This window comes from Aptenodytes patagonicus, chromosome Z (assembly GCF_965638725.1).
Source record: "Aptenodytes patagonicus chromosome Z, bAptPat1.pri.cur, whole genome shotgun sequence".
NCBI lineage: Eukaryota > Metazoa > Chordata > Aves > Sphenisciformes > Spheniscidae > Aptenodytes > Aptenodytes patagonicus.
In genome coordinates, this window is record NC_134982.1 from 56,545,231 (window position 1) to 57,697,678 (window position 1,152,448).

The 1,152,448-nt window shown below is 43.4% G+C and overlaps 18 protein-coding genes across 50 annotated transcripts; 10 read left to right on the forward strand and 8 right to left on the reverse strand.

The window, feature by feature from the left end:
* Nucleotides 1-50,410: 50,410 nt before the first annotated feature.
* Nucleotides 50,411-572,793, forward strand: NRG1 (neuregulin 1). 14 transcript variants are annotated; one of them, XM_076361763.1, is made up of 14 exons: nucleotides 50,411-50,433; nucleotides 256,167-256,241; nucleotides 418,317-418,494; nucleotides 424,834-424,958; nucleotides 433,010-433,057; nucleotides 435,972-436,022; nucleotides 538,431-538,560; nucleotides 545,371-545,429; nucleotides 551,848-551,871; nucleotides 556,465-556,567; nucleotides 559,984-560,110; nucleotides 561,799-561,929; nucleotides 562,444-562,647; nucleotides 567,292-572,793. In XM_076361763.1, exons 1-14 carry the CDS (start codon nucleotides 50,427-50,429, stop codon nucleotides 567,941-567,943), a joined length of 1,914 nt encoding a protein of 637 aa, XP_076217878.1. In that variant the 5' UTR covers nucleotides 50,411-50,426; the 3' UTR covers nucleotides 567,944-572,793. The 14 variants fall into 14 exon arrangements, with proteins under 14 accessions (XP_076217878.1, XP_076217879.1, XP_076217880.1 ...); XM_076361764.1 differs by lacking the exon at nucleotides 551,848-551,871; XM_076361765.1 differs by lacking the exon at nucleotides 435,972-436,022.
* On the forward strand, nucleotides 464,936-465,281 carry LOC143172379 (uncharacterized). The gene has a single exon (XM_076361773.1). It carries the CDS (start codon nucleotides 465,003-465,005, stop codon nucleotides 465,162-465,164), a length of 162 nt encoding a protein of 53 aa, XP_076217888.1. The 5' UTR covers nucleotides 464,936-465,002; the 3' UTR covers nucleotides 465,165-465,281.
* Nucleotides 572,794-657,033: 84,240 nt separating the features above from the next.
* POFUT3 (protein O-fucosyltransferase 3) lies at nucleotides 657,034-668,979 on the reverse strand. 2 transcript variants are annotated; one of them, XM_076362861.1, is made up of 5 exons: nucleotides 668,819-668,979; nucleotides 666,570-666,773; nucleotides 664,031-664,316; nucleotides 659,027-659,862; nucleotides 657,034-657,280 (listed from the first exon to the last, which is right to left on the reverse strand). In XM_076362861.1, the coding sequence occupies exons 2-5, from the start codon at nucleotides 666,648-666,650 to the stop codon at nucleotides 657,056-657,058; spliced, it is 1,428 nt and encodes a 475-aa protein (XP_076218976.1). In that variant the 5' UTR covers nucleotides 666,651-666,773; nucleotides 668,819-668,979; the 3' UTR covers nucleotides 657,034-657,055. The 2 variants fall into 2 exon arrangements, with proteins under 2 accessions (XP_076218976.1, XP_076218977.1); XM_076362862.1 differs by having other exon boundaries at nucleotides 666,570-666,776.
* Nucleotides 668,980-673,205: 4,226 nt separating this feature from the next.
* Nucleotides 673,206-683,594, forward strand: FNTA (farnesyltransferase, CAAX box, subunit alpha). The gene is made up of 9 exons (XM_076362036.1): nucleotides 673,206-673,345; nucleotides 674,169-674,254; nucleotides 674,858-674,972; nucleotides 675,822-675,926; nucleotides 676,679-676,805; nucleotides 677,251-677,399; nucleotides 679,325-679,387; nucleotides 679,891-680,062; nucleotides 682,003-683,594. Exons 1-9 carry the CDS (start codon nucleotides 673,221-673,223, stop codon nucleotides 682,129-682,131), a joined length of 1,071 nt encoding a protein of 356 aa, XP_076218151.1. The 5' UTR covers nucleotides 673,206-673,220; the 3' UTR covers nucleotides 682,132-683,594.
* Nucleotides 683,595-695,729: 12,135 nt separating this feature from the next.
* LOC143172486 (E3 ubiquitin-protein ligase KCMF1) lies at nucleotides 695,730-750,902 on the forward strand. 2 transcript variants are annotated; one of them, XM_076362012.1, is made up of 8 exons: nucleotides 696,069-696,113; nucleotides 704,690-704,791; nucleotides 722,126-722,293; nucleotides 734,361-734,500; nucleotides 741,765-741,866; nucleotides 744,952-745,126; nucleotides 748,250-748,532; nucleotides 750,269-750,902. In XM_076362012.1, the coding sequence occupies exons 3-8, from the start codon at nucleotides 722,263-722,265 to the stop codon at nucleotides 750,528-750,530; spliced, it is 993 nt and encodes a 330-aa protein (XP_076218127.1). In that variant the 5' UTR covers nucleotides 696,069-696,113; nucleotides 704,690-704,791; nucleotides 722,126-722,262; the 3' UTR covers nucleotides 750,531-750,902. The 2 variants fall into 2 exon arrangements, with proteins under 2 accessions (XP_076218128.1, XP_076218127.1); XM_076362013.1 differs by lacking the exon at nucleotides 704,690-704,791 and having other exon boundaries at nucleotides 695,730-696,113.
* A 5,314-nt stretch (nucleotides 750,903-756,216) lies between these two features.
* LOC143172501 (protein Hook homolog 3) lies at nucleotides 756,217-850,542 on the reverse strand. 2 transcript variants are annotated; one of them, XM_076362040.1, is made up of 23 exons: nucleotides 850,419-850,542; nucleotides 834,801-834,886; nucleotides 827,223-827,295; nucleotides 817,169-817,219; nucleotides 813,922-814,054; nucleotides 811,677-811,744; nucleotides 803,393-803,455; nucleotides 801,857-801,940; nucleotides 800,438-800,601; nucleotides 798,131-798,271; nucleotides 796,409-796,610; nucleotides 793,055-793,165; nucleotides 790,016-790,103; nucleotides 789,354-789,423; nucleotides 784,405-784,545; nucleotides 782,048-782,135; nucleotides 776,427-776,461; nucleotides 775,526-775,608; nucleotides 773,378-773,478; nucleotides 770,524-770,628; nucleotides 770,334-770,405; nucleotides 768,711-768,847; nucleotides 756,217-759,124 (listed from the first exon to the last, which is right to left on the reverse strand). In XM_076362040.1, exons 1-23 carry the CDS (start codon nucleotides 850,473-850,475, stop codon nucleotides 759,109-759,111), a joined length of 2,169 nt encoding a protein of 722 aa, XP_076218155.1. In that variant the 5' UTR covers nucleotides 850,476-850,542; the 3' UTR covers nucleotides 756,217-759,108. The 2 variants fall into 2 exon arrangements, with proteins under 2 accessions (XP_076218155.1, XP_076218156.1); XM_076362041.1 differs by lacking the exon at nucleotides 756,217-759,124 and having other exon boundaries at nucleotides 767,772-768,847.
* A 113-nt stretch (nucleotides 850,543-850,655) lies between these two features.
* RNF170 (ring finger protein 170) lies at nucleotides 850,656-875,067 on the forward strand. Of its 6 annotated transcripts, none has more exons than XM_076362006.1 (8): nucleotides 850,656-850,713; nucleotides 852,881-852,938; nucleotides 859,930-860,073; nucleotides 864,851-864,926; nucleotides 866,335-866,443; nucleotides 867,503-867,576; nucleotides 869,546-869,650; nucleotides 871,409-875,067. In XM_076362006.1, exons 3-8 carry the CDS (start codon nucleotides 859,937-859,939, stop codon nucleotides 871,676-871,678), a joined length of 771 nt encoding a protein of 256 aa, XP_076218121.1. In that variant the 5' UTR covers nucleotides 850,656-850,713; nucleotides 852,881-852,938; nucleotides 859,930-859,936; the 3' UTR covers nucleotides 871,679-875,067. The 6 variants fall into 6 exon arrangements, with proteins under 6 accessions (XP_076218121.1, XP_076218124.1, XP_076218126.1 ...); XM_076362008.1 differs by lacking the exon at nucleotides 850,656-850,713 and adding an exon at nucleotides 851,187-851,288; XM_076362009.1 differs by lacking the exon at nucleotides 852,881-852,938 and having other exon boundaries at nucleotides 850,671-850,713.
* Nucleotides 875,068-902,407: 27,340 nt separating this feature from the next.
* Nucleotides 902,408-903,721, reverse strand: LOC143172396 (transcription factor Jun-like). The gene has a single exon (XM_076361817.1). The coding sequence runs from the start codon at nucleotides 903,701-903,703 to the stop codon at nucleotides 902,408-902,410; it is 1,296 nt and encodes a 431-aa protein (XP_076217932.1). The 5' UTR covers nucleotides 903,704-903,721.
* Nucleotides 903,722-906,986: 3,265 nt separating this feature from the next.
* Nucleotides 906,987-913,366, forward strand: THAP1 (THAP domain containing 1). The gene is made up of 3 exons (XM_076362502.1): nucleotides 906,987-907,095; nucleotides 907,616-907,811; nucleotides 911,275-913,366. The coding sequence occupies exons 1-3, from the start codon at nucleotides 907,025-907,027 to the stop codon at nucleotides 911,740-911,742; spliced, it is 735 nt and encodes a 244-aa protein (XP_076218617.1). The 5' UTR covers nucleotides 906,987-907,024; the 3' UTR covers nucleotides 911,743-913,366.
* A 16,049-nt stretch (nucleotides 913,367-929,415) lies between these two features.
* On the forward strand, nucleotides 929,416-941,926 carry CHRNB3 (cholinergic receptor nicotinic beta 3 subunit). The gene is made up of 6 exons (XM_076361900.1): nucleotides 929,416-929,458; nucleotides 933,116-933,267; nucleotides 934,320-934,364; nucleotides 939,222-939,331; nucleotides 939,557-940,439; nucleotides 941,792-941,926. The coding sequence occupies exons 1-6, from the start codon at nucleotides 929,416-929,418 to the stop codon at nucleotides 941,924-941,926; spliced, it is 1,368 nt and encodes a 455-aa protein (XP_076218015.1).
* A 4,720-nt stretch (nucleotides 941,927-946,646) lies between these two features.
* CHRNA6 (cholinergic receptor nicotinic alpha 6 subunit) lies at nucleotides 946,647-988,539 on the reverse strand. Of its 3 annotated transcripts, none has more exons than XM_076362770.1 (6): nucleotides 988,470-988,539; nucleotides 954,888-955,027; nucleotides 952,987-953,031; nucleotides 951,768-951,877; nucleotides 950,662-951,649; nucleotides 946,647-947,798 (listed from the first exon to the last, which is right to left on the reverse strand). In XM_076362770.1, the coding sequence occupies exons 3-6, from the start codon at nucleotides 953,011-953,013 to the stop codon at nucleotides 947,676-947,678; spliced, it is 1,248 nt and encodes a 415-aa protein (XP_076218885.1). In that variant the 5' UTR covers nucleotides 953,014-953,031; nucleotides 954,888-955,027; nucleotides 988,470-988,539; the 3' UTR covers nucleotides 946,647-947,675. The 3 variants fall into 3 exon arrangements, with proteins under 3 accessions (XP_076218885.1, XP_076218887.1, XP_076218884.1); XM_076362772.1 differs by lacking the exon at nucleotides 988,470-988,539 and adding an exon at nucleotides 957,943-957,983; XM_076362769.1 differs by lacking the exon at nucleotides 988,470-988,539 and adding an exon at nucleotides 957,428-957,526.
* Nucleotides 988,540-988,669: 130 nt separating this feature from the next.
* Nucleotides 988,670-1,040,119, forward strand: IDUA (alpha-L-iduronidase). 4 transcript variants are annotated; one of them, XM_076362744.1, is made up of 14 exons: nucleotides 988,670-988,791; nucleotides 992,034-992,174; nucleotides 1,021,851-1,021,933; nucleotides 1,022,551-1,022,658; nucleotides 1,023,313-1,023,408; nucleotides 1,023,967-1,024,169; nucleotides 1,024,597-1,024,776; nucleotides 1,026,388-1,026,604; nucleotides 1,027,198-1,027,413; nucleotides 1,028,034-1,028,155; nucleotides 1,029,477-1,029,602; nucleotides 1,030,224-1,030,300; nucleotides 1,031,093-1,031,193; nucleotides 1,033,326-1,037,152. In XM_076362744.1, the coding sequence occupies exons 1-14, from the start codon at nucleotides 988,670-988,672 to the stop codon at nucleotides 1,033,424-1,033,426; spliced, it is 1,893 nt and encodes a 630-aa protein (XP_076218859.1). In that variant the 3' UTR covers nucleotides 1,033,427-1,037,152. The 4 variants fall into 4 exon arrangements, with proteins under 4 accessions (XP_076218859.1, XP_076218862.1, XP_076218860.1 ...); XM_076362747.1 differs by having other exon boundaries at nucleotides 988,678-988,791; nucleotides 992,052-992,174; XM_076362745.1 differs by lacking the exon at nucleotides 988,670-988,791 and adding an exon at nucleotides 1,037,739-1,040,119 and having other exon boundaries at nucleotides 992,040-992,174; nucleotides 1,033,326-1,033,404.
* Nucleotides 995,364-1,033,371, reverse strand: SLC26A1 (solute carrier family 26 member 1). Of its 5 annotated transcripts, XM_076362743.1 has the most exons (5): nucleotides 1,033,312-1,033,371; nucleotides 1,032,873-1,032,973; nucleotides 1,011,922-1,012,004; nucleotides 1,001,662-1,002,312; nucleotides 995,364-1,000,313 (listed from the first exon to the last, which is right to left on the reverse strand). In XM_076362743.1, the coding sequence occupies exons 1-5, from the start codon at nucleotides 1,033,317-1,033,319 to the stop codon at nucleotides 998,793-998,795; spliced, it is 2,364 nt and encodes a 787-aa protein (XP_076218858.1). In that variant the 5' UTR covers nucleotides 1,033,320-1,033,371; the 3' UTR covers nucleotides 995,364-998,792. The 5 variants fall into 5 exon arrangements, with proteins under 5 accessions (XP_076218858.1, XP_076218854.1, XP_076218853.1 ...); XM_076362739.1 differs by lacking the exons at nucleotides 1,011,922-1,012,004; nucleotides 1,032,873-1,032,973; nucleotides 1,033,312-1,033,371 and adding exons at nucleotides 1,002,732-1,002,815; nucleotides 1,009,257-1,010,287; XM_076362738.1 differs by lacking the exons at nucleotides 1,011,922-1,012,004; nucleotides 1,032,873-1,032,973; nucleotides 1,033,312-1,033,371 and adding exons at nucleotides 1,006,624-1,006,713; nucleotides 1,009,257-1,010,287.
* A 1,226-nt stretch (nucleotides 1,040,120-1,041,345) lies between the features above and the next one.
* LOC143172890 (purpurin) lies at nucleotides 1,041,346-1,047,462 on the reverse strand. 2 transcript variants are annotated; one of them, XM_076362748.1, is made up of 5 exons: nucleotides 1,047,396-1,047,462; nucleotides 1,045,964-1,046,081; nucleotides 1,044,345-1,044,481; nucleotides 1,042,657-1,042,769; nucleotides 1,041,346-1,041,572 (listed from the first exon to the last, which is right to left on the reverse strand). In XM_076362748.1, exons 2-5 carry the CDS (start codon nucleotides 1,046,078-1,046,080, stop codon nucleotides 1,041,346-1,041,348), a joined length of 594 nt encoding a protein of 197 aa, XP_076218863.1. In that variant the 5' UTR covers nucleotide 1,046,081; nucleotides 1,047,396-1,047,462. The 2 variants fall into 2 exon arrangements, with proteins under 2 accessions (XP_076218863.1, XP_076218864.1); XM_076362749.1 differs by lacking the exon at nucleotides 1,047,396-1,047,462 and having other exon boundaries at nucleotides 1,045,964-1,046,211.
* Nucleotides 1,047,463-1,063,682: 16,220 nt separating this feature from the next.
* On the forward strand, nucleotides 1,063,683-1,085,848 carry PDE6B (phosphodiesterase 6B). Its single transcript, XM_076362037.1, has 22 exons — nucleotides 1,063,683-1,064,105; nucleotides 1,066,445-1,066,597; nucleotides 1,066,935-1,067,024; nucleotides 1,069,518-1,069,658; nucleotides 1,070,737-1,070,811; nucleotides 1,070,902-1,070,966; nucleotides 1,072,026-1,072,092; nucleotides 1,072,235-1,072,282; nucleotides 1,072,464-1,072,613; nucleotides 1,073,623-1,073,766; nucleotides 1,074,350-1,074,415; nucleotides 1,075,041-1,075,187; nucleotides 1,076,750-1,076,857; nucleotides 1,077,848-1,077,957; nucleotides 1,078,978-1,079,065; nucleotides 1,079,637-1,079,737; nucleotides 1,081,102-1,081,209; nucleotides 1,081,967-1,082,030; nucleotides 1,082,763-1,082,837; nucleotides 1,083,773-1,083,856; nucleotides 1,084,102-1,084,258; nucleotides 1,085,407-1,085,848. The coding sequence occupies exons 1-22, from the start codon at nucleotides 1,063,695-1,063,697 to the stop codon at nucleotides 1,085,463-1,085,465; spliced, it is 2,511 nt and encodes an 836-aa protein (XP_076218152.1). The 5' UTR covers nucleotides 1,063,683-1,063,694; the 3' UTR covers nucleotides 1,085,466-1,085,848.
* Nucleotides 1,085,849-1,094,214: 8,366 nt separating this feature from the next.
* Nucleotides 1,094,215-1,096,706, reverse strand: ATP5ME (ATP synthase membrane subunit e). Its single transcript, XM_076362503.1, has 4 exons — nucleotides 1,096,599-1,096,706; nucleotides 1,096,341-1,096,395; nucleotides 1,095,925-1,096,023; nucleotides 1,094,215-1,094,354 (listed from the first exon to the last, which is right to left on the reverse strand). The coding sequence occupies exons 1-4, from the start codon at nucleotides 1,096,632-1,096,634 to the stop codon at nucleotides 1,094,329-1,094,331; spliced, it is 216 nt and encodes a 71-aa protein (XP_076218618.1). The 5' UTR covers nucleotides 1,096,635-1,096,706; the 3' UTR covers nucleotides 1,094,215-1,094,328.
* A 5,886-nt stretch (nucleotides 1,096,707-1,102,592) lies between these two features.
* TMEM175 (transmembrane protein 175) lies at nucleotides 1,102,593-1,115,526 on the reverse strand. 2 transcript variants are annotated; one of them, XM_076362283.1, is made up of 9 exons: nucleotides 1,115,488-1,115,526; nucleotides 1,114,239-1,114,336; nucleotides 1,112,176-1,112,227; nucleotides 1,110,871-1,110,906; nucleotides 1,109,603-1,109,686; nucleotides 1,108,775-1,108,939; nucleotides 1,107,361-1,107,439; nucleotides 1,105,457-1,105,598; nucleotides 1,102,593-1,104,898 (listed from the first exon to the last, which is right to left on the reverse strand). In XM_076362283.1, exons 2-9 carry the CDS (start codon nucleotides 1,114,280-1,114,282, stop codon nucleotides 1,104,235-1,104,237), a joined length of 1,266 nt encoding a protein of 421 aa, XP_076218398.1. In that variant the 5' UTR covers nucleotides 1,114,283-1,114,336; nucleotides 1,115,488-1,115,526; the 3' UTR covers nucleotides 1,102,593-1,104,234. The 2 variants fall into 2 exon arrangements, with proteins under 2 accessions (XP_076218398.1, XP_076218397.1); XM_076362282.1 differs by lacking the exon at nucleotides 1,115,488-1,115,526 and having other exon boundaries at nucleotides 1,109,660-1,109,686; nucleotides 1,114,239-1,114,334.
* Nucleotides 1,115,527-1,125,114: 9,588 nt separating this feature from the next.
* Nucleotides 1,125,115-1,148,675, forward strand: LOC143172633 (S-adenosylmethionine synthase-like). The gene is given in 10 exon segments (XM_076362276.1): nucleotides 1,125,115-1,125,187; nucleotides 1,133,020-1,133,097; nucleotides 1,136,879-1,137,001; nucleotides 1,137,868-1,137,980; nucleotides 1,138,657-1,138,800; nucleotides 1,140,061-1,140,279; nucleotides 1,141,699-1,141,720; nucleotides 1,141,723-1,141,871; nucleotides 1,145,112-1,145,245; nucleotides 1,148,573-1,148,675. Coding segments are annotated over 10 exon segments (1,158 nt in total).
* The last annotated feature ends 3,773 nt before the right edge of the window (nucleotides 1,148,676-1,152,448 follow it).

Below are 1,152,448 nucleotides of genomic sequence, written 5' to 3' on the forward strand. Positions count from 1 at the left end.
CCGAGGCCTTGGCCGTGTCTTCCCAGGGCCCCGTCAGATCGCTCTGGCCGTGGCAGACATCTCCAGGCACATATGGCAAGAGGGTTCATTCCGTGACACCTCATGCCTCCCTTGGAGGCTGCGGGACAAAGTGCCTCAGGCTCTCCCCACTCTCCAGCACTGCTGGCCAGCCCTCTGGGCTCCCCTGCTTCCTCCCACGGGGAGGACTTGGCTCACTCTTGGGGATTTTCTCCTACTTGTAGAGCCATCAAACCGATGCCTCCAGCCCCAAGCTCTGGGTGTCCATTTGCTGAAGGTGGTTGCACCCCTCACCCTCTGTGGCGACACCACAGGAGGGGGTCACAAAAACCCTCCAGACGGGTTTTTGTGTTCACTTCCTGATGCCCCTTGGGCCAGGGAGGCCCAGCCTCCCCCGGTCGGAGTCTGCAGGGCGATGGGGGGACACAGCGCCAAGCAGCCCCAGCGCCTCTGCCTGCCCTGAGCCGTCAGAGCAGGCTTTGGGAAGGAGGTGCAGCCTTTTCCCTGTCAAACCTCAGCTTGGTCTGGGGGCTCATGGGCGCAAATAGGATCAGTAAAATCTGCGGTAGAGAGCTCTTGATACGCAACCCTGCGTGGACCTCTGCATCACTTCTGCATCACAGCTGCATCGCCTGGCAGTGATTATCACGAAGTATGAGGACTCCAAGACTTTGACTCCAAGAGTTGAAAGAACTTGCACTTGCCAGACCTTATCGTAGAGAAATCCCTCTCTGTTTCAGGCACCGTAACACCGAAAGCTCACAGCGCTGTCCCTTTCCCCTGGCCCTCAACATGATTGTGGAAACCTTGTCACCTCCTGCAGAGTCCTAAGCTACCTTTGTGTCACTGTTCCGGTGGAGGTAGCACAGGAATGAAAAAAGCACGGCGGGTTGAATTGGCTGGGGAAATAACCCGTCGTACTCTCATCTTCCCTCCAGTGCCTCAGAGCCTGATGCTGCACCAAGATGGCCTCTCTTTGACAGAGCTCGGGAAGGGAGAAAAGCGAGAGCAGAACTGGCTGTCTCTCTATTTGTGATCTCGAGAGAGACAGGCGAGGCGAAAAGTGTAGTCAAGACCCTAAAGCTTAGGAAAGCAAACTTTCAGTTGTTCAAGGAACTGGTGGATGGGATCCCTTGGGAAACTGCCCTCTGGGGTAAAGGAGCAGAAGAGAGCTGGCAGCTATCTAAAGCTATTTTGTCTTGGAGCACAACAGCTCTCGATTCCCATGTGCAAGAAATCGGGCAAGGAAGGCAGGAGACCAGCATGGCTGAGTAAGGACCTCCTGGTCAAACTGAACCCCAGGAGGGACATGCGCAGGCAGTGGAAGCAGGGGCCCGCATCCTGGGAAGAATACAGGGACGCTGCCTGGGAGTGTAGGGGTGGGATCAGGAAAGCCAGGGCACAGCTGGAGCTGAATGTGGTAAGGGATGTGAAGAATAATAAAGAGGGCTTCTCCAGGTACGTTAGTCAGAAAAGAAATTGTACTCCCCCGATAACCGTGACGGGGGATCTGGTGCCAACTGGCATGGAGAAGGCTGAGGTACCCAAGAACATTTCTGCCTCGGTTTTCAATGGTAATCTCTCCTCCCACATCTCTTGAGTCCCTGAATCTCAAGGCAGGGGCTGGGGGAATGAAGTCCCGCCCATCGTAGGAGAAGATCAGGTCTGAGACCATCTGAGGAACCTGAACATACACAAGTCCATGGGACCTGACGAGATACATCCCAGGGTCCTGACGGAACTAACAGATGTAGTCGCGAAGCCGCTCTCCGTCATATTTGAAAAGTGGTGGCAGTCAGGCAAAGTCCCCGGTGACGGGAAAAAGGGAAACATCATGCCCATTTTTTAAAAAGGATGAAAAGGAGGACTCCGGGAGCTACCGACCAGTCAGCCTCACCTCCGTGCCTGGTAAGATCATGGAGCAGATCCTCCTGGAAGACATGTTGAAACGCACGGAAGACAGGGAGGTGATTAGAGACAGCCAATGTGGCTTCAGCAAGGGCAGGTCGTGCCTGACTACTGTGGTGGCCTTCTATGCTGGAGTGACTGCGTTGGTGGCTAAGAGAAGAGCACCTGATGGCATCTATCTTGACTTCTGTGAGGCCTTTGATAGGGTCCCCCACAACGTCCTTGTCGCTAAATTGGAGAGCTATGGGTTTGATGGGTGGACTGTGAGAAGGATAAGGAACTGGCTGGCTGGCCACATCCAGAGAGCTGCAGTCAACAGCTGAATGTCCAAATAGAGATCAGTAACAAATGGTGTCCCTCAGGGGGACAGTCTGTACTGGGACTGGTACTGTTCAGTGTCTTAATTGAGGACCTTGACAGTGGGACGGAGGGCACCCTCAGCAAGTTTGCAGATGACGCCAAGCTGAGTGGTGCAGCTGATACGCTTGAGGCAAGGGATGCCATCCAGAGGGACCTTGACAGGTTTGAGAAGTGGGCCAAAGTGAACCTCATGAAGTTCAACAAGGCCACGTGCAAGGTTCTGCACCTGAGTGGGGGCAATCCCCAATATCAATACAGACTGGGGGTCTGTATTTAAACTGAGAGGGGGTAGATTTAGGTTTGCTGTAAGGAAGAAATTCTTTACTATGAGGGTGGTGAGACGCTGAAACAGGTTGCCCGGAGAAGTTGTGGACGCCCCATCCCTGGAAGCGTTCAAGGTCAGGTTGGACGGGGCTTTGAGCAACCTGATCTAGTGAAAGAGGTCCCTGCCCATGGTGGGGGGGGGTGTGTGTGTGGGGGGGTGGGGTGGTGGTGGTGTTGGACTAGATCATCCTTAAAGGTCCCTTCCAACCCAAACCCATTCTATGGTTCTGTGGTTCTATGATGTTCTGTGGTTCTATGAATGCCGTACCAGAGTCCGCCCCAGGCTCTTGGCGTGATCTTGGACGGAAGAGCAGAGAAGGGAAGGGATTTTGCCGGCAGCAGTGTCTTCCTGACAGCCAAGCGCTGGGGTCCTGGGGCAGATCTTCCCATGGTGATGGGTCTCATCAAACACTTCACAACTGGAATATGGCTGACAGGAATGACTTTTGGCAGACTCTGTAGAAGTCACTGCCAGACCTTGCAGGCCAGACTGCAAGTGGGCTGAGCCTTGCAGGTAAAGGAGAAAGCACAGCTGACCTAAAGATTTTGTGGGCCTTAACACTAAGCTAAGGTACTGCAGGAGGAGAACACACTTAAGAGGTACTTGGTATTGAAGATCCCTCGGGGTAGTGCCAGAGTGAAACAGGATTTGGCATGAATGAAAGTTTGGCTTGCTGTGCTGTCAGGTATGAAGAAAATAGACCGCTAGGAAGAAAACGGGCCACTGAGGATGGCTTTACAGAGTAGGACAGCTGCCATCCTACAGCTGGGTAAGGTGGGGTGAAATCTAACGGGACGCTCTTGAAGCTCACTTTTTGTTTTAGCGTTTTCTTTTGCTAGGTGTTACCAATTTTTCCCTTCTTCCAGTAAGAAAGCAAGCTGATAGAAATACTGCATATGAGCTTTTACTGTATAGATCTGTATGAAATGAACTTTAAACAGCTGGTTCCTGGAGCACTACTCGACACTCATAGGACTAGTGCTGTTTGCTGTGTACTCCTTGGGCCACCTTCTGTGTTGATGGGCACAGCTAACTGAGAGAAGCTTTGTAATGGGACTTGAGTTTTAGCTGGCATTGATAAAAAAGCCCCACAACCACAGAACCTTTGGGAGGACGGAGGCTTGAAACGGGTATGAAGGCACTCTGAACCACAGAGTGACGCCAAACTCAAGTGTCGGCCGTGGCTTTACGTGGCCTTCATCTGTGTGTGCGAAAGATTTGCTCCAGGTGCTGGAGGCAAGAGGCAGCAGATGCACGTGGGATCCCCTTAAACAGTCTGTGCCCTTCTGCATCTCCTACGCCCTTTTAGCTAAGGCACAGGTCCCTTAGCCTCGACTATGACCATTTCCAGGACGGTCTCTTCTGGTCTTGGATACTTGCCACTACAGCACTGTCCCGAGGACTAGGCTCTAGACTCCTTGAACACTGAAGTCAGGGCCCTGAGTCCACCAGCAGCCTCTAATTGCCATGCTTCGCCTACAGCCGCCGCCTTCTGCAATCCTCCCATCTTTTACAGGGAAGTTGGCTACCTCCTGCTGGTCACTGTCAGCGTGAGCTGGCAGGGAGCAACTGGGAAAAATCAGTTATTCCTGAACTTGCTGCCCCCTGTCTTGCGTAAACGAACCTGCCTGTCATGCGCCTAGGACAGGGGCATTTGTTGAAAGACCTCTGAAGGCAGACTAGGCAATCGATCTGTTTGGAGCAAGAAGAAAAGCCGGAGGTTTCAAGGAAAGCCGAAGCCTTGTTGTGGTAAGTAGGAAGCAACAGGTTTAAACTGCAGTGAAGAAGAGCCGTGCTGCACTGGGGAAAACCTGGGCAGGCTGGTGGGGTACTGTTTACAGCAGCAGCCTGTAAACTAGTTTTCATGCCTTGGGAAGAGCAGATCCTGCCCAGCTTTGGGGCAAATTGGTAAGCACTGGGAAGGGACAGATGACGTCTCCATGCTGCCCTCTAGGCAGCAGCCCTCTACGCACAGCAGCTGGGACGCCGGAACAGAAAGGAGGCACTGCAAGTTTGCAGTAAAAGGGCCTGGAGCGTGTGTCGGCAGTGCAATGCTGCTGTACTCGGGTGAGGGGTATGACCTGGTCACTGTGCACTGTCACCTTGCACAGGCAGAGATGGGACTGTGCAGCAAAGACACGCAGGGCTCCTGAGGCATGCAGCACGCTGGAGAATGTGCAAAAATGTCACAGGACTTAAGTAGCGCGAGCGCTACTCAAATTTAATCTCAGTCCTGAAGAAAAAAGACGATGACGAGAAAAGGGCAAGAACTGAATGCATGTTAGCAAATCATACCAAGGTGCCAGGGAGATCCTAATGCGAGCAAGTAGAAACCACCACCGTTAACATCCCACCCTTTAATGTTGTTAGTAAAGCCGCGGACTTTTTTCTGCAGTCTTCAATCCTTTCTTTCCTTGAACTGTCTAAGAATTAGACCTAGACTACTCCTGAGAGCCTACCGGTCTCCTTGCTGGCTGTGAACTGGACAGCTTTTCCACTGCCCGGTCAGAACAAGCCCCCCAGCCTGTCCTTTAGGGCTGCAGGCACTGGTTTTCAAAACCAAAGACAAGAATAAACTGTGGATTTCTTCCCAGGAAAGCCCACCCACACGCTTGGAAGGACTCGGCGGAGATGAGAAGACCGAGCGGCCTGATGGCATTGCAATTTCTATGGGTTGACGTGCATTAGGAAACCCTTGCTCTGTCCCTGACCCACAACGCTCGCTCTCTGTGCGCTGCAAAGGGCATCCACGCCGGGCCTCCACACAGACCTCCCTGAAGCACCTGTAACACCCCCAGATCACACCGGGGTAGGGTTTTTCCAAAGAACAACGGCTCCGCTTAAACCACAGCACCCCTGAGGAAATGGCTGGTGCAAGGCATTGCCACCTTTCGCCAGGGGAACCGAAGCAGAGAGGCTTGCGCCTCTGCTCCTCCGTGGACCTGAGCCTCGTCCGGTCTCCTGGCCCCGTTCCTCCGCCCCGCGGTGTAACAGGACCCACAGTGGGTGCACCCCGTCCCTCGAGTCCCAGAGCCCAGGAACGTGGCGCTGCCGTTGCTGGTACCAGACCGCAGGCTCTGCGCCGAGTTTGCAAGGCTTCTGGGCGGAGGAGGTAGTAGGGCCCAGCGGACACGTGAGGAAGCGGTGGGCGAAGCACCAGGAGAAGGGGGAGAAAACAGCACGGGTGGGGACAGCAGCGCCACCACAGTCTATCTAAATACCGAGACTTTTTCTGCCGTTTTCCTGCCTTTCTTTTCTTTTACTTCTCAATAATTAGATTTAGGGGGCCGGGATCTCTTGGGGACCAGCCTGAGCCCCAGCTGCCGGCCCGGAGGTGGTTTGACTGGCCCCTGAGGCAGCCTCCCAGTGTCACCGATGGCGGGGTGGCTTCTTGGGGGGCTGGGAGGGGTCCTCAGGGCTGCCGGCCCTCCTCTTCGGGCCTCGCCGGGGCCCGCCAGGGGAGCGTTCGCTGCCCTGGCTGGGAGTGGAGGGCCCGGGCACAGCCTCCTCTGGGTCCTCCTGCGGCTCTTCTTGCTCCCCGTGGGTGGGAACGGGGGCAGAGCGGGGGCTGCCGGGACCCCCACGGAGGGCTGGGCTGGGGGCAGGAGACCCCCCTCGGGAGGCAGCGGGGCCGGGGGCAGCTGCGGGGCTGCCCTCCCGCTCCTCGGCACCACGGGCGTCCCCCAGGCCCATCCGACGTCGGGCCTCCCCGCTGCACCGGCGCACGATGGTGTCCATCAGCTGGTGGACAAAGATCCTCGTGTGCCTGCCCAGGGCCTCCCGCAGCAGCTGGAACAGGGTTTCCTCGTCCAGGCCAAAGAGGTGCAGGCTGGATAGGACGAGCCTCTGCGCTGCTGCTGCTGCTTCCTGGGCACCCTCGAAGATCAGCCACAGCTCCTGTTGCAGCCAGGGCAGCAGGGGCCGGAGCAGAGCTGGGTCCTCTCGGAAGAGGAACGCCCAGACGTGGGGATGGAGGCTGCCGACAGGAGCCCTGGGCACCAGCCCCGCAGCTGATGGCTGGGACGCTGCAGGGTGATGCAGACTGTGGGCGGCTGGACGGCCAGGAGCTCCTCGTGTCAGGTGGACGACGACTGATGGTGCTGCAGGTGGTGGGATGACATGCTCCTGAAAGTCGTCGTCCGCCCTCACCGAGTGCAAGATGGAGGTCACCCTCCTCTTGCAGAGGGGGCACTCGGGCTTGCTCTCAGCCCACCGCAGGATGCATGCGTAGCAGAATTGGTGGAGGCATGGCAGTACGTAGCTGGCCTCCTCCCAGCTGTCCAGGCAGATGGGACAGCGGTCCTCCAGCTCCGTGGCCATGCTCTCCACGTGCTGCGGTGGGCTGGGGGGAGCTGGCGATGTCGAGACGCTCCCTCTCACTGGCGCTGCAGCAGCGGGTGTCGCGCTAGAAAGGGAAGAGGCGCCACGGTCATCGGCTGGTCCAGGGAGGGGTGGAAGAAACGCCCAGGTCCCTCAAGAAGGAAACCCTCCCAGCTCCCCACCCCAGGGTGAGGTTTCCCCGCACAGCTCACCTCTGCTGCTGCGAGCGCGCCTCCTGGGTGTCCCGGCTGCCTGAACCTGGCAGGGCCGGGGAAAATCCCCCAGTGGCTCTGGGGTCGGGCACCGAGAGTTGCAGCGAACAACTCCCCGAGCACGACACCAGCACCAACAACGGCCTTGCACGACACACCAAACCTCGCAAACTCGCTCAGCTGGAGTGCGGGCACGACCCGGCTGCGTGAGACTCGGCGCATGAATATAGGCAGCGAGGGACACGTGGTCACAATCCATTGCTCGGGGATGTCACAGTCCATCGCTTGGAGATGTCGCACCCCATCGCTCGGTGACATCCGCACCCATCACTCGGTGACATCACTGTCCATCGCTCGGGGATGTCACAGTCCATCGCTTGGAGATGTCGCACCCCATCGCTCGGTGACATCCGCACCCATCGCTCGGTGACATCACCGTCCATCGCTCGGGGATATCACAGTCCATCGCTTGGAGATGTCGCACCCCATCGCTCGGTGACATCCGCACCCATCGCTCGGTGACGTCACCGTCCATCGCTCGGGGATGTCACAGTCCATCGCTTGGAGATGTTGCAGCCCGTTCCTCGGTCACATCCGCACCCACCGCTTGGTGACATCACCGTCCATCGCTTGGGTAGGTCACAGCGGGCCGTCCCTGCCCGCGGCGCTCGTACACATCTCCGGCGTTACCGCAATGCCGTTGCCCACTCCAATCCGCCACCTCTTGTCTTGTGCATCGGTGTTTCATGCCAGTCACCGAGGCCTTGGCCGTGTCTTCCCAGGGCCCCGTCAGATCGCTCTGGCCGTGGCAGACATCTCCAGGCACATATGGCAAGAGGGTTCATTCCGTGACACCTCATGCCTCCCTTGGAGGCTGCGGGACAAAGTGCCTCAGGCTCTCCCCGCTCTCCAGCACTGCTGGCCAGCCCTCTGGGCTCCCCTGCTTCCTCCCACGGGGAGGACTTGGCTCACTCTTGGGGATTTTCTCCTACTTGTAGAGCCATCAAACCGATGCCTCCAGCCCCAAGCTCTGGGTGTCCATTTGCTGAAGGTGGTTGCACCCCTCACCCTCCGTGGCGACACCACAGGAGGGGGTCACAAAAACCCTCCAGACGGGTTTTTGTGTTCACTTCCTGATGCCCCTTGGGCCAGGGAGGCCCAGCCTCCCCCGGTCGGAGTCTGCAGGGCGATGGGGGGACACAGCGCCAAGCAGCCCCAGCGCCTCTGCCTGCCGTGAGCCGTCAGAGCAGGCTTTGGGAAGGAGGTGCAGCCTTTTCCCTGTCAAACCTCAGCTTGGTCTGGGGGCTCATGGGCGCAAATAGGATCAGTAAAATCTGCGGTAGAGAGCTCTTGATACGCAACCCTGCGTGGACCTCTGCATCACTTCTGCATCACAGCTGCATCGCCTGGCAGTGATTATCACGAAGTATGAGGACTCCAAGACTTTGACTCCAAGAGTTGAAAGAACTTGCACTTGCCAGACCTTATCGTAGAGAAATCCCTCTCTGTTTCAGGCACCGTAACACCGAAAGCTCACAGCGCTGTCCCTTTCCCCTGGCCCTCAACATGATTGTGGAAACCTTGTCACCTCCTGCAGAGTCCTAAGCTACCTTTGTGTCACTGTTCCGGTGGAGGTAGCACAGGAATGAAAAAAGCACGGCGGGTTGAATTGGCTGGGGAAATAACCCGTTGTACTCTCATCTTCCCTCCAGTGCCTCAGAGCCTGATGCTGCACCAAGATGGCCTCTCTTTGACAGAGCTCGGGAAGGGAGAAAAGCGAGAGCAGAACTGGCTGTCTCTCTATTTGTGATCTCGAGAGAGACAGGCGAGGCGAAAAGTGTAGTCAAGACCCTAAAGCTTAGGAAAGCAAACTTTCAGTTGTTCAAGGAACTGGTGGATGGGATCCCTTGGGAAACTGCCCTCTGGGGTAAAGGAGCAGAAGAGAGCTGGCAGCTATCTAAAGCTATTTTGTCTTGGAGCACAACAGCTCTCGATTCCCATGTGCAAGAAATCGGGCAAGGAAGGCAGGAGACCAGCATGGCTGAGTAAGGACCTCCTGGTCAAACTGAACCCCAGGAGGGACATGCGCAGGCAGTGGAAGCAGGGGCCCGCATCCTGGGAAGAATACAGGGACGCTGCCTGGGAGTGTAGGGGTGGGATCAGGAAAGCCAGGGCACAGCTGGAGCTGAATGTGGTAAGGGATGTGAAGAATAATAAAGAGGGCTTCTCCAGGTACGTTAGTCAGAAAAGAAATTGTACTCCCCCGATAACCGTGACGGGGGATCTGGTGCCAACTGGCATGGAGAAGGCTGAGGTACCCAAGAACATTTCTGCCTCGGTTTTCAATGGTAATCTCTCCTCCCACATCTCTTGAGTCCCTGAATCTCAAGGCAGGGGCTGGGGGAATGAAGTCCCGCCCATCGTAGGAGAAGATCAGGTCTGAGACCATCTGAGGAACCTGAACATACACAAGTCCATGGGACCTGACGAGATACATCCCAGGGTCCTGACGGAACTAACAGATGTAGTCGCAAAGCCGCTCTCCGTCATATTTGAAAAGTGGTGGCAGTCAGGCAAAGTCCCCGGGGACGGGAAAAAGGGAAACATCATGCCCATTTTTTTAAAAAGGATGAAAAGGAGGACTCCGGGAGCTACCGACCAGTCAGCCTCACCTCCGTGCCTGGTAAGATCGTGGAGCAGATCCTCCTGGAAGACATGTTGAAACGCACGGAAGACAGGGAGGTGATTAGAGACAGCCAATGTGGCTTCAGCAAGGGCAGGTCGTGCCTGACTACTGTGGTGGCCTTCTATGCTGGAGTGACTGCGTTGGTGGCTAAGAGAAGAGCACCTGATGGCATCTATCTTGACTTCTGTGAGGCCTTTGATAGGGTCCCCCACAACGTCCTTGTCGCTAAATTGGAGAGCTATGGGTTTGATGGGTGGACTGTGAGAAGGATAAGGAACTGGCTGGCTGGCCACATCCAGAGAGCTGCAGTCAACAGCTGAATGTCCAAATAGAGATCAGTAACAAATGGTGTCCCTCAGGGGGACAGTCTGTACTGGGACTGGTACTGTTCAGTGTCTTAATTGAGGACCTTGACAGTGGGACGGAGGGCACCCTCAGCAAGTTTGCAGATGACGCCAAGCTGAGTGGTGCAGCTGATACGCTTGAGGCAAGGGATGCCATCCAGAGGGACCTTGACAGGTTTGAGAAGTGGGCCAAAGTGAACCTCATGAAGTTCAACAAGGCCACGTGCAAGGTTCTGCACCTGAGTGGGGGCAATCCCCAATATCAATACAGACTGGGGGTCTGTATTTAAACTGAGAGGGGGTAGATTTAGGTTTGCTGTAAGGAAGAAATTCTTTACTATGAGGGTGGTGAGACGCTGAAACAGGTTGCCCGGAGAAGTTGTGGACGCCCCATCCCTGGAAGCGTTCAAGGTCAGGTTGGACGGGGCTTTGAGCAACCTGATCTAGTGAAAGAGGTCCCTGCCCATGGTGGGGGGGGGTGTGTGTGTGGGGGGGTGGGGTGGTGGTGGTGTTGGACTAGATCATCCTTAAAGGTCCCTTCCAACCCAAACCCATTCTATGGTTCTGTGGTTCTATGATGTTCTGTGGTTCTATGAATGCCGTACCAGAGTCCGCCCCAGGCTCTTGGCGTGATCTTGGACGGAAGAGCAGAGAAGGGAAGGGATTTTGCCGGCAGCAGTGTCTTCCTGACAGCCAAGCGCTGGGGTCCTGGGGCAGATCTTCCCATGGTGATGGGTCTCATCAAACACTTCACAACTGGAATATGGCTGACAGGAATGACTTTTGGCAGACTCTGTAGAAGTCACTGCCAGACCTTGCAGGCCAGACTGCAAGTGGGCTGAGCCTTGCAGGTAAAGGAGAAAGCACAGCTGACCTAAAGATTTTGTGGGCCTTAACACTAAGCTAAGGTACTGCAGGAGGAGAACACACTTAAGAGGTACTTGGTATTGAAGATCCCTCGGGGTAGTGCCAGAGTGAAACAGGATTTGGCATGAATGAAAGTTTGGCTTGCTGTGCTGTCAGGTATGAAGAAAATAGACCGCTAGGAAGAAAACGGGCCACTGAGGATGGCTTTACAGAGTAGGACAGCTGCCATCCTACAGCTGGGTAAGGTGGGGTGAAATCTAACGGGACGCTCTTGAAGCTCACTTTTTGTTTTAGCGTTTTCTTTTGCTAGGTGTTACCAATTTTTCCCTTCTTCCAGTAAGAAAGCAAGCTGATAGAAATACTGCATATGAGCTTTTACTGTATAGATCTGTATGAAATGAACTTTAAACAGCTGGTTCCTGGAGCACTACTCGACACTCATAGGACTAGTGCTGTTTGCTGTGTACTCCTTGGGCCACCTTCTGTGTTGATGGGCACAGCTAACTGAGAGAAGCTTTGTAATGGGACTTGAGTTTTAGCTGGCATTGATAAAAAAGCCCCACAACCACAGAACCTTTGGGAGGACGGAGGCTTGAAACGGGTATGAAGGCACTCTGAACCACAGAGTGACGCCAAACTCAAGTGTCGGCCGTGGCTTTACGTGGCCTTCATCTGTGTGTGCGAAAGATTTGCTCCAGGTGCTGGAGGCAAGAGGCAGCAGATGCACGTGGGATCCCCTTAAACAGTCTGTGCCCTTCTGCATCTCCTACGCCCTTTTAGCTAAGGCACAGGTCCCTTAGCCTCGACTATGACCATTTCCAGGACGGTCTCTTCTGGTCTTGGATACTTGCCACTACAGCACTGTCCCGAGGACTAGGCTCTAGACTCCTTGAACACTGAAGTCAGGGCCCTGAGTCCACCAGCAGCCTCTAATTGCCATGCTTCGCCTACAGCCGCCGCCTTCTGCAATCCTCCCATCTTTTACAGGGAAGTTGGCTACCTCCTGCTGGTCACTGTCAGCGTGAGCTGGCAGGGAGCAACTGGGAAAAATCAGTTATTCCTGAACTTGCTGCCCCCTGTCTTGCGTAAACGAACCTGCCTGTCATGCGCCTAGGACAGGGGCATTTGTTGAAAGACCTCTGAAGGCAGACTAGGCAATCGATCTGTTTGGAGCAAGAAGAAAAGCCGGAGGTTTCAAGGAAAGCCGAAGCCTTGTTGTGGTAAGTAGGAAGCAACAGGTTTAAACTGCAGTGAAGAAGAGCCGTGCTGCACTGGGGAAAACCTGGGCAGGCTGGTGGGGTACTGTTTACAGCAGCAGCCTGTAAACTAGTTTTCATGCCTTGGGAAGAGCAGATCCTGCCCAGCTTTGGGGCAAATTGGTAAGCACTGGGAAGGGACAGATGACGTCTCCATGCTGCCCTCTAGGCAGCAGCCCTCTACGCACAGCAGCTGGGACGCCGGAACAGAAAGGAGGCACTGCAAGTTTGCAGTAAAAGGGCCTGGAGCGTGTGTCGGCAGTGCAATGCTGCTGTACTCGGGTGAGGGGTATGACCTGGTCACTGTGCACTGTCACCTTGCACAGGCAGAGATGGGACTGTGCAGCAAAGACACGCAGGGCTCCTGAGGCATGCAGCACGCTGGAGAATGTGCAAAAATGTCACAGGACTTAAGTAGCGCGAGCGCTACTCAAATTTAATCTCAGTCCTGAAGAAAAAAGACGATGACGAGAAAAGGGCAAGAACTGAATGCATGTTAGCAAATCATACCAAGGTGCCAGGGAGATCCTAATGCGAGCAAGTAGAAACCACCACCGTTAACATCCCACCCTTTAATGTTGTTAGTAAAGCCGCGGACTTTTTTCTGCAGTCTTCAATCCTTTCTTTCCTTGAACTGTCTAAGAATTAGACCTAGACTACTCCTGAGAGCCTACCGGTCTCCTTGCTGGCTGTGAACTGGACAGCTTTTCCACTGCCCGGTCAGAACAAGCCCCCCAGCCTGTCCTTTAGGGCTGCAGGCACTGGTTTTCAAAACCAAAGACAAGAATAAACTGTGGATTTCTTCCCAGGAAAGCCCACCCACACGCTTGGAAGGACTCGGCGGAGATGAGAAGACCGAGCGGCCTGATGGCATTGCAATTTCTATGGGTTGACGTGCATTAGGAAACCCTTGCTCTGTCCCTGACCCACAACGCTCGCTCTCTGTGCGCTGCAAAGGGCATCCACGCCGGGCCTCCACACAGACCTCCCTGAAGCACCTGTAACACCCCCAGATCACACCGGGGTAGGGTTTTTCCAAAGAACAACGGCTCCGCTTAAACCAGAGCACCCCTGAGGAAATGGCTGGTGCAAGGCATTGCCACCTTTCGCCAGGGGAACCGAAGCAGAGAGGCTTGCGCCTCTGCTCCTCCGTGGACCTGAGCCTCGTCCGGTCTCCTGGCCCCGTTCCTCCGCCCCGCGGTGTAACAGGACCCACAGCGGGTGCACCCCGTCCCTCGAGTCCCAGAGCCCAGGAACGTGGCGCTGCCGTTGCTGGTACCAGACCGCAGGCTCTGCGCCGAGTTTGCAAGGCTTCTGGACGGAGGAGGTAGTAGGGCCCAGCGGACACGTGAGGAAGCGGTGGGCGAAGCACCAGGAGAAGGGGGAGAAAACAGCACGGGTGGGGACAGCAGCGCCACCACAGTCTATCTAAATACCGAGACTTTTTCTGCCGTTTTCCTGCCTTTCTTTTCTTTTACTTCTCAATAATTAGATTTAGGGGGCCGGGATCTCTTGGGGACCAGCCTGAGCCCCAGCTGCCGGCCCGGAGGTGGTTTGACTGGCCCCTGAGGCAGCCTCCCAGTGTCACCGATGGCGGGGTGGCTTCTTGGGGGGCTGGGAGGGGTCCTCAGGGCTGCCGGCCCTCCTCTTCGGGCCTCGCCGGGGCCCTCCAGGGGAGCGTTCGCTGCCCTGGCTGGGAGTGGAGGGCCCGGGCACAGCCTCCTCTGGGTCCTCCTGCGGCTCTTCTTGCTCCCCGTGGGTGGGAACGGGGGCAGAGCGGGGGCTGCCGGGACCCCCACGGAGGGCTGGGCTGGGGGCAGGAGACCCCCCTCGGGAGGCAGCGGGGCCGGGGGCAGCTGCGGGGCTGCCCTCCCGCTCCTCGGCACCACGGGCGTCCCCCAGGCCCATCCGACGTCGGGCCTCCCCGCTGCACCGGCGCACGATGGTGTCCATCAGCTGGTGGACAAAGATCCTCGTGTGCCTGCCCAGGGCCTCCCGCAGCAGCTGGAACAGGGTTTCCTCGTCCAGGCCAAAGAGGTGCAGGCTGGATAGGACGAGCCTCTGCGCTGCTGCTGCTGCTTCCTGGGCACCCTCGAAGATCAGCCACAGCTCCTGTTGCAGCCAGGGCAGCAGGGGCCGGAGCAGAGCTGGGTCCTCTCGGAAGAGGAACGCCCAGACGTGGGGATGGAGGCTGCCGACAGGAGCCCTGGGCACCAGCCCCGCAGCTGATGGCTGGGACGCTGCAGGGTGATGCAGACTGTGGGCGGCTGGACGGCCAGGAGCTCCTCGTGTCAGGTGGACGACGACTGATGGTGCTGCAGGTGGTGGGATGACATGCTCCTGAAAGTCGTCGTCCGCCCTCACCGAGTGCAAGATGGAGGTCACCCTCCTCTTGCAGAGGGGGCACTCGGGCTTGCTCTCAGCCCACCGCAGGATGCATGCGTAGCAGAATTGGTGGAGGCATGGCAGTACGTAGCTGGCCTCCTCCCAGCTGTCCAGGCAGATGGGACAGCGGTCCTCCAGCTCCGTGGCCATGCTCTCCACGTGCTGCGGTGGGCTGGGGGGAGCTGGCGATGTCGAGACGCTCCCTCTCACTGGCGCTGCAGCAGCGGGTGTCGCGCTAGAAAGGGAAGAGGCGCCACGGTCATCGGCTGGTCCAGGGAGGGGTGGAAGAAACGCCCAGGTCCCTCAAGAAGGAAACCCTCCCAGCTCCCCACCCCAGGGTGAGGTTTCCCCGCACAGCTCACCTCTGCTGCTGCGAGCGCGCCTCCTGGGTGTCCCGGCTGCCTGAACCTGGCAGGGCCGGGGAAAATCCCCCAGTGGCTCTGGGGTCGGGCACCGAGAGTTGCAGCGAACAACTCCCCGAGCACGACACCAGCACCAACAACGGCCTTGCACGACACACCAAACCTCGCAAACTCGCTCAGCTGGAGTGCGGGCACGACCCGGCTGCGTGAGACTCGGCGCATGAATATAGGCAGCGAGGGACACGTGGTCACAATCCATTGCTCGGGGATGTCACAGTCCATCGCTTGGAGATGTCGCACCCCATCGCTCGGTGACATCCGCACCCATCGCTCGGTGACATCACTGTCCATCGCTCGGGGATGTCACAGTCCATCGCTTGGAGATGTCGCACCCCATCGCTCGGTGACATCCGCACCCATCGCTCGGTGACATCACTGTCCATCGCTCGGGGATGTCACAGTCCATCGCTTGGAGATGTCGCACCCCATCGCTCGGTGACATCCGCACCCATCGCTCGGTGACGTCACCGTCCATCGCTCGGGGATGTCACAGTCCATCGCTTGGAGATGTTGCAGCCCGTTCCTCGGTCACATCCGCACCCACCGCTTGGTGACATCACCGTCCATCGCTCGGGGATGTCACAGTCCATCGCTTGGAGATGTTGCAGCCCGTTCCTCGGTCACATCCGCACCCACCGCTTGGTGACATCACCGTCCATCGCTTGGGTAGGTCACAGCGGGCCGTCCCTGCCCGCGGCGCTCGTACACATCTCCGGCGTTACCGCAATGCCGTTGCCCACTCCAATCCGCCACCTCTTGTCTTGTGCATCGGTGTTTCATGCCAGTCACCGAGGCCTTGGCCGTGTCTTCCCAGGGCCCCGTCAGATCGCTCTGGCCGTGGCAGACATCTCCAGGCACATATGGCAAGAGGGTTCATTCCGTGACACCTCATGCCTCCCTTGGAGGCTGCGGGACAAAGTGCCTCAGGCTCTCCCCGCTCTCCAGCACTGCTGGCCAGCCCTCTGGGCTCCCCTGCTTCCTCCCACGGGGAGGACTTGGCTCACTCTTGGGGATTTTCTCCTACTTGTAGAGCCATCAAACCGATGCCTCCAGCCCCAAGCTCTGGGTGTCCATTTGCTGAAGGTGGTTGCACCCCTCACCCTCCGTGGCGACACCACAGGAGGGGGTCACAAAAACCCTCCAGACGGGTTTTTGTGTTCACTTCCTGATGCCCCTTGGGCCAGGGAGGCCCAGCCTCCCCCGGTCGGAGTCTGCAGGGCGATGGGGGGACACAGCGCCAAGCAGCCCCAGCGCCTCTGCCTGCCGTGAGCCGTCAGAGCAGGCTTTGGGAAGGAGGTGCAGCCTTTTCCCTGTCAAACCTCAGCTTGGTCTGGGGGCTCATGGGCGCAAATAGGATCAGTAAAATCTGCGGTAGAGAGCTCTTGATACGCAACCCTGCGTGGACCTCTGCATCACTTCTGCATCACAGCTGCATCGCCTGGCAGTGATTATCACGAAGTATGAGGACTCCAAGACTTTGACTCCAAGAGTTGAAAGAACTTGCACTTGCCAGACCTTATCGTAGAGAAATCCCTCTCTGTTTCAGGCACCGTAACACCGAAAGCTCACAGCGCTGTCCCTTTCCCCTGGCCCTCAACATGATTGTGGAAACCTTGTCACCTCCTGCAGAGTCCTAAGCTACCTTTGTGTCACTGTTCCGGTGGAGGTAGCACAGGAATGAAAAAAGCACGGCGGGTTGAATTGGCTGGGGAAATAACCCGTCGTACTCTCATCTTCCCTCCAGTGCCTCAGAGCCTGATGCTGCACCAAGATGGCCTCTCTTTGACAGAGCTCGGGAAGGGAGAAAAGCGAGAGCAGAACTGGCTGTCTCTCTATTTGTGATCTCGAGAGAGACAGGCGAGGCGAAAAGTGTAGTCAAGACCCTAAAGCTTAGGAAAGCAAACTTTCAGTTGTTCAAGGAACTGGTGGATGGGATCCCTTGGGAAACTGCCCTCTGGGGTAAAGGAGCAGAAGAGAGCTGGCAGCTATCTAAAGCTATTTTGTCTTGGAGCACAACAGCTCTCGATTCCCATGTGCAAGAAATCGGGCAAGGAAGGCAGGAGACCAGCATGGCTGAGTAAGGACCTCCTGGTCAAACTGAACCCCAGGAGGGACATGCGCAGGCAGTGGAAGCAGGGGCCCGCATCCTGGGAAGAATACAGGGACGCTGCCTGGGAGTGTAGGGGTGGGATCAGGAAAGCCAGGGCACAGCTGGAGCTGAATGTGGTAAGGGATGTGAAGAATAATAAAGAGGGCTTCTCCAGGTACGTTAGTCAGAAAAGAAATTGTACTCCCCCGATAACCGTGACGGGGGATCTGGTGCCAACTGGCATGGAGAAGGCTGAGGTACCCAAGAACATTTCTGCCTCGGTTTTCAATGGTAATCTCTCCTCCCACATCTCTTGAGTCCCTGAATCTCAAGGCAGGGGCTGGGGGAATGAAGTCCTGCCCATCGTAGGAGAAGATCAGGTCTGAGACCATCTGAGGAACCTGAACATACACAAGTCCATGGGACCTGACGAGATACATCCCAGGGTCCTGACGGAACTAACAGATGTAGTCGCAAAGCCGCTCTCCGTCATATTTGAAAAGTGGTGGCAGTCAGGCAAAGTCCCCGGGGACGGGAAAAAGGGAAACATCATGCCCATTTTTTTAAAAAGGATGAAAAGGAGGACTCCGGGAGCTACCGACCAGTCAGCCTCACCTCCGTGCCTGGTAAGATCGTGGAGCAGATCCTCCTGGAAGACATGTTGAAACGCACGGAAGACAGGGAGGTGATTAGAGACAGCCAATGTGGCTTCAGCAAGGGCAGGTCGTGCCTGACTACTGTGGTGGCCTTCTATGCTGGAGTGACTGCGTTGGTGGCTAAGAGAAGAGCACCTGATGGCATCTATCTTGACTTCTGTGAGGCCTTTGATAGGGTCCCCCACAACGTCCTTGTCGCTAAATTGGAGAGCTATGGGTTTGATGGGTGGACTGTGAGAAGGATAAGGAACTGGCTGGCTGGCCACATCCAGAGAGCTGCAGTCAACAGCTGAATGTCCAAATAGAGATCAGTAACAAACGGTGTCCCTCAGGGGGACAGTCTGTACTGGGACTGGTACTGTTCAGTGTCTTAATTGAGGACCTTGACAGTGGGACGGAGGGCACCCTCAGCAAGTTTGCAGATGACGCCAAGCTGAGTGGTGCAGCTGATACGCTTGAGGCAAGGGATGCCATCCAGAGGGACCTTGACAGGTTTGAGAAGTGGGCCAAAGTGAACCTCATGAAGTTCAACAAGGCCACGTGCAAGGTTCTGCACCTGAGTGGGGGCAATCCCCAATATCAATACAGACTGGGGGTCTGTATTTAAACTGAGAGGGGGTAGATTTAGGTTTGCTGTAAGGAAGAAATTCTTTACTATGAGGGTGGTGAGACGCTGAAACAGGTTGCCCGGAGAAGTTGTGGACGCCCCATCCCTGGAAGCGTTCAAGGTCAGGTTGGACGGGGCTTTGAGCAACCTGATCTAGTGAAAGAGGTCCCTGCCCATGGCGGGGGGTGTGTGTGTGTGGGGGGGGGTGGGGTGGTGGTGGTGTTGGACTAGATCATCCTTAAAGGTCCCTTCCAACCCAAACCCATTCTATGGTTCTGTGGTTCTATGATGTTCTGTGGTTCTATGAATGCCGTACCAGAGTCCGCCCCAGGCTCTTGGCGTGATCTTGGACGGAAGAGCAGAGAAGGGAAGGGATTTTGCCGGCAGCAGTGTCTTCCTGACAGCCAAGCGCTGGGGTCCTGGGGCAGATCTTCCCATGGTGATGGGTCTCATCAAACACTTCACAACTGGAATATGGCTGACAGGAATGACTTTTGGCAGACTCTGTAGAAGTCACTGCCAGACCTTGCAGGCCAGACTGCAAGTGGGCTGAGCCTTGCAGGTAAAGGAGAAAGCACAGCTGACCTAAAGATTTTGTGGGCCTTAACACTAAGCTAAGGTACTGCAGGAGGAGAACACACTTAAGAGGTACTTGGTATTGAAGATCCCTCGGGGTAGTGCCAGAGTGAAACAGGATTTGGCATGAATGAAAGTTTGGCTTGCTGTGCTGTCAGGTATGAAGAAAATAGACCGCTAGGAAGAAAACGGGCCACTGAGGATGGCTTTACAGAGTAGGACAGCTGCCATCCTACAGCTGGGTAAGGTGGGGTGAAATCTAACGGGACGCTCTTGAAGCTCACTTTTTGTTTTAGCGTTTTCTTTTGCTAGGTGTTACCAATTTTTCCCTTCTTCCAGTAAGAAAGCAAGCTGATAGAAATACTGCATATGAGCTTTTACTGTATAGATCTGTATGAAATGAACTTTAAACAGCTGGTTCCTGGAGCACTACTCGACACTCATAGGACTAGTGCTGTTTGCTGTGTACTCCTTGGGCCACCTTCTGTGTTGATGGGCACAGCTAACTGAGAGAAGCTTTGTAATGGGACTTGAGTTTTAGCTGGCATTGATAAAAAAGCCCCACAACCACAGAACCTTTGGGAGGACGGAGGCTTGAAACGGGTATGAAGGCACTCTGAACCACAGAGTGACGCCAAACTCAAGTGTCGGCCGTGGCTTTACGTGGCCTTCATCTGTGTGTGCGAAAGATTTGCTCCAGGTGCTGGAGGCAAGAGGCAGCAGATGCACGTGGGATCCCCTTAAACAGTCTGTGCCCTTCTGCATCTCCTACGCCCTTTTAGCTAAGGCACAGGTCCCTTAGCCTCGACTATGACCATTTCCAGGACGGTCTCTTCTGGTCTTGGATACTTGCCACTACAGCACTGTCCCGAGGACTAGGCTCTAGACTCCTTGAACACTGAAGTCAGGGCCCTGAGTCCACCAGCAGCCTCTAATTGCCATGCTTCGCCTACAGCCGCCGCCTTCTGCAATCCTCCCATCTTTTACAGGGAAGTTGGCTACCTCCTGCTGGTCACTGTCAGCGTGAGCTGGCAGGGAGCAACTGGGAAAAATCAGTTATTCCTGAACTTGCTGCCCCCTGTCTTGCGTAAACGAACCTGCCTGTCATGCGCCTAGGACAGGGGCATTTGTTGAAAGACCTCTGAAGGCAGACTAGGCAATCGATCTGTTTGGAGCAAGAAGAAAAGCCGGAGGTTTCAAGGAAAGCCGAAGCCTTGTTGTGGTAAGTAGGAAGCAACAGGTTTAAACTGCAGTGAAGAAGAGCCGTGCTGCACTGGGGAAAACCTGGGCAGGCTGGTGGGGTACTGTTTACAGCAGCAGCCTGTAAACTAGTTTTCATGCCTTGGGAAGAGCAGATCCTGCCCAGCTTTGGGGCAAATTGGTAAGCACTGGGAAGGGACAGATGACGTCTCCATGCTGCCCTCTAGGCAGCAGCCCTCTACGCACAGCAGCTGGGACGCCGGAACAGAAAGGAGGCACTGCAAGTTTGCAGTAAAAGGGCCTGGAGCGTGTGTCGGCAGTGCAATGCTGCTGTACTCGGGTGAGGGGTATGACCTGGTCACTGTGCACTGTCACCTTGCACAGGCAGAGATGGGACTGTGCAGCAAAGACACGCAGGGCTCCTGAGGCATGCAGCACGCTGGAGAATGTGCAAAAATGTCACAGGACTTAAGTAGCGCGAGCGCTACTCAAATTTAATCTCAGTCCTGAAGAAAAAAGACGATGACGAGAAAAGGGCAAGAACTGAATGCATGTTAGCAAATCATACCAAGGTGCCAGGGAGATCCTAATGCGAGCAAGTAGAAACCACCACCGTTAACATCCCACCCTTTAATGTTGTTAGTAAAGCCGCGGACTTTTTTCTGCAGTCTTCAATCCTTTCTTTCCTTGAACTGTCTAAGAATTAGACCTAGACTACTCCTGAGAGCCTACCGGTCTCCTTGCTGGCTGTGAACTGGACAGCTTTTCCACTGCCCGGTCAGAACAAGCCCCCCAGCCTGTCCTTTAGGGCTGCAGGCACTGGTTTTCAAAACCAAAGACAAGAATAAACTGTGGATTTCTTCCCAGGAAAGCCCACCCACACGCTTGGAAGGACTCGGCGGAGATGAGAAGACCGAGCGGCCTGATGGCATTGCAATTTCTATGGGTTGACGTGCATTAGGAAACCCTTGCTCTGTCCCTGACCCACAACGCTCGCTCTCTGTGCGCTGCAAAGGGCATCCACGCCGGGCCTCCACACAGACCTCCCTGAAGCACCTGTAACACCCCCAGATCACACCGGGGTAGGGTTTTTCCAAAGAACAACGGCTCCGCTTAAACCACAGCACCCCTGAGGAAATGGCTGGTGCAAGGCATTGCCACCTTTCGCCAGGGGAACCGAAGCAGAGAGGCTTGCGCCTCTGCTCCTCCGTGGACCTGAGCCTCGTCCGGTCTCCTGGCCCCGTTCCTCCGCCCCGCGGTGTAACAGGACCCACAGCGGGTGCACCCCGTCCCTCGAGTCCCAGAGCCCAGGAACGTGGCGCTGCCGTTGCTGGTACCAGACCGCAGGCTCTGCGCCGAGTTTGCAAGGCTTCTGGGCGGAGGAGGTAGTAGGGCCCAGCGGACACGTGAGGAAGCGGTGGGCGAAGCACCAGGAGAAGGGGGAGAAAACAGCACGGGTGGGGACAGCAGCGCCACCACAGTCTATCTAAATACCGAGACTTTTTCTGCCGTTTTCCTGCCTTTCTTTTCTTTTACTTCTCAATAATTAGATTTAGGGGGCCGGGATCTCTTGGGGACCAGCCTGAGCCCCAGCTGCCGGCCCGGAGGTGGTTTGACTGGCCCCTGAGGCAGCCTCCCAGTGTCACCGATGGCGGGGTGGCTTCTTGGGGGGCTGGGAGGGGTCCTCAGGGCTGCCGGCCCTCCTCTTCGGGCCTCGCCGGGGCCCTCCAGGGGAGCGTTCGCTGCCCTGGCTGGGAGTGGAGGGCCCGGGCACAGCCTCCTCTGGGTCCTCCTGCGGCTCTTCTTGCTCCCCGTGGGTGGGAACGGGGGCAGAGCGGGGGCTGCCGGGACCCCCACGGAGGGCTGGGCTGGGGGCAGGAGACCCCCCTCGGGAGGCAGCGGGGCCGGGGGCAGCTGCGGGGCTGCCCTCCCGCTCCTCGGCACCACGGGCGTCCCCCAGGCCCATCCGACGTCGGGCCTCCCCGCTGCACCGGCGCACGATGGTGTCCATCAGCTGGTGGACAAAGATCCTCGTGTGCCTGCCCAGGGCCTCCCGCAGCAGCTGGAACAGGGTTTCCTCGTCCAGGCCAAAGAGGTGCAGGCTGGATAGGACGAGCCTCTGCGCTGCTGCTGCTGCTTCCTGGGCACCCTCGAAGATCAGCCACAGCTCCTGTTGCAGCCAGGGCAGCAGGGGCTGGAGCAGAGCTGGGTCCTCTCGGAAGAGGAACGCCCAGACGTGGGGATGGAGGCTGCCGACAGGAGCCCTGGGCACCAGCCCCGCAGCTGATGGCTGGGACGCTGCAGGGTGATGCAGACTGTGGGCGGCTGGACGGCCAGGAGCTCCTCGTGTCAGGTGGACGACGACTGATGGTGCTGCAGGTGGTGGGATGACATGCTCCTGAAAGTCGTCGTCCGCCCTCACCGAGTGCAAGATGGAGGTCACCCTCCTCTTGCAGAGGGGGCACTCGGGCTTGCTCTCAGCCCACCGCAGGATGCATGCGTAGCAGAATTGGTGGAGGCATGGCAGTACGTAGCTGGCCTCCTCCCAGCTGTCCAGGCAGATGGGACAGCGGTCCTCCAGCTCCGTGGCCATGCTCTCCACGTGCTGCGGTGGGCTGGGGGGAGCTGGCGATGTCGAGACGCTCCCTCTCACTGGCGCTGCAGCAGCGGGTGTCGCGCTAGAAAGGGAAGAGGCGCCACGGTCATCGGCTGGTCCAGGGAGGGGTGGAAGAAACGCCCAGGTCCCTCAAGAAGGAAACCCTCCCAGCTCCCCACCCCAGGGTGAGGTTTCCCCGCACAGCTCACCTCTGCTGCTGCGAGCGCGCCTCCTGGGTGTCCCGGCTGCCTGAACCTGGCAGGGCCGGGGAAAATCCCCCAGTGGCTCTGGGGTCGGGCACCGAGAGTTGCAGCGAACAACTCCCCGAGCACGACACCAGCACCAACAACGGCCTTGCACGACACACCAAACCTCGCAAACTCGCTCAGCTGGAGTGCGGGCACGACCCGGCTGCGTGAGACTCGGCGCATGAATATAGGCAGCGAGGGACACGTGGTCACAATCCATTGCTCGGGGATGTCACAGTCCATCGCTTGGAGATGTCGCACCCCATCGCTCGGTGACATCCGCACCCATCGCTCGGTGACATCACTGTCCATCGCTCGGGGATGTCACAGTCCATCGCTTGGAGATGTCGCACCCCATCGCTCGGTGACATCCGCACCCATCGCTCGGTGACGTCACCGTCCATTGCTCGGGGATGTCACAGTCCATCGCTTGGAGATGTTGCAGCCCGTTCCTCGGTCACATCCGCACCCACCGCTTGGTGACATCACCGTCCATCGCTTGGGTAGGTCACAGCGGGCCGTCCCTGCCCGCGGCGCTCGTACACATCTCCGGCGTTACCGCAATGCCGTTGCCCACTCCAATCCGCCACCTCTTGTCTTGTGCATCGGTGTTTCATGCCAGTCACCGAGGCCTTGGCCGTGTCTTCCCAGGGCCCCGTCAGATCGCTCTGGCCGTGGCAGACATCTCCAGGCACATATGGCAAGAGGGTTCATTCCGTGACACCTCATGCCTCCCTTGGAGGCTGCGGGACAAAGTGCCTCAGGCTCTCCCCGCTCTCCAGCACTGCTGGCCAGCCCTCTGGGCTCCCCTGCTTCCTCCCACGGGGAGGACTTGGCTCACTCTTGGGGATTTTCTCCTACTTGTAGAGCCATCAAACCGATGCCTCCAGCCCCAAGCTCTGGGTGTCCATTTGCTGAAGGTGGTTGCACCCCTCACCCTCCGTGGCGACACCACAGGAGGGGGTCACAAAAACCCTCCAGACGGGTTTTTGTGTTCACTTCCTGATGCCCCTTGGGCCAGGGAGGCCCAGCCTCCCCCGGTCGGAGTCTGCAGGGCGATGGGGGGACACAGCGCCAAGCAGCCCCAGCGCCTCTGCCTGCCGTGAGCCGTCAGAGCAGGCTTTGGGAAGGAGGTGCAGCCTTTTCCCTGTCAAACCTCAGCTAGTTCTGCGGGCTCAAGGGCAGGAACTGCTGGCAGTGCTATTTCGGGACAGGAACAATGTTGGCTTGATGCCCAGCTCCTCAGACCACAGGTGTGAGGTCCCCAGGCTGGTCAGCAGGGGACAGCTGTGCCAGTACCATCCCTCTGTCCACCCGCTGCTGCTGTGCCGCACAGCGGCTGCTGCCGTCCCTTATGGCTCCAAGGCCGTCTCACTGCCCGGGACCTTCAGTGGCACGCAGACATTTTGTGTCTCTCAATTCCCTGCTGAGTACAACTGGCCAGGACCCAACCTGGGCAGTGCCCCAAGAGGGACTCACCTGTGGCCCACCCCAGAGGGCATGACCTACCCTCCCCGAAGTACACCGTGTGCCAGCAGGACATCATGAAGAATGTGGCTGTGCCATCCCCCTGAACGTTGCTTTGATGCACTTTGGAAGAGCACTTGATCAAAGGCAGGGGCTTGGTGTCCCCACAGCCTGTGCCAGGTGCCACATGAGCCACGGGAGGCCATGGGCCTGCAACGATGGACAGCATCAGCAGGCCCTCGCCTCCCTTCTATTTTTAATGCTAGCCCTTCTTCCTGCTCTGCACTGGTCTGCCCAGAGCCAGTCTGTGATGGAGGTCTCTTCCTGGGATACTGGGGGAAAGCAGGCAGCCGCAGATGGCCTGGCTCCGTCGTGTCTGTTCTGTTTATAGCAGCAGCCTGTAAACTAATTTTCATGCCTTGCAAAGAGCAGATCCTGCCCTAGTTTGGGGGAATTGGTAAGCTAATGGTTTTTGAGACCAATGTAATGTTTAGAAGATGTCATCAGTATCTTTTACTGATTAGTCACTACACATGGGCTGGAAGAACATGAATGTCCTCCTGTTAAGTGTCTCCTGATCCAAGTTTATAGTAGCATGACAGGATTTCTGGCTCTAGATAACTGCAGTAGAAGTAGTAGCTCATCTCTGGTTATTCTTCCCCCACAGAATGCTTTTCTTTTGCACCTTTGTCCATTTGATCATGTCCAGATATAATCACTGCCTGTCACTGATCCTCTTATCATTGACATTATTGTGAAGAGTTGGACTGAATTTGCAGAACCATTTCTGCAAACCATGATTTTCAAAAGAGGTCTAGCTATATGGAGTACATACAAGAGCAAACACTAATAAAGTTCTTGAAATGAAAGGTATTTTCAAAGCCAAAGCCATGGTGTAAACCAGCTTAATCTTAGCCATTCACAGGACCACGTTCAGCTTCCTCCACTAAAAATATTTCTGATACTTCTTCCTTGTTAGATTAACTTCAAGTAATACTCATTGCTTCTCAAACTGTATTTGACCGCAAGTAGCTCTACATCCACAGCAGGGGGCACTTGAACAAAATTTTAAGCAGTTTGCTGCATCGCTCTATTTTCATACCTTATTTTGTGCACAGTGCTTCTGTGTGCTGGAGATGGGGAGGAGCTAAGACATGATGAAGGTGCGTGGAAACAGGCTCAGCAGCCTATCAATTAATGAAATAGTTTGCAGAGCTCTTCTAATGGGTGGATCTTGCACTGTTTCAGTTAAGCTTTGCTTCAAATCAACTAATGCAATGCACATGCATAAAGTAATCCATTAAAATAAATAAAACACTGAGTCATTTTGTTCCTTGGGCTGAAAATTTTGCTCTCTGCTTCAGAGGGCAATATGGCATTTTACAAGGAAGCCTTTGTTTCATGATTAGCCTTCACACTGACTTTCTGAAGAGTTGAACTGGACTAAAGTGCAAACTGCTAGCAGTTCAACAGCCTGAAAGGTCTCGAGTTCTTAGTCTAGTGCAGAGAAACTGTATCACAGTTTCACATCAGCGTTGTTTAAAAACAGATTTGTTTCCAATATCTGCCTGGAGTACAACAATGCTTCCTGAAGGAAGCAATAAGTGAGGGAAAACATACTGCCACATGCATTGCCAGTAGGCTGCACTTCAGCTATACTGATGTGTCAGACCTTCCTGAGGGTCCAGAGTTTAGCTGAGCATTAGAAAAGTGGATGTCTAGTCACGCTAGAGTATGTTTCTTGTTCTTTGCCCTTCTCTAGGGCCTCTCTGGTCTTTTATGACTGACCAAGGTATGACACCTTGGCAGAACTGACTTCTAGCACCTGTGGACTTGAAGATTTTCAAAGCTGAAGCTAGGAAAGAAGCTGGCACAACCTTAAATGCCAGCAGGACTGAGACTTACTTCAGTGGCAGGTTCTTGTATGCATTTCTCTTTAAAAGATTTATTACTCCTCCTTCCACCCTTGCTTTTGTTCAGTTTAAATCCTAAACTCTGGATATGGACTCTATGTGCTGCTCAGGGCTGGAGACAGCTTGCACAGGGCTCTGTCTTCACTGGAGCATCCAGGGACCTATTTACTTCCTCAGACGGATGCATGGAGACTGCAGTGAAGATGTCTCAGTGGAGATCCACTACTGCCACAGCATGAGTCCTGCTCATAGAGTGAAAGCTTCTCCTGAGCCAGGGCAGATTCCTCTAACCTGGGCAGGGGCAGGGAAGAGGTGACTGCTGATCTCAATAATCAGGTCGTAACACTGAGAAGAGGGAATAATTAGAGAGGAGGTCTGATTTAACTAACAAAACTTCTTGCTTTTCCCTTTCCTATTGGCAAGTGTTGGCAGATGTGACTCTTACTGTCTTCCAGGGGCCCTACAACAGTCAGAAACTGTAGCTTGAAAACAGCTCTTCTAACAAGAGTGCTTATGTATGGCAGGGACTCAGAACAGGAAAGAGAAGAGAGGAAGTGGTGAGGTCCATTATTAAATTTATCATATTAATCCTATTCCTGCTAGTGACATATGCATAATCAATTAAGTTAATTATTTTGCTGCTCCCAATGTTATGAACTCCATGTAGGGAAACAGACATGCAGCTGGATTGCTTGTTTGCTTTTTTTTTCCCCTTTAATCTTTTCTTAATGACAGCATGGGTTGCATTTCCAAACCCTCCCAGCACTGGCTTAACTGCGCTCTCTGACAGCTGCAATCAAATTCCTGTTTGTCTAACCGCTAACACTTCTACTAGTGAAATGCTGATTGACTTCAGTAGGAACAGAATTGAAGCAGGTCAGGCTCCCCTAAAAATACCACTCTAAGAGATTACTGTAGGAAAATACCATGACTCTTGGTCTGAAAGAGTGGAGACTTATTAGGGCCCATATCAACAGATGAGGAACCTGAGGCAGGAAAGGAGACACCTTTTTTGGTTATGTGGCAACTATGGGGGAGCAACCAGGCCCTAATTTTCCCAAGCCCAGGCGGGTTGGCTGAACCTAAGCCTCATTGTTTAAAGTTATGCCAAATGCCATTCTGTTGATGTCTTTGATTTCTCACAAGACATTTCATCCTGCTTCAAAGCCTGCGACTATTTAAGAACTATTCAAGGTAGCTACAAGAACACCATCCCACTTCATATCGCTGCTTCTCACAGAAGGCATCTGCAGAACTGTGGCTACTTGTTATTTCTGTGACAAAGCTAGGACCATTTTATTTGATTCTTTTTCTTTCTTGAGAGAGACAGCTGCTTGGCTCCACTGACAGCAATGCAATTTTAAATTCCTGAGACTCCAATTAAAAACTAGATCTGTTTCCAAAACACTATTAACGACACACCAGGGGATAAGGATTTGAATTTATTGTCATGAATATAAAGCTTGCCTCCTTACATGTGGCAGAACAGTGAGGAGACAGTGTGCCAGTGACAAGCCTTTCTGTCTAGCAGCGTAAAAAAGCGTCCCCCCAACAAAATGGAGACTGCAATTAGTTCTCTTCCCTTTGTGATACGTCTTGACGACAGGAGCTGGCACTGGTGAGACATGCATACCATTAGGAGTGGTGATCTAATAAAACAGCTGGCAAACTTTCTGTGCTGACTCTGCCTTGTGTCCAGCTCACTTGTTTTCTGTGAGACACTTAGGACTTGATGTTCCCAAGCATGTGGCATCTCTCTCCATATCAGAAAGCCAAATATGCAAAATTGCTTCTTGCTATTTTGTTTCAGTATTACCTGAGAAGTGGACCTGGTAGTACGTTTTGTCTTATGACTACTCACTACTGGGATCTGCCCAGAGAAGGAGATGATGCGGTGAGCTGTAGCAATTCGGGCATAGGCTCTGCCTCAGCTTTGCCTAAGCCTGCTCTGTCAAAGCCTTCAGCATTGGCTCAACTCCTTTTCTCTTGACGGTGATTACAGTGGCCTCCTGGTGAGTTCAGAACAATCAAGCTAAATCTTCAGTTGTCTGGCAGCATCCATCCTATCCCTCCCTTTTCTGAGTTGTGTGTGGGTAGACATGAAACCAGTCTTCACCAAGGGACTGGAAAACATCTGTCTCTATGGGTACCAGTGAAATGTCACTCTGTAACTGCAGCTGATGCACCACTAATTGCCAAAAGCAGTTCTGAGACTGCTATGTTCCAAAATGCAAAGAACAGAGGGGTTTCAACCCCAGCAACAAAACACTTCAGCAGCTTTCTCTATCCCCCCCTGCAATTTTATTGGATTCTTCCTTAAACCCAGAAGTGATCACAGAATCGTAGAATAGTTTTGGGTTGGAAGGGACCTCTAAAGTTCATCTAGTCCAACACCCCTGCCATGGGCAGGGACGTCTTCAACTAGATCAGGTTGCTCAGAGCCCTGTCCAACCTGACCTGGAATGTTTCCAAGGATGGGGCATCCACCACCTCTCTGGGCAACCTGTGCCAGTGTTTCACCACCCTCAGCGTAAAAAATTTCTTCCTTATATCTAGACTAAATCTACCCCTCTTTAGTTTAAAGCCATTCCCCCTTGTCCTGTCACAACAGGCCCTGCTAAAAAGCTTGCTGCCATCTTTTTATAAGCCCTCTTTAAGTACTGATAGGCTGCAATAAGGTCTCCCCAAAGCCTTCTCTTCTCTAGGCTGAACAACCCCAACTCTCTCAGCCTTTCTTCATAGGAGAGGTGTTCCATCCCCCTGGTCATTTTCGTGGCCCTCTTCTGGACCCGATCCAACAGGTCCGTGTCTTTCTTACGCTGAGGGCTCCAGAGCTGGATGCAGTACTCCAGGTGGGGTCTCACCAGAGCAGAGTAGAGGGGCAGGATCACCTCCCTCGACCTGCTGGCCACGCTTCTTTTGATGCAGCCCAGGATACAGTTGGCTTTCTGGGCTGCGAGCACACATTGCTGGCTCGTGTCCAGCTTTTCATCCACCAGTACCCCCAAGTCCCTCTCCACAGGGCTGCTCTCAATCCCTTCATCCCCCAGCCTGGATTGATACCGGGGGTTGCCCCGACCCAGGTGCAGGACCTTGCACTTGGCCTTGTTGAACCTCATGAGGTTCAGACGGGCCCACTTCTCGAGCTTGTCCAGGTCCCTCTGGATGGCATCCCGTCCCTCTGGCATGTCAACCGCACCATTCAGCCTGGTGTCGTCTGCAAACTTGCTGAGAGTGCCCTCGATCCCACTGTCTGTGTCATTGATGAAGACATTAAACAGTACCAGTCCCAATACAGACCCCTGCGGGACATCACTTGTCACCGATCTCCATCTGGACATTGAGCCATTGACCACTACCCTCTGGATGCGACCATCCAACCAATTCCTCTTCCACCAAACAGTCCACCCATCAAATCCATACCAGCTCCTTGTTCATCCATGCAGGCCTCCTGGCGTTTTTGCCTGACTTCCTCTTTGTTGGGATGCATCGCTCCTGAGCTTGGAGGAGGTGATCCTTGAATATTACCCAGCTTTCTTGGGCCCCTCTTCCCTCCAGGACTTTGTCCCATGGCACTCTACCAAGCAGATCCCTGAAGAGGCCAAAGTCTGCTCTCCTGAAGGCCAGGGTAGTGAGCTTGCTGTGTGCCCTCCTCAGTGCCCTAAGGATCTTGAACTCCACCATTTTGTGGTCACTGCGGCCCAGGCTGCCCTTGAGCTTCACATTCCTCACCAGCCCCTCCTTGTTGGTGAGAACAAGGTCCAGCATAGCACCTCTCCTCATTGGCTTCTCTACCATTTGGAAAAGGAAGTTACCATCGACGCATTCCAGGAACCTCCCGGATTGCTTATGCCCTGCCGTGTTGTCCCTCCAACAGATATCGGGGTGGTTGAAGTCCCCCATGAGGACCAGGGCTTGCGAGCATGAGGCTGCTCCTGTCTGTCTACAGAGGGCCTTATCCACTCGGTCTTCCTGGGCAGGTGGCCTGTAGCAGACCCCCATCATAATGTCACCTGTCCCTGCCTTCCCTTTAAGCCTGACGCATAAGCTCTCGGTCGGTTCCTCATCCATCCCCAGGCAGAGCTCCAGGCACTCCAGCTGGTCTTTGACATAGAGGGCGACACCCCCTCCTTGTTTCCCCTGCCTGTCCTTCCTAAAGAGCCTGTATCCCTCCATCCCAACACTCCAATCATAGGAGATGGCATTGAAAACACTAAGGAAGACCCTGGAGAGAAATGGGATGCCTTATAATGGATGGAGGAAAGCAGAATCCAGCACTTCTGTAATGAAAATTGAGCAGACTAATGTGAGGAGACTCTTAAAGTCTTAATTTTGCTCCTTACCACAGATTGTGTGTTGATTCCCCAGAAGAAAACAGCAATCAATACTTAATGGTGTAGAAAATCCTTCCCTTCCACTTCATTCCTCAAGAGCTGCAAGGCATTCAGACTCAGATCTCTCATTGCCCTTTTTCTGGGAGACAGCCCGCTGCAAGAATTAACAACGTTCAAAAAACAAGAGTGATTCTTTTTTTCCATTGCAACAATTGGAGCTGTTTGAAGAAAACAAAAAAGAAAATTTAAAAGGAAATTCAATACCCCTAGTGCTCCTACCACTTGGTTATAATGTCAAGGCCAGAAAAACTGTAACTCGGCTGCAAAAGGGAAATGATTTGTTCAAACTTCACTTTAAAGGAAAGGTTCTAAGTCATTGAAGCTTTATGTGTTGTTTGCTTGACAGCATTCGGGTACAAGCAAACTAAAAATAAAGAGAAATCTCCAGAGGAAAACTGGATCAAACAGACTTGGAAGAGAGATTTTGTCTCCTTTCAGGAGTATACTTGCACATTTTACTGCTGATTTCTTCCCATCTGAAGTGTTGGATCAGGAATGCTGATACCACCAGATACCCAGAGCAGCCTTTCTAGTTGCTGTATATAAAATGGCATGAAACCACAGGAAGCAGGGAACAGCTGCTGCAGTCACATGATGGACAGCTGCATTTTCAACTACTTTGGCATTTCAGACCAAAGAAGGTAGAGACAAATCTGTTATGGCACTCTCAGTGGCTCTAAATTTACACTGGTCATTGGGATATTTCAGATTGGGATGTTCATGAATACGTTCATCAGACCGCTACAGTCCTGCAGGCTCCCCAGGAAGTGCCAACCTGGCATCAGCGCACATGCACCTTGATTCCCACCACTCTCGAGTGATGCATTTTTAATGCTAAGATGTAAAACTACTGACTTAATCCACTAGGCCAGATAAGATCAGTCTTATCCATATCTGCTCTTTCAGGCAAGGATGGGTAGGGAAGGAGTACATTAGGGACTTCCTGAATGAGCTCCACCAGTTTCCCTTCATTTCCTTCAAGGAAGTAATTCACAAAAAATGTAGGGTCTAAAACGATAAATACAAGGATTTGCCTCATTATATATTACGTTGGAATTGGGGTGCTGGGGTTGCTTTTCATAAGTATCTAGAACACAAAATTTCCATGGCATAAGAAATCCCAATAGGTGGCAAGTTTAAAATGACTTCTTTTTAAACTTCTGAGCAGCAAGATCTTGTTGTAACTGCCAGCACTTAATGAAAAAGAATGCTTTTCTGTTTGGGGAAGGAAGGTAGGGAGAAGGGAGCAAAGATATTGTGGACAGCTGCCATACCTATTTCCATGTGCAAGAGACTGAGAAGAATTAGAGTAAAAATGGTTTTATTCCAAAGTTTCTGTACACCTCAAAAGTAAAATATTAATTCCTTCATTACTGAAAGCATTAACACCAATAGACAGGCCCGATACTGTCTATTTCCATGGAGACCACTGCAGTCTTTTAGAGCTCTGGTGGTGTGGGCAGAGGAATACGCTATTCAATTAACTAATAGTTGAAAAGATGGACATTAATCCTCCCTACATATTTTGGGAACTCATATAACCTTAAGGCAGTGCAGCTGCAACAACATTATAACAACTTCTGTCCTCCAGTAGCTACTTCCTTCTGGTGGAGTTGCTGGACATCAGTGGCACAAATGTCCACAAACTGGTATGTCAATATTTGTGTTAGCTTTCTGATGGTCTTTACCAGGGCCTTCACCTCTGCAATAAGGACTAGTTCATCTGACACTGCTGTGGAAGGGAACAACCTGACGCTGTCAACTCTGTGCAGGTTTGTTCCTCTAGTACCTGTGCCAGTCAAAGCAGAGGGCAGCGCTGTGCTCACCTCACACACAGTAAAGCAGAAAGCAGGCTGAGGCAAGCCATTTCCTGGTCTCCTTGTCTATTTCTAGGCTGTGAAATCACTATAACAAGCAAGAGGTGTGTGTAATGCCGCTGCACCCAGTTGCTCCTACTGATCACATGCTTACAAATGCTTGCTTTGAACCAGTAATGGAGCTACTCCTTACCTATTTTTCTCTCCCTCCTTCCTCCTGGTTTATATCCCGGAGCTTTAGTTCTGCCAGCTCTTAGCCTAACTTCCACCTGGAGCTCTTTCCTTAGGGCAATGCCTACAGAGCCAGATATGATCTTGTGTAGGGGATGAAGATCCTGAAGGACTGAGGACAACTTTAAGCCCTGGAAATGCTTGGTTGACAGGCCTGCCTTTCTTACCAGGAGAGTGAAAAGCTCTGCCTGGGAGCCAAGGGCAAGAAAGTTCAGGAGGATAAGCCCTCCCTGAAGGAAGTCAGCATTTTGCATGACTGAACCCTATAAATTTTCTTACTCTTGTAAGCCTCAGCATGAGCTGTGACCCAGTTTGCTTGGCAAGGACGAGTTTAGTCCATCAGTATCTGCCCTTCATTCCTGTGTAAAAGAATTGCATAAAAACCCATTGGTCCAAATTTGGAGTCTGAAAGAGCATATGGGGAGGAGACTGGTTACTGAGCTCTGGCATCTGATGTGAAGTTAGCTTTCAAATACTGAAAAATACTGTACTGAAGCACAGCTATGGAGTTTCTCACAGATGGATGCATAGCATAACTTTGATATGAGTGCACCAAAGACATATGGTCTGCTTGCATTTTCCTGGGCCGCTTTGTCTTGTGCTACTGTTCCCAGAATCTAAAAGCCTGACTGCTATTAACTCAGCTCCTTCATTGCTGAAGCTCCTGTAGATCTGTTGACAGTACCACTGCAGTATAAATATTTCATATATACTTCTACCACTAATACCTTGCATAATCAAAATATAGGCAGTTTTTGTACCTATCACAGTAGCACTGGGCAATTCTTAAGCCCAGGTCTGAGAAGAACATTTTAGAAGATGTTTCAAAAAGGCCTCTTGTGAACTGTATCTTAATTATAATCTCTAATCACAGTATTGCTTCATATAATTGGGAAATTCACACTGCCTTGAGTAAAATCAGTGTTAACAAAAGGAAACTATTGTGATTCTCAGATTCTTTCCTTTGTAATTCTATCATGTAGGCTTAGAGCTACCTACTTTTCCTGCTCTCTGAGCAGGAAACTCATTAACTCTGATTGGGAATAGTGTAAGAGAAAAGTAATGTCTTTCTTAGTTTTCAGTCCTTTCTCCAAAGTAGCTGCTAAAAGCCAGGAAGCCAGTAACTGAGATGTGGGTTTCAGAGACCAGTAGATGTCTTGGCTTAAAAGGTAATGAAAGCAGAAAAATTATTAGTGAGGTTAGTACAGTTCCCTGCATCTAACTACCAAATCCTTGTTCACATGCTGAAACTGGACCCACTGAACCATCAATGTCTAAACTAATCTAGCTGAATCAGAGCAAAACCCTTGTGTGGATGAACTCTCTACATCAGTATGTTACAAAGTTAAGCTAACTCAGGAAGTCTCTCAGACTGGTTGCTTTCTTCTTCTGGGAAGCACCTGTTGTAGTAATTTGGTGTGAGAAATGGACTTAAGTCATGCAGTTCGTATGCAGAACCGCACCACTCCACTCTGTCAAGTCTTGCCTCATGGTCAAGCTGGTGATGTACACTGTTTGAACAAAGATAGAAGCATAAGCAATAAAAGTGGCATTGCTTAAAGAAGCCAGCAGATCAAACTTTGATTCAATTTTGATGAACGGATGAGGGGAAAGCAGTATCTTCCTTACCTCCTGCTTTCCCTATGTCTGTGTCTGCTTGCCATGCAGTTGTAGGCAAGGCACTCCTCCATAACTCCATTGCTCCTCCACTACTGCTTATAGGCTCTTCTCCTTCTCCAGTGCTACCTGAGCCATGTAAATGTTCTCAAAAGCTGTTGGAGCTGCCCTCTTCCTCCTGCAGGATGAATGCAGCTGACTCTCTTGTTCAAGAATAGAAAGGTGGGTCACATGACACAGAGTAAGATTTCTCCTTTCCCAAAGCCCTCTACACTTATGTCCAGAAGACATGACTGGCATTTGCAGAGTGCCTGTGGTGAGGGAGGCTTCAGGGCTGGGACATGAACTGTCTCCATTTAAAAGTAGGATGGTTCCCTGTGATCCCCATCCCATCATGGGTGCGGATGTGCTGGCAAGAGGTAAGAGGTGGGTCCCTTCTGATGAGGGGGTTACCTAAAGCTTTTGACAGACTCTTTCAGACTAAGGCACCGGGAACACTATGGCTATTAATGATAAACGAAGGAGACAAACAGAGTCTTATTCCAGCAGTAATTTGAATATGGAAGCACTGAGTCATGTGTCTTAAAATTGCCAGTTCTCATCTGTTTTGCAGTAGTCACAGCAATGCTTGAACAGTGTTACAACCAGAGGTGTCAGCACTTTTGAGCATTGATTTCCTGCTGACATGCAGCCTTCTGTAATAGATGCATAATGTGCTCATTTAGTGACAAACATTTACATTAACCAGCGACATTAATTAGTGAAACAAAGCAGTTTGGAGCTGTATGCAGTTTATAGTCCTGACCAGATGATGTCTGCCTTTTATTATTCTGTGATTCACAAAGCATCCAGGAATATATTAAAAAGACACACCATGCTCTGCAAAAACGTCTCTCTGAAGCTATCAGGTAATCTGCTAGGTACCCACTGCTAGAAATAACAGTGTGTGTGTGAGTTGGGACAGCTTCTAAGTAAACAGAGGGAAGGTAAGTTTACACCAGTGGAATTTGTACTTAGCCTGAGCTGACTGTTTCCAATGAAACTCAACTGCCCACACCTCACTGGTTGACTGTCCAGGCTTACAATACTAACCATGTTCCTTTGACATGGCTTCTTAATCCGGATCTAACATGGTCCCTTTCAATCCTGTGTCAATAAAGGAAAGAGAAGCACATGAAATAGCAGTCTTCCTGGCTGCTCTGTCTCAGGAACTAATGAGACTCTGTAGACTCAGGGTAGATTGTTGGTCTAAAAGTTAATAAGAAATACAAATAACGAATGTCTTCCGTAGGCACTGGTAGAAAGTTAGGCTCTTACCTGGGAGGGAACTACAAAAAATAGCCACTCTCCACAGTGTGATGCTGCAAACTCTGGTGATGAGATGAGCCTGAATCTGACACAGCATCAATATTTGGGAAGCTTTTAAATCCCTAGATTGAGGAAGTTGAAATGAAAATTCAGTTTTCTTTATATGTTGGCACCTGCTTCTCTTGCTTTTGGTGTAACAAGAACTGTCCCAGAGACTGCACTTTGAGGGCAGCCTGATTGGTACTATTTTATATGCACAGCTTGTCTGGAAACCACTGTGTCAGTGCCTGAAGGACATACCAGGGCTTGACAGACATGTTTGGGGTGGAACTCCTGATTCCCTATGGAAGCTATTGTTTATTTCAGAACACCACTGTAACAACAGACCTAGTTCAATTCACTCAGCCAGTGCCTTAAAAATATTGGTGTCAGCTGCAGTTGTGATCCTTGATATCTTTGCTGAAGTAGAAGTAGAAGTGCTTTACTACATGGCTGATACCCATATGGAGGAGTCAGAGCATGACAGGCCCCCACATGAATGTTGATGCTCTTTAGGCAGAGGTAAAGGACAGTTTATACTGCCCGGCTTTTATAATTCCAGCAGTGATTTCATTCTTGAGGACACCTGCAAATGGTAGGAAGGTACCTGCAGAAGTCCCTTGGTTGTGGGAAAAATCAGGCCATAATGATGGAGTGTTTTGGAGATCCTATGAAATACACCTCACAGAACAGCACAGGTAGGAGATGTCACATGCCAAAAGAAAGAGCAAGAAGTTGCAAGGATTAGTGGGAAAATCTCAGGGAAAACCTTTGTGGGAAAATCCTGTGTGTCAGCCAAGTAATTTTGTCTTTGTTTAGGGCATTTTTGAACAATTGAGTTAAAAGATTAAACCAAAATTACTGCAGCTAATCAGTGTTAAGCAGAAAAAGATCTGTTATGAACTTACTAATAGCTTGCTAAAAGGCACATTCCTATGCTGACCAGGTATCAAGCCAAGTCTAAAACTGGATTAACCCTATTTCTCTGTAGTTCAAGGAACTGAGCAGTGGAAGCAGGGTGGTGGTGTTTAGCTGAATGGCTGGTACTGGAAAACTAAGACATGTTAATTGTCTGGAATATTTCACTTGAAAACATACACGGACGTATCTGCTATGAAGAAATAGGCTCAGTCCTATCTGAATATCAGGGCTGAGATTTGACCCATGCATCATCTGTTGACTCTGTGAATTCCTGTTTCTCAGCCAGTTCTACTCATATGCGTTTATGGCCAGTTTTCTCTGCCCTGCACCCAGTATAGGCACTATGTATGGATCTAGTCTTTGCTAGTCCTTGCACTTGCAAGGCAACCTGAAGAGCTGCAAGGCAGATCATGAGTAACTAGCTAAGGACAAGATATACAAAAGAACTCAAACAAAAGGATTTTTATTCCACTGGAAGACTTGCACAGCCACAAATTTGCTTTTTCTTGAGAAAAGCATGAGGATTAAAAAAGTTATTTTCTATGCCTGCATTATCACTACTTGCCAGCCACAGAGCAAAGTCTTCCTGTATCTCAGGCTTAGCCTTGAATGTGTGCACAACTGGCCTTACATTAAGCAGATGGATGGCAAGGTTGGAGTTTTCTCACACCCACAGTTCCTGAACAAGGACAAAGCCAAGTATGAGGGCTGTGCTCTCTGCACAGAGAACTGGAAAGCTGAGTTAAATTTCTGAACAGGATTTTGAGGACAGGTGTGCTTACACTTTGGTTTGAGACAATTACAGGCCGTGAGCCTCCCATCTCCTCTCTGGAGGCTTTGGGTTGCTAAACTTCCTGCTACAAACTCACAAATAGGAGCAAGGAGTAGGCTTGAAGGGAATTCAAGACTTTCTAGAGGCAGACTTGTGCAGTACTAGTTCACTAACAGGAACGGTGTTTCTGTCCACTCTGCAGGTGAAAAAGGACTTCCTGGCTCTCAAATGCAAACTAACAGCTCTGCCAGGAGGAGAGGACAAGAGGCCAGCAGCTTGGGGAGTCCTCTGTTTGCAGGTCTGTCAGGGCTGGGGGAAACCCAGTCTTGTTCAGTTTCCACTCCTCAGCTAGTGTCCTTCCCTTTAATTTCCTTGCCATATTCTTGCTTGAAAGCTGTGCTTGTGTCAGGGTTTAGGTGGCTGTCACTGCTTTGGTGTCTTGGTTATGGATCTGTGAGGACCAGTTTGTTTGCCAGAGCTACTTACAGACACCCTTACTCTTGCTCTTCCTCAAAAGCAGGCTGCTGCGGGAGCTGAAGGTCAGAGCACACCACCACACAGGTTACCACTTGGCATAATGATGCCCAAACAGTACTTTACTTGTTGGAGGGCCAAAGACTGCATGTCCAGGAAACAGATCCATCTCCGGACATTTCCCTGCCATGACAATGGCATGTTGACATGTTGATGTCCTGCTGTCTTCTGGGGCTCCACTTCCGCAGATGCATATTTGCTGTGTGCCAGATCAACCCAGTGTCGCTGTCTGGTTTGCAGTGTACAAAGCCTGGTTCCTAGCTAGTTAGCAGCTAACGATTCTCCCTGTTGCTCTACTACTGTTTCCTGCTCTGCCGCTTTTCTTCAGAGCTGTCCCTTTTCTGCCAAGCCAGATACATGCTCATTGGCTAAGTGGGAGCAAAGGAAAACAAGCTGTCACTCGCATTTTACTTGTCCCCACTACCCTGCCTCCTTCAGTGCCAGACAGGAGATGAATTGACTTTTAATCCCCCAAGGCTCGTTTACAATATCTTACAGCTTCTAATGGATTTTAACACCTCCAGGAAGGCAGCCTTTAGACCAAATGTCTGTACAATAAATAACTTCATTGTGTATTTAGTGGTGGGGATAGTGGAAGATGTCTGAACTAGAGACGAATGAAATGAGCTCTTTGAGGATTAGTTTGCATTTCTTGTTGCCAGGAGCATTACAAATGACACATCCCATGGATTTATTTGCCATATACCTGAGCAAAGTGTTAGAAGGCCAGAATTATGAACTACATGGAGTATGCACTAGCAACTTTTCACTCTGTTTGCCCTGAGGACACTTCTGGTTTGCTTAGGAGTACTTTTACTCCTGAGCACAAACTGACCAGCAGAGTCTGGGGAGAATGAGCCATTCTAGCTTTGGGAAGTAATTTGTTAGGAGTCGCAGTGACTGGAACGTTCAAAGACCACAAAAAGGGAATCCTTGCTGCCTGAGGAGTGAGTCCATCCTCTGTTCTAGCTCTTGGGCTCATAAAAATACTACCGGGCAATTTTTGTCTCTGAACTGGGTCTTGAGCATTCACAGTTTCTCAGGAACAGGCCACGTCAGTACTATAGTTGAAAAGAGGACTTTCTGATTTCAGATCCTGAGTAACACAACTAGGGGATTTGAAAGGAGGTCTTAGGAAAACGGAAAACTGCCTGAATCAGGCTGATCATTCTATTGCAAAAAGAGCTATTCAGCTGTTGTTAAAAACCTCCTGTAGGAAGGAATGCTTATAAGCTATCAGGTTCTCAGTTGGAAAGACTTTCTAAAAAGACAACAAAAGCAACTCTGCTGCTCCTGGCAGTGCATAAACACTGGGTTTCCTTGGCTGTTGACTTTACAAACCTGAAGCCAGGGTCTTTTGGCTACCATATTTATAAGCTGAATCCATACCTTTGATCTTGGTGAAACATAAAATTTCTGGACAAGCTCACCATTGTCCAAAAAATTTCCCACTGCTTGACTTGGGTTGAATGTGTTCCCTCCAATGGAGAAGAAAAAGCCAACATAGTCCTGCTAACAGCAGGAAACCCTTGGTATTAACCATCTAATGATGGTCAGGTCTTTGCCTCCTGTTTACCTGAGCAATTCTGTAGCCCTGATTACCATATTGAGAGGCTGAAAACTTCATTGCTGTGCTTGGGTTTGAACATGTAACTATCATTCAACAATTGGAAACTACATACAAATTTTGGAAATAAACTGATGGCATTAAATATCAAAGTATAAATATCTCAAGTTAATTATTTGGAGGGGCCAATTTGGTTCTGGTTCTGACTGTGAATATAACTTTTTTTACCATTAAAACAAGTAATCTCATCTAACTGAATCTTTATGCTGCTCTTACATCTTCAGTGTTCAAGAGGAGAAAAGTTTGGATGATGATAGACTAAGCAAAGTAATAACAGTTAGAACTGTCCTATGATAAGCATGTCACTGTTATTCAAACCAGATGACAAAACTGCTGTTGCAATGTTGTAGCAGCTGTTTTTTCTTGCACTGGAGGCTGCCTCATGGCCCCCATGTCATCAGACTTGAGCAGATTTTGCACCAGTTGGGACACAAGGCATTGTAGGGCAAAGGACGGGAAGAGCTGCAGGCAGCTTTTGCTCTGAAGCCTTTTCTCTCACACAGACTGGCGGTACCAACCTGAGCAATCAGGACTCAACCTCTCTTTGAAGATGCTACTGCTGTGGTCCAGCTCATCCCTTTATCATTGATTTTTATCTCTGGAGTTGTGGCAAGGACTCAGCCTACCAGCATATTCCTGAAAGAGCTGTTTTAAGGCAGGGCTGTCATCAAAAGCAATGACAGATTCTGTCTTGAGGGGACAGTACTGAACTACAGTCTCATAACTGGGAAAGCTGATAGCTTTCTATTGAGGGGAAAGAGGCACTGAGAGCACTCAGACTGGGAGCTTCTAAACTCCTTGTCCTCTAGCTTTTACTGCAGGGTATGGCTGTTAGTGCATGGAAATGACTGTACCTACTGTACAGTCTCTCTGCACTGTATCAGAATTCCTACATGTTTATGCATGAAACTGTGCAGACACAGTCAAGGGATGAGTCAGAGCTCCTATATGATCCATATTGGGAATCTAGCTAGAGTCTCTTGGAGCTGACAGCTACTCTGGTTCATATATTTGAAAATGTACCTCTGTTAAAATGGTACAAAATACAGTCACTGGGACATTTTTATCATGCTCTCAGGAAAATGACTGCATCAGTTGACTGAAGATGGTAGTATCAGACTTGACTTCTTCAGATGTACTAACAATTCCAGGACAGAGCAGCCCAGCAATGCTTCAGTCACATGGTTTCTCACTAGATGGAAGTAAAATCAATGGTTCTTTTAAATGAGATATTATACCATCTATGAAATGTTCATTACAGTTTCTGGTTGTGGGGAGGAGGTCACAGTTGAACTGATTCTTTTTCTGAACTATTGTTTAAACTTCCTTGAGGTTTAAGTGCTTGTTGGGTAAGAAGGAAAAAAAATGAAACCTGAGTGCATGGAGAAGCAGACAAGATAAGGATTTTTTTAAAAATTCCTTCTTTTTCCCTTAAATGATATCTCCTTAAAAGGGCATCAGTGACTAAAAGTTTTCTGGAGTTCTGCAGCAGAAAATCTATGATGTTATTGCCTGTACTAACTGAAGAGACATGCAGCTGAAAGAAGGTAATCGGGTTTTATATGCTGGAGAGCAGCACATAATTTTAACCAAATGTTTTAACCAAATGCTCAGAAGCATGAAGGTTTACTAGTGCCTTCCTGCGTGCATAGGCACTGCAGTGAGAGCCCTCCAGCCTACCTTGGTTCCAAGAGTAAGGACTTATTCCTACATATATTTGCTATCTTGATGCCAAAGGAAGCTCCACAGTAGAATATTCTTACCACACCGCGTACCTTAACTATTGCCATCTCAAATTTTAAGAGCTATGGATATCACCAGAGTTCTGCTTCCAAGACCTGGGATCTGCTATAAATTGATTTCAACTATGACAAGAGTAGCCAAAGACTGTTAGCCTGGAGTGACAATATGAATGTCTTTCTGACCATGTGCCCACTAACAGGACTTTCTAGTCTAACTGTCCTATCAAAATCTTGCACAAATGCCCAGGCCTTGGAAGAAACATTTCTCACCTCAAGAACCATTTAAGTTGACAGGACGAGTGAAGGGAAACAGACATGCAGGGAGAGGTGTGACTTGTCCAAAGCATCATAGCAAGCCAGCTGCAGATCTAGCAGTAAAACTTCGCTTCTTGACTTGCAGCCCATATATTATCTCTTGCACTCAGAAGAATGACCAAATTTTGCATTTTTGTGTGAACTAACTTGAGTTGAAAATGTACTTTTTATTGACAGGAGGCCACCTTAAGATATTCTTAGGTAGGAAATAAATGCCTTGATATTATTAATGAGCAAGATTATAAGGTCAATAGGTAATAACAATGGAAGACATTCAGGTACTGGGTAAATATGAAGTTACTTGTATCCAGTTGGTACTTCCAAAAATTCTCCTCTAAATGCTGCCTAGAGGCTGCTTTAAGGGGCAGAATGGCAGAAGTCAGGCTAAGTTAGCTTTTAAATTTTTTTTAATAGGTGGTCTTTGCATATCAGCTTTATGAAACCCAAAGTTTCCTGTTTTCCCTGAAACAGGCTGCTGGATGTACTGATACTCTCTTAGGGACTGTGGAGCAGCAACAATCAAAACAATCAATGGAAACCAAGAGTGCTCAGGGAATTAGGTTTTTAATTCAATGCTCTCAGTATGTTTTAGGTGCTTAACTCCAGTTTCCTAAAACTGAATTTGATAATGTGAAGCCTGCAACTAGTGATACTGTATATTTTGCCCTATAGCTTAGGTGAATGCTTACTCCTGGAGGCTGATTTATTGTGCATGGAGCTACACACCTGCTGTCATTATTAGCAAGTGATCCTTTGAGTATGGGTCCAGCTCAGGAATGGAAGATATTCTCAATACTTTCTTCTCTGAACCTTTCAAATTGCTCAGACTTTCAGATTATCAGTCTAATCATGACTCTTCATGTCCACCTGTCCCAGTTTTGCTAGGAAGCTGTGAATTATTGATGCAATAGGATTGTCTGCATTGGGAATAAAATATTTGAAGACAGGCAGATCTGAAATCTGAATGAAAAGGCATCTGGTTGCTTGGTGTGGGGGCTTATTCTCATGGCCCAAAGGCTAAGTGTAGGCAAGCAAAAGAACAGCTATTTAAGAGATGGAAATTACTCATGTTTCTGCTAAAATTGCTATGCAGAGTCCTCCTGGTTGCCATGGCTGAGGTTAAGTTAAAGTCTCCCTAGACACCCAGGTCTGTTGCAGCAGTGTAACAGCAGTGAACATGAGCCCTGTATGTGTGACCGCATGTATGTGTGTGTGCATGTGCGTTGTGTGCGTGTTCATCAAGAGGGGAAGGAGCCTTCCCTGGTGGAGCTGCATGCCTGCCTCCACATCAGGAAGCTGCCCCTCATAAAGTGCTGGCCAGGTGAGGAGCCTCTGACCATGCCATTATCACAAAATCAGAACCAGCCCTTCCCCTGAACCTCCGCGTCATTCAGCCCTGTGGCACAGCCCAGTCTCCAGGGGTACTCAGGGAGTGCTGCAACCTGGGAGGAGGCAGAACGGTCTGTCTCTCCTCCATCCAGCATCAGCTTTGCCATCCGAAGGGAAAGTGGCTTCTGGTTGCAGTCACGCCAAAGCTTAGGCAAGGACTTACAAGGCTTAACTCCAAGAAGCATTTCCTTTACTGTGGACTAGAATTGAATAACTCACCTCCGTGGTGGTCAAAGTGTTTCATGCTATTGAGCAAAGGTTCAGTTATGTGAATTTGAATAATTCCCTTGGAAAGCATAATTTCAAGTAAGTAGTGCCATCTTCAGTGGCTACAACAGGTGATATATTTGGGGAATGTCAGCTTGAACATTTGTTGTAGCAGCTGATACCCACTGCTATAGTAAAAACTATTTTGAAATTTCATTGAAAAATATGGGAATATTTCAGCACTATGACCACCTGTAAACTGGTAAAACAAAAGCATCTATACTTCTATTTAAAACCATGTCTCTGTAAGTATATGTGACAGCTTTGGGGTACTTGGTGCAGAGACCTATTGTGATAAAACTTTGATATATTGAATCACAGCAGAAATGAATTAATTAAATGAAGTAGATACCAAATGCATTATTGAAACATGACTGTCCCGATGAGTCTAAGGCTTCAGCTACCAAAAGGGACTTGCTGGAGTCTTGCTGGCAATGTAATGGCTGTTCTGTGTCTTTATCTGAGCTCTGTTTGCTTCTTACATTCAGTGTGTAAAATGCCTGTTGTTCATCTTAGTGTGGACAACTGGTATCCTAAGGCATCCTAAGGTATCCTTTTATAAGGAAAGCAGTTGTAATTAATTTCTCAAATTCAGCTAACCAAGACTACACTATGCAAGGTCTTTTTCTATCTCAGAGCTGACTTCTGAATAGTTGGTAGTACTTCAGTACTTAGTCTCCTATGGGTGCAGGAGAAGAAAGGCTGCCGGTATCACAGATGGTGAAATACACTGGTTCTTGTTGGAAAACCCGGGAAAAGAAGGGTTGTGTGCCCGTATGAGCAGAGTGCCCTGGCCTTTTCTGGAGAACTGCAGTATTGGCAGACCAGACATTACTATTCTTTTGGGGGTTGTTGCCTGTTCTGTGGGGCTTCAATGTCAGACTTACAGCAGGAATAATGTGACACAATGCAGTCACCAGGAGATAATACAGCTGAATATTTTACAGAACTATTTCTTCCTGAATGATCAGACACCTTGTTGGAATATATTTAGCTTGTTCAATGAAGAGTGAGGGGAATTTGCTTCTGAAAAGTGAGATGTGCCAAAGGAGACTTAACAGCAGTTAAGACATGACACAGGAAAGCAACTTACTCCCCCAAGCTGTTAATAGGAGCTGGGCATTACACTGATGTAGCTGTGGGTTTCTGGAAGAGCTGCATAGAGGGCAAAATTCTTTTTCCAGGAAGAGCTTCCCTCTCTTCCCAAGGATTTTGGAAAAGATGATGCAGTAGTAGTCCTTAAAAACAAGCAAAGCTGAGGGTCCCCTATTTTCTATGACACCTTTGTAGGCCCTTCAAAGAACCAAGGACGTATGTTGAAGAAACAGCCTCATTTATTAGGGCTCCAGCTGCGTGGGCACAGCTAGGACTAATGCAATGAATACAGTTGACTGCAGCGACATAGCCTGTATAGGGAGATACAGAACATTTCCTGTAACTCTACTCTTAGCATAACATACGTAAAGCTGCAAGAACTGACTGCTTGTGCAATTCCTAATGGATTTGGCTGTAACTTGATGGGTCCTATAAAGTGGTAGCTTTTCAAGAAAACCAGTTTTAGCAATGTGTTGCACTGAATTTCAGAGTGCATCCTTTTTGTGTTAGGAAAACAAATGACTCTGACCAGAGAATTTCTTCAGCGTAGTTCCTGATGTGTTTAAATTTAACCACTTCTGTGATGTGCTGACAATGGAGGATTTCTGCCTCACGAATCACTGGCAAAACAGCAGCAAGTCATGTGTTATACCACACAGCTAACATTAAACAAACACCACTTGTCTAAAATAATTAGGGCAATCCTATAGGAAAGCTGCAGGGCTGAGCAGGAGATATCCTGCAAGGGTGTAACACTGGTTTCCCAAAGGAGAGGCAATGTTTTTATTTTAATGAAAATATTTTGTGAGCTCTGTACTAAATTCAGTAGCTTCTGCTCTGTCCGACAAACAGAATAATGTACTAAAAGATAAATAAGGAAAATTATCACGTTGGCTGCTTACACTCTGGCATCTGACAGTTGCTAGTTGAATAATCCCTTAATTCTTCAGTGAAGACGATAGCACTCTCTTAAGTCCCCCATTGGACTGGAGGCATTAGCCCTTCTCCTCTTCATCCATAAGCAACCTTGCTAGGGCTCCTGGCACACAGAAAAGTTTTTGCATTATCTTGGTTTATGCATATGTATCAATGAGCCAGCCAAGTTCCACCTGGCTTCTTCTAGTCGGAGACCAAGGACAGGATTTGAGAGTGGCAGGGGTGCGCTGCTTGGTCCCCAGAACTCCTGGAAGTGCTGCTTCCTTCAATTTTTCACTTCTAGTTAAGGTTCAGTAATCTTGTTTTGCATGATATGACGCAAGTCCTGTGTGCATTTTACAGGGTTTACTAAGCTGATTCTTAGAGCACAGGTGCTGAATCCATTCTGAAGAAGGGGCTCTTCAGTTTGGGTCAAATCATTCAAGTATTCCCCAAAATCAGCAGTCACATCTGAGCCTAACTTTCAGATACATGAAGGCTGCTCAGCCCTCTTCACATCAGTTCAGTGGGTGTGTTTAGTATCATTTTGCGTGAACTAAAAATGAGGCCATCTATGATTTCGATATTCATTACTGCCCAAATAGGTTCAAGAGGTGAAGCAGAAGAAAGGTAAAATTATGGGATCAACTAATCTTGATGTTTCTTACTCTCCTCACTCAATGCATGCTATTCAGGTGACTCTAAGCATAGTCAGTCATTAAGTCAGGAAAGCTGCTTCTTCCAAGATTGATTGAGAATGGAAACATGTTCCCAGAAAAGCTCAGTTGCTACATGCAGTGAAGCAACACTTGAAGAACAAATTGGCCTGAAACTTCCTCGCCTAAAGGGCAATGCACTGCAGTAAATAACACACTGAGTAAGTAACTGGTTGGCTACTCTCTGCTTAGCTCTTCAGGTAAGTTGTGGCAGTTGCATTGAGACATTGAAATGGAAACGATTAAAGCTGTAGCTAGCTCAGGCCAGCCACAGCCTAGAGCTTCACAGAGAAAGGTGTCATTCTGTTTCACTACTTGCAGCACTGAGTAATTGTGTAGTGCAGAGCTTGGATTCCTTTCCATGAACAGATCAGGGGGGCTGTGCATGGTATCTGGCAAACTTAGCAGTCTTTTCCAAGTAAAAGCAGTACCTTAATCCATTAACTATGTTTCAACAGACAAAACAGAAGGCAAGATAAATGGATCAGGACAGACTCTTCAAAATGCCTTGGTGAGGCTGGTGAGCTACTGATGCTCTATTAATAGAGAAACCTGCTTGCCAAGAACATGGAGGAGAGCAAATGGTGCCAGTTCTGCATTTCAGCTCTGCAAAGTTAATGTCCAAATCCAGCAAGGTATCCTATAGCCTGTCAAGCTGTGTCTTCTGCCACCACTGGCTCATTTATCTAGCTCCCTTTGTCTGAAATCTTTGTAGTCTGCACCTGACTGTCCTATGATATATTAACTCTGCTTTCTATTTTACAAGAGGAGATGGAAGGTCAGGCTGACAGAACATGAGCTTTGGAAACAAAAGCAAAAAGAGTGCAGTGGCTTACCTGCAGCTTGTCATGGCCTGGTATTTTTCTGAGCAGGAAGGTACGGGACTGTCAGTAAAGCAGGACTATGGGCCTAGCTCTGTATTCATTTCACCCATATTAGCATCCACAAATCAAATTGTGGCAGCAGCTGGAATGGATTTTTTATATGTGAAGATAGATCTTTATGTTAACACCGATAATGGCTAATACAGCAGTTACTGCAAGTTGTACTCAGTCTATGGCAAATTTTCACAGGATGTGATTTGACATCAGAGTGATCCAGCATGGCTTAATTTTAAGCTGTATGCATTCACATATGCAAAGAAAATGCTGCTTAAGATAGGTCTCATATTTGACTTCAAGTATCACCTCATATAAAAAAGATAACTATCAGCTTCAGCCTGAGGCTGGACGGAAAGCTCCTTCACCTTTTGAGTGCTCAGTCTTTTGAGAGGTTTCCTTTACCAGCCAGCCCTCAGCTGACAGAAACCTATCCCAGTATACAAATTCCTTGTCTATGTCATCTTTATCATTATTTCTGTGCACCTCGGAGTTGTGAATACTTTTGAGTATTCACATATGAATGCTCATAATGATGAGTATTCAAATGAGAATTTGAACTGCTTATGATGAGGATCTGGGCCTTGCATCCTTCACTGCTGCAACATGTGGAGCTGCATCCCTAGAGACTGCCTTGGGACTGCTCCCTTAGTTACATGGGCAGGGTATGCTTTGCAAAACAGTAAGCATTGCAAAGTGTCCTTTTAACTCCTTGGTGCCAAGAAAGCATTTAATGTATATGGAAGCCTGTACTCAACACATCTTTCTACTTCAGCTTTTGTCTAGTAGGCTCATTAGGTATTAGGAAATTGTTTCTGTCAGAGGGCAAATCTCTCTTCTCGATCTCCATGTTTATACAGTGCCTTAGTTTCCTATCTCATTCCCCAAACCTCTCATTTGTCTGGTCATTTGACTTTAGCTGTATCTGCTGGAATGCAGATAAACATGAACTAGACTGAAGACAGGGAGCTCTGTGGATGGGCTAATGTGTCTGCACAGGGCTATGCCCTTGAGACAATGCAGGGTCAGCAGAGGCCCTGGGCTGAACCTGTGACATTTTCTGTCGCATTTACACACTAGCAAATTAGCCAGATCCTCCAGGAAGCCCATTTGAAGCTAAACTGTTTGCTAAAGCTTGTCTTTCACCTTATTTCCCACAGCTTCTGCTATTTATGAGGTAATAATTATTTGAAACATCAAGTCACTCCAGTTTCTGATTCTCTGGTCCTGCAAATGGAACAGACCTGTAACCTCCCCCAGTTCAAATGAATGCTGTCACTGTCAGCTCAACAGCCCTCACACTGCCAAAGCCCTTTGCTGCAGACCATCGGAAGAGCCACCATTGCACTCTACACAGCATCTCTGACTCCCGCACACTCACCTTCCTGCATGTGTGTGAGCAAGACTTGTGGTACAGCTACTCAGCATGCTAAGGGCTATTTTGGACTATCCCACAATACTCTGGAAGTGTCTGATAGAAGGAATAAAAACTGTGGCAGGCAATGGAGCAGGATTTGCTGGGTGAACCATTGTCATCTGAGTTACCAGGAGAGTCACACAAGGAGATGATAATTACTGTCTGAAGCTGGAAATGAAGCAGTGAGATTGACACTGTACAAAAAGCAAGGGTAGCTTTGCAATTTCAAGCTGCCTTTACTGCCACAACAGCTTCTTTCAAAATTTGGGAAGACAGGAGGGCCGCTGTCGAGCCTCATGTGGACCACTATCCAAAGAAAGATACACCTAGCCCTTTCTCTAGTGATCTCTCCAGAAAGACTGAGGGGCTTTTAAACTCAAAAGTGAAATTTTGCCTGAGTAAAAAGAAACCTAAAATATAAAATAGGAAGCTTGAAGCTACTGTGAGAGAGAAAACTGAAATAGACAGGCTGGGTACAGTTGTCCTGCACTGGGGCTGGCCAGGCAAAACTTTGCTTCCATTCATCTGTGCGTAGTGCTCTCACTGGCAGAAGTGTGTTGGTCACTAAAAACCTGTCACCTCTGAATCCTCATGGTTGCTTCCCAAAATTGCACAGCTCAAGTGAAGGCTCAGATTTTGTGGTGCTAAAATGACACCTACAGACACTCCTGGGTGCATGATTCACAAATGTAACAGAGCAAAATGTTTCAGGCAAGAGCATATCACAAGGGAGAAGAGTCCCAGAGACCAGAGCTTGATCACCACCTCTGAAACACCTACAGGGGAGCCAGGCCCATCAGTCATGTGCAAATGAAATGATTTAGAGCTATAAATGCAATGCTGTTTACCTAGAACACTGTCAGAGATTGCCCATCTATCCTAGTCAAGCTGAATTGCAACCTCCATCTGTTTTTCAGGGTCTATCACTTTCTGATTTTCTTCCTCTTCTCCACATCATTGTGGCACATTCCAGATCAAAGACACTTGGACAAGTGCTAGGGACTCTAGGTCTGACTCTAAACACAGCAGAGAAAAATGGACTGTAAAAGCCACTGTTCAAGGGCTCTGAGAAGGAGGTGTTGCGCAGCTCCAAAATCTGATGTTCCAGGCTATTTCTGGTGATGAGGCAATGCCAGCTGGCGTACGAGCTAGGTCATTTCACTCAGAGATGAGGAAAACTTAGCAAAACAATGATGACTGTGTGGGATGCTGCAAAGAAACAAAGAGGCAGCAAAATGCTGTGATAGAATAGAGACTTGCTCCACAGTTTTGTCTTCAAGAAGCCCCCACACAGTAAGTCCTGGCTCCAGAAATTAATCACAGAAAGTTCCTGAGGACAGCAGTGTGGAAGACCCCAATGGGCAAGCTGCAGTGAGGCAGAAAAGGGGCAAAATTTCAGGTGAGCTTAGGGAAGAGTTACCTGCACCCCACAACAAAGCTCAGCCCCGCTGTCCTCACACTCAGATCCCTTAAAGAAAGACTGTCTGCTAAAAATGTCCAATGTTGAGTGGGTCTAAAATACTCATCTCATCTGGTGAGCTCTGTGAGTTTTATGAGAAGAAAAAAGCTGTTAACAGATTTCAACTCTTTCTTCCATGGAGTCCTTTCAGTGGACCAGACTCATTTGCTGACATGATGAAGTTCAACTTCTGCTTGGAGTTCAAACTGTTCATTGCCTGGGGAAAAGTCTGGTTTGGGGTTCTGCACAGCCCCTACTTTCTGGGACAGAACTGAGCTGGCAGACAACAAAGCCTGTCTGTAATCCGGAAGACTGTAGCGACCTGCAGACTGAGTTGGACCCATTCTTTCCATAAATTATATTTCAGGGAGGGAATCATTCCTTTAATGCTGGAAGTATTGGATGACTGGAAGAATTCAGGAAGGCTGGACTGGAAACAACTTTTGATCTTCCAAACATTGTCTGAATTTTGATTCTCTGCATTGCATACCCTGCTGGAAATTAGTGGACCACCACTTATGTCAGGTGAGTGCTTGCTTGCATTAAAATGGTTAAAGGTCTGACTAAACATGCTTACAAATCAAATTAGCCTCTCTTAGCTTTTTGCCTCTTAACAGGGAAACTCAACACTTTAGGCACCACTTTCCAAGGAGCTGTCTGTTTCCAGTGTGAAAACAGAGCTACAGCTTTGGGATCAAACCCACTGAACCCATTAGTCATGTGTGAGAGCCATGTGCATTTGGTGCAACTAGGATTTTAAATTCCAAATCATCCAGAGCAATGCATCCTTGTACTCAAGACAGTGGCTTACATGCCACGGTGGCTGAGTTGTCTGTAATTAACCTGATAATTCTGGCTCCTGGGGCAAGCAGAGAATCTAATTACTTGTTGCAGGTATGTGGCCTCATCCAAATGTGATTAACTGGCTTTGCTAAGGCATCCACTAGGGAGCTAATTTAAACCAATGGTAATTAATAATATTATTTCACTGTGACAATATTAGTGATAATTCTAAGATGCAAAGAGGTAAAAGTGCTTTGGAATGACTAAGGTGTCTGCACAGCACCTCTTAAGGCAGTAACAAGCGGCTAGGAAAAATCTTGGAAGGTGGTTGTTTGCCAAGACTCACCTGATGAGTCACTCAGTGTGAGGTCTCTGCCATGTCGGAGAGCTCTGGTATGGCAGCATGGGTCACCTTCCTGCTGCTGTATCAGACAGGGCATCACAAATAGAAGCTTACAAGAACTTTATATAGGTGAAGGCACACTATAAATAGAGGAGTGCAACTGAGATATGCATGTGGGTAACATGAAGCAATGATCTACAAGGCAAGTGAATTTTCACAGCAGTCCAGGGCTTGAGTGAAACTTTTCAGGGCCAAACAAAGGGAAAACAGCAGCAGAACTTGTAGTTGTTGGCTGGCAATTTAATTTTGTAAGGACATCTAGTGAGGAAGCTTGTCATGGGATCAAATGAGGTCTCTCTACCATTTCCAAGTATTTGGGATTCTGCATAACAAAGTTGGAGCCTGGGATTTGGGACAGGGAGATTTTGGGTTGGACTGAACTCAGAAATCACACGGACTTTCTGCAGGGATCCTTGCAGCAGTAACAACCCCTGGTTAGGAAACACTGCCAGCTTTCCTATTGTGTAGGAACTGGTTTAGGGAAAATGGTCCTTTTCTCTCTGTTGCTGGAGTACAAAGCTGTGCTGCGGTACTCCAGTGAGCAGAACTGGAGTGCAGACTGAAAATACTGTATTAATTTACAGCAGGTCAGCAATGAGAGAAACTTATCTCCAGCACACTTAGCTAACACCACTGCTTTTTCCCCAATTTTGTCTGTTGTTGTCCCTGCACTGTTCATTAAGGACTATATTTTATCATGGCTTTTCACTGTACGCTCCCTGGTTTGATCAGAAAACTTCACTGTCCTTGGGGACCACTGTCCTAGTGGTCACCTGTAAAGACAAAGGAGAAAAGACCTTCCATCCCTCTAAACTGTCTGCTATAGTCATGGGCTTCTGCAAGGCTTGTGGCCACTCTAGAGCACAATGCTTCTGCAAGAAAGCACAAAATATATAGAAATCACAGAACAAGGACATGCTTTCTAAAAGACTCCCATTCTAACATGCCTCATAGGTAAAGGAACATGGAAGGGATATCTGGCTAAAACTGTCTGCCTTCTGGTAGGCCAGGCTTCCATGCCGGAAGGGAGCCTTCCATCGTAAAATAAACTGACCTGCAAGGGAAAACTTTGTTCTCAGCTCTGGCAAGTCACTTAGTAGATAAGGGGCATGGGAGAATACGGTAGCAGTCTCACAGTTGTGCATAAGAAAATGCTCCAGCTGGAAGTGAGCAGGATGGTGGCAATGTTCTTACTGAATGTTTCCTCACCCCAAGGCAGGAAGTGTTTTTATACCTGTCTCAAGCTGCTTTTTCATATCAACAGCAACTCATAGCCTTCCCTTCACCTCCCAGTTTGTAGCAAGAGGTATGAAAACTAGAGTTCATTCAGATCTACTGTGGACAGCGTTTGTTTTTGTTCCTTTTGCTGTTTTTACACTTTAAGAATAGCCAGGGGAAAGCGTTACCAAGCATCTCCTACATAGCCTGCTAGAGTTGCAGCCTTCTGGGGTGGACACCCTGTATAGACCTGCACGAATCATAGGACCTGCTACCTCTTCTTCAGCCAGCGTATTTTCTCCTTGGGGTTGTAGCTTCACAGGAAATTAGACCGTTGTAACACTTGATTTTCTTAGAAATAAAGAGACTGGAAGTAAGATAGTTGGAGAGAACCCTGTGCCTCTTTTCTGCAGGGGGACCATCAAACCTGGGAACATCTTGGCTTCCGTTCTGACTTCAGTGAGCCTCATCTGTTATTTTTTGAAGCAAACATCTGTGAGCATCAGTGATATGCTGTGGGGTAGGTGGAGGCATTGATTACTCCTCTGAAACACACAGTTTCAGGGCCAGAAGTTCTGAGTTTATTTCCATGTGCATGTGGTGCTCACCTCACCTTCCACCAACAAGCACAAACCGCATTACCTCAAACCCTATTTACAATTACATGAAGATGCTGGTAGATAATGGTTTTACTCTGGTTTTCTTCCCTCCAGAGAATTACTGTGCCCAGTTTCTCTGAACATTGCCTCACACACGTCTGTGGTACCTCTGTCACTGATTCTTGGCATGGCAAATAGGGTGCAGTGACCATTGGGCAGGTTTGTCCAGCCAGACAGCCAACCTCTATTTCTAGCCCAGGCCATATAATGCTTTCAAGGGCTGTTCATTCAATTGAGTCATTCAATATGGGGCAGAGTCAATAGGTGCCAAGCTTGGGGCAAAGCTGGAAAGCAGGAGTTAAGACCTGGCTTCCTGGGAGTAATCTTTTCCATGAACTGTTACTATACAGGAGTCCAGGGCATAGCAAGTCCAGATGACCAAGACTAGAGCACAGCCTCATGGCCATGCAAACTTCATAATGATAGCTTTATGTTGCTGAGCACTGCAAGAGCCATAAGACAAGGGGGAGTCATTCAAGGATAGGGGAATATGTCTGGATCCTGTAAAAATACAAATGTGGGATTTACTTGGGTTGAGCATTTGGGATGATCAACTAGTGCTGGCTGTAGAGACCCCACCACCTCTTCCAGAGCTCCTGTGCCCACACAGCTCTGTAGCTGGTCTGGTCATACAGCTGTCAGAAGAGCTCCTCTTCAAGCTAAACCTGCCTTGAACCATGTGGCTTGCAGTTATAATAATCTATTGTGCACAAGCAGAAATAAAATTGATGAAGCAGAACACCAACTAGCTGAACAAAAGTCACTCAGTAGAACATAATATCATGCCTGAGTCTTAATATCATGACCTTATTAAAAAGGCAAGGTGCATGAAATTAGCCTGATGTCTCAGCCTTACTTACCACTGCCTGATTATAGTGTCCTGGCCTTACCTACTTTTGCTCTGAAAACTTGGTATCAAGCTGTAAGGCTTAACAGCATCACAGCTTCACATACTACCAGGATGTGCTCAGGCAGGAGTCCTGCCCTGTCTTGAGGTCCAAAATGTATACTCTGCTTCTGTCACTCAGAGTATGCTCTGCTTCTCTCAATTTTACCTCATGCAGCTGAGATTACTAGGACTGGCTTTTTGCAGAATCCAGACAGGGGTACTGGAAGGAATCTCTGTAGGGAGGCAGAAAAAGCTTGTAGGTAATGCTGAGCTTTAAGTTCTCTGTTCAGTGCAGGAAGAGAATTGTTGTCAGAGATTATTCCCCTTCTTCAGATATTAATGCTTGGAGATCTACATTGCTATATACTTGCTTTGTGTTTATCTTCTGGCTGTTAAAATGCATCCATGTTTGCATTAATGATTGTGTTGTGAGTGTGAGAGAGAAATGGGAAGGACTAACTGGGCCACCTATCAACCGTTAGCTAGTCTAAGCCAAAATGCAAATCAGAAAAAATAATTACTGCAGACAAAATGGGAACATTCAGGCCTTGTTACAATACCATGGGGCCTTTTCTCACCCTTTCATATACAAAGCAAAGTCCTAGTGAAGTGTGTGTGTGTGCTTTTGGGGCGACTTTCTCTAGCAGCTCGAGGCTACAACCTTGTCTATTATTGTTCAGAAAAGTATTCAAAACAATGTGTCTGCTACTCTTGCACCTCATCTCTGTGCAATAATAGGGATTTTAGTTTTATAGTTCTGTGATTACTTCTATGAGACAAGGTCACTCTGGAATCTTCAGCAAAATAATGTGTAGAAATTTGTAACAGTGCACGGAGTTCCCTTCTGAGCTTCAGCCCCACTGTGCTAAGCCATTCTGGTGCCAAGAAGCCTAGACACAGTGAAGCTGTAATCTCAAGGTCCAGCTTCTGATGATGGCTGAGACAGAAACAAAATGTTGGGTCTCCAGCAAGCTGGCTTGTGCCCAGTCTTCCTCAGTTTTACAACCTCACACAGAAAAGTACTTAAGCTATACTGAGTAAAAAGACCACTCTGGTATAAGGTTGTGCATGGGTTCATCTTGGCCTCATACAGATGTCCAAGGAAAGAAAAAACCCAACCATTGGAATTCATGCTCTGTGAGTAAAAGCAAAGCAAACAAGGCTCAGGTCGTTGCAAGGTTATGATACAAGATAATTCTTTTTAGTAGTCCAGATGCATGTAAATGCTTTTGAGCAAAATAGTTGAGATTTTTCTCAGCAGCAGCTGAGACACAGGCAGGGTGCTTCTTGCTCGTACACTGAACTTTTCTTAGGTCATGTGTCAGTTTTGGTGAAAAGAGAAAGTAATTGAAACATAACTTAAAAATTCAGCTAAAAGGTCACAAAGAATTGCTCTATACCCAAGATATGTTACAATCCATTTTAGTTCTTGACAGCAAAACAACACATATATGTTAATGGTTGCCTACAAGTCACTCTGCCAAAGCTCCTCTCCTCTAAAATCTATCCTGCTTCCCCCGTGGTATTTCTTGTAGTTTATCTTCATGAGGTTGGGACTGATATGCTGCAGGGGAGCATCAGTCTTCACTGTTTCTGGTACCCTTTGTACACTCCACAGTCCTTCTCTGCTGGAAAGAGATTTCCTGTTGTGGGAGCTCATGGGGTCCGTGACCCACTCAGCCTCACCCTCCTTAGAGGCAAAGAGTTGGAAAATCTCCTGCCCCGCTGGAGCCACTGGAGTTACGCTGCTCATTTTCCAGACTTCTTTGAAATAAACATGAGAAACATGGCTGAAAAATCCCATACTCCAAGGAAAGTTCAGCATGAGCATGTGAAAAGTCCTGCCAGATCAAGAGGATCTTTATACATTCAAAAGTGCATGCAAAAATCCCAGTTCACATAATGTGATACTAACTGCTGAAGACCATGTCTTCTGGAATAAGATGAAGCAGGCAGTGCTAGTGTCAGCTTATACTTTGATCTGAGCCCTTCCCAGACCAGGTTTCTGTTATAAGATCAAAAGATTTCAGCAGTTCCAACCCAGCACAAAATATGCAACAGTAAAATACAAAGCATGATACTTTTTCTCCATGCTTACTCTACCACTATTAACAAACAGAAAAGAACAGCAAGAGTCTTAGTAATGTTCTAGAGGCCAAATTACTAGTTTGAATAGAAAGGTGATTAGGAGTGGTCAGCATGGGTTCACCAAGGGGAAGTCATGCTTGACCAACTTGATAACCTTCCACAATGAGATGACTGACTTGGTAGACAAGGGGAGAACAGTCACTATTTTCTACCTTGACTTCAGTAAAGTTTTTAACGCTGTCTCCTATAACGTTTTCATAGAGAAGCTGATGAGTTATAGGCTGGATGAGCAATCCTCCTCCAGTTTGAGGTGGGTTGAAAACTGGCTGAATGGCCAGGCCCAGAAGGTAGTGATTAGCGGCACAAAGTCTAGTTGGAGTCCAGTAACTAGTGGTGCACCCCAGGTGTCAACACTGGGCCCAATCCTGTCAATTTTCATACAATCTGGATGTTAGGGCAGAGTGTGCCCTCAGCAGGTTTGCTTATGATACAAAACTGGGAGGAGTGGCTGATACACCAGAGGGCTGTGCTGCCATCCAGAGGGTCCATGACAGGCTGGAGAAATGGCCTGACAGGAACTTCATGAAGTTCCAACAAGAGGAGGTACAAAGTCCTGCACCTGGGAAGGAACAATGCCATGCACCAGCACATGCTGGGGGCCACCCAGCTGGAAAGCAGCTGGACAGAAAAGGACCTTGGGGGTTCTGGTGGACACCAAGTTGTCCATGAGCTAGCAACATGCCCTTGCAGCAAAGAAGGGTAATGGAGAGGTTGTGGAGTGTCCTTCCTTGGAGATATTCAAAAGCCATCTGGACGTGGTCCTGGACCACCAGCTCTAGGTGGTCCTACCTGAGCAGGGGGATTGGACCAGATGACCTCCAGAGGTCCCTTTCAACCTCAACCATTCTGTGATTCTATGAATATAGTTATATTTTATGTTAGCATGTTAAAAAGCGTATGGGAACAGCTTATTACTGCTCTGATAGGCTTTTGGGTAATGTATCTTGCTTGCATTTTACTGACAGTTGGTGCAGAATCCTCTGAGTTAACTTACACTGTAAAGGATGTATTTTTGTTTTACAGCAAAATCTTTAGACAAAATGTAAAACTGGGACGTCTCCTATTAGCTATTGATTAGCAAACATACCACTGATAAAAGTCCTTCTTAATATCTACTATAGACATCTAAACATAATTCCCTTTATGCCTTGGTGAAATGGCAGTATGATGCCTTATTCTTGTTAATCTTCAGTTTCAGACAATTGAATGCATAGTGACTCAAGCCACATGTCCTCTTTGCTATTTTAAGTCCAAGAATAGGTGTATTCATGCAACAATGAAACAATGACTCATGCCTGAAGCAAGACATTTAGGGGTAATTCTCAAGTCCTCTTTTACCACTCAAGGAGAGGGTAGTGTGGAGGGACAGAATCACAATGCAAAGGAAAATTGGATCTTCATCAGCCAAAGCTGGGGGTGTAAAATGGAGTAATTTTTTTCAGCAGTTCATGTAATATGTGTATAAAAAGAACATTTGCACAAGTTTAAATAAGGTTCCAAGGGGACAGGACACACCCTTCCACCATGCCACTGGTAAGCCAAAGCCATGTTTTGGAGGACTGTTTGCAAACTGAGCCGCTGTGCACAAGACGTAAGGTGCCTGTGATTCTCACTCAGCCTCAACCCACAGTAATTAACCTGGAGCAACTTCAGAAGAGACCCCAAGCGGGCATCCTCTGTATTATGTAAACAACATGCACTTAGTGAAGGCTTGGCTCCAGGGAAATTCATTCAGAGCAGAGCAGCTTGGAGGAGAAGATATGAGTGTGCGGATCTGTAACAAGTGCAAAACATTTGCTTTCCGTCTGTATTCAGCAAGCAGCTGCAGTTTCCTTGTGGCACAAAAAATGCTCTATTTATACCCACCAACAATGCTAGCAAATTCCGGAGTTTGCTGGAGCATTCTAGCAATATGAAAACAAAGTTATTTTTTCAGTGGCAGAAGGAAGATGTGAAAATGGGAGCTTTCACTGACTCATCACAATCAGAGGGGTTATTACAAAACTAAATTGTTCTTCCAAACTACTATTTCTGCACAAACAACTCATTTGCAATCGTGAAGATGAGTGTCTTAGCAGAAATAGACCCTTCTATTATTAAAAAGTTGCCTTCTTCCTTTGCTGTAGATTTCATTTTAACAAAATGGATATGAATAAATTCTTCTACCTCTTCATCTCATTTTAAAAGAACTACTATTATATTAGCTTTTCCTTATATATGCTTTTCAAAGATAGCTTGTATTTTATAATAGTACCAAACAGCTGTAATCAAGGACCTGTTCTGCCGCTTTCACATCTTTTGTTTTTACATTCAGTGAAACTTCTCTGTTTGGGGTGGGTAACATTTTTAATCATTCCTCCTGTGATATCTTACATCAAATTTGTGTACTTTTAACACTTTCAGGGAATGGCAATTTCCTGCTATATAGATGCATACAGAGCAGATGCTGTGCATCGGGCCAGCAGTCAGGGTTTAGAGCTGCTCTCTGATCCCAGTGACCCCTATTCCCTGTTCATCTCTTTTTCTTAACTCTACCTTTCACCTGTGTAACCCAGTTTTGTCCTCCTTTGTGAACAGATGCAGCCCCTGATGTATGTCTTGCAATGTTTGGGAGGAATGACCACTTTGGCAATACTACTTCCTCGTGGGCAGGGGTGTCCATAAATTTTTTCCTTTTAGGAAAGTGTTCGAAGAACTGCATGCTTTCAGTGGTGGCTCTCTTGGCCCTGTGGGTACAGCCTGGGGCTGTGCTGCAGATCCCCCTCTCTGAGCTGCTATGGATTTCTTTGCTCCTAGAGGGAAACTCAGCTGTGCCCAGGGACGACAAGAGCCCCTACTGCAGACAGGCAGAGGGGCACTGCAGAAAGAGGCATAGTCTGAAGGTTAATTGCACTCATTGCCCATGGCCTTTTTTTGCCTTATGAGAGGTAACAAGCATTTTGAGAGCATGGTTATTGATGAAGTTACCAGGACATTTTGCATCTGTTTCTGCAATAAAGGAATCTTTCTGTTAGGAACATACAGAAATGAGGGGAATTCTTCAGGAGTAGCCTATGAACAAGACTTCAGTGAGTTTAAGTATATGGGAAGAGTCTGAGTTATTCCATTACTGAGCTAAGTAGGGACAAAAACATGGCACAAGGTGAAAAGACCCATTTTTAAGATTAGGTTTCATAAATCAAATCCTGGGTTTATTTGTAAACCGGCTTGAAGCTCATTTTCTAGCTAAAGCAATAGCAATATAATTTAGAGGAGAATATTTTCCCACCCCTGGCACATAGCGGTTCTTTTGCACTTCAAAGCAATGATTCAGACTTAGTTCAGCCTTAACTATTATGTCCTAACTAACTCTAACTTCTTCATGATGCAAACCATGTCTGAATACACCATATGCTTTGCCATGTTGAGGGCTGGCTGTTCATTCTCATGGCTTGATCTGTGTTCTCCTGACTAGTTTTATCTGTTACAGCACTTCCCCTTTCCATTCCATGCCTATGTATTTCCCTCCAAGATTTTCCATGGAAAGCCCTCACAAGCACTTTAAAATCCAGATAGATTATATCCATCCAGTCTACTTAACATGTTTCTATTATGTGTCACAAGTTTCCTACACGGAAATGGTGCTGGCTTTTGTTTCAGGCCGTTTTGCACTAAATCATATGATTTCATCCTGAGTGGTTGTGTAACACATGAGCTTCAACAACCTGAAGGCAGATAGTTCACCCTTTTTCTTTAGAAAGGAAAAAAAGTACAGTTTTCTGGGAGCATGGAAACATTTCCAGCAATGTTTTTTTGGTTGATATATTTAATAGATTTCATGCCTCTGGAAGTTTAGAGGAGCAGTACAAATTAAGAGCTCTTTTGAAATAATTTTGTTCTGAGATTGTCTTAAAAAAATAGAATGTTAAAAAATTAATATCGCTTTACAAATCTTCTTGAGTTCTGGTCCTGGCAGCTGCTGTGTTTAGACCTACAGATATGGGTGGAGAATCAAAGTTGAAAGAGAATTGTAAATTCTGGGTAGCTGACTAGCAAAGTTAAAATAGTTGATGCCTTTTGTGCAAAAGTATTACCTAGAAAACCTTACCCAGCCCTAGCTATTGGAGATGAGGATGTTATGGCTATGAAAACAGATATCTCTCTTGGAGTCTCTCTCACTTTTCTGAAAGATAAATATGTAGAGACAAACTATGGTACTCCTTGTCATTGGTCATCGTGTTGGCCAAATGTGTAAAAGAGTTCAAAAATGAATAGGCTGAATTAGTGGAGCTGTTAGACCTTCTGAGCAAAGAGGAATAGGTTTTAGGGTTAGGGTTAGTCTTAGCTCATAAACCACAGATAGCTGGAATTTGAGAGTGAATACTGAGGGGAATATCAGTCTATGGCAGTTTTTCTGGATGCTGGAAAGAAGTTACTAGATGGATCATTGTCTGACCAGTAAATCATGTGTTATGGTATTTGATACAACTGATAATGAATTATTTGCAGGGGACAAAGTGGGAAAGGAAAAATCTCCTTTACTGCTTTTAAATGCTTGAAGAATAGGTCCAAGCATACAAAAAATTCTTTTCAATGAACAATGCTTGTCATGTGCCACTGTGGTGTTTCCTACACGAAGTCCTTGCATTACTGAATTAAGTGTTCTGGTTTACATTTTATTTACAGGACACTGCATTACAAGCAAAGGCTTGCTGAGCATAGATAATGTTGGGACAAATCTTTTAATACTGCCAAGGGCAGGTTTCACAGTAAATGAGAGAAATCTAATGAAAAAAAAATTAAGATCCCAAACTTGGAAAGAAATCTTAGACTTAAAGATCCGCAGAAGCTTCCCTACTCAAATTTAGACTCTTTTTTTAAGTATCCTGAAGGTTAAAGTACACCAGGTTTTGAAGAGGAAACTCATAAATATTTTTTGTATTTTAGTCAGTTCTCTCAAGAATTATATTGCAAGCCACAAAATGTATCCCAATTTAGGTGATCTTCAATTACAAAATCAACTCTATGCTCTATGAGGAACTCCAATCTTGACAAAAATCAGATGTTCCCACTGATTAATATGTGACATTCAGTTGCCGGCTCATTGTTCACTTCAAATATTCCTAAAGAGGATCTGTCTGAACCGAGACTCTCTATACATGTGTGCATGCAAGGCAGGCTGTGTGGAAGACTGCTGCTTTGGGAGATGGACTGAAGAAATAAAGCTTTTGTCCCATAAGATATTGCTTCAAACTTGAGAACTTAATTGCACTGGAAAACTCATACTCATTTTCTGTTCAGCACCAGATGTCAGCAGAGCTTTAGGCAGCTGGCTCACAGTCAAGCTTTTTACGATATATATAGCACATCACATGCCACACCAAATGTACACTTGCATGAAAACCACTTGGTAAAGTACTAAGGGGTGAAGAATTGCTGTTCTCTGTCCATCCCCAGACGTCCTCCTGTGTCCCACGTCTAAGCAGCTCAGTGCTTTGTGGTGCATACTTCCATTCTCCTGCTCTGTTTCCACAGGGGACTGCTCAGGCATAACTGCTAATTGCTCCCTTCTGCTAGAGGGACTCTGATGCTGGCTAACTCTCAGGAGAGCCAATACCACCTCCCCCCACCTGTGGGTCTGGCAGGAGAAGAGAGGATTTCACAGGTTTTCTTTTTTCCCCTGTATGTTCTAATTCTCAAGATTTGTGAGAAAATGTTTCAACACTTCAGAGACTCAGCTCTACAATTTGTTTAAAAGCAAATAATGGAAGAAATTTTGAAGCCTTGGTCCCTAAGCATTCCCAGTTGCTGTGTTACTATCGGTGAAAACTACACCGAGTTTGCACTTTTTTCATGTCCAATAGAAACAATAGAATCACAGAATAGTTTGGGTTGGAAGGGTCCTTTAAAGGTCATCTAGTCCAACCCCCCTGCAATGAGCAGGGACATCTTCAACTAGATGTGAAACACAACCAGTGTTTCACCACCCTCATTGTAAAAAATTTCTTCCTTATATCTAGTCTAAATCTACCCTCTTTTAGTTTAAAACCATTACCCCTTGTCCTATCACTACAGGCCCTACTAAAAAGTCTGTCCCCATCTTTCTTATAAGCCCCCTTTAAGTATTGAAAGACCGCAGTAAGGTCTCCCCAGAGCCTTCTCTTCTCCAGACTGAGCAGCCCCAACTCTCTCAGCCTTTCTTCATAGGAGAGGTGTTCCATCCCCCTGATCATTTTTGTGGCCCTATGAGCTACCCATGAAGCTCCTCATTCTGAAAAGCTAGCTGTATTTCTGTTCATTATATCTAGTATATATATATTAAGGCTGAGTGCTAGGTCCTGCACTTGGGTCATAACAACCCCATGCAATGCTATAGACTTGGGGAAGAGTGGCTGGAAAGCTGCCTGTCGAAAAAGGACCTGGGGGTGTTGGTTGACAGCTGGCTGAATATGAGCCAGCAGTGTGCCCAGGTGGCCAAGAAGGCCAATGGCATCCTGGCCTGTATCAGAAATAGTGTGGCCAGCAGGAGTAGGGAAGTGATCGTCCCTTTGTACTCGACACTGGTGAGGCCGCACCTCAAATACTGTGTTCAGTTTTGGGCCCTTCACTACAAGAAGGACATTGAGGTGCTGGAGCGTGTTCAAAGAAGAGCAATGAAACTGGTCAAGGGTCTAGAGCACAAGTCTTATGAGGAGTGGCTGAGGGAACTGGGGTTCTTTAGCCTGGAGAACCTTATCGCTCTCTACAACTACTTGAAAGGAGTTTGTAGCGAGGTGGCTGTTGGTCTCTTTTCCCAAGTAGCAAGTGATAGGATGAGAGGAAACAGTCTCAAATTGCGCCAGGGGAGGTTTAGATGGTGGATGGGATGGGTACTGAAGTTTTAACAGTTAATATTGAGTTACTGGTTCTGGTTGTTGGTGGTGGGATGGCCAGAGATCGTGGTACAGAGTTGTAGTCCAATGGCTTTGTTGTGGGGAGAGGGAGAAGGAAACTAGGCAGAGAAATGATGTCCCTGCATAATCATTTCAGGCTTTGGGACATAAGCTTTTACAGTCACTAACTACAGCAGGGAAACTTCCTTTCTTTCTAATGGTAGTCTATACAAGTAATAACTTAGGGCTCTTTTGCACACCTTCTATCAACTGACCATGGCATTTTCTGACATCAGTGCAATTCAGAACATACCAAAATTATACGGACTTCCAATTCCTAAAGCTATTTAATGTAAGGGACTGAGGGCTTGGGAAGTCAGATCTGCAATGCTCTTTTTGTACTTTTTTAAAAGAAAGAAATTCATGTAAGCCAAAACTGGATCAATTCCATCTCATTCAGATAATGTTCTTCTTTCTCTCTCTCCCCCCAAAATTGGAAAAAATTTAACTCTTTCATCTCTCAGAAAATGATATTGTTTGTGACCAATGTTCTGCTATAATGTATGATCTGGCCATTTTCTCCATTAGTACTGTTAGCTACACTGATCATCCAGTATATGCACTCTAAAAAGGTTAATCAGCCCTTTTTCAAAGGGCTTGCCTGATATGAGCATCCCACCTAAATCTCACTAGAGATTTTAAGCTAGACTTAAAAAATCGGAGGGGACAAAGATCTTCCCCTGTTCAGACAAACAGTCTCGGCCCTGCCAGCCTCCTGAAAATCAAGCATTTGTGACCAAGTCTTGTTTGTCTGGCTCTTCTGTGGTTGTCCTAAAAGATGAATTACTGCCCTTTTTAGAAAGCAGCCAACTTGGTGTTTCTTGAAATGGACTCGAGAACCAACACTCTACTTTTGCATCCAAGTAGCTTCCCTGAAAACTAAAAGCCTCACACTAGTGCCTTTCAAGTCCAGGTCACAAATTTCATCACCGGAGAAGAACTAAGCCTGTTACACAGGGAAATGAATGTTTCATTCTTTGCATGTATTTCAACCAAGTGAAAGAAATGTCAATTTAAAAGCCATTATATGTCTAATACATAGGACGTGTACTTGGAAAACGAGAAAAATTCAAGTTTGAAGTAGTTATTTCAGTTTCTGGGGATGGAAGGAAACAGTCCTATGTTTTGTGGAGTGCTTTGTAAAAAATTAATTTTCAAACAATACCACTTTCAAAAGGGTCTCAAGGCCTGATTTGAAGAACAACATCTTGTGTGCTCTCTTTTGTCTGTTTGGACAACAAGAGCAGTGCCAGGAAATGCAATGTACATCATGACTCCTTTGCTTTCTTCAGCCATTCTCCTACTATACCTCTGTGAGTCCATGAGATTGGTGGTAGAGAGGAGAAATGTCACATAGCCTTCACCTTCCAGATATTCTTAAGCTGTCATGGACCATCTGTTGCTTGGGCAACTGGAGGGATAGCTCTTGTGGTTTCAACCTTACCCAGGACTAAGCAAAGTGTCCTAGTGGAAGGAAGCAAGAGCCCTTCTGCTTCCTTTAGGAGTTTCTCTTCCGTTTTGGGGAAGCCTAGATGAGCAGCTTAGTCAAGGGCTTGCTCTCATTTGCTACTGAATGTTTCCTCTTAGAATCACAGAATCATTTAGGTTGGAAAACAGCTTTAAGATCATCGAGTCCAACCGTAAACCTAACACTGCCAAGTCCACCACTAAGCCATGTCTTTAAGTGCCACATCTACACCCTTCTTCTTCTTGCTTTGCATGCACTGAGATCATGTTAGGTTCCTAAAGCTCTCCTGTGTTACTGCAATATTAAAGTGTCCCTTCTGCTGTGTTTGCAAGGCTTTTATGTGTCTCAGTGGTGGGGGTGTATACATTGCACCTCCTCTTGCTGTTGTGAAGTGCTGTGATGACAAGACGTTCCATCTGTATCTCCTAAAGAAAGGCTTTTGGCACAGCTCCCCAGCTAAAGTGTGGTGGGACACAAGCATTGGCTTGATAATGTCTTGCTTCTCTTCCCCTAGAGCAGCGTGTTTGCGTACTAGTTAGCAATAAGCAGTGTCTTGTAGAAATAGAACCAGTAACCCACCAGAGCCTACTTGTTTCCCAAATCACCAGCAAGTGGATGGACCTCTGGAGTGCTTGATGGAGGCACATGAAACTTTTCTGCAGTCAGACATCTCCCCCATAACTCATCACCTCAGGGACATGGATAGATTTGCAGAAACTGGTGGCACTCTTCACTTCCTGTGACGCACAGGGTCGGAGTAAGTACTCTCAGTCCTGGCTCTCACCTACACAGAAAGGCAATCACGTCAGTTCACTTCCACCAATAAATCTGCTGGCTGAACACCAATCTTTTGTGTCAGGTGAGAAAATCAAAGCAGCCAAAATGGGATGGGAGAAGGCAGTCGCAACGAATCTTGGTCAGAAAGAATGCTTTCAAAGCAATTGCTTTTCTGGTAAATTGTTTCTTGTTAGGGAAGTACTTTACTTGTTCATGGTATTAAAGGGCAAACCAAACCACTGCACAGGAGACAAGCTGAAGTATACTTGAACACAGCATGATGATATATGATTAATGTTAAGAGATTTTTATCTAAATGCTGCATTTCATTATGTGTAACTTTCTTGCTACTGTTTCCATGGGAAGAGATTTCCAGCTGAAGTAAATATAACTATTCTTAGTACCTTACCAGTTAGGTTTTCCAAATCAAGCAGGACATGACTTCTGCAGACTAATTCTGTGGCATCTGTAGTTACATTTATTTCTGAATGTCAACTTGGCTTAGTAAGGATGCTGTGAAAGCCTGAATTTCCCTCTAAAACCTCTGTACATCTCAGTGGAGTGCAGGAACTGAAGAAAGCAGGTGGGTTGTTCCACTGAGTGTGCTTGCTTTTTATCTTCAAAGCTGTCATGGCTGGATTTATTTGCCAAGGAGAAGTGGTTTTGAGCCTGGGTGACAGCTGCAGGCTGGTCCTGTTGAACAGCTACAATGTGTCTGCTATGATGACAAGTCTGTCAGCACTGGGGCAGCTTTTTGAAAGTTTCTTTGAAAGAAACAAGAAAATTCTAACCAGGAAGGGACCTCGTGGAAGACTGGTTACAACAGAGGGAGATGAAGCCTTTTATGACGTGACTGAAGATGAGTCCCATCAGCTGGAAGAGTAGGCATGGCTGTAACATATCCTTTCATGCAAGAAAAAATGAAAAATAGTCTGAATATAATGCAATTTCTCTCCAAGTGCCCACCTGGACAAACAAAAAGCCTGCTGAGATTCGCTGAATCAATACTTATCCTTGGCCTGCTTTTGTGGTGTAGTGGGTTGATCCCAGTGAGCAGCTAAGCTCCCTCCCAGTTGCTCACTCACTCCAACCTCCCAGTGGGATGGGGGAGAGGACTGGGAGGGAAAAAGTGGGGAAAAAAAAGTAATTATGGGTCAAGGTAAAGACAGTTTAATAAGTAAAGGAAAAAAAGGAAAAAAGCAAGTGATGCAAAGGGAATTTCTCACCACCTCCCACAAACAGACTGATGCCCAGCCCGTCTCTGAGTAAGGGCTACTTAGGACAAAACTCCCCTCTCCCAGTTTTATTGCTGAGCGTGACGTTATGTATTATGCAATATCTCTTTGGTCAATTCGGGTCAGCTGTCCCAGCTCTTCCCTCCCAACCTCTTGCCCATCCCTAGACTATTGCCTGGGGGAGGGCAGAGTGAGAAACAGAGAGGATGAGCAAACACTATCCAGCAATAGCTAAACATTGGTGGTTTTGTTATTAACTCTATTTTCATCACAAATCTAGAACACTACCACTTGGGCTGCTATGAAGAAAATGGAACTCCACCCCAGCTGGACCCAGTACATGAAGGAAGGAAACTACCCCCTGCTGCTAGTTCAGAGCATGCAGCATGGGTACCCTTAAGCTGACAGAGATCACTGGTCGGTGCACCATAGCTGAGGGGTAGATCTGCAGTGTGGTAGAGCTCTAAGTCCAGTGTGTGGTACAAACTGACCCATGTTCAGAAAAAAACACACTGGTTTGCAGGCGTGTTGCCAAGGAAGTTTTATAGCTTTGCACAGTTTTCCTTCTGCTACCTACTGTAAAACAACAGTTCTTTAAGAGTGTGAAAATACATGCTTCCCTACCTACTCATCTCACCTTTCTCTAAAAGTTGTCTCTTCTGCACACATCTTTCTCATTTGGAAAAAAAAAAAAGCAGCAGTATTCACCTGCTTATCCCATGTCCTGTCTGCCTCTTTTCTTGCTTCATCAGTAGCATGAGCTATCTCGTTGCAGGGGTGTCTGGCTTTGAACCCTCAGTTCAATGCTGTTCCCCACTGTCTGCCACTGAAATTCCTGTGACGACCATGGGAACACAGGGGAGGATACAAGGAAGGCAGTGCTCCACCTCAGTTCCAGGCTGGGCTGGGTTAGCCCACCCATCATGTCTCAAGGACCAAGGGAGAGTTCTATGTGCAGGGAGGTCCTCTGTGGCAGCTGCCCACTTTGTCCCTTCCAGGCTCAGCAAAGCAGTTTATGCATTTAACTCTGTACCTTTTTGACTTCAGTGGGACTGTGTTTGTCCTTAAGTACACCATCAGATATCATGCTGGACTGGGACCTGCGAGAGAAGCACAACATTTCAACTGATTTCCTATTCATGTGGACTTCTGTTTAAGCAGGCACTTAAGTTTTGCTAGGGCCTAGCCCTTTAGTTAGTTAATCTATTAAAAAAAAAAGTATGTAAATTTATGTATAATTTCATGATATAGTACAAACGCAGTCAAGTTTTGATCATGTGCCGCTTTTGCATACTGGTAGGCTGATCAGCCTACATTACTATTTTTTTGTCCTTAAACATGTATTCTTGTCCTGTTTGAGAAAGACACTTAGTCCTCTTACAGGATAAGAGGAACACATACAAATCAGAACCCTTTGTACTTTTTTATGGCTAAAAGTGCTTTTCAGATATTAAATAGCTGATTCGTGTAGCAGGCTGATAAAGAAGCTATGGTTCTCTTACTATTATTGTTGCACCCATCTTCCAACAGAGGACAAGCACAAGGATCGACAGCAGCACTTGGAAGTTCATACTTCTAGGTATGAACCTCAAAAAGAGGCCACTCAGTCTGGGAAAAAAAACATTGTGCTGTTTCCCTTAGGATTCTGCTTCTGTAAGTCGAGAAATGGAATTAGCTGAGACTAAATATTTTTTAGTTGATCCTCTAAGGAGGCAGAAAAACAGAATGACAGTCACATGCTCTGTGAAACAGGCAATTGATACAGAAACAGGACCTGACGTGCACGACAATCACAGATGACACAGATCTTTGACTAGTGTATAATACATTTTTTTCATGAATGTAATACAGTTTTCTCAAGAATCATATGAGATTCAGAGCTCTACATAGAACCATGTGAGTGCATGGCTCTAACTTAGTCCCACTGAAGTCCTTAGGGGCCTGATGCAAGTCTTTGCTGATGCATGCAAGAACCTTGCCCAGCTGTGAATTTGACTCCTGATGTATAAAGCAGTCTCAGCCCCATTATAAACCACTGTTGTTTCACATTCAAAGTATGTGCCTGATTCTCATTTACACAAGACTGTTTCTACCTCTTGCCTGCATCAAGGGATTTTAATGTAACTGAACATCAGTTATTATTTGTTTCTCAGGTACTTGCACTTTTATTTAAATTTAGACTCTTTATGCATGAAAAAAGAGAGTGATATTACAACAACATAAAGGCTAAGTGCATGAGTGCGTTTCTCTGCTTGAAGGCAGTCAGAGGGAAACACTTTGTAGTCAAACATGCATATTGGCAGGCAGTGAATCCAAATCCCGATGTATAGAAAGCCACATGGAGTTTAATTGCCGAGAAGGTTTCAGGGAAAAACCCCCAAACCACTAACAAGCTTTTAAAAATTATCTTGTATAAACTGGTCTCAACACAAGTAAATAGGACAGATTTTCTCCAAATGTAAACACTTAAGTACCATATTCAGGCAAAAAGATCCAGTTTTTTGTTCCTGTAACTGTTTTATAGCCAACATAGGAACAAGCATGACAGGTTGCCCTTTCCAGTTGCTCCCTCAGTTTCCTAATAACCCAGGTTAAGTGTATTTCTTTCCTCCTTTCTCTGTTGCCTAGTCACAGGAAATTTGTCTGTTGTTGCTGAAACTGGTAGAAAATGCCTCTTTTTTCTCGGAAGAGTCTTCTCCTTTCTGCCTCTCCTCTTGATGAAGCTGCTCAATGAGAAATCAAAGGAGTAAGCCTCGCAGCCTCCAAGGATTTGGGTTTTTTTTTAAGGAGTCATCCACCTTGTCCAAGTTCAATTCAGCACTAACAACATATAATATATGAGCAGTTCCTTGGTATGGGTTAAAGGTGTGAAACTGTTCTTTTCATCATCCCATAGTGAAATAAACAAGAGGATCAGCTCTAGCCGAAGTGAGTTGCATAGGGAGAAGAAAACATTTACCGTTGTCACAATTTGAGAAAGAGGGTCTTTTTGCAGTGTTCATTGTTTGGTGAGGTGCATGGGTTTCTGTGTCTAGCAAAATTAATGAGAAAAACAATTTTTTATTTCAATGCCATAACAATATATACTGCATTCTAAAGCCCACCTTTGGAAGATTGTGCTCTACCCCTGATATCACATTCAGACTCAGACTTGAAATGAACAGGAGTTTCCATGTTTGCCTGTTCCATATCAACCACTTTGCAAAGTGATGAGCAGATCCAAAGTGCTGTTAGACTTCAAAAACTGAACAGATACTTTGGAAACTGCATTTCTATGACACAATATTCTTACAGAGATATCAGTGTACAGGAAAGGTGGAGATAAGTTTAAATCCTCACCACTAAGCATTTGTTTTGCAGCAGCTATCAACACAGAGCGTATGTCTGTTTCTCTGTTGCAAAAATAAAAATGCTATCAGGTTGTTCCTGTCACTAGCATAAAATATTATACTTGAAAAGCACTTTTCTTTGCCTGCTATGGGAAAGGAAACACAATTAATATGCTAAGGAGAAATGGTTCTCGGAGTTGCATTTTCTTCTGTAATCTGTTAGACTAACAGCCCTTGCGTCTTGGACAAAGGAAATAAGGTGCCTTTGCCAAGGCAAGGAATAATCCTTGGGCTGAGGCTCCACGAATGGACAATTTTTGAGCCAGAGATGCCTGGGATTTTTGTCCCATGGATGGCTTCTAGAGGGGACAGGGAAATACACAGGGGTGAGAATGCTGCTTGCTCTGGAAGGGACCTCACCCGAGACATGCAGCTGCAAGCAGCCAAAACCCTCAAGTGCCAACACTTTCCAAGGCACCCGAGACAAAGGTACCATCGGGGTTGAACCCTTAGTGCCTGTGAATACACAAAGTGGGGCTGGCTGAACAGACAGGCTGGCTCTCGCAGCTGAGGCAGCAGTCGACTGATGGTTTGCTATCTAGCCACCAGAGGGAGATAGAAGGCCACATGGGTTTCAGCTGGGTCATCTCATCTCTTCTAATGTCACATTTGTAAACATCTACGCTGCCGTCATAAAGCTCATACTGAGTTAGACTAACTGTTGTGGCAAACAGCAGCATCATTCTGCCACCATCACATGCCACCAATGAACATTATCATTTTAACTTTGCCTCTGGCAAAGCTAATGCATGTAATCCCAGGAAAAAAAAAAAACTAAACCAAAATGCTTGTTGGTGTTTTCGGGACAGGTGTGTGCAGCCTGTTGAAGAAGTTTACAACTGCAGTTCTGTGCTGTGCACACATCACTTATTTTATACCTGTTACTGCTCTACTGTATTTCACAATGGGGTCCAAAGAAACAATAAGTTTCAGCAAATGTCTTTGTTACACAGTTCTTTTGGAAATAGTTCTAATGAAGCTCAGCCTCCTGGGTGTTTTTCTTAGAAGGTATTGCAGGAAATTCATGTTGTGAAAAAACTCCAGTGAACATTTCAAATCAATTCTCCACTCAAAATAATCCTTCAAAAGCAAGAATACAGACTACAACAAAAAAACACCTTGTGAGCTGCTGATAAGAAGATGATTCAGACAAACACTTGGTTAGATTTTTAGTCTGTAGGGATATTCTTCATCTTCTTACTCTTTGTCTCTGTCTCTTCCTTTTTTATGTCATTCCTAGTACCAAAGATGTAATGAAAAATGAAGAGGTCTAGTTACTCCTTGTAATAAGTAACTGGAGCTACTTGGAAAACTCAAGCTACAATCATGGGTAAAAATGTAGATTTCTGTTCTGGATCAGGATGAAAAAAAACAGCAAAATTGTGACAAATTGTATGGGTGTGTGTATAAATGTTGAACTACTTAGACAATTTTCATGGAAATAGGACATTTCAATAATCTGAAATGTAAGTCTTTTCAGGCTGGATCAGCAGGGAGCTGCACTCCTGAGGCCTTTCTCATGCTTGCCTCCCTTCTAATGCTGTCCAACTGGGGGACACCTCCCGTTAGAGGTGTGTTAGAGACAAAGAAAGAAGGAGGCACAAGGTCTTGGAAGGATGTAAGAGGTCTGGAGTTAGAAACTGTGAAGTGATTACCCGGTCAAACACCTTGTCAGATGGGATACCTTAGTATGGCTTAGGGGAAGCCATGAACAAGACACGCAGAGACACAAACATGACAGACAAATGTAACAGTGACAAACATGAGAAACAAACCTGGTCAATCACAGTAATTGATGGGCTATCAAGAAACTGCAGGCAAACTGGGGCTTTGCAACTGATAAGGATGCAAATCCGAGGGTGCAAGATGCTGGAGGGGTTGGTGGAACTGTGCCAGCTGCTGAGGGAATGTGCATTGGACAGGATTCAGGGAGGAAGAAGGGGTGGGAGAGCCGACAGAAAGGAGTGTAAAAGGAGCCGGTTGCATGTAAGCTGAGGCTGGTCAGTATGTTGGTCTGACACCTGATCACTGCAATCTGTCCTACCTTCTTATTAAATCCTTCCTTAACTAACTGCATAGTCTCACTCTCTATCTTGTGTGCATGGGTGCTGCAAGTACTAAGTGCCAGCTACTAGAGGGGGGACTGTCATGATGGATTTGGTGCCAGCAACTGGAGTCAGACCAGGGGTGTGGGTGCTCCAGGCCTGTGGTGTCAGCTATCAAATCAAGTGGGGTCTCAGTGCCAGCGACTGGGGCAGGGAGGGGTCTTGGCTACCAGCCACTGGGGTTGGAATGGTGTGTGTCCCAAAAACCATCAGACTGATATTGGATCAGGGTGGGGAAAGCTGGTATTTATTAGAAAGGAGGAATGGTCCTTGTTAGAAGAGGAGGTTCAAATATCTTGTCTTTTTTTTCCCAATGATGATGAAGACTTAGAGACAATGCTGAATTGCTCATAAGCACTGAGGAACAGGAAGACGGGAGAACAGAGTTATTTCATATAAAGAATGGTATCAGCCAGGTTATAATCGTTGTTCTTGTGCCAAGAACAACATGTATTTAGGCTGGAAGTTAGAAGAATCCCTTACTGGTAGAGAAATAAGATTGTGGGATAGCTTTCTAAAGGAAATATTTTGGCCAAAACCCCCAAAGCTTCTGTTAAAATGGAGCTCAGAATGATTATTAAAAAAGATTATCTTGACATGGTTGCCTGAGCTCACAAGGGACCACTCCTTACCACTTCCATGTTTCTACAGAACACTTGGTTCAGAATCTCCTATTAGAAAATGTGCTGAAAAATGAACAAAAGCAATTCATAGTCCCTCCATGCAAGGCTGGTCTTCAGCCTTCCCCCAAATATTCCTTGCTGTAGTGTGGCCATCTCTGCTACTGTCATTCTGCTGCAGGAGAAGAGTTCAAAAAGCAGAATTCATGTGCTTCTTGCTTCATCACTCTGTAGCACCAGGGCTTGGTGTGACATTGTGAGAATACTCATTTTTCTTTAGGGAAAACTGGATGCTTCTCCTTTTTTCACTTGGTCTTTTTTACACCCCCACACCCCCCCACACACACACACACCCCCGGAGTGCTTTTTCCTACATGCATAAACTACTATGTTTACTTTTGTGTTCTCACCTAAAACAATGAAAGCATGGCATATGTGTGCTGTAGAGGGACCCTGGGCACTTTCTCCTATAACCTAAAGAAGTCCCTACTTTTGTGCTGCTTTTAACCTTTGTTGTAATTGATAACTGATGTGGCTGCTTCACTATCATGAAAGCAGCTGAAAAAAAAACCCAGAGTTTTGTGCCAGAGATATTTCGGCTCCCAACACTACCTGCCATTAATCACACATTGTTGAAACTAGGCCTCAGCTTTTTTTTTATGTGTGAAGTATTCCTGCTCCTGAATGCCATCAAATTAAAACATCACAGAGAGCCAAATAAGCTGATGAACATGGCAGCAAGTACACAGTAGTTACCAAAAGAGGCAAATAACTCAGATCTTAGGGACTTAGGCTCTTTTCTAGGTCTGCTGATGGGGGGATGGAAAAGTTTCAGCCTGAAGGATGCTGAATGGGACAGTGGTTCAATTCTTCCAGCCACTGAGCATCTGTAAGAATCAGCGCATTTTCCCCTTACGCAGAAGCAGCCAGGCACAAGGGCTAGGCAGCTTCTCTGAGTCAGCGTGGTGAAAATTCCCACTGCTGCTGCTGTAGCCCATGCAGAGCTACCGCCACCAAATGCAGGTTCACAGGGAGAGACAGTCAGCACCTGCTCAACTTCTGCTCTTTCCGTGTTGCTCCTCTGTGTGTTGTCCATAGATCCTACAAAAAGGCAGAAGGAATGAAAATCCTGCAATCTGCCCATGTTAACACAGCTTGTTGAGGAGGACTGGGCACCCTTTGGTGATGGCAGGCATGAATTACAAAGAGCTACTCGTAAAACACAGACATTGCTCTCCGCAGCGGGCCTGATACTTAGAAACGGAAGTATGACAGTATTTTGATGCATGTATTTGTCTGGAGTTTGTCTGATCCATGTTGTCAGCACACACTTACATGAGTTACATGGAGCTTTGAAGTTTCAGACTTGTTCTGAGCGTATGAGCATAGATCTACTTAATGACGCAGAAGTTTTGACAACTGTTCATAAACCTCTTGAGATGCAAGAGGCTTTGTGAGGACCTGTTTCTTGTTATCTGCTCACCATTGCTAATCAAGCAAATGGCTTGCTGTGTTGTACCACTAGAGCCGACATAAAAGCTGTGGCTTCCTTGTCAACCAGAGAGTGAAAGGTACATGTACTGAAGCCTTGGAAGTTGTACTGAGCATTTGCTTTGATTTTGCCAGTTGCATGAAGCCATGTGGGGTTTCATAAAAGCCACAGGAATATCCACCTATATGATCCATACTTCTTATTACTACACAGATGTGCTGGGGGCATCGAATTCACTCTAAGTAGCTTTGTAATCATGCTACAAATGGAACCATTTTTTGTCATTCTTTCTGCATGCTTTTGTTAACTATGCCTGCAAGATCAAATGTAGGTTTGCTTTTTTTGCTCCAGACTAAAGCCCTGAGTCAGCAAGATGTCTAAGCACATGCTTAAGTCCAGGCTGTGGTGCTTTGTTGAATAGCTGTAGGTTTAAGCACATGTTTAACCATAAACATGTACTGAAATGCTTTCCTAAATTAAGACTTTTCCCCGGAATAGTAATTACTTAGATGGTGACTATAACACAAGCTTAGTGATGCTCTGGATTGAATTAGTGAACCCACACTGGCATTAAGGAGAAAAATTGTTTTTAATTTTATTTTTAAAATGCAGATACATGTGAAAGGGAAAAAAAAAATATATAGGAGCATTTTCTTATACAAAGGGGTCACTTCCTGCTAGGTTGTCCAATATTTTAAAGAATAAACACTACTTCTGTTATTAAAATGAGAGGGTGAGACATGTGAACCTCGAGCAGACTGGGTATTAAAATCAAGGAGTCAGATCACATAGCACGTGTGGATTTAGGTCATTGGCCTGTGATCAGTTAGCGTGGCCTGCTTGCTAGGGGAGAGAGTAGATGACACAAAGGGAAGTTTTAAAGACATCACTTTTCAGAAAGCCAAAAATTATCGGCAAGCTGTGCTGTCTAGAAATATCTGAGCTCCAATCACAGATTTCAGTGCAAATCAGACCTCTTTGTTAGGCACTGCTCAAATTAGGGATGCATTGAAGTAATCAGTATTCTCAGCAAAAAATGTTGAAAATTATTCTTTGTTTTTTCCCTTCTTATTCATTGCTAAGGGCTCATTCAGGAGCCTGATACTGAAGTGCATATACTGGGGAAGAGGCAGGAGGTTACTTCTTGTACTCTGAGTTCGGATACCCATATACCTGATTATAGCGTGCCACCGGTTGAAGCTGTCTACATGCACTGTAGATTTTAGATTTGCCTTGAGATACAGTAAAAACTGGCAAGTGGGTAGGGATATGGGAAAGATATGCACTGGATAAGTGGACTAGAAGATGTGTGGAAAATTGTCTGGAGCTTGGGGTTCAAAGTGTATTGAACAGCAGTGCAAAGTCTAGCTCGTGGCTGGTTACTAATGGTGTCCCTCAGAAATACTGATTCGGAGGCCAAGACTGTGTAATGTCTTTATTAATGACCTGGATGATGGGACAGAGTGTGTTCTCAGCAAGTTTGCAGATGATCCCAGACTGAGGGGAATGGCGCATATGCTGGAGAAGAGGGTTGCTCTTCAGAGGGACCTTGACAAGCCAGAGAAATGGGCTGATGGGAACCTCCTGGACTTCAGCATCATCAAATGCCAGGTTCAGTTTGGGGTCCCCAGGTCATCTTAAGACAGACACTGACCGCATGGAGCAAGTCCAGTGGAGGCCACTGAGATGCAGAGGGGGCTGGAGCATGGCACATGGCAGGAGAGGCAGCAAGAAGTGCTTTTGTTCAGCTTGGGAACAAGATGGTGAAAGGGAGCTCTTCTGGCCGCCATCAGCTCCTTCATGGCAGGGCACTGAGATAACAGAGGCAGACTCTTCTCAGAGGTGGATCAAAGGCAGAAGACACTCATTGCAATATAGGGCACTCACAGGAGGTTGGAAGATCCCTTTCTTCCCTGGGAGGGTGCTTAGTGCCAAGGCAGGGGGGCCCAGCGAGGCTGCAGGTTCTCCACTCTTGGCCATCTTCCCAACTTGACAGGACATGGCCCAGAAAAACCAGCTAAAGTGTCAGGTTGGCCCACCTGTGAGGTAGGAAGGAATTTATGAACCAGTAGTTGGAGGGGTTTCATTTAAAAGTGAGAAGTCTGGGTTCTTCAGCGAGCTCTTCCAATACTGAATCTTGCTGTTTGTGTTTTTATTGTTGTTTGCCTACTGTGTCCCCTTACACGAAAAGTTATCCAGGGACTGGAGTTCTTGCCCTGTGCGTGCTTCATGTAGAAGTAATTTGGATTATGAGACCCTTGCTCAAGTCTATGCCCCAGTCAAGCACAGCGCAGACTCGGCGGGGGTTTTCTCAGTGAGGAACTTGTTAGGAAGCATGTGAACTACCTCCGGTTATTGCAGACCACCCATGAGCAACACTATCCACTTTGATTTACGAAAGGAGCATGCGACGTGCGTGGCAGACAAACAGACGAGTGAAAACTCGGGGGAACGAAACAGAATCGCTGATGAAGGGACGAGATCCCTGTTTACCGCCTCGGTGGGCTGGCGGCCAGCGGGGCTGCTCCAGCCAGCCCGCAGAGAGCCCCAGCCGCCGGGGGGCCCCTCGCCGGGCTGCCCGGGCGGGCGGGCGGGCGCGGGGGGCGGTGCGGTGCGCAGGGGGCGGGCGGCGGGCGGGGCGGCGGGCAGCACCATGCGGCCGCGGCTCCCCGCCCTCCCGCTCCGGCTCTGCGCGGCGGCGGCGGCGGCTTCCGCGGGGCGGCCGGGGGGAGGCGAGCCGCCGCCGCTGCCCTCCGCATGGAGCCGCGGCCGCCCGGCGCCACCGCCGCCGCGCTGCGGGGGGCGTCCGCGGCGCCGGGGGCGGCGGGCGGCGGCGGCGGCGGCGGCGGCGGGGCGCCCTGCGGGGGATGTGGTGAGTGACGGCGGCGCCGCGGTGTGTGTGCGCGCGCATGCCTGTGCCTGCGTGTGCGCGCGTGTGTGGGTGCGCGCGCGCGTGTGTGGGTGCGCGCGTGTGTGGGTGCGTGCATGTGTGCGCGCCCCGGCGGGGCCGCCCGACGGCAGGCCGCCTCCCCCGCTCCCGGGGCGGCGGGTCCCGGCCCCGGGCGGCCCCGCCGGGCGCCCCGCGGAAGGCGCCGCCCGCCCGGTCTCCGCGGGCCGCTGTCCGCGGTGCTGAGCGCGGCGCCGGCGGCGGGCGCGGCTGCTCCGCGGCGGGTCTGACGGCACGCCGGGCGGCGCGGAGAGGCGCGCGGGGAAGGAGGGTTTTCCGCCCCGGCCCCTGCCTTGCAGCGTAGTACCGATGCTGTCTCGGCGGGAGCGGGATGGTCGCTGGGCTCGGGATGAAAATATCCGGCCGAGCCTTGCCTGGTCTGCCCGCAGGGTTTGTGATCCGGTCATGACAGAAAACGGCCGGCAGATCAGAGCATGAGTAATTGGCTAGAACATAGGGTGACACAAACACAGCTCGGGGTAGCCATCCAGAACTGGCTGGGGTTTTCACATTGCATTTCTAGGCAGCATCTGCTCAACATCTGCTTGCAGCAGGCAAGATAAAGTAGCTGTGTGGCACCCTGCAGTTTTGCAAATGAAAACATAGCCTCTGGTTTTGCTGTGCACTAGCTTAAATGAATTTGAGGTCAGCTGAAGCTTAGCTGCATTATTCTTACCTTTTCTTAGTCTCAAGTCATACTGTGAATAACGCTGGTTGTTGGGGAACAGTATGTCCTTACTCCTAGGACTAAATCCATTTCTTATAGCGGAAACTTCTCTGAATGTAAAAGAAGTAGTAACTATACACTTCTTTTCAAGCCTTTCCTTCTCGCAGCCAATGTTCAGCTTCTCTTTCCTACAGCAGCTAAACATGCTCCTCCTTCGTAATTCTGCAGCATTTCTTATAACAAATGTTCTTCATTTGCATAAATAATGAACTGCACTGTTGCATTTTTGGTATTGTGTTCATCTTTGAATCTTCAAAAAAAATCCTTTCTCTGGGCTCCTCTGTGTCTGTGTGTAGGTGTGAGGAAGCCATGCTTTTGCATTCGGTTATCCACAGGTCTTAGCTCCTAGGTATTCACTTGGACGTAGTAGGAACTGAACTCTGCAAGCATTTTGCTGTAAATGTATGTCACTTGGAAGAATGTTTTTTTTCTGAAGTTGAAAGGAATCTGCCTGTTTAAAAGGTAATCAGTACAGTTTACCAGAGGCATTACCAGACAAAGGCTGAGAGGTGTTAGACTGTGTGATCATGAGGTTATTCTATAATCAGACAGGTTGGCCATGGGCAAGGACGATTCCTCAGCTGCACAGAAGCTGGCAAAGTGTATTTCTAAAGGTGGGGGCTCTGTCTACAGAATGAAAGCTGGCACAGGCATTCAGGCCTGTCTAAATGGGACTCCGTGAAAATCTTGGGTTCGGGGATTCACAGCTAGTAAAATCTAGACTGCCTTCAATGCCTACCCAAACTCCTTTGTGGTTCAGTGGGATTTGTATTTCACTTGCTGGTGTGTCCCAGCTTGTAAGTCATGTCTCATGCTTGTTGACTTTGGCCTCTGCTTTTCTGATTAATAATACTAGACCAATTTATAAATTTGTTTCTGAGATGAGAATAGGTCATTTTGCTTGAGTTTATTTTGAAGAAAATTTTGCTCCTGTGCCTACTGCGGTATTGGTTGCTTCTCTTGAGACTGTGGGAGAGAAAAAAGAGCAATTCAATAAAGTCATGAGGTGCCTCACATTCGTAACTTTTCCTTCCCTGTTTTCCCTGCTCATGTAAGTGCTTCTGCTAACTTTACACAGACCTCACTGTGGACATAAATTTTCTCTATTGTTTTGAAGGCAGAGCTGTCATTCATGAAGGCTTAGGTCTGTAGGTGTTCTGCTGGCATGATTAATCATGCAAATAATCCTAGGGGCTTCCATGCTGGACTGCTCATGTGACTAATGATAAGAAATATACAACATCTATGTAGAAACCCATAGAAGCAGATCGATTGGGAGAGCAAGCCTCAGCAGAGATCATCTTTTGGCATTCAGCTGGCTTTCCTCACCTCTGTGTAGAAGACAAAGTGGGGCAGTCAACCTAAGGCTACTTGTTGCTCATGCCAGACCCCTGTGTCCTCCCATAAATTCTGCAGAGCTGTAACATGCTTTGCATGCTGCAGCTGCAGAAGGGCCAGGAGAGCACTGGCCCACAGCTGGCCGAGTGGGCTCTGATATAAGGAATAGCTGTATACTTGTTCAGTCATGCTTGCTGTGCAGCTCAGATATTCTTATTACAAGTATCTCGTCTCCTCTTGCAATGTTTTACTGTCTTCAAGCAGCAGTTATAAAAGGCAGAAGTTAAGTATCCAGTGTATTTGAATGGGCCAGCTTTGCAGTCATGGATGCTATTTTATAGATGGCTGTTTCCTTGCACAGTTGAAGATATGAACCAGTTGGCAAGCCAGGGTGTGTTTGTGTTGTGTGTGTTGACCACAGGCTGGCACTTTAACTGTTTTTTAATTTCTTGAGATTGCCACAAAGCAATATCATGAGACTAGTAACAGCTTAATTGTATTTATGTAGGCACAAATTTGTTTTGCAAGAATATGTTTGCACTAACAAAAATTTGTTTAAATATACTCACCAGGGTGCCTAAAATCCCTTTAATCTAATGAGAGACTAAATTTTATTTTTATATAATATGCATGTGAGATGCAGAACATGTGAAAAGTATTTTTCATGCCTATTCATCAAGTCAAACTGCCTGTAGATACTTAAGGGATTGCTCCTAAATGTAAGCAACTTAAAAATGCATTTGAAGACCCGAGTTAAAAATAGTTGACTTGCTGTTTGCCTGCACCAGGGAGTCTATTTTTGTCGTTATTCAGTAGCTTGCACACAGGCAATTCTAGGGGATGTTACAGGCCGCCTCTGTAGCAGTCCAGCCCCCGGATTTGTGTGCTAATTAATTTTGGTTTGATTAGCAGCCCTGTCGAAAGAGTCACGTTTCTCCCTAACATACAGATGTTTCTAATCAAGCAGATAGGGAAGGAATAAGGAAGTTTATTCTGAACTTTAAACACGTTGTCAGCTCACTCTTTGAATAGCGACATGATTTCACTGTCACTTTCACCACTGTGTCCCTTCAGGGGAAGGAGCAAACTTGAAACCTCCTTGACATACTTGACGCTCCTTCGTACTTATGGTTTGTAGCTTTTCCCAGCACTACTGAAAATAAACTCCATCAATAGTTAATTTTAAATGGTTTTATCTTTAAACATCAGTTTGAGGCTTGCTAAGATTGATTAATGTATCTCTTTAAAAGAAAAGATGTGCCACTATCTGGAAATATTACTTAGAGTTTGCTCTGCATCCTTTGTTGAATTGAAGCTGTATAGGCTGAATGCATTTCTCTTTCATTCTCATATATACATTTTAAAGCTGTATAAATCCTATGTTTAGAGCATGATATAGGCAGGAACAGATTTTATATATTTGTATGTGTTCAATATATATATTTATATGAAATCTGTCCATGTAAAGCAGGCATATGCAGTGTGGAGGCATGACTGATATCTTTTCAGAATGCTCTGTTATTTTTACATGTTTACAAGAGGGTTCTAGTTTTGTAATCTGAAAGCAATCCACGCCAGTTAGGAATCTCTGAAATTATTTCTTCGTGTTTCTTGAATAGTACTTCTTGTTGGGATAAGCGCACTGCTGAAAGTCTGGACATTGATCCTGATCAAGCATGCTGCGTGGGAGACCCTTTTGGGATTTTGTCTGTGTTGGTGCCTCAACAGCTGGTTGTGTTGTGCGGGATTTCTCTTTTTTCCTTTCACTTGCAGGGATTTAGCTGCCTGTCACTAGCTCCATCTACCAAGTCAGAGGATAGCATTCCTACCTGGCTTCTGCAGGCTGGATTGTGCAGCCTTCCTTGTCTGCCCGTCAGTCATTCTTTTTTAAGACAGAGAGAGACTCATCCTAACAGCCAAATTTTTGAGGTGCTAAAGGGCTCCTTCAAAGTGCAGTGCTCACCCTTCCTGCTTGCCTGGGGCCCAATCCTGTGCCCTTGAAGCAGATGGGAGTTCTGATACTGCCTCTGGTGCCTGTAGATTCTATGCTGTGACGGGGACTTTGCATCAACAGGAGGGTGCAACTTCCCCCCACCTCACACACCCCCTTTAATTTACTACTGTTTCAATTTACATGCTAGAAATAACAAGGTTGCATGACCTTCCCTCCTCCATGCACACACACACACACTTCTATATTCAGTGTTTTGACTGGGGATGACTCGCGTGAGGAAGATGGTACAGAACTTGCCTCTGTTTTTCTCATGTGCTGGTCTCACTGCCCAGGTGCTTCCATGTGTGTTGCCAGCAGCAGCAACAATTGCAAGTATGGATAGCTTTGTTCCAAAATAGTATTGGTGATTAATCACATCAGAATATCTGCTTTGCAAGATGTAATTTGTAATACATCTAAATATGAAATGGGATGATTTAAGTCTTTGCAGGGGAAAGAAAATCAAGAAACATGGATTAAATAATTATTTTCAGACAACCTGGAAACTCTTCCCTTCATTTATATATGTAGGCATGTGCGTATCTATAATTTGTGTAAGGGTTGCACTCTAGTGCTTATTAGTAATGTGTTTTGATTGCATTCTGGTAGCAGTTGTAGTTAGTTATTTGATTGTGAGCATTTCTTTTGTCCACAAATAGATATCTCTTCTATGATGGTGTAATGCTCTGGAACAGCATAGGTATATTGTTGCTCTCACGCCAAGATCATCTTTAGTAATGAGATGAGTATCTAAATAGAATGTATCACGGTCATTACCTTAATAAAATGTGAGTCATGCACACCAGCACTTTCATTCTTAAAATAGTTCAGTAAACTGGTATATCAGTTTATCGATGGATGGATCACACTGTGGAAGACAAATCTGTTGTATAGACGAATAGTCTCCAGCATCTTCCCTGAAGCTCTGTGCTTAATTTAGCACTTTAGGCATGACCTCACTAATGAACATTTTAAGCATGCTTGCACGATGTAAGTCTTCACTAAGTTTTAACTAAAACTATAAATGTTCAACTAGTGTAAAGTCTATTCTGACTTAACAAAGTTTTAGATTCAAAATGAGACTGTTAGCTAAATAAACCAGTTTGTTCTGGAGGGCAGACAGAAAACCTCCCTGCTTTTCAGCTAACTCTGCATATGATGGTCCTGTAGCTATTGAGAAAAGGTGGCAACTGATACCACAAATTGCTCCAAAACGAGCATCCAAGCTAAGGTCTCTGAGTAGCAATTTATGACTCAGAAAAACTTTCACGTGCTATCTTGAAAAATGTATGCGTGCTCTGGGGAAATAAAAGGGAAAGTTGAAACTGTACAAGCTGTCAGCCCCACATCATGCGTGTCAGTGCAGGACATCATCAGCAGGTGAGTCAGAAGGCATTTGGGAAGTATTGCATCTGTGGGATGCTATGGTATCTCCATGCTTCAAAGGGATTTTCTCACTTGCAGGGAAGAAGCAGCCACTTCAGGGATGCATAAGGAACATCTGAAAATGTCAAACTCTAACAAAGAGATGTCTGCTTTTCTGCATACACTAGGCCTCTCAGGCATTTAGCCAAGGTAAATTCCTGATGAAATAAAAGCCTGAAATCTTTAGTATAAATTAGTCCATGTATTTTCTATAACATTCTGAAAATACTTCCCTAATATTTTTAAATTAATAATTTTTAAACACAGAGGTTTAAAAAGGAACATTCAAAAAGCCCTAATCTTTACATAGTACTGCATCTTTTTTTTCATCATGCTATCAAGTCTTTTACGGCAACAGTCAGAATTCATTTATAACCCACCTGCTTTCTGACAAGAACAGTTGTCAGTTTTTTAGCAGTTATCTGTATGTACATGTTTGCACTTTCTTTGTTTGAAAGAGCATTTGGGAGCCGAACAGAGGGAGGGAATCTGATTCATAACAGGTGAATAGGAACTCAATTAGGTTTTGGTACAGCTGTCCAAAACATTCAGTCTTTCTTGTGAGGGCAGGCCACATACATGGTGACTGCATTCTTCTTTCTTCTCAGCTTTCATGTTTGCCAATTCACTGTACAAGGCTGAGGAAGAACAGTTAATTCTACTGTACTCCTCCTATATCGGAAGATGCATAACCACAGGAAACATACCAACCCCCGACAGCAAACACATTTTGATTCCTTCCATTGGTGAACATCATCTGCCATCAAACACATTTTCACAGAATCAGCTGGCAGTTAGAATTTTTCAGTATTGTTTTTTAAAAATAGCATTTATATTTATAGTGATTTTTTTCATGAATTATTTTGAAGTGCAGAGTTTTATGACCAGCTGCTCTCAAGCATTGGTGCTTAAGAATCCAATACTGCATATCGTGGGAACAATGATTGGTATAAAATAAACTTTGTCGTTCCTGCAGGGTATCTTACAGGCGCATGTTGCTTCCTTCATCCTAGAGGCAGGTGGCTTCTTCCACTTTGTGTATGAAAGTGAAGCATCTGCAGTATCTGCTGGCCCCTTTGGGCCTCTTTCTGCATTAGTGCCACCTTTTGCCAGTGTTTTTGAATTGGGGGAGAGCCAGTGTTTTTGAGTTGAGCGTAGAGGATTGTGCTGTTGAACATTGTTTCACGATGCGTTGTTTCACGATGTGCTGATGAGTTTTATTTCTGCTATTGGTGGGAGAATAATAACAGTATCACATTATTGCTAGTTTTCAACAAATGCTTTCCTGGAGATGGTGGAGATTAATGCTGCAGTGCTTGTTGTTTGATCTGCAGTGCTGAAATCAAAACCTTTGCCACAGCTGCTTCAGCCGGCAGCGAGGCAGGGCCCTTGGGGACCTTCGGCAGGACCCGGTCTCCGGGCATCACTGGCCGAGAGCAGAAGTTTATGAGCACTGGTCATTTGTTTATTTATGACAGCTGGTTGTTGCCAGTGGTCTCCTGCAGGTCACTCATGTTTAAACTTAATCAGAGAGAACTCCTGCCCTTTCTTTTGCTTCTTACCTAAGTGTTTTGCTGAGCCCTACATGTGGTTAGGGAGGTTTTAACTGATGTTTTCTGTTCTGTGTTGTGTCAGAAACCTAAAGCACCATGAGCAAGTTGATCCTAAACATTTTGGACAAAATTGGCTATCTGATATGTTTTTGGAAGTATCCAAAATTCTGATTTACATTAGAGTGTGTTTCTGTACTGCAAGTCAGTGGCAAAACTTGCATTGACTTTCACCGTCACAAGAACAGCCCCTGAAGCTATTGTTGTAGTCCAGCCTAAATTGCATTGGAAAGTGGTTTGGCACTTTGGGATATTTCAGTGAATATTCTGAAATAATATTTCTCCCCTGACATCTGGTAAATTGCATAGCTGAAAGTTTCGGTATGTGTGTGTACTCTAATAGGCAACACTTTTGCATTCACTTTTAAACCAGATTTTTTGGCCCTCTTCATACACATTTCAATATGCATCCTTCTAAAGAGCAGTAATGCTTTAATATGGTAATAAAGATAAAATGGAATGTTAATGAAATGCAAATTTTCTTTAGTAGAGATGTGATCCCTTCTTATTAACAGTAAGCTGAACATTACAGTGGAAATAAGTACATGGTGAAATTACTGTAGTTGATGATCAAACCTCTTGAGATTCTTTTTATTGTACAGTTTGAATTTAAAACAAAACAAAATGAAACACAATAAAGTTTATTTAGGGAGTATTTTCCAGATGGAGAGAAGATTTTTGACAAGGTTGAATTTGTAAACTCTCAAATGATTAATATTTTTTTCAAAAACCACAATTAGATAAGAAAAGTAATACCCTTCCAAGAGGTGACTGGATCTTTTGCTGAAGATTAAGGCAGTGGTACCAAGCTGGTAAATACATATTTCAAAAGATTCTGGGGGTGAATTTAGGCATAAATCTTAGCAAAAATATCAACATTTGAGAACAAAGATACATCCTAAACACACGACAAAGAAGAAAATAGTAGCTTTTCTAGGTATCTTTTCCAAACATTTTTGCTGGGAACTTCAAAACTGCTGAATGGGTATGGCTATCTGGACATTTGAATCTTTTTAGTTTGTCCACTTTCCTGTTAAGAAGTTGTAGGAGAAATAGGGTGAGTGATTCTTAGGTGTGTTTGAAAATCTGCCTGTTTTTTTGCTAAAGAAATGAAAAGCAGGAATGATCTGTAGGTCCACTGGCTGTGCACCGTAACATTATTAAGAGCATCTTGACTTTCAGGTAATTTATTGCTACAATGCATTGCATGATTCGCATAGGTTTCTGGTGAGTAGCTGGTACTGGACTTGTGACATGCTCTCTTCTCCAGCAAGATTTGCTGTGTCATGGGGGACCTTGTAGGAGACACAAACCACTTCCTCCCCACCCCTCAGTGATTGTGGGTATACCTTCATTAACACCAGAAACCACATAAAACCTAAGAGGGTATCTTAACACTTCTTTCTTCCTGATACATAGAAAAAGCATGCAGTGGCTTGATGGATGCTGTGCAGCTGAGTATCTCTATTCAGCCGGAGTGAGTTTTTGTCCAATTGTGGTAAATGAGGGTTTTGTCTCTGGCTTGGAGCCAGGTTTTCAATCCTTTAATTTACTTGGGATTTTCTTTTGGCAGGACGGGGTGTTCTGCTATGTCTGTGAAAATGTCTTACTTTATTGACAAGTTATGAAGGTCAAGAGAAACATTCAGTTAGGTTTGTGTTCAGAGACGTCTTCAGAAGATGAATAGCAAGGGAACCAAGGGGAATAGAAGTAGTCAATTTACAAATGCAAATTAAATTTAAACCTTCTTCAGATTTTTAACTGTAACTGGCCATGCTTTTCATTTTCAATTCTGACCTCTTTTCATGTATAATTCCTCTTCTAGGAGGCTAATTTTGTACTTCCTTCTGAAAATGTTGTCCGGACATGGAATGATGAATAATCTCTTTGCAGGTGCAGGCAGGATCGATACTTTTGCTCCTACTGGTGATTTGCAGTAGTGATTTTGAACACTAATTCTTCTGATTAGATCCACTGACTTTGAGATTTAAGTACGTATGGAAAGCTATATTCATGGTCTAATGCTGTCTTAACTGCACATGCTTTCCTGACTCTGGGTCCCAGGAGACCTCTCAGATAAAAAATCTGGTGTCATCTTTTAATCTCACTGTTACTGGGAGTTCAGAAGAAGTTTCTTCCATACCTCAGAGTTGCCATTGTTTCTTAAACTGACATTATAAGATAGTTACTTATAGGAGACAACTACAAAAGAAAAAAGATACTGATAAAAAAACAGTACTTTTTTTTAAACTTCCTCTGTTGTTCAGAGGCATTTGCTATTTCTGCATCTGCTCAAGAAGTTAAATATTTGCATTAACAATACAGATTAACTATTGACTGCTGTATTGTGGTATTGATTTCATAAATCCCTTTGAAATTAATCTATCTAACTTTTAGACATTATTCTGGACACTAAGAAGGCTCTCCTCACCATGCTCCAATGTGTGACCACCTTTTGTCTCTCTTAATTAAAGCTTTCCATCTTTACAGTTTCTCTCAACAAATTAATCTGCCATAGTGGTTTAATGGCAGATGAACTTTAAAATTATGATGTATCTCCACTACTTTTCACTTTTTTCTCAGCATGGCTCCAACAGAAAGGATCATGTTCCCATATTTAGAGGTGCATTTCTTTTCAGATTTTTTTAATGTTTTTTCAATGGCAAAACATTGAAGTTTTAAACAACGTTTTATTTCGAATATTTATTGCAAAGTTTATGGCATTTTATTTTTCTGAATGCCATATAATGTTTAGTAACCTGGCTAGCAGATAATTACAACAATCCATTCAGAGAACTATGCAGAAGATTGCACATAAAACGGTGTAGCTGCCCCGTGTTATTTAACACAGGCAAAACATAGGCAAACGGTACCAGTTTTATTAAATATGATGCATTTCCTGAAACACTGACATGCGGGTATAGAATTAGAAGAAACAGATTTAGAGCTTTTATTTATGCAGAAGAATAATATTGATTGATAACTAGGATAGGTACTATGTAGGTAGATGTTTGGGGAGCTTAGTTTCTCTTTATATGTAGGACAGTTTAGCTCAAGGTCAATATTGCAATTTTTTGTTTTCTTGTTTCTTTCAGGATGCAATTTTCAAATTTATTTTAGGTCCATTTTCCTGAAATGTATTCTAGTTTCCTTTCTTATATTTTGTGCCAGGCTGTTGTTCTCTTATGGATCTATAGTTTTGGTCTTTTTCTTAAGAAGAATAAAGTATCTTAGTTTGTTCTTTTTGCTTTGCGGATAGTGCCTGCTTTAGTGTAGTATATTGCATTTCCATCCTCAAGTGTAGGTCAGAAAGGCCTTTTGCTTTAGTCAACTGAAGCCTTTATTGTCCCTGAAAGAGGACAGGCTATGGTCTGTTCGTTTTCATCCTCCCCAACAAGGACTTCAGTTTTTTGAAGTTGTTTTGGTGATGGAGATGTGTGTGTTTACTTGTCATTGTCATTTCATTCACTGCTCACTCTAAGGTCATATTGGTGGGTGAATTTGGGGTGGGGAGCATTTACACAATGCTGTCATTGTTATCATGAAAATTGAATCATGGTCCTTTGCAATATGCCACCATTGGCTGTGTCAGCTTAAGTCACAGTTACACGTACAGGTACATTAGTCTGCTTACTTTTTAAAATCTTTTGCAGTTCAGTTTCAAGTTGAAAGAAAAATGGCCAAAGTGTATCCAGGCAATTTTCACACAGAGATTATACTGGAAATGTTAATGAGAATGTGGTTCGGTTTGAAGGCAAACAGTATTAGTTTTACTTTCCTACCCATGCAGTCTCTACTACCTACATGCTGTGAAACAGGTTTGAGATCAAAGTATTTTAGAAATCAACATTAAGTAGGATGCCAGGCTTTGTAGAGTCAGACAGTAGCTGTTTATTGGCTTGGTATTCTGAAATAGTCACCTGGAAGAAACCATAAAAACATTGCAGACTGTTAAGGACAGGAAGATTATTTGTACAGCATGGCCTTGATCTCTTGGTAAGTTGGATGCAACTAAACAATATGCATTTTTATACAGTCAGATTCAAGTCATTTGACTTCAAGTCATTGACTCATTCAAGCCCTTTTGAAACAAGGGCTATACCCTTTGGCAGGAGAGCAGGATTTGGAGTAGTCTGGAAACAGCATCTGTAGAAAAAAGTCACAGGTCGTGAGCACTGACAGAACACTAGAGCCTGCTCTGGTGCAGGAACTAAAAGGGCACCCTTTTGAAAATCTACTGGTATCTTGGGGTTCCTTATCTATAAACATCGTGGAGTTTCATCTTTCACACGTCTAGTTTTTGTGTGAACACTAGAAAATTAGGCAATAGGAGAGATTTCAGAGAAGAGCTACAAACCCAACTGAAGGGCTGGAAACAAATGTTGCAAGGGGTTCAGTCTACTACCTCTACAACAAGCTAAAGATGATATAATCACTTTCTATTAGAGGAAGGTATCACCTGAAGATTTAAAAAGCAAGACTTTTTACACTCTCTGATTCTCCCACAATTATTATACACCCTGAGATCTCTGGGACAAGGCCTAGAGGCTGTCTGTGCAGGTCTTCAGACTAGATGCTGTTCGCCACTGTAGGGAGAAAATTTGAGCAGCCAAAGCTCAATTAGAATTCAAGCTGGCCAGCACTGTGAAGGACAACAAAAAGGGCTTTTTTAAATATGTTAACAGCAAAAGGAGGATCAGAGATAACATTGGTCCATTGCTTGATGAGGTCAGTCACCTCACAAATAGGGATGTAGACAAAGCAGAGATGTTTAATGCCTTCTTTGCCTCTGTCTTCAACACCTAGGATGGGCCCTGGGACCTCTGGAGCCCTGTGTTGGAAGACCGTGACTGGGGGGATGATAAAGTCCCAGCCAACTCAACTTGTTTGAGACTTGCTGCTCCAGCTGGATGTGCGTAAATCTATGGGGCCCGATGGGATTCATCCCAGGGTACTGAAAGAGCTGGCTGATGTCATCACGGGACCTCTCTCCATTATTTTTCAACCATCTTGGGAGTCTGGAGAGGTCCCAGTCAACTGGAAGCTAGCAAAGGTTGTCCCAGTTTTCAAGAAGGGAAAGAAGGAAGACCCTGGTAATCACAGGCCTGTCAGTCTCACATCAGTGCTTGGTAAAATTATGGAGAAGGTTATTCTGGGAGTTACTGAAAAACACTTGAGAGACAATGCAGCCATTGGTCATAGCCAGCATGGGTTCATGAGGGGAAAGTCCTGCTTAACTAAGTTAATTTCCTTTTATGATAAAGTCACCCATCTAATTGACCAAGGGAAGCCAGTAGATGTGGGGTTTTGGGATTTTAGAAAAGCTTTTGATACTGTCCCTCACAGTATCCTTCTGGACAAAATGTCCAGCATACAGCTAGACAAGTCCATAATACTTTGGGTGAGCAATTGGCTGATGAGTCGGGCTTAAAGAGTTATAGTAAATAGGGTTACATCAGGCTGGCGGCCAGTCACTAGTGGGGTTCCCCAAGGGTCAATTTTAGGGCTAGTGCTCTTTCATGTTTTTATAAATGATCTGGTCACAGGAATCGAATGTACATTAAGGAATTTTGCCAATGATACTAAATTAGGAGAAGCTGTGGACTCCCTTGAGGGTAGAGTGGCCTTACAGGGAGATCTGGATAGACTAGAGAGCTGGGCAATCACCAACCATATGAAATTTAACAAGAGCAAGTGCTGGATTCTCCACCTGGGAGGGGGTAATCCTGGTTATACGTACAAATTGGGGGATGAGAGGCTGGAGAGCAGCCCTGCGGAAAGAGATCTGCGGGGTTGGGTTGATGGCAAGTTGAATATGAGTCAACAGTGTGCCCTGGCAGCCAAAAGGGCCAACCGTGTCCTGGGGGGTGCATCAAGCACAGCATAGCTAGCTGGCTGGGGGAGGAGATTGCCCCACTCTACACTGCACTGGTGCGTCCCCACCTTGAGTACTGTGTGCAGTTCTGCGTGCCTTAATATAAGGAAGACATCAAACTATTAGACTGTGTCCAGAGGATAGCGACCAAGATGGTGAAAGGTTTCAAGGGTAAGACTTATGAGGAGTGGCTGAGGTCACTTTGTTTGTTCAGCTTGGAGAAGAGAAGGCTGAGGGGTGGCCTCATCACAGTCTACAACTTGCTCAAGGCGGGCAGTGGAGGGGGAGGTGCTGATCTCTCTCTGGTGACCAGAACACAAGGAAATGGAATGAAGCTACATCAGGGGAAGTTCAGACTGGACATTAGGAAAAGGTTCTTCACTGAGAGGGTGGTCGGTCACTGGAACAGGCTCCCCAGGGAACTGGTCATGGCACCAAGCCTGCCGGAGTTCAACGAGCATCTGGAGGACGCTTTTAGTCAAATGGTTTAGTTTTAGGTAGTCCTGCGAGGAGCAGAGAGTTGGACTCAATGATCCTTATGGGTCCCTTCCAACTTGAGATATTCTATGATTCTGTGATTCATCCAGCTATGATCTCAAGAAAAGAGATAGGCAGACACTCTGAGGTGTTCAGAGCATTTGTTTGCCGAGATGTGACACCTGATTTTCTTTTAGCATTTCCAACTTGTCAAGTTGTGTATTTTTTGTTCACATCTCTTCCCATGACACTTGAGTGACATAAAGGCTCTCTATGAATGGCTCTTTATGAATGGCTCTACAGAGACCAGATTGTCATCTTCTTTTGCCTTGTCCACAGCTGAAAAGACTAGTGATATTTGTTTCCTGCCATTGTTCTGTTGTTGCTGTCATTCTTTTTTCATTCATTCTGAAATCCAATGAAATATGGAGGGCTTGGGGGGATGATGTTGGTGTGGATACCAGAGTATAAATAATCAAAGAGAAGTTGTTATTACGGTTTGAAGTTACAGCTTCTGCAAGGGCATTTCCCCAGGTGCAGGCTGGCCCTTAAAATTCATTTGGCCTTTTCTCCTGAACTTTCATGGTCTTTGGTGGTTTATGGACCCCTTGAAGTTGTGCCTGATCAAGGAGAATGGTACTTTGGCTTGAGTCATGTGGAGAGTCATAAGGAAAAACTTTAAAAGAGATTTTTTTTCAAAATGCGTAGCAGGAAACTCAAATTCTTAAACACCCTGGAGAACCTAAGCAAAGAAGTTATAATGAAAAATGCCCATCAAATACTTGAAACAGGATGTTAGTGTTCAAGACACAGGAGAACAGACATGAAGTGCCTGGGAAAATAGGAAAACCCACTGAGCAGTAGTGTGGCCCAGCTGTTAGAGCCAGCTAGCTGAGAACTCAACATACGCCATTGCACTTCTCTGCCCTGCAACTTCCCCCTGTTTTCCAGCACAGGTCAGTTAATACCATTTACAAGAGGGGAACTAACAGTATTGCTTTCATTTGTCTTTCTGAAGTGCTTGGCTATAGTGGTAAGGAACTTATACTGACATATTCTGGTGAGACTGCACCTCAAATACTGTGTTCAGTTTTGGGCCCCTCACTACAAGAAGGACATCGAGGTGCTGGAGCATGTCCAGAGAAGGGCAACAAAACTGGTGAAGGGTCTAGAGCACAAGTCTTATGAGGAGCAGCTGAGGGAACTGGGGTTCTTTAGCCTGGAGAAAAGGAGACTCAGGGGAGACCTTATTGCTCTCTACAACTACCTGAAAGGAGTTTGTAGCGAGGTGGCTGTTGGTCTCTTTTCCCAAGTAACAAGTGATAGGACGAGAGGAAACGGCCTCAAATTGTGCCAGGGGAGGTTTAGATTGGGTATTATGAAGAACTTCTTCACTGAAAGGGTTGTCAGGCACTGGAACAGGCTGCCCAGGGAAGTGGTTGAGTCACCATCCCTGGAGGTATTTACAAGCCTTGTAGACGTGGTGCTTAGGGACATGGTTTCGTGGTAGACTTGGCAGTGTTAGGTTTACAGTTGGACTCGATGATCTTAAAGGTCTTTTCCAACCTAAAAGATTCTATGACATAAATCTTTGTGGCAGAAAAAAACTTCTGAACTAGCCTCTGGCTGCACTACCTGTGAACTTACTCTCAGCTTCAAGGGTGACTTTTAGATTCACACTGGGCAAAACATCGTAGTGCTCTCAGGATAGCTAAAGTAGCGAGGAGGAACATACATCTGTAATTGTGAGCATCAGAGGGTCCAGGAATTAACATGTCCTTGTGGTACTGAAATGGCTTCTTGATCTGCAATCATGTTGGCTCATCATTCCCAGCATATCTTCCCTCACCTCCCCAGAGCAGCTGTCTTGCTTTGCTACACCTCAGCCAGCTGCTCTGTTTTTCTGTTGTGCTAGGGAGCACCTGGGGAATGGTATCGCTTGTGTTTGAGTAGAAGAAACTGAACTGCTAGTGCTGGCAGTTCTCTTTGCCGAGCGACTTGATTTTTTTAGTGAAGCTTGCTGGGGCATCCAAAGATGAGCACCTTAGGCAGTATCATATGGGCGCTAGCTCCATATGGCTGAGCCTTAGAGAAGGGGGTCTGATTACTTTTGGCAGGGGCTTATAAATCAAAATGGCTTGTGTTCCCACTGAAAATACAAGTGTGGGGGTCTGTGGTAAAAAGACAAAACAAGAAACACTACTGATTTTTAGATGAGCAAATCTGGTATGTTGGAATCCTACAGCTAAAGGAACAAAAGCTGTCCAGTGTCATTTTTTGGGGAAGAATTCTCATGCTTTAATTGTCTTGATGATTAGTCCTACTCAGGGGAATGAGTCAAAAGAATCCTACTGAGTGGAAAAATAATGAAGAAAACAGAAAAAGGAAAAAAGACTTCCTGCAAATCCATTTCCTTTGCATTGGTTTGTTAATGGTCAGCACCACTGACCATTAGCATCGATATAGAGAAGTCTTTTGAGTTTTTCTTCTCCTAACAGCATTACTTTTCCCCTGATAATTTTTCAGCTCTGTAAATCTGAATTCTTTAACATTGTCTGTCCAAGAAACGTGTTTTGTCATATAGGCCTTAACAGCACTGATAGCAAAAGGATGGTTTGTAAATAACAAAGAAGTGCTAGATCAGGCCTGCTTCAGCCCTGATGTATCTTTTCACCACCAGTATCTCTAACATAGATACACCCACACTGTCAGACACTCAGTTCCTTAGTTTTTAAACACCATCGGCATCTTCCATGGCAACTCAGTTCTTCTGCTGCAGATGCCTATGGATGACTAATGCATTTTTAGTTTCTGTAATTCCCCCACTGTAACTGTCTTAATATGGTGTTTTAATGTGACCTATTGTTCCCTCTTGTTCAAGTTTATTCATTTGCTCTATTTTGAAATTGGGTTACAATGCAGCAGAATATCATGAACAGCAATAGCTAAATCTTTTCCTCAGCAGTTGCTACATCCCTGCAAGCATTTTTCTTAACATTTTTGTTCGGTTTGGAGCCACTTCTATTCAGGTTATAATTCATAGCTTGGTGTTGAAGGTACAGCTCAGAAACACTCAGTTAATGAAAGACACACTTCTGGCAAGCAAATGTCCCTGTGTTTTCCAGAGAAGCCTTTGAAGGATACGATAAGTAGGAAGCAAATTTTTTTTTCAACTGGTCGCATGTTGTAAGACTGTCTTAAAAACGAGGAATGTCTACATATAGAAGACAAGTTATTACAGTTATAGTCAACAGCACTTCTGATAACATGATACTGTTGCTTTTTATAGGACCAAAGAAGATTTCTTGTGAACTCAGCAGTAATAACCTGCTCTTTCAGCACTGCTCTTAACAGCATACATCTTAATTGTAAAGCAAACTGTGAATAACAGTGATCTGCAGAGTGTGGAGCCGTTTTCTGTCACATCAGACTTTGATTACTGTAAAATACTTGACTAGCCTTTGCACAATCATGTTATATTGTTAAGATATTCCTCCCCCCTCCACAGGGGAGGAATTTCACAGACACCTATATGAATAACACTTCTTCTCTAGTCTTAAACTCTAACATGCTGGGACCGGGACACACACAATTTTTGCTAATCCTTGTAGAAAAGATGAATGCATAATGATGGTAATATTTTAAATCACTGCATCAACATCTGAGCACCTGCCCAAGCTCTGAGAGCGCATGAGAAGCAGGGAGGTACCAGGAGAGCCCAGCTTAGCTCTCTTTTCAGGAAAAGCTACATGAACAGACAGGGCTTTTGCCACCTTCCTTGCAGACACATTTCCTGCTGTCCCTGCCATCTGTGATGATGGCCAGTAAGCCCACCACAATGACACACCTTGTGTTGGGTTTCATGTTAAAGACACTACTTACAAGCTTCCTTGGGCAAATGCAGTTCTTGTATTTGACACGTCTCAAGCCCAGATGTTCAAAGATTTTGAGTTAGTTCTCAGGAATAAAAATTCAATTTTCTGACTCAGTATAAAAATATTTATTTGTAACTGTCTTCTACTTTTGAACTTCCCTACACTGTGTTTTCATAATTGCTTTAAAGACATTTTAATTAAAAGCAAAGCTGAGATTCTAATGTAATCCCATAAACACAAGACCTGATGCATTAAAGCAAACAGACTAAAATTTGTGGCACTCACAGTAAGGCAGAGAGGTGTCAAAACTGATTCCTTGTTTAAGAGACTCCAAAAAGACAAGCAGAAGGGAAAGGTGAGATTTCTGCTAAGATTAGGGCATTATTTCTGCTGAGAAAGACTGCTGTCTGTGTACAGTTAAAAGGAGTAAACACCTGCAAAACTCAACCCTATTTCACTCTAGATACTTGGCCCCTCACTTCAGGACTAAAGGATTTAAAGAAAATATTAGACGTGATGACTTAGGGTACTTTGGTAAGTTGGGTAAAGCTTTCCTCATGTAAACAATGCTGTGGAAGCAGAGGCTAGCCATGGAGTCTGTCCGTCCATCCATCCATCCATCCATCCATCCATCCATCCATCCATCCATCCCTCCCAAAGCAGTGAATTTCCATATGTTTGCTTCCAAGAGTCTGGTTTTAGCTTTTTGATATTTTATCTTTAAAGCAAAGGGAAAAATTGGGGTTTTTATTAAGCTGATCCAGCAACATGATGCCTCATCCCTCCTTATGGTCTGTGGTTATAAGAAATGCTTTATTAATTAGAATAATAATGACAATAATGACTACAGCAACAACAATGTTTACCTTTGAAGTTTTCTTCTTAATCCTTTTTATACTAATTGGATGATAACTTCAATCTGGCAGACTAGGATGTGAGAGTAATTTTTGAAAAGAGAAGACTGAATAGCATGCTTGAATTTAGAATTTTTTTTAACCTTACAATGTATATCATCATTACTATGTGTTTCTGGCACATCATCTGAAGTGTCTGTTGGAATGATTCCTGCTTTCTGCTTTAAAAAAAAACAACACAAAAACCATTATGTTTACTTGTCCTAAGATACTTCAAAGCTTTGCTCCAGTTGTTTCAAAACTACCACCAATGTCTTGCTCTGCTAGTTAAAATATTTGTTGTGTCAGAGCTTATCTTACAAGGCAGTGGGCTTTTCGCTGTGGTCCAACTAAACACTTAAATACCTGCTCCATGTTGGCAACTTGGATGCACAAATGTAAGCACACATTTAAACGCTCTGTTGGATCATAGCACAGTGCTCTACAGGGTCAGACTCTAATACACGAGTACGTTTTGCAGAGAGCATTAGCGTCACACAGAGGGTACATATGCACAGGCAGCTGTGTGAAGCTGTCAGCTTTGGCTTTGAAAAAATTGACATGTTTGCCTGCAATATCTGAACACCAGTTGTTTATTAGACAGCTATGATCACTGTTGAGCTGGAGGGGAAACAATGGCTCTGAAGTCGATGGCAAAACTTACTTAAGTCAGCAATTCACCCAAAGTGAATCACCCAGTCTGCTCAGGCTCTGCTTTATACCTTCTCACTACAAGCTCTGTCTTCACCAAGGAATTAGTAAGCAGCTTTTGCGGAATGACTTTGAAATTTCTCCTTGTGCAGCAAAAACTGTGGCTATTTTTTGAGCCAAATAAATAATACACAGGGAATAATTCATTAACTGAGTTCATCCTCTTATTTTCTTTTGTATATATTCCTCACACTTGCAGTAATGACTAGCTGTGAATTGAATGAAAGTGAGCCCCTCTGAGTTTTAGGTATCTTGTTCATTAGGTAACACTTTGACATTACAGCTGGAGATGTTTTGTGCAAGGCACTGCTTTCACTGCTTTGCCTTCACCTAGTTTCTACTCCTTCATGTAGTAGCCAATATTCTTCTTGATTAGACTGGTCCATAAGCACGGCTTCTGTCCCACGATGGCTACATGCATTAGCATTTCCAGCATGAAAATCTGGGTCAACTATGTCACACTTATATGGCAGTGAAGCCCTCACCTCCCAGCCCCTGATGAATACCAACTATTAAAGTCCTGCTGAAAATCACTTTCAATCAATCTGCAAAGTTAAATGTATCTATGTAAATTTATTTGAGCTGTGCTTCCATTTCCATGAAATATTCACAAGACTTTCAAATTCACTGTCTGTCAGTATTAGCAGCAATAAAACCAATCATTCCAGTATTCAGGGAAAGCGACCCCAAAAGGGGAACAAGCAGTTTTTGAAGTAACTCCCTTTCAGTTGGGTGAAAGGAATCAAAACAAAAAGGACTCTGTTTAATCTGGTCCCTCTCAGTCTGTGGGTCTGGCAGAGTCTTTCCTACAGGTGGTTTGAGAGCTTGTGACTGAACTAGAATACACCCCAGCTAAACTCACAGGTTCCTCACCTGCTAGGGCTGCTTTTTCTGCACCTCCTCTACTCTCAGCATATTTCTGCTACAGAATTCTTCAGCTGGCAAGAGAAATTAAACTGGCAATAAACAAAGAGCAGAGCTAATTGCTGCCTGCTGCTTCCAAAGTGCAAAGTGGAAGAGAAGTTAACATACAAGCAGCCCTGTGGTAGCAAAGACTGTCGTTTCTCTTGTTTGGTAGGAGCATAAAGGGGAAGGAGCCTTGCTTTATACCAAATAATCACAGGAGAGGTAGGTGACTGTTGACTTGAAATATATTTTCCCTCCCAGACCTCTTCAGATACTAATATGAATGCTACACATCTACCCACTGTTCCTGCTGTAAGGTCGAAGTTGGATCAATGGGTTTCCTGCAGTTGATGGAGCGTTGCTATCCAGTTGTTTTCCTGGAAGCACCAAAGGTCAGTCCTGACTGATTGCTATCCTGACCTGTTTGCCATCTTTAAACGTAGCCTGCTGCTTCTCAAGGCTCCAGATAACTGAGTGGAGATGATGCTGATGGACTGGACTTTGTATTGAGCAGGAAGGCTGCTGAAGTAAAGTCTCAAGCAAAGAAAACAAAGGCCATTGTTGCTATTTGGTGGCTTCTGCTGAAAAGAGCAGAGGAAAGGAGTGATGCACACAAAGAATATTTAAAATAAATGCCCAACTTGCCTTTGCAGCTTCAGCCAAGGAAGGAGGTGACTGAATGAAGAGCTCAGTGGGGATGCTCAGGAAGAGTTTGACTTTCCCTGTTGCACTGCTCATAAAGGGCAGTACCTCGAGTTATTATCAGGGATGCAAATCAAACTGTACCTGATACGACATCTAGACAGTGAAGTACAGGTGACTGTGCCGGAACAGGACTTTGGTCTGACTCTTTCTAGCTCAGTTTAGCTCTCATTCCCAGCAGTCCCCCTCTGTGCTTTGTGAGCTTTGAGGAAGAGGGGGAGATGAACAGGCTTATATCCACGGTCCTACCTGGACACAGGAAATTAGGATTGGTCCAATTGTCCCTCTGAAGACTGGGGAGGGATCGTCTACTTCTTCATGGTAGCTCCAACAACTAGCTCCAAAGACAGGGTTATATTTGGTCTGCTGTAGGGTGTGAAGCAGACAGACCCAGATACCTGAGAAGAGTTACTCTCTCTTGCTCTTGATTACACATAATGAACCTTCTCTAAGGAGTGGGTCTCCCCCTATGAGGTTGTGGGAAGCAGCTTTTTTTTTGTAAAAACCTTTGCTTACACCAGGGGCAAGTTCATTAGAAAAGGGAAAAAAGCAATGTGCCATGCCTTCCAATAAGATGAGCGGTAGGAAACTACCACATGTATAGGAAGCTCCTCCTGTTGCACAGCCTAGGCATTGCTGCTTTAGCGTTCACTGGCAAGAATACTGTTATTCCCTCCAGTCATCCCTTGCTTGTTTTTTTCTTGACAGCAGATGGGAAGCAGAACACAGAAGACACCCTGAAAAAGAGCAATTACATCCTTATCTTTGCTTAATCTTGATTTTTCTGCACCTTCTTTCTTAATTGTTGATTGGTTGTGCTGCATCAAGCAGATCCTTTAAAGAAATCTATTTATGGGGATGCTCTCTTTGTAGCTGGAAGTGGTTTACAATGGCAAATAAAAGGACTGTCTTCACTGAGATGTGCAGATGAACCCAAGGTCATGCTAGTCAGACAGAAGACGTTCTCCATTAGTAAGCCAGAGCACTGTGCTAGCGCAGCCAGATTCACAGAATGGTTGAGGTTGGAAGGGACCTCTGGAGGTCATCTGGTCCAACCCCTGCTCAAGCAAGACCACATAGAGCCTGTTGCCCAGGACAATGGCTTTTGAGTAACTCCAAGGATGGAGACTCCACAACCTCTCTGGGCAACTTGTACCAGTGCTCAGTCACCCTCACAGCAAAAATGCATTACCCAATGTTCAGGAGGAACCTCCTGTGTTTCAGTTTGTGTCCGAATTCCCAAATTAAGGCTTTGTTTCTTGGCCTTATCCTGCTGGCCACAACTTACCTATAATTAAGCGTAAGCACAAGTGTTTTAATGTACCTGTATGAGCAGAAAGAGTTGGTATCTTTTCTCTGTTTTGGTGAAAGAGAAGTTGAAAGAATTATCTGTCATGATAGAGGGAGGCAGGGGGAGGGGGGCCAGATAGGCTTGGTAGGGAAAGGGTTGCTTCTCTGTATGGTTCAGTCCATAACACCTCCAGGCTGACTGGGATTCATCATTCAGCTACACACCAGTGAGTGCTCCTGTTGGCATGGAACTCCCATCTTACAGAGGATTTTCTTCCTCACCTCCCAGGGGTGCATGTTTAGTTTGCATGCAATTTTGATATGCCACGTTTTTCTCCTGGTGGTCTCAAAATGGCATGAAGGATATGTGCCAGACTCTAGAAGGTGAGAGCAAAGGCTTTATAATTACACTATGTAAACCTCCTTCCTGACTTAAGCAAAATCTAGGGAAACTTTGCATGAGAGCAACACATACAATTTAGCTGCAGAAATGCCAGCCAGACTCCCTCTCAGCAGAACTGGTATTGCCTGATGCAGGACAATAGCAAAAAAGAAGTCCTCCAAAGGCAAATTTACAAAACCCTGAGGTACAACATCAACTTTGAACAAACAAAACCTGTGACAGTCTGCACTGTTTTCCAGGTTTCAGGGATATCATGTCAGGGGGGCATACAACAGCCAAGGGCATATGTATGCATCCTTCACAGACTGACATAGACCTGCTGATCATAGAGGTCACCAAAGGCAATTTCCTCATGATTTCTAATTGAAGGATACAGTCCCTGAATTAGTGGATAATGAGAATGAAATGACCCATTACTATGTGTCCGTTCTGTCTCTGCTTCCCACCTGGTCACCTTTTAGCACAAAAATGGTGGAATTTCTCATGCATGCCATGGCCAGATGTGCTTGAGCTGGATTGCCAGAGTATTTGAAACAGGACTAATTTTTCCACTAGCACGAAACTTAAGTTAATATCAGGTTTATATGAGGGCTCAAAACACCACTGAACTTGGACGTTTTGATTAAATATGGGCTGACTTTCATTTTTGTCAAATACTAATAGCAGAAGCACCAATTACTTTCTCAAAATAATGATCCCAGGTATATAATTTGCCTCTAGATTGTAAGCATTTTAGAAACTGGAGAGGCTCAGATACCCATTTTGGTTGAGGGCTAGCTCTGACTGCAGTAGTTCCCTTCAGAAGGCACCAGAAAGAAAATTAATATTGATAAACAGGTTTCCTAGAGGAAAGAGTAGTACAAGAGGATGTCACATTTTTTTCAGATCTGTCTGGAAAAACAGCATACCATATAACAGCATAACTTAATAACGTAAATTCTTCACTTTTTAATCAACCAGAGACTTCTTGTTTCATGGAAGAAAAACCAGATTACTTCCCTTTGCTGAAGAACATCTTCTTACGCATACAACATATTAGAATAAGTTCGATGTGCAGCTGGGCTGGCTTTTTGTTAGAGTGGACTGTATGCCAAGATACTTTTGACTGGATCATGGGAATGTAAAGATGCCTGCAAGAGCATGTTTTTGGTATTGCTACGAATACAAAAGCCTCTTCTTTTACCTGTGAGCCGGGATTCTGGGAAGGTGTGCCTTCTCTGTGTCAATAAAAACATCTGTTTTTCTTAATTCTTCTTCTACTGAAGAACATAGAGGAAATCAGGAGGGGAGTATGTTATAATGACAAAGTGGCCATGCAGGCTCCTCTTTTCAGTGTTGGCAGCAGCAGCAACTGTTACTGCCTTTCTAAAAGACAAGATTTGTTATAGCAACAGCCAATTACACCGAAAACCTGTTGTCCTAAATTGGTTTGCTAGCTAGGCAAAGGCAGAAATTGGTTAAAAGGAAAGGGAGTGAGAGGGATATGGCTCCTCATTTATTTATGCCACCTATTTTGTATAAAGACACAGATAATGAGGCATTTATGCCACTGGCAGCAAGTACACAGATGAGTGGGGCAGTTAGCACCCTGCAAGGACAAGCCCTGCTCCTATGCATCATACCTGGGCACCAACCAAAGCTCTCTAGGTATGAACTGCTTCCTCACAAATGGTGTGTTATTTCCCAGTCATACCATTTGGCAGCCTTGCTGGGATTTCTTCTCTGTACAATGAAGGCTAATAAGGGAAGAAGCAGCGCTGCCTCTCAGAGAGTAGTAGGAAATAAGTTTGTGTAGCCTCACAACTGTCCTCCCCATCACCTGTGGAGACAGTGATGCCCCTGACACTATCTTGCAGCTGTGTCTGACACACTGGCATTTCCTTGCTGAAATGTAAAGAAGGTGCTGTACTGTTGTGGAGAAGGCACTGATGTTGCAGTGATAACTGATGTTACCATCTTTTTCTGTGTAAGGGGGCTTGAACACACACTGAAGGAGAAAAATACTTCAGATGAATGTGGTAATGCAAGATCCTTTCTTGTGAGCTATGCCAGATAATAATAATTTTTCCATTTCCACACCTCCCAGTCATAACTCTGTGATGCTACTGCAAAATAAGAAATGGTCAGGATAGGTATAATTTTTTTTGAGTTCACTTCCTTCTGAACCTTCTAAAATTGAGCTATTTTCTGTAATCTCTTAGCATGATGGCCTCCTGAAACTCTGTTAGAAAAGAATGCGGGCTTTTTGTGCGTTTGTTTGTTTTAATAATGACAGTTCATTCGGATGCCTCAGTTACACATTATCTGTTACACGGTGATCAAGCAGTTCCTGGGCAAAATCTAGAAATTCAAATACAGGTGACACAGAACATCCCACTGATGGCACTATTTGTTCGCAGTTTTCATCCATGTTCACCGTACTGCCTTTGCATGTCCCAAACAAGATTTGAATTTCATTGGATTAGGTCTTTACAGGTAGACAGTATCTGCCAGTACACAGTCTGTGGTCTCAGTAATGAGGAAAAACTGATGGAAATGAGGGAAAACTAATTTAACTAGCTGTAGAGACAGGACTAGGAGCAGAAGATACTATCATGTCTTCTGAATTTTATGCGACATCCTTAATTGCTGGAGCACCCTAGTCCATGTGAACTGCTCGCATGGCTGCTTAAGGTGATGCATTCCATCTCCTGAAGAGCCTGATGGGTCTTGCTTCAAATGAAATGTTATTACTTTAAGGAAAAGAAAGTGGGTTGAGAGAGCAAAGCATAGCTTCTTTGGCTCCTTTCTTCATCTCAGAGTGGGTAAGCTGCATACAGTATTGGAGAGATATGGCAACACAACTTCTACCCAAGACAGTTTGGAATATGTCGCCAATAAAGTGCTTTTCTGGCTGTATACCTTTCTAAAGAGCTATATAATAATGATCATATCCTCCCATGTTTTGGAGCTTCCACCCGGGAGGTACATATTGCTTAATAGCTGAATTAATTTCTATTCTCACTTTTAACAGTATCAGTGCTTTGTTTTTTATACTTCTTCTGAAAAGCAGCATTCCAGCAAAACTTCTCAAAGAAGAAAGCACAAGGTATATGGTCTTTAAAATACTTATCTTTGAAAGCAACAGCTTATCATCATTTATTGGAACTTTCAAACCTTTCCACAAGGCGTATGCTTCTTGCCCTGACTGCTTTATTGATGCTGCTGTCACTCAGCATTTATAAGGAGACTAGTTTCTCAGCATTGCAGTACCTGCCTGAACTTTCTGAACCTGAGCCTGTTACACCATGGTTCTCTGTGCACTGCTGAATATGAATCACAGCCTTTCCAGAGCCTGTGAAATATTTGGGTATCTATTTAAGGATTCTCTAACCTGCAGTATTAAGGGAAAGCACTTTTATCGTAAGTAGAAGACGAAGACTGAAACCTAGTTTTTTCCTTACTGCTTTTCCATAGTGATATATAGGTGGAAAAGTCTTCTGGTTTCCTTTTGAAATTGTCTGAGGTTTTTGTTATCTGTCTTGAAATAAAGCCACTTCACTAGAACTGAGGGTTATTCATACATGTGAGGGGGCTGAATTAAAGCTAATAGGCACATTTTATTCTTGTGTTACTCTGCCTCTGAGTGCTTGATTTTGCAGGCTTAATGCTCTTTAAACGTAGGAGGTTGGTGGGTGAAACTTAGTGTGCATACGTGCATGTGCATGCAAAATGAGCACTCTATGGTTCTTAAATCAGTGTCCTGTTCCCCTGATCCAGAGGTGTTGTATGTAATTCAGATGACATTTTTCTTTGTCACCTATCAAAAAGTAATATTCCAATTCCAGCACTTCTTTTTCTATATTTGCATTGCTGAAACAGCAAAAGGAGGATGCTTGGGCCCAAAGCAGGCATTTTTAACAAGAAAATTTAGTTGATGCTATGTTGCAGTGTGGTACAGTGGCAAATCAAATGAAGCCTGCAGAAATAACCTATGCTTCGGGGAAAAAATGCTGACCTGAATCCTGCAGCTGGCTCTCCCAAACAAAAGTATAGTTGTTATAAGACCAAAATGAGAAAATAATTCCAGCACAGTGTTGAAAGTCCATGTGTGTGTCTCAGACTTGCTGGCAGTTGTGCACTTGGAGAAGAATCGAAGGAAGCAGTCTAGTGCTGAGGTCGCCAAAGCACTCCTCATGGGTTTTTGCTGGGTAACCTCACCAGTGACGGGGATGGCTTCTTGTTTTGGCAGCTCTGCCCAACTCTTATAACTGGCCTGCATACCACTAAGGTCATGACTTCCAGAGTTAGACAGCTTCTGTTTGAGGAAGAGTCTTGAGAAATCAAGATTAGTGATGTTTTTCTTATGAACTACAGCTTGGTTAGTGATAGCTAGCAAAAAAAGGCCAGTTGCCTCTCAAGCTGCAAAGCAGATAATGTATTCTGGAGATTATGGTATGTGTCACATTTAATGAGTTAGTGAAGGAAAGAGAGAGCCTCTGTACAAACTCTGCTGAGGACTCTTGCCATTTGTGACCATTATTAATCTGAAGGGATCTGAGAAAATCTGGGTAGCCTTAAAGGCATGGCAACAGCTTAGCTTAGAAAGTATAACACATGCCATGAATTGCCTCATTCCTTAAATATATTGATGAGGCTGGCCTTGAATAGCCTTCTGCAGAAAGGGGCATGGGAAGCTGGTTGAAGATACTTTCTCATTGTGCTGTTTGAAACTTCAAGGAAAACTCAATGCCTTGTAGTTTCAAGAGGGACATGAAAGAAAATGTTACTTAATCATATACGGAATACTGGTCCACCGTCTTCTGAAGTGCCATGCCATTTGATACTTGTCACAAAAATTAAGGTGATGCATAGAGTTATTTGCCCTGTAAGAGCAAAGATGATGAACAAGATAGCCCCTACAAGAGAAAGTGATTGGAAAAATGTACTTTTTAGAAAGTACAATTATTTAATTCTGATAATGAAGCAGTATCTGACTTTGGTCCTGTATTTATGCATTAGTATCAAAGTCACTTCAGTTGCCTCCCTGTAAAATAGGCCTAAGTGAGACCCTTCTGAGGCTACTGATATTTTAAAATAGGAAATTTATTATGAAAACTGGGCAAACCCTCTGTACCCAATATCATAATACAGAACAATGAGGAGGAGATAACATTAATGGCTATAAATGTAGATCAGATAAAAGAAAATACAGCTTCATGAAGCACATCATGAAAATGGGAAATTTATTGCTTGGTGATAATCAGGTCAAATACTGTCTCTGGAATAAAAAAATGACAGAAATGTTTTATGAGTACTAATATATTAATTGTGTGAGCTAAAACAAGGATAACAATCTCCTGCTTCATGCTGTGATGGCTAAAGGTAGAAGTGCACTTCTCATGCATGGTGCTAAAGAACAGACATCTGTGCTATGGGATTTGTCCTCTATTTACTGACCTTTGTCAGTGACATTTATAGACAAAAAAAGTTGGTTTTTTGCTGGCTAATTGTTCCATTTCTGTATTTTTAAGACGGTAGTTACAGCCCCTATAACTCTGTGTGACACGCTTGTCAAGAATGTGTTTCCGCAGGGCCCATACTGTAAGCAAGGAGTTGCCCTGTGCCACCTTCACTGTCCTAGACCTCTGGTGGGACTGCCCATGAGGAGAAGCGAATGGAGATGCTGGGACAGAATTTGTTTTGAGGAATAATTCTGGAAACTATTTTGACGACACTGCAAATGGCTAAACTTCTGTCCCACTCACCTGCTGAACTGTGGTCCTGATCCCTCTGAGTGAGCAGAAGGCTGGCTGCAAGTTGACTACTAGTGTCATGGCAATGTAGACTTCTTAGCACCCTCCCCTGATACAGCACCCCTGGTGCAGGCATCCTTCTCTTATACTAGAGCCAGTCGTGTTGACCACCACCCTTGTTCCCTCATCTGTAAATAACCCCAACAATCTAGCTCTTGCAGCATGGAGGTTAATCTTTTCCTTTTGCAAAGTTATGCTTATTTATGATCATAGAATCATAGAACGGTTTGGGTTGGAAGGGACCTCTAAAGGTCACCTAGTCCAACCCCCCTGCAATGAGCAGGGACATCTTCAACTAGACCACGTTGCTCAGAGCCCCGTCCAACCTGACCTGGAATGTTTCCAGGGATGGGGCATCCACCACCTCTCTGGGCAACCTGTGCCAGTGTTTCACCACCCTCAGCGTAAAAAATTTCTTCCTTATAGCTAGTCTAAATCTACCCCTCTTTTAGTTGAAAACCATTACCCCTTGTCCTATCACTACAGGCCCTACTAAAAAGTCTGTCCCCATCTTTCTTACAAGCCCCCTTTAAGTATTGAAAGGCCACAATAGGGTCTCCCCGAAGCCTTCTCTTCTCTAGGCTGAACAACCCCAACTCTCTCAGCCTGTCCTCATAGGAGAGGTATTCCATCCCCCTGACCATTTTCATGGCTCTCTTCTGGACCCGATCCAACAGGTCAATGTCTTTTCTGTACTGGGGACTCCAGAGCTGGACATAGTACTCCAGGTAGGGTCTCACCAAAGCAAAGGGGCAGAATCCCTTCCCTCGACCTGCTGGCCAAGCTTCTTTTGATGCAGCCCAGGATACAGTTGGCTTTCTGGGCTGCGAGGGCACATGTCCAGCTTTTCACCCACCGGTACCCCCAAGTCCCTCTCCACAGGGCTGCTCTCAATCCCTTCATCCCCCAGCCTGGATTGATACCGGGGGTTGCCCCGACTCATGTGCAGGACCCTGCACTTGGCCTTGTTGAACCTCATGAGGTTCACACGGGCCCACTTCTTGAGCTTGTCCAGGTCCCTCTGGATGGCATCCCATCCCTCTGGCATGTCAACCGCACCATTCAACTTGGTGTCGTCTGCAAACTTGCTGAGGGTGCACTCAATAATATCTATTTCTGTGGTGGCTGGCTGAGAAACACTAATTTTTGTGGCACCAGCTGTGGAAAGTGACTCTTTCATTTCCCTTTCTTCTTCCAGCTGTTCTTCACTCTAGAGTGAGGGTGCCCTTTACTGAGCGCTGTCCACAGGATGACAGAAATTTAAAGTGGGTGTGAGTAACACAGTGAGACTGGTTGGTAGAAACTAAACCGCTGTTGCATCCTGATTGCATACTGATCTCATCCCATGACAGAAGATTGCCTTATGGGTGCAAAAATAAAACCAGTTTTCAGTCGGACTGGCAGAACCAGAACAGCCCTCTCTGGACTGGTGTTTGAGCACGTTATGTGCATGCCACTTTCTAGGCAGCTTTGCTGCTATAGCTTTAAAGCAGAGCAATATTTTTTCCTGCCTGCAAGCACAATCTGGGTGATGCTAAGGCAAAGCACATTCTTCTCCATGCCCTTATTCAGGAAGGGATGCACAGATTCCAGCTGAAGGTCTGTTAAAACCAACACAGAGATCTTCAGGCTGATCTGATCCATGCATGCTGTCATCAGTAGACAAAAGCATAGAAAGGGATGCTGTGGCCTGCACGTCCTACGTTTGATCTTGACTCCCTGGCCTGAGCAATGGGATATTCATTTGCAGCATCATTAGCCACCTTCAGCACAGGCCTGAGTCCATCTTACGGATTGTTAGTGAAACATGTTGCTTGTTCCTGCACTTGGTCCCCAGACTGGATCCAACGGTTGGCATGCTGGTGCAAGGTTTTTCAGATGCAGGCAGAGGCATAATTAAGACTTGGTGTCAAAGCTAGCAATAAAATTAAATATTGTGAAGTCAACAAATGTGTATTTTAGTTCTGCCTTTAGGATAATGGTACCACCAAGCTGGCTAATCTGTCAGCCAGTCTTGTCAATGGCGGCTAAATTACTGAGCAAGGCTGGAAGACAGTTCTACAGTTTGGAAGTATGAAGTTAATGGCAAACTGAGATATGCTTTTGGTCTATATATAATCACAATATGCTTTGATACCCCCTGCTGAAATTAGCTTTTTAAAATTTAGATTAAAACTTTAAAGCAGATCTCATAAGGTTCTCTTTCATGTGCACATTTCTGATTATTTTGCTTACAGTTAATATTTAATACCAGAACTGGCAGTGAAGCTTGTTTCTTTCCTGGTTTTCCTAGCTGCATATTTCTGCATGATACATAGGCTTTCTAGATATGTATGAGGCTGTTAACAAAGAGTTGGTAGTACAGGAAAAATACAGGCCCTGAGAGGGATGCTTGAAAAAACCACTGAATGCTGAGGAGATCTTATTCTGAGGAGAGTAAGCCACTCAGTATTTGGCCTGCAGGTGCATCCCAGATGTGTGTCAACGCACACCAAAGGCATCCCTGTGCCAGGGAGAGGTTTCTTTTCATGGTTGTTGCATTGCACAAGAGCTGAAAGAAGCGGTGGGAGGTGATGTGGTAGAAGAAAGCAGAGCAAGAGCAGGAACAGGAATGAACATGTCGCCTCTGCCTGACTGCTGACAGGTGACTGGTTACTGTAGGTGTCACAGGGAGCTGAGTGGCAAGGAGAGGTATGAAGCTGTAAAAAATGGTGCCTTTGATTTTAGCATGATTTTCTCTCAAGCATGAGGAGCTGCGGGTGAGGTAGCACAAAGCTACAGATTCAGGAGGAGGGAAAAAAGGTTGGGCTGCTTGGCCAGGGGGAAGAGCAGAGGCTGAGGCTGTGCTTGGAAAACAGGGAGACCCTGCTGGAGCGTGTCTGAGCAGAGGAGAGACATAGAGGCATGAGTGCCTACGGTGAGCCAGGAGAACACACACAAAGGCTAGGTCAGTGAGGCAGGAGGATGAGCTGCAGGAAGGGTTTTAGGCTCAGAGAAAGAGTGAGACTGCAGGGGAATTGTGGCCAGAAGGAAAGAGGTGGCATTTCTTGCAAAGAGAGATTAAAATGCCAGGCATCTGGCAGTGAGGAAATAGAGAAGACCACCTGCTTTTCAAAATGTTTTGCAGGAAGAAAGGACCAGGTGTGGATGTGTGGTTCACCCTGTGATAATGAGCCTTTCTCTGGTCTTTGTGAAAACATTTTCCCCATGTTTTTACAGTGTTTACAAAATCACTGAATAATGATGTTTTAGATGTTCAGATACAGGAAGCTTTGAGCTTTGCCTATTCTCAAACTTCAAAACTACCTACAATCTTAAATTCATGACATATGCTAGGTGCACTTTCTGTAGCCTCCCAAATGTACTTAGCTTCAGTCCAGACTTTTGCCTATTTTTTGACTTTCAGAGCCATTTTTTGATTTTCAGATGAATGATGTGTCACAGTGAAATGTCTGTCTATCAGTTCTCCTCAATAAACTCATGACTGAAAACATTTAAAAATCTTCGACTTGAATGCTGTTAAGAAGACAGGTTATTGACATATTGGAATAATTTGCACTCCTTAGGCTAGTGGCATTGAGCTAGCAGGGAAGTCTGCATTTTGCAAATATCTCACACCCAGGAGAACCCAGACCTTGGTATATTAGTATAGAGGAGACTGTTTATGGCAGAGGTCTTCATTGCCAGAAAAATAAAGCTCTAAACCAGTTTCCTGAGTATGGTTTTACAGTACAACTCTGTGTCATGTCATATGGGTTGGGCAGGGCTGGTTAAAGTTGTGGCATATTAGAAATGTGGTACTCTCTACTCTCCAGAATTTCCTTTCTATTTTTCCCTTACAGTGGTTTTTTTAATATGATTTCAGTTTTTGTTTTCTGAAAATAAAAAAGGCATTAAAAACATACATATTTCAGCCTGTTGGGTTTTTGTTACTAGTTTGAATGTTCTCCTTTTAATTTTTTTCTATTCCTAGGAAAGAAGAGACTTACAGTGAAAATCCTCTGGTTTTGTTTTCCATCCATGTTTCCCATATCCTCCCCCACCTGCCCAGGACTAACCCTTCCAATGAAACTTTTCAGTCCACCCAAGATCTCAGTCATCAGCAAAAAAAAAAAAAAATTTGTAATGAATTACTATGTATAAGCAGGAACAAAGTATTTTAGGTCAGCCTCTCAGTACTGCAGTTCAGAAATTCAAACTAAAGTAAGCTTCCAATGAGAGCTACCCCAGTGATGCTACCTTATCTGTGCTCCCCCCAGACTTTGGGACTTCGTATGTTTCTGGCTCATATAAGGACAATAAGAACCACTTGTGTCAACCGCTACCAACCAGCCTGCTATCTAGGTGACAGCTGTCCTCAAGCATTTCGTGTATGTAGTCTTCTGCAACTATGAGTCATGTGAGATGGGAAGAAGCCCATGTTTTCCTCAAAGTGTTTTCAGTCCATGCTGCAGATTTGAGCTGTCCCATTGCTGTGCCATGGCTAGGACAACTGGGTCTTGGCACACAGAGAAAGGAAACAGTTTCAGACTTGCAGGATGTGTTCACTGCACCTGGTTTCAGCTGATGCTCTCCTCTAAGACAGTCAGGTTTCACAGTAGGTGTCTTTCTGCACAGTTCATCTGCCCTTGCTATTGCATTCCATGGGGAACAGCAGTTGATGGGATCATACTGCAGATTGTCTCCTTTCTTCTGCATGTCCTCCCAAGCAATAGTGGGCTTGAATTTGGGTCAGACAGTCACACATGAATCATCCAGAGTAGAACATAACATCTACTGCTCTTGAGGGTGGCACTGGTTCTGGCATGTTTCGTAGCTGGACCCTTTGTTCGATGCATAGTGAAGGACTGAAACTTGCAAGCTTTTATTGGGAGAGAGCACTGAACAGCTACTACTGAGCAACTACTGAGCTCTTCTGCCTGTCAGAAGAGCTTTTGTTGTAATACACTATTTGACAATTGCAACTCACCTAGCTCATTGCAAACTTATTTAAAAACAAGAAAACTGTGAGACCTCTCTGTCTGGTGTTGTGTAAATGTTAGTGACTGGAGGTTCTTTTCAAGTATTTGCTGTCATTAAAAAAGAAATTTTAAGACACATTTCCTTTCTCCAGCCCACAGCTGATTATGTGATCTTCTCTTCCACTTTCTTTTGCAACAGTTCCAAGCCTCATCTTTTTTCATAACATCACAAGCTCAAATATTTGTACACTGGTTTCATTAGGACTTCAGCATACCTACCTGCCTACTGAAATTGTGATTTTTGAGCATGCCTGCAACTGTAACAGAGTAGCTGATGTACTGGTAAAAGGAGTAAAAAAATGAAATGCTCTACCTAAAAACAAAAAAGCACAACCAGCCTTGTGGATAACTGTTAAACACGAAAATGAGAACATTTACATAATTAGTAACCTTTTGTTCAGTGGCCCCTTTCTGTCTCAAATATATATGTATATCAGTAAGTATAGAGTATCCAGGTGAGAAAGGTTTTTTTTTTCTATTTCTGGCTGCTGTTGTTTACAGATGGTGACCAAAAATGTGTGTCTGATCTTTCAGGAGCTCAAGTCTGTATCAAAACTACGGTACCCATCCCACTGGCTTCTGCTTATTGCATTTGCACATCTACATGCATTAAGTTAGCCAGAAGTAAGCAGGAACTTGGACAAACTGTACAGTCTGACCACTCAATGCTCAGTAACGGCTTGCACAGAAACGTAATAAGAAACGTAAAATGAAGACAGTGCTCTTCACCCTTCTCGTCTTGGTCTCTCACTCTCTTAAGCAACCTTGATACTTTAAGACCTTTCTTGAATTTAAGCATAAAAGTACCTTTGGTTTTTGTCCTCCTTTCACCTATTAAGTGAGCTTCACAGCTGTGGTTGGAAAACCTTTTCTAAATTCCAGCTTAAACATATTCAAAGCCTATCGGAACCACTTCTTCTTGTGCCAACACTCTCCTTTAGCCTAAATAATTCTGTTCTTTCCCTGATATTTAGCCCCAATCAATTTATAGACAGCAAACATATCTTCTCCAGCCTTTGCTTTGCTAAGCTAAACAACTCTCACCCTTCAGTCATCTCAGCTCAGGCAGGCTTCGCTGTATTCCTTCTCCATATATGTTTTCAGTTTCATTTCAGCCTGCCTTGAGATTATTGCCCAGAACTGAACACAAGAGTTTACCAGCATACTTGTGCAGTGCCATTTTCTTGCTGTTAATAATAGCATTTCAGTTGCTGCTGCTTTTCACAGAGGACAGGTAAGACATTTTTGTGTGTGGAGCATCATACATGGTTTAGTCCTTACAAAATCAGTCTTCTGCGTTAACAGGAGAGTGAGCTGCAAAAAGAAAAGCACTAACTGCTCCAAGCCCTCTTTTCCTGCTATGGGACATTTCTGCATCTGAACAAGGCCTCTAAGTGTTTCACTCAGTAATGTGCACTTGCATTCATTATGTGTGCTGCACATTCATGGGCACTCCAGACCATCTGTACTGTGCTGCTCACATACGAATTTTGTTAGCCCTCTCCTGGTTTGGGAGTCCAGGCACGGCCCTTCTCACCAGTTCTGGCTGTGGTGCACAGTCCTTTGAGCTGGAGAAAGGCTGGAGATGTGCTGCCTCTATGGAGTGTGTGTCTTCTACATGGCCCCTGGGCTCAGGGTCTTCCTGGGCACAGCCTTGCACTGGAACCTGCTGCCATGTTGTATGGTTCAGCCTGCTTGGACCATCTCTTGATGTGCTCCTTCTGGTGAGCTCTGCTGCAGAATGAGCTCTGGATAAGGATGGTGACTTGCACAGCAACTGCTCCTACCCTTTCTGTCCTTGACTGCTGCTCCTACGAGTGAGCACGTGTTTCCGGTCTTCCTTCCTTTGCCCTGCTGCATATGCACCTGCAGGTGCATGGCAGAGCACTCATTGCTTCTCTTTGCACATGACTTATAAGGTGACATTAAAGACATCTTAAAGGTCCTGAGATGTTTGGAGGCAATGTCAACCAATCAATCAGAGCATGTATCAGACATTTGCTTTCTGAAAAACAGATAGCTCTCTCTGAGCATCAATAGCAGGAATAGACAGAAGATAATAAGAGAAGGCTTCGGGGAGACCTTATTGTGGCCTTTCAATACTTAAAGGGGGCTTGTAAGAAAGATGGGGACAGACTTTTTAGTAGGGCCTGTAGCGATAGGACAAGGGGTAATGGTTTTCAACTAAAAGAGGGGTAGATTTAGACTAGCTATAAGGAAGAAATTTTTTACGCTGAGGGTGGTGAGACACTGGCACAGGTTGCCCAGAGAGGTGGTGGATGCCCCATCCCTGGAAACATTCCAGGTCAGGTTGGACGGGGCTCTGAGCAATGTGATCTAGTTGAAGATGTCCCTGCTTATTGCAGGAGGGTTGGACTAGGTGACCTTTAGAGGTCCCTTCCAACCCAAACTATTCTATGATTCTATGATTCTATGAATAGAGAGCATGTTTCCTTCACTTGAGTGCTAGTAGGCCTCTGTGTAGCTCTGGTGGAGTACTGAATATACTCTTTTGTAAAGGTGGAAGTGCTGTGTTACTTACAGATAATTCAGTACCTATTTCTAAATACTAAAGTAACATGTATTTATTAACTTCAATTTCATGTATAGCCACCTGTCACAAAGTCTTTAAAAGCTGTTTTTCACAATAAGATATTCCCCCTGCAATTTTTTCTGCTAATGTGTAACACTGAATTAGAACAAGTGATGGGTTTGCTACCTATGTGTAATTGGGCCTGTGGGTGTTCGGTGTACATATATGCAAGAGTAATTTGGTTAATGACTCATGCTTACTGCCCTCATCTTTGAAAATGCAGTAGTATTGCTGTTGCCCCGAGCAGATGGAGATCAGCTTGAATACATAGTGTTTCCGAAAATGATCCACCACCAGAGTAGCAGTAGTGAAAAGGGTTTTTACACGTATTTATGTCCCAAATCCCTGGGCTTTTATTTGCCACGTCTTACTGGCCGATGAGCTACTGCAACTGTTAAGCCTCTCTTCTCCCTCATAGATAGATAGAAAGAACAGACAGAGAGAAATTACATCCAGAAAAGTCCTAAAGTAGGTCCTATAAGCTAGAATTTTTTCAAGAGCTTGGATTCCTTTTTACCTGTAGGATGTTTTTAAGGTTCTTTTATTCCAAGCGAACGCTACTTTTTTTTTTTTACGGAAATTGAGACTATTTTTGTTACAGAAACATGCAGACTAGCCTCAAACATTTATACAGTTGTTCTTAGTTTATACATATTTAGGAGTTTTCTCCAGTAAAATACTGATCTTCGTATAACTTACTTTCTCCTTTGGTTAGAAGACGACAGTATACACTTGATAAATTTCATGTGAAAAATAAAATACAAGCTTCTTGTCTTCAGAAGAGAAATGTCCCAAAGTTACTTAACGTTCTTTCATGCATTTTGGTGAGAATGAAATAATATGTTTCAGATCATGGGAACAAGCAGAAAACGTGATGGCAGAGTAACAGCAGTGTTTGAGGTAAAGCTGTTTAGCACTTCATCTCAGGCTACAACATCCTTGTCTCATAAACAAAAAATACAAAGGAAGTAACTGCACAGAAGGAAAATAAAATATGCCCATGGAAAATTGAAATAAGCATTGTATCTTGGCAGGGTTTCTTTGTTTGTCTTTTATTGGTGGGTAATCTCTCAATTACTAGAACATACTTTCTCTCTCCAGCTGTGCCTAGCCTTGTTTTGGCTTGATTGTAATTAACATAGGGATTGAACAGTTCTCAGTTGAAGTGTAAGTACTTAGGTCACGTTCAGCCACTTTCTTCACTTAACCTCATGAGTGCATTATTAGGGCAGTAAAATTCCTTTGACTGTAAATGCAAGTTTTATCTGCATGCTTTCTCTCTAGATATAAAATTAATGTGGTATTGGTATATTTATCTCATTTGAAGCAGTATTTATAATGAATTGATCTTTCTTTGCATGTCAGTTTCTAATTGTTCTCTTGATTTCAGATACTGCTGTGTTGTTGGCATGTGAATTTAAAGTTAAGCACCATCTTCAGTTTCTTCACAAGGAACACTTTAGCAGAAGAGATGGTCAAGAGAGGAGTTGGGGAAAAGAGGAGAAAAGGGTGCTTGAGTATGCAGTGGTAAAATCAGTTTAGTGTGAAGAACTGGCGACTGTCGTATTCCACTAATAAAAGTTGCAGGCAGCATTTAGCTTCAGAGCTAAATTCCTGTAAAGTTAACACCTTGACATATTACACTCATGCATTAATTCAAGGTCAGATAGGCCGACCTGATGGCCAAATTAGGCCTGCTGATTTAATTTGTATGTCATTGCTACTGCAGACCAACAGGAGGCGATCAGCACCACTGCCTCTAGGCTTTCCTTGCTTGGAAACCCCCTGTGTGCATGGGATGTGGGTGTTGTCCCACACCATCAGTTCAGGGGGAGGTTTCTCGCTTGATTTCAAAGCAAGTTCAAACTCTACTTCAGGCTAATGACAACACTTTACAGGTCATTGCTTTTCCCGTGCCCTGTTTTCAGTCCCGGTCCATGGGCAACAGGTCTTGGCAATATGGTTAACATTTGTTATGAAGATGCTGCCTTAAAGCTTATTGCAATCTGGTGCAATTAAAGGGTTGGATCCTCCTGTCATTCAACTCAGTGGGAAGCGTGATATTTCCTCATTTCGTACTAAGCTTAGTCACTCCTCAGACAGACGGGGAGAGGGACATATGTTCAGCTCTGGGTACCTGAGATAGCAGCCAGGGCTCCTCAGAGTCAGGGGGACAGACAGGCTCAGCCTTTGATGCTCTGACCTGTCATCTGGATGAGCTGAGTGTCTGCAGCATATGCTTTGAGAGGGAGAGCAGGACGTAAGTCAGCCCTGAGTCCAGCCTGCTGTGGCCATTATTATATTCTTGCTTGGGCATGGAAATGAAGAGCCTAAAAGCTGTTGAGAGTTGCAACATTGGATTAGTTCCTCCAACTGCAACCATTAAGTTTTTACTTATTATCTGTCACTGCTTAGGAGCCCGGCCAAAAATAAGAGTGCCAGAGCACTAGGTTTTCTTTCTAAGCTACTATATCTTCTTTTGTACTCAGCCCAAAGGAAAGGCAGGTCGTGGAGAATTGTTTCAGGGTTAGGCCTTCCAGCATTTTCCTTTGTGTCTGCTAAGGGCTGCTGTAAATTGCACTGTGGGTCTTGCTTGGGAATACTCCTAAGGTGTGAAGTGTCTCCAGTGGGCTCTGTGCATGCCAGGCAGAGTACTGCTGCCTGAACTTCCCCACCCCTAGATGGGATCAAGCTCTGTGTAATGAGTGCCAGCCTTTGAATTGACCTCTTACTAAATGTCTTCTCCCAACAGCTGGAATAAAATGTAATAAGGGATACAGCAACTGTCGGGTGTTTAAGCCAAGTTTTAAAAGAAGTTTGCTTCAGTTTCAAAGGGTGGGTACACATACCATGCTTAACGCCCGTTATGTACAAATAATAACATGAAGCTGTGACTGAATGCAAAGGTGGAGCCCTCACAAGAGAAATGAACTGAAAACTCTTGAAGCCGTGTAGCTGGCAGGCACAGCTGTCTCCAAGGAGACAAAACGCAAAGCCTTGTTCAGAGACAATGACCAAGTGATTACAGAACATGTCCTTGGATGTGACTACCCTATGTGCATGCAAAACATTTATGGCTGCCACTGTATGCCTGAAGATTGAAACACATTTGAAAGTGTGCCGGTACTAAGGGTGTTATAAGGCTTTTAAGTTATTGCCATTTTATAGTATTGCCATTCAGAATGGAGGAACATAGTTTTGAGAATCTCACATCTGTCTTAAGAGATTTGATTGCCAGTTTCCTGTCCAGCCTCATAAAATTACTCTGCTCTAAATCCCACCAGAGATTTTTCAAAGAAAACTTATAAAACTGGTTGCTGTTAAGTCATAACTAAAAAAACAATTATCCTGAGTAAGTGCACTCCAACAGTATCCCGAAAAGTGCACCCCAATAGTTTCTATCACACTTTTTGTCTCTTCACATAAAAGCAGTGATTACTATAAGTAGCAAGTATTGTGTTTCACTGAGATCATGACATCAGCGTGAAGACAGCAGGAAAATGAGAGCAGAGGCCTTGTGTAGTACAAACCAGTATAGTTTTACAAAAGACGTAAGAATGGCTGTAGTTTGCCCAAACCAATGTCCGAGCAGGCCTGCTGGCCTGTTTAATAGTATCCAGCTGCAGATGCCCAGGAAAGACTATGAAAACAGGACAAACATGCAGTGTTCCTGCTTCTGCTACAGTTTCTACATTCAGTGATTTACACTGGCCAAACATGTGCCCCCCTTTTTATTTTTTTGCAATCAAAAAAGAAAACATGAATTCAGCAATAAGGATGTGAAAATTAAAACAAACAAAATAACCTTCCCAAAGTACCTTTTTCAGTTGCCTTGTAACAGGCAGAATTAATTTTTGTTAGTTGCTGCTACTATTTTTAAGACTTGCAGCTGCAGAATGCATTGTTTTCCATCAAAAGGATGGGAATACCTGTAGTCTTTATATAACTTTAATGCAGAAATAATGCTATACAGCTCTGATATATAGAAATATTTTATAATAACAATACTGCTGCTTAGAGAATGTGGCCTTTAACCAATTTGTTTAATATTTCTTCTGCCATCGTGGCACCTTAATAGCTTGCTGATAAAATAACACCGTTAGCACACTATGCTACAAGTCACCATTGCCAGAGGTCCCATGATGATGCAGCAAATTATGAAACTAAAAACCAAAGTAATGTTCTAACAGGTACTGTTTGGGTTTACATGCTGTCAGCTTGCATTGTTGATTGCAGTGGGGCTCTGGTTGCTTCTGTAGCTGGCTATTTTTCCTATTTTCACATTCACAAACTTATACTCTGACCTTTTTTCTGCTCCTGCCCAGTACAAGTGAACTGTGGGGTTAATGAGTTTGTGGTGACTGGGGATATGCACCAGATGGCATAGTCTGCGAAATGTTGCTTAATTTACACATGGAATTTCTATGAATTAAATGACCTTAAACGTCATCAGCTTTTTAGCTGTAAAATAAATCTGACTCCCTGGGTGTGGAGTTCCTGGGTGTTACCACATAGGTTAGTAAAGACATCTCACATGAGGTCTTTAAACAATCGTCAAATGGCTCCAAGTGCAGAAAAGTCACTCAGACTGTGCTGTTTGTACAATCTAAGAGTCTTAACCATTTACACATCTGTGGACCCAGTCCTGCCTATGGATGTGCTCAATTACTTTACATCCACTTTAATTTACACAACACATGACTGTCTGCCAGGTTTGTCATGAACTTCAGGTATTTATGAGGCTCAGATGTCCAATCTGTGTAAATTTTTAAATTTACCCTTCTTTCTTTTTTCCTCAAGCTTTTTAAGCCAGTGGAACTGTACTTTTGACTTTTTGAAATGCCTAATAAATGCATACGCTACAAGAAACATTAGGTTGTGATTAAATGCTGCAGATAGATAGATAGTATAACTTATCCAAAAATCATCAACTGGGAAAATGATGGTAATGTCCAGGATTTTAGTATGGCTAGTGAGCCTATTGGGAAACAGTTCAAAAGAGAAGAGGGGGAGGGAAAAAAGAGATTAGCTCAGTTTAGTTCTACCAGAGTCTCCCTTACACAAGCTGGAAATGATTGACAGCAGCTGTTCCAGCTTGTTCTCATGATCACACAGCCAGAAAGAAAAGCTCAGGCTGTGCTGCTTCCATCACACTATGTAGACTCTTGGGGCTTTTCAGAGGGTGACTGCAAAGGTGGACCTCGAGAAGCTTGGCAGAATCCACTCTGAGAAAATGATGGCTCCAGAATGGGCAAGCACATCTCTCTCATCTTGGTTCTGGTCCGTGACAAGTTTCAGGTGTTGCCAAGATCCATTTGATGCATGGCTCTTGCAGTGGATACGTGGGCAGCTGGGGACTGCTGGAGTTCTCCCAGGCACGTTTCTGAGCTTGGGGAGAGGGTGATTTGAAGCCAGAATATCTGAATCGGTGCTGGGCATTCATTGCTGCATGATGTGGCATATTATAAGCTCACCAGTGGCACTACACATATGCAAGCAGTAGTTTGATGTGTCATTAGATGTTTCTGGTGCAAAAAATATTTGCAATTAAGAGACCAGCTTTTCAGGTTCTTTTCCCCAGCAACTCTGTAAGGCCCTAGTTCAGCATTGTTTCAGAGCCTCAAGCTTTCCTTTACAACCACCAATTATGTTTGGTTGCTTAGGGAGTGAAGGAGGATTTAATCAGATCTATCTCCATTTTTCTTCATTATCAAAAGTACCTTTACAAACGATACGTGTTTAAAGTGCTAAAAGTGTTAAAGTGTCTTTTGGAGAAAAGGCTTACCTTTTCTAGTGAAAATGCTTCTGTTGCTGTGTGTAATACTAAGAAAGTCAACCTTTGTGCTGTTTAATTATGAAAAACACTGTTAAGATGCAAATATGCAGACTGTGGATCACATTACCACAGATTGTGGCTCATACCTGGGATTCCCAGCCACGGCAAGCCAGTTGTCTCAAAGCTAGCAGCTAAATAGGCAGACACCATGTCCTGCACTTCAGCCTGGTCTGCAGAAAATACGGAGCTGGTGCAGCTCTTGTGGTAGTGGCATCCAAACTCAAACAGAATTGGCCACTCCTGTGCACTGCTTGCAGACTGGATTGATCTGATTTTCACTGTCGAGAAGCGTCAGCTGAAAAATCTAGCCAGTGGATAAGATCTCTGCAACTTATAATCGCTTGTCTGCCTCAAATTCAGTGGGAAAAAAAAGACAGTAAATGTCCCCATGCCTTCTAAAGGAGTAGAAGTGTCTGAAAATTTCACTGAATCTCTAGCATGGTGGGACCAACCACCAGAGCTAGTGAGAAAGAGAGTTTGCTTGTGTTATCATTTGGAGATCTTGCAGCCTGGGGAGGGGGCCTGTGAATTGCATTCTGCAGTGTTAAAGGACGCATTTTTCTGCTGCTTAGGTATTAACGTGGCTGTATATGTGGAAAGATGCCTTCCAGCAGGAGAGATACGATACCATTTTAAGAGGTCTGATGTGAAAAGAGGAGGTTGGCTGGCTCAGGACCCCGGAGCAAGATGTCAATCTAATGTGTTTCGGTAATGTGAGTTCAGCGTAGGGAACATCAGAGAAGAACAGTGAATTTCTCCAGCTGTGAATCTACAGTCTTCTCCTTGCATGTGCCTCCCCTGGGCTTCACAAAGGCAGTGGTAAGGTGCAGAAGTGTGCCTGCTTGGTTAAAACTGTAGGCTAAGTGAAGTCTTCCTTCTTCAGCTTCAAGATGTTGCTTGTATTACAGTAGTATTAAAGTAATAAATTCATAGAAAGGGAAATTGGTTTTCCCCTACAGAGCTAAGGCTCTGACCTGGCCAGCAGACCAAACACAGAGAGAGGAGATGTGTGAGGACAGTGCCTTTTGTGCCAGGCCTCCCTGTTTTCCTACAGTTAGCACAAAGCCACCTGCCTCACCCTCCAAGGAACAGAACTTCAAATAGACTTACCTTTATTTATAAAGTACAAGCTTACCTGGAAAGACAGAACAATTCTCAATCAACATGCTGGATGGTTTGAGAAAGAATATTTACTTTGCATTTACTTAAAACACATACAAAGTACTTCTACATATGCTTATTTTATATGAGGATCTCTAGTATCTTGTCAGTTTTAATTTTTTTGCATGTTTATAAATTCCTGCTTGTTTTTGTGGGAGAGGAAGCCACTGGCCTTTTTTCCTTTTTTTCCTTTTATTTTTTCTTCTCCTTTTTTTCGTCTTCCATGGTTACACTCCTACTTGCCAACATTTATGTTATGACAGCAGCTACAGACTCAGTTGTGCTTTGGAGCCGTGCAGGGATCGTGCGAGATACAACGAACCCAGAGACATAGCAGGCAGCGCTTGTTGGGGGAGGACAAGGACGTGACGCAGGGGTATGGTGAATCACCAGGTGTCACACTGAGCCGCAGTGGCAAGAGGGAAAAGTTGTCACAGAGGTCCTCACGACCTGCTGGATGCCCTGCCCTGGTGACAGCCCTGCTTCAACCTGGCTTTCCTGCTTTTCCTGTAGTTGGAGGATAATGTTTCACAGCTTCGAAGGAGGATGTTGTTAGCCTGATGATGTGCACCAAATCCTGGTAGAGAACTTCCTGCCAATTTGTCTTTTGGTTCAGCAGAACAGCTTCAGTCCTACACCACCGTGCTTGGAATGTGTGTTGTGTTACAGACTCAAAAAGTGAGTAGGCTGATCCAGCCCATACTTCAACAGTCTCTCTATGAGGATCTTACGGGACACAGCGTCAAAGGCCTTACTGAAGTCCAGGTAGACAATATCCACTGCTCCCCTCATCTACCAAGCCAGTCACTTCATTGTAGAAAGTTACCAGGTTGGTTGAGCATAAGTTCTCCTTTGTGGCTCCATGCTGACTATTCCCAATCACCTTCTTGTCCTTCGTGTGCCTGGAAATGCTGCCCAGGATTAGCTGCAGGATTAACTGCTCCATCACATTCCCAGGGATTGAGGTGAGGCTGACTGGTCTGTAGTTCCCTGGGTCCTCCTTCTTGCTTGTTTTGAAGATAGGAGTGCCATTTGCCTTCCTCCAGTCCTCTGGCACTTCTTCCAGTTGCCATGGTGGATCAAAGATTACCAAGTGTGGCCTCACAATGACATCAAAGCAGCTCTTCCAGCACTTGTGGGCACATCCCATTGGGGCCCATGATCTTATGTATGTCCAGTTTGCTTAAGTATTCTCTAACCTGATCCTCTTCCACCAGAGATGAGTCTTCCTTGCTCCAGACTTTCTCCCTGGTCTCTGGGTCCTCAGTTCTGAAGGCCAGTCTTAGTAGTAAAGACACCTCATCAAATATTTATTTAATCATGCATTTGTAAGGGAGTTGCAGCTGAAATTACTTTTTGGAAGTGATACTTCAGTGTCACTTCAGTGTCCTGAAACGTTTTCTCCCTTGCTTTCCTCCAATACAATACCCAGCCTATATCCCTCTGCTCTGGTTGTGTAAGTGGAAGACTCAAACTGAAGTCGTGAGAGTAAGTAAGTGCAGATGCTTAAGCACTTAAACCTTAAATCACTCAAAAATCTCTGCTGAGGAGCATGTGTGCAAAGTTAGAAGAAAATCTGGGTCCCATGGGCTCAGCTGTGCCCTGTCAGACTTGTGCTTATAGGATCCCTTTTTTGTGCACATCGTTTCTTGTGAAGATGGCCAAATGCATCTGTCACAAGGATTTTCCCTGTCCTGAGTATTACATTGCCGGCTCCCTGTTTGTATCCCACCTCCCATGCTGAGTGGGGCAGTCCTGGCAAAGCATAATACAACCAGCCTTACATTCCCCAGGCATTATCCTCTGGGGAGGGGATGGTCCCTCCTCTCTTCACTCCCTGTGGCCAACGCTTTGGGGACGCCCCTGCCTGCTGCTGTCCTGGGTGGGTGTATAAGCAGGCAGGCCTGCTGCCCAACAGGGGCTTTCTGCGCTGATGCCAGCCCTCTGGGTACCGGGGTGTCCCTAGCAGTGGTGCACCCAGCTGCTGGTTCCCTTTTGCAGAAGGGTCTGCGTGTGAAGGCACTTGCGAAGGGAAGCCTTGTGCCACTTCCCCTTGAAACATGCCTTATCCTGTTGGGATATGGCTTGATCCTGTTGCTGTGTTTCAGCCACAGTGGCTGTGTGTTTCACAGCTGTATTTGTCTGAGCTGTAGTGACTATAATTCAGTGACTACTGCAGCTATTTAATCTGCTTAGGGAGTAGAGAAGTACAGTCAAGAGGTGAAGATATTTCTTTCCAGAAGATTTCTAAACGTGCTTTTTTATACCTTTCTATTCTTCCACCTTGTGAAGAAATGAGGAAGGAGAAGAGACTCTAGCTCAGGCTGTGATAAAGAGGTATTTGTTTCCTCACCCAACAACATTGATTAAGTGAGAGGCAGGAAAGCGTATTCATTTCCACACTGCTGTTCCAAATTGGTGCCACCTGCCAGAGGAATTGAACCTGATGGATTCCTTTAATGCCATGAGATGCCAGTGCTATACTGGCTCTGTAGCCTTTTCTGTTGGAACACCATCACCATGGTGAATGTTTTTCTTTCCAAAATTGTTTTTGCAGCAGTGAAAATAGGCAAAGATTCTCCTGTGTTGTGAGGCCAGAAAGGCTCAAGTAGAAATTGTCAGACTTAGTGTAATGAGCATGCAGTCACTTGGAGAAAAATGCCATAGGTATGTAGTGCAGGCTATAATGTGCTAAGTGCTGGACAGTGATGTCTTGGCCTTGACAGAGCACTGTGAGCACCTGCTTAACTTCAAACTGTGTGTGAAAATACTGCCAAGCAAAATAAAAGTTTGTTTTGACCTCTGTTAGATTTGCTTTTTAGTACACTTGCAGTAGGGAGGAATAGGAGCGGATCTTTCAAAACTCATTATACCTAAATCCTGAACATTGATACAAAAGATTTTTTTTTTTCTCTTGTTCCCCTGTCAGCAAGTAGTGGGCTTGGATGTCTGCATTGCTTTACTCTTGAGCTGATAAAGTCTAATTGCTATTTAGACTATGTTCTTCCCTAGAGAAGGATGTTTATGAAGACCTGTCTTTTTAAAGCACTGGCCTGACATAACTATGCAGCTGTGCTGACAATCCTCAGTAAAAATCATACTGATCATAGAGCTAGATGATCTTTTTCTTTTTTTTTTCCTGATTAGTGCCTTTATTAGAAAGTGATTTTTCACCTGGGACTGGAGAAATCAAATTAAAACACTTGCAAAGGTATGAGCCAAAACTTCCTTAGAAGGAAAAAATGAGCAGAGAAAATCTTTTCCTGAAAGCATGCAAATATTACACTTCTACTCTTTTCATAATAAAGCATAAACTTTTCAAAAAGGTTTTGCAGGTGACCTATGTTAAAACAAATAATAGATTAAATTAGGGTTAGGTATTCAGTAAATAATCCATTTTCAGCAAAATAACACTTCTCTTGCATTTTCTTGACCTATTTGTCTCCACTATGTAGAAAAGCTGAATAAAAACGAAATGCCCTATAGAAAAACACAAAGCATTGCAGAGGATGATCTGAAAACCGCCTTTCCTCTAAAACTCTACATTATAATGTTAAAAAAGCAAAGGAAGTATTGCAGTAAGCTATAGAACAAATACAGAGCTCATGGAGAGCTTTTAAAAAGCAGGAAGCTACTGGAGGTTAAGTTTCCATAAAACCGAGCTCCTAGTAAGACCTGTTCAGAAACTGACTGATAGAGGCGAGTGTCGTTGCTGGAAAATTGCTGCTTGTTGCTTCCCTTGGGATGTCTCCAGATCAGCGCACATTTCCTGAACATGCGAGGTCTGAGTCCTGCACCCAACCCCAGGAGTGCAGGGTCTCCATCTCCTGTACTGTTGTCTGACACATACTCAAAGGGATCCATGACAGTAACATAGCAGCACCTGGGACTTCAGGGCCTTCAGGGGCTAGGGTCTGGTTTCCCTCTTTTGCTGTCATTTTAGAAAATGTTCAAGCTGAAAAAGAAGCTCCTAAAGTCTTGGGGCTGTTTGAAAATACTAGTGCTGGTGTTCCTGGAGGAGTTTTTCCTCTTAACACTCCCAGATCACAAGGAATTTCCAAAACTTTGCTCTTGTTCAGACCAAAAGCAGAATCTGAGCTTCAAATTTCGTCTGAGCCAGGGATACCTGCTTGCAGACAAATCTGCTGTACCTTGGAAAGGAGAGTGAGATTATTTTCCCTGCAAACAGCTTTGCTTATTACTGTGTCCCAGAGCTATTTCTACCACTGCAAAATGGTCACACAAACACAATAACATTTCCCCTCGTTTTGAACCAAATTGAATTACCAAGAAAAGTTCAGAGCAAGGAGGAGTCTAACACTGTGTCTGTAAATCCAGGCTCCTTCTTTCACCTCCTCCATCCTACCTCCCTTTAGGCTGGAGTGCAATTGATCCAATACTTTATCATGGGTCTTAAGTCTAAGTGTATGGTTTTTTAAACCAAGAACAAGCTCCCATTTATCCTTGAGTGTACTTCTGTGGAGTTTTAGATAATCTGTCATCTTTTGGTCCGTGCTGCAATGCTGCTGCAGGGATCAAAGTTTCCATTCCACAGATGGAATAGTCTCCTCTGGCGTTTGCTAAACATTTGCTAAAATACTGCCCACATTTCTTCTACCACATACTATTTCTAGTATCATTGTTCTGGAATAACATCCCCTTACTTGAAGCCATTTTCTCACTAGGCAAAACAGAACAGACTGGTCTGAATGCCTACACTGGGTTTTCTCATGAATCATGGATGGCTCCAGATGCATTCTCTTTCTGCACGGGAAAGCTGTGCTTTGCAGGGAGCACACCACTCCACTCCACTCCAGTGCGTGCTGCAGTCACAAAGGGGGGATGAGTATGACTGGTGGCAGCAGGCAGCTCTTCTCTTCCTTGGGATTAAGCAATAGGTGTTTCACCCAAGGCTCAGTGTCTGTAGCTGATAACCTGCATTATCAGGAAGGATAACCACTGTGCAGAGAGATGAGGTAGGGATGACCTTCTATGTTTGCATTGGCACATTTCACCAAATCGATAAATTGCAGTCACGCAGCCTGGCTGTACAAGAGATGCCTGCAGCATTTTTGGTCTGGTTTTCATTCTTACACAGGAACTAGTGACCTCGCAGTCCTTGCATCTGTGGCACTCCCTAGGAGAGGGAGGATCTAATGCATGAAATATAGCTCTTTCACAGCAGTGGGTTATACATAGAGGAAATACTAGAATGCAATTGCCCACCAGCTGGAAAGCAGTAGAAATAGATTAGTTGCTGAGTGAGAACTGCAGACAGAAGTTTAGAGTGAGAATGAGCATGGCGACCAAAGGAATTGCACTCATCGGCTCTAAAGAGGACACTGCAGCCCTGTTAGCAAAAGCTGGAAGGAGGCCCGCAATAGAAAAAGGAGTGAAGATTAGGCTGATGATGAAAAGCTAATATACACACCTGCACATTGGTGAATGTGGATAGTAAAAAAACCCTGATTTTGTGCATAAGTGTGGTGTTGAACTGATTTGAATCCAGCCCTGCTATCTTTTCCCAATGTTGTCAAATTTCAAAACTTCAAACATGGATCAAATTGCCAAAACATCATGAAACCAGTTTTAAGCCACTGGGAGATTAAGGGGGGGGGGGGGAAGTTTAGAAATGCCAAGATTTTAATAGTCTTTCAAGGTCTGTAAGGTGTAGTCTAGTCGAGTTTTCCAACTACTTCATGATAACCATAAATACTAGAATTGTTTTATTTCCTTACTTTCACAAAACAGAGAATGAAAGGGACCCTGATTTGTAAAGACCTGTTCATACACGTTCAAAAAGAGTTAAAGGCTAAAGTAATGCTACTTGGAAAAATACACTTTTAAGGAGACAATTTGTGGGAAGAATGTGAACAATAAATTGAGGAAACAGCAAAAATTGATTTTTTTAATCTCTTCTAAACCCTTTAGAAAGTTGTTCAGATGAGTTATTGCTTAGCATGTCTTCTCTGGTTATGAAAATAATAAATTGTCAGAAATCTTTGACCACTGACCAAAATCAGCCTGACTCTTTGCTCAGATTTAGTCAACCTTCACCAGCCCTACCACACACTGGAACCACACCAAATTTATTTCTTGTGATCCCACCTTGCTGCAACTTTCCTACATAGTGTCATGAGCTTCATATGTTCTTTCACCTGTTTATTTGTCACTTGTATTGAATCATCCATCTTGCGTTATCAGAAGAAAAATTACTGAATGTTAAACAGTAATTTATTAAAAATAAAACCTTTGATTTAGCAATCAGTGTTCTGGATTGCTGAAATATCTTGGGTGCAAAAAAAGACAGAGATGTGCGTCAGACATCTTCATTGTCCTACAAAAGAAAAAACTCATTAATTGAAGGGAAACCAAACAAAAGCCCAAAGAATAAGTCTGAAAATGCCACTTTTCTCCTAACACACACTAAACAGAGCTTTTGAATGTTTGCAAATGGTTTAGGATCCTAAATTTCCCATTCAGAATGGGAAGCTGAGGTTAGGGACATGTTGATAGAGAGGTCAAATCATAATTTTTACTGTAGGTAACACATTTGGATGAGCAAACAGCATGTGGGAAAGCCTATCCTGACTCTACCATGAGTAAATCACTATCTGGTTATTAGCTGTTGCTTCTGTAAGTTCACATCTGTTATAAACTGGGGAAGCAGTGCTTGCCACAGGTGAAACCACCTATGTGTCCATCACATCCATCTCACTGAATTTAGCAAAACTGAAACCAGAGTTGCCCAGATGTGAAATAGGCCCAATGAGAGCTTATGTCCTTGTCATACTTCCTGAAAGCCTCACCACATAAAAGAAACAATGAAGGAAAGAAATAAACAGTGCATCTTTTCCAAGTATTATATTTGGTTGGGTTTGTTTTGTTTTATATTTTATTTTATTTTTCTACCTCCTATCAGAGATCTAATTCTAATGCAGATTATTGACAGTGACTGCATCGTGTAAAGAGCTTAAATAAATCTTCTTGTGTACTCACCCAGCCCCTGGCCGTTGTATTGATTTTAATATGTGCTAACCACCTAATTTTGTCCTACTTATTTTTCATAGCCACAAGGTCAGCCCTTGCTGTGGTGCTTCAGGGATTTCATCAGGATGCCCCAGCAATTTTGCTTCTTAGAGGCATGATATTATACCCACACAAGAGCTGTTACTTCACAAAGCCAAGCTGGACTAGCTCTCAAATGCAGTTTCAGTCACAGTCAAGCAGTACAATGTCCTGGTGCCACCTCCTGCTTTCCACCTGGCAGGCTTCACGTCAGGCTTTGCGGTTTACGGGTTTGCCATTTCACGTGGTCTGGTTGTTTGAACTCCACTTCTGAGTTTCTTGGGTTGAACTGAGTTTGGAAAAGGAGCTTTATAAATAATTGGAGCCTTTAGTCATCAAAATACATGGCTGGACAAGCATTTTGCAATACTTCTGAAGAGTCCATTGAGTTCACTGCTGTCCTGGTCAACCTGTGAGGCACAGATAGCCTATTGCGTGCTCCTCATCCAAGCCAATCTGAAACGGGAAAGCAGGACACACCTTTAAAAATGTAAGAGTTTTTTTGTAAAATAGTTTCCTTGGTAGAGGGAACACTTTTGTTAACCAGGATGTCTGATAAAGACCAACATCTTCCCAGGCAGAGAAGGGCAACCGGCAATCTGCACAGTCAGGGCACACTTGTGAGCTACTGGCCACACATGGAAACCTGTGGGCTCCTGTGGCTGTCCTGCCTGTACAAAACACAAATGTTTGTGGTTTTTCTCATAACGAATGTGTACAGTAATTACGACTGTATTGTCATTTTGGGGATGGGTAGCATTTTTAGGAGCTCCATGTAGATGTAAAAGCCCAAGTTATAATCTCAAAATGAGGTGGAAACTTCTGAGTCGCATTCTTCAGTAAAAGTGTTTTGCATCCATACAGTTGAATTAAGGTTCTCTTAAAATCCAGAAGGAATTTTTATCTGATTGTCAATCGATTGGAGCCCTAATTTTTGTCTTCCCAGGGAGGAAGAACCTTGAACTTCTTTCAGTACAGAGAAAAAACTAAACCACTGTAAAAGCCTTGGTGAGAAAAACAGTGAAAAAGACTTCTGGGTCACCTCAGGGGAGAATGCCATTTTATCAGATTTTGATCATTTCTTGCACAGAAGGGAAGATCACCTGACATCATGCTTTTGTAAAGGAAATTGCTCTGGAGTGTTTTGCAGCCATCAACACTGACAACAGCATCTCCTCAGAGAATGGGGTTTTACCAGCGGTGAGATGGTAAGAGAGCACAGCTGGCTTGCAATAAGGCATGTGTAGTGTGAGCTGTATGGCACTTGTACTGCCAGAGATGTAGCAGTGATTTTTTTAAAGTACATTCCTATTGTTTTCATCCAAGCACTTTGTTCCCTTTAACTTAATACGAGCAAATAAGCTTTGCATTTCTGTTGGCTAATTCATTCTTCCACTTGTTCTGTGAATGCCAATCACGCTTGCTGCCGGAAGTCCTACAGAAATAGGCTCTGGTCCTGCTGCTAATCATGTAGGACTCTGTATGGGCCCTGTTGCAGATTTGAGATCGTAGTCTAAGTAAGAAAACACCTAAGCCTGTGAGATAATGCATGAGGCACTGGCACACCCAGATGAACGCGTGCCAGAGTCTGCTAAGGAGAGGCAAAAGCATGTATTACTGGGCTTTCAGATTCTGATGCAACTGGATTCAGGCTCTCAGTAGTGGCAACAAAATGAAGGAAAAACAGTTGTGAAGGAAAAACAGTTGTGAAGTACCAGTCTTTGAATAATTCTGCTCTATCAGAGGTTTTCCAAACAGGAATCAGAATTGGAGAGATATACATATATACAACCTTGAAATAACTTACTTTATTTTTTTGATAGATATAGAACACTGGTGGGTTTGGGGGGGGGCCTTTTCCAGCAAAGAAGTCTCAAGATGGCCTGCCTGCAATACAATAAGTTTTCCTCTAGTATTTTCACTGTTCTGTGTCTATCAAGTTCGGTAAAAGCTGATGCGGCTGCCCAGTACTTAAGACTTGTTCATTTCTAAAACCTGGTGACTGCTTTACCCCTGCTTCTGTTCCCAGCACGGAGAGCTTGTGTATTGCACCGTGCATCCTTTCCACCCCCTCCCCTCCCGCAGGTGTGAAAGCAGAAATGCTTTCTCACTGTTGCTTGTTACAGAAGGAAGGCTGTTGGGAAAAGTCTTTTCAGTAACCTTTCAGGTACTTGACTGAAGGTTTTCCTCACATCAAATTCAGGAATAGCTGAAGTTCATGGTGACATGAGTGCAAACCAACTGCTGTGTAGTCAAGGAACATACGAGCAAACTTGTGCCCAAGTGAAATCCTATGCAGTGGTCACTCTGAGTGTCCAGATATGTTTTTTGGTTTTGCTAATTTTCTGTACATTTTGGTACAGGTCTCGGGTTCATTATGCCATGCGATGTGCAAGCTCGCACAGTTCAGGCTTCTTGAGGATATTTGAAGAGAAATTTCACTTCCACCTGCCCCTTGTAAGATCTGTTGATAAGCATGTTGCCACTTGAAATAGGAAAGACAAAAGTAAGAGTAAGGAGGTTGACACAGTTAAGAAGGACACTGGTTTGGTACTGCTCAGAGGTTAGAAATAACCTCCAGGTAAGCCCTGGAGCAAGCTGTTGGTGCAGAGCTGAATTAGCAGACAGAGGGCAAATGAGTTATTACTCCATAAATATTATTTTGAAGTGCTTGATAAGCTGCTTTTTTTATGTAATTCAACACTCATATGTAGTTTTGGAGAGAGGGTCTTCTTGAAACAATAATGGTCACTAACAAACATCCTGATTTTATGGCTGCATTTGGTTGATGGGGTTAAAAGGCTGATCTCTCTCCGAGCACCACTGCTGCTGCTGCACAACAACAGAAATGCTGAAGTGAATGTGAGTAAATGATTATGTACAAGAAACAATCTTTGTGTCTCACTACTTTATTCACTTTACACCGAGTAGCTGGGTTTCAAGCGTATTGTCTTTGATTATTTTGTGTCTGGCTAAGTTTAGCTGTATAGCCTTTCTTCTTTAAGGTTATTGAAAATCAAGTGCAAGTTCTTTTTTCTTCTATATTACATTTAAAAAAGAAAAAAAGGGAAAAAGAAAGAAAAGTAGGTTGTTCATTCAGGTCTTGAAGGTATGTCTCAGCACTTATTAGTCCAAAGTAACTAACTGATATGCTGGAACTGGTTCCACATTTTTTTATGAAGAAAATGTGATGATACAGAAAAGCTGCTGCCTCCCCCTTTAATCTCTTTCTCTGTAGGAGATTTGAGTATGAACTTGATTCCAAATTACTTAACAAATAAGATTGCTGTGTATTCATGATGTAGCCAAATCCCCAGAATCTTCCTGAAATAGACAACCCAGAGATTCATGCCTATTTTCCTTGTTTATTAAAGAATAAAAGAAGGATGATTGTCTTAAACTAGATGTTCCAATTTGCTGTGAATTACTAGGGAGGACTTAACGTTGCTGGAGTTTACAGGTCACATCTCAGTTGTCAAGATACACATGAGAAAAATGTTCTTTACAGAAATTGTCATATTACAAGATGTATGTAATAGAACCATCTCTTATTAGGTGATGTTTTCTGGATAATCCTATGCAGGGGGGGGCATGACTAAATGGTAAAGTCTGCTTTGGCTTTAAAACCCCACACATTTAATGTGTTGGTGACGATGCTTCTAACAGCCATCATTATAAACAGAGATTTTAGATGGTCAATTTTAGGAAAGACAAGCAAGTGCTGCCCAACACCTTTTACAGCATTTGCAGCTGCTTTTCATTTCCATTTGCCTTGTTGAAATCTGTTGCTGAAGGGTTTCATGTCAGTACTGCTATCCACTCTGGTGAAGACAAAACAGTGGATGGCAGTTCTTCGGGGTGTGTGAGGGCTGGACCCACCTGTTTGGCAGGCAGGCAGGCGGCAGGAGTGCTTCTTGACTGGTACCTGGGGGACCAGTGACCTTCATGTAGCTTGTATTTGATGTTAATTATATGACTAGGTAAATGGTTGTGGTTTACCTTAACAGTTGTCAGCTCATCCTAGCTATGGCTTTTGTATGTGAGAATACTTACCTTTGTGCTTACCTTTCCTGCCGTGATGCTGCAGAGTCCTGAAGCAGGACTCCCATAGTGCTAGGTGGCACACAAACACAGGGCAGGAGGGCTGTGTCTGCTTCTGAGCATACTCCTTTCTCATGCTGAGAATGCCTAGGAACACTATGGTGGTAAAAAAGCTGTAACTTCAGGGTACAGGCTAATACTTTCAAGCTCTTTTGATTTCTTCTTCCCCAAAGGAATAGAATCTATTACTGTCTGATTGAGGGACCCATAGCTTAATGTTCAGAAGGGAGCAAAAAGCAAAATCTGTATTAAAGTCCACATCCAGGAAAAATCATGTCTGACAAGGAGAGAAGAAAAACCACTCATTGCAAAATGCAATTCTTCAACTTAAACTTTTCAAGCAAATTGGCACTGTTGGGTCCTCAGCACAGTCCCCATTGCTCCAAGCCTTCTCATTTTTTAATTAGTTATGATGTCGCACTGAATCCTTAACTTCTTGCCAAGTGGTTGCTTCTCAGCAGACACAATTATCAACTTTACATTGATGAAAACCCATGCAGGAGTCAGACAAAGGAAAGGGAGGGTTGCAGTCAGAAGGAAGAGAGCGCCATGCATATGACTAAGAGGGGTGAAGTCACTGCGCCTCCCCTTCCCTGCAACTCCTGGCTGCCTCCTGCTCACAGCACCCAGTGCTGCTGGCCTTAGCTGTTCCAGCACTGCCTTTCCCCCTCATCAGGACCTCTAGACCTGACCTAGACAGAGGAACATGGCTTAGGTGTGGCTTATTCATTCAGGCTCCCGTTGCTGGTTGTCCTTCGGTAAGAAAGTCCTCAATGGTCCTTGCAACACCAGCTGACCTTTAGGCATCTCCTCCAAGGAAATCTTGATGGGTTTTAAGAATATCCTTGGAATTAAGTTGTGAATCACTTGGGTGAATAAGAACAAGCCACCGAAATGGTGCTGCTCAAGGCCTGGATACTCAGTGGCGACTATTTCCCTGAGTATTTTGTGAACATTTGGCCTGAATCCCCTTTGTGTGCTCCAGAATGCAACTCAGGTCAACAGGCAGGTGTCCTGAAAATAAAGGTCATGTTAGAAAGAGTGTGGTAAAGATGTGTAAACAGACAGAATCATGATAAATTTGAAGCTTTTAGTTTTATTTAACTGTTCTCCAGAAGCCCCATCCTATCCACTTCCTGCTCAGTGATTATACTGACCCATAACATAGCCTTTGCCTATACGCTTTACAAAGAAATATGAAATTTCTTTGTAAATAGAAATTTACAAACTTCTATTCATAAACAGAAGTTCATCAAATCAGTGGAATATCTTTCCTTTGGTAAAGAACAAACATAAACTAACACCCTACTCTGTTAAATATCCTACAGCCCTAAAACACTGTTCCTTGATCAAACTTATTTATTTATCAATGAAGTAAGCATTACAAAAACATTTTTTCTGTTGGTGCTGCTTTTATATAAAGCACAGTAATGAAAGAATTGGTCAGAATGAGAAATGATAATATTACCAGCTAATTAGAGTGTCAGACTTCCAGTGTGAATTTTTTTTTTGTTAGTCTGAATAATGCAAAATATCGTGAAGTGTTTAAGGAGACTAAAACAGATGAAATTTGTCATTCAGTCCTATTTAAAAAATAACTAGCATTTAAGACATGAAAGAAGACAAATTGGTGACGTAAAGGAATTTTAAACAAAATATTGCTTTAAGAGTTTTACTGGTTCATGTCTCCTTCTGGAAAATGTGTTATAGCTTCTTGTATGGAAATACTGTATAGTAGCTTTTACCTGTGAATGCAGAATAAAGAATCCGGGCCACCACAAAGGAAGGATGGTTTTGTGGTTATCACCCCTGGGACCCAAGAGTCTTTGGTCTGACCTACAAATCTGCTAAATGCTTCTTGTGTTGCTTTGGGCAAAGCACTCAAGCTCACATCTGTCAAGAACTTACGCATATACCTGATTATCATTTGTTAGCACATGAGTTATCCCATTAAATGCAATTTCTCTTTCTAGAAAATGTTCTTAGGGAACACTTGTGCAAATTTTGGCAAAAATATTTTTCACAATTTAGGGGTCAATTTGTCAAAAAAGGAGATTGTGAAAGCTATGTGTTCAGTTTTCCTATTAAAGAAAGTAAATTTTCTCTTTTTTTTCCCTAGGAAGGTCCAGTATTTTCATTGCCAAAATCTGTTAATATTTTTTGTGTTATTTGGTAGAAGTCAAGTATACATTTTTTTGTCCTTCCAACACAAATCTTGTATTTCTTTATGCAAACTGTCTTTTATGAAACTATCACTAAGTCAAGAAAGGCAGATTCTACCAAAATGCTTTTGTTAAAAGTCTTAGATGAAGATGTAATTTGAAAGAAGATAAAAATTAGGGACAAGGTCCTCTGAAATGCCTGAAATTCAAAGAATTTTTAAGATAATGTGAACCTCATGAGGTTCAACAAGGCCAAGTGCAGGGTCCTGCACCTGGGTTGGGGCAACCCCTGGTATCAATCCAGGCTGGGGGATGAAGGGATTGAGAGCAGCCCTGCCGAGAAGGACTTGGGGGTACTGGTGGGTGAAAAGCTGGACATGAGCCAGCAATGTGCGCTTGCAGCCCAGAAAGCCAACCGTATCCTGGGCTGCATCAGAAGAAGCATGGCCAGCAGGTCGAGGGAGGGGATTCTGCCCCTCTACTCTGCTCTGGTGAGACCCCACCTGGAGTACTGTGTCCAGCTCTGGGGCCCCCAGCACAAGAAAGACACGGACCTGTTGGAGCGGGTCCAGAAGAGAGCCATGAAAATGATCAGGGGGATGGAACACCTCTCCTATGAGGACAGGCTGAGAGAGTTGGGGTTGTTCAGCCTAGAGAAGAGAAGGCTTCGGGGAGACCTTATTGTGGCCTTTCAATACTTAAAGGGGGCTTATAAAGAAGATGGGGACAGACTTTTTAGTAGGGCCTGTAGTGATAGGACAAGGGGTAATGGTTTTCAACTAAAAGAGGGGTAGATTTAGACTAGCTATAAGGAAGAAATTTTTTACGCTGAGGGTGGTGAGACACTGGCACAGGTTGCCCAGAGAGGTGGTGGATGCCCCATCCCTGGAAACATTCCAGGTCAGGTTGGACGGGGCTCTGAGCAACGTGGTCTAGTTGAAGATGTCCCTGCTCATTGCAGGGGGGTTGGACTAGATGACCTTTAGAGGTCCCTTCCAACCCAAACCATTCTATGATTCTATGATAAAAGAGCCTGACAACAAGCACTGATGCAATCTACGCACAGAAGTAGCAGCTGCAAGAGAACCTGTTGGAAGTGGCTATCTCAGACAGTTCTCCATGGGGAAGTTCTCTGTTTGAGACATTTTTGAGCAGGACAGCAATGTTAGCTCTAAATTTATCTCCACTTTTAAACAGGTTTTAATTAATGTTGTGAGAAAAGAACAAACTAAAAATCTTTTTGAAAAATGAAATAGTAAAAAATAGTATTAGTTTTTTTAAACTCCATCTCAACTGTAAAATCTCTTAATGGTTTGCTGATTTCTTTTTTTTTCCTACCTGTTCTTCACATAGATATTGAACCTCTCTGCATGCCATCTTCCACTGCTGAAAGACTTTTTTTGCTTGTATATTTGATTTCATTCAACTTGTGGTTCTAAAAGCTCTCGATTATGTGGAGCACCTTTTTCGAAGTTCCCCACTTGCAGAAGACAAGTTTGTTTAACTCCCAGGTTGAATGATAAAGTGAAAATATTTTAAGAACTAGATGGCATGGTATATTAATTTGAAAGTCCTTTTTTGAGTGATGAGTGATTTCAGTGCCATTGCAACGAAGATCAAATAAGATCAGAATGGGTTAGATTATCTTGTGGTCAAAGGTTTTACAAATGAGTATCATTATTTTATAGACAGGACTGATTTTTAGGGGGAACGGCGCTGTTTCTCAAAATTATCATGACTGCATCATGAGAAAATAGCAGGGGAAAAAACCCAAATAGTCTTGTTCTGTAACTTGCTGCTACAAACTGTGCAGAAATCAACAGCTTTGATGTCCTTGGAGCTCAGCAAAGCATTTATTTCAAAGTTGGCACCTATAGTGTAGAATTGCATTTGGAGTTGTTCTGTCTCTCAAAATTCAGGTGAGATTCACACCACCAGAAAACTTGTAGAGTTTAAGCAACAAATAGATGTAGGTGGGACCCTTCTTAGTCTCCTCCCTCTAGGAATACGCTTTTCTTCCCACACTTTGGACACATGTGGACAATGATCCTACCCTTCCCATCTGGGTCTTCTCCCATCACTCCATCAGAGGAGAACATGTGCTAGGTACTATGTGTCTGAATTCTCCTCTGTGTCTAGATCTTTCTGAAGTTTTCTGTTTACACCATCTTGTGTCAGAAACAGGTGGGTTTGTGCCAATCACCAGATCAGCAAATACCAAAAAGAGCTCCCTGCTCCAGCAAGACACTGTTTAAGAAAACAACAGGAGGAAGAAAGGGAGTTTTAAAATCTGAAAAGGAAATTAAGCAAAACAGTTCCCAAAAACAGTCAGTTGAAACAAATGGAGACTGCACTCATAGAAGATAAATACACATATATAATGTGTATTTATGTATATAAATAAAACCACACTTTGATCTGAACTGAAATGCATCTTCTCATTTGACATTGTCCTCAGGGCAAAATATTGTTAATTCAGACATTTTGAAAGACTTGATTGTATTTCTTATGTAGCCTAATGCTGTCCCATGCTCTGAATACTCCTTGCTACCTTTCCTCTCTAGGGTTCCTGCTTGTATTATTGCCCTGTGCTTTGCCATCTGTTACAGACATATTTGGCAGTGTTAGTCTGGTTTTCCCCAGGTTATCTTAATGACAGCACTTCTAAAGCATGAAAAGCTGTAAAGCCAAGCTCCATCTACCACTGGATATCCATAAGGCATTGGGAAAGGAACTCTGTGAAACTGCTTGTGAATCTGCATGAAACAAAAACCCAGGCATATGTGTTTCTGTGCGTGCATGTAAGCAAACAAAGGGAAAGGGAGATGAAATTAAGAAGTCAATATTCAGGGTATAGTCTAATTTCGAGTGAGTTGTAGATTAAAGCCATTGTAGCAGTACTGTACAATATGGCTCATTCCCCCCTCTCTATCCCCAGGCACAAGGAAAGGTATTTCTTCAATTATAAAAGGGTGAGAAACAATGATGAGACGATAAATGGGGAAAGGCTCAAGTTTTCTGTTTGCAGTTTAAGCACATAAAACTGTAACCTTCGCATGCAGAAACAGTGGTGTGTTGATGCATCTCTAGCCAGCCAGTAATTGGTGGTTTGTAGACATAATCTGATCACAATAATTGTGGATATTTGGACTGTAAATACGCACCACAAGAAAAAGACATTAGGAAGCAATTAGAAAGGCTGTGCTAGTATATTAGCATCTGCTGTACTGCTAGACTGTAAAGCTCTTGAAAACAGTGAGGAGAGACAATAATTTATAACAGTAGGAAAGACAGGCTTGCATTCAGCCTCTGAGTCATCTCTTTGAAACCAGCTAAGAGGCATTGACTAGTAACCTTGAGGGAATAGCATTTATTTGTAATGGCCAATCTGAGAATGCATTTGAGCAACTGTGTTTCTGGTAATGTTTTGTTGCAGTTAATTTTCTAAATTTTGCCTGGATGGAGTTAGTTTAGAGACAGAGGGCTAAGAAGAGACTTATTACTTCCAAGTAAGTGTTACGTTTGACAGTCACTGTGCTGTGATACGTGGGAATTGGCTCAGAGTGTAGTTGGGCCTCCAGAGATTTCAGATCTTCTGTGACTACATAAAATATAAGAAATTATTAACGGGATTCAAGTGGGAACTTAACAACTTTTAACTAACGGGTTACCATTGGCAACATGTATAGTCTTTTGTCCATTGTGCCACCTCCAATGTTGAAAGAATAAGGCGTAGAGAAGAAACTCATGTTGTACATGAGACGAGGCAGAAAGGTCTGTTCCTCCTGGTCTTCTGAGGCAAGTGTGTGTGTGTAGACAATGGTGTGTCTCCTTGTCCCGAAGGCTAAGTGATGTCTAAGGGCATCAATAGACTGGGTGAGGAGAGGAACTGAGACTCCTTCCACTGTGAAGGCTGATAAATCCTGTGAGCAAGATTTTCCAACACTTCACAGGATAGGGCACCCTGGGCAAGGGGACGTGAGCAGACTTGTTCCCAGTGGGCAACCAGCTCCTTGGCTTGTGTTCCTTCCAGCAGCCTCTTCTTTGAGAGAGTAGCCAGGCATGCTCTTTTGCAGGCTGTGGGAACAGCAGACAAAGGTTTGTATGAGCATCTCATCCTTTAAGAGCCTAGGACAGTTTTGTGATCCCTCTAACACAGTTCTGGTTTCTCTTGGTGGCATCCAGATTGCTGCAATAATAGTGTGTTGTAGGATGCAGAGCTGATGGTAACTGGTGCTGACTCTCAAGTTATTTCTTCAGAACTGTTGCTGGCATCTTTCACTACCCTGTGGTTGAAGTGGGCAGGAACAGAACAAACTACCAGCTGCAAGGGAAAATAGCAAGAAATTACTCATCTCAATGAAGATGCTTTGCTTTAATTCAAAGGGGTGATGAAAGGTACTTTTTGGTAATTTGATTCAGTATACTTTGTTATCCTTTAGCATGCAATGGAGGAGTGTTTTCACTGTAGGGAAAGCAAGTGAGTCAAGAAGTTTGGGTGGGATCAAGTGTGCAATTGGCCATTTTTCCATCCTGGGCACATGTAACCATTAACAATCAATGCACATGTTTGTCACCACGGCTTATTTGAACTTTCATTTTTTTGAACCTGTGGCACATCCATCAAAAGGACTTTTGTGTTCTTGCTCACCAGAGTACTGAGTACTTGACATGCCCCTGTGACCACTGCCTCTTTGCCCTCAGTCAGGTGGGGACTAAAGAGCGAAGCTCATGTTTTCCACAGTGGCCGATCCTTGTTTAGTCTCTTTGGAAGTTAGAATTTCCCAAGTTTTGCAAAGAAAAATGTCTGAGTTCAGGCTTACTGAGAACACTGATACTTGTGTGCTCATGGAGAGAACAAGTTGATGTAAGAGCTCTTTAGAACAGTGTTATATGTTTTTTAAAGTGGTGGGATGTGCAGCATCACCTCTGGGTGATGCTGAGGAGTGAAGCAACGTTCAGAGGTTTTAGAAAGTCAATAAATGTTTTTGCCTTTGTGCAGACAAACTATTCTGCTTGTGCAGCTTGTTGCGTGCTGCTTTCAGTGAGGGTTAAGGAAGGGTGCCCAAAGCAGTTATCTTAGGTGCATGCAGAAAAAAAAAAAAAGAAAAAGAAAAAGGAAGACGGGAAAAGTTTCTTCAAAGGGTGATTGTCTATATTTAGTGACAGTGAGTCAAAAAGGAAGCCCCAGCCAAAACCACAGCTTTACTGAAGGAAGATGCTGGGAGAGAAATCTTAGCTTTTGGAGTCCTTGTTACTCCTTGTTACCATAACAGTGGTAACAGAGACAAAAAGTGAGAACAGAAATCGAGGCGTGGAGAGCCATTGTCTTATGCAAATACACAGGTGTATCTAGGAGTAAAATGCAGGTTTTTTGGTCCTCTCTGATGATGATTATGATCCAACAGTTGGTCAACACTGTCAGTCTATAACAGACTCATTTTCTGTTGGTGACATGGAGCAATTTCTGAACTGAGCTGAACAGCAACTGACAGGGGTTTTTATGTATTTTGTGACTCTATTTACATTCCCAATGTAACCACAGTGACAGGACTGACAATTCAGCCTTGACACTAGCATCGGGAAGATTACCACAGAATGACTGGGCCCATTTAAATAGACAGGAAGAAAAATGGCGGTGTAAAGGTTCCATTTCCTACCATCTGAATGATCCGGTCGGCTGCAACCCATCTGTTTTCCTGAACTGCCTGTGTTCCCAGAGACTGCCAGGTACTGGAATGAGAAAAAGGCTGTCTCCAGCGGGGAGAAGAGACTTGCAGCATAGAGAGAAGGAGTGTGCTGCTGGTTTAAACAAAAAAAAGTAAAAAAAAAAAAAGAAGAATGGGAAAAGAAAGAAAAGATACAGCTAGGCCTGTCTGTAACAGTGTGGAAGAAAACTCCATTGGGAGTGGAGTTTTTTTCATTTTCATTTTCAAAAAAATGAAAGTTCAAATAAGCCGTGGTGACAAACATGTGCATTGATTGTTAATGGTTACATGTGCCCAGGATGGAAAAATGGCCAATTGCACACTTGATCCCACCCAAACTTCTTGACTCACTGGGAGGCAGCTGAACATATCCTGAGGGATAGCAGAGAAGGTGTCAGAGATGCTGGTTTATTTAGACAGAACTGTCATTGCTGGTGTCTGTAGAAAGATCTGTGAGAGAATGCCAGAATCTAGCACTGAACAGCCAGAGAGCTCTGTAGCAGTAGATACTGCATTGGATAAAATGTATTTTTCCAGCGTAGAATGGAAGTAGCTTCTGAGTCCTCCCCAGCCCCTGTTTTTACCAATTCTGTGCATTTGAGCAGCTTGGGAACCAAAATAAATAAGTAGATGGGAGCATATAATTGGGAAGCACTGTGGTCACTGTGAGCTGGGGTGTCTGGGACTGCCGATAGCTGCAATGAGCCATAAATTATATAAGTCTGTATAATATAGGGACAAAGTTCTGCATGGTGAGCAACGTCCATTATGGGACCCTTCGTTTCCTCTGGAGTCTTTGGCTGTGGAGGTGGGAACAAATGCTGAGCAACAGCAAACCTCGTTTTAACTCATCTGGCACAAGCAGGCACTAGGTGTTGTCATGTTGCTCTTTAAGGATGAAGGGCAACGTGATGAAGATTTAGTTGACCTCCTGAATAACACAGGCTGGGTCATGTCGCCTGGGATTCCTGCAGTTTCTCAAATAGGGTGTAGTTAAACTGCAGCAGCTCTTTTGCAAAGACATCTGTTCCTCCTCCACATGTGAGTCTCAGAGAAATAGAGAACATGCTGCTTCCCCTGCTGTCCTTGTCCAGCAGTTAATTATTCTCCACTATTTGCTGTCTTCTGTGAGTCCTAGTTTGAACTAGACTAGTTTGAGCTCCCTGCCACTGGATCTCATTAGGCCCTTGACCTGATGAAAGTAGAAAAATCTTTTCTTGTAGCACAGAGCTTTTTCTTCACACAGGCTGGCACTTCTCAGCTTTCTCTTCAGGAAGCTGATAAATCAGCCTTCTTCCCTCTTAACAAGTATGTTGTCTGGCTGATGAGATGTTTATGTGGCTCTCCTCTGAGCCTTTTGCAGTATTTAACATGTTTTTTCTAGCTGCACAGGAGAGCAGGGGGCAGCGTCTCGTTTGTGTTTCCCTGACCTGGTACTCGAAGGCACTCTTGCTCTTTCCATGTCGGTCCCAGGCCAGTCCTCAGGCCTGTCAGGCAACATGCACGGTGCTGCCCTGTGCAGCTCTACCACCACAGAGTGACCACGGACAGACACAGACTACCAGGCAGGAAATCTTGCAGTCTCTGCACTCATACCAGCAGCTCATTCCCAGGTCATGTCTTTTGCCTGACCTCCCAGGAGGGTTAAATCCCCAGTCCTGCAAGGCTATGGAGCTGTCGGTAAGGCGGGGGAGAGGCCCCAAGAGCTGGGTGGCGTATTGTGAAAACACACCAACAAAAACTGCTTCGGCACTTCCACTGCGTTGACAGCTGGTGGGTGTTCGCTTGGTGTGACTGAATCATCACATATGGCACCAATCAACAGGCACAAAGCGATTTTAAGTCAGGCCATCCAGCAGTAACACATGGCTGTGCTATGAGGCAGAGGGGAACCTCTTCTCCATTACCTCCAAGGCTTCTTTGCGATGCAGTGGACACGCCACCGGCAGTCACCTGGTGAAAACCATTCAAGCCGCCTTGAGTGCTTGGTTGAACAAACCTGCTAGAAGCTTTAAAGTTTTAGGAAGCTGCCTGAATTGCTTGTCAGGTTTTTGAGCTCAGATGCCATAGGAGGTCTGACTACTGCCCGGAAAAGATTAAGGTCCTCAGTTGTTCAGTTCACCCTGGCTCATGGTACCTCCCAGGAGGTACCCAGGAGACTGTGTGGTGGTCTGGACCAAGCAGCAACAACTTTCACCAGCAATTATTAACAAACTGAATAAATTTGTAGTCTAACAGGAAAATAGAACAGAAGGATAAAAATTCTCTAACAAATACTAAATGGCTAACTGTCTTGAGTCACCGCATTTTTTTATTTTAACTAAAATTCTTGCATCATAATTGTAATACCTGAAATCAATAATAAGAAATTGGATTATAAAGGAACATTGCTATGATGTTAAAGACATTATTGGCATACTGAAATAATTTACAATCCAATAATCATACCTCTAACACTAGTTATTGCGAACTATAATTTGAGAAAGTTAAATTGTGAATCATAATTCAATACAGTGCTTGACGTTTATTCTATTATGCCTAAAGATAATAGGCATAACAATGTATTTGTGTACCTGTGGCAGAAAGCCTGCTTATATTGGGATATTTATTTTTGCTGTCTTTTATACAACAGTTGGAGGATAATTCTGCTCTTGCTTACCCTTGAACAAATAAGGGTAATTCCACCAAAGGTATGGGCTCATTTGCATTTTTGTGCCATAGATCATAATAGTGTCTATTGAACTTTTCTCTTCACATGGCTATCTTCTGCTCAGCCAGCTTTATATAAGTTAGGAAGAAGCTTTCACCTTAATCATAGATTAGTTTTGGCTGCATGCTGTGGAGCACTTGTGTAGAAAAGCTGCAGTTTGTTCAGCTCTTGGCATGATCTCACCCCTTTAAAATTAACACAGTTATCAAAATGACTGAATTTTAATCAATTGCATTTCTGCAGATTGCCTAATATTTTAAGCTGGCAGACACCTAGAAACTCAAAAATCACAGTCAATACTTTTTAATGCCTCAGATGTTGAAATAAGCTGGTGATCAGTGTGTGACTTTCAGAACAACATCTTTTCAAAGTTTACCATACTTTTGTTATGAACAGGATTGTTGTTTGCTCTCTTTCTTATCTAATTCCTCTTTTTGCATTTTTTTTGAAAGCTGAAGAACTGTGAGACTTTTCATAGCTAGCACCTTAGCTACCTTTATCTGATTAAACATTTTTCTATTTTTCATGTATCCCAGGGTCTCTCTGACATAAGTTTGTTGGGAAAGTGGAGGAAGACATAAGAGTTAATATATATTCTTTTTCTCTTGATAAATAAACCTCCCAGAAAAGAACACTGCCAGAAAACTGTGATTCTATTTTTGAATTTATCCTCTAAAGCATTGTATAATCCAATTGTTTTTCAACAGCAGTCATCAGAAATTCACTTTTGTAACAATAAAGAGGGAACATTTTTTATATGCAAAACAGCCTTCTGCATAGTGCTTCTACAATGAAATTGATACTGCACATGTACAGTGTTCTTATTTTTATGACTATTCAGATTAGATGAATAAAAGACGTCAGTTTTGTTTAATACAAATATTTGTTTGTGACTCCTGTGTAGAACATAGTCTCAGAATAGTGCTTTCTTGGGTTGGCTTTTACCTCTATTAAATGGTTTATAATTTTTTTTTTTCCTTCAGTTTCTCTTATTAAATAGGAAGTGTCAGAAAAATGTTTTGAGTTTTTCTCCCAGGGAAAGAAAATGCAATTGTCTTTACCCATTAAAATGTAAAAATAATTTCCACAGACGGAGGCAATGACCTTAAAAAGTGAGGTACCTCAATTTTTTAAGTAGCTTATTTAAAACAGCCTACTGGCAGATACGTTTTCTATCCATCTTCAAAAAAAAAAGATGTTTTTAGTGTTGTCTGGAGGTGCTTTCCATGAGCAGGGCTTTCAGACTTGGTGGGACCAGGGAACACCGCGAGTCTGGTTAGCTGTGTAACTGTTAATGTGCCCTTGAAACAGAGAGCAACATTCAAGCAGTGTGCTAGTCTGTTATTTTAGAAATGCTTATTCATCTTTACAAAAATCTTAATAGAGGTTAAAAGAAATGTTGGTGGGATGTTACGTTACTGGATCCATTAACAAGGAAGGGAATCCAGGTCCCTTCTGGTTGTCTAAGCTCCAGCTGACTGAAGGGTAATTACCTTTTAAGCCAGCAATGGTAAATGCCTTAGAGACTGCCTAGTGAAACAGCAGAATGTTTTTCAATGTCTGCTGATCCTTGCAGTCCCTCCAGCTGAGATAGGAGATAAACCTGATTTGCTTTACCAACACCTGAGTGCGTTACCTGGAGCCTGTAACCTAGGAGATTCCTGAATTCTTTGTGCTGGAAGGACAGTCCACCATCTGAAAAGTCCTTATCCTTACCCTTGATGCATACTGTTGTCCAGGACAGTTCCCTCCAGCATGTGCACAGGGAAGACTTGGAGCTATTATCCAAAAGCATTCAAAATCTTCACTAATACCTTGATCTGTGCAAAACCTGTCCTCACCAAAAAAAAACCCAAAACAATAAGCTAGTTGGCACCTGAGACAATTGACACTCCTTTATGTGTGTGTTTTTCTCACCACCTCAAGCTGTTTGTGTCCATTGAGTGTCCTCAGGCTTATGTTTAGACTGTAGCTTCCCAGGGGCATACACTGCCATTTTTGCTCCCTCTTCATTCCACAAATAAAGGCATTTTGATATGTTTTATTTTTAGGGCTTCGATAGGAACAGTTATATAGTGAATAATGCACGAGCTAATGAGGACCTCTGTTAATTTGACAAATTAATGGGCCATATTTTTATTAAAATGGTTGCATCCAAGCAATATCCTTCTGAGAACGGAAGCAAATGTTCGTATGGGCAAAGCATAAAGACAGAACATGGTGTAAACAAATGGCAGATACCGTACTCGTCTGCAGTGAAACTGCTGGCTCAGCCCAGTTCTAGTAGGAGCAAATATTGCCCAACTAGAGTATAACAGTGCATCTATACAAAATTTGCAAAGCAAAAGTCAGTCACTGGTAGGTTTGTGATATTGGAAGGGGCTAAAGGGTGAACCTCAAAGCAGAACCTGACAATGTATCTAACGAGACCAGAGCAAGTGAATGTATTTTTCATTCGTGCTTGGGTTGTGTTTCATTTAACTTCACAACTTGTCTGTAGAACCAACACTAGAAACACCTGATGTAAAATCCCATTTCACCCGTTAAACAAGAAAAAAGGTGAACTTGACTGGAGGGAGTAATAATCTACTGAGGGAATGTAGACACATACTGACAGCAAGGTTTTCATGAAAATGTTAAATGTATAGTCTCCACAGGCTGTGAGAGAATCCGTTCAGTCCAAGTATTGCCCCAAGAAATCAGTTTTTTGTGGAGTCAATCACAGGCTCCTGACACATGGCATTATGTAGAGAGTTTTGATAGGTAGAAGGGATTATGTTCAAACAGAAAATCTTATCCTTTGATAAACTGTGGCTGCATAGCTGATGTTGCTGTCAAGACTGACTTTAAAAGGCCTTGGTTGTCTACTGAGTTGCCTGTTAATAATTTGCAAATGTGCTCTTCATAGTTACGCTATGGGTGGGACAGAACAGACAAAAGAGGCTGAAGTTCAGGGAAATGCAGACAAACTCTTAACATGACGCCATGAAATCCAAGTGAGGTGTTGGCTAGCTGGCCAAGAAAAGGAAAAGTTCTTGAATTGTGCCTCAGCTTCTAGCAAGTTAGCTGATAGCTCTTACAAGGTCACAGTCTTTATCCATCAGAAGGCTTGAAACCTGAAATGCTTAGGGGCATCACAGTCCTTGAGAAACAGCAAACAGCAGGGGGGAACCAAAGGTAGTCAGGCCTGTAGGGACAGAGGTAGTTCTGAGTGGAAACCATATAACGTGTAGAAGAGAACCATCTGAAAACAGAACCTGTTCAATGATTTCCTTCTGGCCTCAGAGACTTACTTTCATCTCCTATTTAAAACTACGGAATAAATTCAAACTGTTTATTCATAAAACATGAGATATCAGACATTGGATGAGGACTGGTACACAGGACTTGGAGATAAAACAGGAGGAGCAGCTGCAGGGCAGGACACCAAGATTGCATCTGTTGGATATCCAGCAGTTTGTTCACATGGATGCTGGTCTCGCACTTACTGTGTTCCCCAGACATTGCTGAGAATGGCAGCCCCTGTCTTCATGCAGATGGGAATGATCTTGCAGGAGAACACTGCCATCAGACACAGAAAACTTTATAAAAAAGAAGATACAGTTTTTACAATGTGTTAAAAAAAGTGCTTACTGGAATAACTTGAAGGCCTGAGTTCAGAAATAGAGCTGAAGGTGCAAATTTAAGTCAGAAAGGATGTTTCTGCTGCAGGAAATGTCAAGGTGCTGGAAAACCTCACTGTGCTTGCACTAAACAGGCTGTACTCCCTCCTGCAAATGGCTGAGAAAGTGAACTGATCTTTTTCTACCCAGATTATCAGTTTTTCACAGTGTATCTTTTTAGGTCTGCAGCACAATATTGTCAGCAGAAGTTGACATCTTGTAGGCATTTGACATCAAGCTGTCTTTCACAGCAGTGTGATGTTGGACCTCTCTGTCATGTGGTAGGTCACCCTTACAAGTCGTGGACCTCATAGGGCCTACGTATGTGGCCCTCAGAACATTAATAACTTTTACTGGGATTTCTGGAGAATAGAAAGTGACTCACTTTCTGATCAATCCGTTGGTCAGATGCTTTAGAAAGCTGAGATGGCCCTGTTACCTGCACTTTTCTTTCCTGATAGTTCCAATGCCATCAGGATGGCTCCAATGCCAGGGTGTCTGGTCATGGTCTTGAATCCAGTCTGTTGTCATATTGGTAGAAGTACTGCTGTGTTACCTGCTGTGTTATATGACGTGATCTTTGCCTTGTTAGAGAGCTGATAACAATATGTACCTTTGTAGTAGATAGGATGCAATAAGAAGTTAAGCTGTATGTTTAACATCCATGCCGATAGACAGCCTGCATGAAGTGGATTATATTCACCTTTATTATTTATTTGTGCAGTCCAACTTCTTTGTTTTGTCTTTACTTCCAATGTATTTGCTATAATATGCAATAATACTATTTGTAAGCTATCAGACTGTGATTATGTAGCTTTAGTCTGTTCCTTCCAGACAGACCATCTGCATTTAGTTCTTTGTAGGCCAGATTAAAGTCACTGTGACTAGACAAGATATTTATTTACAAATGCTTACCTATATATACTGTTTCAGTTGTAGAAGGACAACCAAAATTTACTTGGTAAAGTGCATACAGGACCAGGTAAACTGATCATGTCTACTACCATTTTCACAGCTACACAGGCTCCAGGATGGATGGATGGATGGATCAGAAGAACAAGAGTGAGTGTACAAACAGGTTGTTTGCTTCCAGTGAGACCACTCTGTAAATACTACTGAGACAGCATTTGTAGAGATCTGTTCTGCTAAAGTTCGCTGACAAAAAGGGCTACAAAGGAGATATAGTTAGCTACAGATGACAGCAAGAGAAATTAAGAAGAAAATGCCATAAAAGAAGAAATTAGTAAAAAAATAGTAAGAAAACTCTTTTAAGCAGCCTACCATTCCTAGCGTGGCATCTGCATGCTATACAAGTGTAGCAAGTATAGTTGATTCCTCTTCCATTTCCTCCTTTTGTTAGTTCCCCTTCTGATCTGATAATCCTTCATGCATATTTAGGGATGTTCTGTGGGGACAATTTGCAAAGCTAAGAGGAGAATTACAGGCTTGCTTTTCATTTATTTTTGGGAAATTTGTTACAGGTCCTGAAAATCTCAGCCTGGTATGTAAGTATTGATTTCATTACAGTACTTAAAAATAGCCCTGCAGTTCTTTCACCAGTGGGTAAAATTATAAGGTGAATTTAGAATACATTCCTCCTCCCTGAGCACTTTCCAGTGATTTAATGGGAATAACTCAAATAGTACAAATAACACAACCCTGTCCAAATGCAAACACTTCTTCCTCTTCCTTGTTTGCTTAGCAATAATTGGTTAAAGGATACATTTTCATGGTTTCCACTCTTTGACAATGGAGTTGTTCCCCTTCCTGAACCCTTCTCAGATGATGTTTAAATTACCAAGAGGTTTTGAAGCTTAATGCAAAACTCTCTGTAACCTATCATGAACTTTGCTTTACTCCATGCTTGCAAAGATTTGTGCAATGCTTAACTTTGAAATCTTTGTAGAACAAGATGCTTGGCTTTGGAAACAAAGCTGTAACATATAGCCCAGTCGCCTTTTTTGTTGTTTGTCCCTTTTTTTTTTTAATTAGTAGAAAATTTCATAGCTTTGGCGGGTTGGAGGGGAGGGTTTCCTCAGAAGCCTGATATAGTCCATTTATTTATGAATTATACTTTTACATTTTATCAGAAGTTATGATCTCTCCAAGGTGTAAGCATCTGCTTTATATACTGGATTGACTCCTGGACCTCAGTGAAATGGGATGAGTGCCTAGTCTGTGTTTTTGTTTTTACATGTAACTGCTGTTTTAAGAGGAAGATTAGCTTCCAGCATACAACTGGGGCCACCAGTATAGGAGTAATTTTGCCTTTGTACTCTCACAACCCTGCCAAAACTGAATCAGTCTGTTCAATATTTAATAATTCAGGTGAGAAGCATATGGGAATTTATCTGTAATTAATGTTAAACAAGGTATTGTGACAACTCTGTATATCCAAAGAATAGTCAAGGGCTTATATTGCCTCAACATCTGCTACTGTTCAAAGTCTGTTCTTTGATGACAGCAGGCTGAACTGGCGCCTGAGAAAGTAACTGTACTTTATTTAGTTGCATTAGAGGGTTGAAATTATTGCTGCACATAGCTAAGGTCATGGCAGAACCAAGTAGCTGGGGGCACAAATCTTCCTTTCATGCTCTGCCGGCTTCAGTAATCCCTGGAGGCTGTGGACTCTGATTGTATTTCCAGATGGTCTGCTCTGGTGAAAACACTAACTGTGCTCTGCCCAGCAGCATCCGCTGTGTTGGCAGAGAACAAAGCTGTAGATCATGGCTGCTCTGGGATTACATGGCAGATGCCACCTGCTGCACAGCACAGGGCCCTGGTATTTTCTGCCTTCCTCAGGACTCCATGTAGCCTTGTGAGTTGAATGACAAGGGTCAAGATGTTGGAGGTGAGAACAAAGAGTACACGTTGCCCCACTTGGCTTTATGCGTTACTTGGGGTCCACAACATGGGGACAATTAAATATCAGTTCTGTGTCACTTACACTGAGGTTGACCCTGTGCCCGCCAGACCTCTTAATCGGCCAGCCTCCACCTAACCAAGGGCTAGACCCTTTGCTGAAGTGCCTACATCGGGAGTGCAGCTGCCCTAGGCTTACACCATGGATAAAGGAAAGAGAGACCTCTCCAGAGGATTCATCACCTCCTCTGAGGTCTGAATTGCCCTCTGGAAATGCTTTCAACTATATTTAGAAAACTTAGGACAGCTAGGCTCTTAAAATAAACTTTTTATCTAACAGTGTAAGAATAGGTAGGATAAAGCTAAGGTGGGTGTTTCTTTACCATATGGAATAAAAATCTCATGCATCTTGCACTGCACTTCATTTGTGCACGCTTCTCTTTCTCACACACCCCCAGTTCAGACACCACCAGAACTGGCAGATATAGATACTACTAGCTGTCCTCAGAAGGATGTTTACTTGTACAGGCCACTGCAGCAACAAAGTGCTGCTTTGCTTCCATCTCCCATCATGTCTGCCAGCTACTGGGCTCCATATTTTTTTTTTGAGATCTGTGTCTGCTTTCTTTGCTCAGTTGCACTAAGAAAATAAAAGCACATCATCCGTTTATTTGACATACCTTGCTGTAAGCTTTGATTAGCCTGTGGAAGAGTATGAATGGGTCTCCTACTATCTTACAGTACCTTGTGGACTGGCAGAGGGACTCAGGGTGGTCTGGTCTGTGGCTGACAAAAAACCCTATGGTGTCGCCATCCAAAAAGGGCACGGCTGGTCCATGGAAGGGTCTCATTTTCTTACTTGAACCAGCAGCTTATCTAGGATAAGCCAGCTCAATATCTCTGGGATAATGCATGGGGAAAACAATCCCCATACCACACTGTAGCTGAAGTCAGGTTGCAGGAGAGCAGACCAGATGCTCCTCATAAGGAAGGCACAAAAGTAATGAGGAATGCAAGAAGTATGAGGAATACACAAAACTATGTGGAATGAGGAAACCACAAAAGTAATTAATGCAGTTAGCAGAAGGGAAAGCGACATCTGTCCCTTTAGGGTAAATGTATTTCACGGAGCAACAGCTCTCTCTCTAGTCCGATCAAAACACTTCTGGAGGGGGAAAGTCGTGGGACTAATGGGAAAGGTAGTTCAATTGGGACCAACAGCAGTGTATTTCTTCAAAAGTAAGTATGCTTTGGGATATGGATGCTAGCCTCATGTAACTCACACCAGCCTTGGACTTCTTGCCTGGAGGACAAGTTGCCCCAGCCTATGCAGTGGGGGAAGAGGCCATGTATAGCTCCATTGCTGCAGGTTTCTTACTGCCATCGCCTGTCTGCCTTCTCGGGGTGGGGAGGAAGGAGCAGGTCGCAAGAGAAAGAATCCGTGTTCTAAAGCAATGGAAAGGTGACAGGAAAAATTATGGCAGTTGCCAGGAGCATGTTTAAAATATCTGATCAAAGGAAAAAAAAAATCAGTGAAACATTTAGTTCGCTTAGCCTGCATGATGCTAGGCAAACAGAGTAATTATTGCAAGTAGTAGAACATGTAATTGTACACATGCTGCTCCGTGGTTCACAGGATCACCAAAATGGTGGTAATGTTCATTAAAAGTATTTTAAAAAGGAGAATTGCTTGTAATATTTTCCCCTGGAATTAGATTTTATGAAATTATGTTTTGACATAGAAAATGGTTTCAATTTAAGTTTTCTGTTATAAACTTTAAACTAAAATTCTGCTTAACAAAATTATTTTGCATGTTCATGCTTCCAAATGATTGTTTTAAATTGATTTAATTTCCTTTTCTAAATCTGATTGCATTGTTTATTTCAAAGTTTGACTATATCTGCTTCTTTCTTTCCCCTTGTCTGTTCTTGCCATGGAATGCAAGAAGATGACTATTATAAGTTTTTCTTTTATTCATTTTTCCTTTTGACAGGATAACTCTGAAGATAAGCTGATTTTTAAAAAGTATTACTTAATACTCTGGGTTCTAGAGCAAAAAAATAAAAAAAAAAAAAGAAGAGATTGGAAGTAAAGATATTCAGTGTCTTGAAACTCCAGTACTGAATGTCAGTGTGAATTAGATTTTTTTCAAATTTTGGAAAACGAAAAACCCAACAACCTTCTGTTAAGCAGTTCCCATAGAAAAGACACTCTTTTTTCTGCCACCTGCAGCAGGACATCATCACCTTGTGCCAAGGTGGATTCAAGCAAAGGAATCCCTCCTACTTACCATCACAAAGTGTTGACAGTTGGAGCTGAATACTTCAGCTGGAGCTGGAGTATTATGGCTTTCTGCAACACCCTGTACTGTTCTTTGCCATGGAGCAAATAAAATCAGGAGAAACATGCGTATAAGCCTGCTTCGAAGGCTTCTTCCCTCTCCCATGTACACACACAGCCCACTTCAGAGCTGTTCTCAAAGGGAACTTAAGAGACAGCTTATAATGCTTCCCTCAGAATCAGGACAATGAATAAGGTGTTGTTCAGTTTACTTATATATACCTGTCTCCTTACTGTTCCATTTCAGACACATGCTTTGTGCTGCATCATCATTTCTTTTTTCAAGCACTCCCAAAAGACAGCTATTTTAAATGATTTATTAGAGCACAAGTACTTAAGCAAAAGAGTAAACCGTGAATTCATTCTACAATTAGTTGACAGTAGTTGGGCTGAACTGTCAATTAAACAAATTGCTTGAGTATGGTTCCAAATCTCTTAATTCTCCAGCAAATGAAGTCAAAAACACTCTGAAGGCCAGAGCTGGCCCACAAGGAGAGTTTAATATAGTGGAAAAAAATCACATTTAACGTTTTCTAAGGTAAAATCTTCACACAAGTTAGTAACTGGCTATTTTTCTATCGATTATATTCCCATTCTGCCTGTGCCTCAGCAGCTAGAACTACTCCTAGCATATCTTTGCATAGCATTAGGTTGACATTTTCCATTTCTACAGTACATTATTCACCACTGCATCTGAAAGCCTTTTGCAGGTGAGTCAGTTATGTGCTGGCAAGTGAACATCATATGAGCTCAGAGCAAGAACATCATGTAAGACAGCCAGTTTTATTTCTTGTAGTTGTCACTCATCTTACAGGAAAACCTTAAAGGTTCTCTTGAAACAACAGAAACAGATGTGGAGTTTTTCAGTTTCTCATTCCATTTTCTAAGATACCATCTCTCTCTCTCTTTCTTTCTAGTCCAAGGCTAGCTATGTGCCTGTCTCGTCCAGCAACACAACACAGGGTCATGTGTTGTGTTGCTGGCTAGATTTTTTCCTAAGTCAAAATGACCCGGAGGGAAAACAGAGAGTAAGAGGCCTGTATTATTTTAATATGTGACAAAGGCAGGCTTGTGGTTTTGGCAGATGCTTAAATGAAAATGAAAAGTCTAATTGCATGAATCTTTAATGTCATATGGTACACTTCGGCTTAAGGCCCGAGTCAGTGAAAAGACATGGAAATCCTTCTTCTAGTACTTCTGAATTCAGTTCAAGATACTGAGACTTTCAGGAGCATACCGGTGGCCTTTTTCTTTGCACCCTCCTCTTGCCCTCAGCAACCTTTACACTGGTGTTTTCCCTATTTCTCACCACTGAGCAACAACCTGGTGACCTGGATGCATCTGCGTGTTTGGGAGCTGGGAGGACTTTCTGGACTGGAGCAGTCATCTCCTCTTCCTCTCTGCTTTCCTTTCCATCCCTCCAGCTTCTTCTCCCCTTTCCCTTCATGCAGAAAACAAGACCATTTCCCTACTATGAGAGTGCCTGGCAATAATCTTCCTAACCCACTCCCTGTGGCAGCATGAGAATGTGTCTTTTCTGGTCCAGCCATTTTGAAAGCAGCTTCTTTTGCATGATTTCTTGTGAAATCGGCTGAAGGTTGGAGTTAAAAAAAAAAAAAAAAAGCCATTTCCAAAAGGTTCAGAGGCTTAGGCTTAAAGTTAAGCTCTTTAAAATGAGCAAAGTTTTTGGCAGAGAGGCAGGAGTCGCTTATTTTAGCTAATGGTCTTGCTATGCTTCCTGATACCAAAAGAAATGTATGAGTCTGAAGAGCTGCATATCAAGCAGCTAGGATCATCTCTGTAGTGGTCAGTGCCTGCAATACAGGCAGAACTTTCAGAACCATTGACTGACGACTTCTGAAAGTTTGTGGATGTACATGAAAAAGGGCAAATTTCTATCCTCTGTTCCCTACAGAGAAACTCCACCTCACCCTCCCCATCCTCAAGGATGGCAGCAAAGTCATGAAATGTCCTGCCAACAAGAGGTTTAAGTGTGGGGCTGAAACTGAGGTGCTGTTTCTCCGTTTGAGATAAGGTTTCTATTAGATCAGTGAACATCATTCACAGCATATGAATGTGTAATAGAAAGGAAGGGTTTGTGTTTGGAAAAAAAATTTGCTGCTTCCATAGGACTGCTGTACACCGTTGCGTAACCCATGTTTTCAGTTGTGGTGAGAAGTGTTCAGAACGGACCCAGTTGTTCTACACACTAGAGCTTTCAGTCAATGCTGTACATAGGGTAGTCACCTCTAAGCGGCAGCTACTCTGGCATATAAAAAAATCAGAAGTTAATCCCCAAAAATAAATGACCCAAACTATTAGTTGTACAACAAGATGCCATTTTTCTTTGCTTTATTTTTAGGGAGGGAAGAAATCTCAAGGGACAGGAGTTTCAAAGTACAGATTGAGGAGAAAAATCCTTGTCTAATACAGCTAATGAGTTTATAGTTTTTAGTGCCTGCATGAATATTCACACAAAAAGACAACCTTATTCTGAATCTTCTTATGAGATTGTGAGAAAAGAAGCTTCCAAGTTTGAAACTTAATTTCTCTTGAATCATTTAACATTTCAGTTATAGTTTTCTTAAAACATCATAGAATTTTGTTTTCTGTTTATGTCATAATAATAGTAGGCAAGGGACTGGCATGTGAAAAGGATGTTTTGAGGGAGTGAACTGGTTGTTCTGAGAACTGCAGGGACTCAAGGAGGACACAAGTCTCTGGAAACCAGGTGGAGATTTAAGTGCTTAGCTTTGTGGTTGCAGCATGAAACATTTGGGTCCTCAAAATGATGTCCTCTTTCAACTTCTTATTGGTTTGTTTGTAAAGTAAACATTATGGACTGAAAAAATAGGTGGAAAGGAACATGCAGTAAATAGATTACTGATTTGTGAAGAGATGTTTGAACACCCATTTTAAGGAATGAAAGCATGTATTACTGATCAGACTTTATTCCAAACAGCTGCACAGCATTTTTAATTGACACCTCGGGTAGGATTTTTAGAAGGACTCAACTGTGCTCCAGTTTGTTTCACTTTAAAAACCAGTAGAGATTTTACCATCTAACTTTAGCAGAAGGTCTTTTCAAACAGCCTCTTTTCTGTTGTTATGTTATTATGTTATCCCTAGATCAGCTAAATTTCTTGCCTCAGATGTTTGCGTTGAAAGCACAAACCATACCAGAGCATCCTAACTTCTGACTCTTTTTTAAAACCATTCAAGTTCCACTTACTTTGGCATTTGAAAGCTGAGACTGTCAAAATTGGCTGGGGTACTGCTGCCATTTTGACCCCACACTAGCTCATGGATCAAGATCTAGTAACAGGATTTGGAGATGATTCCTGCCTCAACAGAACCATCCCAAGACCCTAGCCTCCATCCCATCTTTCAAAACCTTCAAAAGCTAAGGTGACCAAGTATATCAGAACGGAATACTAAAGATACGCAAGCTACTTTGTATGTGCCTGCCAAAACTTCTGCTTTGGCAAATGCACAAAATCTTTAGAATCGGATCTTCAGAAACCACTGCTATTTCTTCTGAGTTTTTGATACCTTTGAATAGACTTTTCTTCTCTTTAACAAGAGTTAGGATCTATCTGAATATGTCGCTTTGCAAGTCCTAGGAGAGTAACTGGAAAATAATTCTATGCTGTCTAAATATGTTGAAGACTCCAGTGTATATTAAATAACTTTTTTTATTTTAAGGACGACTATTTTATATTGAGGGAATAGGGAAATCATAGGACTGGGACGGGAAGGAATAATAAATCAATTCAGTAACAAATCTCTGTTTTGACCTCTCTGAAAGATTGATTTAGCCCTAAGTTACATTCTGTTTTCTGCCTGTTTTCTATGTTGTTATGTAACTGTGCTCTTTTCTTCAGAAATTAATTTTCTGAATTTGGGGAGCATTGAGTTACTGCTTTCCACAGCAAGTTCAAGGTTATGCCAACTGTTTGTCTCCTTTAATGTGGCTCTGAATTATGCATTATTATTATTACTATGATTGCAAGAGGCCCTTTAAAAAAACACTATAGTATCAGATACTCCAAGTTAGTGTCATAATTAAGAAGAAATATGTTTGGTATTTTGACAATACATAAAAGCATACTCACCCACGTGACTGATTGTTAGCATCAAAATGAAAACACACCCTTTCTGTATGATTATCTTTAGCTCTTAACATGCGTTACTATAGAAATGATATCCACACTCATCTGTTCTTCTTAGGCAATTTCAAATCCCTTCAACTCATAGACTCATAAACTTCCAAGGGAGGTTAGCCTTCTTAATCTCTAAAGAATTGAAAATCCCAAGGCAGCTAGACTGTCTTTTACTTACTGCTGCAGTGACTGGGGTGCCTGACACTGACTTTTTGGTCAGTTTGCCTCTAAATTGTTTTGGGCAAACATAACAATATGTAATTTGATTAACATTATTAGATATTTCTTGAGTGTCTAGCAGTGGATTACTTCTTTTCCTTCTTGGAAAGATGGTAATAAACTACCTGGACACCACAGAATTTTGCACCTGTTTTCCAAACAAGTGTCAGCTCATACAGTCCCCTTAGGAACTGTGGATCAGCTCTCCCTGTAAAGAATAGTGCTATAGCTTACAACACAGTTCTCTCAGCTGTGTTGAGCTAAAAAATTTCTTCCAGTATACATTTCTCTTTGATAGTCATTTTAGGTTACCATAAGATCCAGTCAAAAATCGGGAGAGGGAGAATAACATCAAAAAGGAAAAAATATTTTGAATTTGTAGACTGCTGATTGCCTAGCATCTTCACATGAAACAGCACTGCAGTATTTGCTAACTCTTAAGAAATCCGCATTTAATTTCCAGGCATAAAAATCTCATTAAGCTCAAGTTATCATTGATAGTAGAGCTCAGTCATTTAAAGGTGGAAGGGAGTATTACGGGGACATTGTGACTGTCTTAGAAAAAATTCCTAAATCCGGGTGTTAATAAGTTAGACTGATAAAAAAAGCCAAAAAGAGGAAGGCATGTCAGAGACAGAGTACAAGCCCAGGCGACTCTCCGATTAGGCTTGCATTTAAAGCTACCCTGTGGAGTTTCTAATTGGTTGCCCTCTATTTGTAGTGACATGGTTTGGAGCCCAAACTCAATTATTTTATTTTCTCATTCTGTTACTTCATCATTTATTTTCTCCCCAGGATGATATGCCTCATATTCCTTAATGAAGTCAGCAGGAGCTTTGAGGGCAGATCTTCAGATGATGTAAATGTATCCCCATCATCCCATTACCCCTCATCAAAGAGCAGGCCCGCTCCTGACTGACCTCAGACTTTTTCCAGCCAGAGACTACTTGATGTGACCTGACTTGGTTTAATTTTAGTTGATGTGTTTTTCAAATAGGCTTTTAGTTGATGTGTTTTTCAAATAGGCAGTTACTCTTAACTTAACAGAGTGGTATCTAGAAGATAGCATCTGTGGTGGAGACCATGTTTGAGCCCAGAAGGACATTCGTACAGAATCAGATGAACGTTTTATGCTATTAGTTGCTAAAGAAGCTTGACATTTTTGATTTCTGACAAAAAAAGAAATGCACCAACTAATTTCCCACCAAAATGGCAAAAGCATTTCCATGGAAGTCATGATCTCCCTCAAGCATTTTTGAACTGCAAAGTAAGCATTTGGACATTGTTATTAATATAATCAACAAAATCACATTGCCTTCTAAAATTAGGTTCTTCCAAAGCATACCCCTTCCCCAGGGTAGGTCACTGCAGTCTTCAGTTTAGTGGTCCTTTTCTGTCCCAAGGCAGAATAGGTGAAATGAAAGGGTATGACTAATTAATGCAGTAACTTAAACACAGAGCAATAAATCAGACATGCCTTGACTCTCTACTTTCTATTTTTTCTTATGTTAGTTTGTCTGTTTTATCCTTTCAAGCCTACTAGCACTGCGTGTTTGAGGGTCAGGAGTGTTTCAGAGTAAGAGGGATACCCCATAGTATTTATTTGTCAGGTTCTTTTACTTTTTTAATGTAATTTCAGGATGGTGCTTGGTGTATGTCTCACCTGTCCACTCTGAAGACAGGTTCACCCCACATCCATTTTTGGAGGTCTCAAGCTCATGCCAAGAGGTGTAGGCTAAGCTCCAGAGTAGAGAAAGAGCTGAAGTGTTTTCTGGACCCTACCTTGAGACCTGCCTTTTTTATCTTTGGTTTTGTGCAGGCTGGATCTGGACAAAGCTCAACTGCTGCAACTTAGATCATCACCAGTTCTCTTGAGCTGGTCTTTTCCTGAATCACAGTACTCATGCTTTTGAGAGGGAATTACTCAGACTTTAGCTATAGGTTCACTCTTCCTTAAACCTTGAGAGGTTGTTTTTTTCTTTTTTTTCTTTTTTTTTTTTTTACCTGGTTATAAAAGAGTTGGGGTCATATTCTGAGAAAAAGTAAATATGTTTAAAAAAAGAAAAATAATTGTAGGGATGCAGTAGTGGGACAGGAAAACACATTCTCAGACGCTATTTGAAACTCCGCAAGAGGGAGAGAGCACTCAGGACTTGACAGGTGTCATGAGAAGAGTCAGTAATTTACATTGAAAGCTGAACCAAAAAGTGCATTGATTTTCAGTTCTCTGATATGTGACAGTCATGTTACAACCTTTCGCAAAGTCTAGCACCAGGAACATTTCATCACTAATTCTGCTGCACTTGGTCTATTGCACAGGTAGATCTCTTGAGCTCCTGTGCCCCAGGTTGAAATTACCATGGCTCAGCCTGGCAGGGGAGCTGAGGTTCCCAAGGCTGCCTGCTGGCTGAAGTTATTTCCAGAAGGTTTCTTCATCACAGTGAAGTCCTGAGGCCTTGAGCTGAAGGGCTTTGGGAGGTAGTAATTACACCTTAATTATATGTGAAGCCAGTGCAGAGCAGGGACAAGCTTCAGTGCTGTATTTTGGTATGCCAGCTGTATTAAAACCAGGACCTTTTCTTACTGAACCATCCAAATGAATGTTAGCAAGGTCAACTTTATACACCTGTATTCAATTATCCAAAGTTTTAAGATTAAAATTGCATATTGTAGACTGATGTGTTCTACGTTTAAGTCAGAAAGAAAGCTTGAGACTGCATTTACCCATATTTGACTTAAATCTTCTCTGGGCAGAAATGAAACTGAGGGTGTTCGGGTGCTGGCTGTTGAGAAATTGTTTTCTTAATGTTTCCTATCTGTGAAGCCAAATGATAAGTATGTTTGAAGCCTTACTGAAGAAGCAAAATACATTGAAATGCTTTTATTTAAAAATTTCATCAGGAACATGATGGATGAAAAATTATTTCCTGTCTGAGTCAAGGAACAAGAATGGCTACTTCTTTTCCTTTTTATCATCTGCACTTCTCTTTAACAAGTCCAGCTCCTGGAGTCCATTACTACATCTCCCTGCTTTTGTTTTCCTCTTTTTCAAAAAAGTTCTGTCCAGACATGTTGGGAGAAAAGCTTGACAATATGCATCTTAAGCTTAACAATATGCATCTTAAACTCTCTATGCTTAGGAAGGCAAAACAAATACATCCCACTATGTACTCCAGTGCCTTCAGATATTATTGTGATTGCTGTCCATGTGCAGACTGCCTTGACAACCCTGAGCCAGAGAAGTTGGAACTGTCCCTGTGTATGGCCAAGGAGAGGGAAGTCTGGCTGCAGCGTGCAATACAGAGGCACAGCATCTTCTCAGAACATGGGCAGGATTGAAAGACACAGAAAGGACACTTGTTATAGTTAAACAAATCTGCCCGAGTTATATTTAATTTAGTGAACTGATGGTGTGTTTTAAGCAAAGGACTTGATGTGAAACAGAATCTCCCTATGCTCTACTTCCGCAGGGATTTAAAAGGAGCCTGCTGCTGTTTTTCACCTTGAGTTTCCGTCTCCTTGTGTTGTATCTAACATTTTTCCTTGTTCATCTCTTTTCCATGCTCTTCTCTGCTTTCTCATATCCTCTCAGTGAGATGCTTGCTGTCAGTCATGTCTTCCCATGTGGATCCTGCTATGTAGATGTCTTCTTCTCAAGCTCTCTTTCTTATATATCACTTTTCAGGCCCTATCATGTGTCCGATTCCACCAAGGGCTTTAAAACAGGCTAGGATAAGAAGCAAAGTTTACTTGTTGGCAGCAGTGACACTTTATGAAGGACAACAAACTTCTCATTATTTATTAACTGATACTAACTCTTGGTAAACCTCCTGGGTTATCCTCCTTAATAAAAGAGGTAAAAAATTATTCTCACTGCTTAGTCTCGGGAAATAAAGTGTGATTCTGCAAGGCTGCTGTCTGCAGAAGCTCAGGATGTGGTCAGAACTGTGCTGACACCTTGCTCACACCTTGCCCTGTGCAAATTAAAATAGTGAAGTGCCTGCACGCGAGGCAGAGGGTGGCACAGGTGAACTAGGCAGATACGTTTACAAAGCAGTCCTTGCCCTCTTCTATGTTAGTCTTGCACAGTCTGTCCCAAAACTTTTCATATGGCCTCTCTTGTTACAATATTCCTCAAACATAGATGGGTGTGTGTGTGTGAAGCTGGACATTCCTGTTCATTTTCTGGATAAAAACAAAACAAACCAAACCAAAACAAAACAAAATAAAACAATACATATCAAAACCTTCCAATAGCAAGCCAGCTGTGGTATTGCCTATCACTGTGGGAACCTCACACGAATAGATACAAGGAGCCAGTTAAAAATTAATGCATTCAGCAGAACAAACAGTGAATGAAAAGATTTTTTTAAATTAATATAATCAGAATTAATTTTCACATTTAGAAAAAAAGGAAAATTTCAGCTTGAATAGCCTCAGAACCTGGTTTTGGAAAAAGTCTATGTAATTGGTTCTTACTTCTCATAGTAAAACCAATGTTCTGTAAGGGTTAATACTAGATTTTCTAGAATAATAATAATAATAATAATAATAATAATAATAATATCATCATCATTATCATCATCTTACAAACAGCTTAACAAAGCTTCTGTCCATCATCCTTGGGCTTCTGACATGATGGGTTTTTAGGGCAACTCCAGATAACTAGGACTAGCAGAAGTTGTGTGTAAAAATATTCTTTACTAATACAGAATGTCTTTGACCAGCATATCTAGATTTTTACTTTACAACTGGCAAGCCCTAGCCATAAGAAAATTTACACGATATGCTTTTATATCTGAAGAAGATTATTTCACTCAACTGCTGAGGGCAACAGGCAGGGAGGGGCCCTCAGATATACGCCCTCAGATACTGCGGGACAACCAGGGGATCAGGCCCAGCCAACACAGATTCATGAGAGGCAGGTCCTGCTTGACCAACCTGATCTCCTTCTATGACCAGGTGACCCGCCTAGTGGATGTGGTCTACCTGGACTTCAGTAAGGCCTTTGACACCGTCTCCCACAGCATTCTCCTAGAGCAGCTGGCGGCTCACGGCTTAGACAGGTGTACTCTGCGCTGGGTCAAAAACTGGCTGGACGGCCGGGCCCAGAGAGTTGTGGTGAATGGAGTTCAATCCAGTTGGTGGCCGGTCACGAGCGGTGTTCCCCAGGGCTCAGTTTTGGGGCCGGTCTTGTTCAATATCTTTATCAATGATCTGGATGAGGGGATCGAGTGCACCCTCAGTCAGTTTGCAGATGACAGCAAGTTGGGCGGGAGTGTTGATCTGCTCGAGGGTAGGAAGGCTCTGCAGAGGGACCTGGACAGGCTGGATCGATGGGCCGAGGCCAACTGTATGAGGTTCAACAAGGCCAAGTGCCGGGTCCTGCACTTCGGCCACAACAACCCCATGCAGCGCTACAGGCTTGGGGAAGAGTGGCTGGAAAGCTGCCTGTCGAAAAAGGACCTGGGGGTGTTGGTTGACAGCCGGCTGAACATGAGCCAGCAGTGTGCCCAGGTGGCCAAGAAGGCCAATGGCATCCTGGCCTGTATCAGAAATAGTGTGGCCAGCAGGAGTAGGGAAGTGATCGTGCCCCTGTACTCGGCACTGGTGAGGCCGCACCTCAAATACTGTGTTCAGTTTTGGGCCGCTCACTACAAGAAAGACATCGAGGTGCTGGAGCATGTCCAGAGGAGGGCAACGAAGCTGGTGAAGGGTCTGGAGAACAAGTCTTATGAGGAGTGGCTGAGGGAACTGGGGTTGTTTAGCCTGGAGAAGATGAGTCTCGGGGGAGACCTCATCGCTCTCTACAACTACCTGAAAGGAGGTTGTAGTGAGGTGGGTGTCGGTCTCTTCTCCCAAGTAACAAGCGATAGGACGAGAGGAAACGGCCTCAAGTTGCGCCAGGGGAGGTTTAGATTGGACATGAGGAAAAATGTCTTTACTGAAAGAGTGGTTAAACATTGGAACAGGCTGCCCAGGGAAGTGGTTGAGTCCCCATCCCTGGAAGTATTTAAAAGATGTGTAGATGAGGCGCTTAGTGACATGGTGTAGTGGGCATGGTGATGTTGGGTTGACGGTTGGACTCGATCATCTTAGAGGTCTTTTCTAACCTTAATGATTCTATGATTCTATATCCCGAGCTGTGGTTGCTGGGGAGGTTGAGGTATATGCTGCAAAAAGCACATGCCGATAAGGTCTCTCCAAGTAGCCTTTTACATTTGCCACCACTGGAGATAAAATACAGGACTACACAGTTGCTCTGATTCAGAATGCATTTTCTGTGTTACATATTTACTTTCTTAATATTGTAAGGACTAAATTTGCATGAGCACTTTGAGATCCTCAGATGAAATGCTTGTTATTCTCACTGCAACAGTCACCAGATGGTAGTGTTAAAGTCTTATTTGGTATGCAAAAGTTTCACAGTCTTTCCAAGAATATTATATTTTTTTTGTGTGTTGCAGGATTCTTTTTCTCTGTTTAGGTGTAAACCACAGAAAGTAGCAATAGAGTTTTTAAAATGGTGTGTTGTTGGTTAAGAAGCATTAGTAGCTGGTAGAGGTTCATTGCAGAGGTACTCACTCTCCTGTATGCACGCAGTGTTCCACAATTGGGATGTATACTACAGATAAATATATCTTGCCATAAAACATCCATTCTCCATATTTCTGACTTGCTATCCTGTACAGTAGGCAGAAGTACAAGACCTGCTAGTAGGGCAGCAATAGAAGGTCGGGGTTTTTTCCCCATGTGCTTTTTAGTCTGTGTTGTTTTCAGATTGTATTTTGTGATCTCGTGTTTGCAGCACCTGGGTTATTGGAAAAACTCCTTGCAGAACACCTACTGCAGTTGTGTTTCCCCTTCTGCAGTGTAAGCGTGTCTCTGGGGAAAGAGCATGACATCAATTTCAACTTGTTGGATTTCTGAAGTTAAAGTCTTTGCTCCTCCAGAAGAGAAGGGGTCAGCTCTCTGCCACTGCAGGCTCCTCAGTTATATGCTGGTATATACTGTTCTTCTCCTCCAGCCTGGATTCCAGTAAGTTCTTTATCATGTGTTTGGGTACTTCAGCCATACGCTTAAAACACAGGGATTTCCTTAGTGTGCATTACTTGGACTACAGGTCCTGAATAGTGCTATTTGGTATCTGCTCCTCTCTGATGGACAGAGGATGCTAGAGAAGAGAAGTAATTATGTAAGTCTGTTATGAAATGCTCTAATCAATGCAATCAATTTTTTCAAGTTCATTTTTTGTTAAAGTTTCTGTTCTGTACCAATTGTGACCCATTCATTGGTTGTGATGGGCTTTGAGAAAAACCATTAAACACTCATGAATTAGCGGCATTAGTGATTTTAAACATGTTAATGGACAACATACATCAAGGTGTTTCAGCTTGCAGTCACCTTTTTTCCTGACAACATGGCAGTGCTGGCTGTGGAGGAAAAGCATGGAGGTGCTTTGATCCAGGGAGGAGAACGTCATGGAGCCCTGTTGAATTGAAGGAGTTGCCATGGCAGTGCTGCAGTCCCAGCTGTCTAGCTAGATCTCTAAAGGCTGTTTGTCAGTCCTGCATGCTCTCAAGTTTTGGAAGCACACATGCTAGCCCTGGTTTCCCTAGCAAGGCTGTAAAGTGAAGGCGTCTTTCTAGGGATAGGTAGCAAGGCTGTAAAGCAAAGGGGTCTTTCTGGGGATAGCTGAGTTGTCATGAAGATGCGCTCTTTTTAGTTCTCAAGTCATTTATACTTATGCCAAAAGCTCAAGAAACCTTTGTGTACCATCAGTGAAAAGACATACTCTGGATAGGCTGCTGGGCTGTAGGGCTGCTGAGGTATTAAAAAAACAGATTTAGGCAGAGAGCATCTAGACCTTCAATCACTTTACATTTCAGACTTTCACACAAGAGCAGTGCACACAGGTCAACTATCAAGCCTCTTTGTTCCACTGAACACTTAGTTACTGTAAAGCTGTTTTCTTTCACATGTACACTGGATCTGTAACACAGCTGTAAAACAAATGTGTAAGCTGAAACACACAGAGGAGAGGGAAGAAGACAGAGAGAGGATGAACATATGAGGCAGCTTAAAGATCTCTGCTTTTTATATCTTGAAAATGATCATCAGTATTTTATGCACTGCATGGGGAGACATATTTTGCCAGGCTTATATATGTACTTTTACTGGAGTTACTTGGGATGTAAGCTGGCTGAATCTGATCTTGCATTGGAAAATAATTTTTGCCAGGAAACACAGTACAGTTAGCAGGCCCCCTATCCTTTTGCTTAACCATCCTGATGAGTGCTCAGGATTGCTAAGGATGGCTTAGTTTAGGAAGCATTCAAATTATTTTTTTTTTACAGTGAAAATGCAATTCTCTAGATAACTATCAAAATCTCTTTTATGTTCTTTTTAGAAAGAGGCCAGAAAAACAGCAAAAAGTATACACTACTGTAGTTCAGTCAGGATACACCTCTCTGCAGAGGCTTTGGAGTCAGGTGTTCACACTGATTTTGGGGGTGGGTTCCTTTGCATGATAATCATAGAGTCATTCCACAGCAGTTTTGAAGTCTATGCATGACTAGATTCTGGATTTGCTGTAAGGGTTTGCAAATAGGGGTGGAATAAGACAAGGTGACCTACCCTCTCCTGCTCTTTGTGAGCTGACTATTGCTGCCTTGGCACCAGGACCATTTTTTCAATGGAGCTATGAATGGCTGGTCTGTAAAGGATCAATAATCATCTCTTAAAATAAAGCACACCTGGTCTTCTATCTCTCCCCGCTCTCTGAGCTGGCCACAGTACCTTTTTCACACTCAGCCTGCCTGACGTCATCAATCCCAGCTCCCACATTTTTCCGCTATGATGATGTCCATGCAGATGTATTCCCAATAGTCCATAGCAGGAAAGCAGATGTTCTTGTCCATGTTACCTGGTGAGCTGTACACCTATATAAGGAAACTTTTTGCCATTTGAAACTTGCTGGCTTATAGGCAGCAAGTGTCCTTCTAGATTCCTCAAAATTAACATAAAATAATAGGACTTCATCTGGAATTTTTCCCCACCTTCGTATTTTGGGAGACTCTTTTTAAATCTCCACAGATTCAGTCACAATTCAAATTTAGAAAGTCACTGTGCTCTTTATTGCCCTCACAGGGAAGGGTTCTTTTGGATTTTAGTGTAAAACTCTAACAAATGATAGATTTAGGTGTTACCAACAGAATGCAAGCTAGTCATTCTTAACTTATAGTAATTCAATGAAAGTAGCTGACAGCATAAGAGGTCATGAAGATTTCAAAAAATATAGGAAGGAAAACTAAGAAACCTATTATCACTCCCCCATATCAAGGGGGAAAGCAGTTCACATTGGAGATAAAGTTAAAAAACCCACATTCATGGCTCTGCCAAATGACATGTACACACCACACTGAAAGGTGTGACTCAACTAGTTTATTTGCTGATGGTCTGGGGGACAGATCAGGGTAGGACTCAATGTGGATGGGGTTTTCCAGGTCCTGAGCAGGTTTTATAGGATGTACACAGTTTTCAGTGCTGGAGCTAGTTCAAATCTTGCTCAGGATCTGTGATAACATCTTCCTCTGAAGTAGACTTATTCTTACCCAGCCTAGAGCAAAAACTAACAAGAGCAGATGACTGGAGAGTGTAGAAGAACTAGTGCAGATCCTGTCCACAATTTCCTAGAAAGGAGTGTGGAGTCTGGAACAAGCTGCATTTATCAAAAACATTTACTGGTTTTGCAGAAAATCCATTGCACTTTAACTAGTAATGTGAATGTGATGCACTGTGGTTGTATAATAGTATGGTATAAAATTCTGGCACATGTGGTAAAATCTGCCTTGTGTCTTTATCTGACATAAGAGGGAGAGAGGAGGGAGGAGATCGAGATCTCATGGGAGAAATGTTGCTATGACAATTTACACCAGCTAAAAATATACTCATGAATGCTTAAAAGCCAAGCTTGTAAAAGCAATTTTCCCATTCCAGGATAAAACTGAACAGTTTATTGGAAGTTCAGAAATGGGTAATTCTGTTTGAGGTACTTTGGCCTTGGGTTATGTCTCTAACAGTCAAAGAATTTAGTCTCTGCAGTGAACAGCAGACAATTAAAAATTTAAGTTGTATAGAAAGTATATAGGTTTTATATAGGTTTCCTATGGTGAATTGCATGTTACTGCATTTGCAAGTTTTTTTGAGGGTGTGAAATGCTGTCTGTGTGCTGATCACTCCCAGAGAACAGCAATACAATGATGCTGCTCACAAAAGATGATCTTCCAGGGCTGTTGAAAGATGTGATGTGACTTTCTCAAATAGACAAGCAAAGTTATGGCCGTGCAAATCATTATGACATGTCCAAACAAGAAGTGTGCAGGAATAGTTTTCCAAATGTCTCTGAAAGTATTCTTACAGTACCATCATCTGCAGAGTGGGCTTGAGTTCTGCTTCTTAAATCATTTTTTCAGTTGAAACACAAATGAGGATGTGGCAGGTCACAAATACACCTCCTTCTTGTCACAATGTTTCTTGTACTTGGGTATCATATACTGATGGAGAAGGCAGCGTTGTTACTTTGCCCCTCTGATGCAGGTAAAACCAAGTATTTTGAAAGGCTAGGAGCGGTATTTACATGGCTCAAATTCTAGCTCAGACCCTGTGCCTTAGTGTTTGCTTGTGGCTGGACAGGTTTTCAGTCCTCAGATGAATCACCATTTGAAGGGATCTGCCCATCTCTGCTGAATGCCAGGAGCCAGCAGTACCACGCCAAGCAGTGCTCCTCTAATTTGGGATCCCTAACAGTGTTTACATTGTGACACCCTGTAATTCACTGCAGGCTCTAGCTTTCCAAAGCCTTGCTGAGAGCACATGAGATTTCCCACCACCTTTTCAAAACGCAGCTCAAATCCCAAAGGCTGCTTCATTCAGCAGTCAGATGTTTGACTTTTACTTCCTTTTCTTCTGTCTCTTTCAGATTAGGGTGCATAGAACTCAGTTTGTGGTAACCTGCTTTTACTTAGTGCATCCAGCCTTTCAAATTATTGTGTGGGTGTAAAAATTTGGCAGAAGCAAAATTCTTTTTCTTGAAATATTGGGTACTTATCAACAAACAATTTGAAAATAAGTTCACAGTCCTTGCACTTCTGTTTCGTTTAACGAAGCCAGAGAATGAAATCTGATTTTGTGTAATTTTTAGTGGTCGTCTTGATTTTATCTAAAAATCAGCAAATCACTCAGGAAAATGAAAGCCTCAGTGCTTTCCTTGCTTTCTTTTTTAAGAGGTATGTTATCAGTTCTATAAAAGTTGATAACTTACCTTCTTCATTTTCTTTCAGCTTGAGTTTTGCTATGCATTTATTACTGAGGGGAGTGCTATCCTTACTTGTGTTAAACCCCACCCTGGTACATTATTTTGTTCTTACACGTTGTTTCTCGTTATGTGTTGTAAGGTCTACAAGTACTTGTCATGGCTGGTTGTCCCATTGGGGACATTGGATATGCTCTGGTTATGCATATGTGTGTGCTTGCCACGAAGGTCAGGTATGGTTTTGCAGAGATAGCGTTGCAGTGCTGAGTCCCCAGGTCTTGTGTACTGTTGACTTAGCCTGAACTCTTCACACACCCTGCACGCTGCAAAGTCCCTGATGTGTTTTTACATAGCTCACAATCCTGTCCATAGATGCTTCCTTTACACTCACTCATGTGGCAGGGTTTATCATTCCCTAAGGATAAATTGCAAAAGGGTGCTTAGTCCTGTCTGTGTGTGGATCATCTAGCTGCCAAGCTGAAGGATGGGTGTTCTAGCACAGTTTAGGACATAGTCCTAACCCAGTAGTTTCTGCAAAGTAGGATCAAAGAAATACATATATTGTTTCAGGTCTGCAGAAAACCAAGGGAGACTGGAGGAAAGGAAAATGAAAGAAAATAATTCATAAGGCTAGACACTTATTAGAAATACACAACAAAGCAGTGGATAACTCTTCTAGAAGCCTGTCACCATGGCAAAATCAATGATCTTTACTCTCTGTTGGGGTGGCTGGATGAGGACATGTCAGTGTAGGCACAATGCAACCTTCTCTCATTGCAATCCATTTGATTTCCACCTCTGATCACTATCCTCTATGTCCACTACCACATTAAGAGGGTAGTAATATACTTTCAGTCTAAATGCCCATATACAGATCTTTGCGAGCAAGATGAAAAAGATTTAAAGAAATCCAACTGGAACTGGAATTTTCTTTCCCAACACGGAAAAGGCTCTCCCTTGCTGTTACAAAGGCAATCACATTTCTATTACAAGGAATATTTAAAATGTCCATGTGCTTATGATACAGCCTTTGATGTGGAAAACCAAAATGTCAAGGGATTTGAGTGTACATATTTTCGTCTGTGTTTTTTATGAGTATCGTGTATAGGTACAGCCAGCAAAGTTTGTAAAGAAATAAGGCCAAATCTTGGATTTATAAAATAGAGGAGGGAACACTGAGTTACTTATAGCACTTTGAGGCTGTCACATGCTAGTGCTTCAGAATTCTGTATTGAGGCGGTTTGTCACAAGTGTCCTTGAATACTTGAATTACAAAAGTTGTCTTTTATATTGGGAGTCCTAATAGTGGGAGTTGCATATCAGTCAGCCTGGAAAACAGGCTAAATATAAGCATACCTTTTGAATGCCTGAATTGGAGCTATTGTCTCAGGAAGCCAACTACTTGGTGTTGGCTGTTGTGTCTGGTGGTGGAAGCTATGCCTGGAGCTGCCAGTGCTAATGCAGAGTTCAAGAAAGGCCTTCACTACATAGTGTGCAGCAGTGTATTTGCAATTCCAGCCTGTCTGGATGCCTGGGATAAACCTGCAGGTAGGGGCAAAGTTGGAGTAAGTTTTGCTATATTCGCTTTTTAGGGCAAGCATAGAATTGCATCTCTCTATTCCAGGGAAAGGTAATGAAGCAAACAGCAAAATGAGAAACCTTGCAACAGCAGGACAAGAGTGTCAACAGTGGTTAGGGAGCGGAGGAGTGGGAAGAAGCAATAACCCTTTTGACTTACGCACACAAGAAATTAGCAGCCTGGGAACACCAACTGTTGCCTTCCTCGGAAAGAAAAAGGAGATATATTTTTGCATTGCCTTGAAGTATGCCAGGCAGAGCACCAAGGTCAGTGATGACTAACTTAATGATTAGGGCTGTGGAGGGGAGGGGAAGTCACAGATTCGTTCCCACCATGCCTGCAGACTTTGTAGCCAGGCAGTTCCTCTCTGCCCCAGTTTCTCTGGGAGAAACTCAAGTTTCTCCCTTGTCCTAAAGGGATGTTGTGAAGGCAGGACGTTGCAAAGAGAGGATGCAGGTCAGTTCCCTGATAAACGTATAGCCCCTAGCTCCCATTGCTGTGCTTAGGGGTTTATAACTGATGGTGTTAGGATGGATGGGTGTAATCCTCTCTGCTCAGGTCCTAGTACAGGACTGGGACCAGAAGGTGGCGTTTTACCTCTGTTTTTGAACACTGGGCTGGTTCTCTTGGAATTGGTCTTGCCTTGCTGAATTACTGGTAAAAAGGCAGATGTTTCTGAGTTAAAGAAGTGGACCTGCTTTTGCCACAGGGAGTTACAATGTTGTACCACATATGGGTTATGTTTTGCAGGACAGCATTAATCATATCATAGAATCATAGAATCATAGAATACCAGGTTGGAAGGGACCTCAAGGATCATCTGGTCCAACCTTTCTTGGCAAAAGCATGGTCTAGACAAGATGGCCCAGCACCCTGTCCAGCTGAATCTTAAAAGTGTCCAATGTTGGGGAATCCACCACTTCCCTGGGGAGATTATTCCAATGGCTGATTGTTCTCATTGTGAAAAATTTTCCTCTTGTGTCCAGTTGGAATCTTCCCAGGAGTAACTTGTACCCATTACCCCTCGTCTTTTCCATGTGACTCCTTGTAAAAAGGGAGTCTCCATCTTCTTTGTAGCCAACCTATAAGTACTGGAACATGGTGATAAGCTCTCCCCTAAGCCTTTGTTTCTCAAGGCTGAACAAACCCAGTTCTCTCAGCCTTTCCTCATTTGGCAGGCTTCCCAGCCCTTTGATCATCTTTGTGGCCCTTCTCTGGACCCTCTCCAGCCTGTCCACATCTTGTTTGGTCCCCATAGCGGGGACCAAAACCAAACACGATATTCCAGGTGTGGCCTGACAAGCGCTGAGTAGAGTGGGATAATGACTTCTTTATCCCTGTTGGTGATGCCCTTGTTGATGCAACCCAGCATCCTGTTGGCTTTCTTTGCTGCAGGAGCACACTGTTCACTCATACTGAGCTGCTTGTGCACCAGGACCCCCAGGTCCCTTTCCACAGAACTGCTCCCCAGCCGGGTAGATCCCAGCCTGTGTTGCACTCCTGGATTATGTTTTCCCAGGTGCAAAACCTTACATTTGTCTTTGTTGAACTTAAATACTGAGCTGTTTTCTGCTTCTCCACGTAGATGTCTAAATGGGCGCATCTCCATATTTTTTGTTCATTTTCTAGAGCTGCTATAATCTGCCACCTGGTGTAGATCATGAAAAATCAACTTTTAAGCATTTCCTGTTCAGAAAGTGGTGTTGATTTATAAAGTCAGAAAGCAAATTTTAGCTTCGTTACATATTTTAAAAGTAGGATCTATTGCCTTGGTTTGCTTCTGACACATGCTGAGAATCGCTTCAACTTTCTTATTATTTCAAATGTATACAGTCTTATTGCCAGTTTTCTTAGATAATGCCATAATGGTTCTCTGAAACTGAAAGAGCTTCAGTTTGATTAGATTTACATTTTTACATGTGTTTTTTATTTCTATGAAGGCTGCAAATTAAGAACTCTGGTGTTTCTTATAATTACCAGAATTTTTTTTCCGCCTTTTGAAACAGAGATTGTTGCAAACCCTGTGATGACCTCCATAGTAAAGCAGGTCAACTATCTCCACCACAATTACTTAATCCATGCAAATTGCCCCTATGGTGAAATAGATCTTTACTGTGCTTCATTGCCAGTCTCGCAATTGTTATAACTCTCCCACACTGCTACTGAAGACAGGAGAAGTGTCTGACATTAGGAACGAAGTAGTGTTAATTTATCATTAAGTACCACTGTAGTCCTTACTAGTACTCTCCTTGATAGTTATTAGTCCTTTCCTTGAGTAAATACCTGTGGAAGATGTATTTGTCTGTGAAGATCTGCCATTAGCTGACACGGCTTGCTGGCTAATATTGCAGGACAGCATGGGGGATGTCTCCAGTGTGGTCTTTGATGTGTGCTCAGCATCTCCTCTTATTCACCAGATCAGTGTGAACTCCATATCTAGCAAGGCTGATTACCTGGTCGTCATGGGGAAAATATTCAGAGCATTGACTGCTTTTTACCCTACCTTTGTTCCATGAAAGTGGGAAGTGGGAAATGTGCTAAGAAAAAAAACAAGTTGACACCAAGTTTATAAAATAAAACCAAGTAACAGAATTTTCTTGAAATTTTGACGTCTGCCAGCCTTGCATAAAACTGTCAGTTTCTTACAGAGTTTTCTCCAGTAATGATACTAGATGAATAGAATGAGAATAAATTGCAGAGCTCTAGGAATCCAACCAGAGTTTACTCAGCAATGAATTTTGATTGTTGCTTTAGTAATCGAGGTTTGACTGTCAAAAGCCCTTTCTCTCTTTTTTCAAAGCTTGTGAGTATTCAGCTGACTGAAGATAACTGAGGTTAGTCATGGAGCATTCTTATCTGAAAAGTTGTGCTCCAACACCTTGATGTGCTGAATGCCAATTAGCTCTGTTATCTGTGAGAATAAAATACCCGGAAAAATAATCTTTAAAAATTGATCAATTCTTTTACTGTTAAAAAGATTGGTGTGATGTAAAGCATCTGACTTGAGATATGTTCCATGTCAGCAGTAAGCTATTTGTTTCCATGTTACAATTGCTGGGGAGAATTAGCTCTCTTTGTCATGGATGAGGTCAGACCAACTGATTGTCAGTAGTCCAAGTATACATCAGACCAGCCTACTGATACCAATTCCAAATGGAAACACTGGTTTTACTGCTGGTAGAGACTTGTGGCTTTGCAAAGACCCATTTTTAGAAATAGACTTGATTGCCTCTCTTGATACTTAGCAACATCCATGTGTTTTATCATGATTGCTATGATAGCTTTCCAGCAATAGTAGTGCTGCCTCATATTTCTCTCACTATAAATGTTCCTTCCTTCCTTTGGGAAGGTGTATTTTATTTGGTACCTTCTTCTCCCCTGTTTCTGGTCCATCATTTAATACTTTACTGCTGAAAATGCTTTTAAAAAAATCAGTAGTTTAGCAGAAAGTTGGGAGAAAGAAAACATTAGAGAGCATGAATCCCTCTAAAGGAGAGGAAACTGGCAGATAGGTAGGTTTATGATCTGAAAAAAAGAGCCGTAGTGCCTCCTGGGGCATTTTGGAAAAGGCAACTGAATTCCTTTGGGTGTTATTGCAACCAAGTAACTCACTGCACTAGAAGAGGCCATGCAGATGCAAGACCTGCTGAGGACTTTCAAAAGTAACCACACCATTTGGGTACTCTGCTTGAGGTGTGTTGAAAGCACCTAAATGAAGGCAACCAGTGTTTCTGGTCACTCTTCAAAGCCTTATCTCACCAGTTTGTGGTTCTCACCGGGCTTCCCTGAACAACTCAGAGTTGTACCGATTTAAGTAACTTAAGGTTGTAGGGAAAAATTGATTCAGTAAAGCTTCAAGCCCAATTCTGAGCTTAACTGGGGAAGCTGGTCTCACACCTTGAGTCTTGCAATAGCCCCTGCAGGCTGTTTTGGATGGGTATCTCCTCAGATGTATGAATGCTCATCTCAGCTGATGATTTTATCTTCACATGGATACGGATGCCTGTCCTATGGATCAGTTGCAGATTTGGGTCCTGTGACTAGCTCGTATTAACTTTTAAAGGTTCCTGAAGATGCCAGGGGCCAGATACCTCCTCTTAGATTCTAACCATGGAGAAGTATGCAGAAAATTTGGGATTCAGGATGAGAGCTAGAAACATTGAATAGGGTGTTACTGAAGGATGCAATGCTGTGGGTAGTCTCCTGTTTGTAGGACATCTGCTTTTAACTGTCATTTGTTACATCAAATCAAAGCAGCCTCCACGTTGCCTTATATTCATATAAGCAGCCATGAGGCCTCTCACTTACAGCTCCCATAATGTATACCCTCCCTTCCTAAGCAGGTAGCATTTCACAAATCCTTTTATAGTGCTGCCAGCGCCTAAAGTGGAAAAACAGCCTGAGACAGACACAGCCATTCAGAAAACTGAATCAAGGCTAGGTCCTGTAGCTCACAAGGCTTGAGTGAATGCATCCCAGTACCTGCCAGTTAGGGTCCAGGAATTATTCACAATTTTTACTCTATCTTGTGTACAGTTTTAGAAATCAAGGGGGGGGTGTGGGGGTGTGTGTGTGTGTGTGCAGGCCAGGAACTTCACAATTTTTAAAAAGAAAAAAAATAGGAACCCCTTTTTACTAGATTTTAATATTTTGTCACTATCCAACTAGCTGCTACCATAACTTGAGGTCAAGTTTTCACATTTTTTGTCCAGAAAATAAGGAGGGATATAGGAAAATCTGTGAGCTTTTTTAGTAAGATGTTTTTCATTTTCTAGCTAGTGTGTAGACTTTTTAGCTCAGGTATAATTTCAAATGTGTATGACCTAATTTAATACTTGCATTCTCCCATGCCTGCTCTCCTCTCCCTGTTTTAGGTGTTCCTTCATAGGATCATTCTCTTATTTCAGAGAGAAGCGTTACTTCATGTACTCTGTATCTGTGACACCCATCCCAGGAGCATGCAAGCTGGACTTTTGTTTTATTAATTAACCTAGTATTAGTAAGATGCTTTGAAGATGTTAAGCACCCTCAAAGTGCTAATATAATTATCACCTTTTCTACCAAGTATGTTCCTAGGTGAAAATGTAATATGGGTATGACTAATCCAAGATGGTAACAGGCAGGAGTCTCATAACATGTTAATGGCTTGGAAATCACAAGTTACAAAAGCATCTTTAGTTTACAGTTTAAAACATAGCTTATAGAGCCAAGTGCACTGATAAAAATGCAAACCTGAAAGTATTCTGATGAAGTTACAGAAATTGTGTGTATGCATATGCATGTTTAAAGCATACTGCATAATACGGCAAAAAGGATTAAATGCTTTTTGGGTTGCATTACCATCTTTTTGCAATAAATTCTTTCTTATGGATTCCCTATACCTGAGAGCACTGCTTCCACCTCTCCCTCTTGCCTTCAGTCACTTTCTTCCCATGCGTTTTTGTCTGTGCAGTGCTCCATGACAAAATACTACTGAAAAGCTGGCCATATTTGTACTGCAAAGTTCTAGCCTCAGAACTTTACAGGCAGCCCTGGCAAGGGCCTGCAACAAGGTGAGAATTCCCAAACTTGACTGCTGACAGTGTGACTTTACTGACCAGGTCAATGTGGCTAGGCACATCTGGAAAGGTGCTGGACAGCTAGGATTTCAAATCGGTGCCTGGTGTCTTTGGATCTAAGGTAAGAACAGTTATGAATGTACAAATATATCTGGGTTTCTCTGAGAAGTCAATAAATAGAATTGTATTTTACCATGGGTTTGTTGGCCATGAGCCAAATCGAGGAAGCAGAGACAGCCGGTGAGGCATATATTCACACCCTCTTGCACTGACCTTGGAGTTTACCCCAACTGTGCATAATTTCTGCTTGATGCAGCAAACTGTTTTTCACACTATTATGGTATGTCACCCCTGAACTCAAATCCTACAAATAGTTAATTATATGAAAAAGCCTATTAACTTCAGGAAGAGGACTACTCATGCAGAGAAAGCTGTGCAGTGCTGGGCCAGGTGCTAATAAAGGAAAGCTGATCATGTTATTTCAAAGGGCCAAGACTATCTAAGGTCTCCATACAAGTTTAAATTAATTCTCCCAGGGAAGCGAACTAGGCGTTTCAATTTCTGTGTTAGTGATAAGTCTCCCACCTTTATTCTCCATCATTTAAATTCATTGGCTGCAACAGACTGGAATCTCTGCGGTTTTGCTTCTATGCGGAGTGGGATCTTATTTTCTCAGAGTGCAAGGATTCCTATTTTCATTGAAATCCTCTGTCATTTCCCTTTTTCCCTGGCATGCTTTTGCTTATTCACAAGGGTTGTACGTTTTAATGAACATTATTTTTTCTTCTGTCTCAGCCTGTCAGAAAAGTTTAGTAAACCTTGTGCCTTGTGACAAATGCATTTAGCAGGTGGATGCGGCGTATGTGCAGTGTGCTCTCTTTGGAGTTGCTGTCTCTGTAAATTACCCAGGTGCAGACCAAAAACATCTGGCATTCCCTTAAGGGGAAAGGTGAGCATAGATTGCTTAATGCTGGCCAACCCTATCAGGGCTCAACCTTTGGCCTCATCAGAAAAAGGAGTTAGGGAAGAACAGCATGAACATGTCTGCACCGTGTGTGCAGAAATATATGAACCAGTCTTACCTCAGGGCAAGGAGGCAACAGCCCCCTCACTCCCATTTGACACCTCCCCTGCCTGGATATACTACTGTCTTCCTTGTGGCATGGCATCATTCCAGGTTTGCATCCTGCTTGCATAGTAGGAGAGAACCATAGCGCGCTCACCAGGACCTTCTTTGCATCTAGGAAGTGCAAGGCCGTAATGCCAAGGGTAGGCTCTTGAGAACACGTGTCTGTGTGCCAGACACAACACAGCCATGGACTCATGCTCAAAATGTAACTTAGGACTTGAACTGCTCCCCTTTGGCAGTCATCTGGAATCACTATGGCTAAGTTCCTGGGAAAAGCACGGGCAGCACCGGAAAATACTGAAATCTTGAAAATAATTTTGGGGTGGGAATCTCCTTTGGAAACCAGGTCTTGTATATCAGAATTGACTCTCTCTTTCAGAAAATGCTACAGAATGTCTGCTGCCACTCCAAAGAGGGGCAGCTTTTGGGTCCAGCAAGTTTGTGGGAAGGCTGAAGGTTACATGTAAAAGTGCTCTGGAGAGTTTCAAAAAAGCTGCTTCCTGAAATTGGTCAGTTGAACAGAATAATAATTTGGCCTCTACTGAGTCTGCATACGCAAAGGACCTCCAAAATGAATAGTAGATCAGAGCAAGGACAAACACATTGGCTTCCTGGGAGGAGAGAAAGGAGGTCCCATTGCATGGTGATGTGCTATTTGATGACTCTCACAACACTGCCACAGCAGCTAGCCAGTGGAGGAAGGCACTATAAGCAGGGGAAGAGGCTCTGGTGGTAAGAAATTATAGGCCATGTGAAGTACATAAAAATGTACAAAATCCATTGCATTGAGATTTCCCCTGTAGTTGCTCTGCTGTGTAAAGCTAATTGCAAAGATCAATAGACAAAAAATCAGTTACTGTTAAGAGCACACAGATTTCTAAGCTACTGAGTTTCTTTAACATGTCTGGGCTTCCATAATGATTTACACGTGTAATAGATCTGAAGAATTTAATCCTCTGTGCTTCTTCCTAAGAAGTTATTGCATTTTTAAGTGAATAACCTTGCTCAGCCTTTGTCTTTGTTCCTTATAACGTTGTCTGATGGATGCTGGAAGCAGAAGAATTACAGTGCTCCCAGCTTACTGCTCTATTTTAAAGAGGGTGGCGTGGCCCAGTGGGCTGGAACACAAGAGATGGATTCTCCGCCAGGTAACCTTGAGTGGCTGGTTTCACACCTATGAGCTTCAGCTTGCTGTGTAGCTGAAAAAGGAAAGGGGAAGGGGAGCTGATGGCACCTCCTCTTTGCAACTGTTTGAGACACGAGCAAAAAGATCTGTGTAAGAAGCAAGAGTGACCTGCATCTACACCTCCTGAAGCAGTCTAGTTTTGGTACATGATTCAATTCTCCCATCTCACTGTCATTCTGTAACTAAAACCATATGTCTTTAATCTGAACACATTCATTCTGATCTGTCAGTTCAACCTGTTTTTCAAGGTTAATGGTTAAATGGCTAAAAATATAAATGAGGATATACACAGGGTTTGCTGGAACAACGGTGTAAAATTTTACTTCCTCTGTAATGCTACCTGTTCTTCATTTATCATAGTCTTAAAGCACAAGGGATTCCTCCTCCTGTGAATTACAGTTGTTACAGAAGAAAAACATTTTTCTGAACACTGTCAGTCCAACCTTTCGCAACAGCTCTTTGAAGACAGAAGCAGAAAGTCTGAATTGTATCTATCTATCTCAGTTGCATATGCAAAAGCCATGAAGAAATAGTCAGTGAAGCTATGAGTATTAGTAGTGAAAGTCCACTTCAGTATAAATGAAAAATGTTAAAAGAATCTATGCTTCAATATCTTTGGGAAGCTGAAAAGAACATGAAATCCATTTAGTATTTGTAGATGAACCACAAATATTTGTATGCTAGTGTAAGGCTGTTTTAGAGCCTTCAGAAAAAAATCAGGCTATGAGCTGCGTGTTGTGTTCTCTATTAAAGGAAAAACATTTAGCTGCTTCCAGAGCTGACATGAGTCATTGTTTGTTTTCTGTTAGAGCAACACCTAAGAGTCCTCAGCAGGGACTCTGAAAGTGAGTTAGTTCCCTTGTATTTCTGTCCAGTTGTCTGCATGCTGTCCAGATTTATAAGAGGCAGTATCTGTCTCAAAGTACTTGAAACCTTACTAGGCAAGACAACAAAGTTCTGGAAGTACAGACAAGGAGGGTGAAATGAGTAGCCAATACCACTTAACACCTAGGAGCAGATACTCTGAGTCCTAGAGAAATGTCCTACCTGTCAAAACACAGTCTGCCTTTTAAGACACAGAATCTGTTTGAATAGTTGAAGCTATTCAGAATAATAATGCAAAGGAATCAGAAAAGGGATAAAATGTTGTGCCTTAGGATAATTATGGTGTTAATGATACCTTAATGACCTGTTCAATTTTTAGACAGCATATTTTTTTTCAAAATTGTTAAATCTCATATTAAAGCCTAGAAGTACAATGTGATTCTTTAAGATACATGTAAAAATGAAATTATTTTCTCTGCCGAGTGGTTTTCCACCTGATATAACAGGGATGTTCTATTAATAATAATAATAAACAGAACCAATGGCATCAAATGCTCATCAGTTCTCCACATTTAGGGCATTGTAGTGTCTGTGTGTGTGTTCTTTCTCTCCTAAATGATGGCGCAATGTAGAAGAATAAGGCAGCATCCTTTAAAAGAGTGTTCATATTTTCTGATGCTGCAGTTTCAGAAGCCACCAGGAAACAGCCAGAGCAGCTGGATGCATGAATGTTGGATGGCTTGAAATAGTTGTGTACATGTTGTAAGGACAGCTCTGTTGCACCTGCCAGTGTCCATGGGATTTTTCAGTATTTTTGTTTCCCTACAGCACTGAAGGTGCTATGAGAAAGACCCTGAATCAAGGGTCGGCCATGAAGTATTTCTGCAATGGTTTTTTTGTAGAATATGGGGGCTGGGTGAAGCAAATTTGTGAACTATTATGAACTGGCACTTGGGCTGGCAGTTAGGAGATGCAGCTATCCTGGGCTCATCCTGTACTTTCCTAATGCATGGTTACATGTCCTCTCTTCCTCTCAGTGATGGATAATTACATGGAAATTATACAGACCTCTAAAATAAATCTCCCAAAACTATCTACTTGATTTCAAATATTTCAAGATTACTCAGGGCTTTAAGCAAGACTGAATAAATTTCCTGCATCGGTGGCTGGGAACTTTGGTCCAAATATAGAGCATCACATTAGTAATAAATATTGCTCAATTTGCATTACAGGTATCCATAATTCAGGTCATCATAAATACCATATTTACAAAGAAGGACATAATTTCATCTGGAGGTTTTGTTTACATCCCCTGCTTGTTTTTGGGGGGTCTCATAAATGAGGAACTGAGCAATGCTTTTCTTATGGTGGGATCAATTGCTAAGCTCCTCTCCCACATGAGTCTCTGATAATCTGGTTGGATTAATTCTGCATTCACTCATTTCACACAGCAAGGTCAGTTGTCTTTCCCACCACCAGGTGCCCAATGGATAGATATCTTCAAAATATGCTATCTTTCGCAATTCCTTCCCCTTTGCTTGTGTTTGAAGAGCCATTGGCAGGACGAGGGGAAAAAAGATCCATCCTGTTGGTGTTTATGGACTCTGGCCACATCAGCAAATAATTTGGCAAAGAAAGAGCAGTCCAGCAGATTGAAACATTTGGTGCTGCGATCATTACAACTACACTGTATGCCGTTCAGGTTTTATTTCAAGCTGGGTTTAGTCTAGCCCCCTGAATTAAGCATCTAGACTCTTGTGAATCAAAGCAGTCACAAGCAAAAGTCATTGGTGCAAACCCTTATGTCCCTGTTAAGGTATGGAGTGCATCTGCTATAAACCAGAGCAGAGATTTTGAAGAGTTTTCCTCCAAAAGGAATCCACTTCACATATCCCAAAACCACTCTGCATACTGAACCAATGCTCAGAAAGAGGGTATTTCTGTGGATTTCTCTTCATAACTGCACCGCTGTTTCAAACAAAAAATGTTAATATACCTGTAGCCTTACATGGGGATAGTCCAGGAAACATTACAGTTGTTTGCTGCAATAACACCATGGTCAATGCTGCAATGCATTGACACCAGTCCTACTAGTGACAATGGGCTATTCCTACCTGTAGGTACTGCACCTTACAGCAAGTGTTCACAAAATTGCCTTTTTAAATAGTAGCCCCCTACATTTCATGGAGGCTAGTATGATAGGAAAATGTATATATTCTTGCTGTTTGCAATGCTTTTTCCTACAAAGAACACTCTTCAGCTGGCTTTGGTCTTTCCGTCTTGCAGATTCGATCACAGAAAAGAAGTGCAGGTTTTGAAATCTGGTATATTTAATTAGTCATTGGTTCATTTTGCCATGCTGTGAGAAGTACATGCAGAATCATTAACAGCTGATCTCCTGAAGTGTTCTATACTGAAAGATGATTGGTGCGCATTCAACATTTTGAGTCTTGGCATAATAATGCAGTTACACAAATGGTGACGGAAAAGTTTCAAAAACAGCAATGATATAGAGCAAGTGTTCTGGTCCATAATTAGTCTGTCCTATCTAGTTTAGGTTTTTATATTTTTGGAAAGTACATTTTATTAATCTGATAAAAATAAACATTATGGTAAATATCGAATAGATTAATAACAGTAGCAGTAAAAAGAACAAAAAAAGCTTGCCGTAAGTTTGAATGTAATTCTGATAGCACAGCTTTTTCAGAAGCTCTCTGGTGCTGTCTGAAAGATAGATACAGTTTAAGTACTTAGGAGACGTACAGAATATTGAAGAAAAGCAGAACAGATACTGATCAGTGTCAACTGCAGAGCTTTGCAGATGAAAAGGCTGATCACACATCAGACCTGACCTGGCATCTGCATGAGAAGGAATGGGATAGCAAGCAGTGAAACATACTCATGAAGTGTTGTGGATGGCGCCGGAACTGCCAAACCTGTCCTGAATTGAAAAACTCTGCCTCAAAAACACCATCTGCTCTTACAAATCTGAATATTTTAGTGAACAGGGCTGCTAAAAAAACTGCAACAACATCCTTCAAATGCACGCATCATATATTCAGACTATGCTGTTATTGAATAATAAAGCTGTGATCAAAACAGAACAGGAGGCAGTGAAAATCGGCAATTACACCTAAAGGAACAAATGCTTGCACAGTGAGGGCAGCTGTCCTAGATCACCCCAGTGTTCGCGGGTGTTTGTGAACCCTACAAATAAAATTGTTTATATTTTTCCACTAACGCAGATTGAGAGAGTTTTTATGTGACACAAGTTTAGCAGAACATCATAGCGATGAATGCCTTGGACGTAAAATTAGATAAATTAAGATTTGCCTACTTTGTTCAGTATATGTATTCCTCTCCTGATACTCTAGACTATCTATTCCAGATCAGGAGTGTGGTCAGATGAAATGGGCCCGGTCCTGAGTGAGCCAGGTATCAGTTACACTGTCTGGAGTAAAGAGTGGAGCGTTAGAGAGTTAATCTTGGATAGGTATTCCTCTTTCAAGTCAAACCATTAAATAATCCAGACTGACCTCCTCTACGTAGACAGCGCTTCAGAAAGTGAGGCTGACATGTTGTATTCAGTAGGTCATATGATCCATCACTTTAGTTTCCAGCTGGGATTAGGTGAGAGGCTTTCCAGACTGCACATGCTAAATAATGGTTTGGCTTATGGTAAGAGTGCAAAAAAGCTATTTAGCACCAGCTATTTATGTAAACATTGCAAATACTCTATTTGCACTCCTCCAAAGTGGATTAAGTTGAACAGCTCAAAGGCATTTTTCTGTGAAATTAGATAACCCACACAAAGAGTTAGGGAAGAATAATGATGGCACATTAAATTCACACCTGAGCTTATTTGACAATAAATTCCCTGTGTTGACAAGTCCTGAGAGCACAGAGCTCATAGATGGATTGTACACATAAACTGTGGTGTGGTTGCAGCAGACAGGCAGCCAAACAGCCTTGAACGCTCAGCGGAAACACGAAGGGTTATGCTAGAGAGCAGCAGAGCTTTTGTTGGCTAATTAAACAATCATGCTGTTACAGAGCAAAACAAATGAAGGAAGGGAAATATAAGATGGGGGCAGTGTTAAAATAGCAATATCAGCTGGAAAGCTGTTGTACAGAACGTTGACTGACTTTGTGACAGGGATGTAAAGATCTGGACTCTGAGATTTAAAGTTATTAAGGCATCACTTCACAGATCCTTGCAGTGTCTAATCTGTTTACAAAAGTGACCCCTTAAGGTGCTCACATTTTTTAAAAGCAAATGGCCAGACTTTTGTGGTATGTTCCTTACCCATGCTATGGTGGCAAGGATCCTTTTCTCTCCCTGATACAGCTGTAGGCATAGTCATCAAGCTCAATGCGACTTGCCCTGCACATCCTGGAGGGTGGTGTTCTGGGTTGTGTATGCATGTGGAGGTGGTGGCCTTGGCATGCTGTGTGAGCTGCCTTGCAAAGCACTGCTGCAGGACAGGTCTCTGCAACATCTCTCTGACTCCTGGGCTTTTGCCATGTTCTGTCAGTAACACTTACATGGTGGTCTGTGAATTCAGGTTAATTGTTACGAACATCCTATGCTTGGATTTTTGGTACCTCTCTTTGCCTTTACTTGTGGTTTAAAGACATTTTAATCACTCAGTTGCAGGTTGCGTGTAAGCCTTATAAGCAATGATGCTTGTTATAAAGACAATCCCCAGTATGGCTCTGCTGTGGATGATTTCCAGTTGGAGATTTTGTTTCCTGGCAGTACCACAGTGCTTCAGGTACTTGTTGCATAGGCACAGATCTGTCATGGCCTCGAAGTCAAGCACCAGGCTGACTGAGAAGAGATGTGAAGAAGAACTGGGTGAACGCACTGTCCCTCACAACAGCTGGGAGGACAGAGCTCATACACCCAGAGATTTGTGGTAATCAGACACTTACCTGCATCTAAGGAACAAATGTTTCCTACTGTTGAAGAGGGGTAGATGGGCTATAAATTAATTTCTTTGTCAGTACTTTGTCATTGCTTATTACAACTGGGGCCAGAGGGCTCTGCTGAGTTCAGAAAGTAGCTCATGTTTAGATGGGCAAATGGGAGGTGGACTGAGGAAAGCGACCTCAGAAAAATATGCCCTCAAAGGAATGTTCTGCACCCAGGCAACATTACAGTACACAGGCACCCTTACTCAGGAGAGCAGCTGCTTTGCCCTCTCCATTTGCTCAGTTACTCCCCTGCAATCTTGGGCAGTGCTTCTTGAATACTTTATCACTCTTGATGGCCTTGTACTGTAAATGTTTTATGTGGAAAGGCACTGCTTTGCCACGGGAGCTGGGAGAACAGGGAGGTTCCTACCAGAGCTGTCACACTAAACAGTCCGGGAACAGAAACCCACAGGCTGGGCTGTGGAGCTGTTGCTGAAATCCTCTGAGTTGTTAAACCACAGTATGCCCTGCCTTAGCAGGGGGCGGGAAGTCCATGCACGTCATGCAGGCATCACACATGCATGAAGCACCTGGGCTGTGCTAGCACAGCGAGGTGTCTGCAAAGACTGTCCATACTCCTGAAGTTGCACTGACCACACAAGACACTGCACAAAACAAGCAACCCGGGCTCAACTCTTGCTCTAAGCAGAAAATGTTCCCCAAGACACCAACCTCCTCATCTTGCTGGAGTTTCTCAGATTTTCAGGTCTGCTCTTCTGTAATTTGTTTTCATTTTCTAATGAAATCTATGTGATGAAATGAGACGATGGTCCCATGTGGGACTTGAAAAGGCCAGCTCATGCTTACCATTAATTAGCTGGGTTTCAGTTCTTGATTTCAAACTATTACAATAATTAGGTTTGTATGAAGGCTTAATCACAGAAAGTAACCTTAATCTTACACTCAGCAATGTCAGTAAGAGTCCCACTAGGCAACACGTTTCTGGTTAGCTGCTTCCAAGCATTGCTTCTGGTGACCTGCTCATACCGTCTAACTGGTCTGCTGATTGCAACAAACAAATGAGGACTGCATGAGTCTGGTACATAGTCGGTGCCAGCTCAGGGAGATTTTTCTCATTACAGTACGTTAGAGAAACTTTCATTACAGTTCCCCATGGCCAGCTGTTGAAAAATGGTTTACTCTCCCTCGGCTGGAGTTGAAATTCAAGTCACATGCTCATGCCCTCGCTACAGAAATTTGAATATCTGAAGTCAACAGCGTGATTAAGAGTAGTGCTGGACCCTTGCCTAAATGAACATGGAAAGCCATGAAGATGACCCAAATCTGAGTAGGGTAAAAGGTGGCTAGACCTCACGCTGAGCAGTGACGATGTGTGTGCTGAGTCAGGAGTGCTGATGTGGGAACTTAACTAGCACTTAACACCTTTTCCTTCTCAAAGCCCTCCCTCACCCCATCCCTGCAGGTAAATCTATGCCTGGGAAGATCGCGTGTTTTAAAACACTCCAAGAGGCTTTTCCAGTTTTCCTGTTTTGCACCAGCTCAGAGAGTGTATGTGTAAAATGTAAACATGCTATACGGAACTGGACTGGTATAGTACATATTTAAAACATAACCTCTTTCCCCAAAGCAGCAAATTTTTTAATTGGCTTACCCCTGAATGAAGATGATTTTCCCTGGCTTGCCTGTTGCTCCTCTTGAGTTCCGCAATGGTTAACAGGACGGTGCCTTAGGAGATCAGCTCTCTTATCGCATGCCAGTTGCATTATCTTTTATATGTCTAATTGCTTTCCCATTTTTAAAAGTATTCCTAAATTCTTGGCTTAGATGTAATAAAAACATTACTTCACAAGTCAGGATGTTCTGAGGACATTATTCTACCACATAGACATGACTTCTTTTTTTAAAAAATCTTGACCAGAGTTTTCCTCCATTTTTCTTTCCCTTCCTTTAGGGTACAAGCCAAATCAGGCCTTACTAGGGAGAGAAACAAAACCATAGATGACTAGATTATAGAAAGATGCAGGAAAGGGGGTGGGAGTATCTTCCCTCCGAGTTCCTTGCCACTGAATGGCTGTCACTGCAACAGCTCACAGTGCAGTAATAAATAAGTGTAACAATCCAGAAAAAGAGAATCAGAGTATTAAAGCAGGAAAGGACCGGAATGAAATGTAAACTATGCTGAAATAAAGATAATGCAATTATATCAAACAAAGGGAAAACCTTGCCCTGAACATTACACTTGGGTCTGTTTGAAATGGAGAGAGTTTGGAAAGAGGCAACAAAAGTAATCAGAGCTGGGGAGATGTCTGTAAATAGAGGATGAATATACCCTGTTCTGAGTTAGGCAAGGGGTGGAGACAGTGGCAGGATAACCCTTGGTGAAGTAGGGTATTATAAGACATTTCAGGGTTTCTGCTCAATCTTGCTCACCTTGTGAGACCAGGAGGGGACACTGAGTGAAACTAAAAGGAAATCTTTTTTACACAGCAGATAATGAACTTTTGGCACTCATTGCCACAAGATGACATTGCTCTCACCCATGTAAAAGGAAGGTTGAAAGCTTTCCTGACTATGGAGGATCAAACCAGTGAAACAGGATTCTCTTAAATAGTCATTCAGTTTTAGGTGAACTGCACACCTTACGTCCAAAGACTGGATGGATTTAAAGTTGTATGTTATGATTAGTTCCTTACACTGGCAATGTTATACTGGTGGTGCAACACTTTCAATTTCATTGCCATATATGCTCCCTCTAAGAAGGTTCTACAGCTTTTTCTTTCTATACAAATTTATCTATGCCAATATAGGTAAAATCTTTGCTGAAAGAGCAGAAATGATTCAAACCCTACCAGAAACTAGCAGGATAACCCTACTTCCCCAACCATCAGAAGGACAGTAGTGCTGTTCGCATGTTATTTTGAAGCAAGTGCCGAGGGGAGATAAGGTGTGTACTATGTCACCATTAGTGTGGCTACAATGCTTGTTTTATTTAGGGGCTGCTGAAATTGTGTTGCATTACTTCAAAGTGGCCATCCATATGTTCTAATGCTGTACATTTGTAGAAACAGTGTGTTGTGTATAGATAAGGGCTTAAGCAGGTTTCAGAGTGCTATTATCTCAGTTTGCCAGCATCCGGATGGATCTTTCTTGATTTTCTGTCTCTTTGTATTTCTTATGGAGTTCTAAAATATTTATAACTATGCACACACACACACTCACACACACATATATATCTATACAACAAACACACACTCATACAGCAAAACCAAATTTACATAGGTGTGTGTGGAGGGGTCAGTGTTTGTGTGTTTAATAGTTTTTTCTTTGGGGTTAAAGAGAGAAATCTGTTTTCTGTTAAATTTTCCCTTGAGTTTCAGACAATCTCTTGTGATCATTCTTATAAACGGCCTTTATTTACACACAGACATATGGCTCTCCAGATCTCCTTCTCTGCCCCCATGATTTTCTCTGCTGTAAAGAAAAGACTGTTGAACACAATTCGTAGTGGAGTGGACCCAGAAGCACACAGCTCCAAGATAAGAACTCCTCCTGTTCAACATGCAGACGTGGAAACACACCTATGGTGACAGTATTGGACACTTTTACCTTCCCATGCTGGCCAGAACCATCTGCTACTGCTGGTGGAGTTAAGTCTAATCTGCAAAGCTATAAGCTGGCTTGTGTTGCACTGGGATGAATTAATGGTTAGAACTTCTTAGGGCATACCACAGGGTGGCTGTGATATGAGCCTCACCAACCTGAAGAAAGTTGTCTTCACTGTTACCACTACAAGCTGTCATGCAAACAACCAAGTTTAGAGGCAATAGTGTTCCCAGCAAGCTGTTTGCTCGGGTGAATACTGGAAAACCTGCTATTGCATCTTTCCTGCTAGTGCAGCTGTACCTCTTCCAGCTGCTGGGGAGTCTGGGTGTAAAAGAGCAGACCTTGCCCTACCTCCAGCACAAAGAAAAGGGAAACAAAGAGGTGGAAGTGGTCTCTGATAAGTGTTGTAAAGGGTCTTTGGCAGAGCTGGAAATAAAACACACATCTTCCTCATCCTTCATCTGCATTGAAGTAGTGCAGCACCCACAGGAGCACTGACCACAGCCTTTAGGTCATCCAGTCTTCAGTCCTAGGGAGGCTACATCACCTATTCAAAAACTACAGCCTATAAATATTTGGCAGAGTTGACTTGCAAGAGTCTCACAGCTTCCCACATATGGTCTGGGCCTAACTGTAAAAGATTCAGAAATGGGAAGGATACAACCTAGGAAATACACTGCTTGCCTGTGGAGGCAAGCAGTGCTAGTTTAACACAAAGTCTGAACTTGGACAGATAAAACTGTATCTGTTAGTTACAGATATAAGGCCCTAGAAACTTTCAGGTTAGCTTTTCTCTGTTACTGAAATGTAAAGATTTGGTCTTCCAAGACTCCCAATGCCTTTGCCAGGCAATAGATGTGTGTTGCAATCAAAAAGCCTGACACTTTCTTTCCCGGTGGATCCCAGGAAAAGAGGGGTTAGTAGTGAGATGGTCAAAATGCATGATGAATGCAGAGCTGCTCTCTGAGCGTGCAGGGAGGAGAGGGATTTTTTGACATTTCTTTGCACACATATTGGTGTGTGTAAATTCCATCCGATGGAATGATCTGAGTCCTTTCAAATGGCTTTGCTGATAGCATCCATCAGGGTAAGTTCAGAATCTGCCTTTAAAATTTCATTTGTGCAGCTGCTGAGCACTGAAGTCAATGGAAGTCCTTGCTGGTCTGAAATGGCACTACTCTGTGTTGAATAAGGGAAGTCAGTAAGCAGCCCTCAGACAGGAAACACAGCATTTCTCCAGAGCTGGCATGATCAGTTTGAAGGGCCCCACTGTGAACATTCTGCAGTCTCCTTCGTCAAAATATTTCTTTAGGATATTCCTCTTCTCTCCATTGTATAAGAAAGATCCTTTTTGTATTTATAGATGTGTTAAACCTTCTGCCTTCTGCCAAGCTATTCCCTTGAGGAATGACTTACAATGCCTTGCATTGTGTCCTGTCCTGTGACACGGTTTTCTTGCCAACCCATCCCTGCTGAATGAGGTACTGCCTTTGCTGACCAGCCCCTGCTTTCTCTACACGAGGAAGAAATGGATAAAAGCAGTATGTGTTCATAACGACAGCTTGCCACCCAGAAATCTGTGCAGATACTCTGTTTGGAAGGCGTCAGCCCTCAGTGGACTACATCTCTCCTACTCCGACTTGCAGCACCTGCCGCAGCTGCTTAGTGTCTTGGCAGGCAACACACATCACTGCCAAGTGTTGCATTTGCTGGGCAAAATCAGATGTCAGCAGCACTGACTGGACATCCTGAGTTATAAAGTGATGCAGACCTTGGTTTGATAAATGTCTTAAGGGTAATAGGCAGGGAGGATAACTGGAAACAACTTTCAAGCCCTGTGCGTGCAGGACCTGAGGTATCCTCGCTGGATGCTTTGACACTGTGTAATTGCAAGCAGTAGACATGAATACCCTGGGGGCTGGCCAAACCAGGTCAAATGCATTAAGCTGTGAGAATGTGTGAGGGGCAGGGCAAGTGCTTTTTTCCTCTCTAAAAGACACTGATGACTCTGGATACCCAAAACAGGCAAAAACATGTTTCCTAGTTCAGAGATTGTACTTCCTATCGGTTGTCCCAGGGCTGAACCGAGCTGAGCTCTCATGGTGTTAGAGCCACATGTTACTAGTTGGGAAAAGTGCAAACAGGATGTACCTGCTGATTGTTGGCTACAGCGTGTAGCTTGCCTGACCTTCTTGTGCTTATACATGATTGAATCTACTTGCAAAGGTCCAATCTGCCTTATTTGCTGAATAAATCCTGTTTCAAAGGAACATCTTGGAATAATGTTTTCTACAGAAATGGCACTGGCCTGAATCTATTCTCTAATGAAGCTGGTAGTGGGATCCGAGCTAGATTCATGCCTGATATTTCAGAAAAATTCATGCAGTGTGCACATCATGCACACAGGAATGCCAGATTAGTAAACTGATAATCAAATCCATGTTCCCCAGGTGGCTGGAAAGGCATATAAGTGAAACCTTTACATACATTGCTTAGCTTGCTTCTCTTCATCCCTGGAACAGCATTTTTCTGATCCTTCCCCCATTGTTCTGGCAGCATTGCTTTTACTTTATTCCTGGGAAGTCAGAGTGAAAATATCACCGTTTAGGTCTTTAATCCATGGAATAACAGGCCTGATTCAATGAAACGGTTCGCATTACTCTCTGTGGACTTTGAACCAAATCCTCACTTTCCCGGCATTGAGAGTAGGAGGTGAAAGACACCTTGACCTCAGTTGCTGATAGGTATTGTAACCATCTGGTCCCTGGAGCTGGATCTGCTGTCAGCCTGGGGCTCAGAGACCCGGGTGGACTGCAGAGATCTGGTGGCAGGGGAGCTGAGTAGGAAATACTGTGAGAAAGCTGTCTGCTGTGACTTCAACAGAGGTGAGGTCAGGCCTTCTTCACATTGAAACGTATGGAACGGGAGACGCTTTTTATACACAGTTTTCCAGTGGCCCTTAAATCTCCTGCTAAGAACCCTGCCTTTGCCAATCTTTAAGGATCATAAAGAGAGTTTATTATTATGCTTGTTTCTCCCAGAAGAAGCAGGGGAAACACTAAGGAGGGATTGTCCTGCTAGCTGACAGTTATTAATTTCTTATGAGTGTTTTGAAGTCCAGATCATGTGTTTATATTCTCAGGCTGTATTATTCTTCCCATGTTTTTTGAGGCTTCCATATCTTTTCTCAGAAGGGTTTCTTCTTAACCTAAGCCATTATCAGTCACAGAAATATTAGCATGACACAGCAGTTGTGTAGTTCATTGCACATCTAAGGCAGGCCCCAAAAAGTTTTGCCCATGGACCAGCAAAGCTGATTTTTTTTCTGAAGAAAAAGATAATGCAGCTACAAATGTTCTGTTTCTTTCCTGGGGGTGACTCATGTAGCAGCTTACATAGCTCATCCCAAGAGTGCTGTTCTCCCTATAACTTCAGTGAAAGAAATTAAAATGCATTATAGTAATAGCAGTATCTGATAAATCTGCTGCAGATAGGCAGAGCTGCAGGGTTTAGCAGAGCAAATAGTCTGGCTTCAAAGAGCTATTACTATGAAAATTGTAACTCTGGAAGGATAAATGCTATGCACAAAACCTGGGTGTAACAAAAAAGCCCCCCTCTCACACATGCTGTGCAACCCTTGGGAGAACAAGGATGTGGTTTGCTTTGTCTCTCAAGTGGCTCGAGTTGAAGCAGTATACTGGCCTCCCAGCTACTGCTCAGCAGCCCATTGCTGAGGGCGGGGGCAGACTATGCAGGCACCGTACAACCTATGTGCTCTGTTAGTACCTGCCAGTAGGAGCCATGTTAAAAAAAAAGGGGTTCAGAGCATAGGCGTTACTCTGCGCTGTTTTCTGGCACACTTAAGGTCAGGAGAGAAAGTCACACAGAAGCCCCCTTGCTGTTGCCCTTTCTTGCAGGTGTTGATGGGAGCGCAGATGTGTGGCTGGAAGGCAAAGCCCTGCACAACCAAGCTACAAAGCAACAACGGCAAAGCCACAGGCAACAACCAAGAGGTGTCTGTCAGATGGAAATATCAAGGTTTGGCTGGGGGCCTGGGGGCAGTTTTGAATCACTTTGGTCCTCCTTATGCTGTGATCAGAGAGCAGGCTAGCCGCTTTTTCCTCCCTCTGGGACCATCTATGAAATCAAGCCTCCCGCAGGAGGTGAAAATACTGCCAGCATTTCACAGCAATACTTCTGGCATGCGATAGATGATGGCTGAGTCCCATAGGTTTCCTAGGCACATCCTTCACAAGCAAGCTGTGGCATGGTGGGAGGTAGGGGATGCACAATGCTGGAGGCTGCCACATCCTGTTTGTGTCCTGTTTGGGAGAAATGTTGCCCACATTGCTAGGACAGATAGTCCAGTCTGCAGTACTGCCGGGAGGAGGCACTCAACAGCTCTTCTCATAAACTTGGACAGATGACAGATATTTTTCACCCACTAAGCCTGTGCGTGTAATCTGAACCAAAAATCTACTTGTACTTAGTGCCCTTTAAATAGAAAATATATCTAGCTCATTACAGTCGTTGTGGCTAATAATCACTGACAGATGTCTGAAAAAACCCAGGAAACAGCAACACAGCAGAGGAGTGGGTGGTGCATGTGCTGCCATTTGGTGATCAAGTTCTGTGTGTCACTTCAGTGGGGGAGACTGAGCCTATACTGTGACTATAAATTGCACACCTCTGCTTCTGTTTTGAAGTATCTCCATATGGGAGTGAAGAGATACTGAAAGCTACCCTAGATTCTCCAGTCTGTCGCTGGCGTTGCTCCCAGAATGCAGCATGCTGAAACTTTGAATTTACCATTACAGGGATGTTGGAGGAATTGCTTATCAAAGAAAAAAAGTTCTTTCTTTCCTAATAAAATAAAAAATACATGCAATGTTTCTTACAACTAGAACTGAGAATAATGAAGAGACAAAACTGAAATCACAGAAGATATTATTGACGTGTTGATTTGCATAGCCTTAGTCATCTGCCTTCAATTTTTTTACACTAAGCTTTGAAAGCCAAAGATATAATGGAAAATGTAGGAAATTGAAATGTTGAAATTAAAAAAATAAATTGGATTCAGCTGTGCAGGTAATCTCCCATGCTTTTTTCCTTTTTTTTTTTTCCTGTGTCTGTATATTCTAGCCATACTGAGATAAGCTAATTGGAAAAAGAGAGGACAGTGAGCTTGAAGATTCATGAAAAGCTGGTTTCAAAGTACCTCCCTTGATTATAAAATTTCCATTTCTTCAGTTGCTTGGTGACATAAATCATCCCATCATAGTTAGAGAAAAAAGCCATTCATGCAATTTCCTACATTTCAAATTGTATATTTGATTGCTATGTTTATAATCTGTGTAAGTAACCTAAACCACTGTTTAAAGAGGACAAGCAACATAATATAGAATAATTCACCATGTGCATCCAGATTGAAAATCAATGTGCACAATTTCAAAGCAATTAATGAACAAAGGTTCTTAACTTTAGCCAGCTTTACTGAACTCTGATTTCTTAAAACATTGGTTAGTCCCTCTCTGGTGGTAGGAGATAACTAGGAAAAGGCAGCTAAACTCAGAAGCATGAAAGGCTTTGGAAAATCACATTGGACGTTAGACCCAAGAAAAAAATCTAATTGGCTAGTCTGCATCCTAACAGATCAATTATCACCGGTGGTCTAGTAAGAATGCTGTCTGCTTGGCACTACAAATACTTTGAAGAACCAAGAGCACTGACAGGTGTGCGCACTGCGATCATGCACACTTTTTCTTATTTGCTGGAGGAATGGCTTTGAATAAATGGTAGTGAATCATACTGCCTGGTGATGCACGCAGCACATTTTAATTAGCTTTGTCACCTAACTCCCAGCCTTGTGGATGACTTGTACTTGCTGTGCAAGCTGGCGGAGAAACTATCACCTTTCCCGCAAATTAGTTTTGGCCAGCTTTGGTAGATGACTGTCAGTCCATAATGACAATATGTGTCTTGAAGGGCTTTGCATCAGTCTGCTGGACTACAGAAACAGCAGGAGTCCATTAACAAGGTAGCAAAGTGAAAAGTGTGTTTATTTTGATATATGATCTCTCAATATGTTTTTTTAAGCAGCTAGGGCAGAAAGATGATCAGGAATACTAGAAATACCAGTCCAGTGGCACACAGGTGAAGGCTCTCACTGAAAAGTTAAGCCAGGTTCAGTGTTGCTGTGTTTTCTAAGGCTTGTGAAGGTCCAACTCTGAGGACCTAAGTGAAATGTAAATGCTATTAAAAAAAAAAAAAAAGGTAGAAAAGGAAGTTTAGCCATCCTCCCCCTTTGTGTGCAGTTCCTTTCCTACTTGCATTGCCTGTAGGGGAACTAGGCCACCTAAACCTAACAATGACTTGTGCTTGTGCCACGTCAATTCCAACTGTTTGGTACTTGAGTGTGAAGCTGAACACCTGAACATGGTCTCCTTTTTTAATGTGCCTAAGTTGTTGTAAGGTTAATGGTTACCTGTGAGTTGTCAGAGGTTATCAGGGACTCTTAAGGCTGAATTCTGGCCTGTATAATGCACAAGGAAGAGATGATCCAGCCACAAAAGTTGTGGTGAGTAGCATGTGGCCTGTAGTTGTTAATGATTTTCGTTTCAGTAATTAGTTTGTCATTGAACACACCGTAATATTTCAAGGTGTCACAATTTTTGCAAGTTCTATGCCTTGTCCAACCCCTAGGGTTTCCTCCTATTATGCCAAATCCTGTATGTGTCTGTAGTGTCCTCCATGCCTTTGCTATCTGTGAGTCCCATACAGGAACAGAAATGGAAATGTCTGCAGAAAACGACAGTGATATCCATGTAGATTATGGCTTTTTTCCCTGTATAGTTGGGTCTGAAAAGTGTCCTGATGTGTCTGGACTAGTGATTTAAGGAGGAGTTGATTGACAACAGAATTTTTCTCTGTTAATTTGAGCTAAATCTCAACCTTTTGGTTTGTTTCACTACACCTGCAGCTGCAGGAATTATCACTGTTATGAAAGCTGGGTGTCAATATCCATCTCTGGTAGGGAGAGAAGATTTGCTTGTTGAATCGCTGGCAAGATTTAGTTTCTTCCACAAAAATTGGATCCCCATGTGTTAAAATCAATGCATTGATTGATTTCCCATTTCCCTCTCCTTGCCGTTTTCCTTCCACCTCAAAAGTTACAAGGTTGTGTAAAGGTTTGGGTTCTCTCTCTCCAGTAAATTGTTATTTAAACAACCTGGTTAAATCAGGAGAAAAACTGCAATCCTAATTCTCTGTCCAGACCACCCATTCAGACTAAAAAAAGTTTGCATGAAAAGTGATCAATACTTGATTTACTTAAGTAATTCGGGAGCTCTCCAGTGCAGAGGTCTGGGAGATGCCTGCCTTCTCTGTTGGTTTTACAGATTTCTGGAAAGGCGCCCATGTCTTCCATTCTTGTTTCTGACATAGAAAAAGGACGGGCAGATCTAACTGTACTAAAAATGAAAATACACTTAACTGAGAGGCACTGGCTGTATTCTGAGATGATAAAAATGGAGTCTATTTTATAAAAAGACATCTACAGAAAGTGGCTGCATGGCAATTTACAAAATCAGATCCACAGAGGTGTTGAGACACTGGACTCCTGTTTCATCTGCTGAGATATATACGCCATAAAAAGCTTGGGAACCTGGGCTAGGAGCAAGATGAGCTAGTGGAAATCAGTCCTGGCAAGTTCACCATTCCCAGACTGGGGTGGTTAAACACCACCTGAAGAACCAAAATGCTGTTGGGTTTGTTGTTGTGTGGTTTGTTGTTTTTTTTTTTTTTTTTCCCCAGTTCCAGACTTTGTATATGCCCTGGAGAAGTTGTGTGGGCTCTCTCTCAGATCCTCAGGGTTACTCCGGTTTTGAACTATCATTGATCACATCTCTAATCTGTATGTGAGAAGCAGCATTTAAATACCTTCAAGGATCTCAGCTTTTCTGTCCCAGAGAAATGTGAAAACAGAGGTAACAATTCTTCTGCTATCATAAACTGACGAGAGAGAAAATTATGAGGCACTCAGGTTCTGCAGTAATGGAGAACATATGACTGCCTGGAGATAACTAGAGGGGTGTTTATAGGAACCAGGACTCCCAAAATTTCCTGCTCAGCTAGATTACTCTTTATTGGCTTTGCTATACTTTCAGCTTTGCTATACTTTCAAGCACCTGCCCATGTGTTATCTTTTAAAAACACAAGCAAAAGTGTTTTACATGTACACAGGCAGTTCCCAACTATCTCTCTAGGGAGTAACCCCCATGTTTCTGTCCTCACTGTACTTGACTCCTTTTCCCCAGCACTGCCCTGCTCCTGTGTCTAATTGTGTGCAAGCTATTGGTGGGAAGGAAGGGTGTCAGCTGCTTTTGAGTAGTAATATATTAGGAGGTGTTCAGATTCTGCATATGAAAACACAGTGACCGCAGACAGTCTGTGTCCTGCATCTCTGCACATTTTCTGACTTTCTTTGTGTAACTCCAAAATGGTAGACTTGTGTTTGCATCATCTATATCTGATTAACCATACTGCAGTGGGAAGTGATTCTCAAACTTCTAGCATAACCTCCAAGCATGCTGTGATCCTAAATCCCCTCGTTCCCAAGGGATGTGGGACCAATTGGTAAATAATTTCAAAGTGTTACCTTGTTATTCTCTGTTGTCAGATCAAAACCACTGAAACTGGCAAACAGTTACAATGTTGCCCTTAATTTCTCTGCCTTTCAGAAGCCTCAGCTACTGGAAAAGATTAATGGCCTTGGTTTGCTCCACTGACCTAACTTAAGTTGCAGGCTTCTTGACTGTGAAGCGTGAAATATTATATGCATTTAGGGGATTCTGCATTTCTCTGTTTGTTCCCCCTGATTCAGGGATCATAGTTGTCAGCTGAATTCTGGCAGGTTTGTTGCTGTTTAGGCCTTTTTAAGAAATCCTTGCCAATTTGTTGCGGAGGAAAGCGAGACTGCACTTCACTCGTAAGAGAGAAGCAACAATACACTTTATTGATAGAAAACAGTGAGTGAGAGTTCAATCGTAAATGCAATAGTGATTTAACAAGATTCGATGGCAAGGTACATTTGATTATTTACTGCATAGAGGACAGGATCAGACAAAACTGTCAGGGAGACCCTCCCGTTGAGCCATGAGGTTCAGAAAGGACCCCCTTGCTTTCTAGATTCCTCCTCAGAGAGGAATCTACGTGCGGCTGGATCCAATCCTAGTCCCAGACTTGGTCAACGGTTTATGTCTAAAGGATTATATACACACAATTAATCCTTTATATCACTTTTAGCTAAGATTTCAAAGTTTAGCATGCTATTAGTCGCTTACCGAGGATCTGTGGCGGCAAGGAATCTCTCAGCCTCAAGGAGTAACCTTGAGAGGCATCCCTACTCCTTTGCCAAGGAGAATCTCCATCCTTTATTGTATGCGGGGGGGGGGAACATTGTCACGAGGATGAGGAAAAGGCTGAGGTACTTAATGCCTTCTTTGCCTCAGTCTTTAATAGTCAGACCAGTTATCCTCAGGGTATTCAGCCCCCTGAGCTGGAAGACAGGGACGGCGAGCAGGATAAACTCCCCATAATCCAAGAGGAAGCAGTCAATGACCTGCTATGCCACCTGGATGCTCACAAGTCTATGGGGCTGGATAGGATCCACCTGAGAGTGCTCAGGGAGCTGGTGGAGGAGCTCGCCAAGCTGCTCTCCATCAGTTATCAGCAGTCCTGGTTAATGGGGGAGGTCCTGGGTGACTGGAGGCTTGCCAATGTGACGCCCATCTACAAGAAGGGCCAGAAGGAGCATCTGGGGAACTACAGGCCTGTCAGCCTGACCTCGGTGCCAGGGAAGGTTATGGAGCGGTTCATCTTGAGGGCGCTCACAAGGCATGAGCGGGACAACCAGGGGATCAGGCCCAGCCAGCACGGATTCATGAGAGGCAGGTCCTGCTTGACCAACCTGATCTCCTTCTATGACCAGGTGACCCGCCTAGTGGATGAGGGAAAGGCTGTGGATGTGGTCTACCTGGACTTCAGTAAGGCCTTTGACACCGTCTCCCACAGCATTCTCCTAGAGAAGCTGGTGGCTCACGGCTTAGACAGGTGTACTCTGCGCTGGGTCAAAAACTGGCTGGACGGCCGGGCCCAGAGAGTTGTGGTGAATGGAGTTCAATCCAGTTGGCGGCCGGTCACGAGCGGTGTTCCCCAGGGCTCAGTTTTGGGGCCGTTCTTGTTCAATATCTTTATCAATGATCTGGATGAGGGGATCGAGTGCACCCTCAGTCAGTTTGCAGATGACAGCAAGTTGGGCGGGAGTGTTGATCTGCTCGAGGGTAGGAAGGCTCTGCAGAGGGACCTGGACTGGCTGGATCGATGGGCCGAGGCCAACTGTATGAGATTCAACAAGGCCAAGTGCCGGGTCCTGCACTTCGGCCACAACAACCCCATACAACGCTACAGGCTTGGGGAAGAGTGGCTGGAAAGCTGCCTGGCGGAAAAGGACCTGGGGGTGCTGGTTGACAGCCAGCTGAACATGAGCCGGCAGAGTGGCAAGGTGGCCAAGGTGGCCAATGGCATCCTGGCCTGTATCAGAAATAGTGTGGCCAGCAGGAGTAGGGAAGTGATCATGCCCCTGTACTCGGCACTGGTGAGGCCGCACCTCAAATACTGTGTTCAGTTTTGGGCCGCTCACTACAAGAAAGACATCGAGGTGCTGGAGCATGTCCAGAGGAGGGCAACGAGGCTGGTGAAGGGTCTGGAGAACAAGTCTTATGAGGAGTGGCTGAGGGAACTGGGGCTGTTTAGTCTGGAGAAGAGGAGTCTCGGGGGAGACGTTACCGCTCTCTACAACTACCTGAAAGGAGGTTGTAGTGAGGTGGGTGTCGGTCTCTTCTCCCAAGTAACTAGCGATAGGACAAGAGGAAATGGCCTCAAGTTGCGCCAGGGGAGGTTTAGATTGGACATGAGGAAAAATGTCTTTCCTGAAAGAGTGGTTAAACATTGGAACAGGCTGCCCAGGGAAGTGGTTGAGTCCCCATCCCTGGAAGTATTTAAAAGATGTGTAGATGAGGCGCTTAGTGACATGGTTTAGTGGGCATGGTGGTGTTGGGTTGATGGTTGGACTCGATAATCTTAGAGGTCTTTTCCAACCTTAATGATTCTATGATTCTACTCAAGGGGAGATCCCATTGTGCAGCCCGCTGCCATGCAGGAGAGCTCAAAGGGCTCTTGCGCTGTTCACTATTTATAGGGGTAAGATGGCTGACTCATAGTCATATTTGCATACCGATAGCTGTGGTTAGGTGGGCCTATTTCTCACAATAACCCTTGGTTATTGTGTTGTTATCTGGCTACCGAATCCGCTTTGAATGGACGCAGCTATCACTATCAGTATCCATTAAGGACCGCCCCTGGTAGTTATTGCTTGAGGAGGGTTACAGGAGATAAAGGTCAGGTTGGGCAGGGGAGCACACCAGGTTGGGTGGGGGAGCACACCATCACACAATTCGGCTGCACTAGCCATTAAAAACTGGCTAGTTGTCATAATGCAACATGGAGTTGAACAGTGAGTCTTGAACTCTTTTCACACTCTACCAGTGACGATCTGAGAAAGACGGAAAGCTGGCAGATTCTTTTCCTGGGTAAGCTTTAAACATTCACTATCAAAGAAGTAGTGAAAACTTTTTCTATTGGTGCATGTTTTCTAGATGACCTTTATAAGGCAAAGCTCTATGTGAATGGTGTCAATTGAAAGAGTGCGTCATGAGTACAGACATTGCTAATCAGATAATATGCAATACACTTGGATTTATTTCAAAAACTCAAAAATATTGTGGAACAAATGTTTGGTCAGGCTTTCAAAAAAGAAAGAAGCTGCATGTCAGGAAATCCTTCTTCCCTAAAGCCAGCTGCTTTGTGCATTAACTTATTTTACTTCATCCATTCTGCAGCAGCCCTTCTCATATGACTTCTCGTTGTGGTGCTAGTGGATGCTGCCAGGACAATGTGCCCCCATCCCTTTATCCAGCCCTGGGAGCTCCCTTTTCCACCTTCCCTGTAGAGCCCTTTGCTGCTGCTCTGTGCTCCAGAAGTACCACAACATGTGGAACTGCTGCTTCAGGATGTGCTGTGCCAAAGCCATTGGTCTGCAGACAGACATCTGCATCTAACCTAGCTGATGCACACTCCTTAGATGACCCAGAAAAGAAGCCCACAGTAGACTTGGAAAGGAGGAAAGTCACAGTATTCAATCCCAGAACTTGCAGACACTGAACTGGTTGGAGCTTTCTATGGTATCAACAGTTATGTGGAATTTTAATTTATCTTTTGACTTCAATCTCTTGCAGCATTTTCTCTGTCATAAGTTTCAAGTATGCATCTCACACCGTGTAATGGGATTCACATTTCTCCTCCTTTCTTTCCCAGTCTTAGGTTTCTGCAGTTTTATGTAGACTTGCAGCAGCTGCTGTCCCATACTTGGAAATAATTTCATAATTTATAGGTGCCAAATACTTACTGTTTGAGTCAGTGTATAACCCTTCTTTATTGGCAGTGGCAAGTGAGTGCACACAAGTTATCCTGTTAACCTCAATAAAGCATCACTTCAATGATACCAGTTTTAGCAGTGACAGATGGAAAAGTTGTATATTTTTGGCTTTAGAGAAAAGTGCCTCAAATTTTCGTCTTGTCTTTGTCTCTTTCTTGTTTCTGAGGGAGTTTTGGAAGGTAAAATAGGTTTAAAGCATATTTATTTGAAAGAACAGACACACAAGTGAATAGGGTCACTGTGTCATAGTCTGCTTCAGGAAGTCGTTGTGTCACTATGGTAGCGTTTCTTCCAATACCTAATGACCCCTTATAGGACCATTAAAAAATAGAACTTGTATTAAAAATAATCTTTTTATGCGGATTTTGGAGAAGTCTTTTAACTCAAAATCTTCCACTGACTTTTTTCATCCAAATGGAGCCTTTATTCAAGTTCACTTAAAGCAAAATATAACGTTCTCCCCTTACATTGTGCCCGTTCCCACTTCTTCTACTTGAAATTAACTCTCTTTCCTTACACAAAAACAATTTTCTGTCCCAAAAACATCAGCAGTACTGTAAAGCTGCTTGTTACATCGCCATCTAGTGATTTAATAACACTGCAAACCTTATCTGAAGAGAGTTTCTCCGATGGCCAATTATAAGTCACAGTATTGAAGACACTTACTTGCCAGTGCGGTTGCCAGTGCCAATATATGGAATCCATAATTGAACATGAGTGACTTCTTAGTATTTGAACAAGTAATCTTCTCTTTGCTGTCAGTGTATTTTTATATGAAGTGGATGCAAGTGGAGGGAGGATATATGCCAGAAAGCCTTGAATATACAGCTGAAAAAATTACTGATATATCCTTTTAAAGAAGTATTGATTTGGTGTACTGAATCATAGTAGCACTAACTGAAAATTGCCTGTGCATCAGCAAGTAAGAATTCTCTTCCATTCTGTTTGATTTTTAACACAGTCTGCATTACCTATTTTTGTACTCTGTATTCCTGTGTTGAGTGTTCATATTAAGCTACAGTTAAGAGGTTATGGGAAATGAATGCATGGTATGCTTTTAAAACATATTAGAATTGCCTGGCCAGTAGTAGGCTGCTTTTACATTTGCCAATTACAAGGTGAGAAGCTGTGAGATGACCATGTATGCATGGTCTTCACATTTGTAGAGGGAGGTGAAATATCATAGAGGACCAGGTGTTGCTTTTGATTTGGACATGTGGTAGCACAGGCAAATAGGGAGCTTTTCTTTACTGAATGCTTCAAAACAAGGCCAAGCAACAGATGTTAGGCAGGATCTGATTCTCTGATATTATTATTCACAGCTGTGCTGAATGGGCAAGGATGTAATTTCTAATCTAAGAGACCAACAGCCCTTTTACTTCTTGCAACAAGATCATTTCTCACTGTTCATATCTCTCAGTGTCCTGTATCTGTTCATGTGTTGTGAGAGCCATTTTCACTTGGAGTTGCCAGCAGTGATGGTTTCGTCAGCCTGTGGATAGCAGAGAGACTTTTGCTCGGGTAATGTCCCACAGTTCTGCAAACTTCATGTCTGAAAGAGATAAGCTGGATGTGCCAGCCTTACATTATTCCTCAAATATCTCCTTTGGAACGGTAGATTAATGGTCAGATACCAATCTGTGTAAAGTATCAGTGATTGAAATAATCTTCCTCATGAGTGTTAAACCAGTGTGCGCCTATCTAAAATATCTTTTCTTTTGAGTCAGCAGGGGGGGAGATGAAGTTGCACTTTCTGGCAGTATTGTACATAGTGATACCTCCACCATTGGCATTGGGCTCCCAGGTAAGAGTTCAAATATGGGTCCCTCTGTTTTCAAACTGGATGCTTTGCACTGGCAGCTAATTAACTGTCCCCCCTATCCCTCCATCTCTTACTCTTAGCCTGGCCTTTCATCCATTGTCTTATTTACTAATTTCTAAAGTGATCTTTGGGATCCAGTTTGGTTTTAACAGAGAGGAGTTTCCTCAGCACACAGTTATAGCTCCTCTCTGGACAGAAGACATGAAGTGGCACCTCAAGTTGTAGGCTGCCCCAGAGCTGAGATAGTGCTTTGTAGGTGAGCAATTTTTAAAATTTCTTAAAATCATTTGGGTTCCCCAATAAAGAACCATGGAGCAGTATTCGGATGCTCAGCTCTAGAAAATTGTCTGCTGTCTTACTGGTAGGGGAAGACTCTGTCTACTCTGAAAAGTATTTCCCAAAGTCTGGGGCATGTGTCTCCCAGAAAAATGTTGCAGAAGGGGAGTATGGCCTTTCATCATCAAATAAGGTAGAACAGAGGTCAGTTTAGTAGTTGGCTATGTAGGTGTCAAGGATTTTACAGTGTGCAGAGAGCCTTCTGGAGAGGTGAATACTTGGGGAAAGGGCAATAAGCAGAGACAGGGAGTCCTCAGAAGGATCATACATGCCTTGGTTAGCAGATACACCTTGAAAACACTGCATGTTGCTGCTTGCCAGCGTAGTGCCCATGTAGAATGTCAGAGAGAGCATCACCCTGCCCACTGCAGCCACCTAAGCAGCTCATAGCACCGTGCTGCTGCTCCCTGTACAAACAGGAGTCAAAAGGATTGGAGGGTGGGAAGGTGTGAGTAATAGAGAAGCTGGACAGCGCTAAATCTGGGGTCATAAAGCACAACTTCTCTCAAGCCACTAAGACTTCTGAAGACTTGCTGGAATAATCCAAGTGTCAGCTAAGCCACATCCTCCATAAATGGAAAAGCCTGTGGGGGGCATTTGTTGAAATTTCACTAACAAGTCCTGCCAAACTAAAAATCTGCTGCCCATGTAGGTCATTTATTTACCAGCTGCCAGGACTGCTAGCCAGCTAGCTTTGGGAAGGGAGTTAGATGGGGATTCTGGTGCTGAAACCTTCCTGTTACAATTGAAGGAGAAACTTTTGCATTTCAATTGCTTGCCCTGAGTTATTTACTTTCCCAAAATTTCATTTTGGGAATGCTTCAGAGAAACTGTGCTTAACTGCTATATTTAATCCAAAAGATCTATGGCAAAGGTGAAAGGAGGGACAGATAATGAAGATGATAAGGCAGGTTGCTTGCAGTGCTAGAAGATAAGACTTTTGTGTAGTTGACTGCATTTTAAACTTAATGCATGTTTTGTTGAAGCCAGAACTACTACTGAAAGCTTGTTTTACACAAACCTATTCCTCAGCTGAAAGATGCTCATTATATATTTTGGTTCACTGGATTTATACCCTCTTTGTTGACATATATGTGTAATTTGATTTTCAAGTTGCAGTACTGGTATCTATATCTGTGCCTTGTATTAGCGATGGGGAAAACACTGATTGCAAAAACCTAGCATAGCTGAAAGAATTTTCCAAAAGAAGTCAGTGTAAATATCTGCATTTTACAAGGTGGGAAAAGTGAGCTAATGGCAGTATACTAAAGCGACTTATACAAGGTTCCCTTGCAAGCCAGCAAAAGAGCCAGGAAATAAGAAGTTATCAAATACCAAGGTGTTATCCCCAGAGACCCTATGAAAGAAGCTTCACAGGCCATCTGGAAATTTAAATCTGGGGGTTCCTTCTGTCCCAAACAGTTAATCAGCTGTTACCATGTCCCTTCAGTGAAGTATAGTGAAAGACTCAACTCCCTGGAGCACTAAGATGGCTCTGTAAGTCACACACGTCCTCATATGCTGTACTGCAAAATTATGCTACAGACAATTTGTCCCTGAGAAAGCACCACAGAAGCTTTAAAACTCAGGGATTAATTTTCTTTTTATTTTATGTCTATGCAAGGCTAATTACTGATAAGCTGACTGCACTGGTGACTTGTATTACTGTGTGGGAGTCATCAATTTACTTCAATAACACACTGAGTAGAGAACAGAGACGGGGTTTTGTTCCTTGGGCTCTATTATGGATTTAGAGCTATACTACGTGTCTTTTTTCCCCATTGTCTTCAGGAATAAGTATCACCATAAATTGGGCTGTGCATAAATAGATTTAGGTCATCCTCAGATGGCAGAATAGAAAGTTATCCTGACTTTAAATACCATATAAGGTAGAAAGGTAGTCTATGTTGGTGGAGTTTTATTCACAGTGTGATGAAGGTCACAACACTAATGACCTGCAGTCTTTTAAGAGATGATCAGATTTTTGCTATGAACATTTTAGGTCCCGCAGGAAGGCCAGCCCAACTGAGGAATAATTTTCTGCCCAGGAAAACCGCATCTCCTTCCAGTTGAGAGCCAGGACTGAGGACAACTCTTCTCTCCATTATACTCTCCACTGAAGCTCATGAATCTTTTGTCTGTAATTGCTGTTTTGCCTCAGCTGTGTATTTTAGATTCTGTCTTTCCCATTGCCCTGTGAAATCAGTAGGTCTCTGTACCTACTGTCAGAGCAGTATTATGGAGCAAGGACTAGTGGATCTGTTCACAACTTCCTCAAAAACAGCAGCCCAGTTTCATAGAGTCATAGAATCATAGAATCATTTAGGTTGGAAGAGAGCTTTAAGATCATCGAGTCCAACTGTAAACCTAACACTGCCAAGTCCACCACAAAATCATGTCCCTAAGCGCCACGTCTACACGTCTTTTAAATACCTGCGGGGATGGTAACTCCACCAATTCCCTGGGCAGCCTGTTCCAGTGCCTGACAACCCTTTCGGTGAAGAAATTTTTCCTAATATCCAGTCTAAACCTCTGCTGGTGCAACTTGAGCCAGTTTCACTTGTTACCTGGGAGAAGAGACCAACACCCACCTCTCTACAACGTCCTTTCAGGTAGTTGTAGAGAGCGGTAACGTCTCCCCTCAGCCTCCTTTTCTCCAGACTAAACAACCCCAGTTCCCTCAGCTGCTCCTCATAAGACTTGTGCTCTAGACCCTTCACCAGCTTCGTTGCTCTTCTTTGGACACGCTCCAGCAGGTCTTTGTGCTTCTGACTGCATTATTAATGTCTAAAAATGCAGAGGGCCTGACCCTTTTCCTGTTGTTGTGGCATTCTTAAAGCCGTTTTCTGTTAAAGTTCTCTGGCACTGAATAATATGCTTGCCCAGCCTTTTTTAGAGGAACAGATTGGTGTCTGGCAGCTCTATTTTACCATCCCTTTTTCACAAGTTTTTTAGAACTGAGTGTGACTGAAAGCTTACCCTGCAGTCAAATTTAGATGAAGTTGGCCAATGTGGTTTTAAAAACTGCTACAAAGCAGGGACTGAATACACCTCATCTTCTTTGGAATCCCAGCTAAAAGCTAAGCCGTATCTATAGTCCTGTGCTGTTGTACAAAAGCAAATGTGTATGGTCATTTTTCATTGTCCAGCATAGAAACGTTTTAGCAGATCTTTGTACTTCTAAGCCAACATAGAATCATAGAATCATAGAATCATTGAGGTTGGAAAAGACCTCTAAGATCATCGAGTCCAACCATCGACCCAACACCACCACCCACTAAACCATGTCCCTAAGTGCCTCATCTACTCATCTTTTAAATACCTCCAGGGATGGGGACTCAACCACTTCCCTGGGCAGCCTGTTCCAATGTTTAACCACTCAACATCACATTGGCTCTTCATATTTTCTAAGATCCTGTTTGGGAAAGAAATGGGGTATTTCCTAATGTTGAAATGGGTATTCAAACCACACCTTTGAACTTATTCTCCTTTTCAGATATATGCTATTAGCTGGAGTAGGACACCACTCCATAAATAGCTCAAGATCAAATGAATTAAGAAATACACAGTAATGCCTTCTTTTCCCAAAAAGGGGAAGGAACATCTTCATTGAGTGGCTTTTTGAGCAGCAAATAAAACCTAATTGTTGCATGGTCTCTAGCTGGGCCTCACTCTACAGCAGTAGCAGTGCCTTTAAAGTCCTTGCCATCCTTTGCTTTGCTGTTAATTTCACCTGAGACTGCAAGCAAAATTAAAGAAAGGTCCGTCTGTGATGGATAGTTCTGTCCTGAGCAGTTCCACTCAGTGGTCTAGCAGCCATAGGACATTCCACCTTTGTGTACGTCAGATCACGAGGCATGAAGGTGATTCTTGGAACCTTGCAATGTAAGCACCCAATATATTAATTTCTGGAGGTGTAGATTCTTTCTGCTCCATTGACTATTCTGTGAAATTAGCTATTAAAAGTACACTTGCAGGGTAGGTCACTTTGTGTCAGAAGAGAATGTTCTCTTTGGCCATTTGTAAAACTTAACATTAGTTGAAGAGACGTTGAGGGTCAGTAGGCATGATCAAATAAAATACAATTGCAAGAATGTTGGGTTAAGTTATTTCTTGTGGTAAAGTGGCTTATTACCATTGCTTTTGATTCATATTGAGCATCATGTCTCACACACAATAATGTTGAAATTATTGGAAGTTTTGCGAAACTTTGGTTTATCTATTTACAACCATCAGTTGGCAATGTTTGGAGTCCTTATTACTCAGTAGGAAATGTGGTAACATTGCAATTCAGTGAAGAACTGCTTGACGCATCATCATATCACAAGAAATTGCAGTGCAAATAATTGTACGGTTTGCCTGATATAGAAACTCATGTAACGAGGCTCCTGTCAGTCAGATTTCCACTGGACATGATGATCTACAAATGTTTTGTAAGAGATGATCCAGTTCAAATGTGCTTATTTTAGGTGTGACAACCGTGAAGTAGGAGTACTCCTGAGGTCACGACAGAAGTCTGTCTCAGAACCAGCTCTGCTCCCTCCTTCTCTCTTTGCTCCTTATTATTCCCACCGCATCTTGATTTTCTCTCCATGCGCACAAAGCCTTCAGCCAAAGTCCATAGACTACAGTGAGGAGGGAGGTTGTGGGAGGGAAAATGGCTGAGAAAAAATAACTTGGCACAGCTTGATATCTCAGGAATTATTAAAATACACTGAAGTTTGTACAGGGAGCTGGTATGCAAGAATAAAAGGAGTTGTAATAGAATATAGCTAACATCTTAATTAAAAAAATAGAAAGACAGAAGGACACAATTAGTGAACTGCAGGCAATGTAAATTTGGATTACAATATTTTTCATTAATTACCAGGATTTTGCTAGCATTTCTTTAATGAAGGCATTTTTAGTTTAAGTCTAGCAGATGGTACATCTTGTAGTTCACAGTAAAAGACTGGCCATTTTCTTGAGCAACCAGGTCTGAAGATATTTGGAGCTAATATATGTGGCTAGAGTTTGATTTTCATGTGGTAAGTGTATGGGGCCCAGGCAAGACAGCACCAGTGCTACTGGAGAGATCAGGCTGCGTTCCTAAAAAGGGATCTGCAGCTAAAAGTGAGGTCAGAGTTGTAGGGAGAAGTAATATTGTCATTGGAACACATGGTTGTACCAGCCAAGGCCACCACAGCTGTGACACCCCTTCTGCAACACAGCTGCGACACCCCTTCTGTAACACTGTGGAAAGATTATTTTTCTCAGATATCAGATTATCTGTCTGCAAAAGGGATCACACAGCATGAAGAGGGTCGGGGAGGTGGGGTGGGAAACCAAACAAATTAAACAGTATCATCTGCTTAGATCAGTGCATCTAACGGAAGATAATATCACTTCCTGTAAATCCTTAGATCATCACATCAGCACAGTTACTGCCACAATATGGCATTTAGGATAGACATACTCAAAAGCAATTGGCTCCCATTTTTAAAAGTGTCTCAGTAGTACAACTCCTCTGGGACTCCTCTGTTGCTTTTCAAGATACGTCGTAGACCACATCTTAAAATTTTAGTCAGTACTACTGACTGGCAAATGTATGTGATTCATGACTATGGAATCTTAAAAACAGAAGGTTTAGATGCTTTAACTTTTCTTAGCTTCTGTCACACTGTTGCAATGTTTCATTGTCTGGTAATTTAGATTTTACATTGGCTAAGTAGCTGCACTTAAACGTGCACAGTGGTTTGGTTACCCTGTAAGTTCGCTCTTCCTCTGGCTCTCTTCTGGGAGAGCTGGTGTGCTAAGATCTGACTGCAGGTCACAGTGTCGCTTGCTTGTACTGTAGGTTTCTCTCAGTCTGCAGGAAACACTCGAGTTCAGAGCTCCTTGAAGTGCCCGAGTGTTGGACATCAGTGAGAGAAGTGAGCAGTCCTCTGCCCCACTCCCCACACCCAGCCCACTGTGGGATCTCTAGAGGGCTAAGCACACCCAGCTGCCCGCACTGTGCCACCTACAGCGCTCACCAGCAGAACATCGCCAGAGCTGCCCCCGCAGCAATACCAGGCACCAGAACAGATTCACTTTGCAGAGGCAGCACTGTTTTCCAGCTTGGGATAGCTTTACTTCTGGTGAGTTGCATCCCATGAGTGGGTCTGTGCTGAATATGTAAGGAAGGAACATTAAAAGGCAGTTTGAGATGGGGGGGAGGGGGGCAAAAAATCCCTTCAAAGCTTCATTTCCCAGCACTTCTACTAGGGCAGATAGAGAAGGGCTAGGAAGGGACTGTGTGCATGCATACTTCAGTCTTTTGCTGGTTGTTCCTCACAATCAGCACTCTCATGGTTTCCAAGCCTGTCAGCTTTTCCACAGCAAGGACATAAGATGTGCACCTACTTCTCTGCAGGCTCTTCCCACCTGCCATGGCTAGGTTATGATTTAGCCAGTAGATGGCATCAGCAGAATAGACAGGCTCCAGACAACCTGACACAACCTCCAGACTCCGTTCTGCTGAGAACTTGAAACCCCACACAGGTTGACTGGGTTAACTCCAGACCCCACTCAGGTTGGGCCGTCTCCACACCCTGTGGCCAAGTTTCTGGCAGGTCCTCTGTCTGCACGTTGCACAGAGGGGTTTTCTGATCCAAGCTCAGGATATTGCTTGGTAGTGCTGTGTTCAACCTGACCCCTGGTGGCACATTTGTATCACCCCAGGCGTTTTGGGATGGTCACGACGTCTGAAAGCATTAGCATGTAAATTTGACAAGGCTGTAGGCAGCTATGCCGTGGACTTGGGGAATAACTAAATGAAGAAGAACTGTGGTGAACTGTCCATGACAACATACATCTGATACAGTCTTTCATGGTCCAGGCAGCACTTCCAAGGCTGGTCTCATCTCAGAATGAGGTCTGGTACCATTAGCTCGTGATAATTCTGGTTGCCCCACTCCTGCCATGAGAAAAGCTACCTGGCTGCAGAGTTTTGTCTTCTCCCAGCAGGTGGGACATCAGGGACATCTTCTCCATGGTGGACATCAGGGCTTCTGCTGCTCACATTTTCAGAACTGGCATTAATTGCAAAGTTAATATTGCTTTGTTCATCTTTAACTTTCAGTGTTTCTACATGTACTCAAGCAAACGGGTGCGTAAATATCTGAATCTTTCTTATCCGCTTATTTTTACGTCTTTTAAAATAATTAATTCCTATCTCCTGATCACCTTTGTGGGTTGTTGCTGAGCTTCTAGTGTTATATGGTGCACCTGGAAGTTTGCACCACACTCCAGCTCCTCACTGCACTATGTACTGTTCACATAAAGAGTAAAACTGTCTCTGCACAAGTGGGTTTGCAGCATGTACTTAAGAGGCAGGATGTGGAAACAAAAGCATGGGGAAGCAGTAAAGCTGCTTTATGCTGCCAGCACCGCCTGGAGAATATAAGGCTTCATGAACTCATGGGCTGACCATGCCAGCTATTTTCAAGAACATGCATGTTTTTGCGCCAAAATAGTCAGAGTACTAAATTAGATGGCTTTCCAGGCACCCACTGTAATCAGCAAAGGTAGAGATTGGTGCTCTGGATTGCCTTCTACAGGAGCCTGCCTCAGGGTTTCCTAGAAGAGTAGAGGCACAAGCCAGCCATGTCAGGTACTTAATGCAGGCATCATTTATATATGAAAGAGTTATATTAGGTCAGACTACAAGCTTAGTGATCATTAGAAGGAAAGTACAGATAGATAATCTTCCTGCATGCTCTTCCACAATGGACTTTGTCCCACATTAATAAAATTGCACTAGGGACAAAATTGATCCATGACTTGTACAATAGGTGGTGGGTGGAAAAACGAGGTTACTTTAATGTACTCTAGAAAAAAAACCAAGCCAAGTTCTTTGTGAAGCAGGTTGTGCTTTGGCAAAAGACTTGACTGTGATCTGAGTTAATTAAATCAATGAATTAGAATTTCCTGAATGTATGGAGGTTGTCTAGACCAGAGAACTTTGCAATAGCACTAAGTGCACTGATGTGCTTATGTATAAATTTTGGGTCCTTTTGTATTTGATTTCTGATTTGAGTCTTTTGGGTGTACTCCATGTTTAAAGCTGTACACTTACAAGGCCAAGAAACTTCTTAAAGTGAAACCTGAAATTCTTACTTGCTGTCAATCTACCAAAGTAAATTAGAGTGATGCAAGTCCCATCTTATAACAGAGCAGTAAATTTACCTTGAGGGGTGGTATTGGGGCATGCATGCCAGAGTAAATAGGTGCATCATGTTCTCCACCCCAGAATGAATACTTCACCCATCTGACTTCCCTGTCATTTGGCTTTCTTTCCTGTGAGGGAGCTCTTGATCTCCTCTCACAGCTTTGAATACTGTCCTAAAAACAGGTGTTGGTTGGCCAAAAATAGGGACCAAGGCAGGTATTAGGAATGAGAGGGAAGCCAGTGGCTGAGAAGCTTTGTTTCAAGCAGCTGGCTGAATGACAGAATGAAATTGGTGGTAAGTCAAGGCACAGTAGTCTGGAGACAGGCTCGAGAAGGAGAAGACAACCTGGAGTGTTGTGGGTAACCTAGATGTGCATCTACACAACCCCTAGCAGGATTCACATTGTGCTCAGCTCAGACAACCCTGTTTTTCTAAGCTGTATATTTCTGAGTGTATATTTTATAAGACAAGCCAGACAGTACCCAGTTGAGTTTTTCTTGGAATTATAATGTTGCCACTTCCTTAAATAGGACTTTTTTTATCTGTGAGTTTTCTTTTGATTGCAAAATAAACAAGTTAAGCTAACACCCAGGATGAAATCAGCAGCATTTGGGACCGCAAGCCTAGTAGTTTTAGGTTCCAGCAAGAGCACATTATTATAGCTTTTTACTGTAATTTTTTCCCCTCCAAAAGTACGTTAGGCTTCATGCCAACCAATTTTCACTGTGGTTTTTGTGTCTCCAGGAGACTTTCAGAGGTCTGAGGATCTAAGCTGGCTTGTGGATTTCTTCTTTGTTGGTTCTTAACTCACACACTGTCATATTCAAAGTCCCCTTTCATTGTCAGTCTTGCCAGAACATCTCAGAGCCCCCCAAATCACCAGATACCTTAAAACGCAGAGCACAGTTTATCAGTTTTCTCTCCACTTTCAGAGCTTTTGGGTTGCAGCTCTTCTGTGTCTTTCACCCTTCCTACGCAGCTAGGAAGTCTAGAAATTTGCTTTAGTTATTCTTCATGAAAATTGAGCTTCTCATCTACTTACGTACCTTCAGAACCTGTAGAGAACATGATGAAATTCTTAGTAAAATCACATGCATTGGTAATATTGCTTTCATGCTGCTTTGAAAGTCACAAGTTTAAGTACTCACTGTTGTCTGAAAGTCCACTAGCATGACTGTCAACTGAGATTCATAGGAATGACCTCATTGAAAAAGACTTCTGCAGGGATATGAAGCCCATATTCATGTCTTTTCATATTCATTCATACTTTTAAAATGTTCCATAGTGCAAATGACATCAGAAGTTATACTGCACCATGGAAATGAATTTCAGATTCTTAATCAAGTGACAATTCCCTTGTTTCTAAGACAAATTCTGGTTTTGCCACTTGCAGGTTCTAGATTTGCTTGTTTCATGTACCACCTCTATGTCATTGTTTGACATTAGAGAATAACCATTACATATTACTTCTCCTATACCACGTTGTGTCTAAGATGCTTTGAGATAGTATCCCTGTAGGCTCCTTGCACAGCAGTTCTGAAGTCACATGAGTTTTTTGTATGTGACTGAAACTTCCTCCATGTGGGGCATCTGTGGAGCATGATGTCAGGTTCATTCAACTGCTATTCAAGAAGAGCACAGAACAGATGATAGTGCATGGTATTACCTTTCTGTGTACCTCATAAAAATGCACTGCAATCAAGGTCAGTCTCTCAGTTGTCATATGATTGAGACTGCTGCAATGCTGGAGAAATGTGGGTGTTATCTGCGTTATTATTACACCTTTGCAGGTGGCCCAGAAGTGAAAAAACTTGCCCAGAGCCATCCAGTGAAGGAGGTATTGGGGCTAATCAAAGAAACAACACTGTTTCTAGCCTTTGAATTTTAACCATATATGAAGTGATAAATAGTCTTTATATCCAGGAAAACATTAAACACTTAGGGGAATGCAACACTGAGAAATACAGCACCTGAGACACCCAAGAGTGTCTTTCATCTCACTGTACAGTTAATCTGCAGCATTTAATGACCAACTTGATGCTATCATAAAAATTCATCTCTAGCTTCTATGCATTTTTAAAGAAACACTTCCCTTTGAGCAGTAGTGTATTTGTGTTGCCTTTAAACAGTAGGTCTATAAAAGACTAAGTGGCAGGTATATTTTTGCTAATAAACTTGTTAACTTTTTTGCTATGAATCTGATTTTGCATAAACTTCTTCCCCCTGTGAAATAACTCCCCTCCCCATCTACTTAGGGTCCTCAATAACGAAAGCATGCCTACTTTAAGAAAAACATCTTTAATGTGTGTGGAGAAGGCAAGTGATTTTATGATATGGTAGCTTGACAGAGTAAATACTTATTTGTCTTCAATATGATGATCTGTAATATATAATGATTGTCCTGTCTACACTAGGATTTTGACAGGTGCAAGTTAAAATGCGTTTCATAACGAAGACGCAGAATCATTAGACAAAAGCATAAATGCCTCCCTGAAGAAGCTGTGGTGCAGCAGGGGCTACTGGGGGTGGTGGTGCTGGGGGGTAGGTTGGCTTCCTGCTGGAAAAGAAATGTCAGGTGAAGGCTGTGGGCATTTTGATGTGTACAGCTTGTTCATTTATGCTATATGCTCTGGTCCCTGGACAGAAGCAATCACAGAAAAAGCCTTACCTCCATAACCTCAGCCTAAACATCTGTGTTCTTTTTCAAGCAAGCAGCTCTTCCCTGGGAATTTGCTATACCTCGGAAAAATTTTAAGTGGTCATGCAATTCTTTGTTGCTTGCCACAGCACTCTTGCCCCTCCGCAACCACCAAAACCCCTCGATCCCAAAAAGCTCTGTATCTCACTGCCTAAATTCTGAAGGACTAAGGAAAAGGAGCCTCAAAAGCGTGCGTATTACTGCATCAGCTACTGACTGCTGATCAAAAAATCCTGAAAAGCAGTGAAAAATTTAGAAGACAGCCATATTCTGTGTCTGTAAAGTGGCAAGCAAGGTGGTGGTAATCAGGATGGAAGATGCCCTGGATGTAGTTGCAATATGCAAAATGAATTAATTGGATAAACCCCAAAAACACAGGGGTAAAGGAGGGCAAGAGGATTTCAAGACTGAAAAGAAATTGCTTAAAATTTGAAATATTTTATACTGCAATAACAGTGTAGACCCCTTTTGACATCAAGTCAGACTTTCTGCCCAGCTACTTGATATGAAATTCCAGAATAGGTGAATTAGAAAGAATTCTAACAACTGTTTTGTCTAAAATAATAAGTACTTGGGCTTAACATGGGGCTTTTGCATGACTGGATTTTACACTATCTTGCTGCTCAGATGGAATATAGATGATAATTTTCTGAGTGCTACCTTATACCTTATACCACATATAAATTGCCGTGAAAGATGTGAATATTCTCAGTAGACTACACCTGCTCCACACTTAGCATTTTGCCCTTCAGGAGCAGCAGAATGATACTCTCTGCCAGGCTAGATTGTTTCAGACAATGAACCATTGAGACTGACCATGTTTTTAGGTTGAGTTTTCTGACCTGACAAGAACAAGTAGGCTTATATTTCTGACTTCAAAACATGAATTCTGTAAAACACTGCAAGGTGTGGGTGGCCATGGGGTACAATACTGAAAAAAAAGCAATATTACATCTGGTATTCTGTGACACCTTTCAGAGTAGTAATTCCAGTGTTGTTTCCTTGCTATGTAAATTAATGTCTATACATCAACAGTGTGGTAATGAATGGAGTTTGATTACTCCTTTGTTCCAGGCCAAAATATAGCTTTGGAGATATATTTTTGTTATTATAAAGGCTAGAAATGTAAACCAGCATCACCTCACCTGCAGGTGTTGGGACAAATTGGGAATGCGCTGCCTTGAAGAGGTCACAGACTAGGCACAGGCTAGGACACGACAGCTGACTGAAGACATACTGCACACAAGAAACAGTAGATTGTACTGAACTCCAAAATTATTTGTCTTGAAATATAATAATCTGAAGACACATGGGGGTTTTTCTGTCCTTCAGACTGAGAATACTATTTTAACATAGTTAGTACATATCACCTGAATTTAACCCAAAATAAGAGAAATTCCTGGCAGTGACAGTGGGAATTTAGGATTCCAGAAGACAAGGAAAAAAAAAAAAAAATCCAAACAACCTCAAAAACTTCTTATAGTCTTCCACTTTTTTTTGACGGGTTATCAAAGTCATGAAGAGTAATTCTTACTTAATTTTATTTTAAATAGTTTTGAAAAGTTCACTTTAATTGCTGGTTTGTGATATTACTAATGATAATAAAGCCCCAACCAAAAATACAGGGGCATGTGGTAGTTTCTCTCTCCTAATTTCTTTTTGAACTTTCACTAAACTACTTCTTTCCTATCTTTGGACAAAATACCTGTGAATTATGATGACATCTCTTGGCAAGTGCTGTCTTCAGAATCATGTAGGTGTCAAAATATGTGATGAAGTCAAATGGCCTCAAGGGAGGAAAATGTCATTTGTTTGTCATTATGACAAGTGATATACCTCTGTGAGATAGTCTAACAGATTAAAGTTTATCACAAGAATCAAGAAACTTACTTTAATGATCGAACCTCCTCACTTCACAGTCTACCAGCTGTGTCCTTCCCTTTCTTCCTCGCTCTGCACTTCCCCCAAGATGGTTTCACTGCTTCTGTCAACATGAGATTTCCACCTGAGATCCAGCCAGACAGCAAAACACCCTGCTATTTCCTTGTGGACACTGACGCTGACTGTATTTAAAAACGGACAATGATTAGAGTCAGGCAGGATACCTCTGTCACGCACCATGTGCCATGTCACCCACCGGGTACTGATGTAAAAGCTGATCATGTCTGGAGAAGGGAATCAAATTAGGCTCCTCTGGAAGTCACTTGCAGAGCTGCTTTTCTTGGACTCAACAGCTCTGTGGCAGGAATGATGAAAAATCTGCTGTGAGGTTGTTGCCAGTATAAAATCACAGTGCTGATCCAGTGTTGCTTGTTTGTAGAGATTCACTAAGATCCCAGGTAAAAGCTGGTTTAAGTTGCTGGGTACAGTGTTCAAAAACATCTGTGTACCTCAGGACACCTGGCCTTTTCAGTAAGGAAAAACAGAAAGCTATGAAAATTTTGGCTTTAAGGAGGGTGACTCAATCCAGCTTTCCCCTTGGAGCAGGGCTACCCACAACACTATATCAGGGCAGCCTTGCCTTTGGCCAAGTCTTGAAAACCTTCCTGGTGAGTCCGTCCAGGGCTGCATCATCCTCTGCACCTTTCAACAGGTTTTCTTTCTGTCTGGCCCGAATCTCCCAAGGTGCAGTCCATGGCCATTGCCCCTTGTTATATTACCTGCAACTGATGGCAAGGGTTCATCATAATTCCCTTCAAATATTTGTCAGCTGCTACTAGAGCACCCCAGCCCTGTCTTTGCCTGACCAAACAAGCCCAGCTCCCTCACCTTCTTTTCTTGGTCATACTTTAGGCCCCTTACCACCTTGATAACATTAAACTCTTCAGGACTGAGATCTCTGAAACAGAACTAAAAGACTAGGCAGTTTTGAGAATTTCATCCATAGCTGTGTGCTGTTGGTAACTGTTTTGTGTATGTTGGTTAATTTTGTTTTCCTAAGTGGAAGACAGAAAAGAAAAGGAGGTGCTAAATCTGAGATGCTGATATAGAAAATGGATATTTCTGCTATGCAGCGACAAAAGGTGATTGCGTGGAGAAAAGGTGTGCTCCTTAGTGAAACGTCTGCTGTTTACGCTGTGCTAACAGTTAAGCTAGGTGGAAGTGTTGGGTTTGCTTGAAACTCCTCACTGTCCGCCAGTGCTTCCCAGTGGGGCTGTATCTCAGTTCAGAAATGTTGCAGGAATTTTAAGGCATTGTTAACAGCAGCTGTGGTGTATGGGGATGCTTTCTGTGCTGCCTGTGGTATTCCCTGCTGACGTGCTTTGATCTGGGTGTCACCTCCTTACACACTGAAGCTGTAGGTTGGAAAGGAAATAAAGTTAAAAAAATTCCCATTGAGATCTTTCTCTGTGTTCTTGCAAACCAAGTGGATGATAGTAATAAATAGCAGCATCCTTGTCATGTCCAGAAGATCACTGTCATTCTTGCTTGTGTACTGAAGGAGGAACAGAAGCTCATTGTCCCCATGCTCTACTACCCCAAGCAACCAGGCTGTGTGCCTCAGCTGATCAAGCAGGAGCATCCTGATGCCTCTGCTGAGATCACAGAGACTGAGTTCAGACTCCAGAGATACTGTAGTGTAAAATAAAATTTATAACAAACCAGGAGAGGTGCGAGGATGGGCCTGCAGGTATACAGCTTGTTTATAGTAAAGCTAACCTTAGAAATTGTATTCCCAGTACTCTTACTTTTCCACACTGTCTTCTTGATTAAGTTCCTTTACATAAATTCAGGGTCGTATTTGTTGCTTACATAACCACACAGAGCTCAAGAGGATTACACCAGCAGAAAGTTTTGCCTGGAGAAGGGGTTAATTGACAAAAACCATATTCATGCAACTTAATGGTTTACTGCCTGCAAAATGCCTTGAGGTCCTCCAGTGGTGTCTGTATCAGTGCAATATATTATCATTAGCTACACTCTGGTGAACACTGTAATTCAGAAGAATCATAGAATCATAGAATGGTCTGGGTTTGAAGGGACCTTAAACATCATCTAGTTCCAACCCCCCCCTGCCATGGTCAGGGACACCTTCCACTAGACCACGTTGCTCAAAGCCCCATCCAACCTGGCCTTGAACACTTCCAGGGATGGGGCATCCACAATTTCTCTGAGCAACCTGTTCCAGTGCCTCAGCACCCTCATAGTGAAGAATTCCTTCCTTATATCTAATCTAAATCTACCCTCTTTCAGTTTAAAGACATTACCCCTTTTCCTGACACTACATGCCCTTGTAAAATGCCCCTCTCCAGCTTTCTTGTAGGCCCCCTTCAAGTACTGGAAGGCTGCTATAAGGTCTCCCCAGAGCCTTCTCTTCTCCAGGCTGAACAACCCCAATTCTCTCAGCCGGTCTTCATAGGAGAGGTGCTCCAGCCCTCTGGTCATTTTCGTGGCCCTCCTCTGGACTCAGTTCAACAGGTCCATGTCCTTCTTATGTTGGGGGACCCAGAGCTGAGCACAGTACTCCAGGTGGGGTCTCACCAGAGCAGAGTAGAGAGGGAGAATCACCTCTCTTAACATGCTGGTCACGCTTCTTTTGATGCAGCCCAGGACATGGTTGGCTTTCTGGGCTGCAAGCACACATTGCCGGGTCACATTAAGCTTCTCATCAACCAACATCTCCGGATTGAGAGGGCTGCTCTCAATCCATTCTCCACCCAGCCTGTATTTGTGCTAGGGATTGCCCCAACCCATATGTAGGACCTTGCACTTGGCCTTATTGAACTTCATGAGGTTCGCACAGGCCCGCCTCTCAAGCCTGTCAAGGTCCCTCTGGATGGCATCCCTTCCCACAGCTTGGTGTCATTGGCAAACTTGCTGAGCACTGCCAATGCTAATAACTGCCAATGTATCATAGCTTACAGCACCTGCTTGTTTGTTCCCATCTCAAAGCAGCACTTGCATGGACACTTCTATGTTCAGTTTTCCTCTTAACCACCACTTTGGCAGCCGAGCAACAAAGCTGCAATAAACTTGAATTATGCATCTAAGTGCTGGGTCTTCTTTCCACAATTACTTGGTAGGTGTCAAGTACTGCAGTAGCATGGGTTCAGCAACCTGTTCAAGATTACGTGTGTCTTCACATGTTTCTGAGCTTATATGTGCCTGAGCCACCAGAATTTTTCACTACAGGTAGGTATGAGTGCAAGCATTTGCACGAAGGAAAGGAAGGCTGTAAATTTGCAGTTTGCCACACAGAAATGTAAATTTCCTTTGGAGCACTTTTTATTGGCACATCCTTAATTTTGTATAAAGTGTGCTTGGATCATTCTGGTATTAGAAATCTACTTGGATGGGGGACTTGCTGGCTGGATATAAGGAGCCAGACCAAGTGCAAACCTTGGACATCTGGCAAGGCAGAGGCAGCTTGATCCATATGGATCTTTCTTATATGAAAGCCTGGCAACAGTTATTCAAACAAGTGTGAGCTGATCCACCTGCGAAGCATCGAGTGCGTTGGTAGCAGCCTCAGGCCTCTTGAGTGATGGCTACAACTGCTGGCTGCATGTGGAGAGTCCTCATCCATGTGAGAAGCCTTGTATTTCAATGAAAATGCTACAAAGCAGTGTGTGTGGCCAGCGATGGATGGAGGCAGTCAGAGGCAGAGCCTTGTGCCACCATGGCTGTACCCTGTGCCGGGCAGAGTTTGTGGTGAGAGGAGCAGTGATGACCGTGAGAAGGGGAATAGGTGGGAGAGGGAGAGTCAACTCCAGTTGAGGTGTGAAACATGGTATGGATGAGGATCAGCTTCAGAAAAGCAGAGGAATCCTCTGCCATGAAAACAGAGAAGGCCACTGTCGTGGGGTGCTCTGCCTGCGAATTTAGTGCCAACAGCAGAGAGGTGACAAGCCTACCTTTTAGATCTCTCTTACGCAAAGGTACACAGAATGGGGGCTGCCTGTGGAAACAGAGTTAACAGAACAGGTATTTAAGACAAGGGTTTGACTTAGCCCTATAGCTGAAAAGCCTTTACCTTTATTATGCAAGATAAAAATCTTCAGGAGGAAGATGTGGAAACTGCAGGAAGCAGGTGGCTCATCTGAGGGGCGAAGGATAAAGACAAAAGAATCATAATGGGGGAAAGCACATGGGGGTGTTAACATATTTGAGGCTTGTAATACATCCTAACTTTTAATAGCCTGGCAGAGGCACTGAATCAGGCTTCCCCAAGGCAGAGATGCTTTGGGGGTGCAGAGCGCATGCAAGGACAGGAGGAGGCTCTGTGAACGGCTTGCTGCAGCCTGTTGAGTCCCACAGAGTGCCATTGCAGCTGTAGGAAATTTACTACTGACATAGGTTATGGAAAAAATAATGAGTATTTGCAAAGGCTAAGAGGTGGCCTGGGGCACTGCATGGTACCCAAAACTGTCTTCACTCTACTCCCTCCACTCCCTCAAAATGGGACTCATTTCAAGATTGCTGTTGTCCTTTTAAGCTGTAAGAATCTTACCTTTAATAGATTAGTAAAATTGTGTACAATGAGACAAAGCACAACTCAGGAAAAAGAAGTATTGAGTGATCCCTGACGAAGTAAAGCACAAAGAGATCTCACAGGTCTATTCTGAAGATTTATATGTTTAGAGTTTTACTGGCTTTCATGTTCAGAAATGGCAAAAAACCCTCTGTGTTACTGCACAGATTTTCTGTAAGGACTGTGCAAATTAAGATTTTCAGGCATGGCTGGTGAAACCAGTGTCTCAGCTGCTGGGTGTCCCCTTGACACTTTGAAAGGAATGGTATTTCAGTACTCAGCACTCACTTACCACATCCACTCAAAAACAGGTGTAAGACACCCCTGCTTGAGCACCCCAAATCATCCTGTTTACAAATGCAGTCCATAGCCACTGGGAAACATGCATGCAAGAGCTTCTCACTTTTCGGCTTATGAAGTAATCCTGCGAGCCTGGCAGGACGTCTGAGGCTGATAGCTTGGAGAGGGCTGCATGGCTTGCTGTGCACAGAGGCAGGTCATGCGCATGCCTCTGCTAGTGAGGTGACCTCGGCCGTAGAGACCGGGGTTTGCTTCAGTCTGCAACTCGGGGCCGTAGCCTTCCTAACACGGCAGCAAGCAGCTCTGCACAGGCTGCTTACCCTGCTGCTCAGCCAGCACCGAGAGGGAGTTTATAGCTAGCTCTCATCAGATTGTGCTATTTCACAACACAAAGACTCCCCCAGTCTTTAAAGTGCTGTTTTTGAGTAGTAGAAAAGCAATTTTTGCAGAAGTAAATGGCCTGAAAATGTTCCCAGAATACTTGGAGGAGTTGGCCTCGTATTTTTATCCACATGACAGGTTAAGTGCCTATTTTCTGGATTTACTTTTTAAATGAAACAAGCGGGGTGGGGGAAAAGGACAGAAAAGGTAAGCCAGCAGGTTGCCTTGCTTTTGGGATGCCTTGTTTTGCCAAGCAGAACTGCCCCACACAGACCGCTTGCTGCTGCCAGGTGGCATTGCTCTTGATATTGCTGTGTCGTCATGTTCCTTGGCAAGGTCATTATTGATGCTTTTTTTCCCTAGTGTACCCATTCCTCCATCTCCCCTTTAGTCAGAGATCCTGGTATTTTTCAGGCACTCCACTACCCATCCGTATTACCTTCTTTTCCACAGCAAGCTTACAATTTCACTGACTTTTCTAGGTAGTACTGAAGCTATCAAGAGCAGTATAAACTACCCCCACCCACATCCTCAGGTGAATTAGGGGAGGATAGTGAAGGTGCCTCTTTTCTTGGCAGTCGCTAGAGGAAAATCTCTCTTGTGAGAGGGTTTTTGGGCTCTAAACTCTTTTGGACCTGTCCTTCATGAACGGCAAACTTCAGCTACAGGGGATATCTGCTTTCAGATTGCTATATGCTAAAGATTACCAAAAATAAATTTGCTGGAGAGAAATGTTTTACAGCAACAATTAAGCCTGCTGTTTTTCTTGAATTTCTCAGTTGAAAAGCCTGTCATCGCAAATAGCTGGTGTAATTGCCAGCTTATAGTACTGACATGGCCCAGAGCAAATTCAGTGATGGCACTGAGCATTCAGAGCCTTTTCAGCAAGAGAAGACCTTCTGATTTCATTTCCTCCAACACCCCACAATAAATTCCTTCTGTTAACTGATATTTTGGACAGTTGAATGACAGTAAAAGATTTTATGTTGAACCACAGCCCAGATAAGTATGGACTGCATCTGAATTGTCAAATTATGGCTATTTGTCAAAGGAAAAGGCTTGAAACACTTACATCTCCACTGTACTTAGTAACAATGCATGTGAAATCATTTCTATTAGATAGACTGACATTCATACTTTCCAAAGCAGTCGGTAATTAGAACTGAGTGATATTTCCAATGTGCCCGTTAATGATGGCTGCCATCCAAACGTGTCACTTCTGGACATTGACAGATTCATTTGCTAGCAGCACAAATGCTGGCTTTTAAGTTGTGAGTGTGTGTTCATGTGGCTCCCTCTTTCCCCCTCTCCCCCCAGAGTAGCTTGTAATGCATGTCAGGTGTTTTCTGCAGCTGGGGTGGTGCTGTTCCCTATTTCACTTTTCGTCCCACTGAAAATGACTCAGGGAAACCCCTGCCCCTGGCCCTCAGCTCTACAAGTGACCGGGACTTTTTACTTTTGCACACAGATGGAGCACTGTGAGAAAATGTGAATGGTTAGAGGTGAGGTGATCCCCTTGTCCCTTGGCATCTTTACGTTGCAGCTGAGTGTCTTGGGGAGAGAAGGGCCTGAATTTGGCTGTGCCTAAGCATGAAGTCAGTTGGTGATGCTGATGATCTTTGTACGCAGCAAAGCAGCCAGTTAATTGAGCAGGTCCCTTCACACTTTAGTTTCTGAACTGGTGATGTTCCAGTTTGAAACTTAAAGGCTTGTGGAGGCATTTAGGTCCAGCAAAGCTTCCTTATCATGCACAATACACCAAAGTTCTGCAATTCTTCCTCCCAGGAGGATCAAAGCCTATTTTTTAAATAAAAGCAATTTTCTCAAGTGTAAGAGTTGCAAAATCTCTAACAAAGTGATTGTCTAGAGAAATAACAGTGCAAAAATATGTTCAGTGTAGTAAAAAATTCTCTTGCTCCTATCAAAATGACTTGAAATTGCTCAGAAGAGCATGGCATACTGAGCACATGGCACTAGGAAAATGTCAACAAGCAAAGTTAGCCGTGTGTTACAAATGAAGCAGTAATTAAGAGCACATATTCTGCACTCCCTGGCCCTTCCACCTTCCATGATTTTCACTGTCTATGGTTGCAGTCACCAGCCTTAAATTTAATAAGTTACTTCTGTCAGAGCCAAACTCATCTGGTAAAGAAATTAAAAGCAGAGTAAGTTGTGAAAGGGGATAAAATCTTCAAAGGCAGCTCCAACACATAGTGATTTTGAGCTAGAAATACAGCAAGTATTTGCTGTATCAGAATATTTGCTTGTGGACTGTCTTTAGCTTCATCAGTTGGGGCTCACGTACTTAACCTTATGGGTTGTTGAAGTAATGGACTATGTGAGACCATCATTCAAAACTTTTGAAATCTATGGCACAAACATGGTGGGGTGCCTCCCTGCTCTGTTTCAATCCTTTGAATATTTCAGTGTATATTGTTCCAAAAGGAAAAGTGACATCATCATTACCAGTTTAATAAAAACGAACTGAGATTGGAAAATTTTACGTGCTTACCTGCAGGTATAGACCTGATTTCATGCATACCAGTTGGATATTTACTAACCACAGGAGTTCTTCTGAAGATGGCACTGTCTTCAGAAAGCTTTACAGTCCTCTGAGGTACAATCTAAACATTTTTTCACAACTTGCCAAGAATGAGCCTCTCCTAGGGTCTTCTTTTCTTCAGAAAGCTTTACAGTCCTCTGAGGTACAATCTAAACATTTTTTCACAACTTGCCAAGAATGAGCCTCTCCTAGGGTCTTCAGCATCTTTGTGTGTTTACTGCCCATCATCACCCGGGTTCAAAAAGCATTCTCATGGCCTTGTTTGGTCTCTCAGGCAGTCCAGGGAGGAAACACTTTTCTTCCGTTCTTCATCAGACAATGCAAAAAAAAATGGGAGTTTCTATCATGCTACAGCGATCTGGAGAATCACTGTGGTTTGGATGCAGAATAAACTTGGAGAGTGGATGGTTTGCTCTCAGTTTCTCTTTCTCCTACTGTTTTCTAGGCTCTGAGCCATACAGAGTTCCCAAGCTGAGTTTCAGCAGGAACACCTTCTGTATGCAGCACCAGTGTTGTGATAAATTCCCACGCTATGGGAGTGCTGCAATGCTGGGATGCAACTCTTCACGTGGCCCCAGATGAAGATGTTCCTGCAGCTACCAGGCCTCAAATATGAGGGTTATGGCCCTCTTTCCCTTTAGACAGGGAAAGAAGGATCTGAATTTTCAAATTTCCTAGTGCAATTTTAAAAGACCCTCTGGGAGCACCATGAAGAAAACTGCCAGGTGGTGAGCACTCTGGGGAAGTTGGTCTTGCATGCAGCAGTGTGAGGGATCATCCTACATGAGGGCACAACACATTCTCATCAGAGTAATGAATGTGTGGTGTGTTCTGCAAGGCAGCATGGGTTGGATCGACTTTTAGAAGTGCCTCTGGTCTGTATTCCCATGTCTTGCTCTGAGAATAGCATTTACTGTGCAATCCAGAACAACCTAGAAATTACTTACTTCTGACCTCTTGAGAAATTTTACTTAAAGCTGTGCCCATGTGTGCTTGAAAATTAACTGGGGCAATCTGCTTAACTCCTCCAGTTGGCATTCTGAGTCTGCAATGCAAACTGAAATCAGGTTAGTTCTTTGTGTAATTTTTTTCGTCTTGTAAGTGCATCATTTATCCCAAGCTAGAAGTTTTTTGTATTTTCAGTTACAAGAATGTGCCCGAGGTTTTGGGACCACTTGCTAACATCTACTACAAATGTATTTTTATTGGCTAAAACATTCAGTCAGTGAGTGTACAGTGCTACACTCAGAGTTAAGAAGCCTGCACAAATAACTTACCACACAGAAAATTTGCACAGGAATGTCTGCCACTGGGATGAGGATTAATTTTACTATGTGTTTCTAACCAGTATCCCCTTCTGAAAATCCCCAGTTTATCATTATCTCTTTATCATAAAACTGTGCACAGCACTTAAAAGGATTGCCTCTGAAATGTCATATTCCAGACTTCCCACAGCAGCAAAACTGTCCTTAAACTCACTGCAAGAACAAATGCAATGGGGGTTTCTGAGTTTGGGAAATGGAGGTGGCTTTGGCAAGCTGTTTAGGAATATCCTTAATTTCAATCATGTTCTTCCTTGGGACCTTTGCATCTCACACACATCTGCCACAGGTAGAGGGAGGTTTAGCTGAGTGAGAGCCAGAAGCAGGCTAACCCCATGTCTGAGAAGCACCTCAGAGAAGACTGGGCAGAGTGGAAAGGGAAAGGGCAGTACTAAGGGGAGGAAATCTGGAAGTGTGCTGGACCTTCACCTGCAGCCAGTCAGCAGAAGCCTCCTGCCGGGGAACAAAGACCTTAGCAAGGATGGTGCATTAGTCAGGAAAGGAGATGAGAAAGGCTGGTGCTTTCCCAGAGAGGGAGCCGGTGAAAGGCAACAGGGACAAAATGAATGCAGAAGTCGAGGGGGTCTGGCCTCTGGCACTCCTGGGCCACATTTTTCTGTAGATGAAGTGCAGCACCAAGGTCCAAGGAATTAAAGAGTGCAGCTGCTAAGTCCAAACTACAAGAGCATAGGGCATGCTGCTTCCCAGCTCAAATTGACTTGCAGGCAGTTTTCTTGGAGGTGTCTGCATGGTCTTCCAGCACTATTGCCTCTGGAGAAGCAGGCAATTATGCACAGACATCTCTGTACTACTAAAATAGTTACGCCCATGCTCAGAGGTCATTGTGTCCTGGAGGTGGTCTAAGTTCCAGCCCCAGAATAGAGAGCAGCTTGAGTGCATGGCAAAAACAAGGTTATGCCTTGCTTTCACACCACAGTACCTCGGTGGCATGGATTGCCCTTACAGTCAGTCAACAGTAACTTACAAGCCCCCAGAACAAGAAAATTTTAGTAGTGACTGGGAGAACTTCTGCAAACTGGTGGCAGTATGTTTTATCCTCACCTCCTTGGAGACACTATTTACCTAGGAGCCTGAATCATGGTCCCAGAATAAAATAAGGAAATGGCTCCTTACTCTGAAGGCTAATAATTATGTGTTTCTGAAGCCACTGTCCTTTTACTTCACCCTGGTCACAGTGAAACTACTTTATTTATGATTTTTGTCAACTGGAGGCAGCTGGTTTTATAGGTAAGGGGGTCAATGAGAAAAATTAAAAAGTGGCACATCACCCTGGTTTCAAGCTCCAGATTAACTCTGTGTTCTTCAGGGTTTGGTTTTGGTTTTTGGTTTTTGTTTGGTTTGGATTTTTTAAGCTAGTTGCTGCATGTTCTAAATACTGCAGTGTTTGTAGTGTAGGAGGCAGTTTTCTGTTACCAGAAACTTCAGGGATAATCCCTCTGAGGCCAGTATTTTTCCAAATTCAGGAGAGTCAGCAAACAGGAATGTCATCTGCCTAGTCATTGTCAAATGCTGAAAAATTCATATCATTTTATCACTGCAACTTATCTGGCCCTCTGTATCTTTTCTGAGACCTGGCAGATGGAATATATATTATTTATGTATTTATTTTATTTTTACAGTGCATGCTTTTATCATCACTTTTTCCAGGTTAGCCCTGCTGTATATCACCTGAGCCACAAAATGGGATACTTCTCATTTTGGCCTCTTGGAGGCTGACTCTCTCTATCCAGCTGCATTAGACTGATATTGATACGAACTTCAGAAAGAAAGTGGTTAAACATTGGAACAGGCTGCCCAGGGAAGTGGTTGAGTCACCATCCCTGGAAGTATTTAAAAGATATGTAGATGAGGCGCTTAGGGACATGGTTTAGTGGGCATGGTGGTGTTGCGTTGACGGTTGGACTCGATGATCTTAGAGGTCTTTTCCAATCTTAATGATTCTATGATTCTAAGAAAAAAAAAAATATTAGATCTACAGGGCCCATGTGAGATTGGGTATGTGTTGTGCCAGACACTGTACAAAGTGAGAAACCTCGCTTCTGTGAGGACTATAAGGAAGGGAGAGTCACGATTGCATGTGATGGGCGGAGATGGGATGGAGGTCTTTCATTTGCATCGTGTGCTCTTACTGCTTCCCCCCTACTGTCCCACGGTGTTCAGTTTGGTAGCCAGAAGGATGTACAGGACTGCTGGAAACCATCAGAGGCCTTAGGACAATGAGAAGGAGCAAATGAAGTTCCCCACGTTACTTACATCCCCTGTTCCACAGTCTCCAAGAGGAAGGGAAAAATATCATAACTTGATAATCAGCATGATCAATTCATAAAGAGACTGGTTACAGAGAGGGAAAGAGAAGTCAGCTAATGTCTCAGTGGAAACAGACTGTGCACAATGAGCTGCTCAGAAACAACAAAGAAGTCAAGCATTTGGAAATCTCAGAGGACATAGCTCATTAGGGCTTTTTACTGCAGTACTTTGTGGCACAGCTCTTCAATGCACATGGAGGAAGGAAATCTGAAGAAGTGTTTTTTTCACAGGCAATTCAAGAGAATTTTAATATTGAATGTGTTATCATCTGACAAACTGTCTCTGCAGGCTGGACAGGAGCCGTGTTCAGAGCTGCTAGGGGGAAATCTTCACCTCCCACCTTCCTTGTTCAAGTTCTGGTTCCTATGTAAGCTGGGTTGTATCAAAAGATGCACCTCTTGTTTCCAAATCAAGAGGCCCCATGATAGTCTTCCCTAGGTAGTGAGGTACACAGTCTTGTGTTTATAAATGGTGTTGCATCTGAATATATCTGCAAGTACTTGTGCTTGCAAAAGAGGTAGATACAATATATGAAAGCAAATCCAAATACTAATACAGTAATGGATTTGACGGGATGGAGAAAATATGTTCCCATTCCAACATCACTCCAGTCTGGTTAAATTGCCTGCATTTTAAACAGTAATACAGTAGGGATCCTGCTTCCACCCTCCTGCTCTGGGGAAGAGATTTTCAAAGGACCCGTCACCTCCACAGTTTCATTGAGAAAGAGCTGCTGACAGAATGAGAACTATCTTACACTTCATAAAGAAACTATTTCTATTTCCCCTTCGCTAGCAGTGCTTCTGTAGTCTTACAGGAACAGCACTACCATCACATTCCCTCTTCAAAAATACAAGAAAATGGGTAAAGTAACAGTTTTTAAGTCATCTTCTGGTCCCTCCAAACTCTCACATTTGCTTTTCAACATCTCTTTTTCCATGGCTCTGGGAATATTTACTAGTCTTCCTTACGTAAAATGTAATCATGGCTCTCACTGCTGCCACAAGCACAGGAGTTCCCCGAATTTGCTGTTCAATGTTTAATATCAGCACACGTGGGAAAAAAATATCATATTTCATTATTATTATTATGTATGTTACAGTGATGTTTGGCATTCTAGGTTTTTTTGTTGCCTAGATTTTAAAATGTTTGTTTCTTTTTCTATTTTGAAATATACATTTGAACCAGTACATTGAATACTGGTATATCAAATAATAGGTTGTTGACTGTGCAGAGATTTACAGAGCAAGACAAATGCTTAGCAACAGTAAGTAGCACAGCAAGCTTTTCTTTATAGATGGAAGAAGCAGCATTCAGCATTGAGCTGATACAGGGCTGATGACAATCAATACCTGGTAGTGACAATAATATAGCAAAAGCACTGTGGGGTGTCTTGGCATAATTCATCTTATGATGAATGAACTTTCTGCAGGTCTTGCCATGGCTATTGCAGCTTCCCATTATTTCTTCCCTTATCTTTGGAGGAGTCCTCAGCTCTTCTGAGATATGTGGTTAGGGAGGACTTCTTACCAGACATCAAGGAACAAATTGGGAGCAGCAAACCCATTGTCAGCAGTCCATACATGTTGGTCCTGCATTCCCTAGACCAGAGCAAAACACTGCAGGGCAATAATCACTTTTCTTAAGGGCCTGCTTTGTTTCCTACAAGTGTAGGAAACACTCGATATAGAGGAAAGTTGTTGTTATAGATTTTTCTGTGCGGTTTTACCTTTTGGCATACCTTCCAAAAACCAGAGGTGCAGAGGGTGTAATGTGATATTCTCCACCTCTGAAGCAGCACCAAGAAATCCTTTATGACTTCTCTTCCATGGGGCTTTTTAACAAGAGAAAGGCAGTGAAAACACTGGCAGAAAAGCAGGAGCACTAGAAGCTATAGCTGGTGCTCCCTGGTGAGCTCCTGTTTCCCTCGCAACACCTTCCCAAGCAATGCTGGGCGTTGTTGTGTTGCACAAAGCATGTGTCCTCCTCTCCTTAACAGATGCTGCTTCCTCGGGAAGAGGTTGGTGGAACTGGAAAAAAAAACAGTGATGATGTGCATGTTAGTCACTCTCTGCCATCGTGGGCTATTCCAGCATGTGGTGCCACACTTGCTGGTGCAAGCAGGGAGAGGAGACAACCGGCAGTGTGTCATGGGCTGCAGCTCATTGTGTGGCAGCTGGAGGAGAAAGCAACTGGAAAAAATGAATTACTTAACCGGGTAGAGAGACTGAATCTGTAGCCGATCCCATTTGGCATGAGTCAGATACTAAAACTTGGTGCTCTTATTTTGTGCCTTGCCAGAACTGCTCCCGTGCTGTTGTGGAGGGTGCAGACAAATGAAGTGTAGCCAACTCATGTACTGGTAGGGGAATAATTAGGGAAGCATAAAGCACTGTGTAAGTACCACAGTCTCTTCAGGAGGGAACACAAAGCCCTGCCCTTCTGTACCTGTGAGCTCAGTTTTGCTTCTGGTGGTTGATTGCACACCAGGACAGTGCCAGCAGTGCCAGGCCAGGGACCGCAGCCAGGTGATACCTGGCACTGCTACCATTGCTCATGGTATCCAGCAAAAAAGACAAGCAGAAATTCCCCTGAAGCTGTGACAGGATGCTCCTGTTAGCCCAAGTGGTACATAGGATCAGGCACAACTGACTTTGGATGAAAAGCCAGGTGTAGAAATTCCCATATGACTGTCTGACTCCTGTGTTAAAATGGGGTAGCTTTCAAAAGGCAGTGAGCATGGTTTTGGCACAGAAATGGAGAAAGCAGGCAAGCATGGTACATTGGTGGTGTGGTAGGGACTCCAGACTCCCTATACCCACCCCTTGCTCTGGTACATAGGGCAGGTGAGCAGCACGGGGATATGTTGTCAGGCAGCTGTGGCAAAGCCTGCAGCAGCATCTACTCCAACCTCCTTGTGCTTTTAACACCCAAGGAAAGGAAAGGGGTTTTGTGTTGCTCTCAATACTGCCAGTTTCTTCCAGGGAGCTTGTGGCTGCCAGTTGTCAAAGCAGCATTAACAACATTCCCAGAGGACTGAATAAATGGTGAAGAAGGGGCATCTGTTACTTGCACTGAGTGGGACTGGAGTTGAAGAAAGCAGTAGCTAACAACCTGTTGCAGATAATTGAGCACTAGAAACCTTTTTTTTTCTGCCAAGTTTTCAAGGTGATGCCTTGTTTTCTTGCCCCCTGCTACTCTTGTGTAATCTCTGAAGCATGAGATGCAGCATTAGGAATGCTGAGAGAAGTAATTCTTGTGTGTGAAAAAACAGAGAACATAGCGATGAGTGAAACTTTTGTAGCGTCTTTCTTAGCAAAACAGTGAGGAGGGGGCAAAGCTTGCTTGGTGGTCCCTGTATTTCTGGCGTCACCCAGAAGCCAGTGGTAAAGGTGGAAAAGAGTGTTGAAGTGTGCTGTGCTGAAGTCAAGGCTTTCTCAGCTAGAGAATGAATCTCAGTTTGACTTTTCCCCCTTGCTTTTCTTGCCTTTTGGCAACTGCTTTTCTTTCAACAGCTGAGTCATGGAGTGTCTTGAGGCAAAATGCAGTGGTCCCAGGGTCTGGTGTGAAAGAATTGAAGTTTTAGAGTAGGGTCCAAGGTTCTAAAGACATCTGTCTTCTCTTGATTTGTTCTTCTTTTGTACTTAATTTTCTTTATGTTCGTGTGTGTTTTTAATCTAAAACATACCGGGAAAGACAAAGGATAGGGGAAGTTATCTCTGTAGTTAAGCCTTGTCTCATACATTGTCTCTGCTTGCAAAGTCTCTAACACCTAAACTGGTCAGAAAACAAAAGAGTTCCCAGGAGCAACTCATGGCATCCTTGTCAGATCTTGCTTGCCTTCAGATGTCCTTGAATTCATTGTATTCTCTGGAGTAGACATATGGGCCTAGGCAGCTAGGACAGTGCCCAACACATGGTGGGAATGAGCACCTTTATAATGTGTTTGTGTGGATGTATGCATGGATATATGCCTAAAACTTTAACCTGACCTCATGGGTATTCCGTTAGATTAGTAATGCTTATTGTATTGTACAGCAGCGGTCCCCATCACCATTTCTTGTAAGCCATTGCTGTCGCTTGTTTTTACATTTTAATGAGAATATTGTAGAAGTGGTAGGAACAGCTGCTGAGAATCCCTCCTTTAAAGGATCTGTATGTCTGTGTGTAAATATAATGCATCTATCTCACTTTATGCTGTTTTCTTCATATTAATTGCCCTGGAATCTGCCAAGATATTTGTGTTGTAGTGCCTGTTGTTCTCACATCTTTTGGTTAATCTGAAGGAATTGGGTAGGCTGCAGGACATCCCTCTTGGGTGTCTCAATTATGGGACTTCTGTCTATGTCTGTGTGCCCAGGTCTATGCTTTGCTGCTTCTTTGTACTGTGTAAAACCATTTTGCATCTCAATTCCACTGCACTGCTATCTGTCCTACAGAAACCGGCTATAGTAACTCCTTACCCTGTTCATGGTGACTGACTGACTTAGTTCCATTTATAACTGCAGACTTCAGTGTCAAATATAGCTATTCCAAACTTCTATAGCATTGGCGAAGTGCTGACCTAGGGAGGCAAAGAAAAGCTATGTTTGAAAATCTTAGGGATGATGTAAGTATGTTGGTTGCATGGAGAAAAATCATAGATCGCATCTTTGTCCTTTCTGTCTGTGGAGATTAACCGGGAGCTGAAGGTGGTGAAGGGGCAACAGATGGGGAAATAACCATACTTAGTGGTGTAAAATCTACTGGCTGCAAGGAGCAGCCTGCAAGCCCCTTCTGCTGCTCAGGGCCTTCCCAATAGTGCATGATGGAAATGAAATCCATGCATGTTCCATCTTGAGAAAATTTCTTTGCTTCTGCTTCTTGGCAGCATCCTAAATGGGTTCTATTGCTTTAGAGTAATGCAGTTGTTAACTGCGCAGAAATGTCAGTGCACTGACCCCAGAGAATTATCAGAGGTAGGTGTAATTATTTGTAAATTCAGGCCTGGATTATGAAATATTTGCTCATGTCATTCTCTTTGACGTTCCAAGTAGACGGAGGAAAGGTAGAGGCGCTGATGTTATCAACATGAGCACGGAAGGGTAATGCTGCTGGAAGCTGAGAATTTCAGGAGAGAGGGGGCACCTACGCATGGCACAGCAGGGTAGTGAGTGGTCGGCAGGAGGCAGAAACCACATCCATCTTCCTTCTTTGTTTGTGGAAGTGTCTGACACTCCTGTGCAATAAAAGACAAGCAGTTGGTCTCTGATTGCGTTTTCTAGCTCACTAGCTGTGTAATGTGGGAGGAATGTCTATGGGAAAAGTACACATAGTCACTGAACGAGGATGGAGGAGCTCCCCCGGAAAACAGGCAGAGCAATGGAAACTGCTAGACCTATTGAGCCCTCATGGCAGAAAGCTGGGCATAGGTCTTTCTTGGAGGCTGTGCCATAGCACAATTTGTGTTTCTTGCACTCCCTGGCTCTGCATCAAATCCTGCCTCTGAAAGCATTAAGGTAAAGGGAGAATGGATCCTCACAACCTCACACCATCAAATGTCACCATTTTGCTATATTTTGGCAGCAGCTTAGTCCCCTTTTTTGGCATTGGAGATGGTACAGAGAATCTGCAGTAAAGCTGAATGGTTTGGTGTAGCCAGTTAGTGAGCAGGAGTTCTGCCATTGCTTGGCCATGGCACATGTCAAATACACCCCAATAGAGTGTCATTTATCTTTTTATCCAAAGGTCACTTCATAACATGTTCTTCTAACTCATTTGAAAGACTTCTAGTGGTGGGCCTGGCTCCCCACAATGCCCCCAGGAAAACCTTGTGTTGCTGCAAAGCTTTTCCTGTTGTCTAACCTTGCTGCCGCTTAGGGCCATAACTGCATGTCCCATCTGCTACTGACGCAGAGAACAGAGTGCTCCATTCCTCTTCGTGTCAAGGTTTTGGAAAGTGAAGTATCTTTTCATGTCTTTTCCCTTATAAAGAATGTGACTTCATCCCCTCTTCCCCCAAATCTGTCGTATTTTCCTGACCTCAAGTCATTTTTGTTACTTGCCCCTGGACTTTTTTCCAGTTGGCCCCCCAGTTCTTCCAAACAAGAGCCCCAAGATGCCTGCTCAAATCTGCAAACAGTGGATAACAGTTGACACTGAACTCTAACAGTACAATGTTATCAAACAATGGTTAAAGCACTTCATTGTAGATTGTTTTAAAAGGCCATAAATTTAGCTAATATCTTTATCTGAAAATGAATTTTAACGTATTCTCCACCCATTTGGAAACCAATTTTAACATATTCTCCACTCTGCTATAGGTTACTATAGGTACTATAGGTTACTAAAGGGGCAACTTCTTGCTTCAGCAACTGCCACAGTCTGAGACTTCTCCCTGGCTGCTTTTTCAGAATACTTCTGCAGCCCAGAAGCATACTGAGCTTGAAGTGTTATTATACACTGTAACACACTGTATTACGCACTTAACTGAGCATCACCTTCAATAACTCGAGTGACATCATAAGATTGTGCTGTGCAATTTAGCATGTATTTCTGTGAAAATATCCCCTACCCACTTGTCATATTTTGGTGTTGTGGTTTGGGTTTTTTTAGCAGAGCAAATCTGCTGCAGCTGTCAATGCTGCAGTGTTTTTTAGGTTTCTCTTTTTCCCAAGGAAAAGCTCAGAAAGCATAGGGCTGCAGCTACGCAGCTGCAGCTACTCAGCTCAGCTATGCTGAGACCCAGATTGCTTGGTGGAGGGGGGAGGATGGAGGAAGTAGGATTAAAATAGGGTGTGAATTTAAAACATTGTAGTTCCTTGCAATTAACAAATAGTTGATTCTTTATTCAGACTGATCTTAGTCTGGTTAATTCAGAATAAAATCCTTTGATTCTGATACATCAGTGCCTAGCAGAGCTAGTGCAGAATAGCTGTGCTGGAAAAAGTCCCCAAACAGACAAGCCCTGGAGTGTATGATCCATTCTGTCCTCTGCAGGCTAATATCACTGACACCCCTGTTCTGCAAAATCCCACCCTGTCCTCTGAGAAGGCAGGTAGCATCAGGTCCTTGGGCAGGTTTGACAGGCATTTTTTCTCAGGCCTGCTTAGAAGTTTGCATATTCTGATATGAGAGAGGAGCAATTCCCTCTGCATTCCTCCATTTTGCAACCTTCCAACGTTTACAATTTGTGACATGAAATCATGGGACTGTTTATCTGATTTGTTGATGGGGGTTAGGGTTTTAAAAATATCAATAACACCTTTAAAGAAATGGATAAGCCCCCAGATTGTAGTCTGGGTCCTTTTGTATTTACTTCTTGGTTTGTGAACTTTCATGGGATCTTGTTTGCAAGAGTTTCTCCACAGCTGCAAGAGCTAGACATTTACTGCTGAACTAAAAAAAAACATGTTGTTGGCATTCCCATGGAGTTGTATGACTGTAGGAGCTGCAACAATATTTAAAAAAACCCAAATTTTATGAATCCAAATAAAATCATGTGAGTAACCAGTGCTGACTTCAGTGTTTTAGTTGTACAAGATCGTGGACATTTCAGTTCCCCATCAAGTTTAACAAAATCCCATTTGCTTTCAGCAGTAGGCCACCATCTATGGCAGTCAACAGCAGACTCAAATATAATTTTTTGACATAAATATGATCTTTCATACAAAGAAATGGGATTTCGGTCCTTTTGAACTGCTTCTGCAAATTCAGATAGCTGATGTCAGCAATTATGTTATATTGCATATCCTCCTTGTTAAAAATGGTTAATGCTTGTCAGTTATCTGTGTTTTGCAGACCTATAGCTGTGCACCATTTCTATTATAGAGAATCCTTCACTGTTTATCATACAGCTGTTGAATAGCAGTTATTTCCAGATGATACTTATCTTCAAGGACATCAATTCCCTGCTTCTTGTGCAGTACGTATTCTAGCAGTATTTCCAAAAGGCCAACTGCTTATTATTTATAAATAGTTTGAGCCAGTAACTACTAGACCAGCTTTTGGTAGTTTTGCAAGCCATATTTCAGGTTGTTTTTTCCACAGCTAAAATGATGTTGACTGAAGATTAAACTTGCTTCTCACCGAGGGACTCTGCCCAAAGCCCACAGTTTTGCCAGCATTTGAGATATAAACATAAAATCGTAAGTGTTGCAATTTTAGGTTGATTTCTTTGGCAGCCAGTAGTTTTCAGACAGCCACAGGCAACTCTGTAGTTTTGGATGATCCCTAAATTGATTGTATTGTTTGTGTCTATTTTGAAGCTGCATTGAGCTCTCAGCTGGCTACATTGCACAAATGCTTCTGAACATTTGGAAAAACCTACTCCAGAATATGCTGGCTCTCAGCTTTTGTTAGAGGTGCCTCAAGCCACATCTATATAGGAAAGTTAATTTGGACTGCAACAGGTTGTGAATTAAAAGCAGAGTAGCTATTGTCAATTAACATCTTAAATTGGCAGCACTCTATGTATATAGTGTAATGGAAGGCAGGCTGATGTTCTTCTGCTCACACTGAATAATGCTCGATAGGCGATTTCCCCAGGTGTGCCTGAGTGGAGCTGGTCAATCTGGAAATTTTTTCTCTGGCTACTTACATGGCAAGTCTAAACTGTAGCTCTTTGGCTTAATGTTTTGTGTATTATCTTTAGCTGTTGGAGACCATATATATGTCTGTAGCCCCGCTGAAGTGCTGAAGTGCACACAGTTGAACAGTGTTTTCACTGGAAAGCAGGAAATACAGAGCACAGCTGTTTGTTCGTGGTCCTTTCTATCCAGACTGTCAGGACCTCTACCTCGACTGTTTAACTGTGATTTACTCTGTTCTGCAGCTCCCCAGAGAAAACCCAATGAGGGCAGCACACAAAGACCATCCAAATCCCTGAGACACTTGTGTCTGCCACATGGAGCCTCCGTCTGTGGTATTGCAATAAGAAGATAGAGTCTCAGTTGTATACTTGTGTTAACGTCCGCTTTTGCTGATGCACAAAGATTTGCAGCCTAGAGTCTGTAAAAGTTTAAATGTTAAGTCTGCATGTCTACAGAGATGCTCTTAAAAGAGAACAGCAACCATCCACATAGTGGAGAGCTCCTGATAGTGACTAGCCTGGGAGATTCAGCCCACTGAAGTAAAAACTCTTTTCTCCCAACAGCTTTACAGCTGTCTGAGATGTTCTCCTTCTGAATTTTTATTTTATGTGTATTTACTTCACACACAAAAAAGCTGGAAACTTTCAAGATTGTTATTAGGATTGGGATTGTTGGTCTTTTGTTTGCACCAACTTCAAAGCATTTTGTATTAGGAGATCCTGTCTGAATTTGGTGAGATTCTGGGTATGTCTTTGCAGAAGGGACAGTAAGTATCATATTACACATTGAAATAGAAATACCACAGTACAAATGCTTTTTTCACATTACAGTGCTCCCTGTTGCTCTTCTGGGAGCTTATGATTTTAATAAATTGCAATTTGAGAAGACCCTCTTGCAGCAAGACAATTGTGTGGCTTGTCATCACTGTAGTTTATTGATGTTGTCCCAACATATCCAACCCATGTGAGAGAGTGTAACAGCACTCCTACCTCAGGTGGTTAAGACATGAGCGGTATTTAGACTGTAACTGGTGTTGCTCAGTCTTTTGGCTGCCAATCGCCCCCTACACAGTCTTACACCTTTTGCTGAAAAGTTTTCAGTGGTTAAACTGACTTGATCCTGAAATGAAGACAAAACGCAGTGAACACATAATGACCTCATGAGGTGTCTTCCATTGCAAATTATCCTGTGATCCCATGATTCTGCGTGGCTTCACTGCAGTGTTAAGTGTATGGACAGGCATGCTGCATAACCTAACTGAGGGTTATGATGTCCATACTGCTGTTGCTCACATACATTACCAGATACCTGAGGTATCTCCCATGACTGTTAGCAGTGAATTATGGTATTATTACTGAATTCATGGGGACTGTATATTTCTTCTGGGTCTGCAGGGGACTTGTGGGAATGCGTCAGAGAACCATATACTTCAGTGGTGCAGCCGATGCCCATATCTGACATATGTAAGCATAGAGCTCATTAATGTGCAAAATGCACTTGCTGTTAATACATCTGATTTAGCCTAGACACTGGAAACAGGCCATCTCCAATTATGAAGAACTCCTTATCAGACAAATTATCTGCTACAAAACAGCATCCTATCTGATCCTCTTGGACTGTTTCCAGTCCCTAAATTGGCTATACACCACTACAATGCTAAATGTGGATGTGTAATTTGTGATAGTCCCAGATAAGTACCGAGCTAGAAACTATGACAGATCTTTGGGCTTTAGGTGGTGGTTGCATTAGGCGTAGGTGAAAAACTTTTATTTTAGGGATGGAGGACAGGGACAGTCTACTTGTATTTCACTTCATGACATTTTACAAGTGAAATTAATGTTTTGGGATTGCTCCACCCTATTTAAGTGTTTGGAGTGGGAGTGGAACAGCAAGAGATCATATACATGTCATTGCTCAAGAGTTTTTAGGCAGAGAGCCTGCTTTAACTCTAAATGGAAAGATATTACTCTGGGGTTCATTTTCACATACATTTTCATCAGTTTGGGCACTTACTGATGTGCATTGCATGTTTTGGAAAAATATGGGTAGAGGGCACACAAAAGTGAGGAGTCTGGGCCTTGCCACAGCATTCCTGTGGGATCCCGGGAAAAGTGTCCCTGTTGCTCTGTGCCTGTCTTATCTGTGTCCACCTTTGTCACTCTTGTCTCCATCTGTTAAGTATCTACTGAAGCACTGACTTATGGAATATACACACTGGGAATGATAAAGTTTCCCATTTTCCATTACCTGGGTAAATCCTGTCACCTGGCCATGTGGAGCAGACACTTTAGATCACAGAAGATGGATGTACCACACCCTAGTTGACCACATGTCTTTGGTAAGGGTTATTTTTTGTTGGTTTAAAAAGTGTGCATGGTATAAGTCTGCTTAGTTCCAGGGGTAGGAAACTAAAATTATGGCAAGCTAGCCCTGCCTTTAACGTGACAGAATCTCATCTGCCATAAATTAGGGCAAATCTCTGCTGGATCTCTGCCACTTTGCATGAGTGAATCGTCTGGTCCATTGACTCTCTTTTCTTGAGGGGAACTTCATGCCTCTGGCATGTCGTGTCACAGTAGAAAAGCTCTCCTTGTTTATGAGACATCTGCCTTCTGCATCATTGGGACCGTCAGCCTGTTGGGACATCTATGGCCCTTCCTGTGATGCAGCAGTCTGCTGCATATATGAAGATATGAAGAACATATCTTTTTGCTTTCAGTAACATGAGCCAAATTAAGGCCTCTAAATTATATTAGCTTATAAACGGGGTTGTTCTTGTCTTCAGCTATTTGAAACCTTTAACGCTGTACTATCTTTACAGAGGACCTTGCTTTATTAGATTACCCTCTTTAATTGGGCTGAAACTGTATTATTATGCCAATGCCTGACCACCTCTTTCCTGAGCCTGTTAAACTTCTGCCTATGGATGTCAGGAAGAGATTTACTTGAAAACTTTAAATGAATCTTTGGCTCAATATGATTTTTTTAGAAACAATTTATAGTTTGCCATTTACTTAAATATAATCAGGCACTCTTCCATGGAAGATTTAAAGATAATCTGGTTTATTTCCTCTCTAAGTCCTTAATTTGTTGTTAGTTTTCCACTATAGAACAGAAGGATTCCTTCTTGTCATCCAGAGAGGGGAAGGGAAGAAGAAAATCCATGATAGATATTCACAAGCCCAGATTTTTTCCGTTATAAATGTGTTAATTCAAATTAAAATCTTGAAAATTCAGGACAAAGTGTGTAGGAGACTTTAGGCTGGTTCATTTTATTGAAAGCGAGACAAAAATAATATGGCTTTGGGACTTGTCATTGGGACTCTGGGCGGCTGCAGAGGAAGGAGCATTATTTCTTTTAGCTGAATCAGATTTAATTCAGACTTAGTGGGACTACAGATCACTGTATGTGTTAAAGTTCTGTTTATAAATGATTAAAAGTTGTTTAAATGATTATTTGTTATAGGTTGGTTAGTTGTGTATAACTGTGTGTAAAATCACCTAGAAATGTGCTTACATGCATAAATAATACACGTTTTAGATTGTGCTTCTGTTTGCTTAGAATATATTAGCCACTATACAGGTATTTTATGAAAACATACATTATGACTAGACTCTTCTTCTCCTTTTTATGGAGAAAACTACAGTTAATCAGTAAAGCATAGGCCTTGAGGTCCCCTAACATTTCAGGTCATCCTTATCCAAATGCTACAGTCCTTGTGGGCTGAGGTTGGATGGTGGTGTCAGAGTAAAGCCTGAGCATGAGTTTGTGCTATTGTGCCTTCCCCTGAAGATATCCAGCATTTTAAAGGGAATAAGAAGAGGTGAAGTGGAAGATGAACTCAAAAAAGTGGCGGGTTTTTACAGCATTTACCCTTACAATTATTCACTAGTGATTGGGAGCCTCACACAGCTGTGAAACTGTCATAATGTTGCGTATGTGCAGTATAAGACACCCTGCTCCCAAGGGCTTAACAACGTAAGAGTGATGGCCCCATGCTCTGATGCTTGGTAATACCAGTAATTGGCATACCAGTACTGGTAAACTCTGAATGCACACTGAAATTAAGCAGCAGAGGGCAAACTTCTGAAAAATAGCAGCATTTCTCAAATGCCACTGAAGTGCCTAATAGCAGATGAGTGAGATACCATTTGGCTTGTTTGGCCCAAATTAGGGAATGTGTGAAAGAAGCACATGCACCTATTGGAGTGGGCAACTAAAACAACATTGGATTTCTTCCTTCTTTTGTCAGTAATTGTCCCTTTGCCCTCAGTGGGACTGTATTGAACTTTTGTCAAGAAAAATATTCTGCAGTTAGTGAGATGAGATGATGTTTGAAGTGAGGCAGGAGCCACTTTGGACCCAAAATTAATGATGTCCTTGGAAATGAAGCATGTTTCTTTACAATAAAATTCTCATTGACAAAAGGGGCTTTTAGATTAGAGAGGCACCCTACACTGAGCCTAAACAAGTCCTGTCACAATCTCTACAGCAGGATGTTTTTTGGTTCACATCACTGAGCAAGGTAAATAAGATGACCTTTATGGTCCATTTTGGTCTTTACATTTTTGTATAGTAGTTACCAGTAGATATTCCAGTTAAAGTCACTCAGTACTTCCTACTGCCATTTCTTGCTTTCACATAATTATAACTTTACAAGGCATGTATTTTTACCCTGTTTTGTCTTTGCTGCAGAGCATTTTTTTTTTGCAAAGGACTGTGCCCTCAAGGTTGCTAAGTGGCTTAGAGCCAACAAGATTTTATCCATTAGTGCTCACACTTTGGTACAATATGGAACAAAACAGGTTCATTTACAAAGCAAAAGAGGAAATAATTTATCTAATTCTGATCGTTCTTCTGGTACTTCAACCTGTCAATGGATAATTTTAGGATGATCATTTCATCATCAAGTGTGGCAAAAATAAGCTAGACCTTTCTTGACAAAGAGCTGGGAGAGTTCATACGGATCTTTGGTAGGGAATTAGGCACTAGGTATTGTGCATCCCTCAGAGAATTTCTTCTCCTGCCATAGTAGGATGTATTCAGAGTCAGCTGCAACAGAAGAGAATCAAGGCATAAATTATTTAGATCTATTAAGTATCAAATTAAGAATTGTCAATACTAGCAATGTGTGTAAATTTTAAAATAGTCCTGCCAGAGGTATAAAAGTTTTCATTGATTTCACAGCATTTTCATTGGAAAGAAATGCTCTGCACAACCAATTAATTCAATCAGTTCACTGGCAGCGGATATTTTTGGTGACACAATAGCACAGCACATAACTTTTGTTCAGTCAAGGGCTAGGACATTAGGAGAGGGCACTTCAGAGAAAAATCTTTCAGTGCTAGGGATGTACCTTATTTCTTGGCTCTCGCTCAGCAATGAAACTGAGCCATTGGTCAATTCACTCTCATTGTGTCATTTGTTAAATTTGCTTTCATTGCTTTTATGCCTTTCTCGGAACAGATGGAAAATTCAGCTCTCAGAGACTCCTCCCTTAAAATTTCTCCTTCCCACTTGATCAGGTGGCCTCAGTATTGTAAAAGGATGTCAGAAGCCTCGTGTTCACCAAGGTGCTTTTCCAAGGTGGTTTTGTCCTTGCAGCCAGACCCTAACTCAAATGGAGTTAGCAGATCGCAAGTCAACGTAATTAGGCGTTGGGTAATAGAGCGTTGAGAGGAGAAGCGCTTGCAATTATTTTGTCATGTAATGTCTTATAATTCATGCCTCAGTTCTAATGAATTGAAAAGCTTTCTGAGGCCTGTTTTTCTCAGACTCTAGAAATCATCAAGTGCTCATAGTAGTCAGTGTGGACACTGTTAAAAAGTATGCAATTAACTAACGCCGTTTATAGCTGAAGGTTGCTTGGTGCCATATTTCTCTTGCTATAGGAGAGCCTTTCCAGGCTAATGATGATGGTATTGATTCCTTCACAAATGAAAAGGAAAGCTCACTTCTGCCCTCGTGAACTCTTACAGGAACTGATGGGGGGACACCTGGAAAGTCGTTGGCCAGTCCCACAGGCTGACCACCCGCAAATGAGAGCAGAGTCTGCATTTTGGATGAGGCATTCCTCCTCCAGGCTTTGTAAGGGAGTCCAGAAGCAGCATTTTTAGAAAGACAGACAGAACTTTTCATGAGTGTGTTCAATCCCATTTTCTGTGAGTTAAATGTTATTTCTGTGGAGAAGTTCAAATACATTGGAAAGTGGTGTGTAGAAAGACTTCACATGTGATGCAAGGGGGCAAGACAATAGGATATGAAATCTTAAGGTTGCAGCCATCTTCTAGATTTCAACTAACTGATTACTAGTTATACCCATAGGCTGCATGTAAGATCAGGTGGGTCCCCTTGGCTTTGCAGCTGTACAGATGGCATCTGAGAATGTTTAAGCTTTGACAAGCTTATAGCTAAATACCTGAGTCAAACGAAGTTTGTAGGAATTTGACCACATGGATAAAGAGAGAGGATGAACTGAGGATCACAAGGGAGTTCAGTGGCAAAATAAGGGCTAAAAGGTACATTTTTCAAGGTCTCGATCATTAATCTGATTTTTCTGGAATTCGTTATTATCCCTCAGCTCTGCAAGCTGTATGTGTCCTGCTCCATGAGCCAGTGTGTCACTACAGCAAGTGGTCTGATCTTACTGACGATGGGTTCCTGCAAACGATGATTCACATGCTGCATGGAAGAATTGGTCTTTGGAAACTTGCCTCAGTGCTTGGGCCAGTACCATAACTGTTTCATTTTTAGAATATTATTTATTTAAAAAGCAAGCAGATCCCTTGCCAGACAAAGACCATGTAAAATAATAGTAATGAGACAGGCTTTGTCTTTTGATTTGTAGTTACCAGAGGATAAAAAGCCATATATGAGTGATGATTTGCAAAATGAGGAGGGAATCCTGTTGGTACATTTCTGATAAAATATTTATTATTTCTGCCAATCTTTCCTATCATAGACCCTCTCCAATATCTTCAAGAGGAGAAATAGCCTCCTGAGGTTCCTCTTTTTATTTTCCAGGCACAGATCCACTAGAGTTCCCTCTTCTTTTAGAAAGGAGCATGCACAGAGAAAATTTGTGTTCACTGGATGGGTGAAAAGACACTTGGTATCTAAATTAGCCATCCCTGGAATCTATTTAAATGCAGATTCCAAAAGTTATGAGTGAAATTTGAAGACAACATGTTCCAGATTTAAGTGTTTCATTATTTATTTTTAAGGTTTAGTTTAAGTTTTCACCACAATGTCCTACTAACACCTCACAAAGAACCATATGAGGTGTCTAGTAGTTACACCTTGTTTGTGAGCTAGTTCTTCAACACTGTATTTTGGTGAGGACAGACTTAACGCTCTGCAAAACACATCCTGGGAGAGACTCTGGTGAATGCATAGTAATTCATAAACCAACGTTGCTGCTACGGGGCCATGAAATGTAAGTATCCACACCAGAGTAACAGATGTATATTGAGAAATGGAGTCCCTGAAGACATCCAACCTATTCCACAGTGCCCAAATAGGATCAGCCTCTTACTGATATTATCTACACTGTTCTTTTAGACTTTGTAGTCTTTGAGGATGTCCTACAAACTGGGTGCTTTGTAGCATAGACAAACAGAAGATGTGAATGTACGGAAAGAACATGTTTTGCTTTTGGTCAGGGTTTCCCTTCTGCTTTTTCTCCTGTGCCTGACTGCAGTATTGTGGAGTTCATTCCTTGCACCCCTCCCTAACACACCCAAGGGGAAGGTCTTGGCACAGCCCTGTGACTCTGCTTTTCGCAGACACACAGCATCTGCTGTCACAGGTAGGAAGGAGGAGGGAAATGGAGGCAGGGCAGCTGTTGACATAACTGAAGGCTCTGACATCAGTCCTTTTAATTAGGTGGAGAAAGAAGAGAGCTAGCAGATATTTTTAGAAAGCAGGATGCTGGGGAAAATTACCTCATGCTTGAGGTCTCTGGGTTTTATCATTTTAAGCTCTACAGTGAAAAAAATTGAAATTACATCTTTCTAATTCTTTCCACTTCCTTATTTATCCCTTGCTCTTTTTCCACCCTGTCTCAAGAACTGGATTATTCGGGAGCTTTAATCAGAAGTTAGTTCCATAAAGTTTTTACTGCTTACTTGTCTCCTGCAGATCAGTTGCATGTAATTTCAGACCCTCAAAGACTAATTAATAAAAATCAGAGCCAAGAAAAAGGATTAAGAGTTAGGGGTTTAAATGCACTCAAAGTCTGTCTCTCCCTGCTGCCATCAAAGCCCAAGGTAACTCTTCCAAATTTCAGTATTGCTCTGTTGCCACTCGTGCCCATGCTAGAGCAGCTGGAAACTTCAAGATGAGTAGAGGTGGGTCAAAGCTCAGCTCTCATGAGTATGCCCAAGTGGGTCTGACCCGCAGCTCATTGTGATCAATGCAAAGTCACTTTTTGACTTCACCTGGGCTTGGATGAGCCAACAGAGTGCACCAGTATTGGTTTTACAGTTCTCCAACGGTTTCTGCCTCTAACTCTGCCCTGCCCTTTTATCTCCTATGGCAAAGCCCAAGAAGCCTGCTCAGGGCCCACCTGGGTACCCTGGCTGGAAGAAGCTACCAGGTCTCCTCTAAAGAGGAGAGCTTCACAGATGGAGCTTTTTTGCTGCTGATCTTGCTGGTTTTTTTGCACAGCTTTACAACTTCAGTATTGTTTGGCTGACATGGGTGTGTTAGAAAATGCCTGCATGCTCACAGCCCCTGTACCCGGCAGCCCGCAGTGCAAGAGGGATGCAATATTATTGTCACGGTGAAGCGAGTTAATGACACACCACCTGAGCTACACTTACCGGCCTTTACCCATAGGAGAGGTTGCAGTGCAAAAAACACTAGCAGAGGGAGAGAAAATGAAATGCATTTAAAAAAAATAAAAAGGTATAAATTGCCAGACTGAGCATAATGTTAACCATCTAGATTTTCTTGATTTTCTATTGAATGCTCCACCATTTAGCAGCCAGCGTTATTCAGGAGGTAAGAGAGTTCAGGAAAGGGTACATCCTCAGCTGAGATTGGGCGCAGACTCTCAGAGATTACACTAAATTGGGAAAAGGTTATGTAAATTTTGAAGTTCCCTCTTTGGTAATCATGAATATTACAAGTATGGTTTTGTACTCTGGTTTCCTAAGGAAATGAAGATTAGATGGTTATGTGTAGGTAGGTACCTCAGTCAGTAAGTCTTGCTGCTTTCCCTTTGTCTCCCAAGTAACATTTAAGCCTGCTGATGAAATTCAGCTAAAACTGGCAGCAGGGTTGTGATCTCCAAGCTTTCGAGTTTCTCCAAGTTTCATGAAAATCAGCAGCTGTGTAGAGGAGACAGGGTTCCTAGGTATGGAAGTACTACAGTATACCTCAGCTCTTATATATTTTGTAGCATTGAAGTAGGAGACATTATGAACACTAACTTCAGAGAGTGCACATTTGGCACATGACATAATATAATCATAGTGCTGAAATCCATACAGAATGAAGTCTGTAATTTCTGCACTTCAATATTTTTTTTTTTCCGCTGGAGAAACTGTAGACTTGGGACTTGCAGATCCTGAATGGACTGTATACATGAACAGGCTGGATTTTTCTCTTGCATTGGGTGCCTGATAGCTGCTTAACCTTATGCAGAATGCAGTAGTTCCCATAACACTGGCATTACAAAGGGTTTAGAGCTGTGATCCAGCTAGAAGTGCTTTCTCATATAGTCTAAACTATCTAGAGAGCTGATGTGAATTAGCATAGCTTCTTCTGCACCCTGTAGCCTACGGTTTGAGCCCAGCATTTGTAAAGCAAGGAAATGAAACCCATTATTTATCATTACAGCTCAGAGGTATGTATTTGACACTTGAACAGCTTCTTGAGAAATGCAGGTGATAGATTTTAATTGTACCTAAACTATTTATTTTTACCCAGACACTCATTTTGAAAGGAGTATTAGTTGCATTAGTGCTTTGTGGATGAATGGAAGTTGTTTACCCTGGAGTCTAACTGGCCATATACTGTCCTTCATTGATTGCAATGCCTACAATGCAAAACAGCTTTGTGGTAAAACCATTGCACATGTACTGATGGTCAGAGAGCTAAATTCTGCCTTTGTTCTGCAAATGCAACTCCCATTACAGCTGGAAAGCTGTAAGTTTTGGCCCTCCAGTTTGCAATGTCCCTCAGCTTTGACTGTGAGATCAGAAAGTCTTTGAATGGTAAGTGGTACATGTAATTGTTTTGATGACTTTGTTGACTTAAGTAATTACATGCTTGAGTATTTTGTTGAATTAAGGTCTAAACTGTAAGCTTGCTTATTTTATCTAGTCACTGTTCACTGAACTCAAAGAACTACTTTATTTTAAAGTCAAAATATCTAGCTGGTCAGATTGAGTGTCTAATACTATGTGCAAAGACATGCTAGAAATAAATTTGCTCAAAAAAAGGAAAACTACTTTCTGGGCACATTGGCAAAGGGAAAAAGAAAAATAGATTACATCTTCTAAAGAACATTGCTGTCCCTGGCAGGATGATTTCTGGAAGTTTCCTAACTTGCTTCCTATAGATATAGTTTCTATAGAAACTTGAGTTTTAATATGCAAATCCAGTTCAGCTTTATCTATTCAAACACTTTGTGCAAAGCAAGAGTGGGTTACTGCACTGTTACAGAACCAGTGAAACCAACCAATCTTTGCAGTGTAGGACAGCTACTTTCAGTAAACAAAATACCCTAGTGTACACAACTTGCAGGATGTCCTGTGTGTCAGTTAGCTGGCTATGACCCAAAAGCCTCCTTCCTCCCATACAGAGAAATCTTTCTTGCTCTACAGATATCTTTTGTACATGTCGGTTGATGCATTTGGAGCACTTGAAATAAGGATTCAGTTCAGCTTCAAGTACTGCCTGCAGGTCACTTTAGCCAAGGTGCCTGCAGAGAGGTAGGAGCAGCAGATCAAAAAGCCACTGATAGGTTGTATGAGCAGTGTTACAAGGAGCATTTATGGCTGAATCTAAGCAGTGGTGGGTTATCTAGCTAGGAAACCTCTGTGTGGTGTTAAGTCTCATTCTTGCAGTCTCTCAGTTTATGTCTATTTGGCTGGTCACCAGCTCTGCTTTGTCTTCCCCACCAAAGATGACTGTATCCCTTTACAGATCATCCTATTAAATGCTAGGAACACACTTTAATCTTGTAAGGGAATAAACTGTCTGTCCTTGCCCATGCAAGAGAGAAGCAGAGCAGTTGTCTTCTTTCTTCACTTTGCCTATTTTACATGTCCTGGTATTGGGGGGTTGTTCATACTCTCAGAACAATGCACACAACGGGGAGCACAACATCAGCCTCAGATGTTCCCCAAAAGGTTAATTGTTGATGAATGTTTTACTGTGCAAAGATTGGAAATGAATGTAGTTACCTGTGTCATACATCCTGTTCCTACAACCTTTTAATCTTTTTATATATAGCACAAAGATGCTGAAACTGAAGCCAGTAATGCAAACATCAGTGTTCAGAGTTTTCTGTGTGGTCTTCATTAGGTGAGTGGGTTACCAAGAAATCAGAGTATTAACTGTATTTTGAAGGCTACTTAAATCTTGGAGATGGCTCTAGATTTGGTTGCTTTTTATTGAGGCAAGAAGAAAAGTTGAGATGATCTAGAAGTTACTAAATACTAAATTAGAGTTAGAGAGGTCACTGAAATGGCCATCTCTACTACCTCTGTGAGTCAAAGGCTATTCAGACAATGCATTTACCTACATGACACTAGTTACCTGCTGCTTGCAATGAAACCAGATTCTGATCAAGAGAAGGGCAAAGCTTTCATGCCTTGCAGCAGCCAGAGGCTGTCAGACTCAGGGTATTAGCTCACTGTTAGGGACAAGACATGTGTAGGAAGAGGCCTTTGCTTCCTTAATCCGGAGAATAGATATGTAGAGTTACAGGGAAAGAGATTATTGCAGAGACAAAGGAATCTTTTCAGTCTGGATCTGCCTTTGTCCTGGAAGGCTTCATAGGTTGGACAGTGAAGTAAGCCCTGTGTTAACCTAAGACAAAAAAGCAAGCAGAGAAGCTACCACAGTGCCTTCTTTCCATGCATGGAAGGATTTAAGCATTGGGATCAGGAGAAGTTATTTCAGACCAGTCCATGACTGCATCATTGAAGCTCTGAGACACTCCATCCAATCAGCTAGCTATTTCAACCTTTAAAATAAAGTGCTTCTTTGTGCCTAGCAAACAGCGACCAGATATACTAAGCATGCTTACAATTTAATTCACATGCCTGCCTGCCCTTTGTAACCAAGTGTCTTAAATGCACCCATCCTATAGCCAGAAAGGGAGACTTATGATTATCCCATTCAATCCCCGCAGTGATGCACCCTCCATGCTTCATTCAGCAAATCCAGTGCTACAGGAATTATTGCTCTGTCCTTATTCAGGCCAGCAACCGATGGTGCATGTGGAACAAACATGCTGGGAAGACATCCAGGCTTGGCTTTGACTCCAAGTGACAATGAATTTGCTGCACACACCACACCACCCCCACTAATCATAGCTAATTACTGTCACTGCTAAGAAGCCCTTGTGCATCTGCCCACTTGGCTTCTGTTCTGCCTCTGTGGATGCTTGGTGAGACTGAACCCCCAGCCTGCTCCTGTCTGGGGATGTTCACGTAGCTCTCGATTCACTTCTTAACCCACACTTTCCATCAGCTAAAAAACTTCTGCTGTTGCCTGGGAGAGGGGCTTGGCTCTGGTGAGTGGGGGCTTTAGGGAGAACTTGGAGTTCTCCTAGGAAACAGGCCTTTTCCATCCATGTGTTGGCAAATCTGGAAGAGGAAGCAAATTGAGTGTCAGTCTAAGGGACCAAGAAGATGAGCTCCTGGGCTATGTTCTCATTCCATACATCAGTTGGCTTAAAGCTTTTGGTCTTTGAGATAACTGATATACTGATGCCTTCTTATCTCTCAGAGAGTCCTAGAACTTAATTAATTAACATTTGTGAACTGTGAACACTTCCTCTGATATGAGTTTTTAAGTATCAGAGTGAAATACGAATAAAATTAGCTCAGCTTTGGTATAGGTGAAGAGAATGAGTGACACTTGCTACATCATAGGGAATATCTTGGGTTATTTCAAATGCTGTAATCCTTCTTTTACGGATTTCTAGGCTATTTTTATAATACTAATTCTGATTAAAAATATTAAGTCTGACTGTCAGCTCTAATCCATGCTTCATCCTTGCATATCTAGCAATGTTAAATACTCTGCCTAGTCTAAAGGCATTTAAAAACTTTTCCATGTTGTAGAAACTTCTGAGGAAAACATCCAAGCTACACAAGTTTCTCTGCTTCTGTGGTGGGAAGAGTTTATGGAGCTGCACAAGCCAGGATGGCTGTTGTATTTAGTGTATTGGCTTTGATTATGTCCTAGTTTGAAAGCAGCAGATTTAGTTTCTAGCTGTCTGTTGTTCTGATGTGAGTAAGTGGAGCTCAGCTGTGATTGAAAACTGGTGTAAAAAATGGTTTGTCCATTTCCAGTTGTTGTAGTTTTCCTTTTTTCTCATTGTGGTAGCTGCTCAGATCTGTTCTTAATAAGTTAAACAGCTGTATAAAACCTGGCTGGAAATGCCTCCATCAAAATGGGTGAGGTTGAGAGGCTGCTGCTGTAGCCTGTTCCCTGTGCAGGGTACAGCTGCTTTGAGCCCAGTCCAAATTACAGCCAGGGGAAAAAAAGTTTCACCAAACTACTGAGCAGCATGTAACTCACGATAGCAGTGGAGAAAAAGGCACAACTCTGGAGTTATCCTGTGTTCTTAGGCAGTTTTGCCCCAATTTGGATTGTATTTTGGGCTGTATGTACTGCAGATAGAAGCGTACTTTGCAGTATTGAATTCTATGTTTTGATACTTAATAAGCTCAGCTAACCTCCCCAAGCTGCACAGCTATTCTGAGAGGGTTTTCAGCCACAAAGTGTGAACTCTTTAGCACTGCTTTGCAATTAAAATAAGAAAAATCCCCCAAAAGAAGGTTTTTAAAAATATGTAACTTGGTGGTTTTATTCAGTACCCTGTGTGTAAAAGACAGGGTTTTTTCTCAGTTTTCTAGTGAAATCTAGTTTGACCATGCAAGAAGCAATTAAGCTAGAACATGTTGTTCTGTTTTATCTGATCTTTAAATAATTTAGAGGCTGGAATTGGGGGGGGGGGGGGGGGGGGGGGGCTGTTGTTATTTGTACTGCACAATAAAGAATTTGCTGATTATATGTGCAAGTAAACATGGCAGGCAAATTATGTGAGACACATAGAAGTGAGGAAGGGCTAAGAAAGAAAGTATGTGAGGAAGAATGTACTTGGTCCTGCAGAGTTTGGCAGCCATATGTAGTGTGATCTTCTGATATGGACAGATGGAAAAATAGTAATGTAAAAATGTTATGCTAGAAATCATCCAGTTAAAGTCTCCATCTCCAGGTTGTCTTATAACTTCAAATTCTTTATTTCCATCTGATACATTACTATAAAAGGTGCAATCTTATAAACTTCCTTAATAGGGGAAAATGGAATTTATTGGCTATAGGGATGTGTGTAGGAAGGTCCACAGAGTATACCGCATTTCAATTTTGTAGTTAAAGATTAAAGAGTGGTTTGAAAGCAATGCTTTTCATTAAACATTTAAGAAACCTCCACTGTAGGAAAGGTGTTTGCATGCTAAACAGAGGAGAAGGACATAGATCGCTTTCTATAATGGTAATACTATGCCTTGGGACAGGCTGACCCACAGTGTTGTCTTGCTTGGACTATCCGTCTATAACTCAATCACTACTCGCCTTCACAAAGACTTTTCTCAGTTTTCAGAGTGGGGCACTTGCTGAGAAATTAGTCTTATGCTTATGCTATATTCACTGGAGGAAGGTTTCTTTGTAGTGGGGATGTACATGTGTTGGTTGGCTGTACAGCCAAAGGAGATGGGAGATGAATTGAAGTAACCGCAATCACTTCAGTGCAATGGAAGAGTAGGCATGGAGAGAAGGGGCAGGGGGATTATGAGGGCACATATGGTGGCTTTTCTGAGGACACAGACAGTGGCTGCTTTGAAAGCACAGATGGTGTTTGGGATGTAGGAATCTGTAGGAAAGCAAGACTTAAAAGACGCCTAAGCCACTTTTTCAAGTGGGCTGTGAGTTCAGGTTTCTCTGCTTTCAAGCACGCTTTATAGCTAGATTTTAAAAGAGCCTGGGTGACTCTTCAGAATATGTGGTCTTAGCACTTTGTGCAAACCAAGCTCCAGATAACCGAGGCTGTCCCTCTCCCACCACCAAAGTCAGTGCAGTCACTAGTTACTTTGAAAAACTGTGTCCATCTGTCCCAGAATTATAATAAATGTTATGGCAAATGCATTCAAAGAAATGCATTTTCTCACATGCAGTAGTGAGTGTGTAAGTGTTCTTTGCCACTATTTGATTATTTTTCCCCAGGTTGGCCCTTTTGTCATTAAACAGAGCCACAGAGTGACTGTGGCCTGCTGACCTTTTTTTCATGACACAATGGATCAGTCTAGTCTTTCCATCACACAACCATGAAGCAAACAAGGCTATGTCAATAAGCTGGGTTTATTTTTAGCTTCCTGTAAGCTGCCTCCTGCTTCTTGGCTTCTATCTCTCCAGGCAATTGGGAGATGCTGTCTTCCTCTCTCACAGCCCCTGGTGATCACACACTGTCTGTTCTGGAGTTCGTGTCCATTCCCCAAGTAAGAACAAAGATAAGACATGATTATCAACAGGGGATACCCTGAAGCCTTGGGCTCCCCAGATGAATACTCATGCCAAAACAGGTGACTGTATTATTTTCCATTTCATACACTTCTTTCTCCTCTGAAATGACTAAGTGTAGTTGCCCTGACCCTAAAAGCCATCACATCAAGGAGCATTATGCAGTGCATGTCACATAAAAGTAGTCATACAAGATCAGACCAGTGTCCACTAAGCCAAATGTCCTGTGTCCACACAGGCACTCCTGTACAAGAAATTACAAGAACAGGGCAAGGACATAGTGTTGCTTCATTGAGCATTGCCTGAATTTTTGGAAAGTAGTGGCTGTGGGACTCCTGAGCCAGAGGTGGGGTATTTGTGCTTAGCGGCCCATCAAGGGCTTTATTCTTTGAATTTGTTCAGTTGGTTCTGGAGCCTGCATTTTAAAATTTTTTCTTAGTATTTACAGTGCTTTCTAGCTAGGTTTTCCAAAGCTGAACTACAGTTTGCATGAATAAGCATCACCCTTTTGTTTTGCAACTGCTATATTTGTTGCTCCTTAATTCTTGGATGAGAAGAGATGGTGAAAAAATGATCCCTGCTCATTTTCTCTGTGATGCTTATCTTTTCATAGACCTGAATCACATAATTCTTCAGCTGCTTTACTTTCTTTAGCCTGAAGAGGTGGCATTCACTAGAGTGCACGCATCTCTGTAAAGATGGCTCACAGAAATGTCATAAGCAAGAGAGTTTCTGCCTGTTTTGTGTTCATACCAGGAAGAAGTCTTGCAGAGAATTCTTTCCCTTAGGTCTACCCAGAAGTATTTCACAGCATACAGGGTTACTAGACTGCACATATTCACTCCAAATTAAATGCACATAAAAAGTAGGCTTGCTGGTGTTGCCACGTAATTCTTTTTGAGCAATGGCTGGCAAATGCCAGGAACTGTCTATCTCAGTGATTCCTTAATGTGAGCCAAGAAGCTGACCACGTTCCCAATACCTTGACATTTCTTTTTTATTTCTAGTTTTCAAGATGGGCACAACAATGCTCCATCCACTGCCACTTTAAAGAATAAAAGCATGCAAAATCCAGCTCTGCTTTGGAGAGTTTTCATAAAGAAAGCCAGGACATGGGCATTTCTTTGACTTAATGCACTGGTTTCTGTCTGCAGCTGCCTTGAAGCCATCATACACTACAGTCAATCATTCTTGATTTTCAATACAGTTCCTATATTGATAGTGCTGGATACTATCAATACTACTCAACAGCAGTTTTACTCATAGCTGTGCTCCCTGCTGCTCCTGAAGTTGTACTGGAGAACTTTGTGATGATGTAGAAGTATTGTTGTAGAGTCAGGGAATTATTTGTTACACACACAAACTATGTTAAAAGAAGAATATTAGGGTTGCAAAGTGGAGTACTCCAGTTTTAGGAAATACAAGAATTGTGCCTGTCCATGTGGTCTTTTGTTGATAGCCTTAAGTGTGTGCTGAGCCACTCCGCTTCACTGCCTTTCAAGTGGAGTTTTTTCAGATATTAAAGGAGCATCTGCACTGAGTGTGCTACAGTGGGTAAACCGCTTCCTTATCAGAAGAAATTCCTGCTCTATAATTAGAACTACCATTAGGCTATGAAGGATTTTGTTGATAAGGGGAGATTGAAGGGGGAGTGTAGAGCTCCACAGGGCTAGGTTGGAGTTCTCAGTGCCTTGCTGCGAGGTCCCTCTGCTAAGGCCTTTCACAATCATCTGGATTGTTCCTGTCACTAAAGCAGGTTGCAAGCGTTATCCTCCACTCTGACCTCTCTTTATAATCCCCTGTCCAGATGATAGTCTTAGCACTTAACAGTTCATCCTGCATAAAGCCACTAAGACATGGACTGGATATATGCTGATAGGAGGTGTTGCAGGAAGTCCACACAGCTTAGCTGGACCAACAGGAAAACTTGTAGTACTTGGACTAAGCCCTTTTAACAGACAGTGCAAATTTTAGAAATTTTGATTTCTGACAATACTTTGAAACCTCCTTAAAATTTACTTTAAAACAAATTTCCAGTTTTGGTATTTTTTGTATCAAAAGTGGTGCTGTTAAAAGCAATGTATTGTTACTATTTTTTTAAAAGCCTGATTTACTGATAATGACTTCAGAAACACCTAAATGACTTCAGAGTTTTTGAAAACACTAATCTAAGAGGGGCACTTAGACCAGTTAAAGATCCTTTCAGAAAGCTTTCATATGCTGTGGAGTTATGAGGTAGAGCAGAGCAGAATCAGTTCTTCCTCTCTGCAGCTACGATTAGCTCCTCAGCTGAGATTTGCAAAAGTCCGTCAACATCAAGCTGTCATCACGACTGGTGCTTCTCTTGCAGTGTTAATGGGATGCACAGGTAGTGTCTGCCACTACGATCAACAGGGAGGGACAAAGGCTCATTGGGAAGAGAGGTGCAATCCACGGTAGTGCAGAGCTGACATGTTGAGTGCTGGAATTTCATTCAGTGCAGAACAAAACCATCTCAGACCTTCAGCTCTTGGAGCTGCTTGTGTCTGGATGAAGCAGATATAGATTGCTTTAGCTATATACTGTCTGTCTTGATCTATTTGTGAAAATAGGCAACCTGTAGGAGTACTAAAATATTCCCTGAAACAGCATACTAACCTTTTAAAACTCATCCTGCAGACAAATGCTAAGTCCTTAGGCAATTTTCTCTTCCCCACTGTGGACATCTGCATATACTGGGATTTTATTATTTATATATGGCTTGTTAGGAACAGCCCCAGGTTAAAAAGCTGAAATTCTATTTTGTTAGGCACTGCATTAAATGAGAAAAACAAGGCAGTCTTTTGTGAACTCACTTTCTGATATAATGATAAAACTCACAGTGGGGCCTTCATATCCGGGGCTTCTAGATGCTACTGGATGATGAATGATAATAATTTCAAAGGAAGTGGGACGAGGTTATGGAAAGGGGTAACATCTGCCAAGAGAAGATGTGGTTTGTCCTCTGAGTGAAAGTGGCAGCTCAGGCAATGGAAAAGAGGGCATTATATCAGTGCTTGTGTTGCAAGAGGAAAACTGCTGTTTTTCAGTTGAGGTTAAAACCTGAAGAGAGCTGGAAAACAAGAATCGTGTTTCCTGGGAAAACCTGAGACTTTTTCTTCCTTGAGGAGGAACAGCCTTTTCAAGATTCGAGAGATTTGTCCCACAGCTGAAGGGAAGTCAGCAATTAGGATTCCTGCTGCTTAGCATTGGGCAGACCATGGGCTGAAATCTGGGTTTATTGTATCCTAAGTAAAAAGCAAGTTGCTCTTGTAAGCAACTGAATACAGTCCACACCAAAATATCCATCAGTGTGTAATTAGGGCAGCAAGTTAAATGTCAAAAGTCCAGACTGAAGTTCTTGTTTTTACATCGGGTAAATCAGGGTCTTTCTTTTCAGTCTCAGTGCAGCTGATCTCTTTGACTACAGAGGTGTTTGCTATTTTAGGCTGTCCCTAGTTCTCTCTGTCTGTCTCTGGCCAGGTAATTCATAACGTTGAATCTGCATTCCTCAGACCTCTTTTAAAACTGTGAAGTCTGCAAGAAATCGGCATGGATGCATATGAAGGGACGGATCTAGTTTTCTAAAATGAATGACAACAGCTTGGGTGAGAATGAAGAAAGTTGCGTGGAATTTGCTAGGAAACAAATCTGTGTGATTTTTACAAATCTTAGATAAATCAGGGTCTGTTTAGGTGTTATTGAGGTAATGATACTGTTTTCCTGAAACATCAGGGCTGTGCTTTATAATTTGAGAGCGTATTCTAGCCCTTCAGAGGAATATCACATACTAAAAAAACCCCACAACCAACGAACATTAGCAGGGCTCTTATCCCTGTCACGTACCACGATTTCAAAGAAAGAGCTGAGGTTGCAGGACCAGCCCTTGTGGCTGGAGATGGCTGGAACGGTTAATGCTGAAGGGTCCTTGTTGGTGAGGCTGTAGCACTGTGAGGGGGTTTGCTGCTCCAGCCCTCCAGTGAAACTTCCCCCCACTATGGGCCTTGAGTGTTGGGGGTCACTATCACTCCTCAGACACAGATGCATCACTCCATTGGGAATGCTGGGATAATTGTTGTGAATCATTTGCTTTCATCTGATGTGCAGAAAAAAAAGAAAGCAGTTTTAAGAAGAAATCAGCTGGTGGTGTTTGTTCCTGCGGGAGTTTTGCTGCTGCTCTGGAGGGAACTCCTTGCTGCTTGCAACAGGTTATTTCCCTGGCTGCTCTCTCTTGGCCATGGTGCAAATTTGGGAGGCTGAAGGGGAGTGCTGAATTCTGGCTCATTGTCAAAGAGTGCTGAGGAAGCTTGCATGCGCTGGATGTACATTTCCAGGGTACCCAGCAATTCGCTAACTTTCAGAGGCTAGATTTATACTCATATAGCACTGTGTACTGTACTTCCATCTTTTAAAAATTGAAGAAGTTATATAGGTAGACTCCTGCTTCTTTGTTTCTTGAGCAGAAGGGTATTCCCTGAAAGAGATTTTAGGGGCTACAATATCTGTATATGTCCTTTTTCTTGGCATTTATATCTGTCAACACAGCATCTTTTTTGCTGTTTTGATTCCCCTATGATTCTATCTTGCATTTTGCGCATACTGTTCACTCCATCTATCTCTGGTTGAATTATACAGGGCACTTGATGTGAAACCAGGCAGAGAATGTTATGGATGAGCAATTTTTTCTTTTCTTTTTTTTTTTTGAGACAGGGGAAGTATCCCTCTTGAAGGCACCACAGCGCCTGTCAGCGATTATTCTCTCAAATGTGTGTGGTGTAAATACTGAAATTTAGGATTACTAAATGCCTGTGTCACAAATCATAAAATGATATAGTTGGAAAGACCTCTGGAGGTTGCTTCTGCTTCCCCCTCCTCAACACTAGTCCAGCTAGATCAGATTGCTCCACACCGTGCCCAGCTATGTTTTCAATAGCTCCAAGAATGGAGAACCCATGATGTCCCTGAGACATTGCTGTAATGGGGACCTTTCTCTTTGGAAAAAAAAGTTGTTCCTAAGATCTCATGGGAGTGCCCTGTGTTGTGTCTTGTGCCTGCTGCCTCTCACTCTTTCTCTGTGCATGTCTGGGAAGAGTCTGTCTCCATCTTTGCTCTCCCCTCCCATAAGGCTGCTGAAGACAGAAGTAAGGTCGCTTTTAACCTTCTCTTCTTAACCCTGACCTGAAAATCATTACCTACCATAAAGAAATAAAAGTTTAAGGGCTTTAATATTTTGGCTTTTGAGCAGGAAGGGATCAAGTTTTCAGGCTTTTATGCACAACCACAAAGGCTACTGTTCTTTTTTGTTTGAACTTTTCATTGTTTATATCGAGCCGTGGTTCTCTGATTTTCATTTATTCCAAGGAGCTGAAACTGTAAATAAGACAAGTGTTAAAAGAAAGGAAACAAAATAGTGACAATTTCCAAAACTATAAATGGAATTTTAATTGAAGGTGCTTTTGTAGGCACATAAAAATGCTTTAGTATATAGTATTGCTTCAGTGCTTGTGAAATAGTTTGCAGTTTCCTCCAAAGAAAGACAAGAAGATTCACAAACTCAAAAGAGCAGTGTTGACAATTAACTAGAAATAAGCATTTTCCAACAGCACTGAGAAGATGGGATATGTCTCTGTACCTTAAAAAAAAACACTTTTGGTTTCTTATTTCTTGCTTTGAAGACGCAATCCTTCAAGACACTCACAGAAAGATAGGGTGACAAAATGTGTTAACCCAGCATTTGGGCAGAGAGGCTTCTACAAGCCTTGCATTTGATAAGTTTCAGTTTTGACATGTAAAGAAATGTTTCAAGAAATAAAGACATAATTAAAGCAGTAATGATTTATTGAAAAATGTTGGACAGTTAAAATACCTTAGTAAGAAAGCAAAGGCAAGGCAGGCAAAGGAGAAGGAAAAAAAACTGTGATGGATGAGTACTAAAAAAATATGCAATTAGAGAAAGCAAAGCTATTGTGCAAACAAAAGTGAGGAACAGCACGAACAGAGGCTGGAGCTCAAAAGGACTTGGAATAGAGGAGGGCAAGTTCTGGGAAAATCTTTATAAACAATAAGAATGCCTTAGAAGTGGTTTCTTTGATAAACAGGAAGCAAGTGAAAGCCTAGATAGGTAGCGTGATGCTTTTTATTAGATTTGAGAAGGCTGTTTTGGAAAAGCAAGGAAAATAACACTGAATAAAGAATAGTTCTGAACATAATGCAATCTTTAAAAAAACAATAGAGCAATGCATCACTCACCTCACTTCCCATCAGGAAAAGAATCTCTGTGCTCCTGTTACACATGAAACAGCAAGAGAAGAAGAGCTCATGACCAAATTACCTTTTTTGCTGATTCTCTTAGGCAATTCTGAAGAGTCTGAGTGTGTTTGGGCTATTGCTGATTTTTAGTGAAAAGCTGTTGCAAGCAGATGTAAGTACAAATAAACATACAAAAGCCCCTAAGAGACTGGAGTCTTCAGTCAAAGTAACTCAAGAGTAGTATCTTAAAACTTTGTACTCTGTCTGGGTTTGGAGGGATGTCCCTATGTCTTGCTTTAGCTGATTCTGCTGCAAGGTAGTGACTATAAAAGTGAAATTCCTCCTCAGCCTTTGCACTTACAAGATACAAATTACTTCAATGGTATTCTTCTGCATTCTTATGAATGGGTGAAAGCATCAGTCAGCAATAACTTAGCATTAACTGCTTTTCAGTAAGTATAATGAGCATTTGTAGATGGTGTAATGTCTGTGTGTGCATTCCAGTGCTTTCTCAAATGAAGAATTAATTCTGCATGTCCTCTCTGAAAAATCCTATAAGTAATGTGGATGCTGTTTTATCATCCATCTTCATTATTAAGTAGTATGTATGGCCCAGTCAAATTCTGTGAGAACAAATCAGGAAGGGAGATCATTTAAAGAGAAATAAGAGCTCAATAAAGACAATGCTTATTTACAGAATGGTATTTAGACTCACTCACTGTTGCCTTAGTAGTCAGGCCGAGACTTTGGACTGAAGGACAGATGCCAAGCCCCTTTCCTCCTCACTGGTAAAATCTCCTGCTGTTTACATGGCCATGTACCTGTGGTGCTTATGGATTAATTGTTTGTTGAAACTATTTTTACTGAAACCTCCATGAACCTTTCAGATTCCTTGGGTTGCTCACAGTATAGCACATACCTGAGGGTCCTCCACCAACACTGCAGGTAAAGGGAGGACATACGAGCTAACCCTGATACACAGACCTTGTGCAAATGAGAAGGCAGTAAGACCAAAAAGAGGAGAACTAGATTGGAAATGTAGTGAGCATGACCTTGATGTTAAAATACGTGAACTCAAGTGCTTTCAGGCTGAGAGGCTGTCAGTCCACTTCTGGTACCTCTTTTACAGAGCAGCACGTCTGGAACGAAGAACATCAGAGCAGTCTGATGCCTGTACCTCTGCACCTTCTGCAACAGGGACTATTTCCTCCATAGCAAATTCACAAGTACAGGTTGCTAAGGAGACACATGTCAGGTTAATAACACAGCTTTTGCTGACCTTAGTCAAACATACCCTTAATGCCAAAGAGGATTTGGAATGCACTTTTCTGAGGGAAAAGTTATTCATAATGAGAAATGCTGCCAAGCTATTCTTTCTGCTGCATCTAATGTCTATTAATGAACAGGACAGCAGGGCTGACATGCTCATGTTTAACATTCAGGTCCTATCATATGCATCTGTCCTTAAAGAAATGCTGAAAGATTAACTCAGGCTTGACAGCCTGATCTGCAAGGATCTTATCTGCCAGTGAAGTCCTACACATACCTGTTGCAACAGCATCACCAGTTCTGCAGCTTGCGTGCCCTCCACCCTCTTCAATGACCCCAGTACAAGGCATTTCCAGTGGGACGACAGTCAGGCAAAGCAAATGAGACTGCTTGGCAGGACTTGAGGCAACCAGCTTCTTCAGATTTCTGCTGGAAGATGTGTTTGTGTGCATGTGAGTGTGTGTGTGTTGGAGGGGGGAGGAATTTGCAGTAAGAAGTTGTGTTAAAAAATAGTGGAGGGTGCCTGCAGATCTGTTCAGTGAGTTTATCTAAATATTCCCTTTTCTTCCCTTTCTTTTCCCCTTCCCTTCCTCCCTTCTCTTCTCCCATTTACTGTCAGGAAGGGCCACCTCTGAAGGGTCAATTCAGTACAGCCTGGCACCAACACAGACGGACGTCAACAGCAGTTACAACAGTGAGTCAATTTGCAATCGGGGGACTCCTTAACATGTTATTCTTTTATGTGCATGTGGAAGGTGCAAGAACTCTGCAGAGGGCTTCCAGAAAAGAGACAGGGTAGGTTTGTCACCACTACCTCCCTCTGGTTGGAGCAGCCTGCAAGTTTTTGATGCCTCACTAAAAGCATTAGATAAAGGTAGGTTTTCCTGAAAGATACGAGGATCCTGATGTGCGATGTGCGAGGGCCAGTGCCAGAGGATTTTACCAACAGAATAGGCTTTCGAAGCTGGATGCTGTTCAGAGAAAACCGGCCACCAAGAAAGCTTAAGACACTTCAGCTGACTAGAGAAGAGCCTGGAAGCCATGCACAGACAAGGCTCATCATTGAATTGTTACTTTACCAGCTGGAGACAAGAGCTGCCAGTCTCAGCTTTGTGTAGGAGCACTGATCTGTTTTAGGACAGGTGAAGAGACCTTGCTTTCAGTTTTGAGGCAATTTAGCTGCTATCTCTTAGATTCTCTGGTGCTCCCTGGAGCACCTGGAGGGGAAAGATGAGCTCTTGCATGGTATAATATGCTCTTTTTCTTTCATTATGCACACACACGACGTTATCCAACACTTGTGATCCCAGTCCTCAGTGGTTCCTTCTCCTGATATGTGTGTTGGGGGGAGAGACTCTTTATGGGGTTGTAGGAGGGGAAAGAAAAATTCATTACACAGAGCAAATGAAAAATGGCACCTACTCCTCACTGTTTCTAAAAGGAACTCCTGTCCTGTATTTTCCTCTTGGTGGCTTTCTTGGGACCAACAAGCTTTGGCCCAGCATCATAGAGAAGGTAGCTGGGGAAGGAGGTGATAGTGAGTTAAAGGAGAAGTGGACAAGTGGATGAGCTGGAGGGGATGAGAAGAGGTGATGGCAAACGGAGAGGACACGAGAAGGGAAAAGAGATGACAGTGAAAAGATCCAGAGAAAACAGTTCTGGGTCTCTGGAAAAGCAGTCTGAGGGCTGAAAATGTCACAGTGAGCTCTTTTTTAGCTAAACTGGCCTGAGATCTGAAAAAAGCCTCCATTCACCCCTCCACTTCAAAGACAGTAGGACAAATGACACCCTCTGGCAGGGACTGAGCGAGCGGACCCTGTCTGTCACTGGTTCAAGACTGACCACCACAGCTATATAATTTGTAGCATTTCATTCATGAAAAGGTAGTATGAAACAGTTGCGAACTACTGCACAGTGATGGGATTAACCCTGTTTTTTCTAGCTGTGTTGTCCTCAGCATAGTTCTAACATTTTCCATGTGTCTACTAAACACTATATCTTTGGTATATATATGAAGATACAGCTTTTTATTAATATATTTGAATATATTTGTTAAAATCTTGCTCACAAACTGTAAACGTAACTGTAATGTTATCATAGACTATACTGTAATCTGATTTTATGCTGCACAGTGAACAATGGCAAATTTGCAGCACAGACCAATGTCTCACTGATCTTTGACTCTTGAGCAAAGAATTGCTTTTTCTTCTTACCACACTTCTTTGCCTCAAATGCTTGAGTGAGTCATACTGTATTTGTTCTCCCTTTTAGTTTTCTGATGGTTTGTTTAAGGCCCACAGTTCATGCAATCTGATGGTTGCTTCTGTAAACTGTTGCTTGAAAGCGTTGATATCCTGGGCAGTGCATCAAACCAGATGTTTAGGCAGCTGTATCAATCCTGTGAGCAGTTTTGTGTGTCAGTAAATGTGCGGACATGGGCCTTGAGATCAACAGGAAGACTCATTGTGAAATTGCAGCATGCAATTGAGGGACCTAGGCCTGTATTTGTGCCAGGTGGAAGTGATTTTAAAAGATTTTAAAATCTCCCACAGATAGGAGACTGAGTACCGGGGGAATTCAGGCTGATGCTTGGCTCATCATAGGATGCCTTTAACAGTCAATGAGTTTATCTGAACTACATTTTACCAGGGATTATATTTTACCAGGTCCTAGATGAAAAAAACCAGCAACAGAAAAAAAGCAACAGCCTCGGACATGTACAGCCCCATGGTTTGGGAGAGGATGAGCTGCAAAGCACTTTTTGGGGACTTAAAGTCTCTATGAAATACAGTACACTATCATATCTTGTTTTTAGCTCACCTAGTCATCAGTCCTGTACTTGTCAAGAGCAGCACTCTATTTTTGGCTTTTTTTCTTTTCTTTCTCAAGTTGTTAGAGCACTTAATCAAACTTCAAGATGGATTGTGATTAGATCTCAAGCCCCACTTTGAACTGTAGTTGATTTTGTTAATGTCTGCTGTGCTTCCTCTCTGTGAAGAACAGTTTGAGGCTGAACTATGAGAGTTTTCAGGGGAAAATTCAGACAAGAAAAGCAACAGCATAGTAATACCAAGCAGGTAAGCTATTGGGCAAGGCTATTCACAATGCTTGGCCAATGCCTCTTTTTTTTTCCCCCCTATTCATTTGTATGTAGCCTCTCCCACTCTCCTGATCAGAAACTGGACCTGCAGAGCTTAGTGTTGAAATTCTTGTAGCCATGCAATACTTGCAGATTCCCAACAGCATCTCAAAATGTTGTTAGGACTTTATTATTATTATTAAGGATGGCCTCCTTTGAATGACAAAGCCTTGTACAAACAGGAAGAGATAGTCTATCTAGGTGGACAGACTAAAGGGCAGGAAAAAGGAAAGGGTCTAAGCCCTGTAACAATGTAGAAATCTTCCTCTGAGGGTGGGACAGTACTGGAATAGGGGCTGAGGAAGGGTGTACAATCCCCATTCTTGGAGGTACTCAAAATTTCACTGAAGAAGGCTTGGAGCAAGCTGATTGAACCTGGAAGTCAGGCTTTGAGCAGGGTTTGGACTCAGTGTCCTCCAAAGGGCCCTTCCAAACAACATCACCTTCTAATTCTATTATCTATGGTAAAATCAGTGGCAAAGTTCTGTGTAGTGAGGTACATATAGCCTGATAATTGGTCTAGCATCTAAGCTGCAGAAAATATCCTCCAACTTTGAAAATAAGCTGTCTCCTCCAAAACCACCAGGTGAATGTTGCCTTCTGAAAGTCTGCAGTGGACAGGAGAAGGATGTGATGGAATTTTTTGCATCAAATTAAAATGAAGTCTGCTATATACACAGAGTAGCTAGGATTTTAGGAAACAAGGGCTGGAAGGTGAGCTGGCAGTCTTAAACAGGCAAAGAAATCTTGCTCCCCATAAGACTGAGACTGACTGAACTCTCTCAAGGGCAGAAGGACAAAACTGTCCTTTCACAGATGTCCGGGGGATCAGAGCTAGAGGCATCTCACTCTGACAGCATTGTTCCTGTTGTGTAGCTAAATTGAACGGGTCAGGTCCTGGGGCTGTCAATCCAGCTAAGTTTGCACTAGCATTTAGAAAGGAAGTAGGTATCCTCCAAGGGCTAAATGCCAGTGACTCTGATGTGACATTGTGATAAAGTCCTGGGCTTTTTCAGTGGGAAGAAAGTATTGTTGCATTACTGTAATGACTTGTGATATCACATCCATTGCTCTTTTATTGTGCATTTTCAAACCCTGGGCTCCCATTTAGTTTTGATGGACACCAGCTTTTTTCTTCTGAATGTTTTTTTAACCTTTCTTTTTTGTAGTGATGGGAATCTAAACTGAGAGCTCATTATAAATTCCTGCTGTGCATACTGAGCTCCTAAGTATTACCTGAGGCAGGGTCTGTAGGAAGAGGTAATAGCAGATATTCTCTTACACCAGCCGACATAGATGTGAAAAACAGACTGATTTTCTGACACACTAGTCACTGTTCATATGTGAAACAGAAGCAAGGAATTTCCAGCTATCATGCTGCATTCTGGGTTTCTTGGCTGTTGTATTTTGCTTCTTAAAATTCCTATTTAGAATCCACTGAGGCTGCTTGGGTGGCTGCTATTCATTTTAGTGGGTTTAGGGATAAGTATCATATCAGCAAGATTAATGATTATAATTGAATTTACAATGTTTTCTGTTTTTTCTTGCTATCTATGACATTACTAGCTTTTTTAATGGCCATTCATTAAAAAGCAAACTAGCTGACTCCCTGAGACATGCTAAATTGTTTCTGCAGTCTGCTGATGACCACTAGTTCTGCTGGCAGAGTTCATAGGGAAAATTTAGAAAGTGAATCTGTATTAGTAACAGCACTGCTGCCAGCTGACTTTATTATAAGAGTTAAACCCTTATTCTTTCTGTGCTCTGACTTATACACCTTGATTTTGTCAGCATCCTAATCATGTCTGTCACAATACAAATTGGATGGAAAATCTTCCACAGGAGTGTCCTGCCCACGATTTTAGCATTAGCAAGAAATAATTGTGCAGTGCCTTCTATGGAAACATTTCATTCCATCACAGCTGCCAATTTCAAATGATTGTTTTTGTTCCAGTTAATGGGAGCTGCTACAGAAATGTCACTCTGGCACAAATTTTGGTGCCGAGATCTCCAAGCAGCAGAAAAACAGCAGCTACTGAGAGAGAGGAACGATGGCTCTCATCGTGTCGAGGAACTTTTAAGGACAGTGGGATGGCTGAACACCGCTCATTTGCGGTTACAGGCTCCTAATGCACATAGGAGCATGAACCTGAATAACTTCGGAGTGAATTTGTGACAGGACAGGGGCATAATGTCACTGATCTCCTTCTGAGGTGATGACGCATGCCAGTGCTGGATTATGGCCCTCAGGTTCCTTACCTAAAACATTAAAACAACACAGCAAAAAGTCTGCTTTTCCAGGGGAGGGGGACAGGCAGAGGTGATGGCAGAGGTCAGACAAAAGCACGTGCCAGCCCTTGGTGGAGACTGGCAAGTCAGGAGAGTCTCAGCAGTGTCAATACCACTGCAGGGTGAGCCCCAGCAAGAAGTTTGTGTCTATTGCTCAAGGTGGGGAGATAGGGAAGGGGCACTCATGGGGTTCAGAAAGAGCAGAACTTGATCTTTAAATAATCCAAGGTGTTAAAGCTGTGAAATGTTGAGGGTTGTGAGATTTTTTTTTTAATTACTACCTCCAGGTGATGGATTTAAAAGATAAAAACATCCAACAATTGCTTTTTCTTGTTGTGGTTTTTTTGTTTATATTGTATCTTGTATTTCACAGGTGTATTTCATAGGTATTCTGGAACCTGTTTACATGGGGACACTCAGGCAATAGGATCTGAATTAATTTCTGAAGTGCATTTATTACACAGAATTAGATCCTGGTGTGGGCACTCTCACTCAGAAATAAGCTAAACTAAAATCGAGGGTTAAATTCAAGAGCAGGGTATGAAAGGCAATGAAGACAGCAGAAGAATTTGCCTTCATTTGAATCTTGTGAAAAGTTCATGGAGATAAAATGCTATAAACCAGGTCCTCAGCCAGTGTAAGTGAGCATTATCCAGCGATTTCGTTCAGGTGTTCAGTAGGGGAGAAGTTGGTCCTTAGCAGGTAGCTAACACTGCAAAGTGTGAATGCTCAGGAATTGGCAGGGATGTAGGAAAAGGGTATAAACTGCAGACGTTTATAGAAGCATCTGTTGTTTAGATCAAGTTAAAGCAGCCTTTGGCTTTTCCTGCTTTGTGCAGAAATCAAATTATTGTATCTTTTTTTTTAAGTCAGAACTCTTGCATCTGACTTTCTTTTGTGAATAGGACAAACAAGAGGTGATACAAAATATAAAACGGAGTGATCTAAACATGGAGGAATAGACAGTTCTGCCTCAAAATATAAGAATTCAGAGGCAGTGGTAGAAATTAAAGATTACAGTTTCACAATATGTAATTACACTGTGGAATTCACTGCCATGGAAAGATTTTGAAGCCAGGAGTTTAGCTGAATTCAAAGAAGCATTAGCAACTTACATGAATTACAAGAATACCTAGGCAGGTAATAATTATGATGAAAATTCTGTGAAGCATATTAGATGCTGTGCTTTGGGTATTATACTAGTGTCTATCAGGATGAGATAATCTAGCAGACAGGCAACCTGCAGTAGGCAGAAAATCACCTGAGAAATACCTGGGATTGATCACTGTAAGATATAAGATTTAGAAGACCTTGGGTCATATCCAGGTTATCACTTGATCTAGCTTCCTTTTTTGAACTGCCCCATCCTCATTTTGGCTGAGTTAAGCTTTTCAGGTGTCCAGCTGCTGATGAGTAATGTATTCTGATCATACTGATTCACAGTGAGTCAGGAAACCTGACTTTTTAATACAACTTGCAGAAGGATCGTGTTGAGCTAGGTCTGCTTGGAGCCTGAATATTGCCATAAATGACAGTGCTGAGGAAACAGGTGAGTATAACTCTCAGCCTAGCACAAAGTCAGTGATCGAGATACAGATTTGGAACTGTTCAGTATTGTCATAACAGCAGTGTCCAAGTTTATTAGCAACATGCTGTGAAAAAGCAAGCTGTGGGAACTGACAGGTAGGTTTGCTTGAAGGATCCTCAGGGTTGTAAATAAAGCATCCATGTCCAGGTCTGCTGGGGCACATTATGCAACAGACTTTCTCCTCAGCAAAGAAATCAGCGGACATCAGGGAACAGAACAGGAGAAAATGCTGCTCTCTCTCCTTCCATGACTCACAGGGGAAGCAATGCAAAGGGGTTTATATAAGAAGGAGCAAGACCCAGGAGTCATGGTGCAGGTCATTTCACATGCACCTTTCACACCGCGACCCAGACAGTCCCTGTTCATAGACATCTTCATTGTGAACAGCAAAAAATGAGGATGAGAGATGAAGTAGTAGTCACTTAGGGGAGTAAGAAGCATGTCGTACAAAGTAAGAGGCATGTCACACTGAGTGCCTGTGTAAATGCCTAATATCCATTAAGTGCAGAGGAACTGAAAAGGGGGAAGGGTGCCTCATGCAAAAGCACCAAGTTTGGGCCATGTTTTGCTGCCTGTATTTCTGCCTAAGCCTATATTTCTGGCCAGCTCTAGGGTCTCCCTTTCCATCGCCTTCAACAGTATCTTGAACTGCTGTTACAGGCACTCAGTTCTTAGTGTGCAGGAGGAATTTAGCCCCTGAAAAGTTCACCCCAGCAGTCAGCATGGAAAAGCCAGCATGCAGTAATTTAACGTCAGAATTGCTCAGCACTGTAACTTCCCTTTATCTAGAAGATACAAAGGAATCATTGCAATATAGTGAGTTAAGTACATTTCAAATACTTCTTGTTTATGTGTTTTGTTAGTTTATGTCAGTATTACAGCTCAGCATGTAATAGCCATTCTCATTCCACAGTAATTACGTTTAGATGAAGTACTTTACTGGTTAAGCTGCAAAAGTTTAACTGGTTATACATTCTTTATGCAATTAATTTGTGAGAACTTGTGTCATCTCCTCTGAGTGATGTGCACGTCCTATGAGATCCCAACATCATCAGTAAGCATCTGATGAAATCTCTACAGCAGTACTTGTCCTGGGAGCACTAGCGCTGGAATTTAAAATTGCCGTCAGTATAGCCAACAAAGGTAGTTTGAAACTACCGTTCTTGTTCAGAATGGTGAAGTCACTTATGGTGATGTTTTTCTTTTCTAAAATGCAATGCTTTCACCACATCATTGTCCTGAATTATAAAATTAGCTTCTATCCTTTCTTTTTTTGTATAAGACAAACATAATTTCTCTACAGTAGACTTCAGGTCTGAAATAATTAAGCATTATAATTATGTCACTTCAGACCAAAGTATCTGCCACAACTCTTAACAGTCTTGTAGAGGAAGAATTCAAAAAAGGAAGATTTTTGCTCACCCTGTAGTGTTTTCATATGAAGTTTGTGCTTATATGAGGAAGAAGAACTTTGAAAGGTCAGAAGAAACCATAGTTTACAAGCCCTTTCTGTTCTGGCTGCTGCAGCTCTCTTTCTGCTCTTGCACTTGGCAGGTAGGGTCCACTTAAACATAACTTGGATGTGACAGTTTCCAAAGGATCAGACAAAGAACAGAGGAGGAAGTATGTTCGGGAAAAGCCAGTAGAACAATGTGGCTGAGATGACCAGCTAACTGCTTGCAAGCCAGCAGCTGATTTCCTGCTTAGATGCAGTAATTTCTTTACACAAGCTTACACAGCTGAAAGGTGCAACACATCTTTAGTTATCACATCTGAATCCTTAACTGGAAAGAGCACAAAAACTCACAAAAATTGTGAGACACATGCTAAAAGCATCCGGAAGTTGTCCAAATAGCAGATAGTCAGGGTCCATTAGGCAATGTGAGCTCAGCAGAAAAGAAAGCAAGCTATTGATTTTAACAGGTCATAAAGTAGCAGGTTGTATTTGGTGAAATAAAACAGGACATATTGTGCAACTTTTTACAGAGGCATGGATTGTAGCTCAGGGAGGGAAACAGCTCTCACTTTCTTTTCCCTGGCTCCCTTCATTCATGCACAGCTAAGTGTTGTGAGCTGTTGGCTGCCTGTAGGAGTGGGTTCTTGCTTGTGTAAAGCCCAATAGTGTTGACAGGGCAGTTAGTGTGAACTGCACAGGGATTTTTGTTACTGGTGTAGATAAGATTTTGAAGGATGAAGCTGCTTCAGGAACAAACAGTTAGGCTGGTCAGACTAGAGGGTCATTAAGGATCTTTTCCTATGCTATTCTTAATATGCCTCACTTATAACAAGGAGAAAGTATTTTTCTGTAAAAGAACAGCCTTTTACTTCTTTTTGTTTAGCAATCTCTACACCAGCCCACACGTATTCATCACTGTTGCAGGGTAAATCCTGCCATCGCGCTGACTAAGCCTACAGAAATGCGAAGGGAATTGTGTGCATGCCACTGGCTGCAGCCGTCTTCCCGTGCCATCCCACAGATGCAGCCAAGGTCCTGATTTCCTCTCGCTGTTATAAATCAGGACTAAGTCCATAGGGCCTACAAGGGCAAAAATGGGATACAAGTGACTAAATGATGTCTAGTGGGGCCAGCATAAATTCAGGAGGGAGAAACAAACAAACAAACGTCACTCACAGTCTTATGAAGCTGCTGTAATGACATTGGCTACTTTTGTATTTCCAATATGCAGAATTTTTTTTTTTTCCTGTGATTTTAAATGAGTTAGAGTCTTTGGGGTTTTCTCTCCATTGCTAAAGTGTTTACAAAGAGCTTTTTGCCACTGTTTTCTAAGGCCAATGATAACACAGGGCTGTTGGCACAGTCATTAGAATGAGGAACAAGGTTTAGGCTGCACTATCCCCAAATTAAGTCAGTTATGATCTCTGCATGCCCAGTCAGCCTTCCCATTTTCTAGTCCTCTCTGGGATGGCCGTACTGCATGGCCAGCCCCAATTACACCCTGATGTTTGCAAGGATGGCTTATTGGTCCCTTCTGTCCCTACTAGTGGCCTCCTCTGCTAACCACATCTGTAGGTCTCCAGGTGATCTAGCAAAGAGAGAAGAGGGGAAGAGGTGGAAAAGCCCTTCAGATAAAGGTCTCAGCATGTTGCTGAAGTAGACTGGGCCTTTCACAAGCACTGCTTGTATGTGGACAGGTCAGATGTTCAGACGGTGTGAAAGCTGTTCTCCAACATCTGGTGTTATCCCATTACACCTGCCCAATGTCTTGAAATTCAACCTTAGCTCAATACCTCTACATCTTTGTCCCTCCATGTCTTCACATTCATCTAAAGCCATCCATGATCTGGGAGGTCAGTGCTTGCCCCAACTCCCAGCCATGCTTCCCTGACTCCTCTCTTGTGTCATCTTTCCCATTCCTGCAATTGCAAGAACTGAGTGAAAAACTAGTCAAAACCTTCCTTTTGCAGAGGTAGTTTTCAGGTGAATCAGTGGATTTACGGCAGAAGAAAGAGGCTATTAGCATTTGGGCTTAGCGACCATGAAATGATAGAATTCTCGCTTCTTGGTGAAGTAAGGAGGGGGGACAGCAAAACCACAACCATGGACTTCCGGAGGGCGGACTTTGGCCTGTTCAGGACACTGGTTGAGAGAGTCCCGTGGGAGACGGTCCTGAAGGGCAAAGGGGTCCAGGAAGGCTGGACGATCTTCAAGAAGGAAGTCTTAAAGGCGCAGGAGCAGGCTGTCCCTGTACGCCGTAAGAAGAATGGGCGGGGAAGACGACCGGCCTGGCTGAACGGGGAGCTCTTGCTGGGACTCAGGAAAAAAAGGAGAGTTTACTGCTTGTGGAAGAAGGGGCAGGCGACTCAAGAAGAGTACAGGGATCTTGTTAGGTCGTGCAGAGAGGAAATGAGAAAGGCAAAAGCCCAGCTAGAACGCAATCTGGCCGCTGTCGTTAAAGACAACAAAAAAAGTTTTTACAAATATATTAATGACAAGAAGAGAGCCAAGGAGAATCTCCATCCTTTATTGGATGCAAGGGGGAACATTGTCACTGAGGATGAGGAAAAGGCTGAGGTACTCAATGCCTTCTTTGCCTCAGTCTTTAACAGGCAGACCAGTTATCCTCAGGGTACTCGGCCCCCCGAGCTGGAAGACGGGGACGGCGAGCAGGATGAACCCCCCGTAATCCAGGAGGAAGCAGTCAATGACCTGCTATGCCACCTGGACACTCACAAGTCTATGGGGCCGGATGGGATCCACCCGAGAGTGCTGAGGGAGCTGGCGGAGGTGCTCGCCAAGCCGCTCTCCATCATTTATCAGCAGTCCTGGTTAACGGGGGAGGTCCCGGAAGACTGGAGGCTTGCCAATGTGACGCCCATCCACAAGAAGGGCCGGAAGGAGGATCCGGGGAACTACAGGCCTGTCAGCCTGACCTCGGTGCCGGGGAAGATTATGGAGCGGCTCATCTTGAGGGCGCTCACAAGGCATGAGCGGGACAACCAGGGGATCCGGCCTAGCCAGCATGGATTCATGAGAGGCAGGTCCTGCTTGACCAACCTGATCTCCTTCTATGACCAGGTGACCCGCCTAGTGGATGAGGGAAAGGCTGTGGATGTGGTCTACCTGGACTTCAGCAAGGCCTTTGACACTGTCTCCCACAGCATTCTCCTAGAGAAGCTGGCGGCTCACGGCTTAGACAGGTGGACTCTGCGCTGGGTCAAAAACTGGCTGGATGGCCGGGCCCAGAGAGTTGTGGTGAATGGAGTTCAATCCAGTTGGCGGCCGGTCACGAGCGGTGTTCCCCAGGGCTCAGTACTGGGGCCGGTCTTGTTTAATATCTTTATTGATGATCTGGATGAGGGGATTGAGTGCACCCTCAGTAAGTTTGCAGACGACACCAAGTTGGGTGGGAGTGTTGATCTGCTCGAGGGTAGGAAGGCTCTGCAGAGGGACCTGGACAGGCTGGATGGATGGGCCCAGGCCAACTGTATGAGGTTCAACAAGGACAAGTGCCGGGTCCTGCACTTCGGCCACAACAACCCCATGCAGCGCTACATGCTTGGGGAAGAGTGGCTGGAAAGCTGCCCAGCAGAGAAGGACCTGGGGGTGTTGGTCGACAGCCGGCTGAACATGAGCCGGCAGTGTGCCCAGGCGGCCAAGAAGGCCAATGGCATCCTGGCCTGTATCAGAAATAGTGTGGCCAGTAGGAGTAGGGAAGTGATCGTGCCCCTGTACTCGGCGCTGGTGAGGCCGCACCTCGAATACTGTGTTCAGTTTTGGGCCCCTCACTACAAGAAGGACGTTGAGGTGCTGGAGCGTGTCCAGAGAAGGGCAACGAGGCTGGTGAGGGGTCTGGAGAACAAGTCTTATGAGGAGCGGCTGAGGGAACTGGGACTGTTCAGCCTGGAGAAAAGGAGGCTGAGGGGAGACCTCATCGCTCTCTACAACTACCTGAAAGGAGGTTGTAGCGAGGTGGGGGTCGGTCTCTTCTCCCAAGTAACAAGCGATAGGACGAGAGGAAATGGCCTCAAGTTGCGCCAGGGGAGGTTTAGATTGGATGTAAGGAAAAATGTCTTTACTGAAAGAGTGGTGAAACATTGGAACAGGCTGCCCAGGGAAGTGGTGGAGTCCCCATCCCTGGAGGTTTTTAAAAGACGTGTAGATGAGGCGCTTAGGGACATGGTTTAGTGGGCATGGTGGTGTTGGGTTGACGGTTGGACTCGATGATCTTAGAGGTCTTTTCCAACCTCAATGATTCTATGATTCTATGATTCTATCTCTGCTCAGGGAAAGGCTGACATTTCAGCTCAATCCTTATTAGACATTAAGTCCAAACCAGAGAGGTGTTAGGGAGGCCTTGAGTGAGGGGAAAGGCTTCTACGCATGGTCAGTCTAGCTGTGAAAAGCAGCACCGCAGAAAAACATTTTTTATGCTGCTTCCCACAATACTAGTGAAATAGCAAGAGCACTTCAGTTCACCATGGGCTGGAACTCCTCAACACATAGGAGACGCTCAAGCCCCATGCCTGGTAGGGTTTCATAGGACTGCCTTCCCAACAGGATGACTTTACTTTTCTTCCCATTGCTTGTGCCTGTTGCCAAACAAACAATCATTACTGATGGGGGCTTCTGCAAGATGGCTGTTCTCAGGAGTGCAAGTAGATTTCTCTTACCATGGCTGTCTGAAGTGCTTCTACCTTCCCACCAGTCTCTTCAAAATGTAATGCCTGCCCCTGCAAAACATAAGATAATTACCCAGCAGATCAACCTCCTGCTGGATATGATGAGTTCTCTTGTGCATGTGGTCTTTAGATCAAGACTGGATTTGGGGCAGTTAGGGACCGTTTGTTTCCTACGTGGATTTCAACTGTGAGAAAAGCTCCCCTGTATTCAAGGGTCAAGGCTAGGTTTGGCTGTGTAACTGGGTCTAGGTTTTACTGGCAGGGCAGACTCAGTACTTTCTGAGACAAGGGAGGTAGGAGGTGGACTACAACCCAGGCTATGGGTACAGGAACAAGCTGCCACAGATAATCCAGCATATAGGTATACAGAATGTCAAGTACTCAATTTAAAATGAGTGTACCATATTCTGTCACCAGCATGAGGCAGCTCCCTCCCTATGGAAATGCTTCTTCTTTAGAGTAAGTGGAGAAGTCAAGTCTGCCAGGTTTCTATCATGTCTTAAGCCTATTGGTATGAGGTAAGGAGTCAAGCCCCAAGACTTTTTCTATCCTCCTTCCGATGAATGCACAAAGGTTTCTGTTTTGCTTGCTGAGAAATACCTCACTTCTCTTCTTGCTAATCGTATTTGTATTGGGTTTCATTTCCCTCTCTGATACAGAAGGTTAACAGCATGTTCATGCCCAGCAGGCATCAGTTTGCATCTGTTCTTAAATTCAGAGCACATAACTGTACCCTCAATTTCCATTCTTTGGAAAGCTGAATGTACCATGATTAAAATAGACTGCAAACAGATGCTTGACGATAAAGAGGTCCCGTTTGCTTGTACTAATTGCAATTTGTGCTGTGAGGATTTTGTCACTGTTTAATGGCTAATCTTTGTAAGGGTTCAGTGAATCTGCTGGGCTTGGGGCTTTGGCATAGTCATGATAGGCCTGCAGTTTTGATTTCTGGAAGTTTTGGATTCAAAGCTCGCTGAGCAGCCCAGAACTGCCTAGCCATGGGAACTTACAGCAAAATACACACTCTGTCACACCCTCCTGCTGCAAATTTGATAAGTAGGGACATCCTTCTTCCAGAGTGCATGAGAAGAACAGTAGAGTTGGTTGTGTCCACCCTGCACTGCTTATGCACTGGAAAATTGGTCATTTGGCTCCAGGATGTGGAAAACCTTCCTTAGCGTAGAGTTTAGAAAGGATCCTTCAATTTTCTTTCTTTTGTACCAATTGAACTTCAATGAGCAAAGGCCAGAAAAGGCAGGTGGGGGCAAGACAAAATGGTCTTTACAAAGAAGTCACTTAAAATCTCTTCTGACAGCAGGCAAGAGCAGGTCACAGGATATGAAGGGAAAAAGCAGAGATGACCCTGATTAAATCTGGAGGCATGTGTCTGAAGCAGCTTTTTGATGATGTTGTTGATAGTATCAGCTGTTCACATGCCCCCAGGATGAGTTTGGTGCCCCTGACTCAAGAGAAGGAAGGGAATAGTGTGTCTTTCCCCACAGGCCCAAGGCCTGCCCTTATGCCAGTCCTCACTGTGAAGTTCTGGGGATAAACCAAAACAGCCCCGTTGTCTCCTCTCTCTTACACAGTTGTATATGAGGAGAGATTCCCTCCACAGCAGTCTGAGATTGATGCGGAGAGAACCTGGACTTTAAGTAAAACCGAGCTCTCTATTACTCTACATAGTGCCCTCCTGAGTTTCAAGATGCATGAGAAGGTCTGCAGGTGCCCTCCCAACACCCCGACTCTCAGAGAGAGAGCCAGAACTGCAGCATACATGACGCATCCCCTTGCTCATGCTGTGAATGCACCCTAGGCTGCAGCAGGCATGCAGAGGAAGATACTTTTTGTTTGTCTTCCTGACTGGTCTGTTAAACCTTTGAATCCCATATCGAGAGTAAAAGTGAGCTGCAGGCAAAGTAGAAGCTGGCCAGGCATGTGTTTATAACAAACACGTGTTTTTTTCAGTACAGTAATTGCAGATGGAGTTGGATTTTCAGCCCACGTTTATTATCACTCTTAGATTTTGTTTTTGCAAAGCCAGTGTTTCTGTGAAAATGAACAGAAATGGCAACATGGTAGAGGGAAGAAGGGAAAAAAAGCTAAGCAGGGTGGTAAAGGCAGCAGTACCTGGGGCTTTATTTCAGGCATTCACATGTTAGTGAAAATGTAAAGGGTGGGAGGCAGGGAAGCTGCAAGGAGCAAGGGCTGAATTTGATTAATTACAGCCACTAGCACAGTATCTGCAATTGACCTCGATGATCATCCTAGGTCCCTTCCAACTGAAATATTCTCTTCTCTTCTCTTCTCTTCTCTTCTCTTCTCTTCTCTTCTCTTCTCTTCTCTCTCTCTTCTCTTCTCTTCTCTTCTCTTCTCTTCTCTTCTCTTCTCTTCTCTTCTCTTCTCTTCTCTTCTCTTCTCTTCTCTTCTCTTCTCTTCTCTTCTCCTCTCCTCTCCTCTCCTCTCCTCTCCTCTCCTCTCCTCTCCTCTCCTCTCCTCTCCTCTCCTCTCCTCTCCTCTCCTCTCCTCTCCTCTTCTCTCCTCTCTTTTCTTCTCTCCTCTCTCCTCTCCTCTCCTCTCCTCTCCTCTCCTCTCCTCTCCTCTCCTCTCCTCTCCTCTCCTCTCCTCTCCTCTCCTCTCCTCTCCTCTCCTCTCCTCTCCTCTCCTCTCCTCTCCTCTCCTCTCCTCTCCTCTCCTCTCCTCTCCTCATTATCTATGAATGTGTTACACTACAGGTAACTATACTTTTGAATGTATCAGTGTAATCCCCTTTCTAAAAGTCTAAATTGAAACTGGAACAATCTGGTATTTCTGAAGTGTTTTGCAAAAATTGAGAATGATGTGCCACAAATAATCATATAGGATGTGAAAAAAACTTTTTCTTTTTAATCTCTTGTCTTTTTTTAATTTAAGATTATTATTTCTCAGCATCTTCACAGGCCCTATAAATTACCATGTTCCTTTTGACCAGAAGGGAATTAGGAGGTGAGTTTCATAGCCAAAAGGACAGGGGGACTTTCAAAAGGACAGGAGAGCTCTCGGCATAAAGCAATTGTTTTCAGACCAGTGAATCCTGTCCTGAAGTTGTATTTTCCATGGTTGTTTTCAGAAATCTTTGCACAACCTTATGCATAGAAGGTGGTTTAGAAACAAAGACCTTACACTAAATTCTTTCTTACCCTCCTCCAACTTCTGCTCAGAGACCCTGAGTGAGTAAACCTCTTAAACACAACCCTGGAAGCTTAACTGAAATGAGGCTGGAATGACTGATGCCAACAAAGTATCATTGCTTTGAACTGAACATCAAGCAGAGCCATTCCTCGACTAAGCAAATGCAGTCATCAGCTCCAGCAATAGGAGCCAGAGTACGTTACAGATTGGCCCATCAGGGAATTAGGTCAATAATGATCAAGATTTAACAGGCTCAACAAGGCTGAAAACTAAAACTGTTCTCTGTAGCATGCAAAGAGAGGAATATAGTTGGGACTGATATTGGCTGTAACTCGGCTGACAAAGGCAGTGCTCCTGCAGGAGGTGTGTTCCCCGACTCGCTCTGGAGGGGGTTGTGAGCAGCTAGGGAGCACAATGAGCTTCTGAAAGAAGTGATGCTGGCACCAAACTGTGCCATGCTTTCAGATCCTCTCACTTCTTCCATGACTTTGAAGGTCATCTCATGGAAAGCCCATTTCCTTTCAGAGGGGGAATTTGGCACAGGGCGGGGGGGGGGGGGGGGGGGGGGGAATCCTATAGTTTATGGAAATTTTTTTTTTTTCTCTCTAATTTTTTATTTTCTGCTATTCTAAGGAAAATTTTGTTGGGAATTTTTCAGGTTACCTCCCAGTGATTGGGGAGCAAATCTTTTTACAGAAAAAAACCAGGAAGGGCCTTATTGGTTTCCTTGCTTTGCCATGGATACGGACATTTTGTCACAGTCTCACAACCCTTCACAACAAACCAGAGAAAACAGACGCTTGAGTTAATTTAAGGGTAATTCTAAAAAACATTTCTCCCCCAGTGTTTTAGTTTTCTCTGCTCAAGGGTCAGAGTTAGAAAGGTGGTGAGGAATCTGTTTTATTCTTATAATCAGTTCCTCTCAGGGTTGTTGATCACCCAGACAAGTTTGAAGTCACATTCCTACATTGCAACATAACTTTGAAATAAGAAGGAAACTCCATTGAGAGTTTGTGCTGTGGTATATTCCAAGTTATAAAGATTTGCTGTCCAGCTCCATGGTTGCAGAATTAAGAGCACCTCTGAAAATTTCGGCCTGTTAGGCTAGTGATATTTGGAGGTCTGCTAGCAGTTACAGGAAATCCCAGAGACACAGCAGTGCGTAAGGTGCACAGTTTTGTCAGGCCAAGTCGGTGTTTGCCTCTGATCTGGCAGGATGCAACAGCCTCAGCTACAGTTTCATCTGGCAACTGCTGAATCAAACCTGTAAGTCTGGCTAATTTGTTTTGTCAAAAATCGGTGGGAGAAGTTTTCCACCTTCCAGTCTGTTCCACTTCGGGAGAGAGTTTTCATCATGACTTCCTTAGACCTGCTGTGCACTTTAAAACTGGCCATTCCCCTTCCCTTTTCTTTCTCAGACTACCACAGATTCCCATCCCCTGGTTAATGTGGGGGATTTTTAGCCTTTTTTACTACATCTGAATTTTCTGATTTTCATTTTGCTGTGTAAGCCCTTTGTTTTTGCCTAAGGCAACATGCTGTAGGAATGAGAGTGTGGCTAAGCCAGGTCAGTAGTGACAGCCAGCAAAAGCTTGCACGTTGCTACCATCAGGCATCCAGCAAAGTCTCCCAAGCTTTTGACTGGACATAAACACCATTTCCTTTCATGGCGTAGGAAACTCAGACAAGGCCAGCATCTCAGAAACTGCATCCTAGCTGCCTTTGTCATCAGCATTTTGGTATAGATGTCATACCGCTTTGAGGTAATTTCCAGCCATTGGTAAGAACCAGCAGATTGCCCTTTGCTTCCCCCGGGGGCAAAGCTCATGCCTATAAGTGCCTTCTATTAGTAGCTTTGTGTGGTTATAACTAACCCCTTAATTTTATCGTTTATGGGGGTAATAAGCTCCTGCACCAGCAGGGAAGGCTGCAAATTGATGGCATCATGGAGGAAAGAGAAAGGAGATTTTTCACAGTGAGCCCTGGGGAGGGGCAGCAGTCACCTTTGGTAAGGGTCCCACTGTCATATATGTTTTTCTAGAAAACATATATCAGCACCTTTACAGGATCCCTTTCTGATGGGAGCAAGACGTTACTGGAGCAGGACTAGCCAGTGTAATCATTGGGAGGGGCTGCTTTCCCTCTGTAGACCCTCTCTAGTTTGCAGTACTCCCACTGCTTTATCCTGAGTTAGGCTGGTCTCCACCTGCCTAACACAGGAATTAGTGCAGCTCTCTCTTTGTTTTCCACTGCTCTAAATGAAGCAGAAAATTGAAATAAAATACTGGCTACACACTCATCAGTGCCTCTTTAGTAATACCTCTGGAATGATCTTTTGGTGCCATAAAGGTTTGCATTCAGACTTGCAGACAGGTCAACCCACAGGAAAATAGCTGAAATGTGTAAACAACTAAAAATAAACTACTGCTATGCTGTCCAGGATGCTTATCTCTTGCAGGGCATAATTGTGCATTAAATTAGGTATTGTACAGTGGGCTTGGGTAGGAGATGTGGCTGCCAGGCACTCTCCTAGTGTCAGGGGAGAGATTTTCAAAACTCTACAGAGTGTTTTATTTTGTGCATTAATTGTATCGGAAGCTGCTTGACTGTGCTTTTGAAAAGCTCAGCTCTATTTGCTAAAGCCCTCACCTCTGCAAATACCTGTGCATATATTGGGTTGGGAGATCCACCTACAGAGAGACAGGTCACAGAAAGACGACTTTATGCTTAATTCTCTTAAGATAGGCTTGGGAGCCTAATTTTGGGTATCCAGGTTTTGTTCAGACTTTGACAGGAACAAAGGAAGTAGTTTGCTAAACTTTGGACAATGAGAACTTTCTCCTCTCCTCTCCTCTCCTCTCCTCTCCTCTCCTCTCCTCTCCTCTCCTCTCCTCTCCTCTCCTCTCCTCTCCTCTCCTCTCCTCTCCTCTCCTCTCTCTCCTCCTCCTCTCTCTCCTCTCCTCTCCTCTCCTCTCCTCTCCTCTCCCCTCCTCTACTCCCCTCCCCCCCTCCCCTCCCCTCCCCTCCCCTCCCCTCCTCTCCTCCCCTCCCTCCCCTCCTCTCCCCTCCTCTCCTCTCCTAAATCTCTAGGGAAGGGAGGGGAAATGGTTTGAGTATGAACTCAGCTTAAGGAGTTTCCGCTCAGTGTGGTTTCCATTTGAATTCATTAGCATGTAGTTGTTTCCACAGCTGCTTGCTGTTCTAAGCAGTTGTCCGCCTTGCTTGCTGCCTTCCTCCACATGCTTGTGCCAGTTACCTGCCGGCTAAAGGGGAATTCAAAGATGTTGTGGGACTGTTTGCTGCAGCATATTCTCTTCACTCTGTCAAAGATCTCATGTCCTTTTGGTTCATTAACCAGAGTTTAGCTGAGGACCATTGTTCCATAGATTAACTTCCATTATTAGTTTGCAGATAGTATGGGAAAGTGAGTTATTACCACTGTAATGATGCTGTGTCGTCACTGTTAGTCTGAGAAGATGTTCCCAATGGGGTGGAAGTGCTACAAGATATCATAAACCACAATCTATAAAATCTTTATTAGGTACATCATCATTTATCATTTTAATCCATCTTCTGTCATACAAAGACAGACCTCCAATAATCTGTATTTTTTGTAGTTCTCTTCTCTCAAGCATCCTAAATGTTTCAACTGCAACTGTTAGGAACAAAGGCTGATAATTTACCTTGTAATCCATGCAGAAAGCAAGGGAAATTAAAAAGACAGGGGTTTCAAAAGGTTTTTTCTCATTTCAGAGGATCATTTTCTCTGGCCTACAGAGCATCTCATTGCAATTATTTGGCATTATATATTATGGCATCATCATGAAAAAGGACCAAAGAATCTTCTGATGATTCTCTTACTAATTAAAGGGATTCCCACAGTATCAGTGACTGTTCTCAGGTCTGTAAACCAACCTGTGGCCACAGAAATGTTCCTGGAACTTTTCACTGAGACTTCAAAAATCCCTCAATTACTCAATGAGGAAAATAAACACACAACCCTGCCCTCAGAAAAACATTAGAAGACACTAGTTTTGATGGAAAACCTAAAAGTAAGGTCCTTCTTATATGGCAGTTACTGAGACCAACCTCCTGTTGTTTATAGCCTCTCTGTTCACATCAGTCCCACATCTGACTGGCTGGACTATCCAGTATGGGATAGTCCGAGATAGTTATGGGCCATTAAATTTTGCAGACTTATTTGGGAGCTCACTCCTTTAGTCCTGCTCTCACACTCGTGTGACAACATACACAGTTTACCATGGAACTCCTTTTCCCAGTCCAGGATACCAGTTGCCAATTGCTACAGAGCCTTACCTGCACAGCAATCAGCTGCTGATGCATGGTTGTGACTTTTATTGTCAAATGGCCCACTCAGTTGTTTTGTTGTTTAGATAAAAAGTCCCCTGAACTTCAAAGTAAGATCTGCAATGCAGACCTCTTAGCATACAACATGGATACACCATTGGAACCATCTTGTGGTAACGTCTTACAGTTATTCCTGAGAAAATGAGCATATGTTCAAGAACAAATTACCTAACACCAAAAAGACATTGCCCAGGTCTGCTTATCCTCATCCTAGTGTCAAACTGCCCTCTCAGCCTCATGCAAAGACTGGCTGGAGTTTTTCATAGGGTGTTTTCCCAGGCATGTAGGGAAAATATGCAATGAAGGTGCAATCTTGCAATAAGGGCAAGTCATGACTGCATGTTAAAAGTGATGAACAACTGTTCTGAACTTTGGTGCTAGATCATGTGAGTTTTGATTGTAAAAACGTGCTTAGGGATGTGGTATTTTGTTACCCTAGACCTTGTACTTATTAGAGAGAGTAAATATAACTGTATTAATGGGCTCAGCCTTTAAAAATTGTTACTCAATGTTGGATTCTCACAAGAGGAGAATTTTTGTGTCAAATCTTGTATTTATGAATTCAATTAATTCTGACCTGTACCATGTTTTCATCTAAGTGTTAAGAAGTGTGTGTATTTTGACACTTCATATCTTTCTATTAACAGGTGCTGCAAGATGTTCAGAGCATTGCAAAATTGGCTGTTAAGAGCAGCTCCCAAGAGCATGATCAGGTGATCGCTGGTGGGTGTGAATACGCTGCTGCCACTGCCACTGAAATGTGGTTGCTGCTCACTCACTTGCTGCTAGTTCACTATGAACTGCCAGTGCAACGGCAGACAACCACTTAAGGTGTACTGATGAGATTGCTGGTGCTAGCCTGGTCATGCTCAGATGCACCCCTCTGCTTGTGTTTGTTCATAAACTTAGATTTTGCACCTTTAGGGAAGTATGTCACAAATCCCATGCTGTAGACTGTGTGGAGCCAGAGGAAATTCCTGCCACGAGGGCAATGGAAAGTTTCAGCAGCTCCCTTCCTGTGAACACCCAAACTTGTTGCATTGGGAAGGCATCCCCAGACAGAAGGACATCCTGATTAAAGAAAGGCTCAGGCAGGTCTCTAACAAAAATAAAGACTGCCACAAAAGGAGACCAAAGCTCCACTACAGCTAACTAGCCCATGCTTGGGGGAATAACTTAAAATGGTTACAATAATTTTAAGGTGTTTGCAGTGCCTTGTTGTGGAAATTGTCACAGGAACAACAGAAAAAGATGTTGCACCCTGTGGTCTCAGGTGGAAGAAATCCTCTGCGTTAATGAGTTGATTCTGACTAGCATGGGTGCCAATATGTGGCTCACTAGAGACTATGATTCCTGCTGACTCCAGTGTCTTTGGTATCCCAGGCTGGATGGTACTGCTGGTGGTCCTCTGTGGCAGGGAGCATGCAAGATAACCAGAGCTGCAACTGAGAAAGGGAGGCTACAGGAAACCCAGTACTCCCAAAGGGCTTTGAAGTGATGTATAGAGCACACTGCGGGCTGCTTTGCCAGAACAGGAGCCATTTGGACATTTGGAGCATACATTTATTTGTGTGTGTATAGATTACCATACTGCATATGTTTAGCAATTGTGTGCATGTTTATAATTAAGCATTTGTGCTTTTCTCTTTGAAAAACACAAATTTCATAAAAATACTGTCAGAACAAGCCAACTGCAGCGTTCTTGCATACCAGAGAATTTGGGTGGGAATCAGTTTTGTGATGCATAGTTAAATCTCATCCTACAGCACATAAGTGTAGTGGGGTTTCCTGTACAAAGCAGAACCAGGTCTCTAAAAGAGAAAGGTTTCCCACCTCCTGAGATTCAGCTGCCCAAACGGTCTTACCAATACTCTGGCAGAAATGTTTTAAAATCCTGATGCGTATCACACACACACACACAGAGGTTTTGTGTTTGTGTGTGAGAGAGAGTGTATATTTACAAATAGAGAGAAAGATTCAGTAACTTGCCCAGTCATGCTGGGGTCTGTGGTGAGAGCCAGGGTGTGAATCCCATATTCTTAAGCTGAGGTTCTTCTCACAAGGCTGCCTTTACATTATACAAAAATCTACCCTCTTTTCTCCATCTCTCTTCCCTGTCCACATCATGCATGCAGTAGCATTCTCTAAAATGGATCTTTCAAGATCTACTTCTGGCTATACTGGTTCTCATAAAAGCATCACTAGTTCAGGCATGCATAACTAATGCATCATTATATGGTAGAAAATGCTGCAGCCTGACGTAAAGAAGGATATATTTGTTGACAGAGTTCTTTATTAAAAAAAAAATCATTAACAAGTATTAACATTGTGCCATCATGCCTACTTGGACCTGTATTTGAAAACATAGACTTTGCTTTTCTTTAGTTTGGTCTACCTTCCAGATCAGGAGGAATGTGAACAACTAAACTTACAGCCCCTCACATTCAAAACATCAAGCTCTACGCATGTTGGAGTGGCCAACTGCAATAGACCTGACTTAAATGTCTGTGAAAGCCAGTATTTTCCACTCACAGAGGGCTCAGCTGATTCTATTCAGGCTTGAAATAGAGAATTAAATAAGGCATTTGCCTTTGGGCAGAGACACGAGTGGGTATTCACTAACAGGCATCCTGCTGGACAACTTTGTCCCACGTGTGTAAAGCTCACAGGTATCCCATAGGTAATCCCATTGCAGTCATAAGTAAGTAACTAAGGGCAGCTGTATAGCATGGATGCTGGGGTTGGCTTCTGCAGTGAATTTTCAGTTTAGGGCCATGCTGAGCTCAGAGAAAAGTTAGCATGTATGTAAGAGTTTTGCAAACCAAGGCTGAGGAAATAACTCACTTAGCTCCCAGCGAAGAGCACAGTCTCTTCCTCCTTAGGCTGGTCACTTTCTGGGGACGTGGTCACATGGATGGAGAGTCTATACTACACACACACGGGAAAGACAGGCTAAAAAGTATAAAAATTGGTTTGATGGAAACTGAGAAGCACAGAAAGACAGGGAGTTAATTCAGTTAGTAATTATTGTAGACACTACCTATAAATGTTGTAATTCTTAAAAAATGTCAGCATTCATGTGCAAATCAAACAGATCAGGTCTGTGCGTGTGATAGTGCAGTCAGCAAAAGCTTGGGCCTGTGTCACTAGGACAGAATGGTTTGGGATCTTGCTGAGCCAGCTCCTGGCAGTTTTCACAGTTAATTTATTTATAGCTGTAATTTAGAATTTATAAAACTCATTGCTCATGTAATTTAATGTAAGAGTTACCCAATGTCAACCAAGATTGGCTTATGATAGCATGAGATAGTCAATAGGAAAAAATTAGGCCTTGTACCTAATCTGCAAGAGTAAAGAAGATTTGGACTATTCATAGCTTTTGATGAGAGAGAAAATGATCTATGGAGCTTGCAGAAAGGGTGCTAGCAGCAGCTGAACCAGAGGCTATCATGCCTAGTTTTGGGAAATGAAGAAAGAGGTTACTAGATTTGAAAGAAAACGCATCTCCTTGCAATGTACATAGAAGTCTACTGCAATGAAAAATGCAGGTTATTGATACTAATAATGTCTCTATTAACACTTTTGTATGTGACAGACATTATTTAATAAAATCCGAGATGAACATGGAAGGCAAGTGAAGCATGCTTGGCATATTATTGGAGCTTAGCTGTACTGGCTTTGCAGAGTAAAAAGTTTTCTAAAAATGATCCTGCAGGTCCTTATTACATTTTTTGTTAATGGCATTTATTAAAATTGTGGAGGAGGCTCTTTCATGTGACAATTTTTTTTTGTGTGTGGCCATGGATATTAAATGTAAGGCATTCAAATATTAGAATAAGTTCCTAAATTGAACCTGAGATACATACCATCTGAAAAGAAAGTAAATAATTCATATTCCTGCCAGTTAAAGTGTCTAGTGGTATTACATTTCAGATTTGTGTGATTTGCTTTAAGTTTGTAACACCTTTAAATGGATCCAAATGTCTCTCAAGGCATCAAAGGATTTTGCAGTTATAAATTCTGCAGTTATAATGCTCAGCTTGCCTGGATGCACATTTATTAAAACCCAGCTGTTCTTGAAGAAAAACAAAAAAAATCTTTTAAACTGCCACTATTCTGGTAGAGCCGAATTAACTATCCATAGCATGTCATGGCTTATTCACATGAGTGGCTTTTTGCTTTAGTGAATACCAAGGAATAAGAAAAGTCCCAGTCTAAGACAGAGCTTTTTAAGGAGACAAGTCCCTTTCCACAGTCAACTGTCTGCAGATAGAGTCCCAGCAGTGCCAGAAAGGACCGTAATGATGAGTTAACCCCCTTATCACAAGCAAGGGGTTGGGTTCATCCAGTGTGTCTTGTGCCAAGTTTGTACAGTCTGAGTGAACTGTAGGCTAGCACAGTTATCCATATGCAGCTGAAACACCTTGAGTCAAGTAGGATCACACACAGCTTTAGCTCAACCATTCTTTTGACTCATTAGCAACTCCAATCAATGAAATATCTTGGACCTTATTTCAAGCTACTTTATTGCTAGGCTTAGATTCCAGGTTTTTGGTCCTGTTAGAGACTCACAGCTCCCCCTGGAAGGGACAGCGGGAGGTGTCTTATCCAACCTCCTGCTCAGCGGTGGTCACCACTGGATGTAACTCAGTCTCCTGAAGAATGCAATCACTGTTTTGAAGTGTGCAATATCTGGATTTCAGTTCTGTGGGATATTGCAGTCATGCACCCCAGAAAGTATAGACTAGTGTGGGAAAAGGTAAACTGAGGGGTGACAAGGAATTTTGGGAGTTATGGAACAGCTTTGATGTGTGCAACAACTAAACAGACAAGCACATCCCCAGAGCCATTACAGCATGACACCTCATACAACAAACTGTAAAGGTCCCTTGATCATGTGTTTGGAATAGTAGGTATTAGTATCCAGAGCTCCAAAGTCGCTTCGTGCAAACTTTGAACTGATTAACCACCACTTGCCATGCAGAGCTTGGAGACAATCAGCAGAAGACAAAACCATCTTCTTTTCAGTAGGATATTTTTCACAAAGCAGTCACTCTGTAAACTTTCAGTTTGGATCCCCAAATGAGAGCTCACTAAACACCTTCAAATGACAAGCCAAGAAATTAAAGTCCTTAAGTGTTAAACAATGAAAGTCATAGACTCTGAAGAGGTGTTTGTTGTATTGCACATTATTATTTTTCTTAACCATCAGACATAATCATCCTGTTACCTCTCCTGCTGCTAAAACCCTTCCTCTGCCCCATGAGAACCAAGTACTTTTTTTGTCTTAGATGGTCTAATTAGTCTGTCTAGTAAAAATCCAAACAATTATTCTCAACTTTTGAATAACACTGTTTTTGTTTTATACTGGAAAAAAAAAGGCTCATGTGCCAAAAATCATGTCTATTTTTTTCCAGCAATATTATTTGGCCCAGTATTAGACTTAACGTCCTTCCACAAACCTTACTATAATTACATCAGGAGCTTCATTACCACAAGATATTCAGAAAAAGATGAATATGTAGAGGACAGGACTATCACTGACTGTTTAAAATGGCACCTGGAGGACATAACAGAAAAGAATTATTCTATACTTGCCTTTTTCATTAATATATTTTCTTAAATTAGCTGTTAATGATAGAATACTAGGCTAGATGGATCTTTGGTCTGAGTGGGGGCAGCTCATATTGTGTCCTTACAAATCATCTGCTGTCAAATATCTATCCCTTGGACAAGTTTTTCATCAAGTCACTGTTTAATTGTATCTTGGTTGTACAAATACCTCTGCTTACTGAGAGAAGATACAGAATACCACGTGTGTACATGTGTGAGTGTGTGTGTGCACGTGCATGTGTGCATGTCTGAATGTGTGCACGTGTGTCTATATGTGTGCGTGTGTGTGTACAGGTGGGACCGTCCAGGTGCAAAGCACAGAAAACCAGAGGACTCTCCCTCAGCAGCTGATCTGGGTGTAGCTGATGGCTCAGGTGACAGCAGTAGGCTGTCTCCAAACTGTCTGCAATGGTTAAATAATTTTTTGTACTCCTACCTATGGGCAAGTTTCAGCTAAAGGTTGCCCTCAGGATGGGCAAGGTTTGCTTCAAATCCATGTGGCTGGTGGAACGGATTTGGGTGGCAAGATAGGGGAAACCCTCCTTTGAAGGGGAATTAATGTTCAGAGGCAGATCAGCTAGGCAACTGTGGCAGAAGACTGATCTTTTGGTATCTGGAGCAGTAGCCAGCCATGGGGATAGTCTGGCTGATGTCTGCTCTTCTGCTTATGAACAGCAGCCACCCACCTGGTTGCTTGCATGGCTAAACCCACTGCATCAATGTGTCGTGCAGCGCTGTGTGCGTGCCTGTGAGTGCAACCCTCCACTTCTGAGCTGATGCACTGTTTCACGTCTCAGTGTACTACTTGGTCTTAGTTGAGGACAGTGAACTTTTTTGTAATAGTTATTTTGATAGTGTTCCCTGCAATGTTGTAGGGTGCTTGGGAGCACTTTTGTGGATTTCCAGCCCAGGGGAAATGGTCAGATCTTTTAGGCTGACCTCCTGCATAGCACAAGCAATAAAGCTTTGCTCTGGTACTTCTGCTGCTAATCAACCACAATTAGATGCACTAGAGCAGCTAATGTTGACTGAGAATGGCTTAAGAAGGCTTGGGTTCCTGCTCGGTAATGTGGATGTGTCTTAGCAGGCCTGAACTTTAGAAAACCACAAGCAACCTTCTCCGTTCCTCTGTGGGTGATCATTTCTATGCTTTTATTGTGCTAAATGAGCAGCCTCAGTGGTCTTGATAATGTTACGACTGTTTATCAAAGAGTGGCAGCAGGAGGAACCAATCCTTTGCCCAGCATAGCTCACACAAAGCAAAACAGAAAGTGTGACAACTGCGTGTCTCTCTGCATTACCAAGAGAGGCATTGCACTTTTTGACTCCAGTGGCCGACCATGAAGACATGGACCACAGCACCCTGCGAACAGCAGTGTCTGGCTGAGCTCAGTCAGCCAGCCTCTTTGCAGGCCTGGTAAATGCACTAAGTAAATGCTCCTGTCAGAGGCAAGACCTGAAAGACTGAGCAGACCTTGGGAGTGTGTTTTTAGCTGACAAAACATCTGAGTTTAAACAAACAACCTCCCTTTGAGTTGGTGAGCATGTGTCCCTCCCTTCTTGGGGTGGCACGCCTGAGTCAGTGCACCAAGTTCAACTTGCCTCCTTGTAGAAACCTGTGCCAATGCAAACTGTGTAAAAAGTTGTTCTGATCTAGCGGCTGATTGCAACGGATGCAGGACAATTGGGCAGTCAGTCTTTATGTTTCCTCCCATGCAGATGCTATATATCTGAGACTCATATACTGAAGGGATTTTCATATCAAGATGTAGGGAGAAAAGTAAAGACCAACAGCTACCCAAACTAATGAAAGCATCAGTGGGGGGCAATGTTGATTCAAAAGCAAGGTAGTGAATTAGAGACATCTGAAATAGCAGCATTGCAATTTCAGTTGGATATTTCACTGGAAAAATGAGATTTAGCCTCACACCCTTTATGTTGCTGTAGGCAGAACACCTTGGGGTCTTGTTACTGCTTCAGAAAAGATGTTTTGCAGGAAGTAAATGCCGAAAGATTGGCCACAGCAATTCTCTTACAGAGGAAGATTTGGCCAACCAGTAGTAATGAGAAGGAAAGAGTTCCTTCAAGATCGGTTCAACGCATCTGCTTGTTGGAGTTTGATTATCTTACAGATAAAAGTATCTGGATAGTTCTTCATGGATAGGTTTTCAAAAATACCTAAATGAATCAGTAGCAAAGCAAGGAACATAACCCGCCTCCCCAAACTTCCCACAAGGTGCCTGATCCACTAGTCCCCCATTGAAAGATCCCACCTGCAAGAATCACCCACAAGTCTGTAGGGGCCTGAGGAAAATCATGTGGGGCAATTTCCATCATCATTTGTGTCAAAGAAGAGAACTGCAGAGGTTATCTCTAAGTATGGTTGCATTTGTAAGGCTGAATATATGTCACTGCACTGAGCAGACAACATTGAAAATTAGCTGCAAGTGGGTAATTTTCACCTTTTTCTCATATTAAATACGCCTGTAAGATCAATGGAGAGTGTCTTTGAATGGATGTGGAGCATGTCAGGAACTGACTTTTACCGCTGCAGCAGGAAGTCTTTTCCCCTCCACCTTTACCCATCCAAGCCCAAGAGGACCACCTGCAGTTTGGTGATGCTTCCATGTGAAGCTGTAGTGGCTGAAGAAGTAACTATATGCAGCAGATGGATTTTCTCCAGCCCAGGTCAATGCCTGCATGGGCTGTAGCCTGTTCTCTGCATATAAGGTCTCTCGACTCATATCTGTGGCTTCTGCTTCTGGGATCAGGCTTCCAAAACAGTTCAGAGTTGCAATACGGAGTCCAATGCACCTTTGTGTGTCTTGGCCTCACATTTCCCTTTGGGACTCCTTTTCTTTTTAGCAAAAAACAGAGCCTGTGTGTAAAAGTCACTTACTTACTGAAAAGCCTGAGAAAACTCAAGGTGCTTCTTATCACAGTCACTTACTTTGCTTTTCACCAGGATTCAGTGAAAAAGCACAGTAATGCTGCTGTATATTGACTGCTTTTCAAGACATTTAATCTGAATCAGTTTTAGAGTAAGTAACAGCAATACAAGACAGGGGAAATGCTGTGATTTCTTCCTTTTCTGTCTCTCTCCCTACATACATATGTGTGTATGTATGCATGTCTCTGTATGTGCATGTGTGCTGGAAAGCTTTATATTGTTATTTATTAGAACTGCAGTGACTATCAGAGCATTCACAAATTTGTTTTCACTTTAGGGGTGACATAGGATGTAGCAATATGTTATCAAGCTAACATGCACAGTCTGCCCTTTGGAAAAAAGCAAAAAGGAGTGATTGATGGTCATGAATTAGTCACGGAAAGTATTTTTAATAACACATACATCATTCCTCCATGTTCTGCATCAAGAAACTCTTCTGTGAAAAAAGGTTTTCTTTGAGTTTGTGAATTTGAATGCATTTCTATAGAAAGATTTTTGTCAACAAACGAGTAAATATTTTGGCTTAGAGTTTTGGAAGATGGCATCCAATATTTTAATGACAATGCACATCTGCAAAACTTGGTACCTCCACCATACAATGGAGGCACCCAAACAAGCAAAGATGCAACCTGCATTTTATGTTTATTTTCTGTTTTTTTGCATGTGCAGTCTGCATTTGCACAAAAAAATGTCTGACTGAAACTAGGCTTGAAATGAGTGCAACAGACTAAAAATTCTTTTCCAGTTCTCTCCAGAAAAAAGAAAATGTCCAGTGGCTAAGGGTGAAAGAGTTCCAACACATAAATTTCAGCAGAGATTAAACCCAGCCAAAATCTTTATAATAATGACAAGCCTTGAAACAACACAAGTTCATCTTTGGTTTTGCCAAGCAAATACACTTTCTTAGCTCAAACATGTAAAAAGTCTCATTGAATTTAATATGTTGCAATTCATTGGTTAATGGTAAGTGCAAGATCTTGGCTGTGCTGTGGGCCCACTTGCAACCTCCAAGTATGCCCTGGTGCTAGTTTTCCTGGGTTTGCTTTGGAGTGTGTCACCAGGTTGAAGGGACACGGGCAGACACCTCTATTTCTTCTGTGTTTTTCTCTTGAAATGTCATTGAATAACAAATCACCTAGACATCTGAGGCCACCAAAAAGTGAAGGTTTGGGAACAGTGGACACTAGAAAGCTAATTATTTTGAGGAACTTATCAGTTCCTCTGACTTGACTGCTTGTAAGAGCATGGGACCAAACCTCCTGTTCTATATCTCATGTAATCATATCTTTTCTATTTAATTTATGTACACTTTGGGTGGTATCTGCATCTGAGAGAGATTTCGTATTTACAACCGATTTTAACAAGAAAGTGAACTACCACTATATAGACTGGTAGGGGTAGAAGTCTTCAGTGAACTTAGCTGAGCAGATACCGCAGATAGATACATTCTCTGAAAACAAAGCACTTGGGATTGCTCAGGGTGCCTACATGGGCTCCGGAGTTGATTGGGGCTGTACCATGCTTTACCACAAGACTTTTGGCAGTGGCGGCGTGCAGCTGTGTTACTCCCCCTCTGGAGGGACTTTGAGCACACGGTCCTTCTCTGTGTCCCAGGTACCTGTTTGTGAAAGTGGCTCATTAATTCCCTGGGGCTAATGCTAAAAAAAAAAAGAGAGGTGTAGAGGGACAGAAGATCAGATTCTTGCTCCTGCCCATTCCCTGCTCTCCCACTGAGATGGACGTGTGTGAGAGCCAGGTGGTCCACGGGGTGAGTGGGGTCACTTTCCAGTCCTCCGTGTACCCCTGTACACTCAGGGCACTGGGAAGTACACGGAACTTCAGCACCGGCTGTTCCTCCCACTCCCTGGATGGTTGTATGCACAACTGGTTGCCTGAAAAATTAGTCTTGGCCAGGCTTTTATTTGTGCTTTGATGAAGTGCAGGCATGCTTGGAATTTATGTCTCTCTACAAGAAAGGAATAGCTGAATCTTATCAGATACATCACATTTGAGGGGTGCAAAGCTGACCCCTTGGCTTACAAAGTAACTGCAGGAGAAAAGGACTGCTTTTCCTCCTTGTTCCCTTGGCAACGCTCACTCTTGTATTCAGCACTAGTCCAGCAGCCTAGAGAGCATAATTGGATGAGGGAGGTGGTGGTGGGGATGAGTAGGGGATAGCACATCATGTAATTAATTCTGAGCATGGCTTGCTAGGGATGGCACACTTTCAGCCTCTGCTGTAACACCTCCATCCCCAGCCAAAGGAGCTTGTAAAAAGAGAAGGGGCTTCGGGAGGGGTGGGGATTAGCTAGGTTTCCAAAGGGAGAGCTGTGATTTCCAAAAATAACCCTCCCACTGATTGAGCTATGGATGTATCACTATTTATCAGCAGACCAGGCCATCTGCTAGAGTGTTTCCCTGGAAACTTCTCGTCTTCTCCCCTCCCCCCCATCCCTCCTCCTTTGCAGTCCTTTGTTATCAGAGTGGGCGAGTGCCCTCCCATGCACAAACCATGGAAGTGAAATGAAAGTGGTTCCCAGTGACGTCATTGGCACTTTCTCACCCAGGGAATCCCTAAGCAGATAGAAATCCTCTTGAGCACCAGACAAGTAGGAAATCTAGATCCATAAAAAATTGCAGGAAAAAGGGAAGGAACTGCCACCATCTACAAAGCAAGTTCTTCATCATTATTTTGTTTTACAGGTACCACTCCCTTCTGCAGATTTCTCTTGGGAAAAAAAATAAAAATAGAACTGATGTACATAAACGCTTGGGCAGTGCCTGCTCTGTAGCTGATTGCTTTCGTTTTTCATTAGCTGCTTCAGAAATGTGGAACAAATGAAGCAAAAAATGCAGGGATTTTTTAGGTCCTCCAGACCCCAGATAAGCTGCCAAGGGCCAAAACCCCGTCATGCAAGTGATCTTAATGCAGAGGTTTGCTCCAAGATTAGATTTTCTTTCCAACCAAAAGAATTGACAGAAGCACATTGACATGTCTTTATTTGCCTTTCACTTATACGTGTATTTCTGTAATGCCAAAGTACCTACAAGCTGTGGCCCCATGGTGCTGTACAAAACAGTAAAATGCAAAAAGGATACTTGTTCAAGATCCTATATGGACATGGGAGACACTAATTTTGTATTTATTGATTTGCCCCTTAAGAAAAAAAGTCCTAAAGGAACAAACATTCCCAGAACAGCCCCTCATCATTCTGGATCCAATACAACGATGTGGAGAAATCCCACGATATTGCTAGCCACCAGCTGGCTCTGCTGAAACTGTGCACCTCACTCACTGAATGCAACAGGAGAAACAGGTTAGGTGTTGACTTGTCTTGTATATGGGCCCTTTCCTCTCTTTCAAGATAATAGAGGTTATTTTTTCAGACTAATGCAGAGTTTCAGTTTGCCTGTCTCCCTCCCATATTAACTCAGAGAAACAGAAGAATCAATCTTAAAGTATGTGCTAATATTTCCTATAACAAAAATTTGAAGGCTGGATTACATTTAATTCGGAATTTTAAAGGAAAACTGAATGTTACTCTGATCTACAGATATAATTTATTTTTAAATTAATGCCTTAATTTGGTCTTAATTGTATTTTTCATTTAAATAATAGGAGAAATTTATTTTATCCATCAAAGCCCTTTATTCTAGCCATTGCTTCAGCTTTTGGACTTCTTCAACAAGTACCTCAAACTATTGTTCCCATTCCATAAAAATAAAATATAGCACATGTAGAGATAAATCCAAATTTCTTATTATCCAAAATAGATCTTAACAGAATTTTTGGTCTTAGTCAAAATACAACCCAGCAATAGATTTCCTCCCATTAGATGGGAATTCTTACAGTCTTTTCCTTTCTATTTTGGCTCCTCAAAACCAATATATTGATTTACCAATGTATTGTATTTGTTCATTTTTATTTTTAGGGAATTAACTGTGAAAATTCAGATAACCAAATTCTTCAGTTTTATTCTTTTAGAAATGTCTAACAATGCAATCTTATCCTTGGTATAAACAAAATACTGGATGATGACTTAGTTACAAAGCTTAAGTAAGGAAATACTTCACTTGTGGCATCCAAAAGTACGTCCTAAATAAACTAGCCTTTTTCTTTTTTTTCTAGAATCAGTCATCAAACTGCTGATGTGTTATTGGTCTAGTTTGATTATTACAATATGCATACCTGGAAGATCAAAACTGACTATGCATTGCTCATATTCTGTGTAATTTATGTTCTCCAAAGGATGTCAGCACTTTTTTGTGGTTTAGTTTTTTTATTTTGTTATTTGCGTGTTTGTTTTTTAATCAAGAAAATTCCACAACTGAACACACAACAGAGCACAGACAGAATTAATGACTCAACAGTTGCTAGGTATGTGCTAGAAATGTGCATTCAGGCTCAGAAGTGAACTTCCCAACAGCTGTGATCGTAAGTCACATTCTTTCTTTGAAGAAGACTGCAGGTCTTGTTTACTTTTGTTCCAGAAGTAGTAATTTAGCTTTGCATTTATATATCATGTCTGATACTGGTTTTTTATATATTCCTTAATAATGTTGTAGTTTAATCACTGTGGAAACCATAATCATGGTATTAGTAGTGCATAATGGGCAATGTACCGGTGCTCATAAAAAGCTCAGCCAAAGCATGAACACTTGAATGTTAGCCACTAGCAAACTTCAGACTATTGAGCAGATTGTATAAATCATGGCATTGTACCACGGGTCCTCCAGGAATAATGAGCATACATATGACTTATTACCAGTAAGCAGTGGGAGGTGTATGAGCCACACGAGGCGAATATTGGCAAATTGCTCACTGGCAATCTGCAGAGTTGGACTCATCCACTGAACTGAACTCTGGGTTATTTGAAAGAACAAATTCAATCTGCCTTTGAAAGGAAATACGGGACAATTTGCTAAATAAGTTAGCAAGGCAGGTGGTACAGGCAATACCACTTCTTTGACCACTGTTCCCATCTGTTCCCATTTGAAAAAAAAAAAAAAAAAAAAGAACAAACTTCTGGCCTTCAGGACATCTTCATTCAGTTTAACAAGGTGTGGCAAATCCAGACTAAGGATAAGACATTATTGCTCTTAATGTAACTCGATTTTGTTAATCTCTCCATTTGGGAATGTTTGCGATTAAGAATGCTTGGTGCAGAGTCGGTGCATAAATTGGAGCTTGTCTGATGCCCAGATATTTATTAAGTTGAAGACCTGTTCATTTCAGTACCCAGGCTCATATATTACACATAATTTGTAAATCTCCTTTAGGGCTGGGACTGAGAGATGGGCAAGTTTTTTTGTGAGATGTTTTCATTTTCATAAAAGACTATGTCTCTCCTTTGTGACCTGCTGTGTTTGCTCGCACTGGACTTTAGTGACAGAGCAGCTTGGTTGAAGACTTCTCAGGAGGGTTTGCATCAGGCCCTGTCCTTGCCAGCCAGAAAGCAGAAAACCTGCTTGAGTGGTCTGCTGCTGCACCAGGTGCAGGACTAGCACTTGTGCAGTCATGGAGAGGACATAGAAGTCATCACACGACTTTGCAAAAGCAAATTCCTTAGATCATTGTCTTAAAACTGTCTTGGTACTGAGATGCTGCCTCCTGCTTCAGAAATTTGTTATAGAAATTCATCATACAAAATGGAAATAAACTGGTAACAGATTGCCTTCTCACAGAGAAGACCATTTCTGAAATCGCTGGGTGGTCTAACTTCAGCTGTCTACTGTGCATGGGAAGAATGGCAGTGTTTCCCCATCACATCAAACCAGGTTCAGTGATTGTATGACCCAAACCTACAGTCAGACCACAGCTGTTTAGCTATTGTCGTGTTCATTTTTTAGGGAGTAATAGTAAGAAACTACTCTCCTTTGTATTACTTTTGTAAAATGACGTTGTTACTTTCGTCTTTAATGCTCAAACATTCTGTATGTGGATCAGGACCCTGCCCTGCCAGTTTGCATTGTGCCATTGTTGGTGAGTTCACAGCCTTGCTTTCCCATTCACTGGAGAGTTTAGTTTTCTATTTAGCTATGTGAAGGCTCCCTCTAGCCATGCCTTAGGATATCAGTATCAAAAATTCAGGCTGCAGCAGGTAGTCTTTAGTAAAAGTATGAAAAACTGTTATCCCAGTTAGCTATCAAGTTTATAAATGACATAAAGACCTTCTGAGAGTTTGAATTTGAGTGAAACCCCCAGAGAAACATGGGTAAGATGGCAAGCAAACCTAGAAGAGGTCATAAGGAACAAGACTCAGCCTTGGGAGTACTATAAGTGTCCTGGCAGGATTTTGTTGGAATGAGCAGAAAAAAACGCTCTTTGAGATAAAGAACAGAAGTTACATAGGGGGGGTGTTTCCTTTATGTCTTTTTATCTCCTTCTAGGTTTTGTACCTGTTCATTAACCTGGCATTCTTCGTAAAATATATTCATCCTTTACTGCCACCATAACATTTGCATAAAGCTCAGCATGATGTGGGGTTGGCTGGCTAACCACAGGTGTTTCACTCCTGAGAATGGTAGTTCACAGCTTCAGCAACTGCAACCGCACTTGCAACACTCTGTAGGAGACCACAAATACTCAAGATGTAGCAGGTGCTTCTCAGCTGAAGTGCCAGATTTGGGGTGGGACCTGCAAGCACAGGCTGCGCGTTTGGGAAAGATATTTCGCAGTCATAGGTCTTAACAAGAACCTCCTGGGATGCAGCAGGACAGACAGAAGAATGCCTGCAGCTACAAGATCTCCTCCAATGGGTACCATAACTACAAAAATTTCTGTTACCTCCTTAGACCATCCCAGCAACAACACTGTTGATGCAAGGTGAATAAGCCATTTCTAAGGAGTTACGTGGCTGTATATTTGAGTATTTTTCCATCCACCGTATGGTGGATTTAGTTTCACCTTCTGATTGCTTTATGTAGTGTGGCATGTAGGATATGCAAGACTTTCCTTGAATGCTGAACACCTTGTCTGCGCCACTCATAAAAACTGCAAGTAGCTTTCAATACACAGGTCTTACATTACACAAATAGTTGTGATATTGTAAGTAGCCTTCACATTACAGAAGAGTGGTGTTTCTATATTTAGTTGCAGTACAGTAATTTTTACTTCGCTGTTGAGTGTACCATGCTTCCTTCCTATGTGCTTCATCATTCAAACACTGAAACTAGTGTCAGCATGATTTTGCCATGTTGCAAAGTATGCTGTTAGTAGCAGGACAAAGTTTGGATTTGAGTGGTTACACAACAACATACTGCACAGGAACCTTGTAGGCACAACTTAAAGATTGCTCAGTCATTTATCTGTTCCTGCAAGGAAACTGGTTTTATCCCTGCATCTGTGGAGCAAAAGGCAAGTTGAGTTTAGATTGTTAAGTTCTTGTTTAGCTTTAAAACCAAAATAACAGGTTTTAGTACCTAAAGCAGCTGTAAGATAGATTCATCTCTCTGACATATTTCTTTGAAGATTCAGAGACTGTCACACAGATTTGAAAACCTCCTTGTCTGGTCTTTCACAGTCCAGTTTACTGGGAGAGTTTGACACGGCCAGTAACGGGTTTCTGTTGCTAGCTGTCCAGGTGGGCATACAGTTTGCATTGTAATTGTCTGTGCACAGGATCAAAGATCAGAATACCTTAGCAGAGAGTAGCTGAAATGCAAACATATGCAGAACAAACTCTCTTACAAAAAAACCCAGGATATCACCGGCCACAAATAAGAACCTACCCCCCACTACGTTAAGGTACAGGGCCAGTGACATCCTTTTGCTATCGGTGTACAAGCAGACATAATCTAGTAGACTTACCTAACTATCTCATCCTACAAAAAAATCTCACCTTTCCACTCAACCTTCCAATAACAGACTGCCCATGTGGTTCACCAGGAGTGATCCAGCACTTGCTGGAGTGAAATATACATCAACTTCAATCAGCTTTGAATCAGCCCCTTCAAACTGTGGGCACTTGGGGCAGCAGTGGAAGTGCTCTTCTTTATAGCCTGCCTTCTGTAGCACGAAGATTTGGAGCACACCAGTGCTGCAGAGGTGATGAGGAAGAGATTTCCTTCTGGTCAAGGACTGTAGCATGAGCTACATCGTGTCTCTGAAAACTCTGCTGCAATGGAAGCTCCCAGGCACTTCTGAAAAAAATCCATTCTTGCTTTCTGAAAGCCACTTTCCAAAAGTGACTACAAATTCTAAGTATGGTGCCCTAGTGCCACACTAATAGTTGCTTTGGAAAGGTAGTTGGAGGAAGCTTTTTTCAGTGTCTGAGTCAGTTACATAGATGAAGATAGGGCCAAGGCCTTCAAGGTACTGGATCCCTTTCTTCTAACAGATTAACAGGACTATAAAATGTTCATTACACTTTAGCGTAATGCATTGCCTGAGACTGGCGAGATTGCTCTACAGAGTCCTTAGTGCCATATTCAGAAGTGCAAAAGGTCTAAGGATTGGTTCATTTTATTCCCACATCTGGCACAGCCAGCTGGGAAAAACAAGACATGATTTTGACCTACTGCTCCCTAAATTATTTGTTTCATCAGCTCAGTGGGCAGTTTCTATATACCCCCAGGCTGGAGAGGGTCAGCCAGGAAGGTGGAGTGACTCATCTCCTGACATATTGACTCTTTGCGGGATCATCTGCCAGCAGGCAGCCAAGGTGAGCACACGCTGTATCATGCGGTAGAAGGAAGGGTTAGTGGTGAAGGACGTTTCTCATAGCCTCCCACAAATCATTTTGCAGTCATCAAGCTTGCATTGGAAAAATGGACTAGCAAATTTTTCTCTCCCGAGAGCAGCTCCTCAGAGTTAAGCTCTCATGGCCAGAAGTCTCTGAAATGTCAATCCTCACCTGGACAAAGAGAAGTACAGAGCAGTCTGGCTCTGCTGACGTCAGGGTTTTTTTCTCATATTCTCTTTTTTTCTTGAGGCTGTTCTTTCCTTAACGTTTATGTCAATACCTGTTTTGACCAGGAGAAGTCTTCCTGTAACATTAATGTTTCTCATCTCCAGAGGTGACTCACACTGAGTGCTGGGGCTGCCTGCATGCCAGGATCCTCCTCCCCATGAAGTTTCCGGACAGTGGTGTTCAGAACTGTACTGCAAACCCACAGCATCCTGGAGGAATGCCTCTTCATTAGGGGGTTTAACAGATTGCTTTGTAGCGTAATAGCATAATTTTTGGATAGCAAATCAGGGCTGACTCACAAATTCATCACAGGAATGTGCTTCCGGACTTATACTACTACCTACAGAACAAGAGGAAAGGTCACTGTCAGCAAATGTATCATAGGTTGGTGGAGGTGCATCACACTTTTCATAAGAAATCTTGCCTTTCAGGCACATATGGTAGAAGTGAGGATATGGATTTTCCAAGGGGAAACAAACTCCTAAGCTAAAAAATAAATTGAAGCATTAGAACCAGTAAGATAGGTATGGTATGGAACTGGTCAGATCACAAGAAGTTGTTAATCCTGGCTCTGAAGGGAATGAGGTATGCATTTCATTTCAGCCAAAGCAAGGTCATACATGAATCATGGTGTATAGAGGTAAAGAGATGGATCAATAGATAGATAAATAGATGATATATTTAGACACTTAGATTTTATTTAATGCAGTAAACTTGCCAAGTAAAACCACTCAACTAAATAGCGCCAATGTATCAGCTAAATATTATGGACTTGGTCTCTGTCTACAGAAAATTGTTATGGTTCCACTGGCAATTGTCAGCTTGATGGTATTAATAGCTACAAACTCCACCATTTCAGATTTCTGTCAGAAAGGAGCACTGGATCCTCTAGTCTGACCTGCGTAGCAAATACCATCACATTCCGCTTCACAATCTGACCTCCTGATCTGATTGAGCTGAAGGGTGTCTTTACAGTCATCCTACCTTGAGCAATGATTCAAAGCACCGAGAATCCACAACATCCTTTGAGTTGTTTGTCTTTACTATTAAAATAGAAATAATTACAATCTAGAAAATGAAACTTCTTTCTACCCTGAATCTGCCTTCAGTATCCAAGCACTGCCTGGGTTCAAACCTTACTATGTGGCTTGTGTACCTTTTCCTTGGCATCAATACTAGCTTACAGAGTTTTTCATGCTCAGTCTGCTCTCAGCACCTTTTCTGCATCTCTGTCCTCTTTCAGTTGGCCAACAGTTGTTTAGGGCTAGACACTGTATCAATTGAGGTTTTCCTCTGCAGGACTGTTCTCCACCTAGATCTATTTATTGATTTAACTTTCAGTTAAATGTGACCCATATACAGTTGGGTCACACAACTGAAGAGGTGATGGGGGGGGGGAAGAACAGTGACTTTGGATAGAAGAAAAGGAAGGGATCCATATGTTGCTAAGAAGGTAGGTGGTCCCACATCCTTGCCTAATAGACTGATCAATAATCTTCCTTCCGTGGACATACTTAAAATTAGTTCACCTCTTACCTTTCTTTTTGTTAAGTTAGAAAAACTCTGTTTCAGTCCTTCCTGAGAAGCAGATTTTCCATATCTCAGACATTATTTTAGATTCTTTTCCTTGTATTCCTCAGTGTCCTTTTTGAAAATGTGACTGGAAACAGACGCTACATTGCAACAGTGGCAGAAAGAAGTTACCCTCCTTGTCTTGGACTTTGCCATATTTCCTACAGACATGGGCAGTATAGACTTGCTTTAGCCACCATACAAGACAACAAACTTGTCTCAGAAAATTGCCCAGTGTTTTGTGGCCAGTGTTTCATTATGCCAATAGTAAAGTGATTTGCTTTTTCACTGTGTTTTGGGAATAATTTCTTTGATGTCCTCCCACTTCCATCCTTCCTGAAGCCTGTTGGTCACTAGGCCTGAAGTGGAAGGTTCAGTGTTTTATTTCTGTGCCTTTTCCTCATTTTGGCTCTGAACCATGGATAAGCTCATGAACTTTGGAATTAAAATATCTAGCAACAGCCAAGCACGTCATAACAGTCAGGTCAGAGCCACTCACGGTTCTCTGCCCAGACTTGCAGGAATGAGGGAGACTGTCATGCTTTGAGCCTTTCTAGCAAGGTGTGTCTCTCCCTTTTGCCTGGACTTGCAAAAGTCAAGGTTGCACTGCAGCATATTCAGTATACACACAGGCTGCTGTTTTGTTTTAAAGGGGATTTCAGAGCAGGAGTGGAGAAATGTGCCAGTGAAACATGGAAAAGTAAATACTTTTCAAATGCTGTTTGCCACTCACCAATACTTAATTTAGTTCTCTACATCAACTCTCTGAATGCATCTGTTTCTTCGAAAATTGGGAGGCAGGTAAGGATGCAATACCAAAGAAGCTGTTAAAATGTCAGTCTTTGCCAACCGTTGCCACATAGCTACCACAAACAAAGAGGAAGGTAATTGCATTATTTGCATAGTGCCAACAGTGTGATGAGTGATTTATGGATACTTCTGCATGCTGTGAGACTCACCCTGTTCTTCTCTATGTTAGGCTTCTAATACTGGGACATCGCAGACTCTGGTAGATGTACGCTGGGGTGTTTATGAGATCAGATTGGACTGCAACTCTAGGGATTCAGTGTCTCCTCCAAGAAACATATGGGGAAACCACTGCAAACAGAAAGACATTGTGCAGTCTACACAGTGGGTTTTCCAATGTGCATTAATTCCAGCATACATAATAACAAAATATCTGCAATACCTTTTCTGCATACTGGGTATGAAAGGAGATGAGGATTTGCTCTCATATCTGTAGAAAACTGTGACTTAAATAGGTTAGCCTATGCTGAACTTGCCTGTGATCCTCAGGAGACTCTAACAAACACAAATATCTTTAGGCTGGTTTATGAGCTGACCTCATTGTGTCTATGATTTACTTTCCATGTAAGGAGCTACTGTGGGTGTCCTAAGGTGGCTACCTGTGTGCAGGCAGGAGGTATCCACAAGGCAGTATCACATGTAGAACCAGTCTGCTGGGCGTGCAGGAAAGTTAGTCTGTGTTACCTTTTAAAACAAACTAGCTAAGTGTAAGCAGTCTCTCTGAAAATTTGTAAGTAATTCTCTGGTACAAAAATGGTGTGAAACAAAACAATATTATGTTCTTGTAAGTTCATGATAAAGTGCCACCTCACCTCTTGTGAGGTGAGTGTCTACCTCACCTCTTGTGAGGTAGACAAGATCCTGTTTGCACTTTCTGTGGTCTGTGTCTACTACCATGACATTTAGGGACTTTGTTCTTAGTCAGGATGCAGAGAGGACAGGTAAGAATAATGGTAGCAAGTCATGACTGCTCCAAAGAGTCCCTAGGAAAACAGACAAGATAGAAGTACAGAGAAAGGAAGGCAGGTTAGTAGAGGAGTATGATTAAGAGTTTTGCACAAGAAAGTCCATCCATCCATCCTGTATGTTTTTGAGGAAGGAATGAACTATTGAGACTGTATCTACTTGTCCAATATAACATCAAAGACAATAAGTTTCCTGCCTGCCTAGGTTGTTACTCAGCTTCTGCCCTAGAAAATGAGGTTATACTCACTTTGATTTTGATTATCTATAAGCAGCAAAGTGAACTCCATTACTGTTACCCCATTACACCTGTAATTTTTGGCAGTACCCCTGTTATGGAGACAATGACATGAGCAACGATGCAATATATTTCATTATGCTGTTGAAGCACGCTTCATAAGTTATTACTAAGCATGTTTAAGTGGAGGCTGTGTCTTGTCACTTATTGGTTGCAGAGTCTTTGCATTCTTGTCAGTACCACCTTTGCTTTGGAAAAATTGCAAGTAAAACATCTGGCCTAACGTTAAGGAATTGTTTATGTTCTGTGCTCCAGAGTTCATGGCAGTACCTGTAATGAAACTGTAATGATGTGCAAATGGCAAAGCAGATATCGCCCCACACACAGCATGACTGTGGAGTATAACCAGCTAAGGTCTTTGCATCCAGTAGTCACATACAGCAGAATCCAACATAAGTGCTGATGCACTGCCTCCTGTAGAAGTTAGTTTAGGCTACTTCTTATCACTTACTATTGTATCTCAGTGGTCCCATTGTGCAAGGAGTTGTACAAACACATATTGAGAGATACAGAAGATGTGCATATCAGGGAGGAGACAGGAGCCTGTTGAAGCTGAGGTAAACCTCAGAGTTGTATCCACAGCCTGGTGAATAGATTCACACACCTCTGCATGTACCCAGTTGCTGGGAGTACATGCTTCATCCGAGGCATGTGCAGAGAACAACTGGCTTGTCTAACTATAGCAAGTTTGTCCAGTCAGCTGCTCCCTTTAGATAATGATGATAAAGACAAAACAAGCTGATGGACATAGCTGTGTTTCTAGAAGCTATCTGCACCATTACCTTTCCACTCCTTGAACTCCCCTGTCAGTCATAGCCTGAACTGAATCTCACAGTAGAACCAAAGCACTCTGCAAAGATTGAGTCATAAAACATTTCTAACCCCTCTTGGATTATTGCTTGAGCAGCTGCATGTGATAAAATTACAGAATCTTATATACTGTAGGAGGTGAAGTTGTAATGCTGCGTGCAACAGGCAGTCCTTTGATCTTGTCTTTGAATTGGTGCCTGCACATTAATCTTGTTAGTACCTAGTACCAACCCAAAGGCAAAGATTAAGGTCAGGTGGTATGACTTTGATTTTTCAAATCAGCCCCTACCTATGATAACTGAAAGGTTTAACAAGTAAGCTTCCTTCATTTTGTTTTCCATTGTATTTAAGAAACACATGTATGTTGTCTTAACACAGCTGGTGGCCTGTCAGTCTTGAGAGCGTTAGTGGGCCTTGGAGAATCATTTTTTATGTGGACAATGCTGTGGAAAGCCACTTTGGGGCTAGATTCTGCACTCCAAGTACCCCTGGAGAGGCTAAAGAAAAAATGTACTGGCTAAGAGCTGAGTAGTACTGGAGAGCCTGGGAGTCATTCCAGCCCAGTTCCCCACTGGTTATCTGGTTAGTGAGACAACACGTTTTAACCTTCTCACTGAAGGCATGAATTGCTGTCTTTACCAATTTGGTGGACAACACCAAACTCAGCGTCTGCCCCAGAGGACCCCTGCTGCCTCTCTGCCTGTGTGTCACCCTGCAGCTTTAACCCTGCTACAGACCTGCGGAGGTGATTCAGAGCTGTGCAGGCATCCACTCCATGGTGAAATACGTCCTAAATAATTCACTTCACCAGAAGAGAAAGGAAGGGACATAGACTGCTGCTGAAATAGATGAAGAGGCTGGATGGTAAAATCAAAGTGAGAGAAAATAGGTGTGTGAGCAAGGTCCACATCCATTCACAGGAGCAAAGGACACGTTGGTGTAACTGAGCATCTGTCTCTCATAGCCAAATTCAAACTTGCTGAGTCCACAGGCTGAAAGGTGCACCTGATGGGCCTTCAACAGATCCCAGCCCATGGCTTTAGAGGCTGAGAGCTTTTTCAACCCGGGGAAAAGTGCATGCAGGAAAATAGATGCTCTTTGAAGAGCTGTCTCCTGTACTCCCCCCATACAACCATGCACTTTCACAGATCACCCTGGTAAGCCTCTATAAAAACAGAGATCATGAAGAATCAGCTGCAATTAATGTTTAAAAAAGCATTTTCATCTGGAAGTATGTTAGAATAAAGCTTTTTAACCTGTACCTCAATGATTTTAAATGGAGAAGTCTGGACTGCTTGGTAGTTTGACTCATTTGAACGCTGTGGTTTTTTATTCAGCAAAAAGACAGGTCAAATATCCCAGAAGAGAGGTAAATAAGCTATACTTGCAAAATAGAGATTTGTATCCCGTAATGCACTCCAAAAGAGCTAATGGATCATGGCAGAGGTCTAATTGAGCTGGGACCTCCAAAGCAGTGCCATAAGACAATCAGGGGTCATACAGAACAGGGAAAAGAACTAGGAGCAGGGAGACTGTTGTGGCTGTACGCAGCATTAGGCATCAAAAAAGATGTTAGAAATTTGGAAAGGGATTCAGAAAAGAACAGCAAAAATCACCTGAAGTCAATAAAACTCACTTTACTGTGAGGTTATTTGAGAAGCATGGTCCATTTCATATGTTCAAGGGAATTGACTTGATGTCATTCTCTAGAGAGTAACCTGGAGAAGGGATCACAGACCTTTCTTTTGTGTAGCAAAACAAGCTGAAGGAAGAAGGCAATGGCTAGGAGCCAGAGCTAGAGTAATTCAGACCAGAAACAAAAGTGGAAAGGTTTATAGAGAGTGAGTCACAATTCACTGAGCAACATGGCAGATGTTCCCGTATTTGCAGGCTTTAAAAAAGACATAAGAAATACTATGATTCAGTTCAAATTTGCTCAAATTCAGTGGCTACACATGAGATCAGAGTAGATGATCTCTGTGATGTGCTTAGGTCCTTAGGAATAACTTGTGCTCGGATATTATGGTAAGCATTACACGTTTTCACCTATTTGCTAGTTAACCACTTATTCATTTGTGTAGAAATGAGATTTATGGCTTGAGCACAAGTATTGTAAGGAGAGATACGGTATCTACTATGTTCTGTTCAGTTATTATAGTAAAAGCCTGTCTTCTGGAAGGAATAAATAATGAGGGAAGCCAAGTTGCAGAGCTGCAAAGACATGATGAAGAAAAGCATGAAGCAGAAATGATTCCCAGACCTCTGGATGCAGCTCTGAATGTGTTTCTACAGAAAATTGAATCTAATTTCTGATAAAATAACCAAAGTAGTACTGTTATGAAATCTAGGGTATGAGTTGGAAAGCAAAATGGTTTCTCGTTTTATTCCCAGTGCAGTACTTGACAGTGTTAAATTACAGCATTGAACATACGTACAAAAATTTCCAACAGTAATAATGCGAGGAAAAAAATTCACTACGCAGTGAGCTAGGTGGCAGGAGGCCAACAGGTTTCTTTTTTTGCATCTCACAGTAACATCGTACATCCAAAAGCGATGTACTGTCACTCCATCAGAGTGTACATGAGCCTGAAGACTGGTTCTGGGGAAAGCAAATGTTCAGAGCAGCTTGGAGGTTCGTTCTGAGGGTCCTCGTACACTGTTGGGGATGGATCTTGAAACCAAAGTTTCTCACGTCTCTCAAATAAAAGCCTCACTTTGTTTCACTGAGTGTAAGAAAGGCTGTTTGTCCTTCTTCAAGGTTCACCCAGAGCTTCTGCTGGTTTTGGAGGACAGTGCTGGCTGTGTAACCCTAAAACCAGCCAGCATTACAGCTTATGAAAAGAGGAGAAGGCAGAGAGGCCCTTCTGTAACTAGCTCCCAGTGGGGAAACTCAGACCTCTCCCCGCAGTCCTGTGTCTGTCGGCAGGCCCCAGCTTACGCTTGCCAGCACAGCAGCAAAGAGGGTCAGAGACTCAGAGATTGCTCTAGACCCTCTTCTGGCATACTTTTTTTTTTTTTTTCCCCTGCAGTTGCCTTTTCCTGTATGCAACATCTGCCATCATTAGTAGAGCAAAGAATAGAGAGGGGTCTCTGAGCAAGGAAGACAAGGCTCAGCCTGTCATTCCTTAGGTTCAGGGACTATCCTCCAGAGCAGTAGCCAGCAGCATGGGACTCACTTCCCGCTAGCAGATGAAAAGCAGGAGGTCAGGAACGAGTTAAGGTCAGCAGATCAGGCTGGAGGAAACAGTGGAAGTTTTAAAAGCTTATTTCTATAGCTTGCCTTAGGGAATAATTCACAAGCTGGGACTTGCAGGAGAACTGGCTCTGTCTCTACAGCATCACTGCCCTCTTCACCCAGCTACACTGCAGTCATAATTTCACACCCTAATGCCCCATCTTCCCCATGTGCTGAACGGGGATTTCCCAACTACTTCTTGCAAGACACTTTAAAATTTTTGGAAATTGGAGGCTAAGTCAGAGACAGCAAGGATGATTAAAGCAAACCAGCAGGACGAAGAGGCTAGTGAAAGTGTGATGTTATCATGGACCACTTTCTCTGTGATCTTCATCTGTGCCAGCTGCTCCCTGTAGCAGACCTTTTAGCCTTTACATTACAGTAAGGCAAAGCCCGCGACCACCAGTGGGTAGCAGTTGGTTAAGTTAAATGCTCTTTGGCTGAGGTGCTGTGCAAGAGAGATCCCTCTCTGCAAGAAAATGCCAAGACATCTGAGGTATGACACTTGCAAGGATGACAGTTCTCCTGCAGGTGCACAACAGCTCAAGGAGAAAGCCACCTTCTTCCCTATTTCCAGCATGGGTTAATGAGTGCGTGGTTTTCATTACAGCTGGAGTAATACACAGAAATTGGAAATTGGCAGGGGACTGGTGCCCCTGGGGAGCTTGAAGGTGTGCCATGCCTTTAGCATTTATCAGTGGAGGGTGAGGAGAGGCCTGGTCCAGGTTTTATAACTGTGGTTGGCTTCTGTTATAGCACCACCACCATAAAACAGGACAGCAGAAGGTTTGTGAGGCTTTCATGTGTGTCATTGTCACCTGGTCTCAACCAGAACATCCTTTGGTAAGTTACATTTTAGCCCAAGTCTGTTACAGGATCACCTATCCTCAAATAGCTAGGAGCCTTTTGTTCTCCTGTTTGATGAAAATTACTTTTGATGATAGAGCCATTACTGCTCCATGTTATTCACCAGGACAGTGGGGTTACAAATAATCTCTCTCTGAGCAGCATGATGTGCGTGCACCAGGAACTTGCCAGAGGCAGTAGATATTTGGAGAACATGTATTTTCCTATCAAGCTGTCGCACATCGCCCATAGAGAGGGAGTGGCTCCTTCATCCAGCACAGCGATGGGCTGGATGGGCTGCTAAGGCAGGGCTCGCATCTACCCTCCTCTGGAAAGTCTTTCTGCCCTGCTGTTGTGGTTTAACTCCAGCCGGCAACTAAGTACCACACAGCCACTCGCTCACTCCCCCTCCTGTGGGATGGGGGGGGAGAATTGGAAGAGTAAAAATGAGAAAACTCATGGGTTGAGGTAAAGACAGTTTAACAGGTAAAGCAAAAGCCATGCACGCAAGCAAAGCAAAACAAGGAATTCATTCACTACTTCCCATCGGCAGGCAGGTGTTCAGCCATCTCCAGGACAGCAGGGCTCCGTCCCGTGTAATGGATACTCGTGAAGACAAAATGCCATAACTCCGAATGTCGTCCCCCCACTTCCTTCTTCTTCCCCCAGCTTTATATGCTGAGCATGACATCATATAGTATGGAATATCCCTTTGGTCAGTTGGGGTCAGCTGTCCCAGCTGTGTCCCCTCCCAGCTTCTTGTGCACCCCCAGCCTACTCACTGGGGTGGGGGGTGTGAGAAGCAGAAAAGCCCTTGACTCTGTGTAAGCACTGCTCAGCAGTAACAAAAACATCCCTGTATTGTTGTGATGGGTTGACCTTGGCTGGACCCCAGGTGCCACCAAGCCGCTCTATCACTCCCCTCCTCAGCAGGACAGGGAGTGGAGAAAATAAGATGAAAAAAACCCCTCGTGGGTCAAGATAAAGGCAGTTTAATAAAGCAAAAGCAAAGGCCGCGCGCGGAAGCAAAGGAAAACAAAAGATTTATTCTCTACTTCCCATCAGCAGGCGATGTTCAGCCACTTCCCGGGAAGCAGGGCTTCAATATGCGTAGCGGTTGCTCTGGAAGACAAACATTGTAATAACGAATGCCCCCCCTTCCTCCTCCTTTCTCTTAGCTTTTATTGCTGAGCAGACGTCATGCAGTATGGAATATCCCTTTGGTCAGTTTGGGTCAGCTGTCCTGACTATGTCCCCTCCCAAGATCTTGCCCACTCCAGCCTACTGGTGAGGGGGGGAAATGTTGGAGAGACAGCCTTGATGCTGTGCGAGCACTGCTCAGCGTTAGCCAAAACACTGGTGTGTTATCAACACCTTTCTAGCTACCAGCACAAAGCACAGCACTATGAGGGCTGCTATGGGGAAAATTAACTCCATCTCAGCCAGACCCAATACAATCTCCACCCCTTATTCCATACCATTTGCATCATGCTCAGGTCCCACATAATTTAATACATATCTATCTCTCTATCTTCTAACTATTCCATTGTATTTCATTCTCATTATTGAAATCCCTTCTCACCAACACTTACAACTTACTTAAACAATCTTTATACCCAACATACAGATTTGTACATTTTCATTAACTACTATCCCCTGTCCTTTAACAGACACATATTATTCTCCCATTCTATGGGCTTCCTCCACTCCTCCAGATGTTCACAAACAGGCTATGACTTGGGCCCCATCTGTCAAGATGGGTGTGTCAGGACAGGAGAAGCAGTATGTTCAATTGTTGAGCACCAACACCGGCTTGGTTTGAGTCATCATTGCACTCATCTGTTTCCTTGCGAAACTCACTCTTTGTCAGTTCAGGTCATTCCTGCTACATTACTTCCTACAACATACAACTCACATCACAGATTATTTTTCCCCCAAGGTTAAATCTCCTTGAGGCACACACCAGGTCTCCCCATCCTTCTGCATTACCCACCAAGTACACCCAGGTCCTTGAGCAAAGACAATACCATGAATGGTTTTGCCTTTTCCTGTGGGAGGAGCAATCCACACCATCTTCCCCAGCCACTTCCCTATGTGCACTGTGGGGACCTTATCTCTTCCTACGGTGTGTAGGGGTTTTGTTTGGGCAGGACCAGGACAGTTAGCAGATCCTCTGCTGTTAACCAGCCAAGTGGCTTCTGCTAAATTTGTATCCCAGTGCTTCCATGCCCCATTGCATAACGCTCTCAACATAGTCTTTAACAGTCCGTTATATCTCTCAGTCTTTCCAGAGGCTTGTGGGTGATAGGGGATGTGATACACCCACTCGATGCCATGTTTCTTTGCCCAGGAGGTTATGAGGTTATTTTGGAAGTGAGTCCCATTGATTCAATTCTTTCTAGGGTACCATATCACCACAAAGTTTGCCTTTCAAGGCTTAAGATGGTGTTTTGGGCAGTGGCATGGTTTACAGGGTATGTTTCTAGCCAACCAGTAGTTGCTTCCACCATGATGAGTATGTGGTGCTTGCCTTGGCGTGTTTGTGGCAGTGGTCCAATACAGTCAACTTGCCAGGCCTTGCCATATCGAAAACCCAGCCACCACCCTCTACTCCAGGGAGATTTTACTCGTGTGGCTCACTTGATTGCAGCACAAGTTTCACATTCATGAGTGACCTGTGTGATGGCCTCCATGGTCAGGTCAACCCCTTGGTCATGAGGCCATCTGTATGTTGCATCTCTTCCCAGATGTCCTGACGTTTTGTGGGCCCATCGAGCTACAAGTAGCTCACCCTTACACTCCCAGTCCAGGTCCACCTGAGCTAATTCAATTTTGGCAGCCTTGTCTACCTGTTCATTGTTTCAATGTTCTTCAGTGGCATGGCTTTTGGGCATGTGAGTATCTACATGACATACCTTTAGACCCATGTTTTCTACCCGGGCAGCGATGTCCTGCCACAATGCAGCAGCCCAGATGGGTTTATCCCTGTGCTGCCAACTGATCTTCTTCCACTGCTGTAGCCACCCCCACAGGGCATTAGCCACCATCCAGGAGTCAGTATAGAGACAGAGTACTGGCCACTTTTCTCGTTCAGCAATCTCTAGGGCTAGTTGGATTGCTTTCACTTCTGCAAACTAACTTGACTCACCTTCTGCTTCAGTGGCCTCAGTGACTTGTCATGTGAGACTCAACACAGCAGCTTTCCACTTCCAACAGTTTCCTACCACACGAGAGGATCCATCAGTAAACAAAGCATAATGCCTTTCACCTTCTCATAACTCATTATATGGTGGTGCCTCTTGGGCACGAGCCACCTCCTCAGGCAATGCTCCAAAATCTCTGCCTTCTGGCCAGTCCATGATCTCTTCCAGGATTCCTGGGTCATTGGGTTTCCCCAGCTGATCTCGTTGAGTGATCAACACTACCCACTTACTCCATGTAGCGCTGGTTGCTTGATGTGTAGAGGGGATGTTTCCTTTGAACATCCAGTGTAGCACAGGCACTCGTGGTGCCAAGACGAGATATGCTTCTGTATCAACAACTTCTGAAGTGGCTCGAACACCCTCATATGCTACAAGTATCTCTTTTTCAGTCGGGGTGTAGCAGGCTTCTGATCCTCAATAACCCCAGCTCCAAAACCCTAATGGTTGACCTTGGGTTTCTCCTGATGTTTTCTGCCAGACTCTCCAGGTGAGACCATGCTCCCCAGCTGCAGTGTAGAGTACATTTTGCACAGCTTGTCCTGCCTGGACAGGCCCAAGAGCTACCGCATGACCTATTTCCTGTTTGATATGCTCAAAGGTTTGTTGTTGCTCAAGGCCCTACTCAAAATAGTTCTTGTTTTAGGTTACTCAATAGAGAGGGTTCACAAGCTGACTATAACATGGAATATGCATTCTCCAGAACCCCACAAGGCCTAGGAAAGCTTGTGTTTCCTTCTTGTTAGCTGGTGGAGACATAGTTGTTATCCTGCTGACCACATCCATAAGGCACATGCTGGCATCCATCCTGCTGTTTTATTCCCAAGAACTGAATCTCCTGTGCAGGTCCCTTGACCTTGCTTTTCTTTATGGCAAAACCAGCTTTCAGAAGAATCTGAATTACTCTTTTTCCCTTCTCAAACACTTCTTGTGCCTTGTTTCCCCACATGATGATATCATCGATGTACTGTAGATGTTCAGTGGCATCACCCTTTTCCAGTGCAGTTTGGATTAGTCCATGACAAATGATGGGACTGTGCTTCCACCCCTGGGGCAGCCAATTCCAGGTCTATTTGGCACCCCTCCACATGAAAGCAAACTGTGGCCTGCACTCTGCTGCCAAAGGAATTGAGAAAAATGCATTGGCAATGTCAGCTGTAGCATGCCACTTGGCTGCTTTCGACTCCAGTTCATATTTGAGCTCTAACATGTCTGGTACAGCAGCCCTCAGTGGTGGCGTCACTCCATTCAGGCCATGATAGTCTGCTGTTAACCTCCACCCTCTGTCAGACTTTTGCAGTGGCCATATGGGACTATTAAAAGGTGAGTGAGTCTTGCTGATGACTCCTTGGCTCTCCAGTTGATGAATCAGCTCATGGATGGGAGCCAGGGAGTCCCAATTTGTGCGATATTGCCACCAGTGCACTGCTGTCCTGGTAGCAATTGGCACCTGCTGCTCTTCAACTTGCAGGAATCCCACAATGAAGGGATCTTCCGAGAGGCCAGGCAGGGTAGACAGCTGTTTGGTCTTCTCTGTATTCACAGTGGCTACACCAAAAGCCCATTGGTACCCCTTTGGGTCCTTGAAGTACCCCACCCTGAGGTAGTCTCTGCCAAGGATACAAGGGGCCTCTGGGCTGGTGTTGTGGTTTAACCCAGCAGGCAGCTAAACACCATACAGCCATTCGCTCACTCCCTCCTCTCCAGTGGAATGAGGGAGAGAATTGGAAAAAAAAAAAAAAGTAAAATTCATGGGTTGAGATAAACATAGTTTAATAGGACAGAAAAGGAAGGCAATAATGATAATAATAATAATAATAATAATAATAATAATAATAATAATGATAAAAGAATATACAAAACAAGTGATGCACAAAGCAATTGCTCACTACTTGATGACGAATGCCCAGCCAGTTCCCAAGCAGCAGTCGCTGCCCCCGGGCCAACTCCCCCCCCAGTTTATGTACTGAGCATGATGTCATATGGTATGGAATACCCCTTTGGCCAGTTTGGGTCAGCTGTCCTGGCTGTGCCCCCTCCCAGCTTCTCGCTGTCAGGGCATGAGAAGCTGAAAAGTCCTTGACTAGTGTAAGCACTACTTAGCAACAACTAAAACATTGGTGTGTTATCGACATTATTCTCATACTAAATCCAAAACACAGCACTATACCAGCTACTGGGAAGAAAATTAACTCTATCCCAGCTGAAACCAGGACAGCTGGTCACAACGGGGTGCTTTTCCCGCTTGTCCCCTGTTAAGCTTACCTCAGCCTTCAATACAGACAATTCTTGCCATCCCTCTGTCACTCCAGAGATCCAGGTGTATTCTGTGCCCCTATACCCTGAGGGCACCAGTGTACACTGTGCACCAGTGTCTACCAAAGCCTTATACTTCTGTGGGTCTGATGTGCCAGGCCATCGAATCCACACAGTCCAGTATACCCAGTCATCCCTTTCCTCCTCCTGGCTGAAGACAGGGACCCTCTATTCCTGTTCCTTGTCAGAGTATTCACTGTCTGACCCTTGCAGTGCCAGACCAGCAGTCCCCTCACCAGGATCAAGGGAGGTGATTTCAATCTTTCTGTGTCTGGGAGATCGCTGATTGTCTTCTTGTGTCTCTACAGCAACTACGCTGACAGCCTTCTTAGGTGGCCCGTTCTTAACAGCTGTCTTCCCTCTCAGTTCGCTTACACGGGCTTCCAGCTTAAAGGTGGGTTCACCATCCCACCTCCTCATGTCCTTCCCCTGGTCACATAGGAAGAACCAGCATGCACCATGTGGCATGCACCTGGGGCTCCCTTTCCCTCTGACCAGGGCAGGAGAGGACTGATTTCTTGGGGTGCCCCGACAGCCAAGGCGCTGGCCCATAGGGATGAGGAGGTACAGAGATTTTCTTCAAAGTTTTGGAGCCAAGAAGACATTGTCTCCACAGTTGGTGTATCCATATCTGGGAAATACATTGCAGCCAAGCTGTTAGAGTATGACGCTGGGGCACTTTGAATCACCTTCCTCCACATGGCCTGTGTGCACAGGACATCCTCTGGATCTCTGGAGATCTCATCATCATCTAGATCACTGTAGATGACTTCCAGCACTGCTAATTCTCTCAGGTACTGGATGCCTTCATCTGAAGCAGTCCACTTTCCTGGGGACTTCACAAGATCTTCCTTGAATGGATACTTTGCCCTCACACTTGAGAGGAGCCGTCTCCAGAGTCTGCAAATTGCTGCCTCTTTTCCAATTCCTCTCTCAAGTCCCCAGTTTGTAGCAAGGGATCCCAGCTGTTGGGCTTTCTTACCTTCCAATTGCTGACTGTTGGCCCCATTATCCCAGCATCGGAGCAGCCAGGCAGCAATCAGCTCACCTGGCTGGTGGCTGTAATCTTTCTGCATGTCTCGAAGTTCTGATGAGGTCAGGGACCAGGTAGTCACAATAGTACACAACAGTACACAATAGTACACAATACTTGCACAGTGACAAGCACAAGAAAGTACTAGTTGAGCACTTACTTTCAGAAATCCATACCAACTCTTAAATGCCATTTCAATTCTCCCACGCCACCCAGTCTACAATTTAAGGCATCTCCACACAGCCAGCCATCCACCCACCCACTCCCATACACACAATTTCCATTGGAGGTGTTTACTCTTAAGATTCCTGTCGGAATTCTCTTACTTCTTCCTCCAATTTCTTTGTCAAAGGACCGGCTTCTTGATCAAACCTTTCCTTTTCTTCCTCTTCCCGTACTGATCGATGATATGGACCCGTTGTTCTCCTTGTCCATTGTTTCTTTTTCACTTCTGGGGCGATCAGTGTAGTTGTTGTTGATTGGGTGCCTATCTCAACCATGGTGTCCTCACATGCAGTTTGGGTCCCTGCCCAACCACAGTCCTCTGAGAGTACCAAACTGTGGCTTGATAGGCACAGGCCAGGCCCCAGTACAGTGCTAGAAGCTGTTGGTTTTCATTGGGGTAGGCAAGGCACCCTTCTGTCAGGTGGCAAGTCAGTTTGCCAGGGTTGCTTGCCTGTTCAGGTGTAAAGTCCCAGGTTATAGGAGGTGATAACCGTCTTAGGAATCTGCCCAAATCCTTCCACACACCCTACAACCCAGGGACTGGTCGCCTCAGGGCACATTTCAGTATTGCCTCACCCAAAAGTTGTCTTCTTTTACACCAGGATGAGACCAGATTCCACAAAACCCATAATATACCAACAGTATTAATTAGTAGTATTAAACAACTCACATAAGGGTGAACAGGGACCTCAGGACCCTACATAATAAAACCATCCACATCAATCCCGCGTAGGGAGAAGGAGATATATTCCCTCATCTTCTCCACAAGATAAATCCCCCAGCATAGCAAGGCCATTAATGCCAGGGCAAAGCACATATAGCCATTGTTTGTACTACGATGTTCCCAGGTTCCTTCACCCTTTCCACAAAAGAGCTCCCCCAGCAGAGCAAGGCCATCAATGCCAGGGCAAAGCACATAGCCATTATTTGTATTAACATGTTCCCAAGCTCAGCAAAATAAAGAGATAAGCAGTACAGCCAACAAACTCTGTGACCTGCATAGGAGCTTGCCACTTAATAACTACTATAGCTATAGCACACAATACAAAACTGCCATTGTCTTGTGCCTCATATTGGGCGCCAAAAAGGACTGTGGTGGATTGACCTTGGCTGGACCCCAGGTGCCACCAAGCCGCTCTATCACTCCCCTCCTCAGCAGGATAGGGAGTGGAGAAAATAAGATGAAAAAAACCCCTCGTGGGTCAAGATAAAAGCAGTTTAATAAAGCAAAAGCAAAGGCCGCGCGCGGAAGCAAAGGAAAACAAAAGATTTATTCTCTACTTCCCATCAGCAGGCGATGTTCAGCCACTTCCCGGGAAGCAGGGCTTCAATATGCGTAGCGGTTGCTCTGGAAGACAAACATTGTAATAACGAATGCCCCCCCTTCCTCCTCCTTTCTCTTAGCTTTTATTGCTGAGCAGACGTCATGCGGTATGGAATATCCCTTTGGTCAGTTTGGGTCAGCTGTCCTGACTATGTCCCCTCCCAAGATCTTGCCCACTCCAGCCTACTGGTGAGGGGGGGAAAATGTTGGAGAGACAGCCTTGATGCTGTGCGAGCACTGCTCAGCGTTAGCCAAAACACTGGTGTGTTATCAACACCTTTCTAGCTACCAGCACAAAGCACAGCACTATGAGGGCTGCTATGGGGAAAATTAACTCCATCTCAGCCAGACCCAGTATAATTATCAACACTGTTTTCAGCACAAATCCAAAACATAGCCCCATACTAGCTATTATGAGGAAAATTAACTCTATCCCAGCCAAAACCATCACACCTGCTCCCCGTCCCATGCTTCTGTGCAAGGACTGCTCAGTCCTCCTTCTTCACGGTAAGTTAGTCATCTCGATAAGGTAAAGACCAGGCACTGCCTTACTCCAAGGCCAACCCTCAGCTGATGCCACAAGCCGTACTACCCTGGTACAAAGCATGCAGCACGTACTCTGTTCAGGTAAGAGTGTCAAGAAAGAAGCAGCTGAATTCAGGCTGCTTTGAAAGGGCCATTCACCTCTGCAGTGTGCACACGTTAGGATGCACCATTTCATTGTGAGAGCCTCACCTCCCTTGTCTTCCTATTCCCCAGGACGTCCCCTCTGCAGCCTGGAGCATTGCTACCCTATCTTCTTGCTTTTTTCTGCCTGCTGCTCTACTTGTTTTCCAGGCAGGTTTTTTCCCCCCAGGCCCAGCACAGAAAAAGAGAGAGCTCTCAAGGCACATGTACATAAGCTCTTTACCAAATCAGGGTCCTAATGTGGGTACCAGTGGTAATAAAGGCTTTTCATATCCATGAAACCTGAGATCAGGTACCACACACTGCTCAAGAGGAAGTTCGTTTTTTAAATGCATTAATTTCACTTAATCAGTTTAAATGTATTTACACATCTCTCGGTGGAACTAGTGAGAACTAGTGGATCTAATGTGGAGCTTTTTTTGCATGTTTCTGCAGATATAGGCATTTCAATACTCTTAAAAGAATGGCTTCTGGTATTTGCTTCATGTGTTCCAGTGGGTTGCCTGTGTGCTACGATAAGGAGGGACTACGGTATCATTACAATATTCTCAGTTAAGCTGATTGCAAAGTTTTGTGACATTCTTGGGAAGCTTGGAGGCCTGGGCCCAGAAAGTTAAAGAACCACCCATCTTTTCTGGTTGCATAAACTGAGCAGTGGTCAGTTGCAGGGGATGCCTCGGTTTCTTAGTGTCTAATATAAGATATATTAACAGCTCAGACTTACAGAAACATTAACCCCCCTAATTCGGACACTTTTAAAGTCTAGGGGAACCAATAAGATTGCTAGTCATGTAAATTCTTTTCTCGGCTATTTACAGAAGAAGGGGTTCTCGTGGAAAGAAAGGCATACTGGAATAAAATACACCACCATGCTTATTAAGCAAATTGGACACATAGCTGTTGGCTATATTTCAAAAGTAATAAATAATTGCAAATTAACATGGCCTTCAAGTTTTGCCAATATGTTCGTGTCCCTGGTACAGTACCATCTTAAGTGCTGTAGTGCAATGCGATTACTGGTAACTCACACAATATTTTACAAGGATATTCCTGTCAAAATATGTTCCACACTTTGATGTCCTTGATTTTTTCAGAAGTACTTGACAAGGTTTCAATTTCACTGTGCTTATTTTGCATGCTTTTGAGCACTGTCATGGCACTAAAGAGCCATCTCAAGCAAGTCAGAGCTCATTAGCAGGGCATTTCCCTCAGCATTTTGTACCTAAATATTGACGGGTGGTCTCTGTTTATGATAGGACTAAGGACTAAGTGGTGGTGTTAGGCTGGGGCATAATCTTCTATTGTGCTTTTGAGCAAAGAGAGCTGACAGTGCCTTCTAGCTTGAAAATCCCCTTCATTTGCAATATTACGTTAAGAAAAAAGACTAAATCTGCAGTTTCAATCAAACTCTGTTTCTGACCAAAAGGAAAAAAATGACAACTGTGCTGTGGCTTTGTCCAGCAGAGTTTACTAACTTTCCTGGTGTTCTTTGCCCCCAGGTTCTGCTCCATGAACATGTTTGCTTTAGCTTGCCAATATTGTCACAGGGGGAGAAGCGGAAGCAGTGTCAGGGAAATGGGTTGGCAGTGGTGCTTCGGCACAACTGGGATGATTTCCTTGTGAATCACCTATCTCATGAATGAAAGTATCCATCCCCAACTCAGAAGGTGGGGAGGCATAAGGAAAGACAAGGACCTCCCTGCTACTGCCTCTCACACTGGAAACATTTTGTGAATGATTTTAACTACGTGGTGACTGCAGGAAAGGGGATTCTCTTTGATCATAGGGGTTTTATGTGCTATTCCATTCACGTTGTTCATTTTTCATGGGTGTTGGCATGGAGGCAAGCTACACATTGAGGACTTTGGAGAAGACTTCCCTGAGGAAATTACTGTGCTCCATGAACATATTTGTCTTTTAATTGTTCAGTAAGGAGATGCCTCAGAAGGATTTTTTCCTGCTTACACCTCTGATGGCTGTGGTCCTGGGACAGCAAGAGAAGAGCAGAAGCAGAGCACAGTGCTTGGTGGATCTTTGGTCTCGCCCTGTTTTCCCCCTCCCATGTGTCATCTGCAGTTTCCTGCTCCCTGGTGCCCTGGGATCAAAGCAATACTGAACTGAAGAGGCTGTGTTTTATCTGTGTTTTGCTCTGGTGTAAGTAACAAAATAAATTTTGGAGAAGCAGAGAATTGGTCTTTGAAACAGCATTTCAACTCAAAGCCTTCAACTCATCATTATCCTTTGGTGTAAGGCAGGAAAGGGGAGAAGATGGTCCAGAAGCTGAAGTAGTAGTTTTGAATACTTGTACAGTCCCATCCTGCAGCACAGGCTCTCTGCTGCAACTATCACTTCATCATCAGCACAGCAGAGAGGGGATGAGGGATAAGAGAATTAACTCATTCACTACAGACTATCAGCTGAGAGCCAGGATCCCCTCCACACAGCACTTGGATTTGGGTTCAGTACTGAACTGTTCCTCGCCAGTGCCTGTGTTGAGTACTGTCAGGCTACCACAAGCCCTTTGTGCACACATGCATGCAGGAAACGGAGAGAGTTGAAACTCCAGAAATGGCACACAAATATTTACAAGTTTCACTTGAACTGTACATCAAGATTCATTGAATTAAGAAAAAATTATTTCATTATCACAGATGCATTTTTGTTAATATGTATCACTGTAACAAAACCTATTTTCCTTCTCTCCAAGAAATGAGAAAGCATTTTAGAAAAGCTTTGATAAAAATAGAAGAAAGCTGAATTAAATTAGCAAGGAAGTACTAGTAAAACACAGGGGGGGAGGTAAATACCTATGCACAATATTTTACAGTTTATGTTGCGAAAGCCATTGTTCAGTAAAAGGCTTAAGACTGCTTAGCTTTAGGCACAGAAACACGAAAATAACAAAAATAACTTAAACTGAAATTAAAAAAAAAGATTCCTGCCAACAGTGGTGAACATGGAATTGTGTCCCAAGAAGACCTGGCTAGAGGCTTGGACTGACCAAAGAGAGTGAAAGAAAAAGGGTAATATATAAACATAGGGAGAACAATACATCAGATGTTCTTGTGGATATCTCACAGTGTTCAGGGTGGTGGTAATGTTTGCAAAATATTGGAGAAGCAAACTACTTTGTAGTGTAAGACAAACATGAAGCAAGCTTTTTGCTGTTTTTCTTAGAACAATTATTGAAATGTTTCTTATGTAGGAATTGAACTACCAGGAAGGAAAAAGGATGGGCGTCTGAGCAACCTGATCTAGCTGAAGGTGTCCCTGCTCATTGCAGGGGGGTTGGGCTAGGTGACCTTTAAAGGTCCCTTCCAACCCAAAATATTCTATGAGTCTATGAAATAAAAAAGTCCAGGAATATGCCAGAAAACAGCTTCTGGACTTCTTTTTGTGTATATTTGCTGAAGTAGTCCCATGTTGGATACTTGGTTGAATTAAAATCTTTTGTTCACTGGGTTAAGCTTAGATGTTCCTCTTTAAAAATTGTCATTGAGAAATGTCTTAAGAGCACTTTCTTGCTTCTCCCTTCCCTTGTTGTAAGGGACCTACAACAATCATCTGGTCCAACTGCCTGACCAATTCAGGGCTGACCAAGTTAAAGCATGTTGTTAAGGGCATTGTCCAAATGCCTCTTAAACACTGACAGGCTTGGGGCATTGACAACCTCTTTAGGAAGCCTGTTCCAGTGTTTGACCACCCTCTCGGTAAAGAAATGCTTCCTAATGTCCCATCTAAATCTCCCCTGGCACAGCTTTGAACCATTCCCACGCGTCTTATCACTGGATCTCAGGGAGAAGAGATCAGCACCTCCCTCTCCCCTTCCCCTCCTCAGGAAGCTGTAGAGAGCAGTGAGGTCGCTCCTCAGCCTCCTTTTCTCCAAACCAGACAAACCCAAAGTCCTTAGCCGCTCCTCATAGGGCATTCCTTCCAGCCCTTTCACCAGCTTTGTTGCCCTCCCCTGGATGCATTCAAGGACCTTAACACCCTTCTTAAACACACACAGTATTCAGGGTGAGGCCGCACCAACGCTGAATACAGCGGGATAATCACCTCTTTTGACTGGCTAGTCATACTGTGTTTGATGCACCCCAGGATGCAGCTTGCCCTCTTGGCTGCCAGGGCACACTGCTGACTCATATTGGGTCTGCTGTCGACCAGTACCCCCGGAGCCCTTTCTGCAAGGCTGCTTTCCAGCCACTCCTCTCCCAATTTATGCTTGTGCTCGGCATTACTCCTTCCCAGGTGCAGAATCCGGCATTTGGACTTGTTAAATTTCATCCTGTTAATTATTGCCCAATGCTTCAATCTTTCTAGAACCCTCTGCAAGGCCTCTTACCCCTCGAGAGAGTCAACAGCACCTCCCAGTTTAGTATCATCAGCAAACTTGCTAATGGTGCATTCAACTCCTGCATCCAGATCGTTGATAAATATATTGAACGAAATTGGCCCTAGAATTGAACCCTGAAGAACACTGCTGGTGACTGGTCACCAGCCAGATGTAGCCCCATTCACCACAACACCTCGAGCTCTGCCCTTCAGCTAGTTCTTCACCCAGCGCACCATGACCCTGCTCATATCACAGTTGGACAACTTGTCCAGAAGGATGCTGTGAGGGACAGTATCAAAAGCCTTACTAAAAAAACTACATCCACCGCCTTCCCTCCATCCCCTAGGCAGGTGACCCTATCATAGAAGAATATCAAATTAGTTAAACAGGGCTTTCCTTTTGTGAACCATGTTGACTGTGCCTGATGATTGCATTATTCTTTAAATGCCTTTCAACAGTACCCAGTATAATCTTCCATAATTTTTCCAGGAACTGAGGTTAGACTAACAGGTCTGTAGTTCCCTGGGTCTTCCCTCATGCCCTTTTTGTAGATTGGGATAACACTGGCTAGCTTCCAGTCAGCGGGGACCTCCCCAGACTCCCAAGACCTTTGGTAGATGATTGAGAGGGGTCCTGCCATAATATCTGCTAGCTCCTTCAGAACTCTGGGATGAATCCCATCAGGCCCCATGGACTTCTGAAATTTCAGCTGATGCAGCTGGTCCCTTACAATTTCAGTGTCCACAAATGGAAAGTCACTGTTGCTACACTCATGGTCCTTTGACTCAGGGGACCAGGCAGGCCAAGGTCTAGCAGTATTATTAAAGACTGAGGCAAAAAAAAGCATTGAATGCCTCCGCTTTTTCTTCATCCCTATTAGTCAGATGACCATCCTCAACAAGTATTGGTCCAATGTTTTCTTTAGACCTCCTCTTGCTATTAACGTACTTAAAAAAGCCCTTCTTGTTATCTGAAACAACACTGGCCAGTTTCAACTCTAATTGAGCTTTGGCCTTTTGTGTCTTCTCCCTGCATATATGAACCACAGCTCTGTAATCTTCCTGCGAAGCCTGACCTTGTTTGTAGAGATCATACAACTTCTTTTTCCTCTTGAGCTCCCCAAGGAGTTCCCTATTCAGCCAAGATGGTCTTCTGTCCCACTTGCTTGACTTATGACACAGTGGAATTGCCTGCTCCTGTGCTTTTAAAAGGTGGTTCTTCTTAAAAAGTGATGAGCACCTGTGGACTCCTAAGCTCTCAAAAGCAGATTGCCAGGGTACTCTGCTAAATAGCTCCCTGAATAGCTTAAAGTTTGCTCTTCTGAAGTCCAGGGTAGCAACTCTGCTGTCCTTTTTTCTCATTACACTGAAAATGTTAAACTCAACCATTTCATGATCACTGTGGTCAAGTCTAGGAGGGCATCTTTCCTAGCGGGCTCACTGAGTACTTGTGACAAGAAGTTCTCTCTTACAAAATTCAAGAATTTCCAAGACCTGCTCATCACAGAGGTATGATATTTCTGGTTGTTGTCTTGGGAGGTTGAAATCTCCCATAAGGACAAGGGCTACTGATATAGAAATTTCACCTAATTGTTTCATGTGTAGCTTGAAACTGAAACATTTGTTTAATTTTTATTCACCCATGTAAGGTACTTTCTGTCAGGTTGTTTGTCAGGTTCAAAGGCACATCTGATGGGATTTTGTAGAAGCCTGGTTTGGTTTTGTATTTGCTTTAAGCAAAGGGATGATTGAAACATTTGTTCTAAAGTCAGCTTTGGTATATAAGCTTTGCAGATGCAAACAGACAGGAGAAGCAGGAAACTCTTAGCTGGATTTCCTAAATCCAAAAAGCTAGAGATAAAAATTTGCCAATGAAATTTTCTTTTGCAAACCGTTTGATATGAATTCTGTTGCAATACACTGATACTGAAGCTTCTGGCTGCAAAAAAAATCTTTCTGTCCTGAAGCAGCAGAGGGAGCTATGCGGACATAATTAGCTGTATTCCTAGGCTTCTGCAACTGTGAATGGAGACTTTTGTGTGCTGCCTGTTCCTGACATCTGTAGAGATTAGTATCTTGGAAATATACTGAATTGTGATACCGGCCCCAGGGAGGGGGTAGAACATGTGTCTGAGAAGTAACCAACAAGATGAAAAAGCAAAACAAGATACAAAGTTCAAATGCTCTTAGGCACTAAAAAGCCTAAAAGGCCTTGCAGGTTGGTAGGATGCATGCTTTTCTGGCACTTTGACATTTTTGAAAATTACATTTTTCATTTCAAGAATGCGAGGAATTCCAGTCATTACTTTGGAAGCCCAGAATGGCCTTTTTTCCATCATCTACATCTTCCTACATCGTCATCCTGACAATGGCACCAACTCACAAAGCTTTTTGCCATCTCCTCAAAACATCTGCCTATACTCCACTGACTACTCTGAGGTGTAAGCATGCATTGACAGTAAGATACATGCTTAAACACGTGGTTGAATAAAGGAAGAGCTTAATTGCTTATACTTAAGCGTATGTCCAAGCCTTTTATAATTCTCCTTGAAGAGATTCACTTGTCGGCCTGTTAATGCCAAGCGGTAAATCCTTTGGGAGCTAAATATCGGGAAAATCTTGTAGTTTTTTTACACATAGCCACATGACAAAAAAGAACTAATTTTTTTGCACTGTTCACATATATAGGTGTGTTGGATGACTTTATATGTGTGTATGTGTTTCTGTGTGTATGGATATATACATGTATAAAAATTAATTCTCATGAAGCTATGTAACAACTTACATCTTCCTCTCCCTATCTCACTTCCTACACTCCCATTTTGAGCCCAGCAACCATCAGGGGAAATATGTAAATCCAAACACAAACAGTGTCCCAGAGGTCACCACAGAGTTTTTGGTTCACAGTTCAGGGGAGTGAAATTGCCCAAGGCAAAGCAAAAACTAAAGAAAACATAGCCCTGTGGAAGCTATAAACTTCAGTCTCCATTCGTAGCCCATCAGATCCTGAGCCAGTTCCTAAATAACCAAGTTTTGAAAATAATTAAGTTGGGGAAGGGGAGTGTTACTCATCCACAGGCATCCATTTGAGCCTGTAGCCTGTTCATTCTTGCAACTTTTCATTGCAGCCAGAAGGTTAGTACGGGGGGAGACAGGAAAGAGAAGAGATGTTAGGAAAAGCTGTTTCTCCTTTAATGTTGCAGCTGCAAAAGTTGGGGTGAACAGGGAAAATGCAAAACACTTTGGGACCTCTCGCAGAACCACAAGTGCTGTCAGCATTGCCTTTGTGCTCCGGTCTCAGGAGACCCGGGGCTTTCTCCGGTCAAAGTTACCCACTGGTCTGAGGCAGGGCAGGATCTGACCCGCAGCAGCAGGGACCTCCAGGCTTTGGAGCTCCGCTTCAGGATACCTAGTTTCTAATGCCCAATGCCTGGCTCTTTAGGTGAGCAGTGTGTTTAATAGCAGCTCTTTCCTTGACTCAGTCCAACATTTTTTTTTAGATGACTGCTTCAATGGGACACGTGCTTCATCCAGGAGTCTGCTAGACGCCTTTAGAGTTTCTACTGTTTGCTTGCCTTCAAAAGTGGGGATCAGATAAGATAAATTAGGTTTTAATCCTCAGTACACATGTATTTAGCAGTGAAATACTGCAGCATTTAGTGTGTTAGAGAAAAGATCAAGATTTAATATGAAGTTTGTTGAGAAAACATTTAGCATAAAAATGTGTATCTCTAATAAAAAGTACAAGGCAAGCTTATACATATGGAAATTATTTGACTAGTTGAATTTCAAGTACTTCTCACAAAAGGGTAAAGGAGAGGCCAGATAAACTGACTATTTTCTTTGTATAAAATTATAGAAACATTTGTTTGTAGTTTTGTTCAGTCAGAGCATTTTAATATTAAATGATTTGCCCTTTTTACTCAGCACACAAAGAAGTCAGAGCATAACAGAAAGGTCTGTAGTAAAGGAGGGTTCTCAAGCTGTCTATAAAATAGATGTTTTCTGAAGCATTTCCCTGACTTCTCTGTGTGTCCAGGGGCGGGATGGGGAATCGTAGCACTGCAGGCAGGGAGAGCAGCAATGAGTACATGGGGGCCCAGGTAATCCTAAGTGTGTGCGTATTTTGATCCCCTGGGAGAGAATGGGTTGCAGCACATGGAAGGATCTGGCCCTGTGCAGTGCTGAAGCTCCTTTCTTCTCCAATATTGCCCTTGATCATTGCTCATAAGGGTACTGAAATGAAAGGAGTGAAGGGCTGCCTCGTGCTTGGCATGGGAACTGATCTGAAGCCTAGTAAAGGGTTCATGGATGCTCTTCCAGTATTGTAATGGGCCTCAGGGTAAGATGGTTAAAGGATCAGCTGCTTTATTAGATTGGTAAATTCATTCTTGCACTGTTGATTTCCCTCACCATCACTTTCTCTCTGTGATTTCACGTTTTTGTTAACTAAGGGTAAAACCTCCTGAAATCACGAAGTCTGCAGCTCCATACAGGTTCCCAGCAGTGGGAATCGTGTCCCCAAACTCAGCTCCCACATGCATCACTCATTAGTGGAAATCTTCTCAGGCTGTGAGAATCAAATGCCACAGCCCGCGATGAAGGCTCACATACTCTGTGTTCAGCACAAGAGCAGCTAAAGGCAAGAGTCCTTCACTATTAGAAACAAATGGTTTTGGATATTTTGTATTCTCTTTCTTCCCTTCCTCCTCTTTATGTCTGTCTTTACTTTTGCTGACTCCATTTATTGTGACTGAATGCAACAGAATAAACACTTTCTAGCTTATTGATTTTTTTTAATAATTTCAATTTATTTTTAAAAAATTATTGATACTTTTCAGCATCAGGAATAATAGAAAGGGAATTGCAAACAAGTCAATTGTAAAAGACTGCAGCCTAAAGTCAGCAATAATACAGGATTAAGCAGAGAAGCTTTCTGGGAGAGCAATACAAAGGTGTGTGGCAGGAAGACTATGAGGAAGAAAGAGTCCAGGAGAGAAAGTCGGGGGGAGTAAAAACTGACTTCCTTTCTGTACAATTTCTGCCCAGATTGTGGTTTGGTTATAAGGATTATGCAAGGAGCAGTGATTTCACTGTGCTTCCCCAGACCACTTTTTTTCTTTGAATAGGGTCTTTGATTGCTCCTGACCAGAGTAAGAAGTTTGTATTAACCTTGTCCTCTTGCAGAAACTGTCTTCCTGTCTTCTGCCCCAGCTACTCTGCCTATGGCTTTAGCGGGGGTAGTATTAAGGCTGTGTCCTTTCTCTACCTATCTTATCCTGGGAAGGATGAGAAGTCTGAGCAGTCTTGTAATAAAGTTTAATTTCCTGTGGTGAAATGTAGTTGCCTGACATTTGCATAAATCTGAGTACATTTTAAAGATGGGTAACATACTTTGGACAACATCAGAGTAAGGGATGAAGGTTTCCATGCTTGGTGGGACTGGCAGGGTCCCTTTGCATTTCTAGCTTGTTTTTTAAATACTTTGTAAAAAAGTATCACTTCATTTTTATGAAGCAAACACCTGTGAAACGTGCAGTCAGTTTGCTGTATTGTAACAAATGTTTTGTTTGTGGATTCCCTGATTTTTTGAGAAAATAGAAATGATCTATACGACAGAAGGACTGATCAATGTAGTTCATTTGAAACGTGCCCTTCAGTTGTCCCAAACTGTTACCACTGTGGAAAATGTCTGAAGCACTGACACAACTCACGACAGCTGGGACTGAGTCCCCCTCAAAATCTTTACCATCCAGTCAATAAACAAGAGATAAAAACAACAGCAAATGTCAACAGTGTATTTCCATTACAGAAACAGACAAAGAAGCAAAGTTAAGGTTGACATAGCTATGTAAACACTGTTAAAAATGAGTGATAAAGGCATATGGGGCTTTTGGGAAGTGGCTAAATTCCTTAACCATCCACGTTTAGACAGACTTACTAGTTCTGAGCATGAAATGGAGGTGAGGAGGAAGAGTTCCTTCCTCCACTGTGAAAAAAATGTCAGCAAAACCCATTTTGATGAATACCCATTTTTTGTACACAAAACATCATCTATGCTCATGGAGATCTGTATTTTCCATTGTGGGGTGAGGCAAGTATCAGAGCTTGGAGCCCTTCTGTTCTACAGATCCTGTCAAAAGCTCTCAAATCTGGAAAGCTGCTCTCTGAGTAAAATGAAAGCTGCAATTTTCAAGCGGTAAATGAAACTAGTAGAAGGAGCTTTAGCAGAAGCAATGCATGTTCTTGAGCTTGTGATGACATTGCCAGCATTGGAAATACTGGTATGTCAAAATGGCAGAAGCTGAACCAGGAGTTTCTTCCTTCTGGAAAGCATATCTCCTTTGAGGTGACCTTTGCTAGGACGGAGGTTAGTTATGCTAGGCAAAGATCTCAGCTCCTCCTTCAAAGAGTGGAAACACTAGTGTACAAATATGAATCAGTTTTGAGGTCAAACATAAGTATACTTAGCACAATAGCACAAAACAAAAAAAAAGAGTGGATTCTTCATAGTTTACACACAGCTGGTCTGATGCAAATGGCAACATGAAGATGAGTGTTTGCCTTAATGAACTTCAAGGATACTCTTTGCCATATTTACATGATGGAGATTGAGGCAGCATCCTTTGAGACTGTTTGGAAACTTGTTGGCACAAATTTGTACTTATTCCTAATGTCTTAGTCACTATGAATCATTGACTTCTTTTGACAAGCCTCCAGCCTCACCTATAAAGAAATTTATTTGTAGGCTCTTAAAACAATGTGTGGATGGAGAAAGAGTTGCTTATTTTGGTTAACCACCAGACAGTTAGACTGCACTTACAATACATACGCAAGCAAAATGTTCAATTATAAAGTTTGGCTACATTCTAATATAAACATCATCTATCCTCCAAGGCTGTGTTTTCAGGGGAAATTGGGATCATACCACACAGCATCACCAATTATCATCTTCTCTTTATCTAGGCTTCTCAGTTGGGAATAAATCATTTTCATTAAATCACAGATTTGCCATTTTTATTACAAAAACAATGAACTGCTGTTCTGTGCCTTGCAATGTGCAATGGTTTCCTAGCTCTGAATGTGAAATAAAAGCATTCTTCTTTGAATGGGTTATAAAAGGGTTATAAAATATTGGAGCTGCTGATAGCAGTTAGGTGGGGGGATGTTTTCCTGATTTTTGAGAGTTTAGCCATTTTTATCCTCTTTACTTTCCAAGGACTATGTCTACATTTCTTCTATAGATTGCAGGGTAGTGTTAAAGTACCAAACCAACTTAAAGCCAGCTATCCAGAAACTGATAGTCCTCCAACCATGGAAACACAATATAACACAGGCAGACATGAGAAACCGGATTAGATGCCTGCAGTTCAGGCTGCTATGGCCAGGTTGAGTATCTTCATACCACTGTGCAGTGTTCAGGATAGACCTATTTCTGTGCTTTTCAGTCAAGGTGCCATGTTTTGAAGGAAGAATGAGGGTGCTCCTATTTAATGAATGTTGTCAGGGTTGCCGGGAGAAGTGCCCCCTAGGTTCCTCCTGGTCCCGCTGAATTTGCCTCTCCTAAAGCTGTCACGTAGGGATTTCCATGCTAGGACAAATTTTGGCTAATGCATTGATGCAGACTATGTTATGCTCACTATGAGGCTGAGGCAGTGGGGAAAGCATGAGAAACTTTCAAAAGTAAACAAAAAATTGCCCAGTGTTGCAAACACTTGGGAACACAATGAGGACACGTCATTGCATGGTTTGTTTCTCTTCTCCATAAGTATTAGGTATGCAAGTAATTCCAATCTCACGAGCCCTCCTTTGGAAATCCTTCTTTTGCTTATAATTGAACTTAGCTACTGATATACAGGGTCAGATTAAAGGTCCATTAAGCCAAGTAGCTTTACTTTGGGTGACTAAGTTTTAATGAAAGAAATGGTAACATAATCCATATGCCACTTCCAGAATTAAAGCCAAAGCAATATCCCAAAGCATGTGGGATGAGGTCTCCACAACAGGGCTATGCCTGCTGATCCTGGACACATCCTCAAAAGATACAGTAATAGGTTAAAGTACTCCCTTTAATGTTTTTGAAGGCCTGCTCCTTTTCATCCCCCATTCCTTTTGCTTCTCTCATTTAAGGAAATCAGCAGGGCTCAGGGGGTTTATCTCCCTTACAGTGTCTTGAAGTTTTCATTGTGGCATCACCCTGATGGCTAGGAATTACCTCTAACACCCTTGCCCCCATCTAATGAGCTAATGAAGGTGGAGGCAGTGGCACTGCTGTTTCACGTGATGAGCTTTCCCTTCTTCTCAGGTTCCCTTCAGTCACAAGAAGTCCCTCATCTACCCCAGGAAGCAACAGAGACATGTCAAGTAACAATGAGAGTGAAGGAAGAACACTTTCAGAAGTGTTAACTAAGGCTGAGTCAGCTCTTGGAGCAGGAATTCACGTTTGCTCTCCCTGATGGATGAAAAAACAAACTCAGAAAGAGACCATGCTTGCCTGGTTTAGAAGAGGAGTGTTGGGGGGGTTGCACTTTCCTTCCTTTCCTTTCCTTTCCTTTCCTTTCCTTTCCTTTCCTTTCCTTTCCTTTCCTTTCCTTTCCTTTCCTTTCCTTTCCTTTCCTTTCCTTTCCTTTCCTTTCTTCCTTTCCTTTCCTTTCCTTTCTTTCTTTCCTTTCCTTTCCTTTCCTTTCCTTTCCTTTCTTTCCTTTCCTTTCCTTTCCTTTCCTTTCCTTTCCTTTCCTTTCCTTTCCTTTCCTTTCCTTTCCTTTCCTTTCCTTTCCTTTCCTTTCCTTTCCTTTCCTTTCCTTTCCTTTCCTTCCTTTCCTTTCCTTTCCTTTCCTTTCCTTTCCTTTCCTTTCCTTTCCTTTCCTTTCCTTTCCTTTCCTTTCCTTTCCTTTCCTTTCCTTTCCTTTCCTTTCCTTTCCTTTCCTTTCCTTTCCTTTCCTTTCCTTTCCTTTCCTTTCCTTCCTTTCCTTTCCTTTCCTTTCCTTTCCTTTCCTTTCCTTTCCTTTCCTTTCCCTTCCCTTCCCTTCCCTTCCCTTCCTTCCCTTCCCTTCCCTTCCCTTCCCTTCCCTTCCCTTCCCAGGGGAGGAGAGGGGAGGTGAGGGGAGGGGAGAAGAGGAGAGGAGAACATTAATTTTGAGAGCTAGTAGTCTGGTTTGTCACTGTGCTGAGCACTTGGGAAATAACATTGAACTGGGCCTGGATCACATAGCTCTGTGTAATGCTAACTTCTGTAATAAGTCAGGTCCAACCTATCTCAAACAGCACACCTGAAATGTATTATTATTATTTCTGTGCCTCTCATCCTCCTCTGTGAGAACAGAATAACAGCCTCTTGTGTCATCATGGTGATAATTACATGTTTCTGAAGCTTTCAGATAATATAATAATGAAAGCCATAATAATTGAGGAAATTAATAGCAGTTCATTTTCACCAGATTTTAAATACTGAGTAACTACTGCAGAATGAAAGAAAACTGGAGAAAGGGAACTGTAGAAGTATCAGAAGGGGAGACAATTCCACACTTTGGAACAAGAGAGGAAAATGATGATATATTCTTACTGCAAAAAACACATTACTTCTCTCTGGAGCACTAAGTAAATTTGAGGTCGGACTGTTGAAACCTGAATCATGTTCCATCCACAAAAAAACAACCAAACTGGGGACTCAGGCATTATCTAACATTTCAGTGCTTAATATTGCAAACTTAGTGTTCTTCTTGGGTAATTGTCCATGCAAAATATATACTGAGAGTAAGAGTTTAATCTTGCTCCTTTTGACTTCTGAGATAATAGATCTTGATAATCTCATATTTGTAACTAATACAGCTGTAATTCTGTCAGGAAGTTTTAGTGGTAACAGAAACCCCAAGATGAAAATGCCAGATACCTTATCTCCAAGATGCATGTACCTAGGAGGACCTTGCAAGAACTGAAAGTGGAAAGTTTGTTGAAGTGAATCTGAGTGCTGATTTAATGGTAGTTTTACTGCTGTAGTCCTCTCTACAGACTTTAACTGCAGAAGCTGGGAGATGTCCTTGAAGGGTGTGGTGGTGCACTGCACAGGGATAAGAGTTCACGTCTACCTGTGTGTGCTGTTTTCAACTCCACTAGGATGACAGAAGCTAGCTTTCGCTAATCTGCACTGCAGAGCTACATCCCGCCCTTCTGCTCAGCAATGCCAGCAGCAGCCCATGCGGGGAAGACGGCAGCGAGTTAGGGGCTGTAGCTGTGCCATCCCATCTGTGTGTCAGGAGACTGTCTTCCTGTTTGTAAGATGGGGCGAGTTAGTTTCTTGCTGTGTTTATCTCCAAGGCATATACAAATGAGGAGCTCTACCTTCTTGGGCTGACATTCACATTTCCCTTCTGCCTGTGACCTGAATCATCATCTCTGCTAAAAGCACTGAGATGTTTCACAGGCAGTGAAGAGGGATACTCCACCTGACCTGCAATGTGCTGTAGGGAATTTGTAGGGAAGCTGAATGCTCCCTACACCCTGCCAGGCACTGGGCTGGGTCACCGCAGTGTACCAGCACATGATCTTCACTGTGACTAACACTGTTTAGAGCCAGCCGAACCCAAGGTCTGAAAAAGGAGCCACTTTCCTACTTCATCGTGGCATGCCAGATGTTCCCCTGCAGAGCTGTCCCCATGCACCCTGGGACTGGTCACCTCTGCCTGTTTTCAGAGCAGCACCTTTCAGTTTTTGAAAGCATCCTGCTGCTTTCACCTTGGCAGGAGCTTCCCAGGTCCTGTCCCTCCAGGTGAATGCTGTCCTTGGGGAGGAGATTTCAAGGGAACATGTACATGTGCCATTTCACTGAAGTTCCTGAACCCGATGGAGCAAATCATCATTTCTCAAGTACTTCACTGCTGCACACAGTTGTAGAAAGGGGGTTCCCCAAGTTCTTCTTGTAAAGAAGATTAATAAATCTGAGTGAAATGAGAATAGACCAGGATGTCTTTTTCACTAGACCGGACCGCAAAATCCTCTCACAGACCCATACAAGTTCAGAATACTTTTGTTTTACATTAGTCCTTTTATTTCCTCTGGCAGAAGAACAAAACTACCCAGTGAATAGTAGCCTTTGTGGTATTTCTGGCCTCGTCAGAAGAAAGATTTGTGCAGAGTTTTAGAAAATTAGGTCTTTGGTTATTGTCTTAAATACAGCTTCAGACTGTATAGGTGCTGCACGAACATAGGACGAAGCATTCTTGCTGTTCCAAAGTGCTTAAGACACACATTATAGCTACACCAGGAGTATTTTACTGGCATCAAAGTATGGGAATCCTGCCTCTTCTTTCCATTGCTACAAATGGCACAAACTAGGATCACTATATTATAGTTTTTCCAGTCTAATTACATCCATACCAAGGTGATCTGCACCATTCGCTCAGTGGGGACTGTCCTCCTTCACACCCCTGGCTGAAACCGTGGCAAATGAGACCTGAAGAGCACAGCTGGTCCTGGTTGAGCATTATGCACCTCCCACAGCTGCCTCAAGGGCTACATGGAGCCCCAGCATTTCTAAACATCACTGACTGAGCTGTCTGCAGTGCTTGTTTCTCTTTTATATTAGTTTCATGCAGAAGGTCAAGAAAGTGGGCAATCATTTTTGACTGAGATTTCCCAGTATTAGTTTACAACAGGATGGGAGGGAGGCAGGGAAAGGATCTGATCCAAATTAAGCTTCTGAGCTCTTTGAGCTCTCCCTGTCCTTGTTCCAAATCTGTGCATAGCACAGCTTATATCTCCAAGATAAGGGATACACTAGATTGCTATGACCTCACATTGTACCTGTTAGGGACTGTTTCACTGTGTCCAAAGGCTGCTTCATAAAAGGCACCTCGCCTAAAAGAAGTCCTGGCTGCCAGATGTGAAGGTTTATTCACTAGTATCCATGGAAGACGTGACAGTCCCTAGGGATTTTACAGGCTGAGTCATTGGATAGTGACTAAGAGTGGTTATTCATCGGTAGCTGACAACTAAACAATCTTCCAGCCTTGTGGGACAGCATCCTTCAAAGGTTTGCAGAAAGTTGACTTTAACCCCTTATTTAGCTGTCAGGTTTTAGGTTGCACATTATGAATAACATTGTGATTCAGATGTCTCAGAGATGTTCAGAAACCTCTTACCATAAAAGCTCCTTGACATAATTATTAATCATAACATTCCCAGAAGCAGGTCCTCCCATGCACCATGACTGTTGAATGCAGGTGCTGGAAAGCAGCCTTCCCCATCCATTTCCTACGTAGGCAACAGAGAGAAGAAAAAAGAAGAAACCTGTAGCTACTTTCTGTGAACAGAAGTAGGGGAGTTACTCAGGACTACTGACTGTGCCATGCAGCAAGGATATTAATTTTTCATAGCCCTGATCCTTGTCAAGGCCAATCAAAGGGCAGATTCAGAAGACTTAGAGCTGTTTCCATTGACTTTAGTTCAGAGGGCTGAAATACACTGACCCAATATCAGCTCCATTTATGGTATCCTACCAGTTGGGGTTTACAAGGCTGCTAAGCCAAGATCAGGGGCTCAAGCAATTGCAGATTTTTTTTTTTTTTTTTTGCATAAGGGTGAGAATTAAATCTGTTTTACCTCTAGCTCAGCCTTGTTAGATCAAGCTGGAAAGACACGAAGGCAAACAGCTTGTTTTCTTTTTTCACCCCTGACAAGTTTTATGAGAATATATGAAACCAAAATCATAAAAAAACCTCTGTGTTTGACTTCCACAGTGCCCCAGATGGTCTCATGCACATTGTATCCTCAATCAGAGTAACACTGCTTGTGCTTCCACAACAGCAGGGACACAACCCTTAGAAAACAGAAAATGAGGGGTTGTGCCTGTCCATTTTTTGCTCATTTTTACACTGCTGCTCAGATTTTCTTGCTTGGTTTTCTCTTGCTTCATACCTTCCTGTCTTCTCTAGATCTTTGCTGTTTGGCCATTTGTAAGGCATTAGTGAGGCTGGTTTCCATCCTAATTGTTTTCTTCCTAGTTTAATCTTGTCTCTAACTACATTTCCCTTCATTGATAATGGAATTTGAAGGGGTGAATTTTGAAACTAGAAACTGGTGGCCTCCTGTGCAGCGACTAACAGAGTAGCTTTAAATGGCAAAGATGCAGGTGTTGTGTGTTGACTGACCTAGATCCTACAGACACATGGTGGTTTATATAGCGGGTTTCTCATGTGTACCTTATATTCATGTACAACCCAGATATTCCCAAGTGAAGAAAATAGGTAATCTATACACGAAGAAATGGATATTCTTGCTATGGAACAGGTGGTCCGTGTGACAAGGTTTAGGTCTGCTTTTTGTGCCATTAATAATTATAACTGTACAGTGTGACAGCAGTGCTTACTGATTTTACTCCCTGGGCTTTTCCTAAGAATCCTTGCATTCAGTTTAACTTTTTGACTGTACCTGAGTATTGAATGACATTTTCATAAGTTTGCCATGACCCTGAGGTCTTTCCCCCAAGTTGCAATAGCTAGTGCTTCAGCCTGGTTTGGGGTCTGTAAAGTCAGGACTGTTATTTCTTGCCTGCAGTGATGTTTAGCACCCACTCACTTGGGATCAACCTTTGCTTTTGCTGCCCTTTATCACCAACACAGTGCTTCACTGTCACTTCATTTCCACATCCTTTTCTTGATCACTGATAAATATGTTGAATATCACAGGTGATAGCACAGGGCTTCACATACTACAGAAATACTGTCTGTTGTGAAAGCTAAGCATCTGTTTGTACCCTTTTGTTCTTTGTCTTTCAGCCAGTTCCTGGTCCCTGAGAGGATCTCTGAAAAGACATTAGTTTCTTTCAAAACTTCAGTGAGGATTTGTCAAAAGCTTTCTGGGAATCAAACCTTATCCATGTGTTTCATAACTCCTTAGACAAACTCCCATCCTTAAAGGTTACATTAACTCTTTTCAGGTGCCAAGCCACAAGAAGGTTCTTGGACTTGAAAGAATAAAATTCTATACAACCACATATCATTATCCAGACTGTACGTGCAAATACATTTTGTGTGCCACAGTGAGCACATATGGGTTACTGTCCCAGTTGGAGATATGGTTGACATAAAAATTGTTCACATAAAATAGACAAACCATGCAGTATCACTTCCAATTTCTCTCACTTATGGCCTTACCCTTGTAAGTTCATCCTGAACTATACAGCTTGCCTGAAAAAGTAATTGTCCAATTATATGTATTTGCCTGCAGCTTTGCATGAAAATATATCTGTTATTCAGATTTACTTGCAGGATATCACAGACTAAAAAAGGACAGCCTGCCATTACTCACAGACCCTGGTGCACAATATACAAGCTACATTTCTAGGAAGCCTCTGGGAGGGTAGCAAATCCATAACACGTAGAAGAGAATAACCTGTCCCAGATGACCAGCTCTGACCCTATGGCCAGAACTGCCATAAAGAATATTCCTGTGTCATGGACATAGCTAGCCTCCACCAGTGCCAGAGGCTCCTGTCACAAGCGTGAAGGCAAAGTTTTGGGAAGAAAGACCATTTTTGAAATGGCCAAATACTAACCACTCCATCAGCAGGGATGATATCTCGGGCCCTCTTGAGTAATGCAAATGACATCTCAGCCTGAACAATAACATCGCCAGAGCATAGCTTCGGCTGGAGAAGGATTCTTTCATTATCCTCCATCTTCAAATTAGGGTGATCTTTCTTTTGCTGTCTCTGGAGTTTGTCTTGCTGGTGGAGGAGTTGTCTCCATATCCCTAAGTGGAGACATTAGATCCAAATGGGCAAATCCTTCTCCTTCCCCTTCTGCATACCTGGGGGGTTTTGAGGGAATTGGTCACAGAGGTAGTTCTGCTATGCAGAGCAGCAGGCACATGAGGATATGCAAAGGAAATACCCTCCCTTGCAACTACCTGCTCTGTATGAACCAGCCCTGCCTAGCACACTTTGAGGGACAAGGATAGAGATTCTGCAGGAAGGTCATTGGGACATAAAGGCAACTTCACAAACCACTGCTGTAGCCTAAAAGGCATGTTTTTTCCAGCCATATATATCTGCTGCACCAGCACCCAAAGTGTACCCAGTCTGAGTGGGAAGCGGTCAGTGGATGTTTAGCCCAAATTGAGCTTAGGATGGACCTTTATCAAGTACAATTTTTCAGGGATAATAAGTAAGGAAGAAAAATTACCAATTATTTTAATTCCATGTAGAAAAATTACATTGTAAAATTTAAACTTCATCTCTTCTGAACTCCAGAGAAGAATTTTTTTTTAAAACATGGTTTGAAATTAGAAACTCAAGCCTATATCTAAACCAAAGCCCTTATTATTGTGCATTTTTTAAATCTCATCCTACTTGAAATCTGCAAACCACCTAAAATTACTGTCACGTTCACATGAGAAATACCTAAAATGCCAAATATTTGTGAGATAATTGCTGTTTACTTGACATTTGTTGCTGCCCTGAATTTCAGCAGACATACGCTTGCACAGTTCAGCCATTAAGCTTAACATCAGCCACTTTGCAAAGTTAAATAATTCAGCTGTTTGCATTTGCCTACTAATTGCTGAGAGCAGCCATCCACACAAAGGATTAAGTGACTGAAAAATTGGACTATTATTCTGCAGGAAGTAGTCTAAAAAATGTTGTCTGGTACTTTCATACATAGCATCTCTAGGAATAAGTTAATGGAGTTCAGCAAGTTAAAAATATGTTCGGGCCTGTATATCTAATTCCATCCTGATGTGCTTTTAACTTTAGAAAAACATTTTAGAACGGAAGTAGCAATTGGCTCTTAACTTCCATCTACTACCAGTGAACTGCTGTGTTACTACTAGAATGAAACAGTTCATTAAAAAAAACCCAAACAAATAAGCCATCAAGTCCAAAAGCATCTGAAAGCTTGCAGTAGGCATTAATGAAGACAGCAGACTCTTCTGTGATTGGGGTGCTGAAAACAACACAGCAATATATAATCAAATGAATACTTCATGAGTCATTGTAAATCTGTCTTGTGATAGTGCCTAGAAACTAGAATTACATTCTTCTCCTAAACACTTTTAACTTAGTTGAGCTTTTTGCAGAATTTTTTACAAGCAACTACGACTTTTAAAAGATTTCCTTCCCTTTGCATTGATAACTCCTTCATAGAGTTCATCAGTAAGAAATCAAGGCATACATCTCAAGGCAGTAATTTTCAGAGTGTTCTGTTCAGTTTGACTAATCTATGTATACATCTCAAGGGTTCTTTCCCTGGTTAAATAAATACAGAGGCTTTCACTAACTCTTGCACTTGCTGCTCTGCCAGTAGCAATGACACTGTAATTTAGCAAAGGAAAAATAATTGCACTGGATTTAGCTATAAAATATAAGATGGTATCTCTGCATCAATAAAAGCATTTTTATTTCCTTTGTAGCTTTCACAAAGGAATGGTGTCTAAGGTTGTGGTTCTTTGGTATGTCTTAGTGATATCCATGATGCCTTGTAAGCAAGGGGCTGTGTCTGCACAGCAAGGTGTGATGCTGTGCAGAGACACTGGTGTGGATAGCAGGAGACGCAGCTGAACAACTGCAGTGCCATAGCTCTGTGGGTGACTTGGACTTGGAGTCATTAGCTCTCCAGCACGGCAGCCCCATGTGCAGCAGCTGCACTCGTGGCTCAGAGCTGGCTCCTGGACTGTCACTCAGTGACTCTCAGTCATGCTCTTAGTCATGCTTTCAGAAAGATGTGTGCTTCTAAAGCCACATCTCACAACCTTTTTCCAGTGTGCACATCCCTGGGCACATTTTCCAGAGAGGTACAGAGCTCAATGTATGGCTGAAGTGTGCATGCATTGTGATCTCTGGCCCTGCTGCCTGTGCCAACACCTTTGATGCCAGGTGACACTGGCTAGAGCTACTGGAGGGAGGATGGGTGGGTTCAGATGGATTGCTTAGGGGTATAGCAACTCCCAGAAGCAGCCATCTCTGCCCTTACTGGTGGGATCAGCAGTCTCCAGCCCAGTTTTGCAATTTCAGCAGTTGCTTTGTTTCCTATGGCAGTAGCAGCATTGCCTTGGTATCTCACCTTCAGGCAAAATTCAGTGTTGCCCTGATGCCTGAGAAGACCCTCCATAAATGTCACAGGCTTGTATTGTTCTGCAGTACTCATGGACCTGGGTTTCTGAATTAGTTACCTCTGCAGAGCTCTCAGAAATAGTTCATAGACCCCCATGGCTTGGAATGTCTGCTGTAGGGGGTACATGCGCTTGTTGCAATTACTGCAGTCTGGGGGATGCTGGAAAAAGCCCAACTTCAGTAAAGCTCTCAAACTTTACTCTTGTTTTGCTCTTGCCTGCAAAATCTACTGAGCTTCCGTTCTTCCAAGAAAAGGTCTTTGGACTGCTCACTCTTGTGTAATCTTTGGTCCACAAAGAATATTTCTCGGTTTCACATGATTGTTCGTCTATATCGCTATGTCATCTGCAAAACTTGCTGTGTGCCACTGTGGTAACAAAACTGGTGAGAGCAATGTATGGCTTGTGATCAGTACTGGTAGTTCTGAAAGTGCCTTTTCAATCCAGGCACTACCTATATTTTAGTATTGTGTTGTGCAGGAGCCAGCTGCTGAGTGCTGGGGCATCTTTGCTTGCAGAACTGAACGGGGGAAGAACTGGCCAGGCTTTATTTTAAGGTTACATTCTTACAAGAGCAGTATGTGATTAATGAAAGCTTTGAGCTTGTTATAGGCATGGGCAGTCTATGCTGTAAATGGCTATAAACACAGCAGGAGAAGGTAATGTAGCTAGTTCTAAGCCAATGTTTATAAACAACTTGTCAAACTTTATCACTGTTGGTTAATGTCTATTAATAATGTATTAATGCTTTATAAACTATTTATAAATGGAACCTTAATATAGGAGGAAACTTATGCAACTCAGTTCTATGCCTGTGGTTAAGTACAGAATCTTCTTCAGCTCCAGGCTGCACAGGTATTTCTTCTAAAGTCCAAAGAAGTAGTACTGCACCAACAGTAAATGTTCTTAGCCTTGAAAAATGCAAAGCTGATATGCTGACAGAAAAAACCACACCACTCAGTAGGTTCTGATTTGGTACTTGCTTATTACTAATTGCATTCCCCGTAACGCTCTGCTCTGATCCCTCTCCAAGTGACTGAATGCTGAAGGTTTGCAATATTTGGTTGTTGGTCGCAAGTCTCATGTTGGATAAATACACAGAGGACAACTTTGCTGTGTGATCATAAGTGACCAGATCACGCTACATTTGATCTCCTAATCCATGGAGAAAGTGAAGTGCTGCTGAAGAAGAAGTAATTCACCTGCCTTAAGTAAAGAGATGAGCAGACAACCCTCTGGAGTTGCCACCAGGAAATGTTAGGCTCAGGTATTTCAATTGAACTCAGTCCAGATGAATATACCTCTTTGCTCCCCCCCCCTTCCACAGGACACCTGCAGGGACAAAATAAAAAATAAGTGATTGATGTCACTTCTTCCTGGAGCTCAACACTGCTTTGTGCACAGTTGAGACTATTGAATGCGTCATAGGAATGTGACATTTTATAAAACCGTATTCACTCCAAGGCTGATTTTAAAAGATGAGAATACTGCTGTGATGAATACTTCAGGACAATAGGAAGTAATAACTGTGTTTCAAAATGTTATCTAAACCAATTTTTCATATTTCTCCTTTACAGCCAAATCTCCATTGTCCATGAGTGGATTACACACTTTTCAAATTAACTAAACCATGCTAAAAAACAAAACAAACTCAACTTCTTTTTTCTCTTCACATTTATGAGTCATTCTACATCTTCTTTTTCAAAGATAAACATGGTGTGTTATGCTAGCCTAATTTGCATACAGTGTAAACTGTTTGTAGAGTCCTGTTTTTTTTCCCCTTTCTCTGGGCTATCCATCATTTGCCCTGTATATCTGACAGTTGACAATGCATCCACTCTACCTCAACACCCCGTGGTGCTAAGGGGTGACTGTAACGAGGCAGAACAAAGAGCAAACATCTGTACAGTACAACGCACTTGTGACCTAGCAATGGAGCTTTCTTGTGGCCTGAATCCCCACAGGCTCCAGCCAGCACCACTCTGAATTCCAGCTTCCTTCCGTAGCCTTCCTCTCCACCCAGCATCCCATAATCTGGGAAGGGAAAGCTAAGACGAAAGTGAATGCATTCCCCGACACATGCTTTTCATTTTCTTGGTTTTTTTCCAGTTTGGTGTGAGGTGTGTTTTGTGGAGGCTGACAAACAAGGCAACATTGCTGTGCATTAATGAGGCAGTGCAAGTTCTCAACACGTGTTCAGGGTTAGTTTGAAATTAACAGATGAGCGACTGTATGACCCATTGAGTTCTTTCTGATAATGCAGTGTTACTAAAAGGAATGACCTGTGCTGTTCGTCTCCATCTGACAAACATAGTCATTAATGTTAGAACAAGCCATAGTGGCTCTTCCAGACTGTAATGCATTTTCTTCAAAAGTGATCTGAGCATGACATTTTACTGAGCTGCACCTGGGTGAGGGACTCAAATGATTAGGAACAAGCAATATTTTAGCACTTGTGAAACTAAAGAAGAAAAAGAAAAAGGTGAGATCTTCCAAACATATATTGTAGTAAAAAGCCCAAACTTGTGTGTAATTTGTTTTAATTAAAGGTCTGTCAGAGAAACTTGCAAATTCACTGGCTGTACTGAAAGAGCAAGCACTAGGAAAGAGGTACTGCATGAACCACACAAAGCAAGCAAATCAAAGGAATATTTTAAACATCCCAGTGATTTAAGAATTATTGCCAACATTTGGAAAATGATAGGCTTACGAGACTAAATCTTTTTGCCTGTCAGTAAAACACAGGCTCCTAAGTGCCTACAGACCCCTGTCTGCAAAGATACCAAAATGGAGTTAGGAGCAAATGTCTGCTGATGGGACAGAGCACAGGACACTGGGATGCTGGCAGGACACAAGCCTGGACCCAGCTGCCTTCCACCTGCTGTATGTCACCCTGCAGCAGATGCATCAGAGGCAGATTTCAGCTAGCTGCACAAAAATCACCAGAGTTTGCCATAAGAGGCTACAAAATGTAATGGGCTTAGTGGGTGAACTCTCAAGTTCTCTTACAGATCTCCTCAGGCCAAAGCAGAAGGTGTTTGTGAAGTACGGAGAATAAGCTCTCATAGCCTTCCTGTGTTACCTCATGGTCTGTCCAGTCCCTCGGGATAAAGTGTCATATATGCCAGTTCTGGTGGATTTTTATTAACTACTCTGTAAAGAAAGGGAAAAATGTGAATTATTTAAAGATCGTCACTTATGACACATTCTCTTGCTGCCTCTTCAATGGCTCTGTTGGTTGTGCTTCCCATTAACAAATCACGCTGTTTGGCAATTGAGACAGTCCTGTTTAACAATGCCCTGGTCTGGTTTTAAGGGAGATGTGCTGGCAGCTGACACCTGAAAACAACCGTCAGACAATTACACTCACTTCAGAATCAATAAAAGCTCTCCTTCATAAAGAGTGATGGCAAATTATCCATCACTCCACCCCGCTTCTTTCATTTTTCCTACTGATTTGTACTTGAGAGATTGGCCAGCAGCATCTGCTCATCAGCTCACATTCTCCTGTGGTGAACTTTTTGGCAGGCTCCATTTGATGTGAGAATGAGACTTACAGGTTACCTCTTGATGAGCTTTATTTTAGGCCTGCTGCTTCTAGAAAATGCAGAGCTCCACCAAGCCATTCGAGTCTTCTCTTTGCTCTGTACTCTCCTGTTAGCCCAAGTGGCAAACTGCGTGAAGAGTCTTCACAGCAGCACAGTGACTGGGGTCAAGAGCATTTTCCTTTCAAACAGGCAATCTTTGGACAGTTGTAAAAGTTGACACTTGTGCTCTCAGTGACTGCCCTGACAGTGCAGAATGGGTTTGAAAACTGTTGATTCAGAGTTCTAAGAGAGACTTTTTGACACCTTGCCCATTAACACAGGCAAAGCTATTCACTCCTAGTAGCAGCCTGGCAGTCAGTGAGGAGATGAGAGGGGTGATGCTAGCACTTCTTCGTAGGCAGACTGCAACAGCAGCTCTCTGTCATGGCACTAGGGACACCAGGTTTACATTGAAACAGAGGAGAAACTTCTGTCGGAGATCGAGTACTGCTTTCCACACATAGCTGAGCAAGTGGTAGCATTGGCAAATGGTGCATTGAGGCATGTGTAGAGCACACACTTTGACAACCAGCTATTGTGGTTCTTAAAAAAGCTCAGAGGGGCTTCAATGCAAAGAAAAATGAGCAGAGAAGTCAAACTAACAAACCTCCGGAATTTAAAGCACATTTATCCTAAAGCCAGAGCCCAAGGTCTGCACGCCTGGAAACTTCTCCTTTTCTCAACGAGGTAAAAAGAACTTCTTGTTTTTTCTCTTTGTTTTGTTAAATGCAAAAAGGAACAAACAGAAACACTCTTTACCTAGGTATATTTCTGTTCTTGATCTGAATACAAGTGTATCTTGCAAGGGCTGTTTCTCTTGTCCTAGGCTGATATTTTCTAAACCAGCAAATTACCGAAACTTTAGTACAAACAGAAAGCTACATGATTGTGATTCTTGTGATTTCCTGATGAAAACAGAGGGACTTACAACATATCCGTGCATTTGGGGAATGTTGCTTATATTTAAGTAAAAAGTCAAAAATTCCCATACCAAACACTGACAGGTTTTAGTCATAGTATTACTGAGAGAAACATCTGTTCTTGTAGTTCCTAAGATCTCAGATGTCCTGTGCTGATGCTCCATCCTCATCTGCTGCAAAGGCCAAAGCTGTAGCGGGTGGAATTTCTGTCTTTTTAGGAGACTGTGGTACTGTAAAGGCAGCGGGGAGGAGACGAGAGCTATGTAAGTCACATAACTGCCTCCTAGTTGATGGGCAAGAAGAGGAGCTGTCTTTCCTTCATACCACCTACACCTTCCTGTGATAAGCAGTCAGCACACCCAGAGATCTGCCACAGGCTGGCATCATAGGTATAAATCAGAAATCTCATACAATGGTACAAAGATAAGGACTTGATACTTTCTTTGTTGCAGGAATGGTCATTTACCTGCTCTGAGTCTGATAGCACAGCCTGAGGAACAGACCTTTGAACCAGGATTTTTCAATGAACTTAGAGGTCTCCACCCAAAATTGCCTCCTTTCTTCTGGAAGTCAGTGGTAGTTTACATATAAACCGCTAGGAAATTAATTTCAAAGTGAAAGAGATCCCCAGCTTCCCTACATAGCACTGGGCTAATTCATTGAGGAAGCTCTCTGTCACACAATGAAATAGTGGGATGCTGGCTCCATCCATCCTTCGATTCAGCCTGTTGCGAAATTCTTCGTCTCATTTCTCTGAGACAGTGTGTGCAAGGAAATGACACTGATGCTTCTTGAGTGATTAATGTTACTAAGTAGAAGAAATGAGGCAATGTGGCCATTCAGTGCATCCTGCATTTCAGTTTGGTGAATTCAGCCAAAGCATATTCAGCTGTATTTTGCCTGTACTTTTCCAATTTCATTCAAAACAGGTGCCATTTTCTTCCTAGTTTGTAACTTAAATTTACACTTCTGTGTTCCTTCCCTTCCCCTTCCCTTCCCCTTCCCTTCCCCTTCCCTTCCCCTTCCCTTCCCCTTCCCTTCCCCTTCCCTTCCCCTTCCCCTCCCTTCCCTTTCCTCTCCTCTCCTCTCCTCTCCTCTCCTCTCCTCTCCTCTCCTCTCCTCTCCTCTCCTCTCCTCTCCTCTCCTCTCCTCTCCTCTCCTCTCCTCTCCTCTCCTCTCCTCTCCTCTCCTCTCCTCTCCTCTCCTCTCCTCTCCTCTCCTCTCCTCTCCTCTCCTCTCCTCTCCTCTCCTCTCCTTTCCTTTCCCTTCCTTTCCCTTCCTTTCCTCTCCTCTCCTCTCCTCCCCTCCCCTCCCCTCCCCTCCCCTCCCCTCCCCTCTCCTCTCCTCTCCTCTCCTCTCCTTCTCTTTTCCCTCCCCAAGTGATGGAGAAAATGAGGCTGAAAGTAGAGAAGAATTTTCAAGAAAGACTTGACTGGAGGAGGTTCAATGGAGGCCATCAAGATGATGGGGCTGGAGCACTCACCCTGCAAGGAGAGGCTGTGGGGATGGGTCTGGCTCAGCCTGGAGCAGGAAAAACTTTGGGGTACCTAACAGCATCTCGGTGCCTACAGGGAGGAGATCAGCAGTGCATTGCAAGAGGGGGCGAGGCAGTGGTCATGATTTGAAACAGGATAGTTTCTAACAGAATATATAGGACAGAGAAGAACACTACAAGGATAATTAGGCATCAGAACAGGGGTCCTGAGTGGCTGTGGGATCTCTGTTGGTGGTGGTTTTCAAGCACTGACTTGACAAAGCTCTGAGCAACCTGTCCTGAACTAATGGGTGACCCTGCTCTGAGCAGGAGGCTGGACTAGACTCCCTCCCAACCTGAATCATTCTGTCATTCTAAGAATAAGCATCAGAATTAAGAAAACATTTTTTTCTCAAATAAGGACAAGAATAAAATACACTGGTTCCTGTTGTGCCTCAGCCTTGACTACAAGCGATTCAAGCATAGTTAATGTCTCACTATCATTTATGCTCAAACTAAATTGTAAAAGTCACAAAAGAGCCGACAAAGACTTCTCATATAAACATGGCACGCAGTTATTTAACCTCACACATGGACTTCACTGGCATGGCTTCTTGGGTTGAACTCTGCCTTTGTGTAAATCTCCATAGTACTAACTTCAATTTGGAAGTCTACTGTCAAGGCACTTGTCCCAAAATCTTAGGACTGGCTGAATCTTTGTTCCTGAGCTAGCAAAACGCTTATGCTCCTGCTTCAATTTAAGTCCTTAGCTAATATTTACCTGAAGAAGAATGCATGCAGTTGCTTTGCTGATCTCAAGCTATGGTTAAGGAGTGGCTTACAAAATGATAGTGGGTTTGTAAATTGTCTTGTTCAATGGGAGTGGAACATGCAGCTTCAATACATCAGCAAGCAGCTGCCCCAGAGCACTGTGAAATGCCTGTGCTGGGCTTCATTAGGCTGGTATAACATTAGAGCTAGTCACTCACTACTGAATCCACCTTCAAGCCAAAGTTTTGCAAACCCAAAGCTTGTGATGTGTGGCTGTGGCATGCACTGCACTTGTGTCTTCCACAGAGATATTTTTGTTTTTCCATTTTTCTCTGAAAGAGAAAAGGTCACTAGCTGCAACCAGAAAAGACTCAAATACAAGAAAACTTTGCAGAGCCTGTAGGAGTTGTGAACCGTGAAGAGCACACTCTATAAAACTGATAGTCATTTATCTTTGTTAATAGTGCTAAGGATGTTGCACAAACTTGTAGGAAATTCCCATCCAGGGCAAAGACGGCACTCGTCCCCCACCTTGCATCTTTATTGCAGCTCTTACAGGATGTGAACTGTTACAAAATGACCCAGAGCTGCGTCACAGCACAGCAGCAGCAGCGCGGCCAACACACGATACCTCTTCTTGTAACTCCAGCTCCCACAGCCCTCTTACTAAGTGAGGGTCCTAGCTTTGATGCGAAGAAAGAATTAGCTCATACCTGTGATTTGGGAGAAAATATTTAAAATACGATCTGTTAAAAAAACAGAAAGCCACTAAAAAAATCTCAGCAGTATTTTGTAGCTTTGTGATTTCTCAAGCAAATTTCAAAACAGAAGGGGATACAGGACATGGGCAAGGGAGTAGCTAACTCAATTTTTTTAATTTTAAACTCTCACTAATGGCAGTATTGCAAAAAAAAAAAAAAAAAAAGGAAAGAAATACTCCATGGTATGTCTTCCAAGGACTTCAACCCCTATTCCATCATCAAAATAAAAAGTCCCCATTTCTGAAACTGCTCCATCCCCACTCTGAGGCGTGTTCTTTGAAAAGGAAGAAAATGGGTATTTTGCACTTGTTTTGCTAGACATGGGGAACGAATCTGAGCACTTCAGTTTTAAGCAACCAAATGAGAACTGAACACTGTGGGATATACGAAGAAACGTATTTTCCTGTAGACTCAGTTGGGATTTTTGTTATCATTTCTGTGCTTCCCATTACCTAGTGGTATAGAAAATGGTAAGAGAAGCACACTTTCTGCCTGTGAAAAGCAGAATCCTTACTGGCAAAAATTGCTGTTGGGGGTTTTTGCTGTCCTGGCAGCAGTTCTGGTTGCTCGGTATGACTGTAAGGCCGCACGTCACTACGGCTGATACAGTCAACTGTTGGGGGGTTGTTTTCCATTCCATCAACAACTCGTTTATCTCTGAGCTGTTTGTGTTTATTTTTCTGGAAACTTGCTAATTTTAAAAGCATTTTAAAATACTTCTTCCACTTTAAAGTGACACCCACTTCATGTCTTAGCAGATCCCCACTCTGTTGGACCTATCCTTCCCCCATCAACACTCTGCTCTGTTGCAGCAGGGATTCATTGGTATCCCATGCAGATAGTTGAAATTATTTTGTTGGTGACAACTGTGGGACAGTATTAACCTTCTCATAATTCAGCTTTTTTTCATAAAAGTTGCACCAACTTGCGAAAGAAGCCCTATTAGACAACACAGGCAAGTTTGAAACCAGCTTTGTTCAATCAAGGGTGAAAAAGGAGGGCTCTGTGCAGCACTTGTAGGACAGGATACCAATACAATGCTGCTCATATCAGGGCAAAGCCAATACCTGCACTTTCTGGATCTACTTCCTCCTGCTTACGGGAAAGGCTACCACTACCCCCAGGGACAGCATTACTTTTGGTCCTGTGCAGCAGTGCCCAGCTCTTGCATTGTGTCTGGCCCCAGCGGGCCAAGAAGATGCCATTTCTAATAACCTGCAGACAATACAACCCTGAAGGCCAAGTTTCACTAGATACCCCAAAGTGAATTAGATATCTGCTTTACTGAACTGAAACCCAAGGAAGAGGTCACAGGTGTCAGCTGTTGACCGTGTTGAATGGAAAACAGCTTCTTTTCTTGGACTCTGATTCCCAGTCCCACACATAGACCTGCTTTTCACCCGCTGCCTGTACGTTGCCTTCCTGTCCACTTTTTCTCAGATAGCATGAGTCTCTCCAAGATATAAGGCATCTCTAGAAAGGGCAGGATTGTTTTACCCCTGCTGGCCTGCCTGGGAGAAGAGAGGAACTGGTGGGAGGTCTGTACTGGAGTAGTACAGCGAGACCATTGTCTCTGTTTCATTGTGCTTCAGGATTCCTGATGGGCACCCAACGGGGGATTGCCCTGCCTGCCAAATGGTCATGGTCCTGTCAAATTGGGAAGCAACATGGCTTATTACACCATTATGTTGGAGGCCTTCAGTCCTGGAGGAAGAGCTGCGCTGGTTCAATGAAAGCCTGAGAAAAAGTACTCCCAGAGAAACATGCTCTTTCTTTACATCTTGCTGACTAAATTGCATATTAAAGCACTGGGCTCATGTGGTGGAAAATGGGGTTAAGTCCTGGGTCTCTGTTATTCTACTTTGGTAACTGTAATCAAGTATTTGAAAAGAAATTTATGAAGCAATACAGATCTCCCAATTACTGTCTTCCACCTGAAAATGGAGCTAATTTTGAGTCTTTTCTAGTCATATTTTGCCAGCATTTCAGAGCACAGATTGACTCTTGCTTTGGTTTTAAGTAGCTCCCAGCATTATTGGAACCTAATTTTTGGCTGAGGCCTCACATTTGTAGTAGTGCGAAGAAATGAGTCATTGATGTCAAGTTTCAGAATTGCTTTAAGCCAGTAAAGGTCCATACAGGAAATAAAGGGGTGGTCCTGTGCCCCTCACCCTTACCTCCCTGTCCCCAGCTGTGCATTGGCATCTTATACCAGCTCTAGTGCCTATGTACATATGACTAGCCAGACCAGAGAGCCGATCTGCCTTAAACGTAACAACTTATTGTCTCATGGCATAATTTTTTAGTGTTTTAGCTTTCTGTCATATGATTTCCCTTGTTCCTGGTTGCCCGCGCAAGAAAGAGAATAAGAACAAGAGCAGAAGGGCAGGACAACCTCTTTAGGGAATAGACTGCTGTGTATCAGTCATAACCTTCACAAGTAGAGTAACTTTAAATTCCTTCATGCCAAGGAACATAAATAACTCCTGATATAGAAAATCTATTTGATTTCCTTAGGTATCTTTATACAGAATCCCCATACGTGTGAATTGGTTGCTGTGGGTTTGGTTTTAGGCCCCCCATTTGAGCAATGGGAGTGGGTGCTTATTGATGTGGTTAGTGCAATCCTTGGGTTATCCAAAGCCGTATGTCTGTCTTCTCAAACCCATATCATTTTTTCAGCATGTGCTTGGAAAAGATAGTAGCATTGTCATGCTCCTAAACACGGCACAGTAATCTGCCCCACAGCTCCAAAGTAGAAGCAAAGTGGAAGATTCTACTGGCTGATAAAGATTATCTGCTGTTTCCTGTTCTAGGGATGAAAAATGAGCAAAAATAAAGGTCATCTGTGTTTATATTAACAATACAACAGTTCCACTAGGTTTCGTAACAAAGTTGGGTCATTATTTATCCACTTGTCCTTTATATCATTGCTTTGAACTCTCTGGGTTTGCTTATCATGATATTTCTAAAATCTGTAAACAGTCAGGGAGAAGCATTTCTAGTTTTCTAAATAGAGCATTAGGTCATTTTATTATCAGAGAAATATAACGCTGCCCATCTGTTGTTGTTCCACATGTGGAACAGCAGGCAGCCTCCTCCTAACCGTTAATTATTTCAAGGAAGTCACTACAGCAACTTTGCCATATGGGTCCAGTTTCTTTTCTGCTCTTTGGGATAGCCTTCCCCACAGCTATCTGTGAAGTACAGGCAGTGCTGTGCTAAGAAAACACACCCATCCACCGAAATCCCCAGCTAACAACCCACTCTTGATACAATTTGCGGCAAGTGTTTTAGATTTTGTTAGTGGAGCAAAGGTAGAGTTTCATTTTCACTTTAGGGCATTAATTCATCTCTTGGTTCAAAATCAAGTTTACATCTCCCTTGAAACCTCTGGAAAAGGTGAGAGTCTCTGCTCCCTAACCTTGGGGTATCGTTACCTGTTAGACCACCGTACTGCTTCCTGCAACAAGATGTCTCTCTTGTCACTCCCATATACTGTGTAATACAGGAGGGCAGTAAAGTGGACAACAGTAATAATGGTTAACTAGATCTTAAAATCCTAGGTCCTTTTGTGGTTCGCTGAAAGCACGTTCTTCCATGTCAGAAGATGACGGAAACGTTGAGGCAAACAGGTTTAGTCCCAAGGTAAACAGAAAGCCATTGTGGTTAAAAGCTCCTTTTAACCTGTGTTTAGGAAATTTTGCTAGTCCTTGCAAGTGCTACAGCAGTGCAGAAACACAAAACATTATTTCATACGGATAAATAAAACTAAGGAGTTATCACAGTGGTGTGATCCCCTTTTGAGTTTAGAGAACAGAGCAAGTTACATGTGAACTTGGTGTAACCTCTCACCTCCCCATATACGACTGTTCCCGGTTCCCACCACCTCCCCTCTGCAGTACCACCTCATTCAGGCACATCCTGTGCCCTGAGGAGTCATCATCTCCATGGCACGAATAAGTACACCAAACTGTGCATCAGGATGTGGTGCTTGTGTCTCTGTCTAAGCCTCATAAAGATTTATGTTGAAGATGTGTGGCAAAATTCAATGATCAGCTTACTCCTAATGAAAGTATAAGTTAAGAAATGGCTTGGGGGCACCAGTTGAGTCTCTGTGGGCTCTCTTTGCTTCTCAGGATGGCTCAGAGAACAGTATGCTCTGCAACACACTGAGGCTAGCCTGGGCCATGGGGGTTTTCTGAAAGACCTGTGGTCTCTCTTTTCTGGGAAGATTATGTTGGGGTGGAGGCTGCTTGTTTTGCTTTGTCTTGAGAGAGGATTCTTTCTGCTTTTTTTTTTTTTTGAGGGTTATTTTTTCCTGGTTGGCATTGTGCAATACTAAGCATACTCCCTGTGGGCATGGCACATTGCAATGTAGAGAAGGCCCAGGAACTCTTCATGGTAAGAGATGTCTCCTTCACAGAGATTGCATCTCAGCAACACCTTCTACACCTGTTCACAACTTCTTCTCCAGCTTCTCACCTTGACCAAGATCACTGTATCCACCTTTCCTTCATCAGGCATTGCATAACATTCTCCCTGGCAACACTGTGACCTTCTTCTAGAGAAGTGTGACGTTCAAGAAGTCCCAAGCCTGTTTTAGGTGTCTTCTAAGAAATTTGTCAGCAGAAAGTAGTAAGCATGGGAAAGAAAGACTGAAAACATGTGATGGGCCAGCAGCGTTCCCCAGACCAGATTATGAGAAAGCTTGCAATAGACTGCTTGTGTAGATACTTGGCAGGGTTAGGTTAACGGTTGGACTTAATGATCTTAAAGGTCTTTTCCAACATAAATGATTCTATGATTCTGTGATTCTATGATACTATATGGACTTTAGAAAGGAGCATGGACCCATGTGGACCGGTGGGACTAGGGTAATTTTTCTTTAAGGACCAACTGGATGGGAAAATGAAGAATATTCCTAGTTTATCTCAAAAAATGAGAGCTATACATAAGTGATATACCTATATCAGGATATAGCTTTGTGTATTTTCATGCAGTAGAGGTAACTTTCTAAAAAATTTCTAAAAAAACCTTCTTGCTTTACGCACACAAATCACATGCATTAGAATCACAGAATCATAGAATCATAGAATAGTTTGGGTTGGAAGGGACCTTTAAAGGTCATCTAGTCCAACCCCCCTGCAATGAGCAGGGACATCTTCAACTAGATCACGTTGCTCAGAGCCCCGTCCAACCTGACCTTGAATGTTTCCAGGGATGGGGCATCCACCACCTCTCTGGGCAACCTGTGCCAGTGTCTCACCACCCTCAGCGTAAAAAATTTCTTCCTTAGATCTAGACTAAATCTACCCCTCTTTAGTTTAAAGCCATTCCCCCTTGTCCTGTCACAACAGGCCCTGCTAGAAAGTTTGCTACCACCTTTTTTATAAGCCCCCTTTAAATACTGGTAGGCTGCAATAAGGTCTCCCCAAAGCCTTTTCTTCTCCAGGCTGAACAACCCCAACTCTCTCAGCCTTTCCTCAAAGGAGAGGTGTTCCATCCCCCTGATCATTTTCATGGCTCTCTTCTGGACCCGCTCCAACAGGTCCATGTCTTTCTTGTGCTGAGGGCTCCAGAGCTGGACACGGTACTCCAGGTGGGGTCTCACCAGAGCAGAGTAGAGGGGCAGAATCACCTCCCTCGACCTGCTGGCCACGCTTCTTTTTATGCAGCCCAGGATACGATTGGCTTTCTGGGCTGCGAGCGCACATTGCTGGCTCATGTCCAGCTTTTCACCCACCAGTACCCCCAAGTCCCTCTCCACAGGGCTGCTCTCAATCCCTTCGTCCCCCAGCCTGGATTGATACCGGGGGTTGCCCCAACTCATGTGCAGGACCTTGCACTTGGCCTTGTTGAACCTCATGAGGTTCACACGGGCCCACTTCTTGAGCTTGTCCAGGTCCCTCTGGATGGCATCCCGTCCCTCTGGCGTGTCAGCCGCCCCACTCAGCTTGGTATCATCTGCAAACTTGCTGAGGGTGCACTTGATCCCACTGTCTGTGTCATTGATGAAGATATTAAACAGTACTGATCCCAGTACGGACCCCTGCGGGACGCCACTTGTCACCAATCTCCATCTGGACATTGAGCCGTTGACCACTACCCTCTGGATGCGACCATCTAACCAATTCCTCATCCACCGGACAGTCCACCCATCAAATCCATATCACTCCAGTTTAGAGAGAAGGATGTTGTGGGGGACCGTGTCAAAGGCCTTACAGAGGTCCAGATAGATGACATCTGCAGCCCTTCCCGTGTCCACTGAGGTAGTCACCCCATCATAGAAGGCCACTAGGTTAGTCAGGCAGGACTTGCCCTTGGTGAAGCCATGCTGGCTGTCTCGAATCACCTCCCTGTCCTCCATGTGCCTCAGCATAGCTTCCAGGAGGATCTGTTCCATGATCTTCCCAGGCACAGAGGTAAGACTGACTGGCCTGTAGTTCCCCAGGTCTTCCTTTCTTCCCTTTTTAAAAATGGGTGTTGTGTTTCCTCTTTTCCAGTCAGTGGGAACTTCACTGGACTGCCACGACTTCTCAAATACGATGGATAGTGGCTTAGCAACTTTATCCTTCAGGACCCACAGATGGATCCCGTCAGGTCCCATGGACTTGTGCACCTTCAGGTGCCTTAGATGGTCTCGAACCTGATGTTCTCCCACAGTGGGTGGCTCTTCATTCTCCCAGTCCCCGCCTTTGCCTTCTGCGGCTTGGGCGGTGAGGCTCGAGCACTTGCCGGTAAAGACCGAGGCAAAAAGTGATTGAGTACCTCTGCCTTCTCCATGTCCCAGGTAACCAGGTCTCCTGTTTCATTCTGGAGAGGGCCCACATTTTCCCTCATCTTCCTTTTATCCCCAACGTACCTATAGAATCTTTTCTTGTTGCCCTTGATGTCCCTGGCCAAATTTAATTCTATCAGGGCTTTAGCTTTCCTAACCTAATACCTGGCTGCTTTGACAATTTCTCTGTATTCCTCCCAGGCTACCTGTCCTTGCTTCCACCCTCTGTAGGCTTCCTTTTTGTGTTTGAGTTTGTCCAGGAGCTCCTTGTTCATCCATGCAGACCTCCTGGCGTTTTTGCTCGACTTCCTCTTTGTTGGGATGCATCACTCCTGAGCTTGGAGGAGGTGATCCTTGAATATTACCCAGCTTTCTTGGGCCCCTCTTCCCTCCAGGACTTTGTCCCATGGCACTCTACCAAGCAGATCCCTAAAGAGGCCAAAGTCTGCTCTCCTGAAGTCCAGGGTAGTGAGCTTGCTGTGTGCCATCCTCAGTGCCTTAAGGATCTTGAACTCCACCATTTCATGGTCACTGTGGCCCAGACTGCCCTTGAGCTTCACATTCCCCACCAGCCCCTCCTTGCTGGTGAGAACAAGGTCCAGCATAGCACCTCTCCTCGTTGGCTCCTCTACCACTTGGAGAGGGAAGTTATCATCGACGCATTCCAGGAACCTACCGGATTACTTATGCCCTGAATTAGGAACATGAGAAATGAGGTACATGAAAAGTGCATGAGAAGGAGCTTAGAAGACAGCATTCACTGAGAAACTACCCAAATCCACTCATGAGGAAATGAAGAGGACAGAAATGGGAGGATAGGTGGCTTTGGAATTGCTCCACAGTGTGAGGAGCCTTTCCTGGGAAATGGATGTACCATCTTCCCCTTTCTGCAAAAGGAAGTGTGCTCCTGGCTTGAGGGAAGGCAGTGAGAAACTGCAAACTACAAATGAGAGTCAGCCCTATCCAAGTACCAGCTTGTTCCTCAGACAGGTTAGTCTGGGGTAGCTCCCTGCTCATACTGCCTGATGCCTTATCTAGCATGGGGAAAATCCAAGCTAGATGCTGGTTTGCTCCATATGGATCCCCACATGACTCCATTGGGGTACATGCTTTCAGGACCCTATCCTAGCCACTGAGAATTTTATCACCAGGGACCTTATCAAAGAAGTTTTTACTGAGAAAACTATTGTCTTCTTTGAGGTCTGTCTTACTGCAGGTAACTTTTATGTCTCTGTGAGTTGAGATAGTTTTCAATGTGAAGACTACCTGGGGTTTTTTTATGCCCTGGAGAAGAGGCATCCTGTCTTTTATTTATTTAACTCTCAATAATCTATAATTGTCTGCATGGGCTTGGGCTAATTCTAATATATAAAAAACCCCACAATAATGTGCAAATTAATTGCAAGTGTAGGTTAAATATGTTTTTCGGGTTTTGTTTTCACATTTTTCCAGTATGTACTTTTGTGTGCATGTGCATGTGATTATGACTTCATATAGATAAGGGTGCAGGCAAGATGACCTCTAACCATGTTGGTACCATTAAGCATATTCCATCCTTGAGTATAATCCTCTCATAAGCAATGGCTGCATATTTGATATAGCAGCGGGGACAACCACAAAATGTGTGCTATACTCAGATCAGTGCTTCACCTTAAACTGGATGCTGCTGCAGACACAGTTAATCTCTCTTGCTTGTTTTTCTCTCCCTTTCTCAGGTTTGTGTATCATCTTTCATCCAAACAGCTTGTTACATGCTAAGGAAGTCCCTTGGCCTAAATCTTGATTCTATCTTATTTACATGTCAGGAGTGTAGGTTGTGCTTGTTCCCATACTGACCGTACATTACATAATTTAATAATGAAAGTTTAGCCCCGAGAGCTTTGCTGTGTCTCTTAAAGAAGGCATTTTCTCTTGCTTATGAGGCTGGCAACTGTTGTATGAATCACTAGATGTAGCTGTGTCCATTTCATGAACCCCAGCTTGCTTCTTGTATGCTTCCCCCAAAGAAGTGAAGTCTGGGCAGAGGAACCCACTGATACTACCACGGTTTTGCACCAGAAGATGCCTGCATGTAACCCTACTCTCTACCTAAATCCCTGTTACAGAACTCTGTATCAGCACCAGTGTTATTTCCAAAGATGGGAGCACTGCTAAAGGCAAGGCAAAGGTTTTCCAGCACTTTTACATTTCTGCCTGCAAATCTTCTAAGGGGACTTTATGAAACACATAGTAAGTATATAATAAAAAAAAAAAATAATAATAGAGCAGCAATAAAGTAAATTAGAGTAAGGGTGAGTTAGGCTCTAGGAGGTAAGCAAAGAGACTATAAAAGAGGGGGGGAAAGAATGAAGGTCACCTGTTTTATATCAGAAATCTAGCTTAGAGCTCGAACTCCATTCCCACAAGGACAAAAAGATGTGTGTGACACGTGAGGAAATGAACTCTCCAGGATGTGCCTTGGGAGTGCTCTAGGACAGAGGCATTTTGGAAAGAGGTGATAATGGCCTTAAAGGGCAGTGATGAGATTGTGGAACTCCTGTGTGTGGGTTCTGGAAAAAAACAGATATATTTGAAAAAAACAAAAAAACAAAATCTCCTGGAAAATACGAGCAGCTGGGCTAATTGTAGACACTTGGAAAATGGAAAGACACTTCCTTTTTTTTTTAAACAGGAGCTTTTGTAATCTGGCTTCTGTTCAAGGCATAAGGAAAAATGTCTTGATTTCTGTCTCTGTTATGTGCACTCCTTGTAGTCATCGCCTGCAAACCTAAAATAAAGGAAATCACCAAAGGCTAAACCCAAAATATTCCACCACACTGCTTATCAGTCATTAGGAAGTGGCCTGTTTTCATGGATGGGACCATAATGCTATTTCCATTTTTACCCATCCATCAAATAAGAGCTTAGGAAATACTTGTGTATCTAATGGACAGATATAGCAGCCAGCAAACTTAAGTTGCAACTTCTGATTATAGTAATCTAAATTATATAAGCAATGGGGAAATTGTAAAAAGATAGCTCTAGAGCCTATTACCAATTCCAGTGGACCCATGGTAGACAACTGTCTTTTTGCTGCTGACATCTATGCATAGCTTGGTGTCATCTTAGCTGAGATTATAACATTTGTCTTACTGGAAGCACGGCCAGATCTCTGTCAGATCTGACCAGATTCCATCTGAAATCCATGTTTCTTACTCTAGTTACACTCATCATCTTGCAGTAGCAACCCTATGAAAATGGTGTTGAATGGTAGGTTTTCAGAGATACTTCTTTATCCAAATCAACTGCAGGAATCCCTTCTTTGTTTCATATTCTGTTTCAAGGACTCAAAGGAAAACCTGGAAGGCTGTGACCCCGCTGTGAAATATCTCCAGACTGTTGATCACTAGGGTCTGCAGCAAGGCCCATCTTTTTGCCAAGGCTGCTGAAAAACTAGACAAAGATAAAGTGTTTAAATTAAAATGAGAAACTTGTGTGCTTCTGTTCTGCAGCTGGGTTTTTTTGCAGTGCTCAGTGATTTCCTATTATCTTTGTTGCAGGATTGCCCTGCTGTTGATAACTGTGCCAGTTTTGTCTAAAATGTTGATCTGGTTATCTGTCATCCTTGCTATTTGGTGAATCTTAATGATATCCTAAGCTGACTCTTGTTTTATTCTCCATTTTCATATGCTACTTCGTGTTGGAAAGCATGACTTGGAAAGTTAGAGATCCAAAATCCTATTCAGGAGGCAAGAGGAATCTTGCGCAGACAGTTTTCTTAGGTTGATGTAGCATCTTTTCATAATCTCCAGGGTCTCACAGCTCATTATGTCCGTTAGAGTGCATCTTGGTGTGAGCTATTCTGATGCATAATGGACTCAACTTAGTCTCAGAAGCACACAGTAAACAGCAACAGGGAGGAGGGTCTAGGAGGTACCAGGTGCTGTTGTTGAAATCTGCCGCCCATCATCTTGCCTTGCTTTATCTGTCCAGAAGAAGCTATCATTTACAAAGCATTTGGCTCTTTGACTAACTATGTCTTTTCTGGGCTTTAGTGGTTCTTGAGAGGTTTAGTGAAAGCACTGCAAATTACTGAAAAATCCAGGAGAAATCTACAACACTGAGTCTTGAGTTGATTTTTTGAATCACATTTAAAAACTGCAGTTCAGTCAGCGAAAGATCTGAGTTGGTGTGCAAGCTGTATCCTTTTCTCTCTTTTCCTTGTTTTAAGCCAACAGTTAATCATGGCACAAGAGGTAAATGAGTGGGGGATTTCAGTGTAAACTGTGCTGGTGGATTAGTAAACATTTCTGGTATTGTTGCAAATAACCAACACAAGTGTAAGGAATGGAAGTTTAGCTTTAGGCCTGTATGTTTACCGTTATGACTTTAAACTGTTTATAAGAAGAGTAGTACTTTAAATGTTCCTGAGGAGATGGGCAAAACCACATGGCTACTAAGGGTTTAATTGAGATAAAGTGTTTGCCTTAAAATTCAGAGAAATGTGGTCACTTTGCAGCCGTGGTTTGTCATTTAAAACATTGCTGTTGATATTGTGCTGTGACGCCAGCCTAAAACATTTATGGTAACTCCAGAAATGAGGCGTATTAGAAGCTGGGAGGCAACATCTGGACTCTTCCTTATCACCGTGTCCTCAAACAGAGCTAATTCAGAGTTGTCCACATAAAATAACTATCCAAACCCCCCCTGTTCCTACTGTTTTTATTGTAGTTGTTAAGATGCAGACTTAAATGGCTTTCAATAAAGCACTAGGTCCAGGATGCATGGAGGTAGATGAAGGTGTCAGTTTTCATGGTGAACAGTAAAACATTGATTGGGGTTTTTCACTAGCTAAGCCACTGGCTAAAAGCTTGGGAGAGGTGGGTGCTGTTCTCTTGGGGGTTGTGAACTGGACATCCCACCTCCCACATGTCTGCCAGGAGGCCTGGTCTGGCAGCAGCCTTCCGCGCTGCGGAGCTTGGAGACCATGGCTCAAATTCTTCCTCTGTGTGAGAGGGGTCAAACCACCCTTTCCCACCATCAAGAGGTTCTCCAAGAGACTAGCAAAGTGTTCTCGTTTGAAGGTATTTTCTATTCTGTTAAAGCTGTTTTACCCTGCAGATGAAACTAGAAATTAAGTGGAAGAGAGCATAGCTCACTAACCAGATCACACGGTGCTGGGATGGGACAGTGAAGCCCTCAGTTCCAGCTGTTGTTCCAGGGTCTTCCTAAACATCCTGTGAGGTTTGTCGCCCTGATTCAGGATTTGTAAACACGTGGTGTGGGCAAGTAAGAAACCAAGATATTGCTGCCAGTACAGGTGGGGAAGAATTACAGAAGGACAAGGTCCCTCACCTTGCTGAAAGGGCTCTCTGCAGCTCTGGCCAAACTCCACTCAGCAGCAGTTCACAGTAGCCCAGTGTTACCTGAGGAAGAGTTTTGATCTTGGGACCGTCCAGAGGAAAAGGACAAATACATAGCTTGCCATAGGTGTGACCATGACAGCCTGAAGTTAAAAACAACAAAAAAGTTTTTTGCTAATTTGTCAAGGTGAGTGCTCTGAGAGTGGATTTCAGGCTGACATAAGTACTCATTAGCAACAGATACACAAGGACAGATGTAAACAACATTGCTGTCCTCGCCTGAGAGCTCTCTGTTTCCCAATCCTTAGCTGATTGCTTTTTTGTTAGGGTGGTACCAAGAAGGCTGCCTTACCATGGTGGACTCTGTAGAGCACTCTGTAGAGCACTGAGGTGGCAACAAATGGCACGCCTCCTTGAGGAAGCTATAATTTAAATAGGAAAGACCAAATATGAAAGAGAAGACGAGCATCCTTATCCCATGTCATTGGTTTTGCGCTTTAACCCTGTCTTCTCCATGCACTCAGATCTGATGAAAACAAACTAAGCTGTCTTCTTCTGCATGTGCCGCTCAAAAGAGACCATGTCATTTTGTGCGACTTTTCCTTTGCAGGTGGGTATAGCCTCTTTCATGCTGCCCTGAAGTCAGCCCTTACCAGCTAATGTTTTGTTGTGCTTTCGCGTGTGACCTTTGTCAGCTAAGGTCTTTCTGGGTTGCACTACGGAAGAGTCTGCAGCCTTCACTGGGTTTATCCTCCCTTTGTCCTTGTGCCTCATATGCATTTTAGGGAGCTATCTTTTGACCAGCACCCAACCCATTGACCTCCTCAGTACTGCAAGTGCTCTGTTACTGAAACAGTATGTATGAAAACCTGTTCCATCTCGTGGAGCAGCTCCACTGAAAAGTGGAATGAGGAAAATGTCATTGGTGAGCTGGAGGCAAATCCTTTGCCTTCAGTGCAAAGGATTTGAGGTAGATACAACCGCTGCCAAGTTCCTGGAGGAATTCCTCTCAGATTTAGAGGGCCTGCCAAATAAGGGTCTTTTGGATAACCCAGGGCTTGCTACATGGGAAATATCTTGGATGGAAAATGTGGTTTAGTCCTATCATATGGGAGGAGTATTCTTTGATGCTTTTCTAGTCTTTCTAAATTACTTTGATTTAGAAGTAACCCTTCAAAACCATGCTACCTGGGCTGGTATTTAGCTTGAGAAGTTAGATTTTACTTTTCAAGTCTCTGTCTCCAGTCCAGCTAAGGGGCTATAGTAGCATAGAGTGTTTTCAAGCTGCTGTAAATGTGGGGGCGGGTATTTAGGTTGCCATGCTTGGTTTAGCTGATGAGCTGATGAGGAAGAACTAAGGAAGAACTACCAGTGCAACCAGTTATAAACATATAGCTAACATCTACCTAGAATACAGACGGCTCATGCTGGCCTGTAGACACCACTGAGATCATAGCCGGGCCCACAGCAATATGCTTGCAAGGAAACAACAATTCATTACAGACTGACAGGCTCAGTTAGCAGGATTACAATACGTCTCTTTATACAGCAAAAGGCCAAGTTAATTATCTCTGGTATACAGGATAGCTGCATGTGTCTAATGGCCTTTGCTCCTTCCTGGAGGCAAAGACAGTTTATTATTTGCTAACTCTAGATCTGAAACTGCTAAGAAATTCTTTTTTTATTTTTCTCTGTAGAAATCGCCTGGAATCATTAATCCTGCTATTATTTCCCTTGCCTTTTCTCAAAGATCAGAATAGGGAAAAAATCTATTTGACTAGGCATTTATATATTCAGTTGTGTTGATGAAAAACATATTCTAGTTTATGCATTCATACTTCTTATACAGATATGTATCAATTTATACATGTATTTATATGTATATGCAAATATGCATGTATGTACACATATACATACACAGACTTATATATACATACAAATAAATATATGTATTTTATATACACACACACACGTACATCTGCACTACCACCCTGATACCATAGTAGTCATCCTCTGAGAGAAATTGCATGATGGATTTCCTTACTGACATTCATTTGGGAACAATGCTCTCTTCATCACAGTACAGTGGTAGGTTAGTGGGAGGATGGACAAGCAGATTTTTTGTTTTGTGAATGAGCCATTGCAGTGGTCTCATGCTCTTCATGAGGAGATTTTGCTCCTGGAGAGGAGCTCTCTCTTGCCAATACAGCCTGTGAAAAGAAAGTTGCATCAGCAGCACTTCATTGAAGCTGCAGGTGAGCCTGTGCCAAGGGTGGGGAAGAGGAGGGAGGACTCTGAGTGTGTTTCAGACTATGGGTCACAGCAGGAAAGCAGAAGAACACTTGGATCATTTCTAAAGGAATGATCATGTAAATTATTTTGGAATAGAGTCAGACGCTGAGGCATAAGCCTATGGAGGATGTATGAGGTTGGTTGATTTGAGCTGCTGGTGGATTTCTGTAATGTAACAACTCTCCAGTCTTGCCTCAATAATAAAGAATGACTCAGAACCGCTCTTCTCCAAGCATATGTTGCATGTGGGAATCCTTATAATATGGTCTTCATTTTCTTAGCATTTAACATGCATCATGGACAAGCACTAAAACCTAGCAAGCCACATTTCAAAATATGAGTTCATACTTGGACACCTGGGTCCTGATTCAGGGAGACATTTAACACTCCCTAACTCTTCTTGATTTCTAAGGAATTAATGCAAGTCCTTGGAGTTAAGCATGTGTGTCTGTAAGTGCTTTGCTGAATCCATTAATAACAGCTTATATTCTCATTGCAGCCTCTCACCTCAGTTCCTGTTCAGGTTAATCATATTTACAAAGTTCATCAGAAATATAAAACTAGTCATGGGTCAACCAGCCATGAATAATCAAATATATTAAAATACAAAGTGCACTTGTGGAAATCATGTTGTGCCAGCAGACATTGTGTTCAGAGTGGTTAAAACTCATGGAATAAGTTACTCATTGTAAATTATTCACTCATTTGTAATAAACAAGTAGTTTTCACCAGAAATCTTGGACTGTTCTGCTAAATAAAGCACAGAGGTAAACTGAGAATGGGAAGGAATCTGGTAAATGGCTTTTGTTAAGGCACTGTTTTCTATGTCATCCAGAATTGTAACTGAACATTTTTAAAAGGTTTTATTAGATGCTAAAAACCAACAACAAAGGACTGGATTGACTCTAGAGACCAAATCTCTGATTTGGACCTAGAGATGTTCTTGTTTGGCTGTTTTTACAGAACAGGCAGTAAACTACACATAAATGAATTCATGAACAGAAAGGGATTTGGGCAAATACATAAGGAACAGTACTTACACAGCTGGGTCATAAGACAGATGAAAAAGCACTAAAACAAGGTTCATTTAGGAAAAATGGGAGCTGTGTCAACCCCATATCCAAGGGCAAAATTTATTCAAAAGGCTGTTCAGGCAAAGGTCTGGAGTGGACAGAGGAAATCAAGTTAAAGAGAAATGTGTTATGTGATCAAGACTGTAAAAATACTGGTTAATTTAAGTCCTATAAACATCAAAATATCTGCTTCCTAAAGCTAGGTTGTAATGGATCCTTTTTATATCCTGGCTGGGTCCCCATATGCAACTGTTAGAAGGTTCCACTGTTTCTGAGAAATGATGATAACCTGAAAGGGAGATCAAAAAAGAGAGACAAAGATTTATGATCTGTAAGAATCAACATAGGAGGTGGTAAATGGTACAGAATGGCCTTACTGCAGGTGTGTGGCATTGGTCACACTCTGCTCTATAGGAGTCACCTGACACAGCTCGGTTGGCTTCCGTCTCTTGAGATACTGGTCCTTTAGTGGGGTAAAGCCTTAAGAAATTAATCTAAATGAGTTGGTGGTCTGTCTTGGTAGGATAAATCTTGTCAAAATTAATCCCTTCCTTTGCCTTCTTTCTGCACTGTTTCTCTGAAACATCTAAGCAACCTAAAGGGAATGATAGGGAAACACAAGAAAAACCTGGGAAGTGAATGGAACAAAAGGAAGACAATTCAATCCCATCTTGCAGAGCATGAGAATGAGCCTAAATGCTAAGCTTTTAGACATACAAAATATCTGTAGAGTATAAAGATCTGGGAACTGTTATCTGTGCACTATGAAGATCTGGGAACAGAACCTAGGCATAGAGCAAGACCATGGGACAGTTATCCTTGGAGAAATCTGTTTCTCAGTTTCAAGTGCTTTGGGCTATCCATGTGTAAGCATATACAAAAAGTTTTTTTTTCAACTGAAGGAAGGAATTAAATAGCGTCATACTCTGCAAGAGACTTTAGGCTTAGATCCTCAAAGATATTTGTCATAGTGAATTAAGTGCCTGAATAGTGGATCTGGACTTTACACTCTGGATCAGAAATGCCCTTAATCACTTGTTTGGTTTAGGCACCCTCTTTTGAGCCAGCTCTGCAGGTGAAGATGTCAGCATCATGCCAATGGAAGCTGCCACCTGTGCAATTCTGCTGGCAGAGCGGTTCCCCAATACGCTGTAGGCAAAAACAGCTGGCATAACACAAACCCAAGCCATGTAGTTTAAGTGTGTAAACCAACCTGGCTGATTTTCCCTGAGGTGGTGATGAGCACCTTGGGGATGATAACATCATCATCTGGCTTAGCTTGGTGCAGCACCAGAATTTGTCTGTAGCTGTAAGGCATGGCACCAGCACCACCACTCTTACTGTAATGACTTGTCTGCACCTGGCCTTTAAGCTCCAAATTGGAAAAACCTGCAAGCAAAACTGGAACCCTAAAAATGTTGAAGGAGAACCAAAAAAGAAAGTAATCTGTAATATGACAGTTAAGAGAGGGTAAATAAAATTAAAACTCTCTTGAGACAGGGGAGAGCCTTCCTTTATTTCAGCTTTGTTTATTCTGACCTTATGTCTGTCTTTATAAAAATTCAGAAGCCACAGTGGAGCCTTTTCAGGTTTGGGGACTATGGTATGCTTTTCTTCTCACAGGGCAGCTAAGTCTCCTAGGAGCTTTGTAGTAAGAGCTTTCCCAATCCCTGACATAGGCAGGCTCCCTCCCTCATAACGCTCATTGCTGTTCAAACAATGAAGAGAAGTTTTCACAAGAGATTTGACAGACTGTGTCTACAAAACACTGACAGAGCATGGTTGGAGCTCACAGTCTGTCAGGCCAACATTCACCGTGCAGAGCACAGAAACCTGTAGATGATATGGGAATGTGTCTGCAGGAGGGCTAGTTAGAGGAACGTAGTTAGTGTGCATCAGGACCCACTCTCAAACAGCCTGCACAAAGCTGTACCTGCAGTTTTAGGCCAGTGCATGGACTGAGGTGATGGTGATTTTGATTTTCATCCCCACCCACCTCCAACATTTGTATTTGACTTCTTGGTGATTTTTAATGATTAGTTAAAGCTGAAGTTAAAAGAGAAGTGTGCCTATTTTGGTGCAATTCTCAGAGCTCAGGGCTGGGAAATTCAAAACTGACAAAATACAATGTGTGGAGTTTTCACTGGCACCAGGCAAAATACCAGTTTCAGTGAAATTCAGGCAGCATGACCCATTCTGTAATTTCCAGTAATGTAACACAAAAGCAAAATACAGCCAGAAAACAGAAGAGTGGAAGACCCAGAAACGATTTGGCTACCAGAGATCATCCACCCCCTAAAATTTACTAAATTGTAGCTTCAAACTGGCATTTATCTTTTCTCTCAATAGCCTTTTTTCTAGGTGTTTATATATAGCCACCTCTATGGACTTGGGACTGCGCAGAGATCTTCACTTGTAGATCAAAAAGTCATGGAAAATGGTCTTTCTCCATTGCCAACAGGAATCAAACAGGACAAATGTTTTCTGCACTCATGATGTAAAAGAAACTGATGTTTCCCCAACAGCTAGCTTTCCATTGTCAGCTCTGTTACTCCAAGTCCCCATGTATTCCAGCCTTGATGGCAAAGGCAGCCAGTTTCCATATGGATTGAGAGACCATTTTATTCCCAGGCAGGGGGCAGACCCATACACTGCTGAATTAGCCACCACTGCCAGCCTTCTCCTCCAGGTGCACATACAGTCCCCCACAATCTGCCCACAGCACATTTGCAGAGCAACACTCCCAAGATGCCTGGCCCACTGGCCAGCTGGTATCCCACTGACTGGGGAGGGCTGCTGGGTCCTTGGGTTGTGAACCCGTTGTTCCTGCCCTATGGGAAGCTAAGAGCCTGATATATCGCTATCTATTCAGCTTCAGTACACAACTGTCTTTAGACAGTGTGACTCATCAGTGGCCTGCTCTGACTTCTGCCCGAATTCTATTTGGTGTCCTTTTATTTAAGAAAATAACTTCTCTAACCTTGAAGACTGATTTGATTTCTTGAAAACATTATATTGATTTTTTTTTTCCCTGCCCTCCTGCTAATATTTGCTGCTATAATGGACCTGCAATGTAAAAGTGGTACCTTAGAGCAGATATTGAGCTACAACATAGCGGAATACCACTGGCTCCATAGCACCTTTCAGCCTTTCTAATATTCACAAATTTACCTGGGTAGCATCTCTGTAAAGAGTTTGTTGGCTTTTCTTTTATCCAGACACTCTGTAGGGCTCTGGGTCCTCAAATAGCATGGCATAAAAGAATTGGTCACAAAACATGGAGCTGAATGATGAATAGGGCTGATTCTGACTTACACTTAGTACTCCAAGTCATGGAGAGTAAGAGCAGATCAAACTATTACTGCTCCCAGCTGTCCACCCTGCTTCTCTGCCAGAAGATACTACTCCCATGGTGGGGTGAGAGAAGCACACATGCCTACACCACAGCCCAGTGTATTACCTCAGAGTGCTAATCAGGGGTGTGTGGAAATGCAGGGGGTGGTAACACCTTAACCTATGGCAGACAAAACCACCAGGGCTCATGATTCAAAGCCCTTATATCCCGATTGCACCTAACAAGTAGTGTGAAATGGCCTTCAAGGCTTTATATAATTACAGAAGCCATGCTACTGTGCCTCAGTGCAAAGGAGATTCCAGGTCCATTTAGAAATATGCTCAGCTTTATAGATTCACAAAGAAAACCAGTTACACAGTGACTGAAGCTGCTCCAGTTGTGCAGGGAATTCATACCCACCTCGCGTGAGGCTGTTGAAAGAATCTGGAAGAAAACTGAGGACTGTTTTGAGTATTTCTAAGTTACAAGACAAAATTGAATTGGATATATTTTCTTGAAAAGTTGTCAAATCTCCTGTGCATTTCCTTCCTTCACTTTTTGAACAAAAACTTAAAATCAATTCTCCACAGATTTGCTGTGCTTTCAAGGTGCATTTGAAAAGGCTGCATTGTTTTCCCCAGAGTCTCTTGAAGCTTTTATAAGTATCTAGCAGCTTGATGTCAGAAGGAAACGCATATGGCTCTCTTTCTACAAAAGTGGTTGACTACTTCAAGTGGATAATCAATTGGACAGCTGACTTAGCAGTCAGTTGACCACTCCAGTATCCAGCCTGATTGATGATTTTCCCTTTGTTTCCTGGTGAAGTGAAGCATACAGGTGTCTCTTTTGTTGTTGTGGAAACATTGAAGTCTGATGTAGCCTTTTAGTTAGGTGATTTCACCTTTGAGGCAGGAAAAATGGGCCTTTTGCAGCCAATGTGTGCAGATCAAAGCAAACGGGAGACAAAGAGTTCATATGGTGGGAAATTAAATAAAGGCTGGAGGATAGATGACCATGAATCGGGTCGAGCTCTCATTTTGGCAGGCAGACCATCCACAGCCCTTTGTGTTCCTGCAACTTCCCACTCACATAATGTTTGAGAGGACAGGAGTGTCGCCCATCTTCTGTGGAGCTTGGGAAATCAGTTATTAGTGTTTCCAAGAAAGGGAAAAGTCTTCCCATGTGCTTGGAGCACCATATGCATAAGTGACCTTGTACTCCCAAGTTTCCCTGGATACATCTCAGTTGGTTTTTGGGGAGCTGATACCAAGACTGGTTGTCCATACAGACAACAGATTGGAAATGGAGGCCCAAGGCGGCCAAGGAGCAGCCAGAGACTGCTCTGTGCCTGAGCACAGTCAGTGGCTGAGTACGTTGGTAGCATGGCATTTGGCACCTACAGAAGAGCAAGGCACACCTACAACAAGCAGCTGAATGGTGTAAAGATACACAGCCACTTTTTAAGGACGGTGTAATCATATTCTCCTTTATACCACAATCTCTTTAAAAAATGTAGCTGAAGTCACTGGATGCCTTGGATGCTTTTAAAATGTGTATCCAGAAGCAAACCAGCTTTCTGTGTGGTTAATGTTGAGCTGGAGTAGAAGTTTATAATGAATGGTACATTTCTTCAGTATGCAGAACATGCAGGTTCTCGTTTCTGTAAGTTCTCTTTGCATTGTTGCAGGAGTGCTAAGTGGGTGTAAATATAATTTGCAGCCAATATAAAGCTATAATATGCTGCCAGAGTGATGTGAAAGGGTCTCTTAGCAGAATAAATGGCTGCCTTGAGAGTTCATTACTGTCCATACAGTAGCAATACAGCCAAAGGATTATAAAGTATCCTGAGCTGCATTTCTTTTTGGCTGAAGGTGATTTAGCATTCAGAAAGAAGCTCGGTGGAAATCCAGATACAATGGTCCAAGTCCCACAACAGACCTTATTTCTGTCCTGTGCATTTCCAAGCAGGTTTGCCCACTGAATGGCTCAAACACGTTCCTAGTGCCATTGTTTCTTAGTTGAGATTCATACAGCAAGAAGTTTCCATCCCATTGCAATGGCAAAAAGAAGGGGTGAGGTCTATCCACTGAGGTGCAGCTTTGCTGGGGAGACAGACATGAAAGAGAAGGTATGTTCAAACTGAAGGTACCCTTTTAGATACTCTTTCAAAATTCAGCCTGCTGGCTCTTTTCTCTACTTTCACTTTGATATGCCCTATGGTGGTATCAGGCCCACAAGACCCTGACAGCACTACATTTTACATGCAGCACTCCTTAATGATTTGGTCTAATCTTCAACTCAGGAGACATGGCATGGTGGAAGAGGCTTTTACCTGTCTCAGAGACGTGGGGAGGACAACTTGTAAAGAGCTTTGAGATCCAGAGTAGAAAAACAAAAACAATGCTACTTGCAGAGTTTTTTGTTCATAACCACTTGCACATGATTGTACATGTAGATGTTGGCCTGCTTCAGCCTTATTCCCCATCGCGGCTGATGACAGTTCTCCCGTTAAGGCAGATCACTGGGAGCTTTACCTGATATTCTGAGTGGGAGTGGTTGGCAGGCTCTGGGGAAGAGCTTTGGGACACCATACCACGTATCTCTGCTGCAGCATGCACCCCTCCCTGTTGGGCAGTAGTCATTTGCCTGTTGATCCCTGAGGAACAAAGACACTGCCCTTTTCAAGCAAAACAGAGTGACAGTTGGAGCTTCTGATGACAGGAAGCAGGATTTTTTTTTTCTTCGTATGTGCTTTTTTTCCTCTTCTCATTTTAAGAGAGTAGGAGGAAGTGATTGAAAGTGAAGCCTGGGAACAGCTGGCTTCTCCTTTGGGTCACAGAATTATCCAAACTGTTTGCAAACTCAGGTCTGTAAAGCTAACAAATTGAAAGTCACTAAATCCACCGTATACTTTAGGTTTTGTTTGACGCCCACATGCTGAAACTACCTCACTTGCATCTGCTAATACACAGAAATCCTTGCTGGAGTGAAGTATCACCCCTGCGCTGCTTGTCTGAACGTGCTGATTTTCAGTGCTGGGAGAGTTTACTTCAGCTTTGGGCAGTGTCAGCACAGTGACATCTGTGGCTCCTTCTCCCACTTGCTTGAGCATGAGTGAGGTCACCTGCAAGTTCCCTCCATATGTTTCTATAACAAAGGTGTTACCTTTTTAAGAGACAGACTTAGCAGAGTGAGGTGTGTGGAAGAGAAAGCAGACAGTATAGCTACATGTTTCCATAACATCCAGCACTGCCGCTTGCAATCAACATAGTCTTTGCCTTAGAGGAAAAGAAATCCAGGAGGAGCAAAAGTAAGCTTCACACTAGGAAAAATCAGTGGGGTGCGTATGTGATTATGTCACTCCCCAGCTGCTCTTTTTCCCTATGCATGGTAGTGCACAGTGCATGTTAAAATTAAATACATATAAGAGTTATAATAGGTGTTAGAGGCTTCCACTATAATGCCAGATAAGTTAGGCTGGCTAACTGCTTTCAAATATCTTAACTTTTCCAATGCAACTTCCTCAACATGGTTATTTTATCTCTATTACTTATACATCTGTAGTATGACAGTTGTCAAAGCTATCAACACCTGTGTTGTTATGCTCTAGGCTTTAGAAAATGTGCAGGAGAACATTGCAGAAACGCATCCCTCAGCTTCATTGCCTTTAAGATGTACTACTGATCCTAATGTTGCAGCTTGTGAGGAACAAAACTCCAGCACCTGAACCTGCTGCCTGGAAGACAAGACATAGCAGATGGATTTCAACAGTCGCATGGGCAGAGAAAAAGCATAACACAAATGAAGTGAACTTTAGGATGGCCTGGCCCATGTGCACTCTTGCTTAATCTTTGTGACGTCTTCGGTAACACTTTTTGTAAAAGGAACCACCAGCATGGAAAATCTGTCCCTGGTGCACTTTCAGCAGTCAATGAGCTTCTCAAGTCTGTTATTCTTAGGTTTGATTTGTTAAGCTGTCATCCTCCATTCAGCAGCAACTGCCATCTTAAAAAAGAATCCTCATGGGGAGGAGGAAAAGTGCCTTTCTGGACTGTGTGGTTGTCACTTCCAACCACAACCAGATCAGCAAGGACACCAGTGTTAGACGAGCTCCTCACCTCTCTCTGAATCAGTACTTTCTGGTGGAACTATTGTTAGGATGTGGTCTCAGAAGAGTTACCAGATGTCTCGTACTAACATAAACCTAGCTAGAAGAAACCAATAATTCTCCATTTGATTTTTTTTTTCAATGTCACCTCTAAGTCAGCCAAGATTTGTTTATATATCCATTGCTTTTCATGCACTTGGCAGGTTTTTTGTTTTTTTTTTTTTGTGTGTGTCTCTTAATATATTCAGTTAGCTCAATAGCACCATTTGTACTTACGTTCCAAAGGATCAAGACGTAAACACAAAAACTTTTCTGTGAGATTGACTTCAGGTAGAGACAATCAGGCATTAACCTAGGTTCATTAACAGCTAGTGGTAGAAGATGGCCCTACTGAGGCCACCTGTTTTTCCTTTGCTTTCTTTAGGGGAAAGGGAGACACATCTGTTTGAGCAGCACATACTACCCAAAAAGGTGATCTCCATCTCTTGCATGCAGAGACTTGCACAGAGCTGGCCTTGCAGGTGGCACTGGAAGCTGAGGAGGGAGGGGTGTGGGGGACATAGTACACTGCTCCTTCCCTTCTCCATCTCCCCTCCTAGCAAGAGGTCTCTGCATTCTTGCAAAAAGGAGGAGCAGCAAGCTTCAGTGCTACTCTGGTCTCCCTCTGCCTCACCGTGTCCCCAGCCTGCTCATGCACCAACAACCTAGGAAGGACTGGGCTAACCCTGCTTTGAGGACAGAGGGAAGGTCCTACAAAACCATTTGGTCAGCTGGTAAGGTGCATGGTACTGAGGAGACAAGAGAAAGAGGCACCTGTGGCATTATACAGAATTGCCTGAAACCTCCCCACCATCTTCAAGCCCCATTCATTTGTCTCCTTCCCCCTCCCTTCCTTCAGACTGCCTCCAGTCACATCCATCCCTCCCAGCTTCAGCTCCTCTCTTTCTCTGAAGCCCTATTTCTTCCTGCCAGCACACCTCTCTACTCCCAGCCTCTCAACACCTCACTGGCCCATTTGGACTCCCCATACACCTTACTGACACATTTCTAAATTCAGGTTAGAAACAACTCCTCTTGGTCTAACTTCACTCTCTTCATTACTCAGCTAGCTGGATAATTGTAGAGATTTTAAAAGCCGTGTACGCTACCAATGAGACTTTTGCTTCTCACTCTTGGAGGCACTCACAAATTTGCCCACCACTCATAAATAGCATGTAACTGTTGCAGCTGCAAATATTTGTGCATTTTATCTCTTTGAACTCAGCCTGTAACTAAAGAAATAAGGATTTTTTTTTTTTAATTAGGTGATACTAAAACTTCATGTAGTGCTATTTAGCAAAACTTACTTAGGAAAATAATTTTTACTTATCCTGCAACAAAAACAATTCATCTTTTGGTTCAAATAAAAAAGGAATGATATGATGCAAGCAAAACTAATTTAATCCTGAACTGAGACAAAAAGTGAAATTCCTAGAATGTTTAACAAAATAAAACATTGTTGTTGCAGACAAGCAATTCAGTTCGTCAAGGAGTCTAAGGAAGGACAGGAGTTTACAGGAAAGGTCTGAAAGCTGTAGTCATGGACAACAGGTTGAACAATATTTGCAAGAATGGTGTGATTGAAATATGCAGGAAATCAACAGTTTTCTTGACGTGCACTGACAGAAGAGCTGAGCGAACACACGCTCGTGCTTTCTTTCACCCAACAGTTCCACCCATTGCAGCTGAGAAGAGTCAAATACACAATTATTGTTGTACCACCCCTTCTCTTGCATTTTCACTCAGTGTCTGGTGGGGACAAGGCAGAGGACATGCCTGTGCCATTGAAAACTCTGTGGACATATTAAGCTCTGCACATGTTATTACCCAAGTGAGGTCCTGTCCACAGGAAAGGGAAAGCTCATTTCAATTACATCATTCAGCTGTGCAGCTCCATTGCACGCTTGGTGTAGGGGACCTTATTCTGTTGCCCACGTTGGGCTTTTTGTGTTTCAAAGGGAAATAAGTAAGTGATGCTACCTCTAAAAGCCACCAAACTGAGATGTCACTGTGACTGACACAGGTTTGTGACTTCCATGAGTTTTCAATTACTGATAAAGCTGCGCCTGTTATTTTAATTCAGTTCTTCAAGACCTATCTTGGCCATCTGCTGTATGAATAAATGCAACAATCATTCAGACCAGGGAAAAATGTGACTCTTATGGCTGTTTGCTCTTCCAACAGGTTGTATTCAGATAAAAACACTTGTCTGGTTTAAAGGCATCTCTGTGACCTTTATGAATTCATGACTTACACCTAGGATGTGCAGTCATGACACAAAGAGCCTTGATAATGGGTCCCACAGTTTAGCATAGCAGTCCAAGACAAATTTCGAAGTCTAGAAAGCAATTCTTCAGTCTATTTAACTGACATACAGTTTGTATGGAGAAGTCAAATCTTTAGGTAGAGTAGCTGATATATAAGAAAATACAGTCAAACTTTTAGCACACAATTCATTCTCCAGCTCATCAGTTTTTTCCAACTGTATTGGTTGTTTCAATTAAGAGACATTACCTCTCCTTTCAAGCCTTGGCCCACTTCTATCCCTAAATCATGACCGTTACAACACAATCCTACCCATTTGTCCATCTGGTGCTCAGAAGTATTTCCTGACGTGATCTACAGCTTCTGGTTGTGATGTGAACTAGCCTTTTAATTATTATTATTTTATCAGCTTACATTTAAAAATTGTGTGGAAAGAACTGTAAGATTATAAAGTGAAAAACTAGGAAGTACCTCCATGAATATAACCTGTCTGTACAGACCAAGTTCAGCTTCCTAGAGTGTGGCCTTCACAGTACAGTCAGCAATCACACTTTTTTCCCTTGTGACTTCTTCATCCAGTACAGCTCTTGACTTTTAGGCTGCTTAGGTTGGATCAAGTATTCACCTTTAGACATTACACTTCAAGAATTTGCTGATGCTTTCTTTGCAAAGAGTATCACACCTTCACCCTAGTGTAAGAGACCTAGGGTCTCTCCATGAGTCTGATCCTGACTCCTTGTGGAAGGAAATTAAACCTCACTTGTAAGAGACTTTGAGTGGCAAAAATTGGCTTAGCCAATTTTTTTGATACTTTGATACTTGGAGTATCAAACATTGGCTTAGCTTGGTGGATGCTGCTTAAAGCACTAGGCAAGTTTTCCATCCCCTGAAGTAAACAGAAATGTCAATTCTTAAAATAAAAGGTTAATCAGTAGTGAGTTGGAGACCAATTAATGGAAGGTAGGGGATGCTGTGTAAAAGGCAATTGAATGGATTATGTTCTCTACAGCATGGCCAGAGCTTAAAAGATTGGTTATGGCACAACCTTGCTTTTAATTCCCATTCTACCTCTTTCTTCAAAATATTAATCTAAGTTTTAGTGTGGATTTTAGTCAGCCACATTTCAAGCAGGTGTGTGTTGTTTTCCTCAAGGCTCAAAGGCTTCTGGGGTTATGGGGGTAGCATTTTGTCCTATCGTGCAGAAGGGGTGAATTTCACTGGTTATAAATTCATTAAAGTTTAAGACATTAAAAATACTTCTACCATTGGTTGGCTGCAGAAGCAGGAATACAAAATGAGGTCTTGAGCCTGGTTTTAGGTGCCATCCTTCACTCACATCAGTGGATTTTCAGCTATGCCTGTAAACAATCACACAAAATGGGCAGAGAGTGGTATGAATTCATATAAGATACATAAGCTTGTCAGATAATTTGGAAGTGGCTAGTTTGGGTTTAATCAGAGACTTTTCAAAATAATACCAAAAATATGTTAAGAGAGAAAGAAGTACTGTTATTTTTCATTCTTGTGGAGACTATTGGCCCAAATATTTGCATTGAGCTTCAGAAGGTGTTTGTCCCTACTCACCCTGTGCATGTTAAGTCAGAGCAGCCCAGAGCCGCTTTAAATTACTGCAGCTGCCAGGAGCCTCTCTGAAACCACACAGCCACTGATACTTCGGTATCACACTGATACAGATACTTTTGATCCTAACCCTGAAGGACTCCTCTTGTTTTCCTCTCCTCTAGGACGGGGGTGGGTGGGCAAGGAAGCTGTGCCAGTTGCGCCTTTAACCCACTGCAAATTCCCCTGCCCATGGTGGGGTCTCAGCTAGCACGCAGGGCTGGCTCTGCTGGGGCAGGGAGTGGGGAGCCTGTCCTTCCTATCTGCTCCCAGGCTGTCAAAACAAATCAGGTAATGCCCCCACTATGAGCACCTACTTCTTACTGGACTTCAGTTACAGTGTGAACACATACAGGAAAAATGCCTTATGCCTGGGGCATGTGCAGCTAACTGAGAGGGTACTCTCTTAATATGCGTATTTATTTTCCTTCAAAGTAGATCTAAACAGTGATTTTTCCACCCTGAACAAATATCAGCTTGCTGACACAGAAAAGTAAAGAAAAAGAAAGATCCCTCTCTAGGGAAAATTAAAAATAAAGGCTTAAAGGTTGTGTGTAACTAGGCAATCATGAAGCTGAAGTGGTCATCGGATGTTTCACCTTTGTTCTGAAAATGAGCATGTGTATGGCTTTCACTCCTCTGTTCTGTTTCCCAAGCCCAGACAAAACTGTTTGGCAGCTCTCTGCCTGTTTAAGCCAAGATGGATGCTACAGAAGACAGCCTGGGCCAGTGCCTGTGAGTCCCAGCACCCTCTGTGTGGCTGTTTGTCATAAGGATTTAGCAGGGCTTGACTTCAGCTTTGCTGGTTTTTTCGGCTATGAGAGACAGCCAGGCAGACATCTCTAGCCACCCTCTTTTGCACAGGCAGGGAGAAAAAACAGATTCAAAAAGCGCAATTTCACAGATCTGGAACACAACCTCAGCAGCAGCATTGACAGTTTTTTCCTAAGGAACTACAGTTTAAAATCCTTGGTTGTCCCTCCTATGTTAAAAAAATACAATCAGAAGGAAGGTTTCTCAGTGGTTTATAAAGGAGGATGGTAAAGGGGAAGGAAGGTCTGTGACTTATGCTAGACTCAAGCCTGAACAGCTTAGCATCTGCCAAGAAAGATTAGGGCCCAGGCACGTGGCACTGGTTGAAGTGGGTCTATGCAGGAAGAATCTGAGTTGTAGAAAAGTGGCCAAAATGCCTTTTTCTCTTCAAAACACACATCTGTCCAGGAACAAAAATTTCTTCTTCCTAGCCATGCACCAGGCAAATGTTTTTCATGATTCAGTTAGTCTGATGCTTTCTGTTCAGGTTGCTTGATGTAGTGCTACCAAGCACTGTGAAGGCTTCCTCAGCAGAGCTGGCAGATAGCAGCAGGATCCCATGCTGTTGAAAGGAAGTCTTCTAAGGGCAACTGAAAAATTAGTGAGATCTTTGGTAAATCCCCTCAGATGGCCCAGAGCTCTGTGCAAAATTCCTCCTCCATGAGGTCAAGGGAAGACTTGGGTTCTGGAGATCATGATTCAGAAGCCTTCCTCACCTGGTGCTTGGGCCTACAACCCGTTTGTGGCTGGTCCCTACTTTTCAATTTCCTCGTCCAGCTGGTCCAGCCAGGAGAGTGCCCCTGAGCTCAATCAGTGGATTTGCACACATGCCGTAAAGCCTATGGAGGCAATAGAAAAAGCTGCTCCCAACGTAGGGGAGATGCTCTTTGCTCTTCACAACACGGTATTAAAAACTGCCTGGCCCAGGAGTCTCTTGGAAAGCAGTGTGATCCAGGTAACTCTTGTGCCTGGTGAGACATCGCTGCAAGGCGCCAACTGGCCCCAGCATGCATCCCGCAGTTGCTGTACAGGAAGGGTGTGCACTTGTTTGGGGTGAAAGGAGTTCCACCAGGAAATGCTGGCGCTTCTGAGAAATGTCTCAGGATATTTATTGCCTGTGGAACAAATGCCAGGCTTGGATGAACAGCACCCCATCTGACCGAGCCAAACTGAATAGCCTCCCTCCTCTTTGGCAGCGGGGACTAAGTCAACCCTGCTGAAACTTGAAACACCTTTGTACAATTTGCATATTTCTATGATGCTTGAACAGTGACCATATACTGCTGTCATTATTCACTAGGAAGGTACCTAGCGGGACTATAAAACAGGAATAAGGTGGACATGTAATACACTACAAAGATAAAGAGGAAAGTAAACATTATTGTAATATATTACAAGTCTCTTCACGTGTCATTCCATAAGATCGGTAATCTAGATGATTCAAAAGAACAGCATTTCTCTGAGAGCTTTGTTGTTCAAATCAGGGAACTAAAAACAACTCTTCTCCCCAGTTTCCTGTCCTCCAGTATAATAAAAATAGTGGTATATTTCACGTTTAGTAACAATTTTACACATATGGCAGGTGAGGCATACAGGGCATGGATTGACCTAACATAAATTTCTACACTTTTTGAAGCAGTCCATTACATAAAAAAATCAGAATATTCCCTCTGGTAGTGATGGACCAGCTCAAAAAACTCTCATGTATTGCACTTTTTACTTTCCTGCTTCTTTTTTCTTCCTTCTTTGCAATGATTGTGTACTCTTTGTTTACCTGGCCTACGCTTTTCCCTTACAACACCCAGTCAATCCTTCATTCCTCTGACTTTCCAAAAGCTTGTGGAGGTTAAAGGGATCATGTGAAGGTGTTTAAATTATGCCTGGGGCAGGCATGCACAAATTTAAGCATAATTGGGTATTTGTGGCCTGCCTGGAGAACCCTTTCTCCTGATGAGTAGTGCTTTAGTGAGTAGTCCCACTGACTTAAAATGGGATGACTCAAGTAAGCAATGTGCATTGCAGTTAAGAGATTGAACAAAGGTGGAAAACAAAAAGGTGTACGGAAATTCTTCTTTGCTGAGTGTGTGCACCCGGTTCCTGAACAGCATGAGCAGCCAGTGCATGTGTTCACAGGTCCCTCTGTGACAACACATCCTGCCCGGATTGAGTCTATGCTGAGAATGAGGAAAAACGTCTCTCATTACCTTGCAGTGCCTATTGGTCAACATCTGCATTTTTAAATAGGATTTTTGGAAGGGGAGGAGGGAGAAACTGCATCACAAAGCTGGACAGAGAAACAGGGTCCCTAAGAAATCACACTCCACGACATTGCTTTGCTGGGTGGCAGTGGTGATGTGTTACAGCTGGGAACTCCTTTCTGCTGAGAGGAATTTGGTTTGAAGACTCAAAAGCCTGTTCACCATTGCAATCATGTTGATGGAGGGCAGGCTCCAGCTCTTCATCTGAGCACAGCTGTTGCTGCCAGCCAGGATGTTGCCCCCTTTCTACTCAAACTAGAGAACACAAATGAAATACTCCATCACCTGCATTGTCTGTGTCCTCACTTTGTTTTGGGAAAAGAGAGAAAGCAAAACAGGTGTCAGGTGATGCTTTGTTTTGGATATGGATAGCAAGCAGAGTTCACAAGCAAAGTGATGCTGATAAGCTCTAAAGTAAGCACAAGCATCTTTTAGGCCCACAGGGGAGACCAAAGCTAGTTTAATGCCTAACCTGCTGGTGGGATTTTTGTTACTACTATGTAACAGATAAATTTGGCACTACACTGCCCTTATGGTAATGGAGGCATTAATTTAGCCTGTTACTCTTGGCTGTTCCAATACAAAGCAGGATGGATGTTTGGAGTTAGCAAATCCCAGGCAAGGGCCATTCCTCTTTAAAAAGCCTATTTCTGTGGGCAGAAAGTGCCCTAGGAGAGGGAAGCTGTGCAGCCGCACCAGCACCCCATTGTCAGTTCGAAGACAGCTCTGTAGTGTGCTGTTTAGGATCCTGCAGCACGGCCGCTGATAGAGCTGTGCCTGCACCCTGCTGCCCATCCAGCAGCGCTCTCGAGAGGAAAAGGGGGCCTTGTCAGCTCTGCAAGAGGAAGAGGAAGCAGCCCCCTCCTCCTCCTCCTCCATGTGCGGGTGTGAGAGGTCTGGCTAGTCTCCCTTCTGGCATGAGCGAGATTGTGCAACCTGTGCGTCCTCTCCTCTCGATGGGAGCACAAGCACACCCTTGTGCACCAGGCAAAGCAGCTTCCCTGCCCATCATCTATCGCAAGCAGCCTGCTGATGTGCTACACCCGGGTGGCCTTCCTGACTGTGTAGCGATGCTGATATAAGCATGGGGGGAAGGTGAGGGACCGACGGTCAAAATGCGTAGGGGCAGACTTTCAGCGGGTGCAACTCAGCGCAGCCCGTTGGCTTCGGTGAAGCTTCACTGACTTACACCAGCTGAAAACCTGTTCTCTGCTTTTGCCAGGGTTAATGTACTTTCCTTTCTCAGGACAGGGACAGAGCGGTCTAATGGTAATTATTGCTATGCAGGAAGTTCAAGTTAATCTCTGTTTTCGCATGAGTATAAATGCCAAGGCTTGCATACATACATTTCAGAAACAAAGGGAAATTACACACTGAACCGATGGCATTTCATTAGCATTTTCATTATCTTTGGGCCCAGAGGGCTCAGTGGAAACAGAGTCTTCTGCACAAGGAACTTTACCCACGGCTTTGTAAGGTCTTTTTTTATTGGGTCTTGAAAACCTCCAAGGATAGAAAAGGCTCAGCCTCTCTGGGCATCCTGTTACACTGCCTGGTTGTCATCATGGGGAAGAAGTGTGTCTTTATCTCCAGCATGAACCTCTCTAGCTTCAGCTTATTCCCGTTGTTGCTCCCGTTCCCACCAGGCACTGCCAGGGTGCTGTCAGGTGCCCCGAAGCTGTCTCTGCTCTAGGCTGAACCAGCCCCTCCTCGCAGGACAGTGCTTCAGTCCCACCAACCCAGTGGCCTCCTGAAGCCCCTCTGGTTTGTCATTGTCTTTCCTCTCTGGGGCCCCAAACAGGATGTAGTGCCTGGATGAGGCCTGATGGGCCCTGAGCTGAGGGGTTCACCCCTCTACCCCATACAAATCCATCTGCCCTGTAGAACCTACAAACCAAAAAAAAAAAAAAAAGACAAGCTGGATCACAGCAAAAACAAGGACACAGAGAACATGGCTTGCCTAAACTTAACTTGTTTAGCTGAGACCAGAAGACCATCTAGCCCACTATCCTGCCCCTGAGACTAGCCAACAGCCCGTAGTGGTGGAAGAGTGTAAGGACATGGGAGGTATGCAAACGGGGATTTTTAGGAATGATTTCCCGGCTTCTAAGAACTTGAGTCTCATGGGTGATGAGTTTAGATTTAATAGCTCCTGAATCACTTTTTGTCCATTAATTTATCAGATTGTTTTTGAACTCCATGTAAACCTTTACCATCCTCAATGTCCTGTAGTAAGGAGTTCCGCAATGTAATTAGCTACCTGTTGTGTGAAAAAGTACTCCTTTTCATTTTAAAATAATAGGGGTTGTGTTTGAAACTACTGCTTTCTGGTTTTACTGATGCTCCTTACTTCAATAATTCCCTAATCACCTTCTCTGTTCCACTTACATGGAGCGCATGGGACTCCACCACATCCACCAGACTGCATGCCTTCAACCATCTGTCTTGTTCTTCTCTGTACTTTGCCCAGAGCAGATGTAGGGACAAGGACTGCACAGGTTTTTAAAAAATGTGGCTGCAAACCAAGTTTGGCAGAGAGATTCTCTGTTTTCTTCTCTTCTCCATTCCCAAAAGTTCCTAGCATGGAGTTAGCTGTTTTGGTGGAGTACTAGCCCTTCTGTGTGCAGAGCTATCTATTTGAAACTCAGGATCTCATCCTGAGTGGGGATAATCCATTGAAACCCTGTCCCTACACTGGTAAAGGTCAGGGAGAGTTTTCCTCTGTCATATTCCAACCCCTTTACCTCCACTCCAGTGTCCTGTTTGCTAAGCTAAGCTGGCTTCCAAGAATACTCCATTGGGGTAGTCCACTTCTGCTCTCATGTCCTTTCAGTCTTGCCTAACATGCTCCAAACTTTGCTCCTCGTTGTCCATGGCACAGTGATAGCACAACAAAGACTATGCCCCAATAAAACACTTTTTTGTTTTTCTATTGGACTGTTTTATGGCATCTCTAAATGCCCTTCTTTCTGCAGCCCTACTGATTGTTTTGGGCCTCATATTTACCCCAAACACCCATACTTCAGCTTTTGGAGTAACTTCCTTCAGCACATCCAGCCCCAAGAAAGGCAAGAGGCATTGAAGGGCTGTGGGAGAGAGACTGCACAAAGAACAGGAAAGAGTGGGTGAGCCATCCTCGCTGTGCCTACAGTCATCCATAGCCTGCATTATGGTGGCAGTCAACCTCCACGGGCAGTGTTTCAGAGAGAGTAAAATGGCTATAGCACGAGCTGTGAGTCCATACATTGGCATTGCCGTTACACTGGGGTGTAATGTCACATGGTGCCATACCAGGGCAGAATCTGGCCCTCTGGGCACTACTGGGAGTTTAGTACCAGCGGGGTCAAATTGGTGCTGTCTTGAACCAATGTCCATGAAAAGGGAAGAAAATCTGTTTTCACTGTTTCACCTATCCCAGAGAGCACTAACTTTTCTGAAAGTGACATGTCATTAGTCCAGCAAAGTATAAAACCCCCACTCCAGCTTTTTTTCTTCCTATCAATGACTTTTTCTGTGGCTGGTGCAATGCCCTTAATAATACTCTCTCACTGATCTCTGTGAGCAATAGATCTGGCCCTTTAGAGTTAAACTGGTGTGGCCAACCTTCCTCAAAAAGATTGTGGCCTGTGTCATATTATGTTATGTGTAGGGCTACTTGGTGGGGCACCCTGTCTGCGGAGCCTGGCAAAAAGGCCAGAGCAGGTCAAGTGCGTCCTGGATCCCATCTCAGAATGGGACCACCTGACTTCACCAGCAACACAGCCTGAAAGGGACAAACAGACATCATCTTGTGTCCTGAGTAAAGATCTCAGATAAGATGGTGCTCTACAGATTGCTGGAACAACATTTTGAAGATCTGGCATCTTCATGTTCTGCCACAGCTTTGATGTGCTTTCCTGAAGAAATTGCTTCATTGCATCATGCTTGAGTTTCCACCTCTGTTCAATAGGGAGTCATTATAGGGACTCCCTAAAAGCTAGGACTTATTCCAGTTAAACCAAGGGAATGGTGCTGCTGACAATCTTTTCAAGAACTGATGACATTTCTTGGAGGCGAACATTGTTATTTGCTTGGTGGTTACCGGAAGGTATTCATGGATGTTAGAGCTAATAGTAATTAATTGACCATGTAAAACCACCAATGACTGAAGAAGCTGACTCAGATCCCACCTCTTTGTTTAAACTTGTCTGTAAATTCTTCACATTTTCGTTTGGTAAGAACAAAGATAAACTGCTTTAAATGTAACCACAACCTGTAAACATAACATGCAACGTCTGAAGGATGGGTCAGATTTTCTGTTTGGTGAGTGGGTGCAGCTTCCAGACTGAGGTTGAGAGGCTGGCTCAGCAGTTTCCAAGCCGTGAGCATTTCCCCTCTGAAAGAGAAAGGGGGTTTTCTGCAGAATGAGGAAGAGCAAAACAGCTGTCTTAAGGCCAAGGAAGCAAGCTGGCAAACCAGAAAAAATGGACATGCAAAGGTGGACATTTGCTGGAGGAATATTCAGGCTCTTAAAGGGCACAGGGGAAGCTGGGCAAAAGAGAGGTTTCACCATGGCCTTCAGTCCAAAATGCAGACTATTAAAGGTTTTGAAAATATCACCCTAAACGAATGAAAGACAATAAACACATGGGAGTAGGAAAGCTCTCCCTCTCCTGAGCAAATTTTGCATTTGTACAGAGGTACACTGGAGCCACAGGAGACTGAATGCTCCTCCCCAAACACTTCAGACACCAAGAGATGCTGAACCCCCACTCCCAGCACCTTTTAACAACGCAAAAATGCAAATATGTCTGACCTAATCACATGCCACCAGACAGGCACAGACAAACACTGGTGTTAGATAGAGGGCATCTGTGTGCTCTTTGCTGGTAAAGTAGTGACTCCGAGGTGTTGGCACTTTTATCCTTTGTCAACATCCTCATTGCATCCACCCCATTCAGATCCTCAGACAGCTCGGGCTGCGGTATGTGGGGTCAGCCTGGGTGCTAGGGCACTCACTTTGCTGCCCCAAGGGAAGTCACAGCACAGAGTTTCTTTCTCTGCATCACATTTCAGCCTGCCAAAGCCATTAGCTTAGCTGAGAAACTATGATAAGTTCGGAAAAATGCCATTTCAAAACTAGGCCTGTCTTCCCCAGTTGTTCACAGGGAACAGCATTTGCATTTGATTGCTTTGCTGATCCTTAACTATTTTAATTTTACTACAGCAACTCTTGCTAGCTAATTATTCTCTTCAAACTAGTTCAGCTTATCCTCTAGCTCTCAGCACTTTACTTGGGGCAGTCACTCACTTATTTTTGCCAGAACACTGCGATCAGTATCAACATGACTTATTATTTTCTTGAGGTGTCCCTGACCATCAGACACTTCATCAGATTCTTTAATATCTTTTGCATCCTGTTGCTGTAGACAAGTCATGCACCTGCTGGACCATATGCCATTGCAGACTGCAATTCAACCCACGCACACAAGAGATTTCTTTATCCGTTACTTTGCACTTTGTTAAATGGTATCTGTCTGTACAGAAAGGCTCTAGTGAGGTTTCAGGCCAGGGCCAGCCCAAGGTGTTTCAGAAGCACAGGCAAAACCTGATTTTTTTCTTGCCATTAACTCCGAAGGACTCCAGTTCTACTTCCAGAAGTTGAAAGGAGCACATAGCGAAACCAGCAGGGCAGCGTGGCACGCTGAGTGCTGTTCATCCTGCACCCAGCAAAATGGGAGGTCTGAGGCAGCACAGTGGCACCAGCCAGCCTAGCTTTTCGGGACTCCAGCACAGAGTGGAGAAGTGCTGAGGCTATTGTCCCTTTCCTGCCCATTTTCTTGCCTGTTCCCTGCCTTTGTCTCATGTTCTATTTCTTGCTCATATTTATGGAATGACACTACAAAGCCTTGCTGTAATCACCTGACATTTGCATGAATTTTTGTTATACTGTTGGGTTTTTTTCCTTTATTTTAGCTGTCACAAGTCAGCCTGTTGAGGAGTTGTTCCATAGGTTTATTAGGCAATCCAGCAAAATATCCAGCTTTCCATCACGCTCCCAGAGCGTTGCATTCACAGCAATATTTTCTTTTCCAATTTCCTTGCAGTATGGGCTGAGAGTAGAATGCCTCTGGTTTGTGTTGTTGCATACATGACCCTGCATCACTGACAACCATACAGCTGAGTTTAGTGTTTACAAGTAAGTCAATTGTCTTCTTGAATTTCTTTACCCTGTGTTCAGTCTCTGTGATGTGGCATTAAGTTCATTTTGGATACATGTTGTTTCACTGCCTGCTAACAGGATATTGACAAGATTGCAATATTGGCAATAACAGCATATTGGCAATATTGAAAGAGAAGACTTCTGTTACTTGCCGTAGCTTGAAAGAAGGCAACTGCAGGTCTTGTTTTGGTAAGTCTTAACGTACCGTATTGGAAGCGTGCTTTCCCCAGGGACTTACTTGTTCAGTCTCACAAGGTCCTTTGGAGTTGGTTTTTTTTGGTCAGTGTCCCTGGGCAACTGATACCTTCTGAAGAAACTTGACAAAAATGTCTTCTCTTTGTTTTCTCTGTGCAATATGTTGTTACCACTAGTGCTGTTGTACAACCACTTGATGTGAACACATCAAGTAGATGTGTTGATGTGGTGCTTAGGGACATGGTTTAGTGGGCATGGTGGTGTTGGGTTGACGGTTGGACTCGATGATCTTAGAGGTCTTTTCCAACCTGAATGATTCTATGATTCTAATGATTCTATGATCGGTTACTAGTGCACCCGAGAATATTTCATGGCACTTTTGACCCCTCCCAGGTTTCACTGACAGATTCTTACCAAAGCATCATGATTTGGTCGACTGTATTCTCTTTGCTTTTGCTGTAGACTTTTTCTCTGGATACCATGCAATTAAAATGACAGATGAAAGGAATGCTAATAGGAGGCTGACTGTCAGTTACTTGATGAGGAATGATATCTGGCAAAAGAAGGAATAGTTAATACCACTTCACAGAGAATAGAGGTCGGTATGCACTGGAGACAGTGGCCACTGTCAGTCCCATTATTAGGTTCAGACCCTGGTTTTGGTTATAAATGTTACCTTCCCATCTCGGAACATAAACTTTGTGATTTAGGTGACTAGCCACATAGCTGAGATGGTGACTCTAGATTACCAAGTTCTCCACAGCAGCTGTGGTGAGTAGTTCAGGAGCAAACTACAGGATTAAATAGGTTTGCATAATGGGCCAGCATAGAGCTACACATAGCAGTCAAATTATCAAACAGCACTTTCATATTCTCCCTTATAACTAACATATCTGCAGTCTTTCTGTGGGTTAGTCATGAACAGACAAAGGTCTGAGCTTGTGGAATAGCACATTCATTGTCGATTTTAACTCATGAATAAGCTTGCAGGAGGAATTGCCATTAAAATACATTCTTTCTCTGCTTGGTGAGGTGATCCCACAACTTTCAGTGCTTTACTAGCAAGCTGTATAGGACTAGTACATTTAGGGTAATAGGATTCCTGTCTTGGCTCACTTTTGGACGTTTTATGGGTCAATTAAAACTACTTGAAAGAATTTAGTGACACAGGCACCACACATTTTATTCCCTGACAACTGAGTTCCACATTGTTTTCCTAGGGGTAGGATTAATGAAGGTTTTTAAAAAACTTTGCCCCAAACGGAAGTACCCAGATCCCAGTTATTTGTATTTTTAAGCACTGAAACTTGGCAGCCAGGGCACAGCTTGTAGGAATTTTTCAGTGATCCAAAAGAACCCTAAATATACATGTATTTAGGTCTTCAAGTGTGCTAAAGTACTGTGTTTACTGGGATCTGTGTGGCCCCACAGCATCTCCTGAATTGTATTTTGTGCGTGTGTGTGTGTGTGCTCGCGCGTGTGTGCGTGTGTGTATGACCTGAGGATCTGGAGAGAGTTCTGTCTAAAGAGTATTTCACAAAAAGTTTTATCCACAGAGGAAGTCACACCAGCCTGATTACATCAGAGCACTTAGAGTGCTGAGGGTCTCCAGCTTGACTCCCTATTCGGACATCCTTTAAAAAGGGAGGAATTAGTCAGCAAACAGCAAAGCTATTTGCTATCTATATGTTTTAAACTAGGGCTCATCTGGAAATAGTCATGATGTGTTAGGGCCAAATTTTCAGGCATGCAAATCACTATTTCCATGGACTTTAAAGGAGCCATGCTAATTTTCCACCCTCAGGGATCCGACCTCTGGATTTTTCTTCAACTTTCACACTATGTTCACTACCTTCCTTACCACGCCTTTTGCCAAACAAAGTTATATTTAGCCCTTTGTCTGATATTTTATGCTGAATTCAATTTTCCCACCACCACCAAGCAACCCATAATACCTTCATTCATGATTTTACAAAACCATGAAAAGAAAAATTAAGATCTTTTTAAAATGTGGTTTTAACTTCCCCTTGGCAATCTTTTAATAGCTGTATAGCTTGGTAATTGCTGATGCCCCAAAATGAGGAAGTAGGAGACAGTGACCATGGGGGTCTGGTCACCCTAACTGTGGCAGAAGGATAGGACAACAGGACTTCACACCATGTCTCTACACTTGTGGAAAAAATGGAAAGTAATTAGTCTGGAAAGAAGGAACAAGTTCCTATAAACAGCTCTGAACCAGTGCTCACTTACAGATCACTGAAGTCACCACTTGCTTTTAGAAATACGATGAAGCCCCGTGCTAACCTGAAACCTTAGGCACTTGTTAAATTGCATGCAAAGCAAAAGAACACAGAACTGGTCATACTGGGTCAAACTAAAGTCCCATCCAGCTTAATATCCATTTTCTAACAATGGCCAGGAGTGGGCTCCTAAAGCAGATTACAAGAACTGGGCATGTAGAGAGCAATTTTCCAGATCTATGCTCCCAGCTCCTGTCTGTCAGCCAGGTACCCTGTTCTTAGGATAACTACAGAGCACCCAGGTGTATTTGGGGTGCATTTTTCTTCCCCAGTGGTTGGCAGGGCTCAAAACAGACAAATATACAGGTTTTGCTCTGGCCTGTCTGCAGGTAACACCCCACCTCCATCCCACCCACCAGTGCACTGCGTTTAACGCAATTTCAAAACATTATTTTTTGAGGCTTGAAATAACTGGATTTCCCTGGGCTTTAATTTACCACTTGACTAGTTTCCTATTTAACCTTTCGCTTCAATCCTTATTTCACAGCATGAAATGATACCCCTGCACACCATATTTCTCTTTGTGAGGCAAGCCTACCAAAATTATCTTCTGCTTGGATGTGATGGGAAGTGCATGCAACTTTCTGAAACAACTCAGTGAAAACAACGTATTACTCATAGAAAATTCTCAGTGAAGGTTGCAGCTGAGAAACTTTGATAGGAGGAATGGCATATCAGACACATTTTACCCGAAGTTTCACTTATTAGAAAGGAAAGGGCATGAAAACTTTCTAAAAGAACAATCTTTCCCAAACCCCATTTCTGAAAGGTACCTAAGTCTGTGCCTCGCTTTAAGCAAAGGAGTTGCCATAGAAATACTACTGTGCTTAATATGATGCCTACTAAATCAGGTATTTAACTAGGGACACTGTAATTAATTACACGAGTTTTTACAGCCTGAGCTAAACAGTCAAGACTTGCTAGCTACAGATATATATTTCTTACACAGATAAGGCACAGCAGGGAATCTTACCACTGGTCCAGGCTTTAATTAGACACATCTTAATTATTGTGCTGGATGAAAGACCTTAAAACAAAGCTGGAGTGACTGTACATCCTCTCTAACACTGTATTTATTCGCTTTTGCTTGGGATTTAAATAAGAAGAGTTATGGAGAAGACAAAGCCCACACAGGGAGACTCCTCTCCCCACATGCAATATATTTTTGTTTACTGCTGCTCATCTAACTGATTTTCATGGGCAGCAAAAGCTCCAGTTGAACCACAGCAGTTCTGAATTAGCTGTGGACGTGTGTGTGTGTGTGTGTACATACACATGTGGGGAGGTACGTGCATGGCGGAAGTCTCATCCTTCATTTTGTATATTAATGACACAATGGGTCCAAACAATTTCTGCATTTAACAGCAGGCCATTTAGCTGAGCTCTCAGTGAAATCCACACAAAAAAAGTACATCTACATGTCTGGTCTATGGGGCTAGACCTGTTGGCATGCTCAGACAAGAGAGAACACCCTCAGTGGTCCAGTCACAGTTGTCCCACCACGTACTGGGCCAGAGACAAAGAAAACATGGTAGTGATCAGAGCGCTTATGTGAAAGAAAGGGTTGTCTCAGTTACACTTCCTGCTCTCCTAAGTATTTCACCAGTCCAAAATTTTTGGCCGAGGTGCCTCAGAGCCTGGCTAACTCCTGAGAGAGGTGCACTTGCATCTCTTCAGACAGATGAAGGAACTGAGCTCAGGTTTCTCCCTCCTGGGGAGAGGACATTTTCCAACACTGGGCTGTTAGCACAGGTGGGAGCGAGGGAGTCTGTCCTTGTTGCAATTGTGTTCAAATAGCATCTCCTTTTTTTCTGGTGTTTTTGTTTCACTTTGGGGCTGTGAATGCACTTCCCTGCAGCATGGAGGTGAAAGCCTCCTAAACTTCAATGAGACATCTTGTTTTATTGTTAACACTTAAGTAGTTTCTTGCTTAGCAGACATGGCAGTTGTGAACCCCAACATTGGGCATTGAACACTCCTCAGGCTCTGAATGTGGAGCCTGTGTGCCTAATTCAGGATGCTGTTTTGATGGTCAGATCATTCATTAAGAGTTTGGAGCTACAAAGCTGAGAGCTGCTGGGTCTAAACCCCTCTCAGTTCTAACTCCTTTTCCCCTTCTGTAAAGAAAGAGGCTAGTAGCTTTGCCACACAGCCGCAGGGGTACTTTGAAGATGAGACATCTTGGACATTGCATGCCATTGAGATAATCTCATGAAGAAGGCTGTAACAACCTTGGGTGGCAGTGCAGGCAAAACACACTCCAGCGTGTTTGTGCTGCGCTGATTGACTCCAAAGGGGAGCTGTTTTCTTCACAGAGCCTGTGGAATGGAAGGCAGCATGAAGTGGAGCTCTTGGGGACCCATCAGACTAGCCAAGTGATTTAGTCAGGGACACTGCGATAACAACGCACCTTGGTTAATTGCACCCCACCAGGATCATCATGTTTGCTCCTGCAGTAGGGCAGGGATGCAGGCTGGTGCCTGTGCTCTCTGTCAGTCAGCTTACTGCAGGACAGGCCAGCTTGTTGTTGCAGAGGAGGCGGGTCACAGGGAAGCAGAGAGGCCACAACTCCACCGCTCTCATGGTGGAGAAGACCACACAAGATATAGACAGACCTGTGCGGCTCGATGGCTCAGAGGCAGAAATAGCTTTACCAAACCCACCAGGCAGAGCACATTTTGAGACTGCTGACCATGTGGGTACAGGCTTGGAAGTGGTCGTGACCAACATCCCTCCTGGGATGTGTCACCACAGAGGTAAGGAATGTGTGCTGGCTGTGATGGGGTGGAGATTAACCATGGATTTATGCCCAGAGTGTGCCAGTCTAATTTGGAAGGCTTGTTGGTCCCTTGTGAGTGCACCAGGACGATGGGGATTATCATGCTTGGCCACTAAAGTCTTGCCCCAAACCAGATATGCATTTAATGTGAATTTGTTAAACCACATTAAAGCTCTGTTTTGGCATTTTTAATCAAAGGTGCTTTTAATGTGATTAGACTTCATTACCTTACCAAGTTGTGGTGGTTTAATTGGTCTGAACTTAATTTCAGAATTTTTTAGTCCTGAATGAGAATATCCACCCAGAAATTGAGTGAAGTTTCAATATACACTTAAAAAATTAATTTGGATTCATTTCCATGAGAGCACAATGTGTGGACTGAACACTGGTCAGTGGAGTCACACCAGCGAAGTGAGAGAGCTGTCAGTACTGCCGGCACTGGAGGAGTTTGGATTCAAACAGGGGCTGCCAAAATTATTCCTCTTAATAGATTTTCCCCTTCCATGCCTTTTCACTTAGTTTATTTTCAGAGGCCGTATCCTTGGTTATAACTAGTGATGTTTTTCAGGAGTGTAGTAGCCTGTAGAAATTTTGGCCTGATATGTTTTTGAGGAAGATAAAGCTTATGCCCACTAATTACACAAAAATATTTTTTCACTCATCCCACACCGAACAGCATCAATGTCTTGCACATTAATGGGGCTAGCAGTTGTGACTAGCTCTGAAACAGTAAATGTTAAAGTATTCATTTCTCTTGTTGTGACAGTTTCCTGAACTTTCACAAATTGAGTCCATAAAAATTGTTGGTAAATTGGAGGCTATCAGGTCTTGTTTGTAGCAACATATATACAGACACATGTACAAACAACTCTGAAATGTGCCATTTCCTGAAAAGAGACGTTAATGGGACGTCATCACCTGTCACGATTGCTGCGGTTGCCAAAGACGTTGGTCTGTCAGCTCGACCTTTAAACCACTGTCAGGATACTTTTGTGTAATCAAGATTTGCATCTTCAAAATGTCAGTAGAACAAAAGCTACTGTTGTCCTGACTCAGCTGAGTAGATGTCAAAGACTTGGTGCCTAGCTGCTGACAAAATTTCAAGTCCAATTTAAGATAAGAATGTGTTTTATTCACAGTTATGGTTAGGACACATCTTTACCATGTAATTCTACTTATGCTGATGTTTCTTACTCTTTTCTTGCCACCAATGGAGTGGCAACAAGCAGTTTTGATATTTATGCAGATTGTCTTCCCACTTGTCTTCATGGGTTTTAAAGGAACACCAAATGGAGAAAAAGATAAACTGGCAGTCCTCAATTTAAAAGAAGACTGAAAATAGGGTTAAACCATGAACTTTATTAATTCGGGAACTGTTTTTGTTAAATGAGTACATTTTCTGTAAGGAGGAAAAAAAAAGGTCTTAAAACACTTTATACTCTATTGGTAAGGCATTGGAGTCTCAAAGTAGTTGTAATTAAGCCCCTTTTGTACGGCCAGTGTATTTGTAAAAATTAACATATAAGCAAAAGAAAATCAGATTGTTGAAGTTTTATTCAACTGTTTGTTACTCTGGAGCACTCTTTATTTATTTTTGTTTACTGATCTGTCTCTTTTGCCCTGCACTGCATTTTGCAGAGATGTTTATATGAGTGAAAAATTAGACTTAGCAGTGTTCTGCATTCACTTCACGTGATGTAAATAATTGCACAAAGTGCAGAGGTCCAGACTAGCCAGACTACCAACAGCTAGATGAGTTTGGCATAGGCAGAGCTTAATTTTTATACTGAAGAAGTTGACATGGAGAGAGCAAGGAGATGAATGAGTAAAAGCTCCATACAGTCTCTACCTGTGTGTTGGTGACAAGAGGGCAGCTCTCCTCTACCTGTCCTACAATGAAGCGATGCACACGGAAGTTTGACTTCTGTTCCCCAAATAGCTGTGTAATTTTTATGAGATTGTACAACATGTCTGAGCTATGGTTCCCACTCCACTGCAGTGATGTAAATGGTTGCATCCCTCTGTTTCAAGAAGTCCAAGGTGGGCTTTGGATGTGGGAACTGATAAAGTGCTTTGAGACCAGTAGATTGGACTGTGCTGTAGCAGCTCAAAAGATTGTTGTATGTTGTGCATTTTCTGACCAGTGTCGGACAAGCCCACTCTCTACCACAGTACTGCAACTGAAGGGGGGAAACAGCTGTTTTAACATGGTGTTAAGTCAGCTGCTACCCACTCCACTGAAGTCTCACAGCTGGCGACAGCAAAGGAGGAGAGACAGTCTTACATGTTACAAGCGATACCTGCTTCTTTCTCATCAGTGTATACAGGAGTAAATTGCACCCTTCTGCTGCAGATCTATGACACATTGTCTAAAATGAATAATAGACTTCCTTCTGGGAATAATAGGCTTATTTCTGGGGCGGATTTCTGGTACGTTTTCCCAAGCAACTTCCCATTTCTGACAGAGAAGGCGCCAGGGAGTCAGGAATCCGACGTTTCATTTTTAGACTTTCATTTTGAATGCATCCTCGGGCTCCTGGGGTCTTCTCACAGTATTGCACCCTCAAAAAGCAAGAGCCTTTGGTGGGGGTCTGTCCTGTGTCCTGCCCACGGCACCTCGGTGCTGATAACTCCCTGGAATGACCGTCTAATATTGATGAACACGGCGTGAAGGTAGTGTTTACCTTGAGCATTTAGATTTTGCAGAGTACAGAAAACCAGGTAATATCGAGATTATTTAAAAGTACACTTTGTTACCCAACACAGTCCCTTACATTTTGCCGGAGTAGGCTCCCTCCTTGCTGAGTAGTGACCCCTTAAGGAAAGACCGAGCTACTGCCGCCAGTAATACCTCCCCATCGCCAGCTGTTCTTCCGTGAAATCTGCTTTGTCTCCCCGCCCTGCCTGGGGCTTATTCCCTCATTTTCGGTTCGGCAGATTTGAGAAAAGATGTCATAACGCCGTGTATCTAAAAATCCAAAATGTTGCTCAAATGCATCATGCAGCACGCATCTTCTGCGTCAAGAATTGTAACTTTCTGTGTCAAGAATTGTACCCATGTCTTTTTTTTCCCCCCATGGTTTGATTTGTTCACTGATGCTGTATTGCCAGGCCACTTAGGAAGTCTATTTTTTCTGCCTTATTGCTTTGCAGCCGATGTTGTTCACTCCTCTTATTTTACCATAGAGACAGAATTTACATGAGCATTGGGTTTTTTTCTGTTTGTTTCCAAGTCCAAATGCTGAAAACCCAGTATCACTGGTTAACCAGTGCTTTCTTCAACAGCTTCTTGCTCCAGGAGAGTATCTTGAAAAAACTGAACCCAAAATTTGAGCCCTAAAGCTTTCAGCCACAGATGACAAGGAACTCAGTATATGTTGGGTTTGGAGTGTTTCATCTTTTTCAGGCCTGACTCAGGAAGATTTTTTGAATGTTTTCAATCAAACAATACTGAAAAACAATTCTACAGCATCTTTTGTGCATGGTGATCATTGTAAATGTTTTTGCAGCCTAAGGGACACGCAGAATAGTCTCTTCAAGAAAAGGAGGAATCTCTAAGAGCTGCTAAGTAGCAATCCTAGTTTTAGGCACTGATCCTATCTGGTTTTCCACGTTGCATGACCTTTCCAAGCATACCGGGAAAACCTTCCATTGTGAGATTTCAAGCAGTTTGTGCAGATCTTTTCTGTAATTTCTCAGAGTATTGCATTTCCCACCTAATGGTGTAAGTGCATCTCCTACAGATAATGGTTATCTGCACCAGCAGGGAATACGGCTCAGGTTAGCTGAGCAACTATATAGACAGATTCTTGAAGTTTTCCGCATGATGGTGGAGTTCGGTTTGGTGTATTTACACTGTTACCAGTTACTTTAAAGCTGTCTCGGGTACGGCTGTATCGGGTGCAGTTTCATCTATGAACTGCAGCAAGGCTTTACCTGACCAAGTCTCGGTTGTGAGAGCTGGTGGCTCCGGCACCAGCCCCGTGAGAGGATACGAAAGTAGGAACGGACCCACACTGAGAATATGGACTGTAAGTGCGACCTCCCCGGGGGCAGGATCCCCTTGCAAAGCACCAGGTGCGGGAGTGCACGCTAGCCTTGCAAATCCCCCTTCCCTTGAGCATCCGCCACCGCCGGGGGGAGCGGCACGGCCGGTAACCCCGCAGGAAGCCGCAGCTTAAGCAGGTGCGTAAGTGGGAGCACGCAAGCACCCTGAGGAGCCGCCGCAGCCGCACCCGCCTCTCGCTTTCTCCCACCCCCGACCCCGTGCCGGGCCCAGGCGCGGCCCCCGGGAGAGGCCCCGCGCCTCTCCCCCGCGGCGTGACCGCAGGCCGTCCGGCGGCGGAGCCACCCGCGCCCGCGACGGGCCGCGGGCTTTGCCGACCGGCGGGGCGGCACCGGGCTGCAACACCCGCCCCGCCGTCCTGCCCTGCCCTGCCCCGCCCCGCCCCGCCGGGGCCGCGGTGCCTGCGCCCTCCCCGGGGCTGGGGCCGGGGCCGGGGCCGGAGCCGCCCCACACCCTGGGGCCGTGCAGGCTCCTCCCGAGAGCAAGCGTGCGGTGCCCGGGGCGGGCATTAGCAAGGCGTGTGCCGAGGGGGTGTGTATGTGGGCCGGAGTTTATTATTATTATTATTAGGAAAGAAAGGGAAAAGAAAAAAAAAAAAAGGGGTGGAGGAGGAGGGAGGGGGGTGAAGGGAAAAAAAAAAAAGGCCCGGAGAGGAGTTTCCAAAAACTTCCAAGGAACTCGCTGCTCCAAGTCTCAGGCGGCGTCGGCGGGCAAGAGCGATGCTGGAGCCTCGGGCGCTCCGGGAGCCGACAGCGGCGGCGGCAGCGGAGGGGGCGGCCGCGGGGATGGCGGCGGCGGCGGGGAGCGCGGTGGCGGCCGGAGCCGGGATGGCCGAAAAGAAAAAAGACGGCAACGGCAGGAAGGGGAGGAAAGGCAAAGGGCCCGGCAAGAAACCCGCTCCCCCGGAGGAGGGCGAGGCGCCCGGGTCCGCCACAGGTAAGCCCGTCGGCAGGTGCGGGGGCCGCCCCGCGCGGACCCACCGCGCTCTTCCCGCACCCGCGGGGCCGCACGCAGCGGGCGCATCCCCGGCGTCCGCCGCCGCCTGCCCGGCCCGGCCCGGCCCGGCCCGGCGGGGCTGCGCGCCCCGCGGCGGCGGCTACTCGCCGAGCTGCCCCGGTCCCGCGGAGCGGCGGAGGCGGCGGCGCTGCCAGGAGCCCCTCGGCTGTCCGACCGCGGGCCGGTCTGCCGGCCTCCCTCCCACCGGCCCCGAAACCCGGAGCGGCTCTCAGCCATCTGTTGCTTTTTTCTTCTCTTTTTTTCCTTTTTTTTCCCCCCTTCTTTTTTTTTGAGGGCGTGGGGCTATTTCTCCTATTACAAAACACGTTTTCTGTCCCTTCCTTTCCCCAGAAATCACTTAGCTGAGTTGAACAGACAACAAACTTTCGTGTGGGGCATTTTGTCTAAACTTGCAGCTATTTACTCAGGGATGATCAGAGAGGACCTTTTGCTCGCTTAGCAGCACGTGTTGTTTCTCTTATGCCTCCCCAGTCTTAAGCGCAATTAAGCGCAAGGATTCGTGCCAGTGATACCCTCGCCCTTTGTAGGTGTCCACAGAGGCAGGACTCTCTGGATCGACCCAAAAGTAGGGTTGCAGCTGACCGTGCTGCCTTACTCGCCGTAGTTATTTATTTCTATCAGCCAGACGCCCCAATGAAGATCAAGACTCCTAGTGCTGTACAATCACATAGGAGCACATGATGCTTTTCCTAGAGAGCTTGTGTAATGCCACCTAGTTTACCAGAAAGCCTAGAGGTACATACAGATGCACTTAGCCTTTTGCAACAGCAATGTGTAACTGGAGTTATTGGTTAGTTTACCTATTTCTTTGAATCCTTTGTTGTTTGTGGGAAATTGTTTTAAAAGAAGCATATGAAAAGCAGAGTTGGTTGCCTGATTTGGGCTCTTTTTTTATTTTGCGTTTTTTTTTCTCCCCTTTAAACAGCCAAATAAACAGAAAGCCCAGAAGGGTAAAACTTTCTAAATATACCTAGATTAATTTTGCTTAGTGCATCATGGCCAACATGATGCCACTCTAGACTTTAATCATCAGCCCTCAGGGAGGATGTGTGTGATTCAGCAGCAGCAGGTATCCCTTTGGGCTAATAATCTTTACAAACTAGCACTGCCCAATGCATCCTCTTCTTCTGTATGTCTCTTGGAGACACAGCTCACCCAGCTTCTGCTCAGCAGTGGGTGTAAATGAGTTTCAGGTACAGCAGGGGAGATGTCCCTTGTTACGCCAAGCTAGGGATAAACTCTCCTTTTGACCTTCTTTCTCTCTCTCTCACTCTATTGGGTTTTTATAACGCTGCTTGCCGTTACACTATGGGAGCATTGTGAGCATCTCCTGCTAAAACTAACTGCTTCTTGGAACATTAAAACCTCTGGCAAACTTACCCATGACAGCTGGGCTGTTTGAAGTGTTTGGGGTTTTTTTGTTTGTTTTTGTGGTGGACATAGAAAACAGGAGGACAGTGACATGTTGGAGGATTTGTGACAGGAAAGCTCTGTCAAGGAAGCGTAAAGGAGACACACATTTTCTGACACTGCACACCTCAGGGTCGCATAGCGTCCCATCCCATTCTTACAGAAGAGCTTTCTTTTTCCTGCTCTGTGGACAGTTTTCCATCTCCAGCGGAGCAGGGTTGCTGCACTGGAGGAGCTCGGACAGTCTGAGGAAGCTGAGGCCAGCTCTGCGCAGGGCACGGGAGACTCCACATGCCTTGGGCTGGGCACTTGTGCCAGTGCTGAGGGAGCAGGGAAAGGAGCTGTGAACCAGAGGGGATAATTTCTGAGTAATCCAACCACATTGACTCTGAACTAGGCAGAGATTTTTGGGAAGATGGTCTTCTTTCTCTGGTGGGGGAAGCCAGAATAACAGTCTGGAGGATCCACGCAGGTATATATCACCTAAAGTTTAGATATCCATGTGTATTTAATTCCCACTTCTGGTGCTGTGCTCTGATCATGTCTGCCATGGTGAGAGTTTTATCTGAAAATGTGAAAGGTGGCAAGTGTAGATTGAGGTTCACTAAGGCAGGGTTCAGATCATGCCTAGCTCCTAAGGCTTTGCTAAAACTCCAGAGGGCTCATGTCTCTACTAAGCCAAAATATGTCAGTGTTTGAACCAGAAAAAGTCCAATTTCTGGCAAGTGCTTACCTCAGTTCTCCAAAGTGCCAATGTTTTTGTCGGTGTGAAGGAGTACCACCTTCATCCATACCTGACATTACTAGTCAAAAGTTTCCTGTGTGGGCAAGAAGTGAGCATTCTTCTGTCTTACGTAATTAAAATCCCACTCCTTCCAAGATGAGTGTATGTGGCAGGGTAATTCACATGTGTAGCTAATCCATGTAATGTTTGCAGGTACGGTATCTAATAGGAGAATGAAATACAGCATAAGACATCACTGTACACTTGACTCACAAGCAAATAATGTCACACTGGCAATGTTACGTTTACAAATTTTATCTAATCTGTTACTTAAGGATATTTTCTGTTTCGGGGCACTTAGAACAAGAACTGATATTTCAGAAGAGGAAGAGCAGAAAGGTTGGTTAATGTAAAATGTAGCAAGAGAGCAGTTTTACATTTCATGCAATGGGCTTTTATTCTCTCTGTTCAAGCATATTAGAGCTTGAATTAATGACTGGGCTACACATTGATTAACAGTACTTACTAGGGATGATATGAAGGCCTTCTGACTTTGGTGGGACCACAATTTTTCCTTTTCACTAATACAGTTTTGCAGTCGTACTTGATGATCAGTTGGTGTTTAGGATGTGCAGTTTGAGAGGTTATGAAACAGTTTTGCTTTTTAGTTACCTGCCTTCTTAAACTGAATTATGTCAGGAATTGTCATCTTCTCTGATGCGTTCTCCTCTGTCAGTACTTTGCATCTGCTCATGGTCTTCCTTCCATGTGAAAAACAGCAGCTTGCAGCCAGTCATCAGTTTTAAGATCTGTGCACTAGCAGAGAAGTCCTTAGCAGATCTTGAGTTTTTTGTTTAGTGCTGTTTCTTCTGATCGTAGCTTCTCTCAGCTTAGTTTGCTTTTGGCTGTCAAAGTATATCACATATTCCTTCAATCTTGGGTCTGGAAGCATTGTCTTATTGGTAACTAGTCACCAGGTTGAGAATCAGCTTTATTTGGGAAAAAAGTGTATGAGAAAATGTTTCTTTACTATATTCTGTCATAACTTATCTGGGAACTCCAGAATTACTGTTGGAGAAGAAAGTTAGAGAGTGACTGAAAAAAACCCTGAGTACGTTTGGCCCCCTCTGCTCAGCTGCACGGTGGTAACACAGAAAAAAACATCTTCATATTTTCCATTGCCCAGGTGAAATCTGGGCTCTGTTAAAAAAGTTTGGGGAGGTCCATGTTGCTATGGTTTCTTTGTCACTAAAATTATGTAGAAGAATATTTCCCCCCCTCACTTCAAGTCGTCTTGAACAAACTGATTCTGTCTGGCTTGTGTCATGTCCAGAGCGATTGTATCTTCCTTCAGCAGGGCACTCTGGGCTGTGATAAATACAGGGGGTGGAAAACTGAGGAGAGTATTAAAAATGGACAGAAGCTTACAGCTTTTCTCCAAGTGATTTCACTGAACTGCTATGCCAACTGAGCGTGCAGACAGGCTCAAGAAATCTGCCAGCGGGGCTTCCTAGGGTATCGCCAGTGCACTGAAAATACATCCAGCCTAGGCAGAAAAACCTAATGCAGGGAAGCTGAGGTTGTGGCAAGGTCTCCAGACCTTCCCCTCACAGAGGTACTGCTCCTGACTCAGGGTGCTCTTATAGCAGGAGCAGGGAGGCTGGGACTGGGCCCACTATGTCAGCCCTTGAACCTTCTGCTAGCCCAGCCTTAGTTTTGGACCACATAAGGTGGTGCTAGTGAAGTGAGAGAAAGGAATCAGCCCAGGAAAAATCCCTTTGTGAAAGAGCTGAGCTTTGGTAAATAAGGTGGTGCACCAGCACACCAGCTGCCCAGCCCCTTTGTCAAGTGTTTGCAGACATCTTGGGGAATGTGAGTTTTCAGGTGGTTTGTGCTTAGCAGAGAAGATGAGGGAGAGGCTGCTGGGCTTGAAAGGACAAAGCATGAGAAGACATGAAGTATTTCTGAGAAAAACATCTTGATGGGTGCAAAGACTGACAGTGCTGTTCGAGCAGTGAACTCTGTGGCTATGGGTTATGTCAGCCACTCTCTAGTTCAGTAGCAGAGGTAGGAAGAGCAAGACTCTGGAAGAATCCGGTGCAGAAAGACGAAGTTGGTGGGGGAATAAGGAAGAGCAGCAAAGATGGGTCCCAATCATCATTTCAGTGAGGTGACCTCAGCAGCATTGTTCTGAACACATCTGCACTTGCAGAGCCCGGAGAAGTGAGGTTGCGGTCATTGACGTAGAAAATAAGTACCTCCTGGTGAGAAATTTAATTTAGACAGATAAAATGCCAGAGCTTTGAGACTACATGACAAAATAAGCAGCACGAAGTTCAGCTGAGATGAGTGTGACTGAGCATCACCTTTGACTGCATCCTGGTAGCACACTTGGTTGATGGAGGAAGAAATGGTTTTGATCATATTAAAGACCAAGTTGCAGGTCAGGGCTTGACTGGGAGGATTAGAGCTCAGTCTGAGGCTTGCTGAGTTTAAATTGATACTCAGTATTCATAAAGAGAGGTCAGAAGGCAGGTCAATAGTTTAGCATGAATTGAAGACAAGAGCCTTGGAGATGGAATGAGAGCTGTGATTTCTGGTAAAACTTGTCCAATTCTAGAGGAAAACCATTGCTTAGAAGGAGTGACAACTTCTTCTGGTGTTTCCAGGCCAAAATATTTATGCACTGCTGGTATGCCTGTACATTTTTCTGGGAGGAAAGCCTCTCAACCTGTGTGCAATGCCTGAATGCGCCAAACATTCCACACAATCTTCAGAGCAATTTTGAGAATGAATCCTTTGAAAAGCATGCGAATGTGTTCATGTTTTGTGAATAAATGAGATTAGTCACCATTCAACCTTTTTTGACTTAACACTACAAGTACTACTTGACTGTAGCCATGGGAATGCAAATAAAATTGTGAGGACATACTAGTACAGTTGTCCAGTAAATACTGCATGTGTATAGAAAGATATTCCCCCGTGAAATAAATCCAGAAACTGTTCTGAACTTTGTGCAAATATTGATAGCTGGGGAAAGCTGAACAAAATTTTCATCTTGGGTATAGAAATGCCAAGATCTGCTAAGCTATGCAAGGATTTTAAAACATTAATCCCTGGAAAAGCTTGTGAGCTGACACTCAAATCTGAGTTTGTCTGTTTGCAATTGTGGGCTTCTCTTCTTGGATTTCTGGAAAGGCACTAACTGAAAAAGAAAAAAAAAGTTGAGTGAAACAGTTTGAAACAGCTCTCAAGTGAAAAAAAAAAAAAGGATCCTATGCGGCTGATTTTTCAGAAGGCTTCAGCACTAACTATTTGGGGCAGCTCACTTTTCATCTCATCTACTGAATCAGTCACTGGGTTTTCAAGAAAACTTTTTGGGTGCTCAGTTCATGAATGTCTAGCCACAAAAATCACAGAGGAGCTACCGAGCGTCTTTGACAACAGGTTCTACTTTAGGCACCTAAGTGGCAATTTGTTATTCTGAAAGTAAGGCGAGCTAAGTGCTGAACTGTGGAAAACTTTCTTCCAAGCTTCTCCCTTCCCCACCTCCCCCTTTTAATCTATCCGTAAGCATCTGATAGTCCTTTGAGGCAGGTACTTATAACCAAGAGCAAAACAGTGAAGAACAATCGTGTCGCAGGGTGTCAGAAGCTCTGGAAATGCTATGAATTCTTACCAAATCAGTGTTTTGTTAACATTCCAAAAGTAACAAGAGTGAATGTGCCTTTAACAGTACTGATAGTTTATCATGTTCCGTTATGATACAAGAAAACAAACCAAGTGTCAATATTTTGTGTGAGTCATTCTAGCTGTACAAAGAACTGCTTGAATGTGCTTGAAGCGTTTCAGTTAACCCTCAGTTGCTCCCTCAAATACACGGAGCTCTGGGGTCGGCGGGGGGGGGGGGGTGTGGGGAGGCCTTGTTCCAGCCCGAGAAAATTTACAGTGAAAGGCTTGCATTTGAAGAGTTACGGTGTCAGTGTCGGGGCTGCAGGCGGCGTGCAGCAGAGGCACAACCGAGAGGGGAAACATGTCAGGTCTGCGGTGCTTGGATGTGATGCTCACGGAGGCGCCTGTGGGAGTGCTGCTTTAAAAATAATGAAAACAATCAAAATAATAGTGAAAGGAAAAAATATCCGTTGGTGACCTGAAGGGAAAGCAAGAGGGGCTTGAGGAGGGGTGCCGCTGCCGCCGGCGGCCGCGAGAGGGTGCGGCGGGAGCGCGCTGCTGCCCGCGGTCCCGCGGCAGGTAGGGGAGAGGGAGCTCCGGCCCCCCGCACCTTTCCCTCCTCGGGCCCTGCACGGGGGCGGTGGTGTGGCAGCTGCCCGTTGCCCCAGAGCTGCGGGGCTTTGGGCTGAGCCGTGTGGGAGAGTTGTGGGGATGTTTTTCAGTCCTTTGGCTGTGTGGGTACTTCACCGGTACCAGAAGGTGATGCGAGGGTGGCAATTTGGAAGGAGGTCTCCTGGAAATGAAGGGGGGCTGGTAGGCTGTTAAGTTCTGCTGAAGCTCAGTGGATGTGCAGGTAAACTGGTAGAGAAGCTGTGAGTGAGGCTTAGGTCCTGGCAAACGCTCTGCTCTGATCTCATGCGATACGAGTATGAAATCATCCAGTGTGAGGTCACAGGGATGTTCATGACCATGCCTTTCTTCTCCTTTCCTTCATTCTTTCCTTTCTTCCTTTCCTCTCACACTCCTTCCCTCCCTTTCTTCTTCTCTTGCTTCCTTCTTTCCTTCTTTTTCTCCCTCCCTTTTTTCCTCCCTTCCTCCTTTCCATCCATCTGTCCCGCTGTCCTTCTTTTATGCCTCCCCCTCCGTCCTTTTCTTCCTCACTCCCATCTTTTCTCCATCCTTGCCTCTTTCTCTCCCTTTCTCCCTCCCTCCTTTTCCTCCTTTTTTTCTCTTCCTCCTTTCCATCCATCTGTCCTTCCTCCTGTCCTTCCCATCTGCTCTATTTCTGTTAATGGAGGAAAAAAAAAGGAAAATAAAGCAAGGTATTTCATAAGGGACAGATAGGGATCTTTAACATAATGTCCTGTCTGGAGTAACTGCTTGTGTTCTGTTTGTGCAGAGAATACTACTTGTGTCTGGTTTTGCATTTCTGGTTGTGTAATTTTCTATGGGAGCATTAGATTTGGAGAGAAATAGACCATGTTATGTAGTTTGTTCACTGTGGGCCATTTGACTCCTCCTAGCTCTGACAAGGAGTCCACAGGCTTCACAGCTCAGGGAGGAAGAGAGAGATGTTAATCCATTTGTGACAGTTCGCTTGGAAGCCTTTCCTCATTCCCTCTGTGCATTTCTTTCTGAGGTTTTATGAGCTGATGGTCCTTCCACCTCTGTAAGCAGGTGGAATCCAGGTCAGGCAGTTTGGGCTTGGCATTCAGACTTGGACTCAGGCTGAGCCTTGCTCAATGCCTTTCTCCTGCATTAACAGCTTTCATTTCACCCTGAGTCAACCACATGCCATGTCCTATGGCTAATGGTTAATCCCTTTGAAGACAGTTACGGAAGCATGAATGCATGCTTGAGATGACTAAACAGAGTCCTGGTAACATCGAGTTGCAGAGGTGATTGATAGAGGTTGTTCCCACTGCTGTTACTGCCAGAAGAGTTAAATTTTAAATCCAATATTGGGAGACTCTGTGTGTGTGTGTGTGTGTACATGATATTTTAGCAGGATTGTTGGCTTCTACAGTGACAGACTCTTTAGTTTTCCTTTAAGGGCAGTCCACTGGACTTTGAAAGAAGAAAAAAGGGGCTGTTCTGTCAATGCTATATTGCACCTGTATATGAAACAGCACTGAAAACTGCTCTGAGTTATTGCATTATATTTGGAACGGATGCCAGTAAATGAAACAGGGCCCGTTATTCTGTGAATACATTTTTGCATGTAGCCTTGAATTGCACCAAATAAACTGGTATTGTTTGTGTCATCATAGTCCTTCGAGGTCTAGCTGAAATCTGTATCCTTCAAACTCCCCTCTGTGGAACAAGTTCAGCCTGAGAGCAAGCTCCTGTTGCCTAGGAGCCTACAGTCTATGCATGTCCAAGGTCACACCAGATCAGTCTGACCCCAGCACAGAAATCAAGTCTCCTGACTCTCAGTCTAACCTCTTTCTTCAAACCACGCTGTTTCCTGATGTATGGCCATTCTACAGATAAGAATAACATACAGGTAACACAAGCCTGTCTCTTGCCCTGTTTTTTGGTGTGCCAGAAGATTCCTTTCCCTCTGTGAAAATGGGTTTCCTGGAGGGCACTGTGCATTGTTGATATGTCTATTGTAGAGGGGACAAAAAGATGGGAAGTCTTTTTAGGTAGCATGCACATTGCTGTCCCACTGGTCCTGTGCAGCCAGCTCTGTGGCAGCAGACGTTTCCACAGGAGGATATGGGGATGAAGTGCATCGGGGAAGATGTCAGTTATGCCACTGTGCCAGACCTGCATGTTCAGAGAGTGTCACTGGTAGGATTTGAGAGACCCTCAGAGAGAAGGTGGTATTAGAAAAATTCTCCAGCAGGCTGATTCCAAGGGCAGCATGTCCCATTGCAAGAACAGAAGAGAAACCTCCCATGCAGAGCATTCCCCCTCCAGTGGGAGCAATATGACCTGTAAAAACTGGGTCCCAGGGTAGCCAGCGCCTCCTTTTTGTTCCTGCCCTCTGCTGTACTTCTGCAGTGAACCATACCAGCTTTACAGCAGTGTCCTGATATCTCAAGAGAAGTTACTTTTGGAGAAGTTAGCTAAGCTTTTGAAAAGCAAACCTGAAAACATGAAAGCTGCTAGTCGGACCTGTTCTTGGAAAGGGTGGACTGGAAATGCAGAGGTATAAAGCACACTGTAAAGACTGTATTCTCCATGGGAGCTCTAGAGGATGAATGGAGCTGCCAGTGCACTGGTGGGGTTAGTTAAAAGGCACTGATTTTAAAAGTGAAGGCAGTTATGCAGAGGAAGGACTTGCCTGGGCGTGTGGAGGATTTCTGTCACTCACAGCATCTGAGGCGAGGATTGGTATCTTTTTTGAAAGATATGCTAGTTCAACCAAAAGCTATGGGATGAATGCAGAAATTACTGGGTGAGGTTTTTTCTGTGTGTCAGGCTTCCAGTTTGACCTTCTAAGCAAGTTATTGCCAGACTTAATGTTGTAGATTCCAGCAGTCCTGTCCTCCTCTTTTTTTTTGTTGATACGTTTTGATTTAAATATGATTTTTTTCTTAAGCATGTTGCACATGGCATGTGAGAAGGTGCTGCAAATGTGCAAATGGTGGATGACTAAATGAACTGTGGGGAAAAGAAACTGATTGTCAATGAAAGTGAAACTGGTGTTGAGCACAGTTTTTCCTGGCTGTGTGAAGTGCCAACAAGGTCAGAAATTGGAAAACTATTTCAGAGAAATAAGGGGGGGGGGGGGGGAGGATTTTAGAATAAGGTCAGAGAGGGGGATTTAAAATAGATAACTATCCTTTTAACCCAGGCCCACTCCTATATTATTTGGCATTGCTATGCCTTGATTGTTTCTCCCATCTGTGAGCGAGGATGTCTCTCACCCCATTCTGTCCTCACTCTCACTCTCACATCTGGGTGAGGAGCCTCTTTGTAGGGTTAGGGCCCATCCTATCACAAAATGGTCTGCACTCATCCTAGCTACAAGGTCTCTCTTGAGGCTCATGTCAGTTCCACAAATGCCAGAGCCCACTGGTCTCAGCTGCTGGTGTCCTTGCTCCCATCCCCAAAGTGCTGTCTGCCCTCATTCCTTCTCCAGCTCACACCTGACTGGTAGAAGCTGTTGGCAACAACCAGGCTGCCTCCAGTTTCCAGGCAGGGTGCGTGAGCGGAACCAGTTCTTTGGCTGCAGTGTAAGTTGTACTTAAGAGCAGGATGAAGGCAGAGCTTGGTGTTAAGGGGATGTCATCTTCACTGCTGTCCACAAGAAAGAGCAAGGGAGGGAGTATAATTTCTAAGAGCTGTTGAGAGAGTAGTAGCTTTGTCTAGGCATTTTATTTTAAAGACATGGAAATAATTGCACAGCTGCTGCCAGTGACATTGTTTCCTCTTGAGGGGAGGTGCTGAACAGAGATTCCCAGGGCACCGAAGATGGCTGAGGATGGCTTAGTCCCAGGGTGGATTTTTAAATGCTTCTCACAGTTCACACTAGGTTTCCATGGCTTTCCCTCAGGTTGACTTTGTATGCAAGTGCTATCAAAGCTGAAGTAAGCTACCAGGTCTAGATAGCTCTTTTTCTGTCCAGGTTCCGTAGTTTGAGTCTTTGGTGTCTGTTTCCCTTTTGTTTCCCAAAAGGTCAGACTCTGCTCCTGTGATGAGTTGTGCTGGCTGCCACAGTGAGCTGTGGCACCATGGAGGTACCTACCTCCATGAAGGAACCTCCATGGCACTGACAAGAGGGAAACAGCATGTCAATGAGATGAAATGGCAGGAGGACATGTGAAAATATTTCGCTTTGAAAGCTCTTCAAATGCTTGCATAAACAAAAAGTGTTTGGGAGCCTTGTCTTCTGTCACACAGTGTACGGCCTCTGCATACTTATCCAAGATGCTTATGCCTTGGGATGCCAAACCATAAATTTTCACCAGACTGTCTCCAGTACCAAAGGCTGCTCAGTGCTTTGGCAGGCAGGCTGCTCGTGCTCTGCCATCTTCACCATGAAATGAAGTAGCCCAGAAATTGGTCTGATTTGTACCACCATTTAGTTTGAAGTGCCGCTTTCCTTCCCACAGTGCTGGGAGGTTTAGATACTTTGTGCTGTCCAGGGGCATCAGAAGAAGGATCTTGAGGCAGCCCACTGTCAGAGTTTCCATCTATTTCTGAGCTGTAAAAAAACAAGTCTACTTTGGAGAGCCCTTATCCTGTGTGCATAAGTGGCAAAGAATGGACTGTGATGCTAACTTGCTTCAGTGTAGGCAGTTTTCCCTAAATGTTTCCCAGGAACCTGCATGCACAGGACAGGGAAGGATAAAAGTTGCTGCTGGTGATTTTGAGCCAAATCCCCAGAGGAAGAAAAGCTTTCATCACAGACTTGGGGAAAAAAGCCATGAGCAAGACAAAGACTGGATGCCAGCTGTAGCAAAACCACCTGTGCAGTTGAGAGGGGACCTTAGCTCATAGACAGAACAGTGGACCCAATCCTTCCTACCCATTACAGGCAGTTCTGGGCTCACCATGTCTATGTATCTCCCTGTCCTGTGCACAGCTAGGCCCTGAAAGGAACCTGATCTTCCAGCTTACTTACAAGCAAGTTGACCTGTCAGGAATGCATGAAACTCCTTGAACATCACTGGGGCTATTTGGAGACTTAAACTTGAGCGCTTGCCTAAGCACTCTGGTAAATGGAACTAGCTGGGGCTGTATGCAAGGTGAAGACATCATGCCTACAGTTAGGTTTCCTCTTCTCTCAGCCTACATGGGTACCCATGTATTTTGTACTGTGAACAGGCCATCTTGGGTGTCCTTTGGTGAGTCCCAAAAGAGCCAAGTGAAAATGCAATTAATGACACTGCAAGTTATTTAAACTGAGAATAACAAATGGACTTCTGTCCTGCAAAAACAGTATTTGGAAGAAATTGAAATGATGCACTGTATCATGTCAGCTGGCCTAGAGATGGCAGGGAGAGAAAGATAATTAAATTAAATATCTGATGTTTGCTGATGAGCTTAATGGTTAATTCAGCCGACCTATGAAATCAGGTGCTTGTACATTTGGAGGTGTTTTGGCATCTTTTTCATCTTATCCTCTTGACATCAGCAAAGTGATAGCTGTTTTTCATTCTACTCTCATCTACTTAGCTTTTGCAAAGAGAAGGCAAACTCTTTTTTTTTCCCCTGGAGTTATGCTAGAGCAATACGTATATGCAAACGTATATGCAGACTTGTGCACACATACACTCTGGTCCATCACAACTGCAGCAAGAGAGGAGTTAATTTTGAAGTGTTCAAAACCTCCTAGAGTTATATTACATCAGAGAATTTCTCCACTGGGGAAGTGTCAAGAAAAGAAAAGGCTTCTTTTCTAAGCCATTTTTAACTCATGGTTCCATAAAAAATGCTGGAGCTCCTGGAGAGACCCCCTCGGGGAGTGGTCCTGTGAAATGTGCCAACAGCTGGATGGCACAAATTTGGAAAACACTGCTGTCCTTAAAGAATAGAACTGAAAGCCACTGTGAGAAAGCACTGCATTTTCTCAAATAACCCTTTCAATTCTGTGTTAATGTTTTAGAGAGGAACAAACGCATATTCTTTTGATAGTGTTGGGAAGCAAGCTCTTCATGGAAAAGCAGAAATTTTGCCACCATGGCTCACAGCAGGGAAGTGTTGAAATGTCCAGAGTAGTGAGTTCTCTTTGATTTTTTTTTTTTTAAGCTGCAGTTCGTTAAGAACTCCCTTGACAAATTAAAGAAATGCCAAGCAGCCTCAGGATTGCCTTGTTTCATGGCACGTTTCATGATATTTCTTGCTATCAGTTTCATGGCGAAACCCAGTCCATTTCACATCAATCCCAAAGAACTCGGGCACAAATGAGAGCTATGAATTGCTTTGAAGTTGAGGGATAAGCAACAACTTTGGGGTATTTAGAACTGGAGTTTGTTTGTGAGGCTGTTTCTATTCACAAAACCATGGTGACTGCTGGCCCTATAACCAGGGAGTAGATAAAATAAAAAACATAAGACAGGATTACCGTCACAGTGTTTGCACATCCTTCTCCTGACCATCAGCAGGGTACGCTTGGGTCCAGTAACACTGCCTGAGGGTTGCTATCTCTGCTCCCATGGAAAGCCCCACCTCACCGGAGCCAGGTCCCTCCCTGGAGCCAGCCAAGGTTCCCCACCACCTCCAAGCCCCACCAGCAGAGCGAGAGGCAGCTTATGCATCTGCTTCATCCCACAAAGGCTCCCAAGCATCTCACCTGACCCAGCAGTACCTCCTTCCTCTGCAGCTTGCTGACCTGGAGGACTTTGCCATGGCCAAGGGCATCACAGCCCATGATTTATGGTTGCTTTTTTTCTTGTCTCTTTTCCCTGTCACCCACCATCAGCTGCAGCTGGAGATGGGATACTAGGCTAGACTAGCTTTTTGTCTGACCTGGATGGTCATTTTTATGGGTGCTGAAACATGCTTGAGGATGGAGTGAAGGATGGGCATGTGGGCCTGTTTGACAAGGGAAAATATTGGGTGTGGAGGATTTTTCAAGCAGGAGTGGAGGATATGCACTTGACCAGGAATGAATGTATCAGCATCTCAGGGAGTCCTTCCTTAAGCAGCTGCCCATTTCTTATGTTCTCAGTGCTCTGCTGCTGTCCTGGTGCCTGCTACATCTCTCTCCCCAGCACCACCATCCACATTTCTAGCAAACCCTCTTGCCTGGAGCATGCTGTATATAATGTTTCTAGGGAGGAATGTGGGGGTGGAAAGACCACATGAGGTCATAAAGTTTTTGTGGAGTTGCAATTTGATCCAAAAAGTGAATTACCAGGTGCTTCTTCAGAGAGGGATTGGGGGTTATATTTAAATACCTCATTTAGTAGGGCCTTTTACTCCAGAAGAGAATCAATTCCATTTATTCTCTAAATGTGCATTTGCTTTACCATAGCATAATTCCAGGATGATGTTTAAATTGATCAGTAGATTGAACTTAACAAATTAAAAAATAATAATAAAAAAAGACAATGCTACATATAATTTTTCCTAACACAGAGGATTTTACCAGGCTACTGAGTAATGAAACTTTAAAAAGGCAATACATTTCAGATGTTTATTTTCAGAAATTTGCCTTTACTTGGCAAGGAAGGGAGAGAGTAGGAGTACTGCCCCAGTACCATCATCAGCACTTGAACTCTGTGTTCCAGGGCCAGGGTGGATATAGCATTGATCAGTAGGCTTTAATCAAGGAGGGGTGGCAGAGCAGCTTTGATAGCACTCTGCAAATGGATGTACTGCTGCTGGAATGGTTGTTACCTCTTGGGTAGGCTTCTCATAACAGAGGGTTCGTAGGAAAGGCGTTACACTCCTGTGAGCTGTAAGCAGGGGTGCAGCTGGTCGTGACTTGGCTGGGAAGCTGCTGGGTCTGCTCCTGGACAAAGCTGCTGGAAACACAAGTTGTATTTTCTTTCTGCTGTGTTTCTGAACAGCAGTGTTGAGCACTGGTCTCCTACCCACTTGTTCAGGTGTTCAGCAAGAAAGATCAGCTGGAGGCAGTAATGGCACTGCTTATGCATGCTTGGAAGGCAAGAGCCTGTGGTCACTGGCCTGTTTATGCAGGGACGCCTGGAAAGCTCATCCAAATGAGCTTTTAAAGCGCAGACATTAAGCCGTATTAGATTACCACTTGCAGGTTTTTGTTTTTACCTAGCTCTAAACCAGCCAGAATTAAGGTCACTTTATTTCTGAAGGTGGGTCCCCACCACAGTGTAACTGACATACTTTAGATTCACACTTTGAGTTAGTTCAGATAAAGTTTTGCAGACTACCCTTGTGCCAACAGCCCTAAAATGCCTCCCCCTTGCTGCTTAGCCTTGGCTAAGCCTCTAGCCCCAGCTGAGTCTCCAGGGGAAACGAGAGCCCTAGCCCGCAGTGCTGCTGTGGTGTTACACATGAGGTGTTACACAGAGGCAGGGAGAAGTCAGCTTGGGATCATGTTCAAGAAGAGGGGAGAAGTGGTGGAAAAGCGGAGTGGGGATAGGACTGGGATTTGTGGGGCTGGACATCAAGCAGTGGGAAATGAGTGAGTGAAGATAGCTCCTTGGTGGAGAGCAAGAAAAGAAGGGAAGAGAGTGAGAGCAGAGATCATAGATCTTAGAAGCAAGACGTGGCTGGGAGATGAGGGTGCAGGAGGAGTTGGGGAGAGGGACAGGGTCACTTTTGGCTCAGTGGGAGACTGGAGATTGGGAAAGGGGAGAAACTGAGGCGTTACAAAACTGCAACGAGGGTGGGACGAGTGGGACAGAGAAGGAAGGTGGCCTTGCGGGGGGAGGCAAAAGGCTGCTGATGCAGATGGCGTTGTGCAGCCCTACTTCCCCTGGGGTCAGCAGGCAAAATGACTTCACTGACCATCCTCATCATCTTTTCCCCACCCGCACAGCCACTCTGTTTCCATGCAGTGACCGTGGCAGCCCAAGTTTTTGACTGGCTGCTCTAGGATGGTAGCTGTAATGATAGCGGTAATGAGTATTGACGGAGGGGAGGGGAAGGCGAGCAGCTGTGGAGCAGGGGAAGTTGCCTGAGTACAGTAATCGTGTTTGGCAGGTCAAGGGTGAACCGTGGCCTGCGGGAGTTGTACAATGCCCAAGGCTAGTGAAGTGGTGTTATAATAAACCCCAGATGTTTCCGCTATTTACAATGTATACATTATGTTTAAATCTGAAAATGCATCCTAGGATCTGGTGGGTAGGGAAACAGTTATTAGCTGCTTGGAAATGACTTGCTGGTAATGTATCTGTTCCCCCTTGATATTAGCAGTTGCCTGTTTAAAATATAAATCTTCTAAGCAGAGACCCTCACAAGCAGCTTCTTTGCCAAACCAGTGGTTCCATTCGGCTTCATGAGAAACGGCACCGTCCCTCCGACAGTCTTTTGGGAGGGTGCAGCCTGGGCACAGCAGCCCTGGGAGCCACGCTAGCAGCCCTGGGAGCCATGCTAGCAGCCTGTGTGCGTTGGTGTGGGAGAGGCACTGCTGTCAGGCACGGGAGCGCAGCCAGTCACAGGTGCGCAGAAAGCACCGTTTAATTTCCCCAGACTAATTGTTTTAGAGCTTGGAGCCAGAACCCTTGCGGTATGTCATGGGCCACAGCAGAACCACAGCAACTTTGAATAAGCATTTAAGAGGAGGGGGATTTAGTTGATTAGGCTTTTATGTCAAAACAATGGCTTGTCTACAAGAGTAAATTAGTCAGCTAAACTGTGAATTTACAGCCCAATGGCTGCTCTGCACAAACCCTCCAGGTGATCAGTCCTACAGCTGGTCCAGGCAAGGCACTCAAAATATTAACATTTAAAGTGAATGAGTTCAACTGTGGGAAGCCCTGCAGCGGAAGTTTCTTTTCAGAGGTGAACCATTCTGAGCGAATTGGAGTTGAATCTGCTTTGGGAGTGAATGAAACCAAAGCCACCCAAATTCGGAAGGGATGTGTTCACTTTGGTGTTTTATTGGATTTAACTAACGCAGGAAAAATGCACACCTTCAGCGAATCCTGATTAACTGCTCACACATGTATCCCACCTGCTCCCGCTCCTCGCATGCATCAGTCTGCACTGTGCCACACTCACCCGTTGCGTGGGCACTTGGGGTATGAAGGGGCTTGTCTGCACCCCTTGCCACAGGGTGTACAGAGACTAGCCCTTTGTGTCAGGAGTGGAAGAGGAGTGCTTTAAGCTAGGCTATACGAAAACATTGCTGAAGGTCAAGCAACAGTTTGCAAGGAAAATGGCCAAAAATGGAGTCCTCACCTGGATGCACCAGTTCAATTTACTTCTGCTGAGAACCCTTTTGCCCAGGATACCTTGGGCATGTGGGGGAGTTGAGTAGTCACATTACGCAGCACTTGTCATGTCTTGATGTGGCTTTTGGGTCTGCGTAGAAGTGAATCTTGGAGGTCAGGGAGAAAACTATGCTGATTTTGACAGTTTCTGTCAAGTTTTTCTTCCTTGTTCTCCATTTCTACCCCAAACACTCCCTGTGCAGCTATCCCATCACAAGTCCACTGTGGCTTCTGTTAAGATGTCTTTTCTTCCTGAGCTTTATTGTCCTCCCACATCCCATGCGCCTGCCCTAAAGTGATTTTCTTGAATTTTAGCCCCAATGGACAGCTCCCTCCCTAGCGATCCAGTTTTACAATATTTCACATCACGCCTCATAAGAAGAGATACAGTATAAGTATTCTGCTAGGCAGACTGCTTGTGTGGTGTCGATGGCTCTCCATACCTCTCTCTGATTCACTTGGACTCATTATCATGGGTGAAGGACCATTCATTTTAGTGGTTTTTAACGTGATACTCCAGTTTAAAATGCAGTAACCCACTCCAGTCAATATGAATTCAATGCCTGAGGTGACTGAGTGTAAAATAACCAAAGCTCTGTAAATTCACATCCCATCCCATGAGCTAGCGTCCTCACATGGAAAGCTCAAAGTGTAGAAGTGTCACTTGTCTGAGATCTTTTTTGAATGCTAGACTTGTCTGCTTTGCTGATTAAGTTTTTTTTTTAATGTTTTTCATCTATTTCAATGTGATGACCAATTTTTCAAGGTGAAGTTGCTGCATAAGAGTTAAAACAGAAAAAAAAATGAATTTTTCTCTCCCAACCTATGCCTAAAACTGAGGTGCCTCTCCTTTTTTAAGGATGTAATGACCATACTCAAATGTGACTCACAAAGTCACCTTTAGTACTTCTTTGTTTAGTGAGCCTGTTGATTGTGAATTCAAAATGTTTTAATAAAATTTCTGCTTCTCTCCTCTCCCATGTGTCTAGCAGATTCAGCTAATGCAAGTCCTGTCAAAATTCTCTTTTTCTTTATTTTAATCTCTATCCATCTGCAGAATAATCAGACAGATAATAAATACATCAGGTAATACATTATTTTCCAGCATAAAAAAAAAATCTAAGAACTTACAGGGTGGTTATGTGTATGCTCAGTTATACAATTGTCTAAATAAATGGAGGGCAGAGATAGCATATCCTCAGAGCTTGGAAAACTGAGTTATCAAATTAAGAATAAGGGATATGTTTAATAACAAATAAGTGTCATAATAGCAACCAGTGAGAATCTTTCTCTTTTTTTTCTTTTTGGGGAAAGAATGGGGTACAGAAATAAAAAAGATGATTAAAACCTGCTGTTTAGGTCAGTGCTTCCTCTGATTATTTAAATTATGTTTAAGATTGGGGAAGCAAGCCGTGGGGATTAACGGCTGTCAAACCTCTCACTACTATCAAAACAATTCCATCTCATGAGCTCTGAGAAATACTGAGAAATTAAAAACTTCACAATTTTTTTATCTACTCAGAAAGATTGGGACGAAGATACTGCGAGAAAGAGGGCACCTGGCCCTGGAGCTTTTTGCCTTTCTTGGCATGGAAACCTGGACTTTCATAATTAGACGCTGTATTTGGTGTGTGTTCAGCCAACCCTGGATAGGTCTGTGAAGGCTGCAGATGGAGGTGCCACGCACTGCCAGCAGAGATGATCACTTTGTTGTTGTTTTGCTGGATTTTGACCCTCCTCTATGCACTCTCAACTCATGTCAGGGCTATTAATCAGAATGGCTTTTGGGCCCTTTCACACCTCCCTGAACACACAGTGTCCGCTCACTTCCTCTCCCTCCATCACAAATAGCTTGATTGTTCTGGAGGCTCCAGGAAAATGCTATTTTAATACTGTTTTTCCTTAATCCTTGGTCTGTTCACGTACCACTGGAAATTCATGAAGCTCATGAGATAAAACACTCTGCAAAAAGAAGATCACACCTGGAAATAATGACTTCCAAAGTCCAAAGCGTGTCTTAAATTCTTTCCAGAAGCAATGATTAAAAGGGGAAAATACAGTAGACATTCAGTATAATGATACTGTTGGGTTTTATTGTTATGTTTTTCAGCCATGTTGGGTTTTATGACATCTCTCAGTAGACAGACAGAGATTCAGAATGAGGTAATACTGTGAAAACAGTATGCTTATCATCTGCAGACCACTTTTCTGTCTTGATTGTTTTCATTTCTCTTAGCAATAATGGTGTCCTGCTTGGTTGCTTCTTACATAAAATTCCCTTTGCAGCCAGAAGGGGGACTCAGGATATTAAATTTCAGCAGATGCAGTGAAATCATCCCTTACGTTCTTTCTTCTGAACATCCCTTTCTGATACTGTTGTGGTTCTTTCTTGGCTTCCTCCATCAATCTTTCATGGCTTTCATTTGCATAGCTTTTGTTATTATGTACTTACTAATGTAGGACAAATTTTGCAGAAGGAAGTACTGAAATGCTAGGACGTGCAGCTGGAACCAGGTTCCAGTCCATCAGGAAGAAGCTTTGGTGTATCTTTTCTTTGTCTATTTATCACAGGGGTTTTCAGCCCCTGCATTACCAGGTCTCCCCACAGTTATATCTTCTCCCCAGTGTGTAGGTAGAATCCCAGACTGTAATTAATAAGGGAGTATTTTGGCATTTGTGACACCCAAACACACGGGAGTGTTGTGAGACCCAAGAGAGGGTTCTTGGTCTGCTGGATGGACTTCAGACCATTGCCCAGCTCATGACAAAAGAGAATAAATGGACATTCCTAAGAAGAGATATGCATGTTGCTTCATGATGGCAGCAGTAGTGAAATAATCTGTGAGAGAAAAGCCAGAGGTAAAAAGAAGGTAAAAAAGCTAGATGGTGTGGATCATTATTTTCGGTAAACGGCAGACTCATGTTTTTGCTCATCCCCAAGAAGTGAATCCTGCCTGTCACTGTGCTTCTTGTGAGACAGCCCTGTTCTCTGTACTCGTGCCACCTCGCAGGACTGAGTCCTACAGGAAACCTGATGCACCTGCCAGTTCTGCTGCTGGGGTTGCACAACAGTTTCCATTGTAAATCCCCATTTTCCCAAACCTTTTTATGATCAAGCTTTTATCTTTGATTTATTTGTGTAATACGAGTTTCTTTCTTAAGTCTTCTAGAAAATCTGGACAAAAGAGATGACTGGCAACCCCCTAGGGTTCAGCACAGTTGGGGAGAAAGTTATGCATCCTGCCTGTTACATGCTATTTTCAATTAAAATCCAGATTGGAACTTGACATGATACCATCTTTTTAGAATAATGTGGTTTTGTTTGGTTCATGAAAGATGGCTTTTTTTCTGAAGACTGCTAAAAGAAAGAAAAAAGTGACAACACATAAGAATTAATCTGAACACTACGCAGACGCTCTTTAAAGGGAGATTTGGTTCTGGTTTGATACTTCGATCTCATCGTACTGCTTGGGGAAACATCCCTCCTGTGTCTGTCAAGGAGCAGCAGCCTCCTCTAAGAGATTTTGCAGTTATGTACTTCAGGTAGATTCAGAGAGGCACAGTGGCCACATGTGATGAGGCTGGAGCCTTTATTTTAATTCTGGCTCTGCAAGAAATAGATAAGCAATCTGCTGGGCTGCTGCAGCATGACACCAGCACCAGCGTGTGGGAACCTTCTTGCTTTTCCTCACCTGGGCTTTTTTCTGGGGACTTGTCTCAGGGTACTCCCACGTGAGATTTTGACTCTGTTGGCGCAGTAACGAGTGTGTAGATTGCTGCCTTCCTTGCAGCTCAGCTGTCCAAACCTGAGCAGAGCTGGTTTGAGGTCTAGTGGGACTGTAGTGGTGGAAACACCTTTGCTGCAGATTGGCTTGCAGTCATTCTATTAATGCTCTTCAGTAATTTCTCAGCGGCAGAAAAGCACATTTTATGCTGGATGCTATGTGTATACAGTCCAGGTGATTCATGATTGAAGTCGGTGTCCTGGCTGGGAATTAAAAGCAAAGGAAGAGTTTCCTGTTGCAGAAATAACAACAAACTGAAACTTTTACTAGAAATTATGTGGAACAGATAGATGTATCACAGGAGATGATACGCAAAAATCTCCATCTCAGTAATAGCAAAATGAAGCTGTTTTTCACAAGGCTATTATACATTGAGAATGTAACAAAAAGGAGACTAGGAAAGGGATGGGACATTGGTCTGATTAGTCCTTTTGTGCAGAGGTTTATAATCACATTGATGTCTTTCTACCCTGAATGATGAATGCATATTAACATGTATGAGTGTTAACCCACAAAGTCACTGTCATTAAAGTCAGGTTTCTTAACTCAATTCAATTGAAGCAGAGAGAGCATTGCCTCTAGAAAGACCTGTTAGGACTAATTTAATCCAGAAGTTTATTGATTCAACTTAATTTGTTAAGGAATTGATTTTAATGTGAGTTTAATCGTAAATCAGCTTTAAATCAGTTTAAGTTTGTTCACACTGAGGCTTTGCATTGGTTTAAATAAAATTGATTTATGCTTTACTTAGAAATCTGCAAACTTGGATATAGATAAGGTCTGTACTTTATTTTTTCCCCTTAGAAAGACTAGCATATTTCTCTGTCTTCTGGGGTGAAAGTCTAGCTGTATCGAATCAATGACAAAGCATTTTATTTTCACAGGGCCTGATTTTTACCTTAGTACTGTGCTGGGCCTTCAGTTCTTATCGTATAGCAAATAAAGCCCTGGATACTTGCACACTTGATATAATCAATTTTCAGGCTGTGGTTTTATCCAAAACTGTGACACACTAAAACCATTTGTAAGTTTAAAAGAAGAAGTGGGGGAAGGGAGTTTTACTTGATTTACCATGTCTTTATTCTTTTTACTGGCAGCCTGTTCAGAATTTATGTGGCATTTATTCTCCAACTCCTTTTTAGCTAAACTTTACAATATAGTCTCTGTTCTGTTAATGGAGAGATAGATTGGGGCATAAGATTTGGTAAATTATGCACATTACTTACTACACTTTATATATTTGAGTGGCTCTAGAAGGTCTGCCTGTGGCTTCTACATAAAGAATATCACCTTCCTACAATAAAAGCCATAATTCCTCCCTGACAATAGATACTGGTGGCCACGATCACAAGGGTTAGATACATAGGGTGTTAAATAATTACTAATTGCTTAATGCATGTTATAGTCTTTTTCACATATTCATAGATTTTAAGGCCATTGAGGGATTTTGACAAAAGATTACATAAATGCCTGGCAGGATGGGCTTGATCGTTACAGACCAGGAGCTCCAGGCTGGACTTGAGGGCCTGGAGATCTATTTCAGAGTTTTCTGTATTTGTGTGATGATCCCACTCCTGTGTGGCCCACTACTTAGCATTCACACAGGTTTCCTGGTATGCAATTCCACCACTTATGGTTGATCTGGAATATATTTTTAAAAAGCCTTGTAATTTTTCCTACATAATTTTTGAACTTTTGCCTACAGTCCAGAAACCATTTCAGAGTTGCATAAAGTGTTCCTGTCCTTCCTCCAGTGACTGCTGGACCATGGCATGTTTCTGCACGCTTTACTGATCATGTGGTTATGGATTTTTTGGAGGTTGACCTTTAAAAGGATGTCTAATCTTGTATAATAATTTAACCATGGGAGATGCTTCTAATTAGATCTTTTTGCGAGCTGTTCCTGATTGCAGGTACTTAGCAATATTTATTCTTAAGAATTTTGTTTAATTTTTCATTTGTCTGACGATAGCCTGCGCATATTTTCAAGCAGGTGTGACATAAATGTTTCCTTTTCACTGCAGTTTCCTCTTCTGTTTTGCCATAGCTGCACAGTATAAATGTGGGGTTCAGTATATGTTGGAAGTGAGATATACTGAAGAGTATACGATGAGATCCTCTCTGCATACTCTCTGCCCATCCTCTCTGCCCATAATGTTAAGTGTCATGTTTAGATTTTTGCTGAGCTGAGTTTGAGCTGATGATTTGTGTGCAGCGGCCAGGTGTATCCAGATGCTCAGTTCCTGAAATGAGTCAAGTGGCTGTCGGTCTCATTGGCTAAACTGTTTGCACACCTTCTGGTAAAAAAAGGAAGATTTTGCTAACAGACGTTTCCAAATGACTGCCAGCTCAGTCAGCTGAAGGGGCCAGGACTAGTTGTGCTGTGTCCCTGGGGAAAGGCACATCCTTTTCCTGTGGGACTGACACCCTTCTGGCACTGTCAGACCATGTTGATTTTCCCCTTAGCATGTAGGTATGAAAGCAGTCATCTTCCGAATTGACTTAGGAGTGGAGGCACAGCATGCTCCACCAGCAATAGCTCCAACATTTTCTACCTGCTGGAGATTTCAGCGGGCAGGGGGATTGCTCTTTCAGGTGTTATGCAGCTGGGATGGGGCTAGCACATACTCTGCTCCATCTGTGATCAGCACCAGAAGAAAATGACTAAGAGAAACTTTAGAGGCAACTCTGGTTAATTCTGGATGGGGACAGACCCCACTTGGGGGGTCACAGTGGAAGGGCTGTCCTTGCCTTCCACAGGTTTCCTCCATCCAGTTTTTGAGCACACAGATGTTTTTGTAGGCCTACGTCCTTCCACAGCCTGTGCTGAACACCCACATAAATCTCAGAAAGAGAGTATTGCTAGGAGAGCTGACCACAAAGGATTTAAAGGAGAGGAGGCGAAGTAAAGTGGTGAATGAGGAGCCAATACCCATAGTGTTAAGTTTGACTTGTGCATTAGCAAATCAATGTCTTGAAAGTTTCAAAGTTCTTCACACTGCTGTAAATACTTTATGCAGCCTGTAATGCAACAGCAACTTCTTCCTTTTGATGCTCCAATTAATCTTGTTTTCTCCAAATTCATTTCTACATTTCGATTTTGTTTCTGTTCATGTCAAACAAACCAACAGACAGGTTTCAGTTCAGGTTTTCCACCTTCCCGCCCCAAAATTTCAACATGGATGAGTGGTTCTTTGTGGGGAGGAACATTAGCGGACAAATGAACCCCATAAACTGCCAATTGTGCCTGGGGTTGCCCAGAAATTTTCTCATCTACTTTGTGAAAAGGGGTGGCCTTTGTGAGAGGGAGATTGTTTGGGACTTTTGGGGAGGCAGTTGTTTTGAGAAATCCTGTTTTGGGTCTTTCTGTGTACTCACTAATTATTCTTTCCAGTGGTTGTATCCCCAAACTCAGATTACTCAGGTATCCTTGGTGGTGGTGGCAGTGACTAGCTTTGTGAACCCATGCAGGATGAGGTGGTTAGCAGTCACCTGTTGAGGTACCCTGCATTCCACAGTCTGGGAATTGCCGCCTTCTGACCACCATTTCCACTGAATTTCACCTGTCATGGCACTCCCTATTCCCCATGTTGTATCATTTGTTAATAAGGCATTCATGTGGGCAGCAGGTCCTTCTGGTTTTCTTGTTCAACATGGAGAATTGTTTTAATAGTGGGGAAATTTATGTGAATCCTGTGACTACAATGTTGTCTGATGTTAATTAAATTCTGCATCTTACACTAATGTGACAGACTTGCTTCTATACATATATGACTGAGCTCTCACTGGGAGTAGGGACAATTTGGCATGCTTTATTAGGAAGACCTCTGACCAGGCACCTAGAAGTGTGCTGGCAATGTCACTGGATGTGTGTTGTTATTCTTTCTCTTAAGGCTTCCACAGCCTCAAGAGGATGAGGAAGATTTTGAGGACTGTGAAGGCCTGCCATGGATAGATCCGCACTGGGCAATTTATTGGCTGATGCATGGTACACTTTTGTCTGTGAAGGGGAACTATTCTAATCAGAAAATGCTACAAAGCCAAGAAAACAGTGTAAGCCAGAAGAAAAAATGGGCCTCTCTATGATTAGGTTCAAGGGAAAGCAATCACTCATGTGCTTTGTATGTGAGCATCCCAGCTTTGTTGGAACAGTGTGAGGGGAAAGATGGAAAAATGCTGAGAGGGTGGAGAAGCAACTGAGACCAGAGGAGATGGAAGCAAGAGTTATAAAATATATGATAGTACATAGGATTTGAAAAGCTTACAAGATTTGACACACAGAAGAAGTCTCTGTGTTTTCTGATGATGGCAAATAAAGGAGTGTGCCAGAGAATACGAAATGTGAGAGGGAGAGGAGGAGATGGCTGCAGCACTTTTGAGCCCTCAGATTGAAAGGCTAAAGCTCTAAGGAAACTATAAAAGAAAGAAGTCAGTTCTACCAAAAAGAGGAAAAAAAGGAGTTACCCAAGAACTGGGTTTTCATCAGTAAGCCAGAGGAATAACCTCTGAAATTATACCAAAGGAGAATATCATTGCATTGCACATCTTTCCTTCCTTGCCTTTTTTTTCTCCATTTGTTTTTATTCTTCCCAACATGATCTTGGGGCACACCAATGTAGCTACACATGTATCACAGCTGAAGCCCAAAATTTAAGTTTTGCATGCCTCTCAGCCCAGTGACCTGGTGAACCTTCCAAGTCTGGCCATAAGGTGTAGTCTGAGACCCAGCCAAGTTAACAGTGAAGTCACAGCCTTTGCTTTTAGGTGATTCTCTCAGCTGCACTAGTCTCTGTTTGGTGACTTACTGCATGCCTTTTTTCAAGCAAAGATAGAGATTAGTGATGAAAATACTTACGCTGGAGAGCAAAGAAGAGAAAGAGACATATGTATGATGCAGCAAGCCGCGCTTACTCCCCTCATCTGACTTCAAGGCACACAAATGGAGACAAACATTTTTAACATGCAGTCCTGAAATTCAGCTCCTAAATCAAAGGTGGCTTCATGTAAAACAAAAAATCACTGGGTACTTGCAAGTCCCCTTGAAGTCCACAGGATTTATCCCTGTATAGCATTTCTGTGCATTGGATTGCTTTAATTTTAGTGCTCAAATAAAGATTCTGGAGTCTACCTTTATGCACTTAGGTATGTAAAATATGGACCTGCAGATTTTTATATCGACTTTATGAGCAGTTGTCCCTGAATCGCTTATTGGATATCAAGTATATTTATTTTACGCTGTCCCCACATTTTCAGTCTGTATGATCAGGTTTTTGTATTGACAGTGTCTAACAGGATCATCAAAGTTTATCAGGGATGCAGCCAGTTGGAGTCAGCTGAAGCATTGTGAACCAGAGGAGAGAGTATTTAATGCAATCAGGCGGTGTGTTTCTGCAGACACGATCATCAGTAAATAAATTAAGTGTTGACCTTTAAATTGTAATCTTTAGGTTAGACGCTTGCTCACACCCAGCTTCTCTTGTGAAACCTACATTTTGCTATCTTTGAACACAGTTCCCTGTCTCTGAGGAGGTCTAAGCTCAGAAACTGATATCTTGAGTGACTGCAGGAGGCTGGACAGCCTGGCATTATCTTGTTACACTGAATAAATGGGCACTCTCAGGCTTTCCCTCGTGGACATGATACTTCTAGACATGCTGGTTTGTCACTGCCATCCTTCTTCTGGCTCCACTGGAGATGCTTTTTACTTGTAGAGTGGAGGGGGGAGTAGTGAGACGTTCTCCATTTGCACAGTACTTCTTCCATATGACCATTTTCAGTGTCCTGTTGAAAATCCTGCCTTCCCAAGGTTATGTTGTGAGTTGGCCCATGATACTCTCATTGGAAGGGTTTACTGCGCTTCTGACAAGGAGAACAAAAAGAAGATTAACGCAAGCTCAGAGAGCAGCTTCATGGCTAGGAGTAAATATCCATGAACACTGGCATGACATACCATGTACTTGAAAGCATCACACTCCGAAAAAACAAATACTTTAGGTGGAGATCTATGAGCTGGTTGGGTGCACCATTACTTTGAAAGGACCAAGTGAGACTTCAGCACCGTCATACCTAAACCTATCAGGCTCACTGAGTTTAGACTCAAACGCTCCACAGCATGAGATGAGCAGTTCCTGGTCAGGGTAATCAGAGTTGCAGTTGGATTTGTGATTAGCTTTTGGGGGCGGGGGAGTAGTTACTTTGATTTATAGTGGCATTTGCTGGTTCCTCGCTGGTCCAGTGTTCAAAGAACATGGCTGTAGCGCTATATCCCTTCCTATTGCTCTGTTTCTTGGCTCCTGACCATGTTGCTAGCCGTTCCTGTGGCATTCCCCTTTCTTTTGGCCGTTACAACATACAAAATTTCTGCAAAAATTTCCTTTTAACATCACTAGGAAGAATGAGATTCTGTGGATCTTGGTTTTACATGTAGTGCTCAAGACAAATATCAGGTTTGCATTTTTCCTTTTGCTTTTCTACACAGACATAAGTGTTCAAATCATACCAAGACCCAGAAGCTGAAATGTATCTGACAGTATTTTCAAAAGAGTTCAGAACTGAGAAATTCCCGTTTAAGTAGCTAAATGATTTGTTTGGTTTTCCAATCTCTCAGCTTGTGTTCAGTTACTCTGGTATTTTGGAGAGCTGGTTGTGTGGGATTATCTCCTATCATTACCCGCAGTGTCTTATCGTGTAGGTAATCTGCATAGAGACTCAACATGCTGGAAGGAAATAGCCGGATTTTGAAAAGTGTTCAAAATCCAATGTTGCCTGAGAGAACAATAGGAGGATTAAAACCAACAGAAAACAACAGAACTTTTGGGGGGTTTTTTCAGTTGTCTAAGCAGGAGCAGTATCCATTTTAAAGTGTAGCTTATATGGTTTATACCAAAGTCTTTAGAAAATCTAGCCTGCTGATGATGAACCTGAGCTTGATTACAATCTCATATGCAAGGGGAGAAGGCTTTTTGGAAATAATATAATTTTTCTTGCATTACTGCCCTGCCTTGAGCATTATTATTACAAAAAGGCAAGTTTGAGGCCAAGGCAACGTGTGTTACTCTTGTGGCTTCTATTACCACTCACCAAGCTGTTGGTCACAATTTTGCACAGCAAACTGTGCACGTATGCCTACTGGCAAGCATGCCTAATACATTCCTGTGCTCCGACTCTTAAAAGGCTTTGTGCTTTCCTAGGAAAAGAAAAGAAAGGGGAAAAAAACCAACCACTCATGGAATTTCAGCTGAAAGCGTGTAGTTGTGTGATAATATTTTGCAGGTTTCCTGTTTAATTTGTTCAATGTGTTGAGCTTCCATGCAGATTAACTGTACAATCAAACACTGAGGGTGAGGAGATTGCTGTGCTTTGCCAAACTCACCAAAGTCCAGAGAGAAGTTATCTCCAGTCATACATTATCAGTGAGTCTTTTGCAGAGAGAATATGGAAATGCGTGTTCCTTATCTGCAATGACATTACGCAGGCCAGCAGACATACATTTCTGAAAAAATTGCTAACAAAATGACAGATGTTCAAGCCATCTTAATAAGCAGAGATCTAACACCTTGCATGCTTTTGCCTGTTAAACCCTTCCAACAGTGCAGGACTTTTGCTGACACAAGTGCTCCGCCGCTTTGTGAGGGCTCGTCACAGCGTGACAGCCCTCTCTCGCTGTTATCGCCCCTGTTGCTTTCTTAGAAAGTCTGTCAAACCAGGGGAGATCCATGGGTCACAGAGAGAGGTCTTGACTGGAGAGTGTGAAAAGCTTGGGGTTAAACATGGGTGCCTTTCTGTATGTCTAATTGACTCTTAAAATATGAGGCACTCCCAGGTTTCAGCACAAGGAATACAGATAAAGTGGATCCCACCGCACCTTTCATTCAAGCAGTGCCGCTTTCAGGGTGCTTCCATGCTTAGTTTCCACTGTTTCTCTTTGGGATTTGTCTGCTTTCTTTGCTACCTGGCCCTTGTCATTCTGTGACGGATGGCACGTGTAAGGGCTCTGCTGCTGCCGTACTGGAGCTGCTTGCAACGGCACTGCCCAAAATGTGACCCGCAGGAAATGCTGTGAGGCTCCCTTCCATCTTCACAATACATTTTGACTGAGTCATCCTGTCTGGGATGGCACCTCAGCCTCCATCCATGTGCGGGAGATGCAGAAACTGTTTTCCTTGCCCTTTCTCCCTCGTTCCTTGCCTGCAGCAGCAAGCCTCACCCAGAGCGGTGGTCAGAAGCCTCTCCGGTGGCAGGAGCGGTGCTGCATGACAGGCGCAGCAAGGAGCGGTGGAAAGGAGCCAAGCTGGCAGGACATGCCGTGGGGACAAAGGGGGAAGGGGTAGAGAGGTGAGGGGAGGGAGGTGTCAGGGGGAGCCATGTCTCATTATCATTATAAGCATTTTTGCCTCCTCTAAAAGCATTTTTGCTCCTCAGACAAGGTCCTGTCTTGCACTGGAGAAATTGGCACAGACTGTGATAAAAGTCAACTACCTCTTGCAACAGTGGAAGCTGTAGCTGATCTCGATCCAAGCACACAATGCTGTAGTTTTATCAGCACAAGCTTTCTCATACGCCTGGCAGGTCTGATTAACTTTTGCGAAACTGCAGCTGAAAGGAAACAAACATAGTGTAAATGAAAAGGAAAAAAAAAAAAAAAAAAAAAGAAGAAACAATCTCTTTTCTGTCATGTCTGTGAACAGCTTTTACTGCTTTCCCTGGAGAGCCTGCATGCTTGGACAGTGAGTTACTGTGAATTAGTGAGGGTCACTGCCATTGATTAAATCCTCTTTTATGTTTCCTGGTAACTCCTGAATTATGGCAAGAGTTGAGCATATTAATTTAACACTTTTTTTTTCATTGACAGTTCTGATGGAGGAAAAAATCTGCAAGTCATTTTGAGCAGATAATACTGAATTAAAATAAAATTCAGGAACAAAATAGCATCTCCCTTTTATTCCCAGTTTCACACTGCTATGTTGACAGGAAAATCAATAACAAGTTGAAGTCTTAAGCACAAAAATTTTGATCCTTGCAGTTGTGGTTATTCTCTTGATTCATGCAAGATATGGACTAGGACTATACGTGAAATGTGGTAAAATAAGGAATATTACCTTTTTATTTCACACCTCTGCAGCTCCTTTTCTTACATAGTGACAAAAGACTATAACCTTAACTCTTTAATGACAGAATGAAACTATAAGCACAAACCTCAGTAGTAAGGCTGTTAATTAATGCTAATTATTTTTGTTGGAAAATTTAAAGATTGGTATTTTTCAAAAATTCTTTCTCTCTTTTGGGTAAATGCCTGAATATTTACATGTGTGCTTATGTAAATGTATGTATATATACAAATACACACACACACTCATAAAAGTATATATATTTAAACATATTGGTTTCAGAATGGTGTGTGGGCATTTGTTTTTCAGAAAGCAAAAATTATTTTGGTAGCATTTTGGGAACGCATTGGAATTTCCAAAATTATCCTGGGGGGGTAGAAAATGGAAACCAACATATGAGAAGACGTTTTGGGGGAGATTTCTTTCTGGTCATGTAATCCTGGGCCTTACCTGATCCGCCCCAGTGCCACCCTGACACATGTGCCAACCCCATGTGTAAAACCCCCATGGACGCCCTCCCCAGAGAAGGTCTCCCTCTCAGATGTTTTGCTGATGTCTAGCCCAAGACTTCCTGCCAGGGACTTGTTTTCCGCACCAGCAGAGACGCATAGAAAAAGTTGTCACCTTCCTCTTAATCAGAAGTTTTTTAGTTATTGAAGGCTGCTCTGTCCCTATCTTGTCTTCTGCTGGTGATGCAGCAGGTGCCACCTCATTTGCTCTTTCACTGCAGACTTCATTTTCCCAACCACCATTGTTTATGCTGCTCTGCTCCAGGCTCAGTTTCCAGGAAAATCAGGCTTTCCGTGGGCTTTCCTGGGATCAGGAAGGTTGACTTCTGTGTGGGACAGGCCATGCTGCTGTCTGCAGCACGCAACTGCTTATTGGACATGTGTGTATCCAGTTCTTTATACACACCTCTCATAATTACAGCCGTGATGGTGCTGCTTGTTTTTTGTCCGATTGGAATAATAATTAAGGACAATTGATGTCAGCAAGTCTCCACAAACACACAAGCAACAGATATCAAAACATAATCAGGCGTGTTCCAGGTTGTTAAAACATACTCTTGTAGAGGACCATACTGGAGACCTGTTGGTGACCCGATGAACACTCCTAATCGGCATGTTATGGGTAATCATTTGGCCGTTTGTTTCCTTGGGCAATATTACAGCTGTTCAAGAAACAAAACACACTGCAGCTAGAGACACTGCACAGGAATACTGGCTCCCTGGAGGTACAGACCAACCAACAACGGGGCACAGCTCAGCAGGGAGGGACTCACAAGCTATCACCATCAGCTGACCAGCTGTAACTCCCCGTATTAGCCCTCCCCGGTTGTGTGGTAAAGGTGTTATCTTAAGCCTCAGGGGAAATACGGTTAAACTAGGAGTTTTATCTCAATAGTGGAGCATGGTAGAGGCTGGTTTACAGCTAACCCACGGGATCAAATGAAGCGTGGTGTCTCACAAAAGGGACTGCATCTTCTTGTGAAGCCTGTGCTCAAAGATAGGTACTGGTTGTGAAATATTAGAGGTCCTTAACTTAGAAAGCCCTAAATGGTTTGAGATTTACCCACAGAAGAAACTCTATTGCTACAACACAGTAGAAATTGAGATGCATCAGCTGGAGCCCTTCAGTGTGTGGGAGCCATTGACTGAGCATTTTCAATGCAGTGTCCCCTTCTGGGTCCAAAATACCCTTAATTGATATTGATTCTCTTGATGGGCTTCCAAGCCTGTTGTCTCTTGCCTCAGGGAAAGGATATGGCCAAGCTGAGGTTTGAGGTAGGTGTATAATGTGGGTTATAATGTTTGGCTGGAGCAAAAGCCTTTCCCTCAGATTAGGGAAGCTGTCGAGTTTATATTTATGCTTTTAGCTTCCTGTCACATCAGTTGCACCTGGAGCCTTTGGATAGCCACTGACTCATAGCAGTCGAAATAAATAAAGCAGCAAGACACCCTCCCTTTCCCTTTCTGTATTACCTACCAAGGCTGCCTGCTGTCTTGTGTCTAGGTGCACACGATCAATTAAGTGTTGTTAGTGCTTCATACTGTATTCTGAAGCAGCACTTTAGTTCTCGCTAAGGCTGTGTATGGCTTGCAGGTTGTAAAAGCCATGGAGGAGGACTCCAAAGGGCCAAACTAGGCTGTCATTAAATGTGCCCTTATGCACATAACACACAAATGATCCTTATTTTTCAGGTTTTGGTGTAGAAGTGTTGCTAGTCTGGTTGGGGTTTTGCTCTCTGTGGCTTGCCTAGCTCAACTTGAGTTAGTACTGTTTTCCCTTCTGAGGATGGCCTAATCACCAGCACATTCTTTTATTTCTTTAGCGGTGCCTCCCAAATTGAAGGAAATGAAAAACCAAGAGGCTGCTGTGGGTCAGAAGCTAGTGCTAAGGTGTGAAACCACTTCAGAGTACCCTGCGCTCAGATTCAAATGGTTAAAGAATGGAAAGGAAATAACCAAAAAAAACAGACCGGAAAATATCAAGATCCCAAAAAAACAAAAGTAAGTACAGAGATATTTCTCACAAATGGGGGTGGGAGGGATGGGGAGAGCTGTTCACCAGAACACAAGCATTGAGGTTGTTAATTGCAGTATCAGAAAGCTAAAAGCTGTGAGGAAGAAAATTTAAGGAAACAGACACTGACGTTATTTTTCTTGAACGTATGGATGAAGTGGTAGTAGGGTATAAATATTTCATAAATAATTTTCCCTTTTCAATTTCTATTTATTTTCTGATAGCAAAAGGCTATAATTTTAACTAGTAAATGTTGGAGACAGTCCATTTTTAAACTACTGACAAGAACAGAGGTACCTTATGCTTATTGTCTAAAATCCAAGAACATTTAAAATCATCAAAGTGATGTAGATTTGGAAATATTTTTGAGATTTGCTTTGCAAGCAATCTAGTCCTTAAGAAGGGCCGAATGCTGCCTGCATTAGCTTCGAATGTCTTATGCAAGCTTGCAGTAATCCTTTACCAGAGGCGTTCCCGCACATGCAGAACAAGGCACAGATCTAGCAGATGTCAGATCAGTAGCAAAGCCTGCAAATCTCATCCTCCTGGCGGGGAGAAAGTGTCCCCTACATGATGACCAGTGCCAAAAGATGGTCTGGTGCCTTGTTTCTGCGGGGAGGGAGAAGCTACACAATGTATTTTCTGTGTTGAGACAGGAGAAGGCTTTTGCTGTTTGGTCTCTATCTTGTTGTTTAGGTTAAAAAGGTTCAATTGTGGCCACTCATCCACCAAAGGAAGCTATGAAAATCTCTTTGAACACAGCTCTTCAACTCTCACTTCTTCACTTAGTAAGCAGGGCTGCTATCTGCTGCACTGAGCCATGCCTTCCTCCTGTACAAGGCGCAGAGGATGGGCTCTGCAAGACATCTTTCCTTCCAGGGTGTCAAGTGCCCCCATACTTTTTCTCAGGTCTCATCTCATTAGACAAAACAGAAGCCAAAATCTAACAGGCACTTGACCTTTCAGAGTTATTCAGGTTGAAAACCAGACATCCTGCCCTCCCTTGCAGTTGCTTGCCCCAGACTGGGGCACCAGGTGAAACAAGGAGAGGGGCAGAGCAGCATCACCGCAGCCCCCGTGCCACTGTTGAACAGACAGCAAGAAGGAACCTGTGATGTCTTGTTCCAGCATTTGCAAAATGGAGCTGTTCCAGGTGGCAGATAGCCTGGCAAATTGTCTGGACCTATTTGCAGGGCCATATGTCTCCATCAGAGTTGTATTTTCAGTCTATTCTGTAAAGAAAATGTTCAGGTCAGAGCCCGGCCCTCAGCTTACCCAGCAACACAGTGCTGCCTGTGCGGGGCAAGCAGTATTTTCTCTTACGTTTTGGCTGATGCTGGCTGACCAAACTCACTGGAGCCAGGATTTCACCTTCTGGGGCTGGGCTTTCTCAGTTGAGCATTGAATCAGTAACTACCTTCTGCCAGCTCCCTTCTTTCTTTTTTTTTTCCCCCCACAAAACTTTGACGAGCTGGCAGAAGGGAAACTAGCTAATAGCTATTGATTAGAGCATGCATGTGGAACATGTGAGACTATTTTTCAGGTTGATGTGCCAAAACATATTTAAAATTCCCCAAAAGATACATAATGAAAAAAATGAAAATTGGGCCTTTTTCTGGAAAATGGAAATCTGAGGTCTTATTACCCTACTGTAAGTGGGGAGAGTGCAGGCTTTGACCTGGATTTCACAGTTCTGTGTGCTACCCCAGCCACGAGGGTATCACTCATCATTGGAATTTCTCTCTTCTATTTTCTGTTTTAAAACAGAAATGTCAATGTGAAACAGAGAAGCCCTTCCAGTTAGAGATGTGAAAGCCACTAGATGTAGAGTATAAAAAGTGGAAAGACAAGGGATGTCTGCTGACATCTGAAGTATTTTCTGTTCCTTTCTACTTTGAGATTTTAGTTTGGGGACACATCAGTGCTTTCCCATTTCTTCTTTTGCCGTTTATGTGTGCTTCCAGGACTGAGTAGATGTGAACAGCTTAAGAGGAGGTAGATTTTATTTTGATAAAATGTGGGACAGGCACGTGTTCTAAAGCTAAAGGAAAATGGGGAAAAATGCAGTACAAATGAATGCATAAAAAGACATGCATATTACAGTAAACAAAGCCACATTAAAAAGATCCCATTGCAAATAAAAGGAATATCATTGATCAAGGAGTTTTTTCCCACTTATTTTCTGTGGTTTTTTCATGACAGCACATTGATAAATGTTTGTCATGTTCGTATGCTGCCATATAGTTACAACAAGCATTTTAGTGTGAATTTTTTACTATTACCAAGTGTGGGAAACATCAACTAGGAAGGCTAGAGTAGTTGTTGAGCTGTCTGGGATTAATGTCTGTTTTAAAGGTCAAATGGCTACATAAAAAGTAGACTATGTTTCTGAAGAACCATTAGCATGCAGGGTACCACAGTCTTATTGACCCCTTCAATCCGAACACTTGAGACTAACAATTTCTACATATTTATAAAAACCTCACAAAGTTTGTAAGTAGTGCCCAATGGCTAGAAGTGACTTTTGGTAATGTTGTATTTTGCAGGAAATCACCTTTCTCAGTGTGTGATGGTAGAATAAAACCTGTTCGTTGTTCGGAGAAAAATAAATGTTTCTGAATTCTGGCTATTTAGCTTTAGGTTTTTTAATAAATTGCAAAAATATCTGGCAGAATGATGAAGTGTCTAGCTCAGAAATTGAAAATGAAGACCTTAGCTTGGCACCTGGAGTAGGCATGGAAAAGATAATACTGCAGCTTGGTGTTTATGGGGTGCGTTTGACCAGTGTGAACACTACTGGTCCAAAGGATTTGCAGAAGTGGGGCAGATGCTGACTGTGTTTTCCTAGTTTTTTAAGAGTTTAGAAGACTCTGTGGCAATGCAGGCTTCCTCAAAGCTTAGCCTTCTGAAGACTGCCTTGCATGTAAAATGAACTTGTGGGATCACTCCTCTAAGCTCGCTAGGATGATATCAGGGTGGTTGATTCAGAGGGCGCAGAGCGCCGACATGCAATGACATGACAGTACAGCAGGCGAATCACACTAAATGACGGTGCCCCTTCTCTTTACACTGGAAAGTCAAGAGAAACTGTATGAGTTTAAATTTTAATGAAAGGCATTTAAAGCACTCACTTTTTACCTCAAATTTGTCATGGAGTAAGAGCATGCAGTCAGTGAGTTTCTGCTGCTCTTATGATTGCTGATGATTCATGATGCCACGATTGATTGATTTGTGTGTCCAAGTTCTAAGCTATTCCTTTGTGTCAATGGAGATACAGAAAAAAATCAGGCACCAGACAAGGGCTTTTCACCTGCTGGCTAACTTTCCCATGCCTGTCCACTTGTACTGGTAACATTTCATTTTCCGCCTCTGGTTTCAAACCCAGGTGAAGCCTGCACATTTTTGTTTGGGGTAGTGTGCTGTACAGAGTCAGACTCTCTTCATGTAATGAAGAGAGACTCCTTTATCGGGGTTGGGGTTTTTGGGTAGAGGGAAGGTGTTTTGCCACTTCACCTAGCTGATGGCTTTGGATGCAATAGTGTATGAGAAAACTTTGTGTGCAAGTGCCCTGTACCTTGGGATTCATCCAAGCTTAGCCTGGATATTTGCCTGCAGACAGGCAATTCTGGATGACAGATGGAGGCTGGAAGCAAAATGAATTCAAGCAGTCAGATAAGATGGGCTGGGACTGCATTCTGCGGATGTAATTCTTTCCCTTTCATGTATGAATACAAGCTCAGCAGTGTCATAGTGGTGATGAGCTAAAGATATAGCAGAAGCAAATCTTATAGGGAGAGGCAGTTTTTGGTGTAGCATGGTATAGATTGAGAAAAGGACAAGCATTTGAACACAAAATCTCTATCAGGGGCTTTAAGTGAGTACTGTTGGAGTACTGTATTGCTAGGGAGCTGCTTCATTTACAGCTATTAATGAGTCACCTTCTGCTCTGACTGTTTTGAATTCTGTCCTGATATGTCTCGATAATATTCTTAAGGCTATAAATATTCATATTATTTCTCCTGCTCTCAGAGAGAAAACTCCTTACAGAGTTTTTCTAAAAACAAGAGTAAATGTGGCTTGTTAGAAGTAGATTTGTAAGAAATATGGTTGCTTCACCTATTTTAATATAAACTTAAAATCATAAAAGGGAGACACAATTCCTCACCTTTTCCTGTAGGTATCATGTAAAACAAAGAGAATAAAAATAAATGTGCAGGGCGAAGAATTTCTTCTTCTAAAAGCCAAGAGTGCCACAGAGGTGGTTTGCATCAATATTACTTAATATCATAGGGAGAGGAAAAGAGACTGCAGCAGACATACAGTGGGTACCCAAACAAAAGTGATATAGCTGCAGCTGTGCTTCTTGTTTATCATTGAGTTAAAGTGAGTTCCTCAAAAAACTGAGCCTCTTTACATTGCCTTTTGAAACAGCCTCTGTCCATCTAGATGAATGTCTGCAAGCATGGCTGAAAGATAGCCTGTGGGATATAGGAAATATCATATGTCCACGCAAGCTGTTAGGTGGTGTAGGCTACTGCCAGATGTTGCTGGACAGGCCCTCAACAGGCTGTTGCAAAGGCAGGTGTGTAGATGGCTGGCAGGAAGATTAAAGAGCAGGCCATTTTTACTGTGGTATAAGTACAGCTGTTAGGTGCAAAATTCCCACCCAAAGAGACAGTAGCTTTCACCTTCTGGACACTTCTGTCAGTGTCTCAGCCACATTTTTCTCATATATATATTCATGGTTGCCACCAGCTAGAGTCCGTTCTTGTATGCCATCTGAAATACAGCCCAGTTAATTAATTCCGCATTGGGAACTGGGCTCCTAACATTGCCTGAGAAGGGAGCCCTAATAGTCAGCTATTCAGTTGTTTACCATTTGAGCAAACCTGAGCAAATTGCTAATCCGAGCTTGGCTGCTCCTCCTTCTTGCAAGCCCAGTGGCCTCAAGAAAGCAGCCCTCTTTCATGACATGAGGGGAAACTCTTGTAATGTGGGTTTCTACCAGTGGCGGGGTCCACCTAGCACACTGCTCTCATCCCATGAGGGCCACAGTGCTGACTGCTCAGCAGTAGGACCTTCGCGTAGAGGCAGGGAAGGCTGAGCTACCAATAAGCAGCTGTTTGATAGCAGATGGGGTAGTTTAGTGTGCTGAAGGGAGGAATGGCTCACAGGGATGCGTTGGAAAGTGGCATTGAACATTTTGGTTGCTCCAGAAGCCCCCCTGTTATGATAGTCTTGTTTCTGGTCTGAACCCAGCCCTACTCAATGGTTCCCAGAAGGGGTAACCAGTTGTGATTTCTGCATGGAGAGTTAGAAGGCATGGCTGTGCTGAAGCAAAGCAACTCCCCAAACTTTGCTTAGCTCAGCACTCATCGCTAGACATGCTGGTGACTATGAGCTTTTAGAGAGAAGAACCCCTGCCTCCTGGAGATCAGTCCTTCATGTTGGGGTAGGCCAACTTAGGGAAGCCAGTGCTCATGCACTCTACTAAGTGACTATTCTGTAGATAAATGAGCAGGCTTTGCTACAGGCAAAAACTTCCCCAAAGTACTTCTTTTAAGCAGAAACTAGGAACAGCAATAATGTGTGTATTTTCCCCAAGCTAGTCATTCTCTGCAGCCTGTGTAATGGGATTATTGCCATCACATGAGTTGGGGACCCTTTGAATGACACCAGAACATGTTCCTACCAAATTAATGGGTAGGCAGGAGTTCTGCATTTTAAAATCTAATCTTAAAACCTTGGAGACTGATTAAATTACGTCTCTGAGCCAGGAACAAAATGTAGCTTCATGCAAATTGTGCTCCTGCCCATAATTTTTTGTTAGCACTGGAGAATGATTTACTATTGGGGTTTCAGAGGTTGTTAAAGAGAGTGGTGTGTCCTAATCTCATGATTATTTAGTCAGATGTTGGAAACTACAGTACTTACCCAGAACTCTGCTACTGGCAATATGAACCTGTAGGAAAGGGTAATCTATTTTAATATTACACCCATCTCAGTGGCATCTGGACAGCCAACAATTCAGCTGAGAGAGGAAGGTTGTTTTTCAGATTTCCTTTAAGAATAAAGACTTCTCTCAAGCAGAAAAGCATAAACAAGTATCTTCGTTTGAGTTCATTAATATGCCTGTTTTCCAACAGCCTGTAAGAGAGATTTTTTTTTTTAATTCTCCTCCCTTCTTTCAAACCTGAATAGTGTTAATCTGTCAGTAAGAATGGAAGATAAGACTCTTTGTTGAGAGGAAAAACAAAAGTACAATAGTTGATGCAGTGACTGTTACTCCAGTACAGGACGTTTACATGTTTTTTCTGATTTCACAGGAAATACTCTGAGCTTCACATTTATAGAGCCACGTTGGCCGACGCTGGGGAATATGTATGCAGAGTGAGCAGCAAATTAGGGAACGACAGTACTAAAGCCAGTGTTATCATCACGGACACCAATGGTAAGGCTTGGCTCTTTATTTTACTGTCACATTCAGAAAGACCATGTATTAAAGCTGCCACCAGGACAAAAGGGTTTGGACGAGGGGAAAGCTTTGCAAGTGAAGTGGAATGGAAACACTGAAATCTATTAGGTGTGCTAAGAAAATTAATCAGGCCTGACTTGTCTGCTATGTAGTTGAGATGTTCGGTTTTCCTTACCCAGACAAATGGGATGCCTATGGATCTCAGGAGAGGTCAGCATTTTCTATGAGACACTTTCCAACACGAAGTCTAAGACACAGTCTAAATAGTCAAGATAAGGAAAAGATGAAGGGGAAGGGAATATTATTCTAATTCCCATAGTACACATGAGTAGCGGAGGCACTATAGGCCTGTGGGGAAGCTTTCATTTAACCTAAAACATGTCCTAGTCTGAACTTCTAAACCAGCACTCCTCTCTTTGTCTTTAAGTAATGCTTATATGGCTCTGATTGTCACCATTTTTACTTTCACAGAAGTTGATAGGTTTTTCTTTTAATTTCTAAAATAATAAAGACAAGGGCATGAATGTATTTGAAGGCATATTATTCAAAGGCATGAATGTAATTCAGGTACTGTGATTTAAACTTGTTTCTTGAGGAGCAGAGCTTCTTATGAGGCAGATAGCATTCAGACTTACCCAAATGATTTAAGATTATTATAGACTGCTGTTTTTGCAGGGTTTCTTTCAATTTCATTTACAGGAAGTTCGAATTGCTTCTAACGGAATTTCGTGGGTGTTTCAATTGTACACAAATGTTTTAGCAGTACTGTTTCTCCTTGCGAGTGCATTGGAGGCTGCAGTTCAGCTGAAATCTTGTTTAAGTGTGACATTGACTAATTCAGCTCCGATAATTCAAACTCCAGTGTCCAGCCAGTTGTGAAGTATCAAAGGAACATGTCCTCATTAGCAAACAAAGCAGAAGTTCTGTGCGTATCTGAGACGGGTTTAAAAATGTTGTTGCAATGGGAATTTAGCAGGGATGCTTTTCTGTTCCACACTGTGCTCTGAAACAGGAGATAGGCATTTAAATAAATAGAAAAACAAATGTAAACCTTTGCCAGTGGGATTTGTCTTTGGCTATCTGCTGTTTTGTGGTCACACAGCAATTGCTCGACTGTGTTCACTTTGTGTATTTGCTATTCTATTTCATCAACTAAAGAATCTCAAGTGCTAAGATTTCATACTAGCTGTATGGTATTATAATCACAATCAGATGTCAGGAGACTGATATAAAAGATCAAATGTTATTTACCAGAATGTTACTAGGAGGAAAAACGGGTAGGTGTTTCTGTGTAGCTTTGTAAATGCTCTTGGTTTCCATGAATACAAATTTTGGTTGCTCATTAGCTGCTTACATGGAAAGCTCCTATACCGTTTCCAAGATACTGGAGTTTCCAAAACTCAGCTGTAGGCACTGTGCCTGGGCAATGATACAGATGAACGCAAAAAAATGCCTGGGCATCCTCTATTACTTTCTCAGACAAGGAATGGTGACATGGCTGGGGAGTGCATGTGGGAAGCATTCCTATGCTTCATGACATGGATTTTTCAACTTCCTTTGGGCTGTGCTGAATGACAGCAAAACACTCCTGCTGCAGGGAGATGGGAGCTTGGTTTTGAATTAAAACGTTTGCAGGCAAGCCCTGTTATGTACATTTATAACTGATATGTTAGAATCTCTCTAGTCTTATTGTGAAACAGTTGTTTAAACTGTTGTTTAAAACACAGCATGCATGCAAACTCCCTTGAATGCGAGCAAACTTGGATCCAATCTAAACCTGGCAGCTGGCTCCTGTCTGTAAAGATCTGAACTGGAAACTCAGTGATATCTGAACTGGAACATCTCAGTGATATTTGATAATCTAGAATCAGGCATGGCAGCATTCATTGGATGAATAAATCAATCATGCATATTTGGTTGCCACACATACATCTGAGCCCCCTCTGCTTATTGTTGCTTATAAATTACCAGTAAAATTGTTCCTAATTTTCCTCCTAATGATGGAATTTTCCACCTGGATTTGAGGAATAGCATGGGCAACATCTGGTGACTTAAGAGCAATGGATCCCTAAGGCCTCAGAGGGCAACATCTGCTTTGCAAACAGGGACAGACCCCCTGCGCCGGTGACCTCCTCACCCCTCCTTCCCCCGCATTCCCTGACCTCTTCCCCTTGCTAGCTTAATGACAGATTTGGGATCCAAACTCGGTAATGAGCCCTGAAGGGCAGTCATTACTCAGGTCCTATATATCTGTGTGGTCCTGCACTATTCATAAGAAAGAGAGAGGGTTTTTTTTTAAAAAAAGAAGCAGCATATTTAGCTCTTATTTGTTATTTTCTGCCAATAGGCTTTTGGGGAAGACCTTGGGGTCCAGTGCAGCCCAGGAGCCCCTGTAGAAAACTAGTGTGTAGACATCTGAGAGGGCTGAACCTCTCAGGGTAGGCAGAGAAGTTGCTTCTTTCCACCTCCAGCGGATAGGGTGACAGTGGGGTAAAGAAAGATGCATCAGAGGGCCTGACTTTCTTGTGGTCATACTGACCTGCTCTGCTATGTGAACCATAACTTTAATTATGAACTTTAATTTAATGACCTCACCTGATCATGTTTGTTATGTGTGTCCTGCTGTCTGCAAACGAGATCCTCCTTTCCCTTTATGCTGGGTGCTTTAAGACCGAGGGTAGGTAAGGTGATGGCATTTCTGGGCATGGGGTTATTTTTCTTTCCACTAAAAGATTAGTGCTTTTCAGTATAAAAATCTTGGTTTTAATTCCCTAGAATTTTGTCAAACTTTAACTATTTTAGTTGAAATTTTCTTTGCTGGTGTATGCCACAAAAGAGAACTCTAGGGCCAGACCAAAGGTCTATCTAGCATGATGCCTTGTCTCTAACATCAACTAGCAATGGACATTAGGAAAAAACACATGAAGAACAAGGCAAATGTGTTGGGGTTCTTCCCCAAGAAATTGGTAACACCTTTACCAATAAGGTCACATGTCTGAAAATTGCTAATTTCAATTCCCTGCTCCAAAGCATAGAAAAATGAGTATTTCTCAATAAAACAATTGTAAAAATTTCTTTATTGTTTGCAATGAGCAAAGAGCTTTATTGTTCCCTGATCACATTCCCAGAAATGGTAAAATTTTCTGTCTTAAACAGTAATAGTCAATGCAATAGTAACTCCTGTCCTTGTTGCTGTTACTGTTATTATTAACATTGCTGTTACTTAAAACTGCCAAATTTGCTCTAGTGCAAGTATTTACTACACATAAACACACCCCACCCCAAACTGTGTTAACCTACATAGACTTTTAAATTTTCTCATTTTTACTGAAAGAAACATAAAGCCTTGTCTATAGAGCCATACGTGTGGATTAAAAATGCAACAAATACAAAAATATGTAGACAAACACTATTTTTTACCAGTCTTAATAGCAAACAGTGGGAGCTATGCTGTTCTCTTTTAAATTTATAATGAGTATAACTTGCCCACAGGATATGAGCTGCCGCCTTATTTTCATTCATTCCTATTCATGCATGTTCCTCTAAGAAAGATTGTAATCGAGGTCAGAATAGATGCATGAAGTTCTCCTGGAGTTGTATAAATAGTGCACATGTTTGCTAATGCAATAGTAACTGCTTTTTTGCATCCTAATTTGTCACTTTAGCCAGGCAAAATTATTGCAGTGAATTTTTTCATGAACTTTCTCATGAACATAAGACCTTACTATGCTTAATAAAAAACGCTGAGAGAATACTTCATACCACAGCCAAAGCTTTCAATTTCAATTTGGAAACTTGCTCGCAAAACCCCTTATTTAGACAACTAGGTAAGTGACCTTGTTTTCTAAAGTGTTGAGCACACCACAGCTCCAGCTGAATGTGGTGTCACTCTTTTCCATTAAAACCTGTTGACCTAAATCTTTTGCCTCTCTAAGGATGTTTGCTGTGCCCAGCATGACTCAGGGTGCAAAAGGGTAGATTCCTGCAGAGATATTTCAGAAGTTAGCAGTCTACGGTGCTGGATAACTGCTGAGTTATGTGCAGGGTATTGTGTGAGCACTCATCCTGCATGTCTGCGCAAAGTGAGTTGATGGAGTTTGAGTCATCAGTAGGGATGGCTGGGACAACTTTGCCTGAACTGAAGGGAACAAGAAGCGTTCAGGTGATCTGTTCATGTAACTTAACTGTAGGCAGAGGTAAGACTTGGTAAATTCATTAGCTACACAGTCAGTGGCCCATGCAAGCTTCTGGTTTTGCATCCATAGGACTTGCAGTGGTACTAATGGCTCCGAGGTGTACAGTAGTCAGTAAGAATCTGATATTCATCATTCATTAAACTTTAGTTTGCTGTTCCTCTTCTGAAGGTAGCTGGTAGCTTATCTTCAAGAAGATGGCAGAGAAATAAGTAGATAAAAACAACATCTTGCATCTAGTACCCATAGAGTATGTGGCCAACTATGAAATACTTCAAATGCAAGAAAATTCCCTTCTACTCGTACATTAATCTGTCTGAGACTTGAGTAAAGCAAGAGATCAGTGTATCTCTTCTCTTTCTAGCATAGTTACAGGTGACCTGGGCCATAGTTTGTTTTTAACTGGCTAGTGTAATGGGTCAGATTCTCAAATGGTGCAAATCAGCGTGCCTAGACCCACATCACTGATTTCGGCCTCCACATAGAAGGAAATGTGGTCATCACTCAGTCTGGCATTGCAGTTCCCCTAAGAGTAGCTTTGAACCTTTCCTTGAAATTGGACATATTTGAATTGAGGGTGGTGCTCTTTTAATCCGATTCAGGGTGGTAGTTTCTTGGAGGATGAGGAAAAAGGTAAAAAGCACAGTAGTTTTAAGAAACAAAAAGCCAGTTTATCCATTGGATCTCCCTGTGTCCTTGACCACATGTGCCTGCATGCCTCTGAGGTCTCAGACAATGGCCTTACTCACCTTCTACACACCTACTCCCTACTCTGCCATCTGTAGACCAAGTAACAGAGGTCTCAGATACTTCCCTTTTCTCAAGGTGTGTGCTAGCTTGTGTCATTCTTCGTGTAATTCAGAATGTGTCATCTGAATGGCATAATCAATGCAAAAGGCTTAAGTCTTGTATCGCTGCCAGAAAGTAAACCTCAGGATGACAGAAAGCTTGTTTGCAGCTCTAACTACCTGTGATGTATGTGGTGGTTGAATCCTCCTCAGAGCCCAGGTTTTTGTCCCTGTCTGGGGTCCTCAGAGCCACCTTCAAGGCCTGAACCAAAATCCATGTGGTCAACCAAATCCCTTCAGTTTGCTCAAGTAGGCTTTTTGCATTAGGCCTTTGGCAAACTAACTGGGGGGAAAAAAGGGCTGTGAGGGCATGCAGAGGGCTCTTCACAACAGCATCTGTAGGGCTGTTAAATGTTTGGTTGTCCCTGGAGAAAAGGTCTCTCCAGAGGAGGAGGACCTCCTGCCTCCCTCAGAGGCATTACAGCAGAGCTTGCTGCCCAGGGACTGAGTTGTCTCCTCTCAGCAGCCCAAATAAAGCTCCCTACCTGGAAGGATGGATCAAGATACCAAGCCCACAAGGTGGTGGGTTGCTGAGAGTCCTGAGAGGGTTGAGGGGCCTCTTCTCTGTCTTGCCAGAGGAGACAGCAGGAGATGGTGCTGGCCAGAGTATTAAGGAAATGAGAATGAGAGGCTGCAGGGACCTGTCCCTTAAAGCATCCCCAAACAAGGATCTCTTGTCCATCCTTCAATATTTTTACATAAGAAAGCCCCAGCACAAACGTACCCAGTTTCAGGAAACAGCACTTCAAAACTAAGTGCTCCTAGAAGTGCCAGGGAACAGAAGTGGATGGAGCATCTGAGGTAGCTGCTCCTTGTGGGGACTTAAACATGACGATGAAGACAGGGCTGTGGGCTGCCATCTCCATACTGTAGCAGACTGCAGCGGCAACTGCAAGTATCATGACTGAAAAATGCTTCCAGCTCTTCCACCTCGGGCAAGTATTGATGGCCTCCTACAAGCAGCCTCTTTTCTCTCTGCTTCTTGTGTTCAGGTGGCTTGTCGTGTGCACCCGTGCTGGCCTTCTCAGGTGGAGTAAAATGCCTCTCTTACCATTGTGCTGTACTCTCCTCAGGAAGCGATACACACAAATTTTGCGTCTTCCAAATGTTAGCATCCACTGTTAATGTTGCTAACACAAATGTTAGCAGGTCTTGGTAATGTGTGACTGCCACATGTTTTCCAAACATGTTTCTTGGCATCTTTCAGGTGTGGGAGGCTCTGGCTGTATTTTCCACTGGCAGGGGAGCTTCCTGCCAGCATTTGTACTGACACAGCTGGGCTGGGGAGGTGACAGTAAGAAATGCTCCATCACGCTCAGCACAGGCACTAAATGGAACATGGTTTCTTTAATGGTGAAAGAAAAATTTGCTCCAGTTGTGCTAGATGCTGAGCTACACAGCTGTCAGACCTGTTCTGTCTCATGTTGTGACTAAGAAAGGTTAATTGCTCAGACAATCCAGCTGCACCACAGCAAACTGCCTCCATACCCAAAAAATGGTCCTGAAAGCTGCCTGGCTACAGGCCACTGTGTTCCAAGACCTAGCACAAAGGTTTTGAGCTTAAAAATCTTACTTATGATACTCGTTTCCATGCCACACATCACTGGCTATCAGTGAAATGCTGCATAACATGTCCTCTCACATTAGTAAGATGAAACTGGGACATATTGCCCAGGCAAACAAGATATTTGCCAAAGAAAACTGGACCAAAATGGAAAAAAATACAAAAGAAGAGGTAGCAAGTAAGAAATTAAAATACAGGCTCAACATTGAGGTTTAATGAGAGGCATGTTGAAGGGAAGACAGTTGGACTGAGTTTTGTCTCTGGTCAAGTTTCTGTGGACTCTGAAGACACTGAGCAGAGGGCCACCTGATCTAGAATCACAGAACAGAGTAAAAACATTCCTAAGTTGCCTTTTCCTAAATCTCTTATGAAGCTTTTTCTAAATTCTTTTCGTTCGGACTACCAGACGATTCTTGGTGTGCCTTGAGGATTCAAAGCAAGACTTTCTCCCTGGCATTTGTGGCCCTTCTCCAGCTGTGGAGTTGAAGCTTGTGCAGCTGTATTGAACTGCACCACTATGAGGCTGAAAAGCGTTTTGAGAACTTGGAGAAGGCCAAAATTGTTGATGCATGTAACTGAAGGGCGATTTGTTCACACCTAGGAAATTGCACACAGTTGTGGCTTGTGGGGTCAGCAGCGCACAGACGGATGGTGTCATTGGAACGAGGTCTTTGAACAAGTCTGTGAAGCCTAAACGATGGCTTTCTACTTTCTGCTTTCTCCTGTCTGCATTCTGCAAGGCATTAGCAGGGATCTAAGCACGGCAGCATCATCCCCCATAGCCATCAGCAGTTCAACAAGCGGGTGCAAGAAGTCCATGGCAGATGTCACTAGCAATAGTGTATCTCTGTAGCACCGGTATGGAAGAACAACTTTTCTCATCTCTTCAGCAAAGCAACTGTTTGATTTCCATCACAGAGTCCTCAGCAGTCATCCCATGGGGGACTGGGTTTGCATGTGCGACTTAGAAGATTTCCCTGAAGTGGAAAGTGACGTTATTGGATGTACTTACCAGAAATTTAAGTGGTATGAACAGGAACACGTCTTTGCAAAATTTAACTGCCTAGAAGCATAAGGAGTGAATACTCACACTGATGCCTTCCAGAAGCAGAGCCATCTGCATGATTTCTCCTGTTGCCACTGATCAGTTATTCCCAGAGGAGAATGAGAGATTGAACAACTGGCTTCTTTCAGAAGAAACAGGCTTTTTTCTTCAGTCCTACTAGTAGACACCATCATTTTTCATTTTCTCTCAAAAGGAAACTTTTGCAAGTTGGTGTCTGATTGCAGCCTCTGCCCACTGAAGCAGAATTTAAGCTTGCACCTCTTTCCCCTTTACCTTGTCCATTCTTGGAGTTGAATGCTGTTAGAGGATCGTCTGACTCCACATTGTAACTTCTTGTTGCCTCTTATGTTTTCCAGAGAGCACCAGCAAGATACCAGTATCAACAGAAGGGACAAAAACTTCACGTAAGTTGAATTAACAGAGTCTTTCTATCTCTTTCTCTTTATTTCTTCTTGAAACTGCTTCTGCAGCTCTGAAACTGCTCCCTCTTAGCAGAGAACAATTCGCCTGCATCCACCACCTCAGTACTTGCATATCACCTTGAATACTGGAGCTACTTCAGGGACTGAGAAATGAATCAAGAAGGGTTAAGCGTACTTTTTAATACCCTGGAGCCATATTGAGGATGCTAACTTGGCCTGCAGTTGTTAGCCTGCAGCAGCCCAAGTGAAAAAGTATTTGAGTTGTTAGGAACTGTGTTTCGAAAAAGCACTTGTTGCTCCTGTTCCTGTAAATCCTAGCAGCTGCATATGAATTTGCAGAGTGTATAGACACATTGATGTTTCCTCCAGAAAGTCTGTTGCCTAGACTGCTCTGTTCCTTAGGGCTCTACATACAATTCCTGACAGCTCTGCAGGGTCTGTGAATGTAGACAGGTAACTCACTGTCAGTAGTTTAACCACTTTTGAAGCTGCCTTGGCATCGTAGGAGCCTTCTCCAGATGGTTTCCTTTCAGGCTGGTGGAATTTTGCTTTCAGCATCCCGCCTGCAGTTATGGATTGCACGCCTCCAGAGTTACTCTTGGAACTGACCCCAGTGAGAAGTCACTTTCATTATTTTAACTATTAGAGCTACTTTATATATGGCCACAATACAAGCAGTTGTCTCTACCGCTGAGTTTGGCTGAGGGAGCTGTGGATAGGCGTGTGTAAGCCGAGCATCCCAAGGATTTACAAGATGCACATATCCTGCTTGGCAAAGAGGCTGGGGTCCTGCTAGCTTTTTTGAGAAAGCTATGTCTGGCAGAGACAGGTTTTAGTGTGAGATGACAGTGTTTGTAGGCTAGATCAAGAAAAACAGTGTGATTGCCAGATTTTGCATTTAGCATGCCTGCAGCCTTTCCTTTGATGCATCTGCGTGTGTGGCGACCTACTTCTGAAATCTTGGCACTGCTGCCTGACAGAAGAGCCATTGGATGTGCCCGTATTCTTTCATGTTCTCAGTGGGGCCTGTCACTGGTGCTTCACTGGATATGTATGAGACCACATAGCTAATAGCAAGTGTCCTGTAACCATTGGAACCATTTTTGTTCAAAGGAGCTGACACGCTGGTCACCGACTCCACTGGGCTCGCCTTGCCTTCTCCCTCGTGCAGCAAGAATACAGTCCCTGCACTTCGCTCCCTTCTTTCCCATGAACTAAATTTCTTGTTCTTGAGTGGTCTCTTTCCCCATTTACGTCCCTTCCAGTGCCTGCTGTTACAGTACAGTTCTTCTTTTTACTGCTATTGTGGCACTGGAGAGGAGGAGGCTGGGATGTTCAGAAGGCTGGCTGCATTCCTGATGAATCGCTGCACTGGCAGATTTCATGCCAAGTGGCACATCATGCTGTTGTCCTGAAGGAGAGCAGAAAGCAATACATTCAGTGGCTGCTTGTTGAGGTCTTCTCATGGAGCTCTGAGTAGGTCTTTGCTATGTGGCTGGAGCAGAGACCTGCTCAGTCCCAAACCCAGCCAGGTGCCATTTTTCCCACTGTTCTCACCCAGCCCTGGGTCCAGACCACATCAGCTTTCTCTACCGCTACAGGAGTCTCCTGCTGACCAATAGAGTCTGGGGTTTTGGGCACTGCTCCTTTTTTCCAGGCATTGCAAGTGCAAATAAGTTATTAGTGTGTTGCTTCTTTAATTGGAGATTGGCTGTTATGAGATGCTGGTGTTTAAATCACCAGGAGCTAGGTCTTTTGAAGTATTGCTACAGTTACTTTTTGGTGCTAGGAGGACTTACAGAGTGATCTTAGATTTTAAGTGTGGTTTTACTCTGCCTAAAAGCTGACTCTATTAGGCGACAGATTCATCTTGTCTGCCTGACATGACATGTTGTTAAATATTTCACTACAGAGCATGCAGTATGCCTGACCTGCTCCCTAGGATGCAGAGGCTGGTTGCTAGCCACCCTGACTTCCTTCATCCCACTCCACAGTGGCACGTCACATTGCCGCCTTAGGCGAAGTGCTCTCTCTGCAAACTCTTCCTTCCAGCTGATAGTACTCCTCAAGCACACTCTTGAATTCTTTATTTATGCATGACACCGTATGTTTTCCTGGGCTTTAAGACAGTGAAAGCCCATGCAGCCACCCAACTGCATGGCTCTGGTTTGCTGCATGGTTCGGGTTCCTATAGCTCAGGAGGTTCAGCCCTAGCTTCAGGCTAGCTTGCTTCTCCCATTAACTTTTCTGAGTGCTTCCTTTGTGTGATTTGTGTTGAGGTCCATTTCCCTCAGCTGTCCTATTTGCCATCTTGAGAATGCTGCTTCTTTTTCCTTTTTTTGTAACCACTTTGGGGCTGGTGCTATGTCCCGTTTTGGTCTGGAACGTGTCCTGTTCTCCCTTCCAGCTACAGCTCTCTGCAGGGGTGGTGGCACTCATGGACCCTGCTCTCTTTCAAGCCACAGAGGTCTTTAGCCATAGTTGTGATAGACCTGGAGGCCTCACTGTCCATTTGGAGTTATGTGAGAAGAAGATAAGAAGCTAGTGTTTCCTAGGTCAGCATGTGGAGCTTCAAGACCCACTGCTTTCCACTTTCCTCTGATGCTGTCACAAACAGCTGAAAACTTTGCTCTCTCTTTGCCAGTTTTCTCCTGGCCTTCCCTCCCAGGATTATGGAGCATTTTTGCTGTAATTGATTATTCACAGTGTGCCTAGGACATGCTGTACCGACTTTGAAGTTCTTTGCTTTCTTGAGCTATCTCATTTTTTTCTCTGCTTTGGCAGGTTTCTGATTACTGGAAAAAAAAAAAAAAAAAGAAAAAAAAGAAAGCTCCAGTATAACAATGTAGCTGTGGCTGTATTCTTACAACTTTGTTGTTACTTCTGTGTGTTGCAGAACCCATGCTTAGGATACAAGCTTCAACAGAAGGAACAAACACTTCCTCTTGTAAGTATATACAAGTTTAAATTATCACTGGCCAGACCCCTGGGTACATTTCTCACTCCCTAGCTCCGAAAAAAATGTGCTTCTATCTAAACCTACAATAAGGGGTCGGAAGTGACTGGGTAGGATTCCTGCACTACAGATGCAGTTGTTATTTGTTATATATATCATAACTTTCAGAGCCATGTGCTTTGTGGATTGAGGGTTAAACACCTTCCTTCAGGAAGGTCAAAGCACACATTTGGGCAGGGCAAAGGAGGAGGAAACTGCTCCAGTGTTTCCTACCTGGAATTCCCTTCCCTCCCCTCCCCAGGCAATGTATGGCTTCAAACCCTGTCTCCTCTGCCTCTGCCTCCACAGCCCTTGGCCCTAGGGTAGCTGGAACATCCTCAGGTCCAGCCATCCTCAGCTGCAGTGCATTTCCCTTCATCCCTGTGCCAGCTGGTGCATGTTAGAGCTCCTCAGGTCCTTTCTCCTGTGCCCCTCTGCCCTTTGGAAGAGGGTGAGGAAGGTGAGGACATCTTTTTGTGTCTTCTCTCCACTGGGACAGAGAACCAGAAATGGTTCCCCTTCCTGGGGAAGAGAGGTTGTCTGTCTGCTCATCTCAGGAGCACACTGGGAGCTGTGGAGGTACCAGTGAGGAAGCATGCTTTACAGCCATAGTCCTGTGCACTTTCACCCTTGAGAACCACCAGGTAGAGCTTTCCAGCTCTTTACTAGACCCAGATCCACCGTCTACCCAGCCTGGTTTTGAGCAATCTGGAAGGACACTTCACACATTCAAAGTCAGCAGGGTTGCGGTATGTAGGGTATTGACCTTCTTCTAAAGAGTAAGTATTGCCAGCTGTCAGGAACAGGACGGCAGGTGAGATAGACCAGGGGTCCAATCCAACCTGATAGTTCCAGTGTTGCTTTAAAATATGGTGTATGCTCTATAGCAAACTATACATAGATGCCTTTAACTCACATCTAATAGTTACTGTTGCAGCATAAGGGGGAATGGTCAAAGCCAGATGTCTGGACACAGTATTCTAAACATTTTTCATAATTTAGATGAGATACAAAAGATTTATTTTTGTAGATTTTCTTCTCAGCTATTAGACTGATTAGTGTTTTAAGTGTGTGTTGAAGGAATTCTAGAAATCTGATAGCTTATTTAAAAAGACTGAAAAGCTTTCTGCCAGCAAGGTGAGAAGAGTTAATGTTTTTGGCCTTCTTTTTCCTCTGATGCGTAGCAGCAGGGTAGGCAGGAATAATTCCTGGAGCAATTTAAAACAGTCATTTCTGTCTGTTCTGTTCTCAGTTGCATCAATGTAAATCAGGAGTAGTACTATTCAAGTCACTAAAATAAGTAATAGAGAAGAGAGAGCAGTATTGGATATTGCTGCCTATGCTGGGTAGGAAAGGTACTACAAAGCAGGAGGGAGCCAATGTTTATTGCTAACAGATGTGAATGTCTACACACACTACAGAGCGATGGGGGAATTGAGTCCACGTACTTATTCTAAAGTTGCTTAGGGCTTTTCTTTTCTGAATTTCAGTGGGACATGTCCATTTTACACTTGTCACTGTCAATCTTGTAACAGCTACAGGAGATAAAATAAACCGTTTCCTTCCACTTCTCAGACAATAGCAGATGTTTCAGAGAACATGCCAGCACTGTCACTGTTGGCCAGACTCTGGGAAAGACCTGAGAACAGCAGAGTGATTCAGTAGGCTCTCTCCCCAGGGCTTTCACAAGTGAACAGACATGTGTCATGCTTTGCTTTTTTGGAGTTCCAGTGACAGACAGATACTCAGAGAGCTAAAAGTTTTTAAAAATCCCTTCTCTGTGAGGCACTCTACAACAGACATCCCAAACCTGAAGGTCCCTCTACCCTTTTATGTGCACATGTACCTACACTCCTCAAAATCCAGCCCGTTTTGAGAGTGTGGGCCTCCATTCTTAAGTAAAGGAGAAGGGAAAGACTGTGATGTATTCCCAGTTTCACATAAAGGGCTGGTGAGTGGGTTGGGGGGGGTCAGTAATCCAAGGGAGGAGGTAGAAATTCATGCTTTTGTGTCGTGTTTCATAGCGTGAGACTTTGTGGCACTGATTGCTCACAATGCCCCTGGCAGGTAGAAATGCTTCCCACCTTCTCTTCCACCCCAGCCCTAGGATTGTTCCATTTATATTTATTTTGTACTGTGTAATATTGAAACCTAAGTTACAACTTTAATTTTCCTTGATGATGGAGCTCTCTGTGATATGGTTTTTCCTGCTGAATGAAATTAACAAACCAACAGCAATTGGAACCCTGTGTGCTCTTACTACCAAGGACTGCACAGGCCATTCTTAAGCACATCAGAACAATATGGGGATGGAAGACATTTTTCCTCCCCTTGTTTCCAGGACTGCAGTGCTCTGAAACAAGTGCCTTATGACCCTGTGACTTTCTTCTGCTCAGGAGCTGCAGTGGAAAAAGTAAATCTGAGACTTCACCCTAGTGTCTTGGTTTTATGGGTTCAGCCAACTAGGTATTCAAGACTAGAAAATGAAAATGTGGGGGTCTTTTTGCTCTTCTGGGACTTGTTAAAGGAATCTTGGCTTCTCACCCTGACAGGCAAAAATATCATGCATATGGCAGTCTTCCTTTTCTTTAGAAAAGTGGTCCCAAAACTTGCATTCTTGTTTGTAAGTTACAACATACCTGGAAAGAAATTCAAAAGCAATCAAGTTTCCTAGGTTAAAATCATCAGCACTGCACACAGCCTCCTGTGGAGGTATTCTGCAGGAAGATTTGTATTGTGCAAGAGGGGAGAAGGGAAGTGGTGAGATACAGGCTGTTTACAGTGACTACAGCTCCTGTTGGCATGGGAACCATCTACAGCACAGTATGGGTGTACAGACCAGCAGTGATGTGGCACCTTAGCTTACTGTTTCTATGGACAGTAACGGTCTGGAAACCCGCGCTCTGAGTGCTAAACTGTATCAAAAGCTGAGCATTTGTAGCAGTAGGAAGTGAAGAATTTGGGCAGAGCCAGAGGCTGTGGTGGCATATTTCAGACTCTTCATCACAGACAGAAACATTTGCTTAGTTGCATCTTGCAACATTACCTTCATGCCTTTGTTTATGCTGGCCACTAAGGGCTGCTACCTAAAATGTCTGTGGAGGCACTTCCTCCAGCAAACAGCCGGGGCCTACTGTGTACTCTGCATGTTTCAGACCTGATTGTGTTACACTGGGATTCTTAGTTCAGTGTAACTGAACTAAGCAGATTCACAAATCTGCTTGTGCAAGATGGTGAGCCAGCAACCATGGTATTGGATGTGCTTGGAGCATATTCTCTGCAGCATGCATCCTCCTGTCCACCATCTAGCAGGTTGACCTGATGCCCGGCTGAAGGCAGGAGTATGGGTGAAGAGCAGGTAGGAGGCTGATCCTACCTTGCTTGTGGCTTCTTTTTCAGAAAAGTACAGAGCAAGTTTGTTTAGCTTTTGGCTGGAGGGAAAGACCCAGTGTTGGTCATCTGTTCCATAGATTACTTTAATCTCATTTTCCCACAGACTTTCATGCTGGCCTCTAAAACCTGCACAGAAATTTAAAAAAGAAAGATTAGTTGGAGAAGAAATGTGTCGGTTTGGACTGCTCATCTCTTCTCTCTGTAATTATTAACTTGCAAGCTCCAAGCCTGGCACAGCAAGGCACCTTCCTAACACTTCATCTTCTCATGGTGCAATAACAGATTCCAACCTGCATATTAAATGGAGAGCACATACAGCATGTAGAAAGGAGGCTTGCAAAGACTTTTTGCCTGTCACATTTTCTTAAGTACAATACTGAGCTGCTTTGATAAAAATGTTCCATGCTGAGCAGTAAAACCTTCTATGACATGGTGTTAGGGTCATTGGTTTATAGAGTATTTTTAACAGGAACATTTTTGCATATATGAGGCAAGCAGCCTGGCCAGTAAATCATCTGTGTCCTAAAATTTAACAAGCAAGTTAAGTTTCTGCTAGTTTCTGCTTTCCTTCATCTCCTAAAGTGAACCCAGTCCTCCTCCCCTGTATTTATTTATGTAATACCTGACAGGAGTCCACTTTCAAAAAACATGAATTTTGTCTAAGAATCATACAAACCTGAATCAGCACTTCTGGAAGACAGAAAGCTTGGGCCCCCAATGATAATAGGTTTTATGTGGCTGTTTCTTCTGCCTTTGGGATACTTATCCAAACCTCTAAAGACCTTCTGATTTTGTTGCTATTTCAAGCAATTGTTTAAAGGGTCATCTTGATTTGTAACAAGTCCTTAGACCACTCAAGTTATCCTGCTATCTGATGTTTGGAGTTTTGGTTAGATTTCTTTATTTTCTTTTTTTAATAGTACTCATGCATGGGTACCTGCAGGACTGTGCTTGTCTTTGATGTGTGGCCAAAACTTGTGGAATCAAGAAAAGGCAGATGAAGAGTGAAATTCCACTCTGTGGTCTTTCCTACTCTCTGAGGTCCGTGTGGATTGTACTTCTTTTAAGATACATTGTGACTTGGTGACCAGATATCTTGCAGTATAGCAGAATATAGTCCATATGGAGTTTCTGCATTAATTCAGTTTACTCTGTATTGTTTGGCTTCATTTTATTCTATTAATAATATTAATTTCTAATATTCCCTCTACAACTGAGAGACAAAGAAGATGATAGTACGATGGACAGTGCTGCAGCACAGTGTAAGGATCAGAAAAAAATCAGGGGACACTGCCTAACCATTGACCATGTGTTTATCTTCTTTCATCCCAAAAAGTCTCTGCTGTTTTGTCATAAAACCTAAATACACTGGTAGCAGCTCAGTGACTTCTGAAATGTGGCTATCTTTGGGTGAAAGAGCAGAATTGTTTTGGGAGAGTCTAGTAACAGGGCAGAGTCACTTGGGGCAGGATGGGAAGAGGAGAATACTGTAACCAATTGAGAAAGCTGAAGGAATTCAGATGATGAAGGCAATTACTCAGGTTGCAGTTACGCTAGCACAGCAGGACTCCCAACTCCTGCTCTTCTAATAGGTTAGTCTGACATCTTCAACTGTCAGCATTTAACTCATCCGTTCCATGGAACTGACAGGCTGCTTCTCCAGGAAAGCCATATACCTGATGCCTTGGTGGGACAGTGGGTCGGAGGAAAACACTATACCACCTCATGCATTTTGCTTTATTATTTCAGTGGGTTTATTTTTCTGAATAAACATATCTGGAGAAAACACTTTGCTTTGTTCTAAGGACACAGTGAGTGAGAAAGGGCAGGGTCAGATAACTAGTTCTTGTTTAATGTAAAATGAGTTTAAGCCTCCTGGTTAGTGAAATCCTATTGAAAGAGCAGAGATGAAAACATGTGTCAATCCCCTGTTAAAACCTAGAACAGTGTGCAGTATTTTCCAGTTTCTTTCTCCACAGTGGACACTAATCACAGTGGGCAATGCAGTGGTAATCTCAGTGGTAATCAAATCACCCTTATGATTTGATCTGGCGTGACAAATCCTGTTTCCTGTGTTTAAATTTCACAGATAGGGCAAACTAATGTGAATAGATAACATTTCACAGAGGCACAGCTTTCAACCTTTTGCGTGATTCCCAGTCTAAGGCTGGTGTGACATTAAATGTCTGCTTCCAAACCACTTAATCTGGCAGGGTTTTCTGTAGTTGCGCTCTTGGTCCCCCAGCCTTGCTCAGAAGGAGAGCTTGGGTTGGCACTGAGGGCCTGAGCTGGGTTAGGCAGCTCCACTGGGAAGTTTGTACATGTCAAACTTCTGAGGTAACACCACTAGTGTAGAGTCAATTCTCTCCTGTGCTGGGGTTTCTTGTTTTTTTTTTTTTTCCTTCAAGGAGGTCAGAGACATAAAAGGCAATGATGGGTATAAGCAGTATTAAAATTGGAAGAAGCTGACATAACAGTCACAAAGGAATAAGTGCAACAGTTTATATAGCTTAAATACAGCTGCCAGAGTGGAAGGGACATTGACTTTAGCTATCTGTATATTTGTGCAAGTAAGAATAAATCTATAAGGCTAGCACTTGCCTCAGCATTTGTATATGACAAGGCAATAGTGTTTTATGTATAAATATACATACATATATATGTTTATAAAGTATATACATGTAAGTGTGAAGGCAATGGTTTGGATCTGTTTATTTCAGGCTGTGCTTTCCTGAGGTCATGGATTACACCATGAAAAGCACTACCAAATATGCGGCAGTCTACTCTGCTGGCATACATGTCACAAAAGCTACTTCAAATGTTTCTGTGGCTTGTAATATTCCTGAAAGAATTTCACAGGCCCACCTACCATTGCCTTTAACATGTTGTGGATCATCTCCTTCTCTCCAAGGTCCTAACAGAAACTCTTCCCATCATTCAGCAAAAGGGAATAGTAGTAAAATTTTTTTAAAAACTGAATGTGTCCTCACTGGTGGAGTCAGGGACATTCTCACAACAGGGTAGCTGGCCAAAAGCCATGTTGTTAATTGCTGCCTTAGCTGGGTCTCAGAGATGGGAGACTGTGGGCTCCATCCCTAGCTTTCCTCAGGATCCCAGGGTATGTCAGGACCTCTGTTTCTGAGACCTTGTGGGTTGTATGGGAATTTGGCTTCAAGGGGCTGCTGGTAAGGCCTGGTTTCTTTGAGGGTCTTCCAGAGGGTCTAATCATGGCAAAACCTTTCCTGACAGAGCATTAGTTTATGCCTTTCTGACTTCTTCTCCTCACTATGTTGAAGTGACATGTACTATGTGCCCACCTGAGACCAAAACCAGCATCTTTCTGATTTGCCAGCATAGCCTATGCTGTATTGGAGGACATGAGCTTGTAGCACAGGGATGTGTTGGTGGTCTGACCTTGGTGTTTTGGTTGCTGTGTCTTCCATGGGAAGAAGTCCCTGTTGCTGTCACTGTGACAAAAACAGGTGCTCAGGGACTCCTTTTCCCTGCTGACTATACCCTTTCTGGGTAGCAATTACGAACGTGCTTTGTGGTATTGGATCAGCCTTCTCAAAATCTTACCTCTTCCATGTCATTTTTGAGGCATCAAGGAATAAAGGTACACGACAGGCAGTGATACTAGCTGGGCAGAGATCTGTGAACAACATGGATACATGACCTTGATAGAAGCACGCATCTATTTCAGGCACTCTGGCGAATCAAGATATGTCATTAACCATGCTGAAATCAAGAATGTCAGTGCTTTGTAGGAAAGCACAAAGGAGCCAAAGAGCTCAGAGTGACTGTGAAAAAAGGATACTCACAACAGACAAAAACTATGAATGTGTGCATGGGTACAGAAAAATATTTGTATTTTAATACAATAGGCAATTCCCAACTTACCCCTATAGCCCAGAAATTCTGCTTATCTCCTTATCTTCCACCTATTGTCCCAACAATACCTACCTACCCCCAAAGAGACTTTGCCCTGAGACACCCTGTTGTGTTAACCCCGGGAGAGACTAGCAATGCAAGGTCCTTTGTGCTCCTCGGGAAGCCCTTCTGTCCTGAGAAAGACACGTTTGCAGCACACTTTCTTGTTTTTGGAGGCGGGGTTTCTGTTCAGCTTCAGTGGGAAAGGTCCAACAAAGAGGGAAGTCCCAAAGGGAATTTGAATTTCCAAATCTGAATTACCCCAGCAAGCCTGGGGGTTTGCTGGGCTCCCTTTGACAGAGAGGCACATACAGCTGGCTTTCTTAGATGGTGTCTTCTGGGTTTTCTATTCCATGTTCTCCCAGGGGAGGTCTTAGGCTGCATCGGCTGTAAACAGAGACATTCTGTGGCATAGCAGGGCCCTGATCCATGAAAGGTTGTTTCAAGTTCATGGTCTGGCAGTGGAAGTCTGTGACGAAGCAGAAACACAAAATGAATGAAATACAAAGACATCAAGAGACTGGGTCCAACGCTTTGTTTTCATGCTGAGCTTCCAATTCAGGCAGTTCTAGTCAATCACAAAAGGCAGATGCTGTTGTCTAGGGAGAAGGAACAAAATTTCTTAGAGAGCAATAGGGGAAGGGAAGATACCCCTCTGAGTTATCTGCCTGGGCTCCTAGGCTCTTTTGATTCCTGAGCAGGAATCCAGGGAGTCCCTACCACTTTAATAACTGGAAGTGCCTCAGCATTCGATTGGATCTGTTTCTAGAAGATGAGATCAGAGGATAACACAGCAATAGATAAAAGATGAACAGAAAAGTACACTGTTATCTTCAGAATAACTTGTAAAGTGTATGGCTTTGAATAAGTTTCCATTTGCTTAAGAATAACCCCTTGATAAATTACTTTTTACTTCTTAAAAAATGTAAATTGCATGACAGAAGTTATATTTCAAAAGCCATAGGCAGAGCACTGTATACATAAATGTGATATTTTCATAGATGCATGGCTTTGAAAAGCCATCACTGTGTCCCCTCATTAGCTTCTCCACAAACACAGTGGCATGCTATGGCTGAGACTCAATTTAGACTATAGCAGTTCCTACCAGGTAAATTAAAAGCAATACTCTTCTTTCACATTCCTATTCTAGTAATATTCTAACAGTGCAGTGGGAGCCAAGCTAAACCCTTGGGAAGAAATTACCATCCCATCCTTCATGTCCACATCTCTTCTAAATTGCCTTTTGGTAACCTCTGCTAATTGGATGCAAAGTGGAAAGTTGTATCTCCTGTGACTTTCATTACCAAAATGTTCCCGCAGGTTCCTAATGGTTTCTGCTGTTCTTGACATTCTCCCCCTGTACAGAGAGGAGAAGGAATCACTGTAGTCACTGCAGCAGTTAAAGAGCAGCCTTTTACAGTGTGATCTTCCTTCTAGGTGTGCATCTTCCTAAATACTTAGCAGTAGTCAGTTAGTCAGTAATTTTGGGTTGCATCTGCAGTAGAATGGAAATGCATGGCAAGGATCACAAAACACCTAGTCTCTGGTTTTTTTAAAAGAAAGCTATGCCCTGGAGCAATTGTTCTTTATGAATCATGTCTGATGAATGTCGGTATTTTCTTTCAGTGAATATATACGTATATAAAGGCTCTTGCATTTCTTCACAAGATTTTCTTCTCCTGACTGCCCACTCTTCATGCTAGTCATTTCAACTTTGTTATGGATATACAGAGCTCATAGGCCTTATTAGTAGTTTATATTAATCACAGTATCCAGCTGTCTGAGATCTTTTGGCAAAATTATTCCAAATTTTCCCTTCTACAGGGATCTGCTTTTTACAAGGGAGGAAACTTTTCACAGCCCTCCGATTTCCAAACTGCATAAATCCTGTTGCAAGCTAAAATAGCATGGGGCATTTCTAATTTATGATGGATGATCATAAAGGCTAAACCTAGGGTGCTAAGTGGAATGAGGCTGAGGAGTGAGCTGGAGTGCTAGAGCCGTCTTTGCCCACTTCATCATTAACATGCTTTCTTGTGTCATTCTGGCTCATGTCAACTACTGCTTTTCAAGACACCTAAGCACAGTATGAAGGATTAAGTGCACCTTTCCCAGGAGGTAGTATGGGTTCCACCCTACCAGCTCGGCTCCCTTCACTCTAAGCAGTCCTCCCACATCATCCCAACAGACATTGCCACCCACAAACACTCCCAGGTTCCTTTATACCATACCAGAGGGAATTAATCATAAAGCCATATTCATGCCATAAAAGCACCACCTGGGTGGGCTACAACACAGTCTTCCCACAATTTACACACTGGGAACTGGAAAAAGCACACATGTAAATTATTTTTAAGGAAGGGCAGAACCACGGTGAAGCGGTGTGTGACGTAGATGTAGCCCAGCCACGACAGTTGTCCCTGGACTGAGAGCATGATCCGTCCCCTTTGCTACTCAGCAGCGTAGGCACATCTGAGCGGTCAGGTTGCCTGTCCCACCCCAGCCTTCCCAACAGTGGTGTACTTGTGGAGCACAGAGCAGCTGGTGTTACACCACAGCCCCCCCGAGTGTAGCAACTGCAGACACTGCTCTCAGAGAGATGAGACAACACCTACTACACTCCAGTCCCAAGCCAACAGAGGAGACAATTGTTTTTCCAGCCCTGAGCATTTGGCTTTTTTGTTTGTTCATTTGTTTCTGTTTTGTTTATTCAGCACAGAAAAGCTCCTTGCTCCAGAGCTATAAATGTTCAGAATTGATGTTGTGTCAGGAAGGATTTGACTGGACACAACTCTGCAGCCTGAAGCTTTTACAAACACCATGTGCCACTGAGCTTTTCTTAAAGTTTAGCATTTATACATGGGAGGGGAAGGGAAGGGAGGGGAAGGGAAGGGGAACTTCTGAAGCCCTTCAGAAGTTAATATAGTCATTATTTTTCTGAGGTTTATAAAGTGGAATCTGAACTTTATTACTGATATTTTTCTGGTAATATTCACAATGATCCAAAACATGATTCTTAATAACACAGTCAAGCATCTGACAGGTATTTAGATGAGCTTTCCAAAATGTCAGCAGGTTTGCTGACGTGTATTACTGCAATGGTTGGTTTTTAAAAGAAAAAGATAAGCCATACTCCAGGGAAGAAATATGAGGGCATTTTTTCAAACATGTCTATTTTGCAGGCAGATATCTAGCTGTGAAAGCCACAGCTACCTACATTGTAGAAAGCTACCCATTAGATCAGCTGCTGCCAATTGTGGCACAAATTGTCAGTGGCAGAAAGTTTTTTCTAGTCTTCTCAAATTAGAAGTGAGCTAACCACATGTGATGCTTTTATTTGTTTAAAATGTCTGTGTTTTTATATATAGTAACTGAGGATGTTCTTTCAGTTGTAGATAAAATTCTGTGTGTGCTTTTAAGCACTGGCGTCCAATGCCGTGGGGCATTAGTTCAACAGTTTAGTTATTGTTCTGAGAGAACAGTAGGTTTAAATGTCTGGTACTTTCGCCTGATTAAATGCCACCCCACCCCCCCACTTTTTTCCATTCTAAGAAAGTCCAAAACTAGCATTGATTGTTTTGAATTCCTTAATATTTTATGTTATTTAAAGCAATGCAAACATGGAGTGATTCCACTGACTCCACAGGACACACAGTGAAATAGGATTGGAACCTAATCTTGCACTATACTTTTTATACTGCTAGTATGACTTTTATTATTTCCCTGGAATGACTCTTTCCATCCATTTCCCACTGGGGAAATCTTTGGCTTAAAACAAGCTGCAGGCTATGCTTAGTTCTTGAATATTTTAATGATCTACACAAAACCCATTAGCTGCCACAATGGCGACTAATACTTGACAGACAGTAGGATAACAGTTGTCTCAGAGTCTGCAAGAGGCCAGAAGAATCTTAAACACTAATTTTGCAGGAGAGATGGAAGGATTGCCTTGAGCAGCAATGCAGCTCATTCAAATCTGTGTCTGTCTGTCTCTGTCGCAATGTAGAACTGGTGTTTCAGTTCTGTGGTGTAATGAGCTCTGAATCAGATGCTGTCCCTGGTTATTAGGCAAGCTACATCTGCAGAGTAGATGCTTGTAACTCCTTTATATATTTGTCACTTTGGAGGGAGGAAGAGGTTAAGATAGGTCCAGGGAGGGAATGCTGTGAATATGGATTCTGTATTTTTATTGGTAGACTAGTAGTCAAGCCAACGTAGCTGTGATCCCTAAGAGCGGCGGATCAATCCCAAGCTTCATGGGAGGTAACACAAGTCTGAAATCCTCTCTGCACATGTTCAGCCAGCACATTTGGGCTGTGCATCGGTGAAATGCCTTCCTGGAGGCAGGGGAGAGGAAATTAGGCATGGCTTAGGGACTGTTTACCTTAACCTGTCCAGTTGCATGTTTCTGTCAGATGCTGAGGATTCTCGGTGTCTTTCCACAACGTCTGTATCCTGCACCAAGTGTATAAGTGACCTCTCATGTTGGCAGCAACACCGTGAGTGAATTACACTTGAGAAGACAGGAGCTAAATGCGAGCACCTTACTAATTGTTCCAGCCAAATGGACACCTGGAGAGCTAATGTACTGTTGTACTTACTGCTTGAGTTATATGTAGAAAATATGCAGTAAAACTCCAGATAATTGGATGTGGATTGCATTTGCAATTATTTGTTCACTGGATAATATGCATGCATCAGAGACCTAATATTCGCCCCAGCAAGAGAGCACAGTTACAGGCAGGCTGAGCAAATGGAGCTTTTCAATTTAAATGTGCAAATGAATTTTATACACACATGGGCACTATTAGCAGATGGCCAGTAAGGAGGGCTGGGTATAGGGGAAGGATTCTTTCCTTTTAATTCATTAAGAATCTGTTCCTCTGGATGATGTTTCATCCTGAGGAATAGCTTTTATTTTCTGTAAATACCTTGTAAAATATGAGATTGCCATTCACAACAGCCCAAAAGCAGCATGTATGAAGTACTGGATGGAGAATTTTCTCTGGATGGAGAAAAAATAATCAAAAAGAGTGAGCCAAATATACTGACTATTATCAAATTTGCAGAACAAGATGTTGAGTGGGTAGCTCTAGTAGAAACACGTTAGCTATAGTTGATGAATTGTCACAGGATTGCTGAAAATTTTGAAACTTCCTTAAGGAAAAAAGAATTCTTAAAAAAGCCATTTAAGAAGAAATGGTCATCCACTAACTCTTTAGAATGGCAGGCAAGTGGAGAATTGGTTATCACTTGTTTAGACTTGCTGCTCTCAAGTTTATATGCTGTATCCTAGTATTAAAGAGGTGGTGGAGCGCAGGAAAGGCTAGTCTAAGCAGAAAGGAGAGGAGAGCATGTGTGTATCAGCTGGCATTTCTGCTGAGCCTTTGTCTCAACCAGATCTTACCACTCATTTCTTAAACACTGCCATATTCTTGGCATCTCCCCTTTTGTTATCACAGGAAATTGTCAGCATGACAAAGTACAGTGTTTGCAAGAAACACTGACTAATAAGGGTCCAGTGAGTCTTTAAGGAGCTCTACATACTTTTCTGATCTCTAGGGCTATTTCTTCCTCAGCCCTAGTCATGATTGTGTCTTGGCCTTCAGTAGCTCTGCAGAAAATAGTCATTTCAATTAATTTTCAGCATGATCTCTGCACACAGTACCACCTGTCAAAATTGAAATATCACCAGCTCTTGAACGAGAGTCCCAGCTGTCAGCCAGTCAAACTGACCATGTGTGAAGCAGTCATGCTGCTGTACCTCCTCTACCTGGCCAGGGAAGAAAGGGAAGCTGACCTTCTGGAAAACAGCATTTGCTGCAGGGCAGAATTTCTGCCACCAGCCTATGCTCACAGATGATGGGGAAACAGACCAGCCAGAGACAGGCAACAGCAGGTAGGCTGGCCAGCCCCAGTGCCCGCCGAGCCCCATGTTCTGTCTCAGGCAGCAGGCAGCAATTAGTGCGTCAGGGACTGGTGGGGAAAAGGCACAACAGAAAGATGATGCCTTTGCTAAATGAGTTTCCTCCTAAGCCGTGACCATGAGAGGTAACTCAACCTTTCTGACTCCTATTTTTCCTCTTGTTAGATCTGCGGGGAGTCTTGTCTCTTCTGTAATCTTGTTTGGTTGTTGGCTTCAGCTCCCTCCTGCTCTCCCATAGCAACCACCACCCCGTTATGCCTTGGATCAGGTTCCTCACTGTAAGGCCACCAGCGCCCCGTGACTTAGGAGTGGGGCTTCTCTCACCTTATAGGCCCAGGGCAGTCAGGGACGACAGATGATTAAAGCCTAAGCCACTAAGTGGAGTGTAATCTTCTCTTGGTCTGTTGCCTCTCCTCATCCCTTATCTACATCGACTAGAAACAATTACAGCAGCAAGCCACATAATCATATATTGTGGCTGGAGTCATGTGCCATTTCAGACACCTTGAACAGTGTCGCACATGATTGATGTGGGAATACAGAGCACCAGAATATGTCAGTGCTTTACTGATTACTGTCTCTAACTGTGGGCAAGGCCAAAAAGGGAGACGAAGGTGCAAAAATAATCTTCATGGAAAACTGTGCGCTTGTTTTATTACCTAGAAAATGTCATCCTTGCCCTCTTGTGATTAACGATTTACTTACACGCTAAAGCATGAGGCTTAGTAGCCCTTGCGCAAGAAGCATTTGTTTTTGTTAGTGCAGCAAGGGAATACATGTTCCTCTTTTCCGTGCAACTATCAAATCTTCTGTCAAAATTTCCTTAAGAACTTGACCTGAAGGGGGCCTAAGCAAATAAGTGTTTCCCAATGGCAGATAAGATTTTTTTTTTCTTTTCTGTTCCCACATAGAAAAAATAAATGTGTCTGTTCCCCATACAGGAAAATTTAACCACAGAGGGCTATAAAATCACCTGGCAGGCTGGAGAGGCATAACTTGGCCTGCTCCTCACAGCCCACAGAGGTCCCTCTCTTAGCTCAAGAGATGGAGGGGAACACCCTGACTGGCAGAAGGCACTCCCTTCACTACGCTGGTGATGTAAGATCATAAACTGGGAGACCTTGGGGGTCTCGTTTTGCAGCCTATGTGAAGTGCTGAGAAGGATGCGTGTGTTAGTCTTTTCAAGACTTCTAACTGACCTTAAGACTGGCCACAGTTTGACCTGATTATGGTTTATTTGTCCCAGGGCAGATACAATTCATATGTATCACCCACAATTAATATGTGGGTGAACATACAAGGAAAACAATGTCTTCAGCAGGGAGCCAGCACAAGGCTTCTGTCACTGACACTCGCCTTTGCCCTGTCGTTTCACCCACTGTTATTAGAAATTCATCAAACATGTCTGGAGAATTTGCATGCTTAGCCTGCTTTGGAAAGAGGGGATTGTCTAGCTGTGAAAGGAGATTATGCAGCAATTTCCTCCTCAGCACAGAAAGGCAATGAATCTGACTCTTCATTATAGAGGAAGGATGAGTAAGAACGGTTGCATTTCCTGTGCAGCGAGAGCAACATGAGCCGTGCTCCAGGTTCCTTTGGGAATTTCCATGATCATGTCGATTTCAGACACAATGCATAATGTTACTACGAGAAAACGTAGATGTTCAAATAGGAATGCTTGTGGGGAAGGGGAAAGGGATCGATTCATTAAATGATGTGTTTGATCTCAGCTAGAAAGACAGCTGTACAAAAGAAGACAGGCTCAAAGTTAGTTGCTTGAGTTTTATAACTCATACATTAATTACTGACAGCAGCAATGTATTTCTGAGATGACCGTAGTTTTTAATAGATATTCTGACATTCTCTCACCACTTATTAAAAATATTTCCCTCCACTTATAAAAATATTTTGCTGTGTTTTCATTAGGTGAGAGGCTGTAAAGAAGTCTTGCAGTTCCTTGTATTTGCTAAATAAATGAAGGAGAGAGGTCCCACAAAGCAACTGCATCTCTCTCCTATGTTTTCACACTCCTGCTCAGGGTGAACACAACTCAGTGCTGCTGGTCAGGCATCAAACACTCCCCTTCTGTTTCCCAGAGTCTCTAACAGATATGCAATCCTGCTTACATTTTTCTAAATCCTTTACTTGAGGGAGGTTGTACATCTGCAAATGCAGAAATGTATCACAGAGACAACAATCACAAGGACACATTCTTGAATGCTCAAGAAAGACAGACAGTCCAGCAATTGCATGTTAGCAAGACACTGATCAAAGGAAAGATTTCCTAAGCAACCCTCAGCACATCCCTTAGGGCTAGTATGAATGTGGGTTGCAGCCTGGGAATCCCAGACCAACACTTGGCTCCTGAGGGTACAACCCATGAACCCTGAACTGCATGTGCAGGCACCCCAGTGAATGCCCAGAAACACGTTAGATGCCTCAAAACTAAAAATATTTCCTACGAGGATTAGTCCAAACAATTACCAAAGGTTGTTCCACACTCATGTGCTGAGTGGGGAGCCAGGCAGGCAGCCAGCATCTTGGAGATGACTAAGATGGAGCAGGAGTAGTTGTCTCCAGTTCTGCCCATCTCCTAGATCCTCACCGCTTCCTCAGAGTTATGGAGGCCAAAAAAAGGAGGGGGAAAGCATTAAACCACCATCGAACAAATGCACCTACTCTTTGCCTGTGAAGAGATAGTGTTTACCATGTCTTTCCTCTGTCCACAGAGTCTTAGAAAAAAGCTTCAGTGACATTCGTCTATCTAGTGTAAAAATGTTTCATCATTGTCTGCAAAGCTGGAGGCTTACTTCAGCAAGAGGACCTTGGAAGTTCTCCCTAAAACAGCCTGCAGTGTCAGCATTGAAAATGTGCTCTCAGGAGAGAAGGAAAACTCCCAAGGGGGAGAAAAGGGGTAGCCATGTCAGGTTATTTTAAAATAAAACCCAAAAGCTGCTATTAACATCTTGGGTGAAGTCTACCACAGTAAAAGGATCTGAAGAGCAGTCCTGGTTCATCCAGCACCCTCCAAGGTAAGGAATGGAGGAGAGCCTTCAGTCATGAGCAGATGCAGATGTGAGAAGGGAACTGAGGTGCCTAAGGCCACATGGTTGGGTGTGCCTATATACCACGTTAGGCCCATTTTAGGTGCCTAGGCACATTTTTTTTTTAACTGGCGCTTTTTTTTTCCTCATAAAGGAAATGCAGTGACTTCACATGCCTTATTAAAAGATTACTTGTTTGGCTGGTGGCCATAGAGGGATAATTCCTCTTATTGCTCAATAAATCAAGTTACTGTCATTTTAAACACTCTAGCTGAATTTCTGATGAGCACATGAAAGAGTTAACTCTACCACTGTCACGTTACCACAGCATTAAAATAACAGCAAATTTGGGGAACATAAATTTTATCCTCTCTTGTAGCATAAATTTGGAGTATAGGTAAAATCCTTATAAAACTATGCACATTCTGTAAAAATCTCTTACTTGGAAAATGCACAAGTAGAACTGTGGACTAGTAAAGTGCATAAAAAATATGTGCAGGAAAGCAGATTGGTGTCTTCTGAATTTGTAGGCATTTCAAATATGTTTTTTAAATTTTTAAATAAAACTTCTTAAAATGTTAAACAGTTTTTTATTTCAGTTAACACAACTTTTCTTATGTACGATAATAACCAGGTTATCCTGGGCTGGAAGGAGGCGTTGATTTAATTTGAAGTGGTAGGTTCCTTCTCTGAAAGGTTTTTTGTTGCTTTAGCAATTGAAAGCCTTTCTTTCCTAATAGGATTAGCCTGAATAATTACCAAAGGATTTCTCTGTGTCATCTGAGTACAGTTCCCCACAGCGGTATTAAAAAGCCTGTCTGCAGTAGGGAAATAGTCAATGGCCGTGGGTAGCTGAAAAGGTTATAGTTAACTGTTGCCACACAAACCCGAGAAAGTCATCTTCAAAGGCAGGACCACAGAGGTTTTTACCCTAATCCCCATCATGCCCAACTGGTGAGAAGAAGAAACAGTAGCTCCTTGTCAGCAAGAAGCTACTATGGAGGGCTCACAGTCAGCAGGGTGAAGTGGGCAGCCACAGCCTGAATGGTAGGTGTTGTGACAACCCTCTTGCAGCTCTTGTTCAGTAACATGCAAGTGACCTGGGACAACAAAGCTTTCTGTGCCAAATTTTTTGCTAGCCCTTTGGTTCTGGCTGCACACCAGGGTCCTCCCCTCTGGCCTATTAGGAAGGAAGTCTATTTGCCTTTCTTTGGCAGATCCCTGAAATCTGTGAGACACGTCAACTGTGTGTGGGAGAAGCTTGTAACTCTTCAGCTTTAGGACAGCTCCTTGCTGTTTTTTTACGATTTTTACATTTTAGGCACTATATCGAGGAGTTACAAATTTTGTACAAAAAAGGAACCCCTTGAGGAGAGGAAAAAACAAAATGTGACTTGGGTTGAGACTGCACAAGTGCATCCTGCTGGGGGAGCAGGTCTGAATTAATTTCTGTGACTTTAATCTGTGTATCTAATCCGTAACTTTATTACTTGTTCAAGTCACACCGTATTTTTCTGCTGTTCTAAGCCTTCATTTCAGGGGTTCTGGCTATGTATCTATATTTGTATGCAGCATAATATGTTGTCCAGGATAACCGGAAAATGAAATCTGAAAGGCATTTCTTCAGCATGTGTGTGCAGATACCAGCTTGACAGATACATGTCTGTAATGATAGATCATTGTTCAGTGTGCCAGGAAATGAGCACTTCTGGCTTGACTTGTCTGATATTCCTTGAAATCACAGGACATGTGTGGGGATTTTTTCCAGCTCACTGTGAACACTGTGTTGTTTTGATGGGAAAAGGGCTTGGTAAAGACCTTTATTTGGGGTGCTTTGTCTCATGCTGCTATCTGTACCTGTTTCCTCTCTGCCCGTCCTCTGGAGACTTCTGACTTGCATAATTGCATTTGAACGTAATCACATTCGTGGATCAAAGAAAATGCATAACCTTATTGTCGCAAGTTAATTGTTCCTGGAATAATTCCTACAGGTTGTCCACAGTTGCCTGTCTCAGTGATAGATTCAGACCCATCATTCCTCCCAGCTTCTGTGCTTTTCCAAATAGCCGGTATTATTTAGCCACTTTAGTTGGCACTCTTGGAAACTCTGTCATTACCTAATGCACCAGCAAGCTGACTGTTACCAGTAGTGAAAACTTACCTCTACACGGATGAGCAGTAAACCTGAACTTTCTGTCTGCTGCAGCCACATTAATAATGCATTATTTTTCCTGTAATTACATACATGCACAGAGATTTTTTTTTTAGTAAGAGGAATAAAGGAGATGGAGGTGGAGGGTGGAAGGTGGTGGAAACAGCTACAACTAATTATTAATGTTGACTAGACCCCAGCTGCATAGGTTTCTAATTAGCCTATGTCTAACCCTAATAGTCACTGTTGGGATAATACTAGCACTTCTTAAGCAGGCTAGTTTAGAAGGGGAAGTATATTGTCTGCTCACACCTGCACTGTGTAGTGTTACTAGCACATACTCAGCAACGCAGGCCAAAACTTTATCCTTTTTTATTTTTCAGTTCACTTGGTTAAATTTTAGTCATTTTGTGTCCTTCAAGGCAGCCTCAAAGAGTGATTTCTGTGCAGCTGAGCAGGGCTGCTTTCCTTATGAAACCATGAACTGATGCCTAACGAAGGAAAGGGATGTAATATACAGAATTTCATATATTTTTCAAGTGTTATTAACAAGACCTCCAGAGAATCATTTCAAATTGATCAGTGAGGCAGGATCACCATCTTCGCTCTTTGGAGCGAAAGGAGTTCAAAATTCAAGACACTCTGCCTTTTCCTTCCTTAGCTGAGCTTCAGGCTTCTGGAATAAGTAGAAACAACGTTATGCCCATGAGTATGTGTGCCAGCCTGGTCTGCCCCGGGGAGCTCAGGCTTTGCCCTGTGGAGCTTGGGCCTTTAGAATCAGATCTATTTTGGTCACATCCTTGTTTTCTCCTCTAGCATGTACAAAGTTGTTAAAGTACAGTTCCTTTATCGAAAACCCTGAAGGAAGGACACAGGGTTTAGTGTGAAATTACAAACACAGAGAGGATTTGTTGCCCTTTGGCAGCTTTTAATTTAATTGGAGTTAAGTGGCAGTTAAGCAGTATGCAGGGAATTTTTGAGCAAGAGCAAGGCATCCCTCAGGTGAAAGCAGGTATTAGATCTTCACTATCACTGTGGCTAAGCAGGCTGAAATCTTGCCCGCACTGGCAAGAAATTTGGCCCCATCTTTGCAGCAGTCAATGACTGAAGGAATGGTAGAGTTTTACAGGGGTTGGCTTCAAACTATGGCCCTGATCAGAAAGGGCTTTAGGGACACCATTCACCTTGTCCGTGTGTGTACAAGCCAAGGTTGCTAAGTGCCTCTTTCTCCTTCTTGCAGCTTGTAGGTGCTTATTTCCCTTCCCCACCATCATGGCCACCCTTCCCACCATAGGCATAGCATACCTACAGTGGTGTGCAGGAAGACAGCTCTATTTTATTTGACTTTTTCTCTGGATAGTAATTTGGATGAGCTTGGCTGGGAATACAGGATACAGGGTGACTGCAGCCCTGCCTGTCTGGCCCACCCTTTCAAATACTCTTTCGGAGTAAATGCATGTATTCCTTAGGCACCCTCAAGAAGAAGGGAAAAGACAGTCTGTCCTCTCCACCTCCTTTCTGTAGTCCCGTTGCCACTCCACAGCCTCTGTGGTGAAACACAGGCAGACATAAGGCACCCCCGGTGGACATGACCTGCAGTTTGAATGCAGGAAATGCTGCAGGAATAATGCATCCATCAAATGAAATGATGATTGCTGTGAACTCATTCTGATACATATATATGTATGAGCGCATAAACACTCTGTCACATACTGTTGTTGCCAGTAGTGGGGATTAGAAATATCTGGGTTCTGTAGCAAAGGCTCCATTTACTTGCCTTCCTCTGTCCTGTTGTGGGCTTTAAAAACCTGTTTTTTGCTCTGTCACTGCCTCCTATGCTCCATTTCTAGGTTGTCCAATGTCTTGCAGAGGGGAGTGTTTCCAAAGCTGCACTACTGCTCTTACACCATCCAGCAGCAATGGCCCACATTGCCCTGCCCTGTGCATGCCCGTGTGTTAAATGCAAACAAGTTACAATGAACCCATTTTACCCCAGTGTAAGGGTCTGCTCATGTCTGGAGCAGGACAGAGTCTGCTCTGTAGCTTTGAACTGCATCAACGAAATGAGAGTACAGCAGATAGATAGATTTCTTTAAGGTTTTGGAATTTCCTCTTTGCTGTTTTCCTCTCTTGCTCTTGACAAGACTCAACCTGATGCAGGAACATTGAAGTCCTGTGTATGAGAAGAGTTAACTACCTTATTTCAATTCAAATTTTGATTTCTAAAAGGTGAGAGCTTTGCTTTTGCACCAGACAATATATAGCACAAAGAGAGCCTGGGTGCAGGGGTAAGAACGATGTGACAAGACATCTTAAAACGCAGGCTGGGGTTTGCATTCAAAACATAGCTATGTAGTTAAACCATATTTGATTAGACTACTGAAAACTCATGACTAGACATAAAATCTCCTTTGTCATACTTATTTGAATTCTTCTTAATTATTTGCTGGAAATTGACAATGTTTTCCAGCCAATGCCAAAGGAGTGATTCATGCCTTCTATGGCTTTCTGAATGCACTAAGAAAGAATATTAAATATTAAATATTAAATGTCCTTGATGATGCTAGGATTCTGAGGCATGGTGAGAGCTGTCACTTTTGTTATTGTTGGAATTTTTGCAGTTATAAATACTGTGTTGCTTATCTGTTTTAAACAGCGAACATCTCAATTCTGCTAACTTGAGCATAGTCAGGCTACATATAGACATGACCAGAGCTGAACCAACCAGTGTAATTGAATTAATATCTTGATTTAGGATGAGGTAGATTAAATCCATTATTTGGAGGTATTTGCAGAAAACTGCTATGCAAACCAGCTCTTGAGCTGAAATCATAACATTTTCTGCAAGCAAAATTCTGAAGCCTGCAGATTCTGAATGTGTAACTGTACTGTAAGACGTACTTTACAAATCTAAGCCAGTAATATGTCAATGTCCTATCAATAATACCCGTTTATTTAATGATACAGAAATTCTTCCATGCAGTAGGCTGGCTCCATGTCTTTGACTTCTTTCTTTTTGTTCTTCTAATAGCAAAACTATTGAATATACATACGCTGAATAGTTACTCTGTGAAAAAGTCCAGGTGTAGTTGAAATTTTGAAAATGACACTTTAAAGTGAAGTGAAGTTGGATGCCTTAAGGTTTAAACAGCGGCAGTTGGGAATATGTGCAGGTACAAAAATAATTCTGCCTTCACAAAAAATGAAAGGTGTAGTAAGTAGAGTCAAGATTTTTCAAGTCAAGAATAATGGGTATCTTGTTTGTATCTTCTAGGAGCTTCTGCCTAAGTTAAGCCTAAATTCAGGAAGGGTCTTGGGTCATGGTTTCACTATGCAAAGTCTTTGTAAGAAGACAAGGTCAAGGAACTTCTGTCCTTTGGAGCATGGTCCTGTCCCCATTCCTCCAGCCTATATATGTTTAGGGGGCCAGGCTGGGAATTAGTTGGTAAGCTTACCCATTAAAAAAAAAATCTTAAAAGAAATTCTTTTTAAGTCAAAAATCAGTTCTCTGATCCAGTTGAGAGTCTGGTCACATGAAAAATGTTACTGAATTAGTGCAGGTGACAGAACAGAAGGAGCAAAAAGAAAGGAGAAACAGGGAAAAGGATGATATTGCTGCCAAACTGTTTATCATGAAACCACAGCACTACGCTCCAAAATACCTTTTCAGTTCCTGAATTAGGCTCTGATTCAAAAAGGCACTTAGATATATGATGTAGCCCATCTCTAATCAGGAAGGCATTTCACCACTTGTTTAACTCCATGCTCGTTTAAGTACTTTATAATCAGGGGCCAATGGTGGAGGGGTAATTCCTTGATTCAGGGCTTTTGGGACCTTTACTCAAATTATCAGTGTCCAGTGACTCCCCCAGCAGCAGCAGCACTGCAGATATAAAGGCTGGCCAGCATAAAATCCTGCATAGCCATGCCTGTGCAAAGTAGCAGTATTGCCACTGTCCCATTGACACCCACAAGGAATTTCTTCCATCTGAATAAACTGGCTGAAATGCAGGCACGCAGATGCATTTCAGCACTAAGGTGGGTGGGAGTTAATGAGCGAGCCTGGGCCCTATGATTACAATGCTGCCCCAGCTCACTGCCACACTGTGAAAATAAATAATCGCAACCGCCCCAGCAGGTCTGCTGGGGACTCCAGTGACGGGGTGAAGGTGGTGCCAGATATGGAAAAAAACCAAAAAAAAACCCCAGGAAACTGCATATGGTCTTTTTTCTGCTGCTTCTACCCTCAGGCAGAAGAGCCTAGCTGAGTGCATGACATGTCTTTGCATGTCTTAAATGCTCCTTTACCACATGGCAGAGCTAATTATCATTAGCCTGAACAGTGGCAGGGCTCATCCCAGTTTTGTGGCTGAGCAGAGGCTGGGGGAATGAGTCAGTGCCATTGATGAAAAACCCTGACATTCGTGGTTTGATGTTGGATTTCTGTGTCTCGTGTAGTGCCACTAGCTCTGCTTTTGATTAGGATGAAAGAAACTCAGTGTCTCACATTTCACTTGAAGATGAAAAGACTCAGAAAACCTTTTGGTTCCCCTGAAATAACAGCCCATTTCATGGCAGTTTTCAGTTTCAATTACTGGCTGTAGCTATTTAAAGTATAAACATCCCTTGAAACGGCCATTGTAGTTGTGTTGTTTTTTCAAATCACTGTTTCTGCAAGCCATATCTGTTGGACTTACAGAAAGTATGTTCCTGGTGTAAATGCCTGGTGTAAAAGTGCACATGTGATGTCAATACAGAAAACAGTGCCACAGAGGCAACATGAGCTCTCCCAAATGTTTTCACAAGCACTGAAGTTTCTATCCTGTGCTCCAGACATTTCCAAGAAATGTACTACTGTGAGGACCTGCTTCTGACACGCCTACTTGTACAGTGCAATAATTCCAGTATAGTTGTTTTGGCTTGAGGTTACGGAGATGGTTTGAATACAGCCTCTTCATGTCCCTGTCTGAGGGTAGGGGGTCTTCCCACAGCAGCCCTCTTATACCAAATGAATTAAGCACACTAATGAATCTGCTGACATTGACATATTTACCCTCATGTCGAAGGCTGAATATGTGCTTAGAAGTTTGTATTTTTACTGCTCATGTCTTCCTGCGTTTTCTTATGGGCTTGATGTTTTTTCTTCTCAGTCACATATGGCTGCAAATGGCCAGAGGGTTTAAAAAAAAATAAAGGGGAAAAAGGTGGTGGGAATGGGCAGAGACATACAAACAGCGCTAGCATACGTATCCTGTTTGCTTTCCATCAGATGAAAAATGGGATGTGTGTGTGTGCAAGTCCTGTCCCATTTTAACATTTGCAGTTCCAGCGACAGGACCAGTATAGAAACAAAATAAAGGTTTCTCCTTGTGCCATTTGAGCTGAGAGATGAGGTTTCTAGGGAAGGCTTTTGGAAGGACTCAAAGGGAGTTAGTGCTGGCATCAATCCAAGGGAGATGGATTAAGGAGGGGAGATTGGTGAAGCACTGAAAGGAGAAATAAATGAATCGTTTGCACCATGTGTGATAGCCCACTCTTCCCACACCATGGCTGCTGGCAGTGATGCTGCTTATTGGGCCTGCTCACTTGCTTTGGGTCACCCCCCATCTTTAAATAGTGCACTTACTTAATTTGAAGAAAGTGCCTGCAATCAATAAAAAGAGATCCTTTTATCTTCCTCATCAATCTCTTGTTAATGAACACGTACTTTTTTTCTTTTTAGCTTCTTGGTTACAATGCTTTTAATTTCTCAATGTATGGGGGAAAAAAGGGAGTGCAATCAAACACATGATGGAGCAGCTGATGCCATATATTGCTGCTTGCTTCTTTCTGAAGAATGGGCATGTTCTTAAAGGAAAGCAGTGGTCTGGGGGGAGATCACTTGCCCTGCACTGATGTGTGGTCCTCTGAGCATCCTTTCTTAAACTGTGATCCAGCAGCGCCATGAATAACCACTTGTGAAGACATACTTTACTTTCCTAATGTCCCAGTACTTGCAAGAAAGTAGATAATTCTTAGAGAATCTTCTTGTGGACTACTGGGACTTTATTTAAAGCAGATGGATATTTGAAATCCAATGGCTTCCATGAGAATGACTCACCAAGCCTGATTTCCAAAACCTTCAGCAGATTTGGATCTGATTATGGCATGACTGAAGGGTCAGCTGAGTCAAATGGTACTTGCTGCTCTAATTTGCAGGATCTCATCAGTTATGATCACGTATCTATTTAAGCTTCATTCACATCTTTGTGGCTGGTCAGAGAGAATGGTCCTCTGCAGTTTGGTAATATAAAATCAACCTCCTTTTAGGACCCGTAAATCCAGAGGAACAGATACAGCTTGTTCATCCTCATCACAGGCTGGAGGTTAATGCTGACTTTGGCTTTGTGTCTTTCCTTGAGTCTTTTGGGAGTGGAACTTAGCAAAATAACACTTGATTCTTTGCAAAAACACTCCACAAAATAAAATTACAGTTTTGTAAGCCTCTGAGTTTCAACCTGTCACTTACATATGGCAAGAGTCCAAATCTCAGTCACAGATTAGCTTCATTAGTGTAGAATCACACTACTTCTTCCTCTAAGCCAAAGAGACCCAAGCCACATAATAATCAGAAATAAATCTTTGCACAAAGACCTAACCTAATTACAAACAGGCAAGTAATTTCCTTCCTTATCCTTCTATATTGCCCACCAATTGGCTACCCTAGTAAAACTTTGTTACCTCCAAGGTCATGCTCCCTCTTGTTTTCTTCCAGGGTCTCCCTTTCCATTAACCAATTGCTGGCTCTTTTCCAAGGCATTCATCTCCTCCAGCCTGGGCTAGAACCCATGTTTAAGCACAGCATGCCAGTGCTAGCGTGTCACTACAGAAATGTAGAAGGCTCAAAACTGCAGCTGCAGGAAAGTATTTCTGCATTGCTTTGGGGGGGAAGGGGAGCAGAAAGGACCCCCAAAACCAGTGAACTGTACCTTCAGTTTACAGTCGTATCTTCAGACCCAAAATGAGAGACCATCAGCCTTTACCGCAGCCACGAGAGCTGGCACGAAAGACGGCGTGCTCCCTTACCAACCCAGATGCGGTAAAGAGCGTGGGGTTGCATTTTTGTCCAAAAGGTCCTGAGAGAAAGCAGCCCCGCACAGTATCGGGTTGCAGCATCCCGGGCAGGCTGTGTCCTGGCCCTGGCTTTGGCCACATGTGGAGCGGGGCCAGGGAAGCAGCCTGGCCGATGATTCAGCATTGCCTTTCTCCCTTGTTGGCCGGGGAATAACAGGAGCCGCCAGGCACCTCCGAAGGCAGGGTGCCGCCCTGCTCTTCTCGCCGCAAGCCCCAGCACCCCGCAGCTTCAGCGGGGCTGGGAAGGTGAAGCGGCTCTGCAGGCTTCCCTGGGGAGGGGGACGTGAGGAGGTGGAGGTCTGAGCAGAGCTGGCTGCGCGATGCTGAAGCAGGCAGCCTGCGCGCCAGGTCTGGAGGTGCCGCGGGGGAAGGGACCTGCAGCAGAGGAGGGTACTGCAGCCTGGAAGGGAGCCAGGCCCCACGGAGATGCTGCGGCCGCAGAGGCGGCGGGAGGGGCTGGAGGTGGCTGCGTGCCGGGAGGAGATGGTGCAGGCAGGCTGGGCCCTGGCCGGTGGAGGAGAGCATGAAAAAGCAAGGGAGGTAGCAGAAGCTATCCTGCCTCCCTTTAGCCAGGAGGGCTCGGGGGGGACAGGCGAGACCCCTTTAGCAGAGCCCTTCCCCGGTCCCTGCGAGCTCACAGCCCCTCCAGCAGCAGGCTGAGGAGGGGGGCAATGCACCCACATTCAGGGGAGCCCCTGCAAGTGGCCCCACGGGGCTCCTGGGACAAGAAGCTCTGAGGTTTCATGGGGCACTGTGCATGCAGAGGTGACAGCCCATGATCTGAACCGGTAATAATCCGTCTCTCCGTCCAGCTATGTAGCATTGTGCATGATTACTTTAACTTCATGGCGACCCTTGTAAGGAAGGAAGGAAGGTGCAAGATCTCCACATGCATTTCTGTTTACCTCAGCACCAGAAAGATGTGAGCAAAGCAGAAACATAATTTAGAGAGCAGTTAAATGTGGATAGGCTGGAGAGTAGTGAAGATTACAGAAGACTGAACACAGGCAGTTTGCCTGGAAGGCCAGTGCAGGGAAGATGCAGACAGGGTAGTGGATTAAACACAAGCTCAGGGCAGCGTCAGCAGGGAAAATTGTCTTACTGGAAATAGGAAGGTTGAAAAATTACACACGGATAAAGAAGGCAGGACATTTTTAAAAATTTGTGCCAAGCACTCAGATGCTGTAGTATCTCATCTGTGCAATGAAGAGAATATTCCCAGCTGGTTCTCAGCTTGCACTCTGCTTTGAAGAGTGATGCTTCAGCTTCACACCTGAGGAGCAACTTGTGTGTGTGAAAGTATGTATGGTTTTCCCAGATTTATCAGTTAATCTAATAAAAGATACGTCCTTTCTCTAGAAACCTGGCTTACTTGTACCCACAGACCACCACAGCCGTCACGGCAATGCTGCTGAGATGTTATCCTTTCTACAGTGGCTGTGTTGTTACTGCTGTTTGAAATAGGTTTTGAGATACTTGAAAGAGACTGCAGTCACACAGAATATTACCAGCTATGGAGCACAAGTGCTTTGTAATAAGAGGAGCCATGTACGTAAATATGCAATGCAAGCTGTTCATTCTGTCTGAGGTTACTGATCACATCATTAACCTGAGGACCAGACACTTCAGTGGTAATGTAGACTAGATTGTATGATGATTTATCTTTTTACATTCTTCCAGAGAGTGTTATCACTGGCTGTGCTTTAAGGTAAATTCTCCAGGCACTTGAGTGTAGTAGCATCGTGATTACTTCAGTTGGCTACTACAGCCTCACAGGAAGCTTTGTGATCAGACATCCATCAATTAGTCCTTGACATGAGAGTCCATGAAAACACTACAGGATTCATTGAGATTTTGATAAACCATTTTCATGTGCACGTTACTAATGTTCCCATGGAAGTCGGGGCGGGGAGAGTTGGAGGCAGAGAGAGGAGATGGGTAGAAATAGACGTCTTTTTTGTCACTGCCGAAAATATGTAACTACAAAGGAAATTACCTTTCAGATGCCTGACTAAGGTACCAGCAAAAATGAGTTCAGGGCCATCTGTAGCACTTGATTCTTTGTTTCCTTATACATCCTGCAGCCATTTATGCTAAGGAGAAAGCGGGATTCATGCTGCCAAATCTTCAGTGCAAATGCTTTCACAAAGTCCAAGGAACTGGAAATTGTGTTAAAAGCCCCTCTCCTTTTATACATATGTCTGTATTGTTACACAGGTGTACTTTTCTGTGGGAGACAAAAGATACTGGGAATAGAGCTGGTTCTAATCTTACTTTCATTATGTTAACTGGACTGTTGATTTACCCCTGCGTTACACTGCACTGGTGGAAATGGGAGTTAGTGCTAGGTATTGGTAGAGGTGAGGAATGACAGGCAAATTTAAGAACAAAGTGGAAGTCTTGTTAATAATAAAATTCTTTCATTTTTTTCTTTCTTTTTTTTTTTTTTTTTAGTCTAAGGGAGAGTGAGGATATATGCTAGCAGCATGCCAGCTCTTGAAAAGTATGTTCAGGAGCTGGCTTCAGTGTGAAGTCTTTGCTTTTTTGGTTTTGGAGGGTTTTGGAAAGGAGGTGGGAAAATGGAATATAAAAAAAAAAATTATGCAAACGTCTTTGTAATAACTTAAATGCAAATTTGTCAGAGGCGGGAATGGTTTTGTTTTGGTTTTTTTCCTCTGCTTGACCTAAGATGCATCCCAGCACTATCCCTAGTGAATGAAACTTATTCAGGGGCTTGGAAAGAAAAGCTGTCTCTAGGTGTCAGGCAGGGAGAAACTGCTGCTGGAAAGCGGTCTTCCCCCCGGGAGAGATCGGATATCAGACTGTGCGAGCCCAGTCCAACCCAAAGAGCTCCCACCGACACCCGGTCCTCGCCGGAGGACCGTGTCATCGATGGCCGCCGCCTCTGGCCGCGCTCCGGCTGGAGAGAGAGAGCAGGCAGGAGTTGCGCGCCTGCCCGCTCCCTCCCTTTGATTTGATGGCCTTTATTCCCCCTAATTGGATAAAATAGGAAGTCACTGACAGTCCTGCGTTGCTGGGTGTACTGATTTCCCTCAGACCAGCCCTGCAGAGGGCGGGGGGTGGGGTAGGGGAGGAAGGAGCGAGTCTGTACATCAGGGAAACAGGCTGCGCGGGGGCTGGGGGAGCGGGGCGGGGGGGGGGGGTGGGGGTGCGGTGGGGGGAAGGAGGAAAGTGAATGAGCGCTCAAGAAGGACAAAGAGGGAGGGGAGAGAAAGGGAGTTACCACCGTCTTGGCATCGCTCTTCCTTTCAAACCTCTGTGTAATGATATTGTTTGCAGTGATGCTCAGACAGCGAGCACCTGCTGCTCTGTAATGATTCAGCCTCTTTCAGCCGCCGCTGTAACACGACAGGATGCTGCTGCTACTGTCACTTCTGCCGCTGCCGCTGTTGTTACAGATTTTGCTTTTGCTCCTTCTACCGCATGACAATTGTTTTCCTCGTCTAAGCAGATACCAGCCTCAGATGCTCAAGGTGAGAGTCTTGCCTTTCGCTCTGGGCTATTGGTTCACTTAATCTGGTCAATTTGTTCGGTGTTCGTGGTTTTCTTTCTCCCACCACCCTCCTTCCCCCTGTTTTGTTTTGTTGTGCTTGCTTTTGGGGGATGTTTCTTCCCTCCCGCAGAAGAGCTGGAATTGCTTGAGAGGCGTTTAAGGAATTATAAAAGTGGCCAGCAAACAGGAGCTCAGTAATTGTGAAGCTACTCTTGCTTCAGAGAGGCAGAGCGAGCGACAGAGGGCTCGGGGGCAGGGGGGGACAGGGGGGATCTCATTTTTCCTGTGCATTACTCCTCTCCCAGTTTGGATGAAGTTGCTGAGCTCGGACCCTTTGTTGACTCCCACTCTGTGATTTTTGCAGAGTACTGTGACTATTACTACCATCTCTTTTTGTCTGTGTCTCACAGTAATGGACTGTGATAGAGTTAAGGCCTTTTGGAGGTGAGCTGTTTGAGAGCTGATGCTTAAACATGTCTGAAGTAGCTGCCGACACTTTCCCCAGCCCCTCAGCTCAGCTGAGCCCTGATGCATCCCTTGACGGGCTCCCAGCTGAGGAGAACATGCCGGGGACCCAAAGAGAGGACAGGAGGGTCCAGGGGATAGCAGGCCTTGCCGCAACCTGCTGTGTGTGCCTGGAGGCAGAGCGACTGAAGGGCTGCCTCAACTCTGAAAAGATCTGCATCGCCCCTATCCTGGCTTGCCTGCTCAGCCTTTGCCTCTGCATTGCTGGCCTCAAGTGGGTCTTTGTGGACAAGATTTTTGAGTATGACTCTCCTACCCACCTTGACCCTGGGAGGATAGGACAAGACCCAAAGAGCGCTGTGGATCCTACAGCTCTGTCAGCCTGGGTGCCTTCGGAGGTGTATGCCTCACCCTTCCCCGTACCTAGCCCCAACAGCAAGGCTGAAGTGACAGTGCAAAGTGACAGCTCGCTCGTGCCCTCCAAACCATTCCTCCAGCCTTCTCTGTATAACCGCATCCTAGATGTTGGGTTGTTGTCCTCTGCCGCACCTTCGCTGTCACCACCCGCCCTGGAGCCTACCACAGCGTCTCAGGCGCAAGCAACAGAAACCAATCTCCAAACTGCTCCAAAACTTTGTAAGTAGAAGCTATGTGTTTCTTTGTTTTCCTTTCCACACAAAAAAAAAAAAAGGAGGCACTTAACTGTTCTGCAGCTGTCCTCGAGGACATGTGATTGGCATGCAAAGCTTAAATGTACTAAGATGGGTATAGCATGGGTTACCTCCTGACGAGAGCACCTAGGGGCCTCTGAACTTAGTTCTGAGGTGTGCATTGCAATGAAGAGGGCTTCATTTGGGACCTTTGTAGAGTGCCAGTACCACCCTTTTCTCTGCATCCACTTGTAGGGAAGTCAATGTGATTGACTTCAAGGGTTTATCTGATAGCTATACCACATGGTCTATCAGCGTATTTTTCATATAAATTTGATTTGTATCCTGTGCTGAATCTCCCATGTGTGTTCATTTTCTTTGCCTTGCCTGCAGAGCACCTCTGCTACCTCCTTCCTGAAGTCTGTTGCTGGCAAACATCCCTGTCATCCTCCTGAAACCCTCAGGACGCGACAGCGACAGCGTATTTGAAGCAGTTAGAGACTGGGAATTATTAATTTAGCAGTTAGCTTATGATCTTTCCCTTTCTCTTAAGAGCATAGCACGCATTTCTCTGCGTCTTTCCCTTCTTCCAGGAGCTGATTGTTGTTGAACCTGTTCCTCAGACATTGCCTCTGACTTTTGTGGGGCATTTCAGGAAAGCATTCTTGCCGATGCAGGAGGGATCAGTTTCCAAATTAGTCTTTGCTCATCCTTAAAGCAAAAAATACCCAGGGTACCTGGATTATTTTCTCAGTAGTGATCATAAAACATCAAAATACTGCATTGCTGAAGTGTAATTTCTTTGACATTCATCATTTTAACCCATCAAATCCAGAGCAGATCAAGCCAGCAGTTTCTGAGCTGTGTAAAATTGTGCAACTCTAGTAAAAGAGAAGACAGTGCGCCGTTGTGCTGAGAGCACAGGGCTGAGGTTTCCTTTGGAAAGCTGCAGTGATTAGAATGATCGAATTGCCTTGCAGGACCCCATCTCATTTATTCTGCCTCGTGCCTTCCCTGTAATGCCGCAGGATGGCCACCTTGTAGGTGGTACATACTGGACCTCACCCTGGAGCCCTGAAGTCACCAAAGTTAGCTACTGAGTTTAGCCCCACCAAGACTGGATTCAGTATAGATATGTGGCAATTGGATTAGACATAACATTTTGGGCCAACCACCTTGCCAGTGAAAATGAGCATAACTACAGTGATTTCAGTGGCGGTCCTTTCAGCTGAGAGTCAGTCTTGAACAGCAATTCCAGAATCACTGAAAGAAAATTTTAAGTATTCCTGTAGAAGCCCTGCTGCCTTTTGCTTAGATAGTGGGTGACAACCAGCCTTTGGATTATAAGAATTTGTCTGATGGAAACAGTCTAATAGGGAAATATTGCTGTGCAGTTAAATGACAGGGGGCTTTGTCTGTTGTAGGTAAGACATTACTTGAATTATTGGGACACTTAACCACCTTTGCAGTTATATAGAACTATACTAAGTGATTTTTTTTTTTTTTTATCTCTGATGCAGAAAATCTTTTTTTGTAGTGCAAATATCGTAAGTGACATTAAAGATATGCAGCACTTTTTACTTTATAAAGTGACCAGGGGCCACCATCCAGTCAAAATGGCCTCTGTCGTGCAAGAGGGAGAAGCAACCAAAAGCTAGTTATGCCAGGACAACCCTCATCCTCTTGAATTTCCACATGTGAGACAAGCCTTTATAAATAACGTCCTAACTTCACCTCTGGAGTAAATGAAGGGGGGGGAAAAAAGAGTTTCTTTGGAGCAGTCACTGACGAAAAGCCATTATCTGCATTCAGATCTGCTCACATCTGGGAAATAAATCATTGTCCAGAAATTAGGTGATTGGGTTGAGTTGGTTTTTTTACTGTTGCCTTAATTTTCTTAAGGTAAATGTGTTTTAAGGTATCATAGACTTCCAGATAGATACAGACTGAAAGGAGAGGGAGAACTGGCAGCAGGTCAAGTTTGGGTTGCTCTGAGGGAGAAGGTTGTGTAGACGGTATTTATTCTAACTGTGGCACATAATTCTGACTATGGCAAGAGGCTGCAATTCCCTGCAAAGAAAAGGAAGAAAATATAGCTGGAAAACTGTACTGTAGAAGAACTGCCTAAGAATTCAAAGAGGCATGAAAAGAACTTTTTGGACAGCTCTAAAAACACTGTCTTGGGGTTTTTGAAACAGCTGCATTTCAAACACATCATTGTGTTTTATGTAGAGCAAGATTTGTTGGAGAGGTTGACAGATTACATCAGTGATAACTTTTTTTTTTATGAATGCCTTTGACAGCTATAAAATTCTCAGAGAAATGGTTTGGAAAGTAGCATCTGCAAATTGGATTGTCCTTTCTTTTGCTTCTCAGTGTCCTTTTTTCCATTTCAGGCAGAGTGAGGTAACTTGTTCCCAGAAAGCCCCTTTTGTGCTGATAATTTTTTTTTTTCCAGTACAGAAATAAAAAAGAACTGACACATCTCATATTCTGTGGCTGATGTATTGTTTCTGAACCAAGCCCTTCCATGAGTTTCCAAATCCTTTTCTCTTCTTCTCCTCTCTTTTCTGTCTTACTCAGCATATTCCCCTTAAAGCTGTATCCTTCAAGGTCATAGTCTGCAGAGAGCTAATTGATTCTTCTTTCTCCTGGAGCCTGGGAGAGAAAGCAGAAGAGAGACAATCCTAGTAATTGTGTCTGGTGCATTAGAGTCAAGACTGGTCTCACCCCTATTATTATACTTTGCCCTTTATCAATACAGAAATAATCTCTTCCTTTCTGTTTGGTTTACGTTTTATATTGTAATATCATTTCTCCTTTGATGAAACAAAAAGGAAAGGTGAATGTTTTAAAGCACTCCCATATTTAGGAAGCGTGTCAATCTTAGCATAATTACACCAGAGAAGATTTCATTACAAGTGGGATACAATATTACGCGCCAACCTACAATCTCCCTCCCTCTGAGAAGACATGCAGATTGCAAAAGTGCTAACATGTTTCAGGAGCTAAATTTTACTTCTTCCTACACCATCACCTTTAAATACAATTCCACCCTTTACCCAGGCTGGTAATAGACACAGCTCTGTAATACTGTCAAAACTGTGATTCTGTAATAACTGCATCTATACATCTGCAAACCAACCACTCCCCTCTTTACAGGTCTTCCCACTGCCTTCTTTTTGCATTTAAGCAGATTTCTCCCAAAACCACCCGCCAAGGTCTGTATGGGGTTGCCTTTCTGGGGTGACAGCTCTGCCAAAGGATGCAGTATTCCTGCGTTTTGGCTCTGCCCCAAAGCAGAGGTGCCTGAGCTCTTGGCTTTGGGATCACAACTCTCCTGACTTTGTGAGGTGCCACGGGGCACACAAAAGGCAGGCCAGGAGATAGACCACAGCACGAGGACTTTGCTGGAGTGGGTCTCCCCGTGAGCAGAGCAAAAAGCCCGGCAGAGAGCAGGACTCAGAGGATGCGCCTCCCCGGCAGCACAGCCGCACTGCCCCTGCGTCCCTTCCGCTTTTGGCTTCCCTGACCACCTCGGGTGCTGTGTGCTGACAGGCCGCGCTGGTGGCCAGCAGGTGACCAACAGGCACATCTGCATCTCCCAACCTCTGTGCCCACTGAGTTGTACTGGTTGTAACACGCAGAGGTGGGTGGGTGGGTGTGTGCAGCACTGGACCTGTGCATGCCCCTCGGGGGCAGGCAGGGCTCCCTCCTACCTCACCAGTGCTGGCCCTTGCCTGGAAAACGTGGCAAAGCAGAGAAAGGGCTGTGCACTGCTGTCAACCACCCCTGACTGGGACTGCTCCCTCTTGTGTTTCTGATTTCTGCTGCCACTTCAGGTGTGCTGGGCCAGCATCAGCAAAGGCTGCTGCTTTCTCTTCCTCGGTAGAAAAAGTGTTAAGAGTGCCTCTGAGGACTGGTAGTGGGTGTTTACCTAGGAAATGGTCTCAGCTCCCCGCCAAAGTTATCCAGGCACAATAGCTGAATTTCTTGTGTCTTTTTAGAGCTAGGGGTGGGAAAAATGGAAAGAAAACTAGCCTGTTCCTTGTTTTGGAATCATACTGTAAATATTCCTTGCAATTTCTTTCTGCTTTTTTCACCTCTGCTTGGTCTTTCTCAGCTCTGCATTTGATGTCCTTTCTCCTATACACAGTGATTTGTGAAAGTCTGTATTTTACCTCTGTGGCAGGCTGGAGGGAGCCTTTCCCTCCAGTTATAGGTGCTGCAGCCCAGCTGAAGGCTTCAATTTATGGACAGCAAGGGTTTGTTCATAGCAGCTTCACATGGTGTTTGTTCCTTTTCTTGAAACAGTCTAATTCTGACCCATGCTCTGCAGTTCAAATCCCCATCACGATGCCGTAGGGTTGAGTCCATGCCTGGCAGCCTCTGAAAGTGTCAAGGTCAGGGATGTCTCAGAGAGCCGCAGGGGACTGTACTCACAGGAGGGGAGAGCAGATGATGCAGCACAGGCTGTATACCAGCTTTTTCTACGCTCACTGTTATTATGCAGGGCAGCGCCACAAGGGAGATTGCTTTTTCCCCAAAGCTTGAAGATGCAGGAGGAGAGCACCTTAAAGCAGATGTTGCTCCATTTCTGATACAGTATTGATGTTGATTAGCTTCAGACACCTGACTTAAGTGCCTACATTAGGAAGCTAGGCGGCCTTCGGCTTCCTATTCAGCATAAAGGGAGAGACCTCTCTCAGGCGATTCCCAGCGTGAGTCTAGCTAGCAGGAGTACCTCTCTTTCTCCAATTAATGTATAGGGAGACTAACCTTGCAATTCAGTTTCTACGTTAAATGTCTGCTATACAATATGAAGACTTGTTTTGAAAGCCATGACTTTTCTTTGACATGTCCTGTGAATTAACAATGTCTTGTCACAGGGAAGTTATAATTAATCATGGTTAAGATACCAGACAAGTTCTGAGCCTAACTCAAGAGCGTAATAAAGAGACGCTGATCTCAGTAAGCCCTGGAGACACAACTGGGCCTCCATTAGCAAGCAGCAATAAAGCAAGTGCCACTGTGCTGAGCCAGCCAGTCTGTATTTCCCTGAAACACTTCTTTCTCTGCTTTCCCAAAGGTCATGGTGGCTTACAGATGTATATACTTGTGGCAGGAACACTCAGAGTAGAGTGGGATTGGGACTGATGGGGTGAGATGCACAAGATGCTGCAATTTTTAGGGAGTTCAGGTCCATTAAGCCTTCTAAAGTGATAACTGAGACTTCCTCTCCCCAGCCCAGTTAGTCACACTGTCTTTAAAATGCCCTCAACAAGCACACAGTTTGTTCAGACTAATTTATTGTTTTGTTTCTTTTTGTATCTCTACCATCCCCCTTTTTAACATTCGTTGCTTGCATAGGAACAGTTCTTCTATTTAACATGTGAAGGACTGAACTGATCGGTCCTGCGTTTCTTTCTCTTGTTCAAGCACCCCAAATTCATGGCTTTCAAAACTACCACATGGGTGTGGTGTTTCTTTCGTGCACCATGCATCATGTGCAGAACATGATGGAGAAAAAGCACTATTTCCTGAAGTATTTTCTTTTAATAACAGTCTGAATTTCTCAGTGCAAAATAGTAGCATGCACTTGTATTTCTTTTTAAAAGCTTCATTTTACTTTGTAAACTTCACTGAGAATAACATGTATTCATGCTACATGGAACTTCTGCATGGTCTCCCTCCTCATTTATATACATATGAGTATGTGAGTATAGAAAATACAGTAGGTATATGGAGTATATGGCCATCGTTTCTTTATTAAAAATTACATCTGGGACTGTACTGCATCATAAGTTTCTAAGCAAAACTGATTAAAAATTGATGTCATAACAAAACCCAGTGTTTGGATTTCCACCGCAAGGGACTGAAATTATCATCCTTCAGTATCTATTGTACTTTTAAGTGAAGTATTTTATTTCCTATTCACGCACTGCAAATAAACACACACAGCAGCCCACCTCAGATTTGTAGTGCCTAACTTTCGGGTGCAGAGAAACCTTGGGGAACTTTCTCAGCATCAGATGACAAGGCAGAATTTGGCTTGCTGGAGGCTAAGTAGCAGGTTAATTGTGATGCAGAGGTGGAATGATATAAATGAACGTTTTCATCATTTGCAGTCTTGCTAATGGAAATGCAATGGATTTGCTGCAGAAATCCAACTCGGAATCAATAGCAATGCAATGAGGCAGCTGGTTCAGGGAGAGCACATGCGATGCCAATCTACTGCAGACAGTACCTGGGCAGAGATTGCTCTGGCTCTCTGTCAGGAAAGGGCAGACAGCGCTAGAAGATGCCATGGCAGGTGATGAAAGACTTCTGAAAGGAAAAAGCCTGCTTCACCTAGGATCGAGCGGTGTTAGGCTTTCTCTGACTGAGGGAAAAGAATTGTTTTCTTTGAGGAATTCAGATCTGTTTGGATCCAAAGATGTCTTTTTTGCTACAAGGTACTAAGTTAAGCAAAGGCAGGAGTCTTTGTGCTTCAGGTCATGTTCAGGCCACATGAAATCAAGGAAGGACTGAGTCATGGTGCGTAACTTTGCAGACAGGTAGGCAGTTTTAGAGTATTTCCTGCTAAGGGTTTCTGCCCTCTTGCTCCCCAGGCAGACCATGGAGAGGAGCAGGCACTGCCTTTTTGTGGATTGCTTTATAGTAGGCACACTGGCTACCTTTACTGTTTATACTGCAGGGAGCCCAGTTTCCTGGAGAGTGAGCACTGTGAATCACATCTTGATCTTTCACATTAAAATGTTATATGAAGTACCAGACTCAGTAGGAGGCACACATTAAACTCAAGAGCCGGAGCATGACCGTTGTTTTGCAATTAGAGATCTCTTGAAAGCAGCAAGGGAGAAATACCTATGCATTATTTTTGGACAATGTAATGTCTGCTTATTTACAGCCTGTCCTGCCTCATCCTGTCTGTCATCCCCACCCCCCCATCCCCAGTATAGTCTTAGTCACTGAGACAAAAGGAAAGGTTTTAGCGGGGGAAAAATGGGCAGGAACAAATCCAGTGGGACATTGCTGGCTGCCACGCAGGGCTACTCTAAGCTAAACCAGAGGCAAGGTCCATCCAGCTCTGGGCAAGATCGGTAGTATTGTGGCATCCATCTATTACCTTTGCTCCTGTATTGTTTTATTATGAAAGCCTTGTTTTATTATATATCTTCTCACAGAGTATATTCAGCTTTTTCACATACGCTTTTGCTACCCCCTCCCCCACTTTTTCTTTTTTATATCTATGCTTCATCCTGGAACTTGCTGGCAGTGCATTCTCATAACTCAGACAGCTTTTTATTTTGGCAATGAATATCGCTTCAGTTTTTGAGATGAAAGGAAATCAATACTGGGTTGGTAGTCACATGGCACTGGGGGGAGTATGAAGCTATGATCTTAAGCATGATTTGTGACATAGTTCAGTATTTCTATGGAATTCCTGAAAGAGATTTGAATTTTACAATTTTTAACAGTCAATTAATTCATGTGATTAGACAGATCAAAGGAGAAAAAAAGAGTATCATCAAGCTTGTTCAAAAGCCTTTCTCTTATGCAAAAAAAGACAAGACTCCGAGATCATAAAAGATGACTTGAATCTTCTAAGGTGTGAAGCTGCTGGAACTGCGTCTCAAGAAGAGAAACTTATGCTTCTCACTATACTAAATTAATCTGGATAATTAATTTAGTTTTTCAGCTGGAATAAAATGGCCTGAATTTTCACTGGCATAAAGGTTCTTAGGTCCATAGCCCTGTAAGACCTAGCAGAGCATTGGGATGCTCTGGTCCATGACCTACATGACAGAGTATCTTCCTGACTAAGGTTTCTCCCAGACCCCCACCGGTTGTGGTGTGAAGACTGAGAGCGAGACAGTGTCTGCTTTTTCCCTTATTCTAGCTTTGCTTTTAAGCAGAACTGCCTACTTTGACTTTGAAAATATGTGTTTGTATTCTGGCCATTCGTTCATTTACACCTTTCTCTTCTAGATTAAAAAGCTCTTCCGTGCCATGTATTTTCCCCTCACAAAGGTGCATATACACTATAATCAGCTCAGCTTTGGATAAGCCTTTTTGACAGGACAGGCAGGCTGAGCTCCATAATTCTCCCCATGGAGGGAATTGTTTTCAGTCCTTGAATTATTTCATCCCCCTTCACGCTTTCTTAGTTTTCAGACAAATAGAGCTATAATTTTGATATGATACTTATACATGGGCTAGTCCAAAATCCCAACGAAGGACAACAAAATCTGCTCAGTGTCTTGGTCACTGTTCAGAAGCACCGAAGATGCATGAAGTAGCACCAGTGTCTGTTTAATATTTTAAGCAGTAAATCAGTAATAATGTCCAGAGCAGAAGACTCATGTCTCACACATGCAAGGGCCCTCACTGTTCTGCTTCTTGACCCCCAAGGTCGCATGCTGTTTCTTACTGGGGTGGAACAACAAACCTAAGAGCCAGTCAAGGGAAGAAAAGACAAATATTGCCCGTCCTTGGCAATGCTGTGTGCATTTTAGGAGGAGTTTCAGCTCTGTCATTCCCCAGCTGGTTCTGTGCTGCTCTGAAGGATGCCCTCAGCAAGGCTTCTTGGGTGAACAGGAGGTCGTCTCAATGGTTTTAACTGTGCAGGCTCCCCTAATCACTTGACTTCTGCTCACACTTTCAAAGATTTCTCCCTCTGGGCTCTGCTGACACTTCTCCCATTGTTGGCCCAAGGACCTCTGCATCAGTTTGCCCTTTATTCAGTTTATTGTCTCAGCTCTTCCAACATTTGGTTCTTCCTTCCAAAAGCAGAAACAGCCCCAGAGCATGGATTTGTGGGAGAAAAGGATTTTGGTGTTTGTGCATCGCTCCTGTCTACACAGCTTAACGACACTTTTCTTATGTGATGGATTCTTTTGCATTTCTGTCCTACAGGGGGTCTGCTGCATGGACTCAGCCTGATAGGGTTGCATGACACCCAAGCATCTTTTATCATCACAGGACATGGGAATTAAGGAGCATGATCATATCAAGAAAGTCACAATGACTAATAATTTCAAGATAGCCGGGACTTTCAAGACATTTTTATATTTTCAAGATAGCTTTTCTTGGGCTGTTGGTGTGCTTATCACGACGGTTAGCAATGTGAAGGTAATGCTGCCTTAGCAAGGGAAATGACATGTGTCAGGGTGAGAGAGACAACTGTAGGGGAATGGAAGAATGATCATTTCTGTATCGTCTGAGCTGGTCAGGGAACAAACTAGTGAGCGTGTTGTTAGGGTTTTAGGAATTAAAGAGCACAAGAGAAGAGGGATGACAAAAGGCTTCCTGCTGTGTTGATACAGGGGCTTGGAGAGGCTTGAGCTCATACTTGCAAGAGAGGAACATCATTAAGTAGCCAGGAAAGTGCCAGGAAACTGGGAAGAAGTGGTTGTATCTGCCAAGCACAGGAGAGCAGGGGAGGTCTGATCCTTTCTCGACTGGAATAAAGCAGGAAGAATCTGTTGCCCAATGCCACAGGTACCTGCAGTCTGCCTGGGACTTGCAGGAGATCCCAAAGCAGCTTTTCCCCCTGCTGAGGGGCTGGACTATGAATACAGTCATCCATTCTTTGGCCATGCTGCATTTCTAAGGGAGCCTCTGCAGGGCAGATCCTCTTGCCATCCAGCCATGCTGAGCACGGGCTCCTCACTGATGCTGAGGTCCAAGGAAGTACCCTTCGCACCCTGCTTTCCCCAGCCTCCCTGAGGGCTGGAGCCACTCTGCTCTGCCTGTGCAGCGAACGCTGCAAAGTGGCTCTCTGTCACTGAATTACCCCCCATCATTTTGTTCAAAAGCCCTTGTTGCACTACACCCATTGCCTCATGGAGGTTAGTCAGCCAGCCCTACTTTTTGGAGACTTTGATTTAGTATTGATAGATTTTGAAGGTTATTGTAACAATTTTTGCAAACTCCTTCAGCTGTGTAACTTTCGTGACGTACGGCTGTGTATGTATTCTGTTTGTGTGCAAAGAAAGGCTGTGTTTCAGGATCAAAAAGCATTATGCAATAATGCATTAGCACACAGAGTCTTTTCTTCAAAGTCAGTTAACAGAAAGATACCTCAAAATTCTCCTTTTGCTTTATAAAATGGCATCTGGCCAGTAAAGCAACAAGTAACACTGGTTCAAGAACATGGCTTGCAACCTCTCTGTTGCTTGCTAGCTCCAAGCATTTGAATTCACCATGCTGTAGAGATTAATGGAGATCTCTCAGATAAGTAGCTTTTGAAGCAACCCTGTAATTTTCCTAATTGTTGCTAATCGACTGTTTAGTGTGTGCAGTTTTTCCTTCTCCAAATTTGGAGGAAGGATTAAAAAGACATGTTCTGTAAGTGTAGTCAGATAGCTGCTATAAGCCCAGGAAGCAGATTTACTAGCTGTGAGTCAGAGGAAGTATCAGTTCCCTCAAGCCACTTAGCTGGGCAGAAGCTGGCAGGGGAGGGGGCTGAAGACAAAGAAAACAGAAAAATATTCTGATTCTTCCTGAACAGGACTGAGATCCAGTGAGCATGGCATGTCAGTATACCAGCATTCAAGGAAGAATTCGGTATCTAAATTAACTTGCCCCTAACAGATATCTAGCAGGTTCCCCAAGTTGCAGAGTAATACGTGGTTATGCTCTGCTTTTGCTTTTGCAGATTATCTGTAATATCTTCTCAGGGCTGTTACTGATACTTTCAGGATGCTAATACATATTGATTTTAACAAATGGGTATACCAGCGCTACTGTCTGTTGTTAACTAACATTTCATTCGTATATTAATTTTCATACATTACTCTGTTTTACAAATGGTGATGGCATAATGACAAAATATTCCTGATAATTAATCTAAAATGATGACTTAGCAGGACCACTGACAAAGTTTTGAAAAAACGCAGCTTGCAAATGTTGTTCAAGTCATGTAAATACTGCCCCTGCAGAGGAAGACTTAAAAATGTCAGTCAATAGAGAAAGATCAGACAAATTACTTGACTATGACTTTTGTGTAATGACAGGTCATATAAGAGAAAATTTGGGGTGTTCAGATCTGGCAAGGAAACACTGCATCGTGTGAGAGTGAACTGAAAATAGATTATTCAAGCTAGAAATTAACAACATTTTTTTTAAGAATAAGCCTGTTCAGCTGCTGGGATTTTTACTTTGGGGGTTAATTGACGTCCACCAACCAGTTGGGAAGAATGCATGTCACAACCAGTAATGTCACCAATTGTACCACAGTAAGTTGCTACCCCAAGGTGACTGATTCATACCCCAGTCTCATCAAGAGAAAAGCTTTAGCAAATTCAAATCCCACCCTCTGGTGACTTTGGGTGAATGCAGATTTCTTCATGTTTACAATAATTACTTGACACAACTCTTTACCTACACACTGACTCTAGTTTTCACTGAAAAGGGCAGTTCAGCTACACTGGTCTTTGTTTTACCTTGTGGTAAGTTCAGGATTGAAAATGCTCTCTACCTTTCCAGTTGCAGCTTGACATCTCTGGGCTTGCATGTAAAAATAGAAGAAACCTTGGAATGACCATTTGAAATCTAACGATAATTCTGCTTTAAATTCTGCTAATGTAAAGAGCATTATGTTCCATTCTTGTGGGGAGCCCATACGGTGAATATTCATAAAGCATAAGAAGACTATGTAGCAGAAGGACCACAAATCTAGACATATCTGTAAAACTATGACAGCTTCTGGGGATGCTCACTTGCTAACAGAGCTTTTAAAGTTGTCAATTTGTGACTTCCCATGTGTGATCTCAACCTCAGTCTTTCCTGTGCTTCATTTTCTCGCGCTGTTAGTGATCTGCCCTTTTCATTGCTTGAGAAGCCTTCAAGCTCATGCTGCTTGGCATTCTCAGCAGACTTGGACCCAGAGATCTGCTCCTGAAGGCAGCTCATGTTTTGAATTATGCATAAGTCCATCACGGAGGGGCTGCACTTCATGGCTCCTTTTTGGGGGAGGTGATGTAAGGGAGTCAAAGTAATATAGTGACACTTTTCATTTTTCATGTCCTAGCTCAGTTAAGAGCAACCCTTGAATTGTGTCATTTTTCTCCCATGTGACTGTTTAATCACCTGAGAGAGTACCAGCCAGAGTTTTGTGGTAAGATTGATTATACTCCCAACAAAGTGCTTCCTTCAGCTGAGCGCCAGGAAGTAGCCTAGTTTAGCAGCTAATGGGCTTCAGTCTGAAGGGAAATGGCGACTGTGATTGAAATGTCACTGCGGTGCATGCCAGCCCTTTGGGCTGCGTGCTGAACAGTACTGAGATCCTGGGGAGGTTGTTCAGGTTTCAGGATAGGGGGGAGATATTCCTGAGCTGGACGACTCAAAGCTGTGCTATGGGGGGCACTTCATCTTCTCCTTTGAAAATGTCAGGGGGGTGGGAATATCCAGACCTGCAAGTAGAGAAGGATGTTACTGCAGACATAACGATGATTTTGTTCACAGTTAGCCTGCATTACCATAGGGCTGGTGTTGTGAGGTTTGCAGTATTGCTGCTGGCATCAGCAAAGCACGCTGCAGGACCAGCTAGGACCCCAGTTTGCATGGCATGAGACTAAGAGAACTGTAATGGAGTGATCTTCCACTAACATCCCCCAACACACATTTTGACAGGAGCCTGCACTCATATCCATTACAAGCCTGGGAGAGAACTAAGGAAATACACTCGCCAGCCCCGTTTTACAGAGCGTGAGTCAATAATAACATCGTAGGTGACAGTTTACAAATGTTTTGCCTTGCTTGGGTGAATTAACAGTCTCTGAGTGCCAACAGCTCCTCTTACAGAGGCCTCTGTGATTTACCCGATACCACAGAGGAAACCTATGGCAACACCAAAGATGGAGTCCCACAGCCTGAGAGGCAGCTGTCCTCTCTTTAAAGGGTAGCATGCACTAATGAAAATCCAGGAAGAAAGGGGAGAAAAGTCACAAATAAAAGGTATTAAGTATGGTTGCATAAAGATACAACAAAGCAAAAATCATTCCAGGATCCTTCAATTCCAGAGGGTTTTTTTTTTAGTTTGTGATAAGAAATATTGTTTAAAATACATAGGAAGACAGTAAGTCTTCACTGTTAAAAGACATTCTTTTCTGGCATTTATTGCTAAAAATGAATGAAATAAATGTAAACAAAATCAGATCCTGACATTTCAAGTTAGGCTGTTTTTCTGTCATTGCTTCATTGAATGTAATAGACTGTTAGCTAACGGCTTCCTTCAGAAAAAAAATACAGCAACATTGCACTTCATTGACATTTGACAATTGACAATTTAGCCAAAGTCTAGGGATTACATTTCCCAAAGTTGAGAGCTTTGAATGTCGAAGACTTGTTGTTCACCCTTTGGCTGAACCTCAACCAGCTGCAGGGCTTGTTTATTTGTTTGTGTCTGTTTCTGTTTTCTGTTTTGGGGTTTGGTTTTGGTTTTGGTTTTAATAGAGATTGATTGCTTCTTTCCAAATCTTTGCTAGTTTCAATTTTTGTGCATAAATACGCAAAATTAGCTAGTCATTTTGAACACTGTCTGCTCCCATGGCTGTTTTTTCACTGTCCTGTGTATAGCATGGGTCCAGACCCCAGTTCCTCAGCCACTCATGGAGCCCCATTAAATTTAGCATCCTTGACTTATACAAAGCAAGGCTGCAGGAATTACCTTTGCACCATCACCTCCTATGTCTCTGGCCAGGGGATTTTTCCCTGGGCAGCAGTCACTGCATGGATCTCCTGCTTGGGCCAGGGGAAGAAGGAGCCTGCAGTCTGCTGGATGGAGGAGCGTGGTGGTGGGAGGAAGAGGAGCTGTGAAGGGTCTGCCGCTCCCATCACTGTGGCGGTGGCAGGGTGCCAGCCCTGTGGCCAGGAGGGAGGGCAGTCCCCACAGTGCTGCTTGGGGAGGGTGCAGGCATCCAACAGGTATGCAGTGCAGGGATGGCTCCAGATCACCAGGCAAAAAGGCAGACCCTTGAGGCAGGAGAAGAAGGGACGTAAGCACTCTCTGAACACCCGTGGGGGACTCACAGGTATGAGTGCAATCTCTTTGGCAGAAACCCTCCTCCTTGTTGGTCAGCCCTGTCCAGAAAGTTTTTTTAGCTTTGCCCTTCACTATTGTCATTACTGTAATAAATTGAGGATAATTGCTTGCCTTGAAACAGCTCTGCCTTCTGCTGTGTAGGTGGGGAAATGATGCCAGGAACAATCCTTTCTTCTCCTGCCAGTTTGCTTTTCTCTGCAGCAGGAATACTATACATACCAGTTCTCTATAGCTGCTGCTGTTAGCAAAAAGCAACCTAAGCACTGCCTCAGCTAGAAATGCAAGATTGATTACATTAGATGTGCTTTATTCCCAGTGTCCTGCATGAAATCAGCTCCTGAATAGGTTAATGCTGTTGCTTCAGAGTGGAAAATGCCAATGTTAATACAGGGTTTGTTACAGATAAGACGGCTTGGTACAGAGCACAAATGCATGGGATTGGGTCATTGCCAGGCTTATATCTGAGGAGGGAGGTCAAATGAACGTTTGCATGTGATGGTATCTCCTATACTAAACTCAGCATGTGACCAGTTGCTGGGACATCCCAGGGAACAGGAGTACCCTCTTTACGTCTGAGTTCCGCTCTGCCATGATGCTGTTTACAGAAGATTCAAACATGTTTTCAGCCACGGCCCAAATTATTCTGCTGCTTCACGGTGAGGGCAGGACACCATGACAACACTTTAAATCCCACTTTAAAACGAAACAAGTCTTCTGGAAAGTGTCTGGTTTGAAACTGCAGGGAAATTACTGGAAGCAGGGCAGAGCACATGATGCCTACTGCAGGGGCAAAAGCCTCTGCATGGTCCTTGTGCACTGCAAGAGGGAGGGATTCTGCCTCTTTTTTGGGACAATGCACAATATCCAAAAGGCAGCAGCCCTCTGCTGCCTGGCAGTCCAGGCCCTCTGCTCCACTGGCTCAGCATCAGTGGTGGTGGAGAGGTTAAGGGATTTTGGCATGGCTCTAGGGCTGGGAGATCAAGTTCTGCTTTGCCCTTGCTCGGTGATGCTCTTCTCCAGTGGTCCACTGGGCAGAGAGGAAACTGGCCTTACCAGTCATATGAAGCCAGCGTATTGCCCAGGTGAGACCGTGGTTCTTGGCTGTCGGGGGATGGATGTGGAAATGAATGGACAAGTGTCTTTTCCATCTGTCTTATCTCCAAGAGCCCAGCCTTAGAGTTCAGTTTCTGAGTGTTCTGGTATCATCAGTGTAGCCTCCCACTTATAAACGCCGTGGGTGGCACAGGGCTACTCACAGCCAGAAGGGAGATTTGCACAGAGCTGAAGTGAAATGTGTGGTTCGAAGGGGTGCCTGAAGAGGGAGAGAGTGCTGCTGGTCCGTGACCTGTCCCCTAAGGAGTGCTGCACAGAGCCTTGCATCATGCTCCCTTGTCCCCAGCCCCCACATACTGCACAGCATCTCATTCGTGGCACCCCTTTGACATTAACCCATCTTACAGGGTGAACATTGCTGGGGGTCGGGGAATGGTGGATTCACACAGTAACGCGGTGAACAGCAAATCACATGCTGTCCCTTAGGTGAAGACTGGTGCTAGGGTACCAGTACAGGGCTGTACACTTGGTTGGCTGTTGTTCAGGACTGCAGGCTGTAAGGAGGTCCTAATCCTTCTTTGGAGTCTGACCATGCCAACATAGTTAAATTCTCTGGGTCAGGATGTGCTAGTTCTGAACACTTCTTACATGTTTTCCTGGCCTTTGCACCTTCTCAGGTCACAACCTATATCCATCCTGCACCCCAAGTACTTTTAGGTAAATGCAAGAGGATTGCATTTACAATTGACAGGATTGTCAACTGTAAGGCAGGGAAACAGCAACTCTGAGACTTCTCAGTATCTTCTGTTACTGGGCAAGGTTGCATATTTTGTGGAGTGCTGCAGTCCACAAGGCATGAGGCAAAATGCTGGACACCTCTTAGACACCAAACAATAAAGAACCGTTTGGCTTGCAAACTACTAGCAGCCAAAGTGATGCTCTGCCACGCGACACATCTGTTTTGCATTCAGATTGGGCAGAAAGGAAATACACTGTAGGCTATTTTTAACATTTCAGATGAATTGGTGGGTATGGCAGTGGGCTGATCTGTCATAAGAGTCAAAATTAATGTTGCTTGGAGATGGGAATATCCAAGCCCCATCCCTGGAAGATGCCCCATCCCTGGAAGTGTTCAAGGCTAGGCGGGATGGGGCTTTGAGCAACCTGGTCTGGTGGAGGGTGTCCCTGCCCATGGCAGTGGGGTTGGAACTAGATGATCTTTGTGGTCCCTTCTAACCCAAACCATTCTATGATTCTATGAAAATTACAAAAGAGGAAACATACCTATTTTTTCTTAGCTACTTCTACAGTAGAGTGCATGTGTGAGTTAGTGCCTGTTTAATGAAGCTGTAGTTTTAGGCCAGACTGTTAGGCTTTTACCAAACACTCTGGAACATCCAAGCACCTGTTTTCATTTACTTTGTTGGGATGACCTCTGGGGCTGGTGTGGACTTATACAGGTATTAAATATTAATATCTGGAAGATAATTGAGAAACATGGATTCAGGATGTTGTGGGTGGTGGCCTTATATGGTATGACCCTGTCCTTTCACCCTTCCTTAGAAATTTGACAATCCAAAACCAAAAACATCTGTAGTAAACAAGGTTTACTGTTCTATTGCTGTCACTGATATTCACGATTAACTGTCTGTCTCTCAACTACTCTCATCTACTTTGTATTTCCAAGGCACATTTTTTTTTAAGAGGTCCCTTGCATCCTGAAATATTTCAGTGGTATATTGTTTCCTAATTGCAATGCCTTATATCATGTCCTGGTTATCTGAGACTTCTAGAGAATGACAGGGAAGCTAAAGGCTCTTTATCTATTGCCTTGGGACATCGCTAAGACCTCCTTTCACTTCCAGATTCAGGGTCTTTTTGGGGGAAAAGGGGAAGTTGCCATTGCTTCTCACTAGGCTAAAATTACTATATCGTTATGGAGATTAAATAGAATAATCTTGAATGCTCTTAGTGTATTAGCATTGCCTGATTCCGACTAAGAACTGGTGGAACAATATTTCCAGGGGACCATCTATTATTCATCTCTCTTTCTTCCGCTAAACGAAAGACCATAGACACGGTCCATAACTAGTTTTACTGTTGCTTCAAAAGAAATGCCATGCTGTTTCATCTTTCATGGTGCAATTCAGTCAGGTCCTTTTGGCGAACTACATAACAATCTGTTCTTGCCATGGCGGGGGAGGCCAGCATTTATTCTAACTGAAAAGGGCTTTTCAGGAGTATAAGACATTAACAGAGAACAAGCTACAAGGTTTCATAAATCTCCAGAGATAGATAGAGAGCTCTCTAGTAAATGAGGATTCTCATACAGCCTCCCACTCCCCTTCCCAGTGTGTTGCCAGTTTTAGGGAAAATTAAACAATTTGGCAGAGGCCAAAGCCATACCGTTTCTCTCAAAACGGCAGTTACAGCAGACCTTCCCTAGTAATGTTTTACTAGGTTCCTCTCACACAGATCTGCTCAGCTCTGTAATTGCTTCTCGTAAAATGCGTTTGTCCGTGTAACTCCTGCTTTGTCATTCCTGCAGTGCAGGGTCTCGCTGGCGCTAATGAGCGGAGCTCTTGCAAGCTCAGGAGCATGCGGCAACAAGGAATGGTGCTGAAATCCCATCAGGGCCTGGATTGTCACAAAAGGGTATTGCATTGTGCAATAGTTGCCTGGGGCAGGACTCTTCCAAGCCATATATGGACCGAGCTACTTAGGTACCACAAATGGTACATGTGCTCCCACAGGGGCTGAACTTGACCTGAATGGGGGGGCAGAACTAATTAGCCCACTTCACAAGCACAACAATGCCGTTTTGAGGGATGCACTGCCCTGTGCAACATGGGCAACAGGGTCTGTTTTCTCAGGGCTGGCATGGCAGCATCTCTTCATGTTCACCCTTTTGGCATCGTGGATGCGGCCAACTAATTGAAGCATGTTTCCCAGGCTTTTCCAATGCGTGCCAAGTCATACTGCTCTGCCTGGCCTACTGGGAGAGAGAGAATGCTGAGATCCCATTGCTGCCTGCTGGATGAGCTAGAATAGATGTAGCAGCCTCTGCTGTAGCTCATGACCAGCAGGGATCAGCAGGAAACAAGAGGGTTAAATTGCACCTACATCCTGGTGTAGGATAACCTCCTTCCCAGTCTTGTGATTGGTGAATGCAGGCTCTCCCAAAGTGCTGAAGGACACTGCTGAAGGTGGGATTCAGCCCTGGGGAACTTCGACATCGCACCCTCCAGGGTGAGGCAGCTCCCTCTGCTCTGACCCTAGCTGTACTCTTTTTGAAGACTGCAAAAAGGCAGACCTCAGCAGGACCAGAACTGGAAATGATGCACGTAGATCTGGCTCTTTTGGGCTTCTATTGTAGGTCAGCATAACATTTCAGACCCTGTTAATAGCTTGCTAATGCATGTCTATTATTACTAGCATTATAAGGTATGTCTTGAGGTCTGCTATGCCAACAAATTGAGATAAGAGGCAAAGCCCTTCCTTTAAGGTGTCGTACCGCACAGAGCCAAGGCAGACAAAGGGATGAAGGGGAAACCAGTGTGACCAAGCTCATGCTGCGAGTCAAAAGCAGGACAAGGGGCTGAATCTAAGGCTCATGGGTCAGGTCTTCTCTGCTGACACTACCTTTTCCCACCTCCTGCTGCTAGAGCAGCAGCAATTTACCAAAGGTATTGCTTACACAGCCAAAGCTGGTCACCTCCCATACACACTTGAACAGCTCCCTGCCTTTGAACAGCACATTGAGAGGCTGTGATTTGACAGACAACCAGCTTTGGGAGGACCTAGTACTGGGACAAACATACTTCATTCAGACGCTGCCAAGTACCGTGATCTGAAATCAACTCTGCTGGTTCAAATTCGTTCCAAAAGTGATTGTACAGGCAAGCTTTTGTGCCATCCAGGTACTGCCTGCCCCTCTACAGCTGGCAGAAGACCACTAAACAAGTCATGAGTAAAACAGGTATTTGCATATCTTATTGTGGTGCTAGAAATTAAGAAATTCAGTGCAATTGAATTTCTATTTCTATTCACCTCTAATGGAAAGCGTAAGGAGCAGTAGTTGTTACGTAGCAGCTCTGAAAGGGCTCGGCTTTGCTTTGGACCAAAGGCCAGTAGAGGGATTCGGAGGTGCAGGGCAGAAAGCTGCAGGTTTGAGCCTCAGCAGAAACAGTGTGCGCTGACCCCGATGCCTGGCCAACAACAAACCACTTCCCAAGCAGGCTGGACATCCCTTACGCAGCCCAGCTAAGGGCTGAGTTTGTCACTACCCATTACGGGCACGTGCAAAGAGAGAGCAGAAGGCTGTCCCACGGCTGCAACAGCCCGGCTCAGTCTGCAGCGCCTGCTGGTTCGGGCTCTAATTGTACACAAAACCCCTACAAAAACAAAGGCGCAGCTGCTGGCCCAGTTTGTGTGGCAGCCCTTAGTTAATGCTGTGTAATGTGAGAGCTGCTCCGCGCCAAGACCACTGTGTCCCTCCTTCCTTCTGCCTCCCTCCCCACCACCAGATGCATCTCCAAGCTCAAAACCTGACCCCCTTGCCCTGGATAAGGAACACATCAGGGTAGATTTTGCATGAGCGGAGAGGAGCAAAATCCCTCACAGCACAGGCTTCAGTCTGCTTCGTATTATCCACCCAGAAATGGTCAGGATTATAGCCATCTCCTTCTGTGATTATGCAAGTTCCCATACTGCACATACTCCAGACCCGCAGCTAGGCCTGCAGAGGAGTATAGCAAATTAACCTCTTTATACTCAGGTGTGAAATCCCCTCCCCTGGGACAAATTCACACCCAATCCTCCTACACACACCCACCCACCCACCCACCCCCCCCCACCCCCACCCCACCCCCCCCCAGTGAAAGGCATTGAGGGAACGGCACTGAGGCTGACAGTAAAAGCCGTGGAAGATATATGCTCACCTATTGCTGATAGATGCTCCTTCTGTGGCAAATTGCTGGGACCCGCTGGTAGCGGATGAAGTTGTAGAAATGACCCTAATGCAGAAGGAACCGTGTGTGGCCAACACATGACAAACATGTTCTCTTCCTCTCTCTTTTTCCCCCTAAAAGCCGTACGAGATGGAGGCAGGGGAGGAAGACTGGATGCATTTTACTCCAGAGGGGAGTTAGACACTTTCAGCAAATCTCCTTAGGTGTCAACCACCTTACTTAGGTATTTAAATCTCTCTGAAAATCTGCCCATGCATTACAGAAAGATAGCACTGCCCCCAAAAAACAAATTCTGCAGGTGCAGCCTTGGTCCACTGCTTCCCATTAAACTTCTCCCTGTTCAGGGAGAATAGCAACCAAGTAAAAAATGAAATCCAGCATTGCTTTCCACTGCCTTCCTACACGCAAAAGGGAGGTTATAGGGGCCATGGCTCTTGCTGCAGTAGCACATTTTCCCCACAGCATCTGTTCAGCCATTATTTACTTAGGTTGGCAGTAAAAGCTCCTGCTTTTGTGAATTCTACCAGTGTAGCTTGTGTGAGCTGTCAGTTGGATCATGGCCCTGTTTTGGTCAGCTGTTGTCAAAAAATACTAATGACTATTGACTAAAGATCTGCAAACATTAATGAAGATAGCTGTTCTTTGGAGATACCTGCTTTGTAATAAAAAGCACCTCAGAAACATAGATGGCCAGACCAATTGTCTTAAAAGTCGTTCATAGCCAAGTGACATATTCCACCAATGCAGCACTTAAAAGATAAGCAATGGGGAGTGGCTTGTAAAATCCATCCAGACACAGACACTGGCTGTTCTGCAGGGGCCAACACTTAGGCTATTACCACAAGGATCTTAGTACTCAAAGCTTTCTTAACAAAGTATCAGCCCATTCAGTCCTGATACTACTTGAAACTCTGTAGTTCTTTTCTCTGCAATTTTATTTTTTCATTAATTTCTAATCGTGGTGATTGCAAAAATAAGCTTGAAAATCTGGGCAGCTAAAGTTCAAAAATCCAGAGGCCAAAACCTAATGTGTCATTTTAAGAGATATTTTCATTTTCATGCCAATTTAATGATTTTTGAACACTTAGGATTGGCAAGACAGACTGTATAACCTTTTATTGAGAACACAGGCTTCAAATCTTGGCATCTTCAGGAATCTGGATTTTAATAGAATTTTTTTTTTTTTTTTTAGTTACAGTAAGACATATTTTAATTCATTTTATTTTATGGGAAGCTCTTCAGGCCAGATTTCTGGATGACTTTTTCTTTAAATAACTGTCCTTGTTCTACAAAGTCTCCAGTTTGGCTGAATAAAATGTAACAGGCCCATACATGTTATTGATGGCAGATCTGGATGATGTTACAAATGTCTAAAAACTTCTAGAATGTTTCAGAAACATGTAGGATAATTTTTGAGACTTTCTGGAATTACTCCACTAATAGTCTTTTCCCACAGGAAAGGACTATTCTATCCCCAGCAATAAACATCCAGCATCTTCCAAATGACACTAAGCTGATGAATTGTGAATATTGCTTTCCCCTCATCCCCATACAAAATTTCACGTCCTCATATGCACATGTACATGCACACACACGCACCATGATCCACACACAGAATGTTTTGCCAAACACAGCATCAGGATCTTTTTCTCTCCTCAGTAATTCCTCTACCATCTCAAGAGCTACGTGTCCTGTGTTGCACAGAAGGTCATATTCATGAAATACAACAACCCTCCCTCTGCTGAGTCTGTGAAGTAGATCTGAGCCAACCAAATGGTTTTATCAGCTGCCCCAAGCAGACTGGTAATTTTTGCTAAAAACTGAGCCACGCTTTCATTATAAGCACTCTAAAAACTAAACTCCTTTTGATCTATTGTCTAGTGTTAGTGCTCTTAACATAAGAGTTTAAAGGTTAAAGAGGGCAATTGACTCAAGGCTCATTTAATTAATATCCTTCTACCAGAAGAAGCATAGAGCAGGTTGTCTGTCTGAACAACCTTCCTTGAAAATGAAAAGGGAATGGCCTGCTGGAGGGCTAGCCGCTCCCGTGCACTAAGCTGCATTTGAATTTGAACTGTGAAAGGATAAATCCAAAAGGCATGTGTCTGACATCGGTAGGGAAACTCCATATCCCAGCAAAATCAGAGTTTGGCACGCAATGATCTGTTGCAGCAGTAGCATTATATTGTTACACCACTAAAGACAGAGTAATGATCTGAAGTTTAAATGCATATAATTTCTGTTGCCCTGTTTAGGCATTTCTGACCTTGAAGTTATTCATTCCTTTGTACTAGCTCATGTTTAGGGTGATTGCTGCTGTCCTCTGGACTCTCTCTGGTGTGTCCACATCCTCCTTTTTCAAAGAGCAGTCTCAGGTCTTGCAGGGGAGGCTTACTGATGCAGCGCAGCACAGCACGGGATGTGCCTTTTCTGTGGCTTTGTTGTTTCCAACCATTTGTGATCCGTAACGACTCAGGTGTCCTTTCCTAGAGTCATTCATCCCCACCTGTGTGTATGTAGTTGATTCATTCTGCTTATTTGTTCCCACTGAGCAGCATCTTTCTCCTGTTTTTCAAAATCCCTTTTGGTGAAGAGACTGCCTGCTATGCATTCATACTCTCAAGACCATAGCCGAACTTCTCAACCTTTACAGTTTTGCCAGTGTGTGACACAGGCCATAGCAATGTGTGACAAATGACAGAAATATGGAACACTTGTGCCCTGTTGCGTAGCATGCGGTAATTGACAGATTATAATAATTTTTAACCATAAAAACTGTTTACAGAGTGCTTTTTCAGAGAGCATGAGTCATATAAACCAGTTTGTGTCACTCACTTGTTTATATGTGATTTGAAAAACAGGTTCTGTGGCCAAGTTATCTGATGGCTGTGGCCAAATTATCTGATGGCTGAGGCAGAGGATCTCAGCTGGGAATCTCCATTGGTACCTGCAATAATGAGATGGTGGCCAAAAGAGGAGACACCATCCCACTGACTTAGGTCCTATGTGTGTCCTCTTCTGTAAGACTGCAGGTGCTCCTGCCCTTCCCCACAGAAGCTGGACCAGGTGTAACCATTTGTAAATGTGCTACCATCTTCTAAAGCCTCTCCCTCATGCACTCAGGGCTTGAGCATCAGGACTTTTCTCTTCCCCATTCAGTCCCTGCCGGCAGCACGTCAGAAGGCACAGTGTTTTGGAAAGATCAGGCCCCAGCTGTCAGAAAAATGAGTGAAACAAGATTAGTGGCCATGTCTGAGAACGTCCTCACTTGCTTACGCTGCACTGGAAGCATGTGGCAGAGCCAGGGATAAAGCTCGAGTCCCTTTCCGGCACAGCACAAAACCTTAATTGTATAACTGCTTCCTCCATCCGTACCGCTTCTTCAGTGGTGGTTACGGAGTTAGATGGTAGAAAGCAGAACAGTGCCAGAAAACAAGGCGTGCATCCTGTGGCAGGGATAGAGTCAGCAAGGCATCTCTGACCCAGAGGGACAAGTGTCCGCTGGCATTGCTGGTCTGGGAGCCGTGCAATTATAAATGGTGGTGGTGGAGTCTGGGAGCCCCACAAAAAGGAGTCTTTCACCCTCTCCCACCACACCAATACAAATCCAGTGAATGCATTTGGAGGATAATAGTACCAGTTTTATAGCAGCTTTAACCCAGCTCACATTTAAATGTGTAATCTCACACCCATTCTAAAAACTTGCCACATTTAAGATTTGCAATTAAAATGAGGAAGCCTCAGTGAACATCATTGCTCTTCATGGGATGCTGCAGAAAAGCAATGGGGTTTTTTGTGTAGTTTTCAGAAAGCTGTTACCACAATGCCCTCATTCCATAAATGTATTGATTATGAGAATAAACTAACGGTGAGAACTAACTCAAAGTCACCGGAAGGAGAAGTGTAAAAAGCTTTTGAAAAAGTGCAAAGATGTCTGTTTGGTTACGTGGAAATCCCTTGTCATATTTGCTCTTGTAATTCTCACTTGCACCAACCTCAAGAATCAAACATTATAATGGGATCAGGCCCTGGATGGGGGTGAATAGATAGCTTAGACTGACTCAGCAAAATTTGACATCTGCCTTCCTTTCCAAGTTTATCGTGGGAGTTGTTATTTATCATAGTTAGACATGCAGGGGTTGTCCCAGAGGGGTTCTGACCTAGGCTTCACCAGGAGCAGTCTGGACACAGAAACACATAGCTGAAAGTCCGTCTCCACTCCACCTCCCCACCCCCCAAAAAGAGGAGAAAAAGCATGTTTTAGTCCTTCAGAAACCATTGCACAAAGACATCTCAAGTGTGGAGAGCTGCAGCTGCTCCTATGTAATCTCCACAGCAAAAAGTAAAAAAATCTAATAAAAAATCAGGTTCTGAAAAAGCTTCTCCCTTCTGCAGTTACCACTAGATCTGCACAGCAACAGCCACTATAGACTGCTTTGCAGTCATTAGTTATTATAGTTATTTTAATGAAGTGCTTAAAGATGTAGGAAAGCATAAAGTGCCATGACCATGCTGCTTAAGATTTTTTTATAAGCATTGGCAATTAATGATGAGCACTAAATTAGAAAGCTTTTTCAGTTTGTTGGCAAAGTTATCTGCAAACATATTGCATAATAACTGTTCTCAGGACAATGTTCTGTCATGAAAATTCTGTCATTCAGGCAAATATTTGATAACTTTTCAGAGCCTGGTAATTTTCAGGACATAGCTACTTATTTCACAGTGAGGGGACAAGAAATAAAAGAAGACATTCTCATTAGTGTTCAGTGTTGCAATATCATTAAGACAATTTATTTTTTCAGGGGAAAAGCTTTCCTAATTCAGCTGCACTCATTGATTTTTTGCTCTTGCCTTCACAGTATTTGTTTGTTATATACTCATATGAAAGTGGAAGTAATAGAGTCCTAGAAGATCAGCTGATGAGTTCGAATGCTTTGTAGCACAAGTATGCATAGAAATGAGCTGGTCTCACCTGAGAGCTAGGTATTACCTTAAAAAAAAAAAAAAAGAAGAAGGAAAAAAGCACAAAACTTTGCAGCTCCTGTAATTAGCTGCCCCTTTTTGGAAGGCAGCATGTCTTCCCTCCTCTGTACACTGAGGGGACTGACTCTTGCAGTTGGAGTCTATACAGTGCTGGACCCACACTGACCACAGTGGGGTGGAGAAGCTGGAGGGGCCCTTTCAATCAGCTCACATTGCCCACGTGCATGTGGTTGGTGAAGCAGCTCTCCCAGTGTGGTCTCATCAGGAGGATCTCCATCACAGCTTTGTCATTTTGCAGGTGACAATAATAACTGCAGATATCCAGGGGCTGGAAATTCCCAAATTCATAGCCAAGCTTTCACACAAGATTGCTTCCAAGTCCTCTTGCCAGCATGGTTTTAGCAAGGCCTGAGCTCTTGTGGGACATGGTGACTACTGCTGCAAAGAAAGTGTCTGAGGTGCATTTCTGGACATGCAAGTGGGGGTCATGCCAGCTTCTCAGGAACAGGACCCGCACCTACCTTAGTTACTATGGGTAACAGCATCCACAGCAAGGGAGCTTGGACCTGAGCCTGGCAAAATGATGGTGGAAAGTGTGCTGTGTCCATTCTGCTGCCAGATGGGTTGTCAATGTTTCAGGTTTTGCCTTCCAGATTCAGTCATGCAGCAAGGACATTCTCTTCCCCTACACATACTGATGTTGCTCTGCCAGCGTAACGAGATCTAATTGGGTGAAGGCAGTGGATATAGATGGTGGAGTACTTGGGCTGATGAAACAGTTTTGTATTTGCTGGAAAGAAGTAAGGAGAGTGTCTAGCTTTGGAGGTGCTTAGGCTCTTCACGGAAAATCATTACTTTATTCTTTTCAACACAAGCCAGATATACAAGGTATTGCTAAGCATCTTTTGGTAGTGGAGGACATCTCTGATCACCTACTGTTAAAGTCCAGCTGAAGGCAAGATGTGAGGCTGTTCCACTCACAACAGAGAAATTTTCTAATTACTGTGGAAACACTGCCTTCCGCCCCATGTCCCGTTGTGTTCCCTTCACCAGTACAGCCTGCTACTGTGAGTCATCTGCCTGGGGCTTAATGAAGTTAGTCTGCAGTGTCAAAAGCAATTAAAGTGCTTTTGCAGAGCAGCTCCACACAGTTACCTTTAGCTTGTCCACTGAGAAGTCCTGTGCTGCATCTGCAAAGACTCCCCCGCAATTGCTGGGGAACAGTTGTGCTGGTCTTAGTGTGAGAAGAATAAACCAGGATTGCTCTTGTCCTCAGTGTGGCACCGCTCAGCAGGCTGGCCTGCCATGGGTTCAGGAGTGTCGCTCCTGGAGTCATGTGGTGGGGAATGAAACTTGGAGGAGGACTGAGAAAGGAGGTTGTCAGTGGCCAGGTGCCCTGGTCCTGGGTTAGAAATGGGCTTGCTGTGTTCCTGCAGCTCCCACAGACTCATCCTCCGGGGGATGCAGTCTTCACACCTCCGCTCTCTGAAGGTACAGGCAGTCCTTGTGAATATAAGCTATAAGAAGACACAGATGTGCTGTTGGGTTGCTTAGGGCTCTGGCTGAGGTGTTTCAGTTGGGCACCAGAAGGAAACCCAGTCCTTTCCAGTCCTTCCCCAGACTGAGCGCCAACAGCTCAACAGTGAACATAATCCCTCACAGTACACGGGGGACAGATTCATTCCCACTTCAGGGGACAAGGGGTTTGATATTAGATCTTTTACACCCTGGCTAAGCACACCAGCCTTCCCTTGTTCCAAAGGCTGCTATCCCAAGTTGTATTCCCGCTGAAAGCTTTGTAGAAATGCAGACATTTCTGCAGAAATGCTCCGGTTGCAACAAGTCAGTGCTTCCTGAAAGACTTTTCACGGCAAAGAAAACCCTCACCTCAGCTCTCACTCATGCTAATCCGCACCCTCTGGGATTTTCCAGCTGAGAAGATGACATTGACAGCCGGCTGGATGTGCACAGTTGTGTTTCACTCTCCCTCAGGCCTGTGACTTGTTGGTGTCTTGCTCTTTGTGATGCTGAGGCTGATCCTCCTTCCCCACACAGGGCCTTCAAGCCAAAACTAAAGCTCAGGTGGAGCAAGCCCTACACACAGTCAGAGGAAGTAAGCAAGGAATGAACAAAGCTGAGTGGCAATCGCGTGGGAAATGCAGGGACTGACTTCCCAAGCCAGGGCGGAAGGCACCCAGAGGAGAGTGCAAGAAACAAAGGTGCTCCAGAGGTTTACAGGGAGAAATAAGGGTAGCTGCAGATACAGGGGAAGTGATATGTGAAGCAGTAGCAGGATTTGAGAGGAAGGCATAGTTCTTAACAGCTCTTATTCTGAAAAGGGGAAGTTGGCAGAAAGGAGGGAGCAGCTTGCTTTGTAGCTGTGGCAGCAGCAGAGATCTTGCACCCTCTCCTCCTGCTCATGCCTCCCTCGCACATCTGCCTAACCCACACTGGAATGTATGGGATCCCAGTTTCCTTGTTCTCCATGGTTTGAGTTTTGTTTCTTTAGTTTTTAAGCTTCATTACTGGTCATCTCATGCAAGCAAAGCAATATAGATATATATTTTTCATCTTCTTTTGCGCCTCATCTCAAGGCTTGTGGTTTTATTCAGACAAGTCTGTGCAGTGTTTCCTGGCAGTGGATGGAAACAGGACCCACAAGCAAGGATGTGTGTGTGTGGTCTCAGGAGGTGATGCAAATACTTGGGAAATGTCCTGGACCAAAACCATGCAGCAAAGGAGATCATTCTAGAAATAAGCAGCCTGCTCTGCTTCTAGCATGCAGCCTGGCAGGAACTGCTCTTGGACTGTTCTGCAGTGCGTTTCTTTCCATTACAAGGTTAGGACAATGGTGTGAGTGAGCTAACCGAGCCGCAGTCATTCAGAAGCAATCAGGTCCTGTTTCATTGCTTCAGCACAGTGCTGAGCTGGTAGTTTCCTCCTCTCTGAGTTTTTCAAGCTGCTACCCCTGGGTGTCAGTGCTGGTAGTGAGTATCACCATTAGTAAGAGCATCACCCGGCTCTGTGCTGGCATCTGCCTTGAAACTGGTCTGGGTACCAGCGTACAAACCCTTGTACAGCGGTTTGTTCCTCACCATATCTCTCCATCCCTCCTTTTTCCTTCCACACATATGTGCCTGCCGCTGTGAGGGTGCAGGCAGCACGGGCTGTTTGTGGGCAGTAGAGCAGGAGCATAGGAAGTGCCACGGTGGGTGGCTCCACATCCCTAAAGAAACTTAGCAGTGACAGGGCTAAGCACCAAACCACAGATGCAATGTCATCCCACCCTGCCTCTGTCAGCTTAGGTGTGCAGAGTGGAGCCTGAGCAGTGTGTTGCAAGGCTTTAGGCTGCTCTGTCAGGCGCTATTCCTGATCCCTGCTGCCCAGCAGACCTGTCATGGAGAGCCTCAGAGCCTTTGCTGCAAAGCGCCTGTTTTAGGAAGGGGTAAGTATTCTTAACCACAGCTGGCACAGGCTTCTTTCCTAGAAATCAAGGAGGAAAGACAAGCAGCAAAGCTCTCATTAAATAAGCAAACAAACAAACTGTAATGCTACACAGACAAACCCAGATTTTCTTGCACTTCCCTCCCTTGGGCAGAGTGTGTGGCACTGTGCTTTGAAAAATAGTGATTTACTGCACAATGTGAAGGAAGAAATGCTGCATGACTATTAAAAGACCCAGCAAGTCAAAAACAGCTTAGTCATGAGTGAAATAGCCTTTGTAACACCCCATCAGCTGTCTGATGTCCTCTTTCTGGTGTACAAACCTGCTGCTTCTACAGCACTGCTTTTGGGGTTATCTTTGGTTTTAGGGTGTTGGGTTTTTGGATGAAAACTGATCCATGGCAGAAATACCTACCCCAGACGTGAGGAATGCCACGTGGAAATTTCCAGTGACAGCTGTCTGAAGCTGGGGGGTAGGGCGGCAGGTGGTGCCCTCTGGGTGCACACATAACTCCTATTGTGAGATCTGCAAAATAAGATGAGAGAAAAATCTCAATTTCTGCACAGCCTGCAACAGCAAGCAAATAGGCAGGGAGTACACTGGCACCATGGCCAGCTTGCTTTTAGTCAGTAGTATCTCCAGGCTGTAATTTGTGAGACATCTCTCAGCACATCAATTTCTGCTAGCTCACCATGCAGCAGAAGTGGAGAAGCTGGCTTCTCAGGAGGTGGTGGAGTACAGCAATCTCGTTTGAAATGCTTTGACCATCGTGGTGTAACCTTCCTCTGCCCATGGGCTACAGAGACTGTTTTCAGACCCTCATTTTCCATTCCTCTTCAACCATTAGGTACCTCCGGTCACTTACTGAGTGCAGGACACTGCTGCATGTGCTCCCTGAAAGACTGCTCCATCACTAGAGCTCTTGCATGTTTCCTGCAAGCCAAAAATAGGACCATTATTGGCAGGTTTTTAGGTGACACAATATGTGAATTAGCCTTGGAAAACTGCTACCCTGTCCACAAGTTTTCAGAGTGTTAGTACAGAGACAAAAAGAGGTTGTAAATTAGCTCGAGAAGAGCATGATTTAGTGATCAAATATTCATTGAAATTCAGAGATAGATGACTGGGGAGACTCCCAACTGTTGCATATTTTCAGTTCTCCACTGGTATAGCAAGAACAACTTTTGCCTGCTGGGGTCTGCCTATTCCTAAATCACAGGGAGGGTGCAGTCTTGTATATTTTAAGGACAGAGCTGGAGGAGGTGAGGAAGTTACTGCCCCTGGCTGTTCTGTACTGCCAGTCTTCTGGAGTCACAGTTGAGCTACGCTTTTGAGGGTACAGCACTAATTTGGAATGAGTCTATATAGATCAGTGACAAAATACCTTTGTTCCAATGGAATCAAGTTAGGAGTAGTCCTGCTGAGTCCACCCTGATTATGAGGGGAAATAAGGGAGTTCTTAAGTGAGGGGAAATGAGGGAATTCTCTTAGATACTAGTTTTAGAGAGTTTGGAATGAAAAATTAGTTCTGATTTAAAGGCTATGTATAAGGCTGTTAAAATAAAAGCTTTGTGTAGCTGAATATTTCTGGGCAGTAGCCATGTAGAGTCCTATTTTCTGCAGTTGTTTGGAATGCTTGAGTTTCCCTGATTTTGTTTGGAAGTGCAATACCACCCATTTTTGCATTGGTTTGCTGATGTTTTCATTGCTTTCTAGTGTCTCAGACCATTTGAGGTATGTCTTTGGATATGACATGCCATAAAACAAAGCAGAATAAAAATTTATTGTGCCTGTGCCTGTATGTCAACACTTTGAGCACTGGGTGCTGCTAAGGCCTTTAGCAGAGCCCCTTCACTTAACAGATTGTGTGCTGCTTCTGTCATCCCTGGCTCTAGGAATGCATGTGAGGGCTATGTCACTCTTGTTAACCCCTCTTGTTCCATGATCTCATTTTGACTTAGGATACCATGAGCCACATGCACTTGCAAAGTCATGGTAATAAAATAGTGTCAATGTTTCAGGTTTTCATATTGCTAAGTATCACATGGCACATAGCACAGAAGGATGCTCTCTTCAGATTATGCTTCAAACCCTGCTCATCTCAATATGCAGGCCAACAATGCAAACAAGCTTCTTCTCTGGCTTAGAAAAAAAAAAAAAGAAAAGAAAGAAGGAAAATCGACTATCACTTTTAGCAGCACCCCCAAAATGATAAGACATTGGTGTTGCTGTTATGTGATCATAGAATCGTCAGTGGATTTTCTTGTTGTGAAAAGTCACGGAGGAAGGAGGGAAAAACTCCTTGGATGATTCATTATCTGTGTGTGGAGATGGAATCTCATTACCAACTTCATGAAATGTCTCCCAGTTTCCAGAAGAAGCGGAAAGTTTGGGGGAGGGATGGTGAAGACGAGAAGAGAGGGGGAAGGAAAATGACAGGCATGGGATGAGATTTGAACACAGCACTGACAGATACCCTATCATTGCCTAGTGGCTAAAAATAGGCTTCTGATAGTGTATACATAATGGATATGCAGTCTGTCTCCAAACTAGGTGTGTGCAGGTTTTACAAACGCCTGTTTTCTTCCCAGGAGGACAGAAGCAGGCTGCAGCCCTACTGCCTCCCCTACACACAGGTATACAAACTCCTGACTCTCATTTACACTCATTTACACTCATTTAGATTTTTGTTTAGACCAGCGATAAACCCCACATGCTCAGTCTAAATAAAGGGCCCTGGCTCCCACTTCCACCAAACCCCTTAATGCTTCGGGAGGAGTGGAAATGGGCTCAGGAACCGGGAAGAATGAGACCCTTGTGCGGGGCCAGCTTGAGGCAGGGCTGCTCAGGCAGCTCATCCCCAAGGATTTACAGGGGCAGGTTTCCAGCTGGTGTTGCTCTGAGGAGCTCTTGTAGCCAGTGAAGCTGCAGGGATTTACAGTTGATGAAGATGAGACTCCCAAGCCTGCAAGCATCTGGTGCTGACTCACTGCTGGGTGCAGCGGCCGGGTGCGGATACGGTGTGAGAAGGCACTGACATCTTACGCTTTCTGCAGCAAATGCAGTGGTAAAAATGGGAGCATGGCAGGACCTGCTCCTCATCCTAAAGGAAAGGCTTGCCCTGCCAGCAGCCTGGTGCAGAAGCTGTGGGGGAGTTGTACAGAAGCTGTGAGGCTGTGGATTTGTTTAAATTTTGCTTTCCGTTCTTTGCTTAAAAAGAGATTTCTTCATCCAAATCCCCTTCTTCTCACTGCCCACCCTAGCCCCCAAGAAAGTACATGTAAAAAGCAGCTTAATCTGTCACATTACTGTCAATAGTGTGTAGCTCTGTACAAACTGCTGCCTGCCTGCGCTGCCAAACCCCTGCCTACATGAGCCCTCCTCACTGTCAGATGTCTCAGCTTCCACATGTGCTCAGTGAGAAGCAAGATTTACTGCAGTGATAAGTGGTCTCTGAAGTGCAGTCCTGCTGCTCAGTAATTGAAACCAAGAGCCAGGCGGTTCCCAGGCCTCGTGTGACTCTCAGCACGGCCAGCACTGCCTATTCTCTGTAGTGTCCCTGGCTGTACTTCTCCATGCCCAGTGGCAACACCTCCTGAGACCTCTGCCTTCTTCTGTCTCCAGTCGTGTTGCTTAGGTCCACACAGGCAAGGGGAAGCAGTTTGCTTTTGAGGGGTATGCGTGCTTTCCTCTTCCCGCCAACGTAAGTGCTAGTTAAGAAAAAGGAAAACCCGTGTCTCAATTCTCTTGTTGTCAGCAAACATGAGCATGTTCCTCAGAGGTGAAACGTTACAAATAGATTGTGCTTGGTATGGGCAGCTGCTTTTGGCAGAGTGGCCAGGCAAAGCTGCCTCTCCTTGGCGGACCTTTCACTTGGGGCTTTCAGAATAGCTGCCCAGAAAAAAAATCACATTAGGAGGGGAGTACGGTCACTGCTGGATGGGTAGGAGGCAGCCCAGGCTGGAGGGAAGGTCTGCATGCTGTGGTTGGTTTTGTTCTTACTTGCTCGCTTTGTTTGTCATTCAAGGACTTTCTCTGACACCTCCTTTATGAGCACTGCCTCGCTGCTCAGGCCCCAGCAGGCAGATACACGGAGCCTTCTGCAGGGATCCCAGAGGCACTGAGAGCTGTTTCTACATGGAAGTGTTTAGGGAAAGCATCAGGAAATGAGAAGAGGTCAGGCTGTGAGAACTGGAGAATATGGCTTGAGTTACTTCACAGCTGAAACATGCTGACTAAGGGCAATTAGGTATTTTCCTAAGCGCTGTGCCTGTCTGTATTTCAAACCCAGCGCAAGCTGTGTAAAACATGGAGGGACGGCGTAGCAGGCACTGCACAGGAAAGTGAGGAACCATACCAGAGAAGCTGGGGTGACCCAGCAGATCCCCACTGCCCAGGTCAGCCAGGGAGAAATGCCAGTAATGTACAGTTGCATTGCTGAGCCTGGATGGGAGCCAGCCCTGGGGGCCTCACCTAGATTTTAAGGCTTGTTATGTTGGACTCACAGGGAAAGCCATTCGCGTGGGTGAGGCTCCTTACCCTCCTGACTGCCCCAGGGTGGATTTCTAGGCTGTGAGATGTGCACAAAAGTCACCCGGGGCAGTGCCTGAAGACACTGCGGTTGCAGTTCCTCCCATTCCAGCACACAGAAAGAGGCCAGAAAGTGAAAATAGGGCATGGTTTCCCAGGGTGTTCTGTTTCTACCAACTGCTGTGACCCTTGGCAGTAGTGGAGGGAAAGAAGAGAGGCTGCCTGCAAAGAGCTCAAAGAATGAAGCAGAGCTGTTATTATTACTGAACTGAGATCTTTCATACCTACACACATCTTGGAAGCTATTAATTAGCATCCACGTTGCAGGGAGTAGGATGATCCTGACTGAATAAATGCCTCTGAATAAAGAGGATGATCTGAGTTGTCTGTGGGCTGGAGAGAAACAATATGAGACAGGCCAGTAATTCACAAACCTCTGACTGAGTATACACAGCTTGTTGAGCACTGGCAGCAGAATTGCTTGGTTTATGAGCAATGATATATGGGACGCAACAGTAAGGCCTTCAAAAATATTCTTGGTTCAGTTGCAGCACGGATAAATTAGGACAGATGGCAAGTGGTCCAGACAATGTTGGAGGCAAGAGCAAATTCCACAAGTTTAGCAAGCTTATTTACATGATATTGTGTTCAAGCAGAATACCTGTCATTAGTAACCCAGCAGCCGTGGGGTTGGGACCACAGCTAAGTCGACGCCATATTAGTCAGCTCAGTCAATCTCACTAAGAGATGTTCACTAATATATTCAGTACATACATACATCAAGACAAATCCACCACAGATGTAGGGGCCCACATTGACCTCTGTGAAGTTAAACACCAGCAGAAAATGGTGCTTATGGACAAATTATAGATAATTTGTTGAAACTGCAGAGGCCTGAAGAGACATCAGTGGGCTCAAAAGCTCACCTATCTTTTTCCAACTCAATCCGTCAGTCTACCAAAAGATACTGCCTCCCAATACAGACCTTACTTCATTTAAAAGTTAAGGTGTTCTAGTGTGTATGAGTTATGAAGAGAGTTCTGCTGCGTGCTTACCTATGTTACTGCAGAAAATACATTTAAATCTTCAGTGGTCTGACATGGAAGTCTCTTGTCATCAGCAAAAGCATTGCAAGCAGCCATTATATTTAGCAGGGCATGCTTAAAAAGGATCATCAAAAGAGGTTTCATGACCATCAATAGCTTAAAAAAAAATTCCTCCTCTGCTTTAAGATGCTAAGGAAAGCGTCAAAGCTTTCCTCTGAATGGAAGACATGGCTGCAAACAGTCAACTGAGTACTATTCCAGAGCCATCCAAAGCACAGAGTAACAAACAGCCTTGAAAGACAAGCACATATCTTCAGATGAGGAAGAAACTGTGCCAAAGATCTTCTTCATGCAGATCTAAGCAATGGCCACAATACAACAGAAAAAAACAGACCAGAGAGTATATCTGCTGTTTTGTCATTAGTGACCCAATCTGAAAGCCCCTGTAGAACAATGTCTATAGTACACTGTTTTCATGAGACAGATAATGTCAATAACAGGGCAAACTGTAAAGAGCAGAGAAAGAATGCACAGAGCCAGGAAAGGTGAGGAACCAGATACACAGTTTAGTTACTAATGCCTTTTGTAAGAAGCTGGATACCTTATGTTCAGGCAAAGGCAAATTCCTTCCATCAAAATTAGACTAGTGTAGAAAAAAAGTGGATTCAAACATTTTGTCCTTTGCTGAGCATCCTAGTGAAACAGTAGGTGTCCATGTCCATGAGAAGGCACAGAGAGTATAATCCACACTGCTGGGTGTGATGGTAGCATGTGTTCATGGTGACAACGTCAGAGCAGAAAATCTTGTGAGACAAAAACCAGAGGTGGAGGAGATCCTTTCCAGCAGTCACTGATTGTTTACAGGCAGCCAGGGAGGGAAAAGAGTCCAAAATACCACAAAGCTATTGAAGGAGGGACCCTGTCTACACCTGGCCCATATCTAGCAAAGGCCAAATGACTAAGAGTCATTAAAAATGGGAGGAAAGGAGAAGAACAGTAACCCTTCCCTAGTCAGGAAAGTGGCTAGTGGAGATTTGCCAGATGCCTGGGATTGTCTGCCAGGGAAGAGCAGCCAGCTGGGCAGTACCTCCCCTTCTTCAGGTGTGGGATAGCCCCAGGGCCCTCTCTCACCCAGGGATGAAGGACAGTCTCAGGAATCCTGCAGGGGTTGTGCCAAGGCACCCGTGTGCAGTGCAACATGGACGATTAAAAGCTGTTTTGCTTGGTTGTCACCGTGTGCATGGTGAGTATTTTGCCAAAGCTGCAGTCATGAGCTAGGTTGGCACTACCTGGGGACTGGGGATACACGGCTGAATATACCCATGAAGTACCAGACAGCCTCAGCTCCCATTTAGGAGGTGGGATGAGAGGGCAAAGCCAATTCAGAAGACACCGACAAACTGGAAAGGAGAAGAAGGGCCAACTGTAAGGGCCCACTGTAGCTGATATGATGACTGCTGGACTTTGGGCTATCTCCTAAGACAGGAAAAGGGACAAGCACCAGTGAGAGGGAAGAAGAGAGGGTGAACTTCGGCTGGAAAGTAGAAGATACTCCCTATGAGTCAGAGCAGGTCTCCAGGGAGTGTGGCAGAGAGGAGCGGGAAGGTAAAGGATGCGGCAGCTCCAATGCTGCAATGCGTTTTCCTTTCCATGGATTTGCCACCCCCATCAGTCCCACCTTGTCCTGTTTCTCCTAAGGCTAGCCCACAGCAGTAGTAAGTAGCCTCTGCATGCTCTAGCCATGGAGGCTATGGGCCAGGGTCCAGCTGTGTGCTGGGCAACCTGTCGCCAAGCTCCCTCATCTTCCACCAACCCAAACAGCCACATCTCAGGGCTTTTGAGAAACACCAGGAAGTGAAGACAGGTTACAGGGCAGACTGTGAGGAAATTGCCAGAGGTGACTTGAGTTATAGGCACCTGGGGCATTACTCTGGATATTCTGTAACAAGTTGCATAAAACAAGACCTGTTTGATGCTATGTTTCCTTGAATTTTATAAAATTTTATAAAAATGACTGTTATCGCCCCATGCTCCAAAGGTTCTTTTCTTCATTGCAACCTAATCTGAGGTGTGTATAATCATTGTAGGCTGTTTATCAGCTGAGCATCTCCAAAGGAAAACTCTGTTACTTTTTATTTCATTTAGAGTTTATTTCCTTCAAGTTGCAGTCAGCATCCCCAAGTTATAACACCCCAGTCTGAAACACATGTGCTTTGTGTCCCTGATGTCTTCCAAGAAAGCATTTTGCAGCCAAAAAAAAAGATAGCATCTTGTATACAGTGAGACACCCGATATTACTAAAAACATCTGCACAGACATCCTTACAATAGACCAGAAAAATTGAACATACTATTTCTAAAGTGATGGTGGTGTGTTTTCCACCAAACCACCTTGTTTTAAAAATATTTCTCTATGTGACAAGATCTTCTTAATTCCCCGAATTGTTTAAAAGTCTCCCTTTCTCAAGCAGGTACTGTGTCAGTTTTTGAACGGAAAACTTTTTATAGGAAGAAAAAAGGATGAGCATGTTCATCTTTTGCCTTAATCACCTCAGCTCAAGAAGATGTACATTGCATTTATCTAAATGTACCTAAAGTGAGGAATGGTTAAAATACCTGTGGCCTTGTGGGACTGGAAGTAGAATGAATGGGGTTTTTTTGTTGTCTGTGATACAAAGCAGCATGTTTTTTGTAATTAATTAGTACTGTTCTGCCCTATGCTGACCACGCTTCATATTCCTGAAGACAATATATTGTATTTACTAGGAAGTGGACAAATCTGGTAGCCCCACTGAGGTGAGGCTGCAGCAGCTCCATGCCCCAGGTCCAGGCAGCAGCAAGGCTGGGCATGCATTCCTAGCAGGCGTGCACACAGACACGTACATACACACGTTATCTGTACACATGTGCACACCCCTCACCCAGGAAAAGAGTTAGAAATGGAGTTTAATGAGAAGACTGGGCAGACTGCACTGATCAGGTGCAAGGCACGGCCATACAAGCAGACTGATCAGCAGCCTGTTTACACATGACCGTCCCCCTTTTGTCCCCTTATCCCCCTGTTTTGCCGTGCTTGCTCCCTCCAAAACCACCTAGATCCCTCCCTTTCCCTGCCTTTGGTTCCTCCCCTAAACATCTCATCATGAGTCTTGTATGATACCAAAATGCACTTCCCTTGCATCCCATAAAGACTCCCAGACGCCCATAGGCAGCAGCACCGCTCTGTTTGAAAGCTGCTCCAGAAAGCCTTTCCAGCTGAATCATAGTGGCGTGTTTCATCCCTCGATTTGTGGCTGATGGCTCCTGTGATGGGCCTGGGAGGGACCAGGTGGGGCATGATTATCCTGCCGTATCTGCCGTTGTCTCTGTGCTCTCCCTCACAGGTGGGCAGATGAGTTTTCATCACATAACCTAACAGTGTTAGAACATAAAATAAAGCTGAATTGTGATCACAGTGAGATGTGCTCTTCTTTCAGCTCTGTAATTCTCCAAATTTAAGATTAATGACATTATGGGTCTTTGTTAGCTATGTCACTTACCAGCAAAAAACCCCAGTAACCCTAAACAAGAAATCAGGGTTTCCTGCTGCTTTGTAGCGCAGCCTTTAGCTGTGCTACAAGCATGCAAATTACTTCTGCATGTTGTGGTTCCCAGATAGCCTCCAGGGATATCTTTTACATAAGCATTTTTTACGTAAGCTTAGTGCTGTCACTGTCTCAGGTATGAAGTAACACAGCTGCAGCTGCATTGCCTGTGAGGTGATGTTTTAGTTTCAGACCTCAGGCACCTTCTGGCTGAGTCACACAGACTACCCCAGCTTGTCCTTTTGCTTTGGTAAGCCTCATACTACAGCTGTGTGTGACCTTCAGCTCTGTCACCGGCTTTGCCTGTTACAAACTAGGGTTTCTGGCCCAGATTTTCCGAAGGAGTGAGTGTTTTGGGGCACCACCAGTGGAGCTGAGGGTCAGAGGAGGGGGCTGATCAGGAGGACCAAGGTGCGCAGCAGGTTGGGGTCCCTGAAGAAACCTCTAAAAGAACATCATGCAAAAATTGAGGAGTCACTGCTGCAGAGATGTTCACCTCTTTTAACATGCCCTGGGAAAGGTACAGGTGCTGGGGAGGAGGTGAGGGTGTCAGAGAGAGGTTTGGTTGCTAACCTGGTTATGGGGCTGATAGCACCCTGGTGCTTTCAGTCCGTCTGCTCTGCCTTGACTTTTCATCTGTCCGGAGACTGGGTGCCTGGGGAAAGTTTACCAACCTCCTGTCGGACTCTGACTAGCATTCAAGCAAAACAAACTTTATTTAAACACTTATTTAGAGATTAAGTGCAAAACTATTTTTTCCTGCCAAGATCTAAGCTCAGAGCTTTTTATTTCCTCTGCAGCAGTGAATGACATCATTGCCACTCTCTTACACTGTGTTAAGCGTAAAGGAGGCCATCCAGTGCTGAGCAGAAACAGAAGACAACTGCCTAGAAATCTTGCACAAAAAATAAATTACTTTCTTTCAAACATTTAATATTTAAATTATAGTAGCCAATGCCTTGTAGCTAAGGTTGTATGGCATTTTCCATGATAAGCCCATATTGTCAGTCGTTTACAACTTTGACAGACAATTCAAATGGAAATTTTCCCTGCCTCATGCTGTAGGTAGAATATTGTTTGGTATGTTTCAGTGAAAAAGTATTTTCTGTTCTTCTGAGAGCAAGATCAGGAAAGTTTTTGCAGAACAGATTTGCCCATGCTAAAGAATAGCTTGTGAGTATCTAATGGATCTGCTCATGCAGTCACACACGCAGGTGACTCTTTAGATACAGAGTCATGTGGCTGCAGGCACACCACTATAAAGCGCACAAATTCAGCATAACATTTCATTTACATTGTCAGTGTGCTTATCAGAAAGGTAACAGCCTTGCTAATGTTTGGGGGAGACAGAGTATGTTGGCAGCTAACAGTAGTACATAGTGTCCTGCATTTTGTATAGCCATGTACAAGCTGCTCCTTCCCAGACCTCAGTGTGAGCATTAACTCGTGTCTGCCTCTGCTTTCTACTTTCATGCCTATTGGTTTTGAAACCTTGTCTGAATTGGGTAGGATCTACACCTGGTGCAAAACTGCCAGTGCAGTCTGCATTACAGGCTTGGTCTCTGGCAGCAGTCCTGAAGGTCTGCCCTAGGCAGTGATTTACTGGCCCGCTGGACTCCTGCCAGCTCCTTAATGGCTCATCAGTCCGACTGCTTCATTCAGCTTCTTCATACAGCCATTTTTTCCCAGTGGCACCCAGTTTGCATCTGTGTAGGATGCTAGCCTGTTGCTGTTGTGACCAAGGTGTCTAAAATATCTCTGCCTCTGTAGATCACAAATGCCATAAAGGGGAGACAACAGGGAATTAATGGGAGAACAGAGATGTCAGCATGAGATTGATTTGATTTAGTGAGTTCCTGCTAGGAAAAGACAGGTATTATGCTCACCATGGTAACCTTGTTCTCCCAAAAAGAGGTGGGGGGAGAGAGGAGAAGGGGACATTTCAAAGAGAAAGTGTATACCCGCTAGTTGCAGGATTCCTGAGAAGACGGGAGAAGCTCTTACTTCACTTTTGGCACAGCTGCCCAATTCACCATTAGGGGAAAATAAAGATGATCTGCCTCCTGGAGTGAGTCAGCATTGTACGCTATGTTGAGAGGAGTTTGCAGTGTGTTACTTATCTTCTGGAAGAATAACTATCTGGGATTGTGACTGAAGACCACATTGCCCTGAAGCATGGTTTTTTATTATTGTTCATCTCCTTACTTTTTTTTTCTTTCATTTTATGAATGATCTGTTTTACGTTTAGCTGAAAGATACAGACTAGCTGATTCACTTGCTGCAGTCTTAAACTGCAAATGGAGAGCCAATTAAAAATTAACAATAGCAAAAAAAACCCACAGTCAAGGATAAAAGCTGGCATGATCAGTGATCCTTCCAATTGCATTGCAAGGATGTAGCGCAGGCCACTTCTCTATTTTCCCCTTTGATTTGCTATGAGAGGCTGTGAGTAATGTTAAATAGCTTATGCTGCTATGCTTCTCCCATTCATTTCCATAATTTCTTGGTCATCTAAGATAATGCCCCAACAGACAGAAAGAACGAACGTTGGCTTAGAAACAGTGACTACTTGTCAAACTAATTCTGGCTGCTCTAGGAGAAAAGTCTCTCCTGTATGTCTAAATCCCTTTCAGTCTCTTCATCTCCACTTCCCTCCTCTATTCATCGGCAGTTTTTGTTCTGAAAGCCTCATCTCAAACTCAGCCATCATTTAAAATCCTGGGATAGTAATCATAAAGCAGTCTGGCCAGTATTTTAACGAGCATACAATATTTCTGGCATTGGATGAGATTCTGTTGTTTAGCCTTTTGCATCCAAGAGTGAGTGTGTGTGGAGGCATCTCTGTGTGAGTGCATGGGCATGCGTGTGTGGTTTTGGTCATTGGTTGGCTAATTCTTTTTGTTACTCTTTTTACTTGCCATACAAGGATGCCTCCTGTTGGGTTGAGATTAACAGCTTGAATTTGCATTTCATCTGAACTGGGATGTGTTTGAGTCATTAGTTGTATCGTGACTGTTGCGTAAGTTGCATTCAAAATGACAAAAACAGTGTGGCATGTAAGGGTGCATGAAAAGGAGAATGCCCCATTTGCTAGTCTCTCTGCAACTGCTCTTTAGGGAGCTCCTAGGGCTTTGTTCAGGGCTTGCCCAGCTTGTGGTATCCATCACAGGCTGCCTGTGTATCCTGCATCCTCCTGCCACATCAATCCCCAGCAGCCTGGATCCTCAGCACCGGATCTGGGAGCTCCCTGTGCAGTTCCATCAGTGGGAGAGGGCTTTTACTGTTTCTCACAACCACTGTGGAGCTGAGAGACAGTAACCCTTCCACTGCTGCCCTGGAACACTCAACTCCTTCGGTCAAACAGTGCCTCTAAACCTGCAAATGTACAGGCGCCTTAGCAGAGCAGCTCTGCAAACCCCGCACTGGCCACGGAGCAGCAGCCCTGCATGGTCAGGAACTGGCTGCGGTGCCGTGGTGCATCACCATTAGCCTGAAAGCAGCAGAGAAGGGAGTGTCAGGGCATTGTGCACTGGGGAGTTACAGAGGCTGCCCGAGCTGCTGACCGCCAGAGGCACAGTGCAAGCAGGAGTTAGCAACAGGCTCGTGCCAGGGGTGACAGGCCCTGGCAGAAAGAACAGCTTTGGGAACAAACAGCCGGTCTGGAAGCGGAAAGCTGTTGCGATGTGGGAGTCACAAATTTCAAAAGATGTTCTAGCCTGGGGTTTTGTGTATGCTCATCAGCTGAGAACAGAACTTCCACAGGCAGGAATGGGGAATGAAGTGTCCCGTTAGCAGTCAACGGGTGAGAGCAGCATCCCCGTTCACCAAGGTGCTGAGGTCTCCCAACATCTCCTGATATGAAACAGAGTCTCCTGTGACCCTGGACCTTGGCCCTGGCTTGCCCTTTGGAAATCCTGTGCGGATTAGCTAAATTCTTGGTATTTCTGTTTTTTTGCACTCCTGTACATAAGAAAAAGAGAGCTCAGAAAGATGCTCTAAGATGGTGGTTAGGTTTTGATAACCTTGCAGCATTTCAGGAAGAAGATTGTATGTGATGGTCTCAGATTCCCACACCACATTTTTACTTTGCATTTTCTTCTATAGTGAAAAACTGTTATCTTTAAGTACGGTTTAGAACTCACAGAGTAGAGATGGTGATCTTCTTTGTGAAGATCCGTCTGAGACACGTCATCAAGTCACAGTGCAATAATTTATTGTAATGCTTTTACATTTTGCCTTCCAATAAAAAAACTGTAGAGCTCTTCTCCCAAAAAGCCCTCATTTTCTGTGTTTCTTCTTTCCACCTCCACACGTCCCTCAGTGTTTCAGTGTTATTCATCATGACAGCAAAGCCCTTCTACGTACTATTACCCTGCCTTGGTACAAAACAAGTGTCCCGCACTTACTTAAAGAAGTAACATTTCAGAAATGCCAGTGGTGTTAAAAACCCATTTTAACACCACACTTATGCAGCTGATTCTTTTCCCTGCCACCATGGTTTCAAAATCTGTGAGCTGCAGACACTGCCACTGTAAAACACAGGCTTTGCTATTTCAAAACAAGGAAGAGCTGGTGGTCTCTCTGTAGCTAAGGCTGTGATTAGCTTTCCTTGTTAAGCCTGGAATTAATCGTCCCTCCTACTGCGGTCAAATGAAACTGGTCCATCTGTGATGTACATGTAATTCTTTGTAGGGACTAATAGCTTCAGAAAGTCAAGGATAACTAAATGGGAGAGAGGAGGAAGATTGTCAAACATAAAAACTCAGTATTACCATTTTTGCATGTCTCTGGTGGCTACTGGATGGGATAGAGGGGGAGGATAATATACAGAAACAAGTCCAGCAAGAAACCTTGATTTATGTTTTTCTGTTGTCTTAATTGAAAGCCAATGCACTGGTCTGTGTAAAAAGTGAAGCACAGTAGCCCTAGAGGAATGGATAAACCAAATAAACTCCTCCAAATTTCTGGCTTGGGTTTTGTAGTTACATGAAAATAGATCTTCTCTAAGTCAGGAGAATGAAAAATTACAGCAATCTTGCTGCATATTAATAGAGGTTGATTTACAGTTTTATAATTGTCTTAACATTCCTTCTTTTTTTGGCATCCTGTGTTGTGTCACTAGCAAAATGTGGCTGCTTCCAGCTTCAGACTTCTTACTTTGTTAGTAGTCCAGGCAGTGCTGGAATGAGGGTGATTCATCCTTTTTTACCTTTGTAAGCATGTAAGCACAAGCAGGCATCAATCCATATCAAAGCACCTCCTCTTTTAATTACACAGCAGCATTTTATCTGTTAATCCAAAAGGCCAGACATCCTCTTACTTTCTGTGCTCGATATGCAAAAACTGTTGGGCAGCATGAGGACCTGGCAGGGTAGCTGGGGCACTTTGCATGGGCCTGCCTTAATAACTGCTAGGGACATTTGCTAACACAGTTGCTAAGCCTTCCCAGTTTGGAGCGAGGCCTCAGTTCATTTTCAGTCCAAGTGGCTTGACTGCACCTACAGCGCTGCTGCATCGTGTTAATTCTCCTCCTGCCCAAATCAGCTGGCACTAGCTCTTCTCTCCAGATCATTCCTCTGGTTCATCATCACATACTAAGTATGCTATAAGCAGGATTACTCTATACCCAGTTGTGTCCCCAGGGTGCCCATGACACTGTGCATGCTCTCAGGAAATTACAAGTTCTTCCAAGCTTTTCCAAATGTAGGTCTTTCTGATGGCAATAAAATGAATCCCAAGAGCAGCCTTCCTTGGTGCATTTTTCCCACAGAAGTTTTGGGATGTCTTGGGTCTTTTGATGCAGCAGTAGATGGAAACCCATCCTGTTTACTATACATGTGTGACAGCTAAAACCTTCAGTGTTCAGAGCTGAAATGAGTGAAGTTTGGCTGTGAATATGAGGGGTTCAGGAACTGCTTGTCCTGTATTTTGCTATACACAGCTCCAGCCCTTCATTGTCCTTTGGGAGTCAGTAGCTGAGGGTTACTCAGACAAGACTAAAGCAATGTTCAGAAGAGGCATTCCAGAGGAACAGGCAGTGGGTGAAGTTCCCCCCCTCCTGCTAAGCTGGCACGCCTGGCAGCATGACTTACCAGGGAACTGCAGCCAGCAGACAGGAGTTTGTTCATCTGTATCTGGTTGCAATCATGTAACCTTTAATGTCCTCTGCAGATTTTGCTGCCATCATTCATGTTGTTGTCACGTGGAGATGGACTGTTGCATGGTGCCCTTTCTCACTGCCACCTCCCATCCGCTCCATGCCCATACCCCATCCCAGAGGTACTTGTGCGAATGGAAAAGCAGGAGAGCCAGAAAGTGTTTAAAGAGTTTGGAGCTCTCCTTTTGCACAGTTTAACAGCTGGTAACGCGGAGAGGGAGGCAGCATCACACAAGTGGGCAGGTCCCTAGCTGTGGCTAGGTGTCATACTTTGGGACCACATGGGTATGCATAGCTTCCTCCCAGGTATTGCAAATGTCTAGGTCAGATGGGTTCTACGGGATGTTCTTTGCAGTCCTTGCCCAGCTCATGAAAGCCACCATGATCTGCCTCTAACACTAAAAATAAGTTCCTGGATAGTTCTTGAACAGGGTTGGAAACCAGAGGAAGTACCCTACCCTGTCCCACCTAAAAAATCACCCATATATCACTAATGGCATGCCAGGCATCCTTGGATAGGTAAGGTCTGTCCATGCCTGTGCGGAAAGCAGGCTCCACCTTTGATCACAAATTAGCTCTGCATCATTTTCTTCTCCCCTTCAAACACCCCAGAAGAGAGGAAAGGGAGGCAGAGCAGCATCATGCACACTGAAAACAGCCAGGGGACAGCTCAGAGGACTAAAGGGCTTGCAGTACTTTCTAGTTTGCTAAATGCAGTTCCTTCTACACTCTGCCCTTGCTCCATGACTCACAAGATATAGTATGTCCAAGACTCAAAATGCTTCCCTGTGTGCAAGGCAGTCTGTTCAGAATGGAAGTAGCAAAGCAACAGCCATCAGGAATGAGACAGCCCATCAGGAAAGGACTTTCTTCTCTCTATATTACGATGACATTTTATGTAGCGTTCAAGGAGTTGGTGGAATATGGGAGAGGTTACGAAAACTGAGGCAGTGGATCCTTGTGTTCCTAACTTCACTGAGGCGCTCTGTAGAAAAAAAGCGTTGCAGGGAATAGATATGCATGCTGTGCCTATCTTTGCTTGGGATCTGCAATAAGCAGCACAAGATGCACTTACTAGGATCTATGTCTCTTGGTACAGAAGCATTCAGAGTGATTATCTGTCAGTGCACTGTTTCAATGTCAGTGGAAATTAGGAAATCCTTGGCTATCTTCTTGTCTCTTGGGGGGACTACTACAAATATATTTAGATTCTTAATCCCTATTTAAGCACCGTGACTCCCACTGAAATGTGTGGGGACTTGGATTCTCATGTGAACCTGTCCTCTGGCCTTTGAGCTCTCAAGGTGCAGGTACACAGACTACTGAGACAGCACACAGCTCAAAGGGTAGGGAGATACCTCCCATCGCACAGCTGGCAAAAGACAAGCCTCTGCTTCTGTAAGCAGCTCTGAATATGCAGAGTCCATCATATGCATAGGCTCTGTTCTTGCACAGAAACATTTGCAACAGCAGGGTCAGAGTGAGGTGGCATTTCTTGAACAAATAAAGCTAGACTGATGTATGTCAAGCAAGGGACCATTACTGAGGACCAATGTCCTCTTGTGTACCACTACTAAAGTAAAAATAAGGTTGCAAGAAAGCATTACGGCTGTACAGGATCCCAAATGCAGAGGGTTCTACAGGCTTTGTAAGGAAACCTCTGTTTATGTCTCACACACACCATTTGAGAAAGGCGAGTTGTGCAGAAGGTGTTCTTCCTTTACTGCAATTTGTGGCTGCCCTTAACCGTGAGTAAGAACCTGTGCAAGACCTGTCTTCTTCACTGCCTTTCCTTTTATTTGTTTGTGTTGTTTTTCATCTTTACTGCTTAGTAACAACCACTGCTGGATAAATATCTGCCGCTCTTTTGCCCAGTCTCGCAGTGACGTCATACACCTGTTTATGCTCTCACAGCCTGTTGTCATGGCACCGTAACTCCAGACATCTCGAGCAATGACTTTATTGCGAGACCAATTAAGACAAAGGGCTGTGAGGCAACAGTTGTTTGACACAAGGCGAAGCCCAAGTATGCAGAGCAACTGCAAAGGAAAAGTGCAGTGTGGCAAGCTCACAGTTACGTGCTTGCTGTTTACATGCAGGCTTTCATTGAGGTGTTTTTGTAGTCATTTGCTGAGCATCTTGTTCTTTGAGGTACTGGGGCAATCTTGAGGTCAGCACTATACATTGCCTGTACCTTGGCTTGGGTGATGTCCCAGACATCCTGAGATCGCATTCATGAGCTAGAATGCCTCACCCAGCAATCACCCCCACTTTCTGTTCATCTGGCTTCCTCAAATCCCCTGACCAGTGGTTATCCATGAATGAAACTGCCATGCCACTTGTACTCTGGCTTTAAGTAAGTAGTTACTGAAAATGAAGCAGTTTCACTTCCTCCAGTTCAGTAGGTGACAATGATGGAGTGGCCTGGTATGCCCACAATGGCACTGAAATTGATTCATTAAATTGAATCAGTTGTAAGACCCAGATTTGGATTAGTTAAACAGCTTGCTTGGGTAGTGATTAATGTGGCTGCAGGACTGAAATCTGTTTTTTCTAGAAGATAGAGAAGATAACCGCTATGAAGTACAGGCTGTGGCATACATCTAATTATCATAATGGTGACTGGAGCAGATTTTAAGTGTAATGCAGTACTGGGGTTTTTAAGTCAAAAGATGGAGTTAATGCTACAAAGAGCATGAGGAGCATTCTTGTATTGCTTCAGAGTCAGCCATGAAAGATGCATTCTTGGAGTAAATGCAAACTCCTGTCTCTGGGTCATGGATCTTTATAGCTCGATGGAGGCCAGCTGTGCCCATTCAGCCTGAGACCATGTGAGTGGCTGCCACTGATAACCTGGCAGTTTTACTCCTCCAGCAGAGAGCCTTCATGGTGACAGGCAATGTTGGAAAGTAATTTTCACTTACCATATACTAAGAGATGTGAAGAACCTTGCAAGAACAAGTCCTAAAAGTTACTTATGCAGACTTTTCTACTTGGTTTCTCAGAAAGCTCAGCTTTTAATTTAAGGAAGTTTTCCTCATTGGAAAATCTCCAAGGAAGGATGTCGCTGGCACTGCCATCTGTCTCCTTTCCGGGGAAATATGTCTAGTGAATAAGGAGGAATGCTGGCTGGCAACTAATAGCAAATTTTACCCTTGCATTTGCCAATTCTGGCCCTAAAGGCCACTGGTCTGTAACAAAGCAGTGAATATATGATATATATAAATAAATAAAATGGCTGGACTAAAATATCTAAAATTAGAACTTGTTACAATAAAGTTTTTTAAAAAAATCAAATTTTTGTTCTAGACACATCTATGACTCCAAAAGCTATTTACAGAAGCTCTGCTTTTGGGGGGCTGGCACATCACAGTGCAGACTGCTTGGGGTTGGCTAGGTGATGCCTTCCAACCCATTGCCTGTCTTTGAATTATTGGCACAACTTACATCAATAGTACATGTCTCTCCCTTCAGCTCCAGCTCTGGGCTGGATATCTGTTTGTCAGGAAAACAGGCAAAGGGGACGGAGGGATAAAATAGCAGAATCATTTTTATTAAGACAAAAAAGTGAAAACTAATAGAAGGAAATACTTTTTCACACAATACACAATTAGCTTATGGAACTCACTGCCAAAGGATATAACTGACGCCAAAGACTGCAGGCCTGTTCAAAACAGGATTAGGCATAATATGAAGAGCAATGTTAGCCAGAGTCATAACGGTTAATACTTAAAAATAAACAAGTGATTTTGGAAGGAATATAAATCCTTGGGCATCAGGACAGAAGCCAAGCTTTAGCTAACGGGGCTTAGGAAGAAATTTTCCCTGGGGCCTGCTTATTCCATAACTGAGCATTAACAGAGCACTTGCACCTTCCTCTGAAGCATCTGGTGCTGGCCGCTGTCAGAGAGGGGACACTGGGTGACTGGGCCTCAAGCCAGACACAGTCTGGCAAAACCAATTTTCTTTAGTTAAATGCAGATTCAGAATTAAAATAGAAACAAAGCAAAAGTTTTGGGAGAGCAGAACAAGTTTTCTCATTTCAGATTCTGTGAGCAAAAAACCAGAAGTTAGCCTATCCCCAGTCAAAAGCAGGAAACCTAATACTTAGCCTCGTATGTTGACACAATCTATTGTGTTCAGCGAGACATAACCACACACATCTTTAAGTCTGAACATCAATATGAATCTGAGAGGCCACATCATCCTTTTCCACTGTAACACTGGGGCCAGTCAAAAACTCTTTCTATTTTTAATGCTACTTTTTAATTTCTAAAGTAATCTCAATGGGACCTTCTGTGCAGGACAGGAGGTGTGGCAGTTCCACTAACACAGCAGGGGTTTTGCCAAGACGAGGTTTCTCCCAGGACCTTCCAGAAATACCTGACAGAGCTGCAACTGCTGTGAAAGAAGAGCATCTTTGTACCAAGGCATTTGTCAGCATTTGCTCCCAGTGGAGAGGAAGGGAAGGGTTCCCATGTTTCGGATGTACAGGCAGGGTAAGACTGCAGCAATGGGATGGGGAGGACAGGGAGAGGAGAAAAGAAGAATTGGGAGAAAATACGGAGATAGGCAAAGAGGAGGCTGGCTCAAAAAAAGAATGTAAAGTTCAACCAACCATTCAGATGCATCTTTTTCTAATGAATAGGCATGTACAAAAAAAGCATGTCTGCTTAACAGAACAACTCCAAATCACCCAAGACTTGGGTTGAATTCTGTATTTCTGGGGTGGAAAAAAGCTCTTGGAGAGCAGCATAACTGCCTTCTGTCTGTCCATCCATCCTGCCTGCCCGCCTTCCCCTCTTTCCTACTGATATTGTTCTTGTCCAACCCAAACCACCATGTTTCCTGTGGGACAGCCTTTTTCCCAGTGTTACAAGCAGCAACGTGGCAGCAGACCTAGACAACCTCAAACCTTCCTTCCATGCATCAAGAGCCACGTTCTGGGACACACTCAGCACCCATGATGCAACCTCGGCTCCCAGTTAAACCAGTTAGCAGAGAGCTTGCTCAAAGGAGCTGGCAAGAGAGGCACTAACCAGTTTTGAAAACTTCACTGTGGGCCGCATTCAGTGTCACCTCCAACAGGCAACAGTCCCCAGAGAAAGCCACGGTAGAAGGACTGCATCTGAAAATCAGGTCCTGGTAGTGGAAACAGGCTGCTTTTAAGTCTTTGGAAAAGTCTGCCACCATTTTATTACGTTATTCTTTATTGCTGCAAGATTTGGTTTCCTCTGAATTGTCAAAGTTGAGCTAATTTTCTTCTGTTTTGTTCAAATTCTCTGCTTCCAAAATGCAAAGCAATCTTTTGTTAAACCTAGAGAGAGGACGGTATCAATACTGGAAATTTTTCTATTCTGAAATGAGGCATACAGCTGGAAATAGGTTAGAAAATCAATGTTAGAAATGTGAGAGGGAGGAAATAGAGGGTCTCTTCTTCACTTAGCATCATATGCGCTCAACAACGTGAGTCTGGTTACTGGAAAATTGTCACTTCAGTAAGAAAGTTCACTAAAGCATCTGCAATAGTTTCCTGTCTAGTGGCTGTTCTTGGACCAGATGTGCCAATAAGAAAATGACAAAAAGACAAAAAATAAAAAGCAAGAGATATACCTATTTATAACTCAGACCAGCTGTAAGGCTCAAAGGACCCCTGAGACAGCTGGAATGAGGAACGAGAATTAAAAGCTCCCCATTTCCTCCTTCCCCTCTACCCTGACAAATATACTGTGGAGTGTATTATGTCTTTCAGGGATAACTGGCTGACTTTTATCTTTGGTTTTCTCCTGTTTTCCTCCTTGAAACCTTTGGATCAAAGGCATTGCTTATTTCCTTGTTGAAAGTTAAACTTTGGCTACAAGTAGGTCAGTCAAAGTTTCCTTGTCTCTTGGGTGACCATATCTGTGCAGATCTGTTAGAGCAGAGCTCGTGGAACAGAGTTATTTCTCATGATTCATATTAAACAGAAATGGCAAATAATACATGATACAGGGGGAAAAAAGGAAGAAGAGAGCCTCTTAGGGGACAGTGGGAAAGGTAGGCCCCTGAATGCAGGAAAACAGACTATAGGAGACAAACCTGTTCCTAACAGTCCTGTGTGATGGTTCCCTTCCCACTTTGTTAGGCGGTTTGAGCTGACACAGGGCATAGGTGTAAGTAGCCCAAATGTCCGTTTCCCAAAGGGAAAGCCGGAACCAAGCTGCCCACCCACAGTTCTGGCCTTTGCTCAGGACAACCAAGCATTTTCTCTGCCTCTGCTACAGACCCTCTGTCTGTCCTCAGGCACATCACCTCTTATCTTTTATCTGTCCAGTCACTTTGTGTTGTAAGCACCTTAGGGGTGGGTCTTCACTTGTGTTACAGATATTTCTGAAACAGAAACAGCTTACTCCACCACTGCCTCAGCACAGCTGTAGTTCAGTATTTTTGGGGGTTTTAAATCCAAATGAAGAGCTCTTCTGCATACACTGTGCTCAAAGACCCAAGTAGATGTTAGGAAACATACGAATTGGAATGGGAAAACTATAGGGAAAATGTTGCGATGCCTTCATACGAATTGGTGATGTACTTTTGTCTGGAGTGCTGCCTGCTGCTTCATTTCACAGATGGAATAGCAGAGCAGAAAGGGGATCCAGCAAACAGTTAAAGGAATAGCAGAGAGCTTGGAAAAACTCTCAGGGTTTTTCCTATGTGAGGAGATTGGAGCTGAAACATTTGGGGGACATAACGGGGAGGCTGGGTGATTTTAAAAATAGCCTTGAGAGGTTAGACAGGAGATTCTGCACTCTTTGTCCACTGGTACGAAAGCAAGGATGTGCTCCGTCCCACTGCCTGATGGACTAAAAAGCTGATCAAAGGCAATCTTGCTTTATACTACATGTAGTTAAACTGTGGAGCTTGTTGCCACAGGAAATCATTAGGCTGAAACCAGAATGATGCTTCAGTGGATTAGATTTCTGTGCATGGGATTGTCAGGAAAGCAGTGGAACTGCTCAGTGGAAACCGTCAGAAACCCTGATTTTTCTTCTTGGAACTATTTGTGTGGTAATGGTACAAGTGGCAGTATCTGGCCAACTTCAAATCCTGCACCAAAACAGGAATACGGGCCAAGGCGATGGGTAGGTGAAGGGGGAGATTGCCCCGGCTCAGTCCAGGAAACAATGCAGATGAGAGTGGTCAGCAGAAGGAAACGCTTTAGCTGAGGAGCGGATGAAGTCTCTGGCTAATCTGTCTGGTTATCAGAAACTGAGCTTGCTGGGGTCCTTCAGGCCACTCGACAGCATCACAAGGCAAAAATGGCAGCTTTCCAATGGCAGCTGGCCAGCCACTTCCAGACAGACAGGAATGCACCACAATAGTGCAGAACTCTTTCACCTTCAGTCCCATAACACACGGGCAAGAAGACCTTCTCGCTCCGGTTGGTACCGGGTTTGTCAGCCCCCCACAGAGCAGGGGGTCTTCTGAAACTTGTAGGGCAACCCACTGAACAAGAGAGGTATGCTGCAGAGGTGAGTAACAACAGCAGATATAGCACCAGTCCTCTGTACAGGCCTTTCTCCTGGGTCCATCTTTTGCCGCTGAATGATGCTGGAGCCTCACAGACTTGCCTTCCTCCGTTTTCAGCCTCCCGCCTTGCGGCTGCATAACCGAAGTAAGAGGGCAGGAACAATGCAGCTAGGGGTGAGCAACGGGATTCCAGCTAAGGCACAAGCTGAGCTGATAACTCCTCCAGGTTGTGGGAGCTCTATCACTGCCCTTGGCTTCCAGAGAGCAGACCAGAGTTTGCTTTCGATTACTCTGCTCTCCTCTCACCATGACGATCTTCCCTGCAGGAAACACAATTCTCCCTAGAAGATTACGTCCTGTCCCCATATAAAACCCATGATAAAAATGAATGGGTTTGCTCCCATCAACAGGTTCTGGATCTAGGCTAGGAACAGATGTAGCTAGACTTTTGCTCTGGAGAAAAAAAAAAAGAAACAGGCAGCATATTAAAGCTTGAAACCTGACTCTTTACAGGTGGATTTGAATTAAAAATGCTCACTGTTTCTCCGGATACCAATAAGTGTTGATGACAGAAAAATAAGGCATTCTTGTCCAGTTGTTTCAGTCTAACTTCAGGCATTTAGGTTTGAATAGAGTAGTACTAGTTTTTTACATAATTTCCTTTTTACTCTACTGGACAGAGACTATATGTAGCCCATATCAAACAGCCCATTTTGGATGCTGTAACAAGAGATTTCTTTTCTTTTATTATCATGCTCTTCTTGCTTGTGATTTTTAAATGATCTGTCAGATCAGAGGAGAAAACTTCCCGTATGCTTTGTTAATGCAGAGAATGTATGATCTCAAAAAGTGAAGTCTTTTTCTTTCTCTCTAAAGAGAGACTATGAAGGACAAATTAAACATGACACGGCAAGACTTCTAACTAATCAGGTCCAGTTTTCTGAAGTAAACAAGGTAAGGACAGTGAAATACAGTGAGACAGAACCATAGGAAATGTGTGATACAGGAGCTGACACATCTTTTCATGTACAACCCATAGCTGCAAAGCAAAATCAATTGCATTTTTTACTTTTCCCAATACTAATAAAAAATAGACTAAATCTCACAATGAAATTAGTAACATTTTAGTTCTTTTTGGGATAAGACACACACACAGAGAGCAATCCTGATGTACATTTGTGATTTATGATCTGCCTTCCTCATAGTCTTGAAATTCATTGGCCCTTTCGGGGATTTTTTCCTTTAATATCTGTACTCTTGTAAAAAAAGCCAGTGGTTGCGCACACACACTTCCATATGCTGAATGAGATAGTTTCTGCCTCTGGCAGCCAGAGGAACTAGGAGAACATTCAAACCACCCTGGTGCCAGTGCGTGACGCACTGTATCAGCAGCAGAGTTCACACCCAAAGGCAAGAAAGCCTCTGCTTTCTTCATCTGCTCTGACCCTCACCCCAGGTTTTCAACTTCCCCAGGTTTTTGCTGTTCAGAGGCTTGTAAAAATAAAACAATCAGTGAATAAGACCTCCCACAGACACTACTTTGCTTCAGTGTTTCAGGATTGATACCAGAAACCAGCTGTTTGCCCCATTCATGCTCTGGCTGTGATTTGGTTCCCTGTTGTAGATGTGATGCTGCCCGTGCTGAGGTCTTCCTCTTGCTTGGCAACATGAGAGTGATGTCCAGCTGTTCATGAGCTGATGGTTACCTGCAGCTGAACCGGGTTTGTTGTAATCTCAGGAACAAAAGACATTTGAGCAAACAAGGTTTTGTATTGTGGTCATTTTTGCCTGTGTTTCTGTATGGTAGGGCTGGGGTGCTCAGAGAAGCCTGGAGCGCTGGGCACTGGGCTTCTGCGCAGCTGATGTTAACCAGCTCATTCTCTTTCAGATGTTTTACACATCCCATTTGAGACAGACTGAAGCCCCTGAAATAAGATGGTTTGTTCTCTTAGAAGCCCTTTATTGGAGGCTTGAAAAGTTACTTTCCTGGTTTTGAGGTGAAAGGGCAGAAGAGCGTGTGTTTATTCAACCTTAAGTACCAGCACTCTAGTGAAGAAGCCAGTTGGTTTCAGCACTCCTTGTAGCTGGTGGAGACATACCTGGAATGTGATTTAGGGGGGATGTGGAGAGCACACCAGAGTGCCACTAGTCCTTCCCTGTATATGGCCCTGTCTGCCTGAGCAATATGTTGCTGCTCTGCCTGTTGACCCATCTTCCAAGAAGCAGTATCGGAAGCAGGCGCATAGGTGTTTCCGTGGCAGCGCCCTTGCACAAAGGTCTACCATGGTGCATGCAGGAACTGGCTGTCCTTTCCCTCTTGCTCCTGATGAGGGGCCTTAACAATTCATGCAAAGGTGCCCGTGGCCAGGGAGGGTATCTCCCACGTGAGTCTTCTTCTGAGGTCTTTGTCAGTCAGGTTGAGAGCTCTGGCAAGGCTGGAGAAACACATCAGAAAGAGGAGGCGGAAAAGGAGGAGAAGGAGGAGAAGGAGGAAGGCTCCAGAGCTATGTCCTGTCTGATTCCCTCCCAACAGGGCCTGGGACCAGCAGTGGGTGTTCTTTGTGTTTTGGAGAGAACCCTATTCCAAAACCTGGAATAGGGTTTTGCTCTATTTGAATCTCCCTTCCACCACAGCCTCGTCCACATTTGTTCAGCACTTTAAGGGCACCTCCACAGAGGCATATACAAATAAGAAGGCAGGTGGAAGAAAGATGCAGTTTCATCTGCTTCTGCCGCTTCCCAAGAGGAATGAGGTTGTCTCTTCCCAGCCACTTTTTCATCTGGCTTTAGCAGTATCACATCTGTTGCATATGGCAGGAAAATGTCCTCCTTCCCTTCAGACTCCAGTACCTACAAAGACAGCATGCAGCCCAGTGTTTTCTGCAGCAGAGGAGATCAAGCACAGATTTGATCTAATCTGAAATAGGTTCATGCAGTTACAAGGAGAGCTTTTTCTGGGCCTGTTAACATGTTGGAAGAAGAAACCCTGATAGCAATCACAGCATAAGCCTCTGGATCCTCATGGGAACCTTAGAAAAGGCTCATTTTTCCAATGTTTCAGAGAGTCTGGATGTGCTGTAGCTATAAATTGTCCCTTGTCCCTTTACCTCCATGCATCTTTAGTGTCAACTCAGTGAGCTGAAGATGCATGGAAATCAGAAGAATAAGAGAAAGAAAATAGAAGAGCTGTTAAGATGCTTCTCACTGCAACTTTTAATGCAGCCTGATTTTCATAAAGGGCTGATCAGGGCAGTCTCAGCTAATCCAAATGCTCAATTGTCCAAATTCACTGGTCAGCTCAGATATCCAAAACCAGTGCTTGACATCAAGGGCCTGCAAGACTTTGGCAATGTGCCATCAGATTTCCCCATCTCATAAATCACTAGTCTTTCACTGAAAATGGCCACCTACTCCTACTACTGCAAGAGATCTCTGTTGTGCATGAATGTCTGAAAAAAATGTAGATTAATTAAACAGAAGTAATAAGCACCTGCCAGTCCCTTTGGTTTCAGTGAAAGCTGCTTATACTCAGCACCTATGAAAAATGTACTGTATGGTTTAATTGCAGAAATATTTAAGTACAGCCAGAGTCAAGGGCAATGCTGAATTCTGGAAGATTCACATCAGCTATGAAATCTTGCCAAAATATTTTTTTTGTGGTAGTGTACTGATTCTAAGGAATGATGGGATTGATCCAGACTCATGAGCAGGGAATTGGGAATTGCATGTGATGTGTGATTCCACATGGTTACATGTCCACCTGGAAGTGCGATCTTCCATTTTAATAAAAGTTTTGCAGGCATTCTATTTAGTAGGCAGGAGACCAAGCATTTTAGTTTAAGCGCTCCAAGGGACAAAAATAACAGTCATACACAAAGGATCTACAGATCTGTAAGTCCTGGGATCCATATGCACTTTTGTCTTTCCCATACATATCTTTTCCTTTTCAGGGTTTGCTGACCCTTCAGAACACAAGTACTTAGAGCACTGCAGTCTGTTTTACATATTGGTTGTAAGATTAATGGCTGAACATGCTCCTTAGGAAGTAAAAAACCAGAATTACGGACATGCTGTAAATGGCCAGAGATATATCTTCTACTTATTCTTTCTCTGTTACATGAATAAGTATCTTTTATATAATTCTATGAGCAACTAATCTCTTGAAGTATTTAATTTACCTTGGACTCTCTTCTTCCTGCAACAGAGCATTGCCAGAAAGCATGCCACCAACTCCAAAATTTCACTTGGTTCTTTTGACTTGAGTCTTTGAAATCACACCTTCTCTGAGGTCACTATAAAATGATCATGGCTGATAATCATGATCTGCATCCATGCTTGTTTGCTCAAGTATTACTTTTACTGTGTGTTGGAAAGAATTTTGCAAAAGAAAAGCTATGATCTCCTCAAAAAATTATGTGTAGCATAGAGGGCAGGACTGAAGCAGTATTACTAGGCTGCAAAGTGTAGGCTGCAATGTGTGAAAGCACAGGCTGAACCAACACATCATTTGATCAGGCAGTTAAATCAGTTCACAGGTGGCTGGAGCATTGCTGGAGCAGAGCACAAAATGCGGCACTGAGCTGCGTGGGTTTATGCAGGAGGAACAGGAAGGATTGGCATGTCCAGAAAGTTTCTGTCCTCAGTGAGCAGGGCTGGCATTACTGCACAGTCAGAGGATGCTCCTGCAGCTCTGCTGAGTGTAGCTTGGCACTGAATACAGCAGGACCAGGCGAACAGAGTTCCTCCAGAGGTGCTCGACAAAGTGTGACTCCAGGCAGCGCTTTTCAAGGCGTTTGAGAGCCTGTGAGATTGAGACCCAGGCCCACCATCTCCCAGTGGACATGCCTTGTACACCTTGGGAATGGTATACGTGCATGTTGCATCAAGGTAGTGCTTTAAGCAGGCTGTCTGGGGTAGGTTTTGCGTATAGTTGAAGCTCAAAGGTTAATTAACTTTATTATTTAACAGACTAAGAAAGGGGGGGTTCTTTCTTCAGCTTCTTTACCTCACTGGCTGGAATTAGCTCAGATAATTGCCTCACTTTTCTTGCCCTGTATTGCTTGGTAATTTCCTCTCATAATGTGCCTGTCCCTTGCTCCTAATTCACTCTCTACTAAAAATCCAGAAAGGCCTAGGTAAGGGCTAGGAAAAAGAAACCACAGAAAAGCTGAATCTCCAATTTCAAATCCAAAGCAATAAGCTCTATATAATAAATAGGCTGCTGAAGTCCTAGCAAAATAGACCACTTCAAAAATGCTTTAAAAGGCCTTTTTTGTCAGACTAAGTAGCTGAGCTGAGGCTTTTCTTTGTGACCCTTTATTTAACACCAAGGGCATGTTCTGTATCAAGATATAACCAGACCTGTCTCCAGAGAGCAGTCAGTCTAGGAGAGGAGCCAGGCACAGCAGAATATGCAGGGGATGCAATTACTGATGGGTCTGGTTACTGTGTTGAGCCTGCTCCCGCGCAAGAACCCCCCTGCCTCTCTTACTCGACCGGATTACACACTTTTCCTGCCCTCCAGACAAACTCATACCTGGAGGTAAGGAAAGAGGACAGCCCTGTTGCATCTTTGCCAGCCCAGCACGTCACCTGCTGATGCATGCCTCACTAACCTGCAGGAGAGCAGGGCAGCATTTGTCAAGGTCTGGTGCTTCTGTAGCCCCAAAATATCCCTGCTGGCCTTACATCTTGCAGGGACAGTGCTGTAAGGGCACGTAAGTGGGGTAGGGAGAAGAAACTGAAATGGCTTCAACTGGTGAAGCCAGACTAGAGGGAAGAAATGTAACGAGAAACAAAGACTCCGACAGACAGACTGGACTGCTGGTCTTGCACAGCCAAAAATAAACTGTCCGGAGCAGGGGAGTGAAAGGATCTGAAAACAGAAAGGGGTAAACATTGTGCTCTGTAGGTCCACTGCTACAACAGTGAGAGCCAGGCTTGGACTTCAGCTCTGCACGGAGTCAGAGTATCATTTTAGGCAGCTGTAATTCTTTTTCAGCCTCTGGAAACAGAGTCTAGTTAAGCTGGCAAATTTCAGGCTATAATAAGGTCAAAGATTAAATCCCTGAAACTTGCTTTTTCCCATTTTATCTCAAAATGATAACCTCTTCCATTTATTTTTCCAATGGGACACACTCTACCAGATCACACAGAATATGTGTGAAAGATGGGAGGTAATGAATGGCATCCTGTTCTCACTCATTTGTAAAATGTGTGTGCTGTTGACTTTGGGCCAAACACTGATCTCAGTTACAAGAAGACAGAGCCGGGGTAATTCCACTAGGAGTTCATACTGTTGCATTTAAACTCAGATTTTAGAAAGAGAGTGCTGATTTTTTGGTACTTCCATTTTTGGATTCCCTAATTCAAGGCAGCTTCAAGGCAGGATGAGCCCACCCTGTCTGAAAAGCAGGCCAGCTCAAGAGGTTTTGGTCCAACCAAAACCAGCAGTATGCTATAGCAAAATGCTTGTATCTTTTATTTTAGAGGAACCACTTTGTTGCTATCCCAACTAGTGAGCACTAAATGAGTAAAAAAAGAAAGGATTTTTGGTAGAATTTCTTGAAAAATCAGTATCATTACTTTTCAGACATAGGTAATTTTCTGCTCTCCTAATGGGTGTCCGTGACACAAACAGCATATACTGCACTAGTCTGACAGACGTGCATGGGATATGCACCAGACAAGAGCTGTATGTGTTGACAATATACCTAAAAGATGCTGACAATTATTCAATTCAAAACTTTATTTTTTCTTTTTTACTCATGTAGTGTATTTCATCACAATTTAGAGCACAATGACAAATGAAATTAAGACAGTGATTGTTTCCTTCTAGGCAAAACTATGTCTGTCACGCTTCCCATTCTTTTCCAAGGAATTAGAGAAATATATTCTAAATGTTGATCCACCTCTTTTTCCAATTTGTTTACTTTCAAATCCTTCTAAAAATATTAAACATTCTTCTTAACTGCTATCTACTCATTTCTTAAAGTTTTTCTCTAGTTTTGATTACTAGTTAGGAAATAAAACTTAGGAAGTGAAAAATGTTCCTTATGCCTTTGGAAGCACAAAATTTTTTAGTATGTTCATCGGGCTTCTTGAACTTGTTTCTAGGTTTGCAAAATGCATGAAGGATTTTTTCTTTTTTTTTTTCAAGCGTCATCTGTTAATGGATATCTCTTTGATACCCAAATTTCTTCTGATCAGCATGAGTAATGAAGGGAAGATCCTTTTCCACAGCAAATTCCTGAAAGACCACACAAAACTAACAGACCAAAAAAAGAAAAAAAAGACTTACTGCTAGAAGTTAAGCAAATGTATTTCATATTATACTTAGTTTGATTTCGTTATCCGTGAAGTCATTTTTCCATTAGTCGACTCTTTAATCAGAGCTATCATCCACTGATTTAGACTTTTATCTTTCCCCACATGTGAAAGTTTTAAGCTAGTCTTTGTTTTCATCCCTAGCTAAAAAGGAAAATTTTTATCTAGATGCTCAAATTCACTGATTTTCATGCAGGCAGTTTCTCGAACTATTTAATTCAAATAGCTGCTCTTAGCCTTAGAAGCATTAAAGAAAACTGTGCTCAAAGGATCACTCTTCATTGGTGCATGTAAATAAAAGCAGATAAATCGTGCAAAAATGTCAGAGAGAAGGACCCCACTCTCTCTCTCTCTCAGTGGGATCAGTTTCTCATTTCAGTCCAGTCATAAGTGACTCTGGCAGATAAATCCTCCCGGCCTGTTTGCTCTTTTGTCTCAGAGCAGACTCCTTGCACAGTAAAATGCAATTTCATCCCACTCAGTGAGTTTCATAAAGGCCATGGAAATTAATGGCACCCAGGGGTCATCTCTACAGTACTGGGAGAGTAAAAGATTGCACAGGCACTGTAACATAGCTCACCACTGGCGTACTACCTACACAAGACTTTCATTGCTGCCATGATACAGCTGCTGCTGGTAACAAAGTATGTGGCTTTGGTGGAATCAAGCAAGCCATGTTGGGTAAATGGAGGAAGACAACAGTGTCTGCCACAGCACTATCTGTCATTTAGGTTTTGTGTCCTGCTGACCAAGGTTAAATAAGGCAGACATCTGACATAGGTCTCTGATTCAACAGGAAGGTTGAAAAAGATATGAAGTCAGCTTTGCTCAACTGTAAGAGAATACTCTGAAGAAAGGAAAAATCATTCTATTTTGCTGAGATACTCAAACATTGTCTTGTCTTCATTGACCTTGAAGTATTTTTCAGTGAGGATATGTATCCTGTGAAAGGCAGGATGGGTTTAGGCTAGAATTGCTGTTCTTAGTTTATATTCACCGGTGTCTTTGTGCCAGGAACCTTACTGAGTTTCTGGAGGTACAAATTGGTAAGAGAGGCTGCAGGGGAGGGCTGATGGCGGAAAGTGCAGAGGCACCACTCCCCCCAAGCAGCCCCCACAGCTTTCGGGTGCAGCCTGATGCCAAAGGCATCAGCTCTGGCAGGACAGAGATGCGACGCTGCCTGGGCACAGCCATGAGGCCACCACATGCACCAGGCTGGCATCCGAGTCCTTTCCCACACACGCTCCTCAGCCCTGGAGAAAATCAGCCAGTGACTACTTTTGTCCTGTGAAAAAGCTCAACCTTGTCTCAGTATTCCAAAGAGTCAAAAAAACTGGTCATTGCTAAAACCCTCATCACGTCCCAGGCTGGTAATTTGCTCCTTACCGTTCACTCTGGGTACAGCAGTCAAGGATCCTTTGAAAGCAGTATTTAGAGGCAGTTTTGCAGTGGATTGCATTGTTTCTCAGGCTATGGTAAAATGCTGTTGCAGTGCTACCAGCACACAAAGTAGGCAGAATCCCTGTAACATCTGGTTTCTTTCTTCAAGCTACATCTTAGCTTTCACTTGAAAGGAAAAAGGGAAAGCCTGACTTTTTGGGTTGCAATACAAGATAGGCTCAAAGGCTGAAAAGCAACAAAACAATAAAAACAATGAGTGAATGATTTTTTTATAACCTGCTGTTCTCCTTCTAAACTAATCTCAGGATTTTGAAGGCTTGACTCACAGTTTTTAAATGTCTCAGACTATCAATCTTCTCATATTAGCTCATACTACAAGACAATATTTTTAAATAAATAAATGCTAAGCCTACATCTTCCATAACTTCAGGAAAGCTCCACCACTGCCACTGTCAAGTGTTCACCTAAAATGTTGGCCCTGAGCACTTGGTAGCTTCCCCTTTCACCGATTTATGCCAAATTGCTGTCCTGTCCTGGAGACCTTCAGGAATTTCTTTGTTCCTAACCCTAGAACAAGCATGGAAAAGATTGATACATCTGCCCAATAATTGTGGAATTTGAAGCACATTCTGGTTTTTGGTGGAAACCACACCTATCTTCACTGGGCTCGGGTGTACAATTCTCTTCCAGCCTTTGGGTTGTCTTTTGGACTTTGTTAAATTACTGGCTGAAACCCAGGAAATAATGCTATCAGACGAGCAATATCAGGAGGGCAGTCCCCAGGGTCTCTCCTATGGGGTGGTAGATGGCAGTTTCCTCAGTCACCTGCAGGAGGCAATGACACATTTGACACTCAAGGTTCTCATTAGCACAGATTTTTGCTTGAAGGGACACCCCATGGCACCATAAAAGGGATGCTGCAGTAGAGAAACCATAACAATTCAGTTTGTAGACTGAAAGAAGATGGAAAAACAAACCCTCTAAAAGGTTTACTAATGAAAACATCCTTTCGTTTTGATACAAAGGGACTCAAAAGTATTTGGATCAAATGGACTGCTTGGAAGGTCATTGGTAGGGTACTACATGCACTAACAGTTTTCTGCAATGAACCCGAAAGATGAGGCCCAGTCTACAGGAGAAAGGTGATCCTTTCACCCCATGTTGTGCTTTGAAATGAAGAGGTTAAAAAGGTGTAGGCTCTGTGGATGCCCAGCTTGGCTCTCTGTGTCTGGAGGGCTCCTTGTGCATGACACCACTAGAACACAGCTTTCTGCTCTTACCCACACACCTAGGACCTCCACCCTATGTTTTTTCCAGTGTCACCAGTGCTTTCCTTCTGCATCCCTCCAGTGGTTTCTCATCTCATTGCATGCCAACCTCCTTACAGCTTATCCCCCTCCTCCCTCCCGCTCACCTATAGGTGCAGGTTCCCACCTCCAGGCAGCAATTGGGTGCTGCTTTCCGTAAAACACTTGTTCAAACAGCCAGTTCAAATGTTGCCCCCTGCTTGAAGGGGCTCTCTGTAAGCCACGCATCTTCATTTTACTGGGAATATTCTGTGGAAGAACCTACAAAAAATCTTGGCTGTCACCATGAAGAGCTTCTTGATGTTTTCTTGTGTCCCCATCTCTGCATACCTCCGTTTCTTGCCCTTTACATGCCCTGCGAAGTCTTTGCATTTCTGGCTGGTGTTCTCCTTGATCTCGGTACACAACAGCATCCCAGCTCTGTTTACAGTGACAGAAATAATAAATACCAGCAAAGAGCCCTTTCTAAGCTGAAGAGCAAGGACCGAGGATAGCACTGCCTCTTGCAAAAATGGTTTACATTAGAAAGGCAGCTGCCATGTGTAAACAGGGGGGGGGGGGTTTGTCACAAGTTTTCCCTCATGTGACTGTTCATGCACTGTTGCCACATCTCCTCCCTTAGCTGGACAAAAGTCTTGGCTTTCTGTTGAAAGAATGATGTTCATCTGGACTGCATGTTCTCCTTCACTCTGAGACTGCCTCTTGCAATGGACACACTCTGCTCAGGCTGTTGATCAATTTTCTCATTCCTACGGATCCATCCCTTTTGCAGTTCTGTGTCTGCACAAATACATGAGTATGACAGTGACTCCATTAACACAGCAATTGCTTGGAATCTGTTAGCATTTCATTATAAATCTGATTTTTGACAGATTTATAACCAGACTGTAGAAATTAACTGCTGGAGGAAATGTGCCATTTAGTCTCAACATGAACACATTTTATTTTTCTACATGGTTGTATTTTTTCTTAACAGACTTTTTTTAGAGGCTAGAAAAATAACCTTATGCTTGTTTTAATGTACTTCTTTTAAAGTGAAAAAAACTCCAACCTTTTCATAAACATTTAAAAACTGTCTGGCACAGTGGCACATGTTTATTTTATAGTCCTCTTCGATGTTTCTTGAGAACAGGTACTGATTAAATGACAGTTACTGTGTCAGCACATTAAAATATAACTTCACTGAAGAAATAACAGCTGAACAAAATAAGGTTAGCAGGTAAATAAAATAAAGTGCCAGAACAAACAGTGCCATTGATAGATGGAAGGTAGTCCTTCCTATTTCAACAAATATACTACCGTTCATTTTTACAAAACCAAGTTGATAGCGGATATTAATTAAAGACAGCATCCCATTCCCTTTGCTGTAACCTGAAGTTTTGCCACAGAGCTTTGCCAGAGAGCCCAAGGTGAAGTACTGCACACCTTCTAATGCAGATGGTGGCAGAAGTCACAGGAGTGCGGGCAGAGGAAGGAGAGCAGGCTCGCAGGACTGGCTCTGGGTGTAAGCACTTGCTCCTCTGCACCATGACTGCCATCCAAAGCGGTTCGCAGAGGTCCTGGGCAGGGGCGGCAGTCACCACAGGCAGGTTTCACTGGGGACGCACTGAGCTGGTGCCCGCTAATGCGGCTGCTCCTGACACATCGTGCCATCCTTTGAAGCCTGTTGGAGTCAGTCCCAGCAGGACTACAGCCCACAGTTCGAAAAAACCTTTCAGGCTAGGCAACCTGAAATCTTTCAGTTTTACCCCACTAGTCATGTTTTCTAGGCCATTCTTGTTTGCCTTTTTACTGACACAAGTATGTTTTCCCTGAGTACCATTTCATACACACTTATTTTCAAACAGCACTATAAACAGTGACAGTTTCATACCACCAGGCTGGAAATCAGAGAGGGAAATGAGAAAAGGCTCTCTTACTGCAGAAAGCACTTTCTTTGATAGGAATTTCAAGTGCTTTGACAGTTTGCTGTAAAAGGACCCTGCTTACAAGGTCCAAAAGATCTTGCTACAAGCAAAGCACCTAAATAATTCTCTCTCCACCACTCTCCTCTGGAGAGAGAAATTCCCAGCAGGGAAGTGGTCAGTCCGTCTTTTTCAGAAAAGGTGGGTCCCATGGCTGTGCTGGTGGATAGCAGAGTGGAAATTTCCCTGTGCACCCACCCAGAGATTTTTCTCCTTGGTCTCAGTGAGCAACTTCAAAACGGGTGAGGAGGCTGGATCCTCTAGCAGAGCCTGTGTAAGAGACACAGCAGCTCTGTCTAACAGCTTCTCATACCTTTTTCCAAGGGGAACAGTCCATTTCAAATGTAAGGAGTAAGTTTTAACAGTGAGACAATAAGTCTTTCTTCTTTTCTACCAGTTGTATCTCAAAATGTGTTTTGAATTGTAAATTACCTTTAAAAAAAATAAAAAATCCAAGGCCTTGGAAATCTCTGCTGGAATACAAATATCAAAGTAAACTGACAAATAAATTTGAGCTTCGGTGCATTAGGAAAGAAGCTGTCTTCGATAAGCATTCTTGTTCTTTACTTATCTCCCGTATCTGCCAGTCTTACTGGGGGTCCTTTCTTGTAATGCTTTCATATCACAGATATCAAGAAGATACTTGGCAACCTGTGAGCAACTCTTTGTGTTTTCTGAGAGAAGTTTCCTTTGCCATATCTTTGACTCAGAAATGGAGGTATATTTCTGTACTAGTCTGTGTTTCAAAGGGTGTCCCAAGAGCCACCGTTACATGGGAAGAGCCAATCTCTGCTACTCTGCTTTTCCCTACCACCCAGGGACCTCAGCCTGGTTAAAGAGACTGAGCTGTAATTGCCTCAGGACCAGCACATCCCTTTCATGCCTCAAGTTTCCAGTGGCTTCTTCTCATGGCCACCCCCATGAAGCAGAAGGCCACTGGGAAAGCAACAGAAAGTCTTCTGTGCTTCAGATTCAATGAAAGCTTGTTTCATTGTGGAATTAGTAAACTAGTAAATGTTTTTCACTGTTTTTCACAGATTAATGCATGCCCAGGAATCCTGGACTGGACATTTAGAATTATTCAAGGGAAGGTTGCAGACACAGCTTCCTCTTGCAAACTTATTTAACGTGGGGTATTTCAATGGGCAAGCTTTGCTTTCAACAAGGCTAAACACTTAAGGCACGGTGCTGAAATCCCTTCTACTTCAGAAAAAGTTTTTAAAGACACCAAGGAAAAACATGGAAGTGAATGTGACTATAAATTGAGCAGGTACTTGAGTGCTACTTTGAATTTGTGTGGGCTTATACACTATTTTAAGTATGGTAAGGCAATAGGCCCTTTCTCATTGATTAGGCAGGGTCATAACACCAACGGAAAAACCTGACCTGCCCAGTGGTTTGGTGCAATCAGTTCTCCTGGGGTTGGTATCTACACCCCGGCATGCAGAAGATGGCTTTTCACCTGTTCAGCAGCTGATTTCTCTTCTTTATGCATTGGCTCCCCTAGCTGTGCACTGGAGGAGGAACTGGACTCTCTGGGCAGCTCTTGCTTCATAAGCTTTACCTCCTCTTTTAAGTGTCCTTTACAGTTTCAAGGACCTGCTCTGCATCTGCACTGATGGTCCTTCCCCAGCAGCATGAAGAGACCTTTCAGAGCTCTGCGGGGGAGCTGTGAGATACACGGCAGTAAGGTTCTCCGTGACAGAGTGCATCTTACCAAAAGTATTACAGGTTGTTTTGCATGGGCTCTGCCCATTACAAATTTCCAGCCCAATGAGTTATTTACCTTACCTTGCTGCACAGCAAGCACAGAAAAGAGCAGGGTGCAGCCTCTGAAGCAGGGTGAGCCAGGAATCTTTTCCTACAGTTTATTTGGCCACCCAGGCTTTTCCACATGGTGGGATGTTCTCCAGTGCAGCAAAGGACTCCGCATTGGATAAAGTTCACTATATCATGACAGTTGCATTCAGCTCCTTATCTGCTGTCTGCTTTAATCTATGGCCTATAAGTTTTCAGACCCTCCCACCCATTCCTGGCATTTTCAAGGTTGATTGAGAGTCCCTCAATAGTAAAGGCACTTCCCTATCTTGCTGTCAGTTTAGCGTTCCTGGGGGCTTAGACCTGTTTTTCCCACGCTGGTTCTGTCTATGCATATTTCCTCTGCACCCCTTTCTTTTCTTTTTTTTGCTGCCCCTCCCCACCACACACACATTTTTCCTCTTGGACTCTCTGGCCTGTGTTTTGCCATTCACATCTCCCCTCACCGTGTGGGGAATGTTTTCTAAAGGCCCTTGCAGACCTCTTGCAGACACTTATCACATCACCTTAAAGTGAAAGCTGACATCTTTTTGTGGCAGCGGGAAAATATGCCTTGTCTCAAAGCCCAGTTTCAACCAGGTCTCTCCATGCACCCTTGCACTCTTCCACAACCCATGTTGCCCCCCTTTTTCTGAAAACTCTAGTGTTTGCAAGCAGTAATTGCATTTCCTCACTAACAACCCGTGAGCTGTGTGTGTCTCTGCCCATCTTTCCTCCCTTCTCAAAGTTAAGTGAAGCAAACAAAAATTGTTTCTTGTCAGGCTGTCTTTACTATGTGTCACCTCTCGACCCCCCGTGGTGAGCCAGATGCTGTGCAGGTCTCACAGTCACGGGCCTGCCAACCGGGTCAGTCTGTTGGCCTATCAGGGAGGAAGCGATCGGGTGGTGCAGCGAGCTGAAGCGTCTGTCTTTTGTTTTTCTTTTTCTTTTTCTTTTTTTTTTTCTTTCCTTTGCTTTGCTAAGGTTGGATTTGTGAGGGGAAACTGCCGCCGAGTCCGTGTCATAGAGGGAAGAGGGACACGCTGTCCTGGTTCAGCAAGAGTTTATGTGCTCTCAATCTTTCCTGAAGTTTCTATCTTGCAGACCCAGCAATTTCCTGTTTCCTTCTTGAGGGCCCTGATCTTCATAGAGATAGTGCCAAGTGAGAAAGCATTGTCTTAGGGCCAGAGAGTAATTCCACTAACTTGTAAGCACTTAATTCCAGCTGCTAGCAAAACAGCAGGCTCCTTAAATGATCTCCTGTGAAGGTCCCAGGAATCTCTTACACTGCATGTTATTTGTGAAGACAGAGGCTGAAAAAAATTTTATAACTAGATTGAACAGCCAGTTTAGCATATTACATCGCCAAAGCAATGTGAAAAATTCTGAGCAGCCCCATGAAATAGACTGTAAATGCCTCCTATAGAGATTTGTGGGGTTTTTTTTTCTGTGAGGTTTATTTGTTGGTGTTGGTAGTTTTTTTAAACCTTTGGTACATTCAGAGCTACGTGGATACAGTTTAAGCTCTGGAACCATTAAGTATGAAGGACATGAAATACATCCTTCTACACGCCTGGTAAAATGGAAATTCTTGTCTGTTCAGAAAGGGGCTAGGTTTTGGTTGCTCTCAGGTTTTGGCTTCTGTTCTCCTTGAAGATACCCATATAGCTTTTGCTGCCCACAGTTATGCTGGAACCAGCAGTTTTCCTCATTCAGTGCAGTACAGAAATGCCAAGGTTTTCTGCAGTTACAAGTACTTCGCAAGTCAGGCTCATCGGGGAAGTCTGAGTGAGTTGAAGAGGTTCAGTACTCAGTGGGAAGAAAATGTAGGTGGTTTAACTGAGATGTAGAGAGTTTAAGTGCTACAGCCAAGGCTACATGGGAAATCAATCTACCCTGCAGATCAGGGCTGGACATCTTTAAACTGCCCGTCAGCATGTCAAGAGGGAATGGGATTGTGCTTTTAAAGAAATGAATGAGCTTCAAGTGAGGGAATGTGAGTTAGTAAAGCTGACTTTCTTCTGGGGCACACACTTCGTCACCCCAAAGCTCGCTTGTGTGTGCTCTCTCTCCCTGTCCTTCTCTCCCTCTGTCTCTCCCTCACTCCATGCAGGTCCCTTCCTTTTCCATTGGCATGAGCTGCAAGTAGGCTTTGCTCAAGCCTTAGTCCCAGAAAACAGTGATAAGCAGAAGTATTTGTTCTGTTCCTCCCCAGTAATTTACTCTTTTTGTTCACAAAAGGAGACTGGAAAGGTCTCCACTTGCAGTCCAATAAGATGACATATTTACATCCCGTAAGGGGCCTTCCAGTGAGAATGGCAAAACTTCCTTTGTGCTGCTTGACTTTGTCTCCATTGAGTCATAAGCATCTCACTAGTCACCTTGCATGACTTTGAGCGTGTCCTCTGATTTTACACCAGCTTTGCAGAAACTCAGTTCAAAGAGGCATGGATAGTATTCTGTTTAGGTTGCAAAGCCCTTCCCTCTCAGTCTGGGCTCAAGAGATCCCTTAGGGCTCCTCTCAGCAGACTGCCTCACCAGTGCAGGGCCTGGGAGTCCTGCTGCTGTAGCCACTGAACTTCAGATGTTTTTTTGGAAAGCAAGAGAGAGAAGGAGAATGCATTTTTCTGTTTCAGGACAAAAAAGGGTCAGAGATTCCCCAGGTAAGCTCAGAATTACATGAAGTTGTGTTTCCTTGGTATGAAATGATCTTAAGGTAGTTTTACAGCAGTAATGAAAGTTTTAGAGAGTAGTTTTTGAAAGATGCAATAGCTCCTGTTTTTCTTCTTGTTAATGGTTTTAGGCAGTTTCTGTAGATGGGAGCAGATCTCATTGTTTTTCAGTGCCATGTGAATATTTGCATTAGTGGGGACTTTGTTCATACTGCCTGCAGTTGCTTTTTGAAGTTTGGTGTTTCTGCATTCAGGGTAGAAAAAGAAAAAAAAAAGGTAGAGTATGCAGTGTTTTCAGATGTTCTCTCATGTATGCTATTTTCAAATTTCATTACAGCGTGTAATTTAGTCCCTTCAGTAAGCTAGGGGTTTGGTACAGGACTCTCGAACAAACCAGCTTTTCTTGTGCTTGTGTAGCTGAGGAAAACATTACAGAAAAGAAAGGAGGTACGAATTTTGACTAGGTGGATAAAGAACAAGGCACAGATACGTGGTCTACAGCTGTGCTTTACCTCACCACTGCCGGTCAGTCCCACTATACATCCTTCAAGCCCATGTCTGCTAGAGATGTATGGAAAGGCAGTGTTTTAGGGCTGGTTATGGGCTGTATGAAATGGGCTCTGATGAACACCTGCTCCCAAACACCACATTTCTTCCGTTACATGGCTTTAAGTGAAACCCAAAACCATAGTGTTTCTTGTATTTAATTTGCAAAATAGACTTACAGTGCGTACACTGAATACTGGCGATATGCCATAAAAACTGTGCATCCTTTGCAAAGAAAAAATAATATCAGAATTAACTCACTGGAGACTTTTTTCCTCCCCTCACCCCATGGAGTTACAAAGCCCAGGCAGATTGGGACTACACTGCCAGTGGATCAGTAATGCAGAGAAAATTCTCGTGCAAGATTTATACAACGGTTTTGAACATGCAATGCCAAAAACGCAAATATGTGTAAAGCCCTTGTATCATGAGATTTCTCTGAGAGCTGCAGATTATTCCCGTCTCTAGTAATCAGTTCAGAGTAATTGCTGCTATCCAAAGCTCACTTACATCAGTTGGGAAATAACTGTTACTTTGAAACTCCACGGTGATCTGCTTTTGATTGAGCTGCTGCTTAAGAAAAAGCAGTAAGCAAGATGATGAAAACAATTATAGATAGCTACAAGTCCACTTGCTACTATATCTGCCTTCATAATTCAATTTAAAACATTCCATTAGCCAGCAGGGTAGCGAAATGTTTTTTTGTCAGAAACGCTGCAGACAATATTGCTTTTTTTTCCCTTCCAAATTAATGCATTAGCTTTCTGAGCTCGAGGACATCCTCAGAGTGCTTGTCTCACTTGCAGGTTGAAGTCTTTTAATGAGGTAAAAAGACACAATGGTGGATAGGGTATCAGCAGGAATAAGCTTAATAGTGAGTTTACCTGTTAAGGCTCACAAAGGCTTCAAAATGTACATTACTATATAGATGGGATTCACTCACCCACATTTGTCACATCTTAGGTCTTGGTATGCCGTAGCCTGTCAGGTCAGGCATCTCCTTTGGGCTAATAATCCAGGCTTTTTTCAAGCCAGTGAAGAAGGAAAGGCTCTTCCACAAGGCAAATCTCCCCATCCTAAGATTCATGTCAAGGATGGTGGTCAACCCACTGACATCAAGCGTAGACGACCCTTCACCGCTGAGCTGATGGCAATCTGTTGGCCAGCCTTTTGTCAACACTGGGTGCAAAGTCCTGTTTGAACCAATGCTAGCTGAAGGAGTGTCAGACTACTCTTAAAACATGACCCCTTTTCCTGCCTCTAGACAAGGCATAAATTTATCCTGGTCTGAGAGGTTATAAATCATGCTTTGAGGGGCCAGGAGAAAGGAATGTGTTATTACGAGGAATTAGCACTCCATGTTTGCATTTCATTAGCTCTTAGAGGCCCCAGTCAAGATCAGGATCTGGGGAGATGTGACACAATGGGTGGGTGCAACAGTGAGAAGCAGGAGGGAGCTTGAGTTTTGGAAGCGGTCATAGGAGAGCTTTTCCTGGCCCATCAGAGGAGGGCACCCCATGCAAGCAAGGCATTATGGAAGAAAGAGAAAGAAGCTGGCATGCTGGTGATTAATGGGAAAGGAAGGAAGAGGTATGAGAGACGTTAGCTGTACAGGCAGATGGGATTTTGATGGAGTAAAAGGGGGGACTTAAATATCCCAGTCACTATCTCATGTCTCATTGAAACAAGAGAGCTAAAGCCACTCTGAAAATGGTGCCAGCCAAGGTGGCCCATTCTCCCAAGTGCTGAGTGCTAAAAATGCAGTTTTACTTGGAAGATGATGGGAAACACATGAAGATCAAACGTGACGGGGACTACTTCATCCTTATTCTCAGAAAGAAGAACTCGAAATGTATAAGTGGTATTTGTTGCTAGCCAATCTGCTAAAAGCATGTTTTGTTTGGATTCAATGTGTGCAGCAAATGGTAGACCGTCACGCATCACCTACTGTAAACATGCCCTTGGGTGCCTTCGTGTTAGAAAAGGCTTTGAATATCAGACAACTTTTGTGTAGGTGCTTGCAGCTTTCTAGTCAACTCCAGTGGAATCAGTCAGTAGATAAAAGCATTGTTCCACCTCAGGGTAGAATCTATCTTTCAGAACCAAAAATATTGGGATTTGTTCAGCACTGCAACAACATTTCTTACTTCTCTATGTCTGGAGATGGCTAAACAAAAACCATGCAGGAATCTTCCCCAATTTTTACAGATGACAGATAGTTACTTCAGTTAGTTTTAGCCTTTTAAAAATTAGGGGCATATTCTCAAGAGCTTAAGCTTGCTCTGCAGTCAGTGTAGGGAGACAGACACCATCAGAGGGGTTGAGCTGCTTTCTGTGAGTGGTGGAGAGCGCCTTAAAACTAAATGATTCAATTTTAGGCAGATAAAATCAAGTGAAATGAATAACCTGAATGACTTGCCAGAGGTCACATAGCCCATCAGTGGCATGGTTCCTGAGCTGAGAACTGACTGCTGTCCAGGCTTCAAGCATGCCTACCCTGTTTTGACAGAATTTAGAGCAAAACTTATCCAAACTAGGGGGCAACCTGAGATTGTAGTTTGGGTCTGCAGCTACAGTCTAGCAGGTACATGCCTGACTTACGTTTAAGTCAGCTCATGGAGGTGGTTTTGCAGGCACAGAGCAGCATGAAGAGCTGAGGATGTAATACAGCCTCCCCATCATCTCTGTTGCTGTTAGCTGGTTTAGGGCAACCTCAGGTAGATTCACCTTACACTAGTAGTTACCAGCAATGACTGCAGCGGGGACTTTTTGAGCACTGTCTCTCCTATAGTACTGCTCCCTTTGGTCAGGGCACTATCATTTCCTTGACAGACACTGCATGGGCAAATCCTAAGGCACGGATTTCACATCCTACCCTGGCAGCCTCTTTAAAGGTTGCTAACTAAACCCTGCTCCTGCCTTCTCCAGGTATTCCCTAAACGCAGCAGGGAGTAAGCTAAGAAACACTGCAGGCACAGTGGTACTTCCATTTAATAGAATCATAGCATTTTAGACACGTAATGGTGTCTAGCAGCACTGGTGTCCCAAAACTGTTATAACTTCATGCAGATGAGCCCATCTGCAGGAGATGCTAGGTGGGCCTCCAGATCAAAGACTCCTGTGGACAGAAGGGTGGCAATCATATATGCACAGGAAGGGAAAATGCCTCCAGCCCCCCTGTCCTCTCCCTCCCTACAGAGTTGAACTAGAGCAGCCACAGCTCTCGTTATGAACCGGGGAAGAGGCATTCAGCATTCAGCTGGTCACCCTCTCCCCTAGGAAGAAGGCAGTGGCTAGACCGAGGGGTTCAGTCCCGAGGGATTGAATCAGCACGGGGCCTCAGGTTAAGCTCCACTGAAAAACACCTACTTCTAAGCAATGCCAGGAAGAAACCTCATCCAGGGCCTCATTTTATTGGGCACTATATCAGATATATACACAGCATATATCTGTAATGACTCTCACACCCCAAAATCACTTGAATGCAATTAATGCAATGTAAGTAACTGCACATAAATTATATATTTTTAATGAAATACACGAGTGTTGCAGAAATTTAAGGCTGCTTGATGGACAGGGCTAGTGAAATCCTCCCTTCCTCCCAGGCTGGTTATAGCGTAGCATATCTCTGAGGTATGCGTTCAAACTCCACTCCCTTTGTTGATCAACAAAATACAGGGTCAGGTAATTAGAGCTTGTGGTAGCAGCAGACAGAGAGCTCAGAGGACTTGCCAGATCCTCCCTGGCCTTACTCTTCCCTCACATACAAATACACTTACCAGTCAGGAAGAAAAACTAAGCCATTCTGATCCATATTTTCACTCTTGTCTTTTCCAGCCACTTCCACATCTACAACTGGGACAAGTCATCTCACGAAATGTGACATAAAGCAGAAAGCCTTCTGTGTAAATGGGGGAGAGTGTTACATGGTTAAAGACCTCCCAAACCCCCCAAGATACCTGTGCAGGTAAGAAATCCTATTTGCTTACTTCGGTGGAGCCACCAGGTTCCAGAAATGCTTTTTCTTTAAAGGAGCACCTGAACAATTTAATCTCTTGTACTTGCGGCATTAGATATTTCTTCATTTTTAAGTATGTGGATGTGAAAATAAACTACCAAAAATGACCTCTGTGTTCCATATGTGAGGCATAACAGAGACTAACCAGGAAATCTTCCCATGTGATACTGGCACAGCAAGCCCCATCGATGTTTACATTGCATGAAGTAACACAACTTGGGCCTTATGTTAGAAATAATGAAACAGATACTGTAAACTAAATACACTGCAAATAGCAAAAAAAGGTGCGTGGATAACTGCATTGGATAAGTACCCTTTATACAGGACAAACTGGTTATTTTTATCATTGGCTGTAGTAACTGAACACTTTCTGATGAGACTGGATTCACAAGTGGAGTTTTTGCGGTTGTGTTTAATTGCATAAAAACCAATGAATGTCATGGTAATTGGTGGAGGTTACTATTTCTTGTGAGGATCTTGATTCAGGAAGTCATATAAAGGGTGTGCTTGTGCACCTTTGTCAAGTCCTGGCCTGTGCCTTATTGGGCTGTTGCAATAGTCCATTATGTTGGAGAACATCCATGAAGAGCTACAGCACTGGAGTTCACCTCCTGCCTGGTAGCACATCATGTAGCATTTACCTCTGGAACTGAACTAGTCATAGTGAGTTACTGCTTCCCTCTGGCTTGAGAGGGAACTCAGCATTTAAACCTTGGGAAACGTCCTTGGGACCTAGCAGGACTGAGCGGAAAGGGGGCATTTTTGTGAGGATATTGCTGTTTTTCAGACAGACAAGAGAGAGCTATCAGTAAAGACTGTCATCTGCTGTAACTGCATAGATTTTCAGTCTTCTAGGACTGAAAATCAAATGACACTAATTGTAAAGATGACGCCGGTGGGTGAGTTAGGTGAAGGTCTACGATGCTTTTATTAGGCCGGGAAGGCATAGACTGTTTGTCTCTGTTGTTAATTTAAAAAAAAAACCAACCACCTAAAAAACCGCACAAACACCAAACCCCACAATGTTCTGCTTAACTTGCGAGTTTTCTTTTTTTGTAGAAGGATGTTACCTGTACTTTATGAGCTTTGCTTTGCTTCGGTTTTTCACAGATTGCTCTGTTGCTGAAAGTAATGAATATTTCATTGATTTTAGAATCATTTTTAGCTAAAGTGAATATGGAAAAGTTACTGGCTCTGGTGGGTTGGATTCTTTTTTGAAAGAGAGAGAGAGAAAGATTTGTCTTAAATGTACATGATCGTTGTAAGCCAGCAATGCAAGATGAGCACTTTGCTATGACTCTCTAGGGCATGTACGAGAGACTACCTGCCTGTTTCAACTTCCTATCCAAACACCGCTCAGAAAACTCCAGGGCACCAGAGCTGAGCATCTAGCAGACTTGCTAATAATTAGCATTGTCTTGACAGTTTCAGAGGTATCCCATTTTCACTGGTATGGGTACTTGGTTTTTTTTCACATTCAGAGATCTGACTGTGTTTGTTCTTTGATGTTATAGATTGGCTAATTTTTTAATTAAATATCTTGGAGACACTTGAATGAAGTGGGGATTTTTTTCCCTCTTGTAGACAAGAAATAACCTGGAGTTGAAAGAAAAGGCAATTCCCAAATTTGGCAGATGTGCCTCTCTCTGGGTGGCCCAAGACCTATTTGGAAAAAGCATCAGAGCTGTAAAATCAGAGAGGATGAATCTCATTTACAGTAAGGCAGTGGAAAAGGATTCTTGTCCTGAGGACAGTCAGGGCCACTGCTATTTTGCAGGGCCTTTTGCTATGCCCTCTAATACTTGCCAGAATTGAAACTTTATGTTGTGTAGCAAAACAGGACGCAATACAGCCACATAAGAAATAAAAGTGTGAGTACTTGAAAGTGGGTGTACTGAGAAACTGAAGAGACAAAATACGGTTCTCTTCTTATTTCATTAAAAATACAGATGTCTACTTTTAATTCTAGTATTCCAATGTTAATTAAAATAAGTATCTAACCAGTACACATTGCCTCCATTGTTCTGAGAAAATAAATCTTCCCCCAGAACATGCCTGTGGAAACAGAATGCTTGAAATATGGTACTTGCTCTTCATATTTCTGCCTCAGTAGCAAGTTCACATTTTTCCATATGGTCCATCTGTTGAGAGCAAAAACAAAATTTCTAAAGCATGAGCCATATCATTCTAAATTGGTTTTATCCCTAACCAAAAAAACATGACTCAGATTCACAACAACCATGGAATTTTCCAAGTGATATCTCTGGTTTTGTAAACCCCCTATTCTATTAAAAAAAAAGGAGCTCCTAAATCCATCTTCTGTTAAAATATAGCTATGTATTAAAAAAAAAAGTGTTTTGTAAAATGCGTAGTATAGTGATCCAGACTGGATCAGACCTTGCTCTCACGGGTACTGGTGTGAACTTCAAGAAAATTCCCTGCTTTCAAGAAGTAACCATGTGAAATACTCAAGAAATGTGTGAAGACTTAGTAATGCGTTGTACAGCTACATCTATAGTAGCATGTATGTTCCCTACATGTATGTTAATTATGGCCCCAGACTGAACAAAACAATCTCAAAATATGAAAGATTAAAAAGGAAGCTTTGAGACTACTTAAATAATCTGGTGTATAAAATTTTCAGAAGTTTCATAGGAACACGAATCACATTTTTAAAACATCATAGACTTTGGAAGCCTGGATGTTACTGGCTTCGTATGAGACTGAGGTTCCTAAGTCATTTCTGTTCAACTGGAAATGTGTCCCCAAGTTCAGTGAAGACAAAAAATCAGATAGCTTCTTCAATAAATACAAAATTAAGACCAGAATTCCTAGCGTTTGCTTCTTACTTGAAGAGAAATCTATATGAATATAATATCTGTTATGCTTTTTGAGTGTTCTTTTGAAGAATCCTACCATGAAGGCCTTGCTGGTCTGACTAATTGATTCCTTACTCTCAGAGATCATCTTTTCTAGTGCTTTTGTTGTTACTGAAGAAATGAATTTACGTCTGAATCTCACTGGATGAAAATAATGTTTCTCTCTAACAGAAGGATGCTGCTTCTTTTCTTAACAGCAAAAGAATGAATTACATACTTTTTAATGATATAGCCGTCTTCTATCTCAGTCTTCATGTAAAGGCCTTGGTGGAATAGAAATTGACAGAAGGTTCTTGAAAACAGCAAAAAGAGACAATTTGTTTCCACGATGCTAGCAAAAGTTCCAGAGATATTCATTTAACATGCAGGATAGAAATACTAGTTCTGACTTAGGCTATGAAATGGACTACTAAATATGGAAGTGTACTGTACTTCCCATGAAAAAAAAACATTCTCCCATTTGCTTATAGGAAGCGGATGAAATGGAAACGTGAGGTCCTGATCCATTCAGCCATTCCTCTCCTGCCAAAAAACAGTTTGATGATACGCATTTGATGTTCTGAGAAGTGCCTTCTCAATGCATGCAAATACTGCTCTTTGCAACTACTGTGTGTAGAGGAAGAAAGCAATTATTTTAGTATATGTGGTTTAGTATTGTGGTTTCACCCAGTTAATACAATTAATAAATAGTCCAAGTAGCTTTCTTTTAGGCAGAAAGGAAATTATAAGGCTCTCGCAGCACAAAAGTCTACTTGTTGCCCTGAGTTGCTTGACTCCAACTTTTGCTAGTGTCATAAAAGAAAATGGTGCATGGGTGATGAACTAGAAAAGACAGACACAACAAGAAATAACGTCTGGAAACTTTGAGTAGGACAAGGTGTTTTGAAAACGACACCATCGCAAGCTGTTTGTAAAAGCACAGTCTACAGTAAACAACCTGCCAAACAGCACTGGAAACAGTGCTGCGCTGCATATCTGAGTAATAAAATGCCTTTAGCATTCACACGTAATCATAAGCGGACAGGCTCATCTCGGCTCTTGTCTCAGCTGGCCCACCTTGGACCTGTTCTCAGTGGCAGGTGCTGCAGTCCATTTGCTGACAATGGTTTCAGAGCAAGTATAAACACACTTGAACTGTTTCCAGTGCCATCTCAACAGGGCTGACCCTGCTTGGTCTGGAATCGATTTCAGCATTGTCTGCACCAGTGCTCGAGTTGTTTTCATCACCTCCACAGCTGCACCAACATCTGAAAACAAGCACAGATGAAGCAAGCAACCAGAACCGGCCAGTGGCAGGAGCAAAGCCTGAGGCTTTTAATCAGCAGCATGTTCATTGGGTTGGGTTGAGCCTGATGAACAAGAAGTAGAGGTCCCTGTGAAAAGAAAGCCAATGCAGGTGTGAATGCCAGCTTTCCAGGGGTGGGTATTTAACAAGATCACCATAGTGCGAAATGAAACTGAAATCATGGGGGTAGAACATTTTTACTCTCATTCAGTAACACAGATCAAAATGCCTTCTATCAAAGGCATTTTGCATTCTATCAAAGGCACAAGAAGTCTTCTATCATGCCCAGCAATATCACCTTTTCATGACAGAGTTATCCTTGTTGCATTTTTCTCTGCTGAATGTATCTGTGGAGACTGGGATCTCTCCACACTGGGTACTTATCAAAAGATGTGACCTTAGCTCTGAAGAACATAAACTCCCTTCCTTAATAAGCAAATGTAGCATTACAGCAAATCAGCTCCAAAGAATCATCTGCAGATCCTCAAAATATACCTTTATTATAGAAAAAAATCATTCCTGCATAGTTTATATGAACAAGAGACTAGTGTTTATGCCTGACACTGGTCCTCTGTAAAAGTGCTTTTCTGGAAGTCCCACTTGTACAAGGGCAGCATCCCTGACCCTTAGGGCTAGAGGCAATTGTGGAGAAGTGGAATTTAAAAAATCAGGACAGCCTTCAATGCACGTGAAACTCAGGTGAATAGAAGAGGTGGAGGATTGTTCTGAACAACGTGCATTTGCAAATAAGAAGGCTTTTTGGACCCTGGCGAGTAAATGATGAAGCAGTTTGAAAAGGAGGCTAGCACCAGAGCAGCAGCAGGAGAAAAAGAGGGGGAGATTCTTGCATCATGGCAAACTCATGGAGAGCATCAGAAAGACAGGCAACGCAAGTGAGATGTATTTTAGGAAGCAGATATCAGGTAATTTCAGGTTACATGCCGAGTAAGACTGGACAGAAGAAGGAGGAGGAAAGACGATTGAAAATCTATAGATGTTTAGTGTGGTCGACAGTCATTCACACTTATGTCTGAAGCACAGGAGCCTGTATTTCTATGGTGGTATTTTGGGAGCATATGCCTGAGCTCTGCCCCAAAATGGAGAATAAAGGTGAAGGAAGAATTGACAGCCAGCAGCAGAAGAAAAGACAGGCAAAGCACAGAAGAGAAATTCCTTCACTATGACCAAGGGGAAAGCTGCACTGAAGTTTTCTGCAGAAGAGCTTATGAACTGAAAAGGCGGACAGCTGTGGGGCTTCAAATTTTGAGAGCACCTCTGCCCTCTCATTTATTGACTGGACTGACTATTTTTCCATTTGTCAGCCATGTTGAATATACTTCCTGCCTTTGGGTTTGAGTTTGTCTTCTCACGTTTTGGAATTTTTTTGGCTTTTCTGTGATTGCTGTTTTAACTATTCCCCTTCAAAGGAAATTACTGGAAGACACAACATGCCATTACAGAAATAGGGAAATCCTGGTATTTTCATAGATTTTATGTGACTGGTGAAAGCAGCAGTGTAAATTGCTGTTATACACTGCATTGCAAATTTAAAAAAACCTCAATCTGGTCCCTTCATGAGGTGGAATTAAGCAATGAGCTGATACACATTTTTGCTAGCCCTGATTCTTCTTTCTTTTACAAAACAGACAAGCAAAAGACTTCCTAGATTTTTTCTCTGGTGGATTTTTGCTGTAAATTTTACAAAGTGTTATCTTCCGGAAAGGTTACACTTTCTTTCCCCTTTTCTGATCATTTTTCACTAACACCTAACCAGGAGGCCACTTAATGCACTCCCATCTCCGTAGGCCAGCAGATGTCAGTCTGTTAGTGCAGTGGTTTTGGTGTACTATTGCTTATCACGTTTTTGCCCTTTAGGTGCCAACCTGGATTCACTGGAGCAAGATGTACTGAAACTCTGCCCATGAAAATCCAAAACCAAGAAAGTATGTTAAAATAATCTGAACTTTGCTTTCTTCCCCAACTACAGCAACAAAATCAGTAGTACTTGGTGTTTTCACAGTTCAGCTGGAACCGGCCTCTTTACACACTAATTTATGACCTGATTCTCTAAAGTAAAATCTGTACACCATGGCATTATTGACTTCCAAAATGTTTCTCATTTGTGTGATTTTTGATCTTTCCATCCATTCACAGATGCATTTGTATTGCACATACAGGCAGCTTTTTTGTTTGGGAGACTGCTGTAAAGTGCAACCCTAAAAGAGCAAACTCACGGAGATGAGTGATGTACAGATCTTGCGTCCTCGCTGCCTTGTGGAAAGTGCATCCTAAAAGCAATTTGGGAATTTGGAATGGTGAATTTCTGTCTCACATCTTGAAACACACTTTGATCTGGATTGGTTTGGTTTTGGCTGGTTTTTCGGGGAGGATTTCTTTTCATTTCCACAGAGCAAATGAGTTGCTCTCAACATCTTGAGCCATTTTGACACGCTAAACCGAGATTCAGTTTCTGAAAGTGAACTCACCAAGTCATATCAGTTCACACTGAAGGAGCTTCTTTCTTAGCATATATTCACCTCTTCTCTGTTCTCTGTTTTTTCTCTACCATTTTTTTTTGTTTGTTTTTCCTCTCAGGTGCCCAAATGAATTTACTGGTGATCGCTGCCAAAACTACGTAATGGCCAGCTTCTACAGTACGTCCACTACCTTTCTGTCTGTGCCGCAGTAGAAGCATGCTCAGTCGGTGCTGCTTTCTTGTCGCTGCATCTTTCCTCCAATTTTTTTTTTTTAATCTGTAACTAGATTTGTTGCCTAAGGCCTAATATTGATTGTCTCTGCCTGTTGCATGAAAATGATAACAAAAAGCAATTGCAATACTCTCCTGGATTGTTTGGCATTGAGGTTATGGGGAAATGCAAGACTTAGGAACACTGTGAAATTAACACTGAATGGTGTGATACAGACTCCCCACTGACATCAAGCAGTAAAGGTGCAAAAATGACATTTTGAAAATGTCACATTTTATTTGCCACAAAAAGCTTATGAGTCTCTATACAGGGCAGTACTCCCCCAACAAAGGCACAAATCCTCTATTTGCATATATGAGATTTGTATTCAGACCTACAAGTTAAAGGTAACTGACATGCTTACATCGTTTCTAATGAGCACATGCCAGGCAGGATCAAAGTTCTTCACCCTCATTGTCCAAGTTTCAGGGGAAAGAGCACAGAAAGAAAAAGAAAAGGGGGAGAGACAGCATAAACAATGGGGTCTGACATATTGTTTTGTGGGTAACAGGTGCAAGAGATCGAGTATTTCAGAGCCAGATTAATTGGCCAAAGAAATGTACCAGACAGACACACACACACATACACATACACACATACACATACACACACACACGCGCACGTGCGCGCGCCCACACACACACACACACAGAGGACACGGTCTGTGTCAGACTGCTGGTAGAATCAGCACTGCAGTCACATATCTCATAAGCTTTCCCATGGAGGGACGGGTTAATTATTGCTACTTGTCAGGGAGGAAACAGAAGGTACACTGAATATTTATTTTCTCTCATTGGCTATAGCAAAGTCAAAGGTAAGATATACGAAAATTGCTTAGATCTTACATTTTAATGCATGTGTACTATTCTTAATTAATTGTCGCTGGCATCAGAATGTACTATGATCTAAGAGCAGTATTATAGGAACTATTTTTTTGATGGATTACTTGCCAGCACAGAAATATTTCAGAGACTATAGGCTAGCTTAATTTAATCTCCATTAGTATATATAACAAAAAGCTGTTAGCATGTGCTGGACATTTTGGAGCCTGAAGAGATGCAAAGGTTTTCTCTTATACTGATGGATGAAAAATGTCCATACATAATTCATACTGCCCATCATGGAAGCTACCCATGTAAATCCCAAGGGTGCTGACTGGAGACCAGACCTTCCAGCATGCAAGTGTGTATTTTATGCCCTGTTTTAAAAGCTTTATTATTGTGAGTTACTTTTAAAATGCCTCTGGTAATTATGGATTTGAAAATTGTTATGCTGTTACAGTGTTTAAGTTTACCAAATGTTAGATTTAAATGGCCTTTTCTGTGTATTGTGGTGAAAAGTGCAGTTAAGGTTTTCTGGTCTTAGAAAATAATTTAAAAGGAGGTGGTGTAAAAATGTAAGATCCGTTGTTTGCTGCTGAATTTACACTGAAAACTATGGAAGAATGGTATGTTGATCATAAATACATTTTCCTACCCAGGAAAAAAAAAAGAGGTTTAGGTGGGTTTTCCATCATTAGTTTTTCAGTTTCCTAACTCTGGTTGGGATTTTTAAAGGAATCTTTGGGCAGTAGACACCAGGCTGAGATTTTCTGAAGGTGGCTCCATGGAAAAGGCATAGATGCCCTTGCCTTGCTGCAAGACTTATGCTCAGCTATGAGTACTTAAGCTCATCCAGCACTCCTCTCCTTGAAATGCAGTGGCAGGAGAGCACACAACTACTTACCTCAGGCAACTCTGAGAGCCCCAGGCAATGGCACTTCTGCCTACCCTGCATCTGCAGTATAACATCAGGTTTCTTAAACTGCTACAAATCTTAAAATGACACTTTTGGAAAAGGACCAGGGAGAGTACATTTATATTTAACAAAAAAAATCAATGAAGAAGCATTTATATGACTTTTTATTATTACACTCAATGCAGACCAGAGCGTACACTTAACAAGGGGACTTAGAATGAGAGTTATCTTCAGGCAAATGTTGCATTTGGGGCTTAAAGCCAAGCTCGTATTTTGTACCAAGTGTTGCGGGTGATTAACTTAGCTCTGCAGGTGCAGCTTTTGCAAAGTACAGGGCAAATCGGGATGTTAAACAACATAAGTGCCAGTAGGAAACAAAAGTGTACATGTGAACTACACAGTGCTATCTAATTTTACTTGCTTTCAGAAGGGTCTTTCTTCATTTGGAAAGAAAGGGTCAATGGGGTTCCACGCCAAGTTTGCCTACTGATGAGCTGTTACTGATGGCTCTGTATTGGCTGTTGAGAAAAAGTTAGCTTCAGAAATCTGCCCTAGAGTTGGTATCTGTAAGAGTCCTGAAGTTAGGAGCTTTGCTGAGGGCCTTTTGCAAGATCAAAACAAGGTCGATGCTGAGCATTCTGGAAATCCCCCGTCCCAACAGAGTGCAAGGCTAACTAACTGGCTTATCTTGGCAGTGGTTTGGTTAGCCCTGGAGGATTCAGTTATCATGGTGCACTAGAAATAGGTTTAAAAGGGACACAGGAAATTAGGTGGATCTCCATTTTAAGAAAAGTTCTTCCATAGAAATGTCTTTCCTTTCTGTCAGTGGAAACGTGAGCATAACTGGGAATGGATGTGAGGGAGACTACTGGAAAGCACATGTTTAGGCTGGCTGTCCCTTGGCTTCCAGCTTTGCAAACACACCAAACCATAGGACAACCAGTTGTGGCTGAGAGGTGATAGCTTGTTAGATTCCCCACTGCCACAGTTACTTCCAGCACTGCAGTTAAGCAGTGTTTTCCCCTTCAACTGGTGCTTAACGCTACTGCAGACCAAGGGAAACTAAAGAACAAACTGTGCTAGTTTTGCTCGTCTCTGGAGTCTGGCTGGCAGACCCTGTAACATCCTTTCCTTGAGCACAGCAGTCACAGCTGCTACTTGGTGTTTCCCCCAGTACCCTTGCTTTTCGCTGCAGCAGTTTTGACTTTGAGGCTCATGGTCCACTGTTGGTCCATAAGACACCAGAAGGTGGTCCACAAAAGTGTTGCAAAAATACATCTGTTCCATGCAGATATATTTGCTGTATTTGAATGTTCAGACATTCACTCCCTTGAAGGCAAGGGAGCAAGGCAAATGGAGGAAAATAAAAGTAATGAATTAACATTGAAAGTTACGGCTAATTTCTATGTAGCTATGCATGAGAACTCTTACAGCAACACTGTGCAGAATGATCCTTGGGATAAGAAACACTGGCAGAGCCTCGAATTAATAGAAGGTTGAGGAAACTCCTCTAGAGCATAATGACAGGTAAACACTTTGTCCTTCCAAACACCCCAAATGGGCCAAGGACACCACCCAAAGGGCCAATTGACTTGCTTACTTCACTAGTTAACAGTCATATACATATTATGAATATAGAACAACTTGTGGGGCATGCTGTGAGCTGTCTCAGGCATGAATTGAATGTGGTCCCTGCCTTCCTGAAGGCAAGTGTTTCAGCATGGGACACCAGTTTAAACTGTGCCCATTTCAGCTCTGCCATCCTTGGTGAGCAAGAGGGACAGTATCAAGAGGGGCAGAGGGAAATTTTTGTTTAGATGACAGCCCCTGCCTCATATTATCAAGATGAGCCTGGCTGAGAAATTAAAGTGGGGCAAGAGTTGAGTAAAGCTATGATTCTCTTCTAGAGGGATGCCCAGAACTGCTGTTACTCTGTAATGGCCTTGATTTTTCAGTCTTCCCACATAAACTACAGATCTTCAAAAGTCCATTTTTCAGCATTTCTACTAGCTCAGTATTTCTCAATTTCTATATATTTCTCAAATGGTCACATCTGTATGAGGGTACTAGACAATCTTACCTGAAATTTTCATTTTCAAAAGCCTGCTGAAGCACCCTAAATTGTACTGTTATGTGCTGAGACCAAGACTCCTAAATGATACAAAGAGCTTTGAAAAATGTCATTGTCCATCTTCTGCTCAAGTTAAAGACAGGTTTTCACTATAAACTGCTCAGTTAATGCTCATTAATTGCTAAATTGCTATGATAGAATAATTAAGAAAGGACATTTTCTATACTTGTAAGACTCGAATCAGTTGTAGGATAAGACTTTTACAGGAGCCATAGGATTTAACATCCCAAGTTCAAAATTGATTTTGCAGCCTGAGTACCACTGAAATGAACCAAGATTTAGGTTCCAAAGTGGATCTAAGCCTCATGAAGAGACACAGTATCCCAGCACCTCAAGCAGAATTGGCCGACTTGTAGGGGTTCTGCTCTGTGATAGTTTGGGGGATTTTAGTTTGTTTTCAATTCAAATTACATGAAATTACATGAAAAAGAAATTTTTTAAAATTTATTTTATTTATCTTATTACCCACAGAACACATTTAATAAGAAAACTAAATAATGACTTAAGAAACACAGCACCTTGATGCTTTAGAGGTGAAATTGGTCTCCCTGGACCTCTCTGCTGCTGCGTGCAGTTGATCCAAATGGGTCCTTCCCTTGTCGGGTACAAGGTCTCCACACAAACCTGCAACTGTGCTCACCCCTCACTGGGCAGCACCATGTCCCCAGGCTACCCACCCACCTAACTCTATAGAGTAGCCACCCTAAAATCTTCGGTGCCCAGCAGCTGCAGCACACCAGTCATGAACGCAGCATGCAGTCCTGGCAGACCTGTTCCAGTATTTCCAGGCATCATACTCTTGTTCTGTAGACCCTGGACCCCAGCATGCTACAATATATCCAATGAGTTGTAGTTGCAAGTCATTTTTTTTTAAAAAAACCTGCATCCCAAGCATTTTTTCTTCCAATACTGCCCCCACAAAAATCACATCCAGAATGAAAACTGAGTTGCTAAAACTAATTAATTGTATTTCTTCTTAGAGCACCTGGACAAATATCCAATGAAAACCACACTGCATGTAAAAAGTATACAACAATATTGGGTTAAATAGGAAAAGATCAAAAATAACAACCTGTTTATAAAATGAGAAGTGTTGGGATATTCTGCTTTCTTTTAATCAAGTCTAGGGAATGTAGCTAGGAATACCAAAGACAAATAAGAGCTACATGACCTCTAGGTTTGAATAAGCAATGCATGTTTCTTCAGCATGTTTTCTTATTAGGGCTTTCAGCCAGAATATATTCCCATTTTAAGTACCAACTTCCCATTGAATTATTTGAAATAGAAGCTGCATGGTATGAATGACTTCCCTTAGAATTAAATTACATTCAAGCTAGGCGTCTTACCTATAAGCAAGCATAAATACAACAATATATATGCATGGGCATGTCATTCATTTTATTGAAGACTTAACCAAGCTTTCTATCCAACTAATGTGTATCATTAGCAGTGTTCATGTAGGCATGTAATACTGGCTCGTTAGGAAGAGACCTGGATGGATTCCAACTTACTTAACCCTTAAAATGTTACTGATTGGGAGGAAAGAATTGGCATTCCCCATGTGCACAAACTGCATAAAAAATTCATTTGGTCAGAAAATTAGCATCGGATTTAAATTTCACAGCACACAAGGACAAAGAAAGTGAGAGCTGCCACGGTTATGGTGTTGGCCGCATGGGAAGTGTCTCTTAGGGTACCTGCCAGGGGGAAGCCTGTGTTCCTCCTCACCCCCCGCTGCTGCGGCCTGGGTGTGCTAATTTAGGCATGTGATCCATGTAAATGGCATCAGCCCCTGCACCCCTGCAGGCAGCTGGCCACCGGGTGGTTCTGCCCAGGCAGCGCAGCCCAAAGACAGGGGAAAAGGGGTTGGCTCCTCATTTTCTAGAAATGAGAGCCCACTGCAGTCAGTTTGCAAAGCTGAGAAGGGCTCCCACTGCTGAGCAAACAGTCCCAGCCACCTCCAGGTCGCAACCCACAACAGCAAGGAGCCGCACACCATACTGGGGACAGGAGCAGGGGCAGAAGGGAGGGCGATGCACAACCCATTTGCAGGGGGATGTCGCCCCTTGTAAAGCATCCCTGTGCTCTCATGGTCCATCTGAAAACAATCAGCCATTTCACATGGCATCCTCAGGCCACAGCCCCCTTCATCTCAGTAAGATCTTTCAGGGTTAATGGTTCCTGCTGCGTTCCCTGCGCTGTGGCTGTTCAGATCCCCTATACATATTTTGGTGTGTAACCATTGCAGAAGATCTGGTACCTTACAGAGGTCATGTAGCTTACAGAGGTGCACTTGAGCACTGCCCACGTAACCACACGTCCCTTTGTCCTGTTTCATGTGCAGACACAGAATAGCTGTAATCCTCATATGTGATTTATTTTTGAGTACAGTGTATTGCTCTTTTCTGAAACTTTTTCCTTTTTCTTTCTTTTTTTGTCAACTTTCTGCATTGGCAGAGCATCTTGGGATTGAATTTATGGGTATGGACCAATCATTCCTTTTAGCCTGAAGATTTTAGAGCCTGAGAGATAAACCCCTTTTTATTTTTTTTCTCCACCTCCCCTTTTCAATTCCTAACCAATTTCTTTATGCTTTAGAAGGGATCATACAGCTATAACAACAACCCTTGTCAAAATGTTAGCAGAGATCAGCTCACTAAAATGGTAATAGTGATAGGATATTCCAGACCTAAGGAGTTCTAGGAATTACTGAAGTAATCATAACATAGTGTACATTCATTTTTCTGCTGTGTAATTTTGACTAGTTTTGACATTTGCTTTTGCTAAGTTCTTCTACAGTTGCTGGATTTTGGAAACACTGTAAGCATTAAGCAAAATGACTAACTAGTCTATAAAAAAGATAAGCTGTTATAGCCACCTAAAATTCTGCAAATTTACAGTTTTGAGCTCTGGTTTCCAAGTAAATTTTTATGTCTAAACCCACAGCTAGGAATGTAAATCAGATGTATATACATATGTGTAAATGGTATGCATATATACATTCTAGGTCTGTAAAGTAGAAGTGAACTGATGTTATTTAGGAACTGAAGCAGAGGTTTACAGCTAAACTCCAGATCCTAAAGTCAACAAATATATTCAATATTTCTAATACCAAACTCATATTGCACCCAACCAAGAATATTGGCAGTGGGTACTATTTTTACACTTCAGCTTAAATATAGTAGAAATAGATCTTATAAGTCCTCTTTATGAAAAGACTGTACTTATCTGACTAACATTTAGTAATCAGGGGTACAAATAATGCATCTCTTGAACAGGCTAACTTGGAATTCAGGTCAGTTTTAGTTTGGAATCTCCTAAAATTGTCGGCAAATGAGAAGAACCAGCCAGTGATGCTTTTCACACAGTTTTAGTTCATGTTCTTATTAAAAATGGCCCCACAAAATGTTATTAGCTTAAGCTGTGAACTGTGGAAAACCCATTACAAGTCCAAATTTTAAAAATGTCTCACAACGCAGCTTATTATTATTATCACAAGATATTATTAATTCTCACTCATAAGTACTAGATTGTAGTAGAAGATATATGGCTATGTTAAAATGTAAGGAATTAAATTAAATTCCTTTAAAAAACTGACTTGCAAATTTTGCTTTATGTATGAAATTACATCAGCGGAACCACCTCTTGGAATGAAATTATTTTAAAAATCCCCAGAGACCTGTAAGAAGAAAAACTTTAAAATAGAGCAAATGTAAGACCATATATATAATTCAAGACCATATATATAATCAGTTACATATAAATTAGGGTGATGTGAAATTAATTGCATAATGTGCATGTTCGAAAGACTGCACGTAGAGGGATTTAATGTCTTGACTTAAGTCTCATGTTGATTTGATTTTCCTAGCATTCTGCAGGGGGAAAAAATGTATTCAAAAGATTTTTAATACTTAATAGGCTCAAACCTTTCCTAAATTCTCACTGCACATGCATTTCTCTACAGACTTTTCCCCAAGGCTGCTACTAATTTTTTTCAAGCTAGTTTGATGAGCACTGCAAACACAGCACATGTTATTTGGCTGGATGTCATTAACTGGCTCCGTAAATGTTAACACCGGTTAGAGAGAGAGGACAGTTTTGGGGCAAGTCCCAGTATAACCGCAAGTGCCCTGCGGGAGTTCCGTCCCTGCTTCGCAAAACTCTTCTGGCCTTAAACAGAGAGGCCAAGGCTCATCCTCGAGGCACCACGCTGCCTGCAGAGCCACGGCCGGGATCCCTGGCCCAGGCCAGCCGCCAGCATCCCCTGCAGGACACCCAGGCGTACCCCCGTCAGCCCTTGCTGTCCCAGGCAGGGAGACCCTGTCAGCCAGGAGCACGGCCAGGTTTGCATGGGAGCTTGCTGGTTTGCTGGGCAAGACGTGCCCGGACGCATGTGCCTTTCCAGGCAGCCATTCCCCCCATGGCTTGAGGGAGGGCATGGCGGCACCGCCGTTCATGCACACCATGTCAGGCTGGATCATCCCAAGGGCCTCGTTTCAAAGGGCGCAGGAGGGAATTAAGACAATGAAAGCAGACCCAGGGGTTTACTTCTCCATGCCCCTCAAGACCTACAGTCCCAGCAGACATGCCAGTGCGAGGAGCATTGCTCAGGGCTGCACCCACAGCCCTGCTCCCTCGCTGCACCCCCATCCCCTGCAGTGGGTGGGAGCCCAGGAGCATCCGACACACAAGCAACAAGCTTCAACCCACTGGCAGCCTTAGCAAGGCTATCACCAGCCAGCCGCCCGGCTCATCTGAAACAGCCTCAGCCTGGAGTAAACCTCCTGGAGTCAGTGCAATTTCTCCCTGAGTGTAAACAACCAAGCAGAGCCTCCACTGTTAATTAATCTATCTTCTTCCTCCTCTCCCTTCCCCTCCAAGAAAAACGGGTTGATATATCCTTATTCATTTTGCTTTCACAAGCTAACAGCTGACAGCATGACCAAAAAAAAAAAAAAAGAATAATTCAAAGCATTTCAAATTTGCCCCTAAATTGCTTAGCGCAATTCTCCTGTTTCCTGTGACGTCCTCGTAATACACCATTTCCATGGCTAACTAATAAGCGCTTTCAGAAGGGGCAAAAATGGGAAGGGGATCAAGTGCCACTAACTAGCCTAGGCGAGGAGTTATGCTGTATGAGAAATCCCTTCACACTCTGCTTCAGCCTTTTTTTTTTGTCCCCAAGCATTTCTTCACTCTATTTTTTCCAGTATCAAGCATGCTGTGCCAGGCCTGCAGTTGACTTCTCAACCCTTTAACCTTGTCTTTCCCTATATTTCACATTCCTTTTTTTCTCTTTGTCCTGTTCTGGTTTGGTTTGGAGTTTCATCCCTTTCTTCCTTCCCTTTTTTGACTTTCTGTTCTTGGAGTTATATTTTTGTTTTCTTTAATACGTTTTTGCAGCATTTTAGTTTTACCGAACTCACTCCTTCCCCCCTCCTCCCCCCCTTGTTAATAATCAGTGCTATTAATTTTGTCTGACAGTGCTCATGACCTGTTTGCTGGTGTTTTGATTCATCGTGGGTTTGGCTTGTAGGACAAATTAGTTCCATGGTAAGGTGCATTGTATCAGAGAAATTAAGATTCCTTTTTGCTTTGTGGTTTGTTGCATGGAATATTTGCCATTTGCCCACAGCAACTTTAAAACTAAACTAGATAAGCCTGGGAAACACATTGGAGGAATGACTGCTCCCTCTTCAGTAGGGAGCATTTTCTCCTGAACTGGCGTGGCATTTATGACAGCACATCGTTTAAGTGCCTGAGCTTGGACAGAGACTCATGGCACACGTGAGGGACCACTGTGCATCTCTGCACCTCCTGGTGAATTGCCCCACAGACTTTTTATGTTCATGTAAGTCCCTTCCAGCAGAAATAATGCTGGCATTTATCCCAAAGGTAGTGTGGAGCTATGCAGCTTTTATTCATTCATTTATTTTTAATCACCTGCTGGTATTCTGACTGTGGTCAATATTGCAGTCTGACCTAAGGCCACCTTCCAGTCTGGATCCTCCAGGGCAAGTTTTCTGGAATGTCTGCTGAATCAAAAATAAGACTTGAGAAAAGCTAGACACCATTTTTGTCCTAAAAGCAGGAATGCAAATCCACATCGTAAAGCATCAGCACAGAACACGCCTCTGTTTCAGCACTCCTTACATAACGTTTCCCCAGCACAGCATGCAGCGATGCTCTCTGCCAAACATGAGTGAGGCTGGAATGCATGAGTAGCTCCAACCCAAATATTACCACAGCTACTAACATCTTTATAATAGTGAAATATCTCTGATGAATGAGATTGGTAACAAGTTGTCATCACTGAGCAAGCTGCCACTCTAGATAGAGCAGTTCCTTTGTTGGACAAAAGAGATGCAAGTAGAAACCCAGCATTTCTCTGATACAAGGCACTGCTGGTTGTTGATATTACTGTGGTTTTGGAGGAGCACTGGAGAAAGAGTCTGAATTTTATGACCAGAGCTCAAAACCTGTCTTCATTTCCATTGGTGATATAATTACAAGCCAAGCTCATGTCTCAAATGTAGAAGGATATTTTGAAATCTCTCCTGTAAAGACAACTGAGATACAAATTGACATGGGGGCAGAGGGACATTGGATATGAAAACAATCCAAAAAAAAAAAAAAAAAGAAAATAAATTTCTCTTAAGGCCTGTAAAATTGGCCTTCATTCCAGCTGTCTTTACAGACTAAAACTTCCAAAGCATTTGCAAATTCATGTTATTACCTTAGTGCATTGCATTTTTATTTCCAGCAAATGCTGAGTGTTTGTCAATTGTGAAATTGTTTCTTAGATATTGTTCTTGTTGACTTAAACAAAAAAAAAGATTACTTTTGACTGTAATTGTACGGATGATCGCTCGTCCCCAGTACTGTGTTAAGAGCTTATGGTGTAGTCCTGTTCTCCTTGCAGTCAGTAATGAGTCTGCCTGAAGTGTGGTGGCTGTGTTTCGGTGTGCCTATGTGAATCTGTGCAGTGGTTTGTAGCATGCCAGCTGTTGACTGTGTGCTCCTTGCCTAGCCATCCTCCATGTTGTGACCTTCTCTGTTTTTGTCCCTTTCTAGAAGCTGAGGAACTGTACCAGAAACGGGTGCTGACCATAACTGGCATTTGCATTGCTCTTCTAGTAGTTGGCATCATGTGTGTGGTGGCCTACTGCAAAACCAAGTAAACTTTTCTCTTCTTTTTTATATCTGTGGTTGTTGGTCAGGGCCTTCCCAGTTGACTGTAGCTTCTACTCTAAGCATAAGGTTGTATCTGGATTTCTCCAGAGCTGAGCTGAAGAGACAAACCTGTGGGCAGGGTGCTCTGGTTCAAGCCAGACGGGTACAGGTCTCCGTGTCCATCAGCAGTGCAAAAATAGGACAGGTATCTGAAAAATTTCTCACCTTTCAAATGTGACTCGAGTGAATTTCACTGACTTGCAATTTGATAGACAAATTCTTTGTCTATCACCCGTTCCAGCTGGTTTCCCCAGCTGGAAAGGAACAAACCCCAACACTGGAATCACGTTGCTCTCCAGCAGTAAATTTTACATATCAGCCTAGTTTGTTTGTACTTGAGGCAAGATTAACGGTGCTAAAAGTTACTCAACACCAAAGGCCAAAGAACTGAACGTGAAAGTGCTCCCAATGCAAAAGTAGGCACTTAAATGCATTCTGTGAGTCTCTGTAAATTACTGGGGGTGACTTTCAAACATGCATGAGGCACTCTGGACCATAAATTACACTGAATATCAGCAGGATTTGTGCTGTCAAAACTTCTGGCTGCTCTTATAAATCTCCCCACCAAAACACAGAAAACCCTTATCATAAATCTTCTACATTTGTATAAACCTGATTTACTGTTGCAGGGTCTGATTGGCAGATGGGTTGTTGGTTTTCCTTGTAAGCCCCACCAATAATGGATGTGTTAAAAGGAGGGGAGGAGGGGAATCATTTGCCCCCCTCGGTAAGAGTCCAGCCACACACACACACTGCTCCCACCCACAACCTTGTGCCAGTGGTCAGTGGGGAATGACTGAAACAGTAATAAAGAATCAGATCAATTACTGCTTTTAGAAATGGCAACTGGCAAGCCAGGGCAGCTAAACGATATCTTTCCTGGTCCAAAGTTCATTGAAATCAGCCAAGACATCCCCATGAATTTCAACAAACATTTAGTCAGGGTCCTGAAGTACTGTTTTCTATATAAAGAGCCCCCAGAATCCATCACGGGTCTGGATGCTTTGTCACGGTATGTCCCTGACATCAGCGATCACTGCCAGCCAAAAGTGAAATGGTTTCAAACACAGCTGATGAGAGTGAAAGTGAGCTGCCAGTTCATGGCCCTCCAAATGCAGCAGTGATGCCAGACTACTATCTGTGAGATACTCCCCGCATGCTCTTTCCTCCTAATAAGGGAAAACCCAGAAACCGGGGGAAATCCTGAAATGGTATTAGGAGAACACACTAAATAAAATGTAATGGCTTAGATTTTGTTGGTCCCGTTACTGGTTGGACCAGTAAGAGATACTGCTGGTCAAATGCTACAGCAATATCTTCTGACACTGAGTCTTAATTCAGAGGTGCTTTATTTGCAAGTCATTTACATTAAGGGAAGGGCTTCTCGGAATAAGTGAAGTACACATTAGCTTTCCCATTATTCTTTCTTCTCAGTTTCCTGGAGTAATTTCTTTTTTTAGTTAGTGTCCTTTTACTAGAGGACAAACGGCACACATGGAAGCATGCAAAATGCAAATACATTGATCACTGAAGGTGGGAAGTAATGCGGTTTCCCAGGGACAGATTCCCGGGCAATATGTGCCAGGATCTCAGACCCATAGGTGATGAACTCAAACTCCCTCTAGAACCCACTTTCTCTACCATGTCAGGGGACTCGGGTTGTCCTCAGCTCCCAAGGTCTTCAAGGTGTCATGAAGGGGTGCTGTGAAATCAAGTTAAACCCTTGTCTGTGTTGCTTCTCAGCCCAGGCAGGTCTTTGGGTAGCCACTCAGATATCTCCTGGCACTGCACTCTCCATCCACCTTAACCACCTGTCTGTCCTAAGATGATGCCTGGTTATCCTCCAAACACAAAGCCCACATGGATCAGGGACTGTGTCCTGCTGAGACAGGAGCATTTCCAAGGCAGCCGTGTCTGCTTATACCATTCATGTGGAGCGGCATAAATTAAACATCTTCCACTATCCAGGCACATACACACACAGAGAAAATATGTAAAATGCAGTGTGTCAAGTCATGTTTTCTTTGTCTTTAAGTTTCCCTGGCTATCAAGCTTCAACATATTTATTGTTTTCCCTCCCCACTCCTTTTTGGAAAGCTTGGAATAGTCCCCTTGAGTTCAAAACGGGATTGAAAATGGTTACGTCTTAAACTGTCCTGCCCTGCCAAAACTATCTGCACTTCTGCATACAGCTTAGGGAATTGTGTGTATTTTAGCTCTTGCCACAGCCAAGGTCATATGCACTCTGCAGTGCGTTGGAGCCTGCATCCTCCCTTCATTTCCCTGGATTCTGTGGCAGGATGGTGGAAGTTCTCCAGTATAATCAGACAAAATTGCGGAATATTGATAGATTAAGTCTGAAATTGAATAGCTCTTTCCCTGGTTATTTATTTTGGTATTCTATTTAGTGTGTTCTGCATGGCCTTCACAGCACCAGGTTTTACTATGCTGCAAGTTTTGTTACTGACAGCTTGTAATGATCTCCTGAAAAGTTCTCTTGAGGAGAGCTGGAAGGATTAGCAACTGGGGAAGGAGCGGCTGAGGACAGGGCACAGTAGAAGCATCCAAGTAAGCCAGAGACCATGCCATTAGTACATGTGGTTGATGGATGGTTCTACTGAATGCATTAGCAGCCCTGGCATCCACCTGGTAATCATTAGGTTCCAGAGTTAACCTGATGTTGCTGTAACGAAACCTTCCAGAGCTGCCAGGATGGCTGCAGGCTCAGGCATAACTCACACACTCACTCACTTTGGATTTCTGTGGGTTCCTCTGCACCCTTCACTTCTTTAACACATTTATGTGTTTGGAGTGCACTGTTGAGGTAGGGGATGAATCCCACAAAAAAATGTGTAGCTGCCACATCACAAAGATCGTGGCACGTGCCATGTTTTCCAATGGCTGCAAGCAAGCCCCGAGGCGAGGCCACCTTGGCTCCTTGTAGTGAACGGAGAAGGGTAACCCAGTAGGCTGTCAGAAACCGGGCTGTGGCTGTGGTGGAAGGTATCAAGGTAGCTGGGTTAAAATCCCTCCCCTCTCCCTTCTGAGTGCAGAAAAGAGCTCCTCCGGAGATGGAGCGTGGCTTAGAAATGGTTTCCCTCTTCCTCACACTTTTTCCCATCCCTCTGTGGCCTGCTGACTCCTGGAAGGGTTCCCACACATCCTTCCCCCTCTGCAGGTCCCCACAGCTCCAGCTGCAATTAGACCTGCGGTCTTCAGAGTTACTCTGAGATCTTGCAGTGATGGGGAAAGTGCTGGCAAAAAAAGTGATGTTATATTATTATCATCATCATCAACATGCTGAAAGGTGCAGCTGCTTTCCCTTTGTCTATTAAAATCGTTTCCGTGTTTCGTGCACAGGAAGCAGAGGAAAAAGTTGCACGACCGCCTTCGCCAGAGCCTGCGCTCGGAAAGGAACAATGTGGTGAACATGGCCAACGGGCCCCACCACCCCAACCCGCCGCCGGATAACGTCCAGCTGGTGAACGTAGGTTTTACTGCCCGTGTTTCAGCTTAGGCTGCCAGTGCCACAGCAAAGCTCGCCCCACAGCTTTTAAACTTCTACCTGCTGCAGGCTGGTGACTGAATTCTCTTGGCTTTCTCCACCCAGAAACAATTAGGGACTTAGCAAAAAATATGCAGTGAAATGAGATATGGTTCTGCAGATGCCAGTTTACTGGGGCATGCCGCAGTGCTGCAGCTGTGCCTGTGGATCTAGGACACCAAAAGCAAGAAAAACACCTCAGAAAAAAATACTAACGGCTCTACAGCAGGGCTAAGTGTTGTAGGGATCAGTTTCTTCAAACACACATGTCTTGCTCTTCCTACTGCCCCTGGCCTCATGGTTGGTGAGTAGGGACAGCCCCCTTGGATCAGGAATGTGACATTATGAACTCAGGGGTAAAAGTCTGAATGAAGATCTCACCTGGACAGTAGCAGTAGGTGGGGAGACAGGGCTGGGGCAGATACTCCACCAGCACCCCCCAGCCATTTGTCGGAGCGGAGCAGAGCAGAGTTACTCTTCGACTAAACCCTTGGCCAAGTCCCTTGGCCTTAGAGGCCAGTGCTCACGCTGCCTGTAGCCGCTTCCTCCTCTCCTCCCTTTCCCGGGGAAACCTGGTGCCTGGACGGAACGTTGGCTTCCTGCTGCCTCAAGCCATCCCCGCTCTCCTGCTCCACCATCACTGTACATATTCATGACAGCTCATTGCAGGGGTGAGCCCTGGCTCTGTTAAGTCAATGGCAGCACTCCCACTGACCTTGGTTAAGGCCAAGACACCTTTTCAGAAGAGCTCAGCTTCCAGTATTTCCCCTCAAAAGACCTAAATCCATGGTCAGGTTAAGAGAAGGGAAACCAGGAGTCCTCACTGAGGAGAATGGAGAGTCCTACCAGCAACAGCATTGAGGGCGCTCCAGATGAAAGTTGTGCAGGAGGTTGGGCACTGCATACCTCCAGCCCCATCTCAGGAGGCTTTGGCCCGTTCTGCAGATCATGCCCTGGTGCTGCATCCATCGGCACTGAAAATAGCCATTTCCTGCCCAGATTCTTATGCACTGAGCAATTGCTACTGCTAACTACTGCTGTCTTCTGCATCAGAAAACAGTATTTTTGATGTATCTGGTAGCAAAAGGGGGTGTTGCCTTTCCAGGTCTCTATCCATGAGGACTTCTCATTCCCTTGTTAAATGTGTATAGAATCGTAGAACCATAGAATATCTCAAGTTGGAAGGAACACATAAGGATCATCAAGTCCAACTCCCTGCTCCTCGCAGGACTACCTAAAACTAAGCCATATGGCTAAGAGCATCCTCCAGATGCTCCTTGAACTCTGACAGGCTTGGTGCCTTGGCGAGCCTGTTCCAGTGACTGACCACCCTCTCAGTGAAGAACCTTTTCCTCATGTCTGTTGGTTATAGCCTAATGCAGACCTTTGCTAATTTCCTCATTTGCTTCCTCCTACTTGTGAGTTTAGGTGGGGTATGTATACAGAGGTGTGCATGAATGTGCTCAAGTGTGTCAGTGTGGTTTCTGCCTGTATTTAAGTGACAAAGTTTGTGCTTTGGCATGTGTAAAAAACTGCAACTTGGGGGGGAGGGAGGAGGGATTGGAAATCATGTCTGCAAATGTGCTGTGAATTACAGTTTGTAAACCTGAGGTTTGTCTGGTTTTTTTCAGCAGTACGTTTCAAAAAATGTAATCTCCAGCGAGCACGTCATCGAGCGAGAAACAGAGACCTCATTTTCTACAAGCCACTACACCTCAACAACACATCACTCCGTGACAGTCACCCAGACACCCAGCCACAGGTACTGGAGGGGGAAGGCAAACAGCACCTGTAATAGCTCATCTGTTGCTGTTGCAAAACTGAAAAGATGTGTAAAAAAACCAAACCCAGAAAATTCTATGCTCCCTTCGTAGTGTTTTCATTTTAAGACTAACAATATTTGATATCATGTCACCTAACTAATTATCTTTCCAGGAATTTAGAAAGAGCTTTATTGACTGAATGGCATTCCAATACTGTTACAGTGAATTTTAGCATATGCAGATTGCTAAATCAGTGACAGTCCTGGTGACTGGAAAGCCCTCCTTCCCTCTCCTTTTATCTACACATGCAAAATCATTTTGATACCTGTGGATTCATACAATTCACAAAATTCTGCAGCACCAGTTACCAACCCAAAGGTTACGCTGCACATCCCGAGTGGCAACAGAGCCCTTCCTTTCCCCTGGCTAAACTTCTGCTCATCTGCATTTGCCACCAAAGCACCCTCTCATGCTCCCCTCCCTTCTTCTCCTTTCCTGGTTGCTGCTCTCCAGCTGGAGTAATGGCCACACCGAAAGCATCCTTTCTGAAAGCCACTCGGTGCTCGTCAGCTCCTCCATGGAGAACAGCAGGCACACCAGTCCAGTGGGGCCCCGGGGCCGCCTCAATGGCATCGGCGGGCCACGAGAAGGCAACAGTTTCCTCCGGCATGCGAGAGAGACCCCTGACTCCTACCGAGACTCTCCTCACAGTGAAAGGTAGGACACACCACCTCATTACTTTCAGCTAGCAAGGCCTGGTGTTCCCAGATGGTTTCAAAGCTTGGGAGCACAGAAGGAAACCCAGAAGTACAGCTGTTCGTGTAGGGTGTACATCTCCTCATTTGTAAAGGTGGAGAGCTTGGTAGTAGTTTAAAGTCTACCAAAAACATTTCTTCCCATCTTGCCTCTGCTGGATTTATTCCTAATGGCCAGCAGTTCACATTTGGATAAGCACCACTGAAGTCATTTGTCAGAAATTTCCATTGTAAAGTAAAAATGGATCTTTGCCTAATTATCAGTTTCTTAGAAGAAGCTAGTGAGAAAACTGAGGGATTTTGTGAGACACAAAAGGTGGGGAGAAAGCAATGTATTGATCCATAGGAGGAGGGCACTAAGGACTCCTAAGCAGTATAGGAATTCTGCCATCACCTACTTTCTGGGGGATTCCAGCTTCTAAACCCATTATCTCCTTCGAAAATTCCCCTTGACACTTTATTAAATAAAAGCAAGGAACACAAAGTGCAAGCCAGAAGAACCCAGGTCATTATTAAATGAGGACTAGTTAGAAATAAAGCTGGCCAGGAGTTTTCCAACGAAGTAATTTTTTTCTCTGAAAAAGCTGCTTCATCAGTACCTAAGCTCTGCCTTGAAGTGCATCAGTTGCAAGAAAACTTTTACTGAACAAGTCTTCTCAGCTTTAGGCTAAGTTTTTATCTCAAGAGCATGGGATGACCCCAGAGTAGCAAAAGAAAGACTGAGAAGAAACAAGACATTTAAAGAGAGCTTTGCTCCCAACAATCAGAGGCAGAAGAAAAGGAAAACAAAAGGTTACTGGACCAATTCTCTGAACATTGTGAAATCACAAGGGATTTGATCTTGTGGGATGTCCATGATGTCAAAAATGCAGCCAGGCAATCCCCAAGGAGACCGAGTTGTGTAGGAGACAAATTCTGGTTTCCAGAAACATGAATGTGCAAGTACAGCAAAAGCCATTTCTGTGGTACTCCCTCTGCTACACAAAGAACAACTGCTTAGCAGCAGGATAAGGCACCACAGCTGAGGGCTCTCTGAATAAGGCCTGTAGGACCACTAAGGATAGTGAACTGGCTCTCTCCTTATAACAAAGCTATCTGTTATTTACCATGGAATTTAATTACAGGATATGTGGCTCACATGATATAAACAGCCATGGCCCCAATCCAGCAGAGCACTTCAACAAGATTAACTTTTAATCGTGCAAGTAGCCCCGTTGAAATCAGCAGGATTACTCATGCGGGTAGAGCTCAGCGTGTGCTTAAGTGTTTTGCTGGATCAGGACCTATAGCAGTAAATACCACATTGTCTCCTGCCTGGGAACTGTACAGGATGCACGGACACACGCCCGCTGACGACGAGTATTACAGTTGAGCATATTTGGGCATCTGCATGTGAGAAGCGAAGATCATTCGCGTGGTCTTCCCGCATTGCCTGGGACACCCGGAGCATCATTCTGATATGAGCTGTTTAGATTTTAGGGGGGTGGAAAGGAGCATGTGCCTTTCTGTTTCGATGAGAAGAAAGAAGGCATTTCATCAATTACTGTGTTTCTTGAAGGTTATGCTACAGGTGAAAAGCAGCAACATTTCTGTGATAATTCACCAGGCATTGATGGCCTAGCCTGTTCCTGAAACGACCATGAATTTGGAATGCAGAAGATAGTTCCCTGGGCATTAAATTAGGCGTCATCTATTTTTAGCAAGCAGGAAATAACATGGCAGATTATTTCTGAGATGGATTGCATGTATATGTGTGTATGTAAAGGGGAAAATGAGTTATTTGCAACTAAAAATGACTCTGAAACATAAAGGAATGTACAAGCTGACAAATTACTTCCTGAGGCCATCAAATGTTGCTGTGCTGTGAATTGGTAGATCAAGGCTGTGCTCCCTCCACCCTCCAGTCCCCCAACTCCTTCACAATTTTGAAATGAAATAGAATAGACATTACAAGGGGTTCTTTTGCACTACCCCATCCCTTTGCTGGATCCCATACCCTGACACCTGTTTACATGAGCAGAGGACCCAATCACCTATATTTTAGAAAGTCCTTAGCCATCTTACAGGAGAGAAGATCAAAAAACACCATCTCTGCATGAAAGGCTGGACTATATGATGAAATTGGCAGCGTGTAACTAGTTAATGCTTGTTGGCTGGCTCTGGATACACCCTGATCCCCTTTCACTCAGCCAGCATAGTTTACCTCTTGTGGGCTGTGAAGCTGGATAAATCTATTGCCTTTTAACATTCCTTTTGGGATGGGCTAGAGCTGCATGTGTTCGGCTCCTGTGCCTCAGCTCATGGACAGCAGCTTGTTAGCACTGCCCCATTACGGTGTGGGTGAATACACCAGAAATGGGTGAATGTACAACACCCCAATATGAGTAACTTGACACTAATGGAAGCGTGCACAGTGCACTGAACACATTTAACTAACTTAGTGCATTAACTGAACCAGTTTAGCTAAAATCCAGTGTGTCAAGAAGATGTACGTCCAACACTGTACCAGCTGGGGAAGTAGAAAATCTTCAGTTTTTCAGACAATGCCTATTTAAAAATGTGAAAGGGATGAAAAGCTGTCGTGGTTTAATCTCAGTCAGCAACTAAGCACCACACAGCCGCTCGCTCACTCCCCCCCCACCCGGTGGGATGGGGGAGAGAATTGGAAGAGCACAAGTGAGAAAAACTTGTGGGTTGAGATAAAAACAGTTTAATAATTGAAATAAAATGATAATAATAATATGATAATAATAATAATAATACACAAAACAAGTGATGCACAGTACAATTGCTCACCACCCGCCGACCGATGCCCAGCCAGTCCCCGAGCAGTGGCCCCCCCGGCCAGCTTTCCCCAGTTTATGTACTGAGCATGACGTCACATGGTATGGAATGTCCCTTTGGCCAGTTTGGCTGTGCCCCCTCCCAGCTTCTTGTGCACCTCCAGCCTTCTCAGTCGGTAGAGCATGGGAAACTAAAAAGTCCTTGACTAGTGTAAGCATTACCTAGCAACAACTAAAACATCAGTGCGTTATCAACTTTGTTCTCATCCTAAATCCAAAACACTGTACCAGCTACTAGAAAGGAAATTAACTCTATCCCTGCCGAAACCAGGACAAAAGCTCACTCACGGAAGGAAAAATAAAGAATTACTTCATTCATCCAATGCACAGACCTATTAATTACCCTCTGCTCTCACTAGCAACCAATTTGATTAATTCCCATGCATAACTCCAGTTTTGGGTTTTTTTCTCCTGTTCCTCAGTTGATGTAAATCAATGTGCCTCTACTGAAACCGATTTACTCTACTACACATCAGTTCAGGATCTGTCTCAGTTTCTCTTTTATCCAATAACTCTGTTTTAATCAAGTGTAATATGTGCAACTGAGTCATAGATTGGATAAGAAAGTTGGATTCAGATTTATTTTGGTAATTCAGACTCGGGTAAATAAATCACTAATGAAAAACTAAATAACTTCATCAATCATAGCCATATAACTTGTCTCAATGGGCCTGTGTAAGGGATGGAGCTTAGAAAGATTTTAAATTTGGACACAGATAAAATTCAGGCAGGTGAACTTAGGATGAGAGCAAAAGCAAAGCCAAACTATGCAAAATGTCATGCTGGGCACCGTGCCTTTGATCAAGAGGTTTCAGACAGATCCTCACCTGGCATGAATCCACATGACCTCATAGCATCTCATGGAGCTCCACTGATTCAAACCAGCTGAGAGTCTCACATTTTTTGTCCTCTTCCTTTGGGACAAGCTCTGTACTGGCACCTGAGCTTCATTTTCAAATCATCTTTGACCACTACCCTTCCCACAGAAACTTATGAAGGAATAGGGGAATTGCAGAGCAATCATGAACACTAGGCCAGACAGTCCTCTCTGTCAGCATTTGTTCCCACACGACGACAAATAATGCTTCATGTTTCTTTGCAGATAGACCTACCAGCCAGGGTAACTAGCACCCAAGGAGTGGGGCAGCACAAAGCTGCTGGGACAGTGCTGAAAATCCTCTTCTGACTACCCCCAGTGATTAAAATTAGCAGAGTCTGGCTCTAGATTTTGTCCAAACTTTGCTTTCCTCCTTAGCCTGAGTCAGTCTGATTGCCAGAAGAGGGTGAAGCCCCAAGAGGACTGTCCCTCAGTTCCCGTCCTTTGTCTCCTCCTCTCTGTTGTGTGCACCCCAGGTTCTGGTCAAATCCTGCCAGAAGTGCAGCAGCCGTTTTCCTTTTGAGAAAATACTTGCAAATGTATTTTGTTTCTGGCAGCCCCCCAGTCTCTGAATCCCATTCCTGGATTTATTCCAGAAAGTTATTCTGGCAAGTAATTTACAGCATCTCCATGGCTCTTCTGAGGCGAATAAACCTGGGGGCTTTGCCATGCTCCTCCTGCTCTCAAACGTTTTTGCCCAGAGTTCCAGGAGTCGGTGGTTTTATAGGATTAATAACAACAGGAAAGTTTCCCTGGTAGCCCTGTCTGAGGATGCTGGGGATCTTAAGGAATCCCTGCCTTTTCTCTCCCAGCCCACATGAGCAGCTGTGTTCACATGTCACCACCGCTCCTGTGCTCGCAACCTTTCCCGATCTCTTTTCTTCAGGTATGTCTCTGCTATGACCACACCAGCTCGCATGTCACCCGTCGATTTCCACACTCCGACTTCTCCCAAGTCCCCCCCCTCCAAAATGTCGCCACCGGCTTCCAGTTTGACCATCTCCGTCCCTTCGGTGGCGGTGAGTCCCTTCATAGAAGAGGAGCGACCACTGCTCCTGGTGACCCCGCCACGGCTACGTGAGAAGTACGAACACCACCTTCAGCAGTTCAACTCCTTCCATCACAACCCTGCCCACGAGAGCAACAGCCTGCCGCCAAGTCCTCTGCGGATAGTGGAGGATGAGGAGTACGAGACCACACAGGAGTACGAACCAGCACAGGAGCCTCCAAAGAAACTCACCAACAGCCGGAGGGTCAAAAGAACAAAGCCCAACGGCCACATTTCCAGCAGGGTGGAAGTGGACTCCGACACGAGCTCTGAGAGCAGCAGCTCTGAGACCGAAACCGAAGATGAAAGAATAGGCGAGGATACACCCTTCCTGAGCATACCGAACCCCGTGGTGACCAGTCTGGAGCCAGCCGCTGCCTACCGGCTGGCTGAGAGCAGGACTAACCCAGCAAATCGCTTCTCCACACCGGAAGAGTTGCAAGCAAGGTTGTCCAGTGTGATAGCTAACCAAGACCCTATTGCTGTATAAAACATAAAACACATAGATTCACATGTAAAACTTTATTTTATATAATGAAGTATTCCACCTTTAAATTAAACAATTTATTTTATTTTAGCAATTCCGCTGATAGAAAACAGGAGAGGAAAAAAAACTTTTATAAATTAAATATACGTATGTACAAATGTGTTATGTGCCATATGTAGCAATTTTTTACAGTATTTCAAAAATGGGGAAAGATATCAATGGTGCCTTTATGTTATGTTACGTTGAGAGCAAGTTTTGTACAGTTACAATGATTGCTGTCCCATAGTATTTTGCAAAACCTTCTAGCCCTCAGTTGTCCTCGCTTTTTTGTGCACTGCATTATAATGACTGGATGTATGATTTGCAAGAATTGCAGAAGTCCCTCTGGTCGCTTGTTGTAGAATCCCCAGATCAAAAAGCCTTGTAATGGCACTCCCACCCTACCCACCCCACCAGAAAAACACACACACACACACACACACACACAGAGAAAAAAAAGAGAAAAAACAAAAAAGCTGAAAAAACAACAAAAAAATATTTTCTTCTATAAGAAGTTTTATTTGCTTTCCGTATATGAAATGAGTTTTGTCTGCTCTCTGCCAGCCAAAAGGTTTGCTTCATTGAGCACTGGGATAATAGTAGATCCAACAGCATGCTACTATTAATTACAGCAGGATAACAAAAACAAACAAACAAACAAAAAAAACAAACAAAAAAAAAAAGCCAACCTGCATTAAATAATGTTACTTATAGAAAGAAAGTAATACTGTGATTTTAAACCAAATATATTATTAATCAGAGGTCAGCTTGTAATCACTAGGAGCTGCCATTTCATTATTTTCCAGATATTAATTGTTCTAGTTATCCCTTAGAAAATGGGTTTAGGTTAGCTGAGGCTTTGAACCCAATACTCTATTAAAAAAGGAAAAAAAAGAAAAAAAAAAGAAAAAAAGAAAAAAAAAGATTTATATTAGTTTAAGTTAATGGGGCAAATATAATAGCAGATATCTGTAACCAAGCAAGGAAGAGATCTAGCTGGAAAACAAATGCCACTAATAAAAGTGCAATCAGTTCTCACCTCTATTTTTTAATGTTGATTTCTAATAGATGATTTATCCTTTTGTTTCCCCTCGATTTTCTCCCCTTTCTTCTCCTCCTCAGAAAGAACCCTGACAAGCCTCTAGCAATACCTTGTTAGAGTTGCTGTTGGTAAGGGTTACTCTTGGACACAGAAATGACTTTCAGGGAAGAACTGATTTGCTGAATGGTTAAAAAGTATAGGCAAGTGGGAAGGACATAGCGGAAGTATGGAGTTCATTTCTACTCGCCTTTATTGACTCCATTATTTGGGGTGAGAGAGGCAAGGTTAATGCAAAGCCCATTTATGAAGGCAAGCACACCATGTATGTTACAGCCATAGTGTGCGTGGCTATTTGATATCAGTGTTTATATAGCCAGTGATGGCCTTGAAGCCTTTGACTAGCAGTGAACAAGGATGCTGTCAGTGCTGGAGCGGTTGCATCCGTTCAGACAGAAGCAAATGGCCTCTTTCGCACTGAATTCCTATCAGTTTAGTCAGTGTCACTCTGCCTCTTCTCTTCTTTTGATTTTTGTTGTGTGTTCAGTTGGCACAGCATAGACTCAGGATTGATGTGGAAAACAAATGTTTTTCCTAGACTCCGGGGATTCTGAAAATGAGAACATATGTTCTACAGGTATTACTGGACTCTAAATAAAAGCCACGTCAAGAGAAAAAGAATTTCAGCCAAACTACACTCATCCTTTGGGCCACATCCTGGTCCCAGTTAAATGAAGAGAAATAAGTCAAGGAAATTTTGTGAGATGTAAACCTGAGGAACTAAAGTCCCGACTCAGTAAATTGTTCAAGCATATGCTTATGCTAATCCCAGCAAAAGTTATCTTCAGCATGTGCTAGACTCCCATTGATGCATCCAGTGCATGCATAAAGTTAAGCATGCGTTTAAGAGTTTTGCTGAACAAGGTGTCGTATTGATTTGAGACCTGAAAGCAAAGTCTAGTAAATGAAGCTGTTTATCAGGGTGATGAAAATCAGTGAGTTGCTCACTGTATAAATCAACCACATTACATTAGTAAGAACATGGTGAATCTACCTGACCACTAGATTCAGCAGAAAAAGAAGAAAAAAAAACTTAGTATAGGAAGAAGATGATGACAAAGTTGTACGCTAGGATGTTGGTGGTAGAAGCAAAAGTCTAGGAAACTAGCACAGCTTTGGGCTATGTGGTGGCTGAAATAGCACTGCTTATTTGAGAAGTCTATGGGAGATGGCAAAGTTTGTCAAATACATACTGTCTGGACTTCAGTCCCCTTTGCCATTTTTTCCCTGGCTGGCATGTACTTGAACACACTTTGCCTTTGCAGACCAAAACAAAAGCTCTCTACAGATTCTAGATACCATACACTCATTTTCATCCCTTTAGTCATGCCTATTTATCTGCAATCCCATGCAGCAGAACATCCACCTCCCCAGTAACTCTGCAACTCAGTAGTACAGAGGGCCAGGTGGGCTTTCCTGATGCAGACCACCAGTTTCCAAAGGATTTGCACTGTTGAGTTTCCAGAGGCACTTGAAAATCTGTCCTTTTCAGCAAGGTCTCTGATATTGCAAAGATCTTACAGGACAGACAAGACAGAAAAAGGATGGCAGAGGAACAAGAAATTTGCCCCAAATCACCCATCTTAGTGGCAGAATAGAGATTATAACACAGGTCTTCTGTAATCTCCTCCAGTATAGATCACTCACAAGGCCAGCTCTCATTGAAGTGTCTGTAATAGCCTAGACAGATTAACCAGGATGGAAAGGGAACTTGCCTTGAAGTGGAGTAAATTATTTGACTACTAACACTGCTATTATAGAGGGCCAGTATAAAACGAAGGAGCAATTGCATGCTTGGGAGCTGTACGTGTGAGATTTATTCAGTGTGGGTCTAGGGGAAAATGTCACACCTCTTCTGTTGCAGTGCCTCAAAGTCAAAGTGGTGTGCAGTCCCTGCTCCTCCTCCCCTCAGTACATATAGGATAAGCATGAAATTAGGCTGGGGACTTCACATGGACCTAAGAACAAGAAAATACAATTGGGGATATGGCTGCCTAAGCCCTTAGGTCTTTGGGGAGAACCCAGCCTTACAGCACAATTCATGCAACAGTGAGTTATGGGAGTTGCCCTGGCTTGGCACTCACAGAAGTGGGAGCAGGACGCAGCCCCTTACCTCTGGACTTGCTTTTAGCACACTGTGAGGGTGCTCCGCGTCAGTCAAGTCCACACCCCAAAGTTAGCAAGTCTACATGGCCATGGGTTCTGCTGGCAGGCTGCAGCCAGCTCCTGCTGGCCAAGGGCTGGAGACTGCAGCAGCATGGAGCAGAGCCAGCAAGTGCCTACAGGGAAGGCCAGCTCCCCTGTTGGGGATATTCACTTCATTACCCAGACCTCTGAGCTAGGCAGTCCCAACACACTTGGGCCATCACTGTGTAACCCTTGCCAACTTTTGGCTGAAAGTCATGGCAAGGAGAAACATACTTTGAAGAGGGGGGAAATATTCCAGCGGTGGCAGAGTTGTTCAGATTGTCCTAGTTTCTTTCCATGTCATTTAACTTGAGCTGTAAGATTTCCCTATGTATGTGTTTATATGCAGGAATTATTCCAGGATAAAAGGCTTCCTTCAGGGGTGTATAGCTGGAATACGTTGTGCACAACCTGGTACAGCCTGCCTGTTCAGCTGGTGTAAATCATTACAGCTCCACAGAAGTTCTCATATAACAGAGAAAAACCTACTCCCTCCTCTTGGCCCAGCAATTCCCTTCCTCACTTGAGCCACCCCAACACCCCCAGGTTTAAGAGATCAATCACTGCCTTTATCAGGGAAACAGGAAAGCTCCTTCTCTTTCCAGTCCTCCAAAACAACAACACTGCATCTCCCTGCTTCTCTCACACACATTGCAAGCAGTTTCCTGAGCATCCAGGATAGCAGACTTGTGTCCCCTCAAAGGACACACTTCTCAGCCTGTTGAACACTTCTTGGCCCTGCAGTGTGGCTACTTACGATCAGCTGGGACTTACTTCTAGTAAGAAACAAAAAAAGCACCTATGAAATGCTGCAGAGAAGGGCAGACAAAGAACATGGCCAATTATCATCATTTGTAATTCTCTATTCTATTGTAAATACATCTTGTACATACTTGGATGTTTTCATCATTTATTGTCTTTATGGATTATGTGTTAAATGAGACTCTCTTAGTTTATTGTGTAACACTGTAAATAACATAACATCCTTTATTATTTATGCATAGGCATCTAACACACGGAGAAAGTTATCCTCATATTATTTTAAGATATATGTCAAAAATATGTTGCATTTTTCTTTTTGCTTTGAAAAAATTGTAATATATCCTCTTTTTCCCCTCTTTTCCTTTAAAAGAAAAATGAATGCTAATTTATTGTTCAGGAGAGAAAGGGGATGTAACTGAAAGGCAAACTGTTCAAAGAACATGCTATGGAAGCCACAAGCTACTGATAAACTAAAGAATTTATTATCCCAAATACAGCAATAAGTAATTGTTGATTTATTAAGGTTTTGTTATTCATTTTCAGTAAAAGAGGTGCTGGATTAAATTGTTTATGTGTTGTACTGGCCCAGCTGCTCAGCAGACTGTGTCAGGTCACTAGCCACCATCTTTCTGGATCCAAACATTGTTGTAAAGGTCTTGTTCTGTCTTTGTGGGCCACTGTTCCCTGAGTTTTCTGATTCGTCCCTATGGAGGTCTCTGGCAGACACTCTTGTTCCTAGGTACAACATTTTTAGTTTCTTAAATTAGAATTATTAGCTTTACCCTGACCATTAGTACTCAAGGTGGGTGGGGGTTTGGTGGGGGGGTGGCAGAAACAACAACGTCTTGGGGCTCTGAGCGCCTGCTCTTACAAAAATGTCACCTCACTGCTCAGTAACAGTCAATAAAGCAAATCGGATACTAGGAATTATTAGATGACATCACCATGCCACTGTATAAATTCATAATTTGTGCAGATCTTAAATACAATGAGTGATCCTGGTCTTCTTGTCTCAGAATAGAAATAGTATAATGGGGAAGGGTTTGGAGGGCAACATGGGTGAACAAATATCTGGAGCCGGTGAGGTCCAGATAGACTGGGTCTCATTAGTCTGGAAGAAAGGACAGCTGAGGGGAGATATCACAAAGGTCTATGGAAACATAATTATCTTGTAGAGGGTAAGAAAGGACTGGCTGTTCAGTACCTCTTGCAATACAAGAAACTGAGTTATCAATCAAAAGTACTGGGCATCATATTCAGAAAGACGTGGCTCTTCATGTGAGGTGTAGGGAGCTTGGAGAACTCCTTGCTGCAAGAGATTGTGGATCGTAAATGTTTCCATGGGTTCAAGGAGGGTCCAGATCTTAGACAGTAGTCCAATAAGAATTATTAAATCCATGGAAACTACATTAGATGTGGGTAATATCTGAACTGAAAAGATGTGGAGGTTGTGTAAGGTGGAAATACCGTGTATACTTGCCCTGCTTTTACCCTTCTTCACCTATCTGCCACTCTTGGAGAGAGGTCAGGGCAGATATCTGATCTGGCTGTCCTTACATGATACTAGTATGTAAAGTCATTTACTACTGACAAGCATTAAATAAGAGGAGGAAAGCTGGGAGTGAGCAAAGGAGGGAGGAATGCAGCAAAGACATCTTGGATGTGTTTCACATCCATTTGTTCCCAGGCCTGGTAGAAACGTAGGTCAGATTCCTTCCACCTACCTGTAGGTACTGAATGAGATGCCAAACTGAGGAGGGACGGAGGAATGGAGGGATGGAGAGAGGGAAGGAAGAAGGAAGGGAGGGAGGGACAGGCATGGGTTTTCTGTCACCTCCCCGCCCCCATTCTCAACACAAACAGTGAAGGCCTGCTGGGTCAGTCAGACCTCAGGACAGGTTCAGTTCCCTTCTGACAACTTCCCTGTTGCCATTGCATGTAGAGGGATCCTGTAGCCAGGAGTCTGGGTGCTCAGGCTATTGGCCTCACCTGAACGTCTTAGTTGGGTAGGGCCTTGTCACCTCAGAGCAAGCCCAAGCCAGCATCCCATTGCACAGTACTACTACTGAGGAAAGGAAGATGCTCCTCTTATCTTCCATTGCAGGCTGTTGAAACGGGAATGGGTTGCTCTGAGAAGCCAGTCTCCTCCTCAGGCATTCCTACTGGCCTTTCTTGGGTGGGAGAGGAAGGTAGAGGATTTCTGAAGTAATTAAGTACCATAAGAACCACTCAGAGTCAACAGGACTAAGGACCTCACATCACTTTTGACATAGACCAGAGTGCTTTAGGGAACACATCCTTGCGTGTCCCAAATGGCTGTCCTTGCAAAAACATTGTTTGTCACTCCATGCTGTCTTTATCCTATTGTCTCTCTCTGCCAAGCTCCTGCCTCTGCGCTTCTCCACAACGTCTGGAAGCAGATGGCCTCAGGGAACACTACAGGAAAAGCAAGCAAACTCTTCTCATTTCTGCAGCCCACAGCTGGGTATGCTCTTAGCATGCCAACTGCACCCAGTTATGAGCTCGTGATTTGGATGATGCATTCCCCAAGTTAGTTCTCTCTGTCTCAGCTACAGCTGATGTGAAGAAAACTATATCAAATGCCGACTGCTGACGTTGCAGCTAGTCGCTGATGATTAACCTGTGTAGCCCAAGCAAAGCAACGTGGACTGTGCTCAGGTTATGAGCCTGAGAACTCTTCTTTAGTGACAACAGACCCTTAACAATGGCACTGGAAACCCTTCGGGGCTAAATCTCATTTTACTGTTCAGAAAAAAGACACAGAGCCTTGGGGATTTCTGATCCCAGAGTGTTCCTTCTCCCTGATGCTATGACCTTTTGCTGGAGTCATTATAAAGAAGCCCTTATTAGAAAAGTTCTACTGATTGCAAAATTATTGCCCATGTCTCCAAACTAAGTGCGGCAGGACAAATGTCACAAATCACTGGTATGTTCCTGATGTCCCCATTTTCACCCATCAAGACAAGGACTTAAGGAAAGGTCCACATCTCCCAGCAAGGAAGAGGTGGAACATGATCAGGTCCATGCACATCTAGGAAGGCTGCCATGTCAATGGAGTTGAGGACAGTATGGGTCTCTCCACCAGGGGGTATTCAGAGCTCTGCACTTCCTAAGCATTGCACCAATTAAGCCTGAGACAAAGCCATCAGTACAAACAGAATGAATTCCCCTTGAAAGCTAGACCTCACTCTCTAAGCCTTTAGGTCCAGGAGGTAACCTAGCACCAACTTTAGTTGGAAGCTGGACTTTTAACATGAATGACAGCTGCTGAGGTTTCCATTTTCTTTCTTCCCCTTGGGGACAGCAAGAGATTTCCCTGCACTGGATGCAATTCCCTGGGAACTCAGGAGAGAGGAACCCTTGCAGCAGTGCATAGAAACCACCCAAAGTAAGGCCAGCTCTTCAGATGACAGCAACAAAGGAGGTGGTGAGGGAGTCATTGCAAGGTTACATGCTCATCAGTTGGTAGGGAGTACAGTGATTGTTAACAACCGATTAAATCATTACTCTGGTAATGGCCAATTTGGAACCAAGCTTCAGAAGCCAAATACTGTGTGGGAGGTATCTTAACTTACCCTGCGCATTACTGCAGGCAACTGGGTGATGTGTTCACTATGTGTACACACACATACAGTCTCCCAATTTGCTGTAATGATTTCCTGTCATTCAGTGAATGCTCAGTGACAGGAAAGGAAAAATGCCTCAACAAGGCCATTCAGCAGCTGCAAAATTGCCTGCATCCAAGAGGAAACACCTTTTGCACAGCAGAGGGGAAAAAATGAGGGTGGTATTTGACCTGTACGGCTGTGAAGAGATGGAAAGGGAATGCCTCTTGCTTCCCCAATTGGACAGGCTGGATCACAGCTTGCACAGGAGCCTTCACAGGGCCACAACTGAGAAGGGACTGGCAAGGTGGAGGATTGAGGGGACTCAGACTAGGGTCAAGGGTGGCAGTGTGTCTCTCATTTCATTGAAATAACTCTAGACACAAAGGATTCATCCCAAACAGAAAAAGAGTCACTGAAGATGCCCAAGTGATGGGTCCTGGGCCCTCTGTATATGGCAAAGAGAGAGAATCTCCAAAGAGCAATTCTCGAACTTGGCTCTCACAAGGTTCCCATCTTGTGCTCCACCTTTGCACCCTAAAGGCCCCAAAGCTGAGGGTGAGGTGAGTCAGATCTTCCACAGAAACAGACAGTAATCTGCTGAATGTGTATGAGGAGACTCAGATACCTGCACCTACAGCATCATTCCTGGAAAAAGCAAGAGGAACTACTAGGGCTGTAAAAGCAGTAATCCAGAACTACAGGAAATAAAGGCAACTTACATGAATGCCACAGTAAAAATTCAGGAACCTGCAATTCATTATCCAGTTTTAAAATCATCCCCTAGTAAAAGCTCTAGAAAACAAAATAATACCATCCTAGTGATACATGAACCATTTTAATCATTAAAAAAAAGCCCTGTAATTCTGACATCTTAGCATCTGCACACACCATTTTACCATATTCAACTAAAACGTGCAATATTTATCTGATGGCTAATGATTATGAAATAAAGCTCAAAGTAATAAAACTCCAAATAAGAACTGGCAGACCACAGCTATCTTTTGTCTGTTTTATAATAAGCAGCTCAGTTGTCGTGGTACTAAATGACACATTCTGGGTTATATCAATGAAACAACAGAAAGGAACTCTTACATTTTAGTCCCTATTACTTTCATTTCCAAGTGCCAACTTCCTTCAAATAGGAATTACATGGCCTGTTACAAACAGCTTTACCAAATCCAAAGAGGAAATTATGATTACTGAAGTCCAGGTAGCAGATTGGAAGTCCAGGTAACCTGCAGTCCAGGTAACAGGATTGTCTTCACGGTAATTCTATCCTCAGCTCTTCCCTTTATTTGGCTGCCCAATATAGTCCAGAGCCTATCTGAATATTTCTGTGCCTCTCATAATTAGTTAAAATTGCCATTCTAGGACTTCAGATGTGGCAATCATGGTATTTTTAGTAAACTTCACTTGCTGCCTTACAACTTCATTTGACCAACAAGCACTCTACTGGCTCTACTGGCAGAACAGCTCTCAGCTTGGTCCCTAGGTGACTGCAATAGGTTCTCAGCTGCAGGAGAACAGCATGCTTGCTGCTCCTTCTTTGGTATTTCACCAGGATCACATCATCAATGTCAGCACTCAGCTGCAGGAGAACAGCATGCTTGTTTCTCCTTCTTTGGTATTTCACCAGGATCACATCATCAATGTCAGCACGTAGTTCCAGGATGTTCTTTGGAAATATTTTTGGTTGGAGATCTAAAAAGGCTGAGTGCGTTTCCTACCACCTTCCCACATGCATGCACCACATCTTTCAGATTTAAGGAAATTGAAAGAGCTTTCAGGGGGGAGCAGAACAAAGGGGATGCTATGAGGTTCTGTCTCAGGAGTAAAAGATAAACAGCTTTGCCATTGAGCCCATATTTAGCTTTGTTACACTCACTGAGCAAAGTATTATTCATTGCAAACTGAGGTGATGGGAAATGTGCCATACTGCCTGAGGAATACGGTGATGCTAAATTTCAGAGCAGAGGCTCAAAACCCCTTGCAGTTAAGGAGTGGCACCCAGAGACCTGGCTGACCTGGGAGCTCCAAAAGTATTCAGAGCATTGCTCTAATAAGGTGGCCATCTGAGTGCATTGCAGTGCATCATGCCCTAGGCATGTGTGGATGTTTCAAAGGTCAGCCATTCTTGGCTGCAACTTGCTTTCAGGGGTGTTAAGTGCTCCCACACTGGCAGGGAAGCCTTTTGGCTTGAAGACACCTATCCAGGGCTTTCTCCCTGAAGCCAGTGAGAAGTCCCAGGATCTCAGCAGTGCTCCTTCCAGCCCAGAGGAGGAGGAAACAAATGCACAGCTTGACTTTCTGTATGTTGGCCTGAAAGCAGACACTGTGTCAATACTCTGCTATGACAGCTATGGTAGTGAGAACTACTTCAGAACAGAGGCATCCGGTGACTTAGAAGCTGAACAATCTCTTGCACCAAAGAGCAAATGTTTTCCCTGATTTCTTGGACGGCTGGTGGGTGGGAGCTGAGATGATCAAGTGCAACAGAAACTTTCAGCCTGCAGGTTGGGTTAGAGTCCTCCAAAGCCTGGGGACACAGACAGCACTTTGACAGTAGATGCTCTCACCCACTACCAACACGGAGCCTCAGCTTGTTGTTGGTGGCAAATGCACCACAGGCTCTTCAGGAGAGGAGGGCGGCTGGTTTAAGCGGTGCTATTGCTTGGTGGCTGGGGTTGAGTCAAGGTCACGACTATCCTTGTACATCCAAGCAGTGACATGAGCGTCCAGTGACTGTAGTTTCTAACCAGCTGTCCCATCCACCTGTAGATAAACATTGTACCTATGTGGCAAGAACTTGCTGGATGTTATCCACTGCCCCTGCGAGATGTTTATTTTGCCTAAAGCACATAGCTGCACTCATCCAAATGTAAACTCTCCCGGAGGACTCACTTATTAACTCTAAAAGGTCTGATCTCTCTGTGAGAGTCCCCAAGACTGCAAGCTGGAATCTCTCTAAGGGGAGAGGATATCCCCTTTGCTGCTGATAGCAAAGTAGCAGTGACAGCAGAGAGCCTAGCATGCACTGGGCCACATGGCTACTTAGCTAGGCTTCTGTAAAGATTCTGAAGTGCAGATCAAGCTCTCTGCTGTGGTAGTTAACATTGATCTACCAGCTCGGCTATGCCTATGTGAACAGTGGGAAGGCATTCAATAGTTGACATTTCCAGGAATTGCTGAGCTATGTCTATGGCTAAACATGGTGGTCCTAACTCCCGCTTTTGTACTCAGACTAGTAAATTACCCACCATCCCTCCCCCCAAGATATCTGACTCGTGCAGTCCAAGTACAAAATGACCCATGTTGCTGTCGCGGTTTAACTGAAACCAGGACAGTCGTGTATGCTGAATCCTGTCCCTCTGGAACAGCCTTTTCAACTATTGCATTAAACAGGAGAAATGCCCGAGGTCCGATTCTGTAGGAGGGGCTTGGGGAAGTGCAAAAGCTCTAAAGTAGTTGGGCAAAGAGAATCCTGCTTATGAATCATTAATGCTTTCGTGCCTCCCCACGGAAGTTGCTCACTTTTAACACAGAAATGAAGATAACCGGGTTAAATGCAAGAGTCTTCACCCCTACCCTTCCCAGGAGAAACTTTGCTGCTTTTCTTGGACTTTGAAGAGTAATGACTTGGAGGAGAAAACCTTCTACAACGATTGTAGCCCTCATTTGCATGTGCTGATTAGCCTCAGTATCACCATAGTTTGGTTGTGCAGATGAGCACTCTGCAGCTTCTCAAAAGATAACAAATGTTCCTAACTTCATTCACAAAGCTGCAAAGGTTTGACAACGGCATGAATAACTGCTTTGCTAATAGCAATCACTAATGCAATGACTGGGATTAAAAATAGGATTGCTAATGCTATTAATGTGACAGTGATAATGTCACAGTGCTGTATAGTACGTAACCTTGTTATAGCTGAAGTTCGTTACCACTAACATACTTTTGGGTTCTCTCAGCTAATTTGCAGGAAGTTTCAGCTGCAAATGGCATATGTTTGGAGTATGAAATACCAATCCCATGCAATGTCCCAGTTCTTGGAAGGACCCCGGAACAAAAATGCATCTGAGGCTGGTGCCGTTAATAGAAAAGGAGAGGAAAATGTCTCTCAAGGCCCCTGCTGGTAGCTGAAACACAACAAAGCTGTTTGGAGTGCTCAGTAATATGGTTTGGTCTTGTTCCATGATGGCTGGTGCTCAGAAGATTACTTTTAGGGTGCATGTGAAATAGGCCATGATCCGCTTCAAAGACAGGAAGCAAAAAGCATCTCTTTGCAGCTCCCATTTCCTAAGGACTGCCTAGTAAGTCTGCTTGGACATCTCCATGTGTGATAAGGCAAGAAGTTGACCAGCAGTGAGTATTTAGGACCTTTGGGGAAGGAAGGCAGGAACAGTTCAGAGGTTGTAACTGGAAAGGAGTGGCATAGATTTCTTGCTAATGACAGGGAGTAAAAATCCAGCATAGCTCTAACACTTAGGAATGCCCCACCCCTGTTAGGGACAGCACCACAGGCCTTTGGGCTGAATAGCTGGGAGCTGCAGCTCTGCTTTGAGCCCATGTGTGGTCCCCATTCCCCTAACACCCACATGCTGCAGCCAGAGTGCAATGGCCAGGGACAGGATAAGCGCTTTGATTAGAAAAGTGCTAGAAAGCTTATTCTAGAGAGGCTGAGCACAGCAGTCATCCTTCTTGTGTCTCCTAAGTTAACAGGAACACCTGCCTGCTCATCAAGAGCAAGTACTAAGAGGAGGAAGAAAACCAATGGGACTGCTGAATTATCCAGCTCCACAAGGTCACAGGCTGTTGTTGAAGAAGCAGACAGTACTTGCTTCTCCATTGCAAAAAACTGCACAGTGGCTAGAAACAGCCCACTAGAAGTTACCCCTGTGCAAGCAGGACTGGAGGAAAACAAACGTGAAACGAATAGTGCTGTTCAGTCAGCAAGGGAGTCTGCCGCACGGTGGGGAGAGGTCTGCTTGCCTCCTGGCAAGCTGAGACCCTCCCTGGCAGAAATAAAATGGTAATGGATTTCTGCAATTACCAGCAGTACACTTCCAGAAACTGAAGCCTTTCCTCATTTACTCTTAAGGATGGAGGAAGAGTGACTTAACTGATTGGCTGGGGCATGTTTAGACGGTCGTCCAGTAACAAATCCCAGGCACTGTGCCAATTAGCAGGCCTGTGTGATGTCTGAATTATGCTCATTAAAGCATTCTTGCGTCCTCTGACTTTTCCACACTTCTGAGTAGAAACACACCCGTTTTCCAAAACAGCACATAAGTGCTGAGCCTAGTCCTCAGTCTGATGTTTGTCCTGGTTACCGTGTGTCTAATTCTACCCTGGCCTCAGAGAACAAAAACACACACTGCTAGAAAACAAAACTCTGTTTCTTACACCCAAATGGGGGCAAAGTTTTGCCTTTTGGTCTTTTGCCCATCTAATTCTTCTTCTCTGAGATCACAGCTTAACTCCTGGGTGGCTGCAGCCAGGGCACCTTCCCATAACAACATTGTTCCGGTCTTGCCACGCTTCATCCAGTTGACGCAGCTTTTCACTTGCAGAGGATGGAGAATTTTGTTTCTGCAGAGGGGTTAGCAGCAGGTTAGCAGCAGATCAGGTAATGTTTTCTCCCTGCCCCACAGGACCGTGGGGGTTGGTAAGCTGGGTTTCTCTGAGGTGTGCTGTGGACTTCTTGTAAGGATCACCACTAATTACCAGGTTGCACTTTGGCATTGCCAGTTTTGTCACTTTTTAAGTTGCCACTGTCTGTAGTAGCTGCCATGCCTCAGCCCAGAGGCTCAGCTAGGCTCTCACGGACCTTCATCTCACTACAGCTATTCATAATTGGTATATACTGCTAGAGAAGACCTCTTATGCTAGTCACAAGGAAAGGAGTGCTCCACCTGAACAGGACTTGTGTGTTTCAGGGATAGGCACTGTGAAAGGTGAAGATGGACCAAGGTAGACAGGTTCTTCAGTGGCCCACCTTGCCTCTTGGCTGTCTCTGTTGCTTTCACAGTTAACAGCCTACATTTCCTGTGTCCCCCCGGGTACTGAACCAGTCCCTTCTCACAAGAAGGTGCCCAGCAGCATTTATGTCTGATACTAGTTGTTGTAGCTATAATTACTAAAAACTGTATCTCCATTAAGAATCTGACCTATGTAAGGTCACAAGCTGGGGGAGGGTACCCTACAGCATTGGCACGCTATTGCCTCCCTATCTTACTCTGCACCAAATGGAGCCGAAAGTCCCTTGTTCCCTAACTGTTATAACTTTTTGATTAAAAACATCTCTTAAAGACATACCTGCAATTCTAAGAGTTTGTCACTTGAAACTGCACTTGGAAAAAGAAAATATAAAGGGCTTAATAATGTTGAAATGCACAGTCTGGCTTCTTTTTTAGTTGATGGTGCTGAGTTACATTCTGGTTTCTATGCACTGGAAGAGAAATAAAAGACACTTGTGGAAGTGGGAAATAGCCTAAGCAAGGTAAAAGTCAAGAAGGTTAATTAATTTTTTTTTTTTGAGTCAACTTGTGCATTGAAGTGCAGCCCCTCAGAAAATAATTTTCTGGATATGTAGACTGTGTTGCTGTAGGCAAGAAGAGTAAGCCAAAAATTTGATCAGATTTCTGGTCTTGCTTTAATGCTGATCTATCCTATTCAGTGCTATTCGTGCATTAAAAAAGCCCTGGCAGGGGGCAGGCAAAGTCAATTTCAGATTAAGAGCACTGAAGTCTAAATGAATGCAATATGAAAGGGTTTCCCGAAATTATGGACAAAATAAAAAGGAAACCAGGGTATAGTCTTAGCTGCCCTTTAGGGGCAACTAAGTCCCTATAGCCCCTTGATTCTCTCTCATGCAGAGAGGTACCCAGTCTTTGAGCAGTCAGATGGTTAATTTTGAAATTAAAGGGATCTGGGAAAAAGATCTGTGACATCTCCACTGTTTTACCTAGTTACCAGCTATAATAAATGTCTTCTTGTGTGTATTCTTCAAGTGGCATGGTCCCGACTGCATAAATGCAGGCAGTACACATATTGAGACATGGGCTGCGCGAATGATTCAGTATTCAACCCAGTTATGCTTAGGCCATTGTCAAAGGTCTGCTTGCTGCAAGGTCTTATAAAAAAAGGACATGCTAACAGAGGCAGAGAGAGACTGTGAAAGTAGCTGCTAGTCCGTTTAGTCACGTCAGCTTTCTCAGGCTGTTCTATAGCAAGCAGGAAAAATTGGTTTAAGGACACTGACTCAGCTTCGGCCAAGGCATCTCCTCTATGACCTAGCTGGAAGGGTTGAATTTAATTATCTTCTCCAAATATGCAATTACTTGTTAGACATCCCTCTTGTCCCTGGTATAAGGAGGGATGGATCTGCTTTATCCAGCTGCATGCACTGTGCTATTTTGCATCTGCCCATACTTGCTCTCTCTCTGAGGGACTTCATGATGAGGACTTCAAGTGGATAGGAATATTCCCTTCCAGCCTTGAGCAGACCCACGTCTATTCAAGGCAGACGGATTATGGCCAGCTACACTTCTCTGCCCTTCCAGGACCGGGCCACCGGTTTGTAGATGACAATGCTATGTCATCTGGCTCCCAGGCTGCCGTATTTTATGCAGAACTGTCAGTAGAGGGGTTCCTTTCAACCTCAGAGGGCTAAATTCAAGCTCATCCTTTGGATCAATCACACTAATGTCCTGAGCTGGTGCCTGGGAGACAAATACTGTGGGCAAGCCTCATGACACCACCCAAATGGGCCTCTGGGATGGAGAGTGTACAGTAAAGAAGTGAAAAGATAGGCGTACTGGCCAGATAGAAGACACAAACCCATAAATAAAGACCAGAAAGTCTCTTGTGTTGTTGACAAACCCAAAGGGCAAAGAAAGAGGAAAGATGCAGACATCTTGTCCACCACAACATCAGGCTCGGTAGGACTGGAGTCTGACTGGGTGACAAGCTCCAGCCAGTTTTACCCTGCTTTTGGGATTAGCTGTGAATACCTTGCACACTGAAGGGCTGGACTTGTGTTTGCATGCAAGGCATTAATCAAACATTGGCCATTTTCTGCAGCCCAGAGTATCAGAGTACGTGATCAGGTAGGCGAGAGAGACAAATCTGAACTAGAGTTGCAAAGGAAATATTTAGCTGTTCTTATTCTTCAACAAACCTATCTTTAATTCCTTATTTCAGGATGAGATCTCTCCCAAAACTGGGCACAAGCTTTGGTTTCAGGGGTACAAAAGCATTTATCTGCTTGTGTGTGACTAGCATTTTTATGGGTGCCTAAGAGAGTTAACACTCTCTTAGGCACCCATAAAAATGCTCTCTTAGGCACAGTGTATCTGTTTAAACTATTTCAGCAGCTAGGAGAGTTACATACAGTGTCAGATATTTTTCAGATTAGTCCTTTTAGCAGCTGATAACATATGGGTCTGAGCTGAAATGCTATGATGTAAGCCATGCAAGAGGCCCGCAAGGCAAATTAAGCAATAACATGCTTGATGCTCTGGCATCATAACAAACCGTGTTTCTTTCTAAGCAGTGCACAGTGGAGAGAGGTATTCCCTCCCCTTCACTCTCCTCGCATTCACCCTCAGGCACAAGATGACAGACTCTGTGCTAAGTATCTCGGGCTGCTTTGTACGGCTGAGGGTACCAGCTGTCCTCCTGGCAGCCCCCAACAGCGGGACAGAAGGGCAGCACCTGGAAGAGCTGGCAGGCTCCTTGCCTCTCCCTGTGGGCTCCTCCAGCCTGCCCCAGAGCCACTTAGGTGGGGAAAGCAGGGGCAGGGCATCCTGGAGAGACGAGCTGGGGAAAAACAGGAGAGCAGAGACAGAAAAAGGTGGAGAGGAGAAAGCTGTGGAGTCGGGATGAAGGGGAATAAAAGGCTGCTTTACCCTCAGACCAGTCACACTCTCCCTGGGCACTGTCGCCTGTGGATGGATAGGAGCAGAGATGGCACCTGGAGCTGGACAGGACAGGGCAGCGTGGAAACCACCTGGCAGTGTGGGGCAGACCTTCTGCCCATGCACCCTCTGTCAACAACCAGAAAGCTGGGCTGGGCTGGGCTCAGCTCTGCCTGCCACCCCAGCACTGAGTGCTGCTGTGCACGTTGCTTGCTGCAGCCCAGCCAGTTTGGGAGGGGGCAGACAAAAGGCCAGGAAGGGTGAAACAGAGAGCAGGACACACCTGGCCATTATGGTCTGGGACAAACAGCCACCAATGAAAGGGTAAGGGGGTAAGAGGGGGACAGGAACCGCTCCTGGGGAGGGTTGCAGGACTCCCTCAGGCAGCAAGCAGGGGCCAACCCCAAGCCCTACAGGACCGTGAGCAATGCTACCTGTCCTGCTCAGTACAGGGGTAATATCGCTCCTGTAAGACCCAAAACCAGGTAGTGTCTGACCTATGATTACATGGTTTTCTGCCTGAGAGGGGGTGGCTGGCAGTGCTGCAGTGGGTCCAACATCCCCTCAGGACAGCCAGGGGAGCACAGGGCAATGACAGCCCACCTGCTGCCTGCCATAGGGAGCTGGCAAGGGATGCTTAGCGGCAGGTTTCAGGATGCCCTGGTCCTGAGCCATGCTTCAGATGGCACCCACTACCCTATCAAGATCTGTGGCCACCCAGCAGTAACCCTGAGGCAGCCTCATTGCCACGCTGCTGCTTGGGCAATTTGCATGAAGAGGGATAAAAGGCCCCCCCGCAATGGGTCACAGACCTGCCATGATGCCGGGGGAGGTGTGGTGTGGAGGAAAGAGGCAAGACTTGTGCCATCAGGAAAAGCCACAGCTGCACATGTTGCATTGAACATGCTGAGACTTCCTGAAGTCCAGCTGCACGTCGCAGTGGCAGTGCATGCATAATGACTCCTGAAGCTAACCTGGTGCCTTTCTGCATCCTTGGAAATCCAGCCTGGCCTCAGTAACAAAGTGCAGATACACACTGGAACATGCAGAGACATATCCTGTGCTGTAATGCTGTGATGGGGAAAACTATTTTTGAAATCATTATACTCCCTAGCTGAACTGAAAGTTCAAATAACCCTTACTGGCTGTAGTCTAGCCAGGAAACCTTGACCTCCGAGGTACGATCGTTAAAGCTGAATTTCTGGAAACTCAGAGGTTTTTAGAGAGCCTGTTAATTACTGTACTAATCCTTTAGACAATGCTGGCTCCTGGGATTTCCGCAGCATTAGCACTTTAGTAGCAGTTGGGCCCAGATCACTCTGCTCCCTCCTCACAGGAGTACCTCCTGATGCAAATACTGCCAGTGTCTTCTCTAGGGCCACGCATGCAGAGGTAAGACAGTCAGAAGAGTCAGAGGGTGTCAGAAGCTGGCCCTGAGCGTTTCTTAGCAGATGTAAGTCCTTCTTGTCTCATTACCACGAGGCTGACATCATCTGTTTGCTATGTTTATCTGACACCTATGAAGCGTCAGATGGTTCCTATCCTTTGCAGAATGAGCTGCTATTTTTTCCAAAATCATGTCCCTTCAAGCGTCAGATGGTTCCTATCCTTTGCAGAATAAGCTGCCTATTTTTTCCAAAATCATGTCCCTTCAAGTACCTTACCCCTGTAGGGTCAGCAAGCCAATGGGTCAGCAGAGGGACGGAGCGCCCTGGAGTCAGAGCATGGTTTTAATGACAGTGTGGAAACCAAATGCCTAATCCATGAAAAATGCCTATGACAAAATATGAACAACTGAATTTATAATCATAGTAACACTGGGAACAGAGCTCAGCAAAACAGTTGTATTCTTTCAATCAGGCAAAGTAGCTGTTGCCCAGCAGCTCTCACTCTTTCCAGCTTGACACTCACATTCCCAAACACATCCTGTTGAAGGCAATCCTTCCTTACAGGGGGGCAACTGATGCCCCTACACAGCAGAGGGAACAGCAGTGTTTTGTGGACCCATTGTAATTAATGAACTTTGTCAGGCTGATCAAAGATTTTCTAGCAAATTTAGCTGGCCGTGGTTGAAAAGCAATCACAAATTATTTGTGTTAATGCATATAGAGTAGCAACCCACACCAGCTACCACTACATCATGGGCATGAGGATGCTGCTTAGCACTTCTGGCCATCAGCCTGCTTACCTGGTACTCCTTCAGCTGGGCTAGGGACCTAGCACACTCAGCTAGGGTTGCTAACACACATACAATTTCCTAAGGACATTCAGGCACCCAAATTTAGCTGATCTAAGCACTGAGGTTTCCAGCAGTGACTGTTCACAAAGTGGGAGCCCCAGGAGCCTTCAGTGGGGTCCCCAACTGCCCCCCAGACTGTGCCTGCCCCCCTGCAGGCAGCACAAAGGAATCCAGGAGCTGAAACTGAACCCATACCAACCCTTATCGGTAAGGCCTTACCCAAGGACTATCGTTTCTCTGGCTTTGTCATTTATACAGCATGGAACACAGGGTCTGTGGCTGATGGCATGCATTGACTGTAATGGTGGAAGTTACTGTGGGGGGAAAATAAAAATTAAATGAGAGAAAGAGAAAAGGCAAAGGAAAAAAAAACTCTCTGGCAGCAAGTGGGTAGAGAAGCAATGGAGGTTCCCAGACAAGTGTACTCTTCCCAATTTCATCTCCAGGGCAGCAGATGATCTCTCCATAGTACTTCCCCATAGCAATCATGAAGTTTTTCATTAGGGACACAGACTCCCTCCTGGTTCTCCCTGCTTATGGGATGCTGTACACACTAACACACCCTTTGCTCAGGTGTTAAGTGCTGCACACTGACTGATTGTTAAGCTTTGTGCATACATGTAATGGGGCTCCCAAATACAAACCAAAGCAACTAAAGGCAGGGAAAAAGGGGGAAATCAGGCAGAGTTCTTACGTCAGTGGCAGGCGCTTCCTGTGGGAGCCCATCACAGCAACACTGGCAGAGTCACAGGTGCAAGACCATGAGAACAGCAGCAAAACAACAAAGGGAAAACACTCCAGCAGACAGTCTGGAAAACACAGCCACAGCATCTCAGGTGAAAAAGTTCCAACCTGCAGGTAGAAGGCAGGTTGCAGAGTTGCAAGTTTCTACTTGCAGCAAGCCTATTTGCAAAAGCCTTTGGCATTAGAAAAGCTAAGGCACCTACAGCACCTTGCAACAAGCAGCTCCAGCAGGGAAGAGAGCAGGAGCCTGCGTTGGGGTAGTCAGTAAGCTAGTGCATGCAGTGCTGTTTTTCACTTTGAGAAAGGAAGGCTGAAGTTCCTGCCCCATACCTACTACGGACCGATCAGTGCAAGGATCTGAGCTGCTCTCTCCCTCATCCCAGTCAGACAATCACTACCGTGTGGCTGTGGCTGCTCTGTGCAGGGCTGTGCTCTCATGGGCAAAGGCAGGAGCACTCTGTTTAGGAGCTGGAGAAGTGGTTATGCTGGGGATTCTGAGAGAGGTTACCTCTTCCTGCTCTGCTCTAGTCCTCTGCAGCTCGCTTGTGTCAGGCTTAGACAGGTGTAGGCTCATCCTCTTTCCTCAGGCACTAAAATCTCCCTATGCATTGCTTTGAAAAGTCTCTGCATCTAGTCTGAAGACAGGAAAGTCAGAAGCATATTCCTCAGCTGTTTCTGCAAAGCTGAGCAATCACTCCACCGCACAGAGATGTCCTTAACCAGATGATAACACTTGAGCCATTGTTCAGTGAAAATTGGGACCTTCAGGAAAGAGTAGTCAATTAATGGATATTGCAGGCTAAAATGTTGTTGCAACCTGTGGTTTTCTGTCTCCTCGTATATAAATCAGGTTTAGCACTGGTAGCTCTGGGAAGGTAGTCTGTGAAAGTACGGTTTCTTTGTAAAAGAAAGCAAAGAGCAGTTTGCTCTGGCTGACTGTGACCTCATGTACCTGAGTAAGGGAGACTGCTGAAGAAAACTGGGCTTGGCCTGATCTTGAATTGAGAGGCATAAAGTGGTTTATCCCCCTTCTGGAAGAAGTCTTTCTGCTGCCTCTATGCACGAGGTTTAGTTAACTGATTAGTGGCTAGTTCAATTTAACTAACATGACACAAGTCCTTCATCTCTGGTCACTGATGCGCCATAGGTGAGTTTCCAGTTGGAGACGTATGGCAAGCTATGGTGGCTGAGGGAGACAAGCAATGCAGTGCCTCCCTAATGAAATGGCAGTCTCTTAGGAGGCTTGACAACGCTGTCAGACCCTTGGCCCCTGAGCAGAGCAAGAAGCTGTTCTGCCCCAGCTTGCTCTGCCCCTCTTTCTACAGATGGGGATGAGAAGAAGACTCTAAGGCACCTCTAGCTGCTACTAAATTACATGGTGCAAAGCAATGAAGAATCAGCCACAGTTATGTTTTTGAGAAGATGAAATAGGGTGATGTTTTCTTTCCCCGTGTGCGTTGCTGCACAACATCACCAGATACAAACAAGATTTGTCACTCTGAGGGGGCAGACGGAGATCTTGTTCAGGCTGTTATGTATGTCAGGAACAGCTTAATCACCAGTAGGTTGCTTACTTGCCTAAGACCATTGCTGTATCTTTCAGGAATCATCAATGTTCCACTTAGGAAATATTTTTGCCTATAGTGATTTGTATGTGTGTGTTAACTATCCAGCAAAAGATGGCATGACTAAATAATCCAACAAGTGTTTTATCAGCTTGTGTTTGCTCCCGATTCAAAGACAATGCCCCCCAAACAGTCATTCCCCAGGAATGCAGATCTTAGAGCTTTGGCATTAAATTTCACTTAATGGAATTTGCTGCACAGATAAAACACAAAAACCAGCAAGTCCTGACTCTGAGGACATTTCCTCTGATAACAAACAGTTGACATAGGAAAAAATATAATTTATCCACTGGTTTGTCTGAGGTCAATGATTTAAAAAAACAAAGGTTTTAAAAAAAAATCCAGACAAGCACCCCAGAAGAATGGATTTCAAATTGATGAGGTATTTCATCCTGATTTTCAAGTCATATGAGCTCACTTGTTGCCGGACATGCTTTAGAGGACTGGCACCAGGAGCTGCAGAGGAGCTGTGTTGCCATTTCGGCAGCCAGAGGAAACCATGCTTCATATCTGGTGCCCTAAGAGCCCTCTGGACAGCCAAGTGCGACAGAGATCTGGCCCTGGCCAGGAAAGTGGCAATGAGTGTTACGCGTACTTCAGATGTCTTTGGAACAAAACCAGCATCCACAGACGTGTTGGTCCTGATGGCGTCCTGTGTCTGATGGTCTGCCAGGGCAGTCATGGAGAATCTTTCTCTGGTACACCACAGTGCTCTTCCAAACTGGAGACTGAACATGCTGGTAGAAACTCAGGGAAAAACAGAAAAGGCTTCCACCTTTCCAGAGTACTGCTACCTTCTAGAGATGCTGCTGTCTTTATAAGTTTTACTATCATGTCTTCTTTGCATCCTATGCCAGGGGCCACTGACCCCTTCTTTGTTGATTCAGCAGGTTGCAATGGGGACAGGAGGGAACTGTGAGGGGTTGTAATATGTTTTAAAACCTTGGCACATGAAGAATTTGTGTGGCAGGCAATTGTCTCCATTAGTTACTGCTTGGGCATACCAGTCAGATTCTAAAATTAATGGAGATTGGTACTCCTCTGACTTGTCAAGGTCCCAGAAAAACTTATTAAAGCAGCAGGTGGGGATCATGTAATGGGAGAGATATACTGTCCAGCTGCCTCTCTGTTAAAGGGCACAAGCCCTGTTGTTGCCTTCCTCACGCCCCATCCTCCTCTCATGGCCCTCCAGTCTGAACTTGTGAAGTTCGCCTGCGTTGCACCATGGGATGACTGATTTCCTTACACCACAGCGAAGGCCTGAGCAAAGATACCTGAAACACCTGAGCTGTTCTACAGTACCAGGTCAAGCCTGCAGCATAAACTAGCTGGCAGCGCTCATTTAGCGGGCAAAGCAGCATGCTGTGCATAACTTTCTTCTCAGCTTTCTTCTCAGTTCCTGTCTATTGCCTGTCTGACAGTCCTGAAATTAAGGTGTGCAATGCATTTGCCATCTCTGTAAAAAAACCACTTCCACCCTAGAGGATATTACAAAAGAAACACTGAGTGGTTTGACATTTGCTATCAGAAATGGCAGTGTACATGCTCCTTTCAGGAGTAGATTTCAGTCCCCAGGTGAGATATTATTCATAGCAGTATACCTGGATAGGCACAGGCCTAGGACTTTCTCAGGGAGAAAAGAGGAGAGCAATAACTGCTTGTCTGCCTTGGGCAGGCAGACTTCCCTTCCCTGCTTTAAGAGCACGGGTATTGCAAGAGTGTGTGGTATAGATCCATTTGCAAAGTAAAAGAAGGTGCGCGATGGGGCTTGCAGGTTGTTAATGGCTTGGATTCATCTAAGGAGCTTGGGTGGTGGTGGAGAAAACCATTTCCTCTGGAAAGGAACTCCCTTGTCTGTAATTGCCAGTGGTTTTCTAGTATACCGGTCTGCCCATCTAGTATCAGCTTTCCTAAAGTACAAGTGAAGATGTGGTAAGGGAGCTATCACCCACGAAGAATAACATCTTGACTGGCCTCCAATAGCATCCAGGAGCCTGTTTTCATCAGGAGCCAGGTGACTGTCCTCTCTCCAATGCTCTGCACCTGTAATAAGCCGACAGTGACAAATTACAAATGTCACCTGGAGCAGAGCTCTTTCTGTTCAGCTCACCTTCGCAATAATCAAGTACTAAGAAGTAATGCATTCTTGCTGCTGGGAACTCAGCAGACTTCTAGCTAGTTCTGTAGTTTGGAGGGCAAAAGAAGATGACAGCCGGCAGGAGAGGTTATTTGTAGAGTGGGTCGGAAAATTGATTTGTTCCAACCATAAAGTAGTGTGGGTGAGAATAAAAATAGAAATCCTTGGTCAGGAATTTCTGCATTCACTATCCATACTTACAACATTTGTTAGAATGTGGATGTGAGCCCTTTGAGGGCCTCAAAATTTACTTTTGCTTGTTTCCTTCCTCTTCTTAAATATTTTCACTTGTTAAAATCCCTAAATATCAGAAAACAGATCTTTCAAGAAAGAACTTCCTTCTCGATGAAAAAGCCTGGTCTGATTTTCATCAGGAATCAGGATATATAAATATGCTGTCTGCTTGCCATCAGTCACTCTGTCCTATAATAGTCATTGAAGGTATTCACCAATATCTCAGAGGATTAAATTTCCACAAGTTTTGTGGAAGCTAAAACTTGGGTAGGAGATCCACTGTAAAAGGGACTGCGACTTCAGTTCACCAGGTGTTTTCTTTGGCCTGTGGGCTGCCTATTAACTTATGTCTCTTGTCCAGTCAGTGGTTAAGGAACCAGTTGGAGGAGCGAAAGAGTGGATGGGACAAAGTGGGGAACAATAGCAGTGCTGCTTAGAGTGAAATCCTGTAAAATTTTCTTTGGAGAGTGAGCTGGATTTATGACAAAACTATCTTTGTTAGTGCTTCTGCTAGTTTGATAAACGTTCTGAGAGGAATGAAATGCCCACCTCTCTTTATTCAGTGCTCCAAAATGAGAAAAGCAAGCAGACAAATTGCCTTTTCCTCTAACTCATTACTGCTCTGAGTGAACAAATGCAGAAATCCAATTGTTTCCATTGCCTTTGTGGTCCCAAGACCAAGGAGGCATCTGCAGCTTTCTTGGCAGGCAGTGGAGGTGTCACCTTGAAATAGGCATTGGGGACAAGAGCCAAAAAACATATTTCAGCCCAGAAAGGAATTATGAGGTCCTATCAATATCACAGCCTGTGCTTCATTTTCCTCTTGAGAACTTGAGGGATAACATGCTGAAGACACAAATCTTCAAGGCACACAACTTTTTTTGCTCTGACTGCTAGCAGAGTATGATGGAAGAGCAGCTAAGTCATCTAGATCTCTATAAGGATCAAATTATGTGAAATTTGAGTCTTGCTCTCCATTAAAGCTGAAATTGCACCCCAGTTGATCCAGTTGTGTATGACACTTTGCTGCCTTGACTATCAAGCTGAGGTGCCTTCTTATCACTCTCTGACAGGCTTTGTCCATAGCCAGTGGTGATCTGAAGCTCCACCACTTCTCAGGAATTTCCCCAAGCCAGCCTGTGATCTGTGATAGCAGAGCTGTGGGTTGCTAGGAAAACAAAGATGGATCATGCCATGCTGCAACTTCCATCAGAATGCTTGGAGACTCAATACTTGGATACTTGGACCCCCAATTAAAAATATTAGGAGGCTATTCTAATTGCTGGTTCCAGCTTTCATGGAATCCAGCTGTCCTTGCACAGATGCAGTTAGATTCTTCCTTGACTCCACAAACACAGTACCTGGCAAGTGCAATTACTTGTGTGTGTAACAGAATGAAAGAAATACTTTGGTTTGTGTATAAGTTCTGACACTTTTCTTGTTCGGTTCTTTGACCTTTTCTACATGCAGCCGTTGGGCTAATTTAACTAAAATGGGCCCTTTGTGCAAGCCCTGCTGTAAAAACATTTTCAGTGATTAAACTAACTGCTGTGGTTTGCACATCTAAATGTATCGATGAAAGTTAACCCAGGATAAGCCATCTTCTCCAAGAGAGCTTTTAAACATACTTTTAGGGCTCTGCCAGGTGAATTATGGTGAGTCAGCTACAGCAATTTAAGGATTTGTAAGACCTTCCTTGATCCTGGTCTTTGCTACTGCCACAGAAGGAGTAACCACCCTGGTTCCCTTGACGTGCAGGTGAGATGGGTTGTAAGCAGCCTCACCTGAGCTGCAGACAGCCCCTTCCCTCAGCGGCCCCTGCTGCTAATAGGCTGGGAGTTACCATGCTGTTAAGGATGCTGCGCAATGACATGAGCCCAGGAACAGGCCCTGCCCAAAGTTTTGCTTTCAGGTTTACTATCTGAAATGCCTTTATGGCTTGGCACAACTGGGCCTTTGAAGAGTCACTTGGACTTTCATTCCAGGTGGCCACCTGCATTTGTGTATGCATAACTTGGCCCATGGCACTGGTTTTTCTGCAGAGGTGAGATCCACTGTGCTGGGCCAGGTGCAAAAAAAAGAAGTTTATTCTTGGCCCTGAATGCCAAGAGCTGGTGTCAAATGCTATTTAAAACCAAAATCTCCAGTGCCCTGTCTGCTGCTTAAGGATTCCTCTTAATGACAGCAGCTCCTGGCAGCTGGAGTAAGAGAAAAAGTTTCCTGGCAGTATCAGGAGGATATGGCCCAGTGAGGCACAGGAGAGGTCCTATGTGTATCAAGTCTTTGTGTGCAAGTAACCAAGCTTTCTTTTGGAAGGGCTAGGCTGGGCAAGAGGGCCTCTGGATTTCCATGGGATTAGCCACATTCTGCGTCCTGCCTTCGGTTACATGAAATCTTATACAAAGATTTGCCTGGCTGCAGCAGTCAAACAGATGCCACAGAGCTGAAAGAACATCCACTGGCCCACAGTTTTGGCCTTACATAAAATTGTATGGGCTTGATACGGTTTACTTAACAGCCTAGTGACATGAATCAGCCTGAAACTGTCAGCAGGCTCTGTGCCATGTGGACACCTAGTATTAATTTGTTTTCAGGTTTGCTTCTAAGCATGTCAAAGGGCTTGCTGAGCATGCTAAAGTCCTAGAACGCCAATCCACTCTCTAGATTTGACTCAAAAGTGCCTGCTGGCCATTTATTTTATCAGACAGCCTGCCTTAAGGTCCATGAGAGATCGCATGACCTTAGCCTATACATAAGACCTCTGCAGCAAATATCAGTTTCTGCAGGCAGTGTTCCATGGGCCAAAAGGGGACAAGGCATATCTGGGCTAGCTCTCTGCTATGAGACTGGTTGTGCCAACATCTTAAGAACCTATTGGATGGAAAGGTGAGGGAAAATTCAGGTAGCCTTAAAGTCTCTCCTGGCCGATACGAAGAGGCAAAGACTGCCCTATTCCTTTCCTAGGGTGTGTTCAGCAGTGACATAGTCCACTTCAGATCAGACTGGAAAAAGGGCTGCTGCAGCACTAATCGTCTTCAATAGTCAGGACAGAGAACTTTGGCCTCCACATTGGGTGCCCTCCAGGGCAACTACCGCCATGACTGGATATTGGATTTTTCTTTCATCTCCTAGTTGGACCTCTCAATTACATTTGTTATACTCAAATTGTTAACTTGTAAACATGATGGCCAGCAGCTGGCTTTTTTTGTTGTTGTTGCATTTTTAATGAGATGATATTCTACCATGCCTATTGCTCCTGAAGCTAGAGGTGTATGCAAAATCTAGGCTATCACAGGAGGTGGTAACATTCATATTTATCTGGTGTTGCTAGACGATAGTTTACTCCACTTAATTCAAACACAGTGGATTTCTCATCTTACTTTTTCTTTCCAAACTATTCTGAGACTGGTGTGTGAACAGCCTCTCATTCAACTAATTTACAGTGTGTGGTCATAACTCTAAATGAAATGAGAAGTTTTGCATAAAAAAATTATAGAGGCTTCAACCCATGGATTTTTGTGCTATACTTGCACTTCCAGATTACCTGTGGAGGAATTAAACCTCTTCATTCTGGTGATACAGGCAACATGGCCAGGTCACTGGAGTATTACTGGTTACATATGTTAGTCTTCCTTTTCTTGCTTCATGAATTTGTTTTGCTATGTTTTTCTCAGTCATTCAGTACCTTTTCCCTATGACTTTCCCATCCCATCAGTCTGCCTGGAAAGATGGAGATTCAGACTTTCTGAATTTAGTGGTACCTACTAAACAAAATACCTGAAAGTCATTTATGAGAACAGAGGTTTCACAGCAGCTTGAACTCTGACTTTGTGTTATCTTGTTTACAAGGGACCTGGCCAATCCCACACACCCAATGGCTGAGAAAGGCACAGCAAGAAAACTGCCTCTGTCCCATGCCTTCCTTTTCTTTTCTCCTCTCCAGAGCATCACATACTTGACCCCATACTTTTGCTTTACCTCTTCTTCCTTAGAGACCTCTGTCTCCTAGACTCTTCCCCACTCTATGGCAAGGGAGATAACAGGCTGGATGGGGTGCTGTCTGTAAAAATAGGGCAGTGGAGAGACTGAAGATGTTGGGAGTTGTGGTCCCAAGAGACGAGTTACAATTTTGGCTTCCAAGGGAGGGAAGGTGAGGTCCTGTATTTGCACGGGTCACAGTCCAGAAGAGGATCTGGCTAAGCTAGGAGAAAAACACCCACACTGCATGGCTAGTTTTACATAGTCTGATGAAAACAACTAGAGTCCAGGGAAAATAGCTCTTATCTCTCTGGGTTTCCTCTGATACCTTCTTTATTTCAGTCTGTTTATGGATGTAGAGAAGGCATTTGGGAAGCAGTATTAATTCCAGCTGAGTCCTTAGTCACTATCCCACTTTCTGTATGTAAACACTCAGAAAACACAAGCCTAAAGCTCTGAATGAGGATTTTTCCGGACATTTTTATCCTGAGCCTCAGTGGTTGTGATCATGCTCTAAGAATTTGTGTTACTAATAAGTCTGGCCCCTCAGAGACCATGGTCATGCAGTAGGCCCACCCAGCAAGGTCACCAGATATCTAAGAGCAAGGGCAGCTGTAGCCCTGTGCACCCTGCCAGGTGCCAATCTAAGCAGCTCTTTAAGACCTCCAGTCTTGGAGACTCCTTTTTAAAGTGAATTAGTGTTTATTAGGGTGTCAGTCTTTGCAACACAACCTGCATTTAGCTACAGATCCCTTCTGCAGACCTAGTCTTGAAGTAGGATTTGCCCATCCTCTCTTTGTGCAGCTGAGTATTGCTTCCTCATATAGTACCTTGGGCTTGTCCCCGCCGAACAGCATCTCCAGGTTGCTGAGATTGTCTTGAAGGTTAAACCTTCCCTGCCACAGTTTGTGTACTGCCTCCCTCCGTTTTGCAGAGTGAACAAAGTACAAGACTTGGCTATTTAAAGGCAGACCAAGATGCTATTGAAGTGATGATGGTCCATCTACTGAAAATTGTCATCACTTATAAATTCAGATCTGCTCCAGCCTAGCAGTGACAGCCCTGCATGTTTATATGAGGCTCAGGAAGGTCCTCCTAACAGCCTTTTCCATGTCCAGCAATGAAACCAGCCCCACAAACATCACTAGCCCCAACCTGTGCTAGCACAAAGCTGGTTTGAGCAAGTTGGTGGGTTTCATGTTTAGGGGGTTTATTCTAGAATTTCAAAATTTTTAAGAATTCCCTACTCTCCTACAACATCTTTCTGTCCTTACCTTTGCACTTCTGCTTTTTGCTCACACCATGAGAAAGAGGGCCTTCCTATTTCACGTTATGGATTTTTCACACACATGGTAAATCACAGATAAAAATGCTACTTCTACTTTCAAAAGCCGAATTGATTCATATGATCAGTGTGGTGCTTTTGTGATGGGAAAGGAGTGCAGAGGTGAAGAGATCTGGTTAAAGAAATGTGAAACTGAGGAGTGCTAAGATGGAAGATCCAGAGGTAATATGGTGAATTGCAGGCACCACTGAATAGAGTGGCCTTCAGCTAGGATACCTGGCAATCCAGGGGATTTGGTAGCATAGACGTAGCATCATGGACCAGAGGTGGATGATGTGCAACACAGGTAATGTGGAAAAGTTAGGATGATGTGGATGAGGACCACCCTGCTGCAAGGAGAAAAGATCATTCAGTTGTCCCAGACCACTCAAAAAGAATAGAATCAGGGGCAGGGGGAGGAGATTAAAAAAAAATTTTTGTGGGCTGTATTAGCATCTTTTATTGTCAAACATTTCCTAAACTTAAAAAACTGAGGCCCTGTGATTTTCTTATAGTAAATGGCTTCCTTCACTATCCACTGTTTCCTTCCTTAATGTCAGCCTCATGCTTAGCACCTTGGCCTCCTGTTGGCCTGCTTAATACCCACAAGAAGGAAAAGTTGCTGTAGAGCAATGGGAGACTGCATTTCTCTTCCATGTTTGTACAGCATCTGGCACACTGAGGGGCCATTTCCAGATGCTGCTGCACAGATGATAATGAGTGTGCGATCTGCCAGTTCAGCACAGCCTGTTCAAGGCCTTTATATGCCAGTCCTGGTGCTTGTTTAGAAGTAAGGAAAAATTTATAAGAAAATTCTGCTGAAGAACGTATCAGTCTCAGAATTGTGTCTCCTGAGAAATGAGTGTGTCCCTACAATAGTGCATGTTGGCCTTCAGGGAACAGTTTGTCCTCAGCAGCTGGAGACAGGTCCCTTAGAAAGCTCTTTCACTCATCTGTCTTTGCCCTCATCCCTGTTCTCCATATAGAACTTAAACTTCTGCAGCAACAAGAATACACAAAGTTCAAATTCAAAGTGAGTTCTGGCAGCTCAGAAATCCCAAATGCATTTCACTCTCATGAGATCCATTCCCACTGCTGCAGCACTACAAACCCAGGTTCCCTGGGGTTTGGACATTACACTTTGTTGTTAGCATGAAATCTAGCATAGTTCTCAGCCACCTCTTCTCAGGAAGAAGTGTCCTGCTTATATTTAATCACTCTTCATGCTGCAGCCTCTCCACACACCAGTCATCCCCATGGTGCTCCTCTGGCTGCACAAAATTCTTCTGTGACGAATGAATTGGAGCTGGTATTCAAGATGTGGATATCTTAGGCACGTATGGATTAACATAGTAATATAGTCTTTTCTGTTGTCCTCCCATCTACTAATTTTTAACGTCAGTTCCTTTTTGTATTTTTACTGTTCACTGAACTGATCTTTTTGCAGACCAACCCACAGTAATACAAAAATCTGTTTTTTAGTGAAACTGTGGAATTCACAATTCACCACTTTGTATGCAGTGTTGACACTGCTGTTTCCACATGGGAACTGCTTTGTATTAAATAGCACAGAGTTTCATCTACAACCTTTTCTTATGTTATTTTGCATCTTGAGGGTTTTCTGCAACCCTTCTCAGCACCTGTTGTTTTACTGCCCCAACTTTGTGTGCTTGCCAAAGTTGGTTGCCTCATCAGGCAACTACCCTTTCTTCCAATCATTTGTAAACAGGCTGTACAACATGCACTTCTGTATAGATCCACTTCATTAGAAAGCTGTCTTCATTGTAAAATCTGACTTTTTGGTCACTCACCACTTCCTCTATTTTAACCCGTTCTTTACCTATGTAATACCTTTCTCTTTTAGCCCATTGGAGCTTAGCTTCTCCAAAAACCTGTAGGGAATCATCTTGTCAAAAGCTTTTTTAGAAACCCGCATAGTACCTAACAACTAGATCTTCCTCACAAACATGTTCAGTGGCTCCTCAAAATGACCCTCACAGATTGGTGAAACATGACTTCCCTCTGCAAAACCTGAGGACTCTTCTTGGTTGTATTTGTCGTATCCATAAATTCTATCTTGTATTGCTCAGCATGGATATCAAAATTACGAACCTGCACTGCCCTCAACACCCCTCTCACAGCTTTTTTAAAACTGATATGTTATTGGCCACCAGCTGTTTCTGCACTGGAGTTGTTTTAAGTGATAGCTCTCACGCCACAGTAACTGATGCGGGAATTTCATACTTGGGCTCCTTTTGAAGTTTTGGAGGAATGTCATCATTCATGGTGACTTTTTCACTCTTCGTTTTATAAAGTTGTTCTGTAGGTTTATTCAGACACAGATCCTCCAGCATATCCCAAGGGAAAGTGAACTGTGAACCTTAGAGAGCTCCTTTCAAGTGAACACAGATGTGAAGAGTGTATTTAGTTTTCTGCTATGGCCTTATCTTTTCACCTTGACCTTTGCGACCACCCACACCTTTTACACAGCCTGTGAAGGGCATCCTTCTGCTGGTGAGTGGGAAAGAAAGATATGCCCTTGGCAAGTTGCTCCTCCAAGGTTTTTGACCTGCCTGTTCATAACTCTCACGGAAGGATTCCTATTGTCCTCATCTGGTCTCACTTGGAACTTGTTTTCCTCCTCCTGGTAGCATCTTTTACCCTGCTGTTTAATCATGTCAGCTTTTCTCTTTTGAACAGGGCCTTGCACATTGCTTAAGGCCAAGTAGTCACCTGGTGTGACATTTCAGTACTCTATTAATTATCACTCTTCTACCAAGTTTCTGCTACAGCCAGTTTATTAGTAGTTTCATTTAAAACTATGTCATCAGTTCCCACACATTATTTCTAAGATGTCCAATATTTGCCAAGAAGTATGTATATATATATTTTTATATATACATATGTATGTACATATATATTATGATTTTATTTCCTCTTGTCTGTGTTCTGCTTATAGAGAATTGTTCTCTCTTCAGACTGCTCTTTTCCTTTTCTTTTCCATGAGCTTCTACTCCACTGTTTTTTTGAGGGTGAAGTTTCTCTCACTTCACCCCTACAGATACATCATTCCAAGCAGTGTGTTTTGCTGTACTTCATTGCTTTTCCTTCTTTTTTATTTTCTGATTTGCTATTTAACTGTTTTAGCGGCAGCCTGCTTCCATGCTGGATTAGCTGAAGCCCTTCCACTCCAGAAATCAGTCCCTTGGGAGTTCTTGATGAAACTGGACATTTCCCCCTCACACTTTCCCTATGTCATTTACTCAGCTATACATTAAGGCTTTGCTTTTCCACATCTCTGACTGGCCCTGAACATGCTCCTGGAAGGACTTCCAAAGATGACATTGTCTAAAGCCATAAATTTTGTGTACAGAATCTTCCTTCTTACCCATCCCTTTTTCAACCATAACTGATTGTCCATCACTATCACCTCCTTTCCAGCACTCCCTAAGAGCCTGTCTAGATACATGGAGGGATTTACTAGCTTTACATTATCTGCCAAGCAAGTCTCCATGTAGTCTTCTCCAATATCCTAAGCAGATACTTACACACATGCTATTTATATGCAGGCACTGTAATAGCCTGTACCTTCCTCTCTGTTGGGATACCTATTATCCTTCGTGCAAGGCAATATACGTGCTCACTGTGGGGCTCATTTCTCACTTTTTTGGTTAGCTGGCTATTAGATTTATCCTTTTCTCAGCTGCACTGCACTACTAAAGCTGAGTTGGACTGCCCTGCAATGTCCAAGAAACGTCATGATAAACTCCTCTTTCTCACTGAGTTTTTCCAGACCGGTCTCTGGGGTAAGTGGTCTGCGCATGGGGAGCTGGGCAGTGATCCACCTGCCTGGCAAGCAATGACATGTGTGCCGTGAACAGGAACATCTCCTGTGCTCCTGTGCCTTGTAGGCTTTCCTGGGGGGGACAATAAAATTCCCTTGCTACTATTGCTTGGGGTGATTGCATTAGTTTATTCCTCAGGTTAGACAGGCTACTTGGCTTCCATGAAGGGTTGGTTTCTCTGTGGGAGTCAGGACAGACTCTCCATTATACTGCTGGCTCGGTGTTGGGGTTTGTCTTGCTGATGCACACTACAAAAACCTACACACATCAAGTCTGTGTGCCTGGAGTCTTAAAAGCAGTGCTTCTTCAGATAATGTTTTTTCAGAACTGTTTAGCTGAATTCTTGACTGAAAGCTTTCCCTGGGTCCTCAGCACAGGGGTGCTTTGAAAGGGTCAGTTTCAATAGCCATATATCTGAAAAGGACTTTTCCACAGCACAACAAAGTAAATTCTGCCTGCATGAACGGCATACACAGAGTTAGGTGCGGCTAAAGATAAATAATTTGTTTGTAAGGGGTCCACCAGCCTGCCATTTCCATAATGTCAAAGTGTGGGGGGGGATTTTTTCTTTCATACTTGGCATTCATAATGATTCTGCCAGTGAAGGAAGCCTGGATCATCTCGAAAGCATTAAACTGGAGAGCAACACATTTTCCTCCTTGCATCTTTTTAAAACAAAGTGTTGTTTGGGAATAGTCCTGAAACTTTCAGGCAGTAACTCTGGACACCAGGTATAAAACGCTGGCCCCTAGTGGTAATTAACAGCTACTACCACTAAGAAGGCAAGTGCTTTTGTAAAAAAGGGTGGTGAGGAACAGCATAAAGCACAGCATCTCTGAAATAACGGTAGTATTTTTTTATACTTCTTATTGCTTGGACAGCAACCAACTGTGGTACGAAATAGTAGAAAAACACAAATAAATGCTATGTTGTGAGGACTGAAGTCCACATCAATTCCCTAGGCTGCCAGGACCAGAATGAATGTACTTTCCCAAATGAATAAGCTTTCCATTGTGTTCTAAAGTACCCGTTCCTTAAAATAAGCATGGTCTCAGAATCAATAAGGCCTGTTAAATGGATTAAAAATGGACAAAAAAATAGATCTCAAAAGGTAATTGTTCAAGTGGACCAGTCTGTGAATGCAAATGATTTTAGTTGTATCCCTGAGGATGGTTTTCAGTCCAAGGGCTGTTCAATATTTTAATCAATAATCTGGAAGGAAACATGAAAATCATTGTTGATAAAATTTGCAGATGAAACAGGAATGCATAGAATAATGAATGGTTAAGGAAGGGTTCCTCAGGGAAATCCAGATTGCTAAGCTGTGTACTGCCCAGTGTATATGCCTTTGTATTTGGCTAATAGTAAAAATTAGTAAGAAGCAGTCTGTGATGATGGGGGAGACAGTTCTGGAAAGCAGTGCCTCTGGCAGGGTAACTTAATGTGCATTTTGACTGAGAGGCTGCAGCTGAAAGTGTTAACACAGTCCTCCTGTGCAGGGGCTGTGAACAAGGAGCAGGGACCAGGAGTTACAGACTGCTGGCTCTAGCTGTAGTGACACCATCCCTCGCCTGCTGTGTCCAGCTTGGTGCCACTGGTATGGAGAGGATGCTGGAGGAGGCAAAGGGAGGTAGCATAAAATGGGAAAGTGGGGGGCTCAGAAAACAGATGTATAAGTGATGCAAGATCTGAAAATACTGCCTTGAAGTAGCAGGCTTCAAGAACCTTGGTTTATTTAGAGAGAGAAGGATGGGAGATTGCCCACTCTAAAAGCAGTGGTTTTCATCCTGTGGTTACTGATGCACTGACAAGGGACCATGCAGGAGAACTAAGCACAATTGGAAGTTTAAAATTTGCTGGGCTGGAATCAGCTTTTGCATGGGAAAATGCTGAGGAATATGTAAATTTGCCAATAACAAAACAATAGGAAGGTAAGATACTAGAGAGAGAAAATTAAAAAAAAAAAAATTCTTCTAGATTCAGGACCTGCAAAGACAAAAGAGGATGGAAATGTTTAGCAGATAGAGTAATTCCTGGAAGCTAAGTGGTGGATTCTCTTTTCATTGAAAGCTATGCATCTTCCTGCAGAGCAAAGAAAGAATGCTGACTTACCAGCCACACATGGCTTGCAGCAGATCAAATGAGGCTGTAGGCATGCCAGGGATATGTATTTATTATTATATTAAATATTAAATTATTATATATATTAATATATATATTATTATATAATATATGTATATATTCTGACTGAGAAATAAGATGCTTCAGGGGCCTGGGCTCTGTGGCCTGTGTTCTGCAGAAAGGTCACATTGAGGAAATTTATTTCAGGTGCTACTTTCAGTTGACTTTAGCAGCCATCACAGATGAGATACCTTCAGTGGGAAAACTTCATTTTGGAGAGGTGGACTCAGGAATGGCATGCAAAGGCATTTCTGACTCTCTGAGCAGCTCTGATATGGGAAAGGGCATGCATGAGAGGTTTAGTACTTCTAGTTCATAGTGATTATTAAAGTGTAAGGTCTGTTCCTAATCTTGGTAAAAGTCTGAGCTGAAGAGCTCCTAGCCCCCAAAGCTCCTCGACTTGATTTTTTTTGCCTGACAAGTGTCCTGATCACAACGTACCAGATGGCACAGTCTCCTAAAGGGATGGAGCTGTGCGGATGTGATGAGGATAGCTGCAGGTTTCAATTTCAGTCCCAGCCCACTGCTAATTTTCTTTAGTCACTGATGCAAAATATTGATTTCAAGGCAGATTCAAAAGTGTTACTAATCCACAGGGGAATAGCAGTATATATTTAAATTCCATATGTTGATTAAAGCTGTCAAAGGTCTCATATGCAATTACCTACGTGTTTTTGAATGAATTTAGTTCTCGGTTCAGTAAGGCACAATCTTCAAGATGGGGAAAAGGAAAAAGAAATAAGATAGCGAGAGTACAGGAATAGAGCAAGATGAGAAGAAATGCTATAAACTGCCCCAGCCACATGGTCTCAGGCGCGAGTGGTTGGTTCCTTGCTCATTCAGCTCGATGGCTTCTGGGTCTGTTGCACTGAGGATATCAGTTTAGAAGGAGATTGCTCGATATTACACAGGCCTTTGGCAAAGTCTTGGCAGCTGGGTGTGGTTTTCTCATTCCGACACCTTTTAGGAAAGTTTCCTGGCCAGTAAAAGAGCTTAGTGTGGTGGGACTTTCTCAGGCAGTATAACTACTAATACCCACAATCCCTCTCTGATGGTCTGTTCTCTCCTGAGTCTCCTTTTCTTCCTTTGTGCCCTTGTGGGCATGTGGCCAAATCTATTTCTTACGGCAGCCAGCTCTGCTTCAGATGGAGTTCCACCCCAGCTTTGGTCGTGATGATATTTCAGACCCTTTCCCTCAATTTCTGGATTACTTTACTTTCTGCTTCTCTGTTGTCATCTCTTGGTCATTCCTGAATATTAAGTGGAAGAAGTGTGACAACACAAACCAGCACCAAGTGTTTTAGGAGCAAAAAACTCCTCGACCTTGCACTGGGCCTTGAGTGCCTAAGTATCTTGGGTGCATTTGGAAACCACTAGCTAAATGTCTGATTAGAGCTGGTCAAAAATGTTCTGACTGAACAGCTGTCTGACAGAAAACGCTCTTTTGATTAGATTGAAACATCCCACGGGAACATGCCAGTCTTGATGAAAATTATCGAAGTGTTTTATTTCTGCCAAGCTGGAGCTTTTGGTATGATGAATTTGGCACACTTGCATGGCATTATGATGGGAAAAATGGCAACACTGAAGAACTGCAGCCTTTAATGAGATGTTGCTTTTTGATAAAATTATTTTTATTATATTTTCAAAATTAGTTTTAAAGAGAGGGAGGGTGCAGGGGACAGCTTTGCAGGGAATGTCAAAAGCAAGGCTCATCAAAAAACACTTTATGTTTTCAAGCTGCCTGTCTTTAAAAAGCTCCAGATTCTGGGCAGCTTGCTCTTCAAACACAGCCTGCCACCCACCCTTCCCACATCAGCAGCCCAGTTCAGCCATACTCCCCACCTGTCCCACTGGACGACCTCCCTTTCTTCCAGCAAGAAAGCTCTCCTTGAGACTTCTTGTGTGACAGGTGTCTCCTCAGTTCCTGCTAAGGGCCCGTTCCAGGTCTGCTTTTCTCAGCGGGGAATTCAGGGAAAGTCCTCAATGACAAACAGATGCCCAGGAAGAGTTGGCCCTGGGGAGAGGAGAAGGCATGTGATCCCTGAACAGTCCCTTTTCTGCTGGAACTATTGAAAGGCACGGCGGAGAGTTTGAATGGGGTGCTGCAGAGCGTGCTGGGACTCAGGTCCCGCGGGGAATGGGCGCCGAGTGTGCAGCCCCAGGATGAAACCCTTGAGGTTCATCTTGCAAGGGAAAAAGCAAGCCATGCACCCCTGGGTATTCATCTGTGCACCCTGGGAGAGGAGGGCAGGTGATGGAATTAAAAGGCAGGCAAGCATAGGCCGATGGGGAATTCCCCTTGCACAAAGCCTAATTAAATTTGGGCTGCCATGCAGAGAAGCAGACTTGTCACTAAGACTTCCAAAAAGGGATTAGATGCCTTAAATGGAGACAATCTGCATTTGTAATTACACTGCTTGGGATAACATTTCTGTGGGGTACTTAGCCTTGTTGTTTGGGGAATAAACTGATCTGCAGCTGGGTTTGGGACAGGAGTTCCCTGTGCTGAAGAGTCTTGCAATGAAAGGAATATTATGCACATTTTATTGCTTCCTCCAAAACAATTGGTTGCCAGCCACTGCTGTAGGCAGTCCCTGGACTAAACTGACCATCAGTTTGTATCTCTGGAGCATTTCTAATGTCCCTGCATTATATTACATTAGTGTGATAATGCAGGCAATTCTGCTCTGCAAAGAGCAAAGTCAGAGCATTATGAAGCACTGCAGTATTAATGCAGCTTTCTGTTACACAATCTGTTGTTGGGAAGAAATACAAGGAAATATAACTAAGCTTGTGATATTACAAAAAAATATTAAAATACAAGGGAAAAACTTCATTACAGAGCAGAATAGGCATGCACGGGGCTGAGTGCTCTGCTGGTGGAAATCTGCTCAGAGTCAAAGAAACTGAGCAATTGAGAACCACAGCCACTGTGTTCTCACGTGAGCAACAAACATGAGACATGTGGATGAACCTTTGGGGAACATGAGGCTCCTGGGTACCACTTTATTGCTGCTTGTGCTGAGCAGTGTACCTTTCTGGTGTGGCAGTGGAGGCTCAAATGCTTGCAAAGTGACAATGGTTTCTCTCTTTCAACTGTGGGAGAAAATAGCAATTTCAAATAGAAAGTAAAGCCTTCAAACATTGTGAAGAGCGAAATAGCCTTTATGGGCCACCCACTCTGTAAGGCATGATTGAAGGGAAAGGTAAAGGGAAATGTTTCATCCCAGAAGAGTGACAGACATAACATTTGGGACTGAACTGCAAACTTTTCAGAAGCATAAACTCAGTCACAGGGGAAATCCTAGAGAAGCCTTTTATATTGCCTGAACTTACTTCTGCACAAGGAAATGCAAGATTTCCTTGCCTAAGTGAACAATGACACTTAGGTTTGTATATCTCGGATGAGGAAGGCAGAGGCACACATTTACAGCATATGTGTATTGCACCTCTGGTGATTATGCAGTTCATAGTACTGATCCTTCAAAGCTATATACATTTGTAAGCAGAATCTTGTGAATAGTCCCATTAATCTCAGTGCAATTATTCCTGATTATAATATTAAACACAGGTATAAGTCTTTTTGGAACTCTTTATCATTAATTCCTGAAGAAGTAAATGGCCAGGATTAAGGAAATGGCTTTTTCTTTTCTGTATTCTTAATTTCTTTTCTTTGGTTCAAGTCCCGATCAGATCAAAGCTCCACCCCAAAAGTCAGATATGGACTATCTGATGGCTACCAAGTCATGCAGCTGCCCAGAGAAATGGACAGGTCTTGGATGCTCACTCAGTGCCAGCTGGGAGGGTGGAAGACCCTGGCTTGGAGCACACCTGCACCACGGTTAAGGACTCCTGGTTTTGTACTCAGAGATATTAGAAAACCTCCAACCAGGTCCAGGCAGATCATAGGACATTTTCCTGGGTTACTGAAATCCAAACATTCAGAGACAGGTTTTGTTATGCTTGTGCCTTTGCACGATCCTGGTATCAGTATCCCTATCTAAGTGACTTACATTTCAGGATAGGAGAATTTCCTCCCACTTGAGGAGTTTAAGAGAGACATAAAAGAGAGACCACGTGTAAGCAATAGATACCACAGATGTTTAAACCACCATGGCTTATTCTTTGAAAAGGCTGCCACTGACATTGACATTGTACTTGTCCTTTCAGAGAGTTTGGGACTTTTGGTTTCTTTCTCAGGGGGTCTGGACCTAGTGATGTCTTTGGCTAGGATCTTTGTTTGCTCTGTGAGAACTTCAGCAAGTCAAGCTGTGCCCAAAGGGCACTGGAGATGGCTCAGAGGACTGAGATATTTGGAAAGGGATACGCACATGTAATGCAAAGCTCATGTGTTTGCTGAGTGTGTCCCACTGCTCACAACTGGGATAGTCATTGTTCTGGTCTCTGCTCAGGTCTTAAGTTGGTTTTGCAAGCCAAATGTTCAAGTACATAAAAGGGCCACAGAGACAGATGAAGATAGAGGATATCTGTGTAAGAGATAGGAAAGTGTTGGGGATACTGTGTCAAATGAGTGGTGCAGAAGACTCCAGCGGGGGGCTTTATGCTTTAGCTATGGGACTCGAAGCCATGGGAACATAAGCTCCATAGCTACAGTGGTCCATGAACAGCCTGTCTGTAATGGCAGTAATTCTCCTCATGCTGCTGGCTATTTATCTCTGATAGAGCACATGTCCCATCCTGGAGAAGACATTAAGGGGTTGGAGTCCCTGGCATGTTTCATCTCCTTTGTTGCTGCTCTGGCTGCATAATGCAGCACACACACGCTCTCATCAGACAAGGCACTTTGATGTCTTGTTTCAGCCCCTGGAGCAGCAGCAAAGCAGACGGAGCTTATTGGTGAACCTGGCCAATGATTTCTGAAATCACAGTCTAACCGGGTTTTGTAAGAAAACATGTGAGTAAGGATACAACACTTCTCATCTTACAGAGTAGCTTATCCAGAGCTTGATCCCTCTGGCTCTTGTGATGGCCTTGACTTGTGAAAACCACAGTCCACCATCAACAAGGGCATCCATTGTCTCCTGAGCTTCGCATGCTGGTCTCCAAGTAGGCCAGCTTATGCTGTCTTACTCGCTCTTCCCCTTCTTCCTTTCCTCTTCTGCTGCAATGACAGTGCTGCTTCTCCCAGCTGTTAAAACCTTTCCTCCAGCATGATCTTCTTGCCAGGCATTTCCCTTCTGAGATGTGGCTGAGTCATCCAGGGGTCAACTGCTCTGACATATTACTGGAAATCTGACAAGGTAAGGGAGCTCACGGCAGCTCCTCCCATCGCTTTTCAGGCCGGCCGAGCTCACCAGAGGACGATCACCAGAGGACGAAACAGGATTGTGTTGGCAATTTGGCACCCAGCACTGAACATATTGGTTTCCCAGTCACAGGTTGTTTCCTGGAAACCAAATAATCTCTGTGGCCGGCACCATCTCCTATTATTCTTTATTAAGAATTTAGCTCGATGCATCAAACTGGCCACAGACGCAATTCAATTAATTGGCCTCCTCAGTAGATTTGCTACTCTGATATAAACAAGGAAGCTGGCGTGGGAGAGCGGAGCTTAGCGAGGCCAGACTTGCCTTCTAAGAGGAAAGTGCAGAGAGGATGTACGTGTTGAATGACTGCAGGAGCTACACTTAGTGCTGAAACTTAGCAGGCATGAATGGTGTGAGCTCATCCAACTCACCGCTCCCATAAGCAAAGAGCCACAGAAGACCTCCAGCCTCTGGGCAATGATTGAGAGAAAACATGAATGCATTGGAAAAGGGCTGCTCCAGCCCCTGTTGCCGGAGTGAGGTACCAAACTGTGATCACTGGGCAATGCGGATGCTTCAGCAAGTAGAAGCCCCTTTTGTTGCTCATGGGATAGTGTTTGCAAGGTTTTCCTTGCAGCACTGGCCCCAGGCTGGGATGGGAGACCAGGCTACATCTGCCTCACCTTCTATCCTCATGGCCCTTCTGAAGGCACAGCTCTGGTGAGCGCTGAGCACTGAGGCTGCTGCCTCAGGACCGTTGTTCTCTAGGTGCATGGGGCAGAGGGGGGTTGGGTTTTTTGGTTCGGGCATAGCTGCTCGTCCAGCTGTTTAACACTGTTTGTCACCCCTTTCCTCCACCACTCATTTCTGCACTCCTTTCTGCAGCCTGAACCTCATCCCTGGGTCACAGCCTCCTTCTAAACTCCTTACTGTGTACTCACCCATTTCACCTCCTTTTCCGCAGTTTTTTTCTGATCCTGCCACTAGAGCTGGTACAGAGCCCAGCACCTTTCCTGAGGAGCGTTAGCATGCAGCAGCCAGTGATTTCTTAGACGCAAAACACCTCAGAAAACTCTGTCAGATGAGGAGGGGCCAAATTCCTGCAACGGAAAGTCCTTGGCAGCAGAGTAGTATGTTGAAGACAAGATGGGGCTTAGGCAGGTTTTAGGTAGGTACAGCTAGAGGTATGCGCAAGTATGTTCACAGGGAGTCTGTAGGTAGGGATGGAGATGTGCACTCAAACCTGTAATCTGTGTATGATTCTTCCTTAGTGTGATCCCTGGACCAAGCGCATTTTTTTCCAGAGCTGGATATGAATGCCTGTGTAATACACTCAGTCCTACTCCTGCAACCCAGATGGGATGTTCAGCATATTCCTGATTTCTGCTAATTGCTTGTTTTATGCAGAGGATTTTTCATTGTTAACATTACCTGAGGAATCACCACCTCTATGTACAAAGACTTGTATTTCAATAGAAGTGAAGCAGACGTTTTTGCATATATAAAAGTATTAATAAATTCTTCTATTCATTCTTCTTTTTTAAAAAAAATCCAACAACATATACAGGAAATTAAAGCACCACCCCGCTTAGAAAGAATTAACCACTAATAACAATTCATCATTAAAGAGTAATTTTCTTGTGAAATAAAATTTTGTTCTTGAATACCCTGCAAACAGAGAAAGGACAAAATTTGCAACAAATTCTGCCCATCTCTGTTTCAAAAGATTTTTGAAACATTTATCTGTTTCTTAGTTGAGTTTCCAGACTGACAATAGCCCTTTAAATTGGAAAGCAACCTTTTCTTAAACATGGAAATATTGGAAGAAACCTTACTAGATAAAAGAGATAATTGAAAGACTAGTGCGTCCTTCATTTAGAAACCTGTTTGCTGTCTGATAGGCATTTTTTGTCTGAAACAGAGAAAGACATGAGACTTGTCAAAGATCTGAAAATACCACTATAAAGGCAAAATTACCACTTGTAATTCATAACTCAGATGTTGCTGTCTTCCTGGAGACACAGCTGTGTGCCCAGGTGAGCCTCATCCCAGTGTCATCCAAGAAAAACACAGTCATCTCCCACTTGTCACTGTTCCCTGTTCCCTCAGCCCTCACTACTCTGTGGATCCTGGAGTTGTGTCATTTGCACATCCCTCTTTTATGCTGCAGTCTCAGATGTGGTGTGACCGGCTGTGAACTGCTGCATTTCCAGCATTTACACATCCAAATGGCTAGGAAAGCACATGCTTTCGCTGGTGAAAGTGGCTGACCAGGGAAACCCACTTCTTCAGAGTAAGATGTGCTACAGGCATATAAAAGCTATAGGCTTGATGCAGGGGTAATTGGATGAAGTCCTACAGCCTGTGTGCTTTACTGGATGTCGGCCTAAATGAGCTAATGGTCCCTGCTGACCTTTAGGTCTATGAAATGCTGACTGTTAAACTGCTTGATCATGGACTTTTCTGATAGAAATCTCTCCCGTTTGGTGTTAGACTGGTCCACAACATAGGATCCATGCATTTTCACACAGGAATAATTGCAATAGGAGCATCCTTAAATAAGTTCACAGAATGTCTCTGGTCTTCTCCTCCACTCCCCTGCTCCTTTTTTAGGGTTAAAAACTCCTTTTGGTGGCTTTTTTTTTCTTCAGAAGTAACTTTCAGATCCTTTTGCAGTTTCTGGATGCTGGATGTCTGCTGTGATTTTTGTGAAGGGTTGCCAGGAAATTTTTTGCCCGAGAGGGTGTCAGTGCTGTGAGAGCAAAGAGACCTCTCTATAAAAGGCTAGGGCTTAGACACGTGGCTGGCACACGCCAGCTGATCCACAGCAAGTGTCGCTGCATGCACTGCTATCTCATGCACTTTTCCCCACCTACTCTTTTGCTGGGATCAAAGCCACCCCCTGCCCTTGCCAGAGGGTTGTGCCAGTGGTGCAGTGTTCAGCCCTGCTCACCTGCTTGCCAAAGGGAGAATGAGGCAACTGCTGGCTAGGAAAGGGCTGGAGAAGCGATAACCAGCAGTGTCCTGTATAACCCAGAATTGCCCTCACACAGGAAACTTCAAAGGAGACAGAACAAATCACAATCAAATTAGAAAAGTCGAGTCCACTGAAACATGCAGGAGTTATTTTACCAGGGATGTTGATTTTGGAAGAACAAAGCTGAAATTAAAATCAAAACTTCAGCCTCACTCTCTTGCTCGTTTAGTCAAAATCAATAGTATCACCATAAAAGGTGTTATTTCAACACATCAGCGTTTTGGCTCCAAAGTGATCCTGGCAGGTCTAGTAACTATAAGGAGTAGAATCATGAAATTAAGAAAGGCAAACGGTTGAACAAAGACTGCACTAAGATTAGAAATTTATTGTATAGGAAATAATGTCCTATCACTCCCCTGAGGAAGAGACTACTAGCCATCTAATAACAGGTTACTTTCACCTCTAATTTTTATAGGATTCTGTAAAGTAGGTTAATTAATTTGGATAATTTTTTTATGAACAGGGAAAGTGTGATATCTGCCCTTTGTAAGTAACCTGAATCCTCAAAAATATTCTTCTTCATAATAGCATCCATGGGTTTTCAGACAAGGTTTCTCTTGGTCCCGCTTAGTCTGGGACTGAGAATGGTGCCAGCACAGAGCATGAATGTGTGGATAGAGATAGACTGTGTCCTCTTGAACATTTTGCGTCCGTGCTGATTATTCCAAATTCATCACAAGGCTGGACCAACATACAGGTCCTGGACAGAATATGTAGATTTCCTGAAATGCTGACATACCTACCAGCCTAAAGCACTCTTCTCTGGGAGGACCTTGGGGTTTGCAGTCTCTCCTGTGGGGGTGTACAATGCTTGTGTGTCACTGGGATGTTCTCCATCTCCATCTGATCAACTGGGATCCAGCAGTTGTACTGGAAGAAAGGATGGAGACAAGGCCACACCAAGGTGTCCTTTCTCCTAACTTGCATTGCCCAGATCAGTGCTAAGCTTTCTCAGAGGTGAGGAAAATGATTGGATAGCTTTCCTGTACATTAATAATAAGAACCAGAGACAATTGCCTAGCAAGTGCCTTAGACAGCATGGCTATTGTGCATCTTCTTTAATATTCTCCCCCTCTACTACAGCACTTAACCACAGTACCTCACAGGTCTTTTTATTTACTGTAGCTGTGTAACAGGCTGAGGGCTTCAATCATTTTTCCATAATCTCTTTTCTAGTTATGATGAGACGTTTGCTGTATGTAGCAGTTATTCCCTAGATTGTCTCCTTGAATTCAGCCTCATTATTTTATCATTTTGACAATGAACTGCATTTGCCATCTGCTGGCTCCAAATCTCAATATAATCCAAATCCCTTGGAATCTGGTTACACTGTTTCTTGTTATTTGCTCATCCTCCAGTTTCTGCATCATCTGTAAACTTGGAGCTCTCCAGTCAGATTCTGCTCTCCATTTTTTACCCAGGGTAAATCTGGACCTTCTCCACTAAAGTCTGTGGAATTACTCCAGAGTGAACAAACGGAAACCAGAGCTGGATATTGCCTAGGTTTTCAACACCCTCATCCAAGTAATTTTATATTTATATATAGACACGTTATGAACAACAGATGTCCTAAAGCTGACCTTGAGGACACTTTTCATCTATTCTGTTCCTATGCCATTTTTCTAGTTGACACCCTTTTTACCTCAGTCCTTGGTGTTTGTTTGAAGTTAATTCAATATTAATAAACGTGTTCTTACTGTTATGAATGAAGTTTTGGCAAAGTGAAGATACTTTCGGGCTATGTTTACGCTCTTTTTTTCCCTTTTCATTTTCTTCTTTTTTTTTCTTCTTTTTTTGGATAAAGATTTTTTCTTTACTATAACAACAAAGCGTTACTATGTAGCAGACTGCTACACATGCCTGGGGACAGTAGGTTTACTGTGCTCCCTGGAATAAAAAATAAAAAACTTGCAAAGTGCCTGAATGCATGGAGTTTGATACTCCACGCCAATGTGGAGGAGAAACCTAGCAGAACTGCTGACCTGTCACATAACTCTGCAATTTAGTATTACAAAATCCCTTCCCTCTCCCACACCTCTGGAACACCAGTGTGAAGCACAAAGCAAAGCATGTTTTGTCCCCTTCCCTTCTATTTCTCCCATGCCGGTGAATCTTATTGCCTGTCACACTTACAATTTTCAGCATAACGTCCCCAGGGCAGACTAGAGCACATGGGACTAGTATGAAGGCAGATGCAACCTGCTATCAGGACGTTTATGCCAAACACTGCTGCACACTTTAAAGGTGTTGCATCTTAACCGGATGATTTTCCTGCTTACACCTGTTTCCAAACCCTACCCTTTTCCTCACAGTTTGCTGTTTTGCATTTTAGCCCCTAATTTCTGTCACGGTAGCAGGAGAGACACAGAATCAAGCTTTCCTGCAGCTTACAGCACCTAGTATTGTCTGTCCTGTGGAAACAGGAGTAATGTGATCCTGTAACTCGAGACTGTCTCATAATGTGCACACAGGAGGGAGTTCAAGTGTTTTTGGCATTACCTAACTCCCAAGTACTCAACTTTTAGCTCTAATGTTCTCTTGGCAACATGTGATGCAATTTATATATATATTTCTATGCAGTTTCCTAGGTTTTTAACACAGAAAATATAAATAGTGCCACGTGCAAATAAAACAGCCCACCCACATGGTCCACCAGGTTTTGAAATACAAGCATCACCAGACATTGCTGTTCCCCGGGTTAAAGGTCTAATGTCACCAGCTAGCTGCTCTGTTGGGTGGCTATCCTCTGCAGACAACCCTTAGAGAAGAGAGGCACCACACTGAATCGTAATTCAAACAATGTGGGAGAGGAAGTGTGCATTTTATGCCCGCTTAAATATGCAGTTTTAGGAGATCTGGCTTGAAAGTGAGCCTGCGAAAGCACGAGTGAGATCTCACCCTGCGTCATGCTCCCCCCAAACCACAAGTGAGCCTATTCCTCCTCTGTGGTAGACGATGTGAGCGGACTCTTGTCTTCTAGTTAAGATTCTGATCCTTCACTCCCTACAAATAATGTGGTAAGGAATACGGGAAGAGCACCTCTCACAGGGAGAGTAAATGTGGGATGGCCTGGGTACCAGTTAAAGCACCTTGTCTGAAGACAGAAGTTATTTAGGGTCAAAAAAGAGAAAAAGCCCTCCTCTTTCTGTGTCCCACAGAAAAACATAGAGCAAACTCAGAGTAGCATGAAAATCAGGTGAGTTGAAGAGCCAGAGAGGAACACGAATATTTCCTCGACTTCAGGATGAATTTCCTGCTGATCTTCAGACAAAAGTTACTGGAAACATTCAAAGAAATTGCAGCTGTTTAATGACGATTAAAGGTTCCTCAGAATGAAACAGAAAGTGTTTCCTTGGGGCTTTGCACTCTCTGCCTGGCCTTCTGATGTCCAAAGATACTTTTTCAATAAGGGTAGAGGAGGCAGCGAGGCTGTGGCTCTGACTTCTGCACCCCACTTCAGGACTGTGGAAACATACAGCCATCTTTTCACTGCTTCGGTGCCAGACACCAGTCGATTGGACTGCTAGCAGGATGGATCTCAGGCTAGCCTAGCCCTCAGGCATCACCTTGCAAGTGCCAGTGGAGAGGAAAGCACCAACAAGAGCATTGCCCCTCTGACTCCCCTGGTGTGGGGAGCAGTTCTCCCAGGACGTGAGCATCTCACTCTCACAAGGCTCATAATGTTCAGAGTTGCCCGGCTGTAAGCAAATGCAATGAAATGCCAGTGTTATCTTCTTCAATCAATGACGATCCTTTGAATGTAAATCATGACTGACAGTTTGCGTGCCTGGATTTTGAACAGTGGCTCTGCAATAACCTCTGATATCAATGAAATGTACATCCCATGAGCTGGAGGGAAAGGTGCAGAGGGCACAGTGATAAATGGGTGTCCAATTCATTTTATGGTGCTGGAATGGAAGGATACACCATGTTTTGTCCCTGGCTGGCTTTACCTGTACTCTGTAGGATGAAGTATCTCCACCGTGCGAAGATGCTGAAATGGCAGGGGCACCTCAGAGCCCTGACCAGACATGCTCTGCCTCCCAAACCTCATGGTGCCCACAGAGCAGGGCTTAGGAACAGGTCACTGTGATCTGCCTTGCCCGGCTCCTCCTCGCAGGGAGCGCTCCTTCGCCACCTTCCCCAGGCTGGATATGTCTGCTCTGCTGGAGCCCTTATCAGCCTTGCACTCTGAGCCATGGCGTGTGCAGAGTACACCAGTGGAAAAAGCATTCAGAATACGTTTTCCGAAGTGACTGCTGCTGAACAGGAATTCAGCACGGTAGGGGGTTGTCGTGGTCCATTGAGCAGCCACTTGGAGTAACATATCAGACAGGCAAAGTTGGAGGACAAAAGCAGATGACACCTTCTTCATGCACCTGGAATTATCTCCCCTGTCCAAACAGCCTGCTCTGAATTTCAGAAGAACTTAACAGGGTTTCTGATAAAGCTATCACCTGTGACTTTAATAAGTTTGCTTACTGCTTCCATCCAAACATGAAACTGATTGTTTTTATGGCAGCTATAAAACTCCACAGGCAGCAGATGTAGATGTAGGGTAGAGCTTTTGCTGTAGCAAAGTGTGCCATGGAGCAGGTGGAGTGGGACTCCTCTCAAAGTCAGGGAACAAGGAAACCAGAGGTGCCACGCAGGTTCAAAGTTGCAGAGAGGTGAGAATTCAACACAGAAACTGGGGACAGTCAGTGGAAAGCTCCAAAATGGGTGCAGTCAAGTGCAGTGCTGGCTGGCTGCTGTGGAGAGAGCTTTTTCATTTGCAAGTCTCTTCCCTCCAATTCTAGCAGTTGCCTTTCTGAGTGAAGCTGGGATATATTTCTTTCAGCATTAATCAGTGCATACCATACTTTTCCAGCCATACTGCCTTTTCAGGTTCACACGTAACAAGTTCCACTGCCATCCAGTCATTTTAAAAGGACATATAACAGTGACTACAGGGGAATATATTGAAAAGTGACTAGTAGCAGCTTAATTGAATTATTGACAACCTTTCATTTCATCTCAGTCATAAATTTACCACCAGGGTAATCCAGTATTCCCACAATCTTCATGAAAGATGTTATGCAAATCACATTCCTGAACATAGATTGTTAGATAATATGCCTGCACACATTATGGACCTAAGATCAGAGAGAAGACACGGTTTGATGAGAGCAGCGCAAAATTCTACATTTCTTGGATCTGCATGCAGGTAATGCCTTAATTCTCACAAGTACCTGCAGTCTGATATCTAAAAATATAATAGATGCACTAATTTGGCTAAAGCTAACGTAAAGGAATTGTAGTACAGAAAAGAGCTAAGGAAAAAAAGCAACATAATTTATGTCCATTTCAATTCCACATGGTATGGATTCCCTCACTGGTGTTTGATTTAGGACCTGTTGATTTGCCCATTGAGAAAACTATCCTTTAACTCCTTCTGTAATAGCTATTCTGGGCTCTTACATTCCCAACAGAAAAATTGATTTCCCAATCTCAGGCCAAAAAAATAATTCCGAAGAATGTAGCTGAGACGTGCTGATGTTCACGCTCTCTGTGTGTGTACACAGGCACATCTGTGCATGCATGTGTATGCATGTTTCTTGTTAAGGGCAAATGGCTGTATGTTTCCACACTCACACCTCTGGTAGCATGACGCCAATGCTATAATCTTAAATTAATGCCACCGTAAACCTCAACAATGTTTCTCTGGATTTATTCCCTTGTAAGAGGGAGCAGAATCTCACCCAATCCCTTGACTGATTAGAAATGTCATTCCTCCTGATGTAGTAGCCAGCCTGTGCTCACAGTCCCTGAGCTACACAAATTCATCCCACATCATTTTCAGATTAAGAGGTTTTTGTTAATTTAATTAAAGTTAATTTTCTTAACTTTACTGGAAAATGAGGGGGGGGTGTGTTGAAAAATCTGTATGTATACTTTTGGAAGATATTTAAAAGTCAGTTAGACTGTTTCTGGTAAATTTGAGTTTGGTAAAACAATCTATCATATCTATACATTCGACCATAAAATTTTGACTGTCAATTGAAACTGTTTTTAAAAAGCACGTGAAAACTGTGTTCCACCACCTCTGTTAAATTCCTGTATTTTTCTTTGTAATTTTTTTTAATTGGCTTTATGAAAAAAAGAGCTTATCTACATGTATAGTTATGTATGTATACAGTGTTTCCTGGGAAAATGCACTTGCAAATGCATTGATCTAAAAAAGAGTTTCTTTTCCTCCTTATGAGCGTAATTCTCCACAACAAAAGTGCATGCCCACATGCAGTTACCCAAGAACAGCTCCTGCTCTTTAGACTCTCACTGTCAAGCATAAAGAAGTCTTACTTGAGTTCAGCACTTGCTTAAATAAATGAAATACAGGAAATTACTTTAGGAAAGCAGTGCAGCACCCTCTAGCGTGGACACACTTAGATTAGGAAATAATATGGCTTTATAAATACCTGATTAACCTGGTGCTGACCCACCAGTCAGCCCAATGTCTGATTTAGGCTCTGTCACTAAACTTCTGATTGACCTTGGGCAATTTGGTTCACTTTGTCCCAGTTTCCTCACCTGTAAAAATCAGAAAATAATTACTCTTTTTAAAATACCTTAGACTGTCCTAATGACAAGTTCCTCCTGTATAAAAGATGTGCCGGTATCGTAATCATAACCACACGATGGAGGCTAGAGCAACAGCTCTACCTCCTGAAAATGTACTGTGCATACATGTGTGGCTAGGTAAGCTCTCTTGTGTGGTGCTTCACCTCACCTGTCAGCCAAGCTCTTTTTTTTTCCTCCAGTTTGCTCTGCATCAGCAAAGCAGTGCCTTATGGACTGGGATCATAAGCTGTACTGTCAGGTTTTCAAAACTGGGCAATAATGGTTTTGTACTTCTACCTCTTGGAAAGTCTGCTGCACGTTGACTCATGTAAACCAGGATACCTCTCTCTCACGTTAATAAATTCCATTGTCTTGCACTTTATTTTGGGACTTGCTTGGGGAAGTTGAGTGAGGAAGGAGGACAGAGATTTGGTCCCTGTAGGATCTTCTAATGAGGTAAAGAGATTTTCAAAATGCCTGAGCTCTTACCCTTTTCAGAGGCAGCACTTAGCTAGAAAAGAGACCTTCTAAGGAGCTGGTCTTTCACTTCTACTTTGTATTGCACTTTATAATTCTCCAACGCATTCCTGTTGGTAATCACTGAGCATAGCTATTGCTAAAAGCTGGAGATTGTCAGATGTGCCAAAGGAAGCACTTTCTAACAGCTTGAGTACACTGGAAAGGATGTAAAAAAGGAAGATCAGTGTGCAAAAGCGTTTACCTAGAGTCATCTCCTGCCTGGAGTTTGTCTGGGACTGTAGTCGTCATGCCTGTATATGTGATATGCACATATATGTGTATATATCCTTTTCAAGTCATATTGCCATTCCAGTGCATGGCCAGATACATAAATCCCAGGTGGATTTAGATGGGATATCTACTTGTTGACACTATATTGAGGAGTCTGTGTTGCAGGACTGGATCTGTAATGTAATAACCAAGAACTTTTTTGACAGAACTTGTTGGGTACAAACCACTTAATCATCTTGAATGTCTCTGACTCAAGCATGAAGTGACAAAATAATTAAGGTAATTAAGGACCTGTCTAGGCTGGACAGATATGGAGCAGACAAGGAAATAAGTGCCAACACACTCAGACAGGTGAGATGCACTACTGCCATCTCTATAGCTGGTTTTCATGTGCCATGGCCTGCCCATTGCTCAAGCACATGCAAACTGCTCAACAAGACCAGGTTCAGTCCAATATTTTCCCAGTTAAACAAGACTTTTACCATTTTGGAGGGTGCCATAAACTTTTCTTCCTGCCTCCCAGCCAGGTTCCTCTCCCATTGCACACAGCAGTCACATCAGTCACAAGGCACTTCCCTTCTTCAGTTCTCTTTAGCCCCTGCGAGCAAAAAAAACCAAAAGTACCTATCAAAACTAGACCTGAGGAGAGCAGCCTTTTGTTTCTCCCTCTGCAGTAAGATCCAAGGCATAAAGTCAGGGGAGAGGAGTCTCTTTATGTGTGAGAGACAGGAACCGAGACATACAAAACCTCTAGGGTTTTCTTAGCACTGCCTCCTGCTTTTGGGTCTGCAATGATCACACTTCAAATTAGAAATCTGTGATTTCAAGAAGAAATGGGAAAAAAATGTTTCCTCTGTCTTGCAGTCAGCAGTCTTCAAAGCCAAGATTCAGATTTTCAGCAGGAATAATTTAACACATGCCGATGTCCAACAGGCAGGGAGGAGAGACAAAATTGTGAAAAGTAGTAAGATTAGAGATGTGCAAGAAGGAGACAGAAACTTCCAGAGGATCCCGAACAATATATTACCAGATTTGATACCAGTTCAGTCTTTCTTCTTTTATTTTAAATCATGCTCTTGGAACATCAGTTTATACTGGGATCAAGTCTTTCACTGGTGGGACCAGGGTTTTGAACATCATGGCACTACTGGCAGGAGGACTTGCACAGCTTCCTTATACACAGTCATATAAACCAGCAACATGAAGTGACAACAGATCAGGAACAACTCTGGATTTAGCCATCCTAACTCTCTATTATCTTTTACTTCTTTTGTTCTGCTACAAGCAGGATCAAAGGATCCTGATCCTACAAGTATGTAACAATCCAATTATCCTTAGCCCCATTTTGGATCAGTTTGTGGAGTCAGAGTAAGACTGTGTGTGCAGAAAAATGCCCAAGGCATGTGGCATAAGCGGACATTTTTCTGAACATATTGCAAGACTTCCCTTAATAAATTTTTAGATATTATCAGCTCTGTCTTTCAGCACCATGCTGTCAGTATTGCTGCAGTTAAACTGCCTATGGGCCAGGCCTGCTGCTTGGCAGTGTGTCCAGAACAAAGGGGCTGTATATTCTCCCCAGCTACCATAAAGCTGGAGACTATCATTGTTCTGCCCACATCCACCAGCTGGCATCAAGCCCTTTCTGAGCAACATAATGCTAAGGCCACATCTAGTCTAGGATTTAGACATATGATTTTAACTCGTTCAAGGTAATTAACATATTTCAAAATCAAGCAAACTGCTTGGATCTGAGCTTGTTCTAAATTCAGCTCCAGCAGACCACCTTGGGAAGTCCAAGTGATTCTTAGCTAGAGTTGTGGGAGGCTCTAATTCATCTGAACAACATTTACACATTTTAAAACCAAGGATGGAAAACAATTCTAATGAAATGGTGGGGAGAACACAGCAGCAGTTAAATGCTGCTCTGTGTGCATCTGACAGCAGCACTGGAAAAAACTGGAAAGCTGCAGAGAATCTGAAATGAAACCAACAAAGTGCACATTGGATAGTTGGTAATTCACATGGATGCTTTTCTCATATGCAGCAAAGTGAATTATTTCTGTGTTGGCTCTGTGATATGCCTAACGCAGAGAGAAGAGTACCGGGTGGGGGTATTCGTGTGTTTCTCTTGCCTTGTTGCACAGAACTGGACCACAGAGAAGTCCAGATGAATCAAGTCCTGCAAGCGCTGGTTCTTTTGCTGATGCAAGGATGGTGTGCTGTTGCCTTGGTATGCCTGTGCTTGGATGCTGCTTGGGATAGTTTTCTCCCAGTCTGTGCCCATCTGCTTCTCATATAGCTGAGCCCACATCAGCCCCAGCCAACTCCCACTGCGGTCCTCTCCTCCAAAGGGCCTGTGGACCCCACTCACACCTGGGAGCTGTGCAGCAGCATCCCAAAGGAGGATGTGACACAGAAACCCTGGCACAGTGTTGGGCAGCACTCCCCTGAAGGGAAAGACTACATCCTCTGATGGACAGCAAGAGGGGGAAACTGCAGAAATGTCATCATCTCTGCTCGCAAGATTTTGTGTCTTTCTAACGCTGAGCCACGTTTTAGGGAGGAACACTGGAGGTTGACCGGATGGCACTGGGGATAGGAAACACTCACAGGCAGGTGCTTTCAACAGCCCTTATCCTCTTTATGCTCTCTAAGCATATCTCAGAGCAGTCCTATGTACTGCTGTTACTCAGAGCAACTGCTGGGACTGTAATGCACCAGCTGCACCTCTTTCCTGGGTATTCTCTACATTTGGGCTTTCCCACCATCATCTACATCTTGCAAGAGCCAGATTGAGAAGGAGATTTCACAGTCTCATGATAGCTATGTGCTTACTGAACAGCACTGTGTTGGCAGTCTTAAAAAAAAAAAAAAAGTATGTTATTTTTGATTGTGAGAAACTGGAAAAGTTTCTGAGAAACATCTCTTTTGGAATGCTATCAAATCATTTCTTTATCAAAGTTTATCAAATCACCTAGACTAGCAGAGCCATGTGTCTCGTAGTGCCCCCTCAGTGAGACAGGATGTGATTTCTGCATTTGCAGCAAGCTATCTTTCACCACTCTCCACAGTCTGAGCAAACAGCAAATGCAGAATGATCAGCTGCAATTGCCATTACTGCTTTTAAAAAGCTTGTAGTGGCAAATCAGGATGAGGCCGGGTGAACATGACACACCCACGGTGGAAATTAAATGGAATTTCAGGAGAAAACTTAATTCACAGAAACATCTCCACAATGCCCATTATGCAGGAGTGATGTGGAAGACTAAGATATTACTATTGAACCATGTGTGGAAGTATTAACTCATGGTGAAACCCATGAAGCTAGTGGGCTAGTGTGGCCTGTTTGCAGTGGTACAGGTACATCAAGATATTACTGTGAAGTTTTTCCATTGTGATAAACTTGTTTTTGTGTAGGCAAACCCTGCGTCATGAATTGGTGAACTAGTGGAGAATTCTCTTGTATCTTTCATGTCTAAAATGTCTCCTCCTTAAACTGAAAGCGAACAAGAAAGCCAGAACAGAATAATACTGTAAAATGTTCAGCTCTGGTGTACTGTGCTCACTCTAGATTTGTTCATCTACAATTTCATCAATATAATATCTTGGTACTCTGCGGGTAGCAATTAACCTTTATCCAGCAAGCTCATTTATCACATTAGGTTTCCCAGGAAAGCAGCCCAGGCACAGAGGAGTACATTCTGATGCCCCGTATTTCCTCACTTAAGCAAGGCTAAGACTTTAAAAGAATTCGCTTATATTTCATTAACAACAAGGAGAAAGTTTTGTTACTCCATAAATATGCACCATCAGCAGGAAATAACACTGGCAACAAGAATTTCATTTACTGAATTAATGTTTCTTTCTAGTTAGAGCTGCATTTTGTCAGTTTCATCTCTACACGTCTACTAGTTCCCTCTCCTTCTCCGAACCCAGAACTAGGTTGTTCTGTGGGGCAGGAGTCCCTGTGTCTCACTTCAACCATCTGTAGCCTTATGTCTAGTCCAGCAAAGACATCTGATTCCTGCCTACTTGGTAGGGCACGTCCAGCCTGCAATTCATCCAAAAGACAGATGACTAAGATGAGTGGACTGTATTGGAGATGCTTCTCTCTCCTCAACTGTGCTGGCTGTTTGGAGACAGCACTCAGACTGTTTGGTTTATATTTTGGTTGTTAATGTGAAGACAGGGAGCTCCTGCTTTGGTGAGGTTTGTCCTGTAGCACCTGTCTATGCATTGCACTACAGTAATGCCATGGGGTGCCTGCTGGAATTGGGGTCCCAATGTGGCACACACCCTGCAAACAGACAGATCTGGACCTTTCCTAGAGAGACAAATGGCCTAATTGGGCAAGACAGAAAAGCACAAAGAGGCAAAGTGGCTCCCTGAGCTCCAATACGTTTTTCTGGACATCACAACCTTTGACTGAGTTATAATAAAAGGAGAAAGACGAAAAGATCAAGAAAGTGTGCAAGAGAATGGGAAGAGTGTATTTACCATGAAATTATTCTAGTGGTGTCCTGGCCAAGTGCATGGTTTCTTCTTCAGAGTTATGGACTGGAGAGAGCACTTCTTTGGGCAGGTCATCCTTTTTTGTTTGTTCTCATGCTGGATGTTTTGGGCTGGACTTAACTTTGGGCTGGACTTACTTTAGATTAGTTCCTTGTTTCCTCTCTGTTTCTCACCTTCAGAGACATGGAGATTTTTTTTTACTGTCCCAGCAATACTCTAAAATTGCTGAATGATGTTCCCCAGTCTGAAAAGCATTGAAGAGGAGCCAAGGAAAAATGGTTGTGCATTAAAATGCCAGCCTTTGTTCTGCTGGAAGGGGGCTGGGTAATGCACTGTCACACAAAGCCTTTATCCTAATGATGTCGGCTGTGAAAATTCACTGCCCACATGCAAAAGCGCTTCCTTTCCGTGGGCCTATATGAGTTCAAGCCTCAGCATTTCTGCCCTGGTGTGTGACCATCTCCCTGAAAGAAGAGAAGATTGCTAGGCAAAGAGCCAGACCTCCCTACACGGCAAGATATCCATGCATGGTCTTCCTACACATCCTGGAGATGGGGACTTGGGATCCTGCACCCGCGCAGCCCATGCCTCCTGCACACTGAGGCATCTTTGTGCTCTGCCCTCGCCTTGGCACAGCCTAGCCTACAGAAAGCTCCCTGCAGCTGGCAAAATAGTTGGCACAATGGCTGTTATCCCACCTCTCCTCCACTGCCCAGCTTGGGAGAGGAGAGAAAGAGCAAGGCTGGATCTCATATTCTGAGTTATGGCTCTACCACCCCCCGTTGCTGTGGTGTCCCAGCAACACAGCCACCTGTGCATACAGTGACAACTAGTTGGGGCCATTAGCCCCTGGCATACCTCGACTCACTTTGGGAGCAGAAACCAAAGCAGAACAAAACAGTCTAGCTGAAGTACTACACTAAAAGAGAAAGGCATAAAGTAAGTGATGCTCGAGCCAAGAAGAGTAAAAATCTGCCAGCCACCTAAGCAGAGCTGGTGCCAAGCACTCAAACCTCGCCACCACCTTCCTGCTGAATTCTTCACAGCCACCAGGTCCTGTCTGGATTTGGAGGGCATGGTGCAGCCATTCACCGTAGCCATGAAAAGCTGCTTCTGTGTGCAGAGTTGTCTGACTGCTGGGGACTCCGAGCCAGTGAGCCTGGCTGTTCGCTGCCTCGCCCTGGCAGCCTGGCTTGCTACAGTGCACAGTGAAGGAAATGCAAGGTAATATTCTGAACAGGAGCAACCTGTTGCCTCATCACAGAACTTTGATCTCAACATGTATTTTATTCTCCTCGAAGCTATTTCTGGACCAGATGTGGGCACTGAAGCCTCACTTTTTAAATTAAACATTCTTCTTTCTCTCTTTTAGAAGAGAGACATTTAATTTCTTATATTAATTTCTCCAATAAAGCACACAGCACTTCTCGGCTGATTAAGTGCCGTGCCACTCTTTGGCAGACAGCACTGTTGTGTAATTCCAACCTATTTACATTCCTCAGCTCTCCTTCTGAAATGCCAAGATTTCCCTTCCTTGCCAAATGATGAAAAGGATCTGCCAGCTGAGAGGTGGTTTTAAAATAATTGCAAGTACTAAAATGACAAGTAGAAAAAACCTTGTTGGTCAGAAAAAACAGCTCTGACCAGTGCAGAACCATATCCCCCAGAAGAGCCCTTGTTGGTTTAGGGCCTGTTTTGAGTGATTCACCTGGTGACTTCTAATGTTAATCTGTGAAACAATGAAATCACCACGCTGTTTCAGCTCTAAGAGCTGCACACAACACAGAGCTTTTTGTAACGCTACTTGGATAAGAGAGGGGCAATGGTGTTCTGGATGGTGCACGCTGTAGGTCCATCCTGTAAGGCTCCACATTAGTGCAGCATCCCTCAAGGGAGCTAACAGGTGGCATAGTACAGACAGCAGTCATGTCAAAGTCAAGGAGTGTCAGAGGTTTCCTGTGGTGTGCAAAGTTTTGAAGTCTCTGGCTGAAGGAAGACAAAATATGTCACTTGTCTTACCCCCACCTCCATGAGCTCAGTACTAGCTTTGCCTACATATTATTAAACTTCATTGCTTCATTGCTTCCCAAAGCGACAAGGTTTTCTGATCCCGACTTCAAGGTTTTCCTCTGTAATCACAGAAATACAGCAGGATAGCATCAGAAGCCAGGTAAGAAAGGCTATCTGTTCAAAAGCCTTCTCTGTGGCATGAGATGAACATGAAGGGATACATCTGATGTAGACAAAAAAGAAAGAGTTGCTGTACAAAAGCCAGCTGGGACCTCTCACTCACCCCTATACAGAACATGAGGACTTTCCACTGAAAGGTAAAGATGAGAGATGGACAGTGGAAGAAGCCCACAGGCCAGGACTGTGTGCCAGCAGAGACTGAATACCTGATCAGCCAGACCATGTCTCCAAGGAATGCACCATGTGTGGTAGATACTTGGACATCCACGCCAGCGACATCCAGCCCAAATCCCTTCTCCTACCTCACCTTTCCAAAGGGAGGCAGAAAACGGGGAGACCTCATCTGAGTTCCCTTGTAGTGCTGACAGTGGGGAGATGGGCTTTCTCCTCCAGAACAACAGTGACAGGGTGCTCGGAGGAGAAAAAACAGATTCCAAAAAAAATCTGAAGTAGGGATCATTACATTCCACATCTCCCTGACGGACCTGATTGCTTTTGACTCTCATAGTGGGGGAGGCAGAGAAGGAAATCTGACCTTACCCATGAGTAGGAAAATGGCTTATCACTCACAGTATCAACACCATGCTTGATTTATCAACACTACAGTGCATCCAGAACAGCACCCATCTGCATGAGGACAGTGTAAACAAGGGCATCTGGCAGGGTCCAAAGCTGCCTTTTAATTTTGAAGATACCGTGCCTCTGTAGCATGCATCGGTTTCTCAGAAAGACAATAATGTAATACCTTTTTTTATAATAAGCTGTTTTATTATAATCTCTATGGTTTCACACCCTGTTATTATTCTTATATACTTAAGTGATATTTAACTTCAAGGGCAGTCTCAGTCATCTGCTCCAAATCTGTTTACATACATGTAAATTTCAAGCAACAGTGCCACTGTCAGCCAAAAGAAGGGAATATCCCTGTAGTCTGACAGTTTTGCTTTTCTATAGGAAAAAGAATGAGAAAACAAAAAAAAAGAGGAAAATATTTGCAAGCTTGGAATGAGAGTCCAGAATGAATGTCAAGAAACTCCCAGCAGCCATAACAAAAAGATCTTAAGTGTTTTCTTTTTCTTTATTTTTTTCCCCCAAAGGCTACATTAAAATAGGCATTTTTTTATCAAAGCTTTTGGGGTTTTCCAGAACACTGGGATCAATACTTCCTCTCCAAATACTTGGGCAATGAGTCACTGATCAAATGTCAGCCACAATTTATTCATTGTGCAATGTTCTGATCTCAATGCAAGGCCTGCACTGCGAATATTCCTAGACTTACTAAGAGCCTATTCTGGTATTTCTCTCTCTCTAAATTGCTTTTGTTCTTGAATGTCACCAGAGCATCTTAGTGGACACGTGCAGTCAAAGCAGTTTTCTTAAGACAGTCAGTTGTTTACTAAATAATTCCTCAGCTGCACAAAAGCCAAAAAGGGGCAGAAAAGTTCCAGAATGAAACAGCACTTCTATACAAATCGGTGTTGCTCATACCCTTCAGTTTCTGGAGGCAACTGGTGCCTTGCACTAAGCTTGCAGAGCATGCAGCATGCTCAGGAGCTCACTCTGGGGATACACAGGGGGGCAGAAGGGCAGGTTGGTGTCTGCAGCTAAGTGAGTGACCTAGCTGGGAGTGGGCAAGCTGCAGACCTCCTTGCCATGGGATATTGGTTGCTAAATGTTGATGTGCCTTCTGCACCCCTGCCAGCTCTCCACAGCATCACTTCCCCTCAGCACACTGCTGCAGAGCTCCCACGCTGCTGTCCCACCCCAACCTGTTGCCACTGCAGCACTGCTTTTTGAGGCTCCAAGGGCAGGGAATAATTTTCTCCCCTGGGGACAGTTAAATGCAGGTTTTCTGCAGCTGCCTGGTGCCTTGGTTCCTCGTCCCTGGCCAACCCTTTTTCTGCCAGGGTGGAAGAAGCAGTGAGCGGTGCCAGGAAAAGAGCTGACGTCCTCCCTGGTGGAGGAGAAGGGGAGACTGACTGGAGGCCATCACTGACAGACAATACTTCTGTGTTCTCCCACAACCTGGACAAATCTGGGGATGTCTGGTTGTCTGCTCCTGGAAAACCAAGCCGTTCCTTGAGCAATGGAAATAACGAAGCACATTTTCCAGTGTGTCTCCTGTGTGGGTTCAATTACACCTAACACAAGCCCTCTCCTCAGCAGGAAAGTGAGCAGAGACTTCTTCGTCCCCCTCCTAGGACGGGGGAATGCAATTATCACTGAGATCTCTCCTCCTCTGTCAAACTGGGTCGGAACTGGCCAACAGATTCAAAACATGTTGGGACTACTGGGACACACACACCGTTACTGCATAACCTTCATTTTCTGAGGAAATCAGTCTGAAAATGTGTCTCTGCTCCTAAGCAAGCGGAATGGGTCCACCTCTCTCTCTTTACCTTCATGGTCATGTCTGGCTGTGCAGTTTCTCATTCAGTTTGTTTAGTTTACTACTCTGGATTTAATTTAAAGAATTAGTGTTACTAAAATTATACATGTAGTGGTATTTGCAGCTGTAATTGCATTAAAAGGAATGTGCAATTTTTTGTCACAAGGGATGGGGTGTGGGAGTGGAGAAAAAGAACAAGACCACTCCAAAGATTACTAGTAATAGAAGTAAACTTGGCTTTGATTTAGCCAGCATCAGCCTGATGTATTTATAGATTTTCAATTACAAATATCACAGTTAGCCTGAAATGCATTCCTAATACTGCTTGGGAATTTAAATCACTGCCTTACTTTTTTTCTTATCTGTTTCAAGTCTGAGCACTTTAAAAAAAAAAAAAAAAAAAAGGAGACGAGGTAATGGTGTTAAAGTGGCCAGAAGAAGCAGATATCAGTTTTCTGTGCTATTGAGTTGCAAAGGTAACAAAGGACTGCCATTCAACACATTAAGAAATTAAATTTGGACTGGCAGTTTGGAACGGATTTTTCTGCAGCACGCAGCACTTTTCTGCACCAGGATTTGTTCTGGAACAGCTACTCCTGATGGTCCACTCCATGATAATGCTTGCTCCAGAGCAGATTAGATTAAATTAGTGTACTTAGGCCAGCATGAGAATGGCTTACGCACAGGGAGCGAACCACAAATCACTCTTTTGCTTTATGTTAATCCCATAACATTAACCAAATTAATGTCCCTTTGCAGACAAACATTTGTTCTTTGTCGGCACAGGAACATTTGAGGAAATTAATTCAGAATAACTTTGAAAAGGGATTTGTTAAATTGCACTAAAGCCCTATGACCTCAGTTTAGTTTAATTGGGCATTAATTCATTTAACTCAATGCTTGTCCTAAGTCAGTTAAACTCAGCAGAATTATGACCCTTTCAACTCTGAAAGAGAATGCCCACACAGTGCTCTCAGCAGTTCAATTACTGCAAGGGAAATGTACACCTTTTGTTTAATTTGGATCATTTTTCTTCAGTGTCCTGTGCTGACAAGTCCTCTGTGGTGGCCCAACAAGAGCAAAGTCCCACTGACTTGCAAAAGTCATAAGGATTTGACACCAGCGCTATAGCTCCCACCCTTGCTACATGCTACCCAGTGCCCCAGTCTCTCTCTGAGTACTGTGCCTAATACCACGGACACAACTCAGGGATGGAGCCAGTGGTCCCTTCTATTTGTACAGACATTAAACCACTCTGAGCTCACATAGGACTATTCAGAATAACTCAGTAGGGTTATTTTTGCCCTAGATACATGGCATGACTCATGTTATCAGCAGACCCTTTTTCTCAGGCAGTCTTTTCCACTGTCAAACAGCTAATAGGGTATTTTGCACAGGGAAGGTCTTAGTGACTTCTTGATGCATCCTTCTCCATGATAGCTGCAGACCAGACATTACTTTTACTAGCAAACCTGTCCTAAGAAACACTGCACTGAAAGCCACAGCGTTTATGCCATCTGAAAATTGGAGACACTTTTCACATGTGGCAGGTTGCAGAAGCACAATCTTGACTTAGACACCCTCTTTCTTTGTGGTCTGGCAGGGGATGCTCCCACTCAGCTGAATGCTTTTGATAAAAATGTTCTTTCTTTCAGCATGGTGTCCTTAGCTCAAACAAAGACAAGGTGGTCTTTGGAGAGCTAGCAGGAGTTTCTTCCTGGTTTCTGGCCAAAAGGACTCTCTTTCACCTTGTCTACTCCTTCCTTTGCAAGTCTGAGATTGCTTTGTCCCAAAAGCAAGGAAGAAACAAGCCATGGGCTCATGACTTAAGTCAAGAAAAGACATAAGTGGATGTGTAAATGTAGCAAACTAAAAGACTTGAGTGATGTGCAATAGCTGCATGTGGAATCACTGGATCCAGAGAGTTTGAAGGTCTGAATTTTTTATCATTTTATGGATAAACATGACGAATTATCAGCTCTCCATTGCCTGTAGGCATCTCAGTGGAAATGGGGTTGAGGAGATGGCTGAAGAACAGCTTCAACAGAGGAAAAACGATCCACAAAACTACACTGAGATCTACAGGATGCATAAGATGCCGAAGAAGCTCAACATGTTTAACCTGTCAGAGAGACGTTAAGAGGCAATCTCAGCCCATGCAATACAAGAGAATATATATGAGATCAGGTCATATCAATGCAGCAGGTAAGAGCGCTGTGGGGGCCTAAGAGTCAGGAACAGTTCTGAAAGAATGAAAATGGGCTAAGTAGCATCACAAAAGGGAGGTTAACTAGCCATTGCTGTGGGATATGGTAAAGTCTCTCTCTCTTAGGAATGCTCAAGAGAAGTTCCCTTTTCTGCAAGGTACATTTCCACCCCTCAAAATGCCTGGGAAGCAAGGACTTAACCGAGAAAAGTGTTACAGCCTTGCTGTACTTTGCCTTTGAGACTTTTCTGGTGTCCAGAAAGGCACATGCTCACCAAAGCTGTACTATACCCCACTGCGAAAACCAGTCCCACGGATGGATGTGGAGATGCACAAAGCACACAAGCTGCACAGAACAGCTGAGCCATACAAGGGGTGAACAATTAAAATATCTCCTTTTCTATCTGCTCCCAATACAGGTTTTTCTCCAGCATCTTGTGGAAGTTTGGCAGCTCTGGAGTAGAACTGGGAAAAACAGAAGATAAAAGCCAGCATAGGCATTTTGCTAAGAGCTTCTTACAAAATTCTCATTAATCATCCAGCAAGTCTACATTCAAAACTCATCCAGCAAAATGTCTGCAATTTCTTTGTCTCAAGATGAAAGGGAGAGAATGGTAATACCGTTTCCTCTATCCAGAAAGGAAATGGGAGGAGGGTTGGCATAGATGTGTGTAAGAGAACAGTGGCTGGTGGAACATGTCACAGTGTCCTCTGCAAGCATACTATCAAGTGAATGTAGAAGAAGGTCATTTCCCTGCTGGCTGTCAAAGAGACTAACCAGACCAGCAGCTGTATTGGTGAGCACAGCTCAAAAGAGGGCAAGGTCTTGTATTGACTGGTCACACTCTTTGTTTTGCTTGCATTGCAGTTTCAAGGCTTGCTAATTTAAAGGAAAAAAATTATATTCTAATGAATATACAACCATTGTAACAGCATCCAGACTGTGCAAGGCACTTTCTACCCAGACAAGACAGAGTTCTGCATAACCAGCTCCCACTTCAGGCTCTCCTGTAGGCATGCCCCTGCCCCTCATATTTGCAGCTATGCACCATCAGCTTTCTCCAGCAGCTTGGCCTTACATGGCTTTTCAACCTGATCAGCAGGTACGCAGTGACTGTGTCTGGCTTGTAGATTCGCAGGGCCACAGGGAGGCAGCTGAATTGGGTGGATGGAAATCAATGGAGGACAACACCGGGAGGAGTCTGGGTATGAAACAGCCTGACAGCCATCGATTTTAAGGAGTTTAAAGGACTAAAATCTGGGGTTGCTCTTAGGTACTTGAGAAGAGGCAATGTGAAGGTCTACAGAGAGAGGTGAAATATACCAACTAAGGTTAGCTGTGACCTGCTCATGTCTTTGGAAAGCTTGCCTCTGCCTACTTGTGATACTGCATGCTGTGGAGTGAGCTCGTAACATCTGAGGCAGCACCCTGGGAGAAGCCAGTCATTTGTTATAGAGATCACTTGTCACATATAGTTGTCCTGTTAGACTGACCTGGATTTTCAGACTATCACTTCTCCACTCGTTCCTCACCTCTGCTGCTTCTCCAGGATCTTGACTGTTACTTGTTTTCCCTCTTAAAATTTGTGGTTCTCATGCAAGGGTTTTCCTCCCACCACAAAAGGCTCTGGCAGTCGCAGCACTGGGAATGTCTGAGCAGGGGAAGGAGACAATAAATAGCAGAGTGCAAAGGTGCCCTTTGCTTGAACTGACAGCTCAGAAATTTGAGCTGAAGTGAGTTTCTGCCAGGTTTATAGGCAGGGACATCAGCCCAAGAACAGTAATTATTTTAGATGTATATCTCCAAAGAACAACAATCCCAAAGGAGGAATTATCCCTCTTACAGAACATACGAGCCCAGTACTCTATTGCATCAAGTCCAGTGAGATTCAAGTTGTATTAAGCCTAGTTTCCTTGGTTTGCCTTTCTTCCAGCATTTTGCTACTGCAGCAAAATTGCTTCTTCTTAATCAGTGATGACTTTACCAAGAGCAGACCTAAGGCTTCATAGAAAGCCACAAGCACACTTTGGAAACCTAGGCCTGTATCAGGCTTATCCTACCAACCTATGCTTGCACGGCTGTCTCTGGTGAGGAGTCGAACTGCTGGTGCTAACCCTGAAGATTCAGGGTGTATTTTCAGCAATGTCCTTCCTCCTCTCTCACTACTCCAGCTTCTGGCACCAGGTAGCCAAGACCGCAGGAGAGTAGCAGCTAAAGTCCTGGATGTGCTCAAATTTCTGAGTCTGGTCTTTGCAACATTTGGGCTTGAGGGAGTACAGTCACATATGTCTACGTGCCTCAGGGCATGCCCAAGGCTGTCTCATCTTGCAGCAGATCTTCCTCACTCTGGATGTGTACAAGCCCATACTACTAAGGGTGTTCCTTAGTTGTTAGCACATCACACAAGGAGCTGAGGAGTTGTGTTCAAATCCCCTGTTTGTCTGGAGACACGTGAATCTGCAGCCTGCCTTGCTCAAGGAGCATATTTTCCCACCATGTTTCAGAGCCATCTCACAACCTTACCTCTGCTGGCTGCTTAGCTTCACACAGTAGACTTAAATAGTGAGTGATGTAAGAAGTAGAAGGGGGTGTCCTAACCAGTGAGAAAGTGGATGGAAAAGGGCATACCATGCCCAGTCTCCCTCCTTCTTACTATGCCATGTCCTCCTTTCCTCAACCATCCCCTTCCTTATGAAGGAAAGGGCTCAGCTGGTTGCAGGGTGTAGCGTAAGGACAACATTTATGACTCCTTGGGAGCACTATGCCTTCCTTGCAGACTTCATGGCATCTTTTACCAACTGGTTTCAGCACTGTACTCAAGTGTGCTGGATTTCATGAATATAAATCTTAATTACCTACCTTTCCTTATGCATAGGAGGCAGCTTGACCAACAGGACACCTGAAGGTGAGCCGAGTTCCCCCCATTTTCCTCTCCCTCCTACCACTGTGCAGTAGCTGTTATAATGGCTGTTCTTTTGCTCTGTATAAAAGGCAAATTTTCAGTCTTGTGAAGTCATCAGCCCCAAGGAATTCTTTTGGCTAGAGGATTTCCCAGTCTCACCACGTGTGCTTCAAAAAGGGCTGCCTTGTGTCTGTTTTGAACATTCACCCCAGTTATCTTCAATGGAAAGATATATTGCAGATAATATGTATAATATATATCATACATAATAGCTGTATCTATAGATAGATAGATGGGTATGTATATTTGTACTACACGGAATTATACAGATAAATGTATATTTTTCAGTATCCTCTTGCCCTTGCATGGAAAACCAACATTTATTTTCTGGCAAACCTCTAATTATATTTTTTCTTATCTAAATTTTGTCTTCATATTTGAAATCTGCACCAATCTCTGAAGATTAATACAACAAAGAGGCACTGCTGGGGGCTGCTGGAGGACATTTTTCTTTTAAATTCTGATAAACTTAAGTGCTGCTCATTAATTTTTGTGTCCCAGAGGAGTGCCTGGAGCCTGCAGAATAATTTCCTTCCAACAACTTGCATAAAATTTTGCACTGCACTTTGGATCCACGCCAGGTTGTCGGGGTTGTTATTTATTGCAACTAGTAAAAATGATTCTCAGCTGTTGTAAGTCAGAGACATTCGAATGACTTTGGTGGAGCTGTGCTCATTTGCCTTGGCAGCCCAGCAAATACCCTGTAATAAGAACTAACAACATTGACATATCAGCTACTGTCGCAGCAGTTATCAGTGGATTTTGAATTACTCGGGAGGAAAGGCAAAAAGGAGAAAGAAGCCTTCTTACAAAGACACTGTGAGCTAGCTGCCTAGCTCAAGATTCCAACATTATAAGCCTCCACTTTCATGCACCTTCATGCTCACACACTCCCTTTTTTTTAGTTTTTCATGTAATCCATTAAGGAACCTGTGGCCACCAGTACTGACTAAACCCATCTTCTGTCAATATAGGGAGCTGAGGCCCCTCCTTGGGTCTTCGCAAACAAGAACTAAAGTAAAGCCAAGAGGCAGTTACCCAAGAGAGAAGCTGCAATCAATGAAGGGGAAAGGGGCCTGCTGAGGCAGCGATGCTAACAAGCCCCATCAAATAGTGATCACTATTAAGAATTGTCAGTGGCTTGAGGCACAGAAGAAACCTGAAGAGGCCGGCTATCATGTCCTGCTGTGCAAATGCCTCAGGCTACCTTAGAGGTGACTGTTGTCTGACATGTGAATTCATGAAAATTCAGTCTTTTCAGTAGAAGGTATCTGCTCTACTATATACTCTGCCAAAGAGAAGCAGAAGCCTCTGAAAAAGGTTGAAATTGTGGCCAGGTTCTTCCCAAACCAATTGGCTCTTCATCCCAGCCATTGTCTGCTTGTAGAAGGAGCACATAATATTCACACTGTGCCTGGAGAAACACAAGCTAAGGGGTGAGCTAAACTGTGACCTGCAGCTCCTTGCTGCATGGAGCGTTTGCTTTTAGGATGTCAGCCGGCTGGTGGACCCTGAGCCCTACCAGTCAACCTACACCTGAGCTGCACAAGCCTGGGAGATCGAACTTGTCTTCTCCCCATGTGTGCTTAACTCCTGGTCTAAGCAAAGACAAGCTGACACTGTGTCTTTCTAACTGTTGTGGGGTAGGCGGCTGACTCCATGCTTTTGCTGTAATGATCTTTCTTCACATAAAACCTTTCTTGCTGACATAGCTAGACGATGATGTCATCCTTCCCTTCAAATAAACAGAGTTCCCAGCTCTTAAAATCAAAGGCAATCTCTTCTCGTATTCCCCTTGGGCTAGATCCCAATGTCTTCTCAGGCTGCATATTTGTGCCTGTTGTTATTTCTGATTGATTTTTAATGTGTTGCATTTGATTTTGTTTCCACATTCGTCCTGGCCACCTGATCACTGTGTTAAATTATAGAAAACTTGAGGTGACACACCCCAGCGGCAAGTCAGGCCTGTTAATATGACACAAACATTTTTGTGTTCTGCGTTTTCTGACACCAAGACTCTTTGCAGTGGCTGTAAAGTTTTGGTGGTTGATCAGGCCATTTATTGCTTTTGAGGTCTCTGCAGCCTTTATGGACCAAAGCTTGACTGGTGTAGTTCAGTGTGGCTCCGTTGACTTCAGTTAAGCAACAGGTCTCCACCTTCTGAAAATCTGGTCCTGCATCTTGTTCTCTCTCTCTTCTGCCTTCTCCTCAGAATCTCTGTAAGGATCAAGGAGGCCAAGATTTTCAAGCCTGCTGAAGGGCATTGGATGATAAGCCCGCACCAACGTTAATGGGAGCAAGACAGTAAAATGTCTCACCTGTTTTGCAGATTTCACCTTTAATGCTTAGCAAGTGAAGTGGGTTGGTTCCTTCAGTGAAGCAATAGGGACTGATCCAAAACTATCTTAAGTCAAGACAGTTTTGCATTGATTGGGCAAGCTTCGTAACTGTTGTGATGAGCTCTTCCCAGTCCAATGACTTCTGCAGGTCTTTATGCAGCACCCACAGAACTGCCTGGCTTCTCACATACTATCTCTTTAGTATGAATCTGACATGCTGGGTGCTATAGACCTGACTTAGCAGCTGTCAAGCATTTTATTCTCTTTCCCTTTTTAATGTTAAAAAAAAAATCAATTGATTGTAGCTCATGTTTCCACCTTTTATTTCACTCCTTGAGGTTAATACCACTGTTATTGGAAAAGCGCATTGCAGACCCTGCCTTTCTCTTCTGGTGTTATTTTTATATACCACTTTTGATCTCAGGAAACCTTTTCATCCTGCTGCACTGGTGGGTGTTTAGTAACATTTTAACTAAGGCCTCAGTGCATGTGATGCCAGTATAGCCTTAAGCACATGCTGTCCATGTGGAAGGAGGGGCGTGGAGTCAGCGAGGGTGGAGAGGCCACAGCTCATGGCAGAGATCAGAATTTGAGGTTGATGTCATGTGTAATGGCACAGTCTGGAAACTGGGCAGAATCATAGGCAGGTGAGGAGAAACAAGTAAAACTAGAGCATAAAGCCATCAGATTTTCAGAACTTCAGATGGATAGCAGGCAAATTAACTTTCTTTCCTGCTGCTCCCATAGTCCTACTAGTTGAGGATCACCTCTGCTGGCTGAACAGATACTGCCAGAGTGGACCCAGAGAGACCTGTAACGGCTTGTGCTTGTGATTGCACCTGAGGTTATGGCCAAGGGGCTCTCTTGTTCCAGATGATACTACGTAAATTCAGAATGAAGCAGCTTCTTTCCAAATCCTTAGGGTTTAAGCAGGCAAATAATAGGAAGGGAAATAAAGTGGCAGACCCAGCTGTGACAAAGGGCGTCAGAAATACCTGCTGTCACTCTGGCACTTTTCTGGTAGAGAAAAATATCTGTTCCTCAACAGGCTGAAAGAGGACTAAGACCTCTGCCCATGTCTCCTTTTTACTGGGCAATGGTGATGTTAAACCTACAGTGAGAGAAACGTTCCTTTAAAGGGCCTTGGCCAGGTTTACTGAAGCCAGCTCATACCAAGCAAAATAGGTGACATTGCTCTTGGGCTCTGAAAGCAATGCATTGCTTCCTGGGGCACTTCCGAGCAGAACAACGGCCAGAAAGGTGGACCTGCCAAACCCAGGCATAAAATGTGCCACCTGTGGTTGGAAGTATGGGTGCGCTGCATTTGGACGTGCACCAGGGAGAGGGACAAAGGACCCTCTCTATTTCTACTCCAGCAGCCTCGGGGCTGAGAAGTGATTCCTTGTACCCAGTGCTGGTGGGGGGACGCAAAACCCTGTGGTGACATGAGGCAGCCAGCTGGCTTGCTGAGGGGATGTTCGTCTTGTTGAGCTTGGCTCAGCCTTGAGCAGCAGGAAGAAACAGTGACACCATTTCCCAGAAGTTTAGCTGGCAATAGCAGTGATTGCAAATGCTTAGCAAAGTGCCTTTTGTCACATTTTGCTAACAAAGCAGGGGTCAGGTCCCTTCTGCCTGTTGGGATATAAATATCTTAATTAGATCTTTGAAAGAGAGGAAAAAAATCTAGAAGCCTGGGAGATATTTTATTATTTCTTTTTTATTTTTAGTATTAAAAGTATAACTCAAGTAGTGCTGGCACCAGGATGCATAATCCACTTACCAGGGCAGAAAGGGCTCTGGAGCTGCACCACAAATGCATCATTTGATAACAGTAATGAAAAAGACAGCAATCTATATCTGCAAATAGCATTAGAGCAGACTTGGTTTGGGGACCAAAGGAAGCTGATGCTGAATTTATGAGGCAGACATCTCAAACATTTAAGACCAGTGCTTTCTTTCCTCCTCTGTTTTGTTTCATCCTCCCTTACTTTTTTCTTTTTCAGTAACTTGACCCTTTGTTTGGGTCAGCTCTTAGCCCTATAATCAAAACAATTTAGTCAAGAAAAGTCACAGAGTGAAGTGGGCCTGCCTTGCCTCATGGGCTGAGTGGGACCAGCCAGCTCCTGCTCATTTACCCTGCCCTGCAGGCCTTGCTCTGTCGCTGCATCTCTTCATGGTGCACATGCTCTGGATCCATGCCTGCAGTGTCTGCCGCTGAGCTGAGGCTGGAAGAGCTAGAGGGCCAGGTGGGGGAGACTCCATCCAGCCAAGCACCAGACAGGATCTTCTCCAGTAGAGATGTCCCACGTAATCTTTCTCCATCCCATCTCACAAGGTCCATCACATGGCTCCTAAAAGGAGCCTCCTAAAGGAGGAGCGAGCATGTTGGAGGAAATATGTGGCATTAGGAGGAAACAGACATGGATAAGAGTGTAAGAAATGCTCTACTACTGATGCACAGCAGTCCTTTTGGTCAGTGTACTGTCCCCAGCTGTAGCAGTAGGAAATGCTGCTTAGAGAGAAGACAGAAGCCCATCCACTTTCATGAGTTTCTCCAATTCCTTTGTGAGACAATCTGCTGTCACAACCTCCTATGCCAGTAAGTTCCAAAAATTCCCTTCTCCTCTGTATAGAAACAATTTCTTTCTTTTCTGTTTTAAACCAGTCCCCTTGGCTCCAGTGTTGCAGGATTTGATGAGCTACGGTTCCACTTTGTCCTCCACTTTACTGATTTTGCACGTGCCTGTCTCATACCCTTCAGACCAGTCCCAGACCAAAAACTCTCAGCTTTTTTAGTGTCCTTGAAAGTGGCTTGTCCATCTCTATGGTCATTTTAATTGCTCTTTTCTTTCTGTTCTCTGCATCCAGTGTGTCTTTCTTGGAGATGAGAGGGGCAAGACCTGCTCTCTGCTCAAAATGCAGGTGCATCAAGATTTTCCCATTCACACTCTTTTCCAGCTCTTTGATGGACATGCTGATAAAACTGGTGCCAGCACTAATCTCTGGAGGATCTCCCATTAAGCCCCATCAGGCAAATGGGGCGGTATGCAGCTTTACAAAACTATACTGGTTATTTCTCTTACCCATGTGCTCTGTGACCTTAGTCTTGACTGTAGACTTTTATCATCTTCTCAGGAGTGTAAGTCACCCATGGGTTGGTAATTCCAGCAGCCATCTGACACCCTTGCTGTTTGCAATGACAGGTTATGCACCTCGAGCAGCAGATCTGCAGGTTCACACCTGAGTTCCCACTCAGCCCTCCAGTGAATGCCATCTGTTAACATCTTATTAACCACGGAGCCAGATGCTTCTCAGGCTTTCAGGCTCCTGGCATTAGTGCAGGCTGGCACTTGTAAATTTTGCCCTCACTCTGCCTCCTGGCACATGCCAAGCAGCTGGAATTGCAGGTAACCTAATTTTCTGTGTGATTGTGTTCTCTATTTCTCTACTGATCCTTTCTTAGACACATCAAATGTTAGTCAAATCCACCTTGTAGGCTATGCCAGTCTGAACAAGGTGCTTTCTCCCAGCTCAGAGCTGACATACTCCCCTCCGACCTTTCTTCTTTCCTGTGCCAGTAGACAAGCTCCATTACGAAGAGGACAGCCAGTCCTTCCTGCACAGGTTCCTCTTCTCCTGAAAGGTTTCCCAGATCCTTACCACCTACCTCTTCACACCATCACCTACTCATCCACAATTTGAGGCTCTGAATTTCTCCTCTGTCTCCTCAGCCTCACAAGACAGGGGATTTCAGACAGTGCTACCGTGGAGATCACAGCCTCGAGTCTCCAGTTTCAGCATTGAGACAGTAAAGTTCACCTCCCAAGGTGAGAGTGGCTTAGAGAAACAATGGTTCACAGGTGAGGCCCATTGCAGTGCTGCAGAGGGGTCTGCCTCATGATGAATGGGTGTTAGTGATGGCCCAGGTACCCAGGGACCTCCTGATAATTCTTGATCTGACCCTGCCAGTGGAAGTCTGGCCTCACAGTTACTCTCTCCATTCAGTGCTTTGCAACTCCTAGCAGATTTTCTTGATTTCTTCAAGAACATCCCTGAGCCATGCTGTCTGAGATGTTTGTGAGAGCAGCTGGAAGAGCACCTTGAGCTTTTCTACACTGTGTGAAGGCTCCTAGAAGAACAGCTTCTGGCCTCTTCAGCTCCGTAGCTCTTAACATCATGGATCACTTTAATGGGATTGCTAGCAAACCTTAGCAGAACAGCTGTGATATGAATGGGCTCAGACAGTGGAGCAGGGCTTAGCTCAATCTCTCTTTTAAAGAACACAAGGTGCTGGCAGGACCCTCAAGGCTGTTGAAAAGTATAGGAATTGGGGGGAGGTAATTTTTAAAAAAACACACCTAAATGCCAAGTCTGTCACTCGCATTTATTTCTGTAAGTTCTTCCTTACACTCTCACAATAAGCTACGGGAGGAAGTTGCATCTCCAGGAAGTTGTTGGAGCTGTGCATGCTGCACAGCGCAGCTAGGGAATCCTGGGGGTTACAGAGAACAGACTCCTTCAGCAGGGTAATGACATGGGGACACAGGAGAGCGTGCAGGGACAGAAAAAGGGGCAATCCTTGAGAAACAGGGAAAAAGACTGCCCCCAGGACAGCAAGGCAACTGCAGCGGAAGAATTAACTGACCAGCCTTACCCTCCCACCTTGCTAAGGTACTGGCACAGGAAGGGAGTACAGGCTTTCATGCTCAGTATAATCTAAAGCTGGTTTATTTATTTCTGGTCTGTTTTATTTTTTTCTGGCTTATTGATGGAAAGCTTACTTGATCCTTTTCTTTCGCTAATCTGAAACCAGGTTTTCCTGCTAAGCAGCTACAGAGTCCCTTGCATGCAGGAGGGCTGCCTGTGGTTCTACATGGTCTTGCAGAAGGGACAAGCTGACACAACGCTGGCTGTGGAGCTACAGAGCTACAAGCTAGAAGCCGTCAGAGAGGAAGAGGAGAGCTGGGGGACCTAGCAGGAACAGCTAGACAAGTGCAAATTAGCTAGATCAAGCAGCAGCATCTACTTGCCCAGGGAGACAGTAAGCAAGTCCTGAGGTGTTGCTGATGAGAAGGAAGCAATCTGGTGGTTTATTGGCTATGCTAAAAATGTATATCCATACACACTGGAAAAGGAATGATTGGTCTCTACAGTACCTGATTTTCTCCGTGCTATCTTTCTCTTTTCTCCCTTCGATAAACTCATGTTTGTTAATCCATGCTTTTAAAGGTGAAAAGTTAGGTCATCGAGCACCAGATAGTTTAACTTTAACCCTTTTTGTGGTTCAGTCTCACATTATTTTATTACGACCACTAAAATTTAAAACCAGCCATTGCTGCTGCAGTGAAGTTCTGGTGAAAAGCTCTCATATGCACTACGCAAACCCTCAGCTGAAGTAAAGCTACGTGTTTCTGTTAAAGGAAGTGGAGAAATTATTTTTCTCATCCTCCACTGCTGAAAATAACTCATTGCATTTTTCAAAATGCAGTGCGTCTCTCTGCCTGGGAGAAGGAAAGACCATACCACAGGGGAGGTCAGGTTTTCTCTCCAGCTTGATGTCCTTGAAACTTGTGCTTGCTGCCATGAGGGCAGCAGGGCTGCCTGCGGGCATCAGCTGCGTTTATTGCTCAGGTCCCTCAACGGCTCGAAGGAAAAACCCATCTACCTCTCTGGCAGAGCTCAGTTAGAGGGAACACCAGTCTTTCCTTCTTCTTACCAGCAGGTAGAAAATAAATTGACTGCTTACCATTTTTTCGTTTATGTACATGAAAACATGAGTAATTTTTCTTTAGAAAACTAAATGCATTCAAAATTGCTTAAAATCAGATTAGGTGAGTCTAGTTTAAAAAACTAGAGCTGCCGTTTGAAGGGAAAAGGAAACCCTGAATCAGTGGAAATCCTTACCTGAGCCTTGGGGAAGAGGGTGTTTTGAAAAGGTAGTCAGTCAGTCACTTCCAAAGGTGCAGAGAGAACATTTTCTTCATTCTGGAGCACTTATTTGGCTGTTCAGAGCTGAGAACTAGGAGGTAAAAGGAAGGGCAGAAAAGTTTAATTTTCCTCTTCTAATCTATGAATATAAACAAGATGTAAGATGTAAAATGAGATTTATTACTGTTAAAATCTTGAAGGTCATTATGACCAGGAGCTAAATTCAAATCACTGGCTAAGTATCGTATTACTTTTGTTTAATAAATCACTTAGTTTTAAATGTTGGACATGTTTTGATAAACCTTCTCTTTTGCAGTATGCGTATAGTACTTCTATTTAATTACAAAGGAAAAAAGAAAAAATGAGATACCTCTCTCCACACATACAAAACCCTAGCTGAAATGCTGTTTGGGGGCTAACTTAATCCGAGTTCTCTTCCAGAAGCTGTTTAACTGAGATCACATGAAAGAACCATTAACTAGGAAAAGCAAATTGTTCTTCATCAGCCTCCAGCATCATAACAAAAGTAAAAATTATTAATCTGAATAAACATGTTAAACCTTGTAACTGAGTGAAGAATAGCTGTGAGTCCTGAGTGTATCCCCAGCTCAGCCAAAAGATATGTTGGATTTTATCAGCAAATGATAATCAGACTTTCTCTGAGGAGGAAAAAAACCTGAAAGCCCACACATAGCAAAATGTAAGCAATAATTTAAATTGAAGCTCCCTGCTTTTTGATTTAAATAATGATTAAACGTGTTGTTTTAAATCATCATGATAAATGAATTTCCCCTCTCGTCATGACTCTCCTTATTAAACTGACACATCTAAATTCTCAGTCAGAAAGGCTCAGCTATTAGTCAACACAGGTCTCCTGGAAGGGGGGGAGTTTAATCCTGCTTCCCTATCCCCCTTTTTTAAATCTAATTCAATTTTCTTCTATTGATTCTGTTTTTACCACAGATACCCAGCTTGTTTTTCATAAGGAATGTGTCACCTGCAGTTAAAATCATGGTAAGCAGAACAGAGATTGCCCAGAGCATGTGGTAAAGGTGTATATTAAGAAAACACAGATGAACTCATACTTTGCCTAGGTTTTTTAGGATCTGTGTCCATGTGAAGTCTCCCTCCCACTCAGGCTTGCTTTTCTGATTGCTCTTCTGTGATGCTCAGATCAAATGAGACCCAATACACCTGCCCGTATGTCCTTTAGGCTGTGCCAGGAAGCTTTTTGAGGCACATGGAGGGTACTTGGCATAGGCAGCCTGCTGTCCTGTCTGTGATATACATCTGCTCTGCATTGCCTGACACAACAGGGGACTGAGTTCAACAGTGCTGGTGGCACCCAAGATCCTATGAATGTGGCCCTCCCCTTATCACCCTAAAAAGCACTATGCTCCAAGAAATAGCAACTAATGGTAATATTCACTTTCAGTCCACGAGACTTGTGGCCACGGCCACGAGACTTGTGGCAGAAGGTTCCCCCTGCAGCCTTCTTCCTCCCAGTGTTAGCCAGCAGGTCCCTGGTGTGGCAGGAGAGGATGACTGCTTCTCAACTCATGTCATCACTGCTTTGCACACCCATATCTTTATTTGAGCAGTTGCTCCGCCAGTTCCTTGCGTGTCAGGGGCCAAGCAGATTTGTTTTCTCCAGCAGCCAGCTCAGCAGTCAAGCTTGTCTTGACCTTCTCTGACTGATTTTGGGCACCACAATGCCCGGGCACAGAAAGCCAGCCCACCTGGGCACCCAGGCCCAGCTGCACAGCAGCAACAAAACCTGACTTTCCGTGGAAGGGGGGACGGCTGCAGAGGCACTTCCATGCCTACATGCTGTCGACGTCTCTAGGCGGGTTGCCAAACCTACAGGAATTTTTACCTTAATGCAATATTGCCCCTGTCCATGAGGGGCCATTGCAGAAAGTTCTTCCCCACCCCTGACCCTGGTTTATTGTAATACAGTGCTCTTCTGAGAAGGTGCTCATAAACACCATTAAGCGTGCTTCAGTCATCTTTGGTAATTCTATTGAATCATTTTATATATGTCTGTCAGCAACCAAATGAGGAGGCAAACTCTGTAAGTTTTTACTAAAACACCATTTCCTTTAGTAACTTCTAATTGTCCATTTGTTAGTTGTGTTTTGTCACGCAACTTCTCGTGTTTTCCTTTTTTCGCTGAGGGTCCAGTATACTGAGGTTTTACTGCTTTTAAGTAACAAATAAGAAAAGCCAGATGAGGAAACCCTGCTATATAGCAGGCATCTTTGTCACGTGTGAGAAGTGTTGACACACCAGGGAGGCAGAAGGGTGATTGCCGGGGAGAACTGCACAGATGACAGTGACAGACAAGCAACCCCCGCACCTGATGACTGAATTGAGTGTAGGAAGGCAAAACTGGGGGTTTTGTCAACAACCAGGACACTACGCAGAAATGGGACTGTCCCTCCCTGCAGAGATCAGGGAAGATGGGCCAGACCTTACTGGTTTAATTGCACAATCCTGCTGCCATAGGAAGTACTTTAACCGCAAATTAAACTTCAGAAATGTAGAACAAGGATCAATCACATTTCAGTTTGATCCTGGGTGGGATGCCAATATGAATATGATAACATTAATAATGACCTGTGGATTCTTCGTATAACAAGGGAAGAAAAGCCACATAACATTAAATGCTTGCAAAACAGCACTTACCCCTTTTCTTCATTTGTGTAAATAAACTGTAGTATTAATATACTGATTCATATTCATTTAGTACTGTAATATTACTAATGTAAAACTACTGATGTAATATTATTAAACTGATCAATAAACTGCAGATAACTGCTGCTCAGGAGCAAGCCTAGATGTTTGTAAATACAGCCTCTCACCATGGGGTGTGTTAAAAGTGTTGTATGGATTTGACATTTTCCTTTTCCTCCTTTTGTGCCTTCCTGCTGGCACCGACATTGTCATTTTGCGGTTAGCTTACTGTGCAGGCATCCCAAAGAACCTGCAGTGGACTGAAAGTGAATATTACCATTAGTTGCTATTTCTTGGAGCATAGTGCTTTTTAGGGTGATAAGGGGAGGGCCACATTCATAGGATCTTGGGTGCCACCAGCACTGTTGAACTCAGTCCCCTGTTGTGTCAGGCAATGCAGAGCAGATGTATATCACAGACAGGACAGCAGGCTGCCTATGCCAAGTACCCTCCATGTGCCTCAAAAAGCTTCCTGGCACAGCCTAAAGGACATACGGGCTGGTTATACAGTCACAAGCCAGTGCCCTGGATCCAAGAGAAACAGTAGCTTCAGGTGATGTTACGTGTGACATCTCTGCTCATTGTACAGAGCAGAGCAGAAACAACATCAGCATCTCTCCACAAATCTGTCCTGAAGTGAAAACCGTCTTCTGAACCCAGTCTAAAGATTGGTGTTAAGTCTGGCTGTGCTGCAAGGATGCACCAGAGGCATTCACAGCAATGTAAGGCTCACGCCTGTCTTGACTATGGTCAGCTCCAGGAGCAGTGCTGGGGAATGGTAACATTCTTCACATCCTTATTCTGTAATAATATTAAAATAACACACAGTTTGGTGTGAATTTGTAAATAAACCATGAAACAGTTCATGGGCTAACAATTCAAGGTTTCTTGAATCTGATATAATGGCAGTTTTCTCCTTTGCTATACGAAGTGGATCTTGAAGAGAAAGCAGTCCATAAACGCAGCACACTAAAAGCCACTCACTCATGCCCACATTTGCCCAGGCTGCTTGCCAGCAGGGTACCCCCTGAAGTTCAGCCCCTTCAGTCCAGCAGTCTGAACACTTAGTTCATTTCTCATCCTCCTAAGTATTTGGGCGCATCATTTCCGTGACTACATGTCACGGAAATTAAACAGAGCTTTGAGTACCTCCTTCAAAGCATACTCGAGAATACTTGTGCTCCATGCAAGGAAGCGTGAAGGATTCCCTGGGCTGACAGGGCAGGAACTGCAAGTGACCATGTTACAAGCTGTTTCTCATATGAAGGACCATGTATTTTAATTTTCCTGCCCAAGTACTCAGCTGAGACACCGCCCAAGCGAGGGCTAGTTCCTCTCTCTTTACAGGTGAACGAGATGCAAAGCTCATACCCTGCTTTAGGGGAGGTTCACCCTTTTCGAGAAGGATGCGAGATACCAAAGCGACCGACACCACAAGGGAAAAAGCCCCGGTGGGCGAGCGGCGGTGCGGCAGCGGTTGCCCTGCCTCGCAGTGGCACCTGGTGGCCCTGCGGGACATTACACCCGCGGCGTGGACACTCCCGCTTCCCGCCCGCTGCACAAGCAGGCCTGGTGGGCTCACCGGAGGTTTTTTGCCGGGATGTTTTGTGCTGCTCGGGGAAGGGGGGGTGGGGGGGTGTTAAATATTGATATCGGTTCTGAGGTTGCGGTTGGCTGAGGCATCATGGATGTGATGGCAAATCGACACAGGATGTATTGACCGTGAAATGCATCCGCAGGGCTGAGTCAGTCCTGTCATCTCTCAAGGTTATGTTGCCCCGTCTGTTAACGAGTATCTGGGACAACCTCACAGCCAGTCCCGCTGCTCTTTGGGGCTTTGGGATGCTGATGCACGGAACAGTATTTTGGGTACCCACAGTGACCCCCGCTACCTGTGGCAGACCAAAGTATCTCCCAAAATTAGGCTACCTCCACCCATCCACCCTTGACACCCTTCATGCACTACAGCTGCCATCCAGCCCATGTCAGGGCAGATCTCAGGGCCTCCTCTGAGGACAGCGGGTCTGTCATACACCGGGGGAACACATCTGTCCCAAACTGCAGCAGGGAGAGAAGCCAGCTGTGGGCATGTGGCCCTGCTCCATCACATCATCATTGGCTGTAGCATGGTGCCCGAGCCTCTCCAACACTCAGGAGCTGGGGTGTCAGTGAGCAAATCAAAGCTTTCACCAAGCGGTGTTCCCACCTGGAGCAAGAAAGAGGCCAAGTGGGCTGCAGTCTTGTGAGGTATGTCCGTGACTCGAAGGGTTTGAGGTGGGAGCTAAGTGGGTCAGGTCCCCCGGTTCCCCAGCAGCAAGTGCTGCCTGAGAAGAGAGGGAGCATTGCCCATGATCCTGGGCTCAGCGCTCAGTGCCTTTTTGGGAAGACACATTTCTGCCTCTCCTTTCCTCTCCATTAGCAGCCTGGCACTTGCTCCTGATTCCTCTGCTCTTCCCCTCGGTAGACTCGACATTTACATTCCAAGGGGAAATGCTGCAAAATCCCATGTTGTGCTGTGGCAGTCTGAGTCACTTCTGTGCAGAGCCACAGGTGACAGAGATAAAGGAGAAGTCATTGTCAGAGGGCTGAGATTTGACCCCACCCTTCCAACAGCTCCCTCTGAGGAAATACTGTAACACCATTGACCCTGCGAAGCATGAGCATATCTGGGCCAAGCAAAAAAAAGAAAAAAAAAAATCAACAAAAATCACATGCAAGAAATCTACTGTTTGGTCCCATTACAGAGAAATTCAACATCTCAAAATTGGACTTTCAAAGTGGCAGAGTATTCAGATGCTTCCATTTCAGGTGTTGAATTACTTAGCCTCATCTCCAAAGAAGATGTCCCGAGCAAGGGATACTCCAGCAGGACATCTGCTTGAGTCTGCAAAGAGCCTGGAAAGAAGTGCTGCCAAGGATAATCTCCTCTGGCACCTTAGCAGTAGATTTGGCCACGGACAGAGGAAATGCCCTCAGAAAGCTGACCCCCTCCATGCAAATGAGAAACATCTTTCTGGTGGCTTTTCCCATGAGTACAGGTATGAATACCTTTATGTAGCAACTCTTGAAGAGGTACAGAACAGGTGCACTACAGCCTCTGGCTGCTCTCTACTGGTGCTGGAGTGGACTTCAAAGGCTGAATACTGCCTACAAGAGTGAAGAGACAAGGAATCATACACACACTTTAGATTGACTTCGCAGCAGCTGTATCTGCTTCTCTGTAAGCGTAAAAATTTCTATAGCCTTGCAGCTTTCCATGGTGCCCAAATCACTGTTGCTGCTCCTATAGAAAAAACTCTGGATATCTCCCCCCTGCCCTTGCCAGCACCCCCAGAGCTGGTTTCCAGCCCAGCAAACTAATTTTTCACTCTAGAGCGGAGCCCTGGTGTCAGGTAGCAGGCATGCTTTTTGGACAGGTGGGAGAGGGGATGCTGGAACAGCTGCAGCATGGGGTCATAGACACACCCCAGTAACCCTGCCCAACAAAAGTGGTTGGCTCTGCAGTCACCACCATCCTCCCACAATGCCACCCAGCATCTGAATTATCTACAGTCTTCTGCGTCATGGTGCTCTCACCAGCTCCCACACTGTGGACCAGTGTTTCAAGCATTAAAGAGCCCTTACCCTGAATTTACATTTATGCTATTCTGATGACATACAGCAACTTCTGAGCACGATTAAATTACATTACACTTACTATAAGCCCCTTTGCAATGCCCTAGTAGTATGCACAGGGATTTAGGATCCAGTGACTCATGGTTCCTTCACACTTCGTTCTCTGTTACCAGGTTACTGGACAAATTTCCCTGTGCTGTTGGATGTAGCTTTAATTAGTTTTGATTAGCAATCCTACCACAGATGGCACAAGCTGGGTCACAGCTGCACAAGTGAGTTTGGTGTTTGTGTGAACAAAGCAACATTGCTACATACAGAGGTGGGGACAGCGCATGCAGCCTCCCCACCAGTGCATATGCAGTGTGGGGATGGTGTGGCAGCGATTTCCACCATGCCTGGTGAGTTCTGACAGTCCTTCCTGCGGCAGTGGGGAAAGACTGATCCTTTTCTTAAAAAAGGATTCTTGAAAATCCTAAGAATAGCAAATTGTGTGGACATCACCTTCTATCATCTCTGAGATGGGCAGGCCCCAAAAAGACAAATTCTCGTTTAAGAGTGCTTGCATCTGTTTCCTTCCCTCACACTCTAAACTTGGGTTTAGGTGATGTATTTAACAGCATTTCCTACGTTGGTAACTATCACTGACCTCCTTGTGCAGGATGCAAGAGGTCTGTTTTTCTATGTGCCCAGCCATCAGCCATATGGCGAAGTGCCATCAGGTGGGCTGTGCAAGCATGTAATGGGTAACCCTGACTGCAGTTAAACTACACTAGTCACAGCAACTCCTTGCCTTCACTTTCATGTCTCCAGCTCTGTGGAAACCTCAGTTTTAGGCCCCTACAGTAGTGGGACATCCCTCATAACAGGACTTGGCACTCCAGACCATGTCACAGGGGTGGCAGACATGGCCTGAGCAGGATTACCTCCTCCCGATGCCATATGCACCTGAGGAGCACCCCCCCCAGAAGATACAATCATGTCAGCACATCTAACCCAACTTGCCCTACCTTACAAACAGCTCAAAGTTGTCTTCCAGAGGTTTTCAGGTGTGTTATCAGCATGCTTAGCTCAACCTCTATACCTCTTGACCACTATCTTCTCTGCCTCTATCAAACGGACCCTGAAAAGCAACAGCAATTCCCTTCCAAAGCACTGCTGACAGCCACTGCAGTGAGGCTGTCCCTGGGGAGTGTCCTTCCCCAGTAGGAAGCAGCAGACAAAGCTGCTCTGCCTATCTCGGGGAACTCCTCCCCTTCTGGGGCAGGCTGACCCTGCCAAAACAAGAGCAAGTCTTAATGCTGCATGCCATGGGGCATCTTAAAAAACAGCTCTGCGGTAACAACCAGCGTCCCTTAGGGCATGGGACTAGCTCCTCTGCCCATACAGGCTATCTTTCTCCAACCTCACCTGAAATCCTCCTTTCATCTTCTTTCCCGTTCTCTCCAATGAGTGACCATCCCATCCCACCAGAAGAAGCACCATGTTGGACAGTCTGGCCTTCTGCAGGAGTCTGAGAAGGGGCAGGGAGGGGGGTCTATCAACGAGAGGGTGCCACAGCAAAGGGGCAGAGCCTCCCTTTGGACCTGCCCCGGCTGCCCCAGGTGATATCTCAAGCCTTTGTTTTGTTTACAGAGTGGAGCCCAGCGAGCAAGAAGCACTACTGAGCATGGAGAGGAACCCTCCCTCAGCGACAACAGTCCCAGCAAAGCTGTCTTACATTCCTGTCCCCCGCACCTCAACAACCCAGGGTCTGGGACCAGCTTCTCTGAGGTGGAGACTCATTTGAAGCTGGAGCAAGGCTTTTCAACCAAACCAAAGGTGCAGTCCTTCTGTCACACCACCCTCTGAGTGACCTGCAACCTGCAGTGACAGTCAAGATGTCCCTGTGGCCACTGCCTACTGCCTGGATTCCTGGTCATGTTTTGGCTGTGGGCTTTGGCTCTAGTCATTAGGCCAGACAGTCCAATTCTGACCTCTCAGACAGAAGAAGAGTTATTCTTTAAATTCTAAGATTAAGTCCTTTTAGGCAATGAAGGGGCCTTTTCTGATCAGAGTTTGAACCTACTTCCATTATTAGGGTTTTTTTGTATGTACTGCTTCCACCCCTGGAATGGATCTTCTTGGGTTTCTGTGGTCTTTTCACAAAATACACAGCATGGAGAGAAAGGATGTGTTTTTGCTGACTCGGGGAAAATGGCAAACAACGAAATGCATCAGTCAGGAACAGTGAGTAATAGCTTTAAATGCAAACAACTGTTAGCAGCACATTTTAGTGCATTAATAATTTACACTCCACAGAAAGCTTAATTTATTCAAAGTGAGAGTTTTGTGGCATAGTTACAAAAGGCACACATGATCCTGGGGATAACGGATCTATAGCGAGCCTATGACTCCTCCTGGGGAGCCATACTCTGACTGCCAGGTCTCTTGGTTTCATCACCGGTCTTGCTGTACAGTTTGTATAGTGTCTTTCTCAATGCGCCAATGGCTTGAACAGGGGTGCAGTATGAGACCATTTCCTTGTCCATATAAAGTAAAAAAGGTATTCTGAGGCCTACCCTTGCTAAAGAAATACCTGAAACTGCAAAGTGTGCACACCAAAACATTCAGAAATGTTGCCAGCAAAGGGGAAAAAAAAATACAATTACCTTCCAAGCCTCATGACCCTGGAAGGCTTGCTGGATTATTACCGATGCACTTTCACTTCCATCTCCAGGTTGCAGCTGCTGCACCTCAAGCTGCCTTGGACTCTGCCCTGCCGCAAGGACTGCAGCAGCCAGTGGAGACCGGAGGCCTGAGGACACCCCGCTGTCCAGAAGACGCATGCTGGTGGGCCAGAAGGAGCTGGCTTCTCTGCAGGCAACACACAGCATTGAAAGGGAGATTGATGAAGCTGCCAAGCATCCCTGGAGCCTGCAGCAAAGCCCGTCAAACAGAGATGGCTTTGCTTAGGCTTCCTCAAACCTGCTGTGTGCAGCATGTTTCAGTCCTCTGAGCCTACTGCCCCACTTACTTCTCCCAGCCTGGGAAGCTGTGGGACCACAGACCTGCATACCCAGGGGACCCAGAGCCCAGGAAGGTTGCCCTCTGACCGAAGCCATCAGAAAGTGACATGCAGCCTCTTGCCATTTAATGTGGCTTTTTGTGTATAGAGGACTGACAGACTGGCAAGTCAAATGCCCCCCAGGTTAGAGATGCCAGGTGTTTCCCCTGTGCCTGGGCAGAGGTAGACAGCCTCTGGCTAAGTCTCTTTCTATGGTGCTTTTCCCAGACTCTCACCTCACTCCAGGTTCAGGACAGACAGCAAGTGAAAGGAAGCGGAAGGAGAAGGTAACTAATTTGTGTGTGTGTGTGGTTTTGGGATGGGACCAGGAATGCAAAATGGATTTGGCTTCATGGGTTTGGTGATGCTCCCACTTCCCATAATATTTCAGGACAAAACCCCTGTTTTTAAAAGGACCAGTTACACAAGTGTTCTTCATTCTGCTTTAGTTTGCAACCTTAGCAATCTTCAGGTAAGTTTTTCCCTGCAGAATATATATACATATATTAAACAAGATTGCTTTCAAGACATTTGATTGATCAGATGCAAAATAGCGGTCTCTATGCCCTATCTTTTTCCAAGGCCAGAGAGTTACGAGATCAGCAAATGGCTGTAGGTTTTTAATAATTAATCCATTAACCCTGAGTTTAGGAGACACACTAAAAACAAGGTCTGCACATGATGGTTCAATAACAATGGTTTAAAAACACTTAGGGGGGAATGTCAGCCAGCAGGACACAGCAGCATATGTCCACACCACCCCAATACTGCCTGGCCTCCCATCCTTTCTGCTGCTGGAGAAAGTGCTCCTGTGAAGGGTAAATCAGATGAGCTCTCTCTTTCCATTAATTACACAGAGAGAGCCTGGCCTTAACCTTAGTCTGTTTTTTGAACAGTCTCCACAGAGCTGTGTAGTATGTGGCTCTACTATGTCGGCTATGTGAAACCTCCCCACCATTCATCTCATGCATACACAGTAGTGACACGCTTTTCTACAGAAGCACACAGCCACCGTCATTGTATTTCATGTTAGGCTAACGCCATGCTGCTGACAAAACAGAGCATCATGTGCTTTGCAAATGTGCATTACCAGCATTGAGATCTTTGGCTTTCTTTAATGCCTGCCACAAGCAAGCGTTTGGCTTTTTTTCTCTGTAAAATGCTGAATGAGGGAGGAAAGCTAGGATTTGACCTCTGAAGCCCACAATGCACAGCTGTGCACCTACAGCATAGGATCGAGGCTTGTCTTGCACTGAGATGACCACAGTCAAAGTCATCCTTATATTTCTTTTCTCTAATCACTTTCCCAGTCATTGGCTTGCTCTTCATTTTCTGGGATAAATACTCCATTGTTCCTCTAATGTATGCCTAGCATGGCAATCTCACATGATCTGCTCCCACCTGTGTTAACATTCCCACGCCGCCAGGCCCTCCTGAAGGAAATGAAACAAGGCAAGTGCGTTGGCTAGTGTCAATGCTAAGGAGATTTTTTAAGACCAAACAAATATGCAAAAATGAACCAATCTGGGAAAAACAGGTCGAGTGACCAGACTTCAGAGGAGGAAAGAAATTTTGAACCTGAAGTCTGTGCACACTTGGGATGAAAGCGATGTGGCAGAAGAGCCCCCAACACTGGAATACTGCAGGAAGGCAAGGAGGAGGCAGAGCACTGTAGGCAAGGGACAGGCCCAACTGCACAGCACTCTGCCATGGGACAGGGGATGCAGCTGTTGAGGGCTTGTGGCTAACAGTCAGGGGATGGACCATCACAAGGGGTGGTGTAGGGACATCTGCTGTGGACTAGCTCACCAAGAGGCGAAGCAACTCTTAGTTGGAGGAAGCCTCACGATCGCAGGACCAGGTATTCCCAGGGGACTTTTGCCACCAGCAATAGCTTCTGGAAGGGCCCCTGGCTGGGGCACAAAAAATCCACTGGGAGTAGAGCCGATTGGGCAGCACCAGGGTGGAGGGGATGCTGCACGACAGGTAGGGCACGCAGGGCAGGGGTAGTGATGGAGGGCAGGGTCAGACACAGCCCACTGATCACCCAGCAGGTCCACAGGGATGAAGCAGGTCAAGATTGAGACAGACAGCGCGTTGGTCATGGTCAGCACCGTGGCCAGGCATAGGCATGGCACAGCACAGCCCGGACAGGGACTCGGGACCTCAAAAGCAGTTCTGGCGTGACAGGGGAGGCCCCAGGTGAGGCTTCTCCCAGCTCCTTCTCACGCTCACCTTAGCTGCTTCCCCACAGCCTGATCCCAGGTATCACTGCACTGGGTCAGAGCTGGCCTTCAGCACAGGCAGCCAGACCCCAAGGAGGACAAGGAGGAGACTCAGGCCTCTGACACAGCAAAAGTGGAGAAATGCGAGCAAATGTTTGCAGTGGAAAAACAACCCCCTTGTATTTGTTTCCCAACATGACCAGATGCCACGGAGGACGGGAGGTACAAGGTTGCAGGTATATCAGGGGGAGCTGGTGGAAGGCAGAGGCTGGAAGTAGAGAGGCCAGGCAAGTGTAGCAGGAAGGGTAAAAGCAATCCCTGCTCCCATTTGTCCGTGTCCCAGTCCTGATTTTCCTCGGGGAGAGGGAGAAGGAGGACCATGTCGAAGGCTGACGTCCAAGGTTGCCTCTTTCCTCAGGCTCTCCCAGCCCCACCAGGACTGCTGCAGATTCCCAGAGACACCTCCAAGCTGACGGCAGACATCTTCTAAAGGGGCAGTCTGGTCTCGAGGTTTTGTATTTCAGATGCAAATGCCACTGCAGGCTTAGAGGCCACTAATATGTATGACTCCCGGGGGAGCTGATAGGTACGGGTTCAGGGGAATAAACGCAAGCCCAGTAGGAACTGTCTTTGTGTCTTATATCCCACAACAGGGGAAATCAGGACAGCTCGTTACCACTACAGAAGAGGTTGGGAAGCATGCACTCATTCATCCAGAATCAGCTCTTTTTGTTGGAAATGCAGAGTTTTTCTCAACTGTTTTGCTATTGCCTATCTAAGGCAAAAAGAAAATGAAAAAGAAAGGTTTGTGCCATCCAGGATATACATAAACCTGCCAAACAAATTGGATTCCTCTGTTAGCTAGCATTACAAACCTGTCCATGGCAGGAAGGCTAGCAAATCAGCTAAAAAAAAAAAAAGAGAGAGACTGGTCAGTTGCTTCTGCTTATTCCTTCTCAAAGCAGTAGGGGGAGAAAAGAGATCAACTAAAATCTGCGATGGTCAGTCTTTCTTACACTTGATTGCCCTGCACAAATCCTTGCCATAAGTCTCCCAGGGTGATGTTCACTAAGACTTCTCTCCACCCAGCACAGGAAAAAAAGGCTCTAGAGGGTGATTAAAGACCAGGAGGCCAAATTCAGGTTGCTCTGAACTAGCCTGTGGGAGCCAAGAGCTTAATGCTTATCCTCTAGAAAGGATGCATTGTGAGAGGATCTTGTAAGGCTGAGTCACAATTATCTTATACCACAGCACACCTTCAGCCAACTGCTCTGGGGCTCATCTTTCTACTGTGTATAGCAGTGGATGAAGATGTTACCTCTTCTGAAACACCTGCTGCTGACCACTTGAAATTTCAGAACGTGAGTTGTAAACCAGTTACTTCAGTCTTCCTTTCCCTCCCACTCCACCAAAGTAAAATGGGGGATAATAATGCACCATAAACTCTTTGAGGTAAAAATGTCTCATATCTTTGGACAATATCTGTCTAGCAGATTGCTCAGGAAGTTCAGGACCCGACAGATTCCACCACGGAAAAAAAGGAAAAAAAATCTTCAGTTCTGCAGCTCCTGAGGTCTTTAAACAACATGGCTTGAGATTTTTGGCAAAGGAGACAGCAGAACATCACAAAAAAGACAGTTAGCCCTTCGTGCTGCAGGTATTCTATGCCATCCTGGGAGGAGAAACAGAGATTCATGGCAATGGGTGGGGATTCAGCAGTTCCCTTTGCGAATGTTGTGGGGTTTATGTCCAGCTCTAGGTCCTGATTTAGGAAAGCCTCTACGTCTGTTGTTAAGGCCACTTTCCTGAAGGGCTTCATTTGTGGAGCTTAGTTATCATTTGCACTGTAGACCACTGGGGAAAGAGTTCAAGACATGTCCAACAGATGCTGTGTGCCACATTGGCAAAACACTGGTGGTGAGAAATTTCAGTGGGACTGTTCTGCTTAATCGAAACTAAGCACGTGCTCATAGAAACAATGACTAGTAGTATGTGGTTTGTGGCCACAAAACTGCTCTTTCTCTTGCTAGATTTAAAAGTAATAAAAGATTCACCAGCAATTTGGTGAGGAAATTTCTGGTGAGGAAACTTTTCCAAGGTAAGTAAATTCTGCAGCTGGATTTCTTGGTGTAAATGCTATTCACATCATTCCCCATGGCTGCCCATTCATAAAACAGCCAGATGCTTGAAAGCAATCTTAAAATAGTCTGTTACAAGGAACAATTGCATGGAAATTATCAAACAGGTTGTGATGGATACACTTGACCCCTAGCCGTACTTTGGTTCAGGCTGGCTAAGGAGCAATGGGCCTCATGCCCTGTGGTGAACTGGCAAGCTGGAAAGCTCTTGGCTCACGTACATGGGAGTGAAGGTGCCTCGGAAAAATATTACAAAAGGTGGTTTCAAAGCCCAAAAATGGAAGATTACCAAGTATAGAACAAGATACCAGAGCTAAAACAAAGACATCTATCTTGTCTATACTATTGAATAGGAGCCAACTACTTCACTCTATAAATATTACCATCAGGATGAGCCCAATTTGAGCTCTCCCCGAACTGCAGCTGGACTGCACACCAGGTGACTCTCCCCTTGAGCAGGGATGCCTCTCAAGGTTTGAGATCCCTTACCTGACACTAAGAGATCCTTTCTTGCTCAAGAAGGAGAGATCCCTTACTTGTCACAGATCCTTGGTAAGTGACTGATAGCATGCGGAATTAATAGTAATGAAACATTACTAATCCATGTAGCTACTCAGTATTAATTATTATAAACTTTATATATATAATTCTATTAGACATAAACCATTGTCCAAGTCTGAGACTAAGATTGGACCTAGCCACAGCTAGGCTCCCTGAGTTTAGAAAGCAAGGGGGTCCACTCTGAACCTCGTGACTCAATAGGAGGGTCTTCCTTACCCTTTGCGTCTCCAGTCTCTGTGTGAATCATTCTAACTCGATTCTAACTCAATTTTCCTTTGTATGTTTCTTCCACACAGCAATTAATAAGGTGAACCTTGCCATCAAACTTACTGAGCCTTGATAAACCACTGTTAAACTTTGTTAAATTCCATCAAATTTATTGAATTCTGTCAAATTCTTATTTTACCTCAATAAAACATATTGCTGCTTCTCTCTTTTGAGTGAGGTGCATTCCACTCATCCGTGACACAGGTGAAAATCTGCCTTTCCAGCAATGTGAACAACTTTGTATTAGTAGTTACGTTTGCCTGTGTACATGGGCATGTGTATGAATGACTGTCCCTCATCGGAATGGCTCCACCCAGATAATGCCATTTTGCAGATCCTGTGGAAGTTGACTCCTCCACAGACTGAGGTTGGAAGAACTTGGGGTGAAAACTGCAACAGTCTGCATACCAGGCAAAGGTGTGTCTTTTGGCAAGTGATGACCAAGATCACCAACTTTTTTTGTCAGATAATTTGGGGGTTTGTGTGTTAAAACAGGTAGGCTGCTTGCCTAACTCTTCTTGTGCCTATTGAAGACTTTTCAGCACCAATGGACTCTGAGTTTTATCCCTGCCCTTTCAAGCACATAATTCTGTGTTTATATGTGATACAAATATTAGTCCATCATCAGAAAGGCAAGAAGGTAAGTCAGATTGAGACCAGCCTTATTTCTGGGGACTAGAGATATTCATGTGTTCTGCTTATTTTTAGCAGAAGATGGAGGGTAAATCTGAGCCAGCACGTTTTTCATTCAGCCTGTCCCTGGACACTAACAGATGGTGCTTCCTTGTGCCAAGCACTAATGCACTTTACATTGGCACTCACTGTCAAGACACAAAACCCGCCAAGTCCCTGCTAAATCTGCTGATGCCAGGAAAATTGATAATAAACAGCTATCCAGGGACACAGTCCCAAGTTTTTCCTCTACCTCCAAAGCAGCACAGAAACTGCACCAGTGCAATGGTGTCAGCTGTTCTCCAGCTCGTGGCTATCAATGCAGCAAAGGAGGCTCCTGGACTGGGGAAAAAGGGGTCCTGAGGCCACGAACACAGTTATCTAGCTAAAGATGGAGGGAGATCCATCTGCTTCATGGGAACTAGCTGTGTGCTTAAAACTGGGCTTTGAGAACCTTGACAACTTGTGCCTTAATGCTCAAACATCTAAACTAATGACAACTAATATAGATATAAATCATTCTAAATATAAATATATATATGTATACATATCACCTGGCAGGGTGATTCTATTGTTTAGCACTCCTTAGTACCCCTTCAGCACTGAACATATTAAATTCAGTCTCACAGGTCTAATTCCTATGGCTACCAATCCTATACGATAAGGTCACCTACAAAAGAAAATTCCACAGACTTTTTTGAGGAGCTCACTCTGTTTTACAGGTCATTGTGTTTATTCTTTGAATACAAGCATCCAAAATTCTTGAGCTGTGAAATTCCTGTTCCTTTCCACCAGCTGCCTCAGTGCCCAAGCTTCTTTCTTGGATTGCTCGAAGCTTGGTATCCACATCTCTTGGAGAGAAGTCCAGCCAGGGTTTGAAGATGAGAACCAGAACGCCTTTGGTTTGGGGCAGCTCAGATGGTTAACCTGAGCCTTCCACCTCCGGGGCAGCCATCCCTGGCAATGGGAAGAAATAAAAGGGTTATTCAGGGACCCTGGCAGACAGAGAAGAAAGGTGCTATGCCATTAGTAAACTATCAAAGCATGTCAGTGACATTTTCCTTCTCACTACAGGCCCTAGCCATGTCCCTGTGGATGTCAGAGGGGAAGCTCTCCCCAAAGTGCCCAGGACAAAGCCAGTCATGCTGACAAGAGCCAGAGACTCAGATTAGGTCTGGCTGCAAATGAGCAGCACCAGCCCACCCAAACTGAAATTCCAAGGCAAGGAATTCTGTTTTCATCATTATATTCTGTTTTCATCTTAAATATGCACACACTTAATGAGATTTTTTTAAGGAGAAAAAAAAAGCCATGAATCTGACCAGGAGAGCAAACTGGTCTTCACAGTCTTCTTGACTAGAGAGCCACAAAAGCATGGGGAAAGAAAATCTGTATCTAACCTATTCTATACCTTTCCATGGTTGTATTCCTAACTCAAAGAGAGCACATCTGTCCAGATTTGCACCAGATTCAAACAGGAAAGCCTGGTTACATGTAATGCTTACCAGTTTGCATTCCCCATCACTTCAGCTCACCTTAGTAACTTCAAATGCTTTCTTCATCTCCCTTCTACTGGCTGGCCACATAGTGTACTGCTCAGACTGTGACCAGCTAAAATATGGCCTAATGGATACAGGAGAGCTGTAGGATACTAGAGCCATTGACCAGTTCCATTACTGGACACAAAAAGGGTTTTTTTGATTCATGCTGATAAGTGAGCTCGTGGAGAGTTTAAAAAATGGCTACTGACTCTTGGTATGTAAACCTTGAAACCTTAAAGGAATGTGGCAATTAAAATGAGTATCCACCAACTCAGAAATGTATGTGGTGAGAGTTTTCAGCTTCAGGCTAATTCCAAGTAATGCACTGTTTAATACAGCCAAATCCACCACAGCTAGTAACCTCAGGAGACTGAACAGCTCCTGGTGCCTTTGAAATGGCCTTCTGGTGTCACGGCTGGAACCCTTGCAAGACTGCTGGGCCCTCAGTGCTGGGCTTCCTGATAAGACAGCCATTTCTAGCTGGTCTCTATCAGCATAATTTCAAGAGGATTAGACTGGGAGGAACAGGTCCACTTCCTCTCACAAACGCACAACCTGGCTTGAACGTTGATGTTTCAATATTTAGCCATCAAATGTGGCCACAGACAATGGCATGTTGTCACTACAAGTTTGCATGTACCCACACATATGCAGATCCAGACAGTCATAGAGTATTTAAGTCAGGAGAGACCTCCAGTGATCATCTAGTCCAGTTCCCTCTTCTAAACAGGTCCAATCATACCTAATTGCACTGAGTTGAGTCTTAAAACACCTCCAAGGACAGAGATCCCACAACCTCTCTGGGCAACCTGTTTCCAAATGTTCCAGGTCACCTAAAGCAATTTGGCAAGTTAGGCTACTTTCTGTAGCCTGATAAAAACCTCCTCCCTGAACAATTCAAGCCTTCTGCTGAAATGACCACCAGCTCAATGGTCAATGTGTATGAGCTCAAGCACTGCAGCAGTATGAGGAACACATGATCTGGCTGTGGACCCACACCTTCTGCTACCACCTTTTGACATGAGGATGCACAACCCAATGGCATTGCAATACCAGTGGTTGTAGGCTGGCCAGAAATCTGGTAATCAAACTTCCTGGGACAAACATGAGCCTAATGCCATTTTAAAGCCTCTCTGAAACACAAGGACAAAGTCACAAGTACCTTTTCTTTCCTTCTGATGTTTTCCCACACTCTGTTACACACCATGCACTCAAAGGTGTCAATGTAATTGTCTTGGGTGATATCTTGCACTCCCCACTTGCGTTCCTTCACCGCTGTAAGCAGCCTTGGATTGGAAATGTCCCCTTTCAGTTTCCATTGTAGGTAGGACTCATATTCTTGATCGTTTGTATCCAGTGTTTTGATATAGTGGGCCAGCTCCCGAGGGTGTGAAAAACTGGATACCAGGATTGCACTTTTGTTACTAGGAAGCCAGTCTACAATGCTGGGAGACCCAAAGTACACTGGTACCACTCCCAACTTCAGCGGCCGCCAGAGTTTTTCAGTGATGTAATCTTCACAGATAGCATTTTCAAAAGCAAGAATGAACTTGTACTGTGCCAGTATTTTATAGAAGTTCCCATCATCCATGGCAGTTGGATTTCTGAGATGCTGAGGAAGGTCTCTGTTATGCAGACATTCCCCATAAGAGTCTACTTCAATGTGGCACATCAGCTCACGCACATAGCTGTCCCGGTCAGAAGGAGGGTTGCAGTCAGACTGCACATATACAAGTGGTGCAAGCCTCTTCCTCAGGCTGTTCTTCATCTGCAGTGGGATCATGTACCTCAACGACTTCAGGACCTCTACACCCTCAAGGTACTGAGTGGTCAGCGGTAGGTGAGAATGGCGGCTAAAGGTTGCAGTGTGGTTGAATAAGGCGATGGTTGGTTCATGGAACAGTTTGTAGTTGTTTTTTGGCGACTCTTCATGGAAAAGGGCCCAATCATGATAGTCTTTACGAGGGAGGGGTAGGCTGTCTATACTGAAGTCAGTACCTAGATAAAAGCAAATAGTGTTTAGTCTGCCCCTATCTATCACGCCACACTAACTACAATGACACAGAAGTCTAGTTTTACTTTAATATCAGCCCTACAACCATTGCCTTTATGACATTATAAGGCAGTATTGCAAAGAGAGCAATTCATGCAAAGACAGAGGAGTGTTATGACAGATAAAATTGAATTTGGCAGCAGAAGAATCTAGAGAATGGCAATCAGTAGTTAATATTAGAAATGGTTTCCTTTCAGTTCATATTAGTTTAAAGGCCTCTCATTTCAAAGGCTCAACAGGAATTTTATATTTTAATGCACTGAAATGAGACTAATAAGATGCTTAATAATCCCCCGGTTCTGTAAATAGGAGAACAGATGGTATTACCTCTGTCTATGATGTGAGGGAAATGATTACTGCAGGGCTCAGTTTGGTTCTAGTAGCAAAACAACAAAAAGAATGCTAAAATATTGCACAGGGTTAAGGAAAAAAATTACAAGAATGACTTCAAGTCTTGGAAAGACATTGTACCATAGAGACTTTGGAAGCCAATCTATTTAGTTTATCAAAGAGAGAATTAAGAGGTGATGTATCACAGCTGCCTACCAGATACATAAAGAAGTAGCATCTGGCAGAAGATGGATCCTCAAACTAATGCCAACGGTAGAAGAAGAACCATGTCTAAACTCTAAAAACAGACCACTGCAGCTGCTTGCGCCTCTCTACAAGGACAGGGAGCCTCCAGAACAACTCAGGAAAGCTGTGGTGGAAGCTTTAGGACAAACCTAGAAGCCTTTTCTCTAAGGCTGATCTCTGCAAAACTTAACTCAAAATACCAGCTCGTGAATCTGACCCTTGCTCTCCCTTCAGTACCGCTGTACTACACTCATACAACTAGCCTTACTGCAGATTAAATGCAAAGCTAATTAATCTGTGTCAAGATACCTGCTCACTGCCTTATAACTGTATCTATTTTTTACTTAAGTACAAGCACTGAATATACAAAACTTTTAACTGGTATTGTCAAGCAAGGGAGGTTCATAAACTGAAACAAACAGTGAACAGCTGGTTTAGAAAACACCACAAATCCCTTCTCTTTGGACAAACTATTCTACCGTCCCAGTTACACTCATAACTTTTCACTCACTGTTCTACCCTTGACCTCAAACAACTGATTGGAAAAAAGAGGGAGCTAGCAAAAGTCTAACACAGAAATTTTGACCTAAAAACTAATATATAAAGAAAGAAAAAAAATGCCTAGTGGTCTTTGTGGCTGCACGAGCCTGCCAAGATGACTCCAAGGATGACCTTATAAAACCAACATAAGACTTCACTACTGCAGTGAAGATAGATGTTAGCTGCCAGTAACATAACAACCTCCTATAGAGCAAGATCCTTCAAGAGCATCAGGTAGGTTTTTTTAAGGCCACTAAGTATTTGACCTTGTGTTTTCCACTGAAGGGTGGTCCCAAGCTCTCAACACTAGAAGGATGAAGGGCTGTGTCACTCACTGAAAAATGCTCTTTGCTGCCTTTGGTTCTGATATGTTATAGTGATACAAGAAGGTGAGGAAAATTGAAAGTGAATCAAATTCTCACAGGGAAGCTTATAAGGCCTACCTGGTTTTGAAAACACTGTTCTAAGTGATGCCCAGCAGAGAAGCAGCAGTGCACACAGACAATAATGAAACGCTGTGGATTAAACTATACCACTTCAGCCCTGTCTCTCGCAAGGGTGCTCCCTCTTTAAGGTAGTATTGCAGGGAAGAGGGAAGGAAAATGCAGGAAAGAATGAGACAAGGAAAGGGATGAAAGAGAAACAAAAATGCAACATGTAAAACTTACTAAACAAGGAGTGATTTAGGCAAAGAGAAACTTTAAAAAAAATGCACTATAGATCAGAGCACATCAGAATGACTGATTCTAATATAACAATCAATGTCAGTCCAGCAAGGAGACAAAAAGCTTTTAAGGATTAAAGGGAAGATAACATCAGCCTGCTCCCTACCCCGCGAGATGAAGGAAATAAAGGAGCTTATGAGGGGATAAAGAAAGCACAACAACACTACAATTACGAGCAATTTCAACTTGCAAACTATTAGTTAGGAAATCTTAGATATGTGGCAAAGTGCAGAAGAGAATGACAGATGCTGTCAGGAGAAGTTCTGCATCTTAGGAGACATCTTTCGTTCAGGATTCATACTCCAAGGACTCAACACTCCAGCGCAGAAAAGCTGGACATGCTCCTCCCTTAGAAACAACACCCCTGAGGCTCTGACAGCATGGCACCAGATCCAGCTCATGCTGACTCAGTTGCATTGGTAGCTCATGCTACACGTAAAACTCTTGTGAAGTATGTGACACTGAAAAGATGGAGTTGGGAATCCCTCCCAAAAAGAGAGACAAAATCTAGCAAGTGGATGCCATGTCTCACTTCCAAACAGGAGATGGTGGGACTTGACAAAGTCATCACCTACACCTAGGGGCTTCCCAGGCCAGGACAGTAAGTCAGGACAAGCTGCAGAAAAGCAGGTGTTCCTAGCAAAGCAGTTCTGCTGGAAAACATCTGTACCCCCTATTTTTGCACAGTATTTTTTCTAGGCTTTGGATCATTCTTCTCTTGACCTGCTTACTGACCAAGGGGAAAATTAATGCAGTTTCTTTGGAAGGTGAAACTGTGCCCTGATCCAACCTTAGCAGGGAAATACAGATGTTCAAGTTTTCACTCAGCAGGCTGTTGGAAATTCTGGAACACCAAAATCTGCCTTTTTGCAGGCCCATGGCTCAGTGCATCAAGGTCAGAGCATGTGTGAAGCTTTTCTGTATTGATGCAGCATTTTTTTTTGCCTTCAATACCATCTATGACCTTTGTCCCTGCAGGTATTAGTATTGTGAGATCATTTATTGTGGTTTAAAAATTAGTAATATTTTTGCATATTTTGACACTTGTCTTTACACAGTTCAGAGCCAGCATCACTAGAAAAAGAAAAAAACTACAGGGAGAGTCTTTTGCCCAGTATAGATAGTCTTTTAAAAATAATTAAGTAAACCACATCCACAAGCCTGCTAAAAATTAACAGTAATAGTCTTCCCAATGCTGAAACAGACAAACAGAATTACTACCAGAGACCAAAACCACCAGACTACAGCTTTCATGAGATGCAAACCCAGCTTTCCTTGCCTTTAATTGGGTCAGCTTCAATGAGAAGCTGTTACTCCTTCGCTTTCATGCTTGACCACTATATTATTAACTGACAAAGCTGATCTACTTGGAGCTTTGAAAAGATTAGTGATGAGAAGTTTTTGGTTCACTGTTAACAACCAAGCTAAAGGCCCTTCTTTACTATATTTCCAGTTCACCTGTATCCTGACTGAGTGAATGGGATTCAGGACTCTCTTTTATTTTGTTTCCAGACAAAGGAGCTGAACCTACCAGTCACAGAAAAGCATTTGGCTTTATTTTTTCACCTAAAATTCACTTTTTCTCTTGAAAGCAATTGTGTGGGGAAAAAGAACAAAATAAAAAAAATAAGGCCTACTTTTAAAAGATGCATGTTTTGTGTTTTGTAGACTCACTTTACAGTACATGTAGTGGGAAGTTTCTGAGGCAGCAGAGCCAGAGCAGCTCAGAAGGTTGCACTAGCTGCTGCTCCCTGTGCAGAATCAATAGGTTTCTTTCACTGCTTTCCATTTACAGTCTCCTAGCAATCTCTTGGCACATGAGGCAGGGGAGTTGCACAGTTACCAGCGAGGGCATTATTTTAAGACAAAAGACATGCACAAGTGCAACAAAGACCTTGCAGAACCTCTGCTAGGGGTGACAAGCCAGAAGACTGGAAAAAGCTGGCTTGATCTCAGACTGACTTTTCATCACTTGGCAGCTTCGGGAAATGATCTTTTCTCCCATAAACAGGGAGCACATGTGATTGGAAAGCAGCATGAGACAAGGCAACAGTCACCCCACAGACGTGCACGGTCACTTTTCAGAGTATTTTTACAGAGAACGTGCATCTCTGGATCTCTGCTGATGGTATTCAGAACCAGGCAAAGTTTAGCACAATGAGCTGCATAAGTTTCCTGCTCTCAGTGATTGCCGCCTAGAATATTTAATCTCTAAAGGAAAATAGCTGGGCAGGAGGGAAAGTTACTCCCTTAAAAAGAAACAGATCCTTACCATAGAACAGAAATGCTCTCGTCATCTGATTGTGCTGGTAGGTCTTGTTGATAGTAAAGAAGCAAACATCCTCTCCACACTGACCCAATCTCCCTGTCTCTCCAGTCAGGGGAGACCACCAGAGCAGGATGGGGTAGTGATTTACATCAGACTCTGTCTTCAAGCTGCTGTGAAGTTCCTGCTTCTTAAACTGAAAAGCGTGTCTCTCCACAGGCTTTAATGGGCCACTGTGTAAACTGGAGATTTCTGCCACCTTATTCTCTGAATTGCCCAGTTCAGTGATAACCTTCAGGGAAATAAACATACATATCACAGCGCATCACTGTCATTAGCCAGGACATCTGCTTGACAAATCAGAGTTTAAGCATCAAGCACTGCCTGCATGTGAAGTTTCTGTCAGTCAAAGTGGATGCATTTCACTGACTGCAGCCACCATCCAGGTGATCTTACATCAGAACAGCAAAAACTTTAATTTGAATTTGTAAGGAGGAGGCAGGAAATACATTTCTGTACTGAGATATGACCACATGATGTTTGATTTAACAACACAACTTCTGCTTTCTCCCTGGAAAAAGCACAAAACAGAGAACAGCCCTTCAGTAGCCAGGTTTCTTCTGGAAATTAGCTGTAAAAAAAAATAAATTTTCATGTCTCTGTGTGGCCATCTGTACTCACCCCTATTAATTTTTACACCACTGACTGAATAAACCGGGTGCAGACAGGTCTTAAAGACAATGTAACTACAACTTCATGGCTAGGTAGAGGAGAAAAATCCCATCTGCATGCAGAGAAGTGAAAGACTTACCAGTATTAACCATCATTTACATATCTGAAACCCTATGAGGAACCTTAAAAACTCTCCACCCACAGGAGAAACCTCTAACACTGCCCACCATCAGCCATGAAGTCCCCAGATAATCTGGGGGGGTTCTGGTGCCCATGAAGCCACCACTCTTTTCTACAGGTAGTACCTGCCATAAAAGTGTCCTGGGGCAGAGAAGTCTGTTGAGCGAAGTGACAGAAATGGTGCCAGCAGGTATTGCGCAGGATACATAGCTCCTGCTCTTAGCTTTAGTGGGGCAAAGACCTTCCTGCTACCGTGCAAATGGCTTTTTGTGCATGCACCTTCATAGTGCATAATGCCACCCCAGGAACAGCTGCAAAAATGACGGAGGAACTCAAACCCACCAGACAGCTTTGGCCACAGCACTTGCACTTGTCGGATGGCTCTGAAGGAGGATATTGGAAAGCGAGAGAGTGTTGTTTATATTAAGTTGTTTGAAGATATTTATCTTCCCTGATAGCTCTACTGCATGCATTCATTTTGCTGTTTGCTGTGTCATTCACTCTCACTGTGTAGCAAAATACACTGATTGTAGCTAGACTAAATAGGCTCTGTGCAACACAGGATACGGGGACAGCACGCACAGGAGGCTGTGCAAAGTGCAGCTGTACAGAAAAATACAGAAAACACTCCCGCATTGGCGAGTCAACAAGATACTAGCTGGGGAAAAGATTCATATGTCTAATAGTTTGACAAGATATAACTGCAGCAATATAATTGAAGTACGTCTGTAACTACCTCATGTCCAGGTTACCTGCTTAGCTGTGGAGGTGCAGCAGAGTCACAAACCCTCCCAATAAATGTCCTAAAGACTTGCTAGCATTGCTCCTATGCTAGGGCAGCCATATCACCTTTGGATGCCTTGTTCAGGGGAACAGAACTGAAAGTGACCATTGAGTGTCAGTGACTGCCCCCAAGAAATGGCTCCAATTTGGAGTAGGCAGCTGGCCTGGGAGAGCTTCAGAGGTCCTCCTGCTGGCTCCACTCTGAGTTAACCAAGGTACCAGTCTGAACCAAAGCCTTAGTTCAGAGCACAGCCCAAGCAGAAAGACATCTCTGGGGCAGATCCTGGCCCTCTCATAACTGAAGTCTCCTACAGTCCCATGACTGCCAGCCAAGGCCAATTAAATTTGTCTAAAAGTTGTTCTCTTCCAATGAAAATCTAGGGTAACCTGCACCAGATACAAATTAATATGCCTCCACATTGATTTTTCTCTCATGCATTTTTTTACTGACCAGCTACTGGACTTCCCAATGCGAAGAATGGCCTCTGAGTCAGGACTGATGGACAGATTACCATCACCACTTACTGATGTGCTCAGATTTCCATGGTCTGTCTGCCACATTAGTATGAAATGGGTCCAGCCTTGCCTCCCTGCCTAATAAGTTCAAACACATGAACAGAGGAGGCAATGCTGGATGGAGGCAACGCAACATGGTATGGTATGGTACACCACTCCCGAGAAACTCCTCCAGGAGCTGAGAAGCTATGCAAGAAAGGTGTTCTCTGTGTAATGTCACTTCTGGAGTCAGCTATTACCACCAAGCCAATGTTGCTGACAGAGTTTCTTTAAACACTCCTCTTAAAGCACAGACTTATACGGAAAACGTCTGTCAATGCTCTCTCTCATCTGCCAGAATTGTGTCATACTTTGAGAGCGATCTCATGCATACCCCCCACCCTTGCCCCTGTACCTGGAGTGTCACCACAAGGAAAAAGGCAGCTGCAAAGCAGAAGCAAGATGCCCACAGTTTCTTCCTCCTCATCCTAATCATGCTGCACTGCCAGGCCTGCCAGAGCAGTTAGAGCTAGGCATCACGAAGGCCAGCTTGTCTAAAGTCTTCAGCCTTTGCTGCAGGGCTTTCCCACTCCATTCTTACTCCTCTTCATGGTGACCGCTGCTGAAAAAGGGTACAGCATCAATAAAGACCGCTCCTCAAGCTCAGTGGTTAGCTTGGTGTCTACCCATGGCTTTCTGTAGGTGCTAAAGCCACATCTTGAGCCAGGTATCCAGAAAGCAGTCTGCACAAAACAGCACCTACATGCACAGCCCCAGGTATCTACTCTCCCTCTGGTCATCCTGGACTTGGGCATCCTTTCTAAGCAGGGTCACACATCCTCTCATCCTTGTAGTCAGTGTAGAGAGACACTGATGGGCCTGGCTCAGTCCTGTGTGGGAAGGGCAGCTCTTTTCCTGAGTTTCAGATGGCAAAATATGCTGCTTTTCAGCAGACTCACGAACAGGTGAGCGGTGACAGACTTTCCTTCCCGGGGCAAGCCCTGAAAATGCTCCTGGAAGAGGCACACAACTATCTGGCCGTGGGACTTACTACACTGCAGTCTTCTGGGACTTCTGTTCACCAGCATATCCAGCCCAATGCATAAAGTAACCATACAGCACACACACACAAACACTCTCTACACCTAAAAACATTTAAATTTAACAAGTTCCCCTTCCCCTGTAATCTATATCTGTGCCAGTCTGCCCCTCCTCAAATAACTCTTCCCCTTCCCCAGCGCTTTTTTTAGCTTTCACAGAGTCCTACTGTTTTGCTGGATGTTACTGTGTGAAAATCCCAACTCCTGACAACAGGAGTGGGTGCAAATTCCAGCTTCATCTTAAAAACAAAACAAAAAAAAAGCGGATGGGAGAAAGAGACGACTTTATCTTTCAATGCAGAAGAGTAAAGTTTGAAAATGTGGGTATTCTGAAAGCTCAGAAAGCAGAAACACATCAAAAAATGTTTCATAAATTGCTGTTTTAAAACTCATCTCTTTCAGAGATGTGCCTCCTGTAATTTAGGCTGCTTTTCTATGAAAAGAAGGTGTATGTGATTGTATTGTCTCCATGTGCACGCACTTGCCAGCTTTCCCCCCATCCTAATCCCACCCACATAGTTCCAAAAACCTGACAAAGAGGGATGGGTCCCAAAACCACTGCCTGGTGTAGTACTACCTCTGTGGTGCTGGCAGCTAGAGGCAAAAAAAAGATCCTGTTTCTGTTTCCACTGCAACACAAGTTCATCCCTTCCCATTGACCATCAGAAAAGCCTCTTTAATAAAACCGCACACGAAACCGTGCTGTGTGAGTTCTGCTCTGCATGGGACAGTTGCTTTTGAAAGTTTTGTGTGGGCACAAAAGTGCACGGCTGCCAGCTGAGTACTGCCAAAATGAGGCACCAGGAGGGGGAAGGGCCGAATTCTGCCCACAACTGTGTTGGTGAAAATCTACTCAAGGCACACCCTGGAGCAGAACAGTATCTTTAATACCACACGTCTTACCCTGTGCAGGGCAAAAAGTAAGACTCTGATGACCCACTGAATGTCCCCCTACTCCCTGACTGCGTAAAAGAGTAGTAATCGTCCCATTTTGGGGTATTCTTCTAGAGGGGGAACTGCCCACACTATGGGTGTGCTGTACCAATTGCCCTAGGGTACTGCACTGGGTCATGGCTTCTTTCTTGCATTTGCAGCGCCCAACACTCAGTACTTTTTCCCAGCGGTGCAGTGCGGTGCGGTGCGGTGCGGTGCGGTGCGGTCCGTACCCGGAGTGGGCCACACACGCCTCTGTCCTGTCCCAGCTCCGCTGGCAAAGATGACCTTGCAGCCCTTTCCCTCCTCGGTCAAGCCGAGCGGAGGCGCTGAGGACTTGAGAGAAGGAGGATACATCACCCCCCCCCGGCTGTCCTGCGAGAGCAGCACCTCCCTGCAAATCATTCCAAACTTCCTACCGGCTCCCGTGCCGCCTCTCCTTCCAGCCCTGTCTCGGGGCATTTCCCCGGGCTCAGCACCCCAGCCGGGCCTGCGCCTGCCCCCTCACCGCCGCCCCTTCCCTCCCCCAGGCTCAGCCCGTCCCGCAGCCCCGGCGGGGGCTGCAGCTCCGGCCCTGCTCCGCGCCCGTGGGTCGGGCGCCCTCCGGCCAGGCGCCCGCCGCTGTACTCACCCCGAGAAAGCCGCTCCCGCCTCACCGCCGCCGTCCCCCTCCGGTCGGGTTTGAGGGGGTTTGGGGTGGGCTATTTTTTTTTTTTTTTTACTTTCAGTTTGTGCACCTACTTGCTGCGCGGAGGGAGGCGGGGACGGGTGCCGGGAGAGCGCCGCGCGGGGCCCCGCGGCGGGGCGGCGCCGATCCGCGCCTCCCTCCGCCCACCGCCCTGCCAGCCGCGGTGGCGGGGGGGGGGCGGCTCTTTCAGGGGTCCCCAAGGCCCTGAAGAGGAAACGCAGAGGGCTGAGCGGCCTGAGAGCGCCATCGCCTCCACACACGCACACCCCCCCCCCACTGCTCTTCCTGCAAGTCCTGCACTGCAAGACCTCACAGACCCCCAAAAATAAATCTGTACCTGTCACTGATTTCTATAGCTGTTAGCATAATTGCGCTTTTTGCGGTTTTATTTTTTTACAACAATGCCGTTATTTTAGCCAGTGCTATCTTGACGAGGACTTAGATTGACTGCATCAAGCCAGAAGGCTGTCAGAAAAAGAAATGCGCCACGGAAGTTGGGAAGCCCCAAAGTGCCTGGAGAGCCAGCTCCGGCTCACAGAGAGGGAAGACATTCCTCGTCCTCCCTCATCCCGTCTGAGACCATTCCTTGCTCCCAGCCTTGACCAGGCGTCCCCGCAGGGCCGTGCAGAGCAATCGGGAAACAGTCCTGTCTGCCGGCTCCCTGTTCCAGAGGCTGGGCCCCTCTTTATGCAGCTCTTGGCATTGCTATTTGTGGTGAAAGACACTTGCTCTGAAAGGCTGGTTCTGCAGGCTCAGGGCAGAGCCCATATTTATCCACCCGATACACACACGTGAACCATACGTGTTTGTGTTTATAAGACATCTATCTCATACATACAGATTCGTATTAACACAGAGATATCCGATACCTAGATGCTTCTTCATATGTACATGTATTTATACACAAACACTGGAAAGCACCACATCTGCTGCTTCTAACCCAGACGTGGAAGACAGGGAAGGTGCAAGAGGGCGATTACCCAGGGGAGCGGAGGGAGGAAGAATCCCAGAGGAGGCAAAGGGAACACCTGATGTGCCTCGATTGAAATGCATGACCGATATAAATTGTGCAAATGTTACACACAGAGCTCATCTCCTAACTCTATGGTGGGTCACGCCTGCAGTCTTCCTGAGAGGCTCACGGGGGTACCCAGTGGACAACCTGAATCCAGCCCTCTGCGGCAGTTTAAGTGATCCCTGCCACGGTGGCTCTGCCCCCTTTCCTCCATAGCTACACTGGCCTGCAGCCCATCTGGAGCAGTGCCCACCTCTTGCTGCACATACTGCACCACCAAGCTCTGATTTGTCTCTGAGCTACCAGGCTCCTCCTGAGACGAAAACTAGTAACTGACAGTGCAGTGCTGGGACATGACAGAGTTATTTATCCTCCACTCTGTTCAGAGCTTCATCGCAGCTCTCGTTCCATTTGTTGCTTCTTCCCAAAGGTCCTAGCTGCTGGAGTCATATTTTTAAGTAGAAGCTTCAGGTAGGGTTTTAATACTCTCTGTGAAGTGTGGTTACAGATATTAGACCTGTAACATGAACGGTTTCCACTGACTCTGAGCCAGGAGGCATGCAGCAAGAACTTCCAAGTATTAGTTTGTAAAGCAGATCCATGCTAAGGCAGACTCCTGCTTTTGCAGGCCTAAGGCTTTCAGAGTGCCCTGAGACTGAGAGGACTGAAGCTAGCGTGCCACAAGTGTGTAGTTCAGTAAATTACATCGAGCGGTTGGAGACGGATCAGAAGCCTGGTACAGTTTATGGAAGGATTTGCTGTGATCCCACTGGGTTTTGCTCTGGTCCATCATTTTAAAACTCAGTTATACTCATGGCTTTCAAGCTTCCTCAGTTGGCAGACTCCTAAGTTGCTCTCATGAGGACACAACTTGTTGGTAACATGCTTCAGCTTCCTGCAACAGGCTTGCTTTTCTCAGTTACCATCCCTCAAGCCTTTAGAAGCAGTCCACAGACCCCAACCACCCACAGGTTCCGACTGAAAACGCAGAAACTAGTCCTGAGGGCAATGGGATAGCAATCCTATCTGCTGTCCCTTCCACGCCATCAGCAAGATATTCTTGGACCAGCTCCATCCAGTCAGAAAAGCTCACTTGTTTCTTGTCCTGCTATGCCACTCTGAGGAAATAAGCTCCTACTACAGGATCTGGCCTGTCTGTAATCCATGTTAAATAGCTGGTAAAGATGATACCAGCATAAGCAACGGCAATGGCAGGTCATTATGTGTTAGTTCTGGAGGAAGCATGACAAAAAAACCCCAAATTGTTGCTCAAACAGCAGAGCTAATAAACCAGTTTTCTTAAAGATCTGTGTCTCAAGTGCCCTCTGCCCATGGAGAGGTGTTGGTATCTAACGAACTCGCAATGCAACCTTTCCCTCCACAGGTCAGGAACAGTGGCTTTCCTTTCTGCTGTGTCTCTTACAAAACAGGATTTACTGCCTTTGAGGTTTCTCTCATTCATATGTACACATTTCCTCTGATCTGTTCACAATTTTAATATACCTTGTTTCTTTTTAGGCCCCTCGTGGTTCTTTCTCTCTTTTTTTTGGAGTGTTCTGCATTTTATAACTTTTTTCTTTCACTTAGGTACTGCTGGATATAATCTCTGTCTCTAGGTACGTCTTTCTCCATTTCCTTTCTGTTCTATTCATAGTCCTATAGTCCAAAGCAACCTTTCAGTAGATTGCTCTGTTTTTTTCCCTCCATGATGATATTACTATAGTCTGTATAACTGTAATACCCAGAGGCACCAACCAAACTATGCACTCTGAACAGTCACTGTACGAACATCCTGGCAGACACAAATGAAGTCTCCAAATGCACCATTAAAATAGGGCAGAAAAAAGGCAGAGGGGCAAGGAAAGTGCAGAGGTCAAGTGCGTTTGACCTCATTCCCAACGGAGACAAAGCTGCTCAGCGACAGAAGAAACACCTGTGGGCCCGATTCTTCCTTGTCCTGATCTTGTGTTTCCATTTGCAGCCATGCATTTATACTTCTTCATTGTTGCTCTGGCACCATTCTTCTTTCTGTAAAATCACTGTAGATGACGTAACACACCTACAGTGTTTTCAACTCAAGCACCCCAGAATAAACGACTTTAACCCTTTCCACCACACATGGAATGATTTCCCACCTCCCTGAATAAACAGCACTGATGCAGATGTACGCATGGCCCTTACTACACACGTGCTCTGTCTGTCTTTAACCCTCCCCTCTCTAAAGCATCTCAGCGTGCCCCAGATTACAAACCTGTAGCACTGGGTCAGCTGCTTTTTCTAATGACTATCTTCAGCTCAGCTACTTCGTCCTACTGGCCAACATCACTTTAGAGGATCTCCTGCCTTCTCCAATTTCACCCACTGGTTACAACTGGCAGTTTCAAAGCCTCCTCTAATTCCACCTTTCACAGAGACCAGATTCCTCAGCCTTGCCCTGTCAAAAAGTTCGACTCCAGAACGGTGCCATTTTGCCAGTTTCCATAGGGACGGAAACATAGCTCACCGCGCCTGCAGCACCTTAGCGCCTTATCATCAGTAATGCCAGGGACCTGCTATTTGCAGCTCTGTAACTTTCCACCTCAGCTGCTGTAGCTGCACTTCCCAGAGCCTCTGTTTTCCCGTGTGTTCCCATAGTGCCAGTCCGGTGCCGTCCGTCTCACGGCCTTGGACCTGCAAACACTGATAATGGTGTTAGGGGGGGTTCTCACGGGACACACGCTACTGCCGGCATGAGAAATGCCTCCCTTCGCTGCCTGTATCTCAGATTTTAGTTTATAGCAGGGAAAACCAAGCATAACGCACAACAGAGTAGATAGCAGCCACCTAAATAACCGGCAAGCACCACCCCTTAACGCAAGGGCAGGGACGTGACCGTCCGTCAGGGCACAACGCCGACAGAGCCTGCTGGGTCCGCAGGTTCCTGAGGGCACGGTGGAAGGGGATGAGCGAACTGGAGAAGTACCCCAGCCCCAGCCCCGGGGCCCGGGCCCGGCCCAAGCTCCCGCCGCCTCCCCCGGTAGGTTTCTGACGGTTAATTAGCAGACCCGTGGATTAAAGCTCCTCAGGGCGCAGCGCGGGCCCTGGGCGCTGCCGGTACCGGTCACGGGTCCGGGGGCGGAGGGCAGCCGTCCTGCCGAGCCGCCGGCCCAGCGCCACCGGCCGGCGCGTTCCCGCCAGGCCCCAGCGGCGGGAAGGGCCTCGCTCAGCCCCGGCCGCACACCCCCAGCCCTCCGCGCCAGGGGAGGCGGTAGGGAGCCACGCGGCCGCTCTGCCCCCGCCGCCGCGCCGGCCTCTACGGTTCCGCCAGGCCCCGGAAGCAGCAGCGGCGCGATGGCGACGGAGGGGACGGCGGCGGCGGAGCTGCAGCCGGAGGGGGAGGGCGGCGGCGAGCCGGAGGGCGGCTTCGGGCAGCTGCTGGAAGAGGAGGGGGAGGACGGCGGCTACGTGCTCTACAGGTACGGCCGCGGCGGCGCAGCCCCCGACGGCCGGGACGCCGCTCCCTCCGCCACGGGCGCGAGGGCAGTGGCGGCGCAGAGCGGCACGTTACGGCACGTCACGTGGGGGCGTGTTGCGCGCCCGCCCTCGGAAGCGGCTCTCGGGGGTGGGAGGTGCGGGATGGCGGAGCGGGGGCCGGAGGGCGGCAGCGGGCCGTGGCAGCCGCCCTTGCTGCTGGGGCGGGCGGGGGAGAAGGAGGAGGAGGAAGATGAAGAGGAGGAGGAGGAGGAGGAGGAGGAGGGGGGGGGGGGGGGGGGTGGCGGTGGCTACGTGCCGCACAGATAGCGGCCCGCGCGGGCAGGCCTCAGGGCGCGGGGCGGGTGGAGGAAGAGAGGCCGGGCGGGACGGCGGGAGTCGCCAGGGCCGGGGAGGTGGGGTGTCAGCGAGGTGCTTCCAGCCGCTCCCGTCTCAAGGCGACAGTGTCGCCAGCTGGAGCAGGAAGCCTCGGGGTGAAAAACGCGGCTGCCTGCTTAGGCTGAAAGCCGCGGGTGTCGCATGGCGCTCAAACCCAAGTCACAGCGTTGCGGCTGTGACTGTCGGAGGGCGAGGTGACCGATTGCTTTCCTCTCCCAAGTCGTCTTGCAACCGGATTTTCTCACAGATGTCAGCTCCTCCTTTACTTGTTTATATGCTGGTCTATGTTACGGACAATAATATAGTGACAGTAATAGTGACTGTCAGGAACAAGGATGTGTTGCTGGACATAGATTTGTGCGTGTAGTGGTTTGAGAAGCATTTTGTGCTGTTTAGAAGCACTGAAAAGACAAAAACCTGTATTTACAGGGACAGGAAGGAATGGGCAGATATTGAACCCGTCCCTCAAAATGATGGGCCAAATCCAGTTGTTCAGATCATCTACAGTGAAAAATGTAAGTTTTAAATATGTTCTGCACTGAAAACTTAAGGTGGTTAAATTTGTATCTGTCCTTTGTGTTGTTAAAGCAAGACTTCACATTTTGGAGAACGTATTTTCTATAGTAGTACTGTGAAGAAATTAACATTTATCATGTTACGGTGGTTGTGTGTGATGTTTTCACTAAGCATGTCTGAAGTTGAATCTTCACCTGAGATGTTAATAGCCAAGGTTTTATTTTAAAATCATATGGCTTAAGAGGTAGTACAACAGACACCCTGGTTCACGTAATGGGGCATTTCTAGCCTGCAAGTGGAAGAGAAATGTATGAAGCTACTGCATCTGGGGAAACAGTGTGAGTAAGCAGCAGGGAACTTTTCTGATTGTTTTGGATACTATTCAGATGGTGTATTTTTAAGATATTTTTGCAGCTTTTTGGTATACTAATATCATTTAGAGGTTTCAATCAGCAGTGCTGTCAGAGCAATATGTAGCTATCATTTTAAAGAGGTATACTTAAAGTACACAAAATAGGAAGTAACTTCAAAGGGTTATTAACCTTACCCACTAATAGGGCCATTGTCTCATAGCCTTGGATAAGATGCTGTTATCTATTTAGTTCGAGATGTCTATGATTACTTCCGGGCTGTTCTGCAGCGGGATGAGAGAAGCGAAAGAGCTTTCAAGCTAACAGCAGATGCCATTGAGTTAAATGCTGCAAACTACACAGTATGGTAAGTGATAATCTTGGGATTATTTCTGTCGTCATTTGATTGCCGACCTCTTATGTCTCTAATAATTTTGTTAGTCTAATCAGGGCATGACTAGTTGAGTTTACACAGAGGAGTAGTGAAGAATTCAGTGAGCTTCTGAAGAAAGCCTTTGTTCAGTATTTTCTATGTCTCATTTTGATTTGGTGGTTTTCATTCCTTTGGCTTTGAGGATGTTACCAATCAAGGTCAGGATTAACCACAAAAAGAACTTTGCTGTTTAAAATTAGATCACTTACCTGATAACGTGGCCTTGGTAAAATGCTGAAGATGCCCTCAGTTGACTTCAAGAAGAGGCGTAAAAGCATGATAGCTGCTATTTCCTGCTAAATAATTGTATACTTACTAAATAGTGCATTTTAGAAGATCTGTCAGGTTAATGTTCAGTTAGGTAATGAATAAACAGTGAATTTCTGATATTCAGAGTAGGGCCTTTTAACTTGTGAATGCTAACAAGTGCCTCTTGTATATCTGTATTCCACTAATGTGCATAACATCAGAAAGTTTACATTGTTTTAAGCGCATAAGTCATAGTTTCTGTGATGAAAAGATTAGTGTTGGTAGACAGAGGTTAACCTGAAACAGGACTGTTGTGATCTTAGATGACATACTCTTGTAACCTGTTGTATTCCAGTTCTCCACTGTTCGATAATTGAATGGCCTTTAACAGAACTGGATATGTGGTTTAGTTTTTTGCACTCTTTTTAACTCAGTATCTATTAGAAGAACTGTGAACAAAGGTTCTTCTATGTTCTCCTCTGTGAATTTTAGGAAAGCTCTGTTGCAGTGTTCGAATGCTTGACTTTTATACAGGCATTTCCGGAGAGTCCTCCTGCAGTCTTTGGGAAAGGATCTCCATGAGGAGCTTAAGTATATTACAGCCATCATTGAAGATCAGCCAAAGAACTACCAAGTGTGGTAAAATCATGTTTTCTTTCAATTCTTAATGCATTTTTTTGCAGATAATTTTTGTTTTGTGAATTGTCTAGAATAAGTTGTGATCATTGATCCTAAAAGCTGCTTCCTGCATCTACTGCAGTGGCAGTAGTGGAGGATTTAAATGGAGTGGCATCAGTATCACTGCCAAAGTCCTCTTCAGCAGTTTGTTCTAAACACATGATTATGAGGTGCTGAAAAGGTCTTGTTTTCTTTTAATTTCAGTTTTTAAACTGTCAAAGTAAGTCTGACAGATCAAAAAAAATGACTGATAAAAAGGCAAACAGAAAAACAAATAGAAATGAGGGGTTTTTTCTTCTGTTGGCTCTTGGAGTTTGCTTACCTGTTGTGGGGTTTTTCCCAAGTGAACGGGAATAGGCAAAACAGCAGCGTTGTTATTGCTAGAGAAATTATGTAGTACTAGGAAAATCTTATTCTGCTGAAGACTTTGGCCATGAGTGTTAAAGGTGGGAACATGTTACTTCAACTAAACATAACGTCTAAAAGGAAGTGATTGGCCAATGTGTATGTGTAGTTAGAATTTGTTATAGTATAGGTATGCATCATATATTTCTCAGAGCCAAGTGAAATGTTTTGGTATATTTAATTTGAAGTATTTAACTAGTGGTTTTTTCCTAAGTAGTACAGTTGCTATATGCTGTTTTAATACAGACCACACGTTCACAAAAAATTTTTAGACTATTCTAAAAATATTTTCCTCCTCTTTTCATTAGGCATCACAGACGGGTGTTGGTGGAGTGGCTGCAGGATCCATCCCAAGAGCTTGAGTTCATAGCTGACATTCTTAACCAAGATGCCAAAAATTACCATGCGTGGCAACACAGACAATGGGTTATTCAGGTATTGTATCCACAGAACTCTTGAGTCACTAAATAACCTGCTCAGGTTGTGGAGTTTTGCTTCTTAAATACAATCTGAATTGCATTTGGCACTTTGTTTCTTAAGGCTGAAGCAGGAAAAACAATTGCATTTTAATGTGTGGTAGAGGTTAGCTATAAACTTGCCGTTTAGGAAGCGAGTTCAAAAAGGTCTATTGTTGGTTGCTTATTGTTATGTACGTGAATTTAATGATGAGCTAATAACATTGTGTGCAATTGAATAGTGTAGCATGTTCCTAGTGCACCCTTCCTTATTTTTCTTTGAACTTTGTTGATTTCTTTAAAAAAGTCTCTGTATCTAATGTGCAGAGAACTAGGAGATTCATAGGAGCAAGGAGAATATATTTCAAAAAATAAAAAATAAAAACTTTTGATTGTGATATTCTCTCTTCCTTCCCTTTCCATAGGAGTTCAAATTATGGGACAATGAACTGGAATACGTAGATCAGCTTTTGAGGGAAGATGTGAGAAACAACTCTGTTTGGAACCAACGACACTTCGTAATTTTCAACACCACCGGCTATGATGATCCAGCAGTCCTAGACAGAGAAGTCCAGTTAGTAATGCTGTTCATGCTCACATTAAGTATTCTCCATTACATGACAGCAAAGGAATACTTTGACAGTGCCTGTGGGCTTGTCTTTCCTGTTTTTAATGCAGTTTTTGGGCTCACTCTCATGGATAGCAGATCAAGTGTTAGTACATAGATGTGTTCAGTACCACTGACTTGTCGAGTAATACTGAAGCAAGCTATGCTTACCCTGGGCAAGCTGTTCTCATGAATCTGTCTTCCCACCCTGCTATTTATTGTGCAAACAAATCTTTTGGCTTTTTATAGTCAACTAGCTATAGTGGACCAACCTGCAGAAAATCTGTGACACTGGAACCACGTAAGTTGTGCTGTTCATTAGTATCTTACATCCTACCCCTAGAAAGCTTGGAAGGAGAGGCACTCTCAGTGTTGTACTAAAATGCTGGTTTAGTAGTACAGTAGCCACAATGATTTAAAGATAATGTGGACATGGATTGTAGGAAGAGGAATTGCCTTGTGTGAGGAATTTGATGCAGCTGGAAAAAGAAGGGAGCTTTCAGGGGTATGTGGTCAGCACAAAGACAACTGCCTATGTGAGTTGGCTAGTTTTGAGGAAAATGAGCTTTGGAAACTGTTTTGAAGAGGTATGTTTAACTGCAGACAAACTGGGCTTCTAGCCATTTATTTTGCTACTGATGGTGGTAAGGGAAGCTTCCTTGTATGGTTTTAACATCTCAGATTGCTGATCAGGGTTGATGGTTATGAGAAGATGTTTGTCTAAAGTGAAGAAGCAATGAAAAGAAGGTACTGCAACTTTTTGGAGTTATTCTTCAGAAGAAAGACTGAGTCTCTGAATAGGTCCATTGGTACATTGTGCATAGAGGATCCCAGCCCCCACCATCTTTCATGGTTGTCTTTGCAAACTGCTGTAAGTTGTACTTCTCTTCCAGTTTATAACTTTCCTGCAGATTAATAAATCTGAACCATTTCCGTGTCTTAGGCTTGGATATTTCCAGCTTTTCCTCTCCAGAGGTTAGATCTGACATCCTCCCTTGATCTGTTTATACGTGGTGCTATGTTCAAGATAATTGGATACCATCTTAAGAATCAGACTGTCTAAGGTTAAGACTTCCAAGATGTCATTATAGAACTGTAGTTGGGCTGCTTGTTGCTTGATAAACTCACTCTTTGTCATAGTGACTGCAGAAGGTTAAAAAAGGTGTAGGGTTGGGGTTTTTTTTTTCAGTACTGCTTATAGAACTTTTTATCAGTATCTGCTGTCTCTGAAAATCAGCTGAATGCCTGGTTATGCGGGGGAAGGGCAGAAGGTAAAGTCTGTTTTGTGAAGACGAATGTGGCTTTGCGACTCTGTCAGGTGCCTCTTGTTGCTTTGCTTTTAGAGGGGTTGCCTAACTGCTGCTTTAAAAGAACTGCTGCAGAAGGCTGTGTGAGTTGAAAGCTCAAGCTCTGCCTTTCTGTTGGTTTGCTCAAGTACAGCCTCATGAAGAAAGTTCTGCACATAGGTACAGAACATACCACATGCAGTCATATTAACGTAGCTCACCCTGGGCTTCAATTGCTCCAGCCCTTTTCAGCCCCTTGCCATTTCTGAGCATCAAGACACAAGTTACTCCTTTAGCATACCAGGAGAGTATGTCATGTTGTTTCTTAGTGTTATTGCTCGTAATTTTGAGAACTGTTTCATTGTTGTGTAAAATGTAGCAAATTGAACATTTCAGAATTTTAAACAGTTCTCACAATGTCTGCTTCTCTGAGACTAGTGGTGATTACATTGCAAGACATTTTTGATCTATGACCCTGCTTTTTTTCTGCAAAAAGACTGAAATATAGACTAGAGGGATGTATTTGGGAGTGTCTAAGCACATTCAGGTAATTTCTAACTGCATTGTTAGTGGTTGCATTCATGACCTTTTATCTTTTTCTCACAGATACACTCTTGAGATGATCACAGCAGTGCCACATAATGAGAGTGCTTGGAACTATTTAAAAGGGTGAGGTATCCTTCTCTGTGGGGCAACGAGAATATCTGTAGAAGGTGTTTTATGCCTAGCTCTTAACCCGAAAGAGCTTGCTGCTGTTCATTCTAGTGTTGTGTGCTTAGGTGGGCAGGCAAAAACCTCCACAAGGGGTTAATACATTAACCTAATTTCTCTGTAACTTTCCACTAAGTTTCTGGCCCTGTAGTTCTTGTGGGAGGATTGCAAGTACTTCTCATGCTTTTAAAAACTTGACCTGTAATGTTACTGCGTTCAAGAGCATAGAGTAGGAAGTAATGAGCACGCTTGCAGTCTAATTTCTGTTCAGTTGAGCATAACTATACTAGCTTACTACAACATTAAGCTGATTATTGCTGCATGCTGCTTACTTTCTACTTACTTGTATTTGCACCCTTATTTCAAAAGTGATCTCCAAATAAAGGAGTCATAACAAAAATGTAATTCTTAACACCAGATTTCCCAGTGTTATGTTTCAAGCCTATTAACCTCTGTTCTAGGATTCTACAGGATCGTGGTCTTTCTAAATATCCAAATCTGTTAGAGCAACTGTTGAATTTACAGCCCAGCCACAGTTCACCCTATCTGATTGCCTTTCTTGTGGACATATATGAAGATATGCTTGAAAACCAGTGTGATAACAAGGAAGAAACACTAAACAAGGCATTGGAGGTACGTTTTGAGAGCTTGGTTTTACTTCTCAGGGGTGCCATCTATTGCTCTCTTTTTTATATCCCGACAAAATGGGATTGATTTTCATAAATAGAACAGGTTACTTGCTAATGACAGGAGCTCTATGAAGAGCTGAATGTGAAAGCCAGATAATCGCAAGGGTCTCATGAATTTGTCCATAAATAATAACTTGCCAGTTACAAAATCACTGTACGTTTTCTTCACCTGGTAGTAAAGGAATGTTTCTGATATTGCCTGCGGAAGAAAGGACACGTTTGCACAATCGAGGAGTTTCCAATGCTAACTTTGTAGCATGAACTCACTTTGTTCTCTGTGAGTTAGTGAATCTTGTTCTCAGAGTATCTGTATCTAGACAGAATCTCAAGCTCCCTTTGCACTTCTTAGCTCTTTCTAAGAAAGCTGGCAGAATTAGCTTAGAGGCCAGCAGGCACTGGGGACTTCAGTAAGGAATGTCGAGCACCATTTCCTACAGAAAATAAATGACTTCTAGCAATGTTGTGCATCTCCTTGTGCTTCATATTCGGGCAACTCCTTGCTGTGGTTTGCAGTGTACTTTTTACAAGAACGCTTTTCATTCACTGTGGCCAGACTGGAACTTGGTGTAATTAGAGATGCAGTTCTTGCTTGGACTGTCTGTGTTCCAACATCAGTCTTTTTCAACATTTTTTCTTCGTTGTGTTGCAGGACCAGAGTGTAAATAAGTGCAGTTGTACCTCTCAGATTCATGTCCCTTTATACTATTTCACTGAGTTTGATTTCTTCATCTATTTAGGCATCGAAGCTCCTGTTTCTCAACTCTGGTTCACTAACTAAGGCAATGTCATCTGCATAATAAAAGGGAATTGACCAGAACATTTGTAGACAGTGTTCAGACCGTATAAATTTTACACAGCATGTCCTGTGAGTAGGGTTGACTTCTGCTGTGCCTCACTGCTCACCCAGATCAAAATAAAACAAAAATCAGAACATGTAGATGTATCTGTATAGCACCAACTCTAACATGTTGTGAGAGAAAGTTACTGACTTGCATGGAGAATCCTTTTGGGACAGTCTGCTAAGAGAAAAACCATAAACAAAATATCCCCTGTTAGTCCATCGGGAGTACTGAAGATTCAAGAGCAGGATGTTCCCCCACTGTTTTGAATGAAGTGGTTTACAGACAACAGGATCACTAAAAGACAGTCAAGCCTGTCAGGAGGTCACAAGTATACTGTAGTATACTACAGGCTGAATAGGCTGGGGTAGATGACAAGTGGTAGGCACAGAAAGGAGTCATGGGGAAGCAGTTGCAACTGAAATAGGACTGCAGAGATTTTTGCTCAGTGTCAGATTGGTTGACTACCAATTGGAATTGAGGGAACTGGGGTTGTTTAGCCTGGAGAAAAGGAGGCTGAGGGGAGACCTCATCGCTCTCTACAACTACCTGAAAGGAGGTTGTAGCGAGGTGGGTGTCGGTCTCTTCTCCCAAGTAACTAGCGATAGGACAAGAGGAAATGGCCTCAAGTTGCGCCAGGGGAGGTTTAGATGGGATGTGAGGAAAAATTTCTGTACTGAAAGAGTGGTTAAACATTGGAACAGGCTGCCCAGGGAAGTGGTTGAGTCCCCATCCCTGGAGGTATTTAAAAGATGTGTAGATGAGGCACTTAGGGACATGGTTTAGTGGGCGTGGTGGTGTTGGGTTGATGGTTGGACTCGATCTTAGAGGTCTCTTCCAACCTTAATGATCCTATGATTCTATGGAATTGACATCAGTCTGAGGTCATTGGACAGCTACAAATCTGGTGATTAAAACAAATGTTGTTGCTAAGAAAGGTGTTTCTAATACTGGCTGAACCATAAATTGTATGCATTTTATAAAGATAATTAAGGATTCCATAAGCTTTTGGTATAACACTCCAACTCTCAATTTTCTTTCATAGTTGTGTGAAATTCTGGCTAAAGAAAAAGACACCATCCGAAAGGAATACTGGAGATACATTGGAAGGTCCCTTAAGAACAAGCATAGCTCAGGCACAGAACAGAGCACAATGACAGACAAGCAGCAGTAACTGAACATGGAAGAAAACAGTGTTAAGCTCTCAAGCTGTTCTAAAGCAGTACTAAGTAGGGTCATCCACTAGTTTAAAATCCAGTGTAGTATTCCCCTGGTGAAGAGGTATTGCAATGAAAGAGGAGTGCAGAGTGCTGTATAGTCTTGGGTCGCTGCTGCTACTGGTGATAGCTCTAGTTGCAGTCAAGAAATGCTTAATTATTGAAATATACCAAATAAAGGGTTTATTTCCTAATAATAAATACATAAAGCTATACCTACTATTTATAAGGCACTAAACGAATTTCTCATGCCCTGGTTTATCCACTCATGGTTCCTAACAGTCACCTCAGGTGCTGCAGTAATGACTGCAGGTAACTTAGCTGTAGTGGATATAAAGTAACCTACTCCTGGTCAGCGCAAGCAGGCACTGCAGTTGTTGCCTTATGTGGGAGCAGCTATGCAACACTGACAGCACATGCCATTGTATGTAACTAACACCAAGTGTCATTTTGTAATAAAAACAGGTAACTTAAAGCATTTTTCTGAAATGTGAAGCACTGGAATGGGTTGCCCAGAGAGGCTGTGGATGCCTCATCCCTGGAAACATTCAAGGTCAGGTTGGACGGGGCTCTGAGCAACCTGATCTACTTGAAGATGCTCATTGCAGGGGATTGGACTAGATCACCTATAAAGGTCCCTTCCAACCCAAACTATTCTATGATTCTAAATTTTTTAGTGTGTTTCTTTTGGTCTTTAGATGTGCACAGTCTGTTCTTCTTAGATGCTAATAGAGATAAAAATAAAATATCCCCTTTTAGGGATATTGGATTCTATTGCATTGAGATGTCTTGCACTGGAGTAGTCTCATCCCAGAAACTTTCAATACACTTGATGTATTCAGTGGAGCCTTGAATTCTTATCTGCACAGTCAGGAAAAATGCTTTGAGGAACCTAGAAGATCTACTTAGTTTTTTCCTGGAATTCTGTTCAGGCAGCTGAAAATCTAAATTCTTTTTTTCTTCGTCCTTTGTAATCAGACCAAACTGAAGTCATAGGTCAGAAGAGATTATAACTAACCGGTTATGTTACATATCTTCACTGAACTGGAAGGGAAGGAATCATTTTATTTGGGACCTATTTGCATTAAATGTCTTAACCTTGTTGCTCCTGTAGGCTTTTCATATCTTTTCCATGCATATATTCAGCCAAGAAGTATTTTTCCTCCCCTTTGTGAAAGATAGAAGGCACCTGCAATACAGAACTGCAAAGGATGTGTATACCTGTACAAGAAAACTGCTGCATCTGTCCTGTTTTCAATAAATGGCTATTGTAAACTGTGTTCTTAGCATAGAGTGCTTGTCTGATATGAAATATTTTCTTGGAAATTATCATAAGGGGAAGAAATAAATACTAATGTTTATTCCATAATGTGAACACTCTTTCTGATACTAAACATTAAAAGCTACTGCTGTAATTAAACCATAGTGGAGATTTATTTTAAACACTTGAAATACGTTAATTCAGTGCATTCTTTAAAACAACTCACGGGGAGTAGAATTAATATATGAAAGCTGTGTAATTTTTTTTAATGTTTTTGCTGCTTTCACAGCAGTAGAGAAAACACTTTTATATTGACACATGAACATTTAAAATGGACATGAACTTCAAACTTTTGGAGATTTGTTACCTGCTCTTTTTTTTTTTGCCACTTTTTTTTTTTTTCTGGCTGCTGCTATTTTTTTTGCCCCCCTTTTTTTCCCCACCTTTTTTTTGCCCTTTTTTTTTTTCCCCACCTTTTTTTTTCGCCGCCTTTGCCACCTTTTTTTGCCACAGTTGAAGCTCCAGCATAGAACAGAAAGTGTATGTTTCTACCCCCATGAGTTGTTCCTAATTGAGACTACACTAAATATGGAGTACTGATTAGACAGGATGTTCAAGGTTTTCAGGACAAAGTAATATATTTGCCATTACCAGTCAAGAAAGCTCGGAAAGATACAACAGACAAATGCAGTCCTTAAAATAAACGTCATCAATGAAGAGGGAACAGAATTTTGCCTCTGCATATGGTGTTACTAAGTTCCCATATCTTTAATAAACAAAATTCAGAGGGCACTTGGAATAAGGCAGAGTATTCTTTATAGACACTGGCATGAATTTCAGAGAAAATAACTCATCCCAAGGTAAGATGACGAACAGTGTCCCCTGGGACAGTGTATTTTGGGATGTGACCTCTTAGTCACTTGTGGTCTCAGGAAAGATCTTAGATTTAGCCCTGTTGTGTTTCTGTGTCAAGAACAGTGGGATCCTCTGACCAGACTCTTAGACTTTTTTCTTACAGCGTGGTCAACTTCTGGCCTCTCCATGCTTGAAAATGATGTCTAGGAGTAATCAGAGAGTCATCTACTGGCAAGGTTAATAGGGTTATACACTGGTTATACAAGCATAGTGATACTTGCACAGATAATGCCACTTCTGAGCTAAGTTTACCAATGAAGGAATAACCAGATATGTACTCTAACAGAAAAATATCTCATGTAAAACAAACGTGTGACCAAACAAATCGTGCAAATCCTAAGAAAAGACCATGCTGGAGACTAGAGTCCAGTTTAAAAAAAAAAAAAGTCATGTTTTAACAGAAATGTTCATTTTTTTCTTTAAAATGTTTCTATTTACTGTCAGATTGCAAGGAAGCTCTAAAATTCTCTTCAAAAGGCACCTCAGTTCTGTGGTAGTCAGCCATACTCAGAAATACTGAGCTGTCAGAGCTGGGAAAATGACAGGCTACCCAGCCAGGCTGCAACTGCAGGTACCAAGCCTTTAATTTTAAAAATGTGTCTGAGACAGAATCTTTCTCATGGAAGTGGGAGCTTGACAAAATGTATGAGCTATAGAGAGAAGGGTCTTACAGTCGGAAGTGTTAGATGACTTCACCCTGTAGGCATTGGTACTGAGTACCTATGATCAGGGGAAATACCAAACTGATTTGTCCTAAGGGCTCATCTGTGCAAGAAAACTTACAGCTGTTACTGATTGTGTGTAGTGATGTGACTCTTGTGTACAATTTTACTACTGAAGAGCTGTGCCTAAATGGAAAACTGTATTGGTACAACTGCCCCTTGTAAATCAGCGTAATTGGAACATTCAGTGGAGTACAGAGAATTATTAAAGCATGTGAAATTATTTCCTATGCATGCTTTCATCAGAGACTGATGTTCTTGCCTTGGTTTAGCTGTGTCTGTCCTTCTAAGCCGTTACTGACTTCCACCTTATTGTCTCTGCAGCTCGGCTGACAAAACAGTGCACAAGTCCTTCCTAATCTGTTCAGTACAAATCCACCTCAGCTAGCACAAAATGCTTCCATCAGTTGCTGTCTGGCTGTGCTGAGGCAGATGAGGAGCGTGTGGTTCAGCTGGACCTTCTGTGGGAGCAGTATCCTCCAGCAGGGAGGCAGTGAGGTTTCTAATCGCTCCTGCCACATGAAACACTTCTGTCCAGGTGCTAGCAGGCAATTCATGCAGTGCAGCGGTGACAAGGGGCTTATGGAGACATGGGCCCCTACAAGACCACAAAATGCTCCTGTGGCTTTTAGAACAAAGGGGTAAGGGAACAACATTAAGTGGTGGTGTGGAGTCATCCCTTACGGGCCCACACAAAGGCTTTGCAAATGCTGGTGGACTTGCCTATGTGCAAGTTCAAAAAAGGCAGGGGAGACACCAGCCTGTACTTTTCTTGCCCTGTGCATGCAAACAGAGAGAGAATATCTTTATTAACTCCTTGAGTCACATGTCTCGGGTGTTGTCCCAGATACAGCATGGTGGATGCAATAATATGAAAAATGCTCCTCAGCCATGCCCTTTTCTGAACATCAGTGCCTTCTGCACATTACTGACTTTGTGGGATAAGGTGTGTGCTTTGCACTTTCTATTCCAAGTCTAGTTTTAGTTGGTGATTACCTGTGGCTTTTGGGTTGGCAGCAGGTTTCCCTAGTGTATCTTCTGCTTAAGGCAGATTGATTTGGCACACTTGGGTAAGGCTGAGTTTTGGCAAGCCTGTTAATGTGGCAGTATGGCATTTTATTTCTAGTCCACAGGTGTCAAATATCCTTCAATATTTAGTTTTTCTTGTAAATAACCATGTCTATTAAATATCTCAAGTTGGAAACATTTTCTTCCCCTTTAAGGCTATACTGTCAGACTTTTGGTACAATATATTCTAAGAGCAAAGGGTAAAAAAATTGCATTTGAATGTAAAAACTACATTATTTTTGTCCTATAAGAGGTCCTTTCCAGAATCCCTGGCAGTCTGGACTGGTCTGTATAATTCTGGTAATGAATAACATTACCATTTTAAAGTACTCTGTGTACATTTACATGAGTACACTCTGTATGGGTGCCTACTCAATACAGCCAAACAGTGGATGAAATCTGAAGCAGAGAATAGAAATCTCTGAAGTAGACAATCATTTGTTTTTCTCCACAGTATGTTATCTAATGCTTAAGTGTTCGAATAGGGATGATCTGTACCTAGCAGAAGTCACAGTGTAAAAGTGACATTGTCATTTTCTCTATTCATGCCTTCTCTGCTCTTAGCATCCTTTTATCTTAATGCATCACTTGGCTTAAGAACATAAACCCTTCGGACACAAGACTTTTTGAAAATTAGGAGCCTATTCCTGGACCAGAAGTGATGCTGTTGACACTGTTGAGACAGGAACATGTTTGCAAGTTCTGGGCCTCCCCGTGCCTGCTCTGAAAAGAATACCTTACCTTCTGCTGCTAGGGTGGGCCCTGAAATTGCAGAAAAGGAAAAAAAAGAAGAAAAAAAGCATCATAGCATGCAAAGAGGCACACAAGTGTCTGCATGTGAACATTCAGGACAAGACCGCCAAAATGGAGAGTGCGTGCACTTATTTAGGTTTCTGTAAGTACTTGGCATGAAGAGCTAATAGAAGCTTCATCAACTTTAGCTAGGAACCCCACCTCAGGGTGTCTAGATGTCTACATCAGCTGTCCTGTGTAAGCTCCTTGGGGCTTGGACTCTGTGCACCATTACATGTGTCGCCCATCACTGTTCCTCAAGAAGCCATGGGATATAAGCCTTCCTGAGATTTCAGCCTTGGGGAATTAAATTCTTTGCTGTATCATTTTTCTGCTGCTGCGCAGCAGGGAAAGTTGACGTTAATCGCTAGATGGCAGTGTGAAATTCACCCTGAGTTCCCTGACGCCGGCTATGTGCAGGCAAGCAGAGGTGTAACTAGGACAACTCTTTCTCCATGCAACACCACTAATTTCGCACCTGCTAATTAAACATGGAAGAGCAACTGCTTGGTAAGTCAATACATAGCACCACAGAGGGCTCAAGCACAAGTATTCTGGGAGGGGCTTAATGGTCATCTTCACTAAAAATTGTTGGTGTTAATTGGAGAGCAATTTTTCATTAACTGAAATGATGTCTCCTCTGACACTGGACACCTTGTACCAGATCTGGACTCTGCTGAGTCCTGGTGTTCTAAAATAACTGCATGACTAAACCCCTCTGCTCAGAGTGTGGGGTTTGTGGCCAGTTCACACCTTTTGGAGACGTGCCTCCAGTCACAGTCCTACACTCATGCACCTTCACAAGCTGGACAGTTTTGGTCCCCTAAAGTCAGTCTTGTTACGGTAAGTTTCTCTGGTCCCTCTGTAATGAAGTGCTGGTCATTGCTGGCTGTTTCTGTGAATACGGGTTGAAGGACAAGAGGACCTGCTCCTGTTTCTTGGAAGTCAGGGGAGGACTTGGGCCTAATTGAGGACATCAAGCGTGCTGTTGTAGGTCCAAATGTGGTTGCATCACTCGTCGGGAAGCAGGACCGAGGACTTTGGTGAAGAAGGGCAAAGACAGACCTCTCTTCCTTATCCACTGGTTTGTCAGAACTGAGCCTTGTGGGTTGTCACCACAGTGCAGGGATTTTAAGTGAATGAAGAGATGCCATGTGTGACTTTAGCCAAGCCAGCTTGAACACCCAGGGCTACTCAGGTGCAGCTGCTTCCTATGTGGCATTGAGCTGCCAGGACACGCTACCATTACCCCCTCCCATGGGTATAATGCTAGCCCTTATGTGAAACAGTGGGGTGACAAGTATAATGCTGCCGTATCAGTACTGCTCATGAGTAGTGATCTTGCCACTGCAGAAGAGGTCTTGCTGTGCTTGGGCTTCTCATTCTTTTGGGTTTAGGTTGCTTGGTATAGGTGTATTTGGTTAATTACTTCAGTGGTTTCCTGATGTGTCCTGTTTGTTGTTCAGTCATCTCTCCAATGGACCCAAGAACAGCTGAATAAATGCTTGTGCTGCTACCAAGAAGCTTTGGAAGGAGGAAAAGAAAAGGAAAAGGGAACTGTGTTTGTATTGTTGATGTGCATCCCCTGTCCTTCCCCTTCTGCCAAAGCTTGTCACCAGAACAAGAAGGTGGCAGGTAGATAACCTTCTTCCCTTTTCAGAGCCATGGTGCTTACGCACATCTGCCCCTGCTCTAGATTTCAGCCACACCATGAATATGAGTTTTACTCCCGGTTTTACTAGAAGACAGTGAGAACACATTCTCCCTGTACATCATAGCATATGGTGCTCACTGGCTCTGCTGGCTGCTTCTTGCACTGACAGTTTCTCTGCCGCAAAATGAGCCAAAATGACCATTTGCAGGTACCCACAGCCCAGCTGCATGGCTGGTGTGAAGGGCTCCCAAGCTTACAAGCCTTTGCAGCACTGTGCCAGCACTCTGCTACCAGTTGAGTGGTAGCGCCAATCATCTTGCTAAGTTGTTTTAGAAGTCTAGCCTGCAAAGACCCTGAGCTTAGCTGAAGGCTACAATAAAAGGAGAGAGTGTTCAGGATTTTAAATGGGCAAATGAAAACCAGAAACATCTGTTTTTAAAAATACATTTTCAAATGTCAATGTTGATCATTCTTTAACTGAAAAATTAAAAACTTGTAAATTGAGAATAGAAAACTGCCTGGCTTCTGACATTCATAGGGAAAATGTATGAGAGAGATTTGTTTTAGGCAAGATTTAATTCTTTGTTAGAAGGGGATGTCTGGACAAAACCCCAAAAGCTGGATGAGTTCTGCTTGTTATTAGCAGTGTCCCAAGCACAGCTAGGTCCCTCTCAGAGATGACATTTTCTCTTGTGTCATTGCAGAAGGAAGGGGAAGATGAGGGATGACTGGGCCCGAGGCAATCCAAAATCACTACTCATGCCTCACTAACAACAGCTAAAAATATTACAGCAAATAATTTCAGGAGAGGCATCTGCTGCTGAACCAGACAGAGCCACCTAGCACACCCAGCAGTTCTGTGCATTTGCAGTAAGAGCAGTGCCTTCCCTCCAGGTTAGTCTGTATTGGCTTTCTTATTTCTTTTTTTAATTGCTAATACATTGGTGGCTTTGTGCTTGCCTGACCCATTCAGGCTAAAATTTATAGGGAGAGAAGAGGAAGGAAAAGATGAGATATAACCCATTTTACTGCAGGATTACCACTCAGCAGCCATAGCAAGGACATGACCCTCATCCCCTTTGTATCCTATGCTGCCAGCTTTCAGCTGTCACTTTATAGCATGGACTTTTTACTGCAGAAACCACGTCCTCACATGTTTGAAAATGCCTGGTGTACACAGAAATGCCCCCCCCACTCCAACAAATGATAGCAGTCTCTTTGTCACCACAGGAGTTTCACCTGCTTTCTGTTCCTCTGCTCCATGCCTGCATAGCAGATACAAGCAGTGCAGGGCAATGCTTTCCCATGCTTTGCCATGCTGCACTTAGCCTGGGTAGTGCTGGAGTTGATGTGATTTTGCAGAGACTTCTAGAGAGCCCCTTTGCTCACAAGGGTCCTCATGGAAAAGGACCTATCCATGAAGGCCCCCTGCAACCCCCCCAAGTCTTGGGCCAGTTGTGGAGACTGGGGTATGTGACTCCATTGTACCATCTCATCATAGCATCCCACCCATCATATGATCCCAGCAGGTCAGTTGAGAGGTCTAGGCATAAGGTAGCAGTTGGCTTAAATTTTACTGAAATAGAGGCATATAGATCCAAAGATTAACCACTATGTTTTGCAAAGAGCAGCTTCTCTTCTGTGTCAGGTGGCAGCATCCACTGTAAGCATAGGCACAGAGCAGCACTCAAAGAGGTCAAATAGGGTCACTCAGTGATTTGAATTCATAGGGAACCTGCCTAAGTGTGGGTATTGTTTTGAAAGAGGGTGGAGATAGCAGAGAAGAAAAGGGCAGAAAAAACAGAGGGTAATAAAAATCTAGCTCATAGCCTGAACCAGTATTGTAGCATGGCCCTGAGAGATATGCATAAAATATATCTGAGCAGCAGAGGAAAATGTGTTTACAGTGATGAGCAGATATTGTTTTATTTGCTTCCTCCTGCTCACAGAAACAGGGCTTTGTGAGTAAACCAGATACATCCCTGATATCTCAGCCTTGCTGGAACAGTGCTTGGGATGCTGTGTTTCTGATTCATTCACACAGAATGGAGTGAAAACAGCAACATTTGTGGTGATCAAGTAGAGGAATATCGGTTGGTTCAGGGGGAACCTCCAAATGAACAGTAATGACAATTTCAAGAAAGGATAATTGGGTTTTTTTGTCCTCTTCTGACAGAGAGCAGAGCTGGAATTTGAGAATTTTTAAAAGCTGTTTCTATTTCGTAGTACACTGTGACTTTAGGTCCTGTAAGAACAGTGTGCCTACTGGAACCATGCCATTACAAGGGTATGTGGTCAGTTTGGAATATTTTTGTAAGAGGACAGAATGATTTGATGAATTTTCAGTGTTTGTTTTGGCTCAAATTCTTCATAAAGGTTTGGCCAGAAAAATAGGAAAGAGGTAGCTGGGGCACCTCTAGCTTTATATCAACATCTGGTATCTTAACCAACATCAAAAACTGACTGCTGAGAAGGATGAAAGCTCTCAGTGGTGAAGGATAGATCTGGGATACCTTCTGAATGCTGACTCCAAAGTGGAATGGTCTGGAAAGGTGAGGATATTAACAAGACAGTTCCTGGTTTTGCCAAGTCCAGATATATTTGCTGATAGAAGGAAAAGAGCGGCAATATATTAGAATTCTGTGCAGTGCCTGCATGCGTATGTCTGACTGTGTAAAAGTACCAATCAGCTTAACCTCTTCACGGCACCTGTCTGGCTTCCAAAAAGATTTTGGGAACATGCAAAATCTGTTACAGATGGCCTGGGGTGAAGGCAGTAGCTTCAGGGTATGTGCAGGTGAATATGGGGATGCCACTGCTCAGGAAAGATGGCAGACATGACATCTACACCTGGACTGCACGTCTAAAAAATGGAACAGCTTCTGCAACTGCTGGTTGCCAGTAAAGTATGGGCATAGCAGTGTAGCATCTGCATTGCACATCCCAGCAGTGTCCAGCATTCAAAAGGAGGAGTTCTAATAAAGTTTAAACTGACGATGAGCATTTTCTAGCATATTTAGTTGTGCTTAGATCAGTTCAGCTCCAAGGCCAAATACAGTTCCCACAGGAGGGATGTGTCTGCTAAAAATTCAAGCCCCACCCTCTTCCAGTGCGATGCCTGTACTCCGTTGCAAAAGCTCTAAATGAGACCCACTAAGCAAAGCCATCTGATGTTCCTGAGGACTCCGAGTTTGCTTGTGCTGTTCCTCAGTGCTTTGGGCACTTCAAGCTGGTTTGCGAGACACAGTCAGTAGGCCTGGGAACATGGAAGGATTCAGTTCACAAGGAGTATTTATGTGGAAATACCATTTCCTACCTAGCATCCAGCCACAGGAGTCCCAGAGCCTTTGTGTTTTCTGGTCCATTAGCGTGGCAGAACAGGTGTCCTTGGTGCAGACACCAAAACAAAACAGAAGAAGGTAAGAACACAAAATTCTTTCAGGTCTTTCCTTATAAATTAGAAAGCAGCAAGACTGTCTTTCTCTGATTTTAAAAGCTTTCTTTACAGATCATGCTGAACGCAGCCAGTAAGCAGCTTTATATCACGTTGAATGACTACTGAGCAAGAAGAGGCAGAAAAGTGGCAGTTAGAAAAGAAAGTGTAGTGGGAGGCCCTGACGTGTATCGGTGTACAAATTTAACATTTGAGCATGTATGCAATCACAGCTCCATATTTATCTTATGATGACCAGACTGATCCAAGCAACTGATTTATATAAGTTTTATACCGCTGTGATGGCAGCATATCTTACCTCCAAGTGTGAAGCTGAACCATCAAACCAACAAGGAGTTAGTGTTGCATGTAGTGGGTGCCCAACCTTGGTAATGAGAAGTCCAAGCAAAGTGAAGCAGAGATCACTTTCTCAAATGGATGAAGCCTGGTAGGGATAGCACTGAAACAAGTAAAAACACTCTTTCAGTGGGCTTTCAGTAGCCCACAAAGGGGTGAAAGATTTCAAGGAGATTAATGGTCTAAGTGGCTCCTAATGTAACAGTTTTACCACTCAGGAGCTCTGCTCTAGGATGTCACTATTCAGTTTTGTATCCGAACTTGACCTGCTCCGCTCCAGACACTGAACCCTTTTACAGTGGCAGGGAAAGGAACCGCACGAGGCCACGCAAGCATCTCTTCCTTATTTCAGAGGATTTTATTACTTCCAGGCACAAATTTTATCATATTATGATTTCATGTTGGGAAAATTCACACATTTTTCTGTTTCTCACTGTGGCTTATACAATGGCCTAATTAGATATGAGATCTGGGTCTCTAATCCCTTGCCTGGCTCTGACCTTCAATGACCTTGGGTAAGTAAATTTTCATTTCTCAGCTTGCATTTACCCATCAGGAAAATACTAACGTTGAAATTTTTTTCCTCATGGCTTTATAGGAAGTCTCACCTATGGATTATTCTGCTGCACGGGAGAGAAAGAATGAGAAACTCGATTGCGGCAGGCTCTTCCCTTAGGGACAGAAGGATCCATCCACACCAGAATTTTATAAACCTCACTAAAATCTTTCTTTCTCATTCTGCCTGTGGAATAACAGCATGTGCGTTTGAGAAACAATATTGTTCAAAACAAGGACAGTATAGAATATTAAGTTAATGCTAAGAAGATAAGAATATTTTCTACTGACAGCCATGACCTTGTAAAGGGCCTTCAAATTCTGTTATGCTCCTCTTTCCACACTCAGTCACAGTTGCCACATGCTCGTCTCTGGGAGCCTGGGCGTCTTACATTTGCATTATTTGCTATATTTGCAGAGGAGGTAACCAGCAAAATTCCCACTGAAGGCTGTAACACAGGTGTGTTTTACACACTATTGCATATGCAGGCATATTGTAATGTGATTCCAAAAGTACCAAGGTTTTTATCTATACTCTCTCACTGGGTATAGATACTGGCCTTAAGGCAAGAAAACAGTATATAATAACAGGATTACAGTTTTAATTTTGGACTCGAGCCTCCAAAGACGGAGAAGAGGCTGCAGAATTCTGCTTGGCTGCCACAGGCACCAGGGATGTTTCAGAAAAGTCGTGTGCTGAGGGGCTCACCAGCATGTGCTGGACCATGTGCACTCAAGGGATATCCATGTGAATAACACTTAACAGAGGCAGGAAAGGTTATTAAACCATTTTGCAACCGAAGCGTGGAGAGACAAGATGATTAGCCCAAGGTCTTCCACGACCAAAGACTGAATCTTCTTGGTCCCGGCGAAATGCCTGGGTTGCAGTCTGTATTCTACCAGATGCATGGGGAGAAGCTCCTGTGGGAGGCCACTCTGCCAGAAACAGGATAAAACTGAGCACAGGCCAACACAACGTCGTAGTGCTCAGAGTGAGGCAGAGTTTCGTACACAGGGAACCACAGCCTCGCACAGAGACGAGATATTGCTAGCCAGCTGAGTTACCAGCTTGCAAGATAGCTTGCTCTTCTAGGGACTGAAAGGTAGCATCAGCCAAGAGAACCCGACGGTCTGTATTTTGCATCTGGGTGAGACAACCACTGTTTGCATTTAAAAATGCCAGTGCTAAAATAAAGTAGTAGGACACACATGACCCACTGCCCCACTCTGTGTACTGTTGCTGTGCAATGCTTGCAAGATAGGCACAGCTTTGCCTCCAGAACTATCTTGGAGATTCCACTTCCATAGTTTGGTAGCGAGTTTTATGACAGTTGCAGATTTCTCTTCAGTTTCTTGTCATCTGTGGTGTGCTTCTTGCAAACTCCTTGCATGGTGACCGACCCTTCCCCTGCTTTCAGAAGCAGTGAAGCCATTGGCTCCCATTAGTCAAAATGACCCCCGGTTTCTCCTACAGCTTATCCAATGCACAGGTATTGCGTGCTTCCAGTGAAAATGCCCACAACCCACTGGACTTTTAGACAGACCGGATCCAGGTTACCCTCTTCTCAGTAGGCACTGTGTTTATGAAACTGCATGTGGCCAAGGGAAAGATGGAAGTGAAGCAGGTGGCCAGAGTACAAGGGACAGAAGTGTACACATGCATGTAAGGGGAAGAAGCACAGGCTATATAATAGAATTGGCATGGGAGGGAGGTGGTGCAAGGAATGAGGCTGGCACTTCCTCCTTTCAACACTTACTGTTTACTCCTGCCTTTCACTGCAGCTCGATGCTCAGGCCGCTCTGGCATGTGGGCCCTCACGGCCTTCGAAACAGACTAATGAGGAGGTACTTCACCAATGTGAATGTACAAGAACTGCAGGGCTGGGGCAGATGTATGGGGGCTGTGGCGCAAGATGGTGAAGATGGAGGTTTTGGACTGGCAGAGACAAAACAGAGGAATGCCATGAGCAGGGTAAGAGATGGAAACAGAGGAAAATGAAGGCAGGTCGGAGTAGCATGGACAGAGAAGGTGAGGGAGATGGTGCTATTCAGGATGAAATTTGGGGGAATGCCAGGAAGTCATAGTAAGAAAGGCAGCACAGAATCAAGACGCTTGGTGTATGTACCCCATATATCTGGACCAGGGAAGGAATGCAGCCATGCCGCAGGTTTTTCACTCATCTCAAGACTAGCCTGCTTTCATGACAGGGCAGGAAGCAACCATGACAGGACGAAAAGTTCTCACGCTGTGGAGAGACCAAGACACTTGTCTGGAGTGTGATGACAGACAGCACGTGGGGCCTCCCCCTCCTCACCGAGCCGGAGCCTGACTGTAGGACACTTCTGGCAGGAGTACTCTGCAGGCCTGACAAAGGGGGAAGGGGAAAAAATAAGAAGGAAATCAACGCTGTGCCTGCCCTGGAGTCCGCAGCGAGCCGTTCCCCAAAGCTGGCAGAATGAGTAACCCCATCGGTGACTGAAAAATCGGTTCGGGGCATGCGCATTGGTCTCCGCCACTCTTTCCTCACTCTTTTTACATAAAAAGCTGATTAACGCGCGTCCCCCGGCTCAGGCCGGTCCTGGTAGCTGCCCCGCCGCCGCCGGGCCACGTTACCTTGGCCGCTTCCTCCCCCGGAGCCCGCCCTGCCGCCGCCAGCCCTCCAGGGGCGCCCCGCCGGCGGGGCCCGCCGCCGCCCTCAGCCCGGCAGCCCGCGCGGGAGGGCCGCCGCCCCGGCGGGGTATTTCCTCTTCCTCCCGAAGCGCGGCCGGGGCGGGAGGAGGAGGAAGGGGAAGGGGCCGGGAGCGCTCCAGCGCGGCGGGCAGGCCCGCCGCCGCCGTCGCTGCGGCAGCGGGCGGAGCGGAGCGGGAGGCGGCGCCAGCAGCCGGCAGGGCCCAGAGTCACCGTGTCACGGCGCCCGGGAAGCCGCTGCCGCCGGATCCGCCCCCCGCAGGGCGAGCGAGGGAGGAGGAGGAGGAGGAGGGAGGCCGGCTGGTTCCTCGCCGCCTCTTGTATTTTTGCCCTCTTCCCGGCCCTGCCCCCGGCCCCTCTCTTCTCGCACCGGGGCTCCGTGCGTGCGGCGGCGGCGGCGGGGGGCCAGGCCGCAGCGGCGCCCGAGCAGCCCGCGGGAGCCCCGAGACGGGCCTGGGCCGCCGCCTCTGGAGTAGGATGTCCCGACATGAAGGTGAGCGGCGCGGGGCGCCAGGCCGCGGCGGCGGGGGCGCGTCCCGGGGGCCCGGCCCGGCGTTAGGGCCTGGCGCGGCGCCCTCTCGGGCGGATCATCATGGCGCCGCCGCCGCCGGGAGGGGGGCCCGCGGAGCCGGCGGCGGAAGGAGGCCTCGGCGGCGGAGGGCGGCGGCCGGGCCCCGCTCTGCAGTGTCATGGGAGGGGAGGCGGCCGCGGCCGTTACGGCCCGTCTCCTCGCGCGGCCTGCGGCGGGCCTGGCCGCCTCCCCCGCCGCCCCTCCGGGCGCTGAGCCGGGGCCTGCCGCCGCGCGGGGCCGGGAGCGGGCCGGCGGCGGGCGCGGGCGGGGAGGCGGCGGGGGGCTGTTCCGCCCCTCTCCTCCCGCTCGTCCGCCTGAAGGGCGGGCGGAGGGAGGTGGGGCCCGGCTGGGCGGGCGTGCGGGGCGCCCCCGGCCCCCGTCGGGCCCGGCCGGGGTGGGCGGCGGCGCGGGGCGGCCTGCCGACGTGTCGGCCGCCGCGGCGGGTCAGGCCGGGCACGGCGCCCCGGGGGAGCGGTGCGGCAGGGGGCCGCGCCGGGAGGGCGGCCTGGCACCCCGGGGGAGCGGGCTGGGAGCGGGGCCCCGCTTGGTGCCGGGGGTCGCGCCCGGCGGGCGTGGAGAGGAGCCGGGCCCTGGCGCGGGCCCTGGGGGAAGAGGTGTGCGGGCAGCCTGCGTGGCCCTGCCGAGGGGTAGCCTGTGTGCTGGTAGCCCCGGGAGCTGCCTGTTTTCTCTCTGTTTTGTCCTGTGGCAGAGGAAACTAGTGCTGATGTAGTGGCATGTTTTGAGGCGTTAAGAGAGGCCATCAGAGAAACGTGTATTGTGTGTTTGCCCTGGTCCCGCTGTGTTTACTGCCGTGGGTGAGTTCAGTGGATGGTTCAGGATTAATCAAAAGGAGCAGGATGGAGAGAGCTGGAAGCTAAGAAAGCAGTTTCTACAAGGAGGAAGATGTGAGTGTGAAAACAGGAGAGAGAGTCGCTTGATTTTTCTGTCCTTTCTTACCAGCGGGTAAGGTGCTTGGGCTAGTATTAAAATACTCTGTAAAACCAGGGTTTGTCACTTGAAAGGATAACTTTCTGCCATGTTAGGAACTTAATTCAGCACGTGTTACCATTTGCTCTATCTTACCTAATTTCTCATTTCTCTGTTTAATCTTAAAATGTTTTGACAGAAATGTTATAGTAGAATTCAATACTTGTGGTTAATAATGCTGGCATCTAGTTGGTAGCTTGGTGCTGGACAACGGCATACGTGATGGATTTTCGGTGTGCCGTCACAATATTTTGCAGACTTCTTTTTTTGTGCAAGTATGTGTGCTTCTGTATTAGAAGAATTTTCTTCCCTGAATCCACTAGCTTTTTTTTGTTTGTTAAAATTTAGTAGGGGTACCAGTTTCTTTCTCTCTCTCTCCCCCCCCCCCCCCCCCCTTATAAAAATACATATTTTCCCAGGAGGGTGGAGATGCTGGATTTCTTTATGATTAAAGATGCAGTTTCTAACAATAGTGAATGAAATGAGCATTGATCACAAAGTTGTTGTTAGTGATGTGGGATTATGCAGTCTGTAAGTCTCTGCTATGATGCAGAGTATCCATGATACACTCTTACAGTAGTAGAATACAAGTTTTTCTAGCTTGAACAGGTTAAAATTACAGAAGTGATATTGTGTGTTGTTCTTCAGTGTTTTTCAGTGGTAAGTGCATGGACTGTTATAAAAGGTGGTGATGTTTGCTAAAAAGACATTTCAGTCCTGGAGCAGCCTTTTCGTTAAGACAGAGAAAATTTGAAAGTAGGTTTCCTTGTAAGTATGTTTCTGATGGAGGCTATATCATAAATTTTTCTGTTGTGTGTTAGGTTCTGTTTGTAGCAGGGAAAATTACATTCCCTTGCTTGCATATTTGTTGATATTTTTAGAAGGAGTGACTGTTAATGAAACCAGGCTTAATATTTTCTTTCAGAAGCAGATTCATCAGTGTTTGTTCTTTCTAGTTATGTTTCTAACATGCCTAGTTAGAAAAAAAAATGGGAATAATTGTCTGTCTTTCCTGATAAGTGAGTGTGAGTTTTGGTAATTCTGTACTGTGGATGTAGACTCCTCAGGTGTGTGTGCACGCACACACATGCATGAGTGAAACCATGAGAACACTGTGAGATTAAAAATTACATCTGTCACTATATCCTTGTGATATATTTTTATTAAAAATCTGGTCCGTCTCTTAATTTCTCAGTGATTCTCCTCTTACTTCATCCTTTAGATGTTTTGTTGTAGTCAACTTTAATTATAGAGTTAGAATAACTCATGTTAGTATGGGAGGTGTGCTTTCCCAACTTCGTGGAAAAGAGGTTTGGAGACAATTTTGTTAGAAATCTGGAAATCCTTAGAAATGAAATATTAAAAAAAAAAAAGTAATTTTTGTTTTAGATCTGCATGGTGTCATTAACAGCTGACAGTTTTTGATCCAATGTGACTAGTTTGGGAAGGGCTGTCTTGGAAGAATATGGTATAGGGAAAAAGCAAGCTTTAATCATGTTTAATAAGTGATATCTCTTCTGTGTGTTTCCTTTAAAACGGTCCGTCCTCAAAGTTACAAACAAGATTTATTGATTGCTCCTGACAGAATCTGGATGCTGTACTAGTTTTATGATGTGAAAGGATGTCTCTGGAAGGGTAAATGCTGGAGAATTTGGAATTCCAAAGTCTTGGGACTTTAAACAGGCCATGAAGCATCTTACGGAGATTTAAGCTTACTTTCTATTGGGATTTCTTGACTGTTTTCTATGGTGTAATAATCCATAAAATACAATTGGTTGTTTAAAAAGAAAAGAGAGATTTTGTTATCCTGCAGAAAAAGTCTGACCACAGCCTGCCTTTTCACTGTGCTCTCATTTCACACGAGCTCTGGGCTCACATTTCTCCTGAATTCAGGAAAATGGGCACAACTAGAACTTGAATTATTGTTGCTTTTTCTTGAAATGTTCATTCAGTGTTTAAGAGACTTTGTTGGTAATACTGTCAAGAGTAGCTGCTAGTGTTTATCCACCTCTTGCTATTGCTAGTTGCTTCTAACTTTTCAAAACCAGTTTTGTTCTGTGATTTGGTGTTAAGAGACTAGCTATTCTCTGCCTTTGGTTTTCTAGAATGCAACATGAGGTCATCCCCTGGTCTTGGATTTCATGTTGTTCCCTTTATAGGAGCGACATGCTGTTTCTCTGGGTTAGCCCCTCTGTTGAGGAGTATGTGGTGGTGTAATATTTGGCAGCCTACAAGGAGCAGGTAGGTAATCTTTTTTTATACTCTAGAAAGTATACCAGAAGATATTTTGCATATTACAGATTTTTTTTCTGTGGACGTGTATCTGGCAATGATTGTCTCGTATGGTAGTAGACACCACCCAGGACAGCAGAAAAAGAGAGAATCACAACTTCAGGGATATCATTAGAAGACCATTTTTTGCAACTTTTGTGAAACCAGGTTGCTGCACAGTTGCATGCATACAAGGGCCTGGCTTCAGGTTCCCTACACCTGGCAGCTCCAGGGGGCTCCCAGCGCCACACTGCCTGCACCACTTAGTTCTTGGTCTTGCATACTCTGCACCCCACTCCCAGCCCTAGTTCCATACTTTGTTTCTTATTTTCACTAAGGGATGTATTCTTTTAGCTTCAAAGAGCTAGCAGAAGTGCAAGTGGTGGTTGTTTTTGACGGTGCCCGTTTGTCAGCATTTCTTATGAATCAGCAAAGCTCTGCAGTTAATCCTAGTCCCATGTGAAGTAAGGTTGTGCATGGATGGTGGTAACAAAGCTAGGAAGGGAGAGCAGTGACTGTCAGGACCATGTAGAGTTTCCAAATGTTCTCTCCTGGCTTCAAGCTCCTTGTATTCAAGGGAGCTGGAGTCTCAGTGCTCCCCTTTTTTGTGTGTGTATGTATAAATGTCTTGCATAGAGATCTTTAAATCAAGTGCTTATTTGTAATAGAAGAGTAAATAAGTACATCTTAAAAAGAAATACACAGAACTTGGTCTTTGAAATTCCAGAAATCCTAGAGTTACACTTGAATACATACCAACCAATTGAAAACAGCTAATGTAAGGGTCATGTTAGCTCTAGTCTTCTAGCTGTACAATGAACAGAGTGGGAGTCTGAGCTGATGACATTTTCTGCATGATCATGATACAAAACATAAATAAAACTTTATCCATAACAAACTTTTTGAAAACTTTAAAAACAAGTAATTTCTGCCCCTCATAATAATGCAATAGCTGTGTCATACTTGAGCTGCAGAAGGGTACTATGAACTTCTGTCAAGACAAATAACACTCAGCAGGTGATGTGTAACTTTTAATATTTAATGTAGTTTCAGTTATAGAATTGCCACTAATGCAGAATTAATCTATTTTTGCATGTAAAGCTTTTAATTCAGGTAACAAGACTACATATTTTTCATACGAAGTACTCAAGATACTGTGTTGGTGAAGTATTACATTTGATAATGAAACATGCACCTGTGAGACCAGTTATAACTTGCTGCCTTCTGATGCATTGTAATACTTTGCTTACGTCTTCTCCAAACATGGAATTTTGCTATGCCACAATACAGAATAATCACAAATTATTTCAGATGTTGCTGCTACTTAGATCTGTTTTGTAGAAAATAAATCCAGATTAAGTTGTACATGTAACATAAAACAGTGCGCTTTTTTTAATTTGCACTAACATTTGACTCTGACAAAGTGTTTTCTGACTGGATATGTCAAAGTGTTGCTTACTGTTGTTAGTCGTACTCTATGGTAGCATATTAGTGCATATAACTACAGGTGTAGTGCAGTATCTGAAAACAAGTTAGTGTAATAATTTAACTAGCGAGAGCTGTGTTTAGGACACAAAAAATGTTAATGTTAAAAATAAACAGCTGCAAATGTTATTAGAAACATTGTAACAGAGTAATTTATTATTAAACTGTTGTTTGCTTTTAGTAAGAAACTGAATCATCATTTAATAATAAAAAGAGCTGGACACATCAGTGATATTTTAACTGGCAAGATACTTACTGGTTTTGAGGAAGCTAGGTTTTAATTTTAAAAAAAGGTTTCTGGCTCTGATGGTTTAGGAAACATACTGTGTGTGAACCAATATGCTGCTGTCCCTGCGGAGTCTGTGAACAAGGTCCTCCAAAAATATGTGTAAAGAGAGACCATTTTTTCTCTCAGGTTTGTGATACGAAGTAATGCCATAGATCAAATATTCTTTAGGAAACAAGAGAAAAAGATTAGATTTAAATGATCAGTGTTGAAAGGTGGATAGCCAGTATCTTAAGCAGAAAAACTGGAACAGAACTGTGATACTTCTAACATCATTGGGTGGGGGTGAAGCGAGAAGACAATGGTGAAATAACTCTTACTTCCAAATGTTTGTTTGAACTAATGGTGACTAGAAGGGATTCAGGGGAGGTTTAGAGCGCCATGCAAGTTGCTTGAGCAGTTCTGGACAAATAAAATTCGTACACGTTAAATAAAAGGAAGAAAGCTTTTCAAATACCTTTGCATGTTTACATTACTGATAACATTTGAGGAAGGGTTGTGGGTGTCACTGTTCATAGTTGCGTCTTTATTGTTGTTACTTCAGTTACTGTTAAGAAATACAAAAAGTGTTACTACATTCAAGAAGCTGCTGGACACAGCAGCAGATTTGAAGAACAGCACTCAGGAGTTGGGATGTGCCAGAATTTGGTTTCACAGACAGCACTAATTCAACCTCCTTTGAGTATCTGCCTTGTGTAATTACACAGCTGCATATTGTCTACTCCATAGCACGCCTGCCTCCTTTAGGGTGCGCAGGAGGGGTTTGTATGTTAGACCACTGCTCTGTGTTTGGGAGTGTACAACAAATGAGCAGGTAGAGGCATTACAGAAAGAAAGGATGGTCGAGGTGTTGACAGTGGAGTTTTGTTGTGGAGAGTTAGATCAGCCCTCCTGTCGTCTGCTGCAGAGTTATGTGAACTGCTAGGCAAATCACTTCAGCAAGAATTCACAGGTGGCTGTTAGCTGTTTGTTCCTTATGTTATGAAGGCCTGATCTGGGATTTTGAGATCTGAGCATTCATGACTGCAGCTGTAGTAACTGAGTGATAAGCTTTGAAAAAACAGTTAACTCCAGAAAATCAAAGATTCTGAAAAATCCATCCTTTGGCATCTCAGATTGGGCAACTAGATTCAGTGGACTTGCAGTTTTAATCTTCACATGCCTTGGTTTCCCTCTATTTCAAGAGAAGGAAAATACTGCTTAGAAGTGCTGTTAAAGTTCATTCATTGATATTTGTGCTGCACTGAAATGCTATAGTGAAATGCTTGCAGGGAAAAGGCAGTGAGAAAATCCGTAGTCAATGCAAATTTTTCAAAGTGTGTGATAAAGGCTCAGGCTGACCAGTGATGATAAAACAAATAGAGACTTTTCTGTTTGTTTACTGAACACCATATGCCCTGGTGCACTGAGTAAGGTGGTGTTTTTCTAGAAAGGAATATAATTGTGTTAGATTGTATTTCCTATGTATTCTGATCATGGATCAATACTAGGAATGTATATTTTAATATGAGCAAGGTTGTGAGTTTTCATGGTTTTTGTTCTTGGAATCACATGGACTAAATCCTCCATACACAACGCATTCTTCCCTCTACAGGATTTAGAATAGATAAGCAGGTTTGGTAGCTGTAGGTTCTGAAAATGGAGTCATAATGGAGAAGAGGTAGACAAGCTTAACTATAGGCAGCAGTGTTGCTCACCCATTCAGAAACAGCATTATAAGGCACTGTGAGCAGCTCGGGCACATTGAGTTTGGAGAACTCAAAAAGAGTGCTGTTAGTGACCCAGGACACATGTGAGGGGGAATTACTGCATGGATGGAAACTGAAAAGGAGTTTACCTCAAAGGCTGATACGGAGAGGGAATCTGAAAGAAAGGCATCATCTGCATAAGAGTCTGAAATCCCCCTTTCCAAATACAAGAAGATATTTCATTAATTCAAGAGGGTGATTAAAACTGAAGTGTTTTTTCATACAGTATGTAATGAGATTGTGGAGAACTTTTTCACTGAAGGTTCTTGAGGCTACCTCATATCCAGATTAGACAGTTAAAGCTTTGGATTTTATCTTAAACTTTATACGCTAGGTCTCTTAACTGTTTCAGATTCGAATGTGGCTGTCAAGTATCTCAAATCTTATGTCCCATTTGGTTCCTACACCTTTCCCTGAAGCATCACCTGAACATCTGGTTTGAAATTACTTCTATTGTTTTTTGTACATATGGTCCTTATGGTTATCCACATTTTTATCTCTGCATAGCATTATTCCAATTAATTTTGACAGAATGAAGTAAGACCATTTTGAATTCAGTTTGGAGCATAGACACAAGCTCATTAGTTTCACTGTTTTAGAATATATGTATAAACCCAAGGTTTCAGTTTAGAGCTATTTAAAAAGTTTTATTTGGCTTATTGACATTTACTAAGTTGGTAAGTGAGGTCTGTACCAAGTGAAAATTGTGGGGCATCATCATAGAAGTGTCTTTGGCTTTAATATGATTTTTATCACTCACATAACTGCTCTTTATCCATAGAGCAGTTTTGTGTTTCAGAATTGTGTTTCAGAGGTGTGTGCAGGTGATGGCTTGATTTCTGCCACTTGAAGTCATTGGTTCTAGTTTGGAATTAATTTTTAGGTACGCGTAGAAGTCACTGGAGCCTCCGACATATTTGGAAAAATTTATTTTTGTTTTCAGCCCCCTAGGTTTGTTCTGAGAATGTAGTTTGAATGAGTGTTAAGGGGAGGATGGATTTGTTTGACATAATTTTTATCTTTTTTAATGTTAAAATATTTAAATAATTTTTTAGGCTTAGTCTGATTTGTCTTTGTACGAGAATTCCTCTTTTTATTGCCCATTTGTCACCCTGCAGTGAATTTCATGAGTGTGTTAATTCTTTCTATGGTGGTTGCTTTACTTGGAGCTTCTAGGAGACTTTCCCTAAAAGTCACCCCATTTTCAGTTGGAGACCTGGGTAAAACTTTTTTATTACAACTAAACAGGGAACCTGAACACAGGAGACCATGATGTTTCTCCCATTTGCACGTGGGATATCAGGTGGAGAGTTTATGTCTTGCCAGAAGGCACTCAGGAAAATTTCCTAAAGATAGGAATTAGTGGTCTTGTACTCCATTGCAGTGAGTTTTATAGCTGCAAGTCCATTGTTCCAAATTTTTGACTCATTGGGACATTTCAGTGGCATATACTGTTTGCAGCTATCACTGCATACAGCTTCCCTATAGTATTTTAAGTTTGGTTTTATTTTCAGTATTTGCATAGAATTTCACATTTTTATCAAAATGCTACTGTTCCTGTTCCACATTTGATTTGGATCATCTCACTGTCATCACTGACAAAATCCAGCTGAAAAAAATCCCAGGTTTTTTAAAATATATTGCAGAAGTAAGATGAAGCAACAGACAAAGTTTAAAAAAAAAAAAAAATCATAACTCCATTTTTTTTTTTCTTACCTCAGGTCAGATTTGGTCTTCCCCCATCACTTCTGCCACTTCCTGGTGCCAGATTCTTTTTGGGAGGCAATGTTTCTTGTCTTGACTGACAAGAGGTGCTGTCTCTGGTAGGATAAATTATCTTCTTTCCTTCTTTTTGTCTTTGATCTCTTGTCTTGAACCCTCTTATTTCCTTGTCATTGTTCTTCCTTCCCTTTGCTGTGTTCTCCCTCTCCCACTTTCCTCCTTAGAGTGCTCTAGGGTGGGATTTTCAAAAACACCTGGGGAAGCTGTAGACCCATGTTGGGTTCAAGTGCAACAGATGATTAATGCCTGCCTCTGTAAGCCTCTGAAAAGCAAAGCTCTGGTGTTTCTTGGTAGCACAACTAGCCCTCGCTTATTTCAGAAAATGGCTATTGCTGAAAATGTTTTTAGGCAGCTGTTTCTCTGACCTACTAGAGATGAGTTTGTGTTTTATTTTTGTTTGTTAGATGAGACTAGGTGGCTTTAGTAGTGAAAATTTTACTTACTAGTCTAGGTTGTGACTGATGAATTCTTTAATTATTTGTTGAGGAGAGTAATTGTTTACAAAACTCTTCAGTAACAGTTGATTCCCAGTGTAAATGTTATTTAAGCTCTGACTTCTGTTAGCTTATTGATACTAAAGCAGCCAGTATTCTTGGCTGAAGGCCATTACTATTGGCCAGCTCCCTTAGACTGTATTTACCCTAAAGAATTGAAAGGATGAGGTGAAGTCTTTATGTATAAACAGTTAGTGTAGAAATTAGCATGAATTAATGTGACAGATGGGATAAAGAATATCAATATTCATTTTGAGAATATCAATATTCATATTAGGATTGTAATTTTAAACCAATTTCTGAACAAATTCTGCACCTCCACAGACCAACAGAGTTGCTCTCCAGATACTTGATAGTATGGCAGGAACTTCATGGAAGCTTCTGCAAGTAAACATCTGGGTGCGTGCCTAGAACAACAGTAGAGTTACTTGGAGGCTGAATGGAGACATCCTGAAGGTGGCTGGTTGGAGAGCAGTGCTGTGAGCTGTTAAACAGGTGATATTTTCTGGATACCTATCTCAGGTATCCTAGCTCCAGCAGCAGTAGATCATGCAAGATTTTCAAGGTCAGAAATGCCTTAGGGTATAGTCATGTAAGGACTTCTTGTGTGATTGTCAGTAACTTCTGTCTTTAATTCCAAATAAATCGTTCTGGTAAGAAACAATGTTCAGTTTTACTGGTAATATATTTTTTGCATAACTTATCAGTTTGTGTGTGTATTAGCTGTACATGCCTAGAAATTGTTGTTCACCTGGAATGAATTTGAAACTGCTGGGAGTCTGACTATAAACTTTTGTCAGTTGGACTTTCTTTTGTGATACTTAGAATGAAATTAGCTCTGAAGAAATCTGTGGTTTGGGCACAAAGGCTTGTCTGTGCTCAGGATACCATCACCTCACTTTCACTTCAACAAAGCAAATGTTTGAATTATTGCAAATACTTGCAAATGCTTTTAATATAGGCAGTAATGATGAGATGTGCCTAACACAAATGGTAGTTAGTGTACAGGTATTATATGTATATCAGTATGCAAGCTGAGGTGTGGATTGTGTCTGCAAGTGGAAAATCTCTGTAGTGAGAAACACCTTGTGATTCACTGATGAAATCAGGTCTGAGAGCAGCTTCACTAAGAGTAGTAGTTGTGGAACATAGGTCACAAGTGGACAGACATAGTTCTACCACTGCAGTTTCCAAAGTTTCTTCTGACTTTATTTCTTTACTTTCCGAAAGTAAATAAAGCCACTAACTTGAGCACCTGAATTATTGTTAGTATTATTTTTCACATGTCCAGAGTACTCTCTCCCTAAACCTAGCTGTGGAAAATGAGGTAAGATTGGGAAAGAGAATTCAGTATGCCCTTGAATAAAGACACCTAAGTTTTGCAAAAGTAAGCTGTAGAGAATGCAGAGCTTTCTATGTCATGACTAAACTTTTTTCAGTCTAGCTGTGCGTAAGATAGCTCAGATGATCTTAATTCCATACCTGTCCCCTGCTATCGTTTGTACTATTCTGATAAGATGAAAATGTCAGTAAGTGTAGTTTGATCTGTGACTGTACAGATGGAAGTCGGTTAATTCTGCTGTAAACCATGACCAATTTTTTTTTTTATTGTTTAGACTTGTATTTGTTAATTATATTAATTAGATAACCTTACAGATTTAAGAAGATGGAGTAGAAGCTGTGCAGAGTGTCTTGACTCAGGAGAAGGTCAGATACATTTTCCAGCTCTCTTCTCCCTTGGTTATCTTCAATTTTGGAAAACTGCAAAGGTGGATAAACCTATTTGCCCTCCTGAATGCAGAAAGAATGGATGCTATGATCTGCCACTATGTTCTCCCAGGTTGTTTTGGCGTAACGCCTGTGAACTGCCAGGCAGGATCTGACAGCTTACCAAGTGTTCCTTATTCTGGAAGACTTCTGTGAGGAGCTGAGAAAACAGCTTGAGGTTTTGCTATAGAAGAGTGGCTTTATAAGTGAAGATTTAGAAATGAAGATTCCTTAGAATATAACCTTCACTTTATAAGTGACGATTCCTTAGAATTAATTGACTGTAATTAGTCGAATTTGTAGTGGTAGAGGTTGCTATAGATAACATTCTTGTGTTATTCCAAAGTGCTATCTGAAGTTTATTTAGAAGCAGAGGATCTGCAGGATGCAAATTCTCAAGTTTAACTGATGATGTCACATTAAAAAAAAAATATATAAATGGAGGCTTTTAATAGGTTTTGGGATTGTTTTGTAGTCTCTTGTATTATCCAGCTCTTAAGTATTGGAGCCAGTTACTGGGAGGTATCATTCTCATTGTACCTCAAAGCTCAGTTAATATTTTGTTCCTGGAAGCATTAGGAATTCAAGGAAAGTGACCAGAAAGCTGAAGGAGTGGATTGTTAAGAATTACATGCCAGAATACAGTTATCTAGCCAAGAATAAAGTACTTCGGGGTGATAACTGATTGAGGTGCAGGACTCCAGACTCTAGCTTTCAGGAATACCATGATGTATTTTTTCAGAGCAAATATTTTATGTCAACAGCTGATGAATACTATTTGTAGTGCTTGCATTAAACTTTGTGTTGAGCTACTTCCAAACCTATTTCTCCTTTCTCCTGATGTCCTTATTCACAAATTAATGCTTTTGAAGAAAGCAGACACTTTCTTAAGTTGTGTAAAATGACATTGCATTGAATGTCCCTAATCTCTAAGATGACGCTGCCTGCACGCTTTTTCATAGTGCTAAGCATTTGGAGATCTTGGCAGTGTATAGTAATTGTAAAGGTCCATACAGTTCTTCCAGTTAATCCAGGAACTCTAGAGAAGCTGCTGAGACTCTGAGGAATGTCTCAGAAATGAGAAACTACAGAGGAAATACTTGGAATGATCTGATGACCTATATTCAAGATAAAGCAGACCTTATGGGTAAAGAAGACTAAAGAAGTTGTGTGTAAGTAGTAGGGTTGTGAATCCTTTTGTTTTCCTCCTGCAACAATTGTAAGGCGTCTTTTAATTATACACAAGAAAAATGGACTCACTATTGGCTGTATCGTAGGCTCTAAGTTGCTGTATGTGAGTCTGTTACCTGTACTAAAAGATGTCTGCAAATCCAGAAAAAGCTTCAAAACTCTACATGTAAAATACATTTTATGTGGACAGTATTTCAGGTGCAGTGTCATACGTCTTTCTTCCTGAAAAATTAACGCAGATTTGTAAACTTTGGGAAGGTAAGAGGTGCTGAATTGCTTCTGAGTTTCATTGGTCTGCTGAGAGGTTTATCAGTGAAGTAAGGTAGCTGCCAGATCTAGTACATGCGGAAGAGTCTGGAAGGAAAGTAGTTAACACTTACTGTTTCCTGTAGGAGCTGGTGTGTTGTAACAGTCGATAGAGAGCTCAGAAAAGCTGTTAAAATAACAATTGGCTTAAAGTTGTACCAGGAATGTGGACATTCTGTTCTGCTGAATGGGCTGAAGGTCTCTCTTCATCCCTGCTCCCCAGTGATGCCACCTTGAAGACTGCCGCGGTAAATGGATAGAGTTTCACTCTCATACCCAACCTCAGTTGTGGGTATCTGTAGACTAGAAGGCTGTGCTATTTTCATGGTAAAACTGGTTGCATATTTGACGTGCATTCCCAAATCAAACTTGACAATCCAACACAGTGTGCAGTGACACAGTCTTAAAAAATATTTATGTGTTTAAAGAAGGTACTAACTACAGAAGATGCAAGTATGAGGGTGAGTGTTTTTGCTCATAAACATCTGAACTTGAAATAGCTCAGCAGTTCAGTGGGCGAAAACTACCTTTCTGTGTGGAATTCAAGCAGAGTCCAGTGGGAAATGGAGAACAGAGCTAATGAGTTAGTCTGAAAATGTAAAGAAAAAGTTGTGGCTTTCAGTGTTATGAACGCACTATGTCTGTGCTTCCAAGATGCAGAAATGGAGGTAAAACAGTGAAAATATCTCTGGTGTCTCCACCTTCCCCAGCTTCATTATCTAGGTTTTCTTCAGTAGTAGCTTTACATTATAGTACTCAATTCTTTTTAAATGATCTGCATATTAGAAAAAAACTTCTTTCAGTGAAGATCTGTCAGTTTTGTTTGTACGGTTGATTTTTGCCTTATCCTTAAAATACTGTTTCATGCATTTTGTAACTGCAGCATGGCATCTGAGCCTATAGTAAGGAGTAGTGAGACCTAATGGGTTTTGACGCTCCCTCTCCTTGTTTCTTAAATTACGAAGTGAGGTATGTTTTACCTGTTTTGATAAAATGCTGTATTATTAGGCACCTGCTTTATTCTTGTAGTTCAGCAAATAAAAATAAACATCTCTATAAATCACTGTCTGTTATTTTCATTTAGAAAAACGTCTTTTGTTAAAGCTCAATTTCAAAATTTTTAGAACTCTGTGGGGAGTAAGATATTTTTTTGTTTGTTTGTTTTGGAGTTGTCGTTCAATCATTAAATTAGGTTCCTATACTAAGTATTCCTCTGCAACTGTAAGTTTCAGACTGTTTTCATCTGGCTGTTGATCCTTTGTGCAAATGCAGTTTTCCAAATGTTTTTGACATTGTTTAATTCTGAATGTCTTGTTTGAGAGCAAGGCTGAATGACTCTGACTGTCTCCTATTCAGAGCAAGGATGAGGGGCTGCAGAAGGCTTTTGTCTGAAGCAAGGTGATGGGAATTGTGGTACCTGTCTGACTCCTGTCATGTAGGTCACAGTGCTTGGCAGTTTGCTTCATTAAAGTTTAACATGAGGATTTGAGAGATCCGAGTTCTGGCAGGATAGAACAAAAATCTCATTTTTTGGTCTTTATTCTGCCTTTTAGTGTTTCTACCTGCAACAAAACAGTTACATTGAAACCGCAGTGATTGTTCTGTTCAGAGTTGTTTCCCCCTCCAATTGAAAATAGGAGCTCTAAATACTGACCTTAATGTATCTTCAGTTTCTACAGATAAAAATAGCGATTGTTTTTTTTCCTCTTTGAAATTGTAGGTGGCTGCTTTCAGTTCTAGAAATAAAAATGAACTCTCCTTTCCTGTCCTTAAATTTTTTAAGATGACTTTGATTTTATGGCAAAATAATAGTGAAGCTGATGAACTTATATTTCATGTTTTCTGCAGTAAATTGATCCCTTGTTATCTGGTTTGACAGACTTTCAATTTTTTTTCATACTTGTCCCAAATGATGCTTTTCTTTTTAGTGTGTTGGATTAAAAATCCAATTGTGTAGTGTTTTTCCTAAGAATCAGGTTTCCTTTGAGGACAGGTTTGAACAGAAATATTTTTAAGCTGTTTTTCTTAAATTAAAAAAAAAAGTCTTGTTTAAGAGATTGAGCTAATTACACTAAAAAGACTAAGTACTGTGATTTGTATATCAGTGATGGCTTTTAGTGTTTAATGATAGATTGAAAGTTATTTAGGAAAATGTTCTGACTCGTTATTTTCAAATAGTTAGGGTGGTTAGTAAATTATTCTGAAAAGTAAGTTGGATATATGTGTAAAGGATGGATGGGACTGTCAGGGAAGTGTTCAGAAGGTAATATTCTGATAATCTTTGGTTCTTTATATCTGGTATAAGAGGAGAAGAAAAAAGAAACTACAAGTAATAAAGCTAAATTAAACTCTTCCTAATGAGAGGAGGAGAGAGAAAGGTAGGTATTTGGTACGGCTGGCAAATGGCTGGGTTGCCAATCCAGGGGACGTATGAGCAATTAGCAAAGAAGTATGTGCCATGGAGAATCAGAAAGGAGAGAGGAATGGAACAAACTAAAAGCCTGACCAAAGTAGGCATGAAACCTTTTTTGCTTTAGGTTACTGCATTTCCCACAGCACTTTTCTGGTGTAGCTTTCACATTATCAGCAATTGTAGATTCTGCAGGCATGTTCTCTGTAACAGAGTGGGAGTAAAAGCAGTTGCCAAGGCAGTCTGTTTATGTTCATAGTAAGAAAAATGCCTGAGAAAGCCCAGGGTAGAACATTGCTACTACTGAAATATATATGTTATAGGTTTTTAACCTCCTATTGTCATTTTTTAAAACAAATTTGTTATCATTGTGTTTTGTGTTCAGAGAAATTAAATTATTTTTACAAGTTCCTAGACCTCTTGTGGTGTTAAGGAAAGATAAATTCCTTTTATGACATTGTGGTGCCATTCAAAATGGTGATTCTGAAGGTAGGCTGTAAGTTTGAAAGTGTTCTTGTGCTCCTCACTGTAAACTTAGTTGGGTGATAGGGAGGAATCTAGGTATGGCTAAGTCTGTGTATTTCCAGACCACCTTGTGCAGGTCTTTACTGTAAGTTTCGGCTATCGCAAGGTATGTTGTAATCGCAAGGCATTACTGTGAGAGCTGGAACACTTGCTGCATGAAAACTTTTTTGTCTTTCACTTCTAGCTCTGTGGTTGCCCAGCTAGTGCTGCCTTGCTTCCTGCATTGCTGCCTGTGCTAAATCTTACCTCTTCTCTGCTGCAGGGGAGAAAAGCTTGCCACATTTGCCTATTTGGGGAATGTTTAAGTATAAGAGGGTCAGGAGTGAGCCTGATAGTGCAAAAGGAAGTAAAGCTGAGTGTGTATTCCAGACACCAGACCTATGCATAGGGTGTACCTAAATAGAGTATTTAATTTCTGCTAAGTGTTTTGCAAAGGTAAGAATTTACAAGGAAAACTGATGAATTTTGCCTGTGCCAGGTGTGTTGAGTATTGATGTTTTTCTCTTATCTGCCTGAAACAGTGGCTCAGAAAAAGGAGTCAAGACTATCAAGTCTTCAAGCGCTCTAACTTCTCTGCTCAGTTGAGCCATACTACTTAGTTCTCTCCCATGCCTGATTGGACATGTGTCTTGTTCTCGTCGTTTGTTTTTCCTTTTTTTGTCACTCTTCTTAAATAACATGCTAAACCAAAATATGCAAAGGTTTATTTTCTGAGAAGGCTACCTCTTAACTCTTGCAGGGCTCAGCAGAGAAGTACCAGTTCTTCTGTTTAATTTCTTTTTTAGGATTTTCTCAGTGTTTCTTCATGTTTTTTACACTATAAAACTCATTGGTGTGTGATGTTCTTTCCCCCAGCCCAGTTCTCTTTCAGTTGGTGTTTGCCTGAGCTGCATATTTCTGTTGTCTCTTTAGTCCTGAAAGAAACTCAGGAACCTGGTCCTGTCCTATTAAATGAGAAACTTTGCCATTAATTTTATTAGATACAGAACTTAGCCCAGTGCTATTACTGTTATTTTCTTGCCCTGGCACTGTTTACAACTTCCTCAGTTTAAGTATTTTTCTGTTAATAGAATTCACATGCTGTTTGCCATTTTCCAGATTAATAGAGCTGTTAAATAAGATCATGTCTGGTGCCAGTTCCCTTTGCTGCCACATTACAAACTTTCTGCGCTCTGATAAATGTGTTGCAATTTGTTTAATTTTAATGTGTTTACAGTACGTTAGCAGGCTTTTATGTTGTGATGGTTTTGATGGTCAAATTAAATTACATTAATTGAATGATAAGAGACATGTGAGACAGTATCAAATATTAAATTAGAAATCCAAATACACTTGATCAAAAATCCTTGCAATGTGTGCTGTTTCTAGTTCTACTTTAAAAGTCTTAAACATGTCTGGCAAAACCTTTCACTGTGAATCAGTTCTCATGATACATTAAGAACTCTGCTGGTTTCTAAATGTTTAGATATGTTAAATGTAATATGCTATTCAGAGAAGATACCTGACATTTTTTGTTGAAAGTATAGAAGTCTATGGTACTCTGCATGAAAGCATCTTTATGCTGTAGGAGGCCAGGACTTAAAACTGTAACCTAGTTTTCTCTGTCTGAATTTAAGGAACAATTAGTGAAGAGTCTGATCAGGATATGAAGCCTAGAAAACACTATTTAGATTGTCAGTAACTATTTAATATGCTGGGGGTTTTTTGCTAATATATCTCGAGAAAGTGGTTTGTTTCTGTTTTGTGGTGTTTGCAGTAACTTGCAAAAGTAATAAATCAGAAAATAGAAGGCGTAGCAAATATTATTCTAGGAGGTTTCGAATGTAATAGCTGTCCTCCAGAAGAAGTGGATTCCACATCTATATTTTGCTAAACAAAGTTCCTTAGATAGAAACAGGGTAGGCTAGTTAAAAAATGTGTTTTGAGAATTGGTTTCTTGCAGCTGCTTTCTCATCTTATCTGAAGGAGTTTCCCAGGACTCCTATGAACTTGTTAAAATCCTTTTTTCACTCATGCTTGCTTTCTGTATTTTGGCACAGGGATGTGCATTATTTTGTTTGTCTTTTCAATGTAGACAAGTTTGTTCTCTATTATGGAGGATGGGAAGCTTGTCAGGAAAGTAGGATTTTTGCATCGTATAGTGATTCTTGGTAAAATGATGTCTAGATAGTAAGTGCAGAGTTTTTAGCAGCCTCTAGAGCAGTTTCTGGTTTATGTGTGTGGTGTTCCAGCAGTGTATTTAGAGATGTGAAAGAATCTGCAGATTTGTATGTGAAAAATGTTTACAAAGTGTTTGCTCTTTTTATTGTGTAGAGAGAATATATGTTTAATATTGACAAGAACTGATTGAGGCTATGTGTGTGTGCTTGTACAGAACCTATTTTGGCCTATTTCAGGTCAGAATAAATGGGCAATATTTAAACTTCATCTTACAGAAGTATTTGTATAATATCTCCTTTTTCAGTGATTTGGTACTTGGGCAAATAAACTTTACAACGATTTTTGGACAGTGATCAATAAATTTATATTGATGGTTTTTTGTTTGGTTGGAATTCTTTTGGAAAAGGTGATATGTAAAAGAAAGTTGCATGCACAGGGTTTACCAGTTGGCTGTTATGTCATCCATGTGGGGTTGTAAGAAAACAACTTCCCTCTTTCAGCCAGTTTCAACTAAGGTGGTAGTGAAACCACCAGTGTTTCTGAGACCTATTTTAAAAAATTAAAATGTTCACTTGGTGTTTGTATTTGCATTGATGGTGGCAAAGTTGTTCTTGGACCTGCTGTATAAATGTCATTGGTGTCATGGGATGCCATCTACTGGGCAGTATGATTGGTACATATGAGATGTGTAGAACCTGTCTGTGAGAGCAGTAAATCCTAAAGTAAGACTATTTAGGAATTTTTTGGTTAAGATGTTGAAGAACTACAAATACTTTGTTAGTGTTTCAGTATGTTTTTTGAAGGAGTAAAAACAGCCCGACTTGTTACGTTTAGACATTGTGGCCTTCCTCTCAAAGTTGGATCTGGAGAAGAGATGTTGAGTGACTTTTTCAGCATTCAGTGAATTTTTGGTGGTGTTTTAGGGAAATATAAAAGGTTGTAATGGTCGTCTTGTTCTTTGGCTTATTTTAGTACTACATTATTAAAATAATCTGTGTAATCAAATAGAAATTGATGGACTGATCTATGAAGATTACAAATTCAAGTTAGGAAGTAGCAAAATGGAGCTAACTAGCACAACTTTATTTCATCCCTTACATATAAGCCTTAAGATAAGTTTAATTACCTGGCCGTATACTAGTTGGTGTCTGGGACACTCCTCCCTGAGTGCCTTGGTGCACAGGATGGACTGCTCTGAGGGTGAAATAGAGAGAGACGTGTATTCTGTTGCACATCTGAAACAGAGATATGAGACAGTCAGCTGTGTGAGGTTCTTGTTGTGGTGTCAGAATTGGAAGGCATGACGAATGAATTGGGGAATTACAGAGAGAAAAGGGCAGTTTCATGGGAAAGGCAGGTGGCTGTTGCTGAGGGGAGCCATCTCTCTCTCTCCCCTGCATGATTCCTGTATAGTGTTGGGCGTGTTTTGCAGTGCTTACTAATCACTTGTTCCTGATGCCCTAGATGACTGAAACCGTTCTGTGTATAACTTCCACAACTTGGGATACGAAAGCAAAAATGGAAAAGCTCCTTTTTGTAGCAGGCTGACTGACTCTCATGCGTTAGGACCAAGGCTGGAATTTGCTGGGTCAGCCATACTGCTTGATTCTTTCTTTTTAGACCAGCTCTAGACAAGTACCAGACACTGTGCAAGTGGGCTTCACAAAACTTGTTGACGACAGGGAGATGACAAGATTTGGGGGTCTATTTCTACTCCAAACTCTGGAGAGGAAGGAGGAGTGCTGTTCAGAAAACAAAAGCCTTTTTGCCCTTCTGCTCTCATGTAGGCCTGATTCCCTCCCTTTCCTCCCCCCTTTCTTTCCAATTCCAAGTCAACATCATCTCCGCCTGCAGCTTTAATCCTACTAGTTCTTTTTGCAGACATGCTAGTCCGGTTGCTTCTTCTTCCACTCTGCTATAGGAAGATATTGCATGTTCAGCTCTGTTGCACACAGGATGTGTAAGGGGATGGAGCATTTTTAGCTACTTCAGGGGTATAGTGTGTGAATTTTCTGTTCAGCACTTGGAGCTGCAAGGGTGATGGAGTATGCTCTGCGTTGTAGGTCTCCTTGATGTTTGTTTTCCCAATCTGCTTTAGTAAACACATGAGAAAAAGATAAACAAAAATCAAAGTTCTGTGGTTTGGCTGAATTCTGGTGAAATTTTCACGGAAACAACAGAGTTTTCTGTTCCTAGAAATTAACCTCTCAAATTAGGCAGTAGTCTGCATTAAGAGATGAGGCTATTAAAGTAAGAAATATTTGGCATTTTTTTTTTTTAATGTTATCAAATGGCCTATGTTTTCCTGTCTTCAGTCTTAGAAACAACTGAACCACTTAACTAGAATGTCTTACTTTAAGGCCTGGGGTTGCCATGTGGCATGTAGACTACAGATGAGAGAGTTGATGTCAAGCAAATTTATTTAAAAAAAAAAAAACCAAACCCAAAACAACAAACTAACTAACCCACTGAAAGAGCATCTTACACTGAAATGTCAGATGTATATTAAAAGTAGTGTTACTTACAATCTTCAGAATATAAAAATAAAATGCAGTACACAGGTTGCAACCTTTTGTACTACAAAAGAGGCAGCACAACTTTTTAATTTTCACTTGCATGCTTAAGTTTGGGTTTTTGTAAGGTAATTTTGAAAGGTAGAAACCTTAAAGTTTGTCCAGTCCCCTTGAAATTCAGTGGTACTCTCGCATGTAGTTCTGTCAGTCTTTAAGAAGGGTGAACCCCTTTAGTACTTCAGGTAAGGTAGGAAGAAATGCTTAAGTAACGGGCACTTTCATTCTGGAGAAGAAATCATTGACAGGTTAATTTTGTATTTATGTTGGACATTAAAGAAATTTAGTGATCCTCATTCTGAGCACTGATGAATTAAAAACTGTACCTGCATTACAGGCCAGAAGGTTGGTTTTCAGACATTTAGCTGCTGACAGGAATGTTAAATGGTGAAACTACCCATGAGCCTAATGTCTTCCAATGTGTTGCTAAAACAAAGGAGTTTAATTCTCAGGGATAGCACAAGGATTAAATACTGCTCTCAGGAGCTAAATATTGCTGTCTTCACTGTTCGAATACTTCAGATGTAGGCTTCATATGTGTGTTAAATGTTTTCTAGTGATTGGTGGATGGCATTTTCTCTGAAATTTCTAAAAATTAAACGATACATCCAAAATATTGATAAAGTTTAGCAGCTTACATTGTTTGAGGCAGGAACGTATTCCAGTGTCTCTATGTAGCTTATCTTTGACCACATGATCTTCATAAGAAAAAACCTCCTGAGTTCTCCACAGTTTCTCAGGTCATTTTTATCTGGGTCAGTTTATTTGGATATTTATTATTATTATTATTATTATTATTATTATTATTATTATTATTATTATTATTATTATTATTATTATTATTATGATTGCCCATAGTATCTGAGGAGGCCAAGTGGGGGGAAAAACCCTTTGCTCTGTTACAAATCCAAGGCAGTAATGGCTTGGGACGTTCAGAACACTTTAATTGATGTTATACCTTAGCTTTGCTTGTAATTGTAAAAACAAATTAATCTTGATGTATGTAGTATTTGAACCACCTGTCTGTCCAGCATTAGTCTCTCCATTATGAAATCAGATTATGTGTTCCCTTTGGTCTCTCTGTTAAATCCAGGAGAAGTTGCTTTCATTTTAGTTAATTCCTAGCAAAAACAATTCTCTGTCATAAGAGCAAATTATATTTGGCTATCAGGATCAAAATATGAAAGGTGCTGGGGAGTGGGGTTGTTTGGGTTTGTTGGTTTGTTTGTTTGTTTAAATCACTATTCAGCGTGCTACATATAAAATGCTTGTGTGGTAATAACTTCCCTGAAGTCATTGGCCTGGATTAGGTGAAGATGTGGGATGACTTGACATAAAAGTAGTAAGAATTTTGTATTGAAGGGGTAAAACATATTTTATTGATGGGACTGTTACGTATCTCCTGATTCATTTCACTCAAAATGTGAAGCTGGAGGGACTGAGACTGTTCATATTGTGAGGGAATACTGCTGAAGAAACTTTCAGAACTTGAAGTTTGATAATTAAAGTGAACCGAAACTCGTTAGGCTTTTAGCACAATGCTACCCTCTAGTGGAATAGTGTTGCATTAAAAAACCCCAACATCTCTTTGTCAGTGAGCAGCAAGGTTTTAATTAGACGTGATATCTGTTATGCAGTATATGTGGGTACATGTATAGCAGTAAAAAGTAGAAGAAAATTTGAGGAATCTATCATCTATGATAATGAATCATAGAATCATTGAGGTTGGAGAAGACCTCTAAGATCATCGAGTCCAACCATCGACCCAACACCACCACCCACTAAACCATGTCACTAAGTGCCTCATCTACACGTCTTTTAAATACCTCCAGGGATGGGGACTCCACCACTTCCCTGGGCAGCCTGTTCCAATGTTTAACCACTCTTTCAGTACAGAAATTTTTCCTAATATCCAGTCTAAACCTCCCCTGGCGCAACTTGAGGCCATTTCCTCTTGTCCTATCGCTAGTTACTTGGGAGAAGAGATTGACACCCACCTCACTACAACCTCCTTTCAGGTAGTTGTAGAGAGCGATGAGGTCTCCCCTCAGCCTCCTTTTCTCCAGGCTAAACAGTCCCAGTTCCCTCAGCCGCTCCTCATAAGACTTGTTCTCCAGACCCCTCACCAGTTTTGTTGCCCTTCTCTGGACACGCTCCAGCACCTCAATGTCCTTCTTGTAGTGAGGGGCCCAAAACTGAACACAGTATTCGAGGTGCGGCCTCACCACTGCCGAGTACAGGGGGACGATCACTTCCCTACTCCTGCTGGCCACACTATTTCTGATACAGGCCACGATGCCATTGGCCTTCTTGGCCGCCTGAGCACACTGCCGGCTCGTGTTCAGCTGGCTGTCAACCAGCACCCCCAGGTCCTTTTCCGCCAGGCAGCTTTCCAGCCACTCTTCCCCAAGCCTGTAGCGCTGCATGGGGTTGTTGTGGCCGAAGTGCAGGACCCGGCACTTGGCCTTGTTGAACCTCATACAGTTGGCCTCGGCCCATCGATCCAGCCTGTCCAGGTCCCTCTGCAGAGCCTTCCTACCCTCGAGCAGATCAACACTCCCGCCCAACTTGGTGTCGTCTGCAAACTTACTGAGGGTGCACTCGATCCCCCCCACCCAGATTGTTGATAAAGATATTGAACAAGAATGGCCCCAAAACTGAGCCCTGGGGAACACCAATGAAGATGTAATCTGTAACTAAAATGGATATTTCTTACTCTGATCATTCCAAGTTGTTGCTTTGCAAAAGGTGAATCAGAAGTCTCATTGAATAGCAATTCATTCAGGGTTAATAGGATTTCATTCAAGGATTCTTTTAAAAGTCAGTAGTGTTTCGTGCAAGTCAGAAATGTATGCTGAGTATCTAAATCCTTGTCACATTGTTCAGGCTCTTTTGGTTGGTTGTTTGCTTTTGTTCCCTGCTCCAAAGTGAACCCCTCCAGGCCATATTTTCTTCTCAAAACCTGTGATTAATACGGATGCGTCCAGTTTAATCTGACATTATTGAACCTGCAACATACCTGCTGTATTTGTGAATGTAAGGTAAATGCAGGGAAACGTTGGATAGGCATCTGGTGAAAGACATGCTTTGCTGACTGGAATATGTTATCTTTGAGTGTTTGGGGTTTATGCAGGGAAAAGAAGTGAACTTTTGGAATTTCAGTTGATGTAAATATTAAAGTAGAGAAAAATTAAAAACAAAATCAAAGCTTTGATAAGAAAATAAGTGTTTACTATAGTAGAAAGAATAGGGTGGGAGAAGGTTATTTGCCTCGGTATTTCAATTTCCAGATCCCAGGTTGGATAGATGGGTGAGGTTTTGGCAGCCAAGTAATAGGCTTTAAGAAGAACAGGAAAAACTGTGATGGACCTGACTTTGACGCTGTTGTAAAAAGGGAAAAATAAGTGGTGTAACTTCTGGAAAAGAGGTCCTACTGGATTCAGGGAGAGGTCTGGGGATTTAAGCATGGGTTTAGCTCCCAAACTGAGGCTTTTAATTTAATTATCTTTTTCGCTTTTGTGGTTTGCATTCTCTGCTACACAAAAGGATATAAAAGTAACATGGTACATCCCCTGCTGTCAGCCTGTTCCTCAAAGGGGAGGATGTGGTAGTTGTGGCAAAATATTAACCTTGAGAGATCTAGAAAGCATACTGTCTCTGTAACTTTGTTATTCTCTTGGTCTAACTTTGCCAGCCATAGTGATGTGTTATGCTAATGTTAGTTTTTCTGTTCGAATCAGATTGTAGAGGTTTTGATAATTGATCGTAAGAAGCAAAATTCATTTGTTGTTTGAAGACCTTGTACATTTCCACTGGAAATGTTCTTAAGTTTTAAATACAAACATTATGTTGTGATTTATGTTTATGGCCGAATTTCTCCAAAGTTAATATCACAAAGTGTATGGGGATTGCAGTTTGGAATGATATGGAGAAGTATTGGCATGGAGAAAACGTGTAAATGAAAACTTCTTAAAAACATCTGTCTTCAAGTAGGAATGATCTAGATGTTTGAGAGAGCATGTGACAGGAGTTTGACTGTTGCAAAGAGGCTTACATCTGCATTAAATGAACTGATTTGAGCTTAAAGGAAAAAAGAGGGGAAAATATGACACTGGAGCACCATGGCTTAATACTTCATCTGGAAAACTGTTAGTGCCTGAGATAGGCTCTAGGTTAAACTAGTCTGCTTATTTCAGTGTGATGTCTAACTTGCTGATAAACTGTTTTCTAGGAAGTTTAGTAAAAGACTTGCAGTGCTGCGAGTAACTGATAAGTGTTTGGTGTATAACATGCATTGTTGGGGATATATGGGTGCTGCGTAGGTAAAATTTTGGAGATCTCTATATGGGGAAAAAAGCAAGCAAACCAACTGAAACAATGAAATTCATTCTACAGAGTTAACAAGCAGGTGTTCTCAGAAGTTAGGTCGCTCTCAGTGTCCAAATCGTCAAAGATTGTTACAGATCCTTCAGAGTTTATGGATGAAACTTCAGAGAAAAGCATGTCAAGTGAGAAAGATTTAAAAAACCCAAAACTTTGAAGATAACAGGACCATCCTCAAAATGTAGCTCTTTGAGGCTACTAACAAAGATTCTTGAAATATTTTCTTCTAATACACTATTCCATGTAGAGTGATGCTTTCAAAGTAGATACTGAGTGAGGCAACTAAAGAAATAGGTTCAGTATTCATATAAGCATGGTGCTTAGACATTAGAAGTGATTAGATAATGCCTTAAGCTATTCCTGTAGGTAAAGAAACTAAAGGAAGAAATTATAAAATAACTTTGTCCACTGTTCTAAATGTGATGATGCAATTGTTTGAACAAGTGGCAGAGATTTAAAATAAATTACTTATTGTTGCATTCCTGTATTACATGCAGTAAAGCTTCTGTTCAGATGCTACAGAGTGGAGTAGCACAACAAAAAATGCAAAAAAAAAAATCTGTAATTAACACTAGTCCTCTGGCAGTTAGGCTTAAAAAAAATAGGGAGGTGGCTAATGTGACTATTTCGTTCTGGTAGTTTTATTTCTCTAAAGTTGTCTGTTCTTGTACCAAGCTATGAAGAACATGTCTTAGCTGATGCTGAAAAGAGGGTGTTGATCAAAATCCTGCCTTAATTGTATACACTGGTTTCTTTTGTGGAGGCCCTTAATTTGCTGCTGCAATTGAAGGAAGTTTGTGTTAGACTTGACAGATTACAAGATGATGACACTTCTCCTGCACTTTACTAAGTAAGCAAGAGAGAACTGAAACCACACAGAGAAAAATGAAAACCTTTGGAAGCTATAAAGCCTTTCTCTGACACATGCAGTGTGACTACCTTACAGTGCAAAGATTGAGCTTAAGAAAGAAATAGGGTGGAGAGAACTGATGCAGCCTAACTTCAAAAAACAGCTTAACTTTTTTTCTGTTACTTAAAATGGAAAAAGGTCCTAATTTCTACCTCACATATAATGTCAGGGATGGTTATGGTGTTCTTCAGAATTAAAGTATTAGGAAGTGCAAAAGTAAAGGCTGAAAAGCTAGTGGATTTTTGTCAGTGGTTGGTTTGCTTATTGTTGTTGTTTTTCCCTCTTGATTAGCCATTATACTGTTTAGCTTTTAAGAGTGTTTGGCCCAAGATTTCTAATGGAACAGTCAAAATACCAGCCAATACTACCAGGTAAAGGTGCCTGTAGGAAGGTGTGTCCGAAGAGATTTTATAACTTAACCTGTTATTATTTCAGGTGCTTGAGCTTGCCCTTATTTTACTTGAAGAATTCAAGATTCTAATTTTGGGACAGCAGTGTCTTTTAAAGACATAAATACATTTAAAAATTGAGTCTTGTCAGCTGCGCATGTCAGATGTCTGGCTCCTTCTAGTTGTTGAGAGGCAATAGCAACAAATCTACCTCTTATAAAAAAAAAAGTGCATTTATTGCTGTTTTAAAGTAATTTTATTTGTTTACAGGTGTCAGCTGTGATGCATGTTTAAAAGGAAATTTTCGAGGTCGCCGATACAAGTGTTTAATTTGCTACGATTACGATCTATGTGCAACTTGTTATGAAAGTGGTGCAACGACGACAAGGCATACAACTGACCATCCAATGCAGTGCATACTAACAAGAGTAGATTTTGGTAAGTGACAATTTCAAACTCTAGTAGTTTGTTGCTATGTTGTGTCTACAAACATAATACGGTTTTTCATGTTTCTACTTATTAATCACTTCCCCCATTAGCACACTGAAAATAAGAACAAGTTCTTGTCTTCTAAAAAACAGGTGCATTTTCTTTGATTTTAGCATACAAGAACTGATTTATATATTTCTTTTTAATTGGTGCATATATATTTTTAATCTTTTTTTATTTTGGTCTGATAACAGCAGGTTATCAGACTAATAAATATACTTAATAACAACGACTACTCCGATAATGAACTTCCAATTCAGAAGATGTGGCAACCTTCTCCCCCAGTATGCTTTACTTAAGTGCCACAGTGTACAAGCAGAAAAATCTTGGTGAGATTTTGTAGGAATGGTATTCATTGGTGGCTTATGTGGGACTGTAGGTACAGCAGGGGTATAAGTACTGTACTGAGTATAAAAGATTAGTGGCAAGGACTAGCATGTAGTCTTCTTGGAGAAGATCTACTAATTTAAGAGTTATTTCTGGCTGTAAAGCCATCTCAATATTTAAAATAAAAAGTAATTGTTCTTGTCTCCCATCCTGCTTGTTGTTTCTATTGCATCATATTTGTAACAGGTTGTAACTCATGAGATACTTCTGTGACAAACCACTGTTCTAAGATGTTGCTGATGCTGGACATGCATTTCATTTTTATGTTAAGTCCACGGGGCTAGCATTTTAATAAAATTTTTTTAGCAATTCCGGCTGTATTGTTCTTTATGTTTCGAATTCTTTAAATATGATGATTTCTTAAAAGCTGAAGTCTTATGAATTGTAAATTACTTCTTTACCTTTTTGATTAAAACAGTAGTAAAATCTACTTCTTTATTGCTTTAAAGATTAGAGAATAGCTATATATAGAAACATGCAGTTGGTTTCTCAAAGCGGCCTTTGAATGAAGATGTCTTTCATTTTCTTTTAATTCTCAGGCCTCTGCTTGCCCTAAGACTGCCTGGTCATGACTTCAAAAATCCAGACTCTGGGAATCCAGGGTTTGGAAGGAAGTAACTTAGTGCATTATCAAAAATGCACGCCACCATTTTAGCTTGCATATGTTTCTTCTTGGGATTCTTTTTTTTGGTCTCACTAATGAGGTAAAACTCTCTGCGTACAGTATATTAATTCAGGATTCCGGTCACTGTTTGAGATGCACAGTTCAAACTCCTTAGCCCCTTAGCAACAGTTATTCTTGGATGTTACACATGGGCTGAAAGGACAGCATTGCCGTAAATATCAAGTGCTCATCATAGGGGTAAGAGGACTGAAACATGCTTGCTATGAAGCCTTAAGCTAACATTAAAAGTCAAAGCTTTCAGTGTACTGCAATGAGGAAACTTGTTCTAAACACTACTCTCTTAAAAAATGCCTATCATCAGAACCTAAGAACATCTAGGAGATATTTTTTTTTCTTGCAACTTAGATATTTCTCTTTTGGAAGTCTTTGTATCTTTTGGTTTAATGCATTTTATTTGTGTATGTTGTGGGGGCAGAGAGGGGTTATTTTATCCTTCATGCAGACTTAAATAGTAAAGAGATGGCGAGGTGGAAGAAGGTTCACAGTGCCGTATCGAGATGGGTAATAGGATTCCAAGGGCTACTTGTGCATTGCTTGGTGTTTATGCTACTGTGGCTTCTTTAAATAAGAAAAATAAGAAAACAAGCTCTAGAAATTTCATATGGCCTGATATCTGAGCATTGCTCCCACAGAACCAGTGTTAGGAAAAAAATACTGCAGCTCAGCTCTGCAGCAAGACTCCTGGTTTGATTAACACTGTAGAACAAGAACAGGAAAGAATACATCACCACCAGATTGTGAACCACAGGAAAGGTTGATGGCACCTGAGTACTAGTGACCTTGTAAGCTTATACACTGGAGAATGAATTAGGGAATACTTACAAATGTTCCTTAGGGCTCAGGAAGGTCTGTGATGTCATTCTTAAAATGTTTTTATTTTACAGTTCCCTGTAGAACGTAAGACACAAAGGAGTGTGCCTTTACAGTATTGTACAGATGCTTAGAGAAACTACGGTAACTTTTCAAAGGGCCTTGTGTAGCCAAGGAGATCATATGACTTTAAGGAACATCAAAAAAATTAGGAGCTAAGGAATGTTAAGTTTTTAATTAGAAAATCAATAAAGAATGGTAGAACTAGTCTAGAATGATCTGTTTCAGAGTTGTCAGGATAGCTGTACTAGTGAATATTAAAATCACCAAGGAAGCAGATATTAACGGGTTAAAAGAAAATAATCTCAAGGGGAAGACTAAATGGCATAGAAATAATGAAGTCTTCAGTCACTTCCTAGCGATGTGGGAAATCAAATGGAAGGAGAATGTTTTCTAATGTATGACAGTATGAGTAGGGAGTTTTCCTAAGTCAGGAAAACTTCAGTAGAAGCACAGAATGGAAGGCTGTTGGTATAGGTAGGTGTGTGAATTGTAGTTTACCTGGCCATTGACAAACTTCAATACTGTTGTCTGTAATCAGGTTTGATTCAAAGGTATGGAAACTGTTTTTAATAGGAGTAAACTTCCAGTTTTTGCTGATGGTGGGAAAGGGACAGCTGGTAAAAGATGAGTATTTTACAAAGGAGAAGAAAGCAGAGTGGGGGATCCTTCCATTGGAAAACTCATGCAAGCACTTCAGAGGAAGTCAGTGTTATTTTTCTGATTTTAAAAGTGCCTGTGGGGATCAGTGAGTCACTTGCTCAAGGTCCATCTGCAGCCGATGAAAAGGACCCTGTACCTCTAGTTCCCATCACCATTCTGGCCAGCACTGTCTATATGCAGATAACTGTGGAGTTTGCTTAAGTACTCTGTGCTTAAAGCTGTGACCAAGTTCAGGTTTGTGGTGGACAACTAATCACACAGGTGATCCTATGTTTCTGGGATTGTTTCAGCATAGAAAAAGTTAACATTGTTTACCTTAATGAAAATTCTGAATTCTGATCAGTTTTTTAGGGTTCCTAGGTACTGTAATAATGTTGCAGAGTATACTGCAAGAAGATGGACTTCTTCAGGTGCTTTGAAGGAGCTTTTGTTGTCCTCTTGATATTTTTTGATTTATTCCGCACCCTCACCCCACAAGACTTGGACTAGTATAGGAGCCTGTATGAGAACACTGAAAACAAATAAAAAGTCCTAGTGATTTCTCACTACACGTGTTCACTCTTGTACCATCTGGTTGGCATCTTTGTCTTTCAGGAGTCAGTGTATGACCTAGTAATAATTTTGAAGCAAGATGGGATCCAGAACAATGGCAGTGCTATTGTTCTTCAGTCCCCACAAGAGACACTGGAAAGAATGCTTTAACACACAAACCAAGAGTGTTATGCTGCTGTAACAGGGACAGAGCTTAAAATAAAATATGAAGTCTCATATGTAATGACAAGTGGCCTTTAAAGCACAAATCCAATTAGTTTATTACTGAGGGGTCAAAGAGTAGAATTGCAATAGGCCTGTGTAAAGAACAGGAATGTGCTTACCAGGCAGTCATTGTACTTTTGTGCTTTTTGTAGGACAATGTGTCAGGACAATGAAGTTCAGAGCAAATTTTCCAGTTTTTTTTCTCCTGAAAAAGAATCCTAAGCTGTTAGGATGCTTTATGATTTTAAGCATGTGGCTTGCATGTTACTGCTGCCATTTTAAAGAGGTTATATTGGCAAAGAAAGTAATACAAATTGTTAGTAGAATTCTCTGCCAAAGTCATACTGTGTTATTTTTATCAAAGTACAGAACAAGTGTACCTCTGCTTGTAAGCTCAGGTGCTTATGTGACAGAAGATCCTGCCACCTTTTGTGCCTAATTCTTAGACAAAGGGAGCTACTTAAATAATAGTTACCTTGATAATGTGTAGTGTGAGGTCCGACTGGATTCACCAGAACTCAGCTGGAGGCTTTTGTGATTTTTTTTTTTCAACTGCTAGAACAAGATCTGTCTGGTAAGCGCATATCTTGCTAAGTCAGAGTATCATAGTAGTTTGTTTGGAAGGGGACTCTGGAGATCATCTGATCCAACGTTCTTTTGGAAGCAGGGACATAAGGTGGGCTATCCCATCAAGCCAAGTCTTGAATATTTCCCTCAAGGGATGTTTCACCACTTCTGGGCCACCTATTCCAGCGTTTAGTTCCTACAGTGAATGTTGTGGGGTTTTTTGTTTGTTTCCCTTTATCCAAGCGGAATTTCCTCTGAAGCAGCTTGTGCTTGCAGCCCGTCACCATGCTTCCTTTTGAAGAGCATACCTCTATTTCCTCTGCAACTACTTTTTCAGTATAAGAAGTTGGAGATGAGATCCACCTTGAGCTGTCTCTGTGGTGGATGAACCCCAGTCATTCAGTCATTCTTATGTCACATTCTCCAACCCTCTGTCTTGGTGGACACAAATGCACACACGACACACAAAAAAATCCTAGATCCTCTCCATTTTATTTCAATATCTGGCTTGAATTGGAGAGATCAAAACTGAGCGCTGTGTTGCTGGTGTTGCCTAACAAGTGCCAAGTAACATGGGATAATCACATCCCTTGATTTGATGGCCATTCTCTTACTGATTTAGCCTAGGTCATCGTTTGCCTTCAGTGATGCAAGGGCGTGCTACTGGCTCATGTTTGGCTTGCTGTCCGCTGGGGTCCCCTGGTCCTTTTCAGCAGAGGAGCTCCCCAGCTAGTTGACCCTGCCTTTGATCAGCAGCTGCTGTTTTGGCACTGCTGAGTATTGGCAGACAGGCTGCAAATCCCCTCTCACATTCATTAGCATCTGTGCTTGTTCATGGCTTCAGCATGTGGTTCTTATTCTTGGGGAGCAGCAAGAGCAGGGCTGCTCCACAAGGAATAACAAACCAGGAGCTGAGGGTGACTACAGCACAGGCAGGGGCAGTGTCCTCACTGGCAGGGTGTGCGGGGCAGGGTTGGTAAGAGGAGCAGGTCCTGTTGACAGTTCCAGGCAAAGCGAGTATAACAAGTCAGCTCTGGGGTCTGTGCAGGAAACCCATCTAAGGCAGGAGGAGGGCTGGGTGCAGCTGCAGCACAGCTCATGGCCAGATGGTCAGACCTTAGATGTAGCCCATGGGCAAAGGGTGTGTGTGGAAGTCTGCTTTGAGGCTGGTCAAGGCAGCTAAGGCCTATTGGTCAGCTCAGGGCCCTTTTACTTACTGGGGAAACAAAACATCCAGCTACTGCTGGACAAACAACTGAATACCTGCCATATAATCATTGTCAGCCCCAGCAGTGTGTCTCTCGCACTTAAGCAGTTAGCCCAGTGCTATCTGGCTGTGAGGTTGAATACTGGGATTGGCAGCTGAGGAAACTACATGAAGAAAAATGGGGGATGTGCTGTTTCCTCCTGCTAGACATAGCTGTACTGGAAACTTGCTGAAAGATTGAAATAGTGATGCTCTGGCTGGAAGGAATGAGCAGCTGTTTGCAGATTCAACTGAGCTGCCATTTTACTCTAGCAAACGTGGTTCTTGCACTGCCTTTGTAGTGAAAGGGAAGAGTTCCAAGTGAGGTGAGTAGAGATCCCACCTGTTAAGAATAGATCCCTCCAGTCTGTGAAGCAGGACAACATTGGTGATTAACAGAATATTACAGTCTAGGTGAGTATTACAGCTATATCACTGTGTATCTTTGTTTCATAGGATCAGTCATAAGATAATTCTGGTTGGAAGGGAACTCTGGACATCTCTGGTCTAACCTTCTGCTCCAAGCTGTGAGGTCAGACCAGGTTAGTCAGGGCTTTGCCCAGTTGGGTCTTGAAAACCTCCAGGAACAGAGGTGGCACAGGGGCTGTTTGGATATTCTGTTCCACTGCCTGTCTACATGGGGAAAATGTTTTTCCTTACATCCTCTTGTCCTCCTGTACTGTAGCACTGTGAAGAGCCTGGCAACGTCTCCTTGATCCTACCTCTGTAGGTATGGGGGCAGCTGTTACATGATCCAAAGCTGTCTGCTCCAGGCTGAACCAGTGCTGGCCCTGCAGCCTCTCCTCGCAGGGTGAGTGCTCCAGCCCTGCCATCTTAATGGCCCTCTGCTGAACTCACTTCAATTTGATGTCTCCCCTGTACTAGGAGGCCCCTAACGAGATGCAGTGCCTGAATGAGGCTGATGGGTGCTGAGCTAAGGGGATCACCCCTGCTCATACTGCTCTAGGCATATGGCTGGCCCCTGCTCAGCTTGCTGCCCTCCCTGCATCCAGCACCATCTCCTCAGAGCTGCTCCCTGGCCCTGCCGGCATTGCTGCAGGTCATGGTCTGCCCTCCTGGGGCGGGGCTGGGCTGAATTTCGTAAGATTCCTGTTGGCCCATTCCTTTATACAAATGTTTATAAATAGAGGGTAGGTAAGCATTATTTCTTTAACTTTATAGCAGAGTATCTAGCAGGTTTTAGAATGCTTTTTGTTCAGAAAATCTGCAGCAAATCAGAACTAACAGCAGTTTTAAGGGTAATACTGTTTTGAATCGCATGGCTGCTTGATCAGTGATGCAGGAATATATATACTTTGATAAAATCTGGTGTGTTGTCACCATTTAGTTTCTTCAAACACTGAAAAAAAAAATCAAACAAATACACTATGACTTGTGTAATACCAACATTTTTATCTATATGTATATATCAAATTGAAATTACATTATTCATGAAGAAAAGGGAGATTAAGATTCCTGACTGCTGTGTACCCTTGTAGAGAAATATGTCTTAACAGAAAGTAAGGACAAGCTGTTACAAAATGTAGTCCTGAATCATCTCTTTGAAAGATTGATTTTAATCTAAGGAATCCTACTGTACTTCTGTCTCATTACTAACCTCCTGCCAAGTTTAAGAATGTGTTAGATTTAAACACTAAATACAAGCAGTCTGTAGCTATAGATGGCTAACAAAGCAAAACTGCTCATATTTTTGGTTGAGTTTTCACATTAAATTTGTGTGGGTTTTTTTTCCAAGAAAAGCTGTAATGTCTAAACACTGTTGAACTTGAAATCTAACTTCATAAACTATTGTTGAGTCCTCTTTAGACAGTATTCTGATCCTTTTACTCCTTTGAATTCATCCTCTAATTGATAAGCAGTGTGTGTAATGAATCTTCTCCTAGAGGGATGTGATTTAGTCCAGTTTTCATTTTTTACTAAGCAACCTTGTCTTCCTAGCTACTTTGAAAAGAGGGCTTTAGAGGTCCAGAGGAGTTTGAAGAGTTATGGACTCCTGCTTTTGTGTAGGAAGGTATTTGGGAAGAGCCAAAATACATTTTCTGAAAGATCTCTTTGTGGCCAGAAGGGATAATTCTTTGGTCATGGGCCAGTTGCATCATAACAGTAAAACAACTGTAAATGAAAGCAGTAATATAATTGTAGGTTGCCTCGCTCCTGCAGGCATGGAGGTGTGCCCTTTTCATTTTTTCCCATACTACCCCTAATTGTTAGGGTCTTCCTTGGCAAATGAGCCTTTGATAGTCAATAGCATGACTGTGTTTTTAGGATTTATGATGTCCTTGTAAAAATGAAACCGGTGGAGAAATACCCATTCACTAACTTCAACGCTAAAATTTACACACAAAGATTCATGATATCACTTAATTACTATAGTGTAAAAGAACGCTTGTGTGGTGACCTGTATTTCAGTTTAGAAGAGGGACAGATTTTAACTGTGAGAGGTGGAGAAAGATTAAGTTGGGGCGTGGGGGGGGGAGAAGGGAGGTATAAACTTCCAAAGGAAAAATATTTGGATTTGCCAGTGACTGATTTCACTTTTGACGGGTGCATTTTTTTTTCCAGATAAAGGCATATTTATTTGGCATGTGCATGTACCTTTGCTGTGTATTATGAGAAAGATGTGGAAGGAGGTATGAGTGGGAGAATATGCATGAGTATAACCAGGAGGCTGGAAAGAACTCAGTTTTTTGTTTGTTTTTTTAATTAATAAATGGCTTGTTTCATATTCTCTAAAAGCAAGGAGCAGAAACACAGGATTTGACAGTACTCGTCAAACCTCTCCCCTCTGTGATAGAACAGTGTGTACTGCTGGAATTCTTGACATCTGGACTGAGCTAACAACGTATCTAAGGAAAGGATATTTTTTACCTGCATGCTAATGTGGTTACCGTTCTCTTCAGATTTGCTGTGGCCCTTTGCTCAGCTGGAAAGTTGGAGTTGGTACTTCTGCCTTACTTGAAAATACTTACATTCATGAAGTAGTGAGGCTTATAGGTAGAGGTTTTTAGACCGCCTCATAATTTTGAGGGTTTTTTCTTTTTAGATAGATGCAGAAGTTACTTTTATGTGCAAATCCTCTAAAGAATAAAGACAATTTGCCCCTTTTTTCATTAGCTTGCCCCTTTGAGTCATCATCATCTTGTTTTATCTAGATCAGTATATAAGATGCCAGGACTTGGAAAATTTCCAGAAATGAGTCTGCTCGGGTAGAAAGAGTCCTCAAAGGAAAATTTGACTTGGTGTTCTTGCATGTGTGTGTGTATGTTTGCAGTGATGGAGAATTTCAGTTTTCCAATCAGTAAATAGGTATTTAATCATCATCATGAGGCTCATACCAAAGCTTGAGGGAAATCAGAGGATCAACTAAACAAATTGTCATTAGCTTTTGATGCGTTTGTGACTGGCATTCTTGCTATTCCCACAGGTATGCAGAATTTTTTTGCAGAAGTTCTTGTTGAATTACTGAGTTTCAGAGAACAGTATTTTGTTTGCATGTGCTGTTTTGGGCAGATTAAATGCAGTTAAATTTGGAATTCTTCTTAACTATTCAGTTCAAAAGTTTGGCCTTCTTATTTTGTTCCCAGAATCTTTATTTAAGTTCCAACTCTGTCTGTCTTTAGGACACTGAAAAAGTGAGAACTGAAGTTTACATTTCCTCTGTGCAATGACACTGCAGAAGTAAGAATGCTTTTAAAGCTTTCCTTTTTGCTATATACTGTAACAACCTGTGTAATGAGCTGCTTTAATGAGAATTTTTCTTCATATAACTGCAAGGAGGATTCTTTCATCTGTCTTCATTGAAACATTTTGCATTTATCTGTTCTAGACAACCATCATTTTGAATCCTTTGCCTTACAGATACATTTTTCTGAAAGAATATCTGTTCCAGAGTATGGCTTATCCATTCAGAGACTGTTTTAGTGACTGCTTGGAACTTTGTCCCATGTAAACCTTGTTCAGGCTTTCCTCACTTGAAACCATGACATGTAAATTCTTCGTATTTGAGTATGCTGCAGTAATACTGTATTATATATTACTGTATATAATACTGTATGGTAATTTTTTTACCCCCACCCAGTTTTTTTGCTACATCAGAATAGGAGTCTGAATGTGATTCTTGGAGAAACTTTCAGAGGAGTACTTAGTGAAGTATGTACTGAAGTGGCACTGGTTAGGAGCTCCAAAATCTTGAAGTTCTGTGAATTACGTAGATCTTCTGAGTGTTGTATCTGAAACGGTCTCTGGAGCAGGTTAATTTTCATGTAAGTCTTTATTGCATATCGTGTAAATAAGAGGAGAATGGAAGACTTTGAAACAAGACTGGTCACCACCTGGAAAATATGTGTGCTTTAATTTTAGAGAAGCTATTCAAGTCAAAAGATAGTTGTGCATGTAAGTAAATCGAATTGGTTCATCCTGTAGGATAATGTTGCTTAACACCTGTACATAGGGACTGTCAGAGTTCTGAATGCTAATGGTGTAATCCTGCCTCAGACCCAGTATTTCTGGTCACCTGCCAGAGTAATTGTAGTACCAATCTACTCATATAGAACAAATGCAAGCTTACTGTGAGTAATGGATAAGAACTACAGATCGTTTTAAAAGCTTTGACATGGGGGAATTTGCTATTGTTCCTGGTTTTGAGCATTCAGAACACACTCTAAAGCTGATTGATACTTAGCTTATAAACCAAACAAGCAGATTTAAGAGTTTGTAAGAAGCTTTCTTCCAATCTGGTAGTATTGTCGTCTTCAGTTGAATATGGTATATTTAAGTGTTGGCCAGCGACCTCTCCTGCAAATGCGGGAAGGTAGACCTTCTTCCCATAGATTTATAGGAGATCAGGTAAGGACACATGTTTTGAATTAAGACATACCACATGTCTTGGTAGGATGCCAGCTGAATGCCTGACAACCTGTCAAGGAAATGCCCATCGTTCATGTGTTGGGTCACTCAGATGCATTCAGAACTGAGTCCTGATACATGTTGTGCCAAGGACCTTTGGGATTTCCATCTAGTAATAATTCCAGGCATCTGTTTGTGTCAGTACTATATAAATGACTTTCAGGTTGGGGGGGTGAGGGTGCTAATCTTTTGGGCATGTCTTCCAGCTTGCATTCATGCTGACTTTCAGTCTGTATAGTTCTCCATTTCAATCATATCTGATGTGCAATTCAATTCTCTAATGAAAAGTTACTTCTGTGCCTTATTGTATAAAACATTTAGTGGAACCTCAAATGCTGCTTTGGAGAACTAAGACTTAATTGGCTTGGGACTTTTTACTTTGGGTAGTTGGACTTAATGTGTGTATGTGAATAAATGAACCTAGATTCAGGATGGTACTCAAACTTAGTGTGATAGTGAATTTGATGAACCAGTTAAAATGCTCAGTGTGTCAGGTAGTGTTTCTTCTTTGGCAAGGCTGTCTGTCTACTTGGGTATTTCTTACCATGCCTGTTAAAGGGCTATCTTTCTCTCATCGTCCAGCATTTAAATTTTCTGTAGGCGGTTTACAAATAAGGGGAACAGGGACTTACTGAACATTAAACTTTATTCTGCAATGTATCTAATCTGATTCTGTACCTTTAACTCCACATATTAGCATGTTACTAAGAAGCTCATTTCCTGTATTGGTCTTGGAGTGTTAGCCCTCAAAACCTAATTATATGTAAAATACTTTCTGTTAATGTAGTGGATTATAGATATGTACGTTTTTAGCTTAAGCATCATCTTTTGTAAGGCTGCAGAAGCAAAAATGTTGTTCTGTTCTTCCTAGTCATGTCCTGAAGAGACGTCAGTAGCAGAAGATGTCATAAACCTTAGGAAGCTCTGACTTAAGCCGTCAGAAGGACATATTCCTAACACATTAGATAGATAGTGCCTTGTGGTGCAGAACATGAGTTCTAGTATCTGGTCAGACTTGTCCAATTCTTAATTTATAGCAGAATATTCACAATTCTATGAAAATATTTTTCAGTTACTTATCAGTGAGTCCTAGAAAAAATGTCAGTGAAAAGACTTTAAATTACTTGCTGGAGAAAATCACACTTTTTATCTTGATGTGAATGTGAAGTTTATTCATGTTTCCTGTAGAATACATAATACCTGCAGAGGACGAGTGAGAAAAGTGTTCTTTTCTTGCATGGTTTTATAAATTTTCATGTTAAGTTTGGGGAACTTCTACATTAGCAACTTAAAAGTGCCTGCTTTTCATCAGTAGTGCAAAAGTACTCAAATTCAGCAGACCTAAAAGTTGCAACCAGTGTGAAACAGATAATCAGATTCCTTTTTCACTATCAATCTTTTATATTATATATTTGAGACTTTTCTAAAACTACTTATTGTGAAGCAGTGGTTCAGCTATGGCATAAATATTGATATATGGTATCACTGAGGACTTTTAAATTTTAGTTAAATTTTTGAGGTACTGTTGAGAGTTCAGCTTTTGAAAACTCATGTTTGAAAAATAACTGTAGGTGACCCTGTACATGGGATAGAAGGGTGGTGGAAAGGTGAAGGTTTGGCAGTATCAGCATCATCATCATAGGAGTCTTTGCTCCTACTGAGTATTAGAAAACTATGTTATGTTTTGCTAATGAAAATGAAATGTAGTCTGTCTGGTTTTTGTCATCAGTAATTGAACACTTCTTGAATATCAGCCTATGGCCTTTTTACAAGATTAAAATAGCCATTTCAGTTAAATACCAGATTAATTTAGCAGTGATTACACTGAAGTACATTTATAAACAGAGGTTTACATGAACAAAATAAATGATGCTACTGCTTTGAAGTAACCTCTATTTAAACACTTTCTGTTCCAGATTTGTACTATGGTGGAGAAGCTTTCTCTGTAGAGCAGCCACAGTCTTTTACTTGTCCTTATTGTGGGAAAATGGGTTATACGGAAACATCTCTTCAAGAACATGTTACTTCTGAGCATGCAGAAACATCAACAGAAGTGGTAAGAAGCTTCAGAATTGGTTTTCAGTTGTGGTGGAAATACTAAAAAGAGTCTCTCTTCTGGAAAATTGGTATCCTCCTCTTTTTCTTCTTGAAGCATGAGTTCATTTAAATGCTTTTAAGAAGACATACCTACATTTGATGGTGACATAAAAATTTTCTGTGTTTCATGGATATAGTGATATAATGAGCTTGCTTTCTTATTTTATGATTGTTGTTTGGTTGTTCTGATGTAAAGGCTGCAATGTTTAGGAGTTTATTATCCTGTAAGACAAAATTTAGAATGTTTTCATGGTAATTCTGTGTAGCCGTGTCTCCCTTTTCACAACCAGTATTTAATTGTCCTGGAAGCTCATAGCTGTGCCAGTCGTTTGTAACTGTGAGAGAGGAAGACATGCAGACAATTTGGTGTTTTTCAAATAGCTTTTGTAGCGGACCTGGTATATTTATGCAGTGGAAGGTGTCATTCTTTTGAAACTATTGCTGTTAAAGCAGGTTTTTTTTCCCCCATCCCTAACCATTAGGACACGACATGGTTAAAAACGCACTTCTTAAACAAGTGTCAAGAGAAATACTTTAATCTGAGGTGTTAGCTCCTGCTATCCTGATTGTCTTTGGGAGTAGGAGAAACTAGGTTAGCAGAACGACATCCAGGGTGCACTTGTCTGGTTAACTGTTGCACCATAGATTCCGAGAAAAAATGTGAATGCTTGAAGTGGATTACTCGTCACTAATACATTGTGAAGAAATTACTTATAAATAGGTTCTCTATTCTAATCTTTTAGTTTTCTTAACTTCCAGTGAATTCTGTAGAAGAAAATGAACCTTTCCTCTCCAAGCCTATTAAGGAACTTGTGTGAAGGAATGATAGGAGAGGTGGTTTGTCCACCTTTCTGAGACTCAAAGGTGTTCTGATCTTTCTTAAAAACATATGAAGTGAAACAGTTTACTTCACAATCAGTTGCACTGTAGGATCATAATTTAACTTAGTGACACACTGCAGTTTTTATCATCTCCTTGAGTTTTTCTTTAACATTGCAACTTTCAAACATAGCGGCAACCATTGAAATTTCCACGTTTGGATGACTTTCTTTGGAGGCTTAGTATTGCAATTCTGATTTGCACCACTTGATGTCAGTGATATGTTCCTGACACAGAATGTTAAGATTTCAGGGTTTTAAATTTGACATATCCTTGTTTGCAGCTGTGGCTTCTAGAACTCAGTATGTAAAGCCTATATTTGTGATTCTAGGCACCTGCTACTCCACTGATTGCTGAAAGTTGTATGTCTAAAAAAAAAAAAATTATTTCCTTTTTGTGAGTCAGTCTGCAAATATTGTTATATCTTTGTTCCAAATAATGATAAAGGACAATGTTTTAATCCTTGAATATGGTTGTGTTTGTGCTAAGCTTTGAATCTAGGTTTTGTGATAAATGTTTAGTGTGCATGCACATAAAACTACCTGGGTAGTGCAGTCTTACTGTAGATAGTGAAAGGCTACATTACTAAAGAGGAAAATATTAGGGATTCTAAATTTTTGTGGTCTTAGGCTTTCAAGCAATTATTTCTGTTTAGATACTAAGGTTGTAGTCCTTGTAGTATCTCTGCCAGTCTAAAGATGTGTTTTATTTTAGATATTTATTTTTAGATCTTTAAGGGAAGTTCACAGGCATGGAATCACTTTTATTTTACAGCCTGCTCCCCCCCTGCCCCATTTTTCAAAGAATAAGTCAAAGAATTTTTGGTCCACTAAATGTTGCCATTTTTACGTTCGGAGTGATGCAGATAAAAGTTTACTTTCTGCTGATTTTTCTCAAGTATTTGGCATTGGTACATACAGCAACGTTAGGTACTTGCGGGTAGGAATCACAGACTGACTGAGGTTGGAAGGGACCTCTGGTGGTCAACTTGTCCAACCTCCTGCTCAAACAGGGCCACCTACAGTTGGTTGCGCAGAACCATGTCCAGACAGCTTTTTAATATCTGTGAGGATAGAGACTCCACAGCCTCTCTGGGCAACCTGTGCCAGCGCTCAGTCACGCTCACAGTGAAAAAATGTTTCCTGATGTTCATGAGGAACCTCCTGTGTTTGAATTTGTGCCCACTGCCTCTGGTCCTGTTACTGTGCACCACTAAAAAGAACCTGGCTCTGTCCTCCTTTCACCTTCCCTTCAGGTATTCATGTACATTAGTAAGATCCCCCCCCGAGCCTGCTCCCTCCAAGCTGAACAGTCACAGCTTTCTCAGCCTTTCCTCATAGGAGAGATGCTCCAGTCCCATAATCATCTTTGTAAACCTTTGCTGGACTCTTTCCAGTATATGCATGTGTCTCTTGTATGCAGAGCCCAGAACTGGGCACAGTACTCCAGGTGTGGCCTCACCAGTGCTGGACAGAGGCAAAGGATCACCACCCTTGACCTGCTGGCAACGTTCTTCCTAATGCAGGCCAGGACACCATTAGCTTTCTTTGCCGCAGGGGCATGTTGCTGGCTCATGGTCCACCCTGACCCCCAGGTCCTTTTCTGCAAAGCTGCTTTCCAGCTGGGTGGCCTCCAGTGCATGCTGATGCCTGGGGTTGTTCCTCCCCAGGTGCAGGACTTTGCACTTCCCCCTGTTGGAACTTCATGAGGTTCCAGTTGGCCCATCTCTCCAGCCTGAATGGTAGCACAGCTTTCTGGGAAGAGTGGCTGATATGCCAGTTTTGTGTCATCAGCAAAATTCCCACTGATCACCATCCTCTGAGCACAGCCATTAAGCCAGTTTTCACTCCACCTCACTGTGTGCTCATCCAGCCTGTGTATCAACAGCTTGTCTGTGAGGATCCTATGGGAGACAGTGTCAAAGGCCGTACTGAAGTCCAGGTAGACAATATCCACTGCTCTGCAGTCATCTACCAGGCCAGTCACTTCATCACAGAAGTTTATCAAGTTGGCCAAGCATGACTTCTCCTCCGTGAAGCCAGGCTGACTACTCTTGATGATTTTCTTGTCCTTAATGTGCCTGGACATAGTGTCCAGGATTAGCTGCTCCATCACCTTCCCAGGGATTGAGGTGAGCTGACCAGCCTGTAGTTCCCCAGGTCCTCCTTCTTACCATTCTTTAAGATAGGAGTGACATTTGCTTTACTCCAGTCCTCAGGCACCTCTCCCAGTCGCCATGATTGATCAAAGATTGAGAGCAGCCTCACAATGGCATCTGCCAGCTCCCTCAGCATTTGTGGGTGCATCCCATCACAGCCCATGGACTTAACTATGTCCAGTTCACTTAAGTATTCTCTAATCTAATCCTCTTCCACCAGGGGAATGTCTTCCTTGCTCCAGACTTTTCCCCCTGGTCTCTGGGGCCTGGAATTCCTGAAGGCCGGTCTTGCTAGTAAAGACTGAGGCAAAGAAGGCATTCAGTACTTCAGCCTCTTCTGTGTCCTGTGTAACCAGGTGCCCCATCTTTTGAGCAATGGGCCCACATTTTCCCTAGTCATCTTTTTGTTGCCTATGTACTTCTAGAAGCCCTTCTTGTTGTCTTTGACATTGCTCACCGGATTCAATTCCACTTGGGCTTTAGCTTTCCTTACTTTGTCCTGGGATGCTCGGATAATGTTTCTGTATTACTCCAAGGTTACCCTAGGAGGGTAACCTATGTATGCTTCCTTTTTGTGTTTGAGTTTGGCCAGAAGCATCTTGTTCATCCACACAGGCCTCCTGGCATTTTTGCCTGACTTCATATTCATTGGGATGGGGCACTCTTGAGCTTGGAGGGGATGATCCTTGAAAATTAACAAGCCTTCTTGGGGCCCCTCTACCCTCCAGGGCCTTATTCCATGGGACTCCTCCAAGCAAATGTTTGAAGAGGCCAAAGTCTGCTCTTCTGAAGTCCAGGGTTGTGAGCTTGTTTTTCATCTTCCTCCCTGCCCTCAGGATCCTGAACTCCACCATCTCAAGGTCACTGCAGCCAAGGCTGCCTTTGACCTTCACATCCTGAATGAGCCCCTCCTTGTTGGTGAGTATGAAGTCCAGCAGAGCACCTCTCCTCATTGGCTCCTCTGTCGGTTGGAGGAGGAAGTTACCATCAGTGCACTCCAGGAACATCCTGGATTGCTGTCATGCTGTGTTGTCCTTCCAGGAGATTTCGGGGTGGTTGAAGAACCCCATGAGGACCAGGGCCTGCAAGTGTGAGGCAGCTCCTATATGTCTGTAGAGGGCCTGATCCATTTGTTATTCCTGGTCAGGTGGCCTATAGTAGACACCCACTATAATGTAACCTTTCCCTGTCCTCTCTTTAATACCAACCCATAAGCTCTCCATCAGCTCTTCTTCCATCCCCAGGCAAAGCTTCATGCACTTCAGCTGCTCTCTCACATAAAGGGCAAGCCCCGCTTCCTCTTCTAAAGAGCCCCCTTCCTCTCCTTTCTGAAGAGCCTGTATCCCTCCATTGCAACACTCCAGTCATGGGAGCCATCCCACCATGTCTCTCTGATCCCAAGAAGATCATAGCCCTGCAACTGCATGCAGATCTCTAACTCATCATGGTTATTCTCTATGCTGTGTGCATTAGTATACAGGCACTTTGGAGAGGCATCCCATCATGTTGAGGTCCTGGAGAGGAACTCCAGGAGGAGAGTTTGATGACATTTCCTTGAAGGTGATTGTTTTAATTTTGGGTACTTTAATTGAAAATTATACTGGTGTCTATGGGAGTAGGCATAAGTTTTGTGATTGATTAAGTCTCTAAGGTTACACACTAAAAAGAATAAACGATATGATTTTGGTGAGTACTAAAACCTCAGTTACCAGTATTTCCTCACCAGTAAATGTCCAAGGTAATGGTAAGTGTTATAAGGCGAGTGCAGAAGATGGCTGTCAGTATGATCACTGTTACTGTTGGTGTTAGGTTGCAGGTCAGTTGACTGTTCCAAATAAAATGCAGCATTCAACTAGAAGTCTGCTAGCACTGTAAATACAAATATTTTGTGAAACTTCATCAAATGTCATCTTTTGAATCTCATTTCAGAACAGAGACACAAATTTTCTACTATTACGTTGCACTGTAGCAACTTTCTCGCGTTTAGCAAGGCAGTAACTAGGCTCCTTGTATATGAACTGTAAGGACTAGGTTGTTGATACATTGCTGATAAAATTGAGGAGAGCTTTTCATGCAGTAATGAAGTAGACAATCTGAGGCAGTCTGAATGGTTCCTGTTTCATTCTTGAAGATTACAGTGTCTCTTGTTGAGGTTACAGAAATACTGTCACTTGAAGTGGGTACCTTGTATGTAAATAGGGAGGTAGTGGTAATACAAGCACACTTCTGGAAAGTGGCAGGTATTCTGTGAGCATGATTGTCTTAGGACTTTGCAGTCATCTTCTAGATGTCATTCAGGGTTACATGATGATTTTTTAATACAAATGATCGTAACTTCAGGAGAAACTTCTAACAATGTTTTCCTTTCATCTGCACCATTTGTTCATGCATGTTCTGTTAACAATGATTTTTAGCTGTGTCATGCTTAATCAGTGATGCTGCACTCTTTGTTGTGATTTTGCCAGAGCTTATGCTTAACTAAATTTTTGTTTGTGTAACAGTGCTTCAGTAACTTTTCCCAGTCAGAGAGTTCTTGGAAGTTTAGTTCATGTTTAGATTTAGGGTTAGGATACTTAGATTCCCTTCTTCTCATTGTTCCTTATAATTTAGCTGATGTTTTTCTGAGGACTGTCTCTCTTCTTTTCAGGCAAATAGTCACAGTTTATAATGCCTTTGTCCTGTTAGCAGAAGAACTTTCTTTTGCTTTGCTGCTTTCAAAATGTGTTGTTCTTCTCATGTTGGGGTTTTGCTTCCTCAGAATACCTTAAATGAAAAAAGATTGCTTTGAAGGTGTTGTCTGCTGTTGGTATGAAACATATTCTTGAAGATTAAACAGCTTATAAACAAGTTTATGGACTTTAGAACCATCAGTCCGATATACATCCATTCCTATGACCCTACAGGGTAGCTGTATGATATGTTGGCATGGTTGAGTATTTATTATATTATGCTGTAATGAGATGTCTTTGCTCTGTAGTGTGTCTGCTTGTATGGCTTCTGTAGTGGTGAAAAATCTGGGAAGAGTAGTTCTGTGAAGAGAAATGCTGAACACTGAAAACAAAAGGGAAGGGGTTGTAGCAAAAAGCTTCTAAAATGCCTGGTTTTCTGCTCAGAGCTGACTACTAAAATTAAAGTGGCATTAAAGATGTAGCAGCTGCTCTCAAAAGCAGCTGAGATTTTACAGTAAACTTATTCAAGACCTTGTCCTCACTTCCATAAGAGTAAGACAGATGTGTGTGTTATTATATAGGTGTTCTTAATGTCCACAGTCTTTTGAGATCTACTGTCAACAACTTGCATATATGCATGAAGAGCACTGGGAACCTGGGCTTCATGTTGCAGCCAGAGTTGCTCCATAAAGACAAGATTATTTGACTGTGAGGAACAGAGAGATAAATTCGTAGACAGCAGTTGCTTTTAACTGTCAAAGTGCTAATTTGAGCACTTAACATTTGGGGGAACAATTTTGTGGAATGGATTTTTTTTTTGATCTGCCATCTGTAAAACTTTAAATCAGTCTGCAAAACTACTGTAAAGAAAAATGGAAGATGCTTTTCAAGCTGTTTGTGGAGCCATTCAAAAAACAAGTCATAATTATGGCAATTGTAATGACATTGTTTGTCTACTTAGTTAACTTGTGTTTTGGGTTAAAAAAAAAACAACCCAAAAAAACCCCCCAAACACAGACATCAGTGCCTTCTCCCAAAATACTGTTGTGTAGGGGTATGGAGATCAGCCCTTCTCTGCCAAACCTGTAGTTATGCACTGCCTGGATGGTCTCAGTTTGATACTTCAGTAAATACTTACGTGTGGTTTCATTCTGATTCCTCTCCTGGAATGAGTGTCAAGTAGGCAAATAGTAATCGTGTGTAATCAGACTCTACTGTCGGTGGCGGAATTGGCATACAAAGACTAATTTTGAAGACATTGCAAATTGAATTTGAAAATTCTAGCTCTGGTTTTCATAGCATTCTGAAAATCATAAAGAAAGAGATGTCTAAATTAATGTCTGCACTTGAATACACTTTCTGGGTTTTTTGAATATGTTGCTATCCAGGTGTTTGTGAATACCTACAATGTGATTTTAAAGCATAAAAATCAATGTCTAATGATTGACTCAATGATACGAGTTGTGTTTTGTGTAAAATTTGTAAAGTTGGGTTTTTTCCTCACTTTGTCATTTCAGATTTGTCCAATATGTGCAGCATTACCTGGAGGGGATCCGAATCATGTCACAGATGACTTTGCAGCTCATCTTACACTGGAACACAGAGCTCCTAGAGATTTAATATCCTTTCCAAGTTGAGGCAAAGAGTCTAGACTGTGTCATATAGTGGCCATGATGACTTGTTTTGATTTTTATAGTCAAAGGGTCATACCTCTGGTTTTCCTCAAACCTAAGTTGCTAAAGATCTGTATGTCAAAAATAAAAAGGTTCGTTTGCTAGTTTAAAAAAGTATAAATACCAGATTGTGAACAAACTGTAGGTATACTTGACAGTGCCTTTTGCTCTAACAACAAAAACATTTAAAGAACTTTGACACTGAGAGATTTTTCTACTTGCACTGTGGTTTATCCTGCCTGATCATTAGTCTTCGTGCTGGTTTATGTATCCTGATTCAGTAGTATGCTGTAAGTATTTGTGACATGAAGGTAATGATCTGAGGATGACTTGAGCTTAGCTGGTTTTGACAAATGATTTTGAACTTGCTTAACTACTTTCAACACCATGTTTTAATAACATAATTTCATAGTGTTACTGACATTTTGTAATATAACTTGGAAAACTTTCAGATTTCCTGGGAAATAGGATTTCAGTTACCTTCAGTTACCTTAGCAGCAGGTTATGAAGATTTATCTACGCGTGATGGCTGAAGAGCTGGAACTATTGGGTTTTTTAATCCTTGTTCTAGGAATATTTTTCCTTTTTTAACACCCCACCCCCTGCTCCCAATTAACTGATGAAATGTATTTTGGTTTGGGCTTTTTATTCAATGACATGCAGGCTATGTAGCCTACCTACAGTAAGTAATCTCTCTGAAGTATACCTTTGTGTCTCATTTAAACAAACAGACAAAAAGACTGCATTATTACTTTGATAGTAGCTTTTTTGTTTAAAAAAAATATTTTTTTAAAAGGAAAAAAAAATTCCAAGCCCTAGCAACTGGAGTTCGTTATGCTAACAGAAGGGAGACAGCATGTAAGGAGATGGCTCCACTTCAGTTATGATTGTGTATGATTGCATTTAAGTTTGTTAGTGTTACCATGGTTTAGGGTCAGGACAGACTAAGTGCACATGTTAATTACTACACAATAATTGGATCAGTGTAAAGGATTTTGGGTGTTTATTGGCTCTGTGAAGGAGTAATTAATAATGCAAAGAACACTACAAAGTTAGATAAAAGCAGTTATCTCTACTTCACCTTTCCTTGTGGACAGGAGCGGGGCTCTCAGCAGTTGGGAGGAGCAGGATGCCGAGTGCGGTGGCTCTGGCCATGAGAGCTTGGCCCCAGGCATCCAGGGAGGTCCTCCATGGTCAGGTGTCCACCAAGGCAGAGTTGTGCCATCCTCCCTTTCGGGTGGAGGTGGGTTGAGGGGAGAGCATCTTCCTGACCATTGGGTCTTTCCTGGCCTTTGGATGGCTCTGAGATGTTGCTTGATGACTGGTGTAGTGACTCACTGAGCAATTTTCCTTGTATCAGTTTAGTTCTGCTCTTCCTACCAATTGTTAGTTTTTCATAGCACCTGCATAATATGCTTTTTCTAAAAAAATTTACATCCCTAGTAACTACATAGCAGTGTACCAAAGGTCAGACTGTGGGCCCCCGACATTGGCTTAACTGCTCTGTAGGCCACGAAGTTTGAATTTTCCCAGTTACAGAATGAAATTAATTTCCTACTGAAATGAACAAGATGTTTGATTCAAGTTCATGCTTCTGCAGCTTTTTCTCCCCCTCCAGTATCAGAGATGCCACCAGATTACTTTTAATTTAGGAATGTTTGAACTAGAAAAATAATCTTTTCAAATACAGAGTAAGGCTTCAATGTCAGTCATCCCAAAAATCCCCAGAAACTGGCCTTTTCTACCAGATCTAGTTATGAAAAGCTTGCCAAACTGCTTGGGGGCAGTAGTCCATCTAATACAGTATCTTGTCTCCAGCAGCATCCAGTTTTATCACACTGAGAGGTGCTAGGCAAAGTGTGTTCTGTGCCAGGGGAGATCTTCCTCTTCCACCCTAGATGTTAAGATGTAGCATAACTAATAGGTTTGAAAGAGGCAAACGTTCTGTAAAATCTTTTTGTAACAGCCAGAAGTTCTTTCTTGCCATGAGAAGTCTAGTCATTTCTTTCAGTCTTAAGTTCTTGACCTCCATGACATTCTGAGGTTCTTTACAGTAACTTGTGTTTATGAAAAGTACATTGGACACTACTCTTATGCAGTAATGGATACCATATGAGTGATAAGCATACTGTAATAACATGGGAGATAGGAGGATCTAAGCTAAACATCTAGTAACAGGAAAATAAAATATTCAAGCCTATGCTATTTCATTTTGCACTAGTGAATTATACTAGTGATCTTTAAAATAAAAGGAAGCCTTATCTGGACTGTCTTGGAGGAGTGAATGTTAACAACTTTCTGACAAAAATAATCTTTAAATAATTTGTTGATTGTCTCTTATTTGAGAAAATGTATAAAAGGTATGACTTGAAATATAAGCATCTGATATGGAGAAGTGAGGGAAAATGGGAAAATGAAAGGCATCATTGTCATAACTGGAATTAGTAGTATTTCTTTGGCTAAAAGAGGAAAGTTGAAACAAAGGGGTGTGGTGAAAGTGCTGAATACTCCAGAAACCTACAATTATTTAAGGACTGAAGTGATGAAATTCCTTGGTTAAAAGCATGAAGTACAAAAGTCAGAAGGAACACAGTAATTATGTACTTTTGATAGGAATGGCAATAAACTTCTTTATTATTTTCAATACTTAACATAAGAATTGGGGAGGGAGAATAAAATCCCTATGTCCCTGTAGTAAGCTTGGCTGAACATGCATTTGTCAGAATTTTCAGATTACTGAGTAGAAAACTTTGATCTAAAAAACCCAAGAAATTAATCCTGATGTTTCTTAGACATCATAAAAAGCTGGAGAAGTACAGGGAGTTTGGTATACACAGCACTGGGTATCTTGAGTTCAGATCAGTAAGTTTGACTTGCACCATAGCTACAGTGTACTTCAGCTTTGCTTCAGACGTTGAATTGTTATTTTATGAATGAATAACAGTGTCCATCTGAGTGTTTCACCCATCAAATGTTCTTGTCATTTAATACTCAATGCCAAACAGTTCTGTTTTCTTAACTTCTTGGTTACGATGAATCCAGTGGTGTTCGGCATGTACGTAGGATGTTCCACCCAGGCCGGGGTTTGGGAGGCCCTCGTGCACGCAGATCAAACATGCACTTTACTACCAGTTCCCCTGGTGGGCTTTCATCTTCTCAGAGTTCGTATTCTCCAAGCAATAGAGAAGCCATGGATCCTATAGCTGGTAAGAGCTGTACCTGCGAATTTTACCCTGGTGTCCCTCTTAAACGGAGGAGGTAAAATTCAAGATAGTAATAGTTGCCCTGCTTTCTGTTGTCATGAAGCTGCATGTGTGAGTACACTCCACAGTGCAAGTGTGGTTGATGGCTGCTTGCAGGTGAGCAGTGTGCTTGACTGGATTGTCACAGGGCCTACGCATGGAGATGCTGAAGCTGAAACTGCTGCCTGTAGCTTGTGCTTTTAATTCTGGATGGTGTAAGGCTTATTCCTAAACCTAATCTATGCACAGGTGGTGTGTATTTTTTACAAGTGATTGTGTCCAATTTCCATCACCTACTTTAGTACATCTCCTTTTAATTTGCCATGTGGCTAAAGCTGTTTATGGAGGAGAGTATCTGTCTCAATGAAGATGAAATTAGCTGAATTTGAATATTAATGGCCATTTAAAATATCTTCAGTTTGCATTCAGGCTGCTGTTTGAATGCTAGACTTGCTAATACCATGTTGTTGGCTTTTTTTAAATGTAAGTTCTTGTATAAATGTACTGTTGCAAGTATGTGCAGTGTATTTTGGTCAAGTTTAGAAAAACTGTGAGGGGGGGAAGGATGTCTCATTTACAACATCAGAAAATAATGAAGATGTGTCTTTAGGATTCCCAGGAATAACTTTTTTGGCATATGTTTAGCTTTGATGTAAAAATAACTTCTTTTTACAGGAAAGAAAAAACAGAGAATGGAGACTATTCTGAAAAGAAATATAACTTTCCCTAAGGGGAAATCTAAACTTTTTTATGCAGTGGTCTTTGACCATGCCAGAATAAGTGTCAGGGAAATCTCAGAACTTCAGCCATAATCCACCTTTGCTTCAGATGCCGGGAAGGCATAATGCTTAAACTGGAGCTTCCTACTATCGTGTTGTGACTACCTACCAGAGGGAGGTAGCCAGCCAGCCAGCTTAATGAGGCATTGCCCCTGAAAGGGAAGCTGTGGCTCCACTGCCTTCCTTCATCATGGTCCCCTTGCCTGCCTTCTGCTGGCTCTGGTGCTCTGCTGGCCCACTGTGACCTGATTTAACTCATTAAATTAGCTGGTAAGAAGTATCCCATCAAGAAAGGCTGAGAGAGTTGGGGTTGTTCAGCCTAGAGAAGAGAAGGCTTCGGGGAGACCTTATTGCAGCCTATCAGTACTTAAAGGGGGCTTATAAAGAAGATGGGGACAGACTTTTTAGTAGGGCCTGTTGCGACAGGACAAGGGGTAACGGTTTTAAACTAAAAGAGGATAGATTCAGAGTAGATATAAGGAAGGGATTTTTTACGCTGAGGGTGGTGAAACACTGGCACAGGTTGCCCAGAGAGGTGGTGGATGCCCCATCCCTGGAAACATTCAAGGTCAGGTTGGACGGGGCTCTGAGCAACCTGATCTAGTTGAAGATGTCCCTGCTCATTGCAGGGGGGTTGGACTAGATGATCTTTAAAGGTCCCTTCCAACCCAAACTATTCTATGATTCTATGATAAGAGAAGAAAATAAATTAAGTGAGGTCACAGGAGGGTCTGAAAAGGACTAGAGTTTGTTCAAGGAGGGAGGGTGTTTGTGAAGCCTGCAGTGCAAGACCTCGTCTTTCTCTTACAAGGGCAGCTGTTTCAGCTCAGTTAAATGTGGAGTAGCTGCTGGGGTTTGTTTTCAGCCTCACAAGACCTTCCTGCTTAACAGCATTAAATCTGGGATAAAATGGCATACTGAATCTTTTCTTTTTTGGTGGAAGCTGTGTTTTTGCATTTAAGAGTTCAGTTGCACACTGAGCTGGGTGTCCTTCTTATACCAAGACTGTGTCTTGAGCTCACATCTGCTTCCAAAATATGGTTTCTCTATACTCCAAGCTTTAAGTTATGCTTTAACTTACAGTGAGAATAAGTACATCTAAATCTTGTCTGGAAGTTTGATATGTCTTCCCTTTTACTGGAGTAATAAATAGGAAAGACCGCCAGAATTTTTCTGTTTAAAATAAATGAAGTTTATAGCATATTACATTTTTACATGGGCCCCCCTTCCCCCCCCCCCCGTGGTGTTTTCTAGTAATTACAATGGAATTAGAAGTTACTTAATCTTGGTATTGCTGTCAGTGCTGGTAAAAATGGCTTGATCATCCTGAGTTCCTGACATGGAAAACAACTGCGATTTGCTTCATTCGCTCAAAGAAAGCCTTATTTAGAAGGATTATATTTTGTTAATGCAATGGAAGGAAAATTGTCATGACCTATATAGTAACTTTGTGATGTAGAGGGTGAGGGGCAGCAGCAGTGTTGTCCCCTACTTCCTCTGCCCTTGCATCAACTACAGCAAGCAGGTGATGTAAGAAGTACCTTCTACACAAGGTGTAGAAGAGATTCTGTAGTAATGCGCTGAGCAGTAATTTGCTGCTAATATTTATTTCAAAAAATTCTTCATGGATGAAACTTGCTGTAAGCATTCCATCCCTTTGAATTGGAATAATTAAGAACAGAGGTTTTTTTAATTGCTAGGCCTTCTCTGTACTTATGGCAGAAATAAAAATTCATACAGCAAAAATGCTTGACGACTTCAGTTTTGATGTGAGGCAATACTTTAATATGTTTTCTTAATTAAATATTTTTTTTTCTTAAATGTTTGAAGCAACAGTACACTATTTCCCGCTTTGCTACAGCACAGCTTCCCTCTGGGATATTGGGAAGGTGAAACCTGCGTTTTGAGGGAACATTTGTTGAGAGGATGATAATATTCACCAGCCAAAGCCAAAATGAAGTAGTGTCTTAGCCAATTGCAATTTTGACTTGAAGTTTCAGAGAATTGCTGCAGAGGACATCATTTGCCAAGCATTACTTGTAGATTGGCTCTCCTGTTATTTTGAAGGCATTAAACTTTGACTTCTTATTTGGAATAAATCTGCATAAATGAGTCTTAATCTTCCTTACCCTTTGAGACATTGAATGCTAGGACTTTTTTCAGGAGCTTCCTGGGCTCTTCACCATTGTTCTTTGATTTTTATTGATTGAAAAAAGGAATTGATGCACTGGAATTCAGCGCGTATTCATTCTATTGTGTAATGCTCATTTAAGATCTTTCATCATAGAAACTTTCTCTTCTCTGGCAGAGCTTTTATCTCAGCTATCAGGCGTGAGGCGTTCTGCAGGAGGACAGCTCAACTCCTCTGGCCCTTCTGCTTCTCAGTTACAGCAGCTGCAGATGCAACTGCAGTTGGAACGACAACATGCACAGGCAGCAAGACAACAACTGGAGACTGCACGCAATGCAACTAGACGCACCAACACGATCAATGTCAACACCACTATGACACAATCTACAACAACAACCAACACATCTAACACAGAAAACAGTCAGCAGACTATCCAGAATTCCCAGTTTCTTCTCACAAGGTAACTTGTTCTGTGTATTTACTTGTATTTACCTTTTACCATTTCTGTTTGCCTTAGTCCTGATGGAGACATAAAGCTCAGTGAAACTTAAGTGTTTGGAGTAAAGCGGTGTCTGATCAAATATATCCCAGAGTTAACAGGCTAATTAATTATACAGAATATATTCACGGTAGACTTCAACAGTGGTCACAGAATGTGTAATACGTAAAACTTGCTTCATCCACATTTCTAGCATGAAAGTAAAACTGGTAATTTAATATCAAAGAGTAGCAGTTTATAGCTGGCCCAAAGGGAATTACTTGGCTTTTGGAAAGCCAACTCCAGGAGCTGGCTGCAGGAATATCCTGTGGTGGTCTAGTGTTTGCAAAAAGGGGAGGCAATCTCACAAGTGCACTCTACTTTTTTTCACGCACCTAGGAATGTGTTTAAAGGATTAGACTAGAGTATGGATTTCTGCAAACCCTGAAAAGGGGGCTGGTTTTGAGTTTTGGCTGAGTTAAGTTCCTCAGACTCCAGGCAGGGGACTTCTGCCAGATCCTTCATCAAGTCTGTAGCCAACATACTGCGCTTTTGTTTGCATTTGTAACATCTTTTCAAACCTACTGTCTGTCTGCTCCTAAGCAATGGGTAAACATTAGTTGCTGCATCTCAACTTCAAGAGGAACAAAAGGAATACTTCTTGACTAAGTTGTGCTTGTTTCCCCTACTACTTCCAACAAAACAAGTGCATTTCCAGTGATACAAGCATATAGACTTGAGCCGTAATGGAGAGGGAGAGAGTCAGAAGATAGTATTGTTTGTTAAAGAAATTAATCTTTAGTAAAACCTGAAGGTTGAATAGGGGTTTATATATTAATTGCTTTATTTGCTTTGTTATCCAGTCTCTAAAGGATGCCATTAATTAGCAGAATACTTATCTGGTTTAGAAATTGTACTTAGATCCCAGGGTTATTTTAAAGAGGAGTCACCCACTAAGTCATTCCAGTTCTTCTAGAAGGTTGGCTGTTGACCTGAAATAAAAATGTTTTCCACATCTCCCCCACCACGCCCCCCATGCATACTCTTGTTTTTCTGTTTGGTTTTGTGAAAGAGTGTGGGCATTTTAACAGCTCCTGTGTCAAGAAACCTGGATTTGAGTCAATCTGATTTTGATCTAAGTGCAAAATCTTTCGATCTTTCTGGTGTTTCAATCAGAAACCCATTATTATTTGAGAAACTTAATCAAAGTACCTGCAAGTGTCACAGATTGCGACTTTCAGAGTTGGAGTGAGCAATTTCCTTGCCTAGCGGGGCATGCACTGTAAGCTCGGGGAAGTGGTGGAATCAATGTCCTATCGTGCTTTGGGAATCCCTAGGCTTCACACGTGCAGTAATGCGTTTTGTGGTATGTGTGAACTTAGAAGTTGACCTAGAAACAAAACAGGCACGTAACGAGTGTCTAGGAAATCACAACGGCCCTCCCTAAAAGACTCCTGAATAGCAGGAAATCTCACAAATAGTTTTTTGTTTTCCTCTAGCTTTAGCCTCCGCTTTGAATGCTGTTGTAGCAACAGGGAAAGGGTGGCTTGTTAAATGCACGCCTGTTGTACTGAGGTGTCGCAGGTTGCCAGAGCTGGACGTGTCAAAAGGCAAGGAGGACTATCCTGAAGGAGTGCCTTTCATCACCTGTCAGTAGTGTCATTGGTGAAGTGGGTTTTCACCAACTGCCTCTCTTCTCTTCCCTTGCTGCTGTACAGGTTGAATGATCCGAAGATGTCGGAAGCAGAGCGTCAGTCAATGGAAAGCGAACGGGCAGACTGCAGCCTGTTTGTTCAGGAGCTTCTACTGTCCACCTTGATGCGGGAAGAAAGTTCCTCCTCAGATGAGGATGAGCGGGGGGAGATTGCAGATTTTGGTGCTATGGGCTGTGTAGATATTATGCCTCTAGATGTTGCTTTAGAAAACCTAAATTTAAAAGAGAGTAATAAAGGAAACGAGCCTCCTCCACCTCCTCTTTGATGACATCCCACTTTGCAGACAATGTCCTCTGTGCTGTATTTGCCAATGAAAGTGGACAACAACTATCTTGGGTTTGTTTTGGTGATTGTAATTTCAGGTCTGTCACTCTTGTTACATTGTGTACATTCAAAAGAAAGAGAGAAAAGATATATATGATAATCATTTCCACTTAACTAATTTTTACTTCTAGCAGGTAAATGTAGGTTGCAGTGCAGAGCAAAAAGCTCTGTGTCCTGTACCTTGACATGCAAAAGGCTCTCCTAATACTCCACATTCAAACTGAAGAGGAAAAAAATGAAAAATCTCTAATGAAGCTGCTGTGTGTATTTATGAATATTAATGAATAAAAACTGCTTGGATGGTTTACCTTAACTACTGCATGACGTTTTTTGCAGCGTGCATGAGTTTTAGTGACCTTGTCATTTAAAAATTTAAATACAAGGAGTAAAACTATAAAACCCAAAGCTTTCCCATTATTCAAAGGTTACGTGACAAAAAGGTTAGTGCTGACTAGCAGTTTGTGGCCACAAAGTAGCTTTTGAATAATATGTGACAGAATGACATCTTTATGTGCTGTTCCCGCACAGGATGGAAACTCTGCAGTGGGATATATTGTCGTGACCAGGGTGTGGCAGTTTGCTGTATGTGAGCATTATGTTGCCCTGTTAGCCATCGCCTCGATGTGGAGTTGAACTTCATTTTATGCATCTGTAGGAGACACAACAGTAAGGCCACTGCTGGAAGCTACTGCAAGGGGCTTTTGTGTGCCCTAAAATCAAATGATGTTCACTTTTTTGTTTAAAGTTTTTCCTTTTTTGTGGTTGTTAAAATTTTTTAATTGTTAAATATGTTTTATTCAGGTGTAGACAATTCATATATTCACTGTGTTTAAAAAAAAAAGTTAACCTGGATCATGTTGTCTTGGTTTAAAAAGCCTTTCACAGTCTCAATCATATTTTGAGTTATTTATGTATTTGCTTCATAGTTTGCAGAGACCTGTCGGTATCAGGAGAGCTTGAGGATTTGGATTCCCAGATTGTCAGTAAATTACAATTTAATTCTTAATGCTAACTTTAGCACCTTTTATTTATTGTTTCTTTTGGTTATTTTTGCTGGTATAAAAAAGTTGAAAAAGCTTTTTAGTTGAATCGTGCCACCTACATGCCTATACTGTTAACCCTACTGGTTTGGAAAAAAAGAGTATGGTGTTCTTGTGCATAGAAGTTTATAACAGCCCCAGGACAAGGACAGAAGGGGTGTGTTCGGTTTTGGTGTGTCCCCCCCCTTTTTTTTATTTTTTGGTGGGTTTTTTGAATGTAAAGTTAGATTATAAAAACAAAAGTGCACACAGCTTCTGATGAAAATTTAAACTAGGCTTATATCATAATGGTGTCTTTCCAGATCTTTCTCACCTCACCCCCTCTCTCTTTCTCTGTATCCTTCCATCTCTGCAGCATTGCTAGCATTTTAGAGTAAATTTACAGACTTGGACACCAGATGGTGTTCTCAGCAGAACTGTGATGTGTATGCTAATCCAAAATAACAGCAGCAAAAGAAGCAACCCCATAGACTGAAGTTTAAGTTCCACTCCTTTTTTTTGTTTGTTTTAAATCCTCAAATCCTGATTGTTTCCACATAGAGCAGTACTAGCGTCGTTTTCTTTTAGTCTCTGCAACAGAAAATGTTTCAAGGGAAACTTTACATGAGGCCTTTGGTTATCCTGAGAGTTACCCCCCGTAGGGACTTTTTTTATTGATTGTTGAGGATTTTCAAAAATTTTTCAAGCTGTAGTCTTTTCAAACACATCTTCTGCACATTACAATAAGACACACGGTTCAATAAAGCATTTTCAAGACTGTTGTTAGTTGATTTTTCTTTGGTTTTGATGTATTATCCAGACAGTTTTGTTCCAGAAGTTTCTGCAGCTGTATACAAAATCAGTTCATGTAGAAATCCTGGGTGGTTTACATAAACATGTTTTAAAACCACGTGCTTTGGCAGGTGATGAAGTATGTAACCCTAAACTCTTCACAGGTAGGTGAATTCAAGTTTCCATAGAACAAGATGCATGTAAAACAGGCTCTTCGCAGTGTGTTGTTACTTGGAATCGGTGCGTGGCTGGTCTCCAGAGGACGCTTGCATTGTGTGACTTCCAGACTCTGCTCCACTTGCTTTGAAGGGGATGCAAACCAGTATTATCCATGTTTATTTAGAGACTGAATATATGCTGACTTAGATTTAAAGGTTTTCTTGGGCATTGTGTTAACTCTTACAAATGTAAAAAAAACCCCAAATTTAGATTTAGAAATAATATGAAATGGCTACTAGGAAGGTGTTTATTCTAGTAGTCTGTCAGTTCCTATTTGCAGGGCAGTGTTTTTACTTCACAGAGTGAGCTTTGTCAGGATAGTATTTTTGGGGCTATTTCCAAAACACTTGTGTTTATTTTCGAGGTGCTCTGGGCTACGATGAAAGTGGCCTTCAGGAACTTTGCAGGAGAATTCTGTAGGGGGTTATTGCCTTTTCCCTGTGAGGGGACAAAAAAACAAACCCCCAAAACCCCCGAACCCCATCCCAACAGCCAACACAAACACGACCATTTCAGAAAAGGGATGCTTAGTACTTGGCACTTGCAAAATTCTTGGAGTGCAGTGAAACCTCTATCGGACACCAGTGTGTGTTTGTAAATCCTCGGTGCGGCTGGTGGGAGCCCTCGCAGAGGTTTTGATGCTGAATATAGGCTCCCTTGACGTGCAGGTCCCAAGCTGCCTGCGAGGTGCACGTGATCGGCTGGGTGTTGTGCCTGCGCGCTGCTCTGGCATGTGGCATCCCCCGTATCGCTGATAATGCACCAGGGGCTGCGTTGTCTTTTAGTGCGCTGTCAGCGGAGAGCCTGCCAGCTTTCATTCTGGTGTCGGTCTTGAGCCAGTAAGGGCTGCCAAAGAGCCTTTTTGGGGGAGGGAGCGGGCAGAAGGGCATATATGCGTTGCCAATATTTTATAGCAGTTGAAGGGATATGCAGACTTGTTCGAAGGTGTTGGGGAACAAGTCCCACCAGACTGACCGTGCTAAACTTAACTTGGAATTGCACTATGATCTGTTTGTGACTTGTGATCTGCTTTAATCAGGGGTCTGTTATATTTTAAATGCCAAAGACACTTACACAAGGTGGTGTGATAAACAATGAAAATGCATTTTACCATCCACCCCGAGTTCTACTTGCGGTTGTTACGACTGCTTTCATCAGTTCCCTGTCATGTTTAGGGGGTGGGGTTGGTTGCATTTTGGAGCTTGTTTCCCCCCCCCCCCCCCCCCCCCCCCTTCATCTGCCCTTGTCTCAGGAAGGGCTTGTAAGACCTTCCTTCTCGGTGTGGAGTTACGCTCCCAGGCAGCTTGTGGAAGCGTAGCTTGGCCCAGAAACCAAACATCTAGATGTGTGCATGTTTTGCAGTTTTGAGATGCTTGTCTGTTGGGAAGGAGTAAAGGCAATTCTCTGTTACCAGCTAGAAGTCCCAAGAGGCAGAGATACCCGCTGCCTTTGGGGCTCTCGGAAGACCTGAAACAGGGAAGCAGTGGATGCATTTGGTATGTGAAGACTTTTCCAGTTACATCACTTGTATCTTCCTTTCCTCTTCTCTGACATACCTGACCTTCACTTCTGGATCTACCTGCTCTGCCAAATAAATGGGACACCTTGCTGTTGTGAGGCCATTTTATTCTTTTAGCTTCTAAGGAAAAGGAACTAAGTCCATGTGCCTAGCACTGGTGGAAACTCCCCTCTGCTGTGCTGTGTCCTGTGCTGAAGGGCAGAGTGACACTACCCTCCGTGGTGGTCCCGCAGTCCTTGCAGCCGGCCTCGCACAGCCTCCCTGCATGTGTGCCGCTGGCTCCTGCTTGCAGAGCACAGTGGATACGAATGTGCTGGGCTCTGCTTTGTTGCACAAAGGATCTCAAGACAGGCCCATGTGCACAAAGATTTATTTGCAGGTATTTATGTGCACAGCATAGTGCTCAAAGTTATTTGTGGGCAGAAAAATGGCAAAGGGGAACTGTACAGCTTCTAGCTTGTGCTTCCCCCACATGTCCTTTTAACACAGCAGTGGCTGTTGCCTCTGCAAGAACATCTAATAAAAGACAAGGATAAACACACTTAGGATACAGTGGTAAAAGCTGTGGGGTGTGTAGGAGAGGTTCCAGTGGATGACAACCTGCAGTGCTGCATCCTCACTGTTGGGCCAGCAGGGTGAGGGGTGGGGTGGGGTGGGCCACAGTTTCCCCCCCCCAACACCCTGTGGGGCATAAGCAAGGGGGTAAATGGTGTAGGGAGGTGACTGTGGCCTTGCAGGAGTTGATGTGGAGGAGTATGAGGGACAGGGAAGGGATGGGGGAGGCAGGAACAAGGGATGCTAATGTTGGTCTCAGCACACTGGGATGAGGGGGGGCTGGGAAGGGAAAAAAGTACAGCAGAAGGAAGGAGGGGTTGGCAGCGGGGGAAACAACAGGACAGCAGAGGGGATGATGGTCGGAGGCAGGAGACTCAGCAGTAATGACCAAGGTGAGGAGGAGTGACTGGGGTGGGACTGAGGGGGGGCAGAGGACCAGCGTGAATCACTATCAGCTGGAGGTGAGGCTCTGGCAGCTCCATGCCTCCACCCTGTGTCCACAGACACTCCATGTCTGTGGCCCGGGAGAGAGCTGGCCACCACTTCTGGGGCTCTCCTGCCCTCCCCAGCCAGCAAACCCCTCACCCCAGCCCCGCCCCCAGCCCCCCAGGGCTCTCCCGTTACCGCCGCAGCGATGCAGCAGCCCATGGCAGTGCCCAGCTGCGGCGGGCGGGCACCGGGGGATGCAGGCAGGAGATCCTCCCTTGTTCGCTCTCCTGTTCCTTTTACAGAGCAGCCCCTGAAAGGCTGCGGCAGGGACTTTGCGCATCCTTCTCAGCCCCAGCACCACGCATGACACTCGTGGGCTCAGTACCCCTTGCTGGCTGTCGCTGTCACAACTTTTACCTGTGTCTGACACCGCCTCCTCCTCCCACCCCAGATGGCAAAGCTGCTTATCAATACAGGAAGGAAGGACAATTGTTTCCGTCCATATTAGCAGTGGTTTCCCACCACCACCACCACCTCTAGCTACCTCTGTAGCTGAACTTCCACCAGTAAGAGAAACTTGTATTACTTCGGCCGTTTAGCCTTGGCCCTTTGAGAGGTGCCCCGTGTCAGGCAATTCTTGCTGCGATGGGGCAGCCAGATCGGATGCTTTCCAGCAACAGTCAGGAGGTTTGTGATTTCTGGTGTACTCCTGCTGCTGCCTACCTGCCGTTCACCCTCCTTTGCACAGCCCCAGGAAATGCGTTTCCAAGATGCCATTTGTGTATCTAAGAATCAGACAGACCAGCCGACACCAAAGCAGCCCAGGTCTAGCTGTGCTTTGTAAAAAGTCCAGTTTTTCCCCCGCTGCTCTGTAGTGACTGATTCAAGTGCATTGAAAAGCAAGGTTTGTATTACCCATGTTATTCCCACTCCACTGAGGTCCCTGTTAATCACCGGCTGGCTGCAACAGCCCCCACCAGCTACCACCATCTCGTACAGCAGAACAGCGCTTCAGGCTCAAACCAGTAACTTCAACATGAACCGTGCATTGGCCTCAGTTTATAACCAAGCCCCAAATAAAGGAAAAACAAGCATTTACATTTTATATAAGCGTTTATTTACAACTTGTTTAACAACTGTACACTCTTCTGTTACCGTGGAAGCATTAGTGTATTTGAGTGGGAAAAAATACTAAACCTTTTGATTCCAATGATCATTACTATTTTTTTGTCTATATACAGATATGTATATTAATACTGCTACCATGACAATCTGGTAGTTACACAATTTGTAGATGAACTGAAATGGGAAATTAATGTTTTGACACTCTAGGAATCCATTCTTTTATAGAAAATATATCACTGGCAACTTCACAAACAGCTACTTTGATAATTGGTCAACACTTAATTCAGGACTGTCAAACAAGCTGCTACTAAGAAAGTAAGAGAGTTTTCTATGCAGCACAAATGAAGTTAGTATGTCAGAGACATGCTGGAGATCACCTCTGAGTTGTGAGCTCGCAATCACTTCATGACAGAGATGCTAGGCTAATCTAATTAAAGTAGCCAGCTCACTTGCTGAAAGTTACTGGCTCCACCTGGCATCGCTCTGTTGCATTAGTGAACTCAAACACTTTTTGTCAAGCTAAACACACTTACATACAAATGTCTTCAGGTTCAAGAACAACTGATACTTAGTCTCCAATTTGCACAGACCACTTGGAGAAATGAGGTACTGCTCGGCTTCACCTCGGGACACCTGTGCAGGCAGGTGCACAAAAACACAGCCATCCCCTCCCGCCCTGCACAGAGCCCCTGATTTCAGGGATCCTGCACCCAGCCTGGCTTGGGGCAGGGTGTGGTCCCAGCCGGAGCAGCACTTGCAAATGAGAAACAAACCATGCCTTTAACACCCAACAAAAAGAAGTTTTTCTAGTAACGCTTGCCCTGACACGTAACAAGGGATCAATGGCTAGGGCCTGGAAAGACACAAATCCTTTAGCTCTCTGCTGGACTCAGTCTGATGAAAGTGCTGCTGCCTCCGCTGCAGGATACCCGACTTGCCACCACCGAACCCCAGGTCCTGCCCGCAGGTCACGTCAGACTTCACTGTCCCAGGTCCTGCTGGACCAGGAAGGACATATCCCCCTCGGGGAGTCTTTCCGGACTGCTGTCAGCCAGAGCACCTGGCAGCCACAGGCTCGCCCGTCTGGTACGGTATCCAGAAGGGAACACGCCACACACTTCTCACGGGGATCTTAATGCTTATCGTTCCCTCTCCTGCACGGCCTGCTTGGAGCCCATTCCCACCTGCCCTTCCCTTTGCCGGGTGGCACGGACCCCCTGTGGAAACAGAGGTGGGGACATGATCCGTCTTTTCTCCAAGTCATTCTGCACAACACTACCGACACAGCGGGTATCAGACTCCCTGAGGACTGAACACGTGCAGGTGTCTCGGCGCACGAGGTGCAGCTCTGCCCAGAGCCCCGCTTGACAGGCCAGGGATGAGACACGCACTGTGTTTTGTGACCAGAAGTGACTGCAGAGACTAGTGGACACATTATTTCTCCAGCATAGGGGTGCTCACATGGAAAACAGGGCTGGTGGTTATGCCACTGCCTGAATAAGCAAGACCATTCTTGGAGTAAGCAGAGTACATACGTGTCTGTATTTTTGCAGGATTAAGATCCAAGTGAGCAAGAATGGGCTTTCTCTAGAACTGGACTTAAACCAAACCACTTACGGTACTCATCATTCAGACTCTTCAGATTTTCCGGCAAGTCCTATGGCTTAAAAGCCCCCTTCCCCATTTGTTACATACTAACTCCTATACAATAAACCTCTTAACTTACAACGCTACAGCACTCCCTCGCCTTCTGAATCTTGCCAGTACTGGATGTCCAATACAAAACAAAGATACAGTAGTACAAATGTGCAGATATTTAAGAATATTAAATAAGCAGCTTTTTAAATTAATATAGGCAGTACAAAGCATTTTGAGTTACACTGTCTACATATGGCAAATCTTATAGCTAAACTTCATAATACAAAGGAACAGCCAAGCTAGTGCAATTGGAAATTAAATAGCTAAGACTGCGATAAGGAGAAAAAAAAGAAAAAAATAGTACAGGTAAAAGATAAACGACCCAAATTATAAACTGGCAAGGACAGTCTGCATAATACTGAAAGTGTAGACGGCTTTCCAACTTATCTCCATTCACGTTCTTTCCTCAGATTGTTTTAACAATTGTACACAGATTGAAAAAAAAGTTTCTGAAAGAAACGGACAACACAGCTAAAATGTAGAGAGAAAAATACAACAGCCACAAACTACTGTGTATATACATAGTAAGGAAGCAGGCAGTGTCTGTGAACAAAATACCACCCGGTAGTTTGCCTGGCTCGGAGATTATCAGACGAACCTTGCCTGGTTTTCTAAGGAAGATGGGATGGCCAAGCAGCAATTCATTAGTCATTTCTCCTGGTAAAACACCTCCTTCGCTTTAATTATTTAAAGATTCAAAGTGGATCCTTTAAGGGTGCAGGTGCTTTGAAATTTTAACAATAACCCAAAGGTGTTTTTAGGAACTCATTAAGACTAGATTTTTATAGTTCAGTATATGAAAATGTTGCAGGAAGTCTGTGTGTTAATACTGTTAATCAGAATTAAATAAAGTGGACAGGCAGAAGTAAAATGGAGAGCTGACAGTGCTCTGTCAGTTTGCAGAACGCCTCCTGTCGAGTTCTGAATACTGGATTTCCTCTCTTCTAGCCTCATAGGAGACTTTTTGTGAAGAGAAAGAGTAAATGGAAGCGGGAAATGGGAAAGCCACTCCCCAGGATGGCAAGCTTCTCTGCAAGTAGATGTCCCTTTGAAATCAGATGGCCATGAGTCTTAAGTGTAGAACTGGTTAAGTTTTGGTTATGCAGTCTGGACAGAAAAGCAAGTCATGCACTGAACAGTCCCTGTTTTAATAATGCTGCAGGTCATGCAACCACATCACTGCAAATAAAAGAATAAAGAAGAAAGTTAAAAAGCAGATAACATATTACCATTAAAAAAACCCAGAGAACAGAACAGGTATTTTTCAGAGCAGTTTAGTAAGGCTGTCTCTACTTAGAGTTGTGCAAATTCATGGGGAAAACATCTTTGCCAGAGCAACTCTTCAAATTAACAAGAAGGTTACACACCAGTAATTGGAAAGAGCAACAGAACAGCCTTGAACAATATCTAAATTTAGACATAATTCAGACAAATTTAAACACTTCTGAGTAAAGTCCTTCAGGGCACCATTCTCAGCTAACACAGCTATGGAAACTAAGTTTACACAGCGATGAAAAAGTCTCAGGCATTCCTGCTGTCTGTGAGTACAACAGTTAAAAAAACCAAAGCAATATAAAGTGAAAGGTGCCTGTCCAATACTGCGTGTGGTTACACACTAAAAGACAATCAGGGTCATAATGACTCCGTCTGAGCCTTTGAGCTCTGAGCACCACCAAAGACTTTAAGCATTTATGTTTCGTCAAAGCTCATCCTGTGCGTGAGGCTACAACAGCATCACTGCCACACTACACTGGCAAGTTCTATTCATTGCATGCAAATACAGGTTTGAATCGCAAGAAAATTATATGTATTCTTGTTAAAATAAGCTGAGTAGGAGCCACTGAGCAGCCCAAAGAGCACATCACAATGCTGTGGAAGGGAACCTAAGTTTGGAAGAGAATTGGAGAGGTTGGCATATTTCTCCATCCTTGCTGAAGCACCCTCTTTCTTGACCTATGTAACTGGGTAAGTGGAATGCTTTACTAACACAGCTATGGTGCTTTCAGCTTCCCCAGGTACCACAACTATCCCTACACAGCATGGCACAGCACTGACTGCTCATTCTCATGTTTGCATTGCATTCACTGTGACGTTACAAAGAGCAAAACAGCTTCACCAGACCAAAATCAAAGCACGCAAACTGTTTCTCTCCCCACTTCCTTCTCCCTAGTATTGCACTGGTCAAAAATGATTCTAAGAACAGTTCCTGTGACAGGAAAATCCAGGTTCAATAGATAAGGAAGAATATTTATAACTAAACTCAAGGACTTATTGCAAAAATCTGTCTTTATGCTACAAGTCCTGCATCTTGAGTATCCCTCTTTTTTTCCTTCGCATTCACCAACCCAGAATACTAACCATAGTTGAAAAACAAATAGAAACACAGAGACATAAATCAAACGGAATAAAAATTAAAAAATTTAACACATTCAACACATTCAAAGCAGACCTCGAGAGTGTATTTTGAGTAATCATTCTCTGCTAAGCTTGCTTGGCACTGCTTGGGTGCATGAAGTTACAGAGTTCAGGATTAATAATATGAAGATTACTGTAGTTAGTCTATAAAGAATTAAGAGTTCAAGCTACATAAGCATGTATTTATTCTATTGTGCATAAATGAATATAGTCTACTCCTTCAGTCTCACCTGGCTATTACTTAGTTCAGACTCAGTATTTAGTAGCACTTCAAGTGTCCTGTTGCACATAAACAGAAATGACACTGTAGGTTTCTCTGAGTCAATAGTGCTTCTGAGAGGCTTTGTAAACTCAGGACAGTATGTTCTCTTTCAAGGATGTAACAAATTCATCTGACAGTGCCCTTTCCTGACTAGAAATTCTAATCTTGTTCTAAAAAAATTGTCTGACAATTTCTTTCTCTTGGAGAACGCCTCAAAATTAATATATTTTAAAGCTACCTGTTGAGGCAGCAACACTTCAGAAGACAACAGAGATGCGAGGGTAAATTCACTCAGCATAACCTGTCATTGCTTCTGCAGCATCTTCAGAAAGAGACACTTTATGCAGCAGATGATGTGTCTATGGAGCAGTGACTTTCTCTTTCTTACTTCCCTCGCCAGTCCAAAATACTCCAGCTATAAGTGAAAGCTTGTTGCCAGCCTGGGGGTTTATTTCTTAGCGAGCCATTTTCCTTCACTATTCAGTGTCTAATCTCATGAGCTTTACTTCACTACAAGTGGTTATCCGTCCCTTAAAATCTTCCTTAACTTCTCGCTGTCCTCTTCTGTTTTTTCAACACACAGAAGTGACTGGGACAACTCCAACACACTGAAGCCACAGAAAGCGTGGCAGCCTTTTTCACTAACCTAGCCATCTCTGGAGGTACCTACCAACACAAGAACTTTTAATTCAGAGCACTGCTCACACAAGTCAAATCTGACGCAAAAAAACCCAAACCTCAAACCCAGCCACATGTCCTCTCTGAGCAACTGCTTGTTTCCTGTTCAGTCTATGTTTGGTCCTAAGATGGACCAGGCTTTCTGTAGCCAACAATCTGCTGACTGTAAGCAGTACTTTGTAACGCAATCACCAAAGCTATCAGAGCAACGCAGTCTACTCACTTTCAAGTCTAACACTAGACACTCTTCCCAAATATTTCTTCCAAGCTTCTGCTTTGAAGTAACTGCCTCCAGATTTCTCTTCCTGCAGATTTCCTAACTTCATTACTTACTGGCTTCTACTGCTAAGGTCTGTTTTTCTTTCTGCATCTATTCTTTCTATGTCTTTCTCCATGGTACTTCCTTTAGATTTTTTAAAGGAGCCTTTCAACATAGCATCTTCCAGAGCTGTATTAACACCACTTTGCATTTTTATAACTCTTACAACCAGAGAATACAAAGTGGACTATAAATTCTAAGAATTGCAGCCTTATAATGTCATGCTTATAACTATTCCAAGATTTTACTGATATTGCTAAATAAAAGCTTTAAAATCTCTCTCAAAACCACTGATACCTCCAGGAAATAGGTTTACTCTCCTGCTTACTAATCTTTGGTGACTGAGAACTATAATCTCTGCTTTACAAAATTTTAAATTACATAACGAATGTTATATTCAAATCCAAATCAAGTCTGATGGTCTCAGTACAGCTGTTTTGTAACTCCATAAATATTACACCATTTGGGATTTTCTCTTAAAATTCTGCTCATTTTCACGATCACGCTAACACCACGAGCACGTTAACAAGCTAACAATTGGCCTCTATGTTGATTTTCTCTTCTCTTAAAGTTAGGGATAATCATTAGGGATTCAAGTTCTATTTGCAGAATAAGCTATCCTGTACCTGTGGAAATACTTGCTTTTGCAGTATTTCAGATTTGTGCCATGCTACAGTAGTTGACAGCTCTTCAAAGTGCTGACAAATGACCACTTTTGTAACGATTAGAATAACCATGTTGCTCTTTCTGAAATGTGATATTCTAACTTCATCTGATAGTAAAGGACCTCTCTAATGCAAAGCAATGCATAAAGTCACCACCAGACAGGAAAGGCTTCCCAACTGTCCTGGATTTCCCTCTCCTAGCAATGGTTTTCTGTTGTATGGACCAATCTCTGAGATCCAAAGCAAGACAGCAGCAGGAAATTTTTATCTGACAAATGGAATCTGCTTTCAGTCTGGAACCAACACGCAGTGCAAAGGAGACTGAAGGATATGCAGTTTTCCAAATGACTTTATACACACAGCAAACAGCAGCAGAGGAAATTCCTGATTTGCCACCAGAGCCAACTGATGCAGAGATCTACTTCAGGACAGTCCTGCATTACCTTGGCAAGGCCTAAAAGTGAAGGTTAGAATCTGGGCCATAGTAAAGTTAACAGCAAAGCATCCCCTAGCAACTACTAGATGAGGACTTCAATTACAGCAGTTATCATGAGCTCCTACTGATCCACTGACTACAATCTGACACCAGAACAATTTGTCTGGGAAGCTGCCTTGGCTATACTGCCAGGTGTTGCTTCAATGCCCCGTGGGACTGTATGATTTGTCAAGTTTTCTAGAGCTCCTCAATCGACACTCCTTCATTACCTAATTCAATGAGCTGATACATTTAAAAAAATGAACTTTGTGTCCCAATATTTCAATGAATCCACAAAGTAAAGTCAAGGAAAAACAGAGGACAAAGCTAGGTAAGTTCTCAACGTCTAATGGTGCAATGAAGCTGGGGGCACAGTCAAAATCTCTGGGGGTTCACTGTACCAGATGCAAGAAGTCTGAGGTTGCTGTGGCTAGTAATGACAGCTTCTGCCTTATTCACATAGGTAAGGCCTCTAATACTGAATCAACTGCAATTCAAAATTAATTAAAAAAACCCCAACAAAACACAAAACAAAACAGCTCCAAAAGCTGAGGTTCTGTTTCACTGTTTTTAAATTAACACCAAAAAAGCAAAATGGTGAAAGACATACTGCTCTTCAGATTTTTTTACTTAATAGTTGCTTGCATCTGTCTCCTCCACCTTCAAACCAAAGAAATCACCCCTTATTTTTACTTATAGCCTGTGGAGTCACTGACGAGCTTCTGCTCCTTTTCTGGACTTCCAGAGGGAAGAAAGATCACAGGAGCAAGGCAATGCAATCAGTCATGTCAGAACATTTTCTTGATTCCTTGAAAGTGACAAACTAGAGGTATGGCTAGGATCCTACCTAGAATCTGACATCTGCCACAAGCCAATAATATGATTCGGCTTGTGGAGATGTTCTGAGCACAAACTTGCTCCTACAGCAACCTGTGAGATAACGCAAGATTTCACTTCTTTCTCCCGATGCAAGGCACAAAGTCGAAATGCAGTGCTCTTGCCAATACAGAAGGGAGCCGGACTGCTCAGATTTGGGAGGGGACACGTGTCTGGGCTGTGTGCAGTTTGTAAGGTTCAAAACCTCATTCACCGAATTTCTAGCTTACCTGATCTTTACATTAAAACTGTTATAACGATTCACCTCTTCATTTTAACAGAATGCTAAATGTATCATACTACTAGCGTCAGCTAATACAGTTGTTCTAAGGAAGGGCTTCTGAAAAGGTTTCTTTATAAGTGCTTGATTTCCTGAGATCACCTTTCAGTCGTAATCCAGCTACCAAACTATTCCATAGGCGACACCCCTGAAGTATGACTACTTGGCTTAGAGGAAAAAACACCACTTGAAAGTATTTCCTGACAGAACAACTTCTTTTAGCTATTTATTTGCACAATACCAGTGAGGAAAATGCCTGCAAAATTTGCTAAACTTGGTTTGGAGATACCAAAGTTTATCAGTACAATATTACTGCAAAACACAGAGTCCACATTCTACCTAAAACACATGTGCAAAACCCTGTATGAAGTCAGTATTGCATAGCTGACTGAGTGCAAAAATACCTCCCTCATCAATCCTTGCAAAAAGTCAGAATGTCGGGCAAGAATAAAAATCTCTATAAAATGAGTAAAATACAGGTACTGTTTTGCTTTATAAGAAAAAGAAAAATTAGCCACATTCAGGACAGTCTTCCTCCAAATCACTAACTAGAAGAACATCAAGTGGTGAAATTAAAATATTTTCCAATTACCAAATCTACAGAAAATGTCAACACATCAAGACAATTAAACCCACTAAAAATCATCCAGGAAGATGCTAAGTGGGTAGTTGCACATAGTAGAGAACCGAGGAAATGCAAAAGCTACTTGCACATGTCAAAATACTTTGAAATTTTAAAATTTTAAAATTTTGACTTTAAAATTGCCAAATCCTCTTAAATTTTCTTGATAGCTTGCACATACCACTTACTATTTAAGATCATCATAAAGCAGTAATAGGAATATTCACTGTTAATTCTTTCACACACAATTAATATAAAATTGCTGGTGCTCCTTACATGAATAGAAAGCCACAGAAAACTTGCAGAAGCATTACTGCTATCTCAAGAGTCATCAGAACAGGACAAGATTACCATTTGCTTATTTCCAAAGAGATAATGAAAAGCATTTGTAGCCATTATATATTTACTTCATTTTACAATATATAAAGCTGTGTGCTCTAGTCGTTTATTTTCCTTTGCACTGTGGGTGGAACACACAACCTTTAAATTAGATTACTTCAGTTTTCACAGCACTTGGAAAATACACGTTATGATCCAAGTGGTTACGTGTTGCTATCAAGAAAATGGGGAACTTGAATATTCTTTTCTGTAATGCCTGATCAGATATATTAACTCTCCATGGAAGTATACAAACTGGACTGCACACACATCTTAAGACCAGAAACTAAGCTTCAGCTCTGAACAATGAAAATATTCGTCCATTTAACTGTTATCTTTTATTAGCATTAATTAAAATCTCAGAAAGATTATTTTGGGCAGATCCTCGGCACAGTGCTCAGGAATGTACCCTCATGAACTCTTCAGCTGTTTTATCGCTGCCCTGGAGAACCTTTTGTCTTTAACCTCAGTCTGCAGGGTTTTTTTGTAGTGTATCAGGACAGGATATAGCATTGGTTTAATAATTACCACTACAATTTTGATGTAAATAGTCCTTGTTGCCCCAGAAAAAGTGTTCCTAAAAGCTTCTTAGAAGTATCTAATGTACTGAGAGAATTCTATTTTACAGGGTTTTTTTGCTTATATTCTTTTATTACTGAAGATAAGACAAATAGACAGCATTCATTGGTAGCTCATCTATACATGTGCTTATTCCCTGAAGTCACACTCTGAGCCCCTTCTTTTTCTTAATACCACACTACTTCCAAAGCTACATAACAAGCAAGGAAAATAATGAAGCTGAACCCTTTCAATAAAGAAGCTGTTCTTGTGAGAGAGAAGGTTTAATGATGTTCACCACCTGCATTCATCCACACCCAAAGATTAAGAATTGATGTATGCAGCAAATAATAGAACTAAAACACTGAAGAACAAGGAATTAAATTCCTAATGATTACCATTAGACAATAGAACAAATGACTTACTGGAACTGGATAGCAACAGAGTATATTTCTGTAAGATTGCAGTATATTTTTAGATATTTATATTCAACAAAAATTCTGGGAAATACCAGAATTTCTACAAGTTTGTGAATTCTCAAAAGACAAAATGCTTGTTCAGTCTTGCCTAACAATTACTATGAGCAACAGTAAAGCACAGATTCAATGTTAGTCTTGTTTTGCTCTTTGATGCTATATAATGATGCTATCTATATATTCTTGAAGGGAACTATAGAATACTTCAGTGTCTTATCTTAAGGGAAAAGGAAAGACCAACCAGAATGACAAAGCAGAAGATAAAAGCCAACAACCACCAAGAAGCAAAAGAAGCCATGAGAGATAGGAAAGTAAAAGCTAAAAATGAGCCTTCTAATAAGCATTTGTTCATCTCCTAACCGTCAGGGGCATTTGCCTGTCATCAAAACTTTGGAGGCAAAATGGTAAAACAAATATTAAAATAATAAAAGCAAGTAGTTTTATTCTAGTGTGCAGATTGCGTTCAAGGTATTTTAGACCTGCACCTAATTAATAGCAGCAGGAAATTAAATTCTTAGACAAAATTAAGAGATAAAACTTCCCATCAAGGTCCTGGTATTCCCTGCTTTCACAAATAGGCTTTGGCAGTTTGGTAACAGACAGAGCCAGCCAGATTAAAATAAAAATGGAGCTTCAGGTATTCTTAGGTTCTTTCTCTGGGTGATATAAAATGCTGTAATCTCAAACAAGAACAACAAAATCCCTCAGAGAAGTGATCTTATTTGCTCCTGTTCACACATGGCATGCAGTAAAGAGTTCTTCAAGTGACTAGATTGGATTGCACAATAAGATCAGTAAAAGACGTTCCACACGAACTGTGGTCATCTTGCCAGATAACACATATGACTTCTTGTCCCTTTAATATTCTGTATCTCAGTAAGAGACAGCAAACCAAGTATCACCTCACTGAGCTACAGAAATTGTCCTAAACTTCCTTTACATGGCTACCCTTCGCACAGAAGAAGATACTGTCACTGTCTTATCTAATCTTGCAAGCATAGCCCAGACATGTCATACGTTGAATAAGTAAAGAGAATTTTTAGAACATCATTTTTTCCCAAATGTGAGCAATAAAAGACAAACCTATATGCAGTTAACAGACTTCAGCATCTGTTTTCATATTACTGGGGGGGGGGGGGGGGGGGGGGGAATCAGAACTGACAAATTTTTTCAGACACATATTGAATGCATTTCTTAGCCTAGATTTAAAGAGATGATGTATTTGAGGATAAAACAGTACCTAAAAGTGTCATTCACCTCTTCCTTACCCTTTAATCTAGGTGTGCTTGTTTTAATTACCCTTTGCTCATTCCACCCAAGTTGTGAATTAACATAGACCTTCAGATGATTAATAAATGCGAGTATGTCTTTTCTCTAAAGGGATTTATGAAAAAATGTCTTCACTTGGAAGGGCATTAACATAAGGTAAAAGAATAAATTTATAAATCAGACTGCGTGTGCATTAGGGTCCAAACAGTCTCTAAATGAAAAATGTTTAAAACTGAATCACCACAAGATGTATGTATATGAAACTTTCAACCCATACTCAGGTCCTCTGTGTCCATCAATTCTTTGACAAAAATGATAGGGAAAAAGCAGAACTTCGTAGGAACAGAACCTAAATTAATAGTAGGGGCCACCATCCACCCTGCTGATCAACATGAAGGTGCTACAATGAGTGATGTACAATTAACCAGCTACACACCAAAAAGGCAGTACAACAAATTACAGCCAGTTTCCAACAATGTCAGCAACAAACTCACCTGAAGGCACTGGTACCATTAGTAAGGCAACTGATACAATTATACCCTGAATCAATATATTAAAAGCATGTCTTTTAGTAGGGGATGACAACTGGAATACATTAACATCAACAATATTAATTGCGGCCTTGATCCATTATGTACTGTTCATCCACAATCATAAAATTTTAAAACAAGTGTCCTTTTTAAATGGATGATGCAGTAGCATATTAGAGCATTCTAAATATTTCTCAATCCTTTTATAATATATATTAAGCATACATTTGACCAAGAGTGGAACAAACCATTTGAAAATATTCAGCTCTGCCAGCAAAAGACATAACACCAGTAGATAAAGAAAAACCTGAAAAAAAAAATCATCCTGCTTCCCTATTAAATGCCAAGAATAAGAGCAAATTACCGCATGTAGGAAATTAAAAAAAACAAAACAAAACAAAAAAACCCACATTCTTTTTGCCATTGGTAAGTTTTTTAGTAGCAAATATATTTCACAATAATATTATATACTAATTTTGCATTTCTGTAATGAGTTTTCAGCATTTTTTTGAAGCAACAGGTTAGCACATGAAATAAAAAGCCTAATTCCCTTTGAAAAAAGACTTTGAATAAAGCGTAACAACCCTTATAGGCACAAACGTATCAACTGTGACAAGAAATGTACATTGTTACACAGCCCATACGAGGCTTTTCATAAAAGACCAGACTTCATACAAATAAGACTCTGTTATCATACAGCACCCCTCTAGATGTTTTCAAAACTTTGGCACATTCAAAAAATGCAGAGAGAGAGAGAGAGAGAGAGAGATGGACTCCAAAAAAAATAAGCAAAGGGCATTACAGAACAATGAGCAACCATAATAAAACCCTTTCCTGAACTGTAAAATAATAGCAGGAGAAAGAGAAAGGATGCTGGTTGTTTTTCCTTGAATGTTGTCACTTGCAACAGAATTGGCCTGGATCACAGGGCAGTTTTCTTTCTAAGGGCAAGGCTTCTCTACCTTGCTGTTGCTGGCTGGACATGACCAGGGTAAGATCTCCTTGTGCTCGTGGCTTGCCTTTGTCGAGCCAGGAAGGACTGTCCTGAGCCTGTACTAGCCAGTCTATCTTCTGCTGCTTTTTTATGCAGAGTCATTCCCTATGGAGAAAGAGAAACTTCTCAGTGAATACCAACACATAACACTGAACAACTTTACTCATTTACATTTTGTTTATTATCTCCTTCTTCACCAACACTGACTAAGCTATTTTGAATTTCAAACACGAAGCATCATATTTTCAAGGATAAAGCTAAGGTATTCTTCCTAATTCTTTGTGTGTTGTTCTTTTTTTTTTTTCTCCCCCCCCGCCCCTAGTCATTGTCCAGGTTTGGAGTAACTGTTGAGAAGCAGGTCCCCCAGTGTCCCAGATGTGAACATATGCTTCTCCACATAAACACACGGTAACTGTACGAGTCTTTTCAAAAGTGCTTTCCCTCCCCACCCTGGCCCCCTTCAGCATGTTGAGCTAGAATAGTACTTTTCTTCTGAAAATAATTCAAGAATTGTCTTCCTCTGTGAAAATACCAGCTCGTATGGCAGGAGCACATATGCAAGGAGGAAATGAGGGAAGCTGTGATGGGTTGTGTAGTTGTATATAAAAGCAGAGGCTAATTAGAGAAAGACAGACAAAGCAACCAGTGCTCATCTTAGTGTTCATGACAGGCTATTGAACCACAGCTCTTAGCTCAGGCTTGTCGTCTTCTTGTCAGTGGGACTAGTGTTACAAAACTGGTCAAGGACACTTGAAAATGCCTTCAATAGTTAAAGAATTCAAAGACTCTGCTTAAGTTCCATTTTTGGCTTACTATTCATGGACATAACAAGAATGTAGAACAGCAAGAAGGAAACTCTTCCAAGGGAAGACAGAGAGAAGGAATTTGAACTCTATGATGAAGCAGAATGAAACATGAATGTTACACAGGACAGGGATTCCTTCTATCTGAAGAGCAGTTTGAATGCAGCCACACTTTGCCAAAGAGGTCTTGAACACATTTGACAAAGGTGAAAAATCTCCCGGCATACAGGCCCAGCAAAAGCTGTATGGCTGCACAGATCACTTCCTCATGGTTTGAATAATTTAAATGAGGGTCTTGCCCCTGTGCTCACCCTTTGCATGGGGCTAAACTTGCACCCAAGTCAAAGAGGTTGTTTCTCAGAGCACTTACTGCAGCAAGCAAGCTGTACTGCTTTTTTCTTGTGCCCCTTCATTAGAAACAACTGGAAGATTGGAGGATCAAAGAAGAAAGTAAATTTGAGCACTGTAAATCAGTATAATTGCAGGGCTGGAATTACAAAATAGTAATCTGAGGTATCCTTCCCTCTAGAAAGTGCCATTTCTGGTTTTAAAACTTGAAAATAACAAACATGTTCTTTTTCATTTACCCCAAGGTTGTCATAGGAACATACTCTTATATAGTGATAGCCTAAAATTATTAAAAAGCATTTGCTTCTGTGTGTGTTGGAAAATGCTTTTCAAACAAAAAATGAATGAATACTGTTATAAACAACCCAGAAACAACTAATATTAATAATTTCTTTTCTTTTTTTTTTTTTTTTTAAATAAAAGGTTTTGGAGATTCTTACCATATTGTACCAGGCACTAACAATAAATTTCTCCTCCATTTCTCTTTGACTTTTTGTTTTTTCATATTCTTTCTATAAAACAAACATCAAAAAATCATACATTTAAAACCAAAGTATAATAAAAGTATCAGTCTATACCTAAAAAACAATGAGGAAATATGCGTCTACCAGGAAACATGAGGATTAATACCTCCAATGAATGAAACATTCTGTCCCGCTCCTGCAACTGATTTTTCAGAGCCTGAATCTCAGGAGCTGCACCCTGGTTCTGCTTAGGATCTAAGGTGCGGATGACCTGTAAGAGAAAACCAGTTTGTTTTTAATTAAATCCTGCAAAAGCAATCTAATTGAAGGGAAAGACATCAAGGAATTACAACCTTTTTAAGTCAGGTTAGGAAATAAAAAAGTCACTTAAAACATGTCAGTGGTAAGAAATGACACTCCAAAATGTGAAACAGATGGATGTGCAGTTTTAAGCTGACTCCTGTAAAGCAATCTTGACAGCCAGCATGACAGAGGCTCTGCCTCTGAACATCAGCCATGATACGTTACAGCATTTGAACCGGGCTCTCTTTTACAGGACTGTGAAACAAAACTACCGATAGGAAAACTGACACCTAAGAGGTTCAGTATCCCAGACTCACATATGCAGTTCCTAACCCCAGCTGCACTTACCTTGGGGCCACAGTGGTAGAAACATTTTCTCAAAGGTTTCTCTCTTTATAGCTAAGGTTTACCCACCTGTCAATTCCTCCTGCTTCAGGAAGGACCACTTTGGTCCTTATGGAAAGATGCCATGATGCACCTACCTGAGGTACTAGGTGCTGTAATTTCTAGATACCTCTGTTAAGCCAAGAAGCGTTCTGTGGCACATGCATGATCATTATGTTACTAATGAGATGAAGGGACACCTGGTTATGTTCATATGTGGCATCCATCACGGGTAGCATAAGTGCTCGCAAACACAGTGCTAAACCAAGAACAAATCCAGCAAAATGCCTAGATTCCTAAGCCTTTAATACAAAATAGCTTAAAACTTTTTAACAATCTCTGGATATATAGAAAGAGACTTCACATCTTTTGTCTTTCTACCCATTTCAGAATTGTGTCCAGATGCTGAAATAAAACAATGCTTTAAATTTTAGTAAGTAATTTTTACTGAATGGTACTCATGAAAGAAGATTCATAAAAGTGTACTATGTTTCTAAGAAAATACACATTAGACCTGGATACAGTTTCTATAGGGGAAGGCTAGAACGATTGTATACGTCTTCACAAAAAAAAAACCCAAACCAAAACAAAACTGAAAGTTGATAAGAAGATCACAAAAAGCTAACCTAATTAAAATAATTAATGCTACTGTTGTATAAAACACCCTATAGTAACACAGTACATAAAAATAAACAAATCTTACTGAAAAGGGAAATTGTGACACTGACTTTCACTGGAATACTCTGAGACACAGTCAGCAACATAAGATGTAAAAAAAAAAAAATTAAAAATTATTTGTTTAGATTTCTTGAAGACTTTTGAAATGTCTCACAGCAAGTCACTGAGGAAACTACACAGAAGTAAAGGAAGGAAGCATTAGGTTTTGCCACATTAGGAACCTACTTACAGATTCCAATTTAAAAATACGCAGCCATAGCAAAGATCTTGATACTACCATGATCAGATGAACAAAGACACTGGTATGCTTTCGAGAAACTCAAATAAAATATCAAGGTATAGTAAGAGAAGAAATGGGACTATGATTGAGACCACAATATTGCCATTTCAAAGCTGGTAGTATACCACATCCTCAATATCATACTTAAATATTAGCCACCTTCTCAACAGAAGCATGTATTAAACAGTAAAGGCAAAGAGAATGCTGAACATCATCAGAGAAATGTAACAGCTCTCAAAGGTGGTTCAGTTAAAAAGATCACTTTACTTGGAAAAAGCATCAATAAAAGAGTCCATATTAAAACAGTTTCTAAACCAGTTAGCTAAACCAGAACATGAATAGAAATCAGGGGCAAAAGATGAACAAAGAAAGCAAAATCAAATTTAAATTGGTAAAGTTGGCTCTGACACATGTGTAATTACTTCTGCCTGTAAATTCTGAGCCCCTCAAAAAGAATAAGCAATTTATGTAAGCAATTACGACCCGATGAAATCTGAAGTAGCTAAAAGCTGTATTTATGAAAAAGTGTATCAAATTATCTGCTCCAGGTAAGACAGACTTCACTGACTGAGCACCACAAGAAGCCTACACCATCCAGAAACAAACATAATCAGATCCAGCCACCTGTGAAGGAAAGACCCCCAAACTTCCTTTTCCCTCTCTGCCAAACTGATAAAACCAGAGTTTGTTGGTCCAACTGTGCCTGTACTTGGTGTTACTAAGCTGTATTTGTGTGTACAAAGAGGTAGAACTCTTCATGACAATTGTGCCAGAAGTCCCCAAAAGTCCCAGCACAAATGCCAATTAAAGAATACTTTTGCTCACAGAGCTTCCTTCCCTTGAGTTGGTTTAGATGGATGGTTCTCCAATTCTAATACAGAGCACAGCTATTTCGGTTATTTCTATACCACCAGTCCTAGTACAGATACCGCTTTAGCTGATCTATGCATTTGTCACTCAGAGACAGAAGTCCAGAAGAATTTCTACAAAGAAATAGGTTACCACAGCATTAGAAAGGTGTTAACACCCTCTCCTTGTCATCAGCTGACATGGAAGCATGCTTAACAAGGTTTGTCTGGGTGACTCTCAGAAATCTGTAGCAGTGGGTATACATTTGTACAGAGGCATCAGAAGGACTTATGGATAGGTAGCAAAAGGGGACAGTCATGAACACGAAACCAGGATAAAATCTTCTGCATAATTAATCAGTATTAGGTACCATAATGGTAGGAAGATACAAAGAACCCACTGGGCCTTCCTTCTCTTTTACATGTTAGTGTGTATACAGATACCTCCTTTATTTTTATTCCTGCAGAGTGGACATGTGGTGCAGTCTGTCAGAGAGGGATCATTAATGTGCAACACACATACTTACACTTTTTGCCTTTTCCAAATATTTTTTGTATCGCTCTTCCATTTGCTTCATTTCTTCCTCCTTTTTCCGTAAAGCTTCTTGTAATTCTTCAATTTTGAGCGCTTTATGTCAGGAGATGCACAGAAATTATATTATGTTTATTTTCTTGTTTTTCAACAGACATTTAAGGCACAACTAAAATTTATTTCAGTTAAGAAAAGCTAACGTAAGGAACCTGAGGTAGCAGATACCATAGTTTTAATTACTGACCAGCTCAGAAACACATTAAAAATGTGTACTCCTATATAATCTCATGAGATGGCTGTTGTGTACACAAATTTTGTTTTTTTTTAAATTATGAAAAAATAAAGAGAAATGGAATCATAAATCAATCCCATGAGTGAACACACTTAGAAAATGAGTTTACTAATGAATTACAGATTCCGTAATATCTTGGTATTGTAACTCAGGTAAACATGAGTTTTCCTATTTTATGTAAGAGGAGTAATTCTTAACAGGCACAACTCTTGCTTAAATCTGCTGAACTGCAACACTGGACATAATTTATCAGACTTGTGACATGAATATACTCAATTTAATTTTTCCCCCACATTTTCATAAGCAACAGGGCAGACCATTAGGACAATTTCGTTGCACAGCCTTTTCCTGTGTTGATATAAGAATATGTCAAGCCACTATTGCTTATACATCTTCTATACATCTTCTCAGATCTCAGAAGAAAAAAAAAATCAATTGCATCATCCTGGATCAAATAGCATATAACATTGACGTCTGGTTCTCAGACAACATTAGATAACTGGCAACCCTCAGTCCATCTGTTTTGCAGCCTCATTTTGAAATGTTCTTTCATATTTTTCCTACAGTTTTCTCTCTAAGCACTCAGAAAATACAAGCTGGTAACAGGACCAAGCAAGATTTTCATTGATCAGTAAGAGGACCAATAGCAGATGGTCTCCAAGACTGCAAGAATCCATTTTTCAAAATGTGCCATGACTCTTGTACAATGTCCAAGCATTTTGGCCATATCCAGGATAGTTAAAAGAATCTGAAAAAATACACACACATTTCCTGAGCGTGGAAAGAAAGATGGTACAACTATTTTTACTTTACCAAGACAAAAGTTGAGACCTAGATTTTTAAAAAGCAACTTGTAATTTCAGTAAACTAACTACAGAAGCCTCAATATGCTCTAATGTTTAGAAGCGAGTGAGTCAGAAGACTGCTATTACACTCGCACTGAAGCTTATCAAGTACGACAGGATTATGTGTTTATTAGCTATTCATTAAGTCCCTGGACTTCATTTCCAAGTGTTCTAACATTTCCTAATTCGTGGAATTTATAACATATTCTGCAGTTTTAGCTCAACACAAATGAAAATTCTTTTTGGATACAGAATGTATGTAATGAATACTGAACTGATACTTCTATCTTCCTCAATCTCTTTATGAATAAAATTGTTTTGGCACAAACCAGAAAAGCAGCCATTGGTTGCAATCTTTTGCTTTGTTCTATAATAAGTAGATTTATTATTTCTATAACAAATAGAATTATATATAATTCTATAATAATAATTATTATTAATAATAATAAAAGTAGACTTATTATAGAAAAACCAGTCTACCTCCTTCAATACTTCTCAGGAAAAAAGTAGCATTAATGTGCTAAAAAACAACTGGATGCTGGGTTCTGGATACCATCTGAGCAACATGACATATATCCTACATTCTCTTTGACCAGTGTCCGAAAATTTTCTCAAATTATAACACAGTTCTGAAAGCACTCATATATATTGGGAGTAAAAATAACCTGGTGATAGATCTCCTAAAAAGCAAGGATCTCCTAAATTAGGGTCTTAGGAGACATGACAGTTCTGAACAGCTGAGGTTCAATGACAGGTATGACAGTGACTTGGTATTTCTATGGCCATTGTCATTTCTCACTACGGTGGTCTCTAAAATGTGACCCCCTGCATTTCAAGTGTTAGAAGCATCTTTTTGGTCACCATAGCTTCCAGAGAAATTACCAACATACATATCACTGCCATTGTACATTTTGTTTATCTTGCACCTCCTATAGGTATTATAATTAAAGACCTTGCATGTGAAATACTTTACAAAGAAAAGAAATGGACTGCACCGGTAACTCACAACTGTTATTGCATCTTGGTTCCAAATCCTCAATAATAGCTCGTTTCTTCTGTAGCTCATTGTTAGCCTCATGGAGCTTCTCACTGTTACAAACCATAAAAGCACATATTGTTTTCCCAGTGTTATTACTGTGCTTAAATGAACATTAAGCAATACAAAGAATTCTCAGACAGCGATATATTTCTGAGAGCACAACTGATTTTTGCTGTGGGGCATGAGGACAAATGACAGCGTCACTGTGGAAATATTTGTTAAATAAGCTGAAAAACATTACGGTGTCTGGAGAACTGTAATAAACAGCTTCATTCTCAGTAATTATAAACTTAATTTAGAACTTGCGGTTAATTGTACAATGCATGCCTAAAATGAACACTTGTAATTGTGATTACATTGAGAAAGAATGGCTAAACCCAAAGGCAACAGAAACTACTTTTTTTTTTTTTTTTTTGGCAAGCCAGTCAAAAAGCAAACAGCTCTTTGCATTTTAGGGAAGTAAAAGAGGTGCAGAAATAGCAGAACAAAATGATAACACTTCCTACAATGTTACCTTTTATGCCATAGTGTATACTAAAAAGTAAACAAAATAATTTTGTTTACATTAACATGCTTTCCTCAGAACAAAATTACTTACTCCTCTTGAGTAAAGATTTACACAATGTTAAGCAAAGTTTTCTAATCACCACAAAATGATGGTTCCTTCACCGCTCTTATTGCTTCCACAAAGGTTTTCTATGAGATGAAAATAGTACCTGAACAGCAGATTCCCAAACATTCCTGTGTTACCTAATTTCTCTTAGTTGTATATTTTCCAGATGCATGATTAATGACTGTCTGCCTTCCTTACCATACGGAAAACACATCATTTCAAATGGCAAACGAAATAGGCAAACAAAATACTTACAGATGTTCTTCAAGTTTCTTTTTCAGAAGAATTGACTAAAATAGAAAGTTAAATGTTTTAATATGTTTAAAATATATTTAACATAATTTCAAAATTATTTTAAAACATATAATTTTGACATTCTAACCAAAATCCAACTTTTTACTTCACTCAGTTTTAGATCACAACTGTAAAGCCATCCTCTGTGGTAGTAATCCTTCTCTCCACAGCTGTGTGACTTTCCTGAAATTAGAGTGCTTTATAACTTTACAAATATTTTCCCAGGAACTAGATCAATAAAAGCGAGATCAATAAACGACAGAATTATATGGCAGTTGTTTTAATATCTTCAGTACTTTTGTAATTAGACTTAATAAATTAATCTGAAATTGTAAAGTGCAGCAAAATTTGCTAGAAGAGCTGCCCTATCAATATGGCAATGCAATTCGTATGAAGACATGCAGCAAATTAGCTGAAGTAAATTCCTGTCTCCATAGAAACTAGAGGGAATAGAGTGTTTCTGACTGGAGAATAGAAGAAATGTTACCCTTTTTCTGTTTCTCATCTTTATGATTACAGACAAGTAAAAATTATCACACAACTTACAGTGTTCCACTTTCTGGTTAAATCACATTTAGATAAGCTTTTTGAATAAAAGCTTCAAAGTAAATTTTATTTTAATTTTAAACTCACTTCATACACAGTGAGTATCTTTCAAAAAAAACCCAAACCCAATAAATGTCTATAAACTGAAAGTAGTGTTAAGTAAATAGAAAGCCATACTCACAATAGCCTTGAGCAGAAGCCCATGCCAAGAAACAGAGATGACATTAGTATAAAGCAAAACAGCAGCCAACAGAAGAAACTATTTAGAAAGTCATGAACAGAAAAAGTTAAAGCTCTGCATTTTTTCACGCATGCACATTTTTCGCCTCTGTTCTCATCAGCAGTTTCATCCTGTAACATTTTCTAAAACATATCACTAAAAACAAAAATATAAAAATAGTAAAGAAGCACATTTGTAAATCATTGTGTTTAAACCAGAATTTCAAAGGAGAGCAACTGCTATTTTGGAAAGTCATTTTAAAACAAAAATCATACAAGTAACAAAACAGGAGAAAATATGTGGTCTATTGGGCTACAACCAAAATTAAGAGATGCGTGTGTTTTTGTGGAGTGATTCTGAATTGTGTTACTGCCACACTGATTGAATACAAGACAAATGTAGAATATTTAAATCAGAAATTGCCTTTTTGGTTTGTATTTATCCAGTACCAATCACACTGGAGGTCTAACATGTGACTGATGGTCTAGAATGCCATCATAATATAAGATAAAATCATCAACAAAATTACTTCATTGCTTTTTCTCCAGTGGTCTTTCAACAAAGGTTTAGACACCTGGCCAACAGAGACAATTACTGTGTGCACCCAAAAAGGCTTTTAGCTTTGTTATAGTGTAAATACTTCAAAATATTCACATTCCTGGGTCATGCTTTTTCATTATTTCAAAGTTGGATTTCCTTATCGCACTATAAGAAAGGCAGGGAGCATGTAAAAACAAGCCAGCATGACTCTACTGATTTCAGAGTCAGAAATTCGTAGCAGCTAAGGATCTGCAGGTTTTGACCATTTTGCTTTTTTCTTTTCCAGTCCTCTGAACAACTGCAGCAACACCACCTTTTCTGTAACAATAAACGTTTGTATGCATCTTTCTTGGTCACAAAGCATTTGAACTGACACCATCACTTATGTCTGATCATTTAGGGGACTATTGGTTGGTTTGAACAAGAAAGGAAAAAGTTGGCAGCAGTGCTCATTTTCCTGGGGTAAGAAAATAAAAATTGAACTCAGCTTTTCTTTTGTGATCCTTGTATTGCACTTTAGGTTTAGCTTGGAACAGACACAACTACTTGTCAACATTGATTCCACTGGTATATTTTCATATATATTATTTGCATAGTACCAGCACTGTTGTGGGAGTAACCCCTCTCCCATCTAGACAGATCATATGTTCTCACAAGCAAGAAACTAACAACAATAAACAGCACACACAATTAAAAGAAGCAGGACTGAGTTTACCCAGAGTAATTTACCCAAGACACGAGATTAGGAAAAAGAATAAAAGGTAAAATGTGCGATTTTAGCCACCCAAAGATCCTGTATATACTTGTAGCAAGGCAGATAAATTCAAATAAATTACTCTAAAAATGCGCAAACATTACTTTTTTTTGAAGTCTCAGTCAGCTTCAAAGCCACATATCCAGATCCTCTGCTCCTAACAAGTAATTACTATTAACTGTTGTTCTCTCATAGGAAGACCAGTCTCTTAAAAAAAAATCCCAATTAAAAAAGAAAGCTTTATCTAATTTTGAGCTAGTTTTATATTTAACTTCATTCAAATGTTTTATCTATTCATAAGAGAAGAACATTTCTATAACAAAACTGTAAAAATCAGCAAATGCACACTCGCTATTTTGCTTTTTCCTCCCACTGCTAACAAGTTTCACTTACAGAACACCAGAAAAAAAAATACTTATTATGGTGTGGTTTTAGAAAACAGGTATCCTCCCCAGTAATTAATTGCTACCTTTCTTTTACATCAAAAAAACTACAGAAATAAAGTCTTTTTCCTGGAAATTTCTTTCATGCTTAAACAAGCCAAAGGAACAGGTCTGTCCCCTTTTTGAGGACAAAGTTTGGTTTTGTTCTGCATGTTAAGGCCACAGGCAGATGGCTAGGCTCTGGCTTGAGGATAAGGTAACTTAGCAGGGTGAGGGAAACTATGGCACATGACTTGAGAAAATTCCTTGATGAGACTGGTAACGCTGTGAGAAGATGACAGAAGTTATAAACAGCACCATGAGGGATGGTCAGATTTCACAGACGCTAAGAGTAATCATAGAGTGGTTTGGGTTGGAAGGGACCTTTAAAGGTCATCTAGTCCAACCCCCCCGCAATGAGTAGGGACATCTTCAAGTAGATCAGGTTGCTCAGAGCCCCGTCCAACCTGACCTTGAATGTTTCCAGAGATGGGGCATCCACCACCTCTCTGGGCAACCTGTGCCAGTGCTTCACCAAATGAGCAAAGTGGCTGAACTTCATAGGTAACCAAACAGGTAACAGAGTTTTGGGGACCTTTTAGGGAGGTGCCAAGTCAGGAGGACTTAGTAACTGTATCAGTAACAGCATATAAGGCCAAGACTGCGTACGTAACAGTATGAGAAACACCAGATGTGGTATGGATTTAGCAAGACTAGGTCCAGTGGGGTAGAAGTAATTAAAGGCAGGTTGTTTATATAGGAAGGGATTAGGGCAGAGAAAGGGAGAAAAAGGATGACAAGAGAGAGTGATAATAAGGCATGCAAATGATGTAGTCAAAGCTGTTCAGGGTACCTGCTGAGCAGCCCTATACAAGACCACTGCATTCTGGAGGACAATAAATCAAACCTGCTATTCTGACCACACCAGGCATGTCTGAGTTGATTCTGTAGTCTGGAAGACTCGGGTAAGGAGGCCTTTCCCTGGCTAGCAAGGCAACAGTCAGGATGGACTAATTATCATCTCAACAGGATGTGTCAGTGCCCATTACAGGCCTAATGGCACTGACACCTTCCTAACATCCACCTGCTACTGCACTTCAATACAAAATCAAAACTGCTTCCCCCATGTGGACCTCAGCAAGCAGCATGTATCATTGCAATGATACTTGCCTGGGTTAGAATTGTGCTTTTACTACTTTTTGGGCAAGCCTAAAAATTACTTCAACTTTGAAAACAAACAAAACTAAAAAAAAACAAAACAAAACCCAAGCCCTCATTATACATTTCTGGATTGAATACAAATGGGATCTTCAGTTTTCTGGGTTGAGCATATTTACAGTAGAAGTATACAAAAATACGGATTTCAGTGCATTGTTGCAGAAAAGTAGTGAAAAACAGAGGAAACGTGCTGAAAATGATGCGTCAATGAACTGTATGCCATGTCTCTCCTTATCCTTTTTCTCACGCTTCTGAAGAATCACTCTTTTTGTAGGATATCTTAAGGATAACTCAGGTGGTCCCAGCACAACTTCCATCTACTTGAGCAGCTGGGTTTAACTTTGAGGTTTGCTCTGCTTTGTGTGGGAGACTGGATGAGGCGTCCATACCTTCAGAGGTTCTTGCAGCCTCAATACTTCTCTGAGTCTACATTCTCTCTTTTGCCTCTTAAGAGTAAATGAAATCCTACACACCGAACTCAGCAAAACAGGCCATGGGATTAGTGCCTAAAAATCACCACTGGCATGGTCACACCTACACAGAAGCCAGGAGTGCAGCAACTGCATCATGAACTTGCCAGCTCTGATTTGACAAGGACTGCCTGGTACACACAGCAGGCTGTACCGTGGTGTTGTGATGGTGGTGTTTTGCTGTTAATCATCTCAGATGATGCCTACATAGGCTGCAACCAGTCCTGTAAGAGCTGCAGACACATCCTAAATTACTGTCCCAACCAGAGCTTCCAAAAGGGACACAATTAAAATTGCAGTAAATAAAGCCCAATTCAATTAGACAGGGATCATTTACAATACTCAGTATCTGAGAATATATTCTTGTTCACCCCTGAAAAATCTGATTTTGGCCAATAACCAAGACAGCAAAGAATATCTCAGAATCACATAATAGTATGGACCTATTTTAAAATGCATTCTAAAATGCCTTCTAAGTTATTTAGGAAAATAATCTTATTTGAACTCAACTAGGTGTTTTACTTTCATACTGTTTATTCTGAAAATTAAAAGGATCAGCTAAATTAAACACACTCTTAAATGAAAATAAGCAGCTAGTAAAAACTTTCACTGTTTTATATAAACTTGTTAAAACAAAACCACAAAAATAGAAAGCAACACATTACAACTTGTTGCCAGTTAGCAACACAGTACACTGAGATTGTGAGCATACACTGCGCATGTACAGTCCAGCAAACCACTGCTTTCAAGAAAGTTCTAGAGCTTCTTCTCTCAAATACAGGAGATGGCAAACACAATTTTTGAGTGGAAGACTGAAAGTTGTTTTCCACACTAACTCTGCCACAATGTGTATTCTTCCATTAAAAATCAAGTTAAGTCCGTATACAGAAACAGAAAATGCTGCAGTATGTTGAGGGCCTAATTATTTGACTTTTTTTCAGTTTTGGCCTGCCTGGCTTCTTGCATTACAAGATACATTTACATCCACAATTACAGAGCTTCCACTGGCAGAAAAGGCCTTAACTTTCATTAAGAAAACTAAACTAAAAATAACTTCAGATACTTTATTAAGACATGGAGAATTAACATTTCCTTAATTCCCTGCAAAACTCTCTATTCTAATTAAATAATTTTAACGCTAAGTTTACTATTGGAACAGACACAATTAATCAAATAAAACTTATTTGACACCTTCTCTACATAGGATGGCTTTATTTTCTAGACAAATGTCTTCCTATGCCTTACATCCTATTTAGAGAAGCACAATGTAGTGATAAGACCATACGAATAAATATGGAAAACTATCAGAAATCTCCATCTGCATATTTTTTTTACATATTTTTTTACAAAAAGGTGAAAGTTTCAAAAACAGTAACTACTTGAATGTAAGTTTGATGTACATTTCTACTTACATCTTCAGCTTTTGAACCTTGATCCTGCAAAGATTTTTGTAGTTCTTCAACCTGGGACTGCACTTCTAGAAGTCTCTGATTTACCAATCTAGGAGAGAGATAATATTTTGTTTTTCAGAAAAAACCAAACAACTGCAAGAGGAAGCCTGAGATTTTTAGTGTCCAGTGTTTTCAGGTCATCTACGCAAGAGCTGCAATACTGTATTTTATTCACAGAAAATTTACAACAGTAGTTAGAGCATACAGCAGTTCCAGAGATTATAGCCTGTAGTCATCCAGAACATTCTGATACTCTTCCAAGACAACATAAATGCATGTATTAAGAAATCATTTCTATATACATGAAACAAGAGTTTCTAACAGTCAGTTTTACTGTGTGAGAACTATTAGCTTACTGTTTTTACACAGCCACAGAATCCTATAAACCTGTAGGTTGGAAGGGATCTCCAGAGGTTGTCTAAATCCAACCTCCTCCTTAAAGCAGGTGCACTTACAGCAGATTGCTGGGAAACACGTCCAGTCCAGGTTTGGACACCTTTAAGGATGGAGATCTGACAATCTCTTTGGGCCTCTCTTCTAAAGAGTTCGGACCCATACGCCATATTGTGTCTGTTGCCTCTTGTCCTTCCACTGTCAAATCTCTAAGAAGAGTCTGGCTCTGTCTCATTGATGCTTTCCCATCAGGCAGATGCAGATCACAGTATTATCACCTCTATGCCACCTTTTCTTTGGCCTGAACAAACCCAGTTCTCAGTCTTATCCCACATATCACATGCTCCAGCGTCCCTCACTTTAGCAGTATTCTGCTGCGCTCCTGTACATCCATGCCTTTCTTGTACTTGGGAATCCAAAATTATATGCTATGTCCAGATGTGATCTCATAAGTACTGACGAGAGACGAAGGATCATTTTCCCAGACTGCCTGCCTGCATCCTGGTGAGGACAGCCCAGGTCACAGCCAGCTGCAATGTCCCCAGCTGACACATCCTCCTTTGCTGCCCACTGGGAACCCAGGGCTTTTGCAGCAGAGCTGCTCCCCAGCCTACTGGTCCCAGCCAGCAACGCCAGGCTCCTCCCAGCCAGGGCTAGGGCTCCCATCAGCTCATTTCACTGGACTGCTGAGCTCCTCTGATTAACAGCTTACCCTTTCAGCATATCAATCTCTCCTCCCAACGTGGTACCATCCTCAAACTTGCTGAGAGTATAGTCCCTCCCGTTAGTCAAGTTAATAAGGGTGATGAACAGCATTGGTCCTGGTATTGAAGCCTGAGGAACTGGTTGCCAGTTGGATTTTGTACCACTGATGATTTTGTTTAGGCCCAGCTTTCCAACCAATTTTCCACTCACTTTACTGTCCACTTAATCAGTCTATATCTAACCATTCTGAACATAAGGATATTATGGGAGACTATGCCAAAGGCTTTGCTAAAGCTAAGGTAAGTACCATCCACCATTCCACTCTTCTTCACATAGGCAGTCATCTCATTGTCAAGACAACTGGATTAGTTGGGTATGATTTGCCCTGAATAAATTCATGTTGGCCTTTCCCAATTACTTTCTTGTCCCTCATGTGGTTGGAAACAGATTCCAGATGGACTTGCTTCGTGAAATTCCCAGAAAATGAGCTGTGGCTGATGAGTCTCTGTAGTTCTCCGAACTCTCCTTCTTGCCCTTCTTAAAGGTGAGTGCAGTATTTACCTTTTTCCAGGCTTCAGGTACCTTCCCCAACCAAAGGGAAGATTGAGGAAGATTAGATAGAGAGCAGATTCAAAGCTTAGATGGAGAGCAGCCTCACAACAGTATCAGCCAGCCATCTTAGCATGCTCAGACGCTCACTCTCTGGTCCCATGGACGCCTGTATGCTGATTGGCTTAATTTAGCAGGTTGCCCAGGAACATGTCCTGTTGGGTTTTAAATATCTCCAAGGATGGAGACAACCTCTCTGGGTAACCTATTCCAGTGTTCAGCAACCCTCACAGTAAAAAATTATGTTCTTACATTTAGATGAAATTTAATGTGTTTTAATTTCTGCCCACTGCCTCTTACCCTGTTACTGGGCATCACTGAGAAGGGTCTAGCTCCATCTCCTTTAGACCCTCCCATCAGATATTTATAAACATTGATAAGATCTGCCCTCAGCCTTCTCTTTTCCAGGCTACATAGTCTCTATCCCTCAGACTCTCCTTATATGAACGATGCTGCAGTCCTGTAATCACATCCCTGTGGCCTTTCACAGGACTGACTCCAGTAAGGCCATGTCTTTCTTGTACTGGGGAGGCCAGTATTGGACACAGTACAGTCAAAAGTATATGGCATTGTTAGAAAAGTCAACTGAAACAGAGGAGAAAACTTCTTACCTGTTTTCTGTCTCCAATTCATTCTTCCGTAAGTTTGCATCATCAAGAAGGCTCTGCAACAAGGCGATCTTTTCATTGTCAGAACCTTCTTGGTTCAACTTTAACATCTTGTTCTCATGCTGAAGGCGAATGAGTTTCTCCCTAAACACATAAAATACAATTCTGTAGAAAAAAGTATGCCGATCTCTATAAAGAAGGAAACAGTTTACCACGGGAGTTGTAAATATAATGTAAAGACCATCTTTACCTATTTACGGGAGACAGCTGAAACAACAATCGTCTTCAAAATACAAACCTGATTAAAGGAGTTGTAGTTGTAGAAAGCACAACACAAGGAAGTTGCCTGACAGCGCCTATTAGATCTTAGAGTACAGCTGGACAGATTTATAGGTAGAATGTGGAGAAGGCAAAGCTTGGTGCCAAGTGTTAAAGGAGGTTGTAATCTCAGCTATCACTGAACTACTGCATGAACCTGGGCAAGTCACTTCTACCCTGTCGGTCTGTTTTCATAGAATCATTTAGAAAATCTTTAGAAAAGACCCTTACGATCATCAAGTCCAACCATAAAGCGAACACTGCCAAGTCCACCACTAAACCATCTCCCTACACACCACATCTACACGTCTTTTAAATACCTCCAGGGATGGGGACTCAACCACTTCCCTGGGCAGCCTGTTCCAATGCTTGATAACCCTATCAGTGAAGAATTTTTTCCTAATATCCAGTCTAAACCTCCCCTGGCGCAACTTAAGGCCATTTCCTCTCATCCTATCGCTTGTTACTTGGGAAAAGTGACCAACACCCACCTCACTACAACCTCCTTGCAGGTAGTTGTAGAGAGTGATAAGGTCTCCCCTCAGTCTCCTTTTCTCCAGGCTAAACAACCCCAGTTCCCTCAGCCGCTCCTCATAAGACTTGTGCTCTAGACCCTTCACCAGTTTCGTTGCCCTTCTCTGGACACGCTCCAGCACCTCAATGTCCTTCTTGTAGTGAGGGGCCCAAAACTGAACACAGTATTTGAGGTGCGATCTCAGCATTGCCGAGTACAAAGGGACGATCATTTCCCTACTCCTGCTGGCCACACTATTTCTGATACAGGCCACGATGCCATTGGCCTTCTTGGCCACCTGGGCACACTGCTGGCTCATGTTCAGCTGGCTGTCGACCAACACGCCCAGGTCCTTTTCCGCCAGGCAGCTTTCCAGCCACTCTTCCCCAAGCCTGTAGCGTTGCATGGGGTTGTTGTGGCCAAAGTGCAGGACCCGGCAATTGGCCTTGTTGAACCTCATACAGTTGGCCTCGGCCCATTGATCCAGCCTGTCCAGGTCCCTCTGCAGAGCCTTCCTACCCTCGAGCAGATCAACGCTCCTGCCCAACTTGGTGTCATCTGCAAACTTACTGAGGGTGCACTCGATCCCCCCCATCCAGATTGTTGATAAAGATATTAAACAGAACTGGCCCCAATACTGAGCCCTGGGGAACACCGCTCGTGACCGACCACCAACTGGATTTAACTCCATTCACCACAACTCTTTGGGCCCAGCTATTCAGCAAGTTTTTTACCAGTGAAGAGTATGCCCGTCCAAGCCATGAGCAGCCAGTTTTTCTAGGAGAATGCTGTCGGAAATGGTGCCAAATGCTCTACTAAAGTTTAGGTAGACCACATCCACAGCCTTTCCCTCATCCACTAAGCAGGTCACCTTGTCATAGAAGGAGATCAGGTTAGTCAAGCAAGACCTGCTTTCATAAACCCATGCTGACTGGGCCTGATCACCTGGTTGTCCTGTACGTGCTGCATGATGGCACTCAAGATGAGCTGCTCCATAACCTTCCCCAGCACCGAGGCCAGGCTGACAGGCCTGTAGTTCCCTGGATCCTCCTTCTGGCCCTTCTTGTAGATGGGCGTCACTTTTGCTAACCTCCAGTCAACTGGCACCTCCCTGGTTAGCCAGGACTGCTGACAAATGATGGAAAGTGGCTTGGTGAGCACTTCCATCAGCTCCCTCAGTACCCTTGGGTGGATCCCATCCGGCCCCATAGACTTGTGTGTGTCTAAGTGGTGTAGGAGGTCACTGACCACTTCCCCTTGGATTATGGGGGCTTCATTCTGCCCCCATCCCTGTCTTCCAGCTCAGAGGGCCGGGTATCCCGAGAACAACTGGTCTTACTATTAAAGACTGAGGCAAAGAAGGCATTAAATACTTCAGCCTTTTCCTCATCCTTTGTCACTATGTTTCTCCCTGCATCCAATTAAGGATGGAGATTCTCCTTAGCCCTCCTTTTGTTGTGAATGTATTTACAGAAACATTTTTTATTGTCTTTTTCTGCAGTAGCCAAATTGAGTTCTAGTTGGGCTTTGGCCCTTCTAGTTTTCTCTCCGCATAACCCCACAACATCTTTGTAGTTCTCCTGTGTTGCCTGACCCTTCTTCCGAAGATTTTAAACTCTCTTTTTCTTTTCCTAAGTTCCAGCCAAAGCTCTCTGTTCAGCCAGGCCAGTCTTCTTCCCCGCCAGCTTGTCTTTTGGCACATATGAATGGCCTGCTCCTGTGCCTTTAAGATTTTCTTCTTGAAGAATGTCCAGCCTTCCTGGACTCCTTTGCCCTTCAGGACTGCCTCCCAAGGGACTCTGTCAGCCAGACTCCTAAAGAGGCCAAAGTCTGCCCTCCAAAAGTCCAAGGTAGCAGTTCTGCTGACCCCCCTCCTTACTCCTCCGAGAATTGAAAACTCTATCATGTCATGATCTCTGTGCCCAAGATGGCTTCCAACTATCACATCATCCACAAGTCCTTCTCTGTTCGCAAACAGGTCCAGCGGGGCACCTTCCCTAGTTGGCTCCCTCACCAACTGTGTCAGGAAGTTATCTTCCACACACTCCAGGAACCTTCTGGACTGTTTCCTCTCTGCTGTATTGTATTTCCAGCAGACGTCTGGTAAGTTGAAGTCCCCCACAAGAACAAGGGCTAGCGATCGTGAGACTTCTCCCAGCTGCTTATAGAATATTTCATCTGCTTCTTCATCCTGGTTGGATGGTCTATAACAGACTCCCACCATGATATCTGCCTTGTTAGACTCTCCCCTGATTCTTACACATAAACACTTGACCCTATTGTCACCATTGTCAAGCTCTAGACAGTCAAAACACTCCCTAACATACAGGGCTACCCCACCCCCTCTCCTTCCTTGCCCATCCCTTCTGAAGAGTTTATAGCCATCCATTGCAGAACTCCGGTTGTGAGAGTCATCCCACCATGTTTCCGTGATTGCAACTAGATTGTAGTTTTCCAGCTGCACAATGGTTTCCAACTCCTCCTGTTTGTTGCCCATGCTGCGTGCATTGGTGTAGATGCACTTCAGTTGGGCTATTGATCCTGCCACCTTTATTTTGGGGAGAAGACCTAATTCCTGTGTGACTGTTCGCAGGTGCTTCTGTAGTTTCTAATGCATCAACAACCCTTATGTCTTTGCTGCTGCATGCATCTCCATCCCCTGCCTCCACCAAGACGGCTAAGGTGCTGCGTGCATCGGTACAGGAACATTTCAAACCTGCTCATCATGGAGTAGACTGAAGGACCTTGCCAGCCCACTGTCCCTCAAACACTGGCGTGCCGCCGCCAGGCTTATCACTAATGAGCCTGGTTTTATTCCTTTCCCCCTTCAAATCTAGTTTAAAGCTCTTTCAGTGAGCCCTGCTAACTCCTCATGTCACTTAACTTGTTGATTTCCTCAGGTGTAACTGACATGCCACTGACTGAATCTGTCTCATCAAACTCTCCCATTTGGTCTGCAGGTCTTCTCTAGGAGATGGAGAAAGGTGCTTGAGCACAGACCCATGCTCTGTCACCATGGAAGGAACAAGGGAGCAGTAGTAGCTACTCCTGTGGGTGGGCTGCCTTGTGCAGTCTTCCCTCTTCATCAGCAGAAGCAGCAGCCCAGACCGGCAGATCAGGAACTTCCAGTCCTACAGCAGCCACTGCTACTGTCCACCTCTATCAAGTAGGCATGGAGGCCAAGCTTAGCAGCTGCAAACAGTCTGCATAGATGTATGCTTGCATAAAATCCAGAATTCGTCTTCAGGAGCCAAAGATAAAAAGTCAGTGAAACCACAGGCTATGCTTGGATATTTATGGCATTTAGGGTCCTGTCCTCTCTCATGCAATCATGTGGAAGGTTTATGCAGTAACTCCATACTTCACTAAAACTGCCTCAAAACGTTACCCTCTTTTTTTGTTTCTGAACAAAACTAAGAAGAATTGCTCTTGTAGTAAGGTGCAGCAGCACAGCTGGAAGAAAAACAAATCTTTTCTATTATTAGCTTTCTAGAAAGATATTTTACTACTGAACAGTATGTTTTGACACATATTGAGCTTTCCAAGTGTTAAAATACTGTATCAGTATTGGTAGAGATAAAAGAAAAGATATCTTGAAGAGCTAACAGATTTCTGAGATGTGACTGTCTTAAAAACTTATAGCATACTGGCAAGGCTAAACACAGCCTGCAACATCTTAAGATACAATGATTTGCAACTCTGCCACTGCTGTTCTTCCTTTTAATAGATGATGCCATGATACAAAATGTAATTTATAACCTACTCTTCCTTTCACAATTTTAGTAATTTTTTTCCTTGCACAACAACACGTTCTTGTTACACATTTTTCTCTGTTAATGCACATACAAGCTGCAGTTATATGAACTCTCTCTAGGAAGAGACAAGACACAATGTGAGGATAAAGGGATATTTTGTTTTCCCTTTTTTTTAGGAGCACAATACAAACTCAAGTGAGGTCAACTGAATTTTGTCTTAAGCATAACAGCTCCTGTTGTGCAGAAATCCAAAAGGAGGGGAAAAAAACAAACATTAATTGTAGAAACTTTCTAACACTGAAAACTAACTAATCATCTGTGGGTACATTGTAAAGGTTAGTAAAACAAAGCACACATTAGCTTACTTTATTTCAGGAGTAACGATTTCTGCTGCTAAACTGTCTGAAGGCTCTTGTCTTCCCAGAGGCATCAATCCTGGGTTAGAAAAAGTAAAAAATTTAGCAAGCAGACCAGTAACTTTCTTTAAAAGACCAGAAGTAAACATTGTTTTAGAAGTTTAAAGTTTCAGAGTAATGGAAAATGACACAAAGTCAGGCTACAGCAAGACAGACAGACAAGCACAATTTCATTTGGAGAATAATCATTATTTCTGTCTTCATACATTCTGATGAAGTAATTTTGTGGTGTATTTTCTGCTCATTAGCTTATCTAAGACCTACAAAGCTGTGCAACATTACACATAGAAATAAATTGCAACACATGAAATATCATACAAACATGAGAAAACTTAGTATCTCTCTAAAGAAAACTATATAACTACACAGAAATCAGAAATAGATTATAAAAGTATCACACTGGGGAGAAGGCTAAAATTTCTGATTGACTGAAATAACATCTGAAGTTTTCAAATGCTTACAAAGTTATGAATAGCTGAAGCAGCTTTTCACTGCTGATCTTAGAGGAGCTTAAATTTATTCTGTGCTAAACAGGAGCACATTCAATACTCTCCAGAGAAGTCCTGTAAACTTTAGAAAAGACTCATTTAATCTCCTTATTTGTCCTTTACCTGTAGTGGTGAGTTGACCCTCCTGAGCTTGTACACATCTAAGCTCTTCAATAGTTTCTTTCAAAGAATCCCTTTCTGTTCTTAATCTCTGAATAATTGGAAAGAGAATTAATATCAGTCTTGGCACTACAAATCCATCTTTAACAGTACAGAAGTCGCCAAAAGGCAGAGCCTTCAACACTTTACAAATAATTTAATGCAACTCTAGAGATGATTTTCAAATTAAGGCATCTCAGTCTATTTCACAACAGAATAAACATAAATATTATATATTCTACATGAACAGTGTTTCTTTTGAGAAGGGTTGCTGCTCTGTATTACACTTATTATTATTTATGGGGGTAAAAATATCAGGGTATAAGCTTACAAAATCAAGATATTAGTGACACAAAGTTCTGGTACCAGGCAGTAAACAGCATCCACGGGGGTCACTCAGCCATCCTCCTTTTGCCCTTATCAGGGCTGATTCCAAGGGAAACGGAATTAAAATTAAGAGACCATAGACTTTTCCCTCACCAAGAAACCAAGGTTTAACCAGGAATGAAATAAAAAGACGGTGAGTACACAGTCAACAAAACAAACTGCATTAACTTCATTTTGTTTGTCTTTCAACAGTGAAAGTGTGAGCAGCATTTCCATATCCCCTTCCTCCTGTGTGTCAACTGGCCTTGCCGTTCACCAGCATCTTAGCTATGCAAGAAAACTAGTTGCTTGAGGCTCAATCCAAAGAGAACTGAATAACAGGACTGGACCACCTTGGGATCTGGACAGATGGGCTCTTCAGTAGCATCAGACAAATACTCTCCCAATTTGGCACAAGTCCCCTTTTGGCAAAAAATGAGGATCTATAGCATCAAGTTTTTGTCCAGAAGGTTGCCAAGATTCAAAAATGAAAGGAGAAAATGGCAACTATGTAAAGATCCAAGCTGTAGTTTCCTCCAAAATCAGACATGTCCAGTATTACTAAAAGGTCCAGGACAGACCTTGGCTCTGTATAGGTATGGAGTTGTGTCATCTGACAGCTCCTTGCATTTCATCCTATTAACAGGTTGGTTCAGATATATTTTATATTTCAGCCCAAGTGGATCCAGGACTTGGAATCACTTTGGCAAAGAACATTTTGGTGAGGTGTGACAGAAGCTTCTGCTGTATTTCTGAATCCTGCAAGGTGAATGAACTCTGGTGCAACTGTCAGAACAATCTGAATAAAGTGTACATTCTGTTAGCACTGAAAGTCATTTCACAAACCCCACAGGTGAAAAAACAGTTTTTACCATAAATACTACAGAAGAAGAGCCACACAGAGGAGTGCTCAAACTCAGCTGCTGAAAGCAAGGATTCTGCAGTCTGCTACCGTCAGTCAGAAAACAGCAAGTTGATTAATCAAATGCCAGAATATTTTAATGAATAGAAAAAGCTCTGGGGCTTCATTTGTACACTGCAGACAAAGTCAACTCATCAAATTATCTTAGTACTTATCATACAACACACCACAGAGGTAAAATTCCAAGCTACATGGCTGAAGGTATCAAACGCGCTACCACCCTTTGCCAGAACATAAAGAAAAGGACAAAATCAATCTCAGTAACTGTTTCCAAAATATAACTGACAAGATACCATTACATAGCTTGTGACCTGTGGTGGGCAACTTTACTGATACATATGTGACAACAGGGAACAGAAAGAGTAGGTAACACAGGTAATGAATCACTAATTCAAACATTGAGAGACTTCAGCTGTAACCTACTTCTCACAGGTGCATATCCATTCAAAAGAATGTATTGAAAAACAACATCTGCCCCAAAAAATGCTATTTGCCAGGGGGTAAAACAAAAAAACTATATGATGATGGCCTGCAATTCAGATCCTTTGTGCAAGATGAAATGGTCCACCAAGCAATGGGTAAGCCACAGATGCAATCTTACCATTGTCAAACATAACAAAACTGGAAAAACAAACTTTAAATAAAGAGCAGGAAAGAAAGCCAAAGCACAGTACGAATACAGTTACTACGGGCATTCCAATCTGAACTGAAGAGCAGATGGAAGCGATATCAAGGCCAAGTGTCCACAATAGTTGGAAAATTTAATAAAATACGGAAATCAAAGACCTATGAACAGAAAAGAACTGAAAATTTTCAGTTCAAATGCTATTCAAGTGCATGGGCTAGAAATTTTTGAAAAAATTGGACAGGAAATATGACTATTGAGGGAAAAGCCTACAGAAATTCTGCCTGATGGATAGATGGACTTATATTTAAAACAAGCCTAAGAAATTGCTAACTCAAAGTGCTAGCCTTGGTTTGAGGTAGTTTGAAGCACCTGCGTATACATTCCTAAGAAACGAGAGGAAATAAACTGGTGAGAAACAATAGTGTGCAAGAGAAGTCTGAAGGATCAGTCTTGGCAAGAGAGGACAGAGCAATTAATTGCAGAATCACTAACAGCAAATGACAGAGAGGAAGGGAATAGGCTGGTATCCATCCTGTGTGTTCTGTGTTGGCAGTACAAGACAGATCAATAAGGAGCTGTCATAAAAGGCGAGATCGCCACGAAGGACATGTCCCTCTACACGACTTCTAAGCCTCTTGCTGCAGTAGTCATGACTCCACAAAGAGAAGCACGCTGATGGTACCTCAAAGAATGCTTTAGAAAAAATGCAACAGTAGTTCAGTTCTAGGATGATACTGTAGAAACCCTACCTTAAATAGTTTTTCAGAATACATTACAATTACCCTGGGTGTTTATTAACCTTCTCATGGTAAATGGTCAAGAAACAACTTCAGATCCCAAATATGAAGGCTTTTCCTCTTAAAAATGGGTTGCATATGTTTTTGTACAGTCACCTTATTCTGTGCTGTACAGTTCTTAGGTTTAAAAAGGATCTTGTACACAAACATTAGAAAATTTTAAGTGAAAAAAGACTTCCTAATTTAAAAAGCTGGCTGTAAATGGCTAACTATAATTACCATATCTCTGTGTTATAAAGGACACGAAGTTGCTATCACTACTACCAAAAAAGTAACACCTTGGCACTTACATCTTTTTCTTTTTGGAGGCTGTCTACTTTTTCTTTCAGTCGTTTGCATTCATAATCTAATTTATCAGCTTTCTTGGATTCTTCAGATAACCTGTTTTGTAGTTCAACTGCCTGTGAGAACAAGAATCAATAATTTGTCTGCAAATATTAATATTAAAACAAAATACACAAGACAAAGTAGCCAATTACCATGCACCACAAGTCATGTTGTAAACAAGTGAAATAGATACCTATAGAACATACTAAAAACTGCTTTAATCAGTTGTTCTGTGTTTCAGCAAAACCAACAGCATTCAAATATTAGGTCTTAGCACAAGCAAAAGAAGCAAAAACTGTAAAGTATTTTCAGTACATCTAAAACCAAGAATTTAAGCCCAAGCACGGTTTACAGAAAAAAGCTATATAGTTCTATGGATCAAAGAGCTTAGGAAAAGTAGAAAAATCCTCCTGCATTCTGAGAAGCCTAGGAAAAAGAAAAAACTTTGAAGAAAGCAAATTATCTACACCTTTTGTTAACTCCATTTCACAAGCCTCACTCAGAATTCAACCACCAGTTTATGCAGCCAGGTAACGTTTCTTAACCTGAGATTTTCCTAATCATTTTTAATACACTAATATAAAGATTCAGCCACATGCTCAAAAACAGTTTTCTTTACTTCAGAAGGAAACATTGCTAACAAAGTCGCATGTATACTTTCAACTACAGATCAGTAAAGAGCTTTTAAAATTAAATGAGCAGAAATCTGAAAGCTGAGCAGAAACGATGAGTGAACAGGAGGCAAATCAGTGAAGTCTTGCCTTTTCAAAACTCTCAGCCTTTACTAGCAAAGGGTCATTCCCAGAACATTAGTAAAGCTCATAATGCAGAGAGCATGGAAGCAAGTACGCTGAATAAAGACTGACCCGCAAACACAAAAGCTGAATGAAGATTCAGCTAAAGATGTACAGCTTCTTCTGAAGCAATTCATAAGAAAGCTTTTTCATGGCTTTTAGATTACAGAGAAAGTGATTAACTTAAATTGGGAAGCAAAACAGTAGTCATACCTACATTAAGACTGCCTAGTAGTTCTAATTACCTTTTATTTTCAATGTGTATAGCTATAGCAAAATAACTACCAGGCTTAAAAATCTGCATGGTCTTAAGTCTTACAGAAGGACTTTGCTGCTGTTGTTCTCAAATTAAAGGCTGCAAAAAAAGCACAGGCCTGCCCTTTCTGAGATTATCAGATTAAAAAAATATATATCAAAATGTTAGATATGAAAATATTTCATTTCTCAGATGTGACATCCATCACTGTGGCTATCAGAGTAACTGCAGGTATGAAAAAAAAAATGCAGGCCTTCACCCATGATTGTGCCCCCACTTGCAAAATAGATATATTTTCACCTCAAATGGAAACAAATGCATTAATGTTTGTAATCACTCATGCTATGGTAATGGTATGTAGAAAAACACAGCAGGAAATAAATTGTCTTGAATCAGGACTTGGGAGTGTATAGAAAGATATACAGCTATATGGTAATGCAGAAGATTTAAAAAAAAAAAAAATTAACTGCCATCACATTTACTGAGCATTATCTGATGTGTGGAATGAGTAAAGCAGGAATCTTGCAGCAAAGAAAAGCAAGACATACTGTCAAAAATATGTCAGAATGCACATGCACAAAGGGGCTGAATTAAAATTACAAAAAATAATCCCGGAATCTCCACATTTCAATTCTTCATGCTGCAATAAAAAGTTTCTTAGAAAATGCTTGTGCTTGCTTTCAGAAAAGTGAACAAAACCTCTTAAATAAATAAATGCTATTACACCTCCCAGCACAATACACCACCATTAACCTCATCTCACAGAAACTGCTGGGTGGGGTGAAGATGTGATTTTCTTGCAGAACACTATAAGAGTTTGAACCAAGCACTTTCATCTGCACAGCACAGAGCTTCTAAGCCAACGAAGTAACTCCTCTGATGGCATCATCATGAGTGGGGTTGGATCCTTCACATACCAGACGAGACACATTCCACTACAGGGGCACACTAGTGCTCATCAGTGCCACAACATCAGAACCTTTATACCTGGCTTAATTCTTATAGCACAATTTAGGATTCCCAGAAATTAATTTTGTGACAGCTCATTCACAGGCAGGTCTCAAAGGAGCCCAGCCTTACAGACACTGAAGGTGGACACACTGTGTGTTCATTTTGAGGCTCTGTGGTCGGGTGAAGAAAACTCACATTTGTCGTGAGACACCTGAGGTTTATTCCAGTCTCAGCCAGCGGAACAGTTTTGTACAAATCAACAGCTCCTCAGATATGAAATCCTACCCATAAAACACAGGTAATGATGAAGAAAAGGAAGAGTACTTTTGCAGCACAAATGATGGGACTTGTGAAAATTCTTTTTTTCTGGTGGAATCATTTGGAATGTATTTACAATTAGCCCACAGAGGCTGAAGCTAGTTGTCTTAATAACTAAGATGGCCAGGTGCAGGGAAAAAGCTATCAAGTCTTAGGGACACACATTGCTCCCGGGCTTACAATGCTGTCAGTGGTTGGTTCTGTATTTTTATTCTGCTGTAAGCTGACACATAGATAGGACCCCTGTGCCAAGATCATTTGAGCTTATAAGCAGGCAGAAATACAGAGCAGGCCCTACTGCTTTAACGAACCACACTCTGTCTGGCCCGGTAACAAGAATCCCAGAATGATGTCATGTCAACGTAGTGTAGAAGCAGAGAGAAGATTAAGCACATCTTCCACCTTTACAGAAACAGGATCACATGGCACTTTGATAAGCAGGAGGATAAACAGATGCCTTTCACTCCAGACAGTGTGCTGGTGACACATTTTGTACTCTGCTGGGTGCATACAAACAATAAGGATGATACGTGTCCTTCTCTCTTCATAACTGGACAAATTCAGACATATCAGACAAACTAGAACTTTAAAAAAAAGAGGTTACTTAACCACAGGAATAACTTACCTCAGCTGTGGTGCATTCCTCCCTGCTAGAAATTTGTGAGTGAAAAGTGGATACTTTTTCTGAAAGAAGAGGCTCTAATTAAAGCCCCACTACTGACTATGAATTAGGAGTGATTTGAGAAAAAAATTTAACATCTGTTGATTTTTTAAAAGTAAGAAATACTGCTTATTGGCAAACTAATGCAAACTCGAAATAATGATAAGAACTGCAGGAAAGGAGAACAAAGGTAGTACCTACAAAACATGGAAGTCTTCTAAACACAAGGAGCTGTTTGTTCATAATTTCTTTTTTTACTTTGAGGTATCAGCCATGTTATGAAAAGAAAGTGTTGAACAATACAGAGAACTGTTGCATTGATGATGTCTGTTCTCACCTGCCGCTTGTATGTTTCCAGCTGACCACGTGCTGCGTTGGCCTTCCTTAGTTCTTCTTCCAGGCTCACAGTATTTTGCATGTACATTGTATTCTTCTCTTCTAAGAGTTTCACCTGCCGTCGCAAATCACCCAGGTCTTCCAGTTTCTTTTTGTATGACTCTACCTGGCTTTCTAACTTGGCTACTTTATCAGAAGAATGCCTGGAGGGACAGATTTGTATGAAATTTGTACTCTGAAAACTAACAAAATGAAATGCCCTGAAGCTTCCTCACTATTTTGCCTTAATGCAGAAGACATTCTGAGACATCATGGGGAGAACAAGAAAGCAGTCATATACTCCTATTATTAATGTTTTCACTTTTAAATTGCCTGCTTCCCTCCCGTAACTATTTGTCAACTCAAAGAGCTGCTGATGGAGGTACTTTTAGACACTATCACTCTTCCTAATATAGCCTTCTTATCTGTTTCCAATCTTAAAATAATAGTTAAAGCACCTTCACTCCCACCCATTTCCTTTCAATTCAAAATTGATCCTCAGTCCTGCATTTTACAAGGGTAAAGAATAGTATGTTCTGCCCTTCAATTTGTTTTAAGGACAGCCAGGAAAAAAATCATAAAGATCTATCTCCTGGGCAGCATATACTTGGTGACACAAAAGTAACAGCTTTGGAGCCTGTTTCCTTCTACAAAAATGAAACACCAGGCTCCGTTCATAACATTCCAGAGTTTTTCCAATCCACCTGGTGCAATGCCAGGACAGCCACAGCCCTCACCCCCAACCACCTACACTCCCGCTACTATTACTGCCTCCAGTTTCATTTTAGAACCAACCAATTTACTGACTCAATTTCCTATGAAATCTGGAGAATCCCCCATTGAATTGCTGGTCAATTTATGGGACACTGGGGCAAGCCAAATCTCCTTAATCCCCAGTGAAGTGCAGAGCCTCTCTCTGGGGCAAGGAATTACTCTTTGAAGCCACGCTGCCCACACAGATAGTTCATGGAATTGTGCAGCCTGATGGGCTTATTCCTTATATTAATGACATAAGAGGTAAAGACAGATAGCTTCGGTAGAAAGCTGCCGGTGAGTCAGAAGAGGCAGTATTAAAATAAGCCTTGCTAGACTTGCTAGAAAGAGTGATACAGGTGGGTAGTGGACAACTGTTCTGAATAACGCATGGCAGAAAGACTGAAGGATTATGTACCATAGTAAAAGGGGCTGCCCCACCCTATAAACCCCTAGCATCATCAAATCATGACAACTTTGGGTGCTAAAATCCAGTGACAGAGAGAGCTGTAGCAGATGTTGTTCATATTAGCATGATGAACAAAAAGCACCACCCAAAGTCCAAATAATGCAAACCCAGGAAAGGAAAGGGTCTAGTTCTCTTATGAGAACAGATGCCCAAGTCATGGTGAAGGTAAGTAGAGAATACTCAAGAGATCAGTGAGTGACTTGTTATGACCGTAAGATGGTGTAGGATTGCTAAGTTTACTAACAGTTATTGATTAGGTACATAATAAATAACTAATTTAATTAAGCAGAATTGTGTGGTGGTCTGTCTACTTAACTGGAGGATCCAAAAGAACCATGGCATTGAGAAAGTGTTTGTATTTAATATTAAAATTATTTAAACAAAAACTAGTGAAGACTAAGTAGACAAATTATATGGATTAAAAGTTAAAAGCTAAAAAAGGGTTAATGGAACAGAGTTTACCTGAGTACATCTATCTCATCCTTCAAAGACTGAGCCTCCTCTGCCAATGTAGTAAGCTCTTCTGTTTGTTGTCTCAATTCAGCAATTTCCTTTTCTAGTTCTTCACAGCGTATTCGATAGTCATCTTTGGCAGCTTCTAATCTGTAGAAATGAAGTAAAGCAGAAAATAATTTCTCAGCTTGAGCCACAGTTATCTTTCCTCATCATCATCCTCTCTAAAAACACATGGAATGGTCTTCTGATGCAGTGAAGGAGAACAGCAGCCCAATGTGCTTATTCAAAAACATAGAAGCAGATTGACTTCTTCAATGCTCCCACTTTGATATCCGTGTTTCTATTTGGAAGATCAGAAGCTAATGTATGTTCTCAGAAAGACAAATCCTGAGTTTTTTCTGTCATAATAATTTTTCACAATGGAAGCTCAAGCAGAAATTTCTACCTTTTTTCATCTTGGGGCATACGAAGTCTGAACATGACATCTTTATCCTAAGATATTTTTCAGCTGTTCATCTCCTGTACACCTTCAATAATATTGATGTGATTGTCAGATGTTCTAAATGCTGTAGAGTTGTCACCAACATGGCTTTATTTATTTATTTACTTATAAAGAACCTGTGCCTGCCCAGTACCTCTGAAGAACCAAGTCATACATTTAGTTATCTACTTAGCACGTAAAGAACTGAGACCAAGGTTTCTGGAATGGACTACTTACATACAGCATACACAGGCAAAGCTGCATCAACCTGGCAGTGAACAAAGGAAATAACTAAGAGAAACTTTGTCAAAGCATTTTGAATGAACGGAAGAGGCCACAACCTGGAACATGAAGTCCTATTGTGATTTTGATATGAAATTAAAATAAAAACAATCCAGAAAAGGAGGTACGGGCACGGGAAAAAAAAAAGTATTCTATCCATTAATTCAAGAAGCCCCAAAAGAATCTACAAGAATTGAGACAAAACATAATCAGTAGGTCATCTAAACTATATATAACAAAGACTTGGATCGTGATGGACTGGAACTGTCAAAGGACATAAAGAGGCAAGACTGGGAGAAAAAACGTTGTACCACACTGGGCATCAGTTAAGGTGTACATATGTCCTGTTTGGTCAGGTAGAGCTGGAGAAGGAACACACACAAATTGCCATTAGAAACCACATGCTATGAAGGCAGGGGAAGGAGGTGAAGGAGGTTGGGAGATGAGTCTCACACATGAAAAAGGTTTAGAAAGACCTTCAGAACCTGAAACTAGAGTAACAGGCAGTGCAGACATTGCATATGGGGAGAAAAACTGTTCTAACAGCAATTGGTAATAGACTCAGGTAGGAATCATTCCAGAGCATGAAGATGAATAAGGAGAGATAAAAGGGGACATTAGAGAGACATCACTACATTATTCCTTTACATGGCAGATATATAGAAAGCAGAAAACCAGGCACTAGCTGCTGTGAAAGAGAAACACTGAACGTTTTTCAAGAAACTGAAGGGAGAGGCTGTGTCTAAACACGCAGGAAGGAGGCTTAGCAAGAGGAAGTGGAAAAATGGCAAAACAGGCAAAAAAGGAAAGTTACATGGCAGCTGACATAAGAATTAGAAAAGGGCAACCAGAAGAGGACAGAAAGAGGAGAAAAACTGGCAGTGTAAAGAAATACCATAGTTTCATTCACAAAGGATAGGGAAAGTACAGCAACAAGAATGAAAAGATGATGGTGAAGTAGACCAGCTTTCTTCAGCAGAATAGGCTTACACAGACTGAAAGCAACAGTCAAAAGGACCAGAAAGGATATTTAAAGAGGAACTGTATTTCCACGTGTTGAGGAAATGCAAATGAAGAGCAGAGCTCACTTGTGGATAATTTCCATCTTTCGGATATGAAACAATTTGTGTTCAAATTCAGAGAAGGACACACTTTGCTGTATAATAATACCACCTGTAGTATTGCCCATAGGAAACTTTCAGCTAGGAATTCCTACACCTTAAAAATACAATCAGAATAATTTAGATAGAGGAAAGCATGCTACTTTTCATTCTCACTGATTTTGAAAAACATGGGTGAAATGGTAGCACACAAACAATTCAAAATAACTTCACAGAGTAGAGAGTGACATGTATACAGCACTTCAGCATTAAGAAATTATGCATTTTTGTATGCTGGAGCTTGTAAAGAGGTAAATCATAACGCGTACATCACCGTAAAAACTTTACTACTGTGGTTATATCACCCTTTATACTAATTCATAATTGCCAACAGAACCAGAAGTATATAAGTTATGCCTGTTGCCATCTAACCAAGTGTAGCTTTTCTACCTGAATGTTTCCTCCTGGAGTTGTTCTAGTTGTGTCTGCAGCTGCAAGTGCCTACGACCTGCAGGGCTGTTGGGATCTTCAATAGAATCAGATTGATTTAAACGTTCCATCAAAATCTGGTTCTCGGCGAGCAAGCTGCTCTTCTCCTCCTGGAGGGCTGCAACCTGTTGTAATAAAAGCATAAACTGGAGTAACAGAGCTATCCAGCTATAGAGAGCAATTTTTTTTCCTGTGCATGATAAAGTATCAACACAACCCACAAATGGAAACACACAGGCTTCAATAATCACATTTCACAGGAATATACTGTAACATTAATAGGTATTCAATTGCTATGTGATGTAACCAACATATTGCAACATTAGGGGCAGATTTACCACACAGAAAACGTAATTATGCTTAACTGTATTTCACACAAGCATCTAAAGAAAAAGTCTCAGTTATCACAGAAGACAACTTCATTATAATAAAGCCTGCATACTTTCCCAACAAACAAATAAAACTAGCCTTCCACAGTAAAGCTTTTAAAACTGATTTCCAAAAGAAACAATGCCTATCAATCACACAGAATATCCAAGGGATGTCTGTACCCTTCCTAGATTTTTGTTTTTAATCCAGTGGCCAATTGCAAGCAGACCTGAAACAGGAACACAGTCCCAAAGATGACTCAGTTTCCGGCAATGTTGTGAAAACCGGCAGTAGTGCAAAGAACCCAAAGTGCTGCAACTCAAACAACAGCCGAAGCATGGGTTGATACATTATTAAATAGTGTAGAATTAACATGCAGGAGGAGGAGGGGAAGAGAGCGAATGTGAACATCTCAACAGAAGGAAATGCTTCAATAAGAGCTTGAATCATCAAATACACCAAAATCAACCATGACACACAAATCAGCTTCACTAATTCTAACAGTTACTGAACCACTTGGCAAAAGCCTGAATTATACTCCAAAGTAGGGTTGCAAAGGCAATGCCTTTCGGGGCTCCCACTTTACACTCCTCGTGTCTTCTGGATGAGGTATGCTTGATTTACAGTAAGGCTTAGTCTGAATCCATACACAGCTGATAAACTATAGAAACTTCTGATGGGGATTTAACTCTTAACTGATACTGTTACAGCAGCATAACCTCTATTAGTTCTCTAATGCAAGAGTTGAACCACACAGATCAACCCCTTCCTACCTGAATGAAAAAAAGTTTTGTTAGTATGAATCATCTTAACACTGGCAACATTGCATCAAGGTGAGAAAACAATGAAATTCACTCTGCTGGCACAAGTAAAGCAAAATAATTACTGTGCAATTTTCATCTCCCTTTTAAAAATTATGTTTTCACACTATACTTCTTGTTTTCAGCTGCCTACAAATTAACACATCTCTTTCTCACTTCAAAATTAATATGTACAATATAGCAAACCTACCTGCATATCTAACTCATGACATCTCTGGGCAATTTCTTCTTTTGTTGCTAGTGCTTCGTTTAATTCTTCTGTAGTTTTCTTCAGCTACCATAAACAACAAACATTTATAGTTTCATCACTCTCTGTGAAGTGTCTAAAAATATTCTGAACTACATGACTGTAACATTATTCTTACATTTAGGTAATATATTAAATTTTTGGAAAACTGAGGCAATTCCACTCTTATAAAGAAACAAAGAAGCAGATACAATTACTGTTTAGTTTGTGTTACAGTAAAAAGTAAACATACCTAAAAGTAGTATTTGGTCTTACAAAAACACATCAAAATTATCACATCTATTCTATGAATTGAGTAAAAAAATCCTGAAGAAGTTGGGTCTGAAGAACTCATCAACTCTGTACACTGAGAAAATTGTCAAAACCACTTTTCTTTACAGATGCAAAGAGTGCATAATTTCAGTTTTCGATCTACTTTTCAAATACAGAGAGGACTGGAAGGTGGAATACAGGGAATGGACAATTAGGGTAACATCTCTCTAGTTGCTGGAAACTACTCTTAAAGCACAACAGAAATACAACTAACATGGTGAAGAAGAAGCCTACCCTTCTGAAAAAGGGCACTGAATCTTGTAAGCAGTGGGAAGTACTCAGATACTTCCCTTCAAAGGCTTTATGTTCAAAGATATGTATCTTGCAAGTTTGCATATGAATGCAGTTAAGATAACATAAAAACCATAGCTACAAGAAAATTGCCTGATAAAACAGGTGCATGCATATTATGTATATAGAGATATAGATATGTATTATTATATATGATGAATTTTAGATGGTCTTTCTCAAACAGCATCATTGTATCTTATTTTGTCGAGTTTATTTCTCAAGGACCTGTTGACATACAAAAATTAACTCCACCTGCCAGAATTTACAGACTTCTGCAGAGAAAGCATGATGGAGGAACACATGGAACACCACTGTACTATACTTGTCAATTAGAGAAAAATTGAGGAAGTAGGACAGTGTTAGCATGAGGTTAAACTAATAAAAAACCAATTGGTTTTGTATATTCTTTAAATATATCACACAGGGAAGGATTCTCTTTGAAAACTTCTCATATATTGCAACAGTTCCCAGGACTGCTTTAAGGATTTTTGAGCCACATCTATGGGTTTTCTTTAAACTGACTTTGGAAGTAGGAACTGGCAAAAAAAGTTTTATTCAAATACTACACATTTTTTAATCCTTCTTTCTCAATACCCAAAGATTTGCACCCGTCTGCAGTTTTGCTACACTATGTCATACAGCTAAACGTGTTTTCCAAACTGAGGTTTTCTCTCCTTTAAATACACAAAATAGATAAACTCAATTTATAAAGCAAAAGGACTTGAAATACTGAAATGTAGTTTTCCACTCCTTATTTGAATTTCCCACAAAACCCTCTCATGATTAAAGAAAAAAAGACAGACTTCTTAACAAAGCAAAATGACTCGCCACTGATGTGCTATGATTGAACAAAAAGAAACATCTAGTCTTAGATACCTGCCGATCAAGGTCAACGTAAGCATCATTTCCAACAGAGACTGGAGACTCTTTACTCATCAACTGCAATTAGATTACACTGGATTAGAAAAAGCAAGGATTTACTTTTATATTAAAAGCTAAGCTTCAATGAAATACCAAGCTGATTTTAACTTTTGGGAGCTTCAATCTGACTTCATTCAGAAGTTTTTAACTTTGTTTTTATATATGACATATTCAGAAACAATTACAGAAAGAAATCTTCAGAATTTATAATATTTAAAGCACTATAAAAGAAATCTTACATCATGTCTTCTTCTTCTGAAAATGCACATTCTTTATCTATGATGAAACCTACAGTACACTTTGCTAAGCATTTTACTGAAGTGGCATTGGAATGATAGTAGCTATCAACCCACCATGCAAGACCTGCCTTTAACTGTTCTCTGCCAGCGGTTTTCATTTTTTGATCACCTGGAAGTTCACATCAATTTATTTGTTTAACTATAGTTGGGGACATATCTATCTCAGCTAATTGTGCAAAACAAAGATGATCAAAATTCCTGCTCTGGAGTCGTCTGTAATTTGCAAATTTAAAAAGAAAGTCTATAGAGAGTATTCCTGAAATGAGTATTACAATTCCTTGTATACTAACCTATTTTATTGCAGGAATGGCTGGCAGTGGTTTTAGTGTAGAAAACATTACTTTTAGCCATGACTTTAAAAAGAAAAAAAAAAAGGCAAGCCCTCCAAATTGACTGATGTGCTTACTAAAAGATAAAAAGCTGATAAGAAAGTAAGTTTTCTTTCAGTAATCCACTGATCAGCTACACAGGTAGTTAAAAGTTAAATCAACTGTAACAGAAGTTGTAGCCCAAAAACGACCTCCCACCCACCTCCAGCAAACACATTAAGGTAAAGTTATTACTTAAAGTTGTAAGACACAAAAAAGGAACAGTCTTCCAAATAAGAAATATGTTGTAACTAACTCAAAAGGCAGCATTACAGAACCACACTGATGGTTTCTGTCATCCTGTCCAAACACAAAATGTTTTACGAGTTCTCCAATGACACGATTCATGGAAGTTAGAATCAAAAAGGCCCTATCCTAACCAAAATCAGGACAAGATTTCTTTCCTAAGGCTTCCTGTCCAGCCTGGTTACTCTCTCCAAAGACAGAGCTTCCTTTATTCCTTCCAGAAATCAGTGCTTTTGCATCATTTTTCATTGGCAAAGTTCCTCGGACACACAGCACAGAGCTTTCACTTCTTCTCCATCCCTTCTGTTTATACCACTGTGTACAAGTGACATTTACATCATTCAAATATTTATACACTTACGTTTCTCTCCCTTTCCCCATCTCCTTAATTGGGATTTAGCCATGTACCACGTGCTTAAATTCATCTATCTGTCCTCAGCAGTCCTCCTCAGACCTTGATGATGTTTGTTGCTAACTGCTGAATTCCTTCCATTTGGTCTACATCTTTACAATGACAAACTACTCTGAAATGAACCATTCCATGAAGCCCAGATTCTCTGTAACAGTGATTAGAAAGTCCCTAGCCTCAGAGCTGTCCCCTGAAAAAGGAAGTCATGTGTCTTTTTCATTACCATATATAGTGGCATTACAAACTGTCTTTAATTTAGGGCCATGTTTTCTAAGCTCATTATCGTTTTGCCATCCAAAACAAGAATTTCCAATCCCTCTCTGCTCAGTGATGTTTATACATGTTTCAGTTACTCCATTTCACTAGCTATCGTTTAAATGCTTTTCCAGATGACTAACAGGGATATCCATATTAACCAAATGCTGAACTCTCCTCCCTATTCTATATCCCACAACACTGTTCACAAACACACTTCAGACACTAAGTCAGTTCCACCCGCTAAGCCAGTACTTTCCAACTGGCAGGTCCCAGGCTGCATGCAGCCTGCAAGGGTGTACAACAATATGCCCCTGACAGCCACCACCCCTTTCTGGCCCTAGCACAACTTCCTCTTCAGCAACCCAGCTTAATAGGCCTGTCCAAGACTTACTTACTGTAGGAGGAATACAAGAGGCTGCACAACCCACTAGAGGCCGCTGTGGTGTTGCTGCTTTCTGTGGATTACCGTAAAGGAAGCAGGCAGAGGCCAATAATACAGTCCCTTTATTCTTCAAGGGGTTTTGCCATCTCTCCCAAAACTTCCTATCCTTGAGAAGCCTTAGCAGAAATGTCCAGAAAAGAGGACATTAGCTGGAGAAGGATTAGGTGGTGGAGATACATGGTGTGGGTGTAGCTTGAACGTTACACAGAATTTGTGAATTTAACTCCATGGGCTGCATCAGGAATGTCACGGGAAGTGTGCACGAGGCACTGAGGGCAAGAGCCACAGACAAATGTGCAGATGACTGACTCAATGCAACAAGAAGTATCTTGCAATCTTATGGCCTGTGATATGGTAGGGATGCTAAAGAAGAAACCTAAGGGATTGCGCTGCGTCCAGTAGCACAACCAGACAAGGAACGGGAACAAGATTGCCAGGTTACTCACAAGTAATACATAAATCCAACTTCTGATCGTCAGTTAATGATAAACTGAAGTTAAGAAGTGGGGTGAAAAGGGAGAGTTATCAGGGTGAAGGAGTGCCTCCATCTTTTCCCCACACATCTCCCCACACAATGGAGAGGACAATGGTATAGGTAAGCAAATGTCCTGACTATGCTCTGCTTCTGGATTGCCTCTACCCAGTTTCTCACCGCTTAATAGCAAACACTTCACGGCAAACAGCACAGCTAATAGGGTACAACTCCATCCACCTATCCAAACTTCTCTTTTATAAGATTTCCTGAAAAATTCAAGGGAAGCTTTACTGTGTTTTAGGATTCCATACAGATATGTAGTCAACTCAAAACACACACTACACCTTCCATCCACTTAAAAATATAAGGTAACAGGCTTGCCTAGTTTCCCCTGTTCTTCTCTTTGTTTCTTGTCAATCAGCATTCTCTGATACTACTGAAGTTTAGAGCTCCAAAATGCTTATTTCATCAGTTACCTGCTCGATGGCATATTAGCTCTTTCTGCATTACTTATTACTAATCCAACGATACTAGTAGGTTGTTACTAATTTTTAAAGCAAGTTTCCTTACTGTGTTCTGCTTTATATCTCCTTTACTTGCAAGCTCAAATTCAGACAAATTCCTGAAAGACTGCTGTAGTTTCAGTGCTTCACATGCAATCTGCAAGTGTGATATTAGAACACATTGTCTTGAGAGGTATGGGTGAACACCAATACTTTTGAGTTCAGAGTGGCAAACTTTTATTTCATTTGTATTTCAATTGGCTGACTCAAGAGAATAAAAAGCAGGAGGAAGTGGTCTTCTCATTCTCCCTCCACAGCTGCAAGTTTTCTTTTCTTCAGGAGCAAACTACAGGTGGGCATAAAGGTCTACCTTCACAATTTTGCAGCACTGGAACTGGCTTTCAGCTCCAAACTCACAATTTAGCTTAAGTATAGTATTATCACCTACTTTCATATGTACCTTTAATGGATGAGGATGTGCGGAGATTTTGCAAGTGAATTGATTATAGAAAGGGAAATCAAAAAAGTGCCTGCAAAATCAAGCAATTGCATTAGGCCTCTACAGCAGAAGGAAAAATCTGCTTAAGAGCTTCCCACAGTGAAAAAGCAAGCAACTAGCATTTACTTCCTTGCTCTTTTTCTGGTTTATTTTGCATATTTAGAATAAAGAGTTGAAGTAGCACAAGTATTTGTTCAAATAATCAAAATGTCATTTAAAATCAAAAGAGCTTATTCTGTGGTGAAGCGGTCCGTCTGGATTTTAAATGGTACAATACCCTGGACAACAGGACAATTTTTATAATTATTTGTCTAGTTTTATGAGAAGCAGTTGTCATTCCCTGTTAATCCTTTACATCTACACATTTTCATGCTCATAGCTTTGGTACGATGTCTTAGAAAATACTTGTACATCTGCTAATTTTATATTATTAAAACCTTCACACTTTTTAACTGCTTTGCTTGTGAAATGTGAACAAGTTCTGTTGTCATGGATACATAAAGATTAGGGACGGGGTAAAACTATCACAAAATCTGCATGCATGAATAACCTGAATTATGAATGTTTTTTTTTCCCCCGACACAGGATTTGCATGATTTTGCAAATGCAGCTGCATCACTTAGTTGATGATGTTAAAAGTTCAAAACATTTGCTTTATCTGAAATGCTTCTTCTACAGTTGTTAATATTGTACAAGCTCATTTAAGTGCCCATGAAACAATGGCAAAATCCAGCTTCTGTAATCAGAAGGTTGTTTTTCTTTTTTAAAACATCTTTTTGTTTGTTTGCTTTTTAAGAGTCAAGGCTATGTATGACACAGCGTGTATCCTTTAATGCAACTGAACTTTCTTCTTCCTCCAGTACTGCTGACAGACCCAAGGCAATTTTTTTCTATCATTTCCTAGCTATTCAAAAGCCACTTTTATTTCAGACAAGATGAACCTTTAAACAGTCAGGACAAAATACAGGGTGGGGGAGGGGGAAAAACCACAAAACCAAACAGTTTCGACTTTGTGGAAGTAACATAGTTGGTATTAATCCAGACAGGAAGTAGCTTTTGCTATGCACCCCAGGCAAGTTTTGACACTACCTCTAGGTACTTTGCTATTAAGAGCCTATTCTGACTCTCAACTTGACCTGCACAGACACCTGCTACATGTTCAAGTTTAGAGATGTTCTAAACAGCAAAGGCAAACAATTTCCCCAGCTACCACTTTCATCAATAATGAACTTGGTTGCTCAAAGAAAAGACTTGGGAAAATGACAGCAGAATTTCCAAAGGATGTCAAGGCAAGGAAAGGAAATAAAAATACATAATGGCCAAAATAATTTCTGTAAGGAAAGATTTTTGGCCTTTAAAAAAAAATGCAAATTATGAAATTAAAAATATATGTTATAGGTAGTAATATATTAATTGCAAGTAATAATAAATTATAATAATATAAATAGAATATAGGAGTATATATATTACAGAATATACAATACAATACATAATTTATAATTGTATGTAATATTTTTTGCAACATTTTTGATAGCTATATCATTCTTGCTCTTCCTCTATCTTGTGTACAGCTTGCATTTAGAAATGCACATCTGCAGGTTAGAAACTAAGAATCTAGGTGGTGGCAACACACCAGATCAATTTGACTGCACTGAAAAAATAACAGAAAAGCACTGTTCAATTTATAAAACCTTTATGGAGCACGAGGCATATTTTGTTATTAATATTTTATTTTAAACAAGTAAGAGAAGAAAGGAAATGCTGAAGAGTCACAAGTTATTAAAAAACCTGAAATAACCAAATAAAGTTTAAAACAAAATGTTCCTTCTTCCATTTAAAAATCAGCTTCTTCATGCAAAAAAGAGAAAACAGGGCAGAGGCTTGTTCTACTGTGCCTCATGAAATATTTTCATGAGTAAGATCATTTATGAAAACCAAAGAAGTATCAAAAACATTTATACGTGCTTTGCTGAAACAAAAAATGAATTACATAATACATCAGTAAAGCTTAGAGAGGTCTTTCTGCATACCTAATTTTGAAGAAGGAGTACCTGCATGTCAAATACTTTGAAATGTTTGGATTAGGTGACATACCAACTTTTCAAATATGCTTATATAGCTACTTTCCCAGGCACTTTATTTTGGTGTCTCCTACATACTGCTTAGTCCAAGTCACTTGGATTCCGAGAGCAGCTCCGAGTCCAAGAAACAGAAAAACCTCCTTAAATCCAGTGAAGTTTCACCCCTCCAAAGACACAGACTGCACGTGCAGCTCTGAAAAGATTCTCTGGATCTAAACTCTTGTTAGAATCATAGAATATCTTGAGTTGGAAGGGACCCATAAGGATCATCAAGTCCACCTCCCTGCTCCTCGCAAGACTACCTAAAACTAAACCATTTGACTAAAAGCATCGTCCAGATGCTTCTTGAACTCTGACAGGCTTAGTGCCATGACCACTTCCCTGGCGAGACTGTTCCAGTGACCCACCACCCTCTCAGTGAAGAACCTCTTCCTAATGTCCAGTCTGAACTTCCCCTGATGTAGCTTCATTCCATTTCCTTGTGTCCTGTCGCTGGTCACCGGAGAGAGGAGATCAGCACCTCCCCCTCCACTGCGCCCCTTGAGGAAGTTGTAGACAGAGATGAGGCCACCCCTCAGCCTTCTCTTCTCCAAGCTGAACAAACAAAGTGACCTCAGCCACTCCTCATAAGTCTCGCCCTTGAAACCCTTCACCATCTCAGTCGCTCTCCTCTGGACACACTCTAATAGTTTGATGTCATTCTTATATCGAGGTGCCCAAAACTGCACACAGTACTCGAGGTGAGGCCATACCAGTGCAGTGTAGAGTGAGGCAATCACCTCCCTCAACCAGCTAGCTACGCTGTGCTTGATGCACCCCAGGACACAGTTGGCCCTTTTGGCTGCCAGGGCACACTGTTGACTCATATTCAACTTGCCATCAACCCAACCCCACAGATCTCTTTCTGCAGGGCTGCTCTCCAGCCTCTCGTCCCCCCATTTGTACGTATAACCAGGATTACCCCCTCCCAGGTGGAGAATCCAGCACTTGCTCTTGTTAAATTTCATATGGTTGGTGATTGCCCAGCTCTCTAGTCTATCCAGATCTCCCTGTAAGGCCACTCTACCCTCAAGGGAGTCCACAGCTCCTCCTAATTTAGTATCATCGGCAAACTTATTAGCGTACATTCAATTCCCGTGACCAGATCATTTATAAAAACATAAAAGAGCACTAGCCCTAAAATTGACCCCTGGGGAACCCCACTGGTGACTGGCTGCCAGCCTGATGTAACCCTATTTACTATAACTCTTTGAGCCCAACTCATCAGCCAATTGCTCACCCGAAGTATTATGGATTTGTCTAGCTGTATGCTGGATGTTTTGTCCAGAAGGATACTGTGAGAGACAGTATCAAAAGCTTTTCTAAAATCCCAAAACCCCACATCTACTGGCTTCCCTTGGTCAACTAGATGGGTGGGCTGCTTCAGATCTGGCTATTTTATCGAATGAAGGAGATTTTTACAAAAATCAAATGGGAGATTTTCAACAGAAGGAGGGAGGATAAGAGAAGGTTTTCTATTTTAAGACAGTGCAGAATAAAGTGATGCTGAAAGTTGGGTTTAATCAAAGAGGACATTAGAAAAATCCACCAAAACATTGTATTACAGTTAAAAAGAATGCAAAAGTAAAATATCCCAAAACTCAGGCAAACTGGTGCTTGGCAGCACTGACTAGAAGATAATTTCTCATAAGGATTTTTTCAATGCTTATTTCAAAAGTCCTCTCTGCAATGTTATAGATAGCAGTCCACACACAGACAACAGGATGTATGACTGCATGGATACAGCATTGGTCAAAGTGATAATAGTGGACGGGGTCCCTGTAGGCTCACTGACATCTCTTTCTCTATTCAGACATTACAGAAAAGTGAAATTGCTCTAGAGCTCAATGCGGAATTTAGTTTCTCTTGTTCAAGTTTAGAAGAAACAGGATTACCAGCGATTTCCTGCTTTCCTTAGTGGCCTGCCCTGCAGTAAACTTCCATCTATGAAGACTGATAGGTACTTCACTTATAGGCACTTTGGGCTCCTAAGAAGTCACATGAGGGCTTCATGGCTATAGTGGTCACTAACACAGTGGTTTAATTTTCACTGTGGTTTTAATTTACTACTGAACAGCACTTTTACAAAATACACTGCAGTATACTTACTAACTTGTAAAAACATAGTAGCACAAATGCCCTCAGTAGCCTATTCATAACACTACAGCTGAGAAAAGAACACTCTGCTACCCATTTCTCTTTCTTTTCACTTGTCCAGTAAAAAAAAAAAAGAGTTCATGGAGTTTTGTAATTTCAAGGTACAAATTTTGAAGAAATTCTACAGTATTTGGTTACTCTTATAAAAACAGTCTAGTGCACTTCAGGAGCCACAGGGTGGGAAAGGTAAAGGAAAGGGAACCCAATATCAAAAATATCTAGAAGTTTCAATCTTCTAGATTTAAAGAAAAGTGGGACATTCAACCAGAGTTCCTTGACATAAAGCAAGCTTTACTGATTTGTTTTTCTAAGGAAAAATAAGATATTTTTCAACGTAAAATGGCAAAATCTATGCCCCTTATTTTCTTTACTTCCACCTAACTTTTTCCAAAGTGGGAAAAAGCATACTTTTGTAAAATACTGAAAGGCTGAACTTTTACACATTGTGGGCATCCCAGCATACCTCCTGAATAGCTGTCATGACAACATGTTGAACTGATTCTTCCATCATCATTATGGTCTGGATGTACTCTGAAAATAAAAGCATTATGAAATGTTACTGCTGAAACTCAAGTCACACAGAACATGAGGTCAGAAGCTGCATCCTTCTGACAAAATAACTAGGTGCCACAGATAACACTGAAATGCATAATCACCAGCCAAGTCCCACCCCAACAAACTCAACAAGACTGTATCAGAAGTCTGTTCAGACATAAATCCAAGCTCGCTGGAACTCTGCAACAATAGAAAAAGTACATGATTGTCACCCATTTTTTTCCTTCTGGCATCTCACACTTCTGAAACAAATATTTATACTCCTTTTCTCACTTTGTTGCCAAACTACTCAGGCTATATAAGTACACGACCCACACACAGGTTGTCCTTTTCCATAAGTTTAACAATAATGTCCTGCTTTCCTACAGCATCCTCATTTCAAGGCATTTTCATATCCGTTCTTGGTTTCTGTTCTTATTTCTGTCCTATATCACAAATAAGTGCCCTCCACTTTTTCATTCCCCACCTATGTGTAGATGTGAACTACACAACAAGTACCTTGTAAGATGATACAGTGGTTAGAAGGACAAATTCTGACATTTAGACCAAGTCAAGGAGTTCATGACTTGCCCAGTATCATATGGTTTCCAGTCAGATATGATCACCTTTACCTGCGACCTGTATTCTTTTAATGATTTGCCCAAGACGAAGATGCTGGGAATCAGTCACCTCAAAGTGATTAATTAGGTCGCGCCAAGTCTCACTCAAAGTACCTAAAACTAGACTGTTCCAGAATTTCAAACATGTACATTTTTAATGTCCAGACTGAAAGAGTAAGAGAAACACAGGAATAAGATATACTTCCCACTTGAGGATGCCAAATAGTCACCAAAAGGAAGGAAGATAATTTTACATAAAACAGAGAGGACAGGAGGCCTAATAGAACAGTTTTATTTATGTACTCATGGAAGAAAATTATCTCTATTTTAATTAATAGGATAGCCAGACTGTCTCCTGATTAAAGGAAGAATAAAAGTAATTTCAGAAGGAGAAATTGAAGTGATTTAGGCACCTGAGAAAACTGGAAAGGGGAAACTAGCTATAAAAGCTAAGATGCACCATGCAAGAGGAAGACAAAAGGTCCGAAACCCTGGCTGCCATTTTGTCAGAAAGGAAACCAAAATGAGTTAATATCCGCGTCTCTCAGGAAGAGACAGATATTTGATGTGACTTTAATGCAAATACAGTAAACATAGTTTTGTTTACCCACATGTGTATTTTATAAACATGTTCCTATGCTTCCTGTTTTAAGTTTTAAGAATAAATGTCTGTAGTTGCTTTGTTACCTTAATCTGGCTTGAATTAAGTGTAATTTAAGGTAACTCAGTAACAATAAGACACCCTGCAACCAAGGCAAGTTTAGAGCATGAGATTTGGGACACTTCAACAAGTGTCTCCGCCGTTCATTGCATCCTCTGTGGCATCTGCAGGAAATATGAATGGGTACCTATTTTACCTGTGCAGGTCAGATAGACAGCTGGTGCCATGGGAGTCAAGAGAGGCATAAGTCTCTTTCAGTGACTGCTGAAGTGGGATTCAATTGCCTAACAGATGCCTCAAGTGACATTCTGGATGCCTTTAAGGTATCATGCTCGGTCTTCAGCTGCTGCCCAGAAGGGCATGGTTGCCAACATTACTTTGTCCTATTTGCCAACCCCAAGCAAAAGTCTCAGAAACTAAAGTATCCCAAATCACACCAGACACATCTTCAGACCCACCCCAGTCATACTGATGGCTCTGGGCCATGTAGTAAGATGCTGACTGGAACGCACTCCTAAAACAAAGAGTCACACAGAATTGTGCAACAATCACATTTTTTGATTCTTAACTATCCTGATCTACCTCATAAATGGTTAAAGGGTGAGCCCAAGAATTTTCCTTTGTAGAGTGCCTTTTCAGCTCAGCGAACAAAAATTGAAAATATGTACGTGGGAAGCAAAACCAGTTCCACGGTTTGAGACTCCAAAACTAGTGAAGCTTATAGCAAAACAATAGTTATTATCTGTAGGACAAAATAATGTCATCACTGAAAAAAAAAATACCTTTGTCTCTGACAGCAACCTGAGAAATACAATTTTTCCCCTAAGCAGTTACACAACAAGCTGGATTTTCATTCACTGCCGGGGAGAAAACATGCTTTCAAAATTTAATACCTTGCTTCTGTTCACAATTCACAGCGCATCCCAAAATAAGCTGAAGCATTCTCCCAAGCTCCGCAGCATCAGCATGCTCTCCGATCAGGTTAACATCAGGAAGGGTGAAGTCATTAATCTGTTGCCCTAGAATCTGCATAAAGACCCAGTACACACATGTCTGTATCACTACACATATACATACACACACATTTCAAAATACAAAGATGATTCACAATCAACAAGAGCAATTCATTCGTACTTTAACATAGTTTTCAATCCACCTTTAAAACAAACTAAATTGCCTAACACCTTACATCCAAATATTAAACCATACTGCTTGACACAACTAGTATTTGGGAGAAGACAAACCTGACTGTCTCAACTAATAAGAAACTATTGGTTTCAAGCTTAGAAAGATTTTTTCTTCAGATAAGAAAGGTAACAAAGGCAGGTTTCCACTTGATCAACAGCACATGGATAATTAAATTTTTTTTAAAGCATTCCATTAAAAAAATCTAACACCTAAAAACACCTTATGTAGCATAAAATATTATGCACAAAGCTCATATTTCTTACCACTAGAAAGCCATAAATTGAAATATTTCACTTATACAATACATGTTTCCAGCACTGATGCATAACAAAAAGACGACAGTAAAAAACTCAATCACTTGGCCTCACGCTTTTAGAAAACTTAAGGACATTTAGCAAGTCTCAGAGCTAAGAAAGCTAGTTCCGTGGAAGAAAATTTGAGGTAGTAGTACAATACATAATTAAACAGCCCCCATGCAGAAAGAAAAGAAAAAAAACAAAACAAAACAAAAAACCCCACGTGACTTACAATTAATGTAATCTGATTGATAATTAAGAAGGATTTACATTAATGATTGTCAGTAGAAGGAATTAAACAATTCTGTTAAATTGTTCATAAAGAGCTTTCAGGGGGCTGAAAATATGAATATGAAATACCGAATTAAACACATCTCTGACACATTAATTGCAGATAAAAAGAAACTGTCACTTCTTAAGCAGGGTGCAGTAAAGAAACAATGACTATGGAGGGAATCAGTCATTTGTTTGCTGGATGCCCTTTTTTGTGTTAATACTCAAGAAAAACAGAAAATCAGGTAAAGATATTCATAAAAAAAATTTAATACATGTATATGAAGAATACACGGAAATCAAGCCATTCAAAAGTTTTCCAGGGTTGGGCTTTGTGGAATTGTTGTGGTTGAGTTTGTTCTTGCTTTGTATGGTGGTTTTTGTATTGTGGCATTTTTTTTTTTAAACAGCTTTCTCAAAGAATGAGCACCAACACTACTAAAAATCTCTGTATACTTTAAAGGACCCAGATTCACTCTTTTTGGAAAAGACTTCCTTTAGGACATTCTAGTGAGAAAATAAGAATTCTGTGAACGCATCAAGCACAACGGAAAATATTACCATTGTATATAGACTGCAATAATACAGTAAAACACTATATTCTTTGAATTATACAAATCTGTTATGTGTTTATATATTGATCTGTAGTTCCTAAATTTCTTATAAATGCAGTGCCAGATTTAAGTTAATAATACTACAACGGCTTCATAGTTACTGATACTATAATTGCTGTTGAAGAAAGCTGAAGGGAAGAGGCATATCAGCAGGCACTATGAAGAAGCCAAGGATGCAAAGGTGTAAATAAAGGATTTTGAAATAAACATGAGATACAATTTTAATTTAAAAAAAAAAAAAAATTGAAAGAAATATGAAAATGAAGGATAGACTCTGCAACAAATATGTTGAGATGAAAAAGAACATTCTTCCCCTTTTTAAAAAAATAAATATAAAAGACCTTTACAAAAAAGTGAAAGTTTCGATTCCAGAGCAGCAGTTCTGCAGCAAGATTACTGGGGCATAACAAAGCATGCAAACTATAAATGGGTAGCTTTGGCTTCTTGTTCCTCCATACTATAATTGACAAAGACAGCAATGTAGGCTAGCTATTGAAAGACTGTCCTCCGATAGAAATTTTTGAAGATGAACAAAATTAGCACATACACTTTTCAAAGGCTTTTAGCTATATCAGGTAAAATCCATATACATTCACATCTATGTTTTTGTAGATGGTGACTGCTAGGAGAGGGAATCAGGTTGAGGAAAACATAACCAGGATTCACAGTACAATCCAGATCATGTCCGTTACCACCACAAGCATTGCCTCAGCAGAAAAAAAAGAAACCAACCCAAAATCCAGTCAAACTTATAAATGTGCATTACCTTTGCAGAACTTAATCAGCTTGAAACAGCTCAAAACTTGCTTAGGAGTAAATTTTTCACACCAGAAACTTAATCATCATACATGCCGACTAGCCAAAAAGAAGCTGGCATCACTTTGTCATAGTAGTATTAATTTTCTATGACAAAAAACTTATTTGTTTCTTTCTAGAACTGTCAGTTATGACCAGCTTGCTTAACCATCAATTTTCAAAATTTATTTCAACATGGGTACCTGACCATTTACTGAATATGAGCTCATAAGTCTAACTTCTTCTTTCTGAAAATCTGTTCCTTTTTAAGGACTTAAGTTTACTAACAAGTATCTTCCTCTCTGAAGTATTTATGAGAAGCTAATATTTTGAGACAAGCAATGTTCAGAACGTACATATCATGGATTTTGTGCTGCAGCCTGTACAAATCAATTTGCCTCAAAACATCACTGAAACTAAAAGCATATTTCAGCTGAAGATTCACCACTGAAAAAAATGCTGTATTGTACCTCCTCTGGAGTGGTTCATTTCTGAGTTTGCTCAATAGTCTGAGAGAGAATGCCAAGGGCAGACTCCAATATCCCAGGATTAAAACATTTAATTGAAAATTTTAGTGTGGGGAGAAGCTAAAAATGCTCTTTACTCTCTCTCCTCAAGAGAAAAAAAAAAAGGAAAGAGGCAGTCTTTAGCTGGAGCGGGGGGGCGGGGGGGGAATTCAAACACAGGTACTGTTAAAGTCCATCATCAGAACACAGTTAGCAAAGACATCTACTGTTTGTATGACAGAATTTGCACATCAGACTCCTCTGGAAGCTCTGAGTATTCAATAAAGCAAGTGAGAAGTTTTAGAGAAGGCTAACACCTGAGAATAGGCCATGAAACACTCTGTATGCCAAATACTTTGCAAGATAAAGTCAGAACTTAATCAGTAGAATATAGTTTACATTAAACAGGTTAACTAAAATCTGTAACAAAAAGGAATGTAGATGTAGATTACTTAAAACAGCTCTTACCTCATGGTTGTAATCCAGTATTCCTTTTAAAATTTTCTTCAGGTTGCTTACCTGTTTGACAAGAAGGAAATACAATAAATGCAAGGAATAGATTACAGAGGAATGATCATAAAGTAGGCAATCACAGAAGAATCATGCAAAAGAATCATACAATTACATCTATTTGCACAATGAGACTTTCTGTTTGAGCAGTTTAATTTAGAATCATGAAAGTTATGCAATAGCTTTATTATGATCAGACTTCCAGACCTGATCACAAGTCTTTATTAATTGACAGAATGCATTCAAATTTATGAAAAATATCATATTGTCTTGGATAGGCTTTAGATCAGACTCTAAAGCATGAATCTTTTTTGGAGTACTTGTTTATCTTAGGATTATTTTTGTATCCAGAAGTTGAAACATCCTTTTCCTCCTTTCTTCTCTTAAAGTATCCTAGTGATCTACTTTCTGCAGAAATAAAACCTCTTCTTCCAAACCAAAACCAGCTACTGCTCAATATCCTCCTTTATTTCCAACCTATGTAAGCTTAATTCATTAACTTTCTCATTAATTATTCCTCTTAGTTCTTTCATTTTTGTTCATCCCTGCCCCCCCCAGTTCTTTACAACTGAATGTCTGTCTCACAGCATCAAGGCAAAATTCACATTTCTCAGTGATGCCTTCACTGACATACAAAGATAGCTTCTGTTCACTTGCATAACCAATGGCATCAGTTAAGTGTCTCCTGCTGTATAGAATCTATGCCACACTTCTCTAGTACTGAGTACTGCTCCCTTTCCACCAAAAATCCATGTACATCAAGTCTCTGAGATAAAGAATGCATATAAAAATTATAAAAATGCCCAATGGATCTCACAGGTGATATTTAGGAAAAAGAAAAGAATTATTTCCTGAAAGTAACTGCTACAGGTTCCCACCAATTAATGTCCAAGTATTTAAGCAAGAAATTTAGATAATAGTAGCAGTGCACAAAGGAGCAGCTGAGACAACTGGGGTTGTTTAGCCTGGAGAAAAGGAGGCTGAGGGGAGACCTTATCACTCTCTGCAACTACCTGAAAGGAGGTTGTAGCGAGGTGGGTGTCGGTCTCTTCTCCCAACTAACTAGTGATAGGATGAGAGGAAACGGCCTCAAGTTGCACCAGGGGAGGTTTAGACTGGATATTAGGAAAAATTTCTTCACTGAATGGGTTGTCAAGCATTGGAACAGGCTGCCCAGGGAAGTGGTTGAGTCCCCATCCCTGGAGGTATTTAAAAGATGTGTAGACGTGGTGCGTAGGGACATGGTCTAGTGGTGGACTTGGCAGTGTTCGCTTTATGGTTGGACACAATGATCTTAAGGGTCTTTTCCAACCTAAATGATTCCATGAAGTCTATAAACAGGTTCTGCAAAGACTGAACCTGACTGAATGAGGATTCACAAAGTGCTGTTGCTGACAACAGTAGTCACAGTGGCAAACTGTGGACCTATAATGAAGGGAAAGCGAAAACTCTCAAATCCCAACTGTCTTTAAAGCCCACAATAACTTCTATATTCCTGATTACATTCCAAAAATATCCAGCTAGGAGATTCTGTCCACTGACAGAAGTCGTCTATCTTCCGAAAGATCTGAGGAAACGCTACAGAAAACAGTTAGGAAACATGATACTTGAAATCCAGGGACAAACTCAACGCTTCAACACAATCAACAGACAAAATGAGGTGATGAAAGCAAAATCCAGTCTCTTTTCTAAGAGAAACTCAAAGGAACAGGCTACACACACACTAAAAGATTTAGCCATGAAATCCAAAGTGATCTGATTACCTTATTCCTATTAATCCACTCCCTTTTGGAAACAAGTGCAAAAGCTGACCACTTATTAAGATGTAAGAACATCCTGATTATCTTCATAATCACTGAACTTTAAGTCATACAAGAAACAAAAATTCACTTGGACTTGAAAAGTGACACATCAAATATTCTGACAACCTAGAATGAGAACTGGAGATGCTACCTGATAGCAAGTATATAACAACATTTACTGTCCTTCCCATAACAGCATAATAATTAGTTTACTTTCAGGTTTACACCTTCTACTCCCAAACACATACTATTTCTGTACTACTACACATAACACATCATGTTTCTGTAAGAACTACAACTATCTTCTTGCTGTCTGCCCAAAAGCAATCACCACCACCTCTCAAAGGCTATGCACAATCATAACCAAAGTCTGCAACAGATTTAAGAATTTAAAGAAATGTAAATAATTTTATTTTGATGTCAAATCACCACTGCACTGATTGGAATATAATTTTCAAACTTGGTTCATTAAAATCTTCCAGTTTGTAATTTACCTGAATCTGCTGCAGAAAGTGCCAAAGAAACGCAAAGGCCATGTTGCAGAATTTAAGTCCAGTTTACCGATGAGAACATTGTGAGGAACCTTGAACTTGAACATAATCCCAAAAAATGAGAAACAAAATGGAAAAGTACCTGCCTACAAAATACTTCTTTTCCCCTTTCCTCGTAAGCATTGTTTGAATTAAAAATCCCTTAAACACAAAGAGTCATCTCCATATAACTTTCATAGAGCTTAGAGTTGAGATCCTGGAACAAAATCAATATTGGATCAAAATCTGTCATCAAATCTAACATATAGGGCAGCATCCTTGGAAAAAGAAAACAGCAAACTGAAAAAAAAGTCTTACATGCTTTCAAGAATTAACTGTACCATCTTTGTATCTAGCACACAATCAGACAATTATAAGGCTAAAGCAGCTTCTTTATAGACTGGCTTAAACTTAACAATGATCTTCAGTATTACTCAGCGGGTTCTCGATTTTTATTTTTTTTTAACTTGTCTGCAGTGAATACACTTAGATGGTTCTACTGCCACTAGCAGAGAATCATCATGGGGAAACTACCACAAATGTTTTTTATTTTGAGATTCAACTCAGTAGCTCCAGTAACATTTGTCAGGTCATAGCATAAGTTCTTAAAAGGAATACTTCAAACAGAGATGAATGAAAATGAACAACAGCACAGGAAAGTGTTAAAGACAACCAACTACATCAGAATTCTAAATCACAGCAGGTGATGGTTCAGAATTATTTTTTTTCTCTTTTTCTTACACATGGGGAAAACCTAGCTATAACTAGTTAACAAAGACCATTAAATCATGCAATAATAGAATACAACAGACAGAATTTCCAATATCGATCATGACTATAAAGTGCTGTATCATCCTTTGGAGATCAGCCCATGATCACATGGGATGCTTATTTGCTTGCATCAGCAACCTGACTTCCTCCTTTTCCATACAAAGCACGTACACTACCCTCCCAACCCCTTTCACATCCATTCCCTGCACCCATACCTCTGTTGGAAAAGACATGAAACTTACTGGGGAAAAAAAAAATAGTGACAGCTGTGCTTCATTCCACTTCAAAAGCTGTTGCAACTCACAATAGATGGATTATTAATTATTTCTAGATGAATCTCTATTCATTTTCAATATCTTTTCCATCTGTCATTTCCTGTTGTACTTCCCCAATCTCATATTATCAAGGAGAGGATATCCGCTTTGAACTAATGTATCCACAAAGTCAACCTGCATGTTATCATTCATTCTCTGAACACCTAAGTTTCACTAATATCCACAGCAGAGCTATGTGGATGTTCCTTACGTTACATGATCATTACACCCTCCATTTACAGCCATCTTGGCTGTAGTATAGTACTACATAGTTAGGACACACTGTTCAGGATGAGACTCACCCTTATTACACAGCATTAACCTGACAAACTGATGGGAATGAAAGCAGAGATGATGTGCCCTGGGCTACTGAAGACAACACATGATCTGGCAACACCATACGACTTAATGTTTGCGGGTTTTGTCTCCTTTTTTTCCCCCTCACCTGTCATATTAAATCTCTATTTTTATTTAATTACAATTTACTTACTGGTTCCAAATTGAGGGTCTGTAAGGGTAGTCTGTCTAGATTTCTCTCTTTATGAATATACTTGAGCAACAAAAGGAAAGCCTGATGAAGCAGACAGTAGAAATGCCCTTAAGCTTGTGATTGCTGACAAAAAGAGAACATGGGTTACCTAACCTCTTGTTTTTTCTCTAACATTATGTAAGCCAGTCCCCAGTTTTGCATTTATCCTTATAGCACATGCATGACTGAAATCCTGTTTGTGCTGAAGACTGTGTAAATTGACTTATCCTTGTACATTTCAGGTCCTGAAGTGTCCGAATGGGAACCCCAATGTTCTGAAATGCTGTTCAACAGTATCTTTCCTGGGTAATTATGCGCAGACCTGTAATTGGCCCAGCCAACATGGGTTCATGAAAAGCAGGTCCTGCTTGACCAACTTGATCTCCTTCTATGACCAGGTGACCCGCCTAGTGGAGGAGGGAAAGGCTGTGGATGTGGTCTACCTGGACTTCAGCAAGGCCTTTGACACCGTCTCCCACAGCATTCTCCTAGAGAAGCTGGCGGCTCACGGCTTAGACAGGTGTACTCTGCGCTGGGTCAAAAACTGGCTGGACGGCCGGGCCCAGAGAGTTGTGGTGAATGGAGTTAAATCCAGTTGGTGGCCGGTCGCAAGCGGTGTTCCCCAGGGCTCAGTACTGGGGCCGGTCTTGTTCAATATCTTTATCAACAATCTGGATGAGGAGATCGAGTGCACCCTCAGTAAGTTTGCAGATGACACCAAGCTGGGCGGGAGTGTTGATCTGCTCGAGGGTAGGAAGGCTCTGCAGAGGGACCTGGACAGGCTGGATCAATGGGCCGAGGCCAACTGTATGAGATTCAGCAAGGCCAAGTGCCGGGTCCTGCACTTTGGCCACAACAACCCCATGCAACGCTACAGGCTTGGGGAAGAGTGGCTGGAAAGCTGCCTGGCGGAAAAGGACCTGGGCGTGTTGGTTGACAGCCAGATGAACATGAGCCAGCAGTGTGCCCAGGTGGCCAAGGTGGCCAATGGCATCGTGGCTTGTATCAGAAATAGTGTGGCCAGCAGAAGTAGGGAAGTGATCGTGCCCCTGTACTCGGCACTGGTGAGGCCGCACCTCAAATACTGTGTTCAGTTTTGGGCCCCTCACTACAAGAAGGACATTGAAGTGCTGGAGCGTGTCCAGAGAAGGGCAACGAGGCTGGTGAGGGGTCTGGAGAACAAGTCTTATGAGGAGTGGCTGAGGGAACTGGGGTTGTTTAGCCTGGAGAAAAGGAGGCTGAGGGGAGACCTCATCGCTCTCTACAACTACCTGAAAGGAGGTTGTAGTGAGGTGGGTGTCAGTCTCTTCTCCCAAGTTAGGACGAGAGGAAATGGCCTCAAGTTGCGCCAGGGAAGGTTTAGACAGGACGTGAGGAAAAATTTCTTCACTGAAAGAGTGGTTAAACATTGGAACAGGCTGCCCAGGGAAGTGGTTGAGTCACCATCCCTGGAAGTATTTAAAAGACATGTAGATGAGGCGCTTAGGGACATGGTTTAGTGGGCATGGCGGTGTTGGGTTGACGGTTGGACTCGATCATCTTAGAGGTCTTTTCTAACCTTAATGATTCTATGACCCATTTCCCTTCACAGAGGCTATAATTAAGAACCTTATAACCTCTGGAAGTGTTGCTAGGGCACACTTGCAAGTGGTGAGAGAATTCTTAATCAATCAGCTTCAGATATCTCATTAAGGTACATATTCTTCCCAGCTGCACTTAAAAGGGGTGGGGGGCAAGGGAAGGAGGGGAGGGAGAGTGCGCGTGCATCCTTCCCACCACAAACATTGAGTTTCTGCTTTAAACTGCATTCTGTGGGAGCCTGTCTCTTCACTGATTATAAATGGAGCCTAAAGGGAGACTGTACCACTAGCTTTGGGGGTTGTCCCCCTCCAACCTGTCTTCTGCAAAAAGAAATTCCAAAAAGAACAGATACAGACACTTCCTTGAGTTAAATGACAAGAAAAAAAAATTAAATGTGGCTCTGAACACAGAGAGCATTCCCACATTAAACTTATATTTGGAGACATTGTTGACTTAGGAATTAAGGGTATATCGAAACAGAATTAAATATATCAGTTGCTAATTATCTTTTTGACAGAAATGAAAGCTGGCTTACAGTACGCCTATAATCTCTGCTTCTTGCTTGCAGAAAAACATTCACATGACAGGCTTCCACCCTTACCAGAAAAAAAAAACCTAAAAGGCTGCTCGTGAATATGTGTTCCCTTCTCTTGCAAAGGAACAAGACAGTAGCAGAAAGATGATATTGTGCACTGAAAACTAGCTTCCATTACTCCACCAGTCAAACGAGCTTGTACTGTAGAAGAATTCAGAGCAAACATAACTGTACTACTGCAGGGAGTCAAAATCAATTCTCAAAAAATCAGGTTTGTTTACTTAGATTACAGCACTAAGTAGTCTGTGCTCTAATTTAATTGGTTATTCCATTTTGCAGTGTTGTATCAAACACAAGGCATTCAAACTGTACTAGTTGCAGAAAGTCTAGTGGCTCCTATTGTTTGAATGTGCTATTCAGTAATGGAACAAACACAGCTTGCTCGTATAAACATCAATAAAATTGTACTTTAAACCAATGCTGTAGTCTGAATGCCAAAGCGATAAATCCAGAGGAAAAAGTCAGAAATGAAGCTGAACAATGTACTTCCTTCCTTTCCCAAGCTAGGTACAACCACACTGAATGGAAGGGGGAAAAAACCAAAAAGGGTGTCAGTTTTCTCCCATCCCTCAGACAGTCAACAACTTATTCTGTAATTGCCAAAATTGACATGTGTGTATCAAAGAATTTACTGTTTAAATTTCTGTTCTGTTACTGGTATTCCTGTATGACTTGACATTGAACTATTCTTGTTTCTTGATTAGGAAATTTCATTCCCGCAAAACTTTGGCAACAGAATTATTTTCTATTCTGTTTTCCATTTTCAATAAAGGCCGTTTTATCTTCAAAACATCTTCTTCTTCAGCATGAAATACTAGTGTGTACCCAGTTTAAACTCTGGCTATATAAAGTGTTCAGTTGTACATCAGGAAAGAGATATGTCTTTGCTTTTTTTGTTTTTTAACCACAACATAAAACTGCAGTTAAGGCAGCAGAGCAGTGAGATGTAGGCTTTTTGTTGCCCAAGGGAAAACATAAACTGCTATGTATGCTGATGTATTCTATGCCCCAGAAATTTTAACCCCAAAGAAGTAACAACATGTTTCTCTACTAAACACAGTAGACAAAGATCTGGTCAGCTGTAATACCCAGAATGCTTGCTGAATGCTTCCTACTTTGCAAGTCCCCCACGTCTAACATTTCCCTTTTTCTATGCTGTGCATTGCTCAATCTCTCAAGTCAGACAACCTGCCCTGAAACCAAGAATATAACAACATCCCTGTGAATTTACACATTTGTTTTAAACTGGTACAGCAACAGGAAAAATAGTCTTAATAAGACCGCATTTTTGCAGTTATCAGGAAGTGAACTGATGAATAAAAAAAAAAAAAATGAAAGCTGAGCCATATATTCTTGTTTATTCCCCATACAGAACAGCATCCAATTCAAAGTTAACAATTGCATGATTTTCTGAGTATCTCTTTCAATAGTGGTTAGGAGGGCTGTATCAGGCCTACACTAACCTATATCAGGCCCTCCTAACCACTGTTCCACAAAGTAGAACTACCTGCACATTACATTTTGGTTTGGTTTTTTAACTTATTTCCCCTACTAGACTGGCTCCTTTACGCAGTTCATGATACCGAGACCTTGTACAAGTGGTGACTATTACACCATATGATATCAGAGGCAAAGAGCAACCATGTTTAGCAACAAGAATATAATTCAGCTCATTATCATGACTTGTGAGGTAGTAAGATAACCCAATTACCATTTCTCATGGTGCTTCTTAAAATATGAAGGGAAATCTATATAATCAAGTCATGTAGAAGTATGTTGCCTACATTTTAAATCTAGTGACGAATAGAAGTGCACAGATTGAAAGTGTTCCTACAAGCCAGACTATAAATGATGGATTGACTGATAGACATTTGAACAACTAGATTACTAACAGTGTTTACTCACATATAAAGAAGAACAGTTGCCAAAGTATAGGATTACTTTCCTGTTTACAAAATAAGAGTTAATATATCACATTTGTGCCTTTTAGTACTCTTCATGAAAAGGGAAGTGGTACATAAAAATGTATACAAAAAGCTGGAGTATACATCTCTTTTAAACAAAAAAATAATCAGTCTTTAGTTCTCATTTACATGGATATATGAAAAACAGGAAGGAATGACATCAGCAAGAAACTGAAATTTGACCTGATGTTTTTCCAACCTCAATCATATAAAGAAGTTACTAGATTGTGCAGATTCTTTTTTTTTATTCACACTTGCTAAGCCTTAGTATCTGCCAATTTGGTGGAAGACATAAAAAAATTTATTCCTCAAGCTCCATGAGTTACAGAAGCTGCTGCTCCGCTTTCAATCAGCTGAAATGCTATTATAACAAACAGTTCTTGTTTTGTTGTTCTCCAAATTTAACAGCCAAGACTTAGCGATAGGACGAGAGGAAATGGCCTCAAGTTGCGCCAGGGAAGGTTTAGACGGGACGTGGGGAAAAATTTCTTTACTGAAAGAGTGGTTAAACATTGGAACAGGCTGCCCAGGGAAGTGGTTGAGTCACCATCCCTGGAAGTATTTAAAAGACATGTAGATGAGGCGCTTAGGGACATGGTTTAGTGGGCATGGTGGTGTTGGGTTGACGGTTGGACTCGATGATCTTAGAGGTCTTTTCCAACCTTAATGATTCTATGATTCTATGACTTCAATATTCCTTAGAAAAAAGCCACAGAAATATTTGAGAGAAAAATAAAACCTTGTATCCAGATGTTCACTTGCAACTCCATATGCTTCTTTGAAAAGTTCATTTAAATTAACTGCTCTACAAGCAGCAGAACTAACAAAGCTTTTTTAGGAATCATGTCTTTTATTCACCAGCCAGTCAATGTATTCTCCTCAGTGTACCCACATTTTTGCTGGCAGCCCTGGTAGACAAAACATTCTAAAGCAGCCCAGACTTGCACACAGCTGGCCAGGCAGCAGAGACCACGCTGACAGGTCTGCTGGCCAAGTCACAACATATACAGCAACAGTATTCTCCATCCTTGTCCCAGGCAGCGCTTATCTTTGTGTCCCTTCTATTCAGCCAGTGATGTTGACGAGCCTGTAAGTACTAGAGCATTTCACAGTTGTAGCCCTTTCCCAGGTGCTCAGAAGGGTTTTTGGTGGTTTTATAGGAAACATGAACTAACAGACAAACCATCACTATTTTGTGACCCCAAGCAGTCAGGCTGGAAATGGCAACTTAGAAAGGCACATATATCATTCTCTCAACAAAACTGGTCAGAAACTACACTAATATCTGCATGTAAAACTATGTTCTTCAGGTTTTATAAACCAAAATGCTCCTCAGCCGTAGCACTGTAAATTCTACTGCCTTAAGGTTTGCAGAGAAAGTACCAGAATACCAAGTGATACAAATGACCCAGCAAATAGACCGTGGTTAAAAAACATGCTGAGTACAAACAACACAGAAAAAACACTACTTCCTCTCCTAAAGCTCAGTAGTTGTGCAGAGCTGACAAAGTAAAAGGAAACAACACTTTGCTATTTTTATTTAAATAAATTGCTTATTATTGTGCTATTTTTATGCAGCTGCTTCTCAGAGCTCTTTTTTTTTTAATGCTACTTTCACACTTTGCATTTAAAAAAATCTTTCATTCAACATTTGAAAAACAAAGAGAGGTAATTGATGCATAAAATTTACTTTAATATTTTCCTTTTAAATTATTGAAACCTATTTACAAACTAAAAATGTCTTTTCTTTGCTAAACTGTGCAGGACTACAACAACATAAAAAACAAGTAAGTGTAATTAAAATGGTCTAAAATTCAAAACGCTGTACTATAAAGCAAGGTCTTAATCTAGAAATATGCTACTATTTAGATACAGTATTGTATTAAGAACTGAAATACAGATTCACAGACAAAGTCAGTCAAATACCTTTAGCCTCCAATTATCTCCTACTTCTGTTTTGATCCTGTTCAGCCAATTTTCATCAAAGTAAGATGGATCTCTGAAACACAAAAAATGTAGAGTATTCATTAAAAACACGTTACAGAAACTGTGAGGATACCTTAGTGATTAAGCCCCTATCTCAGGCTGAGGTTACTTAAATGACTACCTCTGTACCCAACACATGGCCTGCATATAGTAGTTCAGAATCCTGTTACTACTCACTTTTCCAAGACCTTGCACCCTGTTGACAGCATGGCTTCATTTGTGTGCCGTGAGTAGCCAATACTTTTGAGAAAGCTGCTGTATTTGGAATGCATTTTGCCAGTTTCTCCCTCTGTAAATTCTTCTTCCTCTAATTCATCAGCCAGTGCTGGAGCAGTATTTGCTTGCATTGCTTGAAAGTGTTACAAAATATGTTTCCACATATTACGGATCCCTACTGCTATACACTGCTTACAACTATTCAACTTCAAGATGGGAAGCTTGAGACCAAACAACCGTATGTTGACTTCATACTGTGAGAAGAGTTAAAAAGTATCACTGAAGTTAAGTATTTACTACTGAGAACACACTTTACTATTATTTCATCTACCAAACACTATCAGTTTTTGCAAATCTCTTTTCACAGTAACCCTAGACAAACCTTTTTGTGAACACCCTTCCTTAAAAGTTTTTCTGTCTTCTGCACTTTTGATGAGGCAATCAAGATAAAGAACAGAACACCTACTGCTTGTAGAGTATAATTCTATTTCTATAAACTTCTTCCCTCTCTTCCTTTTTCTTGCAAGCACCTTCCATAAGTTGCTTCTTCAAGACAACTCCCAAGACTCTTTTGCCCCCAAATTCCAAGATCATCTAAAAGGCTAACATTTTCTACTGTTCACTTAAATCAAATTTTCCTTATATCATACAGAATTTTGAAAATGCTATGATCAGAACTAAGGAGAGAGAATGCACTACAAATAATTGGTTTTAAAGGAGTAGGTCAACATAATATAAGGAAAGGCTCATATTTCATCCAGCATATGAAGTTAATATAGTCAGGGGAAAAAAGAAACACCTTTCTTTTTTTGTAAGCATAAGGCTCTTAAGAGTCAGTGTGGTAGGCCAGGTCAGAGTTTCACGGGAAATATTCTAATTTCTGGACTTACACTGCTGCATTTGCCACCTAGTACTATTAGATTTACTGCTGTATCCTTTACAGATAGAATGGTTCTGGACTGAGCTCTTTTTTTAACGGCAAGATGCCATGAGATCTTTTGGCAAAAGCTCAAGAAAACTATGAATGTGTCTGGAGATTCAAATGACATCTGTATCATATATGATGTAAACCAGCAATTACATCAGTACTAATATTAGGGCACAGACTCTGTAGCCACACTTTGTACCTGATGCACAGTATCTCCTATACTCCATCTTCCCCACAATGTCTTCTTCACAATGCATCAAGGTCTGCAAGTAGCCCATGATACAATACACAGCAATGGAGAGAGATCACAAACAGCAATGTTTCTCTACTGACACATTCCAATCGCTATTTTTACACATTCTTTTACAGATTCTGGTGAAGATTATGGCATATTTCCTCTCCTCTGCATGACATCTGCAAACATATAGCTGGAAGAACAGCTTTAATTACTAGTTAAGTTGATGACTCCAAATTACTCCCATTCAAAAACAGTGCAGTTCTAGCACAAATGACAGAATCTTAAACTATGAAACAGAAAAAGCAATGTCTTAACCAGAGTTTCATGTGGTTTTGAAATAGACGTTTTCAAATAGCTTTCAAATGGCCTCTCTGCCCTCAGAAGATAGGTAGACCTAAGAATGAAATTGATTCGAATACATACAAGATCTACTAGAGATGAAGGCGGCTCACATTCAGCTTTTACATGAAACCAATGGCTCTCCTTGCAGAAAGTCTTGATTTGCCTAACTTCCACTCAACCACAACAAAATCATCTGCACAGTAACGAGGAAAAAAAAAAAAAGAGAGTTCAAGCCCCATGTAGTCCCACTTGATTCCATTTAAGGTGTGGAGTCCAAAAAGCACCCTAGTATCTTTCAGACAGGTCTTCTGGGAATTGCCAAGTAAGCTTTGCTTACAACATACTCACAACTATGAAGTGTTTATGCAGCTGAGTGAGAAAGCAGATATGCCTAATTACCTGTGCTTCACCAGCAAAAAAGACCAACAGGACTTTCTAAAGGACTGTATCTTATCATTTTAAGGATTGCACTTGGTCACTAACATCTTCAGCTGCTTCAAGGCTGCAGTGCCATGAATATGCCAATTCTTAACTTACCATTTTCATTGTAGATAATGACTCTAAGAAGCAACATGGGTAAGCATAAACAACTGCCCACAAGCAGAATTATATTTGGACTGACTGGATGGCTAATATTGCATACCCAATTTTCAACAATAAGGGCATCAGCTGAGGAAGAGTAACACGATTTCAGGGTCAGATCCAACTCATTCCACTCTGGAAGTCTGTACTTCAATAGCAACTAAGCAGCTTTTCTTAGTGACTACTGCAATAAAAGTAACGCATGGACCAGCAACTGGCCTTCACTGTCTTGATGGAAGTCTTGGGCTACCTACATCTTTATATATGTCATCAGACATATATAAGGAACATCCCTGAGAATTAAATCTAAACTCAGTGTGGTAGTCCTCTCCCACAGATCCCATTCATTTTTTCTTTTTAAGTATACAAACCTCATGGAAGTATCCAAGGGTCCAGCAGCTGATAAGCAATCCACTCTAAATCATCAACATGTAACAGTGGTCAGAACAGTACCAACAATTCTCTTTACAGCACCTCCATGCAGATTACACAATAATTAGTAGCATATTGCAAAAACACTTTGCCAGGAATACAACAAGCAGAAAAGCAACAGGTTGGGTATCAACACCAAGCAAATCTAGAACGATCATCCTTTCCTCATCCATAAATTACCTCAGAATCATTCCTAGTGTACCGTTATAATTTCATTTCTGTCCTCGAAAGTCCAGTTAAGGTTCAGAATTAATACCAACAGCAATGCTTTCTCTCTCTATCAAACTAATGGAAATCGAATCTGAAAAAAAAATTTCCATCAGAATTTCTACAAATACATTTTAAAAGGGGTGTCCAGACATTGGGTCATTCACAGCCCTTGCTGCGAATAAGTCTCCCTCTTATCATGATTCAATCATATTCAGAGTTCTTTAACTCCCTTAGTCCATGTCATTTTGAAAGATGCTGTCATTTCTCACAGCGTTTGAAAAAGCATCACCTAAGCAAATATGAAAATGTGTGGTTGAGAACTGAGCAGCTGTGATTACAAAACCTACCAGCTCATTTTGAAGAGGTACTGCACTAAACAAGGGCAGCAGAGAACTGAATGGAGCATCATCATTACCATGAGATGACTTGTTTGAACCAAGCATTTTGAATTCAGTAAGCTCCTGAGCCTAGATCCAAACTTGGACAATCTCTTGCACTGGGTAACCTTCCAGGTTTATAAAGGTATTTCTGTATCAGTTGATTGCTGCCTAGTATCTGAATAGTACTGCAGATAACTGGGACTTTTCTTCAGAGCACAAGATACTTATGCAGTTCTTAATGCTGTATCACTTCATGTGATGTTGTTTTCAGCAGTGCTCATTTATACCATCTCCATCTTATTCTGTATGCAAATTTTCCTTTATTTAAGCAATCATCTCTCCACATCATACATGCCAAGAGACAGAAATATTCTTCTGAAGAAAACCAACCCACAGAGCATGTAGTATAACTCATGATTATTACTCATTTTAACAGTGGTACAGTAAGCTGCTTTAAGAAATGTCTGTTTACAAAAATTTCCCTCCCCCAGCGATATACAAAAGCAAGGTTTTTGTGTTCTGCATGTGTCAAAACATACACAGCACGCTGCAATGTATAATATAAGAAATGAATAATTCATTAAGTGGGGCACAATGCACAGATGACAAATGAAAATATATACCATCTCTTACATTTACCAAGGCCGGTATGACAGACAAAGAAAGAATTAAAACAAGAGGGACACCTGGTACTAAACAGTCTCCAGAGTGGGATGAAAGGATGGTAGCACAAAACAGGGAATCATGCTGTTCTAGGGATACCAATGGACAGTGAAAACACAAGTAACATCAGTGAAGGCTACAAAAAAACGTGAAGAAAAAGAGGATGTAATTCGGAAGCAAGCTATGGTACTTCTATCTGCTCTAAACAGCATAAGCTACATGATTTTAGGCAGACAGTCTACTCATAGACAGTTCAAATATTTTCTTTTTCTTCCAATCTTTACTCCTAGAGTACAGCACTCTGTAAAATAATCAACACTGATTGTGTACAGGCATCTTATCTTACTGTATTTCATACCAATTCTAGTCAGAGGGACCAGTAACCTACACATCTGAACAGAAACGAACAGTGAATCTTACAGAATAATACAAAAAATTACACAAAAAAAGATAAGCTAAAGCACAGGCTGAATTTCTTCCTCCGAGATAACATAGTTAGCACTGGAGAATTCCATTCAATGGTACTTTAACCTGAAATTCAAAGATAATGGTTTTATGATAAAAAGAAAGTGTGTTTTATGGATTTACCAACACCTGTTTATTAACAACTGAATCTGTAAGTCAAATGCTCATGCTTGAATTCGTGGCATTGTTGAAAGACTGCCAAAGCTTGTCCAGCCCTCAGATTATTACTCCTTCTGCTCTCCCACCTGGGCACCAGCTATACAGCTAGGGAGACCTGGAAAGTACCAAGTGTGATTATGTGGCTCTGGAAGCTATGGTCAAGGCCCAAGTGGTGTTCTCCCCAGTCACACCAGTTAGCAGGAAGGGCTTGAGAGGCAGACAGATCCCGCAGGTCAACAACCAGCTGTGAACTGGTGTTGGCAGCAGGGTCTTGGTTTCTATGACCACAGAACCCTCTCTGAGAATCAAGGACTGCTTGGAACAGATGGAACCCACCTGACTATGGTGGGCAGAAGCATCTTTGCCAACAGGCTGGCCAACCTGGTAAGAACAGTTTTAAACAAGGAACAATAGAGAAGAGAAAATACAACCAAACATCAAGCAACAAAGTAGTGGACTCTGTTGGCAAGCAAAGCGTGTGGGACAACATGAACAAGAGATACCTCATAGTCAACAAAACAGGGCTGAAGTGGGGTCACCCCAAGCATATGCACAAAAAGAAGGAAAGGCCTACGGAAAAACATTACAGGGAAAGCTCTCATTCTTGGGAATCAACAAGACTGGATGCACATGTGAAGTGCCTGTGCGCTAATGCATGGAGAACAAACAGGAGGAAACAGAGCTCTGTGTGTAGTTACAAGGCCACAGTCTCATTGGGATCATGAAGACATGGTAGGATGGCTCCCATGACAAGGTTGCTGCCATGAATGAATACTGGCTCTTTAGGAAGAACAAGCTGAGAGGGCAGTGACAGGGAGATGCCCTTCATGTGAGAGAGCTGCCTTGGGATGGATGATGAGCCAGCTGAGAGATTATGGATCAGGATGACTAGGCAGACGAACATAGGTGGCATTGTTATAGGTGCCCGCTACAGACCACCTGATCAGGATAACATCATCATGGACAAACTGATGAAGCATGGCCTGGGTAAGTGGATAGTGACATGGGTTGAAAAGTGGCTGAACTGCAAGCTCAAAGGGTTACGAGCAGCAGCATGAAGTCCAGCTGGAGGCCAATCCACTAGCCGCATACCCAAGGGGTCAATACTATTAAATGTCCTTAACAGTGACCTAGATGATGGAACAGAGTGGAAGTTTTCAGGTAATACAAAACTGGAAGGAGTGTTTGATACACCTGATAGTTATGCTGCTATTTGGAAGGACCTTGACAGGCTGGAGAAATGGGCTGACAAGAACCTTATGCCTTTCAGTAAACGTAAGGGCAAACCCCATGCACCAGTATATGCTGGGGGCCAACTGGTTGGAAAGCAGCTTTGCAGAGACGCAGCTTGGTAGAAACCAAGCTGAACACATTCCAGCAATGTGTCCTTGTAGCAAAGAAGGCCAACCACATCCTGGGCTGCACTGGGAATAGCACTGCCAGCAGGCCAAAGGAGGTACTACTCAGCTCTGGTGAGACCACATCTGAAGTGCTGCCTCCTGGGCTCCCCAATATGAAAGAGACCTGGACATACAAGGAAGCTCAGCAAAGGGCAATTAAGATGATTAACAGACTGGAGCATCTGTCATACAAGGTGAGACTGAGCAAGCTGTGTTTGTTTAGCCTTAAGAAGAGAAGGCTCAGTGGGATCTTATCAATCCTGTGTATAAATACCTGATAGCTCCTTCTTCTTTATACCCTCACATAATCTTCTCAGTGGTGTTCAGTGAACAGACAAGAGGCACAGGGCACAAATCGAAAGACAAGTACTTCCATCTGGACATAAAGAAAAAAATGCCCCCTTCTTTTTTGGTTTTTTTTTTGTTTGTTTGTTTGTTTGTTTTTTAAACTGTGAGGGCAATTGAATATTGCAACAGGTAGCCCAGAGGTGCTGTGAAGTCTCCATCCTTCCATATACTCAAAATCTGACTGGACACAATCCTGGGGCAACTTGCTACAGCAGACTCTGCTTTGAGCAGGTGAGTTGGATTAAACACTCCAGAGGTGCCTTCCAACCTCAACTATTCTACAATTCTTTGATGCAAACCAGAACAACTCTACAAGAAAGCTGTTCATATCTATTCTGTACCTGTCCAGTCTTCATTCTAAACGAATTACATAGAAAACATTTTATTCTGCATTTACACTCAATATAGTACCCTCTTCATGTTAAAAGGAATAAAGCATATCTTTTTTTAAAAAAATAGGTCTGCAAGAAGTGGCATACTTAATTTGGACTGCTGACTTTGGTAAATGTTGCTTAAGTTTCTAATGAATGATAAAAAGTTGTGTTTCTGTGGAAATAGGTAATTCTGCATATAGCTACATTTCAGACGCATACCTGTAGTCCCCAGAAACACCCTAGATGTTGAACTAATGCATTTTATCCTATTTGATCTTAAAGTTCAAAAGAACAAAAACATTATCTAGTGTAACAGCTATTATTCCTTCACTTACTTTCAAGAATGTAGTATCTTTGCAAACAACTAAATTGTCAGCTCCATTCAGTTTATCACAGAAGTTTTATTGCATGAAACTAATTCTAACTTTACTGATATACTGACTGTCGTTTCAAACAATGACCTTGCACTGGTTCCAACTTTTTAAAAAGTTTGAATTTGTAAGCTTAGTTTTAATCCAACTTGCTTTCCAGTAAGCTCACACTTGCATAAATACCTCCTTAAAACAAAACTTTTTTTTTTTGCATTTAAGATAATTATCTGAAAACTATAGAGATAAAACCATATTAGTCATGTTCCAGATTAAAGTACTGTCTAAGCATAGGAAAAGCCACATCTTTATGGAATACCAGCCAAGCTTGAAATAAAATACACTTAAATACAGAAAAATGTACAGATAATAGAACTGTGTGTATTTAATTCGTTAAATAAACGATTTCTTACATTTTTTGAAGAACCTGGGCCATCACAACCCCATTCGTTAAATCTTCCACGGTCTGGCATGGTGCCTCAACATTAAACGTCTGGATCTGTGGGAGAAAGGAAAAGGTTATCTTCTTTTACTTCAATATCAAGAGATTTTCAAAAGTAAAAAAAAAAATGCTACCAAACAGTAAATAGAACAGAGGAAGCCCCACACATTTAGTGTACATGTTAGGAATTATGAAGCTTTAGATTTATAGGTAATTCTGCATATAGCTACATTCCCTCACTACAAGAAGGACGTTGAGGTGCTGGAGCGTGTCCAGAGAAGGGCAACGAGGCTGGTGAGGGGTCTGGAGAACAAGTCTGATGAGGAGCGGCTGAGGGAACTGGGGTTGTTCAGCCTGGAGAAAAGGAGGCTGAGGGGAGACCTCATCGCTCTCTACAACTCCCTGAAAGGAGGTTGTAGCGAGGTGGGTGTTGGTCTTTTCTCCGAAGTAACAAGCGATAGGACGAGAGGAAATGGCCTCAAGTTGCGCCAGGGAAGGTTTAGATTGGATGTAAGGAAAAATTTCTTTACTGAAAGAGTGGTTAAACATTGGAACAGGCTGCCCAGGGAAGTGGTGGAGTCCCCATCCCTGGAGGTATTTAAAAGACATGTAGATGAGGCGCTTAGGGACATGGTTTAGTGGGCATGGTGGTGTTGGGTTGACGGTTGGACTCGATGATCTTAGAGGTCTTTTCCAACCTCAATGATTCTATGATTCTATGATTTCAGATGCACACCTGTAGCCCCCAGAAACTACTGCCAGGGCTTAGCATCTTTGTTTTCGCAAACTTGTAAACTTTGCTACAAATAACAGCAGTACATTCTCCAAAAGGCAAATTTTCCACAGCATTTTCTAATTTGGAAAGTCACTGGGCCTTCTGTTCTTCCATTCAAGTACTTCTGGAGCGTATATTCAAGCACACTGCCAATGAACATAAGAAACTCAGCATTTAGGAGTAACACTGATCACGCAAAACTCTCATAGGCTCCCCACAACCAGAAGATCAAACGTAGAGGGACATACATACTCCAAACTTAACTATTCCCTACTATCAGATGGAAGAGGAGAGCACAATGCTGCTAAATCCTAACAGGTCTATGCACTACTAGTATTCTGAATATTTCAGGGTGGTTTATTAACACAGTGACAGACAGTAAGGCCCATATAATGGCAAGCCTCTGGTCTTCAGATGGAAGCTAAGATTCAAAAAAGCTGCTCTTCTGAAGGGGAATGGCAAAGACCATAGGACTGAGCTGTTTGATGACAGAATTACTTATGACTAAGGATGAGTTAGTCTGTAACAAATTCACCTCCACAGACTGCACACTGAACACCCTTTACTGAGACCAACCTAAGGTTAATTTTCTTAGGATGCTGTGTAATATTCCAGATTACAGAGGAGCAAGAATAATCTCTTAACAAAAAAACACCCATCAATACACATAATTTGTGTATGGCTTCTATTCATCAACTCCATTTTCATGCATATAGCATACAGGCTATCTGAAACCCTCCCCCTACCATATCAGCAAATGTATAAATACACAAAGCAAAGCTCTTTTCTCCCTTCCTCCCTTGGTGTGGAAAAAAGCCTTTCTGCTTCAGCACAGTCTCTTCAACTGGCCTAAGGTATTTGATCATTTACTTTAAATGAACATTATTTTTAAAGGATTCGGATGAGTTCTGTGAAGACAGTTTTGACGACGTCATTTGAAGGGTATCTGTCTAATGCTCTCTGCTATTATCCTCCTCCTAGGGGAAGCCTGGACTTATTTGTAGGAAGCACTACTTGTATGCACCAGGGATAAGAAAACCTACAAGAAAGCTTGCAGCTTCAGGCTACATAAATGTTAGCTATATCAACCATTTTTTTTCAGAACGTAATGTAATGTACAACCATTCATGCTTTAGTGGCGTTTGAAACATTAATGCTGGTCCAAGCCATTTCCCAATAAAAGTCCTTTTTTGAAGAGAAGGCTCTCAAAAAGTAGAGAGCACAATATCCAGATTCTCATAATACCTTTGGAGTGTCATGTAAGCACTCTAGCAATGCCATTTAACATTAATTTGGAGAACAAGCATCTAGGTGAATGTTCCTTTCTTTCCTTTACTCTGGAAGAAAAGAAACTAGCACTCAATTAGGATAAAAACCAGCAGTGATGTCCATGAAGAGCCAAAAAAATGACCTCTCAGAGCATGTTTGCTGAGCAAGTTCAACAGTGACCGACAAGGAGCCATGAATGATGTCCATGTTCCAAGAGTACAAGAACAAATTACTGTGTGGCATACAAAACAGACAGAAGTGACTTCTACGATTCAGATTCAGTAGATTTTCCTATGGCTTGGTCTGAGCTACCCAGAAAACACAGCTCCTCACTTCTTCTCCAGAGAATCAAGAAGCCACCATAGATTGCCAGGACACTAGGTGAAAATCAGGGTGGGTAGGAAAAAAAACCCCACACATGAAAACCACCATGTAACAGGATATAACATCAGATTACTATTTCGCCGGAAAATTGAATTTACCTACAGTCTCTGAATTGCAGCAATACTGTCGAAGGAATACAGAGACAATTCTGAGTCTGAATCCACAAACTCAGCAACACATTAAACAGGAAATAATACTTTCTAGCAAAAAAAGCTGCAACGACATCATGGATGCTTATGCTTGAAGAAGTTCAAGATGCTATAAGGATAAAATTCTCAAGCATAGACAATGAAAACTTGTTTCTAATTTTGCATATTATACCTTTAAATAATGAAAATTTAAATCACTGCTGCACAATAGGCAAATCAAAAAATCACTTAAAAACTACTACTATTATGATTTTTCAAAAATAGTCAAAAGTTAAATGCTCTTTTCAAGAGCATATTGAGGAGGTCTTCAAACAGACTGCAAACTAATCAGATTTTTTAAAATTCATTTTGAGTCTTGGTATATGAAACACCTCCTTGACTAAATAAAAGCGTACATAGCAGATACCACTACAATGATGGAAGAAGAAAGGTTGCTAAGCCTATTTCCATGACACAAAAACCCAAGATGCATACTCTGCTATTTTGTAACTAATTTTATCAACATACTTCCCCAATACTTTATACACAAGAAAAGGTCAAAACTGTCATTAAGGCTCAGGTAACCAGTCTAAACTCTTTTTTCCCCCCCACAGTCACACATGCAAGATTGCCATTGAGGACAATAATGCTTTCATAGTCAGATGACAAAGAACAGAAAGAAAGACTAAAACTAATTATATGACTTGTTTCTTCACATACATTTAAATTTTGTAATAAATGTCTTTGCTTGCATAGGAAAGGAATACACTGCATAATATTTCAATTAAGGTGTCAAATTTATTCAGCTCTTAAAACAAAGGAACTATATCCTTTTCATATCCTTCAGAGATATGAAAGTAACAAATTTTCTTCAAAAAAAACCTACATAAAATAGCTTTACAAATTTATGTCAAAGTTAAACTCCTACACCATTCTCAGATAGTTCTACAAAATGCTAAACCACTCTAAGAAACAGTAGAGTTCAGTTTCCAGAAGGGAGAAGAATGATAAGAATGTGGCAATACAGAAGCAGAGTCCAGCTGTGGAGACAAAGAAGCAAATATTTTTTTGAGTGTGCCTCTAAACAACTATTCAACAACAGCTGTTAAAACACTGCCCTTCCTATGCATTGTGATGTGTTTCCTCCTGGAAGACTTCTCTCTCATCCTGCTGGAACTGTTCCTACTTCTGGAGTGTTTACAATACTGTCCCCATCATTAGTTCCCCAAAGCTGTAAATTAATTCCTGTTCCCTGTTATGATTCTTTTTTTTCCACTTCTTGTACCCCTATATGGAGCCTTGACATCATGCTTGAGGGACAGGATGCCATCCAGAGGAACCTGGACAAGCTCAAGAAGTGGGCCTGTGTGAACCTCATGAGGTTTAACAAGGCCAAGTGCAAGGTCCTGCACCTGGGTCGGGGCAACCCCCGGTATCAATACAGGCTGGAGGATGAAGGGATTGAGAGCAGCCCTGCTGAGAAGGACTTGGGGGTACTGGTGGGTGAAAAGCTGGACATGAGCCAGCAATGTGCCCTCGCAGCCCAGAGGCCAATAGTATCCTGGGCTGCATCAAAAGAAGCATGGCCAGCAGGTCAAGGGAGGGGATTCTGCCCCTCTGCTCTGCTCTGGTGAGACCCCACCTGGAGTACTGCGTCCAGCTCTGGAGTCCTTAGCACAAGAAAGTCACGGACCAGCTGGAGCGGGTCCAGAGGAGGGCCACAAAAATGATCAGGGGGATGGAACATCTCTCCTATTAGGACAGGTTGAGTGTTGGGGTTGTTCAGCCTGGCGAAGTGAAGGCTCTGGAGAGACCTTACTGCAACCTTTCAGTACTTAAAGGGGGCTTTATGAGAAAGATGGGGACAGACTTTTTAGTAGGGCCTGTTGTGACAGGACAAGGGGTAACGGTTTTAAACTAAAAGAGGATAGATTCAGAGTAGATATAAGGAAGAAATTTTTTATGCTGAGGGTGGTGAAACACTGGCACAGGTTGCCCAGAGAGGTGGTGGATGCCCCATCTCTGGAAACATTCAAGGTCAGGTTGGATGGGGCTCTGAGCAACCTGATCTAGTTGAAGATGTCCCTGCTCATTGCAGGGGGGTTGGACTAGATGATCTTTAAAGGTCCCAAACCATTCTATGGTTCTATGATTCTATCAGACAAGAGTCTGGGGGAAAAAAGGGAAAAAAAACACCAACCACTTGCCCCAGTAGGCCTCACACCTTCCATCAACTATCATGTAATGAGAGAAAAGGGTTCTTTTATTTCATTTTATTAAATATTAATCCAGACCTCTGATTCACATGGCCATGAACATGAGCTGTCAATTTTTATACAAAACTTAAAATAAGGAGTAGCAGGTGACTGTTTCAATGTGAAGGAGGCTATCACTGGGGACTAAATAATTGCTGCAGCAAGTCAGAACCTTACAAAATCCGAGCTACAGTTCCGGATTACATGTATGACTAGTGAGGATTTGTTAGCTACTAAGGATAGGAGGCAGAAATGTATTTCATTAAAAATACTCATGATATGAAGGTCAGAGAACTGGACATTCAGTTCTCAAAGACAGTAGCTGAGGACCAGGCTAAAAGTTGTGATGGGGAATCTAGCATCCCATGAAGCTGGAGGAAAACAACAACAAAAAAACCAAACCAAACCAAAAAGCTCTCCAGCACCTTTCCCTTCTCAACACTAAGAGTTAATGAAAGACCTGCTCTTTGCACAGTGATTATATACACAGCTTGGGTTTTATTGCTGGTGCAGTTGCGTAATAGACCTTTTATGTATTCTTTTGTAATAATACCTGAAATCTTTATTAGAGGTTCTTAGCAGATAAAACACTGTGTGACTGGTTACCTTATGCACAAACGCAACAAAAGGTAACGCTCCGTTTCCAATTAGTTATTTATCAAAGCAAAGTACTCCCCAACCTATAAATGATCCTTTAGAATTATTTACCCATTATTTCCCTACATTTTTGGAACTGACTATGCAAGCTTACAACTAGCTGCCATGTTTAGCCTAGAACAATACTGTATCACCACAGAAGAAACAGATCACACAGCTAAGACAGGGAGAAGTGGCTAAAAGGAGTAAGAACAAGAAAGGAACCAGCCTCACTGGGTTGGATGCAAATCACTACTCAAGCTATTAGCAAGAACGCTTGAAAGAGCAAACTGGCAGAGAAGATTAAGGAGGGTTGGATACTTCTGTCCTCATACATTTGCCCAATATTACCTACAAGATCTGCAAGAATCCCACTAAAATAAATTTCACTCAGCTTCAATGCCTGGAGGAAACCAGACCATTAATTTTTTTCAGGATGGTAAGCTAATTATATGATACAGAAAGTTGTTTGTCCTCAGATGCCAAATTCTTGTATTGAGCCAGACCTGTCATAATGAGAATTGAATTCCTATCCTATAAACAGATCTGTGCTTCTGGACAACTTTAAGGCTTCTTCATCCATTTTTCTCCTCCCAGTTCATAGCACTGCTATCTTCTGCTTGGCTAGCCATGCCACAAGCTATTTTTTCATGCTTTCCAAGACAGCAGCAGACTGCATGAAACAAACAAAGGGGATCCAGGCTCTCCAACAAGCAACAGTTTTATTCCAGGATTTGCATTTCCGTATGTTTTCACTGATTTTTAGGTTCTCAGATTTTCCTTATTAAAATCTCAAGAGTTACTCTGCAATCCAGCCGTAATGTTAGGCACTCAATTTGCCAAACAATGAAATGGCAAGGTCTTTACATTACTGGCCAGGGTGGGGATTCTTTCAGGGAGGAGGAATTGAATGTTATTTTTATTAATTTCCTTCTGATTTTATATATACTGTGTTCGACCTCAATCAAAGTATTTCATTCATAGTTTAAATTTTCCAAAGATTAAATATTTCCTTTGCACACAGTGCAGAAAGTAGAAGAGATACCTTGACTAAAGCTTACTTACTAAAGGACTGTGAGATGAGAGAGCCATGACAGCATAAACCACTTATTACTGCACTACCTTGGCATTGCCACTAAATTGCTGCTAACTGAGGTGTTCAAGTATGACACATTATTAAGATACAATGAACAGTCTCAAGTCTGAATGGTGTTTGGTTTAACCATTTCAGAAACATCCATGAGAAGACAAGCTAATCTACCAACTGCTGGGGAGAAAATGAATGTATTCCTGTTTTCAGTTGAAAGCCAGATAAGCCAGCTGATGAAAAACAATAGTATACAGCATTTGTGACGAAGATAAAATGAAAATATGATACGTAATAGGAAAGCCTAACGCAGCACCGTAAACCAACAGTTCTTTCCAATTTTCATCTACTTAATCATGTTTTATTTAAAAGTAATATTTACCATTGATGCTTTCTCTTCTTTTCTCACAATACAAGCTATTAATAAGTGCAAAACTGCCAAACATTACGTCAATACACCCACATTTATAGGATACATACATTCACACTCCACCAAGCACCAATGAACTTTAGAAACCCCAAAAAGTGCCTTTTAAGACTAGAAACATCCTCTCATGGAAGAAAACACAAATGGCAAGGTTCACAGGAGGTGAACCACCGGCTTCCTCTGCTGATCAGAGTGCAAAAATTCCCATCCCTACTACCCAGAGTTGACAGAATAACATAATTAAAGTGATGTCACATTAAACATAGGATAGGATAAGTAGGATATCTTCTGTCTTCAGCACTCTCTCACTCACAGAACCCTAGATGAGAATGCAACCCAGAGAATTGGGATGCATGAAGTTTCACCAAAGGAGGATAATGGAACTGTTCTCTAAAAGTAGGTGTTAAGTACAAATATCAGAACAGTGCTCAATGAACAAAAGAGCAAAATTCTTTTTATCCTGAATGAAGACTGCTAGGCTACTAGAAACCTGAATAGCACCAGGCAAATGTGCCCAAATTGATCCATACTAAGATAAAGGACAGGCAACAAGGCATAGCTTCTATTTGATGGCATAAGGCAAAGCAAAGTCCATTAACTTCTTGGCTAGTGGTTAGCCAGAAAAACTTTGCGTACTAGTAGTCCAAATTTATACATATTTCTAATATTACTTAAACAAAACAAAAAAAGGTGAACATAGATGACAGCTTTCCCCTTGCAAAATACAGAAAAAGAAGAATAACTATTTAAAGCCCACAACTCCACCCTCTTGCAGCTATAATTTAGATGAAAAGTACTGTCTCTACTGACAGCTGGAATAAAGAACTCTCCCCCAAAGGCACAGAAGATGAATCCAAGAGCACTAAGTTCTACTGAAATATCGTATCACAAACTCTCTGATCAGTGTGGAAACAGTCTTTCACAGGATCACAAGAGTAAGAAAGAATTAGCAGCTAAAAGATAGGATTCAGAGAGAGCTGGCAGTAAGTTTTCATCAGGCTAAGAAATTTCAGACTTATCAGATTCTAGAACTGGTAACACAGATGTGTAGCACACCACTAAGTTTAGCGTATCTTACAGTTCAAGTCTTCTCTATTTCCAGGATTTATATTTCAGCAAATATTTTCCTGAACTTCATGGAGACTCTGTAGATATGCAGAACAAGATTTTTCAGAGGTTGACCGTATTCCAGGATTCCTTAAGAAAGGCAGGAGCCACCATGAAACAGGCTGCCATCTTTTGGCATTGTCCATAAAATAAAATCAGCTAAACCACGCCAGAATGATCCAAGTCCTGCTGTTGTTGTTTTTTTTTCTTCCTAACCACCAAGGGGGCAGTAGAATTGATAAAACAACCATAATCTCTGTTGCAGTTAAACATAAGCTTGTTTCTACTTATTCCTATCCTGAAGGAAAACTATGGATACCTTGCTGCCATGGCAAACAAGTTCACTCAAAGGTTTATCTTATGTAATCCAGGAATGCAGGAAAGGCTGTAACCCATTTAATACTTTGCAACTCTGCAATGAATAAAATACGGATGCTCATTTCCCAGATCTAATGTCCCCAAAACATATATCACATGGCATGTGAACACCCACCTGTTGTTTAGCTTAAGTATCTAAACTTAGCTACCCTGAGAGATTTAGCTCTGAACAGTCAACAGGACTTCCACAGAGGACACAAAGCACTACACTTCCAGCGTAGTGTACGCTTGCAAAGAAGCTTGCAGCTAAATGGCACAAAAGAGCCCTATGAATTCTAGGGCTGAAGCACACTACCATCAGATTTGCAATGCATCTTTTTGTGCAATACTTGCTCCACTACATGCACCACTCCAACAACATTTCCTGTGTGCCCACTTTGAAAAGCTGCCATCCCTTTGTGGCCCCAGCTAGTCCACTGAAACACAACTCCAGCTCTGTATTCATTCAGAAGCTTCTTCCTGCCACATGCAGGAGTGGAGTGCTGGCTGGACTGCCCCCCACATTTAACCTTAGAGAGCTTTTCCCTCCACCAAAACCTTCCGTGTTGTCTCTTGTTCAGGTACTGAGGTACTAAGTAACTCATAGGACTGACTAAGTCATGCATAGCAAAGTAAGGCAGCGAGGAAAACAGCAATGCATACTCTGCAGGGCAGGAAACCACTACTAGTAAGGAAGGAGTTAATCCCTTTCCCTTTCCTGTGTGGCAGGACCTGCCAGGCTGTCGGCAACAAAAGCCACAAGAAGGACATTACTACCCTCTTCCCCTCACTTCCAGCCACACAATTCCTGCCTTAACCTTGTGCTAGTGTTAGTTGCTGTGTGGCAAATAACCTCGTGTTTTTGTTTTTTTTTTTTAATTAATGACTAGGACTTGCAAATTAAATTGATTAAGCAATCCTGGACTTAGGCTCTGAAGCTGGAGGCAAACCAAAGTGAGTTAAGTCTTTCTAAACTATCACAGTACTCACGAGTCCTCAGCTCAGCCAAGAAAGCAGATAGCAGCAAGTGCAACGGAGTCCTGGGCCCCTCCTCTTCTCCCTCCCCTGCTCCACAACTTGAAAGTCTGCAATTGCTCTACAAAAGTCAAACATATTGCAGCAAAGACTTCTGATGGTCCAGGAAGAACAGAATGTCAGAGTATTATCTTCCAGTTCAAGAGCCTCAAAATGGTCTCACAATAAGAAAGACAAAGATAATTGTGCAAAATTCACAATTTGACTTCATCTCTTTGTAATAACTGTTTAAGTATTTCAAAAAGAAGATAGAAACAGGTTTTTCTCCTCACCTCCCACCTTGAGATTAACAAGCTAACAGAAAAATTGTTTCCTTTACACTGTTTAAGGTTCACAGTTCTCAGCAGTAAAACCTGTTTCTTCTCCAAGTAACACCTCACAATCCCCCCCAAAAAAATGAGGGGGCAGAACTGGGACCTGAAATTGAGCACATACTGAATTACACCTAAATGTTTTTTCTTCAGAGAACTAGCAATTGTTATAAATGTACCATTGCTATAGAGCAGCTCTTCAGAAAGGAGTAAATTGAAAAAAGGCAGAATCTGGGACAAGGCCCCAAAGAATGAAAATCTAACACTCTGTCAAGACACACACATGAAGAATAATGTCTGCACTTCCAAATTCTGTGTTCAGCCTTCCTTCCTATTGTTGACCTAAAAGAAGGGGCGAAGAAGAGAGGAATACATACAAACTGTACCTTATTATCTTTAATTACCATATTCATACATTATCAGCCTTATATCACTTGCTCTACAATACGATCTTTAAGATAAGTTCTTCTGCCTCTTCTTGACCTCTCAGCAATAGGTCAAAAATATCCCTATAACCTAATAATGGTGCTAGACACCCCAGCTCCTTCAAACATAGTGAACGATATGCTCAGAATATCACTCTCTTAGACAACTACCCCTAAAAGGGTGGACCAACAAATTCTTTACCATCTCAGTGAGAGGTCATCAAAAATAAAACAGGTTGCTCAACCTACTGGTCTGTCACAGCAGATACAGGGGCTGTGATCTGCCAGATACCTCAACCCATGTTCCATGACTGCTGGCAAGCTCAGTGTTTTTTCCCCTCTGTCTGAGCAGCAACATATTCAAACAGAACTATCTTCTTGACCTGCTGTCACCACCAGCACAATCAACCACTCCTAAAATTGGATGTTTTCTTCAAGAGGTAAGAGATGCTGATGCGATGATATCATCAGAAGAAAATGAAACCCTACAACTTTGCAGTCAGTGATCAAGGATTGAAAGAAGAAAGAGTTTAAACAGGCTTAGCAAATCTCCTACAACCTTTGCATCTACAAGAAACCAGAAAAGTACTTAAAACCATAGATGCACAAGGATCAAGAACAGCATAGTCTAAAAAGGAGGCAACTGGACAGTAGGAGAAAACACAGCTTCCCTAGTAAATTCCAGCAGACTTGACCCTCTCCGAAAAGGGTGCCTACAAAGCATTTACAAGCAGCCTTCCTGAGGAATCAAAATCTGTTTCAGCACTTGCTCACATGGTCTCTATATTTCAAACTAACACAGGCAAATTCTTCCAGTTGGGGATAGGCCACCACACAGAAGACAGAGATAGACTGTACTGAGAAGATTTTTCAACCAAAAAGGAGAAAGGTCAAAGGATTGATACCACAAATCTCCAGAATGCTTTTAAAATGGAGGGTGCTGAAACAGGGGCCTCGTACAGTGTTCACAAAATTCTCACTTATCATAAAAGTTTTAACATGTCTACCACAGAAACTATATTTGGCCTTGAGGGTTGGAAGAGAAAGCAAGCAGGCAAGATGCAGCTTGGTGGAGGCAGCACATAGCAAAATAAGAGATATTTATCATAATGAAGGAAAGAAAGTTCATGACATTTCCACAGCAATCTGCTACTTATATCAGACAGCAGTGGCCTCTTTGAGGAATCCTGCTGTTTACATACCAATGCTAAGGAATCTTTTCAGTATCACATCTTAGTTCTATGTTAAAGAAGAAAATTTCTCAGATTACATAGCAAAAGCCTATAGCCATCACACCGATTTCAGATATAGACATCTTAAAGTGTAACTGCCACATGCACGTTTGACAGCTCTCCATGTTTTAAGAAATGACTCAGTGATGTATCTGAGTTAAAAGCACTCCTGACACTACACACAAAGCAAAAAAAAAAACCAAACAAAACCCAAACCAAAAAACAAACCCTGCGTGTTCATACGAGGACCAGTCATAAGTTTTAAACAGAAAAGATGTTGTGAATCTGTATTAGATATGCTGAAACAATTTTAGTATCATTGCAGGTTTACCTCACAGCCACATTTTTCTAAACTGCTTTGGCTGCAGTGCAGCTTGGATAACTATACCACAGTGCCTAGAATAGTCTCAGAAGAGGCTTCTGGGAGATTTTTGGTAGAGTAATAGTTCTGCAATTACAGTAGGCTGCAAACACTGCTAAAGTATAAACATCAACTTTGAGATGTCAGTAGTTGGGCTCCAGTCCTTCGCTCAGTTTTGCTCGAGTTGCCAGTACCCTGGCTGCCTCAAAATAACATCATGGTCACCTGCTAAAGTGGTAGGAAGCAAAAGCTCTCCCAGACTTAAAATCCTGAACAAAAATGATTCAGGAACCCACCTGACAATGCTGTCGAAGAGGTAAAAACACCTGAGAATTACACGCCAAGCTAGAGCATAACACCAAAAATGGGGGTGTTGGTGAAATACTAAAGAATAAAACAAAGCATATTCACAGGTAAGCAGTTTGCTCCAGCTTAAAGATACCAGAATAGGAATCCCAGGCATGCCAGGTAAAAGACTTGAGGGATATTCTCATTCATTAAAATCATGAGTTGGCAGAGGGAGGAGCAGTTTCATCTCACCCTACATCCATCGGAGCAAACATTCAGTTTAGGCTGAACAGGTTCTCAGACTTGTGGAAAGCCTTATCTGCTCTACTTAAAACACAGACAAACCAGTTCAAGTACTTCTATATGAATGTGAAGCAAGCAATGTGGGAGGTTAAACCAGTTTTTAAGAACAGCCAGCTCCTCTGGCATAATGGAGAAGACTGGCCATCCCAGGTATGCAATTAAGACAGCTCTGTTCTCCCATCTAATGAACCGTTTCCCAAGAATCATTATGGGACTTGAGAGAAAGCCAGCCAAAAAAAAGCATCTTGTTTATACAGACAGTTTCACTGAGGACTAAAAAACTTCATTGCCTCTTTTGCAAGTTTCATGTATCCTGGAATAAACTGAAACCACCTTTCTTCATTTTTTTTACTGAGTTTGTTCCACACAAAAATCCTGAAATTGTAAAAATAACCCGTAACTCCAGACATTCATCTAAGAAACGTGTTGGCTAATTCTAATGCTGTTTAAGAAGGACTTAATAATATTTCTGCTAACCAAAAAAGATGCAGCTAGTTTCTTGATTAGCACAGTATCTGAGGGGGTGCAAAGGTTAGAAATGTAAAGGGATCTGCATGGACCATTACTTCAGACAGGACAAGACTCCACTGGATAGGTACAGTTTCAGGACTGAAGGTTATAAATACTAACTACTGCTCAAACATGACCATATGACTGAGTAATAATTCCTACAGATGGTCAATGCCACAAGACTTTTTCTGTTGCTGCGACTTCTCTCTCTAAGCTTTCCATTTTTATGTCTACTGTTCCAGGACAGCTTCTTGTGCCAAGGTAGTTTTTTTCAATGGTTTAGCTTTTCTAAGAAAGTGCAAATTCTTTTCAAGGGTAACAGTAAAGTTTGCCGCTCAACAAATCAATTGCCTCAACTACCAACCTCAAATGTGGCAAGGAAAAACAAACAAACAAACAAGCAAACAAATCACTAGTTCTTTCCACTATTTTTTTGTTTAATGCAAGAAAATCAGTGGAGATTTTCACTAACACTGAATAGACTTCATAAATACACTTGTCCTCTTCATCTCCACAAACAAGAACCAGTGACTCTTATTTTATTTTCTATCAAGACTAATCCAACTTCCACTGCATATGAATATGTGCAGAAGTTGATAAAACAATCCTTTCAAACACATATAAACCACTGGTTTGTACTATATTTGGCTGTACAAAGAATTATTTTGGGGAACAGGGAAGTAGCCACTGCCTTCTGACTCTGCATTTTGCGATCTCCCTCGCTAGCTAGCAAACACCTTAACCTTATGAACTTTTAAAAACAACTATTGAAATATTAACACCTCAAAATCAAATTTGAACAGCATACTTAAGTAACAGAATATTGGAATATTTTTAGTTTTGAAATTTTTTCAGACTTGACACAGACTTCCGCACAGATGCTATACTTCACAATTCATTCACAACTTTGTCCTACCTGCGACTGGATAATAGGTAGGATCAACAGTTCAAATCACTCTCAACAGGCCAACACCATATAACAGACAATTCATTTCATTCTGCAGCAGCTTACATGTTTTGAGTGCAGTAGTCTCACATGCAAAGGAAAGAGCTAGTCTGTTGCTTATTTGGAAATCTGGGAAGTTAGGAATGCATTGGGACCGCGACCACTTGCTAGGTAAGCTTTCAAGCTTATGCTTCTCCCATTGGCACAACTGCTTTACTGCCAGAGAGCACAAGAGGAACATATCTAAAACACCTAAAACGAAAACACATGGAATCTAGCAGCATACAGCAGCAGATCTTCCTCCATCACCCCCCAGTAAACCTTCCTCTTTCTCCTAGCACTGAGCCTCTCACTCAGCCTTTCTTTGCCAGGATTCACACACATCAACTTCCTCGTGAATTCTATCAGGAAGAGGACTTTCATTCCCAACACCTGAGAAAGAAAGCATGGGAAGGCAAAAGCAGGACAAGTGGCCAGCCGCAACACTGATGCAAGGATTGGCAGGAATGTGAAGGAAAGAGAAACTGGGGTACTTATTCCAGACCTGTATGAAGCACTGGGGCACACTCTTCCCCAAAACCTCCGCCTTCTGTACTTTCCAGGCCACCTGCTCACATCTAACAATCACTGAATTTCCCTTGCTCATCCCCTTTTGACTTTCACAGAGAAACCTAACCTAACCTGTCATTCCCCAGTAATGTATCAATGCATCACCATCACAGCTTTACCCAGCTCTGGCCTTGCACAGGCTAAACATCTAAAAGAGAAAAATCTCAGTTTCTCTTCAACAATCAGTTGTACTCCAGAGGTTCATATAGTGGGTATTTCCTTGGCAATTTTGCTTATGGAGGGGGGAAAAAAAAAAAAACCAGCCCCAAAACGAAATCCAGTGGTTCCAAACAGCTAACCAATAAATCAGCTGCTACAGAAATACAAGTTTCATGGCTGTGTTACAGTCACTGCTCAAATTACGGAGTACCTGCAAATGCAAGTTCAATATCCACTACATTTTGGCTGCTCTGTGAATGACAGCACAACCTGAAGATGTTTAAGGACCAAGCTCCGAACATTAAAACGGGAAAAGGTAATTCTTAGGTTGATAATGTATTATCTTCGACTTCACAGGTGAATTTTGGCTCTCGAGGCTCAAGCACTACTTAAAAATACAGAGAAAGAAAGAGACGAAAAGAAAGTTTCTGGTCAGAAAGCCTGCCGAGCACAGCCGGCAGGTGAGGAAAAGGCGGCACTGACACACCGGAGCCACGCCAGGAAGGGCGCGGGTCGCGGGGGAAGGATCAAAGCTACGGGCAACACCTCGCCCGCCGAGCCCGGGCGCAAGACGCGGGGCGGGGGGCACACCCGGGCGCGCTTCCTCCGGCCGCGCCGGCGCAGGCCCCGGCCCCCCCGCCGTGCCGGTCGCGGCGCCGCGGGGCGCCGGTTCCTTTGTTCCCCCGACGCGGCGGCTGAGCTAAGGCGGCGAAGGGCCCCCCCGCCCCGGGCAGCCCCCAGACCGCCGGCCCCACCGCGGCTAGACAAGGCGGGGCAGGTCCGCCAAAGCTCCGCCGACCCGCGACCGGGCTGGAGCCTGCCCGAGCGCCAGGGCGCGGCCCGGGCGGGGGCTGAGGAGGCGGGGCGAGGCCCCCCTCTCCCGCCGGAGCAGGGCCGCGGCGGGGGCGGGAGGGGGGGCGCACAGAGCCGTGTCCCTGCCAGGCGGCCCAGCTCCGGGCGGGGGCCTGGCGGCCGCAGCACTCACCCAGGTGAGGAGGCTCTCCCCGAGCTCGGCCCGCTCCAGGCTCTCCACGTTGAACATGGCGGGGCGCGGCCGAAGGGGCTAACGGCCGCGGCCGGGTCGGTACCGCCGGCGCCCCCTCCCGCCCCGTCCCGGGCCGTGGCGTCGACACGTCAGAGCCACCTGACAGGAACCGCCCGCGCGCGCCTGCGCCGTGCGGCCGCCGCGCGGGGGCGGAGGAGACGCGACGGGGCGCCGCGACGCTGGCGGGGGGCGGGGCCGCGGCCGGTGGCGAGCGTCGCGCGCGCCGGGAGCTGAGGTACCGCCGCGCGGGGCCGCGCCCCTCCCCCGCGCCGCTGAGGGGAAGGGGCGGGGGCGGGGGCTCCGTCCGGCCCGGCCCGGCCCGGCCCGGCCCGGCGGGGGCTCTCCTCCCCCCGCCCCGCTGTAACCGGCGGGAGGTGGGGGCAGGGGGTGCTGGCTCTCGGGGGGGCGTGAGCGGTGCTGTGGGCGTCCGCCGCGTCGCTCGCGTCTCGTCCGGACCGGTCTGGACCGCTCCGGTGGTGCTTAACTCTGCTGTGGGAGGTGGCCGTGAGCGGCGGCCGGCGCTGCGGCGACGCGAGGCGCGGTCCGCTGCAGGCCGCGGAGGCCCTTGTACGCCGCCGGTCGCCCGAGGCGTGCCGGCAGGGTGCCGCAGCCCTCCGCGGGGTCTGCCCCCTTCCCCCGGCTGCGTGTGCCCTCGGCTGTCGCCGCGCAGGCCGGTGGCGATAGGAGCTGGCTGGGAGGGCCTCTGGCAGGGCTGGGAGGGACCTGCAGCGGCTCCCCGCGCCCCGGCTGTCCCTGGCTTCGGCAGCGTGGGCTTGTGAGCACGCTGCACCCACAGGCATTCTCTTGCTAGTAAGTAATATGGCTTGGCTTGTGGAAGGAGCAGCCTCTACAAGGTTTTCCTCTCTTTCTGGAGTAGAAAATGGCATTAACTTCCTCTGAGCAAAACTCTGCTGTAGTAAAAATTAATTAACATAAAACAAAAGTTACTTACTTAGCAGTTACATGCAGGTAATTCAATTAATTTTTAATCTCAAAGACAAGGAATGTATTTCATGGCCAGAGTGGCTCTGCGTCCTTACTGCCCCAGCCAGAGTAGCTCTCCATCATGCTGCAAAGGGATTGACTGAAGAGTTCAAGAAACTCCTCGGTAGTCAGTTGAATTTTGGCCCATCTGAAGTTTGCAGTGAGAATGTCGGGAGTTGTGATAAGCTGGCCTGACGTGCAGCAACGTGGAGTAGCCAGCACAGTGCACTGATAACAGCTGAGGGTTGGGTAAATGACCAAGAAAGGAAGGGTTGCAGATCTAGTAACTATCACTTTGTTCCTGTTTTCTCACGGTTCTTCGATTAAATAAGTTAGTAGCATGGACAAAATCTTGAGTGTTCCTTTATGTCAACCTGTTTTGAATTAAAGTGTGTTGTAAAAGCTGTGAAAACTCTCAAGTTTTCCCAGTAAAGTACCTTCTCGCTGATCTTATTGTATAACCCGCTGTTTTAATTTTTAAGTTATGAATTTGATCTCCCTTTGTTTAAAGGTAGCTTTCACATTCGGGAATAAGTTAAAAAGTCTTAGAAAGCTATGTACACTGTGGAACTATAACTTCCCATTCCAGGTTTTAATGTGTACTTTAAGCTATATGCTTGGTACTTTTGACAAACAGTGCTTTCGTAAGTATATTTCAGTGTTAAAGGTTTTCTGCCACATCTTCCTTTATGTCCCCATTTCCCACTCTGCTTTGCCTGTTGTCATGATGTGTAGCTTACGTTTTGTATTTCCTTGATGCAAACAAATACAGTAATGCTTTTTGTCTTGCTGTCTATTTTAGATGTGAGGTGTATGGAAGCATTGCTTTCTACAATAAAGAATTCTTGGGCACTTCTCTTAAGAGATTTAAAGCCTTTTCATTCTTAGCTGAAGTATTACCATATTTCAGTAAACATTATTATAATTAAGTGACATTATTTCCTTTCTCTTCCTGTCTGATCAGAAAAGTCAGATATCCAAACTGAAGGCATTGGCAGGCTCTTTCTCATGTTCCTATCTGCATATGAATTCAGTTCCACCCTCTGTTTTTTATAGAACTCTATACCTTTCAGTATGTTTTAGCCTTATAAAGCAGTGGAGGACTTTGGGATTGTTTTAAACAGGTCATGCATCATCCAGACAGATATTCCAAATAGTAATGCTATACAGACCATTGAATTTGTCTTTTTGCTTCAAGCCATCAACATAGTTTCAGGCTCATGAGAAAAATGATTGGAGACTTTTTGTTTTCCCAGTAGAATGGTGTATTATTAAACTTGGGATTATTTTCCCTTACAGAATTGCATCTGGAGTTTGCATCTGTAGTATTTTTAACTTGCAAAGCATGATTCTACCAGCAAAAGTAGAATACCTACTTTCTTTTTTCTCCCCCCCCCCCCCCCCCCCCCCCCCTTTAGGAAAAAATGTGCCTCAGAGACTGCTGACCTCAGACCTTGCAGAGACCTGCTTTACCAGGCAAGTGCCTCAGTTGGTCAGTTCTTAAAGTATATTGAACAAAATTATTATTTGCCTACTGAAATTGCCCTTTCCCCTATTTTGGCAAGACTCTTTGGGCTTTTTCCTTTCTCTTTTGCAAAGAGCATGCATGCACATAAATATAGTCAGCACAGTCCTGAAAGCAAAGGTAGTTTATGGCAAAGAGATAACTGAATATGATACAGCTGAGTTTGGCTATAATTTTGCTGTACCAGCTGAGCTGATTTGTGACTCCAAAGTTGCTGCTAACTCATAATAATGCTGTATTTAACAGACTGCATGAAATCCTAGCAAGATATTCCCAAGTGAGTTTTAATAACCTCACAGAATGTATCTTGTCAATTTGTATGTTGCTATATTTGATTTTTTTAAATTTATTTATCTTAGAAATGTGCCCTTTGGGTGGTCTCCTCCTGATTTTTAAAACATATGGAAATACTTAATACTAGAGATTATTGTGTGTGCTTTATTCAAATAAGACTATGCTCATGAAAATGAAAAGCTAATTAATTCTGTTTCCTCAAAAACACTTTTTCTGAGTACGCCATCTGTCATTTCCCTTATTTCTGTTTTATAACGTTATATATGTCTACACCACTGTTTCAAAGTCCAACCTTAGTACACTAAAGTACCTAGATAAAATGTATCAGCTCAGGATTTAGCTGATTTAGGATTTAGGCTAGTAAACTTATGCTAGAGCCTTCAATGCTGTTTATACATTTACCGCTCATCATGCATGCTTAATGCCTGCTGTTGTTAACGCTTTCTGAATGCAGCCTAGGCATACCTTTGAGCTCTTCATGAAGGGAGAGTAAAAATAACTGTAGGATGCAGTTTGCTGGGTCAAATCCATTCACAAAGTCCCATTTTCAACCACAGACCTGCTGCTACGCTGAAGCAGGAAGTAATTGGATAACTTCTGATGGGAGAGGTCTCAACTATTGCCCCACATTTAAGAATTTGTCTTTATTTTGGGAATTTATGTCCCTTTTTCTCTCCAATGAAAGAAAAACACTAAATTTGTGCCATAGATATTTCAGTATAAGCTAATATGCATGCAGGGGCTGGGTTACAGAATACATATGCTCCATTTTAGTATGCTTAAATTCTTAAAAGTTGATTTCTGTTGTCTAAAACAGTCAATCTTACTAGAAACCTGTTAATAGAAATGAAACTTTTTTTTTGTTCCTTTTACCATGGAAGAAAATTTTGAGGAGTTAAAGCCTTTTTGGTCTTAAAAAAAAAATGTGACTCATAGTATTTTACTAGTTGGAGAGGAATTAGCTTATCCTGGAAAACACACAATCTCTACAAAGCAGCATTTTTAAGGAGGGGGGTAATGCTTCTGCCAATAAAAGATAACAGGCAAAAGGTATTACAGGTTCTGACTTGCACCCTGGCTTACCACGACTGTCTTCATTTTATAATATTTTTCAAGCACTGAAGGTGGTTGCCAGTACTGCATCAAGAAGAAAATATCCAAAATGAAAACGAAGTAAAAAAAAAAAACAAAAAACAAAAAACTCAAACGCCGTTGTTCTCATCTGGTTCACGCCCAGCCCCTGAAAGGACACCTTGTTATCCAATGTATCTTTCAGATGTTGAGCAAATTGTACCATGCTCTCAAAGTCAGTAAAATGTTGCTCTTGGTTACTACTTTGTAGCTCACAGCAGTATTGCTTGTGGGTTATCTCATTGTTTACTTCTCAGACGGGAAGAGAGCCTCTTCTTTTTCTCCATGCTTGTATATTCCTTTGGTAGCAGGTCCTAAAAATCTCTGGTTTTGAGAGTGTATTAGCATATGGTACTTCCCTGATAAACTTGGAAAAGTTCAAATCCTTCAGAAAACTGGGGGGATATCCCAACTTTGGGTAGCTGGCAACAAGTGTTTAATATATCATGGCAAACACTGGGTTGTTCTTCATTTCTTTATCAATCATGGCATGGGGTATTGTTCTAGCTGTGCTGTATGTCAAACATTGAAAGTGTTCATAAGACTTTTGAAATCTGAAAAATGAAGAAATAATACATCCACACTAGTGTATGTCTTCATGCCCTCACATTTCAATGTGATCTGTACGAGTTTCCAAGAATAAAAGACATTGTAATTGCAGTATTGCTCGTTATGGTTCTCCTTTTTTTGCATAAACCTGCATGCATTGTTCATACTTAACCATAGAGGGAGAAATGTAACTTTTAAGGCCTGCAGTTTCTTATTTGAAATGTAAGTAAATTAGTGTTGCTTTCTGTCAGTGATCACTTAGAAAAACTGAGAATAAACAAGGTGATTTTGTGTTCAGATGGTTAGTCTGTGACGGTTTTTACAAACAAAACTGTGTGATTTTACAAATGATAAATTCCATTCCTTTCTATTTCCAAGCATTTTGTGGACAATTCAGTCTGAGGTTGTTCTGTAGTCATCAAGAATCCTAATGCAGTAAACCTGATCCCAGTCTAAGTACTGTGCTACAAAGTCCAGCTGTAACTTAGCTAGCCCAAGTGGAATGGAAGAGTAACTCCTTGTCTTTTTTCCCTTCACTGGGCAGTCATATTGTTTTACTTCAAGCAAGTGCCAGTAGTTTGAAGATGAGATGAAATAAAACTGGAAATTAAGTTTTGGGCTCTTTTGTTGTTGCTTTTAATGTAGGAAAAAGGCCCAACATTTTTGTCAGATTTTTAAACTTTGCAGCTGATACTTTTAACATTTTGAAATTGATTGTATAAATTCCAGTTTTGATGTGAGTATTGTTAGATGTGGTTTGGTTTTCATCCCCTAATTGGAAAACAGGGTGGGGATATGCTTTCATTTAAGAAAGCTATCCTTGTTAAATGGCTAAAAAGAGAAAAAATCCCAAGTTTAACCAAAAATCAATTCTCAAAATTTAACCTATTTTCAATTTCCTGAAGTCATTCTATTCATTTGGTACTTTTGTCAGAGAGCTAGTGTAGACAGGAATTAATTTCTTGTATAAAAGAACAAAGGCACAGCATTAAAAAAATTCAAACCTTCTTTGTAATTACAAAAAGAAACAAAAAGCATAAATCTACAGAGAAGCAACAGCTTTAAAATTAATGTCTGAAAAGCCTGTGGTGTGGAACGCTGATCTGAAAAGGATTATAAGATGAAAAGGTTGAAGAAATACTATCATTTTTGCATAACCAGACAAATGTAATGGATCAACATAAAAAGGTTGAGTTTAATACAAACCACATCAAGTTGCTATTAAATGGCATCAAATTATTACCAGTTATTATTTTAGGAGAGATTAGATTTCTGTATAAAGTCTGGTTCTAGAAGTCTTCTCTGACATACACTTAGTCCCTGTCAATGCTGGTTGTCTCTGAAGACTGAAGGGTCTTCATTACATCGTTTAAGAACTAAGTCTCCTATAGCCTGCTTATTGATTGTACCAACTGAAAGAGCACCACTGCTGAACAGGCACTGGGAGGCAAGAGTCCTTAGCAGCTGTTTTAGGACTGTTAGTTAGTCTGTTACACATTCAAACCATTGCAGATGTGTTCATTGGCTGTTGTGGTTGCACGTGAAGAAACGCAGACTGCAAGCTTGCAGTTCTAGGTATTTTGTTTGAAAATGTTCAAAACAGACTTGAGATGAGAAAATTCCTTCCTCCTTCAGTTAGACAATTTTCAAATAGTGTATTTTAGCAGTGTTCTCCTCGTAGCCATTGTTTTTTTTACATGCTAACCCAGAGATAAGAGCAGGAGGAGATTGTTACTGTCTCCACTGAGCCTTGAATGACTATGCTGAGAAAGTATGTATAGATCTTTTGAAGTGAAACCCTTCTGTTTGTAGTTCCTATTCTACACAATACACGTCAGCCCTCCTGTGCAATGGTCTGATTCAGAAAAAGTCCTAGAGGTAAGTGCATAGAGGGGAATACGCTCAGCACTTGTTTGCTGTCCAGAAGCAGCAAGTAAGTTAAAACATGAACATGAGCCTTAAGCATTGGTAGCCTGTTTTCTCCAGAATTTAGTAATAGAAAGCAGCTGGGAGAGAGACTGAGGCAGAGATTCCACTCCCCCCTCTATATGTCTTGGCAGTATTGATACGTAAGTGAAGACAAAGTGTTTGAGGGAGGGATATTTTATGTAGCCAGAAAGACTGTGCAGGAATTTCTTTTGGACACTAAGTTTGTGTGAAAATCGTTATTGGGAAAGTCAGATGCGGTAAGTGAAGAGGTGAAGTAGGTACAAGTAACTGGCATGTGCGGGAAGAAAGAGAAGGTGAGGATCTGTGTGTTTCTTATTCATATTCTGCTGCTAACCTTGGTGCCACAGTTTGGTATTTCAAGAAGAGTGCATGAGCAGAAATGAAGGCAAGCAGGTGTAGTGAGTAGTATTAATGGTAGGCAGGTGAGGATTAAGAGTGTTGTTGCAAGGAACGTGCAGAGAGGGAGAGGGAGCTCTAGAGCAGATGTCTTGAAGGCTGTTCAGGGAAACTGAGTTAACTGTGTGTGATACTGACAATTCGTGTGTTGGTTTCAGAGTGCACCAAGCAAGCAGTGACACAGGAAGCCTTTCAGGAGTCAGTGTGAGAAACACTTGCCTTCCAAAGGTGCAGTTAAAGCACCTGTATGTCTGCCACAGTGTGTATTTCTGAAAAAAGTGCACAACACTTAATGGGATGTCGTTGTTATTAGCATGTTGATCTATTCTAACAGAGCTGATGCAGGACAATGGAGGAATCATCACATACCAGTTCCTTGCCATTTACTTCTGGTTTTGTACTGAGTGGTCAACCCAGAAATGACAGTGTGACACAGTAAAAATTAGTGGACTGATGATGGTACTTAAGGAGAGAGAATGTAGGAGCTGAAGATAGAAGCACACTGCCTGAGACACAGTTGTGGAAAATGAGCATCCCAGAATGACGTATTGTAAGAGAGAGAAGCTTCTTCAGAATTGGATATGCAAAGAAATAAAGTATATGTGTTGGGAATGTTCAGCTGGGGATGCATCACAGCACACCTACCAGTCCAGATCCTCAGCACCAAGGAACTGCTGCTCAGAAAACTTCCACAACACCTTAGCCTCATGGCTTTAACTATAGCAATATAATTGTGTAACTAGCTACACAGAGAAATGCTGTAACTCCTTGTGTAGGCTCTTGTTTCTATGTAAGACCTTTCCACAAAGATCTGGTCTTTTTTTCATTAGTATATATGAAACCTGTGTCAATATTGACCTACTTTAAACATGGCTCTTGATGAGTCACTGGTGTTCCAGCTTCGGGAAAAGTTATTCTTTCTGAATATTAATCAACATTTCAGTAGTTAGTCTATGACATGGTTGCTTGTAGAAAGCTGTAATTAGCAAAAATTATGGTTATAGTTACAGAAATAATAGTCTCAATTCAGGTTGGGACACTTAGGATAACTTAGTTTATTGTTTCACTTCATATATGCTTCATTATTTCATTTTGTTTTTCACAGTGGAAGCCCAAAAATACAACAACAATTAAAGGAATCTACCCCTCATTCTCCATGAGTTTTCTCTGCTCTTATGGTGCTTAATTATACCACTCACCCTTTTTTACAATAATGTTAGAATATACCAGCTTCTCTTGCATTGCTGATACAGAGGGCAGCTCCCACAAATGTAAGGAAGCTTGGAAAAAAGCTCCACAACTTGTACAAGAAAAGGTCTGGAGGATGAGAGTAGCTATCTTATGGAAAAGATGACACTTCTATATTAGCAGCGGACTGGCATGTTGAAATCTTGCCAGGGTAGTCATTACAGGTATGCACTAAAATCCCAATGACTTGTATTCCATTTCAGTTTTGCAATTAATTCAGGGCCAGGCAGTGTCTGCTGATGTTTGCTAGACAGCAGGGTTCAAACTAAAACATGACACAAGCTGTGAAGTAGAGGGAAACACTGATAAAAGCTTGCAAGCTTAAGGCACGCACACTGGACTGGGAAGTAAAGTGAATGATACCGGTCTTACCTGACCTCATAAACTGATGCTGAGATTTTATGTCAGCTCTGTATGAAAAATACTTTAATTGCGTATGGGCACAGCTTCAGTATGACTTTTTTGGTCCCTTGCCAGAGTTAGTTTCACTCTCCTGGTTTAATGATTTTCACAGCTGTAGTTCACTTCCTGGTTGCAAAAGGAGTGATTTAGCAGTGTGTTGGAAACTATTTTATTTTACTTGTCTCCAGCTGTAGGTTAATGCTGTAGGGTAATAAATGTTAGCGTTGGCAACTCATTCTGATTGTTGTGTATGTGAAATGAATACAAAACAAACAAGTCTAACTAGGGAAGCCTGATAATACTCTTTTTCTTTCAAGTTTTTCCAATGTTTCCAGCTAAAGGATGGTAATGCATAGGAAAGACAGATAAAATATAAAGTGCATTGGGTGATTCCTACGTATCCAAATGCGCATTTAACACACTAAAAACAGCTAAACCCCCAATGTTCTTGTTTCTTTCTTCACATAAGTGGTGAAAATTAGGTTTCTAAAAATTACGTTGTCTCAGCCTAGCAGCAATGATGTGTTGTGTAATAGCTAAAATTCTGGATAATGCAGAGTCATTATACTTTTTATAAATGAACTGTCCTTAGAATATGTCTAATTCAGCAATTACCTATTCCTTGGCAAGTTATCTGGTCAAGATTGCCAGGTAAAGTATCTGACTGATGTTTTAAAAAAAAATAATCTTTAGATCACAACACAGTCATTTAAGGCTTGTTTGCTACTGCACAAGACAAATGTTTTGCAGTCCTCTGCAGCAAGCTCAGTGTTTGGTAAAAATGCATCTGTTCCCTCTTCTTTTACCATTTTTTCCCCCAGCAATGACTGATCTGTTGCTTCAGGAAGTTACTGTGTGTATGAATAGATGTGTATACATATTATTTGTAACTACGTTTAAAATGTACGTGTGCACGTGTATGTTTTAATATATATATGTATGTATATGTATATATTTCTTTTTACATTTTAGAGCTGTGATGGCCAGTCACCAAACAGAAGTTCAGAGTCTGAAGCTAGATAATGATTCAGTTATAGAAGGAATAAGTGACCAGGTACTGGTGGCAGTTGTGCTCAGTTTCACTTTCATTGCTGCTCTGGTATATACACTTTTAAGGTGAGAATATGTTGACAGGAATTAATCTACATACCTGCATTTGTAAAATTCTAGCTTTCTCAACAAATTTTTGCATTGGTATACAAAACAGCTGTGATTTTGTGACATTAAGGAAGTGATTGTTTGATCACTTACTCTGTTTAACTAATTGCTTAGCAGAGTTTCATAATTTAATTCACAGTTAGAATGAAATGATGCATTTCTCAAAAGTGAAGTTTGACTCTTCCTTATCTTCAGATGACCAAACTGAATAATGTTCATCATTTCTTAAGACTGAAAATGGCTGAACTCACAGTCTATATGGCTGGTGTGTCATATTTGATTACAAAGTACAGATTTGTCAATAATGACTCCACAATTAAGATTGGATATAATCCTCCAATGTATGTTGTAGTTGCATTCTCCTTCCAAAAAAAGAAAAACAAAAAAAACCCCCAAACCTGAATAAATTGCCTGATTTGTTTATAAATGAATATGCTGGAAAACAATGGACTTTAATATGCTTTCCATAAAGCAAAATGTTAAGTTCAGAATTCAGTAACTTGAATGGTCAAGTAATTAAAGCTTATTTTTCATTTCAGAGTTTTTCCTTGCAACCTAACAAATATCTTAACCTGTGTGTTTTGGGAAAATAAGTCTGAGCTTCAGATTGGCACTTTTTTTTTTACAGCTGTCTGTAGGCTTCTGAACACAAGAGTTTTAACAACTAAGAGAACTCAATTTTAGTGACACATTGGCATTATGGAATTTACTGAGGAGGATCTGTCCATACGAGAGGTATTAGCGGGGTAGGAGGTATTTGAGAGTAAGCTGCAAAAGAAAACAGAAGTGGGAAAGCTTGGTTGGACTGCAAGACAGTGCTGCTGTTCAGGACCAGGAGATAGCAAAGGAATCTAAGAGAAACGTATGCACTTCACCTTGCTTTTCTTTCCAAGGCTGTTTCAGTTTTTCAGATGGCTTCAAGAGTGTCTCTTTTCCCTCTGCTCTCTTATGCTTTCTCTACCCCTTATATTGACATTTTTAGCATTTGTGACTTGAATTTTACATGTTTAGTTTAAAAGTAAATGTTTTATTTTTGAACTTTAAAGGAAAGTAAGTTAGGAACATGAAAAAAAGTGAGTGGAACAAGAGTCAGCAGTGGGCAAGAGTAGCGGGAGTTCACTCAGGATTGGAGTTCAGGGAGATGATACATCGATGATGAAGGGTTACTTGGGGAGGAAGAAAAGGGCTAGTTACTAACTACCTCTGCACTGTAATGAGCTAAATAAAAAGTTTGTCTGTGGATCCTGTTACATGCCCTGATGGTTTATTTTCTGGAGGGGCAAACAAACTCAGACACAAAGCTTCCATACTTTGGAAGTCAGCTTTCAGACTGACTACTGAAAGTCCTATCAGCTTCCTCTTAGCTCTCCGCTGTGCCTTCTGGTACCTTCTGAAATTGTCTGTATTCAGCAGCATTTTTCCTCTACGTCCTTCGTATTGTCTGCATCAAAATCAGCACAATACGGTAGAAAATCTGTACAGTACAAAAAGTATAGTAATCCTTATGTATTTAGCGCTGGAAGGGGGGCGGGGGAGAAAAGGAGTATTTTCTTTTTCTTCTCTAGTTATCTTAGGCAATACAGTGGTCTGTGTGTTCCTTGTACTGTATCCATTACCCCAGTCTCTTTGCCACCCATACTTCTGTATGCAATCTGAAATACTTAAATTGGGTAAGAACAGGTCCTGGGTAAGAATACATGAAAGAAAGCTTAGGGTAATGGATAAGGTTGCAGGAACTAAATAAAAAGCAGAAGTAGGCAGCAAGGAGTGTGTGTTGCAGTAGGTTTTAGGGGGCAGAAGTGGAATATGGGAAGAAGTGTTAAGGGATATGGTTGCTGTACTTGTCTCCAGCACAGAGAACTCAGTGAAGCATCACATCAGGGCATGAGCTGAAGGCCTCTGTGCTTTTGGTGGAGAAACTTATTAGCAGTAATTAACATATATACCAAGTTGCAGATGTTTAGTTCAGTCACTATAAGAGATTTTTGCAAAGCCTGTATGTCTTTGAGTTATAAATGTTGATAAATTGCCACCCAATTTTTTCCATCATCTTTTAAATTTGTGAGTAGGTTGTCACATTACAAATGAGACTGTGAAAATTTAATTTATCCAATGAATTAAAGGGGGCCTGACCCACCAGTGTTTTGTATCAGAGATTCCCTACTTGTCCCAGATGACTTACCTAACCCGTGTTTATGAATCTTCAGGTTTAGATCTTTTTCTCTCATTTTTCTATCCCATCATATGGTTTGACTATAAGATCAAGTCAGTATTTTCAGCAGAAGTGAGATCTTAATCCTTGGAAATTAACAATGGCCATCATTGCACAGTGATACCACCAGTCCCCATAAGTACTGTCCCTCACATTCCCTGTGTGAGACTGCACACTGAATGAGTAGGCAGCCTTCCTTCTTCTGGTAAGGATAGTTGGTGGGGCCCTTTGTGATACATAGTACAATCTTTCCACGTCATGGGACTTTTTTTCTCAAGTTATGGAGTGCTAACACTCAGAAATGGGGAAATTAAAAGACTCCGCATCTAACTTTATTTCTTTCTGGCTTGTGTTTGGTAGTGCCTTTAATTACATAGCACCATACTGTTTTTCATTTATTTAATTTATTTTCTCACCCTAATTGCATGACAGAAGTTATGAGTTGGATATATCCCCTCCCGGACATTGTGCAGTGTTCTGCTACCTCAGCATCTTACGCATAAGTGACAGATGTTGTACATACTGTACCTCTACAGCTCTACAAATACTCTCATGTATTCAATGTAGTATGTGACACCAGAGTAAAGTCATATCAGTGAAGTATTTGTACAAGGATTATATGCGAATATTGCCCAGGTAATTTTTCCATGTCTACTTTCTTAATCTGAGCACTTAAGATTCTTCTTTGCTTGGTATAGCTTTTCACTGGATAACACTTCAGCAGCAAATTTGCAATTAGTTGTTCATGAAGGAATCAGAATAACCTGGCTGATAATTCACACCTTCCACGTGTGTGTGATTTGAATTGAATTTCAATATATATTAAAGTTCTGGCAAACTGAAGGTGCAAAATATGCTCATTTGTAGCATCTAAATAGGAAAATACTTTTACACATATAGCATGTATGACAGACAACATCCACAAAATCTGACTCATGGAGACCCAGCGTGGGCAAGAAGGGTTTTACTGTAAGCTTCCCATCATATAACTTTCATGTAGGTCACCCACATTAGTGTTAAATAAATTTCTTTTTTACAGATAACCGTGTGATTATTAGTATGAAAAATATGGGGTTTGTCTGTTCTTCTTTGAAGAAACAATGAAGGAGACAAAATGTTAAAAGATAGCAGTAATGCAGTGTTATGATTGCCCATGTCAAATGAAGGAAAATACTGCAGAAGCTCCTAGAGCCATTGAGGAAATTATGTAAATAGAACTGCAACCAGAAAATGTCCTAAAAAATCAGCCAGTCCAGCCCTCAGCTCTGACAGAGGATCAGCTTGCCTAGATCATCTCTGGAAGCAGTGCAACCTGTTTTTTGATTTAACTTTTAGTCAAAGATATCACAATACCCTGAGGTAACCTTTTCTGATTTTGTACACTTAGTGGTTAGAAATGTTTTTCCACCAACCTTAGGTAACTGTGGGAAATAATTGCTCATATTTATAGAATGAAAGCCTTATCCTGTCCCCTTTTTTCTCCATGAGCAGTCTTCTATATGAACTGACATTTCTTCACTCTTTCTCTAATGTTTAAAAAATGTGGGCAGTAGTTCTTATTCTCTTCTGAACTTCCTCCAACTTCTCTACGTGTTTTTATGCATTTAGCCCAAAATGGAAAACAGAATCCAGCTGAGACCTCAACAGTGCTGAGCAGAATGTATCACCAATGACATCCATATGAATAAATAGAGCATAAAAATTCACAGTTTTGAATATGATGCTGTTGACTCAGATTTATTGTAACTCAACACCTCTTGATGTTGTCAGCATCATTTTTAATTCCAGTTCTGTTCCCATTGTGCTTTTGAATTTCAAACTTGTAATATATCCAGCCTCCTTTCTTCAGTGAGTCCCTTCCCTGTGATTCCCCTTGGCATCTCTAACCTGCAGTTTTCTTGCCCGTAGAGTCTTTCTTTTTAAAGAGTGATTTTAAAAGAGTGATTTCTTTTTATATCCAGTCTGCTGATAGTTACATAAATTCAACATTCTAAATCTAAGAGTTTGCCTACCCCTTCTTATGTAAATGTTATGTCTTAATCTTTCATGTAGCAGATGAAACTGAAATAATTAGGATTTTTCAACTCTGTAACTTAGGTAGTGAGGGAAAAAAATAAGAAATTTATGAGTAGACTAACAATACAAAAACTAGCAGTGGAGACAAAAATTAAAAATATTTCTGCATGATGAATATACAACCTTTCAAGCAACTTGATTTTTTGCAGGTTAATGGCTTAATTTTGTTTCAGATTAAAATCTAGTTTTAACATGATTTAATGATTGATTATGGAGTCTCTCTGAAAAGTCTTGCTGCTGTACAGCTTTAAATGTCCAGAGTAACTTTGGGTTCTAGAATAAATGTCCTGTTTCCTTAATTATTTGTGTACTTCCTTTAAATCCTTTATAGCAGGAAAGAATTATTTTTTGCCCTTTGTTCAAGTTTCTTTTTTTTTTCAGTCAGTTATTTTTCACTGTTGGGTCGCAGTGTTCAGTTTTTCTTATTGCTTATATTTCGTTTCACAGAAATGAACATCAGAACATACACCCAGAAAATCAAGAGCTAGTGCGAGCTCTTCGTCAGCAGCTTCAAACTGAGCAGGTGCTGTGCTAAGTGTTGGCATCGTTCAACTATCTGGTTTGGAGTAGCATAGACTTCTCTGAGGTTCTGGAAGAAGCTGGTCTTGAAAGTTATAGAAGCTTACTTACTGTACAGAAGCATCCTTGAAATTTATCAAGTAATGAGATAACGTAGGCTTGGGTTTTTATGGATAAGTTAAGTAATTAAAATTAAATACTTGGCTGGTTCTTTTTCAAACAAGTTTTTGCCACAAGGTGGAGTACGCTAGATTATGTTGTGTGCTTCCTGCAATGTTCCTGGGAACTTAGTGGTAAAGGAAAGGAAATCTGGAGTACAGCTTGCTGCCACAGGACAGGGGTTAGATGTTTAGGCTGATAAACTGTGTGTAGCAGAACAATGGCACAGCAGCAAGAGCCAGGCAACAAAGATTGACAGAGAACTTTTTACCAAAGCCTTTAGTGACAGGACAAGGGGCAATGGTTTTAAACTGAAAGAAGATAGGTTTAGATGGGACATAAGGAAGAAATTTTTTACAGTGAGGGTGGTGAGACGCTGGAACAGGTTGCCCAGAGGTGTGGATGCCCCATCCCTGGAAGTGTTCAAGGCCAGGTTGGATGGCCTTTGAACAACCTGGTCTAGTGACAGATGTTCCTGCCTGGGGGACACTCCGGAAGTGGAGTTGGACTACATGGTCTTTAAAGGTCCTTCCAACCCAAACCACTCTATGGTTCTATGATTGCATCCAGTTCTGACATGTAGAGGAGAGGACAGGAGAGCCTAGGCCAGGTTACTGGAAATTGCTGAGTCCCAGCCCTAAAGTGAAAAGCCGTACTTTTGGAGAGTATTGAGGAGAGTCTTTCATTATAATACTTCCTGAAATAATGACAGATTTTTAACTACAGTGCATATTTATGTGAAAGACAAATATGGCAAAATGGGGAGAAAAACCATTTCATGGCAGTGACTTACACAGGCTGATGTCTATGCTTGGGAACACTAAATACTGCAGCTGGTAAGCAATGCAGTTCAGTTACCTGGCTCTGGACAGAGCTGCATAGGATAATGAAGTAACAGTCTAGATCTGAGTTGTTATTCATGCTTCAGCATGTCTAACCTAACTTAATGTGAAGGACCAAGGAGGTTCTTTCTTTGTGGGCTTTAACTGGATTGTAGCACATACTTATATAACAGATGAAGGGAAAATAATGGGCTTGTCACAAGAAGAACTTGCTTAGTGAATCAGTTTTTTCATTTAAGTATGCTTGATTTTTGAATTTAAATATATTTCTCTTTCATTTCACATAGTTCTGCATTTGACTGCTTCACTTCTAGTAAATGAACACTGGATTTGTTATTATTTTTTTAAACTCAGTAGACTTATATAAAAATAGTATCTCTAACGCTTTGCATTTCTCTTCTGTTCTAGCAGGATGCTTCTGCTGGTGATAGACATCGCTTCTATACAGATATGTCTTGTCCAGTCTGTTTGCAACAGGCTACATTTCCTATAGAAACAAACTGTGGACACCTCTTCTGTGGTAAGCAAGAAAAACCCCGAGCCCCAACAATAAAACCAGAACAGAAATACAAACTTTTGTCATTAGTACAGTCACCCTGTACTAATGCAAAGCAAAGCTTTGTTTGTTTTTAACTGCTTATCTTCTATTCTGCATTAGAAATATTTTTAACATAAATTGTTGAGAAAATACATTTGTGAATAAACAGTCACTCTGAGAGTGTGCTACATTTTTTTCTATGCTATCAGGAGTGAAACTGTGGTTAATTTAAAAATGTCAAGGACAGAGGGTATAATTTATTTCCAGTTAGTAAAAAACTGAAGAGGCTGAAAAACACTTGGAAATGTACCACTTAAAAAAACTGGTTTAGAAAGAGTGAAAAATTCTGCTTGGTATTACCTTTATCTCAGAGTGTGGGTTTTTTTTCTTGGAAGTCCTGAAGAATTGAGACTAAGTTCACAATGCTTTAAGTGTTTGCCTTTTTGTTTGAGGCCCAGCTATTCAAATTTACATATAAACGCCCTACGCAGCATTTTGCTTCCTCTCCTTCAGGTTCCCAGTAGGATCCTTTCACTGCATTCATCTAGTTTTATGGAGTATATAGTGCATACCATGCCTAGTCATTTAAAAGAAAAAAATTACAAATTTGGAAAACAGTTAAAGTGCTCAGATTTTTATATAATCCTTCCCCTGTTGAAACTCTGATAATAAAGCCAGGTTTTTAGGATAAATTTTACATTTTACTTTCTTGTGACTTCTAAATTTTAAACTGGTAAAATTTTTAATTATTTGTTTCTTCAGTTAATGATTAAGAAGTTTTCTGTCTTTTCAGGAAATAATACCTTAAAATTAATGATGCAGTTGAACCTATTCAGGATTTTTCTCATTAATAGCATTGGACTTGAACACATTGGTTCTTGGTATCTTCAGTGAATGTTGTATACAAAATTACACCAGAAAAGATAGGTTTAACCTAACTGCTTATACACTTCTGTTGTTTTCCTTGGTGTGTAACATATTATTTCATGCAATGGGTGTTTCAACTCAGAAGTTTAAATGTCTGTAACTTACCTTCATCAGGTTCCTGCATTATTGCCTACTGGAGGTATGGCTCATGGCTTGGTGCCATCCGTTGTCCAATCTGCAGACAAACGGTAATATTTCAAGTAAACATGGACCTGGCAGTTTGGCTATCTAGTATAGCTTACCAAAAAAGCATTTACATGTGAACTGCAGTAGTGAGACTGACAGAAGAAGTCGTCTGAGGAGCTGAAAGAATATGGATATGTGAGATATAGTTGGTGGACATTAAGTTTTTTTGAACTTTTTGCTTTGCCAAATGGCTCAAAAAATACAGATTGTTCCTGCAACTCGAATTTAAGTGAACAGCACTGATAACTCGGCCATTTTTCCTGTAAAGCAGTATATGAAAACAGAAAATCATAAGATCTTAACTGTGATTCTTCCATGCTTTCTGTTTGGGATATTATATAACTTCTTCACCAGAACTTGCATCTGAAAGACCTGGTTGTTGTTCAAGACTGTCAGTAGGCAGTATACTACTGGTTTCTGAGAAGTACCCTCTCCCTTCCTTCTCTCCCTGCCAAAACAACCTATCCATGTCAATTTCTTGTTTTGTCCTTATTTTTAGTTTGTATGTATTATTAATTTGAGCTTTGTAGAGCAAGCATTAACTTACTTCCTATGCAACTTACTTACATTGTCAGTTGTATGTCCCTGCAACTCATTAATACTTAGGATCTCTGAGTCTTACAGTGTAAGTTTTAACAAAAGTACATCTTCATTTTAACAGTGCACAAACTACAGAGCTAGTAACTTCTGATGAATTATATAACATGCTTCACACCCTGGCCCATACATTGTATCCTGCTTTGATTGTGTGTATCAGCAGGACAAATGACTGTAAGAAGGCAGAGGAACGAAAGCAAAATAGGTATGAACAGAGGAAGAATGAATAAGTTTAGAGTGTAGCCAGCGAGGAGAGAAACACAAAAAATAAAGACGAGGAAGATGAAAAAGGAGAAAATAAGTTATTATTTTAGTGTCTCTTCTTACATAGTTGTTCTTCTACCTTCCTCCAAGTAACAGGTAAAGTGGGTGGTACTGCTTGCACAGTTATGCATTCATTCTCACCCTGTGAAGTAAGAAAAGTGAGGTCTGATTTATAAATGAGGAATGGAAGTATGTACACGTGAACAACATGAATCATACAGAAGGTTTGTGGCAGGGCTAAGAGTTGAATGTAGATCTGCTCGTGCTGTCATTTGCTAAATGTGACTGCTGCACAGATACAAGATATATATATTTAGTGGCCTGGTACAGAGGGAGCTTTTGAAGATTGTAATAATTTAAAGTGCTATGCATTTTCTGTTTCCTATGATAATCTGCATTTTATACCTGAACATGGCTTCCAAATACAAGTCTTAAGTTTTCAGAAACACCTATACAGAAAGATAACATAAGATATATGTGAATATGACCTTTCATATTTTTCTATGTTTGCATGAAAGTTAACCCAAGAACATAGCAGAATTCTCTGTGCTTACAAAAGAGCTGAAGGTTAATATCTTTTTCTGTTAACTTATTATTCTGTATGATTGTCCTTGGTCTTGGTGTGAACGTCCGTACGGAAAAGTATGAGTTTTGCTGCTTGTTTGCTGAAATGCGAGGCCATTCTAAAGATGGAAGAAGAATAGCCTGATTGGTTGCTTTATTTGATTTTCAGTTTAAGAAACAAAACTAGATTAATTTGGTAAATTAACTGTATTCTCAATATCATCTGTCCCACTGCTGAAACATAAACCATTTAGGTGTTTAGAAAAATTTCCTGTAAGCCTCTCTTAGAAGGAGGAATCTTATGCTTGTTTTTAATAATCTTTTAAAAAATTAATATTCTGTGAAGAGTTGTAAGCAATGAATTTGTTAAAACTTAGCAGCAGTATCCATGTTAGTAGTTTTTGTTTTATTTTGCTACTAAATATTCAACTAAAACAAAGTGTGTTCTAGGTGGTTAACTGAAGATTACTGTTTTCATTTATAGTTCACAATATCTGCATTTAAAAGACAGTTGCACATGTAACAAAATCTCCCTGCTGTGCCTAGGTAACATTGTTTTTACCACTCTTTGGTGAAGATCAGCAGGATGCAACCCAAGTATTTCAAGATGTTAATGATTACAATCGGAGATTCTCAGGACAGCCCAGATCTGTAAGTTTTGGGTAAATTTCGGTGAAAGTCACTGATTTGAGGGCAGATTAACAGCATTTTTTGTGATTTTTTTTTCCCCTTCTTTTTTTTTTCTTTTCCCCTGGGATATGAATTTTCTCTTCACAATGCTTAGGGACTATGCAAGTTTTCCTTAGGAAATTCATGTTTATATAGTTACGGCAAACCCACGACCTTGAAAATATTTATTCGTAATTTGTGGAAATGTATGGAAACTTGCATTTTTGTTGTGAGTGAGAACTGCTAATATGCCTCGAGTTCCCTATTTATGTGTTAAGCGCTTTTTTAATTACGACTTGTTAATTTGAAAGGATTAATAATTAGTCAGTAAAAATACTTAATGAAATACATGACATGCAAGGAAGAATATTTACTTGATGGATCTCTGCATTGATTAGAAGAATCTGAAGTTCTACTCTGTGCCTTTCTTCCTCAGATTTCAAGCTATATGCTGTCTTGATTTTTTTATTTTCCTCCTAGATTATATTACAGTCTTTATTCTGCTCTCTGAGTGAAGAAAACAGGATTTTTTTGATAAATAGCTAAGAGAGATGGTTGAAGTTCTGCGAACTTTAGAAAGTCAGCCTTGTGAGCCTGTCTTCTATGTGCATGTTCTGATTCGCAAGGTGAAATGCATGCACATGCATACTAGTAACTTCCCTGCTTGTCTTCATCTGTTAGTTGGATTTGGATATTATAACAAAACATTAGCAAGAAAAATTTACAGTCCAAAGAGGCAAAAGAGGTGTGAGATGGGAATTTTTTTTTTTCATGTTCTAAACCGCAAAACAGTTACGCTTTTGATCCAGAATAGACTGAAACTACCTTTCAGGCTCCATTGGACCTCTCTGTGGGCTCTGTGTCTAGTCCCCAGTAACCTGTCTGAGGCCACGCTGGAAGTCTGCATTAAAGCCCTAATCAGACTAGATAAATTGTCTTTGATTTATACATGGTGTATTGCCTTAACCACATACAAAATTCCTTTCTAGAGAACTTTTTCAGCCTTGGCAATAACTCATTTTAATGTCATGGCTCTGTGTAGAAACTGTGTACAGTAGAAAAGGAACCAGTATCAAAAAAAATTTCAAAGTTCACCCCTCCCTACGCCTCACAACAAAAACCTGAATATTTTCTACTCAGCAGTCCCTCACTAAGATGACAGAATCATAGTAGAAAAACGGAAAGGAGCCAGGGATGGATTCATTTAAAGGTTCTTTAGTTTACTTTGAAGCTTGATCCATCCTTTGGAAACTTATGTGAATCACTGGTTATATGCCAGGGGAGAGAGTGTTTTGTTTCTGAAGAACTGCAACCTATTCTACTTTACCTGTTGTGGTTTTCTCGCAACCCCTAGTTGTCTTCCATTCTGATCGATATTTCACTCAAGTTAACCTGTTTGCTGTTTCTCCCTTCCTCAGTCATTTGTTTTACTCTAGTAGTCACTGCTTTTCCTTCTTAACAGATGCCAATGTATTTTGTAGTGAGTTAAATGTATGTTTTACGGTATAGAATAACACAGTTTGACTGTTTCTTGAAAACATGTATATTCTAAATCTGACTTTTTACCCAGCAAAACTAAATCCAGGAAGTCTTGTCTCACTGTTTTTTGTTTCAATTCTTATAAACTAACAGATTCCAAAGCTGTAACGTAGTAACAGAAACTTCAGAATAAAAAAGGACCCATTTAGCATGGGCCTGTTGCTAAAGCAAAATACTAACTTTTGGTTTCTTTCTTCATAGATTATGGAAAGAATTATGGATCTGCCCACTTTATTGCGGCATGCTTTCAGGGAGATGTTTTCTGTTGGGGGCCTCTTCTGGATGTTTCGCATCAGAATATTCCTCTGCTTGCTTGGAGCCTTGCTTTACCTGGCTTCACCTCTGGATTTTCTTCCCGAAGCCCTCTTTGGAATTCTGGGGTTCTTGGATGATTTCTTTGTCATTTTTCTTCTGCTGATATATATCTCTATCATGTACCGAGAAGTGGTAACACAGCGGCTGAATAGATGAAATGGACGAAAATGACCCAAATGCAGAGGTGGTTGTGGAATGTTTTAAAAAGAGAACTATAACATAAGTATGATATAGCAAGGCGCCTGTGTACAGTTTCAGTAGTTACCAACTTCATAGCTGGTCATCTTATACAAATATGAAGGGTTAGTATGTGGTGATGCTTCACTGGAATCTTTAATTTGTGTATTACATATGCTTCATAAGGATGAGGTTAGTTTTATAATGTAATAAACTACCTTCATCTACTTCCATCTGATGAACAACTGTATGTAATCAAAGCAGAAAACACCTTTTTTGGTGTGTGGTTTGTGAAAAAGGAGTTCTAGTAAAGGACTTCTAACAAAAAATCCGTTTGGGTAATCTAGACATGTATAAGGAAATTCAGAAATTCTTCACAGTACAGTTATCATGGCTAAATTGTTTAATGTTTCCCTATTGTGGGCTAGAGTTTTTTAAAATAAAAGTAGCTTTGTGTCTCTCTGTGGAAGAAGAAACCCAAGGACCACACTACAATTATCACCCTGCAGTTTGCTGTTGTCCACATGCTTCACGAAAACAAGGAGAACACCTCAGTATTGGTTGAACTGCACTATGTACGGCTGCATGCAATTCGTACAATTTTATTTTTATATTTGGGAATATACACACAGTATCTGATCTAGATAGAGAAACCAATATTATGCACACCAGACTGGTTAGTGCTCTATTTTTAAACGGGAGCATGTTTTTTCTCGTCAGGCTTGTTTGTTTGGTAGGTATGTGTCTTGGAAGTGGGGGTTTTATGCTGCTTTGGGTCAATGCAATGTATCTGAACTGAGAGTTTGCATTCCTTCAGTTGCATTAAAGCATTTAGCCGATGGAGAGAACCCTCAAATTTTAGACAATGGTTAAAGAAAAGAAGTCAGAACCAGATGTTTACACTACAGACCTTTACCTGAAGGTACATTCTGCAATACAAGTATTAAACAACTTAGATATTGGGGCGTTTGATTTTCAGTTGGGGTTTTCTTTCTTCAACTTTGGTTGGTTGATTTGTATGTGGGTAGAGAGGGTTCTGAACTACCTTGAAAAAGATCTGTGATAAGGGACCACAAAAAAGTACTGGAAATGTTTTCAAAAATACCCGGGTATTAATTATCCTTCAAGTTGATTTTTTTTTTTCATGTTGAATTTGAATATAGGCTGTCATAGCTACAAAAGTCATTTGAAAATATTTTCATTTTAAGAAATGAATGTCTCTAGAAAGGTCAAAGATATTCTAGATCTATGTACTTTTTAGCTCAAGGAATGATAATTGCCATTTCATTTTAGCTTCCTGAGTACTTGAAAGACAGTGATTAGACAGGTGATTCTTTGCATGTTTACATATATGGGATGAGACTTACAGTGAAAGGGACCTTTTCACAACTTCTGCGTTTTGCCCATGCAAGCGTCTTTCCACAGCTTCTAGCACCTAGGCGTGTGCAGGAAGGTGGTAGAGCTGGCACCTGACGTGTCAGTCATTGGGGTTGAAGATTGTCCTTCAGTGTCAGTGTTTTAAATGACATCAATTTAAAAGTAAATTCACTGATTCTTCATTTGAATATTTGCTTTTGAAAAGCCAAAGACATTTTACAAATGAACTGGAAAGCTAAATTTTTCCTTGTTGCTGTTTGCTAGAGATGGGCAAGAGGAGAAACAGGAAGTGAAACAAGGGTGGGAGGAGGAGGGCGAGACAGAAAATGACATTTTTGGAAGCAAGTGCTATTGGTTTTGGCAAACTAACTGTTCTTGAGCATCTTAGTTGAGCTTTTCCCTTTGTGTTGGCATTGCTAATGTATGGTGATGGTTTAGTGGCTACCTCAGTTAAAAGTCATTAAGGTATTACTGAGTAAGCGTGGGATATTCATAAACTGTTAGGTACATTTACAAAGCAAGATAGTAGTTTAGGATCTTAGGTAAGACAGGATTTTGCAGTTTTGCTGTAAGCATTGTTTTGGTTTTGGTTTGGTTCCCCCCCCCCCAAGAGCAAACTCCAAAAAAGTATTTTTAATTGAGTAAATTTATCACCCCCTTTTCTCCTGGAGTTTAACTTGTGGGTCTGCTTAGAGAAGAGTGTGAACTGCTGTTGTAGAACAACTGGAGTCTGTTCATAGAATCTGTTGGTCTAGTGCCTCCTCCATATGTTTATCCTATGATTGTGTTTATTTTCCCATGACTCTTTAAATCCAGAGTGGATATAGATGTACATGAAGCTGCTTACTGATTTGTTTTCACTGAGCTCCCCAATTCCACATGCTGCTGTGAAGTTCATGCAGAAACATCCATCCAAGGGGTTTGCTCCTGAAGAACAGACCTGTGTACCTGAAGTCATGTACAAGCCACATCTGAGTAGCTACATAAAGTTTACCCGTGTTCTGTTTCTTCCTGCACTACATTTCTGCTAGCCAGAAAGGTTTCACTCAGAGGCTTCTGCTTACTTTTGAATATTGAGTAACATTGTGAGCTTAAATTCAACACATTAAATGCTTGACAGAATTAGGACCATCCTTTCTTTTCACCAATATGCGTGCTTGCTTGTGGAGGCTTTTTTTTGGTCCTGCAAGCGACTGATGAACAGTATTATGACTTGCTCAGACCTTTTTGTGAACAGCTGTAACGTAGATGCCTCTGTCCTGCAGCATCTGGCTGCTGCTCCTTTACACAAACCTGAACTAGCTGTAAGTTAGCTATCTTGGGCACTTAGCTTGAGCTTAACTTAAGCTCTAGAGCTCCCAAGAAGCTGGGGATTAATACATGAGCATGTAGTATTCCTGAACTGTGTGCTGACAAGTTGTTCTGGCAGCAACGTTAAAGGGAAGTGCTAGAGCTGAGCACTGGCTTCAGAATGTGAAGGAAATAGGTGATGCTGTGTGGAGAGTGACTGCAAACGTCGCTGCAGTTTTGTATCCTGGAATGGGGCAGCCGTGTCACCAAGGGGGGAAAAGAAAAAAAAGGAAAACTTTAGCAGCAAAGAAGAGATACAGGGAAAAAAAATACAGTTCTTAAAAGATTCTTACGGCATCACCAAAAACTGTGTGAAATATTTGATTGTTCCAGCAATATTAACAAAGGGGAAAACTAAAGTTATACTTAATAGCTCTTACAGAATAACTTGTAGCATCTTGAGGCCTAATGATCATCCTTACGACAAGTGCTGTATAGAGCGATCTGTTTCTGTGTTGTTTGTGTCTCACACCATTACGTCTATGAGGATGAGGCAGAACGGTGTGATTTGGGGATACAGTTTCGCCATAGGTTTCATAGAACTGTAGCAGTGACCTGTGTGTTACACTAGATTTTTAAGACAAAAGGATTTAAACCTACTTGTTGTTACTTTTAATGATAATAAATTGCTATTAAAGTAAGAGATTCTCTTGATCTATTTTATTGACTTTCTGGGTGGGAAATGGTTTTATTCCCCCGTTTCCCCCTTCCCTGAGCTAAAGTTGGCGGTAGCTCTTCTGTAGTCTTGGTCGATTCTTATCTTGGTGTCTGAGGACAGGGTGTTCCGAGATAGCTCTGTCATTTTCATCTTTATTATTGCCATTATAAGGATTACAAAATTTCTAAGATCTTAGTCCCAGAAGTGTATTGTACATTAGATGTCTTTTCCCTGAGCAGTCCGACCAGTACCTTCAGATCCATGGGCACTAAGCTTTCAGGATGATAAACCAGTACAGATGATTAATTAGCACCTTCACATATCAATCCTCCAAGCAAACAAAAGCATAAAGCAGGTGGATGAGAATCCAGTTAGTGGTGTAAATTGAAGGAAACAGGAAATAGTCTCTGTAGGTTTACAGGAAAGTTGGGGTAGGGCAGGGAAGAACTGGATGTGACTGGCCTGTGCTGCAATCCTGTGCTTTTCCTGATTCATACCGTGAAAGGCTCCTGGGCATCGGGAAGACATGATCCATTCTGCTAAGAAATGTCCAACAAGTCTTAGCTGAGAAGTCCAGGGCCAAGTTGGGCCAAGTCTTCCAGACTCGGAGGTGAACTTTGTAGCCTGCTTTGGTACAGGGTTCCAGTGTTTATGGAAAAACATGTAATTACGTATTTGGTAAGCTATTAAATCAGGTTGAAAGTTTGATGGGTACACACTTGTCCTTCCTTCTGATGCCTCTGTGCTTGCTGTGGGAAGCTCAGCTAAACACTTGAGAGTTCCTCCCCCAAGGCTGCCAGAGTAGATGGCTGTTTTAGAAGGTCTTGTTGTACAGTTGCAGTTGTAGGTAGGTTTTCTGCATCCAACTGCCAACTGAACGGGCAACTGCCCATTAGTCACCAATACTGGAAGCCACGCGGGCATTTGTTCCAAGGAGACATAGCAATAAGTCTCATTATCCCTGTTTCTTTGAGATGTAGCATCCTAGTGGGTTGCCTTCTTCCCTGTTGTGGGCACTGGGGTTTTGACCTGGGGAAGAAGCTGCTAAATTTCATTACATCTATGAATCTACAGAGAATCTACATCCCTCAGCTCAGGGACCTGCAGATGTTTAGGGCAGAGATAGGGTGCAGGTGCTGCTCCCATGTGGGCAGCACATCATCAGACACTGTGGTAAGTAGAGGCGCTTTCTGTAAACTGGGGATTTTGTTCATTCAGGGAGCGGGAAGTCAATCCAAGTAATAAAATAAATAATTAATACTGCAAAATGAGGCAAGCAGGAGGTTAAAGTTGAGTTTCCTATACTACGACCTGGGTTCAGTCTCTTTGTATGCCCCTGCTCTGTATCACGTTGCCTTATGTAAGATGTTTGTCACTTCAGCATCCACATAAAAGTCTATCGTAGATATATTTCGTTCGTGCCTAGGTAATCTCAGATCTTGCCATGGGTAATTCTACTGCAACTTTCATGGCAACTGTTAGGGCTGCTCCGTTGAGTGGATTAAATCAAAGGGTGTGGCAGGGTGGGGGGGAACAAAAAGCGTCCTCTTAAAGAAAATTCCTAATTCTGTGATCTATTCTTACTGGTACTGCATGGCGCTGTATGAGGGCATCTAAATATCTTGTTTCTCTTCGTTTATGCTAATACTAGGTAAAAGGCACAAGAATGATGAAAACTCTAGAAAATACATCCAGGAGGAAAGGTTGGAAAGACTGGTATTTTGCCTATAGGGTGGACTGAGGAAGACATAAGTCTTTAAATATGTTAAAAGGGGATGCTATTCTCTGCTATTCTCTGGAGGAAGTAGCAGTGAGCTTGAATTGCAGCGAATGAGACTTAGATTAGAAGAAGCTTTCCAAAGTGAATCGGGAGAGGATATTGTCAGGGCGTTGGTGGAACCTCTGCTGGGAGGCTTCTGAAGGCAGGGGAACATCTGTGGGGACTGGTTTCTGCACAGCTAGTCCTGCCTGGGGAAGGGGCAGATGAATGAAAAGGTGGCTGCTTTCAAGGCGGCTGGTCTGGGCCTTAATAGACATGGGACCAGAGAAGTCCTGATCTGATCAAGTCTGTCTTGCTGCTGGTGTTGCTGACACGTTACCTGTACGCATCAGCCGGCACACCTGACCAGCTTACCTTTCCCCAGGAGTTTTGCTAAATAGCAGTGCTTAAAATCCCTGGGGTAACGATATGGCTCCACCTTATTTTGGGACACCTTAATGATTATTTGCAATAATATTCCATTTTATTACAAAAACTCATTGTTTGCCCCATATTTTCTGAGAAGAGGATTACTTCTCATGATTAACAGATGCTTAATTGGTGGGAGGGAAGGAGAGGGGAAAGGAACATAATTGATAATATTGAGTCAATTGCTCATTGCTGGCAGGTAACTGATGGGGAACCATGGGTGTATCAGGTGTTACTAATAGATTGGCTAGAATATGTTGCATGGAAAGCTGTTCAGCTTCACGCTAGCATATGTTGTGCTGCACAGTCAAGAATTGTTTTCTCCCCCCTCCCCCTTTCTGCCTTCATTCTAGAAACTTATTTCTTCTTTTACCAAGATGGGGAGGCAGCAGAACCTGAAAATAATCCATGCCACACTTTATACAGGGCAGTGCAAGCACTCCTGTGTAAACCACCTTTTTCAGGGAGAGGCCTCCCATCATCCCATGGGACGTGACCTTACTCTCTGAAGCGGAAGGTCACGCTTTTGTCTTTCTTGCCTTCTACACCGTCTGGGTCTCAGGGGTTGGCGTTGCCTGATGCTGTTGCCTTTGTGTCTGGGCTCTAAGGAGGGTCACAGTATTCAATTTAATGAAGGTTGACTCAAAATAACTATTATAATATGCCTCATCAGTGAGCTGGTTTATGACAGTTTATGGTTTATGTTTTATCCCATCTAGGGTCTTCAGCATCCAACCCACCAACCTGAAGCTGCTGCAGTCTCATTTCTCTTTTCCTTGCAGATTTTTGTAGTTTTGTTCATTCCCCTTCCACTTTCTTATTGTGGTGTGTAAGGACCACAGTAAAGATCACAAAGCAAATTTTGATGAATCACTTGCTCATATACCACAGCAGTTCACACCTTACCCCTGAATATCCCTTCCAGCTAACCCCTTAACTCTCTTGCATCTCATAGGCCATGCATCAGGAAGGAAGGTAGAAATGTGGTTAAATGGTTAAATTCCTCATGTAGCAACCTGAAGAAGACAGTTCAGTACAGCTCTGTGGTTCTGCCTCCTCCCCATGCAAGGAGCTGGGCACCCTGGGTCTGCTGTCTTTTTCCAAGAAGGATGAAGGACCTGAAGTCCAGCAACCTTTTGGCTTCTGGCTATAACCTCCCTCAGCAATGCCTCCTGGTTTGATAACTGCAAGTGGAGGATGGAGATCAGAGGAAGCACGGCACCAAAGCAGACCTCCAGTAGGCAGGGCTGTATTTGCGCCTGGGAGGCTGGAGAAAAGCCCATGTACTAAGGAGCTATTGCATACAGTTTCAGTCACGTCTGGAGAGACTGGTTTTCTCTGTCGCTGAGGTTGTCAGGTGCAAGTCTTTTCTTGATGAAAACCAAGGCATTGCTTTGAAAATAATCTCTGTGGTGTTACCCTTTATTTACATACAGGTATTTTGAGCCCCTGGGGTTCTTGTTCTCATGGTTTTGTTCACAGCTCTCACAAGCAAGGATTGTCTCAATATGAAAAGAAGAAGAGAGAACTCGGTAATCATATTGCAACTGCAAGAGCCCTAGCAAAAAAAACCCCATATGAGACACATGATTAAAACCACAAAGACTGGCAACATGGTGTCGGCAAAGCTGCTTCTCTGGAAATCCCGTGAACTTCCCATTCTGGGCTGCTAGGCAAACCCTTTCCTGGATTCAGATCTTTGCTGTTGATTCATTTCACCTTGCTCAGAAGAAACAGGCGATTGATAGCAGTAATTTTAGATGTCAGATGAGCAGCAGAAGTAGCCACGCTAGCCCAGTCCCAGCAGACATTTTCCTGTCCTACCTCCTGCTCTGTGTTGGGCTGCACCCCATGGAGTGCCTCACTGACTCACAGGGGCACTGCAGATGCTACAGTAGATCTGGGGCAAAGAGGCGTAGGGAATAGCTGAAACATATCCTTGTAAGCCAAGAGATTGCTGGTGTTTCATTGTCAGAAACAGGAGAAGGAAGCAGGCAGATCTTTACCCTTTGGAGGAGAGAGAGGGACAGAGGGAGCCAGGGGACCACCCGCCTGCTGGGAAACGCCTAAAAGAACAGCCCCCAGTAAGGTATACTGCCTTGGAAAGGTCGGTGAGATCAAATCCTAACCGGGGCCTCTGTTGATCCCATGAGGAATGTGAGAGCCAAAAAGCAAGGCCAGGGTGCAGCTGCAGCCTGGGCAATGGGTCCCAGCACTGGCAAGCTGATGGAGGGGAGCCACAGCAAGGCAAGACCTGCCCCGCTGCACCCTCAGCGCCACACAGCAGCTTCACCACACGCCAGAGAGGCAAGCCGATCCCTGGGGCCAGGGCTGAGCTGGAGGCAGCAGCTGGACCAGCACGCCTGCAAGCCGGTGGAGTTAGGAGGGTGGGTCTTCTCACGCTGTGGTCCTTGATGTGGCTACAGGACTCTCCAGCTTTTTTGAGGGCCACCTGGCTTCTCAGGGCATCTGTTGCTGCCTTTCTTTGAGCTGCTGCAGACAGAGTGACCTGAGCCCAGTGGGAATGAATTAGTTGCACAACTCTTCACAAAGGAGCATAACATCAGCTTGCTTGTGTCCTCCTTGCTTTGGCGAGGGGAGTGACTCCTGGGTAGTGTTGTTCCTGGTAAAGATGATGGCAGGTAAGCAGAGGCTGCGTGGCCCAAGCTGTCCCTGCTGTTATGGGAAGGGACATGAATAGACCCAGGATGGGTGGGCTCCTTGGGTAGTGCACCTAGTTTTGGTGTCTCGCCTGACTCCTTGTAGGCATTTGCCATAGTTTCTTTTGCAATCTGCTCTTTCTGTGCATTTTCCTTAAGTATTTATGCTTTCTTGGAGGGGCTATGTCCTATAATCTCCATTGCCTTTGCTTTTACCATAAACTTGGGATTTGCTGCTCCATATAAGCAGTATTGGGGTACTGCCTTAAAGCCCGCCACTTGTCCTTATAGCATGTGAAAAATCACAACAGGTAGACCCTAAATGGTTAAATTTTATTAAGTACCAAAATCTAGTGAAAATAAAATAATCCGAATGGGAAAGGGGAATCAACTTGGGGATTAGTCATTACTGAGTAGGATTTACAGAGGAGTAAAACTAGCGTAAAAATGTAAACTAGCTTTGCATCCACCCACCATACCATGTTTGCTTGCTAAGAAACACCAAGCAAGAACCAGTAGGCACATCATCTGATTTACTGCAGCTAAGGTCCATGGGTCAAAATAATCTGGCAAAAGAATGACATCTCAGACAGCAGATGTACATGCCTGAGCTGGGAAAGACCTACTTACAAACAGAGCGCCCACTGGTCCATTGGCCACTGAGAGTTCCTGCAGCCTCCTCTCAGAGCTCTGTCTGCAGATCTTGGTACTGCCTGTGTGCCCGTTCTCTGAGGGATGTTTCACAGGAACTGTTGCAATCAAAAATATTTTCCACCCGAAGCTGTACTCTACTCCTTCCTGTTGGCACAAGGCAGATCAGATACTTGCCTGCGGACAGTACTACAGCATTGACAAGGTTGTGCGCTACCCCCATGGAGGACTCCTTTCCCTCTGATATGGTCCTCTGCAGTAAGGATGCAGATTAAACCCCCTGTGTCCCAACAGCCTCCTTATGTCCTCCTCCTCTGAGGAGGAGCCCTCTCCCACCAAGCCCCAGCCACCTCCCAACAGATGGCAGCAGCCTTGCACGTTGCCAGTGCACAAAGCTTGACACTGTGCACAAAGAGTGGCAATTTTGGGGATGTTTTTCATGCCTAGTCATTCAAAGGCCTTTTGTTTTCCGGGCAAATGTAGTCTGATAAAGAGATTTCAGTACCTTGGCTGCTCTTGGTCTATCCTGTATCTTTTCCCATGGCCTTAATAAGTGCCTCTTCTTTTCTGCTGACAGCATCAGCACTGTTAAGTCAAATCAAGCTGGCAGCTTGCTTACAGCCCCAGCTTTGGGAGTCACATGAGCGTGAGAAAGTCCTGGTTTACATTAACCCTCCTCCCCACCAAGCCTCATATTTCCTGAGAAAAGTTTGATAGCAGGGACCCAATGCCTACAGCCTTATATGCCAAAAGAGGAACAAGAAGAAACCAACTGTTGAACTCATGTTTTGCTGTTTTATATTTCTGAAGTATGCTCATGCTTTTGTAGGACTTGAGTCCGATCAGCTTTTGAAGGTAGGGTTTGTCAACACTAATGCTTCTCTTCTTCCCCTCCCTCCTACTACTGCCCATAAGTCTGTTTCTTCTCCCTTTTGTCTTTCTTGCTTCAGAGCTGCCCTTTCTTCTCCCCCTTGCATGATTGGGAGAGTTTCTGCTTGCTTACTGCTCTCCTCTCTACCTGCACCTTTAGTGTGACACCTCTTCACAGAAGGCAATGGAAGAGTGAGGAAGGTCCTTTCACTAAAGACCTCAGCATTGGTGCTGTAAAAGTAAAAACCATAGGCTCCAGAAAATGTGTGAAGTTTTAGATACATTTTCCCCCTAATTTAAAAAAATAATTATGCCAAGCCATCTGTTGCTAATGTAAAAAAAGATGTAAATAGATGATACATAGTGTACGGAGTGTCACATGAGTGCTCCATCTGCTGTGGGGAAAGTCACCATTCCCCAGCAACAACACTGGGTGCTGAAGTGCAATCCAGGGTTTGGAGCAGCCTTAGGCTTTCCAAACTCATAACCAGCTCCAAAGGCTGCCCTGAAAGGAAAACAACTCAAATAAGAGTGGATGGGGTAGATCTCTGCATATCAATCCTTCCTCTCCGTTTTTCTGACAAGTAGCAATAGTGGCTGTGTTGGGGACAGGGTAAGTAAGTTATACCTTAATGCTCTTGTTTCAGACTATTTGCAAACTCCGGTATCCTGCTCCCTTACTTATGTTTTCAAGGTTTACCTGGCAGCCAGGAATCTAGCAAGCTTTATCTCTTTACTTAATGACAACAGAAGGCTCCCACAATGTCAAAGTAACTGGGCAATAAAGTGGCAGATGAAACTCAGCTTTGATGAACATGAAGTAGTGTGCATGGGGCAACAGCAACCCTTGCCATGGCTGCAGACTGATGGACTCCATGTCACCTGTTGCCACTCAGGAAGAGACCCAGGAGGTGCTGTGAATGGTTTGGTGTGGTCAGTAGTGGTCAGAAAAGGAAATAAAAGTGAGAATTATGAGGAAGGCAATAAGGTAATGAATTAATTTTCTGGTGTGTTTGCATCATAAGCTCTTCACCTGGTTCTGGTCTCCCCATCTTAAGATGGGTGCAGTGACAGGACAGGACAGACTACAAGGAGCTGGAAGTATGGAATAGCTCTGTGCCAGGACACATCAAAGGTACTAGGACTCTCAACCTGCAAAACGGAGAAGGTACGGTAGAGGTCTAAGAAACCAGGACTCAAATGGGAAATGTGAACAGGGAAACCACTATCTACTGCTTCTCATGCCATCAGGTCTGGGTGACACCCCATGGAGTTAGCAAAGAATAGGTCCTAAACTCGGGAAAAGGACGAGCTGCTTCACAAGATGCACAGTTAACTTCTGCTGCTGGACCTGGCAATGTCAGGAGTTTGTGTGGTTTCCAAAAGCTTCTAAACAAATCTGTGGCACGAGTTCCATGAGAACTGTTAAATGTGGAGGTCCCAGAGCAACCTCTCCCTCCAAAAGTTCCCAGATGCTCATTGGCAGTAGATGGAGGAAGATCTTTTATCCCGCCTTACTCTTTTCTGAAGTGCCTGCTGCCGCCAGCCAGGGAGCTGCATCAAATGGCCCCATGGTCTCACCAACTTTGGACCAGCAGTTTCCCAGAACACAGTATCATGTTTTCAGCTTGCAACAGATTTGGGACAATAAGGGAGTGCAAAGCACCACAGATAAAAATGCTTTGCGTTATGCTGTAGGAAGCACTACTTGGTTGAGAAAACAGCCTCCTTCCCTACAGTACCGACAGCCCTTCCTCCCCTGGGTGCTCTCTGGGGGGTGTGGGGTGGATGCCTGCAAAGGGCAAGCTTTTCCCCCGGGGCAGAGCCCGTGCTGCCATGGCCTGAGTGCAGCCCAGACGTGGGGAGAAAGGCAATGGCGCAGGGAACAGGGCAGGTTGTGCTGGCTGGACCTCACATGGGGCTCCCCACCCCATTGTCTCCTCCTACCCCCAGCAGTTACTGCAGGGAGGAAACATTATCCCATCCAGGGACGGAGGGTGAACCATCCCTTGGGGACATGAGTGAGCATTTCTCTTTCTTTTCAGGTGTTGGAGTGTATCATCCAGCTCCTCTTCATTTCCAGAGGGGCCAGGAGGCTTCCCTCCAGGGGTGCAGCTGTACATTAACAGCTTTTCACCACTGAACATGAAGGCGGTGTCTAACTCAATGTGGATTTTCACAGCGAAAGGATGACTGGGAGAAAACTGAGAAGAAATCGTCCGAAATCTTTTGGGAGAGGGGCAGTTTGAAACACAAGGATGACCTTGTGCTCCCTGCCTGTCCTGGAGCCAGGGCTCCTTGCTCCAGTGGTTCCCGGCGCTGGGGGGCAACACAGACACAGTCACATCAAGACACCCACTTCTGGGGCCAAGACAGCTGTTACTGCCAGGATGAAGCCTCCCCTGTGCTACCAAATCTGTCCGAGGAAACAGGATACACACAGGTTTTGTAAACAGTGAAACCAGGTACAAAAAAAGTCAAAAGCCATCCCCTCACCCCAACCCGAACGTTGCTGATCCAGACAGAGCCTGAGTTTTGCTATTGCTCAGGAAAAGGCACCACAAAATACTATTTTCTGCCTTTTTTAATCTGATCCCTTGAACATAAAGGGGGACTAATTCTGCCTAGCCCAGTGGTTTTTTTGGGGGGAGAAGGGGGGCAAGCGGGGTGGTGATGCATGATCTGCCCTTGCACCTTACCAAGTAGCAGAAAGGTTCCCAGCTGAGTGGATCATGAAACACCCCATGCCACAGACCCAGCAGGAGGTAAATGCAGTTTGTTTGACCATGCAGTAAGCAAACAGCAGGATTGGAGGCTCAAGATGGGGTCAGGAGCTGGTGCCAGCTGTGTTCCCCCCCACCCCAACCTCCCCAGCTGGCGCTCAGCGACGGGCAGCTCCTGCTGCAGACGTAGAGGAAGAGAGAGGGCACAGGAAGGTCTTTCCCTCCCTCTCCCTGCCTGGAAAGCTGCTTCTCAGAGGTACAAGCCAGCAGGTCAGAGGCAGGTGAGCCACCTCTGAGATGATGCTCATACTTGTGCTCAGAGTGTATTTAGGCACGTGTAGACTGGCTGTGACTGGCCCACTCCTGTTTTTCACCTTTTACGGCTGCTTGAAAGGCCTGAATGGCCCTGGCTTTGCATTTGTGTCCTCTGCACGGCTAAGCAAACAAGCAGTGCCTTGTCTCCACTGGACTTCTCCACCCTTTGCTGGCTGCCTTTCAGTTATCTGCCAAAGTGTGTTGCAGGCAAATATTTGCTCTGCGGTCTCAGACACTACCTCACTCCCGTTTGCCCAGGTTCTCACTTCAGTGCCTTGAACATTGTGCTTAGTCTACCCACACCCTGGGGTGTACAAACAGATAGCAAGTCACAAGGGCATGGGCTTTGTGCATACTGCTCTCCTGCGTGCCTTCCTTCCTTGACGCTGGCAAACGTGGAGGAAGAAGAGACAACACAGGGACAGAGATGTCCAGGCTGTCAAACCCACCTGGAGTCTTTGCAACAAGCATGTCCTTGCTGGGGAGCGCGCTAGCTATGCCCAGCACAGCAGTAAGCACCAGGAGGCGAAGAGAAGGGGCAGACACCAGGCCTGCTTTCCGTGGACCTTTGTGTAAATGCTAAGCCCCTGTGTCTCAGTTTGCTGTGACTCTGGTCTGCTGCAAGGCCAGATGAGTTGGGGCTTGGGGCTGCACCTTTTTCACCCACCTGCAGGTGCCTTGCGTGCAGAGCTGTCACTTGGGAGGGCTGCATTTAATTATGTGTGTAGCTTTATTCCATTGGGCTGTGCTCCCAGGAGGAGATGCAAGCTAGATAAAATTATTAGCTGTGGACCATGAGGAGTACTGTGCCTGAAACAGCCTGGAAGGCCACCTGGGCCTCCTCATCTTGGCACAATTGTCCAATTAAGGCAGCTGTAGGTCCATCCTTCCTGGGACTCTCTCAACAGGGTGCTCAGTTTGGCTGGGTACCCCGTACTCCCCTTGGAAGAGCCCTGACGTAGTGCTCAAGGAGCAAGAGGAAAATGAAGTTCCCTGTTCTCTTTTCTTTCTTTTTTTCCCCTCTCCTGAGCTCACAGCCTCAAAAGCTCAGAAGTGCAGCCAGACCCTTCCTGTTACACGGCAGCAGGGCAAAGACCCCCGAAGTGCTCCCTATGTGCCCTGACAGCAAAGATGGCCCTGATGCACCTGGGGAAGTTTAGGCAGGACTAATGCAGACCCCGAGGACTGCTGGAGTGGAGCAGCAGCTTTGCAGAAGGCCCCACATGGTTTTCATTTGGCAGGTACCAGGGGAGAACAGCACATCGGGAGGTCAGGCTCCAGCTGTTGTAACAGTTCCCGTCCAGACAAACACGCTCTGCTGCAGGATTAGTGGTGAAACATTGGAACAGGCTGCCCAGGGAAGTGGTTGAGTCCCCATCCCTGGAGGTATTTAAAAGACATGTAGATGCGGCACTTAGGGACATGGTTTAGTGGACATGGTGGTGTTGGGTTGACGGTTGGACTCGATGATCTTAGAGGTCTTTTCGAACCTTAATGATTCTATGATTCTATGATTCTAGGATGGGGGGGCGGTGCGGCTGCTGCAGTGGTGTGAAGCACTAAGAAGCGGTATGAAGGGGTAAATATGATGCACCAGCCTGGCCGCCAGCACCGCAGTGCCCAGCTGTAACAGCCATGGATCTGCCCGAGGAGGAGGGACTCACCTTCCCGCAGCTTCTTGCAAAGCTGGTGTGTGTAGCAAGGAATCAATGTGTGCTTTTAATAAAGCAACGCCAGCATGCAGTTTGACATGTAGCAAATTCTTCCCTCCAAGACATTTCTCTTTCTAGCCCAGCACATTCACTTCACGTAAAGGCAACGGAGGACACTAGAAAGTCTCTCCTGGTTTTGGCTGCCAAAAGGAAAGTAGCGATGCTAATTTTGAAAGTAGAAGGGAAAGGGAGTGAGGGCAGGAGGCGGCTGCGCATCGATCCCAGCTGCGCGACACAAGGCAGACACTCCCCTGGGCCACGCTTTGCAAATCTGTCATTTCCCAAAAATGACAATGAGTCACATTTGCCCCATGTCTCATTTAAAGAAACTGAAAGGATTAACTGGTAAGGCATTGGGAAAGGCTTGTCATGAGTCACGCTGCCAGAGCCATAGCTACGCAGGCACTGGAAAGCCCACGTGGCTGTTCCCAAACAGTGGCCCATGGGCAAGAGTGTCCCTTAAAATCTCCAGAAATGGTGATCAGTGGGACTCCAGCACCTTCAGAAAGGCACGGGGTGATCCAAGGGGGATATTGAGGGTTGAAGATGTTCAATGATTTAATGAGATGTCCAGTCATTTGCACAGCTGCGTTTTGGCTCGGGTCTGTCTTATCCACAGTGCATGCTCTCAGGCGGTCTGGAAACAGACTTCAGAATAGTCAGTAAGAAAGCATTTTGTCCACCACCCACTAAAAATAGCCGTACTGTGAAAGAGAGAAATTATAGATGAGGAGGGAGAGTTGTTAATCTCCTGACATCAACCCAGCTGGCCAGCACCTGGACTTAAAGCTCCATCTCTACTCAAAAGACTACAGTGAGGAGAGAAAGAGGACTGCAATACATTCCCCCCCAGTCAACTCTGACTTAATCTCCAACTGCAAATGCTGGAGAGCCTTGCCCTGTGGCAAAACAGCAGAGGTAATCTGGCACCTCTGTTGTGCTTTCTTAATTACCTTCAAGTTGCCGATTTTCTAAAGTGTGCTTTGGGGAACAGTTACAAGTCTCCCCATGCTGGTGTTTTGCCCCAAAGTATTTACATTATTCTCAATTTTGTGTCATTTTCTCTCTGGGATTTTCCTTCATTCCCCCCCCAAGCACGCTAAACATGAACCGCAGAGAAGTGAGATCCAAGAGCTCCTTGGAGCCAAGGGGCAAATATGCAAAGTCTGCCCAGTTTTTAGGGCCACGTTCTCGCTGTGGGTTTACCCCGGTCCTGCCCAGCACAGGACAGAAAGGCCGTGCTGACCCTGTGGGCTCACAGTGCTCCCGTGTTAGGCAGTGCCTCTCCTCTACAGCTGCGGTTGTCGGTCAGTTTACTAGTTCATTGAACTGAGATTTTCCTCTTTTATACATCGACAGATGAAACCGTGGAGGGGAACTCTCCTGCTGGTATGCACTCTCTCTGCCCTTCTCTCTTCAGGAGGGTGTATTCAGCGAGCTGCAGAGCAGAGAAGTACCCCCACACACCTGGGCAAGGAAGGCAAGGAGAGAGGGAGGGGAGCTGGGGAGGCTGCCAGCTGCAGCCGGAGGGAGCAGATGGAGACACAGCGTTAGAGAAAAGCGGTGAGTGGGAGGCACCAAAGGAGAGCTCAGGCATAGAGAAAGGATGGGAACGGCGTGGAGAGGAAGGCAAAGAGCTTCTCTTTGCAACTGTGTATAAGCATCAGGACTTGCAGAGCATCAGGAGGTCCAGCTGTTTGCTGAGGAATAGGGTAACGCAGTGGCACGGCTATTCCACAATAGAGCACAGGCCATGGGTAGCTGGAAACCTCCTTCAGGGGTAAGATTTACTTAAGGCCCCTCACTGAGGCTGCCAAGCAGATGCAACGGTTGCAGCTAACAACCCATTTCATATTCCTTTCAGTTGGGCCCACAGCTCAGGGCCATGGACAACTGAGTTGTTTGCTGTCCTGCCAGTCACCAGGAGCAGCAAGCTCCCTATGGAAACTGCAGAGAGACTGCTCTACCAGGTCCAAAGGAAAAAACTTGCTTGATCAAAGAAAAAAAAAAAACAGTAAGATAAGCAAAGGATGGACATTTAATCCCAGGCTTATTTAGCTTAGCTAGTGCAGCGTTCAGAGCTGCTGTGTTGCAGGTTATGTGACTCTGTGGCTACAGGTGCACAGGAGCTGCCAGGTCCTAACAGAGCAGGAGTCCGTTTAACACAACAGTATGGCTTGGAGAGCGGCTGACTCCAGGTGCATCCACAGATTAGTAAAAGCTGCAAGGAGATAGTCAGAAATGATGTGATCTGGCTGCCCTATTTGTCTCCTCCTGTACCTCCTGGTCTGGGTTACTTCATTCCTGAAGAATGAGCTTTAAGATACCCTCCAAAACTCAATCATTAGGATGCATTACCCATAGCAGTCAAATCATGGGACATGACACGCATCCAGAGAGCTGTAACTGGCCTTTGCAACTTGGACTCTCAGGAATCAGGCCTCCAGCCCTGCCTGACTTGCAGACCTCAGGCTGACAGTAGGGAACAGCCTCCATCCATCCAACCATTTCTCTGAACTGATGCACTGATCGGTTACAGTCGTCGGCTCCCCACCTCCCCGGCGGCAGGGTCTTTCTGGGACTGACATTTCAGAGCTGCAGCAAGAATGACGAAGGCATGAATTTCGGATTCGGTAGGATAGTTCAAATGATGAGACATCTGCCGAAATGTGCTGAAATCTTGTCATTTACACTTCCTGACCTCATTTACAGTTGGTGGGGGGAAACCCAGTGCAACTTGTGTGTCATATCTTGCACATTGCTACGTCACACCAGAGAAAGGGAAAACTTAAAAATTACTTTAATGCAGCCAGCTGCAGGTGAAACAGAAAGTAACCAGCCCACATCAGGACAAGTGAGAGAGGCTCACAGCTTTCGTGTGTCACCTGCTATTTGACTTCTGGCAACTGATGCAACTGCCAGATCTACCTGAAGGGCGTATGCCAGAACCCAAGTCACTCAGGCTGAAGGAAAAGAAACAGTAGACTGCAAGAGCACCATTGGGCCTTTGCCTCAGTTAGTCTAGAAGACAGGCAGTACCCAGGAATAAGCGATGACCTGATGAATTACTACCTTAGGACACTTTTCGGAAGCCATGCAAGGGCCATGTCTGTTCCACTCTTGCAAGGACCCCAGAGACAGAGGGGGAGGAGAAAGGGACCATCCGATGAACATGATCCTGCAGGTTATTCAACCAATGCAAAGCACCCAGCTTCTACCACACCCTGTGGATAATAGAGCATCAGTCTAAACTATCTCCTCCCTGAGCACTTCTGAAGGCACCACTCCGAGACGCTCAAGGCCAGAAGAACTGAAAGCTTAAAGAGAACAAGTAGATCAGTTCCTATACCACACATTCAAAACGCTTTTCTATGGAACTAGGCTCTGAAGCTCAAATTGACATCCAAAATTAGCAACAATACCCTCAAGCATCTATCAAAGCATTAAAGGCTCTCACCATCTTGTTGTTCTGCCTCCCCTCTGTATTTAATTTGGAAAGCATCAAGATTATTGTAAGAGTGCTACAGACTCTCCCAGGAAGAAATCTGTATTAGAGTGGAGTGGAAATCTGCAAGGAGTGGTCTGGCTAGCATGTGTGAAACACAGCCTGCAGCCATGCACAACATGGAGATTAAAAAGCATTAAGTAACTCCCAGAGCACTGGAGGAGGCACGGTTCACATTTAGAAGTCACAGTAATCCCACACCAAAATGATCATGCGGTCGTAAACCGTAAGTGCCAACATACAACAGCTTGAACTACAGTGCACTCACAGCTTCCTTTTTTTCACCCCCTCTAACTTTTGCATGCTTCTGAAATCTTGTCATATTCATATTTTAAACCAGAAGAAACCAGTCCCTCTACCATTTCTTCAGTGTCAGATCTGAAACCCATGCACCCCTAGAGAACAAGCCAGGGTCCAGCTGTGTGCTGGGTGTGGGCTGGCGTAGGCAACGTCACCGGCACTGCCGTGCTTCTCGGCTCTTGCTTGAACTTGGCATCCTCAGAGCATTCTTGGTGGGGCTTGGCACTCAGTCCTTCCCCTCGTCACTCGGTTTGGAAGGATGTATCCAGAAGGCAGGGCTGCCTTCCCAGAGCAGGGGAGCTCTCAACTGGCACTTCAGAAGTGTTTTTAGCACGTGGCGATGTTTACTGAGTAGCTCTCCTTTGGGAATATGTCAAGATGTAGCAACGGGCATAAGAACAATCACGGGAAAGAAAAAGAGTTGCCTTATTCAACAGCTTTGCTCCAGATGTGGCTTCAGAACAGTCTAAATGGCAAAAAAGTTTTTACCATCGCTCGTTCTGCTGAAACAGAAGAGTCAAGACACGGGCAACTGGAGTCCCGTCCCACAGTGCTGATGACTCCAGTCAGCTTTTCTTAGTAATGGCCTGAAATCTGATGTTACCAGAGCTGGACTTTCTCTTCTCCTCTTTTGCTCGTTTTAAAAGTTTACTTTTTGAGTTGCATCTGCTCTAGCATATAAGGAAGTTATCCTGAAGAGCAGCATTTTTACAAGAAGAAATTCTTCCTTCCTTGCACTTCAAAATGTTGATACAATTGAAAGAAGCACCATATTAAGCATGATTAAAAAATATTTTGAAAAGAGCCCAGATCAACAAATTCTTCTTGGATTTTCCAAAAAAATGACAACTATGCCTTAAGCTGACTTTTAAATTTCTTGCTGAAATAATGAAAAACACAGCCAAAAATATGAATATAAAGCAATTTTAATTTTCCTCTAGATATTTATATCAAAGAAATAATACTCATGTCCAAGTACTGTACATACAATATCTTCCTTATAAACTCTTCAGTTTAAAACACATGTACAAAATTGCACATTGCAGTTTGCAAAAAATCATAAATACCTTTTTGCATGTAAACAATTCCAGCACAAGGATCAATGTTATACATTCCAAAATGTCTAAGTGTCTGTTCAGAAACAAACAAAAACAAACAAAAAAACCACTGTGATCTCCATAAAGGTCCTAGTGTTACAAATCAATCATTAACAGATTTCTAACTGATGTACTACGCACAGGGATACATAAATGAGCACAAGGCAAGTCGCCTTTTAGTCCTAAGTACTTAAGACAGAGGCTTGGAATACAATTCTGCTGCCATTTAAACCCATGGTATCCATCCCACAGTATTTAGCGGTAGCAGCATTGAATTAATTTTTCCAAGATTGCCGATCGCAGTATGCCTTACTTTTAATTCTTAAACAAGTTGGCTACCACTGAACAGTAGGAATTGGAAAATGATTGTAAACACAGTTATCACCGTTGTATATTCAGTAAGTTACAGTATTCTCCTAAACACATCACTAAATTAAGAAAATGTTTTACATTTAATCAAGTGCAAGATGCTAACTAATATCGCCCACTTTGTCTCAGAAATAAGTATTTTGAATATAATACTACATAGTTTGTAAAAGTATCATAAAAAAATTACAATGGACATAATCCTCAGTTGTATATTACTAAGCCCTGTAGCTTCTGTTTACATAAAAAAAAATCACCGCATCAGAAAAAAAGCTGTCAGAAGTGTCCTTGATAAACCTCTCCTGACCAAATCCAGCAAATGAGTAGCTACTGAATTTTGTTTCATTATTATTATTACCTCCACCTGTGTGCAATGTCCTAGCCAGCACACCTTTTTGAAGAGTTCCCAAAAATAATCAGGTTTAAAAAAAGGGGGAAGTATTTCTGTATCCATACAGTGTCATTTGTTTTGTTGTTAGTTGTTTTGGGTTTTTTTTAATCTATTCAAATACTGTAATTTTTTAAAATTCTTCCTGAAGCAGAGATTTTGAAAGGGTTTCTCAGAGGCTTCCTCTGTGCCAGCTAATTTAATAAGGCAGAATAAGAAGGTACACGTAAACCCAACTTACAAGAACCCAAGAAAGGATGTAGGCAGACAAACACCCACCAACTAGTTGCACGCAAGCTGCTGGAAGAGCAAAGCCAAATCTGAGCTGCTCTGTCTCCACCTTTCGTTTTGAACAGCTATCCTGTACGAGAAAGTTTCAGCGCCATGCCCGAAGGCCTGGGAAGAACCAGTTTGGATTAGAGAGCTGTAGGAAGTGGCAGTTTGCTCATACTTCTCCTTTTGGACAAAAAAAGAGAGCTGGTGGCTACCCAGCAGGGAGGGGCTGCTTCTCCTTTTCAGGAGATCCCTTTGGTCCGTTGATCAGCATGTGGCACGACTGTAATCCCAATGAGGACCACAGGACTTGGGTGATCCTAGCAGCAGCCCCAGCCCACGATACTGCAAGGCTTATGGTACTGCAGGGCATTAAGAGTTTTCTCCATCACGGACGTTCAGCAAGAACCAGGCACCAGAAACCACTGAGCGCTTTCAAGCTGGGTCCTATTGCCCAAGAGCTTTCTCCTTTTTAGCTGATGGCAGTTGGTTGCTCTATTCAACTGATGCAAAGTCATATTGCTCAAAGAATGATGGATTTCATCTTTCCCGGTCTGCACCCATCCGGAGCTGCTCCTTTCTCAGGGGGTCTGTTTCGAGCAATATAACATTAGCCATCATGAAAACCACACAGTGAGGGCACACGTGTGGTCCCCTAAACCTCAGAAAGATTTTCAGCCTAGGCAGAAGCTGCAGGAAGAACGAGCCAGCCCTAGATGAGCCATCCCAGGACAGAGAAACTGTCCTGGAAGAATGTCCTACAACTCCACAGACTGAAAAACACGGAAAGCTGAAGAGCTAGTTTACCAATGAGACTTTTTCAGCAATGCAGACCCAGCCGCCTTTCCTGGTAAGACCCAGCATAGGGAGCCTAAGGATTACCTCCAGACACCATGAACTAGAGGAAATCTAACAGATTAACTTCTGTTTTAGGGCCCAGGAGGCTCAGTGCCTTTCACAGCAGAACAGCCCTGATACTGCCCTCTCTGAAGGTCTCTACCCTTCTCTCCTTTTGACCTTAAGAAGCCAGTAGACCCATTCCTAATTAAGAAGAGTAGGAGTGGTAAGAATCAGTGGCCAAATTCGGGTGGGTAAGAGGCCTATGCAGACTGGCTCATCATTTTCTATTTGAAAGCCAGGAATTGCACAATACTATATTGCAACACTTATTCCCTTCCCTTTGTCCCCTACAAAGTAGCTAAGCACAACCAAAGCAAAATCACTGGTGCAAGTTTTTACATAGATGGCTCACATGTCAGAACTGCGCTAAGTGTCTCTGTAATTAACAAATAGTGCTTTGCAACAAAGCGAAACAATTCTCCCAGATTTGCTTGTGTTGGGTCTTTTGTTCCGGGTTGTTTTTTTGGTTTGTTGTTTGGGGTTTTTTTGGGGGGGGAGGAGGGGAGGAGGAAAAAATTAACAAAGCCTGAATATCTGATCTGTTACATACAGAGGAATGCTCAAGGGGCTCGCAAGAACTTGTTTTCCTACATGTTGAGCAACACCACATAGGAAAGCCTTGAAATTAGAGCAAATGCTTGAAGACAGGGCGTAGCTGCCTTTTGGAGCTCATCCTTCACGGGCCGCATTTTATTAGAGAGCAGACCTTTGCATCATCAGTCAGCATTCAGACCTGGACTTTACTTGATGACATTTCAGTATGGTGGTTGCCATGGCTTTAAATAAATAAGAGTAAGTGTGAAATTACTAGTCATCAGGCCAAACAGGGAGGAGCATGGTTTCCAAAGAAGAGAAGTTTAGAAAACACTTAAGCAGTAATAACAAAACAAAATAAGCTAAAAAGCATTCTGAAGAGCAATCTTAATTCTCCGCCACTTAAACATACAATAAATATTACCATTAAATACTGTATCGGAGATAAAATTTATTTCTTCCTTGGATTCCTCATTTTTTTTCTTACTGTTGCTGATTCCTCCAACTATCATCTCTAACTATTACCATGGGGAAAGGAATAAAAAAGTACTTTATTACACACTTTTGGTCTGCTGGGAAAGTGGTATCATACCACAAAGATACCACAGACATACCAGCTTGTGCCGTGATTTCAGTTCCAGTGTACCCAGAAGACTTTCAAACATCGCAAGGATTTACAATACCATTTTAGTAACTGGCACAAAATGGTTTGGACTAGTAATGACACTTAGGCAGCATTTTATGAATCCCTGTTCTGAAGGTGTCATCTTGCAGACTGTAAATAGAATAGGTGTCCTAGCTACTTATGGCCATAGCTTCTGTGACATATTATATATAACAAGATTATTTAACTCTCCAGTAGTCAGTATTCTCCCACTACTTCTGTCACCCCTCCATGAAGGATATTAAAAGGCGGTAAAAATTGAAAACAACCAAGTGTTCAACCTTTGGCTCTATTCACTAATAAGGGCAAGTTTTATACCAGTATATTCTACTGGTATCTTTCCCTAGCAGTTACTAGGGAAAAAGAAGGAGGGTATCCTAAATATGCTCTCTGGAACAGTCCATTAACTTTATTCTATGCCACCACATTGCTTGTGTCCTGCATTACAGGAAAATCCGGAGATTTATGAAACAGAGGTGTGGGAAAGGTTCTCAAGCTCAGCATGTTATCCTTCAAAAGGCTCAGCGTGAACCACAAGACTATAAAAGCCTTTTTTTTTAAGACTGTTCATTCTTAAAGATCAATTTTCCATGTTGGGCAGGAAGGCCACACATCCCTCAGGGCGGTGAGAAGCTTTCTGGAGAGGACAAGAAAATGGTATCGAACAGTTCTACAGAGTTCAAGCTACTGGTTATGATTTTTCGAATGTTCAGTCTGTGGTCTAAGAACAGGGATGCAGTGAGAAGCTTGAGTTTTAACAGCTTCAGCTTTCTCCATCTATGAGAGAAGTCATACCACAATCTCACCGATTGTAACTGAACAATTGCAAGAGATGCTTCAAGGTACTTAGCAGAAAGGTTTTCAGATTTATTTAAATAAATTTCAAGGGAAGAGTAAAATAGGACTTAATCTACAAAAGTAACCAAACTTGCAAAACCAAAATCAAAATAAAGACTGCAACCAAAGGTTTTTTTTCTGGGACGGGATGGAGGGTCTGTTACTGATCTCCAGTGACACAGCTCTCCAGACTGGGTGGACTTTATTTAGGTGGCTTACAATTCCACCCTCAACTAGTTCTTAACCAGTAAGTAACGGTAGAAGTAAATCCTACCAGCAGTGTGCTAAATACCAGAATCTAGCAGTGTTATTAGTGCACAGTGAACTGGTCATATCTATTATCTCCATGTGTTAGCAAGGCTTCACAGTCAACCATCACTCCAAAGCATTCCTATAGAAATAGTAATTCCTCCAGAAAAGCCATTTAGCCAGCACACATACTCCTTAAACTATTGCAGACTGTGTTTGTTACTAGTACTAGAAATTCAGAGCAAAGCTCAATTTACAGCTAACCACGCTATGGATACAGACCTTCTGATAACAGACAGAAAAGCAAACAGCAGGTAGGTAATTATTTAGGGTGACTCCCTTGCAAACATTATTTATAATAACCTTCCCTTTGCAGCAAATTACTACATATGAACTGCAGCACTTCAGATTACATTAAGGCTAAATGTGACTTTAAAATAAATGATCTTTTTGGGTTGATTTAGCATTGCAGGATTTGACAGTCCTCCAATTTGACTAGAAATCTAAAAAATCACCTTGCAATCACACACAGAATTGCAGCTTAGTTTTCTTCTGGGAGAACTCGACCATGACAAAGAATATGAAGATGCCCCATCGTGTACCACTGCAGCTAAGAACATGACAGTTCCTCCATTTGGCCATGCCCTTCTCTATGCATGCTAGTGTCTGTGCACAACACCTTGATGTGTGTTTGCGGGTATCCATGTGCTTCAGAAGAATTTGTTCATAAAGGTTGGATTCGCTGGCTTTTCCCATATCAGTGGCTGGCACTGAGTTGACAGGATACCACCCAAAGCAGAACTCCAGCACAAGAACCCCTGTCCCCTGCAGGCACAAGACCAAGATTCAGTGCTTTTACATCAGTGACACACTTTTGTCAAGACTACTCAACAGAAAGTTGCATTTCAAAACACGGCGTTGGTGTGATGATACAGATCCTAGACTGGTTTCCTTCCTCTCCCCGTCACTGTTTCCTCAGCAGGACCCTGCGAAGACAGCTAGAGCATGGCATTCTGGTTGACCTACATGCAGTGGACTGTTTCAACATCCAAGCAGAGATCCGGTTTGTGACTATACTGATGCAGAAAGTAAACCTTCTGGTATGCAATACCTTAGGAAAACTGCTTCCAGACTAAAGCAAGCAGCAAGGATAAATGCCTGTAACAAGTCAACAGGATGGTGTCTCGGAAAGCCGCCCTCGTTATGAATTAGGTGTATACGTTTCTAGACTCTCTTGGCACCACACGGACAACAGCAGGTTCTCCACTGTGCACTCACTGTTGCAGTGTTTTTCAGAAACCTACATGTAGTTTGTCACACATGACCACTTCGTGCAGAAGTTGCTTCTGCCCCACCTCTGAGTTACTGAGTTACCAGCCATTAAGAAGAGAGAAGTTTCACAGCACGAACAGCTGCAAGCCACTTCATAGGCAGGATAAAAAGAGAGGCCTCTGAAACACAGGACAGGATTAACTGAGAATTAGTAAGACCTCTTGTCTCCCATAATGTACTGTAACGGCCTAAGTCTCCATAAATTCAGACTTAATTCATCAACACCTTCACAGTAAAGTTTCACCACATGCAGTAAGACTAGCAAGTTTGTAAGAAGCTTTAGATTCTGCAGTTTGTCACAGGAACATTTATCATACTGCATCAGGTACAGTAAACCCTGATGCAGCCCCACAGCAAGTGGCTGTGGCGTTAGAAAGATCAGTCAACATTTGCAGGATTATTATGCACTGTGAATGCTTTCTGTTCAAGGCTTTTTCTGCTGATACAGGTCTTGCCAAATGTTAAAGAAGGTGAATCCCTGACAGATTTTACTGTCCACCTCTGCTGGAAGATGCACAGTCACTGCACATGATACCAATCAGATGAAGCGACCAAAGAGTGTCAAAACAGCCTAGGAACTCTTCAACACTCATTCTCAGCTACAGTAAAACTGCAAACAAAATACTTGGAAAATTGAAGTGGTTTTGTACAAATCAAATATGTACACAGATATGTCGTACTCCAATTTGTCTACTCACTAAACATAGAAACTTAGAGAATCAAGTAAGGAAAGAGAAAAATTATCCAGCAGCAGTTACAGCTGCACATAAGAATAAACGAAAATGTAACTCATGGCTTTTTCTTTTTTAACTTACACTCCAGAAGCAGAAGGACACATAAAATGCATTGAAGAATGACTTATGTTACAAGCAGATGGTTTTTTTTTTCTTGCATATTAATTTCAGATATAGAGAGATGTTCTCTAAGGAGCTACTGGATTCAAATAGCCAAGACTCAGGTTATGGCAGCCAAGTCACTATTTTCAGCACAACTAGTAATTCAGACATAGCATGCATCTGTACTTCAGACACCACTGAACAACACTATACAATAATTCAGAAAGTATCATTGAGCTATGTAACTGATTAGAAATTAGTTGCCAAATAAAATTTCCACTTTAACAGCTGCAAACTGCAGAATGCCCCAGGGCTTAACTTTGGGAGATCACTCCTTTTGTCAAAGGTGAGACGGACACAGTCGATCAAATATTTAAGTGAAAAAAAAAGGATGCCTCATGACTTTTCCTTCAGTAATGACAAACACAAACCAAGATAATGGAGAATTGTAGTAGGGCCACCCTTTGATCTTGAACAGTGCATGATAGTCAATAGTGATTTATGACATGCAGTGAAGAGTACAAATCCTTTGAGGTATCTACCTCTTGCAAGACCATCAAAGGCTCATCACAAAATGTCACTGCCACCACCAGAATCACCCCCAAACACCTACAGTCTCAAGGTATGCAAAGTACTTGTGTTTTGCGAATTGCTCCCTAAGCCTGCCAAATGGGCTCGCCCTGGAGTCACAGTGAAAGTGGTAAGAACCACTCACCAACCACCTGGACCTGTCTGGATGCCTTGTGATACTGACAGATTTCACTACCCGTTCTACGCTGGGGAGCAAACCAATCAACTTCTCTAGTAATGACATCATCTGAACCAGTCGTAGCAGAGTACTTCCCCTGCACTCACAGCAAGCAGGGGCAGATCTGATGGGAGCTCCTCCCTCTGCCCAAGGAAGGAGTGAACAAGACCTCCCTCACCACAAACACTCCTCCTCCTACTCCCCAAGACAGAAAAGATCTGATAACAATTCAAAGAAATGAAAATCATTTATGAATTAAACTATTTTGCTGTAGCACCTAAATAAGAAGGCACTTCACATCTAGATCAAGACATCGGTTCAAGCGCGTTCAAAATCTGCTGATGAGCAGCAAGCGAGATGTGCACAGGAGCAAGCATCCACCAACCAAAACAAGACAAAGGAAGGGAATGCATCATCTCCACAGCAGAGATTACACCTACGGCAGAGAAACAAAGAGGGATGTTTATTTGTCATGGGTTCATACCTGGAATGCAAAACCAGATCAGAAGGGCATGAGGGTAGCCTGCAAATCAAGTCACGCAGTGAGAATCTTTGTAAGGACTAGCGAATAGTGTGCACAAGTATAACAAAACATGGTACAGTTTTGAAGGATGAAGAAAAACACTAAAAAGTGCTGAGGTTCCACTGAACATAAACTTTTTTTTTTTTTTTTAACAGTGACACTTATACAGCCAACTTGCCTGCAGTTACTGAAAAGGAGCTACATTGATGCAAATTGTATAAACAGTCTGGAAAATTTTTACCCAGTATCTATCTTTTAACATCTCACAGTGACCAAAGTTTTAGGCAGAAAATCAAAACCTAAAAGAAATAGACATGAAAAATGCTGCAACAAACTGAAGAAAAAAGGCAGGACAAAATAAATAAGCCATATTCAAAGATCTAGGAACACTGCAGGGGTAAAAGCCAGAGTACTAATACATTTTAGAAGACAGTAACAATCAAGCCTGACGGCTGCAGCAGGCAAGCACTCCTGAGTCTTGTTATATTGGTTTAAACTGTTGGGTGCTTAGGCTATCCACTCTTATCTCTGCTATCGGTGCAGCAACCTCTAGCAGAATCAATAGGGAAAAAAACCCAACCACCCCCCACTATTCTCAGATTTTGGTCACGTCAGTGTTAGATCCTGTGTCTTAGCCTAAATACCAGACGAAAGAAGGCATTTATGAAGGTAACCTGTCACTCTACAGAAAACACATTTCTTTTGGACAACTCTACTACCAGAATAGTAGCCTCCGGCAGAGAGCTGGAGCCACCAGCCTCACTAGTAACCTCTCGTCAGTCATCAGGGTAACAGAGCTGGCCTGTCAGCACTTCTACCACCTAACAGGTGTCAGCTGGAACGTAAAGCAGGCTATCAAAGAAGTTACCACAGGAGATCTTTGGGAGGCTGGACGCAGGACTGCTCTTGCAGAAAGTTCAAATGGGAGAGAGGTTACGTGTGGTGGTTTCCAGCTTTAAAACTACCATGCTGAAGAGGGTGGTAGTTATAACCCTGCCAGACTATAGCCCATGATAGCCCTACCCTTGGCTGGGAAGGGGAATTGCAGTGATTTCCTGTGTCTCATGGATCCCCCGCTTCTCTTTTGACATTGCTAATTTACTCTGACCAGAAACGGTAAAACAAGTAAAGAACAAGTACTGCACAGCTGCATTTATCACTGTCCTGTGTCCTACCGCAAGATCTTTACCTAGCCCTACACTCATTTGCAAATACAAGAACTGAAACAGCAGTGTCCACCCACGCAAGTTTCATGAATTTTTCCAGGATTCCTTAGAAAAAAAACCCACCTCACTACATATACAGTAAAGCTAAGCATCTCACATCAATGTATCTACCAGGCAGCATTACCTCTCTCACTAGAGAAAGCGTGTTAAGTGTGGGGGGAAAAAACATCTGTATCGGTTTCTCCAGTCTTACAGCATCTTTGCAGACAGGTGATGCCTGCCACACAGTAAAAACCAGTTATTTTTCACCCAGTTATTATATAACAGGCAGTGCTATAGATTGTATGCTGTCCGGTTCAGAATGCCTTTAAGAAGTCTTTAAACCTGTGTTAAGATGAAAAGAATTTTTTATCTGTTCATTAGTATTTCTAACAGCAGAAAGTACTGTTACAGGCAATCGTTTCAACCACTGAAAAGGCTCTGGTGACATGATTAAACAGTTATACAATGGTTAATATGGCTTCTACCTAATTTGCATATGCATTAAGAAAAGAAATATCCTCAGAACATCTCAGCTACAATAACACAATTACTATGCATTGTCATGTCATTTCACATGTGTGCCAGGAATGACGATGCACTAAAAAAAAAAAAGCTCACACACTTGACTGCTGCAGCTCAACTTTCTGAACAGATAGTACTCACGTATCCCCAATAAAAGCAAGAAAAACTGTGAGTCTATCCCATTCTTCTTGAAATTCAAAGCATCAAGTGTAGCCTTCAGAAGAAGTAAGAGATGTTTGACAGCTCCTGAGTGGGTTTAACAGATCTGAGCAATGGCTTGTACACATAACGATGTCTATGCCCCCTTGGCTCCTCATACAATCCCCTGTTTTCACCAGCTGGCACAGACACATATCCCCATGTAAGTTTTGCCTCTGAGTTCAAGCAGAGTTGTTAGCACAGTTTCAAAGAGGGGAGCGGGCCCCGCTCTGCAGCTGGATCTGCTCAGGAGAAGCCCTGCCCTCCCCCAGCAGCAGGCCCGGCCCGCGGCCCCCACGCCGAGGGGGCTTCTGGTGGGGTGACCGCCACACTCCGACAGACCCTTCCCACTGCACCACGCCACAGGGCTCGACAGCACTGCGTTAGCGGCTATGCTCAAAATACACAGGTGCAGCAGAAGCAAGGTAGGCAGTAGTACCGAGCAAGGGATCTAAAGCTTTCAGAAACTTATTGAGGATTATGTCAAATCAGAGGAAATAGTTCCTTCGCTATGCTCTTCTACTAGTAAAATCTTGACAAAGAAATAAATCACGCCAATTCTTCCCAACCAGAAAAACATTTCATGTTCTAGCGCTGACTCTTCCTGCCTCTAGAGTATTGCAGAAAGTTTTTTTAGGACGAAGTAGCCCAAGAAGCAAGATACACAGAGTTCTACTGAAAAATAAATCTACTTCTCCATAACATTTCTGCAGTTTATTCAAACAGAACACAATGGAATTACCACCTTTATAGCTGACCCACCCCAAATCTGAGCCCTTTTCTGTATAGCACTGAATTGTTACTATACTACGTAGAGAGCAAACACTACTGGAATGTACACAGTGAAGGAAAAAAAAGTAAAGCTTTTCTTGCCAAAGTAACCGTTTTCACTACTAACATGTTATCTAGAAAAATAAGGTCTAGGCAACGTCCAAAAGTGTTCAAGTTTCAATAAATTAACTATCAATGCCCCAAATTTGCACTGGCACGAGAAATATGGATCGTAGAGTTTAGAAAAGTTATTTTCATACGACCGAGTCAGCAATGCATTTCATCCTGCTTAAGATTTACAACAAAAATCATTTCTCCCCAGGGTTCGATTTTAAAACCGAAGCCGTGTAAGTGCAAGAGCACCCACATACATAGCTGTCTTAACTCTCAATGGCAAATTAAAGCTCTAGAGAAAGACGGTATTTTAAAAAAAGTTCTTTATCAATACCAAGAAAATATACATAGCCATATTATGTTTTAAATATATATATGTACACGCACATCTTTTCAAAAGGGTATGATTCTGGCTTTTTTTTTTTCTTTAAGTTTAAAAGCTTATCCATTGCTATACAGTTCAGTAAGGTGTATTAGGAAACACACTTTTTATATCCCCCATGAAAATAAAGTTGAATCTTTCTGTAAACAGGAATTTCCTTAATTTCCGAAATCTCTACAGACCTCAAGTACTTCACTGAAAAAAACCAACCACCTGCCCCAAAACCACCCACGGAGACCCTCGCTGCCGAGGGCAACATCGACAGACCGCGGGAAACGCTTAGCAACACCCGGCTCCTGGAACCGCCTTCTCCGGGCGCAAATAAATAATAATAATTAATAATAATAATAATAATAATGGAAGAGCGGCGGCGGGCGAGCACCTCGGCCCGGCGGTGCCTCCGCGCCGCCCCGGCGGCGGGCGGGGATGGGGCCGGCTGGCGGCGGGGCGTCCCTCCTCAGCAGGCGCTGGTCTCCGGCGCGGCGGCCGCCTCGGGTGGCGCCTCCCGGGGCTGGGCGGCGGCGGGGGGAGGATGCCCGGCGGCGTTGATGTGGCAGCCGGAGGAGAGGTGGCTGCGGACGCGGCCCTGCAGCTGGGTGACCTGGGCGCGGAGGAGGTTGGCGGTGGCGGCCAGCTCGGCGTTCTGCCCCTTGAGCGCCTTCACCTTCTCCTCCAGCCGGGCGATGCGCTCCAGCTTCCGCCGGCGGCACTTGGAGGCGGCGATGCGGTTCCGCAGCCGCTTGCGCTCCGCCTTCAGCCGCTCCTGGCTCTCCGCGTCCAGCGGCGACAGCGACGGCGGCGTCGGCGCGCTGCTGCCGCCCTCCCCGCCCGCCGACGGCGGCACCTCGGGCACCGTCTGCGGCTCCTCCAGGGAACGCGCCGGCGGCAGCCGACCGCTCCCCAGACCCGCCGCCCCGAAGGCCAGGCCCGGCGGCGGCGGCGGCGGCGCGGAGGCGGCGGGGTAGGCGCTGCCCGAGGGGCTCAGCGGCCCCGCGGGGTTGAAGCCGCTCAAGTTGGTGTAGACGGCCGGCGGGTCGGCGGCGGCGGGGGCTCCCGGCGGCCCCGGGCGGGCGGTGCAGCAGGGTCCCGGCGTGGAGAGCGGCGGCGGCGGCGCCGCCAGGAGCTGGTTTTGCTTGTGCAGGTCGGCCAGGGCCTTAACGAAACCGTCGGCGAAACCCTCCTGCTCCTGCGTCACCGGCTGCCGGTAGAGAAACGGCCCCGCCGCCGCTGCCCCGCCGCTCCCCGCCCCGGGCGCCGCCGGCCCGGGGCTGCCGGACCCCAGCCCCGCGCCCCCCTGGATCAGCAGCTGCTCCAGGTCGGCGGCCGGCGGTAGTTTCAGCAGCGGCAGCTCCGCAGCCGAGCCCAGCGCGGCCTCCGGGCCGCCGCGGGCCGCCGCCGCCGCCTCGCCGCCGCCCGCCGGCTCCGCGGAGCCGGCGGGCGGCGGCGGGGCGGCGGCGGCGGCCGGCGGCGGCGGTAGCAAGCGCAGAGCCGCGGCGCTGCCGCGGGCGCCGGCGGGCGGGCGAAGGGCGAAGGGCCCCGGGAGCGGCGCGGGGGCGGCGGCCGCCAGGTCCCGCTTCTTCCCGGCGCCCAGCAGCAGCTTCTGCCCCGCCGCCGCCGCCGCATCGGCTCCGGGTCCGCCGGCGGTACCGAAACCCGGCAGCGGCACGAAGTCGGGTAGCAGCTCCAGTCCTTCCTCGGGGTAAAACGGCGCCTCCATCTTCACGGCGGATCGCCCGCTGCGCCCGCCGCTCATGCTGCCGCCCTCGCCGGCCGGCGGCGGCGGCGGCTCCGGTGCGGCGCGGGGCGGGCCGGGCTGGGCGCCTGCTCCGCGGGGCCCGCCGCCCTCGGCTGGCAGCGGGGACTGAACCGCCTCCCGGCGCCGCCGGCCCCACGCCACGCCCCGGGTCCGCCGACTGCCCGCCCCGCGCCGCCGCCCCCCCCGTCCGCTCCGCCGCCGCCGGTCCCCCCGCTCCTTCCCCCGCCCGCCGGGCTTGCGCGAAAGGGCTTCCCGCCGCAGCCCCGGTGTAGCCCTGGTGAGGTGTCCGTGGGGAACCCGTGCTGCTTCCCCCGAAAACTCGCCTCGCGGCTGGGGTGCGGGAGAGGAGGCGCTGCCGGGGGCTTCGCCCGGGACGAGGGGTTTCCCGTGGGCGTCACCCGGCGGTGCTCCAGCCACGGCACACGTCCTGCAGGAGGAAAGCGAGCAAAGCCCACGCGTGGCGGCTGCTGCGGGCAGGTGCTCGTGCGTTGGGTCTGTGATGGACGGGCACAGGGTAGTGCAGGTGTGGAGGGTTAACGCTTCCCGACAACGTGGGCTGGGAAGTCTGCCGGGGAAACGCTCCGCCATCGGGAAACATGCCGACTTGCCAAAGCACAAGCCGCTTGCAAGAAGGAGATGGATCTGACGTAGCTTTTCTTCTGAAAAAAAAAGTTTAGAGGAAGGGTTTGAAACAGCTTAGACATCTTTTCAACATTATTGAAACATGAAAGTACTGTTTTTTAGTTTGCGGTGGTATTTGCTCTCTTCACTAGAGACAATTCCCACTGCCCGTCTCCAAGTCTCTGAAATTCTTACAGGACGAGGAAATCGCTTTCCACCCAGTCTTTTAAAAATCCGTTCTGCTGGGGATACTGATGTGATCCTGACAGAGCTGCTGAAAGCTCTCTTCTAAGACGGCTTGCTGACTGGGGGCCCTCAGTGGCTCATCTACACATTCACCAGTTCTCCCCATCCACGGTGGGCTCCACCAGCATCCCCTCAGTTAGGTGTCACCCTTCTGCAGTCTACTTGTGCCTTCGCCCCAGACATTTCCTCCCTGCACATCAAGAACAAGTGCCTCTTCTCCCAGGGTCTAGCGATGCTGCTGAGCTCTGCTGTTGCCCCACCATGTGCACAGCCACACTGTGCCTCCACTGTGCCTAGGTTTGCTCCAAAACTGGGAGCGGGGGAGGAGGCAGAGGCACCAGTGTCAAGTCAGGAAGGACTTTGCCCCATGCTTGCCACTTCAGATCCATAGGAGAAACAGAGTCTAAGTGCACTAAGTAAGGCCTCAATGACCTTGACTCACCTACCCATGGGGCAGGAGCTCCACTTCAACTCAGCCTCAGTAGCAGTCCCTGCCCAGCTACGTCGCAGGTGTTTCTCTCTCCAGCCCCATCTCCTGGGTGGACCTTGGACCTGTGTTTCCAGTTCTGTTCCGGGCACCATCTCCCGCTGCTCCTGCCTGGACTCCCTGGGTGGACCTTGTACCTGCTTCATGACCTTGCCTCGTCTGAGCGTGTCAGTGGGTCCAACCACCAGTGCCTGCTCTGCCTGCCCTGCTCAGGTGCTGCAGGACTCTACTGGTGAGGGCCACCGCCGTGGCTCCGGCCACCCCCAGCTCATCTCCCCGTGGGGCAGCCCCGCTCTGCCGCTCCCTGAGGCGGTGGCAGAATCGCTGCCCAGAAAACTGGCGGCAGCAGGACTCCAGCGAGAAGAAAGCCGTCAGGCAAAAGCCAGAAAGAGAGGCATTTGCGTGGATAGGGGACGAGTAAGCACATCTTTCTTGGTGAGGAAGGTGATGCTAGAAAGAGCTTATTTTTGTTTCCTTGTCTCTTCACTGACCTGGCAGCAGAGGGGCAGAGCTAGCAGTACTCAGCCGACACCGAGTACTGAAAACAGCTAATGCGAGTGGCTTTGTGGGAGTATTGCCGCAGCTGCTTGCTGTACGAGCTTTTTCCGTCGTATTCCTGGGCGAGCGAATGGCAGTGACTGGTACCTTCTCTGCAGCTGGGCAAAGAGGGCTGCCTAGGCAGAGAAGCTGTGGCCTCCAAGATGAAGTCAGTACAGCTTCTCTTCTTTCCCTTACGAAGCAAGTGCAGAGAGGGAGAGTAGACTGAGGGGAAAACGAGGTCCTGGGTGGGGACAGAGAAAAAGCTGGGGAGGTTCACTTGGCTCTGGGGTCATTGTCAGAGAAATTCTAGATACGACGTGATACACGACAGAGACGATGCTAAAGGCAGGTCCCTTCTTCAGTCCTCTGACAAGACCTGCCGGTCAGTTATATAGGATGGTTTTACTTGCCGATCTCATGCAGAGTTGGAAGGTGAGCCCATGGAACGGGAAAATGCAGAAGCTGCTTGAAATAAATTCATTGGTAACAACAGATCGGTTTATTTAGATTGCTATCTAATACTGGCCGATATACCTGCAAGCCAAGTTTCGGTGAGTGAAACAGAGTTGTTTCACACACCCTTAATGCAACTGTGTATTACGGCAGTGTGGTCTTTTTGTTGTTTTCTTTCTCTCCGCCCTCCGCCCCCCCCCCTTTTTTTTTGCTGAAGAGGGCCTGGAAACCCCCCGGGGCTCACCGAGCCAGCTTCCTGCGCGTGTGACAACGGCGTTGTGCACGCCCGTCCGCCCGAAGCCCTGCCTGCCGGGTGGGGCCAGCATCTCCGGCCAGGGCCCCGGGCAGGGCCCGGGCGGAAGAGCCCCCTGACGGGTCTCCCTCCCTGCAGGCACGGCCGCAGCGCGGGCACGGCTCCCGCCGGCCTCTGCGGCCCTTGGCCCGGGGTGGGCCGCGGCCCGCGGAGGCGCGGGTCTCCGCAGACAGACCGGGCCGGCCGCCCCCCGCCGCAGCCCCCGCGGGGGCTCCTCGGCGGACAGGGCAGGCCGGGGCGGGGCGGGGCGGGGCGGGGCGTGGGGAGGCGGTGGTTGGGCGCCGCGGCCGCCGCTGCCCAGATGTGGCGGCGGGGGGGAGAGGGCGGGCGGGGCACGGCCGCGGGGAAGCAGGCGGGGCGGGGGGAACCTCGCCTCGCGCTGGCAGGCGGCGGCCCGATTGGAGGGCCCGCTGGGGAGGCTCCGCCCCCGCGCGCAGACCCGCCAATGGGCGAGCGCGGCGCGCGCCGCTACCGCGAGAGTTGCGCTGAAGCTGGCGCCGCCATCTTGGAGTTGGGAGAGGCCGCGTCCCGTTCCTGTCCCTCTCGGAGGGTCACGGGCGGGGGGGGGAGGGGGAGGATGGGCGCCCGGCTGTGAATTAACGGCGCCCGCGAGCTCGCCTCCCTGCCGCTGGGCCGCGGCGGGCGCGGGGGAGGAAGGATGGTGCAGTCCTGTTCCGCCTACCGCTGCCGGAACCGATACGACAAAGAGAAGCCCATCTCCTTCCACAAGTGAGCGCGGGCGGCGGGGCGGGACCGGGCCGCGGCGGGGGCGGGGCCGAGGCCGAGGCCGGGGCCGTGGCGCGCGCCCGCCCGCCCGGAGGGGAGGGGTCGCGCGGCGCCGCCGGGCGCGCGCGGGGTCTGTGTGGAGAGGGGGACGCGCGCGCGGCGTGTCAGTGGGGGGCGGGGCGCAGCGGTCGCCCGCGGCCGCTGAGGGGGGAGTCCCGCCGGGCCCCGAGCGCCTCGTCTTCCCTGTCCCTGGGGGTCTCTCAGAGGAAAGCCGAGGGGCAGTACGCTTTTTGCTGCCTTTTTCAGGGAGAGGGGGACCCCCTCCCCCGGGTTTTCAGAGGGCTAAGACCCCAGCCCGGTCCGTGTGCGAGGTCTGGGTTGGCAGGAGGGGTTTGGCTCCGAAGATGAGCTCGTCGGAGGAAGAACCGAGCGATCATGCAGTCAGGCACGGCAGTGCTTAGCTGTAACCCGACCCCGTGTTAGAAAGCTTTCCAGAAAAGCTGAAAGTACTTCTTATTTACAGGTTTCCTCTTACAAGACCTGATCTTTGCAAGAAATGGGAAGCTGCTGTTAAAAGGAAAAACTTCAAGCCAACCAAGTATAGCAGCATTTGTTCAGAACACTTTACTCCCGATTGCTTTAAAAGGGAATGCAACAACAAGCTTCTGAAAGAAAATGCTGTGCCCACAATATTTTGTTATACTGAGCCCAGTGAAAAGGTAAACCCAAAGCACTCGTAGTTTAAGGTACTGGAATGCACGTGCATGTTGCTCATATCAGTTTAGCAGGGCTTGGTGTAGCAGAGCGGCGGGGAGAAGATGCAGATTGTGAAGGATACTGGCTGAGTATGTGCACCTGGAGGCTCCTGGAGGGCTGTGGTGGCTGAAACACGTCCAACAGCTGTCCTCATTTGCTTTGACAAGAGCAGAGATGTATGCTGTCCGAGGCTCTGGAGCAGGTAGAGCATTGTACAGACAGGCAGTAGCTCTGATCTGCGCTTGTGTGCATACGCAGAAGCCTGAGCAGCATAACTTCGGTTAAAACCTTGTGCTGAATTAAATGGAACAGCAGGAAAGCAAGAAAGTATTGCCCTGTAGTTAAGTTGTCAACTGTATTTGTGGCATATTCGGAGTTTTAGAGAGCCTTCAACAGTGCTTGCAAATTGCACTGTACTCTCCCATGGTGACTGGTGGCTACTGCTAACGTTGAAGAGATGATGTACCTTAGTTCTGAAACTTAACTCTCCTCTCTAAAGGGCTCTGTACTCTGGCTTCGCAGAGTTTACGTGAGATGCAAACAGAGGGGCAGAACAGTAGCTGCACCTGCTATCTGTCTGTGCTGAAACCATCTCTGTCTTGCCTTAACGGTTACCTTGGGTTCATAAGCCAGACTGGTCCCTAACTTCTGTCTCTGAACTTGTGATGGTAGTCTCCTGTGAGACGTATTGTTCACTCACTGTGCTGCTAAAGCAGCTTACCGTAAGATACAAATCGGTTCTGAGTTCTTCCTTCCTGATGTAATAATTGCAAGACGAGAACAGAAAAGATTGATTCTTAACTCCTGTTAAGGATACAAAATACTAGATCTCTTGTCACTCTGCCATAGAGGAAGGGGCAAAGAGGAGAATGGATATGATAGGTCTAGGGGGTGAAAGACTGTAATGGGATGAAGTGCACAGAGGAAAACTGGGACTTTTGCTTGTTTGATTTTTCTCTTTATATACAATATTGGATTTGATGGAGAAATAAAAAGGGAATGTATTTGAAAAATGAAAAGTGGCAGAGAAGAGAATATAAGCAGAAGGTATATGAGGAAAGACGGACAATTTCCAGGTAAATACAGCTGTGTTACGTTTCTTGTTTGATTACGCTTCCCTGCTGTCTGTACAACACACATTTTCTTTGTCATGTGTAAAATAGTTGCAGAATTTTTTACAGCCTGAAAGCTGAATGGGTGTATAGGGTGATCTGCAAAAGTGCGATTGGTGCAGCAGGATTAGTGGTGAGCCACATTCCCCATTTCATTATCATGCCTGGATCTACAAAAACACAAAAGAGAGCCTTTTAATTATGGAGAAGGATTTAGTGCTATTCCTGTTTGTCTCACAGCACTTTTAAATGGACTGCCACATATCTTCAAGAAATAACGTAGTAACAGAATACCACCACAATAGTATACAATAGTATACCACCACAATAGTAGCGGTTGTTCTGGAATTGAATCCACACTGATTTTGAAATACAGCTTTTTATCTTTTGCATTATGTAATTTGACATACTTTCTTTTTCATTACTTATGTCTTCAGAGAATCATTTTTTGGCTGTAAGAAGGAATTAGAATTCACTTATGATGTGTCAGTGATACCAATGATCTGTTCTCCGTGATACGTTGTGACAATAGTAATGTATTTATAGAGGTAGCATGTGCTGGATAAGCTGCAAATGGAAGTCTCTGTGTTAATTCAGCTGTCCAGCAATGACCTGATTTTTGCTTGTGCTTCCAACAAGGGTGAATTTCTCTTTGCCAATTGCATCTTTGCCTTGTAATTTTTTAGTACAAGAGTTTGAAAGTGATAGCTGATAGGGTCAAACTCTCTAGAATATTCATGTGAGAATTAGATAGGCACACTGTTAGCAGCGATTTCTTATAATTGTGAAAGAGTGGTAGTTGGCTGGTTTTGTACCTTAAAGTGATCAGTAATATTTGCATATGAAACTTCTGTCAACAACAATCAAAACCGCCTTCTTCAGTTCCTGTCTGCCAAGTGTTGTAGTTTGTACAAGAGGGATATCGAGCCCCCAATATCAATGTTAGCTTGTTTGCATGTTAAGTCAAGGAAGTTAATGACATGACCTTCAGATCTGATGAGCTTGATATTTAGATGATGAGCATTGTCAGCTGCTCTTATAGTCAACATTGTCCCTGTCCTTATGCTTTTATGTGTAGTAATAATATTGGCAACAGGTGGGTAGTTAGAAAATTCGTTCAGTGCCTCTTTCACTGAGAAAGTCTTAGGCTTTCTTTTTGACAGGCAATATGCAAGCTCTTTTGTTTAAACAGTGCTTTTTTTTTATCAACATGTGCACAGAAGCATTTCTGAATTATACTGCATTCCTTTGGGGCAGAAGGAATCTGATTCTCTGCTCTGGCCTATACTCAGGTGGTGAGGGATCCGTGTTGTCCTGAACCGTACAAGTAAACCTATCGAGAGCAGTATGATAAAGACTTCAGTTTCGTGTGGAGTTGAGCCAATCGATATTCTGCTGCTGCCAAAAGGGAGAATCGTGCTTCTCCCTTCTCCATCCCATCTGCCAGCCGTGCAGTCCTGTTTCTCACTCCTTCCACACACCAGCCCAGGTGTAGGTCATACTTCGTGTTGCATTGCTTTGACTTTTAATAAAGGACAGAAGAATTCTGCAGTGATGGTGGGAGAGCGAATAGCTTTCTGTCATCTTAGCAACTTACTATGTTTGAGCAAAGAGTAAATACCAGGGCTGGGAGGGCTGCTTTGCTCTTGAAGAGCTGTTTATTTTGGCTCATCACGTCTCTTGAAACCAAACCCTTATGCTATAGCCCGAAAGCAGTGACACAGTGCCTTCCAGTTGTTGAGAGGCAGGCCTTGCTGTGCCTACCTCTCTGCTCTGCTAGCTTATCAGCCCCCGCAGTAGGTGACCCTTATTCTACCTCAGCAGATGATCATCTGCTTCTGCTGTGTTTTTGATTAAGTTAGCTGATAGGTTCAAAGTATATAATGGTAAGATGCAGCAGAAAGAAGGAGGGACAAAGGGGAATGGGGTGGCAGTGATGAGTTACTAGGTCAGCTGAACTCCTTTTTAAAGACCTGCAGCCTGTGTTCCTGCTTCTTAGCTAATTGTGGATATGTATTTGACCTAAGTCTTCAAGTGAGAGTAATTGCTACGTTCTTCAGTTTTTGATTTATTTGAAACATGAAAGACTTGAGTTTCAAGAGCCCTGAAAACGAAGCTGCTTAAAAATATCTCCAGTTGACAAGCCAGACAAAACAGGCCCAGAACTGTTTGTCAATTTTGAAAATGTAGGCTTTGAAATTTATTTTATTAATTCAGTCTTGGTTGTTTATGTTATTCTGGGGCTGTAGTAAGGGAGTTGTGTTGTAAACAATGTTAAGCATGAAAACGTACTTTTTTTTCTTGTTGTTTGTAGCCTGAAGAATTTGCAGAACAGCCAGAAGATCCACTACCGCCGCCTCCGCCGCCGCCACCGCCGCCGCCACCACCACCACCACCACCACCAGCTGCTCCAGCACTACCACCGTCTCCATCAACTCCTTCTTTTCATTTGTCTCAAATAGATGCCAGATTCGTAGATCCAAGTATTGGATTATTGATGCCTCCTCTCCAGACCCCTAGCAATCTTGCTGTTTTTTGTGATCACAACTATACCGTAGAGGATACAGTTCATCAGCGAAAAAGAATTCAGCAGCTGGAGGAACAAGTTGAAAAACTGCGGAAGAAGCTCAAGACAGCACAACAGCGATGCCGGCGTCAGGAAAGACAAATTGAAAAACTGAGAGAGATCGTTCAGTTTCAGAAAGAAAAAGACATATTGGCAGGAAAAGGCTATGTGATTCTGCCCAATGACTATTTTGAAGTTGTAGAAGTACCTGCCTAGAAGTCATGAACACCGGTTTTCACTTTGCTCGGCCAAGAAATTTAGTTTAAAAACTAAATGCTCTCTAATTCTGTGTGTAAGACTCTCCAGAATTCTAAAACAGTAAATAAGTAGTCATACAAATGAGATCACATTTTTTCTTCATTATCATTTCAGTTCGATACACTTTTAATATATTGAAAAAGCAAGCATCTCAGAATTAGAATATACATCTGGTTTACAAAATCTGAATTGCTTTACAGAAGGAAAGGATGCAAGGTTGAATACATTTTAAATCTTTTTTTTTTTTTTTTTTTTTTTTTTTTTACCATGGCTGTCTTATGCTTACAGGGGATGGGGAACTGAATCTGGCTGAGAGTGAAGTTGAGGTTGTTGTACACTTAGTGCAAAGCTTTGTCGAGGCATTTAACGTTGGCTCTGGTGATCCCCAGGAAGTAGTTTTCACTGATTTCAGGAGGAGCAGAATTAGGCCAGTTAAGAACACCTGCAAGTGCTACAGAAAGATAGAGAAAGATAAGATACACATTTCAGCCTGGGAAAACTTCCAACCTCAGTTTGCTATGCCTTCAAAGCACTGCAAAAAGTCTAATTCCTGGATCCCTTTGGTGAGGTATGTAAATGAACCTCTTCTTTTGGAATAACCTTTCGCCATGTGTGTGTTGTAAGGGAGATGAGGAGAATTCATTAGCATAGCTGACGAGAGCTGTAGAAGAGGCTTTTGTCTTGAGGGCACTTAAAAATACTCCTGAAGTGCAGTGCTGCACTGAACATATATGTTATTGGACTGTTGGCAGGATCAAGAAGGCAGTGTGCTGTTTAGGGTGACTGCTTTTCAAAAGTACCCTGATAATATACAGTCCCCAATATGCTGGAGTGTGACATTCCCATAAACACTGTAATGGGTAGAAAGTTGTCCTTGTCTTTGAAATTGTTGGTCTTAATTCACATCTCAACTGTGTGTAGCGTCAGGAAATGAAGAACTTTTTTTACTTATCCAGGGTGTCAGGCATTTGTGACTTTCATTGCAGTATACTGTGATTTTCTTTCCTTTCTTTTTTTTTTTTTTCATTCTCCTGCCCCCCGAAAGGCATCCACCAAAGGGCAGTTATGGAATTAGACTTTGGGAGTTGCTTGGTGCTAGACTGGTTTTTAATATCTCAAATGCTGCTGCATCTCCTTCAGCCTTACTGAATTTAGCATGACAAAGTAGTGCAGCAGTTTGCACTTGCTGTCTAATAATTTGTTTAGTCAATGAACTCATTCAAAGTCAGAGAAAATGGCATCGTGCTAATCCTATGGTAGCCTTCACAGCTGAAGTTCCTGGATATATTAGACGTGAGGAAAATAACTTTTCTCAGTCCATGTCAGACTTGTGTGTAGTGTGGATTCTAGCTCTGATATTAATCAAGCCCTGTTCACGATGGCTTTAAAAGCTTCCCTTAATATCTTGTTAGCATGACATTTTGAAATGTTTCGAACCAGTCTCGATACTTCTGACCTCACTCATGCCATGTATCTACTTTCCCTACCATTTCATATACTTAAGATGAACAAAAATGCTGATGCATCCTTTTGTGTACATTTATTATACCTGATTAAAAATAAAAAGCAAATGGTGTGTTAGATTTTTAACTGCTCTCTCTCCTCTTTTCCCAGGACTTTGCCAAAACTAGCTTGACGTTTTGTATCTTTTTTCTAAAGTAGTTCCCTGGTTTAGATGCTGGGTTTTTCTCACAGTGTTCCCAACTCTTCTTGCTGCTATGCTTTATACTTAAAATAAACTTGAAAATGCTCAAATTCAAAAAGTGACAAGGGCAAGACGTTTAAACAACTGTTGCTATGCTGTCAGCATGTGTGGCCAGATAGCAGATTGTTTCTGTTTTCTCTCCAAAATACCCTCTCTTCTTAGTCTCCGGGAATTTAAAGTGCAACTTCCTGAGGCCCAGTGGGTTGCTGCAATACCACAGCCCTGTGGTCGGACTGCTCCTGCCATCCCCCTCTTCCCCCCGCCATTTCGCTGTGTAGTCCTATTACCACCCTTCTTATTTGCACCGGTTCTGGTGCTGGTTGTGCCCATCTGTGGGGCGATTCAGCGCACTGAAGCAGCAGATTTGGCTCGTAGTGGAGAGACAGAGGAAGACCAACGGTATCAGGTCTGATACGAGAAAAAAGCAGGGCCAGAAGCTGGGGATGGGGAGAAATAAGTCCTTTCCTCTGGCTGCAATGAGCTGTCGCATTATGTCAGCTGCTTCTGAAAATACAAAGGGAACTTCATACTCTTAACGTTCAGCGCTGCTTCCTTCCACCCTGGCCAAAGATCCCCATCTCCCCCCACCGTATGCTCTGGCTGCTGTGCTTGTTGGGCCCTTCCTTCAGGTATTTTAGCTTCATAACCCTCCAGAAAAGCAGCCCAACAAAAGTAAGTCAGCAAGGTAAATTTAAGGCATGCTGATTGATAGAAGTCTGGTGTGTAGAGTCCTTGTGTGTTTAAGCTTTCCATGCTGGTGAAGTTGGTTTAACGGCTGACTCAAGTGAATGTTCCTTCCATTGAGAGGGGTGATTAGTGCTTGTCTTGAGGGTTTCAGTAGTACCAGGTTGAAGAGGGGACTGCTGCCCAATTGCTGACGCTTCCTTTCCTATTATCAAAGGATGTTTCTAAGAAGAGAATGCAGTCCATTCTGACAACGGGCTTGAATTTCTCCTGCAGCAACTCTTTTTTTTTTTTTTTTTTTTCCTTTCTTTTAAAAAAAAAACCCTTGCTAACTCCTGATGCAGTGATGCTAGGGCTAGGTGTGGACTCTGCTAGGCCCATGACGGCTGGCAATATCTCAGAGCTCTGAAGTGGGGAAAAAAGGCTGGCACGGAAACAACTGATTGTCTTTCAGCAGTTGACTTTTCCTGCACGGCGCCCTATACTGCGATCTCTCTGATTGATAGCAATATAGAAAGAGAAGATGGCTATCTGCTACTGGCCAGGCTAGGAAAGGAATTCTAGCTTTTCATGTAAAATTAATAAGCACAATATGTTCCCCAAGCATTTGTTAAAGTTTCCTCTTTTTTTAAAGTGGGGCCTGTTACATTTACACAATCAGCTGTAAAAAAGGTCTGCATCACTTACTGTTTGTATTGGCCACAACCGGTACCTGCACATAGCAGCAATTTCATAAACATCTCTGAAAAATGTGATTGGGAGTTAAAAAGTGGAGATGGGAATGTAGAATGGCATGTGGTTGTCCAATTGCACATGAAGTAGCTGACATTTGTTTAAATACATGTAACTGCACTTCACTGAAGCCTATTTTATAAAGCAAACAATTCAAGGAAGTTAGAAAGTAGCAAAATTGGCAAAAATGCTCCGTCCTCAAAATCTGGACAGAGAGATTTGTTTTGAAATGGGCTGATGCTTCAACAGGCAGAAATTAGAACCTCTAAAAAGAGAAGTGTTGGCTTACTTCCCCCTGTTGCCCCAATTTCCTTTTTGGCGTGGTAGGGTATCTGACTTGTGTGTAGTGTTTACTTTTTTTCTTCCTACAACTCTGTGAAGTGTTAGATTTCCCTGTCTAACTGGGACAGTTCAAACCCAGAGGTATGCTTTATGGGGAAAAAATGAATAGCTGAATACTTGTATTACTGCTTGTCACACTGAGGAAGTCCTTCATCACTGCCCTTTCTTCTCCTCTGCTTCCAGTTGCCATCTTGTCTATGTTGTTACTAGCGTGGTCTTAACAACTGTGGCAGCAAATTAAGGAAACTGAGATTTCCAAGAAATCTTCTGTCTTGCTGAGATTGCATTTTTCTTCAGCTCTACATAGGGTTTAGGGTACAGGTGCCCTGTGTGAATTTTGAAGGAGTTCTCTTGCAGCTGAAGAAAGTGCAAAGCAAATCCCCGTTTGAATGTAAGAAGAAGGAAAGTGAAGTAGTTGCTTGGGTAAAACTAAAACCACAACAGTTTCTCAGTCCATTTCAAAAGGCTTTTCCTATTACATGCTTCTCTGGAACCAGGAAGTTACTCCTAGTTGCCCTTTTGCTTTGTTTCTTTCCCAAGATCTGTTTCAGGTTTTAGTCTATAGGCTTATCTGCTTCCTGTCTGCTTACACCTTCATCAGGTGGCTTTGGCAGGGTGGAAAGGGGTGTTTTGAGCTATTGCCTAATTTTAACAACCAAAACACAATCTGCCAAAGCACGTTGATGCTTACAGTCTGTCATGACTGCAAGTTCAGGTCTCTAAGTCCTGCTGTTTTAAGCACAGCAGGTTATTTGCCATACTTTAGCCATGATAATGATTTATTAATAAATGAGAAAGAGCAAAACAGGATACGTGATTCAAAAATATGATGATGACAGTAATTGCTATTACAGATTTCTCTTTGTGCCTGTTCAATGCTTTCAACGGAAATGTTATCTTCTTACAGAGATCTTTTGATGGAACTGCAGCATTTTATTGCACAAATTGGGCAGAAGGCATTACAGTGTTATACAGACTGAAGGAGTTTAAAAGTGTGCAGAAAAAATGTATTGCAAAGTTGTTGTTTAATCCACTACGAATAACTTGAAACAGTTCCCAAAGGAAAGTCATCTTAAATATTCTTAAGTCAAAGAAAACATTTAAATCAGTTACTCAGAAGGAAATTTTCAAGAACCTCTCTTGAGAATAGGTACATTACATTGTCATAATTAAATCATTGCAGTAATTAAATCTCTCCACAGTCCCGCCACTATTAGTTCATTTAGCACTGAGTATCAAGCCTTTTCTTGCCTGCCATGCAAAATGATCTAGTGATCCTCCTGTAGCTGCCTCCTCCCACTGTAGAGGGAAAACAGATTGTAAGGCCTGGGCTCACACATTCCCGGAACCTCTGAAAAAGTGATTGTCCTCTGCATCTTAATTGGTTCTAGTGGTCTATTAAAAGGTCTTTTAGTTAGGGAGGAGAATGGAGAATACCATGAGCCTAGTTGGGTTGTTTTGTTTTGGTTTTTTTTAAACTTGGGGAGGACTTGAGTCAATTAGGCAGGCTTCTCATTTCCTTTCAGGTTTCACTGGATGTGACTATTAAAGGTTCAGGGTCTGTGGCTATACTAGTCATCTATAGATGAACCAACTCTTCAGTATTTGAGTCTGTGAAAGACATGTGATTTCCTGTTGGGAGATCTTCAATTCAGTGACCTGGGACAGGTAATCCAGAAAAAGGAGGAGGTCTTGCCTTCAGTAATGGTTTCTTCTTTCTTCTTGGGCTCGTTTACCAGTCCCCAGCCAGAGTCCAATACTCTCTAACCAGGTTCTTATAGATGTACCTGTACCCAGGACTTTGATTTAGCAGAGTGATACAGCAACATACTGAAATTGCATCACAAGCACAGTATAGCAATTGCAGTATACAGCCGAATCACAGTACAAACGTACTGTACAAATTCCCATTACTGGTCTCTAAATGCTCGCCGTCATGACACTGTGTCCCCCCAGTTGTCGGGAAGGAATATGTGGGTTACACCCAGCTCAAGCCAAGCTGATTTTGTGAGTTGTTCAGTTTTTATACTTTATATTGGGCTGAGTCACATACAGACTCCCCTCCCACGCTGGTCTGGCTAGCTCAGGAAAACATTACTCTTGACTAACTATTTCAGGGAAGGCTGTTCATGCAATCTGATGACTGAGTGATACAGCTGTATACCTAAAACAAAGGTTACCATTCAGTCCCCCTTGTGCTGAGATAATTTCAGCTTTCTTTATGACAATTTGTCATTATTCCTTACATTCTTCCCTGAGCTCGTCATTCTTGCCCATCTCCTCTGGGCCTTCTTCCATTGCAGGGGTCAGTCACACATCCCCACACCGTCTCTTTTCAGGAGTGTCCTCACACATGTCTTTTGCAGGCAGAAGTGAACTTTTTTGGCTTCAAGTGCTTTACAATCTGGACCCGTGGCTCAGAAAGGAAGAAATTTCCAGAGGTGGTACTTTTTTATGTTAAGAGGAAGGGATCTTGTTCTGCGCTTAAGAAATCCCAGGACTTCCACCTGCACCTTCAGATTTAGGATAATAACCACAGCAGCTGGCTCTGCAGAGAAGGAAGCTTCAGGATACCCACTTTCAGACCTCAGTCCAGAGTTCTTGCTCTTTTTTTGTGTGGGTTTTTTTTTTCTTTTCTTCTTATTTTCTTGTATTGATAGGATCAGACCCTTCATGAATTCACTGATGTTGATGCTGTCGGGAATGGCACCTGCAAGCAAGGAAAATCTAAAAGGAGAGAGAGTTGTTCCCAAGCTGGCTGTGAGACACCAAGGTGGAGTCTTCTGCTCTCGCTAGAGCACATGCCATGTGAGTTCAGGCCACAGAGGCTGGCCTTACTGATAAATGTTTCCATTTCTAGTATTTTAAACTTGATCTGCACTTGCAGGCTTGTCTCATAGGTGTCCCGAGTGGATATGGTGTTTTATCAAGTGATTTTGTGGTGGCGGTTTATCTGAGGGACTGCAGGAGTCACTGCCAGATGAATAAATATTTGTGGTGTTATGTCCAAGGACTGAAAAAGAATTTATTTATCAATAACCTCAAATTCTGTAGTCTGTATGTACATTCAGTTCTTATCTTCGTTACTCTCTTTCTGAGTCCAGACAGGAAAACCTTTTTATTTAGTTTTCTTTTCTTTGACTGACAAGGGACCGAAATTGCTCAGAGTTTATGTGTCCAGCATGGTGAGGAACTGGGCAGGTTCTGCGCTACAGGTACTACAGCATGGAAATCTCCTGGTCATAGATAATAGGAAACATGTCTATCCCCCCAGGTGAATGTGCATGTGGCTATTTCAGCTTGAGGAACTCTAGTTATTTGGAAGTAATCTATTTAAAATATACACACACACCCCCCACAGTTATGGTACCAGTGGAGTTATCTTTCTTTCATACTGCCATCAGTTGACAAAATCAGATTTCCTGGTGGTAACTTTTCACATAACTAAAAAAATATATATATATATGTGTGTGTGTAATATCTTTTACACTCAAATGTTCAAGCAAGCTTATGATGACATCATAATTAATCTAACAGTATCACTCTGTTGATAACCATTCTTCCATCAATATTGACATTTACCTTTTGGGCTGTCTACTAAGGTTGTTATGACTTACATTTTTTGCTTCATGATATACCAGCTTAATAGCTGTCAGGTAATTGACATGTATATAACTTCAGTGATAAGATGTAATTAAATTAAACTAATATCTGCAAATGGTGCTTTCTTGTGTTGTTCCCAATGCTGCCTGACAGACTGGATTCCTACACCAAATCAAAACCCAGCCTCCTTCAACACCTTTTACTCCTTCAGTCACAGAAGAAATCATAAGCTTGCACATGCAGTAGATGACATTGGCCTTGCTTGTTTTTCACAGTATGATCACCACAAAGTCTTGTGAGCATTCTCTCTACTGAACCCATCATCCCTGTGATGAAATATGACTGTAGAAGTAAGACTTTTCTCCCCACTAGAAATCTTTTCTAATCTTGAACGTTATCTCATTTTCTCTGACGTTTTCTTGTGTGCCTTGCCTTGCTCCTCTACAGCATCACTCTCTCTTACCGAAGATTCATTTGATCTTTTCTATTAATGCTTTCAGAATTTAAACATCTGTGTTTCTTACCACATTTGCCTTTTCTGATCTTTTATACACGGTAATGAGACACCGACCTGCTTAGTTACAGAGGTTGTCAGCAATTGAGCACTGGGGTATTTGGAATGTGGGGCAGTAACCTTTTATTATGGACTGGTAACATTTTACTGTTTCATACTATAAAATGTGCCACAGAGATGAAAATGCAAAACACTGTTGGAAACAGCATTGGAATGAAAAGCATGTGTCAGTTGAAGACTGCTTCGGGTTAATGGATGAGTTTGGCCTGAGGAAAGAGGAGGCTTGCTTATTATTTCAATGGGTTTTACTCTCTGTGCTTTCAAGCTGAGTTTTTACTTTTATTCTACTTGTGTCTTGATTCCTATATGTAAGACAATATATATATAAGAGGTATAACAGCGAGCTCAGTGATTCTCAGGGGAGCTGAGAGCTTTCTCAGCAATGTCTTCACCACTGGCGTTAACTTTTCCTCCACAGAAATCAACAGTAGAAGTCCTGCCTGTACTGAAATGCTGAAAGCCTAACTGAACATTTTGGGCAAAGCCTTGCTGAATCCCATGGGGCTGGGATTTTGTCTTTGTATTGCTGAAAATGGTATTGTTGTATCATTGGCAAGTCCACCATGGGTTTTTCTCATCAGCCTTGTGCAGAAGAGGGGGCACTGGGGCAGCGTCATTGTCTCAGACAAGACTAAACAGCATTGTTCTTTGGCAACAAAGTCATGAGGCCATATATGGTTTCAGCTGCCAAGTGTTTGCTCATGATGTCACAGTGGGAGATGGGCTCCACAGCAGGGTGACAGTCCGCTGCGCTGCTGTGAGATCACGGTAAGGTAAAATCCAGCTGCGATGATAAATGGTTATTTACCTGAGTGAATAAGGTGTCTAATAGCATTCCTAGCCAAACCATCATCCCCATTACATGTAGAGGAATTAAACTCTGCTTCCTCTGCAGGAAGCGTTCCTGCATTCTTTTTTTTTGTTCCTTTCTATTTTGCTGGTTGTCTGATGCATCTGGAGTTAATGCTTGCTGAGAGCCTCAAAACATTTCAAACCTTATGAAACCAGTCTGTTGGCTGACTGAAACGTTGTTTGAGGCAGGCACATGGCATTGAAAGTGAATGTGAGGAGCTGATCCAGTGAGGACAAATAAGGGTGATAACGTGGAGAAGGGTGACAGCAGCCCAGGTTGTTTCGTTACGGCCCAAGGCAGTTAAAAGGCCTTTTGGGGCCTTTGTGGAGTTCAGTGGGGGTGACATTTGTTCTGCACGCTCTACAAAAGCCATGGCAAGTTGTCTCCTCGCACTCTTCCCCATCATCCGCTGACTTGCCAGGGCCTGGCCCTGCGCTTATCAGCCTTCCTTCGGAGAGCTGGACCTATTCCCAGCCTCAGTCCCCTGTGCCACAGGAGTAGTCTGCAGAGCATTTTGGCTGTGGTCCCATACGTGCCTCCTCCTACTAATACACACAAACTGTTGGACTGTGCTCCCAGTTCAGGGAGTTATTCCAACCCAGCCTTTGTTTGCTATTAGATGAAGTTGCCTAAATACCTTTCATTAGGTTAATTCTTCTGACTAGGCACAGACAGGCCATTAAAACAGTTATAGGAAATAGGATATTCTGGCATGGTAGAGAAGGCAAATCTAGTTCTTACGTACTTTTATAAGTAACATCAATTACGCTTTCTAGTGAGGTGAAGCTGTAAACATTTGGGTTTTGTATTCAGCTTCTTTGGCTTGTCAGAAGCAAGATAAATGGCAGATATCAAAGATGTCATCCAGTAGAGATAGCTTTTTGGGTCTCAAAACCTCTCTGTTTTTAAACTTTAAACTATTTGATGAACTTAGCAGTTTTAAGATATATCCATTGGTTACATATGCCACCAAATAATTATGGGACATTCTACTAGCTAACATTACCTTCACATCCCTTCTGTTATGATTATATGTTGCCTAAAAGACAATTTTTGCAAATTACATAAAAACCGTACTCTGACTTCACTCGGAAACTGTGAAGGCGTCTGATAAACTGTGCTTTGTTTACACTCATGTTTAACATCAAGCATTTCCATAGTCCCAGGCTAACTGGTATTACTCAGAACTGTTCTATTGTAGATACAGGCTATTATGCATGCATGTCCAAGGCCTTTATTTCTTCTATACTCAGTACTCTTAGACATCTGGTATGAAAACTGAAAAACCACCGAAAAATCACCTAATATCCATCGTTTTGTTTGTGCCACTCAGAAGTCTAACTGGGTTTTGTTTGTACATATTCATGAGCACAACTGTGAAAAACTTTAATGTAACAAACAAATACCTGGAGGTTGACGACACTGAATTTTAAGCACATAGGTAGACATTCAAGGGGACTATATCTCCTTTTGAACTGGAAATAATGGCTTCATATAATAAGTTATTATGAATAGGAAATTCCAGAAGTTACTGTATGTGAACGTTTGTTTCTGGGTCTACATTTAAGTGTGCTATCTGTTCATGAGCCAGTGAAAACAGAAGCCCAAAATATGCCACAGGTGTTCAAAATGATGGTCCTACATATTCTATCTCTTTAGTTCCTACCTGTGAACATTTCTATCTAATCTTAAGAAACCTCTAGAAGGAATAAATTTTATTCTTTATAAATTATTTGACATTAACCCAAACAATACAGACTCAGCATGGCAAGCAGGCATCTCTGGCTAGAAGGCTGACATCCCAGCTCAAACCATCAGGAGGTAGTCTTCAGAACAGCAGTGGGCTGACTTGAGCCCTGCTGTGACATGACTAGAGAAGGACAGAAGTGAGTTAGTGGGAGGTATTAAATGAAAAACCTCTTGCAAACTCCCCCACCACTGTTTTCCCATGGAGAAGTTGGTGTTATGATGCTGGTTAGGGTGACCACTGTGACAGAGGTGAGGTCTGGTCTGCTGACTGGCTGCTGCCAGAGCAGTTTCTGCTTTTTAACCAGGGATGATCCGAAGTAAAATGCATGCACTTCATAGGAGCTGCCCCATTCAAATGAGTGTCCTGACTGCTGTGCTAAAATTCCCACTTTGTAAAATTCTTGGCTGTAATGTAGCTGAATGGGGGGACTTTGCTCTCGGTGATCCAGCCCAGGGCCCAGACCTCCTTTTTCCTGGGCAAGAGTTGCAACCGTTTGATATCATGCAAGAGATGGGTGCATCTCAAATATCAGGGGTCTTGCTCACAGGAGGACTAAACAGCCTGGATCCTGGGGGGCGGAAGATGCTTGGCATTGCCAGTGACTCCTAACTTAAGCAAACCCAGCCACCTTTTGGAGATGGAGGATTTCTAAGCAGAGTAGGCTCGGTTTCCCTTTGCAGGACTTCAGTGTCTTTTCATTTGGTGGGCACCTAGAAAGTCAGGCATGTAAAATCTCAGTAAAGCAGTGCCTGAATGAGATGGCCGCACTGCACTGACATAGTCTGTCAGCCAAACAGGGAGCCTTTTAACATTTCTGGCTCCAGTTTTGAGAGGGAGGGCATGTAAGGGGTGACGAGGCATGCTGCTGCTGAATGGTTGGCAGGGGAAGGTTTCTGAAGAGCCCTCAGGGTGAAGGGAAATGGTCAGAACAAGTCTGAATCAACCAGAGAGTGGCCGCCTTGGCACCCAAGCAAGGATTTAACACTTGCTTGTTTTTCGGGGATTTGTTTGTTTGTTTGTTTGTTTTTCTTTCTCCTATCCTCTTCCAATTTATTTCTGAAAGCTAAAGATGAAGGCACAGGCATCTGTCCTGTAGCTCAGCGGCCCGTGTTGAGGAGCTATGTTTCTCAGCTCCTGTGTTTTGTGAGGCTGAATGTGGCTGAGACAATTGGTGCTGCTGCTACATTTTCTGTAAAAATTGTAACTTTCAAAAAAAAAAAAAGGTAGAACAACTCACGTTCTGAAATTTGAGTATGAGGGTTGTGTTCATGAAGCACAATCTGACAAGGCTATTGTGTACTTGCAGATTTGAATATATAACTTTTTTCCACAGAAATGCAACTCCTAATACACATGCTGAAAATGCACATGATGGAGAACTTGTTAACTGTGGAAATAACTGTCTTTCTGTAATCCAAGCAGGTAGCAAGAGGCATAGAGCAGCAGAGGAAAATGCACAACAGCAATTGCATTTCTTTTTATTGAAACATCATGAAAAAAGCCACAAGCACCAGAACAACATCCAGTAACGTAATGAAGAAAGAGACAAAAGAATATGGGCCTCCAAGCATTCCTAGCAAATATGTTACTTTTTCATCTTTTGGACAATAGAGAATTATTATCTGTGTCAAGATACATTTCTAAAGCTGAAAAGAAACCTCCTTGTGAATTGTGTGTGGACGATGTGGACCCACAAAGCAATCACCTCTGCTAACTCAGGAAAAGATTATAAAGACCAAATGCCCTCAAACACAGGCAGGAACAGAGCTTGTAGACCTCATCCAATTTCTGCCAAAGCATTTGATTTTGCTATGTTATCTCCAAGGGAGTCCCCCACTGTCCCATGCCAGACACAGCGGCTCCAAAAAGAAAGTCTGTCAGCTACCACCATTCAGGCTGTGTGGCGGGGCTATCGCGTCCGAAGAGAAGTGGATGAAATGAACAAAGCTGCCGCCAGGATTCAGGCAGCTTATCGAGGCCATAGGACGCGGCAGGAATTGCCCCTCGGGTTTTACGATTGCCTTGGGGATAAAAAGCCTGTATTAAGTTGGAAGGAGAAAGCAGAAAAGAGGACAATGGCACTCCCTCTTGTCATGGAGTGCTGTGTGTGTTGGGATAAGGGCTCCCAGGCACGAGGTGTTACCACTGAAAATGAGAGGCCGAGAGGTCGATTCAGAGATAGACATGAACCAGGCGCTTCTGTCATTCCCGGAGCAGTTGTCTTCAAAACAGAGTTTTCTCTCATACCCTGCAAAGTCTTGACCCTTGCTAATCGTTTGTTTACCCCTGAAGTCTTCCAAGTCTTGACATCTGAACAGCAAGTCCATGACGCTGCAGATAAAATTTGGGCTGTGAGGAGCGTTTACCAAAGCAGCGATGAGCTTGATAAAATGGAAAGTCAAGCTGAGAAGATAGCAGATCCAAGCCAGATCTTCATTTACAGTTATCAACTCAGACCAAACAGTTGTGAAAATTATCATATTTCAGAGCTAGCTGGTGTCACCAAAATGCAGGAATTGACCACAGAGGCCCAAGATACGGTGTCACATCCTGAACGAGACCTCACTGTAAAGTTAGAACTGACAAAGGAAAACAAAGAATCTAATGCAGAGGGCAATGCACCATCTATCAGAAATATTAATGTGCATACAGTGGTGAAGAGCTTGTGCACCTCCAAAAGGTTCATCTCCCTACGTGTCTCCAGTCCCAATGGAGCAGTGGAAGGTTTTTACAGGGAAACAGGCAGCGGGCAGTTGCATGGACTGTACACTGTCAGAAGGCACAGGGACTCAAAGCTGTCTCAAGTCTGCATTCACATAAATGTGGTGGAAATGGGAAGGAGGGCAGGCAGGAGTTTGTCATGGCAGGAAGGCACGAAGGAAACCCAGGGCTGGAACGGCTCTTGTTCTGCAAAACCTTGTCCCTGTACTCGCAGAGCCTGCTCACCACTGAAACAACTGTCTGAGCGCAGCTTGAAAGTGAGTTCAGTTCTGGCAGCCTCCGTCAAGGGTTCCCGTCAGACCTTCCCCAGCTTGCTGTGCTAAATGGCTGCTTGTTCCCTGGCTGACACAAACACCTTTTTTTCGCTTGCCCATTGTGTGAAAGAGGTTAAATCTCTTGAGGCAAGCTGTGATTGCTACCACAAACAGGTCCATGCACAAGTGCAAAATTCTTACATATTTTTAGAGCTTGTTATCTAGCCCAAATTAACATTATGCAGAGTTCCAGCTACAAATGCATCATTCAAAGTATGAGTTTTCAAAACTACACACGTTATGCTGGGGTCCCAAATAAAGCTCACACAGCATGTAATCTGCACTGTAGCCCAAACAAGTCCGACGTACCGCAGACCTTAACATGGCACGGCCCTGGACACTCCAGCGAAAGTGCTGCCTGCACCTCAGCGCGGTGCTGCCTGCACTGCCCGGGTCCTGCCAGGGAGGGGTGCTGAAACAGCACGGGAGAGGAGGGAGGGAGACGTCCACAACGGAGACTGAAAAGGAAAAAGGCAAGGAGAAGGTGAAAGGACCTTCTCTCGGCGTGAGAGAAGGGAAAAAAGGAGGAGGGGGAAAGCGGCAGCTGTGCTGGGGCACCGCAGGAGAGATGAAGGACGGTGGGATGCGGTGCAGCTCCCCGTGGGAAAAGGGTGCATGGAGGAGGAGGAAGGGATGGAGGGCAAAGAGCAGGGAGGGAGAGACTGAATGGGGTTGTGCTTGGTGGGGCCTGTAAGCAAGCCAAGAGGATCGACAGCAGGAAGGTGCCTGGGGGGGACAGGGAGCTGGAGGAGAGCGGAGAGGCTTCAGGGTGTATGGGCAGGTGGATGGCTGGCTGCAAACTCTGTGCCCTCTGGCACGTGGAAGTGCCTGGTGCTGCAAAAGTTGCTGGCAAGCTGGGCTAAAAACATCCCTCGCCCAGAGAAGATGCATGTTTTAGGAAGCTGCTGATGGAGAGGTGTCTGCTGACAGAGAGGACTGAGAGCAGAGAAGATTGGAAGGGAAGCACCAAGTCAAAGATGAGGCTCCAGGAGTGCTGCCCTTTCCTACCCCACTTTTGCTCCAAAAACTGCCCCTCACCCCTTCAGGGCTGGTGTTTGCCTGCTGGCTCCCTGTGTCATGCGAGATGGCACAAAGGCAACTCAGTCCGCCCTTGGGAGCTCTGGGGAGCTGGCATCCCTTGGCTCCTGGCATACCAGCCCCAGGGACCAGGAAGGCTGAGGCGGGTTGGGGAGGGAGAATGCACATCCACCTGGAAGGAGCCTCCTGCCCCATAGCTGCTGCAACAGCCTCACCTCTACAGCCTCTCTTTTCTTGTCCCTGCAGCTAACAACCCTGACGGTGCTGCAAACCCCTCTCCGGCTCTTGGTTCTGGAAATGGGGCCTCTCAGTTCCAGTTGGCAGCATCTGCCATCCATGTCCTTCCTCTCCACCGTCCTTCTCTCCTCAGTCCAGGTTCCCCACCCTCTGGTCACCAGCCAGCGCTGTTGCCTCTCCCTGGAAAATGTGTTTTCCATGCTCGGCTGCATGATGCCTTCGGGTAACATGGCTTGGCACTCTCCATCATAACCTCAAGTTTTCAGTTGCTCCTAATATTAACCATGTGGGATCAAACTGATAGATTTGTGCCTCTAGGTGGATTTCTCTTTTTTTTTCCCCCAGGAGTTTGAGCTGCCCAGAGCGTGAGGCCCAGTTCCAGCATTGCTTGTGCTCAGGCAGCTCTTGGCTCTTTGCATCCTGGAACTGCAGCCTCATGTCAGTTACAAATCCCATGAAACCTGTGGAAAAACAAAGGCAGGTTCTCAACAGAGAAGTTTCAAGTTTTACCCAGGAATTCATGTGCTATCTCAGGGTGGGTGCTCCCCATGCTTCATGGCCTGGCTAGTAAAATGGCGTATTCATGCGTACCTCCTTTCCCAAAATTTTGGAGAGCATGGCTGAATAAAGACTTGTAAACAGAAAGCATCATCAACAAGCAAACAGAATTTATTTCTCCAATACCCTCTTCTGGTTGCCAGATAACTTTGGCACCTAAGCCAAAGACCAGGCAAGCTAGGTCCTTACTTCTTGTCACAATCTAGGTAGTGGGTGGAGGCAATGGTAAAGCAAGCATACATCATATTTCCCTCCAGGCAACTACCATGTAGTAGCAAAAAACCTATTCCTATAGCCAGCTAATAGATTAACTTCACTACCTCAAGGCAGCAGCCTAAAGCCTTATCAAAACAAGTTTCTCTCCAGTCTGTGATACAGCATTGTCTAACAGAGCAGTGCCTGGACGCGATCTCAGGCGGTAATTATGATCAGAGATGTCAATGGGCAAAGGCTGGGGCTTGCAGTCATGAAGCTGTGGTTCAGCAAAGATGATGGATGATACCTGAGGGTGCTGAGCCCTGTACAGGACTGGAAACATGCTGGAAAGCACAGGGTATTCTGCACAGAACATTTTTAAGGGGTAGCCTTGTTGCAGAAAAATTTGCATCAGGCAGGATAATTGTGTTTAGTCCACGCCCAACTTTATGGCAGGTTGTAACGCTGCCTGTCCGCACCACTCCAGCCAGATGTCTGCTGTTCTCTTGATGCCAGCACAAAAAAAGGACCCTTACTGTGCACCTTGACGAGTTGTGTGCTTATACCTGGTCTGGATCTAATGGGTAAACTGAGCAGTCTGGTAGTGGCAGCAGCTGATGATAACAAGACACTTCATTCAAGACAGTCTCTTGATAGCACTGTTGATTTAGAGTTGATTTCTGCAGCTGGGATGAGGAAAGGTACAGAAGAAACCAGCTGGTCCTTCAGCCCTGCCAGGTGAACACTGGCAGAGCCGAGGAGCTAACAAGTGCCCTTGCAGATTTCCCATGTGTAGTACAGTAGTGGAAAAGGCAAACCCACTGAGCTGCTGCCGGTGGCCTGCCCGAGAGCTACAGATGAGGCAGGTTGCAAGTCCACAGCAGCATGAATAAGGGGGTAGGACACTACAAGAAGGTTACTTGTAGCAGCAATGTGAATTTGAATGATGCTGAAATGACATCTTTTTCATTACAGGAAGCTGAATAATCTGATAAGGTTACAGCTGCCAGTTATCAGTCCTCTGTGAGGACCTTAGATAAGGCAAATCTGAATCACATAGCTCATGACTGTACCAAAATCTGGGCCACTGCAAGAAATGGGCCCAGCTGTTGCTGATAAAAACAGGCTTCCCATATGAAAGTCAGCAAGCAGTTAAACTCCTCTAGGTTACAAAAGTGTATCAGTGGACGGAGACAAACTCTGAGGATATGCAAATAGCCATGAATGGTTTTGTTTGCAGCAAATGTGTGGGATTACTGTGCCAGCACAGAGACAGAAAGAATAGCCAGAAAGAGTAAATCAAAGCAGGAAGAGTTTCAGGTCTGGGTGCAAACTAAAAGAATTTTGCACCACTCTTCCTTGAACTTGAAAAGTTCAGGGAAAAAGCTCCTCTTTGGAGAGAGATGGCAACACAACTTTCGTTTGGGAAGAAAACCGAGAAGATCCTGAGATCCCTTGGCTGAGGAGGGGCAGGGGGACAGGAAAAGAGGAACCCGCATCCCTTTTGGTATCAACAATTTCTGGCAGCTTCTGAAAGGAGCCCTGTCCAAGGTGTTGCTGGGGAGGAGTGACAGCTGCAGAGGAACTGGCTAAATAATCAAAGGTCCCATCACTCTCATTGCTGAACACAAGACCCTGGGGCAACACAGTCTGTTAAGCTGTGCCAATAGATAGTACCGTGCAAGCATTTCTGTGCTGTTGTCTGTGATGTTTTGTGTATGAGTGATGAAATATAAATTTAGAAATCAGCCCTGTTTTCCCACCTATATCTTACTGTTTTTTTCCTCCCCAAATCCATTTTATAGCTGTAAAACAGCAAGTGTATTATGAAAAATGAATAAGCTAAGTTACGTCTGTAGGGAGGCTGCCTCTTTTATTAGACCAACCAATACAGCTGGAGCAAACAGACAATCTTTTAGGCATGTGATCTATCTTTGGGTCTGAGCTGCAGCCTGTTTTTTTCCCCAGCTGTAACTGGCAGCATAATAAAAGACATTTCTCCTTAAAAATCTTGCCTCACTTCTACTCCTAGACCGCAGTGGCAACAGCCACCCAAATACCGCCACAAACAAATCAGTCAGAGTTTAGGACCCGGAGCCCTGTTTTAAGCTTATGGGATGTGACAGCTGACTGAAAATCAATGAAGTGTGATTTACGGAGCGTCATAATGAGGCAAGATATGGCTCGAAAGGTGCTGTCTTGCCTTGCAGACTCAATTATCCGCCTTGATTTTTAACTAGATTCTTTTAGTCCCCTACTAGGATGAGACCGATTTGCTTATGAAAACAAAAGATCAGATTTAAAGGAAAAGCCACGGTGGTGCCCATGCTTTGCCTAGTGCTTTTTGCGCTGTGTCTGAGCCGCTCAGGTAAGTGCGATTTCTTCTTCTTCCAAGCCGAGCTGCAGATGTTCAAGAATTTTTTTCTGCTGGCCAGTTAGCTGCTGCTTGCTGGGACAAGGTAGATGCCGGCTTCCCTTGGTCCTCTTCTTAATGCTGTCTGACTAGCAAAAGAGGGTTGTATCAGCTGCTGCCTTGGTATTGCAACCACAGCCAGTTTGGCAACAAGGTTTTAATAACTGGGGTGAGGGGGTGGTCGCTGGGTAGAAGTTAAAAAAATCCTAAGCTTGACTCTGACTGCTAAAGGGAGTTACGGGAGAACGTCCATCACCAGGAGGAAGACTGAAATGCCTCAGACGAGCTGATGAAAGGCTAAGTGTCCTTGTCTGTATTTCTTGGGGTGTTTTGCATGTTTGTTTAGCAGACTCCCTGCCCCTGCACTCCTGCTCCTGTGCCTGTGGGGAACTGCTCCTGGCACGGACCGCAGAGAGAAACAGGAACCTGGGGGAGAGGGGAGATGGCAAATGGTGCTCAGTTACTTATACGGGTGGTAACCTGCCAGGGAGCTCCCCAACTTTTGCCTTCTCTGCGCACCATATGGTAAATTCAGGGATGCATCTGTCCTACGGCTGCTTCTCGTATTTTTCAAAGGCAGTGCTACTTTGTTCAGTGTTTTCTCCGTGGCTTTATCCAACTTAATTGTCAGGCAGGGCTTGATCAAAGGAGGTGTTAAACTATTTTTTCTGCTTGATATGTCTTCCTTCTCATTAAAAACTTCTGCTTTTAAACTGTCCTCCTGCAAGTACTGAGGCTGTCTTAAAAGGGCACCAATCTTGTTCCTTCTGGCTTTCTTCTTTGTGAGATTTCTCAAGTCTTTTTCACTCTTTTCTGTGGCTTCCCCAGCAGCTGAGAATCAACACATCCAGACCCAAAACCAGCTTTACCACTTCTCTGCTATACCCTCTTGGAGCATTAGGGCCCTTGGACTTCATATGCGGTATGGGCTGTGAAATGGCACCATTTTCCTATGAGGGAGTTCATACACAGCCACGGACACCGTGCCCATGGGGTATGTGGTTGTGTATGTGTGTGGAGGGAGTTATACTCAAACAAACCCAGAGCAATGCATTCCAGCATTAAGACAAAGCTGGTTTTGATCTGCATGTTTTGGGATTGTGGATTTTTTCTGTTCAATGGCTTTTCCATTAAATCTCCTGTGTTTAACAACCACACACCCCTATGAACCTCCTGAAGGGAAAGTGAAAGGGCTGGGAGCTGGGGTCTCTGCAGACACTCTTACGTGTCAGTGGATTGGACCACTGAAGTTGTGGGTAGTGAGGGGGGAGAAAGATGTTCTTTCTGTTCCTTTGGTTGCGGATGCAATGCCTCTCTGGCATGTTTGGCCAGGCAATCCAGTTTCCTAGGACAGACCCCAAACTCTGTCCCCCGTTTGCTGTGGTGGAGCTAGCATTAGCCCTAGTGTGAGAATAAACCCTGGAGCAAGCAGAAGGAGCATTTGTGGTTTCCCAGTTGGTAATAGCAGACCTCAAAGGCTTGTGACAAAGTGGCAAGACACAGGGTGGCCGCAGAGGCTGCTATAAACTGTATTGACAGCTGCATAAGCCCATCCCTGGCTGTGGAGCAGAGCAGGTGGAAAGGAGTGTGAAAGCTCCCTCTGACCAGCTAGCCTCCACCTCCCCAGGGTTTGGTAACCCCACCACAACTGCACGTCCAACAACTGAGGACAAGCACAGCCTGTGCTAGAGCATCTGACAGTAAAGTAATTATCTTGTGAGTGACAATCATTAGGCTTCAGAGTTTACAGCTTCTCAAAGAGGAATGGGCATTTGCTGTGGCTGGAAGTGGTGGATGACAGAACTGCTTGGACCTTGTGCTATCCTGAGAGAATCCAGACTGCACTAGGGAATGATTTTGTCCAATGGGGAGCTCTGGCATGGGAACAGGTTTTTGCTTCAGGCAGTCCTTCAGCTGTGCTGCTTCCTGCCAGATCTACCCCTGCCTGCAGCCTCACATAGACCCCGCCGAGGGAGAGGAGGCTGCACGGCCTGTTTCGCCCAGGAGATGGGTAGCAGCTGCAGGGGGAAGAGGACATAGACAGTGATAGTGGTCTATCCTTTCCTCTGTGCATGTGACAGAGCATTACCCTCTGCCTCCGGTTTTCTCTCTGGAGGCGCTACTGGGCTCAGATGCCCTTTCCTCTCTCCCCATGGTGCAGGGACCCTGCTGGGGGCTGTCTTACCTCTGATGTTTGCTGCACAGCATGTGTGAGACCCTCAGCTGTGCCCTCCTGCCAGGGTTCTCCCATCACCTGGTCCTTGCACCATCCCTTGGCCGTGACCCTCTGCCTGCAGATCCCTTCTGCACCTAATGGCTGGCAATCCAGGCACAGGTGTCCTGCTCACACTGGGACTGGCAGGGCACGGGTGGTGAGGGGACAAGGTGGGCCCTGGGCAGTGCCTTGTGAGGTCCCCTTTGACTGCTGGCACAGCAATATTGGCTGTGACCCCCGTGGCACAGGGCCGACCAGCTTGAGCTCCTTTTTCCTCCATGGTGCCTTTGAAGAGAGGTGAAATCCTTCTCATCCTTGGGTGTTGTGTGTGTGCACAAGGGAAGAGGTGGAGGTCATGTCAGGACCTCAGCATCACAGAGAGTGGGGCTGGCATTTGGGAAAGGATGGAGGGTCTGAACCGCCCTGCCCCTTTCATGGTAGCAGGGGGAAGGGGGAGCGTGGTGACAGGGACCAGGGGAGTCTCAAGTCTTGCAGGTACAGACTATGATGGCTCCGTGCTTGGTTGCGGGCCGACCTGGCCCTGGCTGCATCATCCAGCTCCTCCTGCTGCCAGATGAGCTCTTTTTGCTTTTTGCTCCACCAATGCTGTTGCCCACCCAACCCACCCCCCAGCTGGGAGAATTCAGCTTTCTCAACGATTTGTTGCTATCCCCTGGTTGACCCCAGAAGGAGAATTCATTTCCAAGTGCTGCATGAGGCTCCCTCAGATCTGGCCTACAGGCCCTGTAGCTTCCAGCGAGGAAATCCCACCACCCTGATCCTTGAGCAGGGCAGCCACCGTCTCAGAGAGGCCATAGAAACCGACCAAGTGCAAGTGAAATCCCTGGGCCCAGAAATGCCCACAGTGTATTGCTGCTGTTTCTGGCTGCAAGGCAGCCAGCCAGGGATGGCCCCACAGTGACCAGATTTCCCCTGTGGCCCCAGCTCTCTGTGGTACACCACAGGTATCTGAAAAACTAGGGCTCTTTCTCAGGGTGGCATTTATCAGGTTGGATTTTTACTACTCGGGAATGAAAGAGAGCACGTGATGCTCTGAGCCCGTGGATCTTCTAAAGAATAATAAACAAGAAAGACTGGACAAGTACGTTGACTCAAGACAAAAAGGCCACAGAAAACAGAAACCTGGTACAAAGTCATCACTGCTCCGGTCTGATGATTTTTTTGTGTGTGAGTTGGGCTTGGGCTGTCTTGCCTTCCCTTCCCCTCGCCCTGGCTCTATTGAGAGTCTGTGCATCTGAATTCCTACAGATTTTACTGACAAGAGCTGCCCAGAGGCGAATTTGTCTCACATCATCGCTCTGCCTCACTTCTTCAGGTCATGCTGTTCTCCACATCTGCTTTCCAGCACGGCCCCACTCTCTGTTGCTCTCTTCCAGATGTGGCTGCCTTCAGTTCAATCGCTGAAAATGAGGACGCACTCCTCAAGCACTTATTTCAAGGCTATCAGAAATGGGTCCGCCCCGTGGAAAACTCCAATGACACCATCAAAGTCCTTTTTGGATTAAAGATATCACAGCTTGTGGATGTGGTAAGTGTTGTGTTGGGCTTTGTAGAACATCCCTTCTTTTATAGACAGTCATGCATCCACCTGGGAGGGCTGGTGATGCTGTTGGCTTTTGCCTCCTGACACATGAAATGGTGATGGTCAGGCAACGAAATGCTAAGCGTGGTGCAGTGCTGGTGATATGACCTCTTGCCCCACGCATGGCACGGGCTTAAAGACTCATTCGTTTTGCAGCAAACCTGAAGGTCCTTTTTTTCCCCACTGTTCTCAGGGGATAAGGCTTCATTGCATCAGGTGTTAATTGAACAGTCCATGCCAGACAGTCCCTGGCCCCTACATTTGCCATTTAATGACAAGGCAGCTACGGGACAGGGGTGAGGAAGGGTAGAGCTGGTTGGATATTGTTCACTCTAAGCAAGCTTGCATCCAGGCCAAAGGCAACTCATATCTTGACCCAGCTGGCCACTCAGATATGACACTAGAGCCAAAACAGACAATCCCATGTTTTTGCCCACATGGAAAGTATCCCTTCCCTTTCCCCTCCATCACTGCAATGCACAGTGGAATTTGCACAGGGTCCAGAGGTACCCACAAAACTGTGTTCCTCACATCCCCCGGCCCCTAGCAGTGTCCCCTTGGGCCGTGGAAGGCAGACTCTAATTTTGTGCTTTATTTACATATTCAGGACAATGTTTCAGATTGTATCTTCCCAAACTCACTCCAGGCCAAGCAGTATGGGGAGATGAGCCATCCTGTGAGCCCACAACCATGTGCGTCCTGACCCCACTTGCTGGCTGAGCCCTGCTGCCTCCCTGCTCTTTGGCATCTAATTCCTTCAGGCTGCTGTGAAATGCCAGACCTCGGTTTTCCAGCATCAGGAGCTCCCAGCGAGAGCAGGGACAGCACCTAGAAAGTCAGTTCACTTCTCCCAACAGTGACTGAAGAGCCCAGGCCCATGGGGAAACAGGTCCATAGGGATCTTCTCTGCTCAGCACAGGGCTGGACTCTGCAGGTATAGGGTCTGTTTCCACTGGCTGTTTTGGTATTGCAATCCTCTCTACCTTGTGTCACCCTAGGATGAGAAGAATCAGCTGATGACAACCAACGTGTGGCTGAAGCAGGTAAATAAGACCAAATCAGACCTCTCCTTTCAGTGCAGGGCTGCTGAGCTGAGCGGCCATCCCAGCTTGCTGCCCACTGTGCCATCCATCCCCTTTCGTGACGCCGAGTGGCCAGACAAAAGCAGCACCATGTTACCTTGCCTGAAGTTTTTACTTTACTCTTCTCACTTCAGCAAATGCATAAAGGGGCAGAAAGGCAGGCAGGTGGCCCTTTAGGAAATAGGGTACCGTCTTCTCCTGGCCTGCGCCCCAGCTATGCACTCAAGCCAGCTGTATTTCAGGGAAGCAACATCCCCTGATACTGCAGTGGCTGTTCCTGGGATACTGTGTGTGCCCTGAGGGACTACTCTGTTTCAGACTTAGAGGGCACGCAAGTACTGCGTCTCTTGCCCAAGCGAAGACTGGTGCCTTGGATGGATGAATTTCTCCTTCAGCATAAGTAAAGAGAAAGAAAAGGCCAGCATGTTACACCCCCCACCCACCCCCCAATTAAAATCTGTGGCAAATTAATCAGATGTCTCTAACACAATTGCTTCTGGAAGTGATGATAATTTATACAAATGGGGGAAAGGTGCAAGTTGAACTGTTAGGTCTCCTTTCTTCTTCACTCCTGAAGAACACTGCATTTGGTTTAGATTACATTGCACCAATTTATTGACCTTGAGACAATTATTTTAAGTCTCTCAGCCATGTGAGAATCTATAAACATGTCAGCTGATCCTAGGCAGAGGACATAAACCCAAGCCATACTTGAAATGATGCCATGGGAAGTGGTTCCCAGAGGTCGCTGGGCTGGTGGAGGAGAAATGCCACTCAGTTTTTGTTCTCAGTCTGGTACCTGTAGTGCTGCAGCGCATGTGAGCTTCTGAGTGGAGCAGGACCCCTAAAGGCCGTAGGGACATTATATGCAAAGATGGTCTCTCCCTTTAAGAAGGAGAAGTTCAGACTTCTCCTTGCTGCAGGGACGGCAGGAATTTCCCCTTTTGCTGGGGAAATTTGTGGCTGATCTGAATCCAACTGCTGAGAGCCTGCCCTGAAAGAGCTGCGGTGTTACATTTTCCCCACCTTCAGCTGCAATTGCAGAGACCCTCATGTGCACAGGGCCAGATCTTGGCTTCCTTACTCTGAGTAGCCGCTTGGGCAGACAGCAGAGCCCTCCTACAAAGGTAACCCCTTGCCCCTGTCTCTCCTCTCCCCATTCCCACCCTCTCTCCTTGCAGACTGCAGCACCCATCTCTCCCTGCAGGTCCAAGCCCTGCAGTCTGCAGGTGTGAAATCAACCCACTTCACCCTCCTCATTCTCTGTGTTCCTGCAAGTGTCCCCAGAAATATTTTACAGCCTTTTGCAGCCTTTGACAGAATATTCCTGGGTCTGACCGTCTCCTTCTTCTCAGGGAAGACTTGACTGCTTGCTTCATCCAGGACAGCAAAGTCTCCTATGCCCTGGGGCAGCCTTCATCCCTCTGGCTGGGTGACATCTTCACCCAGGTTACAGTGACTGCAGAAGAGAGGGATCTGAAGTATTGACTCACATTAGCAGGCCAAATGCAAGTCCAGGCTGCCCAAGGGCATTAAGCCTCAGATGTTAATGCAGACAGACAGCTACTGATCCTCTCTCCATTGCTGCATGAACCTGTGTGGGGACATTTCAGGTTAGCCCATCCACATGGAGCACCCTGATTGTATTGCAGCATTAACCTCCAGTCATAGCCTGGAGCCTGTGTCATCACTGTTGCTGTGTGAAATCAGGTTCTGCTGCAGGTTACTCCAAACATGCTGCAGGAGGTAGGGACATACCTCCATCCACTCATTGCCTCTCGGGTGTGGGGGAGGATGAGGGTGAGGGGAAGCCACTTTGCCTGATCCTTCTGCCCCATGCCGTGGCTAAAAGAAGGACCTACCCAGTCTGCACTATGGACATGCTGATTTCTTTGGAGGCCTTCGGAGACTGCTCAGATATTAGCCAGGGCAGTTCCCTAGGGTAACTCAGCACTGCGATTTTCAGAATTGCTGAGCTGGGCTCTCACTAGTTGTTAGCGTTTCTAATACCCCTTCTCGATCTGAGGGGCTAGGAACTTCAAGGCCCAAATGAAATGGGAGCAGAATTCCCAAAGGGAGCAGAAAATAAGTGAGACACAGGCTCTGATTTTCACAGATGCAGATGCCCTCAGGAGGTCAGGCTGAGCACTAAATACCTGTGGCCTGACCCAGCTGTCCTGCTTTGGGAGTCATGCAGTCCAGTAGGCTTAGTGTGAACTGGTCCCACGTGCAATCCAGTGCTTAGGGGATTATTAGAGTGCATAAGCACAACAGCTAGGAAAAGGTCCATAAAACTAAGCAGAATTAAAATAATTTTTCCTTTTGGGTAGGGAAAAGTGAAAAACACTAAAACAAACCAGAACTCTCTAATGACAGAGATCCTGTCCTTCTGCAGGAGCTGGAGAGGTCAGGGAAGTCTGGTCCTCACCCTATGTGTGTGAGGTTGAGGGAGAATCACAGTCATCATTTCTCTGCCAAGAGTCTGGCTTCTCTTAGGTGAGCAAAGATTAAATCCAAGGATTTTCTTTTTTTTACCTCAACCATCCAGATGGTCAAGATGGTGGGACTTGGTGATGTGCATGCAGGCAGACACACAAGGTGCAACGGAGTTTTTAGTGGTTGCTGAGAAAGTATCTGGGTTTGGACAAGCTATGGAGTCTACTAGGAAGGGTCGAGAATCTGGGTCCAGTGTATCTTGGTCCACTTGCTGTAGGTTATGCACTTGAGTGACAGCCCAGAGACGGGAATTTGGCAGAACTGGAGGAAGGGGAGAGCAATGGGAGGGTCTGGAGCAGCTTGGAAGAAAGGGAGAAGAGAGGAAAGGGCCCTTTGCATCTGCTGCTACAGTTTGTGTCAGCATAGCCCATAGGGAGATTCCCGTTTTAAACTGCTCATCTTCAAAGTCTGCACACAATCTATTTTCTGCTCTAGTAAGAAGACATGCAACCATTTGCCTTGCAGACACGAAAGAGCACTTTAGCTGGGAGAGAAATCAATGCAGGGCATGGGGGAGGGAGGAGTATTGCAGATGCAGCAAATAACCCAGGCCAAGGGGCTGCTCCAATTCAACTCCAGAGGGATGATTATATCTCCAGGTGGCTCAGGGTATTTGCTTCTGTTGTGTTAGTGCAGGCTATGAGCTGACTAGTGTTGGCTGCTGCTGTCGGCCCTGACTATCCCCTTGCATAACAGGAATGTTTCCATCCTAAGCCCCCTTGCACCTATTACAGGAGGTGTCCAGGGCACATGTGAGTCTGTGCCCACGTAAAAGCCCAGGCTGCTGGAAACATCTGGTAGTCACCCATCCGCCGAGAAAGGTTCACGCTAAAAGTGGTGTGCTCTGTCCCTGCTGCTGAGGCTAAAAGCAGCAATGACCCTCTTCTTTTTCTACATCTGAACAGGTCCCATCTCTCCTTCAGCAGCAGGAGGAGCCGGGGGTGGAGGGCTGTGCCTGATTGCTGACACCAGCCATTTGGACAGTTCAGAGAGTGGGTCCATAACTCTTCTGGTGCAGGTAGTGGGGCCATTAATCCTGCCTTGGTACCAGCCTGGGCAACTGCCTCCTTTGCTTGTGCCTTGTGCCAGATTTGAGGAGGGGTCTACCAGCCACCTGCCCATGACCTTGGGCCCCATCCCTTCCCTGCACCTGGAGGAGGAAGACGCTTGTTCTCACTGTCTGTGTTTAGGTCTCTACTGAGGCTCTGGGTTGCTGTCACACTGTAAAGGACCTCAATAACAAGTGTCTGTAGGTATAGCTGTGAAAAGCATGTGGAATCGAGGAAGTAAGAGGGGAACAGTATGGTGGGAGAAGCAGAGAATATTGCATTTTGGTTCGTCCTTAAGTCATGGAGGAAATTGCCCAGAGAAGGCTGCGGCGCCCACATCCCTGGGGAGCTCTTAGTTCTGGAGCTTAATGGAAAGTCGTTCATCTTCTGCTTCTTGGTATTGACTACAGTCTACAGCTCTTGCTTTCTTTTGCTGCTATTCCCACGGGCAAGTGAAAACCTCCATCAATAACGAATGGGATCAGAGAGCTGCTTTTCCACTGCATCTCTGGAAATCTCCAGGTTGCTAGAGCCACTTTGGTAGGATCTCCCCATCTGAAAAAAACAAAAAGAGGAGAGAAAAATTATTCTGGAGTTCAGCATGATGAAAATGGACAGGACTCCCCCTGATTTTGCTTTTTTAGTGTTATCTCTTCAGGATTGTAACCAAATGCTTTACAGTAGCATTGTATTATTTTTCCTGCAATAGTGTACAGGTCTTTCTGATGAAAGAACAATGATTTGGTTTGCAAGGACAGTATACAAATAATAGGTCGTGTATTCCGTTCACTGAAAAAAGCCAGGTCTCCACTGAAAAGTAATTAAAGGCCACCTCTCTGTCACTTGGGCAGTAGTAGCCATGCCAGCTGGCTCTTCCATGGGGTCAGTGCCAGCCAAAAACACCATGGGCTGGTTCTCAGAGGGAAGAAGAAGTGCCAAACCCAAGGGAAGTGCCTCCTTTCTTCCGGACTACCATCAGGTGGGCTGGGCAGGGTGGTGAGTGAAGAAAGTCAAGTGCTCCCCAGGAGTGCCTGCCTTGGGATTGCCTGCAAAGGGATGGGTTGCTGGGGCCCACCTGTGGCTGGAGGGGCAGTGCTTGTGGGGATTAGCATCTCCCAGCCATGGCTGCCTGCCATCCTCTCCGCCGCTGAGCAGTCTTACTCCAAGTTCTGCCCATTGTGCAGTGCAATGCAGTCCCTCTGAGGCAGGTGGTGGGAGGAGGAATGAGGCTGTTGTGTATGAGTGGGCAGAGGACTCTGCTGGCTTGTTACAGGAATGGATCGACCACAAGCTCTCCTGGAATCCGGAGGAATACGGTGGGATCACTGCCATCCGTGTCCCCTCTGAGTCTCTGTGGCTTCCCGACATTGTTTTGTTTGAAAAGTGAGTAGCATGGCTCCTTGTTCTGGGCTTAGGCCAGAGCTTGGGCAAGGCATGTCAGCCACCGTGAAGCTTGCGTGTGCTGTCAGAAGGCTGCTTCTTTAGGCAGTATGAACGTTGGCTTCCCTTGTGCTCCCGGTGATGGGTAGAAAGCAGAGCTGTGAGGGGGTAGGACTGGGGCAAACTTAGTCCTGAACTTGGTACTGTTTCTTCCTGTCCAACTCCCAGTGCTGATGGACGTTTTGAAGGATCTCTGATGACCAAAGTCATAGTGAAGTACAATGGAGTGGTGACCTGGACGCCACCGGCCAGTTATAAGAGCTCCTGCACAATGGATGTGACCTTCTTCCCCTTCGACAGGCAGAACTGCTCCATGAAGTTTGGGTCATGGACGTATGATGGCAGTATGGTGGACTTGATTTTAGTGGATGAAAATGTGGACAGGAAAGACTTCTTTGATAATGGGGAGTGGGAGATCTTACACGCCAAAGGTATGAAAGGCAACAGGAAAGATGGGCTGTATTCTTACCCATTTGTCACTTACTCCTTTGTGTTGAGACGCCTTCCACTGTTTTACACTCTTTTCTTAATAATCCCTTGCCTGGGATTGTCTTTTCTAACTGTCCTGGTGTTTTACCTGCCTTCAGATGAAGGAGAAAAGCTTTCATTGTCTACCTCAGTTCTAGTCTCCCTCACTGTTTTCCTTTTAGTGATTGAGGAAATAATCCCTTCTTCTTCCAAAGTCATCCCTCTGATTGGTGAGTATCTGCTGTTCATCATGATTTTTGTGACACTCTCTATCATCGTGACTGTGTTTGTCATCAATGTCCACCACCGCTCCTCAGCAACTTACCATCCCATGGCTCCCTGGGTTAAAAGACTCTTCCTCCAGAAGTTGCCTCGGCTGCTCTGCATGAAAGGCCATGTAGATCGTTACTCCTTCTCAGAAACTGAAGAAAAGGAAACCACCTTGAAATCAAAGCTCCTGGGGAAGCAGAAACACAAGCAAGCAAAAGATGGAGAGAAAATTGTTATTGCCTTTCTGGAAAAGGCAGCCGACTCCATTCGATACATTTCCAGGCATGTTAAAAAGGAGCATTTCATCAGACAGGTAGGTGAAGGGAGGGCAAGGAGGGATCACAGTTTCCTTGACAGCAATGGCTTCCAAGCTCTTACCTTTTCTGCATGCCTTTCCCTTTGCCTCTTCCTCCTGCTCTCATCTGAGACATGTCTCGGGAGCTTCCCCTGCTTGATAAATGACATGGGTTTTGGGAAAACGCATTGCTTCAAGGAGAACTGTATTGTGCTGTGAGAGTCCCTACTCTTCACAGATGCAGGAGGCCACAGCAGCATCTCCTGGAGGAATTCCTGTTTTGGAGTTATTTGAATAATCTTGTCCTGCTTAAGTTGGGGATAGACATGAATCTGGAAAACCTCCAAACTGTCACATGCTCTGAGATTGTCTCTTTCACAACACTTACAGGCAGGCAGGCTCTACGGCAGGTGCTAGATCTCAGTCCTGGCCTCCCAGCGACTATACACAGTGTAGCTGCCCTGTTTTGAGTGGAGGTCTTCTAGATTTTCACTAACATCAGTTCAGATTAGTCCCTAACTACCACCTTTCTCCTCCTCCCAACAATCCACCTGGCTATTAAAATAGCAAATTACTGTGTGCATAAACAATGCATCTCATGCAAGGGTAGGACAGCAGAGCGATGCACCTGGCAGCATACGGAAAGAGAAAAACTTTGTTAGCAAAAGCTAACAGAAAAGCAAACCCCTCCTAGCAAAAGCCATGGCTTTGTTCAAACTGTGCTGAGAGGACTTCAGCAGAAAGATGAACAGTAAATCAAACATGCAGTATGTGAGCATATAGTGTCCATGACTGAAGACTTCTGTTTGAAGCTGAAATAATTTTTAATAAAAAAAGTCCCTTGGATTGCTTTTATAAATAGCTCTTTTGTGTGTGCAGGGTTGTGCTAGTGCTCACAATGCAAAAGCCCCCTCCTGAATGCACACAATCTGAGCCAACAGAGCACTTAAGCAAACAGAAGCCAATGGGACCACTTGTACTGGAAGCAATGTCTGAGTCAAAGTGCTGTGCTAGAGCCAAGTCCTGGCACTTCGAGGGAAATGCAGTTCTGCGAAAGGAAACCCGGTTCATTATAAAGCCATCTTCAAGCTTGAGTCTGTAAACTTTCACATATGCACTTAGCTAAAAGCTTTTGCACAGGCTGAAAGAAGTCTGATTACCATGTTCGTAAAACTATGGAATTGTTTTGGTGTTTTGAGTGACTCGCAGCTATGGGTGCTGAAAAGGTGATCCATGTCAGTTTTAGGATACAGCACATTACAGACTTCTAATTTTAGAAACAGATTTTTGGAGCTGAAATATATGTAGCTGTATCAATGAAGTACTGGGCTCATTACTGTTTCTGTTTGTTCTCCCACTCTCCTTCCCAGGTTGTCCAAGACTGGAAATTTGTAGCTCAAGTCCTGGATCGGATCTTCCTGTGGTTATTTCTGGTGGTGTCAGTGACGGGTTCAGTTCTCATCTTTACCCCTGCATTACAGATGTGGCTGAACAGCACTTTGTAGAAAATGCTCCCACAGTAGCATACAACAAGTACGATGCCAAGGGATGGTGGTGCCTTCGAGCTTGGTCTCTATTGTACAGGATGGGAAGCAACAGCAAGGAAGGAAGGTGATGGTAACAGCGGGCGTTGACTAGTGCTTTCTATCTTCATACAACTCTACCAGTTACAGATTTGGCCAAGGTCAGAGAAAGGCTTGGTGCGCAGCTGAGTCCCAAAGTGAATTGGTGTTGCACAATTGGCTTATAAGTATTTTACTAGTAGCTTGATGATATTACAATAAAAGCCAAGATTATTAGTTAAAATTGGAAACAGTACTTCTGGCACAATGATTATACTTAAAAGGCAGATCTGTCAGTTAAAATGCTACTTTATAAAAGAAGTTATAGTAGGAACACAAATCAGGACTCAGTTTATCTACATTTGTAAGTAAAAACCACAAAGTCTCTACAGATCGCTTTTGCATGTGTCAGAACTGGCAATCGCACAGCATGTGCATCAGAAAAAGTACAAACACCTTTTAGATGGGATGTTCAAAACCTTGACTCTGTGGCCTCACCTCGCTGCAGGATCCGCTCAACAGTGGCAGAACTTACCACTCTGCCCACCTGCTACCAGCCTTTATGGCATGCACACTGCACCTCTCCTCTTGGCCGCCAGGAAGCTACAAGGTGTTACCCTCTTTTCAGTATTATTTGCAATTTTGCCTGCTGCTCTGTAATGTACCAAAAAGCTTAACAAGTAAGGATTTTCCCCATGCTCTGCATTTAGAAACTATGATTCCTGCACCTGCTTGTTCACAAGACAAGTGGAAGTGGAAGATCACCTGAAGCATATTGCATGGAGAAAGGTGGCTATGCTACTCCGTAAGGCAACAGTGATCTTCCTAAACAGTTCAGCTGGAGGGGAGCTGCAGACATTGTTTTCAGCAAATTAAACTTGTGGTTGGTGCAGAAGTGGAGTTTCTCCTGAGAGCTGTGGGGTGGCCTGGCTACCGGGAAGATGTATCTTTGGGTGTTGGCTTGTTCATGTTTCCCAGGCAATTCATTCAATTTCATTCCTTTGATTCATTTGAATGGGATCCTTCTGCATGATTAGAAATCCCTCTTAAAAGTGTAAATGAAAGAAAATGCACAGGTGAAGCTCTCACCACTTTTGCTGGGCAGTGGTTTGCCAACATGGAGTGCTTTAGAAAATACCATTCAGAATTTGCAGAGGTTTTCAAGGCTAGCAAGGGATTTGGAGATCCAATTTTCAATAATCTAAATGTGAATCTGGTGTTAAAGCTTTAACTAGCCTTGAAACCTTCTTCCTAGGGATGGAGGTTAGGTGGTGTTAAAAATACATGGAGGTATTCTTGTGCTTGGATTATGCATGCACACCAGACCTCTGTGAGTTAGTATCATCCTGTCTTGTTGTGTCACTGCAGAAAGTTCTGTTCACTTGTGCAATCATTATTAATAAAGATGTATTTAGTAAATGATTCCTGGGGTGAGAGTGCTCATATGCTGGGCTTTGTTGTTGTTTTGTTGTCAACAAAGTCTAGATTGTAGCCCATTTTAAAAGCCTTGTCTCAAATCTATTCAGAGGGGTTGTCACGTTCTTGGAAAGTCCTCATAAAGTTTTAGCTTTGTGTGTGAGTTTGAGGAGGGAGCATTCAGATCTGGTTATTATATTGCAGGAACTTAGAACAGACCCATTTAGTTTAGCATATACAGATAGATGTCTTATGTTAAGACACTGGTATAAAACTCTTACACATTGACCTTACTACCAGCTGCTCCTCTTCTCCTGCATTGTTTAAGTCAGTTTGTTCCCCTGGCCAGTACTGTGAAATATCTGTAGGAAAACAGCCAGGAAGCTCTTCAGCATTTACAGACTCTCGAAATCAATCAGTGATAGGTTTTCCCTCTGAGCACTGCTGCCAGGGGGCTGCCTGTTAGCCGTGACAGATGACAAAATCCTCTCCTGGGCAAGTGCTTCAGGTGTTTAGCTGGCAGATGGTCCTGTCCTCACCTTGCGACATTTCGGTTGCCCACCCGCAGGCAACGCATGGCCGTGTCTCACGTGGCTGTGTCTGATACCAAGCTGCTTTTTCTGGCTTATGCTGGTAAAGGTCAGCAGGGCTCAGGTCCTTGGAGTGGGAGATGTATGAACACTGCACAGGTATGGCTTTTGGCCTCTGGTCTTCCTGGCATTGCATCTGGGACTGCTACATCTGTAGTCTCACTACTCATTATTTCCTTGCGCTGACTGTTTCTGAGCTTCCCTGAATCTCTTTGCCGCTGGCCCATAAATGCATTCAGCATGTCCCACAGCCTGGCCTGCCACTAAGAAACACAACTAAGGAGGACATTTGGGCAGACAGCTGCTCCATGTGCTATGCCTGTGGATGACAACATTGCAAATTGCAAATCTTAAAAAAAAGGGCAAGCCTCAGCCTTACTACTGCCTCAACGTGTGCTGCTTTGATTTCTGGGCACTGGTTTGCCAGGGCCTTGGCACTGCTTGTGTAGGACCATGTGTATCATCCATTCACCAAGAGACAAATATGACAAACTCCTCTGGGCCTTTTAGTGGGGGGAAAGTGGAAAGATGGTCTCCCTTGGGAAGGGAATGTAATGAGCTGGTCGAGCCGTCAAATTGCTTCTGTGCTTTTAAAATTAACTCATAGATGCCACCACTCTCAAGGAAAGGAGATTTCTTGCTGCCAGTGCTACGCTTATCACTGGGACATATAATAAGGGGTGTTGCTGATGTGCCTTTGGAGCTGATGGGGCAAGAATAGACACACCACTCCGTGTGCCCTGCAACGAACATGGATACTTTTTCCTGTGACTGTGCATGGTGTGCAACTCAACTCAGTGTCTGGGATGGCACGAGCTCTGGTTGAAACTTTTCCTGGTATTTCAGTTAGAAGGTCCCCCAAAAAGAGTTGGGGCAAGCAAATATGTCACTTTTGTGTGGGTTCTTCCATGTCTGCTCAGAGGTGGCCCCCTACTGCAGCCTTCTCCAAGGTGAGATGCTTATCGTGTCCCCCACCCCCACTCTCTCTAATCAGCCAACTACTTTCACAAAGCTGACCGGAGTATGCAAGGCTCCCAGTCTTGAATGTGCCAAACACAGCTGAAAATGGCAAAAGAAGGATCCAAAAGTTACTGGGTGGGGGGAAGGAAGGGGAAATAGTACACTCGGAAAGAGACAGAACATGACTTTGTAAATCTTACTTTCTTAGGATACCAGGCTGATGAGCTAAACTGTCCAAACCCTGTGTTTGAGGTCCAGAGGCAAGACAGAGAGGTGTGTAGTACTGTAAATGACAAAGACAGGGAGCTGGTGCTGGGGCACGGAGGCCTCCTAACTGGAGATGAGGAGCTGCACAATTGTGAATGCTTTGACAAAAAGCCAGGGATTTTGCTAAAGTCAGCTTACTGGCTGTGGGGCAGTAGCTGTCATGCCTAAGACACCAATGCAGTACACCTTCAGCCACAATATTTTCATTGTTTGTATGGTCAGAGACTGCAACAGTGAATGCTGGCAGTCAGATGTCTGTCCTGTTGAAGTGAAGCTTTCGGGCTCAGAATGCAGCTCTCCTCTTTGAATTCCCTTTCTCTCCCCTCCCCTCCTTTCTGATTAAAGAGCCAGCATAGCAAATGTCATTTAGCAGCATCTCTAAACACATTATACAGCAGGGAGTTTTTAAAAAAATACAAATTCGTCAAGAAAGGATATCCCAGGAGTGGTATTTAATTGACAGGCTGACAAAACAAACCATGCTTGTTCACACATCTGTCTGTCAGTTGCTATATAATTATGCAACATTCAGGGGGATTACAGAAAATACGGTTTTCTTCTAGAAAATCATGACTTTATATATTTCAACTACTGGATTAAGACAGTTATATTCTTGTCATTCCACCTTTCTCTCTGACATATACATCTATTCAGTCTTATTCTCTTTATTATGGAGCACCAAAAAAGAGTAAAAGGCCAGTCAGGGACTTCAGAAACAGGGAGTCATACTTTCCAAGGATTGGTGATGTTCAAAGCAGAGACTGATACACGACACACACTGAAAACAGTGCACTGGCACTGTACAATTAAATTTAGAGCCTCCTGTAACAGAGAAGGGCTTTTTACTCTTGAAGCCATTAGCTTTAATTGGAATGGTGCCTTTTAAAGAATCTTTCAGCACAAAATGAACAGGACTCTAAACAGACAATGGACCTGAGGGTAAACTGTCCAACCTTCTAGTGCAGAAACCACATCAGGTGCACATCTACAAAGTGTTTCAGGATTAAGCGCACAAGGATTGGGAACCTGGTTACATAGCAGCAACCTCAGCCCCAAAGGAAGTGTCCCTACAGTTACAGGTTTGCACACACAGCACTGGCCCATGAGGAGCAAGCAAAAGGAAAATTGCTGCAGAGCTGTTTGGACCAAGGTGCCCAGCTTTGCACAGGATTCATGATAGCCAGCCTTCTCCTGCTGGGATGTGTGTAACCCAAGTTGGTCTTGGGTTTTAAAAACACAGGAAAACTCAGATCAAACCAATATTGCCAAGCCAATTCTGTCTGTGATGAGTAGCTACTCAGGGACAAACCATTCCCTGTTGGGCTTATGTCTGAGCCTGAGCAAGCAAGAGTTTTCAGAGCAGAACCTGTGGACTGGGACCACTGTTAACCTGACGAGAGAAATGTGGCTTGGAAATCCTACTGGAGCTCACCAAGGTCTTGCTATTCAGTATCAGGAAGTAAAGGGGACTTTGATCACATGCAAAGTTAAGTGGCAGATGAACTAGTTTTTAAAGGTCTTAGAAGCATGTAGGTTTCAAATGTGGATTCCTCACATGGTAACCACAGATAGTTCAGGTTTTTTCTGGTTTTCCATGGTGCATCCAGGTTATTCCTCTTTGGTGACTCTAGGATGCTTCAAATGATGTCAGCAAGGCTACATGCAGTGCAAAATACTAAGTTGGTTTGTCTTCAGCTATGATTAAGTGCTTAAGACCTGTCTGACTTCAAACATAAATGTAACCATGTGCCTTGTTGATCTGGGCCCCTCACTCGTGTACATATATTGCAGAAGATGGGGACCCCTTATTTTAGATTGTATTAAAAATGTTACGGGGTCAAGGGATTGGTTTGATTGTACTTTTATTTTGATTATTGGCTGCCCTGACACAAGAACACAATAAAGAGCATTGGTCCAGTCAGTAGGACTATGGTACCTCATCTAAGTTCCATACCAGAGACTAGCTGTTGTACAAGGAGAGAAATAGAGAGGAAATGTAAATTAACTCAAAGCTGAGGAAGAGTTATGATCAGGAGAGAAAAATGAAGCCAGGTACAGCCCTCTTTGGGCAATGCACTCAGAAGTGCCTGAATTGTCCTAATAGCCCCCTGTACTGAAACCAAGGGAAAAGCTCAATAACTTCAGTCTGCTCCTGTGATCCTCAGTGCAATTGTTATTGCTGATCTCACTGAGGGAAAGACAGGCAGGCACTCTAAAAATCCCCGGCGTTCCGCTGTAGAAAGACCACATGCTCATCTCCCATTTTCAGTCCTCTTCTCATTCTGTTCTGGGTTGTTTGCTTTCCCAGAGGACCCTTCCCTCTCTTTCTCCTTTCCTCTGTGGCTGGGTGCTGAGGAGGCGATGAGTAGAGGGGTTATGTAAGAGGACAGAAATACAGGGGACAGTTCTAAACCAAAAATGAAACAAGAACAAAAGTGGATAAAAAGCAGTGGATCAAGTTATGTATCTGCTATTAGCGGCTGGATAAAGAGCCCTGCAGTCCCAAACACACAGAGGATTATAAATACCCAGAGAAATACTCTGTCGATCACCATAGCTACGTATTTCCAATCATCTTCCACCTGCAAGAGGAAAAAAAATGAAAAGGATAAACTACATGTAATGTAACATGCAATTGCAAGTTGGCATTATGCAGCAGAAATGTCCCTTGTGCTTTTGAATGTGAGGAAGAACATACATGCAGTCAAGAATGTTGCTTGTCGTGCTTATAGTTGCTGCAGTTTTCAAGGGTCTTTAGAGGGGGCTGATTTTCTAATAGTGTTTACCACTTTTGGCTGAGAACATTCAACACTGTCCTAGTCTGCTGAATTTTTCTAAATATTCAAGTCTGTTGGCAAGGTAAGGCTGTGACGCTGACATTAACAAATAGGATCGGATCAGGTGGTGGGTGCAGAGTGGGGTGGTTTAAGAGGAGGCAGAATCACCATAGCTGCACATCACTAGACCCTGTCAGAGGATTTATCCTGACAGCCCACACAAGAGACAGTTTGCTATTCTGGCCTGATTTGCCACAGTGTCACTCCAGTCAAGCCCCACTGATTTCAGCAGACTGGACAGCTGGATGCAGGGACTATAGCAAAGCAAGGTCCCTGGTTGAGCAAACCACCATGTCATGTGCTAAGCAGGCCACAGTGGATTTTGTATGTCTGACAGATACACCTTAGAACCACATTCAATGAAGTTGCTGTCCTTTAAACTGTACCTACATACAAGGGCCACTGCATCGGAAGAACATTCACTCGTATAAAACTAGTGACTGTTTAAGAGCTCTCTGCTGAGGTATCTTCCACTTGTTTTCCCAATTTCTTGATGTTTTCCTCCAAGAGGCTGCTGCTGTACTTCTTGTGGAAGAAAATGCAGCAAGAATGCCAGCTGCTGTAAATGTTGCCACAATTTTTAAAGGGCTTTTATTTTTACAGGACTAGTGCATGATATCACCCATATGGCTTTTATGGTTTTGTATGTCCGGCTGAAGCAGAAGCAGCCTGCAGAATTATTTCCTCAGTGCTTGCCTGAGAATAAAGCCCTTTTTTTTCCCGAAGAGAGGATTTTTCTCAAATGAAAAATACTGCTTCCCATCCCTAGTATGTTTTGAAAGGTAAGATACAGAGCTGCTGATGCACCAGACTAAGAATACAATTTCATGTGGCAGAAGAGATTTTTAAAATGCAAATGAGCAAAACTGGCAATTGAGGACTTATCAGGAGCCGTATAATCAAGGTGGCATGTTATTCGGACTGCTTCACGCAAAGCCTCTTCTTTTTTTTTTGGAGTGCATCAGAGAAATAAGCTGAATACGGTACATGGACATGTTTTATGCAGCTGGTGTGGCAGTGAGAGCAGGGCTAAAATGTTGGGGTCAAGCAAAACATTAAGGGCATAGGTACTAAGCAAGGCTCAGCTCAATCCCCATCCTCCTCTGTGCTGACAGCTTCCTGTCTTTTGCTTTGGGCTGGCATGTATTACCCACTCACCCTATGAATTCAGTCACCAGGCCTTAACCGTAGCCCTTTATTCAGAAAGTTATGGACTTTGTTTTCAGGTGAAACAACTTCTGCAGGACATAAAAAAGGGGAAAAAAAAGTAATTTTTGGGTTGCACAGAAGTTGCATGAATTTGTGCTGATTTCAACAAAATATTCTGATAGAAAGAATACCTCTCAACTTTTTCCTCACAAAGTATTTTTGTTTTTCAATACAAATACAGCAGTATTTAATTTTGAAATAGATTTTGCTGTCATAGAGCATTTAAAAAACTTCAAAACCAAAAGTAAACGTTTCGTGACAGATCAAAGAGAAATGTTTCATTAGGTTCTAAACACTTTTTTAAAACATCTTGAAGTGTCACAGAATTCCTGTTCCTTGTGAGGCCTGGATGCGGGGGGATGTCAGATAATCTTTCTTGGAGCTGCTTTTAGTTGCTTGTGTTTACACCTGAGGACACGGCCCCAGAATTCTCTAAATTCTAACGTGCATCACTTTCTATGATAGTAATCTCTGTTAGGATAAAAGATTTATAACCTCACACAAGCAAATCCATTAGTTCAAATGCCAAGACTCATTTTAAAACCCCGCTCTCTTTTTTCTTTGAATCTGCCTTTATTCATCTGTTGTCTGTTTTTATTCAACTGTCTCCCCAAAACTCAACTTTTATTTCAATATATGTTTGTCATGGCTGAAAATACTGTATTCCTGAAGACACAATTAGTCAAATAACTGTAAAAAAATCAGAACACGCCAGACTGAAACAAAGTACAGACAACAGCATTCTGAAAAGAATATCTTTACCAGATTTATCACTGGCTGAGAATAGTTCTTCTCCAGATCAACTACTGTGCTGTTAGACAAGCCCTGTTCTTTAAAAAGCAGTTCCGAAATTTGCTTGTTCTGTTACTAACACAGAAAAGCACCCTGCTTGGCAAATAGCACACTTAGTATTGAGATGTTGCTGCTTACCAGGGCTGAGCAGTTGGTGAGCAGTGGAAGAGGGCTGCTTCTGAGGATCTACAGAAGTAGGGTTGCAAGAGACCTTGAAAGGTCCCGTCTAGTCTATCCCCTGCCCCACAGCAGGATCAACTCTGCCTGAACCACTGCTGATCAAAGTTCATTCTTCATGGCCACAACGGGCTGATGCTCCTCTTCTTTTCCTTTGAAGGGTGAGCCTCATGTCTAACCTAAAACTGTCTTGCTGCTTAAATTATCCACTGGGGATAGAGGAAGAAGAGATGAGATTACTTTTCTTGTTCCATCCCCAATGAATGATTTATCTTCTCCCTTTCTGTAGGAAACTTTGATGCATTCACAGGTCTCAAAATTTCCTTCTCTAGACCCAACGACTCCAGTTCCTCTGGGCTGCCCTCCTAGATCACATTTTCACTTGCTGGAAGTGTGGCCCCATGCCCGGCTGGGTGGTTACCTCCCTTACCTCTTTGGCTTCATTTTGAGACCTCATGTTCTCTGCTATGAACTGAACGCTGCTAATGACATCCTTCACTTCTGGGGAGTACTCCATGTGCTCTGCCATCCATTTCAGCGACTGATGGCTCAGCCGTCTTCTTTTGGTGGTAGTGAGTTCAGCTGCCTTATCACAGTGACTGCATCGCTGCTCCTTGTGTAATTTGGTATCTTTGTGTTTGCTGTGCTTTGACTTGCCTGACGTATTGGCTGATCCTTTCTTGTTTTTTCTGCAGACGTTTTTTTTCTGCTGTTCTAGTGGCCTCTGCATCAACAGAACTTTGGGGAGCAAGCTAAGACAGACAGTTTTTACCCATTTGGGCATTGTGTGTGTGGTTGGAGTCCTGTAATGTATATTCAGGACAAACACTGTGATGACAATTGACAGAGTCACAAATATCATAGTGAAGAGTAAATATTCACCTACGAGGGGAATTACTAAAGAGGTGGATGGGATTGTTTCTGTGATCACCAGTAAAAATACAGTCAAAGAAAGGAGCACAGAGATGCAAAGAGTCACTTTCTCACCACAGTCAGATGGCAGGTAAAAAACTAACACAGTCAGGAATGAGATGAAGAGACAGGGAATGATCAGATTTATGGTGTAAAACATTGGCAACCTTCGAATATAAAAGGAATATGTTATGTCTGTGTAAATCTCTTCACAGCAGTTATATTTGATGTCATGTTTGTAGCCAGAAGCATCAACTATTTCCCATTCACTATTTTCCCAAAAGTCATTCATATCTACTTTGGATCCAATGATCAGAAGATCAATTTTGGCTTTGTCATAGGTCCATGAGCCAAATTTCAGCGAACAGTTCTGATGGTCAAATGGGAAAAATGTAATATCCATAGGACAGGAGCTTTTAAAAATAGCTGGTGGGGTCCAGGTGATCATTCCATCATAGCGAAGGAGGGCTTTGGTCTTGCCCTCAACTTGAAAATCTCCCACAGCACTAGAAAGACAAATGAGGCAAAGAAAAGAAAATTACCATGAAAGTAAAATGTCTTTCATGGACACTGCAAGAGGATACATTTGAGAGAAAGTGTAAAATGGAAAAGTGTTCATCATACTTATTATACAAGACAATATCTGGTTTCCAAATTTTATCTGCTGGTACCCGAACAAATTCAATGCCATCGTATTCTCTGGGATCCCATCGCAATTTGTTGTCATTCCAAATCTGAAAGAAGAATGGACAAGGATTTTAAAACCTTGTATTATCAGCAAATATCTGCTTCTCAGATATTTCTGTAAAATGACAGGCTATGATAAAGGCTGAAAGTGCAGCACGTGTAGAAGGGGACAATGGTCCGAAAGACAACATGGCCATGACCGGGAGAAACACTGGACATATATGAATATTGCTCACATTGATATGCTACTCCCTCCTCTGTGAGGGGATGGGATGCCATTGCTGACACGCTGAGATGTCTCCTCTGTCTTGCTACATCAGTATAGGCCCTTACCTGTGCAAAGTTACCTCCCCACTGCAGAGAGGAAATACAGGCCTTGCTGCTGCTGTCATGAGAGTGCACCCTGCAGGTTAAAGGAGGCCAGCATCGAAGGAGACCAGCATCCTAATGAGAAAGGAGGTGCACACTAACAGGCAGTTGCTGCCAGGGGACATTATTGGTTCCACAGGGGCAGCAAATTACCAAGTCAGGGGCAGCGAAGGATGCCCAGCAGCTCTCTTGCATTGCTGTTTAGTGCCCTATCACGGGGCCATGCTCCATGCTCTTGCAGCCTACACTGAAAATCCTGATCATAAGTACAGTATCTTTCACAGAAAGCTTTGTGTGGACCACAATCAGTGCCTGAAGGAAACTGGTTTTGGTGGAAGTTGGCTTGTTTTTCTCAGCAATTTAGGTCCTCTAAGGATCTTTGTCTATGTGTAAGTGTTAAAACCATCAGGAAAAATGAAGGCGTGTTCCTTTTGCTAATGATGTTTTGGTTGGAATCTTCAATATGGAGATGACCTAGGACTGCAGAGCTGCATATTTATTCACTTTTTAATGGGTACATCCAGCTAGATTTACCAGATAAACCAATGATCATGAAGTTGGAGGAGAATATACCACACAGGAAAGGTGGGAGATGTAACTTCTTGGAAATAAGAATAAAGAAATGACTTTTTCAAATGTGGCTTTGGTTAATGGAGCTTCTCCTTATTCATACCTTTAAAATCCTTGTTACAAAACAAGCACTTATTCCATAGATGTAGCTTATAAGGTAACACACATTTCATTATATCAATGCAAAATGCATGAGAAATGCAATGCAGCCACTTACGTGTCTCAGCCACAAATTTGTTTCCATAATCTGATTGACTTCATCCTAGAAAGAAACACAGGCATGCACATCTTCTCTCCATAAATCAGTTACAGTATCCTGAGATGGCCACAAACTTATTCTGATAAAAATGGAAACTAGAATTCCACATTAACTGATACCAGCTTTTTTCTGGCTATTTTCAGGGGGCTTACATATTGTGCACAGTCATGTGCAGCTCTACTGAAAAATTTTTACAGGTCTACTGAAAAATTATGCCCACAAATATCAGACTTACAGAAAGCTGCACTGTTTTGCCAGAGGCCTGAGTACCTGGAGAACACAAAACTTACAATTGCTCTGACCAGTAGCAGAGGAATAAGGTTCTGCTGGTGGCTATGAGTTTTGTTGGATTCAATGTTTAAAAAGCTCTATTTACACAGTACAGTACTGGTCAAGATTCAAGGAAAATGGCATCTGTCCCACAGTCTTCTTGCATTTCTATGCAAACCTCTAGAGCAGATGCAACCAGCATTAAATTAGGTCACTGTTATACTGAGACCTTCTTTTTACAGTCAGTTATTGCTATTGCCAATCAGCAATGAATCAGGAAAGTGCTGCAAGAGACACAAAAATTGGATACTGTTCTAATGAGCCTTCAGCCTAAAAGTATTCAGAAAGACTCGTATTAAATATATTTATGAATGCAGGCTGACATTCACAATGAAAATATCTGCAACAATATTGCTTTGGGTAGTTCTTAGTTTTTAAACATGTGGACTCAAAAAATCTAAGATATTTACAAGCCAAAGGTAGAAAATGTTGTAGATGAATTTTCAACATTGCATACTGAAAATTAAGCACAAATATAATTTTGAAAGGCCTGTAGGGTTCCTGTCTATGGGTTAAACTATCTAAGTTCTTGTAAAAATCATGACGCTTTTTGAGAAAATCCAACTGATTTACTTATGATGTTCCTTTTTTCCTCCAAAGGCAGCACTGAGAGCCAGGGGCTGCAATGTGAGGCAGAACTGCTGAAACCTGCCAAGATACCTGCAACACGGAAACAAAATACTTTGACAAAGGAACTCCAAAAGGTGACAACTGCCTTCACCATGAGGACTTACAATACCTTCATTTATAGCCTCAGATAACTTAGCTCCCTGGCTGCTGTTGAATGCTGCAGCAAGGGTTAAGTGACAGCCTGTCACTTCATTATGGACTCAACTAGGTACCTAAGAATCAAAACCCAGCCTCTGTTCTGTGGATAATATGCTTCACAGAGCAGACTTCAGCAAGGGTTAAGGCCAGGTTTTGCTTCTTCCACAGTCCCTCTGCCCTGCTCAGCAGGTCTGCCACCTCAGACACACTCACCCTTGTATACAGTGCACCCCAGAACACAAAACATTCATCCCCAGCTCCATGCTTTAAAACACCACTCTGCAGGCTGCACGTCTCTTACGTTATTTTGAAACAAACAGACTGAAAAAGCATGCAAAAAAAAGATTTTATCTTTCAGGACCACTGGGAAATGGCACTGGCCCCACAGGACAACTAGGCCATGTGCTACACAATGTGGATACAACCAGGTGCCTCTGGAGTGGACTAGCCCTGTGGAGAGTGGACTTGAACATTTGGTACTGCTGCTCTGGGTGCCAGAGGCTGCTGCCCAGAGCACAGGGATTTTACGCGAGTAAGCAAATAAATCTGTGTAGTTCGAACCGCTCATTTGAGCAACTGGAGCGACTCGGCTGACAAAGAGAACAGCAAAGGTCTCAGCATGTACACATATGCACACATGACAATGATGTCAGCTATGAGAGTTGTAGGTGCAACCATCACAATTACATCTGCTGCTTTAGCAATTTGCGTGTGTTTGCAACCATCCCTAAATCTCAGCAGTATTCTGTAATGAGTCTTACCACATTTGTAAGCTGGGTAATGGCCACTTCAAAATACACTGTGACAGGATCAGACACGTTTTCCACTGGCCTGATGAACTGGTTGTACTGGGAGAAGAGTTTGTGAAATAACCGTTCCTCTGATTCACAGGCTGTGGTATCTGTGTTGGTAAAGATAAAGAACAGCTATGTCAGAAGTAAGGAAGAGGGAAAGAAGGTGCTGGGTAACATACTAGTCCATGCTATATTTCTGGATCCTGGGCTTGCGACCACGTATTAAGACACAGCACAGAGAGAAGAGGGCTGCCAGTATGCGGTCAGTTGAAATCATTCTCCTGCAGGACGTGGCCCACTGCTCCCCATCTCCTCAAAGTGTAAGGTAATGGCCTGAATGGAAATGTCTCCTAAGCTGGATCTAGCCTATGGGCGTCCATTTGGCCCACCCTGATATCAGACCAAAGTAGAATAAGGTGGTGTGAAGTAGAAAAAACAGAAATGTGGTAGATTTAATCTTTGGGAGTTTTTATGGTAAAACTGAGTTTATGAAAAGCATAGCTACTTACTCAGAAATTAAAAGCTTGAGGCTGAAACTACTGGATCAAAATCTATGTCAGGGACTCTGATTAGGGGATTATAATGATGCCTCTTAGTCTTAAAAACTATGACTACATTTTATCCCCATGTTTGCTATTTCAGCTCCTTAGATAGCACAATTTTTGCTCTGAAGGAAGTTCATTTATTAAGTTCTGTGAGAAAAAAAGTGGAAATATTAAAATTTCTTATAGAATAGCATGCATCTTTGTAATACAGAGCTGTTCTTTGGGAACAAGCAGGTCATAGCTGTAACTCCCAGTCAATGCTGGACAGACCAGATGGCTTAGCGGGAATAACGTATATGACAGGCACTGAGCTGCCTCACTGCAGAGCCAAGAAGAATGCTCTCAATCTGTTACATACAGCCCAAACCTGAAATAGTTATTTTCACAGTGCTAAAGGCTACAGACTTTGATTTCAAAAGGAAAGATTAAAATCATGTGGACTGTGGCGACATCAGCTCAGAAGAATACTTTTCTTGAATAACTTTGCTATTTCAATGCACTACTATAATTCAGCACTTAAATTCAAAATACTTTATATGGCAAAGATTTAGACCTTGCTCCTCATATTGAGCACAGCTGTGTTATCAAAGCTATATGATGATGCCACTGATACAACTGAGGAAAGATTAGTTTTTCAGATACATGGTCATAAGTTTTTGCATTAGTCCCAGACTGCACTAGAACACGTCAGGAAAGCAATCATGATAAGCCTCTATGACTGCAATGATTAAACATAGACGGGGTTTGTGTCAGGCAGTATGGTCTCTGGCACAGCATAGGACATAAATTTGCAGTTTACATTTCCTTCAGTGAACACAAGGGCCTGTGGTTGCACAGATGTCCTACAGGGAGATGCTTAGACTCAGCATACTGCACTGTTTTCATGCTTAGGCCATCCTTCCCCTGTTTTTGAAAAAAATTACATTTCTGCCTCTAAGGTGATACAAAGCATGCTCATATTCAGGGGGTTATCATGGCTAAAAGCTGAAATGTTGGTTACTGGTGACTTACATGTAAGGAAAGAAAATTCTAGTAAAACTTCCATGACTTGATGTTTTGTTTCATCTTTTTAGAATCATAGAATCATTTAGGTTGGAATAGATCTTTAAGATCATTGAGTCCAACCGTAAGAATGTCTGTAAAGTTTGGATGTTTGTATATCATCTATTGTGCCATTCAAAAACAAAATTGCAATTTCCTTTTCAGATTTCCTCATCATCATCCATCGTATCGTGACTAGAAGTACCCTACTGTGGGAACATGAGTTTCTTACCAAAGTCTCATGATTAAAGCCGGTGAGTCTAAAATCATGTTTCATTTGAAATTTTCCTACTGGCTTCTTAACAGACACATGCTTTAAAATAAAGTAGCAGAACCAGACAAGTATTTAGGCCTTTCATTATCATTCCATCGGTGCTGCTTTAAGACAATGCCTTATGCCTTGCTAACACAAGCACTGTAATTCATACATGTCTTGGTCATCAGCAGAAGTGAGACTTTCAAAAAAGATGTAGTGTCTTAAAAGCAAAAATCCTGCTGAACCTTAGTGAGACTTGTGCATGGAAATCACTCAAGCATATTTAACCATAGATCACAAACAACAGTGAACAAAAGTATATCAAGTTCTCACTTTTGAAGGTGTGAGTACCGATCGTGCACATCTTTAGCCTGCATTTGCAAATAGCAATTGCAAAATTCAAGCACCAAATGAAATTACTAGAACTCCTATTTCATTTTCATTCTTTGCTAGAAACAGTTCCTCAATTAGTTATCAAACCAATATGAAGGGTTTTATGTGTGAAAACTAGTATTGCTTTAGCCCTCTTAAAATACGGTTGAAATGTTATAGATTTCAGGTCAGAAACAGCTGGTAGAAGCTTTACATTTAATTCATTCCAGGAAAACAGAAGCAGAGACAGTGACTAGAAAATATTTTAAAGACTAGTATCAAAGAGAGCCTACCTTTAATCAAAGATGTGAACACGAATGCCCACACACAGAAAGCTGGGTAACACCAACATAGCCACCTCTCAGGATGCATTGCTAGCAGCAGTATAGAGCTTCTTTTTCAGAAGAGAGGTTTGGGGAAAGAAACAGAAGGCAAGAAGACATACAAGCCCCCTGGACGGTAAGTAGGCGGTACAAAGATGGATTTCAGTTTTGCATTTGCAGCAAACTCTGCAGTCTGCTGGGTAGAGCAAAGCCTTGCAGAGTTGCTGCCACTATCACCAGGCGAGGAGAGCTTATGCTGTGCAGAGAGAAGGGAGTCAGGCAGCATACTATCAGGTGACTTTTCACATTTCCAGTCACCCGCACCCTTGCCTCTGGGGGAATGTATAAGAGTGCAGGAGAAAGAGGGAAGGCAAGACACGGGGCAGCCAGTGTGGAGCAGGGGGAGGAATTCACTCAGCCCTCCACCCACTGGTTAAAGAACACTCATCCAAAAGCAGCTGCTTTAGCTATTGCCTGGTGCTCACCTGAGTGAGTCCGTCAGAATATGCAGAGATGAAACAACTTCAGTTTCTTGGCTGAGGACTAATTCTGCAGCAGGACAAACGGATGATATGTGGTTTTAACACCTCTACCAGAAACCACCCGAACCTTGAAATAAGCACAGCATCATGTGATAGAATTACTTGACAGTATTCTGAGTGAATAAATCTAAGGCAAGTGGATTTATTATTGCCATCTGACATGAACAACTAAGCATACTAAGTTCTTTCCTGACAGACAAGTCAGCTTACAACATGAATTTTTTCTACCTTTTTTTTTTGTGTGTGTGCAATGATTCCTGTGCCAGTATCCTGCTAGTGTGGAAACAGAGCAGTAGAATAAAGAAAAAACGTCAGGCGCTGTTACAGAAGTACCTAACAGGCCAAGTTCACTGGGACAGAGTGTTACTCTTAATCACAGAAGTTAAAAAAACGGAGATCATGATCCTGTAGAGATTAATGCGTGTTCACTCCTCAAGCATTCAGTATGCATGTCCTTGCAACAGGAATGCCTGAAAAGAATCTGTAGGCAAAGGGTCTGAGAAACTGAGGGCCTTTTTTAACCGCAGAGGGGCGGAAGGCACCACAGGTTACTTGGTGCTGTCCAGCCTCCCAGAAAGCAGCTCGGACAGGGAATCTTCTTTATGTGTGCTCAATCCAGCATGAACAAGTCTGAGTGACTGGATGAATGATTTGATCAAAACAGAAACACTGCTGATTTCCAGGCAGTTACATTGCTGTGTGTGGAGAGAAGAGAAAAGCCGTAAACAGAAAAAGGATGCCCTTCATACTGCAGAACACAGAGGCAATGCTACAGCTCAGGATGAGAAAGTGATTTATCTTCTACACAAGTTGTTAAAATATGGGTAGAAGGGAAGAGGTCTGTTTGGAAGAAAGAGACTTAGGAATGAGTTGCCTGCATAGAGAAGATATCTGAAAGGGACAAAGTTGCCCACAGCAAGTTTTGAGGGATGAAAAGGCAGTCTTGGAGGATTACTAACAGAAGCCCTACTCTAGAGCTCACTGGAGTCAGGGGCCTTGAGCAGAGAGCTGAGAAAACAAAAAAAATCAAACCGTAAGAGCGTTTGGGGGGTTGAGAGTCATCTTGCACTCTCAAAAGCAGCAGCAAACTAAACATGGTTGTACATGGACACCACAAGGCATGGCTATGAGGCATCTCCAAGCTGAAGTTAGATATAAATTCTCCTTACAAATGATTTTAAGATGAAAATGTGGGTTTCAGCATAGTGATTTTTCTTGTAAATTTCCATTTTGCCAACATTTTCCAAGGAAAAAAAGTAAAAACCACAAAAAACATTTTGCTTTGTGTCTGGTTTTCCCAAGTTGCAATGTTTGTTAGAATGATGTGAACAGTCCAGGTCTATAACCTTGCAGTTCCCTCACCTTATTCAATGAAGCTCATACTTCCTCCTTGAATTATGCTGCCCTTGGTGCACTATGGATAATAGAATTATGCAGTCATGCGGCATCACAGGACGTCTGTGTCTGGCTGTAGTCATGGCATATGCACTCCTGTTAAAGTCCAGTGCTTGTAGAAAGATGACACGTGGTAACATAGTCAGATGCAATTTGAAAACAAACTGACCCCAAATTAAAACGTTTTGACATTTCCAAACTTTTTGTTCTTAGAAAAAACTGACAGGCCAGGGAATCGGGTGTGAGCAGTTAAAATACCGGCAAACATGTATCTGGGTTAAACGGAAAGGTCTTCAGAGGTGAGGGTAATGAGTGTGTTTCCCTTCTGGAGAGAAGGAGAGCAATGGCAGGCCAGCTGGCAAGGTGATCCTTACTGCCACACTTGAGGTAAAGAGCTGCTTTGTTATGGGGAGGAAGGGCCTGGTGAAGCAGGCTGAGTTAGGAGACAATACCAATCATTCAGTGAGCAGATGGCAGGAGGGATTGTGCCACACCTGCCCTGCTGGTAGGACCCTGCTGGAGTGGGTGCTGCCTTTGGGAAAGGCTGAAGAGGAAGGCAGAGTTCCAACTGGGCCATGACAAGCAGCTGATGAGGCATCCAGATGGAGAGTCCAGAGAGACCGGCTGAGGTATTGCCTCAGCGACAAGGAAGCCAGCTGGAAGCGGAGAAAAAGTTTGTGAACCATTGCTGCTAGGGAAGGTACCTAACTGAATCTAACATGAACTGGCCAAGGAAGGTGTCAACATGCCAGGCTCAAACAGCAAGCACATACTGACAGGATTTCACTCTCCCTTTGCCCTCCATGTGTGGAAGAAGAGGCTGATTTAGTCTCTTCACAAGTGCTTTTACTCTTGAAGAACACAGTTACTCAGAGCAAAATCTTTGGCCTCCTTTCTTCAGGTGAGGTGGCTTAGGCAAAAGAGGACAAGCAGCTCACAGGGATGCACAAAATCTGCCCACTATAAGGGTTTCTAGCACATGGATGCACTTCACCACTGGAGCTTGACATTGTAAAAGTTGCATGGTGTTGACTGTGAAAAAAACATCAGGACCCATTTGGAGGGCTGCCTGTGTGCCCTGTAACTCTGGCTGAAGGCACATGCCCCAGTGCTATGGCAATCCTAATGACAGATCCTGACTTTTGGAGTCAGGCCTATGTTTGAAAGGCTGATTTTTCCCTCTAGAGCCAAGTAATTCACTGCTGGAGAGCCATCTCTGAATTGCTTGTAGGCTTTGACAATGCAATGGGTTCATCTGCAGTGGGGTTGTGACAAACACCTTTTCCATGGTGAGCCACTCATGCCCTGACCACCTGCTGAAAAGCCACTGAACCCAGTGTGGGAGTTCACTTCCCAGCCCTGCTAACTGTTTGCTAACTACCACTAGGTAAGTCAGTTTGCACCTAGGGGCACCTGTTCCCCTTTCCATTGCTGGTCTAGAAGCAATGTGAGGGGATGAGCCACTTCTCACTGTTTTCTGGCTCAGGACTACCTGTACATTTGCTTGTTACGGCTGCACTGAAATAGCTGTGAAGACTGCTGGGATCTCAGCAGCATTGCATGTTAGGTCTACTCTGCTACTTACCGCTTTTGCAAGCAGACAGCTATTAAGGAAGCAATCAACTCAGCTACAGCTCACTCCTATCTGGGTATTCACACGCAGCGCTTCCCTGGGCATGGGACACCTACTGCTGATAAAAATGATGCCAGAGGAAGGAAACTGTAATGGGATAATGAAAGTATCAGTCAAATCTCACCATCTTACTGACAGTTCTGTAGCCAACCTTGGATAGCTTGTGCATTAGCTAAGTTAAAGTAAAGAGGGAACTTGGTAAAGCTCACAGACAGAGGGGAGATTTCTGAGAGTGGGAGATGCTTTAACTGAGCAGGCAAATGAAGAACAATCTCTAAAGGCTGGGACGTGAAGCTGCATTGCAGGCTCTGAGTGATGAAGGACTAGTTTAGCTTGCAGAGGTTGTTGTGTCTAGTGCTTTTTCCATGCCTGTGATGCATGGACAACTCAGCTGCTTGTGAACACTGACATTTTACCCTAAAATGCTCTGTTCTGATTCATGGCAGTTGGAGACTGTCACCTTCCAGGTCTTTCAAGCTAAGCTGCCATCCCTTGTCAGGCATAACTCCAGTTGACAGTAGAAATAAAGCAGGCTTTTTAACCATTCAAGGCATTGCAGACCTTAGGCAGGGAGGCAGACGCCATCTCTGGGACAACCCTCTGGGAGGAGTGCTATATCTCAACAAGCACTGGGCTCAAAGTGGAAATCACCAAGAGGCATTTTTCACACAACTAGTTGGGCGAAATGGTCACAAAGATTTATACCTTCTGGAGGCAAAACTTCAGAATCTATTAATTGTGTTGTCAGGTTATCCTTCACTAACAAGTGTTCATCTATTGCTAAGACAGAGCATATCATTGCTCCCTACATTCTCCCTTCTGACATCAGCCGGGAGGTGTTTTGCCTCAGCTGTTTTTCTTGGTTACTCCTGCTTTTTGTTTCTGAACTCCATTCCCCCAGCCCTACCCCCTCTCCCCCAATTCCGTAGCCAAATGCTTGTCTGATGGGCTTTAGGTCTCAGTTCCACCTCTCACCTTCCCCACCTTCAAGTCCTTTTAGTGTTCTCCTTCTCATGCTATGCTTCTGTCACTTCATCATGGCACTGTCCTAATCCTCTGTGTCATCCCTCAGTGACCTAGCCTCTGCCTGCCCCCTTGCACCCACGTTCTTTTCCTCCCTCTCCCCCTCACCTTGCATCTGCCCATGTTGAAAACACTCCAATTACCACAAAGCCTCCACTCCCAACCTGCTGCTCTCCTCCAAACCTGTTTCCTTCTGTCTTTTTTTCTCCCCTCTCATTTTTTTTCTCCTCCCTTCTCTATCTGTGGATCTTCCTGCCTCTTTTCCCCTTGTGGACAAAGCACTAGAGGATCAAGAGGTGATGAGAAAGACAGGGGAGGGAAAGAAGAGTAGTAAATTTTCTCCCCCTTCTCTTATTCCTTTCTGTTCCTGTTACTTGTTCTTATTCTTTTTCCTCCCTTTATGCCTGCTACAACCTCTGTCTTTCTAGTCCTCCCTCCTTTTCCTCTTCACCCCAATATCTGAGGTTGCTTTCTCTCTCTCTCTCTGTTCCCCCTTCTCTTCCTCCATTAGTGTTTTGTCCTCTGAAGCCTGCTCCACCTGCCATAGCTTAGTGTTCCAACATTGAAACGGACAGCACAAAGCACAAACATGTATCGGCTTCCACAGGTGCCGAAGCAGCACCTCCCATGTTCACACTGAGACGTGTGCGCAAACACCCTCGCCCTCAGACAACTCTGAATACATTTCCTGTATGTGCATACATGTGCAGAGCCATGCACTTCCACCTGTGTGAAATCTGACGTATCTTCTCCATAAATGCTTGACATGGAAATCCATCTGGTGACACCAGCCTGTCAAACTCTAAATTCTTTAGAGACCCAGTATAATTTCCTACAGCTGCATAGAAGCAATAGCAACAGCGGCACTTCCGAATTCCTTTTTTTATTCTTCTTTTGTGGAGTGAGAGCCATAGGGAAGTGGAGAAACACAGCTCTTCCCAGGGCACAGAAGAACAAAGCATTATATTGCTGTTTGCTCTGACCTTTCACATGCTGTACCTGCCTTGTCTGTGCCGATTACAGTCACATCAGGGCAGAAGGTTTCTATTAACCTGTGTTAGCTCTGAGTGTAGTCGGGATCCCCTGTTTTGTTTGACTCCTGGATATCACTAGAATAAACCAGGCTAATAAAGCATTTATCAGAAGAACATTAGGGATCCAGTTTCCACTGCCTCGTTGGCAGACTTTCAACCATTACAGAAGCACTTCCAGGTCATTTGCCTTTGCTTAAGTGTTAGTACAGTCCAGCTTGTCAAGTCTCACACCCTGAGCAGTACATTCACACAGCTGGTTCATCTCCTGCACTCCCTGCAGCAAAGCCTGTATCTCGCCTATGTGTAAGCCCTGGGCTTTGGCCTCTCTCCTGCTCTGGGACCTCATGCGCCAACAGCGTTTGCTCTCTGATCTACTAGGTGCTGACCAGTGGCTTCTAGTGTGCAGGAGAAACGAAGCATGAGTGAGGATGGAACTTCAACAGCTGCTGTGTGCAAATGTGCACAGTAATGTGCTCATGCTTCAGGATCATTTATATTAAAGCATTTTTTTGTTAGTCAGATTTTAAATGATGGGTGGGAAGAGGCCTTGTAGCTTGCATTGATTAGGGCATTTCCACATATTGAGCATAGAATTTCTTCAGTTCAGTAGCTTCCTCTGTGATACAGTCCTTTCTTCCTTTTTCTTTTGTTTTCAAGAGATTGAACCACAATACCCCTGTCAGACTCCTCCTGCTGCCCCAGCTATGAAGTTTGATAAGCCAGGCAGTCATTACAGAATGAGCAGCCAAGTACATTAACGAGGATGCCTATTCCCATGATGCTGCCCGCTAAGCAGCTGCAGTACCCAGAGTACAACACAAAGATCCATCTTTTATAACCTAAAGCATCACTGATGGCAACATCCTCAAAGCACCTTCCATTGTACATATGGGGTCAAATAGCATAACTTTTTTTAGCTTCAGTGACCTCCATCTCGGACCAACTCTTCTTGTAACTTGATGGAGACTTACATAGGCTAATAAAATCTGATCCGTTTCAAGGAACTAAACCCCAAACCAATCATCTCTGTTTGGCTTTTCTAGCATTCTTACTAAAGGAACAAGTCCTGGGAGAATGTTTTCAACATGTAAAATACATGTTTCCACACTTCACTAATGTAAATACCTTCCTTTGGTGCAAACATACTTTTATGTTGTAGGGAGGGGTGGATTGGATATTTCTGTACCTTCTTTTGACCTCTTTGCCATAGGTGCCATTTCCCCTTAATCCCAAAATGAAAATCAAGGCATATTTTGAAGCCACTCTGAAGGGACGTAATGGAGATAGACCAGCAGACAATCTCTTTGTTTATGCACATAGTTGTGATAACATAAACAACATAAAAACCACACAAGCTTGAGTAGGATCTCTTGGAAGCCACCTAATTCTACACTGACATCTGCAGTGCCTCCAGGGATGCTAGCATAGCCAACATTTTACTTCTAAGAAATTTAGCATCTCATAAGTAGGCAAAAAAACCCAAATCAAGCAGAAGTGTAAATGGAAATGCTTAAAGGGATGCTATGACATAATATCCTGAAATGATGGATTGTTGGATTCAGTGAGCGTAGGGGGCTGTCCTAATGTCCTCTTCCTGTATTGAGGATAATGGGTATAGTAGCAATATTGTTAGGGAAAATACGATAGCAATCAGTATGATGACTGGAAAGGGTAGGTGTCTTGGAATGAACGGTACAGGGTCAGATTGAGCGAGTAATGGGAACATGACTGCAGTAGAGAGTCCCAGACTGAAGGTCTGAAATTTCCTAGCCTAAAAGGGATGAAGAAAAAGAAGAACATTAGAGGGTTTAGCACAACAGGGAATGTTGCTTGGAAATGGGGAGGAGTACGATGTGCCCTAGAAAAGAATTATTGGGGGACAACGTGGCTTTGTCTGTGTATAGGCATCAAGCCAGATTTCCTCTTCATCCACATTTCTTTCTTGGAATAATGAACTGAAGTTTAGGCTGCTCAAAATGAAAATGCAAATGCCCAGTTTTAGCCCTTATGAGTTCATTACATAATAGACCATTGCAAGGAGCCGGTAACTCAAGCACCATGTGAAGAGAGCCATGCAGACGAAGCACACCAAACAGTGCTCTCACTGATCTGACAATTCACAAATACACTCATACACTGGCTGAATAACTTCTCTGAGGCCGTATTCTAGTGGACTGAGATTTCAAACTTAACAAGTGTTTTTGCAATTCATGGGTGTGTTCCAAAGAAACAATGAAATCCACGGGGAACTTCGTGGCTGGAAACCGAAAAAAAAAAGAGTCCTTAAACTAATTAGTGTGGAAGAAAATACTAATAATTGAAAAAAATGATCATAGTTATGAGGTAAATGAGCTGGTCAGTGAGCTGGAGGACTAATGAAACCTTGTTTCTTGTGCATGCATCTTTCATCTCTAAACTTCCCATACCTCAATAGCTTTAACCATTCCTTGTGCTCCATTTTAGATCCCTAAGGGGTACAAAGCAGCATGTGCAGAGGCTAGGCAGGAGCTATGTGTATGCTGATTAGTGGACTAATGTATATGTGCTAACTGACCATGTGGCTACTTCCAAATGAGATACATAGTCTGTCTGTTGCTCTTTCAGCTGGGGCAAAGTGGAAATCTCATTTGGATTCTTGCCTTTGTGCAGTTTTTGATTCACACAAAATTTACAGAAACTTAATTGTCTTTAAAATTCATTATAAGTTGGCCTTTGGAGGGGTCAGCGAGTAGACAGAAGAAAATATGTGATGACATAAATATTGTTTGAACAGGAAGCTGGGCTGAAATGAAGAACAGTTTTTCTATTCCTGCTTTAACCATTAGCAACATATACAGAAAATAAAACCCTTGGACTGGAAATAAGTAAAATACAGTACCTCTCCCAATTTTTATCCCAAAATCTGGAGTAGGAAGAACACCAAACGCTTGGATAAGCAGAAGAGAGAGATGCAGGATAAATCTTCTCAACATAGCTGTATCTCCTGGAAGTTTCCTGCCCACTGCATGTCCAAGTGCAGCAGAGTTAACAAACGCTTGACTACATGGCGATAAACACTGTATCCATTCATGTCTCATTAAATGTCAGATTCCACCTGGGATAGAAACCTCAGAAATGCACCACATCTAAACCAGGCAGCTTGACGTTCCTCTGTCACTAATTTTCTGTCAGAGGACAGAAACTGAAGAGAAGCTAAGTGAGGGAAAAGCTTTTGTCAGGTTGAACACCTAAGTAAACTCTTGTACCTTGCTGATGTTGGAGGAAAGCCTTAATAATGCACTGGGTACTCTGAAAGTCTAGCTCCCAGCTGGCACTCTCGCCAATACCAAAAAAAGTGCCATTTGAGAGAACATGTAAATGCATGAGGTGAAAAATCCATGTCAGCGGGAATTCTGACATTCACTTCTCAGATTTCCCCTGTAACAAAACTAAACCAACGCCCCTTTAAAAATACCTATGGTACCTCTGCCTGAAATCTGAAACACCTTCCCAGGTGATGAAAATGTTGAAGGACATATAGCTTCTCCACAGACCATAAAGAGGCCATAAACTTTGAAAGTTGTCAAGACTTCAGTCCTTACTTCTTATTCTGGAACACTGGAATGATTTACAAATGTTTCTCTTAAAAATTCTTCGTGTCTAGAAGAATTCTTCATACCTCTAAAAGTTTGTGTGGGAATTTGCCATATTCAGTGCAAATGAATGGAAAATAGCTGAGCAAAAATATAAAAAATTTATGAATTCCACTCTCCCATCTTTGTTAAAACGAGCCAGGGAGCTGGGAAGGTTGAGTAATCCTGTTTGTTTCAGAGTCTGTGAGATGCTCTCATCCTTAGTGTCCTGTGGCTTTTGAAGAAACTATCTTGTTCGGGATTATCTGTGCTTGGTTTTGTGAGTAGTTTTGATCCTGTCTGATTAGTAAGTATTAATGTTATTTTTTTAACCTGGCTTATTCCCTTTCTGCTCCTAAAGACCATATCCTCACTCTGGAATAACAAAACTAGTAATAAAAATGTTTGGGTCTGAGAAAACCCAGTATTTCTCTCTCCACCTATTTTCCCAACCCATCACTACAGGCTTCTGTAGTTTCTCAAAGCCAGTGGAGAGTGAAGATGCAGCCCTGTAATGCAGGGGGAGCCAAATATTCCATTATCAAAACAATCGACTTTGCATGAGCTCTGCACAAACACACTGAGAGACAGCCCATCTTTAAAGGAGTCAATATCTAAACTGGCAGAGAAGACAAGGGATGGAGGAAAAAAATCTCAATGGTCAAATGAACACCTGGAACAGCCAAAGCACTGAGCAATCACAGGATTCAACAAAAATTGAACAGGAAAATGTGGACTTCAGCATATTAACCACAAAGGGATACTTCCTGGACAATCAGGCATATTCACAATCTTATTTTCAGCTGAAACTAAGCCCCTATTTCTGTTTTTCATCAGATTCCACTAGAAATTGGTCAGCAGGAGCCCTTCTGGCAAAAACTCAGGAAATTTTGGAGCAAAATGAATGATGAAAACAGGCGGGAATTCAGCCAGTCAGACCTCAATAGTCCTGTTACAATTCCATGTGGAACTGAGAAACTGTGTATATGTTTCTCTTTTGACTCCATGAAAACCTATCAAAGTGTGCAGGTTTACAGCAGCACTGATGTCAGATCCTTGACATGCAATAAAGCACATTACGTGTGCTTGGATTTCCCATCAGCTGAGAACTTTGGTCAGAATTCTTCTCAGGGGACATTTTTCTTCTCCAGAAGGAACTGGTGCAAGTCTCCGGTGAATTTCATCCTCTTGGAAAAAGCAAACTGTTATTTCAGTGCTAACACTGAGTCTGCACTGTGCCATGGAACTTGTACTCAGATTGTGCCAACATGTCTTAGCAGTGTTGTTTTAAATAGCCCAGAGCTATTTTTCTGAGCCATTTCTACAGTTTGTCAGAAAATCATGCTCATTTTCACAAGACATTTTAATTTCCTTTTAGGTAAAAATGAAAAATGAGGAAAAGAAGTATTTGGCCAAACCCAAACTCCCTGACACAGCTCCTGGCGAGGAGAAGAGGAGCATGCTATGACTGTAGTGACATACAGCACCCTCAGAAGAGCAAGCAGTCAAGTGACATCTCCCACAAAATCTCATCATGACATGCCTCCTATGTGAAATACTTCAATTTTCAGTTGATTTATACGAAGGGCAGGGAGAGGACTCTTTTACCCTTAGAAAATGGTGCCATTCTTCTGCAAACAGAACCACTTAGCCAAAAATCCAGACTTCAGCTGAAAATATTTTTAATTCACTTTATTCATTACTTAATTGCTGGCTCTCAAAGTGTACTGAGAAAGACAGCTGTGGGACTGACAGAATTTAAATCACTCACCATCTGCAGAGGCGCAAAGAACGAAGACACTGCAGCGTACGTGACCAAAGCTCCAGTGGTCCTGAAACATGTTACTTTGGGATGCCTGAGTTATGATTTTTTAACCTTTTGGGGCTGGCCTAAGTTTGCATCTGGAAAGAGAGCACTTCAAGGCTGCCAAAGGAGACTAGCTGCCCATTCCCATTTAAATGGATGACAAATTAAGATCCAAATCTTCTGGTAATTCAGAAAGAAAGAAAAAAAAATAGCCTCTGCTATGTGAGGAGCAATCCCACTAAGAAAACAGTAACTGTGTAACTGAAAGCACAAATGGGTGCATTCCGTTAACAAGAGCCAAGTGGCAGGATCTTGCTTTTAGTAGGTCGGTGGACTTGTCCATCTCTCCTATGAACACCTTCGTATTAGTGAGGGAGGCATGGAGGCCATCAGCAAAGTTGACTGACTTTCTTCTTTATGTAGCAATGCTTTATTTTTATTAAATAACTGTATGACAGCTACAGAGATCTGTGCACTTCATTTAATGCATGGTTGTGTGAGCCTTATGAGTTCAGACATTTCTAGGACAGGCTGAGCCATCAATAACTCCTTTGCCTCTGGCCGAAAAGTGTAACGAGAAAGCCTGATGTCATTATGGTCAGCAACCATCTTTTCTGTTGTGCTCTGAAAGAGCATTGGAAGGAAGAAAGGAGAGTAACATCAACCTCATAATGAGCATTGTGACTGAGAGAGGGAGGAAGTGGAAAAATTAATTAAAAACATCATCTGCTTTAGTTACACAAGTATTGCCACTGACTATTAACTATGAGCAAGGCAATGTCTGAAGGGGACGGGCTTCAAGTTTTGTGCACAGGCTTGGGATTAGACAAGAGTGTTTGGTGATCAGTTGCCATGTCACAATCTTTGTGATGTGGTCTTAGGTTTAGGCAGAGCTGAGACATTCCTATCTTTGCTTCAGGCAGAAGTAGATAATCTGCTTAATGGGGGATTAATTCCATCTAACTCTAGCTGTCTGGAAATGAGGTGTCCATATCGGCTTTCTCTGTTATCAGTGGGAGAAGACTTGCTGCTGCAGAGCTTGACTTAGAACAGGGATATCTCAGAGCCTGTTCTGCAGGAACTACCTAACTCTGCCTTCTGGGTAGCTTAGGTTAGGCCAGACAGATCCCACTCTTCTTCCTCCGCTTGTTTCATCTGGCACAACAGAATAACAATGCTTTGCCTCTTAGATCTTCTCTAGACTCTGAGACTGGCACAGACTCTCCATTTGCTGTATGCTTGTACCACCCAACACCCCTTAAAATTTGCAAAGTAGGCTGTAACAAGGAAGATGTTCAGATAGATAATAATTAGGGCAGACTTACATGAACAATGAGAAGAATTTGCTTCTCTTTAAGGAGAAAACTGGGTGACAGAAGTGAGGAAAAACATGACAATTCCTTTGCAGGCCTCCAGAGGCTCTACAGCAGGTCCTATGTTAGCTTTCTGTGCTACGTGCCTTAAGGCATTGTAACTATAATACTGTACATATATTGTATTTGAGCTCATGACTCATCTATATGAATATCTAGTGAAGCAAAAATTGGTGCAAAACATATGATAGTAATCAGCAATACAGTTGGGCAGCAGAGTGCTGTAACTATTGTGATTTGCTTTTTGGCAGAGCATCCAGTAGCACATTATTAAGAGCATCTTAAATCAGACTGTATTACCTGCATAAGGAGGAATGTAAATATGCAGTCACAATCAAAGCTGAAGCATGTGTTGAACTGGAACGTGCAGAGCAGGCCAGGCAGATTTCAACTGTCATTCATACATACTACAAAAGATGCAGCAGTTTTGAATCAAAAGTGGTGAAGAAGGTAAATATAAATTGGCAGGACCCCCCTTGGCTTCAGGGGTGCAAATTGAGCTGTAAGGTTCCAAGGCCACAAATGCAAATATCAAGGGAAAACATAATGAAGAGCAAGAAGTGACACAAAGTGGCAACTGTGATCCACTGGGCATCACAGCAAGTTGGTGCCATGTCAAACGTCAGCACCAAGACAGGCAAGATCATGTCAGTGCTTGTCTAACATATTTACGTTGTCAATAAGCTGGAGCTTGACAAGGAACGGCAAAGGGTGAAATTCCCTGAGTAGACCCATGAGGGGTGAGCAGCAATGACAGCTAACATCTGCTGGAACTAAAATGTTGCTGGCTCAGCCAACAGGACCCCCCAGTTTAGAGATGGCTAGAAGCCTTGCAATTCAGACAAGGTCAAAGTCTGAAAGAAGGCAAAAATGAAGAGAAGAGGCACATGTTTTGCAAAGACACCTCATTTTCCTTGGCCACCTCTATGGCCAGTAGAAATTTTTCAAGTACCCTAATTTGTGTTTTTCAAAGTGATGGCTCTTGAAAAGAAAATGGTTAATTTTGGGAGGGGAAAAAATTAAAATTTAAAGCCAGTCTGATACATCTCTAGATTTTACTGCCTTGGTACCCTGTACCCGCAGAATACTTTGTTACTTGTCACATAAAAAGCTATCAAAGAGATTACTGAGTTCTACTTTGTTTCTATTGTTCCTATAGTTTGTGTCATCCTTCCACCTTTAACCCAAAAATTCCAATGACTCTGAAGAAATTCTTATCAGTATGGCTGAAGTTTGCAAAATACAAGCCAAAGAAGAGGATATGGTTTGGAAAGTAGAGATTCCAGTGCTGCTCCTTTGCACCCCCTTTTCCCCAAAAAAATCCTCCTTTCTCACCCATTTGGTCAGATAGAAACTGTGAGGAGTAACATGGAAATCTGGGAACAGCAAAATATGCCCCATGAAGAAAAATGAAGCCACCATGTAGAAAATGATAATACAGGATGTCATCACTCCAAGGAGACCTGTTTGCAGACAGCAACCTCTGATTGACAAAAAATTGAGAGTTGACTCCCCTGATAAGGGGAATATGTATCTGTGTGTTTGTGTGTGCACATGCTAATTTTTACTAATCATGTTGATAGGTTGGGAAGGCCCTAAGAGCGCAAGGCACACTTGAAACTGATGCACTGTGCTAATCTAAATCCTCTGATGATTCTGTCTCGTCCAGATTAGGCTGCATCACAGTGTGTGATGGTACAGAAGCATATGCCCATAAAATCCCAAATGAGTGTGCAACACTCATGTCTGTTGAGCTGCTAAAGCTGCTTTGAACATTGGAGGAAAGCAGTTGCACTCCAGTTCAAGGAGCTTACCAGTTCATTTTCAGAAGGTGGTAAAACTGCGAAGTCTAACTGTGCAAAAGAATTCACAAGGTCTAGTTAGGAAGCATCTGCAGACCCCTGAAGCTGGATGACCTTCCGTTCTTTTTTAATATATTCTTTGAACTTCAAAAATTGCCAGTTTTAACATGTATTACTTTAAGAGTTCTGTTCCTTGAAAATGAGTACTCAGTTAACTTGAGCACACCCACTCCACCACTGTGCAAATGGGAAAACCTTGCCTCAAAAGTTTTCCCATGAATTATCTACCCACAAGTATAACCTACACCTTCTCCTTGGACTGAAACCTGTGGGCAAACATAGCACCAATCTTTCAAGCAACCCAACAAGTTCATCTTGCTTTAGGCTGGGTACCACTATGCACACATACTTTTCAGGACTTGTTTCTCTCATTCTGTAATAAGCTAAGCATGAATACAAGTCTGAGGTGCAAATCCCAAGCTTTTCTTTTCACATGAGTGCACTCTGTGTTCTAGCAGGCTCCTCCTGCCATTACAAAAAGCCTCCAGAGAGCACTATATAAAATGGTGGAGCAGCTGGCAAGAGGCTGTTGCCCTGGGACTCGTCATTGCTCTTTTAGAAGAAGGATGGGCTTCCTGGGAAAGCTGTATGAAATGCTGGCATGAATATCCCGCACTATCATTTGGAATGGCAATGACATGGGAAGGTTATCACAAACTGTCACCATTTATTTACAGCTTGTGTACAACTGTGACCACAGGTAAATCTGTCAAGATACAAGCTCTGAGTCTAAGCCAGGTAGTGCAGGGGAGGGGATATGCCTAAGAATTGTGTGCAAGTACCTAAAGAGACCTTTGGGGAGCATGGAGAAGAGGCACAGCCATTTCACAGACAGCTAGAGATTGTCCAGCCCTGGCAGGGTAAGGGCACAGACTTGTTCCTCTTTTGCAAGGCAACGCGCCTGCAGAGCTGTCCAACAGCTGAAGTTCTTCACACCTCTTCCCTTCTCTCCTGCTGTTGCTCCACCAGATGATGCCCAAACACGCGGAGACTGCAAAAAGGCTTTTACCAGCCTTCCACAGTGCACTGTCAAGCCCATGCTAAGACAGCACAGGTTTGTCATCCCCTACCCAGCTTCAGAGAAGTGACAGTTAGTGCTACTACTTGGTGGGGAGAACTGTGTAAACCCATGAGACAACAATATTGCAATTCCTGCACTGCTGAGGAGATGTCTCTGAAGCACAGCTCCTCTTCTAAAGCACTAGCAATAAGCCTTTGCAAAACAAAATAAAACAAATTAATAAATGATTAGGCAAACTATTTCCAGTGGCTTTTCTGAACTTTATTCCTTCAGTTTCTAAGTATCACTTAGTAGCCTGTTACTCTGCTCTGTTCTGCAGTTCATGACTAAAATAGGCTGCTAAGCTGTAGGGAAGATACTGATGGACAGCTCTGCAAATTGTTCCAGCTGAACCATAAAACTGTCAAACAAATGATACATGTTAGTTGTGATGGCCCTGTGCCTCCCAGAAATAAAGTGAATCCCTAATGGAAGACTTCGGTAAGGAATTAAACATTAATTAGGTCTTATACAAGATGGATATAAAAGGAATTAGAGACAAACCATAGGTTTGCTGTAGCAATGGTAGAATGAAGGCCAGAGCATTTATTTCTGAACTTTAGTTTCTTGACTGATTATGAGCAATACAGACCTACAGCTGAGAACATCATATGGCAGAGGAAAACATCTTTATTGCTTGTTTTGAAAGGGGTAGTGACCCAATGCCTTAGTTGTCTTTACCTGCTTCACAAGCACAGTGCTAGGAGAGTACTTATGTTGTCAATTATTGACATGGTTCCTAACTGGAAGAGGTTCTAATGGGTTGCCTCATGAGCTCATGTGATGGCCACAGGAGGTCTAATTGGAAATTAAGGCTATACTTGGTGTCAAAGTGGCAAATAGCTTTGTAATGGAGATACAGTTTTAATTGAGCATAGTTGGGTTGACTTGTTTATACAAAATGAGCCAATGAAAGCTTTTCAAAGGACTCAAAAAGAGCAGCCATTCTGATTTTTGCTATAGGACTTTGTGATTTGTTATTATTTTTGCCTCTGCCTCTCCACAGCCCACACAAAATGTCAGTTACAATCTATGTTCTGTGGAACAAACAAGTAAGAATGTGTAAATCCTGTGCCTTTCCATTTTTGGGGCAGGCTTCCAAACCTGTATTAATTAATATGTTGACTGGCATCTAACTTGAACTTAAAGTTCAAAGCATGAGCCATCATTGATATTAATGCAACCAGCATCACAGATTTCCAAAACTTTCTGTCAGACCGAATACAGACAATTTTAATTCTAACTCACAAAAAAAAAAGTCTGTTGGATTCTGTTTACCAAGCATTATGAAAAATGATAAGTCAACTTACCCATTAAGAACAGATATATAAATAATAAATATTCCCTCCTGGATCAGCTGCAAAACAGAAGCTCACACAAATGTTGTAGCAACTGCAAGCACCTGGAAACTGTAACCATAGCTCAAGAATTTGCTCTTGCCCAGCTACAAGTGACTGGACTCAACCTTGCTTGTTTAGTACCATGAAGTGCAATTCAATGCTGTGAAAGGTCCACTGGTTAACATTCTTTGAATGGTAGCACACAGTACTACCACTGTTGGACCACAGAATTTGAAAGTTTCCCTTCTGGTCTTTAGCTATTCCCACTTACGCAGAAGAAGGGTGCTGACAGAGGATAAAACAGATTCACCACCCCTTCCTGTTCAGACCCAGTGCACATAAGGAATCAGAAAGTTGCAGACAGTCTGGTTTCCTCCTACAACTAGACCCAAAACTTCTGATGGGCACTTCTGCATGGCACTTCTGAGGCCATGCAGATTCTGCTGCTGCTGCACTGCTACCAAAATTACCCTGTTCCCTAGCACAAGGTCTCCAATGAAAGCTAACTCAACAGGGTTCTGCCTGGTCCTTACACAGGCATGAATCCTTTCTCTTCCATCCTGGTAGGCATATTCAGAACCGAGCTCCTGACGGTTGTGCTCTTCTGAAGCCACATGGCCCTCTATCTGCTTTTGTCCATTCACATTTTTGCCCATCCAAAGGCATGGGTGATGGCGAGAAAGAGTTGTGTTTTTCCCCTTCTAACTTCAAGGTTACTCTGCATGAACATTACAAAGGCTTTGTGCATAAGTACAGAGTAAGCTTTGCTGAGCAGAGCAGAAAAGTGAAGTAAAAAGAATAGGTCAGAGCCCTACTTTCAGCTGCATCTTTGTGACACCCAGCAGAGACAGTTTCGAAAAAGACCATGTTTCCCAGAAGGCTTCCCAGGAAATTGTCATGTCTGACATGGGGGGGAACCATCTACACATGTCCACAAGCTGCCTGAGATGTGCTACACCATCACAAATTTGAGGAAAAGCCTCACAGCTGCTCCCAGTCAAGGAGAACATGAGTAAGAAACAGGAGCTGACACTGAATGTGCTCTTCTAAGGAAGCCCTGTAAATAGAGATTGCAACAAAAGGTCAATCTTTTACCTCTGCACGAGACTTGGAGAAGTTCGCTAAACACTCCTCCAATGTTGCAGCTCTTTCTGTATGCTCTTGGCAGAACTGTGGAAATCAACTCCCCACCCCCTGTCCACCCTGTGTGCTGATGCCAGTTCTAGGAGCAATAATAGTACAAAAGACTGTCTGAGGTTTGAGGGACAAATCTGTTCCTTCCTCCACACTCAGCCTCTCTTCCTCAAAGCAAGAGGTGGAACGTGCTCTGACCATAGGTCAGAGCACACATGCAAACCCTCATTCCACCAGAGGACCTAAAGGAGTTGAAAGAGAACTGACTATGTGGGGTGCCACACAAGTAAATGGTAATTTTTGCCCTGAGGAGCTGATGCAGCCAAAGAGGAAACTGAGAAGATAAAGTGGCTTGTGAGAAGGATGCAAGACGGTATATCATCTTCAGCTAGCCAACACAGTGCTGTCTCTCCTATACATGACCACAGTTGTAATAGATGTATAGAAGGTGACTGCTATGTAACATTGTCGTGGTTTAATTTCAGTCGGCAACTAAGCACCACGCAGCCGCTCGCTCACTCCCCCCCACCCGGTGGGATGGGGGAGAGAATTGGAAGAGCACAAGTTAGAGTAACTCGTGGGTTGAGATAAAAACAGTTTAATAATTGAAATAAAATGATAATAATAATATGATAATAATAATAATACACAAAGCAAGTGATACAATTGCTCACCACCCGCCGACCGATGCCCAGCCAGTCCCCGAGCAGCGGCCCCCCCGGCCAGCTTTCCCCAGTTTATGTACTGAGCATGACGTCACACGGTATGGAATGTCCCTTTGGCCAGTTTGGCTGTGCCCCCTCCCAGCTTCTTGTGCACCTCCAGCCTTCTCAGTCAGCAGAGCATGGGAAGCTGAAAAGTCCTTGGCTAGTGTAAGCATTACCTAGCAACAACTAAAACATCGGTGCGTTATCAACTTTGTTCTCATCCTAAATCCAAAACACTGTACCAGCTACTAGAAAAGAAATTAACTCTATCCCTGCCGAAACCAGGACAATATCCACCCCTTATTCTATACCATCTGCATCATGCTCAAGTCTCATATTTTCCAGTACATTTTCATTAATCACCACCCCTTTTTTTATATATATATATATATACACACACACACACACACACACAGAGATATCATTCCCTTCGTCTGTGGGCCATCCCTCTAAAATGTTCGGTGAGTTCATTTAGTCCATGACTTCGGGCTCCATCTGTCATAATAATCTTTCAGGGCAGGAAAAATGGAGATGGTATGTGGTGTTGGATTGTTTCATGTTGAAGTCAGTTCTGGTACCATCATCACTGTGCTTTGCTTGGTTTCACTGAAGTTATTCTTCATTAGTTTGGGTGATTCTTATTGTAATAACATTAGTATGGCATATAATATTAGTAGTATTATTAGTATATCTGTGTATTATTAGTATAACTATTATAACTATAATTAGTACTTAACATCACATAATTCAGATCATTGGCTATTCTCACCCAAAATCAAATCCCCTTGAGGTACACATCGGACTTCCCCATCCTCCCGCATTATCCACCAAGTGCACCCAGGTCCTTGAGCAAAAGCAATCCCATGGATGGGTCTGCCTCTGCCTGAGGCAAGAATAACCCAGACTGTCTTCCCCAGCATATTTTTTATGTGCACTACAGGAACTTTATTCCCATCTACAGTACGTAAAAGTTCTGACTGGGCAGGGCCAGCTCGATTGGCAGATCCCCGAGTGTTGACTAACCAGGTGGCCTTTGCTAAATACGTATCCCAATGTTTGAACGTCCCGCCACCCATTGCTCTCAGTGTAGTCTTTAACAGTCCATTGTATCGTTCAATTTTCCCAGAGGCTGGTGCATGATAGGGGATGTGATACACCCACTCAATGCCGTGCTCTTTGGCCCAGGTGTCTATGAGGTTGTTTCGGAAATGAGTCCCATTGTCTGACTCAATTCTTTCTGGGGTGCCATGTCGCCATAGGACTTGCTTTTCAAGGCCCAGGATAGTGTTCCGGGCGGTGGCATGGGGCACGGGATATGTTTCCAGCCAGCCGGTGGTTGCCTCCACCATTGTAAGCACGTGGCGCTTGCCTTGGCGGGTTTGTGGGAGTGTGATATAATCGATCTGCCAGGCCTCCCCATATTTATATTTCAACCATCATCCTCCATACCAAAAAGGCTTTAACCGCTTGGCTTGCTTGATTGCAGCGCATGTTTCGCATTCATGGATAACCTGTGCAATAGTGTCCATGGTCAAGTCCACCCCTCGATCACGAGCCCATCTATATGTTGCATCTCTTCCTTGGTGGCCTGAGGTGTCATGGGCCCACCGAGCTAGAAATAATTCACCCTTATGTTGCCAGTCCAGATCCACCTGAGCCACTTCAATCTTAGCAGCCTGATCCACCTGCTGGTTGTTTTGATGTTCTTCAGTGGCCCGACTCTTGGATACGTGAGCATCTACGTGACGGACTTTTACAGCCAGGTTCTCCACCCGGGCAGCAATATCTTGCCACAATGCGGCAGCCCAGATGGGTTTGCCTCTGCGCTGCCAGTTGCTCTGCTTCCATTGCTGCAACCACCCCCACAGGGCATTTGCCACCATCCATGAGTCAGTACAGAGATAGAGCACTGGCCACTTTTCTCGGTCAGCAATGTCTAAAGCCAGCTGGCTGGCCTTTACTTCTGCAAATTGGCTCGATTCACCTTCTCCTTCAGCCGTTTCTACAACTTGTCGCATAGGACTCCATACAGCAGCTTTCCACCTTCGATGCTTTCCCACAAGACGACAGGACCCATCAGTGAACAGGGCATATTGCTTCTCATTTTCTGGTAGTTCATTATACATTGGGGCCTCCTCAGCACGCGTTACCTCCTCCTCTGGCGATATTCCAAAATCTTTGCCCTCTGGCCAATCCATGATCACTTCCAGGATTCCTGGGCGACTGGGGTTTCCTATTCGAGCCCGTTGTGTGATCAGTGCGATCCACTTACTCCATGTAGCATCAGTTGCATGATGTGTACAGGGGATCCTCCCTCTGAACATCCAGCCTAGCACTGGCAGTCGGGGTGCCAGGAGGAGCTGTGCTTCAGTGCCGATCACTTCTGAAGCAGCTCGAACCCCTTCATATGCTGCTAATATCTCTTTTTCAGTTGGAGTATAGCGGGCCTCGGATCCTCTGTATCCCCGACTCCAAAACCCTAGGGGTCGACCTCGAGTCTCCCCTGGTGCTTTCTGCCAGAGGCTCCAGGTAGGGCCATTCTCCCCAGCTGCGGTACAGAGTACATTTTTTACCTCTTGCCCTGCCCGGACTGGCCCCAGGGCTACTGCATGAACTATCTCCCGTTTAATTTGTTCAAAAGCTTGTCGTTGCTCAGGGCCCCATTTGAAATCGTTCTTCTTTCGGGTCACTTGATAGAGAGGGTTTACGATCAGACTGTAATTTGGAATGTGCATTCTCCAAAAACCCACGATGCCTAAGAAAGCTTGTGTTTCCTTTTTGCTAGTTGGTGGAGACATGGCTGTTATTTTGTTGATCACATCCATTGGGATCTGACGACGTCCATCTTGCCATTTTATTCCTAAAAATTGGATCTCCTGTGCAGGTCCCTTGACCTTACTTTGTTTTATGGCAAAACCGGCCTGCAGCAGGATTTGGACTATTTCCTTCCCTTTGAGGGCACTGAATGGTGTTGAACAGGGCTCGGTAGGCATGGGCCAGGCCCCAGCACGTTGCAATGATCTGCATCTCTCTGGAGTTGCCAGGGTGACAGCATACTTTTTCCAAATATTCTACTAACTTTTCAGGATTCTGCACTTGCTCAGGGGTGAAGTTCCAAAACACTGGGGGTGCCCATTGGCCTAGGTACTTGCCCATCTTGTCCCACACACCCTGCCACTCATAATTATTCAGCCTTGGGGCAGATCTCTGGATGATATTCTTAAATTGCTTACCAACTTTAGACAAAACCGAAACAATATTCCCAAGAAGTATTAATAGAAGTATCTTAACTGCCCAAGGATGTTCAAAATACTGAAAAGTTACTGTAATGAAGGAGGAAACATTATAGAAGAAGGTAGTGACACTGCCATTCTGTATTTCCTCCGTAAAAAAACTCTCAGAAAAATTACTGCAATTGCTAGTTGTCTCCACGAAATGGTCTCCGTGGTACAGTAACGGCTTCATTGCGAAGTTTACATACCACACTAACGTCAAGGTCAATGTTCTAAAAACAAACCTCACAAGCGAGACATTACTATTCACTGCAGACCACAGCAAACTGCAAAACCCAACACCAATCTTTAACATGTACAGCAGGAAAAAGAGCGCGATGCAGATTATACAAATCAATATCGAGAACAGAGGAACCAACATTGTGACCCACAACTATTAACAGATATAAGTTCCTTAATACACTCCGGTTAACCTGTTATTATCTCAAACCCTTCGTGCCCCACGTTGGGCGCCAAAAAGGACTGTCATGGTTTAATTTCAGTCGGCAACTAAGCACCACGCAGCCGCTCGCTCACTCCCCCCCCCACCCGGTGGGATGGGGGAGAGAATTGGAAGAGCACAAGTTAGAAAAACTCGTGGGTTGAGATAAAAACAGTTTAATAATTGAAATAAAATGATAATAATAATATGATAATAATAATAATACACAAAGCAAGTGATGCACAGTACAATTGCTCACCACTCGCCAACCGATGCCCAGCCAGTCCCCGAGCAGCGGCCCCCCCCCGGCCAGTTTTCCCCAGTTTATGTACTGAGCATGACGTCACATGGTATGGAATGTCCCTTTGGCCAGTTTGGCTGTGCCCCCTCCCAGCTTCTTATGCACCTCCAGCCTTCTCAGTCAGTAAAGCATGGGAAGCTGAAAAGTCCTTGGCTAGTGTAAGCATTACCTAGCAACAACTAAAACATCGGTGCGTTATCAACTTTGTTCTCATCCTAAATCCAAAACACTGTACCAGCTACTAGAAAAGAAATTAACTCTATCCCTGCCGAAACCAGGACAAACATCAATGCCATTCTTATTGGTACCTGTGCAACACTCTCCCTACATTATAAACCAAATTTTGCTATGAGCAAAAGGGAACACGGATTATATGGAGAGCTCAGAATTTATCATTAGTCTAATTAAGGTCTTCACAATCTAATTAAAATACAGGAGATCGCTATTGTTAGTTCAGTTACAGTAATATCAACATCCTGATAATAAGATTAAGACTGATATATGTTAAATTCCTAGTATCTATCCCTTTTCTCTGCCCTTATGTTTAGCCCACCATTGTCCTTCTGAGTCCTAAGACTCAGGGAGGACATAAACTCTCCCTAAGCAGAAAGTGTATATCACACTGAGTCCTTGGCATGCCAATTTCTTCACCAAAGGTAGGCTAGTGGTGGTTGTAGGGTGGTTGCCTGAGTCCTGCTTAGGGCTATTTTTGTATGTTTTCTTAATAAAGCCTTCTTTGTTTTCATTAGTTCTCAGCTAAACTTTGACACTTGGACACAGGGTAGCTCTTCGCTCAGGGACAGTGGAGTAAACCCAGAACTTTACAACCAGCAGTAAAATCTTTCGGGTTTATTTCCCTCCCAAGTTAAGTGCAGAGGAAGCACACACCAGCATCAAGCCCAGCACCACAATACTCCTGAGGAAGAAGTACATAACCCAGCATAGGAAGAACATTGCACCTTCACAGTAGTCCTCTCCATCAACAAAACGTAAGTGTTGCCACTGTTCACAGCACAACCTCCCCCGACTTCAGTTAACATAAGGAACTATGCAATGACTGTCTGTATTGACAGATGTTTATCCAGGGCCTGAGTGCACTAACAGGCCTCAGTGGCCCTGATCAGCCTCCCCTGAGGCCCCCACCTACAGCCTCTGCCCATGGGCCACGAGCCCCATTTCAGCTCAGCCTGGGGCCTTCAACCCCTACCCCAGGTATCTTGTAGAAGTGCTGGTTTCAGCATTGCCTACATCTGGCCATGGACCTGGTTGATCTGGACCCTGATCTGCAGACTGACTTCCCAGCTTGACCTCAGAGCTGTCCTGTCACCATGAATTTGCCTGCTCCAGATCTGATGATCTGGACTCCGGGCTGACTGCATCTGCAACTTCAGTGCCTGCCCCGCTCCTCAATTCAGAGGCAGTGGATGGGGCTGGTGAGGCCCCTGCCAGCCCTGTTAGCCCCCTTAGCTCCCTCTGCCTCAGGGAGCAGCTGACCCTTGCTGCACCCTGACACATTTTACCCTCAATGGTATTCACCAAGCTAAGCTGAAAAAATTTAGGCAACAGTCACCCGACCACCAAACAATCATTACCACAGCTAAAACAAGCTCAGGCCAAGACAAGCCCTGAGGCAACACACTGTCAGGTTAATGTAAAGCCTTTGGCCTAATACTTGTAATGACAGAATAATATGTACGAGGTTACATCTGAAGACAAAAATAGATGTACAGTGCTGAATCGCAGCAAAGCAACTCCCTTGAGTCATGCTGAATCATAGAATCATTTAGGTTGGAAAAGACCTTTAAGATCATCAAGTCCAACCATTAACCTAGCACTGCCAAGTCCACCACTAGACCATGTCCCTAAGCATCACATCTACATGTCTTTTAAGTACCTCCAGGGATGGGGACTCAACCACTTCTCTGGGCAGCCTGTTCCAATGCTTGACAACCCTTCCCGTGAAGAAATTTTTCCTAATACCCAATCTAAACCTCCCCTGGTGCAACTTAAGGCCATTTCCTTGTCCTATTGCTTGTTACTTGAGAGTAACTTGAGAAGAGACTGACACCCACCTCACTACAACCTCCTTTCAGGTAGTTGCAGAGAGCAATAAGGTCTCCCCTCAGCCTCCTCTTCTCCAGGCTAAACAACCCCAGTTCCCTCAGCCGCTCCTCGTAAGGCTTGTGCTCTAGGCCCTTCACCAGCTTCGTTGCCGTTCTTTGGATGTGCTCCAGCACCTCAATGTCTTTCTTGTAGTGAGGGGCCCAAAACTGAACACAGTATTCGAGGTGTGGTCTCAGCAGGGCCAAATACAAAGGGACAATCACTTCCCTAGTCCTGCTGGCCACACTATTTCTGATACAGGCCAGGATGCCATTGGCCTCCTTGGCCACCTGGGCACACTGCCGCTCATATTCAGCTGGCTGTTGACCAACACCCCCAGGTCCTTTTCCAACAGGCAGCTTTCCAGCCACTCTTCCCCAGGCCTGTAGCGTTGCATGGGGTTGTTGTGACCCAAGTGCAGGACCCGGCAACTGGCCTTGTTGAACCTCATACAATTGGCCTTGGCCCACTGATCCAGCCTGTCCAGATCCCTCTGCAGAGTCTTCCTACCCTCAAGCAGATCAACACTCCTGCCCAACTTGGTGTGGTCTGCAAACTTACTGAGGGTGCACTCGATCCCCTCATCCAGATCATTGATAAAGATATTGAACAAGACCAGCCCCAATGCTGATCCACTTGTGACCAGCCACCAAATGGATTTAACTCCATTCACCACAACTCAATCAAGGTGGGTTAGGAGGTCACATCTGGATGATAAGTTCCATGTCCCTGGAAAAATGATAAAGCCTTTATTGAGCAATCTTAGGCTATATACACTTGGGTGAAAGCCAGGGTAGAATGACAGGCATCACCAATGCAGGGAGATGTCAAATCCTGTCCTTGAACGTATCCAGCTTTGGGATATTAGAGATATGCACATGGATGGTGTCTAGAATTGCAAGCATCCCCATAATACTTGTTAAATTTGTTGTATTCTGCAGAGGTGATAACAAGACCTCCTAATCACATCTTAGGTAAACTAAGTAATGAGAAGGAAAACACTTGTGAAGGGCTGAGAAGTATTTTCATCACTCTGAGTCTGGCTGTTTGCATCTACCCAGACTATGTTGTATACCAGCAGTTGATCTCCTCAGAGTGCAGAGGACCTGCACCTTAGCTATGAAGTCCAGAAAGTTCCCTGCAAAAGCCATAAAACACTTCTAAAACTGGTCAGAATTGTATCTCTAGACCAAAAGTGGGAGTCAGAAAAAACATGATGGTGTGGCACCAGGAAAGAAGCAGACACTGAAAAATCTGAAACCCCTGGGAGGAAATGGCACGTCCCACCCTACACAGGGGTGTAAAGTACCCTGTTCTCTCCTACCCAATGGATCAACCCTTGCTAATCCCAAAGTGGTGACCATGCAACTCTAGGATGATATCTCCCAGGCACCTTCAAGCTTTTAAGTGCCTCTCAGAAGAGCACCACTGTACCTGCACCACATCCCACTTCTGGCTGGGGCTCATCACTGCTGCTTTGCAGAAGAGCAAGCACCAGCAAAGGCAATCACCACCAGGGAGCAAATATTATGTCTGTCTGCAATCTGCACAGCCTGTTGGCAGAAACCTAGTGCTAGAGGTACTGCAGGTCTTGAAGCAGCATAAGACTGTCCCATTGAGGGGAAAGGCAACAGATAGCTGCAGGCCACATCCAGTTCAAGTACTCATCCCAAGGGCTGGGGATGAATCAATGAAGAGGAGGAAGGAAATCTCAGGACTCACAAAACCCACCAGGTCCTGGGGGAAAGCTGCAACATTGTCATCAGCTGAGCTTTAAAAACAAGCCCTCCATAAGAAATGCAGCACTAAGATCCATGCTGCATTGCTGATAAGACTCCCGATGTGAGATATATACGTCTGATCAACAGATACTTTTAGTATGTTGCAGGCAATTACAAGCACAGCGGCAAGTAGGTAGTGGAGACGGGTGTATACAGCTTGCTGGACTCCTGCAAGCAACAGGATCACTTCAGAGAGCTTTTTACAAAGGCTGCCCATGCTATGGAAGCTATGGAGATGCACGAGTCAGAGCACAATTTCATATTGTGCCTTCTCCAGCCTAACAGCAAGCAGTTGAGTCAAGGCTGGTCTCATTCTTTTCTACCCCTGCCCCTGTGCTTACTCTGTTGCGGACTACCAGGCACCAGAGCCACACGGTGCCATGTCTCTGGAGCTTACCTGTCCACAAGAAAACAAACTGACCCAAAAAAGGAGTTGCTTCCCACCCAGTCAGCCAGCTGAATTATCTTCCCTTCAGCTGCCTTGCTGTCAGACCTCACACACGGGAAACAGCAGGACCACGCAAGCAGTGGCAGGGAAGAAAAGGAGGACCAGTCCTTTTGGCAGGAGCCCTGGTTAGATTGGATTAAATGTGACATGAAACTCAAGACCGTTCAGCTGAGTCCATCTGCCCAAAGACCAGCTGCTACCATGTGAGAATGTGAAATTATCCAAGAACCAAAGGCTGTCTTAAGCCCTGGAATGCCTCACCATTATTAGTGCTTAGTTATTACAAAAAATATCCAGATTATCCATCCGTCATTTCCTCCCAGGCCCAAGAGCAGAACTCATGCTCTGGATAATTTTCTAGGCTTTAGGTTCCATATGTTACAGCAAAATTCTTGTTCCTGCCATGTGGCATGATTAGATGGCTATTTGACAAAGCAGTCTTGGCATTTCCAGGGATGCTCTTTGGGGCCAAGTTTATAATTAGTGCTGAAGGAGCTGGAGGCATCTGAATGGAAAAGCCCCCCCCCAAAATTTGCTGTGCACTGGTTTCCTCTGAATTGTGCAGGTACCTCCTGACAGAGAACGAAAAAGCAGCAGGAGGAGCTACCTGCTCCCTGATATGCCTGAAGGAGCCTGATATGTCTCTGTTCCCAAAACATCTGCAGGGACGCTGCAGGGAGAGCAGCTGGGGCCAAATGCTTTGCACAGCCTTTCTGCGAGGAGTGACTCAGCTCAGGAGTAACAGGTTTTACATCTCTTATCTTGCCCAGCTTGAGACACTGGAGGATTTTACGCTGGCCAGGTAGCTGGGAAGGATCAGCCTCAGCATATTTGAAAAGGCCAGTGCAACAGTGCTGCTCTCCTGCTACTTCCCTTCCATTCTCCCACCTTTTCCTGTGCTCGTGTGCCTCCTCAGGAATGCCTCAGGACAGGACGAGCTCCCGGTCTGTGCAGGGAGACAGGAGGAGGCTGCTGTAAAATCCCCAGCGTTCTTTGGCGAGGAGTGTCAGCTGTGGGAAACCTCCCTGGTAAAACGCTCCACAGAAAACCTCCTGCTGGGCACTTCCCAGCTCTTGGATGAGCAGAAAGCCAAAGGCAATAGGGGAGCTTCCCCTTGGCTAGGGTCTTTATCAGGGGTCTGCCTGACGGTCTCTAAAACTACGCTTATAACAAGCTGGACATAGGTGTTCAGCTCTGAATGAAACTTTTACGCCTGGGAAACTGCTTGTTGGACGTCATCTGTGGTAACCCTAGCATTTGCCCTGCCCCTGGGAGAAGAGGCTTGGGAGAGTTGCAGAGCAGGCCACCGGGTTTCACCGGTATAGCCCGGCATTCAGCCTGCAAATGCTTCCAAGAACACATCAGGCAAGTTGGCTACCTTGGTTGGGAAAAGGCAAGCCATTTGGCCCCAGCTGCTCATCCTGCAGCATCCCTGCAGATGTTTTGGGAACAGAGGCATGTCAGGCTCCTTCACAGGGAGCAGGTAACTTTCTGCTGCATTTTATTTCTCTGGCAGGAGGCACCAGGGCAGCTGTGGTGAGCAGAGAAGATTTTCTGCTGGGAATTGCAGTTCTTCAGAAGAAGTACCTTGAAAAATCTTGTCAGCTGCTTTGTCAGACACGGGAAGAGAAACCTGGAGGTGATGCAGAGATGCCTCCAGTTCTCTCTTTCTCCTCTGGCAGGGGTTTTGTCTTATCTTCTGTCTCCCAACTTCTGGTCTGATGTGGTTGATGTGCTAGATGTAGTACTTCCCCATGCCTTGGGGGAAGCTGTAGAAAACAAGGGAGACACTCTCTTTAGCCACTACCCCAATCTCTGAGAAGGACCTTCTTGGAAATGCTCTGGAGATCATGGGCTTGTCAGACTCCTGAGGAAGAGTCTTTCCCTGAGCTCTGACAGACATTTCTTTAAAATGCCAACAGAGCGCCATCTGCATCCATGGCTCTGTTGTGTTTCAGGACTTTGTACAACATGTCTGATATCATGTCTGAGAAGGGCCAAGGTTTCCTGGCCAAATGAACATAGTTTTGTTTGACACCTTGTCTTCCAGATGTGACTTTGAAATCAGCCAAGTGGAAACGTAACAGCTCTGTTTTGGCAGTCTCTACGGGAAAGTCAGGGTGGTCTCCAGGGCTCAAGCCTTCCTGATGCCAACAGGGACAGTCTGCGGTAGGAACCCATGGGATTCATGGGGTTTCTCCCTTGTAAATACCTTTTTGCTGAAATTTGCTGGTAGGTCTTTGGCTGGGGGCTGAGCTTTTTGCTCCTCTGCAAGGGATAGCTTTCACGCCCATTGCAGCTAGGTGCTGGAGGTGCTGGTATCTGTGCCTGCCCTGCAATGAACCCCCCACACCTAAAGGCAGTGAGGTGCAGGGTTGCTGTTAATAAGCAACAAACCACGGTATGACATTTGGTAGTCAGGTGTTCATCTCCTCCGGCCTATCCCTCTGGAGGGGAAGCCAACAAGAGAGGCAATGTCAGTGAGGTCCTTCCCCCCCATGCACCATCCTTTCCAGCTGGCAAAATGCCTGCAGCCCTCACTGAAGCCCAGGCAGCAGCACTCACCCCAAAGGCAGTTGTTGCCCCAGCTCAGGGCGCAGCTAGCAGCATAGGGCTGACTTCCCCGCCTAATGGCTCCCAGGTTGTCAGATCCCACTTGAGTTTGCACTTCCACTGCCTGTTTAACACCTTCCTCAGGTCTTCTCAGAAAACAGAGAGTTTGGAAGAAACAAGTATCCCCCTGCAGAAGCCCTGGCTGCCAAACTGGCATTTCCTCTAAGGATAAAGGCAATCTCTTAAATATTCTGCATGGAAACCTCACTAGGGTTCAGCTTGGGCCTTGCTGCTCTTCCAAGGCATTGGAGTACTGGGGCTGAGCCACAGCATGAGCAGCCTTGTGGAATTTAGGGGAACCCCCCTTGCCAGAGTCAAGTTACAATGCCAGATCGCCATTCCTACCTGAGCCTCCGGGATGTAATGCTGTTGCCTGCATTTTGGCTGTGAGCCTTGTAAGCTCACAAGTCCCACAGGGACTGAAGGCCTCAAGAGGCAGATGAAGCTGCTAACAGAGGAATAACATATCAGCAGTCAGAACAAAACCACTCTGCAATTTCTTAGAGATGGGTCCCAGTTTGCCACCCCTTGGGACAGGGAACCTCCTGGCTCAAGCAGGATTACATGTGGCGTGAACTTACTTGTGCAGAGTCTCTTCCTAGTTGCAATATTCTTGAGCTGAGGAGTAAATGTCTGTCTGACTTCCCCTCTGCTAGCTCTGGCACAACGGCTTCACGGAGAGCTTTGGTGAAAGGGGCTGAAATACCAGAGCATTTGGGGTGGCAAATTTTGGTTGCTCCTCTAGGACTGATAGACTTGATTTCCACAAACGCAGTGTCACTTTGTTCTCTTGCTGGAGATCATCTGCAGCCCAGCTCTTTGCCTGGCAGCTCTCTGCAGTTTCCCTGGTGTGAGCACTGTTACAGGGGCCCACGATTTCCCCTGCTAAATCCAAAGCCTCTATTGGAAATCCGACTGGAGTACCCCATTCACCCAATTAATTAGAACTAATGAACACAAAATGAGATGCTACCACAGTATTTGGGGATGTGGAAGGGAGGCCCAATTCCCCACATTTTTCTTCTAGCTGGCAAGGCTTGATGAGATTCCCGAAGGCCATACAATACCTAAAAGAGAGGGATCCTAAGGAAGAGCATCCCACCCCCATGGGAAACCCAGTCCTCAGATACACGTCATAAGAAATAAGCATTTAGAAAGTCAATCTACAGCCTATTATAAAGTGCATTTAAAGCTCTTTGCCATACTGAGATCAATAAATACGCTTAGACTGAAAAAACGGACATAGTTTCAATTCTGCTAATATGGTCTTTCGGGGAAGGCTGTTTTGATCACCTGCACTGCTACATACTATTACTCTTTTCTGCAGGTTTGTCAACACAGAGCACGAGGACGTAACAATACCATTAGAGTATACCTCCCTCATGCGGTATGTAAGAGAAATGCAACAGCAATAACTGCATGCCGTGCAGCAACTTCGGGGAGGTAACTCCTGGTCACTACCGACGCCGGAACAACAACAAAAAGTACGAGGCGCCTAGGCTTCAGACGGAGACGTTACTACCCGATTTACCTGAGCTGCGATTCCTGAAGCGAATTAAATACGCTCACCACAGCGCCGGCGGGAGCCCTCGGGGGCGGGGGCCGCCATTCCCACCGCCCCGTGCGCGGGCTCCTGGCGTCGCGTCCGTGGTGCGTCGGTAGCGGGCGCCGGTGTCGCTCGGCTCGGCTCGGCTCGGCTCGGCTCGGCTCGGCTCGGCTCCTCGTGCCGCCATGGGGCTGCTGCTCTGGCTGGTCGTGCAGCTGGGCGCGGGCTCCGCGGCGTACGTGGTGCACGTGGACGTGCGGCGAGCCGAGCGGCCCCTGGAGCACTTTTGGAGGAGCACTGGCTTCTGGTAAGCGCGCACAGCCATGGGTCCGGCGCCCGGCGGTAGGCCACGCACCGCTGGCGAGAAGCAGCCGGGGTGAGAGCCGGCTGCCTCGAGCCCTCCCCAAGCAGAGGATCCGCCGGGTGTGAGGACGCGGCCTTTCTGGAGGAACCCGGGCTTTTCCGGGCCTGCTGCTGTGGGATCAGAGGGCCCGGCACCTTGCTGCCCTTTGCTGCTTAGCCTGTTGCGTGTTACCTGCGTGGAGCTGGTCGTGGGACGTGGCCAGTTAATGTAAACAAAGCGGATCACAAGATAGGGCCAGTCGACATCACCCCTCTGACTTGCTCCCTTGCCTCCAGGGCCCTCGAACATGTGAAGTCCTTCCTCTTCCCCAGCACAGCACATATGTTGATACTTGGAACTCATTCCCTTTCCTTTTCGGTGTTTCCGTTGTCACGGTCCCTACGTAGGCCCAGGCCAAGCCTCCTTGCCTGTTAGTTCTAGGAGTTTGTTCTTCTTGCAAGACACTTTCAACATGCACCATCTTCCTGATGTGGCCAGTGAGTCCAGTTGTTCTAAGTCAGGGGGATGGGTGGGAGCATGCATAAATCCCAGCTCCACTGCTTCATATCCTGGTAGTGCTTTACTTCTCGGAGAAAGCCCAGTCTTGCTGAGCTAACTGGGGTTGAACAGCCTTCAAGTTTTGTGAGATATGTGAAGGCTTCTAGCAGGCTCAAAAGCAAGAGACAGTATATTCCTTCAGCCATATCCGTATCTTACTCTAAACTGATTACGACCTCCTTCATTTAGGCATACAGTGGATTAAATAACAGTTGTAGGAAAGAGAGTTGCAACAGGGATGGAATAAGTAGTATGTGCTTTCGACAAAAAGGAATTTGCGCGCTTTTTATTAATAATGCATAAAGGTAGTCTAAGACAAAACTTGAAAAATTTACCGTTGGTTTTCCATGTTGGTGGGAAAACAGAACAGGACCTAAAATACATTCTGATGAAGATAAATGTTTGGGGTTTCTGGATTTTTTTTCTTTTGCTGTTTCACTTTTTGTTTTAATTTTTGCTTGCAATGTTAGGAAACATTAATGAAAAACTGCCTTAAAAAATTGTATGTTTTGCCCATTTAAACTGCAGCCCAAGAAACACCCATGATTTTAGTTGTGTGAAAGAAACTTTGGAAAGCTGCAAACATGAAAAGCATGTGGGGGGAAGGCAGAGGAGCGGCAGCAGAGGCAGAGGCTGTCTGTGGGTCAGCAGCTATTCAGTTTTAACACCTGGCCAACACTGGTATTTCTCAAGTTGTAGGATCCCAGCTCCCTCGAAAGCTCACACTGTGACAGAACTGGGTTCCAGTTGTTAAAGTGTCTTTTTTACATCACAGTGTCAGACAGTTTGGCAAATGCACAGCTGTGGATCAGCAGTTTGATAAAGCCTGGGAGACTGCAAGGCTTGATGTTCTCTTGGATGGGCACTTTCCACTCAGAACAGGAAAGGACAGATACTGATACTGTCACTAACAAAACCCACTGTTCTGCCAGCTTTCTTTTGTATCTCATAATTTCTGCTAGATTTCTCTCTAGCAGAGTGTGAATTTCAGAGTGTTTATTCAGCGGGGACTAAGCAAAACTATGTGAATGCTTTATGCCTTGACTTCCATTTTTGCCACTGCTTGAACTGAAGCAGGTTTGAATCTCAAAGTAGTAGTAAAGCACTCCTTCAAAAACCAACAGTTAACGTTGTCCTTATCCACTGGAACAATTAAAAAGACCCAAATGGCTGATACATTTTTAGTAAGAGTGGAATTGGTAACTTCTCAGTCTCACTTGTGTGTCTTGAAGCAATCTCAGGGAGATGATTTTTAAGTGCCTTGTATGCTGATGAAGTTGCACAGAGGGGCTCACATGCGCTGGCTGATTTGTTTGAAGCACTACAAGGGTGTAATCTGTGTCAAGACTTGCACTTTCAGGTAGGGATGCAGGAGGTGGGGTAACAGATAGGCAGTGTCTTAGCTAGGACAAAAGTTGCGTCAAGTTCTTGTCCAGGTGGGGTCAGGCTATTCCCCCTTTGTGCGCAGATACCTACAGATACAGTAGCAGGTTCATTCAGTGGGGTCCTTGAAGGTGGGATGAATATGTGGAGGGGGACAGAGGAGGAGAGGATGACAGTATGATTCTTCCCAGCATAGTTGCAGTCAGCACAGAGCTGATCCACCCATCAGAGGAGACAGATCACAGTAGGCAAAGCATAAACTATATTAGTTTTTCACTTATACAGTTACTATACAGTCTGTAGTTAGAGCACAAGTCATCTCTCTTTGCAATATGAAGACACATGGAAGTATTTTACCAAACCTTGGGGACAATGTTGTTTTATCTTTCTTGTAATACAAATGCTTTAACCCTCAGAATTTGCACATTACCAAAAGGCTTAATGAGAGTCTCTAAGGATACTCAAACCCAGTGAACTGGGCAGCATTCTAAGTTTCTGACCTGTGGAGCTTGGGGGTGAGATCTTCCTCCATCTTGCAGCTATTGATAGAGGCAGCAGAAGTTTGCCCCAGTGTTCTGTTAATTTCGGTGGAATAAGTAGACACCAAAGTCGTGTTAACATGATCATCGCTGTATAGCCGTGAGCAGGTCAAACTGCTTGCAGCATCAAGCATAGAAACCTCAAGCCACATATTCCTGTGCTTCCTTATGTTTAGGGGTGAGTTGAACATGGCCGAAGAATGTGGAGGCTCTGAGGGTCTAATTCTGCCTCTAACAAGTGTAGCTTCCACAGCAGAGCAGGAGTTGATGTCGTTGCATGGACTTCAGCAGGAAGATCAAGCCCATATTTGTCTTACTACAGAACTCAGCAAGTCTGACTTCCACTCCAAAGCCTAAAAGACACTGGGCTCCCTTATCATTAGTTATTCAGAGACAAGATGAGTGCCATTGTATGGCTTCATCAGGCCACTGCTGCCTGAGGTTGCTATCTATGCAGCAATGACTGCCTGTAATACTTTCCTTTGAGCATGGCAATGAGATGCACCCGAGTTGTGTTCCAGTTTGCCAAACTACATCTGTAGTCAGTTAGCCCCACATAACCTGCAACTCCATTTTGCTTTCATCTCATGTTAGACAGTGGTCCTGATGCCAGGGAGGATATTGCAGGTGGTATAGGAACTTAGCATAGGGATCTTTGGACACCCAGTGGAGCTGCTAGTTAATGTTTCAATGTGTTGTTTCTTTTCTGTCCCTCCTTTCCTGAAGCCCTCCTTTGCCTCACAGCCGTGCTGACCTATTTGACCTGAGCAAAGACCAAGAGATGAACCTTGCCTACATTTCTTCTGTTCCACATGGCGGCATTGAACAAGTTCGAATTCACTGGTTACTGGAATTAGTTGCTCTCAGGTAAGCAAACACCTCAAGTCAAAATTTGGAAAAATGTGACACATTAAAGTGTCCAACAGGTGCTCACTTTGATATTTATCTTGGTATAATTGCAAGCTGGTCATGTCTTTGCTTCCTTGGAAGTCAGGTGAGTGTCAGTGGAGGGGAATCAATTTGGGGGTGTATGAGATTAAGAAAGAGAGAGCTTGTATTGAGAAAGATGGGGCTAACCTGCATGCATTACATTCTAACAGGTTAAGGAGCAGTTTAAGGTCTCCTTTCATCTGAAGAGTCTTGTGGGTGTGCTGGTCAAGTTTTACCAAGACCATCTCAGGTCATATGCTATATTCATTCCACGTCTCTCCTGCTGCCATGTCCAGGCCTCAGCATCTGGATTCCCAGTTGTACCATGACCTCCAGAGAGGCCTCAGGCTGCAGAGATGGGTTTCATGGACCATTGCATGTACAAGGATCTAGTGCTGCTTTTTTTAACTGGGTGCATCCTTTCTAAAATACTGCTTGGCACAACCTTGAATATAGAGCTTTAGAGGAGTCTCCAATGGTTCCTTAAGCAAGGAAGAGTTCTGCTTTGCAGTCAGGGCATCTACTCAGTGTTATGGAGAGGGCTCTCAGCTGGATTCCAGGCAACAGTCATGCCAACTGTTTTCAAGAGTCATACTGGGTGTTATCACTGCTGTTACTTCAAGTCCAGCAGAGTTTGGTCTCAGTACAGTAACACTAGCAACCACTTGGTACTGAGAAGAACTGCTGGGAGAAGCCAGACTTCGAGAGTTCAGTTCCTGTCCACATCCCGGCTGTCCACATGTGTACCTAGAGCTCCCCCTGGCTGTAGGTCTGGTTTTAGTATTCAGGTCACAGTGTTACGTGACTCCCTTTCCAGGTTGGATGAGTCTTTGGCAAAAGCTAGGAATGGGATGGAATAGGGTGATAAGCATAAATTCAGTCCATTCCTCACCAAAGCGTTTCAGGTAGCAATACTGTCCCAAACAAGACTTCTCACCCATCCTGTTATGTGCTTTGCTAACCATTAGCCATTCTAAGAATAGTGCTGAGGGACTAGAAAGATGGCTTACTTTTCTGTCCTTTAATTTAGGAGACATGATACAGCAAAAAAAGTCCCACGAAGATTAAAACAAGCCTGACTTATTGAGAGATCCAAATGAAAGCTGCCACTATTTTATTACTACTTCTGTCTTCCTTCCACTTGGGAGTTTCTTTTTGCATCCTGAATCCATCTGTGCACTGCATCAAGTGACAAGTAGTCACAATGAAAACAGGGTGACTTTAGTTAATACCAGTTAATAGCCTCTTCCAAAAGGATTCATATACATAATAGCATTTCTAGTTCTAGGGAAATACATGTTAGACTTTAGGAGGACAATGCTGGAATTCCTTGCCTTTCAAGTCCCATTTAACTCAGCTTAAACACACTCATACCAACATGCAGTGGAAACAACCAAATACAGATGCCTAGAACAGAAGTGATTGGTCTGTGAGGAAAGACAACCCATAAAAACCCCATCAAAAGTTGCAATAGTTCTTAAAGTTCTGCCTGGCTAAGGCTGTTGCTGAGCTGAGCATATTTACAATCCACATCATTACTGCATCTCTCAGACACAGGAGGATGGGAATTTACCAGTTGTAAGTTTGGGGAAGCAACAAGGGGAAGGAGAGCTCAGACTCTGGAAATGGGATGTGAGCAGAGGAGTAGTGGGTTTCAGAGTGTACATTAGGAACAGGAAAAGTTTTCTTCCTAGGTATTAGGGTGTGCTTGTGTATGTAGGTTTGTTTGGGAAGGTGTTCGGAGGTCCTGCACACAGTTGAGTATTGCATTTGTACCCCAGAGCTGCCTCTGTATGTTAGTCCATCTGTGAATATAGCAGGTAACACAGCTCTTCCCTCCCATCTTTCCCTGTGGAAGTTTCCCAGTAAACACCCTTTCCTGTGCTGTGTCTCCCTCTCTTACTGAGCTATGGGTTTTGTACTCACTCTTGCAGTGACCCAGCTTCAGCAGGGGCAAGGACAGCTGTCACTGCTTACCACTGCAGGAGTCCCTGTCCTAGATCTCAGAGGTTTCTCCTGAGAGGTGGCTTGGGTCTTTCAGGTTTCTGTAATCAACTGACTTACAGAAAAATGAGTGAGTGCCTTTGAAAAGGAAATAGCCACGACTACACTCAGAGGCCAAAATCCCTTCTGGCAGCCTGTCTCAGCTGTGCCACATGTTGGATTGGGCTTTCCAAATGATTGAGGTAAAGGAATGCGTCTGTCATGGATTCTGCTCAGCCTTTGTAGGGAGTGAGGCACTGACTCCTTCAAAGTGGGACACAATCCTTGACACAATCAAAATTCTAGGAGCATGGAAACTTAGCAGTCAAGCAAGAAGCCCCAGAAAAGCTGTAGTGCCTCAAGGGTAGGATTGTAACCCACTAGCCTCAATATTTAGCTCAGCTTTGACACATAGAAATTAGAAACTTCACTACTGTTTAGAACGAAGCTAAAACTGCTTGTTTTGCAAAAATGTGCATTTGTCAAGGACAAGAAGACGTTTAAGTTGTGGAAGGACAACCAGTGGACTGAGTGGCAGCAATGGTTTGGAAAGGGAGAGAACATGGAGGCTGCAGACAAACACTGGGATTGAAAGAAGCAACAAGGGCAAGAATACAAGTCTGAACAGAAGGAGTTCAGTGCTGATGCTGAATTCTGTGCATGTACAATTCTCTTCCTGAATGAGTGATTTCCAGAAGGACGTAGAGAGGTTTTTAGTGAGAACCCTGTAACAGCAAAACTGTGTTGTGTCATGGGGTTGGTGAGTAGAGAAGACTTCTTGGAAGATGATGGTAGGTGCTTGACTGAAGAAGAGCATTTAGAGAAAACAGAGGACTAGAAGTTTCCACCACTGTGGAAGGCCAACAGATACAGGCATTGCTTTTCCTCACGGTTGTGCCATCTGTAAAAAGGTGCCATAAATGTTCCTCCCAAGAAGCAGATGTGCTCAAATAAAAGACTGCCACCTTCCCCTTCTCACTTCTATAATGGTCTTTCTCATTATGTCTTCTAATCCCCCAATGCCGAGTGCATCCCTGTATTTTAACCCTTTTCTAGGACAGCAAACCCACCTCTTATCTTTTTCTTTATTCCAAGTTATCCTGTTATTTCACCACCCGTGAAAGGATACCACGAGGCAAACTGTTTTCAGAGAACTGCTAGTTTTATTTTCCAACCAAAAGCACACATTTGTCTCTAGGTCATGTGACACAGGAATATTCATGGTTACGGGGGAACCCAAGGTGTATTTCATGGACTGAACAGTTGCCTGTTTGTTAGTTACCAGTGCCAATAAATACAGCCATTTTGACACCTAGACCACACATTCTGGCCATGCTGCATTAGCCAACAGGAGAGTTTGAGGTGAAGATTCCCAACTCTTTGCCCAGCTCCATGGGACCCACGCAGTCCGCAAGTTAAGAACCCTTTCCTATTCTTATGTAGCAGTACTAAAGTTTGTTGGATACGTGATTTATACAAGGCACCACAGTGAAGAAAAATAAAGTCAATCATCTACATGATGGATATAACATTTCCTAAAAGGCATATAATGATTTTATTTCAACATTAGTATTAACCTAGTTGGAATTACAAGCCCATCCCCAGCTCCCCTCCAAGTCACAGTACCTAATTCCTGGTAGAATAGGAGAGAAAAGAATCAGCAGGTTTTAACAATTTTCAATCTTCATACCCTTAATCTTGGTATAACACAGTATAGCAAACATAAACATGCCAGAAAAAGGCTTGCTTTTTTAGTTACCTTTTACATACTCCTTAGAAATAATTTACAGCCTCCCAGCATCCCTACATCACAGCACAGAAAGCTGTTTCCCTGCTTTGACATTGTCCAACACCAACTTGATTGTGAGCCCGCTCTGCCAATGAAACTGAAACAGAAAATTGTTCTTATGGTTTCTTCTGGTCAATAGTTTCTTCCTAGTAAAAGTCTTAAAGCTTACCCCCCCTCTCTTATGCATAGCCAAGTTTCTTTGCTTAGGTATCCTTTGGTACCATTCTTACAATAAATATGATGAAAAAGAGACTTCTAACTCTTTATTTTTCAGCCTGGATAAGAGAATGGCAACCTCTCTTCATTTTTCTCCAGAGGCTGTTGTGAGGATACACCTTCCATTGGAATCTCTCTTTCTTTTTTTTTCTCTTTTAAAATGAGATTCATCTAGAGTTAAGGGTATTATTGCATTTTTTCCTTTATGTTCTAGGCTGGTAGCTTGGCCCATAAAGATAAAAGAAGTCTAGATTGCTAGGATGTATATTCTTTTATCCTGAAACAATTTTATTTGACTTCCAGTGACAGCTTGCTTTGGCACAACAGCCTAAGAGTGTCTATATTGATACTGTCTGGCAGTAACTCCTGTAAACCCACTTCCTCATGCTAGGCCCTGGCAGGACCTTAAAAGAGATATTCCCTGATCAAAGAATGGTTACAAACAAAAGCAGACACAAAGCAATACTTTGTCCTTGGGCTCTGCCCATTTGTTTTTCTGACAGAAAGAAACTGGTCATACCAAGTCAGCAATTTAAAAAGTAATGTAATTAAATTGTTTTATGACAGGAAAACGCTCCAATGGTCAATCCTTTAATCTCTTGACAGACATTTTGGTCAGGTTTTACTGCCCTGGCAGTACCAGCAGTGTGCAGCTGATAGGCTTTTTTATAATGAGTGCATGAAAATGTCAGCATTGAATCACTTACCTAATATTGTGCTATTCTCAATCCCTGTGAAGACATTTTTTATTTTGTCTTTTGGGAATGCACTGTTTTTCCTTTAACAAAATATTTGTTCATGAGAGCCAGACAGGCTCTGGGCCACTTGGAGAACCTCAGTTTGAGTGTTCTTCCATTCAGTGACCTGAAAAGTTGAAATACACAAGTCATGTGATGTGTTGACTTGACTTTTTTTTTTAAATGGCAGAGCAGAGAAATGGCTTCTGCATACATAGAACCTATTTCTAGAACCTGCTAACTGTAAGAGGCACAGCTGTCATAGAATTTCCTTCCATGCTTGGTGCTGTGTGTGAGCCAGCCATGAATAAGGAAAGAAAGATAGGGCAGCTGTCCTACCTTTTGTGCAGGTAATTATAAGCTTGAGTATGAGAGAGGATATTCTGCCAATGCCATGGGCCAGAACACTTTGTACTAACTGTGTTACAATCAAAATCTAAATCTATGCTTACTTGTAAAGAGAGAACATGTGTATATAACACCACAACTGACTCTGGGGTTATCATTTGACACAAAGCAGAATGAACAGCACTTACTGCAAATTGTTATAGAAAGTAACCCAGACCTGGAAAACATGGTTTAGTGGACCTCAAATCAAAGAATAATAAGATAGGAGGAAAAAAAACCCCAAAATTTCTGTAGTATGTACAAACAGTGGTGGAATATTTCCAGCATATGGGGATACACAGCTCACAAAGTGTTGCTCCCTTTACTTGGCCCTGGTACGCTACCGTAAAGCTTCATTAGCATTGCATCACAGAAGACCAGCCAGGCAGTTCTGACTGATCCATCACTCCCCTTCTAGGCAGATCACAGATTTACCTTCCCACTCTACCCTCTTTTCTCCTGTTTCTCTTTACACCCAGGCAGGCAGCTGTAGGAAGAACATGCTGTGCTGCATCACAATTCTGAGGTTTTACGTTTGATGGTCGTTATGTGTCCCTGAATTGGAGTTGCATCTGCCCACCAGAGGCAACCTATTTTTACAGGATGGTACAACTACCTGGGTAACTGTGTGACTGCCAGTTAAAGCCATTATTTTTTCTTAATCCTGTTTATCTTCTTACTAGTTAAAAAATTGTGCATCAGAGTCATATTTCTTCCAGCGTCATTAAGGGTATCGCAACCTTCAGTAACTAATTACCACAGATTGAAGCCACTAACACAGGTGACTCCAGCAGTAATTTTTGGAAATGATGGTTTTGAAAGGAACCTGTGATGGATCATGGTTTCTTCAGGTTGTGTCATTAAGCCTATGTAATCAAGGTGGAGAGACATGCTACATTCCACAATATTTTATACATTTTATTTCTATGCAAATAGTGGGAGTTGTTTAGGAGCACACCTAGAATGATGGAAGGGGCAGGGCCTTGCAAGCCAGAATTTAAACCATTATGTGTCCAAGCTGCTAGATTGATTGCATTTTCATGGAGACGGCTTAGCCCCCTTAACACAAACACAAACCATTGAACCACTGGGATAGTCAGCTGACACTGGGCAGACTTTCCAGCACAGTCTGATGATGTATATGTTGCGTCACACATGATCATGGCACAAGGGGGAAGTCAATCCCAAATTGCCCTATTGCACATCACCTGCATTTTAAAGTGAAGGTGCAGGTAATAATCCAACCTGTTCCATCCTTGTCCTGGACTGCATCCCCAGTGGCTGTTCTGTGTGGCATCTGACAAACAGCAGAGCTCTTCAGGGGAGAATGGCTTGTAGGCCCATTGCTGTACACAGCCAACAGTGTGTCTGATAGTTTAATTATTGCAAACTGCCCCTCCCCATCTGTCACTTCTGTAGTGAATTGTCAAGGAAGACACAGGATTAAACTGAGCAATCTGCTGAAAGCTTTTGGTCTTTTGCAAACTGCACAGCATTATGTATACTGTAGAAGAGCATTTCCTGCATACTTCCAAAATCTTTCCCAAAGTAACCTCCTCTTTGCAGAGAGTCTATCACTGAGGGATTGCAACAAGCCAGGAGAACAGAAATGTTTAAGTCCTTGTAGTCTTTCAGGATTTCCTTTAGAGTGTTAACTCCAGTGGTGTCCAAAAATGAGATGGAAGAGCAATCTACAACAAGGGCTTGGAAATCAATTTGCTTAGGAACTAGTTGCAGAGTGGTTTCTCCGATGCCCAGTCCATTAGCAGTTGTGTGATCTCCCTTTTTCAGATGCTGCTTTTCCTTCTTCTCATATTTCTTCCTTCTAGCAGCTTCTAGGTTAGGATCTAAGTTAGTCAATCTGTACAGAGACTTTAGGAAGTAGTTTCTATTTGCATAGTAAAGCGGGGCCTCAAAACGGAATATTTTGACCTTTGGAACAGAGGAGAGATTTTCATATTCTAAGTCATCCTCATAAAAGCTGGTGTCTTGGATCTGACCAAGCAGGGCTGTCCGTGGCCGCTGTGTCCGAACAATGATGCATAACATGGAGAAAACAATGCCAACCAACAGCCCTATTTCTGTGCTGACCAAGGCAGAAGCAGTCATGGTAACAACCCAAACAAGTGTGTCCACCTTATTCACATGGTACCGTGCTGGCACATCTCGGAACTTCCTCAGGGCTCCTCGGAGGCTGACAATGATGATACAAGCCAGGACACACTTCTGCAAGGAGTAGAAGAGAGGTGCCAAGAAGAGCAGCACCAGCAAAACCACCATTGCACTAATTACTCCAGAGACTTGAGTCTGGCAGCCTGTAGATGTTTTGACGAGAGTTTTTGCAAGAGCTGCACTGGTTGCAAAAGAGTGGAAAAAGGAAGGAATGATGTTGCAGAACCCCACAGCAAACATTTCCTGATTGGCTCGGATGGTATAAGCATATTTCTTTGCACACATTTCAGAAAGGGATACAGTGAAGACAAAGCTGACTATGGCAAGAGGCAAAGCATCTACAGCAACTCGGAGCATTAAGTTGAAATGTGGTACCTTGGGGGGAATAAAACCTGTTGGAATAGCTCCAGAAACACTGGATGCATACACTTCATTTAACTTTCCATAGTGTGACACCAGTGTTGCCACAACAATAACTATCAGCTCTGTGGGAAGAGGAAATTTCAGCTTATGCTTATACCGATCTCCCAGTTCCTTAGCAGTGACCAGCACCACGATACAAATGGCACTTGTGATGACATCACAAAGGTTAGCCTGAGAAATGTTCCGGAGGATGTTAATCCAGGTAATAAGAAGCATCCCATGCCCTTGGCTACGTGGGATTTTTATTCCAATCAGATACTTCACTTGAGCTGTTAAAATGGTTAAGGAAGCACCAGTTGCAAAGCCATCTAGTACAGACTCAGATAGGTACATAGATACAAAACCCAGACGAAAGATTCCCATTAGAACCTGAGGAGACACAGAAAAAAAAAAGAAAAAAAAAGATGAGCCTTAAATGGTGCTGCAAATAATTAAGTACAGATGGGAGAGAACTAGCTGGAGGCAGAGAGCATTTGGCTATTTGAATCTTAGAACAGGAATTATCCTTTGATGTTTCCAGTCTGCTTTTAAAACGTGATTCCTTTTACTGTTGTGGGATACTACAAACCCAAGAGGTGAATGAGGAGTTTGAGACAGGGTCAATCGAACAGTGGTCTGAAGTGACTCCACTGAAGTGACTTGTCTGAATTTTATTTCCCATGGAAAAGAACAGTGGATGCAAAAATGCTTCTGTTATACCAAAGCCAATTTTCTTTTTTCCTGTCTTAAAGTGAATAATTTAAAACTTATGTCCATTGCTTTGTAAACAGAATTCGAATGACAACAGCTAAGATCCCTACTTTAGTGGCACTGTTATATTAAACAGCCCTGTGAACAGAAGGGAGAGTGGAGCACAGACAGCCTTTGTGGCATGCCAGAGGTCAGAAGTGGCAGAAAAGCTCACAAACTTTCCCAGATCCCAGGATACTGTCCTTAACTAGTTGCTTCTCCTTCCTTTGATGGCTTTGGAAAATACAGCTTCACAAGGGCATTTTGTTGTTCATAAATGTGGCTGAAATTTCTTAGTAAACAGGAAGGTAGCTAGCTCTTTCTTAATTCATATATATATATATATACAATTAATAGGTAAGTATGTTCATCATACTTCCTTCTGTGTTCTTTTGATATCCTTGTGATGGGCAGCACATTGGTAAGTCTCAAAGAGTCCAGCACAGCCATTGTCTGAAAAGTAGGTTAGTCAATCTATTTCCCCTCTTGTCCTTTCTGCTTCTGAATTATCTTTGGATAGCAGTTTGGTAGAACATAGTACTCGCTAGCAAAACACTGAGCAGCACATTTTGAACCTGTGTAGAAGTAGGTGAGTGGGTCTGCACCTTTATTAAAGTATCTAGGGAAACAATTATTTCTTCATTGTTGAAGTACACAGCTACCTGGGAATTTCCCTCATGGTAAGATTTGTATTGGATTCATGGTCCCATGAAAGCAGCAAGGCCAAAAGGCAGTAGCGTCAAAACAATGTTAACCGTCTTGCAGAAGACTCTTGTTTTACCTGTGTTTGCTAGTAGCTAAGAAAACTGCCTACCTCATGCTTGCTCTGAGTTGCCTACAATTAGGCTTCCTGGAGAAAACAGCCCAAGGTCATTCAAGTGAACTGATGCTGTATCTCTCATTGAAAGAGAGTCAAACCAAAGCTTAGGTCATGCAAAGAAGCTTAAGGAACTTCATACCGTGCCTCTGGATGTCAGCAACCACTTACCTGATACACTCCAGCCACAAATGTCAAGGCTGTAGCAATGCCAATAGCGTAGCATTCTTTCCCACACTCAGCATTCATCCCTGCAATTGTAAGGTTGAAGGCAGTTGTGTTGGACTGACTGTCATTCTGCAGAGAGCCATCACCCAAGGCTGGTGGGGCATCATCATTCAAGTCAAACCCAGCCAAGAGAAGTTCTCGGTCTACAACTTGTCCTACCATTAAGCTTATCAAGCTGAAAATGCCAACTGAGACATGACGGGATGTGCCCATTAAGAAATAGATGATATTGGCAAAGAATGATGTGTAAAGACTATAAATTGGCTTCAGACCTGCCAGCAGTGAGTATGCAATTGCTTGGGGCACCAAAATGATCCCAATCACTAACCCAGACATAACGTCCCCCCAAATGTACTCTTTGCACTGGTACTTGGGAAGCCATCGTAAAACAGGAAGGAAGTCCATGACAAAGTTCTTCAGCTTCTTTGGGGTGCAGGAGCAGCTCTTCCTCAGCTTAGCTAGCATGACTTCTTTCCTATTAATCTTGACACGAGTCTTTCTTTCCATGAGAAAGCAGGAAGAGGTGCTGTTTTCCATCCTGGTAGCCTCAAGTGGTCTTTCCATTGTCCCAGTGTTTACTTCATGTATGTGTTCCTGCAGTGTGGAGAAAACAGCTGTTAGGTTGCAGTTCATGAAGTTTTTTTTAGCACAGGTGCTTAATGCCTAAAATTTGTCACCTGATTGTGCTTTTAAGGAAGCATCATCCCAACAAGAACACCACCACAGGGCTCCAGTGACACATAACGCTAAGAAGTAAATCTGCAGATTGAGCCCTTTGTTGCAGACATTTAAGAGTACATTTGATTGAATCCAGTTTGTTTTACAAGGAAAAATGGAGTTAAATTAGTCATTTCTTTGTACAACAAATATTTCCATCAGCTCTTCCGAATGCTCCGTCACAGAGGTCTCTGTGGTCAGAGGCAGCACTTGATGGTGTGAAATAAACGTATACTAGTGAGGTAGGCTGTGGTCTTTCTAATAGTACATCTTGCAGTCATTGATGTGGAACTCGCACGTGGTATAGTGATCTGTCACTGCAGCTGTCCTCAATGCACAGGAGAACAATTTTGCTCGTAGAACCTGTAAAGCAGAGTTTTCTGGAGAGCAACAATTTAGTCTTACGCACAAATTTGTACACAAACTATTGACGGAATCTTAGAAGCTGCTACATAACATGAACCTGTTGAATTGTAGATTGTGTTGATGTGCAGCTTCCATTAATTAATAAGCATCTCCTCACAAATACCACTTTGGCAACATACGGACCATGCACCGTGATAGAATCTGTTACCATCTCAGAAGAGTGCTACATGTTAGTATTTTCAGGTCTAAACCCATAGTTACCCTAGCTTTGCTCTCCAGGGAATAAGATAAAACAATATATTCTGTAGGCAGCAGAACAAAGACAGCAGTGTTTCCTATGGTTCTCCTGCATGTCAGTTTTCTGACACATAAAGACTGGGAAAATTTGTATTCTCTAGATGGAGATGCTTTTGTTGTCTCTTGCCTCTATGAACACAACTGTTTTCACCAAACTCAATCTCTGCATTTTTGCTCAATTGTCAAATCAAGTTGAAATTAGCTTAGTGCATTCATAAATCATTTGGGGGTAGGTGGGGACATGACTGAGAGGCAAAACAGTACAACATGCAAGTGCCCTACCTTAAACAGTTTAAAAACAAAAATAGGAGCAGGAAGGTGGAAAATGTCAAACAGACTATGCCAAGTGGCAAATCTTGTCTTCTGGTTTGCAGTGGAAAGAAAGAAGAGACTTCCAAGAGTGGATGCCCATATGTAAGTACTGGGAGATAAGGAATGGCTCATATTGACCTAGAAGAAATGAGCATGTGCTAGTACAGCAGTATGCAGAATCTCTAGGAAAGAAGAACTTCTCAAGCCGAGCCTCTCCCAGTGACATAAACAGCCAGGATCTCTGCAACAAAGCTTTTTGGTGCCAGGTGTGACATTGCAATATAATGTCAAAGCTTGTCTTCACTTACAAGTAAAAGCTGTTTCTTTCCTCTTTCAGTATCTAGAGACAGAAGCCATACCCATCAGTTCCCTAAAACTTGAAGTACACTCACTGGCACAGTATTCTGTTGGTCTATTTTAATGATTTTAACAGTTAATAGTAAGTTTAGACTCTGTGTAAATTTCATACCTTTTTTTTTTTGTTGAGAAGAATATCTTGATTTGCTAATGTTTGCTAACACCCAGTTAAAGTGTAGAATTCCAAGCTGAGAAAAAACAAAGGGCTTATGAGCCCAACTGGAAGCATAATTGATCAGCAAAAGAATAGATTACCAACAGCCTGTAAGCTTTCGACCTGTAGCACTCCAAATAGAGAGTGGCTTATTATAAAGTCTTCTGTCTATCCTGCTTGTTATTTTTTTTCAAGATTTTAACAAATACCCTTTGCCAGCAAATTGAAAACAATGAGAAGATATGTATCTGTAACTAGTGCCAAAGTCTTAAACAAGTTCCCAGGTATTATTTTAAATGACACAGCGTGATTTCTAAGGCCATGCAAAGTTTAACCACGACTTGAAACAGGATGTTTAAGTGTTACAGGTACTTAGTTCATAATATGGTAAAAGGCAGAAAAGAGATTTCTTATGAGAGATGTGTGAACTGATTGTCCAAGTTGAAAATGACCTGCATAGTAGTCTAAATATATTTTAAAAAAACAGTGGATTTCGATCCATCCCAATTACATTAAATAGTTTTTAGCTCCCACTGTATAAGTTTCTTTATGTTTGTAAGTAAGGTTTGTTTCCATCATAAGGGAAAACTAATTACAATTTAATGTAATTATTTAGAAAGATTTATGGCTATTTTTTATCAGTAATGCCAAATTTACTTCAGACTCTAATGTACTGCATGGTTATGCTAGGCAGGATCTGCTTGGACAGGAAATAGGTTGGATCTGCTCTTTGTTAGAATGTAAAGGTGAGAGAAAAGATAAAAGAAGTTACAACACCAAGAGAAATACTTAAGAGCATATGATTAAAGATAATACAGAATGCTAGCAACTGTAATAAAGACACTCATTTTTAAGATCCAAAAAACCAACACTTCCTGTCTTACCTAAATTAGTTTGGAGAATGAGAGGCTTGTGTGTGAGGACAGCAAGTCCTATTTGAATGCCACCCACTTCTTACAGCCAAATGAATTCAGACAGCCAAGAAATAAATACAGTGTCCTTGTTGTACATACTTAAAAGCTAGTGGGCAGTTCAATATCCAATGAGTGCTTTTGATAGGCTACATAAAAAAGATTGCATCGGCTTCTGTACACTAGGCTCATATATTTAATTGTACAGTTGCTGTCTGCCTCTCTCTAAACTCACACAATTTACTTCCAAGTAAATTTGTATTTACAAAAAAATCCCATTAAAATTCATATGCATTGTTTGTGCAGCTTCCTGAAGGATGATAATAGTTTTTAATACATAGGATTATTGGAATATAATTTCTCTGGAAATCTGTTAAGAGATCTTGTGTATGAATGATAATTTAGTAATATAACCCGGATGTACTGCCTTACTGGATAATCAGAATAACAGCTTTTTGTAAAAGCCAACAAAAAAAAAGCTAGTATGATAAAGCATGTATCTTTTCAGCAGTTTTGATGCATTTTAGACAAAGGTCGAAAGAACCTTCCTGGTGAAATAAATACGTTCAAGCTAAACCACAGCCAAATGCTGACAGGAGCTCATTTTCTTCAATTCTTTTTTCTCCTGAAAATAAGGGTTTCCTTCCTGTAAATAACCATTTATTCTGCTAGATATATTTTCAGGATCCATGTCAAATGAACATGCTAGCTGTAAAACACTCAGCTCTAAAATGAGATGTTATTGGTTTCCAGAAACTGTTAATGTTTAGAATTTAGTTGTTACTTTTAGAACATAGTAAAGCCACACCAAATAATGGAAAGGACATTGTTACCAACAACACATTTTTCAGCTGTGTAACCCAAGAATTCTCAGTCTGTGATGCCTGTAGCTCAGTAGTAACTTAGTTGCTTTATCTGAAGAAAATGGGGTTCCACCATGGCTGCATGCTATCCCCTGTACATTTGTGCAGCCTAGCAGAGAGCTGGGAACTTCCAATGCTCTTGCCATCTCCAAAGACAAGAGGGTGGAGATCAGATCTGTCTGCTCCTCTGCACATGAGTAGACTCCGGCCTTCTGATTCTGGCACTGAGATACACCACCATCCTTCCACAGTGGTAATACTCGAGCAATATTCGGGAGCCCTAGGGGTGTCAGTAAATAGACTCCTCTACTGGTTTGCCAGACTGACCCATTTTCAGCTCATCCCATACTACGTGGTTTATAAGAAAAGGGACAACCCCTGTTTCAGGCTCCCCCTCACCCCCCAGAGCTTCACAGAAGATAATGTTTGCATTTTATTCAAACGAAGGCTTCCCACCACTTGCTGAAAGAGCTGTTCTTAGCAGGATGCGCAGATGAAGCAGCATATAGCATAGAATATGTCTATCCATTGCATTTGGCTGTGGTATCAGAACATTCTCAACTGTTTAATACAAGTGAAAGTTACTTGCATGCACATTCATATACATATGTATCATCCATATCATTACAATCAAAAGTAGTCTTTTTATTGGTTATTTTTAAATGTATTTTGATGTTTGGAATCTTCACAGTTAAGTTTTTTCAGGTTGCCCTTGGCCATATGAGCAAAAGCAAAAAGCTTTTTTTTTTGCCCTGCTTGAGCAGAACCGCTGTCTGAATCGCTCGTTCTTTCAGGTTAAATGCAGTGACTCAGTTTATTTTGTGAAAAAGAGAAACAAAGCAAAGAACCATTCAAGCCAAACAAACTGCTGACTTTCCAACTGGCCTTAGTCCCACCTTTCTTCCTGTCTTTTCACCATGCCACTGACCTGACAAAATCTCTCTGCAGGGGAGGAAACATTCATCACAACGTGTTCAGTGGGATTTCTCTTTGCAGATTCCTTGGCAAGCAGTTTCTGCTGGTGCACATATAACCATTCTGGCTGGATGAGTTGTTCCTTGTGAAACAGCACAACCCAAAAAATCTTTATTCTGATGCATCCTTTTGTCTCCCCATCCTGATTGTCCACTAGAAAATCTGAAGCTGTATCTCTAGAAAGCCAAAGAGGGAGTAGGCAGGTTGAGCCTGCCTCTTTATGCTAAGGAGATCTCTTAAATGCTGTATTTGGGATAGAAGTCAGGCAGTGTATCACAACTCTATACTAGAATCGCTCCCTCTTGCTGAAATAGTGATTACAGAATAGAGCCCTTTATATAGGTTGAGCCAAGTGATGCTTGCAGTTTTCTCTCTGTTTGAACTATGAAAAATCAGCTAAAAACTAATGTGGGTAGAGCAGGTTTTGTATTTATCATCTGACGTTTCATTGTATTTTTATTGCATAAATCACAGAAAAACATGAGAGACATCAGTTTAGCTAAGCATTTGATTTAAAACACTTGTAGGTGTTGAGTTAAACTGTTCATGTTACTCATCTTTCATATCAGCAACCTTTTCTGCCTGCCAGAAACCTCTCTTGGTCTCTAATGGCTATGACTACATTACTGTTCTGGTTTTGAGCATTAACACAGTTTTGAAAAAAATCCCTGGTTAGCCTCATTTACGGTGCGTAGATTCAATGTACAGAGGCGTGTCATGCTTGCAAACCAGACTTCTTTCAGAGGAAAGTACCCAGAAGCTCTGCCCCACTGCACTCTGACCCTTTATGGTGGCATCAAAACCCGAGCCAGCAATTGGTTCTTTGGACAAATTTGAGCAGATGTGGTGAGGACATTTAGTCTGTGGGACCTGACTAGTCTGAAATAAAATCCTTTAAATGCATATAATATAATACAATACTGCTTCAGTACCTACTGCTTTGATTTATTAATCTGCTTTTGTTGTGCATAATTACTTAGAAATGTCGACATAACCTATGAGTTTTAGAAAGGATCAAGTGACAAAACAGAACAAGTGAAATGAATGTTTCTCTCTGTCTTGCATAAGCTATTGTATTTTCAGCTTTAGAGCAGCAGGACCTAGATGTGCTTGGAAGCAGACTTAAGCAAAGTGCCAGCAACCAAAACCATTTATTTAAACACTGACCTAGCAAGCTTTCAGGCTATATGCAAAGAACATCACAGTGCTTTTTAGGAAAATCATGTGAAACTTGATGGGCTCAGTTTTTTACTATATCTGGGCAAAATATTGTGGCTTCAAAGCATTTTTCTGCTGAGTTTCAACGTTATGCTAATCCAAAAGTGAAAGAGGAAAAAATACTACAGTTTATTGGTCTCTAAGAGTCAGGAAAGCCAGAACATTAGTCTAAGTTCTCTACAAATTAACACTGCTATACTAAGGAGTTATTCTGAGAGTCAAGCAATGTTTTAGATTTGTGTATGTCTAATTAAAACCTCCAATTCACAACTTCTACTTCCAGCTATAAATTGATCTAGGATTTCCAAGGCAGGTTAGGTTGTTTTTCAAATGCCTGCGTTCACCGGCAGCTGTGATTCAATTCATATTTTCCCAAGGATTCTCAGTCCAGTGTCCCAGAGAGTAAGGTGACAGCCACTGACATGTAACAATCCCAGAGGTAATGAGCAGACTGCAATAGAACTCACACAGTCAGCCAGCAGCTGTTGTTGAGGCTGGCCCATCAGATCATCCTTGGGAATGATCAGAACTTGGAAATAAATAATCAAGTAGTTTCACTGGTTCTCCAGGGTCTGGTTTTGTTCAGGGGTTCCAGAACGTGCTGGTCAAAATATTGGCATGCACTCGAAGGCAAGACAGCGTTATTCTTCTGGAGAGTCCTAGGGCCTGACCACTAAAAAGACATTTTCTGTGGGGTCAAAGAACATTCCTAAAGATCAGACTTCTTGCTTCTGGAAAGGTAGCTGGTCCAAAGTGAAAGTCTGTTTTTTAAAAAAATCTTTCAAGACAGCTTTCCAAGACCTTAGTCATCAGTCACAAAGCTAAACACTAAGCTCTGTTTTCTGCCCTGTGATTTTGCTGCACTTTATTTAGTCACATTAAGCTGTTGCAGAGAGAAACGAATTGATATCCCATTCTCATGTTTTTTCCTGTTGTCTTCCCTGGTATCCTGGGTTTACTAAACACAATAAGGACAATATTTTGGAAACACTCTTTCATATTTAATCACTAGGAAAATGCTCAGTTTTAATAATAATATAATACTTTGAGAACCAGATAAGCTTCATATAGGCCACTTTTCTTAAGTACAAATAAGAACTAGCCAAATGGCTGGTCTTGAACTCTTAGACCAGGGTTTGCAGGAAAGATTACTTCCATACCAATAGCAGCTGACTGCATGTTTTACAAACCTTTGCCCAGTATCTACCTTATAAGCAATATTTATGACGAACAGAGTAATGACAAAACTTAAAAAGCAACACCGGTGTGCAAAATAACTGAAAAGAGGCAGTTTTGCATCTTTGAAAACAGGCAAGGAACAAATAAAACCTGAGTTCAGAAGTGTGGGAGGGGAGGCAAATCTCTTACCTGGGTAGCTTTTTGACAGGAATGTTCAGCTCTGTTTTTGCACGTTGGAATGAATGAAAGTCTTCAGTCAGGCATTGCTCTATTTGCATAAAGGATAATTATTAGCTAAATATTCCTCAAGGGAAGAATGGGTAGTTATGGAGTCTTGAGCTTGCTGCGTGATAGTATGTTGTCACTTGTACCGCTCTGAAAACTTGGATATATATACAGCACTCGCTGAGGATTCGAGTTTAAATAATGCATACGATTATTAATTAACTAATGCTGATCCAAAAATTATGCTGAGTTCAGAGTAGCACATCTCTGACCTTTGAAGCTGGTTCTCATCTGGGATTTGATCTGGTTTATGCATCCTCATATAGCATTAGCTTTTGATTTTACATATTCAAGGTGTAAGAACAGAACTGCGGTCTTGCCTGAGATTTGTGCATTTTGCAGGCTGGAGTAAGTACTATTCTGCTCAGCGCATAGGATGGGACTGCCGGAGGTCAGAGTTCCATTCCTACACATCAGTACATTCAGATCACAAGATCTCTGTTGCTTCTGTGTAAATCGAAGACTGTAAAATGTAGGCAGATCAGCAGGACAAAGACTGACTTTCTGTTCATTCTCTGTGAGGTATATAAATGACCACGTCCCCTCGCTGTTACCTTAGCTCTTTGGATAGGTTCAGACCTATCCAAATGACAAATAATCATCCATCTCCTCCTCTCAACAAAGGTGATAGGTAATGTTTAATGGTTACTAAGCAGTGTAGATTAACAGATTGGGCACAAGGCCAGGACTCATAGGAACTGTATTCAGTTGGCCTACAAGCTAAGGGATGAGGAGATGTGTATGTTTCTCAGCCAAGGAAGAACGTGAACATGCATGCTATAAGAATCTGAGATGGGAGGTGCGAGGCCTGAAAAAGCCTGTGTTGCTGGATAGACAAAGATGGTTCCTCCTTCCCTGCCACCAGGAGTGCTTGCAGGGGGGTGCAGTGCGCAAGCATGTCTACAGAGGGCCAGGTTCCAACATCGTCTTTTATCCCAGTGCAAAAAGTTGTTTGCTGCTCTTTAAAAAGAAAACATGAAAATTATGGAAATGAAAAGTCAAAACACCAACATGAGGGTGGAACAGAAAAGGAAGCACATCTCACCTCTGTGATGCTAAACTAGTCATGGATTCTTAAAACTGCTGCCTGTTACCAAGGACTCAAACTTGGTGACAGTAGTTGTGATACTCTAATCCCAAAAGCTAAAGAAGGTCATTTAAGTCTTAGAAAAATCCTCTTTCTTGCCCCTTTCCTGTAGAAAGTCTTGTCAAGCATTCCTGTCCCTTTGCCGTTCCCAAGGTAGCTCTCAAAATGAAAGGGAAGCAGTAGTGCACTTAATCTGCATAATGAATTTTGCACACTGGTGGCAAAGATAGTGTGTCTCTTTGGTCTTGTGCACCACAGAATAGAAAATGACTTTATTGCTTCTGTTAATTTCTTTTCAGGCCTGTGGTATTTCTTTCTTGAAGATAAAATGACTTAAACTCAGTCTCTCAAATTTGTCCTTTCATCCATAGCATGAAGCCATTCATCAAGGCTTCAGTCCAACAATAATTTCTGAGTGGGCAGCTCCTGGCATCCTGGTTGAGTTCCACTGACACTACCAAAGCAGGACTAAGTTCTAAAAGGACTGCCTTTCCATGTCAAATGCTCAAGTGTGTATTTAAGAAACAATGGTAATTGGCCAAAATAACCAAAAGACATGCTACAATGAAACACTTATCTCTAAGAATAGAAACTACATTAAAAAAAAAAAAGACCATTGACCAGTAATTGAGAGTTTACAGATGATTTTCCTTTGTGTGACTTACTATTTATCCTTATGAACAGATGCCTAATATTAACTGGATCAAGAACTGCAAAAGTTTAAAAATCTACCTGAGGGTATTTATGAAATAAATGCTGTAAAGAGATAAAATATATCTGGCTTTGTTGACACATTTACTCAAGGATTTCAGAAGATTTCAGAACAATTCACAGCATTACTACGTACAATTCATACCTGGTAATCTAATTATATACTTAAAAAAATAATGCTAAATTAGTCATACAGGGAAGGTTAAAAGTATTTGTTTACTGTGCTACAATCAATAACATCAAACCTTCAGAAGTACATAGTGCAAATGTAATAGCCTTTTTCTTCCTTCTGTGCAAGTGTTTGAAGTTCATAAATTCAGTGAATTATAAAAAACACTTAAGCCTAATGTCTGCATTATTTAAAATGCCCTCAAGCCTCAATTAGTCTACAATTAACCTTTATACCATAGTGACCAGGTGATGTGCCTAAAAAGCACACATTTTGTTGCTATTTAATAGGAAAGATGGGAGCACTAAAAATAAGCATCCACTCTTTTAAAAGCCCCTATGTGCTACGCCTAACATTCCTTCTCTAGCTGTGGCAAGTGTCTGGTGCAGCTGAAAATGATGTGTGTATAGGAGGGGAGAGACATGTTATTGATTAGCTTTTTTAAAGAAAATAATCTTCTGTAGTCCCTGCTGCAGGAGAAACTCTGAGATCTGCAAAGCTCAGTGCAGATGTATATATTCAAAACTGAGTAAGACCGTCCTTTACTATGCATCTCTCCTTCTGTTTCCCACTACAAACAGAACCAATTGATGAGCACTTACCAAAGGCACAAAGTAGCTGCAGTAGTTCCACAACAGATTTCTTATCAGCACACAGTAGCACAGTTCTTCAGGAGCACAGCTTTCTACAAAAGTAGATTAGAAATTCTGTCGTGATATAGTTTGGGTCTGTCCAATGGTAGTACTCCAGTGGTGTTTACAGTGAGATAACATAAATAAATAGTAGCACTGGAAAAAATCTTTGTCCTGTAGAGTGTAATCACAGGTAGAAGATAAGCTTAAAATCATTACATTACAGGGGCTGGTAATCTCTGCCTCCTAACTCATTCCTGCTATTCTGTTTTAATAGAGCCAGTTGCACTACGTGGAGACCAAATAGAAATGCAGTCCTGACTTAGCTTTAACAGTTTCAGGAGTTTTGTATACTTACTTCAATTAGACAAAAAAATACTCTAAGGTGTTAAATGGGATTAGGATAGGCAGTATGTGGAACTGTCCTTATGCACAGCGTTGAGCTGTCCATGGTCATTGATGGAGTTGTGTCCTTTGAAAAAGGATTTTTATTAAAAAACATCATGGAGGGGACTTAGCTAATAAATCTTATGTCTAGGAAGACTTCACATACCTTCAGCTGCCACTGAGTGTAAAATGTCTGAGCTTGTCTGCCTCATAAACAAAACTGCCTGTTGTTTCACCCCTAAACAGCCAGAACTGTGGAACCAAAGCCTGCTTATTGATTGGTTTAGGATGAACATTACTCTGATATTTGTAAATCTTAGAGGCAAATTTACTGCAGCAAGGATAGTCTCTCAGGAATACTGAAGCTTCTTCACCCATTCCTTGCATTCGTGTGTAATCTTAATTGGATATTCAAAACTTATTTCTGTGTGCAAAGAAAACAGAGGATTTCTTACTGCATTGTGAGGTAAATGTTCATGTTTCATAAACGCAGAATATAATGCACTTTTATACTGAAAAAGGAGGTATTTTTCATATTAGTGGAAGTTGTTTGGGATGGGGGAAGAAAGAATAAAAAAGGGTTATACATGAAGACCATGGAGTGGAAGAGCTATCACCGCCATATTTAATAATACATCACTAGCCTAAATTGTAATGCCAAAACCAGGTTCAGAATAGAATTATTAGCTCTCAGTTTGGAGAGATGTGTAGGTTTGCATCTCATTGAAAACTGTCTATAAATGCAGTTAGTTAGTTTTACCTCCTTAATTGTAAAAGGTTTTGCTATATTTTACATTCACGAGCCAAGAGCAGACACTGGGATGCCATTTGAAGAGCTGCTCTTTCCAGATTGGGTTATAGTGCTTATTTGTCAGTTCTGAAGTATTCAGAAACCACTCATCACAAAAATTCTGTAAGACTAAGAGCAAGACATATTCATTGTGCCTTTTCACTATCATAAGTTATTAAACATCAGTAAATTAGGAAACAAACTCAGAATCATTTAATGAAGACCTCTTCTATTTTTTGTTTTGTAAATAAGTGATATATTCAAGTTAGACATACAGTTGCCTGTGGGGAGGAAAGGATTGATATAGAAGGACACACCTGAAAGTACATCTGCCATGCAAATAGATCCAGGAGCAGCTGGACTTCATCAGACACCATGTGCTACCTGTACCTTAGACGTTAGAGAAGTACCTCAGCTGAGAAATCTAGCTACAAATCTTCACACCTTCAGTATTTAGCTCCATGTTTTTCTTTTCTTAGACTGTTTGTTAGTTGTCCCATTACATGCTCCTCAATACAGATCTCACCAAGTGGAAACAAGTTTTGAGAACCATAAGATGGAAAAAATTAAACACCTGATAAAAGTAGCACACTGTGCATTAATGCAAAATTTCAGGTCCAGTTACAGCATGTGAATGGAACCTATGAGCAACCTGAGTGCTTTCAAGATGTACAGAGCAGACTAAGTAGAGCATTGTTGAATTTGGTTCTTGTTGCACATTTGGCAGTAGGGAGGGCAATCATTCCAACTCCTTGGTGTGATATTACACAACAGTAAATAAGCTATGTCCTGTGCTATAGTTGGATTCACATACTTTTGGACTATCTTTCCACATACAGCTAACAGGCAAAAGAATAGAAAGAGCATAAACAGAAAATAAAGATGTGAAAATGAAGGAGTGACAGTAATGTTACTGTGAAATGAAACCAGTAAGTCAAATATGTACCATGGAGACTCGTTACTGAAGGTGCAGTATTAGGCTGGGTGCTTGAATTAGAATGCTGGATGCATACAGAGAGCAGTTCTGCTGCTGCTTGGAAAGAAAAGCTCAGTGACAGCTTTCCCAGGCAGTGCCAAAAGGAGTTACATGCTTGAAGCAAGCTAGTTTTAGCACTTGGTCATCATTCCTTTTCCTTGTGCATCTGAAAAGTCACCCTTTAAATCTTCATTATGGATTTAGTCTCCCTATCCCCTCTTTCCAAAACTTTTGCTTATAGGTGACACTATTTGGAGTTCCATCATCAAGGACAGCATAAAACTGCAATGAACATTTTACTTGTAGCTCTGTGTTATGCAGGAGGAAATCACTTCCACACATCAAACTCAATCAGAAAGAAAGGTGTCCTCTAGCAGCCCAGCTCACATATAGTGACTGAGCCTACCTTTCAGTCACTGACTGAGCGTTTAAATTTGTAGTGAAGAATCAGTCAAAAAGCATTTCCTGCTACTGGATTCGCCTCATGATTATTTGATTACTTCCCTTCATAAATGAATGTAGACACAACAGATCTCAACAAGGGATCACAACAAGATCTCACAACAGTCTAAATTATCCATGCCTAGATGATCTGATTGGATATGTTCGCATGTCTGGAGAGGCCAGATATTAAAATACCTTATGCCTTTGCCTAAATTGCTATGCTTTCATTGCCTGTTTCCCTTTTACATCTTGCATTTGTTTTAAAAGGGGGGAAGTGGCGGGGGGGAGGGGAGGGGCGGGGAAGAGACACAACAGTCTAACAATATTTTCCTAGCAAGCTAACTCACCTCGGCACAGGAAGCTGTTGATGCTTTGTCTGCCTCTCTCTCTCTTCCCCCCACACACAGCACGCTCATTGCTGAAAGAAGGACTGAGACTGTGCTCACAAAAGCAGGCTGAGTAAGAAATGGAAAATCATAGGCCGTGATTAGCATCAGCTTGAAAGCATTCATTGTTTGCTTGCACTTGTGAGTTTTAGCCAGATCACAACAAGGATTTTGTGAGTTGCTTTGCAAGGTAAAGGTCAAATAACACTGATTTCAAAGAGGAAATAAGCTAATTAAGGTGCTGTATAAATCAAAGTCAATTCTATTTTTATGTGTTTAAAAAAAAAAAAAGATTCAGCTGAATGCACAGCCTCCTGGCTGGCTTGTCGAAGAGGCAGTGATTTCCAATAAATAACAGATGTTGTATTTTGCATTTTTGAAGCCAGTTTGTTCCTAAACCACAAAGATTCATACCCGTCCTTCTTTTTGCGCATGTATCATGCTGGTTGGTTGTGTGGATGGATTAACTGTGACAAGCTGTGACATCAGCAAGGGCTGGATGCTGCCTGGCTGAGTGGTTTTGTAATGCATCCTCCCATTATTGCTGGGCTGACTCATTCACGCTATAGGGTGAGTGAATTATGTGTAGTATGGGCCCAGCATGGACTGAAGTCTTCAGCACTGTGTCTCTGTGCAGAAGCTGTGCCATAATTGTAAAGCAAGCAGATTTTCAGTCCTCGCTTACACAAATGATGTAGCTGAGAAGCAAATGCAGAGAAGTATTAATGCTAATAAATAAACCTGGAAGTGATGAAATATGCCAGTTCTTTAGCATGGGTGCAGTAGTCTTTGGCCTTGCAACTTTGCAAAAGCCTCTGAATGAGGTTTTTGGTCTGCAAAGCATGTATGAAAAGCACAGGCTGTGTTTTGCCTGGGGACTTCTGGGAAGAAAGAATCAGTGTTCATGAACATGCAGAAGGTCAAGTGATCATGGTTATTTTGGGATATGGGGATTTCATGGAAGGGAGCCGATTTACCATACCTGTAATGATCATAGGAAGCGAGAATGAGTGGAGCAAGAACATGGTAGAAGCGGCTCTGGTGTGAATGAGTAGTATATTGTCAGCTTCCACTGAATTTAGAAGGGGGAAGTGTTGTTTATTAATAACCCAGGAGTCTGCTGATTTCATAGTTACTCATTAATGATCTTGTGCTTAAACATGAAGTACCAATCTAGTAGGGGTTTTTTGGTTGACATTGAGGAAACCTGGAGCAATAACTGCTGAGAAGGCAGCCTCTGGAAAGGTGAATGCTAATGAGGGCTATTCTGCCATTCATATACTCTGAGGTATCGTTTCCATAGTGCTCACGGTCCCTTAGGACCTACTTTTAAGGTCCAGAGGTTTTTAAAGTACTCAGCAGAACAAGAGGCTTATGTAGACAATTGGTGGTTTTGGAGCAAACAAAGTCTTTGTAACAGCCTGAACTTTAAACTGGCTTCATTTCATTCCTCATAGCTGCAAAAGTAAGTAAAAAACAAGGAGGCACGATCCTTTTGTGTTGTAAGAGGGACTTGGAGGGCAACAAGTTGTGCTCTTGGAAAAGATAAACTTGCTGACATTTCCTACCCAGAGCTTTTGACCTTCATTTTGAAGATGCTGTGCTCACAGCTTTTGTGCTTCACTGTCACTTCATCAGCCTGCTCTCCTGGCTAAAGAAATAAGACAGTTACTTCTGAAGACAGTTACTTCTGGAGGATCTGGTAGCAGCAAGAGTTTGAACTGGAATAGTTTATCTGTGTTTGTTCCTACATCTTTCCAGTGAACATCTTGGCTTTGGACATTGAGCTCCTCTCCAGGTTAGATGGGCACTTGTGTCTGTTCTGGAGTTTTATGATCCTTAAAATGACATCACGGACTCTAGAAAGGCGGTAAGCAATTCCTTGGGACACTGTATCTAAGGAAGCTCCTGGTAGTAGTCACCTACTGCAACCACTGTTTACTCTTGATTTACTCTTGAGAGGAGGAATTTAATTATCATGCATATTTACACTCATCAGAACAACAGTGACTGTGTTACCATTGGTCCACATCCTGGAACCTTGGCCAAGGGAGTGTATGTTGCAGGAGCTGGCTTACAAGGCCGAACAAAGATGGTCTGACACACAGCTAAGCATCTCTATCAAATGAATAGTGGTATGTAATATGATCATTATCTCAGCAGACACCATAGCAGGGTAGTATCTTAGACTGCACTTTCACTTCTCTCTAAGACTGTAACACAGAAAATCTCCCATGGAGCAGGGTCTTTTTTAGATGGCTCCCTCATGGAGGGAAGTCTGAGGTTGGCCAATATCCTGCTGAAAAATTTTGTTTACTGTTAAGGCGTCATTTGCAGCTCTCTTCTGCCAACACCTTGTGCCAGTTTTCTGTCCCTATTTCTTGGCTGCATTTGGCACTAGGCGAGCCATCTTTCCCAGCAGAAGCTCTCAGTGAGGATGTAAGCAGGCTCTGCTGCTGTGGGAGTGGTGTTAGCCAGCTGCTATGGCAAATCTACCAGAATAGAGGCTGTTCTCAGACATTGGTGAAAACAAGCCAGATTATGTTAGCTTCTGATGTGCATGGTAACTGTATCCACTAGAAATGCAAAGGGAAGACACACCAGCTGAGTGAGAATGTCAGGATGAAAAAGGCACTACTCCAGTATATAGATATTTCCCAATCATACTGCTCCTAGGCCAGACAAAGCTCTCTTCAGCAGAATAGCTCTTGGTGGTGGTTACCCTACATGTTACCTTTGAGTTCCTAAATGGGCTGTGACCTACTGACAGGGGTCAGCCACAAGGCTTCCTATCCCAGGAAATTTTGTTTAGTACATTACAATAAAGTTTGATAAAGTTAGCTTGACGTGTTATCAAATATTCAATACTTGACTGAAGATTACCTGGAATGGAAACACTCCCTGCCTGTGTTTTTCTTCCTCTCTTCTCTGTAGATAAGATACTTGGTCCAATGTCTGTGTGTGCACTTGCTTTCCAGGGCGTGCAACTATATTCTTGGACAGGATCAACCCAGGGCAGAAGAGAAGCAGCAGATGCTGGGCACAGGAGGGAAGCTGTAGCTGTAGGCTAAGGAGCAGTATCCACAGCTGTGCTAACTGGAGCAGATCTGGCTGCGATGCAGGGTGCTGACAGCCAAAGCTAGCTTACCCCTGCACTCCCAAGAGATTAAATTCATGAATAGGAGGAGACTGAAAGTGGCATGGATGAGAAGCACAACATGATTATCTTACAGTACTTTGGCAAGCTATCCAGTAGCTGCCTATGCACCTGAAAAGATTTTCCCTCCAGTAAAGGGAGTCAGTGGAAAGCTGTTAACATGGGCCTGTAACCTTTGACTCAGCAAAGGATGGCCCACAAAGCAAGTCTTTCCAAGGAACAGAGCAACAATGTTTTGTGACTTTTTTGCTCTTCATGTTCACAGCATGGTTGTTCTCAAGAGGCAGCACATACAAACAGGTCTGGAACTGAGACCATGACAGAGGCTGGAAAGACACCTCACCAGCAGGCAGCAGTCTCTGGAGTATAGCAGCCTCAGGCCTGGGGCTTATAAGGGCATTGGTGCCAGGATGCCAGTAAACACACTTTAGTGTACTTGTTTGTTATGACTGAAGATGAGGAAGGCCTTATCTGGCAAGTCTCCCAGAAAAAGCCCAGTTGAGAAACATTTGAAAGCCAGGCACAGACAGGACAGTGATTGCCGCTCCACATCAGAAATACCCAACAGCAAATGATGAATAATCTCAGTCTGGCAAGCACTCAAATGAAATGACAAGGACATAGCCTTCTGCGTGTTCATAAATGAAGCCAGTGGTGTCTAGAAACCATGACTTAAGGGCAGAGAGATCAGAAGAGGAGCAGGCAAAAAAAGGTAGAAAACTGTAAAAGTCTGTGAGCTTGCTACCAAGGTCCCAATCACAGGTATGCGATGCTGCACCAGCAGGTCCTAGGTCAGATGTGCAAAGCTGTTTTGAACAACTTTGACAATGTCAAGTGAATTTATCCTGGGTCAGGGATTTACCTTGTCACATGCCTGTAACAGTTTTGATCTGGTCTTCAGTGTCCTAGAATTATATTTATAGCACTCCTGGTAACAGCCTGACAGTTGAGCCAATCTTCACCATGCAGAATGTTTGTAAATAATACCAGCTTGTGAGATTCCTGCTGTGCCTCACGCGTGGCAGTCAGCATGGCTTCCAGACACTGCATGGCATGCAACCATGCAACCCAAACTCTAGTGATCCTGTATACATTATAAAAAAAAGCATCCATTTCACATCAGAAAAGTAGTATGGGTAAGGATAAGATCAAGATCTGAGAAAGCGGCAATCCTATCGGTCAAGTAATTGTTTTATTAATAGGAGCATACTGCCTAATCCATTTGCAAGCCAGAAAAGATTCTCATAAAGTCACAGATCAGCCAAAGGATGTAAGAAGTGCCTCTACACCTATTACACACGTAACACAGGATCTCATGTACTGTCACTTCAGTCAAGGCTAGCAATGGCATTCTGTTTTATTTAATTGATACAGGCGGAAAAATGTAGATGTGCTGGGATCTTAAGTGTACATGCATCAGATAGAAGGCTTTATTTACCCGTATGTTTTCACATAGTGCTGTGTAGACCTTAGACTAGAGTTGGGAAGACACTAGTTCCTTTGCTATTATCTAAATGGCATTATTATGTTTTTACAAGACAGTAGAGTTAATCATTCTTATGCTCACTGACTAAGTGTGCATGTAAGCAAATATTTCAATGGAACACAGGGTACAACTGGAAATAGTTAATGGATCTGAGGGAGCAGAGCTACCTTTTGCAACAAAATATTTGTCTTTGAACTTTGGAATATGACTGTCAGACTTTTTTTTAACCTCTGTCTAAGCAAAAAAACCCCCCTAGTTCCAAATGGCCATTCTTTAGTTCAACAGTAACTTTGAAAATGCTCTTATGTATACTAAAGTAAATAAATATCTTTCTGCTATTTGCTTCTTTCACAGCTGCACCATTTGACTCTGGCAGGAACTGCAAGCCCATCAGTGGCTGCAGACATGACAACTTCTGTCGTGGTGGTAGGACACACTTTAAAAGAGAAAAGCCAGCTTCAGGTCTTTGGTAAAAGAGTGTGACCATGCCGGGGCTAAGATTGTGTGCTTGGTTATATCACAGGTGGAGCTGGTACAGTGGATATGGCTTACGTTACATTTGTTTTGCCTGTCCTGTTTTCCTCTTCTAGATCATAGTCAGAGGTGCTGATGGCACTTTGTCCTCTTCAGGTTGTACAGTTTCCTTCTTTATTCACTAGGCAATTCTGTCAGCCTTTCTTCTCTGAGAACTTCAGGATTGCTATTACAGGTTCTTCACTGAAACCTTCCCTTGGCAAGAAAGCACAGAGGAAGAGCCTCAATCTAAGAGGCTCGGAAACACATGGGAAGGCACAGAAAGAAACAAGTTGTGAATCTCAGCACAGAGCCCAGCATTGATTTAAGAGATCTGCTGATTGCCCCATTCTCACTTTTTATCCTCTGTGCCCAGCATGCCTTGCTAGCACTGATCAGTTACAGGAGCTGTAAGTGATTGTCTCTCCCCCTTCCATCATACCCAGGACATTGCATCTGTAGTTCCCTCATACAGCTTTCCACCCAAGCAGAGGCAAGGTGCCTATGAAAGAGTAGGAAAGACAGCAGAGGCAGAGCTCAGGCTGCACTGTACCAGAGAAATTAGGTGTGGTGCTCTGGCAAGGCTGGAGAAATGAGCTTTGAGAGCGCTAGCAAGACCCTGATCAGCCCTCCTATATGACCAGGGATAGACTTATCTCAAGGGTGCTTACAAAGCCTTTTGCTCAGGGCATACTGAGGTCGGAATTTGGGCACCAGGCCAAGGCTGTGGCTTGGGCCAAATGGCAGTTAGTCACACTGCCAGAATATTGTTGACAGAAGTTCATTTTTAATTCCTATTTGGCACTTCATACTGGCAAAACTTCTCCCGCCCTGTCAGATTTCAGTTAAATCAGGCCACAAATTCAGAAGTTATGTGAAATCATACACCAACCCAGATATTACATTATATTTGTTTTCACTGGATACCAGGGAACAAATGCGTTTCAGGAATTTAAAGCATATCTTCAAATGTATTATAGATAAATTGCAAATGCCAGTTTTCATCCCCTGGGTAAAAGAACTCCAGTGTTGCCATGCAGGTGCACGCCCAAATTTTACTACCTGTGCTCCTGCAAGATTCACTGACACAGAGGGATGCATCATGGGCTACTCCTAAGTCTTTGAACACATGTATTCGAAGCTGGGTAAAAGGATTGCAGCCTGAGATCCTGGGAGTGCAGGAGAAATAGTAAGCAAATGCTAACAATGAAGTAAAAATTACAGACATTGTGTGCATAAATTCAGTATTCTTTGAAAGATACAAAGTTATTTCTCAGCTGGATCTAAATCCATAGGAAGTGCTACTAAGAAAGCTATATTATATATTGCAAATTAAGAGAACATTAAGAAAGACTGCATATGAGACAAGGTGGAAACCAGCTGGCCTAGCAGTAGGTAATCAAATGGAAACTGAAAAAACAGCTTAGCCAAAAAAAGTCTAGGTAAATTCACTTCAGCAAAGAGTTAGAAATCTTAATATCCTTTTAAAACCTCAAAATCCAGCAAGCATGTTCATTATATTGCTTCTATTGCTGCTGCTGGAATAGGAAAAGGGCATGGATTGGACAAGAAACATGACTTGCTTATGGTGAACACCCGTTACTTTAGAGGAAGGAAGTTTGTGTACAATTCCAAGAACCCTAGTTACATGTAAATTTTGAGAGCCAAAAGAAGGCAGGCACCTGACCCATTGTCTGCAACCAACTGCCACCTTTGCTGTAATATTTACATTTGTACTTTTTATGACCTGTATTCTTCAGGGTGATGAATGGGGAACTTCACTACAATTTTACTGCCTTGGATAACCTTATGGATCGCCTGTGGGAAAATAAGCTAATTCCAGGTAAGGGCAGCTCCTTACCTCCACAACTTTCTACACCTGTTTGCCCATGTTGTACAATCATCAGAAAATTCTTTGAGAGCTTTGCGAAAACTGATTCTGATAAAAATTCATTTTTTTCCTACTTGCCTTTCCTTCATGTCCATGTAAATGTAAACAGTGTGAGCAAAACACTGTTAGGGCAATTAAGACAACATAAATGGTTTTACATTGCTTTTCAACAACAGTTTGAGATGTATGAAATGGGAAATGAGATCTCCTGAAGAGGAGAAAGCTTTGTACCCATTAACATGTACCTAAAAGGGCCAGAGCAGCAGATACTCAAGGTATAGCTTCCCTTGAATTTCTGCAAACAACCACTGTTTAAAGTTCCCTCTGAGCCCTGAATTTATGATGGTAAGTATTAGTATTGATTACTATAGTCATTGACAAATAACAAGTGTGAGCAACCTCAAATCTGAAATATTCCTGGTGGGGACATGTAGAAACAGGAAACAAAGCCCATTTAATGATGCTTCTTCATTAACAAGTTTGTTTCAGATAATGCAATAACCCCTTCGTTAATCAAAAGGAGATAGCATTCATAAAAAAAGGAGACCAATCTTTTGTGTCTTTTTTAGGATTTGAATTCATGGGGAATCCATCAGGTTATTTTTTAGATTTTGAAGATAAAGAACAGGTAGTAAGATGGAGAAACTTAATTACACTTCTAGCCAGCAGATACATAGGTAAGTTCCAAAAAAAAAAAGGAAGAAAAAAGCCCTCTTATTTATTCTGTTGTAATCCCTCCTAACTACCTCAAAAAGTTCTGTGTATTGTGATCTATTTCGAGACCCTGGATTTCAGCACACAACAGGAAAAAAACCATGCCAGAACAGACAATGGGATAATAGCCCATTTTTTGCTGATCCATGACCAACATCCTGAATGAGGTATTCTGGGTAGCGCATTTGGCCTGCCTCTGAGAACTGCCTTTTAACTTAGTTATGTTGTTGTGGTTGTAAACCACCAGCTTGCACTAGGACATGATAACCTGAATGCTTCCCACATGCCAGCTTCAAATATCTCTAATGAGACAGAAGCCTCAGCCTGAATTAAGGCTAGGTGAACGCCCTAACCACAAGCTGTAATTCACATCTCCTCCCTCTGACCTTTCATCTTTTTCAAATATTGCTGCATTTCATCAAAAGTGAGAGGTCATTTTGAAACTACCAAAATCACATTTCCCTCATTATTAAAAGTAAGTAATATTTATACCCTGTTGTAGCTCTGCGTGCTGAACCTCACCTGCAGCCCTAATTGATAGGATTGTCTGGATCAGTGACTAATTGATAGGATTGTCTGAATATGCAGCTCACTGGTAAATGAGGCCTCTCCTACAGATAGGTATGGATTGGAGCATGTTGCTAAATGGAATTTTGAAACGTGGAATGAACCAGACCACCATGACTTTGACAATGTGTCTATGACAGTGAAAGGTAAGCATGTTTTGGAGCACTTACTAGTGTAGTAGAGTGAGACAGGTGTGTGGGGTGGGTGGAGGGGTGACAGTGAGAAAGGAGAGATGCTGGCAAAGAAATAACGTGGATAGGAGAGATAAGGAATGCGAAAGGTATACCTAGTCTGTTTTGGTAACTGTTACTGACTACACTTTGTTCCCTGTTTGGACATCAGTATAAGTACAGGGATAGTAGAACAGGGAAAACAGAACAGGAGTTACACTAGGAAGACACAGCTCATTATTTGGATATAAAGTAAGGTTACTGGGGTAAGGGGGTGAAGGGTGGAGTAAGAGGAAAACTGTTCATTGACAGATGCATGCTTTGGAAACCTGTCCTCACAAGACCTTTGGAAGAACCTTGTGAATGCAGCTGAGGTTTTGATGTCTTCTCTTGTTGTCAGTGCATAGAGTAGCCCCAGTTTGTGAGGTCCTGCCAATAAATGCAATAATAGAGTTATAACATCTCCCTGTAGTTTTAGATCGAGATTCTATTTTGAGTTATCATCTTTGACATATGCATCTGCTTGGACTTCAGGGTTTCTCAACTATTACGATGCTTGCTCAGAAGGATTAAGAGCAGCCAGTCCTCTACTAAAATTTGGAGGGCCTGGGGATTCCTTCCACCCCTTACCCAAGTCGCCCATATGCTGGAGTCTTCTGTGTCATTGCTACAATGGAACCAACTTCTTCACAGGGGAGACTGGTGTACGGCTGGACTACATCTCTCTCCATAAGAAGGTTAGTCCAAGATTTCAGTTTAAGGCTATTTTTTTAATCAGTTCAATCCAAGTTACATTTTATTCTGAATTATGAAGTTGATTCCCAAATGAGAGTCCAGCCTATAGCAGGAAGCATGGCTACCTATTCTAACGAAACTTTGAAGATGTTCAGTTGCAAGACTTCAGCTCAAAGCAGACTTGCCTTTGCCCAATTCCCAGGGGGAAACACCTCCTCTACCTCTTCTCCATTTTTATATTATAGGAGGAGCTCATGCAAACAGCACATGCTGTAATGGATTAGGTAAAAATACTAATACTGTCTGGCCCACAGCTCCTCAGGGACTCCAGGAACATGTTTTCAGAATATGTTTATGTCTGTATGTTACGTCTGTGTGTTTACTACTGTTTGCTAACTTTCACTAAGCAGATATGAAATATTGTTGCAGGGAGGTGGGAGTTCTCTCTACATCTTGCAACAAGAAGTAGAAGCAGTTGAACAAATTCAGAAGTTGTTTCCAAATTTTGCTTCTGTTGCCATATACAACGATGAAGCAGATCCAATGGTTGGATGGTCCATTCCACAACTGTGGCGAGCTGATGTGACCTACGCAGCTATGGTTGTAAAGGTAACTCAGTTAATTGACAGTCTTGTCACAGTAGGGTCTCCTGATGCATTAATGCAGTTGCAAAAGTAGACTTACAGTCAATTTTTAAGCAGCTACTCAGAATAATAGATCCAACAAAAGGAGAGCTCCCTGTTGATACAGCTGGGGTTTCCCTGAATAGTCTGGTTTTAGCAGCTTTATTTAGTTTGTATTAGTTTTCTTCATCTTCCCTTTAAAAAAGAACAACTGAGAACTGGCCTTCCGTGTGTTGAAGAATGTGTCAGATATTGTATACAGTCCCCCAGTTAGATCCACCTGATAAGGCTATACACATCCTCTCTCCATGTAATAATACTGCTATCATCTCACTACTGCTAGCTATCACCTCACTTATGTGAGACATTATTTCCTAGCTCCTTCATAAGTTTCTCTCATCAAGAGACATCAAGTATAATTAAGAAGTCCCTTGAGCTCTCAGCATAAGCCCATTCTTTTGTTTTGGATAATGACTGTACACGTGGTCTTATTAATTACTGCTAGTAATTACTGCTGCTGATCAGAAAAGGGGAAGGAGAAGAGAATGCTTAGCATTCCTGCCCCTGCAGGAATTGTAGCCTGGCCCCAGAGCAAGCTCAGCTCTTGCCTCTGCATAACAATAGTTCCCACTGCAGGCCTGTTGCTTTGTGAGCCACTACCTTATACAGCATCCAGAGTCCAAGCGCTCCTGTGCAAAGTTGTAATTCCCAAACCTGGGAGCATGTATGTCGCCTGGAAACAAGATACGTCTTATCAGCTGCTCCTGTGGAGACAAAGGCTCCCAGCTCTTTTAGGCTGCATACAGAAGCAGTCTTCTCCAAAGCAACAAGTCACTGACTGCATTGCAGGGAGTTTGTGAGAGCAAACAACAATGTTTGTAATGACATGGTGATGTGAAGGGAGAAAAAAAGACACATCCAGTGGAAAATTAACACTTGGGTAGATAGGAGCTGGAGCCCTGTGTTCCTTCAGGGACAAAATTATGAGACCTTTTCAGTTGTCAGCCTTCTGAAGTTCTGTTTGATTCTGATACTTAGGCACAATGCGTTAAACAGAGAGCGTGGTAGCTCTAACATTTTGCAGGAAAGCAGCACAGCAACCACTGAAATACCAGGAGAACTAATTCCATGATAGCACCAAGTGGGTAAAATGACTCACTGAGGAACAGAATCCAGGACCAGCTCCGAGACACTCGTGTAAAGGGTACAAAGTAACTCCAGAATTGGAGAACTATTTAGATTTAATTCAGATGGTAAATCCAGATTACTAATCTAATATTCAAGACAGAGGAGCATCATTTGTAGTGCAGTAGCCAAGGAAATATATTCATAATTTATGCAGAGTACTAGTAATAGTTATTTCAGAGACTTTTTACTGGCAAAACTATGTGGATACTTCAAATTTTCCAGTGATTAATGTATCACCTAAAGAACAGTTCGTCCAAGAGTTGTGAGGCACAGTTCAGTTCTTCAAACTTTTCTAAATGGCAGTGGTAGCTCTTTTCAATATGCTCTAAAAATTAAAAAAAAATACAGACATCATGTTTTTATTGAATTTTCTCCAGGGTGAAGTTCCATCTTCTTTATGACTTTGCAGGTAATCATCCAGCATCAAAACCTGCTCATTTCGAAAGCCAACAACACCATCAACTACACACTGCTGAGTAATGACAATGCCTTCTTGAGCTACTACCCCCATTACTTCACACAGCGGACTCTGACAGCACGTTTTCAGATGAACAATACAAAGCCACCTCATGTCCAGATGGTGCGGAAACCAGTACTGACTGTCATGGGCTTGCTGGCACTGCTAGGTATAGTAACCACTGATTAAAGAGTGCATCAATAACCTCTTCTACCTGGAAGCTTCCTGCCCAAGGGAGATTATTCCAGCCATCTCACCATTGATAAAAACAAGATTTCTCCTACCCTCTGTTTACCAGCTGTGTTAAGAAAATGAAACTCCATTTCCTCTGAGAAATTAATAGCTCAGATGTTCCTGACAGTCTGTTATCCATTTGATGTAATTTCCTGCTTTGCTTATACCCTCTGTATGCTGACCACTGCTTTTTTGTTGACTGCTACTTCCCTTTTGTGTCATCACATCAGGCTGCAAATGTCTTTAAGAAATCCCCACAGCTGGAAGACCCATGCAGCATACTAAAGGAAGATCCAAATTCACTGTTACATGCTTAGATATTGCTAGCTGAACTGCTAAGCATAAGAACTGCTGTAGTACGTGCATGCTCTGCTGTTGTAAAATAAGCCTGACTGAATGCTCTACCTGGTAAAATAAGCTAGAACATAGCTCAACCTATAGATTCCCATGTTTTGACCCTTCCTGTATCAGAAACTGATACAGGACTGACTAGCAGTGATGCTTACAGAGTTGTCACATTTTTTAAAGGAGAAAAGCAGATTTTTGCAGAAGTGAGCAGCAGTGAAGGCAAAAGCACTCAAAACAGCACAATTGGTGTCCTGGCATCTGTGCACACCCCAAGTGAGATGCAACTCTCAGACAGTTGGCAAGCTACTCTACTGATGTATTCAAGTGAGGATAACAGGACTTCATCCAACATCAGCACCGTCACGGTGAACACCACCCGCTTCCCCAAACTTAGAGGTAAACAAACATAATGTAGGCAGCTCACATAATTGATCTTTAGGATAGAACATCTGCTGAAACACTTCTGCTGAGTTGCCTTTCGTTGCAAGAGTGAGTTTCATTTGCTAACTTTCTCTCTCATCTTTTGGGCACTCCCAGGTTTTCTGAGATATGATGGTGCTCTTCTAGGAAATGTTCTTTCCTAATGCCTGCACCTTGACCCTGCCTTTAATGGCAGCTGCAAATGCTACCTTTTTGGAAAGCTATTAATCTCAGTGTCCTTGGCTGGATATTGCCAGGCAACAACTCCCTTACTGGGATGACTCCAAGACAGCCAACATGACCACATGATTGCACAGTTGATGCAGTTGTGCAACAAATGTGTGCAGCACCTGTGCAAAAAATAAGAGGGCTTCAATTCTGGTTATGGAAGTAATAGCTTGAAATTTAAACTTGGCAAATATAAATTGTAGAGCCTTGTAAGAGCGCTAGCCTCGTGACTTTCCAGTGGAAGCCAGGCTCCAAAGTGCTGAAATCACTTTTGAGAAGGCAGACTTAAACACCTTCTGCTAAATTTATTCTTGTTAATCTTTAAATCCAAGTAAAGAGTTTACTCTCTTTCGTTTGTGTTCCTAAAGAGCTGGTGTATGTGACATATTACCTGGATAACAACCAAACCAATCCCTACCTGAAGTGGAAAAAGCTAGGAAGCCCTGACTTTCCTTCCCCAGAACAGTTCCAGCAAATAAGGGATGCTGAGGTATGACCGTGTGTTTGCTTGAAGTGTTGTATGGGTAAAGTGCTTGTGAATTGGTTAACTACAGCTAAAGAGACAAGAAACCAGCTCAGGTAGTCAAAATTTCCTTAGCCCACAGTCATGCGCATCTCATAGACATATGATAATGCACTTGCAGTCACGCAGAGAAATGTAGCTGATGATACACAACTGATACCTTTGCATTTATGTTATACAAGAGACTAAATGTAGATGACCAACTTCTTTGCTACTAGCCTACCCTTAACTAAGGAGGCAGAGTTGCTCCAGAGCAAGTTCCACCTTCTCTCTGAAACATCAGTGAGCTTTGAGACCCTTTCTGTTCTATTTCCCCAAATAAGTCACATGGCCCTGTGTATATTACAGAAGGGCCAAATTGCTGCATTAGAGAGTTGAAATGAACCCCCCTCAATATCAGAAAACAAACAGCTCCCTGAGGTGGAAACTACGCAGTGCAAGTTCAGAAGACACTTGGCATCTCTCAGGGGCTCACAGGGAGGCCTGCAGTTTCCCCTCATCCTTGCCAATTCTGAATGCACTCCAGAGGGGACTGAGGAGTAAGTCTTCTCTGAGGGCTCCTCTCCTCCCTAATACGAAAAGCCATGCGTGGATTACTTACTGTATGTGAGAATATGTGAGCAGCCTGTCACTTTAGCTCCCTCTCCCATAGTTTCCCTATGCATTCAGACCCACGGGTTAAAATAAAGGAGGCCACCTTTGTCCCCTTTGGGGCCCATAGACAGTAACTGCCTTCTGACTTTGGTGCACAGTACTATGTCTTCTCTTCCCAGTCACCATAACCCGCTATTGCTAAGGCCTGTGTGATATGGTAGGAGCCATCAGATCTTCCTTCAACAGGGCAGCAGCAAGGTTTTAGACACTCTTGGTCATCTGGTGAAACCTCATCCTCAAAGACCAGCTGAGTGGCTGTTGTAGCTAGCAATAGCTTTCACTGCACACTGGGAATCCATAGCTAAGAAACAGGGGTGTGGTTTGTAAAGACCACTAGCCTGAAAGGCATCCATGGGAGGTTACTAAAAGTGACAGATTGCCCCTAAAGAGCATTTGTGATCAACCCAGTTTGTGAGATGTACAAACCCTCTGTTTCCTGAAGAGCTGGAAAACAGATGAGAGAGAAAAGTCTCTCAGCTTGAAGAACTTTGATGGCTGTAAGCCACTGATCGGCACCAACACTGTTGGAAATTTAAGTCTCAAAGTAAATACAGTCACTTTACACTGATGTAACAGTTGGCCTTTAGGTGATGTAATGAAAGATTATTCACAACACTTCTCTTTGGCTCCACAGGACCCAGTGGCAACAGGTCCATTCCCATTTCCTGAAGGTGGCATCCTGACACTGAAGCAAGACTTTCCCGTTCCCTCAGTCTTTCTTATCCACATCTGTGCAAGACCTAGATCGGCTCCTGATCAAGTATGTGTTGTATTCTATTGTCAAACTCGCCAAATTAGAAACTGCTTCCTGCTTTAAGTCTCACTAAGAAGAGCTGGACTAGCATTCGGGCCTATTATTTGTTAAAAGTACCGCGTAAGACTCAGTAAATAAACTATTCTTCTATCCTTTGATGAGAAGGCTCTCCAAGGCATAATTCAAGATAAAGCATTCCACAGCAAGTGATAGGAGCCATCACTGAGATAAATGCAAGTTTATCCATGGTGGGAAAATAATAATGCAGTACTGGAAAGTGCAGTATCTTTTTTAAAATCACATCATGTGCTACCAGGCTTGACAACAGCTCTCGAGTTAATAATTGATAGCTAAAAATAAAACAGAATCATGGCTGTTGTAGATTAGACAACTGTATCTGCTCATTCAGTCCCACCCATGTTTCATAGTGGTGCCTGTGAAGGTCCTCTGCAAGGCTGACAGGTTGGAGACAGGCTACAAAGCCACAGAGCCAGGAATTTTGTTTTTTCCCCCTGTCTCAGTGGAAAGAATCAAAGGAAATAATTAGTAAGGAAGGATGAACACAGGAATCTGACCTGGCTGATTGGTTTGTACAGTTTTCTTACATGGGCATGTGTCTTTGCACAGGTGACTGCTGTTCGTTTGATCCCTCTCACAAAGGGGCAGGTCATTGTGTTGTGGGACGATGGCTGTGTAAATTCAAAGTAAGTAGCTTTTAAAATAAAATTGATATAATCGAGTTACCAGCACATTACTCTCTAGGTTGCCATAAGTCCTACAAAGTGAAACGAGTTCACAAATTAATGACTATTTGCTCCTTGAGAGATGCTACAGTGCATTTGTCTGACAAAATGAACTGTAGGACCTACATGCAGTAACTATGGAGAGCAACCCTGACTAATTTGCGATCTGAGCAAGGGAATCTGCCTGTTGCTTACCAGCATCCAATGGCATTTTTGAGGAACTTGCCTTCAGCATAGCAGACAGGAAGATCCATGATAAAAGTTATATTAGCAGCAGGTGCCTAGGTGGGATCTTGCACATCCCTGTAAGGGATGCGAGCTGGAAGAGAAAACCTCCAGTTCCTTGCTCCAGCAAGCTGCAATAGAATGGAAACCCTCTGTAAGTGAACTGTCAGAGGCAATCCAGTGTACATCCGGACTCCCTCAGGAAGCACTGACTTAGCTCCTTTTCAAGCCAGTCTCCCTAGACTCTTCAGCCTTGATAACCCTGGTTTGGGAGTAAAAGGTGCTTAACAGTTTGTGGTGCTGCAAGTACCCAATATAGCAAGTCAGCCTGGGTGTTCTTCTGTGGGCTGTCGGAGCCGTGGTTCTTCCTAATACTGACAATTCATGCCATCCCACGTTTGGCAGGAATGAGTCAACTGAGTATTTCCTATTTTTGGCCGCCTTTGTTGAAACGGCCCTGAGATTAGGATTTGATTCCTCACCACATCATCAGTTGTATTTACTGAGCTGTCTGATTTTCTTTTCTAGATGTATAAAGACATTTGAAGTCGAGTTCTCACCAGATGGAAAAGCATACCAGCGGGTTAATGCCAAAGACACAATATTCACTCTCTGGGTCTACAGTCCAGGTAAGGCAAGAATACGTGTGTTATGTAATCTGTCATGTTAGTAGTGCCACTCATGAGTGTGTGAAACATCATTCAGTAACCACTGAAGGTACGTAGCTTGCTAGTGACATACACTCCCATCACAAATAAGAGCATGTCCCTTCCTTTAGGACCACGTTCTCAGTGAAAGCCTTATTCTCAATTAGGAATGCACTAATTGACAAATAGTCATGAGGACATTATTAGGAGTACTGCCATGAGTAAATTCCGTGTCACAGAAACCAAAGTCACCCAGCTGTGGGCCTGGCAAGCTCCCTGAGACGCAAAGCAGCACTTTTGTCTCTGTTTGTAGCTGGTGTAGAAGCATGCAAAAATGAGAACAAAAATTGTTCCATGTGACCAGAGCTTGGTGTTGTGCTCTTGGTAGTAGACTCACAGCAAGGCAAGTCTGAGGTTTGGGCTCAGTCCCACAGGTATTGGCCATGCCTTTGCCTAAATTTGTACAATGCTCTTGGGGTAGGGCAGTAGGAGCAAACTGCCTTGGTTACACTTCTTTTATACCACTGAGTCTTGAGGTGTTAGACTGCCTAAGGATATGGCATCAACACACAAGTAAGTGGGAGGTCACGTCCACCCTTCATGGAGGGGTTGGTTGTCTTGCATCTATCATGTTCTGAACTGCTCCAGGGGAACGTCACAATTCTGCTCTCGTCGTGGTCACCTGTCCCTGTTCCCATACCCTTTTATGGCTTGGCAATCTTAAGCTATTGAGGTGTCTCCTTGTAAGAACAGAAGAGGTCCTCCTGTAGGACAGTTTGTACTGGCTATCTGAACACCTAGCCAAGGAGACACCCCTCTCTTTGCTGTTTCCTAGAGCCTTCTCTTTAGCCCTGACTAGCTGCCTAAGTTTTAGATGTTTCACATTAGTGGGCAGCGAGTTTAATCTTTGTCAACAGGCAAAGCTTCTCCCAGAGCCTGTGGTCATTTCTGCTCAAGTACAGCCTAGATGCAATAGAAGCCTACCCAGATGAAAAACGCTGAAAGAAGGTAGTGATGTTTTCTTTGGGTATTTTTTTGTTGGTTTTTGGGCTTTTTTAACCAGATGTGGTCTAATCCGCAATTTGACTGTCCAACAAGTATTACTAATAAGCACTGATCAGAGCTGTGTGAAACACAGACAGACCTTGCCTCAAAGTGATACTAATAAAGAGAAATTCAGAGAGGTTTTTTCCAGAAACACAAACTCATCTTAGCCTGAGAAAGGTTAAGCATCAGCAGTGGGTGCATAATAAAGTTCAGAGCTTTGCAATGTTAAGGCTACACAGGTAAGCAAAGACTGTGAATCATGGCTAAGGCAAATCTCTGAAATTAGGATTCATTATCATCTACTGCTGCACATCTGGAGAACCTACCAGATTTAATTGTTTGTTTCAAAAATAAAAAAGAAAAGACTGCTTGAAAAAATCTCAAATCGCAGCAGCCTTTATTGCTAGGTAGTTCCTTCTCACTCATTATTTCTAGCATTCTTTTTCTTTTAGAAAAAAATTTAAATACTAAAGCACACATAAAAATCAAGTAAATAGATGAGAAAAAACATTTATATTGCTTGTGAGGTTAAAGAGTCTGCTAGTGAAAGCTGTGTTCTTCGAACTGGATCAAGGATGAAAACCAGCAGAGCCACAGAACATCAATTCACATACCTTTGGAGCAAGTGGTGCTGCTTCCTGACTTGAGCAGAGGGTTTTCAGTCAGCCTGCATGCTTCTTGTTCTGCTTCTTTGTTGATCCTGTCCCCACATAACCTGTACCAAAGGCACAATTCAGGCAGAAAAGTAAGTCAGAAAAAATGAAATTACTTGTTGTGGGTTGCAGAAGATAAGGTAGCCTTCTTCTGTACTTGCAAATCCTAATGAGGAGAGAGGAGGTTCTTGGTGCAACAGAGAAAAAGAGCCAGTACTTGGCCATGAGGAATTTATAATCATTTTTAGTTAGGCAGGCACAGGCACACTTACATAGGGTGCAGAACTGATTTCAGCACTTCCCCAACCCGTTCCACAAACCTACATTTTATAGGAGTAGTGCCTGCTCCACATCCTCCAAGCACCACAGGCGTCAGCCTTTCACAGTGACCATTTCTAACCTTTTCATTTGCAGGAAGCTCAGTCTCCGGCTTTTACAGAGTGCGTGCCATTGACTACTGGGGCAAGGCAGGCCTGTCCTCTCTTCCTGTGGAGTACGTTGAAGCTTTCAAGTGACTCTGAAGAGTGGTGCCTGGCTTGGTGACTGAGTGGTGTATGCTCCCTGCAAATGACAACTCCCCAGAAAAATAAACTCCTCCCAAGCTGAGGAGGGAGTATCGAAAGGTCCTGATGAAGCAAGTTAGGAATGCAAGTTAGAAGCAACTGCCCCTATTAACTCTTCAGAGCTCAAAAGACAGTGTTATCAAACAGCCGCAACTGACAACCCAACAGGTACAATTGTAAGAGGCTGCCGCAGGACGGGGATTCAGCTTGGTAACTAGGAATTATGGGTATAAGTATTTATTGTTCCCTATTTTACACTGAGACAATGGCCAGGACAACTAAAGATTTATAGAGGTCACAAACTGCAGCAGAAACAGAACCATCACTTCACTGTATGAGTGAGGATGGTGGCAAAGGCACAAGGAGGACCTGTCTGAGAGTGAACTGCCTGCCTCAGCTGCCATAATGGTTTGATGGAAAAGCCCACAGCAACCAGATGTGTCCAGAGCATGAAGTGAAGGTTATGAAGTCATGAAGACTAACCTGCTTCCCCGCTGGTTAGTCACACATGCTCCAGTGGGTTATTTCAGAGCACTTGCCATGTCTTCAGATGTATGAGGTTCTCCACCCTCTCACAGAGGGGTTTCCACCCAACTCTCTCTGCATTTGTGGCTGTTATTTGGATGCCAGAGCTATTCCCTTCACACAGGCAGAGGAAGGGGTAGCAGCTCATCCTCAAAGGGGAAGAAGGCGCAGGAAGCTCTAGCCTCCAGACTTTCTGCCTTTTCTGCTTTCTGCTTTTGCCCAAGTCACCTGTTTGCACTGTGGCCATCAACCGCTGCCTCTTTGTGGTAGAGGCTCTAACCCTGAAAGCCCCTCTTTCTCTCCGTTGCTGTCACCTAGCCGGGCCTTCTACAGCCCTTACAGCTAACATCTCTCCCCAGCATGCCTCCCCTTTCAGACTGTAAGTGACCTGAGGCTTGGCTTTGAGTGGCCAGGAGAAAGCTGAAATGCTAGTTAGAGCCTTTTGTGTTTTCATATTACAGGAGAGCACACTCTTGAATGTAACAGGGCTACTACTGACAACCAGTTAGGAAATTAACCAAGAACAGTTTGAGCTTCTGTGCTTTGCAAAGCGTGTGCACAAGCGTGTGATAGCCCCAGATCATGGGCTACAGAACACCTCTGGCTGTCCTTGCGGCTGCCAAACACTTTATGTAACAGCAAAGTTCCCTGAAATTGCAGGGGTGTTTTTTTACTCTCCCCTTTTCACAACTGACACAGTTTGAACTGTGCCTTTAAAATGCTTGTAGAGGGAGGGATAATGCCAGTGAAAACAGCTGGCGTGTTTTCCGTAAGAGGAGCAACTTTGTCGCACAAACAAATCCCCTACTGCTCTCTTTGCTGACATCAGCCACCTCACCAACATAACAACAAAGACTACGTATTTGATGAAACATTCAGGTCTCAGACAAAAAAAACAAGTTTACGCAGTAGGAGCGAGCTGAACTACCTCAAATGGCCTCACTTTTACAGCACAGAAAAGAAACATATACAAAAAGTCAGTATATATGAGATGGGCCCTTGTATCTCCTTACCTTCTGGTTACTTGTTCATGTACTTATGCTGCAAGTTAGCCTTAAAAGATTCATTTTGTCACAGAATTCAGATGAAATATTTCTTGCCTCACTGAAGTTTGAATAAGGAGTGCTTGTCACATCCTAATTTGCCAATTCCTCTCCCATAAAGGCTTGTGCAGAACCAAAAAGGGCCATTGGAGCCTACTTAATTGATAACTTTCTCAGTTTCAGAAAAGTTAGTGAGAAGTTCTACTTGGATGGAGATAGATAGTAAAAATACATTTCAAAGTTGTTATAACTGTCCCTAAGTGAAGAATCAGAATACACAGTTAAATAAAATCTAGCAGTTAAGACATAGTGTTTTGCCAGTATGAAGTGGAGCCACAATAAAAATTACTTTTAGAAATATTCAAGTATAGGTCCTTCAGAGATTTCAGTGCATCTGAAGCAGGGGAAGATACAGGAACTTGAGAGGACAGTTTACCCTTTTAGGATGTCCTATTTGAGTAGCATTCGGCTTTAAAATTTTCCCACACTGGCAATCAGAATATAGCAGTCTTTATGAAACCAAGGACCATGCACTAGTTACAGGTGTTTGAAAAAAAATGGAGCATAGCTGTCATGAAGAGTATTGATTTTGCTATGCAGGGATGTAGTAGAAAATGTGTAGGTGTGCAAATCATGAAAAAATAAAAAATCAGAAATCACTGCCCAGCAGGCAGTGGTGAGTCGTGGTGGAATGTTTGGCTTTTGCAAAGGTGCAGAACAGAGAATGGCGATTCACTTACTCTTTCACGGTATTGAAGTCTGTCCCTATGGCAAGTGATTTTCTTTATGGCAAGTTACCATCTTTTAGAAGATTTTAGGCTGGGAGTTCTGCTGGCCCAGGATTTCTGCTTCTCAGCAGTGACAGACATGAGGCTTGCAGCTGCCTCTTTGAAGTGGTTTTTAATTTTCATACTTGCTTTTTTTGTCCTGTTAAAAAGCAAAGTAAGAGTGCTGTTTTCGCTAAAGTTTCAAGGTAAAATTTCATACATTATTGTATTGTTTATTGAAGCCACAAAAAAGCAGAGATTTTATTTCCAAGGGTAGAGCTTAACATGTTGTAGATGCAAATAAAATCCAGTTTCTTAGGGTCAAATCCAGCCACTTTGAAAATCTGTCAATAGGTCCCTCTTTTAGGGCTTTTACCTTAAACATCATCCAAAGCGTGGGAGGCACAGTGCTTTTTCAGGTATTTTCCTGGCAGTGGCAAATACACATGGAAAGCAGAGCTGACCAAAAATGGTGCACTCTGTTCAGAAACAAGTTTTGAATATTCAGCAAGATTTTTTTTTCTTCTTCTTCTTCTTCTTCCTTGCTGCTTTGGTATAAAATTATTCTTTTAAGCAATGAGCAAGTGTAAACTATTGCAGCAGAGAAGAGAATTTGTTATTTCCAGGCTTGAATTTGTTTCTGACAAAGTATAGAAGTTTTAGGCTGCCCTTGTCTTTTTTATAATTCAATGTCTACAGAAAAATGCTATTTAATACTTGAAACTTGAGTTTTCTGTTACCATCTGTCACTGACTCTGTCTGATAGGGCTTCCAAAATTGGATGTTTAACTCTACCATCTCCTTCGTTACTGGGCAGTGATCAGCCCACCTCACAGTTTCAGTTTTCAGAAGTGCCAGATGTGCAGAGCGCTAAGTGGGAGTAGCAGGTGCTTAGTAGTTCTGTAGCTTCGGAACCAAAGCAAGACTGCAGAGCAATCAGGTATGTCTCTTCCTGGCCATATAGCCAAATAGGAAAATCTAACTGCAACTGCAAGATGAGATTGTTTCCCTGCTCTTCAAGCAAAAGCTTCTGAGGCTATGTAACAGTTTTGCAACTGTTTGTTAAAATGAATGCTAGGGAAAAACCTTTCAAAGGAGTGTTTTATATTGTCTAATTGTGTATATAGTGCACTTGTTACCATCTTTTGTGCTACCCAATAAGACCAGGTTTTAATCTTTCACATGAACCCGGTAAAATAGGATCTGATCATCACGTTCTAGAAAGTGCTCAAAACTCTTGTATCAACAACTTAATCTTGGGAAGTAAAGCCTGTTCTCAAGGTATAAAAGATAGCTTGATTGGTGCAAGTTCCAACATTACATAAAAATGAAGTGTGAAGGGAGCGTGACCGTAAGAAATTCTAAGGCTGAAGTAGGAACTTAAATGCATAGATTGCCTCATTTACCACAGCCCAGGGAAAACTGGTCTAACTTAACATAATATCGTAGTGTCAGATCTCAGGACTTGCAGTGTCCTTGCTGGGAGGAGGTTCACTGGCATGTGAAGGACAATATCCTTGCAGGGTTCCTCCTGCTGTTGCACAGTCGTAGCCTTTCTGCCAGCACTAAAGGACCTTCTGAGGACAAAATAACAGTCCTTTTCATTCGTAAACAGCTTTTTCTTTTCTCTTGTTAGTGGAAAGTTTGTGCAGGACAGAAATTATGACTTGGGACCTATACATGCACTTAAAACCAGGAATAATAGACTGGTTCTCATCAGCCAGCTCAAACAGCAGACAGAAGTGTGTCTGCCTCTAGACATACCCTAGATGTTTTATGTTGAACTCAATGGAATAACAAGAGGAGTGTAAATCAGGTCAGAATATACTCATAGCTGCCTGCCCTACCCTACCTCGTCTTTCACATTTCCTTCAGTCAGTGGAGAGAAATGGATATGAGCTAACTCCCATCTGTTTATTTACTCACCAGATCACGATAAGGGCCTGCATGTGGTCCTGCTGGGAACGTGTTCCCTGAGTTCCTCCAAGAACAAGGCAGATTCCTGGGGCATGTGTAACTCCATGGTGTATTCTCCCAGCATCACCACTATCCTCCTATGAACCTGGAGGCACGACCTTCTGTGGCTGAGGAGGGATTTCACTGCCTAGCTCCTCTGGACAGACTATACCAAGCACAATAAGGATGCACTTGGTCCTGCATTAGATCCTTCTTGGTAGAACTCCCATCTGCTCTGGTCATACAGTTACTATAACAGTAGACATTAAAAATCCCACTTCTTTTGGACTGGTAGTATTGGTCTGAATGTCCTGGTCAAAGGCCAGGCTCCTTCAGCTAAGGGTTAGTGTTGTCTAATCACTTGTGATACAAGTCCTAAGTTCACAGATCTCCACCCCAATACTTCCTCATGGGAGAGGGGGGCAATCGGTGAACATTCAATCAATGCACTGACCTTGCACTTAGTCCAGCACAAAAGGCTGATATTTTTTCAACACTCAATAGTCTCTATCTATGTGCGTTTTTGTTTGCATTGCCTGGTGCTGCTCTTCTGTTTCTGTCCTTAGCTTTAGATGGTAGTTCACCATCTTCTTCCCCATCAGGGTAGCTTTCCCTAGACCAGAAGAGCAATGAACACCTTTATTCAGTGCTGACTGAGAGCCTTAGGAGTCCCGCCTGGAAATCCTGAGAAATGCAAGCTTGAGAGACTTCCCTGCATCCCTGGGATAATGTCTCTGGCCTTGGAGAAGAGTCTTTAGTCAGTGGTTTTTATGCTCCTTCCAACAGATGCAGTAGATGATAGATAATCACTGGATACTGTAGATAAGATTGTGCAAGCATCTTGCAGAAGCTGTTTTATAGTGTAGTGCTCTGAAGGTCTTCACTCAGTATCAACCTTGTGCCACATACCTTTTGAAAGCCTCAGGAGCGGGGGCTGTTCAGCTCGGTCTTCCCTCTATGCTTGGTAATCATGACTTGTAAAAATTTGTGTTGCTGACAAACTGCAGGGTTCAGCAGGGTGCTGGGGGTGTTCTGGACTGGTAGTTTTATTCATAGGAAACATTCAAAGTGAATGTGATTTTACTAAGAGCAGTGGGAAATATATGTCAAAAATGCTGACTCAGGTTACCCTTTCTCCACATGGAGTTGTCTAGATACTATTCTTTTGATTCCCTCTATCTATGAAATTCTTGGCCATAAAACCTGTCGGTTCTGTATCTTTCAGTTCTATACCTCTCACATACTGGAGGCTGGATTATGAAGGCAGTGGGAAGTAAATTACTGCTTATGCCATTAGAAGTGCAAGTAACTGCTTATTTAAAGCAATGTCCCAGTGTTATTGAAAGGAACATCTGCTTTATTGCATCTGTGATTCAGGGGCTAGTTAGAAATACTCTGTGCAGACTTTTGAGTATTCAGATGTACCAGAAATAACCGTAAGATATTACTAGGCAGCAAGGATCACACTATGAGTCTCATCTCAGAGTTGTTGTTCAAGAGGATTTCTTAGCTTCAGAATTTAAATAGAAATGTTGGTGGGAGAGGTACGTTGTGTATGCCAGGGCCCTGCAGGCACCCACAAGCCTTCATTGCTGTGCACAGCCTCACCTGGGACCTCCACCTGCATATCCCTTGCCCATGGTCCACAAACCCTCTTCAGCTCAGCCTAGGCCCCTGCCCCCTTGGGAGCCTTGCTGCAAGTAGCTCTGCCTCTGACCCGCTCTCCAGTCCTGTTTCTGGCTGGAGCCACCTCACAGGTATGCCTGTGCCCTGCCTTGTGCCTTGCTGCCCTCGCTCGCTGGCTGGACTTCCCAGGTGAACCCCAGACCTGCCTTATCAGCATGTATTTGTCTGACGATCAGCACTGTCAGGAGACCTGTCCCTGTTACCACCCCTGCCCTGCTCCCCCTGCTTGGTGCCAGGGAGGGACACTGCCCTGCCTGTACTGGGGCCACCCTTGGATGCCGTCTCACCTCCCCTCAGTGAGCAGCCCTGCTCTTCCTGCTCCCCGGCAGGACAGCAGGTAACAAAAAGCAGTTCCAGAAGTGTTTTTTTTTTAAAAATTTATTGACAAATGCCACATTAGGTATTCCCTTGAAAATTGAAATATCAATACTGTATTGCACACAGTTTACAAAAACCCCAACATTTTCATGTGTGTTCCAGGAAAAACACACTAGTCCATACTGTGATTTTCTTTTTTTATTAGCTGAGTGGCAACTTCCAAGACCAAGAGATCTGGTTTCTGTGCTTAAGGATAGGATCAGAAGTGTACTTTTAGCAGGCTCCTGGAAAGAAAGAAAGAAAGAAAAGAAAGAAAGAAAGAAAGAAAGAAAGAAAGAAAGAAAGAAAGAAAGAAAAGTAAACTTTAGTCCTTGTAAGTAAATTTTCAAAGTGCTTTAACGACCTTTTAGTCTCCAGTGAAGCTGTAGCTACAACCTTCCTAGGGTACTTCTGAATCACAGTACAAGATTAGGATGGGGGAGTGCAAAAGTTGTTGTTTGCATTGCTCTGTGTCTGTTGGCACAGCACTTGCACAGCCTTTGCTAGTCCCAGCTAGCCATGAATTTTCAGCATACGTGAGCACCTAGGCACGAGCCCACAAACCAATTACGCTCCCTCTGCTACAGTAAGCAATACGGAGGGGCGTGGGGCAGGGGTGCCCATACCAGTCCCATAACCTTGGATGATGCCAGCGCCTGCTCTGCAGTGGAGGACTGGCTCACACAACGATGTGCCATTCAGAAGGTTTTAGCTGCTATTTCTTGTCCAGCAGTACAGAGTATGTGTGTTACTGTGGCAATCTCCCAGTCCAGGTCCTTAGGCCTGGCTTAGTAAAGGGCCAATCTCCAGGCAGGGCAGTGTGCGTGTGAAGGGTGTGGGCACTCAGCTGCCAACAAAGAGGAATTTCTGCCTCCAGCATAGCCCTAAAAAATTATCTGCTTATCTCATGGACAGCTTATGAGCTAGAAGATCAGCTCCCATGCCTCCATAAAAAAAGTTCTCTCAAAATGGGCTTTAGACATGCCCTGTTCGCGTGTATGTGGCACAACTACTGACTCCCACTGCCAGCAGACACAGTCAGAACCGCTGCTCAGAGCCCCTTGTCTCTGCTACTCAGACCGCCCAGGACATAAATCATGGTGGAGCTAAGAAGAGTGAGGGTGCTCCTTCCTGGAGGCAGTTTCTCCTCCTTTCCTGGAGGACATTGCACAGACCTAAGGTAAGATGCTGTTACCCAGGTGGCCAAGACAAGCATTTCCAAGTGCAGAAACACCAGGTTGTTAACCCGTCCCTATCCTATCTATTTGAGTAACAAAGCTGATCTTCCTTTGGTAGTGTGTCAGTTTCAGCACACAGGATTCCTATAAGGGCAAACTTAAGGCTGTGGAACCACCCTGTAACAGGCTCTCTCCCTTGCATGGACTTCCCTTTGCAGCTATTTTCTTATTAGATATAACATTAAAAAAAAGTTGCTAAAAGAGGACAACTTAGTTTGCTATGGTTCTGTCGCATTTACAGCCAATGCGATCACCTACTCTACAAGCTGCCAGTGAAGCCATTTCAGTGAGTTTGGTAATTAGCCCAAAGTACCTGACTGAAGCACAGGCTGGAATTGGCCAGACATGCAGATTTCTTCCTGCTTCTGACGCACAATGCGCTGAATGGCTGGGGGGAGGCCACGGGGGTTGCGTGAGAAGATCAGGGAGTAGCCATCATCACAGGAGCCGTCCTCTTTTAGACTGCGGCAGGCATAGGTAATGGCATAGTTATCATAGTCGGTGTCAATCACCCAGTAGTTGTCCCCTGAAACATCGAAATGTGTTTGTCACAGTGGGCAAAACAGAGCAGAGGTGGACCTAGTCATACCACAGGGAGACGCCTCACTTCAGCACATGGCAGGGATAGCTTCCCAAAGGATCTAAAGCCACCTCCCACATCCAGCTTATCTCCACACCATGAAGTGAAGAACTGGGACAAGCACAGGGCATCTTGAGACCACATTGTTCCCCATGATGCTCAGTGCATTTTCACCTTTGGTTTCTTAGGCTAGAAATATTAGGAGGACTAGGACTTTCCAGGTTTTCAATGACAAAAAATTGCTTTATGTTTCTCGCTCAAGCATGGGAGGGCAGGGCATACAGATTAAATTTTGGCCATACATTTCCTGTACAAGAAGCCTCAGCAAAACATGCCTCCTGTTTTCAAGCCTTGCTCAACTAAGTGCATTTTGGTGTGGCTTATCTGCCAGTACTAAGTGAATATACTTCTTTCTTAGGCATTAGCAGGTCAAGTCCTGCCCAGCTTCCACAGCTGGAGTCCCACAGCTATGGGAGACTGAGGCACAAAGTAAGGGGTGTGCAGGGTGCATAACTGAGGTTCAGCACAAGCAGCTTCTGCAAGGGGGACTTCAGTTAACAGCTCCATTTTGTTGAGTCCAGCTGTGTCTGTCTGAGGAGAACTGTGCCTTGCTGCTGGAGTGCAGATGTGGGTCCACGTGTCACCTCCCATTAGCTATGAGGAGTACAAGGATGACTGACCCTCAGCACCTTTATCATGCTCACTGTGGGGCTCAGGAAGTATTACTTCCCTAGGTTCAGCACCCCTCTTGGCTGTACAAAATCTGTGTGTGTGGCCCGTTGCCTCTGAGCTGCATCCTCCCTGTTTATATATGGTGTATAGGTGGGGTCTCTGGGGAGTCTTTGGATCCTGGCCCTTCTGTGGAGATAAAAAGCACTGCTTGGATAAAGTGTCCCCCCTAAAAGGATGCTTTGTCTCTACTTGGAGCAATCTGAGCTCAACTGTTTTTCCTGCTCATATACTGAAATACATAAATCTGGTCAGCTGTAAGCTATCGACCCGCACTGGGGGGCTGGAGAAGTTCACTCACCACCGCTGGAAAGGTAGCTGGCCAGACCCTGGTACGTCATGTACATTTTTGCTGGAGTGGTTGGGTCAGGTACTGTATACTGAGCAGCCATGTCAGCACAGATCACCCAGAACCTGCAATGAGATCCATGAGACTGAAGGTAAAACCCTGCGGCACGTGAGCTTCAAATGGATGTCTCTCACTCAGGACTCAGGCAAGAACCAGGCTATGGTTCAGCACAACTGCCTCAGGCATGGGCATGGCCTTTCTTAATGCAAAGTCACTGTTTGCCATTAAGTAATGCAAATCTGTGACACCCCCCATCACTGACAGTGCATTGCTGCTGTCTGGTCCCCCCCTCTGCTGTGCAAGTACGCTGTGGCTGGGGGAGTGCCCTGACCCTCCTTCAGCTCAGCAGGTTTTTTACCACCCATTTCTGTACAAGCAGACAGCCACGAAGCAAAATGGTGGACATCATCTCTTGGCTCCCTGCTGGCAGTTTGCAGAGTGAGCTGACCTGCATTTGGGCTCATTTAGGCTCATTTGCTGTGTCCTCGGGCGGAGGCAGGGAGTCGGCTCTCCTCTCTGTAACCCTTCCTATTGGCACAGGGACTTCTGTTACAAGCATGGAAATAATTACAGCCACTCTGCTGTCCAAGCTAGTTAAAGGCCTTCACACAGGCTGTGGGAGCCCTGTAGGTGCCTGAACAGCCTATCTTCATGGTCCATTTCTTCTGAGGCCCTTCTCTAGTTGGCATCTGTTTGCTTTGAATACCACCTGCGTCTTAGCACAGTTTGTCAAGCGTTACCTGGATTTGTGAAACAGTGGAAGGGTCTTCATTCCCTTCCTTGCACAGGCTGCACTTCCCCTTTACCCTGCCATTGCAGAAATAAATTCCTGGCAGCCTTGAGACCCCACTTGGTTTCTGAAGAGTCCTTTCAGGAATCTTCACACCCACACTGCGTGGCATGCCTGCAAAGCTTCATTTGCCCCATCCCAAAATATTGTGGAGTGCGGTGCTGTTAAGACTTACAATGTTCATAGCCACCTGCTCTTACTCTATTATTCATGCAGTTAGACAGTTTTGGGTAGTTAATGCACAACAGAACTAGTGCTAGCCTACTGGAAGCCCCAAGTTTTCTTTTCTGCACCCAGAAAGCTATTTCATCCCTTTACATGGTATAATTCCTTGTAGTAACCATGACCAACAGGCAAAACTCTTAAGCTTCCTTCCATCTGTCTATTCAGGCATCGCAATGGCATCCAAGAGTTAACGTGTTTTCCTCAGAAGTCCATCCAACACTATGTTGAAAGATCTGTGAAAGTAATGCTCACTTACACTCGTCTCCTTCCCCTGAACCTCTTGGTGAAATGAAAGCTGTCCTGCCCTTGCAGCCCCACAGGCTTCACTAGCTCCTCTCACTTGGTTGCAACTCATTTACCTAACTGCTCCATCATTCAAGATTTGACTTTATAATTGGCTCTATGCAGTAGTTTTGTGATGGACCCAGACCAGAGCCAGGCTGAGAAGTAACCCAGGACTCAAAAGTGTCTAACCTTGGGCTTCTAATATATTACCCTGACTGAGCTTCCCTTTTTGATGAAGAAAAACCCAGTCATGTTGTGTGCTCAGAATAGATCACCATCCACGTCCCCCTCCTCTAGTACCTCCTGGCAACAGCTAGAGCTGAAAGCCAAGGGAGCTCACCCAAAAAGCTTCACTCGGCCTTTGGAAGATGCTGTCATTGTGCCATCTTCCTCCACAGTGTACTCAGCAGAGATGTTGTCCTGAAGGAAAAGGCCTTCTGGATCCTTCTTGGCCAGGGCATACCATTTCCCTGCATACTAACATGAAAGACTATTAATATCTGGATTAATTGCCATGGCAAGATTAGCACAAAAGCATTTTCGTGAACATAGTGCCCTTCTAACTACCCATTGCCTGGCCTATGAAGAAAGTCTGAGTTTGGGTGGGTATGTAGCACACAGGTCCTGCTACGCTGTCTGATGAACCCTTGCCTCTGTGCCAGGAAGAGTGGGTCTAGCAGCTCTGCACTTCTGTGTGCATGTACTCATTGTCATGTGAGACGTTCCCGTCACAGTGACCCCACACTGAAAGCTTCTCCCATCCCGAGATGCCTGCTGGGAGTCAGGCTGGTTCTTCCCTGTTCCCGTTCAGACCCCTGCTTTTCCATGGAAGATGTCATCAATGATACAAAATTGCAGCCACAAAGACCTTAGCAAGCTGGCTGAAGACACTCTTGTGGCTGCCGGGGGCCACAGTTGATCTCTGATGGTGAAAAGGGTCTACCCAGTGAAGCAGAAAGCGATGACTCTGTGCCCTATGAAGAGGAAAGGATGTGTTGGGGAGACTAGCAGCAAGGGGAAATGAAATGAGATGAGATTACGGGGAAGAAAATTTATAGGAAAAAATGGGTCCCTGAAAATGTACAAGCAGTATCTAGTAAAACAAAAACAAGATCTAAACAGGTGACTGACAGACAGGAAGGCCCTCAAAAGTTAACATTATTAGTAGAAATATTAAGGAAAGCAGAACTTAGCTGTGTTAAATTTGGTTCTTCAGTGAAGCTAATGCAATCTGTTTGGCAAGTTACATGCTTAAGCCTGAAACAGAGTCTGTAATTCCCAAATAAAGGAGCCTGAGAAAGAGTTTGACTTTTTAAAACTGGGATGTTCCCAAAGCTCTCCCCAGACATGGGTTTGTTTCCAGCAAAGCCAATCTTGTATAGAGGAAGTGCTGGCCCCACCCCAGCTGCAGCTGGAAGTGATGTTTGCTGAGGGACAGTCAAAATAGGTACTGGCACACCCGTCTGGACCTTTCCAACATCAAGTTAGCCCTGATTTCCTCCTCAGAGGCAGGCAGATTAAATGCTGTGTTTAAATAAGAGTCAGTCTGTGTTCAGGATGTCCAACTAGGTAAATTTTCAGTTTGCTATGACTCCCAAGAACGGCTGGTGGTGGATGCAAGTCCCCCAGGGCATGTATTTGGGCTTTCTCTCTGACAGGGATCTAAATTGTTTCATTCACGGGACCACTCAAAGCTGAGATCTGTACCGAGCTTTGAGCTAACAGAAGACGATATCTAACAGAATAACATCCCTGACTTTCACGTCCGGTTTTACTATAGCGCTCAGAAGGTTAAACAGTAGTGAGAAAAGCAAACTACAGGAACAGTGTCTGAGGGACAGCATATAGAAGACATTAACTTCTTGGTGAGGAACCCCTTTAGATTAACACAACCCATAACCTGGAAAAAGTTTATATATGAAGCTTCTTCACATATACTGTTGAAGTAACCATAATTACCCTTTTTGGATCAAAATTGTCTTTCACGGAGAAAGAATCCACTGCACAGGTCTGAGCTAGGCTGTATTCAACAGTGGAGAAGATCGAGGCCAGGAAAACATACTGTGTGTATTTCATTCTGCAAGAGAAAAGCAAATGTGGAGTTTTATTTCATGCAGTGGATGTGGGTAGTTAGTGCTGTGCCTACAGATACATTCCCCTCATTTTAAAACTAGTTTCTTCTGAGTAGACTACCAATTCCTCCACTGAGAAACCACTGGGTCACTGTGGTGCCTAAATCCAGCCAAAACTGAGCATCAATGGCAATTACTTTGCAAGAGTATTTTGCTTGCCAGTAGTAGTATTGAAGTTCATGATATTTTTACATTCTAAATCAAGCCAGACTCTGGATAAGGCTGGTAAGAATTGATAAAAATTTGAAATTTTTTGAATTTTTGTTTTCATAAGAAGAACAATATTCTGATGAGCTCTGGTAAAGCACTGTAGGTTGTAAGGATGTTATTTCTAATTATTTCATGGTAAGTGTCCACTTTGCTTTCAAGCCAGCAAAGCTGTATTCTTTATGACCAGTTCTCATCACCGAAACAGGCTCTTCCTAGCTGCCTACTGTAATGGCAAAATACATCTTGTCATTGTCTCCCCTCAGACCATTCCCTCTACAAATGTGACAAATAATACTCAGTTTCTAGAGGCTTGATCTGCCATTGCAGCACAGCCCCCAGGTGGCCATGGCTTTATTTGTCTCCTCCGGTATCCCAGCTCATCCGTATCCCAGCATATTTGTTTCTCACACTTTGGAAAGAGAGCACCTGCATATACATTCTTGCCGAGTATTTGATCCTCAATACCTGTTCTGATGCCAAGATAAAACACAGTTACCTGAAACTTGCCTGCAGCATCCAAGCTGAGCTACCAACCCAGGACTTCCAAACACCCAAGCAGCTACTCTGTTCCCAGCTGTTGCCATGTAAGCTGCACTTCCCTGCTGCAAGAGATGCTAATCTGTCCCGCCTCTGCTGAAGAGAGACCTACCTGTTGGGATAGAGACGTTGGAGGTCCCCTGAGACTACTCTGCTTCAATCTTTGGGCTGCAGTCAGCAGGAGAGTTTTGTGTCAATTTCCCTCCAGCTGCCTTTAAATAATGAATCTGCAAAGTCACTAATTGGTTATTTTCGCTCGTGTGCCTGAATAAAACACTTAATCTTGGATAATCCATTATGTAAAAACCAACTGTAATCCTCACACTGGTGGGTCTGACTGCTATACTAATACAAACACAGCTTTTACATAATGGAAAAAGCTGCCCAGAAAGCTAATGTCTGCTGATGTGATTGTACCACACCTTTGTCTCATTGAAGTCTTTCTGCTTCTAACACGTGTTAGGAGAACAAGCACAGAGCATTAACCAGAGAAACTCATGGACTGTACATACTCATCTGCATAGGCACGTGTTCATATTTGACAACTTGCATGGGGTAGATATATAATTAGCTCTTCCATTATCTGCATCGTCAAATTAAGGCGATCCTGGCAAGAGTAGAAAGATGTTATGCATTATCTACCGGGGAAAAATAAACATGCAAAAATAAAGATTTTGCCTTCATGTTCACATCAGAATCTTGGACTCCCCAGTTCTCCTGTGCACTGAAACATCTTTATACACATTCTTCCCAGCTCATCTTGTCAACATTTCCACTTACATAAATACTATAGCTCTCTCCTTCCCAAGATGTTCTTCCTGGAAGCCTTTCATGGGGATGCAATAAAGCACAAAAAGATGTGAAGGCAGAAATGGCTAGAAAAACATTTCTGGTAGCAAACTGTGCCTGCCATTCTTACAACTTCCCCAAGCGCCCAAAGAATTTCCCCAACTGCAAAGGCTGCCTATGTACGCTTTCTACCCAGGCTCACCTGGGAGATTTAAGACTTCAGACACTCGTATAGGAGCTGCCAGCACTAGCAGTTACTTCTCCCACTGGGCTGCTGCGTGCTGGGGAGCCTTGGACATAGGGATGACTCTATAGTTCCTACGGAGTAAGCCCGGGGAGTCCTGAACCTCCTGGTACTGATCCAACAATCTGGACATTCAGAGTAAGGCTAAAGCCTTCTGGATGTGTTAGACTTGCTCCAGAGATCACTTACAGCCGCTTGCCCAGGAATTCCTGAACAGAAGCACGCAACCTCGCCCCATAGCTGGTGTGAACTGTGCTGCTTTCCAGGCAGTTTGTTTAGGGTTGCCCATTATCTGGGAAAGACAGTCCTTGCTTGCTGTCAGAGGAAACTTTGATTTGGCCTCTGTGCAGCTTTCATTTACACTTTAGAGGGAGGCAATGACACTCTGCATGCGCAGATCTGGCAGAGGGACTGAGCGTACCCTGTTCACGCCATCTGTGTGGCTTCAAAGGCAACCTGGGCAAGTTCACAGGAGAGTGACCTGCTGGTAACTGGAACAGGAAGGTGAAAGCACCTGTCCCAGGCCAGGAGTGACCAGGAGCAAGTGCCACAGCATGTCCCCCTCCGCCTGATGGAGTGGCTGGGTGCAGCCTCCATGCCCTCCCCAGCCATGGTGGGGCCACGCCATCGCACCCTGTCCTTTTGGCTCTTTATAAGTGGCTTTCTTTGGGGCAGGTGGAGTACTTTGGGGCTGGCCAGTGTTATGCACAACGGCCCCTTCTTCTTCCTGGGCATTTTGGCCGGGTATATCCAGGGACACCAAGACCTGGAGGTGTGGGAAGATGGCACACACCCAGCTGCTGCGATGAGGTACTGGCTGCTTCGTGTCCTGGGCAACGTGGATCTACCTCGTCCTGCCTGGATCCTTGGCCTGATTTTCTAGCAAGATGCCAAACAGCCGTTTGCTGAACTAATCCTTCAGCTACAGCTGTCTGCTTACCATATGTACCGTGCTCCAGGGATGAGCAGGGACCCTGAAAGGATTGCACAGGGCTGGCGGCCTCCAGCACCGAGTGTGAAGATAACCAGCTCTGTTGATTCAGGCACCGCTCCTTACCTATGGCCTTGCACACATACTGTGCTGCCTACCTTCAGCTCCCCTGGCACATGCTCCTTGTACTTGCTGCTTCTTCACCAGCAGCATTTACTTCATTTAGAAGTGAAAGGAAAATCAACAGAAAGCCCATTTAATTTCTTTAAAATGATTGGCCACTTAAAGAATGACATAAAAAGTAACTTCTTAAACTGCTTTTGAGGGCTAGATGCCCACTAGATTTTCAGAGGACTTTCCCCTGACACTGAATCCGAGTGCAGAAGTGTGCTTTTCCACCCTGACACAGCGATTTGAGAGAGAACGAATGGCAGTGTTTTCTGTAAATTAGAAGGGCTTCGAAACACTTACCACTTTATCTGTTTCCAACAAAACAGATTAGTTTATATCCGTGTGAGACATAGGTGACACTCGAAGCCATACTTAGGTGACCACTTAATCCCCTGGGGATTAGAGACATGCTAATAATAGCTAATCACAGCACAAGATTTTGGTTGGTGACCATAACATCTGTCACTGTATTATTTGCTGTTTGGAGCAAGAAGAAAACAAAATCAAACTAACCTTCATTTTCACAGTATTATGGTAGTTTGTGCTGGACATAGAAAAAAAAGGGAGGCATCAAAGCATTGAAGCACATTCCTGGGCCTGTTAAATTTGATGTAACATGAAATAAAAACAAAGGTGCACTGCAGGGTCTAGTTGTCAAAGAAGATATGCAAGGGCCTGTTCCAAATATGTTCATCAAAACTGGCTGTTTTTTAATAGAAGAGGTGGCCTGACTAAATAAAACATATATTCAGTGTTCTGGACTCAGCACGAGAGTAACTGGTAGTTTTAATGGCCTGCAGTAAAACAGGTATGCAGACAAGATGATTAATCCTATCTTTTGCCCTATCCTATGAAATATAGCAGCAGCAGTTTTGGATTTCCTACCCCTAGCAGCCCCCCTCTTTCTGCCTTATTATTGGAATAAGCATTGGGTAAACTGCTCTGGGAATTACTGCAATTGCACCGCCGGCTCAGATTTAGCAACATGTGCTAGCTCAGCAGCCGATGGCACAGTATGAGATCTCTAAATAGCTTCCTGCATCAAGCATTAAGTTCCCTGCTGTCCAGCAGGCAATCAAGTTGTGGGCTTGTTTACCAGGGTGCTGGAGAGCAGCTACATGTAGATGCATTTTGAGTCGCCCTTGACAGCTATTGTAGTGGTTATTGCACCGTAAGTCAGGAGGATCTCCTGCTCTAGCTTTAGGCCTAATTTGTGCTGCTGAGGATGCAGGGCGTCCTTCCAGGGTGTCACACACATGTGCCTCCATTGCTGGAGGACCCACGTCTCAGTCCCAGGTCTGCCAAGGGCTGAGAGGACAGCGATAGTCCGCTGTACTCCCTCAGCAGGGTGGGAGGCAGGAGAAATAAGGCTTTCCCATAGTGGCACACCACATGAAGGCCGTTGGCTAAAAGGTTCTCGGTTTCTGTGACTTCTGCTCAGAAATGCTGATCTTTCCCAATGAAGAGAGTGATGCAATACAGATGAAGAGGAAATCATTTGAAGTTTGTTCCTCTGTGGTTCAAGGGTAAGGTTCTTGGGTGTGTTAAATCATTAGATAAAAAAGCATCATAAATCACCACCTTATGACTTTCAAGGTGCCATTCAAATACCTCACAGCTTTAAATGACATAAACTGAAAGGCACCTTTCCGTTCTGAAGTATGATAGTGTCGTTCTTGCTAAACATACTGACTGACAATTGGTAGAGCAGGGGCTCACAGGCTACCGTGCACACAACACATCTCAGACACAGACAGACACACATGTCCCTCCAGATTGCAAGCGAAAACAGGAGGCTGCTCAAAGCATGGAGGAGTCGAGGAGCCTCAGCTCCCCTGCCATGATGGCTAGCCAGCCTGAGGAGAATGGTTTTCTCAGGGCCATTGTCAAGGGCTTGACAGCAAAACTAAGTTACAGCCTCTCTCCCAAACCCTTCAGCATCTTGCTGCCTTGGCAGCACAGGGTGAATGCAGAGCTGGCTAAAGTCTCTCCTGAAGTGGGATTTTAACATACAGGGATCCACTGGTCAAAGAGGCAGATCAGGTTTTGTGCCATCTCATGGTTTCTGCACAACTGTATGGACGATGGTTGCAGCTTGATCAGTGGGCTGCTGGATTTCACTCTCCAAGCCATGACAGTTTCCCTAATGGCCTGTTGCTACTCTGTACCAAAAGACCATCCAGGCCTGAGGCAACCTGATGAAAAAAAGACCTTTTTTGACCACCAAATAAAGAGGCAGACATTTTGGTTGTTGTTTTCTAGTATTTACTACTAGGCATACTGTTGACATATCTATATACATATCTAGTATTTACTACTACTGAACTGGTCCATTTGCAGACATTGGCAGGTTTATTCATTTTTAATTGCAACATTTGTTTAAAGATACAATATTTGCCTTTTCATGCCAACTCGCCAGCTCCTGGAGGGCAGAGATCAGTCCTTTCAGCACAGGAAGACTGGAGAGCCTGCCTTTTCAAAGTGGGCAAGGAGGGTAGCATCTGCAAACATGAGGGGAGTTCAGCTGTCTGGGGCTAAGGTCTTTGCACTTGGAGACAGCTGTGGGGTATCTCCATGGCCTGATCCTATTCTTCTCCCAGGGGAAGGCAGGAGGAAGGGGGTTGTTCCCTTGAGGCAGCCAGTACGCCCTGTCACATTTTGCAGTGAGGTAACAGACTGGAGTTTATTTAATCCCTGGTGTTATTCCCAGGATGCCTTCCAAAAACAAGAGACACAGAGGGTAGGTGAATATCCCTGAAGGTGTAAATCATGCGTGTAGTATTCTAAGTCTGGTTCCTTTTCTGTTCATGCAACAGAAGCAGCTTACCACCAGAAATGCAGGAATAAGTCTATAGGCTCTTAACTTGTTGCAAAGCACAATGTAATGGCAGAACATATGTCTTCCATTACATATTGCAGGCAGTAAGTGCCACCTCCAGATTATTGCTCCAGATTACTCCAATGGGATATTTACAATTCCTTACATGGCATGCATCTCAAGGTGCTTTACAAAAGTGATACTGCTGGCACAGAGCTTGAGTAGTTCTGGATAAGCCAGGATGTCCATGCCAGTCCTGATGATGGATTTAAAAGCTAAAACCAGAAGCACAAGTTACCAAAGCCAGGGGAATCTGTATGTGCATGCAGCCAAAGGCCATCAGCCAGGCACCTGGCCTTAGTAAGCATTAGAGGACACGGTTTCCATCTGCAACAGAAGGTGGAAACAGACTAAGGAGGGAAGGTTTAGGTCAGAGCACCTCTCTGCACTCCAAGGAGAGGGCAGTTGTGAACGTGAGGCTGATTGGTGAGTCACAGAGCTAGAGAATAAGTCAAAGGCTTTCACATACCACTGCATTTCAGCTTTCTACCTCTGCTTCCTCTGTGGGAGAAAAGGATGGACTTCATTATATTGCTTTGGAAAGGAGAAAGGAACTGTGAGTTTTTTTCTAAGCTATCAAAGATGACAAATTATTTTTTTTTCACGGAGGATTTTGTTTATTTGTTTTATGCTTTGAACAGCTGGTTTTCTTTGAAGCTGCAAGACCTGAGATAGGATAAATCTTCTATGGATAGGAAACGTCACTGTTTTCACCATGGCATGCTCCTCATCAGCTGAGGACACTTACATAGCAAAGCGATTTATTTTACAGAGGAGCCCAGAGGTTCCAGTTAACTCTCAGAGTCCCAAAGTGTTGCCACCTCTGTAAACTTGCAACTGGAATGCACTTGACCCAAAGACCAAGCTTACATCCACTTCAGACTGAGCAACAAGCTGGAAACATTGAGAACTGTAGCGTTGCCTCAAAGAGTTAGTTACTAATGCCCATTAAAAATACCATCACTGCAGCAACCTCTGCTGCACGAAATGAACGTTAAGCATCCCTCTGCCCACGAAGAGAGAAGGAGGAGGAGACAGGCTGTAGTGTGCCCAAACACCGTCAAAACCTCTGCAGGACTAACTGCACTTCTGTGCCTGCAGCCCCACCACAGGGACCTACAGCCACTCCTGTTATGACCAATAAAACACCTGTATGACCAACCCTGTCGCTGGTCTTAGGAATATGAGTACTTGCTTCCTCTCTGCTGCAGCCTTGTACCTGCCAATGTTGCACCCCTCTTTACACTGTTCTGCTGTGTGCACTGGGACTACACAGTCTCTCCTAGCTTCTTCTCATGATTTCTTGGCTTGATCTCTTCTTATGCATGGTGGCTACGCTTGGTCCCACACTTCTGGTTCCCCAGTTGTTCATAGTAGTTTGTCCTTTGAGTTAAAGCCATTTTCTGTGATTGCCTCCCTGTGCCCAGCACTGTCACCTCATCCTGGCAAGGCCTATCCCTGCGCCACCTCCATCTTCATTACCTCAGTATGCCATCAGCCTCTTTCTAAACTCACCTGAACACATATTTCTCTGAGCATCTTCCCAGCCTGGTTTAGTTGTCCTGGAGCAGTTGTGTTGAGAATCACTCAGCATCAGCTGTTCCTATCTGAGTAACCAAAAGCAAACTCTGAAATACTCCCTGTGGGACCCTTTCAGCCTTGATTTCCCCCTACCCAACAGCCCCCCTGGCTTGCAGAAATGCTTCTGTCCCCTGGATCTTCCCTGATGAGAGGCCCAAGGATTTTCCTCAACACCCAATTCCAGAAGCATGGATGGGCATTTTCTGTTGGCTTTTGCCCCATGACCCTCCTGACTCATGACCACTCTTTTTAATCACTGTACTCTCCATGCTCTCCATATTCCTTCCCAGGTTTCAGTCCTTGGCTGTTTCCACAGCTTCTTACGGACTCAATAGCCCTTTTCTTCTTCTGCTTTTTCTTTACTCTTGAAGTTAGAGTCAGTTTCTCTCCTCCACTTCTTTCTGCTAAACAATCCTATTCTCTGCCATTTTTTTTCCCCATTGTGGCCATGTTTCCCAGAAATCACTTCACTCATCTGGGATGCTACCCTCTTGTTCTGCAGACATCTGCAAACCTTTTCTTAGAGCCTCTTCTCCCCTCTTCATCATTTCCCCCTGACACTGCATGAGCAAACCTACTTCTGGGTAGATCTGAGCACCTATATTGTGCTATTAGTGTTCCTTATTAAAGTTTCGTGTGTTTTCCTTAATTCCATGCCCAGAGTATTTGGGGAAGATGGTTGCACAAGGAGTGCACATGGTAGAGTTTGGGAAGAGTTTAATGATCTTCTTTGTTCTTCAGCTTCACAGGACATTTGACCAACTAAGTAATCTTCTTATTCAAGGTTCAGTGATTTGTGCTAAGAGCTTTGGATACAATCTGTCAATTGGAAGATAATAAACTCATGTAGTCTTATTGCAGAAATTGCCATTGCTACTGTATTGTAATAATTTTTTTAACTGAGCCGTCTCTCCATAAAATTAAGAGGAAGGGAATCTGTTCATGTTTATAACGTATACAGGGAGGATAAAGACAAGAAGGCACACCACCATGCCAGGTTTGGTGGACTTATTCAAGACTCAGGTACATTTCCTGTCTTCTGGCATGGCAAAGATACCTTTGCTCATAGATGGCTCTCAAAAAACAACAGCCAGACTTGCCAAATCCCAAACTGACATGTGCTAGAGTGCAAGAGAGGGGCTGCCACTTCTAGCAACCCAGGACCCGTCCTGGAGCACTAGGCAGTGCAGGGTCCAGCCTCTTACACACTACCATTCCCTTGAGTGAAGTACCTCCAGTATACCTGTTACACCTCCTCTAAACACTAGGCAATTATTAAAAAAAAAATACTGGCATTTATTTTAAAAGTTTGAAAGATTCTGCATTTAGGGAGAGGGGAGTTTTTTTCTGAAATAAAATAAAACAATTAACTGAGAACTAGTCTCACGTTAACCTGAAGAGGTACTTTCTCTGTCTTATCAATTCATGGAGCTTGAAAGCATTTTGGCAAGCTAACCCAGGATGCCTATTGATTGTTGGTTACTCAGAACACACTACTATCTAAAGTAAAACTTTGTAGTTATGTGTGTGTCCATAGCACCACCTCCTTTCTGTGAGAACCATTCAGATTCAAATCTCTGACTATTTCCTTCAATTCACCAATGGAATGCTTAAATTAATACGTTAACTTTAAAGTAATTTTCCAAAAGAATTAATAAGGGGAGGGCTGACATTCCCTGGTCATGACAAGATGGAGCCAACAGTCTGGCCAAAATGCAAGCAAAATTTTATGAGGGGTGTCCAGGTACTAATTTTGACTCTAAAACACATTGCTTACCCTTTGCAAATGAACTACCAGCAGCACACTTTCCCCTGTCCACAATAGTGCATGGGATTTATACTTCATTATAACCATTTAACGATCCCGCTACAATTCAGATATCACCTATCCAGCCAGCAAGAAAATAGAGCTCTAGCATAACCAGCTACTGCTCAAGCTGGGTTTTCTGCAGACCTAGGTTTGTCACTAAGCTGTGCTCCTGCACTCCATTGCTGTATTTCTGTGTAACAGCCAGATTACATTAAAACAATTACGCAGCTCAAGCTGTGCTCATGCACATGCCCCAGCTGACACACGTCCCCATTGCTGCCATCCTGCACCTCCGTCAGGCTCCTGCCAGCCGGGGGCAGGACTCGGCGCTTGCCCAGGCTGGGCTGTAGGAGGTTCCTGGTACCTGTTTCTCCAGCCCCTGAGGTCTCTCTGAAGGGCAGCCCTGCCCTCTGCTTCCCCGATTTGGTACCGTCCCCAGACTTGCCCTAGTGCCCTCTGCCCCTAGTCCAGCTCCAACTGCCTCGCCCACGGGTGCCCACAGGGAGGCTGCGGCAGTTTCCCCGCCTCTGGTGGCTCCGTTAGCTGGGAATGGGGCCCCGGCAGTGCCTGGCGCGGAGGGGGCGGGGGGGGGGAGGCGAGAGCCCAGGTGGCAGGGTCATCCTGTGGTGCCATCTAAAGGTCCCTGGCCAGCTGCAGAGGGGAAGGAAAGGCCAGGGGAGGATACTGAGCAAGAGCCCTGAGGTTTTGCACATTAGCCCTCCGTGCGGCAAGACAGAATCCGTGTGAGGCTGGAGGAGCGGGCCAGACTTTGGGGGCAGAAGAAGACCCTGGCCCAGGAGGGGTGAGGGACACGGCTCTGATCCTCGCTGGGCTGCCATGGCTCCAGGCAGGAGCTTATTCTTGGATACAAGCAGGTGGTAAATCAGATAAGCTGCAATCTCGTTATGCCATGATGAGTGGGCCAGAAAGGTTTGAATGTAGCTGTCTATACAACATCCTGTAAGGATAATGTCTAATCAAATTAGTGACTTGCAGGTCCCCTCCCCACAGCCTCTTGATTAGGAGGAAAAAATTGTTCCCATGAAGGAGGGGCAAAAGCATCTTCAGACCTAACATCCCCAACTCTTGCCATCACCCTTTCTGCTTTGCAGGTGGTATCTGCACCATCTGCTTTGGGGACAGTCCCATAAAAGGCTCTAACAGTACTGCTTCTCTTGGGCAGTACGTTTTGCACCACATCAGCTGGATGATTTTACTTCACAGTTGGAGCTTTTAGTAGTGTCCATCCTAGGACTGGGGAGAGACTGTGATATGAGTTGTTGGGAGGGGAGGAATTTTATTCCCAGAGGCTCCAGCTCATTTTCCCAGCCACCAGCCAAGCTTTCAGGGCAGCTTAAGCATTTGAGGTTTCCATCTGAAACACTGTTTAAAGGACATCCACCAACACCCAACAAGGCAGAGGTCTTATGCCAACTCTGCAATTCACTTTTAAAGCTATTAAAACCAAATGTGTGTAACCACACGTGCTCAGATAGTATTACGCTGTGTGACAGCCTAGTGCAAGTTTCTTAAAATAGCGGCCTCATCCTCCTCCAAAATCCTCCATTGTCTGCCTAAGTCCAATCAAACAGCATTATCCTGTTGCAAGCTTAGAATGTATCCACCTCAGTTATCATTGGTATGCCAGCAGTGGCTTTCATGGTGCCACCTAAGTTTCCCTGAGGGAACACCTGCAGCCTTTGCACCACGCTTTCAATTCTGGGTACATCAGCCCACCACCCTCCTCCAAGGAGTTTGCTCTGGTACTGCTGGCTCCCTTTGCACAGATGATTTAGATTTCCACCTGACATTCCTACATGGTTTCAATTGCACTGGAGTTATTCAGCCCTGGCTTGGCTTAACTAATATTGCTTCAGTTTCTCCACTCCTGCAGCTATAAACTTCAGTACTTTAGGACCTTTATTCTTTCTCCTTGTTAAGGGGAAATCTTCTTGTTAAGTTTCAAATCCTGCATGCAGAGGAAGGAGCTCAGCTTGGATCTTTCATATTTTGACCCTGGAGTGTCACTGTTGGATACTGCTTGTTTTTCTTATGAATGTTTCAAAACAAAAACATTTATCTTGAACTGAACAGAACATTTCATACCAAACAAAGTGCAAATATCTGGGAGGTTTGGATCCAAAAGAGTGCCAACTTCGATTCAATATGAATAGTTTACCCATTAGCAAGTTTTCATCTCCCAAATCACAACCTAAAAGTGCGTACAATGATTTGCATACCCCTTAATACAGCCACCAAACCTGTCTATGTCAGCTTATACATAAACAGTGAAGCCATACAGCCTGGAAAACACCATATGTTACCAAGCCCAAAGGACCTTCTGTTCAGACATAGGGTGTCCTGAGCACATCCTCCGACTGTATAGCTCTGTGCTATGATATCCATTTCATGCACAGCCTGATTCCTGGACATTGAAATAATTCAGGGAAGTGGCTATGAGCTCCCAGAAGACCTTCTCTCCTTCCACAAATCTGACCTGGCACAAGGAAAGTCCACTAGATCAGAAACACTGCCAGGCCACAGTATGCTAGAACATAAGAGGAGCTACACTTCACTTCAGACCTTCTTCAAAGTCCAGGCAATGGGAAACTTCATCCTTTGGGATGCCAGAATCCAAAATGTGTTAGTCCCTGGCAAGTTTTTTAATTGGTTTTACTTTACCCAGTCCTTTTCGCTCTCACCATTGTGGGATGAAACAAGGCTTGTACTTTACAGCACGCTGGAAGGGCCCAGGTTGATACTGGGGTGGAGGCCTTGGAAGGCAGAAGGATGCCTCTGGCTTTCATCATGCATTAATCATCAATAAAATTACTCCCACCTGGCAGGTTTACACTGCTGCAAATGAAGTTTTTCCTGGTGTCCAAGCAATGGTTTCCTCACATAAAACTGGCCTGGGAGGCTGTGGACTGTGGGAGGCTGGGCCCACAGAAAAATGAGTTTTCTTCCAACTGTAAGAAGTTGTTTGTCCATACCACTTCCAGCAGGCTGGTGTCATTACACATGCATGTGTAATGACAAGAGCTGTTCACTGAGAAAAAGGATGGCGTCTCTGTTTCCAGGGGTATCTAAGATAAGGTGAGAGCCATCTCTTCCCACTGTTGTGGAAGACCTTTCAGTGCAGATCTGAAATTTCCTGTCCTACATGACTATGGAGAACAGACTGTTCCCTTTTTCTTAGTAGTAGGCTTTTATACAATTGGGGACTGTTTTGTTTAGAAAAGAGATGACTCAAAAGAGACATGACAAACCTCAGTCTTTCCTCAAAGGTCACATTTTCACACTGTCTTCCAGGTGACACATCTGTTTAGTACAACTTGGCATAGTCTGTTATACAATAGAAGGTTCGTCCTAATGGATGTACACCTCCTTCTGCCTGGTAGTATTGACACATGTTCAGCCTGTGATAAGCCCAGATAGTGACTCATCCCCATGAATTCACCAGGTGACTGTTCTCCACATAAGTAGGGATTTCCACACACCCTTGGTGAGTTCTAGTCCTCTTCTCCTGTACACACCTGTCTGCAATTTAGTTTTAAGATGGTGCTCAAACACATTTACAGACACCTGACCGCAGCTCATATGCTGGCTTAATATACGTTTTCCACCCATCAGTGGAAAGACTGAGACGCTCTACATCCAAGACAGCCTCCGCAGAGAATCCTACTCAAGAAGTTCTTACATTTCATTAGTGAGTTACTAACAATGACTCTTCATCTTCCAAACAGATTTGCCACCACTGTTTAACTGTTTCATCTCAGCCTGCACCTTAAGAGACAGAATATCTTGTGTGTCATTTCCTCATGAGTCAAGAGCTGTGACAGTCATTACTTTCCTTCTGTCCACAGACTTCTTACTCTGGCATAGAGGAAATTATGCCAGTATGACAGTTTGCTCTTGAAAAAACCACACTGGCTGTTACTTATGTCCTCTAGTTATTTACAGAAACATGTTTGTTCCTATATTTTCTCAGAAGCTAGATTTAAAGTGGTCTGTTGTGGAATTCTCCAGTTCTTCCTTTTTCCTGTTTTGCTGAAAGAATCATTACATCTACCTTTTCCCAGCATTTCAGAACCTCAGAAGATACTTCATTAATTGTCAGAAAAAGCCATTAACAGCTTAGCGGTTACTTCACACGACCCACACAAGTGCTTAGAAGCACTCCAGTCCTTCAATACTTTCCTTCATATTCCTACTCTTCCCAATTTGAAAACAGAAAATGCTCATTGCCATTCATATTCCTAATTTAGTCTCACTTTGGATCATGACCTTTCTGACTTTCCATTTTTACTCATTCATGGTATTTTTATACTGATTTTCAATAATTTTGCCATGCTTACACACTTTCTGTCTGTTTTTCTCTTGCTTAAGATTAACAAGAGCACAGAATTTACAAAATGGCCTGTTTTTTCCAGTTTCAAACTCTCATTTCATGGTCTCACTCACCTAAACTGTCTCCCACCTTCAAGTTCTCAGCTAGTTCTTTCCCTTGCCTCCAGTCTAAACCAAAGAAAATTTCCTCTGCCACTCTTTGTACCCAGAAAACTGCTGCAACATGCAAGACCTTGCTGAACAGCCTGCAACCTGAAGTGTTGCCATTTCTACGCTGATGCCAGGCAATTAAAATTCCCCACTGCCACCAAGTCCTGTGCTTGGGACAGTCCTACTTGTTGCTCACAAAAAGACTTCATTCACCCCCATTCTGGAGACCTGGAGCAGACCCCCACCATGCTAATGCTGAGCAGGTCCTTGTCCGTCTGTTAGAACATGGACATTGGAGGCAGTGTATGCACCCCTGGTACATATCACCTCCTCCAAGTCTTCTTGAACAATAATTCTATTTTAATATCCTGACTACGAGAATTACCAGAGCAAGTCTCTACCACACTAGCATGAAGGCATCTAAGACATTAAACCAGTTGACCCAACAATTTTCCTACTACATCTCCAGTGATCCATGGAACTGAAAGAGGGAATAGGAGAAAACTGACATAAATAATAAATTTGTAGATCTTTGTCTTGGTTTCCACTGTTTTACCTGCAATCTTCTGAAAGGATTTCTCTCTTAACTCCCTTCCCCTATACTCATAGAATCATAGAATCATAGAATGGTTTGGGTTGGAAGGGACCTTAAACATCATCTAGTTCCAACCCCCACCATGGGCAGGGACGTCTTCCACTAGACCAGGTTGCTCAAAGACCCATCCAACCTGGCCTTGAACACTTCCAGGGATGGGGCATCCACAGCTTCTCTGGGCAACCTGTTCCAGTGCCTCACCACCCTCATAATGAAGAATTCCTTCCTTATATCTAATCTAAATCTACCCTCTTTCAGTTTAAAGTCATTACCCCTTTTCCTGTCACTACATACCCTTGTAAAAAGTCCCTCTCCAGCTTTCTTGTAGGCCCCCTTCGGGTACTGGAAGGCTGCTATAAGGTCTCCCCAGAGTCTTGTCTTCTCCAGGCTGAACAACCCCAACTCCATCAGCCTGTCTTCATAGGAGAGGTACTCCAGCCCTCTGGTCATCTTTGTGGCCCTCTTCTGGACCCACTCTAGCTGGCCCATGTCCTTCTTATGTTGGGGGCCCCAGAGCTGAACGCAGTACTTCAGGTGGGGTCTCACAAGAGCCGAGCAGAGGGGGAGAATCACCTCCCTCGACCTTCTGGTCACACTTCTTTTGATGCAGCCCAGGACATGGTTGGCTTTCTGGGCTGCAAGTGGACATTGCCAGGTCATGTTGAGCTTCTCATCAACCAACACCCCCAAGTCCTTCTCCTCAGGGCTGCTCTCAGTCCATTCTCCACCCAGCCTGTATTTGTGCTTGGGATTGCCCTGACCCATGGGCAGGACCCTGCACTTGGCCTTGTTGAACTTCATGAGGTTCACACGGGCCCACCTCTCAAGGCTGTCAAGGTCCCTCTGGATGGCAGCCCTTCCCTCCAGCATGTTGACCACACCACTCATCTTGGTGTCGTCAGTAAACTTGCTGAGGATGCACTTGATCCCACTGTCCCTGTTGCTGCCAAAGATGTTAAACAGTGCTGGTCCCAATACTGACCCCTGAGGAATGCCACTCGTCACTGGTCTCCATCTGGACATCGAGCCATTGACCACAACTCTTTGAGTGCGACCATCCAGGCAATTCCTTATCCACTGAGTGGTCCATCTGTCAAATCCACGTCTCTCCAATTTAGAGGCAAGGATGCCATGTGGGACAGCGTCAAATGCTTTGCACAAGTCCAGGTAGATGACGTCAGTTGCTCTTCCCTTATCCACCAACACTGTAACCCTGTCATAAAAGGCCACCAAATTTGTCAGGCACGATTTGCCCTTAGTGAAGCCATGTTGGCTGTCACCAATCACCTCCTTATTTTCCATGTGCCTTAGTATAGTTTCCGGGAGGATCTGCTCCATGATCTTCCCAGGCACAGAGGTGAGACTGACTGGCCTGTAGTTCCCTGAGTCCTCCTTTTTTCCTTTTTAAAAATGGGGGTTATGTTTCCCCTTTTCTAGTCACTGGGAACTTCACCAGTCTGCCACAACTTCTCAAATATGATGGATAGTGGCTTAGCAACTTCATCCGTCAGTTCCCTCAGGACCCGCGGATGGATCTCATCAGGTCCCATGGACTTGTGCACCTTCAGGTTCCTTAGGTGGTCTCGAACGTGATCTTCTCCTATAGTGGGCAGTTCTTCACTCTCCCAGTTCCTGCCTTTGCCTTCTGCGACTTGGGCGGTGTGGCTTGAGCACTTGCCAGTGAAGACAAAGGCAAAAAAGTCATTGAGTACCTCAGCCTTCTCCGTATCCCGGGTAACCAGGTGTCCCGTTTCCTTCCGGAGAGGGCCCACATTTTCCCCAGTCTTCCTTTTACCCCTGACATACCTACAGAAACTTTTCTTGTTGCCCTTGACGTCCCTGGCCAGATTTAATTCTATCAGGGCTTTAGCTTTCCTAACCTGATCCCTGGCTGCTTGGACAATTTCTCTGTATTCCTCCCAGGCTACCTGTCCTTACTCCCATATGTGAGGGTGTTCACCTCCTGTTTCAGGGGTGGACATGGATGGATCAGCAGCTATCTGTTCTGTCCTCCCTGCTGATGGGATCCAAGGTCCTCCCCACCTGTCCCTCTCCGGAGCTCCAGACCCACCTGCATAAACTTTTCTAACACTGCCACCGCAGCTTCTCTTGTCACCTGCCTCCCAGACACCCACATTCACATTTGGGCTGGTTTGCACCACTCCTGGCAGTAGTGCCAACGCTCGCAGGGATGGGCAGCCTGGACCTTTACTCCTTGAGCAGATGAGCCTTGGTTACCTTCCAGCAATGCGGTGGATGGGACTTGCCCCTGTTCCCCACTGATGAAAACCCTTGTGCATTGTTTAATTCCCCTGAAGAGTAGTGGCCTCCATGGCATTTTGCCTCCCAGCATGACGCTGACACTCACCTGCTGTTTGCACAGCATGGTGGCTTCATTGATGTGAAACAACTTCAGTCCCTCACAACCATAATTCCCACCCTTTCTCCACTGATAGTGATGAGGGAAATTTTTCTACCTTCCTGGATGTTTGGGGTTTTTTTTGTCTGCAGGGCTTCCCATGATTCCTCAGAGTGTTTCAACCCAGCCACCCCAACCTGAAGCTTTCCAGATTCCTTCCTAAAGGGATGCCACTAAGAGGCACGTTTTCCTCTCCTGGTTCTTACCAGCAAGAAGAAAAGGCCACAGACCTTGGAAATTCAGTTCAAATCCTGGACTAAAACATTCAGGATTGGTGCTTCCATTTGAGAACAGCCCTTACAGCAGCAGATAAAGAACTATGCAATAGTAGAGGGAGCCCTGAAAGAGCAGCGTTACTTCACTATTTTTGTTCTGACCACTGTGCTCTTTTGTGAAGGATGTACTTCCTACTACGACAGGGAGCTGGGAGAGCAGAAATAATAAGATGCTCACCTTGTTAGCCAGGGATTAGGCCCAAGCAGTATATATTTAATTAGACTTTAAAGAGCTTATTTCAATGTTAGGAGATGCAGTTCTTCCCTGTTGCTGCCGCCTCAATATAATTGTTTCAGTAAGTGTTCTGCTTAACAAGAGAAAGGAGAGTATTTTCAGATATTGTGAGTACTCAGTTTTTGTTTGCATTTAGATTAAGAAGAAAGTTGAACCAAAGCTCTTGTAGAGGTCATCTAATCTGTTTGGTTGAGAAGATCTGTCCTCCCACAGACTCACCTTCAGCACTATAAAGGAATACCTCTTCCTGATGACAAGCTCTCTTTGCACTGTTACCTCACCCTTGGTCATTCTAGAAGCAACATCTTCTATTACAAAAATTTAGGAACTACATAGACCACATCTTTGGACTACTGCCTACCACAGGACCCAGAGCATTCACAATGAGCATTAGTGAAGACGACGTGGAGAAGTTTCTTGATGGCAACCCTGCTTTTGCAAAGCAGTATTTTGAGAAGAAACTAAAAACAGAGTCCTGGGATAGCAATGAGACTGAAATATTTTTTGAGTTGATCAAAGAAATGCAAGAAAGCGTCAACATGGAGAAAGTTGTTTTCAAGACTTTGAGAACAATCAGGTCCTTTATTCACGCTGACCGCTGTAGTCTTTTCATGTACAGGCAGAGAAATGGCACGCCTGAACTGGCAACAAGGCTTTTCAACATCCAAGAGGGAAGCACCCTGGAGGAATGCCTGGTCTCCCCAGACTGCGAGATTGTCTATCCGTTGGACATAGGCATTGTGGGCTACGTTGCGCAAACCAAGAAAACCGTGAACATCAAGGATGTCAGTGAGGTAGGTTTGCCATTTATTCATTCACTCAGTAGAAGAAAGGCTCACATGCTTACTAGCACAAAGGGGTCAAGAGGTAGCAGGGCATCTCAGTGCTTGGTCAAACCTCTTGCAGTGTAATAGTTGTCTAGTGGAAACAAAAGCACCAGTAAAAATTCTGTAAGTTGCTTCCAATCGGAGTGAGGTGAAGCTAAGCACATTAATTACACTAGGTGTTAATGCCTGCAAACAAGTGCACTGTCACACCTTGCCTGTCTAATTAAAAGAAAATAAAGATCACATCCAGTCCAGCAGAGAAGAGAGAGTGAGGTACAGTCAGGTCTGCACTGAACGCACATGGAATTTTCCACAGACTTTTATATTCCATGAGTGATTGACAAAGAGAGAGAAATCCTTTACAGTGAGTCCAGAAAGGGTTTTCCACCGCAAATGACATTTGAAAATGTTTGCTATCTGATGAAACTTGGGCCAAGGGCACTTAGAGGCATTTTTTTCAACTAGAGGGAGTGGACCTCAGAGCATTTGGGTTAACTGCAACCTGTGTACAGGTGATCTTCATCAGAAGCAGCAAGAGACAAAATTTGACCAAAAAAACTCTTTCAGCAAACACTGCACACTGCAATACCAGGAGGGATCCAAGGAATTTTAATGTTTTATTTTTATGCCTTTATGACTATATTTACCCCCCATACTCCTGGGTTGAATCATGTAAACCTGAATGGCAGCAATAACAATCCGCTTGTTCTAATTATAGGTATAAAACTAAAATCCATGTGACCCAAATATGGCATTTGGGATTACTCCATCTATTGTTTGCTACTTACAAAGAGACCATCTGTTTATCCATCCATTTGTTGCTCAATATGAGCATATCCAAATGCTTCAGCAGAAGCTTCCTTGTCCTCCACAGAACATACCAAGAGATTGCTTTGGTTTTGCAACCTTTTTTTTTTTTTTGGGGGGGGGAAGGAAGCATCAGAGTGTGACTTAAACTTTTTAAAGCTCTCTGGCTTCAGACATTTCTCCAAGAATATAGAAGGATTTCAGTGCTGTGAGAGGTGCCGCACTCCAACTCCAGTGCTTTCAGGCATTGCCATAAGGCAATTCCTTTGAAGAAAACCCAGAGACTAAATGCTTGGTCTGCCCCAATCAGCAGGGAAGGCCAGCAGTGGGGGAGGTATGGGGAGAAGGTGCAATAGGAAGTGATTATTCTTTCTGGTGCGGCCTTCTGAATATTATTAGAGCTGTGGGGCTTTTTCTAACCCAGCTAGAAGGACTTGTAGCTGACAAGTTATTCAGCTGAGCAGGGAGAAGATCTTGGATCAGCAAGACCATCCCTGCAACTCCCTATTGGCAGGTGATGATGGTGTCAATAAGGCCTTGTGCAGGCAAGGTGGTGGGCCATCTGCCTTCCCCGCACTACCCTTTCTCTGCTTTGTTTTCTTTTGGGATGGGGGCACAGTGACATTCACATAAGGAACAACTGGACGAATTCCCTTTGTGCTACCCCTACAGCATGATCTAGCATTCTCCCAGTGGTTTGAATGGTGATTCCCTCATGGGCAACTCCTTGGGCAGCCCAGTCTATAGTGGTGCTATCTGCACATTGCAACCACTGCCAAAATGCTCCTGGGGCAGAAGGGGGTGGGTTGCTCTCAGGGGCAGGGCGAGAGTGCCAGGAACCACACACCGCTGGTGCCAGCTGCATCCTCCATTCGGATACCTTCCCTACCATCTACTATCCCATGCACAAAGGCCCAGCAACATGGAAGGGAATGCCTGGGAGAACATTTTTAAGAGAGACGAGGGGTAGATGGCTTCATGGAGGCTGCAAGCTGACAGCAGGTTTGGGGCCCAGGCAAAAGCAGAAGAAAAATGAGGGTGAGTGAACTTCCCAGTGACAGTACCAGACAGCACTGGTTTATAAACTGTGGCTATGCAGTGCTGCATGGTAACTGGCTGTACCCACTTCGTAGTGTTAACCAGAAGTCGGAGGAAAGGATGGAGGAGGTACTATGAAGGATGTCAGTGATCTGAGAATGACCAGTGGAGAGCCAACTTGTTCTGACAGAGTTTGACATGTTAAAGCTTATGATTTGCAAGATCTTTGCAAAAAATGAAAAAGTGCACGTGTTGCAGTCAGAAGCCACAGCCCGTTCTCTTGATACTAGCTTTATCACCTGTACATTGTCCAATTTTCTGCTAATTCATTTCTCTTCCTTAATAATTTTTAAAGCAAAACTTTCTTTAGGCAGCTTATTTCGAGAGGCTGTGCTTTGACTTGGTTTTAAGACTATAGACATGGTGAAAAATGCTTAATTTGTAAATTCTCTATTGAACAGTGTGCCCAGTTCAGTCCATTTGTTGATGAGCTCACCAACTACACTACGAAAAGCATCCTTGCGACACCCATCTTGAATGGCAAAGATTTAGTTGCTGTCATTTTGGCTATTAATAAACTGAACGGCCCATACTTCACCAGCTCTGATGAAACAGTAAGTGGTCAGTAGCTCAGTTTCTATCAAGCAGTTGTCGCTTTTTGCCGTGTAACACAGACTCTTCTACACTAGGGATGTCTGCTTTAGTGAAGATCCACTGTTGCAAATTTCTCTACAGGGGACTCACCCTCTAACAGAAGAGGCTTATTATGAGGATGCTTATCTCAGAAATCTTTCAGGGAAGTTACAGTGGGATAAGCCTCATCTCACACCGGTGCAAAGCAAAGCACTTATCCAGGGGAATTACCATGACATTGCTAAGGGGGTGTTATGAAATCCAGTATACACGAGGCTGCTGCTGCATTTGACTCAATCTCATTGCTTGCCTTTTCAGCTTTTTCTGAAGTACCTGAATTTTGCCTCCTTGAACTTGAAAATCTATCACTTGAGTTATCTTCACAGTTGTGAGACTCGAAGAGGCCAGGTAAGAGTGAAAATGCATTGGGCTGTATCTCAAAATCAGATGAGTGCATTCTTCTGATTTCAAAGGTGTAGCTGATCTGCTTCAGAGATTTGTGCCTGAAGAGCAGAAAGAAAAAGGTGTCCTCATCTGCCTGAAGAGCAGAAAGAAAAAGGTGTCCTCATCTCCTTTCAGATACTGCTCCCTCCCCAGAGTCCTTCACTAGTCTTTCTTCCTGCTGCTGTTGGTAAAACTGCAGGAGCTGATGCAGTGGCACCATCTTCAGCAGGACTGAGCTCCAGATGTTTGGTTGAACTCAGGCTGTGAAACACTCTTGGGGCATTTAACCACTTCAGCCAGCAGCACCAAGAGATTTCCCAAAACAATTAAGAATGTGGTATTTTTTCCTTATCTGCTTATTAAAAAGTGCTGTCGAATTTCTTTAGTGCCAGTAAAATGATTCTTATATGCCTGTTGTATTGGTCTCCCTCAGTAGAAATGAACATAGATGAGGGTTTTAGAGTATTCTGAATTTAAACAATTGAGCCACCATTCTTTTCCATGACTTGGGTTATGAAGGACTCTCGAATTTATTGGAATGGATGTGAATCCATGCAATCACTTTCTGCAGCAGACAACTGGTTGTCATTGAAGACATGCAATCACGTCTATGCTTCATAGCAGCCATGCTCTAGTCTCCAGTGGGGGTTCCCATGGGGGATAAATGCCTGTTTCAGCAAAATGGATGCAGGATGAAAGTTTATTTTAGAAGCTTTGGGACAGCACTTATAGTTACTAATTCATTATCTCATGTGCTTCATCTAATTTTTTCAGTAATCAAAAACATGAACATGTATCACATGTCAGGTGATACAGCCATCTAGCAATGCTGAGTAATTCAACTAAAGTAGAACTAGCAAAGGTTTATTCCTGTTGAGGGCTTAGCAGTAGGACTGGGTGAGGTAAGAAAAGGGCTAGAAGACAAAGTGGAGACCCAAGAGGTGGAAGGCCTAATGTCTCCTGCAGGGTGCTCTGATCTGGGGCTGAACCCAGAAGTCCTGTGTTCATATATCAGTGCTGTGCCAGCAGGTCCCACAGAAAGGGAGGAAAGCAAGAACGAGATGCAAGACACACTGCTAATTCTACCAATAGTTCAACTGGCAGACCTTTGGCCATCTAGATCTAAAGGTCTGTGCGGGAGTTAATATGGTTCATTGTGTTGGACTTAAAAGTACCGAAGTACAGAGTGAGCAAATGACATTCTCAAAGGTGGTCTAGGATTTTAATATGGCAAAACCCAACTGCAAAGGCTGGGGGATACTGTAGGTAAAATGCCTTGTGCAAAGACAGTTCAGTCTGCTTGTGCTCACATACTGTGTAAGAGTCTTATTAGAAGACCATGTAACACATTTTGCCCAACTTCTTTACATCGTTCCATGAATTGGCCATTCTTCAGGTGTTTCAGTCCTCCTCACTGGGCTTGTGGCTTTCAGCATTACTTATTGCGTGCTGTAAAATGCCAAAAATAAACTATTACTCATTTTCCTCTAATGGTTTGTATGACAACACCACTATCCTATCTGAGGGGTGCTCAGAGGCCAGTGACTTTAAACACCTCAGACTTTATAGAAGTGGCAGAGTTGTCCCAATTTACAGATTAGAAACAGAGATCGATGCAGCTCAGAATTGTCAAAAATATCTACTAGTGCCCAATGAAGAAGTGAGACACACTTTTCCTGATTGTGGCCATGTAACAGTACTTCTTGTTCAAAGCACAGGTCCAGTCAGCTTCAGGTAGCAGCTCTCAGTGCTTCTGAAGCAGTGCTCCTCATGTCTCCTGGGCTCAGAAAGCGAAGCACACACACTCAGATACAGGCACACATGCACTAGCTAAGCTAGACGATTGCATAGATGGCTTCCTTACCATTTCAGAGAAAATTAAGTTCTCCATTAGGCCCACAAAGACGCTCCTTGTGCCACCAGAAATACTTGCCTAATTCACTGCATAACCTCCATTTTTACAAATGAAAGAGCCTAATAGCAATAGCTTTCTTAAGGGTACATCTGTGGGGCACGGGATGGGGAGAAGGATCATAGGCTGATGTGCAGACAAAGCAGCTGCGCAAAGGCTTTGAGGAATGTTAATTCACATATTTCCAACTCCAGCCTCCGGAATTTGCAACACTTCTGGTGTTAACTCTTTTTGGATGCAAGATTTTACTTATGGCTATAAAATGTAAGTGGGGCCATCTCTTTGTCTGGCACTACTACTTTTTTGTGCTATATTTGTAAGACTGGACTTTCACATGATGACCTGACTCTTCCTCAGAGTGCATCTTTCCCTAGTAATTCCTAGTGTGAATAAGCAATGCTTCTACATTTTGCAGTATAGGTTGCTATTGCACTTTTCAGGAACTGTAGTATAAAAACCCAATTGTTTCCTTGTTGCTCCAAACACATTAGGGAAGCCCAGCTCTCAAGGAGAAGCTATGCTTACATTTGGATTTTATCCTGCAGGTGCTGTTGTGGTCAGCTAATAAGGTTTTCGAGGAACTGACAGACATTGAGAGGCAGTTCCACAAGGCTTTTTACACGGTGAGAGCATACCTGAACTGCGACCGGTACTCAGTAGGTCTCCTGGACATGACGAAGCAGAAGGTGAGTGTTCACATGTGTGTTGTTCATCTTTCTGCATTGCTGCTACCCACTGAGGAGTAATGTGTGGAGATAAGTTTTGCTGGGCAGCCAAAGTGCAAGTTAGTTTTGAGTCATTATTCCTGCTTTGGTTGGCATTTTTTTATTTCATTGTGCAAATGAAGGGCCTGGGATGAAAAAAAGAGAGGGAAAGGGAAGAGCTTATCACTGGAGTGGGACTGTTGAAGGAGCCAGAGGATGGGAAGACAAAGGAAGGGCAAACGTGTCTGACCATGGCAATCCTGGTCAAAGCCCCAGCATAAGTACAGCCTCACAAAGTTTGTGGATATCAGAAGTATAGTGAGATACTTGTGGAAACCCCCAGCAACAAAGCAGCCACCTTCCTCAAGAACTCATCCATGTGCACGTTATCCAGGCTTTTAGGTGAAATTTGGCTTCATGAAAATGAGCTGACAGAAGCTAAGTTACTCCTGCAGCTCTGATTTGGTCTGCTTGTTTGCACCTTTGGCAAGCTTTATGTGGGGGTTACACAGTATTTTTGCCATAGGAGCCCTGCTTTATTCCATGGTCAGGCTGACTGAGGCTACCGTCGATTTTGGTCTCTACCACGTTGCCAGAGCCTTTATAGCATGCTGTCTTGGGAAGAGGTGTATTAAAAGACGATTAGTGTGCTAAAGACACTTTGATCAGCTTTATAAGGTAACCTAAGAAAAACAAAAAAAAGTCTTTCACTTTAGCAAGCTAGCAAGTGGTAGGATCAGCCCTATGGTCACACTCTGGAAAACGAAGAACACATAAAATATTGACATAGCCATTTGCTCTGTGAGTACAGCCCATGCTGTTCACTGAGTGAAGCAGCGTCCTGTGTATACGCGGTATATGACTATATACAGCCATATAATGCACCTGACACTTCCTGATTTAGATACACTATTCTGCTGCCTAGTATGGAACTAGTCTTATTATTTCATGCCTTGTTCACACAATACCAAAACCAGCATGGTAGAGCAGTGGTTACTTTGAGGCTCAAGGCAGAGTGCACTTTTCTACTCTAAAAATACTTCTTTCATTTTAAAACCAGGAATTTTTTGACCTGTGGCCAGTGCTGCTGGGAGAAGTTCCCCCCTACTCAGGACCTCGCACCCCGGATGGCAGGGTATGTGAGAACCAGATTTCTCAAACTCTCTCCTGTCTGGCTGGATTGCCTCACTGCTAATTTTAACACTGGTCATCTTTTTATTTTTAGGAAATAGTCTTTTACAAGGTCATTGATTATATATTACATGGAAAAGAAGACATAAAAGTCATCCCGTAAGTGCCCAGTTTCTGTATGCTAGGTACTGACACAGAGTGTAGCTAAAATGAAGGTTCCCCATGATTTAAAGACATTCATGAGGAGATATGCAAAGGACCGGTAGAAGACTGGGTAAGAGAACCAGAATGTAAGTTGGTGCTTCAACTCACATTTCTGTGGGATAACGATTTCCTCCAGGGCATTGGGATCCTGGCTTGCAAGTCAGGCTCCAAAAGTCACCGCAACCAGTGATTCTTTTTAGATGCAGAAGTGAACTGCCTTGACTGCCTGCAGTTTTGCCACTCTTCCTGCCAGGCTGAGGCATCACTCCTCCTTCGTGCCTTCCCTGTGTCAGCGGGTGAGCCCACCCAGGTTGCCCTTGTGTTGAGGCACCTGCTGTCCCAACCCTGCCCCTCACCCCGCTGCTACCCTCCCGACCTCTCATGGTCACTCCTGCTCCCCTGCCTGTCTTCCAGCTTCCTTGCTTCTCTCTTATCCTCTGGTCACTGACCCCATCTCAAGGCTACCTCTGGCCTTTCCTCCTCTCTTGACACCACACTGAGACTCCTTCTTTCTGAAAACTACCCTCTCTTCTTCCCACTGAATTTTTCAGAGGAGCCTTGGGCACCTTGGACAAATCTGGCATAACAGGAGTTTCGCACAGTTCTGGCCACATCACTTTGCATCAGTGTGAAGGCCCCCATTGCTTAGGTACAGCAGTGTTCAAAATTTAAGGCTGGCAGACACTCTTAGATAGGAACTTTCTTTTATCTTTCTCTGTGCTGAAGGCCTGAAACATGGCCCCCACTCCCAGGAACGACTTCTTCTTAAGTCTCTGCAGACTATGATATTTTATGAGTTATTCTGTATTGAATCCCTGAAGGAAAAGTATTTACTTATGTGAAAAATTTTTGCTTGCACACATGGGTCCTTTGAAAGTAACAGGACTGTTTAGTAACTGAGGGTGAAACATGTAAACGTGGATTGTGCAATCAGCTGGATACATTTCAGCTCCATGATCATTCTTCAATAAATGTATATCCTTAATTTCCCTTATGCGTTTTTCTTTCATTCAGAAATCCTACCCCGGATCACTGGGCACTAGTTACTGGACTGCCAACTTATGTGGCTGAAAGTGGATTTGTAAGTACTTAACTTAGGCTTCATCAAGGCTTTCTGAGGTGAAGTCATACTAATGCTGCTTTCTCATCAATTAAGTTTTTTGGTTTGGTATTTAAACTTATTGCCCATATCGTAATACTTTTTCTTTTGTGTGATCCCCTAGATTTGCAACATTATGAATGCTGCTGCAGATGAGACGTTTAAATTTCAGGTACCGTGAAAACTTCCAGTCCCGTCAAGGATTCTGCTTTGTTTGCAGAAATGTAATTTAGAGTCAACATTAGGCATATAAATATTTCTTTAGCCTGTAGTCTTGGTGTAAAATGAGAGTGCTGATGTATTTAGAAAACACATTAAGTACATGGTGTCTTTCCGCTTGCTATTGCTTCAAGGAAGGTCCTCTAGATGAATCAGGATGGACTATCAAAAACGTTCTCTCCATGCCAATAGTCAACAAAAAGGAAGAAATTGTTGGCGTTGTCACATTTTATAACAGAAAAGACGGGAAACCATTTGATGAACAGGACGAGACCCTCATGGAGGTATAGTTCCCTGCTGCGGCTGGAAATAATTCGTATGGTTGAGGGAGGTCACTGTTGTTCATTGTACACCTGCAAAGCATCCCCCAGTCTTTTGCAGCTAAGTAAGTTTCTTTGTTGCTTATAGAGGTGTTATGCATCAGCTTGAAAGTTTTGAAAGCAACTATATGAAATACTGCATTTTTTCAGTCTTGGAAACCCAGCTGTGTTTGCATCATTTTGTTTCAGCATTCTTGGACACCTAGCCATGAGCAGCTACAATGTACTAACATGCCCATTCTGACCTGTGTTCACATACATGACAGCTGGCTCACACTGGCTGGGCAACTCCCTTGAGAAATTATTACACAGGAATTGTCTGTGTTGCTAAGATACAAAGGGTGGCCAGCTATTGAATCTACCAACAGCAGCTGTAATTAAAAAGACCTTGCTGCTTAGAAGTGCTCCTATGCTAGTTTCAATCCAATATAGGCATTCAGCTCTCAGCATCTGTTATCAATCAGAACATTTCCTGAAATAGACTTTTCTTACCAAACAAAAAGACTGGGAAAAAAAAAAAATCAGTTTGAATTGGCCACTGGACAGCAAACAAGTTGAGAGCAAACACAGGGCGTGAGTAAACATAGGTGAAAGGTGATGAGACCACCTTGCTCTCCCTTGACATGAGGGTTCCTGACCTGCTGTCACCATTGTGACACCAGCCTTTCCACAGGCATGGAGACACTTGCAACAACACAGAAATAGCTTTCCATATGCTGAACTGGACAGAGGGTCCTTGAACCTCCACAGCATGGATGCTCTGGAGGCCTAGGCAGATTCAACAGCTGGGGAGCTGCTCTGCTGAGGAGCAAGTAGCAGTTCAGAGCAAACACGTGATTGCTCATTAGTAGACTTGTGGCCAAAGTGGAGCTTGTGTTTCTCTAAAAAAATATCATGTGGTGTTATATTTCTGTGTCTTTGAGGAACAGATGTTTTGGTTATTTCACCGTTTGCTTCTTTTCCCCTCACCAAGTCCTTGACACAGTTCCTGGGTTGGTCTGTACTCAATACAGACACGTATGATAAGATGAACAAGCTGGAGAACCGGAAGGACATTGCTCAGGATATGGTGCTCTACCATGTGAAATGTGACAAGGATGAAATTCAGGAAATTTTGGTAATGCAACGTGCAGCATACCCCCAAGTGTACTGGCCTGGCCCGTGACTTACAGCACAGACACAGGTCTCCCATCTCATGGAAATGCTTCCAGCCACCACAGTGTGGAGGCAGCACCTGGGGCCCCAGTTTCTGCACAGCGTCAGAACAAGTCTTTGTTTTGACTCTGTGGTCTGCCTTTCACCTTGGCACTCTGCCACGCTGTGTCCTTTTTAATTTCCTCAACAAAGCCAGCGCTGGAGGTGGGCTCATGCAGGTGCTGCTCAGGGCAGGGCTGTAGGGGTGGAAGAGGAGCTGATTTATTCCCCAAAACCTCCTTAGTGCAGAGGATGTGCAGTTAGAGGACCCAGCTGGGACATTGGCTCTGGGGAGACATCTGCAAGTGGGGGAAACACAAACCAAAATCAAGGAGAGGGAGAACATTTTTACCAGGAAGAATGGGTTGAAAGACTAGAAATAGAAGTAAGGTTCAGGAAGAAAACACAATTTGCATATGAGAGCTGCCCTAGATTGCCCCAAAGCTCCACAGTGCAAAGTCCATTGTGGTTTGGTCGTCAGTTTAACACGTCCATGTTCTTTGCAGCCAACACGAGAAAAGCTGGGGAAGGAGCCAAGTGAGTGTGAGGAAGAGGAGCTGGCAAGCATCCTGGTAAGAGCAATGTACTGCTGGAATGGACAGCCCTGGCAAACAAATATTGCCTGGGTGAATGCAGGGAAGGGTTCCCAGTGTTGGCACACTGGTACACATGAACAGGGCACCTGGTGAAGGGTGAAGGCAAAGCATACCCTACCCTCCTCTGCTGTGTGAGTTTGAGGTTATTATTATCAGGTGGCAGCAAATGCCTTCTCCAGATCTTGGGGAGTACCTGCTCTCTGCCACTTTATCTCAAGGGGTTCAAAGTCCATCTGGAAACACATTGGCCACCTTGACTTGTCATGTATTTTGTTCTCCAGAGTAAATATGGAGGGCTGTAAGTCTTCCTCTGTAAGATCTGTCAAGTTTGGAGTCTCCAAACTACATCAAATCAACAAGAAAGGTGCTCAACAGAAAACAAGCAATATTTCTTGCACTTGACCAAAACCGCCCTCCCTCTTCCCCCACTAACAGGGTTGTCATGAAAAGCTGCGTTTCAGTCGATTTATGTATTATATTCTAAAAGGAAAAGTTCCCAGCAGTATCAGACTGATAAATTTTTACTAAGCAAAACCCATTCCAGGTGTTTCTAGGGATGGCATAAGTAGCACAGCAACAAACTGTCCCACCTCTTTTACAGAAAGAAGAACTCCCAGGACCCACCAAGTTCGAAATCTACGAGTTCAGGTTCTCCGATTTTGACTGCACCGAGCTAGAGCTGGTGAAATGCGGCATTCAGATGTACTATGAGCTTGGTGTGGTGAAAAAGTTCCAGATCCCACAGGAGGTAGGAGCTGGCAACACCCAGGGACTCCCATCTTGGATGGCCAGCAGACTCGCTGCGTGGCTGAGGTCCCCATGCATGCCCTGCACGGCTCATGGAGCAGCCAGAGGTCTGGGTTCACGGGGGCTTGCAGGGAGAGGGGTGTGCATCCTGAGCCCCCTCACCCTGCTGAGGGCAGGGAACCCCTTCTCAAAGCCCCGGTCGCTACATGCAGGTTTGGAGCATGAAGCTGGCCTCTTCTGCTCTACACTGTCTGCTACAGGTGTGAGTTTGCTGTCGGGTCTATATAGATGGGGGCTACACCACGCAAAAAATTGCTTGCACTTGCTCTGTCTAATGCTACTGGCAGCCACAGTGTAAAAGCACAGTTTCCAGGCATAACACGGGGCAGTGCATACTTGTGTGCATGTTTCATTTGCTACAGTGTGTACCCTATAGCTTTCAGCCAACATATGCTGAAACTCACCCTGGCAGGTCCCTCTGCTTTTCTTCCCTCTGCAAACACAGACGTGCCTTCATTTGGTGCAATTGGTTCCAATTTCCTGGCTGCTGGCCACAGAGGTAGTGTGACCTTGTGGGAACAAGGACCCCATAACCCCTGATGTGCAAGTTCACAGCTTTTGCCACAGTTCAAGCCCCTGTAGGACTTAGGAAACTGGCATTTCAGCAGCTCTGCTGCCCCCTCAAAGGGATTTCTCAGCACATCATGTGAGATTTATTTCCATCTAGTGGGTTCTGGGTGTAACTGCAGGAAGAGTTTTCACCCTGGAAAGCCAGGGTGGGAAGTAGGAGGGAAGTGAAGGGCTCTGAATTACTTCTGTGCTTCTTATAGCATGCCAATGTCAAAAAGTATTCTAAATATCTATTCTGGAACAACTAACCCCTGATACAGGTGTGAAAAGCAGTCATTCTTTGCTGCCACTCTGAGCAGTTGAGATTTTAAAAAAATGAATACTCATCCATGATTAATTTGCTCTCTAATGAGAAAACCTATATAGCTACAAGAGGTAGTACACATGGAGAAGTAGAATGCAGAGGAAAAAACCAATTTGTTATTTAATGCCCTATATTGTAAATGTTTAGGTGATATAAACACCACCTGTCTCTACATCTATGGAGCCATATCTCTTGAAGAGAGGTATCAGTATTAGTAAATCACAAGACATGGGAGGGACAAATCTTATGAGTTACAACATGGAGAAACATGGAAATTCAGTAAATTCACAAACAGCAGGATGAAATCTCTTTTCCTTTAGACAATGGTGTTTCTTGTTTCCCACAGAGATATGTCTGTGGTTTTATTTTTCTTAAAAAAAAAAAAAAAGAGAAAGATACTAGAAAGCAGAGAGCTATATTTTAGTGTCCCCTTTAGCTCTCCACTAGGCTTTACTATAACAACACCATCAGGGAAGCCTGACGATATTACAGCTTCTGATTCCTTTCTGGGGCCACCTCTGTAGAGCTGGTCTGATCCTCACCCATGACTTCTGTACACGGTCTTTATTGCAAGAGCAACAGGCAGCAGCTTCATCACACAAACTAATATCCTCCTCCCCAATTTGCAGGTTCTGGTAAGGTTTGTGTACTCCGTCAGCAAAGGCTACCGGAAGATAACTTACCACAACTGGCGCCATGGCTTCAATGTCGCGCAGACCATGTTCACGCTCCTGATGGTAAGGTACACCACCCCAGTTAATTCTGTGGCATGGCTTTATTTACAGGAGGTCTTCTGCTGCGTCCTGGAGATATGCAGGAGTTCCTTTGAATCCTGGTGTAGGATAAGAGTTTGTCACTCCTAGTACAGGTCCTGCTAAATGAGGTCTCCATTTGCCTTAAGTGACAGTCCTTGCGTTACATTTAAAGCCAATACTTCCCCATGAATGGAGTGCTTTAATTCTCATAGGTACAGATGTGCAGAGTGTTCAATAGCCTCCAGGTTAAATCCTTCTGCAGGGTAGGGGAGAGACACTACAGGACTTCCCTTCCTCCGATAGTTTCTGACAGTAAGAGCCAGGCTGAAGTTAGCTGGCTGGGATGGAGACAACCTCACGCTTTCCATTTCCAGACAGGACAGGCACAGGTGTAAATCTATCGCTAGTGTGAATGTGGCAAGTGCTATTTCTCACAGGCTCTCAGGGCAACAGGTGCCCTAACAAGAAAAACAGGTGGCAGACTGCTGCTCCACACCAGGGATGGACCAGCACCAGGACCCAGTGCAGACAGTATGGCCCACACAGCTGGCAGCAGAATTACGCCTACCACCCCCAAACAATCCTTTGGGCAATTCAGCTTGGAGACCCCGTTGCCCAGAAAGATGCAGAGCCCCTTCGCAAAGTACTTTGTGTCCAGTGATTGGAGGGGTGCTTATGAGGACCCGGGTGTCCCTAGGGCATGAGGCTGCTATAGCAGTGGGTAGCCAACATCGCAGGTGGGCATCGAGCACATATGCACGACACGCGTGCCTGCCTGAGTCTGAAACATTTCATTTCCAGCTGCTTCCCCATTTTAACCTAAGTGTACCATGGATTGCATTTAGCTTCACAAGTATATCCAGTTTTCCTGGACTGTTTCACTGAGGAGATCCCCAGCACAGAGCAGTCACAACTCAGTACCTTTTCCTGTAAGAGACACTAATAGACGACATGCAAATTCTCACCCTCCAGACTGGCAAACTGAAGCGTTACTACACAGACCTCGAAGCCCTTGCAATGGTAACTGCTGCTCTGTGCCACGACATTGACCACAGGGGAACCAACAACCTTTACCAAATGAAGTAAGCACTTTCCTACCACTTCAAACCATTTACTGTTGCTCTCACGTGGAGTGGGATCAGGCTGTGATCACACCAAACCCCAGTATAGCTCTGGGTAGTTACACAGGGGTAACAACCTTCTTTTGCAAATAACATTGCTTTTCAGCTTGCTACAGCACTTGGGCTTATGCTTTAGCCAGTGGGGAAACTGAAATTTTGCAGTGTTCTCTGGGGCTTTCCTTACCTCCTAGTAAACCTCCTTTGGTTAAAGCAACACTCTACATTACCATTACAGGGTGGAACAAGTGCAGCACAGGCATTTAGTAGCCTGAGCATCATAGGAGACTCAGGATGCCACCAGGAGCATCCTGGACATAAGAAGCCTACTTTTTGCTGGAAGGTATCTATGGAGAAAGCACCATGCATGGCACTGCCCTCACCACCTGCAGAAACAAAGCACCTATGAGTATGAGGGTGCTGCTCTCAGTAGGTAGTTACTAGCTACAGAAAAACAGTTGCACGATTTCGTTGACAAGTCAAGCCTCTGTTGCTCGCTTAAAGTAGTGTCAGGTCACAGCTCTTCTGCAATGCCTGCTGGCTATACTGTCTTACTGTTTTCTGGAGCTTTGGAAAAACGTAAGTGAAGCTGGCTGGTGTTTTGATACACGAGGGTCTTGCTTTTCAGCTAGGAAAGTGTCCAAGGACTGCTGGTTTTTCTGTTCCTGTTACTAGATACCAACATGTAGTTATTCAGGAATTAAACAAGCTTACTATGCTGAGTAATAACTGTCCAGTCATAAACAACATTTTGGGTGAAATTTGTATTTGGAAGAGTCTTTTATACAGTGTCCAAATAGTTATAAGCAGTGTCACAAAAGTCTTTTACTAGGCTGAAGTCATTAGCTATTAAAAATATTGCTCTTAAGCCTTTTAAAATTAGTTGAACTTGTGTGTGTGACAAAATTAAATATAAAATGGGAAGACTTCTTTTTATTTTTAAGTGCTGCACTAACATCTTTAACTTTTCCTTTATGCAACCAGATCTCAAAATCCTTTAGCTAAACTTCATGGATCCTCAATTTTAGAGAGACATCACTTGGAATTTGGAAAATTCTTGCTCTCTGAAGAGGTTGGTAATGAACTGTGATGTAAGCACATGAATAATTTACTTTTAGGGAAGTTTTTCAGCAACAACAGAGCTGTCAGCTTAGCACAAGACCTTTTTGTGGTTTGGATACCTGAGGAACTGCAGCTGCTTTGCTCCCCAAGTACCCTATGCTCACCCAGGACCAAAACGCATAGGCTTCCTAAATGCATGACTTGGTTTCTTCAGAAGCCATATCGTTATCCCCATAGGAGTAAATACAGGATTGTCCTCCTATAGCCCCTCTGACAGGGGCAAGGCTGACACACTCCCCCAGCTAACTTTTCATTTCAGGCAAATTCGCACTGGGGACAGGGTACAGGATTTGGGCACACACAGTGTAACATGCTTCAGGGCACTGAGCCTGTTCAGTGAATAAAAGGGGAGACTAGGAACCAACATATGGTGAATGGGGCTCACAACCCTTGCACCTTAGGTGAGCAAGCTGAAGCTATTAAAAAAAAAAAAAAAGAGGACATCTGAGAAAGGGAGATGGCCAGTAACTCACAACAACACAACGCTTGGATTTTGCAGCTCCCTTTCCTTTGCTTTTCAGTCGCTGAATATATGTCAGAACCTCAACCGCAGACAGCATGAGCACGTGATTCACCTGATGGAAATTGCCATTATAGCAACAGACCTGGCACTCTACTTCAAGTAAGTTGGTCACGTACATCGTGTGTGAAGGGCAGAAAGCAGCTGGTAAAAAGGCAAAATGTGATGCTTTGCTCTGAGAGCTCCCCCGTGCAGCAATCCTCTTCACAGACACTGCCTCTGGGAGGCTGCCCTTAATACTGACATCAGAGCTGGTAGGGAGAATTCAAATTGTTCAAAAGAATTTTGGACTTTCACTCATTAGATCACATACGTAACTTTTTAACCCTCTATTTCCAACAAGACAGTGCTATATGATCCCCTAACGGAAAGAGATGTCTGATTTTATTTTTTTTTTACCTAGCACTTCAGCACTAAAAATACTTATAAATGGCGAACGGCCTGGCCAGGGCTACATTAACTTCTCTGGGAGAGCAGTACAACCCAAATAACATGTGGTCCATTGTAGGTGAATATCCAGTTCATAGTCTATTTCACACCCAAAAGCCAAAAATGCCAAACACCTTGGAGCAGCATGCACTGACTTCCTGGGACATAAGGCTGGAAGTCAACAACGTATGACTTCCTAATTAGCAAGGAGCTTTCAAAATGTGCTTTCAAAATACAGTGCCGAGACCAGAGACTGCTTCTGTGTTTTGCACTGAAGAATGATTATGCAAAATATAAACAGTCCACAAAAGAGCAATATGAGGGAGGGTGCAATATCCAGTCCTCTTACCCCGAAGGTAGGGTGGCTACATGGGAGCAGATACCACCACTTCCTTACCAGGTGGGAACAAGCTGGTCTTTGCCCTCCTTGGTCCATGGTCTGCAAGCGAAGGCTTGGTTGAGATCAGACCCAGGCAAAATGATATGGACAGAACATGTATGCGAGTCGCTTTGTGGATCTGGCCTAAATGTCTTCTCTGCTAGCATTGAAACAGCAGATTTTTCCAGATTTCATGCCACTCAAAACACGTGCGTGTTGTGATAAACCCCTCCCCAGAACTAGGTTAACAAGATCAGACTAAGCATATAAAGCCAGCTAGCTTTACAAATACTCCAGCGAGCTCTAGGTTTCTACAGTTTGCTTAACATTCAGGGGAAAAGCCTTCTTGTGCTGCCAACAAAGGTGGAAGCATTTCTCAGCTGACATAACTTGCAGTAGCTCATACTTTCAAGTTCCTGCTCATGTGTCGCCACTATACTTATTTTTAAGTCATTTACAATAGTTTCTCCTACTTAAGAGAAGCAGGTGATGGTGCTTGGTTTTGTTGGGGGCTTCCTTGAGGACCTAAATGCCAGGACAGCAACTACTGGAAACCCTTCTGGAAGGGTTATCAATACCAGGATCAGCCATCTGTTTTTAACACATTTGTTTCCTTGTTTTGGAGCTTTTTCTTTTTTTTTTCCCTCCCCCCTCAAAGAAAGAGAACAATGTTTCAAAAGATCGTTGACGAGTCCAAGACATACGATAGCGTGACTGCCTGGACTGAATACCTGTCTCTGGAGACAACAAAGAAAGAGGTTGTCATGTGAGTAATTGGCTCTGGAAAGGTTAGTGATGCGGCCACCCGGTGAGAGCTCCAGAACATGCCTTGCACTGCACTTAGTGCAAAATCAGCACGATACATTACTGTCCACTCAAATCTGATCTTCTGCAGAAGCAGGGAAAAAACAGGGAAAAAAGCTTAAAGTGGTTCTTCATCGAGATATGTGACTGGTTTTGGAGTGTCCTTCTGGTCATATACTCCTAATGAGATGCAGGATCCCTTCTGGCCATATACTCCTACTAGACCACCCTGTAGCCCACAAGCAGGGGCAGGCTGCAATGGCAGATCTACAGGGATTGAATTCATTAGTTGTTCTTCCCAGTGGCAACCAATCTGAGTTGCACAACGCTGTTGTTGTGACCAGACAGACGCTCTGCAGGACACTTTGCACTGGCGATGGAGTGCACCCACAACCTCACTGCAGTCTGCACTGCTACACCTCCATGAGGGAGCCAAAGATATTACTCCAAAGTCAAGTTCAGCCCAGCAATGACTAAAGCAGCAAACATCCTAGTGCCAGAAGCAAGCAGTTCCTTAGCATAAATCCATTTTAATCAAGAGAGCAGTCCTTGATGAGTGTCCCAGTCAGAGCCAAAGATGTTACAGCAACCCGTCTTTCTTTATCACTTCAGCAGAGACCGGGTGATACTTGACACAGTATTGGGGTATGAGCATCCTGAGCCTGCAAGAGGTAGGGTACAGGCTGTAGAGAAGAAACTAATTTCTTTCCTGTTTTTAGGGCCATGATGATGACTGCCTGTGATTTGTCAGCAATCACAAAGCCTTGGGAAGTCCAGAGTAAGGTCAGGTGCTTGACATACTGTTAGATTTCTCTAGCTTATACTTCAAAGTAATGCAATTTCCTAAGCTGCCTAGAAGCTGAATCAAAGTCTCCTACCAAAAGGACTTCAGAATAACTGTGGTTTTAATGGATAAACCAATCTTTAAGATTGTAGTTGTGAATTCTGTAGAAAATTCATGTTTACCAAAAAAGAAAAGAAAAAAACCTAAGTATTTAGCTTCTTGGGTTACAGTGAGGTATTTTGCATATGGGTTGGTTTTTTTACAGCAATACCTGCTGTTTGCTCAGTTGTTTGATTTCCTTTAGGAGTTCCTTCCTGAACTATACTTGAGCAATTGCTAAGTAAGAAACCTTAAAATTTAAAGGAGGATAAAAGAAATAAAACCCACCTTCCTGTTCAGCATGGAGAAAGGACAACTGAGAAAATCATACTAGGCAGCCACAACTGTGACCAAGAGGCAAACCCTTGAGAGGGACACGTTGGAAACGTTTCTTAATAGATGAGCAGTGGACTAATAAGCTCCAGTGCAATAAGGTTGTTGAGCTGTCAGCACATGGATGCAATCCCATTGCCACTGCTGCCCTTCCCAGGAGAAAGGCTTGGGCTGGGGTTGGACATGAAGCAACAGAGGGGCTAGAAGTGAGATTTGCTTCATGGTGGATACCTGAAGTGCATCAACGTATAAAGCTGGAGTCAGTGCTAACTTTTCTTTTTCCCTTCTTGGCAATGTAGGTAGCTCTCCTAGTAGCAGCTGAGTTCTGGGAGCAAGGAGACTTAGAAATAAGCGTCCTTCAGCAACAGCCTATTGTAAGTACCATGCGAGAGCCAGACAGTTCAGTTCAGACAGCAAGTCTCAGCAGAGACTTACTACAAGCAATGCTGCTCTCAGAGCACTGTGAGTCTTCCTGAAATCACCATGCCTGCCAAAATCCATTGAAAAAGTGGGTACTCAGCTAGGGAAGACCCTCTGTGACACAGCTTCTTGTCCAGCTCTCCATATAGTTAGATGAGTCCCAGGGGCTGTGAAGCAGCAAGGAGTGACTGTCCCCCTGGAGACTTTGTGCTGGTCGCTTACAGAAAAAAGGAAAATTAAATACATACATTGTAGAGGAAAGCAGAGTTTCCAATAAAGAGAAAAACTGCAAACACAAACTTTGTAGAGTCTAGAAATAATTTCTGGTAAGTGGAAGTGTGTTAAAGCAGTGTTTCTTAATTTTTTTTTTTTTCTGCTATAATAACAAATACTTAAATTTGGCATTGAAAGAGCCAAGAGTCATTCCTTGATGCAGCCTCCACCTGTGTGGTCTGGGTTTTCTTTAAGTAGACTTTCATACACCCCCTCTACCCACAGAGGCATCACAAATAATACAGTAAGCAACAAGGCCTTATAAGAATATAATTTTATGTTCAGTTATGTTTTAGAGAATTGAAAACCTCTTTAGTACTTTATAACATGAACCTTCTCTCAGGTATCTGGTTGAGAGGTGCAAGGGAAAAACTCTGTCCTCCTCCCCATCTATAGACACTGAAAGAGCTGCCTAAAACTTCTGCTAAAGTGGCAAAGGAAATGAGCCCACTTGACTCCTCTGCAGCAGAGGAAGAGGGCTGTGATGAACAACCTTTATGGACGGCATGGGAGAACTGCCAGGCTGACTCAACAAGGCAGTTTTGGGGAGAAAATAGAGGTGTGTTTTTCAATGAATTGTTCTCATAAATCATGGTGAACTTGTGTCCTCCCACAGCCCATGATGGACCGGAGGAAAGCTGCTGAGCTTCCAAAGCTTCAAGTGGGTTTCATCGACTTTGTGTGCACATTTGTCTACAAGGTAAGCAAAGCGCACACCCCATCCTTCTCAACAGGGGTTCAAATCCCAGGTGAGTGAGTCCCAATGCAGTAGAGGAGACAACAGCTGCCCCTCTCTGGGGCATTGCAGCATGGTCCCTCTTCATGCCATTAACACTTTCCCGGCATGAGCCAGCCTGGGAGGTGAGGTGTCGGGGTCCATCCTGGGGTATGACGGACAAGCACTGCCTCTGCACTGCATTGCGCTGATGGGTGTGTTTTGGTTAGGAATTTTCCCGTTTCCATGAGGAAATTCAGCCTATGCTTGATGGGCTGCTGAACAACAGAAATGAGTGGAAGACCCGTGCTGATGAGTATGACGCAAAAATGAAAGCTCTGGAGGAAGAGAAGAAAAAAGACGCAGAGAAGATGGCTGCAAAGAAAGGTCAGAAACAATACTTAGCTTTTCATTCCTAACTCAAAAACATACTTATGCAATACTCTCCCAGACCTGCAGCAAGCTTTGCTGACATGGCAAAGAGTCAGATGCCCGGAACAAGTTTCCTCAATCTTGCTCCACTGGCAAGGTTGAAGACACCTTGTCTTCAAACCTGACACCATGACAGGCTGTCAAAAAGGCCACCTGCTCAAACGCCCAGGAGCTAGTGCCTGAGAAACTAGTGAGACTACATTCAGCACAAGCGCCCATGCAGCTGGGGACAGCAGAAAGTCCTTTGCAGTATAAGTATGTCCCTGGAAAAGAGCAGGGAGACATCCCTTTGTACACAGGGGCTGTGGCCGATGTGCTGCCCACAAGTCATGAAGCAGAAGGAGTTAAGAAAAGCTAACACACTCCTAGGGAGAACACTTGAGGAATTACAGTTCATCCCATTTCTAGCCCAGATTAGGTACTACCTAGGAGCAAGCAGTAGTAGTAGTACCTAATAGCAATTTATTTTGGTCAAATCCATTTTTCTTCTTCTGTGGGCCCAGCCTGGGTAGCACTGAAATCCATCAGCTGCAGTTGGCATTGGATGAAAGCTTGTTTGATAGCCTGAGGATCTGATTGACTCTCAGAAAGGTAGAAGCAGAAGGCTCTCCTGGCCTCTCCCAAGTGTCTGAGCAAACATCCGTCAGAACTTGGTGCCTCCACTCCACAGAGACTGCATCTGAAGTCTCCTTCTGTTCCAAACTGGACCAAAATCCAGCCCATGGGGTGGACCTTCCTCAAATGACACAGTTTAGAAATTATTAGAGCTGTCTAGATGTCTTATCTCAGTTTAATTCATAGTAATTAACTTAAAATATCAAAAGTGAGTGCTGTAGCTATGATTTGGAAAATTTCTGAAGAATTATTTCCTGACTAAGTAATCGGTATTTAAGTGAGGAAGGTTTCTACTAACTCTAAAACGCTCTTTCCAACAGCCTTACATGTACAGTTACTTTGCACAGCAGACAGCTCTAGATATGGGTACTATAGGTATGACCTACATTGACCACTGGATAACTTAAAAGTGCTAAAAATCCTCTATAATGACTGAGAAGGATGTTTATGACTGGACCTCTAATTCTGTGTTTCTTTTTATATGGCAGATGGAATAACCTGTAACGGAGGAACAGCTCCAGCTTCCAAAACCTGTAGCATACTTTAGACCCATTATCAATGCAATATGCCACCCAAAATGAGAATGCCCATGCTTTTAAAAAAAAAAAAAAAATCACGGCATACAAATACATTCCTGATGGGACTGTTCTGCTACTTTAATTAGGCTTATGACCAACCAGGGAAGGGCTAGATCTTGTTTGCCTTAATTGCATCTCTTCCTGATGGTGAGGAGCCAGTTTTACCCTGTCTCTTGCTCCATTTAATGCACCTGATGTCAGGTGGCATATGGCAAGTCAGAACAACATTTGGCCCAATAAATCAGGTTGCATGACTATGGAAGAGCATTTCTCTACGCTGAAATACTTCTTACCCCAAAGCTGATGGGGCCAGTTGAATTCATATCCTGCTCCATACAATCCCATGTGATTGACAATGCATGCAACCATAGCCCGCAGAGTAGGAAAACTGAAGAAGTTTTTATCATTTTTATCACATTTATCAAATATGATAATTTTTTTTTTTCAAATTTATCATATCTAAGCCTGTGTCTGTTAGGATATCAGAAAGAAATCTGTGGGTAGGGATAAAGCATGAAAACGGACCATAGTAAACCTTTGAACTGCTCTAAAAAGCTACGATTCCTTGTAAATACAAGAAACAATCACAAAGATAATAGTTCTGCACTCACTTCAAGGATTTTGATAGGTTGCTGCTCTAAAGCATGGAGCCATTCATGCAACACCCGCTAGCTGCCATCTTCACGAGCAGGATCCACAGTGTGTGCTAACCGAGGCTTCACTCTGTAACGTGATTCTAAGAAGACAGTGTTATCATTACCCATTACAGTTCCAGTTCCAGTTGCAGTTACCCAAGCAACCTGAATTGTGGCATCTCCTAAATTTGTTCTGGTTTGCCTCATAATGCCAATGTTATCTAATGCAGTCCTCTTCTGATCAGTACCAATCCTCCTTCCTTTCCTCCTCCTGTTCTGAGATGTCTGGTTTTTAGATTCCCCTCCAGACTTTGAAAGACTGATGACTTGTACTCTTTTATTTCAGATAAAAGTTAGTTTTCATGTTTATTCATGCCACCATATTAGAACATTCAATTACACTCTTGTAGCAGTAGAGACACCCTTCTCTGCTCCTCTTTCTCTCTCTCTCTCTTTCTCTTTTTTTTTTAAGTGTTTGAAGATCTGTTTTGCTGGGGATTTTCTTCTTCTTCTTCCATTACTCCTGCTACCTTCAGTGCTTTTACCCTTCAGTATCTTGTTTTGCATTACAAAAATACTGCAAGTAAAAGGAAAACTAGAGCTATGGTGGTACCTGGTGATCATTTATCCGTGTCTCAGTGTAGTAAGCAAGATGTAATCCTCTATCACTATGCAGAAATTCTGTGAGCAGCAAGTTGTCTTTCTGGAAAATACAGAAACCTGTCCACTTGCATGAAAGCTAAGTATGCCACTAGTAGTAACTTCAAGCTGTATGTCTCAGTTTCATTAAGAACCATGTAGGAGGCTTTCATCATACTGCATATGAGGTCAAGTAATTTTTTTTCAGCAGGAAAAATGCCACAAGGTTATCGTATTGCAGAGTGGTGAGCAGTGGGCTTTTAAAGAACATCACAAGCCACTGTACACTTAAATGCTGAGAAAAGCTCCTTATATCCTCAAACATTTTCTAGGAAAGAAAGCCATGAGGCTAATCTTCCCGCCCCCTGTGCCCAATGCGAGGCGCTCGGAGGGCTGCAGGGTGCTCCAGCAGGGCTTCTCACACAAGGAATGTGGGGTGCCTGCCCAGTGCACCCAGCAGTGCTGGCGGGACCCGGGGCTGCGGGCGGCTGTGCCCCGTCTGCCCACATCCACCTGGGAGCGCAGCTCACCCCACACAGCATCGGGGCAGGTGTGCTGCCGTGTATTTCCGAGGGGGACCATGCACACATGCAGAGGGGTGTCTGTGGACACGCAGGGTGGGGTGCCGGTGGAGGAGGCTGTTTCTCAAGGGTGGCCCATTTCCATAGGAGCAGGAAGGTCTCCAAGGCTCCCTTCTGCAACGGTGGTGCTGGGACAGCCCAGGAGCCCCGCTGCAGCGGGGACCTCACGTGTGTGCGCTGCAGGAAGCTGTGCCCCACCGGTGGGGACAGGGCAAACCTCCCCCTATCTCTCCCACCAGCTCTCTCCCCCTATCCTCCTGCCACTCCCCAGTCTGCTCGTGGCACCTCGAGCGCCCCAGGCAGAGCACACAGGTCTGCCGCCCATGGCCGTTTTGTTGGACCATTTCTGTAAGTCAGTGGTCGCGTGTCCTAGCCACTCTGCAGCTGACTGCCTCTCATGTTGCCATGGGAAGCCACATGCAGCAATCAGAGGGCAATAAGAGAAACAGCAAGCCAAGACCTTTCATTTTCATTTTATTTTCCCCTTGCACTATATCTGTTTCTAACAGGATACAGTCTGTAGGTAAAATTGCAGCTTAATCTCAGGGGCTGCAGAGTTCTTGCCTGTCTTCTGCACAGAAGTTGCATCCCTGCTGGACAGCCGTCAGTAACTTCTCCTTTGAGGGGAAAGACCTGTGACAGGAGGCAGAAGTGATCCTTGCAGGTCCATAGGCAAGCAGCATGTCTGCACTAGTGGAGCTGAGAGGAGGTGCAGGGTGGGGCGAAAGGACTGGCGAGACAACATACAGATGCAGTCTGAGATTATCCAACAGTAAAGTGCAGGGTAGCACTTGTCATTCATCCATGGTACCCTGGGACAGGCCCCGACCCCTCGCCTCCCAGGCTGGCTCATCCAGTGAAAGCATTAATGGCACAATGCAATGCCCCAGAGAGGGACAGCTGGTGGGAGGAAACCCTTCCCTCCCCACACCTGGGGAGACGCTGTGATCAGATGCTCCATCTGCTGCTCCTGCTGTCTTCTCGTCTGATGCACAGGTCATGTCCAGCCACAGCATGTACAGCATATCAGCAATCTCTTACTAACAGATGTTTCTACATCTCTTTGTACCATCGCAACCACACCACTTGCAGTTTGATTCCCACTGGAGGTATTAGCCAGTTAGATGCAGGTGAAACCTGGCATGGCTCCCACCCGCAGTGCTCCCCCTTGGCAGCTGGGGGCTGGCTGCCCGTACTTATTGGGCATGGAGAAGGGAAGGGCCAAGAAACAGATTTTTCCAGCATTTTCCCAGGCCTGAGAGAAAAGTGATGTAATTGCAACACAATTTCAGGAGAGGTCTACTGACCAATCAACTGCCTGATGAGTGCTGTAGAGTAATTTAGCTCTGCTTCTGGCATATACTCCAGGGAAGAGTTTTCACCTCTGGCTTGATGCAGCTCTCAAGTCCAGTGGGAGATGAGAGGGGGCCTGTTTTGTAAGTGCCTCACTGGATGAGGTAATGCATACAGACCTCCATTCTTGGTTTTGAAGGCAGGGGGCGGGGGAATTAGAGAAATTAATATCCGTGTGAGACTGGCAGGGGAGGTTTCTCAGAGAGGAACTCAGGGGTGGAGAGTAAATTTTCCCTCCATGCAGGAGGGGCTTGCCTGAGCTGCCAAGGGATTTTTAATGCTGTGGCTTGGCCATCATCTGCTGTCCCAGATGGAAGGAGTAGGACAAGCTGACTCAAGACAGGACCTCTTTGCTCTGCTACCAGAAAAGAGCATGTGAGTGCTCTTCAGATGTTGCCTCTGCTGGAGCCTAGCCTGCTGCTGCTACTGCTGGTGGATTGTGAGTGGAGGTGCCTGACCTGGCACTGCCAGAGATATGGGAGCACATACGAGGTCTCTGCTGCTGGCAGAGCTGTGAGGGTGGCAGTTCCTGCAGAGAGGGAGGGAAAAACTGCTAGGGAGACCGGAGACCGTGGTCCTGTCTTCAGCCACCTCTCGCGGATCTGGGGGAAGTACTCACTGTCTTTTACCAGCTGGCCACGGTCTGACTCCAGCTAAAGCTGGGAAGTGCTGCTCCCCTCCCAGGGAGGCAGGACAGGAAGAACTCAACATCCACTCAGCTCTTCGAAGGAAGAGATGGTACTGAATGCCACAGGTGGGGTACGGATCCCAGCTCCACCCCCCAGGCAGATGTGTTGCATGTCCTGGCATTGAGCATAGTGGCTTTGTCCTTCCAGCAACTCCAGATACTGTGTAAGAAAACCTCTGTGAGAGCCCAGAGAGTACTGGATCCAAGCAAGATTTTATTGCTCTCTGGGCTGAATGTGGCTGCATCATCTATCACAAATGCTTACAAGAGAAAAGTCTTTTTTCTCTGTACCTCTTCCTCTACTCCTTCCACAAAACCTTAAGGTGGGTTATGGGGAAGATTAGGAAAAACATTCAGTAGAGAGAAACTCCTTCGCAAGCAGCAGCAGAGCACTGAGGAGTCAGACAAACCTAGTTCCAGCAGAAGAAAAGGTGGCTGCAGTGTTTTCCAGACTACAAAGCAAACATGGGAGATCTTCTCTCTCACACCCTGTGAAAGGAAAGGCATTTTCTTATTGCTTCCTTCCTCATCTTTCCGTTCTCAGACAACTGGTCTCAGGTTGACTTTCTGCTTCGGTTTTTACCTCTTTCCAAGAAAAAGTTGCCTTTTGACAGAGCTATCTGCCTCCTCTCCTCCCTGCTTTCTTCATCCCTTGGCACCTTACACTTGTGTAATGCCACCTGGGGTCGGATGCTGTGTCTTTCCTTTCTCCTCTGTACCTTTCAACAAGTTGTGGTTGCTGTTACTTGCTGCTGGGGGTTGCAATAGCCTCAGGCTCAAATGACACAGCTCTTTCTCCAGTTATCTCAAAATCCATTGCCAAACACAACTGTGCTGGTTTTGGCTGGGATAGAGTTAATTTTCTTCATAATAGCTAGTATGGGGCTATGTTTTGGATTTCTGCTGGAAACAGTGTTGGTAACACAGGGATGTTTTAGTTACTGCTGAGCAGTGCTTACACAGAGTCAAGGCCTTTTCTGCTTCTCACACCACCCCACCAGCAAGTAGGCTGGAGGTGCACAAGAAGTTGGGAGGGGACACAGCTGGGGCAGCTGACCCCAACTGACCAAAGGGATATTCCACACCATATGATGTCATGCTCAGCATATAAAGCTGGGGGAAGAAGGAAGGGGGGGACGTTCGGAGTGATGGCGTTTGTCTTCCCAAGTAACAGTTACGCGTGATGGAGCCCTGCTTTCCTGGAGATGGCTGAACACCTGCCTGCCGATGGGAAGGAGTGAATGAATTCCTTGTTTTGCTTTGCTTGTGTGTGCAGCTTTTGCTTTACCTATGAAACTGTCTTTATCTCAACCCATGAGTTTTCTCATTTTTACCCTTCTGATTCTCTCCCCCATCCCACTGGGGGGGAGTGAGCGAGCGGCTGTGTGGTGCTTAGTTGCTGGCTGGGGTTAAACCACAACTTTCATCAAGTTTGCAGACAAATATTTGGCTTGGTGTGCAGTCACGTGGCCAAGAATTGGCCTCACTTATTTCTCAGTGACAGCAGATACTTATCAAAGGCTTATTTAACACAACCACCCTGTTTTTTCTCTTATGTCGAGCAGTCTGGGAAAGAATTTATGCCCATCCTTTCTGCAGCAGTCTTTAGATGTGTCTGCAGTCCATTCTCACATTCCCCCCTTCCTCTAGAGGCAATTCCATCAGCTTTCTCAGGATTGGAGGGGCTGAAGACTGGGATTGAATTCCCTCAACTGCAAGCAGCCTGATCATGCACAACCCAGGAAACCACCGTTCAGCAACAGTACCCAACCACGTAAGTGGTCTTAGTCTGCCGCAGGTGCAAAGCCAAACTCTTTCCTTCTGCACCTTTGGATGACTGCTTCCAAAACTGCTTGTGCATGGAGTCAGATGGATTACCTTTACTCTCCATGGGCTTGCCTCTCTCTTCCATGTGTTTTATCAATGAAAAAATGAAGCCTTGGATCCAAACACCTGTATGAATCCTATTCATAGGACATGTATATGAAAAGGAGTAACCAAGAAACCACAGAATCAAAGAAAAAAATTATCTCTGGACTCTTGTTAAAGTCTGACCACCCACATTGTCAGAATTTTCTCCATACTTGCTGCAACCCGTGTCTGCTGCGTCCAGTCCTTTTGCTGTGCACCTCTGGGTATGAGGCTGTCTTTCCCAGAATCTCCCTCAGTTGAAGACAACAATTAGTTCACCCCTTGGGCTTTTCTTAAAAAAAAAAAAAATTTACTCATCCATTTCAGTCCTTTTGCATGTTAACTTTCCTAGGTGATGCTGTAAGATGTAGTAGTGTTCACAGGTACCTTAAGTCTTGCTGCAAATAGCGGTAAACTTACTATAGCTGTTTAGCATTGGCCTTTTTTTGGCTCAAACCTGATAAGCATCTATTGCCTGGCCAGAATGGGGTGGCAGAGGAGTAATCTGGTCACTGTGGGATGGCTGTAATGAGGCTTGTGGCACCTTTCCCACCCACATGGGAATTCATCCCAATATAAGAGGTATTACAAGGACAGCTTTCTTGCCTGGCCCTGCAGCCAGGTTTTGAGGACTGTATGGAAAGGGTGGCACTCTTGCATCATCCTGTGTGGGGGATTCTCATACCCTAATCCCTACAAGATCTGACAGACATCCTTGGATGCAAAGGAAGAATCCCATCACTTTCACATTTAGAACCCAGCCCAGCATTTATCAGCTAGGTTACAACACAGACATGGGCCCCAAATGCAGGACAACTTCCAGGGGAAGGAGGATAACGAAGGCACGATGCAGAAGGCAACAGGAGAGAGCAGACCGAGTCATTTGTGGTCTTAGAGAGTTAGGCAAGACAACAAAACTCCAGGTGGCTAGCGATGCAGAAACCCCTGTGTATGGCCACTGCATTAAGCATCCTCTATTTAGAGAGACCTCCTACCCCACTGCATGGGCTGGGATCCTGCTCTGTGAAATGCACTGCATTTACTCACCAGGAAGGACAGGCTCAGCTCTGCTGGGAGCAGCCACACTGCCCTCAGCGAGGACTAAATCAGTGCTGGCATAAACAAACACCACGGTGGAAGTAAAAGGAAGGGAGGGATGAAACTCCCCCCTCTCTGGCACGCTCCACTTTAACAAGGTGGGACAGTAGGAGCAGGTGAAAGTGAACACATTTAGCTCTCCAGAAAGCAGCAGGCCACAGCTCTTCTAGCAAGTGGGTTCAGCTCCAGCAACCCAAAGATAAAAGCAGTACCTACCTCTACGGCCAGCCCTTAACAGAGCAGCAGTAAAGATATTGCAGCTTGAAGTAAATAAGCATCCTGTTATAATCACATTTTGCTCAAGCACTGAGTCACAGCTGAATCTCAAGTGTTGAGTTTCAGTGTTTTTTCAGTAGCACTTACTTCACATAACCACCATTTGACAGCTTACAGACTAGCACCACAGACATGGACTGCTCACCAGTGCTTTAAAGAAAAAAAAAAAGTTGTTTTCTGGAAATTCAGATCTAATTTACAGCTCCTGAAAATAAGAGGCTTTTGGAAGAATATTGGCTTTTAAGTATGCGACACATCCTGTTATCCTGAGAGGTCAGGATATGATGTATTATTTTTATTTTACAGAAATAGATTTTTAAACTAATTGGTAGTCTAGATCTTTACTTTCATTGGCATCACCTAATCATTTCAATACCATGAGGTACACACTCAAGCCAAGAAATAACTAAAACCCCAGTCATGACAACATGTAGCTGATTTTCCTGTTCCCCTTTTCTCCTTGAAAATATCCCATCTTAATCCCTTTCCCCTGCAGTTATTAGGTATGTTACACTTTCAATTCAAATCCAATTTTATGTTTCATTTCCCTATACTCCATAGGACTGCTTTCTTTTATTAGTTGAGAACATGCCCTGGTAGTTACGGATTTATTTCTTCCAAAGCATAATCTAGAAGAGACTGTGTATTTATTAAGAGCAATTAGTTTAATAAAACATATGACAATGTTTCCTGAAAGACTGCTATCACTTAGAAAGATTTAGATCTGAAATCACTGCTTCAGCTGTCTAATCTGCAATGTCAGAAAAAGGAAGCTAGCTATTGTCCAAATAAGAAGCCAGACCCACTGAATCTTTGAGTGTTACTAGTATTATTTACAGTGAGAAAAACAAGAACAGAAAACGAGCCACTCAACACCACAGTCTACAGGCATAGGCTTTTTACCTTCTTCTGGGACATCTGAGGTCTGTACAGCTGAGGAAATGCCTTAGCAGCTTACATGCTAAAAGCAGACTTAACTTCACTTAAAAGCCAGTAATTTTTTAAACATCAGTCACCTGCATGGCCAGCCACTTCTTGTAAAAGAGACAGACTACAGTTTGACTGTAACTTGTTCTTAGTTTTGGGGAACAACATTTGACCATTTGTTAAATCTGAAAAGGTATGTGTTTAGAAACATCTGACTAGCAAGTCAGCACTAATTCCTCAGATCTCAGCATGGTTTGACAAGTCACCAAATTTGACTGCACTGTCAAATGCAAGAATTGTGCAATAATCCACTGTGGTAACAAAGCTGAAAAAAGATGACAGCAACTCCTGGGCACAGCCATTTAATAAATAGGTTCAGGCAGCCAGTGCCATGCCAGCCTCCCCCACCTGCCCATATATATTCAATTGTATGTATTTTCTGATCACAAACATTACCTATGAGTAATAGGTGTAGTGACTGGCTGTTGCTGGAGGAATACAACGGGGTGTTTCAGCTGCAGCAATGGCCAGCTTGTGACAAACGCTTCCTGTCACATTCTGTAAGTACTTCTGCTGCTCTTCTGTGCAATTCACTCAAAAAAATACCAACTGAAGTGTTGCAAATACTTTATTGATAGTATAGCATGCAGAGTCCACCAACTACCAAACAGTTCAGAGCCTAGCCATGTATTTCCATATGTGAAATTAAGATCCAATCTTTTGTTCATTTCAATATGGACTCTTCACTTGCTACAAGGGAAGAAAAAACAAACATAGTTAGGACTACTAGTCACTCCCATGCAGTACTAAAATATGCAAAGCACTAATGGGATCAAAGGCTACCTTTAAGTATGCCATTTCTTTCTAGCCAGCTTTTACGATTCCCGCTTCTTATTCAACAGAACTGTATTCATTGCTTTGGGGTAAAGGCACTTTTTTGGCTTACTCATTAGTAAATGACAGTTTTCTGAACTGACAATTCAAATAAGCCCAGAAAAAGCTACCATTACAGATACGTCCAGTTATCCATCTTTAAAGAACAATCTGCAACAACTGCATTGCACTGAATGGCGTTTTTAACAACTTCTTTTCTAACTGGAAAACCACACCAAAACCACTGTTGGGAAAGCAGGCCAGTCACCTGCATGCCACTTTTAAATAGATTAAACATTCTAAAGAAATAATCACAGAATTCCATTCTTAAGTGGAGCAGCAACACCACAGTACAGTCTCTATCTCCAAAAACACAAGAAGTTTCAGCTAAACTAGAAAACATCTAAAAGATCCATTTATTTAGTCCATGACTAATGGAGACTAAGATGGTAAACAGATGGTAAACAGCTGTGCAAAACAGCTTTATCTCTAGTAAGCGATACAATTCACCAACGTGCATATTTGTTTTTATATATGTGTAGTTCATTTAATTTTTACAGGGTTTTGTTCAACATCAGTCTTGTTTAGGACAATGCAAATGTACTATTTCCCAGGGAAATAGTTACTAAGTGTGTAGCTGCACCAAGAACAGCTTGAGTTATTAATCCATTTTCTTAAAGTTCTTTTTAAGTCCACCTAAAAAAACCTAGGTGAATTCAAGCTAGAGAGCACACTCTTCTGTAAGGTGGGGGGACGAATCCTCCGTTAGAAATGCACAGGGGACCCAAGAAATAATCCTAAGGACAAGGGAAAGCATGCTGCAGCAGGAATACTGCAGGGTGGAAGGGAATGAGAAAAAAGCAGGAGTCCTAATCCAAATTGATCACCTTCAGCATAATTCTCTTCATGCGAGAGGTACAACAAATGAAGTTGACCACTAACACAACACCAATGATACCACTTAAAAGTTTGAGTTGCAATTACAAGCAGTTGCCTACAACTTATGGCTGAGATCATCAGTCACATTTGTGAGATTTCTGTATTGCACAGAGAAAAGAGATGATACGTTTGCTGTGTCCAGCTGAATAAGGTAAATCTGAGTACAGTTAATACACGGTTCCAGTTATTCCTCACAGAATAGTCAGCAGTGTTTAGCAGTTTGTTTTCTCAGTGGAAATTCAGATAGCCATTTAACAAGACCGTTTGGCTGCAAAAGTGTTTTTAACTCTTCCTGTACCGATGCCTACATTTTGAAGAGCTTGTAAAACAGCAGCACTATCTACCCATCACATAACCCTAACCACTGCTCCATGAGTCCACATGGGTCTGCAGCCCACTGGCTACAAGCCTAAAGCTCTCCAAAAAACACTGCAGTAAAACTGCAGTCCACCTGCAAGCCAGTGTGTGCGCTTTGGCATGGGATGCATAAATTAAATCGAGGGACTACCTTCTGCAAGCTCTTTTGCAATCCGCTCAAGTTCTTCACGTTTCTTTTTCTCTTCAGCCTCTATTCTTCTCTCTTCTTCAGCAATAGGCTTCAGGTAGTCTGTTATTAACACATTTGCTTTAAAACACAATTTCTAGAACCCAGCACAAAGCTCTGCACCTGCTAGCTCACTCAAAAAGGAAGAAAAAACAGTTTCGCGGGCACAAAGGCACATTTCATACGAACCTGTGACTTCAAACCAGCAAGGTCCCGTCCCTTGAGGGCCACCTCGGCAAGGCCTAGGCAGCTCCCGCTGCGGCGGGGAGGGGGGAAATGGCGGCCGGGCCCGCGGCTGCGCGGCCCGCACCCGCCGCCTCAAGGTGCCCTTGCGGGCCGCGCGGGGAAGGGGGAGAGGCCGCCCGGGGCGCCGCACTCACCGTATCGCTTCTTGCCGTAGATCATCCCCACCAGTAGGGCCGAGTACCGGGTGAACTGCGGGAGGCAGAGACAAGGACGCGCCCTTCGCTCAGCTCACACGCACCGCACCGCACCGCACCGCCAGGCCAGGCCAGGCCAGGCCCGGCCCGGCGCCTCCCGTCCGCCCCGGCCCAGCCCGTCGAGGCCACCGGCCGCCCCCCCGCCCCGGAGGGTAGCGGGACACCCGCGGCGCCGGGGGAGCCGCCCGCCGCCCTCACCTTGATAAGCGGCGAGACCTGCACCGGCGGGATCATGTTGGCAGCGCTAGCGGGGCGGCCGGAAGTGACGCCTGTAGAGCGGCGGCGGGGCGGAAGGAGGGAAGCGCCCCCCCCCACCGGTGGGCGGGGCTACTCGAAACAGGGCGGCGGCCGGGAGGAGGCGGTAAACGTTGTGTGAAAGATTTCATAGACTAGAATCATAGACTCATAGAATCATTAAGGTTGGAGAAGACCTCGAAGATCATCGAGTCTAACCGTTGACCCAACACCACCAGGCCCACTAAACCATGTCCCTAAGCGCCTCATCTACACGTCTTTTAAATACCTCCAGGGATGGGGACTCCACCACTTCCCTGGGCAGCCTGTTCCAATGTTTAACCACTCCTTCAGTAAAGACATTTTTCCTCACGTCCAATCTAAACCTCCCCTGGCGCAACTTGAGGCCATTTCCTCTCGTCCTATCGCTTGTTACTTGGGAGAAGAGACCGACACCCACCTCGCTACAACCTCCTTTCAGGGAGTTGCAGAGAGCGGTAACGTCTCCCCTCAGCCTCCTCCAGAGTAACAGTTCCAGTTCCCTCAGCCGCTCCTCATAAGACTTGTTCTCCAGACCCCTCACCAGCCTCGTTGCCCTTCTCTGGACATGCTCCAGCACCTCAATGTCCTTCTTGTAGTGAGGGGCCCAAAACTGAACACAGTATTCGAGGTGCGGCCTCACCACTGCCGAGTACAGGGGGACGATCACTTCCCTACTCCTGCTGGCCACACTATTTCTGATACAGGCCAGGATGCCATTGGCCTTCTTGGCCGCCTGGGCACACTGCCGGCTCATGTTCAGCCGGCTGTCAACCAGCACCCCCAGGTCCTTTTCTGCCAGGCAGCTTTCCAGCCACTCTTCCCAAGCCTGTAGCGCTGCATGGGGTTGTTGTGACCCAAGTGCAGGAGCCGGCAACTGGCCTTGTTGAATCTCATACAGTTGGCCTCGGCCCATCCATCCAGCCTGTCCAGGTCCCTCTGCAGAGCCTTCCTACCCTCGAGCAGATCAACACTCCTGCCCAACTTGCTGTCGTCTGCAAACTTACTGAGGGTGCACTCAATCCCCTCACCCAGATCATTGATAAAGATATTAAACAAGACCGGCCCCAAAACTGAGCCCTGGGGAACACCGCTCGTGACCGGCCACCAACTGGATGTAACTCCATTCACCACAACTCTCTGGGCCCGGCCATCCAGCCAGTTTTTGACCCAGCGCAGAGTCCACCTGTCTAAGCCGTGAGCCGCCAGCTTCTCGAGGAGAATGCTGTGGGAGACAGTGTCAAAGGCCTTGCTGAAGTCCAGGTAGACCACATCTACAGCCTTTCCCTCATCCACTAGGCGGGTCACCTGGTCATAGAAGGAGATCAGGTTGGTCAAGCAGGACCTGCCTCTCATGAACCCGTGCTGGCTAGGCCGGATCCCCTGGTTGTCCCGCTCATGCCTTGTAAGCGCCCTCAAGATGAGCCGCTCCATAATCTTCCCCGGCACCGAGGTCAGGCTGACAGGCCTGTAGTTCCCCGGATCCTCCTTCCGGCCCTTCTTGTGGATGGGCGTCACATTGGCAAGCCTATTTCGACCGTCCAGTGCCAGATTTTCAGTGACACGGTCGCATGTCATCCAGGAGTGAGGAGCCATCACGTCACAAAATGGACCATGCCCATTCCTCCATGGCAGAAAACGGAAGAGCCGTCCCCGCAGCCTGTCCCTCAGCCACCAGGAAGGAGCGGGCTTGGCTTTTCCTCTGAGAAATGACCCGCAGCCGATGGGAGTGACATTGGGAGCCTTTAATGTCGCCATCCCGCTGTGCTGCAATGGGGATAGAGGGCTGCGAGGAGTGGGGAGACACATCAGCCCCTGACGCGGGGAATGGCAGGCTTCGGGCCCGGGTGGGCGCAGCACCACTTGTGCCGGGCAGACAGGCACACTGCCGTCGGCGGGCACTGACCCCAGAGAAGCTGCGCTAGCTGCGTTTGACATGTTTGATCCAGAGGGCAAAGGGCACATTAGGAAAGACTGCAAAGTGTACTTCCGTGTTTGGTTCTCGAACCTTGACAAAATCGTGTTGTTATGTGCCGGGCAGCTAAGAACTCTGAATTATGTTTCATAGTCATAAAATTAAGGAATCTGAATCTTAGCTGACTGCGCATCAGTGCCATCATTTTCCAATTCTTGCGTAAAGTTAAACATACGCAGTGAAAGGGTAAGGATGTCATTATTAAACCCCCTGGAAGATTACTGCCTGTGCTACTTTCTGCTAAGCAAGCCACAGGTAATTGAAATTCTTTCACTAAAAGAGGTCTGAAATTCTTCTTTTTAGGGAGCCTGGTGAAAGATTCCATTCATTTGTAGTATCATGAAGTTTTTTTAATTATTGTTTTATGTCCTATGTCAGTAGGACCTGAAAGTTCTTTCATGGATGGAATGTATGTAACCTATCTCTTTTTTTTTTTACGTTTCTGTCTTTATTTACTTCCAGTAGCAAGAACTCTGACAGACACTTGGAGCATTACAAATGAGAGGTCACTGCTGGGTGGGTATCGCTTTAGTTCCAAACAACAGTAGCGGTTGTTAATGCTGTAGTAATTCACCACAAGGCTCAATGCCAAGTCAGTAACAAACCAGCCAAGCTGCTAGTGGCACAGTGATTGCCTATTCAGCCACTTTTGTCCAGTACGTGTCCAGATGAACGTTTTAAAATCCTTAAATACCCGACAGTGGATGATTTTAATGAAATGTTATAAACCTCCCAAACACAAAGCATCAGTAGTACAGTATCAGGAGTCTTTATGCTGATCTGCAAAGAGAACACACACTAACTTAGAGACTGGCACTTGCAGAACTAGAACCCAGCCTGGGATTTCTCCAGATGCTAGTATACCAGTTTTAAAAGCAAACAATTCAAGTTAGATCCTGTATTAGCCAGAATTGTTTTTCAACTTACTACTGCAAAGAAAAAAGTTGCAAACTGTGATGGTCTTGAATTACTGCATCACTTACTTTAAAATGCAGCTAACTTTAATCAGCCATCTAACTAGCCTTTTCTGTGTACCACCAGCCTGAAACACCTCCTGATGACCCAGGCTAACAAATTCAGTGCTGACTTGGTTTTGTCACTCACATGAATGTGGGTGCTGAATAGAAATTATTTTTAAAAAAGGAAGTAAGTCCCATATGTTAGAAGTTCCAAAAGCCTAAGACAGGGTGAGAAGAAAGAAGCATGTTTTACATCTTTCTAAAAAAATCAATTCAACAGGCCTATGTCAGTAACAGCAGATTCTGCTGTTTAGCCCGTGCCTTTATGAATTAGCACTAACTCATTTTTTGAGCTTTTGCTTTGCAGAAGTGCTTTACGGAGTTACTGATTGAGTTTGATTTATTCAAAGCAACAAAAGGCTCAATTTTTTAATGATTTTGAGCAATTAATTGAATGACATCCCCATGCTGGATGTTTAAACAGAAGGCACTAAAGCTCTGAGGAAAAATCGCTACCGCCCTTCACTTCTTTTGATGATACACAGATAGAGCAGGTGTTCTGGTCTTCCGCTACTGATGCAGTAGGCAACTTGGACTACAATCCGTGATGCTACACCATCACACATGGAGAAGAAAAGGAGGAGTAAATGGCACCGTATAGTTACCTGCAATAAAATCTCAAATTGTAATCATTAAGAGATCTGTGTGTTTTCTTCTCACCACAAAAACACTTATCTTCGTGCCCCATTCAATAGTAGCAAATAAATAGGTCACAGTTACCTGACACTGTCCTGAGTAACCCCACAGGTTACCAAGCTGAAAGCTGCAAACCAAGATCCTACAGTGAGCTTTGCACGCTACTGTCAAGTACCCTCGCACTGAAAAATCAAACTGCGCAAGTCCAAAATTCCTGGTGACTGACTTTATTTTACTGAAAAATCCAATCGCAAGAGCTGCTCTTGGTTTATCAGATGCCAAACAATAGCTTTGACTATGTCTGCTCCAAACTTATACGGAAGTTTGAGTTGTCGTAAGAAACAGCTTCCTGGTTAAGTTGTAAGAGAATTATTTGCACTAACTCAGTTGTTTTCAAATAAAATGGAAAAAAAGTCGTAAACCATTTACAATGTTTATAGTGATTAAACACAAATCCTGTCTCTGCAAAGAACCCCAGCTACGACTGTTACTCTTTTAAAGTAAATTAAGAGCTCTGTACGCTCGTCATTATTCTGAAGGCTCCAAACTGAAACTGCATCCTTCAGCAGTAACAGAGTGTTTCAGCTAGCACTATTTGTTATGGAAGGCAGAGATGACAGTGCTGCCAGTGCCTGTTACCATCTTTTAATGTCTCGAATGGATTAATCTTGAACATTAATTCAGTAACAAGGCCAACCGGTCTGAACAAACAAACCAGCCATCATTATGGAATCACAATTGTGAACTGAGAGACAATGGACTTCTCACATACCCTCCCATGCATGACCACATTTTGTCCAACCTGACCTATTCACTTTAGGAGGCAGTTGCTCCTGACTGGCGGTACCAAGTACCACAGGCAAAAAATTTCAATGCCATTAGAAGGGGAGTTTTACTGCAATGTTTTACTGCAATTTTACTTCTTCGCTTTCAGAAGATTTTATTTAATTAGAGCTATTATTCTGGCAAAGAAGGCCAGCAGCCTCCTGGACTTAGGAACTGGGTGCCACTGGCAGGTCAAGGGAGATGACTGGTGAGAGCATATCCAGTGTGCTGCGTCCTGCTCTCCCCTCCCCAGTACAGGAGAGATGTGGACATTCTAAGGTGAGTCTACCAAAGGACAATGGAGATGACGCAGGGACTGGAGCATCTCTCATACAAGGAGAGACTGGGAGAGCTGGGACCATGCAGCCTGCAAGAGAAGGATCAGGGGGAATCTTATCAGTGTTTATGACTAACTGATGGGGAGGAGCAAAGACTGAGCCAGACTCTTCTCAGTGGTGCCCAGTGACAGGATGAGAAGCAATGGGCACAAACTGAAATACAGGAAATTCCTTTTGAATGGAAGAAAAAAGAAAAAGAACCCTCTTTTTTACTCTAAGGGTGACTGAACACTTGAACAGGTTGACCTGTGAGTGCTTGTGGTGTCACCATCTGTGCAGATGCTCAAAGTCTGACTGGATACAGTCCTTAGCATCCAGCTCTAGCCGACCCTGTTTTAAACAGGAGGGCTGGACTTGGACAGTCTCCAGAGGTCCCTTCCAACCTCATCCATTCTGTGATTCTGGGATTATTATAATAATTTTAAGTGTTTCACTTTAATTTTTCTAGAGACAAAAACCTGTGGTCATTAGTAATTCTGTAAAGAACAACTAGTTACAGATAGATTTAGGAATGTTCTTTCTACTTGAGAATCACACAGTTCAAATTAACGTCTTATTCTGAAATGCCATTTGTTTCTCCCGAACTTAACAAAACTATCAGAATGATCCTAAACCAACTCTATTTATACAAAACCTCACGTCAAGTTTGCCCTCAAGTTTAGGTTCTGAGGTATTACTAAATTTGGTTTGAATAATGCTATCTTGACTACAAGCAATAATAAAATGTTCTTTCTGCAGAACAAATTACTTACTTGCAAGTGGGAGGAAAAAAAAAAAGGAAAATGCATTAGCCAGTAAAGTTCCTTGTAGTATTTATACATTGCAATTCACTGCTCTTCAAAGCATCCCTGTAAACACTGGAATGAAACTCCTTGGTCAGATTCAGTTTCAGGTCTCATTTTCTTCAAGTACCAACAGAAACAGAATCAACATTTCTTTACATCACATTAAAAGCTTTTGGGTGTTTCACAGAAAATCACAGAATGGGTGAGGTTGGAAGGGACCCTGATGATTCTGAAGGAAAAAAAATAAAAAGATGTCCAACATCATTTTAATTGTAGACATCAGTTTTAAGTTTCACCTGCACAGCAGAAATAAAGGGCTAGAAGCTTTGTTTTTTCATTGATTGAAATTTATTACAAATGCACATATTCACTGCTTATTATGTGCCCACTCCACTTTAGAAACAAAACCATATAGAACCAAAAGTACTTTTATTAAAGATCAGAAAAACCCTGCGATACACAATGCAGAATCCTACTGCAAGTCATTTAACCTCAAACAGGTATAAAACCCCTTGAATATCTGAACATACTCTCTCACAAGTACGTAATACTAACAATTACATATTGGTACCAAGGTGCTTCAAATCAAAAGCACAAGTGCTTTCAAGACTGATCTCAACTGAAATGAGATACCTGAATTTGTTTTCACCAACAATTACTCCAGGCATACTTTGCCACAGTATTTTTTAATTTTTTTTAAAAGGAACAACAAAATCCCTCAAATGCCTTTAAACATGGCATTACAGTTATCAGGCACTAACACAGTTCAAGTTACAAACTAATGGCTCTGCCAAAAAGAAACGTAAAGGCTTCCAGGGCAGCCAGAGGCTAGATGACTTTGCCTACGCCTTCTGAACAGCTCTCTGCAGTGTAATGTTTGATAAGCATAAAGCTTATCAAACTGCACATAAGTGTAAAAAAATTCAACATGCCATGGACTGGAACTTCTACAGGGTTAGTTTCTTTCGCTGTCTTGCTGAGACTCAGGTATCTGTGGGATCCTTTAGTTAGCCTCTACTTAGGGAAAAACTCAACTCCCTTACTTGATGGGGAACTCTTACATATGGCAGGAAAGTCTCATACCCTCTCTGAACATGACATCACGCCTTCAGAGTAACAGAAGGATGTTGCTTTCAATAGACATGAAATCAGACACAAAAAGCCTGAGAAATTCAAACCTTTCATTTGAGATGAGCAGCTGCTCCTCTAGTCCCATAGCTCTTTGAATCTCCTCCCTGGAAGATATCAAAGCTAGTTCAATCCTTGGGATACATAGTCACATGAATCCTCATTTGTTAAATACATCCTTTTTTAAAAGAACAGATATGCCTGAAGAACTTGTGTTCAGGTGGCCTAGAAGACTGCATACGGGTCACAACTGCAACTCCCATCTGAACTCATGCTCAGAGTCACTCAAACACAAGCAGTTTTCAAAATGCTAACACAAGTTTGTGACTATGCAGAAGAGACACTGGAACCATTTTTTAAAAAAAAAAAAAAAAAAAAAAAAAGAGAGACCAGTAACCTGTATGCACAAATGTTCCACCATGATGCACCATCCAGAAATCCAGAGGTCGCCATGTCTTCCAAGCCTCACTTGCTATCTTAGCGCAGCACAACCAGCTTCTATACCTGTGTTTGGCTGCTGTAGCGGCTGTCAGAAAACAGGGCATTTTGCTGTGCATCTGTTTGTGCACTTCTTAATCAATCATCACTGCAGTTACACGTCAAGCACCATTTTTTTCCAAAAGGGTAACTCTAAAGGAAGGGGAACATGCTTTTCTTCGTATCCCCTATTTACCCAATGTTTTCAATTACAGGTTTTGGAGAAAGGATCTCAAGCATGACCAGCTAAAACTTAAATACGCCCCAGTTATGGCCAGCACAGTCTTTGGTTTAGAACAATATAATCCACACATGAAGATAATGTGAGTTAGAAGCACTGAAGTTAATGTTACAACTTCACATGCACTGCACAGAAGTTTAGGACAGTGTTGCAGTAGGAGACAAACATGCCTCCTCTTCTTCTAACAATACAACCTTCCGTCTGGAGAGAGACATCACGGACTTTATGACAGTTAAAGAAATTCTAACAAAAATGCGCAAGGCAAGAAAAGCAAATGGGATTACAATCTGCATAAGATGGAAAATTGCTGTGCTAAATTCACTTAACAAGCATGTTAGGAAGAAGGCCCCAAGGCTTACACATGGGTACAGAGCCAGCTTGGCAAACATGAAGGCATGCTCCTTGCCACCATATCTAGCAAAAGGATGCAAAGTTTCCCTTTCATGGAGGAGGGCTGTAGTCCATATTGCAAACTGAAATATGCTGGCAAAGAAAGTGATAACACAGCTGACCTGAATGGCTTCTATTTCATTGTGAGACCTCTCTGCAAATTCACTGGTCAGCTGGTAAGCTAGCGGAAGCCCACCAATGAAAGCCAATGAAAGTATGTTAAGCAGTCCCATTAATCGTGTAGCTTTTGTTACATAAAGGAAAAGTGAGTGATGGACAAACCACAGGAGACCAATTGTTACAAATGAGCCAAAGTAGGCAAGGTAGTTTGGGCCATATTCACTTAAAGCTTCAAGAAGGCTGCCATGGAACTTCTCCTCAACTTCTCTGGGGTCAGGGACATTGTCCTCACTGTGGAGAGAAAACTTACTTTACTGTGCATATTACTGTTATAAAAACACACCTGGAGCAACACTGAACGATGCTGCTTTACTCTAAGCAAGTAGGGGACAACAGGCATTCACTTTGTAGTTCTCTAATTTGTAACTTAAAAACAGCATTTCAAATTACAGCTCTGCAAATAAATTAGATCTGAAAGGAAATCTGAAAGTAAGTTGGCATTCCTTTAGGTTAATGTAACAAAGTTGCCACAGAGACTAAACAGCTTTTGTTGATAAAAGCCTTTTATCTGAAAACATGACTAAGCAAAAAGGAAGCTTTGCTCTTCAAGACTCCCCACCCCAACATACATTAAATAGACTGATGATCACAACTGCTGAAATGTGGGCATTAGAACTATCTTTTGTGTTCTGTATCTTTCAAAAAAAAATCATACTTAAAGTAACCACTGCAGGTTTTAGAAGTCAAAGACAATGTTTGGTTAATTTTATTTCCTCAAATATTACATATAGACAAAAGTTAAAGTTGTATTTAATAACACAAAGTGTAAGAGGCAACACAAAGCCTTACCATATATCCAAAATGAGCAGGGTTGCTACAATAGCATAGACTCCATCACTGAATGCTTCCACCCGTTCCTTACTCAGAGGCTCACTGAGGTAAAAAGTGAAGGTTTCTAAGCTATGGTGTGCCTCCTCTTCATCTCTCTGACCTGGAAACAAATCCAGGTGTTTACTAATGAAAGACAAAATCAGGTAGTATAAAACAAAGTAGTTAAACAACCTACTGTGACCTCCCTTTCTCTTTCTCCCCACCTGCCAAAATCTTTCTGTAGAAAGAAGGGTGCTGTTCATCCACACAGGTCAGTCACTCCACTTTTTTTGGCAGCTGTGCCTCTCCCTGAAGTTCATGTTGCTTTCAGGACAACAAGTGCTTCAGGGACAAAAAAGCACTGTCCTTTAAACTGTATGGGCTGACCGCTTCCACCAAGTGAGTAATGACTCAAAGCTGTAATTGAACAAAACATTTAAGCTAAACAAATCAGATGCTGTGCCTCGGGAAGCCCTAATAGCTGTAGGTCCTCTAAGACAGTGTGGAGAACTTATACTGCATGGGAGAAAAACCTCACAGGAGCATGGGGGCTGCCCTGGGACATCAAATGGCCTGCTTTAAAATAATCTAGTCTTCGGTCAAAAGATGGGGCTCTGGAGCTTTTATAGGAAATGTCAAACACATCCCTGAAGACTGGACTCTGAACTGCCCAGCTAGCCAAGCTGCACCACTTCAGGAGTATAGATTGGATGAAGAAGCAGCTTCCAGAGGAAGTAAGGAAAGGAACTGAATGAAAAGCAAGTGTAATCACAACTCAGCCAATAGAGCAGTAATTTATGTCAGCCATCTGATGGGGTGAGATGTACACAGACATGGCCTGACGGCAAACTGCAGTGCCTCCATTGCAGTAGGCACAGGCAATACTTCTATGTGTTTATTCTCTGGCTCCGAGAGTCTGGCTTTAGCCTTTTCAGAGCATTTCTGCCTCCCTATTATTGCTGCCACATGGGGGAGTCAAACGTATGCTCCCATTTGCAGTGCACACGGACTTGCGCTAGGCTGAACAGCAGCAGCAGAAGCACAAAGGTGTTATTCTTCTGACTTGCCTCAGGAGTGCCGATTCCAAAGATGTGATCTGTTCAGTGTTTTTGTGGTCAGTTTATATGGCTCTCAAAGAGGGACACTCCACCTTTTGGCTGAGTAGGTTGCACAATACCACCTTCTCCTTTATTCTGGCACTGGCAACCTTCTTCTCAGCAGAATTTAAGAGCAGCTCTGGCTGTCGGTGTGGTTGTGCAATTGTTAGTGCTGACACAAGGCGGGCAGAAAGAACATAAGCAAGGAGCGTGAGGTAAGGAGGCATGGATTTAGGCCTACTTAAGCCATGTGTGAAGGCACACCGTTAGACCACAGCAGTTAGATTAATGAGATGTAACACCCTAAACAGTTAACTACCCCGAAAAAGTTCGATTTATAGATGCTCTGCTTGCCAGTTTGAAAATGTGGGACCATACAGTATTGCTGGGAAGAAAGTGATACAGGCATAGAGTTTGCTTCCTATATTCTTCAATCCCCATGCTCCCTTTTTAGGAGGGAAAAGGGATAGATGGCCTGCAGCCACCATTCACGTACTTGTGTGTATGTGCATGCACGTGCATATTCAGGACAAACCAGAGAGGTTTTGCACTCAGAAATGATCTTTGAATGTGTTGTGTCTTACACAAATCTAGTTACAAATTGAGGGAAACCAGGGAGCGAGGGAGAAACTGTTTGGAAGCACAGCAATAAACCCCAAAATCACTATGCTCCAAGACTGAAAATGGAAGTATAGCACTAAAATTACTTCATTCCAGGCTGTTTGGATAACATGTTGACAACCTAATAACATATCTGAACATAATCCTATGAATATTGCTACTCACCAACAATCTTGGTTTTACACCATGTAATGAATTGAGTGAGATGCGGAAAAATGATTACGAGCCCAAGAAGTACGTAAGACTATGGAAAGGAAAATGAACACAGTTTAAATTTAGTTATCAAAATATAAATTACCTTCCAAGTTTAATATGAAACTATTACTCTCAATCTTTAGGTATAATCACATTGTGAAAAACAATTCTTGACTTTATGACATGGAAAAGGCTCACCTGAAATGCACATGTACCTCCTGAATATTGCATGTGCAACCTAATACTGATTTTTGATAGCTAATTTAGTACCAGTAATGAAGCAAGCTAAAACAAGAAGGGAAATAATTCTGTTAACAAAAATGCACTAATGACTTCTCTGGAAGTTGGAGAACTATCCCATGTGATCCTTATGGGTCCCTTCCAACTTGAGATATTCTATGATTCTATTACTCTACTACTTGCGTCCCAAAGACACCTTAGTGGGTCATAAGTGGTTCACAGGCTTTGCACAGATCTAAGCACAGGAGCAACTTGGAGACTAATTTCACTGTTATTAATATTAAAAGAAAATACACTAGTGAACAAGGCGAGGGAGAAGACGGAAGTAAGGGTGTAAGAGGAAAACATATTTTCAGTTAAAATTAAGCCTTTTCACGTTTGGACTCATAACTGTCCCTTTTATCAATAGCAACCTGATTGCTCCCGAATTTGGGGATTATTTGAACACTGCTAATTCCCATGGAATCTTTCCCAAAATTCAGTTAAATCTACCTTTTCCTAAAGAACAAGACAGAGGAAGGGAAGCTCAGGATACATCCAAAAACTAGACTTCAGTTCCAAGTGGGGGTTCTGAGAAAGATAAAAGCTATTAATAAGTAGGAGCAACTCGCTGCCGTTCAATAAAGATGGCAGAGAAAAAGGCTGTGTAAGGGCAGGCCTTAGCCAAAAACATTTGTTTTGAGATGCAAGTTGGCTAACTGATCTCCTTATTCTATTTGCTCTTACACCCTGAGTTAGTGCAGCAATTATATTCACTTGTCTTCAGTTTGTGCAATGTGATGCTTATTTCATGCAACCTTCCACATTATCTCACCTACTTATGATGAGCAAGATGCTAAGTTACAGTTTAGAAGACCTAATTAAGAGAAGCATTAAAAAAAGAACAACAGGCACAGCAACTAAAGCAAATATTGTAGCAGAATATTCTTTCAAAACTATCCAAACTCATGGATCAAATTACAGATTGGTATCTGTGAATTGAACACCTTCAATGCAAAATAGCAGCCATGATTACACCACTACAGAACTGGCAACTGAGGAAGTCTGCATATTTAACATGGACATCATTCTTTTAATACACAGTCCTAAATATGACTAATATAAACTGCTCCATCAAAGTTTTCGGTTAACTGGGAGAACTTACCAAAGGAATAAAGAAAAAAGAAAAGATGGCTGCTAAAAGGCATAAAATTGGTCCTCTTAGGATAATCTTTAAGATATGACGTTTATAGAAATTCTGATTTTCAGACACCTGTATCTGTTGATTCAGTAAGTGTGGGTGATAGAATCCATATACTACTATCACAGCCTGCAAGGAGAAGAACATTGCTGAAGTTATTACATACAAGTATATGCAGCATTTAAAATATAAAACTGTAAAACTATAAATCGACAAATTCCAAAACACTTTCAACCTTAATTCTTCACTCCCACATGGAGAGCTGGTCTTAGAAACTCTGAGATTTCACAATACACTGCAGGACAAGATTTTAGTCTCCTCTGCAGAGCTTGTCATGACCACAGATCTTATATGAAGAGGAATGAAGACCTCCACAATAAGGAACAGAAAGTGACAAGGCACTGCACCAGGAGAAAACCAGTGCCATTGGACTGAGGCTGAAAGCCCATGTTCACTTAGCCATCACTGCACGGCTCAGTAAGAATCTCAGCAGGAAAAGTCAATTGCTATTTCCCCAAGGCATTTTTAAAGAGTGGGAAAGGAACTACTATACTGTGGACTTTGAGATCAGCTCATTTAGTTGCATACATCAGCTTCACAGGACAGTGGCAATGCAAACTTTCATCTTACATACAGATACTGTATTATCACAACAGGCACAACTTTGAAAAAGAATGCTATACAAACAAAAAAGACATTTAGCAGTTTATACCCATAGTTAATAAACATAATTTTAGTTCCACCCAAGAAAATCTATTTAAAAGTGAAAATGTAAATGGATAGCTCCAATACCTGTATAAGGCCAATGACAACAGCACAGACACTGAACAAGAAAATGCCAAAAGGTACCTCTGGAAAGGAGGCCATTAAGGAAAACTAGAAAAAAATGCAACTAGATCAAATATTTAATTAAGCAGCAATGTAGGAATAACCACAGAGAAACAGAAGCACTCTTCATTCAATACTGAAACTCAAAAACCTAAATAATACTTTGCATTTCAACATAATTCCACTAAATGCAATTTCTAGCCGCAAATACATGCAGGCATTCCAACCAAAGGCACCTGGAGAGATGGCTTTGCTCCCATGTCTCCGTACTAACTAGACTGGCTTGTAGCTGAGCATAAAGTTTAACAGTGTTTTCAGTGGACAAGATGTTCATAGCTGTGAAAATTCTTGATATTAAGATAACTTTTTGAATCTTTTAATTTCTCTGCCTCCATGGCTCCCTTCTGTATTAATTTCTGCAGCTTCATTAGGGGGAAAAAAAAGCAGGTAGTAGTATTAAGGTAACATTGGCAACTTTCCAAATTATTTCAGCTTCAAGGCAAAGTAAAAAGTATGTGCTCTTGCTGATAAAGATCGTTCTACTGACCACAGCCTTATTATTTGCAGACTAATATATAACACAGATATATCCACAGAGAAACAGGTGCCTGTCATACAAATCTGTTCTACACATACAATAAAAGTCAAGATGCATTTTAAGCAACTGTTGTGTTCTGCTAATACAGTGTTCAGCTGCAAATATTCTTGCTAGGTCTAAAGGTCATCTGATCAGAAATTGTGCAGAACATCAAATTTGCAGATTTAAAAAATGAATGATTGGCTGCCAGAATCAACCTTGCTGAGTAAGTTAGAAGTGATATAAAAAACTCTGTCTAGATTACAAAAAGAAAACATTCTGTCATCTAAAGAGGAGTCTGAAACACAGCTTTAGTTCCCTTACTAAATGCAGAATTTTCATCAGACAACTTTGACATTTTTCAATACAGTTGCTTTTGTAAAAGAAATCGTGGGAAACTATGACTTTCCACGATGATAATTTTCCTTCGAGAATACCCATTTTCTGCCAGGTCTATAACATGCAGTAATTGAAGGTTATAACATATCCTCATGAATTTTAAAAAAGTAAGGCTTAACTATTACAATGGATTTGGGGTTTATATTACAATAACACTTTCCTGGGTTTCTGAATACTTTGGTAAAGTCTTTCCAAATAAAAAAAGAAAAAAAAAACTGTAATTGAAACATATGTCAGATTTTAGAAAAGTACTTACTGTGTATGGCAAGAAAGTTATGATCATCATACAAGCCTAAAAAAGAAAAAAGCGTACTGAAACACTAGGTAAAATACAAAGCAAGCAATCCCCTCATTAAAGATGTGTCCAGAGAATGCAAGAAAACAGATCAAATGCTTGTGCTTGCGTCACAAAAAACCCCCACATTTCTGAAGTTGCTGAGCTTTGACTGTAACAAATGACTAGTTTTGCACACGTCTTCCATGTTTGCTATCCAAACTGTACAGGCTTCTTTTAGAAACCACTACAGTTTTGTTACCAATACCACGGGTAAAAGTTTTGCCATGGTTCTCAACAGACTTCTTTCTAAAGTAGCAATGCCAAAAGTACCACACCTTCTAAAGAGGTGTTTCTGATTTGTCAAAACCATTAATCTCTGATCACAAGTATTTTATACATAAAAAAGCCAAATTTAAAAAACGACCTCAAGCACAAAGAAATGCACTGCTTTGAAAGCTGCATTAGATAAGAATTACATGCCTTAAACCAGTCCTCTAACACAATTTCCTGCAGTGTTATCTCATGGAGTTTAAACTCAGTATTTTTATTAACAAAATTAAATTGCGTGGTTGCACACTGTCAGAGAACAGAATTTCAAACAATATAGCAAAATACAAGGCTCCAGCTGAAAGCAAGAATATGTTCACCATTGCAGCATCCCATCACAACTGTTAGTAACCAAGATACTACAGGGTGGCTTGTTAAAAAACATACTCAAATAAATGAAGAATTTTTAAGATATAAGATTTAGGCAAGCGTAAAGCTCAAAACACTGATTCAGAGATTGGTCTCTCAGTGGTAGGTTTTGAAAAAGCATATAATCCTCTGTTTCAAATAAGCTTCAGAATTAATTTCTGAGCAACCTGAACAGAGAAATGACTGAAAATGTAACTGTAATTCAAACCTACCACTAAGATTTTTTGCTACAAAAGACATAGCATTTCATCTTCTTAAGCCTGGAGGACAGATACTTCCGCTGGACACAGACGAACAGAGTCAAAAGCTTTTGCCATAGGTGCCTCCAGTTCCCTCAGATGAACTTCAGACTAACCCGTTGCAGAGCTTCTTTTCACTTACAGTAAAACATGTGCAAGTTATAAACAAGTTAGTTATCAATCAGCCACTTTGGCAAGGAGGAATTCAAGCTCTTTGTATCTTCCTGACTTGGAAATTTGGCAGAGTTATGCTATTTAAATTAGAAACTTTTGGATATGTAGATACAGACTTAAGAAAAAGTGACCTGTACTTGCTAGTTAAACATCCAGCGTGTCTGACAAGACTCACCAGATTTAGAAGAGCGAGGACATCATCTATAAGCTCTATCACCTGAAACAACCTGTCAAGGCAAGGCAAGATACCATGAACAAGCGAGCTCCCAAAATACGTTTTACAACACTGTATACAAAATCATACACTTATGATATTATAGGGGAACCTGATTTCCTTTGCTTCACAATTTATACAAGTAGTACAGGTGATACCAAAACTCATTAGCTCAAACATCAAGTAATTTGTTAGAAAAATTTGAAAAGTGAGATATGAACAGTCAAGTTCAATCATGGAGCAGTTATTAAGAACCTCATTTCTATTTGAAGGACAAGCGGCATATGATGTAGCAAACTGGCTTTTTTTTTTTTCCTACTCTATCCTTCCTCTACACCTGGAATTATATATTTACTTTGAAATAAATGTCACCATTGTTAAGAGCCAATTCACCTGTTAAGTAGTGATCCAGATGTCAGTTCTGACCCATTGAGTCACATATCAAAAACCCAACAAGGCAGGGAGCTACAAATGGGTATCATTGCTTGGAAAATGGAAGATAGGGGGTGATTCGGGAGCAGGAGTTGATGATGACTCTCTGGAGGACTTGCCACTTCACTATAGGATGAAATGCAGCCAAGTCATGGGGCAGGCAATTGGTTTGCTTTCTCCTAGAGCAGTTTTGTTCCAGAACACCTCTATCTTTTGCCACCTGACACACCCAGAACAGGACAGCCAGCAAACTGCTAGCGAGCTGCACAAGGCTTGGGAGCCACAGGACAACTATCATTAGCTGTCAATTTGCTTAAACACAGGCAAGGCCCAGAACTAACTGGAGACTGACAGCCTGCGCTCACTGCTCAAGCAAATGCTTCCAAAGCATGAACAAAGGCAGACTTTTACCAGCAGACACTGTTCACCGGTCATGCAAGAACACGAACAAGTCCATTTGATAATCTGACGCCAAAATAAAAATATAGGCACCAGACTGACTTTTAGCTTGTCAGGCAAAGCAATGCTGTGCAGGGATCTGAGCCCTGCAGTAGCACTGCACAGATCTTCCAGAGCAGATCCCGATGTTCAGAGTCCATCCAGAGTCTCAGATTTTTCTGTGTCTCACATGCCACTGTGAAGAGCTATTATTCTGGTTTTCTCTGAGTTTTATTTGGGAAAACAGAGGCAAGTTCATGCTGTTAAGGCCACAATATTTTCAGAATTTTAAGGCCTAAAATTATTTCTCCTGAAGATACAGCATAGTTATCATTATGCAAAGAAAATGTGCTTTTCTTCCAAACTGCCCCACACCTTGTTAATGAAATTCCTGATCCACAGAAGTGTCACTTAGAATCAATAGAACCAATCACCCTCCGCAAAACCCTAACTAAACTACTCAAAGACTATGCCTCAGCATTTACTTATGCAAGCAAAGCAAAGCAATGTGATAAAAGCACTGGTGTGAAGTATCAGCCTCAAGTATTGAATTACAGGCTGCACACCTCTATTAGAATGCAGTCAATCCACTTACTTAAGGAAAGAATATAGTAACATTTATAAATTTCAAAATTCAAACAAAAACTGCCCTGGTTCCAGTATGATGTCTGCATGTCAATGTCTTTTTAACTACCAAGACATGGGCAGGTGGCAGGGTCCACAGCTCTGTAAAATGCAGCATCTCCAACATTACAATTGATTTTGTGAGAAGGACTGCTGAGGACTGAGAGACAAGTTTTAGGCCAGCTGTACTATGTCAGTTCCTCTATTTGTGCAGCACACAAGTTACAAGGTCATACTCTTTCAGCGTAATTAGAAGTTTAATTCTATCTAGAATATGAAGTAAAATGAAGAGTAACTAATTTAAAAGACATATGATGCTTGATTTTCTCTGTATCACTGTGTCAGTGGTGTAAGAGTACAGTTATTCACTGCTTAGGGCAGCATTTCTTTACAATGAATCTTTTGTATTATCCACCAAAAGACAATTCAGAAATGTATCAGCAAGACAGAAATATATCAGACACATGGTTACCTCCTGTCCTTTTAAACAAGTTTTTCTTTAACTTTGGAGTTAAACACTGTGTTCCTACCTTACGTGAGCTGCCCATGCCACTGTGACTATTAAGAAGGTCATCAAGTAGACTGCAATTTTTGCTAGAAGAAGTTGCTGAACACTTTCACCTAGTTTCTGAAACAGAAAGTGACACCCAGAGACAGAGAAAGGAAAGTTAAATGTTATGTTGTGAAATTATTAGCAGTATCTGCAAATGAGGGAGGACATGCAAAAAATATTTTTTTAAAAATGCCTGCCAAGAACACAGTTCTCTTCCAACAATCTTTTTACTACCATGCAGAGGAACTGGTTTATTAGACACTTGTAAGTATGCTGAAATGTGTAGTTAGTGGCATATGATGTACCAACACATCTCTTCAACCTGTAAAAGGGCTTCCCAATGCTCTGTTCACGTTGTAATTCATTTATGCACTCTCTCATCACTGTTACTGTGATAATGCGTTTCAGAGGAGGGCTGGCCACAAAATGCCTCTTTTATTTTCTTAGTACTGACTTCTGGAGTAGAACCATCACACAGGTTTTCATGTGATGATTGTTAACAATGAAGAAGGGAAGGGCTTAACCATAGCAAATTTTGCATATACCACCACAATGGCTTAAATAGACTAATGCGGCTTATTTGCCATGTTATGGATCATACCTGAGTTTCCTAAACTAAATGAGACAAAATATTTGTGTCTAGGTCTGGTTTTAAGAGCAGAAAAATAAATCATGATAAAAAAAACCCTGTAAACTTTCTCAAGTGATTAATTTATGTTTCCTAACAATCCTGTTTCTTTCAGAATTAGTTTATTTTCTGTAGCCTTCTTTTTCCACCTTTGCTTATTCTGATTACGTTTATTAGTAATCTGATTTTAAAACCAGCATTCAGCTTGCACTATGTAAGTGGCTTCTCTAAGTGATCATGTATTGCCAAAAAGAGCAGATGCTTTCCGAAAGATGTTTTGGTCAGATGGTCAATTCATTTTTCACACAAAAGTAACTGGATAAAGTCTATGGCCTACAATATACAGGTCATTCAGGCTTTATATCACAACTTCTGCAGATCACACAGATCTTATTCAGTAGGATTCTTAAATCAGTATTTAAGTTTTTCACCCCAAGTTCAACAGCTCCTCCCCCTAGGGGAAATTTCTGTTGGCTTTAACGTTACTTAATGGCTTGGGCTTTTTGAAAGCCTGGAATTTGAAATGGAGGTGCTAAATTAGTATGTTACATGTACTTTCAAGGACACGAGAAACAACAAAACAAAAGACGTATGATACCTGATCAGGATGTATTTTTGTGTGAGCCACGGGCAAAATCTGAAATAACGAAACGTTATTAGTACATGGAATTCTTCTCCTTATCGAGAGCTTTATTAAAATCTAAAAAACTTCAGGTGGCCGCAAATATTCCCGGATCACGTAGCTACTAACAGCCTGCAGTTCCGATAGACTGAATCACTTTTCGGCCGCACAGGGACAACGCTGTTACTCGCCCCCCGCGACCGTGCACTGCTGCCCGGGGATGGCCCGCCGCGCTCGCCGGCACACGGCTCCCAGGCTGCGGGACCGGCGCCGACATTTCGCGGTAGCGCTGCAGGAACTGGGCTGGGGGCAACAGGCCAGCACGGCTCCTCCAAAGCGCCGGGCTGGGAGGCAGCTCGCCAGGCAGAGAAGCGCAGGGACAGGGCACGGGCGCAATCCGCTGAGCCCGGGACAAGCCGCGGCTGCTCAGGGTTTTTCCCTCACGCCGGCCGCCCTGCCGGGCCTCCCCGCGGCGTCAGCCCACCCCCGGCCTCGCCACCCCGCCACCGCCGGCCCGGGTTCCGCGTCGGGGCCGCGTCGGGCAGGCCCCACGCCGCGGCTGGGCCAGGAGCTCACCATCACCGTGGCGATGATGGAAAGCAGCGCGTCGCTGTAGGCCAGCAGTCGGTGCGACGTCTGCGTGCTGCTCCCCAGCTCCAGCTCCAGTCCCCGGCCGCGCACCGGCTCGGGTTCCGCCACCGCCTCGCCGCCGGCGCCCGGCGCCGCGGCCCGCGGAGCCGACATAGCCCCGCTGCGCTCCGCCCGCGGCGCCAGCGGCAGCGGGATCGGGCGTTGGGCGGGGCGGGAGCGGTGCTCCCCCTCCCGCGGCGCGCTGGGAGGCGGGAGCCGCCGGCCTCCTCATGAGGGGAGTGCTGATGGGTCTGTCGTGGGTGCAGGTGGAGGAGCACTTCAAGGGGTAACTCGTGCTGCTGTTGGAAATAACTAAATACATATTAATTAAGGGTGATTTTCCTTACATCTGGGGATGTCTGTGTTGGTGTCTTGAAATCTTAAAGTTCATGGCTGATACAGGTGACATGAGTTGGTGGGCTCCAGGGGAAGAAATAGTGTCATAAATGATGTGTTGATGTGTTATGCGCCACCAAAGCTCTTTACAGTTGATGTATATACACCAAAGATAACACTTACCAGAGCCTGTAGTGTCTGGAGAGTCTCAGCTTTGTTTATAAATGATACTTTAAAATCTGTATCTGAATTCCAAAGTAACTTTTTTCCCCCTTGTTTTTGGTTTTTTTTTGTTTTGTACCAGCCTAACCAGCCTTGTCCCATCACTTCAAACCATTTGGCCTTTGTTTTATGTGCCACCTTCTGTCCTTTGGAGCTGTGAACTGGAGGCTCATGGTTTATGTTCAGGTTTGTATTCTGTTGGCATGTTTCGTTCATACCATAATGATCGTCTATTTGGAATATATAGGGCTTATAGTTTCCAGTCAAGCTGTGCTCTAACTGAAGTGATTCAAACACTGTTGCAAAGTGGTTTTATTGCTGTCGTGGTTTAATCTCAGTCAGCAATTAAGCACCACGCAGCCGCTCGCTCACTCCCCCCCCCCCCCCGGTGGGATGGGGGAGAGAATTGGAAGAGCACAAGTTAGAAAGACTCGTGGGTTGAGATAAAAACAGTTTAATAATTGAAATAAAATGATAATAATAATATGATAATAATAATAATAATACACAAAACAAGTGATGCACAGCACAATTGCTCACCACCCGCTGACCGATGCCCAGCCAGTCCCCGAGCAGCGGCCCCCCCGGCCAGCTTTCCCCAGTTTATGTACTGAGCATGACGTCACATGGTATGGAATGTCCCTTTGGCCAGTTTGGCTGTGCCCCCTCCCAGCTTCTTGTGCACCTCCAGCCTTCTCAGTCAGTAGAGCATGGGAAGCTGAAAAGTCCTTGGCTAGTGTAAGCATTACCTAGCAACAACTAAAACACCGGTGTGTTATCAACTTTGTTCTCATCCTAAATCCAAAACACTGTACCAGCTACTAGAAAGGAAATTAACTCTATCCCTGCCGAAACCAGGACAATATCCACCCCTTATTCTATACCATTTGCATCATGCTCAAGTCTCACGTTTTCCAGTACATTTTCATTAATCACCACCCCCTTTTATATATATATATACACACATACACAGATATCATTCCCTTCATCTGTGGGCCATCCCTCTAAAATGTTCGGTGAGTTCATTTAGTCCATGACTTCAGGCTCCATCTGTCATAATAATCTTTCAGGGCAGGAAAAATGGAGATGGTATGTGGTGTTGGATTGTTTCAGGTTGAAGTCAGTTCTGGTACCATCATCACTGTGCTTTGCTTGGTTTCACTGAAGTTATTCTTCATTAATCTGGGTGATTCTTATTATAATAACATTAGTATGGCATATAATATTATTAGTATTATTAGTATATCTGTGTATTATTAGTATAACTATTATAACTATAATTAGTACTTAACATCACATAATTCAGATCCTTGGCTATTCTCACCCAAAATCAAATCCCCTTGAGGCACACATCGGACTTCCCCATCCTTCCGCATTATCCACCAAGTGCACCCAGGTCCTTGAGCAAAAGCAATCCCACGGATGGGTTTGCCTCTGCCCGAGGCAGGAATAACCCAGACTGTCTTCCCCAGCATATTTTTTATGTGCACTACAGGGACTTTATTCCCATCTACAGTACGTAAAAGTTCTGACTGGGCAGGGCCTGCTCGATTGGCAGATCCCCGAGTGTTGACTAACCAGGTGGCCTTTGCTAAATGCGTATCCCAATGTTTAAACGTCCCACCACCCATTGCTCTCAGCGTAGTCTTTAACAGTCCATTGTATCGTTCAATTTTCCCAGAAGCTGGTGCATGATAGGGGATGTGATACACCCACTCAATGCCGTGCTCTTTGGCCCAGGTGTCTATGAGGTTGTTTCGGAAATGAGTCCCATTGTCTGACTCAATTCTTTCTGGGGTGCCATGTCGCCATAGGACTTGCTTTTCAAGGCCCAGGATAGTGTTCTGGGCAGTGGCATGGGGCACGGGATATGTTTCCAGCCAGCCGGTGGTTGCCTCCACCATTGTAAGCACGTGGCGCTTGCCTTGGCGGGTTTGTGGGAGTGTGATATAATCGATCTGCCAGGCCTCCCCATATTTATATTTCAACCATCGTCCTCCATACCAAAAAGGCTTTAACCGTTTGGCTTGCTTGATTGCAGCACATGTTTCGCATTCATGGATAACCTGGGCTATAGTGTCCATGGTCAAGTCCACCCCTCGATCACGAGCCCATCTGTATGTTGCATCTCTCTAGAGTTGCCAGGGTGACAGCATACTTTTTCCAAATATTCTACTAACTTTTCAGGATTCTGCACTTGCTCAGGGGTGAAGTTCCAAAACACTGGGGGTGCCCATTGGCCTAGGTACTTGCCCATCTTGTCCCACACACCCTGCCACTCATAATTATTCAGCCTTGGGGCAGATCTCTGGATGATATTCTTAAATTGCTTACCAACTTTAGACAAAACCAAAACAATATTCCCAAGAAGTATTAATAGAAGTATCTTAACTGCCCAAGGATGCTCAAAATACTGAAAAATTACTGTAATGAAGGAGGAAACATCATAGAAGAAGGTAGTGACACTGCCATTCTGTATTTCCTCCGTAAAAAAACTCTCAGAAAAGTTACTGCAATTGCTAGTTGTCTCCACGATATGGTATCCATGGTACAGTAACGGCTTCATTGCGAAGTTTACATACCACAGAAACGTCAAGGTCAATGTTCTAAAAACAAACCTCACAAGCGAGACATTACTATTCACTGCAGACCACAGCAAACTGCAAAACCCAACACCAATCTTTAACATGTACAGCAGGAAAAAGAGCGCGATGCAGATTATACAAATCAGTATCGAGAACAGAGAAACCAACATTGTGACCCTCAACTATTAACAGATATAAGTTCCTTAATACACTCTGGTTAATCTGTTATTATCTCAAACCCTTCGTGCCCCACGTTGGGCGCCAAAAAGGACTGTCGTGGTTTAATCTCAGTCAGCAATTAAGCACCACGCAGCCGCTCGCTCACTCCCCCCCCCCCCCCGGTGGGATGGGGGAGAGAATTGGAAGAGCACAAGTTAGAAAGACTCGTGGGTTGAGATAAAAACAGTTTAATAATTGAAATAAAATGATAATAATAATATGATAATAATAATAATAATACACAAAACAAGTGATGCACAGCACAATTGCTCACCACCCGCTGACCGATGCCCAGCCAGTCCCCGAGCAGCGGCCCCCCCGGCCAGCTTTCCCCAGTTTATGTACTGAGCATGACGTCACATGGTATGGAATGTCCCTTTGGCCAGTTTGGCTGTGCCCCCTCCCAGCTTCTTGTGCACCTCCAGCCTCCTCAGTCAGTAGAGCATGGGAAGCTGAAAAGTCCTTGGCTAGTGTAAGCATTACCTAGCAACAACTAAAACATGGGTGCGTTATCAACTTTGTTCTCATCCTAAATCCAAAACACTGTACCAGCTACTAGAAAGGAAATTAACTCTATCCCTGCCGAAACCAGGACAATTGCAGAGACATAAAAAGGTCTGCAAGAAAGGACCTGGGGGTGCTCGTCGACAGCCGGCTGAACATGAGCCGGCAGTGTGCCCAGGCAGCCAAGAAGGCCAATGGCATCCTGGCCTGTATCAGAAATAGTGTGGCCAGCAGGAGTAGGGAAGTGATCGTCCCCCTGTACTCGGCAGTGGTGAGGCCGCACCTCGAATACTGTGTTCAGTTTTGGGCCCCTCACTACAAGAAGGACATTGAGGTGCTGGAGCGTGTCCAGAGAAGGGCAACGAGGCTGGTGAGGGGTCTGGAGAACAAATCTTATGAGGAGCAGCTGAGGGAACTGGGGTTGTTTAGCCTGGAGAAAAGGAGGCTGAGGGGAGACCTTATCGCTCTCTGCAACTACCTGAAAGGAGGTTGTAGCGAGGTGGGTGTTGGTCTCTTCTCCCAAGTAACTAGCGATAGGACGAGAGGAAATGGCCTCAAGTTGCGCCAGGGAAGGTTTAGACGGGACATGAGGAAAAATTTCTTTACTGAAGGAGTGGTTAAACATTGGAACAGGCTGCCCAGGGAAGTGGTGGAGTCCCCATCCCTGGAGGTATTTAAAAGACGAGTAGATGAGGCACTTAGGGACATGGTTTAGTGGGTGGTGGTGTTGGGTCGATGGTTGGACTCGATGATCTTAGAGGTCTTTTCCAACCTCAATGATTCTATGATTCTATGATTCTATGACATATTTGCATTTTTAAAATCTTTTGCTGTAACTGAAAGAGAATCAGGGTCTTCAAAGGAAACATACCTGAATTTGTGATAGATTTTGTCTGGCAGTGTCTTTGTCATCACAAACTTTGTATTTTCAGTTTCTAGAAAGGCTGTTCACTAAATAATGGATTTCATAAGAGAAATCCAGAGAAGAAGCCGAGAATTCAAATTTCATGTGAAGAACTCAAATTGCAGAGAGCAAAAACACACTCTGATGGGGTGAAAATGTTCTAGGTTTGGACAAATTCCAATCTGAAAATATGTTGAGAATGCAGTTTAATTCATAAACAATTGGCTCAGCTTACTGATGGGAATTAGATATCCAAGATGTTCTAGACTGAAAAACATCATGATACTGCATTCTTGTAGTACAGGATGCTGCCTGCAGTAAACGGTAACTGATTTTCCTCAGTTCCTGTATCAACTGAAGCTAAGAGTACAGAGGCCAGATCAGAAATACACAGCTGAGTACGTACTACAAATTTGAATGAATTTGTAATAGACTCTTGGGAAGGAAGAGTCCAGCAGATACACTAGAACTGCTGTGGAAATCTCTGAAATTCATAAGTAGGAGTTGGAAATAATACAATACGATCTAGTCAATAGTTGGAAGAACCTGTGGAAATCACTCAGCTGTGCCCCAGACTCTGCTCAAGAGAGGTGCTTCTACATCAGCTGGAAGTCAGCTCTTAAACCACTTGGGGTCTGCAAGGAAGTGGGTGGATGCTGTAGACCTGCCTATATGCCAGAACCAATCAGCCTGAGAGCATGATATGCCTGAAACTTTGAGTGGTCTTCCTGGAAAGAAGAATGTGAGAAAAGCTGGGAATCTTGGCTGCACTCAGAAGCAAGGAGAGGCTGGAGAAAAAAGCTGAAAAGCTGGGAGGCCTCACCTGGAAAAAAGTGGTAGCCAAGTAGCTTCTTAACATGCGTATGGGGAGACTCTTGTCAGGCGCTAGCAATGGGCCTTAGCAAAGAACAAGCAGGGAAATCACCTTGGGACATCTTGGTGGACTGCCAGAAACAGTCCAGAGAGAAGGGCCTGAATACACTTGCCCATAACAGCATTTGTTCTGCAGAAGTTTTCTGAGGTGGGTATGTGAATGAACGGCATTTTCATTTGGGGCTGACGTGAGTGGTCTGAGCTGGAGCACACATTGTTGAACTGATTACAGAAGTGACTGAGACACAAGAGACACTTCAGCTGTGAGATCTCAGAATTCAATCTCTTTTCATAAGTAAGTTGAACTGAAGTGTTGTGTAGATGATGAGAGAAAATGGCAGAACTGCAGCAAAAATAAATTTGTAAAACAAAAAGGGGCAAGCCTTTGGTTGAAATACTGAATTGGTGTGCCAAATATAAGCAGAATATGCATGGACTTCAGCTGGGACAAGTACAGTTCTGTGGCTCCAACAGTAATTTTTTCATGAGCTCCTGGGATGCAGAGCAGTATTGAAAGTTCAGCTGCTGAAGTAATCCCATCTTTAAAAGGTCTTCTAGTTCATCTCTCCATTTTCCATAGCAGCTTTCTGAATCTGGTGACACTGACGGTGTTTTTTACACTTGGTCAAGAAACATCAGCAAAAGAGGCAAAGGAAAACATGACTCTTACAGAAACAATTGATATTCCTTGAACAAATTCACCAGTGATAGATGAATCTTGGCTGGGACAGCTGCCTTGTAAAACACAACCCAACTGTCACAGGCAACGGAACAGTTTTGTTGCAGGGCATTTGACTTAATTTACTGCCAGTTAACAAACTTTTAATTACTGATTCTAGTATTGAAAAATAAAGAAGACAAAAGATCACTTAGGGAAAACAGCCCAACTTCCCTCTGGACACCTCTCCTCCCTGCTTCCTGGCCTTAGTCCCTTGGGTGAGGCGATGGGGAGCACGAGATTGAGCTCAGTGTGTTGTGATTGCTTTCCTTTCACTCCCCCATGTTTCTGTCTCCACTCCTCTGGCATGGGTTCCTCCATCGTCTGCAGACCCCTCGGAGGAGTACCTGCCCTGTGTCTGCTTTTGTGCATATGCCCCTGGGTGGGTGTCTCTCTGCTCTAGTCCTGCTCAGGCAACTTCTCTTGTGCCTCCTTCTTCTCCAGCGTCTTCCTGCCTTAACGTACCTCCTACCCTGGCACCTCTCCCCTCTGCTCTGGTGTCTCTTGCCCCTGTTTTTTTGGTTTCTCACTTACAAAGGTTGACTGTTCTTTGTATTGTCTTTTTTTTTTTCTTTTACATTCAAGGCTGGGGTTGGTGTATATGTATACCCTACATTATAAAACATGCTGAGGAGCATATGTTGAATGAGAATAGTGTATAAGACACAATGTAAAGCACAAGTATTTTAGAATGCAGCATAATATGAATTCATGATGGAGGAAACTGAAATTCTTCATATGAATGTTTTGCTATACTTTGTATGAAGTGTTTTATGGAACATGTAACTTGAGGTCAAAGAGTATTTATTCCACAGAATTGAAATACCTCCAGGCACACAAATCTCTGTATGACTAGTTTAATTTTGTATTGTATCATAATAAATTCTGAAGCTAAATTCAAGGCAATGAAATAGATGAATTAATGGATTTCATAGGGCACTTCTGATAATCTTTAACTGTGGTTTATAGTCTTCCTCTTTGTTGCTCTCCTTCACACACACTTAAGCAATCATCGTCCTCTTTTCTCTAGTGTTTTTTGGTGTTATGTGCTGAAAACTTTTGTTCCTACGATTAAAAAAAAAAGGCAAAACCAAAAGGGGTGCAGATGGTCTCTTTCCTCCAACCAAGTCACCTCTCCATGTATCACTCTGTAGAGTGGTGGTTTTCACTGCAGGTGACTGGCCTGTTGCAGCACACTAGCTACCCCTTGAGTTACCACAGTTAGGCCATGCTCTCTCTGGTCATTCTTGCAGCTGAAATACAATTTTGCTTTATTTTTTTGAGGGCTGGCTTTGACTCATTTGTCTAAGTGCTTTGCCTTCGTTACTGCTTTTATTACCTCATATACCTCACTACTGGGAAGTGTCCTGAAGTGAAGGCACACTGCTTCCTAGCAGCGAAGACTTCTTTGCAGAATGAACACACGTCTCTTGTGAGATGTTTGCTGGTGGCTTGGTAGGGGATGTGGTTTGCTTGTGATGGCCCGTAGTAAAGCCTTCAGTTGTAGCTGAAGTTGTACCTGTGTCTCAGTACCACTCTTGTTACTGTTTAACACGCTTAGGTTATGGAGCAACATTTTCAGAAATGACTACTGATTTAGAGAAGCTGAGCTCAACATAAGGTATTGCAGCAGTATAGAGCTGCTCAGCAGGACAAGGGTTTTTAAGACCAGATGCACCTGTTGTCGTTCCTAGGTAGCTTTGCAACACTATGCTGTACTCGGGTGCTCTGGTGTGCTGTTGCACTGCATTCTGAAATAAATCAAAGGCAAACAGTGCTTCCAAAGGGGCAGGGCTTCTTCACTTAGTTTAGATACTTGAGTCCAGCTGTTTCCTACTACTATCTCTTCATCAAGGCAAATGGTAGGAGGAAAGGGGTCTGTAAAATGAATTGAGAGAGCCTGACCATTGGCAAGTTTAAGATTTATTTAGCTAGGGCATAGCTTTTAGTCTCAGAATGCAAAGTAACTTACAATGAACCCACTGTCTTCATCGCTGTTTCTACAGAGCATGCTGTTGGTTGCTTTACAGCTCCTCACTTAGCCACTGACACAAATAGTATTCAGGAAGAAGAGCACAGCTTACCACCTGGAGCTATTATGAACATCTGTTCTCACATAAAGAGAGATACGCTTCTGCACAGTTCACTACTGCAGCTGAGTACAATGTATGGATATTATGCCTAGGAGAAAGTGTCATTTGCCCTTACAAATTCAAATAAAATTTCTGTGCTGTGTTACTACCTTGAAGTGCTTTTTAGTGAGCACTTAGAAGAAAGAGTAAGAATGGAGGCTTGGGGAAGTGTGCAAAAGCACTGAACCCTGGCTTAGCTGTGTTCACATTTCACATAATGGTAACACTTCTGCAGAGTTTAGCAGGACCAAGGTTAACCAAACACAAAAGTCTTATGAAAGGAGTTTCTGTAGCAGTGCATTGTAAAATCCACACAGATTGGTCTTATCTATTGAACTTCTGAGGAACAAACATGCAGAAGCAATTATATCAGCTGTTTGCATAGATACATCAACCTTTCCACTTCACCTTCTGCCTGTGCTTGTTCTGTAGTCCAGTTTGGGTCTTTCTCATTTGCAGGCTTGCTAAAGACACTGAGACATGTCAATTCATCCCTCTAAAAAAGAAAAACGCTTTCTTTTTACCTCAGAATCTGTTGCTGAAGGACATTCTGGTGAGTAAAAATGCTGATTGAATCTTTGCTTTTATTAATACTTGCACTGAAGAATGCTATCTGATGAAAGTTCAGTCATATCTCCTCCAATGGAGAAAAGAAAGAACCAATTAATTATTTTGAATAGACTTCAGATTAGTGTCTTTGTTTGCTTGACAAGAATTTCTCTTATTTGGTTAGTATGCAATATAATCTGGCATAGACAACTTTAAACTTTTGCTTGAGAGAAAGAAGCATGAAGAGGTCTTCTATAGGTAGACTTGGAGCTGCCACATACACTGGAATTACAATTTCATTTTTAATTCTGTAATGAAAAAATATTACTTTATGCACAGATTTATTATAGGTGATCATTGAACTCTGAATCTCTGAAACGTTTGGAATACTAAGCATTGATTTTCATCAGAGCTGCATTCCAGATACTGCTGTAATACTACATATGCCCCTTTCCCCACGGTGCTCTCCCTAACACAAGTTTACATATGCTGTAGGCTGTACGAAGCCATTGTATTTTCCAGGTCTGCGACTCTAAGACAGTGCTTCAGTTCTAATCGCTGTTCATTAAATTCAGCTATTTTTCACACAGCTTTGTTTACACAAATCCGTACCTAGAAGCTAGGTTAACTGATGGACTGGAGGAAGTTTGGGCCTTCAGCAGACATACTAGTGACTCAAATTTACAGTAAAGGTAACAACAGTTCCTTTTATGGAGGAACCTTCAAATGGAGCATTTTAATGTTAAAGCTAAAAATAACATTACCTCTTACTTTTTCCATAGTAAAGACAAAAAAAACTAATAGTGAGAAAATGAGGGTGATGTCAAACACTGAAGGTTTGCAGCCAAGTTTTTCTTGTGTGTCTGTATTCTCAGGATTCTTACTCATTAGGTGGGAATGGCACAGTATGAGACCAGTTATATTAGTCTGTCTGTCCAGCCCCTGGTGAACAGTCCAACAGCTGCAAGACCACTGAAGCATGTAGCATCATATCTTGAACCACCACAACCACTTGTTTGCTTTACGGCACTGCGCTATATGTTGTAATGGTGCAAATAGCTGAAGGCAATAAAACTTAACTAGTTGTTCCAGGTCATGCCATTCCTGCTTGAGCATCAGGTGTGAATCAATTTTGCAATCTTCAGGACTCCGTTTGCCTCAGGGTTGTTGACAAACTAGCCAGATGACAAACTTTGGAACTTGGCATTACTGATTTTATACTTGATTGCACAAATTATTTCTGGGTCTGAAATTACGACCACATCATGTTTCTGTCTTTCATCTTATGTCCTTGTGTCTTCAAACTGTGGTCAATTTTTGTCAGTGAAGGTGCAATATAACTTAAGTAACTGACCAAGATTCTGATTCTCTGAGTAAATATACCAGCAAGAAATTTCAGTAAGGTAATGCTTGAGCTGGGGATCAATGCAGTATAAATAGCTGAAGACAGGCTTTACAGCTATCAAGTTGGCTTTGTTCTGTTGTTTTGCTTTTTTCCAAGCCTCTAAATTGTTGGACTTACTTTGCAAATGCTTATGAAATGCACAGTTAAATGTTTAGCTTCAGCTTGTCTGGGGAAAACACTAGAAACAAAACATAAAGGTGCTGAAATTGCTGATTCAGATTCTGAAAATTATGCCAGTGAAGAAGAGACCTGTGCACCTCCATAAGCAAATCTCATGCGACATTGAGATCACTGTAGCTTGTGTGAATAAACGGGGCACATACATTTTTAGCACTTGTGCTTTGCTTTTAGCCTGTTTTTAGGTTGTATTTGAGTGAGGTAGTATTGATGGTGCAATGTCTCATCCATTCAAAGCTACAGGCTAGCATGTTTCACTTTTCCTTGCTTTTAGATTATACTGGAAGATATTACTCTACAGTTCTTATATTAAATTCAGTTTGTACCTAGACTTTGCATTGAATTACAGATCTTTTGGGGTACAGAATAACTCTACTCTTACCTTATAATTTCATTCTCATGTTTGTTTGCTTCCAGACCAGATTATCTTTAAAAGTAAATAAGTAGTTTAAGGTGGACATTCAGCTATGCTTCTTTATTAACTTCCTCTTTGGGCCCTCAAGCCTATGCACATATGTAACGGTACTCACTCCTGCAAGAGAAGTTATTTTAGACTGGCAATTAGACAGATAATTATATAGGCTGTTGCAAACAATATAGGCACCTGGCTCATGATACAGACAGTGTTGTAGATCCAGCTGCGTAGTTGTGTGGCTGAACATATTTTGGATACCTTTTTTCGTAATGATGGTGGGTGAATATTAGTGGTGTGTAACCGCCACCAACTGTCAGTCGCAGAGGCGGTCAGCTCCGGTGCAGGCGCGTCCCGCAGTGGAGCGGTGGATTGCGGCGTACAGGGGGGTTTCCTGAGCCGGGGAACCCACAGGGGAGCGCAGAGACCCCCCGGGAGCTGGCAGCTCTCACGAGGGCGGCTGGCGAGGCGTGGGCGGGGCCAGGAGCACCCCCCACTCCCACTCAAGGCAGCCCCAGGGAGCGCTACCCACCAGGAGCGCTGCCAACAGGACGGGCAAACAGGGTGTGGCGCGTCAGCCAGGGCGTGACATGGCAGTTTGCGCGGCAGTTCGCGAGGGAGGGCGCGCAGGGAAGGCACCTCTTTGAAGGAGAGGCATTCCACAGGCCGAGTGGGGGACTCGGCGTACACATAACCCGGCAACTGGGCGGAGGTCAAGAGCACTCATCCTACCCGACCCTCAAGGCAGAATGGTGGGCACTCGTCTGAGGGTAAAGGCCGCGGCTCCAGCTGGGGGGTCTGCACCATCTACCCCAGCGGTGGTCGATGCCTCCACGCAGAGGGAACTGCTGAAGGGAGAGGCTGCAGTGCAGACCTCAGGCTGCAGGAAGTGCCCAGACCTCTCTCCTGGGGTAGGGACAGGCGGCAGACCTGCCTGGAAGAGGTGTGCCCAGGTCGAGGACCTCCTGCAGCAGGTGGCTGAGCTGCAGGAGGCGGTGAGAAGGCTGCGTAACATCAGGGAGGCAAAGAAGGAGCTAGATAGCTGGTTCCAAGCGCAGTGTGCAGCGGACCTGCAGCCCACGGCCAAACAGCCAAAAACTCCCCCACTGGCACACACAGAAGGGAGAGGGCGGGCCAATAATGCAGAAGAATGGACGCTTGCAAAGGCAAGGACCTTTGCAGGAGGAAGAGACTTCCCCCGAAGCCTGAGGTGTCCTTGCAGAACCATTTCACTGCTCTGCAGGCCGAAGAGGAAAGTCCTGTCACACCAGGAGAAGCGCGGGAGCTGAGTAATGCAGCCTGATCTGCCCCCCATATAACAACCAGCACCACTAAGAAAAGGTGACAGGTGACAGTGGTAGGTGACTCTCTTCTGAGAGGTACAGAAGCACCCATTTGCTGACTGGACGCACTCTCTAGAGAGGCGTGCTGCTTACCGGGGGCTCACATCAGGGATGTCACCAAGAGCCTACCAAGCCTCGTACAGCCCACTGACTATTATCTGCTGCTGCTCTTTCATGTGGGCACCAGTGACACAGCCAGGAGCAGTCTGAGGACTATCAAGAAGGACTACAGAGCCCTGGGAGCGGCGGTAAGGGACTCAGGAGCGCAGGTAGTTTTTTCATCAATCCTGCCAGTCAAAGGGAAGGGGTTTGAAGGGGCCAGTCGAATCTGGCGAGTCAACAAATGGTTCCGGGACTGGTGCCACAGCCAGGGGTTCAGCTACTTAGACCATGGGACTCGCTTTGAGAAACCTGGTCTACTGGGGGCCGACGGGGTCCATCTGTCAGAGAAGGGGAAGAGCATCTTTGGTTATAGGCTTGCTAAGCTGGTGAAGAGGGCTTTAAACTAGAGATGCCGGGGGAGGGGAACCTCAATCCATCCCACTCCTACCAGTTTGATGCCAGGGCCAGCAATAGATGCCCAGAGCCTGGAGAAGGAGCACAGGTCAGCAGGAGAGTGCCTGAAGAGCAGCACAAAGGAACTCCAGCCAGTAAGACAGCTTCATCGGGGGCCCAACTTAAATGCCTCTATGCAAACGCACGTAGCATGGGGAATAAACGAGGAGTTACAGATGTGCGCACACCTGCAGGGCTATGATCTTATTGGCGTCAGGGAGATGTGGTGGGATGGCTCCTATAATTGCAGTGTTGGGATGGAGGGATACAGGCTCTTTAGGAAGGACAGGCAGGAGAGACAAGGAGGGATTGTCACCCTCTATGTCAATGACCAGCTGGAGTGCCTGGAGCTCTGTCTGGGGATGGATGAGGAGCCGACTGAGAGCTTGTGGGTCAGAATTAAAGGGAAGGCAAGGACAGGTGACATTACAGTGGGGGTCTGCTACAGGCCACCTGACCAGGAAGACCGAGTGGATGAGGCCCTCTCTAGACAGATAGGAGCAGCCTCATGCTCACAAGCCCTGGTCCTCATGGGGGACTTCAACCACCCCGATATCTGTTGGAGGGACAATACGGCAAGGCATAAGCAATCCAGGAGGTTCCTGGAATGTGTTGATAATAACTTCCTTCTCCAAGTGGTAGAGGAGCCAACAAGGAGAGGTGCTATGCTGGACCTTGTTCTCAACAACAAGGAGGGGCTGGTGGGGAATGTGAAGCTCAAGGGCAGCCTGGGCCACAGTGACCATGAAATGGTGGGGTTCAAGATCCTTAGGGCACTGAGGAGGGCGCACAGCAAGCTCACTACCCTGGCCTTCAGGAGAGCAGACTTTGGCCTCTTCAGGGATCTGCTTGGTAGAGTGCCATGGGACAAAGCCCTGGAGGGAAGAGGGGACCAAGAAAGCTGGGTAATATTCAAGGATCACCTCCTCCAAGCTCAGGAGCGATGCATCCCAACAAAGAGGAAGTCAGGCAAAAACGCCAGGAGGCCTGCGTGGATGAACAAGGAGCTCCTGGACAAACTCAAACACAAAAAGGAAGCCTACAGAGGGTGGAAGCAAGGACAGGTAGCCTGGGAGAAATACAGAGAAATTGTCTAAGCAGCCAGGGATCAGGTTAGGAAAGCTAAAGCCCTGATAGAATTAAGTCTGGCCAGGGACGTCAAGGGCAACAAGAAAAGATTCTATAGGTACGTTGGGGATAAAAGGAAGATGGAAAATGTGGGCCCCCTCTGGAACAAAATGGGAGACCTGGTTACCTGGGACATGGAGAAGGCAGAGGTACTCAATGACTTTTTTGCCTTGGTCTTTACTGGCAAGTGTCCGAGCCTCACTGCCCAAGCCGCAGAAGGCAAAGGCGGGGACTGGGAGAATGAAGAACTGCCCACTGTGGGAGAAGATCAGGTTCAAGACCATCTAAGGAACCTGAAGGTGCACAGGTCCATGGGACCCAATGAGATCCATCTGTGGGTCCTGAAGGAACTGGCGAATGAAGTTGCTAAGCCACTATCCGTCATATTTGAGAAGTTGTGGCAGACTGGTGAAGTTCCCACTGACTGGAAAAGGGGAAACATAACTCCCATTTTTAAAAAGGGAAAAAAGGAAGACTGGGGAACTACAGGCCAGTCAGTCTCACCTCTGTGCCTGGGAAGATCATGGAACAGATCCTCCTGGGAGAAGTGAGCATGCTAAAGCACATGGAGGACAGGGAGGTGATTCGAGACAGCCAGCATGACTTCACCAAGGGCAAGTCCTGCCTGACTAACCTAGTGGCCTTCTATGATGGAGTGACTACATCAGTGGACATGGGAAGGGCTACAGATGTCATTTATCTGGACCTCTGTAAGGCTTTTGACATGGTCCCCCACAACATCCTTCTCTCTAAACTGGAGAGGTATGGATTTGATAGGTGGACTGTCTGGTGGGTGAGGAATTGGTTAGATGGTCACATCCAGAGGGTAGTGGTCAATGGCTCAATGACCAGATAGAGGTTGGTGACAAGTGGCGTCCCGCAGGGGTCCATACTGGGACCAGTACTGTTTAATATCTTCATCAATGACATAGACAGTGGCATCGAGCGCACCCTCAGCAAGTTTGCAGATGACACCAAGCTGAATGGTGCGGTTGACACGCCAGAGGGACAGGATGCCATCCAGAGGGACCTGGACAAGCTCGAGAAGTGGGCCTGTGTGAACCTCATGAGGTTTAACAAGGCCAAGTGCAAGGTCCTGCACCTGGGTTGTGGTATCAATACAGGTATCAATACAGGCTGGGGGATGAAGGGATTGAGAGCAGCCCTGTGGAGAGGGACTTGGGGGTACTGGTGGATGAAAAGCTGGACATGAGCCGGCAATGTGCCCTCGCAGTCCAGAGAGCCAACAGTATCCTGGGCTGCATCAAAAGAAGTGTGGCCAGCAGGTTGAGGGAGGGGATTCTGCCCCTCTACTCTGCTCTGGTGAGACCCCACCTGGAGTACTGCGTCCAGCTCTGGGGCCCTCAGCATAAGAAAGACATGGACCTGTTGGAGCAGGTTCAGAAGAGGGCCACGAAAATGATCAGGGGGATGGAACACCTCTCCTATGAAGAAAGGCTGAGAGAGTTGGGGTTGTTCAGCCTAGAGAAGAGAAGGCTTTGGGGAGACCTTATTGCAACCTATCAGTACTTAAAGGGGGCTTATAAAGAAGATGGCGGCAAACTTTTTAGTAGGGCCTGTTGTGACAGGACAAGGGGGAATGGCTGTAAACTAAAGGGGGGTAGATTTAGACTAGATATAAGGAAGAGATTTTTTACGCTGAGGATGGTGAAACACTGGCACAGGTTGCCCAGAGAGGTGGTGGATGCCCCATCCCTGGAAACGTTCAAGGTCAGGTTGGACGGGGCTCTGAGCAACCTGATCTAGTTGAAGATGTTGCTGCCCACGGCAGGGGGGTTGGACTAGATGACCTTTAAAGGTCCCTTCCAACCCAAACTATTCTATGATTCTATGAAGATTAATGCGTGTTCCTCATGTTTCTGCAGATATACAACTTTTCAAAGCTGTACTTTTGAGGTAATAAGATGGATTGCTTTTACCTGCTTCAGTTACCCTAATGAGACAAAGAATCTCAATTTGTCCTCGAAATTGTTCATTAACTTTTAACAAACCAAATGCGTTTGGCATACTCAGGTCTTACTTGGACAATAAGTCATCGGTGCTAAAGACAGAATAGGTAAGAACTTTTCGCTCCAGTGCTTTTGTCTTTAAAAAAAAGACCAAAACTCAGGAATATAACTGTGGAAACTTGTGAGTGGCCAATGCTTGTCCCTGAGAGAATGTTTGCAGATGCTTTTCTGAACTCAAATGAGCTGGATAGTTGTGGATAATTGCAGGAGTAGACTTCAATCTAATGTACCTGTTTGCAGGGAGAGCAATGCCTCTTGTCATCCAAAAAAGTTGACACATGAGATCTCAGAGGTCCTCACTGCAGGTGGTGAAGGGATAAACACTGCCTTAAGTGCAGACCTCTGATAGTTATAAGATGTAGATCAAAATAGGTAATTCACACTGAAAATACAATACAAAGTTTAAAATAAAGAGGGGAAGAATGCAAAACTGCTACAGAAAGGTCTTAGCTTAAATACTTCTTCCGAAGTTACTTCTTGTATCTTCTGTTCTCCTGAAACTAGTATCTCAGGATGCCTTTGCAGGCCTTTTTCATTGTCCCCTCGCCTGGGAGGCTGCTGGCCTGTGCAGATGATAGAAAAGTGTCAGTTAGGATTGACTTGAGGAGAGGAGTGAAAACAGGGTAAGACATACCTTTCAGAATATAAGTTGCTAAAATTGCCTCTTGACAGATGCTCTATAAACAGAAGTCTCTTGCCCACCGGAAATGAAATTTTATTAAGAAATCACTTTTTTGTTTTTACCACAAAAAGAAATGTTATATCTGTCTTGTTTTTATCTTCTAGATAAGATGTGTGATCAGATAAGTGATGCTGTTCTAGATGCTCATCTCAGTATTGATCCAGATGCCAAAGTTGCCTGTGGTAAGTACAATACAGATAGAAAAATAGATTAATGAAGTACAACAAGTAATCCATGTTGGTATAACATCTCATGATCCAAAATTCTTGCAATAGCTGGCTGGCAGTCAATGCTTCCACAGTCAGTCAAGAGGCCAACTCTGGCATACTGACTCAGAGGAGAGGGGAAGGCAGGAAAAAAGCTGCAAAAGATGAACAGAAAAAAGGAAATACATAGTACTCCAGTACAAATTATAAATGATGAAATGTAAGAAACAGATCAGGAGAAGCTAGTGGTATTGGGGAAAACTATGGTTGACAGGGCTAATGATAATGATGAATCTAAGAAAATTAGGGAAAAAGAGAATTGAGGAAAGGTATATGTCAAGATGCATTTCTTCATAGAGTGAGTAAAAGGTGTGAATAAAACTCAAAATCTGGAAGTGCTAAAGAGATATTTACTGTGCCTTTACAGAAGCAGGGTGATGCCCTTGGTTCACAGGAAGGTAAGTGCACAGTTCATTTGAATGTGATTCTGATCAAAGTGGCTTGCTTTTTTCTTGGGACTTTCTGTTGGGACTGTATTCTACGTGGATGTTGTCACTAGCAACATCACCTCTTCCAGAGGCTAAGAACATATCATAAAATTGGAATGAGCTGGGTTGCCAATGGGGAATGGACACAGAAAGGGAATGTTTCTGAAGAGCTCTCCAAATGCAGTCATTTTGTTCTTAGAACAAACCATCAAGGCCATACTTACAGCATAGAGGACTAGCTGCATTCCACAAATACAGTGATCTAATATGATGCTTCATCTGAAAAATCTCATGTGATCCTTGATGCATAGATGGGAGCAGCAAGGAGACGTGGTGGGGAAGTGTTTAGCACATGTATTAGGCTTGATGAAGCATGTATTTCAGTATTGCAGGCAGTTATGCTTCCAAAACTGCTGAAAAGCTGGAGATGGTAACAGAGAAATGCTGCAAAAATGACAGGGAGTGAAAAATGTGTCATAAGAGATGTGAGAAACATGATCAGTTTCTTACCAAAAAAGAAGACTGAGATGTGACATGATTACATAGATAAATCCCTGATTTCTATAATCTGTTGGGAAAAAAAATATCAAAACTGCTGACTGGAGTCAGAAAACTTCAGTATAACATTGAAGTGTGAGTCTGGAAAAGATAAATTGGTTGACCAGGCACAGAGATTGCTAAAAAAGTCGTGGGCTGGAGAACAGAAAGCAGTTATGGCACTCAATACAGGGTTTACCGGGTGAAAATTAGAATTTCTGATTAGTTGTGCAGGCCTTGCCTCAAAGTTTCAGAAAAAAAATCTCAAAGCGTTATGTAAGTACTAAGTCACTGTAACACTGTATTTTACAAAACTGTGAAATGTAGTTTATGGAGATGTTGAAACTAGATTCTGTCTATCAGTAGAAAAATGTATCTGTGGTTCTCTGAGTTTTATTTGCTGCTTGGACTTTTAGGATTAGCAAGCTTTGCATACAAAGTTCTGAATTGTTACACTGGCACTACCTCATTTCAGCAGGACAGAGCTGGTTTCTCTTTGTGCTGCCAACAAACTGGGTAGCAGTAAAGTCAAACAAGAGAATACTGGCTGCAAGTAGCATAAAGCAGAAGGCAGAATAATTATTCTACTTCCTCTCTGATTAAGAGAAGCCTTTCTTGGAAAAAAAGTCCTTCCCAGTATGCCCAGGAAATGAGAGTCAAGAGGGAAAACTGTCCATAAACCAAGACAGTACAAAAGAGAAGGTGGAAGTTTCTACCTACTAGTGGTGTTCAAAATATTCTTCTGAGGACACTTAAACATGTAAGATATCACCCCCCAGTGAAGAGCCCAAAACCTTATATGTTAACTTTCTCTTGGGTAGAGCAGATGGGGGTGTTGCTTGGGCTGACTTGTAAGTTGCAGCTATAGTGCAGCTCCTGAGCTGTGTTTTCTTTTGGTTGAATTAAATTTCAGTCAGAATGGAAAGCAGTCAAAGGTAGCAAGATGAATCTTTGTTATCCTGATACTAAAAAAGCATCATCATGGCATGAAGTCTTGCATCACTATCAAGCTTTGCTTGGCTGTAATGGGCCTGGGAGAATTTCTAGGGACTGTTGGTGGCAACTGCAGCCTTATTCTTCCATCTATCTAAGCCCCAGTTCCCTAACTTTGTGTTCTTCCAGAGAGGCTTCCCCTTTTTGTAGTGACCACACTGGAAAATGAGAGCCGTTCTTCTCTGCCTCACACCTGTAATGCGGGGTCTCTTCCCGCAGCACAGGATTCACAGCACCATACATGCCTCACACATATAAGTGATCTGCTATGGTGTAGCAGACAGGAAGAGCACTGCTGCCAGTAGAGCAGGGGCACAAGACTGAATGTGAAAATAATGGTACCAGGATACCCTGTACTGTAGTGGTATCACTACTTGGGGTTAATGTGCTGTATACATTTAGGGCTACTGTATTATTATGGACTCTCACTGTGTCCACAGTGTAATTCAGAGATACCATGCCAGCTAGGATGTAGCTTAATAGTTCAATATAGACTAATTCCTCTTACAGACAAACAGAGAAAGCTTGCCCTGTGCTAAGTTCTCAACTGCTTGTCTGGATTATCTAAGCTAAGCTGCCAATTAAAGCTAGCTTGATCAACTTTATGTGATGCTGCAGTCCATAGTTGTGCAATTTTATAGTATACTCCTGCCTGTAATACTTAATCTTGAAATCAAATAAAATTATTCAAATGAGATGGTGACTGGATGATAAAAGCGATGGATGAAATTCAGTGTTGGCTAATGCATGGGGGAAGGGAGAAATCTTACCCCCATATATAGAAAGTAGGATTTGCAGTTCACTGCAAGCATTCAGAAAAGAGATTTTTGGGTTGTAATAGACATATGTTTCTGTGAAAAGCGTCGGTGCTCTGTAGCAGTAAAAACCCAGGCCAACTGTTAGGGCTTGCTGGGAAAGGAACAAAGAATGGAACTGAGAACATTATTAAGTCATATAAATTCATGGTTGTCTTGAATACTGTGTGCAATCTGTTTCTCTACCCCCATCCCAAAAAAGGCAATAGTAAGATTGTATGGCAAGAGTAACAAATACGATCATAGCTGCACAATGTCTTTCAGTGAATAGCCTAGGCCTCCTCTGTCTGGAAAAGAGGATTAAATTAGATATGAAATAGAGCTGTACAGTTGTAGGTTGTATTGATGTGGTGAATTTTTTGTGATTGTTTGCTATATGTTTTAACACAAAAAGGAAAAATTTGGAGGCCAGGTGAATGCTTGAAACAAACAATGAAATAAAATATGAAATGATTCTGCTCAAAATTTGTAATGAAGTTGCATAGCTTCTTGCTCCAGGATCCTGTAGATGCTAAAAGTTTTCATGGTTGCCAAGGGCAACTGGGTGAATTACAGTAACAAAAATCTGTCAAAGACTGGTAACGCCATCTGTTAATAAATGATGTCCCTTTAGCTTCAGGAAGACCCTGAGCCGAAATTGTTGGAGACCAAGAAACTATTTGGAGAAATAGCACTACATACTTGATCTGGAGCCACTGTGGAGATAGGATAATTGGGTAAGATGAAACCCCTCCTTGCAGGCATTTTAATGTTCATAACAGCTGAAGAGAAGAGTGGTTGCACACAGACCTATATGTATGCTAAGGCTTTACACTGAGTTTCCCCTATGAGTAATTCTTTGTTTATAGAACAACCTTCAGGATCTCCCTGTGTAACTGTAAAATAGTAGCAGTAAAATTCTGATGTTTTATCTTTTTTCTGCAGAGTGTGTAGCAAAAACTGGAATGATTTTGCTTTGTGGAGAGGTCACATCTCAAGCTATAGTAGATTACCAACAAATTTTAAGAGAGACCCTTAAGAGGATAGAGTATGATGACTCTTGCAAAGGTAAGTGAAATCCTTCATGTATTCATTCTAGGGTCTGTTCTGCATGTGGCCAAAGTCATGTTTTTATGATCTTTTGGAAAATAAAATTAAATGTGTATCCAGGCCTAGGAGAAAACTGCACAGATGTTGATATGCATTTTTCAGTGCCTGGTACTGAAGGAGCTATTTTAAGTTAGCACACTTGAAAAAAACTCTAAAAGTGCCAGGTTCTTGCTTCTCTGATGCAGATGAACTAGTGTTTGCACTAATGTCAGAAGGTGGTTACATCTGCAGGTTTGTACAGTGAAAGCTTTAACACTGATGTTCCTTGTCCTTGGGGTGCATATGCCTATGAAACTTGAAGTTCACACCCAAGGGAATTCTTTATGTATTCTTAACATATTTCCCAAAGTAGCTTCCTTTCAGCAGTTGAACCCCTTACATGGCTGTTCCCCTTCAGTCTTCCCTTTTAATGCATGATCTATATGGCTTTTCTCTAATTCGATTGAACCCTAGAACCTACTACAAGAAAAACTGAATACCAGTTTCTGGTAACATTTTCCACTCTCCTCTCCCAGCTTTAATACCTAAATGGTTTGAACCCTAGTCATCATAAGTAATGTAACAAACTTTGGTGGAGTACCTTGTAGGATTATACTTACCCTATCAGTTTCAAGAGCTCAAGTTTCAACTAGTACCACTAACTTGCCCTCATCCTGAGACTGTTATATAAATGTGCTTATTGTCTGCTTCTATTAGCAATACAAAACATGCTTAGAGTTTTAAAAGTTTTAGTCAAGGTAACTAGATAATCCCTAAAAGCTTCTCTAGCAATTTGTGAACTCTCAAGAATGTGTGACCTAACTTTAAAAAATTCCCTTCACTAGGACTGGACTATAAGACTTGCACAGTTTTAGTGGCCTTAGAACAACAGTGTAAAGAGATCAAGCATGCTGTCTGCCGTGGCAAAAGTGACGATAACATTGGAGCAGAGGATCAGGTGATGGGACTTAATTCCAGGCACTTACTCAAATTTAGTTTATGCACAAGCAGTTAGAATTGCATTGGACCAGAGCCTTTCCTTAAAAGCTATTGTGCAAAGTGTAAGAAGTAGCAGCTAAACATTGTCCACTCTCTTAATCACCAGAAGTGACACGGCCTTCATTAGTTTCAGTGAAAGTGGCTTTTCCCATATCCAGTGGCCTTACTGGATAGAGCTACAATTAAGGTATATATCTGTTTTTATCAGTAGGTGTTAGTTTCTGGTCTTTCAAGTCCTTTGGGTAGCCTGGTTTTACTTCTTAGGCATCAAATACTGTTATTTTAATTGTCATGTGTGGGAAGAAGACTGAGCAGTCTTTATGAGCTTTTTGTCTATTAAGCCTTTGCAGTGGATTCTTATGGACGCTTAAGGCGGAGTCATTCTGGTTCCAGACCCTGCTGTAGCTCTGATTCTTGTGCGTGCAGATACATATATGTTATTTCAGCATGGTTATATGGCAAAGTGTATTCACCCTGCATGTTACTGCTGTCTCTTTCTAGCCTTGGGTGGTTTTAAAGTGCTATGTGGCAAAGACAGGTGCAGAAATGGAAAGAGAACATGGAAACAAGTGGCACATGGAAACAAGTGGCTTATTTTCCTGTTTTTCAATGCAGTTCCCTGTTTCTCAATGCAGGGTTTGATGTTTGGCTATGCCACTGATGAAACTGAAGAATGTATGCCCTTAACAGTCCTCCTGGCACACAAACTGACTGCAAGGATAAAGGCTCTGGAACGGAATGGAACATGGCCCTGGGTTAGACCAGATGGGAAAACACAGGTTCGTAACATAGATCCATAAACTGTAAGGGTGAGAAACAATAGAAATCTTTTACCCTGACTGCTACTAAATCAGAATTCATGTTTGTCAAAAATGGTGCTGTCCTTTTCATGTTCCAAGGTGGTGTGAATTTCATATGGTACATTTGTATGTAGCACACATGGTTTGTTTAAACTGTTCTATCAGTGTCTTAGCAGGTTTCTTCAAAGTAACACTTGTATTTTGCTTCTTTTCCCCTGAAGATTAACAAGTTACTGACAATCAGCTGTTTTTTTTCTGAATAAATATCAGCATTCCAGAAGCATGAACTGGGATAGTGCTATGGTTTCTCAGTTAAAACAGGGCTGTTCTTGATTCAAACCTCATACATGCTGTATTTGATCAGTGGTCAGAGCCACTGACAGCTGTGTTGCAGAGCTGAGTGCATGAGTTACTGAGCCTACTGTAAGAGTGATGCACTTTGGCATCAAAGGCAGTAAGTTCTCTGTCTCCCAGGCGGTGAAATCTGCAGGAGAGGAAAGGGAAGCCATACATGTGGCATTTCCAAGACACCAAGGTGTTTCAGTCTTAATTTCTGTTGCTTAGTGGCAATGAACTGCATTGAGTTACACTGCTGCAGTTGATGCAGTGCAACATGGATTGTGTCCCTACCATTTGTCAGCAGTGCACAGAACATGTGAATAGACTGTTTTCTTTATGATGTATCTATCCAAGCATTTTTGCAGGGTGGGAGAATAGAGAGGTCGTCTTAGTCTGTAAGAAAACCAATACTAAGGATGGAGCAATGCCAGTATATATTTGCATGTACATAAAAGCCGTGCAATAGGTAGCAAAGGATACAGCCCATCATATCATGATCTACAGTTGCCCATTTTAGCAGGGTCCTCCAAAAGTTATTTTGGCTTTACTTTGGTGTTTCACTATTTGAAGATATGTTAACATGCCAAACCGTGAATACTTTTAGCATCTGCCAGTAAAATCTTAGGCTTCTGTAGCTTTCTTGCTGTTGTTTTGGTTCTCTGTGGTGATACATGTAATATCCTTTAGTTAACTCTTTTGGTACTAGTACTTCAGTACTTTCTGTATTTTAATTTTTTTCTTACAGTGATTTTAAGCATATGCAACAATCCATCATTTTTCATCCCATTTCCCTTCATCTGTTTATTTTTTGATGCAGAAAATAAGTGTGAGGTTCATTTTCATTTTTCAAACTGGTGCTCTTGGCCTTGTGTGTTCACTGTCCTTTTTTTTTCTCTCTAGGTCACAATGGAATACAAGGAGAGTAATGGCGCAGTGGAGCCCATCCGAGTGCACACACTTGTGATTTCAGTACGTCATGCCCTAGACATAGCACTACAACAAATACAGAAGGAGCTAATGGAGAAAGTTGTTAAAGAAGTCATTCCGGAGAAGTATCTTGGTGAGGGCACAATTTATCATCTCTTTCCAAGTGAAAAGTTTGTAGAAGGTGGTCCTAAGGTATGGTACTTTGGAAAAGGACAGCCTATACAGACTTGGATTCTACTTTGCCACATGCTTCTAAATGTTCTCTTGAACAAAAGTGCAATACCTTTAATCAAGAAAGTCTATACATTTTTAAGGACACTTCAGTCATTTCTACTGGAATTTTCCTACTGGACAGCAGGCATCTAAACTGAAGCTGTACCTGCTTGGACAGCCAAATGTACAGATTCTTCAATCTTTGCCTGTATTTTAAATGACCAAAAGCCAGCCCTTAAGTTATACACTAAAATGCCTGACTGGAAGTATCTCTTCACTTTCACAGTAAAAATCGAAACCAGAAATAACAACAGATCTGATCTTCTACATTGAAATTATTCAGAAAGCTGAACAAATTTCAAGGGAGACCTTAATGTATTAAGTCTCAATACTCATTAGAATTTGACATGTGTTCTGCTTTCCAGGTGCTGGTACTAGGTAAGCCAGTCATTGCCGTGAAATTGTGAAATGTTTTGTTACACAAAACTGACTAGTTTTGTATAAAGAGTTCAATGAAGGATTAAAACTACAAGGTGTGCTTATGATCACACTGGGATGATATAGGGATACGGCTTCCATTGAAGAATAAATGTCAGCTTTACTCCCATATTACTTATTTGGGGATTTAAAATTAGTGGATTAATGCAATTTATCCTCTTTCAGGATGGAGTTTCTCAACACTCTGGAGTTCATTTATCAGCTTGCAGTCACCAGCTTTGCTAATCTGACAGAAAGGCAGTAATTCTCTGCTGGTTGAACAAGTTGGATCAGCTCATCAAGTTGTGGGAGGCAGACAAAAGTCCATGCGAGAGGGTGGGACTCCATTATCTGGGGCACAGGCAGGCAGGAAGAAGAAAGAAGAGTAGTACCAAGTGGTCCTTGTGCCACTAGTGAACTCAGCTAGAATTTCTGAGTACTCTTGTGCTGGCAGCACTGAGCTGCAGCTCTATGAAGCCGCTGCTTCCCCTTTAGTATGTGTATCTAAGTGAAGCTTGTTAACCTTTTAGGTCATACGTGATCTGTTTTTCAGGAAGGCTTTTGTCTCTCTAAATTCTTGGCCTCCATTAAGTGTTACTGAGTGAAGTCATTGGCTAGTAATACAGAGATAGTATTTCATGATTGCTGGTTTGAAGGGAGCACACTTTTTGTGATGTGTACAGTTGTGCCACATTCTTATCAGTCTTAAAAAGTGACTGCAGCACAGATGGCTTAGTACATCTCTGAAAAATACTCTAGTCATGTAGACCTCATTCATTAAACAGTTGCATGTGAAGGTGAACACTGTGAACAATGAGTCATATCTGTGGCAAATACAAAACAAAGCTGTACCCAATAACGTAGTATGGGATTGGGTAAACTGTCGTGTCTCATGAATGCATTCAGTTGTTTGTCCTGCAGAGTGATGCTGGAGTGACTGGCAGGAGGATACCTACGGAGGCTGGGGAGCCCATGGTGGAGGTGCATTCTCTGGAAAAGATCCCTCCAAAGCTGATCGTTCTGCAGCATATGCAGCTTGCTGGATCGCAAAATCGCTGGTGAAAGCTGGTCTCTGTAAAAGAGTATTAATCCAGGTAAGAGCAACTGTGAGAGTAATACACCATAACAGAAATTCTCTCATGTGTGGTCACCCCCTCAGTATACATACTACTATCACAGCCGCGCTCCAGTTTCAGAAAAGCATTTCTTATACTAGAATGGGGCTCCAGGAAGTTCCTCTTAGGGGTGTGTGTTGTGGTTTAACCTCAGTCGGCAACTGAGCACCACACAGCTGCTTGCTCACTCCCCCCCACCCGGTGGGATGGGGGAGAAAACTGGAAGAGCATGAGTGAGAAAAACTCATGGGTTGAGATAAAAAACAGTTTAATAATTGAAATAAAATAATAATAATAATATAATAATAATAATAATAATACACAAAGCAAGTGATGCACAGCACAATTGCTCACCACTTGCCGACTGATGCCCAGCCAGTCCCCGAGCAGCGGCCCCCCCCCAGCCAGCTTTCCCCCAGTTTATGTACTGAGCATGACGTCACATGGTATGGAATGTCCCTTTGGCCAGTTTGGCTGTGCCCCCCTCCCAGCTTCTTGTGCACCTGCAGCCTTCTCAGTCGGTAGAGCATAGGAAACTAAAAAGTCCTTGGCTAGTGTAAGCATTACCTAGCAACAACTAAAACATCAGTGCGTTATCAACTTTGTTCTCATCCTAAATCCAAAACACAGCACTGTGCCAGCTACTAGGAAGGAAAGTAACTCTATCCCTGCCGAAACCAGGACAGTGTGTTATTAAGGAGCCCTATGAAGAAAGCCAAGGACATAGGCCAGGATGGTCCTGAAACAAGGAGTGTGTTCTCAGTAGTAGTCTTTCTACAACTCTGTTGCCATCCCTAGTCTAGGTACTTCTTTGCATCATCCTTGCTTTTACTTCCAGCAACTCTATATCCTCTGCATACACATGCATGCCCAGCACTCCAACCTGGGCTGCACAGCACATTATAGACAGTTATGTTAGCAGTGTCTAGACGTAGTTGTGCAACCTGCTGTACTATATGGTTGTATTAGTTGTAACTTAAACCATTTTAAGCTGTATTTGAAACTACCTTAAAGTTACCATGAGTTCTCTACTGTGTGTTCCTCATATACTACTATGGTGTGAGGTGTGACTAAAAGCAAAATTCAGTTGTTTTTAAGAGTCTAAAACAAGAACAACTTTAATCAGTCTTATATGCTCAGAAGAAATGCACTTCCTTCCTGTGCATGAATTTTTGGGACTACTAAGTCTAAGAAGTCAGAAGAGGTATTTTATTGACCCCTAGACAGTTTCACCATTAAACATGAACCTAATGTTAACTGCTAAACAGTTGAGGTTTGTCTAGACGGTTTGCAATATCAGTTTATAGACATGCTTATTCTGAGTAGCTGCTATGTAATAACTTCAACCCAGTACAACAAATTACTACAGTAAAAAGTAGCAGTGATCTGGCTGTTGTTTTGCTGAAGAGGTGTGTTTAAAACCTTTTACTTTCTCCATAGACCAGAGGAGAGGCCCGCTGGATGTGGTTATGATCAATGACATAGTATCCAGACATCCCAATTAGGAACAAGCCCCCTTGCTTTAGATGTTGTGCATGTGTTTGATACCTGATTAAAGTCTGGAGTTAGTCAAGGAAAGGGGAGATTGGCAATAAACCGAGCACAAATAGTGATGGTTAGCAAATTGTTGATAATTTTTTTTTTTATTTTTCTGAGGGGAGAGAAGACAAACTTTTGATTTCTTGGTATGCACATTTTGAGTGGCATTTTTGAACACATACATCACTGTCTTAGTTCTTGAGTTAGGTGGGAATGCTGTTATTCCAGTAATTCACAGAGACCCTCCTTAAATACCTGGGCCCGACTCTAGACAAGGCAAGATTGATTTTGTTAACAGCAAACTATGGAGATGTCAGATACTAGCAATGAAGGTAAGATGGGAGGAGAGAGGAGAATGGGAGAGCAGAAAAGCAAATGTCCCGTGAAGTCATAGGAGGCTGGGTTAAAGGTTAACGAAAGGAAAAAAGTATCAAGTGGAAATGCAAAAGTGTTTTCAGCCCATTAGTGTCTGTGTGCTACACTAAGACCTTGCCAGCCTCCACTGAGGCTGACAATTGAGCTGACTCTGCTATGGATATTGTTTCCATGCTAACCACTTTTTCATACTGAAAGGGCAAAATGGATAATGGAGGGAACTGCAGACTAATTAACTGTATATTATCACAAATACCATGTAGGCTTTTTTTAGTGTGATATAGAATTGTCAGCTTATTGGTTAATGAAAAACAGACTTAGCATGATCTCAAAATTAGCTAAGGGGAAGATAGTCACGATTAGGGCAGTTTCTAACAAAAATCAGTTCTTGGTTACTAAGAAGTACATAGATAGAACTGAGACATTGGACTATTACTTCTTGAAATCTGTAGAAAGTAGACACAATGAGGAAGACCAGTGAAAGCCACAGAATGGTTTGCGTTGCTTAGTGACATTCAAGCAAAACGTATTTTCATCCAAATACACCATGATGGAAGAAAGTGAAGTGTATGTTAGCCTGTACTGCAGCAGGACTGGGAAAGGGACTGAATGATAAAAGCAAATACATTTCAGGAGAACCTGTCAGTGCTGTGCTGTGCAGTGCTGTGGTGAAAAAAAGCTAATGTGATTCTTGCATGTCAGAAAGGAGCTATAGAGCTCCTCTGTCCTTCTTTGAATGAAGTGAAATTACAGGGAATACTTCCTGGGTTACTTTGTCTACTTCTGACAGCTGTGTTTTAAAAAGGACATGGAAATATTGGGTGACGTTCCAGGGAGTGCATGGAAATAACTCACTCTGGGAAAACGAGTCTGTGAGTGCTTTAGGAACGTGGAGCTTGTTCTCATCTTGTCCTAGCCAATCTTTTCTCTGCCTCAGCGAAAAACCCCAGAAATATTTGTAGATCTCAGAGTCTCCAGTCTCAAAGGCATGAAATCCTTGTGTCTAGCTGAGGCTGAAGGATGCAGAATGGCAGTATCTGAGGATGATTAGAAAGTACCTCTTTGGCTTTTAAGGAGCGTCACTTAGGTCTGATATTTGACCAGGCTGAGCATTCTGTAAGGAAAACAGATGATTTTCTAACATAAAAGACAAATAGCAAAAGCATATCTCCTAGCTTTCTTTATGCCGAAAAGGTGTGCATAAAATCTTCCCCTGATACATAAAATAAGCCTTTCCTTTCTTTTAAGGAAAAAGTAGGAAGGACTGTTTTAACTGTGTTTGGGTTGCATGCATGTGTTCTACAGCTATCATATGCTATCGGTCTGAGTCATCCTCTTGCAATCTCAGTGTTTCATTACGGAACGTCAGACAGATCTGAAGAAGAACTGCTTGAGATTGTGCAGAAAAACTTTGATCTACGCCTTGGAGCTATCATAAGGTTTGTGTGCTATTAGTACTTACTGAAAGGAATCATATTTTTAATGCTCTCTTTAACAGTTTAATGTTAAAGTCTCTGGCTCCTAACCTCATGAAAGTCACCTTCATCATAAATCTGTAATTGCTGTCATTTCTGTTCTTCCTTTACCCATGCACCCAGTACAACATATGAGGGCCAATTCATAAATCTGGTCACAAAATGTACTGAATAAGTAAGACTGGTCTAAATTATACCATGTTATATCTCCCAGTAACCCTGGCAGTGTGCTACATTGCAGTTCATTAGTCGGGTGGTAGTGTGCTTGGTAAAGTAGAATTAAAATTTAGCATTAGATGTAGTTAGGCTTTCCAGTCTGTTTACAGGGTGTGTAAGGCTCCCAATCCCTGCCTTATCTGGAAGGCACCAGAAATATTGGCTCTTTCTGAAAGAAGTACTGGGGTAAGTATGGTCTCCTTGCCTTTGATCTTTAGTTGGCAACAACTTGTGAGACAACTGCCACAAGATAGAAAGGTTCTGGTGCCCTCACTTCACAAGCAATCCCACTGAAATGAGTGGGACATCATGTGCTGTAATTTGCCCTTGCTCATGCCCAGAAGCTGAGTGTCACCCTACCACAATAGTGGCAGTATGGTGTTTGCTGTTGCATATGTTCTGGGCATATTGGCCATTAGCCCAGAAGAGAAAAGACACCCTTAAGTGACTAGCTTCTTCATGAGGTGTAACATACCTTCTGCATCAGAAAAACTGAACACTGAGAGCCTGTCTCTAGTTGTCATGCAGTCTTGTGCAGCCTGTTTGAAGTCAACTAAACTTAATTAAAAAGGAATCCCGGCTTCTTAAATGCTCTCTTAAGATTTTGTAAGTCATTGAAATATTGTATGCATTTGAAAAACAGAACAAGAATAAAAATCCCACCATGAGATGAGCTGTCTTGAAGTGAATATTCAGTTGTGATTGGAAGCGTCATTGAGGCTACCATGCAGTCAGAGAGGACAAGAAAACCCAAACCTACTTACATTGCTTCCTGCAGCCAACCCAGCTATATTCCTTTCTGGAATATTTCTGGACCTCAAAAAGCAGGTCTTTTTAGACAAACATAATCCTTACACTTAAAGAAGCATGGGAATTACCCCTTTCTTTGAGAGAAGAAAGGGCTGGAGGAGAGAAGCAGATCAAGCAGCTGTCCTTATCAGCAGTTACCCACCTACATTCCAGGGAGCTGTAATTTGACCCTAGCATTTTTCCGTCTTTTTCTTCCTTTCATGACTAACTCGTGATTCTTTATGTGAACTTTGAGGAGGTAGAGCTTCTTGTCTATTTGTAGTACAGCTTCCTAAGACCTAGTGGTACAGGCTTATCTTCTCAGTCCTGAAGAACTTTCGAATCTCTTGGCTGATTTTCACCAAACTTGACAGGCTCAGGCTGGACTTCCTAAAGTTTCATGAAATATGCAACTAATGGAGAGAAACACTATCTGTTTCCTCTTTTAAGGGAGCAGCCACACTGTGAGTTCACCCCTTATTAAACTCTCTGAAATTGACATGGGAGCTCAAGCCTGAGACAGATACCAGCAAGAACTTGACTCCACGCACAGAAGAACCACTTTGTCACCTTGAGCAATGCGGGTCTTAAAAGTTCTGTTCTAAAATATACATGTTCTAAACATACATGTTAGCTATCTCATTATTTGAGGAAAATGCTTTTAATCATTCACTTCTCTTTCAAATCCAGAGCTATTAATATAATTCTAGTCTCTATAATCCACAGGAATCTTGAGTGTAATTGACTCGGAGGGGAGAAATGTCAACATGTTAGTGAATAGGAAGTCTCTTTTTTACCTTAAAAAAGCAAAGACATTTCTGACAAGCTATATCAACATTTTGCTGGTGTGGCCAGCCTTTTGCACTCCTTTTCAGAATGTTTCCTGAACATATATGCTGAGAGTAGAGCTGACTTACATTTTTAATTGTCTGAGATAATGCAAGGCGTTATGGCAACTTCTGTTGCTAGGTAATGTTTTCCAAGAGTTACCAGTTCACAAGTATAATCAAAACTCTTCTTTGCCTTTGTCATTATGGCAGTTCACCGCCATCAGTAATTTGTGTGGTGGTTTCCAGACACTTTCCTTGATTTGGTGTGCTCAAAAATGCTGCATTTTTAAAATACATTGTCATAGCCCTGGAAGTGCTATGTGGCAGTAAGCTTATGGCAGTAAGAAGGGAAGAAAGCAGGCAAAAACATGAGCATTGTTTAGTGAATATTTCCTTGCTAAACGTTACCTCACAATTTTTAAAATCCTGTATGCACCAAAGTACTTCATGATGTCTTTTCATTTAGTCAGCACTCACATTTTGATGGCTTTTGTATTAGGGTCAAGCACAAATGACTGTAGTAGCCATTGGAGCATGTGATCATGTTCCAAAACATTACTTGAAACAAGACTTAGCTGCTGTACATCATAAATGACCCCATAAGTGTGAGAATGTGTAATCTCTTCACCATCTGAAACATATTCATTTTCCTGTTAGTATTTGTGCTTCTTTCCTTACTTTGCCATTCCTCCACCAATTTTCTCTCCAGCAGCTTACAATATGAATCATCTATTTTAAATGTGCTTCCAAAGATAATTAAACAACATAATACCAAATAGAAGAAAGCCCAAGTAGAAGAAAATGTTTCAGGCCTTTCATGAAATGAAGAGAAACTTCAGTGTAGATACCTGTGGCTACCCATTTAGCACAGCTGCAATCCACTATATTATGCAGGCTAAAAAGCAATAATCGTGACTTTCACCTTCATTAGTTATCTAGTCATAATCAGTGTTAAGCCCTAATCTAAATAGTGACTTTGTGCATCTATATAAGCAGTTAAACCTCCACAGTTACTCAGTTACTCGGTCTACTAGATCATCATCTTTGGCTGCTTCTTTTGAGATCATCATTGTCTTTCTGGCACAGTAGCATTAGAAAACATTCTATATTACACTTGCAATAACAGAAAACACATTGATGCTTGCACAGGTATAGCTGAACTTTATTCCAATTGTAATGCTTCTGCACTGTAATGCTTATAAAGCCTAACTGCATACTTACCACATCTCTGATACATTTGAAGAAAGCTGGCTGTTTCTAGTCACTTTAAAATTGCAACCATCAGCTCACTACCTTTCCTGCTGTAAATCTGGGTGATTGGGCAAGGAAACACCACCTAGGTTTTACTGTCTTTCTTCCAGGGATAATACTGATTATCCCTCTGATGTGTCTCAATCATAATATACGATGGATTAGAGTTATGTGTAAGACCTGCTTTTTTTTTCTTTTCATTAAGGGAGCTGGATTTGAAGAGGCCAATCTATCAAAAAACAGCTTGCTATGGGCACTTTGGGAGAGAAGAATTTACATGGGAAATACCCAAAAAGCTTGTGTATTAAGCTTTTCAGAATGTTTCATGTAATTGACAGGTGGTTTAATAATCGGGTAAAATGTCAAGCTGTTCAAGAAAAGACTGTATCTGCTCTTTTTTAAATGACATTCTGTAGTTAATAGATTTACTGAAAATTATTTCTATTTAATTTCTAAGTTTCATAGTGGCCTTACACTTTAAATGCATGCTGCTCTATCTAACATACTCTTCAGCTTTGTCCTTGGTAACGTGAACAATTTCGGCCTTTGGCTGTGTTCAGATATTAAGTGCACAGGCTGTTGTGGAAGTTGAAGTCATTCCTGTTCTGCCAGGGAAGCCCACTACTGCTTACCCAGTTAACTTTGTACTGAAGTGAATGAAGTTGGTGAGGTAACTTCTAACAGCTGCCTGTGAGAGGAAAGCAGTAATAGCACAAATTGCTGTAATTCTTTGGGCCAGGACTTCCACGACTACAGCTTTAGTTATGGTTCTTCTAGTCCAACGAAATTAGTAAAAATACCCATTTCGGAACATTGTTCATTGTAACCCTAAATATACCTAGCTTTGAGGTAGTGTTACCTGTTTGCTTTTAACATTATAGTTTTGTAAGCATATCTGTGAAAACTGATGAACTCCTATGTTGTAAGTCTTTTACTCATTTATAGCAACCTGAGCAACCTGATCTAGTTGAAGATGTCCTTGCCCATTGCAGGGGGGGGTGGTCTAGATGACCTTTAAAGGTCCCTTCCAACCCAAACTATTCTATGATTCTATAGCTACTCCTTCTCAAACTGAAATTTTCCATGGCTGCATGAATTGGAATTGGCTGTATAGTTTCAATTAACTTTCATTTAGCCACTTCTGAAATGTAAAAAAAAAAATTTGTAAAAACCACTCGGAGGACATTACCTTCCTTTGACTTCTCTGGCTGAAAGCACAAAATGGAGAGAGAGAATTCATAATCATTTAGCTTCTCTTCAAGGACTAGAGAGGATGAAAAGGCTTGTATACAGAAAGTAGCAATTCTGGCCAGCAAATTTATCATTAAATTGTAAACTAAGACAGAATGTTGGAATGCTGTAACTGCTCTTACTTACCAGGGAATTTTAATAGACAATTAAGCAATATGGCTACCCTGTCCCCAGTAAGAGGAAAATACAGGTTTCAGTGGTAAGTCTAATCAAATGCAAGTAGCTGAATATAACATGAGTCTCAAGCAAGTTTTAAAAAGCTGCTTCCTTTCACGTAAAGACTGATCGATCCACTTCTCCTTTGATAGACCAGAGCTGAAGTGAGGTTGTTGTACAGCTGTACCTATGCCTTACCCGGCCTGGTACAGTTAACCCGATCTAGCACAGTACTGCTGCAGTCAGTCTTGTGACCTACAAAAAAGGCTATTTTTCTTCCATAAGAAAACCACATTTGTTCCTGGAATAAAATTCTTTTGTGGGCTTTTTTTCAGTTTTTTGTTTAATGACAAGTTTTCCTTTTTATCACATGACCCTGGACTGTGTCTTTGCCTGAAAGTAATCCAGTTTAGTATGCATAAGGCCATGCAGGCATAAAACATGTCATTAACCTTTATTAAAATTTGTTCAAATTGGTATTGCCTGGGAAATAGTAATGTAGCTTGTTAAAAACTTTGAAATGTCAGAATAGCTTCCACTTTTAGTAATATAGGGGTACAATGTTTAAATGGCAAGGGATTGCAGATATCACTATACAGTAAACTGACTATAATAACCTTTCGGAAGACATTTCAGTAAATGGGCATATAGTCTCAATTTTACAGCTGTCTCAATTGCAGCTAATATCAATTTTACTGTCATGATAGTTCACCTTTCCAGAGTTGAATAGTGCTTTGGTAAGAAGCTGTGATGCTTTGTTTGTCACAGGAGAGGACCATTTTGATATGAAAAAGTCCCTTGTTAAATTTAATGAGGCAATGATTTGTTCAATGGAGGTGTCTCTTAATCACTGCTCATTGTATTTAAAAAAAAAAAAAAATCAGAGCTTAGGCTTTTCTAACCGTTCGACAGCTGGAGGCTACAGGAGGCAAATTGGACCACGGTGTGTTTCAGACAGTAAGAACACATTTCTGCAACACTTCTTTCACCTTGCTCTCTGGCTTCCTATAAATAGACTTGAGATCAAAGTTACAGATCTTTTCTTCAAGGAGTTGGATAGTCTCTGTCTCCAGAGTACAAACCTTTCTTTCCCCTTGTTGTTGATTTGTGTTTCTAAGTAGCCAGGAGCACCAGCTGCAGAAGAAATCCCTAACCACAGATTGGAACAGGTACAGTATACATCCAATCTCCAGAGATCCCATCTACAAATGTTAGCAAGTTTTCTAATAACTAGTGAATTAATTTTATTTACATAGGGTAGCTAATTTGCCCTATGTAAAATTTTCCTCAAGAACAGCAAAAGACATACGCCTTGTTTGAAGCAAGCAAACAGAGAAAAGCTACCTCTGCTAAATTTGTAGTGTCTAATCCGAAGTCAGAGACAAAACTATTGTTCCACAAAATCAGTGAAGTCATTTTTTTCGAATGATTGGCATATTTTTCCATCATCATTCTAGAAATGAATCACTTAAACTGGAACCTCAAAAATAAAAAAGGGTGCCCAAATCAGACATAAGCATTAAGATGGCAGTTATTGCTGAAAATTTAGCTAAATTATAATGTGACCTACGTACAGAGATCAATCAAAATATTTTTATTTCCAAATGTTGCAACTATTGCTTTATTAAACTTGTTATTTCAATATCAAATGAACAGGCTCTTCTTTGAAATATGTGGTTACAATATGTTATAAAAATCTCCCAAAATATAGTGGCTCATAATCTGTGTAAGAAAAAAATTATAATCACACATCAGAAGAAGAACACAATAGTTTATGCATTGTGTTTTGCGACTTCATCCAAAGTAGCAGGCTGTATGGATATTTAGCTAATACAAAAAAGCTACATGAATGAAAAATCTGTATTGCAGAAAATTACTTGCGTGTATGATACACTGTAACATGCAGAGGTATTGGTGGCTGTCCTAGAAAACAATTTTTTCAAATAGTGAATTTGGATGGGCACTTCCAAAAGCTGATGATTCTTGCTGCATTGTGTGAGGCAGAATTAAACCTAAATCTTTCAAAAGGGCATAGTTTCACCCAAACCTAGGCTAGCTAATTAGGGAAGAAAATAAATGAAACAGAAGTGCCAGCTTGGCTCTGAAAGTGCCCTTCATATCTTTCTGGTCTCAGAAGAGATGAAGGGTCTCTGCATGCAAAATGAAGACATTAAATTAAGAAAGGTCAAACCTGTTCTGTTCGCTGCGTGTCAGGATTAGCTTTGTGACTCATGCTTTCAGAGTACATCACAAGAGCAGCTGCACTAAAAAAATACAAAACTTGGAGATGTATTTAATCTTCCTTCCAAGATGTACTTCCGAAATCGATTTTCAGCTGTGCTGAACCTAATAAACCCCATCTAGAGCCATGCAGACATTATTATATATGCCATTTTCCTAGCTATATTTCGATTAAATACTATATAGAGAAATGCAAAGTAAAATGCTAGTTCATTACTATTTAATTAATTTAATTCCTAAGGAGCTGAAAGCAATTAGTGGAATGGAAATGCAAGTGCCTATCTTTACTTCATGCTAACAGACAGAATGAACTTTTTATCTAATAATTCCCCAGTTTATAGCTCTGCCCTGCCTTCACCTTATGATACAGAAGGAAATCCCTTCCTTACCACCTTCCCCACTCAAGATTTTTGGCCAGAATGACTCTTGGCTC

Coding starts and splice junctions, on each gene's coding strand:
- CHRNA6 (XM_076362769.1), bottom strand. CDS start 957,506: ATGCATCCTGAGAGGTGGCTATGTTGGTGTTACCCAGCTTTCTGTGTG. Junction 951,650..951,767: donor GATATTGTCTTGTATAATAA/GTATGATGAACA, acceptor TTGTCTTTCTAG/TGCTGTGGGAGATTTTCAAG. Junction 947,799..950,661: donor CTCAAAATGAAGCCAAAGAG/GTAAGGGAGGTA, acceptor TTCCTCTTGCAG/GTGGAAGATGATTGGAAATA.
- LOC143172486 (XM_076362013.1), top strand. Junction 722,294..734,360: donor ACTAACAAGAGTAGATTTTG/GTAAGTGACAAT, acceptor TTTCTGTTCCAG/ATTTGTACTATGGTGGAGAA. Junction 745,127..748,249: donor AGCCATGGATCCTATAGCTG/GTAAGAGCTGTA, acceptor CTTCTCTGGCAG/AGCTTTTATCTCAGCTATCA.
- THAP1 (XM_076362502.1), top strand. CDS start 907,025: ATGGTGCAGTCCTGTTCCGCCTACCGCTGCCGGAACCGATACGACAAA. Junction 907,096..907,615: donor AAGCCCATCTCCTTCCACAA/GTGAGCGCGGGC, acceptor TCTTATTTACAG/GTTTCCTCTTACAAGACCTG. Junction 907,812..911,274: donor ATACTGAGCCCAGTGAAAAG/GTAAACCCAAAG, acceptor TGTTGTTTGTAG/CCTGAAGAATTTGCAGAACA.
- LOC143172379 (XM_076361773.1), top strand. CDS start 465,003: ATGCTGCTGCTACTGTCACTTCTGCCGCTGCCGCTGTTGTTACAGATT.
- NRG1 (XM_076361757.1), top strand. CDS start 465,616: ATGTCTGAAGTAGCTGCCGACACTTTCCCCAGCCCCTCAGCTCAGCTG. Junction 545,430..551,847: donor CGTAATGGCCAGCTTCTACA/GTACGTCCACTA, acceptor CTGCATTGGCAG/AGCATCTTGGGATTGAATTT. Junction 562,648..567,291: donor GACTCTCCTCACAGTGAAAG/GTAGGACACACC, acceptor TCTTTTCTTCAG/GTATGTCTCTGCTATGACCA.
- SLC26A1 (XM_076362743.1), bottom strand. Junction 1,002,313..1,011,921: donor GCAGCTACTTTGTGCCTTTG/GTAAGTGCTCAT, acceptor TCCACACTGCAG/GAACACATACATGAAGTAAA. Junction 1,000,314..1,001,661: donor TTGTGGCTGGAGTGTATCAG/GTAAGTGGTTGC, acceptor GTGTCTCCTCAG/GTTCTAATGGGAATCTTTCG.
- ATP5ME (XM_076362503.1), bottom strand. CDS start 1,096,634: ATGATCCCGCCGGTGCAGGTCTCGCCGCTTATCAAG. Junction 1,096,024..1,096,340: donor CTACGGCAAGAAGCGATACG/GTGAGTGCGGCG, acceptor TGTTAATAACAG/ACTACCTGAAGCCTATTGCT. Junction 1,094,355..1,095,924: donor TGCAAAAGAGCTTGCAGAAG/GTAGTCCCTCGA, acceptor CTTCCCTTGTAG/CAAGTGAAGAGTCCATATTG.
- RNF170 (XM_076362005.1), top strand. CDS start 858,688: ATGTTGAAATCTTGCCAGGGTAGTCATTACAG. Junction 860,074..864,850: donor CTGGTATATACACTTTTAAG/GTGAGAATATGT, acceptor TTCGTTTCACAG/AAATGAACATCAGAACATAC. Junction 869,651..871,408: donor TCTCAGGACAGCCCAGATCT/GTAAGTTTTGGG, acceptor CTTTCTTCATAG/ATTATGGAAAGAATTATGGA.
- FNTA (XM_076362036.1), top strand. CDS start 673,221: ATGGCGACGGAGGGGACGGCGGCGGCGGAGCTGCAGCCGGAGGGGGAG. Junction 675,927..676,678: donor CCAAAGAACTACCAAGTGTG/GTAAAATCATGT, acceptor TCTTTTCATTAG/GCATCACAGACGGGTGTTGG. Junction 677,400..679,324: donor GTCCTAGACAGAGAAGTCCA/GTTAGTAATGCT, acceptor TTTTTCTCACAG/ATACACTCTTGAGATGATCA.
- LOC143172501 (XM_076362040.1), bottom strand. CDS start 850,475: ATGTTCAACGTGGAGAGCCTGGAGCGGGCCGAGCTCGGGGAGAGCCTC. Junction 803,456..811,676: donor TCATGACAGCTATTCAGGAG/GTATGCTGGGAT, acceptor ATCTAATTGCAG/TTGATGAGTAAAGAGTCTCC. Junction 782,136..784,404: donor GAATTGGAGACAGAAAACAG/GTAAGAAGTTTT, acceptor TCTCTCTCCTAG/ATTGGTAAATCAGAGACTTC.
- POFUT3 (XM_076362861.1), bottom strand. CDS start 666,650: ATGATTAGGATGAGGAGGAAGAAACTGTGGGCATCTTGCTTCTGCTTT. Junction 664,317..666,569: donor TCCTTGTGGTGACACTCCAG/GTACAGGGGCAA, acceptor ATTTCCCTGAAG/GTTATCACTGAACTGGGCAA. Junction 657,281..659,026: donor ACATCAGAAGGAAAGAAAAG/GTACTTGTGACT, acceptor TCCCATTGCCAG/GGATGGCTGCCCCGGAGGTG.
- LOC143172890 (XM_076362748.1), bottom strand. CDS start 1,046,080: ATGAAATACACACAGTATGTTTTCCTGGCCTCGATCTTCTCCACTGTT. Junction 1,044,482..1,045,963: donor ACAATTTTGATCCAAAAAGG/GTAATTATGGTT, acceptor CTTTCATGTTAG/TATGCAGGGAAATGGTATGC. Junction 1,041,573..1,042,656: donor CAGCTACCTTTCCAGCGGTG/GTGAGTGAACTT, acceptor TCGATGTTTCAG/GGGACAACTACTGGGTGATT.
- IDUA (XM_076362744.1), top strand. CDS start 988,670: ATGGGGCTGCTGCTCTGGCTGGTCGTGCAGCTGGGCGCGGGCTCCGCG. Junction 1,030,301..1,031,092: donor GATGGCTGTGTAAATTCAAA/GTAAGTAGCTTT, acceptor TTTCTTTTCTAG/ATGTATAAAGACATTTGAAG. Junction 1,031,194..1,033,325: donor TCTCTGGGTCTACAGTCCAG/GTAAGGCAAGAA, acceptor TTTCATTTGCAG/GAAGCTCAGTCTCCGGCTTT.
- CHRNB3 (XM_076361900.1), top strand. CDS start 929,416: ATGCTTTGCCTAGTGCTTTTTGCGCTGTGTCTGAGCCGCTCAG. Junction 933,268..934,319: donor TATCACAGCTTGTGGATGTG/GTAAGTGTTGTG, acceptor GTGTCACCCTAG/GATGAGAAGAATCAGCTGAT. Junction 934,365..939,221: donor CCAACGTGTGGCTGAAGCAG/GTAAATAAGACC, acceptor GGCTTGTTACAG/GAATGGATCGACCACAAGCT.
- PDE6B (XM_076362037.1), top strand. CDS start 1,063,695: ATGAGCATTAGTGAAGACGACGTGGAGAAGTTTCTTGATGGCAACCCT. Junction 1,066,598..1,066,934: donor TCACCAGCTCTGATGAAACA/GTAAGTGGTCAG, acceptor TTGCCTTTTCAG/CTTTTTCTGAAGTACCTGAA. Junction 1,082,031..1,082,762: donor CTTGGGAAGTCCAGAGTAAG/GTCAGGTGCTTG, acceptor TTGGCAATGTAG/GTAGCTCTCCTAGTAGCAGC.
- LOC143172396 (XM_076361817.1), bottom strand. CDS start 903,703: ATGAGCGGCGGGCGCAGCGGGCGATCCGCCGTGAAGATGGAGGCGCCG.
- TMEM175 (XM_076362283.1), bottom strand. CDS start 1,114,282: ATGACCTTCTTAATAGTCACAGTGGCATGGGCAGCTCACGTAAG. Junction 1,108,940..1,109,602: donor TTGTCATTGGCCTTATACAG/GTATTGGAGCTA, acceptor TTCTCCTTGCAG/GCTGTGATAGTAGTATATGG. Junction 1,105,599..1,107,360: donor GTGTAAAACCAAGATTGTTG/GTGAGTAGCAAT, acceptor ATTTGTTTCCAG/GTCAGAGAGATGAAGAGGAG.